Genomic DNA, 1045662 nt, shown 5'->3' with positions numbered 1-1045662 from the left:
TCATAACACTTTTTTTAATCCCACAAATTGGTCTAACCTAAAAAAAATTTGAAACTCCCAGGACAGCTGGCCTCCGTATAGCTCTGGAGAGTGGAGGCAGAGGTCCAGAGGCCACAGCACCCCCCTAGGCCTGGAGGCAGAGTCCTTGACAGCCTTGCAAATCCCCTGAAAACACTCTCCTTTCGAAGGTCATGTCTCCCAGTCTATGAAACCGTTTATATGTATTTAGAAGAATAAAGGCCATTTTTAGACAGTGGTGCCTATTCTTCAGGGTTCCAATTACGTAATTCTACAAGGATCCCCTTGAAAACCAGTGAAGGCTTTTCCTGAACCTTCTCTGAGACACACACTAATGAATGCAATACTTCATTGCTCCTGTAAGATTCACTGCAGGGCTACTGGCAAACAAACTTTTCTTCCATGAGCACAAATTCGTTTCCTGTATTAAAAATGAGAAAAATCATTCCATTGATACAAAGGCCAATTTGAGCAGGCTGCAAAATACAAAAGTGGAAATTCTCACTGCAACGTCTTTCTCATTGTACGGTATCCCAGTTGCAATGAACAGTGCCAGCTGGTTTTTTGCTTTTCTTTTTGTCCTTCTATAAAACTTTAGTCTATTGAGTCTTACTAAACAGAAATCAAACCTTCAAAAAAGGTAAAGGAAATACATATTAAGGCTGGCATAACAAGCATTTGTGCAAAGATCAGTTCTGGTCCCAAATGAAATTACGAGGTCATTAGATAAGCGTACTGTAATAAAACTAAGATAGGATTTGAAAGAGACCAAAAGAACCATTGTCTCCTGAAAAAAATGTAGAGAACATATCTGGTTAGGTTGAAAGAATAAATGCTGCATTTTGATATGAAAATTGCTTTCACATAAAGAGGGATATTTTTAAAGTACCCCCCAAAAATCATATTTTAAAAAACAAGTTCATAGTACTTTCACCATTTTACCAATTGGGATATGAACAGTATCAGACTCTGAATGAGATTTTAAAGAAGCAATAAGACAAACAACCAGTACAGGACTACAAATTTTCTCTATTCTATCCTTGTCCTTGTTTCTCTTTACCAATAGTTTTTAATCCCTAAAATAATCTAACTACAGGCCTGATGGAAGACTGCAGAGGACGTTTTTACTGAGTGTAGAGAAACCTTTAAGTCTGAGATTTAGAATGTACAGCAGAAGCAGCAGGAAGTGAAGAAGACCGGGGTGGGGGGGGGTGGGGGGGGTGGGGTGGGGGGGTGGGGAGAGGGGACGCATGGAGCGCAGCTACGGGCTGTGCAGGAAGGCAGACTGAATCCTGGGAAGTTCAGAGTCACGCAAACCACAACAATCCCAATTATGAGGCTGGAAAAAATTGCAAAACAAAACCAAACCACTTCCACCCCCCCCCCCCAGAAAAAAAACCCCACAAATAAACCAATTAATCATTAAATTTTATCTCTAAATAAGTTATAAAAAGTAGATATTATAGGGCAAACTTGAGTGTCCCAGGCTGCAGATGAACAAACTGGCTTTAGCTTGGAGGGATCATCTGCTCAGGACTGACCAGTCACGTTGCCTGGAGGCACCGGCCAACTCAGGACTCTGCTAGGACCTGCAGCGCACGCTCTCTGCTCAGAGGCACAGAGTCAGTGTCCCTTTGCTTCCTTACAGGTCAGTAATTCTGTTCTCATGGCGGCTCACAAGGAGGCATGGATGCCTCTAGGCTTTGCCTTGTGTCACATCTTTCTGCTTTTCCAAAGAGATGCCAGGCTTGGGCCATTTTGCGAAGTTTAGCCAGATTGGGTTTAATCTGTGGAAAGAAAGAGAATAACTCCCATATGCAGCATGAAAAGCCAAGAAGCATATAAAAATTTCCTAACTACGGCTATTCCAATAAGATTTCCTTAGGATAAGTGGGACTGTAAACTGTAGGTCTAGATTCTCATCCCTTCAGGATTGAGGACAAAACCTTTTTTCATTGTCATGTGAAACAGTAAGTTTTTAATGGAGTAAAGTCTACTGGATGCATCAGAAAACAAAATGCAAGGAAAGACTTTCTAGCCCTTACAAGGAGAGGCAAGCAGAAGAAAAGACTTTTGGAAAGCAGCAACATGGACATTCCTATTATGTTCTCATGTTCTGTTTCATTTAAGATTATAACAAGAACAGAAAACGTTCTTTAATTTAAACCACTCTGGGCCTTTATTGTATTATCCACATCATTGTTTCTGGGCTGCTGAGTAATCAAGGCCAAACCATAATGTGAAAATCTCCTAAGCTCAGTTTCCTGCCTGATGATCCCCAAATCATAACTCTAGAGATCCTTAGAGACAGCTACCATTTCCAGGAGGTACCATCAAGCAAATGGCTGTTTAGACTGTATTTGCTAGCAGTGGACTTGCTGTGTTTCTACCCACTTTGTGGAGCCCCACAGAGAACTTCTACTCTTACCAGACCGCGAGCCAGGAGGCAACAGATGTTCAGGATACGTCAGTCTGTACATGCGTTAAGCTTATAAAATACAAAGGCATCATGTGTGTGCTCTGACAGTGCAGCCTAAGCTCCGTGTTGAATTTGAGATAGAAGATGAAATGGTGAGATTTTATATAAATAAACTTTCAACGCATACTTTGTAAAACTCTCGTATTCTGGAAAGGATTAAAGTGGATTACATTTGGCTACTAGGAGCTGGACAAGAGAAGATAAACTTTGCTCTGTCCTCTCCTGTCGGTCATTGCTGTACCTGTTTTTCCTGTTCCAAGTGGTCTATGTCAGCCAACGGCAGCATAGAAGGTCTCCCATGAGCACACTGGAACGGCAGCTGGCACCACGACAAGGCCTCAATAAGGCGACAGCTCTCCTCTGGGCTCAGCCCATCATTAAACTTAATGGCCCCTGAACGAAAGACAGAAACAAGAAGGTTATGGTGTGTATAGTGGGAAACCAATCCTGACCCTGGGCCAGAGCCAAATATCTGGCAAAAGTAAAAGGTTTCTTAGACTTCTTCATGTGACTTTAACGCTGCTTGAAATTGGCACTTACCGACCATGGATGAAACTAAGGCTTCAGGACCAACCTGTCTCTCAGCTTTTCCTTATGGAATCATTGTCTTTCTAATCCCTATAGGAGGCATTCCTTAACTTATTAGGATTTTGCCTTCAGAGTTTTTCTCAAGAGGCAAGGGCAATATTTTCCTACTTCTTACAGGTTGTGAAATTGAGGTCGTCTTTTAGCCAATCCATCACCAAGATCTCTGATTGTCCCCTACAATGTCCATTTTATTTGCCTTTTTCTATTTCCAGAATAATCTTCCTGATCTAAATTTTCATGTGGTCAGAACCTGCCTTTATGCATATATTAATTCTCTCGGTCAACAAATATTTGTAAGTATATACTTTGTAGCAGGTGCTATGCCAGGCAGTGAATAAGACAGATGGTCTCTGCACTTACGGGCTTATGATCTAATGGGTCTAATAGGTGAGAGACTAACATTAAACAAATAATTATACAATAATTATAAATTTTTGTTGTAGGCTTCTGATCTTTCATACCAGCCTAATTTCTTGGTATCCTTGGTACCCTTTGCTGCTCCTCATATAACTAATTTGTTTCTGCCTTAGAGTCTGTGCACAGGTTATTTCTACCTCGTGTGGTAAACTTTCCCTTCTATCCTATGAATCCATGTCCCTCAGCTCATTCAAAGCTTGACTCAAAATGCATCTCCTCCATGAGTTACTCCTCCACTCATATATGTCGGTCAGAATTATGGTCAAACGGGGGCGCCTGGGTGGCACAGCGGTTAAGCGTCTGCCTTCGGCTCAGGGCGTGATCCCGGCGTTATGGGATCGAGCCCCACATCAGGCTCCTCCGCTGTGAGCCTGCTTCTACCTCTCCCACTCCCCCTGCTTGTGTTCCTTTTCTCGCTGGCTGTCTCTATCTCTGCCAAATAAATAAATAAAATCTTTAAAAAAAAAAAAAAGAATTATGGTCAAACGTATGTGTTGGTATTTTTCTTTGTAAAAGCAATTTTTTAGTGTTCACTTTTAGTGTATTCAGTTTCTTGATCCAAATTATACCCTCCAAGAAGTGGAGAAGTGTGCATTCTACGTCTTTCATAACTTTTATACCCCTGCCAGTGCTTAGCATACAGAAGCACTCGATAGCTGGTGTGTTGAGTCTTACCGTGGCAGGCCTGGGATGCCAATACCTTCTGGACAGTCAGTGGCAAAGTCCCTTGGATGGCTCCTGTGGTCTGGAGTAGCTAATGCATAAACACATTCTTCATTAATGGGAAAAGGAAATGGGACAACAGAGCCTTTTGTGTGTGGTGCCTCTGTAAAATCAGAGACAGGCTTACCTCCACTTGTTCTCGAATAAATTCCTACAAAGCAGAAAGGAAAACAGACATTACTCTACTGTTATAATTGTCCTTTTATATCCTTTTATAGTTTAAAAATACACCTCCTACAGAAGAGAGTTCCAGTGATATAGCATTTAGGGGCAAATAATTTATTTGTTGTGAGGCACTGTGAGTATGAAAATACCAAGACAATTTAACAGAACTCCTACTGAACAGCGAATATATTTAGCTACTGAAACCTCCTCCAGAGATAGCTCATAACTCATGAGGTTATGTAACTGCTGAGAGCAGCCTTGATGATTCAACTGAGTCTAAATATCAGGGAGGCTTCTCACTGAGAGGCTGTTTGTATTTATGATCTTGGCCAGAACAAGTGCAATATTACACACAAACGGAATAAATACATAACGATTATCAACACAACCGGGCACCGAGTCTGACACTCGCTTAGACAGATCAGAGACACAAGCAGTCACTTCAGTTCCCACAGGCCTTTTGGGGGAGGGGGGCAATTCCCTTCAGGTCAAAACACTTATTTTCTGAGGCATTTTTTCAGAAGTTTCTCCCCACTAGCCTATCTCTGTCCCCTCGGGTAACCTTTTCCATAGTTATCCCTGCAGATGTTAATATTTACAAAAGGACTTCAAAGAAATTTAAAGCAGACGCTATTTTTCATGCTACCAATCTGTTTAACCTCTGGAGATAAAAAACTGTTTTGAGATAAGGCACATTTAATAACTTCTTCATAAGAAAACACAAGATTTTTTTACTCCTAGAACTGGTAATGTATAAATCACCTTCCTAAGAGTACAACATGGTAGATCTTTTTTTTAAACAGACTCAGAAAATTCTCCCCCTTTCCTCATACACACTCTAGTCCACCATGCTCATCAATGAGCACAGTTACCAAGAGCTAGGGGGTAGATACCATGTATTTTTCAAAAGCCATGTACTTTTCCAAACAAACGTACACAGAAAGATGTCTCATAATACCTGACCCACTAACAGAGCTCCATGTGGACAGCGATCAAACCTAACCTCTTTGCCATTCTCTTTTGTGCTTATTCATATGGGACTTGTGAAATACCGTTTTTTAAGCCCAGTGAAGGGGGAGATAGATCGTATTCTCTGTTCATTTCACATTTCAAGGGTTCAATTAACGCTAGATAATTTAAATAACATTAAAAAGGCTCGTTCATCAGGCTAGAGGACAGAACTTTATAGAAAATATTCATGAGCTTTCAACTGTGAATCCAAGTAGCTACCTCCTTTTTAAGACACCAAAACTGGGGCACCTGGGTGGCACAGCAGTTAAGCGTCTGCCTTCGGCTCAGGGCGTGATCCCAGCGTTATGGGATCGAGCCCCACATCAGGCTCTTCAGCTATGAGCCTGCTTCTACCTCTCCCACTCCCCCTGCTTGTGTTCCCTCTCTCGCTGGCTGTCTCTATCTGTCGAATAAATACATAAAATCTTAAAAAAAAAAAAAAAAAAAGACACCAAAACTGGTCTAGCTTCTTCCAGAATCAACAAAATCTTTCCTGATCAGTGTGACTTAACATAGACAAGATTTTCTGAAGCCATAAGTTTTATTTCAATTTGAAGTAAACTCCTTACCAGTAGTCTTTGAAGTCACTTTGGGAAAAGTTTTTATTATAATTTTCTGGTTAAATACTTAGGGATTGAATTACAATAAAAGATTCTAACAGATCCTATCTTTTGGATTCAAGACAGTTTGGAGGAGGAGCCTTGGAGTACAAGGCTGTGTTGGGAAAAAGAGCCCTGCTGAAAGCAAAGCAAAGGTTGTCTGATCAAAGGGCAATTTTGGAAGGGCTAAACTCATGGTAATCCAAAAGCTGGCACTATTACCTGCCTCTTCCTCTCGAACGTCTCCTCACCCTTAGCCTACAGACATGCTTAAGTCTCTCCCATCTGAAAACAATCAAAAATCTTTCTTCAACCCTGTGTCCTGCCCCACACTTCAGACCACCCCTAACCCTCTAGCTCTCACCCTCTCTCTCTTCTTCTGAATGCAGCCAAAGATCTTGAAAGAGCAGTCTACATAGCTCCACCTCCTCTCCCTCCACTCCCTCCTGGACCCACTGCAATCTGTCTTCTGCACTTCCGCTACCAGGAACAGATCCCGCCATGGCACCACTAGTCTCGTGATTGCCAAATCCAACTTTTCAAGCTTTATGGCTATTGTTGACCATTTCCTTCTTGCTTAAAACTTCCACTGGCTTTAGCGATATTACTTTTCCTGATTTTCTTCCTCTCTCTCTGACCAAACATTTTCAATCATCCTTTCCAGTTTCTTCTTTTCAGCAGTAGCTTTCCAGACCTTGCCAAAACATATGCACAATGCTGGTGCATCCATCAACTCCACTCTTTGCTCTCCTCTCTTTTTATTCTTCATATTCTCCCTAGACACTCTCACTTCCTCTAGGCCCTTCTCCAGCTTCTGATATTATCAAAATATATACACTGTTAACTCCCAGATAGGTACATAGAGTTCAGGCTTCTTTCCCAAGCACTAGATCTGTAAGTCTGCCTATCCACTAGACATCCCCACTTGAAGGCACATTCAATGCGTCTAAACCAGGCTCATAATCTAACTCCCCAGGCAGGTGTACCCCTTCTCCTCTACTTCCTTCTGGCAATGGCAGAACCATCCTTCCAGTCATCCAAGCTAGAACCTTCAGAATCCTATCTTACCTTTTCTCCTTTATCCCTTTTATACTTTCTATTGCTCAGGGCCTCTGGATTCTACCTCCCAACTTATGTTTCAAATATATCCCTCCTCTCCATTCCCAATGCTGTTGACTTAGGCCCTCATCCTCTCCTGTTTGAACCAGTGCAAAAGCCTCTCAACTGCTGTCCCTGGCGCAAACCTTTCCTGTATCAATCTATCACACAGTTTATCTACCAAATCGATCTTCTAATTTTTTTATTTTTGGATAGGACTAAAGTAATTCAGATTTATGGAAAAACAGTAGAATGAGTTCATGTGGATTTGCCTGTGCTCCAAACAGAAAGAGAGAAGCCACAATGAATTAAACAGGACACTATGAAAAAAGAACAGAGAGATTTCAGAAAGAATCTAATCATAATTCTGGAAGCAAAAAAACACAGTCACTGAAATAAAAAACTCAGTGGATAAGATAAATATCTGATTAAACAGTAGGTGAAAAGATAATTTAGTTCACTAGAAGATAAATGAGGGAATTTCCCGGAATGTATCACAAAGAGGTAAGACAATGGGAAATAGGACAGAGAAGTTAAAAGGTAAGGTCCAGTAGACATCTGACAGGATTTCTAGGAAATGAGAGAATGGTGGAAGAAGCAGTGCTTGAAGTGATAATAACTGTACATTTTCCAAATGGAAGAAGCATGATGAATCTCCAGAAGGAAATGGAAACAAGATATATCATAGGGAAATTGCATAACACCAAAGGCAAAGAGAAAATCTTAAAAGCCACCAGAGAGAAAATGAGATTACCTACAAAGTAATGATAATTGTGTTGACAATGGACTCCAATGGCATATAGAATGTCAAAGTAATGGAATGTTCTCAAACGCTGAGGGATGACTGACAATGTGGAATTCTGTTTTTAGCTAGACAATCATGCAAGTATGAAGGCAAAATACAGACATTTTCAAAGACAGTTTATCATTTATGGACACTTAGTAAAAGAACTTTTAAAAGATTTTGTTTATCTAAATAAACAATGGCTAGCCACACACAGAAGAATGAAACAGGACCATTTTCTTACACCATACACAAAAATAGACTCAAAATGGATGAAAGACCTAAATGTGAGACAAGAATCCAACAAAATCCTAGAGAACACAGGCAGCAACCTCTCTGACCTCAGTCACAGCAACTTCTTGCTAGACACGTCTCCAAAGACAAGGGAAACAAAGGCAAAAATGAACTACTGGGACTTCATCAAGATAAAAAGCTTTTGCACAGCAAAGGACAGACGACAAAACCAAAAGACAACCGACAGGATAGGAGAAGATCTTTGCAAATGTCTTATCAGATAAAGGGCTAGTATACAAAATCTATAAGGAACTTATCAAACTCAACACCCAGAGAACAAATAACCAATCAGGAAATGGGCAGAAGACATGAACAGACATTTCTCCAAACAAGACACACAAGTGGCCGAAAGACACTTGGAAAAAATGCTCAAAATCCTTCAGCATCAGGGAAATACAAATCAAAACCACAATAAGATACCACCTCACACCAGTCAGAATGGCTAGAATGAACAACTCAGGAAACAAGAGAGGTTGGCGAGGATGCAGAGAAAGGGGAGCCCTCTTACACTGCTGGTGCGAATGCCAACTTCCCAAGCTGGAGCAGCCACTCTGGAAAACAGTATGGAGGTTCCTCAAAAAGCTAAAAATAGAGCTACCCTGAGACCCAACCATTGAACTACTAGATATTTACCCCAAAGATATAAATGTAGTGATCTGAAGAGGCACCTGCACCCCAACGTTTATAGCAGCAAAGTCCACAATAGCCAAACTATGGAAAGAGCCCAGATGTCCATCAACAGATGAATGGATAAAGAAGATGTGGTTCATATATACAATGGAACATACTCAGCCATCAAAAAAAGAAATCTTGCCCTTGGCAACGATGCAGATGGAATTAAAGGATAGTATTATGCTAAGCAAAATAAGTCAATCAGAGAAAAACAATTATTATATGATTTCACTCATATGTGGAACTTAAGAAACAAAACAGAGGGGCATAGGGGAAGGGAGGGAAAAATAAAACAAGATGAAATCAGAGAGAGAGACAAATCATAAGAGACTCTTAATCACAGGAAACAAACTGAGGGTTGCTGGAGGGGAGGGGGGTCAGGGGATAGAGTAACTGGGTGATGGCCATTAAGGAGGCACGTGATGTAATGAGCACTGGGTATTATATAAGACTGACGAATCACTGAACTCTGCCTCTGAAACTAATAAAACACGATATGTTAATTAATTGATTTTAAATTAAAAAAAATAAACATTGACTATAAACTTAATGACTGCTAAAGAGATTAAAAACCAGGTGGAGTTAAAATACTGAGCAACAGCATGGAAGATGGGAGGGGAGTGATGGAAGATAAAGGGTTGTAAGGTTTTTATACAGTTTAGAGAGAACAGAGAAAACAAATTACTTGGAAGTTTAAGACTGAAATTCAAGGCTAATCTAAAGGAATACAATGGAATATGTAACTTCTAAACTAGCAGAGGAAAAAAAGGAGAAATAAAGAAAACTCTAATAGAAAACCAGAAAGGAGGAAAGAAAAGGCAACAAAGACAAAATAAATGGTCTGTTGTTAAAAATAAAGTGTGGGGCACCTGGGTGGCTCAGTCGGTTAAGCATCTGACTCTTGATCTCAGCTCTCATCTTGAATCTCAGGGTTGTGAGTTCAAGCCCCACAGTGGGCTCCACACTGGGCGTGGAGCGCATATATATATATAAAGTGAAACACACAAGTAAAGTAAGAAGTAACGGTTCTCTTCAACACCTCCAATGCCACATCCCAGCAGCAGCTTTCCAGACCTTTACCAAAACATATATGTGGAGGATGAACTGCAAACTACTTAGCAGAGTATGCTAGATCCCTTTATGGCTTGGCCTTGATGACCTATCTGGCCTCATCTAGTCCACCACTACATACGTATCTTCATTCAAGTCATACATACTGGTAGTTCTCTAAACACAGGATCCGCTCCACGTTTCTGATATTGGTTGTTCTGTCTAGAATGCCCTTCTCCTCTCTTCTGTGCTTGGCAGGCTCCTACTGTTCTACAAGATTTTTTCTAAGGAAAAACAATAGCTTTTCTGTGATAGTTTCCTTGACCTCCATTCCCCTGGGCATGGTAATCATTCTGCATTTCCATAGCACTTTTGAACATACCTCTACTGGCCAAATTTCATTGTATTTATAATTAATTACTTAAATGTCCTTCTTCTTCACCTTGAGCTGATTCATTTCTGAATCTCTAGCACCTGGCACATAACACAGCAGGTATCTCATAGGTGCTTGTTGGATAAAAGATGAATATAGAGAATTTCTAAAGAAAATAGGTTACCTTCACTCAGCAATTTCCTCAACATCTGAAGCTCTGTCTTACCTCCACGATACTCTTGGTCACAGGAGATCTTCCTCTTCGAAGCTCATTGGCTTCTCTTTCTACAAAACAGAGTGGTACTTTTCCTACAAGGACCAGAGAATCACTAGTGTCTGGAAATATAATTTCAAGGCCCAGGTCTTCCAGATTTTTGTGGTAACACCTAAAGAGATAACCTCAATTACAAAAGTCTTACTTCTTTTGCATTTCAGTACCAGTTCCAAACACCGGATAGTTTCTCAAAAGCAGCCACAAGTTTTAAAAGTTGTACTGTTTTTCTCATACTTATGGTCATTTGTTTAGGATTTTATTATCAAATTTCCTTTTTGAGTTATAGCAACTTTCTTTTTTTTTTTTCTCTTTTCCATTGAGAGAATCAATTTGTTTCTAAGTCTTGTTCTAAGTTTTTATTCTTCACTGAGGAATTCCTAACTTCTCCTCATTGCTGGCACTTCAAGGAGTTTGGCACAAATAAAAGGGCTGAGAATGTTTTGAATCAGCATTAAAGCAGGGAGGTAATTAACAGCCCTAGGAACTGAGAAGTCCTGATTAACGGGACGTAAATAAATGGATCTGCCTCTATTATAAATTATGCCCCAGGGAAGAAGATTTATTGGCAGTAGCATATTCCCAAACCTGACATAAATTCAGAGACAATTCTTTTTTATTTCCAATAAGTTGTGCTGCTCAAAAGTGGGAAAACATCCTATCTTGTGACTCACCATATGATTTACCCCTTCCTTGCGGCCCAGTGTTTTACTTTCTTCCCAGTATGATTATGGTAATGAAAACTAAGAATCTAGAATGCACCAAGGCAAAGCAGAATGGAAGCAATTACTGCAGTAACTTTGCTTTCAGAAACAGCACAGCATAAACACGGACTTTTCCAAGAAATGGTAAGAGTATTCTAAGCCAACTGCTGGAAAAAATTATCAAGGAAACTCTATCCTATACTCAACAGCTGTGATATAGTGGAAAGAAGAGCATTTGGAGTCAGAAGACCTGCATCTGAAAGCCTGCTCCACCACTCAAGAGTTGTTACAACCTTGAACAAGTCATGTAACCTCCCTTTGGTCTCAGGTGCCTCATTTGAAAAAAGGAACAATTGTTACACCACACAGAATTACTGTGAGAGCTTATACTATAAGTATCACATCCTCATGGTGGTACTAACCGTAAGAGTCTCCTTTGTTCCTCTGTCACTCTTATCTCTAGTGGAGGACTTACGATGGAAGACAGTAATTTCTTCCGACCAGAGCCCTGTGGCTGTTGCTTCTCATAGGAATCTATTGGAAAAAAGATGACTGGGTTAAGAGTAGGAACTGAAGTCTTCTAGAATCAGATAAAAATAAGGCATGGTAAGGTACAGCCATGTTAATTATTATCACGCTTAGCGATGTTCAATGTTCAGTTTTAGGCTCTGTATTTCCATTATTAAAGTGAAACTAGTAAATATTCCGTCCATTTATTCATTTCACCAGTATTTTCCAAAATAAGAAATGTAAGACCTAAGTCTTACATTGAAATGAACAATGCGGTGTTCCCGCAGATAATCAATAAATGTGGTTTTAATAACAGGGGGTGGGGGAAATAATGTTGATTACTGAGGAAATAACATTGGTTTACTATAAAATCCTATGGCTCAAGAAGATTTCCCCACTCGTTCAGAAGGGTTTCCCAGTCTCTGAAGACAATTGGTCAGTACTGTTCTCAAATGGTCCCGAGCCTACAGCAAGTTTTCCTAACCCTAATTTTACCGTATCTTTCCCAACAATTAGGTCTTCATCTCATAAGGAAAAGTAAACATGGAAGTAATACCATTGCCATTCTAGTCCATGAACTATCTCCCTAGGTCCTCCCCTAACTCTTCGACACCGGTTTTCCGTTACTTGACCACAGGAGTAAAGATTTTCCTGGGATTTTACTATTTGGAGAACATACTACCTCACGATGAGAAAAGAGGGTAGCAAGGATTAAGAAGCACGTATTGACTCTGGAGAAACATATAACAAGTTAGTGATACTGGTTGTCTCTGGGGAGGGAAACTAGGTGGGATGAGGAACAAGGGTAAAAAGGAGACTTTATTATATCACCTTTCATACTTTTCAGACTTGAACTTATTTGATTATACCACCTATTTAAAACAAATTTTTTAATAAAAACAATATATTGGGTCTTCTGAGCTCGTGGTAGTCTCTGCCTCATGAACTGTGAAGAAGATACATATACCAAGATCATATGGGCATACAGAGGAGCATATCTTTATGCTGGATGTCACGATAAAGTAGCCTAATTCTTAGGTACCCAACCCTTAAGGTCAGTGATAAAATGTCTGGCAAATATATCTTTGACCACGTAAGACCACCAAGTTTGAATCAGTAAAGTCAATCACCATGTTCTTTCAGTTATAAAAGAAGCCAAACCAGAAGACTTCAGCTTAATTTTTTAAACATACAATTCATCTTTGCTCACAACAGTCACAGTTAGAAAGACTCCTTCAGTATATAAGTTCAAGTTCTGCAGGGGAGTCTCAATTTTTTCTAGATCCTTACCAGTAATCAGCTGCTCTAAACGGACACGCTCATGGGCAGCGTGCTGATCCACCAAGACCAGCAGGTTCCCACCTAGAAGATTAGCAAAAGGATTACTGGGGTTTCAAATTCTCGGATCCAGATTAAAATAATCATGTTGTGTGGAGGGGGAAAAAAAAGGTTAATTCAAACCATTTAACAGCATAAGCATAAGGGAGACATACACACTTAGTAGTAACAACTGTATCTTTCATTTCTTAAAAATTTGAAATTATGGGGAAAAGGACAACAAATTTATCCCTGATGAAAAACTCTTTCGTTCATGGTATTTCATTTATAAAACAAGGTTAAAGCCCTATATTCCTAACGTTCAAATACTGGTCTTGCTTTATTAATTCAAATTGATACAACGAAGGACCTTAAACACATTATCATAATCAGCAAGCTACTCTGGACCCCACAAAAAAAGTAATTCTGGTACACATTTTTTCCCCAGAGAGTACACTTTTAATAAATGACAGATGTAATTTGCTTTAAGAAACATTATAACCAAACATATAAATTCAATTTGTTGATTTACGTTATATAATAATTATGCATTTTAAATTTAAGTGTAATTAGCATTTTTTTAAAAAACAGGCTTCTTCTGCCCAATTTAAACTTCTCTCACAAACCATTTACATATTAAAAAGGTGGCCACCAGACCTAGTACACTTTAGATCAGAGGTCAGCAAATTTTTTCTGTGAAGGGCCAGGTAGTAAATATTTTTGGTTTTTTATGACATATGGTTTCTGTCACAACTACTCAACTATTCCTTTTAAACTGAAGCAGCCATAGACAGTATGTTAACACTGTAGCTGTGTTCCACTAAGACTTTATTTATGGATACTGAAATATTAATTTCATATCATTTTAATGTGTCAAGAAATATTATTCTTTTGCTTTTTTCAACCACTTAAAAATGTAAAAACCATTTTATCTCCTTGGGTGCACAAAAGCAGGTGATGGTTGGATTTGGCCCTCAGCCATAGTTTGCCCTGCTGTAGACTCAGGCTTCTTAAACTGTGATGGGCGTACAAATGACCTGCGGATCTTATTAAAATGCAGATTCTGATTCAGTAGATTAGAGATGAGACACAAGATTCTATAAGTTTTTTTAAAGATTTTATTTATTTATTTGACAGAGAAAGAAAGATCCTGAGCTGGGGGGAGAGGGAGAAGCAGACTCCCCCCTGAGGAGGGAGCCCAGGAGCATGGGATCATGACCTGAGCCAAAGGCAGACGCTTAACCACTTAACTGACTGAGCCACCCAGACGCTCTGAGATTCTACAATTCTAACAGACTCCCAAGTGATGCTATTTACAGACCATGCTTTTGAGTAGCAAGGCTTGTGACTCTCAAGTGCAAGAGAGAAGGCAGAATGTCCTGACCCAAAAAGCCAAACCTACAGGGAAATCCCCTTCTCACTGACAGGAGGGCTGACTCTCAATTACATTAATACAGCTTTTTATCTTGTAATGTTATTACTTTGGGCCAAAGGGTTGAGGTTTATTGCTATTGGTTATACTGAAATAAAAGTTCTCTTGAATTTAATCAAAATAGGTAATTCCTGTTTTCCCCATTTCTACTTAAGAATTAATGTTTCTATGACACCATCAAATTCATGGCATGAGAGCTTAAGACTTAAGGGAAAAAAGGAAATATTTTTTCTGACAGCATGTTCAACCACCGGAATAGGCCCCAAACTGTTGAATTTTAAATTCCTTTGAGGATAGGAGGAGTTGCAGCTGGTTGTGATGAATAGGGAACATCTTGTATCGGGCAAAACAATGGAATAAATAAAAATAGTGAGGGAGTAACCTCAAACTTAAAACTGGAGTTGGTGTAAATTACCAAGAGTCAGGGACCCTAGGAACTTAATTCTGTACCTGATGGTGGCAGAATGATTTATAGTCTACATAGGGTTCACAACATTTTCTATTCCTTGAATGAAGCAGAATAGATGAAGGTAATTTAATCATGTCAGAAGCTATATTTTTGATATCCTAATACAACAGAAGGCAGTTTCATAAGGGCAAGGAATTTTATCTGTTATAGTCCCAGGATATATAACAGTACCAGGCACATAACAGACACTCAACTAATATTTACAGAGTAAATGAATGAATACTTACTCTTTGGGGTATCATAACTGAACAACTATATTTTATCATAGGTGGAAATATGCAATACAAAATGCCAATTTATGAGTATACGGCATTAATTTCACTATAATTTAAAACAATGTATTTGTCGATTACAAAAATAGATGCAAATATTAAAATAAGTCAATTACAGGAATAAGTTGCTTTTAGTATTCATGAGTGACAGTAAAAACAGGTACATTTTGATTTTTAAAAAAGTATTTATCTAAGAGTACTCTTTGGTGGTATCTAACTAAAGTTGACCATTGAACAACATGGGTTTGAACTGCACGGGTCTACATATGCAGATTTTTTTCGATAAATACAGTACTGTAAATGTATTTTCTCTTCTTTACAATTTTGTTAGTAACAATTTCTATAGCTTACTTTATTGTAAGACTACAGCATATAACATATATAACATACAAAATAGGTGTTTATGTCATTGGTAAGGCTTTGGTCAACAGTAGGCTATTACTAGTTAAGTTTGGGGGGAATCAGAAGTTATACATGGATTTTGGTTGTGTGGGGGTTTGGGGCAACTCTGTGTTGTTCAAGGGTCAACTATAATCCAATGATAATACAGAAACTCAAGAGAAATTTAAATAGGCCCCTTTTGCTTCTCTGAACATCTCAGATTTTGTGGCTACACATCTCAGGTGCCATGGTATTAAACAACAAAGAGGGGCGTCTGGGTGGCTCAGTTGGTTAAGCATCCAACTCACGATTTTAGCTCAAGTCATGAGCTCAGAGTTATGGGATGGAGCCCTGCCACGGCTCCGTGCTCAGTGCGTATGGAGTCTGCCTGCGATTGGGCTTGGGATTCCCTCTGCCCCTCCCCCAGCTTGTGCCCGCTTGCTCGCTCTCTCTCTCATAAATAAATAAATATCTTTAAACAACAAAGAATTCCAGGTAATCAAAACCTTAGAAAAAATCTATTCATTTTCCCCCAAACAGTAAAACTACTAGAATTTGACTTTCACTCATATTTATGACAATTCTAACAGAACTCTTAGTTTGCCTTTGACCTATTATGACATTTACTAAATAAATCTACAATGTAAGCAAGGTAAAAGGGAGTACTTTGAAATACAAAGAGATGAACTGTTTTCGAACTTCCAAAGCACTCCGCTGCAGGTCTACCTGTCTGGACCCAAGCCCTCCACTGCTGCTCAGGGCTCTCAGCCACCTACACTATCAAGCATTCCTCATAAATGCTCTAGAGTCTTCCAGTTTAAAAAGAAAAAAACAAAACCAAGCCTTCTTTCACCCCCACCCTCCTTCAGTCCCTCTCTTCCATGTCACAGATTTCTGAGTCTCTCCTTGGGATCTCTTGGTCCTGCAACGTCATCCATGCAGTTGTGGAGGTTTGACTTCCCTCTCACACCCAATGCGTCACCGAACCTTGCTGACTTTATCTCCTATGTATCTTTCGAACGCACTCACTTCTCTCTAGTCTCCCCTGGTCTTTGCCAACTATCATTTTTAGGTATTGCAATATCCTCCTACAGTCTCTCTGCAGTTACTGGGACTCCACCCCACCCCCAACCCATTCTCCATACTGCAAAAGCTTTCCAATAGGTGTTGAGACAAATACAAAGCTTGTAACCCGCACTTAAGATTTGGCTGCGACCACCTTCTCTGGCCGCATCTCCACGCTCTCACTCCAGCTGCCCTTGTCCTGCTTCCTCTCACTAGAGGAGAGGAAGTTACATATATGTCATTTGTCATTCCTCAGCCTAGAATACCCTTCCCTCCCTTCTTTACCTAGTTAGCTCACACTCATACTTCAGACCTCACTTTACCAAGACAACCTTCCCAGGCTTCCCTGACTGAATCAAATCTCTCAGTACGGTTTCTTACAGCATCTTGTTTCTTGGGGCGCCTGGGTGGCTCAGTCGGTTGGGTGTCTGCCTTCGGCTCAGGTCATGATCCCAGGGTCCTGAGATCGAGTCCCGCATTGGGAATCCCTGCTCAGCGGGGAGTCTGCTTCTCCCTCTGACCCTCCACCCCTCGTGCTTTCTCTCTCTTGCTCTCTTGCAAATAAATAAATAAAATATTTTTTAAAAAAACACAGTGTCTTGTTTCTCTCTTCCATACCTTAGCTAGAATTAAAATTTTAATATTTATGTACTTATCTGTTTCTCTTACATGTGTATTTTTCCCCACCATTGTAGCTCTAGGACCTAGTACAGTCCCTTTCATGCAATAGGCACTCAATCAATATTTGTTGAATGAGTTAATGTTATTGTTTACAAACTATTGTTTTATTACAGTAGGTCACCAAGATATTGTATGTAACTCTTGATAAACCTCGCATAATTCACTAAACTTTCTATGATTATAAAAGAAATACATGAAAACTTTATTAAAAAGTCGAATATTATAAAATATTTGAGAGAGTAACGTCCTAATCTGTTTCCATACTGAAATAAGGAGATGAAGACAGCCTGAAGGGTGCAGGGAGAGGGCAAACTAGCAAAGCAGATGAGACAAGGGGTCCCTTTGCCCCCTCTCATTGTCACTCCCAAGGTAACTACTATTAATAGCTTAAAATGTATCTTATATATGTATGTCTCGGTATACGTATATAAAACTAATGTACTTTAAAACTGTTCGTTCATAATATTAATTTAGATTGGTTTTTCCAATTGGTTTTAATCTGTCTAAATCATTGCAACTGTATTGTATATAAAAAATACCTTAAAAGGAGGCTATCAGAAGACCAGCTACTCATTATCAGAGCTAAACTCCAAACTTTATTATTTTTTTAAGATTTTATTTATTTGAGAGAGAGAGAGTACAGGAGCAGGGGCAGAGGGAGATAGAGAAGCAGACGCCCCTGCTGAGCAGAGAGCCCGATGCAGGGCTTGACCCCAGGACCCCAGGATCACGACCCAAGCAAAAGGCAGCTGCTCAACTGACTGAGCCACCCAGGCACCCCCTAAACTCCAATCTTACCTGCCTCACCATTCTCTTCAGTCTTGGTGCTCATTAAACAGGCAATAAACTTGTTATCCACTTGCTGGAGAACCTGCCATACATTAAAATAAGTGGTACAACACTAAATAAAAATGAACAAAGTCTTAACTGCATATAAAGAGATAAAAGTATACTTAATTAAGAGTCATTTGCATTACAACATTCATATCTAAGACTATGATAAGGTGCTGATGAACCTGAGGGAATCATTAGGAAGGATTAAAAAATGGGCAAGTAGAATGATCAGAACACATAAAGGAAGGAGACTACAGGCTAAGGATTCTAAAAGGGACATGCTAACAAAACTTTAGAGTAGACCTGAAATGTTCCCAATAGAATGACTCTTATTAATAGGTAATATGACCAGAGAATTATTAACAGGACCAGAGATTGCTAACAAATGGGGCTGAAATAAATTTTTGAAAATTTATGCAAAAGCAAGGAAAATCATTTCGGAGGAGCTAGTCCCTTAAAGCAGTAAGTTAAAAGCCACCAAGGGCTTTACCCCCTTGGAGGCTCCTTTCTGTCCAGGTACAGATAAGGTTCTCCCCGTACTTCCCTGCCCCACTCCTAATTCTGGATCAAGAGCTTGCTTTGCTCTGGGGCACCAGGTCAATGCCAGGTTAGAAGTTTACCTATATCTGTCTAATGTCCTAATCTGTTTCCATACTGAAATAAGGAGATGAAGACAGCCTGAAGGGTGCAGGGAGAGGGCAAACTAGCAAAGCAGATGAGACAAGGGGTCCCTTCTGCTAACAGCTCCTCAATCTGGAGTCTCCTAAGCCATGTCATTTGTAGCCTCACACAATAGAAGGTCATTTACAAAGGGGCACTGTTGTACGTTTAAGGACAATGTCCCTACAGTATTTACTTGATTTGTTAATTATTGTCAAAATATAAAGTCAATATATAATCCTTGAAACTGTGAGCCTCAATCTGTAATTCATCCCTCCAAACCTGCTCGCACTACTAAAGACATTTCTTTTTTGTAATTAAAAGTAGTCCTTTGCTTTTTCTTCTGATAATAAAAGTTCCAGTAAGATTTTAAAAAACACATGTGCCTTGACCAGGGTGGTCTAGATCATCAAATAAATCCAATTTCACAAGAGTTAGTCCAGCTTAGGCCTCATATATATTTTTATGAGATTTCAAAGTCAATTGTTTACCTGCATCGAATGAATCATTTCTTTGGTGAAACGATAAGGATACAAGACATTGTGAATTTTAACCACCAGGCTTTTGGCCTGGCCACTGCTTACATCAACAGCAACCTAGAAAGACCCAGCATAAACATCATTTAAATTTTAATTCTTTATATCTGCAGAACTGTTTTACCAAAGGTCTCAAAATGCTTTAAAACATTCATTTTCATAGAACCTATTAGAGGTGGGCTGAATTCAGGGAACTTACAAAAATTCAAAAGGCTCTGTGAATTATTAGTCTTCAATAATAATTTTAGGTTATAAACAAAGTTACTAACAAAAACCAATACTGATTCAGAATAACAATTTGTTTATGCACCACAATCAAGTCCTTAAACACATCTTAACTGAAAAATCAGTAATCAAACGTTTATTTATTCTATACCTTCTCTACAACACACGGAGTACATCCTGTGATAACCCGCTGAGGAGAGAACATAAACTCCCATCCCATGATGAACTGTTCTGCCAGGAGAAGACTCACTACTTTATATGACTTCTCAAGTTTTGTGTTTTTTTAATTATCACTCCCCTAAATACTCTGCCAAAGCCGCAAGTCAGGTTTTCTAAGAGCAGCAAACATACCCACTATTCACACAGATTACACATTACACATGTCTACTCCGAAATGTGTGGGCTCCCAAAATGCTAGGAATTCTGATTCCTCCTCTCTACATTAAATAGTATTTCCAAGTAAATTATTTGGAAACATGCCCACTATCCATTTGTAATTAAAAATTGGTAGAGTCATTCATGCCCATTTCCAACTTAAATGAAATTCAATTTTTAAAATAACAAGCAAAGAAAAATTGTTGTAGACCCACCTCCGGATAACGGGCAAATACTGGATTTTCCCATTCTGAGAACAAAGACTGAAGTGACTCTCTACCAGCAGTATCATCCATAGTATCTAAGGCAAAAGGAGACAGGTACAGTTGGCATCAAGAGCCTCGGGCAGAAAAAGTGAATGCATCTCGTATTTGGTGTGGTACGGCCTCAAGACCAAAGATCAGACATATTGTTCCAATATTCTACAAATGTTCAGTGTCTGCTGGATCTCTAAATTGTTTTGATCTGTTGCTTTTTAAACTAGAGTTGATGACTGTATCTTCTGGCATTATAGCTTTTTCTCCAAACTATTTTCAAGAGATATTTCAGAACACAACTGGAGAAGAAACCAGTTTAAGTTAGTAGCCTCACTTCCTTTAGATAAGAAATATACCTTACCTATTTGTAGAAACAAACATAATGTCTGTAGCTTTTTTGAAAATAAGAATTTTGCTTACATAAAACTACTATAACATGGAGTGCAACTCCAATCTTTAAAAATAAGAGGTATTGTCTCAATCACAAGACACCACAGACTGTGCATAATTACCCAGTATTGACTTCAAGTCTGGAAAAGTAATTTCTGATCTAAATACATGCACTGAGTGACTTCGTTCTGCTGTTAAACAGGACCATGGGGAATTCCTGGTTCCAGCAAGGCACAGCTGGCACTGATCAAGCTTAATAATACAACCCTGCTTTTAAAAAAAAATTTTGAGTTAGGTGGTACAGTACGTCTAGCCGTCCGAGCAATCTCTGTTTTTGCCCCTACCTCTGTTCTTCTGTCTCATCATAGTCCTTTCTTCCCGGGGTCTTGGAAGGAAAGGAAGAATGAGGTCGCTTCTAAAAGGATGACACCTGTACTGAGATCCTAAATGTAAAAAAGAAAACCTACACATTAGAACTCAAAATATAAATTATTAAAAAATCAGGTTACATAAGAAAATCTTTCTCCACAAACCAATCAAGAAATAAAGCAGACTACTAAACACAAGATTGAGAGTCGCAGCTCTTTAATGAAGTTATGCTGCTAACTTAGAAACCTACACTAATAGTTAGTCCATTATCCATCTATACCAGACAGAATGAGCCCCGAAAATACATCACTCAATGGGCACAATTTTGTATGTGGGGCATTTGGCAACATTTGGTCACCACACTTGGGTGAGGGGTGCTACCGGCATCTAGCAGATAGAGGCTAATATCCTACAATGTATGGGACAAACCTACAATAGAGAATTATCTAGTCCAAAATGTCCACAGTGTCATGGTTGAGATAGCCAGTATTAGATATACAGTGGTACATTATTGTTATCCTTCACTACTTGGTGCAAACTTCATAAGTCCCCAATTTATATGTCTCTTTTACCCAAAATAGGTTTCCATTATAACACTTATCTCACCACATTATGTTTAGGTAGCTGTCTTCCCTAATAGACTGTGAACTCCTGAAAGCCACGTCAGTGAATCCGCAACCTAGCACAGTACGAACAGTCAATAAACGAATGAATACATGAATACATAAAAGAATTAAAAGTTCTCAATATAAACTCCAAAGTCCAATAAGATCCGGCCCAAATTCTACCCTCCTCTCTGAAGGATGATTTTGAGTTTTAGAAGTAATGCCTGAATTTGACAGTTTTTGAATAGGGGCAAAACATGAAGAAACTATTATTTCAAAAAGATAAATCTGTTGGGCAAGAACTGGAAAGATTCGTTCACAATGATAAAATTAAAGGGTACGGTGAAATAAGGTTGTGTCACCATTGCAGAAAGGACAGAGTTAAAGGCATTTTAGGGGCGCCTGGGTGGCACAGCAGTTAAGCGTCTGCCTTCGGCTCAGGGTGTGATCCCGGCGTTATGGGATCGAGCCCCACATCAGGCTCCTCCGCTGGGAGCCTGCTTCTTCCTCTCCCACATTCCCTGCTCGTGTTCCCTCTCTCGCTGGCTGTCTCTCTCTCTGTCAAATAAATAAATAAAATCTTTAAAAAAAAATTTAAAAATTTAAAAATTTTAAAAAAAGTAACGGCATTTTAGAGAAAGAAACCGCCACGGCTTGGAGACTTGACACAACTCCTTAAAATTACCTTTATAGATCATCTCTTCAGTACAACGTAATTTACCTCTTGACACTTCATCTTAGGTAACGTTTTCCTGTACGGCTCAGCAGTGTTCCAATGCCCTTTCCAGACAGGTGACATTCTATGTGCCATCTGTCCACGGAACTTGTTTCTATACCCCACATACTTTATTCTTCCTTATGAAACTGAGTTCACGTGACCCTTCAAAGTTCACGACAAGACTTGCTAATCCAGAAGGAGAAGGAGGTTGAAGTGTTTTAAACATCTAGGTTGATTTAACAGGAGCAGATGTTTATGTTGCATATGGAGGCTGAGATTCCCCCTTTGTTTTAGCAACAACCACCTCAGTTTAATGTAATCAAGTTCTTTTTTGTCACCGTTTTAGAAGCAGTTGCATTTCAGGAAGATGAGGTGCCAGTGCATTAGGCTTCCCTCTGATAAGCATTCAGTATAAATCAGACATTAAGTGACATAGACTGAAAAACACGTCCGTCTTCAGGAGCAACCTGAGAGTCGCAGGAGCAGTACTGAAAGACAAGGGTTTTCTCCTTCCTAATACTTTGTAAGTTACTACAGTAATTAGTTTTTCACAAGGAAAAAACTGGAAACCATTGAAAAATAAAGGTCTTATTTAACCTCGCATAAATCAGAGCCTCCTGCTAGAGATATTCATCCTAGGGAGAATTACAAGTTAATTTGCAATTACATTCATACAATTTACATTCTTTTGCAACATTCAAGACTTTTAATATGGATGCACATTTAATGTTTATCCTCCTGATGCAAAACCAAGATTATAGCCAGATGGAAATCAGCTTTACCCTCTCCCAACATCTGGCTCTCAACACACTGCCAAAACCATGTCACTTTTAATGTTGACTGGGACCTGAGAACTCAAGAGCCCCAACGTACGCTCTGATGAAGCCTTGTGGTACGATTTAAAAGCTACGTTGTCTTCCTGAATAACAGCTACTTATAGCATAAACAGATCGAATGGGCTAGCACTGTATATTATAATAAGCTATATTTGAAATGTATAGTTAGGAAGGTACATACTTTACCTATATCCCCAAAAAATTATGGTCAAGTCCTCTTTTCTAAAAACACAAAAAAGTTCATAAACATAAAGTACTGTACTGAGCCATAGATTATCTGGGAAACCTAGGATGATTACAGGATCATTCTGGCCCTTTACCTGGGAGTTGCAGAGAACACCTTCCAGAAAAATACCACACTGGCATCGCAGGTATCTTTGCAGACAAATTTCTAGGAGTTGTATGTTTGGGAGAGAGAAGAAAGTGGGGTGGGGAAGCACTGTGGATCTTCTCAACTATTAATAGTATCATTTTCATTAAAACCGGTCTCATCCTCCTATACGTCCACACAGCCATAGACACACACATATACACGTCCATTCTATTATGTCTTTCATTGTATTTCTAGATATAAATAGTATTGGACCTAGGGAACCTTCATATACCATAAAACACATTTTATAATTAAACTTCAAAATGTTCCATCAGCTGAGATAATCTCTTTGGGCAATGATTATCTCGTGCCTTGGCCATGATTTCTACCTTCAAAAGCATTTCATGCCTGTGAGTACTACACGCTTACCATTCTCATGCATGACATCCACAGCTATCGTCGTCAGGTCTTTAGTACAAGCAGCCTGAACGTCCTCAGTAGGAGCAGTGAAGGTGCTGAGTCCAGTGATTTTGTTGATGTAAACCATTCTTCCCAGGGCCACATCAAAATGCTGCTGCCAATCCGAAGGACATGTGCTTGACGCTTCATCTACAGAGCAAGTTCTTGCTGTAGATTCTTCACTCTGAAAACATGTTCCGTTTTGGTCGGAGGTGGAATCTTCTACATGACTCACTGACATTCTACTGGGAGAGTCAGGACTTCCTATCTGTGGTTCCGAAGCTACAAGAACATCTGAATCTTTACTGACGACTTTAGAATGATTACAGGGTGACACCAAAGGAGTTTCTGGTATCACAGAGTTCCCTGTTGTATTGTTGTTAGAGTACGTTTCACTATCTTTATTGAAGGAATTATCCTGGGTGACAGAGTCCAACACTGGAATGATGCCACTCTCTGTTATTTCATACTCATTTTGAAATAACTTACAAGAATCCAGGGTTAACCCACTGCACAAGTCACGGTCTTTCCTCTTGGAATCTGATAGTGGAAGTTCATCAGAATGACTCATCATTTCCATTGCCTGAGTCTCTCTTTCCGAACCTTTCATTCTGGATAATTTAGAGGCTAAAGATTTAGGAGACTGCTTGACACCCAAAGGTTTTATGTTAAAATGAGATAACTCCTTTAGAGTTACAGGACTTTCTCTTAAGCAAGGCATCTGTTGTTCCAAACAATCTTCTTCACTGGCGAACGGAAACGTCTTTGAGTAAAGGATATGACTTACTGGTTGACAACTATTATTTGAGTCATCATGTTTCATAGTAGTGACTTTACAAATGTCTGAGTTGTCTAAGTGATTCTGGTCTGTCCACGGAATGTCAGGTTCAACTTGAGGACTGAGACCGGTAGAGATTTCAAAATTATTATTTTCTTCCACTTCTATGTTCAGAGGATTTTTAACCTTCCCATATTGCCTCTTAAACTTCTCTAAAGATCCTAGTTGTGAACTTAAGCATAGCTTCTTATGGGTTATGGGTTTGGAGGAACCAATCAATTCATCTATTTTCTTACTACCATTTGAAACATGTGTACACCAAGGGGAAGAAGAGGATGTGTCAGGTAATAAGCAACCTATGCGTGATTTTTTACTACTTTCCTGAGAAATAGAAACATTTTTATAAGTTGCTTCAGGTTTGTTCTCTAGTCCAAAATGTATATTTGTTCCACACAATGTTTTGTTAGACAGTTGAGCAAATTCTTTACTTAAAGTGCTGGTTCTAACTTTGATGTTTGGAGTCTCAGCTGAATGGCGTGCTCTATTTATAAATGTTTCTTTGGCACTTGAGGGACCAGGTTGAATACAGTTTTCAAGTAAATGTTCTCTTTCAGTTGATTTAGTTTGCTCATTTTGTACCACATGAGTTATAAAGCCGGTGGAACATAATTTAACTTGTCCATAACTAAAAATGTTTATTCTTCCACAATTACTAGGTTGTTTTTTTCTTTTCTCTTCCTCTCTCTGAGCACCATGTACTCTCAATAATGTTGTCCCAAGAGGCAGAGGTTGGCATCCCATTTCGGTAGCATCTTTAAATCTCTCTAGTTGATTCTGAGTTCCGTTATTTTTCAGGATACTGGCAGCCATCCCATTAACAACAGTACTTGCATCCTGTGTTTCTAGATCATCTCCACTCTTCTCAAAGTGGTATGATGTCTGAAAAGGGCTTGCCAACATTTCTGAACTTGTTCCACAGGGGTTTTCTAAACAGTTAAGTTCTAAGCAAAGTTTTTTGTGTTTTTCGTTTTCTCCTGATTCTGATACTTCAGCTGTCTGTTGTTCTAAGATCCTTGATTCTGAGCAAGAGCTAGCTTTGACTTGTAAAGATGACTCCGTCACTGTACTATGGCCTGGGCCATCTGATTCACAAGCATACAAAAATGAATCATTTTTTTTTCTGATACCTTCTGAATCTCTAGAATTCCGTGTGTTTCCTCTGTTTTCTATAGTAGCTTTTCTTTTCACAGCTTTTGACTGAAAATTAAACATTTCATAGGAATCCAAAATACTATTACATGCTTTTTGGAAACTGACCTGGTCACCCTTCTCATCAGAGGACACATGCTTCTGAAGAGTAGCACTAAATAAACTAAAATCATTATCTTCACTAAATTCTTTAATGTCCTCACCTGATAATTCCACAAATAATTTTTCTTTCTTTAAAAACATTTTCACTCCTTCCTGAACGCAAACCAGAACAGTATCCCAGTTCTGAAATTCAATCAGCGTCTTTGCTGGCTCCATGCACACATCGTATTCACAGAACCGGCACTGCATATTGACTACATATATCCCGTGGAGTTCTGGGTTAGACCGATGTCGAGGACTTGAATTCATCTGTCTAGCGGCAGAGCCATTCTTTGGTTTGCATATAATACTTTCTTTCCTCAGTAAAAAGTCAATGAATTTATGCAGCTTTGTCCTTAAAATTAGTCTTTTGTTCACAAACAAAAATTGCATATTCTTATTATAATGTGCTTCAGAGCTGATATAGCCACTAAGCTCAAACTCCTTATATTTAAATTTTATGTCTCTTAATTTTTGGGACTTAGCCAGTCCATAAATTTGACAAAACCGGGAACATACATCTTTGGTTTTGGGGAGCTGAAGAACCATGGAACCAGAAACATCATTTCTCAAGGAGAAAGAAATGGAAGGGTGCATGAGTGAGAGAGCTTCTATTCTCTGCCTAACCTTCTCAAACTCCAGTCTAGGATCCATGCATTTCCTTCTTACAGGTAACTGATAAAATAGGTTATACACTGTTACTGTTGTCCCAGCACTTGGTCTAGTCAAGTCAGCTTCACAAGCTTTCAGGGCTTTTCCATTCTGAAACAGTTTCACAAAAGTTTTCCCTGTCCTGTTTTTCTTGGATGAAATTTCCACAGCACTGGCCATGTCAGCTATACTTGCCAAGGCCTCCCCTCGGAAACCATAAAACCTGGGATTCTCCAAGTCCTGTACAGAGTTGCATTTACTAGTGAAATAACGATATCCCACCTTGTCTATATCATCACTCCCCATCCCGAGTCCATTGTCTATCACTTGAACTTGGAAGGTTTCCATATTCACCCTGACAGCCACACATTTTGCTTCAGCATCAAGACTGTTGAGGGCAAGCTCCTCAACACATTGGCCTAAGGAGCATATAGCCAAACCAGAACGCAATCTGGCTTGTACTTCAACTGACAAGCACTTGATCATGGCAGGTAGAAAGCTGGTAAGAACGCCAGGCACTGGTTTCCTTCTCTCACCGGAAATAACTGCCTATGGGAGGAAAAAAACACACACACACACTATCAAAGGCTCAGAATTACATAGCATTATCCATTTCTCTCAAGCATTACAGAGAAATACCATTTGAGGTAAGTTAAATCTATTAAACCACACTGCAAAAAAACAAAACAAAACAAATTACAGCTTTGATCTCTAGGCAGATCACACAGCTCATGTTTGGTGCAATGGATTTAATATTCAAAGCGGCATTCACAATTTCATAATTTTCACTGCTCCTTTCTAAATCCCAGCCCTAAAGTGAAATCATAATCACAATTGAAGTTGACCCGTAAGACAGTGTTCAAAATTCTAATCACTTCACCAAAAACAGATGTCTGAATTAAATTCAGCTAGAAATTCATGAAAAAAATGTCCAAGCTAGTTTCATAATATTTATACATTACACAATAACCATGACTTTTAGTAAAAACTCATCATGAAGTGTTAAGACACAGGAAATTTAAAAAACCAAACTGTGTATCAAGAAGAAATGGGCATTAAGAGATTATTATTCATTATTATTGTTGGTTAAATGTTGCCTCAGAGGAAAGAGACTGGGAATGGAAAAGGGTAAGGCAGGAATTTCCTTTTCATTATCAACTTTTCTGTATCATTTGATTTTTAAATCTTGTTCACACATTAATAAAAAGTTTTCAGAAGGTCCCTGTATTAACAATCTCTTGGTATTTACAGATGGCTGCACCCTACCTTCACAACAATAGTGATGGTCTGGGGCTGTCTGAACTTGACTTTACGTTTTCCTGTCAGGTATAAAACATTAAGATTACGGTGCCACTAAAGCTCTCCTCCCTTCTTCATAGGTGAGAGAGCAGCAGGAGCTGGACCTCTCGCAGGTGGTAGGGCTAGTTTTTCCAACCCGGGAACACCAGAGCTATAATCGCAGATCTGATGTGTTTTAAGGTAACGAAATTTGCAGCCGGCAGCAAATGAGAGGAACATTTAATTGGTATTCTGACTGTTACCCAACTTAACGATTTCTTGATGACACCCCAGCCTTTTCCGGGCCACAGTCAAAGGGGGAGATTCGGTCCGGGTCCCCACCTGCGAAAGCTCCGGCGGCGTGGGGGCGGGGGGAGGGCAGGACCGCCGGCGCAGGTCCCCCGCGCTCTGGCTCCACCCCGTCCCCTCCCCCAACTCGCAGGCCCAGCCCCGCCGCCCTGACGCACGAGGCCTCCTGCAGCCCCGGCGCAGCTGGCTCCCAAACACGCCCGCGGCGGTCGTCAGGGCCTTTCCGCCGTTAGAAGGGCTCCCGGAACCATCCTTTGACGCGTGCTTTCCCCCAAGTCACCTCGAACAGCGCTTCAGCAACTCCCGGTTACCAACCGCCTCGGACGCGGGGCGCGAGCACGTTGGCCCGTGAGGCTCATGCACGCGCCACGAGCATGCGCTTCCGAGGTGACTCGCAGGGAACGCGCTTTCGTCGGTGACGCCCAACTGCGCACGCGCACCAGCTGTTCTCTGATTGGGAAACTACGGGGGGGGGGTCTCTTCTTTTTGGTACCCCGAATTCTCAATCCTTATCCCCCTCTAGCGTGGTGTGAAAAGCTGTTGCTAGCAATTTTCACTTTTTTCTCGTTTTCCTTTCCCCCAACCTCCTTCGCGCGTCCTAGCAACCATTTAATTCAATGTATCTTATTTGTGTTTTGTTAGATCTTTTCTCACTAGAATGTAAACTATTTGAAGGTAGGGAGTTTATCTATTTTGTTTACTTTTCAGTGCCTGTCCTGTTAGGCACTCGATGGATGAATAAATCCACAGCCCTCCATCTTACAGTTATAGCATTTCATAGGTGGAAAAAGACTGAGAAACTAGTCCGACCCTCTTAATTTACAGGTAAGGACACCAAGACTCCTTTCATTTACTTTTTTGATGTGTTCCTAATGCCACCACAGCTCCTTTTCTAACTGAATGAGAACTGTGAGAATACTGTGAGAATAGGTGTTTGGGAAGTTATTAACCAATCCTCAGTTTTTGCTGTCTCATTTTCATTGAAACCTATTTTCAAAAATTGTAATTTACGACGAACTTGCTAAATTCGGCAAGCATTTGTTATATACCTGTTTAATGGCTGCCCAAGCCAAATTGGGAAACGTGAAGGGCTGATGAAGCAAAATCCTGATTATTGCTTGTAGGGCTGCCGTAACAAAATACCAGGCTGAGTGGCTTAAACAGTAGAAATTTATTTTGTCCCAGTTCTGGAGGGTAGAAGTCTGAGGTCAAGATGTTGACAAGTTTTTTCTGAGACCTCTCTTCGTGGCTTGTAGATGGCTGTCTTCTCCCTCTGCCTTTACCTGTTCTTTCCTCTGTGCACATACATGTCTGTGTCCAATTTCTTCTTTTTTTAAGGACACTGGGGCATATTGGATTGGGACCCACTCTAAAGACCTCATTTAACCTTAATTACCTCTTTAAAGGCTGTATCTCCAGACAGTCACATTCTGAGGTACTAAGTGTTAAGACTTCAACATGTGAATTGGGGGTGGGCTGGGGTGTGTGATGTAATTTAGCCCATAACATAGCTTTATATGAAATCCTTGCCCAGAGGAAAGGAATGACAGCAGGAACTCCAGGAGAGTAAAAGTAATTAGTCCAAAATGTCATTTGAACAGCTAACAAATCGAAATTGTGGTATTTGTTATTATTAGGTGTACAATTTCCTGAAGAAAACTTCATGGAAACCATTTTAAAAAGTGATTTGGGGAGGGGCGCCTGGGTGGCACAGCGGTTAATCGTCTGCCTTCAGCTCAGGGCGTGATCCTGGCGTTGTGGGATCGAGCCCCACATCAGGCTCTTCCGCTATGAGCCTGCTTCTTCCTCTCCCACTCCCCCTGCTTGTGTTCCCTCTCTCACTGGCTGTCTCTATCTCTGCTCGAATAAATAAATAAAATCTTAAAAAAAAAAAAAAAGTGATTCGGGGCACCTGGGTGGCTCAGTTGGTTCAGTGTCTGCCTTTGGCACAGGTCATGATCCCAGGGTCCTGGGATGGAGTCCCGCATCGGGCTCCTTGCTCAGCGGAGAGTCCTTCTCCCTTGCCCATTCCCCCTGCTTGTGTTCCCTCTCCCTCTGCCTGCCGCTCCCCCTCTTGTGTTCTCTCGCCCTGTCAAATAAATAAATAAAATCTTTTAAAAAAGTGATTCAAAGTAACTGCTTTTTCTTTCAGCTCTTTTTAAATTACGTCAAAATTCTCTTCCCACAGATGTTTACTGAATAAATACCTCTTATTTTGCCCCAAAGAAGTTCAGCAAAGATAAAGACAGTACCCTATACAGAAGGTTCTAATGTATTTTTATTTATTTAGAATTGTGTAGAGTTTGTCATCTTTCTATCATACATATAATATACAGTAATATTCAAATATCTGATACTAAGTTACTGACCAATTCTAATGCTGAACACAGAGTAGTTCTATATTAACAACAAAAACAAAACCGGTGAGTTTATCTTAGAAAATTTAAATTCAGGCCATTATTTCACAATCTGGAAATCTGAGTAATCCAACTTTACGATGACTTTCTCATTCCTGAAGTTTGCTCTGTCGATGTGTGATTTGGGACTTCCTTTTGTCTCAAGCCATTCCTGCATATGATGCACTTTGGAGATGGGACCTTGCAATTGTCCTTGCACTGTGCCCTGGTCAGTGTTCTGGACCCAGCCAACCAATCCCAGCTTTTTACCCTCAGCCTAAGGGAAAGAAAAATGTAAGAGAGAAAAATCCAGTGAGATTGAACAAAACACTGAGGCTACAATCTGTTGCCAGAATCTTGGCCTAGAATCAAGCCACTGAAACTAATTTGATGTTGTCCAGAACAGTCAAAACCGAACTACAGCAAGGAGACTCTCTCTGACCTTAACATGAAGTGTTGGCCATTTGACTCCATTTGCTTCTTCTACCCTATAAAACCTCGGCACTAGAAATTTTCATTACATAGTCCGTTTGCTTAAGTACTAAAGACTTAAGTACTAAAGCAAATCAGATGCTTTTAAAATGATTCCCGAAGGCTGATTGTTGTTAGGATACTGGGCTGTATCCTGCTCATTTTCCCTTCTCCTAATCAAGAATCTAGTAGGTATATTAAATAGAAAAAGCATGAAGTTATCTGATCCTTCTCTTTGTCTTCAGCCAGGACCACACCTAAACAAATCCAGATGAACGAGTGTCCATTGTATCTTTAAAGATCATTATTTCCTGGGCAACTCATTCCTTTGTTCTCACTTCAGAAAAATTGTCTAACCCAAGGTCTTTATGTGGCATCCAAAGCCCACTTTCTGTCCTCTTCCTAGAGAAGGAAAAAGCATGTAGTGGTCAGCCTCTGAACATCAAAGTTCCATGAGACCACATAACGATTAGGTTTTTACTTGACTTTATTCTCTTCTGTCTAAATAATCACACCTTTAAAGTTGAATAAGTTTATGAAGACCATCTAATCATTGCAGTTGCTTTTCCCTTCGCCTTTCCAATGTCCTTTAAGTCATGAAACTGTGGAATGACTGAAAAATTGGGAAAGATAGCAATGTTTAGAGGTAATTTTTTTTAATTGGCAAGCAGAAATATGAGAAAAGTTATCATTTAAGTAACCTACCTAAATGGAAGGAATTGGGTTACAAAAGAAAATGGGAGTTACCATGACTGCATGCCCAAATGCCAGAGGAGTGACCTAGTAAATATGGGAAATCGCTGCATTTGGCCAAAGAAAATGTTATGCACAGCAAAACCATGTTTGATGAGAAACTAAAGTATCTATCAAATCAGTTATGTTCAAAGCAAAGGCATGTTTGTATAATGAACAAAAGAGACTGCAGTCAAAAAACAATTCAAGGGGTACAAAGGAAATTAAGGAAGGAAGAAAAATAGAAGATACCTACGGTGCGCATTAAGTGCCAAAGATGGGGGCATAAAGAAAGGATGCGGAGAATGGATTTTAAGGAAGACTACATCCAATTCACTTTGTATAACAATTGCTCTCCTCTGCTTCAAATTAAGAGATTTGGCTACTCCCAGCTCTTCAAAGTTACCTTATTTGGTAACTAGCTATAATAATGATTGTATTGAGTTTTGAGCAGGAGTTCATAAAGTCAAATTTTTAAATTGCAATGTGATTTATCTGAACTTCTAAGAGTGAAAAAAGCACTCCCAAATTTGACTGGTGATGAGAATGGGAATTTCCTGTAGGTTTGTGCATTTGATTCTGTTCTTATTTTTAAATGATAGCATAACGTTGCTGACTCATGCTCCATTTTGAATATCTATCTAAATAAGCAAATAGTGTTTGTTCCTACAAAAATTCCAAAAAGCTAAGTCTTCCTCATAACCATATTCTGGAAAAATTATTTTAAGGAATATAATCACCAACACCAGTTTCAATCTAAAAAGAAAGTCCCTTCAGATGAATAACCTAGACTTCCAACTTAGGAAACTAGAAAAAGATCAAGCCAAACTCAAAACCAGCAGAAAGATAAAAATAATAAAGATTAGAGTAGGAGTTAATAAAATAAAGATGAGAAAAAAAAAGAGAGAAAAATCAATGAAACCAAAAGTTGGTTCTTTAAAAAGATCAACCAAATTGCCAAAACTTTAGCTAGACCGATAAAGAAAAAAGAGAGAAGCCTCAATTACTAAAATCAGTAATTAAAGAGGAGACAGTACCACCAACCTTACAAAATAAAAAGGATTATAGGGAAATGCCATAAACAATGGTAGAGAACTTAGAGAACAACAAATTAGAGAACTTAGATGAAAAGGGAAGATCCCTAAAAAAGACTCAAACTATTAAAACTGACTCAAGGACGCCTGGGTGGCTCAGCCGGTTAAGCGTCTGCCTTCAGCTCAGGTCATGATCCCAGAGTCCTGGGTTCAAGTTCCACATCGGGCTCCTTGCTCAGTGGGTAGCTTGCTTCTCCCTCTGCCTCCTGCTTCCTCTGCTTGTGCACTCTCTCTCTCTGACAAATAAATAAATAAAATCTTAAAAAAAAAAAAAATAAAACTGACTCAAGAAGAAATAGGCAATCTTAAAAGACCTATGACAAGTAAAGAGATTGAATTAGAAATTTAAAACTTCCCACAAAGAAAAGCCCAGGACTAGATGACTTCACAGGTGAATTATACCAAATGTTTAAAGAAGACTCTTACACCAATCCTTCATGAATGCTCCCAAAAAAACAGAAGAAAACTCTTCCCAAATCATTCTATTAAGCCAGTATTACCCTCATATCAAAGCCAGGCAAAGACATCACAAGAAAAGAAAACTATAAACTAGTATCACTTGTGAATATTGCTACAAAACTCAACAAAATATGAGAAAATCAAATCCAGCAACCTGTAAAAAGGATGGCATACCATGAAAAATTGGGATTTATCCTAGGAATGCAAGGTTGGTTCAACATAGAAAAGTCAAGACACCATAGTTTAAAAATCATATTAATCAAAACACAATATTAATAAACAAAACAATATAACAAACTGTATTAATAAGTACAACAGAAAACAGATGAAAATAGACGATCAACTCATAGATTGAACAACAAAAAAAAAACATTTGACAAACTCTAACACTCAAACTAGGAATGGAAGGGAACATACTCAACCTGATAAAAAAGGCACCTGTGAAAAACCCACAGCTAATATCATACCTAATGGTAAAATACTGAACACTTTCTCCCTATGATCAGGAACAAGACAAGTGGCTCTTGGCGCAACTGGGTGGCTCAGTTGATTGTCTACCTTTGGATCAGGTCATGGTCCCAGCATCGGGCTCTCTGCTCAGCAGGGAGCCTGTTTCTCCCTCTCCCTCTGCCTGCCACTCTGCCTATACTGTGCTCTCTCTCTCTCTCTCTCTGTCAAATAAATAAATAAAATCGTCAAAAAATTAAAAAAGACAAGTGGCTTTTGCCACATCTGGAGGTTCTAGCCAGGGCAGGGAAAAAGAAATAAAAGGCATTCAAAGTAGAAAGGAAGAAGTAAAACTACCTTTACTCACAGATGACATATCTCATTTACAGAAAAATCTTAAGGGATAAACACAAACACACGCCCAAATTAGGACTAATAAACGAGTTCACAAGATTGCAGGATACAAAATAAATATGCAAAAATCAATTGTATTTCTATAAACTGGCAATGAACAATCAACAATTTCATTTATAAATAATATTGAACATAATAAATTTCTTAGGACTAAATTTAACAAAAGAAGTATGAGACATTTGGACAACTGTAAAATATTGTTGAAAGAAATTAAAGAAGATGTGAATAAATGGGAAGGCATTGTATGTTCATGAAATGGAAGACAATATTGTTAAGATAATAATACTTCCTAAATTGATCTACAGATTTTAAGCAATCTCTATCAAAGCTGCCTTCTTTGCAGAAACTGACAAACTGATGGTAAAATTCTCATGGAAACATAAGGGACCCAGAATAGTTAAAAATAATCTTGAAAAGGAAGAACAAAGTTGAAGGACTCACACAACCCAATCTCAAAATTTACTTCAAAGCTATGATAATTAACACAGCATGGTATTGGCATAGGTCAATGGGGGCGCCTGGGTGGCTCAGTAGGTTAAGGGACTGCCTTCGGCTCAGGTCATGATCCTGGAGTTCCCAGATCAAGTCCCACATCGGGCTCCCTGCTCAGTGGTGAGTCTGCTTCTCCCTCTGACCCTATCCCCTCTCGTGCTCTCACTCTCTCTCTCAAATAAATAAATAAAATATTTAAAAAAAAAAAAAAAAGGATAGATCAATGGACTAGAACTGGAATCCAGAAATAAACCTTACATTTACAGCCAATTGATTTTTGACAAGGGTGCATGACAATTCAATGGGGAAAGTAATAGTCTTTTTAACAAATGAGCCTGGGACAGCTGGATCTCCACACACAATAAAATCTACCCACCTCACACAACATAAAAAATTAACTCTAACTGGATAAAACATCTAAAGCTAAGAGCTTAAGTGATAAAACCCTTAGAAGAAACTATAGGCATAAACCTTCATGACCTTGGATTGGGCAAAGGTTCCTTAGATACAACACTAAAGCACAAGCAACAAAAGAAAAAATAAATTAGACTTCATCAGTATTAAAAACGTTTGTGCTTCGAAGTTTTCATCAAGAAAGTAAAAACAAGGGGCGCCTGGGTGGCTCAGTTCAGCTCAGGTCATGAGCTTCTTCTTCTTCTCCCTCTCCCTCTGCTTGCTGCTCCCTCTGCTTGTGCTCTCTTTCAAATAAATAAATAAAATCTGTAAAAAAAAAAAAGTAAAAAGAAAACCCGCAGAATAGGAGAAATATATGCAAATCATTTAAGTAATAAGGGACTAGTATCCTGGATATATAAAAATCCTTACACTTCAACAATAAGAAGACATAACTCATAGCAAAGGATTAAATAGACATTTCTCCAAAAAAGATACACTATATTTTCTTTCATGTGCCAATAAGTGCATGAAAAGATTATCCAACATCATTAACTATTAGGAGAAGGCAAACAAAATCACATACATACACCAAGTATATTACATACACTGGAATATTATTCAGCCTTGAAAAGGAAGGAAAATCAGACACATGCTAGTGAAATAAACCAGTCACAAAAGGACAAATACTGTATGATTTCACTTATATGAGGTACCTAGAGTAGTCAAACTCATAGAAACAGAAAGTAGAATTGTGATTACCAGGAGCTAGGTAGGGAATGAGGGAATTAGGAGTTATTGTTTAATGGATACAGAGTTTCATTTTGCAAGATGATAGGGTTCTAGGGATGGTAGTGATGGTTCTTAGAGTCACTGAATTGTACACTTAAAAATGATTAAATGATAAATTTTTCCTTATGTATATTTTACCACAATTTTTTAAGAAAGTATTTTACACAGTTTCCAGATATTTGAGATTTTCTAGTTGTCTTTCTGTTATTGATTTGTAACTTAGTTCCATTGTGGTGAGAGAACACGCTTTGTATGACTTCAATCTTAAAATTCATTAATACCTTAAAATGAAATAAAACAGCAAAAAACCACAATGACATACCACTTCATACTCACTAGAATGGCTCTAATAAAAAAGATAGACAATAACAATTTTGACAAGGAGCTGGAGAAATTGAAATTCTCATACATTATTAGTGGGGATATAAACGGTACAGCTGCTTTGGAAATAGTTTGGTAGTTCCTCAAAAAGTTATACACAGACTTACCAGGCGACCCAGAAATCTACTCTTAGGTATATACACCCAACGGAATTGAAAACAATGTTTACATAAAAACAAATACATAAATGTTCACAGCATCATTATTCATAATGGCCTGAAAGTGGAAACAACCTAGATGTCCACTGATTGATGAATGGGTATATAAACTGTGGTATACCCATGTAGTGAAATATTATTCAGCCATAAAAAGGAATAAAGTACAGTAGCCCCTCTTCATCTGGGGTTTAACTTTCCATGGTTTCAGTTACCTTCAGTCAACTTCAGTTCAGAAGATGATCATCCTTCTGAAGAGTCATTAGAAGGTCAATAGTAGCCCGATGCTGTGTCACAATGCCCTCATCATTCACCTCAGTTCATCTCAACACATAGGCATTTTATCATCTCACATCATCACAAGAAGGGTGAGTATTAGTACAATATTTTAGAGAAAGAAGGATCACATTTATATAACTTTTATTACAAAATACTATAATATTTCTAGTTTATTATTAGGTATTGTTGTTAATCTCTTACTGTACCTAATTTATAACTTAAAGTTTATCATTGGTAGGTCTGTATAGGAAAAAAGTTTCATAAATATCTTGAGTTCATCTAAATGACATCTGATCGGGACACCTGGGTGGCTCAGTTGGTTAAGCGTCTGCCCTCGGCTCAGGTCATGGTCCCAGGGTCCTGGGATCCTGGTCGGGCTCTCTGCTCAGCAGGGAGTCTGCTTCTCCCTCTCCTTCTGGACCTCTCCCTCCCACACGTGCTCTCTCTCAAGTAAATAAATAAAATCTTTAAAAGCTGTCTGATCAACATTAGCTTTCCTACAAGAATTGTGATCTGGCTGATGAGGCCACAACAGGGAGAACTGGGGAAGTCCTCAATTCCCCTTTGGAAGAGAGAAGCTCATTAATATGCGTCTAGATACCACTGTCAGAAAAGAATGATAATAACAGTACATGATTCTGCCATTTACATTGTCTTTCATCCACTGCAAAGCATTTTCATTTCCATTGCGCTACAAACCACCACGCAGCTACCAAAAAGCCGGCTTCTCCCAATGCACATTTATTCGTCAGGTACACTGTCTCTTGTTCCCCTACCCGTAACCTACGCATGTCCCCAAAGCCTGTAGGCCACATACCTGAGTGTACTTGCGGAAAAACACCCCTTGGACCTTCCCAAAAATTTCATAATCCACTGATATCAGGGTGTCCCCTTCTGCCATGTTCATGCCCACACCTGTCAGAGACCAGAAAAGCAGAAAAGTAAAGGCTCGTTATCCTATTCCAGGACGCCAAATCCCGAGGAAAAAAGGGCCAGACCCGCACTTCTCCATCTGTAACTACTGCGACCTCTCCCTGACATTACCGTCCTCCAACGCCAGAGCAAGCAAGCGGATATGTGCAAGCGGGTGTGCGAAGTAACAGGAACACACCTGAGCCAAGGAGCTTCGGGTCGCAAGTACCCACAGAGGCCCCGTTTGGGGCAATTACCTGCTTAAACCAATTGCCTCCCTACTCATCCCATGTCGGGCTTCCTCTCCATCCCTTCCTCTTCCCAGGGACCCAGCTTCTACTGGCCACCAGAATCCCCTTCTACTAACATTTTAGGGGTATCAAACTATGGACAAGCTACGGGGCCCTATCCGAGGCTCACCCTCCTCGTCCTTCTGTCGGGCTCCTGGGACTACACCGGCGACCAGCACGCCAACGGTTCCCACAGCCCGGTAACCTCGGCGCCCGGAAGCCCAGAGAACGGCTCCTCCTTCGCTGTCTCTCATGCCCATCACTTCCGCCGACCAATCAGAAATGGTGCGCTCGGCCCAGAGCCCGCCCAGAGGGTGGGATTTTCAAGGCGGTTGTCTGAGAGAAGTACCAAGTCCCGGGTTGGGGATCTGTCCAGAGTGTCAGCTCTGATTCTACAGACCCGGGCCTCACCCCATCTCTGTTACTAAGCACATTTTTTCTCATTTTTGTTTTCGTGGGGAGAAAGGCGTAGATGAAGAAGGACTTGAAATAAATTCAATCACTCAATAAATATTTACTTAAAGCCTTCTGTATGCCAGGCACAGTTCTAGGTGGTTGACCTACATTACTGGACAAAAAGGATCACTGGCCTGGAGGAACTTAAATTCTGGAGATGGGAGATAGACCATAAACATTAAATACATAAACAAATAAGTTGAATAGGACCCATACAGGCATATCTTGTCTTACTGCAGTTTACTGCACTTCACAGATACTACATGTTTTTACAAACTGAAGGTTTGTAAACCTGCATTGATTAAGTCTAACCACCATTTTTTACAATAGCATTTGCTCATTTTGAGTCTCTGAGTTGCACTTTGGTAATTCTCACAGTATTTCCAACTTTTTCATCATTATTATATTTGTTATGGTGAAAATGGTCAGATTGCAACTCACTGAATGCTCAGATGATAGGTTAGCCTTTTTTAACAAAGTATTTTTTAAATTAAGGTATGCACATTTATAGATATATAAAAGGTATGTACCTTTTAAAGACATAACACAAAGGCATACTTAACAGATTACAATATAGTGCATGCGGAAACCAGTGCGTATAAAAGTTATATTTCTATTTGACTCACTTTATTGCAATATTCACTTTATTGCAGGAATTGGAACAGAGCCCACCATGTGTCTGAGGTAGGCCTGTACCTTTCTGCCCTGACTTTTTCTTTCAGTTCTCAAATTTGGGGCCATGCCCCAGTCTAGAATTGGTAGCAAGGGAGAAAAGTGAATAGGAGGTCCCAGAGAAGTTATTCCTTCTTCTATGTTTCTGGAAGCTGCCCTACCTTACTAAGAAAACTCTAAATAATGCTTATCTAAATCAATCGATCACAAGCACATGCAAAATAACCCATGGCTCCAGAGTCACAATTGAATCAATCAATCGAAGCCAAATGACCAAAATGCATGAATTTCTTTTGAGAAAACGGAATTGTCAAAGGAGTTGTGGCTGATGATCGTTCAAAGTACAGTCACTCCGCAGGCATTTGAATCCAGCCACTCTTGTGACTAAGAACGTATGAAGGAAAACTGTAGTATTTAGTGTTCTTCTCCGAACTGCTTGTATGCACCCACCCCTCATAACATAAGACTTCATATGTGAATATTCCAGGGGGCAGACTTCGTGAGGTGAGATGGATTTGCAATGGAAGCCATAGAGATTAATCATTTCCCTTGTTCCCCCACTGAAAAGTGAGGATCCAGGTCCTGAAGAATCAGCGCTGGAGTGGGGGCGGAGGGGGTGGGAAGTTGGACTGAATGTTATGCTTGGCCATATTTGAAAAGCATGGCTAAACAGAGTGCCTGGCTGATGTTATTTCTTTCTCCAAAATTCATTTCTTTTAAAGATTTTTTTATTTGAGAGAGAAAGTGTGTGTGTGTGAGAGAGAGAGAGAGCATGAGCAGGGGGAGGGGTAAAGGGAGAGGGGGAAGCAGACTCCCCACTGAGCAGGGAGCCTGATGCAGGACTCAAAGCCAGGACCCTGAGATCATGACCTGAGCCAAAGGCAGATGCTTAACTGACTGAGCCACCCAGGAGCCCTCTCTAAAATTCATTTTATTTATTTATTTTTAAATTTTTTTAAGAGAGGGAGGTGAGCAGAGGGAGAGAGCAAATCTTAAGCAGGCTCCACGCCCTGCACAGAGCCTGAAAAGGCGCCGATCTCACAACCCCGAGATCCTGACCTGAACTGAAATCAAGAGTCCCTTATCTCTATTTTAAAGATTTATTTCAGAGAGAGAGCACTAGCAGGAGGGGCGAAGGGAGAGGGAGAGAGAATCTGAAGCAGGCTCCATCTCATGACCCTGAAATCACGACCTGAGCTGAAACCAAGAGTCAGACACCCATCTGACTGTGCCACCCAGGTGCCCCTAAGATTCATTTTGAAAAAACGAGTTTCTCGATAGAATTAAAAAAAACTATTGTCTACTACATTTGGGACACTGTAGGCTATACAAAGATGAATGATATAATCTTTGTCCTCAAAGAGTTTTTTATTTAGTATAAGGGACAAATATGCATGCACATAATGATAATAAAATGCACAACATGTTAGTCAATCCCATGAACATCCATTAAGAGCTCACCATGACTCAGCCCTGTCCGACAACAAGAACACAAAATACTTGAGAGCACAAAGGAGCAAAAAGATTCATTCTGACTGAGAAGATTGGGAAAGTGTTCTTGGAGGAAGCAGCACATGATCCAGGTTACACAACCACAACCAGTAAGTGATGGAGCTGGGATTTATTTCCAAGCAGTCTGCGTACAGAACCCACTCCCATAAATGTTATGCTCCACCACCTCCCAGTGCATGGAGCTTGGGGCAAGGTAATACACTGAGATAAGAAAGTGAAAGAAAAAAAAGAGAAAGAAAAGAAAAGAAAAGAAAAAAGAAAAAAGGTTGGGGCACCTGGGTGGCTCAGTCGTTAAGCATCTGCCTTCGGCCCAGGGCGAGATCCCAGGGTCCTGGGATCGAGCCCCGCGTCGGGTTCCCTGCTCCACTGGGAGCCTGCTTCTTCCTCTCCTGCTCCCCCTGCTTGTGTTCCCTCTCTCACTGGCTGTCTCTCTCTCTCTGTCAAATAAATTAATTAATTTAAAAAAAAAGAAAGGAGGAAGGAAGGAAGGAGGGAGGGAGGGAGGGAGAGAGGAAGGAAGGAGGGAGGGAGGGAGGGAAGGAAGGAAGGAAGGAAGGAAGGAAGGAAGGAAGGAAGGAAGGAAGGAAGGAAGGAAGAGAGAAGAAGTGCAAGTAGTCAGGTGTGGCTAGACCAGGGTTTCTCAAACCTGGCTGCACATTAGGACACTGGGGGAAGCTTTTAAAAATACCAATACCCAGGTCTCACCCCCAGAAATTGCTTTCCAGGGAGTCCCAAAGCTCAGCTAGGGTTGATATCCACTGGGCTAGACTCTGCGGAGGCAGGGCTGGAAAGGTAGGCTGGACCTAACCTGGCAGATTGAAATACCATGGTAAATTATGTTTCAACTTGAAAGGTAAAAGTAAAGAAGGAATAGGTAAAGAAGAAGCCACTGCGTAGGAGAAGGATGGGGTCAGAGGTATTTAAGATAATTACTCTGGCAGCAGCTTAAAAAATGAGCTTGGGGAGCAGATGTTGAAGGCAAGAATAGCAGTTAGGAGAGTGATGCTGTCCGAAAAGAAAAGTGAAGACGAACTCACCAAGGGCAGTAGAAATGCAAAGGAACAGTCATATATGAGACATTGCAAAGTACATTAAACAGAGCCTGCTGACTAATGAGACAGAAGGGGTGACAGAGGGAGGACTGCAAAATGACTGATGCTTTCAGCACGAAAGAGAACACTGGACAAGGGGCACCTGGGTGGCTCAGTTGGTTGGGCAGGGGGAGTCTGTTTCTCTCTCTGCCTCTGCCCCTCTGCCCACTTGTGCTCTCTCTCTCTCTCAAATAAATAAATAAATAAATAAATAAATAAATACCTTTAAAAAAAAGAGAGAGAGAGAGAACACTGGACATGTAGATGGGGAAATGGGGAGATGATCGTGAGTTTGTTTTCTGTCATATTGAGTTTGAGGTTCCTGAGGAACGTTCACGTGGGGGTGCTAAATGGGCAGCGAGAAATCTGAGTCTGTAACTAAGGAGAGAGCCCTAAGCTGAGTATCATTTAAACATGGGAGAGACCTGAAACTTCAGCATTTGGTTGAAATCATTAAGGAAGAGAATGTCTGGGACTGTGTGTATATGAGAAGTAAGAGGGCTTTGAAGAACATCTAAATTTGGTGGGCAGGTGAGGAAAAGACATAATGCCTGAGACCTGGAAGAAGATGGAAGAAGATGGAGCAAAAACGTGAAAGAAGAAACCAAGAAGGCACAGGAGCAAGTGAGAAGAGAGTTCCAAGGGAGTGAACAATCAATGATGGCAAATGAGTAGGCTAAAGAAATAGCAGCTCTTGTCTTTGGCCACTGGGGAGTCACCAACAGCCGTGCAGTTAAATAAAATGGAAAAGGTGGAAGCCAGACCACAGTGACTGGACACTGAGGAACAGATGAGAGAATGGGGACCGCAAATGTGCAGCTGTCTATTAAGAAGGCTTGTGGAGAAGAGGAGAAATAAATGGGACCCTAAGATGAGAGGCAGCAGGTCATGGGAACTAAGTTTGTTTTGCAGGGGAAAGTTAAACATATTTTAAAACCAAAGAGAAGGCGTGTGTGGATAGATACAACTTGACGTGAACAAGATGGAGGAATAAAGAGATGGAGTCAATTCCTGGAGGGTATGGAAAGGGACTAATTCAACAAAACTCACGGAAAGAGAAAGATTCTTTTTCCCCAGACACAAGAGGGAAGGAATTCAAGGTGGAGGGAGGCATTCTGGGAAATTCAGCCAGATTGGAGGGGAGCTGCAGGAGTTGGTGACAGGCAGGCCAGATGCTGAGATAATTAGGACCTTGCGAGTAGCGGGAAATGTCTGAAACTGCATATACAGAGAAGGCGGTAGGAAAGAAAACAAGGAATCAAAGGGCTGCCCTGGAGGGCCCACCAAGGAATTTCTCGGTAACATGTAAAACTGTAATAATGACATGTTGAAGCATTAACACTGACTACTGCTGTCCACTTATTTTTCCCATGTGCATGAATCTTCTGAGTAGTTACAGAAAAAAAGTAAACTGCCTGTTCCAAACAGCTTACACAAATGAACTAAAGATGAAGACAAATAAACTCTCTTCTAATGTTAACAAGTTATAGAATATTACTTAGTGTTGAAAACCAGGTTATACGGATTATTTTCAATCTGGTAGTTAACTTTATTATCATTACACTTGGCTGAGTCACTCTTGGGCCCCACGAAGAGACGGCCAGAGTTATCACGTGAGAGTAAAACATTATATCAAAATAATTAGATTGGCTACAGAAACTACCTCTGAAAGATACTGAGTAGCGAAACCTAGCCAAGTTGCTCACATTTGCCCGCAAGCTCCAGACCACTGGCTAGGGAAAGCACGGAGGGACAGCCATACCTGGGGCCCGTACAAAGCAGCCGAGCGTGCTAAGAAAGGCTATCAGCAGGCCCACTCCCGCCAAGTGGGCGGACACCGGAATCCTGCGGCAGGACGACTCCAAGGCACTTCTAGGGGCTCCGTCTTTTGCCAGAGAAGGGCACACCCCAGTGTCTGGAAGCATCGTTGTCAGAAAAATACAAGTTCTTTGATGGAGCCCCAGAAAGCCTCTCCCGCCCCCTCTCCCGTTCCCCAAGGGCAGGGCGGGACCGAGCTGCAGAGTTGGCGGGACACGGGGTCAAGTGACACTCAAACCGACCACACCCCCCTCGCGGGCGTCTCCGGACCGCGTGCGCGCTGCGCCTGCGCGCGCTTCCCGGGCGGTGTTCGCTGCTCGAGAAGGGGCTGGGCGCGCACGCGCTCCGTCTCCAAGCAACGAGAAAAACAGAGGCCCGCAGAGAGCGTCTGCGCGGCGATCTGTTGAGGTAGGGGTCTGGTCTGGAAAACTAAGTCCTGGGGTTTGCCCTGAGCAGGAACGGTCCACCAGAGCCTCAGGTACGCGGAAGTGGGGGACAGACATGGGGTCAGCACCTCGACCTCCCAAGGGCCTCATGGACACAAGAGAGAGGGCTTGTTCCCAACGCAGAGTCTCCAGTGGGGGCGCCCCGGGTGACCCTTTAGGACAGTGCGTGACTTTAGCGTTCCGGATCTAAAAGCTGCGGGGGGCCAGGTCAGGTGGCCTCCACCTCTCAGGTTACAGACCTTTCGCTGTGCGCGCCGGGGGGACTTCTTGGGTGAGGGTTTGACAGCCAGGCACCTGCTGCAGGCCCTGAGCGGCCTCTGTGTTCTTTGGAGTCAAGTACGGTTCCAGCAGGAGGGAAGCTGGAGAGCTCTTTGTGCCAGCCGCTTACCTCTGGGCCGCAGTTTGCTCCCCTGTGAAACGATAGGGCTGGACTCAGAGTCCTAAGGTCCCTAAATGCCAGTCATGTAACTCTGAGCGCAACTTCAGTTTACGGGTGAAGAAACGAGCAAGCGAGGCAAAGTTGCTTGTCCTGTGTCATAGGCCTAAAACCTGACTTTCGATCCAGTAGCTCTTTCCGGTAAATCTTTCCCCCAGGTAGGGAGTCTACTGCGTGTGGCGGGAGCATCGCTGTGTATGGCAGAGGCTGGTACTGGAATAAAGCTAGGTGGCAGGAACACCCGTGTCACATTCGTTTTTCTATCCTCAGGACCTAATAAGCACCCACAGGAAATAATGAGCATTCACCAAATGCTTATTGAAGGAAAGCTCTGGCCGACCCAGCACCACTGTCCCTAAAAAGTTCAAGAGAATGCGTAGGTAGGACAAATGTAGAAACAGTTTTACTTTAGCAGCCAGGGGGTGGGGGAACCTCAGACAAACTCCTCACATGTATCTGGTTTAAATCTCCCCTAGGCTTCAGTCCAGTCCCTGAATGGCTGGCCTCCAGTTGGCACCACCTCTGCCTGTGGGCGTTATGCTTCCATATAATAAAACAGAAGCTCCAGGGCTCCTCTCAGCTAAGCAAGAGCCCTGTGAAAAAGGTGACTCTTCTCAGCGGCCCTCCATGGGGCACCTGAGGAACAATTTCCAGCAGAAGCTTTTGAGCAACAAAGAGCTGACATTGGATAATCTCTACACTCACTCCAAATGGAACACCTGCACAAAAGCCCGGAGCTACTCCTATCCCCGCTGTGTTGGCAGCCAGCAAGATTCAAGAAGCAATCCCCAGGGCCAAGTGAAAGGTTTGTTTTACTCATCAAGTCCTCAGTCCCAGTATCCCAAAGCAAACAATCAGGAATTCATCCCCTTCACAAAGAAGCGAGTTGGGGTAGACCGGGCATACCCACTGAAACCCGTGTTCCATAGGAAGTCTCATGGTACAAGTGAGGCTGGCATTGATGGGGACCAGAATGTCTCTCTAAGGCCCCCTGAACCAGGAGAGGTTCCATACAGCAGCTTTGGTTCCAGGAACTGGGCGAATTCATCTGTGGTTCATGCCGTTGCTGCCACACAGGAGGAGAGGGCCACAGCACACCCCAACAGGACTGAATGGGTGCAGATCCAAAGACTAGAAGCTGCAGGGGAGAGCTTACAGGAGGAAATCCGAAGAAAAGAGACCCTCCTAAGGGAAAAGCTGAAGAAGACAGAGGAGGAACTCAGAAGGATCCAGAAAGAAAAGGTACAGGCTAAGGAAAATGAAAAAAGAGAGCTACAGAGAATGACACTCCCCAGGAGGAGAGTTAAAGGTAATAGCAACACCACATACAAACCTACCTTCTCCCCAGAATTCGGGTCCGAGAAGGTCTTCAGTAGAGACAGGGGAGAGGAGGAAACTTGGGGACGGTCTCAAGAAAATTCTAGTCCATTCCAGCTCTCTGATTATGGAATACAGAAGCTCAAAAGGGAAAGACTGGTGGCAAGCAATAACAAAATCCGAGACCTAGCCTCAGAGCCATCAAAGGAGCGTTCTCAGTCTTCAGAAGGGCCTGGCAGTGCTTTGCAGGGATCCACCAGCAATTCTAGCTTGTCTAGGGCACCAGACTCCTCGGTTTCCAGCTGTTCCGCTGAAGGGCCCGAACTTGGCGAATGTAGCCACTGTGGACGCAAGTTTCTGTTGCTCAGGCTGGAGAGACACTCCAACGTCTGCATCAGGATGCAGGGTTCCAAGAGGAAAGTGTTCGACTCCTCCAGAGCCCGGGCCAAGGGCACAGAACTAGAGCAGTACTTGAACTGGAAGGGACCAGCCTCAGTCAAGGTAACAGAGCAGGGCCCTTACGGATTTGACTTTGAGTGGGGATCACTGTAAAGGGATGTTATATCAGTTTTCTTTAGAAAAAATTCATGTGTCGTATAGGGAGAAAGTGCGACTTAACATCTGTTGATTACTACTGTGTGCCAGTTCCTGTGACGGGAGCTTTTCATAAGCTCCTCACCACAACCCTGCGAGGGCTTTGTTGTCTCTTATTTTATCAATTCACAAATCAAGTCTCAGAGAGTTTCTCTTGCTTGAGATCACAAACAGTTTTAAATGGCAGAGTCAGCACCTATGGGGCGCCTGGGTGGCTCAGTCGGTTAAGTGTCGGTTAAGCATCCGACTCTTGATTTTGGCTCAGGTCATGATCTTAGGGTCCTGGGATCAAGCCCCACGAGCCCCACTTTGGGCTCCCGCATCGGGTCCCAGCCCTACATCAGGCTGTGTGCTCAGTGGGGAATTTGTTTGAGGATTCTCTCTCCCTCTGCCCCTCACTCTGCTTGTGCACACACACTCCCTCTAAAATAAGTAAATAAATCTTAAAAAAAGAAATTAAAAAAACAATAAATGGCAGAGTTAGCATATAAATCTGGGTCAGAATGAATACAAAATCTAGACTTAAAAATATATGTCCTATTGATTATAAAAGTAATAAATGTTTACTGTAGAAAATTAAAAAGATTTGAAAAATATAAAGAAAACAATGAGGCAGCCCTTCACGCCCAGGAGAGAGTTCCTTGCTCTTTGCAGTACACTCGGCCGCCTCCCAAGATTAGGATTTGTTGCAACGCCTATAACCCTGTCTACTCTTTCAAGATTAACTCAATTCTGATATACCTTCTTAGTAAATACATGAAACACAATGAAGTTTGTAATCTGTTTTCTCCCCATTTAGAGCGTAAACACCTTAAGTAAAGGACTTTCTTTTTGGTTAACATTCCAGCTGCAGAAAAACTAGGTTGTAAAAAGTCTGTGCTACACTTGCCTGGTAAGTTTAGGGGCACTTCACAGGCATATTTGGACAGTCAGCTCTGGAGATTGTCTCACGAATAGGTCTGCCACCCTGTCAATGTTATGCCCCTTGGCTTGTAAATGAGTGTTTCTCAAAGGGCGGCATGCTGGCAATCATTTTTTATTTTAGTAGTTTTATTGTGTATTAGAAAAATATAACAACATATGAAGCCCGTGGTTTCTAGGAATCATGAACTTAAAGAAAAATATTAAGTAAGTTATAGTAAAGGGGACACAGTGAAAGTGGTGTGCCAATGACCCCAAAGTTTGGGAAAGCCTAGACCATGTGATCTCAAAGCCCCATCCAACTCTAATTTTCTTTCTTTTTTTTTTTCTTTTTTTTTTTTTAAATATTTTATTTATTTATTTGACAGAGACAGCCAGCAAGAGAGGGAACACAAGCAGGGGGAGTGGGAGAGTAAGAAGTAGGCTCCTAGCAGAAGAACCTGATGTGGGGCTCGATCCCAGAACGCTGGGATCATGCCCTGAGCCGAAGGCAGATGCTTAATGACTGCGCCACCCAGGCGCCCCCCAACTCTAATTTTCTAACAAAATATGAGAGCATGTTCTGTTTTCATTTCTTTCCCACCCTCCCTATGCTGTGGTAGCACCTCTTGTCCGCTAAGCACTTTACAGTTTACGGGCATACTTGCTGGGGCCTTTGAAAACTCAAATTTATGCGGTGGCTGTTAGGAGGAGTCGATGGCAGTTATTTCTTTCAGTAGAGTTTGGAAGATGACCACAAAAAAGTCCCTTCTGTGTTCAGAGATAATCTGCCCGAAGGCCAGTTTCCAACAAGAATTCAACATTTTGCTCTTGCAGATAATGATATGATCACCAGCTCCTGTTCTTTCCTGTTTTCTTTCTGGTCAACCCAATAATCCACTGGGGTCTTCTCTATCCCACTATAGTGGTTGTTTCTGGCAGGCACCTGAAAGAATCTTGTGTTTCTTAAATTCCTAAATACAGTAGCAGTGAAGCAAAAGAATTGGATTTCTGAGATTAGACACCCTAGCTTTGTGGAAACTAGTTTTGGGGGGGTGGGGTATGATGCATTGAGGACACTGAAGCAGAAAGGATCTGGATTGAGATGCACTCCCCCCCCTTGGAATGTTCTAAGTCTTATTCCAAAGCTTTGGGCCTTGGAAACTGAGAGGTTGTGTCTCCCTGTTATTCCTCTAGTGTACTCACAAGAACAGGTGACTTTCTTTGTATCATTTAGTTTTCACATAACTTCCAGCAGACTCGTAGCTCTGGTCTCTCCACTGGACCGTAAGTATTTGAGCACAGGGACCACATCTTTGTACTTTGTTATTAACAAGTGTTAATTGAATAAAATTTCAATATGATGCATTAATAGTTCATTCAATATGATGAACTATCATATACTTGAGGAACTTTCCCCTCATTCTTTTAGAAATTCCTAGATACCATCTCTAACACAGATTATCTTGTTTTCTTGTCTGTTTCAGTAGGACTCTCTCCTGAAGGATCCTTCTCCTTTGGTAATATCTCTTCCTGTCATTCATCATTAATGATATCAGATCACCAAACAGCTACTTGCCTTCTTTTTTCTTTTTAAAATTAATTTTATATTAATTTGAATAATATTTGAATACATTTTAAAAATCATGTACTACGTGACGTATAAGGCAATAAGCAGGATCCTGCCTTACCCTTTTCCATCCTAGTCTGGCCCCCAGTGGCAGCCTTCAGATGACTCTTCTGGTATGCGTTTCTGTATTTCTCAATAATATGCTTACTTTCTTGAATCATCAGTTTTGCACATTATCTGTTGACTTCCTTCTATGAATGCTGCGGGTTAAACTCTCTTTCACATCTCTTCTCCTTTCACTTTTCTCCTTCCCTTCTCCTTCCATCGTAGTGGAAGCACAATTTTGGGTTAAACCATTATAATAACCATGTAAATTTTGTTCGATGATGAGTGAACAAATTCTGCCTCTGCCCACGTGTACCTGGAATTAATAGCTGACTCATGTTTTCATTTGCTTGGTTTCCTACGCACCTGTCTCTAATCTTTTTTTCCTAACCGATCCATCTGATGATGTCAGACACCTTTTAGTGTTTTTGTAAATTCTCAAACACCTAATCCATCAGTTTGATTTTTTTTTGTCTCTCATTCTGGAACTACCCTCCCACCACTCTTCTTCTTCTGTACCAGTCTGGATGGTTATTCTCCAGGCCTGGTGCGGACCTGCTGTTTTAGGACTTCTTTTTGCTTCTCTTCTGTGTTGGGTCCTGCTTCTAGCTTCTTATGTCTTTCTTTCTCTTGCTTTATTCCTTGCTTTGCTGAAGCTTTCAAGAAATGTGTATGGGAGGCATACTTTTTTTTTGGTCTCAGGATGTATGAAAGTATCTATACGATAATCTTATAGCCTTATATTTGATGGATGGATTTGACCAGGTATAGAATTCTAAGTAGATTTTCTGTTAGAACTTTTTTTTAAAATTTTGAGTAAATTTTTTTTTTTTAAGATTTTATTTATTTGACAGAGGTAGAGAGAGGGAAAGAGAGCACAAGCAGGGGGAGGGGCAGAGGGAGAGAGAGAAGCAGGCTCCCCATGGAGCAGGGAGGTGGGGGGGGGGGGCTCCATCCCAGGACCCTGGGCATTTTCCCACTAGCTTTTAGCATCCAGTGTTACTGTTGAGAAGTCTGATGACATATTGCTTCCTGTTCTGCTATATGAAACCTCTTTTGGTGTTTCTCTTCTTCTGAAAGCCTACACTATTCTCTCTCTAGTCTGAAACTCTGCAGTTTCACACTGATTGTGTTGGATACTTGTAGACTATTTCAATTGCAAGAGCAGTGACCTTAATTCTAGGAATGTTTGTTATATTATTTAATAATTTCTTCTGTGTGCTTTTTCTATTCTTTTTGGAACTCCTTTTGGTCAGGTGTTGGACTTCCTGGATTGGCTTCCTAATTTCCTAATCTCTTCTACTTTCCATCTTGATCTTTTTTCCCATTCTGAGTAAATTTTTTTTTTAAAGATTTTTTTATTTATTTACTTGACACAGAGAGAGAGAGACAGCCAGCGAGAGAGGGAACACAAGCAGGGGGAGTGGGAGAGGAAGAAGCAGGCTCCCAGTAGGGAGCCTGATGCGGGGCTCGATCCCAGGACTCCAGGATCACGCCCTGAGCGGAAGGCAGACGCTTAACGACTGAGCCACCCAGGTGCCCCGTCTGAGTAATTTTCTTGACATTTTACATTTCTATTTTTATTTTTAGCTATCACAGTTTTTTTCTTTCTGAAATGGTCTTTTTAAAATAAAGATTTGTATTTATTTATTAGAGAGAAAGAGTGAGAGCAAGAGATCAGGGGGAGGGGCAGAGCTGAGCACAGAGCCGACATGGGGCTCAATCCCATGACCGGAGATCACAACCTGAGCTGAAATCAGCAGTCGGACGCTCAACCGACTGAGCCACCCAGGTGCCCCTTAGCTATCACAGTTTTAATTTGTAATAGTTCTTTCTGGTTCTCTGGTTTTAAGTTTTCTTTTACTTGCCTTATTCCTGTTTCCTGAGAGAGAGAGAGAGAGAGAGAGAGAGAAATTCATGTACCTGTTTTGGTGTCTCTCTTCTTAGAGCTTTACTCAAATGTCTGGTGATCCCAGGCTGTCCATTCATATTTAAGTGTAAGTGGGGCTTGTTGACCAAAGGCCTTCCTATTAGGTTCTCAAATAGTGAGTCTTTTCATTGGAGTCACTCAAGGTCAGCATCTAATGGCTTTTCTCTCAACTGCTTGGTGCATCCAGAGAACTCCTGTCTCCTGTGAGGGTACCAGTGTGTTTGATATCCTGGGAGCTGAGCGGGGGAAGGAGGCCAACAGTTCCCTAATTCATCATGTATACTTGCACTTAGTTCCAATTTTCAGCCTCAATATTACCCTGTTCTCCACTATGCCTGGACTTCCCTGAGTCTGAAACCTGTCTGGTTCAGTTTCTCCAGAGAATAAATCCCCGTTCTCCTGTGACAGTGCTGAAGTGACAGGCACTTAGATGTGCAAGATGGGACAGGGGCCCCAGGAATCCAATTTATTCTCAGCCCTGCACCTCTCCCCTCTCCACTGCCTGTACTTGTAAGCACCGAGCCTCTCAGTACTGTCCCCCTTGGCAGGCCCTTAGCTTAAGTGCCTCCACTCTGGCAAGTCAGCTGTGTTGCTCCTTTCCTGGTCCGCCCTTATGGATGGACACCCTTTACATTGCCTTACTGTCATTCTGATGAAGGCTCAGAAGGAGATGTGGTAAACGCCAAGTTGAATATCAGTTTTCCTCCTTCTTACAGGCTGAACCTCCCCAGAAGAGCAACTGGAGACAGAAGCACGAGTCTTTCATCCGTACCCTCCGTCAGGCTCGAGAGGTCCAGCAGGTAATTGCCAAAGGTGGAAACCCCTCAGACTTGCCTCCCATCCTGCCTGCAGAAAACCCGGATTATATTCAGTGTCCTCACTGTAGCCGCCACTTTGCTCCCAAGGTGGCCGAGCGGCACATTCCCAAGTGTAAGACCATTAAGAACCGGCCTCCACCTCCGAGGAAGCATTGCAGTTGAGCAGACAACAGTGGAAGCCTCGGAAGGCCCTGCTTCTCTGCAGCAGTGAATGGGAATAGCATAATTTGATGCCAAACAGAACAAAAACTTTTACATCTCCCACGTCTGCCTGCAGAGCTTAGTCAGTGAGGAGAGACCCATTGCTAAGCAGCAGGAGGCAAAAGGAAGCCTCAGCTTCCCACGAAATTACCACCTCAGGCTGGCGTGCCTTGTTATTGCCCTCGGAACTGAGGGCAAGAGTAGCGAGCGGGCTACATTAAAGCCGTCTTCTCGCGTGCCTGACTGGCGGTTTGTGCTCGCATAGTGCCTGCTGTGCCCTCCCCGCTGCCTCTGCATGTATGCCTGTGGCTCCTGTTAACTCTTCTTGCTCTTGCAAGAAGTTGGTTCATGAGACTGAGTTGGTGTCAGAGGGTCATGATCACCCAGGTGGTATCTTTTATAAAAGATCATATGATTTTGCTTTTTAAGGCAAATGGAAATGTATCCTTGACCTCCGTGATGCATGGTCCTAGCCAAAAGCCAATACCAGTATGTAAAGTTAGGGTGCCAGTATATCCTAAGCCCTCCTTGTGGTGTACTGTGCCATAAAGGAAACCTCATCTTTATGTGCTTTACATGATAGGGATGGGAGAGAGCACCCTGTATGCCTCAGTAGTTGCTCTTGCTAATGGATTTCGTATGTCAAAAAAAAAAAAAAAAAAAAAAGGAAAGAAGGAAGAAAGTTTCATAGTTTCAGCTATGGCTGGCATTCTGCTTTGAAATCAGGTTGGGTGTATGGCTTTTTAAATGCAGCAGCAAAATCTACCATCAAAGCAAGCTGGGACATTGCCATGTCACATGTCCCTGCCCATTATACCACAATGAACTTCTCTTTTAGAGAGTAAACTTTGATGGAGAAGGATACTGATCTTTTAAATTTTTCTGTGCAGAGCTGTGCATACTGCAAGTACTCTTCACAATTAGACCTTCAATCAATGGGTTTGGGGGATTTAAAATTAAATAATAAAATGAGTAAGTCCTAGACTGGTCAGATGGGAGAAGTGATAAGGTAACGTCTGTCGGGGGTAGTGTCAGTTCAGCTAGGATGAAGACAGAACAACAGATCTGAAATAACAGTAGGATTATTGTCCTGAGAGCATCACTGGAGAACAAATGCCCAACCTGACCTGGGCCAAGGTGACTAGGCAGACAACAGAACCGTATTCTTCTAACAACAAATGGCCACTCACTCTTGTTCCATCTCCTCTGCTGCTTCTGCTGAGTGGCTGGGCTCACAGATCAGACCGATCTGAAATGTGAATTTAAGGCCTTACTGTGAAGCTGCAGGGCCCTAGGCTGAAAAGAATGTACATACTTAAAAAACAGTACATATTGAGTTGCTTTATGCTCTTAATTGTTGCAAAGAGAAAAAGGGATCACATCGTGGGGCCTTAGGCTGGCCACCTGAAGAAACCTCACACACACACTGGATATTTAACCCAATATATCCACTTCCCAGGCGAGTCGAGTGAAGTACAGACTGTACGTTTCACACTTGATGGTAAAAGCAATAAATGGCAAGAATGAGCTGTGGCCAAGGCCGCAAAGTGGTAGCCTATGGACTGCTTTGTCCTACAGATTTGACATAAATCTGACATTTAAAAATTGGGATATGGAGAATCTCTTGAAAAGCCGGCAGTTCTGGAAATACGAGGCCAGCAACCCTGCATAGCCCCAACCGTGTGCTCTGACCGCGCAGATCACCACAGCCCCACCTGGCCCACTACACTTACTCACCTTTCCTGCCTGGCCCCACGGGCACTTGGGTTTGGGATCCCTGGATGATGTGATGAAGATCACAGATCAGGGCCCTCTGGCGAGAACAAATGCATGTGTGGGCAGTGCCCTCTGTAGACACAGGAAGCAGTCACTCATTCTTACATTGCTGGAGAAACAACGCAATAGTCAGTGCCTCAGTGTGCCTTCCAATCTCAACATGCAGAGGCCTTGATTAGATTAGGACTATTAGTCTTTTAAATTTAGCTTGATCTGCTCTTTGGGAAGAGGTCAGGACCCTTTTTCTTTCTTTCTTTCTTTCTTTCTTTCTTTCTTTCTTTCTTTTTTTTTAAAGATTTTATTTATTTATGTGACAGAGTGACAGCCAGTGAGAGAGGGAACACAGCAGGGGAGTGGGAGAGGAAGAAGCAGGCTCCCAGCAGAGGAGCCCGATGTGGGACTCAATCCCAGAACACCGGGATCACGCCCTGAGCCGAAGGCAGACGCTTAACGACTGTGCTACCCAGGAGCCCCAGAACCCTTTTTCTATCTAAATCTCTTCCTGGATAGCAGAGGATGACAGTGGATAATGCTGCTTGGTATTGTCCATGTGTTATACTGCTTTATCCAAGAACCTTCAGTACAAGCAAATGCTATACATTTTAAAGTTCAAAAGGTTAAGCGATGGGAAAAAAATCTCACGGTGAAACTCACTTCATATAAAAGTACATGCAGACGTGCTGAACTCGTACTCCCTAGCAGCACTGTATTAAGGCAGCACGGTACCTTTCGGCCAACATTTGCTTTTGGTCATTAATTTATCATTCTTCATGACAACAAACGAGGTAGCAGAGATGTGATCTAGTGTTTTCCTCTCTAATGTTCCTGATTCTGTGAGGTTTAGTGACCAGCATGTTTATTTCCATAGTTAATCATTGAAGTAATAAATGATTTTTGGCTTTGTGGCAGGAAGGAACATGTTTTGTAGTCCTGACTACAGCCCAGTCTGCAGGACACTAATGAATAATACTTCTTTGGAGGCCCAGGGATACTCATTTGAAAGAATTTATTTATAATACATCCTTGCTCCTGAGCTGTTCTATTATGAATGTTTCCAAATATATGGCAAATCAAATGAAATGTGAGTTTAAGGCTGCTTTTACTTTAAACTTTAGTGAAATGCTCAGCCAAGAGAAGTGATAACTTGGCTGTGCTAAGCCAGGGAGACCAAATACGGTTCACCCTCTTTGAGGGAAAACAGTTTTGTAAACATAGACGCACATTAGCACTTGAAAAAGCCCACTGTGATGGAGGAGGTAAATAAAAGAAATGATCCTTCCTCTTTCAGTGGCGCATTTTAAGCACTATATTTGAAAAGTTTGGGGGGAAGAAAGTTGTAGCAGCAGAAATGATTCTGTTAGCAAGAAAAAGAAACTGGAAAAAAAGCAAAGATTATTTGTGCAAATGTCCCTTGTGTTGTTTCTGTTACAAGGTCTTTTATTTATTTAGATAAAGACTTATTGAATCAAAGATTCACGAAGGCCTAGAATCTGGGTGTTTCATCCCCAGTGACTAAGGTCCATGCGCAGGCATAGCACTGATTGAGAGTTTAAATGTTTATTTAAAACAGAAATGCCAAACCACTCCACCCTCAACCTTTCAAACATCTGGCTAACAACGAGCTAGTTCTTCAGCGACAATGTCAGAGCAGAGGAGTAACTCAGGTTATACTATAACTCAAAGCGCTACTACTGGGAAACTGAAATCTCCTAGCGCTGCAGGAAGAAGAAAATCAGGACAAACTTCAAGAGAATTAGCTACAGAAAACCATTCAAAGGCATTCCTGCTGCCTAACCTTTCAGTTTTTATCTAATGCATGGCTGCCACCTTTGAACTGGTTTCTGTTTGCATAGCTATTTGGTGGGAAAAATCATATGGCTGTCCCAGGCACAATTTGGGAAAGTGCAAATTGTCTCTAAGGCACAGAACTCAGATTCTCAGCCAGATTAACAGCAAGCTAGACTTCCCAAGGGAACATGCTAGAGAAAATGAGCAATGTTCCCCTGCTAGAGAATGGCTCCCCTCCGGAACAAGAGCAGGGCTCTCCCACCCCCCCTTCGATGCTCACTTCCATCCCCGTGTCAGCAACGCGCCCTGTTCCTCAGTCCCACACAGAAGCAATACTCAGGATTAACACCCAAACTGAGCCTGCCTCTCAGGCCTGCTGAGATGGTGAGTATGAGGGATACAGGAACATGAAAAGCCAGTCAGTCCTTAAAAAAACAAAGGTGCATTTACATGATAGACCAAAACCCACTGTTGGGGTTTACAGCAAACCCCCAAGTCCCCAGAACTTGTAACTTTAATCCGGGGTTGGCCCCTTCCCTTATTTTAAGAAAAGGCTTTAGTGATTACGTTAGTACCATTGTACTAGGCTTCCCAGAATTGAGAAAACAATGGGAACATCAAACCAAAGAAGATCCCATTGAACAGAGTTGCCCATCCCCAGCCACGGGGTTTTCCCCAAGCATCAGCCTTTATCCCACCAGTTGTAGGGAAATGGCAAAATTTCCATTGCACAGGTCCTTCCAAAATATTAAAGAGATATCAAACATTCATTTTTTGGTTTGAGGAAAATGAAACAAAAATTAAGTTAGCATTTTCTAAGGAGGGAGGATGTGAGATTCATCAAAGCACTCCTACGACCCAAAATACTAAAGGAACATTTCGTAAGGCTAGGTGAAAACACAAAGCTCACATCCTTAAGTAAAAACCATCAAGAGCTTTGAGGACATGCTCTCTTTGGGAAAGCTAGCTTGCTCCTTGTCTGTAAGGACACAATGACTATGGGACTAGAACGGAGCTCTCAGCCAAATTCCTTTCACTTGGCACCTTCTACCTGTTCTGTCAGGCTTCAGGGACTACCAGGTTTGGTGCTGGCTTTGGGCCACTCAAGTAGGAAAGATGATACAGATTCACTGATATGGCTTCATAAAACACCAAAAGGGGACAAATACTGACTAGACATACAGAAAGGGAGTGGTTGGGGCTGCTGAAGTCAAGGTTAGAACCCTAAGAGCCACAAAGGAAGAGGCACTCTAGACCTTCCTAAAGACACCAAGTGGAGGCAGCTGAAGGAGGCCCTCTCGCCCTCATGGTTTTCTCTTAAGGCCATGCCTATTGCCCCACTGACTCGATTTTCTATAAGACACCTCACCTTTTAGAGGTATCTTCCCAAGTTAGGAAATCCTACCTGCATCGGCCATAGATGGCAACCCCACTGTGTGATGAGGAGGGACCCTAGCCGCCCTTCTCTCCTCCTCACTGAAGACATTTTAATCGACCCTCAGAGGAAAAGCCATCCAAGCCCACTTTTCCTCCTAAAGCATTTAGCTGCGGAAAGTAACTCAACTTTCTGAAAACAAGCCCCAGATTGACTCCACCAGACATATTTTCCCAGACTCAGGGCTCCGGAGAGGGCTGTACCGCTTCACCTCCCTCCAGATGAGCCTGCAAGGGCCCCACCTGGTTCCAGCCCACTCGAGCTTTACACTTTTCCCTCCTCCACCCAGAGGTGCAATGCCTGGTGCTGAATTCCCAAGGCAGCTTCCAAGTAATGGTGAAATGATAAATGGGACATAAGCTGCTACCAGCAAAATTAAGTGAGCATTGTGTCTCCTCTTCAAAGGTGGGATCACCAGATGAGGTACAGAGCTGCTGCTGCTATGGCAGTCACTGAGGACAAAGCCAGGGCCATGGGGCCCTTCCATTCTCCAAAACAAAACCACTCCTAGATCCTATCTAATAGGCAATGCCACTCTCCAAGTGTACACGGAAAGTGCTTCAGAGCCTCCGCCTTGCACTCCTTGTCTGCAAGTGAACAAAGCCAGGAAAGCGCTCTCTGCATTCGGTAAGTGTGCTGTGAAGTTCTTGGGTCCCAGTTTCCTGGAGGCCACACAGGCTCAGGAGACTAGAGGCTGGGTCGACAGGAGTCTGTTCCCAGGAGGCACCAGGAATCTGAATCTAAGTCAGGCTTTGGATCCATTTCCATCTCTTCCTTTGCTGTCTGAGTTCCTTTGGAATGCATCCCCACCTGTCCGAACAAAACACAGTTCCACATTAACAATACTGCCACCAGTCACAGCGGTTCAGGGCTAGGCTTCCAACGCTGACCTCTAAGGGTCTGTAGCTACAGCTGTGTGACAAGCTCCTAGTACTACCTTAGATAATACTTTAATATTACTACTTTAAATTAAGTCCACACCTTTACACTTGCTGCGGGTAGGATGACCAACTGTTTGCCCAGGACTGTAGCATTTTCTGGAATGTAGAACTCGCAATTTTATTAATTTTTTTAATAGAGAGATCACGAGCAGGGAGGAAGGGTAGAGGGAGAAGCAGACTCCCCACTGAGCAGGGAACCCGATGCGGGACTCCTGACCTGAGTCGAAGGCATGACAGTTAACCGACTGAGGCACACAGGCGCCCTAGAACTCTCAATTTTAAAACTGAGACAGCCCTAAGCCAAACAATCCTCCTGTGTGCTACGGCTGCCAATCACCCCATGCTTACATCAAGTGAGTACATTACTTTCCAAAGTACTTTCAGAGACATGATTTCATTTAATCCTCAGAACAACCGTACAAGGTAGATGGTTTATTTTCCCCTTTTAGGTGAGAAACCAGGACTCACAGAAACCAAGTAGTTTGTCCAGACACATAAAACTAGGAAATGGCAAAGCCAAGGGGTGAACCTTATTTCCCTTTCCTGGTTCACTCTAAATTGAGCAATATCACGGCTTTCTAAAAACAATGCAAATGGAGCGTCTGGGTGGCTCAGTTGGTTAAGTGCCTGACTCTTGATTTTGGCTCAGGTCATGATCTCGGGGTTGTGGGACTGAGCCACACGTCAGGATCTGCACTCAGCAGGGAGTCTGCTTGAGATTCTCTCTCCCTCTGCCTCTCTCCCCCTCTCCCCTCTGCTTGTGCTCTCTCTCTCTAAAACAACAATGCAAACAGCAACACCTGTGAAATGTTTTTACAAAAAATGTTTAATTTAAATCTAATCAAGCCTTAAGTCTAACATCCAGTTTATAGAAATGACAGGGTGACAAAAGAACAAGTTAGGTAATGTCCCAAGAAAACAGAGAACAAATCCAGAACATGACTCATTTTGTTAAACAACTGACCCTGCTTCTTCAACTGGTCAGTGCCATGAAAATTAAAAAAAAAAAAAAGTATTCTAGATAAAAAGAAACAAGACACATAACAATGTAATGTAGGGACCTTGACTGGATTCTGGTCTGATAAAAACAGTTATAAAGGACATTTTTGTGGGAAAACTGGGAAAATTCTGCTATCAACTGGAAATTGAGGTAATATTAGTGTAAACTGTATTATGTGTGATAATAATATGGTGGTTATCCAGGAGAATGAAGGTCTTTATTTTTGCGGGTGCGTCAGAAAGTATTTAGGGGGCCTATGTCATGATTTTTATAATTTATTTGAAAATGGTTTAGCAAAATAATAATACACACACCCACATATATTTTAAATATAGATATATACCCCCACGTATTTTAACACACATACACACACATTTAAAACAAACAACATGTTAACAACTGATGAAACTAGACGGTGGATATGAGTGTTCACTTAACTGTAATGCTAGTTTTTCATAATACAAAGTAAAAGAAAAAATAGAGTAACAGAAGACAATGGAAGTCAGGTGATGAAAATGATTGAACCCAGGCACCTGAATAGGGCCCAGGGCTGCTGGGGTTAATTATAAAAGTTACATCATCAAAAGATAAGTACTTGCAAAGGAATAAGTCTATTTTAGTGTCTACTTGTGTTTTGTTTCTGTGATACTTCAAAACAGAATTAGAAATCGAATTATTCTTTTAATGCTCTCACCTGCTGCCCTCCTTCTAATTTCTTGTTCAGCTTCTGTAGTTGGGTAAAAATCTGCAGGTTTTCTTGCTGTAGCTTCTGTTGTTCAGCCAGACACTTTAATACGAGCCCCTGCAATCTCTCAACCTCCCCCTGCAGAGTGCTGCACGCACAGGCAGGAGTTAATGGCACCGCCTTCCCAGCACACGTCTCTGCAGGATTCAGCCGAGGTGGCTGAGGAGAGGAGAAAGAGGTCACAGGTGTTTCTGCCTGGATGCCACAGCTCCCCAACCCAGCCTTCCTCTAAATGCTATCAGATTTTACTTTTAAAGTAACAAGATAAACCATACAGACGCACAAAGTACATGCAACAGAAGCAGAAAACGCTGGGATTACAACAGCACCTGGCTCTCACGTAACAGGGCAAGAGAACTCTCAGTACCTCAGGCTCTGTTATGCTAAGGTAAAAGAACAATCGCCTGCTTTGGAGAACTTCGCAAACAAATTTAAAGTGCATTGATGTTACCCCACTGAAAATGCTGAAGTCGGGGAGGGCATGATTTGGTTTGGAAAGAGTCTTTCTGATCACAGTGAGAACACTGTGATCGGAAGGGTCAATATCCATAAAAGGTAGAGGGTCACACTTCAGACGACGTTTGAGAGGTGTTCCGTAAACAGGACTGCCAAATAATTCAAGAAAGCTAACTGACAGAGGAATTAAAACATTCACCTTGAAGTTTCAAAGGTTTTGTTACATCTTTCTAGTCTGGATTTCTCTTCCTTCTACTGTATTTTGTTTATAGGAAGGGTCAGCAAATGATAGTCCATGGGCCAAATCCGGCCTCCTGCCTTTTTTTGTAAATGAAGTTTTATTGGAACACAACCATGCCCATTCATTATGTATTATCTACGGCTGCTTTTGTGCTACAATGTCAGAGTTGAATAGTTGCAGAAGAGACTGTACGGTCCATAAAGCCTAAAATAATTACTATGTGGCTCTTTGTAGAAAAAGCTGATGACCCCTGCGGTTTGCATTTGATTGAGACATTTACCACAATTTGATTTCTACCAAGGTTACGCACACATGTGTGGCTCCCTCACTAGACTATAAGCATTATTTCTTACTCATATTCAGAGCCTCCAACCCACACTAGCAGTGTCAAAAAAAGTGGATTTGAATTTTGGAACTTTAATTTTGGTATTTCTGAGGCAGAGAGAAAAGAAAGACAGTCCTCTGGTATAGAAAGCTATTAGCCCCTCAGGAATGTGAAAGGGTCAATAACCTTTTTCTAAGGCAAACTCAGTTAAGCCTAGGCCTTGAAGCACTACCGCACAGACAGTATAATGAGTTGATACAGGGTAGTGGGAGACTGAGGAAGCTAGAGAAGATGGTGAAGCCAGGAGAAGTGGGGAGAGCTGTCTACTTAGTTGTGACTCGAAGGCAAAAAGTTCAGTTACCCAGGCTCCCACTGGGGGCTTGTGTTCCGAAGGAGCTTCAGAGGCCACTTTGAGTCCTTGTAGCTCTTCGTAGGGCAGGGTATCTTTCTCAGATTCTGAAAAAGCTGCACTTAGGGGAGACGGGCTGTCAGGCATGGGGATGAATTCTGCATTTTCCAGCTCCTACGTGTAAGAGAAAGAATCTCATCAGTTCTGTTTGGGCCGTTTATTTTCTTTCTCCCCAGTTCCCATCTTGCTACAGCTTTCCCTCTGTTGTGACATCAGCACCCTCTAGCGGGGCATGACAGTCGTGGGTTCCACACAGCTCTCTGTACCTGTCAAAAGCAGGCTATCCCTTCCTCAGACGAGTAACAGTGATTCGAATTCAAACTCAAACTCAAGAACACAGTTTGGAGAGTGTGGCATATCTCCCCAACACACTTATTCTACATGACCTACTCAGTGAGCTGGGGAGCTCGAAGGTGAGGCCGGTGAGGCCAGTGGCTGCTCAAGGCTGAGACTGAAACCTTAGACCAGTGTGCTGCTTCCCCCATTCCTACTCCTAAATGGCTACTGAGTTTAGCTGTCTTATAAAGGCAACTTTAAATCTCTAGATTCTTTTTCTTTCTTTTTTTTGGTAAAAATTTAAAATTTCACAAACTATAAATGCTCACTGTAGAAAATGAGAAAATACAGATGAGCAAAAGGACCAGCGATTCCATCACTCATAGATAAACACTATTAAAATGAGCAATACTGTTTTCAGTATTCATAGCAAACATTCTTCTATGCGTTACATTTTTCTAAGAGAATGGGGTCCCACTGCAAAGGTACTCCATCTTTTTTCTGCCCAGTCGAATCTTGTAACCAACTTTCCATCCAAATAAATATACTCCAACATTTTTACTGTCTGCACTTCAACTCTCATAACCCGTCTCTCTACTGTAAAACATTCCGACTGCCCCAATATTCCACTTCTAAAAACCACAGTACAAAATCTCTAAGCTTAATCTTTGCACACATGCATTACAAACACTGCCTTCAAGGAAGGTTTTCTTAATTTACTTACATTCATGTAAGTAATACAGGTTTGAGAACATTTTGTGTATCTCCTTGTCAGGAAGAAAAAAAAGGATTAGAGAGTTGGTAATTTTGTTCCTGGTGGAAATCAGAAGACTTGATGCCTGCTGTAGAACTTGAATAGGGCACGGGACACAGAGAGGTGCTGACAGCTCCATTCTAGTTGCTGCAAAGGGCCTGATGTTTTATTGAAGATACCTTTGCCAAAGGAATTACCTTTCGAAGCCAGCCAGGGCAGGAGCTGCTGGCCCCACTACTGATCCCCATGGCCTCCGTGGGACTGACTAAACCTTCCATTCCTCGGTCTGCTTCCATTGTTCCTCGGAAGCCTCCGCTTGGATCAGGAGTTTCAGATTCCTGCTGACTGTCCTCCTCTTCTCCCCCACCGCCGCCGCCTCCTGGGCTAGAGCTCTGAACCACTGACAGATACACAGCACAGAAAGAGAGAGCCTTGCTATGCAGCAAGAAAGATTTACGATCTTACAGCCCTGCAGACCCCTGGAGAGCTTCCTAGAGTCACATGAAGTAATAGCAACAGTGTAAGTCAGATATTTGGGACTAAATTTTTAGCTTTTACACAATGTATTGAATATCAGTATCTTCATAATGATAATTCATTTCTACATCCCAAACTTACTTATCTCTATGTTCACAGCAGATTATCAATGTTCTAAAGCGTTACTGAATAGCTGCCCCAACCATAGCTCACTGAGTCTACCACCCATGCTTTAACAGACACATCCAGACTCCAGCATTCTACACCAAGGCTGATCAAGGTTTCATATAAATATAAAGCTCTTTCACATTTGAGCCAAACACCTCTTAAAGCTGCCAGATAAACTCACCACTACCTTCCTTTCTGCAGAAGTCTCCAACCATTAAAATCATTAAGTTCTTTGATAACTATTTGTAAGCATTTTTAAAATATGGTTGGTTCTTTCATATCACGCTGCATGTTCTAAGTTACCGTCACAAAATGAAGGCTAGCTGATGTGTAGTCAGAAAATGAAACTGAATTCTAAAATGGGCCCAAAAATATATATTTAAGAAAGTAAATTTGCCAAAGCTAAAAAAATAATTGCACGGTATATTCTAAAGTTAAGCATAAAGGACTGCTCATGACCACCAGCTACAGCGGCTCGCAGACTGACTGCCGCACTGTGAGCCTACAGCAGCAGAACCCCGGAGGCCAGCAAAAGCTCGGAAGCTTGTTTTGTTTTAAATGGCTTTTAAAAATTAGGTTACATTTGAAATAGAAGACTACTTTTAACATATGTGTAAGTTTTGCTACCTAACAAAATAAACAAAAACCTAAATCTGCCACTAGAAGAACTAGAATTGTACTTTACAATATGGTAGTCACTAGCCATATGTGGCAATTTAAATTTAAATAAAATAAAAAGTCCAGTTCCTTCAAGTAGCTACTTTTCAGGTGTTGGACAGCACAGACATAGAACATTTCCACTGTTGCAGAAAGATTTATGGGACAGTGCTGAACTAAAACATTACCTGTATCACATCTGCCTTGTGAACGCCTTCCTTCTCTGGCCTCCTACCTAGACATAACTATTGATTTAATTCTGTTTTTATCATTTCTTCCTTCAAAAAAAAGTGATCACATATTTATGTATCCTTAAGCAATATATTAATTTGGCTTGTTTTTGAACTTTATATAGTAAGGCACATAGTCTGCTGCAACTTGCTTTCTACATTTCACATTAGGGAACTATTTGTAGATGTTCATTTCTACTCTTGTATAATTTTCCATTGGATGATTAGAACACACTCAACTAACAAATATTTAATAAATAGTCACCGTTCGCTGGGCACTCTTCTAGGTAATGTGGATAAAACTAATGAATAAAAAAAGACAAAAATCCCTGCCCTTATGGAGTTTACATTTTCCAGCCAATGGATATGTGCTTTTAATCTTATTTTTTCCATTAAATATTGTTCCACCAAAACAAAGCTGTAAGAGAACAGCTGTGCTTAGCAAAAAGACATATCATTTGTGACAGATATTAACATGCATAGATAAATGTTGAACAGGAGATTACTAAAGGAAACTAATAAAAGGTAGGATGTATGTGTGTGTAACTAGAGTGCAAGTCCATACCAGACATTCAACTTTCTTTCTCGAGGAGTAATCAGCTTTCATTCTGGGTCTTTATCTGCTTTGATTCTACAAACTATCAGAATCCAGGTTCTGAGATACCAAAGAGTAAAGGTACTTTGGAGCAAACGGAAAACCAAAAAGGAACATAGATTTAGTTTCCTGTCATAGTCCCAAATAACAGAGAACCATGCGGAAAGCAGCCAAAGGAAACTATCAGAGAGCTTTGGGCTGATTTTCCTAACCACACCGAAAGTTTAGCCAACTTTTAATTCTGAGGGCCTGTTTTGAAGGACTATTTCTATAGACTGGAATAACCCCGTGAACATGGTAGAAGTAAAGAGCAGACAGAACCCATAGCCCCTAGCATGGTAAGGAAAGGAACAATACATAAGCCACATTACAATATTGGGCAAGCCACCTAATTACTTCCATATGCTTGGTTGGCAAAGATGTACTCTCCCTCTGACCACAATGTAATAAAAGTCATGACTTATTGTGAAATCCACCAAAACATGATCCTATCTTGATACCGTATTCCTCATTTCCCAAAGATATTTCCTATTACCCTTTTTTGGAGACTACATGGAATCCAACCCAAAGACCCACAGTGCAGAAAAACCACTGGTACCCGAGACATTGCTACTTACCAGTTCTGATGGATAAGCCGCTGCTGTTGGAACGGATGGTCTTAGAATTCAGTACTTTCTCTGAGGAAAAATATTCAGTAGGTAAGCACTGTAGACAGCTATAGGCAGGAAAAGTGAGAAGACTAGAACAGGGAGTTAATCTACGAGATAAGAGCTATCCCTCACTCCAGGTAACTTTATAATTACTTATTATTCTAGATACTGAAGACCACTAGCTACTCTAATTGCATCCACTATGTAGAGTAGCAATTCTCCCCTCTCTTTGGAGTTCCCTGAGAAGCTTTAAATAGTAACAACACCTAGGTCCCACCTCAGAGATTCTGATTTAATTGGTCAGGACAGTGTATTTCTGGGGGCACCTGGGTGGCTCCGTTGTTAAGCGTCTGTCTTCGGCTCAGGGCGTGATCCTGGAGTCCTGGGATCAAGCCCCGCATCGGGCTCCCTGCTCTTCTGGGAGCCTGCCTCTTCCTCTCCCACTCCCCCTGCTTGTGTTCCCTCTCTCACTGGCTGTCTCTCTCTCTGTCCAATAAATAAGTAAAAAATCTTAAAAAAAAAAAAAAAAGGACAGTGGATATCTAAAAGCTCCTTGGGTGATCTGATGTGCAGCAAGGTTGTGAACCACTGATCTAAAAGAACGGGCTTGGAAACCCTCACACAGGCTTTCATAATTTAGTTCATAAGAGAGTGATCTTTATGCAGAAAACAGTTATGACTTAGTTTCTTTTAAAAGGTATCCTGAATGTTTCTCACAAAAGTATGAACACAGACAACCAATTAATTAGTGGACCACTAGAGATAACAATTCTAAGCAAAGGAGGCAGCAAAGTTATCATGTTAAAAAATGATCAGAAGGTGGCAAACAACAAAGCTCAGGAAATGACAGTGTTCTGTCCCACCACTAGGTATGGTGTCACTGTTATGAGACTTAGAGGAACAGCCCCTTTTCTTCAGGACACTTCTGTTTCTAAGATTGACCGTCAGAATCTTAGGTGTGAGTCTACTCTCTGTCAAATCCACCCCAACCCCTTATGTATGAAATCCTTACCGACAATGAGAATGGTGTGCCAGCCACGGCAAGACAGGTCCGGGACGTGATGCAGAGATCCAAAAATAGGCCGAGGCCATGAGGTGCAGATATCAGAGCCATGTGGTCTCTCTGTGGGGGTCATTGCCAGGCGACCATTACCACCATTGCCCCAGGCAAAAATGTGATTATCTGGCAAAAAAATCAAACAGCAGATAGTTTAATAGAAAACTAATTTCCCTACTCTTTGGATTCCCCATCTTTATGTCCTAGGGTTAGAAAGATTTTCCAGGTAGCACAGCGGTTAAGCGTCTGCCTTCGGCTCAGGGCGTGATCCCGGCGTTGTGGGATCGAGCCCCACATCAGGCTCCTCTGCTATGGGCCTGCTTCTTCCTCTCCCACTCCCCCTGCTTGTGTTCCCTCTCTCGCTGGCTGCCTCTATCTCTGTCAAATAAATAAATAAAATCTTTAAAAAAAAAAAAAAAGATTTTCCATTATGTACAAAACAAGAGAAAGCTGTTTATCTCCTTAAATAAAACCTAAGCAATCCTGATGCCAACCTGGTAAAAATGACCACTACTCCTATGTACTGCCATCCATCCATCCATCCATCCATCCATCCACTCATTCAACAACTCTTTTTGGTCATTCACTCAGATGTTATTAAGTATCTGGGCATCTACTTCATGACAGGCACTGGTGGAAGTGTAGGAATAGAGCAGTGAACAAAACAGTCACTGCCCTTGTGGAACTGACATTCTAGCTGGAGGAGACCGATCAATCAATTATCTAATACTTCTTGTAGTCATAAATGTTACGAAGAAAAAATAAATGGTAAAGAAAAGTGGAAATAAAGAACAATAGTGGGGTATCACGATTTTAGATAGGGTAGTCAGAGAAGTACTTGTCGACACTTGAGCAGAGACCGACTGAAGTGAGAGAGAAAGAGAGATGTGGATATCTAGGGGAGGAGTTTTCCAGGCAGAACAGCGAGTGCAAAGGTCCTACGCTGGTAACATGAGTATCATGAACAAGGATATGAAGGCCCCTGCAGCTGGAGCACAATAAGGGAGGAGACAGTGGTCAGAGAAGAGGTCAGGAGGTCGATGGGGTCCTGGTCATGCAGGGCCATGCAGGCAGGCCACTGTAATGACTGGTTTTTACTAACTGAGAAAGGAGTCCATTAGAAGTTCTGAGGAGTAGGGGCGTCTGGGTGGCTCAGTTGGTTAAGTATCCAACTCTTGGTTTTGGCTCAGGTCATAAGATCAAGCCCCATGTCGGGCCGTGCACTCAGCATGGAATCTGCTTGAGATTCAGTACCTCTCCCTCTGCCCCACCCCCACTCACGAGCACACTCTCGAATGCATACGTGCATTCTCTGTCTCTCAAATAAATAAATAAAATCTTAAAAAAAAAATTCTGAGGAGTGGTAGTAGGTATTTAAAAGGATCCATCAGGCTACCATGAGGAGAATCCACTGCAGGGGACCAAGAGTGGTAGCAGGGAGACGAGTTGTAGTAGTGAAGATGGTGGAAAGCAGGTCAGATATATTATGCAGATAATCAACAGGATGCTGACGGATGGCATGTGAGGTATAGAATGCAGCTGCCATTTAGTGAGATAGGAAAGCTGTAGGAGGAACAGATTTGGGCAGAAAAACAAAAGTCTGATTTTGACTATAGTAAGTTTGTTTGAGGGACCTATAAATTCTTATCCGAATCAGAGCTTTTGTTAATGAAAAGGGTACTATTAATGATTAAGTCTGGACAACAGGCATCAATGAGGGCTGACGTGGGAAAACCAAGCTCTAAAGCCACCCTACCTTTAGACATCTAAGTCTAGGGGCTGATGAATAACTTGAACCTGGAGTTCAGGGGTGGTGATATAAAGCTGTTAGTGAATAGGGGGAACTTAAGGTAATACTCACTTATGGGAGACAGTGGAGAGACAGAAGGATTGAGTCCTGGGCATTCCAGGGTTTAGAGGGGTCACATACTGCTGTCAGTGGCACCTGATCTATCTGCCTACACTAGTCTGTTTATATGAATATCTCCCCTACCCTACTGTGATCTCCTTAAGGATGGGGGCTTTCTGAGACTCCCTTTTATAATCCCAGAGCCTAAAAGAGGACCTGGAGCACAGGAGACACTCAGTTTATGTTGGCTGTGTGAATAAGATGATAGAGTACAGTTCAGAGAAGTAGAAAAGCATTTATTAGGATGTAATATGCCCAACCAACTACAGAATCCAATTCTACATTCCTCATTCTGAAGCTGACCTTGTGAAGGACACAGATGACTGAAGAAACATCACCTCCTGTCAGCAACTGCTACTGTATTTCAGCACTTACTTAATCCTCAGTGACATCCTCACTCTGTCTTTCTAGGTAACATTTCCACTTATCTCCATGAAATTTATTTCCATTTTAGTCTGATCTTAACAGTTTGCTCCCTAAAGTCCCTCATTTTGGGACAAGCGGAGAAGGTCAACATGCCACCCCAAAAGCTGATTCACTTAAATATGGTAACAGATCACTTATCTGACACTGTCCCTGGATCCCTCATGTGTATACAACAGGCACAGACCAAAAGGACACACAGGCACCTTAGATCATGAGCAACGAAAACGCTGAAAGGAGTCCAAAGACAAGAAGATGAAATGTGATTTTTTTGTTCACCAGCCACAAGAAAGAAGTGGCTACAACAATCAAGAAAGTTCAGAAGGGGGGTGCCCAGGTGGCTCAGTCGGTTAAGCATCTGCCTTTGGCTCAGGTCATGATCCCAGGGTCCTGGGATCGAACCCCACGTCAGGCTCCTTGCTCAGCATGCTTCTCCCTCTCCCTCTGCCACTCCCCCTGCTTGTGCTCTCTCACTCTCTGTCAAATAAATAAATAAAATCTTAAAAAAAAAAAAGTTCAGAAGGTGATACAGGAAAAAGAGAAAAGAAAAAAAGAAAGCAGAAGAGAGAGGGAAGGGAATCAAGACTAGCTCAAGTGGTAGTAAAGAAGAAGAGCGGTAAAAAGAGCAAGAAGATGCTGCGGAGAAGAAAGAGCAATGAGAGGAAAGAGAAGAGAATTCAGTTATGCCAATTCCAACTCTGGAAGCCAAGAGACACACAGTATTCCGCCCTTCAAGCCTTCGCAGTCCCTGAGGACATCACTGCAGTGTGGCTGACCCAGGCCAAGGAGCAAGGTTAGATTATGTCGTTTTCTCCAGTCACCCAGCCAACGTTTACCGAAACCAACAGGTGAGGGGTCAGGTATATATTGAAATATTTAATAATTCTCAAAACATTTAGCCAAAAAAGTTAAAAAAACAGTAGGGACTCAGAATATTAGGTTTGCCATTACCTAGAAATTTTTTTTTTTTTTTTTGGTAAAAACAATCACTATGTTCAACACATGAAAAGTTAATGAAGTTCCATATGCATAACAACTGGACACCAACTTAACGTAAATAAAAAGTAAATGTATGACCAGGCTATATAAATAACCAGTCCACCTCTTTCCCAGTCAAACATTAAAATATAGCTATCATCCAGAAAGCTTGAAATGGTGTGTACAGACTCACCGTCAGTGGCCGCAATGGTAAACTCATCACCACAGGAGACCCTGATCACTTGCTTCCCACCTAGGGGTCCTCCCAACAGGTTGATTCCTAGACGCTTCTTATAATTTCCAACGCCCAACTGTCCACACTTGTTGCAGCCAAAGGTCAGCAGCCGGCCTCGCTCTAAGAGAGAATAAAAACAAATAACCAGGCACAAATGGGGCACGGAACAGAGGGAAAATGCAGCCAATGTAGAGTTCCATGGACTAGCTTCTGGTTGTTTAAGAGTATACAAACAGAAAGCTAGCCACAAAATCTTGCACCTAGGGCAGCTAGGGTATCTAAATCTATGACCGATTTGACCCAGGAAATGATTCAATATCGTATTTTCTCTCTAATGTTGTATTTTATTTTATTTTTATTTTATTTATTTATTTATTTTAAAGATTTTATTTATTTGTCACAGAGAACAAACAGGGGGAGCAGCAGGCAGAGGGAGAAGGGGCTTCCCACCGAGCAAGGAGCCTGATGTGGGACTTGATCCCAGGACCCTGGGATCATGACCTGAGCCGAAGGCAGATGCTTAACCGACTGAGCCATCCAGGCGTCCCTCTAATACTGTATTTTAAATGTGGAAAATGGGTACTACCTAACTTAGTAAACTCATAAGTGGCACTAATTAAAGGCATGGCATTCTCATTAAGGGATGGAGTGACTGTGCATTTTTATTTGAATGCCTAATTTGTTGATGAGATAATACTGATGTCAGGGGGAAAACCGGAGAATGTATATATTGTTAAGAAGAGCTAATACTTGGGGCACCTGGCTAGTTCAGTCAGTGGAGCGTTCAACTCTTGATTTCAGGGTTGTGGGCTCGAGCCCCACATTGGGTGTGGAGATTACTTAAAAATAATACCTAAAAAAAAAAAAAAAGAAGAGCTGACACTTAAGAGAATAAAAAGTATGATATACTGAGGCCTGTGTATAAAGTCGTAAATCAACTCACCATCAATAGCAGCTGTATGGGTCTTGCCTGGGGCAATTGTACGGATCTTATAAAAGGACAGCTGTTTGGCCAAGGTAAAGGAGGTTGTGTAGGGAACTTCATGGTATGCCTGAAACAAGGTAAAACACAAAGCAAAGACTCATGAGGTAAAAATGAAGGGGTAGTGGGCTGAGAATGTTGTCATGGTGACCAAAAGGGCTTTTAAGCAAATTTGTTATGAAGAAGAAGGTGCCAGGTAGCTTTACATCCAGTAGAATACCAGAGGAAATAAGCTCAGTATGTAATCAGAGAATTTAATTAGTGTATGAGGCAGGACTTTCTGACAACAGAAGTTGGAGCTCCTAATCTAAGAGTATACAAAACATGAACTCTATATCGCAGAAATATCTACATGAGGCCGAGCCATTGACATTTGTCTTGGTTATAGATACCGCATACCTAACAAAGGCAGGGCAAAGAATTAAAATCTTGAGGACTTTCTCCAGCCCATAACGCAACCAGTTTACTGTGATCTAATTTCATTGACAAGGCAATGTTCTCAACATGTTAAAGCCCACGTTCCCTCTAGATTAGCATTAAAAAATTCCACTCATGTAGGTTGAAAATTTCACAACAAACCCAATGTTATAATAAAAACCCAAATCAAGTAATGGTAATTCTAAATATGCCTTTTCAAACTATGAAGACACCCTACCCAGACTTGCCCCAAATTTGTACTCTCCCAGTTGAGAATCATAACTTCAGAGATTGCTTAAAAATTCTTTTTTTAAAACATTTTATTTATTTATGAGAGAGAGGGAGAGACAGACAGGAGACAGACAGACAGACAGAGTGGGAGGAGGAGCAGAGGAAGAGGGATAAGCAGACTCCATGAAGAGCATGGAGCCCGACTTGGCACTCAATCTCAGGACCCTGAGATCATGACCTAAGCCGAAACCAAAAGTCAGACGCTTAACAACTGAGCCACCCAGGCGCCCTGTTTGAAAATTCTTATTCACTGCATCAGGAAACTTCTGTCTTTCCCTCTTTTTTTATGTTAAGTAGGCAAAATGCCCAATGTGGAGCCTGAACTCATGACCCTGAGATGAAGAGTCGCATGCTCTACTAACTGAGCCAGCCAGGCGCCCTTGGAAACTTTTATCTCTTCATTTGATTCTTTAGGACATGACAAAAACTCATCATATTAACACAAAGAGGAAACGAAGACTTTACATTGGCAGTGAATTTCATGACATCCTTGAAGGAAGTGAATGGTAATTATATTCACTAAGCCTGTACAGGATCAGTGATTTGGGAGAAAAAATCTAAAAAAACTCTCCAGGGAGGTGATGCATGAAAATGTTTCTTTTCATGTTAATTTTCTTATACCTATTTTAGTGATAGGGTAGAATCTGAATTCCATCACTTGATTCTTTGTAATCATTTATTGAGGCAGAATACACTATAAATACTGTACAGCTTTAAAAAATTTTCTGTATGCATATAAATGTAAACCCACCACCCAGATCAAAATAGAGACCATTTCCATGACCCTAAGATCCCTTCTGTTAATAACCATACCCATTTTCCCAGAAGTAACCACTACTTTGACTTCTGCCATCATAAACTCCATATAACTGGAATCGCATAGTGTGTACTCTTGTGTGGCTGGCTTCTTTTGCTGAACATAATAATGTCTGTGAAATCTTTATTCTTAGGTGAAATTCCATGGTCACTAACCAATAGCATTTCCAAAGAAATTCCCACCTAAGAGAAGTTTTGACAGTGTGGTTAGGGCACCAAAGGGTACTCACTTCATGGTTGATGATTCCAGACATGCACTGATTCAGACCCAGCTTGTTGAACTCATTGAGTCCACAGGCCAGCACTTTGCCTGACTGGGTCAGCAGAAATGTCCCATCACAGCCACACTGAACTGCAACAATAATCAAGGCCTTGGGAACATCCACCTGCATGAAAAAAAAATCAGAAAAAAAAAAAAAAACCCAAACGTAACTTGCATTAGGAAAAAACCCTTAAATTCTTTCAAAAGTGATGTCCTGCATTTAGCAGAACTGCCCACAGTAAAGACTGCTCTATCCTCTTCAGATTTTCCCAGCAGCTTGAAGACTACAGTTTTCAACAAGGAGCTCAGGTTTGATAATTAAATGAAAGAAGGCAATTCCAGCTCGGCTAAACAGACAGCCCTGTCAAAGGCTGTTTTGTTTTAGTAGTAGGTCCTAGACTTCTCAGAAAGCACTGGGAAAGAAGCTTCAACCCATTGCTGATTTTGTCCTCTGAGATGGTAGGCCCCACGACAGCTATAGAAGAAACTCAGTAGCCCTAAACGGTCTTAGTCTGGTCACATTATAAGTGAGGTGACAGAATACTGGGACAGCAGCCAGGACTTCCAACTGCTCACATCCCTCTAAGCTAACTCAACAGGGCTGGGGAATGGTAAAGGGACAGGATGGATGTCTGTGAAACCTGAGAACTCAAACCTCAGTGTTTCCACTATAGCCTTTTCAGAAGAGAAACTGCCATGGTCCCACAAATAATGTAAGTTAATTGTTTAAATGTAAATACACATAGTTAACAGTGAATGGTATAGTCGATTTCTGTCAACCTTCCAGTGGGCAAGCGAGCCAGAGGACCACACTCCTCCTGCAGCTGCTTTTAGCTGCTGTGCCAGCTCCTGCACAGCTCACTCCTGCAGGGCTGAGACTAAGTAGATACTATGTTTCATAAAACATGACCCTAAATACAAACACATTTGGTGTTCAACTGTGGAAATCGGAGGGGAAAACGGATGCATTTGGTAAGAGTTAATATACTGCTTTCCAATATCTTCCCAAGGAATTTTCTGGGGTGTATTTAGCTCAATGTGACTTTTTCATGATACATGCTGATTTCAGCTCTTATTCCTGAGTAAAATGTGACTCCAGAGTGTCCACAATGGCCGTGTCCTCTTTCTCAACTGTTTATAATTTAGTCAGATGACAAGGCCACATAGTGCTACATCAGGAATCCTGGATTGTCAGTCTCCCAGATAGAAAATATTTCAGAAATAAACACCTTGACATGAGGAGCCAGGGAAAGAGGAATCTGTGTTATTACTGAAGTCTGTGTGACCTAGATAAGCTTTAGGAAGAAGCTGCTTCTGAGTTTACCTTTTGTGGTGTGTAATAATCCTCTTCTGAATCCAAACCCAGTCGTCCTGAGACACACATAAGAGAGAAAACCATTAAAATGAGGTCCTTCTTCCCAATGAAAATGTTCTGTAACATTCTCTTTTACTGAATCAACACTTCTCAAGTACAGGCTACATGATGTGTTCCGATACATACAAGCTTGAAGTCAAGCTGGCTCCTGGGAATAAGTGGACAGAGACAAGGATACACCTACCATATTCACCACAGCCCCAAGAATAGACTTCTTTGTTTCGTGTCAAAACCACCACATGATTATCTCCACAGGAGACCTGCTCCACTGGATTGCTCAGGAAGAAGTTCAGCTGCATGGGTTCTAGTACTTCGGGCCCAGCAACCTTGTCTACCCCCATGCAGCCATAATAATCAGATCCAAAGGCATAGAGCTGACCCTCATCTGCAAAAGGAAGGAAGGCATAACCCATCAAAAGAATGCCTTTGTCCAATCAGAAAGGTGGGCAGGGCTAGAATGAGACTATTCCAGCCAGGGATCTCATACAAAATGATTACGTCAGAGAAATCCGAAGGACAGACTGTAAATTCAGAGCTGTTTTTATTTAGGGGGTCAAGGGTACTATTATAGTAATTTTTAAAAAGTGGTAGAACCATGCTGAAATTTTATTGCTGCCATCTCTATTTTCTAGAGAAAAGGAAAAGTCAGTAGTGGCAAGATGAAAACTAAACTTTAGCATGGGGTATTGTATGGAAGTGATGACTCATTGAATTCTACTCCTGAAACCAACACTGCACCGTATAGTAACTAACTAGAATTCAAATAAAAATTTGAGGAAAAAAAATGTAAATGGCTTTAAAAAAAAAAAACAACTAAACTAAACTTTAGCTCTTGATTCCTGATTTGGTGTTATCCCTACCTGACTAGGTGGTAACATTAGTTTCCCCCTCAACTGGAACATACAACATATTTCTCCTGATAACACCTCTTCTCTGTTACCCATGTGCCTTTCCTTGCTTCTCAACCACCCTAATACTACAGCAAATTGGGGATGTTGTTATTAATGTGTATATCTGCTCACTGTCTTTGGCTCTTTGAATACTGTTTTTTGCTATAAAATCCCAACTAAAACTGTACAGCATTAAATACAATACCCCACGTTAATGCACTGGGATGCTTTTCTGTTGATGGCTTACCTGTCACACAGACAGTGAAATCATCACCACATGACACCTGACGGATAGCTTTGCCTTGCAACTTTTCCACATGTTTTGGCTGTCGGTAGGAGGCTTTGTCTCCGTGGCCCAGCTGACCATGGAGTTTAGTACCCCCTTGCATGTTCTGTGAAATAAAGAGGTCTTGTGAAGTTTTAACTTTTCATGTCAAAAGCTAATCTTCAATATAACTTCCTATCAAAAAAACCATAGGAAAATATCAGCTGGAAATTTAGAAATGAAAAAAAAATCTGTAAGGCAATTCAACCATTTAATGATAGGTAGTACAAAACCCCTGGAAACAGGTAAAACTTAAAAAGTATCTAGACTGATATTCATCAAGATTAAAAGAACACATTCCCAATTCTTTCTCCTTCAAGTCCAAGGTGAGCTTTCATATTTAATTATGGGTGTTGGTGAAAAAAAATTCTTTATATAGTCTAATTTGATTGTTTTCTACAGGAGTATAGCCTCTTGGAAATCCTTATTAGAAGCTTCACAAATTTTGGTCACAGTTTCCCTGAAATATGGAACAATTATAAAGAATCTGGCTGCGTCAAAGAGGCTGCTAAATAGCACTGAGAATAGTTCTAAATGACGTTTCAACAGGTTTATAGAGAAAAGTAATTCTTTTCATTTAAGAACTCAACTGTAAGTCCTTGTATAAATATTTTTTTAAGGGACGATAATTTCGCTCCATTTGTGGCAGCCCCCCAGGGGCTAGTTCTTTAAGGGACAGGGTTTTAAGGAAGTAACAGTTAACATTCTATAACAGAGGTCAAATCATTCCTTCATTCTTTCCATCTATCAATAATTGAGCATTTACTCTGTCACACACTGGGGACAAAGCCTGTCCTTGTGGAGAAGTTATCTGAGACTACTGGAAAAAATGAGTTCTCTCAGGAAGAAGAGGAAGAGTGAGAAGAACTGAGGGCCTAAGACAAGGTTGGGTAAAGGAAAAGCACCCTGAAACAAGTGAGAGGGCACAAAGAGACAGGAGAAAAGCCAAGAGAAGATGCTCTCATAGAAGCCCAGGGAAGACAAAGGTTCAAGGAGGGAGAGATCAACTACTTCAAATGCTGCCAGGAGGTCAAGAAAGTAAGGACAACAAAGTATCTGTTTGTGGGTTTTTTTTTTTTTTTTTAAGATTTTATTTATTATTTATTCGACAGAGATAGAAACAGCCAGCGAGAGAGGGAACACAAGCAGGGGGAGTGGGAGAGGAAGAAGCAGGCTCATAGCGGAAGAGCCTGATGTCGGGCTCGATCCCATAACGCCGGGATCACGCCCTGAGCCGAAGGCAGATGCCTAACCGCTGTGCCACCCAGGCGCCCCTGTTTGTGGTTTTTTAAAAAGATTTTATTTATTTGAGAGAGAGAGAGAGAGAGCACAAGCCAGGGGAGGGGGGGCAGAGGGAGAAGGAGAAGCAGATTCTCCACAGGGAGCCCGAAATGGGGCTTGATCCCAGGATCCTGTGATCATGATCCGAGCTGAAGGCAGACACTTAGCTGACTGAGCCACCCAGGTGCCCCCAAAGTATCTGTTTTATGTTCACAATTTATAGGTCATTTTATTAAAAGTAGTTTCAATCAAGTGGCAGAGATGGAAGCTGCATTGTAGATGAATGAGGAGTAAGTGGGAGATAAGAGAACAGATAGCAAATACAGGCAATTTGTTCCAGAAGGTGAGAGATAGGGTGAAATCTAGAGGGGAACAAAGGAAAATTCTATTGAAGATATACCTAGCTATCTTCAATCACTGATACAGGTCTTAGAATTTTCCTGATGTGGTACACTGCTTCATTTAATTTATAAAACTATTTCACAGATACTAGTTGCTCTGAAACTCATGGTAATAGAACAGAGTAATTAAGTGACTTTCTGAAATAACCCAGCTGAAAATGAGAGTCTAGTCTCCCGAGTCCAAGCCTAGGGCTCTTTTCATTCTTTCTTTCTTTCCTTCTTTCTCTCTTTCTTTCATTCATTCATTCATTCAAAAAACATTTACAAGTGACAGGCACTGGGGAAAGATACCTCAGTGAACTAAACAGACAAAATCCCTGCTCTCGTAAGAGCTTACATTCCATCACCCCATGCTGCCATTCCCACAGCACACGTTCAACTAACAAAATACTTAGCCTCATCGCACTAAACAATTAGGCTTACATCACTGTTCTAAAGTACTTAGCTTTCACTTACCACCCAGGTGTATAGTTCCTTCTCCACTGTGACCACAGCAAAGTGGGTATTCCCTGCACACACCTGCCGGGCACTACAGCCACTCTTGATGACATCCAGTTTCTGGGGAGTGGATTTTCCACCACCCCAAACATAGACTTCACTGGTTCGTGATGTTACCACAGCAATGGGTGCTTCAGTCACAGTGCTTGACCTGTCAACAACCCCCAGAACAAAGGCACATTTAACATAAAAAAACTATATCAAAGAAAAATGCTTCCAGTCTGTTCCCAGAGAAGAACCGCCAATTATGGTATGAGAAAGTATGTTCTTTCTCGACAACTTATTTCAACCCTCTATCATAGCAGGCCTTGCAATTCCTGCCTCAGGGCTTCATCACAGCTCAGCCAGATCAGATTCCAGTCTGGTCCATAACACCTACACTTTTCAACTTTTCAACATTCATCATGGTAATGATGTCCACTTCAGCAAGAGGATGAAATTATAGCCTTCTGTTTTCTCAGAAATGACTATCTGACATTTATGCGGATGTTGGCTTCTCAAGGATGCCAAAGGCTGCTTACTGGGATCAAACAATGCATGGACCAAAGAAAGAAAGACCCCCTGATGGTAATTTAAGAGGTATCACTTTTTACGAGTCTCCTGGCATTACCTTGGTCTTTTTGTAGGTGCGTTAAGCAGTGTGACTTTTTCCTCCATCTCTCTACCAAAAGAAAAGCAAAGATACATGAGTGCAAGAATAGGTTCCTACATTGTACCAGTGTCTCTTTAATACATTTCACAGATTTAATCCTCTATAAACCATGTGCCTCCACAACGTGACAATACTTTTGGAAAAGTACCTCGATATGATTCAAACAGTTATACGGGCCTGGCTTTGGACATATCATTAGATAAGACGGGGCGAGCCGTTTGGGGCCATTTGTTTCCTCTCTCCAAGAAACATTCCCACCTGGAACAGAGAACCTAGAGAACCTGTGTTGCACATTTTAGATACCTGCTGACCTCTCTATCCAGGCTGCCCACTGACTTCCCAAACTCACCATCTCTAAACCTCAGCTCATTCTCTTTCTCCCACACAGCTTTTCTTTCTGACTCTCCTATTTCTGTAACTGGCACATCCCATTCTCCCAGTGACTAAGCTTAAAACCTCGGTCACCTTTGACTCAGCTGTCTCCCTTTCTTTAATATTTGAGTCCTACAGATTCTACCTATCTAACGCCCTTTATATTCACCTCTCCTCTCCAGGCTTGCCACGTTAGCTCTGGGCAGCTTTGCTTCCCACTTAGACTGCTGCAGCACCTCCTAACAGGTTTGACTTACCACACTGCCAAACCACTTTATCAGTCCTATACAAATTTAACACTGAGATTAGTTTGCTAAATGAGTATTCCTTAGGCATGCCCCTTATCACACGAAACATCCACTACTGTACTATAACTTGAATTAAGCACAGATCTCTTTGTCTACTAGCATTCAACAGTCTTTACCTACCTTTCCAGCCTTCTTTCCTTCTACTTACACCCCGTATTCTAGCCCAGGGCTCTCGTTCTGTCTAAAACACCTATAGCTGAATTCCTGGGGTGGTACTTAGCCATCAGTAGTTTTTGAAAGTTCTTGAGAGCCCCAGGTCTAGAACCACTACTCTAGTCAAATAGGACTTAGTGTTTCCTCAATAGTTTCCACATTTTCCTATGTCTGTGCTTTATCTGGAAAGCTCTTTGTCTTATGTTTTTCCATCAAAGTACAAAGTTCTAATGAAGTACTGTGTATAAATGTATAATTATTGCAATAAAAACTGCAGTTAAAAATTATCAATGGAAATATTTGAAAAGAAATTAAAATAGTGATTATCTGGCTGGGAAATAAGCCAGATAAAAAATTTAAATATGCTTAACCAGCACCAAAGGGCGATACTGCTGGAATATGCGTCAAACATAAGTGGAAGGTCATAGTGCTGTTTCTGGAGTATTACTTGTAATTCGAGGCACTAAAACACTGGCTAGACCTTAACTGGACAAGAACCAGAGAAGGTTAATTAAATGACACAACAAAATAAAGGTACTGACCAAATGACAAAGATTATGGAATTAAGTATATACTTAATGTATCTAAGGGCAAGACTTAAAAAAAGAGCAGAGCAAAGGTTTGAATATTGGGAAAATATAGAAACAAAGAACTGGTAGGGGAGGAAGAAGGACAGTAAGAAAAATAGTACAACAGGATGAGAATAATAAAGAGGTGCCTGGCTGGCTCAGTCAGAGGAAAATGGGACTCTTGATCTCAGGGTCATGAGTTCGAGCCCGATAACAGGTGCAGAGATTACTTAAAAAAAAAAAAAAAAAAAAGAATAACAACGAACACATCTTCCTTTAAGTTTGGGTTTGAATCCTCCTATAGGACATGAGGGATAAAGGACCTTCAACACAGAAAAAATCTCAGGAAGTAACACGGCAACAATCATGCAAGCTTGATTTCTGAAGAAGACTCCTCCAACTGCAACATACCATCTAAACGATGCACTGAAAAACAAAGGCCCACTTTAAATTCATACTACTATCTGACGATCGCTGAGCATCTTGTGAAAAGCCCTGGGCTGAGCACTTTATATGCATTCCCTCCTTTAATCCTTACCCTACCTGACTTGATAGAAAACTAAAGAACAGAGATGTTAAATAACTTGACAAAGAAAATAACAGAACTCAGATGCAAACCTAAGGATGTCTGAGTCCAGAGCCCTCCTCTCTTAATTACTACACTCTAATGCCCTAACCCTAGATTAAAACTCACAGATGAGGGGAGTGCAGGGCTCTAGGGTCTCATCAGTACAAATTCGGAATAAAATAGCACAGGCTAAGGAGGTGAAAGTCAGGAGCTCCTCTCAAGCAGCAAAAGCAGAGATGTTGGTAGCAAATGGCACCAGAGCGGCCAAGTCAGGAAACGCTGCCCTCTCTTGTGGTCCTCTGATCAGCCCTTTAACAGTCAATCATCCATAGAAAGACAACAGAGTGGACTTCTCTTTACTTTACCTCCTGCGTTTCCTGAGAAGGGGGCGATCCAGAAGTTCATCTGCTGTGGGTCTCTGCTCAGGATCCTAAAAAGTACAAACTGAGTTAGTTTTAATTTAAAGGAAAAGGGCAAAATGGGGTCTGAAGAGGCATTTTACTTCCTCTTAGAAGGCTGTATGCTAATTACTCAAAGATAACTGTGTATTATCCTTTTGTTCCAAAAAACAATTTCTTATGTCACATTCCATGTTTTATGCGTTATTATCTCATTATCATCAACATTTGTACACGAATGAGAGTGCACCTTCCTTACTTGGCCAGTTATGGCACCGCCTCTCAAACTGCCATACATATAGCACGTAAGAATCTCCCAGAGTGTTTGTTATAAAGATTTCTGGGCTTTACCTACAGAGATTCTGATCTAGTTGGTCTGGGGTGGGACTCAGGAATCTTCATTTTGTATTTGTAAAACTCCTCCATTCCCTAGCAATTCTAACACCTATGGTTCATGAACCATATTTTGAATAATACCAACCTAGAGCTACACTACTACATATACAGTACTATATATATTCTGCACACTAGGAACTCTAAATTACCTCTAACTATAATTTTGTAAAGTCAATCTATGAAAATTAATCTTGATCATGAAAAATGGAGCACAATTTAGATGGTAAAATCATTTCATAAATCAATAAAGTAAAAATAAAGCAGAATAAAGCCAAAGGATTTGTTGCCTGAAAGAAAGAATTGCCATTGACTATTCTTCTGGGTATAGCCACAAATATATCCCACCTTGGGGAAGCGAATGTGGCTTTGTGCATGTTCATCTATGCATATCATACTCCAAACACTAAACTGAAATCAACATGTAAGTCACACTTACCTGGTCAAGGCATGCGTGGACCATTTGAATCAGTTCCAAAGAGTACTGACTAGAATCAACTTCCATGGCCCGGATTCCTTGTACAATCTTCACACACAAGTTGAGTGGATTCTATGACAAAATGATTATTCTCAGTTATATAAAGATTATAATCTACTAGTAGGGGCTCTGAAATGTCTGTGACTGTTTTTTGTTGTTGTTTTTTTAATGGTAATAATTCTGCATTAGGTCTGATTTCTTTTGTAACTATTAGTATGCATCAGCAAGAAATGGCTAGGGATACACTGTTGCTATCAGAAGGAATGAAGCCGAATGGCCAACATGGAGATATGACTATGTGGCCAACAGTATAATACTCAGAGCATGTTATAATCTGACCCTTCAACTGAATCCTAAGAAAAAGGAAAGCAAGATTAGCCATGCTTCCTGGCTTTAAGTACCTCCTTTGCCAAGTAATCTGCCTCCTAATTTATGTATCCTAATAATGGTTATGCAGGGGATACTCTGCTGCAACAGATAAGGCAGTAAATAATAAGATGACAATGATAATAATATTATTATAATAATACCATTAACACCTTTATTGAGAGACCACAGTGTGCTAGGTAGGCACCCTTGCAAACCCCCTGTAAGGAGGTTATTATGATTACCATTTCAGAGATGTAAAGTAACTTGCCCGAGACTACACAGAGAGTAAATAATGGAATCATAACTCCAACCAAGTCTGTTTTGACTCTAAAACTCATTTTCCTTCTACTATATTATTTAGAAGAATTAGATGATATACCAGAATAAACTTTAGGATTTAGAAAAATAAATAGGTCTCGTGAAAGGTCAATGAATTTGCATTATCTTACATTTGGATTTTTCATATACATTATCACAGCATCTCTATGAGAAAGATATATTTTTTTCCCTTGTTATAGATAATGAAACAGAGGATCAAAGAAATTCTGAAACGATTGCTTAAGTTCTCACACAGGGTTTGCAGAGGACATTGGATGTGAATCCACTTTTGCTACTCAGATTGGTCCATGGACTAGCAGCATCAGCATCATGTGGGAGCTTGTTAGAAATGCAGAATGCTGGGACCCACTCCAGACCTACTAAAAAAAAGTCTGCATTTTAACAAGGTGCCCAGGTGACTTCCGATATGTGTGAAAGTTGAAGAAGCACTGCTTTACACTGGCCTTTACTTAGGAAGAAAAGCAAAAAGACTAAAAGGGATTTGTAGGTCATAACAACCTCTAATATAAGAGTCAGTGTGCAAAAGATCAAAACACTTCAATGAGTATTACATAATTTGCCTTAACTTTAAAAAAAAATGATGTAGCTGAAGCATATGAAATGAAATGGCTTATCCAAACTGCAGCACCACGTAGTGGATTCTAGAGCCAATTTCAAAATTATAGTCAACAAATTCAAGTATAATGCTCAAAGCACTTGAGTAAGATTATTTCAGCTGGGAACTGAAGTTAAAGATAAATCTGGTATATAGAGTTTTAATAATACACTACATCAAGCCACTGCCTGAATACATTGTTTGTTTGCCTACAGCTGATTTCTAAGGAAGAAATCAAACTCAGGGATAAAGGAATTTGATTTTCTCAACCAAGTTATACCATTTGCAAGGACAAGGTGGGGATAATACAACTTACTGTGGCATCGAATGTTCTCTTTAATGTGAGCAGTTCAAAAATGACACAGCCTACTGCCCAGATATCAGACTTGAAATTGTATTTTACTCCTTGGCAGAGCTCTGGAGACATGTAATATGGAGTTCCCACAAGCTGAACGACAAAGAAACAATCAAAGAATAACTTCATTTCTGAGGTTACTCTATTAAGATTTCAACAACTAAAATAAATTTCCTACAAAATAGTGACAGCGACTATAAAGTAGTCATCAGCCTATCCCAAAAGTTTTTTATGAGATGATGCCACTATGGGGAGAAATCTTTTTTTCGTATCAAATTTCTTGGACCAATTATAAAGGGTAAAGGCACCGTGGTAATTTGGGAGGCACAACAGTGATTCCTAGATCACAGAGGCTTTAGGCCTACTGAAGACTTCACACAGATAAAGACATACTTAGTAAAAGTTCACCAATGGAAAAAAACAAAAAAACTGGCAGTGGGGAGATGATGATAAAGTGGTCAAAAGTTCTAACCTAAGTGCATGGTACTGAAACTTAGTAAATGGCTCAATTTGACCTCTGTAATAGTAACACAGCTAGGGAAATTAGTTTCAAATTTGAAAAAAAGATCTCCTGCCTTGAAGGATGGGTTTGGAAAAAAAAAAATGTTCTGAATAGAGGTTGTGCCTCTCCCCAGATGAGACAATGAGGACCCCAGAAATTCTAATAAAACTGATAGCCATCTTTAACCAGAAAAGCAAAGCAATTTTTAGATGGCTTATATGGCATTTATAAATCTTCATATCATTCCTTCTTTACATTTAACTGGCTAAAAAAAAAAATCAAGTCTTGGTTTTACCAGATTATTCTTGATGAGAAAAATCCATATAAGGACATGATTGCTTCCTCAGAAGCTCAATATGGCAACATCGTACCAGCAGACTGAGTTCCTGAAGCAGACTCCCAACCCTGGCTATTAGCATCCTTGGATGTCTCTAAATTGCTTACAGGCATATCTTGACATTATCAAAAAACACAACAGGACAAAATTAATTTTATTAACTTACATTTTCAAGTTCTTTCAAGGACAGAGCACTGTGAAACTAGAAGAGTAATAACTGGGTTTCATAATTCCTAAAAGGATGAAATCACTGTCCTTAAAGATCAATTTATATCTACTCTTTACCAATGGTCTTTCTTAGGATCAGGTGAGAAGGGAGCCCTGCAGTTGAGATGGCGTATGATATTAACACCAGACTGTTCTCTGCACATCAGCCTTTATTTGTAATATAGGGCTTCTGAACCAGAAAAATTCAGAGGAAACACAAAAAGAGATGTCTAACATCCTAAGCTCAAATACTGTTTAAATAAGAGAGAAACTGAAATCTATAAAGAAAAAGTGGTAGAGCATTTTACGTTTTTATTTTTTTTATTTTTATGATTAATTTTTTAATTAAAGATTTTTATTTATTTATTTGAAACAAACAGTGAGAGAGAGAAAGAGCAGGAAGGAGGGGCAGAGAGAGAGGAAGAAGCAGACTCCCTACCGAGCAGGGAGCTCAACGTGGGACATGATCCTGGACCAGGACCCGATCCGAAGGCAGATACCCAACTGACTGAGCCTCCCAGGCACCCCATTTTCCTGTTTTTAGAAAGTGTTGGAAAGGGCTATGAGTTCAGAGCTGTGATGTGGACAACGACTCTTGAAAGAACACCTAAGCATGTAACTGACTGTTAGTAAGCACAGGAAAAAGACTCCTGAAGACTTGCTTTATAAATATGGAGAACTTGCAAGAATACTGAGGAAAGTGTGAGATTTGGAGTGGTGTAGTTATATCTCATAGTACTGGAAAGGAAAAGAAAAAAAAAATTAAGACAAGGGCAACACATACTTACCGTCTCAGCCATGGAATACTCAGAATTAAGTTTCTTGGCTAGGCCATAATCTCCAAGTTTTATTAGGTTTGCCTTGGTCAGAAAAATATTTAATGTCTTTATGTCTCTGGAAAAAAAGATACTGTATATTAAACTCCTACAGACAATTGTTTTGTTTTATCCCCGACTCCACCCAAAATTAGTACAGAATAAAATGAGTGGTTATCACTGCTCACACTGTTATGGGATCCCAAACAGTGGTCACCACTTCCCATGTACTTTAACATTGAAAAGGGGATTTGGGGGAGTGGAGGCAGAGAATTAACTTCCTTCTCCAGAGCTTCATAGTACAAGCATGTCTCCCATATCACTGAGGATGTTAGGAAAAATTGAGAGGGCCAGATGGAAAACACAGTGCCCCAGGTAATCCTATAATTCCTATAAGGTGCACTGCCTCTTCAATTTGTGCCTTGAATTGGTTGGTGTTCAAGTTTCAAATCTGTTAAGGCAAGGGAAGAGGCTGCACATCCCAGCAGCAACAGGATTAGGCTGTGCAGCTCACCTAAATAAAACCACTGGATATTTTTCTAAAGATGAGTTGGTCATATGTAACACAAATAAACTGTGCCTGGTGCACACTCTGCTTCCTTAAGATGTGAAAAAAACAGAGTACTCTTTGTAACTTTTGAAAAGAAAATAATATGCAACTGTAGTAGCCATTCAATAGCTGTTGAGAAGCACATGTTAACTGAATGAACAAACCAACAAAAAAAGAAATACTGGTGAATCAACATTAATCTCTAGCAATGATCAGTGACTCACTTAAGAAGGGTATAATGTGAAAAAGTTCTAATAGTTCTTTCCTATAGCTAGAAATGAATAGAAAGCTGTTTTTCCCCAAAGATCTGGTAAAATTGTAAAATTACCTGTACAAAGTAGCTTTTTATCTAAATTAAGACTCAATTATAAAATTAAAAATAGATGCCAGTTATTATTGCTCATAGAAAATATTTACCGTGAATTCCAACTAATCTATTACCACTTCTCTTAGTGGTTTCTAGACTTTACTGATGAATTAATGAATTGAACTCTAAAATATGTCTTAAAAAAAATGACTGAGCAGTACTTAGCTACTGAGACTCTTCCTAGATCACAAACATAACTTCAGGAAGTGAAGGTAACACCCCTCATTACTCACTCTTTCCTTCCTAAATTATATTAACGGAAAAGCCTTCACTGCTTAACCAAAAAAATAATAGTGCTGATGGGAGGCACCCAAAGTGGGGGTTAGACTGGTGGGGAGGAATCCATCCTTTTTTTTAAGTAGGCCCCCCACACCCCCAAGGTGGAGATCAACACAGGGTTTGAACTCATGACCCTGAGATCAAGACCTGAGCTGAGGGGCGCCTGGGTGGCACAGCGGTTGAGCATCTGCCTTCGGCTCAGGGCGTGATCCCGGCGTTGTGGGATCGAGCCCCACATCAGGCTCCTCCGCTGTGAGCCTGCTTCTTCCTCTCCCACTCCCCCTGCTTGTGTTCCCTCTCTCACTGGCTGTCTCTATCTCTGTCAAATAAATAAATAAAATCTTAAAACAAAACAAAACAAAACAAAAGACCTGAGCTGAAATCAAGAGTTGGACACTTAACCAACTGAGTCACCCAGGTGCCCCTCCATACCATATGCTTTCATTCATTACCTATGAAGGATTCCAGCTTTATGGATACAGCTCACTGCTGAAACAATCTGAAATAAGTACCACACCACCATCTACAGAAAAAAAAAATTATATTTGGATTGGAAACAAAACATTCCACTTAAATAAAGACACACGCTAAAACAAACAAAACAAAGGAAGCTGCAACCAGAGGTTATGATTCAACATGACCTGACATCTCTTGCTTGGAGGTTGAGTAGGCAAAGAAAAGTGGTAGGGGTAAAAATAAAAAGCAGGTCATCATAAAACAGTTCTAATGCCATTATAAAATATAGTATGGTGAAGCAGAGTTGTGGAAAGAAATCCAAGAAGAATGCAAAGGTATAGAAAACTGGGCATACCAGTCTGCAGTAATAGAACCGGGAAAGAAAGCCCATAGAGAATCATGATGTGGAGGTAAAGCGTTTAGGAAGCAGCTATAGACAGCTTCCTTGTTAGAGGTTTCCTTTCTCATGAATAGCAACCAGAGCCTGGAAGGAGTCTGAACAAAAGGAAAAAAACACTCTTCATTGTTGGAAGAGTAAATATAGGCCTAGAATGCAAGAATCACAATACAATTCTAGCTTCCTTCCACAGAAGCATGAATTACCTCTTCCTCAAACAACTTGTCCTTCTGACGAAGGATTTTGTCATACAGGTTCCCTCCTGCAATTAAATAAGAGACAGGTGTGAACTGCTTCATAAAGACCAAAGCTTGGCTCCTGTACTCCTGTAGCTACTAGGGTTTTAACGGGTGACACAGGAAATGAAGGACTCTGCTTCCTCCCCAAAAGAAACCCCTTCTTCTCTCTTGGCTCTTTATAAAACTCTCCCCATCCCTCGCGGACTGTATCCAAAGTCTTCTTCAAAGATTCCCCTCCCTAACAAATGAGGCTCAATACAAAAATGGGAAGTATGACATTTTTAGAAAAAAGATGAATAAAGGCCATTCCTATATTATCCCAATTAGCAAAATACCTTGAATGTCTTCAAAATCAGATGTTCTTTTCTAGAACTCCTTTTAAAGGAATCTGCAATATTGTTATAACAACTTTCTGGTGTGATTACTAAAACATTTGGGTTATACCTGTGATGTGGTTTTGTACATACAGGGGTATCTCATCGACAACTTCCTTTTTTTACTACTTCACACTGAAAAGGTTTCCCACAATTTAGGGGACACGCTAGACCGTTTCCACTCATTACTCCCTTTACTAACTCCTTTCTGCAGAGTAAGTCTGAATTTGCTTCTCCCTTTCCCTTATCAAGTAACAGACTGCAAATGATCGCCATTCATGTTACTTCCTACCTAAAACTGTAACTCACACGCTAGTCCTGGCTCAGTTTCACAGCTTCTTTTCCCCTGCAATTTAGTAACTCCGTGTTTCAACAAATCTACCATTTGTTCTAGTCCCTCCTAACCACAAAGGAAGTTAACTGCTTGAGGCTTCTGCTACTTCAGAAATCTCTAATATAATCTTGTACACTTAGGTTTGATCAGAACCAGCAACAATCGTGGTACACAAGAGACAAGGCAAAAAGTTTGAAGTCTAAGAGCTTTCCCTTAGAGATTTAAGTGAAGGATATGTTGGGACTTCTTTAGCAGGTAGCTTAAGAAAGGGCTTTGAGGGTTCTCCTATGTAATAAGGATAATAGCTAGTACAGTATGTATTAAAGATTTGCTACACACCAAGTACTATGCTAGGGGCTTTACATAGTCATTTAATACAACAACCCTAGGAGATAGGTACTGTTATTAATAAACTCATACTAAGATGAGGAAGCTGAGGCACAAAGAAGTTTCTTGTGCAAAGTTACGGAGTTAAGAAGTAGTAGAGCTTGGGATATGGGTTTAGAATCTATATGGTTAGCAACTGAGCTAATACTGCTATCCTACAAGCAAAATGGTCTAAAGAAATCAGAGACCAGATAAATTAAGGCCATGTTTTACTATGTGTCATTTTCGCTCAGCTATGAGCTTTGAACCACTTTTCAATTGGATAGCTTTGGCTGAATCAATATAAATATCACTTGTAAGATTTTGTTAAATATTACATCAAGCAGTGCCAAGCCACACTATGTTTCTAGTGCCTAATTAGATGCCTAACATTATTGCCTAACTAAAGTCAATTCATGTGAAAAAACCTTGAAAAGTGAATGTAAAATTCAACTGAATAAATAATTTGAAGATGGAAGCATAAGAGACAATTTGAGTATGCAAGGGGAAATCCCTCCCCTTATTTTGTAAATCACTCAAAAATTCTCCAAGAACTATTCTCTTAAACTATTTGAACTATTTCTCTTAAACTCTAGAAATCCATTTAAAGTTTTTAATCAATGTATATGCCTCTTATTTTCTTCTTCCCTTCAAGGTAAGTATAAGCACAACAATGTCTTGCCAGAGGAGGTCTCCCTGAATTCTACCTTACCATTACAATATTCCAGCTCAATCAGCAGAGTGGTATTGTCCATGAAGTGATTGTAGTAGGCAATAATATTGTCATGCTGCAGCAGTGCCAGGATAACAATCTCATTCAAGGCATCACGACGTTCCTTCTCCGACAGTCGGGTCAAATCAACTTCCTTCCACACAACCAATGAGTCATCCTACAACACAGTAATAGAGGTATCGTGCTTTCCTCTAGCCTGGCAGAGAATGAATCCACACCTTGATCTGTAAGCCTAGAAAGAAAACTTCCTAGACGGGCAGAGACTGACTCCTTTTATTTTTTCCTTTAAAGAAAAAGGGAACAGAATTTAAAGATTCTTCATACAATTGAGCATTATAATTTACTACAGGACTGAGGAAAGTAAAGCACTAAGATGCTGTTACATTGCCGCTATACTTAATTTGCATGATGTCAATTCCAGGTAAAAATATGAGACAGAGGTAGATCTCAAAGATTCTACTGACAGACATTATGACAAACTGCTAATCATGATAAACATTGTAGTAGGGCTAGAATATTGGAGAAATGAACTGGAGACAGTAGTTATCTAGAGCTGACCATAGTCTCTTGTAAAATGGAAATATTAAACTTACCTCTAATTTTATAAATTCAGATTTCTCTAGTGATTTGTTTGTGCTTTCTAGATAGGAATAAATCATGCCTAAGGGCTTAGAGTTCACTTCCCTAACCTGCCCTATTTTGCAACTCTGTATCTCCTATAACTTTAACATGTCATGCGTTTTCCTCTATCCATGACAATTTTTCTGCAGCTCCCAATATTCACTCCCTTTTACAATACCCAAATTCTTTACTGATACTGCTCTCCAGCCCAGGAGCATCCCCATCTAGATCACTCTCCCTGTCCTTTAGAATGATTCTGCCAGGCCTTTTAAACTTTTGGGGGGATATCCTGATAAACCTTCTGTGCACTTATTCAGTGCAACCATTCATTCCTTCATTTTCGGAACTCAAACACTGATATGATATTTGTGCATCCTTTCTCATTTATATACACATACAACTTAAATGCTATTTGTTTTACTAACAGGGCTAACTTGTCTTCCCACTGAAATATAACCTTCTGGAGGCAAAGGGCTGCTTCTAATCAAACCTTTGTAAATTCACAAACCTAATCAACATCTGGTGATATGGATAATGCTATGCCAATTTTGGGAAGTGTAATCAAATTTAACATAAGCCAACCTCAATAATCAAGTTCAACATGATGGAAAAGCATGGGCGAGGAAATGTGAAACTCTGTTCTAGTCCAAGATTTACTTCTAATTTAAGTGTCAAGTGATTTAAATATACAGTCTTAGTTTCTTTAATTATAAAACAGAAATAGCAATGATCATCTCCTCTTTTTCATATTATGAGTACAAATAAAAAGATACTAACAGTAACCCTAAAATCATACATTAATCTTGCATTAAGATAAAAAAAAAAACACTCGAAGATTTTCTCTTGCAACCACCCCTCCTCCATCTTTCAGCCTTAAAAGTATGCTGGCTTGGAACACACCCCAGAACTGCAGATGGATCACTTATGGATGAATCATCATCATCCAAAGTCCTCAAGTTTAAGACTTCGGGGATCAAATCCAATTGGTGGTTAGTGTTTGGAAGTAGAGTCACCACTATGGGGTTTCAGATCAGTGTATTTCTGAACTTGGGGGTCAGTGATCCACGAATCTCTCCAAAGGATCTGTATATATGCAATAGGGGATAGGGGGAGGGAGGGATTTATGTTTACATCAGGTTTTCAAAGGAGTCCTTGCCTCCCCCCAACCCAAGTTAAGAAATAGTGGCTCAGAATATATCAAAAAGGTATTTCCCATGCATAAACACTGCCGGATGAAACACTGATGAAGAAAGCAACGACGAACCCAATGATCTTCTAGAAAAATCTCCAATTAAGTGTTCATACCTGAATTTAAAGATAACGGCAAAGACAGCGGAGTTGCCACTAACGTGGGAATTTTGAAGCTATGCCCCTCCTCTCCACCCCGACCTTAGAGAGCTATACACATGAGAGGAAGGAAGTTTCGACAACACTTCACATTCGTATGCCACTTTAATTTACAGTTTGCAAAGTACCTTCGTTCGATTCTCAAAATTAAACTTAAAAAATAAAGATTATTTTTAGGGTAGTTATCATTAACCCCAATTTACAGATGGGGAACTAAAGCTCAGAGAAGGTTCAATGCCTTGGTCAGCTCCCCGGGTTCGACAGAAACGACCAGTCAGTAAAACCAGTGATCTAACAATTCCCAGTGCAGGTGAGCTGGAAGAATGAAGACCCTGAGACATAGACCGGGCGGCCACGCAAACCTCGGTGAGGACGAGGCGCAAGCCGCAGGCAAAGCCGGGACCCGGTCGGGGCTGGGAAGCGGGGCGGCGAAGGAGGGGCTGGGGCGGCCGGAGCCAGGGGCCGCTACCTCGGTGCGGCGGTACAGCGTGGCCTCCCCGAAGGCGCCGCGGCCCAGGATGCGGATGGGGATGTAGTGCAGCTCCTCCTGCTCCGCCGCGCCGCCGCCGGTTCGCGGCCCCGGGCTGGCGCTGGGCCCCGGGCCCGAGTCCCCGCCACCCCCGGACTCGCTCCCAAAGTCCGAGTTGATGGAATCGCAGTGTCGCTCGTACTCGCCCAGCACCGACATGGTGGCGGCTGCAGGACCGGCCTGCGTGTCCCCAGCGGTGCTGAAGGCACTACACCTCTCTCACTTCAGACGCCTGGCCGCGACTCCGTCAGCCTCGCAACCCCGCGAGGCTCCATGGTGGCTCCTTCCCCCTGACCCGGAAACAGTCCCGGGTGCTTCCGGCCCGGCGGGCTTTCCTCCGCCCTCGCTGGCTCACTCGCTTAGTCTCGCGGCCCCGGCTTCCCTCCCTCCGGGCTGGCGGCGCTTGACGGCCGCTGGTGTGCGCCGCGTGGAACCGAAGGCCTCCGGCCGCGGCAGGGCAGTCGCCGACGGGTCTGTAGATCCCGCCCCTGATCCCTGGCCAGGTTCCCAACAGCTTCGCGGTCCGGAGGTCGCCCAGTCCCATCTTGGCACCAGGCCTATCTCAAGGGCAGTGATTCCACGTTGGAAAGTGCTCTTTGTTTAGTGAGATAGTGAAGATACTGTAGTAAGCGGAAATATTTGCCTCCTGTCATCTCATTGGGCCCAGTTATTGCTCCCAGAATCACCCTAGGTCCTTCTTCTTTACAACTGCAAAAATATTCGAAGTCAACTCTCCTGACACTCTCCAGATTTAATGTTCTCCTTCCATGTGTCTTTCCAAATCGTTGACCATCTGATCTCATGCGACATTCTTTGAGCACTAGGCACCGGTGTATTTGAGGGTGGGAAAGCTACAATAAGATGCTCCTTACCTAACCCTAACCGCAAGTCACTAAGAATTGTAATACAGTGAAAAAACATGTTCCATCAGGTACCGACCTTGGGCAACTTTACATCTCCAAGCTTTTTTTTAAATTTTAACTTTTATTAAGTGTTATGTTCCTGACACTATGCTAAAAGTTTTCTTTCCTTGAGTCATCCCACTTAATCCTCGTATTATTCACATTCTGCAGAAGGAACTGAGATAACCCAGGTTAAGTAACCTGCTCAATGTTACACAGCTAGTAAGGGGAGCTGGGAGTCAAACTCAGTAATCCGTATCCACATCATTCAGAGACCGTGATGTTTTGGGACTAAGAGAAAGTCATGTGGCTGGAGGCCAGGGTGTATGTGGGGTACAAGCAAGAGAAGACGGGGCCTCAGATGTTGAGTTTGCCTTTCCTGTGGGCAATAAAAAATTATTCAAGATTTTTAAGCAGGGGAGTATGTGACTAGTGAGTATATGCCCTAATTTGCTGAGGAAGTCCCAGTTCACGCCTTTCCCCCCAGGCATAACAGAGCTTTATTTTGCTCAAGTGCCCAGCTCAGACAATAAACAATACAGTCACTTTACATGAGACCAAAGTTATATTTTGCAAAGAACTCTGATAACAATGTGGAGGACAAAAACTAGAGGCAGGGAGACCAGTTAAGAGGCAATTTCAATTCTAAGAAAAGAAGAGGCACTAAAATATTTATCAGTGAGAGTAGAAAGGAAGTCCAGATTTGAGAAATCCACCTGAAGAACACTTTTCTATAAAACTTTAAAAAAAGATTTTATTTATTTACCTGAGAGAGATAGGGAGAGAAAGCATGAGTCGGGGAGAGGGGAGAGGGAGAAGCAGGCTCCCTGCCGAGCAAGGAGCCTGATGCAGGGCTTGATTCCAGGACCCCAGGATCATGACCTGAGCCCAAGGCAGATGCTTAATGGACTGAGCCACCCAGGCACCCCCCATCTGAGGAACATTTAGAACTTTGTGATCAGTTGGGATATGGTTGATGAGGTAAATGTGAGTCCAGGAGATTCACTTCATGATTTTTAGTGAGGTGGATAGTGATAGTAAGGAGAGGAGGAAGACACCTGGTAGAATGGGATAGGGGAGTTGTGAAGGATGAGTTCACACTCCTATGACCTCTCTACAGCTCATCAATGACCCTTGTAAAGTATGATATCCTACACTCTGCATAACATTCCACATTGGCTTTGAATAGTAGAGCACAAGAGGACTTCTGTCTCCCTTGATCTGGATCTAATACTTCTATTAGTATACTAACCTTTATAATGATGGTCTCCTTATACCATAGGTGCACTTTACGAAGCCTCTTTTCCACATCCAAAGCAATCCAAAGTAACAAAGTTCTCCCACTAGATCACATCACTTCTTTGCAATGCTTATCTGTAAAATACTGATGTCTTGTTATGTTCTTTATTGACTATCTCTGACATTAGAATGTAAATTTCACAAGAGCCTGGATTTTATACTCATTTACAAATATATATTAGTGCCTAGAAAAGTGCTCAATATTATAGGCTATGTATAGAACATTTTTTAAACCTAAATGCCAGCCTGATAACTCCTGTCATATTTTGTTGGTTTCATTCCAGTATGCCAGATTATACAGATAATTTTAAATTGTTCAATTAATTCATTCAACAAACACTGAGTACCAACTTGTGCCAGGTGATGAGTTACGACAGAAAACAAAATAATGTGGTTCCTACTCTCATGGAGCTTATGGTCCATATAACAAATAACTAGGCAATTAAACAACTGTTTCAGTGCTAGGAGGGGCATCTTTCCAAGCCAAACTTGCTGGGCTGGTGAAGGCTTCCTGGAGAAATATGCAAAATGTTAAGTCAGTGATGGCTAAACAACGTAGAGAGATCATTCTGGATAGAGGCCATTTCATCTACCTTCTTCTATTCATTACAAGGCAACGTGAGGATAGGTATTGCTTCTTATTTATCTGAGTCCTCTCCAGAGTTTAGCTCAGCATATTAAGCAGAATATATGTTCAAAAAATGTGGGGAGGGGAGTTTCCGTTAAAAGAATGGAAAAAATAGTTACTTAAAATCAAAAGTAAATAGGTTTCAGCCACAGCTTATTCATTTTTTTCTGGCATCTTTGCCATGAGGCATGATAGTTTTCAGTAGCTTGGTTAGCCTGATATTATAAATTGTTTTAGTTATAATGCACAGATACAAGCTTAACAGAAAAATGTCCTGTTCTTTTAGAGAATACAGAACAGAAACACTCATGCTCAGTTCTTCGTTATACTAGATATAAATGAAACTAAACATCTGGCCTTTGAATATGCATAAGTCCAGAAATACTGAACATTCTAAAGGTATAACTGATTTCAAATTGCCTCTGGTCAAAAATGGGTATTTCCATGTTATATCTTAACAAGTAAATATTTAAGATGATATATAGCAGAAGTTCCCAGTTGTGAATGGCGGATCCCTGGGGCCACAGAATCACCGTAAAGACTAAAAAATCTACCAAAGTACCAAGCAAAGTCTGTACCTTCATTTTCCAATATGGTAGCTTCTAGCTACACGCAGCTATTAAACATTTGAATTGTGGCTAGTCTGAATGGAGATGGGTTGTCGTTGTAAAATGCACACTGGACTTCAAAGGCTTTATATGGTGGTAAAAAAGGAAAATATTCATGAGGTGCCTGGGTGGCTCAGTCGGTTGGGTGTCTGACTTCAGCTCAGGTCATGATCCCAGGGTCCTGAGATCCAGCCCCATGTTGGGCTCTCTGCTCAGCAGGGAGCCTGCTTCTCCCTCTCCCTTTGCCGCTCCCCCGCTTGTGCTCTCTCACTCTCTAATATTTTTTAAAAAGTAAAATATTAATTAATCATTTTTATATTGACTACATGTTGAAATGCTATTTTGGATGTGTTAGACTATATTATTAAAACTACTTTCGCCTGTTTCTTTTTACTTTATTGTGGTACTAGAAAATTTAAAACTACACTTGGGGTTTATATTATGTGGGTTACCACTACAGCAGACTGAATAATAATATGCAGAACACATACTACCATTTAGTGTTAAAGTATGATACTGCTGAGACTATGAAGTTCATTTAAAAGTTTTGCTGAACTCGTTCATTGTTTATGTTCTCTGAAAGTAAATAATCAGTGAGAAATAAGACATTTTTGTTATTAAAATAGTTATACTCAAATTTGGGAATCCCTACTTTATGGACTATAGATTCACTGACAAATTATCTGTTTTGGGGGGGGAATGGAGGTTGAGGGTAAATAAGATACCAGCCTGTGAATGTGCAAAGCATTCAGGTGGATTCTTGGAAAGGAGCTTTATGAAAAATGTCCAATTGTAAGTAAAAGGAAGGAGAAAATGGCCTTAACCTGCTGGGCTCGGTTTTATATAGATGTGATGGGCAAAAAAGCAATTCCTGAGAGGTTCTAAATTGAGAGGGGTATTTTAAGAATTGAGGGTAAGGGAGAGAACACTCTAGGAATAATGCCAAAAGCAGTTTCCAAAAGAGAGAAGCTACAGAAAATGCTTGGCTTACAGAACCCTATTTTGCCTTTTTAAAAATGTTAATTATTATGATTATGTTTTTATACACATTACATATAGCTTACATATTTATATATAAAATTGTATTAGCTCAAATAAACTTTATCCATCTGCAGTAAATTACATACAACCTTTTCTCTAATTTATCACAGATAATTTGCCATACTTTAAAACTGAAGAATATGGAATAATTTTTACCAATTCAGACAAAGAGATACTCAAGAGTAACAGAAAAATACACCTAAAATGGTTTCTGCTAGCATTTATTTGAGAAAATTTACACAAAAATCCCCAATCCAACATTTACAAGTGAATCTATAGAAACCCCACATGCCTCTTTCCATTAAACAAACAGAAAAATGGCTTACGATAGGAGTTTATGACAATGGTACAACAGTGCTTAAACTGTATCATTCCTATCTATGTTATATAGACTGTGTTGAAAAGGCTCAAAACGGAGGAAAGCAGATAAAATCCCCATTTTTAAAGCTGATTTACTCTTTGCACTAGCCTTCTAACAAAGGCAAATAATTTTTACTTTTTCGATAAAATCAAGGTGTAATTATCAATGAACTTTAAACCAAAAGCACAAATGTCTGAGTTGGTATTTTTGGCATGAGAGTAAAAGGGAACGACATGGAAAAAATCCCAGCTGTTTCACAAAGTCACATTCGGGAACAAAAACATCAGTCAAAGAAAATATTCTCCTATCTTCTTCTTTGCCATTTTGTCAAAACAGAAGAATATAACCGAGTGAAGAACTTTCATTGCTTCTGAAAAAGGGGAAAGGCACCAGTCAGAAGTGTGAGTTTCTTATTCAGCTAATGGTACAGAACAAAATTTGACCTTTAGACCTCTAAGAATGGATCTGACCCACAAATTCGGTTATTCTCTTCCCTACTTGGATGTATCCTCTGTCATGTAGTATACGTAATACCACAGGTGGACTTTCTCAACATCCACTGTCCTTATGGTGAGGATTTGGCCTCCAGGTTCTCAGAAGCCGTACCTATCAATTCCTACCAGCAGATGGCAATGTTGCACAAATTAATGGAAGAACCACTCTGCCACACCAGAAAAATTCACAAAAGAAGAGGGGGAAAAAGGGCTTCTGGGTTCACAGCAGCTGGAACATTCACAGAACAGCCTGAGATTTTTAACAACATAACTCAATAACTCACTCCCTCTTCTACTTTTGTATTTTACCCTGGTCATCACAGCAGTGTTCTCTGTTAATTCTAATGCACTGCTTCTTAACTGCAAGCTATATACCCTAAGTCCTGTAATTCTTGCCACTATGAGACAAAGCCCGGTAACAGTCAGCAGGGGTTAAAAGAGATTACAGAAAGGACAGACTCCTATCCACTTATCTGGGCGAAATGGAGAAAATTTCAAGTGACAGTTTTCGTAACTGTTCACAAACATGGTCACTTGTATCCATACCTTCTCTTACTTAATGGCCTTTAGGCACCTTATATTCCCACAGCAATTCTTGGCTTTGCTTTCGCAAAATGCATTTTCAAGTATTTACTCTATTCATAATCCTCCCAGATGTGTTTTTTTTTATGCCCCATATGTCTTAATTTGCTAGACGGAACACAAGGGCAGGAATTAAGTCAGCAACTGGCCACATAAGAAGAGTTGGTAAATTTTACTTATATTTTTCTTACTAGAAGTTATGTTAAAAATTCAAGCAACCACATATCTGACAAAGGATTTATATCTAGGATATATAGGGAACTCTCAAAACTTAGTAGAAAAAACAAGCTAATTAGAAAGTGGGCAAAAAGGATAGGAAAAGATATTTCACTAACAGGGATATATAAATGATAACTAAGCACGTGAAAAGATGTTCAACATCATTTGCCATTAGGAAAATGCAAATTAAAACCATAAGGAGGCATTACTAGACACACCTATAAGAATGACAAAAATAAAAAATAATAACAATAGCAAATACTGGTGAGGATTCGGAAAAATTGGATTGGTCACAAGTTGCTGGTGGGAAGGTAAAATGGCAGTTACTCCGGAAAAAGAGTAGGATGGTTTCTTAGAAAAATAAACACGTGCTTACAGTACAACCCAGCAATTGCCCTCTTGGGCATTTATCCCAGAGAAATGAGAATTTATGTTCACATGAAAACCTGTACATGAATGTTCACAGCAGCTTTAGCAGAAATGGCCAAAAACTGACAATGACCCCAATGTCCTTCGATGGGGGAATGGGTAAACAAACTGTGGTACATCCATACCATGAAATACTACTGAGGATTGCAAAGGAGCAAGCTATTGGTAAGATGCAACAACGTGGGTGGATTTCAAGGGAATTATGCTGAGTTTTAAAAGCCAATCTCAAAAGGTTACTATATGATTCCATTTATAAAACATTCTTGAAATGACAAAATTAGAAATGGAGAACAGATCAGTGGTTGCCAGAGTTGGGGTTTTGGGAAAAAGAAGGGAGGTGGCTGTGGTTCTAAAAAGGTAGTAGTACAGGGATACGAGAGTTGGACTGTTCTGCATCTTGTGGTGGTGATCACACAAATCTACACCTGCTAAAATTGCACAGAACTAAACACACATAAATACACAAAAGAGGTTCAGGCAGTTGAGCACAAATATTTTAATTCTCTAAAATGAAGTCCTCTTTAAGAGTTATGTACAGTTCAAAGCTCATTTCTATGACGTGTCCCATCTATCACCCTTTTAAGAGACATAAATTTATGAAAGGGTATCACCAGAAGCTACCTAAAATTTTCAGCTAAGGGTCAAGAGAAAGTGAAGTGTGTTTTCACACAGAAATCCAAAGAGGACAATCAGAATGAAACAAGCTCAACATGGTCATACAAACCTTGGGAAAGGAACTAAAGTGGTGAAGCCCAAGCTGGTGAGAGAGTAGGAAAAGGAAAGAAAACATGGTTCAAACAGATCACAGGAGGAAACCCAGTACCAATGCTGGCTTTGGCATTATATCTAGGTAACCCCTATTTTTTGTCATAGGTAACTCCAATAATAGTCCTATTGTTGCAAAACCAGTCCAAATGCTACCAAGTTAAAAAGAAGTCCCTCATTGACTTGTTGGGTGTAGGTGGTAACCCCTGTCCTCCCACACCAAAAGAGATCAGTTCTGGCAAGAAAGCTCCAATGTGCCTTGATGGTGCTGTTAGTAGGATGCCTTAGGTCAGACACGTCCGAGTGATGTTCAGCTGGCTGAGATAAAGGTGGGAGGAAACTGGGCCTTATTACTCAATCAACTTCTTGGCCTTGAAGAAGCGACGCAGGTAGAAGACCTGCCAGGTGGCTAGTCCAATGAGGCAGAACATTGAAAAGATGCTGAAGTACAGGACCCGAGTGTTTGTTGACTCTAAAAAAACAAAAGTGTTATAAGGCAATGAAGTGAGGCTCAGCAGGCTACACAGTGGCCGGGGGGGGGGGGGGAGGCAATTAATTAACTTCCCTCAGTCCCTACGCCTGACAGTAGGATTTTGGATTGTTTTTTCTTAAAATTTCACTCTTCTATATATAAATGTTAAAAATTACAAAGATTAGTACTATCAGTTTGATACACAATAAGCTGAGAATATGGTCAACTGCCTATCACAGAAATTTCTATTCTCTTGAAAATCTAACAAAGCTAATTTACCTGGAGAAGCAACAACACTGAAGTAAATGATCATCCCATCATCCCATTCCCCCATCCCCATTTGGCAAAACTGAAAAAAGAGCTCTGTCTCCTTTATGAAGAAACAAGAGCTGCCTTCCCCTCACCATTGGTATCTCGCATCTCTTCCTCTCGTTTCTTCATGTAGGCAAAATCATTAACGATGGACTCTGAAAGGTCTTCTAAGCGTCGGAGCTCCACCTCTAAAGGTTTGAGCTTCTCGACCTTGGCAATCTGGAAAAGAAAGGAATTATGAACCCACTCCTTGAAAAAATTGCTCTGGTCTAGAACATAAGGCAACAGACGAGTCTTTCACCAAGCCCGGGGCACTTGGCTGGCTCAGTTGGTAGAGTATGTGACTCTTTATCTCAGGGTTGCGGGTTTCGGCCCCACGTTGGGGTGTACAGAGATTACTTAAAAGTAAGATAAAATTTAAAAGTTTCACCAAACTTAAAATGTCTTCTGCTATCATTCTAACATATTTTAAAATTTGGGCTTCTGCCCTTCCCCACAAACTGTTCATGTGTTTCCATCTCAGACTTTGATACTTTAATTTTGATTAAAACCTCCTTGGAAGTACTGTAATATGGTAGGCTATAAAGTAAAATATGTTATTTTCCTAAGATTTCTGATTTTAATAAAGCACTTTACTTTGCCCTTCCACTCATGTCCAAGAAAGAAACAATATTATCAGCATAAGTGTGAGAGTCATATTAGACATAATTTTAAAAGAAAACCCTCCAAATTCCCAATAGACAAATGCACAGGAATGAGAGAGTATATGTAACTACAGCATTAAGATAATAACTGAAACTATAAAATGAGAGAATTCTGATTTGCTCCTTTAAATCCCACAACAGCTTTAGGGTTTATATCAGAGCTCCAGAGCCCAGATGAATCCTAGCTTTGCCAAGAACAAAAAACAACAACAACAAAAAACCCACTGCATTTTTTGTTTTTAGAATTACATAGCCAGTTATCGAAAGAAATCTCCAAGGACTTCCTTGTATGCTAAGGAATGAAGGATGTGAGAAAGAAATGAACTGTTTTCCTTTCTCAACCTAGACCACTGTGAAACCTCCAAGAGTATCTAGTAACTAAAGGCAGATATGACAAAAGCAAGGATTTCATTATTCTATTTTTGTTTTTTCCTATCAATCTTAGATTATGATTGGCTTTTAAAATGAGGATATACCACCAGAGTTTTCTAGATCTTAAAACTCATATACCAGTTGCTCTTAAATCTTTCCCACATAGAGAATTTATCAAAAATTCTTTTTCTAGAGGCTCCTGGTGGCTCAGTCGGTTAAGCGGCTGCCTTTGGCTCAGGTCATGAACCTGGGGTCCTGGGATCGAGCCCCACGTCAGGCTCCCTGCTCAGTAAGGATCCTTTTTCTGCCTTTCCCTCTGCCCCCCTGCTTGTTCTCTCTCTCACTCTCTATCTCAAATAAATAAAATCTTAAAAAAATTATTTTTCTATATCTGCTTTAACTCACTATTTATTGTATGTTCTCTATAGAACTCCCTACTTTTTCTTCTCTTTTGTCCAATTCACCTTCTTTGTTCTTTTTCAGTTAATGTTAACAGCAGTTAATGTGGAATGAACAGGGAGAGTTTAAGGGTGTTCTTATGTTCTCTTTGCTCATTTATATTCCTCACTGAACATGTGAAGTTATTTAAAATAGAAGTTATGTGGGGCACCTGGGTAGCTCAGATGATTAGGCATCTGCCTTAGGCTCAGGTCGTGATCTCCAGGTCCTGGGACTGAGCCCCATGTTGGGATCCCAGCTCAGCGAGGAGTTTGCTTCTCCCTCTCCATCTGTCTCTCCCCCTGCCTGTGCTCTCTCTGCCTCTTTCTCTCTCAAATGAATAAATAAAATCTTTAAAAAAAAATAGGGGCGCCTGGGTGGCGCAGTCCTTTAAGCGTCTGCCTTCGGCTCAGGGCGTGATCCCAGCGTTCTGGGTTCGAGCCCTACATCAGGCTCCTCCACTAGGAGCCTGCTTCCTCTTCTCCCACTTCCCCTGCTTGTGTTCCCTCTTTCGCTGGCTGTCTCTCTCTGTCAAATAAATAAATAAAAATATTGAAAAAAAATCTTTAAAAAATAAAAATAAAAGTTATTTAAAATAAAACTAGAAATTGCTGTTAGGATGGAGATATAAAAATTAAATTTATATTTAAAGAAGGTACATAAAATGTGATGAATTTGCAATGATCCACCTAAGTTTTCTTTCACCGGATGTACATTTTCTTACATTTGTAAAATGTTGGCTAGAGTTAATGGCATGACTGACAGCTACAAACAGAATGAAGCTAACTGACTACAACATTTAACTAACGGTTAATGTATTTAGATAACTCCCCAGCTTAATGCCCAAATGCCAAATTTTGTTACTAATCTAGAATACATATCTGTTGATCTCATATAGAGCCACAGAGCAAAGAAATTCCCCAGGGAAAAGATATCACTACAAGACATATATAATAAACTCAACTCTAGTCTATCTAACATTTTCCCTCCTGGTTTATACTTTCATCTCCAAAGCTTCCTGAATGAGATAGTATAAAAGCAAATGGCATACAATTTCTTTAGCGATAAATGATTTAAGGCTCTCTAAATAGAAACTTGCAAAAAGAACTGGAAGTGAAACCATGGCCATGCCTCTGCCAGTTGAAAATATATTTTTAAAAATATTTAATGTATTTATTTGACAGAGAGCACAAGCGAGCACACAAGCACAAGCAGGCGGAGCTGCAGGCAGAGGGAGAGGGAGAAGCAGACTCCCCACTGAGCAGGGAGCCCAGCGCCAGGCTCCATCCCAGGACTCTGGGATCATGACCTGAGCCAAAGGCAGAAGCTTAACGACTGAGCCACCCAGGCGCCCCTGAAAATATTCTTTTAAAAAATTACTTTGAAGACTACTTTCTAACCCTCCCCACCCTTTTTGTTAAATGACAATAGGCCAAATGCCCGAAAAATCAAATAAATTTGGTATTGATGATGGCCTTTGTAGATTATAGACCAAAAATCCTGCTCCCAATCCTTTTCTTTTCTGATGTTTCATTTATTTTTTAGTTGTACAAGCAACACATAAACATGTTCTCTCGCTAAAAATTTAAACTATTCAGAAGCAAAGGGAACAAAAACAAAAAGCCCACCTTCACATAGTGCCTCAATTTCTACATCCACACATTCCTTTTCAGAGGTAACCATGGTTATGAATTTGCTGTATATCTTTCTAGACCTCGCTAGAAGATACACACTATTTATGCTTTTGCGTGCATATAAATATACACAGAAACGTACAATTAAAAATATATTTATAAATTGGGGTCCTTCTGTACACATTGTTCTATGGCTTGCTTTTTCTCATTTAATAAGATCTTTCCAAAAATTTCAGTGCTTATAGATTCACCTCATTCTTCTTAACTGCTGCCCAGGATTCCATACTGCATATAGGCCACTGTTTACTTAATCATTCAATTCCCCAACTCCTTTTCCAGTATAGGTCCTACTCCGAACTCTTTAAGCTCTATTCATAACCAAACAGCCCAATTTCCATTCTCCAAGTTGATGTTATTTCCTCAATGAAATTCCTTACTCAACCCTGTCCTTAATTTGCTAAATTATTTTTAGCCTTCAATGAGTGGGATGAAGATCTCTTTCCCTAAAACACATCTCTGCCTAACAAATACCTTTATTAACTTGATATTAATTTTAAATCTAGGAAACTTAAAGAATTGCCAAGAGACTAAAACAATGTTGAAAACCAACTTTCTATTCCAACCATCTAACACATCCTGGATACTCAATGGAAAATAATAATAATAATGGATATATATTTAATCTAAACCTAGAGATTAAAAAAATGTACAAAGCGGTCTTAAAAAAAAAAAAAGAAAGAAACATTTGAAGACTCTAACAATGCTTTCTTGAGTAGTTACTGTGTAAGGTATGAAGATAAATGATGATCTCTGCTCCTAAGAAGCTCACAGTCTGGTGGGGAGGCTCATATAAAAAGCTATAACCATAGCATAAGACATTATGTATTAACTTCTACAACAAAGATACATATTAAAAGTGAAAAGGAAAAAAAGTAGCACAAGATTAATCATAGTTGCAAGGATAAAGGAAAGCTTAACAGGAAGTGGGTGAGGTCTCAAATTATGCAGGATTTTGAAAGAGATGAGGGAGAAAGGCATTCAAAGCTGAGAACTTGCAAACCAAAACATGGAGGGAGGAAACTGTAGGCCGTGTTTAGACGGTACATAGTCTGATGTGCATATGTATGTGGGGGGGGGCACTTGTGTCAACACACATACATGCTTGGGGGAGGGTGGTCGATAATAACATATAAGGCTCAAAAGTTAGGGTGGAGCTCAACAGAGGAAGAGGATAAGAAGGTAGTATAATGAATTAGACCTATCAGTATATATCCATAATGTGTATGTATTTTATACCTTGTAATCTGGCTTAACTTTCATAACCCTATATAAGGTGATTATTATCCCTAAATTTTTCAGATCAGGAAATTAAAATTCAAAGTGTTAAATAACTTGCCCAGGTTCTCAGAGCTTGGTGGAGCTGAGACAGGAATCCCAGTCTAAGTTTACATTTTATTCTGAAGGTACTAAAAATTTGATGAAGGAAACTAGCAGACTACACTAAGTTTTTTTCTGGATCAAAGGTGAAGTGATCAAGCTATATTAGGCCACAAAGATCTGGGTAAGTTGTCCAGTTTATTAGTCAAACTTTCCTGGTTTCATACTGCTATTATTCTAATTTTTAGAGACTAACAGAGTAAAAATTTTAAGCAAATTATCATCACTATGCTCAGGAAGACCCTCTTTGCTTGCCCAGGACTCAGTATTGAATGAATATCATCAAGACTTTTATCACTGTCAGCACAAAAAGATAACTAGAACACCTGTATCAAAATCCCCACCGACTGTTGTTCTGCTCTTCTGAATGTCTGATTTAATGTTCAAAGTGTAAGAATGTGAAATTATACATGTTTCATGACGGCAGGCCATTATTCCAGTCTACTTCTCTCTTCTTAGGCTGGAATACATACATATGTATGTATTTTGCCAACAGCTTGATCAAAGCAAAGCCTACTTGACAATGTCATGTACCACAGGTTCTCCACTAGAGGGTAGCATTCCCCTTGTAAGCTGCATTTTAGCCATTCAATAAAGACTTTTAGATCTACATGGGACCTCATTTTACAAACGAAACCGAAGATTCCATAGTTATCAAGTACTCTGGGTGAAAGAACAGGACTGGCAGAACCACAGTCTCTTGAATCCCTACCCAAGGTCACCAAAGCATTTATTCAGCATCAAAACTCCAAAGCTCTGCTGCTCTAAGATGCAAGCAAAACCGTACAACTTCCAGAAGCATATCCACTCAGTGTACCCAAACCCTAGCTCTCTTTCAAGCCTTAACCGTGACGCGTTCTTTAACCACTTCTGTCCACACGGACTCCCTCTTTCCTAAAGTCCTACAGCACTTAGACTGTGCCACAAAATTAACAATCATACATTGTCATATTCACATTGTTTTGATTTTTATCCTTTTCCCCCCACACTAGTTTGGCCCTTGAACTCAAGGAAATTAATACAACGTATACTTCGTATAGCATTCCCACTCAATGCCTTGTTCAAAGGAGCCAACTTTGGGCCTCTGTTGGTCCCCCGAAGAAAGGCTTCCTCAGAGCACACTCTGTGCCTACTTTCACCCACTGCCCAGGAGAAAGCCCTCCCTACCACACTATCACTCTCATCTGCAGTGGTGGGGACTGCTTGGAAAAGCTACAAGTCAGCAAGCCTTTTCCTGCGTATGTACGACACCTCCAAAAAACTACGAAATTACCCTTTTTAAGCCATATCCAAATCTTCCACTCCCCTAGTGGTGATTTGAACCTAGAATTCAGAGTCATGTGTAACTGCACCAAGGAAAGGTTTTAACTCTGAAAAACTGCTTCTTAAAACACACATGTGAAACCGATGTCTAGAGAATCGCTAGATTGTTTTCCTTGGTGGAGCACTGAGACTCAAGAGAAGCTTCTTATGGTAAGCCAAATTCAGTCAAATTGCTGTTACCTCCACACTCCCCACCACAGCCCCCAAAATTTTAGAAGCACAGCAGTAAGAGTGAAGATCATCTACTCTACGCAATCAAGAAAAAGAAGGCCAACCTATAGCCAAGGACAAGTCTACTTGTGTGGGGAGGTATGTGAATCACAGACCTCTTCACAGAAGCTCAAAAGGTCAAGAATGTGTCAAAATAAGGCCAGATAAATCTGCCAATTTTAGGGCTATCTGAAATTGAACATGATCCTATTTACTCTGTCATAGTTTACAGAAAGGGTAGGAGAAGGGAGCCAAAATCTACTGAACTAACCAAACTATGTTCAGGTGCCTTGCCCATTATGTTATTTCATTTAACTCATGTTGAGAAAAGGACTTTGGATCTAGTATGCAGAACCAGAGCGCCTCCTTCCCGAGGGCAATCCAAAAAGTAGAACTTTTGAATAGTCTTCAGCTGTTGCTCCAACAAGGGCGACTATGTTTTTGGTAGACATGTTGATAGCAAATGACATACTAATAGAACCCACAGGCACAACAAAATTTTAGTTGTACTGAAAATGCTGACATCGCCATCAAGAAGGGACATATACAGCCCCAGAGTGGGAGTATGTGTCAGATAGCTCCTTTTTTGTGGGATAGTTGTTGCCTTCATTTCCACAACTGCAGGATTAGACAATTAGTCCTCACAAGCAGCTGCTCTAGTTCACAGACCACAAACTCAAAAAAAAAAAAAAAAAAAAAAAAGGCTCAATTCACGTACTGATTCTATAAAGATGCCTCTCCCCCAATGGGCAAAAGACAGTGGTGAAAGGTCCTTAAAATTCAACAGAGGGAATCACAAGTGCTTTATTTCTGAGGACGTAAGCATTCCGAACTCTAACGAATTCAAACTGCAAGACTCTATGCTTCTTTACAATAGGACAACCATGCTAGCTTCTAAATATCATCTTACATTTGTATTGTTTACATAGCAATTCCACATGAACTGATTAAGTAAATCCTCTATAACAATTTAGTAGGTATTGTAGTACTCTGTCCAGCTACTGAAACACGGACTACTATTCAATTTTACAAAACCACAAGGGATTTCAGAATCATGAAGCCCAGAACTGTGAGGGAGATACTTTGGATGTGAAAAAACTTAAGAGAAATGTGCCACCTTCCCAAAGCCAAATGCTTATGCCAACAGGCCTAAATCCTCTGGAGATAAAAGCTCTCTATTACCTCAAGGGCCTGAAATTAAATGCCTCAAAACCTCTACATACGCTCAGTGCTCTCTGGTAATTAACCAGAGAACAAGTACTTCTATTATTCATGTTCTTGTCACAGGCATTTGCTGAGAGACAAGTAACAGCTATTTCTAAGCAAGATTTAAGCCACTGACTTAGGAAAGGGCTGCCTTTGGCCTGTGTCGAAACCACTTCTCCTCTGTCTCAGTTTGCTCTGCCTTTTTGGGGGGTGGAGGGGTTGGTGGTAAGATCGCCAAAGAGTAGTAGCAGGAGTTACTTGGTTAAGAAACAGGGTTTAGAGCTGTGTTGTAACCATGTGCGTAACGACACGCTTAGGACGTGCCAGACTTCCAAAGCAGGAAGCAGGCGAAGGAAGTGCTGTGGTTTCCTTTCTGCTAGGGATTCCCCTCTTGGGTTAAGCAAAAGGTCAGGAAAGATAAAGGCCCTTCCCTGATGTCAACAAAGTCCAAGGATGGTAGAAATTCCAGGAGGAATAGGAGTTCTAACATGCTCTGTGACAGAGATGTCCCCATCATTTTCTATGTAAACTCACAATAACGCCCTCTGTTTTAGAGGGAAAAATGATGTTTAATGTCTAATCAAATGCCCTATTATTTAATATAATGGCACTCATCATATTAGGAGGCAAAAGTTACAACAGGTAAAATTTCTGTTGTTCACAATGCATGCCGGCTTAGACAGTGGTCTCAAGTTGAGGATATACAGCAGTCCTCGAAAACTGAAAATCATCCTACCTATTCTACCTCAGAAGAACCGCAACAACATTTTTTCTCTTTTATACCTTACAATAGCATTTTAACATACATTACTTTATTTAAATATAATTAAGATTCTTCTCAACCATCAAAGTTTAAAAGGATTATTTCAATTTACTCTTCAGGTCATCAAATAAGGAGGCTCTCTTGCCTTTTGTGTTTTAATTTAACTACACCAGCTTAGACACAGAAACAAGCAATTCAGAGTCTCTACCAGGAACTGTCTTCCATTCACTACCTCTACCGCCTCCCTCGCTATTGTTGCTCACCTACACATAACTCAGCCTGGGCTGTTCTATTGGCAATCTGAACTAAGAAAAAGAGGAAAGACTTAGAGAGCTGCAATTGTACTACTACTTCCTGTTGCAGAATTAGCCGCTCACTTCCAATCTTCTTCCATTTTAGGACATTTCCTTCCCAGGTCCTGACCAAAGATGGAGCAACTTTCTGTGGGTTCATCAGTCCTAGAAAATTTTCTTAAATCACTTAAATCAACTTAAATCATGACCTGAGTCGAAGGCAGACGCTTAACCAACTGAGCCACCCAGGCACCCCTACACACCAACATGTCTATGGGATAGCTGGTTCAGTCATTTGACCAAAGGCAGAGCCAGAATTACTGTTCAAGGCTGTTAACACAACTTTTTGTATCAGTAAGATTGTAGCTGGCTGTCACATGACTGCTGAGAAAACAAAAGCCTTCTGGGCAAAGCACAGCCAGTTTGGCCTGACTACGTCACAGAAACCTCCTAGCATGGCACGCTACTGGCTGTTAGCAGGACATACCTCTTCGTAATTTTTCGCCTCCACTCCGTGCTTCATGTCTAGAATCACGAGTTGATCAGGTATCCGCCCTGTTCCTGAGAAAGAAATCAAAAGATTCATTGTGTAGAATATTTAAAATTCCGGGAAATCACCCACCCACCCTCCCTCTCTCTAACCCCTACCCTCTCAATAGAGGGAAACAGCCACAACTCCTCCCCCTACTCAGCTGCAGAAAATTCCTGGCTCTGGCTAAAATCACAAGCATTCCAGACAAAGCTTCTATCTGTGTGGGGTGCCGGAAAGCAACGAGAACATGCTGCTGGCAAACATCTCTGAGCAGGCAGGACACAAGACGCTGTCGCTGGTACTACAGAGAGACAGAATAGCAGAAGAGACAACGTACAGGCTTACTGGATTAGGAAATAAAATTCAAGTCAAAACAGTACAAAACTGAGTGGCATACAGACAATAGGTAGTGGGCACCAACTAAGATTGAAAAGGTACATTTCCACATCTGAAAAGGGTGCCCTGTCAAATTTTGAAGAAAAAAAAAAGGATTACTGGGTATTTGCTAAGCTTGGATTTACTTAATATAAACGTGAGTACTGAAAACAACACAGGATTTAGCTAATATTCCACTTTAATTCAAACATTTTGGTCAATGTAAGGTCATTTCAGTAGGTTAATAAAGTGTTATAGGACCCCCAAAACACTTAAAAGAGAACAGCCCAAGAAAAACACTTGTAAAGAAGAGTACAATTTTCAGGGATGCTACTTAGAAAGAGAAATGTCTATTTGGGATAGTGGGGCCAACAGAGGCAGGCTCATATTAGAAAAGGTAAACTGATTCAGATTGATCAAAAAAGAATTTAATCTTAAATCATCAAGCAGGAGAGAAAGAAAGACTCAAGAGTCCCAGAAAATTGCTCAGCCCCAATCTCCTGGAATTCACCTAATTATTTATGAAATAAAAAACTGCCTGCATGGGGGACGCCTGGGTGGCTCAGTCGGTTAAGTGTCTGTCTTCGGCTCAGGTCATGATCCCAGGGTCCTGGGATTGAGTTCCACATTGGGCTCCCTGCCCGCAGGGAGCCTGCTTCTCCCTCTGCCTGCCACTCCCCCTGCTTGTGCGCTCTCTCTCTCTCTGTCAGATAAATAAATAAATACATAAATACAGTCTTTAAAAAAAACCAAAAAACTGCCTGCACAGAATTAGGAGTTTAGGAATTAAGTGCCACTTAAGCATAGGAGTTCTTCAAAGTACAAGCCAGAGAAAATGGTACTACACTCTCTGCTGCCTGAACACTGGAGTTTCTGAAATGGACTGAGGTCAATTCAATAACGACTCAGTGAGAACTCACTGAATTATGATCTCTGCCTTCGAATATTTGATGGGGATCTAAGACAAACATGCATAACAGCTACAATGAAGATGCAAAGGAGTAAAAACTTTAAGAGAAAAAACTGGTTCAGATAATCCCAGCTATGGAGTAACTGTTAGAGAAGGGAAGGGATTAGTTGTGGACAGACTTCACTAAAGAGAAGGCACCTAAAGGCAAGGACAAAGTACTCTAGGCAAAGGGCAAAGCACAGTCAAAGGCTCAAATATTGAAATGAGTACAGCATGTTTAAAAGACAGTAAAGAAGTTCTTTCGGATAGATTAGAAAGATCGACTTGAAAGCAACAGAGGGGCGCCTGACTGGCTCAGTTGGTGGAACACGTTGCTCTTGGTCTTGGGGTTGTGAGTTCAAGCCCCATGCTGAGTGTAAGAGATTATTTAAAAATAAAAAAAAAATCTTTAAAAAAATGCACATCAGGGGCGCCTGGGTGGCTCAGTCGGTTAAGCGTCTGCCTTCGGCTCAGGTCATGATCCCAGGGTCCTGGGATCCAGTCTGGCATCGGGTTCCCTAGGAGCCTGCTTCTCCATCTGTCTGCCACTCCCCCTGCTTGTGCTCCCTCCCTCTCTGGCAAATAAGTAAAAATCTTGGGGCGCCTGGGTGGCTCAGTCGTTAGGTGTCTGCCTTTGGCTCAGGTCATGATCCTGGGGTCTTGGGATCAAGCCCCGCATTGGGTTCCCTGCTCAGTGGCGAGTCTGCTTCTCCCTTTTCCACTCCCCCTGCTTGTGTTCCCTCTCTCGCTGTCTCTTTCTCTGTCAAAAAAAATAAATAAAATCTTTTTAAAATAATAAATAAATATCTTTTTAAAAATGTAAATTTAGGGGCTCCTGGGTGGCGCAGCCATTAAGCATCTGCCTTTGGCCCAGGGCGTTATCATAGCGTTCTGGGATCGAGCCCCACATCAGGCTCCTCTGCTAGGAGCCTGCTTCTTTCTCTCCCACTCCCCCTGCTTGTGTTCCCTCTCTCGCTGGCTGTCTCTGTCAAATAAATACATAAAATCTTTAAAAAAAAAAACCAAAAAAACAAAAACAAAAAAACGTAAATTTTAAAAAAAGTGAGAGAAAGCAACAGAAATGACTACTTAGGTAGGACTAAGAAACTAAGTCACAGATGCCTTCTGAGCAATAATCCAGTAAGTCTCCAAAACAAAACACAAAAAGTGGCACCAAGAGAGGGAGATCTCTTTTCCCAAATCCAATGTGTAATCCTGATCACAGCATTGGCTCATAAGAGATGCAGTGCAGATTTTTGCTTCTCCTTCCTCATTTAAAAAACTATGAAACTGAATCAGCTCACAACCCCACCTGGCCCAAATGATTAAGATATTCTCTTCTTAACAGACTCTTCCCACCATCTCTCTGTTACCGTAGCACAGCATTAGTACTATTCAAACACAAGTGAAACCACAAAACCACAGGCCTCTGGCTATTCTCAGGCTAGACCATACCATCTCTTGCACAGACCAGCTAGCCTATCCCTTTAGCTGACATCATGGCCCTAAAGGGTCCCTTTTGTGAAAAACAAACCAAAACACAAAAAACACCAAACTTCTCTGCATTTCTCTGTCAAATGGACAATTTTTTAAAAGGTGCTCCAAAGACTAGTACCTTCCAAAGAAAGGTATCACATTTCCATATCAAAATAAATGAAACTAGAAACTGAGTGCTGACTATACTATGTGTGTATATATATACATACACATAGATGTTTTTAGAGGAAGGACGGGGCAAAGGGAGAGGGAGAGAGAGAATCTTAAACAGGCTCCACATCCAGCATGGAGCCCAACGCAGGGCTCGATCCCAGGACCCTGATATCATGACCTGAGCCAAAATCAAGAGTCAGCCACTTAACCAACAGAGCCACCCAGGCACCCCAACATAATCCATGATTTAAAAGACTAGAGTTCAGATTTGTGTGGTGACAGATACAGAAGATACTTTGAAAGAAGTATCAGTATAACCCGATGATAGGCTGAAAAAGGCAAAAATAATATCAAAGCGTGAGCCCAAGTAACTGGAAAGATAGTGATAACACTGATAAGAGATAAGAGAGGGGATAAGAGAGGGGAATGATAAGAGAGGGGAGTTTGAAAGGGAGGCTTGTGAACACAGTCTTAGACATCTTGGTTTTGAGGTAAGAGTGGCACAACCATGTGGAAATGTCTAGAATATAGTTGAGACATCCTGGAACTGGCACCAGTGGGAGCAGAGAGAAGGATATCAGTCATGAAATCACCATTAAAATCCTTTAATTTTTTATTTTTAATTTATTAGTCCATTTACTTCTGGCAAACTCCCTTAGCTTTTAGGCTACATTGACCAACTTTAGATCAAGGGAGTCGATTCTTGATTAACTGTCAAAAGCAGCTGGTTCGTCTGCCATTCTTGGGAATCTACTGGCACTGTTGGCAAAGGTGCTTGCTCTTCTTCTAGGATCCTATGTTCTGAACATTCTACAAATGTAAAACTGCCATGAGTCCTTTTGCTACTACACGGAGGAAGCCTGAAGACTAAAATTAAATGGAGGCAAGGAAAGGAAACACTAAGAGAGAGGTAGAGTTCCAATGATACCGTTAAAACCCCAGGATGCAGCTGTGCCTGAGGTCAGCACCACGTTGCAAACTTCCCAGTTCAGAGAGTCAAATGATCTATCCCTTTCTTTTTCTTTAAGGCAGTTTGAGTTTTTCTGTCCTGCAGCCCAAAAGGGTCCCAACTAATGTAACAAGTATAAATGCATTAAGCTTTTAGAATCTAGTGTCCTTTAAGCTAATGAATAGGGAGTAAAAAGGAATCCACCTTTTCACCCATTACTGAGCAGAGAAGCCATCAAGTAACAGACTAAAAGGTACTATGGGGTCTTGGCCTTGAGATGCACAGAAGAGTCCACAGCACGACAGAACTAAGGAAGTGCTCTGCAGACCAAAATTATTTCTAACTTTGCCATATATTGTTTGTCAGACAGACCCTATTTCTAATCCCTGAGAAAACATGTCACTAGCATATATACATAAATGCACTATTTTCCAGCATCTACACAAAATTCAACTCTATCCGTCAAGCCAAATATGTCACGGCATTCAAGAAATGCCTACTCCTGTACATGAACTCAGCTGACTGGCCAACTTTCACTTATATGTGTGAAAGACATATAAACAAATGAGGTTTCCATTTCCTCTTTGTAATAGCCCAAGAGAGAAAGTTCATGCTCTAACTTGAGAGGAGACACTTAATTCAGGGAAAACACTCTTCTGATTACTTACCCTTGCTCTCAAAACACACTTCAAACATGTCATAATCTTCAGTGGTGAAGGCAAATTTCCCCTTGGTTGCATCTTCCTTGGAGTACAGAATATGACCAGCAGAGTCTGTGATCTAAAAGAAAAAGTAAGTAAGATCAGGAAGCAAATAACACGGGGGAAGAGAACTTACAGAAACTGGAGAATGGAAAGAAACACTGTCTACAGAAGACAGTTGATATTTCTCATTACGATGACTATGTTCAGTTCATTCTTAAAGACAAGAATTGGATTAGAAGATGAAACCCAAAGACAGCAAATTTCATTTATTCAAACAGTATCCACACCGAAGGCTAAAATACGTCACTGCTATGGAATGTCTTTCCATACCAAAAAGGCGATACAGCTGATATAAACTGGCCTTATTAGCAAGTTTGCTATATAAAATGTATACCAGTATCATTACCTAGAAAGGGGCAGGTCACAAAAATGAAGTGGACAATTACTAGAAGAATGTACTACAAAAAGGAGAAAAAGAACCCACCTCTTCTGTAAATCAAATCTTGATGGGGTGGAGGTAGGGGCAGAGAATGGAAATGGGACACCTCATGCAAAAAGAGAAGAGAAGGCACATGTAGAGAAGAAAACAGGATCTGGAAGATCTATTCCTGCAAATTTCACATCAATTATGTCAATGGTCAAATGGGGTGGCAGAGAAGCATGGGGGGATAAACAAGAAATCTGTCCTAAAAAAGACATCCTTGGCTTCCACCAATGATAATTTCTTTCTTCTAAGTTGTTAGCTTTAGTTCTCCAAACTGAGAGAATGGCCTGTAAGCACAGATGAAGTAGCATACATGGGTAAATGAATGGACATATATAAAACACAGTAATATGGAATGACACAGTAGTACGACACACTGGATTGCAACTTCTTTTCTGGGGCCCATGGCTGCCCTAGCAGAAGGCACGTTTCAGTATTTAAGACAGGAAGCTACTTGCAATAGGGAACACAAAAGTAGTAGCTTCCTTATATTAAACTAGATGTGCTAATGCTGTCTGTAAAACAAGATTCATTTATAGGTGAGATTTTAAATAAAACTGAGTAGCACACAAAAGCTTATGCATTTAAAGCACTTTAATAACGCTAGTTTTTTTTTTTTTTCTGAGTAGTAAGACTTCTTTATACTTGTATTTTTCTTTCGATTTTCTACAAAGGCATGTATCACTTACGGTCAGAAATAAAGGTATTTCATTTTGGGGAAAAATATAATAACTAAAGAATAGTTTTCACTGCTAGACTAATTTGAAACGAGAGGTTAATTAAAAAAGGTTTTATGGCACATCTTCTAAATTCCCTAATATTTAGGAATATTAATCAAGTATCTTCGGCCATGAATGATGTTGATCGTTCATTAATTTGTCAATGCTTAGATCTGTGCTGGTCACTGGGGATACAGGGATACGTAAGATTGCTCCTGTCTTCGAAGAGCTTATAAGTCTAAATGAGACGAATAAGAAACAAGACTTCACTGTAACGTGAAAAGTGCACTACTAGAGGTAAGCACAGGTGCCACGGGATACAGAGGTTCGGGGAGTGTACTGTGGAGGTGACACATGGGCGAAGTCCTGAAGAATGAGCCGCAATTAAGGGAAAAATGGGGATGTAAAAACATTCAGAAGGAAAGAAAAGGCAAATATGAAGACCTGCGGTCCAGAAAAAAACAAAACAAAAATACAGCAGTATCATAATACTAATAACTAATATATATTGAGCACTAACTAAAGGTTGAGTACTATGCCAAGTGCTTTATATGCGTTTTAAATTTAATTTTTACTATAATGCTATAGGTAAGAACTACTCCTTCTCTTACGTTCCATAGCAGGAAATTGAAACACAGAGAGGTTAAGTGGCTAGAGACCTACCAGCCAGATCATGTAGAAATGCAACACCATGCTAGGGAGTTTCAACTTCACTTGGTACAAAGTGGAGAGGCAATGAAGAATTTGAAACAAGAGCGTGATGTGATTCAGTTTGCAATTCAAAAAGATGAATCTGATAATACTGCGAAGACAAGTCCCTTGAGCAGGACAACACTAGCGATAAAAAGATGGATTAGGACACTATTCCAGTACTCTAGGTTAGAAATGATGAAGGCTTTGGGTATGAGGAGAACGGGAAAATTTTGAGGGATTTTAAGGAAGGACAGCCCATAGGACAAAACCAAAAGGTCAGTGCCCACAAGGACCAAGTGAGCAATGTAACTGAATCTAATGGGCCAGTGTAAGTCCACAAGGTCGTGGACGATTTGGCAAAGTGAGAAGATGTGCTTGTCTCAAGAGAGAAACCAATGACTGCCATGTCACGCTGTGTTTTCAGAGCATTCACTTTTTCAAAAGAAGCTAGAAGTTTTAACTTTTATTTGAAATGTCCTAAGTTTTAAATCATCAAAGCTAATCCCAACATATGAAAAACTATCTCAAGGCCAAACAGAAGAGGTCTATAGAACCAAGTTCTTCTGGGCCACCAACTTCTGACCTCTGCATAAGACTAGAAGAAAGTTGACTAAAATTACATAAAAGGGGGCACCTGGGTGGCTCAGTCAGTTACAGACCTGCCTTCTGCTCAGGTCATGATACCAGGGTCCTGGGATCAAGCCCCAAGTCAGGCTCCCTCTCCCTCTACTCCTCCCTGCTCTGCTTGTACTCTCTTTCAAATAAATAAATAAAATCTTTTTTAAAAAATCACATAAAAGTATTTGCTGGGCAGCACTGAGGCTCAGCTGAGGTTGTGGACCATAGATTTCCAGTGGCAACACTCAGCAGCCAGGACGCAGGAACAAAGAAAAAAGTATTAAGTGATTTAGGCATGAGATTCTGCAACTGAGTGGTTTGGAACTGGATAAGGGGATTAAGGAATTATGTGATTAACTTTATACATAATATTTATTTAATCTTCACAACAATCCCAGAGAGGCCTTATTATCCCATTTTATTGATGAGAAAACTTAGTAACTTGCCCATCACAGGGTTAATAAATTGTCTATGCCAATTTGTAGTCTAAAATCCATGTTCTTCCTACATTCCATGTTGCCTCCCCACAAAAGGAATGTCTGAAAGGATGGATTGCACAGAACCCAAGAAAGACTAACAGAATGCGATGGATTCTTTGGGATGGTGCAAATAAGAGCGCCTGAAGAGTCCTCTCAAGTGGGACACTGCACTGCTCGGTCTGCCATTCTCCACCGTGGAGGGGTTAGCAGGCACTCAAAAGGGAGAGGCCCTGAAGTCAGCAATAACTAAATAATCTGCAAGGGGGAGGGAATGTTTAGCCCTGAAGATTCCTAAAGGCCTCTTGTTCATGTGATACTTTTCCTGAATCAATCAAAAGGCTTAAGAACAGACTTCTTTAGAACCTTGAACACACACATATTATAGGGCAAAAGGTCTGGGAACTAACCAAATTTCAAAGTAATATGTAGTTACCAGTGTGGTGTCACTCTTCCTCCTTTCTTCAGAATCTGTTTACCCATCAGATACTCACACATCCCCACTCCCTAGCTCCCAAAAGCACAACAATTCTTAAGAGCAAGGAGGAAGTTCAAAAAGACAGACTGCAGGAATAACAGATTTTCACATTCCAAGCTGATCTAAAAACTCTTAGTTTTAGCTCCTATGAGTAAAGTTGCAGAAAATGTAGAACTTCTCCAAGGCATATTTGGATAAAAATAAGCTTCCAAATTTGTTCACCACACTAGTTTAATTCTAAAAAAAAAAAGAAAGAAAGAAAAAAGATTTTAATTTTAATTTTTCCCCTGCCCCTATAAAGATTTTATTTTTAAGTAATCTCTATACCCAACGTAGAGTCACATATGCTCTATCGTCTGAGCCAGCCAGGTGCCCCTAATTTAATCCACAAGGCAGAAGGAAAGGATTACAGGTTATTAGAAATGTTTAACGTAAATGAAACCAGTAGAGAACAGCAGGGAATGGCATCAAGAATACAGCACTGAAAAGTCATCAAAAATGTCATCATCTCCACAGTCAGGCAAGGGCCTGGCCTAGGAAAAACCGGCCACGGCGCCAAGGTGGCTCATCAGTTGAGCATATGACTCTTGGTTTCAGCTCAGGCCCTGGTCTCAGGGCCGTGGGATCAAGCCCTGCAATGGACTCCACACTCAACGGGGAGTCTACTTGGGATTCTCTCCCTCTCCCCCTTCTCCCTCTGCCCCTTCCCATGCTCCTGCATGTGCCCGCACTCTCTTAAATAGATTAAAAATTTTTTTTTAATTACTAATTTAAGGACAGGAGCCTCTCTAGATGACAAAAAGCCTAGATTTAAGTCAGAAAAGCCTTATTAAGGGGCACGTGGCTAACTCAGTCAGTGTAGCATGCAGCTCTTGATCTCAGGGTTGTGGGTTTGAGCCCCACACTGGGTGTAGAGAGCACTTAAAAAAAAATCTTTAAAAATAGAAAACTCTTATTAAGGCATCAGCAAAATCATCCACTGAGCACTCTGCAAAATGAATTAAGAAGTCTGCCATGTTTTTCTGAAAGACTCTGGTACTCAGAAGGGGTAAAAATTGCTTAAACTGTCCCTTGCTACATTGTACTGAGTAACTATAATTATAGTAGAATCACTTGTTTTGGTGATGTGACACCTAAAAGAGGACATTCTTCCATGACATCTGAAAGAAAATGTATTAAGGATTCATCCTAGGGCAAAGACTCAAATGCTTTACAAGAAGCTGAAGGCAAAGGACCCATCACTGCCTACACTTTTATTAGCATGAAATTTACTCCCCGATGGTATGTGGTAATGATCACATATCCCTAAGGGCCTTCACATTTCTATATTCCCCATGACCTTCAGTTGACACAACTATATGAAGGTTGCTTATCCAGATATCTGGAAATCCAGACAGGCAACATGACAACTTAACTTCCATTTTAGGCTCTTAAGAACTACCAGGCATTCTGAGATCCTAGAATTTTTCTAAGAATCAGTAGGTTTCTCATGTAGTTCATAACTTTGCAGCTATTTAGCAGGCAAGTTATTGATCTTTATGTGTGTGTGTGACCCAAGCCATTGATCTAAAAAAAAAAAAAAAAAAAGTCATATGCACTAACCCCAACATAATTACATAAATCAGCAGGTAGCTAAAATTAAGAAATAGAAAACTGAGCCAAGCTCATGACTAGCCAGAGCTGGCAAAGTCTAAAAGGTTGAAATGATGGTTTAAAATTTCCTCTAATTAAAATGTTCTAATTACAGATCACCTTAAAAGATCATCTGGTTTCTCAAGAATTGAGAGCTTTCTATTTTTTCTTCTTAAATTCTACTAAAGTACTTTGGTATTATGATAAATAGCTGCCACTTTTACCTCCTGTAACAGCAAGTCCTTAAAAGAGTACTTACTTCCCTCTAAACAAAAAACACTTACAATATTTATTATAAAGTTCTTAATTGAACAAAGGTAATATGAAACCATTAAAATTTGCTCATATGACATCAAGGAATGGGAAGTAATACAGATTTGTTCTAGATAACACCTTCTGAAAAGCAAACCAAAGTTCACAACTTAGTAAGTAGGGAAAAAGTGTTAATTGTATAAGCAGAGTAGCTGATGTCAAGAATATGTGAATACTCACACTGAAACTGTCAAACAAGTGAAAATACAGGTCACTGGGAAAATAAGCTCATTTAGAATTGGATTCTCTTGGACCATTTTAGGCAGCAGCCTGAAAACAGGTTCTTGAGCAGGTCCTGCTCCTGAAGCCTGCTCCCATTTCTTCTATGAAACAGTCAAGATAATACCCTGTCTACTTGAAAAGGATCTTTAAGAAGCTTAGGCCAGGGACTCCTGGGTGGCTCAGTCGGTTAAGCATCTGCTTTCTGCTCAGGTCATGATCCCCGAGTCCTGGGACTGAGTCCTACGTCAGGCTCCCTGCTTACTGGAGAGTCTGCCATCTCTCTCTCCCCCTCTCCCCTGCTCATGCTCTCTCTCTCAAATAAATAAATAAAATCTTGAAAGAAAGAAAGAAAGAAAGAAAGAAAGAAAGAAAGAAAGAAAGCAAGCTTAGGCCTAAATATTAGGTAAATAAAGCAATTAGGATTAAAAGAATATAGAGTTCGCCTGGGGGAAGAAACAAATAGGTACTTTCAAGAACCTGAATTGAGCAAATGATATGCACACAATATATTTGGCTCTAAGTTTTCTGGAAGCCAACATTAAAAGACTACAAAGAGAACCAAGCTGGTTACACATCATTTGTTTTCTGATGAAAGCTCACAAATTTATCTTCAGAGATAATTTTCCTGGAACTAGACACGAAGAACAATATATCCGGAAGGTCCTTGTAAAAGGACTGTGACCAATATTAGACTCTCCAAATTCAACCATGGCCTAGCTAAAAGATACAAAGACAGTTTGAATGAGTGTTTTTGGTGCTCCTCTATAATGGTGTGCCTGACCTAATGCAGAGGTGAGACGTGAAGGATCTAGACAAAGGCTCTGGTGCCCTGGTTCTCTGTCCTTCAGCATTACCATCTCTCTCCCCATCCCACCTCCCTTCTTAACTGCTCACAGAATTCTCACACTTACTCAAGTTCCAAGAAGGCTGGGACTACTTTTGGCCACTTGTTGAAACCACAAGTGTATGTGTGGGAGGGGGGGAGCCAGTAAGACAGGTCTTAAAAATAATACTATCTATCCAGATCTCGGTTTCTAATACCATTCTCCAATAAAAGAAACCAGGAATTCTTGGAGAAATGGTCCTAGGACTGGGGCAGAAAGTTATACAAGATGAGCCTGCAACATTTTTAAGTGCCAATAATTAAGGATGTGTTCAAAAACAAAACAAAAAACAAGAATGAGGGTATGTCAAAGGGACACAGAAGCCAAACGAAGGAGCTCCCAATAGCCAAAGCTGAAACAATTTGAGCAACAAAATAAAGTAGTATTTGACTGTAATCCAAAGCATAAGTATAAAATAAATATCCACAAATCCATACTGATATAAAGGATTAAAAAAGGGAGAAGAAACAAATCTCCCACGCAGAAAACTCAATTTATGTAGAAAACAGCACCCTCAAGAAGACCAGGATTGAGCAAACCTCCTCACTCCTCAACGGTGGGCGGCACATAGTGATTTCCTTCCAAAGAGTACAGCATGGGAAGGGGGACAAAAGTAACTTTACAGGGGAAAAACCTAACCAACACTACCTCAGCCAGATGACCAAGGTCAATAGCAACAATGATAAATCACGTTGATAGCATGCTCCCTTAACATGATGTAATGAAAACTGCACTTGACCTCTGTGGGCTTCCTCCCCAAAAGCCACAATCCCAATTTTATCATGAAGAAAACATCAGACAAATCCCAATAGAGAGGCATCCTACAAAATACTTGACCAATATTCCTCTAAACTCACAAGGCTGTCAAAAACAAGAAAATCTGAGGGGCGCCTGGGTGGCACAGCGGTTAAGCGTCTGCCTTCGGCTCAGGCCGTGATCCCGGCGTTGTGGGATCGAGCCCCACATCAGGCTCCTCCGCTATGAGCCTGCTTCTTCCTCTCCCACTCCCCCTGCTTGTGTTCCCTCTCTCGTTGGCTGTCTCTATCTCTGTCAAATAAATAAAGAAAATCTTAAAAACAAAACAAAACAAGAAAATCTGAGAAACTGTCATAATCTAGAGGAGTCCAAAGAGACATGACTAAATGTAATATATCCTGGATGGGATCTTGGAACAGAAGAGAGGACATTATGTGAAAACTAAGGAAATCTGAAGAAATATGGACTTTCGTTAATAATAAAGTACCAATATTGGCTCATTCACTGTGACCAATATATACTAATGTAAAATGTTAAGAGTAGGGGAAATTGGCTGTGGGGAATATGGGAGCTGTACTATCTTCATTGTTTTTCTGCAAATCTAAAACTGTTCTGAAATTTTAAAAATACTATTCAGAAAGATGAAATCAAATGCATATATACACACATCTCTCCAGATTCTCAGCAAAATTTATGGTCTACTCAGAGCCAAGCAGGAATCAAACACCTTTTTTTTTAAATTATAGTGGGCTTTTTTTAATTTTTAAAGATTCTTATTTATTTATTTATTGAGAGCACATGCAAGCAGGGGGAGGGGGAAAGGGGGTGGGAGAGAGAAAATCTCAAGCAGACTCCAGGATGAGCAGAGCTCAGTGTGGGGATTGTGTGGGGCTCAATCCCACGACACTGAGATCATGACCTGAGCAAAAATCAAGAGCTGAACGCGTAACAGACTGAACCACCCAGGCGCCCTGCATCAAGCATTTTCACGAACTTTTCTGAGGTATATATAAATAGTTACTTTGGACAGAGTCTATACTTATGCCTGTAAAATAACACATGATACATGGGGAAGGTGGCAAGTCTGTCTTTGTATTGGCACAGGTCACACACTGCTTTCACTTGCTCAATCAGCTCCATACCCCATGAGTCCAAGAAAATGTTAAAAAACAACAAACAAAAACACTTCTCTTCCAGGACAGCTACCACAGCAGCAGAGGTAAATTAGCTTGCAGCTTTGGTGTAGCTGGTGAAAATCTGAAGATGTAATTCCTTCAAAGAGGATCCTCCTTGCACTCTGTCTCCCTCAGGTTTACAATCAGTCTGTGGTATAACATTTGAGTGTACAATGTGTACATCCTATTTTAAGGATAACTATCAACCTTTGTAGCTCCTGAATGACTCAGGAATTTAGAAACATCAGGTCCCTTGGAGAAGCTCTGTACACTGAAAAAAAGGAACTGAAACAGAAACACCTATCCTCTTCTCCCTTTGAGAGACAGCACAGCATAAGAGACTGAATGTTCTAGAGTCAGACCTCAGGTCTGTGTTCGAATCACAACTGTGTCACTTACTACCTGTAAACTTTTGGGTATATTCCTAAACCTCTCTGTTCCTCATATGTAAAATAAGGACAACAGCACACACTTTATGAGGTTATTGTGAGGATTATATTCAATACAGGTAAAGCACCTGGAACAGTGTCTGGCATATGGCAAGCACTCATTAAGTGTTACTATTACCATCACTGTTGTTAGCATTATTAAGATAACTACTTGTTAGTAACAACTCAGAACTCCATAAACATTTAGGTCACTAACCATACTTCTAACCTGACAGTGCTAATGGATGGCAAACTACATAAAATACACTACAATGACTAAACCCAGGGATAATTACAGCCAAATGGTTACTGCATAGAAACAGAAAAAGTCAAAAAGCTAACCTCTCAAGGAAGAAGCAGAAGGATTTAGAAACTGAAGGGATGCAAAATGTCTAAACAAGCAGGTGTTCAATGATACCTTTTAGCTGCTAATAAGGGATAGTAAGAAAAACAAGAGGACCCCAGCCTTTCCTGCATATGTGGTGTTTTTTTTTTTTTTAAGATTTTATTTATTTATTTGACACAGAGAGAGAAAGAAAGAATGAGTGAGAGAGAGATCATGAGCACTGGGAGTGGCAGGCAGACAGAGGGAGAGGAAGGAGGCTCCCCACTGAGCAAGAAGCCAGACTTGGGGCTCGATCCCAGGACCCTGGGATCATGACCTGAGCCGAAGGTAGCTGCCCAACTGACTGAGCCACCCAGGCACCCCTCCTGCATGTACTTTTTTTTTTTTTTTAAAGATTTTATTTATTTATTTAACAGAGATAGAGACAGCCAGCGAGAGAGGGAACACAAGCAGGGGGAGTGGGAGAGGAAGAAGCAGGCTCATAGCAGAGGAGCCTGATGTGGGGCTCGAACCCAGAACGCCAGGATCACGCCCTGAGCCAAAGGCAGATGCTTAACCGCTGTGCTACCCAGGCGCCCCCCTGCATGTACTTTTTAACCTGATAAGTAATAAACTACATGCAGGACCCAACACTGGCGGGGAGGGGAGAAGGCAGTATTGCATGTGTGTGATTAGGGGTTGTAGGCCTATACCCTTCTTTTGGTAAAAGTTCATGAGTGAATCTTGAGCCATGGGGTCTATTACCCTAAGACATAAAAAATGAGAACACCAAATCACTGAGGATGCTGTAGTTTTAGACTAGAAATATAGTACAGTAGTCTGCCCATGTCCTTGGTTTCACTCTCTGTGGTTCCAGTTACGTGTAGTCCTCTGCGGTACGGAAGCGGATGGTCCTTCGGATGTATGTTCAGAAGATCAATAGCAGCCTAACGCTACTTCACCATGTCGAAGTCACTCACCTCACTTCATCTCATCACGTGGACATTTCATCACCTCACATCATCACAAGAAGAAAGGTACGCTACCACAAGTCACCACTGTTTTCAAACTTGAAGACCACGGGTAACTGATGGCCTAGAAGCTATATATGATGGGCATAAAAGTAATTTACCCCGATCTTTAAATAAGAGCAAGTACCAACCAAGTCTACCAACTGCATCCCTGAAATGAAAGGATCACATCTAGATTATACCCAGAACAAAGTCAAACTTAGAAAGGCTACAAGCAGCATTTAGCAACACTAAATTCTTCCAAATTTCCAATACAATTCAACAATGACATAGCACAGCACAGAAGTACTGCTTGAGGAGGCTTGTCGAAGTGTTGAAACTTGGGGCACCCAGGTGGCTCAGCAGGTTAAGCATCTGACTCTTGGTTTCAGCTCAGGTCATGATCTCAGGGTCCTGAGATTGAGCTATTATCAGGCCCCGCACTCAGTGGGAAGTCTGCTTGAGATTCTCTCCCTCTCCCTCTGCCCCCCCTAAAATAAATGAATAAATAAAATCTCTCTCTTTTAAGATTTTTAAATTTATTTATTTGTCAGAGAGAGAGCACACGGATATAAGAGTACAAGCAAGGGGAGCAGCAGGCAGAGGGAGAAGCAGGCTCCTGGGTGAGCAAGGAGCTCAATGCAGGACTCGATCCCAGCACCCTGGGATCATGACCCGAGCCTAAGGCAGACACTTAACCAACTGAGCCTCCCAGGTGCCCCAAATAAAATCTTAAAAAAAGAAAAAAAAGTAGTAGTGTTGAAAACTAGAAATGGAAAATTTCCAGGCACTGGGTATGGCAATGGATAGATGCTCTCCTCCTGCTTCTATCAACATTTGCTACATTAACTCAACACAGGCAAAACGTCATGCTTGACTGGGTGGGGGGAGGCGGAGGAGTTGGGAGGAAGAAAGGAAGAAAGAGAGGGAGGAAGGGAAGGGAATGAGAACGAAAGACCAGTTGCTGCCCTAACAATACTACTGCGGGGGTGAAGCCAGATCAAATGTTTTTTTTCATACTGTTCCAAAGTTATTTACGGTAAAAACCTCCAGTGTGACCCTTTTAGGCACAAACAAAGCCTTGTTCTTTCTTAACAACTAGTCCCTTGATTTCCCACACGTTACGTTGAACAATGAGGTTGGGGGCACAGGATAAAGCAGATGACATCAACCTCCCTCAAGTTGGAGGCTTGTTTGGGAGCCCAAATTCTGGCCTGTGGCCAGCTAGCTGATTTCACAGAGGGCTCTACTGTCCAGACTGCCAGGCTGAGTATGCGTATGGGGGCAAGGGCTCAGATCAACCACCAGTCAGCAGTTCACACAAGAAACAGCAGAGAAGTCACTGTGTTCTGCTAGATTACCTTCACAAATCTGTTCCACTTTCCTAGAAACTAGGCTCAGTCTTCAGAAGTCATCATAAAGACATGGCATAGCAATTTCCATTTCTAAGCAGCCCTCTTTAAGTCAGTTCAAAAGAGCAGGCTGCAGACAACTGTTCATCCAATAAGAGATTTAAATGAAGTAACAGACTGTTTAACTTCTTCAGAGAAGGAAACACAAGGTCAGAAATCTTGTATACGATACAGAAAGAAACTAACTTTTAATGCTATTAAATGTTAAGGTATCAATTAGCCTTCTGTACTAAACCACCTACTTATTGAACTGTTTCTAACCCATTGGACAATAGTCACATCAAATGTCAATTTCAAAGAGACAGATTTTTCCCAAAAGAGAAAGATCAGCCCTCACTACAGATGCCAGTAATAAACTGAACTGTTCTAAATGAAAGAATCTCAAAACTATAGCATATATATATATGTGTGTGTGTGCATGTGTGCACACACACACACACACAATCCTTCCACAGCTTTCAGTGGGCAAAAAAAAGTTAAAACCAATGGTTTCCCAGCTGCCAAGATGCTCCTTAATTTTTAGGCTTAAACTGTGATAGGCCTATGACTCAAGGCTGAACTCTTCAAATGATCTGTTTGGCTTTCTATAAGCTAGTTGGGAGAGAGTGGCACCACATTATGATATAATATATAGAGATCCAATATAATATCCAATGAAAAATAATTGCATTTAGCAAAATGAATTGTTAAAATGACAATGAAATACAAGTTAGACTGATCAGATTATTTGGAAGAGGCTGAAGCATAAATCATTTCAGTTATTACCATTAAGCTTTTCTTTTGGGTGATGATGATTAGGACAACTGCTCACAACTAATTTTCTCTCTCTGCAATCTATTTCTAAAGTATAAATTGCCCTTAGGCAACAACTCATCTCATCCCCTAAAACTAATTCATCCTCCAATTTCCACTATTAACAAGCATTCTAAATAATAAATGGTACTGGAGCTTATAAAACTATTACGGTATCATCTAGTCTTAATGAAAATGTGGTTTTCAACTCAAAAATCAACAGAGTTGAGATTTTTAGTCCCTACAACAGGCTTTTTATGGACCTGAAGCAATGAAGAAAATTTATACATTCACAATAATGATGAGTCAATACTTCGTGCTTCAATTTTGTGTAGCGAAGTCTTTAAATCTGAAACTACCTACCCTGAGTTAGCCTCACTTTGTGAAAAGAACTGGGAAGGGTGATATGGGATAAATTCACTGGAAATCTCAACACAAAACACATAATATAGGCCTGAAGCAGAAATCTTAGCAGTAGAGTCCCACCCATCATTTCAATCTATTTGTCTGTTCAAAAAGGCCTTCTCAGACCACTCAAATACTCTTTACCCTTCAGTCACTCCCTACCCAATACTGTTTGATTTTTCTTTATAGTATTTATCACTACCTGCAATTGTGTGTATTTTTTGAACTTGTTGTCTTTGTTCCCCGTTAGAGCTCAAGGACCTTGTCTGCTGTACATCCCCATTTCCCCAGCTAGGTCTGGCATACACTAAATATTAAAATATTTATTGCATGAATAGGAGAATCACAAACAAAATCCTCAGAATTCTCCTCATTATAATATACTTTATCAGGTCACTACAATGACATAAAACAGGGGAGTCAGATTAGCAATTAAATTTTCATTCAGTAGAGAGGAAACAGAAGAGTACTAATATATATGACCCAACCCCAAATAATAAAGAACCACCTCAATGAGTCCTTCCAACAATTCTATGAGATCTGTCATCCACATCGTACAGATCAGAGACCTAAGGAGAAGAGTTAAGTAATTCCCTTAAGACCATACACCCTTTAAGTGGTGAAGCTGCTGAGATTTGAACTCAAATCCGTCTGTCTCTAGATCCAGGTTCTTTCCACTATACTTCTATTTAATAAGGATTTCTATTTAAAACGACTAAATATATTTAAGTCCGTTGTACAACAGTGAGTACACAGTACATTAAACTTAAGACACAAAGATGAATGAGACATTAAAGACTTCACAAAGTAAGCACCATACTACATCCAAAATGCCATGTCAAACAGGTTATAATGGAAACACACTGGAGGGGTGTACGGGCAAACACCAGTCCTGATTAAGAGACCACTGTACTCAAGGAACTGCACGGGGTTCAGTATGGTGAGAGTCAGGAGTGGAAGAAAAGAAGTGAAGAGGAAGAAAGAGGAGAAAAAAATTAGAGATAAGGTTAGGACACTGCCAATTCATTTGTTCATTAACTCTTTATGTTGAAGTCCTACATGTACTACGTGCCAGGCACTATATTAGACAGGCATTTCAATGATGAGACATAGTCTCTGCTCAACTACATTCACAAAAATCCTTATGAGAGACTGCCTCATGCAGAGCAACAACAGAACATCAAGTCCAGTTGGCTAGGTTTTGCACTTCAAAAAGCCTCCAGTTCCCCTCTCGGGGCGCCTGGGTGGCTTGGTCGTTCGTTAAACGTCTGCCTTCGGCTCAGGGCGTGATTCCAGAGTCCTGGGATCGAGCCCCACATTGGGCTCCTCTGCTGGGAGCTTGCTTCTTCCTCTCCCACTCCCCCTGCTTGTGTTCCCTCTCTCGCTGGCTGTCTCTCTGTCAAATAAATAAGTAAAATCTTAAAAAAAAAAAAAAAAGCAAGCAAGCAAGCCAGCCTCCGGCCCCCCTCTTAACCTCAACCTAAATGCTGCTTGAACCAAGGGTGGACAAATGGCCAAAGAGAAGACATCAACAGGCCGTAAGAAACCTAGAATGTGGCCTGGCATATAAAAAGAGTTAAACCAATCAGATCATCTCACTCAAGAGGTGTTCTTCAGAAGCAGAAATGATGCACAAAGGAATCCTTGAGCAGAGTTTGGGACATGAGTGGTCAAAAGTTAAGAGAATGTGAAGAGATGCTCTGAAAAAGGTTGCACACTATGATAAGGGACTGGATCAAGCCCACAAAAGTGTTCTGTGGCCTGTACAGAATATTAAAAATTTTTAAAATGACACCCAGCTTGTGGTCTCTAAAATACTATTCCCCACAAAATGGACCAGAACTCCTTGAAGGAATAACTGCTTCCAGGTCAGGAGTTGGACAAACAAAAGATGAGCCTACGATACCCTGGCTGTCTCTCTCTCCATCAAACAAATAAATAAAATATTTTAAAAAAACAAAAACAAAAAAAACCAATGACTCTAAAAATGGAAACGATAACAAAAAATAATTTCAGTGTAATACTTAAAATAAAACAAATAAAATAAAAACCTGGGGCACCTGGGTGGCTCAGTCAGTTAAGTGTCCGACTCTTGATTTCAGCTCAGGTCGTGATCTCAGGATCTTGAGATCAAGCCATGTGTTCGGCTCTGTGCTCAGTGGGGAGTCTGCTTCTCTCCCTCTCCTCTGCCTCTCTGCCCCTGCTTGCTCTCTAACATAAATAAATAAATCTTAAAAAACAAAAAAGAAACAACACCTTCTTTGGACTACATTGGAAATGACAAGGGCATTTGATGACAATCTCTTACTCTGAAAATTGTCAATAAGAAGGAATTAATTCTGTGTTTATCCTATAAATTTTAGGGTAACCAAATGGTCCTAAAATTTGATGAATTTTTGGGGCGCCTGGGTAGCTCAGCAGGTTGAGCATCTGACTCTTGATTTTGGCTCAGGTCATGATCTCAGGTTCTGGGATCAAGACCTGTGTCGGGCTCCATGCTCAGTGGGGAGTCTGCTTGGGATTCTCTCTCCCTCTCCCTGCTTGTCATGCATGTGCGCTTGCTCTCATTCTAAAAATAAATAAAAAAATCTTTTAAAAAAATTGATCAATTTTTTAAGAATAATTCCAGCTAACAGGCACCTGGGTGACTCAGTTGGTTAAGTATTTGCCTTTGGCTCAGGTCATGATCTCCGGGTCCTGGGACGGAGCCCCAAGTCAGGCTCCCTGCTCAGCGGGGAGTCTGCTTCTCCCTCTCTCCACTGCTCATGTGTACTCTCTCTCTCTCTCTCAAATAAAGAAATAAAATCTTTAAAAAGAAAAAAAAAAGAATTCCAGCTAATAAATATGGAAGGAATAACAAAATTAGAAAATCATCATTATACAACCTTAATGAAACAATAAATTCACACAGCAGTTATCAAGGGACTGATAGATAAAAGACTGATGAGAAGTTTTACAATGGAGGCTTTAGGCTGTTACCACCTTGGTAGGTAGAATAATGCCCACCTCCCCAAAGATATTCACATCCTAATCCCTAGAACCTGTGAATGTTTTATTACATGGCAAAAGGGGTTGTGCAAGTGTGATAAGAGTCTGAGATAAGGAGATTATCACAAGGGTCCTTACAAGGGAAAGAGAGAAGCAGAGGAGAGAGGGAGGGGTGGGAAAGAGGGAGAGAAAGAAAGATTTAGAGATACTAATTACAGGATTGGAGGATGGAGGAAGGGGTCACCAACTAAAGAATGCAGGTGTCCTCTAGACGCTGGAAAAGGCAAGGAAACAGATTCTCCCCTAGAGTCTTCAGAAACAACACCGCCTTGTTGACACTTTGATTTTAGGACTTCTGACCTCCAGAACTGTAATATAAATGCGTCTTGTTTTAAGTTACTTAGTTTGTCATAATTTGTTACAGCAGCAGGACACTAATATACATGTGAACCCACCAATCAATCTTAGCACTAACAGGCACGAAAAGTACTGTGTGCTCTGCCATGATGCCACATGAAGTACTCTCACCCAAAAGATAAACCTGGATCTAATTACATCTTTACAGCTGATTCCTTTTAGAAGAAATATGGGGGAACTGTTTAAATGATACCTCAAGGAAGTAAACAGACAAATCCAAAATGTGGGACATTCTTTACGGACAACTGACTCTAACAATACAACTGCAAGCACAAAAAAGAAAAAAAGGAAGGAGGTTGAGTGAATTGCTCTAAATTAAAGAGACTTGAAAGATACAACAAATTATATTAAAAACATATTTCTGGGACAAGTGGAGAAATCTGAATATGAATTGAGTATACTATTAGCATTGTTTGTTTTGCAAGCTGTGATTATAGCCACATAACATTGTGATTATGTTCATATTTTTAAAGAGATTCATGCTGAAGTATGCAAGATTGAAATACCATCATATCTGGGATTTACTTTAAAACAATTCAGCATAAAATGTGAAGGGGGAGGCAGTTTCAATCAAAAAAGTGTGCCAACATCCTGATAATTACTGAATCTGGGTACTGCATTTGCAGTAGTGGACTGACCGTACTCTTCTCTAGAAAACTGCAAACCAGGGGCGCCTGGCTGGCTCAGTCAGTAGAGCATGCAACTCTTGATCCCAGGGTTGTGAGTTCAAGCCCCACGTTGGCAATGGACCTTACTTAAAAAAAGAAAAGGAAAAAAACCCCACCTGCGAACACATCAGTGCCAATTTCAATTAGTGATATTTAAAACTCAGGAGCTTTCACATCAAAATCTGGATTTCTGACTTCATATGAAAAATTAAATATGGCAACAAGGCCTACATCAAGAGATTAGTACTGGCTATTCCAAATTAACATTTTCTACTACTCCCGGTTATCCCCCATTTCTCGTCACTGCTGCTATTTTTAAACATATGTGGCCCAATTCATTCATAGAGATTGCCTACTGGGCATCTGGGTTTAGACCCCCAGGAGTAGTTCAATTAAGCTGGCTAGAAGCAAGAGAACAGAGGAGACATGGGGAGGGCAACTGAGTGATAACAAAATGCTAGCGTGTAGATGTGGAGACTCCTGCTATTGAGGTCTCTCCAGCAACCTTGGAGACAGATGTAATTCCCATGAGGCCATAAAGCTACATTATGGTTCCTGTGTAAGTGCTCACTAGAAGCAAGGCCATATGCCTGATATTCTGGAAAATATGAGCATGAAAATAATTCCTGCCCTCAGGATACTAACAGTCTAATAAGATATAAAGAAAAATAGCTACAATGTAAGATGAAAATAAATGAATTTCGGGTATTGTTCAGGGTGGCTCATATAAAATGCAAAGTGGAGAGTATATAAAGCTTCAGAAACAGATCATAAGGAGTAATACAGAGCACATTCGGAAATTTAAACTTTATCAGATGAGCAATAGCGAGCCACCGAAGGGTTCCAAATTAGAAGTACAAATCAGAGGGGCAACACTGGAGATAAGAGTAAAGTCTCCCTCATTGCTCAAATTCTCTTATTCTACGCACTATATCCTTTGAGGAGCCAGCAGCATGACCCCCTAAAATGTTTGTATCTAAGCCCCTAAAATTACACAATCACAGCTTTCTTGGTCAGACAGAAGTTTGGTACCTGAAGAGAATAATAAAGAGAGGGTCACCGAACAATACTTCTAAAAATAGTTTATATCACCCAAATAAAGTATAAATAAATTGCATTTTGGGGCGCCTGGGTGGCACAGTTGCTAAGTGTCTGCCTTCAGCTCAGGGCGTGATCCCAGCGTTATGGGATCGAGCCCCACATCAGGCTCCTCCCCCGGGAGCCTGCTTCTTCCTCTCCCACTCCCCCCGCTTGTGTTCCCTCTTTCACTGGCTGCCTCTATCACTGTCAAATAAATAAATAATCTTTAAAAAAAATTGCATTTAATACCACTACTGGGTTCCAATACCTTAAACATAAATTATAGTCTTATTACACCTGAAGCTCTATTTTTCTTTTTAAAGACTTTATTTATTTATTTGACAGAGAGAGAAACAGCCAGCGAGACAGGGAACACAGTCACGGGGAGTGGGAGAGGAAGAAGCAGGCTACCAGCGGAGGAGCCTGATGTGGGGCTTGATCCCAGAACGCCGGGATCACGCCCTGAGCTGAAGGCAGACGCTTAACCGCTGAGCCACCCAGGCGCCCCTACACCCAAGGCCCTATTAAAAAGTAAAATGTTTCTTCCTATTTAGTCTAAGACCCATTTTGTTTCAAAAAAAAAAAAAAGCAAATGCTTATTGTGAATAAATAAAGCACAATCAAATCTTGACTAAGATCATGTTACGTTAACGTTTCAAAGATTGGGCTGGTCATCCTAATAGCAAAATAAAACCAATCTGGGGGCGCCTGGGTGGCTCAGTCATTAAGCGTCTGCCTTCGGCTCAGGGCGTGATCCCAGAGTCCTGGGATTGAGCCCCACACCAGGCTCCTCCGCTGGGAGCCTGCTTCTTCCTCTCCCGCTCCCCCTGCTTGTGTTCCCTCGCTTGCTGGCTCTCTCTCTCTGTCAAATAAATAAATAAAATCTTTAAAAAAAAATAAGACTAATCTGGCATTATAATATTAGCTGTCACCATCCATCCAAAAGTATCTCTGAAATTTACATAAAAATTTAATTTAAAAAATTGACAAAAAAGAATTACATAAAAATTGGCCAAATCCAGACTCTGGGGTACCACATTACAGACTTAGATTTTTAATGAATCACAGGAATTACAAATAAAAAGCAAGGAGAGGATAAGATTGCAGCACTTTTCTTTCACCTCACTTAACTCCCAGACTAAGAATTCCAGCTCACATTAACTTATTCTACACCTCTCTGAGCCTCAGTTTACTCACGTGTAATAGGAAGTCAAGAGTACCTACTTCATAGGGCAGAGCATGAACTAAATAGTATCGCATATAAAGTGGCACAGGCCCTGATACACAGCTAATGCTCAATCAAAACAGGTTTTATTATTCACAGTAAGCGTCAGTGCCTCCATGATTTTCCTGCAGGTATCACTCTGTCTTAAGATACCCACAAATACTCAACATCCAGAGACTTCTTTGGAGAAACAAGTCACAGTTTAAGATCCCTAAGACCGAAACTGGTACAGGACCCCGACCACGACCCAAAGTCGAGGCCGCCCCAGCTCAGCTGTCACCACATCCGCCAAGGCCTCGCGGTTCTTCTGAGGGTTCCCTGGCATTGGCGCCCGGCCCCGCCCCGCGAACGCCAACGAGCGGGGTGAGGGGGCGGTCTCCACAGCGCACCCTTAGTGCTTCGGGGAAGCCAGGCCGCCCTCAAGGCCTCCGCCCGCCGGCTCCCCTCCCCATCCTCGGCCTCCCTTCGTCGACGCGTACGGTCTTCCCTCCCCACGCAGCCCACTGCAGCACCTTGAGGTGGGTACGCAGGCCTCCAGCGCCCCCAGACTGGTCGGTGATCTCGTACGCGCCCGTCACCAGCAGGTCCTTGTGGATCTCCTCGCGCAGGCACTTGCGGGAATTAACAGGCAGATGGAAGGAGATGGCGAGCACCGAGCTGGGGCCGAGAAGAAGTAAAAGCAGCACTGCTGACGGGCAAGGGCCACGCTGAGCTGGTGGGCCAGAGAAACCAGACATGGTGCCGGAGACTGTTCACCCCCTCGGGCCTCTACCGCGCCGGAACCGGGAGGGCCCACGTGATTCACCTCTGACCTAATACCGTGGGCGCCATTTTGGAGACTGGCAGATAGACGAGGACTGTATGATAAGTCTTTTGAAAGGGAAGAAAGGATACGACACCACCTAGTATTCACAAGTTAAAGTGGTTAAATAAGATTTTCTAGAAATTAACCGCAAAAGTTTTATTTTTGTTGATCTTAGTGACTGCTCAGTCAGCCGTAACAACTATGGGCAGCCCTGGAAGTAATTCTCCTTTAACTTCCGGAAGTAGTACCCGCGAGTTTTTTTAAGGTCGGTGATACCACAGCAACCAAGCTCCAATAGGAAACAGCCACAAGGCCCTTCGTAGGGCCCACCCACCAGCCGCCAAGGCGCTCCGGGCGGAGGCAGCTGTGCAGTCGCAGTACCTTGCAGTCTCGGTGACAAGTGGGACCTTGAGCACTTAAGAAGAAAACTTTGAGAGGCTGAGCGCAAGGACTCCAGTTTGGCTAATAGGCGAGCGGGGCCAGTATCTCAGATTAGGTGTGCGGGTCACCTGGTGAATGTGAGCTGGGCGGCGTCCGATTCATGCACTTGAGCACAGTATTTGGGCTGGAGTGACGGCTTTCTGAGTGTGTATCTTATTTGGTAAACCTTAGGTGCCTAGTATGTTAGGTAACATTCAAACTAGATTTGGGTTTTTTGGCTTTTTTTTTTTTTTTTTTTTTTTTTTAAGATTTTACTTTTAAATAATCTGTTTGTCCAAGGTGGGGCTCGAACCCACAATGCTGAGATCAAGGGTTGCATGCTCCACCCACTGTGCCAGCCAGGCGCCTTTGTATTTTGTATTTAAATTGAATAAAACAGTGTTTTAGTTCAGTCTGAGAGATGGAGCTGATGCGGTTTACCAGATAAGCGCTGTTAAGTATTTGTGTGTTTTAAATGCATAAACACCTTAGGGATCAAACAGGCTCGTCTGTAGTAAGTAAATTTACGCGATAATCACTCATGTGCTTCTTTAACAAATATTTCTTGAGTACTTACTATGTGGCAGACACTATACAATGCATAAATACTAACATGTATTGATTTAACGAATCACTATTGCCATCACATATTCAGGGCTGAAGAAAATGTGAAGATGAAAAAGGAATACACAACAGCCTATGTTTAGAATCATCTACTTCGATTAGTGTTCATTGAGCATCTACAGAAATACCGAAAAGATGGACTATCTGCTTTTAGTGATTTAAATGATTGTTCAGTGTTTAATAACTCCTTTCAGTCCATCTATTTCTTTCACTGGAACTGAAGTCCCACAAGCAAAATAAGAACAAACATAAAGGAGCTGTAAAACATTTTAAAATTTGACAAATGTCATACAATAATTATTTTATGAGGTGTCCATTTAGGAACATTTAGTTTGATTATGATATCCCTGATCTAAGATAAGATTGCTAGGGGCGCCTGGATAGCGCAGTCGTTAAGCGTCTGCCTTAGGCTCAGGGCACGATCCCGCGTTATCGAGCCATCGAGCCCCACATCAGGCTCCTCCGCTATGAGCCTGCTTCTTCCTCTCCCACTCCCCCTGCTTGTGTTCCCTCTCTCGCTGGCTGTCTCTGTCAAATAAAGAAATAAAATCTTTAAAAAAAAAATTGCTAGTCTACTCAGTACATGCTGATAATTTGCATTGGCCTTTTCCCTGCCAGTGCAGGGGATCAGTACCAAGGAGTTATCTACTTCATTGTTTACTCTGCTGACCATCAGCCAAAGATTTGCAACCCATAAAATACTGGGTGTGTGTGTGTGTGTGTTAATTTCTAGCTTACATTTATATAATAGCTTATATGTTTTAAAATATCTTCACATAATTATCTCACTTGACATTTTCAATCACCATAGGCTAGGCAAGTCTGTTCATTCTACAGATGAGGAAAACTGAGGTCCTCAGAGGCCAAAGAGCTTTCAGACCCCAAATCCCATTGTTTAAAAGTGACAAAGTCAGGGGCGCCTGGGTGGCACAGCGGTTAAGCGTCTGCCTTCGGCTCAGGGCGTGATCCCGGCGTTATGGGATCGAGCCCCACATCAGGCTCCTCTGTTATGAGCCTGCTTCTTCCTCTCCCACTCCCCCTGCTTGTGTTCTCTCTCGCTGGCTGTCTCTATCTCTGTTGAATAAATAAATAAAATCTTTTTTAAAAAAAGTGACAAAGTCAGTCTGAGGGTCCTAGCCTTCTTCAGGAAGGCGCTATTATTTATTATTTTACAGATGAAGAAACTGAGACTTGGAGAAGTTGATTTACTTTCCTAAGTGGCAGCCCACATGTACTTTCTTGTCCTATATTCTCACTTATCCTGCATCCACCTATTTCCTTTTTCCCTTCCCTCCTTCATATTTTTCTCCATAGCACTCACCACTATTTCATACGGCATACATTTTACTTATTTATCGTGTTTATTAATCTGTGTCCCTAGCTGGGGTATTTGTTTTGTGAGAGGCAGAGCTTTTTCTCTATTTTGTTCACTGCTTTATCTTCTGAATCTAAAATGGGGCCTGGTCTACAATAAATACTGGCTCAGTAAATGCAAGATTGATTCCTTAGCTCCTAGCAAAAGGCCTAACAGCAATTTCCCTCCATTATTCCTTAGCTGTTTTCACACAAATTTATTGAATCCATAGCGTATCTAAAGTGTAGGTACAATTTCAGTTTTACAAACTGAACAAAATGGGTACCTTTTTTTTAAATTGAAAAATGTGTTATTGTTTTCATATAAGGACACAGAAAAAAAAAACCCAAAACCATTCTCCCTCTATACTGTGCACCTAGACGGCTAAGTAGATACTCCTGGGGAAACTGGGGAGCCCAAACTTTAAACTCTGTATCTGCATTAAAGAAGTTGCTATTTTACATCTGTTGTGGGGAAAAGAGAGCAAATGGAAAGTGGCCCACAACCAGAAAAAATGTTTCTTCTTAGCCTCACTGTCTCTGCCATCCCATCAACCTGAAACTTCCCCAGCCAGACCCAGGTTCCCAAGATTCCCAAGATCCTGGAGGTGAACAGATGTCAACAGGACACACTCTTTACCAGACTCTCCCTTTGCCACAGCTTTCTCAACATTTTGTTGATATGAGAGGGAGCATGTTTAAAACACACCCCCCCCCACCTCTGGACCGTGAATCAGAAGCTCTTATTAAGAATCTGCATTTGTAGTACTTGCTGGGCCATTCTGTGGTCAGAAGTCCTTGGAAACGCTTTTGCCTTTTCGATGCCTCCTTTAACTGGCCTCATCCTCCAGTGCGGCTTGAGGCTCCCCCCTCCAACGCAGAAGCAGTGAAGAATTCCTAACTCTGTGTCCCTGCCCATTCGTGTGTACAGTCCCACTCACAGTGCGTATTTAAACAGCTAACACAAGATGGGTTCTGTGAAGATACAAAAGACCCTTTTGGAGAGCAATTTGGCAATATTTGTCATGTGTCATACTCTTTGACCCAGAGAGTGATTTCAAGGACTACTATGGGTCCTCTAATTTCTACAGTCCCCCTGGACCTGTTCCTGGAACCTTTGTGCTGCATTTGGAGGTGATCTCATCCAGTCCCATGACTTTAAATGCATCCATAGGCCGATAACTCCCAAATGTGGATGTCCAGCCCTGACCTCTCCTCTAAACTCCAGAGTCTATATCAAGCTCCCTACTTGACATCTCCAAATTGGATGACTAATAGGCAACTCATACTTAACTCTTAATTTCCCCTCTCCCCCCACTCCCAAATCTGCTTCTTCCCCATCTCAGTAAAAGGCACCACCTTCTACTTCTTCACTGAGGCCATCCTTGTTTCCTCTTTCTCTTACCCCCTCCCCACACAGTGCCAGTTCATCAGCATATCCTACCCGTTCTGTGTCCTAAATATATGGCAATTAGTTTCTACTTCTCTCTAAGCCAAGATTTGGCAAACTACTGCCCAGCTAGACAGGTCAAATCCACCATGCAAACTCCTGTTCTTGTATTACCTAAGAGATTTTGTGGCTTACAAAACCTAAAAGGTTTACTATGTGATTCTTTACAGAAAAGAGTTCCTTCTCTCATCTAGGCAAGAAAACAGCCTCCCTACTGTTGTCTCTGCTTCCATTCTTGCCTCCACTATGCACTCTAATACACCTTTAATGATTTTTCAAAAACAATGTAAATCAGATCAATCAGAATATAATACATATACCTTATCACAGCCCCAAAGCCCCTGTGGTCTGGCTCCTGCTTACCTTTCTAATCTCATTTTACCCAGTGATCATTCCCTCCCACCACCCAACCATTTACTCTCCTATCTATAGTCACATGGCCTCAGGGCCTTTGCACTTACTGTCTACCTGGAGTGTCAGATATTGTCCCATGAACTCTGGACTTGGCAGGCTGCTCTTCATCATTCAGTTCCCAACTCCAAAGTCTCCTGCTAGAGAGCCCACCCTGCATAAATAACACTGTCTCTCCAGGTTATTTTCTGTCCCACAATCTAGTTTTATTATCTATATAGCACACATTGTGTTTAAGAGTATCTCGATATTTCTTTTCTTATTTATTACCACCCAGCCCTACTAGCATTTTAGCTCTAAGAAAGCAAGGTCTTTGTTTTGTGCCTAATATATCCCTAGGCCAGGTACACTACCCTGTAAATACTGGGTGCTCAACAAATATTTGGTGAATGAATGAAAGAATACAACATAAAATAAAGCATTTAGCACATCAACATAGAGCAGTTGCTCAATAAATGCTAGTTCCTCTATCTAGTATTTTAATTGCCATTTTTCATACGGAGAAGCCGAGGTCCAAAACTGTTAAGTGACTTGCCTCAAGCCATATGGTGAATCAGTGTTAGGGTTGAGAATAGAAAGGAGAGCTCCTAACTACACACCAATTTTCAGACATAGTTGTCACTACATTTGATAAAACATAGCACTTTTTATTTAGTTCCCACACTACTGAGAAGTTTTAGATTCCTTTTTTCTATCCTCACTTGTATTCATAATTCAACTTTTGTGCTTAAGTGAATTTAAGTCTTCCAGAATATCCGTGAAGTTGTCAATAGTTGGTGGGAAACTGGTAGCTGGTAGCATCTATTAGCATCTCCCCTCAATTCACTTACTTGGGAAAAAAAAAAAAAAAGATTTATCTTCCTCTCCAGATTCCCATGGTGCTAAATTTTTATCTTCCTAGGTGGGAGACAAGAACCCCTCACCAACTCTCCATGAAAATTAACATCTTTCATCAATGTTGTCCATAGAACATGTCAAGATAAACTATCAGGACCCTGACTTATATGTTACAGCCTATAAATCCTGACTACCAGGATCAATGTTCTAGTAATATGTGTAAGCTGAGAGCACTCAGAAGTCTGATTTAACAAAAAAAATTATTAGGAATAATTTTAGAGATGATGCACGTAAAGGATATAAAATGTATCCCAAAAGAACAAGTTTCAGAAAGCTTAAAAGCCATCACATGAACCATCACCACTACTCACTGCCTTGAGAGCAAACCAACATTGAAAATACCAACTTTGGGAGTTGAAGATGGGAGGCATCTCTTCTGCCCCAGAAGCACTGTTTGTTCATGGAGAACACCAGCCACCAACCCTAGAGCCCAGCGCAGAGAGGTGACGTCCCAGAGCCTGGGAAGGCAAAATCTCAAGGCAGGTATGAGATGAAAAGAAATCCACTGGACCAGTTGGAGTGGAAGAACCAAGCGACAGAAAAGAACAGCTGTGAATGTGGGACTCTAGGAGAGAAGAAGTAGGGTCAGGGAGGTAAGATGGGAACTGCAGGGGCCCCTTGTTTACCTTATGTCTATGGCCACATATGCTACAAAGAAGAAAAAAAGTATTGAGAAAGAAAGAAGAAATGGGAAAATTACTCAGTGGTTTGTCAAGTAGTCGCAGAGTTGAGACCCTCGAAAGGAGGATTAACAGAGAGCCAACTGCATCTACCTCCAAACATCAGCTACACTCTGTGTCTGGACACAACCGTGCCTGAAGCTTGTCCATATGCAGATCCTGAGAGGGCTTGGGATTACTTCGAAAGTGCTCTAAGACCTTAAAGCTGGGTGACCTGGAGCATAGGACTACACTGTTTTCGGCCTTCTCTCTTGATTCTGACAACGTTTTGGGTTTTCTCTCCAGTGTATTTTCTTTGATACGCTACTAAGCGGTCAACATCTGGTGTCCACCATCACCAGTTGTCTCTGAAATCCACCAATACTCATTCTCCTTCAACCAAAGCCCCATCTTGTGAGAGACATGGACCGTACGGATGGGACAAGAGCACCGGCTGCAGAAACCTTGATGATAATGCCTGTATGACTTCCCCGTTATTACTTAACTTGAATCGCCTTTGCACACTGGAATCACTTGAGCAGCTTTTTAAAAACTGCCAATGCCTAGGACCCACCAGGAACCCACTCCACACCACTGAAAACAGAATATCTGGGTATAATTTCTAGGAATAGCATATTTCAGTGATTCCCTGACTTTGCTGCCCACTGGAATCATCTGGGGATATTTTAAAAATGCTGATGCCAGACTCTCACTCTCAGACATTCTGATATAAATGGTATGGGGTGTAGCCTGGGCATTGGGATTTTTAAAAATTTCCGGGGGACCCAACATGCATCCAGGGTTGAAGACTAATGCTCCTCCCTAACCCTTTCTAACCTCATTCCTATTTTCAACACCTATCCTTTCAATACCTTTTAAGTAGTGTGCTCTCAAGAAATATTTCTTGGTTTGAGTTCTCCTGCTGAAGCCCTGCTGCCCTTTCTCCTAGAACACAACACAAAATAGTCCTCTGGTAAGCAGAGTACCCGGAACACCAGCCTGGGGACAAGGTTCATTCCTTGGCTGGCCTCTTTCTACAGCCCAAGTGTTATAGAGAGGGAGGAATGAGAAGCAAGGGCTTCAGATGAGGAGGAAGCTCTCTGCAGGCACATGAGGGAGTCTTTCTCTTCTCCCTGCAGAAAATCATTGTGGCACGTGGACAAGAAAGTATTAATAACCTTTCTAAAGAGGTACTTCTCCAAGATTTGGTGTTTCACAGACCACAACCAGTGCTCTCAGTTCTACAGATGGCCAACTTCTGCATTTCAGATGGCAGCTTCCAAAGATAGTTCAACTTGCATCCCTAAAGCAGAAGACCCAGCTATGGGGAAGGAAACCATCCGAATCTCTAAGTCAGAGGTCAAATGCCACCACTCACATGTCAGTCAGGGGCAAGAAGACCGACCACCAAGCAAAATAGTTGCAGATAATTGAGTCTTTTGGAGTGAAATTAAAGTAACAACATTACAGCATTACAGCAATAACCAGGGCTTCATGGCAAGCCCACATGGAGAGCCATGGACTGAACATCCCATAGGAGATGTATGTTCTAGATAGGGGTCCTGGCTCTGCCCTGCCACCACTTACTGGGTGACCTTGGGCTGGAAATTATGCTTTCTAGGTGTGACTTCTTCCTTTGTAAAATATGAAGCCAGAAGACTGAGCCTTTCTTTGACTTCTCACGAGCCTTCATCCAAGGAGAAATGGAGAAGTCGCAAGCGTGCAAAGGGGACGCCACCAAGTCACTAACAGGTGTGCTCCACCACCCTCCTTTAGGGCCTGGTGTCCTGGGTGGGGATCCGCAAGCACAGCTGCGTTGTCCGCAGGCTGTGACCTCCGCAGCTCAGTGTCTAATCACAAAGACCGCCCCAGGGTGAATGGTGTGAGTAGGACGAAAGCGTGTGTTAGTTTCCGAGAGCTGCCGTTACAAATGACCACAGCCTGGATGGCTAAAACAACGGGAATGTACTGTGTCACAGTCTGGAAGCCAGAAGTCTGAAATCCAGGTGTCAGCAGGTAGGTACTCTGTCTGCAGACTCTAGAGAGACTCCTTCGCCTCTTCTGGCTTCTGGTGGCTCCATGCATTCCCTTGCCTGTGGCTGCATAACTCCCATTCTCTGCCTCTGGGTTCACATAGGCTTCTCTCTGTGTCTCTCTTCTGTCTGTCTCTTATAAGGACACTTGTCTTTGGATTTAGGATCCACCTGGATAATCCAGGATGGTCTCCTGTCAAGATCCCTAACTTCAGTACATCTGCAAAGACCCTTTTTCCAAATAAGGTCACTTTCACAGGTTCCCGGGGTTAGGACTTCATCATATCTTTTGGGGGACATAATTTAACCCAATACAGCCTCCAAATGGAGAAGGGTAGAGGAGTCTACAAAATCCTACCCATCCTTAAAGCCCAGGTCATCATTTTGCAATGTATACAAATATTGAATCATTATGTTGTGCATCTGAAATTAATATAATATTGTATGTCAATTACAACTCAATTAAAAAAAAAAAAGCCTAGGTCAAATGCCACCTTATCCGGGAGACCTTGTCACTTCATGCCCCTCCGATCTTATCCCCACCGGACCATCTAGTTATTCCTGCATTGTTCATGTGTTCTCTTCCCACCTCCAGGCCACCTGCATCAAAGTCACCTACCGGGCTGGTTAAAAAATACACATTTGTGACCTTCCTGCTCCAGCCCCTATTACCGTCCCTGCAGCCCGAGGCAGGCTTTCTGGGCAGGGGGTCCTGGAATGTGCATTTTAGATCATCTCCTGGGACAGTATGACGTCCCGGAGGTTCGAGAAGCCCCAGGCTACGCTGTGAACTCTGTGACCCACTCTCGGCTGTATCTCTGATGTCTTACATTTATTTAAGCTGATGAGAAGCAGGCTGTACGTGTGTGGGCCTGGTGTCCAAATGCCTGAGTTCTGCTGCCCCCACCTGTGTGACTTCAGGCTGCTTACCCAAACCCTCTGTGCCTCTGCTTCCTTGTGTCAATGAGGTTAAGTATAGTGCCTACTCACCAGGTTGTGGGGAGGATTAAGTGAAATAAAACATCAGCAACATGGAATGGTGTCAGGCACATACAGGGCACTCGGTGAACCTAAGCTGTTGAGGAACAGAACAGGCTGCCAGTGGCTTCTTTTTTTCACTATATTCCTAGATCCCTCCTTGCCGGAAGCAAACCCTGATCGTCCCGCCATCATCCATTACTGCTAATATTTACCGAGCCTTTCTATTTTCCAGGCATCGCGCTGAGCTCAGTACGTGCTTTATCTCATTTCACGGGCACAACGATGGCAAACGCGGCAGCTGGTATTACTATGACCTCTCATTTTACGGCTAAGGAAACTGGGGGTCAGACAGGTTAAGAAATTTCCCTTAAGTCCCACAGTCAGGGAATGGTGAGGCGCGGACGTGAAGTATCAGCTTGGGTCCCCTCTCCCACTGCTTCCCTGCCCTCCTATCCCACCCCGCCCTCAGTGAGGGATTCCCTGTACCCTCACCAGGCCAGCTCCCTAAACCTCCCCCACAGTTTCCCCACACCAAATCCCATCTTTTCTGATCCCTCCGAGCCATGCTTCCGTGCTTTGCCTTCTTGGTATGGGGTCCTTCAAGAAAATGTCCTCTTCTCAGAGGTATTGAATTAAGTCATTATTTCTCCTCCATCTTCCTGGAAGTGCCTTCAAATCCCCCATCCGCCCTCAGGGTCTCCCAAAGCCAAATGCCAACCCTGCCTCTCACATAGCCACTCTGACTGGTTTCTCCCACAGCCTCCAGGTGGCCCTTGAATCCACTGAGAGCCTGTCTCCCTCTTCCTTGCTTCTTTGGCTCCTTCAAGTGGGGGAATCCTGTAGGCCTGGATGTCAGGGAAGCCAACAACCAGTCAACCCTCAAAATGTCCCTCCCATCCTTCCCTAAATTCCAGGTCTCTTGGCCACCCCTAATTGTTCCATCAGCCCCTGTCAGAGAGGGGCCTTTTACCCTGTCCCACTCTGCTGCCCACCCTCCCACTTCTTGTCCCTGGCCCAGGGCATGGGGCCACTATCAGGCACACAGGCCTTATCACTACACAAACACTTCCTCTTTCCCCAATACTGGTTCTCACACAATAGGTAATCAGGGTAAACTTCCTCTGACAATTTACTGAGCAAACACTCACTATGCCTCTGCCCTACGCTAAGCCCTGTGGGCAATCCAAACCGGTCTCCACCTTGAGGAGCCTTGAATCTGGCCGAGCTGAAGCACAGAAATGAGGATCAGATGCTCTGGCGCTTAGTGGCCCAGCACACCTGGGTTCCAATCCCATTTCTACTCTCTATTAGCTGTCTATACCTTGGAACAAGTTACTTACCCTTTCCATCTTGAGTGCCCTTAGCTCTGAAATGGGAATAACGCCGCCTAGGTGTGCTGTGAGAATGAGCTAAGATAAGATCCATAAAGGACCTGGCAGAGCGCCTGAGATAAAGACATTATTAGCTCCAGAGTTCCTGGGGGACTTGGAGGGGGAAGGGTCGGCCAGGAGCCCCAGGCTTCCTTCAGGTGGGAGAGGAATGTGGTTATAGGCATGGCTTCCTCCAGGGACTAAATTCTGCTTTGAAAGCCAACACCATGAAGAACCGCTTCTGCCTCTAGCCCCTGCTCTAGTGAGGCCTAGTAGATGTGGGTGCCCCCTTTCAGGTGGCAATTGAGTGGTCCCTGCATATGGCAGGATTGGCCAATCACTGAGTCAACAAGAGCCATTAGCAGCTCAGGGTTGAGGAACACAAATGCTGTATAACCCCTTGAGGGGTGCTTGGGTGGCTCAGTCTGTTAGATTAAGCATCTGCCTTGGGCTCAGGTCATGATCTCAGGGTCCTGGGATGGAGGCCCGAGTTGGGCTCCCTGCTCAGCAGGGAGTCTGCTTCTCCCTCTGCCTCTCCCCTCCACACTCCGCTCATGCTCACACGAGCGCTCTCCCTCTCTCTCAAATAAATAAATAAAATCTTAAAAAAAAAACAAAAACAAAAACCCAAAACTAACCTCTTGGTTTAACAAGGGCTGTAGGGGGGTGGGCGGGGGTAGTTATAACACGTCCCTATGCAACAAGAGAAACTTACAGGGTACATTGATTTCCTAGGTAAGTGCTAACTCTGGGGGCACAGCCTAAAATAAGAGGTCACTGTAGGCCTTGAGTAGTTGGGAAATTTCTCACTGTCGAATATGCATGCAAAGTCACAGCAAGCCAGGCAAAGCAACCAGTGACATATCAAGACACGAGCAAAAACAGTTCCCTCTTCCTGCTCCCCTGTCAAAACATGTCAGCAAAATGGACCACCTTTTAACCTCCATACTTTGTTCTTTCTTAATACTGTAGGGTTGTTTTGTGCTCTGGTCCGGGTTTGTAGGAAACATGGTGGGGGGGAGAGGAAGAGGACAGGGGGGACAGTGGGGGGCGGGTACTGGTAAGGGGCACACAGTGCCAGGAGAGGACTGGCAGCAGTTGGAAAGATGGCTCCTAACATCAAATGGGGTGACATGGGGAAAGGGGTGATGCTGATTAGCCTTCCACTGAAGGAAGATTCTAGAGGGAGCACAGTGCAGTGGTGGGCAGAGCCTCAGCAGTGGTGCAAGGCCGACTCAGTTTTCCTCAGGCCCTCAGCACTGAAGAGCTGTGTGACCTTGGCCAGGTTACTTTACCTCTTTGAATCTCAGCTACCTGATCTCTACAAGAGTAACAGCATCTGTTTCACGGAGCTTTTGTGAGGACCGCAAATTATAGAGCACAGAGCCTGCCAGAACGCAGGTGAGCAAGTTCCCTCCCCCTCTCAAGCTTCTAAGAATGCTCCAGAAATACAAGACTGACCATATTTAGTGTCTGGCCCCCTCCCCCACCCCCTACCAATCTGTGGTTAAGTTAGAATTTAACTACTTATGTGAAAGCCCCTTCCAATGCTCAAATTCTCTGGTAATACAGTCGGACTGTATTACAGAATACTCACAGGTTCACCTTCCTTCTGGAGGCCCTGGGCAGAGACTGGGCTCTGAGAAGCACACAGTGACCCTGGGTGGAAGGATCTGTTAGAATGGAAACCTACAGGGCGTTGGAGGGCATACCCAGAAGTCTGACAACCTCTTTCCTTTTCTTTTTTAAAACTAATTAATTTATTTGAGAGAGAGCACAGGGGGAGGGGCAGAGGGAGAGAGAATCTTAAGCAGACTCCCCACTGAGCACAGAGCCCCACACACCGGCTTGGTCTCAGGACCTGAGCCAATATCAAGAGTTGGATGCTTAACCGACTGAACCACCCAGGAGCCCCCGATCACCCCTTTCCTATCCAGGGTTCCTGCATTGGCATCCGGGTTCCTTCCCTCCCTTTGCAGAGATCTGCCTTGGGTGCAGGGAAGCCCCACTGAACAAGAACATTGTAGCAATGGGATGTCTGACACCGGAATGCTAGCTCCCGCCCTGGACAGTTAGCCCAGACACAGTGAGTCTCAACTCTGGATGCATATAAAATATCCATATCCCGGGGAGTTTCGTAAAGAAGATCCCGTAAGCCTGGCCCCATCTATGAGATTTAGATTCTCTTGGCCCATGGCAGTGGCTATAGACCCCTTGGAATTTTACCTGTGCCTCCAGGTGATTGCAGTGTGCAGGTGGGGGTGAGGACCAGTGTTCCCCAGGCTGGTGACCACCCCCCCCCCCCCAGGAATTCCCACACCGCTGGGCCAGAGCTGCTCTGTACTCCTTTCTAACTCTGGGAGTCCACATGCCTGGTATCATGCGTACGTAGTCATGTGGACTGGCTTCCGCCCTGGCCCTTTGCAATCCGCTCTGGGACACAGTAGCCAGAGTGGTGCTTTTTAAACCTAATCGGATCCCATTCCTTCCCTGCTTCAGCATCTCCAGTGTGTCCCATTTCAATCCCAGCACCATGACCAACAGGGCCTGCGTTCCCCCTCTTACTCTCATCCCTCCTGGCACTGGGCATTTTCTGTTTCTCAAAAGCACCAAGCTGCCTCCCCCTCCTCCTCCCCAGGGTTTTCCTTCTGCCTGGGGGTTGGTTTGTGGCTGGCTCCGCCCATCCTCTGGGCCTCGAAGCCCTCCTTTCTAGAGAAGCCTTCCTGCTTGGTCCATGTGGCCCTCCGTCCCCACAGCTGCGGCTCCTCAGCACAGGGAATACTCCCTACTAGAGAATACGATCTATGAGAACAGGGAACTTGTCCAACTGGTTTATCACAGCGCCCAGCACAAATGGATTCCCAATAAAACTAGTGAACATGTACATAGAATATGTTTACACGTTAAAAATCATGTGTTTTTATGTACACATTTCCTGTATATAATGTGATCAGAGGTCTGGAATGGAAACAAATGGAAGGTATTAGGGAAGAGAGCGTCGAAGGAGAAGGGAAAGGAACATTTATTGAGCCCTGACTTAGTGCCAGGCACTGTTCTGGGGCTTTTCATACATCTGATCCTCATAACAACCCACTGTTAACAAAATTCCAAGGATCGACAGCCGCCAACAGAATCAGAATCTTGGAGATGGGGGCCAGTGTTATTGTCCCCCTTGTACAGATAAATAAACTGAGACCTAGAGAAGGAAAATTACTTACTCCAAGTTAAACTACTAACAGGTGCCAGAGTAGGTTATAAGCCCAAGTTTATTGGACTCCAAGGCTGTCTCATTCATTGCATCATTCTGGAAAGAGAAATTACCTTGATTGTTTTCTTTTTCTACTCTGAGGGAATAAAAAACCTCTGGAGACTGTGGACCCAGATAGCAATGGCTAATTGGTGACTGGAGCTAATTTAGCAGAGGGAGCAGCACAGATAAGGAAGGAGACTTTATTAACAGTTTTGCCACTAGATCAGTTTAAAGTCAACTTAAAATCGTGTTTCTTAATTTTATTGGTGATCAGCTAAGAATTTGCACTCCTTTTCTTTCGTTAAAAAAATTATAGTTTGTTTAAGTTCTTAAAACTTACTACTTATGAGTAAGATTTCCTGGGTCATCAGAATGTTCTGAGGGTACAAATAACCTTTCTGATCATCAAAAGGCATAACCTGGGGGTTATATTATGTAAACCCAAAGGCGTTTGGCCTCACTGACCATCAGTGGGCTAGTTCGTTTGGGTCCTCTATCTTAAACTTCCAACTCTAATTTCTAGCCATAGGACTAGAATACACCTTTAGAATACACTTTAAAAATATTCCCAAAGGGGCACCTGGGTGGCTCAGTAGGTTGGGCTTTCTGACTCTTGATTTCTTTTGGTGCAGGTTGTGGTCTCAAGGTCCTGGGATCAGCCCTGCATTAAGCTCCCTGCTCAGCAGGGAGTCTGCCTCTCCTTCCCCCTGTGCCCCTCCCCATGCTCCTGTGCATGCACTCTCTCTCTCTCAAATAAATAAACAAAACCTTAAAAAAAAATCCCCAGAATTTGGTTTATATCCAAATTCTTTATAATCTTAGTCTCTGGCAACCATTTCTGCTCTGAGCCATAGAATGCGTTTTGTTATTTTTAAATGTCAGAGCTGGTTCTCAATTAAATCTGATCAAAATACATCAAGCCATCTAGAATGGGACAGAGATGAGTTAGACACCCTCCTTGCCTATAAAATGCAAGTAGCGTAATAGCTAGCCTGTAGGGATTGTTATACAGAGGCTTAAGCTTAGTTAGGGAAGAACCATTAAGTGAGATAGAAACACAATGTGGAGAATCTGTAACATAGGATGTGAAGTTTGCATGCTTCATTCTGTAGACGATGAGCTGTATTAATCAGTGCTCTTCAGTTTCAGAAGGCAGGAACCAATTCTGGGTTAACTGAAAAAAAAATGGGCAATTTGTTGGAAGGACATTGGGGAGTTTACAGAATTGAAGGAAGAACTGACCAGGCGAGAGGGGATCTCCAGAGGATGAACTCATGACTCAACTGCAAACCTCCCATCCCTGAATCCCGACTCAAAATTCCAATTTCCAGAAGAGACTGATTGGCTTACCTTGGGTCATGTGTCCACCTCAGACGATCTGGGATGGATTGCCCTCCAGAATTTTGCAGAACAGGGTAAGGAAGAGAGTTCCTGAAGGAAGAGCAACTAGCCAGACAACCACTGGATGGTCTAGTAGCCACTGGATGCTTCTAAGCATAGAAATGATGTGATTAACATAGATCACATGTCACTAGGTGCTTGAATCAATAGGTTTGTTTTTGTTTTTAAGTTTTATTTATTTATTTGACACAGAGACAGTGAGAGAGGGAACATAAGTGGGGGTCGGGGGAGTGGGAGAGGGAGAAGCAGGCTCCCTGCTGAGCAGGCAGCCCAGATGCACGGCTGGATCCCAGGACCCTGGGATCATGACCTGGGCCGAAGGCAGACGCTTCATGACTGAGCCACCCAGGCGCCCTCAATAGGTTTGTTTGATTCTTACAACAACCCAGTAATGCGGGCACATTTATTAACCCCTATCTTTAAAATGAGGAAAATTGCAGATTTGAGAGGTTACATGACTTTTCCCAAGAGGTAAAGCTCTTTTTGAACACTAAATCCTGTTTCTCTTTCCTGTGATTTTCCTATTCTTTACAGTCATTGGTTCGGCTCTCAAGAGTTTAAAGAAAGAGAGAGGTAGGAGATGGGTTAGTAAGCTGTTGGAGTCACCCAACATGGAAGGAGTGAGCCAGGCTGGGCCAGCAGGAAGAGGAAGGAAGCAGCTAGACGTGAGGCACAAAGGCTCAAAAAGTCATTTGCAAACTAGACCGAGCAGTAGAACCATCAGGCACCTTGTTAAAAACACATTCCAAGAGTCCATTTCTGACCTGAACCAGAACATGCCCTGGGTGGCAACGGGAGTAAAACACGCCCATCCTACAGCGGCAATCATTTAGCAATATGTAAGTATATCGAATCAACACGCTGTACGCCTTAAACTTACACAATGTTATGTGTCAGTTATATCTCATAAAGCTGGAAAAAATTTTAAAAAACACATGCCCATCCCCGATCTAGGTGATTATTCTGTAGCCAGCTGGACACTGGTCTGTAGACAGGCATTTGGAAATCACTGCCCTATTAGACCCTGTTTTCTAAATGTCCTCTAGTCCACTTTCTTGTCTTATCTCCCTGCTGTTGCAGGTAAGCATTATCAAGGTATAGCTTTGGAGTAGTTGCAATTCGTACTCATTACATTTAGAGTCATATATCTGCAGTATCTCTACTGAGCTCTGAGGGATGAAAATAAGGACAAAGAGGTAGGGTGGCTCCTAGCTGTCCCCTTATTTTGTCAGGGTGTCTGGGGCTTGTGGCTTTTGATGGGGACCCTTAGGGAGATGACTTTGCCGGCTTTCCGTTTGGAGAGAGTAATCCTGGGTTCTCACCCTCCCGTTCACTGTAGTAAGTCTCCGTAACAAACACACCCAAGTCTGGTATTTCTGAACTTATGGCTGTGTGCTGAATACACGCTGTTCCTGGAGTCAGGCTTATTTTGCAGTTTCTCCTCCCCACCCCACCCTTTGGTGCCACTGATGGGCTGATCCAACCTTGACGTGTGATAACCTACTTGCAGGCTCTGGGTGTTCTCTCTATGACACTGCAGAGCAGTTTAGACTTCCAGTAATATCTGGAGTTAAAAGGAATGGTGGTCTTTGGGAGTGGGGTCTGGTACAGAGGGAGAACAGGATTTTTAAAAAAAAAATGTTATGTATTTAAGAGAGAGTGAGAGAGAGAGAGCATGAGAGGGGTGAGGGGCAGAGGGAGAAGCAGACACCCCACTGAGCAGAGAGCCTGATGCAGGGCTGATCCCGGGAGTCTGAGATCATGACCTGAGCAGAAGATAGACGCTTAATCCACTGAGTCACCCAGGTGCCCTGAGAGCAGGATTTTTTATCTCAAGTTGCTCCCTTCCCCTCTTTTTACAGTGAGGGAACTCACAAGAAAGAACGAGTCATTGGGAAAGAGTTTCCCAAACCTCAGTCATTTGAACACCATCCTCACGGTTTTTGCCAAAGCTGTGTGCCATCTGTTATTTACTAAGTATTTTTCATAAAATCAATTAATACGTTCTGCTGGAGTACTCGCTATCCACTGTAAGTATCCACGTGCCATAAACAGCAATGTTTGTGAATAATTGTTTATGAACAATTAATGTTATGTAATTCATCAAGTCACTGATTCGCAAAATCAGGTCTGATATGATCCCTGTAAATTTTCTTCTAGTACGCATTAAAATGGATACACGTCTACTAAAATTCTGTAAATGTTCACCTGTGTACTAGCCAAAATCCTCCCATAGAGGGAGGTATATGTATCATTAGGGATATATGTATCACACTTTGGGAACATTACCCTCCAAAAGCCCATGTGCTAAGAGGCACGTGGCTCCAGACCCCTCAATTCATCGTACTTCGGATGTGAACCATGAGAATATTTTTTGAGAGTCTATTTAGTGAAAAACTATGGTTTTATATCCTCTTGCTGCAGAAGTTAAAGCCTGTGTTGGGCTCCAGGCTCAGTGTGGAGTCTGCTTAAGGTTCTCTCCCTCTCCCTCTGCACCCCCCCAATAAATAAATAAAATCTTTAAAAAAATGAAAGAAAGAAAGAAAGAAAAAAAGAAAGAGAAGAAGGAGCACAGAATTGAAACTTGAAAGAAGATAAAGAGTCAAGTAAGTGGAGAAGAAGAGGAAACAGCTTTCCAGGTGGGATCCTGTTGACAGAACAGCAGAGAAGAGGACTGCCTCTTGTTCCTATCGAGACCTCTCTGACCTGCTTGGGAGGTGCTCCAACCCTGTGCCCTTGTTACACTCGGCACTTCCATCCACAGCATGTGAAACTAGAAGAAGGGAGCCACCTTCACTCGCTCCCATGGGAAGACAAAGGCTTGGGAGGAGGGTGGTCTTGACTTGAGGACTGAATCTGGTAGATCCTTCCACAAAGTGACACTGAAGCTTTAGCCAAACTGTCAGCTGTGTGCAGAAGGTCTGCAGCTGGGGGAAATGGAACTGCTGTGCACATGATAAGGGAGAGACGGGTTGGCTCCTGAGAGCAAGGAAGAAGTCAAGCAGTTCGAGAAGGGAAGCTGGAGAGGAGAGGGGGAAAGAGCCAAACATCACGAAGGACCTCAAAGGAGAGAGATGTTTAAGTGCTATCAGGGGGACTACCAGGTGTATATCTCAAACCTCATGAAGGTCTGCTGTTCCCACCATGGCAAAGTGAGTGGCTTTTTGTGCCAAGGCCAGAGTGGGACTGAGCTCCAGGTCGGGACTGTTGTGAGACCCTTTATTAGGATGGTGGGAAGACTTAGAGACTGATCTAATTCAGGAGAAAGAAGAGGTTGGCCCCAGAGGTAGCCATGATCACCAGAATCCCGCAGATCAGCTAAAACACGGGTGGGTACGAGACCTTCTCTGACTGTGTGTATCACAGAGGTGCACAGGCATGCGTCCCAGGGGCTCAGCAGAAGGCAGACTCCATTTCTGCCCTTGCCACACGTCTCTTTTGAAACTTCGGCTGTTGACCAAGGCCTGCCTGTTAGGATTCCAGCTCCTCCATTTACATTCCCAGCTCCTGTAGCAGACGGAATTTCTGAAATGGCCCCCCACCCTACCCGCCCAGGTGTCCTAATCCCCGAACCCCTGAATAGGAGGAGAGATCACCTGTGGTTGTGGTATATTCTATGGCACAGTTGACCTGAAGACAGGGAGGTGATCCGAGTGGGCCTGATCTAATCTCATGGCCCCTTGGGAGAGGAGAGCTCTCTGTGGCTGGCAGCAGGAGAGGAGGCTGGAGACTCAGAGCACAGGGGAGATGTGATGCGCTGTTGCTGGCTTTGAAGATGTAAGGGGCCGCTTGAGAAAGAATGTGGGCACTGTCTAGGAGCAGAGGGCGGACCCTGGCCGGCAGCCAGCGAGGAAACAGGGACCTCACTTCTAGTGTTTTGCCAACACCTGGAGGAGTTTAGAAGTGGGTTCTTCCCTGGGGCCTCCCAATAAAAGCTCAGCTGGTTGATACCTTGACTTGTGGGAACCTAAGCAGAGAGCCCAACTGCGCCTGCTCAGAACTGCCAGCTAATACGTGGGAGTCATTTTAAGCCACTAAGTTTGTGGTGATTTGTTACGCAGCAATAGAAAACTCCCATCTCCCAGCTGGTGTTGACCTTGGCATCATCTCCTGGCTCTGTGGGACTCACATACCTTGTTGTTGTTGTTGTTTAAAGATTTTATTTATTTATTTGAGAGAGAGAGAGCACACAGAGGAAGAGGGAGAGGGAGAAGCAGACTCCCCACTGAGCAGGGAGCCCGATGTGGGGACTCAATCCCAGGACCCTGGGGTCATGATCTGAGCCGAAGGCAGATGCTTAACCGACTGAGCCACCAGGCGTCCTCACATACCCTTTTATTATAGGGTGCTTTAGCTGGGACCTCTTCCCCTTAACCCCTCAATATTTGTTATACTCTACTGACTCTATTTGAACACAGGCCTGGCCTCCCTTGGACTGTTCCATCTGGAGGGATTCTTGAGTGGTGGCTACGAGGCCTCGGATGTATGGTGCACCTCTTTTCTCCATTTGTTTGGGTAATTACAATTGCTAACTGACTTGCACTGGAGTCCTGTATCTAAAGGGATTGTGACATTTATTACCCATATCCTCAACACCTAGTATGGTGCCTAGCATATAGTTTGTGCTCAACGGTATGTGTTGATGATGGTGTTGAACACAGAGAGAAGGAAATCTCTGGGTCATCCTCATCAAACATTCCCAGTCTTGGCATTGGATGCTGTAGCCATGTTACATTACGTGTAATTCTCAGGAGACACCATGGTCTCCTTGGCCTCGGAGTCCTCTGCTCCAACCTGCTTTTCCTCCACCCTCACCCCCTGTACTTCCTCCCTCTTTCTTCTATTCTTCAGGTCTCAGCTCAAGTATGATATTCTCTGAAAATCCTCTGGTCCCCCAGTTCAAGATTAGGCCCTCTCTTGTTCTCCAGCAGTACGCTATCATCGCAGATGCCTTTGTTTTGTGTGTGTGTATTTTCTTTTGTTTTTTAAGTAGGCTCCACACCCAGCATGGAGCACACCCAGCATGGAGCACAAGGAGCGAGGAGTACAATGCGGGGCTCAAACTCCTGACCCTGAAATCAAGCCCTGCGCTGAGATCAAGAGTCCAACGTCCAACGGACTGAGCCATCCAGGCACCCTGCAAATGCCTTTGTGATTGTAATTACCATTTTGCTTGTATGGAATCCCTACTAGGCTGTATGTTCTGTGATAGTGAGATGTGATTCCTTTTTCTCTTCTGAGACTCAAGCACCTTATACAGGGTAGGTTCTCAATCAACATTTGTTGAATGGCCATGCTTCTTCATCCCCTGGGGATCCTGTTAAAATGCAAATTTTGATTCTTAGACCCAAGTGGTGCCTGAGAATCTGCATTTCTAACAAGCTTCAGGTGATGCTTCTGCTGCTGGTCCGTGAACCACACTTTAAGTAGCAAGGTCATAGTATAGGCACACCCATCATTACCCCATTTTGGCAAAAAGTTTGCATTTAAGAGAAGCTGGACAGGGTTAAGGGAGTGAATAATGGCCACAGGTCAAAATTTCCCCTGTCATTGCAAAGCCAGCTGACTCATTTACAGAGATGAAGCCAATAACCTTGGCCTTATTAGCAACTGAGCTAATGGCCACCAACCAATAAATAACAACATTTGGCTAATTTGCATTTCAAAATTGTTTCCTTCCCCTGCTCACACTCTAGAGCAGGTGCTAATGAACCATGAAATGTCTAAAGCATTGGCAGCAAGCAGGAAAAGAGGCAGCCTTGACCTATGCCTGAAGAATAGTAGTCCTTAAAAATCAAGAGCTACAAGACACATTTACACTGGTGTGATGGCACCCTCCCATTCCCCTTCTTCCTTCCTGAGCATCATACCTTGCAGAAGGTCCTTAGGGGGAGGAGGAAGAGAAGAAGGAAGAAGGAAAGTAAGAATCCAAGTAGCCTCGGGCTGAGTGATCGTGCTGTTCCCTCCTGAATCTGGTTGATACCCAGGTGTTCAGAAACTATGAGTAAATCATGTGCTCACTTGGGCGAGTAGTTCATCAGCTTCCATCATCATGAAACTCACCTGTAGCACAGTGAAGGTGTGTTTGGAACATTCATTAAATGATTATAAACAAAAAAAAAAAAAAAGAAAGAAAGAGAGCGAGCTACAAAATGCAATGTGGTATGCTGGGCTGGATCCTGGACCAGAAAAAGGGTATTAGTAGACAAACTGGCAAAATCACGATAAAGCAGGGAGTTTAGTTAGTAGTATACCAATGTTGGTTTCTTAGTTTTGACAAATATGCTATTAGGAGAAACTGGGTGAAGGGTATATGGGAACTCTCTGTTATCTTTGCAACTTTTCTGTAAATCTAAAATAATCCCAAAACAAAAAGTTTATTAAAAGAATCAAGAGCTAGACTGTATAGGTTTTCTTTACTTTGCGTGATAATAGTATCATGTTTCTGAAAATTTAACAATTTAACAATAAAAAATTGGAAATGTGTGTTCTTGGGAAAAAAATCTCCAACCCAAACAAAATAGCACTCAGGGAAGGAGGACAAGCCAAAGAGCAAACCTGGCCAGGTAGCATACCAGCGATACTTACATTCCAGAAGTGCTTTGCCGTCCACCATGAATTCACGATATTCTGATTGCTATTTCCTCCTGCTTCCTACCTTCCTTCCTTTAGCATCTCAGGAATTTCTTCCATTCTTGAGAAGCTCTTTATTCCATACTCAGGACTCAGGGTGTCTTTTTTTTACTTGTTTGCTTGTGTAACAATGTTATCTTGCAGACTTTGTCATGGTATCACATTTTGCTTCAACTGTGTTTCCTTATGTACTAGATAGAGACTCTTACGCCTGCTGAGGCCGTGGAACTTGAACTTAGCCATCATTGCAGGAGCAGCACCTGATTCCAAGCTGGGCACATTGCACTTGCTTAGTCATTATTTGTTGGACGGATGAATAAAGGAGGTCCTTCAGCATTTAAAGTTAATTTCTGCCTGAAAAACATAAAACATGCATTTGCCAATGATACTTCATTTAGTGTGTGTGTATGTGTATATATAAATATATATAAATATATATTATATATAAATATAATATATAAATATATTATAATATAATATAATATATAATAATAATATAATATATAATATATAATAAATATATATTATATATTAATATATATATATCTCCAAAGGGATATATATATCCCTTTGGAGGAACTTGATGGAACTTACTAGGTCTTCAGGTCTTTAAAAAAAAAAAACTCATTAACAGGCCTATTCCAAGTCCCATGGTGAATTCATGGGAAGTCATGAAGATTCTATAACATCTTACAGAAACCATGGCTTTGATTCAAATAGTGCATAGTGAGTGCTGTGGTCTCAGGAGGCTGCTTCCCGGGACCTACACTGAGGCCCGGACTCCGGGCTGACCACAGAGGTATAATCAGAGGCTGTGCACTCAAAGGGTTGTGTATTTACTGCTGTCTCTGTTCTGTAGTACCTGCTTCCCTAAGGAAGCTGCTTTTCTTTCACTCCAACGTGGTGGGAAAGGAGCTCATCGTTCATCACCTCCCTGGTAATCCTGTGACCCCTGCCAGGCCAGTCAGCCTTCTCTGTGGTTTTTAAAGCTTGGAGCTGGAGCTGCTGGAAGAGGTTTGCCTTTGAGAACATGGAACCAGGAGGACCTGATACAAGGGTAGCTGTCAGCCCCCGTCTCTGCCATGTGGAAAAAATCTGCAGGAGAAGGGGCCTCAGTCAGGATATGGAAATGGAGAAAGAGGGACCAAACATCCATATTTGTGTCTGGATCCAATTGTCCTTTAGGTCACTTCAACCCCTGAACTTCCCAGTTACAAGAGCCCAAAATGCTTTTTTTTTCTTAGCTGATTTCGGTTGCTGTCAGTTGCTGTAGGGAGTTCCATAATCCTGGAGAGAAGTGTGCACCTCCCTTCCCACACCTAATGGGACCAGTACCAGCTCAGCCAGGGAAACCCCTGCCTGGGTCCCTGCTTGGATTGTGTGCTGGGCCGAGATCGCCTGCTGCCCTCCCACAGCTCGGACTCTCCCTTCCATAGCGTGACCCTGTCCCTGGCGGGTGGCACCTCACTCACAGACTACATATCCTATTCTTTCTTCACATTTAGCTGGTAACACGTGATGAGCTCTCCGCAATGGAATGTGAGTGGAAGTGGCATGTGTTGCTTCCAGGAGGGAAGGCAGTTAAGAAGCATTGGTTCCTCTTCACTCTCTTCTTTGCTACCCACTGGCTGGATAAGGAGGATTGTGAGGGCCTCAAAGATGGCCAAGCCACAGTTGGAAGGAGCCTGGTTCCTGCCTTTGGGCTAGAAAAACTTCCATTTGATTGTTATAGGACTGAGAAATAAACTTTTATTATGTTTCTCCACTAAAATGTTGGGATTTGTTTGTTACAACAGCTAGCATTACGCTGACTACCACACTTTCAAGAGCTGAAGCCAGATTGAGTCGAAGATTCTGTGAGTAGGAAGAGTCAGGAGCAATGCCTAAGAGAGGGGGGCCAAGAGAGAAGACCAGAAGAGCTGGACTCTGTAGTTAAGCCCAAGGGATGATTTCAAGGACGGAAACAGGAGACAAAGTTGAAGCAAACAGGGAGGACTTGAGAGAGGTCGTAAGTGAGGAATGAGAGCAGAGACAGCTCCAGGTGAGGGCAAACCAAGTGCGGGGCGCCGGTGGCTTGGTTGTATGGCTGCCAACAGCATGGCACATGGGTGGGTCTTCCCGGTTGAGAGGGGCAGGGGCAGGGTGGGCAGGAAGCACAGGTAACATGGGGGAATGATGCCCGGTATTGGGCCGGGGCGGGGGGGGATGAGTCAAATCCACAAACAGGAAATCAGTCGATGGCAGTAGAACATCCAAGGCTTAGGAATATGTTGGGATGTAGAACAGGAAACAGGGCAAGGCAAGTGGTTTAGAACTAATGACCGAGGTATTCTGGAAGCCTCATTCTCTGTGAAGTCTTGGGATGAGGCTGGTAGGTAAAGTAAAGGAAGGTAGCAGGCCGGGTGGGGGTGGCGCCAAGGCAAGGGCTCATGCCCCGCCCCAGGGGCCCCCGGCCCGCTCAGCTCCTGCGGACGACTGCCACGTGCACACGCAGCCCCAATGTCTTCAGGTCTTCTAATTTTTTCAAGAAAAGCAGGAAATCCTGATTTTTTTTTTTTTTTTGGTGAAATCTCTTGATTTTTTTTTTAAATGCTGGCAACTAATCGAAAATTTAAAAAAACACCCTGCGGGCCAAACAAAACATATTCACAGGCTGAATTGGCCCACAGGCTGCCAGCTTTTGGCCTCTGGCTTAAAGGAAATGGGCAGAACCAGAAGCAAGTTGAAAAACAAAAACAAAAAACATGAACACATTCAGAGTTTCCCCGGATTTCCAAGCACCACAGGAAACTAATAGAAGAGCTTTGAGACAATCGCCCACAAAACACAGCACATCTGGTCTTCAGAAAAGCAAGAGCTTCTGGAAGTTGCCAGAGATGTACCTTGTAGTTCCCCAAATCTGTTGCAGTTTCCTCTAAATTGAATCCACAGCTCTGATGGAGTGAGCTCATTTTCTTTAATCTCTCTCTCGGGTACGTGTGTTTTTAGGGTAACTTTCTTTTCTGAAAGGCCATCGACTTTATTTTGACAGCTGAGTTTCCAGTAAAAGCAATCACTTGAGTGAAGGCAATTTAGAGAAAGAGAACTGGAGCCAAGTAAGAGTTTGGCTAACTAAATTTTATGATAGGAAATGCTTCCAGGACAAAAAACCTCAGAAAGTGTTCAAAGGTTTTCAAAGACTGGATCCAACTAGTTCAGTGTATTAACCTTGGCCTGTGTCCGAGCCAGGGTCATGCTCAGAGGATGGGGCAAGTGCAGAACCTGATTATTTTTTGAATGTGGTCTCTTAGAGCGTATGTATTAACATGACTGGCGGCTGAACTTTTCATTGGTGCCCCGACTTAGACTCTAACTCAGGGCTTTGCACACCCCAACTGTCCGATTTGGCCAGGACTGACATGTTTCCTGAGATGTGGGACTTTTCAGGACTAAAACTGGGACAATCTTGGGCAAACCGGAATACCCTCCATCCATAGGATCCTTTCCTTTCCTCGGGGTTCTGCTATAAAGCTTTGACAGTTTCTCACACCTGAAACTAATATAATATTGTATGTCAATTATGCTTCGATTGGGAAAAAAAAAATTCTGGACACTTTTTGGTTGTCCCTTAAAAAACCAAAACCAAAACCAAAAACCTGTCTCTGCTCGACTGCAATAGTGCTGTGCTCTCCTGGTTCTCTTCCTATTTCTCTAATTGTTCTTACTCATCTCCTTTGGCTGCATTCTCTTCCTCCTCCTACCTCTCAACTATGAATTGCGCCTCAAGGTCCAGCCCTTGGGCTTCTGTTCTATTTTCTGCCATCTCAGTGGACTCATCTTAACGTGCAAGATTTCCACATTTAGATCTTGAGCTCATATTCTCACCTGAGATCCAACCCTCCAGCTCCAACAACTGCACCCACATTTTCCACGGGGATATCCTTGATCATCTCATGCCCTGAGTCATTCTCTTCCAGCCGGATCCAGCTCCCACTCACTCACCAAGTATCTTCTTCCATTAGAGGCAACACCATCTTTCCAAGCCTTCAGTCTCAAAATCCTGGAGATGTTAGTCCCAAATTAGCACCCAGGTCCTACGTTATGTGTCCACAGCAGTTACCAAACTGCTGGGCACTTTGGAAGGGCTCAGGAAATGCCTGGTGAATCAAATCAATCTTGGGGAAGGAGTCCAAGAAGGAGGACATGTAATAGCATCCTATCAGGGGCTCATGATACCCAAGGAAGTACCCAGAGTTTGTAGGGAGAAGCAAAGGGAAGGTCTGGTAGACCTTCTGCAGATATGGGTAATTTATTATCTTCATTGGCACAACCTCAACCATAGTGTCATGAGCACGCCATGAAGGCGTACACATGAGTTGTGTCTTTTCACAATGTCGGCTTTATTCAGTCATAAGGCAAGGTCAACATCGTTATGAAGCAGGTTTGGGATTCCAAACTCAGTGACATTTTGCCACGTGATTAACTTGACTTCTCACAGGGTGCGCAAAGCAGGACACAAGACAAGTTACACAACAAACAGGATAGAACAGGGGGTAGGAAGTTAACAAACCAAAGGTGAAGTCAATCTGTGGCACACAGTTGAGATGAGGCCTCAGTCCCATCCAGGTCACTTCTCACCACTTACAGCTTATTATGTTCAAGCAATGAAGGATCTCAGGTCTGTTTGGAGATCAGTTGGGCAGAGCCTTCAGTGGCAACTGCCTTTTCAAAGTGGTCAGACATAGAGGGGTCAATGTCTGAAGAGTCTGACAGTTGACTACAAAAATCCTCCCTTTGTAAAGGGGTTTAATCAGTCTTGCACCCCTGCAGTCCTCCTCTGCTTCTCCTGGTTATCAGAGCTGAGCCTGTTGTCAGCTGACGTTGGTCTTGGCGATAGGCTGGTAGCTATAGTCCCGTTCGCTGCTTGTGTCATTGCTTGACACGGGCCCTGCTTGACATGAGTGACTCCATCTTGCTCTCTACACATAGACATTTGACCACCCATTAGTTAAATTAACTCAAGTGGTATTTAATTTCTAGTTCACTTTGTATCGTGTTGATATATTTTCAGGCATAGTCAAAGATATTTCCAAGGTTCCAGACAATTATAACGGTTAACATAACAAATATGGATTTTATTCTTTTGCTTTATTTGCTAAGTTCCTGACAAAAGAGTCTGTCTGTAATTACCAAATGCTCAGAATCAGAGCAAAGCTAGAGACCAGAATCCAGATCTTTTTCCTTCTCTTCTCTACCCTTTCCTACATTCTTAGAAGACAATCACTTTTAAAATACTTTTGATGAACATAGGGGAAGGGAAGGAAAAATAAAATAAAATGAAAACTGAGAGGGTTATAAGAGACCCTGAACTCTAGGAAACAAACTGAGGGTTGCTGGAGAGGAGGTGGGTAGAGCGATGGGGTAACTGGGTGACGGGCATTAAGTAGGGCGTGTGAAGTAATGAGAACTGGGTGCTGTGTGCAGTTGATGAATCACTGAATTCTACCTCTGAAACTAATAATACAGTATATGTTAATTAAATTGAATTTAAATAAAAAAATTTTAAATAAAAAATACCTTTGAAATAGAGCTGTAGCATGTTTTGATGGGGGCCAGCAGCTTGGAAACATTGCTGCTTAGGGAAACCTTCCCCCCGTAAGTCTTCCTTTTCAGATATCCCCAAGTCCGGGGATTCCCCAGAACCCCTTTTCTTTGCATTTATAAAGCACAAAACATACCTTAGATCTGAGTTTCTCAACTTCAGGCACTATTGACATTTGGGGCTGGATGATGTTTTGAGGGGGTGCTGTCCTGTGCATTCTGGGGTGTGTACCAGCATCCCAGGCTTCTACCCACCGATGCCAGCAGCACACATCACATACACACCCTCCACTTGTAACAACCCAAAATGTCAGATGTTGCCCAATGTCTCCTGGGGGACAAATTGCCCATGGTTAATTCTTTTACTCAGAAACAATAATGGAACCTGTTTACCTGTTCTCCTGAAATGTCTCTTTGTTACTCCAATCTCTCTGGCCAAGCCCCAGACAGTTGCATTCCCAGGGTTGAGAGGAGAGAATTATCTCCAGGCAAGGACCCAAGGCTGGACCTGACAGGCCCATCAGTCAAGGAGGCTCTAATTGGACCCATTACCTTATCTGAGAGCAAATTCTCCTTTGAAAGATCACCCTGCACCACAGAGCCTCTGGGATGATTTGCCTTTCCTTAGGGGATGGGATGGAGCGGGGTGCTGGAGAAGGAAGGTCAGCTGGAATCTAAGGCGCCGGCTGAATGGGTGGCCTGAGTCAGCGGAGCTGCTCTGGGCCTCGGGGATTTCCAGGGGGAACTGGGTGGACAGAATTCCCCTGGGATGATGGTCTAGACAGGGCTCACCCTTCCCTCTGCTCATCAGGGGCTTCTGCTTCCCCTTTAGGAAGAGGAAACACCCTGCCTGTTTATTTTTGGGGCTGAGGATCTGTTGTGAATAAGCCCCAGGATGGGCAGCAGGACAAGCCTCCTGCACGTGGGGCATTTCAGGAAACAGGCCACAGCCCTTGCCAGAGGGTTCCATGGGGGCCGCTCGATGAAGCAGGGACATGAAAGACAGTGCCAGGGATCAAATCCAGTAAATAAGAAAATGCAATTTAAAAGCAGCTTAGAGGGGTACCTGGGTGGCTTAGTCGTTGAGCGTCTGCCTTCGGCTCAGGTCATGATCCCAGGGACCTGTGATCCAGCCCAGCATTGGGCTCCCTGCTCAGCGGGGAGCCTGCTTTTCCCTCTCCCACTGCCCCTCCCTGCCCCCCCAGCTTGTGCTCTCTCTCTCTCACTCCTTCTCTCTCAAATAAATAAATAATTAAAAATAAATAAATAAATAAAAGCAGTTTAAAGTCCTTGCTAACTTTCCCAATCTCAAAAAAAATTTACTTGTTAAAAAAATAGAATCCCACAGCCATTGATAGCTATTTATTGAAATACCTTCTGTGTGCAAAGAGCTGGGCTCATATACATACTATTACATAATTTTTTTCCATTTAAAAATGTCTTCCAAGAGTTGTTTCATGTTAACAACGATATATGCCCTAACACCTTTCTTTAAGCAATCTCTGTGCCCAACGGTGGGCTTGAACTCACAACCCTGAGATCAAGAGTCGCATGCTCTATCAGCTGTATGCTCTATCACTTTGAAGGGCTAAAAAGTTTTTCTACGGTACAAATATGCCATAATCATTTTCACTAAAATCTTTACCCAGACATTTTAGCTGTTCACATTTTTGCCATTATAAAGGGTGCCTACACAAACATACTTGCACAGAAATTCTTGTGCTTTTTCCCAACTGTGTTCTCTAAAACTTTTCATTCATTGCCTTTCTTCTATTTTTCCACCTTCCTTCTCTCTTTCCTGCACCCTCCTCCACCCAAACAAATGCTGACAGCTGGTATATATTCTCGTACCCCTTTCTCCAGGCCCAAGCAACGGTGCAGAGCCTAGGGACACACAGGGGCCTGATTTGTTGGGTCACTTGTTTATGGGTAATGGAATGCTGTTCCGTATTCTTAGTGATTTGGTTTTCCCTCTTGGTGGGAAATCCTCTATGTCTAGCAGGTTTTTTTCTTTCCTAGATGTGAGCACCCATGGGGTCAGAAAATCTCAGAACTTTTTGTTTCAGGATCTTCCACTGCCACTTGGAGGCCTTGGAGAGAAGCCAGCGTGCCCTCCGACTCAGTTTCCCCACCTATGAAAGGAGGGCATGCTACTGTTTGACAGGATTATTCTGAGCAAAACTCTCAAGAGCATATATATATATATATATAGTATAATTATATATAATATACATGTTATATGTACTATATACATATTATATATATAATATACATACTAAATAAATCTGTACTTGTTCTGTGGTAGTCAAGAAACATAGGGTCCTTTATTTGCTATTTTCTAAACACCCCTAATACTTTTCTGCCTCTGTGCCTTTGCTTATGCCATTCACCTTGCCTGGAATACCCTTCCACCTACTCCACTTATCCAAGCTCTACCTACACCTTAAGACCCAGTTCCAATCCCGTTTCTTGTCTGTGACTGCCTCTGGAAGTCATCTCGTCCTCCTCAGGACCCTTAATTTTCTGCATTACTCATTCATTTCCTTGCAGTATTCAAGCTTTAAGTTCTTAAAATCTGAATTCAAAAAGGTCCTGAGGAGAGGACCCGTACCTTCTATGTCTTGTGTTACCGTAGGGCTCAGCAATATTACCCATAATGCACTCAAATAGCCGTCGAACCCGAGAATGAATGAAATGAATGAGTGAGTGAATGAACGCATCCTACTCTCACTCTCACACCAACATTGCCCATGGAGACCCTTTCGGGAACAGATTAGAATCCGGGAAGATTCTGAGCACTTGGAAAGAAAGGTATTTTAGAGGTTCTTTAACTACGATATTTTGCCGTCATTGGAAAGCGCTGCACTGTGGAAAATACAAAAAAGCACAAAGATAAAGATGAAGATCACTCACGGGTTAGCCGCGCAGAGAAAATTCACCGTTCGCATTTTAGTGCGTATCTTTTTAGCCTTTCTATGCATATATGAACTTATAAAATATGACATACACATGTATGTACACCACACACCCACACAACTTCAAAAATTGGGGCAGGGGGAGGATGGGAGGAGCAACTCTAGAATGCTCTGGTCCCAGGTCCTGGGTTCTTGCCTAAGGGCACGTGGAGGCAAGTTCCTGGGGCTCTTTGTGCCCAGGGAGTCATTGAGGCAGGGGAGGAACCCTGTGGCTGAGACCGGCAGGCCCCTGGGGGTCCTGCATCCCTGAGTCGCACATGGGACAGAGAAGCAGGGTCTCCTCTTACCACTTCCTCTCATTCTGACCCCTCTCTGGGGAAGTTCAGTTAGGCCTGGGAGTTCTGGGTCTCACTCATCCTAGAAAACCTTAGCCCTGGGGCTACAATTTCCCTGTTGTCCCAGTCACCTCCTATTGGACACACCGAAAGTACAAGAATTACCCAACAAGCGAGTGGGTGAATGGGTCCTCCCTGGGAATTTCGACACTCCCAGAGGAGGGAGGGAAGTACACCCACTCCCCAGGATGGCTCCTCAGACAGACTGTGGCTAACTGGCTGAAGGGTGTTTTTGGGGTGGGGCGGCGGATAAGAACTCTCATTGTGCGTTGACGCTGTGCCAACTGCTGGCCCTTTACACACCTTCTCATTTAACTTTCAAAAGAAACCATCAAGATGGTATCACCATGCCCATTTGACGGAAGAGGAAACTGAGGTGGGTGCAGAAGCCACTAAAATGAGCACAGCAGACCCCGCCTGTATGGCCACGCTACTGTTCACACGCTGGCACTTCCTCATCACCTCCCCCCACCCCCGGCCACTGAGCCCCCCCTCATTCTGTAAGAGTGACCTTTCTCCTCCCAGGAATTGTCCTTGACTCTTTTTGCCTCACCCCCACATTTGGTCCCTCAGCAAGGCAGATGCATTGACTCTCCCGAATCTTCCACGCCTCTCTGTCCCCACTGCTCCCACTCTGGTCTCAAGCCCTACCCTTCCCTCCTAAACTATTGCCATTGCCCTGCTGACCTTATCATTTATTTTCCACTCCATAACCAAAAGGATTTTAAATCACAGCATTTCCCTGCTTGAAAGCTTCTAATGGATTCCCAAAAAACCTTCAACAAAACCCAAACTTGTTGCCTTGGCTTATGAAGCCCTACAGGATGTGGGTGGCTTGCTCCTCAGACCTCAGTTCCAGTCACTTCCCCCGGCCTCCTCATTCCGCCACACTTCCCTCTGTTCCCCCAACAGTCGAGCCAGCCCCACCTCAGGGACCCTGAGTTGCTGTTCTCTACTTCTGGTGTGCTTTCTCCCCTCACTCCCCACGGTTGTTCCTTCCTGCCATTCAGGACTCCGTGAAAGGACACCTCCCTGTTCTAAGTAGCCACTCGGATCGCTTGCTACTGCGTTGTCCTGTCTTAATGATCCGCATAGCCCTTAGCACTCCGACGTGCTTTTAAAATGTCATTGTTCATTCATTCATTCATCCTGTGTCTTCCCACTAGAATCTGTCCCCGATGCCAATAGTGGCTGGCATATAGCGGCTGCCCAAGAAGACTTTGTTGAATAAATTTGCAAAATGAGTGAATGAATGACATTTCTTGGGAATTAATTAATTCACTGTGGATTTATCATCTGTTAGGGGCCAGATGCTGAGCTGAGGGCTATGTGAAAAGCAAAGAGGAACAAGACACATCAACCCTCAAGAAGTGTTTGACTTACGATGTCTGAGACATGCTTTAAAATAATCTAGAGAAAACAGAAGGGAGAATATCTCAATAAGGATGAGCGAATGTTGAGGACTGTTAAGGCAGGACGATGGAAAAAGGGGGGTCATTCTATTATTCTCTTGACTTCTGTGTATCTTTGTAAATGTCCAAAACAAAAAGTTTCTTTTCTAAAAAATAAAAAACCCGGGCCTTTTGGGTGGCTCAGTTGGTTTAGCATCTGCCTTCGGCTCAGTTCATGATCCCGGGGCTCCGGAATTGAGCCCGTCATTGGGCTCCCTGCTCAACGGAGAGTCTGCTTCTCCCTCTCCCTCTGCCCCTCACCCCGCTCGTACTCTCTCACTTGCACGTGCTCTCTCTCTCAAATTAATTAATTAATTACACTAAAAATCTCATGCCCAGGATGGGGAGAGGTATACACAAATGACTGGTTCGCTGCAGGCTGCTGAGAGCGCCCTAAGTGAGGGGTTGCTAATGCGCCGGCATTTATAACACTGACGGGGCTTCTCGTGCCCTCCAGACACTGAGCTGAGTGCTGGGGGATAGTGATAACCGGGACACACACAGCCCCTACTTTCATGCAGCATGCCATCTAGCCTATAGATATAGGGACAGTGGCTGAAGAAAAGGACAAACCCAGGGTGCTGGAGAGTGTGTTACTGAGAGCACTCCCTTGGTCTGGGGTTCAGGAAAGAGAAGGAGGTGAAGGGCAGACAGGGATGGCCGCCCAGGCAAAGGGAACAGCTTGCACGATGGCTCCGTGGTGCGAAAGAGCTTGGCACATCCCAGGAAGCAGAGAAGACTAGCATTGTAGGGCAGACAGAGCGAGGAGGAGAGTGGAAAGAGGTACAGTGGGACCAGGGAGCAGGGGCAGACCCCACAAGGACATGAAGGTCCTGCTAAACAGTGGACGGTTTATCCCCCACCACTGAAGGAGGACGGAGGAAGGCTTCTTGACGTGGAAGCCCAATGAACTAGGCTTTGAAGTCGGGGAGCATTGCAACAGGATGGCAAAGGTAGCCCCCAATGACGTTCCTGGTGAAGGCAACAGAGCGAACTCTGATCCGGAGGGAAAGAGTTCAAGGTACGGAGGAAATAGTGGGTGGCCTGGCATGGGAGGGGCACATGCTATGTGCAGAGGTGTAGTGGGCAATAAGCCTAGATAGGAAGATCAGAGACAAGCTCCAGACAGTATGCTAAGGAGTTTGGACTTTATTCCTCAGACAATGGGGAGCCACTGAAGACTTTGTGATCATTGGACAGATGTGATCGGAACTGCCCTTAGCAAGAACAGATTCAACGGGGAAAGCAGGCAGGAGGTTATTATCTATAGGAGAGGCAAGGTGAGTCTGGTTTTAACACTCAGCCAGGTCCTGAGCACATTCTATGTGCCAGGCATGGTATTGAAAGCAGAGAATGCAAAGACAAAGGGACTGCCTCTGTCCTGCTTATGAGCCCTACAGCGCTCACAGATGGCTCAAATGACAATGAGAATCCAGTGTGATGTGACAGTGACATGACTAGGACGTTATGGAAACCCTTAAGAAAGGGGGCCGCTGGACCTGCCCAAAGCGGGGGCAGGGGTCAGGAAAGGCGCTCAAAGTGTTACGAAACCTCCTTGAGCCTTTCTTGAGGGATGACTTACCAGAAAAGAGTAGAGAGCAGCATCTCATTTCAGGTGGTGCCGACACAGGTAGAAATGCTTGGAAGTTTGAGAGCAGAAGGCCCGCAGGCTTGGTCTGAGGGTGGGGAAGGCAGTGCTCTGTCCAGAGGGAACACCAGGGAGATAAGTGGGAGCCAGAAGGAGGGTTTTGCGGATCAAACTAGTTTGTTTCTCATCATTAAGGTAATGGAATAAATTATCCCAACCTCCTCCCTTTGTTTTCTCAGCCCTCGGGGTGGGCAGTGGTCCCTATTGACAGGAGGTGGTACTTTAGCTCTTCGTGTCTTTTCGGTGTCCTAGCTGATAACTTGAGACTTCTTGAATCCATCTGAAAAACTACTCTGAAATCTTAACGGAGCTCTGTTAAAATTGCTGGTGTGATTTCAATTCCCTGGCTGGAACCCTGACTGACCTAGAGGGCTTGAGGGATTCTAAGAGGAGAACTGCATATTACATCGATTCCTAGGAATAATTATATTTGTATTTTTATTTTTTTAAGTCATCTCTACCCCCAACATGAGGCTCGAACGCACGACCCCATGATTGAGAGTCACACACTCTGCTGACTGAGCCAGCCCAGTACAGGCTGGAACAAAAGAGAATGAAGCTGGGAGGCAAAGAGCCCGTTCAGGCAGTGGTTGTAGTATGGAGTGGGGGGGGGGGGGAGGTAGGGTCGGGGGCCCAAGGACAACAGCCTGGGTAGAGGTTGCAGAATGGAGATAGAAAGGAGAGGACCCACTCAAGAGAGACTAGGGCAATAGAACTGACAGAAGCTGGGGACCATAATTGGAGGTTTGCTTAGGCTTCTGGGTTTGCATGGAGTGCCATTTACTGGGGCACAAAATATGGAAGAATTAGGTGGGTATTGAGGGGATTGAGCCTGAGGGGCTGTGGAACCACAGGTGGAAATGTTCCAAGGGCTGCTGTAGACACAGATCTATGGTCAGAAAGGGAGTGTGAATGGGACAGACGGATTAGGAAATCAAGCGGGAACTGTGGTGATGGCTCTGGGTGAGATCACCCAGGGAGCATGTGGAGGAGGATGAGAAGAGGGCTGAGGGTGGAACCCCTGGAATTGCAACACTTCGCTGTGCCAAGGAAGAGGAACCGCAGAGAATCCTGAAGGGAAGCCTGGGAACCGCAGGAATGGTGGAGGGAGGACCAGGCAGGGCTTTCATAAAGAGGAGGGAGCTTGGGCACCTTGGACTTGCCGAGGGGCTGCACATTACAGGCACGTATGAACAAATGCATTTTTCAAGTATCTCCTTCCTGCGGCGCCTGGGTTACGCGCCTGCCTTCAGCTCAGGTCATGATCTCAGGGTCCTGGGCTCGAGCCCCCATTGGGCTCCCTGCTCGGCGGGAAGTCTGCTTGGCTCTCCCCTTCTTCTCCTCCCCCCAGCTTGTTCTCTTTCTCTCTCTCAAATAAATAAATAAAAATCTTCAAAGTAATGCCTTCCCATAAGTTTGGACTATTAAGCAGAAACCTTTTCACATCAATCTTGGTGCCACCCTGCGACCCAGCCCAACCCTTCATCATTGTCCAAGTGCATCAGGACAAGCCACCTGGCAGGAAGGAGCCAGGTGGAGCACAGAGCAGCCGGGTACTGCAGTCAATAACCGGTGATAAGGCCAGATGTGTAGCAATATCAAATAACCCAGAACCGGCGTCAGCCCGGGTAGCAGGTAGTGGTCAGCTGTCTTCAGCCAGGAGACAAGGAAGGGGTGGAGGGGTGTCCCAGACACCTGGGAGGGGAAGTGGGAGGGAGCACACGTTTATGGAGTGGGCCAGGCCCTGTGCTAGGCTCTTTGCATGTTATCTCAAAGAACCTTCCCAAGGCCCTGCCCCTTTCAAAGATAAGGAAGCTGAGGCTCAGAGAGATTGAATAATGGGCCCAAGGTCAAATAATAATGGGGTGACCCAAGATTTGAACCCAGAAGGCCAAAGCCTGTGCTGTCTCAAATGAGCCCTTGGTCTCCAACTAAATCTATTTCCCTGGTGACCTAAGGGCCCATTCTTTAACTTTTGGGCACTGATACAAACCTTCCCCTTGAAGCTGCAGCCGAGTGATGGCTACGCGTCCCATCAGCCGCCTGAGTTAGGTATTCTCCGTGACTGGTTTTCTGCTGGTACTTGCTTCCAAACCAGACTTCCTGTTTCATCATTCACACCTATTGTCTCACTCCTGGGGTTCTTGCCCAATGCCTTCCTTGCCACTCCCAGTGTGGGGGTGAGGTGACTAGGGAACAGGCTGTAATGAGGTGTCTGTCAGACCTGCTCACCTTCCAGAGACCCTAAGACCCAATGTGCAACCGACAACTCTGGGGGCAGAGCAATTACCACCCAATGTTTGAGACCCTAGAAGACCCCCCTTGAGCCTGATGACCGGCCAAATGATGGTACCAGCCAAAGGGCATGGGGTGGCTTTCCGTATGCCAGGCTTTAGGCTGTGTACCTTACACGCACTGTTTCATGTCGCACTTCAAACAATCCCGTGAGGTGCTTATTATGCCCGTTTTGCATGCAAGGGAACCACTCAGAGAAAGGTGTCTACACCCAGTAAGCATCAGGAATGTCTAGAACAAAGGAACAGAGTTTGCCCGCCATGCCACATTCATTTCCCCCTCTGTCCCTGCCCCCAGGGTCCTTGGTTTGGATTCCCTGATCCATGAGTAATCCCTCCTTCTTCTTCCTGAGGCCAAACGAAATTTGGGCCAGGGTTGCAAAATGGTGGCAACAGAGATGTGTGCCTTGGGTGTACCCAGAGTTCCAGTCAGGAGCTTTTTACTCCATAAATCTTTTTACACAGAGCGAACTATAAAGCTCTGCCCCCTGTTACAGATATTTTATATTATCAGTGGAGACGATCAAGAGGGGGCAGATGTGATGCACATCTGTGTCTGTCTGTGTTTACGTGTGTACATGAGGTGGGCCAGGAATTAGGCAAACCAACCTCATAGACCTGTCCCTGTTTCCATGGTCATATGTGGCTTCAGCGACTGTATTTTCCAAACCAAAGTCAGGACCCATGGACTGGCCAGTGTCAGTGTCTTTGCAACAATGAAATCCATACCGTCCACATGAGATACAGAGGCTGTTGGCTAACGGTTCCGCAGAAATGCCTTGGAGTGCTTCGGGGGATGTCCTAGAGGCCCCGGGAGAGACGAGATTTGGCGAAGAGTTAAGACCTGAGTATTTAAGTATAATCTTGCCAGCTGCTCACAGCCCACGAAGGAGTAGCATCATCATATGCAATGTTACAGATGCTGTTCTGAAGGATCTGATATTCCCAGCACATCCAGGGGAAACATGATAGCCTGAAGCTAGAGGGGAGCTCTGAGACAATAGATTGTTCAGGGGCTATTATGAGATGCATTACATTAATAATTGAATCTTTAGATACTTACAAAATGTCATGGAGAATTGAGCCAGGCCTGCTCACACATGAGGTCAAAAAGATTGCCTCTGCTTAAAATACCCAGCGAGTGGAGATAAAACTGATTGGTTTTGCAGGACGGGAATTCAACAAACGTGGATTGCTTCCTACCGCTACTACCTGCTAGCTTCCAGATCCTGGGTGGGTGCCAGGTCCAAGGAGGACTGAGACTAGGCTTGCAGTGATAATGGGGATGACAGAAATGCAGGGAAGATCATCCTAGAGCGTGGGGGGGGGGAGGTTTTAAAGATTTTATTTATTTACTTGATAGGAAGAGCGAGAGAGCACAAGCAGGGGGAGCAGCAGAGGGAGAGGGAGAAGCAGGCTCTCCACTGAGCAGGGAGCCCTATGTGGGGCTCGATCCCAGGATCGATCATGACCTGAGCTGAAGGCAGACGCTTAACCAACGGAGCCACCCAGGCGCCCCCAGAGTGGGGTTGTAATAGTGGTGAGAGTGGAGTCCAGAGGATGAGTCATTTATTCTCGGGAGGGGGCTGGTACTCATTTTCTCCTAATTTGTCGCCTAGCAAATTACCACCAATTTAGCGGCTTAAACAAATATTTATTACCTCACAGTTTCTGTGTGTCAGGAGTCCAGGCACTGCTTAGCTAGGTCCTCTGCTCGGGGCTCATCGGGCTGTGATCAAGGTGTCTTTTGGGCCGCATGCTTTTCTGGAGTTTGGGTCCTCTTCCAAGCTCATATGGTTGTTGGCAGAATTTAGCTCCTTGTGCCCGTAGGAGAAAAGTCCCTCTTTTCCTCCTAGCCATCAGTGGGGATCATCCTCAGCAACCAGAGGCTGCCCTCAAGTCCTTGTCACACGGCCCCTTCCATAGGCCCTCTCACAACATGGCAGCTTACCTCTTCAAAGCCAGTTGGAGAATCTCTCTGATTTCAGGGAGGGTCCCAACCCCTCTTTTGAAGGGCTCGCCTGATTTGGCCAGACCCACCCAGGATAATCTCTCTTTGATTAACTCACCAACAGCTTATTAGGGACCTTCATTACATTGGCAAGCTCCCTTTTGCCCAAATCAAGGGGGTGACATCACATCGTAACCACAGACCCTACCCACCCCACACTCAAGGGTATACGAGGCATACATGCCAGAGGGCAGCAATCTTGGGGGCTAGCTTCGAATTCTGCCTACCAAGAGTGGGGGAGGGAGAAGGAAGAGGAAAGTGCCAGGGTGGGCAACCTTTACGCTGAGTACCGAAGAATGGCTTTAAGGGCTACAGGCTCTAGCACTTCAGTGCTCCAAGGTATGGAGGCTGTTGGGGAGGGAAGAGAGGAGGGTGGAAAGAACATTAGGGAGACAGAAGACTATAAATAAAGGTACAAGGGTATGAAGAAATCTGTTCAGTGGCAGAGGAATTGTCTAGCGGGGCATAGATGGTGGGGTGGGGTGGGTGTGGAGAAAAAGTAGATAGAATATTAAGTCATGAACACCATGTTCTTTCAACGAGTTCTTGGCTTCAATCCCTGAAGCCAGACAAGGTAGGCTAGAGACAAAAAGTCAAAAAACAAGTCCTCTCCCTGAAGGTCTCTCCCCAGAGATCCCTGACCTCACCCATCCGTGCCTCATAGTCATGTTGGTCTAACAGGATGAATATCCACGCTGAACCCTTATGCCCAGGCTTCTAAAGGGGACCAGATTCTTGCTTGTTGAGTCAGCTTCTGGATGTTCGTTTGTGTGTGTGTATGCAGAGAAGCCAAACAGCGGACATAGTGGAGAGGACTAGAGGAAGCCCCAGACGCTAGGCAACCTACACAAAAATGAAGACCCAGGTGAGAAGTTGGGAGAGGGAGAGAAATATCCGTGAGGGCTGGGTGTCTGGAAATTTTTTAAAAGGATTTATTTATTTTTTTGAGAGAGAGCATGAGTACTGGAGGGAGAGGCAGAGGGAGGGAGAGAGAGAGAATCTTAAGCAGACCCCATGCTGAGCATGGAGCCCGACATGGGGCTCGATCCCATGGCCCTGAGATCATGACCTGAGCTGAAACCAAGAGTCAGATGCTCAACCGATGGCGCCGCCCGGCATCCCAGGTGTCTGGAAGTTTTAGGGGGTTCAGAGCAGCTATAAGGTTTAGAGAGGAGAAGAAAGGGGAGGTTCAGAAGTATGGCTGTGTTTACCGAAAAGATCCCTTTTCTCTCTTCTGGAAATTTAAATAAAAATGGGAATGAATTTTTAAACTCGTTTTTAATTAGTTTAGATTATTTCTCCTGTGTGTGTGTGGTTTTGTTTTGGGAGATGATACTTTGCAGATCCTGGGCCACATGGGAGCTCCAGGATATATTCAGTTAACTCAAGAGGAAATCACCGATACCTCAGTGTGAAATAGTTGAACATGTTACCTCTCTCTGAAGTATTTACTTAAAAGAGAGCTCAAAGGTCAGAAACACCCTCACCCCCAGAAGTGAACGTGGACTAGCAGAGTTTCAGAGGTACCAGTACACGATGGTGACTTCCTTCAAAAAATCACAACCCAGTTTCTTTCTGTCTTATTCTTCTGTACTATTCACGTCATTTCTCTGGTCTCTGGTTCCTGGGGTCAGCTGCATTTTCTCCCTTGGAATTTATATATGGTCCTCAGGGATCAAGATAACAAACCTGTAAATGTGCATATATATATATATATATATATTTTTTTTTTTTTTTTTTTTTTTTGCGGGGGTGGGAGGGCGGTAATCATCTGCCCTGCCTTCCCTCAAGCAGAAAAAGAAAACAAATCACCCAGCTTCCTCTGCTGGACTGCAGTTCTGCCCATCACACCTGTGAGCCGTGATCTCGGCTTCCACATAAGGTCAAGGCCCCCACGAGGCAGCCTACAGAACAGTCAGCCAAATTCACCCAGCCTTGTCCCCTTTCTTGACTTCTTGGCATCGCCTTTTTACCTCCAGAATGTGTGTGTTTGGTGGGACTTAAATAAACACGTTAGGATTTTGGTTTTGTTGTTTGTTTTGCAGAGTGGGGTTCAAAGCGGGGGGGGGGGGTTATCCTTGACCTCAGCCGACCTTGACCCCATATGGGCCAGACAGCGGTGGTGTGGAAGGAAGTGAAGAGGAACCGTGAAGTAAAAGGGTGTGGACACTGACCTCTTTGCAAAAGGCCTGGAACATCCTTCTCAAAGCCCCATAGAGCCAAGCGCCTTGCACCAGCTCCTTGCCGTTCCTTTGAAACGCTCTCAGAGTAGGGCCCCACATGGTGCGCACGTCCAACCCGTGTACACACACACACACACACACACACACACACACACACACCTCTGGCTGGTGACAGATGGGGTCTGAAGGATCTGGCAGGCTGCGTGGCCGATGGCAGAGAGTCGAGCCTGTTCTCACTGTCTCCCTGGAGTCCCAGTGCAGACGCAGGTGCGCGTCAGTGCCTGCTCTAATTTTATCCCCGGTTGATGGAGGAGACTAACCGAGCAGCAGGGAGGCTGCTATTTCGGGTCTCTCCATGGTTCTGGGTTATATAAAGCCTATTGCTGTGACCTGCATTGCTTTGTGGCTCTGCCTCACTCTTGCTCCTTCTGTCACAATATGTCATCAGCTCAGACATTCACACACACACCCCCGGGGCTCTTGGGGAGTGAGGAGGGAGGTGTGTGCTGGCAGAGTGTGTGTGTGTGTGTGTGTGTGTGTGTGTGTGTGTGTGTATATGTGCGCGCACGCGCGCGCGGGCTCCTGCCAACTCACTGGGGGAGGAGGCCTGCATATACTACTGGGAGGGGGGATTGTGCGTGGAGATGGTTTGTTTTGGAAGGAAACGGAAAGATCTTTCTGATAGAGGAACAGGAGCGTGTGTGCTTTGGGCTTTAGGACAGAGCGCGTTTGTGAGACGATGTTATGGGTCTGCTGTTGGCACAGTGATAAGAATAACTTCTATTTCAGTAACTCTTTTCATTTTGAAGGAACCCAGGAGTTTCATAAATTATACACAAACAGCTCTGCCTCTGAATGGCAGGGATTTTGTGTCTGGAATTAGGAACAGCAGCTAGATACACAAATGTGAAAGCATGCATTTAGGGATGGGTGGACGGCAGAAGATGGTTATTTCCCACATCGCTGGGGACAAATGTTACCTGGAAAACAATTTCCTTAGAGATCCCAAAACCCTTCTGGTGCTGGTATTGTGGCCCCTGTATAAAGACAGGTGCTTGCAAAAGTTAGGCATGTAGGATATCTAATTTATCTTCGTATCTCCCGGTATTGAACTTTAATAAATATTTTTAGATATGTCCATTTTGAATAAGGAACATACGACAAAATCCTAATATAACATAGCTCATGAGTCTATGAATTTGAAGGAGCCAGGTTTCCCAAAATATAAATTATTCACACAGAACAAGCCTAACAGAGCTCGATGACCTTATCACACAGGTGTTTGTCCCATCCCCCAACACAAGCCAGGGAAAGGAGATGTTCTGTACTTGGGGAGCGACGTGTTTCCCATGTATAATCTGCAGGGTGTATTCTGGCTGACATGATGGCTCTCATCAGGCATTACCCGGGGGAGTGAAGATTTGGCATGTATGCAGCTTGGCTCTGGGAGCCTGACAAAATCTGCGACCTCTGGCTGGTGCTGGTGTTTCTCATTAGAGTTTTCCCGTCACCGGCATCTACCACAGCAGGTGGGGCTCCCGTTACTAGTAACTTGACCGTGCGCTGTTTCTCAGCCTCTCTCTGAAAGGTGTTGAAAACCCTTCTCTTCCACTGGTCAAAGCACCTCTAAGGGACTTCAGAGAGAAACCGCTCAGGAGCTTTCCCTGCAGAAAACCAGAAGGATCTGGCAGCCTGCTGTACGCATGGGACCCGCACCTTCGAGCTTTCCAGTGAAGGGAGTGGCTAAGGAAGCAGGAAAGGGAACTGGACCAGAATCAGAGACGGGGCTGGTAGGGGCCTGATGGGGAAATGAAGCCAGGAATGGGGAAGGTGTAAATGAATCACTGGGTGTCTTGTTTGTTAATGATTGACTTAAGCAGAATCTCACCACTCATGCCCGCCCCCCCACCCCCCCGCTGGAGGCAGGAGCTCACTATGCCAGCTCCTTGGTGGTCTCCTCAAGGCTCCCCAACCTGTCTTACCTGCCGCCCCACCCCCACTGTCAAAGTGACCTTTCTAAAACCCGTATCTGGTCACCCCTCTGCACAAACCTCTTCGAAGCCTCTTCATTTCTTTCCCCAGAGAAAACACATATGCTTTCACAGGCAGACAAGGCTCTCTGTGATCTGGGGCCTCCTTATCTCTCTGGCTTAGGTCACATAGCAACCCTCTCAACTCTCCGGGAAGTGGGCCTCCTCTCACCTCCTTCATTCCACCCCTTGACAGCTTAAACCTTATTGAACCGCTTGCAATCCCCTAAATGTGAGAAACTCTCTTGTCTTCAATGTGTTAGCGTGGACTGTTCCATCTACTTGGAATGCTCTTCCAGTCATTTTTTTCTCCCTGAGCTTCCTTCAGGCCTCAACTCAAGCATCCCCTTCCCCTGGAAGTTGTGTTAACCCCTCCACGCCTGGACTGGTCACCAGGCGCTCCTCTGCAGTGGTGTTTAAATGCTCTGCGGTCGGTTCTGCCCAGACCATGGGCTTCTAGAAGACCAGGACTGTAGAGCTCCTGATCTGGCCTACTGCTCAAACGTCTATTGAAGGAATGACTGCATTTGAGCAGAAGCTGCATTTCAGAGCTACAAGCTCCTCAAATGTCATGAGGTGGAGGGATAGAGAGAGGGTTGGTAGGAAATGTCAATGAAGTTGAGGAGGAAAGGGCGGGTCCTGGGAAATCTGACCATGAACATCACCATTGGGCCTGCAGTCGTCTGTCTCCAAGGCTGAAGACAGAGGGCGGATCCTGCCTCAGTGCCATGTCACACGTGGGTAGGGCTGCGGCTCAGGGTACAGCGATTAGGGTGGCGCCTGTCTGTCAGTGCTCAGCACCCTTCCCGCCGTCTGTCTGCACACGCTGCCTTTTCCGCACCTACTCCGCCAGGTGTCTGTGGTGGGCGAGGGGGAGGACTTGCCTTGGGACCTCAGCGCCTCTCAGGGAGGGCCCCAGGGCTCTACCGCTGCCCTCCACGGTCACACCAAGAACCACCGAGCTAGCTGCGATTCTAGCACGGCCCTCAGGATCTCACGGCTCCAGCCCACCGGCTGCTCCTCTGGGAGACCACCCTCTGGAGAGGCCAGCCTCCGGCACAGGAGACAAGGCAGCTCACGAGCGCCCCCCACCCGGCGGAATAAGGTTAAGCCAGCTTCGGTCAGGGACTTGAGCTCGGCAGTTCTGGTGATAGCTGGTCCCTGGTATTTTTGAAGAAACAGAGACAGCAGTAGAGGAAGCCCCGTACTATATCAATCAGACTTCAAATGCTCTTTCATGAAATCCCTGAAAGAGATTTCACGTAGGAAATACTGTTTTAAGAGATGGTTAATGACCATTTAATTCATCTGTTTTAATACTCAGATTTTCATTTATTGGGCTTTCTTAAAGTAGAGTCTAGCTTTTCTATAGTCTCAAGGTATCACTGCCCCAAATATTTTCATGTAATTCTGTGCTGGAAGCTGCCTACCGATCTTCCGAAGACGTATGTGTGTGTGTGTGTGTGTACACTGGTTGTCCTAAGTCCTTTGTCCCTGTTCTCAAAGCTGTCCAGTGATAGACTAATAATGCTATTAACCCAGGGATAAACTGGCTGTGGGGAGCCATAACTGGCATTTTGGGGGAAACTTTCAGAATTTCAAACAGGGCCTTTTTTAGGCTGCTGAATCCTGACACTCCCCCTGTAGTGACAGAGTGGGGCGGCAGAGAGCCTGTGCGGATGGGAGCTGGGGGAGCAGAGAGGAAAGGCTGGTTGTTGGCATGCTCACAATGTTAGAACAGCTGCAGAGGTTAGAGGAGCTCCCTCTGAACGAGATGACGCTTGGCCACTGAGGAGAAAGGGGGAGCAGATTCCTCAGCTGATGACAAGGAGGAGAGGGGACTCAGTTTACACAGTGGGTGGGTAGTAAAGAGATTATCTGTATTAGGCACTGTTACCATCGCCCAGAAAGGCATGTGCTTTCACTGCCAAGAAACGGATAATGAATTGGAACACCTTCCAGGGGGCAGAACAAGTTAAAACAATATATTCCGTGCTCAGTATATGAGATATTTCAAAATCAGTAGCGTGTTCAGGTTTATGGGGCATGATGAGGGAGAAATTGTGGAGGATCTCGTATTTGTCATTTATTTTGGTTTCTTTTTTAAAAGTTACATGACAGAGGGGTGCCCGGCCGGATTAGTCAGTAGAGCATGCAATTCTTGACCTCAGGGTTATAAGTTTGAGCCCCATGTTGCCTGTAGAGATTACTTAAAAATAAAATTTTTAAACAAATTTTATTTGTTTATTTGAGAAAGAGAGAGAGAGAGGGAGAGCACAAAGGCAGAGGGAGAGGGAGAAGCCGACTTCCTGCTGAGCAGAGAGCCCAACGAGGGGCTCGATCCCAGGACCCAGAGATCATGACCTAAGCTGAAGGCAGATGCTTAACCGACTGAGCCACCCAGGTGCTCCAAAAATAAAATCTTTGAGAAAAACAAAAGTCACATGATAGGGCTCCAGAGTGAGGATGCTAGCTAAGTTTACTGAGTGCCGACCGCACGCTTGTTGCTCTCCTAAATGTTCTATATCCTTACGATGTCATGATGGGTATTCTTTTTTTTTTTAAGATTTATTTATGTATTTATTTATTTGAGAGAGAGAGAGAAGAGAGAGAAAGAGAGAAGCAGATTTCACCGAGCCTGGAGCCTGGCACAGGCTTGATCCCACGACCCCGAGACCACACCCTGAACCCACATCAAGAGTCCGACACCCAGAGTCTGACACCCAACTGAGCCACCCAGATGCTCCTATGATGGGTATTCTTAATATCCCCATTTTACAGATGGGGAAATGAAGCCACAGAGAGATTATGTAATGGGCCCAAGACCACACTGTTAGTAAATGGAAGAGTGGAGATTGATTGATTGATTGGTTGATATTTACATCATCTCTACACCCAACATGGGGCTCGAACTCACGACCCCGAGACCAAGAGTCGCATGCTCCCCTGACTGAGCCAGCCAGGCACCCCTGGAAGAGCTAAGATTTAGACCCAAGCAGTCTGGCTCCAGCTCCCAGATTGGTAACCACTATTCTATACCACCGTGTGCCCTCTTCAAACTGTCTGTTGATGGCATGCAAGGTGTGGGTTTTACCTCCGTGCATAAGAATGAGAGAAACTATGTGGAAATCCTATATGAACGTCAGCATGACATCATTACGAACAAAGCTTATGGATTCGGGTCAGTCGCATTACTCAGGGCTTAGCAGGAACGCCACAGAGGACTCAGAGTGAGTCTTATTTCTAGATGCCCTGACCCGAAGTATGCAACAAGTCTTCTCGTTATTTACTCAATATAGGATTATTGAGCACATATTCTGTGCCAGGCATGCCAGGCAGACTGACGAGGCCCTGGAAATAAACCGGGACTAAGGCTTAGTCCTTGCCCTCAAGGAGCATGTCGTGCATGGACACCTCTCAAGGTTAAAAGTACAACAGTATCCTAAAAGCTAATGATCACCTGTTGTTTACTTGCTACCTGCCTCAGAGGTGCAGCTAATTCCTGTTTGCAGGAGACCTTGGGGTCAACTCAACATCGCCTCATGGGCTGCCATACCTGAAAGTCACCTGTGTCCAGAAGTATTTGCCCAGCTGTTCTGAGAGCTTGAAGTTCTTATCAGCAAGTGACATGGAGTGATGGCAAAGAAGGTAGTTAAGACAGACAATTGTGGAAAGAATCTGGAGCATGAACCCAGGGTGGTTTCATCCAGGAGCTCTAGGACCCAGCTATGGAAGGAGAGGTAGAGTCACCTCCACGGAGGGCTCAGGGATTGAAAGTGGGGAAGGGGACTCCTTGGGGGGGAAACGAGAGTTGGGTTGCCAGGAGAAGCAAGAACAAGTGTTGGGTGGCCAGTCAAGAAGTCCACCCCATCGATTGAGGAAAATGTGCCTTTCGGAGGACGATCTGATGGGGCCATATCTCCTCAACTGATTTGTTCCTCCAGAATTTCCTTGTAGGTATCCCTCCCATCCAGACTTACCCTGGAGTAGAGTGAAGAAATGACAAACTTCCCTTATGCTCAGCCTAGGGCAGATTATGAACAAGCGTCTATATTGGGAGTAGCCAGGACTAGTGACCTGGAAACAGGAGACTTGTGCAGGGAGGAGTAAGGTGAGAATGAAGGCTTGCATACACTTGAGAGGTTGGGGTGTTAGAAACCTACACCTGCCTCTTTGGGAGTGGCAGCTTGGTGACTGCCTCTTACGCAGGACAGGAGCCTGGCATTTCACGTGCCCCCGGGGCAGGCAGGGCAGGTCAGGCACATGAGTGCAGTGACCTGCTACAGCGAACCAGAAACAAGTGCCCACCTAAAGGGGGCAGCTCTCCCCCATTATCACCCTATTTCCCCCCAAGGGAGGCCGTAAATCCAGATTGGAGGTGCATGCAATGAAACATCTTCATGTTTCAACATTGCCAATGGAGCACATTTTAAAATACACTACGTGGGCTGGAACTGAAAACCATGTCCAGGGGTCAGAATCTAGTCTGCGGACCCCTCAGGTTGTGACGTCTGATAGGAGCCACATTGTCACAGAGCCAGTGAAAGTCCCGTCTCCATTTGTGCAATTTCAAATCTGTGTGCTGATCTGTGATCTGTGCCCAAATCAACAAATACCCAGTGACAGCCCACTGCCCCCAAGTTCAGCCCTTTGATCTACACTATCTAACTAAAATCTGAAACACACCGTGGGGGCCAAGAAGGGAGAGGGAACATCACTGTGAGAACTGTACTTTCATTTCCTGGCGGGGGTGTGGTTAAATTCACAACTTCGGTGTGACACTAACTGTGGAGGGTTTTACATTCGATTTCCTGTTTCCTTTTCTTAATAAAGAAAGGAAAAGCAGGCCCCCCCACAGCCACTGTTCGCTGTGTTCCATACGAAGACACCATGGGGGTTCCGACTTGGCCACAAGCAAAAACAAAACGTAACCCCGGAACCTGGTAAATAACAATATGCCGGAGACTGTAGGTCTTAGGGTTGCTCAGGACTGTTTTGATCATCTCCTGCGGCAATTTTCCACGGCTTACCCAGGAGACTAGTGACCAAAGTCCTTTATTTTTGAGTTGCTGGAACCATTTCCTGTGGAAGGTTTAGAAAATTATAATGGTGGTGATGACTGTCACTGGAGCTAAGGACTGGGAGGGGATATGCCTCACATGTCTCCGATCGCATGTAAATGCTCCAAGAATTAGCCCCATTTTACAGATAAAGGAAACTGAGACTTGGAGAAGTTGAGATAATACGCCCAAGTCACTCCATGGGTTTTTGTTTTATTCCCAAATATTTATTGGTCACCTATTTATTGGGCTGGCGCTACAAAAAGATTGATAGATGAAAGGAGCTGAGCTCAAAATGACACTCACTTGCTGAAAATGATCTCTGGGTAGAGGCTCCATTTGGAATATTTACCTTGAGTTTTCTTTCATTTGTTCAGACACTTAGCATCTACTGCGTCCACAGGTCTTAGGCTGAGTGCTGGGGGGAACGATGAGATCCTGACTTTTGGAGGCTTGTAATTTAGTTGGGGAGACGGAGCCTACGTAATGTAACACTTGAATAATAATGCAAGATAATGCATGTTTCAGGGTCAAAGTAGATGGTCCAGATAAAAAGTTCAGAGGGCGCAGAGACTGCTTTGGGCTGGAACGGGTGGGATGGCAGAACAGAGGAGGAGGTCTTTGAGGGATGAAAAATTGCTGAGTAGCTGTGCAGGAGAAAAGGCCAAAGCACAGCATAAGCACAGAGGTAGATGGGGGAAAGACTATGGAGCTGCTGCATAATTCGTTTGGGCAGTCACGTGATACGGTCTCCAGTGTGAATCCAGGCTCCACCCCTTACTACTTGTATGACGCTGGATCGATTATTTCACTTGTAGTAAGCCTCAGTTTCCTAACCTGTGAGGGGGGCAACGTGAATGAAATGAGGTAGGTAAAGCAGTGTCTGGGGAGCCCCGATCTCTTTGGTCTCTTACGGTCTCTTTGTGGGGGTACCTTGCTGCTGTTCCGTCCCAGTAGTGGAGAGAGACGTGTGGCCAACCTGAAACCATAACGTAAGAGCCCCGAGGACAACTGGAAACTCGACAGCCACGAACTGAAAGCAGCAGGTATCAGCCCCAAAATCGGGTAACACAACCAAACCACAAATGTGCTGCTCAGGTCTTTCAAGTTCTACGCCAGGGCAAGACCCGCTGTAACTTTGTGTGCTGGAGTCAAACCGCACTTTTTTTTTTTTTTTTTTTTTTTTTGTATTTTCTCATCAGACTTCACAGGAAATATACTCCTTTGTTCAGATTTGAGATAAGGTACCCCTTCACCTTGACTCTGCTTTGTGGCTCTAACTGACCCACTGGGTCACTCACTTTCTATCCTCGGCCTGTATCATCATCAGCTTATATTTAGTAGGGCACGTGGGTTTGTATTTGCCCTTATGTTAGAAGTCAAAGAGAAGTTAAATCTATTAAGACGTGGTTTATGGTCAGACTGAGATGATAATCTAAGAAAAGGAGGTGAGAGTCTCCAGGGGGACACAGCTGGGTGTGTGTGTGTGTGTGTGTGTGTGTGTGTGTGTGTGTTTTAAAGGGTTATTTATTTTGCCATTAGTAATCCCCTACATTGCTGTTGCTCATTAATTATTTTAGGTTTCATGACTTTCGACCTAACCTCTGTGCCCAACAGAGAGGATCTATACCGAGGTGTTGACAGTGATTTCTCAGCGGCTGTTACAAATTAATAGCTTTGGCTGCCTTCCCAAGTTGACCCATTAAAATTCTCAAGAAAATTGGCTTTAAGGAATTTCCCAAAGATCCCTGACCTAATCTAATGGGATTTCTTCCCCATTGTAAGAGCACCCATTCCTGGATCTCTTCAGAGAGGACTCCATAAGGATTGACAGCAGGAGGATATGGGAGGAGGAATATAAATAGTAACCCAGTAACTCAGAGCCAATTTTCAACAAATTTATGTCGTATCCAGAGAAAAAAGGGTGCAAAGAAGTAAGAAACTCCCGCAACAATAACAACGCCTACCGCGCAGAGCATTTGCCGCACACATACAGTACCTCATTGGCCTCTTAACAACATTGTAAGGAAGGTACTCTTGTCATCGCCATTTTACAGGTAAGGAAACTGAGGCACAGGAAGCTTAAATAATTAGAAAGATAAATACTTTGCAAATAAGTGGCAGAGTTAGGATTAGAACCCAGGGAGTCTGACTCCAGGGCTGGTGTTACTAAATAATACAAATATCGTGTGTGTGTGTGTGTGTGTGTGTGTGTGTGTGTTATTGGGAGGAGGTGGAGGGAAAGGAGGTGCTGTAAAAGGGCCAGGAATAGAAAGGTGCCTTGAGGGTTTTGGCTTTGGCGTTGAATGTTGCCATCCTAGTCACAGAGTAGAACCCAAGCCCAGGGGGACCAGTCTTGCTCCCAGTCATAGCACAGAACCCAGCCCTGTCTGCACAGATACCCAGAAGTATGACAGTCATAGTTTTGCACTTAGTCTCTGCCTCCATCCTGTTCTGTTCTTGTAGGGTCGGTAAGGTTCCAGCCCCGTTTTAGACTTGTATATGGGATCTAGTTAGCCTAAGGGAATTACTAGAGTCGTCTCTGGCCCATGTTTCTAGAGTGGCCAGTGAGAACCTGGAGGCCCAAATCAGATGAACTTCTGGAGGCATGGACCCAAGGATCCCCAGGAAACTGGACTTTGGGGCCTTGAACCCTCCAGTCCGATATGCGACTGTCTCAAGACTTCTCCCTGTTCCCATGTCTCCACTGATTCAGAGGAAGGGCGTCCACTTTGCTTTAGATAGTTAAGAGTCCAGGCTTGGAAGTCAGCCAGTCCTGGGTTTGAAAGTCACTTGTTGCCTGGGCAGACTCGGGGAAGCCAGCTTCTCCGTGCCTCCATTTTTCATCTGACAGATGGAGATAATAGAACATACTTCATAGGGTTGTTTTAAGGATTGAATAAATGAATCCATATCAGCCACATAAAGCACGTTAAGTGCTCACTAAATGTGGGCAGTGGTAATTATCTACACCTTGATCCATTTAAGAAACAATTGGAAGTGTCTCAAGTCCACAGTGTACATTATCACATCCGGTAGGGAGTGGCCTTGGTGAACAAAGCCTGTGGCCTTGCCAGGCCCTGAAGCCATGTGCTCGGGCCTCCCCGGTAGAGGAAATGGTTTCATCACATGGCTGTCTAGGTCAGGGCCACTTTCTTCAGGGAAGGGCTCCGTGGCCTTGCCTCCTGGACATGTTTGGTTACGCCTGGCACCCTTACCTGGCTCTGCCCCCACCACCACCCCCCACAGTGTGCGAAGGAGCACGGAGAGACACACGCCTGCTTGCCTAGCAGAATGCTCTTGCCTGACTGGCCTGAGTGTGGTTATGCAAGGCTTCCTCCTTGCTCCTGGGGCGGGTGAGGATTCCATAGAAACTAGAACACTTCTGAAGGCCCTTTTGGTGAGTTAGCTGGATGACCGTGATTTCCACCTACACCTCAGAAATGCCTGTCTTCCCTTGAGTGCAGAGTCCAGAGCAAGGGTAGTTTCTAGGCTTGGTAGAAAGGCCCTTTCCGAGTCGACATGGGAGCCAGAGCCAGACTACCTGCTGTGGAATCATGGCACTGTTGCTTATGAGCTGGGTGACCTTTGGCAATTTCCTTAACCTCTCTGTGCCTCTGTTTCTCATCTGTAAAAGCAGGTGATAATAATAGTACTCACCTCGTGAGGTTGTTTTGAGGCTTTAATGAGTTTTCATAAAAATGCTTAAAATGGTGCCTGGCATGTGGTAGCAGAAGTGTTAGCTGTTATTTCCCACTTTCTAAAGATGTTAGTTCTAGATAAAGGCTCAGGTAATGGGGGCAAATCCAGAGTTGTAGACTAAGTCTATTTGACCTTGAAGCCTGTTCTCTTTGAACCGTATCATCTTGTATGAGAAGAACCCCTACTTTGGATGCTTTAGGAAAGTCCAGATTTCCACTTTGGGAACATGAGTTCCCCAAAGTAAGAACCCAGTTGTCAGGCTTTGGATTTTTGTTAGAGATCCAGGAGTTACGGTGCCCAAGGGTGGTAGGTACTCAGGGTAATCCAGTCCAAATGGACATGATCAACCATCCCCTGGTCCTGGATCCCGGGCTGATGGGAGTCTGGTAACCCTGCCCTTTGACCTGAATCTGAATGACGTTAGTAATATAGGGCAGATGAGATGCCAGCCACACCTGGCTGGTCCATAAAAAGGAAATGCTTCCCACACGTTGCTTTTGCACACTGAGGGCCCCCAGGTAAAGGCATCCCCAGTGCGAGCCGCTGGCTTTAATGCCTGGGTGTGTCTGTAGGAACCACCCGGTTCCAACCGGAGTGAACCTGTTACCCTTTCCCTTCCATGCTGCCAAGTCAAACAGAACACAGGGAACACAAATAGAATCATCACAATAAACCGGTTGTTGGAGTCAGACACAGGAGAACCCACTCCCTGGCACTGCCACCCCCTTCACGGGTCCAGACAGGATGAGTTGCTAGGAGGGCCGAAGAAGGTGTGGCCTGTGGGCATTCCTGCCCAGCAAGAAACCCTCCGGCTCCTCTGGACTCACTGCCACCCACATGGATCTCTGCAGGAGCGGCTTGCCAACGTCAGGCGGGAGGAGGGTCTCCCCTTCCTTCGAGCCCTGGATCGCCGGGAAATGCCCTTCCCACCCACTCAACTTGACTGATGCCGCTTGTCGAGGAGGGAACTCTTTAGACATATTAAAATCCTAAAGGCATCTGAGGGTTGGAGGAATTCGTGCCGGACGTGCTCCCCCGCAGGGTCAGGCGTGGGGGAGGAGAGAGGGGAAGGAGGAGGGGCCGGGCGCAAGTGACAGCTTCAGAGGAATCTGGCAGAATTCTCCGGGTGGTGCCCTCCCTAGCCTGGGGCAGGTCAGAGTCTCCCAGCACTCGCCCAAACTCTTCTGCTGCCTGTGCTCTGGGGCCTGTCTCTCTTTGTCTCTTGGATCCCGGGCCGATGAGGAAATATAGGTTAATCCCAGGAGGCGGGAATGGGTCCATGTTCTTACTTTGTGGTGTCAGCACCTTCTCATGAAGCTCTAGCAGATCTCACAAAAAGCTCTTCAGTCTCCTCTCCGCCTTTTCTTTTTCATAAATTTGGAAAAAAGGGCTAGAGTGTCCCTGTGGAAAAGTAAACTTGCGAAGTGATCCAAGTAGAGGTTTTCCGTGTCTCCCACTTCATCCTGGGGGTGCAGGAAGGGCAAAGCCCTGGACATTGACATCCTTGGGCAAGTTACTTAACTGCTTCAGCCTCGGTTTCTTCAGATGTCAAAGATGGGTACGAGAAGATCTGGTTTACAGGGATGCAGGGAGGGTAAAATGAGATAACATAGGCGAGGACGCTCTATACAGTCCTGGTACACAGAAGGACCAGATAAATCTCGCCTCCAGTTTTTCCCTTCCCCCACACTCTCTGTCAGTGGCTTGCTGGGACCTTGATTGGCCAGATGGTTTGGAAGAGAGACCTAGGGAGAGAATCTCACAGTAAACCAAACTGTCTTATCCTAACTTAACTCTTGAGTTTGAAGTGGGGAAGATAACCAGGACTGCTCTTCCACTCGTCTTCTAGATGGTAAGATAGGGTATTTATATGCCTGGGGGTAAATCATATCCATGCTTTCCTTTCCCATCTAAAACAAAAACAAGCCACTTCATTCCCGTGCCCAAACTGATTCCGTCTAATCTACCCTCAAGTCAGGCCTTCCCATTTCTTTGAACTTGAGGTTTTTCTCTCTCCCATCTGCCTTATGCTCTAGGTGGAGTATTGGGGGGGTGGGGAGAGGGCAACTGACACTCCCAAAGGGGTTTAGCTTGATCATCAGTTGTCAGAAAAAAGTAGAAATTATCATACTTCCCTGAAATGTCAATTAGTAGGTTGCCGCCTTGCCCATAGTCCTGTAATAAGCAAAATCTGCATAATGCTTGGATATGTGGCAAGACTCTCAACTACTCTCTGGGGATTTTTTTTCTTTCTTTCTTTTTTTTTTTTAAGTTTTTTTTTTTTTTTTAAGATTTTATTTATTTATTTGACAGAGAGAGAGACAGCCAGCGAGAGAGGGAACACAAGCAGGGGGAGTGGGAGAGGAAGAAGCAGGCTCCCAGTGGAGGAGCCTGATGTGGGGTTCAATCCCATAAAGCCAGGATCACGCCCTGAGCCGAAAGGCAGACGCTTAAGGACTGAGCCACCCAGGCGCCCCTATTTTCTTTTTTTAAGTGCAGATGATGCCTTTGTTCAGCTCACTGTGCCCTTCTTCCTGTGTTTGGCCTCCATTTACAAAAGGCTGCCGTCCTCTGCTTAGTAAGGACTAGACAGGAAAACATTATGGTGGAGATGGGTGGATGGGGCAAAGGTTTGGGGGGTGCTGATCAACTGTAGAAACCTGGGGAGTGGCAAGAGAGTGGGAAGGGAATTAAGGGAGAACTGTTTAGAGAAGGGTGTCAGGGAAGTGAGTAATAGGTAGGTCAGAGGATGGAGCAAAGGAATATTGAAAGGGAACGGATATGCTCTGTGGGCAGGTGGTAAAATATCTGAATGGGAGCCTAGGGAGGGCTAGCAAGGAGTAATAGGGAGGGAACCCTTAGCTGCTGATTTGTCAGAGATGGAAAATGGGATTGGGGAGGAACTGGTGAAGGAATAGAAGGATCCCAGATCAACCCCAGATGTCATTCATTTTAATGAAATCCTTCTTTATTTTTTTAGTAATCTCTACACTTAGTGTGGGGCTCAAACTCATGACCCGGAGATCAAGAGTGGCGTGCTTTTCTGACTGAGCCAGCCAGCCACCCCTCCGATGGCTTATTCTTAATTCAAGCAAATAATAGTTCTGCTTTCCCTCAAAAATAAGACACGGTGTTAAGTTCAGCTAGGCTGGAATCTTGTGATATCTGGAGAAAATTCAAAGTCTTAGACCCTTCAGCTGTGCCTTAGCATGTAAATGTTACATTCTGTTCAGGGCAGTTGTCTTCACAGTCATCTCAACCCCTCACTCCTTACTGGATCTGGTTTTTGCAATTTGTTGCTGCAACCTTCTTATAACTGTTTCCAGAATTGCGCGAGGAAAAAGGAGGCTGGCACCCTGAGATTTCTCACACTCGGCTAGCCTGTATACTCAAGACACAACTAAGGGATACAGAAATCAAAGCTTCACTTCCTATTGACCTGGGTTCTTCAGATCTTTCCACTTTTCAGTATCCAGTACTCAGGGATTTCTAAGTTTTCTCTCCCTTTGAGAGGACCGCTCTTGAATGGGATTATTAGCACCCCTCCCTCAAGTCTCCCAACAAAGCTCCAAAGGCATCAATGCCTAACATGCTGTTTTTAAAGTATAAAAGACATCCAAACTTAGGATTCCCCTTGATCCTGGAGTTTACTCCAAGAGTGGGAACGTTTTCTACGCTGGGTTTTGGTCCTGTGTCATGGGCCAGGCAGTCTGGTCAGTGCTTGTTCTGTGGGCTGCTGTCTGGAGGACACGGCGGTCTGGGAGGTCGCCCTGACAATTACCAACAACTACGCATAGAAGGAGTGGTCTAGGTTTGGCCCTCCGTCTGGAGTCACAAGCAGCAGACAGATCTTGGCTCAGGACCTGGGGCTGAGGCGCGCTGGGACAGCCTAGGGGGTGTCCTGGCTTTCCAGGGGCTGGGGAACCCTCTCTGGCCCGGGGGCGGGAGACGCTGTTCCAGAATCGGTTCTGGCTCCACCGCAGTCTCAGCACTTTCTAATTCCAGCTCCAAACAACAACAGCCGCCGCAGCTGCAGCCATAGCAACAGGCCCCGCCCACCTGGCCTCGCTCTGGGCCTGCGGCACGTGACGGCGGCGTCTGCGTCTCTCCCTCCGCCCCTGGCGCGGCGGGAGGGCGGGGAAGTGGGGGGATGACGTTTACTCAGTCGTCTCCATGGATATAATGCATAGACGTCAACGTCGCCCAGTGTTTAGTGTGTAACGTTCCTCCGTCTCCATGGGAACGTCAGGCGGCCAAACACCAGGCCCCAGCAACAGGCTTCTGATTGGCCCGAGGCTTCCGAAGGCGGAGCTTCGTCGCCTGCGCCAGCTGTACTGTGTTGCTGTTTTGGTTGTTTGTCTCCTATTTGTTTATTTCTCAAACAGATCCTGGAGGTTGAGGTCTGGATCCGTCGCCAAGGATGGGATCTAGGAGAAAACGTGCTCAACGTGCAGCTTGCATCTACCGAGTATACAGCCTCAAGATGACATAGGTCCTTTGTGACCCATCACGGCCCTCAGGCCTGGCGGCAGTCGCAGCCCACTATTTGGTGATACACCCCCAACCTTACCCCGCTGCACATCTCAAAAATGCTCTTACCCTCTCAGCCTCATCCCAGAGACTGTGTTGCCTTCTCAGTTAACACTCGTTTACCCTCTCCAGAGCAGTCGGGGCCTTTCCTACCTAATGCCAGGATTCAGTGCTACCCCCTGCAGGATTTGGCTACATTTTTCCGTCTGGTCCTAATTTTGTTGAATGACATCATTTATCCGTATTCCTACCCAGAGATGCCCAGATTGCTGGTACCTTGAGCAAACACCAAAGAATCTCAAAGGACAAGGGTTGGTACTTGTATTCATGGACTCATTGAATCTTATGCTTTTCTCTTTGCCTATTTTAATTCAAAAGGAGGGGGGCCACGACGTCTCCAAAAATATATATAAATGAATTGAGGACAGAGGTGGATGGGTTGGGGGAGAATTCCGATTTGGGAATCCCAGATTTCTTGATATGTAATAGTAATATACTGATGGAGTTAAACATTTTGAGGCACAAATAATGTCTCCAGAAACAGCTTTAACTTTACCCTGGGCTCCCACCAGTGAAACCAAGTTAACATCTGGCAAGAGATAGGGATCTAGCCTCAGGGGTTTCAGTCGAGTTGTGCTTAAAAGAATGCCTTAAAATCTTTAGTTACGGTGTCAAATATAATGAATCTTCACCAGCTCATGCACATACAAGTCTGAAATGTTTCATAAAAGGTTTAGATGACCCGATAATGTGTTTTCAAAACCCAGAGAGAGAGAGAGACTGATGCAAACCTCAAGTTAAAAACAAGAAAGCAAAATTACTCTCATAGATTGGAATTGATAAGAAGGGTATCTGTTCTCTCTTCTTTAATCTTAGCCCACTACCTCCTTTCCCCTTTATCTGCTCGGGTGAATATCCTTGCTAACTGTCCTCCCTGACGCTCCTTGGCCAGCTTATAGCCCACAATTTCCTTCGGAGATGTGAATGAAATTGGGAGCCTGCTTAATGCAAATAGGACCAAAGGGCACAGCTCTTTATCGTAATGAACTTCATTCTGATTAAGTCACAGAGACTGCAAGTGCTTACTATTTACCCAGTAAATACATTACATTGCCAGGCAAGTCTCCCTCCTGTCCGGACACTGCCAGGGGATATTTGAAAGTCTGATAGACCATCAAACATCCCTTTCGAATTCTATCATCTCTCTTTATGTTTCCAGGAATACAGAATGTCTTGGTCTCCGAGAGCCAATCTATCTGGGTTGCACAGAGAGAGTAATAATGAGGCAATATTTACACTGTACGTCGAAGATGACCTGAAAAGCTAGGAGAGGTGACTGAGGGCATTTCACAGCGTGGGTGAGGAAGAGGGGAGTACGATGGAAGATGATAGTCTCTAAGTGCCTAGATTTGATGCTAGCATATGAATTGGATTTTATGATTCTGTCCAAGGGCATCAGTTGTAACCTTCTCCATCCCCCAGACTTCGTTCTTTCTTTTCGTTTTTTTGACCATGACCCAAACATGGTTGTGGGCCAGGCTGTGTGACCTAGGGAGTTTTTAATCCAGGAAATACCAAATGGATTATAGTTTGGGTGGTACTGAAAACAGCAGTTTGTCTCCTATGTGCTCACCTACACACACACAAATGCACAGAGCCTTCCTGCACTGGGGTTTGTCTGAGCCGCTCTGTTTCGCAGACCAAATTCAACCTAAGGACCGTGCTGTCCTGCTCTGCTGCTGATTTCCTCAAACCGCAAGATGATTAATCTTCCCAGCTTATTTCCTTGTCTGTAAGATGGGATCTGCAGAACTCACTGACCCTACATGTTTGCTTAGACCTAAGAGGACTATAATGATATAGTGATCATTAGTTGGTACTGTGGAAATACCGAGTGGCGTATAAATGCTTGATTATTATTAATGGGCACCATTTCCCCCAACACCTCCCCATCTTTGCCCTGAGTGGAGCCTCCGTCCACCAGGTTTCCATTGCAGAAAGGCCTTGTCTCAGGCCAGGAGGAGCAGCAAGCGACCTACCTGGCCTTCCCAGGCCAAAGTGCACATTGTGCCTCTTGCCCATCCCAGCCATGACCGAACGCAGCCCTTCAACTCCCACTCCTCAAGTCTGGCTTTCCTCGGTTGTGAAAAGAAAGATACTGCTACCTGCCCTGCTTACGTCTCAGCTAGGAGGGTCACATTAGGGAATGCTCATGAAAGGGCTTTGAAAACCACAAAGCAGAAGGCATTCAAGTTTTAAAATGTTTTACTAGACGAGGTGGCCTATAAATGGAGCAGTGTCAAGGTGAACTTGGGTGTGAGTCATAGGCAGGCTGGATGAATGCCCACCTGTGTGATCTGATATGTCCCATGTCAAGGCATGCTCCCTCACCGTCCCTAAGATTTCATTATCAGTGGAATATGCCTTTGGAGCAAGCATTTACCACTCTCTTCAGGTCTTAGCTTTAAACTACAAGTTTTCTGATGAGTAGTAAAGTAATGTTGAACATAAATTAGGTAATCAGACAAGTTCCTCCCTGACAGGTGAGACAGCACCACAGAAGGACACTGGGCTCTTAGGTGGGTCTGAAAAACAGGAGCCTGGGAGTCTAGAGAACATTAGTCATTTCTACTCAAAGTCTGCCCTCACAGTTGTGCTAGTTGGTGACCGGGATAGTCAGAGCCCACCCAGCAGACCTGGAGCTCTACTCATGCACGAAGCGGGGAGACTCTTCTCCCCATCCTCTCCCCAAGCCTCTGAGGGCACTATGGTACAGTAATCCAGAGCTTCCCACACTGCTGGATCTGGCAAAGTGTTTAAGAAGTTGGTACGCTGACACAGGTTGCCAGCTATTAATTTTACCAATGACCATTTATTGACACCATCATTTTATAAAGAAGAGGACATTTTAACACTAAAACAGTCAAAAGGACATAATCTAAGACTAAAGGACAGCCCTTTTAAATGGAATATATATAGCTCTATGAAAACTCCCTGCTTCGTGTTTTCTTTTCCTGACCGTTCTTTTCCCTCCTCGGTCCCCATGGGGTGGTGTTGACGGTGGTGAAAAGCAGACAGAGGAGTCAAGAAGTAAAAAATCTAATTCAAGTGTTGTCTAATTTTCCAAATCAAACTGACCTCTTCTTGCACCTTTGGATCACCAGTTTCCTTGGCAAAGGAGAGGAACATAATCTCACCAGGATGGGTAAGATTATAATACAATGGTGGGAATATAATACTTCGAGTACTTCCCTTGGAATTACCTCCACTCTGGGGCGGGTCAGTTTGTTTCTGGTTGCTTGGATCCTTGCTTGGACCGAGCCCCACTCACCCAAACCCTTCCAGGATTACCTGGGGAGGTGGGATTTTGACTGCCCCATGCCTGGTTCGGCCAGATCAGATGGGGCTGAATGGTGGAGATTGGCATGGTTCCCAGAGGAGGGAACAAGCCTGCCTTCCAACTGGTGTCCCGGGCAGGTGCAGGAGACACTGGCAGAGCCAGTTCAACCAGCATCTTGGGCAAGGTTTGGCCCATACTGTTTTCCTGTTTGCAGTTTCCTCTGGCAGAAGTGGAAACACTCTGCTTGGCAGGTTAGCTCAGTTGGTTAGACCTGGAAACACTCTACACTCTACATGTTTTGTGGTTGTATATAAACCCAAAGCAACCAGCATTATATTATTATATATCTAGTATTATGTATTATATATATATTTCTCCCCAAAACCCAAAGTAAACAGAAGTGGAGGCTATAATTTAATTCTAAGCAACTTAAGAATAATTAAAACCCATGAGACTGAGTTTCTCTCTCATCAGTCACTCCCTGCTAGATACCTAGGAAAATAAATTCACTTATTCAGGTCACCAGGGCACTACCTGCCTACTATACTGGGGAGGAAACAGCCCAATTATCCATTGTGGATTAGTGAATTATAAGATCATTATTTTTAAGAATGTATTGAAACTACTCAGCCAAAATGGCTTAATAATATACCCATATGGTTGAATTTGGGTGAATATTAAATAGCATAACAATGTCTGTAAAACACTCAGCAAAATCCCTGAGCAAGCACTCAATAAATATTAGCTATTGTTATTTCCATTCATTCAAGAAGAATTTGTTGAGCAGCTAGTACATGGCCTGATACTATACTAGGGGCTAGTGAGTCCATCATGAGTGAAATAGGCAAGCTTTCGCCCTTGTGGGATTGGAGAGACAGACACCAAACAAACTCAATCAAGGGCGCCTGGGTAGCGCAGTCGTTAAAGCGTCTGCCTTCGGCTCAGGGCGTGATCCTGGCGATCTGGGATCGAGTCCCACATCAGGCTCTTCCGCTATGAGCCTGCTTCTTCCTCTCCCACTCCCCCTGCTGTGTTCCCTCTCTCGCTGGCTGTCTCTCTGTCACATAAATAAATAAAATCTTAAAAAAAAAAAAAAAAAAAAAAAAACAAACAAACTCAATCAACAGTTAATAGCTACTTATATTAGGCCTACTGTAGGTGTTTGGGGGTTTCATCTGTGAACAAAACAAAGATCCCAACCCTTGTGGAACTTATCTTTTAGATATTAGCCTAACTGCTTTCTGAATTCACATTTATTATTAGAAACGGTGTTAAGTGCTATAAATGCAAAGCCTGGGAGTGCAGGGAAGTCTTGCGCGAGGACCTGACAATTTCAAGTTTGAAATCTGGAGAGTAGGTTTAATTGAGGAGGAGAGTGTGGGAGATGGGGGCAGAGAACATATGTTTAACGCTAGTCACTCACATTTAATTCGAGCTTTCCAGGTTACAATGCCTTTTCACAAACGCGCTAGAGGCCAGGACTGCCAAAGATGAGAGCTGGCCCCTGCCTCGGAGGTTTGCCCCCCCACTGAATTCCGTCTCAGCTCCAGAACGCATAGCAGCAGCTCCCTAATTGGCTCCTTCCCAGGAAATCACTGACAGTCGCTGCCTTCGTTTCCCTAGCTCTCCATTGCCTGGAACAATTAGTACCAACTACAACAAGAATGACCTCTGAGAGCTGAACTCAGCTTCTTTTACTTGTTACAATGAAAGTCACCCTCGTGCCCCCAGGAATGTGTCAGCATACTTTGCTGCTGGGTTTAAATAATTAACCCCGGGCTGAATAATCACTCCCTGAGGGTTGAGCTATCTTCTTTCCCCAAAACATACATAATCCTGGAGTCCACTTTTCCCTTTGCTACTGAATTTTCTCTCCTACGGGTTTTAATGCTCCTCTTATTCCATTTCCATTAGCAAGTCTCACAGCCTGGTTCATATTCCAGCGACGAAATAGTTCACATAGTTCTGGGTAGACATAATATTTACGGGAACTGAAGATGGGTGGATTCTGATAATGGCTTGTGGGATAGTCTTCAGCGCAGTCAAAATAACAAAGAACTCAAGGAACTAGCGCTTTGAGACTTTAGTCCCCCATAAACTTCCCAAATGTTCTTGCTTAAACCCTGTGTGAATATCAGCAGGATCCAGCGGAGCGTTGCCCTGGGTGAGAAAGTGGGGCTGGTTCAGTGTTCTGCTGTTTCACAGCACACATTCTAAGCCGAATTCTGTTTATTGTCAATAGCTCTCTCACAGAGCGCAAAATGGAATGTGCCTGTTTTCAAATTCCTCTGAAAAAGGGTCCTGGAAGACCTCAGAGCCTGGTTTTGGGCTATTTACGTCACTGTGTTCCAGGGCTTTCAGTGAAGACTCGAAGCAGTTGAGAAAGATCTTACCAACCACCAGTGTTAGTGTGGAGCCATTTATAAGCATGATCCCGATGGGTCATTATTGCAGACAAGTGAAAGAACTGTCCATACCCAGTCTGAAGTATAGTGAAAGCCGGGGAGGAAAGTAAACCAGGAAGAGCTGGGACATTTCCAAATTTGGTAGCACTGATCCAAAATTTGGTGCCTATTGTCTGGGGGAGGGAGAGATGATGGGGTGGCCACTCAAGACACTGGAGCATGAAGAGCACATTGCAAGGACAGAGGGTTGCTGGATTCCGAGATACGGGAAAATCAACAATTAATGTTTCCCAGTACTTAACTTTACATTGGGAAGCATTTCCTCTGCCCGGAATGCTCTGCTCCTTGTCCTGCCATGCCCGGTTCCTTCTTGACATGTATTTCTCATGACAAAAGTCACCTCCTTCCACCTAATCCCAACGCTCACAACATAGCCCTCCATCCTAATGACCTGCCCTGTGCTCTATTTATCTGATATTTTTGTTTTCTTGTTTATTGCATTACTAGACTGTGGGCTTCACTCTAATAGGAAGCTTGTCCACGTACCACGGATTCCAGGGACTGGCACAGAGTAGATGTTCAGGAAAGGTACTGAATGATGAATGAAGTGTAGGATAATCGTCCCTGTAGAATCTGATTATGAAAAAAGGAACTTTGTAGAGGTCTTACCTAGTACCTGCAGATAGTTGTTTTTTCCAGCTCTCAAGCAAGATAATAATAATTTGAAGCATGTGAAACCCCTTTCTTCCCTGGAGGGGATTCTGAAACCAATGAAAAAATAGAAAGCAGGATAGAGCTATCTGATAAGACTGCAACTAAATTAATCTCAAACCCGATGTGTGATAGAAACACCACAGGGCTTCTCTTATCTAAACATACAATCTAAAATCACTTCATTTGAAACTCTTTGGTGTTCTCCATTACTATTATTATTTTTTTCTATGTACTTCTCTGGTCATTTTACCACACGGGCCAGAAATGGGTAAGGAGTGTCGAAATATTCACTGCGGCTTGGAGCTGCTGTTTGGGGAGCCTGCAGATCTGACGGGCAGGCCAATGAGTGGAGTGCTATTTGAAGAACACCAGGTTTTCTCCATCTCCCCCGCCTATTTCACAACCCCTTGCTTCACTCTTTTCCAAGTTCCAAGCTCAGACAGACACCAGCTGGATGAAGCCCTGGTTCAAAAAATTTGACTTGGATGGCAAACTAATAGTATTACAAAGGCATCCCCAAAGCCCCACCTACTGTGAAGGTCCCATTCACAGGGAAAACGAAGATTCTTCACCCACACCCTCTGATCAGCTTACCCACAGTTTATTCTGAACCACCTGATTAATCTGGAGGAAGGAATAGAACGATTCTGCCGATCACGCAAATGAAGAATCCTGTGGGTTCTGATCCCATCCACTGAGCTAAGCAATCTGAACCCGGCAAGAGCACATGGCACTCTGATGAAACCTTGAAGATCAGCTCCAGCCCAGATAGGGCTGATGTAGGCCCCACATCCAGGCCTCAGGTGATCCGGTGGTATGTGATACTCCAGGCCCGGCCAGTGTAAGTCTAATACTCAGCGAATACTGACCTGGCCCTAGCTACATGCCCAATCATGGCTGGATTGCCCAAGAAGCCAAGTAAGCACATGCTGGGGCCAGGACTGGGGCAGGGATGGGGCTAAGGGGCATTAAAGAAAAAACTGGGAAAACTGTGGCCATCGTTCTATTTATCGAGGGCTTGTTCTTGTGCAAGGCACGGTTCCTGGGAGAACCAGCAATTGTTCCCTCCCTCAGGAACTCACATACAGGCCTTATTTCAGCATACTGGTAAGTTTTATTTTTTAAATAAAATTTAATCTTGCAATTTAATAGTGTTTTTATTTTGAACAGCTTAGGAGGGTACATAAAAATTTTAGTATTAGGGCCATAAAAATTTTATTATGGCCCGATTCCCAGTGCTTTTAAACAAGTTAGGTTTTTAACCTTTATGCCCAAATATTTCTTTTCTTTTTTTTAATGCCCAAATATTTTCTAAAAAATTGCTTGTAGTATTAACTTGAGTTTGTGAAAAAGAAGGGATTTGGGGGATAACCTGTCCTGGACAGAATTTCTCGTTCGGCTGATCACTGTTTCTGGATGGGGCAATTGTGGATTTAAAACTGTAGCACCCGGGGCGCCTGGGTGGCACAGCGGTTGGGCGTCTGCCTTCAGCTCAGGGCGTGATCCCGGCGTTGTGGGATCGAGCCCCACGTCAGGCTCCTCCACTGTGAGCCTGCTTCTTCCTCTCCCACTCCCCCTGCTTGTGTTCCCTCTCTCGCAGGCTCTCTATCTCTAATAAATAAATAAATAAATAAATAAAATCTTAAAAAAAAAAAAAACAAAACTGTAGCACCCGTACCCTCTTGTAGGACAGGTAGGAGAAGCATTTAGACAGCAAATGTGAAGGGTCTGTACAGTTCCCAGAATGGGGGTGCCCACGGGTTTTATAAGCATCTAAATGATTATGCCTGATAAAGAAGGTTTGTTGTTTTGTTTTGTTTTTTAAGATTTCATTTATTTATTTGACAGGGAGAGACGCAATGAGAGAGAGAACACCAGCAGGGGAAGTGGGATAGGGAGAAGCAAGCTTCCTGCTGAGCACAGAAGCTGATGCGGAGCTCGATTCCAGGACCCTGGGATCATGACCTGAGCCGAAGGCAGACACTTAACGACTGAGCCACCCAGGTGCCCTGATAAAGAAGGCGTTGATCAGGATTTTGGTTCCATTCACTTGTGGTGGGTACAGGTAAGAAGTCACCCATCAAGCCCCTTCATCCAAAAAGAGAATCCATACTGTCTTTTCAGCCACATGGACAATAGAGGATGAGCTTTCTGTTTAATGTCCGTTCTTTCCACAAACATCTATTGAGTGCCTTCTAGTGTCAAGAAGCTAGACATTGAGGATAGTCTCCTACTGAAAAAGACAAATAAGGTTCCTGCTTTTGTGGAGATTATGGCCTAGTAGAGGAAGGCAATGAAAAAGTATATAAATGAACAAATAGGGTAACATGGTGATGAGTCCCAGATAGAAAATAAAACCAGGTAATATGACAGAAAGTGACTGAGGGATGCCACAATGGACGGGGGACAGGACGGGCTTCCTGGAGAATTGATATTTGAGCAGACATTAAGGAAGAGTCACCATGTCAAGATCCGAGGCGGGGAGAAGAAGCAGCAACGGGCAGAAAGTCCCAGCTACAGACCCAGCTTGGCATATTTGAGGAACAGAAAGAAGGCCAGTGTGGCTGGAGTGGAGGTAATGAGGGAAAGTGGTTGGAGATGAGGTTGGAGGGCTAGGCAGGGGCTGGGTCATATACTTGGTAGACCTCAGTAAAGAGTATAGATTTTTTTCTAAGTGTAATTCTTTACCTTGGCCACTAAACAGGTTTGGAGGGATTTATGATTTAGTGTTTAGTGTGACAATTTAATTCAGAGCCCCCCAAGTGGGAGAGTAGACTGTCCCCACTAAGCAGGAGAGCAGATCTGTCCCTGTCTTCGTTGATTACCTCTCAGTCTTGGGTGGGCCAGAGTCTGTGGCTGGAGTTCTTCTGTAGAGTCATTTTTGGAATTTTACCAGTGATTTTACGCCCCAGGTAAAATATCAGTGGGGAAAATCAGACCTCAGCTGGGAGTTGCAACTGGAAGTTTTCTTGTAGAACACAATCAAATACTAACCTAAGACAAAGAGTGTTCATATCTGAGAACGAGACTCTCATCTGTAGATCAGAAGGCGACGTAACTCTGAATTCTTACATTCTAGTCAGGATCTTCCTGGTGTAGATTGGGGATTTTTTTTTTTAGCATCATAATTATTACTGTCTCTTTTAAAGATCTTTCTTGTTGAGCAAGGTGGTGGATGAAGTGGCGTAAGCTATGCTCGAGATGTCTTCACACCTTGGAGCACGTCATGCGCCAGCCCATGCTGGCTGCCCCTGGCCCCACCCATGCTGACTCGGAGATTTTTCTCATTGGAGGAGAGTCCTGCGGTTGCAGTCTTTCTTCAGGGTGCGTTGTTGTCCTATAGGTTTAGTGACATAGTTGGGGTTCTTTTGGAATTCCAGCACCTGAATCCCACCAGGGCTGCAGAAGGTCAGCTCGGGACATCCAAGGAGCTGAGAGCCTGGAGAGGGCTTTGCTTGTCTGCCCACACAGGAAGTTTCGGCCTGACTGACAATGAGGGTCCGAGGATGCTGGGTGTGGTGAAAACTGCTGCCAGCTTGGGCTGAAAAAGGTGTCCTTTTTCGGCACCGTAACTATTCCCCAGTTTCCTCAGCTCCAGATGGAGTGTATCCCAGGGGCCACACAGAGCTTTGCGTAAATGCTCACATTAGCAGAAGGACGGGGATCCCATTGAATCATCATCTCTTGTCAAAGAGCCAAGAGTTGTTCCGAAGGAAAAGTTTTTCCCAAAGAGGCTAAATCCCTATACTAATTAGTGGTGGTGGTGGCAGAGGCAGCCGTGGCGGTAGTGGTGTGTGTGTGTGTGTGTGTGTGTGTGTGTGTGTGTGTGTGATGGTGGTGGTAATCCTGAGCCTCCACTGTTTTAAAATAGGAGCAGTGTTTTTGCTCACTGTCTGAGCCATAGGGTGAGTAACCTTGACCCCTAAAGCCCTTCTTTGGGTGTCATGTGTGTGTGAGTCCTGCAGGAATTGTGGAATGCTTCTCCTCCTTGGGTCCAGACATTTAGAAGGAATAAATTAGAGGGTGGTGGTAACATGGTCATTGTCATTGCAGACAATGTGGCATTTATGTATGGGCACTGGCTGCCTTAATCATGGGGCTCGATAACAAGGGCAAGTTTGAGCTTTCATCGCGAACCGCTGGGGTGTTCTTTAGACACAGAGCCTGCACCAGCTGAAAATAGCCCTAACATCTTGTTATTTTCTCTTTCCCAATTTTTGCCTATTCATACCCAAGAAGAAAAGACTCAGCCTGTTCGGCTTTTCCAAAGATTTAAAGAACCTCATTCATTGGTTTCTAAGGACCCATAAAGGACAATATTTGCCTTGCTTGGATGAGGGTATTCATTCATTCATTCATTCATTCATTCATCCATCCATTCGAGAGATCTTCACTGAACACCTACTATGGGCCAGGCACTGTGCTAGGTGCTAAGTGAATACCAGTACATGAGAGAAGAGAAAGGCCAAAAGTGTGTAGATGTTAAACAAGTCTAAGAAGCGACTTCCCCAAGTCCCTGAAGGAGTTGATTCTGCTATACACATCTTCCTGACTTCTGGTCCTGTGCTCTGACCACAACCCTTCACCACTAGACCACACTTCCCCAAATAAATAACTACTTCTGCATGCTGGGGATGGGTTGTGTGCGGCAGCATTTACGTAGGCGGCGCAGACGGCAGCCTTTCACTCAGTGTTGCAATAACACCAGGCTAAACAATGTGCACTGACTTCCAGAGTTCCTGAACAAATGCTTGATGTGGGTCAGGTCTCTTAATCCAAATGCCAGAAAAGTGCAAAATAGGAAAAGTCTCCATCTGATAAGGAACAACTGTTGAGGAGCGATAGATTTGTTTTCAATTTGGGTTAAAATCAGATACGGGATTCTCCCCTCCTTTGCACTTTTGGATCCCCAAATAGGAGGAACTCAGCACACAGATAATCACAAAGTGCGTAAGTTTTGGTTTTATATGCTCAGACTTGCCCAGAACACAGAATCCCTGCTGTGCTGGAAGAGCACGGAGCTCACAGAGGCACACACACATCTGTCTCAAAGTCACCCTGACCTTGGCAAATGGCAAAGATAATTTCACTTGTTGGTTCTGATTTCTCTCTATTTTAAGGCTACACCATGTGAGCTCCATACTAAAAATGTAATTTTGCAATCCTGAAATGGATTGAGATGCGAGAGGACATTAGAATGATCGCAGATTCGGATGCTCCGGCATTTCAATCTTTATCATGTCATTTCCCAGAGGACAGTGGTTCCAGGTTCCATCTTTGTATTGTAGTCGCTTCCTCTGATACTGCTCTCCCAGACCGCCCCTGTGTTCCATCGCACCCTGTTCTTACCTCTGTCCAAGCACTTGCTGCTGCTCTGCAAGTGTCTACTTATTTGTCAGTCTTCTCCCCAAGACTGGACTCTCTCTGAGGGTCGGGATGGGGCCACTCTGTTCACTACAGTAAGGGCCAGCCCCCAGCACTCATCGGGGTGCATGGCCTTAGGAGGCTCTCAATAGTTCTTTGGCAAAGAAAAGAATTATGAATTCATGATTCTGTCCTTTTCAGAGGATGGATTATTAAGTCTCCCACTCTCTGGTCATAATGGTGCCAGGAAGGAAAGAGTTAAGCTATCTGAGAGGAGACAGGTTCATCCAAAGACCCTTTTCCTTTTATTGGCAAAGACAGAATGAAATGATATATGGGCTAAATCCTGGATATAAAATCTTGACACACCCTTTAGGTGTCGGGCTGAGCGGATTCAAACTCTGAAAGGGAAGTCAATGAAATCATTCTAGGTTTTCTCTTAAGTGGCCTGGGATATAGTTATGAATGGAAGGCAAGGCCAGACCCAGGAATTCAAAGCTTGACCTACTTTGAGCTAATAAGAACAGAGATGGATTTGCCCTCAGCGCTCATAACTTTTTAATTAATTAATTTATTTAAATAATCAAGGACAGTGAAGCAGCCTGACAGATGAGAGAATTAGGAGAACTGAAGGCCGAAGAATTGCTTTAGGATTCAGGGCATCTCCGAGAAGTCTGTGTTTATGTATTATGTGTTTTTCCTTCTCTCTCTCCTTTTTTAAGTGAGGGGGGGGAAAGCGCCTGAATTCCCACCAACATAAACCGGTGACATACAATGATGAAATTCTGTTTTCACCTCTGCCTGTGACAGGGAATGCAAAAATAGCAAGTGGCCCAGTTCCACGAATCCCCGCCTCCCTGCCCTCCCAGCTCCCGCCCGGTTCTCATCTCTAAGAATGGAGGTTAGCGCACGGCCGCGCGCGAGCCGCACACAGCCCCCGGACCCGGAGGATGATGTCAGGCGGCGGGAGTGGCCGCAGCCGGGCCGGGGAGGCCGAGGCCCCGGGGGAGCGAGGAGGGAGGGCGGCCTGGCCAGGCCGACGGCGCGCCCGGCCGCGCGGCGTCGCCTGGAGACAGCCCTGGCGGCGCAGTGTTGCTGTAAACAGCCGCTTCCCTGTTACTATCTATAGCAGGATCGCCTGGCTCCGGGGTGCGGCGGCGGGAGGCAGGTCGGCGGTCCGGCTCCCCGCGCGCCCGGAGGGATCCGCCCGCTGCCCTAATCCCGCCTCGCCCCTTTCTAGGGGCCCACCGTGAGCGCCTGGCCCGAAAGAGTGGGGGAAGGGACACAGCAGCTCTGCCGGGATCTGCGACTTCGCGTCCCCGAGGAGGCTGGCGCGCGGGGATCCAGGCAGGGACAATGTGACCCCAGGTGTCCTTCGCAACGGAGGAGGAGGCTGGGGGCGTCTGGGGGCGCAACGCACTCCCGAGCACCTAGCCGTCCCAGCCCCGTTTTCCAGGCCACAGAGCCGCGCCTGAGGTCCCCGCGGCGGAGGTCTCCCGCCTGGGAGCTGCTGGCCAGGATTCTTCCAGCGTCCCCGGTCCTCCCCCCTCCAAGTACGCGCTGGAAAATCACCCGCTGTGGGCTGCCAGTAAGCCCAGCTTCCTGGGGAACCGAACCTCATCTAACTCCCCAGCTCGAACTTGCGCTCCCCCAAAGGCTCTCTCCACCCGGTACCCCCAACTGACCACCTTGTCTACATAGCCCCCCCCCACCACATCCCACTCCCCAGGCCCCAGCTCAGAACTAGGCAAACGAACCCAGCAGACATTCTTGCATGGAGGTTCTGCACAATGTTTACTGGCTAGTGTCTCCGAGATTTGACAGTAACACTAATATCCCTAAGTACGGCCGAGGGGGGAAAATGCGCTTTTTTTCCCTTAAAAACGAAACAAAACAAAACAAAACAATTAAAATTAAAATACCCAACATCGTAGATAAAGTAGGTTATCGTATTCTCTTGTTTTGGATCTCCCGACTTTTTGCTTCCAAAGGCAGTAACAGTCCTAGTATTGCTCCAGACTGGGGGCTTGAGGGTCTGTTTTCACAGTTCGCACTGAATTAGGGCTAGAAATGGGAAAGGCGGGGGGTGGGGGGAGGCGCATTCCTTCTGGGGCCGAGGCTTAACCCTCGGGCTGTGTACCTGTTTCTCCCATACCTGAGCCCCAGCACGTTTCCGGGGTTCCGTATACCGGTAAAAGGCGCTCCCAACCCATCCCCCACCCCGCCCCGGGAACAAGGGTCCGCATTGAACCAGGTGCGAATGTTCGCTCGCGTTCTTCGCCTTTCCCGCCTCCCCTCCCCCGGCCGCGGCCCCCGCCTCCCCCCGCGCTGCACCCTCGGTGTTGGCTGCAGCCGGCGAGCAGTTCCCGTCAATCCGTCCCCCCTTACACAGGATGTCCATATTAGGACATCTGCGTCAGCAGGTTTCCACGGCCGTTCCCTGCGGTCGTGGGGGGAGCCATCCCTGGAGTCCCTCATCTTAGGAGGTCCCCGAGACCCCTAAGACCCAGATTGTTAATCACTCAGAAGGTAATGAAACACGCCAAGACGGGAGGCGGGAAGCTGCGAGGGCGGCGGAGGCGGCAAGGAGGCCGCAGAGGTGTCCCGGTCCGCTCGCCACCCCCCTCGCGCCGCGATGGTAGCGCCCATGACGTGTGTGGGGGCTCATTCATAGAATGCTGTTATAAAAGCAGTGGCTGCGGCGCCTCGTACTCCAACCGCATCTGCAGCGAGCAGCCGAGAAGCCGAGACAGAGCCGGCGGCGGCGGCGCAGCGAACGAGCAGTGACCGCGCTCCTACCCAGCTCTGCCCCGCAGCTCCTACCTATCTCTGCCCCTCAGCCCCTCGCCCCGGCCCAGACTCACCGCGACCATGATGTTCTCTGGCTTCAACGCCGACTACGAGGCGTCCTCCTCCCGCTGCAGCAGCGCCTCCCCGGCCGGGGACAATCTCTCCTACTACCACTCACCGGCCGACTCCTTCTCCAGCATGGGCTCTCCCGTCAATGCGCAGGTGAGGCTGGCTTCGCGCCGCCGCGGGGCCCGGGGTCACCGGGGAGGAGACACCGGGGCGGGACGCCCGGGAAGATGAGTCGCGGACCCCTTTGACAGGGGTGGGAGGCTGCCTCGGCCGGAGCAGCCCTATCTCCGGAGCCCCGGACTTGTTGGGAGCGCATGCACGCTTGTCATAGTAGGAATTGGTTCTCCTCTGCCGCGGCAAGCTCATCCCGAGCTGCCCTCGGACCGGGCTCTCTGCCTGGTCTCTGACATTCGCTGGCCCAAAACATGTCCCAAGCAAAGACTCGCGAACTAGAGCCTGGCTCCTCCGGGAGGCAACAGAAAGCGGCAATCTCCCCTCCCATAGCAGCCTGGAGCAGGGAGGAGGGGCGGGGGAGGAGGGTGAAGCCGGCGGGTGTGTAAGGCAGTTTCATTGATAAAAAGCGAGTTCATTCAGGAGACTCCGGAGCGGCGCCTGCGTCAGCGCAGACGTCAGGGATATTTATAACAAACCCCCTTTCAAGCGAGTGATGCCGGAGGGATAACGGGGACGCAGCAGCAGGGTGGAGGAGAAAGGCACCGCGTTGCGGATTTCTTGAGAGGGAACGGGGAGACCTTCCATCCAGGATGAGGGCCATAAAGAAAGACCCGAGTAGTCCCGGGCATGCTTCTCCTCCCTCTCTCTCCCTGCTGCATGCGGCACTGGAAACTCGACTCTCCCCACCTGTGTCCGGAACCCGCTCACTCACGTCAGCTTTCCTCTTCTGTTTCGTTCTAGGACTTCTGCACGGATCTGGCCGTCTCCAGTGCCAACTTTATCCCGACGGTGACTGCCATCTCCACCAGCCCGGACCTGCAGTGGTTGGTGCAGCCCACCCTGGTCTCCTCCGTGGCCCCATCCCAGACCAGAGCCCCCCACCCCTATGGAGTCCCTACCCCCTCCGCTGGGGCTTACTCCAGGGCTGGAGTCGTGAAGACCATGACGGGAGGCAGAGCTCAGAGCATTGGCAGGAGGGGCAAGGTGGAACAGGTGAGGAGTGCTTCAGCACCTTCTCTGGGGGGCAGGGGTTGGCATTGGTGGAGATGGGGAGCACAGTAGACAGGGTGAAGCCACTACACAGAATTCACTACATATCCTCAAACGGGAACCCTGGCTCAAAGCCGTTTCCATCCCAGGCCAGACTGTGATTGTCCTACCCCAAGAAATACTCTAACAGTTTCTTGCCTAAGAGGTTCCTGTCTCAGGCTTTTAGCCTGGGCTCTTCTTTGTTCTCTTGCTGAGGATCTTATTTTAAATGCAAGTCACACCCAGCCCGCAACTGCAGGTTAGAAACGGCTTCCTAGCCAAGGTGCCGGGAAGCTGGGAAGCAGCAGGGGCCAGTTTCACTGGGGTGGATGAACCCAGCTGATGGCGGACGTGTAACTGACTGTTGGTCTTTTTGAAAATTATTTTTCTAGTTGTCCCCAGAAGAAGAAGAGAAAAGGAGAATCCGAAGGGAAAGGAATAAGATGGCCGCAGCCAAGTGCCGGAACCGGAGGAGGGAGCTGACTGACACTCTCCAAGCGGTAGGTAGATTCTGTGGGTCACTCCTTTTTCAAACTTAGGGGAAAGTTGGAGCCTGGGTATAGGGGAGCAGGGTCCTTGAATAAGCCCGTGTCTTATGCTTTGCTCTATCCCTCTGTATACAGGAGACAGACCAACTAGAAGATGAGAAGTCTGCTTTGCAGACCGAGATTGCCAACTTGCTGAAGGAGAAGGAAAAACTAGAGTTCATCCTGGCGGCTCACCGACCTGCCTGCAAGATCCCCGACGACCTGGGCTTCCCCGAAGAGATGTCTGTGGCTTCCCTAGATCTGAGCGGGGGCCTGCCCGAAGCCGCCACCCCCGAGTCCGAGGAGGCTTTCACCCTGCCCCTCCTCAGTGATCCTGAGCCCAAGCCCTCCGTGGAGCCCGTCAAGAGCATCAGCAGCATGGAGCTGAAGGCCGAGCCCTTCGATGACTTCCTGTTCCCAGCGTCGTCCAGGCCCAGCGGCTCCGAGACCGCCCGCTCCGTGCCAGACATGGACCTGTCTGGTTCCTTCTATGCAGCGGACTGGGAGCCCCTGCATGGTGGCTCCCTGGGGATGGGGCCCATGGCCACAGAGCTGGAGCCTCTGTGCACCCCCGTGGTCACCTGTACTCCCAGCTGCACTACCTACACGTCTTCCTTCGTCTTCACCTACCCCGAGGCTGACTCCTTCCCCAGCTGTGCGGCTGCTCACCGCAAGGGCAGCAGCAGCAACGAACCGTCCTCTGACTCGCTCAGCTCACCCACGCTGCTGGCCCTGTGAGCAGGCAGGGAGGGGAGGCCGCAGGCACCCACCAGTGCCGCTGCCCGAGTTGGTGCATTACAGAGAGGAGAAACACGTCTTCCCTCGAGGGTTCCCGTAGACCTAGGGAGGACCTTATCTGTGCGTGAAACACACCAGGCTGTGGGCCTCAAGGACTTGAAAGCATCCACGTGTGGACTCAAGTCCTTACCTCTTCCGGAGATGTAGCAAAACGCATGGAGTGTGTATTGTTCCCAGTGACACATCTGAGAGCTGGTAGTTAGTAGCATGTTGAGCCAGGCCTGGGTCTGTGTCTCTTATCTCTTTCTCTTTAGTCTTCTCATAGCATTAACTAATCTATTGGGTTCATTATTGGAATTAACCTGGTGCTGGATATTTTCGAATTGTATCTAGTGCAGCTGATTTTAACAATAACTACTGTGTTCCCGGCAATAGTGTGTTCTGATTAGCAATGACCAATATTAAACTAAGAAAAGATATGACTTTATTTTCTAGTAGATAGAAATAAATAGCTATATCCATGTACTGTAGTTTTTCTTCAACATCAATGTTCATCGTAACGTTACTGATCATGCATTGTTGAGGTGGTCTGAATGTTCTGACATTAACAGTTTTCCATGAAAACGTTTTATTGTGTTTTTAATTTATTTATTAAGATGGATTCTCAGATATTTATATTTTTATTTTATTTTTTTCTACCTTGAGGTCTTTTGACATGTGGAAAGTGAATTTGAATGAAAAATTTAAGCATTGTTTGCTTATTGTTCAAAGACATTGTCAATAAAAGCATTTAAGTTGAATGCGACCAACCTTGTGCTCTTCATTCTGGAAGTTTTGTAAGATTCTGAAAGGTATTGGAGACCAGTTTGTCCAGAAGGGTGGCTCCTGGAGGGGGACACGCCCCTTTGTTTGATCTCTTATCAAAAAGGAGAAGGAAACTCTAGAGCTGATGTTGGAATATCTTACAAATACATGTGTTCACATGGCGGTGCTAAGATTCTCTAGAAGATTCTGGGGTGGCAATCGGCTGTGCAGTAACTTTTGTGGGAACGTGGCTGCCTGCTCCTCTGTTTTGAAAGTCAAAGGGGGAAATATTTAACTTTAGTTGTGCTTATATTAAGTTGAAATGTCTTGATCTTAACGGGATCCCGTTAGCAAACAGAAGCTTTGTGCAAACCACTTTAACTTCTTATTCCCACAAAATTATGTGAGGGGTTACTCCCACCTTAAAGGTGAGCAAATTGAAGAAGAGCTAGAATGAATGACTTTCTCAGTCTGCCACTAGTGAGATTCCAGTCTTAACTTCCTCGTTCCTTACCCTATCCCTAAAGCTGAGCTGTCTCTTAGCACTTGGTTAAGAAAGAAAAGAAAAAACTTCTGAGGACTTAATTCCTACATACATTTAGTGGGACTATTTTTATTCTCATAAGGACAGGAGCGCTATTGCCCTATCCCTTAGTAATAAATGCCTTGTAATTTCTGACATTTCTTGAACATCATATGCCTGCCATTTAGCTTACGCTGGGGGGAAGAGAAAACTGGCTCTGAGAATTTGAAAGAGATCTCGAACAGTACAAATAATGGTTGATCATTCGGTAAATAAAAAGTTACGTAATAGCTCATTACGGAGGAGTCAACACGGTTCTGAATAAGCTGTAACTTAGAAGCTTTATCATCTTAAAGAAGAGCATGACCTTTGTCTGGGGCACCTCGAATAATGGGGCCCTTACACACACATGCACATACCACAGAGAGAGGAGCCCTTCTCCCCGCTGCTCTCAGGTACCATGCCGGCCACATGCTTGGAAGACAGAGACCATGTTTCCACACCTGCCTGGTGGAAGAGGGCTTCAGTGCTGGCCTCCCGATGCTTTGGTGATAATGAAAAACACTGGGTGGTTATGGGGTGTCACACTCAGTCAAGTTGAAAGTTTTAATTGAAAATGACAGTTCCATTGAGGTTGATGTTCTCACCTCTGATCTCCCTGTGCCTCACGTAATAATCGACATTTGAAACCAACTTACTTTAGGCTCTTATGGAAGTGGCTTTAGACTCCCTGTTTGCTGTTGAGAGGGTAAATTTTCTGTAGCCTTTATTTTATTATTATTATAATTTTTTTAGAGAGGGGGGAGGGGCAGAGGGAGAGAGAGAATCATAAGCAGGCTCCATGAGCCTGAGATCATGACCTGAACCAAATCAAGTCAGATGCTTAACCAACTGAGCCACCCAGGTGCCCCTCTGTAGCCTTTAAATATGGCCTAGACTAATTACAAAATTACTGTCACTAACACCCCGATCTGAAGGAACAAGGTGAGATGCCATGCAAGGAAGCCAGCCGGCTCCCCTTACATGTACAGAAAGAACAACCCACAGAAGGACGTTTCCCAGGTGAAGTGTGGCTGGACCTCAGCCCTGGACACTGAACTGCTCCCAGGACCTGACTAATGGCCCCTGTCAATCCCATGCTGATTAGAGAAAGCACATTGCTTTCCCTTTGACAGCCTTAGCCTATGCCCAGACCCTTCCTCTAGTTCATCATAACCTGGTGGAGACCAGGCTGCTCCATCAACAAGACAACATTGCAATTTCAGGGAGAGGGACTTGCATACGGGGAATCCCATTAACAGGCTTCTCAGAGTCCAGAGTGTGCTTCGTAGGGCTGACATCCCACCAAGCTCCCTGTGGACTATTATCATGGGATCAAGAGAAGAAAGGAATTCCCTCTCTTTCAGCCAAAGGGCTCTTTCCAAATACTCTTTTCCTGAGTCAGGATTCAACAACTCCCATGGATGGTGGGTTCTAGGAATGTTGACTTCCTCTCGGGGAAAGACTGATCTCTACCCACAAGATATGACCTCATGCTGGTCTTAACAAAACAACTATCCCAAAAGATACAAAAGATAACACATATAATAGAAAGGGTTGGGAATAAGGCTGGGAGGGGTCATTTCCTTATGGGGAACATGTCTACTTTAGTCATCAGTGGATCCCCAGACCTGTCTCAGTGTCTGGTTCATAGTACAGGGTTAATAAATATTTGCCCAGTGGATGAAAGAATACATTCGGCACTATTTCCATGAGCAGAAATAAATTCCACACATATTCTCTAAATTCTATTCCAAGGGCACCTGGCCAGCTCCGTTGGTAGAGCATGCGACACTTGATGTCAGGGTCGTGAGTCTGAGTCCCACACTGGGTGTGGAGCCTACTTAATTAAAAAAAAAAATTCTTCTATATCCAGACCCTTTCATGATATTAAGCAATGGGGATTTCACATCTTTTATGTCTGGCTTCAAACACATGCCCCACTCTGTCCTCGGCTCCTGGAATTTATCTACTGTCTCCTCTGGATTCCCTCTGCCTATTCAGTTTCAAAGAGACTACCCTGCCATTGTATTTCCAGCTCTAAATTAATCTGAGATAGAAAAAGGGAAGAAGAAAAAAATATTTATCTCTATATAATGGTGGATTATAGATTCTGTATTGTCTTTGCACATCCCTGTATCATGTGTAATTATTAAAATTAAAGGGTAGCATTTAGCAATTTGTTCTAATAACAGTAACTTTGTATCAACAACAACTTTCCATGCGTGAATGAAAGTAAGTCAACTGCAATCTTTAATTAAAGGACAAAGGCGAGACTGAGGCAAAGTAAAAGTTCTCAGGTGATTACTCTAAGGAGAGCATCTGAAGTTTCAATGTTTCTCCAAACAAACAAACAAAAAATCTAAAACAAACAAACAAAAATCAATCTTTAAACTGCGTATGAGACTTCATCTAAGCACAGAATAATCCAATAATTGGAAAATAAATGAGATGTGAGCATCATGTGAATGCTGAACATCAGATCGCTTTCAGGGGTACTGTTTTGTATTAACATTGGAGAGCTGACTTCTAACTCCTCCCCATCACCTTCTCCTCCTTTTCCCCTACAGGCACTCTGCTCACCAGCCTTCCTTCCATTCTTGACACAAAGCAAGCTCGTTCCTGCTGCAGGGCCTTTGCACTTGCTGTCCCTCTGCCTGAGCCTCTTTTCCAAGACAGGCTCCTTCCTGTCATTAAGGACTCAGCTCAAAGGACATCCCCTCCAGGAGGCCTCTCCATATCATTCTATCTGAAGTAATTGCTGTGCACATTTCCTCCCCATGACTCTGTGTCTCACTATCTTGCTTTGTTTCCCCATAGCACATGTCACTGTCTGCAGCATCTAATTTATGTGGGTCTTTTTTTTTTTCCTTTTTAACAAATTTCTGCCCTTCACCACTGCATTGTAAGTTCCATGGGAGAGGGGCCCTTTTCTGTCTCGATCACTTCTGTAACCCCAATATCTATTAGACACTCAGATGCTTGTTAAACGGATGAAGATGGGTAAATAAATGAAGGCAGTTGAAAATTACAAAAATACAGAAAGGGAGAGAAGTAGAGTTTAAAAGTAAAGATAAGCTGTGTACTTCACAGACTTCTTCCTGGGTAGAAGAGCATGTCCTTTGTTTAAAAAAAAATTCCCGTCAAGGGTTCTACAATATTAAGGTGAGGAAGTACCTAGCGTGGGAAGAAATTTTAAGAGGCACCCAAAATACAAGCATACTGCAGGTCAGTGACACTTCCAGACTAATTACAAATTGAGAAATTTGTTTCAACATCAGATGAAGAATGGATGTATAGGTGAAGATAGGTATAATCATCTTCAAAGAAACAAACAAACCTATGTTTTTCCCTCTTGTTCGTATGAAATTTTAGACCATCACACAAATCCACTTTGAATTCATTGGTGCCTAGCAATTGGTAAGCTAAAGCATAAAGCCTACAATTTAGGCTGCATTACAATAGAAGAAGGGTTAGCTGTTATTACTGTCATTGTTGATATCAATGTCATTATCATAATCATCGTTTACCTAGCATGTGCCCAGACCTGAGGGAAGGCAGTTGGGAATAAAGCGTATTGAATTCTGACGAATGAGTTCAAAGTCCCTGGAGGGAGCTGGCTGGATAGATTTCCACTTTCTTTGCACACGGGAGAAAGCAACCGAAGCATAACTCATTTAGTTCAAAGTAATTCCTTGCACTGGCTTCACACACTCACTCAAGGACTCAACTGAGTTGCTTTTCCTTTGCCCAAGGGCAGAAAGCGCTCTTGGCCATTGTCCCAGGGAGGCTGGCTGGCCTGATGGCCATCAGCTCTTCCTAATTAACGAGCCCTTTTTACTTTCAGCTCACGTTGAGGAGGTGCTTAGTTTGGTTCAATCAGTTGATTAGGCTAAGAACCCAGAGGGGTTTGACGGATAGTTACACTAAGAGCAGGCCCCCAGGAAGGAGGACTTGTTCAAGGGTGAGGCAGCACCTTCATTATAAGGGTGGATGGCACGGGCCCCAGTTGCCGCCATGTTTACTTTGGGGAACAATTTGTGGTCGCATCTATAGAAACAGTGATTGGTTTTCAGGCTTTTTGATCAATGATGAGACTCTTATCGCAACTACAATGATCAAAACTACAATAAATTGATCTAGGTTTGAGAAATTGGACCCAATAAAGCAGAGTAGTTCAGAGCATAGACCCAGCTTTGAATCCTGGCTCCCTGACCTCGGACAAGTTACTTCAACTCTCTGCACCTTAGTTTTCCCATCAGTAAAAGGGGGATAATTGTACCTACCTCTTGGGGTTGCTGCAAGCATTAAAAAGTTATGTATTGGGTGCTTGTTAGAGTGTAGATATGTTAGCTATTATTTATTATCTCTATAATTAAGGAAGATGGGGGTCAGGGGAGAAAATATTTACCCTCTAGAGCAAGCATGGGCTTCATTTAATTCAATAAAAAGTTTCTGGGTGTCTGTTATTTATCAGCTGCTGGTTTCAGATGGGAGCAAGACACAGTCCTGTACTCAGAGTTCATGGTTTAGGAATGGAGAAAGACATGTAAATACATACATCATAATACACTGTAACAGTGAAAACAGCAGGTGCAATGGTTGCACAGAAGAGGGAGTGATAAACTCTATCGGGGGGAATCTCTGAGCAGGTGACCTCTGAGCTGGGCTTTGAAGATGGATGGAGTTTGCTAGAGTGGCAGGTGGAGGGATTCCAGGAGGCAGAGGGATAGCACTGTAAAGGCACAGACTCATAAAACAATACACTTGCATTTGCTGGACTATAAAATGTGGGTGGAGGGGGGAGGTGCAGAGGAAGGGGGATGTAAATTATAGAGCATCATATAAGTACATTTGATTTCATTTACATTAATATTGCAGCATCAAAGTGGAAGGGGCTGGAGATAGGTCAAGAAGAGGGAACTGTGGCCAGATCATGGAGAGGCTGGTATTTACTTGCTTCAGTTGTGTGTAGGCTGAACCGAGGCAGTGGTGGTGGGAATGGAGAGGGAACAAGAGGTAATTAAGGGGTAGGACTGTTGGGGCTTGGTGATTGAGTGGATGTGGGAGGTGAGGGAGGGAGAAGAATCCAAGTCACTCTCAGGTTCACTGGGCTTGACACACAAGGAGGCTGTAGGACTGTGAAGACAGGAAGGAGAGCTGGTTTGGGGGAATAAGAAGGTAAGGTCTACGTTGGACATGGGGAGTTTGCCGTGTCTGTAAACATCCGGGGGTGGGTGTGGGCAGTTGCAATTACACACTAGAGGTTCTATATGTGAGTTTGTAGAGTTTGTCCGGAGGCATGTGGTTGGGATAGAACCTGGAGCCCTAGGGTATGATACTGATAATGGCTAACATTTCACGCATCCTTGCTGTGTGCCAGGCTGTGCCATGCGTTTTCCAGGCAATACTAAATCAGGGACCATACTTGCTGTGCTCATCATTTTACCTCCGGTACCTGGCACATTTCGACACACAGTAAAGATCTGGTTGCAGGGAGGCTCCCACTGAGTCCTCACAACAACCCTATGGGGCAGAGAGTATCAGGACCCTTGTTTTACAGATGAGGAAAAGGATCTGGGAGAGATCACATTGACCAAGGTCGCACACTCGTAAATAGCAGGTCTGGGATTTGAAATCCGCTCTTTGTGACCCTAAAGTCCGAAGTGCTTCACTGTTTTGTTAGAATGTTAAAATCTGCTCCTAGAAATGTACTTAAGTGACCCAAGGTGAGACTGGAACGCCTCTGAGACTACCGCAACAGGAGTGGGTTTCAAAAATCTTAGTGCTCCCCTTCCAGCTTCAAAACTCGGATGCCAGAGGACCCTGTGGAGCTGCACCACAGGGGCGCGCCCCATCATTTGGAGGGGGGGAAGGCCTGAGAAGCAGAGGTAGGGCTGCACGGCCACCCGGGAGCGGCCAGTGGGAGCCGGTGGTCCCAGGGGCAGGCGAAGCAGGTGAATTAGGGTTCTACTCCCGTACAGCAAATCATCACCAGCTTGGTAGCTTGAAACAACACATGTCTTCTCTCCGCTTCTGTGGACTCAGTGGTTCAGCTCTGTCCTCTGTTCAAGGTCTTGCAAAGCTGCAATCAAGGTGTCAGCGGAACGGAGTTTTCAGCCGGATGCTTGAATGGGGAAGAGTCTGCATCTGAGCTAGTTCTGGTTGTCACAGACTTTATTTCTTCACAACTGTATACCTAAGGCCGGACTTTCTGCTGGCTGTTGGCCAGAGGCCACCATCCGGTCGAGGTGGCGGCTTCCTCAATGTGGCTGCTCACTCCGTCAAGCCTGTAAGAGAACCTACTAGTGTGTGCTGGTAAGATGGAGATATCGATATCTCCCATATATAGATATAGAAATATTGCATATTATATATCCTGGGAATAACATCCCATCACCTTTGCCATATTCTATTGCTTGGTTCCACCTGCACTCAAGGGGAGGGATTTACACAAAGGCGTGGACACCAGGAGGTAGGAATTATTGGGGGTCCCCCAAGGGTCTGTCATCCACAAAGGGTCACATTACCTGCTGAGAATTTAAAAGTAATCATAAATCCAACTAAAGTTGGTCTGCTTTTCTATTAATGCCACGAACTGTCAATTTTAGATGTGACAAACTACTTCCTGAAAAAGTCTTTTGTTTTAAGGTCTAAACAGTTGCTGGGATTGCTGTTGAGTTTTCATAATGCATAGGTCAGCTTCATTTTTAAAATTACTTATCTTTTAATGCATTGTATTCTACATGGAAGTAAGCTCCAAGTTACACGAATAGTTGGTCCCCAACACACGGACTTAGCTCTATGCCTTCGTCTTAAGAGTAAGTCTGTAATGGTTTAGAGTCATTTGAGATTGTTTTGGGTGCAGTGCACGGCTCCAGCCCTCTTGTAGTACATAGTACTGTGTGTAAATAGATTTGAAATACAGTCACAACAGTGACTGTAAAGACCGAGAAACTGAACTGAGTTGCTTCAGTTCTGTTATTATATAGGACCATGTGGAGTTTTTGTATTTAAAATTTAATACTGTGAAGGAAGCGATGCAAACTGAGACGTGCGATGTTTTTATTTGGTAAATACACATCTCGGCTAACATAGGAAATACTTTACCAAATTTTAATATTAACTTTAAAGTGGAAAATTCCCTTACAATTATTTATTGTAAAACTGCAAAACGAATCAAGAAAACAAAACATTGCAACACTGGGATTTAGTAGTTGCCTAATACTTGGTGAGTTACTGTTTTGCTGCTTAGGAATAAAAATAGCTAGCCCTAATTTGGCTCACCATGTGCTAGACTCTTCCAAACGCACACTCAACACACACTCACTCGTATCTGTATCAACTCGTTAAAACAACCCTAACAGGTAAGTCCTGCTATTAATCTTACAGATAAAATAATCTGGGGCACAGAAAGATTGTGATCTGCTCAAGATCATCCAACTAGAGTGAATGAGAACTGGAATTTGAACCGGGTAATGTGGCTCCAATCGCTGAATTCTTAGCCGCTAGTGAGAAAAGACAAAGCGAAACCAATATCCCCAACAACCCTGCAGGCCGATGAAAGCCCTTCAAAAAGGACAGGAGGGCTTCCTTCTATTCCAGACCGGCCCCTGCTGGATCCTGGGCGGAGGGAGAGCTGGCTTCCTGAGAGGGTGCTCTCTTGGCGTGCCCTCCTCTGCCCTCTTCTGCCAGGCCCAGGTTTCTCCTGGCCCTTCCCAGTTTCCGGCCCTTTGCTCCAGGCCAGGTCTCAGGGTCAGAAGCTCGCGAGTCCTCTATTTACTGTTTGGTTTCCACGGTGACACGTAGGCGCCGTCAGCGCCTACCGTCACAGGCCCCGCAGCGCGGCCCCCACCCGGCGCCGTGACGTCTGCCCGCCGCTTCCGCTCTGCCCATATTTGGCGTAGCCCGCGAGCCGCGGGTGGGGAGGAGGCGGCGAACCGGACTCCCGCCTCGCCCCGCCCCCTGTTCCCGGCCACGCCCCCGCGGGGTGCTGGCTGAGGCTGTGTGTCACGCGCCCCCCGCCCCCGCCTCTTCCCGCAGATCTGAGGTGCGGAGAGGGACGAGGGCGTTAGGGACCCCTAGAGAGGGCGTGGGTGATCGGATGAGCTCTGAGGTCTCTAAACATTCCTTGACTCTTTGAGGCTGCAGACAAGATTTCGGGCTGTCTCGTCCGTCCCGGGTGGGTGAGCTCGGATCACGATTTTCTCACTCGGTGCCGGAAATCATGGAAACTGCCATCCCTAGCCTAACTCTATTTTATATTTTATAGGCTCGAACTTAAAATTCTCGCCCATGGCGCAGTGGAAGGTTTGAAGCCGGAGGCTGTGGGACCAGTGTTGCCCCTTGGGGGATAAGTGACCTTGGGAAGGTCACTTCCCTTTACCCGGCCTGGTATAATGCACTGTGGGGGTGGCTGGAGTGATCGTGCTGTTAGTAGCAGTCTCAGTCAGGTTCGTGAGGAGGGGGGATCGTCCGTCACCTTCGAACTATCCCCTATCCCCATGGCATAATTGGAATGTCAGTGAAGCTCGCTGAGGACCCCTGATCCTAAGAGTAACCGGATTTGTGTGGCTCTTTGAGCCTTGCTCTTATGAGGCGCTTAATTAACTCAGTTAACTGATTATTGAATGAATCCTAAGCAAATTACCTTCGGATTTCACCTTCATAAATCCGGGTCCCCGCAATTCCTCTTACAGGCGGAAGGAAGAATATTGCGATGATTAATAATCGCGCAGCAGGGTTGCTGATGTAAAGCGATTTGCAGATGTAAAGGGCAATAAGCATTCCTGGGAAGAATCCAACGAGATTCCAGAAGTCTCCGAGGGAGCCGTGGGTGTATGCCGCCGGGCCCTGAAGGCGGGGGTGAGGCGGGCAGTGCCGCAGAGGCCACTGCTGGGGACGCGACTGCCGGCATGGGGCTAACTCTTCAAGCCGCTCAGTCGCGCGCCCTTCCTCCCCCCAGTTCCCCAGTTTCTCTGGCCAGAGGACTGTGTGTTTTCCAGAATATCAGAGCTGGAACACACATCAGACATTTCCCCCTAATCCAGTCTTTCTGTTTCACAAATGGGGAAACTAAGGCTCAGAGAAGTTGCTTCATCCATCCAAACTTGCACAGCTAGTTAGAGACGGATAAAGACGAGGCTTTCTGGCTTCAAACTAGAGTCCTTTCCACCTCACCTCTAACCCCCTGTGCTCTTGTGGCTTGGGGACTCTGCTGCCTGGCGCAGATGGTAGGGTGTGCAGTAAAGTTAAATACTGACTTCAGGCCTCTTAAGGATGCCAGTGGGACACCTGCTGCTGTACACAGCCCGCAGCCTGACACCAGGGCCTGCAGTGATGGCCAGGAGGTGTGTACTTCCAAAGCCACAAGCATTCCTCCTTTCAGTGGCTGGAATGGCTTCTCTTGTCCAGAGAACCAGAGTGGCTGTCCTGAAACCAGTCTTAGACTAGCAGTTGGTCATTTCTCATAGTTACCCAAGCCCTGCATTAAGCTTTTCTCAGCCGAGACAACAGCAGAAGGCATAAAGCCTGAACCCGTGGGAACCCCATTTTGCTCATTGGAAGGTCTTTTCATGGTACATAGAGGTTAGATTCTATAGGGGAATGTGTCTCTTCCCTTTCCGTCTCAACCAGCTTCCTCTTACATTACACATTCTATTTCTTCCCTAACTTCTAGACTGAGTATGAAGGCAGCTCAGGCTGAGAAGATTGGTGCCCACCGCCGGCCTCAGTCATCCCCCACCGGCTGATTTGGAGTCTGGGATCCTTCACCTCTGGTTGTACTCGGAGTTACAGCGGTAGAAGCAGCAGCTCTGCCCCCTGGTGGACATATGAGGCACAGCGCCCTTTTCCAATTCCAGAAGAGCACCGTGGTGGTGCCAGAGAGGAAGGAAGCGCTCTTTGTTCATTCTGATACAAATAGCAAAATTTGACAGAAGAAAAATAATCCCAGCCCTTTCTCTTTCTAGTTTATTTCTGAGGGTCTGGTCAATTTGGATGCAGAAAAGACTTCTGTTGTTTCTCTTGCCTGGACTGTATTTTTCCCTCCTACTGTCCAAACCCTGCCCCCTTTTAAAGCCCTGTTTCAAGTTCCACCTCCTTCATAACAACTTTTCTGACTCTCCTCTCCTATATGTCTTCTAAATACAGCCGTACACAGACCCAGCACTCAGAGTGCACACTTGCATGTCATTAGTGTTGTTTCCTTGAGGGTGGGAGCCATGTTTTGTGTGTCTTTGTGTTCGTAGATTCCATATTGCCCAGCACAGGGCTCAGGACAGAAACTGCTCTCAGTAAGCTCTTGCTGATTAATTGATTAATCCCTGCAAAAGCAAACTCTAAGGCTTCGCTTCGACAAACCTTCCAGAAATGTCAGTTCTTTGGGGGACTCTAGATAGTGACCTAACCAGATATAGCCTTGCACAAGAAGTAGTCCACAAAGCAATTTCACAAGAGAACACCACCACTACCCAGAGAGGGATGAGGAAGTTCGAAGAGGACTCTCAGAGAGATGCAGAGGAGGGTGGCCACGTGGAAAGGTCAAAGGACGAAGAATTAGGAGGGAGAGGCCTCTGCTCCTGAGCTCAGAGAGGCAGCACAGGCTCGATCGCCCGGGTAGATCCCACTGCACCATGTGCTGTGTGGCCTTAGGCAAGTTGACTCCCCTCTCTGGGTGTCAGTTTCTCCTCTGTAAAAGTAAGTACCCATCTCCTAGCAATCGGATGAGGATACTTTGAGTTGCTATTTGCAAAGTGCCTGGCACGGAAGTGCCATATAACAGTTCGTAAATGAATTTTCCAGCTCAGGTGTCTTGTGAATGGATGGGGATTATTATACGATCTCTCGGTTCCCTTTCGCACCGGCCTTCCAGAACAGCGTGTGATCTTTGGGGTCGGACAGGCCTGAGTTGACTCTTGTCTCTGTCAGCAGTTGTGTGACTTTGGGCCAGTCGCTCTACTTCTTGGAGCCTCGGTGTCCTCGTCTGTGATATGAGGATAACTGTGTCTACCTCAAGACTGGTGTGTGCATTGCACGCTGGTGACGTGCCTGGCATAGAAGGAGCTTAATAAACAGAAGCGATGGTTATTACTGACGAGAGGAGCCATATATAAAGGAGAAGAGGGTCTCCAAAATCTCTGACGTTTCAAGGAAGAGCGAGCATACTGAAAAGCAACGACGCCGGCTCAGCCAGGGAGCTTGGGGTGTAGGGGGGAGGCCCTGGGTCTGGGCCGTGACTGGATATCACAGGCGCTGAAGAAACCAAGAATGGTTTGACTTGCACATCAGCTCTAGGAACATTTTCTGCCCGAGGGCTGCGCTGAGGGTGTGGACCCAGTGGGGCTAGGTGCCAGCTGGAGGCCCTTCTGCGCTCCTTCCCAGGAGAGCGGACTTTAGTAAGACAGGGTGTGGGCAGGGTGGGCCTCGGAAACCTGTCGTTGCGGAGCGTGCATGTGTGGGAATGGCCCAGAGACATCGTGCGCCACGACCCGCACTTCGAGGAGCGGTGTGGCCTCCCTCACGGCAGGACGTGTCTGCACAGCTCCTCAGCGCTGCCATTCCCGAACCCGTCCAAGGACACCGGGACTGGCTGCGGGCACTTCTCCAAGGGCTGGGGGGAAGGAGGCTGATGATAGTCTTAAAGCCAAATTAGCCTTACTTCCCTTGAGCGGCAGGTGTGGAAAAGTACTAAATGGGATATGCAAACGCCGTTTGTATGCCTTTGAGTTCTTTTCAAAGTTGGGGTGGGGGGAGGAGGGTTGCAATCCCAGTGATAGGGTGTTGCAATCCCAAACATGCTGGGAATCACTCCCACGGTCCTCTCCTCACACTTGACGGTTCTTGTCCCCTTGTGACCCACGAGGAGTTGTGTTCTCCCCGATGGCAGGGTCTATACGAGGGGGGGTCACTATTCTGGGATCCCAGACACAGTCTGAGACCTGGAGAAATCCACCTCAGCGGCTGTTTGGGGATCACAGAGGAATCTGTAAGCCCCAGTCCAAACCCCTATTTCTTGTGACGGCAACTGCGTGGGCCCCCGTGACTAGCAATAGACCAGAACTCACAGGAAGAAACGATCTGTAAAAAAATAGGACCTACGAAGAGTCACGAAGGTGCCAGGATTCGTTGTCTGTGGGGGAAGAGGGAATGTGTTTTTCTTCGTTTTGCTTGTTTGTTCTTTCTGATTTTTTGTTTTTGGCAAGCACCTATTGCTTTTGCAACAAGAAAAGATGTTTTTTAAATGTTCCCAGCAGAGCGGTTTGTTTTTTTTTAATAGATAATAAATGGGAAGGTTCAAACACTCTCTGATTTTTCTTTTTGTTGTTGTTGTTGCTTTTCCTCTCTTTCCAAAAGAAATAAATGCTCCTGGTGAAACCTTTGACAATTCAGACAATCAAAATAAAGAAAATTAAAAAAAATCACCTGTAGTGTCATCACAGAGGTAATGACTGTCATTACTTCTGATTCTACCCTTCCTGTACGCTTTAGTTTTATAGTCTTTCGTTTTTATGAAAACAGGACGATGCTGTCATAACGTTTTGTAATCTGCTTTTTCTACACCATAGATCATGAACATATTTTTCTACGTGATCAGATTTAATCTCTAGTTACATAGGATTCTGGTTATAAACATCTAACAATTTAACCCACTCTGCATTGTTGAAATATAACCTTTGGGTGGTTTCTAATTTTTTTGCTCTTATAGACAAGGCTGCAGATACCTTCCCAGCGAATTTTTTTGTGCACATCCAAGATTGTTTCTTCTGGGGGTGGGCCGAGGGTGTGCTCCTTCTTCAGGCTTCTGAAAGGCAGCTGCACCGTCAGTAAAGATTGTCACACGGTAGCGTGCTCAGGCCCTGTCACAAAGGGGAAGGCATATCGGCTCACCCCGTTTCTAGCTGTGTAATTGTAAAAATTATTTACCTTTTCGACACTTCAATTTCCTCAACTATAAAACTGGAACAAGAGTAGCTATGTAGTTCAGACGGTCGTCAGGACTGGCTGAAAAACGTGTAAAGTGGTGGCTGGCCCAGCACGTCATGAGCCCCTCTGTAAGCGGAGCCCTCCGTAAGCTTGTGGTTCTTGGCGTCTGGATTGTCTTTCCTTCAGGGGAAGAAGCTGTCCTGAGATTGATGTCTGGTTGCCTGGGACAGTGCGGGGAGAACTCAGGCAGGTTTCAATGGCAAATGGCGAAGATGCTGGAGAGGGGAAGGTAGAGGTGAACAGGTAGCAGAGAAGTGGCTGGTGGGGAGGAGGGTGAGGAAGGGTTAGAAGAGGAGAGAGTGGGCTGTCGGGCAGAATGGGACTCAGTGGGCAGGAGCGAGATGTTGGCAGGGACGTTGGCAAGCAGGGGTGAGTGCCAGTCACTTTGCGCAGCTTGGGGGTGGATCTTCTGTCCTCCACTCTGGGCAACCCCCCCCCCCCGACTACTTTCCGCCTCTCTCTGAGCCCCATGTTGCTTCACTCACTACCAGTCTTCTTTCAGTTCCTTGAGTGCAACGTTCCTCTCTGTTGTGTGACCTTTGTGCATTCTCTCCCCCTGCCAGGGGCTCCTACTCTTTGCCTGGTTAACGTTTTTTTTTTTTTTTTTTTTTTTTTTTTTTTTTAGATTTTACTCATTTATTTGTCAGACAGAGAGAGCGAGCACAAGTAGGGGGAGTGGCAGGCAGAGGGAGAAGCAGGCTCTCTATCCAGCAGGGAGCCCAATGCAGGACTCAATCCCAGGACTCTGGAATCATGACCCGAGCCGAAGGTAGATGCTTAACTGACTGAACCACCCAGGTGCCCCTCATGGCTAATTTTCAGGCAGCATCAGATTGCAAGCTTAAAACTCACTTCCTCAGAGGGGCCTTCCCTGACCATTTGGTATAAACCAGGTCCCCTTCCTCCCGTGACTGTCTCATGGCCCTCTGTACCCACATGGCAACATCAAGGTCAGTAGTTACGTGTGTGATGGTTCTTCCTTGGTGAAAGCTCCACGAGGGTAGGAAGAGGGTCTGTTTTTTGCTCACAACTGTATCCCTGATGTCCAGGACATAGTAGTCACTCAATAAGTATTTATTGAAATGGAAGAAGAAACCAGTTCCTTTGTGACCTGTAAAATGCTTTTACATCCCTCCCGTGGCTTCAGTCCCATCTTGATTGATGCTGGCTGACTGGCTGAAGGAAGAGGAGATTCGGGGGCTGGGAGGGATGTCTTAGCCAGTTCCTCTCCCCTCCTCCTTTCCCTTGAGCAAGTGGGCTTCCCTTTCTCAGACAAGAAACTTGAAATCAGTGCTTCTTAAACTTTATGTTGTATATCAATTACCTGGGGATCTTCTTATCATATGAATTGTGATCACGGGGGTCTAGGATCCTCCCTGGGGTTGGGTCCCAAGATGCTGCATCTCTAAGGACCTCCCAGGTCAGGCCCCTGTGGTTGAACAGAGAAGCTTTCTATTCCGGGCGCCACTGCGATGTTCCTAAGGTTGAGTCGCTTCGCCCTCTGTCGGCCACTGGCGGGCATGGCAATCCTTGACCAAGTAGATAAAGAGCGCCTACGGGGATTTTGCAAGTCATACAGAATTCTTGGGGGACAAGATCTTCTGCTAAAAGCAGATGGTACACAGATTCTGAAAGCACTGGGAAATGTACTCTTAAGAAAGTACTCTGGGGGGCGCCTGGGGGTCTCAGTCGTTGAGCATCTGCCTTCGGCTCAGGGCGTGATCCCGGCGTTCTGGGATTGAGCCCCACATCGGGCTCCTCTGCTGGGAGCCGGCTTCTTCCTCTCCCACTCCCCCTGCTTGTGTTCCCTCTCTTGCTGGCTGTCTCTCTCTCTCTCATAAATAAATAAAATCTTAAAAAAAAAAAAAAAGAATGTACTCTGGGGACGCCTGGGTGGTGTGACCGACTCTTGGTTTTGGCTCAGGTCCTGATCTCAGGGTTGGGGGATCAAGCCCCAGGTGGGGTTCTGAGCTCAGACCGAAGTCGGCTGGAGAGTCTTTCTCCCTCTCCCTCTGCCCCTCCCACTCGTGCTCTCTCTCTCTCAAGTAAATAAATAAATCTTAAAAAAAGAAAAAAAAAGAAAGCACTCTGTAAAGGATCCTGCCAAGCTGAAGGAAAAGGACTTCACTGAACTGAAAGGTGTTAGGGCTGGGAGGGACCCTGACACTCAGCTAGTGAGCGAATTCCTTCTTTCAACACTGTTTGCTTCGTCCCCCCCCCCCTTTTAACAGCAGAAATCTTTCTTCATCAGGGCTGCATAATGACTTTCACAGGCTCTAGGCACTTTGGCCTCTGTGGGTTCCTTCTATAAAAATTAATAGAAAATTATATTTTATGGACTGTATTGTATAAAGATAAATATGTTAACATAAATAATATATTGTAATTTGTAATTTTTCGATGTAAAAGTTAATTTTTTTCTTCTGATTTTCAAAAGAAATTTAACTATTTCCATGGATATGAGAAAATATCGTGGGCCTTAGGCACCAGGCTGTTTGTATCAGCCCTGTTCTCTGCGGGGTGCTGGGTTCTATCTCTCTACCCGCATGCTCAAGGCTGTAGGAGATGCCTCGAGGGCCAGATTGCTTTTAAAGCAGGTGCCTAGATTGGACATGTTAAAGGACTAATACAAAATACTGAGTGTTTACTCTGTGCCAAGTGCTTGAAACATACTGTTTACGTTTCAGAACAGCCTTGTTAGGTAGGAGTTACTGCCCATGTTGTGCCCCCAAGAAAATCAGAGTTGAGAAGGCGATGTCACTTTCTTCACATCACAGCCTAGTAAATGGCAGATCTGGGATTTGAACTCCATGTCGGTCTGATCCCTCTAAAGACCGTGCCCTTGATGTGATGGGATGTACATCGAAGTACCTGCCTGGATATCCGTTCCCAAATGTATGTTACAGTAGCAGGGATACTATGGAATAAGATGTTTAGGGAAGGCTGGAGAGTCTTTGGGAAGAGGGAGAATCTAGGCTGGCTTTGGAGAAATCACTGCAGAGATGAAGTGGCAGGAAGAGGCACTTGAGGCCACAGAGGTGGAGAGGTGGGGGCCCTTGGTTCAGGGGACCACGAGGAGATTTCCCAAGCAGGAGGGAACTCAAGGTTAAGAAGTAGAGAGTGATGAGGCAGGGTGTGGCTATGGAGAGTGAGGAATTTGGGACCAATCTCACGCTTGGGGGGAGTTTTTTGTTTCCTTGCACCCTAAAATCTAGTCCCAAATTATCAATAATGTAGCAAAGTTTTATCTGCCGCCCCTCAGTTAAGATCTTATCCATCAAGTAGGAGTTCTGAAGTTCGCTCTACATTCTCAGAGATGTCAGGAAGTTCAAATGACTGTCAGCTCCATAAGGGTGGGGAGCCTGTGTCTGTTTCAGGCCCTATGCTCAAGGGCCTGGGCACTCAGCCCACGTTTGATGAAGGAGGGACATCCCGGTCTACAAACCCCTTTAAAGCAGCAAGAAGCAAAGAGCTGCCTGGAGAAAGAGCCCCTAGCCAGAAGAGGGCGCTGTTGAGCGAAACAAGGTTTGGTATAAGGAGCCGCTGGGATTTTTCTGCAGGATTGTGGATTGAGAATTTGCATCTCTGGAAACTCTGGGCTTTAGGTGATCAAATCATTCTAAATTCTTACGTTAACTCTTGTATTCTAACTAGGAAAGCGGATAAGTTGTAATTTAGTTCCTCTGTTTCATGTTCTCTTAATGCTTTAGGCACTTAATACAGATGTAATTATTTTGGGGGAGAGCAGTGCTTAAAACAGCGACCAGCTTATTATATCTCATGATTTTGTGAGTTAGGAATTAAGACAGGCATTGGCCAGGAAGTTCTTCTGCTCAATATGAAAGACTGGTGTCCTCTGTGTTATTCAGCCGGGAGATAGGTTGGTCTGGCTTTACTCAGAGGACACAGATGCAACTTTACATTTTGTGTGGTTCTTTTCGTGGCTGTCGCCCTCACTAGTCCAGAAGCTACCAAGGGGCTGGAACTGTGTCTGTTTCTATCACTTTATCACTAGTGGCCAGCACAGTGCCTGGCCAATTGAGGCTTAGTAAATATTTGTTAAATAAATATTTGTTGAATCAATGATGTAATTCTTATGAAGAGTGTCAGGATCCCCAGAAAACAGGCATCGGTAGGAGTCGGTGATGACAGTAGCTCGGTAAGTGCCGAGACTAAGCTATGCTCTACAACCGGGCCGGTTGGCATAATTTACCCCCATTTTCTAGACGAGGCGCTGAGGGACAAGAAGCCCATTGTATATCCCAAACCAGAGGACCTGGGGTAAACTCAGGAGCCCTGGAGGCCAAGCAAATTACTAAAATGAGTTATTTGGGAGAGAAAAACCTGATGAAATGACAAAAGGCAAGACAGTGTGTTTTCAAATCGATCACAAACGATGTTCCAGATTCCTGCTTCTACAGTTATCCAAATAATAGAAGCAAAACCAGCCCAAATGTTGGGGTGAGAATTCACTCGGATGTCTGTTGCTACATTCGCTTTAACTGTTCCTCAAAAATCCGCATGTTTCTTCTTCTTTCTGGTTTTTTAAATTAATTAATTTTTAAATTATTTGTAAAGATTTTATTTAATTATTTGAGAGCGAGCGAGGAAGAGAGACAGCAAGCAGGAGGGGAGGAGCAGAGGGAGAGGGAGAAGCGGACTGCCTTGCTGCGGGGGGAGCCCGTGTGTCTGGATCCCAGAACCCTGGGATCATGACCCAAGCCAAAGGCAGAGGCTTAATGGACTGAGCCACCCAGGCGCCTCTGGTTTTATTTATTTTTGATGTTAATGCACAGCTGGACTGTTCCGTCAACATGCTGTATTGCTTCTTTAGTTTTATCAAACAAGAAGCTGGCCGTTAGTCATGAGTGCGGCATCACAGAGCCAAGGCGGGTTAGTAAGAGTTTCGTTGCTTGAAGTCGTCAGAGGGATCAGAGCGCGAATGGATTATCTGATGCCTTGGCTTCCTATGGGCTCTGCCTTGCCTGAAAGGCTCTTCTCGCTCTCCTTACTGCGATGGGGAAATACCCCAGGGCGCCAGGAAATTCCTGCCCGGGCAGGGAGCTGACTTCCCGGTTGGTATCCCAGGGAGTCTAAGCCCAGCCCCCCGCAGCCAATCAGCAGCGGAGCTGCCTCCAACTGACAAGCAAAACGAAGCCCGACAAAAGCAGCTGGAACTTGAACAAACAGATTTGGGTGAGGCTGGGAGGGGAGTCAGGCCTGGCGTCATCCAGGCTCTGGGCCAGGCCGTTGTCATGGTGACGGCCAGCCGGTTTACCAGCGGGCAGCAGAGCCAGTTTTCTGAGGGGGAAGCCTAAGGAGGGGGGCTGGGGTGCCCAAGGGGGCCTGCGCTTCTCAAAGTAATAGAAACCCACAGAGAAGGCAGGGCCACTTCCAGAGAGGAGTGCCTTCTCGCAGGAGCTGGGTGGGCGGCAGGGCGGGGGAGTGATGGCGGGGTGTGGGTTGGCGGCAGTGGGCTGGGAGAGCTTGGCCAGCCTGGGAGGGAGGGAAGTGGCCACTGAACGAGCAGAGAGGCCTCTGGAAAGGCTGGAAGGCATTCCGGGCAGAAAGGATTTGCAGCTGTGTTAGCTTTCTTGGCAAAACATGAATTGAAGTAGATCACAGAGTTCTTTAAACCAAAAACAAAACAACACAACACTACACAGGCCAGTGGATGAGAGGGGTCTTTGGGACTGTCCAGGTGGAACATGAAAATGCCTTACATCCCTCTCCAGGAGCCCCTTTCCCTTCCCTTCCCTTCCCTTCCCTTCCCTTCCCTTCCCTTCCCTTCCCTTCCCTTCCCTTCCCCTTCCCTTCCCCTTCCTCTTTTCTTTTCTCCCCTCCCCTCTCCTCTCCACTCTTCTCCCCTCTCTTTTCTTTTTTGCTGATGTCCACATGTCAAGTAATTACTTGGAGGGCAAGAGGAACAAATAGCCTTCAGCGTAAAGCAAAACGTTAGAAAACCTCTGCTTTGCAGGGCGGGGCTGGCGAGGTGCTGGTGTCCGTGAGGGCAGGTTACTTTAGGGTAAAGAATGGAGGCCTTCCTGCCCTCAGGGGCATTGCAGATGTGGCCTCTGTGTCACACTTGTGTCATTGGGTGGCAGAAAGAGAGGCTTGTCTATGCTCAGTGTTCTGGCCTGTGAACATCTGGATTAATTAAGAGTCTGACACTTGACCAAAAAAAAAAAAAAAAGACATTCTTTCTGGCTAATGTGCAGTATTAGCAAAACAAATGCAGTGGAGGAAAGAATCGTGGTACGTCCTCCAGAAATCTCGCTGCCAAAGCGTCTGCTACGCCAAAGGACAAACACGGAGTGAATCCTCCTATGTGAGGTCCCCAGAGCAGTCATATTTGCAGAGACAGAAAGTGGAAAGGTGGTTCCCAAGGGCTGGGGAAGGGAAGGAGGGAGCTAGTGCTTAATGGGTCCAGCACTTCAGTTTGGGAAGATGAAAAGCCTTCTGGAAATGGACGGTGGTGAGGGCTGCCCAACGATGTGCATGTGCTTCACGCCACTGAACTGTATACTTGACAGTGATTAAAATGGTAAATTCTGTGTTACGTAGATTCTACCACGGTTTATTATTATTATTATTATTTTTAAGATTTTTATTTATTTACTTGACAGAGAGCGAGTGGGAGTGAGCACAAGCAGGGGGAGCAGCAGAGAGAGAGGGAGAAGCAGACTCGCCGCTGAGGTGGGAGCCCGATGCGGGGCTCGATCCCAGGACTCTGGGATCAATGGGATCAACTCTGTCTCAGGGAAAGGCTGGCTTCTTGTTGTACCCGGAGGCAGTGGCATTTGTTTGATGGCCGATCCCCCAAGGCTGTACTTGAATTCAAGTACAGAGTATGAAAATGCTTGGCTGTGTTATGTATGTATGTGTGTGTTGTGTGTTTTATATTTTTATTCTCTCTGTGTTGTATGTTGTATGTGTTGTGGGTGTGTTACGTGTGTTATGGGTGTATTATGTGTGATGAGTGGGTTGTGTAAGGGTTCACCTCTGCGAGCCTTGGCTGTGCCATCAGAGGGAGGACTGACGTCTTCCTTCAGCCAGCAGTGAGGAATGGATGTGCAAGCACCAGGTGAACGGAAAGGCACCACAGGAACGTGAAACATGGTTAAGATATTATTTCAAAACTCCTTGTGGGGCGCCTGGGTGGCGCAGCTGTTAAGCATCTGCCTTCGGCTCAGGGCGTGATCCCGGCGTTCTGGGATCGAGCCCCATATCAGGCTCCTCTGCTGGGAGCCTGCTTCTTCCTCTCCCACTCCCCCTGCTTGTGTTCCCTCTCTCGCTGGCTGTCTCTCTCTCTCTATCAAATAAATAAAATAAAATCTTTAAAAAACAAACAAAAAAACCCCTCCTTGTTAAGGCACCCAAATGCTGGGGGCAAGCGGAAGGGGAGGGGAACGAAGGAAAGGATGATATTTGGGAATCTCAGGAACTGGAAAAAGCCCAAATATCGTAGGAGAGGAGAAGAGAACTTGGGGCTCCTTCTCAGGCACCAGAAGGTAGCACCGACTGGGGCTATCACAGCGATTTAAAATACTTCTCCCTTTTGCTTCGCCTACATTGAGAAACAAGCCCACCCTTCAGGAGGAAATGAAACGAAATGAAACAATGTCAAAACATCACCTCTCAAATTTCACGAAGGGAAATGGTACAGTTACAACACGATGCTGGGTCAAAGTTTATGGGCTCTGGAACGCAAATGTGCCGGTGGAACTCAAGTCACCATCAGTTTCATTAACGGTTAACAATTTAGTCAAAGCGACTTCTTTTTCCCCCCGCTTGAAGAAATACTCAAAGAAATTCATCACCACCACCACCACTTACCCAACATGTTATGTTAGCATATGTTAGCCTGTGCCAAGCACTCATCTAAATGTGGTATATACCCTATCTTTTCATTTCTTACGACGACCATGCAAGGTAGATCTTTGTGGGTAACCACAGGAGGGTCACGTTTAGCAGTTTGTTCTTTCTGGTTCTGTGTTTCCTCATCCATAAAATGTGAACGATGCTACAGCCAGAGCCAGTTTAGCAGCTCGCCCCTAGTCACACAGTTGGTAAGTAGTAATGGCAGGATTCGAACTCATGTCTGACTCTAGAGCTCTGCGCCGGAATACCACACTACACTGGAGAAGACACTATTGCTGAGAAGTTCCTGAAACACAGCTGGTAATGAATATTTTGCTCTGGGAACAATTTGAATGAGCAATTGGTAAATTGCTTTATCAGGACATTGCATGATGTCCCATTGACATACAGCGGGGAAGAGCGATGAGTACGGTGAGTGTGTCTTAGCAGGGATCTGGCTCTAAAGTTGGATGAATTCATCAAGTACAGAGTATGAAAATGCTTGGCTGTGTTATGTATGTATATGTGTGTGTGTGTGTTGTGTGTTTTATATTTTTATTCTCTCTGTGTTGTATGTTGTATGTGTTGTGGGTGTGTTACATGTGTTATGGGTGTATTATGTGTGATGAGTGGGTTGTGTAAGTGAAGGAGACTTGCCTGATGACAGATTTCTTCAACACTGAAGACCAGACATTCCAACAGCCAGTGCTTACTTGGTGCTCGCTCCGAGCCACGCGCTCCTCTCAGTGCTTCCCGTGTAATAAGTCATTCATCTCTGCAGCAGTCCTATGCAGTGGCTGCTAGCAGTATCGTCGGTTTATGGAGAAGGCCGTGGAGGCCCAGAAGGATCAATCAACGTACTCTAGAGCACCCAACAGTAAAAGGTAGAGCTGGGATTGGAACCCGGGGAGACTGGCTTCAAATTCTGGGGTCCTTTTTCTTTTCTTTTTTTAAAAAAGATTTTAATTAATTAATTAATTAATTAAAGAGAGAGAGAGACAAAGATAACGAGAGCCAGCAGGAGTGGGGAGGAGAGGGAGAAGCAGGCTCCCTGCTCAGCCTCCCAGGACCTTGGGATCATGACCTGAGCCGAAGGCAGACACGTAACCGACTGAGCCACCCCTAACTGGTGCTCCCAGATCCCATGTGGAAGATGATAGAATTATCCTCCTCATTCTGTGGTGACGAGCCTGTGGACCATGTGAACACGTGTTGGCTGAGACAGTCAGCACCTCCAATTAAACATTAGCTGAGGGGAGCCAGCCATTGCTGGCCTTGTAGTGTATGTGTGATTTCTTTTAGTTTAAAGATTATTAAGAATTGAAAAGCATTGTTGTTAAAATCTTATATTTCACGCTTGAGAAATCTGTACAGACAAAATGGTTTCGTTCATTTGTTTCCTCTAAAACCGTGGACTACCTAGAGATGACCAATATCTATGGATCAGATGTTGTCTGGCATATGAGGACAGACTGTGATTTATTTGAGGAAGGATGGCATTTTGTCTCTCGTCTTTCTTTCGTTGCCTTCCTGGAGCCTGTCACTTTGAGGTTGAGAATAACGGCAAAAGGTCTTTGGTAATGCCACTCAAGGTGGAGGAGGAGACTGAGTCCGTTACTATAGCAACGCAAAGGCAGTGCTCGTCCGTCTGTCCATCCATCCATCCATCCATCCATCCATCCATCCATCCATCCATCCAACAAAGGTCTACTGAGCACCTGTTTGGTGCCAGGCACTGTTTTAGGTGACAAACATTCCGAGATGAATGAAATAAAGCAGTTATTTTTGTGTAGTATCTATTCCAGTGGAGAAAAAAAGACCTCAAACCACTGAATAAATATAAACACAACAGAAGTCTAGGCAGAGATAAGGGCGATGAAGAAAAGCAGGCAGGAAAAGCAGAGAGAGATTGGCGTATTTTACACAGTGGGGCCACAGGGGCTTATCTCAGGCTCTGCACAGTGGTTAATCTAATTGTGTAAAGAATTATCTTAAACATCCCGGGGCGCCTGGGTGGCACAGCGGCTGGGTGTCTGCCTTTGGCTCAGGGCGTGATCCCGGCGTTAAGAGATCAAGCCCCACATCAGGCTCTTCCGCTATGAGCCTGCTACTTCCTCTCCCACTCCCCCTGCTTGTGTTCCCTCTCTCGCTGGCTGTCTCTATCTCTGTCAAATAAATAAATAAAATCTTTAAAAAAAAAAAAAAAGAATTATCTTAAACATCCCAAGCCTAGACCCCACTCTCAGTGGACTGCTTTCTTCTTGTTCCCCGTCTTCCACAGGATCTGAGGGTAGCCCATGTCCCCAAACCCTCAGCTGCAGAATAGAGGTGGATGAGGGACATGTGGGCAGGAGATGAGGAGAAAGTGCAGCTAGACCCTGGGGAGGGGAACAAAGTGTTCCGAGGGCTTGGGGCCCATGGGATGAAGGATCAGTGGTTGTTCATTATTACCTACTCAATATCCATTCGTCTTCTCCCCACTTCCTACCAGCACTCATATTTGCCTTCTGGATTTGGATGGGATGTCAAGGGGGTTCCTGGCTGTCCTAACAATCAGCATCATCTCAATCCTTTTGCCTCTGTGATCAGTTCAGATTGTGGAGTGCAAAGTGTGACACTAGAGTCTTCTGATGGACATTGAAGTAAAGTTCTCTTCCCTCCCGGTGTAGACACAGGTAGCCCTGGGTCCATCTTGTGACCTTCATGGAAGCCATCCTGGGGATGAAGCCAGCACATGGAAGAGGGCAGAGGGCAGAGAAGTGGAGCCAGACTCCCAGTTGTGCTTGAAACACATAGTGTTGGATTTTTCCCTTTGTGAACCAATTCATTCATTCATTCAAAATATTTTGAGTGCTTATTATGTGGTAGACATTGTTCTACATGTTCGGGAAAAAAATCCCTGTCCAGTTTTTGTTGGCTTTTCTTTTACTAGCATGGGAGGAGTTGTGGGCAGACGAGCACCAGAGGCAGTCTGCCTGGGTTTAAATCCTGGCTCCACCACTCTGTGGCTGTGTGATATCAGGCAAGTTATTAAACCTCTCTGTGCATCGGTTTTCCACCCACAAAAAGGAGATAGTTCTAGTGCCTACCTCATAGGATTGTTGTGAGGATTAAATGAGAGAACATGAAGGGTGTAGGACAAGACTGGGCATGAGATATGTGCTTGTTGGGGGGGGGGCTCTGATGTCCACCCAGCCCACACTTTGGGAATGCCTTATTTCTCCCAGTCATGGGCAGTCCTTTACAAGCTTTGCCCCAGGGGAAGATGACCATGTTGCCCCAAGGCCAGGACCTCTTTCTGGGGACAGGCTACATCCCACAACTGACCTATGAGGAACTATAAGGGCTGGACCCCTTGATTCAACTCAGGACAACTCTGAAAAGTCACACTGGTTCTGGAACTCTCCCTGGGGCTGATGGAGGTCTTTGTTGGGCTTCCATCTCATCTCAATTTCTCCTTCTGCCCAATTCTGCTTCTTTCTCCTCCCTTTCTGTGGACGTTGATCCAAACAACACATCGTGCATGCTGGTCTTTGAGTTTCTTGTCAGGAACCCAACCTATGACTCAATAAATGTTAGCTGTTATCCTCACCCCTCATCTTCATCCAAAAACATCCTAAGTGGTAGAGAAAAGAAGAGAAAGAGTGTAAAGGGGAGAGGTTTTCCTACTAACTGGGGAAGTGGGACTGTACAGGGCAGCACAGAATGGCCAGAATGAAGACCTCACACCTTTTGTGAAGCTGAAGGGTTGTTCGGTGGAGTAGGGGAATCCTTCTCAAGTCCTTGTCTCCAGTTCTGGATTGGAACTGGTGACTTGAACCTCAAGTAGAGCTCTGTGTCTGAGCTTGACTGGCCAACAGTAAGATTCTTATTTCTTAATGGACTGTCCCACCCTCTCCCCTCCAATGTTAAGGGTGCAGTACAGGGTTACACTTTTACCTTGTTATTCAATTTCCTGCCACTGCTATTCTGGGAATCTGGCAAGTACTTTTCACATATAAAAGCTCAGCTTTTAGTGCTGCAATGGGTGGACCAGTTGGAAAGGGATGGAGGCTCCCGGTTTTATAGTCGCATGGGGGCAGGAGTTTGCTTTCTTGAATCTGGAGAGCCATCAGGGCACTGGTATTCACAGGCTGAATCTGGCAAATGAAAACCAGGATTTAGCACATGCCCTGCTCATGGCTTTGCTGGAGGGGGAAGTTCGTTTCTGTCCTCTGGCTTTTTAAGCCAAGTGATGGTGACGCAGGAAAGCAAACTGGCTGTGCTCTCTTTAAAATGCTAATGGATTCAACTGAACCCCAGAGCATCATTCAAGGGCCCACCATGGGCAAGCACTGTGTGTGTGTGAGAGAGAGAGAGAGAGAGAGAGAGAGAGTGAGAGGGAGAACAGGGCCCTACCATGTGCAGGGGAGATAAGCCATGTTGCCAAACAGCACACTACCGAGCACAATGGATTTAGAACCAGACAGACCAGTGCTCAAAACCTGAGTCGAGTTCTAGTCCTGTTACTGAAGGATGTGGTTTTATATTCAGGGTGACACAAAGCTCTGCAGACCAGTGGGCAGGAGATGGTAACTCAGGAAAAGGGAACTGTCTTGTTTGGCGTGTTATTTATGAATATTCAATTTTGCTCTAGAAAAGGAGAGAAATTAAGTATAGAAGCAAGTAGCTTATGAGATTTTTTTAGACACAGATAGAATAAATAGAATATCTACGGGTTGAATATAGATCAAATGAGAACGTTACTTACAGACAAGGAGTGAGACCAAGTGAACCTTAAATATCTATAAGGCGTGGATCATGTCTTCTCTAAACTGAAGCAACGTCATTCCCACGTTGGCCACTCGGTGGTGATGCCCTGAGAAACACAGATAACACCCACAGCTGCTCAGCATAGTCACTGGGGTGCTGCCGTGTGAACAGGTGTATTTGGCCCTGAGTCTTCCCAATAGAGGCAGTTTGTGTGTTAACTTGAGGCGCCGCCTCCAGGTGGCCCCCCTGGCTTCCCCTCCGCGCTGACCCCTGTAGCCACAGCAGCAGGAGAGAGCGCGGCTGGGGCGGCAAGAGAACAAGATGTAGAGTGTGGTGTGAGCCAGGGTTCCGGTCGGGTGATCTTCCATCTGCTGGCACTTACCCTCCATGTGTTCACCCGTCCTGTCTCTTTGCCTTGCTTCTTTCCAGTGTGGGTTCTAGGCTGACTAAATAAATGCCACGATTCAAGCATCTTCACTTGGCCCGTGAGCCTTTCTGTTCTGTGGCCTCTGGTAGAGGCCGCCTGGAAGTATAGTCAGAGGCTAGCCTTGCCTCCAGGTAACTTCCCGAATGACATGGGAGTCGTAGCTCAGGCTTCCTGGAAGCAAAGCCCAACACATAAATTCTTGTGCAAGTGATTCGTGAGGGGGTTCTGTCTGGAGCCAGAGTCTGGGGAAGTGAGAAAAACAGGCTGGGAGAAGGGAAGAGGTCACACAGAGATGAGGTTCCACTGAAGTATAACCTCCGCCTGGTCCCGTGGAGAGCTCTGGAGCACGGACGGTACGCAGGTCTGACCTTCCTCGAGGCAAGAGTCCAGCCTTCTTCTTTTTCTTCTTTTTTTTTTTTTTTTTAAGATTTTATTTATTTATTTGACAGAGAGAGGCAGCCAGCGAGAGAGGGAACACAAGCAGGGGGAGTGGGAGAGGAAGAAGCAGGCTCATAGCGGAGGAGCCTGATGTGGGGCTCGATCCCAGAGCACCGGGATCACGCCCTGAGCCGAAGGCAGACGCTTAAGGACTGTGCCACCCAGGCGCCCCAAGAGTCCAGGCTTCTGTACCTGGCATCAGGGAATGGATGCGCCACCCTAGGACAGGGTGCTGCTACTGGTGGTCGGTCTGAGCTCCCTTCCCAGGTGGGTGACAGTGGCAAGGGAGGGGAGAGAGAACTTAGTAGGTTGGGAAAGTAGTGGGAGAAAGGACTGGAAAGGCACGGTGCCGTGTGACTTGGGAGGGTCTGAAGCCAGAGCAAGAAGTTAACACCTGATTCCACGGGCAGGAAGCCATAGGGAGCCACGGCGTGTTCTTGAGCATAGGTGTGATTTTGGAGCAATGGTTAGGAAGAGAGCCATATGACAGTGGTACGTGGTGGGAGGAAGCTGCTGGCAGGGAGGGCGGCTGGATCTGGTCTGGGCACTCGTACAGGCGGGCAGCTCTGTCACTCCAGAGGCCACTTTACCAGGGTCTAGTTTTGCAGCCTTCTTCCTGGTCTCAATCTCATCTGATTCTCTTAAGAATCAGCCTGGTCCCGCAGGCAAAGGGACTGGTACCACATCCCCCGGAGGTCAGCCTCCCTAGGCCAGGCTGGGGTGGGCAGGGGTAGGGAAGAGGTGCATTGCTGAAGGTTCTCCCTCGGAGAAGAACACCTCGTAAAAAGCTCAGCGCAGATCGAGGCCGGCTGCGGAGGGCTGATTAATGCTGGAGTTGTACAGACTGAGCTGGCTCCAAGTAAGTTTACCTGATCTCTAAGTAATACGGAGCTTTTAAGCCTCTGGCTTTTGTCCGGGGCTCTGTAGCCACCTGATGGGCAGCAGGCCGAAGATTCTTGGCTTCAGACCAAGCCAGCCTCCAAGAGATGATCCCTCCTGAGGACAGAGGTTTTGACTATCAAAACTTTAAGGGCAGTGGTTCCTGAACTCTAACCTGCAAAAACACCGCGTGGAGGGCTTGCTGAAAGCCCAGGTTTCCGGGCCTCACCTGCAGGGATTCAGACGCAGCAGGTGGGGGCGAGGAGTTTGCATTTTAAATAAGTACCCTTGTGACCGGCACCAGGCTGTGAAAGGGTCACAAGTGGGGAGCGGGACGATCCAGCACTGATTGACTCAGGAAACACAGCAGCCCTGTGGAAGAGGTAATATTATTTCTATTATTCTCAATTTATAGATGGATAAACTTAGGCTCAAAGGATTTAACTACACTTCCCAAACTCTCAGAACTAGTAAATGACAAAGCTAGGATTCAAATCCACTCACGTACAGCCTGTGCTGCTGTCTGAGATCTGGAGGAAGAAGAATAGGGGATCGGGCTGGCTGCACGCATATGCGGGGTCGTGTCCTGACACCCCCCAGTATGAGCCCTCTGGAGCCAGGCCAATGGTACCAGTGAGGAACAGGCTAGGTTGTGCTGCAGTAACAAATGAGCCCTTGGGTTCATCTCTTGCTCATGGTACACGGCCATTCAGACCAGCAGGGGGCTCTATTCATTGCAGTCACTTAGGGATCCAGGCTGGGAGAAGCTCTATGTTGACAGGCGTTTCCACGATTGCAGGGGTAGAGAAAGAGGACACTGGCTCTCGAACCATGCATTTCTGTCTGGAAATGAATGGGTGTCACTTCTGCTCAAATTTCAGTGGCCAAGGAAGTCCCATCGCCCTGCCTGAGTTCATCAGGGTGTGGAAATGTAAACAAGAATAGAGCCCGCCACACCAACATCCACTCATAGGAGCCTGAATGCACCTTCTTTGCTCATGTCTTTGCACATGCTGTTCCATCTGTCCTGTCCCTGCTTCTCCTCAACTCAGTGTCTAATTCTAGACTCCCCTGCCACCAGCTCTGGGCAGCCCTTCCTCATCTGTCCCAATCTCCAGCCACCCCTCTCTCTGCCAGGGCCCCGGGCTGATCTCTGTTAGGACGCATGCCATGTTGCATTGCAACCGTCAGTTTGTCTGTCCTCCACCCACTGGACCGTGGGCTCCCGGGAGACGGGAACATGTAATGGCGACAGGCCTGGGAGGCAGCAGGCGGGCAGGCACTCAGGGCGGCAGAGCGGGGTGATAAAGAGCTGGATTCTGGAGTTTGCAGGAGCTGCCCCTCTCCTTTTCCCACAGGAACAGGCTCTGTGTGGGCTTCAGAAAATGGGGAAGAGGAAGGTAAGGGTTCTGTGACTTCAGGATGAGCCAACTGCACACAGGAGAAGGAAAACCCCTGCAGCAGGGGGCTTTTTCCGAAGCTTCATTGCCCCATCATGGAAAGACTCACCTCAAACCCGGGTTAGTCACCACCCGGAGCTGGCTGTGTCACCACAGGGTGAATTTCAAGACCCAGAAAAGGACATTCTACAGCTGGGGGAAAATCCTTGCTGTCCCCGCTCTGGGGCCCCTGGGGCCCATTAGAGGTCATCGTTAGCCAAGGGACAGGTGTTGCGGTCTCCTCAGAGAAGCTTTGCCTGAGTCCTGTCACGCCACGGCCTCTGGGGTCTGGGGCAGGCTCTTTGGGTTCAAGGCCTGCTCAGCAAGGTCATTAGCCTGACTCTGATGTGGGGCTCTGCCAGGTCTGGGTCACTTGCTGGGTGCCGCCCACCGGGAGTGACCGCAGAAGCGAGGCAAAGAGGCCCAGAACTGCGGGTAGGAATAAAGGTCCTGCAGTCTTGGGCGGCACACGGCAGGGTCTGTCTCTGTCACCCCGACTTCCATGGGCTCAAGCTTTCTCGCCCTTCCCACCTCCCACCTCTGGGGGAGGAACCATTTTCAGTGCTTGGGATCCCCCGTGCTCCCTCACTTCGGAGCCCAACACAAATCACGGCCTTCTCACTGCATTTTTCACGAGAAATTAAATTCTTCCAGTGTCTTGCCTCTTTGTAGTGTGGCTTTTCCTGAAGTCTGTGGGAGGCGACTGTGTAGGGGAGGTCCCCTTGTGCTGTGACCACACTCAACTCAGCTCCCCCTTCCTTGCCGGGGAGGGGGGGCAACCTTCCTCTCCACCTGGATGCCCCAGAGCCTCAGCTCCTCCCTCCGTCATGCACCCTTTTCCCCCTTCCTTTAAAGCCTCAGGGCCCCACACCCTGGACTTAGAGGTGCAGTTTTTGCCCCGATCCAATACCTTTTCTTGAAAAAGGAATTACTCTTTCCGAATAATATTCTCCCTGCTCAGCTGCTGAGCTAATATATTCCCCACCTCCTTGTACGGATTTCCTTTGCTTGGACGCGGGGTCCCACTTGGCCTCGCTAGGCCATACCCCGTTGATCTCAACAGGCCTGACTCCCTACGGTTTAGGCTAGCGCTTCACCAGGGGGCTTCGCAAGAACGGATTGTTCAATTTTCAGGAGTTTTGCAGGCTGATTGTTAAACTCGGCCATTATTAAAAATTCAGGTATGGTAACAAATACTAGAAAGTCATCATTTCCTAAGTACTTTAGTACATATTCCCTGTGCTCTTGAAGTTAGATCTCTTGGACCCCTATGGTGAAAACACTCTATATTTTATAGGCTACTGTGTACCGCCAAATCTTCCTTCCGTGGGTTACACTGTGTCTTCGTCTTAGGGCTATTATAACAAAACACCACAGACTGGGTAGTTGATAAACAACAGAAACGTATTTCTCACAGTTCTGAAGACGGCAAGTCCAAGATCAAGGCACCAACCTGCTTGTCTTTTGGTGAGGGCCCTCTTCCTGGGTTACAGCCAGTGCCTTCTTTCTTCCATGTCCTCACGTGGTAGAGGGGGCAGGGATCCCTCTGGAGCCTCTTTTGTGAGGACACTAATCCCATTCTTGAAGGATCCACCGTCATGGCCTAACCACCTCCCAAAGGCCCCATGTCCTAATACCATTGCTTTGGATTTCGACATATGATTTTTTTTGGTGGGGGGGGGACACAAATATTCAGACCATAGCACGCGGAGAGCTTGAAATCAGCTTTTGTTCGTATGTTTACACCCTGAAAATCAGCAAATACTATAAGTCGGGGATTAATTTACTGTTGTGTCGATTGTCTAAATTTAAGGAAGTGATGGAGAAAACGCAGATTAAACTTAAAAGTGTGAAACTTGTAGCCACTGCATTGTGAATAGCACAAAAAATCAAGGAAATATTCATTTGGTATTTACAAACTACTATCCAGTTCTGCAAAGAAGGTGTTCACGTCACTGACAAATAAGTGAAGTTGCAACATACATTTTTATCTCACTTTTGTCTTTTTTATGAACGTAAACAAGAATATCAGCAAATATCCTGTTGGGACCACACTTGCTCATCAAGTCCAATGCTAGACTGGCTCTAGGTCCAAATATTAGCAAAACCAACAGAAGTATTCTGTGAAAATCAATAGGTTGCATGGAATTTATAATGAAGATCACTGTATATGTTATGATTTGTGAATTACATGCTATCTATCCTTTACAGCGGTAACATTCATAAACACGCACAAAGTTTTCTGGAGAGTCCGTTGTTAAACATTCGCCAGCACACCACTGCCCAGAGTCTGCTGTTCTGCCCCCATCCTAGAACTTACCTGCTGTGCTTGAGGGGCGTGCTGGCTCGTCTGTATCCCCTCGGCCTGTGGGCTCTGTGGTGAGGAGGGCCATCTTGTTCACGTGCGGGTACTCAAGTACTAATCAGGACTCAGTGCTCAGGAGTCACTCAATCCATACCCGTTGCATGAACATGCTAATGCAAAAATACTTCTGGGTCCTAATGGTGAGGCAATGATTCTCGTCCTCTGTGTCAGCCTGTGAAGTGGAGGTGGGTATTTAACCCACACATAGCTGGCAGCCAGCACAGCTTTCCCTTCTTTCTGCTTCTCTGTCCAGATCCAGAGATGGGCCCAGTGCTGGGTGGGCTCCCTGCAGTGTCCCATCTGCAGCCAGATGGCTCTGAGACCTAAGGGGGCGTGAGGAGAATTCAGGACGACAAGTACATACAAGCGGATGGGAGTGGGATACAGTGGTCCTGGGGTCAAGCTGTAAGCCCCTTGAGGGCTGAAGGCAGATTTCATTATTGTCTCATCCCTAGAACCTGTCCTGACAATGGCCAACATGGTCCTACATAGCGGACCCCACTCCTCTCTCCTCCCTGCTCACCTCGGCTTACCTCTTCTGACCCTCTCTGCCCCTACGCTCCTTTCCGCTCCAGGCACACCGACTCCTGGCTCCTCCTGCACCATGTGCCCTCTTGCCTCAAGGCCTTTGCACCGACTCTTCCTGACCTGCTCTTCCCCAGAAATCCACATGGCTTGTCCGTCAAGTTAGGTCTCTGTCCAAATCTCACCCGGTCAGAGAGGCCTTCGTGACTGGTGTGGCCTTCGGTCCCTGTGCCTGGCCTCCTTACCTGCTTAGCTTTTCTTCCTGGGCCTTTCTGCCCCGAGTGAGTATGCACTTGGTGATTTTCTGCCATCTCTCTCCCTGGTAAACTCTTGGAGCAGGATCTTTTCTTTCCTGTTCCTGACTTTATCCCCAGGGTCTAGCTCGGTGTAAGTGGAGGTACAGTCCTCCCTGAAGCAGTGTCTGCTGACGGACTCAGCCTACCAGAATGAAGGGTCTGCAGTCAGACAGAATGGGATACTGATCCAGCTCTCGGCTCTCCTGTCTAATTTGGACCTAGGCCATGTTCTTCTTGGACCTGTCATCTGAAAACCTGTGTATCTTTTCTTCTTTCTCTGGGGTTACCTCCCCAGCTCAATGGGAGGTGTCAGCTCTTCTCCAGAGGAGCCTGAAATCCATGCCACTTCCGGGCAGCATGCATCAGAGGCACCGCTGGACGGGCTGGGCAGCCCGACTCTGACCCAGGCCACCCCTGAGGCCCAGGGCTCAGGTTGGTGGGTCACACTCAGCCTGGGGGTAGGGGGTAGGTCTGGCTGACCCGTAGATGCCTTCGTCTGGTTTTACATTGAAGATGAATCCAACATTCAGGAGTGGAGACATTTCACAAGACAGTCAGAAGACCCGGCCACCGTGGGCCTGCATTCAGGCACGGCACAGCCCCAGGAGCTGAAAAGCTGGCCCTGTTTTAGCTCAGCTCTCCGATTTGCCACGGTCCTCACCCCTCCTGCAACATTTGCTTTGGGGCCGTCTGAAATAAAGCACACAGATGCACACAGGGTAGCTTCTCTCCTCACACTAGCCGTGGGACTGGAGCAAGGCTCTTAACTTCCCGAGACCCCTTCCTCTGCAAGACGGACTTCCCAGCGACCCCCTGAGTCCATGGAGGACTGGATGGGAAATTCCTTGGGAAGCAGCAGCACTCTGCCCTTCCCCCAAGCGCTGCTCTGCCACTTCCTCTTCTCTTCGTTCTCCTCCCCAGATGCCACCCCTTCTGTCCATGGACACTGCTGTCTACCCGGCCCAGGTGGGTCCTTGCTTCGCAGCTGGATCTGCCTTCCCAGGTGGGGAGACCTGGGGGCAGCCCCTTACCGCTGCACCTGCATCAGTGTGGGGTCTCTGCTCGGGAAGGATGCCTATGTCACGGTGAAGGCGTAAGGAAATGCAGGAGGGCTCTGAGTCCTAGTGGGGCTTGGCCTCCGAACAACGACAAACGAGATCTGAGCCGCCAGATGAGAGGTTGCTGCGGACAAGTCTTCCCTTTCCAGTCCCGAGGTCCTTGTTCTAGAACCAGGTGTCACAGCAAACGCCTGTGAAGTCAGCTGGGTTTGCTCAGCTTTGCTAGGAAAAGCTCCTTCTTCCCTCCTGGGGCTATTAAGCTAGTGCACCTTTTAAAAGGTTTTAAACTTTTATTGCTTCTTTGAAATAAAACATTCCTCTCATTCCAAAATGAAATGCATTTCAAATGGATTTCCCAAGATTTTCTTTATTTTGATGACAAAAGTAATCTGTCCATGGTTTTTATAGAAAAATTGGGGAAATTAAATATAAAGATGCAGAAGGAAATGAAAGCCTCCTATAATCATTGTTAATACTTTTGGTTTATATCACTCCAGACGGTTTTCAGTATACTCCAATCGTTCATATATAAAGGCATATATATGTATATGTATTATATTTATACAGGCATTTTTCACATAGGATGCAGATTATTATATATGCCATTTTATAATACCCAGCATAAGGCTTGGAAAACAGTAGACAAGAAATAAATATTGCCACTGCTAATAAATATCATTTATCGAATGCTGACCACATGCCAATATGTTAGGTGTTTTATATACACTGTCTCACTTAGTCCTCAGAACGGTCCTATGATACAGAAGCTGCCTTCCTCATGTTCTAGAGCTGAGAAGCTTGGGGCCAGACAGATTATGTTACTTGTCGAAAGTTGCAAAAGTCACCAATGAGATGGACAAATACATGTTTCTGTATTTTTGTGTGAACAAAGTGCCCATTTACAGGTTTAAAAGTTTTTCAAAAATGGATTTAAGAAGCAACTTATTGCCTACTCAGGTGAGAGTTTTCACTGAGAATGATGGAAAAACAGGCTCCAGTCTTGCAGGCAGGAAATCTAGGTCTGCAACTGATAGCGCTATGATCTGGAGCAAGTAACAGCCTCCCTGACCCTCGGTTTCTCCTCCACAAATTGGGATTCATGTGGAAGGCAAGGTCAGCACTGTGCCTGGGATATAGGGGCGTTTGAAATGATTAACAAAGGTTGATGGCAATTGGAAAATGTGAAGAAACTGCAAAAGCACAGAACACAAAGCTTGCTTTTAAAAAGTTCACCCATGATGCTTCAAGGCGATATTAGCCAATGTGGAGCTGGTGGGGATACGACCTTGGTCAGTAGTGAGTCCCCACGAGGCTGTGCTTACTTCCTAGGGAAATGCTGAGCTGTAAAAAGACTGCTTATCAATTTGTCTTTGAAAAACAGGTGATCTACAGTGTCTCAATGTGTCCAACTCCTAAAATAGCACATCTGTGTCTCTAAAATCTTTGTGGCCCAAATAAAAATCAGTGGCAGGGGAAAATGAAAATGCACAAGTTATCTGAATTAGCTTGAATGCTACTGCAATTAGGGGGTCTCCTAGTTCTCCCCCTTCCCCCTGGCACATTAACTTTTCTGAGCCTCAGCTTTGCCCAGTGTCAGCTGGGAGCGGTAATACTCCCTCCCCGGGGTAGTGTGACGATGAAAAACAGTGTGTGTGAAGGTGTGAGCTCAAGGTCTCAGTCATAATAAACAACACCCTTTATGAGGCCATATAGATGAGGGGGTCTGGACGGGCTCTGAGGTGAGCCACGAGCTAGAACCCTGCTTCTGCCATTCGCCAGTTTTGTCACCTTGGACAAGCTATCGAGCCTCTCTGAGCCAATCTCACGAGGTCTGTAAAGACTAAATGCTAATATATGTGTTGTTTGGTGCAGAGCAAGCATCCGACGTCAACTATTACAGTGAGGACCTCCTTGCTTTCTCCTGGTCGCAATGTTCTTTGCATTTTTGATCCTCGTAAAGCCCGAACCGCATACTAGAGCCCTTGATTATACACCGCCTTGTACTGTCCTCTTGGCTTTCTTTTTTTTTTTTTCTCTCTTCTCACATGCTTCCCTCTGTTTTTTTTTCACGGGGCCCAGACCCTTGAGGGCACCATCTGGGACATAGACTTCTTCAGTATTCCTTCCAGGGACTCATGTATGTGCACGCCCAATAAATCTTTGCTGCCTTGAATTGCATCTGATTGATGGCTCTTTCCCTGCTGATTTCTCAAGGTTTCACCCAGATTGAGCCGAAACCCTCGGGAAAAATTGCAGCAGCCTGTCCAGGTCCCCAGAGACAGGAGCTCTTGGCTCTGCTGAGAATGACAAATGGAGGAGCTGAAGGGCCCGAGCGCCACTGCAGGCATCTGACAGCTAAGGAGAGGGGCCCCTCAGCCCCCCTTCTTGGCCCTCCCAGCCACCTGACAGCAGTGCCTGTGGCTTTGCGGGACAGCTGTGGCCTTAAATGGCACAGGAGCTTAAGATGCTTCCCTTGTTTACATAGCTTCTGTGTTAAAGCTGGGAGCAAGTGCTTCTGCCATCCCTGTCCCTGTCCCGTCCCCGTCCCTGTAGGTAACTGGAGGAAAAGTTAAACAAGAAGGAAGTGAGGGAGGGGCTGAGGAAGGACCTGGCTGTAGACCACATTTGTGCTTAGTTTCCCCAGCTGAGTATAAGTCACCGAAAAGGGGAACTTTCCACCCTCCCAGTGCCTCTGTCATTTCCAACAGTTTACTACTAGGAGAGGGACTAAAGGCTCATGAAAATAAGGTAGTTGACCTTTGGTGTAGGGCAGCCCTGAGGAGGGGCTGTGCTAATTTGTCTATGGTTTTCTGCGAGGACAGTTGCATAGTTCGTGGCTGTTCATGAGTACTGGGCTGCTTTGTAGAACTTTTTTTTTTTTGCTTGTTTGATTTTAGGAGTTGCAAAGTCACTCATTCATTCATTAACAAATATTTATTGAACTATGGACTAGGTCCCATGAATACCAAGTTTACTACTGGGTGAATATCGGCTCGATATCCTACACGCAGGCCCTGCGGCAGGTGCTGGGGAGAGAGCTGTGGCTGAGACAGGCGTGGGCCCAGTTTCGCTGACCTGCGGGGAGCAAGACGCAAATAAAGGGCTAGTTATAACATCTACGGTGCAAAGTGCCATTTCATAGGGTGGGAAGCAAGTTCTTAGTAAGAGTCCTATACCGAGACTTGGAAGTCCAGGAGGAAGGGACAATTAAGCTAAGCCTGATAGAAAAATAGAAGTTGGCCAGGTGTGGAGGGGAGTGGTAGAGAGCCAGTACGGAAAATCCTTGCGGGCAGAGGGGAGAGCATGTGGAAAGAACTGGAGGGGGTACCGTAGATGATACTGCAGGACGAGAAAACCTCACAAACTCCAAGTCACTTAACGCAAGGAAAGCTTCTCACTCAAGCAAAATTGGATTGGAGTTCAGAGCAACTGGTCTCCATGGGGGAGGGGAATCTCAGTGATCCAGGATACCTCCATCTCAAGACTCCATCATGTCAACATAGGGCCAGGAAGACAAGGAGAGAGAGCAGGGAGGTGCACTGGAGGTGAGTTACTTTAGCCCAGGAGTGAGCGCCTCACTTCTGCTCCCAACCCACTGGCCAGAACTAGTCACATGGCTGCATGGACTTGCTGCAGGGCTAGAAGAGTAGGGGAGCAAGGGTAGTATTTGCTGAAGGAGGCTGCCTGGGCCACACAGAGAGAGGATAACCCCTTGGGAAACTGCCCATTGTTCTGAGGGGCAGGGCCTATTGTGTGTGTGTGTATGGGGATCTGGTGGGCAGGGGTGGGGAGGGAAATTGCAGGGGGATAAGCTGAGACCAGCCCTTAAGGGCCTTGCAAGTCATGTTACATGATGAGGAATTTGGACTTTAAGGAGGCAGAGAAGAATTTTACTAGGGCATAATAGAATTATATTGGCATTTTGGAAAGATTATCTTAGGAAGATCGGGCTTTCTGTGGAGACTGGATGGAGGCGGCATGAGTAGAGGACAGTTAGGAAGCTGTTGCATTGACCAGGTGAGAGATGATGCCCCAAGTAAGGAAGAGTCTGTGAGGGTGGCGGAGGTGGGCACATGCAACAATTATGTAGGATGTGGAATCCACAGTGGGGGCGAGGACAGGCAAGGTGCAGGGTGAAGCTCAGGTGTGTGGGTTTAGCCACTGGCTGGAGAGTGGATCTGTTCACCTGCTAAAAATAACAGGAGGAATAAGTTTAGGGGAAAGACATGTTCCGTTTGGGATTCATGGAATTTTAGGGGTCTAGAACATCTAAGGGGAGGAGTTCAGGGGGCATTGGGATCTGCATCTATGGCTCTGATGCTTAGGAGAGTCTGGCTCGTGATATCAACTTGGGAGTCTTGAATACATAGATGGTATTTGAAGTCATGACGATGGAATGTTGAGTAGCTCTTGAGTAGCTAAGAATCTAGTGTAAGCTGGGGGCCAGGCATACAAACAAATATTGGAATTCAAGGTGAATGGTATGACACAGAGGCAAGTACAAGGTTCAGTGGGGGCACAAAGCCGAGAAAGTCTGATGGAAGAGGGACCAGGGCTGCGTGGATCATGGAAGGGCAGTTTACATGGAGGGAACAGCATGTGCAAAGGCACAGAGATATAAAAGCAGCACTGTCCAGCCAAGAAAGTCCTTGGAGCATTTTCTAGAGCATTTCAGTGTGCTTGTCTGAGAGAGAAGAGAGTAGTAGCACTTGGAGCCTTTGACAAAACACCTGTCACCAACATGCAGGCAGTGCATGCTACGTGCAGGAGATTTGCACAGTTGAAGAGTCCATGATAAGATGACATCTTTTTTTTTTTTTTTTTTTTTTTAAGGATTTTATTTATTTGACAGAGAGAGGAAGAGCACAAGCAGGTGGAGCCACAGGCAGAGGGAGACGAAGAAACAGGCTTCCCACTGAGCAGGGAGCCCAAGGCAGGACTCAATCCCGGGATCAGGACCTGAGCCGAAGGCAGATGCTTAACCGACTGAGCCACCCAGGTGCCCCTAAGGTGACATCTTTTAAATTTTTTATCTTTTTTTTTTTTTTTATCATAGGAGCTTTTAAGTATATTTAAAAAACAGAGAAAATAATACAAAGAACCCACGTGTATTCATCACCTAGCTTCAATAATTATTAACGTTCTGACAATCTTTGTTTATTTACTCATTTCTCTCTCTTTTTGATTGCCAGAGCACTATTTTTAACTTTCTACTATGGAGAAAGTAGACAGTGGGGTATAATAAACCCTCAGGCGCCCATCAGTGACTCCCAGGAAACTTCAGCGGGAGGTCATTCCCTCCTGGCCACGCCCCCGCCAGCCCACTCCTCTCCCCTGGCAGCATTTCGTCTGCCAATACTTCAAATAATATATCTCTAATAGATAAAGACTTAAAAATACAACTGCCTTCTCATTATCACACCCAACAAAATGAACATGAATTCATAAGGGGGCATTTTGAAGACTTCGGGGCCGTGTCTGCCAGAAAACGCTATGACCGTGAGAAGTGCATTTCAGGTAGCAATTCCTTAACAAGACCACACCGGGCAAGCCAGGTGGAGAAGAAACTAGGGGGAATTTAGCCAGGAGAAGCTGTGGCGGGGGAGGGAGGACAAGAGGCCACTCAGCCCTCCTGGGTGTCCCTGGCAGGCATGAGGCCACCACCCAAAAGAGAGAAAGTGGCAGAAGAAGGGATGGAGAAAGGACCAGAGAGAGAAGGAGGTGGGTGGAAAGAGGCTGATATTGAGAAGGAAAAAGAAGAGTAAAAATAATCGCGAATACCCGCAGCGCGCCAGGTGTCAGTCAGGGGCACTGCCTCTGCCCCTCGCGGTTTCCAGGAGCGGGGCTCCCCCAAACCTGCCTGGCCTCTTGCTCAGCCCTTCAGTGAGTCACTCGGTGGAGCGAGGGCAGGGGCAGGTATGCAGGTTTGCGTGGATTGATAAGGAAGGAGCGTTTTGCCAAGGCCTGAGGGGCAGGGCTCAGCAGCGAGGGCGGGGCAGTCTCCAGCAGGGCGGTGGCAGGGCCGAGCAGGTGCCGGGCGGTGGCGTCTGCGGGGTGGCATCCGCCAAGGCAAGGAAGAAAGCAGGCCGCAGGAACGAAGGGGTTGGTCCTCGCGTGGGAGGGGTACTGCGGGGCACCGGTCTCCCCAGTCTTGGGTCTGCGCAGGGCTCCCCCGCCTGTGCCGAGGGTCTGGTAGAAACCGCGCCCCAGCGCCCTGCGGCCTCCCTGGCTGTGGCCGCCCGCGACCCTGCTGGGGGGCGGGAGCAGCACGGGGATGACCTGCGGAAGTAGCGGGTCCTGGGGTTTCGGGAAATCGGTGAATCGCGGGGAGACTGTGGAGCCCCCGGGGCGGGGGCGGGGACGGGGGCAGGGGCCGGCCTGGGGCGCAGGGCGCGGCTGCTGCGGGTGCGGTCCTGCCTGACTTCCTCCCAGCTGGAAACGCTGCGGGTGATATCAGCGGTGGAAAGGCGGTCATCGAGGCCCCAGAGTGCCTTCCTCGAGGGCTCTGGAGGAACTGGCGATGGGAGCTGACAAGACAGTACCCCGACTGAAGACTGCTCTGAGCGGCTCCAAGCCCCCACCCCCAGCGCCCCCAGATCCTGATGAAGTTCTGGGCCCTGCTCCCGCTCTCGCGGGCGGTGGTGGGGGGTGCTTCTTAGTTCCCTCTCAGCCAAACGCTTATCCTCCAATCTGGGGTGGAAGCGCACCAAGGAGACCAGGGACTCTGTTCCCCTCCCAGACGCCCCGGTAACTTAATGGCCAGTCTGCCTGTTGCCGCTGCCCTGAGCACTCATTGGCAGGGTGCTTCCTTCTGGGACGTCGTGGGATGGGGTGCAAGAGGCCTGCGGTCCACTGAGGACCCTGACATCTCTTTCTGCCCTTTCTTACTAGACAAGGCTTGGGCTGGAGGTGAGCCGCATCGATTGGAATCGGCACAAGGCTGGTGGCCACGTGAAGCCAGGGGACCGTCTCAGGGGCGTGGCTTCCCATCAGCTCTCGGAGGTTGGTGAGCACACCGCAAAGGGACAGAGACCAGAGACGGGATAAACCAGATCTGAGGACTTGTCTTCAGAGGGGAATAGAAATAACGAACACCTAGAACTCTCCTTATGGGCTGGGTGGGCACAGTTCCTACCACTGTCCCAATGCATCTCATGCATGTTCTAAACATGCACAATCTGATTCCACGACATTATTCCTGATTTTATAGATGGAGAATCTGAGCCACTAAGACATGACATCGCTTGGCCAAGATCACGCAGCTTCTGGGGCCAATGTTCTATTTTGCCTTTGTGAAGAAGAGGGAATATGGCACTGAGCTGTTCTGCAGCAAAAACAAGCTGATGTCAGGGATTCTTCCAGAAAAGCACATTTCAGGGCCATTGCTGAGATCACCACCCATTCAGCAAATGTCCCAAACACTGAATGCACTTCTGTGTCTCAGCCCGTGGCATAACTGATGTTCCTCATAATGACCTTCAACTACCCAGGAATGGTTAATTTATATTTTGCAAGCTCTGTTTAATCAGGCAGGGGGAGTGAGTGACAAGCTTTAACAAGATCTCTATCAAAACCAAATTACCAAAGTTAGACACTTAAATGAATTAACCCCTCTCTCTGAAAAGCTGGGCTGCTCTGGTAACCCCTTGTAGAGGAGCCTTCGCTTTAAACATTGCCCCTTCTAGAGGGGCTCTGCTCTTATGCTGCTGGTGTCCCCACTGCATCTAAGCATCAGGAATGAGCTGGGTCTCACCATTATGTCCCTGACAAGGACTCCCAGAAGATGGCGGGGATCACGTGGGGAAGTTCTCTTTCTTCCCCTGGCCCCAGTCTGAAATTCCCCAAACGCTTGGGGCCCTGCAATGCTGGGCAGCAGGCAGTGTCCCCAGCAGTGGTCCTGGCATCCTGCCCCCTTTACACAAAGCGATCACTGTTGCAGAAAATGAGGGTCCTGTGACCATTTGGCACCATCCCCTGCCTGGCATTTGCGTGGGAGAAGGAACTTTCTCTCTCCCTGACAATAGACTCTGATCACAAACCAGGCCCCTTTCAGAGAAACAGCTTTGCAGAGAATGACTTTGCCTAGAGGTAAGAACTGAGTGAGTGAACAGAAGTGGTTTCTCGCAGGAAGCCTGTTAATATCACTGAGAAATCAGCCGGCCCATGGAGGCCTCAGACAGCTTTCCGCGCGCCATCCTCATTGCCGCGCCGGCTCTCAGCCAGGCCTCTCTCCCTTTACCCTGATCGGCTCCTTGAATTCGTTTCCCACGGTGACATATCTGGTTCCCGGCCACTGTGACACCTGTGTCACCCTGTTGTTAGTGTTCTAGAATTCCAGCCTTACCTCTAAATGCAGGTGTAACAATCCTACCTTACAGAGAGCATCTCCCTGGGTGACTTTACTGAGAACTTAACATTGGTGTAAAACCATTAACCAAACTACAGGTTTTATTCGGATTCCCCCAGTTTTCCCACTCGTGTCCTTTCTCTGTTTCAGGATAGTGTATCACACCATGCCTCCTGCGATCTGTGAAGGTTTGTTTCTCTGTTGTTCCTTATTTTTTCACGACCTTGACATTTTCAGGTATTTTATTGAGTGTCCCTCGATTTAGGCTTGCCTGAAGTTTTCTCATGGTTAGACCAGAGCTATGGATTTTCTGAAAGAATACCGCAGGGGTGAAGTGCCCTTGCTTTTCACGCTGTATCAGGAAGTACACGATATCAACATGACTAATTAGTGGTGAGGTTAACCTTGATCACATGGGTAAGGTGGCTTTGCCAGTTTTCGCCACTGTAAAATGACCATTTTCCCCTTTCTAGACTCTACGGATTGGAAGTGAATCACTAAGTCCAGCTCCTACTGCAAGGGAGGGAAATGAAACTCCACTCCCTGGAGGGGGGAGAATCTACAGGTATAATCTGAAATTCTTCTTCTTTTTTTTTTTTTTTAAAGATTTTATTTATTTATTTAACAGAGATAGAGACAGCCAGCAAGAGAGGGAACACAAGCAGGGGGAGTGGGAGAGGAAGAAGCAGGCTCATAGCAGAGGAGCCTGATGTGGGGCTCGAACCCAGAACGCTGGGATCACGCCCTGAGCCAAAGGCAGATGCTTAACCGCTGTGCCACCCAGGCGCCCCTGAAATTCTTCTATACAGAAGACTTGTCTCATCTCCATGATTTCTTTATTTATTCACTTCTTTATTTATATCAGTATGGACTCAGAGATATTTATTTTATTATCTGAGTTATAATGCAATACTTTTTTAAATCGTTGCTCAAATTGTTCCAGCTTGGGTCATTGGGATCTCTCTCAGGTGCACTCCTGTGTCTTTTTCATGGGCTCCCATTTGTTTTTTCCATTATCTTACTTTCCGGCACTCTATGGTGCTGCACGCTCACCTGTCTTTTCCTTGCCTTTCTTTCTCCAGGGAGCCCTGGTTCCATTATTGGAAGATGGTCTTTGGAAACCAAGTTCTGAGTGCTGGGTGTGCTCTTTGCTACTGGGTCATTGCTCTCTGCCCTCTCAGTGCACACAGCTAGGAAGTGTCTGGATGTAGAGTGGCCAACATATGTGCACATATCTGTATTTTGACACCTGTCTCTAGATATCCTTAAATAAAAATGAGTTCACACCAGTACTTCCAACTCGAATTCGGCACCACTGGGCTTGTCCTGGCCTTCCGCCTTTCCTCATTGCCCTTCCTTTCGCGGACAGTGCCAAACCCGGCTCCTGCTGTCTACAATTTATACACTTACTTGTTCAACCTTACTTTGCATGTAGTTTCAGAATTGCTAATCCATATCCCTATGAAAGAAATTTTTCATGAGAATACAGCGTTTTTGTATAGTTCCTTCTGTTTTTAGCTTTACGGATTCCTGTCGAAACACTGTTTCCGAAAATTGCTTGGGTCAGCTCATCCCCCCCTTCTTGATGGGTGCAGCTTCGTATTTTCAAAGGATTTTCACGTGAGGCTTCACCTTTGATCAGTTCATTATTTTGCGCGAAGGAGGAAGAAACCGTGACATGTGGAGGAAGACTTGGTTGCCTCGCGATCATTTGGACTCATGAGTATACCTGGGAACTTTGGGCTTCGCTGGACCACGCCACCTTCCCTGGACCTGCTGTTCGCTGGGTGGGTCTGGGCTGCAGAGACGGCTGTGACATACAATGTCTAGTCAAAGGAGGAGGTGAAGTACAGCTGAGTATCTCTTCCTTGGGCAGGCAGGATTGTCAAATGTCAGGGAGAAGGAGACTTGGAGATCTCGTAGCTCAATTTCCCTTATAGATGGGGAAACTGAGGCTTAGAGAGGAGATGTGACTTGTTCAAGATGAACTAGCTGGTTCGAGCCATAAAGGGTGGGGGGGGGATAGGATTCAGGACTCTGCATTCCCATGTCTGTGCTCTTCTCACCACCCTGTGTGGGTTACAGGGCCAGAGGTCACAGGTCTGCAGAAAAAAAGCCCCTTTGAAATGGTTTAAACAGGTGGAAAAATTCACCCTCCTTTCCTGAATAGAGAGGTAGATCCAGGAACATTTCTTCATACCCTGTGCCATCTGAAATGGGGGGTGAGTGGATTAAGAAATGATTGATGCAAAGTTGGTCCCTGCATGTCACACAGTAGTGACCTCATTCAAAAGTGGCAACTTGAGGGATCTTGTGAATTCCAGAACTACCGTTTTTTTTTTTTTTAATCAGTGTCATGTTCTCTCTTAACCGTCATCCCCCTTAGTACCTAAAAAATTGAGATTAGTGTCTGTCTTGCCCAGGTCAGGGGGCTATTTTAAGACTCCTTACCTAATTGGAATGAAGAAATCAAACTTTTTTTTTTCTTTATTAACTGCTGATTTCCGAATCTCCAGCATCATACATAGCACACCATAGGAATTCAATAAATATGGGATGAATGAATTAAGGATCACGTGAGACGTTTCACGTAAAAGGACTGTTTTATCTCTGACGCCTTATACAAATGTAAGGCATTGTTAATGGCGTTAGCTAATGCTCTGACCTTGGGCAAGTTGCCTAACCTCTCTGGACTTCAGCGTCCCAATCTGCATTATAAGATGCTCCAGGCTCATCTTGTATCCGTAATTAAACTAGATGATCTCTACGGTCCCTTTCAGATCTGTAATTCTGTAATTTCAGTGTTCACTGTTATTATAAAGAGTATTCTGAGAATTTCCAGATAGATTTAGGATATAAAAGTATCACAAACCATCATGTGATAAAAGTATCACAAAGCAAGGGTGACAAGTCGATTTCTTTTCCTGTGTGAATTCTAGTTGATTGGTAGTGGCTGCCTGGAAGGACTCTAGGTATAGGGTTATAGTGATTGATTAGTGATGTCTGTCATGGGTACAGAATACAAAGCAGTAGCAAGCATGCCAAATATCTACCATCTCCAACCTAGATGCTTAAAATAGCAGCTGCCCTAGAATTTCTGAGAGCAATGTTATTTTTCTTTGATTTTGCATGATAATGTAGACACCCCTTGGGTGAGGCCAGGGCTTCCTGGAGGTAAACCCAGAGCTCTACAGACTTGTAGTAAATCACCCTTCTCCCTTTCATTGTGTCTCTTTTTTATTTATCAGGCAAATAAGGACAATTAACATGATAGATTAATGATGGTTGAGAAGTGAAATCTAGACTCAGAATCGTTCTACCACCCTGAGACTCAAACAGATTTATAGCCTCTGTTCTTGAGGAAATTGAGAATGTGGAATAATGTAAAAATTCTACATATAAACATGAACCCATTCATCCAGTAAATATAGGTTGAACACCTACAGTGTTCAGTCAAATGCATGCCACTGAAAACATAGATAATCTTTCCAGAAATAAAGCTTTTCCCTCTTCTCGTTTCTACTGACCGGTCATTATATGTGGGTCCGTGAGCTTTCTTTTTTCTTTCTTTTTTTTTTTTTTAAAGATTTTATTTATTTATTTGACAGAGATAGAGACAGTCAGTGAGAGAGGGAACACAAGCAGGGGGAGTGGGAGAGGAAGAAGCAGGCTCATAGCGGAGGAGCCTGATGTGGGGCTCGATCCTAGAACGCCGGGATCACGCCCTGAGCCGAAGGCAGACGCTTAACCACTGTGCCACCCAGGCGCCCCTGTGAGCTTTCTGAATGTAACCCGTGTTTCCCTCTTTCTACCCTCGTGGTGAGGAAATGATAAATTTTGGGTCTAACTCCCAGGATTCCTGAAGGAAATATACCAGTGAGGTGTCTTAAATCTCTCATTACAGATGGGGGATGCTACCCGGGCCAGGAGAGAACGTCCCAGCCCTCAGGTACCATCCTGTTGCTCAGCGTGCTTTTGAAGCCCAAGGATACTGTGACCATGAGGATGCTCCCATTCTTTCCTGTGCCTAGAAGTGTGGAGAGGCCCCTGCATGTCGGTTTGGGGGTCATGTATATTGCTTCCCACCTGTCATCACTTCATAGCTGTCCAGAAATGTGTCTCAGTGGAGGAGGGATGTAGGCAACCCCAGCCCCTCTTCTCCCTTCCGGGTGGTCTGCCTTTGCCATATAACATTGGCTTCTGGTTACCCTCCCTCAGGACGGGTCTTTCTCCACTGTCCAGGCAGTTCCTGAAAAGGCTGCGCTAACTGACTGAGTGATTACTTCAGGACTTGAAATAGCTTTTTTCCTGTCCCAGATATGACACAGTCACTTCCCCAATAGAGCCATCACTCCAAGAGGAACAGCACGTCCTTGTAATGAAGCCAAGAGGGTCACATGATCAGACAGCGGGGGGCAGGGAGGGGCCTCCTGAGACCTTGTTTCCCCTTAAGCTGTTGGCCCAGAGTTGTCTACAGAAGCCTATCTGTGACAGACCCTGGCAAGCCATCCCCAGCCTGCCCTCTTCTAGGGTTTCAGTCCAGAACAGTTTCTCCAAGGAATACGTGTTAGCGAATGAACAAACGTCCAGCGCGGCGATGGTGAGAACTTCTGTGGAGCATCTTCGGCGGCCCCATGCATGCATGTGGTTCTGCACTAGAAGAATCGAGGAATCCCCACGGCTTGTTACCCTCACCCCAGCAGCACCCCTCCAAGAAGATTGGACAGGCAGCCCATCTTGCTGATTGGGGAACTCTTGGCCTAGCTGGAGTAGAGAGTGTGAAGCAGGGGAAGGAAAGGTTTTCCTCAGGAGTCCGGGTCAGAAGGGAGAGAAAAGGTATCTATGAAGGATGAAGACCAGCCCAACCCCAGTCCCAGACCCCCGGACCTCGCAGACATGGTTGAGTTTTATTGCGAAGTTACCAGGCACTCCAGGGGGAAAATATGATTTAGGCAGCCATGCAGGAGCAAGGGTGAGAGAGCTGAGAAAGGTCTTCAAGAGGCCCAAAGCAGGGGAAAATTCGCTGAGTCAGAAGCCAACAAGAGGAACCCGAACCAGAGGAACTCAGTCAGTAGAGTCAGAGACAGCCTCACACTGGGAGAGAGAGGTGGGGTTTTTTTTTCCCTTTTTTTTGTTTTTTTCAACTCTTGCATTTCCGGGGTCATACAAATCTGTAGGAGACATAAAGTGATCTTACATTTATTTAGCTAAGCCTTCTAGTCAACTAAAAGCCACCTTTTGGGTGAACGGGAGAATCCCCAATCAGACTAGGAAAAACCTCCGGAATGCCAGGAACCTGGGCAGATTTTCCAGGGCCATCTGGTTTTGCTGCTCAACCCCTTCCCTTCTTTCCAAGAGTGAAATAGCAGATAAATCCAAAAGCTCCAGGGATGTTGACCTCTGGAAGAACTGAAGCTGGCTGCCGGCCAGAGGAGGCCACATAACTTCGATTCATACACGGGCTGTGCGGAAAGCCAGTCGGGGCGGCATCGGTTAGAGTGCACGGTTGCGGACCACAGAGTTCACGGTAGCTACTCTCAAGCGGGAAGGGATCTAGCTGAGGACGCTGGGAAGCTCGCAGAATTCTAACCAAAGCCAGAGGGGCAGGCTGCAGGCCGCAACGTCTACACACACCTCCCAGAGCCACGCCGTAGGATTGGGTGGGCGGGGAGTCACGGCTCCCGCCACCTCTAACCTGGCAAACCTGAGGTTCCGGCCACCTGTTGGACCCACCAGATGTGTGCCTGTCCTCCTGGTCCAAATCATGGTCTCAAGGGCGTGCATCTAAGTGGCAAAATCTAAGCCACATGTCTGTGCCCAGCAGCAAGGGAAGCTGGGAAATATCTACACACAGGCACACACATAGACACATGCACACACACAATGAATGAATGAATGAAGTGAATATCCTTAAAACATGAAGAAATTATGCAAAGCCTTTCAAGAAGTAAGGAATGATGGAGATTGGCTGCAAGGGCTCTGGGAGCTGTGGCCTGGGCTACTCAGGAAAAAGCAGTGTGAAAAAAGTGCCCCACAGTGTGGGTGAAGTGATGGATTCCCTGGCGGGCCTCCCTCAGTAGAATTATGCTCAGTTGGTCTTAGGCAAAATGGAGAAGTAAGAAATGCTCGTGTTCTAGATTCTTCACACAGCAGTCACCACCATTCATTTATTTTTAAGATCCTTCCAAAAAGAGATTTGAGTCACCAGGGTATTGTTTTGCATACTACAATACTAGTCCATTACGGGCCTTCTGAAAGACACTAAAAGTTCAACCCAAGGCTGCTGGTCTTCATGGGGAGCCAGCAAACATACATACTCACATTGACCTTATAGAAATCGCCGTGTTATGAAAAGCACCAAATGACTGGGGTGGACAATGGTAGTCAAGTTGCTCAGAGGAGAGCTGTGGTTTGGGTGGTCAGGACGGCTTTTTGTAGATGGCAGGACAGGAACTGGGCCTTGAATAATGGGTAGGATTTAGACAGAGTGCTGGAGTGTGGGCGTGAGGTGAGCGTTGCTCGGAGTAGGTGGGGCGTGTGTATGTCAACACAATCCATCGGAGGAGTGGTCGGTTATGAGCCTAGAAGCAGTGCAGGGATGAGTTGAAGAATTGTGGGAGATCACAGGAGAAACTTGAACTGGGACCATGTTTTGGAGAATCTTGATTGCCCCACGTATTAATCAGGACTACTTTTGTTTCCAGTGATAGAAATCCACTTCAAATTAACTTAAGAGAAAGGGAATTTATTGTTTCATCTCATTAAAAAGCCCAAGGCATGAGTTTGAGATACGGCTAGATCCGGGTGCTCAGCTGTTGTCAGGACTCAGCTCTGGGTTCATGTGTGTTGGTTTCACTTTCCAGCAGGCCTTCTCCATGTGGCGGTTCCTGGCAACTCCAGGCTTACATCATCCTGGTTCAGCAATCTCTTGCTCAATGTTTCTAGCAGGATTCTCAGAATTCTCAGGGCTGAGTCTTGTTGATTGGCTCTCCTGGGTCATGAGCAACCACTCCCTACCCCCATCAGAACTAGAACTCTGACCAGGGAAATATGGGGTCTCTCACTGACCAGTGACATGGCCCAAGAGGGCCCATGACCATGGGGAAGGATGGTGGCTATAGCAGATACTATTGGTGTCTCATCCTTATTCCCTCGGCCCTTCCCATTTTGGTGGATGTTGGCTCAATTTCCAGCTAACACCTGCTTCTCTTTGCCTAAGGGCTTTCCGTGACCACCAGAGCCCCACCTCCACACATTCAAGACCGGCCAGAAGTGCCAGGGAATGAACACTTCCTAAGAGCAGTCCTCTACCAATGACTAATGGAGTTGGTGCATACACACTCCAGCCCTCTTGTCTCTTGGGTGGAAAACTCTGAGGTTCTTGTTCCATAATGTTTCTCAGAGTTCCCCAGTGGGATTACATTTCAGTTGCCCAAGCAGTCACTTGAATGCTAGCGCGCTCTTTATTGAGTTCTTTCCCTTTCCCGCCTCACCTGCCTACTTCCCTGGGGTGTTTCCTGAGATCACCTCTGAAGGAAACCGCTCACCCTGGAATCTGCTCGCCCAGAGTCTGCTCTTGCAGGAACCCACACTAAGAGGTTCCCCAATGGAAAAGCAGAGTGCTGTTGCCAGAGTAAAGGGAAGTGGATTACCGGGTAGGTGGAAACAATAGATGTCAACCTCCCTTGGTCAAAAGATGGGGCCTCTTTCGTTTCCTTGCCTCTAATTTGTCTACTTCCTCTTAGGGACGGGAAGCCAGGTCCTTGAGGGAAAGGATCCAGCTTGCTCACTGTGGTGGTCCCAGAATCTGGTGCACAGCAGATGCTAAGACAATGTTTATTGTACTGAATTGAATTTTATAGGCAATGAACAGTGATAAAAGATTTTCCTGAATCCATGACTGGCAGAACGTGTTTTGTTTTTCCATTAGAATTAAATAAAGTCGAGACGGTGTGCAGTGTACGTTGGAGGGAGGGAATCCAAGGAGATGCATTTGGCAGCGGTCATGGTAGTTTGGGCTTGAGGTGGTGAGGGTCTCTGGCATAGAGCACCATGACTAGCACACGCTAGGTGCTCAATAAACGTTTGTTGAATGAATGAAGGCTAGCAGTTGTGTAGGGGTCCATGTCATTAAGCTGATACTCAGGAGTAAGTTGAACAGCTGAGGTTGGGCTGTGTGGTTGGACAGAAGGCTGAAATTCTTCAGGGTGTGGGACCCTGTGGGGAGTTAGGCTGTAGACTGAGCACTGCAGGCTGAGAGCCCTTAGTTTCAGGTTATTGCTGGGTATTCCCCAGCCCCGCTTTCTTTCCTCCTGGGCACATAGCTAGACTACATTCCCAGGCTCTCTTGCAATTGCGTGGGGCCACGGGTGAGTTCTGACCAATGGAATGTGGGTGAGAGTGCCGTATACCACCTCGAGGCTCGGCCCCTGAAGCGTTTCCTATGAGCAATCACACTCCCTCTTGCCTTTCATTTGCTGGCTGGATGCTGAGGATGCAGCGGGGGATCCCAAGGCCATAGGAGGTGACAGAGCCACTAGGGTGAGGGGCCCTGGGGCCCCGGATTGCTGTGTGGAGCAGAGTTCATCACCCATAGTCTCTCACTGGTCCGGAACAAGAGTGAGAAACACAGATACTGTGTGAAGCCGCTGAGATTTTGGATTGCTACAGAGTGCTCATTTGCTACCCTGTTACAAAATAACTCATTTGGAGAAAAAAAAAGATACAAACCAAAAACTCATTTGAAACTGGGGAGGGAGAGAGTGGAGGCCAGCATCACCAGTTAAGGCAGAGTCCTGGCTGTGATTTTCCTCGCACAAACTGAAAGCAGACAGACACGTCCACAGACGCAGGGGGTTGGGAGAGAGAGCTAATCATCAGGGAGGTTTTGGGCCCCTTCTAAGCCTGAAGGCTTTGGGGCAACAGGGGTATATATCCAAGTGGAAGTTCAATGGGACGTTGAAAAGAGGCCTGAGATTTGGCTAGAACCTATCCTGGCAGGAGCGCTCACTGAATCAGGAGAGGAGTGATTCCCCTGAGGAAGAGCTTGTGAAGGGAGAACGGCGTGGGGTCCCGGATGGAATCATGGCCACTTGCCAGAGGCAGCAGGTGGCAGGAGGAGCTGGTAGGGGTGTGGTCAGAAGGGCAGGAGATGCCTGTGGAGACGCACAAGCCAAGGATGGAGGAAGATGATAAAGAGATTATACCTCATATACCGAAGAGAGCCGGGAAGGGCCTTCCTTCTCCATGGACTGAGACGAACTGGGAGGAAGCTCGTGGTGTGGGAGCGGAAGCAGGAAGGTGCTAAGAAGAGAAGCCAACCATCTCGGAAACCCGGTAAGCTGCCTACACCAGGGTCAGCCGGCGAGTGTGCGGTGGGAGCGGAGTGACCCTGCTTGGCCCTGGCAGCTGAGCGGGTTGGGTGGAGACTCCCCAGGCATCCCTGGGAGTGGTTTGCCCCAGGAGACAGGGAGCCGGGAGTTGCTTTTTTATACAGGTGTCTGAGGTCGGGGCAGGAGAAGGACAAAGGACGGGTAGCGTTAGGTTCCTGTGAGCAGAAAGGGGCCAGGACTCAGCGAACTTGGGGTACAAGTGCTCACGTGACCTCCTCTGGTACACAGACTCTGGTCAGGTCCTGGAGGCCACGAGTTAGACATTAGTTACATGAGGCCATGTACGTAACACTGTGCACTAGCCGTATGGGTTCGGGCATGTATGATCTTACTAAGCCTCAGTTTCTTCATCCATAAAATGGGGCTTAAATAATTCCAGGTTCTCCGGGGGAAATCAGGGAACTCTTCTTGAAAATAGCGTGAATAGAATCTAGGGGCAAAACCAGCTGATGTTCTTAAGGGTTAGTGCCTTTCCAGAAGGGTAAGGGTCTCTGGTTCTCTGGTATGTTTTCCTGTTCCTCTAGGACAGGGATGTATTAGTGCTCTTCGGATCTCAGCTTCTTGGGTAGGAGCTGGAAAACCTCCCACCTCACAGCTGCGGCCACCTTGGCACCAGAGAGGTTAAAAGGTCAAGGGTCATGTCCACAGTGAGAGGCACGGCGGGGCCTGGAGTCTGCAGCAAACATTTTGAGGCCACACCGCAGACGAGAACATGGGCTCACAGAGCTGAAGAAACTTTCCCAGTCAAGGGCACAGTCAATACGCGCCAGATCAAGAACTTGATCCAGACGGTTTGGTTTTGAGACTTCTAAAGACTGACCATCCTGGGGAAACAGAGGCAGCACCTGGGCGACACTGGCTCTTGGGGGAGGAGCCTCCCCCCCCCCCCCAAAAAAAAACGCATAGGGGATTGCTATGTTGGTTTGAGGCATCTGGAAACAATCTTCAAGGGGCAGCCCTTTAGGACAGTCAATGACTCCTTTGCAGCTGGTGAGGCAGGAAGGGGCTTCTGGGAAGTTCATTCAAACTATACCAAACCCTCTTTCCCGTGAGGGACGGGTCATGATAACCCCCCTTCTCCTCCCCTTCCCCTCTCCTCCCACTCTGTGTTAAGGCTCAGCTACTAGTTGTAGAGAGGGTCCCACTCTAGACTCAGCCCGCTTACCTTTGGATATGCTGCTGGTTATTGTTCTGTGGCCTCAGGGAGGCCTTACCTGATAACCCAGCCTAGAGGGAAGCCTCTCATTCCCTCACCCTGCTTTATTCTTCCCATGGTACACGACGTGTATTGTTTTCTGTATTATCTGCCTCCCTGAATGGGATGGAGGTTCCGGAGGAGCAGGGTTTTATCTTGATCAGTCGTATCCCTAGTGCCTAGAACAGTACTGGGCACACCGCAACTGCTAATAGATATTTGTGGAATGCATGCCTGTGTCCCAAGCGCTGAGCTAAGTTCTGCCCATGCATTAGCTCATTGAATCCTCAGAGGCCTAGGGTTTGCCCACACTGAGCCCTGGAACCAATTTCAGGAGCTAGCCAAGTAGATATGTCCCCTTACACCCCTCCTGGCACCCTCCTAGCAGGACCTAGGTGTCAGGAGCCCTGAGGCTGGACCAAGCCGACTTCCCAGGCTGTGAAATTCACAAGGCCAGGAGTTCAGTGGGATTCTACCCTGGCTGTGTTAATGGTACCATCTGATCCCAGCACCTCTCTTGGTGTGAAAGTCTTTAAGGGTACAGGACAATCACAGCTCCCAGAACCTTCTTTCCAGAAATTAGCAACAGACCAAAGAGGAGAGAACCATCCATGGGTGAGTTGGGGGGAACTTTTGCCCCTGCTCCCTGTTGACCGCAGGGAGGGTGATCTCAGGACATTGGGTGGGGGGAGAGCTTGGAGTGGATAAAGGGAAGTTTTTTGGCCACCTCCTCTTCTCCTCGACTCTTGCTGCTGCCCTCCACTGCCTTGGGCGCAGGGGGAATGAGAGCTTTGGCCTGGCCAGAAGTTGCCCCAAGAAGAACTGGAGTGAACTGGCCAGCCCTTAGCTAGCGAGGGGCTCCTTTCTTAGGCTGGGCCTTTTCAGAAAATGGGAAATTCCACTATGTCACACCCTGAGAGCTGATGGTTTAGTCCTACCCCCCCTACTGTATGATGTATTTAGAGAGCTTTGGAGGCAAACAGCCTTGGGTGGCTCACAAGATTTCTGGGATGAATGTTTACAGTTCTGGGAAGAAAAGGCTGACCTGCCATGCAAAGTCGTCCTCTTTCCACTTCCTTCTCAGTTTTGACTGTAGTGGTCTCCTTTTGTCTGGCTGGATCCTCCCCATTCAGTATTTAAAATAAACTCCCTCTCACTCAAAGGCTACTTGCTCTTTGATTAATTAACAAACATACAACAAGTATTTATTGAAGACTTCTTGGATGTGAAGCTATGCCCACAACAGTGGATAAGACAGATAAAACTCTGGCCTTCGTGGGGTTTCTAATCCAGGACAGAGGCATTTTTCAGCCCCTGATGGAGGCCTAGTTCTGTATTCGTAGCATATCCTGGTATGGCCTGGTGTGCGGCAGAAACACATCCTTAACTTATTAGAATTGTAAAAACGTAACCCAGTCATGCAGAGCACCCCCACCCCGACCCCACACACCATCCATACCACCTCACAGCTCTCCTCTCTTCCTATTTAATCCCGGAGGCTGCCTTTAGCTTCCACGAACACCAGGACTCAGGAGGGGCTTTTTCTGACTGTGCGGCCAACACCACAGCAGGCAAACATTCTTAGGGGCTGCCCAGGGCCAGCTGCTCCAAGAGGGTGGAAGCTGGAGGAAAGATCTGTCCTCACCCTTCTCTGGGCTTGCTGTCTGGGCCTCAGGAGTACAGAGCGGGCAGGTGAGAAAAGGGAGAATCATCAGGCTCAGCGAACACTTTGAGCCCCTCCTGCAGTGGGGTGAACATCACGCCGCGAATTTGCTGTGTGGTTTGGACAAGCTTCCCGAGTTTTCTGCCTTTTGTTATGATACCATCAGCTGTTCCCTCATAGTTTCAGGGTAAGAACAACCCTCTGTTTATCCTCGGCAGCACGAAACTCTGTGGTTTTGTGTACACAGGAGGCCACCAAATGTCTGGAGAAGGAGGAGTGAGGTGAGAGAGTGCAGAGACCTTTGCCTGAGTGGCAAGGATTCCCTTCTTGCCTGAGAAACTGGTCAGAGGTTCCGAGCCTCGGGTCTGTGCTCCGGGGCCTGCATGGACACGATGACAGCCTAAAGTGACCCTGGGGCTGGTTCAGAGGCAAACTCCTGGGCGTTCAGCATGGAGAACTCTTTGACATGGGCCTCCCCCCAACCCCCCACCGCCCCCCCACCGCCCTTTCCCAGAGCAGCAGACTGAGTTTCAGAGAGGGTGAGTGTGACCAACTTAGCCTTGGTCACACAGTCAGTGGAAGAGCTGGTCTGGAATTGGGGATGCCGGTCCCTTCATTCGCAGCTCTTCCACCCCCATTTTATATGTAACCCATCAATAGTAATTTAACATCATACAGAGAAATGCCTGCATTTTCATGATCAAAAGTACGAGCAGTATTTTTTTGGTAAGAGGTTTAAATATTCCCAGGAGCCCAAAAAGAAAAGAATACAACTTTCCCCACTGCCTGTATCACTTCCCTGGAGAGACATTACGACCCCATAGAAATGTCACTATAACAGAACTTGAACCTGTTGTACCGAACAGCGTTTTAACACCTGTTCCAACCCCCACATCTTGGAACTCTTGGGGAGGTGCATGTGGTCATCCGTGTGGATATGCATGTGCCCACATGTATGCAGGATAAAGGGATTTTTGTCGTAATATTTTTTGTTGCATCGGTATCTCCAGGGAATTTCTGGAAGAACTCGTTTCTTCTAGAAGTGCCCATTTTTGGAAGAATCTGTCCTTCTTTAGGTGCTCAGGCCTTATTCATTGCCAGTGGTGGTCAGTATTCCCAAGCTTTGCTTTTTGCATGTGTAGGCGACACTGGGTAGAAAGTGCCCAACTTTCTATACCAGAAGTTCAATTATAAAGTGGTTATGGGAACTGGGAATACATTTTCTCATTAAAACCAACATTATATATGGCTATGTGGTTTAGTTAATCCTTGAAAGTTGTTTAACTTCATATATAGTTGAAATGCTGCCCATTTGGAATTAGTGTAAGTATGAAACACTGCCTTTTCACCATCAGGGCTTAAATAGAAAAACTATAAAACCAAATAAGAATTCCTTTTTAATTATCATGAATGTTGGTGGTAGGGGTGAGCAGTTTTCTTAGGTGTGGAGGCAGATGAAGACTTTGAGAATTCGGGATGGGACTTTTAGATATTCTGAGGATTTGAGAGTGATGGTCCTGGTTTTTTAATATGGTTAATTTGACTCTTAGACTATGGCTTTCTCTTCCTTCTCTAAGGCATTGTTAGACCCACTGTTTCAGTTAATCAGACGTGATTAGGGCTTTGCTGACAAATGGAATAAAGTGAAGGAGAGAAAGAGAGAAACATTTTCCCTCTTGAGATCACTAGGTAGGAGTTGGAAGAAAGTGGGTAAATGAACTTCCTGTGTATGTGAGCAGGGACACCCTACGGTGTGTGGATCCCCTGGCACTGATTTTTTTGGGGGAAGGGGAGCAGGAGAGAGCTAATACACAGCCCACTCACATGGCTCAAGCTCAAGGGTCAGTGGTAGCCCAGAGCCGTGAACTCTCCCAGTGTCTGATGTGAGTCACTCCAAATCAGCATGTCAGCACCATTCTGGCAGCCCCATCCCATGCGGTTCCATGAAGGAAATATCCTGCTAGACAGCAGGAGTGATCCACTTTCCCTGATGCCATCCCGAAATGTGAACCCAGCCAGAACCCCAGAACAACTCTATAGACATGAAGGCTGGAGCCCTTTGGGACATCTGGTCACCATGATACATTCAGGGAGTGGGGAGAAGACAGGGGAGGGGGTGGATAGAGGGATTAGAGAGCATCCCAGAGGGAAGATACAAGATCTGGGGCAACAGAGGGGGACTTAGAAAATTTCGAGTGGGGCATAGCTGCACTTGTCTAAAGGCAGTACTGCTTGAGAAGCTATCCTGAGATGGGCCCAAATAGACTTTGAATGGCAAAGAAAGAAAAGGGGAGAAATTGACATTTCAAGTCTTCCAAGTAAGAGAAGAAAGGGGACGGTGGGATGAGGTGTGGTCAGTCCCATGCACTGTCTGCCAGCAACATTGACCCTACCCCTGGCTTGGCTCAAGTTAAAGCAAATAGAATGATGTTTAACTGACATCACGAGTGCTCGTCAGGGAGAAAGCAACCACAAACGCACTGTGCTTGTAAATGCTTGGGTTGGAGAAATAAGGTTTGATCAGGATGGCCCGAAGGTCATAAAGTCTATAGATTGTTTTTGTTCTTAAAATCTATCCACAAGTCACACCAGCTGTGGATCTGAACCACACGATTTTGGTCGACAGTGGAAATGCTTTTAACAAATTCAGGTTTCTTAAGAAGCCATCGGCCTACACTGAGGGGTGTTTTAAGAGACAAAATTGTGGAACTCCTGGCCACCTTTATGGTAAGAATGTTGTATTCTTTATAACGATCAATGGAAGAAATTTCTCTTAGGTCTTGTTCTAGGCATAGTTATTTTTCTCCTAAATACCTGGATTTTATTTTATGGATACTCGGAATCATGTAACTGTCATGTCTCCTTGCTTATTGCTTATGTTAAAATTTGAAGCGATGGTGAGCAAGTGTACAGACCCTTATAACCCGCAGAACTAAAATCTCACTGTTTGCATCTTCGTCTTCTTTTTCTTGTTTCCTTTTTTCTTTAATTTCCTTGTGTATCTATTGTTCTGCCTTCATCATCATGCATGTATTTTTAAAAGCTCATCTCAGATTATTTTGGGAACAAGGTGTTTAAGGAGATACAAAGGTGGCGAAGGGCACCAGCTCACCGGGTCCATTTGCTGACTGTGGTTGGGTGGCCTGGACAACGGGCTATTCATAAGTACAGGAAACTTGCAAGACTGATGTGAGAAACTCTGGAAGTACCTGCACTATTTATAGTTGCATTTTTAAACAAATTCTTGAATCTGAGCAGTGACTATGTGCCATTCTAACTGGAAAGGTAATTATCAAATTCCTTAGTAGTCACTGGGCCATAGAGCAGAAGTACCTCCACTCAGGGGAGCGAGAGACTGGCGAGTTCTTTCATCCAAGCAGCGCTGTTTTCTTTTTAAGGTTAATTCCATTCAAAGATCAAAGTCCAAATACTTAATCAAACCCACTGATTTTGCAAATCCTCGGCCTATCTTGGGCTAGATTGGCAATCACCGAGTAGTGAGGAAAGCAATGTGAAATGGGACCAGGCCCTTAAAAAACATGTTGGGTGTTGAACTGTTTTTCTTTCTTTCCTAGTTAGCACTCAACACTGAACCCTGTTGCTCTTCAAGTTATCTTTCTTCTCGACCGGGAAAAGAAACAAGCTGAAGCTAGAAATGATTTGAATGGGTCAAAGAAGGGTGTTTATTTTCTAAATACAGCTGACCCTTGAACAGCATAGGTTTGAACTGTACAGGTCCACCTATATGTGTGGTTTTTTTTTTCAGATACAGTACACGACTATAAATGTATTTTCTCTTCCTTATGATTTTCTTAATAACATTTTCTTTTCTCCAGCTTACTTTATTGTAAGGACACAGTATATAATACATATAACATACTAAATATGGGCCAATGAACTGTTCATGTTATTAATAGGGTGTCCAGTCAACAGTAGGCTATCAGTAATTAAGTTTTGGGGGAGTCCAAAGTTATACACTGATTTAAAAAAAATATATATATATATATATACACTGATTTTTGACTGTGTGGGGAGTGGTCACCCTAACACCCATGTTGTCCAAGGGTCAACTGTACTTTCTCAGTTGAAGTATTGCTTCCATTTCTCTCGGTCTCTTCTGGTCACAGGAGGGAATGGTAAGGAGCCTACCTGTTCACAGATGGCACAAGTGCTGGGTACAGCTCAGCGTCCTGGGGGTGGGCAGAACACAGGTGTCATTTGGGGAAGAGATTCAGTCTTCTAGGGCTTGCTTCTCTACAGGACAACCAGAGGCCAAATTGGGGAAAAGGAAAAAGATTGGTCCTCATTCCTTTGGCCCCTTTTCCCTTGGGAGTGATTTTTGACTCTCACCTGCTTTGAATCGAGGGTGTCAAGGAGATTTTCTGGTACAAGTATTAACGGTGCAGAAAATTGGCTTACAGTATGGTGGGGAATTGGAAAAGGAAAGAAGTCTGCTGTGAAAAGAAAAGACTGAGGGGCACCTGGCTGGCTTAGGTGTCTGCCTTCAGCTTGGGTCATGATCCAGGGTCCTGGGATCGAGCCCTGAGTTGGGCTCCCTGCTTGGTGGGGAATCTGCTTCTCCCTCTTTCCCTGCAGTCTCTCCCTCAAATGAATAAAATCTTAAAAGAAAAGAGAAGACTTGGGAAAAATTTGCAACTTGTAAATTTCAAAAGACCATCTTCTTTCCAGTGTTTTCTTTATGAGATACAGATATAATAAATACTCATTTGTACACATTTGCCCTAAGAAAAGATCTCTGAGGGGCTCCTGGGTGGCTCAGTTGGTTGAGTGACACTTGATTGCAGCTCAGGTCATGATCTCAAGGGTTGTGAGATGGAGCCCCACACTGGGCTCCCCATTCAGCGGGGCGTCTGCTTGAAGATTCTCTCCCTTTGCCCGTTTCCTCATTAATGTGCACGGGCATGCTCTCTTTTTCTAAAATAAATAAATCTTAAAAAAAAAAAAAGAAAAGGCCCTCCAAAATGCGTAGTGGTGGGACTCCAGGAGATTGTTTTTCTCTTGTTTGGATCTAAGGTCCGATCTCCCCACAATAGGTGTGCGTGACCATATGGTTGGATGCTAAGTGGGGGCAGGTTCTCGAGTCAGTGTGTAAAGAGGAAAGTCATGTCCAGGAAAATCACCCCAGAAGATAACTCCCCACTGAAATAGGATGGACACGGCCTGGAGCATCCCACGCTACCTGCCTTGCATTGAGGGGGCCAAGATGCGCGAAAAGATGCACTGTTTATACACCAGAACCCAGGTAAGGTGCCAAGCGGTGCTCCGCTTTGTGAGAGCTGAAGCCGGTCACGGAGGAAATCTCTGCCATCCTGCTCCTCAGCCTGTGGAACCCATCCCCACCGAGTGGAACGGGGCCTCCGGAAGCGTCTTATTCTTCAAATTGCTCTCTCTCTCTCTCTCTCTCTTCCCGGGACGCGGTGTGAGGGCTCATCTTGAAGCTGGTTTGCAAGACAAACCGTTATAATCGCTTAGATTGCATCTTGTAGAGCAACAAAACCAGCGTTTTATTTTAAGGTGGACTTATTTAATTAATTAAATGTAATGTATCACAGTCTAATGCGAATTTATTCCCACGTCACCTAAGATTGGTAGGAATGGAGGAGGTCCAGTTATAAAAGCAGGACTTTTTAGGAGGGCGATGAGGGTGCCTGCCCACATTTGCTCCGAAGCCCAGCCTGGAAGTTCTGGGTGCTTGCGGCAAAAGTCTTCTGTGAGGCTGGCTCTTAGCCACGGGTCACTTTCCTAATTGGGGTCCTGCTCTGGTTAGGTTGGGGTGAAGGACGGGAAGAGAGAGAGGTTGGAGGCATGGAACGGAATCCTTTCTCTGTTCCCCTGCCCTTCACTCCCTCATCCCCAAATAGAAACAGGGGTCGCCAAGACTGGTCTGCCACTGAGAGGTGTCTGGGGGCCCAGCAGAGGGAACATTCACCCCAAACCCCACACACACTTATTGAGCATCTGTGAGATGTGGGGCGTCTGGGACAAGCATCGAGTCTTCTTGGGGGCAGCCTATATAGCTTCCTTCTCCCCACAAAGGCAGAAACAAGGTGAGAGAGACGACACACGGTGGCTGCTCGGGCCCTTTCATTCAGTGACTTGTCCAGCCTTGCTGAGCAGGTGGAACAGGTCAGCGGGGTTAAGACGTGGGTTTTGGAGCCAGACAGACCCGGGTTGAGATCCCACTTCTGGTACTTGTGAGCTGCATGATGTTGGACAAGTTATTCGGCCTTTCTGAGTTTCAGGCAAGTTATGGAAACAGTCTGTTAATGGGAATGATACTTAAAGAAGCACCTGCTGTGGGTAAGGTACCAATGTTCTCTGCCCAAGAAACTTACGGGCTATGGGAAAGACTGGTATTTGTATTTGGAAGGACAAACCACGGTGAGTGCTCCAAAGGGAACGAGAAGAATCCTACAAGACTGTGCAGCCTTTGCCCTAGTTTGGGTCTTTATGGGGAGAGGGTTTGAAGGGAGGGCTCTCTTAAGAACTGCCATTGAAGTTGAGAACTGTGAGATGAGAAGGTTGCTAGTCAGAAAAGTGAGGGAGAGAACGTTCCATCAGGGTATAAAGCATCTGTCTAAATAAAATCTTTAAAAAAAAAAAAGGGGGGGGCGCCTGGGTGGCACAGCGGTTAAGCGTCTGCCTTCGGCTCAGGGCGTGATCCCGGCGTTATGGGATCAAGCCCCACATCAGGCTATTCCGCTATGAGCCTGCTTCTTCCTCTCCCACTCCCCCTGCTTGTGTTCCCTTTCTCGCTAGCTGTCTCTATCTCTGTCGAATAAATAAATAAAATCTTTTTTAAAAAAAAAAAGCTTCTGTCCCACCTCCAGCTGATGGCACCCCCCTGCCACTCCCCCTGGAGCAGAAGATGCCCTTCTTAGTGAAAAAGAAATTTGCCGAGCCTCTGAGGAAAATCCTGTCACTGCCCAGAGCCTCCCAGAGAGACAATTCTGTGGCTCGAACCCTCTGTGTCCCACCTCACAGGATGTGTAGGGCTGGTGGTCCTCAAATGGCAGCCCCACACCTTCCCAGCTATTTTCACCTCCCTGAGAGCATGTCTCCAGTGAAGCTGGGCTCCCAAGCTGGGCGCCCGCCAGTCAGTCTGGCCAGGGAAGGAACTATTTTGGGAATTTTTATGATGGAACAATATTTTTTTGGTAAACAAATGGAAAGCTGTTAAACAGGGAGGCTCACCCCCAGCTCCTGGTTCACCTTTCTCCATGCGGGGGTGCCACAGAGGCAGCACTGTCCAGTGGGGACAGGGTCCCCAGGGCTGCCCACCTTCCATGCACACCCCATCAATTCTCTCAGGACACACATCTGCAGAAACTGGGAGGCTGCCCCCTCCCCACGCCCTGCTTGGGTACCTTGCGGGGGGGGGGGGGAAGCCTTTAGTGCAGTTGGGGGTTGTAGGGGCCAGGTCTGATTAACCCCTTAGGGCTTGAGGGTGGTCTGGACTCAGAATGTGAGCTCTCACAGGCATCTGAGGGAACATCTGCCACTCCTTCCCATCCCCCTCTACAGGGAGGGCACCAAGGCTCAGAGAGGGAAGGCCCCTTTCCCAAGGTCACAGAGCTCTTCTACAGCAAATAAGGTTGGAATCCAGGTACCAGACTCCTCCTCCTCCTCTCTTTCTTCAGGAACAGTAAGCCTGGCCGGGGGTCAAGAAGAGGCAAGAGTGGGCTGTGAGCTTGGTATTTTGCAGGGAGCCTACAAACTACCCTCTCAAGGTCAATCCTGAATACCAAGTTCCCCAACACCGACCCCACCTTCAATCTCAGCTGGCAGAGAACTCTCTTTACTTCTGAGGACCTGTCCTTGCTCCTGGCCCTGCCCTGCCCTGGCTGGGCTTCTCCAGGGGCACTGGCCTCTAATTGGCTGCTGCAGTGGCTGGGAGTTTGTGACCCAGGACCCCTCTCATTGGTGCTGGGACCACCCCTGCCTAATAAGCGTTATTCCTCCAGCAATTATATCACCTCTTGTTCTCTCTACAGCTGCCTGGGCCGTGTTTTCGCAGACTGGGCTACTGTCATTTTTTAATGTTTGAGTCGAGAAAAGTTAATTGGGGTCCCCACTGAAAATAGAACGAATGCATTACCTTCTCCTTACTCACAGAGCTAAGAGGCCACTATATTATTATAGGAATGGTGGTTTCCCTCATAGACATGTTTTCACTCAGCAGCCATGCATGGTAGGGATTATTTGTCCCACTTTACAGATGAAGATACTGAGGGCCAGAGAAGCCCGAGATCATATGACCAATGAGTAAGTAACGGAGCCGGACTCATTCAGCTCTGCCTGGCTCTAATCCCACAGCTCTCCCCACCAGACTGCCCCCAGGTATGAGACAAAGGGAATCTGGCCACAACAGTGTCAGAAGCATGTTGTGGAAGGGACTTTGTGTGCAAGCTCCTGTGGATTAAGGGTTGGGGCTTAAAGGACAAATAGAACATACCACCTAAGTTTTGAGTCTTGTACTGGTCAGGAGTCTTCCATTTTTGAGCAATAGAAACCCAACTCAATGTAGCTTAAAAGAGGGCTTATCTTTATTTGGGTGCCTGGGAAGTCCAGGGAGATCTGGCTTTAGGAACAGCTTGATCCAGGATAGTATTTCTTTTCCTCCTCCTCTTGATACCACATGATGGCATCCGTGGTTGCCGGAGCCCCAGAATCATACTCTGTCAGCAGAAAGGGATAATTTTCTTTCATAGCTTTAGTGAGAAAATTCCAGAAGGCCTCCAATGAGCTGGCTTAGGTCATGAGCCCAGCTCTGAGGTCTGAGCCAATCACTGTAGATAGAGGGAGGGAGGTTTCTGCGCCCAAAAATGTGTGCCGCCCAGAGTGCACTGCCAACAGGGAAAAGGAGCTTGGGTGGCTGGTGAAGGGGAGAAAAAGTAGAGCAAGACAGAAACAGCAGCCCTCTTTAGGCTTGGGGGCCGGGAGGATGGCAGCGGCACTGATGGTCAGAGGGAAAATCAGCAGGAAGGGTTCTGCAGTGATAGTTGTAGTAACTGTAACAGTACTAAGCAAGATTTATTACTTTACAGCATCCGCGGCCCTCACTGGATGAGGTTAGCCCTCATCTACCCTGAAAGGCAGGCGGAACAGGTGTTGTTACCAACCTCATTTTATAGATGAGGGACAAGTCTAAGAGAATGAATGATATGCCCATGGCTGGCAGGGGGCAGGTCTGGGACTCAGATGGCGGACTCACACCCACTTTCTCTGAATCCCAATTCAGGAGAGAAGATATGCTGAGTGTGGAGTGCCTGGTGTCCTGAAGGAAGATGCTACTCTCAAGGCGAGAGGAACACCTGAGCAGGTCACTTTGAGGTCATGCAGCTTCGTGCGGTCCATGTGGGTGGGGACCTTACCTGCCTGGTTCACTGCTCTACCTTAGTGACGAGCATAGGCTTAGCAAGCGAGAGGCACTGAGTACAAAGCGATCTAATAGCGCCCTGCTGAGCGGCTGAATCTCTGCTGCGGGGTGGAGGGTGGAGACCAGAGTCACAGGCCGACGACCGAGCCCTGGGACCATGTATGGGGAGAGAAAAGGAGCGGTTGGTCCTCGCTCCAGACAACCTTTGTCAAATGCACTGCAAGCCTCGCATCTTGCTGGGCAGACCAGGCTGGCCATATGGGATCTACAGACTCTGAAAATCCCATTGGTGTGGTTTACCTGCGTGGCTCAGTCAGTTAAGCCTCTGCCTTTGGCTCAGGTCATGACCCCAGGGTCCTGGGATCGAGCCCCACTCTGGGGTCCCTGCTCAGTGAGGAACCTGCTTCTCCTCTTCCTCTGCTGCTCACCCACCCTGCTTGTGCTCTCTCTCACTCTTGCTCTCTCTCAAATAAATAAATACAATCTTAAAAAAAATCCTGTTGGTGTAACAGGACTGGGTTTGCACCAGGTGAATTGTGCCTTTGGGGCCTGTCTTTGCTGCACCTGCTTGAACTTCTCTTTAGTTAAGTTCAGGTTAAGTCAATCAAGCTACATTTATCGAACACCAACTATATGCCAGGCATGTGCATGTATTGTGCACCAGGTGTCTGGTGATAAGTAAGATACAATCCTGCTTTTTTAAGTCATTCATTCATTTAACCCTCATTATTTCCCAGGTACTGTGTGAAGCACTGGGTGTGCAAGATTTGGTGAAATTCTTACTCTGGGTAGGTTGACACATTTATGCCCAACCGATCATAATACACACACTGTGTAAGAGATGGGACCTGCGTCTACAAAGGTGCTTTGGGATTATAGAGATAGAAGTGACTAATTGTGGTTCCGGAGACTCAGGGAACTCTTGATAAGATCTCTGAGCTAGACTAGCAGAACAAAGGAATAAGGTAAGTCTGTGTGCCTGGCAGGCTCTGAGGCGAGCTGTTTGGGTGGGGAGAGTCGGTGCACAGGGGCAGATGGTGGGAAATGGAGGGTGGGCAGGAGGCCACGCTTGAAGATGAGTCCAGTCCAGTCCAATCCAGTCCAGGGGTTTCCACTTGATCCTTAGATGCCCTCCCCTGGAAGGGAAACCCTTTCCTGGGATATGTGTCCGTGCTTTGCCATTCACTCGCCTGCTGGTTTAATTCTTTGTTCTCTGGTCAGCAGCATGTCCCTTTGTGTCCAGCTTTGTTGCTTCTTAAACTGTAAGCTTCCTGTGGGTGAGATTTTTCCCAGTTTCCGTGCATTTTTCCTTTGGTCCGAGCCCAGGTACGGCGTGGATCATAACCAGGTCCCCTGGTGCTGCTGGGGGCCAGGGGTCTCGCAGGGAGAGGCTGGCCACAAGCTCTGCTCAGGGACTGGGGAGCAAATCCAGGACACCCAGAGCTGCTGAAAATGAGCTCTCGCTGGGCTTCCCTTTCCTACCACCCGTGGGGTCACCCATGGTGTGTATGCTGGAGTGTGCTGCCTGTCTACTGATATCTGTCCCCCCTCATTTGGTGATAGAACTCCTGAGTTTGAGCTGCTCACCCCCCAGCCAGCCTCCCGTGCTGCTCGGTATGTTCACACAACCACAGCCAACCGCTGGGATATGAGTAGATGCGACCCACGTTTGAGTTGGCCCTAACAGGAAGGCATGACCCCTCCCCTGCCCTTTTCCTCTTCCTACGGCAGGGGTGAGGGCCACAGGGGAAGCATCTCCGACGCGGCAGCTGTGTGTTGAGGATGGCAAGGTCACCTAATGGCCTGGACCACCTCTCTGCACTGGGGTGCTGTGAAGCCTCTTTATCACAATGGCTTAGTCTGTGCCTAAATCTGCTTAGTAGAAGGAACCTTGGAGAGCTAGCTCATTGCCCTGTGGTCTTGGACAAGTCACCTTATCTTTCTAGACCTCTGTTGCCACACCTGTCAGAGAGGAATACGAATAACTCTTTCCTTGCTCCACGAGAAGCATCGAAGGGCTGCAGAGGTGGCTCTGATTGGAAAAGCGAAGGCACAGGGCAAAAGTGTGTGGGAGCATTTTCAGGGTGAATGATGATGCTCTCTGGTCATTGTTTATCCCTTAGCCCTTTCCTCTGTAGGGGATTTTGAGTGGCTCAATTAAATTGCTGGCCCAGCTAATCAGAGCCGGTGGGAGCGGGGGGGAAGCGGGGGGCTCTGTGTTCACCATCTGCCCAGAATAATTCCCTCCAACCTTTAAAGTGCTCAGAAAACACAAAGTTTGTCTTGGCTGTAACGGGCCAGACCTAAGGAAGTGATCTGGGTCAAAAAGCTTTTAGACAATTGTAAGTAATGGAACGTACTGAACCCAGTTGAACTCATTAAAATGCCGTGGCGGGCTGAGTGTTTATGTTTCATGCCCATGATGTTTGAATGTTTAAATTCACATGAAAAACATAAGCACCAAGATGAAATAGCTGGCAGGGTCTGGGCCACTATTTCAAGACGAAGCGTACGGGATGGTGACAGCAGTGCTGACGGAGCACAGGGACTCTGAAATACGTGGAGGCCCAGCTCACACGGGCCCCACGCTTCCCACTCTGCAACCCACCCGTCAGCACGATTTGCCTTTTCTCATGGGACCAGGGGCTTGCTCAACCTGCAGCTGGTAGATTTATCATACATGAAGGACAGAGGCCATGTGATTTGGGAAAGGCAGGCAAAGAGCAAAATTTAGGGGTTCGTTGGGGACAGTGAATGGAAAAGGGGAAAAAAGGAAGATGTCCAGGGAAGAAATATGACAATGTGTCTGAAAAATTGGAAACAGATTCCTTAAATACCTCACAGTAGGAGAAGAGTGAAACAAATTAAGGCCCAGTTACTCATTCCATTCATGGAACAATACATGTGTTCATTGTCTACTGTGCACCGGGGTCCTGTGTTGGTAGGTTCCGGGTCAAAATCCCCGACCTCAGATGATGCAGCTATTTAAAATGATAGTTATGGAGCCTAGGTAACAGCATGGAAAATGCTTATGATATAAATTTAGCAGAAGAGGGAAGGGTCGAAATTTATGTACAATGTGATGACAACTAGCTTTAAAAAACCCAGATGCGGAGGGGGAGGAAATGAGAGGAAACACGGGGAACAGGCAATGATTGTTAGGGCGGTGGGGTGTAGTTGTATTCCATTCATAAATATAATTTTTTTTTTTTTTAAACAAGAAGGACCATCACCTGACAAACTGACCCTCCCACATTAACCGCCGGTCCCGCTAGTCTTCGAGGAGTACTTCACGGCCGACAAGGCCATCTTCCTGTGCCAGCCTGGCTGCTGGCGTTCTCCAGGTGTGGGCCCTGCTGCTTGGAGTCTGAATCGGAGATGTGAAAGCTTGGGAGGGGCCCGGATATGCCAAAGGGCACCCCTGTTCTCGGAGATCGCAAATCCAGCAGCTTGCCCGTGGAAATGGGGAGGCCCCCGAACCAGCACAATGCAGGGGCTGGTATTTCCCCTGACTCTCGGCGCTGGGCACCTGTCCATTTGGGGCACAAGATGAAGGAGTTGGCCAGCTTCCTGCCTTGGGAAAGGATGGGCCAGCCATCGCATGCCAAGCCCAGGCCAGGCCCTCACAGCTGCGCCTGCCTCCCCAGGAGAAGGGGAAGGTTCCGTCTGCCCCCTCCCAATAGACCTGCTTGGGGCCCAACTCTGGGATGTGGCTTTGGAATCAGATAGACCCGAATTTTTAAAAACTTTACAAATATTTAATTGAAGAACTATATGCACATGGTTAGAAAAATAAAATGGTACAGAAGGGCTTATAGTTAAAAACAGATTTCCATTCCATTCCTTGGATTCAGTCTTGCCTCTCAGAGGCTACAGCTTTTAACTGCTTCGGTTTTGGGTTCTGCCAGTTTACCTTCCTGTCTCTGAGTCATACGCCAATACTGCTGTGTTCTGGTGGTTCCTCTGGGGACATTATCTGTTGTCTCCCTGCTCTGATCAAGCAGGATTTAGCTCACGCGAACAGTTGGGGAGACATGGAAAAGCACCGTCTAGGCCTTCCAAAACAGCTGTGGGGAGCATGGGCAGCAGATGGCCACCAGCTGCCAGCTCCCGTGTGGTCAGCCTCAGACGCACTGAGAGCCACCTGGCCCCAGGTCCCACCCTTGGTGGGGCAGCCTGCCATCCGGCGACCAAGCACAGCGAAGGAATAAGGCCATTTCCGCCCAACGTGGGCCTCTGATGGGGAATGCTCACTCCAGCTCTGGGCCGGCTCGGTAGGGCTGCATCACCGTTGACTTCTCTCTCTGGCCAATTTTTTTTCCCCCTTCTTTTCACAGGTGTCCCTCCTAATACACACCGTGCACCCCAAGCCCTGTCTTAGCGTCTGCTTGCAGGGAGCCCACCCCACCACCAGCACCCTTGCCCCTCTTGCGGTGTTTCGGTGTCTATCAACTTGTGCTGTGTCAACTTGATCGAGTAAGAGCCACATTCCCCCCCATTCCCTCCCCGCGGTGGTTCCAAGTCAGGGTCAGCCACGAGGGACGATTGTGCAAGAGTCAGAAGGCAGATATGAAGCACTAGTCATTTTTGCTCGCTGAAGGTTGGCGGGGGGCCAGGCTCTGCTGCGGTTCCGGTGACCACCGCCGGGCAGTTCACCTTGTTGGTGGGCTGCCCGGGGCTCCTCCAGCTCCTTCTCATTCTCCTCCTTCAGCTCCTGCGTGTCCTGGGCCAGATGCACGTGCGGCTGCAGGAGGGGGGCACCTGCTTCCCCAGGAGCTCAGCCACGTCACAGAGACCGGAGGCACAGAGACAGATGCGGGTTTCCGGTTGTCCTTGTGGGTTCCAGGTGGTTCTTCCTTTTCCTCACTTCCACCTTTTCTTCCCAGCTGCTGGTGCTTCTGACCTCAGGCCCAACCCCAAACCCAGAGGCAGGGAGCTTACATATACCGTTTAAGCAGCTCCTGGAGCTGCGTGAGGTCTAGTCGCCCTGACAGCCCCGTTTTTCTTGAATTCTAACTCATGCAGTCACTATTCCTAGTTCCTCTCTTTATGACTCTTATTTCATCGGCTGTCAATCGTACCTGACTCCTTACCCCATAAAGGAGGACACTAGCATCATCGTCCTGTCTTCCTCTCCTCCCACCTCTTCTCTCAGCTGATTTTTTTTTATTGAATCACAATTGACATACACTATTATATTGGTTTCAGGAACACAAGCCGTCTGGTTACCATCTGTCGTACAGAGTCGCTGCGATGTTATGGACTATATTCCCTGTGTTGTACTTTTCCTTCCGGTGATTTCTTTGTTTTATAACTAGAAGTTCACGCTTCTTAACTCTCTTCACCCATTTCACCCCTCGCCCCTTGCCTCCCCTCCCCTCCCCTCCCCTCCCCTCCCCTCTGGCAACCCCCAGTCTGTTTTCTGTGTGTATGAGTCTGCTTTTGTTTTGTTTTGTTTGTTTTGTTTGCCTTTTAGATTTCCCATAAAGTGAACGCATATGGTATTTGTCTTTCTCCGTCTGCCTAATTCACTTGGTGTCATAGCCTCTAGGTCCATCCGTGTTGTCACAAATGGCGAGATTTCATTCCTTTTTGTGGCGAATAGTCCTTGTGTATCTGTACCACAGAGACTCTATCCATTCATCTATTGATGGACACTTAGGTTGCTAAGTGTTTCTCTCAGCTATTTTGTAATTTCTACATTGTCAAGTGTGGTCACATTATATCCTGCCCTAAAATCATAGTGAACTTTCCTTTCTTTGTTCACAGGCCATTTTAAAAGTTGAAGACCAATGAATAGCAACCGGAGTAGTACCATTTTGTGTGGGTAAATATCACAGGGCCCGGTGATGGCCTATGATCGTATTTCTTTCCCCGAATGTCCAAGGGAAGACACCTGTGTCACTCAAAGGACAATGTTCTTGGCCCCAAGATCAAGTAGACGTTTTCCGTGCCACCATTTTCTCCAGTTCATCTTACCTCTTCTGTCGTTTCAGTTTTGGACCATGACTTTCTTGATTAGTGGTTTGCTCTTCCCAGAATTTTTGATTACTTTCTTGTTTCTGTTTAGGCAAAGAAACTAAGTCTTTGCCCTACTGTCTCAAATATTATCTAGCTTTTTACTCATTCTATGTGTTTCTGGGAATCTATTATATTCTTCCAAAAGGCTTTCTCCTTGGGACCCATTGACATTTTATTGGACACCAATTTCTTTTGAGACAGCTGTCATTCTGGGATTTTTTTTTTTCCATTGGACTCTGGGTTAATTGCACCATTTCTTGTATTTTCACCTTATCCATTTGTTCCGTTGATGTTCACTCTGGTTTTATTGGAGTACATTCTCATTTCACGCATCCATGTAGCATGCACAAGCAGGAAATTTCAAGTACTTGCATGAGGATTTCGCTGTGTGACTTGGGCATGTCCCTAACCAATTCATGCTGTAATCTCCTCAACTACAACTTGGGGATTATGTCACCCACGTCATGGAATCGCTGGGAGGACTACATGTGATAACACTGGGCGAGTGCCTGATCTTTGGTGCTGAGCAAATCTTGGTCTATTTCCCAAATTAAGTTCCTTTTTTTGCTAAGAGATCTTACAATGCTCCCCTTGCCTATGGAAGAAAGTTCAAACTCTTTAGCATAGCCCAAGACCCTCCATAATTGAATCCCAACTGACCCTTTGAAATTTATGTCCTATTACTCCCTTCACACACCTTGTGCCCTGCCAAACTCTTCCCCTGCACTCCTGTGTCTTCCAGCCCTCAGGCTTTGACTCTGCTCGCTCTGCCTGGAAAGTGGTTCCAAACCTAGAGTCTATGTGTGCAAACCCATTTCCCTTCTCCAGTGCTCCCTCTGCCATCATCACCCTTCCCTGATCTCCAGCTACACGCAGTCCCACTCTCGCCTCTGGCTTTTACCCCTTCCCCCTGGCTATGAGAGTCCTTACGGCCACACACTTGGCTGGCTGCCTGTGGATGGACCAAACTCTTTCAATTTTTCTCTGCAGCTGGGGCAGCCGCAGTCTTGAATGATCCTCTTTTTGCAGGCTGGGCAGACTCCAGGATGCCTCTAGGCAACGTTTTCAGAGAGCCAAAAACTACTGCTTCCTTCCTCTCTGCTGCCAGGGTAGCTTCCCTCCCCCGCAAACAGCCCCTCCCCCCCCCCCACCGAAGGGCAAACCTTTCTTTTAGGGCAGCCCCCTCTTTGGTGAGGTCTGATGGCCGTGGGCAAGTGCTCTGCCATCAAATATCTCTTCCACTAGGATTTAGTTAAGGGAACAAAATGCACGTACTTCTGGGAGGGGCATCACATTAAGTATAATTTAGAGCATCAGCATTCACTCCTCACTCCAGTGTATTAGGTGACGCTGGTGTGCCAGGCACTGTGGAGGGCTTGGGGACACAGAGAGAAAGGCATAATCCCAGCCCATGGGGAAATCGCAATGAGCTTAGTTTAAATCACTTTCCAACCATGAGGTCTAGCTGATAGCGGGACATTGGAGCATCTGAGGGCGAGCAGAGGGCTGGGTATGTGGGCTGGGATGGTGCAAGAGGAGAGTGTGAAGGCCCCGGGGGCCTGGAAGGAAGAGAAGCCACAGAATAGCGGGGAGCCTGAGACGCATTTTTCTCTATGTCACAGTTTAGGCCTCGGGTATGATGGGGGCTGATTGGTCACCGAGTGAGGCAGGGGGTTGGGGAGAGGGTGGAAGGGAAGGTGATGCAGCCTCTGAGTATAGGGTTCTACTGTCCCATTCACACTCCATACTCTCTCTTGACCCAAGTGAGACCCCCCGGGCAGCCCTTGTCACAGTATCTGTGAGGGAGCCACAGAGAAAGAGAAGTCCCTGAGCTCACCTGGCTGTGCTCCCAGCCATTTCTGTTCATTTTCGGGAGCAGCATGGGAGGCATGGGACAAGAAGCATGGTGCAAGCTGGTGGTGTCCCTGTGCCAGACCCCGTCATTCTGACCCGCACCGATGCACAGGGCAGCCAGCCCTGGCGGTGCAGAAGCTCGGGGCGGTGTGTTTCTGAGTAGACATTGCAGCCTATTAAAGGTTGAATTCCGTCTGGTGGTCACATCCTGCACTGGCTGCCCCACGGCGCACAAAGCTCCTTTTGTAGCCAGTGGGACCAAGGGAAGGGGGAAGCTGAGTTCTTAATGTGACCAACCAACTTCCAGCTTACATCAATAAATTTCTCCCTGAACCTTTCCAAAACAAAGCTTCCCTAATGCGGAGTTCGGGGGCTGTGGGAGCTGGCCAAGCTCTGGCAGAAGCAGCAGGCCCAGGTTCTCCTTGCCCTTGGCCAGAGTCAGCTCTGGCGAAAACAAGGAGGGCTCAGGCTATGGGGAAACTGGTGTGCAAGTTGGTTAAGTAACTGCCCACAGCTCATAGGTCCCGTAAATCTCCGGCAGAGCTGATTTGAATGCAAACCATGAAAAGTCTTCTAACTGGGCTTTGGTGTTATCTGTCCTACCCTGGAGGGAGGCTGTCCAGGCAGCCCACCTGTAATCAAAGACTGCAGGTTCTTGCGGCCGGAAGGGTCCTCACAGATAGCCAGTCCAACCCTTTTGTTTCACGGGGGATGAGGGATTTCGGAACTCTGTTACCTACAGAGAAAGTGACTGGGGTGGGGCTCAATTCCCAGTCTTTCTACTCTATATCGAAAGACCTTTCTGCTGACACTGCACATGACTTTTCTTTGGGGAACGTCTACGCTTCAAGAAGACAAAAGGCACTTAAACTCTAAAGAACCAGCAGATGATGGTGACAGCCGAAACAAAGTGCCCTACAGGCCGGGGGTATCCTGGTTCTCCCCCATATCATTCTCTAGCCCATAGTCTGGAGACCCAGGGAAGTGGTGGTGTAGTTCTGGTTGGAGCCCAAAAGTCCTGAGAACCAGGGGAGCCAAGGTGGGAAGGTGCAGTCCAAGGGCAGGAGAATACCAGTGTCCCAGCTCAAACAGACAGGGACAAAAGGGGGCAAATTCCTCTTTTCTCCACTTTTTGTTCTATTCAGGCCCTCAGTGGATTGGGTGATGCCCACCTACACTGGCGAGAGCAATCTATTTTACTGATTTCACCAATTTCCATGCTAATCTCATGCAGAAACGCTCTCATGGGTACATCCAGAAACCATGTTTCACTGGCCATCCGGGCACCCCCCCGGCCCAGTGTGCTGACACATGCAATGACCCATCACAATGTCCTTGCTTTGTACCAGGGTCGTAAGTCTGTTTTTTTTTTTTGTTTTTTACCCTGGATGGCAAATTTGAAAAGGAATCAACTGCAGCTGCTCATCCCCACAATACCTTCCTCACAGTCCGAGGGCTTCCCTGTGCTGCAAGGGCTGCCTGGTGGGAAGCAAAACGAGGAGCTCACTTACGGCACAAGTGTAGCTGCAAATAGCCATCGGGAAGTCAAACCAAGCCGGTGGTTCTGTGGCTATGACAGCAAAGAACAGCTCTGGGGCACTGAACTGATAACTCATGTCAAGGTCTTCATGCACATTGGATGAGGCAACGTAGCTGAATAGTTTAGAAGATGGTCAATGGAGCCAGAAAAAGACCTGGGTTCAAATCTCGGCTCCGCCATGGTTTACGGGCCCTGTGACCTGTGGACAGTTACTTAACCAACTTGTCTACCTGTTTCCCCATCTGTAAAATGGGGATAGTATGAGGGTTGGTTGGGAGGGTTGAATGAATTCATCCTTGCCAAGTACCTAGAACACTGTTTGGCACATAGTAAATGCTCTCTATGTGGTAGCCATTATTGTTGTTCTTATTGGAGGAATAAGTCAACACAATAAGCATCGGTTGAGTGTTTGAGTGAGGTCTGTGGATGCCAGGGGCTTTGGAAGACACAAGAGTTAACAAGAAGAATGAGACACGGGCCCTGCTCTCCATGTGCTTTTGGGCTACAAGAAGAGAGGATACTGCCGTGAAAAGGGAGGCATGGCACGCAAGTGAGAGCAAGAAAGAAACCTGCGTTTTGAGAGAGGGAATTGGATCCCAGAAGGGGAGGCGCAGAATCAGGCCAGAACCTGAACGCTCTGAGCTCTCGGAGATGGGAAATCACCTTGAGTAATTTGGGGCAGTTGGAAAGGAAAGTTTTTTCAGGTTAGAGGCCTGATGTGTGTGGGTGTGCGTGCGTGCGTGTGTGTGTGTGTGTGTGTGTACCCACTCACAAAAAGAAAAGCCAATTTTTTTTTTTTAAGAGAAGAGAGAAAGGAACTTTCCCTCCACCTCCCTGTAACCTCATTCCACGAGGCGGCTTCGTGAATTCATTAGCACATCAGCTATGGCAACTCTGGGTTAGCGCTCCCAGCTCCCAGGGTACGTGGGGGAATTCTGAGAGGCCAGCTTTGCCTGTCAGAGAGACAAGGAGCTGAGCAGAGATTTCCAGGTCAGAGTAGAGCTGGGTGCCTAGCCCTCCAGCAGCTGATGGGGGCCCAGCCTGTTGGCACCAGGAAGAGTAGGGCCCAGGGGTCAATCACAGAGAACATGACTTATGCATAAATTTCTAAATTAAGGTTTCTTAGACAACAACTAAGAAAAAGAAAGGAAGACTTCAACCTGATTTAGAATCTCTTCACTCAGTTATTTTGAGCCTGTGTAACAAGACCTCAATTATTTGGAACCCCAGAGGGATAAGTTGTTCTGAAGGGTTAAAACTTGGGTGCCCTTGGGGCGCCTGGGTGGCACAGCGGTTAAGCGTCTGCCTTCGGCTCAGGGCGTGATCCCGGCGTTATGGGATCGAGCCCCACATCAGGCTCCTCTGCTGTGAGCCTGCTTCTTCCTCTCCCACTCCCCCTGCTTGTGTTCCCTCTCTCGCTGGCTGTCTCTATCTCTGTCGAATAAATAAATAAAATCTGTCGAATAAATAAATAAAATCTTTAAAAAAAAAAAAAAAACTTGGGTGCCCAAACTCAAATTTAAATCATTTTGACGGGTTTAAAGAAATGTATGCATGCTACTTTGCTTTGTTGAATAGACTATTTGGAACATGACCTGGGTGCCTACTGTAGGACTCTGTTGCTCTTGTGATCTTGCATACGGGATGGCTCGAGGCCATACTGTAGGCCCAGACTATTGTGTACTTTGGATTTTATTGGAAAAAAAAAAAGACCAAAACACCATACAGTGGAATTCTAGATTCAGCTTCGGCATATAAAAAGCTTAGATGCTGTTATTTCTGTCCTTATAACATGAAAAAGCTGGACAAACTGAAAATCAATGACTTCTTTTGAACTCGTCAGAGAACGGGGGTTGCAGAGCAAGTCAGCAGCCTGAAATCTGGAGAGATGGGTGAAGACAGGAGCGCAGGGCCTGTTTACCTGAAGCAGATGCTGCTAGACGCATAAACTGGTGGGTACCTCAGCCTGGACCCCAGAGTCATACCTTTTAAACTTTCCGATCACCTCCTGTTTTCTCTTCTCATTCTTTCCAGGCTTAGCTATGCTCTGTGCCAAGCTTTATATCTATTCTTACTCCGGGTAAGGTAGTTTAGCAAATGGGGTGATGGGTGGCAGGGAGCAGCAGACAGACAGACAGGCAGACGGACAAAGCCAGAGACAGAGCTCGAGTCTGGGCCTTGGCAAGGAAATAGGGGCCCAGTTTCTGATCACCTCTCGACTTTCGATGGTCCAATAGCTTGATATCATCAGTTCAGACAAAGGTGACCCAACACCAGGGCAGCACCGTCCCATAGAAATATGGCTGGGGGCGCCTGGGTGGCACAACAGTTAAGCGTCTGCCTTCGGCTCAGGGCGTGGTCCCGGCGTTATGGGATCGAGCCCCACATCAGGCTCCTCTGCTATGAGCCTGCTTCTTCCTCTCCCACTCCCCCTGCTTGTGTTCCCTCTCTCGCTGGCTGTCTCTATCTCTGTCGAATAAATAAATAAAATCTTAAAAAAAAAAAAAGAAATATGGCTGAGCCATTCATGTAATTTGAAATTTTCTAGAGGGAATATTTTAAAAAGTAAAAAGAATAGATTAACCCAATATATTTACGACGTTATCATTTATATAAAAATTTTATATAAAAATTATTAATGAGATACCTTGCATTCCTTTTTCAGTATGAAGTCAAAATGCAGTGTGGACTTCTCAGTATGCATTGGCCACATTTCAAGTGCTCACTAGCCACATGCATGGGCCAGCACAGCTCCTGGGGACTAGATGAGGTTGCAGTTAGGTTTGGCTGCTAACGGCAAAGGTGACTTAAACTAACACAGAAGTACAGTTCTCTTATATAAATGTTCAGGTAGGTGTGCAGGGCTATGTGATAAGGCTCCTTTCTTGTTGCTTCTATCTTATATCTTGCTGTCTCTCCGTGCATGGCTTCATTTCCAAATTCCTCAACAGTCCAAGATGACTGCTTCAGCTCCAGCCAGCACATCCACATTCCAGCCAGCAGGAAGGGAAAAAGGAAGGAGAAACCCTCTGTTAATGGTACTCTAAGCAGTTCCACATGTCTTACTTTTACTTCCACGCCTTTGGCCAGAATTTCGTCAGATGACCCTACCTAGCTGCAAGGGAGTCTGAGAAATGTAGTCTAGTTTTTAAGTAACCATGTGACCAGCTAAAATTTGAGGGTTCTGTGACTAAGAAAGAAAAAGAGAGCATATATTGAGAATCAACTTGTATTGTTGGTCTCAGACCCATTCACACGGAAGAAATGCAGATTAGAATGGTAAACCAGAATGCCAATTTATTAAGCGTTAATGGGACTGTAATTGCCAGCCAGATGGGAGCGCCTGGGTTTGCTGACTGTTGTAAACTCTTCCCAGTAGGATAATCTAAATGGTTGGAAGGTTAATGGATCAGGCTATCACGGCCTGATGGACCCCTTTCCATTTAAGGACATACCGCCCTGCCAAGAGACCCGAAACAATCCTCCAGCCACGTGGGAGCCCTCTCTCTGGGATGGCACTGGAGATCCTTGGACAATCTCCTGCCTTCAACGGTCCTTTATCTGAGCTTCTGGGGGGCTCCATCCTTTCCTCATCCTAGTTTTACACAATATAATTCTACCTACACCTGTTACATATTAGACTTGAGAGGGTAAGGTTTTGAAGACACACCAGCCCTTTGTTGTAGACTTTGGAAATACTCCTGTCTTATCAGCGACACTCATTCACTCGAATTTATTGAGCGCATATTGTGTGCCAGGTATTATATTATGCTGAGAGTGAGTAAGAACCTGGCTTCTGTCCTTAAGGTGATCATAATATCTGAAGAATAGGGAAGGGGTTGATGGGCAGGGTTAAAAGATGAGTAGGTGTTCACTGAGCAAGAGGAATGAAAAAACATCCCGGGTAGAAGGGACAGCATGTGCAAAGGTTAGAGACATTAAAGAACATTTCGTATTTGGCCACATGACATATCTGGCAGTAGGACATAGCGGGGTGGGATTTGAGGGGAGGGGGTGCCAGAAGGGTGCTGCAGGGGGCCACTGTGGTGGTCTCCGCAACATCCATTCCCTCTTGGTAACTACCCCATGTTCCTTTGGGTTTGCACCCTCCCTACACTTCTCACACACTTCTGAGGAAGTTGACTCCACCCTAGCCCTAAGGGTGAGGTGAGTTGTCTCAGTATAGACTCATCAGCAAAATCCCTTCTTGCCCAAGGATGAGCAAGTGACCCAATTCTAACTCAAGGTACTGGAGGAGCCTTTGCCGGCAGCTTCAAGGACAGCAGCTCTCTCTCTCTTTCTCCCTCTGCATGGCCTGGAGTGTGGGTACGAGGCCAGGAATTGTTGCAGCCATTTTGTCGCCATGAGAGAAGCCTGCCAAAGGATGAAGACAATCCCATGGAGGGCAGAGGGAACATCCTGAGAAGCAGGGGCTTTGATGACATTGTTGAGCCATCGAGTCAAACTTACCTGAAGCCCATCCTACCCCAGGGCTTTAGCAGGTTTAGACCACAGTGTGAGAGACCTTGGGGCTTAACCTTTATGCTGGGGGCCAGAGGAAACCATAGAAGATTTTCTTTTTTCTTTTTCTTTTCTTTTTTCTTTTCTTTTCTTTTCTTTTCTTTTCTTTTCTCTTCTCTTCTCTTCTCTTCTCTTCTTTCCTTTCCTTTCCTTTCCTTTACTTCTCCCTTTCTCCCTTCCTTCCTCCTTCCTTCCTTCCTTCCTTCCTTCCTTCCTTCCATCTCTTTCTTTCTTTCTTTCTTTCTTTCTTTCTTTCTTTCTTTCTTTCTTTCTTTCCTCGTTGTGTGCTTATTAAAGACTTACATGGGAAGCTATTACCCGAAAGAAAATTCTATTAGTGAGGAATTCTTAAATGGTCCCTGGAAACTTTATTCCATATAATTATTTATAAGGGGAAAGAAGATAGGGTTTTCGGTACCTCGTTTTGCTTCTTTTACACCCCCATTCGGTCATTCCTTTCAGGTGCTAATCTTCTGCTTTGGAGTCTCTGCTTTCCTTTCTTCCACCTGCCAACCATAGAGGCCTGCGCGTCCCAATGACCATAAACGCACTTCAGTTTCTCGTCTTCCTGCGGCCTCGTTGGCTGCCTCTCCTCCCATGGAAGGCTTTCAAGCAGGGCGTGAACTGACTGACCCACGTGGTAGGACGTTGTCTTGGGGTGCCGAGCGCAGAGCCTGGACCAAGGCCAGAAATGAGGACCTGAGCTGAGACCACCGAAGAGGGGCGAGTTTGAGGGCCACTCAGGTGCCAGAAACCAGGCTGACTGGATCAGAGGCCATGAGGCCCAGGGTGTGCTTCAGGAAGACTCGAACTCATCACCTGACTACAGGAAGGGAGACACTTTCCTTCCTCCTTCTGCCTCCATCCACGTACCCTGGTGAAATCACTTCCACGGCCAGACTCTTTATTCTCCTCTCTTGTACGGTTCATGCCTCTGATTACAGTTCCTTATGGGCACACCTGTCCTCTTCCCATCATGCCTCGGCATCCTCCCGTCTCCAAGATGTGGCACGTGGTTGGCACTGGTTAGTGCTGAATTGGATTGAGCCGATAGCACACCGGTTCTTGCTGAGTTGGTGTTAGCTGCACCCTCCTCCTGCCCCCAGGGCTGAGTCATCTCTTTCATAAGTAGCCTCCAAAAGCTGCAGCCACGATACCCCGCTTCCTTGTTGTTGGCAGGTATTGGCAGCCCGAGTGCCAGAACGCCAGGGAGGCAGCCACTAGGAACACGTTGGGCTGCAGACAGTGAGCCAAGTCATCAGGCCTCATATACATTTACAAGAGGAGTGTGTGTGCTCCCCGGGAGATCTGTAACAACACCCCCTTTCCAGGAAGCAGAAGCCAGGCCTCCTTCCTTTCTCTTTTCTCACCTGTACTGTCTTGTGGCCAGAAGCACATTCATTGGATTTCCATGGTTCTAAAATAAATCAGTTTCATGACCGTACTCTCCCAAGCTATCCATTTTGCTGCTCCCTGGGAGTGTTAACCCCTTACCATCCCACCGGGCCTCCAAGGCTGGGGTTCCACTTCACAAAACATTAACACTTTAGCTCCTTTCTGAAGAGGGATCTCCGGTTTCCTGAGAACTGTATGCCCCCCACCATTCCTCACTCTGCCAATAATTCATCCCATAGAATGTTGACTTTCTTTGGGGATGGTCATGGGCTGTATAGACTTTGAGGGAACAATATTAACCTTTCTCAACTTTGTGGGACACCCCTCCTTATCCCTTTTATATTGACCTCCGCTGGGGTCTTGAGATGTGCCTTGTTCCTCCAAACCCCAAGTTTTCCTCATCGCCTCTCCAAGATTCCAGCTCTTCCCCCGGTCTGCATGATTATGGAAATTCCTGGTCCTGCTAGCCCGCACTTCTTGCACTTCTTCGCAGGGCTCTGAGATTCAGCTCTCATCTGCCCCACTGTTATGTTGTTTTCCTTGTCGCTATGGCAGGGATTAAGACTCCAGCCAGGGAAGGAGGGTGGAGGGAAGAAAGTGAGCAGGGAAAAGCGGGAGGCTGATGGGAGAGAGCCTGATTGGAGCGTGTCAGAGCAGGAGGAAGCAGAGAGAAATAGGCTGAGCGTGTCAAGGGCGGAAGAGGGATTCCTGTTTTGTTCTATTTTGGTTTTGGTGTTTTAGTTTGGGTTTGTTTCCGGAGATGAGGAGATATACATTTAGTGCTGAATCCTGTCCCTGATGCAGAGTCAGAGCTAAAGAAATCCTCTCCCATAGTCCATAATCCAGAGGTAATCTCCAGTCCCCACATCAAACAGGAAAAACTCTCAAAATAACTTTGAGTTATTTTTAATTCACTTTATGGACAGGCCTGCTGGGGCAGTGTGACGATGTGACTCAGTACAACCCCAAGACCCAGGCGTTGACCTTCGGAGATCCCTGCCCTGACTCCTGTGCATCCCTGGAGGGAGACATCCTCAGGACCAAGGGAGATGCCCAGCCAGAGCCAAGGCCCAGGCCCACACCCACCCTGGTCTAGACCTCGCTCCTGGTACTCAGGACCCTAGAATCTCTGCCCATAAGGCCCAAACCTGCTTCCAGGGCCCACGTGGGCCTGTTACCAAGGTCCTCCCTCTCGAGGGTGGATTGTGCAGCCAAGAGCCCAGAGGAGGCTGCTTGGGGCACTTGGACAGAATGTGGAGGTGCAGGCTGGTGTTAGGAACATGCCTGTGGGCCAGTCCCTCGCTGAGGGTAGGAAAAAAGGGAAACTAGCCCTGATCTGGGATGGCCTGTCCCTGTGCTCCCACATTCTGGTGCGAGGAGCCTGAGAATTCTAAATTTGCTCTTGGCCTTCCAGAAGTTGAGAAAGGTATGTTTGTGTGGGTAGAAGGCTAAGACATATTTTATTTTATTTTTATTTTATTTTTATTATTATTTTTAGAGAGACAGTGTGCTGCATGCACAAGCTAGGAGGGGGTGTAGGACAGAGGAAAAGGGAGAGAGAATCCCAAGCAGATGCCGCGTTGAGTGTGGAGCCCGACACAAGGCTCGATCTCACAACCCTGAGATCATGACCTGAGCTAAAATCAAGAGTTGGATGCTTAACAGACTGAGGCACCCCAGTGCCCCAAGACATACTTAAACAATTTGTTAGCTTGACTAATAGCATTTAAATATTTAGATATATGGTATGTGGGTCTTTATTTGAATTCTTGCCCTGGTCCCACAAGCCTATGGGAAAATGAAGGATTTGACCAGCATGGGTACCTCTAGCTCCAGCTGTGCCTCCAAAAGTCTTGTTCTCCCTGTCCCAGTCTTCCTCTGGCACATGACTGTGTTCAAAGGCTCCAAGTCTATGTGACTCAGTTACTCAGCTTCCCACAGTTACAGTAAGGGTAGCTGTAACGGAGAAGTACCATTTTGTGTTCTCTGTTCATTCTTTCTGGTTGTCTAGCTTCTGAACCCCTTTTCTGTGTTTGGGAAACACAGTTGAAACTCTATCCTGTGCCCATGTGTGCATACATGTACACACACACACACACACACACACACACACACTTTAACGAGCCTTGGTAGGAAACAGCTCACATCCCAGTACAGAAGACAAAAATGCTAGGAACTTGCTATGGCAGATGCCACCAGTCATCTCCTGTGATATCTACCCTCTTCTTTAGTAGGAGAACCCCCAATTTTTAGCTGGAGACATGGCTATCTGGATCAAAGCCCACATTCTGCTAGATGCGGCCAAAGGATCAAGTTTCAACCATTGAAATGTAAGCAATGTGTGTGATTTCCAGGAAGTGGTTGTAAAGAAAGGGGGTCATTCTTTCTCTTTCCTGATAGCTGAAATGTGGACTTGATGCCAGGCGCTCAAGCAGCCACATTGGTCCATAAAGAAGCATGCAAAGGCAGTCGAAGGAGCTTCAACAGCAATCTTGCCCTCTTTACCTTCGAATTTTTACACAGAGTGAAAGAAATTTCAATTTTGCTTAAACCACAGCTATTTTGAGTTTTCCATTATGTGGCATGGAAACCAAGTGTGAATAATTTATTTGTCTTCCCAGCCTCACTTGCAGCTAGGGCACAGCCTGTGGCCAGGCTCTACCTAAGAAAGGCTCTCTGGTCAAGGCAGCCTCAGCAGGGAGCTTGCATTCCTAGAGTAGGGATTGCATCCAGTGTCCAGTGGTAGTGGTGTGGGCGAGGCAAGATGAAGGGCCCAGTGCTTGTTGATGGGAGCGCATCCTTACTAGGCAGAACTGGCCTATTCTTGGCTGCATGGTTTCAAGCTGGGTCTTCCAGCAAATTATCCAATCTCCTGTTAATAAATTCCCTTTCTGTTCACATCTGTCAGAGTTGGTCAGTAACCCACAGTCTTAGCCCCTTTCAAAATACTTTTTAGCAGTAAGATTTCACCAAGAATGTCGGTTTTTGCCATCAAATGAGTTCACTGATGAGTCTGTAATCTGTTAACTCAGACTCAACATGAGGCATGAATTTCATTTGAAAGTCAGAATTTTCCAACACACTTGTTTCTAAAATGCTCCTGATGGGGGCAGAATTAAGTTCTTTTGAATATTTGGTGTCTCTTGTCACAAGGATATGTGCCATCTGCTAGTTGAAGCCATGGTATTTTGGGAGGATACCAGCAACCAAAATTAAATATGAATTTAATTAAATTTAATACAAAATTAAATTAGAAGCATATTCCAAGGGCAGTAGGACTTCACTATCCAGAGGTGACTTACACAGCAACCTCAATTCTTTGGAACAGGAAGCAGAAAACGAGCAAAAATCAACAAAAACCAAAAACTGAGGAGGAAACAAACAACCACCTTCAAAACAAAAGAAAAGAGAGCTCGCAGCCAAAATAAATGTCCCCGAACTCGTCCCTCACAGTTTATGCATTTACCCAGAGGCGAGCCATTTAGATCCTCCTTTAGTTTTACTCTTTGTGTAGACACAGTTCCAGAGAAAATTTGGGTGAAGAACTTCCCATTCCAGAACAGATTTGAAAAAGCACCTTGGCGGGGGGGGGGGGGGGGCGGGGAGTGGGAGGCTGCCGGAGGCTGACATTCTGGTAGGAGTGAGATGTTTGTTAGTTTGTGTTAAAGGCAGAAACGCAGGCGGGAGAACACAGCACAGCCTCTGAGCCCATTCAGTCTGACAGGGATCACCCTGTGTTACAGTCCATCCAAGAGCGGGGCAGTGTGTGCTGTGGTCTGAATGTTTGTGTCCCCCCAAATTCATATGCTCTTAACGCCCTCGGTGATGGTGTTAGCAGGTGGGGTCTTTGGGAGGTGATTGGGTCATGAGGGAGGAGCCCTCAAAAATGAGATGAACACCCTTGCAAAGGAGGCCCCAGAGAGATCCCCTAGTCCTGCCACCACGCGAGGATATAATGAGTCTGCAACCTGGACGAGGACACTCTCCCAGCCGTGCCGGCACCCTGACCTTGAACTTCCAGGCTCCGGAGTGGTGAAAAGTAAGTTTCTGTTTTTATACACCACCCAGGCTGTCGTATTTTGTTAAGGCAGCCCAAACAGCCCCCAGAGAGTGCTATTCATGAAAACCCTGAGCACCACGGAAAGTTAGGAAAAATTCAAAAGGGGGCTGGTATCCGGCATCAGTGAATATGAGGAGCAATGTGAGTGGATTCCCCCACTGCTGGCGGAAGAATAACCACTTAGGAAACTGGTTTGGCAGCACGTTGTAAAGCCTAGCCCATGCCAAATCCTTGACCCAGCAGTTCCTCTCCTACTACATACAGATGGTCCCGACTTACAAGAGTTCGACTTACGATAGTTCGACTTACGGTGGTTCGAAGGCCATATGCATTCAGTAGCAGTTGTACTTCGAATTTTGAACTGTGATCAAATTTTCCTGGGCTAGCATATGGGGCACGACACTCTTTCCTGATGCTGGCCAGCGGCAGCAAGCAGCTGCTCTCAGGAAGCCCCACAGTCGCAAGGATAAAAGACCGATACACTTACAACTCTTCAATTTTTTCACTTTTGTCACGGATTCAATAAATCTTGGACCAGGCTAAGCTATGATGTTGGGTAGGTTAGGTGTATTAAATGCATTTTCAATGTATGATAGTTTCAACTTACGATGGGGTTTCTCAGCTCATAACCCCATTGTAAGTTGAGGAAGATCTGTGTAGAAAGAACCCTTGCCCACGGTCATGGAAGACATGAGCCAGAAAGTTCATGGCAGGGGTGTTCGAGATTGTATTCAAAATCCCTCAGACACCCACCCGACAGTAGAATGAACAAATGCACTGTGGTGTGGTCTGCAATGGAATATTATTCAGCAAAGAAAATCAACAAATTATAGTCACACACAGTGGCACGCACAAAACTAAAAAACACAACATTCAACAAAAGGAGCCACTCGCAACAACATACACAAGGAAGATTGAAGTTATGTGAAGTTCAAGAACAGGCAAAACGAATTCTGCTGTTTGGGGCTACATTCACATGTGGTAAAAAAGCAAGGACAGGATTAATACATAAATTGGTGGCCTGGTTACCTCTGCCATGGAAAGGGGACTCCTCAGTTACGATAGTGATATTCTTTTCCTTGCCCGCGAGGTGGTCAGTTGGTATCTACTTGATTTATATTCTTTAAGCTGTATACGCATGTTTTACTCATATGTATGATATATCCCACCAACGATTTTTTTTAAAAGAAGGAAGAAAAAAAGCAAGAGTCAAGTTTTGTCCAATTTACTCCATGGAAGACAGCAAGATAGCATTTAATAACATTAGAAACCTTTCCGCCAATAACACTTAAAAGGAAAAGAGTTTGGGCACCTGGAGGGCTAAGTTTCAGTGATCTGGAAAGTTCATTTACACAAGACACTTGCTCAGCTTCTTCTCTCCATACAAGGGAGATTATAGGTAGTGACCTGGAGTCCCTGCAGTGAATTTCTGAACTTTGCGTTGGCTAAAATAGAAAAGAGAGGGGAGGGGCGCCTGGGTGGCACAGCGGTTAAGCGTCTGCCTTCGGCTCAGGGCGTGATCCTGGCATTATGGGATCGAGCCCCACATCAGGCTCCTCCGCTAGGAGCCTGCTTCTTCCTCTGCCACTCCCCCTGCTTGTGTTCCCTCTCTCGCTGGCTGTCTCTATCTCTGTCTAATACATAAATAAAATCTTAAAAAAAAAAAAAAAAGAAAAGAGAGGGGAGCCTGAGTTGGGGCTCCCTGGGGATGGCACAGAGGACTTTCACCAATCAGCTCCAGGTCTGCATGTTGGCCTCCTTCCTTCCCTCTGGCCTCCCCACGGGCATCACCAGAAGCCGGTTATAAATGCAGATTCTCGGGCCCCACCCTAAAGCTACTGGATCAGAGTCTACTTCGAATGCACACTGAAGTGTGAAAAGCACCGCTCAAGCCTAGACCATGACCAGGGCCCGGATTGATACCCAGCTCTTTATACTTCCAGGAAAACTCACCCTTTCAATAGGCCCAAGGTAGACTCTTAGTACTGAACCCCACGCTGCAGTAAATAGTGCACAGAAAACTTTGAACCCATGCGTTCATTCACTTAATATTAGGATGAAATTGCCATTCTCTATAGGTCAAAAATTGTTGAATGTTGTCAGTTTGCTATGGTCTAGCTCTGAATATTCGTTGAGCTCCTAATACGGGCCAGTCACCAAGGGAGTGTTAGGGATACAGCAGGGGGCCAAGCCAGTCTTGGTGGCTGCCTTCATAGACCTCACGGTCTACCAGGAGAGACAGCCATTAATTTTTTTAAAAATCCATACAAATCATGTAAAATCACAGCTGTGTGCTTAATTGCTACAAGGTGGAGGTCCCTGGTGCATGGATGGCTCATGAGTTGACATGTTTCAGAGCAGGGGGCCGGTGGCCAGAATGAAAATCTCATGGGTGAGGACGGCATGGGAGTGAGGGGTTCCAGGCAGAGGGCACAGCAGGTGCGAAGGCCTCCTGACATTGATTCTAGGGAAGGCAGAGACCCTGCCCTGAGTGCAGGACCCAGCTGGCCTGGTCTGGATCTCTCTCCTCCCAAAGGACTACCAGAGAGGTAGCAGAGTTTGTCCTCCGAAGCTCCCCACACTTTCTGCTTTTCCTGCAGCCTCTGTTTAAAGAAGCTCCCAGGGCTTTCTCTCCCCCATGGGAGGGAACTGGCAGACCATGGGTTAATGGTCCCGTAGTTAGGCTTAGTCAATTCACATCTGTGGGATCTGCTTTTGGTCTTCTTGTTTGAGTAAACTTTGGTGGCCCTGGGAAGCTTCTTTCATTCGTTCCCTGAATGCCCGTGATAATATCTCTTGCTGCGAGGACTTTGCATGTGCTGGTCCCTCTGCCTGGAACGCCGTATGGACAGCCTGCTCACCTCTCTCCACCCCAAATGCCTGGCTCACTCCTAGGCATTGGCAGCACCTGTGCAGGACGTCGTCTTTATCCCCTCCTCCGGATCTTGTGCTCCCACAACTCCCTTCACGTAGTCAGGCCAAACACGCATCACCCCTTAGCACCAACTCTGATTTTACTCCTCGATCCTCCCAGAACCCAGCTCAGGGTGCGATAGATATTTAGTACTCACTTGTTGAATATGTACACGAAACATTGTATTTAACCAGATGCACAGGGGATGTTTTGTTTTGTTGTTTTGCGCTGTGATGCCTGGAGCTGCAGTAGCCATGTTTTAACCACGAGAGAAAGACCAACAGAATCAAAGAGACAACAGTACAGATGCTGCCGAACCGCAGAACCAGAACCAGTGGCTACTTTATCTCTGGACTTCTCCTCATTTAAGGAAAGCGAATGCCTATTTAGTCCACTGTTAGATTTTTCTGTTATTTTCCGCTGGTTGCATGCGTGATAAGCTAGGTCTCAGTGGCTGCCAGCAAGGGTGCAGGGAGAAGGAGAAAATAGTCTACTACTTCTTGGCTTGTCAAAGAAGGAAATTAACATTTCTTGAGCATGTTTACGTCCTAGGTCATTACACTAGTTGCTTCATATATATGACATTTAACCTCACAATCCATCCAAGTAGAATTATTCTGTCACTACACAGATGAGGCAACAAAGGCTCAGGATCTGCGTGACTGCAGCTGGTATGGCAGAGCTGGTATGGTGGGCACGGCTCTCTCCCTCCGTCCCACTGCTGCCCCAAGACAAGGGTGGTGGGCTCTTAGTAGAGTCAGCCAGGTGTTACTGTGGTGGGGGCACTGGGGGTTTGTCTTTAATCTAGATCTCTCCCCAATTGACTAGGATCCTTCTAGCTCAGCATCCTTTGTGACTGGCAGCCACACTAGCTTCATAAAAGTCACCCTGTTGTCGTTAGAGCAGCAGTCGATAGCTTTGTGGGATAGATGGTCATGCATCACTAACATTAACGCCGGCCATTGTCACTGCCAGAAACATCCTGCAGAAAACAAGTCCTCTCCCCACAGCTCAAGCATTTTGCTCAGCAGTGCTTGCATCTTGGGGGTCCCTAAGCAGTGACAGGGCAGGTGGTCCTCACAGCTTCCCTTTCTCTGGCCCCTTTGGCACGTTCTCTCTCTCTTTCCTGCTCTAAGTGCCTAGTGCTGGCAGGTGTTCTCAGTTGCCCCTCCTAAGAGGAAAAACCAAATTTATAAACACAAAGCCATCAGAATATTGGTGATTTAATGGGTTCCCTCTCTTGGGTCCCTCTCCCACGGTGTTCCATCCCTGGGAGCTGAACGTGGTGCTATGGTAAGCACCCAGCCCAAACCCAGACTGTCAGAAGCAGTCCTTGTCCTTGGCTGGGGGCGGACAACAGTCTTCTTGGCTGCTCCCGCTTTGAGGCCTCAAGACATTGTGCAGGCTCTGTGCTAACAGCCACATGACTTAGGTATTATGAGCCCGTTTTACAGGAATGAGAACTGAGGCTCCTATCAAAGGTCCATGCAGGGAGAACTTACAGCCAAACTTGTGGGACTTCAAACCCGAACTGTATAGCCTTTTTGGTCAGGGTGTTTTTCCCCTGGTACTGCCATCATCTCCCCCATTTACTTCCTGCTCCCCACCCCCCAATCCCAGGGAGCCCAAAGATTCCCCATTACAAGACTTATTCCTGAGGCTGAGAGCATTTTGATTTTCAAGAGTCTTTGTTAAAATGCAAAAGCCCCAGGGAAGTATCATCCCCTAAGCCTTTATAATACCAGAGTAGGGAGGTTGAATGGACCAGCTGCGGGGGAGGGGTCACAAGTAAGACCTGGGGGCAGGGAGGAGAGGGGCAGAATAAAAGTGCTAATTGGCCCAGGCCCCCTATCCCCTCCTGCCTTGATGAGCCCAAGGTTAGCTCTCTACCTGATTCCCAGGTGCCTTAAGGCTGGTCATTTTCAGCGAGCCACTCGGCATTGGCAATGATTCCGAGAGCACCTTCGTCCTGGTCAAGTACCGTGTAATAAGGCTTCGGGAAGGGAGCCTGGAGTGCTCGTGGATGGGGGCAGCTGGGCCACTTGCTTTCTCCTGACTTTGGGACCCAACTGCTGCAGCTCAGAAGGCCAGGTCCTTCGGAGGTGGGTCTGAACATGTGGCGTGTGCACTTGTGTGTTGGGGGGAGGGGAGGGGCTCAACCCTACCAGCTGACCTAGCCCTCTGGGTTGTTATGGCAACCTCTCCTTGAGCCAATCTCGGATGGTGTGGATGTTTCTGAAGGCAAGCTGATAACTTCCTGGCTGACAATGTTGATTTAGGCTGGACGGAGAGACCCTCTAGATAAAGGGATTATCACATTTCTGGCTTTGACACCTTGGGCTTCCAGAACTCAACCTTAAGAATCAATATTTGTATTTTTGGCTTGGCACGGAAGTCCCTTTGCTGACCGGCAGGAATACAACTGCCCCCCTGCCACCGCATTCTGAGTCAGAGACTGAAGGCAGGTGACAAACAACCCTGATTGGAGGAGGAATGTTCCTGGGACTCCCCTTCGCTGGCTCGGTCCTCCTTGCCTGGCTACCGCATCCTCATTGACTGCTCTCTTTCCCTGCACATTTTCCAGGAAATAGGATGCCGGTTATCCTCATAAGGACTAAGGAATATTGATCCATATGCCAGGCATTGTGAGAAGCACTTTACATGCCTCATTTACCCTCACAACAGCCACACAGCGTACAGAGGGGAACTCAGGATGCAGGGGAGGGCACCGATGTTCCATGTTAAGGGACGCTGTGTGGCTTGCCTGGGGTCACGGAGCTAGGCGGCCAGAGGGACCTGGAATTGAGCCCAGGTTGTCTGACTGCGGACCCCGTGCTGGAACCACTAGCACGCTGCCTCTCAGTCTGAATCCTATGAGCAGACCCGCGGGGGAGCAAACGTGTATACGTAGGGAGATGGATAAATGGAACCAGAGGCAATACAAAGGCAGCCCAGGTTAGAGGTGGCTTCCCTTTCGCTGCCATTCTGCATTGCATGCCCTGTGGGAAGAATGTGTAAGAGGCACCCCTCCCAGGATTTAATTATGTGGAATAAATATCAACTTGCCTCCTCAGAAGTTCAAATTTGGTTTAAAATAGCAACGCAGTGATTTCCAGTCTTTTCAGATTTGTAATGCTCTGTTGCTTTTGCTTGTTTCTTCCTTTGTTCCTTTTTCTTTCTTTCTTCTTTCTCCTTTCTTTCTTTCTTTCTTTCTTTTTTTCTTTCTTTCTTTCTTTCTTTCTTTCTTTCTTTCTTTCTTTCTTTCTTTCTTTTGATTTTGTAAGTATCCCTTTTGTAAAAGGACATTTATCTGTGATATGAAATTCAATAAAAAAATGTTTGCTTTGGGGTGCCTGGGTGGCCCAGCTGGTTAAGCATCCGATTCTTGATTTTGGCTCAGGTCATGATCTCAGGGTCGTGAGATGGAGCTTGGCACTCAGCGCGGAGTCTGCTTGAGATTCTCTCTCCCTCTTCCTCTGCCCCTCCCCCTGCTCATGCATGCATTCTCTCTCTAAAATAAATAAATAAATCTTAAAAAAAGAAGTTTGCTTTGAAATCTTCAATGAAACCCCTTAAGGTAATGGAGATGCCTAAAGCTGTTATTAGCTAAACTAAGTGGAACAGATTATTAGACGTGAACACTTATCAAGTTGCACACTTAGGATCTGTGAACTTCTATATTTGTATGTTACACTTCAATTAAAAAAAATGCACTTAAAGTACAGAAAAATGAATGCGTGAGGGCCCTCTCTGAAGAGTGTGCAAATTAGAATGAGGGTATGGGCATCTACAATCTCAGTTTTTTGGTGGAGCTGATGCTGGACTTCTGGGTCTCACGTGCAGCTCTCAGGGCCCCCTAAGGCTTGCCTTATAGACACACCCTTGTGAAGACGTTTCTCATGGCAGCCTGCTGGGGCCCCGTGTCCCTGCCTTGTAGCTTTCAGGGGCTCCAAACATAGAGTTTGCACAGGGTTGACTGTAAAGACATCAGTGCACGTGTGCACGTGCGCATGCGTGTGCAAGACAGAGGCAGGCCAGCAATTCTGAAAGCAGTTAGATTGTTTTTATTTGCAGGGCAGCTCCGGCTCACACTAGCTGTGTGACCCTCAGTGAGTTCCTTCACCTTTCTGAAATATAGTTTCCTTACTTGCAGAGTGAATATGGTAATAGGGCCCACATCAGAGAATTGCAGAAAGGATTCAGCAGGATAATTCACATAAAGGGCTTAGCCCAGGATCTGGTACACAGTCAACACTAACCAAGAATAATGTATGCAATCAGCATCCCTGGAATGGGGCTCAGGCATCAAGTTCTTAACAAGCTCTGTAGGTGAGGCTGACACACAGCCAAGGTTGGATTACACTTGGACCTGGCCTCTGACCCCACCACGGCCCGTGGAAGATCTAGAATGTTAATTCTCTTTTCTCCCTCTGTCACGGATTAGAGCAGAGTTCAGAGGGGCCTTCCCTTTGGAAAGAGTGCATGGATGCCAAAGGAATGTCATTCTTTCTTTCCTCCCACAAATATTCACTGAATGTGTGCCAAGCACCGTGTCGGGGAAGGACGGACAGATGGTCAGGTGTGACTCCTGTCCTCGAGGGGCTAAATGCTCACAAAAGAAACTGCCTGACGGCAGGCACTGAGGTGAAGAACACTGAGTCCCTGGGCTCTGCTTCCATTTTGCTCCATTTGAGCTTCTCGGGGCTGTCATTTTTACATCTGAAAAATGAAGAGGATGGACTCGATGATTTTTGAGGTCTTTCTATCCCTGAAATTCTATGAATCCGTAAGTGCATCCTTAAAAACGCTATATTGTGAAACTGAACACAAAGAAAATATCAACTCAATTAAAAATGGGCAAAAGACGGAATAGGCACTTCACTGAGGAAGATACACAGATGGCAAATAAGCATTTGAAAAGATGCTCACATCACAGATGATTCCAGATTGCAGGTTAAAACAACAATAAGATACCACTACACACCATTAGATTGTCCAAAATCCAAAACACCGATGACACCAATGCAGGTGTCATGCAGGACGTGGAGCAAAAGGAGCTCTCACTCAAAGCTAATAGGAATGCAAAAATGGTACTGCCGTCTTGGAAGACAGCTCGGCTGTTTCTTACAAAGGCAAACATAGTCTTACCATACAACCCAGCAACTGCAGTTCTTGGCATTTGCCCAAATGAGTTGGAAAATAATGTCCACACAAAAGCCTGCATGAGAAATGTTTATAGCAGTTTTGTTCCAAAACTTGGAAGCAACCAAGATGTCCTTCCGTAGGTGAATGGATAAATGATGGTATATCCAGACAATGGAAAATTATTCAGTATTAAAAAGAAATGAGCTAACAAACCATGACATTGGAGGAAATTTAAGTGAATATTGCTAAGTGAAAGAAACCAATCTGAGAAGGCTATATACTATATGATTCCAACTATATGATATTCTGGAAAAGGCAAAATTATGAAGGCAGTAAAAGGACCCACGGTTGCCAAAAGTTAGCAGGGAAGAACGATGTATAAGAAGAATACTGGGATTTTTAGGGCAGTGAAACTACTCCCGATGATACTATTGGTGGATATATGTCATACATTTGTCCAAATTCATAGAATATACAACGTCAAGGGTAAACCTTAATGTAAACTATGGACTTTGGGTGATAATGATGTGTCACTGTAGGTTCATCAAGGTAACACGTGCTCCTCTCTTGTAGGGGTGTTGGAACAACACAGGTTGAAACTACATGGATCCATTTATATGTGGATTTTTTTCAATAAATACAGTATTGTAAATATATTTTCTCTTCCTTATGATTTTCTTAACAACTTTTTCTTTTCTCTAGCTTACTTTATTATAAGAATACTTTATATAGGGGTGCCTGGGTGGCACAGTGGTTAAGCGTCTGCCTTTGGCTCAGGGCGTGATCCTGGCATTGTGGGATCGAGCCCCACATCAGGCTCCTCCGCTATGAGCCTGCTTCTTCCTCTCCCACTCCCCCTGCTTGTGTTCCCTCTCTCGCTGGCTGTCTCTATCTCTGTCGAATAAATGAATAAAATCTTTAAAAAAAAAAAAAGAATACTTTATATAGTACATATAACATATAAAATAGGTGTTAATGGACTATTTATATTATCAGTAAGGCTTCTGGTCAACAGCAGGCTATTGGTAAAGTTTTTGGAGAGTCCAAAGCGATACACGGATTTTCAGCTGCACGGGGGTCCCGAATTGTTCAAGGGTCAACTGTAAGTGGGAAATCTTTGTACCCTCTGCTCGATTTTGCTGTGAACCTAAAACTGTTCTAAAAAATAAAGTCTATAAAAAATCAAAACCAAAAACAAATAAAATGCCAAATAATGTATGGTTAAGAGCACAGGCTTTGCAGTTCAACTGTTTGAGTTTGAGGCCCGGCTCTGCCTAACTAGCCGTGACCAACAGCAGACGAGCTCAACATGCCGTGCCTTGGTTTCCTCTTCTGTAAGATGGGGATAATAACAGTGCCTGCTTCCTGGGGTTTTGCTTGGAATAAATGAATTAATAAATCTAAAGCATTTAGCCCAGTGCTTGGCATTTGGCAAGTGCTCAGTCAATATTAACTACTATTAGAAAAGCGAACCTTCGAAAGAGCTGATTCCAATCAATTCGTTGCCACTACCTTTTGTCCACAGCAATCCCCTGCACTTAGAATAAATAATCAGTTGCCTGACAGGATGACTTCTCTCTGCCGTATGTTGGGGTAGAAGATCTTTTTCAGAGCCAGAGCTTCCAAGCCCACACGTGTTCTGAGGCCCAGAGAAAATGCCTCCTGATGGGACTACACCAATGAATCAGGAAGAAAAAGCAGTGAGGTATCTATGTCTCATTTGCCTGAGTGACCTGGCAGGTCCCCCAGTCCCCATTCTTTTCTTCACCAACCAAGCATTGTTGTGCTTCTGATGTCACTCTGGGGAAGAAAGCTCTGTGCTCTATTAAACTCAGGTTGGTGTTAAAGCTTAAGGTGATCTTACTATCTTTTGACCATAGCAACCGGCCTTGAGTGCCATGAGCTGTGAGAGATGAGTTCATCAACCACTGATAAACTTGGACATTGTGCCGCATACTTAAAATGCATTTAATATTTATTGGACATTCTCTCAAATAGTTCTAATGGCATTATTGTGTTTGGAATTTATGCACATACACATCAATACAAGTAGTTTGCATTTCGAGTTGGGATTTTTATTTTATTTTATTTTATTTATTTATTTAATTTTTTTGGTGGGCAGCAAAGCCGATTTATTGAGTGATAGTACAAAGTTCCCAAACAGGGAGGGGTCCCGAGAGGGTTGCCCTAGGATTTTTTTTTAAAGGACATATTGTTTTTAGGCCCTAAGAATCTTAAATGATATGTATTGCTTACAGATAAAGAGTGAGCCAGGTATCAATGTAATTAAGTACTGTAGGCACTGTAGTTGGCCCTGGCCAAGAAAGGGTCACTTGGTCACAGCCTGTAAAGACCAAGGATTGAGTGCCCCCAATGGGCAAGTACACTTTCCCCTCCCTAGAAGATTTATTCATATCACCCCACTTTCACTGATAATGAGCGCCGTGATAGAGGACATCCTACAGTGCTGGACGTGAAAGTCTATCAAGGGCCCACGTGAACATTAACCACCTCATTTGAACTTCACAGCAGCCTTGGTAGATGAATCTGAGGCTCTCAGAGGCTGAGTCCCACTCAAGGTTTTTCAGTTGGTAAGCACTTAATTTGGACCCAGCTCTTTGGCTTCAAAGCCGCATTCGATCCTTTAAGTTGTTGTTTTGTTGTTGTTGTTGTTTTTAGAGTTTATTTATTTATTTGACAGAGAGAGACCGACAGAGCATAAGCAGGGGAGCGGCAGAAGGAGAGAGGGAAGCAGGCTCCTCGCTCAGCAGGGCTGGATCCCAGGACTCCGGTATCAGGACCTGAGCCCAAGGTAGACTCTTAACCGACCGAGCCGCCCAGGCGCCCCTTGAAGTTGTAACACTTTCTCCCTTTGCTCCATGTGAACTGGTGGCTGGAGTGGGTATCACTGGTTGCACTTCTGAGAGCCCACTTCCGCCTTCCCTGGCAGGGGCAGATTCGCAATTTATTTTGCTCAGGTACTTATGCCTCCTCCAAATGACTAAGCCAATCATCATGGTTCCAGTACCTTGGCCAGAGACTGGTCCAGAGGGGGGCATGTGACTCAGTTTGGCCAATGTGTTGTGAGGGGAGGTCTAAGAAAGAGGTTTCAGTCACCTTACACCTGGAGTAGGGAAAAGAAGCATCTTCTTTCTCTGATGGGCAGAACTCTCTATTTCCACTGGACTTGCTTTATTTTGATTCCTACTTTATGTGGTCCTCTTTTGAAGAGCACCTGGGTAACTTCCTTTGAGTCTGGGCCCGTGGGCCTTGGCTCATCTCTGGGTGGCACTGAGGCTGGGTCTATTGAGTGATGGCCCTTGGCGGCAGTTACACGCGGGCCAGAGGCAGGGAGCCTCGCCTCCCCGGGAGAGGGGGCAGCTGCCCAGGCTGGATGTGCCTGAGCGGCTGGCCCAAGGGGAGCATCGTTGACTCAGGACCCCTGGTGGCTCTCAGAGGAGGCTGACAGCCAAGCACCCGACCCAGCAGGCACTTTACTCTGATGCTTCGGTAACACTGAGAGGAGGGGAGACAGGCAACGATACCCTCTTTAAGTGAGCTTTCTCGGTGAGACCATGATTACTAAGCACTGTGGCTTGGAAAAACCCTTTCTTCTTTGAGAGGCCCTGTCCCAAATAAGAAACCTCCAATAATCAGAAACTAAGTTTTTACACATGGACATCAATCCCTTTGTTCCTAGTACCCTGGCCAGCTTCCCAAATGGATTTAGTAATCTTAATTGGAGGGTAATGTTAACAGTGCAGAATGACTACATGGAATTTCTATTTCCAGAGTGAGTCTTTTATTGATTCACTTTATTTTTTTGTCAACCCAATAAAGAAGGTAAGGAAGGAATTACCAACAAGTCATGCGACGCTGGGAAATGCCCTTATGAGTACATGGCCAACCATCCGCAGACTGTGGGTCAGGCACAGCGTCTGTGGCCTCGTTAGTCCTCGTGGTGACACTACTTAGTAGGAATTCCTACCTTCACTGTACCTAAGAGTATATTGAACCTCAGAGAAGAGACTAAGTCTTGGGGCTGGGATTCGAATCTAGCCTATGCTGCCCATGTCCCATGACATTTCTGGGTCTCAATTTCCTTAGATGGAAAATAAGGGGTTTATAATACGGACTCTCTAAGGTCAACTGTACTTCAAACTCCAAGATTCTCTGGATAGTGTCCTCTGCCATAAAAAATGGAATGGAAGTAGAGAACTCATCTTTGCCTAGGGCCACGTAAGAAGCTAGAGGGGTAAGTGAGCCCTCTTCAAAACCAGATCTGTGGGCTCCCGTCTCCTTGCTTGAGCAATGAACAGTTGGAGTGGCTCCTGGCATTAGGGAATTGAGATCAACGTGTGGCACATTCCGTTGGCTTCAGTGTCCTTGTCTATTTAGCTTCTGGGCAGTCTTCATTGCTGCCAGTGCCTTGTCTCTTTGAAAAAGCTCCAGCCTCTCCTCCTAGGAAACAGCATCCTGAGACTCTGACCCAGGCTGGGTTCCAGGAGCCAAGACTGGCCACCTTGTCAGGGGAGATCCAAACTCTAGCATTCAAGAGCTCCCTTCCTGGGGCGCCTCAGTTGGTGAAGCATGAGACTCTTGATCTCGGGGCCGTGAGTTTGAGCCCCACGTTGGGTGGGGAGACTACTTAAAACAAAATAAGATATATTAAAAAAAAAAAAGAGCTCCTTTCCTGAGCCCTTACATGTTTGAAGCACTGTTCCAAGAGCATTCCAGGCAGTAACTCTTTGTATATTTGCATATTTAAATCTTTATAATACCTCTCTGAATTGGATATTATCACACTCACCCCATTTTAGTAATGATGACATTGAGCACAGGAGGTTAAGTAATTTGCGCAAGGCCACAGAGCCAGTGTGCATTGAAGACGGGATCCAAACGGGGACAGTCTGGTTCTGGAATTCACACTCTTTACCACTAGGCTTTATTGCCTCGCATGATGCATTAGCCTTGAAAGACCAGGAAACTAGCTGAAAACCACACCTATGGCCATGGGTGACAACCTGAGACACCAAGATAGTGAACAAGTCTGAGAGAGTTAGGGCTGGGCAGTGGAGTCCGAGGAGATCCCCCGGAGCACTGACTCTTTGACCTATGGGAAGAAGGAACGAGTCTCCAAAAAGGCTTTTTAAAAAAAATGTTTTAAGTAGGCTCCACATCCAATGCGGAGCCCAATGCAGGGCTTGAACTCACGACCCTGAGATCAGGACCTGAGCTGAAATCAAGAGTTGGACGCTTAAGCGACTGAGACATCCAGGCGCCCCTCCAGAAATGCTTTTTAAAGGACACTTGCCCCTGTGCCAGTGAGCGGGATAGACGTTGGGCACCGAGCTGATTTGGATAAGAGTTTCTGACAAGTTGAAGAAGGTTGATTCTGATGGTTTCTTTGTCTCATAACAGCCCTTAATTCTCCTTTGCACACTTCCAATCATTTAGCTAATTAGCTAATTATTCATTCCCCAAAGAACTGGGCCAATCTTGTTCATAACTGTATTGCTACAGCCCTGCACAAATAGATAATGCAGTATCTGTTGAATGAATGAATGAATGAGTGAATGAATGAAGGAGTGAATGAATGAATGAATGAATGAGTGAGTGAAAGTCCAGCCCTGTGGTCTAAGGTGTGCTTTCAGCCAGAGCTCTCGGGGAAGGCTCTTGGAGGGGAGGGTGCAAAAACAACAAGCAGGCATTTGAGGAAGTATTTGAAAGGAAAGGCAGGCTTTAAAAAAGAGGAAGGAGAGGATTAAGGAGGTGTATTTAAGAGATAGAGAAACACTGGTGGAGGCGAGGGTAGGGAAACGCGGGCATAAAACCTGAAAGGAAGCCTGTGAGCCTGGCCAAGGCTACCAAGGAAGCCCTTGTCCAGAGGCCTCCCTCTGCAGGACGCGAGGCCTGCCCAGAGATTTCTCCTGGTACAGAAGGGAGTTCTGATTTTAACTGTCTTATCCTCAATTGCCCAAGGACAGCAGATTCCCCCTCAGTTCCTGGTATGGGAAACTTTTTTTGGCCCCTAGGTGAGTTTCCGTGAGTTTGCCCCGGGGACTCCCCCAGCCCAGGTACAGAGCTGGAAAGCACTTTTGGGCCAACTTAGCCCCCCCACCCTTAGAAAAGCAGGCGTCAAAACCTGGCTTGGAGTACCTGGAGCTGGAAGAGCTTTCCTAGAAGTGAAAATCCCATCCCTGCCCCACCCCCACCCCCACCCCCGCCCACACAACAGCCCAGTCATTGGGCCCCCTTGGCTCCTTCCCACACCTCTCTCTACCACACCACCAAATTGTTGAGTGTAAGAGGAAACGCCACCTCCCACAGAAAACCTAGGGGACTTTTTTTTTTCCTTGAATAAACATTTGCTGAAATAACTTTTTATTGGTGGTTGTTTTAAAACACACAGCATAAAAAGCATCCTGAGAATTATTCCCACCATAACTTTTGTTCGGCTTGATCTGTGCCATCAATGTGGGCCTCAATTTCCTCATCTATAAAACACGGTCCCTCTCTCACTTACTATCCTACCAGCGTGCCCTGCACCAGGAGTGACTGGTCATCATATTCTGCCCAGCACCTGCTCGGTGAATTTTGAAGCGCCAAGAGCCCAGACTGAATTTTCAAGCGCCAAGAGCCCAGACTGCTTTCGGCATTTTTGGAGATACAAAAGAAGTTATTTGTTATTTCCTAGTCCCCGCCCCTCATTCATCACAGTGCCAAGGGTAGGTCCTACCGATGTTTTAAAAATGTAAGGTGTTGTCGCTACCTGTAAGGAAACTTCAAGCCCACTGGAATGATGACACATGTATGAAACAGGACAATTTAAAAGAGCATATGATTTTTTATTTTTTTTAAGGAGATAGAAGTTTATTGAATACACTGCAGGGAGTGGCAGGCAGGACAGCAAAGGAGAAGCTGTCTGCTAAAATAGCATATGGTTAATGATAGATGGGCAGGGAAGTGCTACTGAAGTTTAGAAGAGGGAGAGAGCACTGTGGGTTTGACAGATCTAAGAAGACTCCGTAGAAGTAGGGCTTGGGTTGGCTGAACTGTGGTGTTGATGGTGACGATGATGATAACGGTGATGATGAATACAGCCACACTTATTGAACTCTCAGCATGTGGCAGGTGTTGATACGGTGCTTTATAAGTGTCACGTTTAATCCTCACACCAACCCTCTAATGTAGGCGCCGTTATTAACCCCACTTAACAGATGACGGAACTGAGGTCCAAATATCGTATCGCGGAATCTGACCAATCCATAGGAACACCCTCTGGGAGCAAAGCAGGCACGATTGGGAAGGAAGGAAAGAATGAAGAAGGGTCTTCAGTTGCTCTAGAAGCAGTATTAATGCGGGTTTTAGGTGGAAACATCTTTGTAGCATAATGTCTACATGTTCAGACTAAACTCCCTCTTTTAAAAATGGCTCGAGGCTTCTTGAATCTACATCCCTAAGGTTATAATGTACCTTTCAGATCTGGACAAATGCAACCGATTCACCTCGAATCGGATTTCTCTGTTGTATTTGACCATACTGACAACCCATTTCAGCTTCCTTGGCAGTGGGAAGCCCACTCCTGTCGTTGAGGGAGAGAGAGGATTTGAGGAACCTGGAGGTTTTGTGATCCCGGGTCTGTGCCTTCCTTTCTTCTCTCTTCTGCAGCGCCCTTTGTCTGCTAACTTCTTTGCTTCCTCTTATTTCTCCAGTTTGTACAGTATTAACATCTGCTAAGACTGAGTCATAGACCAGCTTCTGCTTATTCATTAACTCAAACTTTGTTAATCACCTATTATTTGAAATTTAATATTTCTAAAACTCATCTTTGATTGGAAGGAGTTTGGTGATTCTACCTAACAATCCTGGTGTTGATTTCAGGAGCACCTCTGTACGAAGGGCTTCCACAATGCCACCCCCAACATGCATCTTTCATCTTCTCCCCGCCTGTTTTCAGGACAATTTCGAAACACAATATTCTGGGTGCAGAATGTATCACATTCCTCTAGACCGCTAAGGTCCTCATTTCCCCCATTTTTATGAACATCATTCATCTTCCTGGGCCTCTAGTCTGTCATCCTTTCTAGGCGGGGACGATACCTTCTTTTTTGCTTTGCATCCTCAAACAGAATGGCAAATGGTGCGTGGCTCATGGCAAACATTCAAACAAGGTTGTCTGACTAAATTATTCAAATGACTAACTGAACCCTGAGCTGTAAGAAGGCAGCTCGTTGCAGTTCTGTATTTAGTCTCAGATGGTTGAGTGGCATTTGATGGATGAGGCAGGAATAGTAAGCAGATAAAGTTCCCCAGTGTCAGGTCAGCTGTCCTTTATACGCTTGACTTTGGGCCATTTTATTCATGTATTCTTCAGCTTTTTTTTGGTGGCAAGTGTCAGAAAATCCAACTTAAACTATCTTAGCAAGCAAGAGAAAGGGGATGTGTTGACGCCATCACCGTGAAGCCCAAAGACTAATTCAGCATATGTTCTCGTGGCATGTTAGGTTCAGGGACTCAAATGATGACCTCACAGCTGTTCCTCTCTTTGTATATGTCGGCTCTCTTTTCTTCTGTGCGTTGATTCTATTCTCAGTCAGGTTCTTGTCATATGACAGGAACAATGGCCACCGACAGCCACAAACTACATTCTCACACTGGTGTTTTACAGGAAGGGAGTGCCCCTCTTCCTTAACACTCACATATCAAATCTCAGGGAAAACTCTGATTGGCCCTGTTTGGATCATGTGCCCACCCCCTAAACCAATCACCACAGCTTTGAAAATAGACTACTCTCATTGGCCAACTCCATTCACATACCCACATTTGGTGGGGGGAGGAGACGGCACCAGGACTGAGACTCCTCCAGGGCCACAGAGAGAGGGAGAGTAGTGGTTCTCCAAAAAAAGGAATGCTGAAGAGAACAACATACACCCACTACACTCCTCTGCCTAATTCCACCTGGCCCAGAATTTTAACCAGAGAATTTACTGTCTCTTCACCCTCCAAAGACTTATTCTGTTAGATTAAAGAGAAACTGTTGGGCTTTCCCCAGAAATGGCTGCATTTCTGTGGGTGCCAATTTATTATTAAACCTTTAGATAGGGGTGCCTGTGTGGCTCAGTCGATAAGTGTCTGACTTCTGCTCAGGTCATGATCTTGGGGTCTTCGGATTGAGCCCTGTGTCGGGAGTCTGCTTGTCCCTCTGCCCCTTCCCCTGCTCATGCTTCCACACTCTCTCAAATAAAATCTTAAAAAAAAAAAAACCTTTAGACATACCTGTTGTTTTATAAAATTTTCTTCGGTGGTTATTGGAAGAAAAGCCTTCTCATTCTCAACTCACAAATTTTTTTCTCAAATACTTCAGCCTTGAAAAAAAAATCATGTATTTTAATACATATATTATCACATATGATAATATGTATTTTAATAATATATAATATACAAATATATTTTTATTATATTTTATCATATAGCATATATTTTTAAATATATCAGATATATATGTATCTTTTAAAACTTTAAGGCAAATCACTCCCCAGAATCACTACCATGTAATTTCTTCTCCCACCCAAAGAAAGAAAGTAGGAAGTTCATTTTTCCTGGTTTCTTCTGGTAGGTGTTTGCTTGAGCAAGGGAAGAGAGGAGGAAGAAACCATCATGAATAGGTCTCTGTAATTTGCAGAATATATAACAGCTAGTTTCGACTTCTTGTTTGATTTCATGATACCATCCTGCCCTTCACCAAAGAATTCTTTATGGCATTTTCTTTAAAAGTAGCAAATCTAAAAAAATACCTGTTTTTGAAAAATCTGTGATAATTCCGTGAATTACCAGGGACACAGGAAAATTAATATTGAAATTGGCTTTGTCTGTACCAGGAACTGCAAAGTCAAATGCCCCTGGGGGCCCAGCAGGTCTTGTAAATGACCGGGCAGGCTGGGTGGAGACTGTGTCAAACTGGGGTAAGTCCCATCTCAAGGGGGCAGCTTCTAGTGGGCTGGAACCCACTACTGCCATTCAGGAGTACATGCTATGGCAGATATTCATTAGTCACTGACACATGGTTCCCTTCTCCTCCATGGTACCTGGGATGACTGAGCTTCCTTATCTCTTTGAGATTTAAAGTGGTCATGTGACTTGCTTTGGCTAATGGGAGCTAGAGTGATATATTTCACTCCAGGAGGAAACCTTTAACTGCTGGTACCTGGCCCTCTCCAACCTCTCTCTCTCTCTTTCCCTGCCACTGTGGCCATGGAGATACTCGTTGACATGGTAGTGCAATACTGAGCCATCACCTGTGGGAGTTCTGCCCCGGACAATCACCTGGACGACAGTTGTCTCCAGGGGGTAAAAAAATAAGCCTTTCTTGCGTCGAGCTGCTGAGTTTTAGAGGGTGTTTGGTACTTTTGGCATAACCTATTTCATCCTGACTAGTAATAGTTGCCTGACTCATCTTTTTCAAGAGAAGTTAAAAATCTAGATTTTCGTGTGGCATCTTTGATATGTTAAAAAAAAAAAAAAGTAAGGTTGAGTCAGCAAAACCAAATTCAACCTGCCAGTTTGCAATTTTTGGCCTTCATGGTTTGAATGGAACAACTGATGAATGCCTTTTCTATGGTGCAGCAATCCCCTCGGAACTCCTACAGCACTTACCGTCTGTGTCACACACCGGCTCTCCGTTACCCCCGGTCTTGCGGTTCGTGAGTGTTTAAGACCTTGTTCCAAACTAGATAGGAGCTGGGGACAAATGAGGAATCATGTCTTAAACTTGTGTACCTCGCAGGCACACGATATAGGACCAACATATGCTAGTACAAAGACGAGCGGGTTGATGGATTACCCAGGACTATTACTTTCGCACTGGAAAAAAAGGTCTGGGGAATTACTTATTTCACCTCGCCATTTCACTTTTTTCTTGTCTGCAAAGAGCTTGGGAGTCGTGGATGTCCATTAAGCTTTCAAATGCAATCGTCTAAATAAGTCAGGGATGTAAAACTACGGTTAATCAGGACTTTTCTAGTTGCACTACAGATTTCCTTGGCTTTCAGTGGGGTTACATCCCAGTAAACCCATCATAAGCTGGCAATATCAGAAGCTGACAACGCATGTACTACAGCTAACCTACTGCACAGCCTGGCTTAGCCCCGCTTACCTTAAACGTGCTCAGACACGTACATTAGCCTACTGTTGGGTCAAGTTATCCAACACACAGCCCATTTCATACTAAAGTATTGGATAGCTCAGGTAGTTTGTTGAGCACTGCACTGAGAGTGAAAAACAGAATGGTTGTATGGGTACAAATGGTTGTTTACCGTCGTGATCGCATGGGTGACCAGGAGCTGCTACTGGCTGTCACCACCCAGGATCGGGAGAGAGTATTGTGCGCATATCACCAGCCCTGGAAAAGATCAAAATTCAAACTATGGTTTCTAATGAATGCATATGGATTTTGCACCATGGTAACACTGAAAAATCGTTAAGTTGAACCAGCGTTAAGGACCGTCGTAATAGGAAATCTAAATTCAAACTGCCTTAGGTAGGATATAATTTACTAATTCCTACAGCTAAAAACTCCAGAGGGAGGGATGAGAGCAGGCATGGCTGGCTATGCCATCTGAGCTGGGTCTGCCTCTCCCTCCCTTGCTGGGCTATACTCTACTCTTCTTTGCATCAGCTTCACTCTCAGTAGTCTCCCTCTGGCAGTTTCAGGTCAAGCTCTGGCAGCTTCTCTTCCTTCTCTTCTCTTCTTCAAGACTCCTAGCCTCATCCGACCCACTTAAGATATGTGACAATCTCTGGTCAGGCCACTGGCCAGGGCTGGGTGTATTAATCAGGGCTTTTTTAGTTGCAAGTGATAAGAAAGCTAAATTCAAACTGCCTTAGGCTGGGTCTCTTGTCTTCTTAGGCTGGGTCTCTTGTCCGTGCCTAAGAGCCAGGGGTGGGTCAGCTTCATCCAGCAGGGTAGGAAGAAGCAGACCAACATCTCCATAAATGAGCCAGCGTGTGGCCTCTCCCTCCAGCTTCTTCCAGAGGCAATGATTCTGTAGAGCTCTGGGAGGGGGCAGTGTGGCTGGAAGGGAGGGCTTGAAGCTGTGTTCACACAGCATTCCATATACAGCTGAAAAACATCCGTATCAAATAACGGAGAAGACCTAATGGATATTATAGGGAGGCAGAGGGGGCTAAAGACCCCCAAGTTACCCCTCGGTGCCACCCCTGTAGCATATTTAATTTGTGGGGGAAGCAAAGGTCCAGTAGGACTGCCAGTGGCCCAGCCGCGTCCAAAGCACGCCCGGGAGAGGACTCGCTCTAACCACACACACAAATTATTAGTCCCCACACATAGATCAGTGTAGTTTTCTCAAAGTCCCAGACGAAGACGCATAAAGTAACATTGCCCCTGTTCACTGTTTTCTTCCATATAAACGTCCAGAGCTCAGTCTCATGGGGGAAACATCATAAGGCAGTTTCATAGTACCCAGCTTTGATCTTTATGCTGTAGTAAAGGTGTAGTTGGCCTTTCTAGGGCTCCGAGTCATGCTCTTCCACAGGACTATCAGGTTACTACTCAGTTTCCATTGTATATTCTTTGAGGACCTTACTTTGTTTTTACTTGCTCACTTCAATGTTTTGAGGGAGAGAGCTGATGGTGAAGGTGAACCCGGTCAGTCAATGTCATGGCCGCTTGATGTGTGGTTCCCTGGTAAGACCAGGCCCCTCATCCAGAAAGACTCAACCGCACTGGGAAGTAAGGAGAATGAAACCCGACTGTCCTCAAACTGAAGAGACAGGCTCATTCGGTTTTGCTCATCTGCTCCCATCTGTCTCAAGTCTTGTTGTTTCTTTCACTCTGAGCATCTGCGCTCCAAGAAGGCATGAACTTTTTCTTTCACTTCCTTTCTTCTCTGGGTGATGACCTGACATCACTCTGGGAAGGAGGCTGAAGGTTACCGAATATCAACACTGTCACTCCTATCTGGCTTAGGCCGAAAGGTAGGCTGGGCACCCAGGGGGGTCTGGAGGTAGGAGATGCCAACCAGGGTGCCAAGGCCTGAGGAGCCACATGTGTGCAGGTGGGCTCTGGGTCTCTGTGCCTTTACATGCTGGAGGGCGCATTTCCTCTGGAGTCGCCATTAACCATCTACCACTCGAGGAGGATAAGTTGTCAGTGGAAGCCATTTGGGGTCGGCTCAGGGCTGGGTCTGCTCACGGGAGTGTCCCCGAGCCGCAAGAAGCCTGCTGGAGTGGCACAGAAAGCCCGGGGGTCAGCCTGGGGAGCCCCAGAGAAAGCAGTGGGCTCTGGCCGCAGCCCCAGAAGAGGGCAGCCCCCTGCAGCGAGCCACCCCGGGCTGGAGGGAGCCTGCGGGGGGCCAGGTGGGCTGGGGGGGGGGGTTAATCCTCCGCCCATCCTTCTCCACGGAAAAAATAAAAGCGGGTCTCGAGATCCTTCCCTCACTGCCTCAGGCATGCAGTGTCCAAGGATGAAAATGTGCCGAAATGCCCTCTCGGTCTGGGGAGAAGCGCTCAGGACTCAGGAGGATGGTTCAACGCAGGCTGCGGGTGCCTCCGGGAGCTCTGGGGCTTGTCCCGCCGCGCCTTCTCCCTTCCCTCTCCCGAGCGGCGGCTCGGGTCTCGGGGTGGAAGCGGCTGTGCAGCGGAGATGCTCTTACATAACCGCCCGCCGAGTCCTGCTTCCCCGCGGGGTGGGCGCCGGGGGACGCGCGGGAGCCGGGGCTGCCGCGGCCCCCGCGGGGAGAGGAGCGCGACGAGCGGCGGGAGGAGGGCGCCCGGGGCGGCGGGGGAGGTGAAGGTCAGTGGGTGTGAGGCGCCGGATCCACACCCCCTCCTCCCTGTCCCCTCCTTCCCTTCCTCTCCGTCCCCCTCTGACGTCTGGAGCTGGCAGCTCGGCGGGTTCCGCATTCCCGACCCCTCCCCGCCGCCCAGGGGCCGCTATATAGCCGGGGCTGATGCAACCCGTCCCGCCGCCCGCCACAGCCTGCGGGAGGGACGCTCGGCGGCCGCGACGGGGGGCGCTGGCGGCGGCGGACGCTGCAGCGGCGGCGGGGCTGGCGCCGCGGCGGCTCCCGGGCCGGGACGGGCCTGGGCACCGGGCGGAGCTCGGCGGCCGGGCGGCAGCGGCGCTGCGTGGGCACGGCGCCTGCAGCCGGGCCCCGGCCCCGGGGGCGCCGCCTCCGCCCGCGGCTTGTGCACGGTGGGTGCGAGGGCGCGCGCCGGGGGCGCCGGGCCGGGCGGGGCGGGAGGGGCGCGCCGGCTGCGGGCACCTGGGACGGCCGCCCCCGCGCGGGCCGAGGCGGGGAGGCTCCCACAGCCCCGGGGCCCGCGAGCCTGTCCGGGCGGGGGGCGCTACAGCCCGGGGCCCCTCCGGTCCGGCGCCGGGGAGCCGGAGGCTGCCCTTTGGTCCCCGCCCTGGGACGGTAGGCTCTGTCCGCCTCCGGGGCAGCCAGGGCGCTGCTCCCTCCGCCTCCCTCCCACGGTCTCCTCCCCCGTCCCTTTGCAGGGAGGTGCTCCCCTCGGGCGGCGGGGAAAGCGGGTGAGTGGGGAGAAAACTGCCCGGGGAGGGGGCGGGGGAGATGGGCGGTTGAGGTGGAGATGGAGGCCGAAAGGCCAGGGAAGTGCAGGGTGCTGGTGGTGGAGGGATGACAGGGACCTGCTGGCAAGTCGTGCCGGCCCCCACCCCCCTCGCTGGGAGGAAGCGCGGCTCTCAGAGGACCTGGAGAAGCGCTGGGGCTCTCGATCCAATGAAGAGGGCTTCTCTCAGGGCCATTGCTCCGAGGTTCTGGGCTGGGAACGGGCCGGGGGGCGGCCCGGACCCCCAGTGGGCTCCCCCTGGCTCCCAAACCAGGTTACATAAGGAGGCAAGCCTGCTCCTCTAGGTAACCTGCCCTTCCTCTCCTGCCCAGCCCAGTTTAGGAGACTCTCTTCTGCCCCGCCCCTCAAAGGAGGTTGAGGGATTGGGCCATAGGGCCTGGATCACCGGACCCTGGGGTGGCAGACCCAGGCTTTGCCTGGGTCAGTGGGAGGAGCTGGGAAGACGGGAGGCCTTGGCTCTTCTGCAGGGATGGATGGGCCATCCTTGCGGCCGGAGAGGCTGGAGAGGCTGGTGGAAGAGGAACTCAACTGACCCCTTGGGTCAGCTCCAGTTGCAACGTTGCCTGACCCTTGCTCAGTGTAAGGCTCTCCCTACAGTGTAAGTCCAGGTCATCCGGCTATGACCTGACCACATGTGCTCAGGGCAGATGTGCTCAGGTCTGCCTCTCAAGAAAGGGCTTGCGGACTGTGTGGGTGTGTGTATCCAGGTCTAAATCTTGGTGGACTTTCCTCAAAGTATGAGGAGCATCTGATCTGAAGCTTTGAACCACGATGGGGTGCCCGCTTGTCCTTTCAGCCCTTGCTAGAAACTGTGTTCCCAGATTATCTCCCTTCCCCTTCACCTCCCTCCCCTGAGGGTTTTTAAAAACACCTCCCATTGCTTTCATCTTTCCAGCGAATCTGGCTGCAGCTTGGATGGACGCCTTATCTTCCTTTGCAGGTTTCTAGGGGAGAGTTTAACCAGGTATCAGGTGTGAGCATGGCTCTGGTTTGATATAAACCTGAGGACTGGGGAAGAGAAGCAAGATCTATTCTCGTGCCTCTGGCTGGTGAAGGTTTTGCCTTGTTTAAAACAGGGAGGACAGATTTCTCAAAGACTCTTCTGTTCCTCTTCTTCTTTGGCTTCGGTTCAGAGCTGCCAGCAGCTCCAGAATCTTCCTGAAGAGCTGGGTGCTGTGAGATTTGAAGGGCTGTTGGAAGGCATGGGCGTTGAGGCCTCTGACTTTCCTCGTAGGCTGGTTGCAGCCACCTCCAAGGAGATGTGTTGGTAAGTGCTCAGTGTCCCCTAAGGAAGGATTTGGATGGGGATCTCTCTACTCAGTGCCTAGCTTTTGCGGCCGCCAGGGTCTGCTGTCTCCCCCACCTGTTTGCAGGACCTGTGGGCATCTTCTCCAACCTGCAGAATCCTTGGCAGGGGGGGAAGGGCTTGGCTCTCCGGGCGCTATTTGTCATGGGGCTGCTGGTGTTGAAGCGGGCCGCCTCTCACGCCGGTGTCTCGGTTTCCAGCCCGGCTCTGGAAGAGAGGGCCCGTCCGATTCCAGGTTGGCCTGCTCCGCATTCATTCTGCCCCAGCTCAACGTCAGCAACCAGAGCCAGGGCTGAGGGCAAGCTACATTCTTTTCTGCTTTTCTGCTGCAGGATGCAGTTTGCTTTTTTTCCATGTGAATGAATTATGTTTGAAAACGAAATGGGAGGAAGAGAAAAATAGAGTGAGTGTGTATGGGTATGTGTGTGTGCATACCTATATAGGTGGGGGGGGGGTAGCAGACACATTATTTTTCCATTTTCCTTTAATTAAGGCTCTGTGGAGGTGTGTTTGAAAACAGAGGGTCTCCTATGCCTTTGAGGAGGGTGAGAACACTGTTTTGGCTGCGTCCCGGGCCATATGCAGCGTATGGTGGCCAATGAAACTGGGCCTGGCTCGTTCTGTTGCTTGTCTTGGCAGTCGGTTCCGTGGCTTGTGTTACCAGCTCTGGAACTTACGGGCTGCCAAGCTCTGTGTGCCTGTGTGTGTGTGTGTGTGTGCGCGCGCGCGTGCACTCTTGTGCGTGTGTGTGGTTTGGCCTCTCGACGCTCAGCAGAGACAAATGCCTTAGCGACCCAAGGTTGGAATTTTCAGTCTGTGTTTCTTTACACTCATTGCTGGCTGTGGGAGGCCCGGCCAGAGCCCACCATTCTGGCTTTTTTTTTGTATTATTATTATTTTTTAGTCTGTTTTCTTGCTGCAACCCATGGGATTCCATTTGTGGAGCTCAATTTCCAAAGCTTGAGCTGGCCAAGGGCATTTTTTTAAAAAGGGCCAAGAATTTGTCACACGGTATGTGTATGTCTGTGTTATGTACCATACTGTGAACTACCGACACCAATGAGGAGAGACGGGGGAGGCGGGAAGAGCAGAGGGAAGGTTCGTCCAATGGTAGTACCTTCCCAGCTCTTCGCCGTTCGGGATAAGGGTCTTGGCAGAAATGCCTTAGTATTTATTGAGCACCTACGTTAGGCAGGGGAGAAAGCTGCGTTTATAGGTAGGGCCTTATCAAAAGCATTTCTCTGGTCTCCAGGGAAGAATCTTTCCTCCGGGGAGAGGTTCCAGTTTCTTCTATGCTGGGATGGCTCTGCAAGGATCATGCATGTCAGAGTGTCACGCGGGTGGCTTCTCCTGATCCTGCCACCCCTCATTCTCTTCTTGTGAGGATGTAAGGACTGACCCCCTCTAAGCAGTGCAGGGACACCGAAGGTGCTGGCCCGCTGCCTCTGGAGGCCAGGGTGGAAGACCCTGGTGGTGTCTTGTTGCCAGTGATCTCTGCAGTTGTGTTCTGGCAGCTGGAGGAAACCTTGGGAGAAACCAAGGCAAAGGACAGGTGCTGGGCCTCGTTTCTGCACCTTTGTACCCATCGCTGATCTGGTGTCCTTTGTTTCTCCTCTGCAGTAACAGCTCGGATGGAGGATGGGCTTGCCCCCGTGGGGTTTACAGCTGGAAAGTGGGACAGCAGAGAATCCTCTGGGGAAGAATCCTCTTCACAGTCATAGGAAAGGGAGATCAGTGCTAGGTGGGAACCATGCGGAAGGGATGTCGTGGGGTCATCCAGCACTAGTGTCCCTCCAGGAAGGAAGGCCTTCATGGCAACACTGACTTCACACTCACTAGGTGCAGGCGCTGTTCCAGGTACTTTCCAAGTATTCACTAATTTAATCCTCTTCTCAGCCGTACAGGGCACATAACATTATTTATTATTCCCACTTTACAGCTGAGGAAAGTGAGATGGGAGAGCTTAGGGAACTCACCCAGTGTCCCACAGCTAGTAAGGGGCAGAGGTTGGATTCACCTTCAGATGACGGGGCTCCAAGTTCCTACTCTTTTTTTTGTTTTCCCTCCAAGATTTTATTTATTTGACAGAGAGAGACAGAGCGAGAGAGGGAACACCAGCAGGGGGAGTGGGAGAGGGAGAAGCAGGCTTCCCACTGAGCAGGGAGCCCGATGCGGGGCTCAATCCCAGGACCCTAGGATCATGACCTGAGCCGAAGGCAGATGCTTAACGACTGAGCCACCCAGGCGCCCCAAAGTTCCTACTCTTTACCTGCCTCCGTCTGCTGCCTGCGGAGCTGAGACCACCATCGGAGACACTGGTGCCGCACCCCTGTTCTCAGTCTTAGAGGTTTCTCCGTTCTTTTTTGCTCCTCGCCTTCTGGATCGTCTTATTTTTTTAGAAGCTGATTTACCCACCTCATTTCAGATTCCAGAAGAGAGATCATTCCAGATGATTCTTTAGCTCCAAGAACAGGTTTGGTACTTAACTGTCTGAGATTCACGATAGTTAATACTATGTTTTGTGAGTGCTGGCCTGGCACCTTTCTGTCTGCCACCCCTCACCCCTTCCTGCCCATGGACTTCTGTCCCCCCGTCCCCCTCCCATTTCCCCCCTGGGAGTCTTCCCAGGCTCTGGCTCCCAAGACCTCCCCCCCCCCCCGTGTTGATTCTCAGTTGATGGCTACCTGCTCTTGACTTCTAACCCCGCTAGTGTTCCTGGGGCCTGACCTGTGAGCAGCCTTGCTCCTTGACCTGCCCCCACTCGCCTCCGCTTTCTCTTAATGCTGAGCCTTGCGGCCTAAGGCCTTTTGCACTCTACACACCCATTCCTGGCTCCCGATGCCAGCCCAGGCCAGCTGTTTGCCTGGCGGGGGGCTGGCCTTCTCAAAGAGGCCCAGCGCCTTTGGAGCCTCCCTTAAACTTTTATTTTTATGGACAGAGAGTTCATAATGTGGATCCTCACTTTCTCTTAACCTACCCCCCCTTTAATCTGTCTTTGCCATTCTAGATGAAGATGACAACTATTAGACACTAACAAGAAGAGCCCTATACATGCTTGACCGACCACAGCAAGACTGTTACTTATTTAAGATATTTCCATTCAAAAATTATATCTTACAGAATTACATACAGCAAACAAGAGAAGAAAATAAGAGGGGAAAACTACCTTTCCTTCTTTTGTCTGAAATGATTCTTCATCTTAGTATCTTCCAAGGGGACCCAGTATCTGGCTTTTCTTCTGCTTGTACAAGGCAGCGCCCCAAACTGTGTGCCTACGAGCCCCCGAGGAAGTCAGAACAGGGAGATACAGCTGACGGATCTTTGTTTTAGGTTCTTGCCTCTTGGACCCATCTGGTCCTTATCTTTTCCAAGCCCGCTTTTAGGGAGCTGCCTCAAACCTCCCAAAATCTTAGGCTCCGGAGCAGCTTAGGGTCCGCTATGACCTCCCAAATGCTTTCTGTCTTATTTGTGCCTTACTCGTCAGTCTCATCTCAGATCTGAGCATTACCCGGTTTTTCTTCATTGGCTAGTTTCCAAGTTGTTCCTGGTCAATATCCCAAATTGCCCACATCTTCTTGGATTCTGGGCCTGTCTCTGAGGTCAAGCCCCATTTGCCAGTTTTGGTCTTCTGCCAGCATATAGAGCTTGCTCTTTATTTATGCACCCCAGTTACTAATGGAGACATGGAGGGTGTTTATCTTCCTTTCTGACCTCCTGGGCCCTGAAGGGAAAAATCTCCGGGTTCTTCCCCTAAAGGTTTTAGCGTGTAGCTCTCCTTTTCCTCCCAAATTGTTTCCGGATGGAACAAGCAGTTGGGAGATGATTTCACCTCTTGTCATCTTTCCTATGTCTTCCTTGAAGTGGGTAAATTCCTCCTGGCTGTTATGGGTTCCCTGCCACTGTCCCCCTCCCCCATTTTTATAGATCCCTAAATCACATCAAATTGTTTTATTTTTCAAATCACCAAAGTTGCCTTTCAACCTTGGATCGTCAGCTGGCTCTTTCCAGTTAATGAGGACCTGGTTATGAAAGGCAGCCGCTCCAGCTCCTCCAGCTCCTGACCCCGCAACTTCCCCCAACTCCCGCCCCCCCAGCCCAGAGCCGTTTAGGATGACTTCGCACTGGTGAATGTCAGCTGTTGGGATTGTCCCCTAGGAATGGCATGTGTTAAGGACTTCGTGGTTTGTATCTGAGCAGTTAGGGGCGCCCTTGCTGGGCAGTGGGGGGGGGGGGAGAGTTTTTGCTTCTATAGAGGAAAGCCTGGTGTCCGATCCTCTGAGTGAGGCCTGCCATTGGGATGGGTTCGCAGGGGAGTAGGAATGGCAAGAATTTATGGGGCTGCTGCTCCCAGGGGGTGGTTACCCCTCTCAGGGGTTCCACAGTAGCAAAGAATCCATTATATTTTGGGATCATTTGTTAGTGTCTCATTTATACCATCTGTATGAAAATAAACAGAAGCTGCAAGCAGAGCCTATCATTCCCGGAATAGAGCGGGGTCTGGCTTCCATCTTTCTGAGATGGTTTAGGCAGAGAAACATACAGAAGCCTCTGGAGTATTTTTCTTGGGGTCTACTGTGGGAACAAATAATCTGGAGGTGGATAACGAGCATCTAAACTCCCAGAGACAGACCCTTACCCCACTCACTGAATTTTGCTCTGCCATGAATTTTTTTTATCATTTGTTCATTCATTCATTTTTATCTATTTATTAATTCAACAAGTATTTGTTGATTACCCTTTCTGTGCCAGAAATGATGCTAGGCACTGGGGTTCCATGGGGCAGCAACCAGCCATGACTACTGCTTCCCCCTTGAAATCACCCCTACTCTTGCTGAGTGGCCACACGGCACCTTTTGCCCCATAGGAATTGGGCCTTACAGTGCAGGAAGGTTCTGGGGCTTCTGGCCGAGGAGGAGGTTTTGCTCTGTGTTTTTGCTTGGCTGCAGAGTGGAGGTGTGGTGCCCCCGGGAGGGGTTTGTGCCCAGCTGGAGCACCAAGCACAGAGCATTTCCCCCGCCTCCCATTGCCCATCCAGTTTGACTAGCTCAAGCATCCTTTTGTGGCCGGGCGGGGGCGGGGGGGGGGGGGATATGTCACTGACTCCTTGTGGCAGGAGTTCAGGGCTGGCAGAGGGGATTTTGTAAGGTTTTCTCCTCTCCTGGCAAGGAGATGGGAATTTCCTTTGTCAGTTTGGCTCAGGTAGCCTGAAATCACTCCCCTCTGCCCGCCACGGGTCCACATGGCCCCTTTCTCATTCTCCCTGGAGGAGGCCCTGGGAAACATGCAGCTCATCCACTTGGTCCCAGAGCCACCTTCTGGTGTGGAAACCTGCAGCCGTGTCTGCATTGCAGGCCTGGCTCTGGAGGGTGGCGGGGTGCCTTCAGTGCCGTTCAGGTTTAGGGAGGGTCACCTTGACCCACCACATATGAGATGTGTCAGAGGCCACGTCCATGTCTACACTCCCACCCAGGCTACCATGGGGCTGTTCAGGGAACTTCCTAAACCTGGATGTGTGGAAGGCAGAGTGGAGGGTCCTCGGTGCAAGACCGTGACCCTCCGCCAGGGGCTAGTGTCTCAAAGTCCACCATGAAAACACCATTAATATCTGCATATGTATCTCTTGAACCCCAGGAGGGGAAACAGGGCAGGGTGAGAAAGCTTTGGTTCTAAAAACCAGGGACCGGGAGTCCATCCCTGGCTTCTCCTCTGTGTGACCTTGGGCAAGTCATTTCACCCCTCTGAGCTTTAATTTCCTCATGTGCAAAATGAGGATGTGGTTTAGATAAGCACAGGGCCTCCTCCAGCTCTAAGACTATGACTTGATGTGAATGAGTCTCAGATCCCTTTCTGAGATGGCTCGGGGGACACTAGGTGCTAAGGAGGGGCGAGGGGCCGGGTGTGGGAGGCCGAGCAGGTGGGGCACAGACATAGGGCCTGGGCTACCAAATGTGAACTTGGGTGCACAGCAGGGAGCTCTGTGCAAATGGCTTCATAGGCAGGTGCTGAGGGCGAAATGGCAGGTCCGCTGTCTACTCACATGCACTTTTCTTTAAGGAAAGTGATGTCCAGCGGTAGTCTTTGTGGTTCAAGGGTGCAAACCCCTCACATGGTTTTCCCCTCGGAGTGCCGAACCTATTGAGAAAGGGACACAGGGTTGGATGGGGAAGCAAATTTCATCTTTAAAAGAGAACAGAGATGGGGAACATGGTGCGTGCTTGTGGCGGGCCCCTCTCCTGCAGTCTAGACCTGGCAGCCTGGATGGGGACAGAGAGCTGTGGGTTACCGCTCAGAGCCATGCTGACGAGACCCTGAGGCAGTGAGCCCAAGACAGCATGGCCATATGAGAACATGAATTCTGCCCAGCAGGGAAGTGGGGTCCAATGGATGTCGCATCTCCCCTGTCTCACCAAATACAACCCTCTCCATGGGAAGAGACTGATGGCGATGGAAGGGTAGGACAGAGCTGCCCTAGAATTTCCCTAAATTCCCCTAGAATTCCCCTAAAACCTAGATAAAGGTTTTAATTTTATGGCCCTATGCAGAGAGGTGGGAAGGGAGAGAGACTGGATTCTAGGAGCAGCTTTGTACTAAAATGTGACTTTGCAAGGCTGTACACATCTGATCTCCGCACTCTCAGTGACTCCTGGCTCATAGGTGGTCAACAACTGGGTGGGTGGGTGGATGGATGGATTAGGATAGACACGAGCCCTCTAAGGTACCAGCTGAGTCTGGCTTTCTTGGCAGACATGGTTTCTTCACTGCCATCTGTGTCTTGAAATAACCATTTCTTATCCACAAGCTTCTTCCAGTAGAGAGAAGAAATAAGAATTCTCTGGTGTTGACCTAACTTCTGTCTTCTTTTATGCCTGAATCTGTCTTCCTTTGCACACCTTCTGGGTCTGGCAGAGCCAGAATATGTGTTTGCTTTGAGAATGAAGAGACCGGGAGGACTTTTCTGGTCCCCAGGCTCCGCTGGGAAAGCACATGCTAATGCATTTCATCTTTGCCTCCGCATCTTCCCCGTAGACGCCAGATGCGCGCGCGCGCGCGCGCGCACACACACACACACACACACACACACACACACACTTACCTTGAACTTCGATTTACTTCATTTCGTATTCAGGGTGTCTTAACAACTATGCAGAACGGGATGTGTGATTTAAGGGGAGGCACCGCACCAGAGCAAAACCAGCTCCCTCTCAAACAGGTGCGAAGTTGCCTGAGATCCCACCGTTGTAACCTGTTTTCTTCGGAGGCAGCGGGTTGCAGTTTAAATCCTGGCTACTCCGGTTTTCACGGTGTACAATCTTGAGCAAGTTCTCTTTCTAAGCCTTGGCTTTTTCCTCTGTGTAATGGGTCTGACTCCGTCTTGTGGGGCTACTGGAAGGATTACTGCAGTGCCAAGCACATAGCAAATACCGAATGAGTGTGGCCTATGCTTGGGTTAAGCATTGCCTACAGGGCCAAGAATAACTTTGCTGGGAATTAATTGATCAGAGTTCTCCCCTATAACAGAATGGATGTAAGGGCAGGAAGAACAACTGGGCGGGGAAGGGGTTCAGGGGAACGTTAGTGAAAGAAAGGAAGAGCCCCTGGCAAGGCATGGAACCCCTTACGTGGCTGACGGCACGTGTCCTGATCTTCTCCCACCCACTCCAGGCTGGGCTGCCGCTACTCCTGCTATGATGCCTGGGCAGATTCCAGACCCTTCCGTGACTGCGGGCTCTCTGCCAGGGCTTGGCCCCCTGACCGGACTCCCCAGCTCGGCTCTGACTGCAGAGGAGCTGAAATACGCCGACATCCGCAACATTGGGGCCATGATCGCCCCCTTGCACTTCCTGGAGGTGAAACTGGGCAAGAGGCCCCAACCCGTGAAAAGTGAGGTGAGCAAGCCTTGTTCCTCTAGGTGGACTCCTAGGGTAGGACGCCTGCATTACAGCCCCAGCTCTAGCCCCACATTCGCCGAGTGACCTAAGTGTTGCTGTTCTATGTGGGGTCTGAGGACCAGCAGAATCTATGTCCCCTTGCAGCATCTTGGGCCCCGCTCCAGAAACTTCTGCATCAGAATCTGCATTTTAACAGTCTCTCCCATTAAAGTTTGAGAAGCTCTGGGCTAGGGCAGGATGCTGAACCTGTGGTTCTTCCAGGGGCAGAGGAAGAGTGATTAATAATAACAGTAATGAATAATAAAATATTGGCAGTCTCTGGGCTGTTGGGAGGCTCAGGGGAGACCGTGGACACATGCACATGCTTTGGAAATTATACAAGAGAGCGCCAATCATGGATTATCTTTAAAACTTACTATTGTGAGGCACATCGTTGCCTCTACCCCTCTTGGCCCCAGGCCAGAGCTGAAGGTAGGCACTGGGAGAAGGGTGGTGTGGCATCCCTTCCCCAGCAGCTGCCAGAGATGGGCAGGGCGGCGGTCACTCGCACCGTTTGCTTCAGGTGATGTTTGTAGAGGACCCGCAGGTGAAGCACTCCCTCCTCGGGGCCCTTGAGGCTGCAGCTCCCATGAGCCTTCCTTGCAGAGAGCAGCGTTTCCCTGGGGACTGGTGAGAAGCAGAAGTCCTCAGCGTGGGTGAGCCTCAGTGCTGTGCACACCCCCAGCCACTTCCCCAGGGGGGGCCGTTTGTCCAAAGACCTGCCCCGGTGAGGTCCCCAACAGGGCCATTTCTTCAGAGGCCTGACAGGAGAGCTGCCGACCTGGAAGGGAGAAGGAGCCAGTGGTGGGAGGTGGAGAGGGGTGGGCGGGGAGGACGTGGGAAGCCGGTAAACATAGGTGCTTATTCGTAGGAAGAGGTGCCCCCCTCCCCCCCGATGTGGGTCCATCCTGCAGCGGGGAGCTCAGAGGGCTAGACATTCAGGAGAGAGGGACTCTTGAGTGGGGAAAGGTGTCTGGGTACTGCATTGGGTTATTACACAGCTACTGCTCTGCTCCCCCCACCCTCCGCCGCCCCAGTCCCCAGGAGTACCATCAAAATTGCAAAGAGGGGCTGCTGGGGGCTTGGTCAGGGGTGGCAAACTGGCCATTTGTGGGCTGGATCTGGCTCTCAGATGTGTTTTGTTTGGCCCGCACAGTGTTTTAAAAGAAACCTGAACCAACATGTCACCTGAAAATTTCAATCTTTGATTAAAAACTCAGGAGATCTGGTCACACTGTGCCCCGTTGTGGCCTGGCAACAGATATGTGGAATGGAGAGCTCCCACCTCACCTCTTCTCTCCCTCCAGTTTGCCACAGGCCCCCACACCTCCCTATTATCCTTGGTTTTGTTTACACTGTTGGTTTTGCTTTTGTTGCCATGAGCTGCCTTCATTGACCTTACCGGCTTGGCTCCCGCCGTAGACGTTTGCTCTGGAGACTCCTGGATGGGGAGCCTTGTAGGTGCCTATTAAAGACTGTTAAGTGTGAGATGAAAGTTGGCGGTAATTATATTCTTCTGAGTTGATTTGGTAAATCAGCTGTGCTGTTAATAGCACTTCCTGGCTTTTTTAGTGCTCTGTTTTCTTTATGGAGGGCCCTTGTCTTTGGTCTTTTGCTGTTCCCTTTCCCAGGCTTGTAACTTGAAAGCCTCCATTTCTGGGTCGTTCCACAGTATAATTGCCATTTAAAACCAGCCGCTGAGCAGTTTCACTGGGGCGCTGAGGCTGTGGGACCAACGAAGAGTCAGGTGCCTTGGTCAGGGGCTGGCCCAGTGGGGATTTGCCCCGGGGCTGAGTTACCACCTCTTCCCTTTCTGCAAAGGGCACAGGAGGAGCTTGCTTTTTCTTTGGAAAAGGGCTTTATTTGGGTTGGGTATTTTTACATTTCACAGCCTCCCCCAGATGGGTGGCATATGCCCTGTACCTGACAGTGACGTGCTGTCTTCACAGGCACCCACAAACGCGCACCATCCAGGCCGCGAAAATAACAAGCCTTTTTTAGGGTGTATTTGCATGTCCCCTCCCTCGCTGTCAGACTGCAGCGTCGTGGGGGCGAAGAGGCAGATGGAGCAGGGCAAACTGTGCTGGCGTGGAGTGAGGTCAGCCCTACCCTGGGAACTGACCTCCAAATGCTTCCTAGGTCAGAGCTAAGATTGGAGGAGGGTCATTCTTAGAGCAACTGAAAACTAGAGGAGGTGGGGAGAGAAACTTGCAGCTGGAGAACCTTCTGTCCCGAAGATTTCTTTGCAGATGGCGAACTGCCTTTCCTGCCTTTGGAGGATTTCCACACTGGCATTTTAGGCTAAAGTTTCTTGAAGAAGAATAAGGTACTAGCTCACGACTATTAAGTAGTTAAGATGCATCGGACCCTCTGCTAAGTGCCGAACGTATGATCTTGCCGAGTCCTCATTACCCGATCCTGGTGATTGGGTTCTCCCCATTTTAAAGAAGAGGAATTTGAGGTCCAGGGAGGAAGAGATCGAGTCACTGAGGATCACACCGCTGGAGAGTGGCCAGGCTGGGGCTGTCTGGGGGCGCTGTGGCTGCTGCTGGGGTGGCGCCGTCTTGGTGGCACGGATACACGCAGCGGGCACAGGGCTCGGCACTCTTCGTGAAGTGTCTCATTGAACCCTTTGAAGTGATTGTTACCTTGGTGGGTTATGCCCACATGACGGGTGAACAAGACTTAGAGAGGTCCAGCCCAGCAGTCTGACTTCATAGAGCCAGAGCGTTAACCTTAGGCTGCGCTGCCCGCGCCCCCTGCCCACGGCTCTCTGCATCCTTACACACTTCTCATCAGCCCGCTGTCGGGCTGGGGAGGCCGGAGGAACCTGGTCCCAGAACACTCGATCATTTTGATGGCACGGCCCGGTTCGTGCTGAGCCCTGCACTTCTGCAGCCTCGCCGTCTCCCAGGCCCTGGAGAGAGAGAGCTGGCTGAGCTGCCCTATAGGCAGCTCTATCCAAGCGGGTGGCAGGCGGTCCACCTTGCAGAGGCCAGCGGTCTCTTGGGCCGTGGCCAAACACACGAAGCAGTTTGGTAAAGGAAAGCTGGAGGAATTAAGTTCAACGACAGGTTTGAAAATGATAAAGTGCTTTGTGCTGCTGTTGTTATTATTATGTGGTTGACACTTCAACTGTTTTGGTGCCAAGAGCCTGGCTGCGGTCCATTGGTCCAGCAGATATTGCTAAGCAACTACTGTGTGCTCAGCCCTGTGCCAGGCACTGGGAACTGAACCATAAAGTAGACGAAGCCCCCTTCACTTGGAGCTGTGTGTCAGAGTTGGGGGCATCCAGAGATACAAATACGCAACGTGATATATGATGTAAAAGGTCAGGTAGTGGTCAGTATTGTGAAGACAAATTCAGCCGAGCAAGCAGATGGAGAGTGGCCAGAGGGCTCATCTGGATGGTTGGCTGGGGAATCTGGGGATGTCATATTTCTGGGGGATGGGATTTCTAGAGCCGATGCTTCCTCCTAGCCTCTTTGTTCTTCTTGCCTTTCCAATAGTCCTTTTCACGACAGTTGTGCTCTCTAGCTTTCTCCAGAGTTTTCCTTCCTTCACTTTTGTTTCTGTAGCCCCTTCCAGCCGGACTCTTCAACCAACCAGCCCCTATTGGCCTGAAGATCTTGGCCCTCCCCAGGGCATCTCCGAGTGGGCTGCTGTGGCCACACCCTGCCTCTGCTCCTGGAATGCATTTCCAGGACCGACAGCAGGGAGGCCAGAAGCCCCACCCTTGCACGCGTAGGGCACACACAGACAGACACAGACATACACCCTAGGCACTCACTTAACCTGCTAGATGGGACCCCTCACCCTCTGTGCCACTCTGCAGGGCTCTAGAGGACATTCAAGTTCAAGGGAGTTTGGACTGGGTGACCTTTTAGGAAAGAGACTGCAAACTGTCATTCCATGGGCAGGAGTCAGCCTACGGATGAATCTCATTTGGCCCGGACAGTGTGGTTTTCTTTCTTGCTTTCTTGCCTTTTTTTTTTTTTTTAATTGAATGAGTTGTTATATTTAAAAGCTAGGAAATGTGGATTTTCTGGCTCCTTAAAAAAAAAAAAAAAAAGAAACCCAGAATATCTGGCTAGTCTAGACCAACACCCTTATGAGCACGAAGAAGCTGGAGCTGAGTAGCAAATCTTCACTCTATTAGCATGCACCCTTTAGTTTGCCACAGTCCCCACTACTCCCTGTTGCCTTCCACACAGCCTGCTTTTGCGTGTGCGTCCTGTGTGTAGGCCCCAAAGACAGGGATGACATCTTACATTTCCTTTTATTTCCACCAGATTGTGTGCAGTACCTTGCATAGTTTGTATGTTTGATACGTGCTTATTGGTTTAAACGTTAATTAGCTATGTCATCTTAGCAAGTCACTTAAACTTTCTGTCCCTTGATTTCCATGTCTCTCAGTTCTTATCTCCAAGCATTGTCCATTTGTTTTTCTATTCCTGGATTTAAGTGACTTTAGGCAGGGGAAAAAAAAAAAAAAAAAAAGAACACCATGAACATCAAACCAACTCTTTCTAAAACTTAGTTAATCATCAAAACCGCTTGGAAAACTTTATAAATACAGATTTCCAGACCTGACCCTAGGTCCACAGACTCGGAAACTGAGAGAGCAGAGTCCAGGGAATCTGTGTATTCAGGAGGCTCAGAGGTTCCTCAGCTACCTTTGGGAAACTGACTTTCACTGGGCTCTTCTGATCCTTGTCAGGGAGCATTCCGAGGGCTTCACCTTGAGGAACCAGTGTGCGCATTCCATCATGGACTGCCTTTCCAGCACACATTCCACACGCTGACGGAGTCCGTGTGCTTGTCATCTTCAGCACCGAGAGACTTCGCCGTTTGTGGATTTCACACTGGTCAGTTCCCCACTTCTGCTGGGGCCCCAAAGAACAGTTAGGGGGTTTCACCTTTGATGAAGTGGGAATTTGAGTCCGGGGACCGTAGGGTGGTCTTGGAAGGTGTGCTCGTCCTTAGCCACAGGTGGTCGTCCCAGAGTTTGTTCACCAGAATGTTCGCCCATGTTTAGCCTGAGCATACAGAGTTGCCCCAAATCATCTGATGCGCTGGGTAAATGTTGGCGTAAGCACGCTTGTGTTTTTAGTGATTTAAAACATAAAGGCAGCCCACTGACATTTTTTAGCAAGCTTTGCATAATTGGTTTTTAATTTGTGGCTCTTTGAAATAGCATTGGCCTTCTTCCCCCTGACTCAGACACTTTTTCTGTCTCATACTTGTTTGGCAGAGAGATCCAATCTGTCCCTTCTTGGAACAGGAATCTCCCAGCTCATCTTTGAAATCCTGACTTTCCACTTTAGTTCCATCACTTTGTTAGCACATTGTCAAAAGCCGTTAGCTTTTTTTATTATCCTTTAATAGTTTTCATTTGAGGGAGAACGAGTGATGGCTAAAGGCCGCTCTGGATGTATTTAATGTTGGCCCCTGTGTTACTGAGTCCTGTGTGATGCAGGACCCTGAGCCTTCACAAGTGTTCTGACACTCTTGGTTCGCCACATAGGTTGGTTCCACCCACTGTCGCTCGAGGTCGGGGTCCCTTGGAGAGTTCGTGGTAGGGACATGGCCGGATCTGTGTGTCCTTAGAAATCAGACACCTCTGCAAAGTTCAGGGAGTCCTGTGCTGCCTTCTTCGATTCTGTCTCTTAAGGTGGGGATAGTATTAGTACCCACCCCTTAGTGCTGCTCTGATGAGCAAATGCCGAATGCAAGTCAAAGGGCTCACGTAATGCCTGGCACTCAGTAAGATACACAACTAATCTGAGATAGGAATGTGCTTCACTTTTCCAATGTGTTAATTATGCCAGTTAGTTTTTACTATTGATTCAAACACTGTTCCTTGGGCTTTCATTTCCTTGAGGGTATTTTGCCCTTGGGCGTGGTGAGTGGCCTGAATGTGTGGAGGTCCCAGGTGTCATGGGAGCAGGGCACCATCCCGGCTTCCTAACCAGAGGGGCTGCTTTCGGGGCCTGGGAAGAGCTCCGGACTCCGGCTCAAGCTTCTGGGTTCAGAGGCTGGCTCCTTCACTCACTCCCTGTACGACCTTGGACAGGTCAGCTGTCTTGCTGACCACCCGTTTCTTCATCTATAAAACGAGGAAACTCACACTCACCGAGTTGCATCATGAAGATTAATTGAGGCACTGGGTAAGGAGATGACCTTGACTCCAGCACACTATGATTGTAAATTGCCTCTTCTAGGGGCTGCGGCCCATGTGCAGTGAATCACACCACACGTTCTGACAGCACTGGCCTTTCCAGTGTGTTGCATCTTTGACCTGGATTTCAGGGAAGCGAGCAGATCTTCCTGTTGCTGGTCGTTCGTGCAGGTTCAATGCAGCCAATTTTAGTTACCATCGCAAACTGTAAATGAGAAGGCCCTTCGACCCTCCGTTTTCCCCTCAGCTGCTTCGTGTGACCCCTTATCTTGTTTCCTGTGGTGTTAAGGTCATTGCTGGATTCCCGTGAACACCCATTAGTTTTTTAGCAGCCGTACAAAGTGGCCTCTTCTGTCAATGCTGGCCGTCTTTCTTTGGTGTCCCCAGGTCCACTAGCAGCATGGACTCAGAGTTGGGAAACCGGGCCATCTCACTGGTGAGCTCTTCTGGCTGAACGAGTCTGGAGCCAGCCAAGCCGCTCTCCCTTCTACCGTGCCCCAAGGCACAAGACCACTGGGCCTGAGGTTGGCGCTCCGAGACCTGGGACTTACAGGCAGATTTGGGCAGGCTGCGGAGGTGCTGGGAGTCCCGTCACGGGCTTCCTCTGGGTTTAGCGTCCCCTTGAGGCTGTGCACTTCCTGCCCTATGCTGGGGCTCACTGTGCTCTGCTCTGTGGCTGGGGCTGCAGGCTTCCCCTTTACTAAGCACAGTGCCAGCTGAGTGTTCTGGATGGCAAACTCCCACACAGTTTGCTTCCATAGCCCTTCTTCCTGTCCCTCCCTCCAGCCACCGCTAATAAAAAAAAAAACTTGGCTCTTTGGAAGCATTGTAGCAAAGCAGGACTGTTGCATTGGAGCAGTTTGGCTCTGGAGAGGTTACTAGGCATTTGAGCTTCAGTTTCTGCCTTGTAAAAATGGGGGAGACAGACCCTTATCTCACACCATATACAAAAATTAACTCAAAATGGATCCAAGACTTAATATGAGCTAAAACTATAAAACTCTTAGAAGGAAACAGCCATTAATCTTTGTGAGCTTGGCTTAGGAAATGATTTCTTAGATAGGACACCAAACCACAAGCAACAAAATAAAAAATAGATACATTTGACATCATCAAAATTAAAAACTTCTGTGCTTCAAGGGACACAGAGTAAAAAGCCCACAGAATGAGAGCAAATTGTTGCACATTATATGTCTGATAAGGGGCTTGTATATAGAATATGTAAAGAGCTATTACAATTCAATAATAAAAATGGGGACTGCACATTTCTCCAGAGAAGATTTATGAATGGCTAATAAGCACATGGAAAGATGCTCGACACCATTAGCCATCAAAGAAATACAAATCAAAACCACTGAGATACCACTTCACATCCACTAGGATGACTGTAATAAAAAAGAAGAATTGTAACAAATGTTAGTGACGATGTGGAGAAGTCGTAATCCTCACACACTGCTGGTGGGAATGTGAAACGGTGCAACCACTTCAGAAAACAGTCTTCAAAAGACTAATTCCTCTCCTAGATCTATACCCAATAGAAGGAAGCAGATGTCCACACAAAAGCTTGTACATGAATGTTCATAGCAGAATTATTCATAATATCTCAAAAGTGGAAACAACTCAAATGTCCATAAATTGATGAATGGATACATAAAATATGATATAGCCATACCTTGGACTATTACTTGTTCATAAAAAGGAATAAAATACTGATACTTGCTACAACATGGATGAACCTTGAAAACAATTGTGTTTAGTGAAAGAAGCCAGTCACAAAGAACCACATGCTGCAGGATTTCAGTGACAGGAAATGTCCAGAATAGGCAAATCCATAGAGACAGGAAGGAGAACCATCCCTCGTGCCTGGGGCTGGGGGAGATGGGAGAGGTGGGGGGGGGCGCAGTAAGGGGCGTGGGGTTTCTTTTGGAGTTAATGAAAATGCTCTAAGATTTATTGTGGTGATAGTCTCGCAACTTCGTGAATAGACCAAAAGCCACTGAATTGTGTACTTTAAGAGGCAAATTGGTGAATTTTATCTCAATAAAGCTGTTTTTAAAATGAGGGAGAATAATATCTAGGTAACATAGGGTGTAGGGAGGATTCAAAGGCATAATCGTGTAAATCACCTGGCATGTATCAGTGCTGCAGAATTAGTAGCTGTAGTGATAAAACCCCTTCTTACGCTAACAACAGCAGTGAAAAAGCCAGGATCTGGTTAGGGGCATTTTCTTCTCTTTCCTATTTATTGCTAGAGGCCATCCAGAAGCAATGAGAGCAATCTGGCAGGATTTTGTATGGAACTTGGGAGGAAATATGGAGTAATCCTGGCTACTCATTAGAGTCCCCTGGAGAGTGTTTAAAAAAATATTGACGTGGAGCCCAGAGATTCTGATTCAATTGGTCTGGGTGGGGCCGGCAGGTGGTTCTAGCCTGTGGCCGTTGGATGAAACCTCTGGTACAATATAAACCGGCCCAGGTCTTTGAAGGAGTGAGGACATCTGGGTTCAGGATAGAAAGCTCATGTGAGCAATGCACTTTATAGTTTGCAAACTGCTTTTGTAGACATTATCTCTTTTGATCTGTTTAACAGCCGTACAGCAGGTAGGTGTTACTAGAGCCATTCGTTGTGAGAGAACTGAGATTTTGAGAGGTTAAGTCATTTTTAAAGCATAATTTTATTCTGTGTGGTTTTTTAAATTTATTATTTATTTATTTATTCATTTATCTATTTATTTTAAAGATTTTATTTATTTATTTGACAGAGACAGCCAGCGAGAGAGGGAACACAAGCAGGGGGAGTGGGAGAGGAAGAAGCAGGCTCCTAGTGGAGAAGCCTGATGTGGGGCTCCATCCTAGAACGCTGGGATCACGCCCTGAGCCAAAGGCAGACGCTTAACGACTGCGCCACCCAGGCGCCCCTGTGTAGTTTTTTTTAAAGCAAGATCCCCACTCATGCTCATACCTATTAGTTATCAAGCCTACCACGCTGGGGAGCACTGCCAGGGCGCTGCCTGGTGCCAGGTTAATCTATTTTGTGTAGACTTCAGAACAGCTTTTTCTGCTACTCCTTAACTAATGAGAGTGCAGGGCGAGCTGGTAAAATGTTATTTACCTATGTCCATATTCACACACATGCCACTTGTAGTTACTGATCTGTGTGTGCAAGGGAACATGAGATGGGAATAATTTGAATCCCGAGGCTGTCAGAAACCCGCAGCTGTTCCCCATAACCTCTGAGCAAAAGGCTTTACATCAGTCACAACACACCTTATTGTTCTCGTTGAATGACTGTAATAAGTGTATGATACAATGTAAGCCCCTTAATAAAATACCGCCTATATCTGTTTAGTATAGTGTGGTATCATTTGAGCAAGAGACTTCTGCTCCCGAAACCAATCTGAAATCCACTGGCTTACATTGGCGCTACTGAAAGTGAGGTGTGCCGTGACACCAGCATCTGGGAGCTCCTGTTCAAAGTTCTTGGGAATCTCACCCCGAGCTAGAGGGTGGAGTCCCGAAATCCGGGATGAAACAAGCCCTCCAGCGCATTCTGATGCTCTCTGCTGGTTTAGATGACCCTAATGTCCCTTCCAGCTCTGACTGGCAATGATTCTCTCTGAGAATGCCTACGAGGGTCTAAGACCATGTTTTTCTCCAAAGCAGTCTCAAACTTCCTGGAGGGACCTGCACACCATCAGCTGTCCGTTAATGTGTGTAAGGCAAGGTTGCCATCTGAGCCAGCAAACATTTCCAAACCAGTTATTTCCAGGTATTGAGAACCTCCCTACTGCCAGCATCCACACCCTAAGGGACTTCCCAATTAATGAAGCAGCTGAGCTTGTCAATAGGTCGGCTCCTTTATAGTTTTAAAAGGGAGGATCAGATAAGCTGTTGATCAGCTGTAGCTGGCTGGAGTTCTCAGCTGCTCTGGTCTGAGAACTTGGAGCTGGGCGGGGGGGGCTCTCCACCTCCACCCCCACCTCCCCTCCACCTGCCTGGGTACTGTGAAGCCCTTCTTCCTTCCCCATCTCTCAACTTCTATTGCATTCATTTCATTACATATATCAGTCATGATGAAACCCTTCCATCCTCCAGGCCAGGTACCCCTGCTTGTGAATTTATCTGGCCGCGTCACCTGGGTGGGATTTTATTAGCCAGAGTTCAGTACCCACAAAATAGAGGTCGCCTGTTCTGCTCAGTGATTTGTCTGTTATCTGTGCCTTATGCCTGAAAGAAATTGGCTGAAATCCGTGTTTTAGCTGCACACCCTGCATACAGATGAAACCGAACTGCATTGGTGGAGAATAATTAAGCCAAGGACCTTGTTTTTCACCTTCATGATGAAAGACAAATGACTTCCAAGGCTTTAATAGGATGATGGCACTTGAAATGTTCTTCTACTTTGGCCAACTCGGGACTTTCAGAACAGCCCTGTTCATGAATATTCTTTGCAACAACTGCATTTTCATTTAATTGTAGGTAGTCATTTCGCAGGAGCTCTTGTCTGTGTTTTTTTGGTTGTCTTTTTTTTTTTCTTTTTTTGCCCCAGTATAATCAAGGCATATTACACTGCTGTTGTTAAAGAATCGGTTTCAACTGTATTATTAACTCTTTTTGAGAAAATTGATTTTCCCTGCCAGATATATTCTGCTTCTTACCAGTCTTTTGGGGGTGGGGAGAGTCTTGCGGGGGCCACTATTTCTCTCCCTTTCTCGTCTTTTGAATCGAATGTCAATTGGGCAAGAAACTTGATTGCCTAGTGGGAAACCAAACCTCACCAAACCATAAATATGAAACAGGCCCGAAATAGACAGACATATTTCAACAAAAGCCATCATTCTTCAAATAGCTCTTCTCCAGCAAAAGGATTTATCGGCAATCATCAGCTCCTTTCTCTTCAATGCTAGGCTTTCTGTCCCGGCCAAGGTGATTTTTCCTGTGTCTCCTGGCCTCTAGCTCCCTTTTGCTGGAACAGCGTTTGCTCTTTCCTCCCCAGGACCATCCACAAATGGGTGTCACCCTGCCCAGCTGGCTTTTTCAGGCTTTGTTCCAAACACAATGCTGTCTTTTCTTAGCAGTGGAAACGGGCTGTTCTCCACCGTTTTCTGAGAGAATGGCCCTTCCCTATTCTGCTCATATAAACCAGCCCTCGGCAGCCTATTGTTTTATGGGTTCTCTTAACCCAGAAGAAGGTTCTTACTGAGGACAGGGGGCTGGGAGGGCCAAGGTCAGGGGGATGCTTTGTCTTGCTGAGATGGGAGGAGACAGAGAAGTCGTTCAGTTCGGGGAGATTCCCTGCTGTGGGCTCTGATGCCCAACAGTGGCAGCAGCGTCAGGCTTTCAGTACAGAAAGAAAGTGTTCCCTGTCTCTAGAAGGTGTTCCAGGAAGCGGTGCTGTTCGGGTTCTGTCACTGTCCGACAGGGGACAGAGGCAGACTTCCTCTCCTCCTTTGAACTTGAGCTTGCTGGCCTGTGGATGCCGCAGGGTGCTGGGATCTCTAGGTCTTCTCAGTTCTGGAACCTTAGGATGGGACTTAGTTTATAGCCCCAGCACTCCCCGCCATTTCCCACAGATGCCAAGTGCACTGGGCAATTGCCTTCCCACCTGCGAACCCAGCCAGCAGAGCGGAGTGAATCATCACGGCAGGTGGAGCCATTGCCTCGGGCAGCTCTTGCTCAGAGCCTTCGCCTGGTGGCTGGCTGGGCTGGTCTGATGCTTTGAGTGAGCGCAGCATCCACCGTGTGGGTTTGTCATAGGGGAATGTGTTTGATTAGAGCCTGGCCTTGGGGGCATCCTCGGTGAAGTGGAAAGGGCACAGACTGGGAGTCAGGAGTCTCGCCCAGGCCACCAGCTCTGTGGATCAGGCCTCCTTCAGCAAACATTTATTGAGCACTCCAGGTGGCCACAAACCCAGCAAGGTGCAGAGCACACAGAACATCAATAAGACAGGTTCTGCTCTCACAGAACTCCCAGTTTCGTGGAGGGAGCAGAAACTAAGGTCAGAATACAGCATGGCGGGGGCCAGGATAAGCTCAGAGTTCTATGGGGACCCAGAGCAAAGGGAAACCTCCCCAGCCTGGAAGTGATGAGAACCAAGGAGGGCTTCCTGTAGGTGGTGGTGCTTGAGCTGAATGTACAGGGTGAGAGGAAGCCAAGGAGACAGCAGGGGCAAAGACATGTGGCCAGGAGATTATGGGGTATAGAGAGGCTCAGGGTTGTAGCAACATGGTGGGGGGGGGGGGGGAGATGGGAGCTGAGACCAGAGCTCGTGAGGCCAAGTCACAGGCACCCTTACTTGACACATTAAGGAGCTTGAGCTCTATCCTGAGGGTAATGAGGACCAAAGACCAGTAACTGGATCAGATTTGCATTTTAGAAAGATCCCCTCTAGTGTCTGGGATGAAGACTGGTTGTGCAGAATCAGGAGACCTCCTGGGAGGTGGTCCAGGAGAGAGAAAGAGAAGGAAGGCCTGGAAAGTGGCAATGGGGAAGAGGAGGATTCAGGATGTAGAATGGGATGGCATAGGTGGCCAAAACTGAACACAAAGAGAAGGACAGGTGAGCAAGCAGGGAGGGCTGAATGTCTAAGTCCAGTGAGCACATCGGCAGGGGTGCCAGCCTGGGGTAGAGAGTAGACAGGAAGTAGCCAATCGAGGATAAAGACTTTGAGGAGCTGAGGGACATCCAGATTGAACGACTAGATTGGCAGTTGGATGTTTTGGCCTGAGCATAAAGATCTGGTTGGCATTCATATAGCGATGGTGGTTGAAAGCAGACAAGGAGATGAAAGCGATGGTACTGGTAGTGCACGTGGAGTGAGAAAAGCCACAGGCCAAGGATAGGACCCTGGGAGACATCAGCCTGAAAGGGATGGGAAGAGGGTCCTGAGCAAGGGACAGAAAAAGGAGAGGCCAGAGAAGTAGGAGGGGGACAGACGAGGTCAGTGTCGTGCATCCAGAGCATAGAGAATTCTAGAAAGAGGGAGTCAGGTGGAGCCGGAAGACCCCGGGGGACTGACCAAGCAGCATCCTTTGGACTTGTCCATGAGGACCCAGGCCGTACCCTCAAGTGTGAGCCTTGGAGCACTCCACTTCCATTCCTGGGACTCAGTTTCCTCATCTATAAAATCCAGGGGTTGGCCTAGGGGCTTCCTCTTTCTGGCTCTGAGAGTCTGTGAAGTGGCTATATCTGAAACTTCTTAAGAGGTAAAAGGTGTCCTTCCCACATCCCCTTCCCTCTCCCCTCAGTCAGGCCAACACTGCCCTTGAAGGTTGGGTGAGTAAAAACCCAGGGACGTCAGAGTTAGCCAGGACTTGGGGGAGCTTTTAGTCCAGCCCACTGTTGGAAGGTGGCATGGTGTAATGGAGTCAAACCTCTGTCTGCTCCCAGCATGGCAACATTGAGCAGACACTTCACCTTGTTTCCTCACCTGTGAGACGAGGCCCCTAAAACCCACCTTGCAAAGAAAGGTGTTTGGAAGTTAGCGAGAAGTAGGAGCTATTGTGTTTATTAAAGACGAGCCACAGGACGGGAGAGATGAATTGATTGGCCCACGGTCACGGAGTAGGACTTCTCAGTGACTAGAACCAGATGTCTTATGGCCAACCCCGCTGGGGTCTGTCACCTGTTGGGGGTCCTAAATCAGCGGCCCATAGATGTTCATCCCACAAAGCGTTCTTTTCAAGATGGAATTTGTTGCCAACATTGGAAAGTGGAAGATTTTACTTAAAAACTCGTATTTTCAGCAAGTCTTGAAAACTTGGAAGATCTGTCAATGCCGAGCCCATGCCCCCTCAGTGGGGCCAGTTGGGGTGTCCTGTCTGCAGACCACAGCCCCATCCAGCCCTCCTCCCTCACTAATGGTTACTTGCTTGGCCCCTGGAGGTGGCTTGAGTTTGCAGCCCGAGCCTTAGACTGACCATTTGGGTTGAATTTTCTCTTACAGCCCTGCCCACTGTTTGCTGAAAGTGCCCGGTATTTCACAGCTGACGTCCAGACCGTGGCTGTTGAGAGAGGGGGAGGCTTGCTGGAGAAGACAGGAGAGGAGGGCAGAAGGTTTCCAGCGGCTCGGCCCCCAGGGAGATGCTGACGGGGAGGGCCTGGCCCCTGCGGTGTCTGGGGTGGGGGTGGGTCACAGCCAGGGTGTTGGACGGAGGCCTCCCGGGCTTTCCTCATTCCTCCCCGTGGGGGGTTGTGGGCCTAGCCCTGCCGGCTTGCAGAGGTCTTGCCCCTGAACTGCCGTACTTTCTGTGTGGATGCGTGGCTGGACAGGGGAGTGGCGAGGAACCGCAGCCCCTGGCTCAGGGCAGCCGTGTTTATGTGGGGGAATGTCTGGTATCTTTGGTATTTGGGTGTTTACTTCCCAGGGTGCTCATGGGTCCCTGGTGTTGAAATGTGGCTCCTCCATGCCGTGTGGCTCCTGGGGGGGACCCCAGTGGGCCCAGCCAGGGCTAGATGTAGAGGCTGCAGGGCTGTTACTCCGGGGCTGCTTGTGGACAGCTTGTGTGCCTTGAAGCACAGCCCCCACCCTGCCCCCACAGACTCCTGTGCGTGGGAGGTTGGGTGTGGCCCAGGCTGTACTAGCCGGGCCTTCCTACCTCACCTGGGGAGGCAGGCCCCACGCCTGGCACTTAGTGAACGCTTCCTGCGTCCCAGGCCCTGGATTGGAACTCAGGCCTTATTACAAGCTCGTGCAGCAGTGCTCAGTGCTTTCCTTGTACTGGTGAGATACAGAGGCTCAGAGAGGCCAAGTGACTTGCCCAGGAGCACACAGGCCTCGTAGACCCTAAAGCCCAGCTGACAGCCCTGATGCCATCTGCGTCCGCTAAGCTTGGTTCTCTCCACCACGCTCCAGTTCTTAGCGCACGATAAGGCCTTTCAGACCTTTGCCACTCTGGTCAGTGCTGGGGGCTTGTTCTGGGTGTTTCCCCGCTCTGTTCCTGCTGGTTGCCGGCTTGGCTGCTCTTGCCTTTGTTGCTTTGTCCGTGTGAGAGCGGCCACGTGTTCAGGGCCTCGGGTTACAAAGCGTCATCGCTCTTTCTCATCCTGTCTCTTTGTGGGCCCTGCCAGATATATTTTTGGAAATGCTTATGAAATATCAGAATTCAAAATCCAGTCTGGGCGAAGGTTGCCACCACGTGAAAGCCACATGGCCTGCAAGAGAGGAGTGGAGGGGGCCCCTCCTGAAAACCAGTCAGCTTGAACGTGACACATCCAGTGTCCCTTGTGCAATAAATTGTTTTTACTTTAAAAGACCCAAATAGGAGAAAGAACAACAGAGTCACTGCCCTTGGAGTCAGAAGCTTCTGCGGCTGCTTTGCCATCCCAGCAGGACGGAGCCGAAAGGACGGGGCCATGACATAGACCGCCAGCCCTTCAAGGAGCTGGAGGTGCTTGGGCCCTGGGGCCAAAAGGCCTGGATTTGAAGCTGTCCCTGAACCTCCAGGCAGCCTTGATAGCATTCGTTTTCTGATCTGTAAAAGAGGCGAGGGTAATAGGTCTGTCCTAGATGGTTTACTGAGACGATTTAGCCTGCTGGGACTTCTAGACCCCAGGTTTTGATGCCTCCTGAAGTGACCCACCTCTGTTTACTCAAACCCTTCTGCATCCAGGCTCTGCCATTTTCCCAGCTGTCCTAGAAGCATGGCTCCTGGGTAGCAGTGATTCTCTGCTCCCCCCCACCCCAAATCCCTGGGGACCACCTTCTACTCCTCCATTATCCCCTGGCATCATCTGACTTCACAAGGATGGGACCCTGGTATCCCAGAGGCAGAAACCTTCTCAAACTCCCTTGAGGCCAAAGGAGGACTTTTTCAGGATAGTTTCAGGTGGACCCAAGGGGCAGGAAACACAGGCCCCTTCAGGGGTGGAATCTGGAGGATTCTCCATGCGTGCTTTCTGTCTGTCCTCTTGACCTGTATGAGCCACTGACCTCTGTTCATTCCTCTGTGTTTCTCCTTCTAATGGCTCTGCCTCTCTGTCTCTCTGTGTCTCTCTTTCCTCTCCACCTCTGTCTTCACCTTCTCTGGAGCTCCAGAGTGAGGCAAACAGGATGCTCTGCCCTTGCATGAGCTCGAGACCGGGTGCCTCCTTCACCGTGGGGCCTGGGCACCTCGCTGGCCGCACCCTGGCGCAGGCCCTGCTTTCCTCTCTGTTACCCGCTCCCTCTTGTCTCTCCGATGCCGCTCTATGGTGGAGTGTTTGTTTCTCTCCCGACACATGGTGTTTGGTTTCTGCTTCTCTGGGCACAGGGCTGAAGCTGGCTGCCCCTTGGTCCAGCAGTCGGATTTCAGATTTCCGGGAGGTGAATACAGCCCAGCTTGGTCAGCCGTTCCCACCTCGTCCAGTCAGCTGTGATCAGGGGCTCAGGTCCCCCAGCCCACCAGCAGCCCAGCAGAGCCCTGAGAACAGGCTGTCCGAGGAGGGACTGCTCAACGTGAGGACCCACCCGAGCCGTGGGTCCCCTAGCCTGTCCCTCCAACACGAAGTGTGGCGCAGGGGTACCCCTTGCTTCTCACCCCAGAACACAGACAACTTTGCCCCGGGGCTTCCTGGGAATTTGGGAAAAACAGAGCCAGAGGTCAGTTTGAGAACAGGCCTCCATCTCGTGGGTCTTTAAATGTATTGAGTGTCAAACTGCCTCCCTCTTAAATATTCTCGTCCTTCCATCTGTAGCTGCAGAAAAAAATGGTCATGCCCCATTTTGGGGTTCCAGTTTTGGATGGCTGAACTGTGTGTGGCAAAAATGCTCTCTGCTGTCTCACCCCCTCTGGGGAACCCCAGGGAGCAGGGGCAGCAGCCTGGATGCGTGGTGAGGGAAGGCCGGGAGGGGGGCAGCGGTGATGGTGCGGGGCGGAGGTCTCCAGTCTGGCCCAGGCAGGGGACAGAGTGCCCATGGGGCCCATGAGCCACAGTCAGCCCGGGGGGATGAGAAGGCTGAGGGCACCGCCCAGCTCCCCTCTTATTTCTGGCAGGACTTCAGCTGCTGTTTTCCAAATTTCCTCAGTGGCTCTTACAGCAGCAGGAGGATTTGGGGAAGATGCGGCGTAGTGTCGATGGGGAAGGTGTGGTAATGGGGCTTTGGGGCCATTTCTTGCCTTATTGGGAGGTGTCAGCCGAGGTGCAGCATGGGTGCAGGAGAGGCCGGGGGGTGGGCGTGGAGGCTACCGGGGGGCCGTGGGACTTTAGCAGGGGTTAGGCTTCAGTGCCCAGCCCAGATTGTGTCCGGGCCTACTCAGGATTTGTGCAGACCTGCCGTAGCCGTCAGGCCCCCCCCCCCCCCGGATCAAGGCTCCGTCTTTGCTCAGTGTGCTTCTGGGGAAGACAGGACCGAACCCCCAGGCTTTGCTGGCCTCCTGCGGACAGACAGAAGAGGCCAACCATGGTGGAAATGGCTCCTTACTAGTGCCGGGGAAAAGCTTATGCAGAGGCAAACATAGGCAATAAATTGCTTTTATAATTATAGAATCCAAGCCTGTGCCATCTTTCGCTGGAATCTTTTCATTCATTCGACTAACATTTGCTGAGTCCGTATGAAGTGCCATGTTCTAGCCAGGCGGTGGGGATGGTCAGGTCCCCCATCCTTCAGCCTAGCAGGGAAGACAGATACCTACATAAACAGAGAACTGTGGTAGGATGTGAGAGAGACTCTTACAGTGGGGTACTCGGTGCTGTGGCAGCAAAAGCAGTTAATTCTATCTGGGGAGTTAAAAGAGCCTTCCTGGAAGAGGTGGCATTTGCTCTTGAAGGTTGAGTAAGAGTTTACCAAGGGGGAAAGGAAGGTCTTCTCAGGAGGGCCCCCCTGGCTTGGAGAAGGGGAAGACATTTAGAGAGAGGGTGGTGGCTTGAGGGGGTGGGTGAGGCTGGACAGGGCGGCTGGAGCAGCCCCCGATGTGGGCATCAGCCTGGCCCAGGTGAGCCCTTAAACGCCCAGCACTGAGCCTCTTCGAATCTGTGGCTGGAGCAGCTTCCGTTTGCCCCTGGCTTTGTGCAGGGCTGGGGTGGGGAGCGGGGTCTTGGAGGACAGAGGTTGTGTCCCCCAGGAAGCAGCTGCTGTGCCAGAAGCCGGGCTCGCTCCGTCCCCGTGAGCCCCGCACTGCCCGGGTTGCACACATCACCTCGGCAGTTTGTGGGCAAACCCTCTTGGCCGAGGGGAGATTGCACTGCCAGCCACTTCCTCCAGTTCCTTCCCTCTGCCTGTCGTCACGGTTACCTCGTCGTGTTGGGGGTGAGGTTGAGGTTGGGTGGCATCAGTTTTGTCCAGGTTTCTATTTTCCCAGATGCAGGTCAGCCAGAGGAGCTGCCACTTCTGGTTCTGTTTCAAGGGAGGCCAAGGGGCTGGGAGGTGCTTGGGTGTGGCGGTGTTGACAAGGTGCCTCTCCAGCCAGCCTCCCAGGAGGGGTGGGAGTGGGTCAGGGAGAAGCTCAGAGGTGGCGGAGGAGGAGAAAGGGCTGCCTCACCAGGGCCTGTGCCGATGGCCGTGGGTGCTGGTCTCCGGCCAGGCTCTCGGTCCTAAGCTCCTAGAGCATGCCGGGAGTGCACGGAGAGAGGCTGTTTATTTTCCCGGCCTGGAGCCCTTTCGGCTGAAACCTTGTTCCAGGCCTCAGGCTGCCAGATTCACCCCCACTGGCTCAAGAAGTGAGAGAGTTGGCAAGCCCAGAGCAATCCAACGACTTCTCTAGTGGCCTCTGACTCAAGGCTGTCCCCAGCGCAGCTGGTCCTGCGTGTCTTCCAGATCCTTCTGGTGGCTAACAGACAGCGAGAGGCCCCGCATCAATGTGATCCTGATGGGTCGGGGCTGTGTGGGCCCGTGGTCAGTCAAGAGCAGGAAGGTTGAAGTCAGAGAAATTCGAGTTGGAATCCTTACTTCGCCATTTCTTGGCCAGATGACCTTGGGCAAATGGAACCCTGTAGCTTCAGTCCCACCAACTGTAAAATGGGACAGTAACAGGGCCTTCCTCAATGATTATGGGATAACATGACCTGTGCGGAGAGCATTTAGCAAATAGGCATCGAAGAGCAGCTCTTGTTGTTATTAAGGAAACAATAGAACCTGGAGCCTTCCCTGAAAATCAGGGCTGGTGGGCAGTTTCTTCCTTCTCATTAATGGGCCCTGTCTTATGCATGGTGAATTTTCTAATGTGTCCTGGGAGAGAAGCAAGCGAAGCTGGAGACTCAGGAAGCCCCTCTGCTTGTGTCCCGGGCAGGCACTCTGGGGAGCCCTGGGATCCTGGGATACAGGTGGGTGTCCTGGGGGAAGAGCGTGCAGAAGCAGGAAAAAGGATCAGAGCCGGATAAGGAGACTGGGAAGACTGTCCAGGAGCACCAGGAGGTGGATCGGAGCCTCTGGAAGGACCAAGAGGGAGGGTACCCCGGGGAGGTGGAAGTGCGTGGGGGCAGAATGTGACATCTGTGTTCATGCCCAAGGCATTTTTAAAGGAAGTGCCTGGGAACCACTGGCCTGGAAAATAGTGCCCAGAAGGCTTGGGCTGGGCAAGAGAACAGACCGTCACCGCCCGCTGGGTGTCACCTCTGTGTGAGTAGACTCGCCAGGCTCGGAGCCTGCTGAACTCTGGCCGAACCCAGGCAGCCCTGCCCTCCCGGGCCACTGGCTCCTCCCAGGTTTGCCCACCTGCTCCAGGAGGATCCGTGGGCCTGCTTGGAGACGTTTCCATCCCACCAGCCGGGAAGCCCGTGGGCTGGCAGGCAGGGCCGGCTCGCTCACTGCCGAGATGTGGGTTAGGAGGGGGATTGTCCATCTGTCTGTCTGTGTCAGGAGGGAAGCTGTCCTCCAGGCGGCCCCCATGTCTGATCGGCAGCTCTGTGCCCTCACAGCTAGATGAAGAAGAGGAGCGAAGGAAAAGGCGCCGGGAGAAGAACAAAGTCGCAGCGGCCCGTTGCCGGAACAAGAAGAAGGAACGGACGGAGTTTCTGCAGCGGGTGAGCAGGGCAGGGGCCGGGGCGGGGCGCCCGGTTCGCTCTTCAGAGCGGGCTCATGCACTTGTGGGCCAGGAGACGTCACCAAAGCCTGCGGAATCGATGTGGACCTGCTGGCGTCTGTCCACGTGGCCGCCACCCCTCTCTTCTTCCCTGCCTCCCATCCAGTGCCCTTTCCCTGACCCGAGACAACCCAGGGCAGCTGGCCTCAGGTCCCGCCCACCCAGATCCCCAGAAAGCCAGAGAAGGTGGGAGCAGCCAAGTCCCCTCTACGAGGTCAGACCCTGGTGCTGATTGATCCACATGGCCTGGGACTGCTACTACTCATTTTGAAGCCCTGGCAGCTGCCGAAGTTGTGTAGGGTGGATGCTAATGGCGTAGGTGGTAACCGCTAAGCTTGTGAGCGGAGGACGCAGCCCCTGGAGAGACAGCATCTCCTCCCTTAGCCTCAAGGGGCTCTTCCAGGCCTGCATCCCATCTGGTTGGCCTCAGCCCCCCTGACGGTGACCCCCAAGCCCCTGCCCCCAGGGACCAGAGGTCAGCTCTGCACGCAAAGGCCAGCGGGGGGTGGGGGGGGTCACCTTCCAGTCCCCCCGCCTCCGCCCCGGAGTCCCATTTCTTAGGCTTTCACTGCGTCTCAGAAGTGATAGATGGCAGTGAAAGCACATGACCAGGAAAGCAAATCAGTCCGGGCTGGTGGTCTCCAGGGTCTCCACTCTGGGTCACTCGTTCATTACGAAGTCATGATAGTAACAGTAATAATCCATGGGTCCGGCTGTGTTCCATAGCGTGCAACAAGTAACAGGGGTTGCTAACGTTGGTACAGTTGGGCAGTGTGCCAAGTACTGTACGTATATTATCTCTCTGTTGGCATAATAACTCCACGGGGTCGGCGCCTTCATTACGGTCTTTCTGCAGACGGGGCAACAGAGGCACGGCAAGGTGAAGTACTGCCCAGGTCCCTCAGCGGCTGGGTGGTAGGACCGAGATTCAGGCCTGAGGCTACTTCAAGGCGTCTGTTCTCGACACTCTGCTATGCTCGCTCTAAGTCATTCGTTCCTTCGTCCAGGTGTTTGTTCATTCTTTCACTCAGTCGTTGATTCGTTGGCGAGTGTTTTTATACACGTGGAAGTGTGGCAGGTGCGCTGGGGGACACACAGGAGGAAGCAGACGTAGTCTCTCCCGTGGGAGCTGGAGACACAAGGCTCGGTTTGATTCTGGGGAATATATGGGTCTCTTCTCATGCTCACAACAAGCAGAGAGAAAATCTGAGATCCCAGGTGTAGACAGCACGGGGCCATGTGAACACCAGTAGGCTCTGAGTACCCGGGGTAGGTGAATGGCCATTACAGGTGGGAGTTAGACTCTGAGAACTGGGAGCCTCTTGAGAAGAGAGGGGGACCAACTCTGGGCTGGAAGTTTTCAAGAAGTTCTTAAGACACAGGTGGCACACGGGCCTTGATGGATGGATGGAGGGTCCCACACCTCGCTTCCAGCACTGAGCGCCTGCACAGCTGGTGGCACGGCGGGGAGCAGAGAAGTCTCACACCAGATCCCTGCCTTCCAGGGCTCGTCAGCCAGTTAGCGGGCGACATAGGCCAAGCGAGCACACACAGGAGCAGTGAGTGGTGCCACACGAATGGTGCTAGCTGCTCTTCACACTCCAGGAACGCTCGCTGAGCACCTACTCTATGCATACATTTCACGTGCTCATTTAATCTTATAATATGCCAATGAGATAAACATTGCTTATCCCCATTGTAGAGATTGACCTGTAGCTCAGTAGAGGTCAGATCATTTGCTGAAAGTCACACTGCTAGCAAGTGTTAGAGCTGGGGTTCATTTACCGCTTGCTTAACCATCCATCCATCCATCAGTCCGTGTGCAGTGAGTACCGCTACAGCGCAGACAGCACCTCGGACGGCAGGTGGAAGTGGGGAATGGTACTGTGTGCTGTGCCTTGTGTTGGGCAAGCCCGCGGGCTGTGAGAACACACCGTGAGGCCCCCTCCTAGCCTAGGCTGGGGAAAGACTGCTTATTGAGACATAGAAGAGGCGTGGGAGCTAACAAGAGCTAGCGAGGTGAAGGACAGGGAGGGAGGGGCTTAGCAGGGACAGTGCAAGCAAAGGCCAGAGGCAAGAGGTGTTTAAAGATGTGATTAAGGAATTGAAAAGAATGTCAGTGTGGTTGGAATTTAGACTACAAGGGGGAGAATGGAGGGGCAGGCAGCCCCCTGTCCTTGCTATATAGGGCGATCCTCTGTGCTGCGCTGTCTGGGGCAATCCCCCTTTATGCCTCTGGTCCTAGCCTATTTATTAATAGCACCTGCTTTTACTCTCCCAAGTGTCCCCATTATGATGATGGATTATGCAGTCATGGAGAGCGATGGAAGGTTTCAGTTGGGAGAGACACACCTTGGAAAGATCCCTCTGGCTGCAGTGTGGGGCAAGAATTAGGGCAGTGGGAAGACCAGTTATGTAGCTGTTGTGGTGACCCTGGTGGCCTCGGGGTCTAGGAGGGAGGTTTGGGCAGGCCTGTCTGGGCCCATCCCGGTCCCCCTCTCCTCCCATGCTCCTCTCTTCCCCTCTGGCCTTAGAAACAGAGTTGGGTGTGAGGTTTAGGACATGGATGCAGATGGCTGTGCTGATAGCCTGAGGAATTCTCTTGTAATTTATTTATTTATTTTTTAAAGATTTATTTGTTATTGGAGTGCCTGGGTGGCTCAGTCGGTTAAGCGTTTGCCTTTGGCTCAGGTCATGATCTCAGGGTCCTAGGATCAAGCCCCACATCGGGTTCCCTGTTCCATGGGGAGTCTGCTTCTCCCTTTCCCTCTGCCTGCCGCTCCCCTTGCTCGTGCGTCCTCTCTCTCTGTCAAATAAATAAATCTTTAAAAATCTTTAAAAAAAGATTTATTTATTATTTGAGAGAGAGAGAGGGAGCAAAGGGAGAGAATCCCGGGCAGACTCCCCACTGAGTGCGGAGCCCGATGTGGGGCTCGATCTCACAACCCTGAGATGATAACCTGCACCAAAATCAAGAGTCGGATGCTTAACTGACTGAGCCACCCAGGTACCCCTTGTAATCTATTTTTTAACAGGTAAAATATTTATAAGGCTCAGAGGTACAAATGGAGATGTGTGTGTGTGTAACATACACACACATACACACACACATGTATGTATAATGTAAAAAGCCGCCCTCCCATCCTTGACCCCTAGACACCTAGATCTACCCTGGGAGATTCTTAGAGCCTCTCAGAGTTCATCTGCCTGGAGCAGCCGAGTTCCTGAGGCAGCCAGGGGACCGAGTTCCTCCTCCGTCTGCAGTCACGAGCAGCAGCCTGCGTAACGCTGGCCTGATGCAGGTCCCTTCCCTGGGCTCTGGTAACAGTAACCCCCTCACGCTCCCGTGGCGCTCTGCGCCCTTCATGGCCATTCTCTCCTTGATGGTCACAAGAAGACAGTGAGTCTGGGAGGAGGCAAGGCAGCCCCCACTGCCCTGATGAGGTTTCTGAGACTCAGAGGGATGGAAGTTTGCTCAAGGCCCCATAGCACCGGAGGCGGGACTAGAACCCAGGGCTTCCTCTACTGCCCGGCAGGCTGTTCGGGTTGCCCGGGCTCAGGGAAATTGCGATCTGGTTCACAGTGACATAGCTGAAGTGACAGAGTCGGGATTTGAATTCGGACAGGCCTTTGGTCTCAGAAGGGGCCACACCAGCCTTTTTCCCAATACTTACCGAAAAAAGCTGGGAAGTAGAACTCTATTTTAAGTGCATTAGAGTAACTTTTTTTTAAAAAGATATAATCAGAGAATCTTAATGCTTAAAGTCTCCTTGGCCAATCATTATATTTTCTGGGAGGAGATGGATGCCGCAAGAAGAACTTGACTTGGCCAAGTTCCCACAGCCAGGATGAAAAGCCAGAACACCCAGCCCCTTACCTGTATTTTTTCTCCTATCTTTGCTGAGCACAGTGAAAGAGACGGAGTGTTCATTCACTTGCGCTAATCCTATTCTAAACAAATGGTTTCATTTTCTCGAGGGCAATAAATATCTACCAGAAGGCAAAACGATAAACAAAAATGCAAGCAGAGTTATTGGCTTTGTAATTCACATGTGAAGATCCTAGCCCATATTTCTTAGGGAAACAGATCAAGTAATTGCTGTTATAAAACCACAGACAACTTCTACAATCATGGTTAAAAAAAAGATTCTTCTGACCTCAACTTCTACTTGTACAAAAAGAAAGATGGAGCACCACCCAATAAAACAGAAGGCAATAATGCTACAAAGCAGTTGCATTCTGACAGCCGGCCGGCCAGGGTTTAGGATGTGCCCCGATATACGCTAACATTTTAAAACCAACAGAACGTGGGGCCGTTCCAATGATGAATGTATGTGTGAAGGCACATGCCTGCTTGGGTTTTTGTGTGACACAGATGTTCGCCCGTGAAGTGGGTTCGACATGCAGTCATTTCAGGGAGGCAGGTCGGCGTGGTACTGAATGCCACCTGTCTGACGCTGGCCCTGGCACGTCCGCTTTCAACGTCCACTCGCGTGCAACCCAGCTGCTTCCTGGCCACCCCCAAACAGCAGCCCCCTCCCCCACCGCAGTCCTTGGACCCCTCCCCCAGGCCCACAGGCGGCCTCTGTCATTCTCCAGATCCAGCCAGTCACCAGCACCTGCCGGGCTTCTTTGAACACTCCTCGTCTGCTTCTTCTCTTTCTCTTTCTTCATAGGCCCTTGCTCAATGCTCAAAGTAAAAATTCCTTAAGCCTCCCTAACCTTTCAGTTGACAAGATGCTTTTCCTGTGTGGGTTCATTTAATCCCCACGAGCACCATCTTTTTATATTTAAGATAAATGAGATTCAGGGTAGTTAGGAAACTTGCTCTAGACTCTGATTCCAAACCCTTAAGCTTTGCCTGATGTGGCTCTAGATCCACCTTCTAGAAGGTTCTCTACCCTTCTGTCCTAAAGTGACCTATGGTCACAATGGAGGATTTTGTCTCCCAAACACATCTTAAGCTTATTTCCCGTGTCTCTGTCCGTGTTCGCTCAGGGCCCCCTGATGTCCCACCTCCTCCACCACCAATGGACCTTCTAAGCCCAGCCATTTTTGAAACCCGAGTCCAGACCGAGCCATTTAGCACTGTTAGAAGGTCTTCTAACCCCTGCACTGCTGATGGGCACATAGTAAGCTCTTCCCCGCTGTATGGATCCTGGTTCCCCCAGACATTCATTGTACCTGCAAGTCCTCAGACAATGTGGGTGGGTGGATTGAACAGAGGCTCCTAGAGACAGAGGCTCAGAGGATTCGAACTTGGAGCTAAAACCTTGCCTCAGGGGAACCAGATGGTCAGAGGGTTTGTAAGAAGTCCCAAGGTCACGAGCTCATCAGACCCAGGGAGCAGGCAGCTAAGATTAGCACCTAACTGCCCCCAGCTAATGGGTCATGGACTCATGGTTTCACGTGGGGTCTCTCTCCTGGCTCCCGGAGATGACTTCTCTTGGAATTCTGAGAACAGGGGACAGGGCCAGCCTCCCCATCGTGCTTGATGCTGTTGAACCAAAAACCGCCATAGCTGGTTTTTAATATTTTCCCCCTGAGCCTTTCTTTCCTTTTTTGAGGATGTTCTCCCTCAGTGTCTGGTCACGAGGCCCACACGTCTCAGCAGTCTGAGCTGCCCGGGCTCTCATGCTGTGACCTCAGAGACCAGCACAAGGACAGTTCAGGCAGGCCAGTGGGTGGGAGACGGACAGCAGCCCTGGGATGTGGGTGGGGCCCACCGAGGGCCCTGAAGACCGCCGAAGGGGGCTGCTCAGCCTGACCGCGCCGGGTGGAGGGACCGGCCCCTAGACCTCAGCTGGCGTCACCCAGCTCTGTTGTCGCACGCGCGATCGCAACCACATCTTGTTCTTTGCCTGATACGGTTGCTCAACCTTAGCTGTTGACATTTTGTCTAGATAGTTCTTACGGGGCCTTCCTGTGTAGGATGGTTTAGGGGCATCCCCAGCCTCTACCCACTCAACGCCAGCAGCAGCCCCCTCCCAAGCTGTGACAACCCAGAACGTCTCCGGGCATCGTCAGATGTCTCCTGCTAGGCAGAACCCCTCCTAGTTGAGAACCACTGGGCTGAAACTTTGCTGGCCCTTGAGTAAATTCCAGTGGTCAAACTGGTTGCCCGTTTTCAGACACAGTCCAGTACACATCATTCAGGAGTTTTGCTGTCTTAACTGTTTTGACGCCCAAGCCTTGAACTGGTATGCTTATCACCTATCCACACTCTGAACATGTGAAGTCTCCCCAAAATCCAATGGCCAGCGTTGCTTCTTTTCCTTGGAGTCTCTCCAGCTGAGCTGGAGGTTCACTGGGAATCTCACTGGAGATGGGAAACTTTATTTTAGATCCAGAAGGATGACAGTTGATTGCCTCCTAATGGGCAAAGTTTCTAGAGAACAGGGAATAAAGAAGAGGCTGTTTAAATAATTTGGGGCTAATAACCAGGAAGCGCATGTTTTAGGAAGAATGACATGACCACACTGGGCGCGGGGATCCCACAGGCCAAAATATCCCCAACGTGCATTTACACATCACACATCTGGCCCCCTCTGGACCCTTCATGCACCTGCTTTAGTGCCCCCAGGCGGCTCTTCCTCTCCCACCCTTTGTTTCTGGGGCAAGGGCCAGGAGGCAGGAGAGTGTTGGCATATTTGAGCGATTACAAGTAAGTCACTGTGGCTGGAGTGGATTCAGTGAGGGGAGGGAGGGGGGACCTCAGAATACAGCCTGGGCTCATCCCACTTTGACACCGGCCAGTGTCCCTGGTGTGACAGGCACTGCTGCAGGAAGTCACTTACCCCAGGAGCTTAATAGCAGGTGCTTCCTCCAGTGGGAACCTGGCAGGCAGAGAACAGGCAAAGGCCACCTGGGGATGCCTTGTGCCTCCCCAGAGGCAGAGCTGGTCCCCAGCGAAAGCTTACAGCCCCGTCTCTGTTTCTGTGCTCCAGGAATCTGAGCGGCTAGAACTCATGAACGCGGAGCTGAAAACCCAGATCGAGGAGCTGAAGCAGGAGCGCCAGCAGCTCATTCTGATGCTGAACCGGCATCGCCCCACGTGCATTGTCCGGACAGACAGTGTCAAGACCCCCGAGTCAGAAGGCAACCCGCTGTTGGAGCAGCTAGAGAAGAAGTGACCATGGGCTGGGAGAAGGAGGAGGAGGAAGAGGAGGACGAGGAGGAGGATTTGGGAAGAGGGGAGAGAACGAGGGCTCCCAGAGGGCCCTTCCTTGCTGCATGACAAACTTTCCAACGAGGCTCAGCCCAGCCAGCGCTGGCCGGGCTGTTCTGTGAAACTCCGATCAGCCACACAAAGGGAAGAACAGGCTGACGAAACCACAAGGACCAAGCGCTGAGACCAAAGTAGACCCTCGGGTGGGGCTGCCCTGCCTGGGGCCAAGCTGGAAGGAGGCAGGACAGAGACCCCTGGCCAGAGAGACACCCCACTGAACGGCCTCGGGCACCGCTCCGGCCTCTCCACCAGGGCACCCGCGGAGGGACCTCAGAGCAGCCGGGAAAAGCCATGAGTTGCAAACGAAATGCGCTGGGGATGGAACTCAGAGTCAAACTGCAACCTGCCGGCCCCCAGCCCTGCCTCCTGACCCCAATGCCAGGCTGGAGGGGGCGCCATGCGGGGCCCTGCCGTCCCCGCCCCACCTGGGTCCAGCGCGGGCCCTGCCGGGAGCGGCCGCCGGGGTGCACCCTCGCCGGCCCTGCTGGAGTTTGCTGCGGGCACGAGGCGCGGGCGCCCTTCCAAAGCACATACTCACCGAATGTTTACAGACTGGCTGTCCTGGCAGGGCTTTCAACTGCACATGTTTTTTATACTTTCTTTTTTTTTTTTTAATATTTTTTACAAAAAAAACAAAAAGATTTTATACAAGCAATATATATATGGATTTCTATAATCACTCGATGTGATATAGTATAAATATGCTATAGTTTGTTTGTTACGAACAGCTATCCAGCAGTTATGGCCATTGTGTGTAACTCCTAAGTACTGTAGTAGTCTCTGGGTGTTGGGGGTGGCCGGGGCGGGCATGGGGTGCATTTCCATCCTGGTAAACCCTTCATAGTATTCAGTCCTGTATCGCTCAGTAAACGTTACTCTTACTTACTCGGCTGCCTCTTGTGGTGTCTGCCTAGGGAATGGGGTGCAAGGCACGCGCGGGGGGCCTCCCGGTGTGCGGTGTCAAAGGATGTTTGGAGTGTCTGCTGTAGGCCCTTGGTTTTCAGAACAGCCCTCCCAGGTAAGTGTTTATGTGCCCGTTTTACAGATGAGGAAGTCAAGGCTCGGAGAAGTTCAAGAAATCTGCAGTACTTCTTTTGTCTCTTCCCCCCACGCGTGTACCGAGTGCCCGCCCTGTGTGTGCCAGGCAATCTACAAGGGGCCGAGTAGTCACCATAAAATGATAATTATCTTGTTCTCTGACAGTGTGGATAGTTGTTGCTATTTACCACATAGCGCGAACGATTTAATATCTTCTATTCTCTAAAGGTGGCTGCAGAGTTTGTGTTCTGGCCATGTCTCCAGTTCCTCTAATGACAAGTGCTGGGCTCCAAGATTCCTAGGTTCATGTGCTCCTGCAGGGCCATAGTCATCTGCATGGGGCTCATCATCCCCTCCCTGGGCGTCCCTATGCCTTCCTGCCAGGTGGTCATAAATAAGGCCTGTGCCTAGAGTTGCGATGAGAACCGTGCCACCTATAAGAAGAACAAGACCCATGAGCGATCAGATGGGCAGAAACCAGTATGTGTTGGTCAGGATATGCATGAAAGGGAACTTACATAGGCCACTAGTGGGAAATCGGTGTGACTCCTGTGTAAAGCAGTTTGGCAATAACCAGTGATGCTAAAGCTAAACGCGTCCTCTGACCCAGCAGTTGCCCTCCTAAGTATATACCCTGGAGGGACTCTAGCACAGGGGCCAAGGAAATGGACAAGAATTCCACCGAAGTGCTGTGCGCAATAAGGAGAAACTGGAAACAACCTAAATACCTATGAACGAAAGAACAGATAAACACATTGTATTTTTATAAAATCAAGTATTATTCAGCAGTTAAAAAGACTGCAGCAGAGCTACAGATGCTGGTGTGGTGAACTCTCAGGAGCACAGATGGAGCTGGAGGAGAGGACGGCAAGTCGCAGGATATATGCAGTGTCCCATGTCTGTAGTCTTTCTGAACATATAAACGGATGCTTTACTGTTCACGGGTACACGCTGGACTGGGTGGTAGAGGTGTAAAAGCATGCACAGGACTGCGATCAAAATCAAATATCAGGGCCGCCTGGCTGGCTCAGTCGTTAAGCGTCTGCCTTCGGCTCAGGTCATGATCCCAGGGTCCTGGGATCAAGCCCCGCATCGGGCTCCCTGCTCTGCGGGAAGCCTGCTTCTCCCTCTCCCACTCCCCCTGCTTGTGTTCCCTCTCTCACCGGCTGTCTCTCTCTCCATCAAATAAATAAATAATCTTTTAAAAAAATCAAATATCAAAATCAGTAATGGGGACTGCTCCTGAGAGAGGGGAGAGATGGGGTCAAGGGCAGCATCTGCAAGGCTAAGAAGGACTCTGGGTTTCAACTGTACATGTGATATTTCATTTATTTTAAAAAAATCTGAATCAAATGTAGAATAATGTTAGAATTTGTCAGAGGTGAGTGATACTCTTACAGTCTTCTGTATGCTTGGTGTATTTCCCAATAAAAGAGAACAAGCCACAGCACCAATAGGTTTTGTGTTTCCATTCTTTCCTTAGCAATCTTAGGAAATAAAAACAAAATCTGAAATTACAATGGAGTTCCAGCAGATTCTCTTCGAATTGATGCAAATTTAATTAAATGCCTAGAGGGAGAGAGAGACCATTCAAAGTGTGTGATTTGTTTAGCTGGTGCTTGTAGTCAGTAAGCCCAAGCCCAGGGGTGAGGGTGCCCAGGGGTGAGGCCACCTTGGGGAGTGATGACCTGCTGCTTTCAGTGGGTCCTGGTCCCTGCTCTCCGCAAAATGAGCAATGAAAGGCATACATTTTTCTCCTTAAATGCTGACTTTTCATCCCAACCCCTATGTAAAAGGCAGTCCACTGCACCTTTAAGTTAAGGCTCAAAGCAAAGCAAAGGGGAGGCATTTTAAAGATGTGAATGCAGTTTTCACAGGCATATTCATTTCTTGTTGTTGCCCTAATGAATTACCACAGATTTAATGGCTTAAAGGAACACAGATTTTAATATCTTAACGTTCTGGAGATCAGAAGTCCAAAATGGGTCTCACTGGGTTAAAATCGAGGTGTCAGCTGGCCTGCGTTCCATTTGCAGGCTCTGGTGGGGGAAAATCTGTTTTCTTGCCCTTTCCAGTTTATGGAGGCTGCCCACATTCCTTGGCCCGTGGCCCCTTCCATCTTTAAAGCCAGCAACAGCCTGTTGAGTCTTTCTCGCACCACATCACTCTGAAGCTGACTCTTCTGCCTGCCCTCTTCCGTCTTTTAAGGACCCTTGTGGTTATATTGGGCCCACCTGGATAATAAGGATAATCTTATTTTAAGGTCAACTGATTAGCAACTTTAGTTCTATATGCAACCTTCACCGCCCCCCTTGCCACGTAACGTAACATATTCACAGGTTCCATCCTTGGGGGGCCATTACTTTGCCTCCTGCCATAAGCATTGAAGAGTTCTCTGCACTCCGCACTCCCTGGCAGGTTAGGCTGTTTTCCATGTAAGCGCTGTGAGAATAGAGTCTCTACATGGGGTGTCCCTAGTGCCTGGCACTGTGCTTGGCACAGAGCTGATGGTCAACACACAGAGTCACAGATATACTCACAGATGTGTGTGTGATACAGTATAGACAGACAAATACAGCTATATGCGACACACAGACACACACACTTATTCACATCAGGTGTGACTGAGCATAAAGTAAGGAGATTGATGCCAGTCTCACTCCTTTATATTACATTTCTGTAATTTTGGAATGAACTTCTTCTCCATAATGGCAAATCATCTTTCTTTAGGAAGAGCTAAATTATGGTTAATGGCAACGTTAATTAAGCTGGGCATACTGTTTTGGCTTAAAAACGTAAATATATCAGAAAGCTCTGACTCCGTTGTTTCTGGTTTGGTTTCTATGCTGCTCTGTGGCAATTCCTGAAGAAACAAGTCGAGTCCTAATGCTTCGGACCACCTGCAGTGAAATTAACATTGAAGCACCAGCCTCCACTGCTCTGCGGGACAGTCCTCACCCGGGTGGGTGGTACTGGGCACCTGTTGTGCCCCATTTAAAACCCTCAAACTCCAGTTCTAGCGCATGACCAGGTCTGAGCAAGTGTGGACCTCACACGGGTGCAAGCTGATGGTGCCCTGCCACGCCCCCCCCCAAGCATGCCCTGTACCTCCCACTTCCTGTCCTGAGAGACATCCATGGAGATCCCCTTAGCATTTACACACATGCAACTTGGAAATTTGGGGAAGTTGATGCCTGTAGGGTCTCCATTGGCTAGCTATCCACTGGGAGAGGGAACAATGGATAAATGCTTTTCCCTTTCATCCTCCAGGTGGAGAGTGTCCAGGTGGAGAGTTCTGGGATGTGTTTCCTAAGCTTCCTCAAAAGGTCTTGCAGGATTAAGCAAGACCCGTAGAAGTGACCTGCAGAGTTGGCCCAACTCAATCGTGTGTCTGCTATTGCTTTTCTCTCCTGTCCTGTTTCACTCCTCTGCTCCCTGGGATCACTTCCCAAATAAAGCACCTGAGCACAAGCATGGGTCTCAGGCTCTGCTTTTGGGGGAAGCCAAGTGAAAAGAGTTGGTGTCAGAAGTAGCCCTAGAAATCAGACCCTCAGGATGGGATATGTGGAGGGATTGTCTTGCCAACCAGATGTCAGCAATAGTAAGTGGGATGGAGAGAGTCCCTGACCTACCGAAGTATCCCAGGCACTCGTTTGTGTCCCGTGTGGATTGCGATGTGACACAGGTGGGAAGGAAGTGGTTATCTGTCGCGCCTGTATAGTATGAGGCTAAGGGATAAAGTTGGAGTGGGTTGCCTTTTGTTAATTGTGTTGGAAGTCTTAGGGGAAAAAAATGCAAAACTTAGTTTGGCCAACCATAAACTCAAGACATGCACAAAACCAGAAGACATCTCCGGCAGTACTTAAGGAGATGCTTGGTTCTTCCAGTCCCAGAACACTGTGCTGAGAATCAGGCCCCGAATCTAATTGCAAAGGTGGCAGACTCATTAAAGAGAATGAATGTCTACCCTTAAACATATTTCCATATCGAAAGTCAGTGTGCTAAAGGGAAAAAGGTAGGAACTTGAGACCTGAAATGGGGCCATTTGGGTAAACATGACTCTTGAAACCCTAGAATCCCTTGAACCTTCTGGACTGGCAGAAGCAGCCTCCTGGCCCCTACTAGAGGGAAGCAGCTTCCCTGTGGTCGGAGACCCTACAAAGGTTGTACTCGAAGCAGGTGCCCTGCAGCACGATGTTCATCCTCAAGCTTCACCTCTGCCCCATTCAGGAACTCCAGGCGGACGGACAGGATCACGTGTCAGGACAGTCTGAGCAGGAGAAATACCGTCGCTGCTCCATAAGGAAATCACTAATTTGTCGAAGGATCTGCAGGCCTGGCTGATACGGATTCACAGGCACCAGGGGAGGCATATGGCAATGATTGTGCCTCGAGGGTGTTGGACCAACAGGGTCTGGATATCCGTCTGGGAAGGGGAGCGCTGTGCATGGGAGCACTCAGCTGTGACTCCGGGCTCAAAGCCATGGCGGTGACACCGGGCACGCACCTTACTACATTGCCAGTACTGCTCCTCGAAGCTTACTCATGGCCTGAACCCACAGTATGTGAAGTGGACATACTGAAATGGCCTTGGCAGAGAGTCAAGGGAGGGGTCGGAAGGTCCAAGGAGGAGCCATGTTCACATGGGTTTGTTCTGTGAGACTGGAGGCCCCACCACCTGACTGTGCTCTTCAGGAGGGCCAGGGGAGTGTTCACCAGGGCGGTGATGAGCTACAGGAGAGGGACCGCTAGCACCCTAGAGAAGCTCTGAAAGGGTCGGGGTGGACGGGAGGAGATGGGGCTGGTATCAGTGGGGACTACGGAATTCCAGAATGGTAGAAGCCAGGAGAAGGCAATTTACGACCACTGTGGACAGCAAGGCCCTCATCCACTTTCTAAATCGAAGAGCCAGAACCCACTGACTGCATGGTAGGCTGGGTGCCCTTGAGGAAGACCCTGCATGACCATGACACATACTCAATAGAACATTCAGGAAGCTTCCTAAAGGGTAACCAGACAGTGAGGAAAGTGGAATTCTCACATCTTCTGAGCACCATTGCATCCAACATCCCCATGAAAACTCCGGGTACGAGATGACAGTGATGGCAGCGTATCAAATACAAGATGCTCCTCTGGCTACGGATGGGTTCGGTCAAGCCAGGAGGTCGAGGGTGTTCCGGCCAGTCTGCCTGCCAGTAGGTTCAGGGGGCCCACAGACCCTCCCTGTAGCTCTTTACCCAGAGCCTGACCAAGAAGAGGCTTTTGACAGGAGAACCTGAGCCAAAGTGCTTGAAACTGCCCCCCCCAACCACGTGCGTGAATCCAAAGTGGTGGTTCGTGCTAAAAGCAGCTGCAGAGAACAGTGCCACCATCGAACACCCCGGGATGAAAGGAGATGGGGGCGGGCCCTATCCTACCTGCGGGACTCTCTCATTGGGGGGGTCCCTGTGAAGTCCCGGGGGACTGTGTCAGGCAGTGGCGGGCCACGGCTGCTCCGTGTCACTGCGGCCGTGTGTGATGCTGTGATGCGTTAGCATTGTTACAGCAGGTGGTCCCGCCCCTGGCGTTTGGTAAGCAGCTGGTAATTGGTAGATGCCTTCTTCTTAATTGCCATCACTAAGGAGAATCAAAAACAGCTCACTTTTGCTACAAGGAAGGCAGAAATAGCATTCACTGCCTGGCCGGGGGTCACTATTAACTCTCCAGCGCCCCATCAGAACATGATCTTCCAGAGTTTTGATCTTTCTGGCACTCCGCAGAATCCAGCTGTACGCATTGTACTGCTGGCGTGAGGCTAATAGGACCTGCAGAGCAGGAAGTGGCCGGCGCTCTGAACGCCCTGGTGGGGCGCGTGAGCACCAGTGCGTGGGAAAGGAACCCCACGAGGATTCAGGCACCTGCCACGTGGGTGGAGTTTTTAGTGGTCCTGTGCTCTGGCATTTCAAAGCATCCCCTTCAAGATAAAGGACAGGTAATCGCACCTTGCACTCCACCACTGAGAAAGAGGCTCAGGGCCTAGGGAACCTCTTTGGATTTTGGAGGCAATATATATAGATATACCTCTCTTAGGAATACTGCTCCTGGGACGCCTGGGTGACTCAGTCGGTTAAGCATCTGCCTTTGGCTCAGGTCATGATCCCAGGGTCCTGGCTCTCTGCTCAGTGGGGAGCCTGCCTTTCCCTCTGCCTGCTGCTCGCCCTGCTTGTGCTCTCTCTCTGACATATAAATAAATAAAATCTTAAAAAAAAACACACACAAAAAGGAATACTGCTCCAACCCCTTTCGCAGTGACTTGGAAAGCTGCCAGATTTGAGTGGGGCTCTGTAGCAGCTCCAGGCTGCCGTGCAAAGGCCCCTGCCACCACGGGACATGTTCCCACAGGCTCTGCCACTATCACCAGGCACACCCAGGAGGGCTGGAGGTTTCCATGGTGCATAAGATGCTGGCTGTTTTGAATGCACAACCCATGATAAATTAAACTATGACTTCATGTGTTATCCGCCACGGTCCCTGTGAAACGTATCCAGTGAGGACCACCTTTCCTTGTCTTTCTGAAGGCCTGGAACTTTCGTGCTCCCTGTCGGGTAAGAAATGGCCCGGTGTCCTTCTAAGTCTCCATCTGTTTATCAGAAGGTCCAGTCTAAGAGAAAGCTAAATCCTCAAAGTTTTTCTGTTCAAATCTTCTCCCCTTGCCAGTGCAGGCCGGCTTCAGTCTAGGGAGAACTGGGTGTGTCTTCTCCCTTCCTCCATCCTGAGCTGATGGCCCCCCTTTGGCCCCTCCTAAGGATGGAGCAGGAGGTGGGAGCAGCAGTGAAGGGGTAGGAACAGCCTAAGGACCTTGAACTGTTAGAGCTCTAAGCTGGCTTTGGGCGTGCTAGTCTCAGCAAATGTTTAAAGCTGATTCTTTCCTGAGGTCTTTTCTGGGTCCTTCTGAGGTTACCTCTCCACCTGGGCAGATGTATCTGTAGGAAGTGCTCTCCTCAGGCCCAGGAGACTGTCTCACCTCCAGCTTCTTTCTGGTACATCCCAGCATGTTCTCGATGGCCTTATTGGACAGACCCAGGCCAGCTACACCAGCCCACACTGGCCTCAGGAAGCTCTAGGTCATGCCCTGCCCAGAGACACTCAGGGCATATAGACCTGGCCCAGCACAACTGCTTCTTTAAGGGGTCCCAGGGCAGCTCCCCCTCACTTGGCTCTAGGGAAAGTGGGCACCAGCCCCTTCCTGCCGCCTGGCAGGGAGCAAGGACTCCGCACCACCACACTTCTCTCCAAAGGAATGGTTCTACAAATGTTTCTCATCTCTCTACATCTGGAGCCCCCTTTTTCTTTTTTTAAACATCTTTATTTACTTATTTGAGAGAGAGAGAGCACAAGTGGGGGCGGGGGGGGCAGAGAGAGAGAGAGAGAGAGAGGAGAAGCAGACTCCCTGCTGAGCCAGACCTGCGGCTCCATCCCTGACTGGTGATGAGGAAGCAGGAGGCAAGCTGAGGACAGAGCACAAGCTGACACCCTGCAAACTTCCCCGCCATCCTCCCACCCCCCCACCCCACCCACCTCAGCCCCTGGGGATACGTGTGACATTCCTCCTGGAAGCTGCCAACTATCTTCATGTTAATGCCTTGCTAGGGGGAAAAACAACATTAACTTGACAATGGCAAGACCTACAGTATCCTGTGAGTCCTCTTTAACATACGAAAATCCTTTGAAACCTCCCTTTTCCTTACCTCCCCCAACTCCCAAGTATATAGTCTGTCACCCCTCACAACCCATGGCAGCAGCTCTTTCTGCCCATGGGTCCTCTCCCTGTGCTCTAATAAAACCACCTTTGTGCACCAAAGACGTCTCAAGAATTCTTTCTTGGCGTCCGCTCTGGACCCCACCCCACCCCACCGAACCTCACCTTTATTCCAAAACCACATCACTGGGATCCTGACTGGAGCCGAAGACAGACACTTAACTGACTGAGCCCCCAGGCACCCCTGGAGCCCCTTCCATGCTCTCAAACTGGAGAAGGGTCCAATCATCCTGGAACCCGTGCCTTAACATTTACAAAGCCTGCCATTGCTAATGGGGTTTCACATCTACTGCGCTTTGGTGTGTCAGTCAAAACTTTAATTTTAATATCCTGGGCACATTGTTTCCTGAGTTAAAGGGCAGGTAAGGATTATAAAGTTTCACAGACTCGCGTCAGCTGTAAGAAAGATGGGCCCCCTTGCAGCAGACGCTATGTTTCACCAACGAACTAGAGGACAGATCCGAATTTGTATTGAGTATCTGTCCTGCGCTCTTGTGAGGTGGGTGTTACAGCTTTAAGTCCCATGTTATTGATGAGGAAACTGAGGCAGCACCCCTGGATTCGATCCTGGGTCAGGCTGGAAGACAAATACGGACCTGATACAGAATCCCTGCCTTGAGGAGAGCAGTCCCTTGGGGAGACAGAGCAGCAGGGAGGGAGAATCTACCTCAGGTCAGGCGGCCCTCGAGCTGTGCCCCTTCCTCCTGAGGGGAAAAGAAAACCCCGTTTTGGCTGGGCATACACCACGGTTTGGTGACCATCCTATCATTTTACTCCCCTAGAGTAGCTGTCCTGTCAGTGTTTTCATCTTTGACAGCGGCGGGCCCCTCTTCGGTGGCAAGGGGCTGCCCTGCGGTGGTGGCCTCAGAGAGGCTTCTCTAATTGGTGCCGGTTAGTCACACATCAGCTTCTACTGTCCTCCTGTGAGAAGAAACCGTGACAAACCAGCAGGCCTCACAGCCCATTCGAGCTCCCGGAAGGCCCCAAATCCTTCCCTCCCAGCCCTGTTACTGTGGTATTTATAGCCCAAATGTGAAGGGTATTATTATTCTCCTTCGTCTGCCTTTCTTTGCTTGAAATAAAGACTCGGTCCACTCTTCTATTAAGCCAGATTTGCATAACACCGCCTGGGAAGAAATCTCCTCGGGGCCCAGGGACCAGAGCCTCTGAACTCTGTCTTTATATACAGGGTTTCTGGAAAAGCTCTGTTCCTCTTTGAAGGTACTGGGGAAACCAGGAGAGACTTCCCTCAAATGCATTCCCTTCAAGTAGCTGAACCTTTGCATTTCTAAAGCAGCTTGCAGCCCAGGCTCTAGAGACTTCCCTTCCCTCATTAGGAAAGGGAGGGGGCGTGAGTCCAAGGTCACCTCTTGTGGGTCTCCTGAAATAAGCTCCAGGAAAATGTTCACTTTCTCGGGCACAGAAACGCGGGGCCCCACTCTGCATCAGGAAGGTGGAGGCACAGGGAGCCTCCTGCGGTGGGCCTCCGCCCTGACTAGGCTCCCCACCGAGGAGAGATGACCCACATGGGTTCCCTGGAGTCCACAATTTCTACGCATCCCACATACTGGACTGCTGTTCTTTCATTAGGCCTTGACAAAAAAAGGGGGGGGGTTTCTTTCATCATAAACTATAGATAAACAATTAATGGGATTTACTAAATTCATTACATAAATATAAAAACTGTTTACAAGCATGACACACAGGTGTGGATTTCATTTTGCTGCTAATTCCTCCTCACTAGGAATTAGTACTAGTGGTCCAGCCAGGCAAGGGGGCTAAAGTAAGTCATTTCTTTCTTTCTTTTCTTTTCTTCTTTTTTTTTTAAAGATTTTATTTATTTATTTGACAGAGAGAGAGATAGCCAGCGAGAGAGGGAACACAAGCAGGGGGAGTGGGAGAGGAAGAAGCAGGCTCCCAGCAGAGCAGGGAGCCCGATGCGGGGCTCGATCCCAGGACCCTGAGCTGAAGGCAGATGCTTAACGACTGAGCCACCCAGGCGCCCCTAAAGTAAGTCACTTCTGGTCACCTTCATCTTCTTTACTTGAACACTAACTTGAAAAACACACAAAAAGTGTTTAAATGACCTATAATTAAGAGAATGAAAAGAGAAGCCACAGACTGGGAGAAAATATTTGCAAAACACATGTCTGAAAAAGGACTCACGTCCAAAATATACAAAGAGCTCTCAAAACTCACCCATAAGAAAAAAAAACCTATTAAAAAATGGGCAAAAGATATGAACTGACACCTCATCAAAGAAGATATACAGAGAGCCAACAAACATAGGAAAAGAGGCCAGCGTCATATGTCACTAGGAAATCACAAATTAAAACAGCAAGGAGAAACCGCTACACATCTATTAGAATGGCCGAGATCCAAAACACTGGTCACACCAAATCCTGATGGGGATACAGAGCAACAAGAACTGTTGGTGGCATTCATTGCCGGTGACAAAGTGAACTGGTGAGTCTTTCTGGAAGATAGTTTGGCGGTTTCTTACAAAGCTAGACGTATTATACAACCCAGCAATTGTGCTCCCTAATATTTACCCAAACAAGCTGAAAACTTAGATCCCCCCAAAAGTTTAGAGCAGCTTTATCCACAATTGCCAGAAATTGAAAGCAACCAAGATGTCCTTTAGTGGGTGAATGGGTAAACAAACGGCGGTCCATCCAGAGGATAAGGTATTGTTTCTCAACAAAAAGAGACAAGCTGTCCCTCCATGAAAAGACACGGAGGAAATTTAAATGCATGTTACTAAGTGAAAGAAGCCAGCGGGAAAGGGCTATGTTGTACATTGTTTCAGTTATACGTTGTCTTGGAAAAGGTAAAAGTATAGGAAGAGTAAAAGGTTAGTGGTGGCCAGGGGCTCAGGGGGAAAGGAGAGACAAACAGGTGGCGCACGGGGGATTATTAGGGTGGGGAACTATTCGGCATGACACTGGGATGCGGGACAATGGTGCGTCTATGACATCATACCTTTGTCAAAACCCGTAGTTCTGTACAATACAGAGTGAACTCTCATGGAAACTGGAGACTTTAATTAATAACAACGTATTAATATTGGTTTATCAATTATGATAAATGTACCAAACTAATACAAGATATTAATAATGTAGAAATTGTCGGGGAGGGGTGTGGTGTGGAGGGAAGGGGGAGTCTATGGGAACTGTCTGTACTTTTTGCTCAACTTTTCTGTTAACTTGAAAGTGCTTTTAAAAAAATGTATTCATTTTTTAAAAATCTAGAATTCTGCCTTATAAGAAAAGAATCACATAAAGTAAGAAGCAGCCATTCCAGCCCATTTCATTCTCCCACTCTACACATCCCCAATAAGGTAACCATTGTTTATAATTTGGTGTTCATGCTTCCTGATTTTTCCCCTAAGTTTCCACAAATATATCTATATATCTATATTTGTATCGAGCTAGCTATAGTATGACAAATTAAAAAAATTAAAATGAGGGGCGCCTGGGTGGCACAGCGGTTAAGCGTCTGCCTTCGGCTCAGGGCGTGATCCCAGTGTTATGGGATCAAGCCCCACATCAGGCTCCTCCGCTGGGAGCCTGCTTCTTCCTCTCCCACTCCCCCTGCTTGTGTTCCCTCTCTCGCTGGCTGTCACTATCTCTGTCAAATAAATAAATAAAATCTTTAAAAAAAAATTAAAATGAATTTATTCCACACTGTATTAGTCTGCAATGTGCTGATTTCACTTATATTATGGATCTCTTTCCAGGCTGTACTTGTAGATCTAACTTTTTTGAGAGCTGTCCCGTCCAATGGGGACTAACGGTTTGATTGCTAAAGAAGATTCATAAGAACCAAACTGACAATGCTTGCAAATCTACAGTTGATTGCAGGTAAAGCATTACAGGCACGGAAGCAAGACGGCGAGGGGTCCAGAGAGGCCAGATGCAAGCTTCAATCGTCCTTGCCTGTGAGAGCCACAAAGACGCACTTTCTCTCTTGGGTCACAGATGTGTCCTCACACCTCAGAACTAGAAAGTCCCAAATGGAGTTTCCACGTGGGCTGCTTCTTCCCCGCTAGCCATACAGACATATTTCTTTCTGTGTCACCCGCCCCAGCAGCAGAGACCTCCAGAGGTCTCACTCAAACCAGGTACAAATCATTACTTTCACTGTTATCAAGAAATAATGCCCCCAAAAGCAAAAATAAAAGCCAACACTGCTGACAAGCTGGTAAAAGCCACCTTGAAACTCCTCGGACCCATGGTTACAAAACGACACTCTTAATCAGTACCGTTCACGCCTGGACCAGCAGTCTGCACTATTATGAATGCCTTTTAATTCAGTAAATCAGCTCATGCCAATACCAGGTCTGCTAGAATGAACCCGCACGGCACACCATGGTATGTACGAAACATACTCTGTTCAACTGTTCCCATACAGGTGGGTATTTGAGTTCTCTCCCCGCCATGCCTCACTGCCCCAGGTGTAAACCTGGCCCCAGTGAACATCTTCATACACACCTGCTTTTACGTATCCGTATGTTGATTTCTGTAGCATCCATCCCTCAAGTGATGTGGACAAATCACTTTCCTTTGCTTTTCTTGATCTGTCTTTCGTGTCTTCTTTTCTCTGTATTTCAGGAGGATAGGGACTCACTGCGTGGGGTTGCTGTGCTCAGATGCTCATGTTCCTGTTAGGGTTTTGCAGAAGCGTCTTTCTCTTCTTTCTGCACCTGCTCCGGTACCCCACTGTCCTCCTGCTTTCTGCGTCTTGATTCTCTTACCCTCTCCCTCCAAGCCACAAGGAATGGGATTACTTCTCTCTGGGATGGGAGCTGTCTGCACAGTGAAAGGGATCATCTCTCTAGGGGGATTCTATTTTTTTTAAAGAAAAGGTTACCCAATAGAATGTACACTCACAGGCAAAGCCTAAGGAAACAAAAGAAATCTCCCACGTTAGGTGCTAATGAGGTGCTGAAACAGATGGTCTCGTACCTCAATGGCTTAATTTAAGAAAAGGTCAAGTCTCCTCTTCTAAAGCCCCAGTGTTCACAGAGTCAGGAGCTCTGCTCCGTGTCCTCACTCAGGCATCCGGGTCCCTTCCATCTTCTAGGACTTTAGAGTCCTTCCCATTCTGCCAGCACATGGGGAAAGAGAAAGAGAGGGGAGGACCGCATGGGGGATCTCATGGCCACAGCCAAAAGTGTAGCAGGTTGTGGTGGTTTTAAGATATCTCCACAGATTTCTTGATATTCTTTCCTTCAAGAGTTAGAGCTGAATTCTCTCCGCTTTGAGTGTGCGCTGAACTGAGTGACTCACTTCTAACAAATACAAGTCAGGAGTGATGGGCCAATTCAAGATTCGGTTGTGAAAAGACAGCAGCTTCTGTCTTAAGTGCCGTCTCTGTCTCTGTCTCTGTCTGTCTGTCTCTCTCTCATCCCTCACTCTGAGGGAGGCCGTGTGTTACACAGTCCAGTGCATGGCGAGGAGCCAAGCCCCCTGCCAGCAGTCACGTGAGTCATCCTGAGGGCGGAACCTCCAGGTCGGTCAGCTCTTGGAGACTGCAGCCCCGGCCGATACACTGACTGCCACCTTGTGAGGAAGCCGGAGCCAGAAGGAGCCAGAGAAGCCACGCCGGGGTCCCTGACTCTCAGAAACCGTGTGAGATGATAATTATTTGTGGTTTGAAACTGTTAACTTTGGGGATAATTTGTTGCACAGCGATGGATAACTAATACACCTTTCCACCTGCACTTCATCGGCCAGAATTCAGTCCCATGGTCACACCTCACTGTGGAGAGGCTGGGAAATAGTCTGGTTGTGTCCCCGGAAGGAAAGGGAAAGGGGTTTCCTGAGCAGCTAACTTGTGTCTGCTACGCCAGGGAACTTCTAGGAGTCTTCTCCCACTTGGCAGAAACAAAGGTCAATTCCATCAATTCCTGAGACATGATAAGAGCGAAAGGTCTCACTTTTGACTACTGCAACAGCCTCGGATATCTGGAAGGAAGTAAGGAATGCTAACCCCATATCTGCATTTTATTTCATATATTTTAACTATAGCAACAGTACTTCTAATTATTTTATGAATTATTTTCTTAAAGCTTCTATCACATTGTTTACAAAATATGCATGACATATGAGATCAACATTGCAGGGGGAAATACACATGCATATGCAATGAAAAAAGACTGGGAAGAAATATACCGAAATGTTAAACAGGACTATTCCTGCATGGTGAGGTGATCAGCGACGTTCACTTAGTCTGCGTGCACATGGACTAGTACTTTCCCAATTTTTCCTAAGATGAAGATATGTTTGTTATTTTGTAATCAGAGAAGATAATTATTATAAAAATAAAAATAATCATTATGAAAATAATATAAATGTTATTATAAAAAACAATTCCTCTGGATGCATGAGAGCTGCGAGAAGCAAGCAGGGAGGTGGGGCCAACTGAGAAGCATCCAATTCATTCAGCTTGAGGCTGGACAACTGGACGACCTTGAGCTCTGGGGAGCCCCCTCTGGGCTTGTCAGTTCTCCCACCTCAGAAAGAACAGAGCTGACCTACTTCCCAGGATGACTGAGTTTTTGATGCATCGCGAGGAGGATCACTGTTGTGTTTGGCTGCGGTCAGATCATTCTCTCCACCCGAACTCTTCTCCCTTCGGGAATGAAAAACCCTTGTCTGGTAGGAAGACTTCTCCCTAATGACCTCCGCCTCCCCGATTTCACAGCCATCTCCTCAGAAATAAATCTTCATTTCAGTTTATCAGAATCACGTCGAGGGGTGGCTTCCCCTGGGCCTGGGGTTCAAACCCTAACACCCACCCACTCACACACACCCACCTACTCACCCGCACACACAGACACACTTCCTACTGTGTGATTTGGGGCAAGTCAGTTAACCGCTAGCCTTAGTTTCTTCCTCTGTGAAATGGGGCTAAAGCCCTTCATAAGTGACGTTACACAATGAAAGCACTTAGGACAATGCAGGGCACATAGCAAGAGTGTCTTAAAGGTTACACGTGGCAACGGTGAAGTCAGACACAATCCCTGCCCTTGTGTACTTATAGCTTAGGGGGAAAACACAGACACTGAATACATAATTAGAGATGTAGTGAGTAATACAAAAAGGAGGGGTGGAATTCAATGACATAGGAGGTAGGATTTATCAGATGGCCCTTTTACAGATGGAGAAACTCCGGCTCCGGGAAATTCAGGATGTTTCTTTAGTTCACACTCTTAGCCAAGTGATGTAGCTGGGACTCAGACCTGATCTGCCTTATCTCTCTCTCTCTTTTTTTTTAAGATTTTATTTATTTATTTGACAGAGATAGAGACAGCCAGTGAGAGAGGGAACACAAGCAGGGGGAGTGGGAGAGGAAGAAGCAGGCTGCCAACAGAGCAGGGAGCCCGATGCGGGGCTCGATCCCAGAACACCGGGATCACGCCCTGAGCCAAAGGCAGATGCTTAACGACTGAGCCACCCAGGTGCCCCTGATCTGCCTTATCTCTAGCCCCTGTGCTCAGGGCTGCATGGTGACTGTCCAGGGCCCTACGCACTCTGCCTTTGTGGGTCCCTTCTTCCATTAAAAAATATATTTAAAATTATATTTTTACAAGTGTATTGATATAAAGACAGCCATAACCCGGGCTGGGTTATGTTCACCTTCTGATCTTAAAAGAAATGACAACATTTTCATGGCCTCCTAAAAGTACCAGGGTCCCCAGGCACGGTCCGTGTGCTTATCATAGGAAGTTGAATAGGATATAATCTGGTCCCCTAAGGAGTCCAGTGGAAGAAAGATAAAAGGGAAACAATTAATATTCATAACAGTGATTCTAGTTTAGATGTATTAAGTGCTTGTTCATCTCATTTAAGTCTCTTAATAAACTAAGAATTCATAAATAATAGTAATTTCACTTGGCAGGCAAGGACACTGAGACCCAGAATGCTGCCATTGCTTGCCCACAGTGATGCACTTGTCGGGGACAGGGGTAGGATTCAGTGTGCAACCCACACGTCTGGATTCTTCCCTGTTGTGCTGCCTCCCAACCGTAGCACGGAAGACAGATGATGGAGTACCCGCCAGAGGCGTGAGCGAGGCGCTCTCACTCAGTGGTCAATGCTGACAGAGCAGGGTGAGTGTCTGGGTGCGCTGAGGTCAGGGGAGATTGGCCTCTGACCATCGTCTCTCTACTCAATGCCCAGACGTCCCCAACCGCCAAGATGGAGGCCTCTTTCCTTTCCTCCCATGGGCTTACCCTCTGCACCTCACCCCAACGGGGCTAGTCCGAAGTATGCCAGCAAGAGGTTAAGAAGCACCCTCTGAGCTGTGAGTGTGAGCGTAGTGGATCTGAGGAGGGGGGAACCACACACACTGGGAGTGCTTCACAGGCACAGCCGGGAAGAAGAATCACGTGGGAAACCCTCCCGCCTCCCGTTCATCGACACCCAAATACAAGAGGATGATGCCAGTGACGGATGTTTCTAATTTACGAAGACTTTCCTCAAACACATTTTGTTGCTTTTAACCATAACCCTTGTGAGGTTGGTAAAAACAGATCATATTGCCTATTATTGTGTGATTTAACCCTTCCTTAAAATCCTACCATTGCTCCTGCTGGCTTTCCCTGGTGTGGCATTCGAGGCCATCCTCCTGGCTCCGTCCTGCTCTGGCTCCCTACCTACGCCCCAGCCGGGCTGAACAACGGATGCTTCCTCCAAAACTGTCCCAACCTTGTCACCTTGACCCTACCCTAGAATAACCCGGGTTATGTGACTTGCCCAAGGACACACAATTAGGAAGTGATGAAGCTGATTGAAAACTAGATTTGTCTCACTCCAAAGCACATGCCAAAGAGAATTCCCTTAGGGGATCAGCGGTGTCCCATCTAGTCATGTGAATTCGGCAAGTGTGGCTTATAAATCCAGCTGGTGTAGTGTCCCCCTCCTCATCCCTTCACCTGGGGAACACCTGTGTCTGATTTAAGATTCGGTTCAAGCACCACTACACTTTCGGTGGGTTTTTCAGGTTTGAAGCCCATTCAACAATGATTTGAGGGGGTTGCAGAGTAAGGATGTGATGATTTTCTTTGGGGAAGGATGTCACACCCGAAGACGAAGAAATGGCCTGGAAGCTTTGCATCTGCAGAGAACAGGCATGCCCACGGCCGCTGCCTGGACCCCCAGCACTACGGCGCTTCTGTCTGGGGTAAAGGACAAAGGGCTGGTGTGGAAGCAGGAAGTGGTAACTCCTTAAAACTTCTCAGTCCTTTACACCTTCAGTGTGACTCATTTCGATGAAATTCAACGAACTCTGAGCACCTGCTCACTAAGTGGAGTCTTTTTTAGCTAGAAAACGCCACAACTCCCCTCCCCCCAAGATTGCAGGAGCTTAGACCCAGCAGAGTGGCCAGTGGACCTTAGAGGACACTGTGCCTGCCCAGCCAGCCAGCCCTCACCTTACCTGTGCCCCGACCCCTGTCTGGATACAGGGGGACTGGCTTTTCAGGGGCTCACAGGTGAGCAAGTGAGAGACACTTGGGCAAGAGAATGCCATATATATATATAGCTATGCACATTTTTGTTACTGCTGTTGAATTTTTTAAAAAGGGCAACCAATGTGTATATACTGACTGATACGAATTTCATGAAGCCAAAAAAATATGTAAATCTCTATGTGTTTCTGCATCTAAATCTACACCGTTTTCTACATCTATCCAGAAGGATATTCATTAAAACAACAACATGGATGGAACTAGAGCGTATTATGCTAAGCAAAATAAGTCAATCAGAGAAAGACAATTACCATCTGATCTAAGGCATATGTGGAATTTAAGAAACAAAACAGAGGAGCATAGGGGAAGGGAGGGAAAAATAAAACAAGGCTAAATCAGAGAGGGAGACAAACCAAAAGAGACTCTTCATCTCAGGAAACAAACTGAGGGTTGCTGAAGGGGAGGGGGGTGGGGGGACAGGGTACCTGGGTATTGGACACTGGGGAGGGTATGTGTTGTAATGAGCACTGGGTATTATATAAGACTGATGAATCACAGACCTGTACCTCTGAAACCAATAATACATTATATGTTAATTAATTGAATTTAAATTTTAAAAAAGATTTAAAAAAACGTTAGCTAACAGCAGTTTTCTCTGGGTGGTGGCATTACAGTGGTTTGCTTGACGTGTTTCTGTATTTTCCAATTTTTCTACAATTACCATGCGTCAGTTAGATGATCTGAACAGCAAGTTCAAGGCAAATTCTCTTTTAAATGGCTAGCATCCCAAGCCTAGGAAATACTCCTTGAGTGATGGAGAAGGCCCTTTCTCCTTTTTCCTGTTCACCTTCCATCCTTCCACGGTTGGAAGAACCTCAAGCAAGCCTGTGTCCTCTCTGACCAATGCCTTTGCTGCCCTCTGGTGGTCATTTGGGACCTCAGCAAGTCCACAACCCCCACCCCCACCCTTGGTGGGCAGTTACTTCTACTTCAGATTTGCCCTGTGAAGTTCCATTTCTTAGAACTGTTTTTTCCCCCCTAAGGTTGAGCATCCTTTTAAAGTCAGCGAGGTTTGCTCCAGCGTAAGCTTTAAAGCCCGGGTAGAAATGTCATTTTTGTAAAAAGCAAGGCCCCGGGGCCTTTATTTCCAGGCCGGAGGGCTTGAGTTCCGTCGTGGGAGGGACCCCGGAGCGCGCTCACCTGCTGCCTTCCTGCAGTTGACGAAAGCAGCCTTTAGTTTTGGTCCGCATCATTACTACCAAAGCCGCCCGCATGCCTGCAAAAGCCTGGTGCTTCTCACGGTCCGAGAATGCTGCTCTGGTCTCCGACAGAAGCAAAAGTCGTTAAGGCCCCCAACCTGGGACGCTTTGAGATTGTGTGGCTTTAAGCAAATTGTGTTACCGCGCTGTTTGTTCAGCTGTAATACGGGAATGGTAGCCACGCCTGCCTGGATTCACCAGGCTCTACCGCGGACCAGCTGTTAACCTTGAACACGTTACTTAACATCTCTGTGCGGCAGTTTCCTCATTTGTAAAATTGGGGGAAAGTAGTGCCTAATGCTGTGAGGGCAGAATGAATTAATGTGTGTGAGTGATTAGATCAGTTCCTGGAAAGTAATTAGTTCTCAATAAATGTTGTATTATTATTGTTCCCATTTCCAGTTACCAAAGCATATTATTAGTTCAATGTCGATCTAAGAATGCATATAGTTAGGAGGAAGGGTTTATTATTTGGGAAGCCTTTCATGTATCAGGAACCATTCTAGGTGCTATGTAATATTCACTGCAATCCTTCAAGGAAGGTGTTATCTTCATTTTACAATCGAGGTAGTTGATATTCAGAGAGGTTAAGTAACTCACCCAAGATCACACAGCTGGGAAATATGGAACGTGAGTTCGATCCCATTGGTTTGGCTCTGGAGCCTCTGTTCTTTCCTGTCTGGTCCTAAGAGTAAGTTATTTTTATTAATATTTTTTTCTAGAACCCTTTATCCCCCACTCCTACTTGATTATAAGTTAGGGTGATACCAGTTGCTGTAACACGAACCGCAAAGCCCTTGGCTTTCCTCAAGAGATCTTTATTACTCACGTGTGCAAGAACTCCTGAGAATATTCCCATTTGGTGGGAAGGCCTTCCTCATGGTGATTCAGAGACCCAGGCTTCTCCGGTCTAGTGGTCCTGTTCTTCCCCGGGGGGCTTTGGAGTCCTCTGCACTCAGCTGGTGAGTGAGCAAAGAACATGGAACCCGCCTGAAAAGGGTGTTTATTGACCCCCATCTGTAGCCCGTTCACATAAAGCTCAGTCACAGGGGAGGCTGGGAAACGTAGCCTGACTCCGCTTTCGAAGACAGTGGAACTCGGACCTGCCAGGCAGTCTCTGCCACACCTGACGTATGTCAAACAGCCTTGAGACCTGGGTTTAAATTTTAATTCCCCTTGTGAGAAATCTTGACCCCTCAGGTCTGGATGGGTGCCCCTCCCCTGGACTTCCTTTCTTGTGGCCTTCATGGCACGGAATTAGTAAGTATTTACTTGTCTATCCTTCCGTTCTTCTGGGGGCTGCCTTAGAGCTGGGCTGAGGGCCAGTCTCCATCACAGCTGAATTCCCAACACTGACACGGAGCCTCGCACACAGCCGGCACTCAAGAGTTGTTGAATGGAAGACTCTGGGGCAAGTGGTTGAGGAGGCAGAGGATGTGGGTGGGAGTGATCACCAGTCAGTTTCAGAACCATGGATGGGAACGGGGCTGGAAAGCCCTCTGAGGCTGAGGTTGGGGCGTCTGTTCTTTAAGAGTGGAACCGAGACACCGAGTGTGGTCACAGGTCGTCTGTGTCTCTGCTGCACCTGCCCCCGAGAAGCCCACACAGACGTCTCTTCCTTCAGTCGGTTCCAGTACACGTACCCTGCGGGGCCTGAACTTAGGAAACAAACCACCGCCATCACAATGAAATGATGCATCACATTTATTTGTTGATAATTTATATCCTATCCGCTCCCCAGAAGCTTCGCGGTAGCTTACATAAGGAATACAATAAGAGAAAGAAACTTGAATCATACAGAAAAACCAGTCCAGGTGATATTAGGTCACTGAAAATCAGGTGACTCTGGAAATAACAAGATAAGGGTTTTTTGCTTATAAGCTGAATCTTTATTTTGGGACAGTATTTACTATTTTTTACATGGGTCTTTTTCTGTCTTCCCCGCCTCACTGTCCCTGGGCATCTGGCCTGTAGCTGCGGTTGGGATAGAGGAGGGACTGTGATTAACTCATGGCCCTTCTTCTTGGGGTTCCAAGACCCTTTTCAGCTCCAACCGCTCCGGCTCATCCCCGCTGCTCTTCCTGTGCTGTAAGTCCCCCCTTCCACAGCCTGATGTTAAGAAGAAGCTAGTTTTAGGGTACCCGCTCAGTGGGTTAAGTGTAAGGGTCCTGGGATGAAGCACCCATCAGGCTCCCTGCTCAGTGGGGAGCCTGCTTCTCCCTCTCCCTCTGGCCTTCCCCCACCAACCCATGCTCGTGCTCACTCTCTCTCTCAAATAGATAAATAAAATCTTTAAAAACAAAGAAAAAGAAGGTAATATCCATGAACAAAAACCACAGCCCTGGTAGAACTGCCCTTACATGAAAAACCCAAGTTAACAAGACAGAGGGGTTGGTCCAGCATGGTGATGGGGCAAGAATCCTGGCCTGGCGCCTCTGGCTGCTGGCCTTGACAAGTCACTTTATGGTTCCCAGCCTCCTTCAGCTTATCTATGAAATGGGATCATTGAAAGCAGATACCCTGGGTGGGTATGAGAGTTCGATGACACAAAATGTCCTCAGAGGGACAATGTGTTACATCAGACACCTGAACAAGGGCAAGTGTATCAGGCTACTGCTCGCAGTACCAACTGGGACTGGGGGACCCGGATCCCGGGGGAGGGTGGGGGAGGGGTATGGACTTTGGGGTCACATGGCTCAGGGCTCTTCTTGGAGGGAAGGTCAGGGTATGTCTCATGATACCACAGGGAAAGCTGAGTTTTTGGGAGAGGGGGACCACAGTTTCCCCACTGCCTTCTCCCTTCAGAAGGCATATGGATTACAGGGACCTTGCAGGTAGCTTCTGGGATGGGGGCGGGGGGAGCTGGGAGCTTATCTGTGGGCCCAGGATTCTGGGCACAGGAGGCAGCCGCGAGGAATCCAAGGCAGGAGGGAGAGTCTGTAGGCCTGTAGGCCAAGGAGCACTAGGACCTCAGCAAGATTTGTATTCCAGAATCTTCTCTGGCCCACATAGGCCAATTCTGTGCTGATTCATAAAAGGGAAGGGAAACCCACCCCCTAGGTTCCAGGTTCCAAGGGAACAAATTTGCAGTAAGTTTAAAAAAAGAACAAAAGCCAAGCTGAGCTGGAGAAGGGGTTTCCCCTAAACTGTCCCTCCACACAGCAATCAACAAAGATGCTGAGAAAGTGCGGGAAGGTGGCCTGGGGGGAACGGGCAGCTGGGGCCTACATGGCCAGGCTGACAGTCCACGGCCCCTTCCTGCAGGGACCCAGGCTTCCCTACCGTCACCCCTGAGACGGCTGACATTGACTTCTCTGTCCCCAGTATGGCGCGCCCCTGCACGAAAACAACAGAGATGTTGGCCAAGGAGAAAAAAGTCCCCGTGACCTTATCATCCCATCAAATCAACGGTTTTCATTTTTCTGGGCTTCCTCCATCCCAGGCTTTGTGTTTGATCACGGCTCTACTGCACTTACGATCTTAACTTTCTTTTTCTTCCTTCAACATTGTGTGATGTTGGGCAAGGTCCAGTTTTCCTCGTCTGTGCCACAGGGTTCTCAGAGTCCCCACAACACAGACGGGTGTGAGCCTGGAATGAGATCCCGGCTGCAAAGTGCACGGCACATCGTAGGTGCTCAGCAAACGGTAGCTGCAATTATTATTTCTGGAAGCATCTCTTTTGTTTTCATTGTACGAATACTAATACAAGTACTTCTGCACTATTAGAATTTTTCAACTTTTTATGTGTATCGATGTGATAAAGAAAATTGGAACTACTTATTTTAAAAGAAGTCTGGTCACTGTGAAATATCTTTCATGATTAGCCTTTAAAGATTGACACGTACCCACTCTTCTGCACCTGGGGACCCAGTGCGCACTCATGCTCATTCGGACCTGGGAAGATTTTCCTGGGGGTGGTGAGGGGAGCCTCACTACAGGTGAGGCCTTTTTAGCCCGAGTGGACGAGTGGACGGTAGCAGGGCATGCTGACGTTGCCTTTCCTCGAATGGAGACTCTACCACCCCCTCTCCCTGTTCCTGTGATAATCTGGGAATGACGCTTAAAGGCTCCTGGGAGTCTCTGCGCAGCTGCCCACTCACAATGCGCTCTTGGAGAAGTGATCTTTGGTCGTTGGTGCAGGGAAGTCCAAGTGCTGGCCCTCTCGATCACTCTGCGGAGAAGGGACAGTGTTGGGAAAGTGCTACTGGGTGCATCTCAGCGTAGGTGAGAGGCCGAGTTGGAACATGGGCTGCTGGAGGCTCTTTCTGGTTTCAAGTGGGGCTTTGGTGAGCCAGAGTCTCACCAGGAGTTCGCGTTGTATTTCCCGGCTATCTAGGCGACTGCATATCCAGGAGGCTGATGAGAAAAAGGAAACCACATGTAGATACAGAATTCAAGGCTCAAGATGGTCAACCCAGACAAAGCCCGTCTCCTCTCTCGGACTCGGTTTTCTCATCCGTGCCACGGAGCCTGCAAAACTGACCAGTCGTGGAGTTAAATCAGTCTTGGCTCTGGGAAGAGAACTGGGAGGTCACCGGACATGTGCTCTCGGGACTGGTCCCACGTCGTAACAGCTCTTCACCCCCCCCCCCCGACTCTACATCGGAGGCCCTCTGAGGGGCGGGCAGTTTGGTCCAGGGCTTCATCAGTTCAGCTCACCGGACGGACGTTCTGGGCCTGGCCGCGCTGGGCAGCATCGTGAGCGCTGCAATGACCTTGACGGGGCCCCGCCCTTGGGGCCACACAGTCAACTCCAGAGGAGAGACAGGATGCTGCCTGTGGTCATATTTGTGATGGCAGTGGCTGCCGTCCCCCGAGTGCACCAAATGCAAAAATCTCACAGAACCCTCCAAACGGCTGCATGATGCCTACACTGGAAATATCCTTGTTTCAGGTGAGGAAGACGAAGGTGCTGAAGCGTGAACTCATTTGCCCCATGTCACCGAGCTGGCAGGTGGCACAGCTATGATTCCACTCAGTCGTCTGACTCTAGATCCTACCCCGCAACCCCTCCCCCCTTTTTTTGGAAGGTGGGGTTATAATAAAACTTTCTTGATTTCATTTAACACAATTTCAAGCTAAGTCTGTGCAGCGATGGACATAAGAGATAGCTCAAATCTCAGGGTAGCAGGGTTTCCTCTCATGCTACCCCTCTGAGTAGACTTTCAAGGCTCCTACGGTCTGCTGACATGTGACATTTGACACCTTGAGATTTTATCTAGGGGCACAGAAAGCAGAGGCATCATCAGTATTCACCGACCCAGGTGCTGAGGCTGTCTTGCTGCTGTATTAGAGTCATTGCCCTGGCCCAGGGCCTTAGTGATCGCTTTCTTTCTTTGTCTCTAATTTCAGCACCATTTTCTTCTTTGTTACCTGCCCCCATTTCCCTGTTCGCCCATTTCTTCTCCTCCTTTTCCTCCCACCCCTTCCCCTTCTCCTTCACTTACCTCTTCCCCTCCTCCTCCTCTTTCTCTTCTTGTATGAAGTATCAAGACATTGGAAAATAGTTAGGGCCTCTGTTCTCATCTTTCTTCATACATTAAAGTAATGGAAGTTGGCGGATTTCCAGTCCCACAACAGTCCAAACAGACGTGTGATATCATTGATGGGATTTATTTAACATTATAATTCCCAGTTTGGCAACCGTCCTGGTACCAGCAACAGAGGCTGAGGGCTTACATTTTCCAGAGCTGTAGGGCCTTGCGTCATAATGGCAGTTGAGGTCCAGGCGTAGCTACGACAACACTGATGTCACTTGCGTCATCCAGAGCTGATACGCTCCCGGGGGTGGGAAAGCCCTGGAGGTGGGAGGCCTTCTCCTTTTGCAAAGCCGGTGATGCCACAGGAAACAGCCAGTCAGTCCATTCTAGATCATTCTGCAATAAGAAGAGACCTCAGAGCATGAACAAGTTGCAGCCTCAGAGCCCATGCTCTTAACCAAAGTACATATTACATTTTTCAGCTTGAAACAATTCACAATGAGACAATGGGAAAAACAACTGTGTCGCACAGACTTCTTATTTCACTCAAGCTTCCTCAGCGCATAGAGGACGGAACTGAGGTGGGACGAATGGCACCCTCAAGGTCACACAGCTAGTTGGTGGCAGGCAGAGGCAGAACCAGGTCCCTGGTGACTGATTCTAAGCTCTTGGCTCTCTTTGCCACACCACATAACCCAAGCAGGTGTGGTGAAGGAAGGCCTCCCCGAGGAGGAGGAATGTGACTGGGGCCTGAAGGGACGGAAGTGTTGTGGGTGGCCTTGGAAGGGGGGCCAGGCTTCCTGATGCCCGTTTAGGCTCCTTTGTGATTTTCCTAACTGAACCGTTAACTCCTCAATGGTAGACATTTGTCTTCTCCACTTTCTGCCTCATTTCAGAGTTCCTGGTATGGGGCTTGCACAAAGGGACAGTTGGAGAACTGGGATTCCTAGTTGGGGATCCTCTCAGATCTGACTCCTTGTTTTACGATATTTGCTGATGCACTCGGCACTGAACAGAACTCGGCCTATTTCCTTTCTGCTTCCTTCTTTACTTCCCATGGTTGATACTTTTGAGAGCACATGCCTAGCCACAATCTCTGAGAACGATCTAGCTGCCGGCAGCCATGTTGGTAAGACCAATCCCAGACCCGCCATGAGTGGCTGAGTGGCCCAGGACTGGGCTCCTGACTCAGACTGGACCCATGAGAACCTCTGTCTCAATTTGGAACTGTGACTTGAGGGGCTCCTCAGCCTTCTCTGACGACCTGAACTGAGGTGGGGTTCATTCAGGTACAGGGAACCATCCATCTTCAGGCATATGGAGGAGGCCAGGGCAGAAAAGGTGGGAGGCGGAGCAGATGCGGAGGGGGCAGTAGCAAGACCCCACATAGAAACCCTGAGAAGTCAACTGTCCTGTGCCTGGGGAGGCCCCTGCCCAGAGGAGGCCTTCACCCCTTTTGGAGCCACCTCCTCCAGTCACACGAGGACAGTCTGTTGCCTGGAACCCTTACCATAGTCTGATGTTATCGAGTTTCTGCAGAAGGAGCTCACTCAGCCAGGTCTCTGACAGAGCCACTAGGGGAAGTCCTTGGTTATGCTTTGTGCTGGAGGAACCACAGTCCGGAAACAGGGCATGTTGTTGAAGGGGAACTTTCTGCTCTTTCTTAAAGGGAGACCCTAGGCCTGGTCATGGCAATTAGACCCAGACTCCAGAAGGAATGGGACTTCAGAGAAGATGTTTATCCATTTTTTATTTTTTATTTGTTTGCAAAGATTTTTAGTCAGTGGTCTTCACGGCGGCATGGATGGGAGAGCAGAGACCCCAGTGGTCACTTCAGCCATTGTGCTAGGTACTGGAGAACAGAGATGAAGTAAGACCTTCCTGCCTCCCAATTAGTGAGCGAGACGAACATGGGGATACAGTGTCACAGCCATGAGATGGAAAGTCCACGATAGAGCAATGCCCAAGCAAGGGTGGTCCCTGAAGAACATCCAGCCTGGTGGGTCAGAGCGGGGATGATTTCTGTTTCTTAGCGGGGATGACAACTGAGTGGAAGCCGAAGGAGTAGACAGGCCTTGGCCAGGCCAGAAGGGCTGTATGGAGAAACCCAATGGTGGCTTCTGAGAAGGACGAGTGGCCAAAGCTGTTGGAGCTGTCTTCCAGACAGAAGAGTGACCTGCAGAGCTGAGTCTCCAAACCACTTTGTCGCTCCTTCTGTTCAATTTTTCTGAGCGTGCAAAAAATGTCTATGTATATTTATAACGTAGATATATAACACGTGTGTACGAAGCAGTGTGTGTATATTTATAGAATAGATATTGGTTCTTATACTAATGTGTTAAATATGATCATAGCTTCTTCATTTCCTTCTTACTTTTTTTTTTTTAAATAAAAACGCACACAGAAATTCTCAAATATTCTCCCCACCCCCCAGTGCCTGCGGAGAACTGTTCTGCAGATGTGATCGGGAGACTTGCCGAGTCTGGGCCACCATCTCGTCCTCAGAGTCAGCCAGATGTGCTACCATGGCCTGAGTCACAGCCGCAGCTGATAGTCCCTGTGCTGGGTGATTCAGATCAAGAGACCTCAGGAGCAACAGCCTAGACTTCTAGAAACCCCTGTGCCTGGTGATTCCCAGTCTGAATTCCTGGATGTGCATACCCCGTGACAGGGCTTTTTTTCTTTTTCTGAGAAGGTAACTGAAATTTGGACCTTACGGCTCGAGGGCGGTCAACAGAAAAGTGTCGAATTCACCAAGGCTGATGTCTTCTTGTGACCTTCCCTTTTCTTTGCCTCTGGCCCGAAGAGTTAGGACTTTTCTGAGGCACTGGAGCCTCCTCTTGTCCTTGGGGCTGAGCTCCTCCCAGATGAAATGCCTAACGAGGGCTTGAGGGCTCGAAGAGGACAATCCCCAAGCTTTAAACAACCGCACAATGACACCAGCACAACCAACGTGGGTGGAATGGCGCACTGTGCTAAATTCTTTATAGCCCTTTTCTCCTCTAACTCCCGCAGCAACCGCATGGCGGTGGGGGGTGCTGCTACCAGGATCCCCACTCCCCAGACAGGAAATGAGCCTGGGAGAGCCTTACTCACTTAGTAGTCAGGTGAGTGCAGACCCCCGGATAGTCAGGATTCCCAACCCCAGGCCCCTACGGCTCTCCCCACATTGGGAAGCTCCAAGGACCGGACTTTGATCCCCAACTTCCGTCATGATGCCTTCGCAAGCTGCTCTCCCCTTAGGTTCTGCTCACCAAGCCAGGACTAAAACAAGTCTGGTGAAAAGAGAGTGGTCTGATGGCATTTACTCAGAACTGTAGGGCATAAAATGGGTACCTAAGTAAATATTTCAAATGGTAAAAAATTGTAAAAATTATTGCTTTGTGGAGGTATAATTGATATACAAAAATGTATGTAACGAATGTACACATTTGGATGAGTTTGCCCATATGCATATACCTGTGATATTAGCACTACCGTCAAGGTAATAAACACATCCGGCACCTCCAAAGGACTCCTTGTGTCCTTTTGCTGTGTGTGTGTGTGTGTGTGTGTGTGTGTGCGCGCGCGCGCTAAGAACAGTTAACGGGAGCTATAGCCTCTCAACAAGTTTTCTTTTTTTAAGATTTTATTTTTAAATAATCTCTACACCCAGTGGGGGGCTCGAACCCACAACCCCTGAGATCAAGAGTCGCACGCTCCACTGACTGAGCCAGCCGGGCACCGCTCAACAGGTTTTTAAGTGCACAACACCGTATCGTTAAGTACAGGCACTGCGTGGTACAGCATAGCTCTAGAATTTATTCATCTTGTACGACCGTTAACTTTATACCCACTGAACGACCAGCTCCTCTTTCCCCTCCTCCCACTCCCTGCCAACCACCATTCTCTTCTCTGCTTAAATAAATAAAATGTTCAACCTAAGATCCGTAACCAATGACCCTGGAGGGCGCCGTGTCAGCCTGGTCACCATCTGCTTCCCTGGCAGCGCCTTCCAACCAGGGAGGAGGTGGGAGAAGCCATAGGATGGGTTCGTCCGTTGGACGGAGGTAAGAGGAGAAACTTTGTCCACAAGATAACTAGAGTGGAGTTTTGTTGCTGTTGCTCTTGGTTTTAACTACTATAAAAATGACTCATGGACATGGTAATAACATTTCAAACAATTATAAAAAAGATAAAGAAAATGGGAAAGCCTTCCCATCTCCACACCTTTACTCCTAGACCTACTCTCTAAAGTCAGTGTTTACAGTCATATTTGGATTTTTGTGCCTCTGGTGGTTATATCCAGAATTCTGAAATATGTTTGTACTTCTCTTTCCAGCTTATCCCCTTTAGATATTATTTAAAGATTCCACCCCCCCACTCTGAATATTGAGCAATTTAATTTGGTTATATTTCACCTTATTTTCCCCACCTCCCAATTTTTTAAAAACGATTTTATCCATTCATTTGACAGAAAGAGAGAGAGAACAAACAACAGGAGAGGCAGGCAGAGGGAGAGGGAGAAGCAGGCTGTCCTCTGAGCAGGGAGCCCGACGAAGGACCCAGGGTCTTGGGATCATGACCTGATCATGACCTGAGCCAAAGGCAGACGCCCAACCCACTGAGCCACAAAGGCACCCCCCCACCCCCCCACCCCCCCCGCCTCCCGGTTTTTACTTGTATTTTAATTTTTGGTCTCTTAGTAGTCTTTATCACTTTAGACATTTTACTTAAACCTGTATTTCTTGGTCTGTCACCTTCTAGAGTCCTTTTCATAGTATCTCTTGCTCACACTATGTAAGTCATTTGCAAGTCATTTCAGTGGGATTTTCCTGTCAGGCACATGGGCTCAGTCCATCCTAAACCAGAGGTCTGATGTAGTTTTAAAAGTAATCTTCCTTCCCTGTGTGGCATTTAGTAAGAAGTTACATGGGCCTGGCCATTGGTCTTGTCACCTAGGTTTCTGAGGATGATTATTTTCCCCTGTGGGAGAGACTAGATTAAAGGAAAGTTGCAAGATCCCAGGGAACATGGGCAATATGGGAACGTGTTTATCAAAACATGGAGATTCTGTAAGTTAAGACAAGTCACACTCTGTTTGCTGAGGAACCAGAATGATGACAGAGTTTCGTGTGACATGAATTGGGAAACTTGACACATACATACCTGAGGCTTACAAAGAGGAGGTTGGCTGATCTTGTGAGTTCATCTACGTTATTGAGCTATACAAACCACCCACCCATCTATGTATTACCTTTGCTCCCACAATAGCCACCGTCTTAGAAATGAATGGAGATGTTCTAAAATTTCAGTCTCTTGTAGGTATGTACTAGTTGAAAGTCACTTTTATTATCACCACGGGATACGTGTTTAGTAGAGAAAATAGTGAGATAATCTTTGTTAACATTGTTAACAGATCGTGTACAGTCTCCTGATTAAATACATAACGTATGTTCTTAAGAAAAATAGGAACATGCCAAAGGTAATGTTTTGTTTTTTTTTTTTAAGATTTTATTTATTTGACAGAGATAGAGACAGCCAGCGAGAGAGGGAACACAAGCAGGGGGAGTGGGAGAGGAAGAAGCAGGCTCATAGCGGAGGAGCCTGATGTGGGGCTCGATCCCAGAACGCTGGGACCATGCCCTGAGCCAAAGGCAGACGCTTAACCGATGTGCCACCCAGGCGCCCCCAAAGGTAATGTTTTTTAACCCACTTTTTATTTTAATATGTTGAACATCTTTGTATGTCATTAATTTTTTTATTAAATATTCTTTTGTAACATTATTTGTCATGGGACACAGCTTTCTATCGTTCTATCGGATCTTTTTCTCTCTCCGTCAGTTTCCTTTTATGTGTTAAACTGGATTTTTGCCTATCAGCTAAAGAATGCACATTTCCAACATTTTTTTTTTTCAGTCGTCTAGAAATACATCAGAGCCTCTGGTCTCCAATGTCCTCTCCTTCCATGATCAGTTTTGCTCTAGTCAGCTCCTTACTGTACTTCTTTGCTGTCATTTCAATAGGGATTGGGGAAGAGGGGGATATTAGGTGGTTCTCCCAGCCAGCCAGCAGTTCAATCTCAGCAGCCTTGCCTCTTTGTAAGTCTTTTTGTTCAGTTATTCACTATTCTATTGCATGTTGCTATGATGGTTAATTTTATGTATCAACTTGATTAGGCCATAGATATATCAACTTGGGGCCCAGATATTTGGTCAAACGTTTTTCTCAGTGTTTTTATAAGGGTGTTTCTGGATGAGTTTAACATTTAAATTGATAGACTTAATAAAGCATATTGCCCTCCTGTCGAGAGTTTAGTTAAATTATTTCATGGTATTGGTGCCTTGGCATCCATTTTGTTTGGCCAAGTGGCCTGTAGGGATTTAAAGCCAACACTAGCCCCTCATGCAAGCACATGCCCTAGATGACAGCCCATAGAGTCACAAGTAAATGTAAGATCCTGATGTGACTCCCCCAACAGTGCTGTGATCAACAGTCCCCCTTACCTCCCAGGGTCTTTCCCATGTGCACCACTTAGATAAGACCCCCATGGGTCTTACCAAAACCCTGCCCTTCTTGGTTTTATTGACCAAGCTGCCTTCTTCCTGGGAACTCCAAAGCACTTTACCCATAGACTCTAATAAAGGTCTATGCCACAGGCCCTATCACTCTCTCTGCTTATACCCTTGACCTCCCAATGTGACTCCTCGAGGTGTATTATGTATTTCCTCCAAGACTTGTGAATAATAAATGTTTCCATCTCAATTTCTCTTGTGGCCTTTTGTTGAACCAGGACTCCCCATTCCATACCCTGAGCTTCAGTTAACGAAAGTTAGTTTTACAAAGTCCTAACACTTCCTTAATGTGGTGGGCTTCATCTAATCAGCTGGAGGCCTGAATAAAACAAAAAGGCCAACAGTCTCCCAATTAGGAGGGAATTCCTCCTACCCACAAGCTAGCACATTGTTTTTTACTGCCTTCAGACTCAAATTGAAATATCGATTCTTCCTGGGTCTCAAGCCGACTGGTCTTTGGACTAGAATGACACCATTGGCTCTCCTGTTTCTCAGGCCTTCCAACTGGGATTGGATCTACACATCAGCTCTCCTGGGTCTCCAGCTTGCTGACTGCAGATCTTGGAAATTGTTGAGCCAATTCCTTATAATAAATTTCCTTCTTTTTCTCCCTCTCTCACTACACACACATTCTCCCTCCACACACACCTGTTGGTTCTGTTTCTCTGGAGACTCCCAACTACCACATACTACAAACCTACAAGAGACATTGCCTTTTTCCTTAAAAAGCTGTTAAAAAATAAAGGGGAATTTAATACATTTCCAGATGAACAAAAACAGAAAATTTATTACTAGCAGAACTACCCCACAAGAAATAATAAAGCGAGTTCTTCAGGTTGAAATGAAAGAATGCTAGACAGCAACTTGAATCCGTATGAAGAAATAAAGAGCACTGGCAATGATAACTATAGTGAATAAAACACAATATAAATGTGTAGCTTGTTTATAACACTTTGGTCTCCAATCTTATTTAAAGGATAACTGCATGAAGCAATAATTATAAATCTGTGTTGACAGGCATAGAATGTATAAAGTAGTAATTTGTATAACAATGTTAGCATAAAGTGGGGAGGAATGGAGTTTATAGGAGAATTTTTATTTATATATTATTACAGTTAGGCTTGTATTAACCCAAACTAGATTGCTATAAGATGTTAATTGTAATCTCCAAGGAAGCCACTAAGAAAACAACTCAAAAGGTATTGTAAAAAGAAAATAAGGAAATTAAAATTTCACACTAGAAAATATCTACTTAACACAAAAGCAGAAAGCGATGAAGGAGAGGCACAAAAAAAGACATAAGGCACATAGAAAACAAGTAGCAAAATGGCAGACATAAATCCTACCTTAACGGCAATTACATTAAATTTGAATGCATTAAACACTCCAATCAAAAGGCGGCAACTGGCAAAATGGATTTCAAACATACAGAATCAACCACATGTTATCTGTAAGAAACACACTAGATTCAGAGACAAAAATAGGGTGAACATAATAGAATCAGAAAACATACATTATACAAACAGTAGCCGAAAGAAAGATGGATAGCTACACTAATATCAGACAAAATAGACTTTTAGATAACTATCACTACTGTGGCAAAGGACATTTTATGATAATAAAAGAGTCAATCCATCAAGAAGACATAATTACAAACATATACGCATCTAACAACAAAGTCCTTAAAATACAGAAAGCAGGGGTGCCTGGGTGGCTCAGTCAGTGGGTTGAGCATCTGACTCTTGATCTTGTTGTTTTGCTTCCTTTTTTTAAAAAAAATATTTATTTATTTGAGAGAGAGAAAGAAAGAGAATGGAGGGTGCAGAGGGAGAGGGAGAGAGAGAATCTGAAGCAGACTCCCTGCTGAACAGGGCTTGATCTCATGACTCTGAGATCATGACCTGAGCTGAAATCAATAGTTGGATGCTCAACCAACCGAGTCACCCAGGAAGCCCCCAAATAGACCATTGGTTGAGCTATAAAACAAGTCTCAGTAGAGTTATAAAGATAGAAATCCTACAGTGTGTTCTCCAACCACAATGGAATGAAATTAGAAATCAGTAACAGAAAAAAATTGGGAAATTCACAAATATGTAGATACTAAATAATAGACTCCTGAATTACCAATGTATCAAAGAAGAAGTCAGAAGGGAAATTAGAAAATACTTCCAGATGAATGAAAACAAAAACATAACAACCCAAAACTTATAAGAGGCAGCTAAAGCCATAGTTAGAGGGAAATTTATAGCTGTACATACCTATATTAGAAAAGAAGAAAGATCTCGAATCAGTAACCTAAACCTCCACCTTAAGAAACTAGAAAAAGAAGGGGAAACTAACCTGAAGGAAGCAGAATGAAGGGAATAAAAGTAATTAAAGCAGATGTAAATGAAATAGAGAATAGAAAAAAATAGAAAAACTCAATGAAACCGAAACTTGTCCTTTGAAAAGATCAACATAGTTGAAAAACCTTTAGCTTAACTGAGAAAAAAAAATTACTCAAATTACTAAAATCAAGAATGAGAAAGGGATATACTTTTGCTCTTACAGAAATAAAAAGGATTAGGATTATAAGAGAACACCATGAACAATTGTATGCAAACACATTGGATAACTTAGATAAAATGGGAAAATTCCTAGAAAGATACAAACTACTGAAACTGAGTCAAGCAGAAATAGAAAATCTAAATAGACTGCAAACAAATAAAGGAACTGAATTAGTGGTCAAACACTTGCCACAAAGAAAAGCCTAGGGCCAAATGGCTTCACTGGAGAATTCTACCAAATGTTGAAAGAATAATTAACAAAAATTAGAAAAAGGAGAAAATTAGAAGAGGAGAGAATACTTCTCAACTCATTCTAGGAAGCTAGTAATACCCTGATATCTAAGCTAGAGAAATAAATCCTAAGAAAAGAATACCACAGACCACTATTTCATAGGAATCCAGATGCAAAAATCCTCAACAAAATACTAGCAAATTGAATCTGACAACATATAAAAAGGATTGTATACCATAACCAGGTGGAATTTATCTCAGAAATGGAAAATTGTTTCAACATATAAAAAGTAATCAGTGTAATATACCGTATTAATAGAATAAAGAACAAACACCACATAACCGTTCCAATAGATAGAGAAAAAATCTGACAAATCCAACAGCTTTTTATGACAACTTCAACAAACCTGAAGTAGAAGAGAACTTCCCCAACATAATAAAAAACGTCCGTGAAAAATCCATAGCTAACATCATGCTTCATAGTGAAAATCCGACTGAAAGTTTTCCCACGAAGATCAGAAACAAAAAAAGGATATCCACTCTCTCTCAGCACTTGTAGTCAACATTGTACGGGCATTTTTATCCGGGGAAATTAGGCAAGGAAAAGAAATAAAAAAACATCCAGATTGGAAAGAAAAAAGTAGAAGCATCTCTATCTACAGGTGACATGACTTTTTATAAAGGAATCCTAAGGAATAAGGAATACGTACATGCGCACAGTTGTTAAGGCTGATGAAGAAGCTCAACAAGGCTGCAGAATACGAGATCGATATAAACAAATCAATTACATCGCTATAGACTAAACAAATCAATTACATCGCTATAGACTAGCGATGAACGGTCCAAAACGAAACGGAGAAAACAATTCTATTTGTAGCAGCATCGAAAAGAACAAAATACTTAGAACTAAAGTCAACCAAAAAAGTGTAAACCTTATACACTAAAAACTATAACACATCACTGAAAGAAATGAAAGAAGACCCAGGCAAGTGGAAAGACATGCCATGTGGACGGACTGCAGGACTTAATGTTGTTAAGAGGGCAATACTTTCCAAACTGATCTCCAGACCAGATGCAATCCATATCACTTTTCAGCTTCACTTTTTGCAGATATTGACAAGCTGGTCCTAAAATTTATATGGTATTACAAGAGTTCCAGAATGGCCTAAAAAATCTTAAACAAAAGAATAAAGTTGGAGACTCACATTTCTCAATTTCAAAACGTAATACAAGCCAGGGTGGTAGTGGCATAAAGATAGACATATAAATCAATAGAAAATATTTTAGAGTCCAGAAACAAACCCTTATGTTTACGGTTAATTGATTTTTGACAAAGGTGCCAAAACCATTCAATGAAGAAAGAACAGTCTTCAAAAAATGGTGCTAGAATAATTGGGTATTCACATGCAAAAGAATGTTTGGATCCCTATCATATGCCATACCAAAATTAACTCAAAATGGATCAAACACCTAAATGTAAGATTTAGGGGCGCCTGGGTGGCACAGCGGTTAAGCGTCTGCCTTCGGCTCAGGGCGTGATCCCGGCGTTACGGGATCAAGCCCCACATCAGGCTCTTCCGCTATGAGCCTGCTTCTTTCTCTCCCACTCCCCCTGCTTCTGTTCCCTCTCTCGCTGGCTGTCTCTGTCTCTGTCGAATAAATAAATAAAATCTTAAAAAAAAAATAAAAAAATAAATGTAAGATTTAAGACTATAGAACTCTGAGAAGAAAATGTAGATGTACATCTTTGTGACTTTGGGTTTAGCAATAGTTTCTTAGATATGACACCAAAAGCACAAGCAACCAAAGGAAAAAATATATGTGTAACATGGACTTCATTATAACTAAAAATGTTTGTGTTTGAAAGAATACTATCAAGAAAGTGAAAGACATTATTTCAACAAGAAAAGTAAGTCATCAAGCTCAGGTTTGACTAATTTCAGCAAGAGCATAACAGTAGTTATAATTCAACTTGGAAGAAGAGTTCACTTCATCTCCCTACAGATTTGTGATTAAAATCACTCATTCCAAATTATTCCAAACTCTTGTCCCAACTATCATAGAATGATTACATTGTGTTCAACAATCCCCAGAACCTCACTAAAAAGCCAGTGTAGAATATAGTATATCAGTTAGGTAAACTCCTCTATACCCAAAATTTGTAACACAATATAGCATAATTGTTTTAAAAAAAAAGGAAAGTAGGTCCGGGCACCTGGGTGGCTCAGTTGGTTAAGCTGTCTGCCTGAGGCTCAGGTCTTGATCCTGGGGTCCTGGGATCAAGCCCCGTGTGGGGCTCCCTGTTCAGTGGGGAGCCTGCTTCTCCTCTCTCCCCCCTCCTTGCTCGTGCTTTCTCACACACTCTCTCTCTCAAATAAATAAATAAAATCTTAAAAAAAATAAAGTAGTGGTGCCTGGGTGGTTCAGTCGGTTGAGTGTCAGCTTGATTTCAGCTCAGGTCATGATCTTGGGGTCGTGAGATGGAGCCCCACATCAGTGGGGAGTCTGCTTGAGATTCTCTCTTTCCCTCTTCCTCTGTCCCTCCCACCGCTCATGCTTTCTCTCACTCTCTCTCAAATAAATCAATAAATCTTAAAAAAATAAAAAACGAAGGTAAAAGGCAACCCACAGAAAATATTTGTAAATAGTATATCTAACAAAGATCTCGTATCCAGAATATACAAAGAACTCTCACAACACAACAATTAAAAAGGTTATTTTTTACATAGGCAAAGGATTAGAATCGACATTTCTCCAAAGAAGATAAATAAATGGCCAATAAGCATATGAAAAGTCTTCAACGTTATTAGTCAGAGGCAAATGCAAGTCAAAACCACTCCACACCCAGTAGGATAACTGTAATCAAAAAGATGGGTAACAACTGTTGATGAAGACGGGGAGAACTAGAAATCTTCATAGACGGGTGGGGAATGTAAAACGGGGCAACTGCTGTGGAAACCCATCTAGTAGTTTCTCAAAAGCTAAACACAGAGGGACATATGACCCAAAAATGACATTCCTACCTGTATGTCCAAGAGAATTGAAAATATAGGTCCGTGCAAAAACGTGTACACGGATGTTTGTAGAAGCATGATTCATAATAGCCAAAATGTAGACACAACCCGTATGTACATCAATTGGTAAATGGACAAACAAAATATAGCATGTCTACACAATTGAATATTGTTGGGCCATTGAAAGGAATGAAGTTCTGACACATGCTACTACATACAAAACGTTGTGTCAAGTGTAAGAAGCCAGTCACGAAAGGCCACTTATTGTATAATTCCATGTATATGAAATGTTCGGGGGCTGGAGGGAGAAGGGAATAGAGAGTAACTGGTAGGAGGTACAGAGTTTCTTTTGGGGACGATTAAAACGTTCTGAAATTAGATTGTGATGGTAGTTGCACAGCTCTGTGAATAAACTAAAAACCACCAGATTGTGCATTTTCAAAGGGTAAATTTCATGGTAGGTGAATTATATCTCAATTAAAAAGTATGCTAAGGAATATGAGCAAGTAGAGTGTATCCTAGGAATGCAAGGTTCATTCAAGAAGCAGGGGCGCCTGGGTGGCTCAGTCGTTAAGCGTCTGCCTTCGGCTCAGGGCGTGATCCCGGCGTTCCGGGATCGAGCCCCACATCGGGCTCCTCCGCTGGGAGCCTGCTTCTTCCTCTCCTACTCCCCCTGCCTGTGTTCCCTCTTTCGCTGTCTCTCTCTCTCTGTCAAATAAATAAATAAAATCTTAAAAAAAAAAAAAAAAACCAAAACATTCAAGAAGCAATCAATGTGGGGCACCTGGGTGGCTCAGTCAGTTAAGCATCCAGCTCTTGATTTCGGCTCAGGTCATGATCTCGGGGTCATGACGTGGAGCCCTACGTGGGGCTCAGAGCTCAGTGGGAAGTCCGCTTGAAGATTTCTCTCCCTCTCCCTCTGCCGCTCCCTTGCTCACGCGTGCGCGTTCTCTCTCTCTCTCAAATAAATAAATAAATGTAAAATAAGAGAGAGAGAGGCTCAATCAACGTAATTCATCCCAATAATGGAATAAAGCAGGGAAACCATGAAACTGTATCAATAGATTCAGAAAAGGCATTTGACAAAATGCAACACATGTTCAAGATGAAGGCTATCAGCAATCTCGAAATAGAAGGGAATTTCCTCAAACTGATAAAACAGAACCTATAAAAATAAACCTATAACTCACATTAGATTTAATGATAGAAGACTGAGTGCTTATCTCTTCAGATTGGAAGGCGAGGATGTTTACTCTCAACCCGTTTACTCCACAGTGCACGGTACAAAAGAGAAATGAAATACAGCAAGGAGAAAAGTCAGGGGTGTTGGAAGGGAAAGAGTAACACCGTCTTCACTCTCAGACAATGGAAGCATCTGAGAAAATCCTGAGGAATCCACATAAAAGCTACTCGAGCTCATAAATGACCATAGCAATGTTGCAGGTATTTTCTTCTAGGTGTTCACCCAAGAGAAATGAAAGCGTATGTCCCCAAAAGACTCACACATGAAGATGCAGAGCCACTTTATTTATAATCGTCAAAACCTGAAGACGGTGCAAATGTCTGCTGATAGGTGAATAGCTAACAAGTTGCCCTTTGAGGAGGCCTCTTAGTTCCGGCCCTGCAGCTGCTGAACCTTTGCTGGAGAGGGTAGAGAGGCAGCAAATGGAAACAAAGGGTAAGCAATTCTCCCCTGGCCTGGAGATGTCCAGCTGAGGAGGAGAGAACGCCTGCTTGGGAGGTAGAGACGGGGGTTGTCCAGCAGGAGAGGAGTGAAGGTCACAGACAGGGCTGGGATGCCCGGGAAGCAGGAACAGAGAAAGGCTAGACTGGCACAGTAACCACGAGGAGGGTGACTTTGGGAAAAAATGTGTAAAGAGGATTTTCAGAACATTGGTACGTGATGTCACTCCCTCTTCTCAGTGTTTCTCTTAGATGAGACATGGGACCGGGACCGGCCCTGAAATACATAGGACCGCAGCAATGGCTATGAGCCCTGAATGCTTACGAGGCACAAGTACTGAACACTTTAAATAGGTCCCATGCTGTGAGGTGGGCACTGTCATCCCCGTTACATAAACTGACACACAGAGTTTTAAGTGCTCTGCCCAAGATCACGTTACTAAGAGGCAGAGCGAGAACATTCGATTTCATATTCAAACCTAAAGCTGATAAGTCATTTCCCTTTTTCTGTCCTTCTGCCCCGGCCACAGCTCCCTCCACACCCTCTCAGGGTTGGGTGGGTGAGGGGTTGAGGGAGAGGTGCCCCAAAGTGATTTGGTTCGGACCTCACATTCCCAGTGCACCTTATCTCCAAATGAGGTCAAATATCCTGTCAGAGACTCTCAGCCAGGCCTGAGAGAAGGGGGGATTCCTTCTCCCTGCCTGACAGTACCACCTCCAATGAGCCAGGAATTAATAATTGTATAAATCTCATAATTATCTCATTTCAGTGCAAGTACATTGCTTTTAAAATATACCACAATTTTTGTTGCCTCATTTTGATAAACCTTCATTTTTAATCCGGTGGAAAACTAAAAAATGGAGTGGCCTTTCTCCACCTCTGAGAGGCCTTGCTCCTCCCATCTGAAGGAAGCAAGGAAGAGGGGAATGTGCCAGAAGCAGCCATACTGATGCCCACTCTGGGAACTGTCAGCATGGCCACACACAGAGGCTTTGAGGGGATTTGTGAGGAACCTGCCAGGTCCAGATGGACCAGGAAAACGTTGCTGGGTGGTACTTGTTCTTTAACTCAGTGGTTCTCACCTGGGGCCATGTTGGCTCCCTCCCTAGACGGCATCCGGCTAGGTCTGGAAACATTTTTGAGTTTCACAAGTGTGGGGAGGGGGTGACTGGCATCTAGCGGGTAGAGACCGGAGAAGTTCCTAAACATCCTACAATATATAGAACAGTCCCCACAAGGAGTCATGTGCCCAAAATGTCAAAGCCCCACAGTTGAGAAACCCTGCTTTAACCCTTGGGGGCCTGCTGGGAGCAGGGCTGCCACGCCCTTCTAAGAAGCTTCTACAAGGTCTCATCTGGGCTTGAAGCCAGAGGGTTTTGGACTACAGGCCATGCCCTCGGGGAATTTCCCTTCCTTCACCTGGCCACCCCCTCTGGGCCCTTTGCTGGAGAGCTCTGCCCTCAGGTAAATGTTTTCCCTACATGTTTGGGAAACTTCAAGAAAAATCCCCTTTAGCCCTCTTGTAAGCAGTGAAGAGGTACTGTATAGTGCAAAAAAAAAAAAAAAAAAAATTAAGACAGCCAGGGGATTTTTATTATTTAAGTTAAAAAAAATAAAAGCGGCAGTTGACCCTTCAGATTTCAAAGGTGGCACATCCTCCCGTTGGCCCTCAAAATGGCACTCAGATGGAACTGTGGGTGGGGAAGAGGGGGTTTAAGATTCATGAATTCATGTTCTAGACTGGGAGCTGGGAATTGTGACCTCAGGGGGGCAGCCTGCGGGGTGTGGGCAGCAGCTGACGGGAAAGGCCGCCCACTCCTCCCCCAGCCGCCAACCACCTCAGTGTGGGAACCTCGGGGAAAGTCTAGTCTTCACCAACTAGAGAGCGGGCTCCTAGGGAATGAATGCATCGGACAGCAGTTGAGTTCGCAAGTGAACTGCCTCTCAGTGGGAAAGGCATAGGGACTACAGTGCGGCTGGTGACCCCGTGGCTGACAACACCAAGCACCTGCCCGGACAGGGGAGGGCTGCCAACACTTCCTGACCCTCAGTACCCCGCAGGGCCCCAGTCTGATGCAGCATGCTTTGGTGGACTAGACTCCAGGGTGAACTTACGTGGGTCAAGTACCAGCTCAAAGCAGGGGATGTGAAGACATTTGGAGCCAGTTAACTTCAGGGCGCCAGAATCTGGTTGGTGTCCGTGTACCCCAGGCAGCCGAGAGAGTGAACAGAGAGACGAGAGAGCCGTGTCGGTGGCGTCTCTTCCTCCTCGGCCAGGAAGCCTACCTGGACTGAGAGGCCACAAACTGCCCCCTCCTGGAGAAATGTGCTTCAAGATCTCCCCTGCTCGAAAGGCTGCCTGTTAGAACCACCTCGGGGAGCTTTTTAAAAATACCCTTGCTCAGACCGCTTAGATCAGATTAGCTGAGGGTAGGTCCCAAGCGAGTATTTCCTTCCTTCTTTTTGGCCTTGGGAGATTTTGCACCTCCTTTTAGGGAGGGAAGCCTGACTTCTGAAATGACTCTCCTGAAGGAAAAGCACCCAGCTCTATAGGGAGCCCCCCACCCCCCATAGGGGACGCACACCATGGACACTCAGGAGGTTTCTGCCTGCTTGGTTCTCCTGTTGGTTTAGCCCATTTTCTTCATGACTTGGTCACGGCATCCTTGCTCTTGTAAGACACAAGTCAATTAGATCCCAACGTCTTGGGAATGAACTGAGCAGGCATTGGACTGAAGCTGAATTGAGCTGACCCTTGATTAACTTTGGGGTTAGGGGTCCTGACCCTCTACCCAGTTGCAAATCCACGTTTAACTTCTGACTTCCCCAAAACTTAACTACTAATAGCCTGCGGTTGACCAGCAGCCTTACCGATAAACAATCTCTTAACACCCATTTTGTATGTGACATATATTATACACTGTATTCTTACGAAAAAGTAAGCTAGAGAAAAGAAAATGTTGTTTAAAAGATCATAAGGAAGAGAAAATACATTTGCATATAAGGGGACCCATGCTGTTCAAACCATGTTGTTCAAGGGTTAACCGTATACATCTGTCCCGGCCCTGGGCGCAGCTAAGGAATAGGAGGAGGAAACTGGTGGCAAGAGAGCAAGTTTGTGGCACTCAACACCGTCCATTTTCAACTACCGTCAGAAGCCTGTTTACCTATGACACATCCTGTTCATCTGAAAAAAGGCTGATCCAATAGGTACCAGTATTATGACGCCAGTTATTAAAACACTAAAATACAGATTGGCAAACAGAGATTGCCCTGAACTCTTAGAGTTCCCCCTCCCCCTCTTCTCCTTGCCCCTTCTTCAGGACCACCCCCTCTCCCACCTCCCATGATCCAGCACCTCAAAGGTTATTTGCTCAATATAGCAGTGGCCTAGATCTCTTCGGACTGGTGGGTGCACCTGCCGTACCGGTGGTCACCTGTGTGTCATCCTTGATTATAAATCATTTCAATCTACTCACGAAAGCAGCTTGCTCCAAGGCTCTCTGCTTGCCGTGTTTCCTTAGAGCAATACAAGTCTGTTTGTTTAATTTAACAGACTCTTATTGTGCCCTGTCCTAAGAACTTTATAAATGTGGGGGCGCCTGGGTGGCTCAGTCGGTTGAGCGGCTACCTTCAGCTCAGGTCATGATCCTGGAGTCCCAGGTTTGGGATCAAGCCCCAAGTCAGGCTCTCTGCTCAGCAGGGAGCCTGCTTCTCCCTCTCCCTCTGCTGCTCCCCCTGCTTGTTCTCTCTCTCTCTCTCTCTCGCAAATAAGTGAATAAAATCTTAAAAAAAAAAAAAAAGAATTTATTTCATCCTTGTAACAACCCTATGAGATTGGTAATGTTATATTCTCCCATTTTATAGATGTGGAAATCGAGGCACAGACAGGTTATGTAACTTAGCCTCAAGGTCACCAGCTAATGAATGGAGAGCTGGGCTTGTAGGGCACTCTGGCCAGAGTCTGCTGCTCTCAAACCGGGAAAAGACAGTCATGAGCTAATGCGATGGGGCTTTTTCCCTTTGCCAAACTTAGATTCACAAAGTGGACTCCAGTATTTCTTCCTCTCTTACATTCCCTTCCACCAAGTTTACACCTGGGGAGAGGGAAAGGGATCTTCCTCAGGTCACAAAGTAATTGGCTGCGGAGCTGGGAGCAAAATGTTGCCCCTTGACTCCCTCCTGATCTCACAGCAGATTGCTCGAGTCCAGCTGAACGTCCCCTCAGAAATCCGTTTGGAAAGTGTGGTGGTTTTAAGAAATGTCCACAAGTTCTTGGATATTCCTCCCTTCAAGAGTTGGGGTGTCCTTTGCCTTCCCTCACGTGTGGGCTGGACTTAGAGTCTTGCTTCTACCGAATTTAATAAAGCAGAAGCGTTGGGAGATTTGGTCATAAAAGGCCCTGCCACATCCTCCTCTCTTTCTCTCTCTCTCCCTCTCTCTCTCTCTCTCTCTCTCTCTCCCCCCCGAGTTGATTGTTCTGGGGAAGTCAGCTGCCACGTGTGACCTTGAAAAAGTTACTTAACTTCTCTGTGCCTCAGGATTTCATATCCACGAAAGGGGGAAATACTACCTCCTAGGACTGTTGTGAGAATTGAATGAACCAATTTATGGATCTGGCACATAGTAAGGAATTTATAGCAAGGATGCTGGGCACAGTTGTACGATCCGTTCACTGTTAAAGAGCTCCAACCTTAGAAGTCCCATCGGGGTTCGCCAGTCCATGTCCTTTGGCTCGAGCTTGTCTACCAAGAGGTGGCACTGTTTTCTACATTGTACCAGGGCCAAGCAGGAGCCCACAACAGTCCTGACAGGCGTTCCTTGCCAGCATGCGGGATTTAAGTGTCTGGTAAATATCTTAGCATTATCCTGAGGCTTGGAGCTCATGTCTACTGAGTTGATGCTGCCTACAGTACCATTGTTATTTGGTGCCTTTGTGGAGTTCTCCAGAATAATCTCAGAAGGATGCCAGTATCCCAAGCCTTGCTACGACCTCTCAGATACAGATAAAACATAAAAACTAAATGTAAAAATATTGACAATGTAAAAAGCTTAAAATCATGCATGGCTTGATTTTACAAAACCCCACGTATTGTTTCAGGTACATGTTTAGACATGGCTCGAGCATAGAGAAACGCGTGGGGATATTCAGGCCATATTCTGGAAAATGGTTACCCTTGGGTGGGGAGGGAATGAGGTTAGGAAGGGATGCACAGTACAGGGGTCTTCGGCTCTATTCATTATTTATTTCTTAAGCTTAATGGTGGCTACACAAGTGTCTAGTCTTTATCTTAAATATGTAAAAATAATTCATAATCAGTATTATTGAAAAAGACCATCTTTCCATGTAAGAGATAGCTTTTCATTTTTCTCTTCTTTAGTCTCTGTTAAATATTAAATCCAAATATTGATTTGGAACCACAGAAACAAGCAATCATTCATTCAACAAGTATTTACTACTGAAAGATAGCAGGCTCAAAGAGCAAAGAACTTCATCTGAATGTTGTAACATTGTAAATAACCTTGGTTTTTTGACTACTTCCCCTTCTTTCTATAAGGGCAGGGGCTCTGTCTTATTCCTATGTATGATTTCTGCTACATAATAGGTATTAATAAATGTTAAAGTAAATGGAATAAAGCACAAATATGACAGGTTTTATCCTTACAGAGTTTTCCATGCACTAAGGGTGGAGAAAAGATCTAGGATAAGTCAGGTCATGAGAAGTGGCCTAAGTCCGAGCAAAGTTCTACGGGAATTCATTCATACACTTACTCACAACTATTTATCAGGCGCCTACTAGGCCCTGGGCGTGCGATCGTCAACAAGACAGACACAGTCATCGGTTTTTACATCGCTCACTTCTTACCAACTTCGTCACTACTCCGCTGGTCTATGCCGCCATCTTTATGATCATAACCACCCAATGCTGTAATCCTGACTAGTCTCCCTACCTCCACTGCGTTCCTCTACAGTAAAATCTCAACTGCATCCAGAAAGATCTCATTAAAACCCAAGTTAGAGCTCGTCACTCCTCTGCTCTAACAACTTCAGTGGCTCCTCACCTGTGGGGGATTTGGCCACGAGTCCTTAAATCTCTTTTCAAGAGGTGAAGTCCATTTCTCAAACCCCTGAGTCTGGGCCGGCTTTGGGATTTTCTTTGTCCGGTAGAATGTGCCAATTCTGAGCCCAGGCCTCAGGAGGTTTTGAACACCTCTGTGCTTACTCTTGGAATCCTGCAACTGCTAGATAAACAAGCCTGTTGGGGGGGATGAGAGGCCACGTGGAGCAGAGCTGACCCAGGCAAGGCCGCCAAATTATTAGCCAACCTATTGGCTGTCTGAGGACACAGAGCCCAGCCTCGCCCAGCCTTTCCCAGAAGAACCTTCCAGATGACCCACAGACTCACAAGCTAAATAAATGGCCGTTGGAAGCCATTGAACTTTTTTGTGGTTTGTTGGGCAGCAAACGCAAACTGATTCACCATCTCGTTCAGGGAAAAAGTCAAAGCACTAACTGTATCTCCTGTATGCAGAACACTGCCTGGTGCGTGGTAGGGGCTCAGCAAACATTTGTCGAATTAAACTCATAAATGGAGCTAACAGTCTAATGAGGGAAACAGGGAAAACAAACTAAGTAAATAAACTAGTAAAATAATGACAAAATTTGAGAAGTGCTATGAAGGACACAGGCAGTGGCTGGGGTAGAGACCCATGGAGCGGAGGCGGGAAGGTTGTGTTCCTGAGGCTCCCTATCTCTTTCAGGATAAAAGCCAAAATCTTGATCATGGCCTCTGAGACCCTACACCACCTGGTCCTGATACCCGCCACCTTCATCTTCTGCTATTCCTCTAACACACCAAACACTTATGCCTCAGGTCCTTGCCAGAATGTTCCCTCCCTTCCTTCAAGTCACTGCTCAGATGCCCCCCTTTCAGGAAGGTCTTCCTGACCACCCTGTAGACATAACAACTCACTGACCCCCAGAATTTTCTAACCTCCCCTCCCTTTCTTCTTCTCCACAGCACTTGTCACCAGCTGGTGTATCATATGTTAACTTTTGTTTGCTGTCTGCCTCCTCCCCTCGACTATAACTTCCAGGAGGGAAGGGATTTTGTTTTGCTCAATATACCCTCAGGACAATATTGCCTTAGGGCAGAAATCCAGCCAGTGGATACAAAATCCTTTAGGCGCCAGGCTTCCTATCAATCCTAAGACCAACAAGGCAAGCATTGGGCTTTGAGCCATACTGGGAATCAAGCAAGGGCTTTTTAAAAAGCCAAAATACCCAGGTGAGTGTGGCATTGCTTACTGAGAACTCTACAAATGTGCTCACACAAGACTAAACACTACAAGTAACACCTGTCTTTAGAGCCCTATTTTACTGTCTGCTAGGGGCACTCTAATCCATGCTACTATTTGCTTCTGGAAACAGCCCTGAGAGGCAGGCAGGGCAGATTTTATCACTCTGCACTTACAGATGGAGGCCGAGGGGCACTGAGCTCTGGTGAGCTACCCCAGGCCACAGGCATTCTGGTAAAGTCAGAATGCAAATCCCAGTTGGTGTGACTCCAAGTACAGTGCTCATTTCACTGTTTCTTACTGTTCTTCCATTCTGGCTTTGACCCGGTGACCTTCTGGAATCATTAAGATTCAAAGCCAGTCTTGAGCTCCTAGAAGACCCTCAACATGACAGGCTTCCCTTCCCTAAAGACAGCATGCCGCGGAGAGGCGTAGGCGATGAACAGACGGTTGGGACATCTACTCCAGAGCCTGCCGGTGGCTTTCAGATCTCCCCGGGGCCTCTTCTGTGCGGTAGTCAGGCGAGGACCAGGCTGCCTGGGGGGGCGAGGAAGGCCTACCACGGGGCAGGATGGGCGGCTGCTTTCGGGTAAAAACCAGAAAGAAATCCCAGTCTGCTTTATTTTGGTTTAAAAATCAAGTCGGCTGACAATGGAAACTCTTTCCCTGCTGCCCTCTCCTTTCTGCCCATGTTGACAGGAGACGGACTTGCTAATTCGGGCTGGGGTTTTTCCCTGCCCGGGCTGTTTTTCTCTTTTATCTTCATCAATTGAAGAGAGCTGTTCTGCCTTTCAAACAGTCGGAAGGTATCTGGGGTTTTGTGTATTTTTTTTCTTCCTTTCATATAATTCTGTGGGTCTTTTCCCAGATATGTATTTTTTTCTCAAATTAACTTCTAACTTGTTTAAGTTTCCGCCCATGTGACTTCCAGTGTGAGTTACCAGAAACCACAAGAGAGAGAGAGCGCGCACGAGCCCCAAAGCGAGCGACATGTCCCAGTGGGGAGCAGTGCCTCTGCACCCCAGAGTGAGGAGGACGCAGGGGTCAGAGGTGGCTGCAGGGCGGGGAGAGGAGGGAGCTGTGCAGGGGGCTGAGCTGGTGACCCGGGAGCCGTCAGGAAGGGAGGCCGGCTGGTGACCAGAGAGCCCAGAGGCGCCTGGGGCTGTGTGGAGAGCCCGGAAGATTGCAGCCATGCCTCACAGCTCCGACAGCAGCGACTCCAGCTTCAGCCGCTCTCCTCCCCCCGGCAAACAGGTAGACTCCCCCTTCCCCCCTGCAACCCACCTGCTCATTCTCCGGGGAGGGAGGGCCGGGGACGCTGGCCTGTGCAGGGAGCCGAGGAGCGAGGGAGTGGCTGGTGGCAGGAGCCCCCTGTCACACTTACGACGTGGTCTTTGCGACTAAGCTGCACCTGTTGGCGGGGACCCTGCTCCTGCACCCATTCCCCCAAAGCCCCTTTCCCTCTCTGCTCCCAACGGGGCCCCTGCCGCCGCCTCCCCTGGGTCCCCACCCCACGAAGCTTTCTAGGAAGCCAGGAGGAGAACGGGCGACAAAGAACCCTGGTCTCCCAAAGGAAAGGGTGGACCTTTGTCCATGGCAGGAGGAAGGTGGGGGGCACGGCTTTCAGAGGCTGCTGGGAGGCAGCCATCAGGGCAAGAGAGGGAAGTGGCAGGGAAAAGCAAAGAAGAAAAAACAGCAAGCGAGAGGAGGAAGCCCGGCCAGCCCAGAAGACTCTACCTCATCGACTGGGGCACTGCCCCGGCTGCTAGCACGGCCAGCAGAGAGGGAGGCAGGAGCTGCCACCAAAGCCTCTTTTCCCTGTGGCTTCTGGACAGGAGGAAGGAATCAGGAGGCCGCACTGGAACTTGCTGGAGACACTTGCCAGTAGCTCAGCTCAGCTCTGGGGAAAACAGAGCGATTGAGGTAGAAAGTCTGGGAGTGTTTGGAATCTAGACTGTGGCATCCAAGTCAAAAGTGTTCAGCTTGGGGCTTTTGCCAAAAAAACCCAAAAAACAAGAAACGGGGCACCCTGCCTGCCCCCAAGGTTCTGGAGCTTTCTCTTCAGCCCATTCTTTGACATCCCTCTCCAGAGAAAGACTTCTTCATTCTCACCCAATACAGCAAGGGATTAACATTTCTTCTCCAACTCCAACATTCTTTCCTTAGCACAGATATCCAAGAGGAATTTCAAGATGCTGCAGCCGAAATAAAAGTATATAAACAGATAATACAGCATCTGTCATACTGCACAGAAGAGCAGCAGGTTGGGAGAAATCCTAGGGGAGACCTCTAGAGGGCAAACAGTCCAGTCGTCCGTTCCAGATGCTATCACGGTGGCTCAGGCTGCCTGGAAGTTCTGTACTCTTCTTAGGAAGGAAATTACTCATGGCTTCCATGGTAACCTGGTTCCCCATGCCCCTTGGAGAAGAGCACTTCCTTCCCATCTAACGCGATGCCCTCCTACTGCAATGGCCTGGAAGTGTTGGGCACACTGGTGAGACCTATGCTTGCTGAGCATGGAGTCTTGCCCCAGGAACAGTGCCCCTGGATCCCGTGTGGGTGTGAGAGGGAACAGGGCAGGGGTTGTGGAAGGGTTTTACTTAGACTCCTATACTCATTCTGCAGTATCTGGGGGAAGAGCTGGAGCTAACCTCTCTGCCCAAGTAGGGGACGTGTCCATCTCTACATAGAGGACATATACTTAGAGGACACCCAGAGGTCTTCTTGTCCTAAGCACCCATCACTACCTGCCACAGCCAGGGAATTGCCACCATTAAACTCCAGTTTGTATTAGGCATTGTGCTCAGGGCCACGGGGAATGTCAAGGTCACTGAACATAATGAAGGCAATGCAGGAGAAAAAGAGGTAGATGTGGGATGGGGACCTCAGCCCAGAGATGTGGCAGAAGACACATGGGTACAAATCAGTGAGGGGCGGGAAGTGGCTTGGAAAGGCATCAGAAGATGGAAGGCCCTGGAATACTGTAGGCTCCTGGGCCAGCGCTTTGAGCCTCAGTTTCCTCACATACAGAACAGAAACAATAATACCGACTTCACAGAACTGAGGAATGAAACAAGAGCACCTCTAAAAAAGCACTTGCACAGAAGTTGGCACATAGTAGGTGCTCAGCAAAGTTTTGAAAAAAAAAATCGCAAGAAAATTCTAGGCCAAAAAGTGAGAAAGTGAGGGTGGAGCAGCCCTGAAGAGAGGGGAGGTGATAAAACACACTTCATCGCCTTAACCATTTTTTTCCAAATACAGCCCTATCGAGGCCCCAGGGTCTTTTTCCTCTTCCTGTAGCTTTTGGCCAGAATAGCTATAGGGACTTAAGGGAGCGTGACAGTGTGGGGAAGAGTTCTCTTTGGGGCTAAGCCTTTTGGTAAGCAGGGGGTGAAGGGGCAAATGAAAAGATGAAGAAATGGAAGAATGGACGGACGGATACCAAACCACACGAGAACGTGCTTTAACTCAGAAGAGAGGAGCACACTCACCTAATTCCCATCATCTCTGCTTCCCAGGACTCATCCGATGATGTGAGAAAAGTTCAGAGAAGGGAGAAAAATCGCATTGCTGCCCAGAAGAGCCGACAAAGGCAGACACAGAAAGCTGACACGCTGCACTTGGTGAGTGTTCAGACCTTTCTTCATCCTTTTGAGTCTTAGGCTTTGCTCCCCACCACCCATGGATGCTTGGACCACAGCTTTGAGTCTGCCTGCATGGGGATGTTTGTGGGGGGGTGGGGGTAAGCGGAAGGGTAGGGCTGTGGGGTGCGGTGCAGAGGAGAGGTTCTCCTCTGGGTGTATTGAGAAGATTTAGTAGCAAAGAATGAGCCAGGGAGCTGAAAAAGAAATGCACCCTCTTCCTGACCTTCTGAGGGCATGAGATGTAAACGAGTTGAGCTTGTGAAGGAGGGAGGCTGGGTGGAAGCAGTACTGTCTGCTCAGAGATGGGGGAGCCAGAGAGAGCTCTAGCCCTCTGGAGCCTAGAGAGCAGAAGGCAGGACTGTCTTTGGGAAGAATTTAGAAGGCGTTAAGCACTTTGGGGGAGACCATGATCCCAGTGTTAGGATAGCCTGTGGTCCCAGCCCCTAGGAGGCCAGTTGGCAGCCGCCCCGGGCCCTGCATTTGGAACAAGGAGGTCCATAGGGTGCTGCAACTTACTCCTCTTTCCAGAACATCTTTAAGATTTTATTTTGAAATATCTCTCATGATATCCCAAGGGGTCTGTGAAAGATGCGGTTTCAAGTGGACCTATCTGGGATGGTCCCTATTCTGGTTGAGTTGCTTCCAGTCTCAAACTTTCTAGAGAAGGCCTTGACCCCTGGCTTGAGCAGGAGCCTTGGGTAATGCTGAACCGCTCGTCCACTGGGGGACCAAGGCCCTGGGCAACGTTCCTGACTTCTGGCTGCATGCTTCCCAGAGCAGTGCTTCCTCCTTGTCTCCCATATCTTACCGCTTAGCCCTCCTCATCCCGTCCCTTCATTTGGTCCTTGGTCAACCAACTCTTACTTCACTGGCTCCTTCCTTTTCCATCCCCTCGCCCTTTCCTCTAGCAACCCCGCCTTCCTGTCCTTCCTCCTGAACTATTCCCGAACCTCTCACATTTTAGTCATTCATTTCAATGGTAAAGGGCAATTGGTACCCAAAATAAGTATGCTTGTGTTTATTGGAAAGATTACCATGGCAATCAGCAAGTTAGAATAGTTGTTTTAATTTTATCAAGAAAGAGTAAGATGTTTTAGCGGGAGAAAGAGATGCTCCTTTTAGCTTTGTAATGAAGCAGGGAACGGTCTGCACCAACATCTCTAACTGGATGCTGTGTTTTATTAGAAATGTATTCAGCATATTTTCCATTGCGTTCCGACATAGTTTTAAGTTCATAAATATTTGTTGAATTGAAGAAAAGGAATGAATGGACACCAAATTCTCTCTTCTTTTTGAAAATTATGATCAGCTGCCTAAATGTTAAGCTGTCGGTGACCCTGCTACTTAGATGTTCTCCGTGATTTCATTATGGTTTAGGGTGTTAACACACTCCAGTTTACAATTGGAAGCTTGAAAATCTATGATTACTCACTTGTTTCTATCAGAGTCTGATTCTAATTCAATATTCTTTAGAGCAAGCAAATAAATAAAAATTGGAAAGGATAAAACCTTCCTTTTTGTTTAAGTGGACAACGTCTTGAGACTGTAAAACTGCTATGAGCTTTATAAGTTTGTAGTATTTTTTTTAAAAAAAGGAGTTAGAAATTAAGGGTAGTTCAGTGGCTTTGCAGTCAGAAGTACAGGGTTCGAATCCTAGTCCTGCAACTTGCTATCTGTGTGACAGATCTTAGAGACGTTCGACCTCCCTCAGACCCAGTTTCCCTTTCTATGAAATGGGAAATGACAGTAACTACGTTATAGAGATAGTCCATGTAAAAAGCTTGACGCAGAGCCTGCCATATAATACTAGAAAAATGTAAGTATAATAAGAGTAATTTTAATCATAGTTATTATAGAAGCAAGATAAATAATCACAACTGGGGCACCTGGGTGGCTCGGTCTTCTAAGCATCAGACTCTTGATTTCAGCTCAAGTCATGATCTCAAGGTCATGAGATCGAGCCCATCAATGGGCTCTGTGCTCAGTGGTGAATCTGCTTCTCTTCTTCTCCCTCTCCCTCTGCCCCTCCCTCTGCTTGTGTGTGTGCTCTCTCTCAAAATGAATAAATTAACATATCTTTTAAAAAGATCACAACTAAAATTTTATATATATATAAAATTCTCTCTCTCTCTCTCTATATATCTCTCAAAATCTCAGGGCTGAGAGATTTCTTAAAGGCTGGAAAGTTCAGACACACTTCTGATGCTTCAGATTCCTTTGCACATTCTCCCCCCCACCCCGAAATGGTCCCCAGTGTATGCCTGCTCACTTCCAATGACAGAGAGCTCCTTTCCTCCTGATATAAGCAGAGGAGTCATCCCTATCTTGAGCTGCCCTATTCTTTGCCTGTAAATTCAACCCACTAGTCTTTGTTCAAGCCCAGGGAGACATATCAATGAGGGTACATGTATGTTTCTTTGCTGTGGCAAGGTTTTCAGTGGATTCAGCTGTCTCTTTCTCTCTCTGTAAGACAAGAGTTAGAACCAGAAGATTTGGCCCATCTTGGTTATACTAGCCATAACTAGATGGAGATGATCTCTGGGGCTTGGAATGCATGGAAACCCGATCATGCAGTCACCACGTCCACCACCACACCTCCAGCCTCAGTCTCTAGAACGTTCCCATCTTCCGCACTCCTTTCTTTTGAGCACCACGGCATTCATCTTCACTTTTTGTCCTGCGATTAGGTCACATTGGTTTACACAGCTAGCCTGGGGGTTGCAGCCAATGCAGCTTGTTTCTTGACTTCGGGTAAAAGCTTTTGGCAGCAACATACAAATCTGCCACCATCAAACAGAGGGTTTGGCTGTGGTCTGAAATGTTCATTTCCTTTCAGACGTAACCACCTATCTTCTCCATCCATTATCCTCTTAATTATGTTTGTGATTCAGGTAGAAAATCTTCTGGTTTACCACTAGCATTCTGAGGGTTGAGTGCTTGGTTTACCCTTGACTCCACGCTTGGCTCCGCATGTCGAGGTTCTGGAACCATTCTCTGGCCCTTGGACATAGCCGTAGGACCCATCTACCAATATTTTAAAGACCAACTACTGAGAGTACTGTATCAAAGAAGGGCCATGTTTGTACTACTGTGCTAGCTTCATACGCTGGGGTAATGTTGTTTTCTCGGTTTCAGCTTTGTCACTATTGTTGCTCTTAAAATACCAAAAGCATTACTTCATTTCTCCAGTGAGAGTGTGGGGTACTTACTGTTTAACATTTTCAGTATCTAGCCTATAAATGGTTTACACAAAACACTGTACACTGATTGCTTTTAAAAAGCAGAGTAGGAAAGGAGCCTCTTTCCACAATTGTTTAATCTTATGCCAACTTTATAACATCCTTGGCATTGACTACCCCTCACATAAACTGAATCAGGTGCTTCTTTTCATAATCATGATATCAACAGAGTCCATATTCTGTTTTAATTCTCTTTTGTTGGGTGTTTCACACAAGCCCCTACTACACTTATTTCCTTCCCTCCCACACATGACTATAAAATCTGTTAGGCACAGTAAATGCATTGATTAAGAAGGAGAAAGGCATATTATTTTTTATGAAAATTTTATTTTTTAAAGTTTTTATTTAAGTTCCAGTTTGTGAACATACTGGACCAGTTCATGTCCAAAAGACATCAATAGCTAATAAGGGGATCCAAGATAATCAGCTGAAAAATTATTTTTTTTAAAGATTTTTAAAATTTATTTATTTATTTATTTATTTATTTATTTATGTGACAAAGAGACAGCCAACGAGAGAGGGAACACAGCAGGGGAGTGGGAGAGGAAGAAGAAGGCTCCCATCGGAGGAGCCTGATGTGGGACTCGATCCCGGAACGCCGGGATCACGCCCTGAGCTGAAGGCAGACGCTTAACGACTGCGCCACCCAGGCACCCCTCAGCTGAAAAACTGTTAAAAATAATAAGGGAATCCTGTCAGCTTTCAAAGTTAACACAAAACATAATAACTTTCCTATATGTAAACCATAACCAATTAGAAAATTTAATGGGAGGAAAGATTCCATTTATAATACCAACACTGGCGAATGGAAGGAAGGAATACATTTAACAAAAAATATGCAGGCCTTAATTTTTAAAAACTTTAAAATTATTCTAAGTGATTTCAAAAACACTCAAATAAGTGGACAGATACACCTTATGTAAAAATAGCAATTTTCCATAATCCATAAATTTAACTTAATGTAATCCCAATAAAAACCCAAGACAACTTTCTGGAAGCTAGAGGAGACTTAGATTAGTTATTCTAAGTTCTTAGTGAAGAACAACTGCCTGACAATTTCCAGGAAAATTAGAGGAGGGTAATTAAAGAAGATTAGCTGAACAAGATGTTAAAGTGAATTATAAGTATAGAAATCAAAACAATGTGGAAAAGACAGAGCATTTGGGCAGAACAGAATACAGAAAAAGACCCCAAAGCAAACTGAAATTTAGGATCCAAATGCATATGTCAAGTCCTAAAAATAAGACACAAACACAAGAACAAATGCAAAGTGATGATGGTGGCATTTCAAACCAGTGAAGGAAAGCTGAAGTATTCAACAAATAGAGTTGGGACAACTGGCTAGCCGTTTTGGGAGGAAGAAACTAGAGTCTTCATTTCTCATACAACATGCACACAGATTAAATGCAAAAAAAGAATACTAAAGAAATTTGGGGGAAAAAAGAGCACTGAAAAATTATTTTGGAATGAAGACTTTCGCAGATAAAGTACAAAACCCTGAAACCATAAAGGAAAAAAAAACCTGATATATATTACCTTTATACATAAAAAGTGAAAATTTCTATATAGCTCAAAATACTATATTCAAAGTCAAAGGCAAATGACAGGTTGGGGAAATATCTGCAAGTCATATGACCAAAAAAGGGCATATTTACTTTATATGTGAAAGCTCTTATGAATAAGAAAATGGTTAACAACCCAAAAGAAAAATGAGCAATGATTACGAATGGGCAATTTACAGAAAGAGAGAAATAAATATTAAATAAATATGGAAAAGATTCTAGGCCTCACTTAGGGAAATGACAATTAAAGCAACAGTGAGATTCCCTGCCAGACAAGCAAAGACAAAAAATGTTGCTAATATGGGATGTCGCCAAGACAATGGAGAACCAGGCACCCCCACACACTATTAGCAGGAGTATGTGGGTTCAACTCCATTAGAAGGCAATTTAACCATGGCCATCAAAATTATAAGTGCACCCTGTAACTTGGCAATTTTACATCTAGAAGTCTATTTACAAATGTACATACAGATTACACAATTATGTACATGTGAAGATAATCATTGCTGCATTATTTGTTATGGTAAAGACTGGAAACAAGCTAAATATCCATGGATAAGGAACTAATTACATAAACTATAGTAGTCCATCCAGGGGAATACAATGGAGTTGTTAAAATAAGTTACATCTGAATGTATTCATCTGAAAAGATTATCAAGCTTCTATACTCAAGTGAAAAAGGTGTGAACATGGTACATAGTTTGCTCCCATGTATGTTTTTAATTTTAAAAAAAGTATCTGTGCATATGTGTATGAACTTAAAATTTTTCAAGTAGGTTAATATTTCAAAAGATTAATATTTATATCTGAAAAGTAGGACGAAAGATCTAAAGCAGAAGAGGGATACTTTGCAGTTTCTTCCTTTTTTATATAGTTTGGATGTTTTCATCATGTGCTTTTGTTTTTATAACGTAGATACTTACCTTCTCAACATCAATCATTACTACATATGCATTAGGATGATTTCTAATTTTGATTTTAAACATTGAATAGTCTTCCTCTATGACATTTTATCTCTTGCACATTCTACCTAAATATCTCAGTCCTTTGGGAGAACCAACTGTCAGTTGAGGTTTGTAATGAGTGACCCTAAAGTCTACAGTACTAGATAAGCCACTACAAGGAATGGCAAATCAATGTCACTTCTGTGGCCAGCCTGGTTGATTACAGTGGCTCGAAGGATTTTGAGTCAGTGTCCTAGGTCAGTGGGAAAGAGAGTTGAGATCAGCTGAGAAGCTTGGTTCATGAAAAGGCTAAAAGTAGAAGAGATGGTGGGCAGACAGTGATATTAGCCCAGAGCTATGCCTTTGACAAGTCAGATCTGGCCTCAAGAATGGAACTGGCAGCGAGGTGGAGTAACAGGGCTAAATCTGAAAGCTGGAACTTGGGTACTGCCTTAGCTGGGGGAGGGAAAGGTGCTTTCCTGGGGCTGGCTCCTGAAGGAGTCTCATACTAGTCTAAAAAAATAAAAAACATTTACAGGTTCCAGGATGTATTTTAATGCCATATATAACAAATGTCAGGAGTATAAATTATGCATGAAGTGAAGCTTAAAGCTGTAAATAAGTTATTTACAATCAGAGGAAAATTGAGTAATGGAGGAAACTCAGCTCAGCAAAGATGTCAACCCCCTGGGCCTCCTTAGAATGACACTATTGTTCTTGGTCTTCTGGGGAAGCCTGGAAGAGAAAGCTGTTTGTGGTCCTTTTTCACTCCTGCAGTTCTTCTTTTTCTCCCTGGGAGACCATGCCATGAGATTTATTGGCATAGAAAAGGCATAGGTCAAAAACAAAAAACACAGAAGGAATGTTCTGGCTAGTTCCACCCTTAAGCAATTCAGTGAAAATCAGTGAACCATCTATGTAGAAGAGGCATTTGTCTTGGGCCTCTGTTGCTATACATTTCTTTTTAATTAAAAACATATTAATTAAATACATGACTATGTACCGGGCCCTGTGCGTTAAGTGCTCGACCTATAGTTATCTCATTTAATCTGCACAAAAGCCTTGTTTTATAATTTTTGTATTAGGTTAAGAAACTTGCCCAAGGTCACACAGCTTGTACGTAGGTCTGACCGACTTTAGAGCCCATCTCCCTAACCACCACGCATACTGCCTCTTCCTTCTGACTCTCATGAAAATATATTCATCTTCCCTGATAATCCTCCTTGAGTCTCTGCCTGACTTTACTTTTTGTTCTTTAAGCAACATCCTCCAAAATTCATACTTGTTCCTTCTCCATCATTAGGCCTCGTCAAGAAATTAAAGTCTCTATGCGGTGGATCAATATATCCATTGAAGCCCTTTTTAAAGAAAGCTGTGCGGCAGTAAATATTAACATCTCATATGAGACCATTCTTTGGCACGGCAATTCCACTTATAAGAGTTTGAAGGAAAAAGTGATGCACAAAGAGGTTCAGTTCATCAGGAGCTGTAAGCACTTTGTCGATACTATAAAATTGAACAGATGCCCAATAATCAGTGACTAAGCATATTATGACACATTCAGACACTAGAATTTTATGCTGCCACTAAAAATGACCATGCAGATCTGTATCACTGAAAAACGTCAATGACATAGCACTGAAAACACGCAGAGTATAATCCCGTTAATGTACAATTTGTGGGTTTGGGCATGTTTGCATGCATAAAGAAATATCTGGAAAGATATTCTCCAAAATGCCATAGTGGTTCTTTCTGAGTGGTTGAGTTTTGAGTAGCGTCCCTTACCCTAGTATTTTTCTATATATTTTTTTATTGTGATGAATGTGTACTGTTTTAAAAATCAGAACAACAAAATAGTAGATTATTTTCATCTGGGAAAGAAAAACTGGTCAAGGCAATGCACCACCCCTAAATGCTTGTACCCCTGAGGATGAGTCAGTGTGGTTAAGTTTGGGAGGCATATTTGAAAGGAGGCCAGGTCCACACCAGTCCTGACATTTATAAAGAATTTCTGTTCAAATGAGATTACAGGTCCCGGGTCACAAACTGACGGTGCCCCTTCAAGCAGGAGTCTTCACAAAGCTGCCATCAGCAGCACCCGAAAGTCCTTCTCCTGAAAAGAATGGGAGTCTCACCAGAAAGTCCTGTTCCAAGCTGCTGGGGGATTTTCTTAGTTTCCTCTGTAGGACTCAGTCTGGCACCTTGTTTCCTGGGGGCATAGATTGTTTCCAGAGGACAGAGTCCCCTTCAGATTGTGGGGTATCTATAGAGAGTCTCATTATGAGTCCACACGGTAGCTTGGAAGGGGGGGTAACAATAATTACGGTCATATTCCCTTGTTTATAAGATCACAGAATTAAAAGAAAACTCAGACGTACTGTAGACTAACCTGCCAGGTAACCAGTGGGGACACCAAGGTCTTTCTCAGGTTGCCGAAAAACCCAAACCTCTTGCCTGCCCACAATTTGCTTTTGTTTTGTACCACTTTGTTGAACAGGGCTTTGCTTTGCAGATGGTGTTTCTTTTACATGTCCCTTTGCAAAAAGTAAGCCAAGAAGCAAGCCATTAACCAGAAGGTCTGAATGACCTAGACAATCTTTAGTAATACAACCCCAGCATATACAGCAAAAGAAAGAGAGTCCAAGATTAAGAGGGGCTGAAGTTTAAATGTCCCTTTATTTTAAAAAGGTCTTAAAGTTGTAATCCAAAATTAAAAAGATAATAATACATCGGGGAACATATTTTCATCAAATTAAATAAATGCAGATTTCATATTTATACCGTAGAAAGAACATCCTTTTTAAGAAAAAACATCAAGACTCCAATAGGTAAGTGGGCAGAAGCTATGAACAGAAAGCTTATGTAACGTTTTTCCTACCAAAATGAAAATAACCCAATTTTCTATTCTGATTGTGAAAATGATACACACTAAGAGTTGCTCAACCTTGGCACTATTGACATTTTGAGTTGCACCATTCTTTGTTGGGGGAGGGGGGTGTCCTGTGCACTGTAAAATATAAAATCTACACTCTAAATGCCAGGAGCAGCGGCTCACCCCACAGTTGTGATGGTGAAAAATATTTCCAGACCTTGTCAAATGTCCCCTGGGGGGGCAAAATGGTCCCTAGTTGAGGATGTTGTACTAGGGAACAGACACATAGAGAATTCTTCCTCCTTGGTAATCAATAAGTTGTAACATTACAATGAAATTAAGAAGCCTGGGGTGCCTGGGTGGCTCAGTCAGTTAAGTGTCTGCTTTCAGCTCAGGTCATGATCACGGGGGTCCTGGGATCAAGCCCCACATCAGGCTCCCTGCTCAGCAGGGAGTCTTCCTCTCCGTCTCCCTCTACCCCTCCCCCGTTTGTGCGTGCTCTTTCTCCCTCTCAAATAAATATATAAAATCTTAAAAAAAAAAGAAAATAAGAACTTTTCAAAAGTCTAATTGGCAAAATAAATTATTAAAAATTATAGTGCCTAAATGTCAATATAACGTAATGTAAAGTGTAGTAAAATTGACATATGTGTTCACTGCTGGTGACACTGTATATCTTAGGTGACTCTTTTACAGCAATACAACCATGAATTGGAAGACTGGTCGTGCCCTTTGCCCCACTAATCTCACTTCTACAGATTTATCCTAGAAAATAATTGAATAAAACCCAGTACGGATCAAGATGTTCATTGCAGCATTGCTGATAACGACCAAAATTTCCAACATCAAAAAACCATTTTGGGTAAATTGTGGATCTTCCATTTGATGACATAGCCATTAAAACTGATAATTATGGTGATGATGTAGATGTGACAAAGTTATGACAAAGCAAAACTCATATTGTATTTACAATGATTGAAATTTTATAAAAATAAGTATGTGTTTCTTAAAAAGGACAAGACGGCAACACGTGCAAATGAAAACGGTTGTGTTAAAAGTACTAGGATCATGGGTGGGTATGATCTCTTTTTTAAATATCTTAAATGTAGCTATACTGTATATATATATTTTTTAAAGATTTTATTTATTTATTTGACAGAGATAGAGACAGCCAGCGAGAGAGGGAACACAAACAGGGGGAGTGGGAGAGGAAGAAGCAGGCTCATAGCGGAGGAGCCTGATGCGGGGCTCGATCCCAGAACGCCGGGATCACGCCCTGAGCCGAAGGCAGACGCTTAACCGCTGTGCCACCCAGGCGCCCCTATACTGTATATTTTTTATTTAAAAACGAGAAAATGGTCAGATAGAGATCTGAGTGAACTCAGGAGGACATGAGGACAAGGGCAGAGATGATACCATTGAGTTAGAATTTGGGGGTCGGGTTTTAGTAAATCTTACCATTTATCCAAACGGGAACATTTCTGGAAGTGAAAAGAGCGCTAGTAAGAATGACACCAGGACAATAGGTATGGACTGGGACTGTCCCAGTCCATATCTCATCACCCTTGGTTTAGGGAAACCAAGGCGGGTGATCTGAAGCTCCTCTAAAGTAGGATATTTATTCAAAAGTAGGATAAAGTTCAGAGCCAAGCAGAGTGGACAGGATTCCTAGGGCCAAAATGCAGTTTCCTACCACTGAGGATCCTCTAACCAAAATGTTTTCTGGGTACTCAGCTGGTACCAGTACCCAGAAAACATTTTGGTTAGAGGTGGGGCAGTCCAGAAAATTCTAAAAACAAAGGCCATTTTCCCAGTACTAGATCCAATGTTAGCAGGGATGATTCATCCACTTAACAAATATATATTAGCCTCCTATGTGCCAGGTATGGTTTATTCCAGGCACTGAGAATACAGCAAGGACAAGACCGAGTCCCTGAATTCATGGACCTGACGTTCAGCTGGAAGTCACACTGGAAAATAGGGAAATAATTGAACAGACTAATCACACCAAGTGAAGAGTACTTCAAATAAAGTCAGAGTGCAATGTGGAATGTGGCTAAGGGACTGGGTGGGGACGGTGATCAAGGAAGATCTGTTTCAGACACTGACATTGAGATCAAATGCTGAGAGAAGGAGACTGGGAAGATCTGGGGAAAGGGTGTGCTCAGCAGAGCCTTGAGGCCAAACTACGTGTGGCCAGTCAAGGGTCGAAAGATCCTTGTGGAACGGGGCCTCTGAGAGCATGAGGAGGAGCTCAGGAACAGGGGTGACGGAGCTGCAGGGAGCAGGAACCAGGTGGGAGTGGGACAGTGGGGGTGGGTCAACAAAACTAATTCAGATCTGCCTGGTGACTATATCTGAACCTAAACTCTGATCTACAAAGTGGGAAGCAGTAGCACCTCACTGGGCTGTTCGAGTTAAATGACAGAGCAAATATAAAAACAGCAATATTGCACTTGTTATGTTTTGTTTTGTTTTGCATTGAGGAGGGGGTTATATTTATTCATTCATTTGAATGCGAAGTGCTTGGCATTTTCCTATAAATCAATCAGATGAAGATATCAGATGTATTATTATATACGAAAACATACGCCCTTTTTTCCAGTTGTTTATAAAAACTTTAAGAGCGCTAACCGTTTCACTGGACTGGCTTTTCACCACCACTGGTCAAGTCTCGTTCATTTGATATGGATGGGAAAGTCAAGTTTCAGCTCAGGAAACCATATGCAGGGTTCTTAAAATGCTGTTAATTCTGCTACTCCCACCCATAGCTTCAGTTTGGGGAACAAAGTGGGATTCATTCATTCATTCATTCATTCATTCATTCAACAGAGAGAGAGAGAGATAGCAAAAGAGAGAACACAAACAGGGGGAGTGGGAGAGGAAGAAGCAGGCTTCCCACTGAGCAGGGAGCCTGATGCGGGGCTTGATCCCAGGACCCTGGGATCATGACCTGAGCCGAAGGCAGACGCTTAATGATTGAACCACGCAGGTGCCCCAAGAGTGGGCCTTTTTCAAACAATGAATCTCTTATACTCATTTGTAACTATATAAAGTAGAAGCTATAAAAGCTATTAAAGGCTTGGTTAAACACTCCATTGGAAGTTTCATGGACATCACAAATTTACCTAGATGACTCTTCATATGCAGGGTTTGGTAAATTATTAGAGTCCAAGTTGGCAGTCAAGCAACATGATTTTATTGAATGCTTACTATGTGCCAGGCACTGTCCTAGTCAATAATGACAAAACAGTGAAGACAGTGATAGACCCTCACAGAGCTCAACAATCTGAAGGGTAACTAGTTTGATAAAGTTATCATTCATGAGATCCTAATAGATACCCTACCTCCTGCTTTTCCATCATAAAAATGAACTGTTCTGGGCTACTTCAAATTGTTTTCACCAAATATAACAGCAGTGTGATAATGGGGCACTTTCCCTTCAACAAGGCAGTTACTTTCAGAAGATTTTTTTGACTTAGAAACATTCTCCCACTTCTCTGAAGTTATTTGTATTATATTTATGTTATTTATCCTATATATTATAAAATAAAAAATATTTAATAAAACAAATATAAATATATAAATTTAATAAAATTAAACATTGCCTATATTTATATCCTTATATATGTATTAATTTTTTATTTAAAGTCAACTTAGGTAACATATACTGTATTATTAGTTTTGGGGTAGAATTTAGTGGTTCATCAGTTGCATACAACACCCAGTGCTCATTATGTCAAATGCCCTCCATAATGCCCATCACCCAATTACCCCATCCCCCCACCCACCTTCCCTCCAGCAACCCTGTTTGTTTCCTAGAGTTAAGAGTCTCTTATGGTTTGTCTCCTTCTCTGTTTTCATCTTATTTAATTTTTCCATCCCTTCCCCTATGATCCTCTGTTTTGTTTCCTAAATTCCGCATATGAGTGAAATCATATGGCACTTGTCTTTCTCTGACTGACTTATTTCACTTAGCATAATACTCTCTAGTTTCATCCACGTCATTGCAAGTAACAAACTTTCATTCTTTTTGATGGCTCAGTAATTGTCCATTGTGTATATATATATATATATATATATATATATATACACACACCACATCTTCTTTATCCATTCTTCTGTCAATGGACATACATATTTTTCAGAGGAATCAGCTATGAACATGATTCATTAAGCTCACCTGCAAAGTATTTTAAAGTCTTAATGCCTGAGACCCACTCCAGGACAATCAAAGTGGAACCTCTCACAGGGGTGAATTCAGGAATTAAGATTTTTTGAAGCACTTCAGGTGACTTCAGTGTGCGGCCAGGTGCATGTGGTAAAATGTGTGGAGTGAGTTTGGGACAATTATGGGGGTATATATACCTAGACACCGTCTCCAGAGGCCTGGCAGGCTTAACAAACAAACAAACAAACAAACTTAATTCAAACTTTTGTGTTCGTGGCAATTACTAGTTGTTTGTTTTTTGAAATTGGGCTTGCTAGTGATAGATAACCTTTCTAACTTGAGATGTCAGTCAGGATTGCATGCAGCTACACGTAATAGAAGGACTATCAAACAGGCATCACAAAGTCACAGTTTATCTTTCTCATATCACAGGGAATTCAGAAGTGGACAGACCAGGGCTAGTGCAAGAATGTCATCAAAGAACCAGGCTAGTTCTCTCTGTGCGCAGGTATCCTTGGTATGTGGCTTTCATCCTTGAGCCTGCAAGTTAGCTGCTGGACCTCCAGGCATCAGTCTGTGTTGAGGGAGAGTGGCTTTTGTCCTGGAAAGGCTTTGTCTTTTTAATTGGAAAGGGAAGCTCCACCCCCAGGTACTTCAACTTACATCTTATTGGTCAGAATCTATCACATGGGCTTGCCTAGCTGCAAGAGAAGCTGAGCATTTGATAAATTCTTTCTCTAGCTCTCTAGAGGAAAGCAAGGAGAAGGAGTTTAGGATGGCAAGAAAGTAAAGATTTCTCCAGAATCAGACTTGTTCATTTTTTTTTAAAAGATTTTATTTATTTATTTGTCAGAAAGAGAGAGAGCGAGTGAGAGAGCACACACAAACAGGGGGAGCAGCAGGCAGAGGGAGAAGCAGACTCCCTGCTCAGCAGGGACTGGATGAGGGACTGGATCCCAGGACCCTAGGATTATGACCTGAGCTGAAAGTAGATGCTTAACTGACTGAGCCACCCAGGCGTCCCAGACTTGTTCATTATTCAGTGCAAAGACCTGTCGCTTAATGATTCCTCTTCTCTCCTCATTGGGTGGGGAACAGGAGTTGGGGCTAATTTCCCCAGGACTGGTGAAAGGGGTAGGCATAGATCCTACCAGGGCTTGGGAAATGTCCAACTTCTCCAGCAATGGTGGGCTCCACCCTTTATCTGCGTTTGATGGATTGGTAACTGCTGGAGATTGAACGTAGCTAGGTGTGAGAGATAAGCTTCACTCACTACTCTCGTGTTTAAGTGTAGGTGAGAGCTAAAAGGTCACCCAATCAATAAATGGCTTCATGTTCTGTTGAGGAGGAACACACAGGGACTATTTTCACTCTTCTGGAAATCATGATTAGAATATTCAAGGAGAAGGTCAAAGCACTAAACCAGAGCTGGCAGGAAGGAGGACCAAAGCCCTGCTCAGAATGCCCGGAGAGCCCCTGCCAGAGCCTTGGGCCAGAGCCTGTCCTTGGCCTTGGTCCTAACTGGCTTCCCTGTGGGTAAAGGAACTGTCTGGGGATTCCCCATCATTCAAGAGCTCTTCGAGTGACCCCCTTTCAGCCCCTCCAGTAGGGAATTTCCCAGAATGTTCCCACACCCCCATGAAGCCTCTTCCTTAACCACCCCCAAACTGCTTATAATTCATGATAGGGTTGGCATTAAGTAACTTCAGAGGTGAGGGTGAACTGTGAACATTATCGTCTGGATCTGCAAGAGCTGGGAAAAGAGGGAAGATGAAATTGGAAAGCCAACAGGGCTGAGGCCTCACAGGAGATAATTACCAAACAGCATAAGATTTAAGCAAATGTCAAAGACAAGAAAATGCGGTGGGCACAGACTCTGAAGCCGGACTGAATCATTCAAGTCATGGTGCTGCCACTTACATGGGTGACCTTGAACAGGTTACTTAACTTCCCTGTACTTTCAGGTTGTCCTATTCTGTAAGATGTGGATAATCATATTATCTACCACATAGGGTTGTTGCAAAGATTAAATATAATGATAACTGTAAAATACTTAAAAGAGTGATTGACACATGGCAGCATTCAATAGATGTTAAGTCAAGCTAGACTATTCTTTTAAACATTTGGTTTCCACTAAGTTTTCTTAACATAAATTGAGTCTATAACCCTCTGCCCCCAACAACCTTCTCCCTGACACGCACACGCCTTCCTAACAAGTAGGGGTTAAAGGCTAATACGCTCAGGTGTTTAGTTTGGAATCTGAAATATTTGAGAGTTGAGGAGGGCTTGGAGATTTTCTAAGCTAATGGTTCCTTCTAATGTTTTTCAATGTTCACTGCGCATTAGAATCCCCTGGGAGCCCCCAATGCCAGGCCGCACCCCAGACTGCTTAAATCAGAGTCAGGCACCAGTTTTGGTAAAGCTCCCCCCACCCCCAGCGGATCCCACTGATCCCAATGTGCGGCCAAGGTTGAGAATCATTGTTGTGGTCCACTGTTCCTATTCTAACAGGAACTGGGGCTCAGAGAGGGGAAAGCAAGTCACAGAGGCTCACCTAGCCAGGACCCCGGTCCCCAGTTACTGCTGATGGAGCCCACCGTTGTTGTGTGACCTAGACCTCACTCTGCATGTGGAGGAAGGCCTGGCCTTGGTGAGCCCTCTAAAAGAGTAGCTGGACAGAAGATTCCCTCCCAGCTCTGGGCAGGAAGCAGATGATCAGCTCTGTGATTGGAAGAGTGTGACCAACTCAGGGTTCCAGTGTGGTGTTTAAAGATCACCAAAATCGAGACCCAGTGTTCTCTTGGGAAACCATAGGGCAGCCAAGGACTTCTTAGTGATCTCTGAAGACCTTTGGTCACTTAAGTTACCAGTCTCTCAGGGGAAGCACTGGGTATGCCAGAAGGACAATGGGGCTGAAGATGGGGAGCCTCGAGCCAAACTCTGCTCTGCCCCTATGTGGTTATGGGGCTTTGGGTCAATCGCTAAAGTGTCTGGATGTCTGAGAAAATCAATGTCTTGAGGCGAATTCCGAAGCCCTCTCTCCCAGCAGCTGTTGCCTACCAGCCTGTGATCGTTTGGAGGGGTATTTGGGGTAGGTTTGTCCCAGGGTCTCAGTTGGCCTCATTTGGAAAGTGGGGATAATGGTAAGGGCTGGCCTCCCATGTCCATCTCAGGGGGTTACCGTGAGGAGCCTGAAGGATCGAAAGGAATTCTGAAAAGTGGAAAGCAGGTCACACGGAAGCCCGAATCCTGGCTCACCACTCCCCTACTGCAGCAGAGGACTCTGAGTGTGAGAGGCCCTTATTTCCTTCCCAAACATTCCTCTCCCCTCCCCCGCTCGCTGAGCCCTAGATTTCCAGCCGCCACTGGGAAGTGAAGAGAAGTCAGGGGATGTGGTCATTGTACCTGTGAGTAATTTTAGCTGCTCCCATGGCCGCCTCGGCCAATTGTCCCCGTGTGAGTCCCTTCCAGGGCATGACTGCCCCCGGGAGGGTCAGAGTGGACTGAGCAGTGGTGGGGGGGGGGGCATGTTGGGAGGAGGCCCCAGATGAGCCACTTCCTCCTGCAAGGGAAGTCAAACTCTTCCTCTTGCCAGTGTCTGGCTGGCCGCATGTCCCCTGGGCTGCCAGGGCTCGTTTCTCTGGGGCCCTAGCAGGAAGCCATCTTGCTTCCCAAGGTAAAGACTTGTTTCTTGTCACAGGTGGTTGTTTTCTGGTTAGCGGCAGCCATGGTTGTGAAGCCCCTCCTGGAGCTCTGGGATCTGCAAGCCAGGGGGGTGGGGAGAGAGAGCTTCAGAGAGAGCTCAGCAGAGCTTGCCTGGGGAGGAAGAACCTGCTGTCACTTCCCGAAAGCTGGGCCTGCCTCTAGGCGGGGAGAAGGTCAGAGCGGTTGGTCCCTGTGGCCCGCCCACCCCACCCCTCCCTTCTGCCTCGGGGTTTGCCCAGGCGCTTCAGAGACAGAATTTACAGTAAACGTTGTCACCAGTGGAAACTCTCAGAGGGGGCGAGGAAAAGGGCTAGAAGAAGGGGCCAGGACTCCCGGCCCCCAGTTCCCGTCTTAAAACCACCCCCCCACCCAGTCTCATGGGTTGCTTTATCTTACCTTTCGGTAAAGAGGGGATGCCCTGCCGCTGGGATGTGCCTGGAAACAACCAAATGGTAAGCTAAGGGAGCCAGCCACACCTTGCAGAAGAAGAAGCCAGTGCCTCTGACTCCACCGTCGTGGGTCTGAGTGTCCCACCCACCCCCGCCCCGTTTTAGAGATGGGGGTTTCCTTTGTACTGACCTAGGCACATTTTCTAGCTTAAAGCCACACACAGGAAATGCCAGGCTGGGGCTGAGCGTGCTCGCATCAGTCCTTCAGGCCAGGATGGAAGCTGGCCTGATGGGTAAGGCCACAGTCATACGCTCCTCTACCACTTAAAAAAGAACGCTGGGGTTCACTGATGAGGGCAGTTGGCACGTTCCTAGCTCTCTCATTGGACCACAGCTCATGCTCCTGATGGGGTTATGTAAGACACCTCTTAAATGACAAGTTATTTTACGTCTGCTCACTGCCCGCCATGGTTTTGAGTCAACTGCTAATCCAGCATTCCATGTCGTCAGCCAGTCAATCAACAGACATTTGAGTTCATACTATGTGCCAGGCACTTAACAGGCACTTCGTACGTGCTTGATGAATTAAAAACCAATGTAATATTGTGTTTAACTTGTGTTCTCAAACTTGCCTGCTCATTAAAAGGACCTGGGGCACTTGCTAAAAATTCAGTGAATTCCCAGATTTCACCCGAAATCCCAAACCCACCGAGTTCAGATCTCTAGATTTCAAGAACAGCCTGAAACTCTAATAAGCCCTCCAACTAATTCTAATGCTGTGGCAAGTTCGGGAAATGCTGACCTACGTCAAACAAAACTAGAGAAATTAAGGCCTGGAAGCCACCTCAGGTTGCTTTTGGAACTGAAGTGTGATTTTTTTGCCTCTCCAATGCCATTTTCCCTTCCTCTGCGGCACCAGTGATTAGATTAGACAATCTATTTGATTGACTCAAAGAATGTGAACCTTCAAATCACATTGGAAATGCAAGTCCCCTAGAGAGCATTGTTTTCCACTAAACGCTAATTACCAGAGTGGAATTGTTGATTAATTAATGATGTGATCAGTAATCAGCACACTTTGACCCATAGTTTGCCTGGTTCGCGTGTATCTGATGGTGCTTCTAAGCAACAGGGGAAAGGTGTTTCTGGAAAAAAAGCACATACACATGAGTGGAACACACCCAGAGTGCTGTAAACCAGGCTCTCAAGTGAGCAGAATGGAGTGGAATCGAATTTTGTGGTGGATTTTGACCATTTGGTTTTATAGAGACCCTAGAGTTCTAGAATCTGGTTAAGCAGACAGTTAACCATGGACTCCGTAGGACTAAAAGCAGACACTGGGAACATTTGGAGAACTCATGGTATAACATCAAGTGGAAAAGCATGAAATTAGTATAAGCTGTTCTCTCAAACTCTTTTCCATTTTTTCAGGCTCTCACCTGCCAGCCAGTCTCCCTTAACATTCACGTGCCACCCTCAACCCACATACACACTCGCAGAGACTCACGTTCACACGCGCACAAAGGAGCGCACTCCCACGCATTCCCGCGTGCGCCTCTATTAGGTGGGATCAGACGAAACTGCCATCCTTAGAGGTCAGACACCCGCAATTTTATGGGTTCAACCTTGTATCTATGCACACACACTCACCTATGACACACACAGAACCATGCACACAGGTGCAGAAAAGTGCGCCGGTGCCCTTCTCCGTGCCTGTGCAGGTGAGAACCAAATCTGAACTCCTCCTGCCCCCCCCTTGACACTCATCTCCGATGCCGACCTTTCTCCTCACAGGAGAGTGAAGATCTCGAGAAGCAGAACGCGGCTCTGCGCAAGGAGATCAAGCAGCTCACAGAAGAGATGAAGTATTTCACGTCGGTGCTGAGCAGCCACGAGCCCCTGTGCTCGGTGCTGGCCGCCAGCACGCCCTCGCCCCCCGACGTGGTATACAGCGCGCACGCCTTCCACCAGCCTCACGTCAGCTCGCCTCGCTTCCAGCCCTGACTTTCCAGGGGTGGGGGGGGACGGGACGGAGCCCCCCGCCCCCAGCTGCCCTGGCAGGCCTCGGGAGGGGCACACAGACTGTGGCCAGGCTGCCCTCGCCCCTCAGGGCCCTCCCTCCATCCGGACACCCGGAGGCAGAGGCCTGGACAAGGATTGAGCACAAGACTGGAGCAGCCGGGGGCGTGTGAGGCCACCCAGCAGCGTGGCCGCCGGTCAGCGTGCGCTGAGCCCCCATGCGGATGGGAGGCCCGATCCAGAGTTCAATCAAACGCGATGCCCAAGTCCCATGGCAGAGAGGGAGGAGGGCAGGGTGGGGTTATTTTTCTAAATAAATTTCTTAAAAGAAACCAGTGTGGCAAACAGTTTTCCTCTTTTACACAGTTCCTTGAACCCCTGAGTTCTGGGGGGTTGGCGCCTTCTTTTGTCCTTGGTCTCAAGAGCCCTTCAGGCTCTGGAGATTGCTAATACCTCTTCTTGTCCATGGTTTGTTCATCTATTTGGGAAGCTGGGTCTTTTCAACACATCTTCAATCCTCCCTATAGGCATCTTCTGGGTTTCCTCCCCCAGTCACCTCACGATGACCTCCCACTTTCCATTCCTCGCCACCTCATACTTCCTGGATTGTCAGCAGGCCATGCTCCAGACAGGGAGAAGGACCAGTGCCAGATGCCATTCAGAGGAAGGGGCATTAGGGATGATACTACCACCTATACGATGACACTCACTCAGCTCCGCCCAGCCAGCCCGCCCTGGACACTGTGTCCCAGGCCCCGAGCAAGGCGTTTCAGTAACACAGCGGCCACACGAAGAAGGCGCTGCCTCCTGCTCTCACAAGGCAGCATGTGGCTTGTGTCCATGGGGACTTTCCTGCCAACGGGCCTGCACGTCCTGTTAAAGACCCTACCTCCCTTGGGAAGCTGTGACAAGGCACACACGACTTGGCCTGTCTCCAGTGGGCTCCACAGGCTGCCATTTGGAGCCCAGTTTGAGGGCAGCAGGGCCTCGTCAACACAGGCTTGTCTTCCAGCCTTCAGATTCACTAGTTGGGGCAGAGCCTGAACCCAGTACGTTCTGGTTCCCCTGCCCCAATGTCCACCTGCTCCTCACAGGTCCCTAGACCGCGTGCCCACTGGCCTGCACAGCACACACAGCCTCACCCAATGGCGGGGGCGCCCACACCCACAGCCTCCACTGGGTCATCCGGGGACAAAAGTGACAGGGGGGTGTCTGGTTCAGCCCCTTCAGCAGCTGCCTCAAATTCATCCCTTGGTCCTTCAGAGGGACTGCCCCTGTCCGTCTTGGGATGTGGTGACTCCAGGGAAAGAGAGGGCTGGCTCTGGGCCGGCTCCTCCCCAAGCTGGCGGGCTGACAGCTGTGGCTGGTTTGGTGCAAGGTCTCAACTCCGGGCCCCCGTGCCCCAGTCTCTCCCACCCCGCGGCGATGGTGCTGGTGTTAGGCTAAGTGTGAATACGGAACTCTGCAGACGTCTGCCACAGCCGTGGCCCAGCATGTGGTCACCTGACCTCCTTGTAGTCCGTCTACGAGAGGAGTCCAAGCCAAGGGCTTCTGAAGGCGCGTTGCCACCGGTGGGCCCCTCAACCCTGAAGCTGATGCCCATGGTTGCCCAGAGTGCAGGCACTGCACTCAGAGCCCGCAGGAGACGGCTCGGAAGACCTTCCCCAAATACCAGCATCGCTTCTGATGCAGAATCTGACGTTGTAAACTTGAGTCTCCTAACCTACTGGTCAATGGGCTTCCTCTTCCTGCCTGGACTCAGTGTGGACTGGGGTAGGTGATGAGGGGCTGCAGTGAGGAGCACCCCTCCCCCCAGTTTCCTCGGGGCCCGGACAGAGCAAAGAAGCCAGGCGTAACTCCAGATGTTACAGGCATTGAATAGAACTCATTCGTCTTTCACATTCTTAGGAAGCAGAACTTAAGGGCCTGCTTTCTTTACAGCCAGCTCTCACAAGAGATTGGAAGAAATCTCCTTCCAATCAGAGATTTTCCTCCCCACCCCTCTCCAACACTGTGATTTTCCCCCAGAAACCCCCGCAGAAGGCACATGACCTGTGCTGGGCATCCACTGAATGACACCCGGGCCGAACTAGAAAGGCAGTGCTCACGTGCGCGGTTCCCATCTCTCGACAAGGACCGCTCTTCCTCTTTCATTCTCTACTTTCTAATGACCCTGGGCAGTTCCACTTCTCCTTTCTGGTCAGTCTGGTAGAGAAAGCATCAGGCTGAGCCCAGGGGGAGTGTTAGTGCTGACTTCATCTCCACACAGGAACACTGGAGGGGAGCTCTGAATACATATGAACTTCCAGAGCTCTGACCATGGATGTCCCAGCCACCTGCTCTGTCCCAGCCTCCTACCCCTGACAGGGATCGCCCCCTCAGGCTGGTGGGCCACAGAGCCACACTCAAAGGCCTCCATGGCTCAGGTAGCCACTGTTAATACATGACACTCATCAGACATAGGACAGTTGGGAGTGCTGGGGAGTGTGGCAAACTGAGGAGTGAGTGCTTGTTGGCCTAAATCACGCAGCTGCCCCTCCGTTCTATCCCATGCTGCCATGTGGGAATGCGGGCCCAGTGTCGCCGTATCTTCCAATGTGTCAAGAAAAGCCCGAATCAGAATTTATACATGAAATCGCCCAATTTTCAAAACACTCTGCACACTAAACAAAATATGTCTGTGGAGCAGCTTGGCCCCTAGCATTTGCAGGGCCTGGGGCAAGAGTACAAACAGGCCACGTACCATGTGTCTAAATATTTACACATGATAAATCGAGCTTACACAATATATTAAATATGTTGAGCAAAGTATGCTCTTTTCTCCTACAAATATATCTGCCTAACAACCCGGAAGGTGGGGTTTGAATTTATTTATTTTTTGAGATTTTATTTATTTATTTATTTGACAGAGAGAGCGCACGCACAAGCAGGGAGAGCAGCAGAGGGAGAGGAGAAGCAAGCTCTCCACTGAGCAGGGAGCCTGAGGTGGGGCTCAAACCCAGGACTGTGGGATCACGACTTGAGCCAAAGGCAGAGGCTTCACTGACTGAGCCACCCAGATGCCCCTGAACTTAGACTTCTTAGATGCTTCAGAATTTTGTGTTAGCACAAGGAAGCACAGGGGCAAACAGCTCCAAGACTGCAGCCTGTCTTCTCCTTGTCCCTCCCCTGGCTCCTGCTCAGCGGCCTCATGCTCCTGCTGGTGCGTGTTCCAGCCTGCAAGACTCGGTTCCTTCTACACCCTTCCCCCATGAACAGCAGACCAGCGGTCTGGTCTACCCTGAGGAAGTATCTGGGGAAGAGGGCTACAGCTCCTGGAAGCCAGCTTAGGTTCACCCAGGTGGGCGACCCTGGGATTTCCTGGGTATATGGAGCATGCTTTAAAAGGGGAGCGGGGGGCACCTGGGCAGCTCAGTCAGTTGAGTGTCTGACTCTTGATTTTGGCTCAGGTCGTGAGATCGAGCCCCATGTCGGGCTCCATGCTCAGTGCAGAGACTACCTGAGATTCTGTTTTTCTCCCCCTGCCCCTCCTCCCTCTCTCTCTCTCTCTTTCTCTCTCTCTATAAAATAAATAAACAAAATCTTCAAAAAATAAAAGGGGACAGAGGGCCCTGGGTAGGCATGACCCCTTGGGTCTAAGGACTCCTTGCCCCGTGGGAGAGGGTCTAGCGGGAGGGCCAGTGCCAGTTCCTGTAATGTGGGGAGAAGAGAAGAAGACCTCTTCCGCCCGGGGCTGAGGTGGCACTGCAGGGGTCTGCCAGTTGTGCCTCTGATCTTGGTCAGCGATGTCTCCCCAGAAAGCCCAGGCTCAGGGAAAGCTGCATGCAGCAAGAAACAGGCACATGACGGCGTCGTCATTAGCTGTGACTTTGATGCGAGGGTTCCCGGGGAATGTTGATTTCCCCACCTGCCACCCTCTGTGTCTGTCTCTTACTAGCAGTGTTATTCCCTGAGTGAGTGTCAAAGCAAATTACAGGAAAGCCAGATTTTTAGCCTTCAGGTTGAGAAGTGTGGGTGGGGAGAGAAAGGGAGGCAAAGTCAACTGAAAGTTCATGGGGTTGCCATCTGCTGGACCCAGACTTACCAGCAGTGTTTATTAATACCTCCAACCCAAGTCCCAATGTGGCTGCAGCTTTACAGTAAAGGAGGTGAGCCGGCCGGGCGCCCCACTTCTTTTCAGGACAGATGTGCTGTCTCTCTCTGCTCTGCTAACCTCCTTCCTCTCACGGGTCTCACTGTCCCAAATCCCTGCTGCTCAGGAATTCCAAGGGAGGGAAGCCCTCTGGAGCTAAGACCCACACTAAGGTGGTGGATTCAGTCATCTTTTATCTCTGCCAGAGAGGACTGGCATTTTTAAGAGACACCCAGAAAGACTGATGCCTGACACAAGAGAGCGAGTGCCTAATGGTGGCATTTGGAGCAAGTGTGCAGAGCGGATAGTGAATGGAATTGTTGCCGCGTGGATGACCAGGTACTGCAATGGCCTTGTGTGGGTCTCGGGGAAACAGGAAATGAGGATAAGAAGGGAACAGAGACATCCCTCCTAAAAATCTTGTTTTTTAACTGCTCGGTACATCACTGAGTTCATCTACTTCCAGGAAAATAGAATAAAAACTCGATCTTGGTTTAAAAACTCTACCAGCAGGCAGAGATAAGAAGTTCCCTCTTAGAGGAATTTATTAGAGGCATTTTCACAGACAAATTCCATTGCTGCCTGGGAGTCTGTCTGGCTCCTTCTGGAAGAGTACTGGTGAGAGACTGCTGAGCTTGTCACTATACCTAGAAACAAAGGTTAGGAGCAGTGGCAAGAACTGAAAATTGATCTCTCAAAGCCATTCTCCCCTTTTTCCTTACTACAGAATGCTCATTTTGTCTAGGATGACAACGCACCCAGCTAAAAAGATTATATTTCCCAGACTCCCTTGCAGCTAGGGTTGGCCATGTGACACAGACCAATGACATATAAGCAGAAATTGCTGTTTGGGCTTATGGGAAAGCTCTTTAAAACGTGGAGCCATCTCAAGGGGCCCCTGGGGGGCTCAGTCGGTTAAGCATCCGACTCTTGATTTCGGCTCAGGTCATGATCTCAGGGTTGTGAGATCGAGTCCCTCGTCGGGCTCCTCCCTCGCAGGGAGTCTGCTTGAGGATTCTCTGTCTCCCTCTCTCTCTCTGCCTCTCTCCCTACTCTCTCATTTGCTCTAGCTCTCTCTCTCAAATGAAAATAAATATATCTTAAAAAAAAGAAGGTGAGTCCATCTCAGTTGGCACAAGCCTCTCTCCATTCTGTCTGGAAGGCTGATGCAATGTACAAAGTAAGGCAACCGTTTCAAGACTATGAGACAATTGTGTAAAAGGAAGAAGAGAGTTGGGGGGGTCCCTGGTAATACTACAGAAATGTGATGATACAAGCTCTAGAAGGCCTGCTTCTGGGTTTTTTGTGTTTTTTTAAGTGAAAGCAGAAAAGAACTTATACGGTTAAGGCACCCTAAGCAGCACGATTAAGTGTCCCTTACCTAATTCTGTCTGATATAGGAGCCAAGAGAACAAACAAGCAAACAAGGAATTTAAACCATTCCAACTCAGTGGTTCTCAAAGTGCAGGTGATTTTGTCCCTCAGGGAACATTTGGCAACGTCTGGAGACGTGTTTGATTGTTATGATTTGGGACACAGGTGATGACCAGAGGCCAGAATGCTGCTAACCATGCGACCCTGCACAGGCCCGACTCCACAGCTGAGAATTCCCCAGCCACACGTGTTAGCAGTGCTGAGGCCGAGGAACCCAGCAGCTAGCCCTCGTTGCTTCCAAACCACTAGACCTCAGCCTACTAACCTGTTCCGGCACCCATCCCTCCCCTCTTGGAAACAAATCCTGTGAACGGGCCACGCCGAAAAGCTCATGTTTGGGGCCATATTTTGCACTTGAGCTAAGCCTTTGCTCTTCTTCTGTGCCGTTTCCACTGCCTAGAATCGCTCTGTCATCTTTTCAGTGGTTCTCTAGGTGGGGCCCAGGAATTTTCATTTTTAATAAGATTCCCTGGTGGTGCTCATTGAAGCGGCATGAGATGGATGACTTTACTAAGCCACGTTTGTTTTTTAAAATTCTGCCCCCTTTTTAAGACCCACCTCCATGGCCACAGTGCTTTCTTGGTGATGTTAGGTGACACTTTGTTAAAACACATTTTTTAATCAATACATATTTATCCTAATAAATTTAGTGGTTTTCCATTTATTATGATAGATATGTTCCTTTACAGATAAATTTACTGCCATGAAAAAGCAAATTGATTTAAAGAAAAACATGCTCCGGGCGCCTGGGTGGCTCCGTCAGTTGAGCCTCCGACTCTTGATTTCGGCTCTGGTGTTGATCTCAGGGTCACGAGATCAAGGGCTGCTTCAGGGTCTGCGCTGGGCGTGGAGCCTGCTTATGATTCTCTCGCTCCCTCTCCCTCCTCCCCCTCCTCCCGACTCACACACAAGCTCTCTCTCTCTCTCAAAAATAAATTAAAAAAAAAAAGAAACATGCTAAAAACTGCTTCATGTAGGAAACATCACTTTTGTAATGACACAGTGTGCAAATATGTGCTTTGGTTTCTCTCTTGTTGCTAGTGCGTAGAAGACAAGGAAGACGGGGTTTACCCCTTTTAAGAGATATGAATAAAACCTCTGTGTTGTCCAAAACGAAGATCCGTTACAGTCTTCTTTTTTAAAAAAATACATATATTTGAGATTTTTAAAGCCTAGCAAACATAGAGTATAAATATGGCAGTTTGGAAGCCCAGGAGCATCCCTGAAATTTCCCCCTTTTGTTTTTTTCTAGAGAACATCCCGCTCTGAAAAGTGAAAAGCATCATATCTCATTTCCCTATCTTGTGGCATTTTAAGAAACTGACACTAAACTTTCCAAACCATCTCGCAGCATGCAGAGACAAAGGTCCCCATTCCTGGAGATGGGTTCTTCTTAGCCGTGCCCCTGGAGCAGTGAGGTCAGGTTAAAAGTCACATCAGTACCAGGCTCCACACCCTCCCCCTTAACACATCTTCCGTAAGTGAAGACAGCATTATTCACTCAAATGCTTGGTCGATGGCCTGCTGGCACATGGCACGATGGGTGTCTGAGAGTTACTTAAGGGGACTACTAAGGGGAAGATGTAAATCCTGGTGGGGACCCCGGAGACCTTGCACCCTCTGCCCCTCAGCCCACTTCACGCCTCTCTCATTTCCTCTGTGCTGGCCTCTGGCCCTTCCCTCTGGTTCTCTGTGCACCCTTGGACTACAGAATCCTGCTCATGCCATTCAGTCTCAGCTGACCTGCTCTTTATCCTGTATTCCCCCCCACCCCCATCTAGGGAACTCCTACCTCTTCTTCAAATATCAGTGTAGGGAAGTTTTACCTGATTCCCAGACTAGATCAGATCCCCATTATCACATGGTTTCAGAGCTCTATGTACCCTTCTTTCATAGACATTAACAGACTGAGATTCCAGATTTATTTGGTTAATGGAATAAACATGGGACACTAACCTCCGAGGGAGCCATACTTCAACCTGAAGCAGACAAGCCTTGAGAATAAGAGATATTTCATCCATGCCTTCTTTCCTTCCTTTATCAAACCAAGAAATATTAAGAGTCTGCTGTGCTGGGCACTAGGGGTATAATGAAGACAGAGACAATTTCTACCTCTGCTCATGGGTTAGTGAATGACCTATTCGGACAGCCATTTGACTGTGGCTACCCGTAGTCACCACTGGTGGCTTTGTCCACCATATCTGGTCTTTATCACTGCCTCTCAATGGTCTCAGGAGAAACCAACATGGGTGTCATATTTGAGGCTCCAGTTGAAGAGGAAGGTGTCCTTTTCCTCTCTGGGTCAGAGGATTGGTTCATGGAGCGTGTGTGTGTGTGTGTGTGTGTGTGTGTGTGTGTGTAGGTGGGGAGGGAATAGAGAGCCAGCTGGCAGGCCAACTTTTACTGTACATTATCAAGGTAGCAGGACTTGGAGAATAGGACAGAGGCTGAGAGGGTAGACAGAGGCAAATCTCCTTTGCTCAGGACTCCATCTTGCTTTTACTTGGATTCTGACTCCTTGCCGCTGTCTGACGCGTGACATCTTGACACAAGACCAAAAGCTAGATGACAGTGTGACTCAAGAAAGACAGCTCACTACCCTAGCCTCACCTGGTCCCACCTGGGCTCCTGCCCTGAGCTCTACCGTCTCCATGGGAATGAGTTCCTTCCCTTGATTCCTGCTGTTAAAAGATCTGATCGATGCTTACTATCTGTATGTGGAGCAAATGTTTATTTTGTTACTAATATTCCATTGTCAGAATAAGAGTTGTCTTGGACTGTACATTCCTAGAAGGTAGGCTTTGTCCTTCGTTCATTCCTTCACCCATTCATCAGTTCTCTCTTTCATTCAGGTAACAAATATTTGCCGAGTTCCCACCGTGTGGCGGTTCTATGCGACAGTGCATGGGGCTGAGAATTCAAATGAGCAAAACATCTGCAGTCCCGCCCTTATAGAACCTGGTGGCCTCCAGGAAGGTGACAGTACTAGGATGAGGACCTAGTTCTGTCTGGGTCTGACCTGTGGAGGCCGAAGACAGGGTGCTACTGAACTGTGACCTGAAACTAGGGTGCAGGTGATTAGAGGGGCCATTTCTCCTTCTCCTTTGGTAAAGTACCCGAATTTCTGTTTCAGTATGTAGAGCTATCAATCAGGTGCCTTGCTTTATCTGACCAAGGCGGAATCATCTGACTCAAGCTGGGCCAAACAGCCTCTTTCCTGGGAAATATGAGTCTTGAACAGAGCAAAGGAAAGACCCTAAAGATGCGGGGAGCTCTCCACTCCAACTGGGAAGCTCTGGCCAGCGAATTCCTGTGCTGGTAAATCTCCTAGTTCCTGCCTTATTCTGAGCCTTGTTCTCCAGCCTTTCTTTGGATTCTGTGAGCCACACAATATCCTTCCAGCAAATTCACTTCCTGCTTCAGCCAGCCCAGACAGAGTAAGCTTATGTTATGTCCCACAACACAGGAATACTGAATCTTCCCAAGGTTTCCCAGGAAGCAGGGGGCACTGGATCCTAATGTCAGGGGCCAGCAGGAGTACATTGCTTTCCAAGAGGGTTCTGGGATGCCCTGGGCTCTGTCAGATGCTGGGCATTCAGCCAGAACTGCACCAGCCTCTGGCAAGCCTGACCTGGATATGACCCATTCCTGCTTCTGGCAAGCACCCCAGGCTGTAATTTGAAAACCATCACGGGGAGTTTTAACTTCGCCTCCAGACTACACTCGCCATCCCCATTGGTCCCTGGTGTATGGAGCCCAGCCAACCTGCTCGGAGGCGGTATTCGGAAGTCAGGCCAGGCACCAGCCCATCAGAACGGACACTGGAGCTGGAGCTGGAGCTGGAGCTGGACCTGGAACAGGGTCAAGTCTGATCCTGCCCCGCGGTGCGGAGGGGCACTAGGGCAGGGGCTGCTGACCAGCCCGAACGTAAATATTTTAATATTTTAACAATCATTTTAGTTGCATCTGGGTGTGTGCCACCTGGGTATCAGCTCGGCCCTTCCAGGACTGTGAGCACCTCTGAGGGCGGACCTCTCCTGTGTGTCTAATTCTGCTCTCCTCAACTTTGCCCCCTGTCCCTGCCTCGCCCAGGCTTCACACAGAGCAGCTGGTTACTTTTTACTTTAAAAAGTAAAAATCCCAAGGTAGAAGAAAGAAAATGAAGAGGAAGAGAGGAGGTAGAGGAGGGAAGGAAGGGGAAAAGTCAGGTCTGTTCTAGAAAAATCACACTGTGGACCTTCCTCCTGCCTCCCCACTCCCCCGCCCCAAAATGTTCATCTGCATGACTATTTTAAATAAGCATCAGGGGCACTCTTGAAAGAGGAAAAAAAGGTGCAAAAGAAGGGTGATGCATGCAAGAGTAAGAGTCTGCTTTTCGGGGCAAGGGTGATATCAGCTGCCATTTATCAAACATTTACCTCATTTTCTGTTCACTATCGTGTCAGGAACTATTACTATCTCCACTTAACAGATAAAGAAACAGACTCAAAAGAGGTTAAATGGGGGGGGGTGCCGCTGGCTCAGCGGTGCTGCCTGTGATACTTGGTCTTGGGGGCGCGAGTTTGAGCCCCATGCTGGGTGTAGAGATTACTTAAAAATAAAATCTTAAAAAAAAGAAAGAAGCTAAACGGTTTGCCCAAGGTCGCGCAGCCAAGTGCGGAGATGGGACTCAGACTCGCCCTTGATGTCTCCAAAATGGAGCTGGAAACCAAGCTTGAGTGCACTTAGGGGAATTTCTGAAGTCCCAGGTTACCTCCGGCAAGGTGGGGACAGCAGGCCTGAGTTAGTGCTGCCACCTAGTGACAAGGCCGTGGAGACAAACCCCCTCTTTCCTTCCCCAGGCCTGGCTCTGTCCCAAATTCCCAGTTAAGAGAGACCCCAGAGGTTTGAGTTCTACCTCGGCCAACCATCACGTGTTAGGGCAGCATCCCAGAGCAAGGCTCTGAAGAAGCATTTGTTGGAATACATGAATGAGCAGGGGCGCAGATCTCTACAGATCTGGCTGGCGGTCAACCTGGTCTCCATACAGAGCCTGTGAAGACACTACTGAGCAGATCACTGTTGACCACATCCTGGGGTAGGGCCAGGTCTTCTGTCGCAGCGTGGGTCCTGCCCCATGCCTTTCACGGAGCACCGACTAGGTCCCTTGTACCATGTGAAGCAGTTTGACTTGCATTATCTAATTTTATCCGAGACCCAAAGGGAGGAAAGCAGCATAGTCCCGAGTTCACAGGACTCGAACCCAGATCCTTAGACTCCAAAGGCGGGGTTCTTCCTGCTCCACCACACCCCCTTGCCACCCCATTCGACTCACCCCAAGAAAACTTGTTTTTGTCAGCCTAGTCATCCAGATGTGATGACTCAAGAGTCGATGTGGGGCAGACTGTCAGGGGGAGAAGGACCTGTGTCAGCACAGCGGCTTTCCTGACCTTTAAGGCAGCGAGGACTTACCTCAATCTGAAACGTGTGGCTGGGGAGTGATTCTAGTCTCAGCCATATGCAGGGGCCCAGGGCAGGCCGCCCCGACGAGCACAATGGCACAGTGATGACTTTGAATCAAAGCTACCTGGGAAACAGCCGGGTGCAAGGACACTCAGATCTTCCTCTCTCACCCTGAAAGCTGGAAATAAATCTCCCATATGAAAACTATCCTCCATGTACTAAGAAGTACAAAGACATCCTTATCACCCGAGATAGGGACATTCAAGTCCAGAAAGCCGCAAAAATAAACCTTGTTACTTTTTTACTAATCTACTCCCTCAGCCCAAATTCCATTTAGAATTCCTTACTAACCAAAGTTTCCAAACACCTGTTTTCCTTATTCTGTAAACTCTTCACAAATGTATCATTTCTTTGTCTAAAATATATAAAGACCGTCTGCCTCGGTCATTTCTTTGGGTCTCAATTTCATTGTTAGGTCTCTGGGTGCGCATAATAAAGCTTTGTTTTCTCTTCCTGTTAATCTGTCTTGTGGCAATTGAATTCTTAGTCCAGCTGGAAGACCTTGAAGGGTAGAGGAAGAATTCTCCCTCCCCTGCACATAATAGGACACACTAGCAGGGGAGGGCAGCAGAAACAATTCCCGCTCCCCGCACTCTGCAGCTCCTGCTGGGTCTCATTCCCAATCTAAGGTCACCTGCAACACAGAAACCAGAAGAGATATTTTCCTTTTAGATCCAGTTCTTGGAATCTTGTTGCAAATGGAGAGAGAATAAAAAGTCACGTTCTGGAAGGCAGGATGGTCTCACCAAACACATGTTTCACTCTGCCCAGAGTTAATTCAGAAACTTCTCTGTTTAAGTCCTCAAAGGTTGTCTCCAAGGTGCACCATTTATGTCAGGAAATCTACTTGAGATTACATGCTACATAAACCTGTTGCCCAGTGACGAAATAAACATAACAGAACAGTCAGCTCTGCCTCTAACACCATGCATCGAGTAAGGGCAGATACTAACTACGTGACAGGCACCAAAGTAGATGTTTTTATCTGAAATATCTAGATTACCCATCTAAGCCTGTGATTTCTTACATTTGGTCGTCATTGGACCACTTTGAAGATCTGATGAAAACCATGGACCCACCTTTCCTTTATGAAAGATATATATATTCATCAAATTCGGATGACATGATTTCAGAGATTCATAGACTCCTGAAATCCATTCATAGACCCCAAGGTAAGAACCTTTCATCAGTCAACACACCATGCATTCAAAACTCAAGAAACAGCCGCCCGGAGAGAGTGTGGTCCGTGGCACGCAGCATTGAATTGGAAGTCAGAAGTTCTCATCAGTTGTCACAATTTAGGGAGCCGGGAGGTTTTCATATTTGCAAGAAGTAAACCTACTTGATATGAAGCAGAATGTCTGACCCAAAGGCCATTCTGACCAGGCAACGCTGACGCAGCGTGTCATCAGTGGGAAGAAGAAGGATGGGGATGAAGATGGGATGAGGATGTATGTTAGGTACATTACTTGGTGAATTTCAATGGTTGGAATCTTCATGGGTTTTGAAAATGATATATAAAAATGTCCCTTTGACAAAATGCTCTTGTGCTAAAACAACCATGCAATGTCTTCCAAGACAGTGAATGAAAGATTAGAACAACACGTGTGAGACAGCTGGCTGTCCGTGGTACAAAATCACGAGGGCATAAGAACCCCAAACTTTGTTTCTGTGGCTTAAGGTATTTCTTACAACTGAAGTGAAATGCTCTTGGTAAGAGGAATACTTTGTCAAATCAGCCATTTACCAGTAGACAGAATTTTTGCCCACTCTTTCTCTGAAGGTCTTCTTTGGTTCATAGAAGCGTAGAGGGGGCATAAGAATGCTAGAGATGGGGAAAAGGGGTGTGGAAGAGGACTTGGAGGCTCAGAGCTAGAAACATTGAAACCAAATTGATCATGTCATGATTTCTATCAGTATTGACCAGGTTTCAACTGAGACTCAATCAATTGAGTTGATTGCATCATTTGCCTCCAAAACAAATCTGGCCCTCAAAATATTAGTCCTGGTTTCTGCTCCAACTTCAGTAAGTGTCCTGAGTAGAGATTGTATGTCATCAACCTATCTTTATTCTTCATAGTAGGAGCTACTGCTGTTACTGCTGGTGTGTGTGTGTGTGTGTGTGTGTGTGTGTGTGTATCCACACACGTGGGCATGTCTACAACACTGGGTCCGTCTGCAAATCCAAGACAGAGTCCTAAAGCTTTCCACACTAAGTGCTTGTGAGTCCTTTGATTTCTACGTTGACACAAGCCCTGTTCCTATTTGTGTCTCTCCTTTGAGAACCAGCTCTCCTCCTTGCTGCATCTCTAGTTCTTGCTCTACTCTCCCTTCACTTATCGATCCATTCATTCAACGAAAATATATTGAGCACCCATGTCAGGCAGACAGCTAGGGACTAAGGATGGAGAGGTGAATAGAGCAGACCCGTCCCTGCCGACGCAGAGTCTACAGTCTGGTAGAAACCAAAGAACTAATTATACTAATTCATGAATGACAGTGGTGATAAGTACCATGGAAGAGAAGCACAGAGAACTGGGAAAGCATACACCAAGGACCTGACCTATTCCTTGGAGGAGAGGAGGTCTGGGAAGTCTGCCTAAGGAAGTGAGATTTCAGCTGAATGCTGAGCAGTGGATAATGTCAAGTTGATGCAGAGGGTGAAGAAGGGTGTTCTAGGTAGGGGACACAGCACATGCGCAGTGTGATCCCGAGATGCCGTCTCTTGGCTTGAGGTGTCCAAATACTGGAGAGATGACTCAACCTCTTCCTAACTTCACTGCCTCCAGAAGTACTGGTGCTGGGTTGCATTTCCACAGAGGGATCCCCCATTTTTCACAGTTGGGAACATGGCCTGCCCAGCCCACCTGTCAGGACATCCATGCTTCTCACCCTGGCCCAGCATTTCTGTTCCTCTCCTTCACCTCCCCTGAAGTCTCCTAACTGTTCTCCCAATTCTAGCCTCACTCCCCTGTCCGCTCCCCACACGACAGTCAGGGTGATCCCTTTACACGCAGGTCAACCACATCACTCCTCTGCTTAAAACCTTGGAGCGTCTTACCTCAATCAAAGCTCAAGCCCTCACCAGAGCCCACCAGACCCCCTGGATCTGACCCCATCTACCCATCTGACCTCCTCTCCCCACACTCTCCCTACTGCAGCTGCTGTGCCTTGAGCATAGCAAGTATGTTCCTTGCTAGTTCTGTGTCCAGGACACCCCTGGGTCTAGATATCCACGTGGCTTGTTTCCTCACTTATGCTCAAATGTCACCTTAGAGAGGCCTCCCCTAACCACCGCCTCACTCTCTATTTTGCTGTCTTTCATGATATTGTTAGCTGCTTATCCGTTGCTATCTTCTCCTTGGGATTATAAACTTTCAAAGGTTCAGGAACTTGTAACGTGTTCACCATTGTATCTCTTGTGCTTACAGCAGCGCCGGACCTGTAATCAGGGCTCAACCATGTTTGTTGAATGAGTAAATGAGCGAATGGATATCCCCACCCCCAAGCCACCTTTCATCCCTGCTTCCTCCCAACCTCTCACTAACTTTAGCAAAGAGAAAAAAGGGAAGGCTCGATGTTAAGACCGCACCGATTCCTTCTGATGTCCCAAACTCTCAACACGCTGGCCAGAAACAGTCTTTTGATAGCCATGGACATGGGAGGGATATGTCAGCTTCCAAAATGAGTGTCCGGGATACAGAGGGTAAGAAGCTCCTTGAAGGTACTTGGGTCCAGGCACAGAGGGGAGACTGAGTCCTGGCCCGTGTGCCACAGAAGTCATGGGGGATAGAAACAGGTTGTGTTAGTAATTGTGGTTGCCTGATTTGCAGACAGAGTGAGGCCAGGCCAACAGATAAAATTAGGTGACACACGGCCGTTGTCATTGCGTGAGTCTGGTAGCTGTTTTCCATCTGAGTTTATACCCGCTCCTCTAACTCAGTATTTCTCAAACTTGAGTTACTCACATACCACCACCATTTCTGCTGCCTCCATGAACCACCTGCCCTGTTAGTGACCTTATTTTCTAAATCAACTCACTCTTATTGCTTGAATACACATATTTTAAAAGGAAACTAGCAGATCAGGGAGACCAAAAGGAAAGGGGTGAGGAGCCAGCCCAGGGAAGATCCAGCCCCAGAGGGAGAGCTGCTCCCAGAGGGTGAGGGCAGAAGCAACGGCCCCAGCAGCAAAGGTGGGAGGGGGCTTGATATGGGAGTCAGGTCCCAAGGGGTGAGCACAGGGGAGGAGAAAGGAGGAAGAGGAGAGGTTGCCAGCCCCTGGGAGTCTCATGGGCAAGAGGGAAAAAGGAGGCAGCGGTTTGGGACTGAGGGCCTGGGGTGGCTGTGAGCAGGGAGCGATCTGAGGTGCTGTGGGTGGGGGTTTGGTGAGGGGGATGGGGCGGAGCAGAGCACTGAGGCTAAGGGCAGAACGAGGATGGCAGGGCATGTGGGAAGGGGGACTGCGGGAGCATAGGTTGAGACAAAAGCACGGTGTGGTTTAGAGAAGGGGTTGCTGAGGCGTGGGGCACACTGAGAGTAGACCTGAAAGAATGAAGGGGAGGAGGGCTGGGGGTGCGGAGGAGAAAGCTGAGACGGAGGGGGTGTGAGGAGGGATCACAGGTACCTGAGTGAAACGGGCTGGAAGGGAAGGGCAGAGCTGGTTGTGTGTCCCTGCCCTTCCCAGTAGGTGGGGCTGTCCTCCTAGGACCACTCAGTGAGCGTGTTGTCTCCGCTGGGCAGCGGCCCTCATATTGCTCACCTGCCATCTGGAATCCTCTCACATATACGGGAACACGAAGTCTAAAGGACTGGTACCCAGGACGCTGTGGGCCAGAAAGCTGGAAATGTGCTCCCCTGCTGGACACAAAAAAGAGTTCTTGAGGGCACAGGGGACTAAGCAGAATGTGGAAGAAGGAGAAATAAGGTGGAGAAGACCAGAAAGGTAAATTGGCACACAGAGATCTGTAACAGCAAGAAATGCCAACTGCTATGTGCAAGGTTGCATTTGGGTTCTAGGGTCCCCTGCAGAATCAAACAGACTATCGTGCATGAGAAACTCAACGGGCACAGCCAGTCCGTGAAGATGATTGTGCTCCTGAGCCACTGCTCTGGCAAACATGACAGGGTCCTTATTAAGAAAATGGGGATCCTTCTAAGCACCAAGGGTGCAGGGAACACTTCTAAAGGTATGTGATTCTCAGTACATTTGAGTTAATGGTCATGGAAGGCACTGACTTTGTTTTTTGAATTCCAGTACAGTTACCATACAGTGTTATATTAGTTTCAGGTGTACGATATAGTGGTTAGTGATTCAACAATTCAGCATTACTCAGTACTCATCACGGTAAGTGCGCTCTTAATCCCCTTTACCTATTTCACCCATCCTCCCACTCACCTCCCCTCTGGTAACCATCAGTTTGTTCTCTACAGCTAAGAGTCTCGTTTTCTGGTACTTTTTTCTTTTGTTCATTTGTTTTGTTTCTTAAATTCCGCAGATGAGTGAAATCAAATGGTATTTGTCTTTCTTTGACTGACTTATTTCACTTAGCATTATACCCTCTGGATCCATCCATGTTGTTGCAAATGGCAAGACTTCATTTTTTATGGCTGAGTAATATTCCATGTGGAATATTACTGGTGGTTATATATATATATGTATATATATATATGATGGAATATTACTGGTGGTTATATATATATATGTATATATATATGATGGAATATTACCGATGGTTTTATATATATATATATATATATATCCTCTTCTTTATCTATTCATCTACCGATGGACACTTGGGCTGCTTCCATAATTTGGCTATTGTAAATAATGCAGCAGTAAACGCAGGGGTGCATGTATCTTTTCCAATCAGTGTTTTCATATTCTTTGGGTAAATATGCAATAGTGGAATTAGTGGATCATATGATAATTTTATTTTTAATTTTTTGAGGACGCTCCATACTATTTTCCAGAGTGGCTCCACCAGCTGGCATTCCCACCAACAGTGCATGAGGGTTCCCTTATCTCCACATCCTTGCCGACACCGGTTGTTTCTTGTGTTTTTGACGTTAGCCATTCTGACAGGGGGCGGTGATAGCTCACTGTGGTTTTGATTGGCATTTTCCTGATGATGAGTGATGTTGGGCATCTTTTCATGTGTCTGTTGGCCATCTGGATGTCTTCTTTGGAGAAATGTCGGTTCTTGTCTACTGCCCATTTTTAAATTGGATTATTTGTGGTTTTGGTGTTGAGTTGCATAACTTCTTTGTCTATTTTGGACACTAATCTTTTATCGGATATGTCTTTTGTGGATATCTTCTCCTGTTCAGTAGTCTGTCCGGGACTGATCATTTTATCTGTTTGGTTAATTGCTGCTCTCTTTCTGGAAACTGTCCCTCCTCCATTCCAATACAGCCCCCTTGGGAGCTGCCCCTGAGGTCATGGTTGGTGGGTCTAGGAATGGGCATCTGGGGCTTTGCCTTTAGGACAAAAAATCAGGGCAGCCTGTCTCAGGCAGCTGACACTGTTTAGAGGTGAATCTCCAGGGTGGAGAAAACTAGTCTTTAGGAAGACGGGAAAAGCAAGCTGATGTTTAGGATGCTACAGACTGTTTGTGTCCCCCCAGTTTCATATTTGAAACATAACCCCCAGTGTGAGGGTATTAGGAGGTGGAGACTTTAAGAGGTGGTTAGGTCAGGGGGGTGGAGCCCTCATGAATGGGCTCAGTGCTCTTTCAAAAGAGACCCCAGAGAGCTCCTCACCCCTTCCGTCACATGAGGTCAGCAAGAAGATGCCGTCTGTGAACCAAGGAGGGGGGCCCACCAGACACCACATCTGCCGGCACCCGGACTCTGGGATCTGTCAGCCTCTAGAACTGTGAGAAATAAATTTCTGTCATTTGCAAGGTATTTTTGTTACAGCTGCCTAAACGCACTGAGACACGGGCTGAAATCGGGAAGGAAGGAGCCCTGAGCACATGGGTTCTGGCAGCTCCCCAGGCTTCAGCCACACTCTGCCCTTCCTGCCACTGGAGTGGTCAACTCCTCCACAGGTAAAGTCTGTGAGCACCCCCAGTGTTCTCGAAACACATGCTTTTTGAGCATAAGCTGATTCAAATTGGGCACTGACGTAGCAATCAATGCAACAATAAAAAGAGAAGGTTATTGAACAAAATGGGGGTACAGTCAGCACTCTTGGTTGCCCCGTTTGAGACACAAGGAAGCACTTTAAAGACTCCTTAGAGCTCAGGGCAGCTGAGGGCACCACCAGCAGGGGCTTCCCACAACCATTACTTTGGAAAACTTAAAGGGAATCCATAAACACTTGAGTTTCATTTTGGACTTGTTTCTTTCTAATTTTTCTACTTATTCATAGAATTAAGGTGAATCTGAGCCAAGTGTCCTGCCTTACTGTCCGGAGGGGGCATCATGCCAAAGAGTGAAAGATGAGAGGATGGATTCGGGACTCCTTACTTTACATACAATTTGATTGTTGGATTTTCGTGGGAATTTATACTCAGAATTTAAAGCAGCTTCTCCAGCCCTTTGATCTTGCAGGGGCTGAGTAGCTGTAGGAAGGGGTGGGGGTCCAACGAAGGAAGAAGGACAGAGGAACCAGATGCAGGGGTGATGATACAATTTCGCTTCTCTCTCTGCAAGATTTACCGGGAAGTTGTTACCTTCCCCCCAGAGGGCATTGTCCAGATTCCTCCCTCTGCCCTCCACTCCCCCATCCTATCCTGCAACCTCTCCCCTGTGCCAGCGGTTCCTCCCCAACCTCACACTGCTGCCACTCTCGGTTTCCAAACTCCCTTCTCACTTGGGTCAGCACAACACCTCCTGAGAGGTCCCTCTGTCCCCACGCTCACCCTCCGCCCCAACTGGGTTCTCCTCAAAGCAGCCAGAGCAGCCAGCACTCTCCAAGTGACAAATCTGATAATGTCCCTTCATCTGCTTAAAACCTCTCAATGGCTCCCCTTTGCTCTTAGGACAAAGTAAAAGTCCCTAATGATGTCTGCACCATCTAGCTGCTGCCTCTCTCCTCTCCTCGGGTGCCCTCACCCTCACTCTGCCCTAGTCACACTGATGTTCAACTCCTTCCTACCTCAGGGCCTTTGCACGTACTGTTTGCTTGCCTAGAATGCCTTTCCCCCCTCTCTTTCACTTAGTTTTCACTCTTTCTTAAGAGCTGGCTGAAGATCTAGGCTGTCTGTCCTTCTTTATAAATTCTTACAAATAACCCTCAGAGCACTTTTTTACTTATGTGTGTGAGTTTGATTGGTGGTTGTCCTCCCAACTAAACCATTAGCTCCATGGAGGCAGGAAAGGACCATGTCTGTTTTACTCACCAGAGGACCCCCCCCCCCCCCCCCACTGGCCACAGGTCCTGACTTAGTCTTACTTGTCCCTCAAGGTCCTGGTCAAATATCTCTCTGAGAAGCCTTCTCTAGCTTCCTGCTTTGTCAATCCGTGAGCCAGCACTGACCTTCACCGTGCATTTACGGGGCCACCCTGCAATGATTTGCTCACTAAACTGTCTCACCATTAGTTGGCGGACTCCGGAGGGCAAGACCGCTATCTTTGTTGTGTTTTGTTTCCCTGACACCCAGCACAGTGCTTGGCCTGCCAGAGACAAATGTGTGAACGAACGAATGACTGTGTTAAAAGAGCTCCCTGGGCCTGGGTATTGTCCGCATACACTGAGGGGCTTCACCAGATGAGTCTGTCTATCCCTTCTCTAGCACTATGGTTTCAGCATCACCTAACCCTGCCTGGTCAGCACCTCTCTGCTTTGTTACCCATGTACCTTTAACTGTTGCCCTGGTAATCAACAAATCTCACTACTGCCACACTTCCTCTGTTTCATTATGCAAAGAAAGCCTCACACCTCTGGGCTTTCTATAGATTATGCAAAAAAAACAACAACACATTTTAATAACTCCTTCCTCTTTGACTCATGTTTAGTGAGGGCTTTCTCGTGTCTATGGTGGAACTTTGTTTTCTAATTATTAAAAATATTTGAAATCTATAAAAAGGTACAAAGAACAACAGTGATCACCATGAATACATCAAAACACGGACAGCTGAAGAAGTACAATGCGACCCATGTCCACAGGCCTTTTCTTTAAGACAATGACTAATACCGCTGGAGGCCTCTTGAGATACAGTCTTTTATACCCAAGGAACTGAAACATTCATTTCAAACCGTGTGTCCAGGACAGAACCTGGCCCCTAGGTGTCCAGGCAGGAGGCTTTCATTCTGTATGGGTCTCCTCCGACTGTTTTAGGCTTCAGCAGGCCCTGACCCCATTCCCTTCAAGGACAGACTCGGAGTCTGGACTGAGAGGACCCTAGAGGGGAAGGAATCCGGAATGCCACACCACAGGACTGCCCTCCCAGCTGTCCCACACTATCCGCTCTGTAGAAGCCCTCAGGAAAAAAAAAAAAAAAGACAAGACAAAATAAACAAAGGAGGCATGAGCATTCAGGACAAGCTGGAAATGTTTTCATTCCTTTTGAGGCCATCTGGAGGCGGAACTCGTCTAGGAGCTACATCTCAGAAGGCAGTTCAATCATGCCTTCGTTTCCCTTCTCTGGGCCAGACATCAAGCTAGAGGTCGGTGTTGAATATGAAAAGGGCATGATAACTTGAGAAACTCAAGGCAAGTGAATGACATAAAGAACTAAATAAGCATGTATGACAGAGGTGACAGGTGTACGTGCAGGGTGTGAAAGGAGCCTCTGAATCATCCTTAGGGCCCTGGGAAAGACTTCCTGGAGGCGGTGGCCCTTGCCTGGCATCGTGGAGGCTGGTGTGTGCAAGGCATGACATGTGCCTGATGCTTGCGGGGAGCTGCGGGCGCTTCCACCTGCCCGGAGTGCAAAGTGGAGTGGGTGGTGGTGGGAGATGTGGCCTTGGCAGCATCACAAAGGCTTGGTGTGCTAAGCTGAGGACCAGGAACCTTCTGCAATCTTGGGGTGGCCGCTGGAGGAGTCCGCAGGGGAGAGGCCCAAAGAGAACTAGAAGAGGGGCGCAGTGGTAAACTGGAAGGGTCAGACCACCAAGGAGGGGGTCATAGGATCAAGGTGAGGAGGCACGAGAAGCTGAACTAAGGTGGGGTCAAAGGGAAAGGAGGAAGGGGAAGATGGTAAGGAGACGAGCAGCCCACGGACACTGAGAGTAAGGGAAGAGAGGGCCCTGGGTAGTTCTCCGGGTACATCGCTGGCTGACTGGGTGCTGGTGGAGCTATTCATTGACAGACAGAATTCCAGAGGAGAAGTGGACCTTGGCATGATCTTTGGATGATGGGATGGAAGTTTCGTCATAAGTGGGAGTCATACGTGGATGAGATCTCCACAGAATCTACAAGTGTAGAAGTCACTAGAAGCAGAAAGAAGGTCAGGGAAGGGTCAAGCAAGACTACAGTGTGGGTAATGGGGCCTCTGACCACACACACGGTTTTCTGAGGTGACACGTGGCACAACTTTGGAAGACACAGCTCCGCCGAAGACGCATCCCTGAGGTTCCAGGGTTGAGTCCTACGTGTCCATTTTAGCACTAACATTATAAAATCCATGATGGAACTGACCACACCCTTAGACATCACTGTGGGCCTCAGTGAAGAAATTCAATCTCCACTCAGTTTGATTCCATTTTTAGAGTTTTTTTTTAAAGCCAAATTTACACAAAGTTTAATAAATCAAATAACCGTGTATCAAAAATATCGTTGCTTGGGGCGCCTGGGTGGCACAGCGGTTAAGCGTCTGCCTTCAGCTCAGGGCGTGATCCCGGCGATCTGGGTTCGAGCCCCACATCAGGCTCTTCCGCTATGAGCCTGCCTCTCCCACTCCCCCTGCTTGTGTTCCCTCTCTCGCTGGCTGTCTCTATCTCTGTCAAATAAATAAAATCTTAAAAAAAAAAAAAAAAAAAAAAAAATATCGTTGCTTAAGCTCATTGCCTACTCCCCTGAGCCAACAACTTCCAACTTTTATTAGATGAGTCTTTTGGTATTTACCTCCATTGCTCTAAATGAGAGGCTATATTGATATTTTCTGCCGATATGTTCAGCACTATGTATTGACTTTCCAACAAGGCAGTCAAAGATTTAGCTCTGTTTACCCCACCCTCCTGTCTACCACTCACACGTGCTCACGTCCCATCCCCCCCCCCCCCGGGTCTCCCAATATAGTTATGTCATACTTGGTTGTATCAATGTCCAGTCTTCACATTGCGATGGCTGTGTGATTCACCCCTGAGTCACTTGAGATAACCATGATTTCCCCTCCTTCCCTCCATAGCTTTTTATATTCCCCTGGAATTAATAATTGCTCCTTCCCATTGATTAGTTACATTTGTGATACTTTATCACGAGTCCAAAGTCTAATTCACCCACAATTGTGTAAGCCCCCTCTCAAGGGTTTCACATACAATCCCATCAGTGTCATCTTCTCGAATAAATTCTTCCTGGAGTTTTCTGACTAGTTTCCATCTGAACAAGGTGCTTTCTGTGCCTGGCATGTGACGGTCTGCCTGGGGTTTTCTTTTACCGTGATCTTGGTGATTCCGTTTGCCCGCCTCTTGTGTTGGAGTCCCTGTGGCTTGGCTCTCACATCTTCCTCTCTAGGCTTCCTCCCTTATTTTGGTGGAATGCACCCTTTAGCAGCATCCTGAGGGAGAGGATGGAGCACTACCTTTTTTGGGAAACTCTGCATTTCTGAAAATGTTTGATTCTCTTGTCATACTTGTCTTCTTTTGGTCATTGGGGTACAGAATTCAAGGCAGGAAACGATTTTCCTTCCGAAGGCATTATTCCCCTGACTTCCGGTTCCAGGGCTGGACGATAACTTTGATGACATTCTGCGCCTGCTTTTTTGGAAAGCATTTTATGAAACCTGTTTTTTAATCTCCGAAAACCACTTGGAGCTCCTTTTTGTCCCAGTTTTCTGAAATTTCATGGTAAAGTGTAATTCAACTCTATTCTGCCAACAAGTACTGAGAGCATGTGCTTTATGGCTTATCCCCCCAAATGCTCCAGGGTACACAAAGATATACACAAGTCCTTAAGGACCTGGAAATGTATGGGAGTGTGGGAGATAAGGGGAAATGGGATACGGGTGAGGACATAGTATTAACACGTATAAGATTTGTAAGAGCCCCATTTCCACAAATTCCAAGTGTCGATATTTTTTAAGAGGGACTGATCCAGAATCTTGACCTGACTCATTCATTAGCGATGTAGCCTTCCTACACACTCAACAAATTCCATGCCTCACCCGTCTACTTAATCTGCTTAATCTGGTGGCACATTGTGACTTCAAGTCCTGCTTTTATTGCCAGGAGTAGTTGTTAGCCTCTAGAGGGCAGACTTTGCCACTATTCTGCTGAAGGCCAGGAAAGCTCCAGCTCCATGCCAGAGGGTCCCTCAAGCTCCCTGGGGAATCATTAGGGCTAGAACAAGGAACCAGGGCCCCCTTTCAGGAAACTATCTCTAAAATGTATTTCTCCTTCCGCTTCAAGGTGTACCTGAAGGGAGGACATATCTATCTATCCATAGACAGGCGTAAAGCATAGTAAGCTGCCCAGTAAATGTTTTCTCAATGGATGAGCACGGAATATTTCTATGTAATATCTACCCCCCATTTATACAGCCGTCCATCCCTGGTGGGAATCAGCCAGCACTACCGCGGTGGCTGCCAGATTATTATTACTGAAAACAACTTTGCAGATATTTTAAATCCTCATTTTATAGACCAGAAACTGAAGGATAGAGAGGTTAGTAAACTGAATCCAGACCTCACGTTAGATCCGACTCACTCTACCACAGAAGGCAACCCCAAATATCACTGGAATGGCAGGTTAGACGACTTGGGATTTGTCACCAAACTGAAGCATTTGTTACCCCAGAGGAGCACACAGTGGAGAAGAGGTGGGACTCACAGAACCATATTGTTCCTTGTTCTGATGCTAAGTAGCTGTGGGGCTCTGAGTGACAGGCTCCAACTCTCCGGGCCTCAGTTTCCATATCTGTAAGATGAAGTTAAGAATACATTGAAAGGGGCACCTGGCTGGCTCAGTCAGTAGAGCATCTGATCTTGATCTTGAGTTCAAGCCCCACACTGGGTGTAGAGATTACTTGAAAAAATTAATAAATTTCTTTTCTTTCTTCCTTCCTTCCTTCTCCCTTTTCTCCCTCCCTCCCTCCCTCCCTCCCTCCCTCCCTCCCTCCCTCCCCCTCTCTCTCTTTCTCTTTCTTTCTTTCTTTCTTTCTTTCTTTCTTTCTTTCTTTTTCTTTCTTTCTTTCTTTCTTCGTTGTGAAGAGTTGGAGTGAGGTCCATGATAATCTAGGGATAAGAAGCCGTGAAAGGTCCTGGAAGGCCTTCCAAGAGAATGGAGGTTCTGTGCTCCTGGGAGAATGATGGGAGACACTGCTGGGATTTTGAAGATGGGGACTGTTAAATTAGTGTAGAGGTTCTTCGTGGGTATGAGTTTTCTCTCCAAACATTCCACTATAATCCAAGACCGCATAATTTCTGCCAAAAAGTGGGTGCCTCCAGTGTTCCCCCTCCTGGGAACCAGTGGCTCTGGCCCCACCACGGGTGCTCAAACTTGGCTACCTGCTGAGATCACCTGGGGAGCTTTCAATGTGTAGATGGCAGGGGTTCACTCCTAATGAACCTGATGTGAAGTTTGGCCAAGGCACTGGGAATGTTGAGTTCCCCGTGTGATTCTAATGTTCAACCCACGTTGAGAACCACTCCCCAGGGCTTTAAATTCATTTTTTTTTTTTGCCTGAAAATTTAAAAAGAAAACAAAAGGAGAGCAGTAGCACCTGATGAGGGAACAGAAGGCAAGCTGAGGACAAAGCAGAAGCTGACACCCTGCAAACCCCCCCTCCCCCCATGGAATGTCTGTGACATTCCTCAGGCACTCCAGGCTGCCCTAAAGGACAAAGAAACAGTTAACCTATAGATACCGTGATCTTGAGTCTCCCTCAGTTTACAAATGCCTTAGCAGTTTACAAGAACAAAGCTATCAGAAACCTAGCTTCCAGAAGAAAAACTATGAAATTTTCTTACCACCTATGGCCCATTGACAAGTCCTTGAAACAGGCAGAGTAAAATTCCTCTCCGGACTCAACTGCCTCGATATTAATACTTTGCTAAGAGCAAAAGGCAATCCTAGCCTGAGCACCCCTTCCCCCAGGATCCTGTAAGTCTACTTTAACATATAAAAATTCCTTTGGAAACTTCATCTCTAACTACCCCCCCCCCCCCCCCCCCCCGGCTCCAGCCGTCAAGATACATGTTGGCAATCATCCCCCAAGCATATGTCCCACCGATATACATCTGAAGGGCCTCATGACTAAGGTTTTATTAGACGGTAATAAATGACCTTTTCCCAACAGTGGCTAGCCCCCTCGAGGTCCTGGAAACCTTGTTTCCAAAATTCCTTAGAGACTTACGTTATGCCTAACCCTCTCTCAACTTGAGGGTATATGACGGGCCACTCCTCATGACCCCAGAGCAGCTCTTTCTGCCCACGGGTCCTGTCCCCGTGCTTTCATAAACCACCATTTTGCACCAAAGATGCCTCAAGAGTTCTTTCTTGGTCGTCGGCTCTGGACTCCACCCCACTGAACCTCACCTGTATCCCACAACCACATCAGCACCCAGTGGCTCTCAAACTTTAATGTGCAAACAAGCAGATCACCTGGAGATGTTCTAAAACTAGCCTCTAATTCAGGAATTCCGGGGTGGACTGGGCTTCTGCCCTTGTAACAAGCTCCCAGAGTCATGCCCACTCTGCTGTCCCCAGACTGCATTTGAGCAGTTAGGCTGTAGCTTGAATGAATGCAGACTTGCCTGAAAACTATGGCTCTTCAAGCCAGCTGGGATCTTGAGTAAGACGTCACTTCACTTTTTGAGCCTTAGTCTTCTGATCTTCAGTGCAGGCAAGCAATAGTAACTACATCACGGAGTTCTTGTGATGCTTCAATGACATAATATAGTAAACACGTTTGGCACGATACAACAAATGTTAGCCTTTGAATTATTAGGATAGGACTCATGGAACGCTTACGATCTGCCAGGAATTTTCAAAGCACTTTCATGGCTTACATCCTTCAAGCCTCAAAATAACACTATGAGGTGGGTACTTATGATTCCATCATCCCTATTTTATGGATGAAGAAACTGCGGCAGAGACGGGGAGTATCTTAATTTATATCACACACCTGCGAGTAGCGAGGCTGGTGTTTGAACCCAGGGAGAATCTGGCCTCTTATCCCTCCAGGGGCTGAAATGGACACTGAACAGGTATTTCTGCCCTGCAGGTCTAACACTCTGGAGGCGATGAGTTGAGGGGTTACCCTCTGTAATGGGCTGGGACCAACGGGTGGCAGCCCAGGGCTACTTAAAGACCACACCGAGCTGGCTATTTCATCCCACAACGCCGCCGCCGGCTCTAAAGACTCCAAACTCCCAGCTACCCTCCACCCACAGGTGCTGGCCTAGGAGGCCGCCGAGGGACCGACAGGAAAGAAGGGGCCTACCTCACAGGTACAAATCTGAGTTCCCCAGGAAAAGACCACGTCCGCATGATGTGGTTTTGGAATATAGGTGAGGTTCAGTGGAGCGGAGTCCGGAGCCGACGACCAAGAAAGAATTCTTGAGACGTCTTTGGTGCAAAATGGTGGTGGTTTATGAAAGCACGGGGACAGGATCCGTGGGCAGAAAGAGGTGCGGCCCCGGGGTCCTGAGGGGTGGCTGATTATATACTATGGGGTTGGGGGAGGTAAGGCAAAGGGAGGTCGGGAAGGTACTTTCATATGTTAAAGAAGACTCACAGGACACCAGAGGTCTTGCCATTGTCAAGTTAAGGCTGTTTACCCTTCTAGTAAGACATTAACGTGAAGATAGTTGGGAACTTCCTGGCTTCCTGGAAGTATTGTCTATGGCCTGCAGGTTATCAAGACATTTAATTCTATTTACACTCCCTTCTGGAAGCTGGGTTACTGATAGCTTTGTTCTTGTAGACTGCTAAGACATTTGTAAACTGAGGGAGACTCAAGTCTTGCAGGATTGTGGTCTCTATAGGTTAACTATTTCTTTTTCCTTTAGGGCAGCCAGGAGTGCCTGAGAAATGTCACATACATTCCTTGGCGGGGTGGGTAGGAGTTGCAGGGTGTAAGTTTCTGCTTTGTCCTCAGCTTGCCTTCTGTTCCCTCATCACGCAGGCAAAGCAACCAGCAAAGGAGTTTCCTGCAATTCCCGGTACTGGCAGAACGCAACCAGACTGAGAAATCTACAAATCTCATTATGCGGAAAGTTCGGCAAGGATCTGGGAGCTCAGCCAATTGGTAAAAAGTCGGGAAGCCCTTTTGGATTCCCCAGAGCACTCTGGAGGCGACCGGCATTGGTGCCCACGCTCAGGGGATGGGGACCCGGGCGAGGAGACTCTTATCTGTGGGATTACCTCGGCAGAGCTCCGGGATTTTTTCCGGCGGGGTCCCCTGGGAGAGGCAAATGAACCTGAGGGGCAGTGCAGGGGGTGGGGGTTAACCCGGCGGTTTCCATGGCACCCAGGGCGTGGGGGAGGAATGCACCCAGCAAGCTGTGGCGAAACAACTGCGCAGCGGGACCAGCCGGGCTGGAGAAGGCGCGAGGGAAAGGGGGGGCAGGAGGGTGGGGGAAGCCGGGCTGGACGGGGGTGGGGCGGTCACGTGCGCCCGAGGGGGCGGGGCCCCAAAGCCACCCCGGAGCGGAACCGATTCCCACCTAGAGGCTCCGTGCCAGGCGCGAACTTTTCTCCAGGACTGAGAGACTGAACTTGACTTGAACCCCTGGTGAGGACTCAAGGCACCCGCAGCCAGGACCGGGCTGAGGTGTCTGCGGCCGGCCTAGGGGACAGCGGTCGGTGGCAAAAGACACCAAGGAAAAGTGGGAACAGAAGCTTGGGGGTGAGTGAAAGGAGCTCGGCTCGCAGTTTTTTAACGCAGGCTCGGTTCTCCGTTTATTCTGGGGTGGGCCGGGGCAAGTGCCCTGTCAGCTCTAAGGGAGCAGCCGAGGCCACTGTCCCTTAAGACTGCCGGGGTCCTCAGCACCTGTGTTGGGCTTCAGGAGAGGCTGTGGTCATGGTGAATGAAGATCCCAGCCAACAGGAGCACGATGGCACCCCCGCGCAGGAGCCTGCTCTCCGGGCGGACCCCAGCGCCTCCATCCACCCGAGCGTGTCGGTGCACCCGAGCGTGTCTGCCCACCCCAGCGTCTCCATCCACCCCAGCGTGTCGGCGTACCCAAGCAGTTCGGCCCACCCCAGTACCTTGGCCCAACCCGGTGGCTTGGCCAACCCCAGTAGCTCGTGCCCCGAGGACCTCAGCGTGATCAAGGTGAGCAGGCGCCGCTGGGTGGTGGTCCTGCTGTTTAGCTTCTACTCCATGTGCAATGCTTTCCAGTGGATACAGTACGGCTCCATCAATAACATCTTCATGAAGTTCTACGGGGTCAGTGCCTTTGCCATCGACTGGCTGTCCATGTGTTACATGCTGACCTACATCCCTCTGCTCCTGCCGGTCGCCTGGCTGCTGGAGAAATTCGGCCTGCGCACCATCGCCCTCACCGGCTCTGCTCTCAACTGCCTGGGGGCCTGGGTGAAGTTGGGGAGCGTGAAGCCACATCTCTTCCCAGTCACGGTCCTAGGCCAGGTCATCTGCTCTGTGGCCCAGGTCTTCATCCTGGGCATGCCGTCCCGCATCGCTTCAGTCTGGTTCGGGGCCGATGAGGTGTCAACAGCCTGCTCCATAGCTGTCTTTGGCAACCAGGTGGGTCGAGGAGTGGGCGGGTGTCCAGGGGAATGGGCGTCAGCTCATTGTGAGGCTCACTGTGTTAGGTTGTACCTGAGGGCACCTGTGTGGGAGCCTGCAGTCTTGTGACTTCAGCAGCGTTTGTGACTCTGGGGGACTTCGTGGCTGGGTGGGAGTGAGGGATTGTGACTGGATGGCTGGCTAAGTGAAGGGCCGGGGAACCGAAGGAGGAGACCTTTTCCTTTACCGACAGTTTCTCCTCCCCCAGCAGAAAGCATGCTTCTGGAACGTCCGTGGGTTTATGGTCTCCTTCCTGACCCTGTCAGTCCACCGGCCTAGACCTGGGATTTCAGGAAAGCTGTTCTTTCTCAGGGAGCAGCCCACGGGCATCAGATTCTTCTAGGATCGTCAGAATTGGGTGGATATTTTTAGCCTGACCCACCGGCTTTCCTAGAGTGCAGTATCTCCCGTACTAATGGAGAATCACAGAGCTCTGGCCTGGTGGTGTTTGGCCCCGTGTTTACCGTTTTTTATACACAGCTGAAGCCAGGACAGTGGAAACAGTGCTCTGGGCCAAACGGCTTCCCTGGGGGTTAGAGCCAAGCCTAGCAGGATGGAGTAGAAATCTCGCTCTGAACTTCCAAGGCCTAGAAACCTTTTTGGGAAGGCGTGGAAAGCTCCTATCCCTATCCCTTTTCTTTCCTTCTTTTCGAAAGGCGAATCGCAAATTCTATGCATCTCGGTGAGGTTACGACTCAAAACCTTGGGCATGTTATTGACTGCCTTCTCCAAATATTTGAGGCAAGTATTTATGGAGTCCTTTTCTATCTAGACCACTGCCTCCAGGTCCCACTTCTTCCCAAGCACCTGCAGTTGTTTTCATTTTATTTTATTTAACAAATGACCAGTAACCTGTAGTTCTTATAGGATTTTTCCCTTATAGGAGGATAAAGCTGGCAGGTGAAGGGCAGGACCTTTCCAATTTCCCAAGGGTTCAATCTCCCTATGAGCAGCAGAACAGGCTTCAGAGGAAGTCACTGCAATCTCAGACCCGTTGTTTTGGGGAGAGCAGGGTTGCTAAGTGGGAGAAGCCCCTCCGGTGGCCTGGCGAGATCAGAGAATCCAAAATTCTTTTGTAAACCATAAAGCATAAACGAATAGGTTTTCAGACCCCTCCTCACACACCTGTGAGGGAATTTGACACCAGATACATCTTTAAAGTGTAATAAGATTAGTTTCTCATTCCCCGTGCCCACTCCCCACCAAGGTCAGGAAATGCTGAGAATTTTACATTTAAAAACACCCTCACAGCATATATTTGTATCATGGAGCCATCTATTCAATCTGATCTTTTTGGCTTAACCTTTTAAAAATGTATGAAAAACTGAATTGTTTATGCTTCCTCATGTCGGGATGAATATCTATGTTTGGTTCTTGGCATGTGTTTTATTTAACCTTTCTTTCTGAGTAAGGCACGGCTGAATGGAGGAGAGATAGTATTAGAGTACCCTGAGTTTTGCCGCTTAGAAAACAAGGCTCCGCGGAGTAAACAGACTTCAGATGCTATTCCACAGAGTAATTCTTCTTGGCCTGCAAACCTCACATTGGTCAGCTAAACTCTGTACCCTGGTCATTCTGACTTCCCTCTTCTAGTGCCTCTTAGGTACTCCACACATGCGCCAGCAAATTTGCTTGCATCAAATTCACCATTCATTCATTCATTCATTCATTCAACAAGCATTCACCTAGTGCCTCCCATTTGCCAGGTACTGGGCTAGGGCTTCGAAGATAGTCCCTGCCTTTGCAGAGTTCCCATACCAGATTTTAAAATTGTACTAGGCAATAGGATTCTGATAAACAACCAAACAAATAAAAGCCTGGATCAGCGTATAAAGGGTTTATTTTCAGTTCTCCATGAGATTTAATATCTTCTTTGCCTAATTGCTTAGAGGACATTGAAGCAGAAGGAAGCTAATATCTATCAAACACCTATTATGTGCAAGCATTTTCTCACCTATTATTTAATTTTTCAACTCTGTGAGGTAGGTGGAATTTGTCCCTGTTGTTACACGGGTGAGGAAATTGAGACCAGATAAATGGAGGAAATTTATCCAGGGTCCTACAGCTACTAAGTGGTAGAAGGGAGATTTGAACGCAATTCCATCTGCAAAAGCCTATGTCAATAGGCCAATATTGAGTTGTCATGTGGATAAAGCATATATTTTTTATTTTTTAAATTAAAATTTTAAATTAATTTTTAATTTTTCATTAATTAATTGTTTTTTTAAAGTAGGCTCCACGCCCAACGTGGAGCCCAAGACAGTTTGAACTCCTGACCCTGAGATCAAGGCCTAAGCTGAAATCAAGAGTCAGACACTAAACTGACTGAGCCACCCAGGTGCCCCTAAACCATATATTTTTAAAAAGGGGGGAGGGCAGGATTGTGAGGTTGGAAGTTTGCCCCTTGTGTCTGGTTGTTGGTGGTGATAAAGTATCCAGCAGTTTTCTCCAGAATCTGAGAACCTCTGTACCTGTCTTCTGTTTTGAAGTCCCTGGCACTAGTATTGCCTCCCCACCCACTGTGTTGTAAACTGCTGAAGGGCAGATCGATTCTGCTTCTTGGAGCCTAGCAAGAGTCACAAGAAGGTGGGGCTCCAGTCTTTGGGAAGAAGAAACCAGTGAGTCCTCAGCTGGGGTGAGAGAGGGAAGGAGTCTTAGCATTGCAACAGAGCCTCTTCCCTTTGGCTCTGGCCAGTTGCATAGGTGGTGACAGCCTGGCATTGGGCAACGCTTGTTCCATTGCTTCCAGGGAAATGACCCATATGGGGTTTTGAGTGATGCGGACGATGTGATAGCAGAAGGATTGGAAGAAAGCCCCGTCCTAGAGTCTGGTGATAGCTTGATAGCACTGGACAGGAGAGATGTGGGAGGGAGCTCGAAGGGACCAAGTCAGTTCCAGTATAACACCGAGATGGGGAGGGACTTCCTCAAGGTCCTTGGGCAGTGAGAGCGCAGTGCCAACCAGAAAAAGAGTAGGAGAGAATGTTTGCTTTTTGAGTTATGAAAATACAGGAGTCTCCCCTTATCCCGGTTTCACTTTCCATGGTTTTAGTGCCCCGTAGTCAACCTGGAAACAGATGGTCCTCCTTCTGACCTATAGGAGGGGTCATCCATAGCCTAACACGATTTCACAATGCCACGTGCTTCCCCTCGCTTCATCTCATCACACAGGCATGTTATCGTCCCACATCATGGTAAGAAAGGTGAGCACAGTACAATAAGATAGTTTGAGAGAGAGAGAGAGGCGACATTTGCTTAACTTTTATTACAGTATACTGTTACAATGGTTCTATTTTATTACTAGTTATTGCTAATCTCTTACTGTGCCTAATTTACAAATTGAACTTTATCATAGGTAGGTATAGAGAAACACGTAGTCTAGACAGGTTCAGGCATCCAGTGGGGGTCTTGGAATATATCCCCCGTGGATAAGGATGGATTGATCAGTCCAGTGCAGTCACCTTACCATAGAAACATAGCACCGTCCAATAGAAACATAAGGCAAGCCACGTGTACAACTTAATTTCCTACTCGCTACATTAAAAATGGGTGAAATGTAAATTTTTTAAAAAGTAGAAAGAGCAGGTGAAACTATGTTTAGTAGTATGTTTTATTTAACCCGATATATCCAGAATAGTCTTTTAACATGTGATCTATATAATAAAATCACCAAGGAGCTATTTTCCATTCTTTCTTCCTACTGAGTCTTTGAAAATGGGCACGTATTGGGCACTTAGAGCCTCGCCACATTTCCCAGGACTGGTGAGATGTGTTCAATAGCCAGGTTGGACAGCACAGATCTAGAACAATGATGCTCTTTAGGGGGTGGGGGTGGGGGTGTTTTCCTTGACCCTCTTAGGGGCCCTGGTTGGGTCTAAAAATTACACTGATGAAGACAGGTTATCAGGAGAAAATTATCCAAATTTATTTAATATAAGTATTACATGATATGGGAGGCTTTCTAAGGAAATGAGGAAGCACTTAGACCTGTGTACTTTTAGGCTAGGTTTGATGAAAAGTGCCCCATTATGGAGGAATAGGACAGGTTAGGAGTATGAAGTTCGTGTAGTGAACTGGAGGAAGCTGAGCAAGGCCTGTTTGTTATGATTCTCCTTGGTATCCTTTTGTCTCCAGAGGTAAGCGTGCTCTTTTGCTCCAGGTGTTGGGGGGGAACCTCTTACAGGAGGGTTAAGGCCTGTTTCAGGGAAGAAGGGTGAGGAGGAGGAGGAAGTCAGAGTGACTTTCCTACTCTGCTGTTTTCTGAAACTCCCTCAGCTTAAAATATTCCGGGTGCCATAATTTGGAGGAGCATGTCCTGCACCGCGTCATATTTAAGCATTTGGAAATAGATTCTAGCAGATAAAGATGGGCGCTAGGAAACCGAGGCCAGCCTTGAGGTGTTCACTGGACCGGCTGACCATGTGGTAATACCAGAGAGGCTGGGTGTCTGAGATTGACTCAGAGGTCAGGGTCAGGAGGTGGGTGGTCAGCCTACTCTTGTTCCCAAATCATGGTCATTTGCCATGGTCATATGTTAAAGTCTAAGCATATCGTTCTGGATTTTCTAATGTCAGAAGACTTTCAAGGTCTGATTGAAGTTGGCGGGAGGTGAAGGCAAACTCTTGTTCTCTTCTAGTGATTGTTCTTGTTACTTAAAGCACACAGAGTGCCTGCCCACGTGGCTGACCACTTTCTGGCCTCCCCTTATGCACTGGAGGACAGGAATAGGCCAGGTCTGGGAGGGCAGAAGGAGGCTAGTGGTGACTGACATGCAGTGGGGTGGGGCTGGGACCACACCTTCAAATGCTCCTGGGGGCCGGCCAGGTGTTATAAATGTGACAGTCAAAATGACTTTGGGGTGTGGTGGGGTCACAGCAAATGTGAGAGTCCATTTCCCATCTAAAGACAGCAGCTGCATCGGCTCCCACCAGCTGTTGGTATACGAAGCATGACCCAGTGTTGCCAGATCTCATTTTTTTTCTTTAAGGAGAAACCAGAGATCCAGATTTTTAGGTGAAGTCTGTATTTATTATTATTATTATTATTATCATCACCATCGTTGTTGTTATATTATTGTAAAAGAGACGTAATATTTATCATTTTAACCATTTGTGAGTGTACAATTCAATGGCATTAAAACCTCCTACAGTGTTCTATAAGCATTACCACTATCTATACCCAAAACTTTTTCATATACCCTCAACAATTGTGTACCCATCTAATAATAAGTCCTCCTATCCCCCTCTCTCCAGCCCCTAGTTATCTCTGTTCTGCTCTCTGTTTCTATGAATTTGCCTCTCCTAGGTACCTCATATAAGTGAAATCATACAATATTTGTCTTTCTGTGTCTGGCTTATGAAACCCGTGTAAGTGCTGATAACTAATTCATAAGAGTGTGTGTGTGTGTTTAATTATATTCCATCTTTCGAAACTGTGGATCAGATAAAACTTCAGTTTGAGACTTCTGGGGAAGGTAAAGTGGAAGTGAATTCCAGCTTTCCTTTGTCAGTCGGAAAGCCCTCACCAAGGAGGCAGGCCAGCAGAAATGAGCTCGGAGGCTAGCAGCTCTGGGGAGGGAACCAGACCAACGCTCCAAGGCAAAAATGGTGATCATTTGCCTCAACCTAGGGGCTGGGTAAAAATACAGATGTCTGGGCCCCCAGGTGGACCTCCTTAAACTGGACTCTCTAGGGATGGGACCGGGGCTCCTATCTGTTCACCTGGCTTCCCAGGTGAGACCAGTGATCAGTTTTCGACTGGGAGAGAGGAACAGCAGGCCTAGGGAAGGCAGCCTCTTGCTTAGAGCCACGTTCTTGTCAGAGAGATTTATTATGTTTGCTGGTCCAGTGTGCCGGTGGAATAATTGGGAGCTCAGCTACTCACACTTCAGATTGAGGGAAGAGGCTGGGCTGGGGGTGGGGCTCATAATTTGGATTCATTTAAGGTTTTTTTTTTTTTTTTAAAGATTTTATTTATTTATTCGACAGAGATAGAGACAGCCAGCGAGAGAGGGAACACAAGCAGGGGGAGTGGGAGAGGAAGAAGCAGGCTCATAGCGGAAGAGCCCGATGTGGGGCTCGATCCCAGAACGCCGGGATCATGCCCTGAGCCGAAGGCAGATGCTTAACCACTGTGCCACCCAGGCGCCCCTCATTTAAGGTTTTTAAAATATACTCCCACCCTGGGGGTGGCGGGCAGGCCCTGGTGGAATGTGAGGTGGAACTATGCTGATGCTCCTTCCTACTCCTTCTGTTTCTTTAACCTGCAGCTCAGGGCACTGGAGGAGGCCCAGGTTGGCCTGGCCTGACTTCTATCTTGTCTTTGTTCCTTTGGTGGCATTGTTTCAGGTGCCTGGCAATTCTAGGGAATCGAGTCTAAGTCTTCAGCTTAGCATGCTAAGACCCCTACTCTTCACCATTTCTTTCTATCCAGTGTGTCTCTTATTCCCTCCCAGCCTTGTGTCTCTGCTCTGATCAGTCTGGTTCTCTCCTTGAAGATACACTCACTGCTTGGGGAATAAGCCTTAGACCTTGAAGAGTGACATCAGCAAGATGGTGGCTCAGGAAGCGTCAGACCTTCGCCCCCCTCCCCGGAAATGTTAAATAAACTAAAAACCAGCTAAAATCACTTCTAGTCAAAGATAGACAGCAACCAGGCAAACACCCGACCAAGAAAAAGCCCCATTCAAAATGGTAGGAGATTTCATGGCATATTTACTTATCTTTTCCTTCTGCCTCCCTCCTCTCCCATGCTGTACTCCCAATAACCAGTTCCTGTCTGTAAACTGAATTTGCAACACTTTAACCTAATTGTATTTTTGTACACTAACAATGAACAATCCAAAAAGGAAATTAAGAAAACAATTTCAGTTACAGCAGCATCAAAAAAAAAAAAAAAAAATCCACGAATAAATTTAACCAAAAAGGTAAAAGACTTATAAACATGGAAAACTATAAAACATTGCTGAAAGAAATTAAAGAAGTCATAAATACATGAAAAAAGACATCCTGTATTTGTGGATTGGAAGACTTAATATTGTTAAAATGAAAATACTACCAAAAACAATCTACAGATTCAATGCCATCCCCATGAAAATCCCAGTGATATTATTTGCAGAAATAGAAAAATGAAAAATAGAAAAATTAATGTGGAAGTTAAGGGACACTGAATAGCCAAAACAATTTTGGAAGAGAACAAGAAAGTTGGAGGTCTCACACTTCTTGATTTTAAAACTAATAACAAAGCTGTCGTAATCATGACAGTATGGTAATGGCATAAAGACAAACATAGACTGATGGAACAGAGAGCCCAGAAGTAAACCCTCGCATATGTGGTCAAATGATTTCAAGCAGGGAGCCAAGGCCAATGGAAACCTTTTCCTTAAAAAAAAAAAAAGAAAAAAGAAAAAGAAAAGTGTTTTTTTAGAGCAGTTTTAGGTTTGCAGCAAAAGTAAGTTGAAGGTACAGAGATTTCTCCCTACCGTTCTTACCCCCACTCCTGAGCACACAGCCTCCCCTATTGTCAGCATCCCCCACCCTAGCGGTGGGCTTGTTACAGTTGTTGAATCCATACTGACACATCACGATAACCAGTCTTTTCAACAAAGGGTGTTGAGAACTCTATGAGGCACAGGCGTACATTTGTTACAACTGATGAATCTACATTGACACGTGATTATCACTAACCTTTTCAACACATGGTGTTAGTAAAACTGTAAGACTATAGGAAGAAAACAGGGAAAATGCTTAGCGATGTTGGATTTGGTAATGATGGCAATGATTTCTTGGTTGTGGTACTAAAAGCATGGGCAACAAAAGAAAAAAAGATTCATCGGACTACATCAAAATAAAATACTTCTGTGTATCAGAGAACACTATCAATAAAGTAAGAAGGCAACTCGTGGGATGGGAGAAAATATTTTCAAGTGATATATCTGATAAGGGTTGATGTCCAGAATATATAAAGAATCCCTATAGCTGAACAAAAACAACAACAACAAACTGATGTAAAAATGAGCAAAGGACTTGAACAGGTATTTCTCCAAAAAAGATATAAAAATGGTCAATAAGCCCATGAAAAGATGCTCCTTATCAGGGACATGCAAATCAAAAACACAATGAGATACCACCTCACACTCATTAGAATGGCTATGAAAGAAGAAAAAAGAAACAAGTGTAGGCAAGAATGTGGAGAAACTGGAACCCTTGTATGTTGCTGATGGGAATGTAAAATGGTGCAGTCTTATGGAAGACAGTATGGCAGTTCCTCAGAAAATTAAAAATAGAATTACCATATGATCCACCAGTTGTGCTTCTGGCTATTTACCCAAAAGAATTGAAAGCAGGAAGTTAAACCAGGTATTTGTATGCCCATGTTTATAACAACATTATTCACAGTAGCCATAGAGGAGAAAGCAACCCAAGTGTCCATCTACAGATGAATGGATAAATAAGATGTGATATACACATGAAATGAAATAGTATTCAGCCTTAAAAGAAAAGGAAATTCTGACCCATGCTACCCAAGGATCAACCTCGAGGACATTATGCTAAGGGAAATAAGGTAGTCCACAAAAGGAGAGATACTCTATGAGTCCACTTATATGAGGGAGTGATGTGTATTTTTTTCTGACACCAGCCAATTCTCCAATTCTCTAACACCAACTGAGGGCCCTACAATTTAACTTAATTCTAACACTGACTACTTGGAGCTAATGCAGACTAACCCCACAAGGTAAGGGTTCAGTTCCACAAGACTGCCCCCACTTAAGATGCCATTTGCAAATCTTGGGGGCCAGCCAAACTTTTCACTGACTGGTTATAAATTGTGGGTTCCCACGACCCCTACTCAGGTTCCATAATTTGCTAGAATGGCTCACAGAGCTCAGGTAAACATTTTATTTACTGGTAAGGTAACTTACTTTGCTCGTTATTATAAAGGATACAACTCAGGAACCGCCAAATGGAAGAGATGTGGGGAACTTTTTGGGCATGCCACCCTCCTGGCACTGATGTGATGTGTTCACTCATCAGAAAGCTCACCGAATTTCCTTGCTCATGTGTTTTTATAAAGCTCAGTTTCTAGCTCCCTTTCCCTCTTCAGAGGTCGGGGGAGGATCAGACTGAAAGTTTCCAAACTCCAATTGTGTAATTTCTGGAGATTAGCCCATCTGAAGGCCATCTACAGGCCTTGCTCTGAGTCACTTCAGTAGCATAAATTCAAGTGTGACAGAAAGGGGTTCTTTCTGAGTAACAGAAGACACTCCTATCACTCACGGGATTCCAAGGGCTTTTAGGGCTTTGTGCCGGGAACCAGGGAAAAGGAGCAGATACATTTTGATTATACCACAGGTACAAAAGAGTACTCAAATTCATAGAGGCAGAAAGTAGGATGGTGGTTGCCAGGGACTAGGGGAGGAAAGAATGGGGAGTTACTGTTTGATGGGTGTGGAGCTTCAGTTTGGGAAGATGAAAAATGTTTTGGAGATGGGTGGAGGTGATGAATTACTTAAGTACGTATGAATGTACTTAATTCCACTGAACCATACAGTTAAAAATGGTGGAAATGGTAAGTTTTATGCTATGTGTATTTTACCACACACACACAAAAGATCCATTGCTTGTGAGGTGTTCCCTTCTGGCTAGGTGTCTGCTCACCTCCTGTCATCAACTCATCAGTCTCTGTGCTCGGAGGAGTGCATTGAGCCTTCTCTGCGTGTGGTGAGTTCACTGGGATACTGGCCTTTGTTTTCTGGAGATTTGTTTCCCCCTCTTCCTTATCTTTTCTCCTGTCCTTTCCCCCCCTTTCTCCTCCTTTTCTTTCAGCTAAATGGGAAACTTGTCAGAGGACTGGAAATTTGACTAGTACACCTCTCCTATATCTCTGGGCATAACAGGTGCTTACAAATGGATGGACAAGTTAATACACAGGAATTAAAGTGACGACTTAGTTGAGAGTTCAGGTCGTTGGAGGAAGGAACTGTCATACCTGGATTTGTCTTTCTGATGTGATTCAATCCTACTCCTTCAATGGGAAGAGCTGATGAGGTCCTTACTGTGTGCCTTGAACCCTGCCAGACCCAGAGTGGTTGAGAACACCATCTTTAGCTCTGCTATGTTCCTTCAGACAAGTTCATTAGGTCTTCTACGTTTTGATTTCTTCTTTTGTAAGCGGGAGATAATATTGGCTATTGCAGAAGGTAAAGAAGAGGATTAAGTGAGACAAATGGAGGGCTCTTAGCTCACAGAGTTTATCAGATAAAAAAGTGCTAAATGAAGAACGGATGCTATCCGTTCTACCATCAATAAACGTAATTGCTCCTAATCTAGAAGGAGAGGCCAGTACTTAAAGGCTCATAATACCACCATGTATCAGGCTCAGGGATATAAGTGCAAGGGGCATCAACAGGTCACAGCATGTGGGAGGACATTACCCCAGGGTCAGCGCAATGGGGGGCAAGCAGGACAGCTTCCCCAAGGAGGTGATTTTTATGAGCTGATTCTTCATGAGTGGAGTGACCAGGAGTTGGGTGACTAGGGAGGGCGGTCCATTCTGGGAAGTTTCCAGGCGGTATTGTCATAGGCACTTGTCCTGCTTGAGAGCTGCTCCAACTAAAAGCTGTACGTAGGTGCTGGGAGGTGGCGTTACTTTCCCAGATTGTGGTGATGACACCTGTTGTCTGTGATGAAGACTTTGGAGTCTCTGGGGTAACACAGATCCTGGTCCAACCCCTACCCCCACACATCAGTCCTTAGTCTCACAAACTGAAGGTTCTGCTGAAGGAGGTGGGCTGTCCGGGCCTCTTAGGTGGACACAGCTGCTTTCTCCTGTCTGATTCTTGATCTTTTTCCGGCAATGCTGTTAACAGGATGTCCTTTCCTTGACTTCAACTCTCCCTAATCCCTAACATCAAACAGCCCCATGTGGATTGCAAGATAAGGGTCGGAACCCTGTCAAGGATTAGATAAAGAATCGTATGGTTAATGTGACAGCTGGGGTTTCCTCTTCTTTCTTTGTTCTCTGTCTCCTGACTTCTGTCCAGCACCATTCCTGAACTTAACCCAATGCAGCATCTTTCTTCTCTTGGTTCTGAAGGACTAAGGGCCCTTTTCTTTACTGAGTCATTCTGAGGTGGGAGGCCTTCCTGCAGGCTCTGACTGTTCACCTCAATTCTTCTGCTTTCTGACCTCTTTCCAGGCATCTTTCCTTTTCTATGCTGTGCAGACACTTTAGCTCGGCTTCTCAGCCCCACACGGTTCAAGCTGAGGCCTTGCTCGGGCTTGAGGGCAGGAAATAGCAGTGCCGTCGGTGTGCTGTAGGGGAGATGGGAGGCAGGGCTGGGCTTTACTTGCTTACCATCTTCTTGGAATCAGTGTGTCTCAGAACCTCATAATGGAGCAGTGTTTGCTCTGGATCCTGTCTGATTCCTTCTCTTGAGAGGAGTTGAACACAAGTCCCTTTCGTTTCCAGGAGGCCACTTTTGATAGGACAGCTCTGCTGGCTCCGGGGGGTGGGGGGGGGGGCATGAACGTGGAGCAAAGTTAGGAGTTTTTGTCTTTCCTCCTTTTTCCCCTTCTCCTCTCCCCTGGAAATTCCTGCTTTCTGCCCCAAATTACTGTGTTGGCAGGGCTGGGTCTCATCTGATGGCTGTGGATGCAGCTCTCTGGACACGAGGCTATTTGTGGTGTCCGTCTATTCCGAGAAGTGGGCAGGGCCCATTCCAATGGGCTGTTTGTCTGGGGTGGTGGCTGGCCCTGAAGCAATCTCTGTCGGCTCGGACCTTTGCCCTGGGCTTCCAGTTCAGCGCTGGACACGTTTGTGGAACCACTCAGTGAGCTCCCTCGGAGGACCATTTCTTCTCTCCTGAGGAGCTCGGCAGGAATACAGATCCCTCTCTCCCCCGCCAACCCTGCCTCGGACGCGTAGGGAAGACAGCAGCAGAGAATTGTCTGTTGACTTCTTTCGTTGAGGGCAGCGGAGAGCCACTGTGAAGGGTGGGCCATACATCTCCAGCACCAGAACCACAGGGCGGGCGTGGGAGATGTGGTTGTTAAAAATGCTGATTCCTGGGCCCCAGGGCCAACCCAAGGAATTAGCGTCTCTGGGTAGGGCTCAGGATTCTGTGTTTTTGATTCTCTGTCGGATTCTGACGCCCACTGAAGTTTGAGAATTCCTGGGGTGAAAGCCGTGGAGCCTGGACCCTGCGCTGCTGGCCATGGTGTTTGGGGCGTCCGGCTGGACACCTGCCCTCTTCGGGCATCAGCTCTGTGATCTGTAGCAGGAAAGTCGGCCTCCCCGGGTTGCTTCCCGAGTTAAGTGAGGGAGAGCGTGAAAGCTCTCGGAATCAAATAAGCCCTCCGTAAATGGTTACTGAGCCCACACCTACCGTCGCCCTCCTTACCACACTCTTGGCGGCCTCTTTGGATTTCAGTTACTTTCCTTCATCTCTGCTGCTGTCCCTGAAGTTTATCCTGGCAGATCCCCACCCGCCGACCCCCAGTGCCGTACGGGGGGAACTGAAGCAGCCCCACCTGCGTCCACTCTCTCAGCTGGTGAGCTGGTTGGGGCCAGCGTCATCACCCTCCTGCAGAGAGGTCGGCCCCCGCAAGACCTTGCTCGCAATATGTGGGCCAGAAGAGGCCATGCCTGGCACACGGCAGTGACTGAGGGTATTTGGATGGGAAGATGGATGTCTGGTGCTCTGGCTTTTACACTTTAGCCATGGGGCGTTATCTTCTCATTGCCGAGGGAAGATTCCAGAGCATTTTCTGTGATTATCATCTAATAACATGTCAGCGGTGGTCTCAGGAGGAGGAGAGTGGGGGTGAGGGAAGAATGCAGCTTGACTCAACTCTCTAATCTTTCCCACCTTTTCTGTGTAACTAGGCCCCCCTCCACCTACATCCTCAGTTCCTGAAGCCTTTGAAGCCCTCGGTCAGGAAGAGCAGCAGGTGGTTACAAAGCCTCTCTCTTCCGGGCTGCCTGAGGGGGCGGGGCCGGTAAAGATCAGGGCTCTGGGTTTCTGCAGCGACTTCCTCTAAGCCCTCACCACCCCTGTGTCCTGAGTGTCACTGGAGTGTCACCGTCCCTGTCCCCAGAGACAGTCTCAGGCCCTGGCCTGCTGTGTGGCCTTGAGGCAACAGGCGTCTCAACAACCCTCACTGTTTGTGGAGCGAGACCGTCCTCCTTGCTAGTGTTTGCTTCTCAGGCTGTCGTGGCGGGAGATGAAGTGGTGTTCCCACAGCCCAGATCATCGGCTGGAGGTTTGTTTAGAGGGACTGAAGGAGATGTTGACGTTCTCTCCTCCCATTGGACTGCCTTCTGATTCACTGTCCAGAAAGAACTTTGGTAAGAGGTACCGGGTAAATACGTTAGCCATTTTATGATGACCCAAACACGTTCCTCAGTTATCTAACAAACGCGTTGCAGAGGATTCCATCAGGCCCTGGGTCATCTGGAGTCTCGGACCATGTCTTCCTGGGACATGGAGCTGCTTGGTGCCTTGTCGCGGCTCAGCGAGGTTCCGTGGGAAGAGAGCAGGGCCGGGAATGGGAGCATCAGAAGTCCCGATATCTACTTCACTGCTCTGAATTCAGCAAGTTGCTTAAACTCAGGGGGTGGGGAACACAGCTTGCCCCTCATAGGGCAGTGTCCTTTCGCCTGGACTTTGGGCATGCTGCTATTGACCTCACCGGGCTGTCTTGCTGCTCAGATTGTATGCTGTGCAAACGTTGGCTCTTAAGTGCCTTTAAGAAAAACCGACTCTGGACTTGCTCAATGACACTCAAGGAATAAAACGGCTTTCCTGTGCGCCTCTCGTGCCCTCTCTCCTTCATGAAGTGCAAGGGTGGAAGGCACTTGGCTTGAGGACCACAGCCTCCACTTGTAAAGCTTGGCATTCTTGCCTTTAGAGCCAGCTCTTCGTTTCCGACTGAGCTCTGGTCATTCTGGCTGTAGGAGCCTGTCCCAGAGCTTCTGGGTTCTGGAGAGCCCCTTGAGCTGATGCATTCTGTAGCTCCAGGAATCCTGCAGAACATTCCGATTCCTTTTGATTCCCAGAAGGGGCTTTTGCCAAGGGTTGGCACAAAGCTGCTTTTCCGTCTGTGTGTTCCTGGTTCGGCTCCTTTCTTCAGTGTAGGTGAATATCAGTGGTGGCACAGCACAGAGCTGATTTGGTCCTCACACCGTCAGGAGACAGGGCCCAGAGTGAGAAGCTTTCTTCTGAGGTTCTGGTGGTCTTTATCTCATCACATTTTCCCCCAGGCCCCTTACAGTTAGTTAGTGGCAGTGCTCAGTGGTAACAAATGGGGACTGGTGGGGCTTGGGCTGTCCTTGTGAAGACATTGCCTTCTCTCTCTCCTGAGTTCCTCCTTCTCAGGGAAAAGGGTACCCCATTATCTGCCCCAGGAATGGCTAGTCCTGTATTCTCATGCTGCTCCCCAAAAACCCATGGCCTTTCCTAGGGTGCCCCCACCCTGGGCCAGATCTCTGTCCCTTGCAAATAACCCACACAGGCCCCTGGCCATCCTCTCTGTCTTCTTGAATCCTGCTCGTTCTGGATTGCATTTCCTCCAGCCAGCCTCCCCACGTCTCCCCAGGTGATAGCAGGTCATGGGACAAATGGGAGCCAGTGAATGCAGCTCTCATCCTCTTGGCCTGTCTCAGGAAGTACAGCCTTGAGTTAGTGGCCCCACGCTCCGCTTCTAGAACTCAGTGCTCTTACCCATACCGTCAGCTCTCGGGAGCCATGAGTTTTTTGAGATAGTGCAGCGCAACCTTTGTGTTTTTATTGCACAGATGTTTAGTGAGCATCTGCTTTGTTCTAAGCAGCATTCTGAGTGCTAGGGATGAAGCCGTGGATGGGAAAGAAAAGGTCCCTGAGTTCACATTTAAGGGAGGAGAGATGAAACTGTAAGGCAGCAGCTAATGGAGTGACTAATGGTGGAAATTCCAGGCCAAGTAGGAGGGAAGGCATCTTCATGCCGGATATTGGGAGATGTTTTTGTGTAAGTAGGTCCCTGAGTGACTCCCTAAGTCACAGGGGCAGATCTGATGATGCTGCTTCCTTGGGGTGGTATCAGATATGGGTGGCTCTTTGTTTTCCTCGTGCAAGGCTTAGATTTCTTTCTCTTTCTAGATTTCTCCTCGGGATCATGAGGTAGGGTTAGTTAACTGGTGAAGTTGACTTCCTAGGAAAAAGCTGCTTTGGACCCACCCTGTCTGTTTCTGGAGGCACACCCTGCGGGAAGAGGAACTGGCAACCCACAAAACGTAACTCTTCCAGGGCCTGCCCTGTGAGTAATCACCTGGGTCTGAACTTCACCCCTGAAAATCGGAAGGGGAGGGCTGTCACTCAGAAAGTCCAACCAGACTTAGAAGAAAATTTGGGAGCGGTAGAAGCATTTGTTGTCAATGAGCTCCTTTTAGGGATGTGACATCATGGGTGTTCTGGGCTGTTTACCACTGTCTGTACCCAGGACAGTGGGTCGCATCCGTCGGCTGCTGTGTGCGGGCGTCTGGGGCTGAGTTGGTGCGAAGCGCCAAAGCGCTTGAATGGAGCGTGCACGTTGCCTACTTCCAGTGCGGAAAACCGGGAGAAAGTGAGGTCTGTGCTCCGCCGCTCTGGCTGGCCTGGTGGTTCGAAAGATGCCGCCTCGCTTTTCCTCTTACGCAACTGAGTCACGGGGAAGTTCTGTGAGCCTGTGGTCATTGGCCATCAGCAGTGTCAGCATAGGGACCTTTGAGTGGTGAAGTCATCAGTGACATGGGCTCTTAGTGAAAAGGGAGGCAGAGGAGCCTTCACGTCTGCTCTCTTATCGACCTAGACTGACACTTTGCAGATGTCACCAGGAGGACAACTTCAGGGAGAACCCCAACCCTGAAAAGGAGGAGTGTGTGTACCAAGAGCCTCCTGAGTTGACGACTGAAAGCAGGCATAGATATGAGGCTCAACTAAAAAAATAAATAAAGCCCTTTGTCAAAAAAAAAAAAAAAAATTCCCGTAGAACTCAGACCCCGCCCCTAAACTTAGCATCTTCTCTGTTTACAGCTTAGGGTACCTCTGCTCGTCACCTTGCACCCCTCCAAGGATGAGGAGGAAACCCAGCACCAAGGCCGTAGGTCAAGATCAAAGTATATTAGATAGCTTATAAGCTTGGTGAGGAGAGCTCTTCATCTCCTCCCTTTCTTTTTAGTGCTCAATCAATATTGAGTGTAGGTTTGAGGGTGGGAAGTCCCATATTCCAGTGGCCTCCATGTCTGATCTTCAGAGCCCTAAATTTGAGGTCTTCTCTGTGTCATTCCACCTCACTTCTGCTTTCTTGTGGTGGTAAGCTCTCAGAATATAGCTCATTGCTATAGCGCCCAACCCGTCAGCTGCAGACACTTGAGTTAGGTCGGAGCTGCGCAGTTCTGAGCTCTCTCTTTCTTTAGAAGATATTTCCCAAGCACCATCCCTGCCCTTGGCATTGTGCTGGGCGCCAAGTGGGGAAGAGTCGCACAAGGCCATGTTAATCAACGACCCTGTCCTCAAGGTGCTAACAGTCTATCTGGGGAGACACCACCACCCTATGTGGAAAAAAATCCAAAACTAAACATCACATAAGAATAAGAGATCGCGTAGGGTCTAACTAAGTAAATAAAATAGATGATGGCCGAAGTACCTCTCATCTCCAACGGCTGGACCTAGAGGGACGTGTTTGAATTACAGAGGGAGCATATAAAACTGGAGGAATTGTCAGGTGTCCGAAGGCACTCACTTTTGTGACATTCACCCTGCTTATTGGATTTGGAGTCAGCTAGCCATGGGTTTGAATCTCAGCCTTGCTGTTAGAAGCTGAGTGACCTTGGGCAAATTAGAGATGTTTTCTCATCTACAAAAACCAAGTTAGACACGATGATGCCAATTTTAGGGGGTTGTCGTGGGGATTAAATGAAATAACATGTGAAAAAATCATTTAGCGCACTGCCTAGCACATAGTAGGAGCTCTTTATACTCAGTGCTCTTCCTTTTAGTTTAGCTAATAGCCAAGACCTGATCATTAACCTAAGGGTTAGGGTACAGACTCAAGTACGGATGGCCTGAGCTTGAAGTCCAGCCTTATCACTTATTGTTACATGACCTCGGGTAAACTACTCAAACGTCATTTCCTCAAATATTGTCCCCCACTGAATGTTCAATTTTTAAAATTATTTTTTAAGATTTTATTTATTTATTTGATGGAGTGAGAGAGCATAAGTAGGCAGAGCAGCAGGCAGAGGCAGAGGGAGAGGGAGAAGCAGGCTCTCCGCTGAGCAGAGAGCCTGATGCGGGGCTCCATCCCAGGACCCTGGGATCATGACCTGAGCCAAACGCAGGTGCTTAAGTGACTGAGCCACCCAGGCGCCCCTGAATGCTCAATTTTAAAATAGGGATTAAACGATAGTGCTTGTATGTGTGTATATGGCTTAGTAGTGCCATGGTGACCGGGGCATGGTGAGCTCCATGAATCAGCTGCTATTACTGTTTCTTCCCCAAGAAGCAGGCTATCCTAATGTCTGTAGCTGCTGCTTCCTGCATTTTCCTAGCCTCTTTTCCCCCAAAGGACTGAAGAAGCCCAAGAGGTCCAGGTAGTAGAAGCCCCCAGCATAGTCATAGATTTGAGGACAGACCCTGTGAATGGGGCAGGAGCCCTAAGGAAGTCTTGAGTTGACTAGCTGTGACCGCTATGACCTTGCTAAGTTCTTAGAGACCTCAGCTTAGCCTTTTAAATCCTTAAACCCCTTGGTGAGTGATTTCCTCCTAAATCAATGGGATTGTTTTTGTTCCCCGAAGGTCTGCAACCTCCTTAATCCTGAGTTGGCCTTTTCAAAAGAAGCCAAAGGCTTGGATTTGGGGATTTCAAAAATACAGTCATATGAGTGGGCTTTGCATGCATTATTGCTTACCATGGCATTTCCGAGGAGCTGCCTGGTGTTCCAGGGGGCTGGGCGCTCACTTTCATAATTTGACTGGTATTCAGCTTCAGTGTTTCAGTGTCCCGGCATCCACCCCGGCACCCATCACTTCTCCTTGCTTCTTTCTGGGGCATCCGCAGACTCAATGCCAGGTTGCCCCTCTCTGCCTCCCCTACAGGTCCAAAGGTGGCTTTCCTGCATTCTGGCCTAGTCTCTTACATTTGGGACCCTGGAGCCCCCGTTTGCATCATTTTACCCAGATGTAGGTGTAAACAGATGTCTGAGTGACATATTGGAATGTGCAAACGTGTGCTTCCATAGAACCATTTTTGCGGTGTTTAAATGCCCACATCGGTACGCACTGGGGATGGGCAATGAGTGTTGAAGTCACTCCCGAGTTGTACATAATTCCCCGCGTGCACGTGGTCCTGGAGACAAAGCTTGCGTGATGGCCTCCCTGATGGTGGCCACACTGTTCGTGCCTAAGACACCCGTGTCGAGCCACGCAGTCCCAGAAGTGTGTGGGCATATTTAGGTGTGGGATGGAAATTAGGCATACTGCATTTTTAGCACATTTTAGTGCCCATAAATTCTGCATGTACTTAAATGACCCTTTGTGTAGTAACATTTTCTGACATTTGTCTGTGTAGTTTAACTTTTTCTTTTCTTTTTTTAAAAGATTTTATTTATTTATTTGACAGAGAGAGAGACAGAGACAGAGAACAAGCAGGGGGAGCAGCAGAGGGAGAGGGAGAAGCAGGCGCTCTGCTGAGCAGGGAGCCCGACACGGGGCTGGAGGACCCGGGGATCATGCCCTGAGCTGAAGGCATTTGCTTCACTGACTGAGCCAGCCAGGCGCCCCTGTGCAGTTTAACGTTTCTTCAACTGTGGTTCTCCGTGAACCTGAGCTTCAGATTAATTTTCAGATTGTGAGACCATTGCTAGTGTACATGGAGACGTGTAGGTTCACACGTGTATCTCGTCACTCACGATATAAAAATACCCTTGTGGGGGTGGCATCGTGCTGTGTGCTTTCAGACTGCTCACGTGGGTTGATGGGCTTTAAGTGTGTGAAAATCTAGATTGAACCCCAATGTATCTTTCATATGGCTATGATTTTAAAAGGGCCTTCAATCATGTTTTTGTTTTGTTTGGCTTGGTTTGGTTTGGTTTGATTTTAAATAGCAAACTTTCTCTGAGAACTTTGTCTGCATTTAAATTTCCAGCCATGTCTTCCCCCAGGTCTAGGCTCAGGGCTAACCTGGAAGGGGAGTGATGTGTTCCTGACATGCCAGTTAGCTGAAGCCTGTTCATTTAACACCCATTTACTGAGTGAGCCCCTGCTCTGTTTACCAGGCACCAGACGAGTGTCAGAAAAATGGCAGAACCCCAAAGGATTAGAGGAGTTTAGGGCAAGGAGAGCTCTCCTCACTAGGGATTATCAAAGAAAACCCAGTAAGGGAGCTGATGTTGAGATGGGCTCTGAAAGATTAAAAGAGGGAGCCCTTTCCAAGCAAGGAAGCTGCTTGCATAAAGGTAGAAACTAGACCATGAAGAGACTGGAATCGTGACTCGTCCAAGTCCAATCTGGCTGGAGTACCAGGGACACAGCAGGAAGTGGGCGGAGATGGGCCTGGAAAGGTAGTTGAAAGTAGGTGAAGAAAGCCAAGAACAGCATTCTGAGGGGTTTGGACTTCCTTCCTCCCTCTGAGAGGGCTGACTCCTTGGAGGTCCCCATGCAGGGGCTTTGTGGCCAGCACAGCGCTGAGAAATGTGTACCCGAGTGCGAGGCGCAGGGCAGTGGAGGAGAGCTCACAGTCGCCCACTCAAAGTAGGCTCCAAGGAGGGCTTGGGGGAGTCGGGGACAGAGTGTGTGTGAGAGGGCAGGATCAGGGGTGACTGAGAGAACTGAGAAAGAGCCGCAAGAAGGAAGGAGCTGGAGAGGGAAGACGAGAAGAACAGGGGAGGTTGGTTTGTCCCACTGCCTTAAACAGACCATGCCTCCAAGGCCTGGTAGCCTCCTACGTCTGCCATTACTGTGAGAGGGTACGGGGGAGAGGCGCGCCTGCAGCTCCCCCGAGGTGTGAAGCTGTCTGCTGCACAGTCCATTCAAAGGAGATCATTTAGACCCCAGAACAACCCAGAGAGCTAGATAGTATAGCTAGATAATGGTATCTTCCTTTTGTGGATTAGGAAACAGGCACAAGGAGATAAAGCCACTTCCCACGGTCAGACATGTAATAACAGGTAGAGCTGGGATTTGAACTCAGATCTCTCTGACCCCAGAGCCTCAGCCCCTAACCACTGTATTAAAGTGATGATGTCTTCCAGGACTGTTGAGGTGGAAAGGAGGAAAGGTGACGGGTTTGTTTTTAAATGTGTGCAACATAGGTGTGAATTCCTGGAGGAGCAAGGATGAGCCCATTAGGTCATAAGGAGACCATGTGTGAAGTAAGACTTCAAGCCCAGGGGCTCTGTGGCAGGGAAGCCTGCCCACCGAATTAGGGGACATTTTTTACCCTCGGTGCCAGGGAGCCAGCTCCTGGGAGCCTTGAAGTCCCAGAGACATGCCCGGCCCTGATCTGGTGACTGTGCCCAGAGGAAAAGAATGAGGCAATGGCCCAGGAATGGCCCAACCCTGGCGCGGAGTGGGCTCTCCTTTGTCTGAATGGCAGGTGTGCCCCAGGGGAAGAGTGGGCAGAGGAGGGGGTTGGGTGAGTGAGAACCTGTTTGCTGTCCACCTTACCAATGGCCAGGGACAGGAAGATGTGGTGCCTGGGACCCTAGCGAAGGATTCAGCTGGGGACCAGTGGTCTGTCCCTGTTCCATTAGGACCGAAGACCTTACGGTGTTGTTGACGCAGAGCTCCCTGCCTTTCGTGGAAGCCCCAAAGTCCTCGTTTGATGGTCTGGGCATCTTCATGGCCACACAACATTTGGGAGGGCAGCTTGTGTGCCGTGGTTCTGACTCAGTGGTGACTCGGGGCCTTATTGAATGCCCCATTGTGGTTGGTGATGGGGATAGTGGTTCTGTGGCACTTATAGCCAACATAACACGCGTTGTGCTGTGCAAGGGATTAAGTGTGGAAATCTTACTCTCTTAGATGCAGTCCGGTGGTTTTCTGGGTTTCTTTTTGCTCTACCAAATGCGTAGAAAGCAAGAATGACAAGGAATGCATTACACACAGTATGGCCTTTTCCTGTTCCTCAAGCCCCTCAGGCTGCACGGATGTGTTTTTGACTGTGACATTTGCTCTGGAAGTACTCATGACCGTTGATGCTGCAACAGCGTTCAGATGTCACCCTTGGGTTTGCAGAAAGAGCGAAAAGAAAATAGGATATGAGCGCTGAGCATCCCAGCCTGCCTTTCCATCGTTGTATTCATCACGTCTATGTTAAACGCCTTCTTTGGGGTGAAGTGAACCATAGTGATGAGACTGGCAGGCTCTGGGTTCAGAACTACTGTGTGTTTAAACTCCAGCTCTGCTGCTTATCGCTGTGTGACCTGGGGCAAGTCACTTAACTTTTCTGCACCTTGGTTTCCTCGTCTGCAAAACTGGGACAATGTTATACCCACACCTCTCTTTCCGGGGTTGTTTTGAGGACTGAGATACTCTGTGAAAAGCTCCATACCTTGTACTGATTAGTATTGCATGCTAGGCTCTAGAGAGAAATGTGAGCCCTGCCCTCCTGGAGCTTATAGTCTGGTTGGGGAGACAGATGTTAATTGAATAATCATGCAAGTATAAAACTACCTACCTGTATGGGGCCTGACCTCGAATGAGACACCAGAGAAAGCTTCCCTGACCAAGTGTGGATTGAGTTCAGGCCTGAAGGATGTCTGCACTTACTTGGTGAAATGGAGTAGGGAGGGCCTTCTAGTCTGGTCAGAGGAAGCTGGTGCAAAATCCCTGTGGTCCTTGGGCATGAAGGTGCTTTAGACATTTTTTAAAAATATATTTTATTTATTTGAGAGAGAGAGAGCACACACATGAGCAGACTCCCTACGGAGCAGGAAGCCTGAGGTGGGGGTCCATCCCACGACCCTGGGATCATGACCTGAGCTGAGCTGAAGGCAGACACTTAACCGACTGAGCCACCTAGGCGCCCCACTTTGGATATTTGAAAGAGAAAGGAGGCCAGTGTGGCAGGGTCTCAGGGAGCAAATAGTTGACCGGGGCAGATGACCTCCTATGCAAAACTTTGTGGGTGTGTTTAGGTTTTTACCTAATTTAAAAGCAAGGGGAAATCACTGCAGGGCTTTAGGGAGAGGAAGGACATAATCCAGTCACATTTTGCAAATATCACTGGCTGCAGAGTGGAGAATGTCTGGGAGCAGAGCCACATGGAAACCGTCAGGACACCCATGCCCAAACTGTTACCCAAGCTCCCTTGATGGGTGATAAGGATTGCGTACCTATAAAAATACAAGTACTCAAGCCAAATCCCAGACCTGAAGGATCACAATGGGGTCAGGGCTTGTGACCTTTTCAGGCAACAGTGGGAAATCCTGCTATGGGTTCTGTAGGAATGACTAGAACCTAATTCTACTTTAAAAGCAATTTTTGAAGAGTAAGTTCCTGAAGAGTGAAGACTGGACTGGTTTGACTGTGTATTGTGTATTTTGCCCATGACTAATGTTTTGCTGAGGGTGATAAAACTAGGACAGATGCTAGGACATCAACCAAGTCAAACCAGTTAGCGAGGATTTTTAATCATTTCATTCATGGCCTGCGTCCTGTCTTTGTGAGCACAGGAGAGGTGCCGGCCCCACCCTTCTGGGCCAGCATCCTCCCATCTCTTTGAGTTAATCTTGGACTGACTTGGGCTGCAGGTCTCTGAGTTTTACCCTTGAGGTGTCGTAGAGAATTCATGACAGACCTTGAATGGGTGAGAATATAGCCTTCCGTGCTGGCTAGTGTCATACCTCACATACCACAGGTTCTGGAGTCAGAACTGGCTTAGGAGGGCCAGCTCTCCTGCTAGCTGCGTGTGTGACCTTAGGCAGGGTGTGGACCATCAGGGTTCCTCGTTTTTGTCTTTGTTGTGAAATTTCTTGGATTAAGTGAAAAAGATAAATGCTATTAGATACCCAGTGCGTAGTCGATGCTCAAGAAATAGCCAGCCATCCCACCTTCTCCCCACCTTCTCCCCACCTTCTCCCTACCTTCTCCCCTGTAAACATTTTTTCCCCTTACCCCTCTGAATCCAATGTGGTTTGTAGAAAGAACACGCACCCCTCATGGGCAGACCTGCGTGATATTGCCGGCTTCGTGTAGATAAGGCTTTTCCACCAGTGTTCATCCATTCATCTGTCCAACTAGCCAACATGGCTGAGCTCCTGCGGGGGACAGACTTAAGAACTAGGAGCTGAGTAGAGCTGTAAGCTCTCACTGAACACAGCTCTCAAGAAGCAGGAACAGGGGCGCCTGGGTGGCACAGCGGTTGAGCGTCTGCCTTCAGCTCAGAGCGTGGTCCCGGCGTTATGGGATCGAGCCCCACATCAGGCTCTTCTGCTATGAGCCTGCTTCTTCCTCTCCCACTTCCCCTGCTTGTGTTCCCTCTCTAGCTGGCTGTCTCTCTCTCTCTGTCGAATAAATAAATAAAATCTTAAAAAAAAAAAAAAAGAGGCAGGAACAAATATGTCTTGAAAAAACAAAAGAGGCCGCAGTTGACAGTCCAATCCCTGTGTTTTTGTTTTCCACACTGACCACAAAAGTACCTCCGAAATCAGTTTCCTCCTGAAGAAAGGGTGTGGTGAGGCGGTGTTGCTATCTGACTGGGTCACCACAGGCCCCTACAGCTGACTGCTGCAGCCTCCTGGCTGGAGAAGTCTTCGGTGCTGGAGCGGGGGTGGAATAGCACTGACGCAGGCGTAGCGTGTGGACAGAGAAGGGAGCACCATGTCTGAGGGATCAGGCGTCTAGTGTAGAACCAGCTGGGAGGTCTCACTTCTCAAGGCAGAAGATTCCTGGGGATTAGGTTATCCTGTATCAAGGTCCTTTGGGGGAATTAAAGAATCACAGAGCCTTGGATGATATCCCATATCTTCCCTCATTCTTGCAAAAGGGACCTTTCAGGGTTCTGTTTAATGCCTAGATCTCCAACACTTAAAGTAGGAGGCCAGATAGGACCTGTAGGGTGCCCTGTTTTCCAGCTCTGTCCGTTGTATTTGTCCCTTTGCCTATGGCTAATTTTAACCCTTTAAAGTCTTGGAGATAGCACTTAAGAAGCGAGACTCAGCTCTGGCAAATCATTGTGACCGAGGATCAGATAAGGCTCCAAGGTCATGAAATATCCTCTCTTCTGGAGAAGCCTGCTCACTTGGCCTTTTCTCAGGGCTCTTAGCCCTGGAGAGCAGTCAGGCACAGTGGAGGAGGCCCTGGCCTGAGAAGCTAGGAGATCTGTTTTCTCATCTTAGCTCTGCTGAACTCCTCTGACCCTGAGCGACTCACTTACCTTCTCGAGCTTAACTTCACTTAGCCTCCACTTGACCCTCTAATAATCAGGTTGTACTAGGCGATGACGAAGGAACTTTCAAAACGAGAACATTCTATAATTTCAACCCACAAATATCCCTGTTTGTGTTATCTTTTGTATCTTTCTTTCTTTTTTTTTTTTTTTAAGATTTTATTTATTTATTTGACAGAGAGAGGGAACACAAGCAGGGGGAGTGGGAGAGGAAGAAGCAGGCTCCCAGCAGAGGAGCCTGATGTGGGGCTCGATCCCAGAACGCCGGGATCACGTCCTGAGCCGAAGGCAGATGCTTAACGATTGAGCCACCCAGGCGCCCTTGTATCTTTGTTTTTAAGTCCCTGCCCCCACTAGATTATAAAGTTCCTTGAAAGCGGGAATCGTGCCATGTCCATCTTGGTACCTTGGTAAGATATCTAGCAGAGTACTTTTCACATAGTAGATGCTTTAAAGATCTGTTTGAGTTATTGATCATATATTGGCATATCTGGAAGAACCCTACACTGAGGCTATCTATCGATGATGACTTCTGTGTCTGTTCCAGAGCTGAGAACCCCCATCCCGAGTGGTTGTAATTGACAGGCTGGAAAAGCAATCAAGGTGGTCAGCAGGTAGATAGCCGGAGAATGACACTGTTATAATGTGGCATGAAAGCAGCTTGCCCTCTATCTGCAGTTCCTTTCTTTCTTTCTTTTTTTTTTTTTTAAAGATTTTATTTATTTTTTCGACAGAGATAGAGACAGCCAGCGAGAGAGGGAACACAAGCAGGGGGAGTGGGAGAGGAAGAAGCAGGCTCCCAGCGGAGGAGCCTGACGTGGGGCTCGATCCCAGAACGCTGGGATCACGCTCTGAGCCGGAGGCAGACGCTTAACCGCTGTGCCACCCAGGTGACCCGGCAGTTCCTTTCAAGTACAATAAAGGAAAAGTGGGACCTTTAAGACAAAAGGTTTACTCATCTTCCTTCACTTTGGGAATTTGAGGCTTGCCTGAGTTCGCAGGCTGTTTTCCCATTTCTGCCTTGGTGTGTATGTGTGGCAGAAGGGCTTTGGGGAGTTATGTCACAGTAAGCCATTACTGAATCGAGGCATTTCTGACCTTGGAAACCCCCAGGTCATGGTATCTGTCAGATCACTGAAGTTTGAACTCTGAGGCAGGCGTGAGCTGTTTTAATTCGTCGGTGTGTGCGTGTGCATGTTGTTAGCCAGTTTTCACGTCCCCTCGTCCTGTGTGCGTACATTTATGTGGTGGCCTGTGACTTCACACTATAGATGTTTTGTAAATTATAAGTTATTTACACAACGAGCTTACGTTTTCATATTTGTGAACGGGGCAACAACTTTAGGCTTTCATCTCCTACTGAACGCAAGTTCTTGGGATTGTAGGCTGTAGAATGTTTCCCTCAGCCGGTCTCTCAGCTCCAGGTTAACAGATTCAGTGAGATGAAAAATTCAGTGGGGAAAAAAAAAATCAACGTTGTTTTACTCCACTGTAGAGATATGGAAGTACGGGAACCATTGTTCATTAGTCTGCGGCTAGAGAGGAGCCAGCCTGCATTGAGAACCCCAACTATGATGTTTCTCAGTAGGTATTGATAGTTGGGGCGGTCAGGGTGTGTCATCAATCAATAAAAAGAGTTGAGTTGTCAGTGAAAAGAACGATCTCTCTGGCACTTTGAGAGAGGGAAACAATCCCTGTTTGGGTTTTAAGAAGGCCTGGAAGTTAGGGTTTATGTTTCTTATCAGGAGTCTCTTTAAATTTATGCTGTCATCTCTTGGCCGTTGGAAACTGTGATTGATTGTCTCTGTCTTCTATAGCTTGGAATTGCAGTTGGGTTCTTGGTCCCTCCTGTTTTGGTACCCAACATCGAAGACCGGGACAAGCTTGCCCACCACATCGGCATCATGTTTTACATAGTAGCAGGCGTGGCCGCTCTGCTTTTCATCCTTGTCATCATCGGTAAGGTCATTAGGAGACTGATGGGGGGCCAGGAGGCAGGGAGGCTCTGCCGACTTGGGTGGGGACCTTGTGAACATGGCCTTAGAATACCAAGGACATTTATAGAAACTGGAGGCCAGGCTTCCAGTGGTATTCAAATGTCTTAGCCAATACTGTGCTAGCTGGTCTTGTGTACCTTGTTAGCTGCTCAGTAAAAATTTAATTGTAGTTAACCAGTTCCACCAAAAAACCTCACCAGAATTAATGGGCAGGCTGTTGATCCCCATGATGAAACCCCACTGAGTGCTTATGGTCTATGTCACAGGCACTGTGCTAGGCATGCCTGATCTCCTTGAATCTTGAGTGAAGACACCATCATCAATCCCATTTAACAAAGAGGAAAACAAGACTTAAGGGGAGTTAAGTAAATTATTTGAGATTAGATAGCTAGTAAGTGACAGAGATTGCCGAACCCTGTCTAACTCGATACTCTAAATTTCTGGAACAAAACAAAATAAAACAGAATTGACCCACAAACACTGATACTCTTACAGATTCATCTGAGAATACCTGGGGACCACATTTTTTGAGGCTTTTAAAAAAAAATTATGCTCATCATGGAAAAATCTGGAAAATATGAAAAAGCATAAAGAAAAGAATAACCAGGGTGCCTGGCTGGCTCAATTGGTAGAGCATGTGACTCTTGATCTCAGGGTCATGAGTTCGAGCCCCATGTTGGGAATAGAGGTTACTTAAATAAATAAATAATTAATTAAAATAAAAAGAAATAACCATTAATTTAGACTGTACCAGTTAATCCCAACCACCAACCTCAGATAACTAGTATTAATTTTACGTGCATATACGTTTGATCATGGAGATATTGGTTATTGTATTTTTATATCCTCTTTTATCATCTGAGCGATAGTACATGTGCTATGATGAATTCAGAAACAGCATAGTAGAAGCTTTTTCATTTTCAGTTAGTCATTCTTCTTTAAAGTTTAACCAGCTTTATTCCTAACATTCCACCTCACGTGGTAAAGGTCTCATTCTTCCCTGCCATCCTCACCTCCAGAGTCAGAACAGTTTTATTTATGATCGTGCACCTCATTCCGCTGTTCTCACTGAGGCATTCTTTCCCCCGGGGTCCAAGATGAGAAAAGTCTGATGGCTTTTCGAAGCTGGCAGGATATGTGGGGCAGAGGACTTGCTGTTTCTGGGAAGGGGAGAAGCTGTGGGGCTATGGATGGCCGCAGGAAAGAACGGTCTGCCCAGGGACCCTCTTACTCAACCAGGCCTTAAGTTTCAACTTGTCATGTGCCCGGTTTCAAATGTTTGTGTTTGTAGCAGATGAGGGCGTGGTTCTTTGCATTTGAAATCCCAAAGGTAAGACATTTCTACATTTTGACATTTTATTATCAAGCCAGAGAGTGGCTAATTGAGTAAACAACTGAAAAAACTGATCTGAATTCTGGTTTGTGGTGGCCAGGCCCTTGAACAAACCAGAGAGAAGTAACCTCTAGCCTTGCTTTCTTTCCCCTGTTGCAAGGGGAGGTGAAAGGGCAAGACGATGGATGAATGGTTTCCAACGGCAGGAAGTAATCCGGAACTATTTCTGGAGAAGGAAGAAGCAGGGCTCTGAAGTTAGGGCTGGAAGGATTTCTGGGTGGGGGGCCCCTTTGATCTTCAAGAGAGTAAACCTCATTTCCAGAACTTCCTCTAACTGGAGACAGTCTACCGACCTTTCAAGGGCGTTCTCATGGCGTGTGGAGAAGGCTACATGGAGCTTGCCTGGACCCAGCGGGGGGCCAATTTAGCTAACCAACTGGTTACACTTATCTGCCCCCAGAAACTGAGCAGCGATCAATGCTGTCAACTTGATTGTACCAGCTATGCTGAAAATCGAATATAAAATGCATGGTGTTCCCACTGTCCCTCCCCAGTCCTTCATAACACAGTGACCACTCCTTCAGGGGTATGTGTTAATTCTCTTGTCTCTTCATGAGGCAGACATTAGACTCAGACTTTGACAAACTAGGAATGGACTTGAGGTTTTTTCAGTAGAAGATCTTTTCACTTATTCAGGAACTATTCCCTGGCTGCCATGTGCCAGGCTCTCTGCTAAGCATGGACAACACAGTCCCTTCCCCCTCGGGAGGAGCTCTGGTGTTAAGACATTCACTGGGCTCCCTAATCCCAAAGCCTCAGTGCTCATTTCCTTTCGATCCATGTATTACTATTATATTATTTTCAGTGCTCTGCGGTGTGTTATATGCTGAATTATTATGAAACTCCTTGATCCTTGGCTGCTGTCTGGGAGGCCCAGGGAGTGCAGCCATCCAGAGGCCATGAAGAAAAAGTAATTAAAGGACCGCTCACTCAGCGACAGGTGGTGAGAAACAGCTTCAAGAAAGGAGGGGTTGAAGGATTTGATTGAAGAATTAATATTTCCTTTTTGAGTCTTAACTTTTTCTCAGCTGAGGGAGCCAGCTCTTGTCTCTGTGTCAGCTCTGCAGGGGTGATCTCTCTGTTTCTTTCCTTTCAGTATTCAGGGAGAAGCCTAAACATCCCCCCAGCAGGGCCCAATCCCTGAGCTATGCCTTGGCGTCCCCTGATGCTTCGTACTTAAGTTCCATTGTCCGGCTCTTCAAAAACCTCAACTTTGTGCTGCTTGTCATCACCTATGGTAAGGTGCACGTGTGTCTGGGAGTGTGTGTAAATTGGGAATGTGAGACAAGAGGCCTGATGTGTCTGTGTGTCTTACTCTTTCCAAATCCCAAATGTGTATATAAAGCCGTAGCTCAGGGTCAACCAGAAGAGTCAGCTGTGCCTCAGGGCCTTTGCATGTTCTGTAAAGTTCACCTAGAAAACCATTCCTTCCCACGTCAAGTTGTCTGACAAATGCTGGCTGAGCCTCCAAGTCTCATCTAAGTATCACTGCTATAAAGGTGACCTTTACCTCTTTTATTATGCTGTTCCTGGTACATCTTTTTTTTTTTTTTTTTAAAGATTTTATTTATTTATTTGACAGAGATAGAGACAGCCAGCGAGAGAGGAAACACAAGCAGGGGGAGTGGGAGAGGAAGAAGCAGGCTCCTAGTGGAAGAGCCTGATATGGGGCTCGATCCCAGAACGCCGGGATCACGCCCTGAGCCGAAGGCAGACACTTAACCGCTGTGCCACCCAGGCGCCCTGTTCCTGGTACATCTTAACACTTACCATTTAAAAAAAAATTTCCAGGTCTGTCTTCCCCCCTAGACTGTGAACGTCCTAAGAGCAGGAATTTATGGCTTTTCATCTTTATAGTTCCTCAGCAGTGGCCAACCTGGAGTGGACACTCTAACAGTTATTTAGTGAATGGATGAATGAATGAATGAATGAATGAGTGCATAAACCACAATCAGCCAATCAGCCAGTCATTTTGTAACATTGACTCCTTTTTTACGTGAATGTAAGACAATATCCCTCTTTCATTTCACTTTTTTGGCTTTTGGTAAGATGCATTTGAATATGCATTAAAAATTTTTTTTAAAGATTTTATTTTATTTATTTTAGAGAGGGAGAGAGAGAGAGAGAGAGAGAGAGAGAGAAGGTACACGAATAGGGGGAAGAGCAGAGGGAGAGGGAGAGGGGAAGCAGACTCCCTGCTGAGCATGGAGCCTGACATGGGACTCGATTCCATGACCCCCACATAACAACCCAAGCTGAAACCGAGTCAGACGCTCAACCAGCTGAGCCACCCAGGTGCCCCTACTAGTTAGTTTGTTTAAAATCAAGAGTCGATAGTTGTGTAACATGCTTAGTAACCATAAGAAAAAAAGAGACGATGTTGGTTTGACATAATTTATGCTGAGTGAAACCCCAGTTGGCTATAACCTTGTTTTCTGTAGGCTCACAAACCTTGTACTTTATAACAGCATTTACTATGTGCCAAGGCTTTTCATGTATGATTTTATTGATTTAACTCTCATCACACCCATGTGAGGTAGGTACCATAGTTATCCCTGTTTAACAGATGAGAAAACTGAAACTCAAGACGGGCCAAGTAACTAGCTCAGGAAGACACAGCTTTGAATTGGCAGAGCCAGGATTCAAATACAGGTTTATCTAACTCCAAAGCCTGCACGATTAATGCCTATACCCCTTTCTAGAATTGTGTCAGAGTTTCATGTTAGGCTTATCATGCTCTTTATCTAAATTAGAGTGTTTATCTGCTCAGGCACTAGGTAGTATCTTCCACAGGAGAGGGGCACGCCTATTTTTCAGGCATTCACAAAAATAAGTGATCTCTCACCTGGCAAAGTGCTGGATGAGCAGATTAGTCTTCAAGGTCTCAGGTCTCCATTTCTCATCCTCTTCAGCTTTTCAGTTCTGAGCATGTCTCCGCCTTCACCCACAATATAAAGACAGACTTTCCAATACTTAAGAAGTACAAGTAAAAAAGTTATGTGAGTTGCACATCAGTGGGAGGCAGTCAAGTGTAGGTGGGACCAACCCCTTGGTGGGGATACGGTGGAGAATATCAGGTTATATAGATGGGTAGTAAAGCCACATGACCTTTGGGATCGCTTTCAGACCCAGGAGTCTGACTCAAGGCTCCAAGAACTTTCACTTTCCGTGGAGTTAAACATCTCAAGTACATTGACCTTTGAACACCATAAATCTTATTGCATCTGTCATCAGGGTATTTGAGACCCTACTTTGGTATTCTAGGGCAGATGAGTGCTTAATAAATATTTTCTATGGATGAGAATGATGATAGTGGTGATAACTGGGCGATGATCCCAGTTTAGAGGTGGGGGAGCAAAGCAACTCTTCCTCTTCCCCTCTTGCATGTCTGGTTGCTTATATGGTCTTTAATTTGGCAGAGTGTTTTTAATATTGTACTTCTGGACATTCATCTATTTGGTTAAATGATAACACAGGAAGTAAATAGGGAAGCACTTCTGGAATGGTGGAGTGAGGACCTTGGATAATTTGTTCTTCCATAAAGCAACAAGTACACTGGCAAACATTGTCAAAATCAAATTTTCAGAACTCTTAAACAAAGATTTACAACAATCCAAGGGACATTAATTCAAGAAAAAAAATGGCTGAATAATGGCAAGAACAGTGAGCTTTGTGTTTTAACTTGCCCTAGTCCTATCCGCCTCTTCCAGCCTTGGTGGTAGCCTTGACAACCAGCAGCCTAGCAGCCATGGTAGTTGTGAGAATCAGCAGCCTCACAGCCACTTGATGGGGCAAAAACAATTTTGGAGCTCCCCCAAAAACCCCATTCCTAGGTCATTATTTGATATCTGACAGTTCCCTAGAAGAGCCCCATTCAGAGGACTTGCTTTTATTTAACCTGACTCAGAGCTTGCTCTGTGGGAAAAGCACTATTTCCAGGGCATTTGTTGAAAACAATCACAGTTAGCATTGTAGCTGCATAAGGTAGTAATAACAGTTGGGGTAAATAGGAAGATAGCCAAAAATCTTGAAACAAAAATCTAGAGGCTGAGGTGGTCGTAGGGGCTTTGGAAAGTTCTGACATAGTCTTAGGAATCTGGAAGTCCACATGTACATGACCAGGAAAGACCTGAGAAAGCCCTAAACTCTCACCTCTGGCTGACCTTGAGGCTCTACGTGAGGAGGAAGTGAAGGCTAAGGCAGAGTTGACACCTGCCTGCTGGAGCATGAAGGAGAGCACCAAACCCCACGCAGAGGGGATGCTTGGCAAAGGTGGAGACTTACTGATTTAAGGTATTTAAGGAAATCTCTGTGTAATCATTACCTCACCACTAAACTGTTGGAGCACGTACTTCGGTCTCTGCACATGACAAAGAATACAAACTTTACAAAATTATTCCAGGAAAGTCCCTAACTAAACAGCAGCAACAGCCACAAATCCTGGGGAGGGGGGAGAATCTCATTTCCAGAGTTGACATGGTATTTAGAATGTCCAGCTTTACCAAAAGATTATGAGACATGCAAAGAAATTGGAAAGTATGACTCATATGCAAAGAAAAAATGCACTTAATAGAAATCATTCCTGGGGAAGCCCAGATGTTGGACATAATAAAGATTGTAAATCAATAATATAAATATGTTCAAAGAATTAAAGAAACCATGCCTAAAGAATGAAAAAAAAAAAAGATGGAGAATAATGTCTTACCAAATAGAGAATATTGATAAAGACAGGAATAAAAAAGAACCAAATCAAAATTCTGAAACTGAAAATACACTAACTGAAATGAAAAACTCACCGGAGGGCTCAAAATCAGATTTGAGCTGGCAGCAGAAAGAATCAGTGAACTTGAAGATAGATCAAATGAAATTATCCTGTCTGAGAAACAGAAAGAATAAAGAATGAAGAAAAATGAGCAGAGCCCCTGAGACCTGTGGGAAACCATCAAGGAAACCAACATATGCATAATGGGAGTCCCAGAAGGTGAGGAAAGAAAGGGTGGAAGTCAACTGTCATTTAAATTGGGATAGAGCTAGCCAGAAAAACAATTCACTTCTGAGGCTCTAGGAGCATTTGACTCCATTGTACAGATAGAATTTATTAATTTTTTTCCCTCAAAGACCTGGGATTATTCCAGTGAGAGAGAGTTACACTAATCTGGATGTTTGCATATATTTTATTATAGTCAGAAAACTGCAAGCCTTTTTCCATGATAGATATTTGGACTTGGTGACAAAGCTCTTGATCAACAAGGAAATGATTTTTAGGTTTAATCATAGATTTGGAAAGAATTTTATTGAGCCATTACTGTGTGTCAGGCATTATGTTAAGTGCTTTACATGGATTATCACATTTAATCTTCAAAACAAACCCATGACATAGGTTCTTAACTCCATTCCATTTTGTATGAGGAAGCTGAGGCTCTATTTAGTTCCTTGCCCACAACTAGACAGCTAGCAAGCAACAGAGCTTGGATTTAAACTTCTGTCTGTCTGATGCCAAAGCCCATCTTCCTAATCACCATGCCATTTTTGCCTCCCTATGGAGAAAGGAACATCTTAGAGACAGAGACAGAGCTCTTTTAGCCCCACTTGTCTGAGTCGTCTTTGGGTCTACCTAGGGGAGAATGTCCTTCTTCAGATTCAATCCTCCAGACCTGGGGGATGCCTTCTCCTAAAGTCCAGATATAGAGTTCCGGGGTTTTTGAAGTGGGATCAACTTATAATAACCAGCCATCTTTGGGATTTGGAAACAATGGGGTCTTGACTTTAGTGTCTCTCTAAGGCTTAGAGGTCATGTAAAGTCAGTGTTTGGGACTCAGTCCACCTAAGAATCACTTCTCTCTTCCAAATTAAATCTTTGCTCCAAATTACAAACAAAACAAAACCCTCTATAAATTCAGCTACATGCTTTGAAGCTCTCCAGAATGTCCCTCACCCTTCCTGTAGTTTCAGGTTGGACTTTGAAGAAGGAAATGGTTCATACTTTTTATATTGTACGTATGATGTTCATATTTTCCTCTGAATTATATACACTTAAGAGCATGAGGCTTGAATCGAGCATTTCACGGGCACATTTGCTGGACATGGGTGAACATGTCTTGGAGTAAGAGCCTTGAATGCTGGAGTGGTGGATTCAGAGTTGGCACATACGGAATAAGAAGTCTGAGTTTTGAAGTCAGCTCTGCCAATTACTGAGTGTACCTCCTTCACCCATCCTGTGCCCATGAACTAAGGAATCTCAGAAAATAAGAATCAAATTTGCTTCCCGTTGGAGTGCTCTGAGTGGAAATGGAAGCTTTTAAAGCAATTGCAATTAGATGCTGCATGAATCCACATCACTGTTGCGTCGGTAAACTTGATTTCCTACTATTCTTTTGTTGGTTTGAGCTGGATTTCACCAAGTAGGGAGTAGCTCCCATGTAGCTGGCGGGATGGCCAGTACTGTCTTTGTAGTGGTTTTCTAAGTGCTTCTCGAAGCTGCTGAGTCAGCTGCCCAGAGCAGAGCCTGGTGAGGGCTTTGGAGGAATTCCAGGGGCTTTTTCTTGTAGGCTTCTAGTCATACCCTTAGAGGTAGGTTTGAGAGATAAAATAAGGGCTATCCAGCTGAAATTTGCATTTCAGGTAAACAGTACATTCTTTTCAGCATAAACATGTCCCATGGAGTATTTGGGGCATATTTATGCTGAAAAATGATTCCCTGAAATTCAAATGTAACTGAATGTGTTATTGTTGTTTTTTCTCCTAAGTCTGGCAACCCAACTTAGAGGGGAGGGGGCAGAGATGGGGTTTGTGTTTGATGTTGCTGAAATATCGCAAGAATAAAAAACCACCTCTTCCTCTAGTAAAATACCCCCCCGCCTCCCTTCTCCAGGTTTGGCAACGCAGGAAGACCCAGGGCTGGAACCAGATTCTCCGCAGGTCTGCCAGAGTCTGGGGGGCAGGGCGGGTCTTAGGATGTGTATCAGCAGAGGGGGGGGGGCGGTAAGAGAATAACCTGTCTTTGGCTACCTTCTCCTTGAGTCCCTAGGCCTGGCTTTCACATGGCCTCCTCTACTGCCTTATCATCAATGGCGCAACAATTACCATGTTGAAAAAAGTTGTTGAAAAGCTCCTCTTCTAAAGAATGTCCTCAAAGGGAATACTTTTCCATGTTACCCCCCAGCCTTGCCTTCAGCTATGCTTCTGAATAATCTTCCCGTGTTGGGCATCCAAACTCAGAGCCCAACACTGGAAGATTATCACCTTCCCTTGGGGCTCTCAAGGGCTTTACTACTGCCCACCCCCCATAGGTTTAGGGAGGGTGATTGTGCCCCCTTTCAGATCCTGCTTGAGAGTAGGCGTAATATCCTTGTGATTCCCTGGAGCTTTGCTGAGGTGAGGCTGGCCCTTTAAAATGAGGGTTTACTACAAGTTCAGGAAGGACACAAGGGGAATGAACACAGAGTATCCAGAACCCAGAGATAGGATCTGGGGTAACACTGGGGTCAGTGTTTCCCAAGCTTGCCTGATGAGAGAATCCCCTGGGGTGCTTGGTTGAGTGTGTGCCTGGATTTCCCTGCCTTTCTTCTAGAAATTCAGTTTCAGAAGGTCTGGGTGAGGGCCTGGGAATCTGCTCGTAAAAGGCATTCCAGGTGATTCTGGTTTGCGGCAGGTTGAGCATCTCTACAGTAGGTGTGTTACGGGTCATTCTCATGGTCTTGAAGCCCCTTCCCGTTCCAGTTGCCACCATGTTAACCCCAGCACCTGGGAGCCTGGGCCGCGTCTTGGATCTTCTGGATTCCTAAGGTCATTTATTTCTGACTCTACTGAGTCTAAGAAATTACCAGGGTTGTTTTTGTTGTTGTTGTTGTTGTTGTCGTTGTTGTTTAAGTGGGCTCTCTCTACACCCAGCATGGAGCCCGGTGCATGGCTTGAACTCAAGACTCTCAGATCAAGACCTGAGCTGAAATCAAGAGTCGGACTCTTAACCGACTAAGCCACCCAGGCACCCCTGCTAGTTTTGTTTTCTTTTTTTAAGATTCTATTTATTTATTTGAGATAGAGAAAGAGTATGTGAGCGAGCGGTGGGGGAGAGGGGCAGAGAGGGAGGGACAAGGGCAAGCAGACTCCCCGCTGGGTGCAGAGCCAACACAAGGCTGGATCTCCTGACTCGGAGATCATGACCTGAGCCAAAATCAAGAGTCTGATGCTCAGCTGACTGAACCACCAGGCACCTGCTGTTATTTTTAAATTGCAGACCCCTAGCTCCATTCCAGAAGAATCCGATTCAGTAGATCCAGGGTGGAGCCCAGGAATCTGCATTTTTAAACCCTTCTTCACTGAACTTTGTGTTTCATTCCTCTGGGAACCTGATAAAGGGAGTAAGGGAACTGCATTTAGGCAACATCGCATATGAGAAAAACGACTGTCTGGACTGGGGGACCTTTCATGTCTGGTAGGAGGCCGTTCTTTGTGCTTCTCTGAGTCTGGTGACTCTCTTCACTGGCCTGTCCTCTGTGGGGCCCCTGAAGCTATGCCTGTGGAGACACTACAAGCAATAGTGACTCCTGTGAGGTGTTAAACCAGGGTGGTAGCCGTCCCCACATTTCTCTGCACCTGTGCCATCACCGTGGGGCCAAAGAGGATAGCTCTGGGGTTCGTGGAAGAGGAACCCCTGAGGCTGCCCGGCTCGTGAGCTGTGTCCTGTTACTTAGTCTTCTAAGTGTATCTAATATCAAGGGTGCCAGGATATTCTTGTGAGCCTCAAAATTAGTTAAAATTAAAAAGACCCCTGGTGAGCATTATACAGTGACTTTCTGTATTTGTTTTTAAACTCTGTGCATTTTTTTTGTCATTTATAAAATAGGGATGATAATGTTACCTACGTTGCTATGAGGATTGTGAGGTACTTACAACAGTGTCTAGTACATAAGCATGTGCCACTGCCACCCCCTCCTCACCGTCCTCCTCACCGTCCTCCTCACCATCATCATCATGGCCGTTGGGTCCGTTCCAGTCTTCATCTTAGCTATTAGCTGACTGTACAGCTTTGGACAAATGGCCTCATGGATTCTTACAGTATATTCTAGGTGCTCCGTTTATTCGTTGGATGAATTGATGAGTTAGGAAAGTCAGGTCAATGCTCTTTAGGGTTCTGGTTTCAGATATAAGATTTTGTGTGACATTGGACCGAGAAGAAAGCTGAAGGAGGCATGGGGACAGAAAGGAAAAACCACCTACAGAAGGAGTGATGTTGGGGGTCAGAGGCCTGGAGCAGTCTGGAGAGGGAACAGGTCATCAGGAGGAGATGGAAGTGTCCAGTAGGTCTACTGACCCTGTAGGTCAATAGGTCAATGCTTGAGAGGAATGTAGGACGTTTTGACCTGGGAGTAATGCTTTCTAGAGCCTGTGTTTCCAGGGCAGGGTTAAAGGGACCAGAGGGCAGTGGTGTGGGCTAAGAAATCGTTAAAATGGTTACTTTGGGTTGTTTTGGAGTCTTTCTTTGACAGAAACTGCAGACTAGCCTTTCTGGCTACTTTCTGAGGACAACGCTCATAATGGCAATGAGGAGGAGGATTTCTGACCTCCCCACCTGCCAGGGGGAGAAGTTAGCAATGGCCCCAGCAGACGGCTGCTCCTAATGCTGTGTGTCTCCCTCCCTCTTTCAGGTCTGAATGCTGGTGCTTTTTATGCCTTGTCCACTCTGCTGAATCGCATGGTGATCTTGCATTACCCGGTAAGGTAGTCCCCTGAGCATGCTGGACCTGAAGGGAGTGAGATTTCTGTCCATCTCAGCAGGAGCTGGGGCAGCGGTTAACTCTAGTCCCTTCCCACCCTTGCCTCCGCCCCATTCTAAGCAGTGTGGTATGCTTGTGGGATTTGGAGGGAGACAGGCCTGGATCTCAACCCTGGCTCTGGTGGCTCTAAATTGTATGACAAGCTCATTAGCCTTTCTGAACTCTCATTCTCCTTTCTGCAAAAGAAACATAATTACTTTTTTTTTTTTTTAAAGATTTTATTTATTTATGTGACAGAGAGACAGCCAGCGAGAGAGGGAACACAGCAGGGGAGTGGGAGAGGAAGAAGCAGGCTCCCAGCGGAGGAGCCCGATGTGGGACTCGATCCCGGAAAGCCGGGATCACGCCCTGAGCCGAAGGCAGATGCCCAATGACTGCGCTACCCAGGCGCCCCAGAAACATAATTACTTATTAAAAGATTATTTTTTTAGGATTAGAATGTAAATAATACTATGTGTGTTTATATATATATATATTCATATGTTCTATGTATGTAAAGCACATGGCATAGTGCCTAGCAATACCGTAGGTAAACATATAGACATAGAGATCACATATGAAAGATTTAATTTGTAAAGTAGGGGCAGAGTTTAATTTTGAACTCTTAGTTCCTCGACTGAAAGCATTTCTTTCTTTTTTTTTTTTTTTTTAAGATTTTATTTACTTGTCAAAAAGAGAGAAGAGAGAGAGCACATGAGCAGGGGGAGGGGCAGGGGCAGAAGGAGAAGCAGGCTCCCTGCTGAGCAAGGAGCCCTATACGGGACTTGCTCTCAGCACCCTGGGATCATGCCCTGAGCTGAAGGCAGACACTTAACTGACTGAGCCACCCAGACATCCCGGAAAGCATTTCTTTAATGTTTCCAGAAGCAGCAAGGGCTGGATCCTGGGAGTGGGATGCTGTGTGTCCTGGAGTTGGGAATTGCAGGCCCAGCCCCCTTTTGGAAGGACAGGGGTCTCACACTTGCAGAGGAGATAGGCCACTGTGGCTAGCGCGTTCCAGTCTTGGAGTTTGACAGGTCTCAGTTCAGATCGTAGCTCTGTGCTTAATAAACGCCTCACGACCTCTGGCTAGCAGGCTCATCTCACTGTGCCTCGTTTTTTTTCATCTGTAAAGTGCAGAATATTGATTCCTAACCTTATGATGGGGAATTTTGAGAAGTAAATGAGATTATATAACTGTGATCTTCCCATTCCTTTTGGCACTAATAGCTCAAAAAAAAAAAAAAAAACACCTAAGTACAGAATATTTGGATATATATATTTTGGGCTCCCCATTTGTGAATGGGGATAATGATAAATAAGATAAAAGGGTTGGCGTAAGGATTAAATTTTAAAAGATCTACTTCAGAGTGGGTCTAGGACAGTCTGGTTGACCTCAGCATCCAGGATCATGAGCACACGTCCGGGTTATATTAGACTGGGAGGAGCAACTATTCTAGTAGTCTTGCCCCACTGGCAGCTTCTTAAAGGCCATCTTGCCCTGGTACGTTCAGAGAATTGGCTCGAATGGAGCCCGAGTTACTTGCCTCTCCCCCTTCACCTCCTGGTGACTGTGCTCTGTCTGGTGTCTTGTCCCATTGCTGGGTGATCACTGGGGCTGTGGTTTTCCCAGGGGGAAGAAGTGAATGCTGGAAGAATCGGCCTGACCATCGTCATTGCAGGAATGCTTGGGGCTGTGATCTCAGGCATCTGGCTGGATAGGTCCAAAACCTACAAGTAAGTGACCTCCTCTTGGACTGAGAGTTGGGGACCCATGTTTTGAAATGACATATTCCTCAGCAATATGGCTCCAAAAGTTTGGGTGTGGCACCTGGGGGGTCTCAGTGGTTAAGCGGTTCACTTTTATCTTCTCTAAGCCTCAATTTCTCCATTTATACAATGAGGGAAATAGTACCCATTCTGTGGGGGATCTTGATGAGCTTAGAGACGGAGGACATGAGGCCTAGCACAGTACTCGTCCCCATCCCCCCATGTAGCTTGCGAAAGGGGCAGATGAGGGAGAATGAAAATAAATGTAGAAAAATGCCAGCAGTTGGAAAGTTTATGGAAACCCCGCAGAGTGGTGATGAGGAAGTGATCCTGCCCCATTCCCCTGGCTCCCTGTTGGACCCCAGGGGTTAACCAAGGTGTCTGCTTCCTCTGCCTTACACTATATTGTCTTGCAACTGCTTATACCTCCTTTGTAAATACTGTGATGTGCTTTGGGCCTGAATGCCCAGTGTTTCCAGGAGCCCTGAGCAGTCTTTCTAAGATTTTAGTGTATGCCAACCTAACCCAGCACGCTTATTAAAAATAGATTCCTGGGCCCCATCCTCAGGGATGCCAATTCAGTAGGGGAAATGGCATTTGTAAAAAGCAGCCCACCCAGGTGCCTCAAGTCAATAGCCAGGCTCGGAGAAAAGGCTCTGGAGAATGGACACGCAACATCCTTCCTTTCTTGTTGCTCCTTTCCAGTGCTGTGCATGCACTGGGTGCTCAATTAATGCTGATAGGCTGGGTAGCTGCCAGGGTTGTCCTACACGGGGGCAGGGCAGCTGCTTTGTTGAGGCCTCTAAAGTTCCCCGTGTCTGGAGGCGACGGACAGAGGGAGACCTGTTCTCTGCCACACAAACCCGCTTCTGTGAGGCTCTGGTCAGGCCAGGTCTCACTCTGGCTGCCCTAGACAAAGGCCAATTGAGGTCATCCCTGGGGATGTGGCCGCCCGGCTGAACAGACGTGGAGCCTGGCTTGGCTTCATGACTGCTGGTGGAGCTTGGCTGCCATCTCGCCTCTGCCATCTGTCAATTGCTTGCTTCCTGAGAGCCGTGAGGACTGGCCACCCCCAAACCAGTGAACAGCAGTGTCCCTTTCCCCAGGGCTTGCTCTGTGGCAGGAGAAGAGAAGGATTGGTACGGTGGTGGGGCTGGGATGTGGGCAGCCAGATGACTGAGAACTAGAAAATACAGTGAAAGGGCTGAGGGCACTCTTGAGAATGTGGACGCCACCGTTTGCTAGCGTCACTGATGTCTAACTCCTGCCTTCAGCAGGAGATGCTCTTCTCCCGGCGCTATGGCCCAGGCAGAGAAAGGATGGGGCAGTTTGGTGCCCATTCTCTTCTCCCTGAGGCTCCCAGATCTGTCCCGTTTGGTTTGGAGGCTGGACATTGGGTGGGTCGTGTCCCGTTATTTGAGGCTGGGACTACTTATAGTTTTTTCTAAATGGGTCAGTGGTTTAAAATGAAGCTATGGTTAAGCAAATATGGCAAAAGACGACTTTGTGTGGCTGGTGAAAGAAACTGGTATCCATGAAGTTGTCTTCTGTGGGGTGGGTGGGACCAGATGAGGGTGCAGGGTGGAGGACAAGGAAGCCCCTCTGCCCTCAAAAGCTGCTTTGAAGCCCCAAGTGGGAGGGGCGTCCTTTCCAGAGCCTGGCCTTGAGCTTTTCCGAAGATGCCGCCCTGCTGTGTGTCGGTGTGTGTTCATGTATTGGGTCCTGTGTGCAGCAGTAGAAAGAGCAGCACGGGTGTCAGGTCCCAGCGCTGGGTCCAAATCCCAGCTCTGCCTTTACCTGATGGGTGATTCTGAATAAGTAACTTAACTGGTCTGAGCCTCAGTTTCCTCATTTGCAAAATTATGGATAGTCCTCTGTTTCTTGGAGGGCTTTTGTCAGGCTTGAGTGAAATAATAAGCGCTTAACAGAATTCCTGGCATGCAATAAATGCAGGATTAGTTTGATATAACCATAGCATACGTTTGCCGGCCCCCCCACTGTGTTTCTGGCTTCAGGGGAGATGAGCGAAGGCTTTCAGCTTTCAGGGTCTGAGTCCTCATTTCGGGCAGGTGGGCAGAGGGCTGTGCGGAGCCCGACGCCGGCCAGAAGCAGGACAGGGAGAGGAGCACAGGTCCGGGTGCAGGGGTGGGGCTGCAGCCGAGTCATGAGTGGGCAATGGGAGGGGCGCAAGCAGGGCGAACCCCAAACGGAAGGCGTCAGGTTGCTGATGGTCCCTCTGAGGGGACGGCAAAGGGGAACAAAACAGGGAGTGGGCAGAGCTTTCTCACTTTGGCTTGGGAGTCAAGCACTTAGTTCAGGGCTGGAGAATGTTCTCACTTAACTTGCTGTCCGGAGCAGAGTAGCGTAGGTTTGGCGAAAAATCTGTGCTGCACCCGCGCCAGTGGCAACAGGAAGAACTTCGAGATGGCAGAGAATCTTAAAGCCAGCCCAGCATGGCCATGGGCTCTGGGGGCAAAGCAGAGCAGCAGGAGGTGGCGTCCGGGGTAGTCCCGGGCGTCCCTGCTGCCTGACCGTAGCTGAGGTTGCTCCGTGTTTTTTGAGGGGAGGACAAGGAAAGGAGAGGCTTGTGCCCTTCTTGCTTGGGATGCAGCTTGATATTGCCGAGAGGGTTCTGCAGGAGTCAGACACACACATGTAGCAAGAGGGCTTCATCCTGTCCTGGTCTTTCCTGTCGTAGCAACGGCCACAGCATAAGTAAGTAACTGTTTGTGTGATCCTTGGTTCAGTATCCATCAACCCTGTGGACAGAAAGTTCTGTGAGAGCAGATGTCCCAGCATACAGTGGAGGGCTTGACACACAGCAGGTGCCCGATTGATACTTGTATAATTAATGAATGGATGGATGGATGGATGGATGAATGGTCCTGTTATAGTCGGAAGTGTATGACTCAGCTTCTTTGCCTCTGCTTGTAGGGAGACAACCCTGGTGGTCTACATCATGACGGTAGTGGGCATGGTGGTGTACACATTGACCTTGAACCTGGGATACCTGTGGGTAGTGTTCATCACCGCGGGCACAATGGGGTAAGTTTCACCTCTGACCTGTCTGACTGGAAAGCAGCATCCCATGGCTCCTAGAGCTGCTGACATCCTTGGAAGCAACCCTGATCCCTTTGCTGTCTTCTGATTGACCGCTGGAGATGTGGAAATCGGGGCCAGAGGGCTTGTTTACTTGCAGCACTTTAAAAGGCTTCCCAGGGCTTCCATGCTGTTGGGATGGAGTCTGTCCTTCACAGACCTCAGGGAGGCCAGGAAATGTTCAGAGCCTTTTGTAGCTTTGCCTGGGACAGTGGGGGGTCAGAGAAAGTGCACAGGGCTGGGAATCAGGAAGTCTGGGTCCTGGCCTCCGTTCCGCTGCTGACCTTTAGATGACAGGTGCATCGCCTAACTGCTCTGAGCCTCAGGTACCTCATGTGTAAGTGAAGATGAGAGTGGCCTGTCTTGTAGAGTTGTTGCAAGGAGTGAGAGAGAAATAAGTGTGAAAGTAGCACGAAGTTTGGTATAGATGTAAGAAATTAGAACTGGAATTTTCTGGACCCATGCCACAGAATTGCTCAGTTGAGGGCTGAACACTGCAGGCATCCCCATCCCTTCTGCAAATGTTGACCCTATCTGTAATTGATGGCTGGACATACAAGAAGCAGGGGAGCTCCAGGGGGTTCCTGACCTGCAGGGGTATCTCTTTCCTTGGTATGGCCTCCTGGGGGATGGCCTGATTATTCAAAGGTCTAGAATGCCTTGATGACCAGAAACAAAACAGGAAAAGGAGCTCTAAGGGAGGAGGTGGGCTCCTTGTCCTTCTTGTTCTTGCAGTTCTCCATCACCTTGTTTCTGTGATCTGGCCTTCCAGCTTCTTCATGACTGGCTACCTCCCGCTGGGATTTGAGTTTGCGGTGGAGCTGACATACCCAGAATCAGAAGGCATATCGTCTGGCCTCCTGAATGTGTCTGCCCAGGTAGGTGGTGGTGGCCCCAAAGCAGTGGCTCTTTGTTTCTTGTTTGACTTGGCTGCCGCAGGCATTGTATCATGGCAGTTCAGTGCTCCCATGGGCCAGTTGGCTGGGCCCTTGTTTCCAGTCTTCTTTGTGCCTTTCCAGGTATTCGGGATCATCTTCACCATCTCCCAGGGCCAGATTATTGACAACTACGGAACCATGCCTGGGAACATCTTTCTCTGTGTGTTCCTCACCCTTGGAGCAGCCCTCACTGGTGAGTTGGGGCCTCAAGACGAGATGGTGCTCAGGCTGCTCACGGGCTTAGGCGTTGGCAGTTTGAGACCTCAGTGCTCTGGTTGATCGTACAGATCAGGGGCACACGTGTGGAGGCGCGGAGGGGAAGGCTTATTAGGAAACGTGTTTGAGAGGCAGTAGCATGTTTTGGTGGAACGAGCCTGGGATTTGGCACCCAAAGACCCTTGTTTGCATTCCAGACTGTGACACTGACCTCCATAGCTATTTGACCTTGGGCAAGTGCACCAGCTTCTGGAAGGCTCACTTTCTTAATCTATAAAATGGGAGTTGTTGTTAGGATTAGAGCAACATGTGCAAGCTCCCTGGTCAGTATAACTGATCTATAAATGAAGGCCCATGTCCTCATTGGCTTTTGCCTGTCAGGGACATCAGTGACCCCCAGGCTTTGTCAAGTTGGAGGATGGAACCTCCATCTCCCCGGAATATCGGTAGTAGGTCTGATATACCTGTGACCCTTACGAAAATGAGGGCTCCCTCTCTTGGGTGAACTTCATGGTCTCTGGTTAATTCTGTGTCTATTGTTCTTTCTCAATCACTTAACCTCAGCGTTCATTAGGGCAGATCTACGGAGGCAGAAAGCAAACAAAGAAGCTCCTGAGAATGTGAGTATGTGGAAGCTTACTGGGCTGAGAGCTGGGTCCTGGGCTTTGTTTGAGGATGTGGCGGCATGGGTGGGCCTGGGGGGCTTCCGGACTGGACTGGTTTGCTGGAGGCCGTGAGCCCAGCTCTGCTCGCATAAACATGGCGCCCAAGACTTTCCCGGGTGGGTGTTCAGCATGGCTTTTGTGCTGCTCTTTCTTGGACTCTTCTGCTTCCTTCCCTTCTCCTGGCCTCCCTGCTGTGGTCCCCAGAGCACGTCACTGTTGTCACAGTCTGCTGAGCAGCGCCCACTCCTTGGATCCTGAGACAAGTCCTGAGACCCTGGCTCCACTGTTTTCAGCCTGGGGTCAGTGGCTGGAGACGAAAGGTGGGAGCCTACCTCGACCATCATGGTGGTGGCCCCGAGGCAGTGGCTCTCCTGGCATGTTACAGCCCCTTAGGCAGTGCCATGGGGATGGAAGGGCTAGAGCCAGTGCATTTCCAGAAAGGCTTTAACAGGGCAAGTCAGGAAGGAGGAGCTGATGGTGGTAGAAGGGGGAGGATTAGGAATATGATTTAGAACAGAAGAGAGTTTCCCATCTGCTTTCATCAGCTAGGGACTATTTTAACCAAAATGTTAGGTATCAAATCTGAGCCAGGATGAAAGCAATTTCAAATCTGAGGAGGAAAAGTGGGATATTATTTAAAAAACAAATAAACCACCTAAAACCCATTACAGGGGTAATAGGTGTTCTTTGTAGAAAAACTAAAAAATTACAGGAAAGTATACAAAATTTAAAAATCATCCTGTAATATCATCACCTAGAGATGAAATGCTGTTTTTTTGCAATTACTTATATGTCTGTATCTACATATAATATGTATGTGTATATATCTGTATATATTTATATACGGATGTGTAAATATTTTTTAAACAAAAATGGAATCTTCTGTCTGCTTTTTTACTTGTTGTGAACACCTTGTCAGGTCATTATTATTTTATAACATACTCCTAATTACTACACAGCGTTTTAATGCATGCACGTGGATAAATGACAATTTAACAGTCTTGCTGTCTGTGGACATTAAGATTGTTTGCAATCATTGTTATAAACAATATTGTGATTAATACCTTGGAAGCTGAATCTTTGTGTATGTTCTCAAGCACAGTATTTCCTTGAGAAATGGATCAGTGGTCATGCACATTTTTAAGATCTTGATACGTATTGCTGAACTGTTGTTGAGAAAGGTGCTACAATACTATCAATTTATATTGCTATAGAAGTGCAGGAGTGCCGACGCTGAGGCTTTATCATTTCGAAAAACTTTGCCAATTTTCTGAGGCACAAATGGTATCTGAAAGAGTATATTTAGGATTGAAAGGACATAGGTTGGCAGATGGATGATAAGCTTTCGTTATTTGTCTTCTGATCTCACACTCTAGAGTTGGCAGGTGGCAGCAGGTAGAATGTGCAGGGCGGAGCCTCGCACAGGAAACGCAGGGGGGAGACAGGGAAGGCCTTGGAGCAGACATGCTGTTCTCTAGACTGGTGTGAGGACCCTGACATTACCGCCATGGAAAATGGGCTTTCCCCTGGGCCAGGTACAAGGAGACAGAAGGGTTTGGAATATATAGTGAGCCTGGGGGGAAGCTGCCTGTAATACAACAGGAGACATTTCTTATGAGAAGGTTTCCATTTGGAATGTGACATATTGTGTCAAGTGATAGGAGATTTTGCTGTTTATTTTGTAATCTGTGTTTATGTTGGCCGAGACAGGCAAACAGGAAGAAAGAAAAGGTCACCTATAATCCTAGCACCTGGAGATAACCTAGTAACATTGTAGTCCATTGTTTAGGGTTGTTTTCTGTGGGTCTCCTGGTGCAGGTGGGGTTCCTAGCCTGCTTGTTTACTCGACAGTAGTTTGACAGCCTTTCCACAGTTACATTCTACCACCTCATATCTACATGTATGTATTTCCACTTCCTCTTGTGTAATATTTAGGTTGTTCCGATGGTTCACTATCCTTGTGGCCGCATCTTGGTGCACAGGGACCCGGTTTGTTAATCAAGGTTGGGGTTGTTGGCTCAGTCATCTGTGTGGAGTATGGGAAATAGCACTGAGTAGGAGTAGGAGACAAATCTGGGGATGGCACTCCATAGTCTCCATGTCCTGGATAAGCCACCAGGCGTCCTTGAACCTCACTTGCACCTGAGGAAGCTTAGTGTTATGGGAGGCTCAGAATCATGGTGGGCTGACACCCAGGGAAGCCAGGGCTGTCTCAGAGCGTCCCTCCCCTGGAGCCCGCCATTACACACCCCATGGCAGTCAGCGTCAGTGAGCCCTGGCCACTGGCACACACATTCGGTATTAGAGCCAGCTGAAGACAGGGTGCCCAACAGATGTGGCCAGAGCTGCTCTCTCTAATCAGTGAGATACACAGTTGTGGTAAAAAGAGACGGAACGTCTAGCTTGGGGCTAGTGACTAATCTAGATCATGAAAATTTTGGTTTGGGTTTCCGTTTTTCTTCCAGTTGGTAGTTCTCAGCCAGAGATAGTGGATGTACTTCTGCCCCCACTAATCTCTGTTTCTGGTTGTGATTTCAAAGTGCTGGCTGTGGAGGGGGCAGGTGTGTGTGGGCGTGCACGTGCGTGTGAGCAAGAGGAGAGAGGCTGCTTGATTGACTTAAGCAGGCTGCTGGTGGCCTCAATGAAAGCTCCTCATGGCTGAGGCTGAGCTGGTGGCCACAGACTGGCAAGAGAATGGGCAGGTTGGGTTTCTGCAGCTGTCGCCACTGCTGCGGACTGGCCCCAAGATATTCCCTGGGGGAGAAGCACCATTTGTCCAGTTGGCACAGGGCCCGGGGACGTTCCTCTAGCTCTCCAGTGGTGATGGCGCAGTGCTGCGCCCATGACAAGGCCTTCCCACCGATAGATGAGTGCTTGAGGGAAGACGCAAGGCACAGCATACACCGAGGGGCCCCACAGGATTATTTCCAGGCCATACTTAATTCCAGACCCCACCTAAACAAGTGTGAGCCAGAGGACTTTTACACATCCTGGGCCGTCTTTCCCCAACCACGTCGAAGCCAGACTGACCCAAAGTTGTCTTCTTCTCTAGGCATAAAGTATATATACATATTTTTAGCCGTTGAGTTTTTGTCCTGCCTTCATAAAAATTCTCTTTGTTGCCTCCATTCCCCGCACATTATAATAATATTCCTCATCCCGGGGGCTGCCTGCAAAGGAAGGTAGTCAGAATTTCTGTGGTAGTTGCAGAGCTGGCACTTTGGGTAACTACTTGATGGTCAGTCCACGTGAGTTTTAGGCTGTCAGAACGGGGAGGGAGAGTGGCCTCTGCTTCTCTTTCGGTCCCGAGAGGGAGCCTGGACAGGGGCACTCGGAGCGGGATGGTTTGTGGTGGCTGTGGCATCACAGAGAGCTGGACTTTCTGGCTTTGCTTTGATGACACTGTGAGGGGTGTGTGGTGTGTGTTTGAAGAGCACACCGGCAGAGGCTGGGTGCTGCTTTTCTACTTCCCTTGTGTGCTCCTGGGGCTGCTGCGGGGCGCCTGGCTCTTGGTTTGCCCACCGATGACAGTCACTGACAGGCAGCTGTTCAGCCGAGGGGGGGGTCCTGCGCCTCCTCACCCAGAGGGCTGCCTGCTTGTTGTGCCTTGCAGAAACTCCAGGAGGAAGAGGAGGAGGAGGAGAGCAATGCCAGCAAAGCCCCCACCACTGTGTCTGAGGAGCATCTCTGAGAGAAAAAGGTGGTGGCGACTCAGGGAACGCGGACAGCACTCCCCACCTCTTCCGTCAGCGCTGGAGCAGCTTTTGGAGGGAACAGGCTGGGATATTTGTGGCTTGGACGGCAGTGCCTCTCCTCCTGGAACCCACTCAAGAGCTTGCATGGGCTAGTTGGGGAAGATGGCACCTTCCACCACAGGCACACTTGATACCCGCCCCTCCCCCTTGTAGGCTGTGGGAGCTGGTGTTGGGAGAAGCTGGTGGAGAATGGTGGTACCTCGTCTTCCCCCTTCACCTCCATCCCGCAAGGAAAGAGCCTGCAAAATTATCACGGAAAGAAAGCTTATTCAGGATATTAACTTTTTCTAGTATCGTAAGACCCTTAGAAGCCCAGTTCTAAGGAGAGGCAGCTGCTCTGGATGAGGGTAATTTTGGGGTCATCACACTGGCTGCTAATGTTCTGTGGGAGAGAAAGCGCCATCAGAAAACTTCAGCACAAACCCATCAGGACTCGGCCTCGCTTCTCCTGCGCTCAGGCTGGGGTCTGTTTCCAGACCCTTTCCTAAGAGCTGATCAAACCAAACATCAATAAACTTGGCAGAAACTTTGCTGTGGCCGCGAAGGAGAAACGCGTGAGGGAGGGCGACCTGCCTAGGGGTGAGGGCACTTGTGAAGGCCTGAATTTGGGCACTGTGGTAGCTTGACTTGGGGACAGAAAGGTTCTTTTCTATAAAATCTCTGCCCAGGGACTTCTGTGTGTGTGTGTCATAGTGAACTCTGATGTCTTCATGTGGACACTGCCTTGAGAAATTCTGCCACCGGCCTCAGCACTTCCTTTCTCTGAGGGGAGGGAAATCCCGGCCAACTTCCTGTAACCTTTACTGAAAACTAACTTTGTTTCATTCCACCCTGAGAAATCCACAGCGGCTTCTGAGAGAGGAGAGGAAAGGGCCAGAGGGAAAGGTGGCCCTTGAAATGGGAATCGAGTCAGCTTGCATTAAGTATCTCCTGCCTCTGGAGGGGATTGTATTCGCACACCCACCTCAACTCCCCATCCCCTTCCAGCAATCATCTTTTAACAGATATGGTGAATTTAAAGGGATTCCCTTTAAACCAATCCAGGGTGACCTCCTTTCCTGCCCAGCCTGCTGTCTGGCTCTACTCACGGGCTGAGGTAGCGTCCCCTGAAAAATAAGACATTTTAGTCATTTCTCCTGCATCGAGTAGCTGTGATCATGACCATGGTGCTGTTTGGCTGTGGCCACTGCCTGCTCTCGGCATCTAGGGGCAGCCTGGGTTGGCAGGAGGGCCAGGGTGCTTGGGCCACTGCTGGAGGGGAGCCAGGTGTGCATGTGTGTGTGCGTGCGTGCGTGTGTGTGTAGACATTCCGGATGTTCTGTATGTAATAGAAGTTCACACTTCTGGTGGGAGGAGTGATGGGAGGTGGAAGACAGGTGGAGAGGAAGCATGTCTTGCTTTTTGATACGGAGAAAGGTGTTTACTGTTCAGCTCCTTAAAACTTTTTAACAGAATGTTTACCAGATTATTCATTCCTTTATTTTAAAAACATAATTTGTATTTTCTATTTGTAAAACCAGATATTTTAAGACAATAAAAGATTCTTCAAGTGGTCTGCCGTGTCATTAGGTGGGGCCTGAGATTCTTGTTCATTTCTGAGGCCTGGGCAGACGGTTTGGGAGGTGCCTGGGGCTAGAGGTGGGTCCTGTTGACAGATGTGACCCTCCCAGTGGGCTACTTTTCAAAGCCAAGGCTGTAAAAGCGAACGTCAGCCTCTGTGGTGCCTTGCACGCCACCACCCCCACGTGAGCCTGCCTGCCTCTGGGGCTGCGTACACACTGTTGTCTCTGGCTCTGCCTCCAGTGTGGCTGAGGTGTTTGTCCTACAACCACACCATCCTGCCCTGGCCAGAGTCCCTGCTTTTCGCCTCTGCCCTTCTGCGTTACCATTTTTCTTCTGAACTGTCCGACCTACTGCCGCTTCTCCCTTCCCAGGCGTGTTCGCCTTACGCTGTGGCTTGGACATGCTGCTGCTATCCGTTTTCTGTATGTTTCTTTCTTAGTAAATGCACGGTGCCTGTGGCTTTGGCACCACTGTCTGTTAGCAGTTCTTGGCTGGAGGGACGAATTCTGCTTTAAATCAAGGGAGCCAATGATAATATTCAAGATGTGTTCTATTCTAAATCATCTCTTGAGATCCTTTGTGTCTTGTCTTTGCTTATCTGGAATTACATTTCTATGGTGCATGCTTAGAGGGTCCAAGTCCAAACCACGCATGCTTTCATTCACTTGCTTAGGGGGCTCCATGTGGGTCTGCACTCACATGCTAACTCTGTAAGATCACTGCTTTTCTTACTACCTCTTGACCATAGTTGGTGAGTGAGGGGTAGTCCATGCCACTGAGCTCTTTTTCTAGATGTAGTGTGGGGATGAGGCACGGTATCACTGCAACCACTTTCGGCGCCATGGAGGAATCCAGCCTGAGGATGAAGCCAACACAGGAGGGCAGGGCTGAGTCCTGATCCAATCATTCCTGAAGCCTATAATCTTAATGTTTCAGTTTTGTGAGCCAACATTATCTTTATTGTTTAAGCTAGTTTATGAGTTTGTTCCTTTCACCTAAAGAGCCTTAACTGATAGAGAATTCCCGATGTGTTTAAGTATCCTCAACTTCAAGCTTCCTGACATGCCCTTGCAAGTCCCCTGCCCCCCTTCCTGACCTAGCCTCTTACCTTCTGCTTCCTAACTTCACTACAAGGATCTTAACTCCTTGAACAAATGGTTCCTACCTTCTGCCCTAAACGCCTGCCTCATATATGAGGACATGGGATACCTGGGCATTCAAGGCTCAGTTCGGATCCCATCTCCCCAGGGAGGCCTTTCCTGACAATGTAAATCATCCACCCCCTACCCTCCTGATCACAGTACCGTGTTTTCTAGAGTTCTTACTGTCTGAAGTTGTTCTTTCATGTGTTGCTTTGTTGTCTGTTTCCTTGACTACAGTGTATGGGCCACAGGAACAGAGACATTGCCTGGGTCATTATTTCGCTTGGGTCCTCATTTTGCCTGGGTCATCGTTTCCTTTCCCAAGTGTCTGGCATGGACTTAAGTGTTCAATAAGTACTTTGTTGAAATAATGAATGGGTTCTTGAGTCTACACGCAGTGTGTGGGCCCAGCCAGTGACGAGCCCCTCAGGATTGTGTCTGGAGGGCAACTATCTGCTCCAGTCCATTATCTTGGGGTTTCATGTTCTCCTTTCTGTGGTCAGGCAGCTGTTTCTTCTGTGCTGTTTTCTGTCTCTGCTTTCTCAAGAATCTTTCTTTCTTAGGAAGAAAACAAGAAAGGGTCCTGACTGTTTAGTTGTGAACTCAGAATTTTGAAGGTGGGGAAGGAGAGACAGATTGGACTTCAGGAGAAATGAACAAGTGACAAGAGGGGCCAGAGGCAGCCAACTGTGCCTGGGTCCTTGAGCTGTCCTACTCATTACGGTGTATTTGATCAGCAAAAAGCTGCGATCCTATGCTACGGCTGGCTCGGAGAGGGCAGGAGTGCTCTTGGCTTAGGGGAGGTCAAAGTACAAGGACTGATCCAAGCGGAGGGTTTTTCTATTTATTACAAAATTTGTTACACAAATACAGCTGACCGGAAGGTCTAAAAACAGCCCAGACTCTTCCAACCCTGATCCACTTGTAGACACAAGTATATGAGCCATGCTTACAGGGGAGCCCTTCTTAGAAGAACTGCCTATTCCTCGGATGGTTCAGAGTCTTGGGTCCAGCAGCAGAGAGGAGCCCAAGCTGGGAGGGCGACCTCCTGAAGCAGCCCTTGGTGGCAGCTGCTCTGGATGACGCAGCAGCTGTAAGTTTCATAGTTCAGTGTTCCCACCACACAGGTCAGAGGAAGGGATGAAAATAAATGGGAAAAAAGCTGAAGGTTGGCAAAAGGATCCTGGAAGAGTCTGTAGGTAGGGGAAGGGCACACGGGGGGGTTCTGAGGTGCTGGAAATTTCTTGATCTGGGTGACGGTACAGAGTATTCAATTATTTAAAATGATTCTTTCCATTGTACGTACACATTATATACTTTTCTGTATGAAGGTTGTATCTTCAAAATTTTTAAGTGTAAGAAAAACCTCAAACCTAAAAGGGTAGCAGTGGTAAGGGCGCTCAGGATGATACAGAAAAGAAATGAAAGAGGAGGGAGGATGAAGGAAGGGGACAGCAAAGGTGGAAGACGAAGTCTCGGAGGTGGTAATGCCGGCCTTAGTTTCTCTTCTTCTGTCTGGATACTGGTTCTACTTCTAGGTACCGGAGCCCAACCAGCATACCCAGGATTGAGAAGCCTTAAATAAGAGAAAAGATGGGTGGCTGACATTGGCACAGCACTTTCTTACACTCCCATATGTCTGCTCTCCTGCCCCCGGCCCTAGGGTGCAGTTCCCGTGGGAGGCCCGGGGGTCAATGCTTACTTGCCACCATCAGGGGTGCCAGGACGCCAATCGTGGGAGCTGCAGTCCCAAAGACAAACAACTCGGAGAGGAAGTGCCCCAGGGCGAGGAGGAAGGTCCAGAGTGTGATGTGGTACAGCCTACAAGGGAGCAGACAGACATGGGAACTGGAGGCCTGTTCGTTCAGTGCAGGGGACAAACAGTGGTGAGATTGCACGCGCGCGCACACACACGAATCCAAACCCCGCAACTGACTATGGCTAAAGGAAAAGGAGACTTGGGCCCGAGAAAGACTTGTCTGCTCGATCACACCAATTTACCCTCTACTAGGGCAAAACTGAAGGTTTCAACGGCTAGACTGAGAGGAGAACGGTCCCAACATCCACGGTGGGTCTCCAAGTTGTAGCAAGGTGGTGAAGCCAGCCACAGCAAAGCAGAGTCTGGGTTGTGGCACTCCTAGCAGTAAAGATAGTTGGGGGTCAATCACGCTTACATATTCTACTTATTCAAATTGGCTTGGCTCTGTCGTCCAAGCCCACCTGGCAGGTGTGGGGCCATGGGCTGGTCAATGCCCATAGGATGGATGCCACAGAATGAAGGGCCTGAATGAGGCATTAGCAGCAAGGACCTCTATGGGGCTTTTAGATGCTCTTGCCACCTGGGCTGTTGTGATTTTGTGTCTTAGCCCAGGAACACCATCAGGTGGAGGACACAGTGATAACCTCACGGGAAGAGAACATGTTCCTCAGTTTTGATGAAGAGGTGGAGAGGAGACAGGTTATAGGATGACTGACCACTTGGATTGGAGATATCTTTTTTTTAACTATGACATTTAAAAAATTATGAAATATTTCAAATGTACAAAAAATTGTTGATGATAGAATACTATAATTAACCTGTAGGTAACCAATACCCTGCTCCTTCCAATTTGGATGTTTGGACATTTTTGCTTCAGATACTTGTTTCTAAGAAATAAAATATATTACAGATATCAGTTAAAGCATTCTATGTATCCTTATCCCACCCGGATCCCATTCCCCTCCCTCCCTGCTCCCTAGAAGGAACCCCTATGTTAAATTTGATTTTTATCATTCCTGTGCATGTTTTATACATTTAGTAAATATGTATGTATGGGTGTTGATTTTGAATTTCTGGTTAGGGAGGAAATAGAATCAGAGTGTATATCAGAAGAACATGGACCAAAGTCCCAGGTTAAAAAAGGCTAGAAACAGAAGTCCGCATTTGTGGCTATTCTGTGTTGGAAGAAGGGGAAATGACTGGGTGATAATGACATAAGTCTCATTCCAAAAGCACAGCAAATGAAAAATACACCTCTTATACCCATCAGCAGTTTGTCATGATAAAGGTCTTTAAAAGGATTATTTAATTCTTACCTCCTCTCAGAGACCAAGATGCAGAGAAGGTGAACAGCTGATCCCTGAACAACATGGGTTTAAACAGCATGGGTCCGCTTATGTGTGGATTTTTAAAGATAAATTGTAGTACACTACTGTAAATGCATTTTCTCTTCCTTAATGGTTTTAATAACATTTTCTTTTCTCTAGCTTACTTTATTGTAAGAATACAGTGCCTAACACATATAACATACAAAATATGTCTTAATCGACTTTATCAGTAAGGGCTTCTGGTCAGTAGTAGGCCATTAGTAGCTAAGTTTTGGGGGAGTCAAAAGCTATACGCGGATTTTCAACTGTGGGGAGCTGGCGCCCCTAATGCCCATGTTATGTTGTTCAAGGGTCAACCATATAATGAACTTGCAGCTACAAAAATAGTTAGTAACAGAACTGAGACAAGAGCCCATTTTCTTGTTTTCATTCTTGGGCCTCAGGCTGTTTCCACTAAACCATACTGCTTCCCAAAATACGTGTCAATGTAGAACGAGTCAAGCCATAGTTTCAAGTTCAAAAAAAAACAAAACAAAACAAAAAATTGGAGATCACAGGGTTAATAGCCCTGTTTCAAATCCCACTTGAATCTGTCTACCTTAGTTCAAATTAATTGGGTCTCTAACATGGAGATCTGCAAACTCAGGAATGAAAATCATTACCTCCCAGGGCTGCTAGGAGACTTAATCAAGGTCACGTAGATGAAAGCTCCCGGCATAATCAGAGGTGCTCAGTAAATGTCATTACCTCCTCTTTTCCCAAATGCTGAGAGCTTAGATACGACAGAAAAATATTTTAGTGTGAAGGTGACATTTTGGTGGCCTTGGCCAGTGACCTGAGCAAACTTTCCCCTTTTGATGGTGGTGAGGATGGTTGGAAAGAAAGTTCGAGCCCCCTCCAGTGGTCAGCACAGGTTACAGCATGATCTAGACAAGAAGCTATGGTTGTCTGCAAAGTTTCCACCCTAGTCCGAGTTCCCCAGAGAGGCTGGTCTCTTTGGATCCTGGGTTCTCTTTCACCCTCACCTACTGAGCCTGCATAAGCATGCAGCAGTTGACTTGTGGGTTCCTTTTTTCATGGATTGTGATTTCTGTTCATTCCTACTTCCTAAGGAGGAATGTGAGGATAAGGTATATGTGGGTGGCTGCTCTAAAAAGAGCACACTACTCTACTTCTTTAGTAGAAGAAGGGCTGATTCTTTAGTAGAGAAGTAGAGGGGTATGATGCAGGCCACTGGATCATGACACTGCCAGCTGCTATTCACTTGCAAAGAATTTTCAAACTGTAAAGACCTCTGATGCCTATTATGTTTTTTTTTTTTAGGCCTGGAAAGAATAGGACCATTTATTATCCACCTTCTAGGCTAATGTATGAAAATTAACAGGTCTCCAAGGGGAGGACCACACTGGGTATGCCTAGCACCTGATTTCCTACGAAAGGATGCTATGCTCTTCCTTCCCTTACATACGTCTTGTTGTGGATGTCGATGGCACAGAGGCAGCGAATCACTGATGACAGCAGCGTCCAGATCCCAAAAGTCCGAGCTTGGAGGCCATTCACTGTAGAGCAGAAAAAAGCAAGAGTGTCGAGAGGGGAGAGTTAGGGTTCCCTCCAAACTCTTCTTACTTCACTGGTGGTTCACGGGAGGCAGGCTGCAGAGCCTGAACTCCCTTTGGCTGGACAGAGGGGAGGCTCTGGTGCTGCACATGGCAACCAGTAGGAATGGAAGGAATCCCAGCCTGAGAACCGCCCAGCTCCTCTTCAAATGTCTACAGTTGGGCAGGGGCGTTTTAAGAGTAGAAACCCAACAAAGAGCCCACTTAGACAATAACTCCTGACTGTAGCAGTTTCTACCTCTGTCCTGGAAGCCACGCTGGTGCTGGTGATGTCCAGCATGTCTAGATGAGGACACGTCTGGGGGAATGTTGCAGACAGTCGGGCGTCAATACGAGATGCCTGCGAGGTCAGTAAACTTTCGAGGCGGATGCAGGAGAGAACTCAGAAATCCTGGGACAGAGCCAGATGCTCAGTCTGGTCTTGAAGAGACTTAAGTCTTCTCCTGAATCCAGATCTATATTATGTAAACAAAGGCCACACCGGGCTGGTTTCCTGTGTACTTGGTACTGGAACAAAGCACTGCTTCTTTGGTGTTTGCTGAGGCCACGTCACTCTTGGTGAGCTTTGTTCTGCTGTATTAAATATCTTGTCCTGAAAGTATTGATCACAGTCTACCACAGCAGCGGTTCTTGACCCTGAGTGTTTGTTATAGTCAACTAAAGAAGTTTTATGAAATTACCAAGTCCTGGATACCAGATCAATTAAATCATACTCTTTGGAGGTAGGCCCTGGGAGTAAGTATTTTCTAAAAATACTTTCTCCCTGGGTAATTGTAATGTACAGCCATTTATCTAATGCATCCTGGGACGAGGAATGCCAAAACAGTGAAAGCAAAGATACTTCCTTTGCTGGTCTACTGAGCAAGAGAAATTTCAAGGGACAAGACTGATAACTGAAAGGTCTATTTTTTTTTTTTTTAAGATTTTATTTATTTATTTTTGAGAGAGAGAGAGCACACACGCACAAGTGGGGGGAGGGGCAGAGGGAGAAGAAGGCTCTGAGCCTGATGTGGGACTTGATCTCAGGACCCCAGAATCATGACCTGAGCTGAAGGCAGATGCTTACCCAACTGAGCCACTCAGGTGCCCTGAAAGGTCTATTAATGTCTACTTGGGCTTAAAGGATTTCCCATCCTTTGGAAAACCATACAGTGATACCAATTCCACAACGTCGAAGACCTTTAGATGATAGTAAGGTGAGAAACAATTCCACATGTCAACCAAATATCTAGTGGTTGGCCCCGGGAGGCTACATTCTATAAACCAATTTGATAGCTCTTCTGATGAAAAGGCTGAGGAAATAGCTCTAGTTAGAGAGACACAAAAGTGGAATATTTCACCAACCCCAGGCAGGTTAGGTATCAGGTGAAATTCTATGGAATGCTCCAGAACACTGCTAACATCGGCATCTCAGTACCATGAGAGCCTCCAGATCATGAGGGCGGAGGCAGTCTCTACTTCCAGGCTGGAGACGACAACCCCGTCCCCCTGCCAGTTCTTCGGCTCAGCTATGTGTCCTTGAGTAAACTGCATAACCCCTGGGCTTTTCTGTCAACTTTAAAGGACTAGACCAGGTAATCTCTACAATCCTGTGAATCTGCACAGGGTTCCTGGACATCAGAGGGCAGCATTTGAGGGGGAAACGGTGGAACCGTCCTACCCACTTTTCCAGGTACTTTACTCCTTTTGAGCTTTGTTCAAAGTGAGCCCCAGCCTACTTAGATTCATTTTGCACGGAGATGTTGCAGAAAAACGAGCTAGGTCAGAGCCTGAATCTGGGTTAGCTATAAATGCGACACAGAACTGTCAGCTGCGTGAAATGGTGCTGCGGCTCAAACACTATTATCCCACACATCGGTGCAAGGAAGCACAAGCTGAAATGTGAAAATACTCTCGGCAGGGAGGCTCAAGAAACTGGGAAAGACCACCAGAGGCCTTCTACGTTTCATTCTGGGACACCAGCTCAGAGGAACTTTGGATATCTTCTCAGGGACTCTTCACGGTTTGGGAAGACCTTGGGTTAGTAACTCCCCACCTGCAACACGGCATAAACTGTATGTGGTACAACCTAGCTTCTGAAGAGGACTGAAATAATATGAAAAGCTTTTTTTACAGCTTTCTAGTGGGGCACCCCAGAGTCGCCAAATAAGTCTCTTTTCTCACCTGCCCTTGTAATACTTTTTGTATTGCCTGTAATACGCAAATGACAGCATAAAATGGGTGAAAAGGTATTCAGACAAGCTTGGGAGGAAAAAGGGCCAAGTGCTATCCGCAAAGTCTATTATTCCAATGGCCAATAAAGGTTAGATTAGCCCACCTCAGAATTACCTGGGAAGTTATAGAAAAATAGACTTGGGCCCCACTCAGCGGATGGAAGTTTCAAGAAGTAAGTTTGGAGAAGAAAACGGGCACCTGTGCTGTGTGTTTGTTTTTAAACTTCCTAGCTTGTTTTTAGGGACAGCCTGGTCTGGCATCCACCATTTGGGGCCACTCCCATGAAGGATACAGTTCTCTGATTTCTTACCGAGATCCGGCTTGCCTGTGTAGAGCTTTTCATAGAGAAAGGTGTGGTCTCGGAAGCTCTGCAGCGTGTTCCCCATGGCTATGATGGACACCATAACCAGCCAGCTTCGTAACACGTTCAAGAAACGGCTCATGACTTCCCTCCAACCCGAGAGGGCTTTTTGCCTTGGGAACAAAACAGCAGTTAGCTTACTTCAACCATAAGCTCTCTGACTTGGGTAGTTAACTTGTATCCCACTCCCGAGGGCTATACTAAGCTTATCTGGGCAATCTCTTTGTGAATTCCTTTCCAAGATCCTGAAGTTCGCCCACTCTCAGTTATCTAAACAGACTATTCTTACTTCACCGGGTTAGCACACTGCCTGGATATTTACCCTAAGCCAAAGGGTGCTTAACGTTTACCTAGAGTGGAAAGGGCTAAATAACGCAGTGCCTGGAAATGGTAAAGCCAGCCAAAAATAATGGAGAAAAAAGGGAACAAAGAAGAGGTGTACAAATATTACTATCAGGTAATAAAATGGACTCTGTGTAAGACTTAGAGAAATTGGTCTTGATATTTAGTCACACTAGTAGTGGTGAATCAATAGTATACTTTGCAGTAAGTGGCGTAGTACTTATTGTCTAAGCAGCTTCTCCACGATGTTAGGCTAAATCAGAACGCTTCTCTCTTGGCTGGAATCAGTTCTTTAATATCTTTATTCTAGCCTAGTTTTTTATGTCATTCCCTTGTCATGCAAGTGGCTCAAGGTGACTATAAATCTATTAACAGATATCTGTCTGGCTATTGATGACAGAGCCTTCCAAGCACATAAAAGCTTATACATTTGAGCGGAATCTATGGAGCAAGGGCAATTTACACTCTCAGGTGTTCTCTACTCTGGTTCTCAGGTAATCCATGCTCCACAAGCTAGAACAATATACAGGTTAAAAGTAAATAAACTTCTGTGACTTGAGAACTAGCATGACAATTATGTAGAGAAGGAACGAACAATGTTGGCGTTGGGTTGCAAGAGAAATTATGATAGCTAACAGGTATCAGGCATTTGTCTATGTCATGCACTGTGCCAAGCACCTAACATAAATGATCTCATTTAAGCCTTAAACAAGGTGGGCAGGCACTATTACTCTTTCCATTTGACAGATAAGGGTTGGCACAGAAATGTTAAGTGATGTGCTTGAGGTTACGCAGCTAACTCATGGCAGAGCTGAGATACAAACCGTGCTCTGCGATAGTGCCTCACTGTCTGAGAATATTTTGATGAAGTTTCTATTTTGAAGGAAGACAAGCACACTATATCCACTTCTGTCTTGAAGTTGTATACAAAATACAACAACATTATGTACTTTTTGTTTTTCAAAAAGCTTAGATGAACTCTTGAAGAGCAATGTTTTCAATAAACTTGATTTATTTATTTATTTTTTAAAAGATTTTACTTATTTGAGAGAGAGGGAGAGGGAGAAATGGACTCCCCCCTGAGCAGAGAGCCCGATGCGGGGCTCGATCCCAGGACCCTGAGATCACGACCTGAGCTGAAGGCAGACACTTAACCGAATGAGCCACCCAGGTGCCCCTCAATCAACTTGATTTAAATAAAAGTCATGTAGATAAAGAATTGAATAATAGAATTACTTCTCATCTTCATTGTAGTGTTGGTAGTTTTTTGGTTTTTTTTGGTTGTCTTTTGCTTTCCCCACAGTTTATCTGTTGTCAGGTTAACTTCTTGGGCCTGAAGTGGTGATAAACCATCAGGCTTCCTTTGTCACTCTGGTGGAAGTTGCAGTGCAGTCTTATGCTACCCAGCTGAAATAAATATTAAAGTCAGCCATGGCCTCAGGCAGTGTGAAGCACTAAAAAGAAAAGAAAAGAAAAAAACAACCAAAAAAAGAGCTCTAGAGGAGGAAGAGGAATCCCTCAGGGAATGGTAGATCACAACAATGGACCGACCTCACTGAAGTCCAGAGAGAGGAGAGCTTTACTAGAAAATCAGAAGCGATCAGGGCATGGGCCAAGATCCCCTCATCCTCATTTTTCCCCATTTCTCAACAGGTGACTCAGGCCTTCTCCTCCCAGGGTCAGAAAAGCCATATGGACGGCTCCCCTCTTTGAGAGAACTTATGCCCATTTCATGGTAGCTCTTAGAAATCCCAACAGATAGCTGATAAGGGCAGAGCCTGAGCACTCTTCCGAACTGCTCTACCAAATCCCTCAACTCCATTTCCCTAAAGCTTTAGGGCCTCCTAAAGTATCTAACATCTATTCTCAAATTTTGGCCTGGCCTGGCCCAGCAAAGGTGTGGTGTTTAAACTAGTCAGGAGGGAGGTCCTATCCTTCCACATTTTGTAGCTGTGCAATCCTGGGTGAGAAAACTGCAAAATGGAGCTTTCAAAATACCTATCTCAAGGGTTACTGTGAGAATTACATGAGAAAATGAAAAGGTTCCTTGCCCTGTGCTGGGCTCCTAGTGGCTGGTCATTCGTTCATTCATTCATTGGTTCCCCGAACCTACCAAGCCTTCTTCATCTTCATAGTCCCAGCTCCCCCTTCCCAAGGGTTCTCGAACCCCTTGCTCCTCCAAAAGGTTGCTTCCAGGGATCTTCCTTCCATCTCACCTCCATTTTTCCAGACTCTCCCTATCCTCTCAATCAGATGCCACAAAAACGCCTCCCTCCCTTTTCTCCCCCACACTCTCTGTACCTGGTGACCGGACCCCCACCACAGCAGCGGCAGCACCAGCTGGAGAAGCGGTAGCGGCGACGGCGGCGGCAGCAGCAGCAGCAGCAGCAGCAAAGCCCCAAAGCAGATCCAGCGAGTAGTCCACCTGAGCCATTTGTCCTCGCCCCCGCCCACAGCCGGCTCCAGGATTGGGTCGTTTCCGTCAGTCCTCGCTCTGATTGGCTGCTCCGCTTTTGCTCGAGCAGGAGATGGGGCGTGAACCCCTTTACTGCCAATCAGTGGTTGCCGCTGTCCAAGCTTCATACCGGGTACCGCCGCTCACGCAGTAAACCCTCTTGTTGAGCGTGGCGGAAGAATTCCAGGGCTGGAGTCAACCCTTTACGAGTGGAGGGAAAAAGAGCGGAAAAAGAAGTCTAGACTTCTGCTGAGAGCAAAGCTCTGCGCCCGCGTTGCGCGGCGGTGACGACATTCCTTCGCGCCCGCAGCCGAGCGTTGTCAGCGCGGGGTGGCGGGCGCCTGCGCAGTGGCTCCGAGCGGGCGGTTGCTTGTTGGTTGTTGTAGTAACGGGGGAAGCAGCCGTCGGCGGCGGCCGTGAGCCCTGCTGGGGAAGGAGGAGGGAGGTAGGCGCAGAGCGCGGTCCCCGCTGGCCCGCCCGGAGTCATGGGAAGATGAGACAGGTAAACGCCTGCGCCGGCGCGCTCCCCTACGCGAGGGAGGTGAGCTCCCGAGTCTGGGCGGGCGCCGGCCGCTACACTTCCCTCTCGGAGTCCGGGAGTAGCTGTTGGCTTCCGGGCGCGCTGGGCTGAATCGCTGCGGCGGAGTCATCCCTGTCCTTCGCTTGGGGAGCATTTGAGGACCTACCTGGGATTGGGGTGAACCGGGGGTGGGGCCGAGGGGCTGATCCCTTTAGGGCGAGGACGCTTCTTGGGCGAGTGTCCTTAATCTTCTTCCGATCTCCGTGTCTCTCTCCAGACTCTGCGGGCAGTCTGGGACAGGTTTGGCATCTCTTCCTTGCTTGGAGGTTTTGCTTGTTTTAATTTAAAGGACTTCCCAACATTTGGGAAAGATCGAGAAATCCTGTTGGGAATCCTCGGAAGAACTCCTTTGAAGTTCTTAGATATTACCCGTTCCGCTGAGGATCTGTAGGGATCATTATCGGGATCGGCGGGTTTTTGTCCCGTTTACGATCTTACCATATTTTGAATGCATAACAAAACAAGATTTGCAAAGATAGACATCAGAGGGTTATCTCTGAGTAATAGGGTTATGGTAAATAGCTAATTTTAATGTCTATGAGATTCAAGTCATAGTTTGTGATTTTTAGTAAGGGAGAATAATTTTTGAGAGTGGAAAGACAGTGTTTTTGTTTGTTTTTTGTTCTTTTTCAGCTATTTATCACCTTGATTCAGGAGAATATATTTTTTAGTTTAGTGGTTGAATTTGTTTTAGAGAAATATGAAGGCATTTCAGCTGTGTGCTTATCCTAGTGTCTAAAGAAATATTTTCAAGGGTCCTAAATCTTGAGTTTTTGTTTTTAACCCAGGTTAAGCTTTTCTAGCAAGGAGTCTATGTTTTAGTCATCAGCCACTTACGTCGGACTTTCCTAGAAGCTAATCCTTGTTAGGTTTAGCATATAAAAGAAAAACGAGAAGCTCAAATTTAGTAACAACTCTTTAAATACATGGAGGACAGACAGTATGTTTTTGAAAAAAAAAAAAAAACCTTGATTTTTGTGGCGTAAGTGATAGAAGCACTGTGATAGAAGGTAAGTTTCTAGACATTGGACACCGTTTAAGTAAACATTCATATTTGTTACTTGGAAGATCAATAGCAATAATCAACAAATAGAAAATGCCATTGTGTTTCAAATCATTTGGCTTTCTTGCAGGAAACAGTGCCACCTAAATTGTTTGATCCGGTGAATCTGCAAGGAAAGGTCTCCGAGGCCCCCATCTGCTGACTGCATGACAAACCCTAAAGGAAATGCCAGTCGTGATGGCCCGGGACCTGGAGGAAACAGCATCGTCCTCAGAGGATGAGGAGGTGGTAAGCCAAGAGTAAGTAAGAGCGAGGCTGGTTTTGACCCTTTGCCTTTAGGGTTTATGCAGTCCTTCCTTTGGTATAGTTTGACTCTGGCTTTAGTATTTATCCACAATCTAATCCAAGATTTTATGAATTGGTCACCATTGGCTATCTGAAATGAGAGGAGGCTCTAGATATTGCTTTTTGTGAACTCTTGTTTGGAGCTCCTAACATAGGAGACTTTTAAATTTGTAGATATTCAAGCAAAGGAGGTCTCCAAACTCTGTGAGATAGGTTATGTTATATTCTCAAAAGCCTTTACAATGATAGAATGATCGTATATAGAGAGGTCAAGTAATGTACCAGAGTAACTGTGGGACAGTACATTAGAATTCTGTAACCTGTGCTGTGCCATTGAACCACATTGCTTTCCTGAGTTGTTCTAGGTAAGAGTCTAGCTTCTTGATAGCTGGATTCTCATAACAATAAAAATGAATGATGATAAGTGCAGCTTATCATTTAGCATAGACGATTGTAAGGGCCTTAACTGATGTGTCTCATTTAATCTGAAGATGTTATTATTCCCACTTTAGTAAGCTTAGCCTCACAAAGATCAAAGAACTTTTTCAGGGACTCAGAGAGAGTAAGGGATGGTTTGAGATTCAGACCGAGTTTTTGTGGATTTTGAGGCACTTTGCTATTTTGCCTCCGTTAGCATTATTACTTGACACAGAGAACAAAGAGAGAGTCTGACTTAGAGTTAAGATTAGTTTCTAAGATTCTCTGTGAGTCCTTTTGGATATGTGTGTGCTATGTAACCTGAAAAGTTGGGATAATACCTCCAAGGCTGTTTTGTAGGGGAATGGTAGGGGCCAAATAGAATGATATGTATGAAATTACTTTTTAAATGATGAAGTGCTATATAAATGTTAAGGCATTATTCTTACTGGCTTTAATTTTGAATTTAAAGTGCATTTCTTATTATAAAGTAGAAGATAACATTATTTGATGTAACTAGAAAAAATTATTGAATCATTCATAAAGCTTTGGGAAGGGTTTCTCATCACTGTTAGGTCATGGAAAAGAAAAGAGATTTGACATTATATTTGGGTCAGTCTTATTTGGGATAATTAAATGGATAATTCCCTCTGGTCACTTTATGTTCTTGTGACTTTTTGCTTTCTGTGTGCTGCCTCTTACCTAGTTTATAAAATTTTTAACTTCTGCAAGCTTCAGTCTAATTTCAAGATCATTCTTTTACTTCATGACTGTTTCTTTTATTAGTGGGCTTATGAGTTGGGTCTGATGAGTATTAGGGTGAACTCTATGAAATTGCTGTTTTGGTAAATTAAAACTAGTCAAATACTGACAATTTCAGATTTTCAACCTAATATTGTAGTGGGTACTTGGTAAATACTTTCCACCTGAGTGACCAACAGAACAAATAAATAAATGGAAGTTTTATGCTGTAGATCATCTTAGAGCAGGGGTTCTTAACTTTTTTTATGCCATGTATTCCTTATCAGAATAATATTTTTAGGTGCTTAAAATATATATCATTGCAGATAATACCAATTACATTGAAATACAGTTATTAAAATTAAAAAAACCCCAACTTGTGATATAGTAATATGTGCTTTTTAATTAATGCATTAAACAACAAGATTAATCATTTAAAACATGGGAAAGTTAAATTTTACTTTCTAAAGACAGCAGCATGAAGATTGTTTTTGCTCGTTTGCATAAGCTCATCACCCTGTGGGGTAATTTTTTTTTTTTTAAGATTTATATATCCATTTTAGAGAAGGGGGGGTGGAGGGAGAGGGAGAGTGAGTCTCCAGCAGATTCTGTGCTGAGTGGGGAGCCTGACTCGGGGCTCGATCTCCATCCCGAGACCACAACTTGAGCTGGAACCAAGAGTCGAACACTCTGTGCCACCCAGGCGCCCCAACCCTGTGGGTGTAGTCTTTGATTAGCACTTATAAGGGGGGAATATTGGGAAGCATCGTCGGTGTCTGGACCACCGCTGTGACGTGTCACCATTTGGCATCTGAATGATTGGGAGGACAGCTGCCAAGTCGTTGTGCAGCCTCATCATGCCAGATGAGGAAGGCACAGGTGATTGTGTGGCAAGTTTAACAAGTACCATAACTTAGAAGTCGTGGTAAATGTAAATGATATTTTGAGATATCTGCAACAACCGTAATATGGTATTAAAAATATAATTTCAGGGGTGCCTGGGTGGCGCAGTTGTTAAGCGTCTGCCTTCGGCTCAGGGCGTGATCCCAGCGTTCTGGGATCGAGCCCCACATCAGGCTCTTCCACTAGGAGCCTTCTTCTTCCTCTCCCACTCCCCCTGCTTGTGTTCCCTCTCTAGCTGCTGTCTCTGTCAAATAAATAAATAAATAAAAATCTTTAAAAAAAAAATAATTTCAGACAATCTCAAAGGCACGGATAATGCTTTGTTGCCTATATTCATAATTGAGAAATGGCTAAATTTCTAGTAGAAGTTAGTGAGCATACAGGTGTAATTCCCTACCCCAATCCAGACTCATGGATTTTTTGCTCTTCCTCCTTTCAGATTCCTGTTGACTTTTGACTGTTAACGTTCCATCGGTTCGTGTCTTGTCTATCAGACACTTATTATATACATTAGGAATCTTATGTCAATCTTATTTATGCTTGGAGTAATATGCTTACATTTTTAAGGTTCTGGAAGTTGTAAGTCCTTAAATTATCTAAGGATGTTGATGTGATCCAAAGATGTATATCCATGGACATCTGCTAGATCTGCTGAGATCCCAACGCTGTATTAAAGTGTTAACACCTGGCAATCCTGGACTTTAGGGCTAGAAACTGTCCAGGAAATCCTTGTTTTGCATGGCATTATTTCAGATACTAAACTTAAAGGGGATTTTTTTCTATATTTTGCGAGCGGATCCCAAATAAAAATTTATATGTAGATTGTGGAAGGATTTGATATAAGGTTTCTTCAGGCACTAAAAAGATAATTTCAGTTACTATCATAAAAGCCAGCTTTTTAGCAGTTCATAAACATATACATGGGGGTTAAAAATGTCTTCAACAAATGATTATACAGTGAGCACTACAGGAGTTCAGAGACAGAAGGCATCACTGTGGGCTGGAGGAGCTGGGCGAAGGCTCCATGGGGGTGGTGAGATGTCCTGGGCCTAAGTGTGGGATCAGATGGATGGAAGTGGGGAAGTCCTTTCCAGCAGGGGCATTGGTATGAATTAGGCCTCAAAGCTTTGAGTTATGTAGGCTAGGTCCCAGGAGTGAATAATACATATGCCTCATGTAATTGCTTCTTAAGAATCAAAATATTGTTAGGCTTTCAATAAAGTAAACCTTGAAACTGTTCTTCTTCGGTAGTTAAGCATCCAAGCCTTATGTTCGTTCATGCCCATAAGAGCATATTTTCTTAATATATGCCAGTTTCCGGTGTGAATGAAAATTTTAAGTCCCAATTTTCAGGGGTGCCTGGGTGGCTCAGTTGTTAAGCGTCTGCCTCCGGTTCTGGTCATGATCCCCGAGTCCAGGGATCGAGCCCCGCATCGGGATCCCTGCTCCACGGGGAGCCTGCTTCTCCCTCTCCTACTCCCCCTGCTTGTGTTCCCTCTCTCTCGCTGCCTCTCTGTCTGTCAAATAAATAAATAAAATCTTTAAACAATAAAGTCCCAATTTTCAGTTTTCTCACCATTTGAATCTTTTGCCTTTAGCACCACCTGGTGGGAGCATGCTTTTATTGACAACGTAGCATCTTGCCATAAGTGTGTTTTAGTTGACCATACTGAATTCATAATGTTTCTACCACCTCTTTTATCTTTTTATAGGTTGTAAGTGGAAGGATTTCTCTTGACAAGGATTTGGCTTCCCACAAATAGCATAGCTAGGGCCTTGGCTCTTTTCAGCCGTATAGCTATTTATTGTGTTCCTGACCCTTGTCAGGCGTTTTAACTTATAGCAGTAATCCATTGTTCGTAAGTGGGAAGGCACAGTGGTGCCAGTTTGTAGCTAGTGCTAGATTGACAAGGAGCTTGGGATAATTTCCAGAGTTTCTGTCCAAGACTGCAGTTCAGGCTGCCTATTTTTTCTCTATCCTGTGACTTAGAAATATAGTGGAAAAATTATAGTTGGAAGAGATCCTAGAAATCATCTGGCCCCCTGCCCACATTTTACAGGTGTATAAGATTAAAAAGCAAGCAAACCACACACAAAAAAAAAATCCTTCTTGCTAAAAAGTGCCCCTGATAAATACCTTTTCTCACAAATGGGCACTATTACCCAAGTCAAAAAGCAGGAACAGTAGTAAGCATCCACATTCCAGTTCTAGAAAACAGGAAATGAACTAGGTATGGTGTTCTTTGCTTTTCCTTACTAAAACACTTTGGCAGTTCATACCAAGTCTCAAGGCTGCCTCACTTCTCAGATTGGTAGCCTGGCAGCCTGTGCATTCAAAACAGGGATCTTTTTAAACTTGGGTTGGGAGGGTCTGACTTGGCCTTGAGATTTGTAGTATGACTTTTTTTTAAAGTATAATTCTTTTTTTTCCTTTTTAAAGATACTATTTATTTACCAGAGAGAGAGAGAGAGAGAGTAAGCATGCCCAAGCAGGGGGAGCAGCAGGCAGAGGGAGAAACAGGCTTCCTGCTGAGCAAGGCGCCGGATGTGACAGTCAGTCCCAGGACTCTGGGATCATGACCTGAGCCTAAGGCAGATGCTTAATCATCAGAGCCACCCAGTTGTCCCTAGTATGACCTTTTTTAAGGGATGTGGTCATGTGAGTTTTTGAGAGCAGCCCAAATTTTGGCTGAATGGATCTTATTCTGTTTAAGGAATTGATTAGTGCAGGTTCCCAAAGGGTTGAATTTAAGGTGTTCTGCATACAAAACATCACTGAAGTGTGATCAGGGAGAAGGAAGGGCGGAAAGAGTGAAGGCAGGCGTTTGGGTTCAGGTACCTGTTCCCTCACTTAACCAGCTACATGACCTTGAACAAATCACGTATCCTCTCTGAGACACCTTTTTTTCAGTTCATGGTGTGCGGCCAAGAGGACTAAGTGAGATAACATGCGAAAGCTTTTACTTTAATTCCTGGCACATAGTAGGGACTCAGGTCATTTCTTTACCTTCTAACTCCCTGGCAGTAAGGAGGTTGAAGATTTTCCTTATCTGTCAGTAAATACACATCTGTCTAAGATTGATTAAACAGAGATTTCCTGAGGATAGGGTAAGAGAGTAAAAGTCAGAGATCCTTTTCTGGAGAAAAATATTGTTCCATTTAGTATAGGCTTGCTTTACAATATGTGGTTTTAACTGGAGCGCTTGTATTAATTTTGGGTTCCTAGCTCCGAATCTTAGGATGGGTTATCAAATTGGCTTAAAAAGGGACTATAGGGTGTAAAAGGGCAAGTGATTGTGAATGCTGTATATTAGTTAGGACTCTTTATGTATGCTAGGGATTAAAACATAATTTGTCCTAAATAATAAAAGGAATTTTTAAATTTTATCTTAAAGATTTTTTCCCCACGGTCCCCCATAAAGGGACTTTATGAACTCATATTTAGCAACGACTGGATTCTGCAACTCCACATTTGCCTCTCAGGATCTCATTTTTCTCATTCTTCCGGTGGGGTTCCCACTGAGTTCCTCGTTCACCTGCAGCTCCAGGCTTTCCTTTCAAGGTCACAAAATGACAGTTGTATTTACGTACCTCATTCTCTTACACCACCCAGGAGAAGAGACCTTCTCTCCCGTCGCTGCCATAGGAGAGAAAGAAAGCTCCTCTTTTTCAGAGGGTCTCACAACATATCTTCTGACACTCACTGGCTACAGTTGGTTTGTGTGCTCATTCCTGATCCACTAACGAGAGCTGAGGGGTGGAAGGCCCCGACTGGCTGTGGCCAATCAAAGCCTGTCCCTGGAGCAGGGACGCAGTTCATCTTAACTAGACCCCATGGCTAAGAATGGGAGCTGAATGGTTTCCCATAGGACATTTGGGATTCTTGTTCCAGGAGGAGGGAAAATTGCCAAGCAGCAAACCACAGTGATCTGCTTCAGTCATTAATTCAGATTTTGAGCTGTCAATTAATAAAAGCCTTCTGTTACGGCTGTAGGGATCATCCGTGTATCATGTGGACTGGAGGCTGCAGGAGAATTCCAGTTTTGGTGTTCCATGCTGAGGCTATTCTGACAAAGGACAACAATATTCGAGTAATTGGAGGTAGGTATGGCTTCCCCCACGGCGGGCAGGGTGGGCATGGCCCCGGGAACCTCGTCTTACAGAAGTTGATATCACATGTGAATAGGAAAAGGGCCTTGGCCATGAGAAAAAAAAATCTCATGATTTTTTTTTTTTTATACTTCAGGATTATTTGGAATTTCTTAAGTTTTCTGCATCTTAAATTGCCTTCCTTCTGTGAGTTTTTTCCCTCAGAATTATGTGTATATGTGTTACTGTTATTTTTTGTGGTAAAAGACACAAAACAAAATGTACCCTTTTAAACATTTTAGAGCGTACACTTCAGTGGCATTTAGTGCAGTCGCAGTGTTGTACGACCCACACCATGTCTAGTTGCAGAACATTTTCATCATCCTCAAGTGTACCCCATTTCCATTAAGCGGTCACTCCCTGTGACCCCTTACCCCAGTTCGTAGTAACTGCTCATCTACTTTCTCTCTTCTGATTTGCCTATTCTGGGTACTTCATACAAATGTACTCGTATAATGTGTAGTCTTTTGTGTCTGGCTTTTTCCACTTAGCATAATGTTTTCAGGGTTCATCCATGTTGTAGCATGCGTCAGTACTTTGTTCCTTTTCACGGAGGGCTGTATTTTGCTTATCCATTCATTTGTTGATGGATTAGTTGGTGGTTGTTTCCACCTTTTGGCTCTTGTGAATAGTGCTGCTCTGAAGATTCACGTACAGGTTTTTGTTTGAACACCTGTGTTTAATTCTTTTGGGTCTATACCTAGGAATGGGATTGCTGGGTCTTAGGGTAATTCTGTGTTTAACTTGTTAGAGAGCTGCCAAAGGATATTCCATAGTGACTGCCCAATTCTACATTCCCACGAACAATGTAGGAGAGTTCCATTTTCTGCACATCCTCCCTGACATTTGTTATTTTCTGTTCTTTAGATTATAGCTCTCCTGGGTATGTGAACTGGTAGCTTATTGTGGTTTTGATGTTCGTTTCCCTGATGACTAATGACCTTGAGCATCTTTTCATTTGCTTCTTGGTCATTTGTATATCTTCTTTAGAGAAATGTCTATTCAGAGCCTTTGCCTGGTTTTTTGTGTGTTTGTTTTTTGTTTTTTTTTAAATAAGCTCCACACCCAGTGTGGAGCCCAGTGAGGGTTTGAACTCATGATCCTGAGATCAAGACCTGAGTGAGCTGAGATCAAGAGTCAGACGCTTAACCAGCTGAGCCACCAGGCACCCTGCTTTGCCTTTTGAATTGGGTTGCTTGACTTTTTGTTCTTGAGTTAGAAGAGTTCTTTATACATTCTAGATACTAAACCCTCATCAGATATATGATTTCCAAATTCTTTTTCCTATTTTCTGGTTTGTCTTTTTATTCTCCTGATAGTGTTCTCTCCTGAGCAAAAGTTTTTCATTTCGATGACATGCAGTTTATTTCTTTCATTGCTTATGCTTTTGGTGTCATATCTAAGGAACCATTGCCTAATCCAAGGTCATAATCCCTATGCTTTCTGCTAAGAGTTTTATAGGTTAAGTGCTTACATTTAGAGCTAAATGGTCTTTGATCCATTTTGAGTTAACTTTTTAATATAATGTGAGATATGGGTCCACCTTCATTCTTTTGCATGTGAATATCCAGCTGTCCCAGTGTGATTAGTTGAAGAGAATATTCTTTCCCTACTGAATGGTCTTGGCACTGTCACTGTAAATCAGTTGACTTGGATGTATGGGTTTATTTCTAGACTCTTAATATTCCATTTACCTTTATACCAGTGCCACATTGTTTATGATTACTCTGCCTTTGTACTAAGTGTTAAAATTGGGTTGGGTTGTTGAGTCCTTTAACTTTACTCTCCTTTTTCAAGATTTTTTGGCTATTCAGGATCCCTTGCAATTCCGTATGAATTTTAGGATCAGCTTTTCCTTTTGTGCAAAAAGGGTGTTGGGCTTGTGATGGGAGCATATTACCGTCTTAGTATTGAGTCTTCCAGTCTGTAAACATGGGATGTCTTGTCATTTATTTGGGTCATCTTTGATTTCTTTAGCAATGTTTTGTAGTTTTCAGTGTATAAGTTTTAGAGTTCCTTGGTTAACTCTATTCCTAATTATTTTATTCTCTTTAATGCTATCATAAATGGAATTGTTTTTTCAACTTCATTTTTGGGTTGTTCATTGTCAGTGTGCAGAAATACAACTGATTTTTGTATGTTGATCTTGGATCCTGAAACCTTGCTGAACTCATTTATTAGCTCTGATAGTTTGTGTGTGTGTGTGTGTGTGTGTTCTTTAGCACTGTCTGTGTCTAAGATCATGTCATCTGCACGTAGAGATTTTACTGCTTCCTTTCCAACCTGGATGCCTTTTATTTTTTTTCTTACCTAATTGCTCTGGCTAGAACTTCCAGTAAAATATCAAATAGAAGTGGTAAAAATGGGCAACTTTTTCTTTCCTGTTTCTGATCTTAGGGGAAAAGCTTTCAGTCTTTTACTGTTCAGTATGATGTGAACTGTGGGTTTTTCATGAATGCCCTTTATCATGTTTAGGAAGTTTCTATTCCTTTGTTTTTTTTGTTTTTGTTTTTGTTTTTTAAAGATTTTATTTATTTATTCGACAGAGATGGAGACAGCCAGCGAGAGAGGGAACACAAGCAGGGGGAGTGGGAGAGGAAGAAGCAGGCTCATAGCGGAAGAACCTGATGTGGGGCTCGATCCCATAACGCCGGGATCACGCCCTGAGCCGAAGGCAGATGCTTAACCGCTGTGCCACCCAGGCGCCCCTTTTTTGTTTCTTTTTTTTTATCATGCAAGGGTGTTGGATTTTGTTAAATGCTTTGTCTGCATTAGTTGAGAGTTTTTTTTCCTTCATCCTATTAATGTGGTGTATTACATTGATTGACTTGTATGTTGAATCATACTTGCATTCCTGAGATAAAGCCCACTTGGTCATGGTATAATCCTTTTAATATGCTGCTTGATTTGGTTTGCTGTTATTTTGTTGAGGGTATTTGCATCTGTACTCATAAGGGATTTTGATCTGTAGTTTTCTTGTGATATCTTTATCTGGATTTGGTATCAGAGTAATGCTGGCCTCGTATAATGTATTCCCTCCTCTTCTTTGGAAGACTTTGAGAAGGATTGCTGTTAATTCTTTAACTGTTTGATAGAATTCACCAGTGAATCTATGTAGTCTGGGCTGTTCTTTATTGGGAGGTTTTTGATTACTGATTCAACCTCTACTTGTTATAGGTCTATTCATGTTTTGTATTGATGCAGTTTTGGTAGTTTGTGTGTTTTTAGTTTTTGGCCATTTAGTTTATCTAATTTGTTGGCATATAATTATTCTTAGTATTCTTTTATTTATTTGTTTTTCATAGTTTTCTTATGTAATCCTTTTTATTTCTGTAAGGTCAGTAGTAATGTCCTCATTTCATTTCTGATTTTAGTAATTTGAATCTTTTCTCTTTTGTTCTTAGTCAGTCGAACTAAAAGTTTGTCAATTTTGATCATTTTAAAGAGCCAACTTTTAATTTTGCTTATGTTCTCTATTTTTGTATTTTCAATTTCATTTATTTCTACTCTTCTTTGATATTAAGCAGTGCTCTGAATTCTGGGGTTAGCCTGTAGCTATCTTTAGAGGTTACAGTACCGTGGATCTGAACTGATGTGTGATAGAGTGGAAAGAGTCTATACATGGGTTCTCAGTCATTGGTTCAAATCCCAGCTTTGGCATTTACTAGCTGTGAGTATGGGGCAAATCACTTAAACTCTCTCAACCTGTCTCAGTCTTTGGTGGAGATAATAGCTACCTTGCAGGCATTGTAAGAATTAATGAGATCGTTTAATATTTGGCACATTAGTAGGCACTCAAAATTTGTGCTGTTTACTCTACTGGTTGAATAGGATCTGTTCTACTTTGAAATGACTTTAAGGTCTGTTCTTACCCCATAATAAGCCAGGAGTTCAGAGGACAGCGAACACCTGCTTCTGGGATTTGCATCCTCCCTCCCCAAGGGTCCTGTTCTAATCCCTTCAGCAAGTTGCTAGGTTACCACTTAAAGGGATATGGTTCATTTGTGTTCTCTGAATTTGGAGGAACTGGAGATTTGCTAACATTTGCAAAGAAACTCCCTCTCAGCATGATTGGAGTCAAAACATCAAAGGTGGGTAAAAACAACAGAAGTAAATAATCTCCCCCAAACATACTTCTTTTGGTCTCCTTGTCACGTAAATGAATCTCTGTATTCTATGGCAATAAGCAGACTTTTCTTTTTTAGAGTACCTAACATTTAACATTTACTGGAAATTAGTATCCATCAGTGTTGTCATCCTGTTGTTTAAGTGGTCCCTGTGTTTTTAGAACTTAAATGTCTTTTCCACCCCGTACACATTCTCGTGATTAAAGAAAAAGCCACTGAACTTTTTTCTCAAACTTTGTTTTTGAATTTTCTGTGCCTTTCCGATTCTTTAAGGTTTCACAATTTTCTAAACCCTCCTTTATGAAAAGAACAATTTTTAAAAAAGATTTACTTATTTATTTTAGAGAGAGAGAGTGCAAACAGGGGGAGGGGCAGAGGGAGAGAGAGAATCTCCAGCAGACTCCCACTGAGCACAGAGCCTGACATGGGGCTCAATCCCAGGACCCTGAGATCATGACCTGAGCCGGAGTCAGATGCTTAACCAACTGAACCATCCAGGTGCCCCTGAAAAGAACAATTAGAATGAGTGTTTCTAGTTGCTGCCTCAGAGTTCTGAATTGTTAAATACTCTGGGTCTTTATTTTTTCCTCCTCTCTTAAATAGCTGACATAGATCTGCTCAGATCATAATCCTGTGTTTAAATCCCCTTGAGAAGTGTTTCTGGGGCATTAGTTATCTTCCGCAGATCTTAGAGTGTTAGATGCCGGCCTTGTTTTTTCTGTTATCTGTTAAATGTTTCATTGAATTTACTATTAATATTTTTGGTACAGTATGATTTCATATGCTTTATTTGTGAAATATTCCAGAAAATTTTTTCCCTTACTATCTCCGTGTTTTTTTCAAAATTGCATATACTTTGAACATGTAAATGGGATTGCATTTTATTTTATTTTATTTTATTTTTTTTAAAGATTTTATTTATTTATTTGACAGAGACAGAGACAGCCAGCTAGAGAGGGAACACAAGCAGGGGGAGTGGGAGAGGAAAAAGCAGGTTCATAGCGGAGGCGCCTGATGTGGGGCTCGATCCCACAACGCCGGGATCACGCCCTGAGCTGAAGGCAGACACTTAACCACTGTGCCACCCAGGTGCCCCTGGGATTGCATTTTAGAGACAAGAGAGATTTTCAGTTTAAGGTAATCTGTTCCTAGAAAGAAACATCATTTTATAATTTGCCCTAAATGTGTCAGCTTCATAAATTTGCATTTGTGTAGGCTAGTACTGTCCAACAGAAATATGATACAACCCAGATATGTAAGTTTTCCAGTGGCCTTACTAAAAAAAAAGTAAATAGAAATAGGGAGCGCCTGGTGGCTCAGTCAGTTAAGCGTCTGCCTTCGGCTCAGGTCATGATCCCAGGGTCCTGGGATTGAGTCCTGCATCCGGCTCCTTGCTCAGCAGGGAGCCTCCTTCTCCCTCTTTCTGCCTCTCCCCCTGCTTGTACTCTCTCTCTGACCAATAAATAAAATCTTAAAAAAAAAGGAAATAGGTGAAATTCGTTTTAATAATATACTTTGTTTAATCCAAAATATCACTTCCACATTTACCCAATATAGAAAAAGTTCATCAAGATATTTGACATCTAGGCACGCCTGGGTGGCTCAGTTAAGCGTCTGCCTTTGGCTCAGGTCATGATCCCAGAGTCCTGGGATTGAGCCCCACATAGGGCTCCCTGCTCAGTGGGGAGTCTGCTTCTCCTCTCCCTCTGCCCTTCTCCCCCACCGCGCTCTTGCTCTTGCTCTGTCTCTCTCTCAAATAAATAAATAAAATCTTAAAAGAAAAGATATTTGACATCTAGTATATATTTTACACTGTAAGTGTAAAATCTCAGTGTGGCACAAAATTTTCATCAGAAGTTTTTAATCTGTATTTAGATTTTACAGGCATTATCATTGAAAAAGTAAATTCATATGTTCAGGTTGTTCCAAGCAAGTTTTCCAATAACTGAATCAAGTGTCAGTTTTCAAATTTAAATTTAAATTAATAAAGTTAAAATAAAATTAAAAATTCATTTCCTTGGTCATACTGGTTACCTTTCTTTCTTTTTTCCTTTCCTTTCCTTTCCTTTCCTTTCCTTTCCTTTCCTTTCCTTTCCTTTCCTTTCCTTCTTTCTCAGAGTAGGAGAGAGAGAGAGGAAGGCAGGGAGGGAAGGACAGAGGGAAAATCTCAGGTAGCCTCCATGCCCAGCACTGAGCCCCATGCAGGGCTGATCTGACGACCCTGAGATCATGATACGAGCCAGAATCAAGAGTCACACGCTTAACCGACTGAGCCACCCAGGCACCCCACACTAGTTACTTTTCAGGTGCTGGGTCGTTATACGTGGCTAACGACTACCATATTCAACAGTACAGGTATACACCTCATTTTCTGACAGGAAGGCCAAGCTACACTGTGTTGCCATTGAAAGGGTTATTCTTATATTCTAAAAGTAAAAAAAAAATGACCGTTTTATCTTCATTCTAGTTTCTCAGGTTATTTTTGTCCAAACCTCTTAGGGCATGTCATCACTCCCTAGGTGCTTCTATGCTGACAGGTTATTGGTTCCTTGTTTTAATTTGCTCTGCTGCTGCCAGTCCTGGAATTTACCAGGAGTCCTAGCACTTTAGGTTGCCTTCTGACGAACATGTGGGTGGTTGGAGAAGAGGAAATTCTGTAGTGTCATGGTGGAGTCGAGGCAGTGCATGTTCAGAAGCTCACATAGCAGATGTCTGGCACTTTGCTAGTAGGACCAATACCATGCCCTGCTTCTTGTTTTTATATGGAAGGAAATATGGATAAGGTGGTTATTTCTTGGACAGTGGGATTGGTTCAGTTTATAGTTGCAAGCTTCCATTTGACTCTTGCCATGGGAGCAGAGCCCAGGGCTGCCAGGTCTTTCAAGTGAAGCCCAGAAATGGAGATTTTTATATGAATTCTTGCAATTTTAAAAGATTAGCGACTAATTCAGTTTTATGCTTAAAACACCACAAAGAATGAACAAACCATGTCTGCAGGCTGGATTTGGCCCTTGGGTCACCAGTTTATAACTGGTAATCAGCATTATTGGATGCAGGGCTGTTGGATGCAGAACATGAATGTGAGTTAAAATCCCCAGCAATCACACTTGCTTTATGTCAGTCCACCCTGCCTTTCTTGAACTCCCCTTTTGGAACATGTGCAATGGATCAGAGTTGGGTTGTAGTTAGTTGGTGCGGATTAGAAGTAGTTGGTCACCACTTACTACTTACACACTGTGAGAATTGGGTCACTGAGTGCGGTGATAATCGCATTTTTCTTCTATGTTAGGCAAAGTAGGAGAAAGTATTAATAGCATTTGTACTTTTAAATTTGCTATATAATGCATAATTTACATATGATGCTATGTATTAATAGCTATTTTACCATATATTTACCTTTTTTTTTTTTTTTTACCATTTTTGCTATTTAAAAAATTTTTTTACTATGAGCACTGGGTGTTATATGCAACTGATGAATCATTGAACACTATATCTGAAACTAATGATGTACTATATGTTGACTAATTGAATTTAAATAAAAAAAAAGAAAAAAACGTTTACTATGTAGCAGCAAGTGTTCTAAAAGTTTTACAGGTATTAACTGATGTAGTGCTTACAACTATCCCATGAGGTAAGTACCTTTATTATCAACCCCATTTAACAAGTGGGGAAATTGACCATAGAGAAATAATTTATTCACAATTACAGGCGGGAAGTGGTAGAACCAGAATTTGAGCCCTTGGCAGTTCCACTCCAAAGGCATCCTCTTTCTCTTATCATTTCCCCTTCCTCCCTAGTCCCCAGCTAATCATTCTCTGTTTTTCTGCATGCCTTAGTGACTCCCTTCCCCATGGCCTGGCACTGTGAGGTGAGCCTTGCAGAACAGGTGTGGAATCAGGCACACTTCTTGTCTCCAGCATGGATGATGTTTTGGCTTTTGCATGTGCGGAAATGGAGATGTCGGTGATCACAGTTATCATAATGAAGACACCTGATTTTCTTTCACTTTTTTTTTTTTTAAAGATTTTATTTCTTTGATGGAGAGAGACACAGCGAGAGAGGAAACACAAGCAGGGGGAGTGGGAGAGGGAGAAGTAGGCTTCCCGCTGAGCAGGGAGCCCGATGCGGGGCTCGATCTCAGGACCCTGGGATCATGACCTGAGCCGAAGGCAGACGCTTAACGACTGAGCCACCTGGGCGCCCCTTCTTTCACTTTCTAAACATTTAATCTAAAAAAATTAAAAACCTTTTGACAAACTATACGAATAGTACATTCGTTTGAATGGATGTATACTCTTTCCCTGAGTTCACCAACTGTTAATGTTTTGTCATATTGTCTCTCTCTGAACCATTTGAGAATTAGTTCAAATACTTTATACCTTAATGCTTTATTCAGCAATGTGTCACCTAAGCACAAGGGCATCCTCTGTGTAACCACAGTACTGAAATGACACTCAGGAAATCTGCCATTGGTAAAATAGTATACAGTGCTTATGCACATTTCCCCAGTTGTTCCAGTTTTGACCTTTATAGCTGTTACTATTTTTCTAAAATCTAGGACTAAATAAAAGATTGTATTTAGTTTTTTTGTTTTTTTTTTTTAAGATTTATTTATTTATTCGACAGAGATAGAGACAGCCAGTGAGAGAGGGAACACAAGCAGGGGGAGTGGGAGAGGAAGAAGCAGGCTCACAGCAGAGGAGCCCGATGTGGGACTCGATCCCGGTACGCCGGGATCACACCCTGAGCCGAAGGCAGACGCTTTAACGACTGCGCTACCCAGGCGCCCTGTATTTAGTTTTTGTATTTCTCATCTAATCTCCCAGACTTCGTGTGTGTGTGAGGGTGTCTTTCATGGCATTGACATTTTTAGAGATTTCCAGACTAGTTCCTTGGCAGATGTCCTTAAGTTTGGGCTTTTCTGATTATTTCTGTGTGTTTAGATTCAAGTTTAAAAATTTTGTAGGACTATGACTTAGTGCAGTTGTGTCCTCCTCGGTGTATCACATTAGGAAGGATGTGATGTCATTGTATTACATTATTGGTGATGGCAAATTTCATCATTTGGTTGAGATAGTATTCACCAGATTGCTTCATTGGAGGGGTGCCTTTCTCCTTTGTTACAAGCATTCTCTGGAGTGATGTTTTGAGATGCATGAATATCCTCTTTCCCAATAGTCTCACCCATTGATATCCATTGATTTTAGTCTAAACTACTTCCTCTTACGATTTTTATAAAATGCTGATTTTCTCTTTCTCTCTTTTCTTTTCTTTCTTTTCTTTTCTTTCTACATTTATTAGCTGGATTTTCTGTAGAGAAGAGCTTTCCCTTCTATGGGAGGCTGAATAATGGTCCTCCCAAAGATGTCGACCTCCTAATCCCCAGAACCTGTGAAAATGTTATCTGACATGGCAATGGAAAATTAAGGTTGTAGGTAGGATTAAGGTTGCTGACCAGCTGACCTTAATTACAAGGGTCCTTTAATGCAGTAGGAGGCAGGGTGCCTGGGTGGCTCAGTTGGTTAAGTGTCTGCCTTCGGCTCAGGTCATGATCCCAGGCTCCTGGGATTGGGTCCTGTGTTGGGCTCCCTGCTCAGCAAAGAGCCTGCTCCTCCCTCTGCCTGCTGCTTCCCCTGCTTGTGCGCTCTCTCTCTGTCAGATAAATAGATAAAATCTTAAAAAAAAAAAAAAAAAAGTAGGAGGAGGCGGAAGAGGAGTCAGATGGATGCTATGTGAGAAGGATTAGACCTGCCACTGCTGGCTTTGAAGATTAAGGAAGGAGACTGTAAGCCATGGAATGGCGGCAGCCTCTAGAAGCTGAAAAAGGAAAACAAATAGACCCTATCTAGAGCCTATAGAAAAGAATGCAGCCTTGCTCTTGCCTTGATGACACCTGTGTCAGACTCCTGACCTACAGAAGTATCAGACGATGAATCTGTGTTGGTTAAGCTGCTAAGTGTATGGTAGTTTATTTTAGCAGCGGTAGAAAACCAGTATACCTTCTTACCTACTTATCAGTATGGACTCATTAGTAAGGGATTATAGCCTATCTCTGTCATATTCATGTTTATGTTGAAATTGTCTTGAATTTGGCCACTGAGATCTTTGTGACATGTTCCCCATCTGTTTTTGAGTGCTTTCCTCTTTTTTGGCAGAACAAGATATTCCAGGCCTATCTTGTGCTTTCCCTCCCCACCTTGGAGTCAGAAGACAAACTCTTAAGCAGTGCACTGTTTCTTACATTCTCCTCTGTGCCGCCCGAAGCAAACACCTAGGACTCCGAACTGTTTTTCTTACAACAGTATGACAAAGGCAACATAATAGTGATTGATCATTGGGGGAGACCCTGTGACTGGGCTTGAGAAGTGTGTCACAAGAATGAGAAGTATGGAGTATCTGGCTTTTTCATTCCAGTCTTCCTGTGTCTGCTTTGCATGGTGTTCCTGCCAGGGCTGGGCAAATAGCAGCAGGAATTTATAGATATTTTCACATAAATTCATAAAAAGGTGTGCTTACCTTTGCAGAGGCTGAATTTTATTCTAAGGCCTGTTCATAAGTTTCTGTATTACTCTTATTCAGAAAGTGTTCAGCATGCAGTCCTTTAAAAAAATTGTTCTGCAGATGGGGCGCCTGGCTGGGTCAGTGGGTGGAGCCAGTGACTCTTGATCTCAGGGTTATGAGTTCGAGCCCCACACTGGGCATAGAGATTACTTAATTAAAAAAAAATTTAGGGGTGCCTGGGTGGCTCAGTCAATTGGGCATCTGCCTTTGGCTTAGTTCATGGTATCGGAGCCCTGGGATTGAGCCCCATGTTGAGTTCCCCGCTCAGTGGGGAGTCTGCCTCTCCCTCTCCCTCTGCCCCTCCCCTGCCCCCTTCTCGTGCTATTGCATACGTGTGTGTGCTCTTTCTCAAATAAATCAATAAATAAAATCTTTTTTAAAAATTTAAAAATAATTGTTCTGTAGAATTCTTAGGTAATTTTCTCGAACAGTTTGTAGGGATGCATAGAAAGAGATTGCCTTTAATGGGCCAAAGTAAATGTTAGTCTTTGGGGATATATAGAAATCTCTCATGATTACACACTTGTCTTAGGCAGGGGTGGCTGTGCTTACAGGGCCTGGCAGGAAACGGGAGTGAGTGAAGGCGCTGCGGGCACAGTGCTGAGCTAGAGCACGGGAGCCTGTCCTGAACGGAGCGCTAGTGCTTCCCCGTGGACTCTTGTCCTGGCAGAGAGAGCAAGCCCAGGGCTGCCAGGGTTTTCAAGAGGGGCCCAGAAATCTAGATTTTTATACGAATTCCTCTAATTTCCAAAGGTTGGTAATTCGATTTTATTTTTAAAGCACAACGAGAAATTAACAAACTATCTTTGCAGATTGAATCACCAGTTTATAACATACTCTGACCTAAGCAACACTAGTCACCAGCATCACTGCACACAGAGGGCTATCTAGAGCAGGGGTTCTTAGCCTTTTTCTGCAGTGGACCAAGTGTGCAGTGGTGGTGTGGGGAAGCCTGTGGGTCTGTTCTCAGAATAATGTGTTTTAAGTGTATAAAGAGAGATATAGGATTATAAACAAAATGAATTATATAGAAAGAGAATTACCAAAATATTTCTTAAAAACTAAATTTGTGACATATATGCATTTTTATTTGTGCATTAAATAACATCTAGTGGAAGGTCTGTTCACTAACCATAACTCTTAAATACTGTGAGAAGTGATATTTTGAGATAACCGTGACAACTATAAAATAGTATTAAAATACCTGGTATGTGTAGGTGGCAGGGTCACAGGAATTGCTAGCACTGCTCTGCTTTGTGCCTACATTCGTAATTGAAGATAATGTTAAATTTCAACTAGTAGTGAAAACAAAGATGTCATTTTGTCCCCCATCCAGATGTCATAACCCCCAGTGAATCTCAGGTTAGGAACCCTTGGCTCAAAATAATCTGCAGCCTGCTTATAGTAGCATAAAGGGAGCAGTGTATGTTCTTGAGTATAAGGAAGCAAGCCGTCATCGTACACTTTAGTTTTGTCTTTATAGTTAACTTTCTGGTTACTGAATTTGATTCTGTGTTTTTCTTCAGAACGTTATCATTTGTCTTACAAAATTGTGCGAACAGATAGTCGCCTGGTACGCAGCATTCTGACAGCCCATGGATTTCATGAAGTAAGCTCATTTTTACTGTCTCACCTGATCTGCTCTAAAGCTGAAAATCCTAGCCACCTGACTACCAGTTAACAGGGCGGCTCTAGAAGGTACATGGGACCTATGCTTAGTGATAATGCAGAGCTTGCATTGAATTTCTATGTGGCTCCTTGAAATACATAGAAAACATTTTCACAAGATTTCTCTCTCTCTCTCTCTCTCTCCTCTTTCTCTCTTTTAAACAAACAAACAAAAAAAAACCCAAATATTTTTCTTGCTATGATTTTAGGGTTGGGGTAGAAACAGAGTTGCCCGTAAGGAATTGTCTGATATCTAATTAAGACTCTTTGATTGCAAGCAACGGAAACAGATTCTAACTTAAACCAAAAAGGATTTGTGGGTAAGTTATATATAGCGTAGGTAGCAGAATCAGAGGAAGGGTTGAAAAGGCAGGCCTTTGGAAGGAGAGAGCCTAGGACAGTCCTGGGGATCTGGAAACAGGAATCAGGACTGTCTCCTCAAGGTACTGCTATAGAAGTGACTCAACTCCTTTCACTGTCCTTGTGCCTTTCTTCACTGAAGAATCACATTCTGGAGATAGTATGACCGGTCCAGCTTGGGTCATGGATCTACTCCTTCCGGGGGAGGGTGTGGATAGTGTGACTGGCAGTCTTTTAAAACCAAGTAGTATGTTATTCCCAAAGAAAATTGGGGAAATTGGGATATTGATAGTAAAAGGACAGGCAAAAATGCTGGACAGACTCACCCTGTAGATATTTTGAAATAATTGATAAAAGTCTGGTGGCTAGCCCCTTATTTTAGGTTGAGGTTTGAAATAGACATTTTGAGGAAGTTCTGATACTAGTTTCTATCCTATCTTGCTGTTTTATCTCCAGGGCCTACATGGTACCTATCCCATCATAGGCATCGAGTACGTAATTATTGAAGGAATAGACAAATGAATTCTTATGAATGAATGAATGGATGGGTGATATTCTAAGTTGGTTTGCTACCACAGGGTTTTAGTTCTGACCAGTACTTCATACCCATCATCTGCAGGGGCATAAGGACACTCTGAGAAGGGAGTTGTGGAGTTGAGCCCTCTTCTTATACTTTGATATGCAAGAATGTTAAGAGACATCACAGACTTCTATAGAAGGATTAATTTTTTCTACTTTTTGCATCTGGGATTTGCCCAACTATCCTGTTCTTTAACCTTGATCATCCCCGTGTTCTTTATATTCAGCTTTTATTCTTTTAGGCTTACACACTAACTGGGCACTTACTGTGCTCTGTAGGTGAAAAATCTCTATGGCCTTTCTTGCCGTCTCTCTTTCTGAGAGAGGCTATCTCTGATGTTTTTTAAATCTTTTTATCTGCCCTCAGGTTCACCCAAGCAGCACTGACTATAACCTAATGTGGACAGGATCCCACCTGAAGCCCTTCTTACTTCGCACCCTCTCCGAAGCACAAAAGGTTAATCACTTTCCCAGGTAATGCTCTTGTAGCTATTTTGCTCCATTTAAAGGTGCCTGACATTGGGCATGTAGCCAGCAGAGATAATTAATGTCCTTAAAAAAAGGAAGTCTGTGATATAGGGCAGCAGATCAAACTGAAGTGCTCATATCCATAAGCTTATATTATATGAAGCGTCTCCAAGGACTGTGTAGACATGGATGGTTCTAAAGGAGACTGTTTCTGGATTGCAAATCCCATAGGTTCTCTTTCCTAGAATTGAGCACCTTGAGAGCTCTTCATATGGATGGGTTCTCCCTTCTCACCTCCTCTTTCCATAGTTACTGTTTTCCCCTTTATAAAACAGTGGCCCACTTAGAATCTTAATATGGTGCATTGTCCTTGGGTGCAAACATTTCCAGGGTTCTAAACAAAAATACAAAAAAAATATTGAATTGAATTCTGGTAATGACAAATTATCAGACATGACAATCACGATGGTGATTTCCATTTCTTTACTTTTAATGAAACTAAAGGAGGACATCAGGTTTTCAGCTGATAGACCATTAATTTTAATTTTTAATGATAGATCATCTTGTGACTTTCTGATACAGAACTAGGAAGGAGTTGAAAGAATTGAGTGTCATTGCTATAGAAAACTCCTTCCAGTCACATTGTTAATGGCAGCCTAGAAAGGTAATGCTGCCTAGTGGCCAGAAGCATAGGCTCTGTAATCAATTACCTGGGCCCAGATCCCAGGTCTGCTGAGTGACCACCAAACATGAGCATCAGTCTCCTCATTGGTAAAAGATGTTGCTAATGACACAGACTTCGTAGGACTGTTGTGAGGATTTAATCTATCAGGATCTAAGATATTTAGAGTGTTCAGACAGTGCAAGGCTGTCACATAGTAAACACCGTAGAAGTTGTAGCTATTGTTTCTATGACCAGAGTTTCTTAGTGTTTTCATCCATGAAAAAGAAAATGGGAATAAAATTGATGCTGAAACCCTACCTGATTCAGGCGGTCATACTCAACCATGGAGACATAGATGATGACCTTATAGAGAAGAGAGAAACATCTCATCTAGTGAAGAGAAGGAAATCCAATACAAATTTTTTTATTTGGTCAGTGGTTATGTTTTATTTTATTTCCAGGACTTATGTCCTACATAATGTTCTTATGTACTTATGCTAGCAGGTGTTATTTTCAGTTACCTTATATGCTTTTTTCATTTTCATCTAATGAAGTTTCTTTCTTGATTTTTCAATTCTTTAGTCTTGTATCTCGTCCCCGTGTGTAAGTACATGGATTGTGTCAAATAGTTTCTTCATAATCTGGGATAAATGTGTGTTTTGAGTCTTCATAACAATTTGCAGTTTTATTTGATGTCTCAGCTTCATTTGTAAAGAGTAATTTAAACCTTATTTTCTTCCTCATTGTCTGGAAGATGTGGATTTGGCATTCTAGATGTGTGACTGGATGATTGAAGTGAATCAGATGCATCTATTTTAAATAGGCATTTAAAGACTCCTTGAAATAGCACACACTAGGGTCTGCATTCCAAATTCGTGTGAGGAGTACATTATTTATTTTAGTAGTTTCCGAAATACTCCCTTAGGTATGTAGGAATTCTGTCTCAGTTGAGATTCAGTCAGTATTAATAAATTTGATCCTGTCTTTTCTTGAGTACTTCTTACATGTATTATTCTTGCATGTTCGAGCACACAAATAATCCATTATCTAAATGCACTGTGCTTTATGGCTTCTGCTGCTCTGTTTCTTATGTTTTCAATCCAGAGACTTGAATTCACATGCAAGAGGAATTCAGGCACTTAAAATGTTTCCAATATTATTGTCAACTCTTTCTTAATACAATTTTTTAGCCTTTTGCTTTAAGTAATTTTAGACTTCTAGAAAAGTTGCAAAAATATTATGGTTACTCTGTATCCTTTACCCTGTTCTAACATTAACATCAGTTATAACTGTGGTATAATTATCAAAATGGAGACTTAAACATTGACATAATACACATTTTTATCAAAATTTAGAATATTTGTGGTGTTTTGATGAATTGTGAACTACAGTAGTTGCAATGATAGTCAGCCAGTGTAAGTAGTTCATAGCCAGATGATCACAGGAAATTTGAAAATAATCGTACTATTTCACATGCATGTTTTATTGTAGAGAAGGTATGCTATGCTATAAAAGACAATGTAAGCATTAAATAAACATATTTTGTGAGGCTAAGCCGCTCTTTGGGGGAAATGGCATGGAAGAAGTAAAAGCAAGGGTGTTTGGGAGATAATTCCCGGTGGGAGTACGCAGGAGGCTTCTGGGGTGTTGGGAATGTTCTGTACTCAGTCTGAGTGGTGCTCACACACGTGACCAAAATTCCTCCTGCTTTGCATTTTGTGATTTGTATACTTTTCTGCATATATATTACCTTCAGTACAAAGTGTATTTTATTTTTATTTTTTTATTTTTATTTTTTTTAAAGATTTTATTTATTTATTTGACAGAGATAGAGACAGCCAGCGAGAGAGGGAACACAAGCAGGGGGAGTGGGAGAGGAAGAAGCAGGCTCATAGCGGAGGAGCCTGACGTGGGGCTCGATCCCAGAACGCCGGGATCACGCCCTGAGCCGAAGGCAGATGCTTAACCGCTATGCCACCCAGGCGCCCCCCACAAAGTGTATTTTAAAAAGTGAAAAATGTACTGACAGAAAAGAGCTTTCTCTTTGATAATATTTTTTTAATAATTTATTATATTATGTTAGTCACCATACGGTACATCCCTAGTTTTTGAAGTAAAGTTCCATGATTCATTACTTGCCCTCTTTGATAATATTTTAATACAAGAGGGCAATACGTGCCCTCTTTGATAATATTTTTAAAATGTATGGTGGCTGTTGAATCCTGAAGCTATTTAGGTTCCCTTGAATGTACTTAAAAGGGAGGTGTTAGGGGTTTTTTGTTTTTTTTTTAAAGATTTTTTATTTATTTATTTGACAGAGAGATAGACAGCCAGCGAGAGAGAGGACACAGGCAGGGGGAGTGGGAGAGGAAGAACCAGGCTCCCAGCAGAGGAGTCCAATGTGGGACTCGATCCCGGAACGCCGGGATCACGCCCTGAGCCAGAGACAGACACTTAACGACTGCGTCACCCAGGCATCCCTAGGGTTTTATTTTAAAATAATATTTATCATTCATTTGGGACAATTTAAGTTTTGTTTTGTTTTTTTAAAGATTTTCTTTATTTTAGAAAGTGAGCAAGAGAGAGCACAAGCTGGGGAAGGGGCAGAGGGAGAGGTAGGAGCAGACTCCCCGCTGAGCAGGGAGCCCTATGTGGGACTAGATCTCAGGAACCTGGGATCATGACCTGAGCTGAAGGTAGACGCTTAACCGATTGAGCCACCCAGACACCCCAATTTAAGTTTTTGATGAAAAATGTTTGATGTCCACTAAAGAATACATAGTTTCCCAAAATTTGTGTAGGGGCATCAAGCAAAAAAGATTTGGAGACCACTAGGATTGGGCATCTATAGGAGAATGCATTCTTTTTCTTGTCCTCTCGTCATTATTTCTAACTGATGATAAACATCACTGGGGATCCTTTTTAAAAATACACATTCACATCATTAGTTTTTGATGTGGTGTTCAATGATTCATTAGTTGCATATAACATGCAGTGCTCATCACAGCATGTGCCCTCCGTAATACCCACCACCCCCCTCCCTTCTGTAACCCTCAGTTTGTTTCCCAGAGTCCAGAGTCTCTCATGGTTTGTAACCCTCTCTGATTTCTTCCCATTCAGTTTTCCCTCCCTTCCCCTATGGTCCTCTGTGCTATTCCTTATGTTCCACATAAAAACTAATGGTGGCTAATTGAACATAATTTAAAAAAAAGCATACATTCACAGATCCCATTGCAGATTCAGGGAATCACCATATCCAGGGAAGGTGTATGTTTAGAAAGTACCTTCTAGGTGCTTAATCTTCTTAAGTAGGTATTTACCTAGAAAGCTATGTATTTAAAAAGCACTAGACTGGTGATGGGTAGTAAGGAGGGCATGTATTGCATGGTGCACTGGGTGTTATAATGCAACTGATGAATCATCGAACTTTACATCAGAAACCAGGGATGTACTGTATGGTGACTAACATAATATAATAAAAAAACATTAAAAAAATAAATAAATAAAAGAAGAAAAAAACAAAAAAAAACCCAAAACAAACAAACAAAAAAATAAAAAGCACTAAGGTGATTTATATCTGGGAAGTTTGGAAATTACTCTTCTAGGCTAAATCAGCATTATAGTGTGGACCATCTGTACCCAGATCACCTAGGACACTTGTATAAAATACAGAATCCTAGACTTTATTCCAGAATTTTGAGAGATGGGGCCCAGGAACAATAACTTTAAAGCAACTTTCTAGATGATTCTTACCTAAAATTTAAGGACCTCTGCTCTACGTTTATGAAGAGGCCAGTGGGTAAGAAGGAAGTGTTTGTGACACCAGGACTTGTCAAAGCCACCTTTGATTTTAAGAAATCAGAGTGAAAAATTAGAACTGAGGAACAGACACAGTAAGTTTTTAGTGGTTACAGCAAAGATTCTTAGATGGTTTTTAAATAGTGGAACAAACCATGACTGGAAACCGGTAGTGGAACTCATGAGTCCAGTTGAGGGTAACTGAAGTGCCTGTTTGTAGTACTCCAGAACATACTTCCTAATAGGTGGCAATTACTGCCCAAAGTTTATGGTGATTGTTTCCTTGCTTTTCTTTAAAATTTTATCTTTTATAGATCCATCTTTTAATGATGTAAATTTAGTTGTCAGTGGGATTCTTAACCTAGTGATCTGGGACTTTACTACGGTAGGCCCATTGTAGTCTAAAATTAAGGTCTATCTTGAACGCTGTGTAGGAGAAACATATCAGACCTTTGGTATTTGTTATACTAATGATGATGCAAGTTCTGCATAGTTACATGAGAGGTTGGACAGTTATTGCTGTTAAATATGGGTAAGGTGGCCACATCTTTTATTTTCCTGAATGGTCCTATTTTCAAGTATGCTAACCTTTTGTTCAGGCCATGTTTCTCAGAAGGTCACATACGCTAGATATCTTTGTGTAAAAATTCCCAGAAAGCTTTGGGTTTGGAACTTGTTAGTGGGGTACTAATGTTTTTTCATTATTTGGGTAATTTACATTTTTTTTGTACTATTAAAGAATTGTGATTCAATTAGCATACAGCATGTAGTGTTCCTAAAATGTTTCGTAATGATTTTTAGTAGTGAATAGTCATGGGCTGCTGCTGAAGCTAGAATTTATTTGATGCATTTGGTTTCTGGGCCTTGAAAATTTGAATACATTTATCAAAATTCAGACTTAGAACACGGTGTTTTTTGCTTGTTTATATTTGAAGTCTGTTTTAGAACAGATTTTATACTCCTAAATCCCATAAAAACCCATTTGGCAAAAAGAATCAGATTTATGTAAGACCTAAAACTGTAAAAGTTCTGTAAGAAAATAGAGGAGAAAATCTTTATGTGCTCGGATTGGATAAAGATTTCTTAGACATAACAGTAAATGCACCATCCATAGGATAAAAATGTTGATAAATTGGATTTCCTCAAGATTTAAAATGTCTGCTCTTTGAAAGACACTGTTAAGAAAATGAAAAGATAAGCCACAGAGTGGGAGAAGTAATTTGCAAAACACATATCTGATAAGGAATTTGTTTCCAGAACGTATAGTGAACTCTCAGAACTCAATAATAAACAAGTAGCCCTTTTTTTGCAAAATGGGCTAAAAATATTTGCACGATACTTCACCGAAGAAGATAGACGTGAAAAGATGTTCTACGTCAGTAGCACTAGTGGAATGCGAATTAAAACTACATGAGGCACTACTACTACCTGTTGGAGTGGCTAAAAACAAAGCAGAAAACCAGACAACACCAAGTGCTGGTCAGAATGCATGCAATGGAACACTGAAACTTTGCCAGCAAAACGACACAGCCACTTTGGGTCATAGTCTGGCAGTTGCTTATCAGGTTAAATGTATACTTACACACGTGTTGGTTTTAAAATGTGTCCACAAATTCCTTGACATTGCCTTCAAGAAGTTGAGCTTACTTTCTCTTTTCTTGGGTGTGAGCTGGCCTTTGTGACTTCTAATGAATAGAATATGGCAGAAGTGACAGTGTTACTTCTGAGACTACTTCTGAGCTTCTTCCTTATTCCCTTTCCCTCTTGAATCACCTGATCTCGGAGAAACCAGCTGTCGCGTCGCGAAGACACTCAGTCAGGCTTAGAGAAGAATTCACATGGGAAGGAACTGAGGCTTCCTGCCAACAACCAGCCCCACGCGAGAGAGCTGTTTGTTAAGTGGGTCCTTCAGCCCCAGTCGAGCCTGATGACCACAGCTCTGGTCAGCGTTTACACTGTAGCCTCACGAGAGACCCTAGGATAGACTACCCAGCCCTGCTACCCCCCTATTCCTGACCCACAGAAACGATTAGAAAATGTTTATCATTGTTTTGAGCTATAATGCTTTGGCGGTAATTTACAGTGCAGCGGTTGGTAACTAATAGAACTTACTAAACAATCTTACTGAACTTGGCAGTCTCATTCCTAGAGAGATGCAAACTTAGGTCCACACAAAAGCTTAACATTCTTACAAAAGTCTGTATGTACATGCTTTTAGTGATTTCATAATCTTCAAAACCTGGAAAGAGCTTAGATGTCCATCAACTGGTAAATGGATAAAGAAACTGCGGTCCATCTGAGCAATGGATTCCTATTGAGCCATAAAAAAGAGTGAAATCCTGATGCAGGCAACAACAGGGTTGAAGCTCAGTTGTTGCCAGTCTCGGGGAAAGGAGCCAGTCTCAAAAGGACATATATGTGCGATTCCATGAACTTGACTTTCTAGAAAAGGCAAAATCAGAGGGACAGGAAACAGATGGAGGTGATTGGGAGGGTTGACTCCAAAGGGACTGGACATAAGTTTTTGGGATGCTCAAACTGTTCGTGGTAGTGATTATATAATTGAGTATGTTTGTTTGAACTCATAGAATTATACAGTAAAAAGGGCAGATCTTACTCTATGTCAGTTATACCTCAGTGAATAAATCTGACCAAAGAAATCCATTTTATGAAAATGATGACTGAACTTTGGGGTTGACAGAGTGGTCGATCTGATGTAATACTGTCCTCAGAACATGTTCCAGCTCTGAACCACAAGCTCTGTAAGTACGTGATGACGTAGGAAAACCTCGGAGTCAGACTTTACTGAAATGGAAAACTTTTATGATTTTTAGGTCCTATGAACTAACCCGGAAAGACCGACTATACAAAAACATCATTCGAATGCAGCATACGCACGGATTCAAGGCTTTTCACATCCTCCCTCAGACCTTCCTTCTGCCAGCCGAGTATGCGGAATTCTGTAGTAAGTGCTTGGCTGCCAACGCCCTGATTCTCCGCAGCTGAGCTTGGGGCAGACTTACCCCAGGGGCTACCTCAAGCCAGTCACTGATTTAGGGCTTTTCGAATCCTTAAAACAGTGTGTTTCTTCAGTAAAACAGCTGGAGGGATAACTTTAAAACTGTTTTTATTCTGACCGTGTCCCTGTATGTTTATTTTTAGTAAGCTTGTCGCTGTCATTTCTAGAAGGATACGTTGGTGTCATACACCCGTGCCCCTGTGTGGTACAGAAAGTTTCTTCACCGGCAAGAGTTAGTGCCTATGTAAGGAGGTATATATACTCTGCATTTGAACTATATTTGCTTCCTTTTTGGCATCTGTTTTTTTTTCTTACCATTTAAGGAATATCCCTGTCACCTTGATTTCTTGACTTGTGTGACTTACGAGGTACAAGTATCATGCGTTTTTTAGTGTGAGGGTTTTAGAGGTACGGGTTAGTCACACTCTCATTGGAGTTCACTAACAGGTGTTAACCAAAGAGGGATCTAAATGTCAGCTTTCTTGCTGGTAAAGCTAGATAGGAACATGCGGCTTGCTTCCCAGTCTCAATGGAAGCTTCTTATTTCTTTTGCCTAGAAGTAAACTACTTCCCCAGGTCCAAGTAGACGAAATGGGCTATTTCAGACTTTCCTCCCTGGGGGCAGAGCCTGAGTCAGTAAGCGTGGTGCACAGGAGAGGTGTGAGTACAGAGAAGGTGGGAGGCAGGTCTTTTGTGAGAGTCTGAAAAGTAATGATAATAAAAGCTAACATGGAATGAACATTTCCTTTCTATGAGGCCCTCTTCTAAGTGGCATTTCTACTCTGAGGTAGGTACCATTGTTATTCCCAGTTTTACAGATGAAGAGACGATGGTACTGAGAGGTCAGGAGCTTTCTGTAAGTTACGTAGCCTGTAAATGGTGGTTTAGACTCTGCGGTTTGGCTTCAGAGGCCTTCTTGCTTTAAGACCCAGGACCGTGTGTGCATAGCGTCCATTTCCCAGTATCACCAGTGAGAGAGGCCTCCTCTGTGAGGAGGGTCTGGGAGGACAGATACACAGATACCTTTCTTCTCATAAGTCCAAGACAGACTTATTCTTGTCTTAGGAAGCATGGAGAGAGGAAGAGAAAGTTCTTTCTAGACTTCCCGACTTGTGATTTTCTTTTTTTCTTTTTTTTTAATTTTTAAAGATTTTATTTATTTTTTGGACAGAGAGAGACACAGTGAGAGAGGGAACACCAGCAGAGGGAGTGGGAGAGGGAGAAGCAGGCTTCCCCCTGAGCAGGGAACCTGATGTGGGGCTCGATCCCAGGACCCTGGGATCATGACCCGGGCCAAAGGCAGGTGCTTAACGACTAAGCCACCCAGGCGCCCCCCGACTTGTGATTTTCTTAGCCTGTTAGACTTAACAGTCTGGTCTGGTTGCCCAGTGGGGTGTTCATCCTCTGGGACTTTCCTCATCAGGATCTGCTGCTTCACCTTGGTGAGGCCATTTCTCTGATAGCACTCATTGTCCCAGCTGGGACCATTGGCAGTTCTGTGTTTGCTCACAGAAGGCTCTGCAATGGGTCAGAAGAGACTATTAATTAAATGAATTAAGTTCAAAGCTACAGTGCACTCAAAGCTGAAAGCTTACAGTTAAGAATTTTTGTTATATGGCTTTAGCCAAGTTACTTAAACTACTCTGTGCCTTGGCTTCCTCCTCTGTAAAATGAGATTATTACTAGTACTGACCTTATAGTGTTATTGGGATGTTTAAATAGGTTAATACATGGAAAGCACTTGGAATGGTACCTGATAGGTGTTTAATAAATGTTCAGTATTACTCCCTATTTTGAGTTATGTTGAGATGTATTGTTATGTAATAAAAGTAAAAAATTATGCAATAAGCCAACATGATAGCATAAAAATACTTCAACTAATGTGTTAGCAGCATATCCCAGATATGAACTCCTCCTGTTAAACTCTACAATAATTCCCTGTTGAAGTCCACAGGAATCTGAGAGGAAAATTCCCTTTGTCCTCTCTCTGCTATTTCTTATTCTTGTGTTCTCCCTTTGGAGGCCGGCTGGGGGTGGGGATGCTTGTTCAGATGATTCCTCCATCAGTTCGAACATGGTCTGTCTTTCAGTAGGATTGCTTCTTTAGTGTATTATTCAAACTTTGTATGTGTTCTACATTTTAACAAAAATGAATTCAAAGGTCAGCAGAACACACGGAATTAATATTAACAGCAGAACTCAAAGCCACCACGTTTAGCCCCAGGGCAGTTACTACAGGCAGATAGTGTTCCTCAGTCCCCCAAACAAATCACCCACTGATGTCATAACCAAAGACCACAGCAGGGGCTCACCGTGTTTGTGGAAAAGGGGCGATAGGGAAGACGTGATAGTAAAAAGGAGTCTTCTTGGTTTCAGTCTTGCCGGGATGCCAGTCATTCTTTGCCAGTTGTCTGGAGTCCATGACCTCTAAGCTAAAATTCATTTGGGGGAGATCCAACATTGTTAGGTTAGTCGTGTTGCTAAGGTTACATATTAGGGGAGAAACCCACCTATTTGTACCACTTCCTCTTTCAAAGAGATGTTCCTCTTCTTCATAAAGTCTGTTTTAAGTTCTTCTCTTCCTTTGGTGTCCACCTAGCATATTCTAACGCAGAAATTCCATTTTACCCATGACTCTTGCGTTTCTGTTCCTCCATTGCTCACTTGAGTGTGGGCAATAGGAGATTTTTGAGAAGGGAAGGGACACAAACAGGTTAGCCTTTAGAAAAATAACTGTGTGAAATGAATTGGAGGGAGCAAGGGGAAGAACACAGTGATCACTTGGAAGGTTATTATGGTAATCTAGATAAGAAGAAGTGTAGTTGGACTGAACTAGGTAGCTGGAATAGAAAAGAGGGAGTGCAAAGAGTGGTAGAAAAACAAAGTGTACCAACTGGCTGTGAGTAGTGAGGCAAGGGTCAAAGATGGCTCCAGAGGCGTGAATCTGAGAAGCTAGGAGTATGAGCACATCTTTAACCAGGGAGTGTAACTAGGACCGTAAAGGAAGAGCTGTTAAAAGGGATGAGGAGTGTGAAATTTGGGACTGGGTATGGATCTGGGAGGCCTACAGGCTTCCATGTGGTGATTTGCAGGCAGTCGTAAAGGCAGAGTTGAGTTCTGGCCAAAGGTAGTAGATTCTGGAAGTTGTAGGGATGGAGGTAGATGTGCTTATAAGGAGAGAAAAAGAGAAGCAGCACCGCAGAGAGGAGAGTGAGTTTGAAGATATGAGCAGGGGAATGGGGTCCCAGAGGAGAGAGGAGAGGGTTAAATCAAGAACAGACACGTGGAAAGATGCTCAGCATCACTCATCATCAGGGAAATGCAGATCAAAACCGCGATGAGATGTCACCTCACACCTGGCAGAATGTCTAGTATCAAAAAGACAGGAAATGACAAGTATTGGCGAGGCTGTGGAGAAAAGGGAGCCCTTGTGTACTGTTGGGGGGAAAGTAAATTGGTGCAGCCACTATGGAAAACAGTGTGGAGGTTCCTGAAAAAATTAAAATAGAAATATTGTATGACCCAGCCGTTCCACTTCTCGGTATTTACCAGAAGAAAATGAAAACACTAATTTGAAAAGATATTTGCAGTCCTGTGCTTATTGCTGCATTATTTACAATAGGCAAATTCTGGAAGCAACCTACGTGTCCATGGATAGACGATGGATAAGATGTGGTATATATACAAAATGGAATATGACTCAGGCATAAAAAGAATGAAATCTTGCCATTCATGACAACGTGGATGGGCCTAGAGGGTACTGTACTAAGTGAAATAAGTCAGACAAAGACAAATACCATAGGATTTCACTTATACGTGGAATCTTAAAAAATAAGACAAATAGATAAACAAAAATGACAAGATCCTCAATACAGAGAACACGCTGGTGGTTGTCAGAGGGGAGGCCGTGGTGGGGGAGGATGATATAGGTGAAGGGGATTAAGAGGTACGAGCTTCCGGTTATAAAATAAATGAGTCACGGAGATGAAAAGTACAGCGTAGGGAATACAGTCAATATTGTAATAACTCCTTGTGGAGGCGGATGAGAACTACGCTCATTGTGCTCTTTCATAACGTACGTAAATGTTGGATCACTATATTGTACAACAAAAAGTAAAGGGCACCTTTTAATCCCTTGTCAATTATTGCCCTCCTGCACCGCTTGCACATAGTTTGACTGAAGGCGGTTTTTCCTTACAAGCTAAGAGAAACCACTTAAGGAATGGTATCATTGCAGGCAAGCTAGTGTTCGAGCCCTGTTGGCACTGTCTGCATTGTGAGCCTCTGGAGGTCCTTTGGTCGACGGAGGCGAGAATCTCAAAGATCCCTGAAGGCTGCGATAGTCATAGACTGACGGCAGAGAGTTGCCTTATTTTGTTTTCATCCTGTCATTCAAGAAAGGGGGAAATGGTAGAAGAAATGTGTAACTGCTGCCTCCTCCTTCTTCCTTTCCTCGCCCCTCTCTGTTTCTGTGTTCATTTTTAAAGCCAGTTCAGAAATATAGGTGTTTTAGCTGTGCTGCCCTCCACTTAGAAATGTGGAAAAATCTTTGGGTGTCTGAGTGGATAACCATTGTTGAAATTTAAGATAATAAACTCTTGTCCTTTCTTTCTCTTTGTTTCTCTCTGTCCCTCTCTTAATCTCCCAATATTTTGAGCAGATTCATATTCAAAGGACCGGGGACCTTGGATAGTAAAGCCAGTGGCCTCTTCTAGGGGGCGGGGCGTCTACCTGATCAACAATGTAAGTATGCAGCAGGTGGCACCCTCTCTCCTTCCTCCTCCTCCTCTTCTTTCTTTTTTTTTTTTAAAGTAAGCTTTACGCCCAACGTGGGGCTTGAACTTGCAATCTCAAGATCAGGAGTCACGTGCTGCACTGACTGACCCAGCCAGGCGCCCCCTCACCCTGTCTTCTTATTGGTTCTTCCTTCACCCTTTATCCTATCTACAAATATGATTTTTTTTTTTCCATTAAGAGTAGGTGTTCCCTTCTGAAATCTGCATTCAGACATGTGAGTTGAACGTGCCTACTTGTCCCCTTACTGGCAGTAACCTCTTCTATGCCAGCAGTTACTCTGTGGCTAAAAAGTCACTTGATCAAATGTTAGGGAAGAGCAGCCTTTGGTGTCAGCAGAAAAGAGGTTCCTTTTTCACTTGTAGCATATTGTCATGTTAATTCCTCACTACTAGGCATTAATTGGTGGCATATACATTTAGTTTCTGTTGTGAGCAGAATTATGGTTTCCTGCCCTCAAGATCATCGAGGAAATTAACCTCGGTTTGGTGTGGCATCCTCGATGCTGTTTCTGCATCTCCCTCCCTCCTCCTCCTTCCTCTTCCTCATCCCTCCTTTTTTTCCAGAAGTTATCAGTGTCTTGATTCTTTGCAAAATCCTCATTTAAAGTCGTTTGTAAGTTGAACACATCTACAGAATAAATAAAATAAAATCTCAACCCCTGTCTTACTTCCTACACTTTTAACAGTAGTTTGTAACCTAATATAGTTGATTTATGTTTCTTTTCTTGACTTTATGTTGTGTTTATTAAGCCCCAGGTTGATGTGTATTGTATTCTCCTTCCACATTCCAGGTCTAAGTTAGATTACTTTTTATTATTTTTATATTTTAAAAGTTTATACAATTATACTATCTTCAATAACTGTGATTCCATTTCTCTGCTTTATACGTTGAGTAAGAAATTTAAACTCAATAGTAACCTCACAGCATTGGAATTCTGAGAAAGTTTTTTTAAGCTTTTTTAAATTTAGGTTATCTTTGTACCCAGCGTGGGGCTCGAACTCATGATCCCGAGACCAAGAGTCACACGCTTCTCTGACTGAACCAGCCAGGCGCCTCGGGAAATCTGAAATTGAACCAGTATTTCACTCTGGGTCTTTTCTCATTCTTACTCCTGGACATTTGGTCAGCCCTTTCAGTCTGGAAACTAGTGTTTTTCTTTGGTTCAGGGAAAATTATCATCCATTTTTTGCCGTTGTTTCTGCTTCTAGACCTCTCTTTTGAGGCATTCTGGGTCTTTCTGTCAACTTTTCTCTGATATTAAATTCTCTGTTTTTCCCCATCTTGATCTTTCTGGATCACCAGTTTGAGCTTTATTCATTTTAATATTCATTTTATCTACTGTATTTCTCTGTTGGCTATCATAGTTTGTAGAAACCCTTATTTTCTGTTTGCCCTTTTTTATTTTAATTGTTGAAAAAAAGCCTGTTGTTGCTTGATGGATTAATGGATGCAGTTTGCCCATTGGCCTTAGTGAGGATATCAGTTGGAAGTTTTTTAAAAGTTCTCTTTTGTTTTGTGAATTTTCTTGGGATTGTCTTTTTCTTCCCCCTGGTGTTGGGTTTTCTCAGTTTCAGTGACCTTGGGTATATTTGTGAACTAAAGACTAGACTGATTGACATTGACAGCTGGCCTGGGTTTTGGGTACTGTTGTATGGGACTGATTCCCTAGTAGTTTCTCCCTGGACAGAAGGCTAGCTCAGTTTTGTGCAAGGGCAAATGGTGTTGACGGACAGGCTGCGCCTCAGGTGAAAGTGATGAGGAGCATGCTTCTTCCTGCCACCCCCTGCCAAATAGAGCAGGCCATATTGTGAATACAGAGGAAGATTTCGGTGATTTCCCTTCCGGGCAGCACTGCCTTTCCTGTCTTTTCCTCTCTGTGTCTGTTGGAGGAATAGAGCGGCCTCAAATTCCACTCTTCTGTCAGATCTCTGTGCCCACACAAGATATCCTCCTCGGAGTATTGTTGTTAGGTTTTATCCTGAGGGCAAAGCTCTGGGTGTTGGAGAAGGCTCACTGAATTAATTAAGAACCAGTTATCTGATTCTTGTTCCTCGGCCCACTCCTGCTCCTCATGTTTGTTTCCTGCCAGCTTGGAACTTCTCAGAGGCTCCTTGAGAAGATCTTTCTCACCTCTGATATTTTGCTTCCTCTGCTCTATTTTCTCAACCTGATCCCATCTGCTTTCTTTCAGGATTTCCTTCAACTTTTGGTCTCTTATTGGCCCCCTTTAAATGTTTTCTAACTATGTTATCATTTCATTCTTTTAAAAATATCTTCTCTGTCCTTCCAGTGGGACTCTGGAAGGGAAGAAGGGGAGGTAGATGTGTGTGTGTGTGTGTGTGTGTGTGTGTGTGTGTGTGGTCAAGTACTCTATTTTAAAATTCCCCAATTCTCTTTTTACGTGGTCTGAGCTATTTCCTACACGTGCAGAAACTGACTTTCTGAGAGGTCTTTCACACTGAAAAATCCTTAAATTCAGTCTGGACTGAAAACTCTTTGGTAACCACTGATGGCCAGACCTTTGCAGGATCTCGTTCTGATACAGGAGCTACTCCGGCCTGAGGGCCCGGCTACGAGTCCTGTTACCTGGCCTTGGGTCACTCTGGAGGGCTTTTGCCCCTGAGTCTTTTGTGACAGAAGGCGCTGGCCATATGCCTTGGATCTCTTGTTTCTGTTCTGACCTTGGCGTGAAGGCTCCCGTCTGACAGCTTTTCCTTCAGCTCCATGCCAGGAGCTCCAGTGTTGTTTGAATCTCATAGACGGCACTAGTTTGGGTTGGGGTTTTAGCTGCCAAATGGAATTGCTATTGAAAGTCAACTGTGGTACAAGTTTGCTTTTTATTTTCTGAGACATGAGTCAAAAAGAATAGGATCTATTTCCAGCTCATCTGGGACGTTTTTCTTTTGGAATGCACTTTTGCTCTAGTGATTTGTTATTTTGAAACCGACATCATAAAGAATAGAAAAGTTAAACTTTCCTTGGTGGGGCTGAGAACCCGGTGCCCTAACTCTTCCTTGGATGGAGTCTCATGAAGAGGGTGACAAGTCTTTAGAGAATGCGTTTGGCAGGCTTTCCTTCTCCCTCCCACCTCTCCCTGGGCTGAATCCCTAGAGACCCCCTGCGTGGATCAAAGTACTTGGCAGGACCCTTTGCCTCCCTCCTCCCCCTCAGTGAAGCTTTGGAATGAGTCTGATTCTTTGAGGTATTTGGTGGAGGTGCCAGACAGAAGCCTGGGAAGATGCCAGCAGGCACCAGGGGAGCTGGCAACATGCGGACATAATGGGAAAATATTCCCATTTCACTCCAAAAACTGGGATTTTATCACCTTTTACTCAGACCTACAAACCATGTAGTTAATACTCTTCTCTCTCTCCTTACACACAAGGCCTCACCATCCTGTCTTTTCCATACCTGGATCCTTTCCCATGGAATATGTGACCCATTAGCCAACTGGATGAAGTAACTCTTTCCAAGGCTGCTGCCTGCTTTCCTTTTAGATTTGTGTGTGTGGGGGGGGGAGGGAGTGCTCAGGCGGAGGGTCTGTGAGCAGAACTAATGGGAGTGGGTGAGGGACTTGGGGGGTGGGTGGAGTTAGGTATGAGGGCCAAATGAAAACATCTTTCCCTGTCTTCCCCACTGGAGAGGGCCTCTTATTAAAAATTCCCAATAATAGTCATAACCTTTTGGAAAATGTCTGCAAATAGCAACTTTTACCATTACAAGAACAGGATAAAGGATCGAAAAAGCATTACTTTTATGGAACACCGAAGAGAGAAGTGTGAGCTCTTACAGACGAAAGTATCTTGGCCTATCAGCTAACATGGTTTCTTAAGATGTGCTCTTTACCTCTAGAAATACAGCATAGAGGAGCAGAGTTGTGTTTGCCCCAGCTCCCTCAGTAACCATGACTACGTGCCGTATTTTCCCAATTTAGTATATTCAAGTTGGGGAGGGAAGGATCTGGTGTTTTCTGATTAGGGTACGAATTTGATTATGGAGGTCAAATTTCATCATCCCTATCTCCCACATTATCCATGGTAAATACAATGTTAATATTTTCTTTGAGATTTTGAAGTAGCAAGAGAATATTTAGGTCACTCTATTTACTCCATGTATTTGTGAATATAATTCTTTATAGTGCCCTTGTTTCTATTTGTTTATATGTTGATCTTAAGTGCTATTTTTTCTCATCGTTCAAGAAATATTTATGAGTCCTTGCTGTGTGCCAGGGGCTGCCACTCCTTAAAACCTTTTGAGGAACAGGGATTCTCTCTTAATACTAACACTGATACTAAGCTAATGTATCTTCATTATAAGTTAGTGTGCAGCTCTGAGTGGAATGGCACGTGGTGTGCCGTGATGAAGGCTGTTGAGTTATGGAACTTAGTAGAACCATAGAGGTACTATTGAGTTTGCACTAAGAGTAGTAACTGCTATATCTTGAGCATTTAAAGTGTGCCTGTCATGGTACCTTCCAAATACAAACTCAGTTAGTCTTTAGAAGAACCCTCGGTAGTTCCTGTTATTTCCTTAGTAAGTGGTAGAGTCAAGATTATAATTCAGGTCTAGCTGATTCCAGAGCATAACACTCTTAACCACTGTACCATTCTGCCTTACAATAACTTAACAGATACCATGAGCTTCAATCTTAAAGTCCAGTTGGAAAAATGGTTGTGTTTCTGGCTTTCCCAACAATTTAGATCTTGCTTTAGCATACTTTGGAGGAAAGTTTGAGCTTGGAATTGAAATAATCTGAAATGAGTTAGTTGGGGAATGATGAAAAGTAAACAGGCTTGAAAATATCAAAAAGCTTTCATTAGTTGCTTTTTAGTATGTAACACTATACAAAGAAACTATACCCAAACCATTCTTTTCTTTGATGAGCTTACAATTTAATTCCTGGTGTGGGTAGAAATGAGAGGTTCAGACCACTGAACAAATACTGAAGTTAAATATTGTGCGAGATCATGCATAACTCAGGTAACAAATGTGTATGATGAGGGAGAGGAGAGAGGAAGGGGCAGGGATATTAGATATGTCATGGAGGATGGCGGTCACCAGTGTAGTCTCTGGTTCGGAGGGAAGTTGGATAGTCACGTATCTTGCAGCCTGTAGGTGTTACTCCGTGGGAAGAGGTCTGCATTTGTTTAATTTTAGGTTTGGAACACAGCCTGAGACTTGCTCCTTTGTACTATGATTCATCAATTCTTACATACTAAGCTGACTCAAAATGGAGATAGTACTTGTGAGAAAGTGATCAAGAAATGTAAGGGAGTCCGGAAATGGTGTGGGCGATCCGGTCCATGAGTCTGAATCAACACTGACCGTTGCTGGGTCCCTGTGATGCAACAGTGGGAGATGAGCGGGGAATCTCTATCTTGACTCTGGAGTTGCTCATCGTGGTTGTGTATGATGTTACAGGCCACAAAATTATCCTTATTTTATGGTAACTGTAGTATTTGGGGTAGCAAATGCATTATTATAAAGACAGTCTTTTGAATTCGGGGGATAGCATTTTAGGTCAGAACTTTGGGGAAAGATGTGAACAGTACTGCCTCTGAGACAGACTGGCTGGATTCCAATGTTCCTCTGTCACTGTGTGACTTTGTCCCCCTCTCTCTTTCCTCATCTCTAATATTTGAATGTGATATACTTACCTCATAGGGTTGGGTGAGGACTAAAGGAAGTAATACTTGTGAAGAATTAAAACAGCACTGGACATGTAGCAAATGTTCAGTATATTTATTACACTTCTTTTCCTGCAAATGTTAATAGTTATTTTTGTTGCTACTACTGTAGCCATTATCATTACAACTATTATTACAGCCACTTCCCTTTTGGAGTCCTTTTGTCCTGTGTAGATTGTGGTAAGTTCCAGATGATTTTTGTCTTAATCCAGTCTCACTTAGAGTGGTACTATTCCATATATTTTAATCTTACTATTACGAATCCACAGTCATTCCCTCCTTCCCACCATGTTCAAGCTAAACTCCCCTTTTTGCCAAAGGGGTTCAGATCCCTTTGCCAGTGGGATCCCCTCCCTCCTCATATTCTAGCCAGACGTTTCATTATTCCTCAGGTTAGTCTTTTAGCCCCAGATCAGTGATCTGCCTCCTATCCTTTCTGCTGAACTCTGTGCCTGCCACCTTTCCACGGCAGCTTCCTTTCCTTTCCACCATGTGCTCCGTAGCTTTCAGCACTCACTTCTGCACCTACTCTTCCAGAATAGGCCTTCCCCCACTGATCCGCCTACCTGGTCTGCACTTGTACTGTGCAGTCTCACGTCTTGCACTTGCAGATATGCTGCTTTGTGTTCTTTTAACTTTTACATTTTGCTGTGCCTTTACCTAAATATTAAACTCTTCGGAAGTAGGGATTAGGCTCTGTGAGGGCAGGGATTGTATCTGTCTTCACTGGGTCCTCAGTACCTTATACAGTATCAAACAGTACTCATGATTATTTATTGTATAAACAACTCATTTTTCACTGAAAACTCCTTAAAAGATATAGTTCAGTCTTTATATATAGTAGCATAGGAAGTACATCCGAATGAATCAATGAAATATCTGTCCCATTTCTCAGAGAAAATGGCAGGATCCATTGGGGAAAGGTCTGTAAGTTCTCTAAGCAACTTGATGAAAGCCTTTACTTAAGTATAATGGTAGTATTTTAAAATTTCCATCATGCTTTACGTTAGGGAGAAAGCACGTTTTTATTTATTTTTTAAGTAGCTTTTATTTTCTTGGCATGTAACTATTTAATATCATGGATGTAAATCTTTAAAGCTGTTATTGCTCTCTTTATTATGTGAGAAGTGATATGTAAATTTATTTTTCCCCCATTGTAATTGGATACCAGTAGTGCTTGTAAGTGGTGTGTTACCTGACCAGTTGAATGTAGGGAGGAAAACTTTTATTAAGAGTTGTAGTTTTCTGCTTTATTGTTTCTGAAAGGTCAAGAACTCTGCTCCCTTATTGTGAGTTAGGATTTCTGTCCTTTTATTCTTTCTCTTTACCCAATAGCCGAACCAGATTTCCCTGGAGGAGAACATCCTGGTCTCCCGTTACATTAACAACCCCCTGCTCATAGACGGTGAGTTGAGATTGGGCCCTTGACGGGCTCGATCTTGCTAATTTTAAAGAATATTTTCACAGCCTTCTCTAGTCAGTCTTTATGAAGCTAGTGTGAAATTCTTGGGAGCTGTGGCTCTAGAGATGAGGCTGGTGCTTTACCTACCTCATGGGATTATTTTGAAGATGAAATGAGAGAATAGAAAAGAAAGTGCTTTATAGTACATCTGTGTGAGAGCTGCGCAGTCTGTATGTGTAAGCTCTCTTTCTCAATGTATGTGTATGGTATATATATATATATGTAGGAAATGGGTAATTATTATTTATCCTTAAAGGGTAAGGTCTGCAGGCAGTATGTGTTTTGTGGCGAGAGGAAGACTGTTCTTTCTTTCGTATTTCTTTGTTACATTGTCTTGTTCATTCTGTAACAGAAAACAAATGAACCCCAATTTTTTTTCCAGATTTCAAGTTTGATGTGCGCCTCTATGTTCTTGTGACTTCCTATGATCCTCTTGTCATCTATCTCTATGAAGAAGGATTGGCTAGGTAAGAGACTTTTGGGGGGAAGGGGTGTTTATTAGACTGGATCCATTAATGAGTGTGTTAAGATCAGACTGTTTCTTTCTGTTATGTTCAACTCAGAAAATTAGATTACAGAACATCAGTCATGTTACTTTACAGTCTCACTTGCATCTCTGTACATAGGAACATGTATCTATGTGTAAACACACACCCTTCCCAGCAGGGATCAGGATCACATTGTATTTTCATGCGGTGGTGATTGTTATGGTGACCCTAGGGTATTAAGATAATTTGTCATTGTTCTTCACAACCGATCTGGGAAAAAAGAATCCCGTATTGATTTACCTGTTATATACCAGACATTTATTTCAGTGCTCACAACAACCTATAGTTGATGCAGTTTTGTAGATGAGGAAACAGGCTTCAAGGGCGAGGGAACTCGGTCATTTTCAGAGCTCTCCCAGCTGGATGGTAGTGGAGTGGGAATTTGAACTCATGGACCTCACTCCAGAGCTTATAGCCTGAGCTGTTTCATGCCCTCTCATATTTTGGGGACATTAGCTGCTTTTTTTTTTCCCCCCACCTGCAAGTCATATACTTTACAGTGGTTGTATATATATTATTCTGTTTCTCTTGAGGTACTTTTTAGGTTTTAAGGTAACGTGACTTACAAAATTAAGCTCAAGTTATAATAGTTTGGAATTTTTCCCCCACATCCACAGAATTTTACAGGTGACATTGTTTTCATAGGCCCTTTAAATTATTTAAACTAAATATGTAACTTTGCTGTGCTTGTGTTCTTTTCCCGCACAAAACTAATATATATATATATATACATATATATACATATATATATACGCATATATATATACTAAATATATATGTACTAAATATATACATATACATACATATATATATATATATATATATATATATATATATATATACTAACTACCTTGCCCTGAAGTTCCTTTTCTGCATAGCAGAAAGGACGCAGCAGCTTAGGAAGTACTTGGCACCTGCAGTCAGCCATGACAAGCTAAAACTCATGGTCTGGGTTTGTGTATTTTAGAAAATGCACTTGGAAGATAGGAAATATGTCAAAAGAAGGCTACCTGTTTAAGTTTAGGTGCTTTGACATGAATTATTGTACTCTGCAAGCTAGTATTTCAGCCTGTTATTTTAATTCTGTCCTAGACTCACATTTTTTGGTGCATCCTGTACCTAGAATCAGGGTGGAGCACCTTTAACCAGCACGTAGCTGGTTGAGGTGAGTCTCCCCTTCACCTCTAGGTGGCAGCGACAGCATTCAGAAACGTGGTCATAAAAGATTTCTGAGCTTGAGCGTGAGTCACACCGGAGGCTACTAAAGCGCCATGGTTCTGGACGCTTCTTCCTTGGAAAGGAGGGGGAGACTAAAATCTTCCTCAGTTTTTAGATGAAGGGCTGAACCAGGCATCTGAGCACACCCTGCCTTCTAGCCCTAATCAGCTTTTCATAGGCGGGCAGTTTGTAGACACATGTGCTCTCAGACTTTGAATTATAGGTTTAAAAGCTGAGTCCCCATACTATGTAGACCAAAAAGAAGGTAAAAGATACCCTTTCCTTCTGCTCAGGTGTATAAGGTGCTGAGGGTCTTCCATTTGGTAAGCTGAGATACCTGAGCTTACCCTCTTGTCTAGCATGAGATTCTCCACCCTCTTCCCTCCCTCCATCCTCACCCCATCTTGCCTCCTGTGCTCTTCTCAGGACCTGATTCTGTCCCACCACAAATTGAACTTCTTAAATAGGGAAAAGACCTCAAGGTTACACCCACTGTGTCTCAAGGATATCATACCAGCATGTTCTGCGTATTACTCCAAAGACATTGCACTCACGGTATCAGCAGCCCTCTCTATTGGTAAAATTTAGCGTAGCTTTAAGGCCGCAGTGGTTCAGATAGGAGATGAGAGCACTAACAACATTCATCATAGAATTTGCTGTAGATAACGTGAGTGCTTTGGCTACCAGGTGTGTGTTGGAAGTCAGAATCCACTGAATTGAGTAACTGTCTTCTCTTGCCTCCAGCAGGAACTGTGTGTGTGTATGTGTGGGTGTGTGTGTACTTTTTTTTAATGGATGCTTTTTTTCCCCCCAGAATAATTTGGAAGACAGTTTTTAAAAAAACTCAGACCAAATGGAACCAAATAATAGGACTGACTGTTCAGGGCTTTGGCTCAGTTAATCTAAAAGTATAGGTGAATATCAAAGCTTTCCACAAGGACGGTGCAGTATGACAGGCTGTTCGCGAGGCCCGCGAGGCTCCGCGTCTGTATACAGCAACTTCCATGTGCCCAGGTTCCCGTGTCTTAATTCACTGTGTATCTTGGCATTCATCTGCTTCTTTTTAATCCTCAGACTCTGCTCAACGGTGTCATTACATTCAACAATAGTCTATAGCGTCTTCAGATCTGCAGCCTCTGGTAATTTGGGGTCACGTGTGTTTTCTGTAGACCTCACTGAAGATAATCAGTTTGGGATGAGATCACTAGGCCATTTTACTTTGAGGCTCGACAAGGAAAACCATAATTTTTCCTAAAGAGAAAGCACTGGCAGCATATATAATTGGCTTCCTCTTTAGAAAAGAAGGGCCTTCTCCTGTGTCACTTCTGTTTTGGGCCTCAAATTAATGCTTAGGAGACAAAGATGAAGTTCATTTCACAAGACTGCTTTGTGAACTAAATATTTTGTGTCAATTCTTGACCTTTTTAAACTTATTAAGAAAAAGACCAGAAATAATTTCTTTTTAGATTAATAATTTCCAGTTGTCCTTGTTGTCTTATTAACAAAGGAAAACTGTCGTTCTTTTCTTATACATGGGCAAAATATGGAGATGTCTTCTAAAAAATTGTGTTCCTCGTATTTGGGCCCAGTATTTTTGCCCCAAAGGCCCACCCTACTTTTGAGTTTGACAAGTGTGTTCCTGCTTTGTACCAGCAGGGGACGCTCAGTTTCTAGAGAGGGGTACCATTCTCTACCAAAATGGTGTAGCTGCTTTTTCTTGTCAGAGGTGGGATCCAAAAAGACTTTGTCCTGGATTTTACAGTTTTAGGTGGATCCAGTACGTGGTCTAAATGATTTGACGAGGCCTTTTTTGAGACAGAGGTAATTGCCAAATTTTTCACTGCAACAGGAAAAATAAAAAGTTAAAAGAAATTAAAACAAAATTGACTTGAAAACCAAATGTGTTGTCAGTCACCCAAAGATAGGTAGCACTGGCAACGGTGGGGGGGGCAGTGAAGGTGCCCGTCCACAGCACTGGAGACTCCCATCCACACTGGGAGGTGGGAGGCGGGGACAGTGAGAAGGTCCCACTCTGGATCTGCCTTTCTTCGGCCTTAGCCGTATTATTCAGTGGAAATTCAGAAAAGACCCCAAAGCATTTGTAATGCCTTTCCCTTCTTCCCCACCCCCAGTTCCTCCTTCAGTAGCCTTCCTTGCTAATTAACACTGGCTCCGCAGGGATATTTACCTTTTCTCTGCTGGATTCCTGTGGTTTTGAAAGAATTCAGGTACTTGTTGGTTGCCAAGGAATTCAGATTACCTCACAGGCTGCGCACTGTCCAGAATCTCTGCCACAGCGGCGAGGGGGGCGGGGGGCTGTAGAGACAGCAACGAGGGGAAGAAAACCCTCTCCAGTGCTCATTGTCACCCTCCCTGGCAGGCCTTTGCTGTTTGTGAAGTTTGAGTCATTTCTGGCTCGGAACACGGGGGATCAGGCTGGTAATCCCCTCCCAGACGGCTCTGTGGGGCGCTGCCGCGTCACTGCAGTGCTCTGGCAGTCTCCGGCCTGCAGCTGCTTGACAGCAGATCAGAGAGCTCTTGGGCCTCTTGTTCTCTTCCATCAGATTTTTCTGGGTCAGGCCAGGATGAAACCCAGTGGCTCCTGGCAAGGCCGCCTTGAGGTGCCGTCTCTTCATCCTCCGAACCTTTCTGGCTTGGAATGGCTACACCTGCTGAAAGAGAACTCAGGTGCCACAGCCAGGGTCTCCTCGGGGCCGGCCTCCTCTCTCCTTTGTACGTTTGAACTGAAGATTTGTTAGATGATGCGACTGTCAAAGGGGAGGGGCTGACTGCGCTGCCCTTCCTCCAGATTATCTATGACTCTGGCTGTGGTGCCGTCTCTATGAAGAACAACATGGGTTTTGAATGGAGGAAGAGAGTTTAAAGGATTCCACGAAGTCTGTGCTTTCCTCCCTCTGTTGGTTCCACACTGGTGACGTTGCCAGGACAAGCAACTCAGGTGCAGTTTCAGTTCATGCTTATCCGGTACCTTCTATGTGCCTAACACGGGACCCGTTGCCACAGACACTCAAGAGTTTTAGACAGATTGTTACCGTTGTCTCCGTTCTCATTGAGGAACTTTAGAAAGCAAAAAGGAAATGTAGCTTTTGACTTAAGAATTCATTGTCAGAATAAAGATTATATGTTTCAGTGTGGTTTAAAAAAAGGCATGTACTTGTCCATTCATCGGTGGGCTGAGAAATAGTACAGAGTTTCAGATTTGGCAAAGAAGTAGAGGCTACCCCCCCCCTTTTTTTTTGGTTTAAAGGTCAAGGCTATGAAATTCTGTCATTAGAGCTTTTTCTAAATCTTGATTTCATTAGGAGGGAGATTCAAGACTCAATTCATCACTTCGATTTCAGTATGTGCTAGGATCAGTATTTGCAAACGTGGTCCTGGGGTGACTGGTAGAGAATTACCTCTTTTAGGTTGTGGCTAATAAAGAGCTTGCGTTGAAGCTTTCAGACCTGAACGGGTTGAAATCTGATATGCGAAGGTCTAAATTAGGGCTCACAAACCTAAAGACTCACAAGGACATTCACTGAGAGCGAGTGTGAGTAGGGGGAGGGGCAGAGGGAGAGAGAATCTCAAGCTGACTCGGGGCTCCATCTCACGACCCTGAGATCATGACCTGAGCCCAAATCAAGAGTTGGATGCTTAACCTACTGAGCCACCCAGGTGCCCCCAAAATCTAGATTTTTATTGAGACACTCACTTCTGTTTTTAGACTTTGAATTTTGAAACCATTTCAGACTTCTAGAAAAGCTGTAAAAATAGAGTTACCTTTTACCTTGCATGTAGAGATCTCATTCAGATTTTGCCATTTGCCCTAATAATGTTCTCTGTAACAGATGGATCTGATCCAGGATCATATATGGTCTATTTAGTTGTCATGTGTCTTTAGTCCCCTTTGGTCTGGAACAGTTCCCTCAGTCTTCCCATGACTTTTATGACCTCAGCATTTGTGAGGATTACAGGCCATTTTTTAGAATGTTCCTCAGTTGGAGTTATCTGATATTTTTTCATGAGTAGACCCAGGTGATGTATTTTTGGCCAGAATACCACAGAAGCGATGCTGTTGTGGTTGCATTCTGTCTGATGGCACACAATAACCGTTCATTGGTGTTTGACCGCTTGATTAAGGTGACATCGGCCAGATTTGTCTGCTGTAAAATTACTTTGTTTTCCCCTCTGTCATTAGTAAGTATCTTCAGAGGAGATTTTGAGACCATGTAAAATCTCATTCCTCATCAAGTTTTTCAGTGATTTAACTCTCCATTGATGTTTCTTGCCTGAATTATTACTATGACAGTTGCCAAAGGACGATTTTCTAATTCCATTATTCCTTTTCCTTTTATTATTTGGCATTTCACTCCAAGGAAGAGCTGTCTCTTCTCTCTATTTATTCATTTATTTATTTATACCAGTGGGGACTCAAGGATTCCTATTTTATTTAATGGGTTATAATCCTTTATTATCAGGATTTATTTTGACATGATACTGTCTCAGATTTGGCCGATGGGAACCCCTGTAAGCTGGCTTTTGTGTCCTCTCATTTCTTTGAGCACAAGATGTTTCAGGCTCCGCTTGTTCTTTCTCTGCCCCAGCTCTGGAATCAACCATTTTCTCCAAAGGGAATTGATTGCTTTTAATGGAGAATAGCATTTAGAAGTCAAGATGCAAGAGCCAGATAAGCTCATTGCTCTGGGATATCTCTGCTTTCAGGTCCTTGAAATGGGCAGACCTAGGAAATCTATACTTGTATATATGTACATATACACATACACACATCGACATCTATATTTATTTTTATATTTTCCCCCATATATTGAAAAGCAGGAATTTATTCTAATATCTCCAATTCTCCTTCAAAACCACAGGGTTCGTTCTAGATTTTCCCGTTCCTTGTTTTTTATCTCTCTTCTCCAACAGTGAGAAATCTGACTCCCATTATTTTCAGCATATTAATTTACTCAATTCCCTTGTGTGTAGCCAATCTCTGGACCTCCTTGGCCACTGCCCCACTCAGATACCCTCCTTGTGTGGACTCTGACCCCTGTGGGCCCGCCACCCTGCACCGATAACCTCTGTGGGCTGCCTTCCTATCCTGTCCACCATCTTACTCCATTAAGTCCTGGCTGCAGGAAGGAAGGTCTAATTTTTAAATGCTGGCCAAGTCATTCAAGTTTTGTTGTGTGTTTTTTTTTTTTTTAAACAGTTTGTGGGTTAATCAGAACTTGATTAGTAGGTTGGTAGGACCTCTGGTCTAGATGATATGAAGGAAATGTTGGGAACTGTTGACCAGAGATGAACGTGGTCTGTTTAATAGGGGCTTCAGTGAGAACCCTAATATCTTTCTGACTTAGGAGGGAAGATGAGCATGCATACCTTCGTGGCCTTCTACATTCCCCGTGGGGCTACGCGAAATAAAGAGTGTAGCTTTGGGCTCTTTTATAACTTTCCGTTGAGCCTAACTTTTTTGTTTTTGTTTTCTCTGTTTCTTACTTCTTTCTGCTTTTTACTCTCTTTAGAAGCCCACTCTGTGACACTAATAATCTTGTCCTTGCTGGAGTTCAGAATATAAATTCCGCAGTGAAAAGGAAGATTAGGACGAAGAAACCTTACTTGTTAGAGATGCAGCCCTATTGAAAAAAAGGGTGTAGAAATGACAGATGTGTGAAGTACCAGGTTACCCAACCGCCAGGCTCTTGCCAGTCTTTTGTTGTTGTCAACCAAGTGAGATCAGGTCCTCATATCAAGGAGAGATGAAAACCCTCTTTCTCTGAAGCAGAACCTTTTCCCTCCCTCTAGATCATTATTCTTTTGGCGGAGAGGATGGCAGGAGGTATGTCACTGTGAGGTAATGTCTGGGTGAGGCAGGCAGCCCCCGTGGGTCCTCTTTGCATTTCATAAGAATTCAGAGAATGGCAGTCTCCCACTTGATTGGAGAATGTCTATAGAAGGAAGATCGGGGTGCTTAGGTAAGGTTTACTTACCGTAGAGTGACATGGTTGGAAGTTAGGTGATAACTACTGGAAGTTTCTGAAAAATCAGAGGTCCTTCTCACGCACAGACATAATGGTCATCAAACCCTTGTGCCTTAGCCATACATGCCTGGTCAGCATTTTCTCTTTGTCCACATCCTTCTTCCTGTCCTCATGTTTGTTTATTTTAATTTTGGGGCTTTTGGGGGTTGTTTTTTACTTCTCTTTCTCTGGCTTTCATATATTTCTAGTACAGGGAATTAGGAAGCGGATAGTGGGTGGGTGAGAAGAAATAGAGAAGAGGAACATTTTTAAACGCTGCCCTTTAATGTGGTAGAAATTCATGTTGACTTCATAGTCTGAGTAAGCATATGTAAATAATTTGTAAATCATATGAAAATAAACTTGTGGCCTTCCAGGATTTTTTTTCACACACTCGGATGTGCCTCTTGGGAAAACCACTTTAGCGAAGGGTGATACGGTTATAGTGGTATGTAAACAGGGGCTGATATTTACCATAACCATTCGACTCAAGTGTCCTTTTGTTGATGTTGAGCATCACTGGAAAGTCTTCTCTCTCCCTGCTTACTTCCTTCAGAGGCACGTATGTTTTATACTTTGGTCTTCCTTTGACAATAGTCCAGGGTATCGGATTGCGGCTCTGTTTTCAGTAGGCTCCGTGTTTAATCCCTCTGTCTTTTGCCTTCATTCCAAATTCAGGAGTTAGTCTCTTACACTGTGCTCATATTTCTGCTGTTCTTGCAGACCTCGGCTTTGTGTGCTAGTAACGCTGCCGTTATTACTTCTTAAAATGAACTGTATAGATTGGTTCCGGTATTTCGACAGATGAGTTTTAAATCTATACAATGTTATGCTGACAGTTTTTTCTTTTTGCTTGATGCTCTTCATAGAATGCCATGGTGCCAGGCACTGTGTAGGTACCCACTAGATGTTTCTTGACTGGCTAACGCCCCGTCATCCACAGCACCCCACACGCAACTTCCCAGGCATGGGTAACTCTGTTTTCATTTTCCCCCCTTCCTATTGGTCTAAGGTTCTATAAGAGAAGCAGCATCTTGTGTTTAAGAACAGGTGTTGTGGAGTCAGTGTGTGAGGGGGGTATTTATGAATTTATTAAAGTTACGTTCTTTGAACTTAATGGTACTTATGGAAATGCAGTGCAGTGTTAGAACAGCCACTTCTGCAGACGGCAATATTGAGAGTGGGAAAATAATTCAACATAGGGAGAAATGATTGTTTCAACGTTTAACCAGATGTATATGGAACAACAGCATTGTGACGAAGAGCATGGGCTTTAGTCGGACAGCCTTGGTTTTGATTCTGGCTGTGCTACTTTTTTTTTTCTTTTTTTTTAAAGTTTTTATTTAAATTCCAGCTAGTTAACATACAGTGTAATATTAGTTTCAGGTGTACAATATAGTGATTTAACACTTCCATAAAATACTTGGTGCTCATCACAAGTGCACTCCTTAATCTCTCTCTTCCCCCCTCACTTCACTGTGTAGAAGTTTTTTATCTTGATGTAGTCCCAGTAGTTTATTTTTGCTTTTGTTTCCCTTGCCTCAGAAGACATACCTAGAAGAAGTTGCTACGGCCCATGTCAAAGAAGTTACTGCCTGTGTTTTCTTCTAGGATGATTTTTATGGTTTCAGGTCTCACATTTAGGTCTTTAATCCATTTTGAATTTATTATTGTGTAGAATGGAGGAAAGTGGTCCAATTTCATTCTTTCGCATGTGGCTATCCAGTTTTCCCAATACCATTCGTTGAAGAGACTGTCTTTTTCCCATTGGATATTCTTTCCTGCTTTGTCAAAGATTAGATGACCATATAGTTGTGAGTTCATTTCTGGGTTTTCTATTCTGTTCTACTCATCTATCTATGTATGTATTTTTTGTGCCAGTACCATACTGTTTTGATTACTACAGTTTGTAATATAACTTGAAGTCTGGACTTTACATCAAAAACTTGGGATGTACTGTATGGTGACTAACATAACATAATAAAAAAATTTTATTAAAAAATATATATATAACTTGAGGTCTGGAATTGTAATGCCTCCAGCTTTGCTTTGCTTTTTCAAGATTGCTTTGGTTATTTCGGGTCTTTTGTGGTTCCGTACAAATTTTAGAATTATTTGTTCTAGCTCTGCAAAAATGCTGTTGGTATTTTGATAGGGATTGTATTAAATGTGTAGATGGCTTTGGGTAGTATAGACATTTTAACAATATTTTGTCCTTCCAGTCCATGAGCATGGAATGTCTTTCCATTTCTTTGTGTCCTCTTCAATTTCTTTCCTAATTGGTCTATAGTTTTCAGAGTACAGATCTTTCAGCTCTTTGATTAGGCTTATTCCTAAGCATTTTATTGGTTTTGGTGTAATTGTAAACGGGATTGATTCCTTAGTTTCTCTTTCTGCTGCTGCTTTGTTGGTATTCTGTATGTTGATTTTGTATCCCGCGACTTTACGGAATTTATCAGTTGTAGGAATTTTTTTGGTGGAGTCTCTTGGGTTTTCTAGATATAGTATCATGTCATGTGCAAATAGTGAAAGTTTTACCTCTTCCTTGCCAATCTGGATGCCTTTTATTTCTTTTTTTTGTGTGATTGCTGTGGCTGGGACTTCCAGTACTGTGTTGAATAAAAGTGGTGACAGTGGACACCCTTGTCTTTTTCCTGATCTTAGCGGAAAAGCTCTCAGTTTTTCCCCATTGAAGATGATGTTAACTGTGGGTTTTTTCATATATGGCCTTTATTATGTTGAGATATATTTCCCCCTAAGCCTGCTTTGTGGAGAGTTTTTATCAAGAATGGATATTGTACTTTGTTAGTGTAATTTTGGGCAAATTACTTAATCTTTCTAGGTTACATTTTAGTTTTTATATCTACTTTAAAAATGAGATACAATATTATCTACTTCAGAGACTTGCTTTAAGCAATGAATTAAATATTATATACGAAGCACCATAGGAATAAGCACTTATCAGGCACTCATTATTTATTAATGATGTCACCCTCCTTTTATTAATATCACATTGATCCTGAGTTCTAGCCTGCATTTCCTTGAAACCCTGCTCCTGACTTTTAACTTATGTCCTTTCTATCAGGTTTGCAACTGTGCGATATGATCAAGGAGCCAAGAACATTCGGAACCAGTTCATGCATCTGACAAACTACAGTGTGAATAAGAAGAGTGGAGACTATGTCAGGTACTGGCTACATCTGAGCCAGGAGCCAGAGAAGTCCGTTGCACTTGCGGGTGTTGTGGGTGTGGGAAGTCAGCTCGTTGTCCTACATTTATCTCCACGTAATCTATGGGAAGCCGTCTGTCATTTAGCACATTTAGCTGCTGCTTCTCCATTGCTTGCCCTCCCTGTTACAGTGTCACCTTTCTCTACCAAAATATGCCTTCCCAAATTTCGTCTTCACTGTCTTTCCTCACTTGACCTACAGGTGGGAATTTAATAGGCATATGGAACTTTTTAGAAGTCAAGAAATGAGGCTATTTCAGCACTTGGCAAAATGTATCAAAAGCTTTAAAAATATTGGTACCCTTTGACCCAGCATTTCCATTTCTAGGAACTTAACCTTAAGAAATAACAAGAGATGTGTGCACAAGATCAGAGAGAAGAATGTTCATGACTGTACATTGTCAGGTGGAAAAAACAGGTTGCTAGACACTGCTTGCAGTCTAATTTCTGTTTTGAATATATAAGATAACTAAAGCTGTTTATGTTTGCCGAGGGGGAGGAAATGGAAACTAGAGGGATATATACTAAAATGTTAGCAGTGCTTAACTTTGGTGGACAGGATTATGGGCGGGTGACTTCTGTTTTCTTCTCCGTGCTTTTATGTATTTCCTAAATTTTTCTGAAGTAAATACTTGTATGATTGGGGGGAAAAAGTTAGGAATAAATTAAATGAAGAAAGAAATGAGGCCATCTCAGAAAAGGATTCAGTGGAAGGGAGTACCAGCCCAGCTGTGTGGAAATATTCCTTCTGCTCTGTTTTCTTTCATCCTGATAATTTTGCCAGAAAGTGGAAAAATAAAAAAGAAACCCAAACAGTTACTTTCTACTCAGACTAAAAATAGGTGTCTAGAAGGTCCAAGGAAAGAAAGAAAAGAATCTGGAAGTGATGGCATAGTTGCCAAAGCTCTATAGATTTCACAGAGTGTCCTGTGACCAGTGTTTGGAATGGTTGAAGATATCATATCCTTCACTCTGGAAGATGAGCAGACATGCAGCTGGTGGGTGCTGGGCTGGTGGTAGGGAATGAGGGCGCAGCTTTGAAACACGGATTCCCGATAGCTGGCCCTTCCAGTGGTCATGGCAGTGTGCCCCCTCTGCCGGTCTGCTGTGCCAGCTGTGGGGTACTTCGTCGCTTTTATTGTTGCTCCCGTGCGTTCTCCCTTCAGCGACAGCTCAGAAAGTATCAAAAAAAGCTGTGTCTACCACTAAAGAGGAGGGAGCTTGCTTCAGATGCTACCACCGTCTCGTGCTGGTTAGCTCATTAAGATGCTACACCACATAAGCTCGCTAGCCCGCCCAGACTCAGTTCTGATCCCAAAATGGCATTACAAGTTCTTCTGTGGGCTCATGTGACGTTTACCACAAAGGCTAGGTTAGTATCTCTGCACATTTCCCTCTATTAATGTATTGTAACCACTCTTAAGTTGTTCACATTCTTTCACACATTTCTTCCACCCTTTCATGATACTTAATTGTTTGCTTGAGGAAGAATTTGCTGCCTTCTCCCCTCCCCGCCTCAATAAAGGAAGCCATATACATTTTCATTTCAATGATAGATAGGGATACATGACAAAAAGGACCAAGAAAAGTTGCTGAGTGGAGGTCAGCAAAGGGAATGTTTTCCTAAAGATTAAAAGGACAAGTATTTGTAAAAAATCTGATTTCCACAGCCAGCCCTATTTGCATGTGTGACCTTGATCCATTCCTCTGTTTTAGCTGTGATGATCCCGAGGTGGAGGATTATGGGAACAAATGGAGCATGAGTGCCATGCTTAGGTATCTGAAACAGGAAGGCAGAGATACAACTGGTGAGTACCAGACCTTTCTCCTTGTTGACCTCTCTTCTCTGTGTAACCTGCCCTGGCCTCTCAGCATGAGTCACCCTCTTTAGTTCTGACAGTGTCGCTGAGACATCTGATGGGGTCATTGGTGGTGGTGTCAAGTTTTCCTGCCCTGTCCAAGATGGAGAACAGGCCTTCCATGAGCCCGGAAATCCCTTTTCTTGTTTCTAGTTTGGAAGGCACAACTTTTTCCTTTAGCCTTTAGTAAATTAATCCTTCTTGAGCGTTGAACTGCAAACTGAAATACTTTCTCCATATTGGCCCTGAGTGCAAATTTGTCCAAGTTAATCTCTCTCATTCATGTTGCTGAATTGGAGAATGAGCAGTGTTGAATATGAGTACAGGGCTTGGCATCAAAATGGACACAATTGCTGAGCCTTGAGCGGAGTGGGAAGCGCGCAGAAGGCTAAGGGAAGGGTGAGAGGAGAAGGGTGAGAGGAGAAGGCTGAGAAGGGAGGAGCAAGGCTTCTTTTCCATTCCATGTTTATCTTTTGACATAGCAGGCCACTTGAGTACAGTCCCCAGCACCTACGTTCTGGACTGTGTCCGCTTATTCACAGATACGCCTTCTCCTGGAGTACCTATTTGTATGACTGCCACCTAGAGACTTTTTGGAATGAGCACACGTGCTTTTATAATCACACTGTGTTCTGGAATCCGGTCTTTATATTCCATGCATTATAGTGTTTCTTCCTTCTTCTTCTTCTTCTTCTTCTTCTTCTGCTGCTGCTGCTGCTGCTTTTTCTTCTTCTTCTTTTTTTTTTTTTATAGCGTTGATGGCCCATGTGGAAGACCTGATTATTAAGACTATAATCTCTGCTGAACTAGCTATTGCTACAGCCTGTAAAACCTTTGTTCCTCACCGCAGCAGTTGTTTTGGTAAGGAGACTCAAGAAGCTTACTATGTTGTATGCAAAGGGACTGGGGAAGCTGGGATGGGATCCCGGGGGTAGAGAGGCTTAGTGATTCTACAGGAGTAAGAGGTGTGTGGCAGACTTTTCTTTCTAGGCTCACATAGCACATGAGGGTCCCACTAAGAGGTCAGTGGTGAGTTTACTTGGAGGTCCCCTGAGGACTCACTAGCTTTCTGTGTGGGAAGCAGGGATTGGAACTAAAGTATGGGTCTCTTTGTCAGAGTGCAATCAGAAAAAGCCTGCAATGGACTGTAGAGGAATCCAGCTCTAACAAATATATTCCAGAGCTCCTTGGCAGCCAGACTGGGAACCGTTCCAAGAAGCTCTGGCTGGTACCAGTATGTGCTTTCTCCCAGTTTCCAATGACTCCTCCTTTTTGTTTTAGTATTCTTTCTAGTGGGTTTCTCCCCGCACTTCTCTTTCTTCTCCTCCTCTTCCTCCTTCCCCCCTCCCCTTTTCTCCCACCCATAACTCCCCGATTGCACACAGAAAGAATAAGAAACAGTTCACAACTCCTGGATCAGGAAGCCTGTTGCCTACTGACCCACTGGCTGTGACTGGCACTAAGGGCGCCTGCGCACGTTTGCTTTCTGTGTGGATGTGAGCTTTTCAGTGATTGCCAGCGTCAGTGTCTGTAAAGTCCACTAAGCTTTCAGCAGATGGTAGGCTTTGTTAGTAGAACACACACACATAGGGTCATTGCTGGGGGGATATTTAAAGTAATACAGTAGTGAGGACATAAGGCGTGGCTTGCTCGGGAAGCAGGGTAACAGGAAAGTAAAGAACATGGGTGTTAGAGCCTGATGGAGTTAGTTTAAAAGCCATTCACACCCCTTACTAGTTCTCTTATTTTCAGCAAGTTACTCCAGTCCTGTTTCCTCAACTTTAAAATGGTAGTAATGATGGTACCTACCTCCCAAGGGTACCTTGAAGATCAGATGAGATGATGTGTGCAAAGCAGTTGGCCCAGTGTCTGCTCCTCAATTTATACCCAATAGAAATTATTTCTTTGTAATTTTTATAATTTTCTTGACCTCTTTCATGGATTATCGTAATAGTCAGTACTTGAGGGGCACTAAACAAAGGGAGGTGTTGAGACTCCGAATAGAAGGGTGTAAATAAACCAGGACCTAAAATTATATAGGAAAAGAAGAGGTTGTGACATCTTTTCTAAATGGAGATATGTTTGTGTTTTGTAAAACCCTCACATGGCTCCTTAGGCTTAACTAGTAAATAGAAACTTGATATGACTTCAAGACTTCTAAGGACCTGACCTCAGCAGAGTTTTCTAGAAATTCTAGAATTTTCTAGAATCTCCTCTTACACCTTATAATCCAACTACACCACTGAGCACTCCATGCCTCTGTGCCTCAGTATAAATTCTGCTGTCCTGTGTTCCTGGCACACTCGGGTTCATATTCTAAAACTCAGCTTGACCACTGCCTTTTCTAGGAACGCTTGCTTGACAAAGTTCCCTGTTGTGTCCCCTTTCTCATGCTGTTCGATACTTTGTTCTATTATGTTCTTTTCCTATCATCTTGTGATGTTTTGTTTACACATGCACTTCCCCGGTAGTCTCTAAGCTTATCTTCTCAATTCTCAGTAGCCACTGTATCTCCCCTTCCCCTCTCACCCTCTTTTTGCCAAACCAAACCTTTCGCCGTCTCCCTGCACCTGCCAGGTCTTTCCCTCCCCCTCTGCCTTTGCACCTGCTTTATCCTGTGTCCGACAAATTTTTCTCATGTTACTTTACTTAATAGATTACGGACCTCTTTTCAAGATGAAGACAAGTATCAATTCTTTGAATTTTTTCCTAAGTATTCCGTTTATAGTTAGCCCTCCCAGCCCCCAGCTTTCCATTCATAATCTGCAGTGGTACCTGATTGTCATCTGGGGCCTGTTTATGTGTCTGACTCCCCTCCTGGACTAGAAGCTCCTTGCAGACAGCAGCGGTGTCTCCCTAGTTTCTGTTCCTATTGTGCACAATAGCATTGTTTTTGCTCTTAGAGGATGTTAAAGAAATGTTTGTTGAATGAATCATTGGTACTTGCTTTAATTGCCTTTTGGTGGCCTGATAGTAGGCTTCTCAGTAGATCTGGTTTGGTAAGGGTCTAGAGCTCTTAGTGTTATTTAAACTGTTTGAGGGGGGTGGTGCATAGAACATATCTTCTTTTCCACGTCTACTTGGCTCTTATATGAGGGTTTCTTGGCATAAAAATCTTTGTTGTAGAAATGATCATAAGCTCTTCTGAAGGTTTCCTTTTCTATTTGTTTTATTACCTGATTGCCTTTTGGAAGCTTGAGAGTTTCTGGAACTTAATGGCAGTAGAGATTCCGACATGAAATAAGCAGTGACTTTCTCTGACTCAGTGAAATGCCCCTAAGTCCATTTCATCATCCACGGGTCCCCTTCCCCCCTCCCTGCTTTTCTTCAGTTTTAATAAAGTGAGTGCATCTGGAGTTTTTTAAGTTGTTGACTGTCTTCTTGGCTTTTGTGGTTCTAATTCCACTTCCTGTCAGCCCTGGGATTTTGTGTGCTTCGTTAACCTCCTCCCATCAGATACGATTTTGTATACGTGTGTATATTTGTGAGTCTCTCTGGCTCCCGCTGACTCCTGCTAACTTCCCCTGGGGTTTAGGTTACAAGGAGTAAACTGGGTTTGTTTTTTTTTCTTTCTTTCTTTCTTATTTGTTTTAGAGTAAACAGGAATTGAGAGCTTCCCAGAATAATTTGGCTTGCACAGAGCATTGGTGTTTTTAGTGGAAGCCAGTAGTCCAGTGATGGGGTTCCCTATATTCTTTTGGTTGTGGTCTCACCCGTACACATTATGGGTCTTGGCCAGGAGCGTTCTATCACTATCTCAGTGTTTCTGTCCTTATGATTTCTTTCCCACTCTACCATCTGTAATGTCCGACTATGCTTTTCAGTACTTCCAGTATTCTGTTCATTTGTTTATCTATGCATTTAGCTTATTTTCAGTCCCTGTATAGATTATAAGTGTTGTTCCTCTCAAGCTGGATTTTACATGGGATGATATATACATACACCTGCATTGTATTATTGGCATTTAAATGTAGACTTAGGAACCTTCACGGATTACCTGAAACTTAGCCATGTAATGCCTTCTCATAGATTTGTACATCTGGAAAGGACCCCAGAGAATAATTAGTCCATCGAGGACTGAGAAACGAAGACCGTTTCTGAGGTTCCAGAGCTCGTGCGTGGTAGGGCCCACATGAAGGAGATCCGGCCTGGAGGGCAGGGGCCCACAAGATGGTTGGCTGTCAGGTCATCTTGATCATTGCACTCTTGATTTATAGAGTTTTTGATGCCTCTCCCAAGAAAATAGATTTCTGGCACTCTAATTTTTACTGCCTTCAAGATTATAAAAATACGGTACCATGTGAAATATATGTGTAAACAGCAACCCTTCGAATATGCTTAGGAAATTGGCATGGTGACATAACTGGCAATGAGAACAGCTTTTTTGACCAGTTGGAGAAAAACAGCCAAGAGCAACAGGATGTTAGCTGTCCTTTACAGATGCTGCTGCTGACAGCAGTTTTATCTGTGTGTGTGAGGATGGCTGAAGTAACAGGCTATGATCCTGGTCCTCTCTGGCTTGGGATCCTCTGAGCCAGCTGTCCTGCCACTTGTAGAGGTGATGAGGCTGACCTTCTTTAGGTCAGAGGCCAGTGACGTCTTTGCTCGGGACAATCCGTGCTCAGTACACCTCTCTCTCTTGAATGAATGCCAGTTTTGCCTTCCATTGCTCTTGTTCTAGACCATTTCATAAGGTAAGCTGACATTCTCAAAGGGTGGGTGTCCATAAATATTCGCTGAAGCAACGAAAGTGGGCAGCATACATTCCCCAATTATGTAAACTACTTGACCATCACCAACAAAAGTCAGCAAATATTTCACTTTTCTTTCTTTCTTCTTTTTTAAACAGTTCACTTTTCGAGAGAGTCTCCTTTCTGCTTTATCCCATGCTCCTATTTAGGTGGGAAGGGAAGTTTACTGTAGAAGGGGCTTGGGAGGAAGTACCTACTGTTTGTCAAGCACTTTTCATTGGTTATTCCCTTTAGCCCTCTTAAGAGTTTTGTTGGTATTTATTACCCATGTTTTATAGCAAGGAGAAAGGATTCAGAAAGGTTAAATAGTCTGTCCTAGGTCATGCAGTTAACAAATGGCAAAGCCAAGTTGGGGAGCCAGGTCTCTCTGGCTCTTTCTCCACTCACATAAAGACGAGTTCTGAAGAGTCCGACCACTTTTGGCATGCCCCATCTCCTGGATTCTCCTCCTGCTCTCCTGTAACTAGATCTCAGGAAAAACGATATCATTCTGTCTAGCAGATCAGGCCTGAAAAAAGGCACTCTGTTCGGCTGTAATCAACAGTACCGAGTCCTAGATACTCCTTTCCAATCTACCTTTACATATGGTAGCCAGACACCATATTGATGTATTGGACTAGTTAACAAATTGGCTCTGGGCTTTTTCTTTTATTTAGCTCATTTTCCTGTGGGATCTTGATCTGCTTTTTTCCAACTTCTCCTTCTGGACCCCAGATAAAGATTTCCTCCTTAGGTTTTCAACTCAAATGCAAAGCCAAGGTAAAAAGAATTTCCTTTATACAACAGCATTTGACTGACAGTGCGCACTGGCTAATGTCAGCACTTTCCACTGCCTCAGGATTACAGCTGCAGCTGGGGCTTTGTTTCTGGGGAGGGCTAGTGGATTGATTCCACAATTAGTGCTGTGACATGTTTAGTAACCTGTTAGGCATTGGACACGTTATTATTTTCCCTCGCAAATTTTTTTTCCCTCGCGTCCTAGGCCACCCTTTATCAAGTTTTTTTTTTTTTTAAATAGGTCTTATACGTAAAAATCTTAATGAGACTGTCTCTTATTGTCTTTATGGTTACTAGCTTTATTATAAATATTTCAAGTCTTGTCCCAGGGTTATTTTGGGGGAGTAGCTACATATTACTTTGTGTCTTTTGAAAATTGTATTTTTCACTTAATTTGTTTTCTCTTTTCCTTCTCTTTTCTTTTCCTTCCTTTTAGTGTTTCTTGATTGCTTCCTATGTGCTTTTTATGATGCAGGCGGCCTGCAGTATAACGATGTATGAGACATGGCCCTACCCTCCAGTGGTGGGGAGGAGCAGACATGAAATGATAAATGACAGTACAGGTAGTAGAGTGACTCGGGTACTCTTGGAATACACGAGACCTACCAGCGATGCCTAGGGGAAGCCAGGGAAAGCTATTTCTAACAGAGGGACTATGACGTGCCCAGTGCAGTGTGCAGACACAATGTGAGATTTTTCTGAAGTAGGAAGCTCATTGTGACTAGATAGAGCTTGCATGGGAGGGGGTGGCAGGAGATGACGTTATGGAAGTAGATCGGGGCCTGATTATAGAGGACTGACACGTTTAAATTCATCCTGTAGACAACAGACAGCCACTGGAGTTTTTTGAGCAGGAGAGCAATAAGATTATTATTATTTTCTTCCATTTTTATCAGGATTTGACCCAGAGCTTGGTAGGACAGAATTACAACAAAGAGAATACTGTACAACATGACTAATTTAAAATCCTGCAGGAGCCAACCTGACATCAAGTGTCTGTTGTTGGGCCAGTTCACAGCCAGTCTCTATCTGACTATTAGATTTATGTCTTAGAAATTCTGGTGGCCGTGTGGAGAATGGACTGCAGTGGGGAGAGACTAGTCCTAGGGAAACGAATGGGGAGGTAAGAAGTATGCAGCAATAATATAGACTTAGCACGTGATCCAGCAATCCCACTTGTAGCTGTTTACCCAAGAAAAGTAATATATGTTCACACAAATACCTGTACATGAAGGTTTATAGCAGCTTTATTCGTAATCGTCAAAAATTGGAAGCAACCCAATGTCCATGACCTGTTGAATGGATGAACAAGTTGTCTTATATCCATAACATGGAATAAAAGGAATGAACTACACTACTGAAAAACAGTTACATAGATAAATCTCAAAAGCACAATGCTAAGTGAAAGAAGCTACTCTCAGAGGCTAATACTGTATGATTTCATTTATTTGACTTTCTGGAAAAGGTAGAGATTAGATCAATGATTGCTGGTGGGATGGGGCGTGAGAATTGACTCTAAGGGGCATGGGGAGTGTCTGTGATAGAATTGTTCTATATCTTAATTGTGGTGGTGATTAAACAACTATGTACGTTTGTCTAAACTCATCAAACTACAATTTAAAAGGGTGAATTTTGTTGTATGTAAATTATACAGTAATTTTATTCTCTCAATAAACTTGTTTTAAAACAAGAAACAATGATAGGTGGATGAATCTCAGAAATGCTAAATGAGAGAACCAGACTCAAGAGAGTGTATACTGGAAGCTCCCATTTATATAACATTCTAGAATGGACAAAATGAATCTATGGTGAAAGAAATAAGAATAGTGATTATCTGGGGGTGTGATGAGGGGAAGCAGGCTATTTACCAGGAAGGGGCATGAGGGATCTTTCTGGGATGATGGAAATGTGCTCCTGGGTTGATATGAATGTGGATTACATGGATGCCTCCAGTTATCTTGCCTGATCAAATTGTGCACTTAAGATCTGTCCCTTTCATTATATATGAATTATAGCTCAAAAGGGAATATAGAAGACTGGATTAAAGAGAATTATAGAAGAGATCTGGTAATGTGTAGGATTTGGGAGGTGATGAAGAGAGTGCTTCTAGCTTTGGAGACTGGTGGATGGGATTACCGTTTTCCAAGGTGAAGAATAATGGGAAGCCAAACAGGTTTGGGGGAAAGATAACAAGTTATGTTCTGTTGAGGTTGAGTACTCATGGGATATCCTAGTGAAGTTGTCTAGAAGGCAATTGGAGTTATGGATTTGGTGTCCAGAAGACACTTGACTAAAGATAGAGATTTGAATGTCATCATCATAATATTAATTGCAGCCATGAGAATACATGAGATCACCCAAGAAGAGAAGTAGAATTGAGAAGGAAAGAGCCCTGAGGATGCCACCCTGAGCAAACCTACCAGTGACTAGCTTGGCAGAAGAGAAGGAGTGAAAGGAGGAGGAGAATCAGAAGAGAGCAGTGTCCTGGAACCAAGGGAGAAGAAAGTTCCAATAAGTAAGGGGTGGTCAACAGTTTCAGATGCTTGGTCGTCTTCAGTGATCACAGCGAGAATAGTCACTGACTTAGAGAATGGGCGCAGAAGCAAATTCTTACGGGTTGGGGAATGAGTAGGCATTAAGAAGGTTAAGGCAGCTAAGTGTAGATTGCTTTTTCAGGAAGCTGCTTTCAAGAAATAGGGAGATAAGGGTACCAATGTAAGGTAGAGGTGGAGCCAGGCTTCTTCTCACTTAGTCACTAGAATATTTTCAAGTTTGTTTTGATTTGGCTGGGGGCTGAAGGAAATACATCCCATGAAAGAAAATTTTCCTAAGGAAACATTGTTGAACAAGGTGGTAGCAACAGCCCTTTGAAAATACTTGCTCTTCTGTCATGATGAGGGCAACACGGAGGAACAAAGAAAGTAGCTCTCAGAACGGGAGAAACCTCCCTTGCCTGCACCCTTTAATGACAGGAACACTGGTAGATCTCATCCTGGATACCGAGTTTTTGAAATTCTAGACACTGCTGCCAAAGCACACAGTATTAAAGGTGAAGTTTAATATTCTCAGTACAACCTACTTTTTACCTTTTAACATCTTGAATGTCCATGGAAAAGACCAGTCGTAAGTTAAAAGGGTCATTACAAGGATTTTTGTAGCCTGTCAAGGGCCCAAATTATTTTTCTTAAGCTGAATTGATTATTTTAAAGAGATAAACCTGATACAAATGCTATTTTTTCATACCACTTACCATTGCCCCCCACCCCCACCCCGTCCAGTTCCAGCCTCCGAGAGGAGCTGGGCTTTGCACTGGGTTGTAACGCTATCCCGAACTCAGCCCACTTTAGATGGTCATAGATCCAAGCCTTGTGCACGTACAGGTACAGTCAGAGCCCAAACTGATTTTGAGATTCTTAGCATTGACGGGTTTCATGCACCTGAGTAAAAATTTTGTTGGCACTGTAAAGGGTGTTTTCTCTCTTTGGGTTATTTTTTATTTTTCTTCCCAGAATGTTAGTTCTTAGCCTTTCGGCTGAGATTCTTGGAATTTGCCTCTTAATTTGGGAAATAGTCAAATAACTATGTTGGCTGTTGAACGCAAGGTGTTTAAATAATGGGGCTCATTGGTTGTCATTCTGTTTTCAGTTTGTCTTGATTTGTGGTTGATTCTGCAAATCTGGTCACTGTGTGCATCAAGCATTATTCTTGCCCTGTTCCTTGTACTATTATTATTAATAATATTACCATTTTGTGAAACAGTTCAGTCCTGTGCTCTTGCTTGTGTAATGTTGACATGGACTTGCAGATTTTGAAAGTAAGTTTTCCTTTTTAAATGCCTTATTTAGTGCTATATCACAAAAGATTTTTTTTTTCAGATTAAGAGGGGAATATTCTGTGGGATGATTGAAGATTAGGTAAAATATTCAGAAGAATGTACTGGCCATAAAAGTTGTGAATTTGTTACCTAAAAGAGATAGGTGAAGGAGCTTTCTTTTCTTTACATTTTAAAGTACAGATAATTGGTTTTTGTGTAGTTACATGAAGGTAAATCCCATCTCAGACTCTCTTTTAGTTTGTGATTATATTTGCTAATTAAATTGAATCCTAAATAAGTACCATGGAAGCAAGTTGATTCATGACAACTTTTCCTGAGAGAAGAACTTGAATATGATTGTCTACTCAGTGTTGCACAAATAGGAATTTTGGATATAACATTGAGCATACAAGTGGTTGACAGATGGTGATTAATAGAGAAGATAAAGGAAATGACAGGATGCTAAAGAAATACCAGAGACAGAAATGAATTTCCCCCAGTTACACAGTGAATAAATGATAGAGTCATGAGAAGGATCCAAGTCTCTAGATTCCCCTTCTAGGATTCTTGGTCGCATATCAGACCTCCTCTTCAGAAGACAGTCTTTGGCACCACCCTTCTAGAAACTTACATTTACTTTTCTGTGTTTTTGAGAGGATTGAAAAATGGGAGAATCCTCCTTGAAGTAAAGACCATTTACTTACTGTTTCAAAATGAGTTTCTGGAAGATACCTGGTTGTGTTCTGTAGGTATGAGCTGTGGCCTGTGACCTCTGGTTGAACTGTAAGGAAGCTCGTCTTTTCTCTTGGAAAGAGGATGTAGATAGTTTATTTGAGGGACACGGAGTGGGAAGTTTGAGAATGAGGGAGGCTTCTGAAAGTCAGATATATTTGATCTATGTATACCAAAGATGACTGTGGGAGAGGGTCTCATTAATGATAAGAGTCAAGGTTACCAGCTGAGGTTCCAAAGTTAGTGTCATATTACCCCTGCATCCTGGGAAAAAGCCTGCTTATGGTCTTGGATTGCTCTTTGCAACAGTTGAGGAGCTAAGGAAGAATCAGTAAAGAATCCAGAAACCATGGAGATTTTGGTCTCTTGCTCCTTCCCTTTTTCAGTGATACTAGTGGTACAGGATGGCTTGTCACAGTTCTGCTCTGTCTGCCACGGGCTCCCTCCTTTCTCCTCTGTCTTTCTATGTTGGGCCATTCTACTTTATTTTCTGTCTTCAAAGGGAAATTGAAACCATAGGAGGGGGGAGGGAGAATAAATATATTTTACACTTAGATATCTTCTTGACCCAGACTGCAAAGGCAAGATCTTGGTTTAGGAAAATGCAATGGAAGGGCCCCAGGGAGATTCCTCCAGTAGATTTTTCTGTTTTCAGAAGATGGTGGGATAATCCAGAACAAACCCAAGCAGCTTTGTTGTTGGATGCACTTGTTGCATTCCCGTTACCAACATTTTTTTTTTTAACCATATGCACAGCAGAATCATGCTAACTTTTAGAGGTCAGGTCACTTTCTGTGTAGAACTCAGGAATGTCAATAGAGTGGATGATAAAAACAGTGGACTTGTATAACAGTGTTATCTCATTATCTCTAGAGTTTGATTAATTTCTCTTGAACTTGAAAGATTCTCTGCTTCTACTTCCACTCATTACTTATACTCACCAAATTTCTAGGCCCCTTGTGGAAGTTGATTGGATACAGTCTTCCAGATTTTTGTTCAGCTGTAACACAGAAAGTGATCTTGTGTATTGTGTTATGTTGTATTTCTAGAACTCTATGGCTTTGATGTGCTCATAGATTCTACTCTGAAGCCATGGTTGTTGGAAGTAAATCTCTCCCCTTCTTTGGCCTGGTAAGTAGTCTGTTCCATCAACTAGAAAAGGACAAGCCTTCAATGAGTAGCACTAAAACACTTTTTTTTTTAAGTCATTTCTCTTGGCACTAGATTTTTAACCCTAGTTATTAGATAGAAATGACTAGAATTTCTAAATTTGAGGGATTTGTGACATGTGGTTAACTTCCAGATGGTAACCATGAATCCCTATCTTACTAGTCAATTTGTGATCTATGATAACTGTCTTCTTGAGTTCCTACAGGATGCTTCTTGTGTTCATTTTTATTTCCAGTTCTCTCTCTCTTTCTCTCTTTTTAACTTTGTAGGTGTTCTGCTAAGGCTAAAGAAATACATGAGGTATCATATTTCCTTTATTACTAAAGGTTTATACAGGCTCAAATCCACATATACTGTAAAGGTATAGAGCTGGGCCTAGGGTAGTATATATAATATTTGGTCCTTTTACCCTTTCCATATTCTGGCATGCATCTAAGATTAGAGTCTAAAAACTTCAGACAATCTTTAAAAAAATTTTTTTTAACCTATCTCTTGTTTAGAAGAAGTAAAGAAACATATTTTTCAATACCAGAAGGGATTGTGCTTATATCTGCAGCTGTAGCCAGAGTTCCTATTAGCCATATACTTCTCTAAACAGCTAGAGAACCCTAGAGATTTATGCTAGAGACCACCCAGTGGCTGCATTTTTAAGGATGAAAAATGTTGGCAAAATGCCAAGTAATCAAATAAAGACAGATTGACTGCTTCATGGGGTGGGAGTTCAGCTTAACCCCAATAGTAAGGTATAGAGCTAGATATCACAGAGATGCTTCAGATGTTGGACTACTCTTTTGTTAAGTCAGCTCTTTGGAGTTTGCCCAGCCAGGTGCATCATACGATGTTAGAGATCCCCAGAATGATGCAGTGGTCCAGCAGCCAAAGTAATCTGGTTCATGGAGGAACACCTCAACACCAAAGCCAATACGACAGTCACTGCCACAGGGAGGCTTCCAGCTTTCAGTTCATGTTTCTGTTTCCATGTGGGTTCCTGCTGCATCATCTGGTGATATTTTGGTATAACCTGTATTTTTTTTGCCCTCATTCACAAACCTAAAAGCTTAAGAAGATTGATTTAGAACAGAAAATGAGGCCTTAAAGAAAGTGCAAAGAAGACCAGAGTTTCTTCTCTTGTGTGTGAATGTGATTTGACTATTGTAGCAGTAAAAAATAATTTGAATGGTGGACACACTCATAAAAGAGCATATTATAAGTCTAAGCCTCTAAAATCCACAGTGATAATGAAGCAATATTCTTGACTTGTACACAGTTTGAATTGCACAAGACCTTCTGGAATAAAAAGATTGCATGTCAGGGAATCAGCTTTGGTGCTCGACCTGCCCCACAGAGGATGAGTTTAACAGTGGGCTTTTATTTCTAGTATTTTTGCCCAGATTTCTTTTTCCTTTTCCATGGATTCGATGTGCTTTATGTGTTGCTTCTCATCGACATTTGGAAGCCCTGCTGTATTGAGGCCCATTAGGGGTAGTTATTCTGTTAATCTATAACTATCGATTGTCCTTGCTTTCTCTCTTCTACTAGTGATGCACCCCTGGACCTAAAGATTAAAGCCAGTATGATTTCAGACATGTTCACTGTTGTAGGTGAGTAGTAGTGTTTGCTGAAGACTCACATAAAAGTTAACCAGAGCATCCATTTTGTCAGGCTGGTCTCGAGGTGTTGCCAACTGGCAGTTCCTAAGCCATGCTGAATGTTTTGTACTGAAAAATTATATTTTCAGGCAAGTGTTTATATGTTTCTACTCCCCCTGGCTCCATCCTGTCCTGAGGCTGAACCACAACTAGGGCTGAGACCTAATTCCTGGGGCACTGGCTGTAGAAGCTTTGTTACAGAGGAGACCGGCTGTATTTCCACTAGGCCGTCTCTGCTGGTGTCAACATGGCCCTGCCTGTAATAGTTAGAACTGAAGGCAGCTCAACGACGAAATCCCTTTTTGAGTAGATAAGCCAAAACTCTGAAGTGGAGATGGGCAGTCGGGTGGGTATATTGTGGGTTTGTTGTTGTTTCCTAAGTTCTCTAAAAAGGCATGACAGAATATGTTTGAAATGAGCTAGTACTTGGTGTACCAGCAAATGCTGTAAAACTTAGCCACTCTAGTCTCCCTGGATGGGAATTTGCTTCTTTTCAGGAAGTCAGTGAACTGAGGGCACACCTAATTTCTTAAGCCATAGATAACCCGAGAAGCCCACTTTGAAAGGTGCCAGGAGACCGCCTTCAGCTGTTCCAGAAGTAGATCTTGTATGACAGGACAGGACCCCTCACCTGCTTTTGGGTTCACCCAGTAAAAACAACATTACCAGTCACCCTCTAGGAGGCCACTTTAAAATAACTTGTTTTTATAAAGAACTGTGTATTTTTAAATGGTGGTTTGTATTTTTACTCTGACGTTCATCAAAAATCCACATCTCTTTTTCAATCAGAATCAGCTCCCCAACAAGAAAGGTTGATTTATCTGCATATTTTCCATTCTTGTGCTGTCCAGTTTTGGTGGTTTGAAGTTCGAGTGGAGTTGTGTGTCTGAGAGAGCCATGCCTAATCCTCCTGAGGATGGATTTCTGTAATATTTATGACCGTGAAACTGAGTTTGTATATCTAAAAGAAAAGGTACAGCTAAACCTGCTAATTTCTTAGAAAATGGCGGGTTTTAATGTTTGCCATTCCCCATTCAGGATTTGTGTGCCAGGACCCTGCCCAGAGGGCATCAACCCGGCCAATTTATCCCACCTTTGAGTCTTCCAGGAGAAACCCTTTCCAAAAACCTCAGGTAAGCAAATTCAGCAGCAGGGACCCCAACGAGGCTTAGTGGCAAGGTAGCTGATGTAAATAAGTGAGCTGAAGCACTATGCATATGACGCCACTTAGAGCAGGAGAATTTGGGGATCATTCCAGACGGGAGGCCGTTATATTCAGCTGTGGCTGTTAGCATATGCTTTCAATGCTTTCAAACCAACTTATTCTCTGCTTTATGTTTTCCTTTTCTTTTGCCTTCTTTTTTCATTATCTGTCCTTTTTTCTTTTTAAAATCACCTGTTTTTTCCCTCAAATTGATATGCTCATAAACAAGGCACAGAGAGGGAGCCTACAAATGCCTAGTCATTACTCTGCTACATTCTTTTTGATCTTCAGGCTAGCTTTGTAAAGAAGATGCTTGATTGAAATAATATCATCTCTATAAGCGCTCAGTGATCGTGAGGTGTTAATTGAGGTTAAATGAGATAAATGCCTATAGACTCCTGTGCGTGTCTGAAACGTCACTTATCAAGCGTTGCTCCGGTCTTTGTGTCCCCTGCATTTGTGTTCCAGTTAAACCAATCAGCTCACCGTTCTGCCTGCTCATTCCATCATCTAATCCATCCCTGCCTGTCTAGACCTGGCTAGTTTCCACTTGTGTTTTTTCCCTTAATATTTCTTCTTATCTAAAAGGTCTCTTTTCCTGCTCTCTTCCCATCTAGATTGATGACCTTGCCTGCTCAGAAGTTTGGAGATCGTTTCCTATTAAATCCATCCCATTCTGTCATGACCTTTATTTTTTATTTCAATATGATGTACTTGTTCTCTAACGCATGGTTTTGGCATTCATCGATTTGTTGCTTTGAAATTGTCCAGTGTTCCCCCGCTAGACTGTAAGCTCTTTGAAGGCCGAAATAGCTGCTGTTTCCCCCTCCCTCCCCTTTCTGTTTCTTCTCCCCTCCATTGATTCCTCCTCCACTTCCCCTTCTCCTGCCACCGCTCATTCTCCTTTTTTCCTTTAGCTTGCTGGTCTCATTTCGAGTAGTGCTGTATCTGTCTGCCAAGCTCCTCACTCTCACTTACACAGTTATACTTCTAGCTTTTCATTAGAACAGGGTCTGCAAACTCAAATGCCTAGAGGGGCTGCAGGCAGACAATGGGAATGAGTAAGAGGGCCAGCCAGGTACAATACAGCTGAGAGGGACACGGCTGTGCCAGACCGGAGCCTGTGCCGCATATTGAAAAGGGGCAGCTGTTTGCTGCCGCTCAAGCTGATCATTGCCATACGTGTTGTCAGACCTTCCCACTGTCAAGAGAAATCAGAAGTCTTATTTTAAATATTGCCAACTGGTCCAGTTAAAGAAAAAATACTTTGCAGACCAAGCATAACATGTCTTTGAGCTAGATGCAGTCTGTGACCACCTGCTCTAGGACTGTCCCCTGTTAGTATTCGAGTTGCAATGTGGGACAGGGTGTCCTGGATTTTAAGGGGTACTGTTATCTTGGATTCGAAGGAAAGCCAGGCAGCAAGGTGGTTCTTGATCAGTACATCATCACAGATCAAAGGGTTTTCTTTAATTTTTAATAAGAAAAAGTAGGGGATTATTCTCGGTGTACTAGCAAAGCTGAATTTAGGCCATTACATTCCTTTGCAGACGGTTTCCTGCAGTATCTGTGGCAGGAGCCACAGGATCGTGTGTAAAAGATTGTGAATGTTGCTGTGCAGCTTTCACAGAGTTTCGGCCACGTTTACTCTGGGGTAGCTGTGTGTCAATCTTGGTTGAATTGACCCCTTCTCTTAGCCTGCCTCTCAGCCTTTATTGGCCACTCTTTGCAAATTGTAGAGAATCTGTCTGCCATTTGTTTTGCTAACTGGTAGGTCGTGGCATGACTTCATCCATAAGCTGCCTATAGGACACTTTTATTTAAAGGCTGAAGAAATTGTAGATTAACTCTGTGTATTCTGGAACAAATTTATCAGGTGGAGTAGTTGACTTCTGGATATGACAGTAGGATTGTGTGCTCCTGCTGAGAAGATGAAACTGGGGCAGATACACCGTAGAAGAAAGCGGTGTGAAGCGTAATAAATGCTCTGGTCTTACAAGCACAAAGTGTGGGGCTCTTGCTTTTGTTTTCTGCTAGGAGATCATCTCCTTTGTGAGATCATAGACGTAGGAGTTGGAAAACCTCGGTATGGTAGGAGAAGATAAGGCTTTATTCCATTTTTCTGTCTTTTGTAGCGTCCAGTGTCTGCACAGTTTCAGTCCTCAGATGCCAAACTGGTAAGTTCTGGATCATTTGGAGACTTTATTCAGATTCTTATTTCCAGCCCCCAAATGGAAAGCCTTTTAGCTTTGCTCTTTCACCGTCTGTGTTTGACGCACCTGCTTTTTGAACTTCAATAGCATATAGAGTAAGTGAAAATGGATGCACAGAGGTCTTTCCAGGTATAGAATACAAGAGTAGAGGCCGCAGGAATTTGTGAATCCTCTTTTTTCCTGGTAGTGATCACGTTGTGAAGGAGGCAGTTGGATTTAGCGGCGTATCTGTCGCTTTGACCAGAATATTCCAGGAAGGAAATATAGTTCACAGACACCCTTTCTTTCCTTCAGATGTCTTATGAAAGGTACTATTGTCAGTAGCTTCATATTGGAAACATTTTCGCACGGGGTATTGGGCTGCATTTGATTGTACATATTTCTCATACGTAGTGATTTGCAGTTTTATGCATCTTAGAACCTCGGCCATAATAAGTGTCTGAGATGCTACCTTTAAAAAAAAACTCAGAATATTTTATCTCCAGCTCCCAATGAACAGTATTTGTCCTCCTACTGTCCTTGTTAGGTGTATTTGAGATTAACTGTCATTTTCTTCTATGAAGATCTTTGTTTTCTTTTAAACATCTTGTTGAAGTGATTGGGTAGCAGTGAGGGTGCTGGTCCTGCTAGTTGATGCTTTGAAATGAGGGCTCTAGATGTTTCAGACGTACGTGTGCCCCTGCAACTAGTAGTTCTTCAGCAGGAAGCTCCAGGATATTTATTTTGGCCTTTGTACTCTCTCCTACAGTTGGCGGACAGCTTGGGAGCTTGAATTGTAACCCTCGTAGCTACTGTTTTTGACAAAGTGCTTTACATGGTTTATATGAGCCCAAGAAATGAAAAAAAGGTTTGCTGGTTGTCTTGTCTAGTGTTTGGTAAATGGTTAATGTGGTTCCATAATACAGGTTTTCGTGTTTAGTTGGTAGAATTAGAAACTGTAACGTTTAGTGTTTTATGTTTAGCAGGTACCTAGGTGTGCTAGCTGTTCTCCGTGGCAAAGAAACAGAAAACAAACAACAAAGCCCCAAAGCTGTTGGCTTCAAAGAGCTTACATTCTGAATACCTTTTAGGGATATCTACTCTTACTTCAGGAGAACGTTAAAAATGCTTAATTCATAATCTTCTGAATTTAATTCCAAAGTAGTGTCTTTGATATGTAATTCTAATCTTAACTTCCCTTCACCCGTTTTAATCGCTTCATCTGTCTAGCTCCAGTGGCTCGAATGGCCGTAGACTGCAATTCGTCTGTGGCCGAGCAAGGCCTCTCCCTCACGGTTGTGTAGTTGCACACTGCTCAGGTGACACAAAGTCTTTCTAGCTTTATTTGCCAACTTTATACACGTGGAATTCTTTAACTCTTCTTGTTCTTTACAGTGTTCTACTTGGCCGCCGTCTTTCTGTTAATGAAACGTTCTCAACTCCGTGGTAGTTTTGTCAGAGCTAAGTTAAAAATGAAAACAAGTTCTCTGCTCTGTCCCTGGACACTTCGTCAAGTTTTCTTTTTCTGTTGCTGTCAGATGGTGCAGTCACAGTTCTTTGCCTGTTGTCTGACTCTTCCTTTTTAATCCATTATTTCTATCTACATTTCTTGCTTCCCTTGAATGCCTGCTGTTCAAATTTCCCACTCATTAGAAATCACTTCTCAGGGTCCCAAGGCAGATGGCATGGTTTTGTGGAAAGCACACAGACTTTAGAGTCAGATAACCCCGGGTTCAAAGTTGCTCTGCCAGTAACTAACTAGCTGCTAGACTTTGGGCGAGTTCCCTTGCGTCTCTGAGGCTCACTACCCACATCTGTGAAATGAAGATAATACATATGTGGAGGTATGGTGCGAAAGAAACGATAAGGCATAGGTAAATATTTGGGATAGTTCTGGACACATAGTTTACCTTGGACACATAGGTCCCCTTCACACTTTTGGGTCCTGTTGATTTTCCTTTTACGCATTTGATGGCAGGTATTGGGAGTTGTTTCGATATCTGTGGCCATTCTTTTCACATTTGCTGTCATCTACAAATGCAAATTAGTTACTTAGTATTATCTTTTTATTTATCCATCCTCCTAGACATCAGTGAAGATTCTAAGTAATGCTCAATCAATACCCATTCTGAAAATCACTTCCTAACTTGATTCACTGCTATTTATCCTACATTACATCTTTTAACTCTTTTCAGTTTTTGTTGGTGTGTTTTCTTCATTATATTATGACCCTAAGCCCCAATTAGAGATATAATTAGAATAAAAATTTTATGAAATTTGTATAAATGCTTTTGTAAAACCCAAAGACATTAAATGTATTTGCTCTATTCCACCTTTTTTTGTAATTTTGTCCTAAAAATAAACATTTTAAAGCATGTTTTAAAATAAAGCAGTCTCCGTACTTACTCTTCATGAGCTCAGTAAACTCTAAATGTTTACGGATTTTTTTTTCTTTTAATATTTGTTCCATTATTTTGCTAGGGATTCAAGTTAGACATACCAGGAGGTAATCACCAGAAGCACACTTCTTACATTTTTGAAGATTGGTACCTCAGTTGTTTTTTTCTAATCCTCTGGTACCGCCTCAGTTCTTCATGGTTTTTCAAACATAATTGTAAGTGGTTTTGGTAAGTTTTTGTTTTGTTTTGTTTTTTTTAAAACCAATTTCCTTAATAACAAGATGCATGTCTCTCAGACCTGCTGACTTATATTTATTCCAAATCTCCAGATGTCGCATATCTCTTTTTGACTGTAACACAAGTCTACTTACTACTTTTTTATTTCCCTCCCCTGATTTCAAAGTATACTTCTGGTTATCAATTATATTTAGACCTTCTCCATTAGCCATTTTTTGTTTATTTCCCACCTAGATTTATTCATTTGTGGTCCGTTTTGTTCCTTTGATTTCATTTGATGGCATTAATTCATTTTGCTTTTTAAACTGGATTCTACCTTTTATTTTCTAGGTAACAAGATGCGTCACATACAAATCAAGCTGTTTCTAGTTCATTTGTTTCTAACACAGAATTCCAAACTTTGCAAAACCACATTAGGGCATTTTTGTTCTTCAGATGTGTTCTCTGTCAAACAGGTTTTATTCTTGCCCCTCAGTGATAGTATATTTGATGATACCTCACCTTTTTCATAGTCTGTGTTTTGTTCAGTTCTCATTGCTGGTACCTGCCAGTTTTCTTTAAGCTGAGAATCATTTTTCTGATTCAACATCTGTTTTTTACTACTTTTAGTGGAGACAGGTGTTTCCTCATCTCAGTGATTCTCAGTCAGTTCTTCCCTAGTAGTAAAGGTTCGATGTGTAAAGGTTTCTTCTCTGCAGATATTTCTAAATCATAAGTTGAACTAATGATAATTTTACATCTCTGATGCATGTTGCATGGCAGAATTCTGACCTAGGCAGTAGTTTGGCAGTTTAAAATCTATCTGAGCACTCAGTAGTTAAAATCCTGTGTCATCTAGACAGAGGCAGTGGTTCTCTCTAAATTCAGAAGAACTTTATTTCCTTAGTGCAGTCAGTCAGTCCCCTGCACTGATATGCATGAGATCAAAACCACAGAATGGCTTGCACTTGGAGTGTTTTGCTCTTGTTTTTGGCAGTCCTGATGGTCTTCCAAATCAGTCTCAACCCCCCCCCCCCCATTTTTTTTTTTTTTTTTGCTTTGCTTTTAATCTCCAGGTATGTCTTCTTGGCGCTCATAAGCATTTCTATCTCCTTTCTTTCTTTTTTCTTTGCTATCCTTTTCCTCTGCCTTTTCTCTCACCTGTGTCTATAATTCAGGCCACATTTCTTAATAGTTTATTTCATTAACAGATGTTGGTAGGATTCAACCAATGGTCTATGACAGTAATGCTCTGTTGTACCTATGTAGACACATGTCTGTGTAGTCCAGCACAACAGATATTATGCTGATAAAGACAATTCTCTCTGATCTCAAATTTATTGAAAAGCTGAGATTGGCGAAATACTTCTGACTTTCCAGTCTGTTATTTTTCAGCAGCTTCCCTGAAGACACAGAAGACCTGGGTGGATTTTGGAGAGGCATTTGAGATACATAGATGTCCGTAGCTACAACTTTTCATATCTCTCTCCCTCTTAGCCTTTTTAATAGTTTAGTTTGAGGTAAATAGGTGAAGAGATAAAAGGAGTTTCTAGCCATCTTTTTTTCCTCTGGGAGTAGCATTGACCTTTTTCTTCGCAGCCTGGTGATATTTGTGGCAATAAAAGAGTAAAGCCGTCAGCTTATGGAAGTTCACAGCTGGAGCGCTCACCTAACAAACACCATTACTCCTCAGCCCCTTCCATTTTCAAACCTCCTGAAGACCCCAGCCAGGAGCACCTCCTGAATTCCTCCATGCCTCACCCAGACAGCCCAGATAGCGCACAAGTAGCTAGAGTTAGAACTGTGGGCTGTACATAACAAAGGAGCGTTTGTGAACCTGTATGGGAGACAACTTTTTGAAAGTGACTTGGGAGAGAAGACAGAATATTGGGGATGTCAGTTCAGTGTTTCCAGGAGCAGGTTTAGATTAGTAGAGGAAGGTTGCAACATCACTGTAATCTCAGTCTCTGAAAGCCGGGAATATTGTTCCATCTCAGAGCAATTCCACAAGATGAAAATTAGGTCCTAAAAAAACAAAACAAAACAAAAAGAAAAAAAAAGAAAAAGAAAATTACAAAACCAATAATAAAAAAACAGACAAGAAAATGAACAACAAAAACAAAAGAAAGACAAAAAGCAAAAAAAAAATTTTTTTAAACAAAAATTGGGGGTGCCAATTAGATGTTATTCAATAGTGATTTGATCCATGTTCTTATAAATATGACCATGCATTTCTTTCTTTTTTTATTTTTTAGAGATTTATTTTATTTTAATGAAAGAGCATGAGCACAAGCGGGAGGGGGAGAGGGAGAATCTCAGTGAGACTCTGCATTGAGTGTGGAGCCTGATAGGAGGCTTGATCTCATGACCCTGAGATTGCAACCTGAGCCAAAACCAAGAGTCAGATGCTTAATTGACTGTGCCACCCAGGCGCCCCAATCATGCATTTCTTAAAACTATTCTAATAACTAATAACTATTTCCTAAAATATTTTTATTACTGACCTTTAATACAGATTTTACCTTATCAACATTTTTAAGTAAGTTTTTCTATTCTAAAATGCTTAATCTTTATTGTATCATTTAAATGAGTGCTTACTTCATATTCTCTCTTACATAATTTCAGAGGACGTTAAGGTACTCGTAAATAGTGTGAGTGATAAGGCAACTTGACCTTGGATAAGGCACTTGACTGCCAGTAGCTTTCTGATCAGAGCCGTGTCATCACATGTGAAATAAAGTATTTTTAGCCAATGATAAGTAGTGTATGAAATGAGAAAAGTCCTTAAAGCATCCAGTTAATATTTTGGCTTTTTAGTACTAAATTATCACTAAGTAAGCATTCACACTTTAAAAATTGTTTGAAAAGATCATATTACTTACATGATTCCCTTCCTAAATCTTTAAACTTTCCTCTTGCTTCTCCTTTCATCCCAACATGTACTGCTTAATGCATTCCCAGAGATTGGAAAGGAATTAAATTTTCCCCCCAAATCCTCTGCAAAGTTTAGTTCTACTAACCATGATTAATCTGCGTGTCAGCACATTCATTCATTTATTTCTTCATCAAGTATTTATCGATCTCTTACTCCAAGTACTGTTCTGGGTGCTGAAGATACCACCGGCAAAGCTAAACAAGTAAAAGTCGCTGCCTTATGTATACATGTCGTCCTTGATCGGGTTTCTTGAAGTCCAGCGCCTACAGTGTTTCCTTTGGTCACAGCTCTTTTCTGTGTCACTGATGACTCTTACCTCAATTTCCACCCTCCCCACACCCGAGTTCTAAAACATCTCCTGGCCCAATTTTCACCTGTGACATAGTAGATTGTTCCTTGGTTTTCTGTTTTATGTCTCATTTCTCCTAAGTCTCCTTCCCCACTGCTAAAAAAGAATATTGTTATTTACTGAAATAAATACACATTTAATCTTATATGGCATTTATTTTCAGACTTCTTCCATGTCTTTGAAAATGTCAAATGTATTCTAAAACCAGGATTAGGAATACGTACTGGATTAGAAAGTCATGTAGACATCCTTCTTGTTTTTCTGCTTGTTTCCCTCTCAACCCCATCGTGTTTTCCTTCTATTCTGTTTTCTCTTCTTGCCTTTGAGTCTACTAGCTTTCATTTATTTCCCAGGGTTTCAGGCTAAGAGAGTAATTACAGAAAATGGGCTTTGGATTTGAGCTTATCCATATTAGGGAAGATTATGATGTTGAGGGACTGAATAGAGAGAAATGAAAAAGATGATGAAAACATTTTGTTTGTTTCTGTTTTTCCTTCTCCTTAGCGTTCCCGTCCACTGTCTGCCAGTGATGCGGAAATGAAAAACCTTGTGGGCTCAGCCCGAGAGAAGGTGCCGGGGAAGTTAGGTGGTTCTGTGCTTGGTCTGTCAATGGAGGAGGTAAAGATAACTCCATTTCAGGCCTTTGTGGGCTAATAACACATGGTTCAGTGAAAATTAGTGAGTGATTTATAACGTTCATGACCAACTCATATCTTACATTGAAAAGAGAAAGATTCAAGATGGGAGAAACTTGTTCTCAGAAAACAACATTTAAGTGGAATTAATTTCTCCCTTCATGCTTCTTTCATGTTCATGGGTTGTAACTCTCTTCCTCTGCCCTATAAACACATGGATTGCAGTTTTCAAAATGGGTACTTACTTGATTTTCTCTTTCTCTATATAGATCAAAGTTTTACGGAGAGTGAAGGAAGAAAATGATCGGAGAGGTGGATTTATTCGCATATTCCCTACATCAGAAACATGGGAAATATATGGGTGAGGTGACTACCTTTTTTTTTTAAAATCTGTGCCTTAGGTCCACAGAATTGGGTTAATTGTGACACAGTGTTGTCATTGCTTCCCATGTGTGGTGTGAATATTACCAAACCCAATAACTAGAGCATTAACAGTAATTTAATCTACCTGTACATTAATCTTTTTAAAAAATCCCCCATCTCCTTTGTAATAGCCCCTTAACCCAGGGTTAGACACTTTTAAAAATTTTATGGTCGTCGTTACCTTGATTTGAAAATAAAGTAAGTTATAATAAGTTATGGTACCATTTTACATTTTACCAAAAGTGTATGAGAGTTCTGGTTGCTCCTCATCTTTATCAATACTTTGTATTGTCAGGCTTTTTAATATTAGGCATTCTAGTGGGCATGTAGTGTATCTCTCTGGTTTTAATTATTCGCTGATGAATAATGATATTGAGCCTTCATGTGCTATTGGCCATTTATGTTCTTTTTTTCCATTTTAAATTTATGATTTTTATTTTTTTGTTACGGTGTTATATATAAAGGACTCTTGATACAAGTCCTTTCTCAGATATTTATATTAAGAATATTAATATTTTCTCCAGGCCTGTGGGTAGCTTTTTCATCTTTTTTTTTTTTTAAGATTTTATTTATTTATTTGAAAGAGAGAGTGTGCATGAGTGGGGGGAGGGGCAGAGGAAAAGGGAGAGGGAGAGGCAGACTCCCCACTGAGTGCAGAGCCCTATGCAGGACAGGGCTCAATCCTAGGACCCCGAGATCATGACCTGAGCTGAAGTCAGGTGCTTAACCAACTGAGTCACCCAGGTGCCCCAAGCTTTTTCATTACTATAACGGTGACTTTTAAAGACCAGAAGTTTTAAATTTCAGTGAAGTCCAGTTGACCAGATTTTTAAAAGATGTATGCATTTTGTGTTTCCTGTCTAGGAAATTTTTGCCATCCCCAACAGCATAAAGCTTTTTCTCTTATGTTTTCTTCTGGAAGTTTTACAACTTTGGCTTTTATATTTAGGTCTGGGATAGTATTGATTTAATTTGTGTATATGGTGTGAGGTAAGGGTTGAGGTTCATTTCTTTTCATATGACGTAGGTTTATTTCAGCACCATTTGTTGAAATTACCCTATTGAATTACCTTGGCATCTTTGTTGAAAATTAGTTCAGATATATGTGTGGGTCTGTTTCTGGACTTTATTCAATTTCACTAATCTGTTTCGATTACTGTAGCTTTATAGTAAGGGTTGAAATTAGATCGTGTAAATCTTCCAACTTTTTAAAAGTTATTTCGACTAAAAATAAATAAATAAAGTATTTTGACTATTTTGTGTCCTTTGTATTTCCCAAGACATTTTAGAATTTCCTCATCAGTTTCTACACAAAAGCCTCCTGGCTCTTGATAGAGATTGCATTGAGTTTATAGATTAATTTTGGGGCAGTGGACATTTTAACAATATTGAATTTTCCAATCCATGAACATGATATAGGTCTCCATTTATTTAGCCTATCTTTTTTTGCTGTTTTTTGACTTTTTAAGTTTTTATTTTAATTCCAGTTAACATACAGTGTCGGGGCGCCTGGGTGGCTCAGTCGTTAAGCGTCTGCCTTCGGCTCAGGTCATGATCCCAGGCTCCTGGGATCGAGGCCTATATGAGGCTCCCTGCTCAGCGGGAAGCCTGCTTCTCCCTCTCCCTCTGCCCTGCTTGTGTTCCCTCTCTCGCTGTCTCTCTGTCAAATAAATAAATAAATAAAATCTTTAAAAACAAACAAACCAAACAAAAAACATACAGTGTCAGACTGGTTTCAGGTGTACAATGTAGTGATTCAACAGTTCCATACACCATCCGGTGTTCATCACGACAAATGCACTTATTTACGTCTTCCTTTATTTTTCTTAGCAGTGTTTTATAGTTTTCAGTGTAAAGTCTTAAATATGTTTTTTTTTAACCCGTCACTTAGTATTTTGTGCTTTTGAATGGTATTATAAATGTTATTTTTTAAACAGTTTTACTGAGTTATAAACTGTATATATTTTAAGTGTATAATATGGTAAGTTTTAACACAGGTATATATCTGTGAAACTATCACGAAATCAACATAATGAACATATCCATAACCTCTCAAAGTCTTCTTGTACCCCTTTGTAATTCCTCTCACATGCCCCCCCCCCCCAGCCCTTCCTTGCCTATCCCTGTCCCCAGGCATGATCTGCTTTCTGTTACAAAGGTGAATCTGCATTTCCTAGCATTTAATACAATAGAATTCTACAGGTTGTTCTCTTATTTGTTGGGTCTTTTTTTTTTACTTTATTATTATAAAATTATTTTTAGATTCATACATGTTGTATCTTATATCAGTGGTTTAATTCCTTTTTATTGTTGAGTAGCATTCTGTTATAGGCATATGCCAGAATTTGCTTATCATTCATCTGTTGATGGACATTTTGGTTGTTTCCAGTTTTTGATTATTACAAATAAAGCTTCTTTGAAAGTTTATATACAAATTTTTATATGGACATGTGCTTTCACTTCTCTTGGGTAAATACCTACTTGTGGAATGAATGGATCATACTGTTGTATGTTTAACTTTTTAAGAAACTGCCACACAGTAGGGCATCTGGGTGGCTCAATCGGTTAAGCATCTGCCTTCGGCTTAGGTCATGATCTCAGGGTCCTGGGATCAAGCTCCGCATCGGGCTCTCTGCACGGTGGAGAGTCTGCTTCTCCCTCTCCCGCTCCTCCTTGCTTGTGTTCCCTCTCTCCCTGTCTCCCTCTGTCAAATAAATAAAATCTTTACTAAAAAAAAAAAGAAATTGCCACACTGTTTTCTAGAGTGGTTGTACATTTTACATTCCCATAATAAGTGTACGAGACTTCCAGTTCCTCCACATTCTCACCAACAGTCGGTATGGTCAGTTTAATTTTAGCTCCTTAGGAGGTGTGTAGTGATAGCACATGTGATTTCATTTGCATTTCCCTAATGACTAATGTTGAGCATCTTTTCATGTGCTTATTTGCTGTTTGTATGTCTTTGATGATCAAATATTTTGCCCATTTTTAAATGAGGTTATTTGTCTTCTTAAAATTAAGTTGTGAGAGTTCTTTGTATATTCTGGATATTCCTTTTTTCTTAGCACTTGCAAAATGTTGTTCCATTATCTTTTGGCTTGCATTTTTGTGACAAGAAGCATGCGGTAATTCTTATTTTTGTTTTTTTGTGCATGATGTCTTTTTTTCCCTCAGCCTGCTCTTAAGATTATTTCTTTATGACTCATTTTCAACAGTTTGTTTATTGTATATATGCCTTGGTGTCATTTTTTTCATGTTTCTTCTTCTTCTGGGATTTGTTGAGCTTCTTGGTCTGTGGGCTTATAGTTTTCATCAAATTTGGAAAACTTTTGGCCATTATTTCTTCACATATTTTTTTTCTATTTCCTTCCTCTCCTTTCTCCTTTCGGGACTCTGGTTACATGTTAATTGGTTGATACTATACTATAAGTCTGGCTCTGCCAGTTTTTTTTAGACTCTTTTTCTTTCTTTATTTTGGATGGTTTCCTGTTTCTCTGTTTCTAAATTCATTCATCTTTTTGTCTGCAGTGTCAAATCTTTTATTAATTCCATCCAGTGAAATGTTCATTTCAGTTACTTTATTTTTCAGCTTTAGAATTCCACTGTTTCTCTTTGTATCTTCTTTTTGGTTTTTTTTTCCCCATTATTTTCATGAGTTTTTAGATTCTTGTGCATATATTATAATATTTATAGTAGCTGTTTTAAAATCTTTGTTATTCTGTTATCTGTCATTTCTGAGTCTGTTTCTATGAACTGATTTTCCTCTTGTTTCCATTTTATTTCTCCACATGTACAGTGATTTTTTAAAATTGGATGCTGGACATATAAATGTATTGTTAAGTGGGTTTTATTGCCTTTAAATGCTTTTAAAGGTTTTTTTGGTCTGATAGTTAAGTTACTTGTAGATCAGTTTAATCTTTTTCAGGCTTATTTAAAAACATTTTAAAAAATTTTGGTTTAATTAACATACAGTGTTATATAGTTTCAGGTGTATAATGTAGTGATTCATCAGTTCTACACATTACTCAGTTCATTTAAAAACATTTTTCTGATTTGTCGAGGATAGCTTTTTGTTTAGATCTAGGAAAGTTTTACTATTAAAGACTCTTTGGAGATGTCTGTTAAATGAGCCCCATATTCAAGGAGATTTCTCCATTCTGGCTGGTGGGAACCAATCAATTTGTAGCTCTGGATGAATTCTGGAAAGTACTCAGCTTATACTTTCTCCTTAATGTTCTTTACCTTGTCACTTGCTCTTTGCCCAGCCTTGTGGACTTTTACCCCTGTGCCCAAGGAGATTTGTGTTCACCCAAAGACTCAGAGTCTCTTGTGATGCTTTTTCTTTTATTACAATAAGGTTGAGAGTCTCTGTACTTATTTATAGTTAACACATTTCTCTTCCGCTGGTGATTGGCTTTTGATGTAATTGGGATATTAGCGATTCTAAGGATAGAGCTAGAACTTAGAAGAATAAAAGAAAGTACCCATTTTGTGTTTGTTTTGTTTTGAAAATCCAGCTGTTCATAGAGAAATCTTCCTTTCATCTTGCAAAATATTCTGTCAGTGTAATTATAACTTACAAAGACCTAAGGAACAACAGAAAGATATTGCTTGGGTTTTCTTTTGATATGTTTTTGAAGAATTTAAATATTTGCAGTTCCTAGAAACGTATCTTCTAATTAATGAAAGTAGAAACCTCTACTCTTGAGTATTTCAAGAGATAGGACCTTAATTTAAGTGCCTTTTCTAAGGAACCAATTACAGGTAATGTTGGGGTCTCTTACAGAGTCCAATAATGATTGGTTTGGTTTTACTGGTTTGGTTCTGAACCAATGTAAATAAGACAAAGACTAAGAGAGATGGAGGCCAAAATAACTCCTTTACTGATAAAGTTTAGGTTGGGAGACTAGATTATATCTGTCTACAAGCAAACACACTTTTTGTTGAACTTCTGATATGGACAGATTTACATGCCCATTTGTAGGCAAGGTTAGACTGGGCTGTGTGGGAGGAGCACCTGACCCTATGGGACCAGCAGAGGATATGTACCTCCTAAGGGGAGATTGTCTCCCAACAGAAAAATGGGAGCTACTCATTGACACATTTCTATTTATTCTTCCTAAATTACCAATCTGGTAAGTCATTCTACCTCTCCTGGGTCTCTGAGAAAAGAGGCAGAGTAAGGCCAAGAATATTAAACGAATTGAGCTGTCTTCATGTAGAGTGGGGAAGATGTATTTATCTATGGATGAATATGCCTTTTTACTAATATATATTTATTGAGTATCAGCCAGGTGTCTAGCACTATGCTTGGTGCTTTGGAGTATAAAACCAATATTAGATGGGATCCCTGGCATTGGAGAGGTAACAGTGGGATTATGGAGAAATTATTTATACCTATAATAAAAATAGCTCATTTGTATGTCCCTTTGTCATTATAACGTACTTCATGCACATCATTGTTATTCCCATTTGAATGATACAGAAAGTAAGGCTCAGTAAGGTAATGTGACTTGTCCATGATCACACAGGGGGATTTGATTCAGGTTTTCTGATTCTAGATCTGACTTTTTTCTTGCTGTATCATGCTGCTTTCTAAGAAGAAAAATTTTCCTCTGTGAGACAGCGTATGACAGGTCCCTCCTCGGGCATACAGTGAAGGCCAAGATAGTTCAGACAAAGGCGCTTCTATAGTCCAGCCCCAGTCCTTCAGGGGAGGCTGTGTGCAACAGACCGGACTTGAACTGCTTCTGGAAAGGTGGATCGTGGATAAGTGGAGAGGGTGTGAGGAGGTGTCCAGACCATGGCAAAGGGCATTGGGAAGTGTGGTGTGAGAGGATATTAAGGGAGCTTGTTTGGCTGTACGGCAGGATCAGTGTTGAGGAACCGTCTGGAGAAAGTGTGAAGGAATTGGTTGTGTAGTTTATCCAACTTTTGAAAGCTTGGAAAGAAAGAGTATGCCTCCTGCAGTAAGCGTCAAGGAGCCACTGAAAGCTCTTGAGAAATAACATGATTGAATCCATCTTCTGTCTACATTTTCACACCCTTTATGCATCTCTCCATTCCCAGCTTCATTTGATCTCTCTCTTAGTTATATATGATTTTTGGTGGTGGCTTTCTTTTGACCGTATTTTCTGAATTTAGTGTGTCACTCTTTACTAATCCAAGAACTCCTGTCATTTCTTTCTTTTTACTTTCTCAATTAACTCCTCCATTTATCCTTTTCATTTTATTGTATCTGCTGCTGCTGTGGTATTTTATAATTTTAATTTAAGCAACTTTCTCTTCCTTTGCCGCTTTAGAGAACCATACATTTCTTTAGAAACTGTATATAAGTAACCTATCCCTTCTGTGCTTGATTCATGGCTTTATTTCCATATTTTTTCCCTTCAACCGAACTTAAGAAATAGCCAGTTTCGTTCTTTGTCTTTCAGGTCCTACCTTGAACACAAGACCTCCATGAACTATATGCTGGCAACACGTCTCTTCCAGGACAGGTGGGGATTTGCTGATCTTGTAAATTTGCTAATCTTATAAGATCACTAAATCATGTGATAAGGAGAAAGTACATACAAAAGAAGGAAAGAAGCTATATATATATAAAAAAAAAGTCTTTTGTAAAATCTCTGCTAAAAAGGGCCTTGCAGAAAGCACAATATCATACCTCATTGTTCCAGAATTCATTAACTCGTAGCACTTTGTACTGTTTCTAGAGGCCATAAATTAAACCATTACAGTCTTTAAACAATCTTAACAAATGCTCTGAACTTTATTCTACTTAAAGGAAGACCCGTACTCTGTGCCTTTTTACGTTAGACAGAATTTTAACAGACATGATCATCTGTTTTTCTAGACTAGAAGAGATGAGAAGGATCAGATTAGGAAAGGTAGAGCAGGGCGGTGATTCACAAAATAAATATACCAGGAGTTGTAAAAAAATGACAACTGTGATAACCTCAGTACAAGGGAAGATAGGATAGAATGATGGAAAATGGACATTGAAATTCAAATTCAAATAGCACAGCAATCAGGCACTACTTAGTGCCACATACTTTTGTTGCCCCTAAGACATGATTGTCTTGCAGTACAGCTTAGTAATTGACTATCAAAATAAGGAACCTTAGTTATTTAGAGCAATTTATGTTATTTTCAGGGTACATGTGCTTATTCACAGGATGCTTAAAACAGATACCCAGATTTTAGCCATTTCTTAAAATTTCATGATCTATTATCAGGAAATATATGGGATTTGCCGTTTCTTCCTTAAATTTGTGGTTATTACCATTGATGGAGTAATTACACTGCTTAGCTTCTAATGAAAGAGACCTTCAGATTCACTTAGAAGACATAGAAGCTCAGTTCTCTCTGTATAACCTGTTTTTTTTTCTCCTCCGCCACCATCCTAGAACCTTTTACAAGGCTCCTTTATCTTTAGAGTTCAGGTATTTTACCAAGATGTGTTCTAGTGTGGTACTTTCATTATTTTGATTTTTCTGTGAGTGAGTCATTTCACTCTGAAGATTTAAGTCTTCCGTCTGTGGAAAATATTCCCCTCATCCTCTGCTTCCTCTCCTTGTGGAACTTCTGTTAGATGAATTTTGGATCTTTTGCTATATACTCCATGGCTTTTTGGGTTTTGTTTTTGTTTTTGTTTTTGTTTTGGGTGTTTGGGGGGGTTTTTTGCTTTTTTTTGCCTTTTTTCTCATTCTTTTGATCATATGGTTTCTTAGCTTTAAATTCTGGGAGGTTTCTTGAACTTTTTCTTCTAAAATTTTAAGTTGATCTGCAGCTCTATCTATTTTGTTATTCAGTACCAGACAGGAGAGGGTTGTTCAATTTACCTTTTAAACTTTGGCAAGTATGATTTTTGAATCATATTTTTGATTTCTGATTAGTTTTTAGAGTACATGGCTATAATATTAAAATGGTTCTGGTACCATTTCCAGTGTGGTAGGCGGGTTCCCCCACAGCACCAAGCAATTGCCCCTGTTCACATCTGAGAATTCAACTCAGTTCTGGCACTGTCTGCCCAGAGATTAACATCAGATTGTGCAGTTTAAGGGTTCAGCCCTACAAGACTGTGTCATCCCCCATTTCCTCCGCCTTTGCCTGACTTTGAACACCAATCGCAAGGCCAGGTTGTCACCGGTGCTGCTGACTGACTGGCCACAGATTGGGGTTTCAAACAACCTGCTCCTTGGCCTTTAATTCAGACCCAGTTGCAAGCCCAGGTTGTTACCTGTACTTCTGACCCACCAGCCAAAAATCAGAGATTCCTACAACTCTCTCCTTTCTTCCATTTGATTAATTTGCTAGAGTGGCTCACAGAACTCCAAGAAGTGTTTCGCTTATTAGATCACTGGTTTATTATAAAAGGATATAATTCAGGAATGGCCAGATGGAAGAGACGCATAGCGCAAGGTATAGGGAAAGGGTGCAGAGCCTCCATTCCCTCTCCAGGTGTGCCCGCTCCTCCAGATCTCCACGTGTGCACCAGCCTGGATGTCCTCCTTTTGCATTTTTATGAAAGCATCATTACATAGGCACGATTGATTAAATCATTGACCATTGGTGATTGAACTCCTGTCTCCAGGCCCTCTCCCCTTCCTAGAGGTCAGCAAGATGGGACTGGAAGTTCTAACCCTTTGATCACATGGTTGGTTCTTCTGGTGACCAGCCGTCATCCTGACGTTGATCCAGGGCATTCCCAAAGTCATCACACTGGCATAACCAAAGGCACCTTTACCATGCTCATCATTTCAGAAGTTCCAGAGGTTTTAGGTACTCTATGCCAGAGATGGGGATGAAGACCAAATACATATTTCTTTAAATTCTTTTTTTTTTAAAGACGTATTTAATTAGAGAGTGTGCATGGAAGGGAGGGGCAGGGAAGGGAGAGAGAGAATCTCAAGCAGACTCCCTGATGAGCATGAGCCCAACTCAGGACTCAGTGTCACAACCCTGAGATCATGACCTGAGCCGAAATCAAGAGTCAGATGTTCAACCGACTGAGCCACCCAGGGCGCTCCCAAATATATATTTCTTGATATAAATCACAATATCATAAATATTTTTTCACATCTCTTTGACTATTTTAGTTTGTTGAAAGTTCCTTTGTGTTTTTTGCTTTATATTTAATTCTTCTATATTAGTTCTGTTCATTCATCTCATTCTTTCTGGTTTATACTAGTATATTTCCTCATATATTTGGTGATCTTTGATTGTCCAGTTGTTTTTATAAATAATGGACCATTGGCTGAGGATAGGTTGCATGATTTTCCTCACAGGTGGTATCAGTCTGGACTGACATGGAGTCTATGTTTGAGGCTCAGTCTTTCCATCCTTGGGCTTCTCATGAGGGAGAAGGAAGTGGAGCAGGCAGTTGGGAAACCATCACCAAAATGAGAAAGCATTCTTCTAGGGGAAGCATAACAGTAACAAGATTTGAGACGTAGTAATATATGTGTTTCTTTATCAACGATTCAATAAACAAGACCACCAGTGGGTCTAATAATCACCATAATTTCAAAAGTATGATACATGTTGCAATATTTTGAGATACCTGCAACATCTCTAAAGTAATATGAAAAAAGATGTATTGGTTTTTTTATTTTGGGGGGAGGTTTTGGTGATAAGATCATATGAACACTGCTGCGGATGGTTTCTGACATGTATATGAAGGAAATGCTAAATTTCAGTCGGAGGATTAATTAGGCTAATCTCTACTTTTTCACATCTACCCATGGCCAATCTCGCCATGTCAACTGGCTCTTCCATGCTTCCTTCTTCCATACTTGCCGTCCCGTGGAATGGCCTTCACTCCATCCCTAAATTCTGCTAGTTGTGTCCTCATCCTCTTACCCAGACTAGGAGGAGGTTCTGCCGGTCCTTTCAGTCCCTCAGTCTGATTCACATTCCCACGTTGTGTTATAATTGCTTGGTTACTTACCAGCCTGTCTACTTTATAAGTCGGCTTTTGAGAGTAGTGCTTTGTTATGTTCGTCTTTGTCTTTGTCAGTATCTAGAGTGCACCACATGGTAGGCACAAGCACGCAAACTTGCACTGAAAAAATGAAATTGAATTTGTTGCAAGCCCGAACATCTTCCGGTTTGTTCCCTTCAAACTGAGCTGATATTTTTCCTCTTGAAAATCCTGCTGTATTATTGTCAGAGTTACTTTCAAACTCATTTCCTAATTATTTCTTTTTGGTTAATTTTGTCTCCCTTTCTTGCCCTTCCCCCCTCATCCCCCACCGGCCACCCTGTCTGGCAAACAGTATCTAACCTGCTGTTTTATAGTACGATGGTAGTTTTAACCCTGGCTGCAGATTAGTAACACCTGCGGGTTTTATAAACCCTGCTGACGCTCTGGCCCCATCCCTTCCTAAAAGCTACCTAGGTGATTGTAATATGAAACCACGATTGCATGTTACTGGAATAAACCGTTTTCTGATGAAAAAGTTAAAATCATCTTGAGGTTTTCTGATGATAAGGAGACAATATCAGGACATTGGCATGAAAAGAAGACACGGGAAGGGAAAGACCAAACATTTTGGTGAAGACCTACTTTTCACTTGATTTTCTGTAAATAGAAAATCTTGACATTGATTGCATCTGTCTCCTTTTATAACATTTTTGGAATTTTTAAATAGTAAATTTTAAATGATAAAGTTTTAAGATGAAGAACGGACTAAAGTGATCCAGGGGTTAGGTAAGAGGGGGTCCCGTGGTCACGGGATTGCTCAGTATCTTTTCTTTGGTGATGTATACATGAGTCTACACAGTGATAAAATTGTACTGAGTCAAATATACACATTCACATCTGAATACAAGTAAAACTGAGGAACCTAAAAAGAGAGAGTGTATATGTTACATGAAAGCAAATCGAATGAGGAGAGAATGTTTTAAAAGAAAACCAAAAGTTAATTGAAAAATAAATGGCTTTCACATGCTGTGGAGAGAGCCCAGCTCTAGTTCAGACACTATGGAGAGCATCTTTTTTTCTTAATTGTGAAAAATTGATTTCTCCTGAGCATCCTTTTTTTTTTTAAAGATTTTATTTATTTATTTGACAGAGATAGAGACAGCCAGTGAGAGAGGGAACACAAGCAGGGGGAGTGGGAGAGGAAGAAGCAGGCTCATAGCAGAGGAGCCTGATGCGGGGCTCGATCCCACAACACCGGGATCACGCCCTGAGCCGAAGGCAGACGCTTAATTGCTGTACCACCCAGGCGCCCCACTCCTGAGCATCCTTTTTGAACCACATGAGAATTGAGATTGGTTTCCTTTACTAATACATAATACAGTTCAGTGAAAGTATAAAGAAGAGCACTGGAGTCTGAGACCTAACCTCAGGGTTCACATTTGAACCCACTAATCTCCAGCTTTGGACATGTCACAAAATGATCTTATCCTACCCTCACCCCCCCTTTTTTTTAATAAACGGGACTAATAGTAACCTTCTTCACATGGTGATTGTGAAGAATAAGTGTGATTTGATATGTGACTAAATATACAAATGCAAGTAACTGGTACGTTTCTTTTCTAGAATTCATTTTCCCTTTTGTTTTTTTGTTGCTCTTCCCCCATGCTTATGGGACTCTGTTCCTTTCTCGGTACATCTCTCTGCTTCTCCCCAAAGATGCCTTCCCTGGCATAATTCCATGTTACCTCAGGAGTGTGTGTGTGCACGTGTGAAGTCAGGGAGAGAATATCTAAACAGTCCTCTAACCCAGTTGTCCTTTCTACTTCTGTAGGGGAAACCCAAGAAGAAGCTTATTGACAGGAAGAACACGGTAACTGATTTTTAAAAGTTGACAAATTCTTCCCATGCGCACAATGTGTGACCAAAGTAGGGGCTAAGCATGATATTATATGTAACCATTTTTGGTTTGGCTGAGCTTGAATAGTAACATAAAAAATGTTTCTATTCAAACGCTATTCTGAGGTAACTGTTTACAAACTAAGTTTGGGATTTACTTTTATAACTCCAGGTATAGCATTTGAAATAATAACAATAGTGTTCTTGTTTGGCTATGTGAGAGACACCAAAGTATAAATGAGATTTCAAAACTGTGTTAGAGCCATATTAGAGTCAAATAAGTGGTTATGGTTGGCCTTGATATACTCAGGGCGTGTAACTCTGTGCCTTATGGGACTGAGCAGAACTGCTTCCAGTCTGCCACAGAACTGAAAGTATGCAGAGCACCTGTGGCTCTTCATTCTGGTGGAGGAGAGAAAGGTCTTAGAGGAAGGTCTGGGGTGGCCTTGCCCAACCAAAGACGACAACCCTAACAAAAACTCTTAAATCTAAGCATACACCCGCCTGGTTTGAGACCTTACATACATCCCCTTTGTGCTGTGCTGCTTTAGAAATCAAAATGGCAACAAGAAGAAAGAGACATCCTATATCTAGCTTTCAGTTTTACATTTAAGGATTGATGAGGATAAACCTGGTTTCTCATCAAACCCCCTTGAAGCATAAATCTAATTTTGTTTAAAGAAGGAGAACGTGTGATTGCCATTTAATTAAGGGAAAACTGGGAGAAGTCAAGTTTGTAACTTGCTTCCAAATGAAAGCCACAGTTAATTTATAAGTTTCCTCCAGTTTTTAGTCAAAGAATATGCTTCCTAGAGTCTATTGCTATCAATTTGGCAATTAGAAAAAAATGAAACAAAAGAAAAAAATCTTAATAAGACTATTTAAAAGTCAGTGGGTTCTGGCCTTTCTTCGTTTTTGGCATTCATTTTATATTACCATCAGGAGTTTTCTGGTGGCATAGAGGTATAAGCAAATGAAAGCTGGCATATGGCAGACATATGTCAGACCATGTGCTGTTGCATGAAATACATCTTAATACATTTAAAAAGATTAAAATCATAAACAGCATGGTCTTTGACCACAGTGGAATTAGAAAGTGGTAACAATAGAAAAATCTCCAAATATTTGGAAATTCACACATTACAAAATAATCCATGGATCAAGGAAGAAATCATGAGGAAAATTGGAAAGTATTTTAAATTGAATAATAATAAAAATGTAACATTAAAATGTGTGGGATGCAGCTAAAGGAGTGTTTTGGGAGAAATTTATAGCTTTTTAAGTGCTTATATCAGAAAACAGAGGATTAAATAACTGATCTAATGTTTCATTTTATGAAACTAGATAAAGAAGAGTAACCCAATGTAAGTAGAAGAATGGAAATAATAAAGGGTGGGAATCAAATAAAAGACAAACAATAAAGAAAACCAGTAAAGTCTAAAATTGTTCACTGATAAGGTAGCAGAATTGATAAACTCTTAAATCAGCTGATCTAGTGAAAAAAAAGAACACTGATTACCAGTATCAGATAGGAAAGAGGGAAATAATTTACAGACCCTACAGACATAAAAAGGACGTTAAGGGAATATTATTAACAACCTTATTCCACTAATTTGACAACCCAGATGAAATGTCTGAATTCCTTGGGAGGGAACACTTAGCAAAACTGACACAAGCTGAAATAGAAATTTTGAATAGCGCTATATCAATTCAGAATATTGAATTTGTGATCAAATACCTTTGACAAAGAAAATTCCAGGCCCAATAGTTTCAGTGATAATTTCTTTCAAGCATTTGAGGAAGAACAGCGCCAATCTTACATGAACTCTTTAAAAAATATAGGAAAGGACACTTCCCAATTCATTTTATGATGTTAGCAATAACTATAACATCAAAACCTGACAAAGACATTTTTAAAAAGAAGAAAATTACAGGCTAATATCTTCATGGACACAGACACAAAATTTCCTCAAAGAATATTAGCAAACTGAATCCAAGTATAAAGAAAAAGGGCAATACATATGACTAAGTGAGACTTTTCCTAGTAGTACAAAGTTGATTTAACATTTGCAAATTAGTCCATATAATTTACCATATATAAAGGAGAAAAACTAGGTGATCATTTTATTAGATGCAAAAAGCATCTGATATAATTCACGTTTATGAGAAAAACTCTTAGCAAATCAGAAATGGAAGGGAATTTCTTCATCTGGTAAAGGCCTTCTATGAAAATCTATTGCTAATATCATACTTAGTGGCAAAATATTGAAGGTGTTCCTCTGTATTAGTAATATGGCAAGATGTCCACTTTTGCCTTTTGTATTCACTTTATACTAGAGGTCATCCCAAGCTGTACAATAAACGAAGGGGTGGGGAGTCAGGGAGAAAAGGCATACAGATTGGCAAGGAAGAAACCAGATGTCTTTAGTCTTAGATGACATGATCTGGTTAATGGGAAATCCTAAAGCCTCTCCAGAATAACTACAAGAACATATAGTGCACTTAGCAAGGATATATGGTCAGTATACTAACACCTATGGCATTTTAATATGCTAGCAGTAAATAATTTAAAAATGAAATTTAAAATTTTGTTTATGGTAGCATTTGAAAATATGAAATTCTCAGGGATAGATTTTACAAACTATGTTCAATACCTGTACAGTAAAAGCTTACTAAATATTACTGAAAGAAAGGAAAGCAGCCCTAAATAAGTGGGGAGATAAGTGATGTGCATGGATTAGAAGACTTAATATTGCAAAAAAAGTTCATTCTCTCCAAATTAATCTGAAGATCTGATGCAATCCCAATCATTATTCCAGTAGATTTTTTTTTTGTAGAAATTGACTATATTTTTTTCATCACCAGCAGAAATTGACTTAAAAATTTTTTTTTTTAATGTGGAAATACAAAGGACTTAGAATATCCAAAGTAATCTTGAAAAAGACTTAGGGTACCCGACTTAAATACTATCATGCTATAGTAAGCAAAACTGTGGCAAGTTGATCAGTGGAACAAAATAAAGAGTCCAGAATAGGCCTATATTTATATGGTGTTTTGACTTTAATCAAAGGGCCCAAAGTCCGATGGGGAAAGGAAACTTTTTCTTTTTAAAGAGATGATTTTATTCAGGCTATCGCAATAGCAGAAATGTTCATTGTTTTTTTGTTTTGTTTTGCTTTCTGGGTCTTTGTTTTTTTAGAGAGAGAAAGTGGGGGCAGGGGAGGGGCAGAGGGAGAGAGAATCTTAAGCAGGCTCCACACCCAGCATGGAGCCCAACACAGGGCTCAATCTCATGACCCTGAGATCAGGACCTGAGCCAAAATCAAGAGTCAGAGGCTCAACTGACTGAGCCACCCAGGCGCCCTGAAAGGAAATTCTTTTTAACAAATAGGGCTGGAACTGGATATTGTGCTTTTAAAAATGAGCCTCAGCCCCTATCTCCCAGAAAAATTAGAGATGATTCATAGTCATAAACATAAAAGCTATTACTATAAAACTTCTTGAGGAAAATCTAGGAAAATATCTTTGTGATTTTGGGCTTGGCAAAAGTTTTTAGACATGACACAGAAAGCAATACCCAAAAAGGAAAAAATGATAAGCTAGATTTCCTCAAAATTAAAAACTTTTGCTTATCATTGCATACTGTTAGAAAAGCGACTAGGCAAGCCATAGACTGAGTGAAGATACTCATCAGACAAAGGCCGGTATCTAGGAAATATAATGAGCTCCTCATCTGAAGAATTAGAAGACAATCGATCAACCCTTTCACAAACGGGTGAAATATTGGAACAGACACCACCAAAAGAAGGTGTGGGAGTAGCCGAAACGCTCTTGAACATGTGCTTAACAACATTAGTTATCAGAGAATTGCAAATTAAAATCATGAAATGCCACTAAACATCCAGCAGAATGGCTAAAATTATATCACCGTGTTGTCCACTTTAAATGCCATATGATTTTGTCAGTTATAGCTCAGTAAAGCTGGGGAAAAGCCGAAGTGAGCAACAGCATCAAATGGTGAGGTTGTGGAGCTCATGGAGCTCTGATAAGTTGTCATTGGCAGCATAACCTTGTACAAGCACTTGAGAAGGAGTCTGCCAGTTTGTTAGCCTAGAAAGCCCCATGCTGAGATCTTTACCCAGAAGGAATGAAAAACATAACCACAAAACGATTTGTACAAAACTGTTCATAGCAGCTTTATTCATAATCCCAAACTGGAAACAACGTAGGGGGTCCAATACCCGGAAAGTAGGTAAACTGTGGATTATTCATGGAGTGGACTAATCCTCAGCAATAAAAAGGCATAAATAGGGATACACACAACATGAATGAATCTCAAAAACATGCAGAATGAAAGGAGACTTACACAGAAGAGTTCATACTGTGTAATTCCATTTTTATGAAGTTCTAGAACAGGCAAACTTAAGTGATGAAGAAATTTAAGACCGTGGTCTATTTAGGAGTGTGAGGGAGGGATTGACTGGGAAGGGACATGAGAACTTTCTGAGGGGTAGTAACATTAGAGTTCATGTTATATATAGTTCTAGGCATTTGTCAAAACTCATCAGTGGGCATTTAATATTTGGATATTTCACTGTATATAGTGGTTAGCTCACCAAAAAACAAACAAAACAAAAACAAGACACCAAAAGCCCTGTAAAACAAATACTGAACTCTAGTGACTTAACGATATGCATGTTGAAGCATTTAGAAGTAAAGTGCACTGACCTCTATGTGTAACTTTGAAATGCTTTAAAAATTAGATGGATCAATGGATGAATAGAAGAAGGGATGGTTGGATATATGTGCTGAAACAAATATAGCAATATATTCATTGCAGGAACTAGGGTGTGGGTACTCCAAGAATTGCTGTACAATTCTTAAAACTTTTCTGTTTGTGTAAATACTTTCATAATAAAATGTTGGAAAAATAAAATGAGGTAGATGTAGCTAAAAGGTGTTGCATCTTATTTATAGGGAATTCAGTTGTTTATCCAAAAATATTCATGATATGTCAGCTGTGTGCTGGGCAGTCTCATGGGCATCTCTGATCCAGTGGTCAACAAGACAAGTATAGTCCTTACCCTCATAGAACCATAATTCTGTTTATCAGAAGAGTTTATCACGCTTTCTCCATCATTCCCTACCTCCATCCCTTGTACTACTTAGAATTCATTGCTCTATTCATGGTTTCTTAGTTCACAATTGTTATTTTAAAGTGTTGGATTTGCGTCATTTTCTTTATTATTTAATTGGCTAGAAATCTTTTCACAACTGTGTGTGTTGGGGGTGGTGGTGCAGTGTTTAGTTGTTGGGACGATGGTAAGCTGGATTTGAACTATTTTTAAAGTTTATTAATTTGCTTCTGGTTTCTGCCCCCATGTGTCAGGACCATCCCTATTCTTGGCCGAGTTTCCTGCTCTAGAGAGAAAGTTTCTAGATTTACTGTCCAGTTTATCCACTCAGAGATCCCTAAAACTCCTACAGAGACCAAAAGACACAGCCTTTCCATTATTGTCAAAGACTGAAAACTCCCAGAGAAATGAGGATGATTCCTTGACCTCAAAGGGAATACACTTTGAGTTCTAGGGAGTTCAATTCTCTGAGAGAATTCAGAGCCAACCAGTTAGATCTTAAGTTCTGAGTATACAGAGTCAGCTGCCTGCTTTCAGACACTGACATGGATACTTCTTTTCTGATCCAATGACCAAGATCCTGCTCTCTCTTTGCTGACCTAGTTACCTCTGCCTGTGCAGTACTTTGCCTGGTCCTTGTTTGGATTGGGCCTGATACCAATCACTTCCCTAACTTATGATTTATCTTACTTTAATGCCTAATGTAGCTGCTGCCATCACCTTCCCATCCCATTTCCCATTCATGACCTGATTGAACTTGGCTTTGTCCAGCATCTGATGCCTTCCCTTGTCTGTGCCTCTGACTCTAACTCTTGACCTGTACTTAACATCTGGAGAGGTCCTACCACCTCTGCCCACCTCCCCATGTAACTAAGTAGACTCTAAGAGAGGAGTTCCTCTTGTTGGAATGCTTGAGGCTCAAGGCCTTGGTAACTTTCCTAAGACACTTCCTGCACAAGTCTAGCTCTGTGCTACCACATTCACAGGTATCAGCCATTCCTCCCCTTGTCTGAACCTCTTTATTTATTAAATATTTATACATTAGATATTGCATTTATTGAACATTGTATACATTAGAAGAATATTTGTGTAAGTCTGAGTAAATTATAATGAGTAACAATAAAACAAACACCTCTAGCCACCACCCAGCTTAAGAATTAAAGTGATACCAGTGTCTCCCAGTCCTTCTAGGTATAAGGGATTAGATAGCACTTTATGGGCTCTGCAGTAAATAGTCAGCCAGTATGACTGGATACTTAAAAACACTTAAACACTGTCTTCAGATATATTTTTGTTCAGAACATTTAACAAATTCAGACAGGCCATTAGTGAAGTTTTAATGTAGATTCCAGTATTCCCATTTATCTGTCAAACCTTTTAGAATTCACTAGAGGTACCATATCTAGCCTGTTGTTGGTTACAGAATTCTGTCAAGCTTAGCCTTGGAATAAAGGAGAGAACTTTCGGAAGGCTGGAGCTACCATATTGTTTTTTTCCATAGACTAGCTGCTGACGGAGCACCAGAATTAAAGGTAGAGAGTATGAATTCAAAGGCCAAACTGCACGCTGCTCTCTATGAGAGGAAGCTCCTGTCTTTGGAGGTGCGAAAACGTCGACGACGGAGTGGCAGATTGAGGGCAATGAGGCCAAAATACCCAGGTACCTGCTGGTGAGCTTACGCCAAACTCCATTGTCCGTGTCTTGCCAGTCTGAGTTAATCAGCTTCTTAATGAATCAGAACCTTCCCAATCACATACACTTAATATTTTTGTACAGTCTTTTTCTCTGAAACTTAATTTCAAAAGGATTATAAGTTTTTAAACCTTCCATTCTGTAATATTTGTCCTGGAGAATAAGTGAAGCATACACGGTTTTGGCTTTTGCTCTTACTTCAGCATCATATAACTAGCTGATACTCTAGAAATACTTGACGTATAAAAATATAACAATATAAAGAAATACTTTAGCTCAAGTTTAATGGAATCCTGAGCGTTATTGTTCAGCTTTTTCATGATTAGGTATTAAATCTAGTTCATCCTTTGACATTGCTGAATGGTATAAATATTTTAACCATGAACAGGCAAGGAGGAAATTCTTTATCTCCCAGATTCTCCCAATTTTAGGTCTATTTGTCACTGGCTGACTGCCCCCCCCCCCATTGTTGAGCACCTGTATCAGGCAGGTTAGTCACTAGGGTTTCATTGGTGAATAAAAAAGATATGGTCCTTGTCCTCACAGACCTTCCAAGCTGGTGAAAGAGAAAGATAATGAATAAATGTAGGATAGAAAGCTAGTCCCCTGTTCTTTGTACCTCCATAAAATGTACCCTTCTAAAAACCTCTAACACACTGTAGAGATTACCCAGATGTTTGCCCGAAGTTGTGAGAGAGCTATCGGTGTTATGCTGAGAAACTTGAAGGTGGGTTTTTAGAATGCTTTAGACTGGAGAGTGACGTGTATGCTGTTTGTTTTGTGCCTTTTTCGTGGTCTGACTTAGAGATGGGTTTTTACTAAAAAAGATGAAAGGAAGGTATTGGGAGAGAGGAAAATTTAATCCTTTTTTCAGCAACATTAGTGATTCTTCGCATTTAGTGATCACTCAGCCAGCTGAAATGAATGTTAAAACTGAGACAGAGAGTGAAGAGGAGGAAGAGGTCGCGTTAGACAATGAAGATGAAGAGCAGGAGGCTTCCCAGGAGGAATCCGCAGGGCCCCTTGGAGAAGATCAAGCCAAATACACCCCCTCATTGACTGTTATGGTAGAAAATTCACCCAAAGAAAATGCCATGAAAGTTTCTGAATGGAATAATACAGGTGAACAGTGCTGCAAAATTGAGACTCAGGAGCCAGAGCCTAAATTTAACCTGATGCAGATTCTGCAAGATAACGGCAATCTCAGGTATGTACCTTTGGTAATTATGATAGTAAAACCTGTTAACTTGTGTACCAGGTACTGTGCTGGTGGCTTGGCAGCCATTTTCCTTTTCTTACAGCAGTCCTGGGAGGTAATGACTGTGATTTTATTATTATTGTTACTATTAAGGAAACTGAGCCTTAGAGACGTTGTTTGTCCAAGTATAGAGCTGTGATCCAAACCCACGCCTCACTGGCCCAACAAGTACTTGTTGGGTTTGAGTGTCAGTCACTAAAAGCGCAGAGTTCAAGTGGCTCACAGTTTGGTGTAGGGATACTTACTGAGTGGGGGCCCCAATACAGACGAAGTGCTCTTAGGACACAGAGAAAGGACTGGTCTTGCCTGGGAAGGCTCGAGGGACATGAGGAAGGTGACAGTATTTGAACCAGGCTTGAGCTCATGAGCAGGATGTCAGGAGGGCTGAGAGGTGACAGGTGTGTGCAGGAGTACCAGTAGAGGGAATAAAGGCAGGGAGATGTGATGGTTCAGTCAGTCATTTAGCCCCTCAGCAGAGGGTTATTGAGCACATGCTCTGTGCAGGAATTGTGCTAGGCTATGTAGTTACATGGAGAGAAGGTGCAGTAAGAGATAAGACAAAAAAAAAAATGGATGTCATTTGATCATAAAGCGCTCTAAGAGGAGCTGGGACTGTATTTTCTAGATGAATAATTTTTAAGCAGATGAATGATATGGTCAGATCTTGATTTAGAAGGTAAATTCTGGGGGCATTGTGGGTCAGTGATTGATAAGAGGAGAATGAAAAGCAGAAAGGTGAGTTAGGGGCTGTCACAATAGTCCAGAGCCAGGAAGATGAAGGCCTTGACCAGAGCCATGGTTACCAGAATGGAGAGGATGGGATGGACTGAATGAAATTTGCAAGTTCAAATTGGCAGGCCTTGGTCTCTGTAGATTTAAGAACTCCAGAGAGGCTGGATTTCCCAAACTTAGCAACTTGGCGATGCCGTCAATCAATATAAGGAGCATAGTAGTTGGTTTCAAGATACAAATATGTTTCATTTGGGACACAGTGAGGTTGAAGGGCTTTGGGATGAAGTTGTTCAGTGAATAGGTGATCTTAGCTTTGAAGGTCAGAGTTGAACAGAATTGGGCAGTTGATAATTGGGAACTTCAGAGTGGATGAGCTTGTCCAATTCACTTTAGTCCAGCAAGCACAAACAGGAGAAAAGGAGGAGAATTAAGCGCTGGGGAAAACCAGTGTTTAATAGTAAAGACACAGAAACTAGCAGTTAGAGAGGTAAGCATCAGCCCAGAAGTGTGGTAGAAGTTCCAGAATGAGAGTTCCAAGCTGTCGTCTGCCTCAGACAGCCCGAGAGAGCATGAAGAGTGAAAAGAGACTCCTGCATTTCTAACCTAGGGCCAGTTTGTGAGTTGTGAGAAATCGTGAGTTGTGGAAATAAGAAAGCAAGTGCACACCAACTTTTTCAGACGGTTTGGCAGTGAAAGGGAGGTGAGAACGCATCAGTGAGAGCAAGCTAAGAGAAAAGGATTTTTTTTTTTTTTTTAAAGATGGGGATTCTGGAACTTATTTATAGACTAGGGGAAGGGTTTGATGGAAAGAGGATTAGGGGCACCTGGGTGGCTCAGTCGGTTAAGCGTCTGACTCTTGGTTTTGGCTCAGGTCATGATCTCAGGGTCATGAGATTGAGCCCTGCATCGGGCTCCCCACTTAGAGCACAGTCTGCTTGAGATTCTCTCTCTCTCTCCACCCTCCCCCTGCTCATGCTGTCTAAATAAATAAATAGAATCATAAAAAAAAAAAGGAAAGAGGATTAGAGATGCAGAAATGGATATATTGATAGGAAGGGCCCTAAAGGAAGGTGGAAAGAGACCACTGGAGGGGTATCTCTTCCTGTAAGTCAGAAAGAAAGCACTATGGGGATGAATGCAGTAGTTAGAAGTGGAAGGGGAGGAAGGTTAGGTATTTGTGTATTTTGGCCTTTATTTTCTGTTAGAGGTCAGTTCTTATATTGCAAGGGTGGTGGGTAATATTGGGGGCTTAGGGGAGTGGGGAGATCGAGTTAAGGTCTGGAAGTGTCATGGAGAATGGCAGTAGTTCTGTTGAGCGGGGAGCACACCAAAGTGCTCACCAACGGACTGTGTGATCATGAGCTGCTCAGAGAGCTTCTCCACGCCTCAGTTTCCTTTTCCTTTAGGCCAAGGTATGGGGTTAGACAAATGTTTTTCAAACTGTGCTTTCTGGAGGGGAAAAAAGATTCCACTGAATTGAAATAGAACATTTGAAAACCACTGGACTATATTCTAAGGCCCTTTCCAGCAATAACATTCTACTTAGCTGTTGTAGAAATAAATTATTTCTTCATAAATCTCATGGATCTGACTTTCAATGAGTAAACTGTTGTAGTTGCCTGGTGTGTTAATGCAAATTAGTGGTTTTCAGACTCTGTTCCCTGGAGCTACCCATCATTCTGTGGGGCATCTCCGTGGCTACTGAGGGGTCTCAGGGAGGTCATGGCAAGGATTCGAGACTCTCGGCTCTAGCCTTTAGTTGTGTAATTTTTATACTGAGGATCCATATAAGCTTAATTTTTTAAAAATAGGGGATTTGGAGGTATAAATCATTCTGGTTTTCATTCTTTCATCTTTTTGGGTTTGTTTTAAATGACTAGCTGAGCAATGTGTACAGTATTTTAGGGCCAGTCTCAGAATGAACAACCCTGGGTCCTTTCGATAAGGTTTATAGAAATGGAAAACTCAGTACTTGTTCATTTGATTTGTGGCAATGATTTGCAACAAAATAATGATTGAAATCTCAACTCCAAAGTAATAATTCCCTTATCCAAAAGACCTTCATGTTTTAGCATTACGGGAATAATTAATAAAATCAGGTATTCTACTTTGGAGATGTATTTCTGCCTCATTCGATAGCAGGTGAATTTGTGGACCAAAATTAAGAATCTTTTTTGCTTATTTTGTCTTGAAAATAATCTATTGTGGAGGTAAGGCTTATGGGAGTGGTTGAGGGGAAAGTGACATGTGGTCTCCAGGTGAATAAGAATCTAAGTGTTGTCCTCGTTGAGAAACATTTGAAGATATAAATTTGTTTTTTCAAAATCATACTGTACTCCCATAAACTGTCCCCATTAGTAAAAAAGATACAGCCTGACTTACATTTTACGCTCTGAAGGTCTTCTGTATTAAACCTTCAAGAGCAAATCTACTTCTCAACCTAACTCCCCTCCCCTTCAGTCCCTCCACCACATATGTAGAAGTTAGACCTAGACCTAGATGTCCACTTGACTCTGGACAAGTCCTTCATCCTAACTTTGGAGGAACAGTGAGTAGAAAGCATTCAGTGATTGCATGTGTGAGGATTGTAAACAAAGTTTGTGTTGGGCCCTAATCTTCGCTGATGTAATTTTGGCTGGAGTGTCAGAAGGCCGATCAGCTGAAGTAACCAAAATCTCTCCTGAAGGAAAACAGATCTGCTACAATTAGCAGCTGAAGTGAAAATCATCAATGTGTCTCTGGTATTTCTGTCTTCTAAACCATAGCTTGAACAGATTTCCTTATTTCCAACCTAGACCACCAAGCAGAAACCCGCTGGGGTTTTCAGTGATGTCGCTGAGGTGCTTTTTATTATATGTAAAGATTTCTTTTTCCCACTGAACATCTGGGCTCGTCCCAGCCTGTCAGTTCATCTATGCCAAACTCTGTTGGACCTCACTCATTTGTTCTGGGCTCCAGCCATTCCTGTCTTGTAGTTGAGAAAAGCATGACCTTAAAATTTGGTCTCAAAAGTTCCTTTGTAGGATTTATCTCTTTCCTGCTTCGGAGGCCTTTGCACACCAGAAATATTAGTTGCCATAGCAAAAGCATACTTTTGCACCAACTGATAAGTACATAAGGGCCTCCAACGCAGAAAAACCTTTCTACGTTAATGTAAACGTTCTTGTGAAGATTCAGTACTTTTCCTGGCCGTTTCCCACAAGAAAGTTGCTAGAAAGTTCAGAGATAAGGTATAAGAGTAGGAAACCTGATTTCCTATTCTTGTTTGATTTTTTTCTCCCATGTTAATAATGAGAAAATAAATAGGATTCTTTAATAGAAAAAAAATTTCAGGTACTCCGTGGAAGGGATCTTTAGTCAGTGACTGATGATGGGCTTCGTTTTTCTTAGCCATCCTAGTAGGAGGATCCTCACAGTGCACTTTGACTGAGGCAAGTACACATCTGGTAGGCTTACCATTCTGTCTCGTAACGGTATGTTGTTTTGGATTTCTATAGCAAAGTGCAGGCCCGAATAGCATTCTCTGCCTATCTCCAGCATGTTCAAATTCGCCTGATGAAAGACAGTGGAGGTCAAACGTTCAATGCCAGTTGGGCTGCCAAAGAGGATGAACAGATGGTGAGGCTCTTCTTGTTGGAACCTTTTTACTTTCCCTGTTTCTTTTCTTCTTTGTCGTTGTCGTCGTCTCCTCCTCCTCCTCCTCCTCCTCCTCCTCCTCCTCCTCTTCTTCCTCTTCTTTTTTTCCCAAATAGGGTAAAGAGCAATATAGTCTTCTGGTGAAAGAGTTGGTCCACACGATAGTTTATAGATTTCTCTTACTTTAATGTGAAGTAAATCTTTGATCTGGGGCCATGTTCATCACACTGTGTTGAGGGCATCAGTTTATTTCATCCTAAAAATGGAAATTGATTGCTCATTAGATGTCAGGCCCCGTGCAAAGCCCTCAAAAAGAAGAACAATTTAGAGCTCTCTAACTCTTCAGTTTTCCCATTGTGTTAATTCTGACGTGGACGCTGTCATCCCCATTAACGTTGCATTAACTCTGACCTAGACGCTGTCATCCCCATTTTGTAGCTGAGGCAACAAAGACCTAGAACAGGGATGTAATTTGCCTCTTGTCCCACAGGCTGTGTGTGGTGATACTGGAACTGGAACGCACAGGTTACAATTATACATTATTTGCTCTTTCGTTGTTTCCGTGCATCACAAGGCATTTGTTTTCTGTCCGGAGGGTGTCACATTAACCCTGTGAAAGTCAACACTTTATCATAGCCTCTCTGAGATTGTACCATCCTCCATTTTAACATTATTTCTCCACTAGTTGAAATTTTATGAAGTTCTTATTAGACGACTCTAAACAAACTGTATAATAATTTGCTGTGTATCAGTCATTTGAACATGTCTAGGATTTAGTATTCTAGCAAGGTTTTTCTTTTTGAATTGGAATGACAGGGAACTTCATGCTCCTTGGTAAGGTCAACGCTTATGGAGGAAGCCACAGCCCTTCTATAGCCTTTTGACCACCAGGTTCTGTCACCCCCAAGAGAGGAACCTTTAAGTCTGAGAAAGCTGCATCCTTTGTCCAACTCAGTGGTGACCCTACGATAATTTTCAGTTCTCCACATACAAGAGGCATACGATATGCCAGGCTTATTATAAAAACATGATGGAAATCCCAGAAAACAACTTGTGAATTTAAAGTAGCCAATACAACCCAGAGATAAAACCTTGTGTGTTGTGAATAATCCTTCAACCATCAGTGGAAAATGTTAGCTCTGCTCTTTCCAAGTGGAAAATTGAAACTGCCTTTTGAGAGTCAGTTTGTCTGCTCCACTGTGAAAAAATAATGTTTTAATGTAACAGTTTAAACCACCCTATAGTAAAGACAGCAGAGTAGAACCGTGAAATCCAGCCTCTGGTTATGACGCTATTTCTTCATGCTGGAGTAAATTGGCAACAAAAGACAATGAACCAAAATCAAATTCAAGGAATGAAAAAAGAGCTCTGAATAGAACAAACCCTGCAGGCGCTGGCTTGGAACTCACACAGCTTTTCGAGGGGGGTTTTACGAGACTACTTGGGATCATCACTACAACACTTAATACCAGTTCTGTGCGTTCCTGTTTGAAAATCTAGCTAGAGAGCAAACCCTAACCCGTTTCCTGATGATTGTGGTGGTCTTGTTGACGAGGAAGGTAGGGGTCGAATTGTCTTCTCTGCCTCAGGTTAGGGTTAGAGATTTCTTTATCACATAACTCACGGGAGGCGCATCAATAGAAGGTCCTCAAATCTATCAGTTTTATCACGTTGTGGGGGAGTGGGGAGGGAAGAAACAATTCTCTTTAAGGCCCTTGGTCTCACAAAATCTCTCTTGGAAGCATTTGTCATACTGTGAATGATCTGATTGGTGTCTACTCAGATTTCCAAATCCTTTGCCCCATGCCAAGTGAGATGTACTCTTTGTACCCTTTAATGACTTTCCTCTCAGCTCCCCCCCCACGAACCCCCTTCCCCATGGGGAAGGAAAAAAGAAGCCACCACCCCTCACACATAGAGTATTGGTTCTTTCTTTTTCTTTATCACTAAACTTTTTTAAATGAGTGGCTTCTATTCTTTATTACCCGTGCTCTTCTTAGCCTCTTCCTTCTATTCCCTTTCCTGTGCTGAAAGTGTTCTCTTGAAGTTATCTCACAATGGAAATAATGGCCTTGTCTTGGTCCTGGTCCTTTTCAGCTCTGGTCTCTTGGAAGCTTTTGCCACAGAGCTTTTAACTCCCTTGGCTTCCATTGCCACTCTTTTCTCCTTGGGTTTTTTGGGTAAATTTCTGGTGTTTCTACCATGGGTTTTTTGTTTTTGTTTTTCTGATTCTTCCTCCTTTTTCCTGTCTCTAAGTATGAATATTTCTGTGTTCTTTCTCTTCCTTCTCACCTTTGATGATTTCATCCATGGTTTTAATTTCCACTGTCTGTCCTTGAAAACTACTTTCCCTAAGTAGCTTTCTCTGATCACCCTATCAGAAGTGATATCTACACTTTGAATTATTATAGTACTATTTGCATGTGAGTTGTGGCACTTTTACAGTTACTTCTTTAATATATATTTATTTGCATATGTATTTATTTTGATTTTCTGATTGCCAGCTTATTGAGGAAAGAGTAAGTTTCTTTTGTTTTGTCTTTCTGTATCCTCCTTATACCTCATGTTTTTGCTCTGGGTCTTACTTGTTGAAATGTATCATGTACCTGTTCTTATATCTCTGTTGGTTAAACCCTTCGTAGCCTGTCTTCTGTTGCTTAGTACAATCCCTGCTTTTTTTTCCCTGATGACTCTTAATAGGAGTTAGTGGTTCGCTTCCTTAAACGAGCGTCCAGTAACCTCCAGCACTCACTGAGGATGGTATTACCCAGTCGACGCTTGGCACTTCTGGAACGCAGAAGAATCTTGGCCCACCAACTGGGTGATTTTATTATTGTGTATAACAAGGTAGGTGGTTTATTTCTTACTCTTGTGTTTTAGATTGCCATACACTACGAGCAGCAGGCTAGAGGCCTGGGTCCAGCTGGGCGGAGAGGTCCTTCTCTTTTCTAGTGTTGTCAGCCCTTGTGTGTAACTGTTACAGGGAGCTGGACCTCGCTCCTTAACCTAGCTGGCCTGAAAAGCTACTTATTACTTCTGAAAGCCCAGTGGCCATAGTTAATGCTTATCAAAAAGCATATTCCCTTTGCGTGCTATTGTATCTCAGATGAATCCTGGACTATGTGAGTTTGCATTGTCATTATTATGCCTGTAGACAGTGGTGAATTGACTATTTGAGAGCAAATTAACTTGTGGATTTAATAGAATGATGTAATCTTCTTTCCTGAGAGAGTTATACTTTGTATTTGAAACCATCTTAAACAGTGACATCATGTTATACCCACACCAGGAAATACACTACTTAGAATATTTTACAAAGCACCTGATATCCAAAGGGTCTTAGAATGCTTTGGAAATACCAGTATTTGGGAGAAAAAAGTATGGTCATTTTGCGAAGGGAAAACTGAGACATGGAAATTTAAATGGCATTTGTAAAGATGTGTGGAATGATTAGCAGAATATCGATATACCGAATCGATAGCTGCAATTTAGTCTAGACCTGTTGAGAATTTGGTATGTCTTATATAAGTGAAGAATTTACTCAGTTTGGTTGCTGGTATAGGAGTACCTTCCAAGACCTATCTTTTCTCTCCCTAATTCTAACAAAATACAGTATCTCTGTTGTCATACTGTTAAAGCTGCAAGTGTGAGCACAGATGTTATTAAGCTACTATAATGTTCTTTTTGAATGGGTTATGTGGGCAGAAAGCATGATAAAAATTTACATTTATTCTGTAACTTTTATTTGGAAATTCCAAAATGTTTTATGAAATAATGACAGAGAATAATGTATCAAATTTATAGGTGGCAAAAGTACATGGAGGAAGTAAGTATCTTTACTATAAAGACAAATTAGCCCAATGGTAATGAAACCAGATGATGAAGTGTGCATTTATCAGGAGTCCGTTTTATCTTATTGTTTTCCTGTGTGGGTTGGGAACTGGGTAGGAAACAGAACAGATGGCTGAAAAGAAATCAAAGAAGAAACTTGAAGAAGAAGAGGAAGATGGGGTGAATACAGAAAGCTTTCAGGAGTTCATCAGGGAAGCAAGGTAGAAGATACTCTTGATTAATAAAAACTCTCTTATTCTATCTGCCATACTGTCCCATTCAGTTCTCAATATTTCCTTGTTTCTAACATATAGATGTGAGTAAAATCACTCTCAGAATGAGAAAAAGAGTTTCATAGACCTGGCCTCTCCATATCTCAGCCAATTATGTTGTTGTTGTCATGGTTTCAGTTATCAAAACACTGCTGCTGGGTATCTGGGCTGTATTTCTAGACAGCCTTCAAAGTACACCCCACTTGAAATGCTGAGAGAGCCCTTTGGAAAGTTGAAGTTAGAGGCTTCCAGTGTTTACTGGATCTGAATTTATCCCTGACCTACTGATGCAGTAGTGATGACCAAATTTTGCCTACATTGAGTGGGTTGAGGAATTGGCACTTTCTCAGCACTGTGAGGGTTACGCCTAATTTATATAAAATAGAACAAGTCCTTCATGTGTAGAATTAGCCTTTAAGGATTGAAAATCTCAGCATTCAGCTCTATCTTGATATAAATCAGTCAGACCATTTTGTCCATTTACAGTATATTTCCAAAGGAAAGAGTAACAAAGGCATTTCATTTAAAATTTTGTAAGACTCATACTGGAGGGCCTTTTTCTAAAACAGAGAGTCATACAGAAGTACTCAGTAAAGGATAAAACATCTGTATAATCCCGTTAATTAGTCTTCAACCATCAAAGTCACTGTGGGGAGAAAAGCAGGAGAATATCGATTATCTGCTGGTTTATGAAGTTAAATCAGGTGGTGGGTTATCAGTCGCCAAGATAATATGATCTGTGTTTAAGACTTTGTACAGACCTGAGTATAGCCTCACTATCATGTGCTTAAAAACACACAAGAAACAAACACATCATTTTGTTGGAGTTTATAGTAGTGTAATGTTATTTTGTTGACATTCTTGGGTCTTGAGTTATATGATTGATAATCAAGTATAGAAACAAAGCAAGAAATGATTTCTCATATCAACATTATAAAAATAGGAAAGAAAAACTAGAGTATGTTCAGAAAATGACTCTACTTTAAAAGTTAAAGGATTAATATTCAGTTCCTCCTAGGGATCTTCAAGATCCTTACAATATAAAAAAAAGAAAAGAAAAGCCACTTTTTTTGAAAAGTGATGTGTATTCCCTTACCAGGCCTAAGATGCTAAAAATGAATTACTGGTACTAAAACAAATTATATCGAGTTAGAAATAAAATATGCTGGAACGTATTTATTACCGTGTACATTAAGTGATGATTGTTGGAAATTTCTTCTAGCATCGGCTTGTTTATTACGTTGGGGGTACATGGATACTTCCATGGAAGTTGGTAAATCCAGATCCCTGCAGGAGGCAGGCAAGGAAACACAGATTATGAAGTGGGCAAAGGTTAAGAGAGGAGGCATCAAGCAGTTTGTATTGTGACTAGCCTTTCCCTTGCCCTTTCTGTGAAGGACCAGATAAAACCCACAGACAGGCAGAGGCAATCACCCATTTGTAACCTCAACTGCATGTGGATCTTTAATAGGTACTTCAGGTGCTTACTCTGTGGCACTTCACTACTCTGGAGACCGTGGGGTTTGCTCTGAGATTCATAGAAGCGGTTTCCTAGGTTGTCATTACAGCGTGTTCTGAAGATGGGATCTAGGTTCTTTGTGATAATGCAGGAATATTTTGCCTTTTTAAAGGCTGCTCATCTGGAATACAGCCCGGCTCCAGGAAAAAAATGCGGAAGGCCGTTGAGAACCTCCCACAGGTGTTAAAAAATCCATGCATAATATGTTTACTGGAAGAATCCTGTGGGCCTTCATCACATTCCTTATACTTTCCATTTTGTGGATGTTCATAAAGGGCATGTAATTTCAATATCTGAAATGTCCTAGAACCATCTAGTTCAGTCTCCTTCATCGTATAGATGGTTAGGCAACTCTTCCATCGTCACCCTGGTAGGTCTCCTTATTTCTGACATAGGTAAGTAAAATGACAAGTGGCTCCTTTAAGGAATACACTTTAGTTATCTGGAAGTGGGCTGGGCAAACTGCGAAGGGCCCAGTAATAAGTATTTCAGACTTTGTAGGATACCTGTGGTCTTCATAGCATATTCTTCTCTAAAAAGATAAAAACCAGTTTTTTAGCAGGGAGCTGTACAAGAACACGTTGCTCGTCAGCTCGTCAGGTTTGACCCCCTAAAGTCTGTAGTTTGTTGACCTCTGATGTAGAACATGGCTGTCCAATAGAACTTTGTGTTGTAGCTACTGAGCATGTGAAATGTGGCTAGTCTAACTGAGGAGAATCTTTAAATGTACTTAATTGTAATCCATTTAAATTTAAATCAGCATATATGCCTCCTGCTTACCGTATTGGACAGTGCATCTCGAAAATTCACTTTGGGATGAAGAAAGCCTCATCGTGCTTTAATTTTTTTAGACTGCTTTGTTTGTATTCCTATTTAACCATCTATTAATAGGGAGTTTTCGGCTTGTACTTTTCATTTTCCCCTTCTCCAGCTGACTCCATTTCCAGACTAAAATCTGGTGGAAAGATTTTCCAGAACAGCTTCCTGTTCTGACCATACTCTCTCTCCTCGTTTCAGTGAGGCTGAGCTGGAGGAGGTGTTGACTTTTTATACCCAAAAAAACAAGTCTGCAAGTGTCTTCCTGGGGACTCACTCAAAAAGTTCTAAAAACAGCAACAGTTATTCTGATAGCGGGGCAAAGGGTGGTAAGTATGATGGTTTATTAATCAAAAATAAGAAGAACAAGTGAAAAAATGAGACATGCCAAAGAGAGTCAAGAATCATGTGCTGTGTGGGGCGCCTGGGTGTCACAGTGGTTAAGCGTCTGCCTTCGGCTCAGGGCGTGATCCCGGCGTTATGGGATCGAGCCCCACATCAGGCTCCTCTGCTGTGAGCCTGCTTCTTCCTCTCCCACTCCCCCTACTTGTGTTCCCTCTCTCGCTGGCTGTCTCTATCTCTGTCGAATAAATAAATAAAATCTTAAAAAAAAAAAAAAAGAATCATGTGCTGTGTAAGCACTAACGGACACCAAGATGGTGAAATTTTGCAGTGTGGGGGTCGGGGCTGAGGCGGCATTCCATTTTTGTCCTCAAAACAAGAGGGACGTAGTCTGATTTTTTTTTTTTTCGCGAAAATTAACAGCAGAGAGCTTTTCAAGACAAGCTAATAATAGCTAACGTTTAAGGGAGTGCTCATATTACTGTAATCTGCTGGACGTGATCTAATTTTTTTTACTTTTAAAAACCATATGGAGTGGGTGCTATTATTCAGCTTCTTTACAGATGAGAAAACAGAAGCTGAAAGAGACCAAGTAACTTGCTCAAGGGTCCCCTTCACGGTACAGTGTGACAGGAATTTGAACCTTCGTCTGCCCCACTCAAAACTTGTGCTCTTAATCTATGCTCTTCTGCCTTTCCTAATGGTTATTTCCCATTCTTTTTAAGTTTTTTGCTTCCTCTGGCTTGGCAGCATTGGCATTTGGGGTAGAAGAATTATTTGCTGGGTGGGATTATTCCATACCTGGTGGGATGTCTAATATCCTTAGTCCCACATCCTTAATGCCTTTAGCTTTCTGCAGTCACCCTGATAGCCCAGAATGTTCCCCTGCATTTCTAAAAGAGCTCACTGCGGGGGATCTCCGTGTTTGGGGATTTTGGAATTAATGTGGACTGAACTCTCTAACTCATGTCCTGTGATCAAAAAATAGCAGTGATGTTCTGTTATACACAAAGCTCTGTGCCTTAGAGTAAGATTCATTTGAAATATAAATGGGAAGTGTAAAGTGTAGGAAATCTACACCAATTCCGTCGGTATGCTAAGCACTAAATTCAAAGACCGAGACTCGTTCCCTGCTGTTAAGACTACCACAGTGAGGGTAATTGGTCATTTAAAATGTGGAGTGAGTTTTCCCAACGAAACAGTGTTAATGTTTTAAAAACTGTTTCGGTTCAGAGGCTAGTCTACAAAAGCCTATTTATATTGAGCTCACTGTATAAGTGAATGATATTTCTAGAAGTTCCCTGCCCAGCCCTCTTCTTTGAGTAGTCTTAGCTTATCTAAGCTCTGAAGCTAGTTGATTCATCTGTTTATTCATTCCTTTTACACATTTTTCCTGAGCACCTGTTGTGTGTCCGACATTGTGGTAGTTGCTAGGTATACAGTGACCAGGGCTGTCATAAGGTTTATTGTCTAGTAGAGTTGGGTGAGCAAATGTAGGAAGAAGGTTGGTGGAAGCTCTGAAAACCTCCTGTAACAGTGTTGAGGAAGAGAGCCTGAAGAGGCTGAGGAGTTCTTATAATGAGGTTGGGGTAGAGAAAAGCGCGCTAACCTAGGGAGGTGCGGGCCTACATTGGCGTTCACATGGTAACTTTGCCCCTCACAGCAGTGGGGAAGCCCTGACAGTGTGTCTTGTCAGCATCTGTTTGTACAAATGGGTCCCTGGAAATTCTGGGGTTCACGTGTTAAGGACAACCTCTACATAAGAAGATCTATACCTATCTATATCTATCAAGAATAACTAGAGAGGCAGTAGGAAGGCCCCAATCAAAGAAATAGCGTTATGACATCTGATAGTATCTGGACTGATTTCAAACATGAGCAAACACATGTCTGACAGTATCACCACTGCTGGTGGTGACAGAAAATAATTGATATGTCCTTGTTCTTTCATTCTGAAGGATGATGTGTAAAATGGCCTTTCTTAAGTTTTTATATGAACTAGTCCTGAAAAAGATTTTGGAGTATTTCTGCAAGTCCATGATTAGTCCTGGCTGTCCTCTTTCAAAATTCTGTGGTAGAAAAAAACTAGTTTATTAGAGTGGAATTTATTTTATTAGAGTGATTTTGTCATGAATGTACTGATCACCCTATCTCAAGTAAACTCACTCAGCTTGCTGAAGTAAAACTAAGAAGTTTACTTAAAGATACATAGCTATTGTGGGCGCCTGGGTGGCTCAGTTGGTTAAGTGTCTGACCCTTGATTTCGGCTCAGGTCATGATCCCAGGGTCGTGAGATGGAGCCCCATGTTGGGCTCCACACTGGGTGTGCAGCCTGCTTAAGACTCTCCCTTTCCCTCTCCCTCTGCCCCTTCCCCCTACCACTCTCTCTCTCAAATTAATTAATTAATTAATTAATTAATTAATTAATACAGAATTATTGTAGTATCCAGGTTATCATGCCAACAAATATTGGGGCTCTTCTTTCTATCTCTTGGTCGTTGCAGTGCTCCATATGTATTATGATTTCTTTGCTCTAATGGGTACCACCAACAAGCTTGGTTTCTTAGTTTCCTTAGTTTGAATTCTTGGTAGAGACATCTGACTGCCCTTACTTACTATTATTATTATTTTTTCTTTTCCAGGCATGTCCTAGCTTATTTCCATCCATGGATGGCTGCCCTGGGTTTAAGTATTTTTCCCTGGTTCAGTTAGCTGGGGTTGGGGATAGTTGGGAATCTTTTGGTTGGTTGCCCACTCAACAGGGCTGTGGATGTGGCCAGCCTTGGGAAAGTGTGGTGGGGTATATAATGTTCCTGGATTAATTATGAGTTGTGTTATATTTTGGAAACAAGATTATATGTAGAGCATTTGATTAGTAAGAGAGCCTAAGCTCAGTATTTATTTTCTGTTTCAGATCACCCTGAGACAATGGAGGAAGTGAAAATAAAGCAGCCAAAACAGCAGCAGGCAACAGAAATTCACTCTGATAAATTATCTCGTGAGTGACTTCAAACCTACATAGATTTGCTGCTCTCTGATAAATCCCTAAAAGGGGAGGAAAAAAGTCAGCAGATAGTAAATGATTCTGAAGCGTAAGGCATTACCCGAAAGAAGTTCCTTTTCTTCGTTCTTTCTCTTCCCTTAGAATTCCCCTTTTATTTACTGGTAACCTATTTTCCTTCTGAGGAATTTTTCATTTCTTAATATTTAGAAATTTTCCTAGAAGGGTGAAAAGCAGAGGGAGAGGAGTTAGCCGTCACTACCAGAAACTTTTGTCCTAATGCCCCCACATTTGTAAAATGCCTGCTCTGGTTGATGGAGGCAGTCTCAACTCCAGCTTTTAGAAATTCTAGGACAAAAACTAAACTGTTTCTGTTGCCAGGTTGTCTTGGTAGGCATAATTCGTTAAGTTCATGATGAACACTCATTAAAGTCTCTTATCTTTCATGATTTCTGTTTCATGCTAAGATTATTTTGATGTTTAAAAATGTTTACTTCATGTTTTATAGAGATTATATGTCAGTTTTTCCTAAAATGATCTGTTTTGTTTTGTTTTATTTTGTTTGTTTTTGTTTTAATAGGATTTACCACTTCAGCAGAAAAAGAGGCTAAATTAGTCTATACAAATTCTTCCTCTGCTTCTTTCTCTGGTCCTGCTGCTACTCTTCTGCAGAAAATTCCCAATACCCACTTGTCATCTATTATTACAACCTCTGACTTCTCACCAGGGCCTGGCCACCATTCTTCTTTATCTCAGATTCCTCCAGCTATCCCCAGCATGTCTCACCAGCCAACAATTTTACTGAGCACAGTCCCTGACAGTGCCTCTCCCTCCATACATCCTGGGACACAGATCGCGCCAAGCCCCGCTGGCCTGCCACGCTGTCGATCAGGCAGTTACACCATTGGCCCCTTTTCCTCTTTCCAAAGTGCTGCACACATCTATAGCCAGAAACTGTCTCGTCCCTCTTCAGCAAAGGCAGGTGAGTGTGAGAAAATGAAAGGCAGCCTTCAATGTCAGCTCCTCCCCAGCCCCAATAAAAAAAAACAAAACAAAGAATGCCATCTCTTCCTTTGCTTTTCTTTTGAAAGGTAAAGGGACACATGCATTGTTCTGATGAGACTGCATTTGGTCCAGTAGCATTCATTCATTAATACAAAATGAATCAGGACTTCTTTGAGATGCTGGATAAAGAGATGAATGAGACCATTCTATTTAGTAGGAGCTTACAGTCCAGTCAGGAGATTTTCCATCACAGATCATCATAGACCTACGAGTGTGCTGTATATATTCTTTCTGATTCAAATAGTTATTTTTCAGTGCATTTACAGTCAAATATGACCTGAATAAATAACCAAAGAATTCTTAAAATAAGGTATCTAACTTCAAATGAAGTAGGTAGACCCGTATTATCAGTGAAGTTTCCCCCCATTTTTAATAACAGTTTTATTGAGATACAATTCATATACTGTAAAATCCATCACTTTGAGGTGTGCAGTTCAGTGATTTTTAGTATATTCACATAGCTGTGCAGCCAACACCACTATCTCTTATTTTGGAACATTTTCTTTATCCCTGAAGAAACCTCATACCTATTTGTAGCCACTATCTGTTTCCTCCTTCCCCCAGCCCTAGCAACCACTAAACTACTTTCTGTCTCTATAGATTTGCCTGTTCTGGACATTTTATGTAAGTGGAATCGTACGATTAGTCGTGTTTTGTGAATGACTTATTTCACTTAGCACAGTTTCTCCAAGGTTCACTCATGTCGTAGCATATATCAGTACTTCATTCCTTTGTATGGCTGAATAGTATTCCATTGGATGGATATACCATGCTTTGTTTATCCATTTATCAGTTGATGGACATCTGGGTTGTTTTCACTTTGGAGCTGTTAAGAATACTGCTGCTATAAATGTTTGTGTACAAGTTTTTGTGTGGACCTATGTTCTCGTTTCTCTTGGATGTATACATAGGAGTGGAATCGTTGGGTCATACGGTAACTTCATGGTTTGTTTGGTGTTTTTTTTTTTAGTGACTTCTAAACTGTTTTCAAAGGGACTGCATCATTTTGCTTCCAGCAATGCATGAAGGTCCCAATTTCTGCACATCCTTGCTCACACTTACTATTGTCTGTCTTTCTGATTTTACCTATTCTAGTGGGCTGGAAGTAGTCTCATTTTTGTGGTTATTATTTGCATTTCCCTAATGACTAATGATGTTGAACATCTTTTCATGTGCTTTTTGACCATCAGTATACTTTCTTTGGATAAATATTTATTCAAATCCTTTGCCTATTTTTAAATTGGGATATTTGTTTTTTATTGTTGAGTTACAGTCTTTATGTAGTCTGGATACAAGTCCCTTGTCAGATGCGTAATTTTGAAATATTTTCTTCCCTTCTGTTGGTCATCATTTCGTGTTTTTGAAGCACAAAAGCTTTTTATTTTGATGACATCTAATTTATCTGTTTTTCTTTTGCACTTACGTTTTTGGTATCATATCTGAAAAATTATTGCCTAACCCAAGGTAACAGATTTATATGCATGTTTTTTCTAAGGAGTTTATAGTTTAGCCTCTTTCATTTAGGTCTTTTATCCATTTTGAATTTAACTTTTGTGTAGGGTGTGGTGTAAGGGTCTAACTTCATTCTTTTGCATGCATATTCAGTTGTCCCAGCACCATTTGTTAGTATTATTTCCCTGTTGAATTATCTTGGCATTTTTGTCAAAAATCATTTAATCATAAATGTAAGGGTGTATTATGGAGTCTCAGTTCTGTTCCACTGATCGATATGTCTAGCCATATACCAGTACCATGTTGTCTTGACTGTAGAATTGTAGTAAGTTTTGAAATCACCACAAGTGATTTTTTTCAATTTTGTTCCTTTTTTCCATATTGTTTAGACTACTCTGGATCCCTTGCGTTTTCACATGGACTTTAGGATCAGCTTGTCAATTTCTGCAGAAATAGGCAGATGGGATTTGGATAGGATTGTGTTGAATCTGTAGATTAGTTTGGTAAATACCTTACCGTTTGTCAGGTTTTTAAACAGTTTAATAATATCCATGTTAAGATGAGTTACAGCTAAGCTATGTTTTGTAAATAGTCAACTTATATTTCTTAATTAGTATCTGATTTCAAATGAAATGAATATTATAATACGCAGCTTGAATCAGAGATAATAAATGTCTATTTTAATAAGTCATAATTATAAATATGGGCATGTATGTGTGTGCTATTTCTGAGTGCTTATTCTTGTGATTTAATCTTCTAAGATCAATAGTAATAATAATAATGTTCTGGTTTGAACTGTTTTCTCCCATTTGAGAGAAATTTGGTAAGATCAGTGTCTCCAATAACCTGTGTTAATCAAATCTTTCTTTAAAAAACCTTCCTTTTTCACACTTCCCAGAGAGGGATAGGGAACAGAAGGAGCTAGTCAGTTCAAAAATATTTTTAAATTTCAATTGTGATTTATCCTTTGACCCATGGATTGTTTATAAGCATATTGTTTATTTATTTTTTTATAATAATATTTTTTATTATATTATGTTATTCACCATACAGTACATCCCTGGTTTTTGATGTAAAGTTTGATGATTCATTAGTTGCATATAACACCAAGTATATTGTTTAATGTTCAGATAGTTGGCATTCTCTCCTTCTTTTAATTGTCTGTTTCTCTTATTTCCACAGTGGTCAGAGAACACATTCTGAATGGCTTACACAGTAATAGACAACAATATAGTAAATGACAATAATAGCCTGCAAGTGATTTGAGTTAAAATTTTCTGTGGTTATTGAATAGTTTGAGAGTGAGAGTAGGATATGATTTAACTTCGACTTTTTAAAGATAAATTACAGTATGAAATTTCAAAGGTCACCACCAAAAGAGTAAAAATATGGAAATTCTAAACCTTTGGGAAGAAGAAAAATGGATTGAGCAGAAAGCTTAGAAAAAGCAAGAGAAGCGAAACTTAGAACATAGCAAACCAAGTCCCAGTGTCAAGAATCAAATAAATATAAATGGGTTGAACTTGTTAGAAGAGTGTCAAGTTGATGTTTTTAAAAATCCAACTGTGTGCTGCTTACCAGAGAGAGATACACCTAAGGAGAAGAACAAGGAGTGGTTGAAAGTAAAAGGATAAAGAAAGAAATGCCATGTAAATACCAACCAGAAGAAACATGGTATAGCTATATTAACATATGCTAAAATAGACTTTAAGATGTAAAATTTCCTTACAGAGAGTAATTATATAAGACAAAAGGTAAAGGTTTAGTTCAGCAGAAAGATAAAACAGTTCTAAGTGCACCCAATATATATATATATATATATATATATATATATTATATATATATATATATATATATATATATATATATATATAACCTCCAAATATATAAAACAAAGATTGATACAAGTACATGAGGGTCTATAAATCCACTGTCTTAGTGGGAGATTTCTACATACTTCTAATAAACTAAACAGATTGTTTTAAGTCAGCAAAGATAAAGAGGATTTGAACAAGTTGATAAGGTTTATCAATTGATCATACATAGAAGTGTGTACCTAATAATTAGAGAAAACACCTTCTCAAGGACTCATAATATATTCATAAAACCAGTCATCCCCTACATCATAAAATAAGACAAATTTCACAGAATTGGTATCATACAGGGACAGTCTCTGTCTACACTGTAATTAAATTGAATGGCAATAACAAAAAGTACAGTATATAACAAATCCTCATGAATTTCAGGGATTAAAAAGAGTCAAACACCGGGTGTTGTATGGAAGCATTGAATCACTATATTGTATACCTGAAACTAATATTACAGTGTATGTTAATTAATTGGAATTTAAATTAAAACCTAAAAAAAAATAGTCAAAGAAGAAATCATAATGGAAATAAATGTAAAAGTATTAGAACTGAATGATAATGAGAAAACCGCATGTCCAGGTGTATGGAGAACAATGAAGGGCAGTGTGTGGAGGGAAATTTATTGCCTTAAAAATTTTCATTTGAAAGGAAGAAAGGCTGAATATTAATTTCTAAGTATTTAATTTCAGACATTATAAAAACAAAACATCATAAATCAAAATAAAAAGAAATAATAAAGATAAGGGCAAAAAAATCAGAGAATTCAGAAATAAAGCACACTAGAGAATATCAAAGCCAAAAGTTCTTTGAAAACCCTAATAAGATGGACAGTTCTCTGCTGAGACTGATCAAGAAAAGAGAGAAGACATGGATAAATAATAAAATGGATGGAAAAGCTATAGAACAAACAAATATTGCATAGGTGACAAAAAGAATACTGTTTCTTTTAATAATAATTTTTTATTATGTTATGTTAGTCACCATATAATACATCCTTAGTTTTTGATGTAGTGTTCCATGATTCATTATTTGCATATAACACCCAGTGCTCCATGCAATATGTGCCCTCCTTAATACCCATCACCAGCCTATCCCAATCCCTACCCCCCCACCCCTGAAGCCCTCAGTTTGTCTCCCAGAGTCCATATTCTCTCATGGTTCATTCCCCCTTCTGTTACCCCCCTTCATTCTTCCCTTCCTTCTCCCACCAATCTCCCTGCTGTTTCTTATGTTCCATAAATGAGTGAAACCATATGATAATTGTCTTTCTCTGCTTGACTTATTTCACTTAGCATAATCTCCTCCATTCTTCTTTCTGATGGCTGAGTAATATTCCATTGTATATATGGACCACATCTTCTTAATCCAGTCATCTGTTGAAGGGCATCTCAGCTCCTTCCACAATGTATCTATTGTGGACAATGCTGCTATGAACATTGGGATGCATATGGCCCTTCTTTTCACTACATCTGTATCTTTGGGGTAAATACCCAGTATGCAATTGCTGGATCATAGGGTAGCTCAGTTTTTAACTTTTTAAGCGACCTCCACACTGTTTTCCAAAGTGGCTGTACCAACTTGCATTCCCACCAACAGTGTAAGAGGGATCCCCTTTCTCCACATCCTCTCCAACAATTGTCTCTTGCCTTGTCTATTTTTCCCATTCTAACTGGCATAAGGTGGTATCTCAAGGTGGTTTTGATTTGAATTTCCCTGATGGCTAAGGATTTTGAACATTTTTTCATATGTCTGTTAGCCATATGTATGTCTTCATTGGAAAAGTGTTCATATCTTCTGCCCATTTTTTTATTTGATTATTTGTTTCTTGCATATTGAGTTTGAGAAGTTCTTGTAGATCTTGGATACCAATCTTTTATCTGTAGCGTCATTTGCAAGTATATTCTCCCATTCCGTGGGCTGCCTCTTAGTTTTTTTGACTGTTTCCTTGGCTGTGCAGAAGATTTTTATCTTGATGAAGTCCCACAAGTTCATTTATCTTTTGTTTCTCTTGCCTTTGGAGATGTGTCATGAAAAAGGTTGCTTTGGCCGATGTCGTAGAGGTTGCAGCCTATGTTCTCCTCTAGGATTTTGATGGATTCCTGTCTCACATCGAGGTCTTTCATCCATTTGGAGTTTATTTTTGTGTATGGTGTGAGAGAGTGGTCAAGTTTCATTCTTTTGCATGTAGCTGTCCAATTTTCCCAGCACCATTTATTGAAGAGACTGTCTTTTTTTCACTGGATGTTTTTTCCTGCTTTGTCAACGATTAGTTGCCCATAGAGCCGAGGGTCCATTTCTGGGTTCTCTATTCTGTTCCGTTGGTCTATGTGTCTGTTTTTGTGCCAGTACCATGCTGTCTTTGTGATCACAGTTTAATACTGTTAACCATTTATTCCAATAAAATTGAAAACCTACAAAATGGACAAATACGAAAGTATAACTTACCTGAGATTGACTCAAGAAGATAAAGAAAGCCTCAACAGTCCTGTAAGTATTAAGATGATTGAAACAAAAGTTAAAAATCTCACAAAGAAAATTTGAGGCCCAGATAATTTTGTAAGTTCTAACAATCTTTCAAGGGGCAGATAATTCCAATCTTAAACTCTTCTCAAGAATGGGAGAAGAAAATACTCAACTCATTTTGGACACCTAGTTTAATCTTAGTAACAAAACCAGTTGAGGACAGTACTAGGGAAATTATAGACCAGCTTCATTTATGAACATAAATGCAAAAATTATAATCAAAATATAAGCCAGCCAAATCTAGCAACATAGGAATGAGATAGGACACCATGAACAAGCAAGGTACACAGAAGGGGCTTAACATTAGAAAATGTTAAAACGACATTTGACACATCAACAAATTACAGGAGAAGAACGATATTCATCTTAGTAGATGCAGAGAATTTGATAAAATTCCACACTCATTCATGATAAAGCTCTCAGCCTACTAGGAAGAGAAGGAAACTCTCTTGAGCTGAAAAAGGCTATCTGCCAAAATCCTACAAGAGGTATCAGTGTAAATGGGGAAATGTCGAAAGAATTCTTTTTAACATTAAGAGCCATGAAAGGATGCCCACTAATATTGCTTCTATTTAATGTTTTACCAGAACCAGCATAGTAAGACAAAAGAAATTAAAAGCATAAGGATCAAAAAGGAGGAAATAAAATTTATTTGCAGATAATATATTGTCTGCAGAGACAACTGAAAGTAATCTACAGATACATTTTAGAAATAATTATTTTAGCAGTGTGATGGCTGTAAGATCAATATTAAAAATCAGTAGCTTTTTCTGTATATTAGCAACCAAGTTAGAAAGCAATTTTTTTTTGTAATGTGGTTAAATATATAAAGATTTACCATTTTAACTATTTTTAAGTTTTTAAGTTTGTAGTTGAGTGGCATTAAGTACATTCACATTGTTGTGTAACAGTTACCACCAAGAAAACAATGAACTTAGGAATAAAATTTAGAGATAAATTTAGGAAAGAAAGGAAATTTTATAAGGCTTTTTGAGGGACATTAGAGAAAACCTAAATAAAATAGATTAAATAGCCTATGTGCATGGATTGAAAGAATCATTGTCCTAAATGTTTCAGTTCTCATCAGATTGATCCCTGGATTCAATACGGTTCCAGCCGGAACCTCAACAGGTCTGTTGTTACACTTGACAAGCCCGTTCGACATGGCCAAGAATAGTGAGAACCTATGAAAGAGCAAAAATAAAGTGGAGGAGCACCTCATTATACTTATATAAAAATATGATAACTGAGACAGTTTAGTATTGGCAAATGGACAATGGAAAAGAATAGGAATTACAACACAGATAGATGGAACTTTGATACCTATCCAAGATGGCATTGTGCATAGTGGAAGAAGAAGGGTTTCTCAATACATGGTACTGGGATGATTAGTTAATAATACAGAGAAAAAAATGAGAGTAGGTCAGTGACTTACACTATGTATAAGATTAATTTCAGATGCAAAACTTAAAACTTTTAGGATAAAATAGGGGCACCTGGTTGGCTCAGTCGGTTAAGTAACCTGACTCTTGATTTAGGTTCAGGTCAAGATCTCAGGGTTGTGAGATTGAGCTCCGCATCGGGCTCCGCAGTCAGCAGGGAGTCTGTGTGAGATTCTCTCCCCCCTCCTCCCTCCCACACTTGGGCGCATGCATGCACGCATGCCCTCTCTCTCTTTCTCTCTAAAATAAATAAATCTTCAATAAAAACTAATAGGATAAAATAAACAAGACTATCTTTAAGATTGTATGGTATGCAGCAAGTGAAAACATAAGCAAAACTCCCATAAATCAATAAGAAAAGACAACCCAATAGAAAAATGGTCAGTGGTATGAGAAAAAATGTAACACGTGCTCAGCGTCATTATTAATCAGTGAATGTAAATGGAGACTACAATGAGATTTTTATCCCCTTAGAAGTGGGAAGAATTAAGATACTTGACAATACTAAGTGTCAGAGGGGATGTGGATCAGCAGGAACTCTCCTATTTTGTTTGTGGGGATGTAAAAAAATGCCACTTTGGTGTTATCACATAAATTTGAGATTTACATACTCTGTGATTCAACAATCCCATTCTTAGGTATATACTCAAGGGAGGTTCTTTCACACGTGGCCCAGGAGATGTATTCAAGAGTGTTCATGGCTGTACTGTTTATAATAGCAATAAGCTTGAAATAACAAAAATATCCATGGATGGGGGAAGAGAAAATTGAGTTGTAGTGCATTTGCAAAATGGAATACCAAGCAGCCGATAAATTAATGCATTTTAAGCTACACTTAGCAAGGATGAATCTTGAAAGTGTGGTATTGAATGACAAGAGCCAATCTCAGGAAACTACTGCAGTAAGAGCACTTTTGTAGAGCTCAAAACCAAGCAAAGTGATCTAGTATTTTGTTTATGCATACAGACACAAACCACACAGACACATTATTGAAGATACTTTTTGAAAGGAAGGGAATGATGATAAGGGGAGATAAGTGATGTCTCAAGAGGAGCACATAATTGATGCACATTAATTGGTAATAACGGTTTTGGGGTTGGGAGTACGTTCACAGTTGATCATAGTATTCTTTATAACTTACACATCTGCTGTACAATTTTCTATGTATCTCACAATAAAGCAAACATGAAAGAGTTATAGATTTTTTAAAACAGTGTCACCAGATTGTCTATACCAAATGATCACAGTTATATAAACATTAATAAGACAGAAAGGAAACATAGTGTTTTCTGGGTTTTAAATTTTTTGTTTTTCAGTGAGATGTGTGACTTCCATCATAGAAAAAATACGAACCTCGATTTTGTATTAAATAATTTCTTTTTGCCAGAATTTCAGTGCTCAAGAATAATAGAACTCTCTTGATATCACAGTTGGAAGAAAAGCGTTTAAATCTGAAAGGAAAATGAATCATTTCGTCAATATAAGATTATTGGTGTTTTTCTAATTATACTGTTTTGCTTTTATCTGTTTTCCCTTTTGAGCTTGGTAAGGAGGATTGTGGCTTATTTGACAGTTGGTGCCATAGACTACTGACAAGTAAAGTCCCATTACAAGAAAAATAAGAATTACAATGAGTTTTAAAACTACACTTTTTTTATTCATTAAGATTAGTAAATTCTAGGAGTGGTTGTTCCCCACTGCATATGATGAAATTTTGTGTGTGTGAAGCTTCGGTTGTAAACAAAAGCATGTTCATAAATGCTTGTAACAAGTTGTCAAAGATCCCTGGGATTCAGTAAAGTATCTGTTGGCTGAGAGTTCTCTGTCATCGCGCTAAGGGCTTTTTTCCTAAGTGGGTAAAAACTTTTCCCTTTTTTTAGCAGGTTCATGCCATCCAAACAGGCTTCACTCGGGAATGGCTAAAACTCAAAGAGAGGGAGAAGATGGCTCTCCGTACAGCAGACGGTATAACCCGAGTATGGTTACGGCCGAGCTTCAGCGGCTGGCTGAGAAGCAGGCAGCCAGGCAGTATTCCCCATCCACCCACATCAGTCTCCTCACCCAGCAGGTACGGACAGTTGGGGGACCAAAGAGCTCTTTGGTCCTGAGGATCATAAGGGCAGGCCTGGTTCTCTGTCCTTCCCTGCCTCTGCTCATTTCCTGTATGCTGATGCTTGTTGAGGGAGTATTAGTTGGTGTGAGCTAAAGAATGAGAGTGTTCCTCTTCATCTTTAAAGAAAATGAGCTTCTGTTGCAGGTATTCCAAAGTTAAGTCTGCTACTAACTCTGATTTACTTATTTCATGGATAAACAGACTTGAATGTTCAGCTGTCAAATAGACTTTTAAAGGATCTTTAAAAATAACTTCTTTTTTTGGTTAAATTTTCCAGTGAGTTCTGGTCTTAGAAATCTTTTTACCAGAATGCCATAACATTACCTTTTACTTTTTTTTTTTTTAAACTGTACCACCTTTCATCTCTTGCTCTCAGGACGTTTTATGGCTACCGACTAGTGAAGTATTTCAGTACACCTTTAGTCAACACGTGTCATTCTCCCCATTTTACAGATGGGGAAGCTGAGGCTGAAAGAAGTGTTATAATCAAGGTCATTTGGGAAGCTGGATAGATAGAAATAGATACCACAATTTTGACCTTAAGTTATAATAACAAGCTTACAGCACAATGAAGTTATATGAGACTTTCACAAGAACTTTGGGATTGTTTTTGCCCTCCTTGCTGATCATCCCCATGGTATTTCACTAGAAGTAGAAGCCATATCTTCTCCCTTTCCTTTATGCAAAATGGCGTCGACGTCCTCCAAAGAAATTATTATAGTCGAACTCCACAGTTACGTTCTGCTATATCTCTGGTACATCAGAGTCTTAATTAGCGGCAACGCTGTAATGATCATCAAGTCTAGAAAAAAGTGAAGCTGACTATTCGAGCACATGTTAAAAGTAGGCAACACACTGCTCCCTGGTGGTGCCCTGCTTCTCTGTATAAAATTTAGAACCAAAATTAAAGGTAAGCTTTAACTGTGCTTCAGCCTCATCCCAGTGTGTGAGGCTGTAATGAATTTTCTTTTTCAAATCCCTAACCATTTAAAGAGAGTAGATGAGGAGGTCTGATTTGAAATAGAAAGCAAAGAATCTTCCAAGGGCAGTTTTGAGACTTGAGGGGGGTGGGCGAGTTAGATTTTACAGATGGAGTGATAGGAAGAAGGTACTAGAATGTCATGACCATGGTAGAATGGGAAGGAATTTGGAAATGTGAAGGGGCTTTGAGGAAGGGAGAGGGCCAGTGATCCGCTACCCGTTTTTCACTGGGTCACTGACAAGAGTGTATGTTTCCAGTTTATAAATGAGCAGCTAGAACCACCAAGACATTAGGAAATTTTCTTTGCAGTCATAGTAAAAAACATAGCCAATATCAGTGTTTACATATTTTCAGCTTCTGTCATTTGGTAAGCTGCAAAGCTTGCAAAATGACAAGATTCTGATCCTGTGGGACTCCAGGGTGATTGTATCCTAATGGGAAAGTCACTTCCTTCAGTCCATCTTTCTCATCGAAGGAGAACTTCAGTGCCAGAGAATTAACAGTCTATCAGACTCTTGTACGTAGGGATCTGAACTTACCATTAGATGTCAGTCTTAACTTTTAGAGTCTGGTAAGAGGGTGGTTGGTGCTCGGTACAGTACTGAGGGAGGGGCTGTAGTATGTAAGAAGCAGGGTGGGGTGGTGGAAAGCGAGCTGGACTAGCCATCTGTCTTCCGCCACCACGAACCAGCTGTGTGATCTCGGACAGCTCACTCAGCTTTCAACCTCAGGGTCTTTGTTGATGGGGTAAATGCAGTAGGCTCCTGAAGATAGTGTGCAAAAACTACTTTGTAAAGTCTAAATGCCATATATTTGGAAAACATTGATATTTCAGCCACAAAAGGCTTTTAGTAACAAATTATTTCTAATTTGATTTGAAAAAGTAGTTTTTAGATAAAATATAGTGTTACCAAAGTGAACTTGGTTATTGAAAAACTCAATTATATGTTATCTGGCTCCTTCCCCTTGGAGCAAGTAATTCCTTAATTTGGAATTTGGAAAATTCTTTTATTCTTCTTTGTAAATAATAACCCGTTACAATGGCTTCATATGGGCTCTGGCCCATGTGTTTACTAGTGGGGGTGCAGACCTAATTTGGGGGCAGCCCTGCCCTTCTCTCTCAACTTGGGCCATGAAACCTTCAAGGTAGCTTCATCAGAAGCAGCTTTGTGTTCAGTAATTCAAATGCTTTTTTCTTCCCCATATCTGTGATTATTTCCTTACTTCCAATTCCTCTTTTGTTTTTTTTTTCCTTCCCTCCCCTCCCCATTCCTCCCTCCCTCTTTTTCTTTCTTCCTTTCCTTTCCTTTCCTTTCCTTTCCTTTCCTTTCCTTTCCTTTCCTCTTTTCTTCTTTCTTTCTTCTTTCTTTCTTTCTTTCTTTCTTTCTTTCTTTCTTTCTTTCTTTCTTTCTTTCTTTCTAAATCCAGTAGGATTAATGTTTTCTTCCCCTGCTTCCCTTTTTTTGATAAGATAATTCTGGATAAATTTATTCATTCTGTTGTTTTAATACTTTCTAATTGGTTGTTTTGTTTTATCTTTACTAATTCCCTTCGTTCTGCTTTTGCTAGCTTTATTTTGTTTCCTCCCGGTCTCTTAAGTGGGAAACTTACTTTCATTCACTCTTGTTTGTTACTGTATTTCAAGCTATGAATTTTCCTCCGAGTATTGCTTTCATCATATCCCACAAATTCTGATGTATCTTTACATTGTTTTTTCCGGGTAAGGCGTTGAGACCTACCACTGCATAAGGAACACAGATTTTTTAATTATTTGTGTTTTGGAAGATGAGTATAAAAAATTGAAGTCCTTGGGTCTGTTTTTGAAAAATCATTTTATTTTGTCTGTAATTTCAACTGCTTACCCCATTAAAGCTTTTAGTGGCAGTTTTCATAAAACTTTTAATTCAAATGTGGTTTTTTAATTTATTCATTCAAAAACATTTTATTAAGCTCTTAGGAATGTTCCAGGCTTTGGTACTAAGCCATGGGGATGATATAAGACATAGTCCTTGGCATGAAATAACTCACAATCTGGTAAGTGTGACAGCCACATAAACACATGATAGTACTAGCATGGAATATGCACAAAAGAGATATTTCTAGGGAATAACAGAAGTGTCAGAAGGGGTAATACCTAACCCAGCCTGTGTATGGGAGTGAGGAGGCCAAAGCAGCCTTCTTGGAAGAGATTGTATTGAAACTGAATCTTAAAGGTAGGCAAGTGGGTGGCAGAAGAAGGGTGAGGGCAGGTCCCAGAATTAAAGCTAGCCTGTACGTGTGTAGGGAAACAGTAGGCTGGTTAGCGGTATTGGAGGGTAGGGAATCAGCAGAGAACAGCTAGGATGGAAACTGAAAGAGAAGGCAAAGGCTGATTTAGGGAGAGCTTTCTCTGTGAAGGTACTCCTCTTCATATCCTCGATGATGGGGGTGGGCACAGAGACACTGTTGGCTTTGCCTTTTGGCTTGATCACTCGGGTACCTGGAGGAGGGTGGGTTGGAGGGTGAGGCAGTGTGTCACCCCATTTCCTTCCCACTCACTGGTGAAGATGCCGAGGAACAGTAAGCTAGCCAGAAGTAAAGAAGCAAAGTACTCTTGACAACCCCCAAATTTTATAATAAAACTTGGAGGTACCCAGAATTTACATTAGAGGCTAAATTGTTATGGATTTGCATGGCTAAGAACAGACCCTTATTTAGCTTGTGATTACTTTCACTACTTCTTTAATGATGTAACTTCCTTTATAGCCTACAACACGTGAGAACTTCAAACTCTCCTTGCCACACGAAGTGGCCACAGTGGCCGCTTCAGAAGTGTTTGTGCCAGCATGCGCACGCTTGAAATAATAATGCTTGAAAGAGATACATGTTCTTCGTGGAGGTTATTCAACAAGTACCCTACAAATCTGAGCAGAGAGCAGGTCAAATTTAGTTCTTCCCCGTGGCACCTGAGAGGCTGGCTGTCCTTTGGGGACGGGGTTCTTTGGAAGTCAATGTGTACACCCCTGAAAGCAGGGTTTTCTGGGAGCATCTTTCGCCTGTGATAGGCAGCGCTGTGGTAGCTGACAGGGCGCTGGAGGAGCGCTTCCGTCTCACTGTCTCTGCCTCACTCAGTGCTGGGAGAGGTGTGCGTGACCACTGCAGCCCTCTGCACGGACGTCGCCCTTTGTGGTTAACTGCTGGTAGTGAGCAGAAGAATGCGGCGAAGGAGCCCGGCTCTGTGGTGAGGAGTGGGAGGCAGCGGCTCAGAGGGAGCACCGGCCCTCTCTGTGCGGGCGAGCGTGAGATTTCAGGACCCAGCTATCATTAGGAGCAGCTCCAGCTCTTCCAGCCTGGGAGTTTAATCAAAGGAATAACAGCAGACCACCCAGGCGAGGGCTCCAAGGCGAGCGAATGTGCTGTGTCAGTCTCTGTTCCCCAGCCAGCCAGTGCCCGGGATGTGGCCAGGCCTCCTGGAAATGTGCTGACAGATACATAGGAGGGAGGAGACACTTTCTGCTTCTCACATTTTTCATGTAGATGGAGAGTGGAAAAGAAAACCATTCCATTTCTTTCATTTTTTGCTCCTTGCCTTGGTACTTTTCTAGAGCGGTTCTAGAGAAGGGCATACACTGAGGCGTAGAATGTTTCGTTTCCACCAGCTCCTCATTTCCTCTCACTCATTCAGATGTGAAGGAATTCTCTATCATTTTTTCTGCCTCAAAAGCTGCCAAGGTGGACCTTGAGTGAATCTTACTTTCAGAATTTCCAGTTTGAAGGTGAAATTGGCAGAGAGGGAGCTGAATTTCTGAAATGACGATGGGTGTTCTCCAGAACTGAGGCGGATGGCACCCAGTTTATCACAAGCTTGGGTGTTTGGGAACTCCCCTCCTTCCTCCTTAGCATGCCCAGACACATTTACATTTATGTTCTGGTTTGGTGGTGGTTTTCCAAGTCTAGCTCCTTTGATTCTATATTCTTTCTGGGTAGAAAAAGTTACACTTTTTTGTATGCTATATATTACTCTTTCCCATTTCTAGAAACAGAAAAGGATAAATGGAAAAAACAGGAGCTCTTGAGTCAGTGAGACCTTGGAGAAGTTACTTAACTTCCCTGTGCCTTAATTTCCTTCTCTGTAAAACGGGGTAATTTTAGTATCGAGACTAATTCTCCTCCTGGATCCCTGTGCCTCCCAGCTCCAGGGCCTCGCTCCAGCTGATCCTGTCTCGTTCCCTAGCTCTTCTGTGTCTCTCAAGGCTTTCAGCCCCCAGTGTTCCTTAGTTCCTTAGCCTACTGTATGGTCTCTTGTTCTGAAATAACCTTTCTTTCACCCTGCCACTCCCTCAAGTTCTTGTCTTTCCTGCACTGCCAAACTTTAAAGTAACATGCCCTTGCTGCCCCAGTGCCCCTGACCCCGTCCCCTTCACAGTGACTCTTGCAGCCTGACCTTGTCTTTTACCACTTTGTCCAGCTCTCTCAGAGTTTGCCAATGACCTTGGAATTGCCAACTTCGGTCACCTATTTTTAATACTCATTCTCCCTCAGCATGTGGCACTATTATTGACCACCTCCTACCTGAAAACTTTTCTTAGCTTCTCCAACCCTTTAGTGATTCCCCTGGGAGCTCATCCTCCTCTTTCCCCTGAAGACTAGGTTCCATTTGCAACATTTTTTAAAAGCCACTGGCATGTAGACCTCAAATATATAAAACTGGCAACAGTAGGCTCTCCCCGATTAAAGACAGTGGGATGATGCCTGGGTATCCTTTTCTTCCCATTCTTCGTACCTCTCCAGCATAGCTCTGGAGTCAGGGTGCAACACAACTGTTTTTTCCACGTACAGTTTCCCCCTGGGTAAATGTTCTCTTCCCATAGCTCCATCTGGTACTGTTCTGTGGATTTCCTCCACATACGCATCTTTAGTGTGAACCTCTTTGCTGAGTGCCAAGTCCAGACTTCCAGCTGTCAGACATTTCCACCTAACTGTATCACCAGCATCCAAGATACGCAGCGTATTTTAAACATATTTTGAAAATGTTCAAAAAAATATTCAAGACCTCTAAAACCTATTTGTTCGTCTCCGTTTTCTCTGTTGGTATTGGTGACACTGCAGTTGTCCTTGGGATTTAGGTATGGGATTTAGGTAAGATTGACTTATCATTGTCTCTCTTTGCTTCTTCATTCTCTCTACATCCAGGCAGTTGCCAAGTCTGGTTGATTCTGACTCCATAATGTCTCAGATATATCTTCCCTGTTTCACTTTCATGTCAGCTGTCCTGCTTAAGGCCTTAATTGTCTCAACTGGACCTCCGAAACAGTCGTTCTGGCTGGTCTCCTGTTCACCTTAGTGTTTGCTGTAAAGGAATCTTTTTGAATCACAGGTCTGGTGATAAGACTCCTTTGCTCAAGAATCTCGAGGGGGCTTTCTGTTTACCTACAATGTGAAGCCCAAGCTATTAAATGTTATTCAAATCCTTAATTTAGAATCTGGCTCCAGGCTACTTCTCCAGTCTCTCCTCTCCATCATGCGTGTTTTTGTGCAACTCACCCAGGATTTGTTCATCCCCATGCCTTACTGTTTGCTATCTTCTTGTGGGAAATGTTTCCCCTGTCACCATGCCTAACTTCATCCGTCCAGGCTCAACATAGATGCTGTTTGGTTTGCAACCCTCTCGGGAGCTTTCCTGGTGTAACCTGAAACTGGCCCCTGTACTCAGGGCAGGCAGAGACCAAAGAAAGAGGCAGGCCACTCCAGGTTGGTAGGTGGCAGTTTTAATACTAGCAAAGGGAGCTTAAATACGAGGCTTGTCTTGGGCGGCAGCAAGATGAATGGATCCCCACACCTGCCACCAAGTCTTAAAAGTTTATAAAGAGGACCTAACTGGGCTCAGTCATGTATACTGTGCGAGTGTTTTCAGTACATCATCATCTCAAGGCCATGTCCTTAGAGCAGCCTCTGGGAGCGGGAAAGGCAAGTGGAACCCACATTCCAAGGATGGGAGGAGGGGCTGAGGCGCCTCTGAGTGCCCTGGTCCAGCTCATGGGTCAGTCGGCAGCCATGTCTTTCTCCTGGCGTTCCCCAGCAGGTGCCCCTTCACTCGGATGAGTGTCATTTCACGCACCACACTCTCTGTGTCCAGATAGCTGTCTCCTGCCATGGTGAGCTCTTTGGGGCCAGTGTCCTATGCTGCCCCAGAACCTGACTCCTGGGTAATGGTAAATGTGCTTATTCTACTGAACTGTGAGTTACTTAGTTGAGGACGGGGACCCATTTTTCATCGTTTTCCAGCTTTGGTATATGGTAAGCACCCAGTACATTTTTGAATAAAGAAATGAATGAAGAACCCACTACTTTCCGTGCTCCTTTAGCCCCTTATTAGTTTCTCTGCATAGTAAGCCTATGATAGTGATTTTGCATCTCTTCTTTCCTGTTGAGTTAGAATCTGCAATGACACTTCTTTCTGATCCATCACCTAGCACAGCACCCTTGTACTAGGTAGGCACTTATCACATCCTTGCTAAGTTGAAAAGAATTGCTCTTCTGCGTTTTGCTGGGTTTTATATTCTTTTTTAAAACTCTTGCTCTTTCATGTTTTTCATTGACAGTACCACAGCTGCCCTTTGTCATAAAGCAGCCAACATCAACTGAATGTCTGTTCTGCACCAGGCACTGCACTAAGCACTTTATAGGCATTACCTCTTTAACCCTAGGATGTAGATCATTACTTTTTACTGATGAAGAAAACAGAAGCTGGAAGGATAAGTGAGTGTACTAAGGTCACACAAATGGCAAGTGGCTGAACCAGGACTCAAACCCAAGTGCGTCTGGTGCCATGCTCTTCCCCTCTGTGTTTTCCTGCGTCCTCCTGTGGGAATCAGGACTCTAACCTCTCATCGGCTGCACTTGGCTTCAGAGTGCTAGCCACGGCGGTGCTTGAGCCTGCAAGAGGGAAACGGGGAACTGAACTTGCTGTTTTTGTGATGAGAAAAGCTTCTCTACTCTCCAAAGCAGTTTGAGAGATGTTTGGCTTTGTCTAGATTATCTGTAATTTGCTGAGTAAATGAGTATTTGTTGAGTGAACTCTTCATCAGATTATTTTTTTTTAAAGATTTTATTTATTTGACAGAGACACAGCCAGCAAGAGAGGGAACATAAGCAGGGGGAGTGGGAGAGGAAGAAGCAGGCTCTCCGCTGAGCAGGGAGCCTGATGCAGGGTTCGATCCCAGGACCCTGGGATCACGCCCTGAGCTGAAGGCAGACACTTAACGACTGAGCCACCCAGACGCCCCTTCATCAGATTATTTTATGGTGAAATTAATTGATCCTTTGAGCAGGCAAAACTTAGCCTTCTTAATCTGCAGAGATGCAGAAAGAGTAGATTGATTTATTGTGGTGGTGGCAGCCCCCATTGACTCATGAAAACCAAATGTATAAATTGGAAACTCTATCAAGCAATTTGGGTGTTTTGTAAGGTTTCCCGGGAATGTCTCAAATCTTAATCTGGAACTCTTTCTGGATTTTGGAGCACTGAATGTTGATATGCATATGTGTGTTATGTAAATGACAATGTTCAGCAGGGAGGGGATATATGACAAGTGAACTTAGTGCTAATGACTTAGAACTACAGAGATTCCCAGCCTTTCCCAACCCCTTTTAAAATTTAATTAACATTATAACTCATATCTCTTGGTGATCAGAGTGTAAATTTCTGGAGGTTCATTTTTTTGGCATCCAGGAACTGATACAGTAGTTGAGGCTGTGTAAAACATGTTGGTTGGTGTGGCTGAGGATTTAATACATTCTCAGGAAGTGCCCTTGAAAGAATGGTTAAAAAGGTAGCTGCTTAAGGATGATTTTTTTTTAATCTTCTTGATTGAATATATTCTCTAACATTCTCTAGCGATGAAATGATGTAGTAAGTACAGGTCTGACACTTTTGGTTTTCCTTTTCTTTTATCTTGAGTGAAGTGAATGCTGGTCCACTGGTGTTTCCTGTTCAAGGACTGCCTTTAGTTCTACTACATACACTAAAACAAGTCAGGAACGACTTGCCACTGCATTTCCCTATTCCAGATCACTCAGAGCCCCATGGTCAGGGGAATGAAAGTTTCCGGGGCAGGCTCAATTGATCTGGTCATATTCTGATGAGCCTTTGCATATGAATGACACAGAGACCATTGTTCTCAAGATGATATTGGTGTAGTTCTGAGGACATTATGAATGCAGATTTAGACAAATCTTCATATCGTCCTGAGTGATTCTTAACCTTTTCAGAGTCAGAGATCACTTTGAGAGTTGCATGAAGGCTATCTTCTTCTGAAAAAAAAAAAAAAGTGTGCTCAGACTTAGAAATTTGCATTAATTTCCAAGGGTTCATAGACACCCCCCAACTAGGCTCCCTCTTGATGCCCTTTGGACCCATGATCTCCAAGTTAAGAGCCTCTGAAGACTCTAAGGTAGCATATGGCCAGTAATATTGATAATTTGGCCAAAAATGATCGCTCCAAATCTGTGATCACGTTGCTTCACACATTCTGTATATATTTCAGTGATATCCCCCAACTAGGGTGTAACCTCAATGAAAGCAAGGGTTTTTGTTTTGTGGGTTTTTTTCATGGTTCTGTGCTCAATCCTGAAAAGAATGCCACAGAGTCGCTGATAAATATTTGTTGGATTATGAAATAATCTTCTGAAGCTCCATCTCTAGACCGCACTTGAACTGTGCCGAGACTGTAAGCCGCATTGGGAGCACTGTGCCACCACTTGGCTCACGTGTTAAGCTACCATTTGGTCTTTCATGTTGAATTCCCAATCTCCATTTTGATAGGTAAGATACATGACATTTGCAAACAGCCTAGTGAACCCGAGGTTCAAGATCTGTTTCACTCAAGATAAAAGGAAAGGAAAACCAAAAGTGCCAGATCCATACTTACTAGACGATTTTCATCACTGGGGAAATACTAGAGAACGTATGCAACCCAATTTCAAATGGAGTGTCAGCCTTTTGCAGTTTCAGTGCCAAGAAGAAAACATACAGTTTAGACATTGTGCAGACAAGGAGCGAAATCTGTATGCAAAGCTCTTATTTCCCATGTTTGAGAACCTTGCCCAAGGCTTCAAGACCAGGCAAAACTCATCTCTAAAATTATGCAGGGCACTACAAGAGCAACACTTACCTCTCTCTAATCACTGATTATTTTATTTCCCATTATTCCAAAGCAGTCCCTCCCTTGTGGTATTTGTAAAAAGAGGTAATTTGGAACCTTTAATTTCCTTTCTGGCCTTCCAGTGACATTAATCACTTTTCCACTCACTGGTGAAACTAACTGCTAGCTAGAGGCTGTGTGTGTGTGTGTTTGGGACTAGATGAGACCCACTTCATTTAGTATATAAATGCTTTTGTGCCTGCTGGGCTAAACTCTGAAGATACAACAATGAATGAGATATGGTAATTTGTGGGTCAAGGTAGGCAAATAAACCTGCAATTATAATACAGTACAAATCATGGCATGAAGCTCTTTCAGCCCTACCACTATGCTTTTTTTTTTTTTTAAAGATTATATTTATTTAGAGAGGAAGAGAGGGAGGGAGAAAGCAGGGGTGGCGGGGAGGGGCAGAGAGAGAGGGAGAAGCAGACTCGTCGCTGAGCAGGGAGCTCAATTCCAGGACCCTGGGGTCACGACCTGAGCTGAAGGCAGACTCTTAACCCACCGAGCCACCCAGGCGCCCCACTACCACTACACTCTTGAAGCAGTTTAATGACAAGGCTTCTTTACAGTTAAGGGAGATTATTTTTAAAAAAATAAATTTGACATTGGCAAGTAAAGTGCAAGGTGGTAGCAACAGGATTTCAGGATCCTGCTGTGCTGAAGTGGTTTGAAGGACCTTCTTAGAGCCAATGATAAAACACCAAATTAAGCTTCTGATCTTTTCGTTTCCATGTTGGGGATAATCCCTGCCTCCTGGCATAGTTATTTGCCAGTTGTATTTTCCCAAGAAGCAATGATAAACTTCAGTACTATGTTAAGAAAGGTAAAAGTCATATGAAAACCCATCAGCCCCAGTCAGCGGAGGGCTACATTGGTAGAAATGGAGAATTCGTGGTCTGCTGTGCGTGGAGAGTGTCTTGTCCTTAACGGACTGATAGCACATGTGTACACAGAGAGAGGCAGGTGGTTTATGATTGATCTGGTGGAAGACTTGAGGGCCTCACATTGGATGCTGGCATCTTATTTTTTTCATTAACCTGTGTCGTCTTTCCAATATCTACTAAAACTACACCATCCTTAAATACCAGTTTGTTTGATTTTGTGGTTCCATGATGGACCTGGAAATTACTGCACACATGGTCATTAAACACTGATTTAGGGAGAACGGTGCCTGGAATCCAGGATTCCATAGTCACTACCTTGAGGTTCAGGAGAAGATGCCCAGAGAGGATCCTGCAGGCTGAAGCCTGCATTACCGTTTTTGGTTCCAAACTCCTGAGTGGAATTCCTAGTTGGTGACTTGGGCTAGAGAGTGTATGATCCAATGTCTTTTTTTGCCCACCAGGCCTCTGGCCTCAGGCCTAGACAAAAGCCATCTAGTCAGACCTTACCCCCCAGGCACACTCCCTAATCCTGATCCTCAGACCATTCTGTTGAAGAGAGGCATGGAAAGATAAATCTAAGAAAAGGTGTATTTGCGATAAGGCCCACTCTCTGACCTTCCCTTCTTAAAATGCCAGGCAGCGCCATCTTGCCTTACCAGCTGCATGGGAAGATACATCCAAAAGAGGGCTGATCCAAGAAGAGACCATGAACAATGAACACATGAACTCAAGAGCTTTTATCGTCAGATTACGAAGCAGGTCTCCAGCTCCAAGGCCCAGCTCTCTTCCTGAGCCTAGGAGGGAAGTGAGAGGAGCCCAGCAATGGTGTATCCTGCATCCCACACTTGGTACTTCTCACCTGACTGCCGTGGCTCTCCACGTCTTAATTTTCCTTAATAGCCCCTTTCACCCCACCCCACAGAAACAGCACTAGATTTCTCTACCTACACCACAATTCTGACATAGCACTACTCTATCAGAACCCTTGCGCAAGCTTACTGTTATATCTTAGGTCAAGAGCAGAATCTTTAGTGTGGCATTCAAGGATCTCCCTGAGCCATTTTTCTTTCTTTTCCTATCTTTTATTGTTCTGAGCTTTAGCCAAATTAGACTGCTTCCTGTTTTTCAGTTATTCTTCCTGCTTATCTGTCTCTGCATTTTTACTTATAATTTTTTGCTCTAGGAACCACCACCACCCTGCCCCCGTCAGAAATCCTCCTCCTATCCTTTTAGGCCCGGCTCAGAGGTCTTCTTGGAATTTCCTTCGCTTTTTCATTAGGGCAGTTATCTCTCTCTAGAGGCCTTAACTATTGCTATCTGTCTAGGTGTCTTGTCTCACTTACTACGTTACCACTTCCCTCATGGCTTGAGGGCAGGGGCCACATTTTAATCTGTGTATCCCTTTAGGATTTTTAAAATTTATTTTAATTCAGTTAATTGATATATAGTATATTATTAGTTTCAGAGGTAGAGTTCGGTGATTCGTCAGTCTTATCTAACACCCAGTGCTCATTACATCCCGTGCCCTCCTTAATGCCCATCACTCAGTTACCCCATCCCCCCACTCCCCTCCCTATACCCTTGGGCTCTTACCTGAGGCCTTGTTTATGGTAGGCAATGCAGTGGAGGTTTATTGGATTATCTCTGAGGTTTGGACTTCTTTTGAGCATTGAGGTGTGCAGCTTTTCTAGAGCGTGCCAACTACAGCTACAGTGATCTAGTTAGGCCTGGCCCTGGATCCTCTTTGGATACCAAAAGGTTATGTATCTGGGTGGGTGGTGGGTATGTTCCGGGAAGCCATCAGGGCAATGCCATCATATTTTAATTATAGCACTGGCAGCAGCACTCCTTTTAGCAAACAGCAGTAACAAGCAGTAATACTTGGGCGGGCCAGCCGCCGGAAATTGGCCTCCCTCTCTGTGTTTCTCCTACCCCCTTTTCAATCCATCACCTGTATTTATTCCCGCAGTAATTTAAACACCTGTCTAGATGGAATGCGTGCAATGTGTCCTTACCCCACACATTCAGATATTTGCTCACCTGCCTTATTCGGAAGGCTGGCTCTAAAATAAACAACGTTTTGGTATTAAAAGAAAAAAATGCACCGAGGTCACTGTGGCAATGGACACGAAGAAGGGAACGGGAGTGGAACCTCTGGGTAAGCTGCTCCAGGAGAGTGGGAGCAGAGGAGGAGGAGGACAGCTAGGGGTGAAGCATCTGCCTAAGGCTTATTAGGCAGCGGTGGGATCCTGTGACTAGATTTTCCCACAGGCAGTCATTCACTTAGCTGACCAGCTCGACAAAGGCAGGGGTGGAAGAATATTCAACAAGCTCATTGTTTTTAGGCTTAAATATCTTGGTTATTTTTTAACGACCACTGTTTCTCAAGGCAGCATTAGAAGTAGACTCAGAATTTTCTGAACCTTGTTCTAAACCTTTTTTTTTTTTTTTTTTTTTTTAAAGATTTTATTTTATTTGACAGAGACAGCCAGCGAGAGAGGGAACACAAGCAGGGGGAGTGGGAGAGGAAGAAGCAGGCTCCTAGCAGAGGAGCCTGATGTGGGGCTTGATCCCATAACGGCGGGATCACGCCCTGAGCCGAAGGCAGACGCCCAACCGCTGTGCCACCCAGGCGCCCCTGTTCTAAACCTTTTTATCCACCTTTGTATCCTTGGCAAATTGAATGATTATTCATGTCAACATTTGAGCATCCGGACAACATTGAGAAATAGTAAAATCTTAAATTTCCTGATGGAATTATCTTCTCTACTCCTTCCCCTTGGGTGTTTTATATGTTACTCTTCACAAGATCCCCTGAGCTTTGTGCAGGAGAACCCTTGAATCCCCTTTCCTTTTCCACCGTCTCCTGTAATAAGTCCTTCCTTGACATTAACTTGCACGTGGATTACCTGTGGATCTTGTCAAATGCAGATTTCCTTCCCTGGGGCTGAGACTGGATGGAATTGTTAAATTCAAGGCTCAGTGGGGCAAGGCAGTGGGAGTAACACAGTGCTTAGAAACTACAAGGTTGGGAGATTTTGTATCAGGGTGACGCAGAATTGAAACTAGGGGGTGACATGTGACAATAATTTGTTCTTTTTTTTTTTTTTTTTTTTAAAGATTTTATTTATTTATTTGACAGAGATAGAGACAGCCAGCGAGAGAGGGAACACAAGCAGGGGGAGTGGGAGAGGAAGAAGCAGACTCATAGCAGAGGAGGAGCCTGATGTGGGGCTCGATCCCAGAACGCTGGCATCACGCCCTGAGCCGAAGGCAGATGCTTAACCGCTGCGCCACCCAGGCGCCCCCAATTATTTGTTCTTGGGCAAGTTATTTTGCCTCTCAACCCCAATTTCCCCATCTATAAATGAGGGCAATAGTTCTACCTAACAGAGTTATCTTGAAGATTAAATGAGTTTATATATAAACACACACACACACACACACAGAACAATGCCTGGCAAAAATTAAGTGCTCCTTAAATTGAGCTATCATTAGTGCTAATAATATGACTTTGTTGTTACTGTTAGTTACTGTAGTGAACCTGAAAGGTTTTGTATTTTTATAAAAATTAAATAAGATAGAATGTTTTAGAGGTCCAAACACAGCCTTACACAGTTCTTATAGATGTGTACTATTTCTCACACATAAAGATGTTAATATCCATTATCAGCAAGGTATGTTTTTTGTGTCACAGTTTCAGAAATTTAAATGGGTTTTAAACTATCCCACCTGTCTCCCAGACTGTTGTGACCAATGGCATGAATTCATGAATTGGCCAGCCTAGATTTAGTAGCAGAGACTCTGGTTATTGACCCGGAGAAGCCACCTGGCCCAGTGGCTACAATCTCCACTTCATAGCCTAATATTCCTAACAAAAAATGATGAGCTATCTCTTTTGTTACTGGTGCTGTGTCTTTATGTGCTGTAATTCTGTCCTTTAAAATTCTTTACCGTGAAATGTTCATCATTATTGAAAATCAGATATATGTATGCCATTTTCCACTTTCTCTTCATCTAATGAAACTTGGTTTACCTGGAGAAATATAGATGGCCAGAGAAGCAGATGCAGCCTGGTGACAGCCATATTCATCATCCTTCTGTCCTGTTAGGGAGGACCCTCCAGCTGTGAAGCCTAACTGGCTTATAGAGTTTAAGGCCTGGCCCAATGCTGGGAGATTTACCCTGCCCTTAGATCTTCCCTAGTCAAGGCAAGGTGCTTCTAGGGCCACAGTTGATGCTTGGGTTCATTTTAGTTCAGTGGCTCCTTCTGCCATCCTGGAAAAAAACTGGGAAACTGAAAGGAAGAACCAGAGGCTTTCTTAAGTCATTTAATCTAGAAATGATTTGCTTGGGCCAAACTCTAGCAAGGCATAAGTCTGTACACATAAGATTCAGCCAGATCTGGTTGAGGCTTCAGAGCCTTCAGAGCTGTGTGGCTATCACGACTGTATTAGGTGATCCAGATTATAGAACATTTTCATCATCACAATACATTCTGTCGGACTGTACTGTTCTAGAACAGGGGTTGAAAATAGTTTCATCTCCTCTGTCACTTCTGATTGATTGGCAGTGGCTGTCTGGAGGACTGTGTAAAGAAGATTCTGAGGCCACATCTAAGTGAGTCCTAAATTGTTTGAGAATTTACTAGCAACGTACGTCCTAGGAAGACTGAGCTGGGTGGGTGGGGGTAGTTGTGGCATAGGTCCTGGGTGTCTTCTAGACAAAGCCACAAAATAAGAATAGAATATTTAAAATAGAGGGTCAGTTGTTATTATTTAAGGAGACAGGTTATATTTTTAGCAGGAATCCTTTGGAAAGAAAGATGAGAAGCTTTAAGAGTTTTGTTATTCTTTATATAAATCTCTCATTTAAGTAGTGGTCCCTTTTGCTGTTTTCAAAATAAATTAACAATGATGCTTTGCTTTTGTGTAAAAAGAAATCACGATAGCTACCATTTTTTGGTTTATCCATGAAATAAGGAATTGATATTACATGTAAAAACAAAACCCACCAGGAATCTAAAATTAGTTTCATGTTCCTGCCACCTTTTACTGTACCTGCTAAGAAACAGAACTGATTGAGGATGGCTTTTCCCCCCACTTCCTTAATATGCTCTGGTGAAGGATATTAACATGCATGTTGTTAACAAATGGGGAATAAAATTTAAGGCAAAGAAGGAAAAGCTGGTATAGTTTGGTATAATCAATTCCTGGGTAGTCACTGTTGTCAGAATTTGAGGTATCTAATTATATTTTCAAAAACCACTAATAATTAAGGATAATTGAGGATAACTGGGACTGTTTCCTACTAGTTTTAAAACTAGAAAATGGATTTTATTTTTTTTTTAAGATTTTTTTTATTTGTCAGAGAAAGAGAGAGAGAGAGAGAAAGCACAAGCAGAGGGAGAAGCAGGCTCCCTGGTAAGCAAGGAGCCCGATGTGGGACTTGATCCCAGGACTCTGGGATCATGACCTGAGTCAAAGGCAGATGCTTAGCCAACTGAGCCACCCAGGCGTCCCTAGAAAATGGATTTTAAAACAAGAGTACCAGTTCTGCAACTGTTATGTAACCTTGAGCAAATCAATTACTATAAACCCTCTGAGCCTTGGTTTCTCCATTTCTAAAAGCGAGTATAACAGTATCTGCTTCCATGAGTAATGGGTAAGGAGTGAGATATAAAACCTCACTTATGGGGCGCCTGGGTGGCTCAGTTGTTAAGCGTCTGCCTTCGGCTCAGGGCGTGATCCCGGTGTTCTGGGATCGAGCCCCACGTCGGGCTCTTCCGCTGGGAGCCTGCTTCTTCCTCTCCCACTCCCCCTGCTTGTGTTCCCTCTCTCTCTGGCTGTCTCTCTCTCTGTCAAATGAATAAATAAAATCTTATAAAAAAAAAAAAAACCTCCCTTATAAGTGCTTGACATTACTACTGCAAGGGCTCAAATGTTAAACCATGTTATTTGGGAAAAGTATACCACATGCACTTGGAGGAGAACATTCCCTGTTCTCATCTTGGCCCTGCACTTGGTAGGTATTTTTAGTGCAATTGTGAGTTTTGTGCAATTGCTTACCCTTTGAGTTATCTAGTTTTAGTTTCCTCTTTTGTAAAATGGAGGTAACAGCAGAGCCTGCTTCAGAGGGCTTGCTCAAGATTACACGAGATAAGTGTACATCAAGACCAAGGACATCTGATACGTGGCACGTGGTGAACATTCAGTAACTTAGCTCTTATGATGAAAATGCTGATGTTTAAAATAGGGGTGGCCTTGCCAAAAGAGAGGAGATTCAACAAATCTGATATTTCTTTTCCTTCCCATTCACTAATCTCTAAGCTATACAGTTTATACTAAACATGGTAAAGTGTGTACATTTTATTTATTTTATTGCTGTTCCACTATAAATTATTAATAAGCCTCTTTTATTAGGGTTTTGGCACATTGACGGAGGCGGTAATTGGAGAAGCTGTTAGTTATCATGAAGACCTTTCTCACTCTGTAGTGTTTTTATAAGCTGCAAGCTCATGTCTAATTTGAAAGGCCTGATGTTCAAGGCCAGGGAGCAGGGCAGGAAGGAAGAAGGCTCGGTGTGGGGCAGGAGTGAATTCAGTCCTACGGGGAGCGGTTTGCCTGTCTGACCTCTGTTGTCCCTGCAGGAGGAAGGCAAGGCTCTTCAAAGACTCCAGGGACCAGAGAATGCTACCATGACCTGCCCCGGTATCTTCCCTCCCCACCCTTTCTTTAGTCCCTGTGCGTCTTCTACCCCTGATAGCAGCAGAAGGGAGTCAGAAATGATAAGCCAAGGTTGGCTTCTGTGGCTTCTTCTACAGACGGGCCTGCACTGGAGGGCGCAGCCCCAGTATCCTATAGCCCAGCCTCCACAAGCTCCAGGAACTATGGAAAATGCTTTCTTCCCCAGAAGAATATTTGAGTCTTTTGGCGTGAAGACCTAGTCCTGGGCTGTTTTCACGTACTGAGTCTTCTACTTACGGATTGCCAAAAATGGTTTATGTTTCTTTCAGAATTTTTAGGTGAGGGGCGCCTGGGTGGCTCAGTCGGTTAAGCATCTGGCTTTTGCTCAGGTCATGATCTCAGGGTCCTGGGATCAAGCCCTGAGTCAGGCTCCCTGCTCAGTGGGGGGTCTGCTTCTCCCTCTCCCTCTGCCCCTCCCCCTGCTCTGCTCATGCTTGCTCTCTCACTCTCTCACAAATAAATAAATAAACTAAAAAAAAAAAAAAAGAATTTTCAGATGAAAAAAACATAACAACACTCCAGAATTCTATTTGGAAATGTCAAAAGTACTAGGTTCTTAGGACATTTTTCTAGGAGAACACTTTTCCTGGAATGTCCATCTCCCTGTGCCACTTGTCTCTGGCATCTCACACCCAGCACCCTGCATTCGGCTCTGTGCCCTCCCTCTCTTCAGCATCCTCTCCGTGTGCAAGTGATTTTGAAATGTTCTTCCAACCATCCTTTCTTTTCTGACTTCATTCTCATTGCACAGGTTTTAAGCTCACCTAGCATCTGTAGTTCTCGTAATAACTTACATTTTCTTTTTTGGATGGTGAAAGTGATCCAAGCCCTTCACGAGTATGTGTGTGTGTGTGTGTGCGTGTGTTGAAGGAGATTTGGATCTGCTTTCTGTTGTTTCATAGGGTGATTTTTTTTTTTTTTTTTGCTTTAACTTGAGGTATCAGCATGGTCTATATCGTTAAGAATTCTACGAAAAATTGTGACGGATACATAATATTCCCTCATATGGACAGAGCAGAATTTACTTAGCACCACTAGCCATTTTGATCTTCCCATTTTCCAATATTAAAATCAATGCATGTTTTCAAAATCTGTTCACAGTATAGTGTCATGAGTAAGAAGATGAGCTTTGGAGTTCCAAAGACCGTGGTCCAGATTCTAGTTCGGCCATTTGTTTCTAGGCCTCAGTTTCCTTCTTTGTAAATGGGGATTATAATGGTACTTACCAACAGAATTATGACTGTTTAAAATAGGATGTATATAATGTACTCATTTACATAGAGCTTCACACATTGTAAGTTCTGCTAAATAGTAACTGCAATTATAATAGTCACCATCATTAATCATGGGCAATTCGTTTTAGTGCAGTTGCTAGAATTTAAATGGTAGTACAAATACTTTGATACCTTTAATAATATATTGCTGAATTCTGGAAAGATCCTACCAATTTATAGTCACATAAATAGTATAAGTATGCATCTAATATCACCCCTTGTCATTATTAGGTAGTATATTTTTTATTATTGTATATCCATGTGTACACAAAAATGTTATCTTATAATTTACATTTCTTTGATTGCCAGTGGAAATGACTGGTTTTAAATGTTTAGTTGGCTAATTATATTCCTTTTTTGTAAATCGTGTATTGGGGTACATGTCCATTTTTCTTTTGCCTGTGCATCTTTTTTCTAAATCAGTGAGTTATTTGTATGTCATAAGAATTATTATGATTATTTTTATGCATAACTAAAATTTATTGCGCATTTGGAACTTGCAGATGAGGAAACAAGGGCCAGAGAGGCTAAGTAGTTTGCCCAGTGTTTCAGACCCTTGCCTGGCACAGAGTAAATGTGCATTGAACTGTTGCTGTCTTTGTTACTAATTGTTGTATTTCACAGCACCTGACGCAGTCCAGCACTTTGCACATAGTAGGGGCAGAATGCATACGTGGTAACTTACGTTGACACCAGCCACCCTCCCTTCTCCTCTTTGGTCTGCACAGAAGCCAGCCTTTAATGGGTGTCATGGTCACAGCCCCTGTTTTAGCTCAGATGAATCAGCATCTCCTGAACTTGACTTGATTTTCTCCATCTGTTTTTAATGATACTTTTCTAAATCGCTGTAAAATCAGGTTATTTCCCCTCACTTCATTTCTAGGTAACAAACCTGAATTTGGCAAGTGGCGTCATAAACAGAAGCAGTGCTTCAACCCCCCCTACCCTTCGGCCTGTGATCAGTCCTAGTGGCCCGACATGGTCAATACAGTCAGACCCCCAAGCTCCCGAGAGCCGCTCCACCCCTCCTGGAAGCAGGTACGTGAAGGGTCGTGGAGCCAGCATTTGGGTCACAGAGACAGCCTGGGTCCGAAGAGAGCCATTCCCACCTTGCACTCCCTGCACTGACGCCCGGGAGACAGGTGCCTTTCCACCTGTCCCAGTACTCTGGCATTTGAGTAGAGGGCCTCATTTTACTTGTAAGACAATTTGCAGGCAAATCAAAGGCGAAAGAAATTTCTGATACAATTCAGTAAGCGAAAGGTGAAAGAGGAAGCATTCATACTGTGTTCAATCCTTGTCTGTAGTCCACATTTTCATGTTTTGACTTTTGACATTTTCTCCTTGTCTCCTCATTCTTGTTTATACCTTGTACTACATTGCATTTCAGTAACTTTGGACTCTTCTTTTGGAAGGGCATATTTGTTTTTTATGTTTTCATCTAGGCTGTATAATTAAACAGCCTCCCTGGACAGTGCTCATTTGGGAAGTGGGAGGGAAATTTCCTTTATGTAGTTGAGTCAAGTGGCAGAGGATAAAATCCAAATAGATTCTGGCCATAAAGTAAGCAACTTCTGAATTAAAAAAAGAAGCCACTGTGGTGAATTCTAGTCTCGATCCATATTTTAAGTCCCCTATCAAAAAAAAAAATCTAAGAAATGGATTCCCAGTACATCTTGCATTAGTGGCTGTTAAAAATGGGTTTAATTGCATCTGTCCCTGAGTGAAGTGAGCTAGAGAGGAATGTGACTGTTACGATGAAGTATTCTGTTCACTCCAAATAAAGATAATTGTTCCCTCCAAATAAAGAAGCTCTGCCACAGATGTCCCACCGAGTCCCGTCCCCCCCACCCCACCCGGTGTCAGCACTTCCAGCCTCTGCCAGCCGGCCAGCTCTTAGCATGCTGCCTTGCCTCCTGGTTGCGAAGGGTGACCAAAGACTTGGGCATGAAGGAAATACCTATTTGCTGTTGAAGTATCTGTTGGTGTGAGAATTATTACTGAAGGAACTAATTTGGGAAGCAGAGACTCTGCCCAGGAAGCAACATAAACATAAGCACATTACATCATGCCTGAGTACAGTGTCTTTCATACCAGTAATCGTTGTGGTCAAGGGTGAAAAGAATCATCTTAACTGAGCGTTACAAAGAGTTGAAGACTGAGAGGCAGGACTGTTTCAGACAGGACATCCTCCCACGAAGTTCTCTTCGCAGAAGTCTGTCATTTGGTGATTTACAGTCTACAGAATAACCACATTCCTAAAACATAAGTCGTAAAAAAGAATTCTGTTTATACCATAGAGCCTTATTTTCCATATAAAATATTTCCAAATACTCCGTTTTCATTTTACAATCAGAGCCTTGTTTCTATGGAAAACATGTTCCCTGCAGTCTTGGGTATGTCATCTGCCTGTATGACAAGGCTGTAACCATTTTCCATACTATAAACAAAATGTCAAAACTCCACACTATGGCTGGGTTTTAGAGCCTTCTTTTGGTAGCACCTGTTTGGCAGTACTGAGACCCAGAAAGATGTGGGGGTCCGTCCAGGTCAGAGCCTAGACCTACAGTCCAGCACCGTGAATGGTCTTCTCCTGGCCAGACTGTGCTTCTGAGCGGCAAGGAAATAGCATGTTATACTACCGACTTCAGAGCTCCTGTCACCAGAAAGTGGCCCCCTCAGAGTCCCCAGGCCTTTCCTCGTTTGGGTTAGTTGTACCCCAGGCAGCCCTCTCGTCCCCTGCTCTTCAAGCTGAAGGGCCATTGTCAAGTCCCGTTGCAGTACCTAGGGTGGCCCAGAAAACCTTCCTCTGAGCCCAGGTGACCTCTGCTTGCCAGAACAGCCTGGAGGCTCAGGTTGTGGCATTCCCAGAGGTGTCCACCCTAAAGCAGTGCTAAGGGAATTCTCCAGGGTCCTTCCAGAGCTGGCTGTGACGTGGGCCGCAGCCAGACCTCCAGCAGGCATTCTACACAGTTACCATACCCCAATGGCTGTTTTTTCCTGGGAAGTCACTGTTTTGTGGATAGTCTCTTGTTGTCCCTCTCTTAGTAGTGAGGGTGATTAAGTTCAGTGAGTATGGGATTAATAGCTTAGAGGTCTGAGTTTTATTACTGGTTTTGACACTAAGTGACCCTAAACTATTCATTTAATCTTTTTATTGGGTAAGCATACTTACGTATAAACCGGCCTGTTTTGAGAGCTTTTAGATTGCCCTTAAGTCACTTTGATCTCCCTGGAAGTGGGTGCTAAGTAAAGAAGAGGTACTCTTACTAGTTCATCTGCGATAGCAACAGTGGATTCCAGTGCCGATAAGCTCTGATAACTCACTAAACCAGGGGCTGACCTGTAAACAGTAACAAGACGTAAAGACTCCTTCGCTGGCTGTGCTTTTCCCTGCATATTGGAGGATTCAGTGACTTGGTAGCCACAGGAATGAAAACTGGTGACTCACGAGAACTCTGCAAATAGTGTTATTTTTCATTTCCCTGTGGTGTTGCTATTGTTCTCAATTTTATGGATCACACAAGTTTTCACCAGACAACCTTGTTCTTCCCCCGCTGTTTTGAAACCACCCCAAATGCAGCCTCAGGGCTGTCGTCTCCCATTGGGTCAGTGTGAGCTCAGCCCAGCTCCTCAAATCCCTTGGTTCCTCTGGTCTGTCTGGAGTCCCTGTTCAGGCTTTGTTGTGGGAGAGGAAGGCAAAGAGCCCACGACTTGCCCAGACAGTCTGAGGCCTGGCCGTGTAGCTTGCAGTTCCCTAGACGCTCTAGAGCTGGACTTGGCCAGCCATTCCTCTGTTGTTACTTTTCAGAGGTAATAAGTGAGATTAATTGCAGGCCATTCTCCAGAAGAGAAAGTAGTCAGGGCCAAAATCAGTCACATGTCGAGAAGCCTGAGGTGTACCTCTAAGCAAGGTCAATTTAGAATTCTACAATAGGGCCTCCAGGATGCACGTACCAAGTGTTCATGACCTCTTTTTTCTTAAAGGGATCAGTTTCGCTTTTTAGATGTGGATACCTGGGTATCTAAGCTTTTCTTCAGCCAATGAGGTGGATAGGATTTTTCAGGCTGCTTTTAACCATACATTTTCTGGGCCCATGGGGCGTTGTTAGGGGCTGGAAGCCATAAGCAGAGGATGGCCTCAGTACTGCCAGCCTGGCCTGGAGTTGGACCGTGTCAGGGAGGGGCATTTTCTAGGTGCGGAGCGCTCAGCGGGCTCACAGTGCATCTTTCTTTGTGAGACCTGGAAGGGTTACTGTAAAGTCTTGGCTGCTGCTTGGAATGATTTGGGAAGGACAGGGCCTCAGACGGCTTGGCAGGAACCTGAGGCCCTGTTTTTTTCCAGTCCAACCCTTCCTTGTGGATCGAGCTGTCAGGGAATCCCACGAATGTCTGGCTTCTGCCCCTGTGTATGTTTTTCCAGCATTTGTCATTGAATTATTTTTATCCATCTCTGGCTTTTTCACACATGCAACCTGGGGATTTGTCTGTTCCTCGATATTAAAGGTGGGGGAGGTTGAAAGCAAAGCCATGAGTTTGTTCCTCCTTTTTGTGACAGGGCAAGATATCATGGGCTTGGGGTGCTTGGTCTGGCTGGTCCCCTCTCCAGAGAATAGCACAGGGGAACGGGGTACAATGAAGCGCCAAATCTTAGAAACTGGGGTGTATTTCACGTCACTCTGTCCCTCTGCCCTCTCACTCTCTGGAACTAAATTATAAAGTGTCTGATACCCTACTTTACATAATTTTTAGGAACAAGTTTTTCAGAGATTTTGATTCTAGTTTAGCTAATACTTTTCTCCCTTCCTTCAGATTATTTCTTACAAATGTTGCTGGAGAGTCAGGTCTCTTTCCCACCTTTTCATTCTTAATCCTCAGAAATACTGAGTTTGTTGTTGTTGTTGTTGTTTTAAATAAGTCATATTCATTTTCCATGTGTGGGGCACTAGGTTAGGTGCTGGGGAGTCATGATAAATAAAACAGGGTAGTGCCTGATCTCACAGAGCTTATGGTCGGTGATACAGCTTTCATGTTCCCAGCATAGTCCTGAGTGCTGGGTATGTCTAAAAGATTCGGAAGACATGGTTTTTGATCACTAAGAGGTTACTATCTAGCAGAGAAAAGGAGCTGTATACACATGAAACAATTACAGAGTAGTGTCCAGTGGGACAAAGATTTAAATTTTATGGCACAGGCAATTAGAAGAAAAGATAAAAGAGGAGTGTGTAAGGATTTAAAACTGTCACCTGCCACAACATAGGTGAACCTTGAGGACATTATGTTAAGTGAAATAAGCATATCACAAAAGGACAAATACTGTATCGTTCCATTCATATGAAATGTCTAACATCGTCCAAATGGTAGAAACAGAAAGTAGAAAGCTGGTTGCCAGGGGCTGCAGGGAGAGGGGAGAGGGAATTAGTATTTAATAGCTACAGAGTTTCAGTTTCGCAAGATGAAAAAGTTCTAGAGATCTGTTGTACAAGGGTGTGAATATACTTAACAGTAGTGAGCTGTACACACAGAAATGGTTAGATGGTACATTTAAACTTAGGTGTTTTTTACTACAATAAAAAAGAGTGTTGTAAGGGCTTAAAGAGAGCCCCATAGTTCCACAAAAATTGTATTTAGTGACTAAAATGACAAAGTTTTGCTCCTATCCTCTGCCTCTGTAGGGCAATTATCCTGAGCCTCGTCCTTGAAACCCTTCTGTTTCTTTAAGAGTGTGTTAACTTTGTAGGAAAGGGGGCCGTTGACCCCCATGAAGATAGCATGATGTAATAGAAAGAGAAGAAACTGTTGAGTGGACAGACCTAGATGTCCCTTAGTAAGTATGTGACCTCGGGCAAGTTACGTTGCTTCTCTGGGCCACAGTTTTCCCATCTGCTTAGAAATGCAAATAATACCTCCCTCATGAAGGTGTTACGAGATTTAATTGAGTAGTGTATATGAAATGAAAGGAGCCAGCTTAGTACCTGGTTTTGGTGTAGGTTGTCGATAACATTTCGTTTTCTTCCGCAAAAGAAAAAAAAGTTAAAATTGGACTTGCTTGGGGGCACCTGGGTGGCTCAGTCATTAAGCATCTGCCTTCGGCTCAGGGTGTGATCCCGGAGTCCTGGGATCGAGCCCCACATCAGGCTCCTCCGCTGGGAGCCTGCTTCTTCCTCTCCCACTCCCCCTGCCTGTGTTCCGTCTCTCGCTGGCTGTGTCTCTCTCTGTCAAATAAATAAATAAAATCTTTAAAAAAAAAAAAATTGGACTTGCTTGGGATAGGGTATTGCTACCCCCTTGGGTTAGTATCTAGTACAGAGGGAACTGGCCATCACCTGCAGATAGCGTGCTCCTCGGGCTGGATCACAGAACTGTGGCCTTTCCAGCTGAGGAAGGGAAAGCATCAGAGTGGGGCCAACAGGAGACTCTTCCTTTTTCTCTGACCCCTTTGTTGAAGGGTGACTTCTTTCTACTCACCAGGCCCTTCCTTTCTGCTATCTTCTTTTGAATGTTGAAATTTCCACTGCAGCTCGATGTTCCAGCCAGTAAACACTCATATTTTCCATCTATCCTGGGGGTCGAGCTTTGGGAGAGCTTTTCTCTGGAGGAGTTTGGAGCTTATAATTTTGTACTTTATACTGTTATATAAACAACACTCTCTAGCCAAAGAGCACAATCACAAAAAGAAACCACTTTTGGGGGGCCTAAAAAAAAAAAAAGAAAGCTCTTTCATGTTCAGAGTTCTGTAGAAGTGATATTTCACTTCTTATTCTCCTTCCTTCTTTCCCATAAAATAAAGTTAACCTGACTTTCCTCCTCCTGAGTCTTAGCGCTCACCATTCCTTCCCCTTGAGTAAAATGTTTCTTCAGCACACGAGTGATAAAGGCCCGTGCTTCTATCTAGAATTCCTCTGCTTCTTTTCTCACTCCACCAGACACATAACCTCTCAAGGGTTATGCTCTGTGTCAGTTCAAGCTCTGTGACAGATTCCACAGCTCCTCCTTCACCGAGAGAGCGGAGTGCCATAGGTGTTTGTGCCAAGGCCAGAATGATTGGGCTTCTGCCTATTGAAGGAATGTGGGTGAACCTAGGAAATGTGTCAGAGATCGCTGGCTGGACATCATAGCAGAGCCGGGGCAAAGTATGTGTGGGAATGTTTGGGCCTAGTATCAGGAGTGAAAGAAGTAGATCTTTCCTTATCTGCAAGCCAAAACGCAGCTTGCTTTGTGGTGTGCCAGTGTAGTGTTTTTTCAGTTTGGTGTGCTTCCTCCCTCACCCGCCAAATACCAAAGAGAAACCAGCTTACATTTCCTTAGGATTAACACATAGGCACACACATACACTTGCACACACCTGTATGCACACACACAGTCATTGTCGGAGGCAAGACCCTGTCTTACTTGACTGTTCACTTTCAAATTTTATATCTATCCACAGTTGGTGATTATTTTGGCTTTAAGAGGCCTGAATGACAAAAGTCTATATATTAAATGAGACTCCTTTTCTAGAATTAAGAAATTATATCAAACTGAGGGCTACAGAGGGGAGGGGGTGGGGGAATGGGATAGACCGGTGATGGGTAGAAGGAGGGCACGTATTGCATGGTGCACTGGGTGTTATACACAACTAATGAATCATTGAGCCTTACATCGAAAACCGGGGATGTACTGTATGGTGACTAACATAATATAATAAAAAATCATTATTAAAAAAAAAAAAAAAGGAAATTATATCAGAGTTACTTAATTCATAACTCAGTTTAATTCTCACATGGTTTTTCTCTCATCTTTCATCTTTCTAAGTTAACTCTGTTGACCAGTTTTGGAAGAGCTTGGAAAGAATCAGAGTAGTGAAGAAACACTCTATCTTTCTGACTCTTTTAGAGAGATGTTGATGATCCAGTTTTATTTTTTATTTTTTAAAGATTTTATTTATTTATTTGACAGAGACACAGCCAGCGAGAGAGGGAACACAGCAGGGGGAGTGGGAGAGGAAGAATCACACTCCCAGCAGAGCAAGGAGCCCGATGCGGGGCTTGATCCCAGGACCCTGGGTTCACGCCCTGGGCCGAAGGCAGACGCTTAACGACTCAGCCACCCAGGCGCCCCAGTGATCCAGTTTTAAAGCTTACTGTTGACTCCATGAATTTTTATAAGGAAGACCAGGCAGCTTTCTGGAACCTGTAGCTGAAGATGCCGTCCTCTCTCCCACTCCTCTTTCTTTTTATTTTATTTTATTTGGAGGAAGGAGGGGCAGAGGGAGAGGGAGAGAGAGAGTCCCAAGCAGGCCCCACGCCCAATGTGGGGCTCGATCTCACAACCCTGAGAACATGACCTGAGCCGAAATCATGAGTCAGATGCTTAACTGACTAAGCCACCCAAGTGCCCCTCCCACTCTTCTTTTTGTTAAGACTTTCAGCATGTTACCAATTAAGTACAACTAAGAAATCTTTTCTTTTTTTCTTTTTTTAAAGATTTTATTTGAGAGAGAGCAAGCGAGCACAGGGGGGGAGCCCAACACGGGGCTCAATCCCAGGACCCCGGGATCATGACCTGAGCTGAAGGCAGATGCTTACCTGACTGAGCTACCCAGGCCCCCCTGCTTTTTGTTTTGTTTTGTTTTTTAAGTCCTAGGATTTAAGAGGCTAAAAGGAAAAAATTCCCTGTATCCGTGTTTTAATAAAAGATAACAATAGATTGATAGTATCTAAAAAGGAGTTAAGATCCTCTCTTCCTTTGCAGCCACTTGGAGAAGCAGTTTTGGCAGAGGTTCTGGTTTGAATATAGGTTCTTGATAATTCTTAGTTCCCTTTCCAGAAAAGAAAGAAACGTAAAGTTAGACTTGCTGAGGACATGATATTCCTATGTCCATACACAGTAGGGAAAACAGGTATACCTAATCTTAACACTGAGATTTACCGATTTATTTTTATTGTGAAGTCAGTATCCATAAATTAAAATTTTGATTGCAAACCATGAAAATGCTCCTAAAGAGAGATACCTAAGAGAAGCTAAGCTTAAAAGGGCATTCAAATATGGAGCCAAATATTTTTTGGGAGACGCAAGGAGAGCTGGAGGTGGGAGAGAGGCAGTGTATGAGAGCCTAGGAATTCAAAATGTCACATCATATGGCAGGCCCCCGGGGTTCGTAATAAGTAACAGTAGAACTCTTGTCTTAATTGGACCATTCTTCTGCTTCAGACGCAGTAAAGGGATGTTTTTGGCTTTCATGAATTATCAGGCTAAGACTTGTATTAATTTGGCTTCAAAGCCAATAATCAATACCATGTTTGGCCTGGTTCTTAAAAATAAGTTTTACTATCTTTCCGTGATGAAAATGAAATATGGGTGCATCTCAGTAATGTGACTATAATCTAGAAGGATTTAGATGAGAAAAACAGGCTTTCTGGCATAGGAGGTAAGGAAACCATAAAGGGGGTTAATAAATGGGATGTCCTTAAAGGCTGGAGGAAATCAAATTATGTTCTTCTGAAACTTTGCACCAAGGAAAATTGAGTAGATGAAAGAATCTGTCTATATTATTAGTATTCTCAAATACCTCGCTTAGCTACATGAACCCAATGCATTTGGAATACCAGCCCCCAAAAGAAGAGTTTTGTTACCTTCTTCACCAAATCATCAATATATTGAAATATTTGAAAAAAGAAGAAAGGAGAAATTGGTATTAAATAGCATCCCAGATGAGAAATGGTATCATCTCGTAGTTGTTAAAAGTGTTACCCCCAAAAAGTTAAAGCGCATTTACCGAGTATCTCCTAAAGACAAGACACTGGGCTGAGCTCTGAAGGAGGTATTAGACAGGGTCTCTGTTCTCAAGGAGGAAAATTAATAGTCCTATCAATGCAAGTACTGACACAATATGTGCTTAGTTGTCCAAGAAGAGGATTGTCCTGTAGATACGAGTTCAGAGGAGAAATTGATCACCAGGTGGAGAAGCTGGCACAAGGTCCGTGGAAAGGAGAGGGGCATCAGCTGAATCTGGAAGGGCAGATGGAGCACGGAAGGGCAAAGAGGCTAATTGTAATAAATTAAGAGATAATTGCACATTTACTTTGTGCTCAACACTATTCGAGGATCAAAGTACTGTGATCCACACTCCTGCTGAGTTAGAGGTGACAGTTCAGCAGGGCGGTGTAAAGATTCCTGCGCTAAATGTGTATTTACTTTTTGCACGTAAAATGCAAAGTGAGTGATTGGAGGAGGGCACATGGGTTCAGGTGAGTCACAGTTCAGGAAGGGTACTGAAGACAGGTGGAAAGAGGGTACCCTGCAGAGGAAGGGTTTAAGGTAGAGTGTAAATTCAGTCCTAGACTGTATGTAGGCTACAGCAGGTGAAGGACAGGAGGCGGGGGAAGACCTGTAATGGGCAAGGTGGTTGTAAGCATTTTCAAGGGACAGGGAATGGGAACCAGTCTGCCTGAAGCAGAGTGTTTCTGTTTGAAACACCATGCATTGGTCAGAGCACTTAGTGAGTTTTGAGTGATGAAAACTGAAATCAAGCCGGCTCTACTGTACAGAAGATTTTTCAGTTTGTATGACTAGAAAGTCTTGAAGTCAATGTTGGGAGCTTGGGAAGCATCATGAATCATAGTTCCCACTGTCTTCCAGTTCACAGCTAAAGGTGAAATAGAGGGAAAAAATCAGAGAGCAAAATACTGGCTTTATTATTGAGAAGGATAAATCGGAGGAGATAACCTATGAATATGGCACAGTTGGGCTTCGACTTCTCAAGTCTACGTCTTTCTAACTTGTTTGATTTAATCTAAAGATTTTCTTTGTTGGCAATTTCTCTGATAATTAAAAATTTTAAGGAAGAAATAAAAAGACCTAATGCGCCATAGTCTTAAAAATGAAAAGAAAAACAAAACTTGGCCTGATTTCCAAAACGCACACCTGCATATGGTGCCAACTTTCCGGTATTATTCCAGTATTATTTCTCTTTACACGTTCAGTTCCAGCCAGTGATCAGAAATAAGCCTCGTGTATTTGTCCTCAGTGCTTCTGTGCGTATGCCCCTCCATTAGTTTACTCTTTTCTTACTGTCAGTCCTTCAACAGAAGCGTAAGTTGTCTTATTACTATCAGATCCCAGCGCCTTGGTGAGCAGTAGGCCCTTAAAAATAAGAACATATATGAAATGAATGTTTAAGGCGTTAGGCGTAAAGGAACGAGTGGATGGACACCCTGCCCCTCACCTGCATCTGCACGTGTCCATACCCTGTTCTACAGCATAGCATTTCCGCAGTCTTCCTTGTTCCTCTAGCAATGCCGTTAAGATTTCTCTTCCTTCTCTTCCCTCCTCACCCACTGGGCTCCTGTTCCGAAAAGCTATAATTCAGAGGAAGCTCAGGCTAAGTGCTCAATTTTAATTCCTAGAGAATGGAGATGTGGGGCCCTTCTCATCCTAGTGCACTGAACAGTAGGGAAAAAAAGCCCTGCCTAGTTCCTCCATTGAACTTAAAGCTCACAACACCCACTCCTGCCCTGCCATTCCCTTGTCATCAGGTCTTTATTGCTTCTTCTTTGGACCCTATTCAGTTCTTTCATGTTATCCAAAAATTAAAAGTGCCCTACAAGCAAGAGGTCCTCTTTCATCTGGGGGGTAGAGGCAGATATGGAGGGGAAAAGGCAGAGAACTTTCCCCCCCATCCTTCTCCCCACCCCACCTAACCCACAGGAGTCTTACGAGCCACTCCTAGAAGATCGTGCAAGTGGAAGGGTATCCACTATCTTGGACAGCCCAGGATGGGATAGTTATCTCTTTCCTCCAGCCTTTTCACATTGGTTGCCTAATAAGTTATTCTGTGTACTGAATGTATGTTTTGTGATGTTCAGCTTTTGGTGTTCTTTACAGTGGTTCCTCTCTTCTCACTGTCCTTCATTTGATAGGCTTACTGGCACTCCCTACCTGAGCGGTTCGTATGGCCGAGGCATAATGTGGGGCCACCATCTCCCTACTCCACGTTCAAGTATCATTTCTTTATCTCTGCTATGACACTTGCCACTCCTCCTTATATTCTGGTTCTTTGTATATTTGTCTTACCTGTCATATTAGATTGTAAGCTTTCTGAGGGCAGACATCAAGTCTTAGACAATTTTGTATCCTTACGGTGACCTACACAAAGTCCACAGTAAACTTTTGGTGAATAAGCAGCTACATCAGTGCTGTCCAGCGTGGTAGCTGCAAGCCAGGTGTGCATCTTTAAATTTAAATTAATGATAAGTAAATAACATGAAAAAATCAGGTGCTCAGTCATATTAGCCCCATTTTCACAGGCTCATGGCTTCTTTATTAGGTAGCCCAGGACTAGACGGCGGATGGCTGACGCAGAAGATGTGATGAAGACCCAAGCTTGGTCAGTGGATTAAAAAAATAAAAAGGAATGAGTTTCCAAGAAAGGCATAGTCTTGATTTTCCTCTTAGGCCCTTCTGTAGATGTCAAGCCTCTTTTGTTTAGATCTAGAGATTTACCACAGATGCTGTTCTTGAACTAATTTGTGGTGCCGGGAGGGGCATATCCTGATGCCTTGGGAGCCTCGAAAGCCCAGAGCTTCTGTATTACTAGTGTCTAACCAATCAGAGCTGCACTGACTGAGTGGAAGGGGATATTTTAAGCAGATCCCGGCATTATCGTTTTATTTTCTGAGATGTGCCCATGGCTGAATACTGGGGAGAGGTCTTGTTTCCCTGTGCTCACCCCGCCCCCCACCTGCTTGGCCGGCAGTTCTGACTTGGCTTATAGAGAGAGCTGCTATAGCCCTGGGGAACAGAGCCAAACATGCGGAAGCGGTTACGTGTACCAGCTCCCAGGGAAGCTGTGGCGAGCAGGGGGAGTGGGTGGGGTCCTGCCCGATGGCTTTTCAGAGAAGCCAGATCTTTGAAGTTTTGTTTTAGCAGCTGCCAGGTGTGCTGCTTCAGCACTTCGCAGGCCCACTCACTCTGTCCCCGTATCACATTTTCTCTTGACCGTGTGTGTGTCGCATACACAGCGGAGCTGGAGCGTTGGGAGGGCAAATACCAAACTGCAGAGCAAGTTGCTAAACACAACCCTCTTGCTTTTTCTTTTTACATGACTCTGCTGTGAAATAGCTACTTGAATGCTCCCTTTTCCCTTTTCAGTGCTGACCCTTTCTGACCACCTGCCAAAGGAGAGGCAAACAGAATCCTCTTCTATTTTGGGAAAGTAGTAAGTTTTGAAAAACTAGAGGTCCTACATTCCTCTGATGGATTGGGTTATCACTCTGAGAATAGAACATCTCCTTTTTCCAAAAGCACAGATGACAGACCACCCCCCACCCCCCCAGCAAGCAACCCTGACACTTTTGGTCTTGGAGTAAATTTCTTGAACCTACCTTTTGTACATCTTTGGATCTTCGGTGTTTAGCACAATGTCAACAGTACGTATTTATTAAATGATGGCCCTGGCAACTGCTATGCTGTGGGGAGGGACTAGGTAGGCAGAGAACCCCTCTGGTACCTACACTCAGAGCTTTCCCTGCTTCCTTGCTTTCTTGCTTAGTGAGTATCTCCTCCCGGCCAGTCTGCAGTCACCTCGAGCCGCTTCCAGCTGCCCCTAACCTTGCCCCTTCCTCTGGACTTTACTCTTCGGGAGTATAGTATCTGCTCCTTTGTGTAATTATCATATATATATATGATAATTGATATATGATAGATAGATAGATAGATATCAATCTATCTTTATTTTTCTCTCCTGAGATGTAAGTCTTTAAAAGGCAAAGGCTAGATTTTATTCCTATCCCAAGAACCCTGGACCAGGAGCGGGAAGACCTAAGTGCCAGTCCCAGGTTGACCTGGAACTTCCCGACTTGGGCTAAATCATTTGACAAACCTTACCCTCTCTTTTTGCCATGTGGGAAGTGGCGATGTCTGGGTCGGCGTGGGGGTTCGATGCCACCCTATACGTGAACGTGCTCTGTGAGCCATAACGTACGGCACACGATTCGGTGTCTCGGTATTAATAGCACTTACCACTGTAGAACAGTGATGTTTGCTTATGCTGCTGATGATACACAGACTAATCTCCCCCAGAGCTGAGGTAAATCACCAGCTCAGTCCCGCATTACTCAGCTTGGCACAGGTTTAAAGCATGAAATGGGCCTTTCCAGGCCCTCTCTGTCATCACCTCCCTCTCAGTCTGCAGGTTCTTCCTTTCAGACCTGCGGGGTCATTGTTTTTCTTGCTGGTCTCCCCCTTCTTCTCCCCTCAGCCCCCGGGCTGAGTTTTCTCTTTAACCCCCTCTGTTCTTAGCTCTTAGCGAAGCAAGGTTGACCCTTCCCATTTCCTGCTTTGGGTTGGATTTCACACACACCCCCCAACGGACCCTTCTGTCCTTGAGTGGCCACCCGCCTCCCGTCAGCAGCACTGGCCCTTCGTCATTCTCCCTCCGCCCAGCCCCACGCCCTCAGCAGCAGCCCACTTGGGACGCTTCCAGTTTGCCTCTGCCTGCCCTTGCTTTTCTGCCAGGCTGTCCCTCCTGCCCCCCCTCTTCCCTGGCATCTCTTCCTGCATGTTCTGTCTTTTCCTGGGCTCATCCAGAAAGGCTCCTCCCCCTTTCAAGACCCTGGGGTTTGATGCATCGCCACGAGCCTGTCACCCAGTCCCCGTCACCTTTAGTAGATAAACAAGCATTGCCGTTTTTTTAGGGCTGTCCTATGGCTTGAGAAGGTCCAAATGCCTTTACTTAAATTATTGAAGATCTCACATTTAAATGTGATGACCTGGTATTTGAGAGAATGTATTTTAGAGACAGACCAATTTGGATCCCTCCTTTTTTAGCCACTTAGTAGCTATGTCCTGAGGGCAAGCTCTTCGAATCTACTATTATTACACCTAAATGAAGACAGAATGCCTGCTTCCTAAGGATATTCTGAGGAGCAAATGAAAATGAAGTGACATAAGAAAAGCACTTTTAGAAAGTGCCTGCCATAGAGTAAGTGCTTAGTAAATGGGAATTACTGGAAACATTTCCATGTCATCTGTCCAAACCCTATTTTGCAGGTATTAAAAATTGAAGTTAAGTGGTTTATGTAAATTCTCACCCCTACCTGGTAATAAAGTAAGGACTAGAACCCAGGGCTTCAAATTTTCTGCCTGATGAATTTTCCATGTGATCCCTCTAACTCCTCCAAAGGCTTATTCTCGTTTCCTTTCTTTGGGTGGAATGTTCATTTACTCATGCATTTGTTCATTCAGCAAACATTGCAGGACTGTGATGTTGTCAGGCTCTGGGCGGAGGGAGACCAAAATGATGAACTCTGTTGGTTGAAAGGTTGGTCCAGTGGGTAGGAAATAGTCACTGTGAAGAACAGTCAGTCCAAAAAACCATACCAATAAAGGGCATCTTGAGGCCTTGGGGCATAAGATCTATCAGAAGAAAACCAGAGTAGGCTTTGCAGAGGATAGATGGTTGTGTTCTCCTAGGTGAGAATGGCAGAGAAGCGTGGAGGAGCACTCCTGAAGTGCAGTGTCGCGGGAGCTTGGCGAGCAAGTAGGGGATGGTTGAGGATGAGGAGGGAAAGTTCAAGTGCTCCGTGTGCCATTCTAAGGGGATTTTATCCCAGTATCTGCCCTGTTAATTAATGTCAACCGAAGAAGTCAGGGGAGGGTGTATGTGGATGTGTGTTTTAACATTGCTGCGTCTTCGTACCTAATGTTTCCACTCCCTTTCTCTTCCCCATTCATTCATATCTGGAAAATTCTTCATCATTCTGGATCCAGCCCAATGCTAACCCTTCCTCTGCACTTTCTACGGTCATCTCACACAGAGGCGGCCCGCTTGCCTGTGGCAGTCACACTGTGTCATAATTCATTTTCATGTCTTTCCTCTACCGCCTCTTTTGAAGGGAAGACTTGAACATCTTAATACTCCTGTCCCTTACTGTAGCGTCCGACACACAGTAGCCACCGACGTAAGGTACGCTGAAAGAAGGTCAGTGCCTCTAGGGTCAGAGTCACAGCCCGGACTTCCACCCGGGTGGCTCCTTAGCCAATGCCTGTCTTCAGCGGCACAAAAATGTAGATGGATCAGGTCCAGACTTTTCTCCTTTAACCAGAACCATAACTCAACATGCTTGTCATCGTTAGGATCTGCGCTTCCGCTTCCTCCAGTAAAGGAACGCTAATACTAAGTTGGTCAAAAACCTGCTGTGGCACAAAACCCGTTTTGTGTGGGTAGCACACTTCCATATACTAGAACTGTGCTCAACACACCTGAGGGGACTGAGAGACTGAAGACAGTCTTCAGCCCAGTGAATTCTACCCAGTGGAATCAATATTAAAGTAAAGCAGTGTCTCACAGCGTCCACTAAACTGTCTACAGTTAGACTCCTCACTTGGCCATTTTTCAGGACCGTGTGGCTGTGGGAGTAGTACTATTTATTTACAGCCCTGACTGGACTACTACACTCACAAGGCAAAGCTTCTTCATATTCTAATAAACACACAATCTGTGTTTGGTACCAGCTCGATGTGCTATTTTCTCTCTCACATATTGCAAATATACCCTGCTCTGCATCGTGCCGCAAGATCGGAACAGCTGGGCGCTCTTCTGACACACATAGCTGTAACACCGTATTAAAATGTGTAGTCAGGGGGTGCCTGGGTGGCTCAGTTGGCTGAGATCATGATCTCAGGGTTGTGAGATTGAGCCCAGCATTGGGCTCTGCGCTGCGCGTGGAGCCTTCTTAAGATTCTTTCCCTCTGCCCCTACCCCCACCACAACAAAAATAAGTAAAATAAAATGGATAGTTGAATATCTTTTACATACTGATCAAACTTCCACACATACGAAGTTTTCTCAGTACAGAAGGGTTGAAAATCTCTCTGTTAAGGCTTTAGTGAAGAAGGTGCATTGTAATTCAGTAGCAGGCCATCATGGTAATGTACCTTGACATGTGCCATGTTAGGAAAGCAGACCACTCTGATAGGATAGTGCTTTAAAGCTAAGTTTTCTTTTCCTTTTAAAATGTGTTATCTAAGTAACTGCATAACAAATTATCTCCAAGTTTAGCAGTAAAAAATTATTATTTCAGTTTCTGTGGGTCAGGAGTTAAAAAGCAGCTTAACTGGGTGGTTCTGGCTCTGGCCCTTTGATGACATGGCAGTTAAGATGGTGGCGAAGAGGGCTGCAGTCATCTGAAGGCTTGCCTGGGGCTGGAGGATCTACTTCCATGATGGCTCACTCTCACATGGATGATGAGATCATGCTGGCTGTTGGCAGGAGGCCTTTGTTTCTCCTCACCACATGGACTTCTCCACAGGGCTGCCTGCATGTCCTCATGACATGGCAGCTGGCTTCCCTCAGAATGAATGACTCAAGAGAAAGACAGAAGCCACAATGTCTTTTATGACCCGGCCTCAGAAGTCATATACCGTCATTTAAAAAAATTTTTTTTAATTGTGGTAGAATACACATAACATAAAATTTACCATATTAACCCTTTTTAAGTGTACAGCTCAGTAGCATTAAGTACATGACATTGTTGTGCAACCATCACCACCATCCACTTCCAGAACTCTTTCATCTTGCAAAACTGGAACTCCATAGTCATTAAACAGTACCTTCCCATTCTCTCTCCCTTAGCTCCTGGCACTCACCATTCCACTTTCTGTCTCTATGAATCAGACTATTCTAGCTACCTCATATTAGTGGAGTCACACAGTATTTCTCCTTTTGTGACTGGCTTATTTCTTGTAGAAGAACATCCTGTAGGTTTGTCCATATTGTAACATCTGTCTGAATTTCCTTCTTCTTTAAGGCTGAATCCTATTCAGTTGTATGTATATACCACATTTTGTTTACCCATTTATCTGTTGATGGGCATGTGGAGCGCTTCCACCTTTTGGCAGCTGTGAATAATACTGCTGTTAACGTGAGCGTGCAAATACTTATTCGTGTCCCTGCTTTCAGTTCTTTTGAGTATATATCCAGTGTGGAATTGCTGGATCATATGATAATTCTATTTTTTCTAAGCTGAATTAATTCACTTGGTTTTTCTTATATGAATATCCAACGTGGTGTCCACAGACGGAGTCTGACTCCTTTACACAGAGACTGGTGTAGCTCTTTACTAGATGATCGATGGGGAGTTCCTTAGAGGGTTACCCGATTAACACAGCCTCTTCCCAGAGCTTGGGCGACATTGCTATAGGTCTTGGAGATAGCATCCAAGGTGGCCTTGGCAAAGTTGCCCAGAGTGACAGTGCATCCCCTGGACAAGGTGTAGCGGTCATTGATACCAGCCATCAGCAGCAGCTTTTAGGGCAGAGTAGCTGAGACATGCATGATCCCAGGGCCCTGGGATCCAGCCCCATGTTGGGCTCCCTGCTCAGCGGGAAGCCTGCTTCTCCCTCTCCCACTCCCTCTGCTTGTGTTCCCTCTCTCTCTCTCTCTCTCTCTCTCTCTCTTTCTCTGTCAAATAAATAAATAAAATCTTTAAAAAAATGAAATACAAAAAATTTAATTTTGATGAAGTACAATATTTCAATGTTTTTTTCATTGCCTATGCCTTTGGTGTCATATCCAAGAAATCGTTGCCAAATCCAATGTCATGAAGTTTGTGCCCTTTGTTTTCTTCTAAGAGTCTTATTGTTTTAGCTCTTAATGTTTAGGTCTTTCAAATACACTGTCGTTTTTGCAGCATCTTATTGTTGACACAGGCCAGCTCTATTCAGTTTGGGAGGCGACGACTCAAGGGTAGGGGAATAGCAGGAGGTGGGGACCGTTGGGGGCCATCTTGAAGGCTGATTCCCACAATAATTCAGGTACATAGTTTTTAAAGTTAAGTAATTCTGTAAGATTTATAGTGAAAATGGAAATCCTTTGCTCTTTCTTTCCCCACTGCTGTAATGTTAATTTCCACACCTCAGCAGTAACTGCTTTCTATTTACCTTCTTATTTCTAAACCATGTGTTTATTCTGCCATTTTGGACTTTGCATTTTATGTATTATTTATTAACTTCCTATCAAGAGATGGAAGTTTAGCATTCCTATGCTACCTCCTCCCAGCATAACCCCTACCACACACACACACACACACACACACACACACACACACACTTCCCCTCCTCCCATCCTTGCACTACACATATAGTATGATTTTTTTGTTCAATCGTGTTCACTGTTTTCATTTTCATGACTATACCCTTAGAAACTTTTGGGCCTCTTAGAGTTATCATTTCTTCTCTCCTGTTTATCCACTTCTGTCTTGTCTTATCTGAATTTCTGGGGGACTCTCTTAATAATTTCTTACACTACTGTTTACCTAATTCCAACTTGATACATGTTGTGAAAGGAGGAAATGTTCTGAGTTTCAGATTTCTTCCAGTTCAAGACAATTTACACATTGCTGCAAAGCCATGGTGGGGAGTGGGGGGAATTCATGTGTGTGCGCACTCACACGCATACACGTTGTAATTAATGTGATAAAATATGGGATATACATAATTACATATTTTCCAGTTTTCTATAAACTGAAGTATTTCCATATTTTAAAAAATTAGTTGTACAAATAATACACACTTGTAGACACATCATAAAATAATCTAACAAATATGTACAGATTGTGAGGAGGTAAAGCCCTCTCCTCAGAGGCAGCCATTGTTAGAAGATTGATTTGTTATGAAACATGAGAGACTATGGACTATGAGAAACAAACTGAGGACTTCAGAGGGGAGGGGGTTGGGGGAATGGGATAGACCGGTGATGGGTAGTAAGGAGGGCACGTATTGCATGGCGCACTGGGTGTTATACACAACTAATGAATCATCGAGCCTTACATCGGAAACCGGGGATGTACTGTATGGTGACTAACATAATATAATAAAAAATCATTTAAAAAATAAATAAATAAATAAATAAATAAAATGCCAAAAAAAAAAAAGAAGATTGATTTGTTTATTTATTTATTTATTTTTAAAGATTTTATTTATTCGACAGAGATAGAGACAGCCAGCGAGAGAGGGAACACAAGCAGGGGGAGTGGGAGAGGAAGAAGCAGACTCATAGCGGAGGAGCCTGATGTGGGGCATGATCCCATAACGCCGGGATCACGCCCTGAGCCGAAGGCAGACGCTTAACCTCTGTGCCACCCAGGCGCCCCTGATTTGTTTATTTTTGCATATATTTTTCTGTGCCTTTTTTTTCTTCCTAATGTCTCCATGTTTTTTTGGTCTGTTTATATAAATTTACTTAAATATTTTTAGGTACTCTGTAGTTTCCCAAAGTATGAATGCACCATAATTTAGTATACCATTCTCCTGTTAAAGAGCAGTACGTTGTATCCGGTTCAGGCACCTGCAGTGAGCACCTTGTACGTCTATCTATGTGTGCTTGTGCAAGTATTTCTATAGGTTATGTTCCGAGAAGTGGAATTTGTTGCATCAAATGCTGTGTATGCTTTGATTTTTTTATAGTTACTGTCAAATTGGCCTCTACAAAGGCTATACCGATTTCCCCTCCGATCGGAAGTATAGAAGCATGCCCTTTCCCCACACCCTTGCCAACATCACACCATTGGTCTACCTGTCTCTTCGGCTGGACTGTCACAGCTCTGTCATAAACGCCCTCCCATTTTTACTGATGATAAAATTAGAATAGAATTTATCTTCAGATGTATCAGGAATGCTTTGTTTTAGGGGAGGAGTACAACTGAGATTGGGCCCAGCAGTGGGAAGATAATGGGTTCTCCGTGGTCTCTTTCTTTTCTTAATGTCAGCTAAGACTAGAAAGACTCTCTGCGAGTCAGCTTCTTTCCCCCACACTGCTTAGGTGCTTTTCTCTCCTGGTTTTGTTTTTGACTGATTTCATCCATGGAGCCTGACCCTTCCCCCTCCTTAAGTAATGAATAACCAGAAAAGTCACAGAGCCCAGCAAACTGAGTGAAGGAAGCTTAAGGAAAATATTAAAAAGGAAGAAAAGTGTTTGATGTACTTTTAATATAAAATGTGGAAAAAGTAGGGGAAGGGTGGGGGTTGGGGAAGGGAGGGGAGAGAGAGATTATTCACGGTAATGGGAACCAAATGTTGGCTGGGAAAGCTGCAGCTCTCACACTCTTCCTGTAAACCCAGCGGCTTTTCAAAGTGATAGTAATGAAGAGCCAACAGCACAGGACACGCCTTAACCCTTCCGTACCTGGACAGCTTCTTCCAGTCAGCTTTTCAGAGGCCGGTCCACTTTGAAGAAGTCCTGGGTGGTACGTGGAGAATTTCTGTTCCCCTCTTGACACCATGACAGAAGGAAGGAAGGTGGAGGCAAGTAGCAGAAGAGGGAGTGAACACCTGCCTGCTAACCCCCTCACACTGTGCCTAAGTTTCTCTCTCCATGTTGGGCTTTATTATCAGACGGCGAAGCAGCCTGCTTGACCAATAGTTTACCAGTTTTGAAGTGATATCTTTTCCCTCTGCTGCCCAGAAGGGGACCTAGAAGGAGATGAGGACTGCCATGAAGCAGGCAGGCGCTCTCTCTCCATCAGCGATAATCCCACTGTCTGAAGGCCCTCCGTGGAGTCCGAAGTCCTCTCGGGTGCCAAGCATGTACACTCATCGGAAGGCCTGGGCCTCCATTTCTCTTGGAAGTCCTCTCATGCCTCCCTGGAACGGAGATGTAGAGACTACATGGAGCTGAAGGGCACTCCATGACCTGACTTCCAGGTGGTCAAGGACAGGCCTTTTAGCCCCGCCCTTTATCCCTGGAGGGAGAATAAAAAGAGGGAAAGGGACAAAGATCCTGGCTCTTCATTTCCATCTGGATTGAAACTTTGTTCAGGCACTTGTAGAAGTCCGTTTTGGGTAAGAAAGAAGTCTTCTTTTTTGATGTCAAATATTTACCATTTTTGAGAGGCAGCCCCCACAGGGAGGGCAGGCGGCCCTGCAGAGCGGACGGGCTAGCTGAGCAGGCTGCTGGGCCCTCTGCAGGCCTCAGTTGCCTGATCTGTAATGCGAGGCGTTTTATATTTTCCAGTTTTCTATAGACTGCCCACTCGGAACGTGAAGGGTTTCCGTGGAAACCAGCGAGGGCACTGCTGGGTGGCTACCTTGCTCTGTCTTCATCCTTACCTTCATGCTGCCGACAGCTAAAATGGAAATATCTCTTTGGTTTCAAATGGCTTTAAAAGACATCTTTGGGACCATTTTATCTTTTCACATTTTACATTTAAGTCTGTGATCTATTTTGAATCAATTTTTGTATGAAGTATGAGGTTTATGTTGCAGTTCATTTTTTTGCCTCTCGACATGCCTTTGCCCCAGCACTATCTGTTAGCAAACCAAAGGCTAATTTACAAAGGTTACCCTTCCTCCATTGCGTTGGTTTTTCTAGCTTTGTCAAAAATCAGTCGAGCATATTTGTGTGGGTCTTGGATGATATTCATTTATTTTAAATATTTTTTAAAAAGATTTTATTTATTTATTCGACAGAGATAGAGACAGCCAGCGAGAGAGGGAACACAAGCAGGGGCAGTGGGAGAGGAAGAAGCAGGCTCATAGCGGAGGAGACTGTTGTGGGGCTCGATCCCGTAACGCCAGGATCACGCCCTGAGCCAAAGGCAGATGCTTAACCGCTGTGCCACCCAGGCGCCCCTTAAATATTTTATTTTTGGTACTGAGTCTTTAACTTTTTTTTTATTTTTATTTTTTCTAAGTAGGCTCTACGCCCACTTTGGGGCTTGACCCCGAGATCAAGAGTCCCATGCTGTATCGACTGAGCCGGCCAGGTGCCCCGGGTCTTTGATGATTTTAATATTCCTGAAACAAAGGCCTATAGCAATAATTGTGAATTAGAAAATCCTTAGCAAAGACTCTTTCAAGGTTCTCATTTCTGTTCTTCCACGTAACTGTGGAATCATACAGATTTAGGTTCAAAAGCGGTGCTTTCACCTACTCTGTGTGAAGGTAAACCTGTTACTCAGCCTTGGTGTCCGCATCTCTAATCCAGAATAGTAACACCGTCTCCGTGGCTCGCTGGGAAGGCTAAGCGTGGTAAGGCATGTAAGGGCTTCGCTTGAAGTCGGGCACTTAGAGAGTCCTCACGCTAGTAGTGGCGGTGAGAACTGTGTGTCTCCCTGCTTGGCCATCCTAGGCCACACTTACCCATGCCCTTTGCCTTCCCCCAAAGCTTAGCTTTTTTTAGCCTTTCTGTCGTAGCTTCATCCTGAGTGCATGAGTGATTCCAATTAAAGCTACTGTGCTGTGCTTTACTTAGATGACACTTTTGACCAGTAACATTTCTATTTCAGAATACAGCAGATGAGAGATCGCTGTCTTACCAGCTGTAATTACAGCATTTCTCTACCCTCCCCCACCCTCACCATTGAGCCACATTGGCTTTCCTACTCTTCCCTGCTCTTTTACATGCTGTTGCTTCTACCTGGATGTCCTTTCCAGTTGTCAAATTGCTGGTCATCTTTTGAGATCATTTCTACTTTGAAGCCTTTCTTGATTCCCTCCATAGAAAGTTGCTCCCTTCCTCTTGTTTTCTAAAGCCATTGTCCTCTTTCCAGCACAGTAGCAGGGTTTTTTTTTTTTTCTCTGTTTGGAAAAATATACACATATCTTTTACGATGCATAAATAAATAAAATATATTCATATGTGTTCACATTTTATTAAATGATAAAAGCAGGATAATGTAGTCACAGTATACTGGAATAAGATGAATGACACATGCCAGGGTACCATGATTGCAGAATAGGATTAGGGTGACATTTTTTCTCCTTCTTTACACTTTTCAGTGGTTGGACATTTTCATAGTCAGCATGTATTAACTTTTTTTTTTTTAAGATTTTATTTATTTACTTGACAGAGATAGAGACAGCCAGTGAGAGAGGGAACACAAGCAGGGGGAGTGGGAGAGGAAGAAGCAGGCTCCCAGCGGAGGAGCCTGATGTGGGGCTCGATCCCATAAGGCTGGGATCACGCCCTGAGCTGAAGGCAGACGCTTAACGACTGAGCCACCCAGGCGCCCCATCATGTATTAACTTTTAAATTGATTTTTATGTTGTTTAGTGTCCCTTACAATATGCTATTAATTCAGAAATATGCCTCCCTTACTCGAAAGAATAAGATTCCGTTCTGCCATTGGTTAAAGAAGGCAACAAAAGAAAGGGAAGAAAAAAAGAGCTAACATTTATTGAGTGCCCAGTTCATGCGAGATCCTGTGCTTTTATGATTTATCCTAATTTATTCATGAAAACACCCTGTAATATGAGTATTGTTATCCTCAAGTGTAGATGGTGAAATAGCCTTTGAAATATTGCTGTTTGAGTCTAGCTCTTTTGTCTTTTTCTCTTTTTATTATTAAAATATAGTACCTCTTAAAAAAATGCAATACCTCTTAAGCCCCCCCCCCCTATTTTGCCCATCCTTGCACCCCCTCTCCTCTGGCAACCACCAGTTTGTTCTGTGTATTTATGAATCTACTTCTGGGTTTTGTTTGTTTTGTTTTTAGATTCTACTTATGAGTGAAATCATACAATATCTAGCTTTCCGTGACTTTACCTCACTTAGTGTAATACCGTCTAGATGGATCTGTGTTGTCGCAGATGGCAAGATCTCATTCTTATTTATGGCTGAGTAATATTCCTGTGGGGAGTGTGTGTGTGTGTGTGTGTGTGTGTGTGTGTGTGTGTGTGTGTTTATGTGTATGTACACTCCATCTTCTTCATCCATTCATCTGTTGATGGACACTTGGGCTGCCTCCATATCTTGGCTATTGTAAATGAGGCTGCAGTAAACATAGGGGTGCATATATCTTTTCAAATGGGTGTTTTTGTTTTCTCTGGGTAAATACCCAGTAATGGAATGACTGGATCTTATAGTAGTTCTATTTTTAACTTTTTGAGGAACCTCCATACTGTTTTCCACAGTGGCTGCTCCAATTTCCATTCCCACCAGTCTGCACAGGGGGTTTTCCTCCACATGTTCACCAACACTTGTTGTTTCTCGTCTTTTTGATACTAGCCATTCTGACTGGTGTGAGGTGGTATCTCATTGCGGTTTTGGTTTACATCTCCCTGATGATAGTGATGGATATCTTTTTATACATGGTCTTTGGGAAAATGTCTATTTAGGTCCTCCGCCCATTTTTAAATCAGATTATTGGTGGGGTTTTTGGCGTCAAGTTGTATAAATTCTTTATGTATTTGGATATTAACCTCTTACTGGGCATATCTGCAGATACCTTCTTCCATTTAGTAGGTTACCTTATCATTTTGTTGATAGTTTCCTTTGCCACGCAGAAGCTTTTCAGTTTGGTGTAGTCTCAATACTTTATTTTTTCTTTTGTTTCCCTTGCCTGGGAGGCATATCTAGAAAAATGTTGCCAAGGCCAGTGTCCAAGAGATTACTGCCTATGTTTTCTTTTAGGAGTTTTATGGTTTCAGGTTTCACATGTAGGTCTTTAATCCATTTTGAGTTTATTTTTGTGTATGGTGTGAGAAAACAGTTTCATTCGTTTGCATGTGGCTGTCATCCAGTTTTTCCAGCACCATTTATTGAAGAGACTATCTTTTCCCCGGTGCACATTCTTGCCTCCTTTTTTACGAAGATTAATTGACCATATAAGTGTGAGTTTGTTTATTTCTGGGCTCCATATCCTGTTTCATTGATCGATGTGTCTGTTTTTGTGCCAGTACCGTATTTTTCTATTACTATAGCTTTGTAGTATATTTTGAAATCTGGGATTGTGACACCTGCAGCTTTGTTCTAGCTCAGTTGCTTTAGTTATTTGGGATCTTGTGTGGTTCCATTCGAATTTTAGGACTGTTTGCTATTTGTTCTAGTTCTGTGACAAATGCTGTATTTGGTAGGGATTGTATTGAACCTGTAGATTGCTTCGAGTAGGATGGACATGTCAACAGAATTAGTGCCCAGCTCTTTCTGACATGAGAGCTCATGCTCTTTTTACTAGTTTAACTTTCCCTCTCTTTGGAAGAGGAAAATCAGTACTAGGCTTTTCACAATGGCATCCCAGACTAGTCTAAGATCTATTTATTAATGATGATGATGTGCAAAAGAGAGGTGGAAAGATTTCTGAAAATAAACTATCAGTTGTGGAATATGAGAAACAACCTGTGAACGAAAGTGGGGAAAAATTTAGTTAGAAGCTGAAGAAAATAGTTTGGCGATATAGATATCTTTACCATGGTCTATGAATCGGGACAGTGTTCCACGTTCACCACACTCAGGCTCTGTGTGTGGGCAGAGAATATCACTATCGTGAAGAGCTACCTATAAGTATATGGCCTGTATTTAGAATTTGGATTAAGTTTCTATTTGCTTTGTGTGCTGACTTTTCTGACCATAACTTTTTTTTAATTTCTTTCTCAGATTTGACCCAGCAGTTGAGGCAGGTTAGGATGACTACTTTAGTGTTCTTGATTTCTTACAGTGGCCTGATCATACAGGTGCTGGTCCAAATCGTATCCAAAATGATACGATTTATCATTTTAGCTATGGTTTAACAAACGCATCATTCTAGAGCTGTGGTATGTTAGGAGAGAACCATTGCTTCTCAGCCTTTTGGCTAAGATCGAGTTGTTGAACAGAACCATATTATCATGCCAAGGATATAAAGAAAAAGAAATAATGAAAGATGTCCCTCTTAGCCTCCAGGCCATTTATGGACTTAGTGTGTGGAGAACCAGGCCATAAACAAACATGGAGAGAAATCATGCGTTTCTTCACCAGCAAGTATAATGTCTGAATTTAGAGCTCTGAAAGTAAAGAATTATTGTTTGATTCAATCACTAAAATACAATTTTATATTCCTGTTTTTATAATATTCATAGCAAAGCTGAATGCTTCTCTGTATGAAGAGGACCCATTTTACTATATATAAGAATATGGGTTGCCTGTTGATCTCTGAGAAATCAGGTTCTGTCCCATTGAACCTCAAAAATAAAATCATATATAAGACTAATAGTAGCTAATAGTAACATGTAGTGTTTATGGTATGCCGTGCACTAAATGCCTTATGTATACCTTAACTCATTTAAAAGCTCTTACTGTGTGCTAGCAACTGTTCTCGAAACTCTGCATATATTAACTGATTAGTGCTCATAGCTACTTTGTAAGAAATCACTGTTATCATTCCCATTTTACAGATGAAGAGACTAATTACAGAGAAATGAAGCTATTTGTCCGAGATACACATTGGTGAATGGCAGTCAGGATTCAAACCCAAGCAAGTAGTCAAAGCATCCATGCTCTTAACCACTCTCCTAGTGATTTCAGTGGTGTGTGTCCAAATCACCTGAAGGCCTTGTGAAAACAGAGATTGCTAAACCCAGATCCAGAGTTTCTGGTTCCAATAGGTCTGGGGTAAGGCTAGATTATTTTCATTTTTAACAAGTTTCCAGGTGTTGTTATGCTCTTGGTTCAGGGGACCACACTTTGAGAATCACTGTCCTGGGGCTGGTAATGAATTAGTATTCGGTGCAAGCAGCTGAGGACCAGAATCATGAGTTTCAGTGGTATCCCATCAGAGGCAGGTGCCGGCATTTTGCACTAGCTGTGACGTTGGACTAAACTCCTCTAGTAAATCTTGGGCACAACACATTCCTTTTTGTTGTTGTTGTTATTTAAAGTAGGCTGTATGCCCAGTGTGAGGCCCAGCATGGGGCTTGAACTCACAACCCTGAGATCAAGACCTGGGCTGAGATCAAGAGTCCCAGCAGTTAACCAACAGAGCCAACCTGGGCACCCCAGGGGACAGCACATTTCAGTAGATTTGTCTTGACATAACAGAAGCATGTGCCATGGTTGCCATGCCATGGACTTATGAATAAGAGGCCACTTCCTAGTATGATAAAGTATTATTTCGATAGATTGTACACTGAAGGTAGCTTGGTAATGGGCTCCAAAAAGCAATACACACACACACACACACACACACACACCTGCAGTAAGAAAAAAAGACTTGACGATTAGTACACATTTTATTTCCTTCCTTTTGGTCCTATAACTTTGAAGGGAAAAAAACCTCCTTTCTTGTGATTTCCCCAGTATTTTCCCTATTTTATAAAAACAACTTTATTAATAATGAAAAGAGAAAAGGACTGGTGGTGAAGGTAAAAAGTTTAAAAAAAGAAAGAAAAGAAAGGTGGAGTTTTTCAGTTGTCCCCCAATTCCCTTGGCCAATGAAGAAAGGGGGCAGAGACAGGTGACTGAAGCCAAAGCTGGAGGCTTGTCTCTTCCAAGTTGTCTGCTGTTTTGCTTCCTGGGGAAAAGAGGAGAAACGAAAGGAGCCTAACTGATGTGATGGGGCAGGAATTCTAAATTTGTGACACTTTGCAAGCTGTTTGTGTGCACTAGGTTTGAACCCAGCTACAAATCAGTGTAAAGTTCTTGGAAACTGGCATGTCAGCTGCCCTAGACAATCTGCACATTAACTTTCACTTTGAAAACTTTTCCTGGCTTGTCTTTGCGGGGTGTGAAAGCTGGCCGATGGTGGGCCAGTTTACGAGGGCCAGCTGTGCTCGTGTGTACCTGCCTTGTCACAAAGGCATCGGACTTTTCCCTTCATTTGATGACAACCCTGCTGAGCTGGACTCAGTCTTCATTGTTGAATGAACTGGTGTCAGGGAGTTCTCTTTTGGCTTTCTTAAAGGTCACTCTTTGCTCACTTCTTTTTTAGTTCACAGCTACATTTTTCAGGCTTCATGTGGTGTGCTGGTTATGCCAAAGTAAAGAGCTGGATCAAAGACATTTCTTGTTAATAAGGCTAAGGATCAATCTGTCTTTTTAGATCCAGACTGCTAATAGATAAAGGAGGAGAGAGTCTCCGTCTATATAACTTGCTGACTGCCAGAATCCTAAGCTGCCTTCCAGAACAGTGCTATGAACTTCACCTTTGAATGGTTAGGTTTTCTATCCAGCTTTGTGTTCCATAAAGCTTGCCCCCAGATTCTCTGCCAGATGTACTGAGAAATCCCAACTTTGTCCTTATTTCCTCCTCCTGGGGATCATTCCATCAATCACGGAGTGGTACAAGTGTGGAGACGGCAAAAGTCTGGTTCACATTCGGTATCCATTGTCAAGTCCAGCTGGCTGGGATCTCACTGTATTTTTAAAGGACAGGCGTATCAACGCTTAGCTTTTTGACATGATACCTCCATGTGTTCTTCCCAAATTTATATCATTGTCACACGGTATTTAATGAACTCAAAGTGAAAGTAGCCAAAATATCCCCTCCTGGACATCTTCCAGCTATCACTACTGCTTCCTTTTCCATTTTTAGATCTCCGCTTATTGAATGAATAAATCAGAAACTTCCCCTTTCAATTGTTTGCAATTCTGTATTTTAAGTTCTATATCTTATTTGGACCCTGCTCACATTTTAATCTCTCTTGATTTGTGCCTTTTTTTTTTTTTTTTTTTTTTGGTCCTCTATTGATTTTGAGCCACTTTATTTTAGCATGTTGTCCTACTTCTACTTTTGGCTTTTCTATTAAAAGAAGGGTAGTAAACAATAGGTGATAGATTTATTTTTGGGAATGCCAATTGATACACAGTCTCTTCCTTATTTAGGTTCTTAATTTTCAGGGCACATCTTTGCCCCATCCAAATGCTGTTCTCCTCAAGGAAAATGAAACTCACAAGATTCATGGTATTGAATCAATCTTATTTTTCTCTACTTAATAATTGAATTACTATCTCCAAAGAGGAGCATTTCTTACGATTACTAATTGATGATTTATTGTTTTAGTCCTTGTGATTCAGTGCATGATTTAATGTGCAAAGAAGCTCATACACTGGGAAAGGAAGGGGAGAGACAGAAATAAATTATATGTAAACTAGTAACTGAGATGTCAGTTTCAGGCCCAAATTGAACAGGTTAGCAAACCAGTGATTTGGCAGCCCTCGGAGAAGGAAAAGGGAATTACTTAAGCTTAGCATTGATTCATGAAAAAAAGAAAAAAAGCCATGCTAGACTAACCTCATTTCGCTTCATGGTAGAATTACTTTAGTAAGAGAAGATCAGGGGACTAATCATAACTGGGTTTCAGCACGGCCAAATGAAATCTTGTGAGCACAGAAGAGAAATATGAACAAGATAATACTGTCATTAGGACTATCTGGTGACTAAATAGGCAACTTTTTTTTTTTTTAATTCAAGACCAATTAATTAACATATAGTGTATTATTAGTGTCAGAGGTCGAGTTTAGTGATTCATTAGTTGCATGCAACACCTAGTGCTCATTGCATCAAGTGCCCTCCTTAATGCCCATCACCCAGTTACCCCACCCCCCTACCTACCTAACTCTACCCAAACAATGCCATCAGTGTAAGCTTGAGAATTAGGTCTCTGGGGCTTTTTCATTGGCCCCTTAGTCCACCATTTTTATCAGTGAATTCATTCATTCATTCTTATTTATTTAGGCCCCTATTGTATGCTCACACTTACACAGCTAGAAGACATACTGATCCCATTTTCAGACAACATGAACATGGGATACTGAAAGCCTTGAATGACAATCAGTATTACTGCTGATTTGATCAGGCCAGAATAATGAGTCTGGTTCGTGGGATTTAGTAAGAAAAAAACATAAAGCTCTTCACAAGGTTTCAGAACTTCAGGTGTGAAGAAGGCTTTAGGGTTCAGGTTGACTTTAAGTCTAAGAGACAGTAGAATAAGAACTGCCAAAATCCAATAGTATCATGTGGGGAAATTTTCACAACAAATTGCCAGGTGAAAAAAGCAGACTACAAAGCAGATAGTGCAGAATCAGTCTGTGTGAGGGAAAGACACACAAAGGAAGAATATACATCAAAATGTTTACAGTAGCCATCTTTGTTGGTGGATCACAGATAGAGGACTTGTTTTTTGCCTGTCTTTTTGTATTTGTTAGGTTTATGGCATTGAGAATCTATTTTTTTTTTGCTCCTTAAAAACAATTACTTTTGTTTCATTTTGCAAAGATGTAAGGGGATGTAGGCACTGCTGATAGCTTAGGCTTCTACTAACAGGATTGGGAGTGGGAGGAGGACTGTGATTCTCTCCCTCATTCATGCTTACATCCACTGCCTGAACAGCTGCCCCTCCCTGGTAATCAGCATTGTTAGTAAACCCCCATTTCCACACAGGGGTCAGCGTCCTGCCCAAGGTTCAAGCATCACCCATCTGGGTTGGCTTGGAGCAGCAGGCCTCTATCATGAGCATGTTGTCACGCAGCAGCCATCTCTGGTGGGGAAGACTGGCCAGTGGACTGGGCTCCCCTGCTCACACACGCTGAGTGACTCTCAAGTCCTTTTTCAGATCCGCTAGGTTGGCGCCCCCGTTATCACCCAGTTAACCCACATGGGCACAACACTTGGAAGGAGATTATAAGTACTTTTTTGCTTCTGTTCTTTCTGACTTGCTCACACCTATTCCTTATTGTTCGTTTTCCCAGAGGTTTGGATTCACTTCCCATTGGAAGAATGGTATTAATAGCTCCCGTGTATTATGTGTGCCAAACATTGTGCTAAATGCCTTACGTGGATTATCCCATTTAATTCTTGGACCAACCCGTGAGAGATGGGATTGGTTTTTATTCCCGTTTCGCAACTGAGGAAACCAAGGTACGAAGAGGCTAAGCACGTGGTAGAGCCAGGATTTGAACCCAGCTGTCTTGCTGTGGAACACAGCTCCTGGCCACTGAGCTGTGCTGCCTCCTGTTCTTGGGGTCATCCAGTTCAGAACCTGGGGTGTGGATCCAGGGGCATGGGCCTCTGCTCTTCCTCCAGAATTCTCTCACTAACCCAGCTCTTGGATTGGTTTGATTCCTTTCCAGCATCTAAAACCTTTCATTTCTTTTTGCCTCTTTCTTGGATTATTTCTTTAATCCTTTCCCAAGAGCCTTTCATCCTCTCAAATAAACAAAATGTTTAAAGGTTTTAAAGCGCTTTCACCCTGTTCTCAAGCAGGAAGATCAGCTTGCATTTATAATTTTATATAGTTCTGTGCTTTTGACCTAGTGTATAGGTCATCAAACGTTTACTAGTTTTCCAGTTAATTTCTGAGCTTTTCTGTCTCTCTAATACTGCTCCATTGTACTTAAGCTTTTCCTGCAAAAGTACCATGTCAGTATAACTCCACAGATTCAAAATGGAAAAGGTCAAAGTGTTCTATATAGTGTTAGGTCAACGAGCAAGCTCAAAAAGAAAAAATAAATTTTAGTCTTTAGCACCTGCATTTTCAGAGAGCATTTAAAAATAATATTCCAGCACAAAAACTCTAGAATCGAGGCACCTGTCACTGTGAGCGCAAAATCTCTTGGCAGGTCTAACTCATTCCACTTAAATAATTTTAGGCACAAATCTCATTTGGCTAGTTATCACTGTTCCCAGTCAGCGGTTACCAGCAGCAAGCCTGAAGACTTGTTAGTAGACAGCTCCAGTGTTATTTATTAAATTTGTGTCTAAATGCAATTCGACTTTTATTCTTTCACTAATGAAAGAAGTTCTCAGTCGTTCACTGGATACCTTTAGTAACCAGACTTTTTTCTTGCAGCCAACACCATGCAATTTTAATGCTAAACTTAACTGTCACTGACCCCTTGACTCCCTTCAAAGTACATATTACTTCTAATCTCATAATATATCTTCAGGCTTAGTTTTTCTGAGCCAGCATTTCTTTCTGCCTTTTGTCCAGACTGCTCATTTACCATCATTATTGCCACTCTGCTTACATTCCCCTCACTTCCCCAGATCTTCCGCCAGCTTATTGGATCCTGCAGGGGCTGCTGTGATTTTCCTCCCTCACATTACCACGTAGGCTGGCTCCCCTTGACTCTGCCCTGCAGTGTGCCTCCTCGGCTTTGAATGCGTCTGGAAATGCCACCTATTCCAGAGTCCTGCCGTTCCTGACTTTCTCCCACCTCCTCCTCTTCCTTGTGGGCTCACCTTCACAAGCACATTTCTTCCTCCAGATCTGGAGCTCTTTGGGAGCAGGTCTTTTTCTTCTTGCTAGTCCCTAGGAACAGGGTCCCTTAGATGGGTTGGATTTATTTTGTGGATTATTTACTCATGGGAGTTGAATGCCACTGAAATGAGAGAACTATTTAGGCATGTACCTTTGCATGGGATCCCAGTATTGCAACGTGCATGAAGAGGAAAAGTAATTTTACCACAAAAATCAGGGAAGTCAAGAATCGAGATGTAACACTTACACAGAATGGGAAATGCTAATAATTAGATTTTTCATGAAAGATAAAAGAAATGTCTTTTTTCAGCTGAGGTAAAATTTACATAAAGCACATGGATCTTAAGTATTCGATTTAGTGAGTTTTGACAACTTTATATAGCCACGTAACCCCCACTCAACACAAGATGTGGAGCGTCTCCATCACACTTGAAATTCCCTTTGTCTCTTCCCAGTCAGTAGTCCTCCTCCCTCAGTACTCGCTCTTTTGACTTCTCTTATGATAGATTAGTTTTGCCTAATCTTTTTTTTAACTTTTTCTTATCATGGTAAAATGCACATGACATAGACTTTACAAACCATTTTTACGTGTACAGTAGAGTGATATTAAATCCATTCACGTTCTTGTACGACCATCACTACCATCCATTGCCATGACTCTGTTCATCTCATAGAACTGAAAATTGTACCCATTAACCAGGACCTCCCCTTCTTACCCCACCCCAGTCCCTGCAACCACTATTACACTTTCTGTCTCTATGATTTTGACTCCTCTAAGTACCTCACATAAGTGGAATCCTGCAGAATTTGCCTTTTTGTGACTGTTCTCTTTTACTTAGCATAATGCTCTTACGGTCCATCCATGTTGTAGCATGTGGCAGAGTTTCCTTCCTTTAAGGCTGAATGATATTTCATTCAGTTATGTACCACATTTTGTTTATCCATTCATCCTTAGTGGACACTTGGGTTGCTCTCACATTTTAGCTGTTATGTTATGAACATGGGTGTGTAAATATAGTTTTGCCTATTCCTGGATCTCATATAGGTGGAATCATACAAGATTCTTTTGTATCTGGCTTCTTTCCTTCAACAAAGTGTTTCAGAGATTCATCTATATTGTTGCTTATATCCGTGGTTCCTTCTTTTGTACTGTTGAGTAGTATTCTATGTGAATATTCCCACATTTATTTATCCATTTTTTTGCTAATGGACATTCGGATTGGTCTCAGTATTTTAATTGGTCTCAGTGAATACAAACTCAATGAGAATTCTTATACAACTTATTTTTCATAACTGTATGTTTTTACTTCTTTTGGGTGTATACTTAGGAAAATTGTTAAGTCATATAAATACATTCTAATATATAAGAAACTGACAAGATAGTTTTCTAAAACGATTGTACCAGTTTACACTCCCATCAGCAATGTGTGAGAATTCTAGTCACTCACATGTTTACCAACACTTGGTATTGTTATCTGTTTGATCTTAGCCATTTTAATAGATGTAAAATGCTATTTTCATTTTCCTGACGACTACTGATACTGAGAACTTTTTACGTGCTTTTTCTTGTTTTATTGTCCATTCGTATGTGTATTTTTATGAAGTATTCAAATATTTTATATATTTTTAAACTAGGTTGTCATTTTATTGTTGAAGTCAGTAGCTAATGATGGAACTTCATTACATATTATCAGTTAGGAATCCTTTCTCACATATATGTATTGTAAATATTTTTCTTCAGAGCATGGCTTGCCTGTTCATTTTCTTAGTGAAATCTTTTGATGAGCAGAAATGTTTAATTTTAATAAAGTTTATCAATTCTTTTCATTTACGATTAGAGCTCTTTGTGTCCTTCCCTATGACAGGCTTACAAAGACATTCTCATATTTTCTTTTAGAGGCTTTTAGGTTTAGGGGTCTGTGATCCAACTCAGATTTATTTTTGTGTATGGAACAAAGTAGAGGTTGAGGTTCATTTTTTTTTTCATATGGATATCCAGTTGTTTTAGCACCATTTGTTAAAAAAAGTTCTTTTCCCCATTGAATTTGCTTAGCACCTTGGTAAAAAATCAGCTGTAAATGTATGGGTCTATTTCTGAGCTCTTTATTCTGTGTCATTGATCTGTTTGTTTACTTTTATGCCTATGCTATACTATCTAGATTGTGGTAGTTCTATAGTGGCCTGGAAATCAGGTAATATAAGTCTCCCCTTTCAAAATTGTTTTGACTATTTTAGATTTTTTGACTTTTCCATATAAATTTTAAAATCAACTGGTCAGTTTCTTCAGTAACGGCAAAGCCTACTGGGATTTTTATTGTGACTGTACTGATGTGGGTCAGTTGGGGGTGGTTTCCGGTTCTGGTAGTGGCTGATTAAGTTTTTATCCAATCAGCCCAGTGGATAAAATACACAATACAACTACCTGAAGGCAGTGAAAGGTAAACAAAAGCCGGTACACTCTAGAGAAGCCAGTATTTGGAAGAAGAAAATGAACATTTGGAGGAAGGGAACTGCGAGACATGAGCTTTGTCCTTGTCTCTTATTTATTGCCTTTGAACCTGAGGGCGGGTCACAGTTTGTTATTAGAACTTATGTAGAAATCCAGAGTCACTGGGTTGACAAACCAGAGGATGGAGTTCAGGACAAGCACGCCTGTTGGCGAATAAGAGGAGAACCCTGGCAATAAGGCAACCAGAAAGAGGGAGGTATACTCCAAACTACACAGTTAAAGCTTAAAGAACAGAACATAGATCTGAGCCACAGCCCAGTGAAGGAAAGAAAGAATTGCAGTAGGAGTTCAGCTAAGTTAATTGCCTGCTTAAAACACACACATGGTCTTTGGAGCAATATAATACAATCCAGTGGCTATAACATTTCACATGTCCAGCATACAATATGAAATTATTTGACATATGAAAAAACAAGAAAATATGACCCTTTCTTAGAATAAAAGGTGGGGCCAGTCAGGCTTAAGGCTCAGATGTTGGAATTAATAGAAAGTATTTTAAAGTGGCTATTATAACTATGAACAACGATGTAAAGGAAAATATGCTTCAGTGACTCAAAGAGAAAATCTTAAGACAGATTCCAAATGGAAATAGCAGAACTAAGAAAAACAGTATCTGAAATATAGAATAAATCTTTTTTTAATGTTTTTTTATTATATTATGTTAGTCACCGTACAGTACATCCCTGGTTTCTGATGTAAAGTTCGATGGTTCATTAGTTGCGTATAACACCCAGTGCACCATGCAATACGTGCCCTCCTTACTACCCATCACCAGTCAATCCCATTCCCCCACCCCTCTCCCCTCTGAAGCCCTCAGTTTATTTCTCAGAGTCCATAGTCTCTCATGCTTCATTCCCCCTTCTGATTACCCCCCCTTCTTTATCCCTTTCTTCCCCTACCGATCTTCCTAGTTCATATGTTCCATAGATGAGAGAAATCATATGATAATTGTCTTTCTCTGCTTGACTTATTTCACTTAGCATTATCTCCTCCAGTGCCGTCCATGTTGCAGCAAATGTTGAGAACTCGTTCTTTCTGATACCTGAGTAATATTCCATTGTATATATGGACCACAACTTCTTAATCCAGCCATCTGTTGAAGGGCATCTCAGCTCCTTCCACGATTTAGCTATTGTGGACAATGCTGCTATGAACATTGGGGTGCATATGGCCCTTCTCTTCACTACGTCTGTATCTTTGGGGTAAATACCCAGTAGTGCAATGGCTGGGTCATAGGGTAGCTCAATTTTTAACTTTTTAAGCGACCTCCACGCTGTTTTCCAGAGTGGCTGTACCAACTTGCATTCCCACCAACAATGTAGGAGGGATCCCCTTTCTCCACATCCTCTCCAGCAATTGTTGTTTCTTGCCTTGTCAATTTTTGCCATTCTAACTGGCTTAAGGCAGTATCTTAGTGTGGTTTTGATTTGAATTTCCCTGATGGCTAATGATTTTGAACATTTTTTCATGTGTCTGTTAGCCATTTGTATGTCATCATTGGAAAAGTGTCTGTTCATATCTTCTGCCCATTTTATGATTTATTTGTTTTTTGCGTATTGAGTTTGAGAAGTTCTTTGTAGATCTTGGATACCAGTCTTTTATCTGTAGCATCATTTGCAAGTATATTCTCCCATTCCGTGGGCTGTCTCTTAGTTTTTTTGACTGTTTCCTTGGCTGTGCAGAAGATTTTTATCTTGATGAAGTCCCACAAGTTCATTTTATCTTTTGTTTCTCTTGCCTTTGGAGATGTGTCATGAAAAAGGTTGCTTTGGCCGATGTCGTAGAGGTTGCTGCCTATGTTCTCCTCCAGGATTTTGATAGATTCCTGTCTCACATCAAGGTCTTTCGTCCATTTGGAGTTTATCTTTGTGTATGGTGTGAGAGAGTGGTCAAGTTTCATTCTTTTTCATGTAGCTGTCCAGTTTTCCCAGTACCATTTATTGAAGAGACTGTCTTTTTTCCACCGGCTGTTTTTTTCCTGCTTTATCAAAGTTTAGTTGCCCAAAGAGCCGAGGGTCCATTTCCGGGTTCTCTATTCTGATCCATTGGTCTATGTGTCTGTTTTTGTGCCAGTACCATGCTGTCTTTGTGATCACAGCTTTGTGGTACAGCTCGAAATCTGGCATTGTAATGCCCCCAGCTTTGTTTTTCCTTTTCAACAGTTCCTTGGCGATTCGGGGCCTTTTCTGGTTGCATACAAATTTAAGGACTATTTGTTCCAGTTCTTTGAAAAATGTCATCGGTATTTTGATCGGGATAGCATTGAAAGTGTAGATTGCTCTGGGTAGCATGGACATTTTAACTATGTTAATTCTTCCGATCCATGAGCATGGAATATTTTTCTTTTTGTGTCTTCCTCAATGTCTTTCAAGAGTGATTTATAGATTCTAGAATATGGATCCTTTACATCTCTGGTTAAGTTAATTCCAAGGTAACGTATGGTTTTTGATGCTATTGTAAATGGGATGGATTCCCTAATTTCTCTTTCTTCAGTCTCGTTATTCGTGTATAGAAATGCAACTGATTTCTGAGCATTGATTTTGTATCCCGCCACATTACTGAATTGCTCTATAACTTCTAATAGTTTGGGCGTGGATTCTTTTGGGTTTTCCATATAGAGTATCATGTCATCTGCGAAGAGAGACATTTTGACTTCTTCTTTGCCGATTTGGATATCTTTTATCCCTTTTTGTTGTCTGATTGCTGTTGCAAGGACTTCTAGTACTATGTTGAATAATAGTGGCGAGAGTGGGCATCCTTGTTGTGTTCCTGATCTTAAGGGAAAGGCTTCCAGCTTTTCCCCATTGAGAATGATATTTGCTGTAGGCTTTTCATAGATGGTTTTTATGAGATTGAGGAATGTACCCTCTATCCCTACACTCTGAAGAGTTTTAATCAGGAAAGGATGCTGTATTTTGTCAAATGCTTTTTCTGCATCTATTGAGAGAATCATATGATTTCTGAATTTTTCTTTCTAGATAAAATCTAAGACACAGATCAATTTGTGAAGTTGAACCACGCTTGCATCCCAGGGATGAATCCCACTTGGTCATGATGGATAATCCTTTTAATGTACGGTTGGATTCTATTAACCAGGATCTTGTTGAGGATTTTGGCATCCATATTCATTAGGGAAAATGGTCTGTAATTCTCCTTTTTGATGGGGTCTTTCCCTGGTTTGGGGATCAAGGTAATATTGGCTTTATAGAATGAGTTTGGTAGCTTTCCTTCTGTTCCTATTTTTTGAAATAGCTTTAGGAGAATAGGTATTATTTCTCCTTTGAATGTTTGGTAGAATTCCCCAGGAAAACCGTCTGGGCCTGGAGTTTTGTTTTTTGGAAGGTTGTTTATCACTGACTCAATCTCTTCATAATTAATTGGCCTGTTTAAAAAATCAATTTCTTCCTGTTTCAGTCTTGGTAGTTTATAGGTTTCCAGGAAGACCTCCATCTCTTCCAGATTGCTTAATTTATTGGCATAAAGCTGTTAATAAAAGCTTCTAATAATCCTTCCAATTTCATTGGTGTTGGTTGTGACCTCTCCTTTTTCATTCATAATTTTATTAATTTGGGTCCTTTCTCTATTCTTTTGGATAAGTCTTGCCAGTTGTCTGTCAATTTTATTGATTCTCTCAAAGAACCAGCTTCTAGTTCTGTTGATTTGCTCTACTGTACTCCTGGTTTCTAATTCATTGATTTCTGCTCTAATCTTGGTCAACTGCTTCCTCGTGCATGAATTAGGTCTGTCCCTCTGTTGCTGTTCCAGCTTCTTGAGGTGAGAATATAAAAACTGCATTTTAGATTTTTCTATTCTTTTGAGTGAGGCTTGGATGGCTATGTATTTCCCCCTTAGGAATGCAAGATGCAAGATGTTGCAGTATCCCATAGGTTTTGGACCGTTGTGTTTTCATTCTCCTTGGTCTCCATAAATTGTTTAATTTGATTTTTGATTTCCTGGTTTATCGAGTCATTCCTGAGCAGGCTGGTTCTTAGTCTCCAAGTGTTTGAGTTTCTTCCAAATTTTTCCTTGTGGTTGAGTTCCAATTTCAAAGCATTGTGGTCTGAGAATATGCAGGGAATAATTTCAGTCTTTTGGTATCGGTTGAGACCTGTTTTGTGTCCCAGAACATGGTCTATTCTTGAGAATGTTCCATGGGCATTAGAATAGAATGAGTATTCTTTGGTTCTGGGGTGTAGTGTTCTATATATATCTATGAGGTCCAACTCATCGAGTATGGCATTCAAAGCCCTTGTTTCTTTGTCGATTTTTTGCATGGGTGTTCTGTCTATTTCTGATAGTGGAGTGTTGAGGTCCCCTACTATTAACGTATTTTTGTCTATATGTCTCTTTATTCTGGTTAAGAGTTGGCTTGTGTATCTTGCTGCTCCCCTGTTGGGGGCATATATATTTATAATTGTCATATCCACTTGTTGGATACATCCTTTAAGAATAATATAGTGCCCTTCTGTGTCTCTAACTATAGTCTTTAGTTTAAAATCCAATCTGTCTGATATGAGAATTGCTACCCCAGCTTTCTTTTGAGGTCCACTGGCGTGAAAGATGGTATTCCATCCCTTTACTTTCAGTCTGAATGTATCTAGGTTCAAAATGAGTCTCTCGTAGACAGCAAATGGATAGGTCATGTCTTTTTATCCAATCTGCAACGCTGTGGCATTATGGGAGCATTTAGGCCATTTACATTGAGACTGATTTTTGAGAGATATGATTTTAATGATGCCATGTTGCCAGTAAAGTCTTTGTTTCTATAGATTGTGACTTTCTGTTCTGTATCACTCTTGGGGCCTTTTTACTTTTATAGAACCCCCCTTAATATGTCCTGTAGGGCTGGTTTCGTGGTTACGAAATTGGTCAATGACTGGCAATTGTGGAAGGTCTTTATTTCTCCATCAATTCTGAATGACAGCCTTGCTGGATAAAGGATCCTTGGCTGCATGTTTTTCTCTGAGAGAGTTTTAAAAATGCCCCCCCCCCAACCCTTTCTCTCATTCCAGGTCTGTGTAGACAGGTCTGACGTAATTCTGATATCTTTGCCTTGGTACGTGAGAAATTTCTTTGCCCTGGCCGCTTTCAATACTGTATCCTTGGATCTAATATTTGCGAATTGCACTATGACATGACGTGGTGTAGGTCCTCTCTGCCTCTTGGACATGGATGTTTGTTTCCCTTGCTAGATTAGGGAAGTTTTCAGCTACAATTTGTTCAAATATCTCTTCTAGACCTCTGTTTTTCTCCACCTCCTCGGGGATGCCGATGATTCTGACATTGGAACGTTTCATTGAGTCAGTAATCTCCTGTAACCTACATTCCTGAGCGTGGATTTTTTTGAGTCCAGATTCTATTTTAGCTTTTTCTTCTACTAACCCATCCTCCAGTTCACTGATACGTTCTTCTGCCTCATTCACCCTGGCCATCAGAGCCTCTAGTTTTGACTGCATTTGGCTCGTAGAATTTTTAATTTCTGCCAGGTTCGCTCTCATTTCCACCCTTAGAGATTCCATATTCTCATTAACATTTTCGTTAATACTTTTTTCAAGTCTACACATCGTCTTGACCATTGTTACTCTGAATTCCATTTCTGATAATTTGGTTATATCCATATCCATTAGTTCTGTGGCAGAGGCCACAGACTCATTGTCTTTTCTTTGCTGAGGAGGATTTCTCCTTCTCGTCATTCTGATGACGAGTGGTGCGGGGTTGTCCAGAGCCAAAATTATTGAACGGGACCCAGGCCGTGCGCCCTTGCTTTATAGGGATCTTAGGGATGTGGGCTTCTTGATTTTTCAGCCTGCCTTCTGGGGGAGGGGCTTGCCGCGCCGATACTCAGGCAACCGTGTTTGGGTAGAGTCTCTGTGTCCCCTGTGAGGGCGGATGGGGATGGGCACACTGTGAGTCAGTATTTCCAAGCTTTTGTTCTCTGGCGGCTTTCCCTGGTGGTTTCTGTGCCTCTTCTGAGAGTCAGAGCAGCAGCAGCCGAATCTCAGCCTCTGTCTCAGAACAGAGGGATCGCGGACTGTTCTCCACTGATGTTCTGGCCACTTCAACTCTGCTTCTGTTGGTGCTGCTCAACCCTGCAGCGTCCCGGGATGTGCGCCCCACACCCGGCGTCCCAGCCCTCACTTCCAGGGCCAGCGCGTCTCTGTCCTTTGTGTTTCTAACACCGCCAGCCGCCTCGTGCGCTCCGGAGCTCCCGGTCTCAGTCTGGTTCCAGTGAGCACACCGGAGCTGCTCCAGAGCTCTGGAGCTCCGATTCAGTCTGGTGTCACGCGTTCCCCGCTCACGGTCCCAGTCTGCTCTCTCAGGGGTGCCGGTCCGCGAGTCCGCCCGCTCCCCTGTGCAGGTGGCTACCGCTTCCCGCTGCCCGAACACAGCAGCTCCCTCCCCCTTCCGTTTATCTTCCGATATCTGTGGCGGTTTCACGGCTCCCCGCTTCGTACCTCAATACTCAGCGCTGGAGATGTTCATTTGTAGAGATCCAGATGTACCTTCCTGCGTCTCAGGCTGATTCCGTGGATGTTCAGGCTGGTCTGGTACCTATCCAGCTCGACTCAGGGGACCAGCTGAAAAAGGGGTTCCCTACTCCTCCACCATCTTAACTCCCTCTCCTAGAATAAATAGCTTAACAATATTGAGTCTTCCAGTGGATCAACATGGTATATCTATATATTTATTTAGATTTTGTTTAATATTTCTCATTAATGTTCATAAATACAGTGTAGATATCTTACACATTTTCTAGTATATTTATTTCTAGATATTTGGTGTGTTTTTATGAGCTTATAAATTGCATTCTAAAATTTCATTTTACTATGTGTATTATTGGCATGTAAAAATATAATTGCATTTTGTTTATGGACCTTGATTTCTGCAACCTTACTACCAGTGTTTTTATAAAATTCATAGGGTTTTCTATGTAAACAATCATGTCTATGAATAATGGCAGTTTTTTTTTCTTGTCTTATGACACTGGCTGTGTATTCCATTACTCATTTTGAATAGAAGTGATGAGAGAAAACATCCTTCCTTTATTCCTGCTCTTAGAGGAAAAGAGTTCAGTGTTTCACCAATAGGTATGATTGTTAACCATAGACTTTTTATAGATGTACTTTATTATATATTATTAGATATACTTTATTAGATTATTATACTTTCTCTTCCTAGTTTACTAAGAGTTTCTGTCATGAATGGGTGTTGCATTTTGTCCAATGCATTATACCATCTAATAATGTTCTATTATGATTTTCTTCTTTATTCTTTTAAACTGGTGAATTACATGATTGATTTTTGAATCTTAAATTATTCCTGTGGTATATATCACTTGGCAATGACATATGATCTTATTTTTTATAGGAGGTATTTTTTTTATATAGAAGATAGATATAGATTGATTGGTTTTATTTGCTAATATTTTGTTAAAGCCTTTTGTGTATATGTTCATTGGGCATATTGATCTGTAATTTTCTTAGAATGTCTTTGTCATGTTTTCTGTTAACATAAAATGAGCTGTGAAATTTTCCCTTCTCTTCTTTATTTCTGAAAGATTTTGTGAAAGAGTAGAATTATTTCTTCTTTAAAAGCTTGATAGAATTCATTGAAACCATCTGGGCTTAAACTTTTCTTGGTAATAAGGTTTCTGATTACAAGTTTAATTTCTTTATATGCATATTTATATCGAGAGAGCTATTTAGACTTTCTCTCATTGTGTCACTTTTAATAAGTTGTACTTCCAAGGATTTCTTCATTTTATCTAAGTTGTTGACGTTTGGCATAGAGTTATTCATACTATTATATTGTACTTTTGATATCTATGGACTCTATGATGTTCTTCTTCATTCCTGATATTAATAATTTATATACTTTTTTTCTTTGTGATCAGCTTGCTTGGAACTTATGAACTTTTAAAATCTTTTCAAATAGCCACCTTTGATTTTGTTGATATTCTCTGTTTGCCTATTTTCTATTCCATTGCTTTAAAAAATAAACTGAAGTACATTAAGATTTGGAAGAGTTCACTGGAGCAAACATTGATTTTAATTGGGCCGTGACAAACTGAAAATGGCTAGGAACAATCTACCAGCAGGAACTATGGGCAAGGCTTTTTTTTTTTTTTTTTTTTTTTAATGCAGGAAATATCTTGATTGACTACAGCTTAAGTAGTTGCCTTATTTGGGAAAGCCTCGTGAGCTGTTTGTGATTGATTGTTCTTAAATATCATTTTCTCAGATTTGAGTGCCTTGACGCTGGCTTAGGTTTTGGTTTGTTTGCATAGGCTGCCAAGGCTTAGAGCCACCTCAGTCTGATGGCATCCTTGTTTCATTACTGTATTGATTTCTGCTTTTATTATTATTCTGTTTTTTATTCTACTTACTGTTTAACGTGCTTTTTTCTAGCTTCTTAAGATAGAAGCTTGATTGTTAATTTTATACATTTCTAATAGACATTTAAGACTATAAATTTCTGTTTAAGTACTCTCTTTGATTTTGTTTGATTGTGTTTTCATTACTGTTCAGTTGGATACACTTTTAACTTTGCCTTGTGATTTCTTCCTTGAGTCATAGATTATTTAGAAGTGTGTTGTTTGATTTCCAGATATTTTGGAATTTTCTGGATATATTATTACTGATTTTTAATTTAATAACATTCTAGTCAGATTATACCCTGGATTTTGATCCTTTGATTTTTATTGGGATTTATTATGGCCCAGCATTTGGACTATCTTGGTGAATGCTCCAGGTGCACTTGAAAAGAATGAGTATTCTAAAGTTACTGGGTATAGTTTTACATAATTGTCAAATAGACTGAGCGGGTAGAGAGTGTTGTTTAAATGTTTAAGTCTGTATTGGCTGTTTTTTTGTTGGTTTTTGCTCCCCCCTCCCAGCACGTTAAAATATCTATCCATTGTTTTCTGATGATAAGTCAACAATGCAACCATTTGCATTGTTGTTCCCTTGTGGGTAATGTTTCTACAACTGGAACCAGCACCCCATCACCCTGGCTACTTTTAAGATTTTTTTTCTTTATTTTTAGTTGTCAGCAATTTGACTTGATGTGCCTGGGTGTAGATTTCTTTGTACTGACCCTGCTTGGGATTGTTGAGCTACCTAGGTTTGTAAATTAATGTCTTCTAGCAGCTTTGGAAATTCTCAGCCTCTATCTCTTTAAAGATTTCTTCTGCCCTGTTCTCTCACTTTCTGGGATTCCAATTTTATATGTTACATACTGTCCTCTATTGTGTTCAGTCTGCTATTAAGCATTTTGAAAAAATTCCTCATTTCTGATTTTATATTTTTTCATTTTTAGAATGCTTGTTTGGTTCTTTTTTTTAAATAAATTTCATCTCTATTAAAATTCCCCATCCGTTTATACATGTTTCCCACCTTTTACACTAGACCGTTTTACGTATTTATCATGGCTATTTTGAAGTCCATGTTTGGTAAGTCCAACATTTGTGCCATCTCTCAGTGCCCTTCTATTGACTGTTTTCTCTCATGGGTCACATTTTCTTGCTTCCGCATGACTTTTATAATTATTAATTGTATGCTAGACATTTTATATAAAATCAAAGTCTTAAGTAAGTCAAAGTATTATTTGCCCTTCCACCCCCCCAGAAAAAACATGCTTATCCTTTTCTCAGGCTGCTAATGTGTGGAGGGGGGGGCAGGAGGAGAAGAGGTTGATCTGGTCTAATTGATAATTAAGCTGGGTCTGGACTTTGTTGCAACTGTAGCGAGATTCCAGTTCACCTCTGGCTTCAGATGTTTTGAGAGCAGAATGGGAGCACCAGTAAGATTCTAAAGACCCTTTTATGCTTTACAGTCATGTGGTCAGTTTTCTGAATCATGTGAGGTGTCTGCTTTTCATCCTGCATGTCAGCTTTTTGGGTAGCCAAGGAGTCCTTTTCCAATCCTGCTCTCTTCTCCCCTGTCCCCAGGCTCTATTGCGACAGGTTTGTGGTTCACAAAGTCTATTCTGGGGGCTGGAGGGGTGGGATCACCCTCAAGACCCTTTGAGGAAGCCAGTAGGGTCAAAATGTTTTTCATAGTCGCGCTAAGACATGTTTTGCCTTTTTCACTATGGTGACGTTTGCACATGGTGCAAAAACAATGGTGTTTTTGTAAAATTCCTCGTGCCTTAGTAAAAATCAAGGCTGTGGCACCAAACTGTAGTAGTAATCATTGTCATCTTTACCACCAGAGCATTTGTAGTTACAAGAGAAATGCCAGTGCTACCGAAGAAAATCCTTGTGATGCAATAATAATGATGAAATCTCAACTCTGGATCACATATCTTTTTAATGTTTGGTCTGACAAAATAGGATGTACATAGAGAGCACTTCTGTGTACTATGTGATTGTCATCTAAGGGAAAGCACTTGTGTGACTGAGTTACAGTCCAAACTAGCCGCTTTTTTCATTAAACAACTGATAGATGAACTCTGGTTATTCAGATATAGGTGTTTGGCAGATATTTTCTCAAAAATAAACAGTAAGCCTGGCACTTTAAGGAAAACAACTGACGATATCTGTTGTCTACGATAAAATTCTAGCTTTCACATAAAAATTAGAATTATGGAAAACTTGTATCCACCATTATGGAATTGATAGCTTCCTAATACTTGAAGACTTTTCTGATGTGATTGAGTAATATTAACACATTTGGTTTTTTCATATTGTATAATGAAATGTGTCAACTTTTGGAAGGCCTACATTTACTCAGTGAAAGCAGTATTCCTAAAGGCTAATGCATGATATTACAAAATCTTGTATAAGTAAAAAGTTCCATTCAAAGTGCAAGATAAACCAAAAGAGTATGAAAAGTTCATTGGTTTGATTCTGTGTTACAACTAACTTTTAGACTACTGCTTGTTGAGTTTTGGTGAAGGTCAAAGAATAATGTACACAGTTTCTCCAAAAGGGACTTGGGTCGGTCTCCTGCCCTGGCCCCAGCCTCCAGTCTCTCCATGCACTTAGTGAAAGAATTGATGGGTGGCCACAGACTCACTCTGTGGCTGGGCTTCAAGGAGTCTAATATATGCTACCATCCCCCCCGTGCAGGTGTTGAATTTGTCAAAAATTAGGTGGTTGTGCTTTAACCCTTATCTGTGGCAGATACCTCCTCCTCCCAGGGGTCCATCCTGGCTGAAAGCTGGAATTTTATTCTTTAAGGTTTCTGCATGTCCTCAGCATGTTGTTGGGTTTGAAGTAAGTATGATTTAGCAGCTATTCAGCTTGTTCTTTGTGTTAAGGTAGGAATGACTGTCTCTTAAAACTTTCTACGGCTTGCTCAGAAGCAGCAGTCCAACAGATGCTTTTAAAATATTTTTTGGGCTTTGCCTCTGATATAACTACAGGAGAGGTAACATCCAGGATGGAGAATGAGGGAGCAACATGAAAACCAAGAGAGTTCTAGTTCATTATTTCTGAGAGTGGAGAAGAGGACTCCCCTTTGGGCTCAGGAGTTTTGAAGGAGAGTCCCAGAGGTCTGTGCAGCTCACTCTGACTTTCCATGGAGCCCCCTCCAGAACAGAAAAAGGAAGCCACCGCATTTATATGGAAGGAGGCCAGGCTGAAGGACCTTGGGGAGGATGTTAGGACAGGAAGGAGTATAAACAGTCCTTTCTCTGAGATCGCCAGTAAGGACTAGAAGGCAGGAACCATCAGCTCTGATGGAGGAGCAGAAAGTAGATTTGAGCAGAAAACTGAATGCGTAAAAAGATGGAAGGATGTGCCTCTGCTCCCTCCACTCTTCAGTGGATTGAAGAGGAGGCAGATTCGTCCCTTTCCAGATAACCTGTCCTAGCAGTTGTAACACAATTATAGCAACCCTTTAGAGGATACTGTTCAGGCAGAGCTTTTCTTTTTAGTGAACTGGAGCCCTTCTTGACTTCACAACTAATACTGTGCTGATGGCTGGATTGTGCTAACTTGGCAACACAGAATCCTCTGATGGTGAATGACTGAGTTTATGTTTTCTGTATACCACCTCAAAGGCCTGTAGGGCAGCAGTGAAATGCAATTGTTTGGTCTGGGGAAGAATAGTAATAGTAGTAGTATTCGTGGTGGTGATAGATTGTTGGAGCCTTTCCTGCGTGCCAGTACTTTCACTTCTGTTAGCTCTTGAACCCCCGCAGCTCTTGAAATAGATACTTATTAACGAATCCCCATTTCACAGATGAGAACAGTTGAAGCCCAGAGAAGTTAGTGCAATGAAGGCCCCAGTGGAGAGGACCCTTCCTTGCTTTCTTCTCTTCTTCCCTGTGTGGTCTTTGTGAATATGGCCCAATCCCAGCTGCCCTGGGAGGCACTGGGAATGGGACACACAACATTCCATGAGGAATCACTCTAATTTTGTCGTTGGAAACATCCCCTAAAGCCAAGAGAAGTCCCGTCCCCCCCCCCCCCCCGCCTGATGCCTGCCTGATCTCAGAGCTTCCTACCTCCGGCCCACACTGCTTTGTTCTGCTCGCCGGAGCCCTTCTCTCACCTGTGGGACGTGCAGCATCTGCAGCTCCTTTGCAACGCTTCCTGGGTGCTATGACTACTTTCGGATGAGAATTTATAGACAAAGAAAATGCAACCTCTGGTGACCTTAGTATCTACACCCACACACTTCCCAACCCTCCCTACACGTGGTAGCTCAAGTCTTGCTGGGATTGGGTGGAGGAGGCTGGGGACATGGACTGTGGGATCACACTCTGTACGACTGCCACATCCCTGTGCCTCATTCTTACCCTGCACTCTTGTGACATCACAACAGTCTCAGAAAATCTGAAGGCCTATCTTCATGGAGAGTGCAATTGCCTGGTAAGATTTGCTTTGCTAAAAACCAGTGCATCATACAAAAACCAGTGCCTCCAAGTTCCTTACAACCAACATCCATTTGATGGAACAGATATTAAAGCAAAGGAGAAAGGATGTATTGGCTGGAGTTTGGGGGCTGTGCCATATAGGAAGGGCAGTTGTGGAGAAACGTTTAGCCCTGCCATGCCACAGTGTAATGTAGAAAGTGAGATGAAGTTCTAAATGAACAGCTAATAAGAGAAGGTGATGTTCAGAAAAACTTGCCATATTGTTGCCTATTGGCTACATCCGTAGTAAAGGCAAAATACAGCATAGTTCACTTTGAATCTTGGAATTTGAGTCAACTATTAGACATTCTGAGCATTTCCGCAGCTCTCTACTTTTTTTTTTCTTTCTTGGCTCTCTCTACTCTGTTCTAGAAATAATATAAAACTCTTAGAAGTTATTTGCAGAGAATATGGACAATATTATATTTTAATATTGAGGAAAGAATAACATAAAAACTAGAGAGAATAATTAAAGCTCAAAATTTTGATGGGAGTAGAAAATGTATTACTAGGAGACTACAATGAATCGAGGTTCAGGATGGATTTTGGCTGGAAATGGAAACTGTTAGATGCCAGAGAAGGGAATATGGAGATATGTAATCTCAGGTAAGGCCCAAATGAGAGTGCACCTGACTTTCTCTAAGTCAGTCATCGTAGAACTTGCATATGACAAACCCCAGAGGTTTGTGCTTTAGTTGTGAGATACCACGGCCTGAGTACCACCACTGTCACTCAGAGCAAGCAAGTTTCTCACGGCACTCACCACGTTGCCTTACACAGCTGAGCACTCCTGTCCCCACCCAAGAGTGCACTGTAAAAATTCCTGCCTCTGGGGAAGGTTTCTACTGTCTTGAGAAACTTTCTTCCATGATTTGGAGACTGGGCTTAGGTTACTGATGAGATTAAAAACAGCTTTTTTTTTTTTTTTTAAAGATTTTATTTATTTAACAGAGAGAGACAGCCAGCCAGAGAGGGAACACAAGCAGGGGGAGTGGGAGAGGAAGAAGCAGGCTCCCAGTGGAAGAGCCTGACGTGGGACTCGATCCCAGAACGCTGGGATCACGCCCTGAGCCGAAGGCAGACTCTTAACGACTGCGCCACCCAGGCGCCCCTAAAAACAGCTTTTACTATAAAAGTTTGTGATATTCCGGTCTGTTCACTATGTGTGCAGCTGGATGAACAGACCTCTTATCCGTAGTCTTTTATATGACCTTCTCTTACCCACCGTCCTACCCCTTACACTCACAGACCCCTGCTTTGTGCACACACACCTGAGAATCTGTCCCTGGTCGTCTCCGTATTAAGAGGGCCTCGTTAATCTGATGTACAAGAAGGCATTAAAGTAAATATCTCCGGGGAATATCTGTTAATAAGCCGCTTTTTAGAAAATAAAACCAATCTAGCCTGCCAGTGAGATGAATTCTGACACCATAGTTATAACGTAGTTACAGAAACCCTCTAATATCTAATTCCTGAGTCTAGATTGCTACTTGTGGCTAGAAACTTCTACAGCAAGCAAGCCAGAAATGGAAGTAGAATCACAATTGATGGATTTTCTGACTTTCGGTACAGTTATCATAAATAAGAGTTTCATTCTAAATTCGAATGTCTGCCCTAATTGATACAGAAATCTCAAGGTTATTCAGCCAGGCTGTTCCTGCTGTTCCATCTGTCTCTGCTCTTGTGTTCGTTTGTTCATTGGATCCGCCCACTCTTGCCTCCACCCTTCTCTTCATTTATACCTGGATGCCTCTCTCCACCACCACTCCCTCCCACTCAGAGCCGTGCAGTTCTGCGAGCTGCGTGGTTGTTTCCTGCACGTTCTCTTCATGAAATTTTTCTCTTCCCTCACTAATGAGAAAAGAGATAACAGCTTCCTCTGGCCCCTCCTTTCCTCACCCTATAACTCCTCTTTGACTCCCACTCAACACTTCACTTTGTGGAATAATGGGAACATTTTATTTGCGTATTAGATACTTCTAAATACTTTAGATACTTCTTTCTACTCGGTCATTTCTCTCTATCTCTGTAAGTCCCTTGGGAAAGAGCCTGTCTTTTTTTTTTTAATATTTTTTATTATATTATGTTAGTCACCATACAGTACATCCCTAGTTTTTGATGTGAAGTTCCACGATTCATTACTTGCGTATAACACCCAGTGCACCATGCAATACGTGCCCTCTTTTTTACTCTGTAACCACATGCACATTGAGGGATCCCTGAGATCAGATGTCATACTCAGAAAAATCCATAAGTAAGCTTTGAGCTTTTTGGTACTGTTCTCCGAGAAGATTAGCCAAAAGTGTGTAATTGTGCAACTGAACTGTGGGGGCCAAACTGTGGGAGGCGATGAGCAAGAATGGGACCTGTCAGAGGTGAGATTATGTGAGTAGAAAACCTTTCATCCTTGGACTTCAGAATACATTACACAGACTTTCCCTTAACTAGGTATTTGGAAATCTCTCTGAAAGGGGCAGAGAAACCAAAGCAGACCCCTGGAATGACGAAGCTCTATGGGAGAACCCAGACGAGAGAGGAGTCTGGGCTCTGTCGGGATCATTAGGAATCAGGCTATAAATAACAGTGGCCTGTAGGTCAGGCCTCAGGAAGGTCTGTATAACCTTACTCCAGTGTTGCTGCATCCCTGCCACTTAAGTGATCCTTAACGTCCAAGGAAATTTGTAGAGGAAATAACAGCAGGATGATTTAAATCACTATGAATATTTCTCTTCAGTTAGGCACTGTTCCCTTTCTTTCAGCCCCAATAACCAGGTTGGGTGTAAGATTGTTCACTAGGAGAGTCTTCTTGTTCCTTATACAAGGTCACTGTCCTTCAAAAAGGAAACAAAACAAAACACCACAGGGTAATTGAAGACGGTCCAGAGGAGAACCAAAAATAAGAGAAAAGGGCTGCCAGATAAGACTCTTCTAAAAATTAATGGGGACCTTTTTTAAAAACAGTGGGGAAATATATACAACCTAAAATTTACCATTTCTAAGTATATAATTCAGTGGCAAATAGTACATTCACAGTTTGTGTAGCCATCACCACCATCCATTCCAGAACGTTCTTGTCATCCCAAACTAAAAATTCAGTACCCATTAAACAGTAACTCCCAATTCTCCTGTCTCCCCAGCCCCAGCAACCACCATTCTACTTTTCTGTCTCTAAGAACTAACTCTTCTAGGGACCTCATAGAAGTGAAATCATGCAATATTGGTCCTTTTGTGATAGACTTATTTCACTTAGTATGATGTCCCCAGGGTTCATCTATGTTGTAACATGTCAGAATTTCTTTCCTGTTTAAGGCTAATGTTTCATTATATGTATGGACCGCAGTTTATCCATTCACCTGTTGATGTTTTCACCTTTTGGCTATTGGGAATAGGGCTGCTCTGAACATTGGTGTACAAGTATCCGGGGCCCCTCTTTGGGGTATGTACCTGGAGGGGGTGGGAATTGCTGGATAACATGGTATTTCTCTGTTTAGCTTTTTGAGGAACTGCCAGAATGTTTTCCACAGGAGCTACACCATTTCACATTCCCACCAGCAATGCCTGAGAGTTCCAGCGTTTCCTCATGCTGGCCAGCATTTGTTTTTTTTCCATTTATTTTGTTTTGTTTTTAATAGTCACCATCCTAATGGGTAGGAAGTGGTATAAACAGCGACTTTTCTACTTGGAAGAAACGGACTGAGAGGGCAAGTGTAGGCCCGTAGTTACGAAGACTTCAGCTGGGATATGCACAGACGTGGTCACCAGAATCTAAAATTTTGGAATCTGGGCAAGGAAGAAGGTCAGAGTATTTAACAAACAGCCTAGCATGGGTACTGAACAGTCCCAAAGGCCACCAGCCCTTCACCTTCCTCATATGTGCAGGCTAAACAGCAGCTCGTCTGGGGACTCTATTGAGGTTAAATTTAGAATAATGAAAAAAGTATCTTCTCAGACCAGTTGTTTTATTCCCATGAGGGACACATGAGCTCACTAATGGGTGGTTAAGAAAAACCACGAATTCTGTATAATTCACCCCTATACTTTTGAAGTTGATGTTAGAGAAGATGATTGTGGCTCTGTTCCTACCTTAAATTTGACTTACCGTCCTGCATCTGAAGCTCCCTGGCTCCTCTCAGAGCCCTCGTGGCCATCCCAGGGGACCGAATTGACTGTTCTAATCGTTTAACCTTCAACAGATACTTACTGTACAGTGACCATGTGCCAGGCCTCAGGACAAGTGCTACGAAGAGAATGGAGAGCAGGGCTGACCCTGACTTTGTCTTCGCAGAGCCACAGTTCAGTGGGCGAATCAGATCCTTTATCACACAGATAGATTTGTAATTCCGTGTTTAGCTATAAAGGAAAACATCTGTGATATTTCTCTCTCTTCCTTTAGGTTGTTCATACAACCTCTCTAAGAAATCTGCTTTCTTTTCTCTTCAGGAGCCTTCAAACAGGTGGCTTTGCCTGGGAGGGAGAGGTAGAGAACAACGCGTATAGCAAGGCTACAGGGGTGGTCCCTCAGCACAAGTATCACCCCACAGCGGGCAGTTACCAACTCCATTTTGCCCTGCAGCAACTTGAGCAACAAAAACTTCAGTCCCGGCAGCTTCTGGACCAGAGTCGAGCCCGGCACCAGGTAATTCAGAGAAGGCTTTTCCATATGCTAGTATCTTCCTTCTATGGGGAGGGGGGGTGAGGGGTGGGGAATAAAGTCAATGGGAGAGGTAGGAGTAGTTTCCCAAGTGTTTACCAGCACCACCATGGCTTGGATGATTCATGGAGAATCGAAGTCTAAGGCAAGAAATGTTCTGAAGCCACGATGTTGGCTTTGCTGGGAGGGAACACTGATCCAGTTTTGACATTTTCTTTCATTTGAATATTTCTCTATGGAAATCTCCTGTAACATTTCCCCTTTCTGTTGCATGGTGGTAGTTCAGTAAGCTCCCAGAGGGTCTACTTTCCATCTACCTAAAAGCTAACATTCGAAGCAACTTTTTTTTCTAAATGTACTACTACCTTATCTTTACACACTTGGTGTAGGTAAGCACACATTAATCCTTCGTGACCTACCAAGGTTTTCAAGATATAAATAATGTTTCAAGTTCTTGTCACAGGAAATGGCCATAAGTTTGGTTTTTGGTCTCCTGGCTCGCAGTACACAAAACAATGTACACAAAAATATAATAGTATACACGAAAATCCTTGCGGTCATGGCATTTACGCTCTAGTGAAACACTGGTTGCCCGTTCACCGTCTCTACGATGAAAGAAACTCCTGAGAATATGTGTGAGGGCGCTGTGTAAGTGAATTGTCCTCGTGTGTCAGTGTGGCCCAAATTACAGAGAAAGGATGACTTCACAAAAACATCAGGCCTTTTTAGAGTTAACTTTTTCTTCATGATTTCAGTGTTATCATTAGAATCCATTACTATGTTCTCCATGTTCTTTTGAGCTAAATCGGTACTGATTCTATGAGCTGCTCTTTTGTTTGGTTACGTGAAGAAATATCAGTTTGATCTCCTGTTATTTGCTCATACAAATGTAGTACACAGTGTGCATTAGTTTGTGCAAAATTAATATTCACTCAAAGACTAAGGCAATGTTTCCCAAACATTTTTTTCCCCCTCCCTCTAAATAAAGCAATTCTCGTTATGCTCTCTAGCCCTACTTAATCTTTTTAACTATTGTCCAGGTCCAGACATTTTATTTTTTTGATTTCATTCAATACATGCTCATCTTTTTCTATGGTGGTGTACTCTCTGTATTAACTCAGTGTAATTTACGGGAAATTGTAAGTATAGGTAGTTGTGAAGTGGTTCGGTAGGTCATTTTTACTGGAGGAGAATCCAGACTTCTTGCGTAGAAACCATGGAATGTAGCATCTCATTCTGATCACCACGCTGCCCTCCATCACATAGAATTTCTTCATTTCGATAGTCTTTGGGATAGGCAGTTTGCATTTTCACAATTGTAAATATAAACGTGTATCTTAGATTTCTTTTTTTGTTGTTCTGTGTGAATTTCTTACAACTAGTGAACTTCTGAACTCCCCATGCAGAGTACTTGAGGATGCCAGCTTAGTCAGATCCTGGACAGGAGAGGTCTCAAAAATAGCCTTCTTTCCCTTCTGTGAGCATAATCAATGATCTAATGAATCTAGACAATTGGGCCCTTTTAATGCTTCCATACCTTGAAATGGTGATGATTTTTAAAGTGATTATAGGGCACTGAGGTTTGGGGGAGAGAGAGACCATTTTACTGATTTTCACTCTTTCCTCATTCTTTTGATTAGCTTCCAGCGACTCACATTCCTTTGAAAATTCAGAGTGCTGCTATTCTTGTGTGGATTTTTTTTTTTTTTTCCAGGGAGGATTACACTGGTTTAGTTTCACTGAACTATGAAGTATATGGAAAACCTGTTTTTTAGAATCTGTCAGAATATCTGTCTTAGGGAGGAGTTAGATCTCCAAGAAGGGAGTTATCTCGTGTCTCCTGGAGAGGGAACAGAAAATCATTCATCATAATTTTATATATGTTTATAACATCATTTGTTTCTTCTCCATGTTCTTCTAATCCATAGTTGATTTAGGTAAAAATGAGTCAGGGTGAAGTTCTGGGACTGTGGAGAGAGCTAAAGAAACTAAATTCATAGCTTGAAAAGGTTATAACTAAGAAAATAGCAAATAAGGTCTTAAATGTCCCCTAGATTTGAAGCCTCTTTTCTAGCCTACCTTATGGCTGTGCTAAACTTGACCATTACAATTATCACCACGTTGTTGATGGAAGCCTGCTTTGCATACTCTGTGTTTCTGCCCTTGGGTTAATAGATAGAGGTAGGTTTCTTTGATGAACTCCTTATGTTTTGGATTCATTTTTCTTTTTTTTTTTCTTTTTAAAGATTTTATTTATTCATTTGACAGAGAGAGAAAAACAGCCAGCGAGAGAGGAAACACAAGCAGGGGGAGTGGGAGAGAAAGAAGCAGGCTCATAGCCGAGGAGCCTGATGCGGGGCCCGATCCCAGAACGCCGGGATCATGCCCTGAGCCGAAGGCAGACGCTTAACGACTGAGCCACCCAGGCGCCCCTGGATTCATTTTTCTAAAGTATACATAGCCATTGATAATAACTAACAATTTGGTTAATTGCCTGTTTGAGGGTGGAATTGAAATCTAATTTACTTAGCATTCATCCGTAAGAGATACCTGTGGGTCACCGGCCATTAAAGGGGGCTTTATATTGTATTGCACTGTAGTGTATCAAATTATATTGATGATGTGCATGGACTGTGCCTTTCGTAGTGATTCCCTAAAAATGTTTTTGGGAAAGATCATGCAGCCTTTCTTGCATTACACACAGAGGAAGTCCTCCATCCTTTTCTGCACTTAGGTAGCCAGCTTATTGAAGGTATTAATTTCAAGAAGGCAAACTCTGATTCAGGATATGTTTGGAAATGGACATCTCTAACCATTCATCTGGAGGAGGCTTTGATCTTCATCTCTGTCTAGCGTTGAACTCATAAATTGAGAAAGTGTCATGTACTGAACCCACCTCAACAAGAGACTGGCACTGTAACATGGGCATCAGAGAGGAAGTCACCCAGAGCCATTGGCAGGATTTCCAGGGACTGAGGTACAAGGAAATAGGTGTGATCCAGTCCATTTGATAGCGGAAATGCACTTTTACACACCGATGAGTAAAACCAGCAGTTTTAGAGAAGAAATCATTCTAAGTCAGAGCAGGGGTCAGTAAACTTTTTTTGTAAATGGCCAGATAGTAAATACTTAAGGCTTCTTAGGCCATAGAGTCTCTGTGGCCGCTACTCAACTTTGCCACGGTAGAATGGAAACGGCCATAGACAATATGTAAATGAATGAGTGTGGCTGTTCCCAGTGAAACTTTATTTATTAGAAACGGTGGCAGACTGCATTTGTCTTACAAGCCCTGGTTTGCAGACCCCTGATTCTGAGCAACAGAACCACTTGGGGGCCTGTTAGAACACCAATCGCTAAGCCCACCCCATTTCTGATTTAGTCAGTTTGGGAATGGGGCTCGATTATTTCCATTTCTAACAACTTCCCCGGGTGATGCCCGTGCTGCTCTTTGGGGGACCACACTTTTTGAGAGCCATTGAGCTAGAGGGAAAGAGGTTAGAAACGTCTCCTCTTTGGTTATTTGTTTTCTGTCCTTTGGCAGGGAGACCGAATATGTTAAAACTTAGTGTTGCCCTCATAAAATTTCAGGCAATCATTGTTTTATAGGAACTTTGTTTCCATCTTGTTCGCTCCATCTACCACAGTCTCCTTATAAATAAGTTTTCCAAACTTGAAAACCTTCGTGCGCATTTTTCTTATCAGGGTACATTCTGCTCAGCAATCACTGCTCCCAGGATTCAAGTTTTATGGTGGACAGGAGATAAGGAATGGGACGGATTCCTCCCTCTCTGCTTTTAATAGTAATAGCCAACTCTCAGGAAGCACTGTGGCCCAAGCACTGTTCCAGGTGCTTTACGTATATTCATTTATTTAGCCTGAGTTTCAGGGTGGGTGGAGACATGGCAGAATCCTGGTCAGCTCCGGGTGGTGAAATGAATCTGTTACGTGTTGATCTATGCCAATGTGTGTCTTCTCTCTAGTTTACACTCATTGCTTCCCGCTTCCTTCTCATTCTGGCGTCCTGCCCCCGAAGGAGAAGGATAAAAAAACTTTTCTTCCAGCTGAGTCGGGGGACTTTGTTGGGCAGCAGCGACTGCTGGTGACATCAGCATGAGTAGCCCTCCGTGCTGGGGGGCTGTGAGGAGGGCCGCACCGGCTGTGAGGCCCAACTGACCTGATTCTAATTGCCGACATTGAGCTGATGTTATTCTTGGCCCAGGACAGAGCGATTACTCAGTAGTTTCTGTTAAAGTGATCCTTTGTTAAACCTCTGCTCCCAGCCCCCCTCTCCTTCCCTCCCACTCTCTTCTCTGCCTCATCCAGACTGAAAAAAGCCCAAAAAGCAGAAAAATTAAGGACATTTTGGTGGCTAAGGCAGAATTGCTGAAGTTTCTTTTAACAACAGAGGGGAAACGGGGGGGATTTTAAATACATTTAATTTTTCACTGGTTCTGTTCTCTATCCAGAGCCCTTCAATTTTTAGTAGACTTAATTTTGAACAGAGTGCGGTAACTCAAGGTAGGAGAAAACTGTGTGTCCTGAACTCCTTTCATCCCCTCCACTCCCTCTGTCCTTTACTTCCCCCTTCCCACCGTGCTCTCTCTTGCCGGACTGACCTAGATCAGTAAGAGCCAACAGAAGCTAATGTTCCTGTAACAAGTGTGGGGGGTGGGCAGCTCTGGGTTCACACCGAAGGGGCTTTCAGTATGCTGCGACATGTTGAGTGCCATATGTAATGAGCTTTTTGCTCATGGTATGTGTGTCCGTGCACAACCTCGCAGGTGTGGAAAGGATTCCCATATAAGCCCAGCCAAGGCTTGTTACACTGCTCCTAAAAGTCCATTGCATGTGTCTAGAAAAATTCTGCCCCCCTACAGGAATGAATACTGTTTCTCCAAGCCTTCAGCTGCTCTGTGTTTGTTTTGTGGGGGAGGGGAAAGAAAGAGAAATTCAGCAGGAACCTGGGCTTTTCCAGGCAGCCAGCAATAACAGGCTAGCTCCTCAGCGTGGCACAAAGAGAGCAAGCGAACAGGCCGACTGTGCGGGAGGAGTCTTTCATATCCTCTGACAGAGAGTCCGGGAGGAAGATTGGACGGGGGGTGTTCAGGAAGAAGAACTCGTGTGTGAGTGCTTAAGTTCCTGGAGCAGGTTGGCCTGTTGTAACCGACTGCCCATTTGTTTTGTTTTGTTGGGTTTTTTGTTCCATTTTGGTTTTCCTTCTGACTTTTATCAGGAACTCATACAACACTTTGCTTCTAGATGATGATGATGATGGATTTTCCTAGAACCATTTGATTTAGTAGATTTTGCCAAGCCAAACTCTCTTCTTCCTACCTAATAAAAATACGTTGAAAACACGTGAAATGATACATGTAAAACTGCATTTAGCTGTTTGGGAAATAGGCCCTTCGGACAGGCTTTAGCGTCAGCTAATCTTCAGTTTAAATCTTGCTTCTGTCCAGCCCGTGCCTGGGACAGGCTATTCAAACTTCTCTGGACCTCAGTTTGCTTATGTGTGCTAAGGAGGTGATAATAGATATCTGTGCATATCATGAGGATTGCATTTCTCAGGATGTTACCACGTGTCAGGCACTGAACAGGACTTTTATTTTTATTATCGCATTGAATCTTCCCAGTTGTCCTCTTATTAGCCCCATTTTACAGACAAAAAACCAGATAATCACTTAATGTGATTACTGAGGGCCACGTAAGTAATAAATGGAAGAGCTGGGTTTTTAACCCAGGTATGGCTGCAGGCGTAGCATCCAGCCTCCAGACTGTCATACTATGAGCTGCCACCCTGACGATGTATTAAGGCATCCATGTATGTTGTATACATACATATGTATGTATTAATCTGTGTGTATTATTACATAAACTTTAAGCTGCAGTTCATGCATCCACACGTGTACTTACTGACACCTATAAAACTGTATTTGAAGAGTCCTCTTCAGGTATCATAACTAGTCTGCTACCATTCATCATATACACTGTCCTAAGAGAGACGGTCTACTGAACATACGTAAACTCAGGTCTAGACATTCTCCCAGGTATCTCGGATTCTTAAAGAAATGTCTTAAGAAAGGGTTCCTGGGCTTAGAACTCTTGGAAACACCCATAGTTTACCCTCCTTTGTGTTTTTATTATTTAGTAATAGGGTTAGGGACTACTGAGTCGAGCAGTATCCTGAGCTATGTTCTAGAAGTTTGAAGATTCGGAACACTTGTGTGGGTTGTTACTAATAACATAGGAATTATCTCTTCAATGGTCACATTGTCCTTTCAACCCTTGTATTGTTGCTGGTCATAGTATTTTAACTTTATTTCTATGATGGTGTTTTTGAGAAGACTACTGGGAAACATGACCGGTGTCTACAAGCGTGACTACCATAGGTGATAATTTTGCATGATTACTATTATGCCTGCTTTTTCAATTCCATATAAATCTGATTCTTAATGCATTGTAATAATAGAGATATCAGTGCGTTATGCTGATTCATCACTACCAGTAATAGAAGGCTCCTGATTACCACTGGGTTGCTTTCTAAGCTGCTGCTGGAAAGTGCCCCTCTGGAAACTTGGAGGGAGGAAGGTGAGGGGCAGGGAAATAGACACAGAGTGAGTGCCTCCTCCTGTGTGCTGGATTTAACATTACCTCCCTCCCACTGATGAGGGAACTCAAAGAGTTTAACTTACAGAAGGTCGCACAGCTAGCTAATTACAGAGATAATATTCAGACCTGGCCAGAGAGCTCCCAAAGCCCCTTTCTACTCTACCGCCCTCCCTCTTGAGAGAAGTGACTCTTCATTTGCTTCTTCTTTCTACACATTTATCATCCGTCAGATAAGACCTTCCAAATTTACTGATGCTGCTGCTACTATGGACCCATGGACACAAATACAGAAGAAAGGGTCAACATAATGAATCAAAGTATAAAACTCTGCTGGGTTATGGGTATGTTAAAAGGCACCTGTTCACCTACCAGCTGCTTGGCATCAACCTTGTTTGTTGTGTAGCCTTAAAATGTGGTTTTGCTACTGCTGCCTGGCGACCAGTTTCGTTCCCTGCCCTCACTCTGTAACCTGCGGTTTGTTTCTCTTTGTGGGCCTATGAGGGGCTCACAGCCGTAACTGTGTGAGGAAATGAAAGACCTCATCCTGAAATATAAAGAACCGCGTCCAACTGAAGTGGACGCAGCCCCAGGAAGAAACATAACAAATGGATGACAGCAAGTTCTATGCAAGATGTACGGGAGGTCAACCATGTGAGATTCTGAGCCACAGAAGACACAGCATACATTTGATGGTGCTGGGAAAATTGGACAGCTACATGCAAAAGAATGAAACTTGACCACTCTCTCACACCATACACAAAAATAAACTCCAAATGGATGAAAGACCTCGATGTGAGACAGGAATCCATCAAAATTCTAGAGGAGAACATAGGCAGCAACCTCTACGACATCGGCCAAAGCAACCTTTTTCATGACACATCCCCAAAGGCAAGAGAAACAAAAGATAAAATGAATTTATGGGACTTCATCAAGATTAAAAGTTTCTGCACAGCCAAGGAAACAGTCAGAAAAACTAAGAGGCAGCCCATGGAATGGGAGAATATATTTGCAAATGACACTACAGATAAAGGACTAGTATCCAAGATCTACAAAGAACTTCTCAAACTCAATACACGAGAAACAAATAAACAAATCAAAAAATGGGCAGAAGATATGAACAGACACTTTTCCAATGAAGACATACAAATGGCTAACAGACACATGAAAAAATGTTCAAAATCATTAGCCATCAAGGAAATTCAAATCAAAACCACACTGAGATACCACCTTACGCCAGTTAGAATGGCAAAAATAGACAAGGCAAGAAACAACAATTGTTGGAGAGGATGTGGAGAAAGGGGATCCCTCCTACATTGTTGGTGGGAATGCAAGTTGGTACAGCCACTCTGGAAAACCGTGTGGAGGTCCCTTAAAAAGTTAAAAATTGAGCTACCCTATGATCCAGCCATTGCACTACTGGGTATTTACCCCAAAGATACAGACGTAGTGAAGAGAAGGGCCATATGCACCCCAATGTTCATAGCAGCAATGTCCACAATAGCTAAATCGTGGAAGGAGCCGAGATGCCCTGCAACAGATGACTGGATTAAGAAGTTGTGGTCCATATATACAATGGAATATTACTCAGCAATCAGAAAGAATGAGTTCTCAACATTTGCTACAACATGGACGGCACTGGAGGAGATAATGCTTAGTGAAATAAGTCAAGCAGAGAAAGACAACTATCATATGATTTCTCTCATCTATGGAACATAAGAACTAGAATGATCAGTAGGGGAAGAAAGGGATAAAGAAAGGGGGGGTAATCAGAAGGGGGAATGAAACATGAGAGACTATGGACTATGAGAAACAAACTGAGGGCTACAGAGGGGCGGGGGGTGGGGGAATGGGATAGACCGGTGATGGGTAGTAAGGAGGGCACATATTGCATGGTGCACTGGGTGTTATACACAACTAATGAATCATCGAGCCTTACATCGAAAACCGGGGATGTACTGTATGGTGACTAACATAATATAATAAAAAATCATTATTAATTAAAAAAAAAAAAAAAGAAAGTCTAACTCAGGTGGAAGAGTTCTGATTCTTCTTATGGTGACTACCATGATTTTCTTAAATAAATAGCAAATGCTTTAAAATCTAAAAAAAAAAAAAAAAAGAAGTTGTGGTCCATATATACAATTGAATATTACTCAGCTATCAGAAAGAACAAGTTCTCAACATTTGCTACAACATGGACGGCACTGGAGGAGATAATGCTGAGTGAAATAAGTCAAGCAGAGAAAGACAACTATCATATGATTTCTCTCATCTATGGAACATAAGAACTAGGATGATCGGTAGGGGAAGAAAGGGATAAAGAAAGGGGGGGTAATCAGAAGGGGGAATGAACCATGAGAGACTATGGACTATGAGAAACAAACTGAGGACCTCAGAGGGGAGGGGGGTGGGGGAATGGGATAGACCGGTGATGGGTAGTAAGGAGGGCACATATTGCATGGTGCACTGGGTGTTATACACAACTAATGAGTCATCGAGCCTTACATCGGAAACCGGGGATGTACTGTATGGTGACTAACATAATATAATAAAAAATCATTAAAAAAAAAAAAAAAAGAAGATACAGCATACATTTGAAAGCAGAGACAAAGTAGAGATTTATAAATTCTGAATTTAAAGTTGTGAGGGAACTTAGAGGCTGCCTTGTCTGATTATTTCATTTTACTCATTAGGAGATGTAAGGCACAGACACGTTATCAGGAAAATAAGGACCCTGATAGAGAAATAATTCCCTAAAACTACTAGCTAATAAAAGATAAGAGACAATTGAAAACGATGCAATGAATTATCTTTTTTTAACCAATTGAACTCTCAATCTGGGGTCACTGCTGATCTTTTGAGGTTATCTTTATTTACATACATTCATACACATATTTAACTTTTCAAAGAAGTAACAAAAATTTGCTTATAGACAAATTTTTTTCAAGCTTTCCTTCTTGGAGTAAAGCTAGCGAGATCTGGGTCTTTTAAATGCATCTGATGAAAATTGGACATATTGCTAGGTTTGCTTTAGATTTGCTTTGGAAGGGAGATATGATTTCAGTGGATTTGCATTTAAAGGGAGTCAGCATAGCATAAGGAAGGCTGCGTTGTGTAATGTTGCTCTGAAATCAGACTCTTCGTGGGCATGGGTCCTAGCTTACTATTTAGTAGCTGTGCCATCATGGACAAATTATGGAGCCTTTTTGTGCCGTGGTTGCATCCTCTGTGTATAGAGATGATTATGGGACCCACCTCAGTGGTCGGAATGATTAAATAAGATAATAGCACATAAAGTGTTCAGGGCAACGTTGAAAGCTCAATGAAAATTCATAGCTCTTGGGGCACCTGGGTGGTTAGGTCGGTTAAGCGTCTGCCTTCGGCTCAGGTCATGATCCCAGAGTCCTGGATCAAGCCCCGCATCGAGCCCTGCATCGGGCTCCCTGCTCAACCAGGGAGTCTGCCTCTCCCTCTCCCTCTGCCCCTCCCCTGCTCATGCTCTCTCTCTCTCTGTCCAATAAATAAATAAAATCTTTTTTAAAAAATTCATAGCTCTTATTATTATGTATTACTTTTTTTCATCATGGTAAAACACATAGCACAAATTTATCTTCTTAATAAAGGATATGGTATAGTATTGTTGACTGTGAACATTGTTGTGTAACAGATCAATAGAATGTTTTCATCTTGCATCTGAAGCTCTGTATGCATCGAACAACTCCCTGTTTTCCCCTCACCCTGGCCCCTGGCAACGACCGTTCTAGTTTGTGTTTCTATGAGCTTGTGATTACTTTAGATACCTCATATAAGTGGAATCATACAGTGTTTGTCTTTTTCATGACTGGCTTATTTCACTTAGCATGTGAAGGTTCATCTATGTTGTAGCATAGGATTTCTTTCCTTTTTTAAGACTGAATGATATTCTATCATATGTATATACATTTTCTTTATCCTTTCATCTGTTGATGGGCATTTAGATTGCTTCCACATCTTAGCTGTTGTGAATAATGCTTCAGTGAATATGGTTGTGCAGATATCCCTTCTATTATGTATTACTTTTTTTTTTTTGAGACTGCACTAGCAGGGTGCAGAGGGGCAGAGGGAAAGGAGAGAGAGAATCTTAAGTAGACTCCACACTTAGTGCAGAGCCCAACTCGGAGCTTGATCTCACAACCCTGAGATCATGACCTGAGCTGAAACCGAGAGTCAGCTGCTTAACTGACTGAGCCACCCAGGCACCTCTATTATGTATTACTTTTAACCCTAAATATACGTAGCGTTATAATTTCAACTTGGGGGTTTTAGTTACCCGCCCTCCCTGCGCCAGAAGCAGAAGTTGGTTAAAATGATATTAAAGTGTTTTAGGAGAAGTTCAAGGCTCATAAAGTATTAATTAGCTATTTTTTTAACTTATATTTACATGTTTGAACAATTGAAAATAAATGCAAATTAATTTGTTCACAATTGCTAGAGAGATATGAGGGGAAAAAAAAGTAGAAAGGATGATTAATACCATGATGGGCTGCTAGTGAGGATAGGTCATCTACATGACATCGTAGGGCTACTTTATTTCACCGGGTTTTCTGGTCATGGACTGCAACCCTGACCTTAGCCAGCTGCCTCATGGTCGGACTTCTTCGGTCATAACACATACCGGGCCCAAAATCAGTCCAGTTGTCCTGATGCTGTTGAAAAACCAACTCAGAGACTACTGCTGGGATCTTCGGTTTTATCGGATGACAGAGTCCAAGGCTCAGGAGCGTATCTAGGTATCTGTTAATGACCGGCATTGATTCTCAAATGTGTAAGTAGAGTTGACTTAGGAACTGCCTGAAACATAATGGTTTTTGTTGGTGAACACATTTTTGATTATAGGTAAGCGGCTGTATTCACATCCTGGAGGGTAGATCACTTGAATTAATAAAAGCCTTCAGTCTTAGTTGCTAAAGGAGGCAAAGCCTCTTAATCGATTTTAGAAATAAAAGGATATGCCAGAGAACTTCTGATATCTATGACCATTCCAAGCCCCATCTCAGGTATTTGTGTCATCAGTCTCTCTCTGTATGAACAGTAGCATCTTCTGGGTTTCTGCCCCATCCCTATCAGGGTTAGAGCACTGCTCCCCGCCTTGTCTGCTGTACCAGAAGTTGTACTCTGTTTCTTTTGCTTAGCCTCCAGTCTTGTCCCAGCTGACAAACATTGTGAATGGAAGACAGCCAAGAACTCCATACAATGTGAGACAAAGGCCTTTTGGAAGCTTGCTTTTGCTAAAATAGAAACAGCTACCCTCACCCTCACCTTGGCCCCAAGCTTTTTACAGCATAGTATGATTGCACAAAAGACACAATTGTGTTCTTTGCATTGAACAGCTCTTGGCTGGTTGTAGTAAGGTGAGTGATTAGCATCTTACATGCTCAGGAAGATATACCATCCCAGTACTTGAGCTGCCAGAGAGCAACATTCTAGAAGCAGTTTTGTGTACTATGTAATAGGAACTTTATCCAAGTTAGGATAAAATCTCAGTGGGGAGAATAATGCATAAAAATGTTTTCTTTTCTGGAACCAAAGTAAAAGGGGTTCAAAAAGACCTTAACCCATTGAAGTAGAGGTTAACATTTCCTTACTTTATCTCCATTAATTAATTAATTTATTTTATTTTATTTTTTTTATGTAAAGTTCTATGATTCATTAGTTGCGTATAACACCCAGTGCACCATGCAATACGTGCCCTCCTTACTACCCATCACCAGTCAATCCCATTCCCCCACCCCTCTCCCCTCTGAAGCCCTCAGTTTGTTTCTCAGAGTCCATAGTCTCTCATGCTTCATTCCCCCTTCTGATTACCCCCCTTTCTTTATCCCTTTCTTCCCCTACCGATCTTCCTACTTCTTATGTTCTGTAGATGAGAGAGACCATATGATAATTGTCTTTCTCTGCTTGACTTATCTCCCTTAATTTAAAAAAAAAAAGGATTTAGAGTTATTTCTCTACAAAGAGTTATCCAGCTCTGCTCCATCACCAAGAAGCCCAACTAAAGACGAAAAAAAGTGTTTTTCTGGAAGGAATTAAAAAAAAAAGAAAGAAAGAAAGAAAGAAAAAACCTCCCAGAATTTAATCTCTGAACAGTATTATCTTTCTAGTAAGAGAGCCCAGATCTTGCTTCCCCATAACCTTCCAAGTTGCAGTCTGTGTTCTGTCTATCAGAAATTCCTCCTTCCCACCCACGAATACCCTTCTGTTGTGGGAGAAGGAGGGCCTTTCCAGTCTTTGGCCTGGGGCCAAGCCAACCCTCAAACTGTGGTTTTCTCTGAGTCTCCATACTGAAGCATGGCTGTTTCCCACACCCAATAAAGAAGCAAAAGCCTTGTATATGTTGACCAGGTCTTGAGTGGAGGCCAGTGCTTACACAGCTCTCACGTTCCAAGGACATTGACTGATGACGGTGTAGCCCCCTTCCCGGTTGTTAACCCACAAGTGCAGCGCACTAGCAGTGTGTATCCAAACCGCACCTTTCTTAGGATTTATTGAGAGAGAACTTTATCTAATTATTGTGTCAATTTATTGAATGATATCAGCACAAACAGTTTGCATAATCTATTGTTGATGGAATTGTAGGGTTGGGGCCAATACATGCTATGAGAGGCCTGGGGAGGCTGATTTCTGCCAGCAGTTGAAATCAATTCATTTATAAATCTGCTTTTTAACATTGCCTAAGTACTTTCCTAGGTTTCTTTTTATCAAATTTGATTAATTTCATTACACTTAGCCTTGGTTTTGGTGAAATACCTGGGAACTTGTCTACATTACTGACTCTTCGGAATTTTGGATGGTACAGAATTGTGATCATTTCATTATCCATTCAGTGTATTAGAGTATGGTTACTGAACAACAACGGAGAACCTGGAAGCTTTTTTGCTGTATTTGGAAAGAGTATCTGCTTTTTTGAGATGCAGTACTTTTATGTTGTATGAAGGCTTAAACAAGCATGACTCTTTGGTAGATTGAGGATTATAGCTCAGCTCAGTTAGGATTGCATTTCACTGCATCCAGCAGACCCCTCGCCCCGCCATGGCTTACCAAGTTAGGGATTTTTTTTCTCTTATATAATCAGAAATCTAGAGTTAGGCTCTCCTAAACACTATGGTCCTGTCAGGAGCCCATGCTTTTCCTGTCTGTATGCTCTGCGATCCTGAAGAAGTAACTTTCATCCGATGCTAGCTAGGTATCCATATTCTGGGTGGCGGGAAGAACAGTAAGCGGCAAACGTTGTATATTAACCCCATTTGCCCCCTTTAAAGAGCTTTCCCAGAAACTGCACCTGGAAATTTCTGTTTATATCTCAGAACTATGTCACATGGTTATTTCTAAGTACAGGAGAGATTAGGAAATATGATTTTTTAGCTGGGTACACATCATTACCCAAACAAAATAAGGGCAGTATTATTAGGAAAAAGGAAAGAAGTGTTTCCAGGCAAGTGACAGTCTCCTAAGCGATAAATTCTCCTAATTGCTTTTATTTTGTTATTTGAGGTAAAGACTAATCTTATCACCACAGAACATCAATGTCTAAGGGCCTGCCACAAAATTTGCATCCAGGAAGAGGAATTTATTTTTGTTTGGAAAATACAGAAGGGCTTACTTATATTTTGTGGCTGAGTATAAGTTGAATACGTATAATACACTAGGCCCTATTCAAAGTCCAGAGAATAGTCCTAGTACAAGATTACACCTCTAGGTAAGGACAAACTTGCCAGTTTTCATGTTTATAGGATTCGATTGTTGCAAAAAAAAAAAAAAAATGATGAATAGGGGTTATAATACTAGTTTTGTTATTTGCATCCATGGAGTAAATGTTTATTAAGCACCTTTTACGTACCAGGCCTTCTACTAGGCACTGTGAATGAAACAGAAATTAATCAGATGTCAGCCTAGCCATCTCCCATGTGCGTTGTCCAGAAGGAGAGAAGAATACAGACATAAGTGGCCATAACACAAGGTTGAATGTGCTAAATGTGATAAGACACATACAAATAAATTGTTACAAGCATTCAGAAGAGGAAAAGGTTATTCCCGCCAAAGAGAAGTGAATAATATGATCCGGGGCATCTAAACACATGTTCTCATTTTAAGAGTTTGCTTTCACAGCTAGTGAGCATCATCATAAGACTAGAGAAATATGTTGATAAATGCATAACCAGCTGCCATTCGCAGATCATTACAGATAGGCAGACTAGAATGTCATCCCATCCTTTGGTTCCTGAGTAAACTTGAGCTGGAGGTTTGGGGAGGAGTGGAGCATTTGTTGAGTGTCTACTATGAGCCTGGTAGTTGGTCTGTTCCAAGAATCCTCTACTGAATGCCTGGGCTAGATTTACATACGTGATCTTCATTTAATCCCGTGATCCAGCAAATGGCCTACGAGGAAGCTAAAGGTCAGAGAAGTTCAGTAACTTGAAAAGGTCACCCCGTTGATAAGTGACAGAGCCTACATTTGAGCCCAGGCACATTTGACTGCAAAGCCATGCCTTTCACTGATGACCAAATCTGGATTTGTAGGCATAATAAGTGTTGAACAGTGGACTCCTTCTTCGGCCCCCCCTAATAGTGAGTCCTGTACCCACCTGGTTGAAACCTGGGTGCCATTTGGATACTTTGACTTGTATTCAGAGTTAATTTCGTTACCTGCTTAAATCTTATGAGAATTGGATTTTCTTTTGACCTTTGAATAATTTATTTTTGTACTAACTACATATAGATGGTACAAAATTCAAAAGGCTATAAAGGAGATACCGCAAACAGTTAGTTTCCCTCTCTCCTGGACCCCCAGCTAACCAGCTCTTTTCCATGGAGGTTACTGGTTTTTACTGTATTTCCTTTCAGAATTGTTCTGTGCAGGTACCAACCTTATGTGTGTATGTTTCTGTGTGTTTGTGTATCTGTGTGTGTTGGTGTATATATATGTGTCTTTGTGGTTATGCATGTTCTTTTTTCTTTTTACAAAAATAGGAGATGACTATATTCACACTGTTCCGATCTTGCTGTTTTTCTTAAATTTTTTATTTGTATTTAGATGTCCCAGCAAGATTTTTTAGCAAAAGAAAAACTCAGTGATCTTGAAAATATTGTCAAGTTGTCACCTCGGCAACATGTATTGAATAGATGTTCTTTACTGATGGCAGTTCCTTTACAGCATGAAAAATGGCACTCAATAAAGAATATTTTCATTTCCAAGAGCCCTTTGCTAACAATGGCTTTTCTTCCTTTGCTGCTCATCCAGTGACTTTGTCAGTGGACGGCTGCTGTAGAGCTCTTCAGCCCTCATTCTGATGTCTAGTCTTCCCTAGCCTGAAGGAGGCACCTTCTTTCCCCTCTCTTCCTTTCTTTATTACGAACAAAAATATTGATAGAGGCCTGAACGAGGCATCTTCCAAGCACACTTCAGTCAAAGCTCACGTATTGGGATGTGGTGGTGAAAACAGAAATCTGCGGCAGCCCTTTCCTGCCTCCCTCCCTTCCAGTTGAATGTCTCCCACACATGTGGAGACCCTTGGATATAGAAATGGTGCTTGAAAGGAAAGGATTTGTTTTTGAGGCTGCCTTGCTGCACTCGTTGGTTACTTGTCCTCAGAAGGCTTGCCAGAGCAGAATCAGGGCTCCTGGGCCCTCTCAGACCAGCTAGGACCTTCCCACATAACCCCACCCCCACCCCCCAGTGCCAACCTCCTGGCTTTGCCCATGGGCTCGGGTCTTCCTTTGTTCCCCTTTGGGTCAGAGATGGAGGTGAGTGAAGAGCTCTTCAATTTCTCCTTTGGGTGGGTTGCAGAGATGAAGAGCATCTCAGCCTGGTCCATTTGAAAATGCGCTGGCCCTCTTCCGCTGAAATTGCTTTGCTCTTTGTCAGGCCTGTGCATCAAACGTATTTACTCCACACAAGACCCTTTGATCCCCCCCCAGACCTGCCTAGCCCAGGACCTTTGGGCACATTTCCCTGAAATGGCACATTCTGAGGCATGAGCGTGGAAGGATTGGTTAACATTTTACTAAAGCTACCCAATTTATCTTTTATGTCTTAAAAAATAAAAGTCATAAAAGACAATACTAATACAGTCTGTTTAGAAGGTGAATGTTTCCTAAGAGCATCTGATCTTATTCCTTTAGGCCTTGCCATAGGAAATGGCATTTCTCCCATGTCTCTTTAAATGTAGTGTCTACAGATGGAAATCAGTTGCCAGCAATCGTTTTAATAAAAAAAGACCTATGTGTTTTGTCAATTTTATTCTTTTTCTCTTAGTATTAGTTCACATTTAAAGCTTTTATAATGCATGCATATTGAAAGCAGTGTTAATAGTATTGAATGATCAGTAACAAAATTTGTGACCTCAAAAACCCCAATTTCTAATGAGGTAAATAAGTTGTAAGAATTTTTTAAGCATATACTCGAGAAAGTATACAGTTACATCCTAACCACAAACATACGTTGGTGTTTGTGACATTTAGATGGTGATTTTTAAGTCTTCATTGATTTGTAGGCTTACCCTCTGAGCAAATATACCTTTGTGTTGATTTTATATTCATTTAGTAAATAGTAGTCAGATAGTCATTTTACTTTTAAAGTGTTTTATTTTTTTAAAGGTTTTATTTTTAAGTAACCTCTGCACCCAACATGGGACTCGAGACTACAGCCTTGAGATCAAGGGTCGCATGCTCTACCGACTGAGCCAGCGGGGGGCCCGTGAAGGTGTTTTAAAATGTAAAGTCTTATGTCTGTCTTTAGGTCAACAAGGTGTTACTATGTCAGAAAAGTTACTAACAGAACTCTTCTGTTCCAGCCTCCTCTTTCCACCCACTGTGCTCACCTGTGCCCTTGCTACACGGACTTCTTCCCACTCCTCAAATGTGCGACCTTCTAGAGGAGTTCAGAGTTCTCCGAGTGGGCTGGAGTTGAGTCAGGCTTCAGGCCACTTTTGTTTTGTGTGTTATTTCTAGTGCTTGACACCCAGCAGGAGACATTCATTAAGTATTTGTTGAATTTAACAATGAAGGAAACTAAGGCTGAGAGAGACCAGATGCTTTTCTGATTTCCGCAGGTGGAGAATACATAGTCCCCAGATACCCTGATTCCTAGCCCAGTGTACTTTCAACAAGACCATCTCAACTCTGTGCTTCCAGAGATTTCCCTCTCTGAATGTGGCCCTGCACGGGCATTATTAGAGAAGTTTTTCCTAAAAAATTACCCGAACAGTTTCCCTCTTCCTTCTGTCCCACTTGAGGGTTACAAGCCTGCTATTCATTTATAGCAAATGGGTTATGAAGGGCGTCTCCACTGACGCATCTTTTTTCTTTTTTCTTGTAGGCCATCTTTGGCAGCCAGACACTATCAAACTCCAATTTATGGACAATAAATAATGGTGCAGCTTGCAGAATTTCAAGTGCCACAGCTAGTGGCCAGAAGCCAACCACTCTGCCACAAAAAGTGGTGCCACCTCCAAGTTCTTCCTCCTCGCTGTTCCCCAAGCCCCCAGCCAGTCACAAACAAGTCCTCAGAAAGACAACATCCCAGAGGGCCTCCAAGTAAGTTTCCTCAGTCTTCTGTTCAGTTTCTTCTGAGTTGTATCGGAAGAGTACAAAGAGTACTCTTTATTTACAAGGCCTTCAAAACCGTTTGTACTGAAATGTGGAACACAAGAACCCCTGATGGGGACTAAAAGTTAACTCTGGTTCGCAGCCTGGCCTGCAAGTCTGAATCACCTGGGGAGCCAGTGAACCCTGCTGAGGTCGCAGCTGTGTCCCCTGTGGGAGGGGCAGGTGCTGCTCTGAGGTGCCGTGGGGATTGTGAGGAGAGCTGATGCAGGGTTTGAGATCTTTGCTCTCTAACTCTTCCAGCCTCTGGCAGGACCTACGATCGGACAGTGAACCAGGTAACAGTGCTGAATTGTGGGCTCGGAGAAAGGAAATGAACATTTCTTCCTGATGTATTCTTTTCTTGGTCTTTCTACAGAGTCAGATCTTTTCAATTTCATATAAAGTTCAGTACTACCCCCCCATTGTTTGTTGTTTACTCCTAGGCATTTGAATGGGAAGACTTTGGAATGGGATTTCAAGTGGGGGGGGGGGAGGTAGTTAACTTCATTGACATTAGTCAGCAGGCTCTGCAGAGCAACTTGTTTCTAGTACCTTTTGTAGTCTGCCCATTTTACCTCAAAAAGACCGTTGCATGCCCAAATCAAATTTTTTCACATTACATCCTTCACTCTATTTCCAGCCATATTTTTGCTAACGAACCAGTAATAGACTAATGAAGAGTATTAGTTTTAACAGCCCTTCTCCATTTAAAATTGGGGAACTTTCAAAGATGCCTGTACGAAGCAGGCATTCCCTGATGGATAAACACCTAGAGGGGGTTTGTGTATTTCTCTTGCTCTCATTAAGGCTCCTCCTTCATTTGTCCTTTGCAAAATCAATTTTAGTTGTAAGAATGAATCCTAGGACGTAGAAGAAGCAGTTCCTCTTTTTTCCTCCTTGGACAGTGAATCAAATTCTGGATTTGGATGGAAACCAATCCCTTGTGGCTGTTTTAATTATACCGCTGCCATTATTCATTTATCCAACAAATATTTACTCGGTGCCTACTAAGTGCCAAGCGCCGTTGTAGGAATAATTGGCATCGCAATGACTTTACAGAACTCTCTGGAGAAGTAGGGAAGGGGAGTCGGAAGGGGGCAGTTCGTGGTCGAAGGCCAAGAGCACAATAAGAAGGAAGCTGGGGCTGCTCACCCTGACGAGAGTAGAGGCGAGTCCTTGAGGGTGCAGGCTCTGGAGCCGGACCGCCTGTATTCACGCCCTCACTCCCCGCAGACCTTTGGCAAGTTGCAAGATCCTTAATCTGGTAGCCTCACTTTCCACAGTTCGGAAGTGGCGGTAATAAAGAGTATCTGCTTCATAGGACATTGCTAACTATTAGCAGAGTTAATACACGTAAAGTATAGAACGAGACCTAGCACACAGAAGAACCGAGTGAGTCTTAGTTGCCATCATAAACATTCCAAAACCATGCTCCCTTTCACAGGTTCGAGAAGCCCGCAGTTAGGTAGGAAAATCCATGAGTCAGATATGAATGTTGAATTTGCCAGTGAGCTCCCTGTTTGTGGATCCTTTGAGTATTGCCAGTACCCTGAGATGGCCCGTGGTGGCCTGTGTGGCTGGCTGGTCTGCCGGAGGGGGGGAGATGGGCTCTGCCAGCAGGCAGCAGTGCCGGACATTTGAAGATGCCGTCCACTCATGCCCTGAACTCATTGCTGGCAAGAGAACTCTTCAGCCTTTAGAGATGGAATTGCAGCTCTATGGACAAACTTTGCTGCATTTTTGTGGTTTCTTCTCTCTGACAGGCAGGAGTGTGGGAAAACCGGAAACAGCTCAGCACCAAAAATGCACAGAAGGGGGGAAAAAAGCAAGATTTCTTCAGAATTTAGGAAATATAATCCAAGTATCAAAAGGCATGCTGTAAGGCGTTGTTCCAGGAAATAGTTTCCAATTTGCCTTTAAAATTCTAGCACTAGTCACTGAAGCTAAATAAGTTAGTACTAATGGAGACCTTAACATTTCTCTCACTTACGTGTAAAATGTACAGTGTTGTGAGGGCCCCGCTGCTTTTAATATTCTCCTGACTTTTAAGAAAAGGAATAACATTGTTCTTATCTGACCCAACTCACTGAAAAGTTCCCTCTAAAAACTATTCAGATAAAGGTTGTTTAAAAATAACTTTTTATTTTATAGTAATTTCAGATTTACAGAAAAGTTGTGAAGACAGTACACAGAAAGATCAGAACACGCAGTTCTCCCCATTGTTACCATCCTGTGTCACCATGGTACATTTGAAGACGGTGCCATACTGAGAAACTGTCATTGGCACGTTTTTATGAACTATGAACTCTGTACTTTATTTGGATTGATGAAATTATTTTTAATCTAGGGAAAACTTTCTTGGCCCCTGAAATTAGGATCCTTGAGTATCAGTCGATATATTCTTATTGTTCTAAAGTAATTCATGTTCCTAGCTAGCCTGGCAAGTTACTTAACATTTATGGGACTTCTTTCCTATTTAAAGTAGGGAGAATAATAGTACCTGCCTCATGGGGTTATTAAGAGAAATAAATGAGTTAACGTCAAGCACAAATACGCTGCCTGGTACGTAATATGCTGAATAAGTGTTAGGCATTATTGCTCTATCAGACTTAGGTTAACACTAGGATGGCATTTCAAGAAATTCCCATGTAACTTTTTACTTTCTTCCTGCAAGATATGTTGCTTCGTTTGCTAGGAGCTCATTTCGGCCTTTATTCTGGCTCAGTTCAGATTAATCAGGAACCCTCGGTTATGAGTGGTGATACTGAGTCACACTCAGGAATGCCATAGTTGCCCCAAGAGACACAACTAATGAGAAGTTGTAATGAGCTATCGACCGTGCCAAGCCCTGTGTTTTTGGGTTGAACTTCAAACTTCTCCTAGCACAGAAGTTGGCATTGGACAAATATAGAAGCAATTTCCAAGAGCATCAAAGTTTCCACATACTAGAGGGTTGAGTTTAGAGAACAATAGAACATAAAAGATGGAATGTCGTTTGGAAGTTGGTGCAAAGGGAGTTGAGAATCAGAACAGTGGGGTCCTATTTCTTTATGATAATATTCAAGTGACTTTCCCTCTAAAGGTTTCAGTTTCCCATCTGTAAAACAAAACCACTGTCCCCACTGAATAATTAACCAAAATAACTTGTTTTCTGTCTATTCCGTTGAAAGCTTTTTATGAGCACATTCGTTTTTTAATCCTGTTGCTTTACAGCCATTTCCTCATCACCGCTTGGCCCAGAAGTTCTGTGTTGTAGTTCTCAGATTCAGATACTTCTATTTCCTTTAGCTAAATCTCCTTGGTCAGTTCTGTGAAGAGAATGATTAAGACTTTTTTTCCCCCTTTCCATGGTGCCAAGAGCCTTTCTTGATTTTCCTCTCTAATGCTTGCAGCACGTCATAATTTAGTACCCACTTCAGATCCTCCTTTTACAACTATTTGTGGTATTTCTTCCAAACAGTCAGCTGAACTAAGTGGGATGACAGGCTAGGAGCAACTACCCGCATATGAACTGTGTCTTTCTTGTAAATGACCTTTCTCTCAGAGCCAGAATTGTACTCTCCAGGAAATATAGAGAAAGAAACCTGAGGAGATTAAAGTTTGCCAGGGACATGGGCAAAACTCACAGACTAGCCATGACGGGGAAGGGCAGCGTCAAAGCTGTGGTACCTGGGGCATCTCTGAAGAAAGAAAACTGCAAAAGAGACACCAGACTTAACTAAAGTGCTTTTCTTTAAATAGCTGGGATTACCTTTCCTTGCCCACGTTTTAGGATATTCTGCATCAGGGTGACCTCAGTGGAAATTGAAGGTAACTGCTTGTTCTGTGTCAGCACCCAGGACAGTGGTGTTTGTTAATGGCTGCTGGGCACTAGGAAGGGAGGAGGGCAGCCAGGGGCCCAATAGCGTGGGGAGACCAGTACCAGTTGATGGGACCTGGGCATGTGCTGATGTGAGCAATACGATGAAAGATGCAAAGATGCTCAGAGATTAAGGTCAGACAAATATAAAAATGAGGATCAGCTTTGAAAAAATATGCTCTATCTTTTTAACATATGAGTCATTAACGTGAGGCAGAGCGATCAGGAGTTCTAATGTACCAAAAGTAGGTCTTGATGTGAGGGTACAAGGTGTGATATTGTAGCCAACCATCTTCTGTCAGCCTTTCAGCCGTTTTTTATTATGTGTAATTTCAAGAATATGATAGAATCTGTGGCATATCTATCCTTCAATCAGGATTCTCTAAATTATGCATTTCCAAAATATATAGTTATAGACTTTTAGTTCTGAAAGATAAAAGACTGCAGGCATAGTGAAGGGCTGTGAGTGCAGCAAGGTACACAGGTGGTCAGTAGCAGAGCCAAAGCCGAATCTGTGTCACCTACTGTGCTAACCCCAGACTCTTCCCAAGAGACCACTGATTTCCAAGGCCCCCCACCACCCCATTCAGATCCATTCTGTACAGCAAATGATAGGGTAATCGTCCTAAATACTGCCTCAGGGAAAATGCAATTTAAGCACTTAAGAGCATGCTCCCCTCCCTTTCCACACCAGTTTTACTACTTAAGTGGCCACTGAAATACTCAAAAGGAAGAAGAATTATTGTCACTCTCCTACGGAAGTGTTGGGAGAATTTCCGTTAGATGAAGCACAAGAAGGATTGACTTGAAGAACAATACTGAAGGCTTTTATATACTGCCTTCCTGTGAGAGTGAAATCTAGGAAATGAGTGGGAGACCTGGAATATACCAGGCAACACCCTCTCACTCTAAGGGGAAGGGCCTGGAAGTACGAAGAGGGTGGGGGGCTAGTCAAAGGGTCTGCCACGTAGACTCTTTCCTCTATCAGCCCTTAGCATTTCGACCTCAGTTGTGGCTTTAGGAGATCTTAGGGTTTTGCTTTTGGCATAGATGATGACATCGGTCAGAGAACTGGGTGCTGGTAACCATACCTAACCAGAAGTTTCTGCTGGCATGTGTATGGTCCAGTAAGGAGGAGAAGTACATGAGAGTCATGGAATGATGGGTCTTCTTTTGGTGATTCATAGTTGGGTCATTTAAATTAAAATCTTACTTCTCATCCCTGCCACTGGGATGTTAAAATGGTTGTTAAAATGGTAATAAAACTGGGACTCCTGGGTGGCTCAGTCAGTTAGGCGTCTGCCTTCAGCTCAGGTCCTGATCCAGGGTCCTGGAATCGAGCCCCGTGTTGGGTTCCCTGCTCAGTGGGGAGCCTGCTTCTCCCTCTCCTCTCTGCTCGCAGTCTCTGTCACTATCTCTGTCTCTCTCTCTCTCTCTCAAATAAATAAATGAAATCTTTAAAAAAAACGGTGATATAACTGTTGAATATTTCCCATCTCTCATTTTTATCTGAGTAGTAAAATCCCTTTTTAAAAGATTTAGGCAGGATCTTATGATTTTATAGAATCCATATCAGTTGCTCCATGATCATGAGTCTTTAATAGCAAACTTAGACTTTCCTCTCTGAGGATGAGCAAATACTTAAAAATCTTGGGGCCTAAGAATCGATGGTATAGCTTAAAAGAAAGCTCAATGAAGAAGACTCGGTGGAGCTGCCCACCTCTGAAATCAGTTGAAGCAAGCAGGAAAACATGTTAGAAAACCCCTAATGTGTATTCTTGACAAAATTAAAGCATCAAGCACATTGATGTGCAGAGCTTAAAAAAGCTATCTCATGTAGAGAGTAAGTAGTCTGTGGTCAGGGAGAAAATAAGAAATACCTAAGTGAAAAATTGGGTTAAACACGGTGAATTGGGCACTGCAGAAAATTCAGTTAGTGAAATAGAGGACAGATTGCAAAAATTCTTTCAAAATTCTGAGGATAAAGTATACAAAGATTAAAATGTTGATTAAAGGTGGATTTACCCTTAGATAACACATTCCAGAATAGAAGTAATAGTCATTATTACAGGCAAAATAGACCTAACATAGGACATGAAGGGTTTTAAACAGTATAATTAATGAGATTAAATTAATAGATACACAGTTCTGTGCTCTGCAGAGTTCCCATGAAATATTTTTCAAAACTAGAACATTTCAATTTAAAGCCTCAAAAAATAGCAATTATGTAGGATGATGATACAGAATTATATCATTCTCTGACCACTTTACAATAAAATTAGATACTAAAAGTCTGGACAGAATGTCCAAATAATTTTGGAATTTTTTAAAAGATTTTATTTATTTCTTTGACAGAGAGAGCACAAGTAGGCAGAGCAGCAGGCAGAGGGAGAGGGAGAAGCAGGCTCTCTGCTGATCAGGGAGCCCAACGCGGGGTTCAATCCCAGGACCCTGAGATCATGACCTGAGCTGAAGGCAGACGCCTAACCAACTGAGCCACCCAGGCGCCCCGATAATTTTGGAATTTTTAAACATTCTTTTTAAGTAACTTAGATCAGAATGATATTGCAAACTATACTGAAAGTAAGAATTACATGCATCAGGGGCGCCTGGGTGGCACAGCGGTTAAGCGTCTGCCTTCGGCTCAGGGCGTGATCCCGGCGTTATGGGATCGAGCCCCACATCAGGCTCCTCCGCTACGAGCCTGCTTCTTCCTCTCCCACTCCCCCTGCTTGTGTTTCCTCTCTCGCTGGCTGTCTCTATCTGTGTTAAATAAATAAATAAATAAATCTTTAAAAAAAAAAAAAAGAATTACATGCATCAGAACAAGACAGGGATGCCTACTTTCAGCACTTTAATTCAGCATAGTATTGGAAATCCCAAACAGAGCAGTTAGGCAAGAAAATGAAATAAAAAGCATACAAATTGGAAAGGAAAAAGTAAATCTATCACAGTGTGCAGAAATTTGATATTATATATAGAAAATACGTAATGTTTTCTAAAGAGTCCACCAAAAAACTGTTAGAACTAATTAATGAATTCAGTAAAGTTTCAAGATACAAAATCAATATACAAAATCAGTTGCATTTCCATACATTAACAACAGACCATCAGAAAGAGAAATTAAGAAGACAATACCATTTATAAGTGCATCAAAAAGAATAAAATACCTAGAAATAAATTTAAGCAAGGGGGTGAAAGATCTATACACAAGACATTCATGAAAGAAATTGAAGAAGACACAAAAATAAATAGATATTCTATGTTCATGGATTGGAAGAATTAATATTGTTAAGATGTCAGTACTATACAAGGCAATCTACAGATTCAGTGTAATCTGTATCAAAATGAAAAGGTAAGCTGTCAAATGGGAAAAAATATTTGCAAATCATTTATCTGATAAGGGGTTAATATCCAAAATATATGCAGAACTCATACAATCCATTAAAAATGGCAGAAGAATCGAATAGACATTTTTTCAAAGAAGGCATACACATAGCCAACAGGTACATGGAAAGATGCTCAACATTACTAATCATCAGGGAAAGGCGGATCAAAACCGCAAGAAGGTATCACCTCACACCTGTCATCAGAAAGACAAGAGATAAGTGTTGGCAAGGATATGTGCTGTTGGTAGGAATGTAAATTAGTGCAGCCACTATAAAAAACAGTATGGAGATTCCTCAAAAAAATAAAAAATAGAGCTGTCATATTATTCAGAATCCCAGTTCAGGATATACATCCAAAGGAAATGAAAACAGGATATTGAAGAGCTATCTGCACTTCCATGTTCATTGCAGCATTGTTCACAGTATCCAAGATAGGGAAACAACCTATGTGTCCATCAGTGGATGAATGGATAAAGAAGATGTTACACACATGCTCACGCACGCCAGAATATTACTGAAGCCATGAGAAAGAAGGAAATCCTGCCATTGTGACAACATGAATGGACTTTGAGGGGCATTAAGCTAAGTGAAGTAAGCAAGGCGGGGAAAGACAAATACTGCATGGTATCACTTCAATGTGCAGTTGAAAAAAAAAAAGTCAAACTCATAGAAACTGAGTAGGAAAGTGGTTGCCAGGAGCTGAGGAACAGGAGCTGGAGAAAACAGGGAGAGGTTGATAAAGGGTACAAACTCTCAGCTACAGATGATCTGATGATCTAATGTAAAATGTGGTGAGTATGGTTTATGTCACTGTATCGTATGATTAAAATTTGCTAAGAGAGTAGAACTTAAATCTTCTCACCAAATAAGTAAAGTAAGTAAGTAAGTGATGGATGTGTTACTAACTAGAAGGGGAGATCCTTTCACAGTGTGTATACGTGTCAAATCACTACAATATATACTTTAAATATCTTACAATTTTATGTGAATTATACCTCAATAAAGTTTAAATATTTTTTAAAAATAATAAAAAGAACTGTTTTTTTCACAACTTATATTTGAAATGTAGTCAAAGACATACTCCAAGATAAGTTCATAATCTTAGTTATTTTCATTGTTACAGTGTAGGAAGACTGAAAAGAAATTAACCAAGATACAAATGGCAGATTGGCTTCAACTGATGTACTGGCTTCAGCTGATTATCTAGAATGTCTTGTTGACATGAATTATGAGCACTTCTCTGAGCCCAGCAAGGAAGAGTGCTTTGATAGATTAGTGATGTCTGCTGCAGACAGGGAATATGAGTAGTGAATATGCACGCCACATGTTTGTCATACCTGAACTAAGGTTTCCTTTCTTGAAATTAGAAAAGGGTCAAATAAACAAAACTAAGAAAAACAGGTCAAAGGATATAAAGAAGAAAAGCAACGTAAAGTGAAAAGCAATAAAAAGTTTAATTCAAAACCTTTATTTAGTTTGGGGGAGGGGGACAGGGAAGGAGAAAATAAACATAGCTCTGCCAGAAAAAGAAGAGAATTAAAAATAAGAAAAAGATTTTAAAAGTAGATACAGCACTGGAGTGCTTGGGTGGTGCCGTCAATTGAGTGTCTGACTCTTGGGTTGGGCTCAGGTCATGATCTCAGGGTTGTAAGATCAAGCCCCGTGTTGGGCTTTGCACTCAGCACAACGTCTGCTGGGGATTCTCTCTCCCTCTCTCTCTGCCCTTCCCTTTAGTGCTCTCTCTCTCTCTCTCTCAAATAAATAAATCTTTAAAAAAAATAAAAGTAGCTATAGGGGGACTAAAAAATTATGAGAACACTGCATAATTGGATGCTACTAAATTTTAAAAACTGGATGGAAGTTTTTTCTAATATTTTCAAAAATATTAACTGTCAAGATTGGTTCTTGAATAAAGAGAACACCCAAGTAGAACAAGGTAGAAATTTTTAAACTATCCAAATTGGTTCTTAAAGAAATAGGGTACATGAGTAGGCCTAGAAAGCAATTTAAAATATCGTTTCTAAAATAGTTCTTTGAACCTTTTTTCCAAAATCTTTGGAGGCTTCCCAGTGCGTAAGATAAGGTTGAGATTCCTTTCTCTGACATTAAAGCCTTCTGCAGTATGTCCTCTATGCTGTGTGTAGCCTTCCCTATACTGTCTTACAGTCTGCTTTGTTCCTACGTGCTCATGTTATCCCCTCTTCCTTGTGCCCTTTGCCCTCTTGAATCTTAAGCCCTGTGTTTTATTCAAGATCGGGTTTTAATTTATCACGTTGATGCAGCTTCGCCAAGTGCCTCAGCTAACTCTACCATCTTCCTCCTTGTCTGATTTTTCTTTTTTATATGTGTTCTTCCCATCAGCCTCTAGGGACAGATACCTTGTCTTTACCCTTTTATCACGCGTATATTGAATGTCCGTTGTGCTGCGCATTGCTCTAAATATTGGTGATAAGACCAGTGGACAGGATAGATACAAGCCCAGTTTCCATGAAGTTTATTTTTAAGAGAGCAGAGATAAATCTATGCCTCAGCCCCTGAGCTAGCTTCTATTCATGACAAGTTCTCAGGCAGTGGTGAAGATGGAGACGTGCTAGAGGTGGTGGTTGGGGTGGTGGTGGTGACATAGTATCGTGTATTGGGGTGTATGTGTCAGGGATCACCAAATAGCAATGATCTCATCAGTAATTATTTATACCATGTAGAGTAGTAGTATATGGGAGGCAGGAGAGCACAATTGCTAACAGCCCAAGATTTCTAATTAAATTTGAATCCTGGCTCCTTCATTCGATTGACTGTTATTTGGGCCTACCTCTAAGCCTCTGTTTCATTAACTGTAAAATATTACCTACATCATGGAGTGGTTCTTAGGATTAAATGAGATCATGTATTTCCCTGACATATATTAAGCGTCTAATGCATGCGTGTTGGTATAATTATAATTTCTGCTGCTGTTGTTCCCTATTATAAGAGGTGGCATTTTTGTTGTTATTAAGCTGATATTTCTAAGTGTGATTTGGCTCGAGCTGGCAAGGCTGTGGAAATTCAAACACATTCTGAGATCCTGCACACTAATAACACTAATGATTATTGAAGGCAAGGGCTTAGCTTCAAATAAAACAAAAGATTAAATTTGGACATACTGACTTCCAGTCAAGTTGTCTCCATAAGTTTACACTTAATACTCTCCCTCTGCTTCAAATACATAGCAGTGATAAAAAAAAACAAAAGGACCTAGCTGACCTTCAAAACGAGGGAAACGTCTCCTTGGCCCCAAAATTTCCAGAAGTAACTGAGAGTCAGTGAATGAGGCTGAAACAACAAAGCTTTCTGAACTCTGCTTTGGAAGTGGGTAGTGACAGCCCAGAGTTCAGCTCCTGTGGCATGTTGGGGCCTGAAAGTGCCCTACCCAAGAGGAAAGACTGAGAAACCAGGCTCATTAATTGAAAATAAAACAGTAATTTTTCAACTGGGGAAGATGTTGCCCTCAGAGGATGTCTGGCAATGTCTTGAGTAATTTTTTGTTATCATAGCTGGGTGGGGGTGGGGAGTTCCTATTGGCATCTCATGAGGAGAGTCTAGGGAGGCCGGTAAACAGCCTGCAAAGCACAGGATAGTTCCCCACAACAAAGAATTATCCATTCCAAAATATCAGTAGTACGAAGGTTGAAAAATCACGAGCTAAGGAATACAGTGGGCTCTCCTCATGGGAGACTGATAAAACTGATGCTGCCTGAGGGTCCAACTGATCGTGTCTCAGAACTCACCTGGATTTCTAAATATGACGGAGGCAAGGGCACTGAAATACCAGTATAATGTCTGGTTCTGGACTGGGTGGAAGCTGCTCTAAAACCTTCAGACAAGAAGGGGTGAGCAAGTACAGAGACAAGGGGGAAAGTGATTATTATTCAAAATGAGCCTGCAAACCAAAATTGCAAAACACGTGAATAAATCTGAATCTAAGAAAGATTGCCAGACAAAGTCAACAACTGGAACGTGAATTCCTTACAAATGAAATTAATATTTTTGAACAGCCAGACATATTAGATCTGATATCTGGTAGGATTATCTTGTGGAATGTGACATGTGACTCTGATCACAGTGTCAGAAGGGAGACCTGAGGGACAGGTAGACAAGTTACACTTTAAGAAATAATAACTGAGACTTCTCTGCAATTGAAGAAATAAATGTTCTCAGCTAAAAAATTCATCCCATGTACCAAAATGAATGCACATCTAGACACAGCAGAGTGAAACTGCAGAACACTGAGCGTACAGGGGAGACTTACATACTACTTGAAAGAAAATTCAGAAAGGAACTTAGAATACTGGCATTCTCTTCTTCAGCAATAACAGGTGGCAGAAGACAAGAGCTAATACCTTCAGAGTGTTGGGGTAAAATAATTTTCAGTCTAGAATTTTTATACCTAGCTAAACTCCATTCAAGAGAAAAGCCAAAAATACAAATAATTTGAGATATACAAAGTCTAAGACTATGCCACCCGTGACCTTCACTGAAAGAATGAGTGAACACAGATGTGCTGGATAACACGAAGGCAGGGACGTGCAAAACTTTATTAAACGATAATACATGTTAATGACCATAAACATTATTGTTGGTCTTTCAAAAAGCTAAAACATGTTTAAGACAACAAAGATAAGATTGAGGGACAAGGGGATTCAGTGGATAGTGAAAACATAACAGTTCTAAGGGTAAGACAGAAATATTGAAGGAAAAAAGTAGCTAAATTTTACACTTAGGAAAAAGCAGCTAAGTAATTGACATACAGTCTGTAGCTTTTAAACTAACAGAGGGGGAGAGAAGAGAATGTAGAAACTTTGAATCCAGTGGAAGGCAGGAAAAGAAAACAAGCAAAGAAAAAGGATGGGGAGTAGAAAATAAAAACTAAGATGGTAGAAATAAATCTAATTATATGAGTAATCACAGTAAGTATTAACAGGATTATACTCTTTTATTGAAAGGTAGATCATGAAATTGCATTTTTAAACATGTTCAATTATAGCCTGCTTAAAAGAGAGATACCTAAAGTAAAATCTCACAGTGCAAAAGATGAGAAGAAGGTAAACCATACAATACTGATTAGAAGGAACATGAGTATAGCAATAGATGAAATATAATTAAGCAAAAAGCATTAATAGGAATTAAGAAAAGCTCTGGTATGCAGTTAACATCATAAATTTAAAAATATATAAATCAAATGACAATAGTGTAAGGAAAAATTGAGAAATTATCAATTGTAGTGGTCGATGTATTTAAATCTACTTCTATCAGTAACTGATAGATAACTTAAATTTCTGAGGACTTGGAATATTTGAAATGCAGAGTAACAGTTTGCTTTGATAAGTGGCTTTTCATCTTTTTCTGACCACCACTTATAATAAAAAATAAATTTCATATGCAACCTAGTAAAAAAATAGCTATATTATGTGTATGAAATGAAAGTTTCACAAAATACTATTTCCTATTCTTTTAAAAATGCTGATGGGGTCACCTAAATTGATTTTACAACCACCTTGATGAGTCACAATTCATAATCTGAAAAACATTAATAACTATGCATAGACTCCTGCATCCAAAAGGGAGACTATATCTTCTCTTCAGGTATGTGTTTACAAAAATTCAACACACACTATCACAAATGAAAGCTCCACACATTTCAAAAAAACGCATATCAAACTGTTTACACTTTTTAACAATAAATACACTTTATTTAGGGAAAATCAAAAGTTAATTTTTTAAAAACACTCATATGTTTGAAAATTTCTAAAAATACAGTACGTAATACCCATGTGTTAGAGAGGTAATCATAATAAAAATCAGAAAATACTTAGAACTGGATGGCTATGGAAAATGCTGTAACTTTAAATTTATTAAAAAGACAAGAAGGACAGGGCACCTGGGTGGCTCAGTCAGTTAAGCCTCTGCCTTCAGATCAGGTCATGATCCCAGGGTTCTGGGATCGAGCCCTATATTGGGTTCCCTGCTCAGTGGGTAGTCTGCTTCTCCCTTTTGCCTTCCCCCCCAGTTGTGCCCTTTCCCTCTCTCTGTATCTCTCTCAAATGAATAAAATCTTTAAAAAAAAAAAAAGACAAGAAGGATTGAAAGTAAGTGAGATAATCATTTAACTTGAAAAACTATAAAAGGAACAACAGAGTAAATTAATCAAAACCAAAATAAAGTAATAGAAATACAGAAATCACCTAGAACAGCTTGGCACGTGGGAGGACAGGCGAGAACAGTCCCTCAAGCAGTGTCCGGCACATGGCAGGTGCTCATTCAGTACTTGGTGAAGGAAGGAATGAAACGGACAACAGGCCAGAGAGGGGATCACCTCTGGAGAGACTGATACAGTACATTAAAAAAAGAAAAGACCCGCAGAGATAATATTAGGCGTAAAAAGGAATATAGCAGCAAATATAATGGATTATGGCTTAGATAACGTGTAGCATATTTATAAAATGGAGTCTTGCGCGCTACTACGGCACAGACGTTGACTTCACGAAATGTTTCTTGGATTGGTTTTGGAACCAGGCGCAAATTAGTAATGTTCTAATTGTTACTTGCTAAGGATTAGCGTATTAGCTTCTGTTTGTGCAACGCATATATAATCCCTGGCCTGATGGATAAAAGGAAGAAGCACACATACACCCGTGCACGTGTAGGTTGTGAGAAACGTTGTAAGATGATTCATCTGTGAGTAAATGTCTACTAAGAAAAGTCAGACTACATGTTCCCTTTGGAATTCAGTTCTTTAACCTAACTTGCGCCTTGAGATTTCTTCTCTCCTTTGGGAATTGAAAGAGGTTGGTTGTCACCAGTATTTTACAAAAATGATCAAGTTTGGGGTTTCTTTTCAGGATCTTCACAGATGCCACCACACCTGTCTGCCACAGCCCCGGCAAGGTCGGCATTTCTAACTCTCCTCTTCTTGTGAAATCTTGAGCATTTTTCTTTTGCGGGTCCTTCCTTCTACAGAAAGGTCATCCCTGATGTGGCATGGATCCAAGATAAACTTAAGACACCACCGGAACAGGAAACTAGTACCTCTGTGTTAGAGATGTGGAAAGAACTCGAAGAGAAGCAGTATAGCACGAAACCACAGTCAGTCTTGTAAAGTAATGAACAAAACAGATCTTAAAGAAAGGATATCACTTTCAGAAAAGTTTCCACTGATCAAAATAATGGCCAAAAAAATAAAAAAATAAAAAATAAAAAGAACAGAGGAAACCACAAATAAAGGAAATAAAGATCCGTGAAAAAGCATGTCAGAAGCACTACTTACCAGCAAAATGAATAGCAGGGATTTTGCTTATTGGAACCCTCCCTGACTGGTGATGGTACGTCATATAGGCCGGCTGGATGGCGGGCTTGTGATGCCAGTGGAATTCCTAGCCAGCTGTTTGATTAGCATATGTTCCCTAGAGATGAGTGCTAAAAGAAATCTTTCAATAATAAACGTAGGCAATATTTCTGCTGATAGAGATATTATTTATTTGTATGCATTACTGAACAATTTCTTTGAAAGGCCCAGAGAGGCTGTTCTCCCTTACTCAAAGTCAGGCCTTTTCCTGGACGTCAGGAAAATGCAAGAGATCGAAGGAGTAGGCAGAGTGAAGCAAGGAAACTGAATTCTGGGTGAGAAAGTGCACACTTAGTACTTAAACTCTTCAGGTACTAGTCATGAATCCGCCCAAAGGAAAGATCCTACCTTATTTGGAAAGAGCATGTCATTATTCATGGAATTATTCTGATTAGAATTCTTCGTTGCTACTATACATGCTTCTGTGGATATGTGGCCATGGGTCTTATGTCAGCGTTGAAGTGGCTCAGTTCACCGTGAAGCCCGCCCTTCAGCAGCTTTTGGTAATTACACAGTTCTTTCTGTGGAGACAGGTCTGAACTAAGCCCAGCACACAGCTGAGACTGTAGGAATCCTCCAACTCTCGATGTTGGGCCATATCTCCGGCTCCATCTCCGGGAACCTGCATCACTTCCAAGAAGAGCAATTAAGAAACACTACAGGACTATGTCGTCACATCTAGCACTCTTCTTGGTTTAAACTCTAACTTTTATATAGTATAAAATTAATGGCACTTCTCTTGTCCCATCTTTTCAGCATTTCTCTGCAGAACTCTTGATATTTTCAGAAGTCACTTTTCTGAGTTCATCTTTTTGCCACCTCTTCGTGTTCCTTACGTACTGTGGTCAGCAAGCAACAGGTAACGGAATGCAGCTCTCACACATTCAGCTCTCCAGAGAGAAAGGGAAGGTACAATTTCAGTCGCAGCTGACTCCATTGGACTTTCCTCTTGGCATAATGGGAGATGTGTCGTTCCTCCCGTCCGTCTCATTTCCCATGAGCCTCCTGGGTAGGACAAGCCTCCCCCCTGTGCTGAAAGCTGTGTTAGACGACAGTCCAGCCACCTCATTTGGTGCATAGTAGAAGAAACAGTGTGTTCATTCTGATGCTGAAAAAATGTGCATATTGGATTTATTGAGAGGTAGTTTGTCAATCTTAAATGAGACGGCTCTGCTTCAGGGAGTTGAGTAATTTTGACCATGAGTTTTCTGCCTGGTAGATTGCCACTTAACCACCTTTAGACTTTAATAGCAAAATGCTGTTACCTCCCACGTTCAGAATATGTCGTGGTCCTTCTTCTATAGTTTAGCGCTCATATTTCATATTGAATCAGAGTCACCGAGTCACCCGACTTAATATTTCAGTATGTAGATAGGCTTATAGTGAATGCAAAGATGGTTAGTATTTCTAAGTAAAAATACCAATACTAATAAAAGTTAATGTTTATTTAGCCATTTATATAATCCCAGACGCTGTGCTAAGATTCACCATCTTACTTAATCCTCAACAACCCTATGAGGTGTCTTGACGTTAAAGCACATGACTGACTTAGACAAGCAAGGGAACACATACACACCTTCCTGTGTCACTATTTCCTAAAACACAGGTGCTCCCAGGAAAGCAGCAAAGAATTCTTGCAGAAGCAGACCAGCAAGTGCAAATTAACATAAAGGCCCGAAACAAGCTGTGGTTCAAAAGTTCTCATTTAGGAGTGGGTTGTCCAGAAGTTGGAATGTTTTTTCCCAGGGAAATGATGTTATCACAACAAAACCATATTTACCCCTGGTGTGCCCAAAGAGGTAAAAACACAGACCCAAGCCATTTTGTGTACCAGTGTTTTCGTGGAAAAATTCACTCTGAATTTCCTCTTGAACGGCTGTTGGACACATTTCTCCACCCCCGGGGAAATGAGGAGCCTATGCTAGAAACAGCAGAATCATTAGAAATGTTCGAAGTTGGAATCAGAGTTGGCTCCCAAGGCCTGTGATGGGAATGGATGGAGAGAGGAGGATGCAAGAGTGACTGGACCTGGGGACAAAGGGGACAGACATAGGGACAGGAGATGCTGGGAGAGGAGCAGGAGGAAGCCCTCGAAGGTGAAGGGTGGGATAAGAATTCCAGAGAGGAGAAGAGGGGAAAGTTTGAGGACCCTGAACTCACTAGTCGTAAACGCCTTGGGACTCTGCTCATCCCCTCAGGTAGCTCCCTATTCACTGCTTCTGTTTCTTCTGTTGACTCCAGTGTTTTGCTTGCCTGGTTCCCTTTTACTGTTTAACACTCAGGGTTTCCTCTGTGATCCTGATACCAGCCCCGTGACTTTTCTAGACTCAGCTGCCCCCAACGCAAGCAAGTGCCCTAAGGTTTTTGGTTTTTTGTGTGGTTTTTAACTTCTGTAGAGGAAAGAGCCCATCCCAGGCTCCAGAACTTTGCCTTTTTCACTGGACCCGCAAGAGCCAATATTAGCTACAGATGCTTTGCGCAGTTCTTTGGGTCTGTAAAGGGCTGCGATAAAATGCATAAGCATTTCAGAGGAAGCTGTCCGAGGCTGAGGCTTATGGGAAAAGAGAGAAGCCCTCTGTTCCCTTTCTCTCCTTTTTGTCTCTCTGGTTCCCTTGTCCTCCAAATGAGAGTGGAAAGGAGTGAGTAGGGCCCAGCCCACAGCTTGCTGGAGGGGAAGGGTACAAGACAGTGTGATCCTCACATCACTGCTGGGGTGTGTTCTCAAGGGGCACGTCTCTGTTGGGGGTGTGAGGACCACCGGGGCACCTAAGCGTCTGGCAGGGACTCTAAGTGCTCTTCATACCACCGTCCCTGTCCCCAGGAGTCAATGTTTTCCTCACTTCTCTGGTGATAGAAATCACTTAGACACCCGGGGGGCTATGAAAAGCCTCAGTTCTCAAGCTTTATCCCAGACCCACTGAGTCAGAATCTCCAAGGGAAGGGCCTGGAAAGCTGTATGATTAGTAAGTGATCCCAGGTGGTTCCTGTCAAACACGTTTGGCAGACACTGCTTGCCTACCCCTTTGCCTTGCTGGTCTTTGAAAACTCCTAGGACATTCTAAATCCCTTTCTGTCTCAGATTCATTATATGTATATGCTATTTCTTCTCCATGGAAAGCTCTTACCTGTTCCCTACTCTGGGCCAATCCCTGCTTGTCATAACTTCATGACTCGGCTGAAATATGATTTTTTCAGAAAGACCATCCTTGACCTCTCTCATCACCATCTCAATCAGGTGCCCTGTTTCATTCTCTTAAAGCACCTTGTGCTTTTTCTCCTGAGCATTTATCACATCGATTTTTCCTCATGTATTTGCCTAATGTCTGCCTCCTCACTAGTACCAAGCACAGGTAGCACTTAAGTATTTTTCGTGTGGATGAATAAATAGAAAAATAGTGCTAGGAGAAGGGTTCCACAGGTTGGATTGGGTGCTACTCAACAGATAAAGAATTGAGCATATAAAATTTTAACCTTCCAAGGTAAAGTTTTCACACATCAACTAAAGTCACAGTAGTTGGGTCCAACAAGTAATTTGTATTTACAAGACAATGGATCAGATTATTCTTAAAATACTTAATAAATACCTAATGTGTGCAAAATGCAGTGTTAGGAGCTATGGGTACAACAGTGAATAGGCTGATACAATCTGTCTTTGTGGAGCTTTCTAGCAAGGATGACAGCTATTAAGCAGCCAGTTGCACAGTCTCATAATTATAATTTTGATAATGGCAATGAAAGAATTACAGATCTGTAAGAGCCTGTCACAGGGAGACCTGGCATGGTCTGTAAGCTAATCATAGAATTTCTAAGACATGTGGCTGGGAAATCCGGGCCCAAAGCATCCAGTATGCTCTGTCCTGTCTCCTATCAGAGTTGGCATGAGGGGAGCTGCCTCTATATAATGGTTTCTCAACTTCAGCACTGTTGACATCTTGGGCTAGAAAATTCTTTGGGGGCACCTTCCAGTGCACCATAGGAAATATTTAGCACCATTCCTGGCTCAGCCCACCAGATGCCAGTAGACCCCACAGTTGTGACAACCACAAATGTGTCAGCGTTGCCAAATGTCCCTTGTGGAAGCGTGGGGGTGGGGGCAAAACCTGTCCCTCCTTTGTACCTCAGTTGAGAACCACTGGTCTACATGAAACTTGGTTTTTTAAAAATGCCTTTACTCGTGATTTACCCAGTTCACTACTGGGAACGTCGTTTATCCATTTGGTAAACAGATGTTTGTTGAGCGCCTGTAAGGTGCCAGGCATTGTTCTAGGCACTGGAGACACAGCTGTGGCCACAGAGTGTGCTTTCTTGAAACTACAGTCCAGTGGAGAGAGAGAGGCAGTAAATTTTCGTATTTCGGAAGAAGGGATAGGTTGGTCATGGAAGTCCTTTCTGCTAAGACGGCATTTGCACAAAGCCTTGAAAGAAGCAAGGGAATGAGCCACGTGAGAGAGAGCACCAAGAGCAAGAGGAGGGCCTGCGTGTGATCTCACCCTTCCGTCCGCTGATCTAACCAAGCTGCTTGTGTTTCAGAGGCTCAACCACAGAAGGGCAGCTGAACGGACTCCAGAGCGGCCTTAACGCTGCGGCCTTTGCGCCCATCACCAGCTCCACAGGTTAGTGGGCGCACCAGCGCTCTCCGCGGCCGGGATGACAGGGCGGGGGGCTGCACTGGGTGTACTCTCACTTCTGCCTCTGAAGAAACGTGCGGTTCAAAGGATGAAGAAGCATCCAGGCTTTTGAAGCATTGGCAAACGGGCACCTGAGGATGGAAGAGTTTTCCAGAGCTAGTTCAGGGTAGATGACATTTCTGGGTCTGGGAGAGTGTAAACAGATTTGCAGCATTTAGTAAAAGGGCCTGTGTCTGACGAGTGTTCTGCCGTTCATATAGGATGCCCCATGTAGTCTCTCCCACTAGCTCCTCAGCACGGTGGAGCTCTGCTCTTCGATGGGAGTCCTGCCACGCTAATGTAATGGCCTCCTGGTCCATTGCCAGGTGCTGACTGAGGTCTTAAAGCCCCTCGGTGTAGGTCCCCACATATAGTCAGGCAGCATTGGTCCAGGGAGAGTTTTCTTTGAGCACTAATTCATAAAAAACATACTAATGAGTAATCAGAAAATTAAAAGAAAATCACGTGGATTCAGTTCAACAAATACTTGTTATTGAGCACCTCCCGTGGAGAAAGTAAGATGCTGGGCACCGAGGGGCGTAGAGGGTACACTGGGCAGTCCCTGTGGTCAGGGAAATTACAGACTCAGGGAGAGAGAAGAGTCAGCAAGGAGTGGGTACAGGCTTCATAAATGTCAGGTACTGGGGACGCATAGAATAACCGTAGACAGCGCTGGTGGAGCATCTGGTGTGTCCGGCCCAGTTCTGAATGCTTTACGTGGGATAACTCATTTGTTCACAAAACAGGCATTTAACAGAAACTGTGTTCCCCATTTCACAGCTGAAGACAGAAAGGCACAGATTATGAAACAAACCCCAAATCTCATAGCTAGTAAATGGCGGGGCTGTATTGGAACCCTGGCAACTTGGCCTGGTCTCTTTAGGAATTAGAGAGGGCTTTCTAGAGGAAGAAACATCTAAGTGGAGGGTTGCGTGTTGACAGGTCCCCCAGGAGAGGCGAGGCATGGGTCCGAAGTAGTTCTAGGAAGAGGGAACAAGACCTGCGCACGGGGGTGGGGGGGCAGGGTGCAAATACACTGTGCGCTGGGAGCCCTCCTGTGTCACTGCGCCTGGGGACTAGAGCGTGAGCAGGGAGCAGCAGGAGAACAGGTCATAGAGGTAGCAGGGCCGGTTCATGAGCCGTGTAGGGAACTTGGTCCCAAGTGTAAGAAGGAACCATCAAGGAGTCTAGGGCCAGGGTGTGGAGGGGGTGTGTGTGTGACATAGTAGACCTTCAAATGATTAAAAGGCCACCGAGAAGCCTGGTTAGACTGTACCATGGGGATAGTTACATATATCTCATAGGCTTACTGTGGAATTAAAGGACACAATATATAGAGAAAGGCTTTATAACAACACCAAGGTCAGGTAATAATGTAAGAGTATAAAGATTTTGTTCTCCGCTCAAGATCTTAGGACCTGAATTCAAGAAATATTTGATGGGTATCTATTTGGTCCCCCCCCCCCAAAAAAAAAGAATTACTAGAATATGGTAGTTATTTTTAAGGAAGTAGAATTTCCACCTGGAACTGTTCGGCCTGGGAAATGGGTGGCTGGGAGAATTTTGCGCTATAGACAGCTGACTATCTCTAGCCAGCAAATCGCTGTAGCCAGACAGGGTCGCAGAGCGTGGGAGATGCCGGAAACCTGCCTCCTGCGTTTGCGTGTCTAACTGTTGCGTTACGTACAGGGTTGAACTCTCTGCGTGCGCTCTGGCTGGGGAAGTTGGAAATTTGAGGGGCCGGGTGGCTCTTACTCTCAGCATCTTGATCATGAATTAATATTTATTGACTAAAGTTATCTGTTAAGAGATTTTGTAACAGTTGTAATGAATTCAGTAGCAGCGTAAAACCACAGAGCACAGAGAAGTTGTATGTCTCCCTGGATTCTAATACCTGCCTTTTTCCCGCTTCTGCCTTAAGACAAGTGCATTATTCTTTTCACCTTGTTTAGGCCGCCTGCTGTTTACTGCTTTTGTCTCCAATGACTCTGGACCTCTAAAGTGCCTTGAATTTGTTTCTGTTCTGTGCCTTTCGGGGTGTTCCTGGTCCTCAGTGAAAGAAACACTGATGAACATGGTATTTTCCATACTTCCCAACAAACATTCTGCCTTAGCAGCACAATGATAACTAACCCCATTAGAGTTATTTCCACAGCTAGTAAGTAACTACCTGGCACTTCAGTGTTCCAATTATAAAGCATGTGCTTTTCTGTATGACACATAGACTGAAAGGTGTTATTCTAGGGGTTCAGAAGGGTGTCCTACAAAAAGGAGGGTAGGTTGCTATTAGAAACATTTTTCTTTAAACCCACAAGAAGGGAGAACAACCCCCATAATAAGTCAAGCTTTACACGTCTCTCAGAGATGGGACATTTGTGCCTTTGTGCCCGCTTGCTACGCTGACTTTGAAAGGTATTTAGCCCCTGTCTGGTCCAGTTAACTCAGTTGGTTAAACATGGTATTATTGAGTGCACGAATATAGCAAAAGTCTGTTTCCTGGCCCCTTGACCCTCTACAAGTCTAGCCAACCAGGCCTTAAAGCTGTGTCACTTTGTTCATCGGGCGCCTAAACGTGATACTCGCTCATCCCAGCACACTGTTGAAAAACAGCGCAGAATCCTTTCCCACTGAAGGTGACCTAGCGACATTGTTCTTCTAATTATGAACGTTAGATGGGGTAGTGAATGTGAAAGCTGCTAGCAGAAGGCCTGGAATGCTCCACGAATGTTACTTTTTCCTTGACTTCCCTACTTCAAGCTAAACATTCGGAGTTTGCTGTGGAAGGGAAGGTGTAGAGTCAGCAAATTGGGAAACTTGAGAAGGAAGCTAGAGTGAGGGCCTTTGGCTCAAAGCCAGAGCCATTGGCCTTCGTTCTTTATAACCATGGCGTTCTTGAGTTCTGAAGTGGAGATGGTGAACTAAAACTAAAATAGCAGAGAGCCACAGATTAGATAACTGGCATTTCTCTCGTGCTGACTTGATAGTGTAAACCACCATTCTTGTAGGGTCTGAGGCCATACCAGCTGCCCTCATCCCTGGCCTTAGCTTCTGCCTACGCCTTTTCTGTCCTGGAGCCCAGCCTCTGCCTGCCCCACACCCCAATTTGTTGTGGTGGTGGTGGCAGTGTTTTAAAGCTCTTACGGGTCTGTAGTTGGTGGAAGGATTCTTACTGCCTTTTGAACACCAATGCTGGATTTCATTTACAAGAAGTGAGAAGCAATGTCCTTGTTAAGTATTGGTTATTTTGGGCCTCGGTAAAACGCACTTCAGTGTTATCCTCTTTCTTTGCGTGGGGATGGGTAACTCTGGCTGCGCACTTCACTGTCTGCCCGTGAGACGAGAGAAAGGAACTTGCTTTAATACAGAGTCAACCCAGTGGAGCGTAAACTCTAAGGATCTAGAAGTCACTTTAACTTTGAAGCGAAATTATTTGCCTGGCAGTTCTCAGCGGAGTGACCTATTTTTATTATTAGATTCTTATTCCTTTCACCAAGCATTATATAGTTGTCGTGGATCCTGGTTGGATCTGGAGTATCGTAGATTAATAATGCGAAGAAATGAAGCTCTTGAGATGCTTGCCCTGGTGGCTTATATCCTTTTTTTGCTCCCAAAATGTTCTTCTCCCCCCAGAGCCAGAGGGGTAAGAATTTGGGTTGATTACCCACTCTTACAGTGTTAGAAAGCAAAAGGCACAGATTTGGTGTTTGGCAGGAAGTTCGGTGTCAGCATCTGGGCAAACGATGATCCCCTAAAACCTAGGTTTGGTTTTGGTTTTGTTTTTTTATTTTCTTGAAATACAGATAGCTGTTTATTTTCTCCTTTCTTTATGTTCGATGTATTTCTCAACCTTCTCTTTCCTCCTTTGGTCCTTGTGTCGCCCACCACCTAATGCTATATTCTGGGCAGTTTTCCACGCCTGGTGTCCCTTGCTATTCTTCTCTCTGGTGGTTGTCCTACCCTAAAACCTAGTTTTAGATTTGACCTCTTGTCCTTTCACCAAGATCAAATAAAGTGTTAAGTAGGGATTTTTTTTACATTTTTCAGGATCTTTGGAAGCTCCCCAAGTTATTTTCGCCAGATCCAAACCCTTGCCCACACAATCTGGAGCCCTTGCTACAGTTATAGGACAGAGAAAATCAAAGTCGGTGAAGTCAGGGCCAATTTAAGGTAACAGTAAGAATAAGAGCATATTTTTTTATGATAACTTGCTGATTTTATATCACAGCAAGAAGCTTAATAGCTATCAAGAGAAGTGATAGTTTCTCAGAATGACAAAGAAACTGGCATTTTATAAAACCAGAGCTCAAAAGGACTCCAAACTGTGGGTCAAAGTTAAGCTCCCGCTAGCTTGCCTCTGTACGGGCCGACCAGCAGGTGGCGCTGTGGCAGTAAGAAATTTTCTTACTATTATGGAGGCTTTTGTTTAAAAATATGGGGACATTGAAGCCAATCAAAGAAAGAAACTAAAACCATAATTGTGCTATCACAAGTAGAGAGTAACAGAATATATCGGAGAACATGATACTTGAAGGTCAAATCGCAAGAGCCTCAAAAGAGAATGAATATTGTTAAAGATATTTATTATTAAAGAAGGCTTTTAGATTAGAGTTGTGTAGTTTGTGAACTGGAGGCAGGAAGGAACAGAATTTTTAAAAAGGTTTTTTTTGGTGAGGTCGATTAATTGAGTATGCTTTTTTCTGAGTTAAGATAAGCATATGCTGTAATTGGCAGCAAAACAAACTGTAGACCCCAGTCTACCACCCGTCCATAAAAATCTCCAACGTTGAAGGGATGGCCTGACATGATCTAGTGAGGCTGTACCCACACCACCAGCGCTGCCCCACAGTGTTTTGTTCCCAGCTGTGGCCTTCAAAACTTTCCAGAAAATTCTATGAAACCACAAGGTTTTGATGATTCCTTTCCTCTTTGCTCTACCGTACATACTAAAGCATTAAAGGCACACCTGCTATGAGCTTAATACCCGTCTTAGCTCTAGGGGAATACTTATAAACTTATTTGAGAAGCATTATTCATCAAAATACCCCAGGAGAGCAAAGGAGGGAGGAAAATTATTTACCCACCACAGGATTCATTTACATTGGATCAGAAAGCTTCAAATATCTTTCCCCAGCCCATCTAAACGCTTTCCAAAAAGGAATGAGAAGAGAGAAAGGAACACCAAATCCATGGCTTGGTCATCTACCAAAATGTAGCAGAGAAACCGAAAACAACCAGAGTTCTATTGGTAATACTTCACCAATGGTCCTTTAATTCTGATACGAGCAGCCTATCCAGTGATGAACAACTAATAAAATATAGAAAACTAAAGCGAGAAGGTCCATATTTCCTTGAGGAGACTGGCAGCCAGAAGTATGAATATGACACCAAGCTCCAAACTAAACCAGTGGCTTGCCAAGAAGTACTAATGTCCATCGGTTTCCAAGGCTGTGAGACTTGGACCTGCCACAGTTATAATACCACTTTCCTTGAACCTATTTCATTAGTATCCCTTACAATCCACCCAGAACATTACATGGCAAAATAGGATCATCAGCAAAGAAGCCTTGGGAAAGAGCCCATCTCTCAACACTTAAATCTGTTGCAGACACAGCCCTGCTGAGCCTGAGGTGCGCATAAGCTCGGGACGGGTGATGCTGTACTTTGTCATTAGCTGAGGTGGTGAGACCTCATGCCTAGTGTGTATGGACTCAGAATACAGAGTGGGTCGGGGGGCCTCTGGAGGACCAGCTTCCGTGGTGCAGCGTAACTGCTGGGAGCTCCAGAGGCAGGCCCACCAGCCTGGCAGGTGGCAGGTGGCAGGTGGCGATGGGCTGCCTCCCCCTGAACAGGAGAAAGAGGTAGTTTACAAAGTGAAGAGGGAGAACCCTAGAGTCCATAGCCCATCACCTGGATGCTTGCTTTCTCCTTGTTGTGAATGGGGTGTAGACAGAATCACTGCTCGGGCAGAGGTCCCTTCAACCGCAGTCACAAATGAATGTTATCACCGGCTATAACAGTCCTAGAACCCCTTCATCTATGGGTTTAGGGAGGCAGACAGGAGATGAGAGATTGAAGTGTGTTTGCATGGCATGTTATCTAAGACTGAGAAAACATCCGTTGTCCTTATCAAAGAACGAGGGAGCCACACCGAAGCATGCTGGGGACTAAGACTCTCTAAGACCCCTATTCTCCTGCCCCAGGCAAGGGTCGTATTTAAATATATGCACGATTTTGTGTCTTCTTAGATCCTGTATTGTCTGTTTGACATCTCTTCATCACAGAGCCAGTTAACTATGTTTTCTGTATTCTTGATGCTTTCGCATTTGGGACCTTACAGGGCCAGGGAGAGACCGCCCATCCCAAGGCTAGCTAATTCCTAAAGATCATATCAGCTTGCCCACGAGTATGCCTTTCAAACAGAAACCAACTAATCCCAAGTTTATATCCTCAGCCACCTCCTTATCTAACTCTCACACGGAAAACCCACATTTCCCTTGCCCCAAATCACTCCAGGGCCAGGTATCAGGCAGCTGGAACCCACCGTTGTAGCCCAGAGCCCACGGTAGTTATTAAAACTAGCCAGTCTTAAGCTGTTTACCCTGCCCTGCCTTGCCTTTTCCAGGGAAATCCCAAATAAGGCTCTTGCCTAGACTTTCTCCTCGCTCCTATCTTCCATCTCTTGACCACACTGGTGTTTTCTCCTGTGAGGCACGTAGTGACCCTCTCTCTGGGACCCTGAGTATAATCAGCTTCTTCCTGCCAAGCCTTATTCTCCTCTCCTGCATAGTCACACTGACTTGACCATACCATACCCAACTCGTACATTCTTAGAATATACGGCAACAGAGAGAATATCTTTAATGTGCTTCACAAGGAACCAGGAAAAAATCTGAATCAATTAGGTTGATATCACCAAATTCTAAGCAACTGGTCACGGCACTCCCTTCATTATAGGCTGTATTCTACAAGTGATGTTTTAACAGTATGTGTGGTGCTAGCCTCGCTCTGGCTGCAGCCACACAAGAAGGATGTGGATCCCTCTACGTGGCCAAATCGCCTGGCTGTCAGCCATTGAAATTTCATGCTTTCCTGTCCTGAGGCCTCTTTCTTTTCGTTTGGTAACTGTTCCTACATTCAGAAACAAAACTCAAGCATAGCAGAACAACCTGGTTGGAAGTGGGGGAGGAACAACCTGGCTTTCAGTTTGGAGGAAGTAGAGGGATACTTCTAAGATCCCACCCAAAGGGGGTTCATTTGCCTTAAAGAAAACCGGGGAACTCCATTTCTCAAGTGGATTAAGAAGTGGACCACTGAGAGAGATAACATCAGAAAATTGGTATTGTCTCTTGCTGAGCTGGCAAACTCCCAAGAGAGGAGTGATGATTCTTCAATTGTTAACAATTACCACTTTGTTATAAAGAGACAGGGAAAGTGCAGTGGCCCCTTTCTCAAATTACGTTTATGTTACAGAAGCACACACACACCCACTGGAAAAAATGCTCGGCACCCTGGGTGGTTAGACTTGTGCCTACCACCCCAGCTTGTAGCAGATTCGTATTGTCCTGTGTAACAACCCTTCACTTTGGGGGGGAAAGGATCCTGTTTATTCTTGTATTCCTGAACTGGGCAGGTAACCAACATAACATTGCCTTACTCTGTGAGTTTTTATACTTATCACTACAAGCTATCAGTCTATACTCTGTGGATGTGTGGAACCCACGCATCTTGCTGCTGGTTTCAAAGAAATGCTTGTTATAGGTACACACCTTTGCTTTACCGTCCTTATATCCTCAGGTCGTAATTGCTCCTAAATGTTCTAAAGAAAGAAAATGGCATGCTATGCCATGCCTGTCTTTGGAAAAAGCAAGCTTTGTACATGGAAATATTTACAACTCTGCTTGCCTGATCTGTAGAATTTACTGGGCCCCAAAGTGTGTGGGTGGGTAACTGTAGGGCGTGGAAAATGGTGGCTTGAAGTCTATTGCTCCGTTGGCATGATCGGCATTGACATTTATTCTTTCAAATTATAAAGGAAAAGACTCGGCTTTTCTTGTCCTCAGAATGAAGAGCATCACTAGTAAACACAGAACAATAGTCTCTTACGCTTCTTTGTCTACTCCTCTTTTGAACATGCCAGCGTTTCCATTCAGGACTCCTGTAGGTACCAGGGCTCCTTAACCCAAAGCCAGGTTAAGTAGTTATCTGCTACCAGAGAGGAACAGCTTGAATGGGCAGCATGTCCCCTTAGCTCTGTGGGTAAAACGTAGCATGTATCCCCAGTGCAAGAGGATGTCACTTGGAAAACCAACCCGGTTGTAAGATGATGAGGTGAATTGAAAGTCAGCTGGTTAGAAGTTGCTGTTTTAGTGTTATTTATTTGTTTATGGTTATCAGGTTAAAAAATCACTCCTTTTTACATTCAGTTGGACTGAAAAATGGCTTTGAGGTGTTTTTCCCCCTTCCATTCACTTCTCATTTGCTTCCCAGAGAAATTAAGACATGTTTGTTCATGGGACGAACCCAAATGAAGATATTTTAGAATTCGACCAGCGTTTTGTTTTTTTGGTGGTGGTTGTTGTTGTTTTAATTTCTTATGGCTAAGCTGCAAAATGTATTAGGTAATGAATTGTTTGTAGTTAATCGGGTATTGGAACCTGGCATCTTGAAAACCACAGCTCTTTTTTAGAAAGACGACTCCTTGCAGGCCTTCTTCTGTGTTTGGCCATCCTTGCTGCCGTTCTCCGAGATAAATTGCCGTTGTGTGTACGTACATATTCTTACCCTCCTCTTTTATGCAGAGAAGTCGAGTTGTCTCAATAGCCTTTTGATTAATAAAAGAGAGACAGCCTCAGTTTACCTCTGTTAAGGAAAGTTAGTGTACATAAGCGTAGGGAACAGTCTATGGGGCCAGACCTCATAAAAACCTACAACCGTATTCGGGACCATTAGCGGTGGCTAATCAGTGGCTCACCAACACGCCTGCCAGTCTGTCCCTGTGCCGAGGTCAGCGGCTGACCTCCACCATTCTCCCCGGTAGCGACTCCGCCACCCTCCGGACCCCGCCTCTCTCAGTGTCATGGTTTCTCTCTCCATTTGCAGCTTTCCAAGGGCAGAATTCGAATACTTGGCACTCATTCATCCCACAAAGTGCCACATAACTAAGGGTGGCCGCTGTGAGCTGCAGCCAAATGCCAGCCTGCTGCCATGCGAGCATGATGACGTGACGCAGAGCCGCCGACACAGGTGCTTTCGGAAGTTTCCTTGAGGTGGCAGGTACAGCATACTCTGCGTCACTAGCATAGAGTCTTAAAACATAAAACCGCATGCAGGGAAATAATAAAGTATAAGGGGAAAATCAAGGCCGGAAGTCAAGATATTTCACATTTTTCAAATGTAAGACCAAATAAAATTACGATAATCAAGGTTAAATGTGGTTCTGAGTCTTCTCTAGCAGTCAGGACAAAAAGGAAACATGATGCATCAGGGTACATAGTTCTCATTTTCAAAAAGGAAGAAAATTAAGCTTTTTCCTAGCTCTTTTTTTTTCTTTTAAGATTTTATGTATTTATTTGAGAGAGAGAATGAGTGGAGGGTGGAGGGGCGAGGGGGAGAGAGAGAGAGAGAGAGAGAGAGAGAGGGAAGCAGACTCCCCACTGAGCAGGAAGCCCATTGTGGGGCTCCATCCCAGGACCCTGAGATCGTGACTGACAAGAAGGCAGACGCTTAACTGACTGAGCCACCCAGGGGCCCCTTCCTAGCTCTTGTTCTAAAATAACTATTTCACATGCTTTAGAGAGAGGACATTGAACGAAGTAACGGTGCCCTCACAACACAGTGGCGTGTTTCACGGGGCTACTTCTCAGTGTGAGGTACGTGAAGGCAAAACACGTCAGTTCAAGTCAGTGAAGACAGGTCCGTGAGGGACAAAACTATTACAGCCCGAGTCCCTTTGTGGTCCAGAATAATCCAAGAGTAAGATAATGATTATGTAGAAGGTCGGATGGACTGCATGTGTCTTAGACATATAACTTCTCTCGGGTGATTGCTCGGTAGGAGCTAGTTGTGCTCTTAGGCAAGGATGCAGATGCCTGGTCTTCTGCATGGTCAGTTGAAGATGCACGGATGTGCTCTGGAAAGCAGGTGGCAGAGGAAACGTCTCGTGAAAACTGCGGAGCTAAGCACTGTCGTCACCCGTCATATGGCATGTTTATTCTCTGTCCCTCTACTCATATTTACATCCCTCTGCCTAGACACCTCATGCCTGCTTCCCCCTAATAGGGCTAATTCCTATTTGTCCTTCCTCCTTTCTAACCCTAGCCCACTCCCACCCCCAGGATGATGTAGATGCTTTTTGACTGTGCTTACTGCTATCTGCTCTGGCATTTACAGCACTCTAGTGTCTTTCTGGATTACTTGACCGGTCCCCCACCAGGGCTGTAATTCCCTGGAGGCAAGGAGGAGATCTCACTTGATTCTGAAACCCTGGGGCCTGGCACAGTGCCCAGGCCATAGTAGGGACTTAAAAAACTGATTGAATGGATGAGTGAGTGAATTTTCATATTTCTGCCAACACCTGGAATCCCTGTCCACATACACAAATCCTTCTTATCCTCTAAAGGTCCAGTTAGGTTTTGTCTTGTCTGATAATGTGTATTCATATAATTAGATTTATCTTGCCTGTTCTCCTGGCTTCAAGTAAAATGCTTAATCTTGAGTTAAAATGCTTTAACCTTAAAGATTTCATAAATAATGCATTTTATTATTAAACAGTCTTAAAAATCAGAATAACATTCCTTATAAATTACCTCGTACAGTATTTCTAGCCTTCTTCTTGAAATATTATAAAACTACTTCCTGGAAAACAGAGAATGACTGGTCACTATCCTTCAGATGACAACTTCTTACACACATTGGGAGCCTACTCTAAACTCATTTGTTACAAAGCAGAATCCACTATAAAGACCTTCTACTTTAGACCACATCCAAGGATCTCACTTTAAGGGAACAAAGTCGAAATGAGGTTTAGTTTTTTTGAGAAACACCCTCCTTCAGCTTTTGTCCCTCTATGCCAACTGATGGGAGCTCTTTGACCTTATAACACAGATCAGGTTTTGTTTTTGGACACTAAACTGTCTTTTTTATTCTTTTTTGATTTCTTCGTGAATTTTTTAGGCTTCTCCTAAATTGTCTACTACCTGAAACTGAACACCATACTCTAGTCGTAGAGATCCACCTAGTATTATGTGTAGGGTAAGTAATATATGACTTCTGGAGGCATATATTATATTTTATTTATAGTGCACAGTGCTCTCAAAAACAAAACAAGTTCTCTCAACCTTTACCTCCTACCTTCCCTACTTACTCTTGCTTCAACTTCAGTGCCATAGTCTGGTGTTTCTGAAAAACTTTAAAAATAGAATTACCGTATGATTCAGAAATTCCACTTCTGGATATATAAACAAAAGGAACTGAAAGGAGGGTCTTTTTGTTTGTTTGTTTGTTTGTTTTAAAGATTTTATTTATTTATTTGACAGAGATAGAGAGCCAGCAGAGAGGGAACACAAGCAGGGGGAGTGGGAGAGGAAGAAGCAGGCTCATAGCGGAGGAGCCTGACGTGGGGCTCGATCTCATAACGCTGGGATCACGCCCTGAGCCGAAGGCAGACGCTTAACCGCTGTGCCACCCAGGTGCCCCTGAAAGGAGGGTCTTGAACAAATGTTTGTACACTCATGTACATAGCAGCTTTATTCACAATAGCCTAAATGTGGAAGCAGCCCACGTGTCCATCCACAGACGAATGGATCAACGAGACATGGTGTGTACATACAATGGAATAGTAGTCAGCCTTTCAAGAGGAAGGAAATTCTGACACACATTACATCATGGACAAACCTAGAGGATTTATGCTAACTGAAATGAGCCAATCACAGGAAGACAAATAGTGTATAATTCTACTTATTTGAGGTAGCTAGAGCAGTCAAATTCAGAGACAGAAAGCAGAATGGTTGTTACCAGGGCTGGCCAGATGGGAGAATGGGTGGTTATTTTTCACTGGGTACAGAGTTTCGGTTTTGTTTTTTTGTTTTTAAATAGGCTCCATGTGGGGCTTGAAGTCACGACCCTGAGATCAAGACCTGAGCTTACCCAGCTGAGCCACCCAGGTGCCCCCCGAGTTGCAGTTTTTTAAGATGAAAAAAGTTCCGCAGATAGATGGTAATGATGATTGCCCAATGTGAATGTTCCTAATGCCCTGAACTGTTCCCTTCAAAGTGGTTAAGTGATCATTTTTCCCCTGTCCCCCACCTCCGGCAGCTGCGAACCTGTTCTCTGCGTCTGTGAGCTTGGTTTGGGTTGGTTTGTTTTTTTTAGATGTCAAATGTAAGTGAGATCACATGGTGTATGCCTTTTTCTGTCTGACTTATTTTACTTCAGTATAATGTCCTCAGGGTCCATCCATGTTGACACAAATGACAAGACTTCATTCTTTTTTATGGCTGAATAATACTCTATTGTGTATATGTCCCTCATTTTTGTTATTTGTTCATCCATTAACGGACACTTAGATTGTTTCTACATTTTGGTTATAAATAATGCAATGAACAGAGGGTGAACATGCAGTGAATTAGTGGTTTTGTTTTCTTTGGGTAAATACCCAGAAGTGGAATTGCTGGATCATATGGAAGTATAGTTTTAATATTTTGAGGAACCTCCACAGTGTTTTACATAGTGGCCATACCAGTTTACATCTCCGCCAACAGTGCAACGCTTATTATTTCTTTTCTTTTTGATACTAGCCATTCTAACAGGTGTGAGGTGCTATCTCCATGTGGTTTTGGTTTGCATTTCCCTGGTGATTAGGAATGTTGAGCACCTTCACCTGTACTTGTCGGCCATTTGTATGTCTTCTTCAGAAATATGTCTATTGGGTTCCTCTGCCATGTTTATTTTAAGTAGGCTCCATGTCCAGCATGGAGCCCAGTGTGGGGCTTGAACTCATGACCCTGAGATCAAGACCTGAGGTGAGATCAAGAGTCAGATGCTTGACTGAGCCACCCAGATGCCCCTCTTCTGCCATTTTTAATTGGATTGTTTGTTTTTACTACAGAGTTTTATGAGTTCTTTATATATTTTGGATATTAACCCTATATCAGATACATGATTCGCAAATATTTTCTTCCATTTGGCAGGTCGCCTTTTCATTTTGTTGTTTCCTTTACTGTAGAGAGGCTTTTTGGTTTGATGTAGTCCCACTTGTTTATTTTTGCTGTTGTTGCCTTTCCTTTGATGTCAAAACCAAAAAATCATCACCAAGACCCATGTTAAGGAGCTTACCGCTTATGTTTTCTTCTGGGAGTTTTATGGTTTTAGGTCTTACTTTCAAGTCTTTAGTCCATTTTTTAGTTAATTTTTGTGTGTGGTTGAGATAGGGGTCCAATTTCATTCTTTTATACGTGGCTGTCTAGTTTTTCCAACACCATTTGTTGGATACTGTCCTTTTCCCATTGTATGTTTTTGGCTCCTTTGTCCTAAATTACGTGACCATATATGCATGGCTTTATTTCTGGGTTCTCTCTTCTTTTCTGTTGGTCAGTGTGTCTGCTTTTATGCCAGTGCCATATGTCGTACTGTTTTGATTTCTAGAGCTTTGTAATATAGTTGGAAATCAGGAAGCATAATGCCTCCAGCTTTGTTCTTCTTTGTCAAGATAGCTTTGGCTCTTTGGGGTCTTTTGTGGTTCCATAGAAATTTTAGGATTGTTTGTTTTATTTCTGTGAAAAATGCCATTGGAATTTTGATATGGATTACACTGAATCTGTAGATTGCCTTGTGTAGTATTGACATTTTAACAATATTAATTCTTCCAGTCCATGAGCATGGAATATTTTCCATTTATTTGTTGTCTTCTTCAATTTCTTTCATCAATGTCTTATAGTGTTCGGTATATAACTCTTTCACATCCTTGGTTAAATTTATTCCTAAATATTTTTTTTCTCTTTGATATAATTGTCAATGCAGTTATTTTCTTAAGTACTCCCATAGTTTGTTGTTACTGTATAGAAATGTAACAGATTTTTGTATATTGATTTTGTATCCTGAAACTTTACTGAATTCGTTTATTAGTTTTAAGAGTTTTCTGGGGGGGGGGTCTTGGGGTTCTGTCTTTATAATATCATGTCATCTACTAATAGAGACAGTTTTACTTATTTTCTGATTTGGATGCCTTTTATTTCTTGTGTATGCATCTTGCTAGGACTTCTAATACCATGTTGAATAAAAGTGGGGAGGGCGGGCATCCTTGTCTTGTTCTTGATCTTAGAGGACAAGCTGTCAGCTCTTTGCTATTGAGTATGATGTCAGCTACGGGCCTGTCATATTTGGCCTTTATTGTGTTGAGGAATGTTCCCTCTATACCCAGTTTGTTGAGAGTTTTTATCATAAATGTATGGTGAATTTTGTCACATGCTTTTTATGCATCATTGAGATGATCCTATAATTTAATTTTTATCCTTCATTTTGTTAATGTGGTGTGTCACGTTGATTTGCAGACGTGGCACCGTTGTTGCATGCGTGGAATAAACCCCACTTGATCATGGTGTACGACCCTTTTACTGCATTGCTGAATTCAGTTTGACTGGTTTGTTGAGGATTTTTGCATCTACGTTCAGCAAAGATATTGGCCTGAAATTTTCTTCTGGTAGCCTTGTCGGGTTTTAGTACCAGGGTAATGTTGGACTCGTAAAATGACTTTGAAAGTGTGTAGAAGAGGAGGGAACCCTTCTACATTTTAGAAGAGTTTGGGAAAGATTGACATTAATTCTGTAAATGTTTGGTGGAATTCACCAATGAAGCTGCCTGGTCCTGGACTTCTGTATGTTGGAAGGTTTTTGATTACTGACTCGATCTCATTTATGTTATGTGTATTTTACCACAATTTAAAAAAGACGATAGATTATGTGTGTAATGCACCTTATACAGTGTTTGGCACATGATAGGTACTCAGTAAATGGTGGTTCTTACTATTTGTCGCGTTCAAAGCACATGGTATCACAAAGTTCCCCTGATGATCTTTGAGGTCATGTTGTTAAACGTCGAAAGTTAGATCCCCTAGAAAGTAAACTCTAGGATGGAGATTGGTGTGCAGGAGGTTTATTGAGGGGTGCTCCTGGGATCGATTCCTATAGAGGGGAAGGGAATGGAAGGAAATGGGATTGGACTACGGGAGACATTGGGCTGTGGCACAGCGACAAGGACGGGCTCGGTTGGTGCCACAGGGAATACAAAGCCGGCCTGTCAGAGCTGTGAGTTGTAGTGAGGGAGCTGGGATACTGCTTTTGTACGTACTTTAAGCCGATCCGTCATTAGATATGGGCTGCCTGGGAAGAGGACATGCCTTTGACAACTGAAACTCCTTATTTCCGTGGCTCCTAGTTCGTTCAGGCTTATCTCCTGTCCTCTGTATTAATGAGTAAAATTTCCATGCTGTCAGTCCTATCGGTGAGGAAGGAATCAGGGAATTTTCAGCTGGCTGCAGTAGTGCTTTCCAGACTGTCCCTATTGGAGCACTAGTTATTACCTTTCCAGGCCTGTGTGGACTGGTACTTTTGTAAAATACACTAAAAATAAATTACTAGAGAAACTAAATAAGAAAAGAAGACATCTAACCCACCAGCTCAAATTCATTATTATTAGATTCACCAGGCATAAAATTGCTGGCCATATTCAATAATAGATTTTAACTGCCTACTTTCGAATTCAAATTTGTCTCATTGTAGACTAATAACAAAGAGTTCTCAGGCTGGTACCAATCCGGGACTCCACTCTAAATAGTCCTGGGTTATAGGACTCTTGCAAAACATTGTTGGTGTCCTTCCTAGCCAACACTGGCCGTATATACATTGAGTTATGTGAATGTGGTGTTTCAACCTCGAGACCCGATCTTTGCTCTTGCGGGGGAATCCATAGTTCTCTTCAAGTCTGGCCTGAACCCTGGAATACCATGAACACCATAGGTTCCAGATATATATAGTCCTGAGGCCATTCCTTACTCATGTTTTCATCTGCTTCCTCCTAGAATCAATTACGTAAATGAGAAAAGAGATGGAGTTTATAAGGATCTAATGGACGAAAGGGACAGAGACTGTTTTCTTGTTTTGTTAGTCATCAGGCCGCTCCTGTTCCTGACTCATCTCTCAGCATCACCCTCTCAGGACATTTGGTGTCGGGATAGGGAGATAAGAGGACAGGGAAAGGAGGTCTGCCAAGTAGAGTATAACCTTCAGGAAAGAGGTGCTAGTAAAAACAAAGGAGTCTTGATCTAGTCAAAGAGTTTATCAAGCTTTATCATTTAGTTCAGGGAGTTCGACCTAACCCACGGTTGTAGCTTTGGTTGATCTATGAGTCCCCTGCATTTGTGCCTTTATTCAAGAGGATGCTCAGAGTGACCCGAAAACTAATAGTAACTTAATTCTCTAGTTTGAAATATGGATTCGGTTTCCCTACTTGCAAGGAGTCAAGCTCGAGTCACCAAACATTCTCATTTGGACCTATGTTACTAGCTTCTCCCAGCATCAACCCTTGCCGTCCCTGCTCTTTCTTTCCATTCTCCACATCACTGTGCACTAAGCTTTTCAAAATGCAAGCTGTTTCTGACACACACGCCACTTAAAGCCCTTCAGAAAAGCTGACCATTACTCTTAAGATAAGGGTAAAACTAGATAAGAGGTCTCACATGGCCTGCCTACCTTTCATCCTGATGTCACACCGTCTGCCCTCCGTGCTTCCTCCACACTAGCCATCCTGGCCGTCTCTGAGCTCCCCCCACCGTCCCTGGGTCCACAGAGCTTCCTCTCATGCTCTCCTCCCACCCTCGGGTGTGTTTGCTTTTTCTGGCCTCTCTGACAGGGCATGTCCCCATTACAGAGACCCGTGCAGCGCTCCTTTGTGGCATTTGTTACAGTTCCTTGCGATTTTCCATTGGTGTCTGTCTTCCTCACTAGACTGCGGCAGTGTCACTCACCTTCGTACGCCCCGGGTGGAGCATAAAACCTGGTATAGAGCAGGCCTGCCGCAGGTATTTGTAGTTGGGTGAGTTAGCATTCTCTTCCTCACTTAGAGGAAACCAAGGTGCAGAGACTAGGAAACAGCTTCAGTCCACGTAACTGGTGGATGGAGAAGTGGGTTTGAACCTAAATGTGACTTCAGAGCCCTTGCTCTTCACCAGTATAATAACAGCGACAATGGGCCTCTTTTTATCCAGCACGTGTTATATGCCAGCATTGTGGCTCGGTCACATTTCATCGTTTCAACCAGACAAAAGAAGGTGGCTTTGTTATCTAGTTTGCGTATGAGCAGACTAAGGCTGAGAGAAGTGAAGTACCTTGTCCAAGTCCCACAATCAATGGTGGAGCTGAAATCCAAAGCCAGACAGCTTTATTTCCAGAACTTGCTGAGCTGCCTCGTCATATCAAAATGCTAGGCCCCGCAAGATGATTTCATGTTCCCAGCTTCATTTTCCTCATGGAGCTAGGTGGCTGGTAGCCCGACCCTCCAGCCCGAATCTCTCCGAAGTGTCTGGTGGTTATCTCCAATCACTCAGTTAGGGGGGATTCCTGGTAGTGTGGAGGCATTTATGAGCGAGGTGGGCTTGCCTTTCCTCCAAGTACTTCACATTCCCTATTTGGATGGAACCAGACCGGGAAGGGGGAGGATAAGGATCAAGGTGGGCCTGTGCCTCCACTCCCACTGACCATTGGGAGGGTTGGGGAAGGTGATAGGCTTTCCCGCGCCTCCTGCAACACCTCTGAAGGGGCTGCAGTTCTGACTGGCAGAGGGAACTTAGATGGGAATGGAGCAAGGAACCTGGGCAGCAGGAGGGGAGTAAAGGTGGGAGGTGGGAAGGTTGGGGGAAAAGGGAGAGGACAGAAGAGCTTTCCCTTCAGGTAACAGAAACTCAAAACACCAGTGGCTTATATAAGTGAAGGATTTATTTTTCTTACATGTCAAGAAATTCGGAGACAGCTAGCACAGCTCTTCAGCGATGTAATGGAGGAGCCAAGCTCCTCTCTTCTGCTCGACCAACCCTAAAGCGTTGGCATTCATTTTTGGGTGGGGGGGGGTGGTCACAGGGTGGTTCCTGTTCCTACTGGCATTGTGTCCATGTTCCAGACAAGAAAGGGGTTTGGGAGGAAAGGCAAAAGACAGATGCCAGCTAAATCTCCCCACTTTAAAAAAAACTTCCTTGGAAGCCCAGCAGTTCCAACTAATACATCATTGGCCCGCCCTGGACCCCAGGCCCGCTTCTCCTAGCAACAAACGAGTCTGGAGAGGCAGTCTTTTGGCTGGGCACACTGCCTCCCCAAGCAAACTGAACTTCTCTTATTGTGGGATAAGGGGAGAATGGGTGTTGAGAAACATCCATCAGTTTCTGTCACAACACGTTTTTTTCCATAGACTCCTCCCCTGCTGGATGGACTCCATCACCTTTCTGCAGCCCTTCTCCACCAGCTTCTTGACTCTGCAAAGAGGAACACCATTCCTTAACCCTAGTTTGCCCTAGAGCTTGCTCTTAGTATGTGGGGGCTGGGAGGGGGGTGTACCTGATAACCTGAAGGTTTCAGGAACACAAGAGAGTCCTCATCTTCCTGGAGGAAAGGTCATTACAAGAGAGGAGGATGGGGGAAAAAATGAGCCATAGAGAAAAAAAAAGAACCCTGTAAATGCGTTTCTTAATTAAAATGATAAATCTGCTCTAAGCATAGTATAAATTTACAGTATAGCACATTCATTTGCGTGAACTATTCACTATCTGCTCTTGATTGTTCTGTAGCAGAATGATTACGTACACTCAAATTATGCAGGTTAACCTGGTTGTTAAGTTTAACTTTATTACAATACTAAATTCTTTTCATGTGTGTTGTCTTCCTGAGGTTTTGCTCACAGTACAGCTGCTTCAGAAACTGAGAGAGGTTATTAATGACCCCTGTTTCATTTAAAGAAAAGCTTCCTTGTGCTTCAGGTCTTTGCTGAGATTCTCCAAAAAGAATACAGCTGGAGCCTGGTAGTAATGAGTCAGAGAATTTTAAACAGGATGTAAAACTAACAATAAATACAAAGCTATAAATACAAATAAAGTAATCAAGACAGTGTGGCATAGGACAGATCAGTGGACTGGAACTGAGAGTCCAGAAATAAATGCACACGTGTATGGCCAGTTGCTTTTCCACAAAGGCGCCAAGAAGAGAGAATAGTCTTTTCAACTTACGGTTGAAGAGACTGGTGGTACTGGAACAATTGGTTATCCACATGCAGAAGAATGAAGTGGGGTTCATTCCTCATACCATACACAGCAATTAACTCAAAATTGATAAAAGATCTCAATGTAAGGGCTGAAACTATAAAATTCCTAGAAGAAGCAAAGGAGTAAAACTTTATGTCCTTAGCCAACAATTTCTTAGATACAACATCAAAAAGCACAAGCAACAAAAATTAAATGGATGTTTGATTTCATCAAAATTCAAAAATCATGTGCTTCAAAAGGTGCCACCAAGGCATCACAATTCCGGACTTCAAGCTCTATTACAAAGCTGTCATCACCAAGACAGTAGGGCACTGGCACAAAAACAGACACATAGATCACTGGAACAGAAGAGAGAGCCCAGAAATGGACCCTCAACTCTATGGTCAACTAATCCTCGACAAGGCAGGGAAGAATATCCAATGGGAAAAAGACAGTCTTTTCAACAAATGGTGTTGAATGGACAGAAGAATGTGCAGAAGAATGAAACTGGACCATTGCCTTACACCATACACAAAAGTAGACTCAAAATGAATGAAAGACCTAAAGACCTAGGAATCCATCAGAATCCTAGAGAACACAGGCAGCAACCTCTTTGACCTCGGCCACTGCAACTTCTTGCTAGACACGTCTCCAAAAACAAGGCAAATAAAGGCAAAAATGAGCTATTGGGACTTCATCAAGATAAAAAGCTTTTGCACAGCAAGGGAAACAGTCGACAAAACCAAAAGACAACCGACACAATGGGAGAAGATATTAGAAAATGCCTTATCAGATAAAGGGCTAATATCCAGAATTTATAAAGAACTTACAAAACTCAACACCCAAAGAACAAATAATCCAATCAGAAATGGGCAGAAGACACGAACAGACATTTCTCCAAAGAAGATATACAAATGGCGAACAGACACATGAAAAAATGCTCCACATCACTCGGCATCAGAGAAATACAATCAAAACCACAATGAGATACCACCTCACACCAGTCAGAATGGCTAAAGTTAACAAGTCAGGAAATGACAGATGTTGGCGAGGATGTGGAGAAAGGGAACCCTCTTACACTGTTGCTGGGAATGCAAGCTGGTACTGCCACTCTGGAAAACAGTATAGAGGTTCTTCAAAAAGTTAAAAATAGAGCTACCCTATGACCCAGCAATTGCACTACTAGGGATTTACTCCAAAGATACAAGTGTAATAATCTGAAGGGGCACCTGCATCCCAATGTTTATAGCAGCAATGTCCACAATAGCCAAACTATGGAAAGAGCCCAGATGTCCATTGATGGATGAATGGATAAAGAAGATGTGGTATAGATACACACACACACACACACACACACACACACACACACAATGGAATGAATACTACTCAGCCATCAGGGAAAAAAAAAGAAATCTTGCCATTTGCAACGACGTGGATGGAGGGTGTTGCGCTAAGTCGGAGAAAGACAGTTATCATGTGATTTCACTCATATGTGGAATTTAAGAAACAAAACAGAGGAGCATAGGAGAAGGGAGGGAAAAATAAAACAAGACGAAATCAGAGAGGGAAACAAACCATAAGAGACTCTTAATCACAGGAAACAAACTGAGGGTTACTGGAGAGGAGGGGGTATGGGGTAATGGGTTATGGGCATTAATGAGGGCACTTGATGTGATGAGTGTTCTATGGGTGTTCTATGAGACTGATGAATCACTGACCTCTACCTCTGAAACGAATAATACACTATATGTTAATTAATTGAATTTAAATAAAATAAAATTTTAAAAAAATAAATTTAAAAAAAGGTGCCATCAAGAAAGTGAAAAGACAGCTTATAGAATAAAAGAAGATATTTGCAAATTATATATCTGGCAAGAGACTTAACTCCAGAATATGTACAGATCTCGTACAGCTCAACGTAAAAAGACAGATGACCCTATTTTTAAAATGAGCAAAGCATGTGGACATTCCTCCAAAGAAGATATACAAATGGACAATAAGCACCTGAAAAGCTGGATCATTAGGCATTAGGGAAACTCAAATAAGAATCCCAGTGAAATGCCACTTCACACCCACTAGATGGCTGTAATCAAGACAGATAACCAGTAAGTGTTGATACAGAGACGAACTCTCGTGCTTTGCTGGTGGGAATGGTGCAACAGCTTTGGAAAAAGATCCTGGCAGTGTCTCCAAGAGTTAAACATAGCATTACCATAAGGCCCGGCAATTTGATTCCTAAATGCATATATAAGAGAAATGAAAACACTGTCTACGTGAAAATTCATGTAGATTGTGTGACTCAACCAGTAGATTGTGTGACTCGATCTCTGGGTTGTGAGTTCAAGCCCCACACTGGGTGTGGAGCCTACTTTTAAGTAAAAAAACAAACTTCTCCCTCTCCTCGCCCGCCGCCCCCCACCCCGCTCATGCCCCCTGCTTGTGCTCTCTCTTTCTCAAATACATAAAGTCTTAAAAAAAACAATTGTACGTGAATATTCATAGCAGCATTCCTCAATAGCCAAAATGTGGAAACAACCTGAACATCTGTCAGATAATGAATGGATAGACTGTGGCATATCCGTACAACAAATACTGTTCAGCCATGAAAAAGAATGAAGTAGATGCAGGCTACGACACGGATGGACCTTGGAGACATAAAGCCACCACATATTGAATGATTCTATTTATGTGACATGTCCAGACTAGGCAAATGCATAGAGACAGAAAGTAGATCAGTGGTTGCCTAGGGCTAGGTGGGGAGAAGGGGGTCTGGGGAGTGGCTGCCAGTAGGCATAGGGGTTTCTTTTCGGGGTAATGACAATGTTCTATAATTAGATTGTGGTGATGGTTACACTAAAGACCGCTGACCTATCCACTTGAAATGGGTGAATTGTATTAGTATGTGAAATAGATCTCAAATCTTTAAAAAGTTAATAGTTGATATCTAAATAGTAAAAAGACAAAAAGCCCTCCGTGTAAGCAGTCACATTGTACTCACTTGTTAGCCAGATTTTTAGTAAATACTTATTAAGTGCCTCCAGTTCATTACATCGGCAGATAGTTGACTGTGCCCTTTGTACGGGTCTGCTGCAAGGTCGTGGGCAGAGAGGTCCTGCGCCCAGCTTTGCCCCCAGTCTTTGACGTTCCCAAGGAAGGTGGTGTGCCTGGGGGACAGCAGCTGTCCCTGGGCCTGGCCTCTCTTGCTTTTTTCCCCGTTTGGAAAGGTGTCAGGCTCCAGAGCATGTCTGTGGCTTTAGTCAGCACAGAGCAAGGAGGACCTTAACTACAGTTTCAGAGCCTTAAGCTTCACCTCGTGCTCCAGATCCAAAACAGAGCAGCTGAGAATGGGGTTAGCCGTGCCACCAATTGCTTCTCCCCCATTGTTAATCCCCCTAATTCTGCCATCCACAGGCACCCCTCCCTGCACACTGTCATGTTGCCCGCTTGTGATAGGAGTGAACAAGTGGTTTGGCTTTGAAAGGTGATTCTTAGAGACACCTCAAGTGACCCAGCCCCTGGCCTGCCAGGATGCTCTTGACGTTCGTCGCCATGGGGCACCGGGGCTCTCTGACTAAAGCACGTTTGCCAGTCAGGCCGGTCCTGAAGGGAGAGTAACCTCTACGGACTCCCCTGAGATCCTGGCCTTGCTGGCAGGCTCTTCAGGGAGAGCATCTCCCTGCTAGGTGTGGACTCACCGGTGAGAAACTTCTGGGGCTTTTTGGCTCTTCGAGCAGCATTCATGCTCTGGCCTTTGGATTATGAAATCACCGGAAATCGTGGCGCAGTGAGCTTTGTGATAATTATATATCTTATACACTGTATTTTTGCTTTGCTCTGTCATTACCTGGTCAGGATGTTACAGCTTATTTAAAATTTCATCCATCTTGGGGCGCCTGGCTGGCTTGGTCGGTAGAGCATGCAACTCTTGATCTTGGGGTTGTGAGTTTGAGCCCCACGCTGGGTGTAGACTTCACTTTAAAAAAAAAAAATTAAAAATCTTAAAAAAATAATAAGATTTCATCTATTTATTTCACAAATCGTGGATTTTATGCCCCCTCCCCCGAAACGAGTCACTTTTCAGTCTACATGTACTTTTTTCACAGAGCCTCAGAATGGAACGCATTCTCTCTGTTCCCAAATTGATGAATTTATCAGTGTACTAAGGGGTTCGTTATATTTAGGAAAGAATACCTCCTCGGAGCGTGTGGACCAAGGAATGCAGCTGGAAAGTGGGGGTTAACAGCGCGTGGTCGCGTGTGAGTTACTGTCACGTGTGTCTCTCTCATCCCCGCTGCCCGTGCTCCTGGAGCTTGTGGAGCGTAGGGAAAGCCTCTTCTCCCTCCTGGGCTCTCCCCTCTTGCTGTCGGCAGGGGAGTAGCAGGAAATGGAATCTGCCCCGGTCATGGGATTTTTGAAAGAAACAAAGCATGATCTGATGAGGTGCAGGTTAATCCTGCGATTTCATTTCCCTTTCAGAGAGGGCGGGGGCCGGATTGTGATATGAAGTATTCGGTTTCACATCTGTTCCAGGAATTATCCTCGGCATAAATCCATTTTTCTTTTAAGCATCCTAAAGCATCCCAGGGAGCTCCTCCTCCCGTGCACCCTTCCCACCCCCACAGTCAATTTCATGGCCACAGAGCAGCTGACAGACTCCCGGAGAGATCATCTTGTCATTGTTACAGGAGGAATCTCTCAGTCCCGGAGGTCCAAGTTTCTGCGGGTTGGTGCGATCAGTTTTGTGTCTGCTGTCCACAAGCAGCTTGGACTAAAAACGAAGTAGCGTACCAGCAGTTTAAAAATTAGAGGAGCTGGCCCTCATCTCAGCTTCGCTAAGAACTCTTTGTATGATCTCGGGCAAGTCGCGAAACCTAATATTGAGGTCAGGACCCTCATCCGCAAAATTACAGCAGTGTTCTGCAAAATGCAAGTCTTCGAAGTCAGATAAATTTGAGAAATTCCACTTATGCTGTGCCATTTCTCGATGAGTCACAGTATATCTTTGTACATCCGAGGAGTCTTTCAATAAAGAAACTTGTTTTTCACCCAGCAATTCTCAAATTTATCTAACACTAGAACTCTTTTTCCTATAATGCTGATTCACATCTTGACACTGAGAAATGAAGCAGAAATCTGTAATCTGTCACATGCCATGTTTGCCAACCTCGGCTGAAACTAACTTTTCAACTTCCAAGTCTCATTCATGGGAAGAAGAAACAATTTCCTATGTGGCAAGGTGACTTCTAATTTTAAAAACTGAACGGAAGAGCTAAGGCAAGTATTCAGACCAACACAGGCTTGTGACTAGAGTTTTGAAACAGTTTGGTGAAACTTGTTTTCAACTTCCATCTTTCAGATGGTTAGCGTGTTCTTATGGCCTTTGAGGATGTGGTAGGAATTTCCTACAAATAATTGATTATGCTCAGGGGCGCCTGGGTGTCTCAGTCGTTAAGCGTCTGCCTTCGGCTCAGGGTGTGATCCTGGGGTCCTGGGATCGAGCCCCACATCAGGCTCCTACGCTGGAAGCCTGCTTCCTGTCCCACTCCCCCTGCTTGTGTTCCCTCTCTGGCTGGCTGTCTCTCTCTCTGTCAAATAAATAAATAAAATCTTTAAAAAAAAAATTGATTATGCTCAGCACACTCTCAGGTTCTCGTAAGGAGTAACTAAATAAGTCACAAGATCCCTACTCTGAATTCAGAGACTAAAGCATATATACAAGGAAAAATAGAACTCCAGATTTTAGAGTGAGGCAAAGAATGATTACATATTTATATTTTGAGAAGTGTTAGTATGTATTATTAATTCAATATCTACTGAGAAGATGCAGAGAGAACAGGGGACTCAGGCGGTAATGTAAGTAAAACATGAAAGAAAATTCAACAAACAACTGGATCAAGGGTCAAATGGGAGATGTATGAGGGCGGGAAATGTATAAATAGGATCGGGCAAAAAAGTACTTTTAGTACCTTGAGAAAGTAGCAGTTGCTGATAGAAATATTGAGACTAAAGTTAAGTTCTGGCTAAGGTCAGTTTTAGCCAGACAATCCCAGCATTAGTAAAAAAAAAAAAAAAAAGTATGGCTAATAATATATCTTATAAGGAATAATAAGGATGGTTTACTTAATCACTCAGTACAGGGAAATATCACCCACATATTTAGAGTGTCAGTCTTTAATGATATTGAGTTTTTGGTAATGTTGGCTTTTTCCTTTCTCACCTCTCTGGCAACTCCTTAAGTCTCTTTTATAAAGCTCTTCATCCTTTGCTTACTTGTGAATTTTCATTCTCTGGAATCCTGTCTTTGCTACTGTCCTGTCGTTCCAGCTGACCTCTGTGTTAGACCGGTACTAATTCCAGACCTGTACCTTCAGCCGGGGCTGTCACCTATGGCTTCCCAGATTGGTTGTGCACTGCACAATTCTGGGGGTCCTGTACTGTAGACACAGAACGTGTATGCAGCAGCCCTGTCCCAGCCCAGACTTCTCTCTGGATCTGTATGTCTCGGCCGCCTATGGACCTCTCTCCTGAATATCTCACAGTCCTCTCAAACCAACCCAAACTCGACTCATCACTCTCTCAGACACACCCCTCCTGCGGTCCCTCCCTATTCACCTTCATCAGAGGGGAAGCCAGACACCTAAGAATCTTTCTAGCTTGTCTCCTCACCCCATATGCCCTGCTGGTTATCAGTTATTATACTTCTCCCCTGAAACCTCTCAGATCTTATGTCCAGTCTCCCTCGTTGCCGCTGCCTCGATATGTATCACTTTTGTTTGAATTACTACTGTGTTTTCCACATGGAGGTCTTCACCCTCAGTCTCATCCAAGTGATCTCTTAACAATGGTTATAATTATGACGCTTCCCCAGTAAAAAGTCTTCAGAAGCTCCCCTCAAAGTGCAGTGAGTAACCCAAGCCCTTCATGGTCTTCTCTCTTCTCTACGTGTATTTTCCATCGCTCCCCCAACAGGAACCTTGAAATCCCTGTCTTTCTAAGCCGCTTGCCACATTGTCTCAAACTCCCGTACCGTTGTAGGCACTGTTTCTTCATTCCGGGTAATCCGGTCTCTTTTTGGCTAACTCTGGCCCATGCTTCCACCTCCAGATCTTGTCATCATTTCCAAAATTTTTCACTGACCACAGTGCCCACTTTCATCTCTTACCATTAACTCCTAGCATCCATTGCCTTCCTCTGCCATAGAATTTGCAAAACTATTTTATTTTGCTTGTTGTCCTCTACCACTAGATTATAAACTCCCAGGGGATCAGGAATTAATGTCATTCACCTCTCTATCACCAGTGTTTTTCACAGTGCTGGGCACGAGGTAGGTATTCAATAAGTGAATGTGGGACAGAAGAGCAATTTCTGTTGCTTTTATAAGATTAACATTCACCATGTCAGTCTCTGGACAGTGTTCACGTCAACTATACAGTGTTTATATCCTGTAAATTACGGGTTTTTTAGTAACTATATCTGTACTTTCTGTCCGTTGGGCTTCTCAGAGGAAACAGTAACTCCAAGCCATTTTCGCTGTGAACTTTTCCCGGGTGTTCAGGGGCTGTATTCCTTCACCCAGAAACTTATGTGGGGGGAAAACAAGCATATAATCGAGTACCTATCTTTAATAAGCTAAAGACGTTAAATCCACTACTTACTGACTGTTAAAAAGATAAGGAAATTGAAAGAGACACCTTCTAGAATTGACACAGTAGCAAACTGGGGTGTATGTGCCCATACTTTATGAATTGACCATTTTCGGAATATAGTTGTTTGCTTACACCTGCTTTCCATTCATCCCAGCACAGCCCCCAACAAAAACAAAAATGTAAACTCAGGCATCTTGTAACTGAAACGTTATTTATTTGTTTCGAATAGCATCTTGAATCCCGGGAGAAAAGGGTAATAGACGGGTACTCAGTAGGTTTCTATTCATTGGTGAACTCATGCTATCATTATTGCTTCTAGAATTCCCTAGTAGTGTTAGATTTTTCCTCAGTGACCCATCATCATCTTTTACCAAAAACACACAATTCAAAACCCCTTGCGAGGCCTACCAAATCCCATTTACTAGTGGTAGAAAGTAGAAGTATGTATTTTTAAACAGTGATTTTTGGAACCCTCACCACCCCTGATACCACTTCCAATTAAAATCCAATGTTCTCCTTGGGCAGTAAGGCCTAGCAGTCCAGGCAAAGAAGTTAAGTCCTGACTGACTGGACAGAACAGTGGGGTGTGATGAGAAAATGAGAATAGCTGTTGCTTTTTATACCCATCGTAACTCATAGCTATTTTCATAACGTTGATGGAAAGTGATAACTGATCGCCTCGTCACCATGAGTAAACGTTGTGTGACCCACTGTTTGAGAAGAGAGCTCTGGTGACTAATTAAAGTATCGTGCGTTCTGAAATGTGTTAGGATGGCTTTTTTTAAGAGTCATTTATTTTAGAGAGAGAGTACATGCAGTGAGGAGGGAAAGGGAGTGAGAACCTTAACTAGACTGTACACTGGGCACCGAGTCTGACGCAGGGGTGGACCCCACGACTCGGAGATCACAACCCGAGCCGAAACTGACCGTGCTGCCCAGGTGCCCCAAGTTGTTTATTTTTTAAATAGATAACTTTTCTTAGCTGAGTCAGACACTCATAATAGGTATGTTTAATATTAAAATTAGTTTTGAGTCCTCCTGCCTCCGGCATCTACCATCTGGAAACAAAAGACGCAATTTTGGAGATGATCCAATACAACATTTTTTTAAATACTATAAACCTATTAACAAATTGTAGAAGAAGAAAATTTTACCTTTTAAAACAATCTATGCTATAATCATGTTTTTATTTGTACAGTCCACAAAAAGGAAAGTTCAGACTTATAGTCTATTTTCCTTTCAATTGAATGCACAAATAAAATAAAAAGATATTTGTACAGATTAACTGATGAAGACTTAATATGAAATCTGCTGTGTACTTTACAACCTGGATAATTCTGAGTTGATATAATCTTTACAAGTCCCAGTGTTGTTGAGACACTAAAATGCAGGGTTTTATGTATTTTCCCAAGTGTGGGCACACCAGCTCTTTGTGTATTAGCTCCCTCCTAAAAATGAGGGAATTGGACAAGATGCTATCAAACACTCTTTTGGTTTGAGAAAAAGAAAAAACAAAACACCTCAATAGCTATACTATAGGGGTAGACGAATGATAGAGGGGTGGGGTCTCCAATCAGGTGGCTGGTTGTAGCCGAGGTAGCTTGGCCTAGCACCATCAGATAAAGCTGTTGAACAAAGGAAATATACTTTCCACATCTCCTTCCATGGCAGTCAGTTGGCGGGTTTTGATCATTCGTGAATTTTCAGGGTTCTTCTAAAACCTCTAGTAGGATGTGAGGACTTAATCCCACCTCCTGATCTCACAGCACTGTGGACCAGACCCTTCGAATTCTAAAAGGCAGTAAGATCTCCTTCCTTCTGATTTGCTTTCACAGGCTCCTGGGACATCAGTTTTTAAAGGCCTAGTCACAGATGAGAGAAATCATTCGTGTTAAATTTTTATTAGAAAAAAAATACTTCACAAATATCCTTTCCTATAAAAATGTAGTCGTGAACAATCTTGGCTGGGGAGGAATAGCAGAGGGGGTGGGGCAGAGAACTTCAAAGATTCGTGTGAGTGGATATGCAACCCTGTGATTAAGTTGATTTTCCATAGTTCTGATACTAGTAGTTCTAGTACTAATTGATACAATTAGTATCAATACTATTTCCAAAGGCATCAGAACTCATTAGAGATAATTGGCCAGGACTCTTATAGAACCGTTGGGAGAACAGACTCTGTTGACAATAGATTGATTGTTTGTTCGTTTGTTGTAATATTTTTTACCTATCATTTGAAGGAAGAAAGATGCAAACAGCAAATATATAAGGTGACACAATAGAGTAGGAAAAATCCTGGACTCAGGTTCTGTTACCATACCTGCTGCTTAGTAACTGTGATCTGAAACAATTAGTTAACTTCTCTAGGCTTAGTTTTGCCATCCGTAAAATGGAAATAACATTCATTTAGAAATATGTGTTGAATGCCTAAATTTTGCCCGGCACCTGACTTCGTCTAGCTTCCATGTCTTCCTCATGGGGTTGCTACGAAAACTAGATGGCATATTGCACGTGCAAATGTTGTTGGTGTTTTTCACTATCAGGTGACACCTAGAGCAGTCTTGACCTCCAATCGTCAAAGACTTATTTTTGGCCAAAAAAAAAAAAAACCCCAACAAACAAAAAACCTGATTCATTTGCACCAAGGTTTGAAGCAAAGAAAAATTTGGCCTCAACCCCAATTAACTGAAAGTTCAAGTAGCTACAATATTCTTTGCCCAAGTATTCCCGTTACTACAGGTTTTTCTTTGTTGGTATGTGAGGTCATTGGTGGTTAGTAGTCATCTATTGCCCTGTAGAATGCATAACACATTTTACCCCCAAACTTATGGCTTTAAACAAAAAACATTTGTTATATCACACTTTCTGTGACTCAGGCATCCTAGCTTAGCTGCATACCTGTGGCTCAAGGTCTCGTGATGAGGCTGTAGGCAAGCTGTTGGCTGGGAGCTGGGAGCTCATCCAAAGGTTCATCTGGAAAATCTACTTCCAGTTCACTCACGTGGCTGTTGGCAGGCCTCTTTCCACTTGGACCTCTTCAGAGGCCTGCTTTTATGGACTGAAATGTGACCCCCAAATTCATTTGTTGAAGTCTTAACCCCCATTACCTCAGATTGTGACTGTATTTGGACATAGGGCCTTGAAAGTGATGACTAAGTTAAAAGAAGCCTCTTAGCATGGGCCCTAATCCAACCTGACTGATGTCCTTATAGGAAGAGGAACATAAGGCACACCAGGGATGTGCCTACACAGAGAAAGACTCTGTGAGGACACAGGGAAAAGATGGCCATCTGTAAACCAAGGAGAAAGGCCTCAGAAAGAACCAAACCTGCTGACAACTTGATCTTAGGCATCTAGCCTCCTGAACTATGAGAAAGTAAATTTCTGTTGTTTAAGCCACCCAGTCTGTGGTATTTGGTTGCGGCAGCCCTACCACACTAATATAGCTGCCTTACAACATGGCAGCTGCCTCCCCTGGGCAAACAATACATGAGAAAGTGAGAAAGCACCCACACAGAAGCCACAGTCTTTTTATAACTTAATCTTGGAAGTGATACCCCATAACTTTAGCTATATTCTCTTTGTTAGAAGTGAGTCTGTAAGTCCAGTCAGTCCATACTCAAGAGGAGATTTCAGGAAGTGAATGGATAGCAGGAAGTGGAAGTCACAGGAGGCCATCTTAAAGGCTGCCTACCGCACTAGTTTAGATTTGTTTTTAACAAAGTAAAAATTAAAAGTTAACAGATGGACCAACTGGCGTATTTTACATGTGTAGATTCGACGTCATCAAATCATGGGCACCCTGGCTAATATAATCTATAGGCCATACTACCATTCTGTGAAGCAAAGATTGTTCTGATCTGGAAAATATAAAATTTTGACATTTAGGACAAGGTTTTCTAGGGGTGGAAAAAAGATCACTTTATGGACAAGAATGAAGAGAAATGGCCCAGTGAATCCTCTGTCTGTGCCTAATACAGTGATGTTTACCCAGGGATGCATACCAAGGGGTCTGCAGGGGGATGAGAGGGAAAGAGGAGGGAAGATAATCATGAGTTTTAAAAAAGCTTGGTCAAGCCGTAATATAATCTTCATAGGGGAAGTGAGAAGAAACAGGTTTTATGAAACAGTACAGAAAGCAAAACTGAACAAAATCTTGGCTGATAGAAAATAGGTCACAGAGAGTTGAGAAACTGCTCTAATCTTTCTTTTATTGTTAATAGACAAAAAGAGGGATAAGGGATAGCAGGTTAGAGGTGGGCCGTAATACCCGGAGAGGTGGTACATTTTAGAAAATCCAGGGAGGAGTGAAAAATGATTAGTGGGCTCTATGGAAGGTAAATACAAACTAACAGACATATTCAGGAGCCTTTCAAGAGCTAATAGGAAGAACTTTACAAGGGGAGGATGGGTGATAGTTGAACCCAAGCTTTAGTTCAAAGGATCCAAAGGACATCTGCTCTGTGGTGATTGCAAGCTGTCATCTGATTCCTCGGTAAGTATGCTGGGATTCCAATAGCTTTAGCCTCTAAAATTAGTAGCATTGTCAGCTTGATTGTCTCGTGTTTTTCTAACCATCAGAGTCTATGTGGCAAAGCTGTCATTATTCCCAAGCACAGTCAGATTTCTTTTCACCAACAGCCTTCCTTTTGGCCTCTTGAATGATGCTAACATGAGGTTAAATTCTCCCTTTACCTTCCAGAACATTCTAAGAGCTATCACTTATAATAACACCTCCAAATACTAAGCTTCAATAATTTGGCTCCTGCTTCATCGGAACTCCCCCTCGGGTGGCCCTTTGTTTTTAGAGAGGAAGAAGCTGTTTCCTGTTATCTCCTGGTTGCACGATAACAAGATGACAGACCGATTCTAGGTCTCTTTCAGTTTTCCTTACACAAAGCTATGGAACTAGAGTGGGACAGTACGGGGATCTCACAAGGTGACCCTCCCTAAAAAGGTGCCTTCGGATTTGAATAATAATTCTATGGATTATCTAAAGAGTTCCCCTGAGTAGATGTTTGTGTTGGTATGGAACAATTTCTGAGATATATTGTTTAATGAAAGATAACCAAAAAACCCACTGAAGAATATGTTCCCATTTGTATAAAAAGGGGAGCAGGAATATACATTTGTATGTGCATAGGCTGCTCTGAAAGGACACACACGCCCCCACACACACCAGGAATGAGTCTGGGGTAGAAGACACTTTTAACCCTATACCTCTTGTATCATTTGATTTTTTTTTTTAATTTGTGCATGGATTACTTTTTTTTTTTTTTGTAGTTAGGGAGCTATTAAAAAATGCCCTTATTTTTCAGTTATTCATAGAATTTTTTTTAAATTCCAGTAGAGTTAACATACAGTGTTATATTAGTTTCGGGAGTATAATATGATGGTTCAACAATTCTATACATTACTCTGCTCATCACGATAAGTGTGCTCTTAATCCCCTTCCCCTGCTTCAGCCATCCCCACACCTACCTCCCCTCTGGTAACCTCCCTAGTTTGTTCTCTCTATTTAAGAGTCTGGGCTTTTTGTTTGTCTCTTTTTTTCTTTATTCATTTGTTTTGTTTCTTAAATCCACATATGAGTGAAATCGTATAGTATTGTATCTCTGACTTATTTTACTTAGCATTATGCCCTCTAGATCCATCCACGTTGTTGCAAATGGCAAGATTTCATTCTTCTTTATGGCCTAGTAATATTCCTCTGTGTGCGTGCGTGTGTGTCTGTGTGTCTGTGTGTGTGTGGGTGGGTGTGCGCGTGTGCAGGCTGCATCTTTATCGATTCATCTGTCAGTGGACACTTGGGTCGCTACCATATTTGGGCTTTTGTAAATACTGCAATAAACACAAGGTGCATATGTCATTTCAAATTAGTGTTTTTGTTTTCTTTGGGTAAATACCCAGTAGTGGAATTACTGGATCATATGGTAGTTCTATTTTTAATTTTTGAGGAACCTCCATCCTGTTTTCCACGGTGGCTGCACCAGTTTGCGTTCCCACCAACAGTGCAGGAGGGCTCCCCTTTCTCCACGTCCTTGTCAGCACTTGTTTTGTCTTGTGTTGTTGATTTTAGCCGTTCTACCAGGTGTGAGGTGATAGTTCACTGTAGGTCTGATTTGCATCTCCCTGATGGTGAGTGAGGTCCAGCATCTTTTCATGTGTCTGTTGGCCGTCTGGGTGTCTTCTTCAGAGAAATGTCTGCTCATGTCTTCTGCCCATTTTTAATTGGATTATTTAGGTTTTTTTCATGTTGCATTGTATAAATTCTTTATATGTTTTGGATATTAACCCCTTTCCGTGTATATCATTTGCAAATATCTTCTCCCACTCAGTAGGTTGTTGTTTTGTTTTGATTGTTTCTTTTGCTGTGCAGAAGCTTTTTATTTCAACTATAGTCCCAATGGTTTATTTTTGCTTTTGTTTCTCTTGCCATCGAGAAGAATGGTGCTACAGCCGATGTCAGAGAAATTACTGCCTGTGCTGTCTTCTAGCATTTTTATGGTTTCAGGTCTCATATTTAAGTCTTTAATCCATTTTGAGTTTTTTTGTGTGTATAGTATGAGAAAGTGGTCCAGTTTCATTCTTTTGCATGTAGCTGTCCAGTTTCTCTAATACCATTTGTTGAAGAGATTGGCTTTTTTTCCCATGGTATATTCTTGCCTCCATTGTCATAGATTAACTAACCACATAATTGTGGGTTTATTTCTGGGTTTTTTATTCTGTTCTGTTGCTCTATGTGGCTGTGTGCCAGTGCCATACCATTTTGATTACTGCAGCTTTGTAGTATATCTTGAAATCTAGAATTGTGATACTTCCAGTTTTGTTTTTCTTTTTCAAGATTACTTTGGCCATTCGGGGTGTTTTGTGGTTCCGTACAATTTTACGATTATTTGTTCTAGTTCTGTAAAAAATGCTGTTGGTATTTTGGTAGGGATTACATTAAGTGTGCAGATTGCTTTGGGTAGTATGGACATTTTAACAATATTGGCTCTTCCAGTCCATGAGTGTGGAATGTCTTTCCATTTCTTTGTGTCGTCTTCAATTTGTTTCATTAATGTTTTAAAGTTTTCAGATTACAGATCTTTTGCCACCTTGGTTAATTTTATTTCTAGGTATCTTATTATTTTTGGTGCAAGTGTAAATGGGATTGTTTTCTTAATTTCTTTTTCTCCTGCTTCAGTATTAGTATATAGAAGATGCATGGATTACTTTTAATATAACACAAATAGAAACAGTTTTTAAAGAGAAAGGCGTTGAAGAAGGGAAATTTTAGTTCCCACATGAAACCTTTGAACTCATGCTGTGTTCTCTCACATGGTCGCCTGATTTTCCAGTTCTCTCTTCTTGTCTTTGCACTTTGAAAACTCGTGACAGCAGGAGCCGCTCGCCATTGAGCACCTGCTCTACCCCGAATGCTGGGGGTTTTACGTGGAGTTTCTTCACTTGATCGTCACAGTGATCACATGGGGATGTTTCTTCCTGCCTCATTTTTTTAGCTGAGAATTGTATATTCCTTCCTCTGGTACTTTTTAGAAGATGGAGAGGACACAGTTCCAAGAGAGATTTTCTGCCAAATGCCTGGCCAGCACTTTGCTTCAGCAAAGACTGGAGTGACCCTCCTTCTGAGTTTTTCTCTTCTGTTTGTGTGATCCTTTCTCTGGGCTTATTATTTCATTCAGTTCAGAACTTCAGCTTCACTCTAACAATTCTGACATGGGAGTCTCCATCGCCGGTGCTTAGAATCCATTACAGTAACAGATCCCATCTCAGACACCTAAGAAAAAGGGTGCATCTGTGGCCTCGCATGATTAGAGAGAATTAGGGTGGCTCCAGCTACGTGTCGTGAGATCTTTTTCTCCATCTCTCTCTGCCTCATGTTCCTTCTCTCCATCTTTCTCCATCTCTTTTCATTTCTTTTCATAACTCCGTAAACCTCCCTCTTTCCTTCTTTATATGGTTTCTGCCATGTAGCACATCAGTGGAGGGGTATAGGTTGAGCAGCTCTAGCCTTATTCTTTCCAGTTTAATGACCACAGAGTAAAAACAGTATTTCTCTTTCTGTGTTAGTATATAGAAATCCCAAGGAAAGGCTGTGATTGACTTGGCTTGGATGACATGACCAACTCTTATGGTAGTGGGTGGGGACTTTGGCCAGGTCTGGATCACCTGCCAGCTTTTGTGATCAAGAGGGTATGAGACTCTCTTAACTATAGAGAACAAACTGAAGGTCACCAGAAGGGAGGTGAGTGGGGGGATGGGTGAAGTAGGTGAAGGGGATTAAGGAGTGTACTTGTCCCGATGAGCACTGGATAATGTATGAAGTCATTGAATTGCTCTATTGTACACCTGAAACGAACATAACACTGTATGCTAATTATACTGGAATTAAAAAAAAAAAAAGAAAAAAAAGAGGTTATGGTACTGACATTCGTAGTCTGGCCATAATCATCAGATTGGAAAAGAGCAAGTGGGGAGCAGTTTTCCAAAGGAAGTGAAAGGAGCTGAGACCACAAGCAGATGGGAAGGGATGTTAGGAGACAAAAACAGTAGATTTCCCGTACTTTCAACCCAGAGTTGCTTTGCAACTTTCAAAAATGGGATTAAAGAAGACATTGTGTGCGGTAAGTACTTCATATGGTGCCGACAGCAGAATAAATGATAGAGCAGTCTCTACTGTTATTGACTATCTTTTTTAATTGCGGCAAAATACACTCAACACAGAATTTACCACTTCAACCATTTTTAAACGTACAGTTCAGTGGATTACGTACATTCATATATTTGTGCAACCATCACCACCATCCATCTCTAGAAACTTTTTTTTCTTTTTTACAAAACTAAAACTCTACCCGTTAAACAATAACTCCCCATTCTCCTCTCCCCCAGCTCCTGGCAACCACCTTTCTCTTTTCTGTTTGTATGAATTTGACTGTTCTAGATATCATATATAAGTGGAATCATGCAGTATTTGTCTTTTCGTGACTGGCTTATCTCACTTAGCATAATGTCTTCAAGGTTCAGCCGTGTTGCGGCATGTGTCAGAATTGCCTTCCTGTAAGGCTGAACAGTACCCTGTTGTATGTGTATACCACATTTTATTTATTAATTCATCTGTCAGTGGATACTTGATTTGCTTCCACCTTTTGACTATTGTGAGTAATGCTGTGAACATGGGTGTACAAATATTTGGTCAAGTCTGCTTTCAGTTCTTCCAGATGTATATCCAGAAGTAGAGTTGCTGAATCGTACAGTAATTCTATTTTTAATTTTGTGGAGAACCGCCATATTGTTTTCCATAGCAGGTACACCATTTTACATTCCTACCAACAGTGCCCAAGGGTTCCCTTTCTCCACATCCTCTCCAACACTTTTTTTTTTTTATAGTAACCATGCTAATGGTTGAAATGTAGCCATGCTAATGGGTGAAGTGGTTGTAAGTTCTTTAAATAAAACCTTGGTGACTGGGCCAATACAGATGCCTTTGACAGAAGTAGAGCACCCGGTGTTGTGGATGAGTGGGACAGATAACACGGAGTATTTTAAGAGTCAGATTTGACATGATGGCTGAACATTAAACTCAGAAAAGTCTTCGCAGAGCCAGGGAGGAGTTCAAACCAGATGTGGAGTTTAGCAGTCATCTATATAGAGTTACCTGTTAAAGCTGTAAGTGGATACATTCTCTGAGGGAAAGAATGTAAAAAAAAGAGCAGCAAAGTGCAAAGAAGAAAGAGGATACAGTGGAACCACCCAAGGAGGCAGCCTTGAGACGCACTGGATATTTCAGAATCTCAGAGACACAGAGAGGGGACGAAGAGTCGAGAGGGTGGGAATGACTGATGAGCTCAGATGATATTTTTTAATGGCCTGTAATTAAGATTTTATTAAATTGAATCATTTTCATGTGAATACTACCCTGTAGAGTCCCTTGTAATTTTCAGAATGCTTGCATACGGATTATCTTGTTTAGCCCTTAATCCAGTGAAGCACACAAGTTATGATTCCCACATTACAAGAAAGAAACTGAATCTCGAGGAGATTGGGGTTTTCCTCAAGTTATTGCTTGGTACCTCTAATTTTCCCAAGGTGATCAGTTTTGGGGAAGCTGAAGGTGGATGATGCCAAGTCAAAGTGGGCATCAGAGGAGGTTGCCCTCAGACAAGCGCCCCGGCTGCTCGCCATCCCTCACATGGGCACTTTCCCTCAGTACCTCCTGGAAACAAGATCTACTGACCCCTCTCAGGTTCCTGTAAGGTACTAAGGAGTTTGATTCTCTAGACTCTAGAACAGTAGTTTGTGAACGATGGGGTCATGACCAGACAGTGGGTCATCAAGTCAATTAGTGGGTCATGACCAGGCTCACGAGAGCCAATGGTGCATGTGTCTTCCCAACGCTGTGAACTCTCAGTAAGTTCATCATGTTGGTTACCTGACTTTGGCTGTGGTGGAAATCAGCCAACACCACAAAGCTGGGGCCTTTGTTTGTTTTACCACAGAGAACCAGTTGTTAAACATTCACTAGCATCCCACTGATCAGAACCATCACTTCTGCCTCTTCCCTCCCACCCCTCCTATAATGGAACAGAGTAGAACAGAAAGAAAAAATAGTGCGGGTCCATCTGTAATAAAAGTGAGAATTGTTTTGTGAGACTTCTGTTTAAGTCAAAAAGATATTAATGTATGTATTCATAGAAGATGTATTTGTACTAAGTAAGTTTGAAAGTCAGTTGTCTAGGTAGGGTCCCTTCATTTACCTTCCTCAAGTACTTGAAAGCCTGCTGTTCTGCTGATCTTTAGGCAAAGAACTACTAGAATCCAGCATCTTTTTTGAATGAATCCTGTACCTACGGTGGGAGGAATGAGACTGGATTTGTATCAGGCTGGAAATTATTGTTCTAGAATAGACAAAATCCCTCTGTATATCAGTTCTTTTGAACTCAAAGCTATATAAAAGATCTCCTTTTAGACCCCACCAAATTTTTTCTACAGTGAACATGTATTTGTCTGATGCTCAGAAAACAATAATCATTATTATTAAGTCCCAAAGATTAGAAGCCCAATAAATAGCAGAAATCAGATTTAATTAAGTACATAGCCTTGTGTTACTCTACCATTCTTCAGTGTGAGAACTTTCTATAAAGAAATTAAATCTTTCTAAGAAAGTAAATATGCTTTTTGTAAATCATTTTCCTTTTAATGATTTAGTGATTTGTTTTATAAAGCCAGATTTTATGTATATTTTTATATATACATGCATTTACATTATATTGAAACATTTTATATATAAACATATATATATTAATATCCCAGATGTGCTTAAGTGAATTATGCTTCGAAACTAGACGGATAGATACAGCTAGGTCATGGAATTAGATGCCAAGAACTTTGATTTAGATCAGCGTGCAATTTTTAAATTTTCATAAAAGGGAAGTTATTAAATATTCTTATGCAAAAAAAAACTACAACTCTGCAAACGTGTTAAATGGTCTGCCCTTAACTATCAAAATGGAGTTACAAAAAGAAACATTTTTCACTGAGTGACGTTTGAAAGTCCCCCAGACGGGTTTCTCTCTGTTCCGTGAGGTCATTCTGTCACGCCTATTTTACTGCTCCGTTGTAGTAAGAAAATGAACCAGAATAAAGGGACCATGGTTTTACAGGTTTATAGGAGTTAAATATACTTTCAGAAATGAGTTATGGAACATTTTTCTTAGAAGAATTTGGCTTATTGGATATATGACTTCGGTTCTTTACAGTAGAATTCCTTAAAATAGCATTTTATCAAAACTCTCCTACACTTACTTGCAAGCAGAAAGAAATTCTCCCCCATAGCTGGACACTTGACCCGGGTTGCATTTAGCATCTAAGAGGTCACCCACATGCCTGCATCGTTCACTAGATGTGGAGAAGGGTTTCTGGGAGGCCTGAGCACTCGGGGTGCTGCTGTGGTCAGCCAGCTCGCTCCCTTCTCCCCTAGGGCTGCCTCCGCTCCGCACAGACCCCTTGCAGCTGCGCCCGGCGCCTCCGTGTCACCAGGCCGGGTTTCAGGAGATGGATCTCCTGCTCTTGCGCCTGTGTTGTTCATTCCTACATACTGGACCTATGCCCGGGAAGGTGAGGGGCCAGCAGGTTGGCCCTCACTCCCCAGCTGTCCCTTTCTCCTAATGTCACTCAGGATATAAATAAAGTGATTCATTCACTCTCTTATCAAAGCAGAACGTTGCCAGAAGGTACTATCAGGGCCAGTCTGATCCTAGGGGGCACATCTAAGAGGCACAATGGACAAAGCCTTTGCATTTAGGTAGTTTTAAAAATTACGTTTTTAATTTTATTTCTCCTGTTCACTTCAGACCTGGGAGGGAGAAAAATAGCTCCAGTTACACGTTCATGTTGTTTGAGGTGTGGGCCGCCTTCAGTGGCGTGGAAGTCGTGGTGCATCCTCTGTTTTTTCTGAGCTGGAAAAGCCGTGAGTCAGATGATCTCATTGAAAATGTGCTTCCCTTTCCTCCACACAGCTGATGGGGGGTAGGAGCGCTGCCCTGGAGTGCGGATTGCTGCTTATCCCCCGAGGCTGTGGTGTTTGCAGAAGCCAAGTTTGTATTGTTAGTTGGAAATCTTTTTCTACCCATAGGGAGCACTGCTGTCGATCGTTTCCCACATCAGTCAGTCCAGTATTTACCAAGCACCCCCATGTAAACACGTACATGGCAAAATGCTAGGAGCTCAGGTCCTGTGAAGATTTGTAAGATGCGGTCTCTGCACTTAAAAGAGTGTATCCGTGGGACATGAGCAACACATGCAAGACAAAGCCCCCCACCCCCACCCCCGTCCTCTTTAAAATATTTTTATTTGCTATGTTGCAGTAACACAAGCCAGTTACGTAATATGATGCTGACAGAAGAATAGTAGGCTGGAGGACAGATTGGGTTTGTTGCCAGTCCAGTACAATGTCTTTTACAGGTGCTTCAAGATTTTTAAGGGTAATTCGGATAATATTTTATGTTTATGTTGCTTGTTGACTTTAAAACTAGCCTAAGAAGATGTAACTTCATTTATTTGATAACTACCAAGTGAGTGTATAAATAGTACGAGCCGTAGGCATTACAAAAAAAAGAGAGAGAGAGAGAAAGAATTTCCAGGTCAGGACATCAAAGGAAAAAAGAAGATGGACAACTTCAATGACAGGTTTTTCAAAATCCTACCAAAACAGAGCCAGGCTGTGATCGTGGCCACAGAGACAGTGAGGGGGCAGACACAATAACATTGTTGTCCTGTGTATTGTGCCTGCCCTGATAACCCCAGAACTGAGTCAGCAGGCAGGAGCGGAGATCCAAGCAACTCTGGACCAGAGACCCTTCACATGAAGATAGGACCCCAGAGGGCTGTATTCTCCATGTAGAGGTCAGCCGGAAATAAACCTCCCTTCCCACTTTACCTTTACCCCCTCAGGCCCTGAAAGAAAATTGCCTGTCTTGAGCCTTGGTGCTGAATGAGGTGGAGTAGGGGACTCTCCCCTGACGTTCTGTAACCACACACTCGCCCTTGTGTAAGTGTGGGCATGAATTCATATTCCCTAGGCACCCTGAAGAACTTCAAACTGAGAATTTAATCGAAGGTGATCCTAAGCTAATAGTGGCCCCAGGCATCTAGTAGAATCAAATGCGTATTTTTTCTGGAAGGATCTTCCTTCAACTCAAATCTCAAATAATTCTTATAGGTAAAGGTCTAAGAACTGCGAGATCACAGTTTACAATCACAAAACAAATAAGGAAACGTGGCACCATAGTGAAAGTCAGCAAAATAGCATATAACAATCTTAGACCCACAAAGACTAAGATACTGAAATTACCAGACATACAATACAAAGTAAATTTTCTCATGTGTTTAGAGAAATTAAAAGAGGGAGTAAAAGTAGGAGTAAAATCAAAAGATTAAAATTATGACGAAGCAGATTTGAAAAAGAACTATGTCGTACTTTAGAATTGCAGAGACACAGTTAATTATGGTTTTCAAATCAATGAGTGGGCTTAACTGCAGGTTAGACCTAGCTGAAAAGATATTTAATGAACTCAAAGATATATTTAAAGAAATTACGTGAACTGCAGGACAGAAAGAAAAAGGGAGGAAAAACCGAGTGAGAAGGCCTGATAGATATTTAAATAGAAGGAGTTCTGGAAAGAAAAAAAAAAGTGAGACAGGACAATATTTGAAGGGACAATGGCTAAAAATATTCCATAACTACTGGAAGATACGACTGGCTATAGTGAATCACAAGAAATCCACTACTGAAACTTTGGAATACTAAAGACAAAAGATGTTAAATTTAAGCACCTTGAGGCAAAGGTGGCTTTCCAAAGGAATGCCGGTTTGATCAACAACGCAGTCCTCCGCGGCAGCAGCGGAAGCCGAACTACAGTGCGATGTGGCCATTGATGAGAAAAAATAAGTACCCCGCCAGAAATGTATTTTAAGCAAAAGTATCTTTCAAGGATGAGGATGAAATAGACATTTTCCAACATGTAAAACCCAGACAACTTTGGCATCAGTAAACCTTCACAAAAGGAAAGATTCTAAAGAATATATTTCAACAGAGGAAGGTGATACCAGAAAAAGGTCTGAGATGCCAAAACTGACTTAAGAGCAAAGAATGTATAAAGACACTCGGGCAAATAAAAGCATAATAATAAACTATAATGACCTTGTGAGGTTAAAAAGGAGGGGGATGAAGGGGCGCCTGGGTGGCACAGCGGTTAAGCATCTGCCTTCGGCTCAGGGCGTGATCCTGGCGTTATGGGATCGAGCCCCACATCAGGCTCCTCCGTTATGAGCCTGCTTCTTCTCTCCCACTCCCCCAGCTTGTGTTCCCTCTCGCTGGCTGTCTCTATCTCTGTCGAATAAATAAATAAAACCTTTATAAAAAAAAAAAAAGGAGGGGGATGAAAGTACCCAACACCAGTATCAGGGTAATCAAGACAGAGGCTAAGATCAGAGTTAAGTAGTCTAACTTGATCTTATAGAGTGAAAAGGTAAAGATAGTGATTAATTTTAGCTTCACATAGTATATACACAAATGCAAAAATCAGTAGAGTAACTACTAAAAGAATAGAAATTATAAAACTTTAAGGAGAAAAAGAAAACACAGACAGCACAGCTTAAGGGGCACCTGGATGGCTCAGTCGTTGAAGCACCCGACTTTTGGTTTCAGCTCAGGTTGTGATCTCATGAGCCCTGAGATTGAGCCCCACGTAAGGCTCCACGCTCAGTGGGGAGTTACTTAAAGATTCTCTCCCTCTGCTGCTCTAGTATAAATAAATCTTTAAAGGAAAACACAACTTAAACAGTAGAAATAAATAAAAACATTTGTAATCACAAAAATGTGAGTGGACTAATGTTCCAGTTAAAGTGAAAGACTGATTCAGTCAACAGATATTTAGTGAGTATCTACACCAGGCACATAGCACAGAGCGTGAATAGAACAGCCCCAAATCCTTAACTGGAGATACGGACAACAAACCGCGTTAGTAACAGAGATAGTACGTTAGATAATAGTGGGTGTTCTAGAGAGAAAATAAAACCGTAAAAGATAGAGAATGGGGAGAGTGACTTAAGAAAATAATAAAATAGTTTGCAGGTTGTGTGTTTTTAAAATGGTGCAACTGCTTTGGAAACGGCAGTTTCTCAAACCTTTAAACAGAGGGTTACCGTATGACCCAGCAGTATACACCCAACAGAAATGATAACATATGTCCAGACAAAACCTTGTACGTGAATGTTTATAGCAGCATGATTACTAATATCCAGGAGGCGGAAACAACCCCAATAGCCATCAACTGGTGAGTGAATAAATAAAACATACACACAATGGAGTATTATTGAGCCATAAAAAGGCAGAGAGTACTGTTCCATGCTACAGCATGGAAGACCCTTGAAAACATTGCACCAAGGGAAAGAAGCCAGACACAAAAGCCCACATACTGCATGAGTCCACTCCTACGAAATGTCTAGGATAGGCGAATCTATAGAGACAGAAACTAGATCAGTGGTTGCCTAAGGCCAGAAGACACGATGAGCGAGAGTGATGGTGTAAGAGGTGTAGGGTTTCATCTTCTTTCAGTGAAAATGTTCTAGAATTGATCGTGGTGATGGATGCACAACTCTGAATATACTACAAGCCACTGGATTATACACATTAAATGGGTGAATTGTATGGTATGTGGCTTATATCTCAATAAAGCTGTTTTATTTTTTTTAAAATCAATAAACAGTAAACTCAATAAGAAAATAAGCAAAAGCCACGTCCAGGCGTTTCACAGAAGAAAAAACATATATGCACAATAGATACTTGAAAAGAGTCTCAGCCTCATTCCTAATTGGGAAAATGCTCATTAAAACCACAGTAGGACACCATGTATACCCACTGGACTAGCAAGTATTTTAAACTCAGACAACCCCCCTTCTCCACAGGTAGGGGAGGTAGAGAAGCTGCCCTGGGGGTGGGGGGGTGAGAATTGGCACAACCGCTTAGGAATGTAATTTGGCATTATTTTTAGAGAGTGGAAGATGCAAGTGTCCGTGACCCAGCAGTTCCACTCCTAAGTATATAACTGAAGAAGTTCTCCCAGTTGTGTGCTGAGATCACATATGATAATAGTTAAGCAGCACTGTCAAATTGAAAACCACAAAATTGTGAAAACGAAACAACATAATATTTAGGGTTAGGAGTGTATGTAATAAACCTGTTTTAAAAAAGCAAAACAAGGGAAGGATAAACACATAATTCAGGATAGTGGAAATGGGAAGGCAGTGGGAGGGCCTCACAGGGGGTGGAGGGTAATAGTAACGTCCTTGTCTTAAACCGGCTGGTGGGATGTAGGTGCGCACTGTGGGGATGGGGACAGCGGGGTGTATTGTGACAACCCAACATTCAACAAAGATTTAGACTAACTCAGAAGTGCACATGGAGCAGTCTTCCCGTGCAGTTCAGTACTGAATGCTAACAACGCTGGCCTTACATTTCTAGAAAAGGTTAACATCTTCAGCGCTTTATATTAAGAAGTGAAAGAGTTAAAATGTTCTTATCCAGGAGAAAAAGAAAAGAAAAGAAACTAAGAAGTAGACAGAAAAGCAGCAGAACCGGAGTGTGTTAGAAAGGTGTCCAACAAATTGGTTAAAATGAAAAGTCTTCAGGTTCAAGGTGAGCATTTATGTGGCCACAACTTCTTCGGTCTTCAGTGGTGTGAACTGTACCAGACGTTGCTGTAAATAAAAGCCCACACTCTCATGTAGGTCACTTAGCGGCTGGTTCTGTCTTTTTCAGATCCTGCTCACACTAAAAGATGAACCGTCACCGCACACAGGTACAAGCTCTTTGCTAACCCGGCTCCTGCGGGGGGGTGACCGAGGCCGAAGCATCCACCAGCGCTGCGAGGGGTCCATGGTACTTTTTTTTTTTTTCTTTCTTTCTTTTTTTTTTTTTTTTGCTGCCTCAGTCCCCAGAGCCTTCAAGCAACAGTGGCAGTAGATTGTTGCCAACCAGCCAATCCAGACTTTCACTGAGACGACGGGAAAACACGTCAGCTGGGTTTTGACTGAACTTGGCAGTGGGGACATTCGACTGATACGTTATATACCCCATCAGAGCACACATGTATCTTTTATCCCTTTTACCCCCCATGCCCCCGACCTGCTTAGGCCTTCTCTGTCCCTCTCCTGCTACCGCACAGAGATGATATAAAACAGGCTCTTTGGCTATTTGCATTTTGCTTCCTCTTCTTCTCCAGACTGCAGTATTAAGCTTTACTTCCTACAAGCCTAAAATCCCAACAACATTATCTACCAAAGTTGTTCTTTCCTTTTCTAAGGGTTCGGGTGGGGGGGCATACATCTCAAGATTCTCAGAGAGTGAAGAAAAGTCGGTGTGCTGCTGACCACAGGAGCCATGGTAAAGGCACCCTTTGGAATTACTGATTTCTAAAATTAATAAAGTAATTCTATTTTTATTTTCTTTTTTTCCATTTACTAATTTCCCAACAATCAGTATTCACAAACAAGCCTGAAATGGGACCAACTTCTCGTTTTCTTTCATTGCTGGGCAATTTTTTAAACTTTGTCTTAGGAATGTGAACTAAAGAGATGTCTTATCCTTCCATTTGGTTTCGGCAGCTGGTGGGTCCAGGCTGTTCCCCACAGGCAGCTCCTGTACCTGGGAAGTGCGTGTGTGCACACGTCTCCATTATCAGCCCGCGGCAGACAGGTCCTCCAGGGATCCTCAGCAGAATGAGGTGGCACAGCCCCCGACAGCATGCCTTTCCACTTGACCTCTGCTCCCTCTCCTCACCTTTCCCTGGTCCCCTCTCTGGCTTCTCCTGAAGAAAATGGTTGAAAGGTGGGGCTGCAGGGCCCACCGAAGGACTGATAGCTACCCTGGGGAGTTCCTGGGGGAGGATCCAGAGTCTGGGTTTTTCTACAACCAGGTACTCTAGACTCAGCATTCAAACCCCAAAGGAATAATGACACCCAACAAGGCAGAGAGAAAAGGGACTTTATTGACTTCTTAGTGAATGCAAACAGGTTTGAGCACATGGAAGCATTTTGTTTGCTTGTGAGGGATGAAGACTGTCGCTTGAGGGAGGGGAGAAAATGTATTCGTGATGTTCCTGGGACTTCTGGTTAGTAGTCTGAGGACCATCCTAACTGTTGGCTAACCTGGTTGTGAATTGGTTAGGAGACAAATCAGGATTCCTTCATGATTCCCTGGTGATGTGTAGAACCGGGAAAAAAGGCATGTGGATCATATGAGAAAGGATAAGAGGGCATGAGCCCAGGAAAAGAACTTTGAGACCAACTGACTGCTTGGAATTGCCCTAGGTAACATTAGAACTGGATCCTGAGGCTAATTCCCTCTTGCACTCCCCGTGTGCTTATCAGCTGTTAAGACCAGACTGCAGATCTCTCCCTCATTTAACCGAATACTTCCGTGTCATTTTTACTGGTACTGAACTTCTCTTGGTAATAAACGAGACTGATCATATGATTTCCCCCTCCAACAATGGTGTCATTTCCAGTGTCCCTCCCTCCCCTCCCCCAAAACAAGTGTGTATCTTTTCAGACAGACGGACAGTGGCTCAAGTTTCTATAGGGCCTCTAAGTGACATGTGGAATGGAGAGGCTGGACTTGAGACGCCCGCCCATATTTGTATCTGCTGATAAAGATAAGAATAGAGCTCTCATATAAAAAGAACATTTGGAATCACAATGTGTTCTGTGTTCTTTGGGATACTTCAGGAAACATAACTCATTGCCTTGGTTCATTAGGATGAGCCACAGGCCAACATTTTAGTGATGTCCTATGAGGTTGGATAAGAAGGAAGGTTTATTCTGGGGTCAAAAAGATTGGTCCCTTCGTCCTTATTTAAGCCTCAAGGAAGGACCAGTGATGTCAGATATAAGACACTGCTGCTCAAAATGTGGTTTTTAGGCAGCCTAGACCTTCCCCCAGGACTGAAGATATCTCTAGAGCTGTAGCCTGAAATCGTACATTTTTAATAAACACTTTGGGTGTTTCTCGTGCCCACTGAAACTCGAGAATAGCGATCACAATGAAGACACTCTGCAGCCGAAGGGCTGGGCATGCTTCATCCCCTCTCCAGGCCCGCTAGCTCCCTTGGGTAAGATGGACACAGTCCCGGCAACCATGATTTTAGGGCAGGGACACAGCCCCCCAAGTACAGTGGAAGTAAACGGATGCCACAGGCAATGAAGCCTGAGAGAGAAGCTCTTAGAATTGGCTGGGCATGGACCAAGCAGGAAAGAAAGTCTTGGTGACCAAACTCTGGAGTTCAATTCAGGAGAATTCCAGAAGGAGCAAGGTACACACATCTACACACACACACAGAGGCAAGAACATACCACACAGACCCTTCACCCTGCAGATTTTAGCTCCAGATAGACTTTTTCACCAACGGTAAGGTGATTTCAATAGAGGAACAGTTGTTTTGGGAGCTGCTAGACGGTTCCTCACGCATTGCAGATGGTTGCTTCAGGTGGACATTAGTACCACAGTGGAATTATGCATTGCTCTGGGGTCTATGACCGCAAAAGAGAACTATGGGATTGTACTTCCTCGCCCTCTCCCGTCCCCAAATCACTGACAAAGGGGTTCCTGGCAAGCTTACCCCGATAACAGAATAACCCTCATCTTCTTCGGCCATTTGCCACAGACCGTTTCTCTAATTCTCAACTGATCTGGAGCGTGAGATTAGATCTAAAAAATGGCGGTGTTCGTCATTTATAGTGCATTTTTGCCCACAGTTAAATGTAGGCCAAATTCGTACAACTTTCTGCAACTCTGAGCCACTGCCTCTGTGTGTCTGAGAACAAAATACTCCACGAGAAGGAAGGGAACACAAACAGTTCAGTCTTCTCAGACGGCAGAAGGCAGCACAGTGTCCCACCGTCCAGGGTACTCGCACTAAGCAAGGCATTCGATGTTCGAGATTGTCGGCGCCAGGTGCCCGTTAGTAGACATGATTGTGGGATTAAGAAAAGAGTAATCAAGGATATTTATCCGGTCAGACTTACACCTTAGAATAGGCTTTTACTGTTCTAGAGACAATCTTCCAGAAGATGAAATGATCCAAGATTCCCCAAAAATATTTATTTATACAAAGATTTTGAGAGTAATATTTGTATTTGTCTTTATATCTCAGTCTACGTGTCTGGGGCCAAGTCATTGCGTGGCGCATGCGCAACCTCCCCGCACGCCTCATCCGTTCTAGCACCTGCTTCCAGGAACACCAGATGAACACAGGGTCTGGGGGGAGGGGGAGGGGAACCCATAATGCCCCAAGACTGCACAGACCCCAAATCCAAATATGTGCGCCCTGACCTGGAAGGTGTCTAGCCATACGTCCGAGGGGAAACACGATCGAGGAAGAAGGCGAGAGGAGGGGCCCAGAGGGCAGACAGGAGGCGTTCGTTCCCACTCTCTGCTTCTGAGGTCAGCATATCCAGATGGCCCCACAGAGTTGACGGCCCGGGAACTACATTCCCCGGGTTTTTCTCCCTTTATGACCCTTGGTGCTGCTGACTGATGTTGAGAGGACAATTTGCAAAATTACAGATTCATCCTTAATCCCAGGTAGTAGGAGATACAGTTCTGGGACTTTGTCTAGGTGACCTCTCTGAAGGAAAATGCTTGCCTTGTATAATGTCATCCCGATTCCCTAGAGCAGATGTGGGGCAGCGATGAGCACATCTGACCTCAGAAGTGTCTTCCGGCCTGGCCCTGTCCCGGCCGTTCTCTGCCCTTCCTCCTCCCTAGGGTATCCCAGGTCCATTGCCGCGTGATGCGTCCCATGTCGACTTGCCATCCCTCTTCCTCTGTCCCCACCACCTCCGTCTACGTCACAGAAAATCTGTGTATTCTGAAGAGTTGGGCCTTCCCCTAACCAAACCCACACTTTCTTTACCACAGTGATTCTCAGAGCCAGCAAGAAGGAGAAATGTCCCAAAAGGGAACTTCCGTCTCAGCCGTCTGCCTGGAGCCGAAGGTGGCGGGCTCCAGGCCTCTAGGTGAGGTCTGTTGCTTTTGTGTTTCCCGAGGAGCAGGCGGTCGGGCGGTGGCAGTCCTCTGTCCTCTCTCTCCGTCGCAGGCAGGGTCTCAGCTACACTTACAGGACTTGACCACCATGTTAGACAGCTGTTCCACCTTGGGGGTCCTCCCGACGTAGTACAGGATGGTCAGGGGCTCCAAGTCCTGGGGCACACAGCAAGGTGAGGCGGATGCTTCAGGATTCAGAGTGTTGTACAGTCCCAGCACCTGGGGAGGATACGTCATTTAGAGGGTGGCAGGCCAAGCCTCAGGCCCAGAACCCTCTACCAAGTTCTGGGGGCTGCTCCAGAGACAGCAGGTCTGGAGACTGGCCATGGATGCTATTTCGGTTTGGGTGAACATCTGTACTTGTGTGAGCGTGATCAGCTTAATAAGCTGATAACAACTAGTGGGCGACTTTAAATGGATAATGAAATTTTCTTTGCTGTTAAGAAACATTCCTCTACTGGTTTTGCTAGCTGTAAGTGGTCACTTCGGGGAGACGTGATCTCACTAAATGCTGCTTTGGGCCATTGAGTAAGCGCCAGAGTGTGCAGCCCCAGACGGGCAGAAATCGTGAGCTATCAGGAAATACGTTTCACAAATGACTGCCCTATTTCTGATTCCCCTTGAGGGAAAGAAAGGCAAGCTAGTTTCAGAGTCCTGACTTCCCCCTCTCTCCCTTTCTCTTCCCATTGTTTCTTATTAGCTGCTTCTCTGTGTTTTGCATTGTCTTTCAAAATGTCTCTTCTACATCCAAGAGGCTGGAATTCCCTGAGTCCTTTCGCTGAGGGTAGAAGCCTTTCTGCCCCAGCATCCCTTGCTGGCCATGTGCAGTACAGGGTGTGCTGGGGCCGTGAATTAATTTCCAGGATGGTACAAAAGCTTTAGACAGAATAAAAAGTCTGGTTGAAACCATGGAGGAAATTTTAAAGGGCAGAATGTGGCGAGGCAGAGTCGGGCCAGGGTGCCAAGATCAGAACCTTCAGCAAAGGGATTTTACTCGCCCTGGATCACCATTCGCTCATTCAACATTCAGTCCTCAAGCATTCGTGTGAACGAGTGGCCCGGCGGGCGCGGCCCCAGTGCCCCACATGGCATCGCCCCGCTCCATACCGTGCTGTGGGTTGTGTCCGCGCTGCGGAGGTAGGGGCAAGGGCCTGAGCAGAAGTTGGCGTAGTAGCCCTTAGGTTCATGGACCCATTTCCAGCCCAGATCTTGTCGGAAGTCAATGTAGAGAGGGCGCACACAGCAGTTCTCCTCCAAATTGCTACAACAAAAAAACATTTATAGACCATCAACCTGCAGGAAACCACCAATATAAACAACCTCACCAACGGCCCTCATATTTGTACCTGGAGTCCTTCCTGGTCACCCTAAGAGGTGGCCCTAATCAATGGAATCCCAGGTTCAAGGGCGTTGAGCTTATATACCATAAAAGCATTTTCTTGTGTTGAAGACCGTGATCCCAAGGACGTAATAGGCAGATACGGATGATGCGTGAGGAAGAGAAAAGGCAAAGGTGGTCCTGCCTGCTTTTATATCCTAGGTCAACGCAGAGACATAAATTGCTTCACATAAAACCAAGCACCGAATGCGTGTTCGTAGCCAGCTCAGTGTCATTGAGGTTGGTTTTCTTGTGACCTTCCCAGTGAGCGCCCAACGAGACATGAACTCGAAGCTCACACAGCTTGCTTACTACGTGAGACTGCTGAGACCGAATCTAGAGGTCATTGAATCAAAGTGTATCCTTCTGTTAGACTCGTGACTCACCCCAAGTGTAACTATCAGGCCATTTCAATTCTGTTCCCTGCAGAAATCCATTTGGCAATAACCCTTGCCAAGTGGGCATCTAGCCTGTATGTCAAAGTCTACTGCGACCTAGAACTTACTCCTTCCAAAATCTGGCTTCCTGTGGGTTCCAAGGGTGAACCATGGCAAACACTCTTATTTATCTATTCAAAAGCCATTCCTACCCCCCTTCTCCCTTGCCACCTCCCATTAGAAAGTCTGGAGCACCAGATACTCATTTTCCTGGCCTCCCTTGCAGGTAGGGGTGGTCATGTAACCCAGCGATGACCAATCAGACATAAGAAGTATGCAGAAGGTAAGGGCAAATTCTGGCAAAAATGGTTGATTCTTTATAAAAGTCACAGATGGAAGAGGAAAGCTGCCATCTCTGCCTCTTCTCCCTTCTTCTTGTCTCGAACACAGACAAGATACCTGGAGCTTTAGCAGTCACTGTGACCATAAGCAAGAAGATGAAAAGCAAGCCAACATCCTAAGCATGGCAGACTGCAGAGAGCGAGCCTGTATTCCCAATGGCATAATTAGGCAGCCAGACCAACCCTGAGCCTGCTGCTACAGGCTTCCTGTGAATAAGAAATCCTTTGTGGTTTAGGCCACTGTTCCTTGCAGCCAAGAGCATCCATTCCTAACTGATTATGAGCCACACAGAACAAACGGACATGGCAGCCTGCAGACAGCTGGCGGCCAGCTACGTTGGCTCTACTACACCTTCAGGCTCCACATCGCTAGTTCACTCAGTTGCTCCTTATAAGGCATAGTGTTAGATCTAAAGATTTCCTAATTCAGTCTCGCCAGCTCCAGGCATTCTCCTCTCCAGCCAAACTGACCCGTTCGTGTTCCTTCCTTCCTCCTCCCATCTCCCTCCATGCCCAAACCTCACTCGTCCGCGGAGGTTCAAGTTCTGCGCCCTTCTGAACCCTTTCCTGCACCCACAGATCAGCTGCTTGCTCCAGATCCTTAAAGCACTCAGAACTTCAGACCTTCTCGTGGGTGTGCTCATTTTCTACCTTGTAGTAATTGCTGTGTGCCTTATCCCCTCCCTTGTAAATGAGGAACTGAACTATAGAAGAGAAGAGGCTCTTTCTTTCTCTCTCTTCATGGTGGCTACCTCCTACTCCTGAATTAGTTCATTAATTTCACTAGCTCAAATCCCCCTGGTACATGGAGACTGCCCTATCTCCCCTCACCCGGGGCACCACTGGACAGCTCACAGGGAACTGAGCACTGCTTTCAGAGAAAGCCCTGCATTCAACTGTCGCAGCCACTCTGGAAAACAGTATGGAGGTTCCTCAGAAAGTTAAAAATAGAGCTACTCTACAATCCAGCAATTGCACTACTAGGTATTTATCCAAAGGATACAAGAATACAGAATCGAAGGGGTACAGGCACCCTGATGTTTATAGCAGCATTTTTATCAACAATAGCCAAACTATGGAGAGAGCCCAAGTGCCCATCGACGGATGAATGGATAAAGAAGAGGTGGTGTATATATATACAATGCAATATTACTCAGCCACCAAGAAGAATAAAATCTTGCCGGTTACAACGATATGGATGGAACTAGAGAGTATTAGGCTAGGTGGAATAGTCAGTTAGAGAAAGGCACCATATGATGTCACTCATATGTGGAATTTAGGAAACAAAACAGATGAACATACAGGAAGCGCGGGAAAGAGAGAGAGGGAAGCAAACCATAAGAGACTCTTCATGATAGAGAACAAACTGAGGGTTGATGGAGGGAAGTGGGTGGGAGGATGGGCTAGATAGATGATGGGTAACAAGGAGGGCACTTGTTATGATGAGCACTGGTGTTGTATGTAACTGATGAATCACTAAATTCTACTCCTGAAACCAATATTACACTATATGTTAACGAGCTAGAATTTAAATAGAAAAAAAAAAAGGAAGTCCTGCATCATCTCCCTCATGCAAAAACACACGAAGAAGTACTTTACAACACAGGAACTACAGAGAGGCTTCGGCCAAGTCTCTGATCCAAACTGTCTTAGCAACACTCTCCTACTCATTTGCTTCAGACAGAGCCTCACAGAGCTGGGCTGTGGAAAAACAGTGGGGCTCCGGAAAAACAGGAAGATGTTGGTAAGAAGTGTTAGATCTTCTTTCCTGGAGTTGTTTGTGACTAGCATCCAGGACCCCCGTTTAGCACAGCTTAGGCCCAGGGACTGAGCCACAGCAGGCACACAGTAAGTGTTGGCTCAGGAGTTCCTGGTTGTGAGTGGGCCCAAGCTCACCGGAAGCAGTAATTGGTGTCCAGGGCCCGCTTCTTCCTCTGCCCGCCCTGGCCCGGGTTGTCCAGCCGGTGCGGGGGAATCATCATCAGGATGAGGTGAGGGTTGTGGTGGTCCTTCTGCTTCTTGAGGCGCCCTAGGTCCCCACGGCCATGATCATCCTCGCTGTCCACACCTGCAGAAGGGAAAGAGGAGGACAATCTCCTGTCTAAGGAAGGCAGAGTGGAGGCTGGGTTCCTGTTCTATCCCGTCACTGCCCAGGTGCCATGCTCGTGTCGGGCTGAGAAGGGGAAGAAGACCAGGTGGAGGAACCAGTGTCACAGGAACTCATGAGGCACCCATGGTTGGATCCCCTCACGACTCCCACGTGTAAATTGTCCAGAGAGCAGAGAGCCCTTCCAAGATGCTTCCCGGGATCTTGGGCCCAAGAAGCTTCCATGAAGCACCCTGGGCCCCTAGCTAACACATTGCTCTGGGCTATCAGTTTAGATTCTGAGACGTAGAATCTCGGGGTGTGAGTTTCCTCATATACTCCGCATTGGTCAAGACAGCACCTAAGTCCTCCCTGTAAAGTAAGGTGTCTCAGTTTAAGATGCCTTTAATGGGAGCCGGAGGAGCTAGACCGCATAATCGTTAACGGGCACACGCACCAGTGGTTTCAGAGTGTTTCCACTGTAACACTCAGAGGAGATAACGAGTGATGTGATACACAGATTAGCAAACAAACTCTGCCGGCGGGGCAAAGCCCTGCTATTTCATCTGGAAAGGAAAAGACTGAGGACTGAATTAGACCGAGCCTCAACTAAAAGGAGATCGATTTTGTGACAGGCAGCTGCCAGCTGTTGTCCATCTCCACCAAGGACAGGAACACGAGGAGCTTAATTTACACAGTGACGGAAGCGACTTGGACCCCACGAAGGGGCACTAGGACCGTAAAACAAATGGGAGGCTTGAATCCAAAATTCCCTTTGCTGAGAATCTTTATGAATAAGGTAACTATTTACAGAGTGGGGGGATCTCATCCTGACCTGGCCTATAGTCAAGGACTGCAAAGGGCTTCCGAGCTCTGACGTTCTGTGATTAGGATGTCAAATGCTTGGCTTTGAAAAGGGGGGGGAGGCAGAAATCAAGCCCACAAGGGGTAAGAGGACTGCCCGGGGCCGGCAGCCAAGAGAGGATGCACCTCTTCCCAGACGAGCCTCTGACCTCAGGCTCTGGCGGGGTTGGTTTGATCTTGAGGAACCACCTGGCTTTGGGTGTGCCTCAGTTAGCAAAATGGGACTATTCAAGAAAAGAGAACATCCCTAAAATCCAGAGACTGTCCAGAGATTGAGCGCCTCAGAAACAGACTGGAAAACCAGAAAAGACTCTCAACTACTTCTCCCCTGAGCCTCAAAGCAGTTATTCAAAGCCCAATGACTCCTGGGTGGGGATCAGGTAGCCTCTGTGACATCTGGAAAGTTCAGTAGTCGGGACACCTGTATTCCTGGTCACCGCAGTTCATTTTTTTTAGGGAAGGGGAAGACAACTACTATTTGCTGAGTGTTTGCGGCACTGTGTTTTACATTTGTTATCTCATTTAATTTGCATGATGACCCTACGAAAGAGGTATTCTCATCCCCGTTTTACTGACTGAGCTTAGAGAGGCGGGCCCATTGTTGGCCCCCATGGCTGCACCACTCGTGCCAACATGACACTGTCTTCTAGACGCTAACATATTCTATCTATAAACTGAAAGTCACACACCTTGCCTTTGAAGCAATGCAGAATTACTCGAGTATAAAATAGTTGGCCATCTCTGTGAGGGAGTTTGGTTGCTTTTCTTGGGGCCTGGTTGGGGTCTCCTGTTCTGTCCTGCCTCATCAACCCCACCCCCCACCTACTATACACATCCATTTTGTTACCTTTGAATTTGATTTCCATCACCTCATGAATGTTTTCCAGGATGTCACCATTGGGCTGAAAGGTGTGACATGGACAGTGAATGCTGATTTCCAGACCTAAGTTGGACTCTGCAAAATAAGACAAGGAAGCAGTGAGAACATTCTTTATGTGATGGGGAAGTGTGCCCATCACCGTGCACGGCTGACAAGGCCTCTGCTCCCATAGGCAGGCACAGGAGCTGAGTAATAGCGAGGGTCATAGGAGACAGAAGGTGCCACCAAAACTAGAGTGGACCTCCACACGTGTTACCACACTGCAGGTGTTTCTGTTACGTCATGAACAACCAAATAAAGGCATTAATTAAGGGGCATTATAGAGGAGAACTTTCCTTTTTTTTAGAAGATTTGTTTATTTATTTGAGAGAGAGCAAGTGTGGGCATGTGTATGCGCACGGGGTGGGGGCAGAAGAAGAGGGAGAGAGAGAATCTCAGGCAGACTCTGTGCTGAGCGTGGAGCCCAACAAGGGGCTCGATCTCAGGACCCTGAAATCGCGACCTGAGCCAAAACCAAGAGCCGGACACCTAATGGAGTGCACCACCCAGGCATCCTGAAGGAGAATATTCATAGTCATCTATTTTCAAAGGATGGTATTAGGAAAAAATTGTCACCTGCCTACTTGGGGGCAAAAGAATGAGGATACAAGAAGGAAGAAAACCATCATCCTACCGAGGTGCTTGTTGGGAGAGGAGATACTCGAGCCAACCTGCTAAGGCAGGATGAAGTGGGAGGCAGGGGGATCAGGAGAGCCCAGGGGAAGGGGCTCACTGAAGAACTTCGGGGCAGAGAGGCAGTGATTCAAAAAGCCACAAATTCTGCCAGATGGGGGAAGACGGCAGAGTCTGAGCCATAGGATTAGAAGTCAGGAAGCAAAGCTAGAGGCAAGGTCACCTGCAGACAAACAGCCGAGTCCATCTACAGGGAAGATGCCAGGCTTTCTGCCAGGGCCCTGATTGTGGGTGTAAATGGAGTGGTAGTTTCACGAGGAGAGAAGATGAAAATCACTGTTACCTTTGGCCATATTTTCCTTAAGGGATCAGGACAGAATGAGGTCAGAGTTACTTGGAAGTTTCTTCTCTGGGAATCCCTGTTCAGTTAATGGGGAAGCTGGAGATGTGGATGGCTCACTGGGGGAAATGAGCCGCTTAGGAGGACCGTTGTGAAATCAGAGCGCAGGCCGGAGGAGATGGCCAGGGGCCAAGGGCCCGGATGACACGAGCTTGGAGAGCACCAGCAGGAGGAAATGTGGAGATGCCAGGGTTTGCTGACAGATTCTCTGGTGCAAGAAGGCCAGCTGTGGCCCTTTCTCCTTTTCATGATGTTTACATTTTACTAAAATTGGGGAAGCAAGGAAATTAGTGAAATGGGTTGAGTAAAGTGGAGGGAAAAAAGGAAGAACAAGAAAAATATTTGAACTGAATCCAGAAGTTTTGTGCAGGGAAACCAGGAAGGGTCTGGTATCATCGACTCTGGCGGGTCAGACTCAGCTAGGGAAGCTCTGTTGACCCAGAGGCAGCAGCAAGCTGTGGTGTAGGAAAGGTCCTGGGGAAAGGACCCCTTGGGTTCAGGACCAGCATCTCAGCCAGCTGGTGGATTTGCTGTGCCCCGGGCTGCCCTCGTTCTGTGTGAGCATCCAGCCTGGGGACCAACATGAGGTCTTCTTGAAATCTGGTATCATCAGGGAAAACCCCAGAGACCCAAGCCCGCTCAGCACCCTTGGCAAGCACAGAATGCCTCAAGCCCAGGGGTTCTGGTCACCGTTAGTCAGGCCTGGATCCCTTCTTCCATAAACCGCAGAACCCAGGCTCATCTGTCCTCCTCCAAGCCAGGGCAGCCTCTAGGACACACTGACACTTGCCAAGCGTGAAGACTTCGGTTCCAGAAGGTTAGCTCTGGTGGGCAGGGATGGGGCTACGATAACAAGGAAGCTGACGCCCAGCCAGAGAACAAGACGTGAATAGAGATGGAGCCATAGGAGTGTCTTCTTCCTGGTTAAAGGCTGTTGAAGGAAGGAGCTGGGGTGGCTGAAATGGGCGACAGAGTATACTTCCTATTACCCAGAAGGGCTCAAGGTAGGCCAAGAGAGACCTGGCATGGGCAAGCTCTGTGATTCTGTGAGTTAGAAAGTCAAGGCTCAGGGCACCTGGGTGGCTCAGTCGGTCTAGCATCTGACTCTTGGTTTTAGTTCAGGTCCTGATCTCATGGGTCGTGAGATCGAGCCCCGCACAGGCTCCATACTCGGCAGGAGTCTGCTTGGATATTCTCTCCCTCTGCCCCTTTCCCTGTGCATGCTCGTATGGTATGTGCTTCCTCTCTCTCTCTCTCTCTCTCCCCCCCTTTCCCTCTCTCTAAAATAAATAAATCGAAAGAAAGAAAGAAAGAAAGAAAGAAAGAAAGAAAGAAAGAAAGAAAGAAAGAGAAAGAAAGAAAGAAAAGAAAAGAAAAAAGAGAAGAAAGAAAGAAAGAAAGAAAGAAAGTCAAGGTGCAGACAGATGTGTTGGGAGTAGTTAGGGTTAGGGGACAGGTGGTAGTGTGAGATGGCGGCCTGGCTTGGCGCACAGGCTCTGTCTAGGTAGAAGACTCTGAGCGATGGCAATAATCACCAACATTTGTTGAGCATGACATGCCAAGCACCGTTCTGAGACTTTACGTGCAGTAACTCATTCAATCTTTGTAATAATCCTACAAAACAGGAGCAATTATTACCCACTCCCGTTACACAGATAAGGACCCTGAGGCTTAGAGAAATTAAATGGCTTGCCCGAGGTACCCAGCCAGTAAGTGGGGAGAGCCAAGATTCAAACACCTGATGCCCGAACCACACTCCTAATTGTTAGAGACAAAGAGGGACAAAGAGGGGGCAACAGAGGTCACCAGGGAAGACGCCTGTGTTTTCCCAGTGTCCCCCCTCTCCTGAGCTATGATGCTGGCTGTGCTCCTTGCCCAGGCCGTTAGGGGATGTCTTGGTCTGCACGGGGAGATAGTGCAGACCATGAGGAGAAATAGTGCAAGGGTATGAGGACCCGGGCCCCTAACTCTGGGTAGGGCTCCAGCCAGCTCTGGGACCCAGAAGGCAGGCTGGCAAGCTGGTGCACAGTAGGCTCTCAGATGTTTGCTGAATGAATACAAGACCAGATATGTGACTCGGTTTCCCCATCAATCCACACCACCAACTACTCCATTTGGAGTCCATCTGCTGCCTTGTTCGGGGCCACGAACTCTGAGGAGACTCACGAGCTCTGCCTAAGTCAAGGTCTGTGTGTGATTCCCCTGTGCGAGGGGCAGGAAGCATCTGCCTAAGTGGGAACTGAAGGTTCCAATGAAGAACTAACCTCAGAATTGGCAGCAGTGGGGATGGTGGGTGGGGGACCCACAGGTTTTATTACGAAATTATCTTTTTGATGTCTCAAGGAAGATGGAAATCACTCTCAGCGCAAACTTCTCATTGACCTCTGCAGCTGGGAAAATAAGAACTCCTTCAAGTGCCCAGGGCTTCAAAGAAATGCAGGTGGAGCTGATCAAAATCAGACAGGGAAGCTAAGAGATTAATTTCCCCAGCCTCTCCTTTCTGCAGCCACGTCAGGCTCTAGGTGGAGTGCCGTCTGAGTCAGAATTCCCAAGTGTGCTGCCGACGGCAGATCCCCGTCCTGTGGGTGCTCCCAGGCTTTTGCCTTTATGCTCAGTAGGGGAGATAGGATGGGATTCCTGGGTATCCCTGGAACTGCGGCAGGACCTCCAGCCCCTGACCAGCTGGCTCAGCCACCAGGTAAAGCCCCTCCAAGAAGGACTTGCAGACTCGGATGTCTGTGGAACCCCGGGCAGGTTACGTAAGTGAGCAAAGCGAGCCAGCAGATCGTGCTAAATGGGGACTGCCAGCCTCACTGTTGGGGAACAGCAGGGGCTGGAGGGCCTATGGGGACGTGAAGAATACGTGCCCCACCTCAAGGGGTGGCCACTACTCATCTCACGTGGATCGTCACCAGGAAATCTTCCAATTTTTCTAGAGAATCCAGAAGTCCAGGTTTTATGTGAAATTTCCTGACTTGAAAAATGGAAACTGTTGACCATTAGTTAAATTTAAAACATTATGTGGGCCAAGCCTTAGTGCCTTAACCCCAAAACATCAGGACAAGTTTCCCAAAACATCAAGGACAAGAAAGGACCCACCTGCTCCAGGGACTCTGGACCTCAGCATGTGGAGGGACTGGGCCCCTACGGCAGCTGATGACAGAATAAAACTCTGGGCAAGACGGGGAGAAGGAACAGATGGGCCTGCCACAGGCACCCGCTTTCCACTGAACATTGGTCCAGGCAGTACCCCCAAGTAAGGAAGAGGAGAAACAGCAGAGCGCGATATTATGAGACACCATGCCTGCCAGTCAGGAGACTCCAGTTCCGATCTAGGCTGGATGACCCTGGTCAAGTCACTTAACCTCTCTGGGCCTCAGTTTCTTTATCTGACCTAATAAAAGCTTACTCTTGTGTGACAGGATAAAAGCCATGGGCTTCTCTCAAGTACATCTGATCCTTAAAACAGCTCTGTGGGGCATGCAGGGAAGGAACCATGACTTGATTTTCCAGGTGAGGAAACACAGCAACTGGGTGAGATATTTGGGACATGTGACATTTGATATGCATATTGGACAGCTCTCCTTGGATAACCACCAAGCTTTTCAAACTTAGTTGGCCCCAACAGAACCGGCCCCCAAACCTGCTCTTCTCCCCAGTCTTCCCCATGTCAGTGTTATCCTCTGGGTGTTCTGTCCACAACCTCAGAAGCCATCCTACACTGCCCTGTCCTCACACCCCCTACCTAACCAGCCCGTCCTACGGGCCGGACCTCCAAAATAGACAACAAACTCCGATCATCTCCAGGCCCACGGCTCCCGCCCTAGCCGAAGCCTCTGCTGCTCTCATCCGGGCTACTGCAATGGGCCCTGGCTGGTTGTCCTGCTCCTTCCTTTGACTTCATGGCAACCAGAGGGATCTTTTTTTTTTTAAGATTTTATTTATTTGAGCAAGAGAGCACACAAGAGAGTATGAGTGGGGGCAGAAGGGAGGAGCAGACGGAGAGGGAGAAGCACACTCTCCGCTGAGGAGGGAACCCAACATGGGGCTCGATCCCAGGACCCTGGGATCACGACCTGAGCTGAAGGCAGACCCTTAACCCACTGAGCCACCCAGGCACCCCCCAGAGGGGTCTTTTAGAGATATAAACCAAATCACCTCACTCCACGTCCCAGGGCTTCTCAACACACATGGAATAAGTCCTCAAACCTGACCATGGCCTTAACGTCCTAAATCATACGGCCCCAGCTACGTCTGGCCCCCCAGCTCACTCCATTCCAGCCACGTCGGCCTTCATGCCGCTGCCCGATGAGATCACGCCTGTTGTCTCGTGGGGCCCGCGCCTCCCCACCTCCTCTGCCAGCACGTCCTTATTCTCACCTTCCCTCACTGGCCCTTCTCATCACTCGGACCTTGGTGCACATGTTCCCGCGCACCGCGTGTCGGACCCCACCCGTCACTGCCACCGTGTCCTCTTTCTGTCTCTCGTGGTACTCATCACTGACGTTCCTACTTGGTTATTATGTGTCTCTCCCGTCGGAACGACAGCCCCAAGGGAAACGGACCTCCGTGGTCCGGGTCATTGCTGCCTCCCCCAGCCTGGCTGAGGGGGCATGTTCATAAATACTGGCTGAGTGAATGAATGAAGGACACAGTGAGCCGGTGGCAAAGCTAGGGCTTGAACCCAGATCTGTGACTCCTCTAGTTTTGTCCTGTGCCTTCTATTTTGTAAATGACCTAGGGACCTGAGGTTCCTTCCAAAATGCACAGACTAAGAGTCAACCTACCTCTTCGCAAGAGCCACTCACGCACAGTGTCAGTGACGTCAAAGGACAGCCACTCGGCGGTGCCCCGTGTGGGCAGATTCTTGCCGCCGATATAGCGCTGTTTGGCAATGTGCTCATCGGGCCGGAGTATCTGGAAGGCAGAGAAAGGAGTAAGTGCCCCAGGCCAGGACAAGCACCACAGCCTATGCGACAGTGCAGGAGGCCAGGTGAGGGGAGCAACGGGAAACAAAATTCCCAAAGGCTCCTGCAAGCCCCTTAGCTAACGCTTCATCCTCTCCAGGACAGACAGAGATGCAGAGTCCGAGAAGGCGGGACTCACAGCCAGGTCTGCTGACCTCTGCGCAGAGGACAGGCCCAGAAGGGTAGAGGAGCTGGCCCTCCCGTTTGTGTGGCTTCTGTTCCAGGAGGGGCTCACCTGGAAGAGCTCGATCCTTTGTTCGCTGCGCTTGGAGCTGGGGTTGGGCACCCGCAAGACCCGGAATTCTGCTCGGAACAGGTTGGTTCCATTTTTCTCCACTGAGGACACGTTGAAGCGGAAAACCTTGGAGGTGATCCCTTTGGGGCAGACGGCCAGCTCATCTAGGAGATCAAGCAAGCGGAGAGAGGGACAGCGTGAGTGGGACCCATAGGAGCCAGAGTGCTGCCCACGGACACTCGCCAGGTGGCCAAGGTCCCACCCATGACCTCCCGAGAGGCTTGAGGCCTCAGGCCTAAAGGTGGGAGCGGGAGGAAGATCTTGGTGATCCTGGAATCACACACAGGCCTGAGCCAGGAGCACCGAGACCAGGGAGCCCCAGGACATGGCGCCAATGACTGGCCAGTCAAGGCAATCACCCCTCCTCCCATGGCCTCGACATCCCAGCTCTGGCAGGCTCTCCAGCCTGCTTTTACTCTTTAAGAAAACACAGATTCTCAAAAGATCGTAGCAAATCCCCCTAGTAGTTTAGTCATCTCACAGCTGGTTGACCCATTCGTGTGTTCGTTCCTTCAGGCAGTCATACATTGATTACGTGTGTATTGAGCACACAGTGGGCGCCAAGCAGAGTGCTGACACTGGGAAGCAGAAATGAAGAGTCGTGCCCCTGCCTTCAAGGAGATTCAGATCGGGGGAGGACATTAATACAAAGACCCACATAATGGGACCAGCAGGAAAGTGTCGAGGGCCTTTGGAGAAGCCCAGGAGTTGCCGCAAAGAGATCAGGGTAGGGAGACAGCAGGGAGCACTTGCTGCGAAGAGGTACCATTTGATGTGGGCCCTGTGGGAGGAAAGGGTTTGAGGACGGAGAGGAAGGTATTTTCCATGGAAATAAAGCGGGGAGGGGAGAAGATGCATGTGTGTAAGACGACCAGAAGCAGCCAGGTGAGGGGCCCGCAAGACAAGGTCAGGGCAGCCGACTGGGGTCTGCCCACGGGGAGGCTGAAATGTCAGACCGAGAGGCTGGATTTTATTCCATTCGCAGTGGGGAGTCATGGAAAGTGTTAGAGCAGGGCAGTGACCTCATTAACACTGTGTTTTAGACCCACTGAGGCAGCATCGGTATGGCAAAAACCCACATCTCAAGCCTGGCAGACGTTTCTTCAGACACAGCTGGGCCATCCCCATTGGCTCCTTTCTAAGAGTTTCTGTCCTTGACAGCACATGCTATTCCAGCCTCTGTCACCCTGCTGGCCTCTTCGTCCCTGTCCGCAAGACACAAGGCCGCAGATGCTCTTTCCCATACCTCAGAGCCAGATGAAGAGAAAAGAAAGCTCCTGTCTTTTTCTCCTGTACACTTTACAACCTCAAGGTCTGAGCAGCTTAACACCCAGAGAAAAACTTTCTACACAAATGGAAACAATAGCCAGAACTTGAAATTCAAGCTCGGAGACCCAGATTCCACACATAATGGACATGGCTGGAATGAGCTCATAACCACCCCGAGGGGTGGTGTAGGAAGTCAAGGACAAGGCGGGAAGGATCAGAGGCCTGGAAACAAGCAAATGTGCTACTGATCTTTAGGAAAGGATGAGTGAGTGTTTCTGGAAATTGCCATCTGGTGGGCCTGACACTGGTTCTTAGAAAATTAATGGAACAGATGTTAGGAAAACAAATGTGTGAATGCCGGCTAACGAAGCCCTGATGAATAAGTAGCTTTGGAAGAACAAATACTGCCAACTACTCCCTAAACCGTGTCAGACAGAACCAGGAAGAGGCATCAGTGATAGCAATGCACTTGTCCAGCTTGCCAGTTTGGAAGCCTCTGGACACGGAGAAGCTCGCAGACTGGCAACCCTCTCGAGCACTGACACACTTGGTTCTCGAAGGAGCTGTCATCAGTGCGGCTTCAGTTCGAACAGTCCCTCCAGTAACTGCTGAAAGAGGGAGTGGAGTGTGTCTGTGTGGCTGTGGAAAAGAAAACGGAACAGAAAATGGCACGTGCCCGCAAGCAGAGTCAGACAGGGGTCAGGACCGCAGGAGGCCAGGACATGGGGACAGTGAGGAGCTAAGATCATCTTCAGAACATCCTTGTAACCATCCCTTCTTTGTTGCTCCCAGCCCATCAATCAGATATCCGTTCCCTCAGACAGACTCCTCTTGGTGAGAACTTCAAGGAGATTTCAAGAAGGAGGTGGGAAGGACCTTTTTTTTTTTTTAAGATTTTATTTATTTATTTATTTATTTATTTGTTTGTTTATTTATTTATTTATTTGAGAGAGTGAGTGCATGAGTGGGGGCGGGAGGCAGACAGATGGGAAGAGAGAGAGAGAGAATCCCAAGCAGACTCTGTGCTGAGCGCGGAGCCCCATGCAGGGCTCGATCTCATGACCCTGAGATCATGACCTGAGCCAAAACCAAGAGTCGGATGCTCAACCGACTGAGCCACCCAGGCGCCCTAGGAAGTGTTCTTTCTCTCTTTCTTTCTTTCCTTCTTTCTTTCTTTCTCCCTTTCTTTCTTTCTTTCCTTCTTTCTTTCTTTCTTTCTTCTTTCATCCTGGGACCTACAGTTTTCTAGCAGAGTTAGAAGGGACATTAGGGTTCATCTAATGCAACCCTCTTCAGATGAAGAAACCGATGTCCAGAGGGGTCTTGGCCAGGCCCGCACATAAATTAGTTGATGCAAGCAAACTGACACCAGCAAGTAAAGCTCAGACATGCTCATGACTGATTATAAGAGAACTGCCTAGAAGAGAAAAGAAAATGTAAATATAATCTTCTTGGCAATTAAATCCATAGAATAATGATGATGTTTTAAATAATTTGTGGACTGAAAGTATAAAAAAACTGTAATAACACCACTTACATTTCACAGAGCTCTTCCCAACCCGTCTGACCCTCTAACCATCCTTGAGGAGAATAAGTCAAACCGACCATTTGACAAAGGAGAGAAGTGAGTGACTTCCCCAAGGTCACACGGCGAGTGAGTGGCAGAGGTGGTATTTGAACCTAGGTGTTCTGACCACCCCTCTCTTCTTAAAGTGGGGCCTCTGGAAGTTGGGGGGCCCTAAGAGATCATCTAGTAGAGTCAGAGTTTCACCAACAAAATGAGAGCTTCTATGAAGTGGGCCTCGAGTACCAACTTAGGCCCAAGCAACAGCCCATTCCCACTCAGTTCTGTGGGTAGTCCATGCTCCTGCAGGACGCTAGTGTTATTGAGAGCTGGACTAGAGGTTCCATCTTGAAAATTACATTATGACCAACTTTTTCCACCATGCAAAAAAAATATATATATATATACATATATATATACATAAATATAAATATATATATACATAAAATATATATATATATCAGTGGAGGCCATTTTCTCTTTTTTGCTCTAGGGAGAGAAAAATAAGCAAAGAATAATCATGTAGAGTCTTCATGAAAAAATGTGGAAACAGCTGACTATGTTTCTACCATGCCTTTAAAATGTTTTCAGACACCAGGGCTTCTAGATGTGCCTTTGCTTATATCCATCCTTTCTGCCTGTAAAATCCTGCTGCTCCCAATGACGGCAGACGCAGCCCAGCGAGGCGCTGCTCTTTCATCCTAGCTGCACGTCAGAATCACCTGGAGAGCCCTAAAGACAGATGACCACCTTGGAGTGGGTGGGTCCAGAGATTTCTTCCTTCCTTCCTTCCTTCCTTCCTTCCTTCCTTCCTTCCTTCCTTCCTTCCTTCCTTCCTCCTTTCTTTCTTCCTTTCTTCCTTTCTTCCTTTCTTTCAGATCTCCAGATGATTCTAACGTGCAGCCAGGGTTGAGAACCACAGTTTACAGTGCTCTGCAAAGGGTACCATGGCTTCCAGATGTTCTGGAAGTTTGAGAAACCACGCTTCAGTGACTTAACCTTTAAATAGGTTGACCTTTAAAATGTATCAAGCATGCAGTTTGGCCAATGCATCATTTAAAAAATTTTTGAAGTAGAAGCCCATCGATATTTTAAGCCCAGGTTAAAAGCTGGGAAAATTCAGACAAGGAGCCAGGTTTTCTGTACTTCTGGGAACCGGCAAGGTCTACTGAAGCTGGACCCACATTCCTAAATGCAGAAATCAGCAGGAACTGAGCAGTGGGTGCCCTCTTTGACCAGGGTGTGGCGCTTCTGGCTCCCCCCACCCCCCATCAGCCTCCCACACACCCTATTCTCTCCTCGACCCCAAGGCCAAGTGCCCCGTGCACTTTGTCAGGGGGCTGGTCTGAGGCTTTTCTTCCAGATCCTTTGCATTAGCTGCCTGGCCTCTGTGGGCACTCGTGTTTGCAGCCCCTTAAAGATGTTACTCCTAGTACACTGAGTCGTAAGCTTCGGTGGGCTTAAGAAGCAATGGGGTGCTTTTTGGAAATACAGATTCCCCAGGACCCCGCCCGCAGATTCTGATTCTGTAAGGGTGAGATTGGGCCTGGGGATCCACACGTTTCCCACCCACATCGCCCCTGGACTGTTCTTGGAGAAACACTGACCTAGTGTGCAGAGGGCACTGGCACTGAGAACCAGTGGGTTCTTGGGATACGAAAGGTCTTTTAATTTTCAGAATGAACACAGTCTAAATGTAGCATCCAGGAAAGAAAGGCCAACGTATCAAGTTTTCTCTTTGCTCAGAATCTCTGGGTTTGCTGGCTGTCTTTGCGCCACCCCCGGATGAAAACAAGAGTCTCCCGCCCGCCACGGATAATTACAGGCCAGAAGTTAAAATGACACCCACACTGGTGATACCTCGATAACAAGGACGACAAAGGAATGGAGGCGGCTGCACCTTTCCCCGCCGCGGGTGCCTCTACATAGCCAACTCCCGGCGAGTGAGAAAAGGGTTTACAGAGGCTTGCCCTTCCGTGCGGACACTGTGGAATCATCCCAGATGTACACGCAAAATTGTTGCAGCTGCAAGAGCGTTTGGAGATTATCTCCGACTTCACAGATGAGAAAACTGGGCTCAGAGACGTGACCTGTCCAATGCCACCTGGCATGGCTGGTTAACCGGTCTGAGGCTCTTCGTTAGATAAAGAAAACCCTTTCGTTGAATTTGGGAGAACACGTGTGGTGGTGTGAATCTCCTGGCAGTAACAACAGGCAGAGCTAAGAAAGAACACACCTGTTGGCCCCATGCGATCTGCCCCCAGGGTTACTAATAGCTCCTACCCCCCATCCCCTTGGTCCCGTATGTGATTTATTCATCCTTAAGTCAAAGTCCTATTGAAGCCTTAAGGTTAAAGGTGGGACTTAAAATGTTGCTTTTACGTACTGGCATTAGCGCCTAACCACATGCATTCTGCAGGCAGAATGTCTCGGTTAGAGGCCCTGCTCTTTGAGGCAGATTACTTAACCGATGCATGTTTCTGGTTCCTCATCTGTAAGGTAAGATCAGGGTTTCTATCTGACAGGGCGAAGCCAGAGGACAGGCCTTCCCCTCTTTGCTCACCTTGGTGCCCATTCTCCTGTCCCCTCAGAAATTACTCCCTGCCAGCCTTCACTCTCCAGGCTGCACTATCTCCCTGCACCACCTCCTACTGTCACTTCCCTCTGAGTGCCTATCCACTGGGTCCAGGAGCACGCTGGCAACGATGAAATGTGGAAGGGAACACAATCTCATCCCTTCCGCAGAAGCCCTGGCACCCAGACCCTGCCAGTGTCCCGCTGCAGAGCCAGTGCCACTCCTGGCCAGTCCTCACGAGCTCAGGACAGGCGTCCCTGACGCTAAGCCTCCTAGCACGGCTTTCTGCTCCTGCTCGGCATCTGCCCACTGCCTCCTTTTAATTAGCGTGTCCTCTGCATCTGCCTCTCCGGGGCTGGCTCGGCACCTGACCAGCTGCAGGGCGGGCCCGGCCATGTCTGCTCAGCCTCGGTGTCACCTCCAACAGCTGCACAGAGTCTGGGCCTGCTTCCTGTTTGCACCTGCAAGCCTCCGTGGCCTCACGCGTATCCCGCAGGGCCCCGGCTCCTCCGCAGGATCCCACCTAGCATCTGGCTCCCTGTGCTGGATCTGCTCCCAGCCTGACCTGGCTCTGTGGCCCCAGGGCCGCCCCCACCTGCCCCCGTTGCAAGGTCCTGGTGCTGCCGGCTGAGCTGCCCAGCATCTGTGTGCCCTTGCCCCTGACCTTCCCCAGGACTGCCCGCTATACGTGCCCTGACTCTCTGTCCACAATCGATGTCCACTGGCACCTGTATGCCCTTGCCTGCATCTGGCCCATTCATTCTCGGCTCGGGATTCCAGGCTGGACGGGGCCCTTGTGACTCAGAACCCCTCCTCCCTGGGACTCCACCTCCTGACCCAGATCATTGAGGTCGGAGCCCTTCTCCCTCACCCTAGGCTCTCTTCAGACCTCTCCTGCAGGCCTCAGCTGTCCATATTCGTGGCCACTGCGTCCTGACTTGGCGGTTGCCCAGGGGTTGAGGGGTTTCAGCCATCCTGGTGCTGGTGCCTCTGGGAGCTGCAGGCCCCTGGCAGACCCTGAGGCAGCCCCACTTGGAGGACTCCAGGGAGGGTGCCTCGGATTCGCTCTGCCCCCTACTCGGGCTTCCGCCCCACACGGTAGCCACATCCTAAGGCAAGGCACTCCAGGCAGCCACAGGAAACGGGAGTGGGAAGCCCTCGCCAGGAACCACAGGCTCCTGGATCTGGCCTGGGCCGCTCCCAGCAGGGCCTTCTGCACCTTCGGCTAGAGCAGACCCCCACACGCCCCTACCCCTCTTCCTTCCCCTCAGCCAGGTTCCTTTCAACCCCTGCCATTCCTGCTGACCCCCTCACCCTGCCGGCTCCCTCCCACCTTCCCACCCCTACTCCCCACTGCCAGGTGAGCCAGGGAAGAAGAGGGAGTCGGGGTGGCGAGGACACCTGCTGGTAGGAAAAGCAAACAGAGTTGCTCCCAGAGTCCCTGGCCCGGAGTGGCTCACATTCCTCCTTCTCGGGCTGTCAGTTTCTCAACATCTGCCAAATCTCTCTCTCTCTCTCTCTCTGTCTCTCTCTCGTATTGAGGTTTTTTAAATGTCCGTTCAGTAAACACACATGACTTCCACACGTGTACAAACACACACACACACACAGACGTCTCACCCAGAAGCCTCCCAGCTTCTCGGCACAGACGGGAGCCTCCTGGGAGGACACACTCCCAGACACATGTCCTCTCTGCACCCACAGCCACACCTCCCACCCACTCTTCCCGTGACACGCAGACACAGAAGGGAGGCCAGCAATCATCGACACGTCCAGAGCCACAACCCTGCTTTCCCCGCGTCCACAGGCCTGGAAGCCGCCCATTTTGAGCCCATGAATCTGTCTACTGTACAAAGCCCAAAAGCACATGTACGTGTGAACAGCAGTGCAACCATGCTCACGGCTCACGTGGGTCACGTGTGTGGCACAGACTGAAGGGCCTGGACAGCAAGAGGCTGCCCCTTGCCTGGGCTTCGAAAAGCTTGACAGACATTAATCTGGGGCAGGTATCCTCTTCTTCCCCAAAACTGGAAAAACTAAACCACAGATGTGTCACGGTGAGTTGTGAAAACAGGGGAGAAGACCCAGTTCTCCAGAGTCATGGAGCCGTAAGGGCTTTCAAGAGAGCTGGCCCTGCCCCTCTGTGGCACCCGTCCACTCACAGTTACCTATCCCATCACGCGTGCCAGAGCACAGAGGTTAACAGGACAGCACAACATAATTCCAAAGTAAGAGCAGTCCAGGATGTGATGGGAGTTCAGCAAGCCACTCAACCCCAGGGCTCCCGACCTTCCAGAAGCCCCCCAGCTCTTACCAGAATGGCTCTGTCTCCCTCCCCACCCACCTACCCGGCCCCAACTGTGCATCACCTCTCCTCAGCCTTGGTGTGGGTGAACCCGGGGCACCCCGCTTTGAGGCCACCGCTAGGGCCCCCTCTGTGGAGCTCCCTACTCCAGTTCAGACCCTCCAGAGCAGACACCCCAGCGAGAATTTGGACTTACTGTGCTCCGCCAGCCCCTGGATCATGTCGAATTTATGGATTTCTTTGGCATAGTACTCCGACTCGGTGTTTTCCTGAGTGCAGCTGTCCTCCCTCTCCCCCTGCATCTCCTCCAGCAGCTCCCGGGTGCTGTTGTAAAGGGCCAGGACCTGGTAGGGGACGTGGGTCATCACCGATGGCTCGGGGGGACTGGTGAGCCTGAGTTTGCTCAAGATCTGTCCCCTAATGGCTTCCACCCTCTTCTTCTTGATGTGGCCAAAGTCCAAGGTGGTGCAAGTGGACAGAGAGAGGCTGACCGTGGCAAAGTTCAGCAGGGCCAGGACCACCAGAGCCCTTTGCAAGTGCATCTTCATGCGCAAGCTGGGGAGAGCGGCCGGGGGGGCTGCAAGGCCCGGCGAGGAGGAGACCCCAGCAGTCGTGCAGAAGGAGGGAGGAAAACCAGGCGGCCTCCCTAGATCCCGAAGACTGAGGCTTGGCAAGAAGGTGCATGAACTCACTGCACTGCGAGAGCTTCAGGACTTCCAGGAAGCGCTGGCAACCCTGAGCGCGAAGAAGCCGACTGTGTGCCTTGGAGCTCTGGGTTTCTTCTCCATGTGTCTAAACAGGTTCTGCGGGGCTCTGACTCCCAGCAGGCCAGGTGGAGGGCAAGCAGAGGGCTGGGAGGGGTGGCAAGGCAGCTGGGAGTGGGAAGGGAGCTGGAGTTTTTCCTTAGGTAAAAATAAATAGAGCGGATATCTGATATTGCCAAATGCCGCTTGGCGATGGGGAGAAAGTGGGTATTTTAAAGAAGGAGCAGGAGGACCATGGCTGGGTCCCAAAATCAAAATCCTCGCCTTGCCCTGAAGGAGGATAAGAAAAGAGAATGGAAAAGAAAAGAAAAAAAATGTTTAAAAAAAAGTCAGATCACCAGTGAGTAGGTGGGGAGAGGCAGGGCTGGGCTGGGCTGGCCCCGCTAAAGGTGGGGGCAGCGTAGGACACACTTGTCTCTCGGGCACACCATTCATGCTTTCTCTTTTGTTTACACTTCCTCAGGGGCTTTCTAAATGACTTTGTTCACGCTGCCTCTCGTCTTCATTGGCTGGGAAGTGGGGGTACGTGCAATTGCAAGGCAGGGAGGACAGGCCCCTGGAGAGCAGCCCCAATAATCCACTTGGACGCCCAAGGTCACCAGCACCTCGGCTTGTCTTCTCCCTCGGCCATTGCTTCTGTTCCCTGCTTCTCTTTAAAAAAATAAAAAGGAAAAGAAAAAGAAAATAGCAGCCAGTTCCCTGCACGCCTGCTCCGGAAAGCTGTTATTCCTTCTTTCTCAGGCTTCTTCGCCTATCTGTCCCCTCTCTTGCTCATTCCCTTGGCCTTGGCTTTCTGCTTCCCTCCCTTCCTCTCCCTGCTGCTTCTCCCTCTCCTTCTCCCTCTCTCTCTCCCTCTCCCTCGCTCCCTCTCGCTCCTCTCCCTCTCTCACACACACATGCACACACACTGCTTTCTCTATTTCTCTCTGCTGAAATTTTATACCTCCCTCCCATGACGTCTCTGGCCCGGGTGGGGGAGGGAGGGACCAGCGCACGCAGCCTCTTTTGCTGCACGATTTTAATGTTTTAAACAGGCACAGGAAAAGCCGAGCCCATTTGAAAAATACTTTGCGAGTCCTCTCGTTCGACGTGGTAACTGAACTTTTTTTCCCCTCTTGGAGTCACTCCTGCTACACGTTGACTGTTTTTCTGGAAAGTTACTCCGACGAATCCCTTCCCTCCTTCTCCCCCAGCTCCTTCGCCCTCTCGCCAGCTGTCAGTCCGTCCTCTCTCCTCGGCCGGTCTCTCGTTCCTGCCTCGTCCCCCTCATCCTCCCCCCCAACCCCCGGCCCGGGCCGCCCTCCAGCCCGGCGGCACACCGGGCAGGGGCGCGGGGCAGGGGGCAGGGGCGCGCGCTGGGCCGGCGCCGGGGCGGCCGTGCCCACCCTCGGGGTGCGGGGGCGACGCCCGGCCGGGGAGCGGGGTCGGAGGTGGGCACCGCTCCGCGGCAATCCTGGCCCCGATTCTTCACTGACAAGCCTGGAGCCGGGCGGCGGGCTGAAACTTGGAGATGCTCCAGGGCCATTGAAAATGGTGGCGTTTTCCGGCAGATCGAGGGTGCCCTCTGGCGAGGCGAGGGCGCCAGTGATGGAGCGCGGCGGGCCGGGGCCGGGACGCCGGGGAGGGCTGGGGGTGGGGCTGGGGGCCGGAGCAGAGGGGCCGCGGGAGAGGGCGAGCGAAGCGACTCCGGAGCCCGGGGGCACGGCCTCCCTCTCGGCCCGACGTGCGCACAAGTGCACCTCTCTCTTCCCGGGGCCCCGCTCGGCAGCCGCTCTCGCAGAAATGTCCTCCAGATGTTCGCAGCCTCCCTCCCCGCCGAGGGTTCCGCAGGGAGCTGCGCCAGCGAGCGCAAAGTCAGCAGTTGGCCCCAGCCCATTTCCCAGATGGGTGAGGGGAAGTTTTCTCTCCGCTCTTTCTCGTTACTCTACTCCGCCTAAGCTTCTAGGTCTTTTCCCACGAGAAGCTCAGAGAGGGCAAGGCACGTTGCTTCCCGGCAACACAGGACTTGCCTCTGAATTCATCACTTCCCTGGGAATCCGTGCTGCTCCCCGCCACCCCACCCCACCTCACCCGGTCTTCCTGGACCCTTCCTGTGAGGTCGGCTTCCTGCTCCTGGCTCCTAGGCCGCTGGGATGTTCACTGAATCCCCAGAACAGTGGTTGATCAGTTTCCAGTTGAAGAAACTGAGGCACAGCGCGATTTTATTTTATTTTATTTTATTTTATTTTTTTAAGGCCATCCTGCTTATGGGTGGTGAAGGCGATATTTAACGCAGGCTCTCTAGTTTGGGTAGGCAGTGCTGTCATTTGAATAACATGAGGAAATCTAGGTGTAGAAAGCTTAAAAGTAACTTACCTAGATTATATAGCCAGTAGGTCTCAACACAGATTTGGACTGGCTCATAGAATCCAGGAACTCTCTGCCAGAGTCTACACATTTTCCTATGCAATACTGCCTCTGAAATTCAGCCATCATTTGAGAAATAGTTTGACGTTCACTGTATGCCAGGCACTGTTCTGGGCTCTGTGGATGCAACCCTGAGCAGAACAAACTAATAAACAAAACCCTTGCCCTTAAGGGAGCTTACATTGGGGGTGAGGTTTGGGGAGGGGCATGGAAACAGCAATTAACCAAATAATTAGGGATTATGATAAAAGATAAGCACCATGGTGGAAAATAAAGCAGGGAAGTAGATTAGGGAGTGCCTAGGTTGGGACTGTTGGAACTTAAAATAGGGTGACAGAGAAGATCTTACTGAGGCCTTTAAGTAAACTCTTGCGAGATGGGAGGAAAATTACTCAAGTTATATCCTTCTGGACTCCACCTCTGCCAAATCAGTCCAGGGATGCGGCCCTGGCACATGTATTTTTAACAAACCCCACGGGTGAGTCAGGTGCTCAGCAAGGTCTGGAAGCCACTGCTCTAGGGCTTCTTTCTGCTCAGACTGAGCACTGTGCACCTTTTGCTTTCAGGAAATCAGGGGAGAAGTGCGAATTAAGGTTTGAAACCTGGCAGTAAGGTGGTGGTGGTGTAGCTATGAGCTCACACAAAATGGAAAAATCCAAAGATGAATTTCTTCTTCCTCATTTGGTGCCAAGGAAGAAGAAAACAAAGGATTCATGGGAGGCTATATTTCATCTGTCTTGGATTTTAGCAACGAATGCTTCTTCAGATTAAAATCTAACCAGGTATTCTCAGTGAGAATCAGATCTTAGGGGTAATCTCTAAGAGCAAATACATGGGAGGAGACTGAGGTCCAGAGAGGGCTCTGCCTGGTCACACAGGTAGTTGTCAGCAGAGCTAGGATGAGACCTCAACTCTTCTGATATCCAAGCAGTGCTGTTGCTGTCACAGACATGCTAACCCATGGCCCCACCCAGTAAACTTGTGGATGACCGGTTGAACTGAGTAATTTATTGGGTATTTAAGAAATGCTTGCAATCCAGTTTTAGGGGGGTGCTACTCCCACTTTCAAGTCCTTGCTTTTTAGCAGTGGTCATCTAGGCCTTACCCCCAGGATGATATTGGGGATATTGCTTATTTTTCAGGACCACGAGGCCATCTTCAGGGGGCCCTAGCTGACCAGTACCAGGGACCTGGCCAGTGGTGTTGACTTGGGGATCTTACATGGAGAGTCAGTGAAGACTCAACTCGCTTGCCCCAATTGGCTGGGAATTTGAGGGACATCTTCCTCTGCTGGCCTAGGAGTATGGCTGGCACCCAGTAATATGTGCAGGAGAAAAATACTCTTATAAGATCTAGTATCAAAAAGGCTTCAGACCCGGCTGCTCGGCACTCAGATGATTTCCCTCAAGCCACCTCTTTGCACCTTAGGGTCCTCAATTTTTGGATAGAGATATCACTGATGCTCACTTTGTGGGGGTTGTTGGAGGGATTACTTGACTTTTGAATGTTGTCACTACTTAGGTATTTAACGTCTTAGTTCAGCTTCTCTGTAAACTTCTTGAAGACAGAGATTATGTATATTGCATGTTCCATTAGAAACTATTTATTTGCACCTGACGGCACTCTCCCCTCCCAGGAGCCTGTTTTCTTATCTGTCCGATGGAGATAATAGACTTACCTTGTTTTTCACTTAAGGTTATTATACCCTTCCCATGAGCTGGTAACTGAAAGTCCTTTGTTCATTTTAAAGCGCATAGGAGGGATCAATTTAATCACTACCATTAGTAGTAGTGCTTTGTACTTAATAACATCTATTTAAACAGAGCTACACACGTAGACAGTTCTTAAAGACTAATATTTTTTTTTCACTGTCCCATAGGAGCGGCCTTAGAGGGATTCAATAGCTGGGGGTTTCTTCCAGAAGTCGGGCAAGGCAGTTTAGGAAAGTTTTGGTTTAAATTCAAAGGTGGCTCATAGAATCCAGGAATAATACCGCGGATCCTTTAAATATTGAGATGAAAGGGCGGAGCCGTCGTCAGGGACGCGACTGGGCCGCTTGGTTTCCAGGAAATGACATCAGAGGGCTGCGGAGATGGAGGACGTGCTGGATTTAGGCGAGGATCGGCGCCGCGGCTCGGCCACCTCCGTGAGGACCGACCTGGGGGCTTGGGGTTAGGATTTGGCGGGTGGAGAGGAGAGACCTAGCCGGCCCGGCTTCCCGGAGGCGCCTCGGCCTGGTCTGTCCCAAGTGGCCCGAGCGGGCGGGCGCGGAGCCGCGCGGGGGTGAGGCCGGGGAAGAGGCGGCCTCCGCCGCCCCGCCCCGCCCCGCCCCCGGGGCCGCGGTGGGCTCCGCCGCCACCCGCCTGAGGTTTGCTTTCTTTAAAATTCTTTGAAAGCAGAAAAAACCGATCCTGCCCCTGCCAGCCTCTGGGACCGGTGGGAAATTTCCCAGCCAGGCTCCGCTTTCTGGAGCTCCGAGTGCTAACTCCCCTAGAGCGGGCATATCTGAGAGTGACTGGAGAAGCCCTGGGCTGGGGTCGCACTTGCACCCATCTCAGGGCTTTCTCCTTGAGACTTCTCATGCCAGAAGTTCATGTAAAAACGTCAGTGTTTTATGCATGGAAGGCAGCCTGGCAGGCCTTCTTTTGCCCGGAGTTCCCACGGGGAGGTGGGCGTTACCTCAGTTTTATGATTTAGGGTTTATAATGTGGAGGAGTGGCTAGGTGCTGGGGGCCCGGAGGTCGAATGGAGTATGAAGGTGCTCACTGGGTTAAAAAAAAAGAAAAGAAAAGAAAAGTTAGCATTGTGTGTCAGCTATAGTCAAATCTAAAAAATGAAAATCCCTCCCCAACCTCGGTTTCCTTATCTCTAGAATGGAGATGTTGGTATCTACTTCAGAGGCTACAGTGAAGATGAAATGGAGTAATGTCTGGGAAGCACTGAACACAGTGCCTGTCATATGCTAAGTTACTAGAAGAAGTTAGCTGCTGTGGCTTCTGAGGCTGTGATTTACCCAGTTATGTCTATAGTCAGAACATCACCGATCTAGATTCAAGACCCAAGGTCAGTGTTGTTTTTTAACTCCATCACAGTCCCATCAAGCCTTTTTACCTTTAAAATTAGTCAAGATCACAGTTACTAGACGATTGGGGCACACAGCAGGTCTTTAGTTTCTGCTATGGAATCTCTAAGTGTTTTTGAAAGGCCCTGATAGCATTAGATGTCCTCCAAGGTAGCAGAGGGGAGCACCTCTCAGGGGACAAGAACAATTGTTCTACCCTGAAGCAGGTTCCTTGACTTACCAAAGAGAATATTAGGTCACTGGGTCTTTCTGATATGTGAACTTGTTTAGTCCCTGGGAATGTAAATGTAGTTATGCATTCATTCTTTCAACAAATATTTATTGAGCCCCCACTGTGTATCAGGCAGTGTTAGGTGCTGGAGATACAGCAGTGAAAAACAACAGCAACACCAGCAACACAGGGGCGCCTGGCTGGCTCAGTTGGTGAAGCATGGAACTCTTGATCTCAGGCCCCATGTTGGGTGTAGAGATTACTTTAAAAAATAAAATCTTAAAAAACAACAGCCACAGCAAGCAAAGTCCTTGTCCTCATTGGGCTTACAGTCCAGCGGGGGAAGATGGACAATAAACAGGCTGTATGTTGAAAAATATGTACATTTAAATATAGTAATTTTTCTACCAGTCATTCCTGTGGATTTATACAGAGTCTTCAAAAAGCTTAAAACCTTAAAATACTTAACAGTTATTAGAGAAACCACCCGGAAACCACATTTAGAGGCAAGATAATTGAATTTTTGTTTTAGCACGACCACTGCACATAGTACGCCATGTTCAGATACCAAATGGGAAAGGGCAGTGATAGGCAGAGGGGCGGAATTATCTGCCTTGGGAAGAAAATGAGCAGCTGATCAGAAATATTGTTTCCATCATCCCTGAAACCTATATTATTGATTAGAATTTGAAATATAAACAGCTCATAGAGGTTTTTATGCAACTCCCATGTAACCCCTCTCAATTTATTGGTGCAGGCAGTTGTTAGAACATCTGAAAACTGAAACTCCAGCATGGGATAGTGGAAAGAGCTGAGGATCTGTAGACAGAAGCTTTTGGTCTTTGATTTACGTCTGCCACTTACTGGCCTTCCTGGGCCTCACTTTCCACACTTGTGAAATGACATCAGTCCTAGTCCCTGTAACTGTGAGAATTCGGTGAAGCCACATCAAATGAGATCTGAAAGTGCTTATATTAATGCTGGTTTTAGAAAAGCCAACAAATGAAAATATAAATATTTCAACATCCGCTAGTCTGCCTGAATAAAGTTTTGTTTCTGTGCTGGGAAGCATTTAAGACACAGAGCCTCCACCCCAGGAAGGCTTTGGGAAACTCCTGCAGATGCTTTATTGGATGACTCAGAATTTAAAGTGTTCTGATTTCCGAAGCTGATGCCTCAAAATTCTTGTAAGAGATTTCCTTCGCTATCTGGAAGCACAAATCCAATTAGTATATATGTCAAAGCAAATGCTGTCTGTGTTTCTCTGGTGCTAGTTGCCATGGAATTTAGGAATTCTTTCCCCAAAAAGCCTTTTTGATAACAATTTCATGCCAAGCTGCAGCTCTGAAATGAGGTCTTTCTAGAATCCTGCATAGGAACATGAGAGCCTTTACCACCTTCTTCCCTGAACTTCGGCGTGAGGTCTCTGTTCATTCTAGAGGAGTCTCTGCGTGCATTTCTTCGGGTAGGAAAGATCTATGGCAGTTAAAGGAAAAACCTGTAGAGATGATTTTTCAGGAGTTTGTTATTTTCCCATCAAATAGAAATGGTGTCAGGTGCTTTGTTTTAAGGGGGGGGTGGAGCGTTTTTGAAAAATATATTCAAGTTACTCAAATCCCATCCTCCACAATGTCATCACAAATCCCGTCCTTGCTTACCTTCCCAGAATTCTCGTCCTCACAGTGGCTCAAAGATGTTTGGGTCAGCAGCGCTCCTCGTCTCTCCTTACAGGGGCCCAAGATGGGTCGCCGAGCTCAACAGGAGTCAGCTCAAGTCGAGAATCCTCTCAGTAGCAAGAACTCCTCTTCAATTCTGACTGGAGAGGTGGGTGTTAAAAAAAAAAATGCTTTCTAAGAGTTGTAATTACTTAATGAGCAAGGATTTGGTATTTCGTATTTTTTCTCTATAATTCCAGCCCTTCCTCCTATCTTGATTTGGGAATTCCCTTCTTGGCATTTGTCCTCTTAGCAAGAAATGAAAGAGGAACATTTTTTTCTTTGATGCCAGAGTAGTTTCTGTGCATTGCTTTATATTCTCAGTGAAGAACATTCTCGAGTTCGCTGAAGCAGGGGACCAGGAAGTTTCAAAATCCAGTGGAAATCCAGGTTTTTATTTCTGCCGAATCAGTGCCAGTGAGGCATGCTGGTGACGTAAGGTTGGATTACACAACTGGACGGCGTTTGCTCCCAATGGTGACCTGCGCTTGCTACAGTTTTCAGGCAGGAAGGGGATTAGTGCTCGCCTTACTTTCCTGGAAACTTTTCTGAGTGGCCTGGAATTGTGGGACTCGATCCAGCTGCTCCATGGAGGGTGGGTAATCCTGATGAACAACACTTTTAATGCCAGGGCTCTATTTTTGGCAGTTTACTCAGAGCCCCTTTGCATCTTCCTCTGTGCATTTGAATAAACTTTGCTCTTTTCAAGAATCAGTTGCAGGATAATCGCTCTGTCAGCTCTTCCTAACTTTCCCAGGCCAGCTTAGGGCTCCTTCTTCTCCGTGCCCGTAGTACCCATTATAGGACAGCTGTATGTTCTTGCATTGTATGCTAATTTTTTTTTAATGTATCTGTCTGCCCCACTAGACAGTGAGTTCGCACACAGCAGGAAAGCTGGCTTCTCAGTTATCTAGTTCATTGGCCATAGCAGGTTTAAAATCGATGAGGGGATCTACACTGAGAAGCCCGATGAGCTAGGCAGGTGCATGAGCAAAGCATGCTGGGAAAAGACCCAGGTACACTTACTTACATCATCACGTATGTAGGAGTAGTCTTCACTTTCATAGGAAGGAAGTTCTCCGGCATTTCTGTAAGCAGTCCACATGGCCCTTTCTATGTATCTTTTACTTTCGTACTTATTCTAGAAATGTGGGTACAGAGCATCATTACTCTGAGGTAACAGTCATGCCAGTACAGAGGAGCTGGTGGCTGGCCCTTGGCCTCATTGCCTGGAGACAGTAGGGACAGGGTGGGAGACGGGTTGTGGGAAGCAGAGGCCACATGCCCCCTGTAAAGAGGTAACCACTGCCTAGCTAAAGCTGACTGACTCTGTGGGGAATACGGGCCCAGTATTGCCAGATCCTCTGATTCTCTGAGAGATGCTGGCAGTCTAAAATTTTGTGAGAAAGCAACACATTTTTGTAGGTTAGCAACGAATTATTATAATAATTAAATCATGATATGGGCTGGATGAGGCCTGAGGGTGGTCAGTTTGTGACTTCGGCCACAGCACCTACATTATAGTGCTTATTGCACTGGATTCTAATTGTTTCCATGACTGGCCCCCTCATAAGATGTGAGCTTCTGGAAGGCCGTCTGTCACTCACAGTGCCCAGCACAGGCATGAGGTTGACAGTGCAGGGTCGGGGCGTGAGGTACACCATGGGCGATGAGGGCCGTCACAGGCTGAGGAAGAGTGTTGTCGGGTGGGGGATGGGTACATAGTGGTGCACTGGAGGCCCGGGTAAGGGGGATGGTGGTATAACGTAGGAAGATGGTGAAAGAACACGCATCGTAGCCAACCCTGGGTCTGAGGGAGCTTGAACTGCGGCAGTGTTTGTCAGCCAAGAGAAAACAGGCAAGCTGGGCTAATGGAGTCTCTTCTTGACCTCTGGCCACTTTAGACTGTGGGTCTAAGAAGATCTATCCCAATAGCAAATCATTTATTCATTTCTTCAGCAAATAGTTACTGAAGTTTGCCATGTGCTGGGTACCGTTGCAGAGGGTTGGCATATTTTGGTGAACAAAAGAGACAAACTCTCCTGCCACCATGGAACTTACACTCCTTATACTCCTGGAACTAAACTCCAGGAACTTATACTCCTGTGATCGCTGGCAGCCAGAAAGACTAATCACACGTCTACTTAATTGTGAAGGAGGTTCTAGCCACCTGTAGTGGTTAGGTGATGGGCCTGTGGTGGGCCAGGATATCCTGGAATGACCTGACGGCCTTGAGGCTCCATGTAACCCCCAGACCAAATCAGCTTCTAGGCTGGGGTCAGTAGGCATCATTCACCTACCCATCGCCTTCCCCTTGGCTCCCAGCTGAGAGTCAGGACTGTGAGCGGCTAACTTCAAAGGCACAGACTGTGATGAACTTTTCAGGGTTTCGGCCTTTCTGGAAGACTTACTTATTTCCCCAGGGACATTTACCTCTGGGCCTTAGCATTTTTCTGGGAGAACATGATGAAAAGTCATTCTGTTCTTCGCCCACCTGGTGCTCCTGACAGTGACATGCCGGTCAGAATTCCAGGATTCTTTTTCTCTCTGGGTTAACTGAGGTTTAAAGCAGTGTGGGCAGCCTCCCCCGGGGCCAGATGCTCCCTATGTTGTGTGGGATTTTTTGGCTGTTTCTTTCTAAAATTAGATCCCAAGACTTTTGTGTGTGCCCATTTACGTTCCAGTTCTGAGTGTATGACCTGATGTATTTATTTTTGTCCCTTCGCTGACTAGATTCTAGGATGAAGCTATCCCTGAAAACGTAAACATGGCACCTGGGGGCTGTCAGACATCCTGGAGCGACTGTAGAGTAGGAATGTTTGTTCTGAGGCGAGGTGGCGGAGTTGGGCGCTCCGGTGGAGGAAGCAGGGAGGCAGTCTGCTCGAGTAGAGAGAACACGGGACCTGGCAGCACAAAACCAGGGCTGGAGACCCGGCTCTGCTAATTGCTCGGATCTTGAACAAGTCCGCTAATCTCTCTAATCCTCCATTTCACTGTCTGTCAAGTAGTGGTAACAACGCCACCAGGTTGCTGTGGGGATTAAGAGAGAGGTGCATTTGACAGCACCACATACACGTGCGTTCCTTCAGTAAACTCGCGAGTAGGTGAGGATTGGACAGTGCTGTGCTGTTCTTATTAAAGGGCAGCCACGTAGGAGGACGTGAGAGCCTGGGTCTCCTGTCAAACAGACTTGGCAGTCTCTTCGAGAGCTCTGACTCATTTATCCGCAGGTAGACTAGTAGTGATTCAAAACAGTGTTTGGGCTTCCGGGGTGCAGGGGACATTCTTTGGAAGAGTGGATAAGAGCACAAGCCTTGGATCCTACAGGCCTGGGTTGAAAGCCTGGCTCTGCCACACATGAACCCTAGGACTCCGCAAGTTATTTAACCTCTTTCATCCCCCGTCTTATTATTATTTTTTTAAAAGATTTTATTTATTTGAGAGACAGAGCTTATGTGAGTGAGCGGGAGCAGGGCGGGGGCAGAGGGAGAGAGAGACTGTCAAGCAGACTCCCTGCTGAGCGTGGAGCCCAATTTGGTTGATCTTATGACCCTGAGATCACGACCTGAGCCCAAACCAAGAGTTCTGGTCAGCTGAACTGACTATGCCACCAGGTGCCCCAGGAGCAGTGCAGCCTCACTCACTCAGCCTCAGTTTCCTCATGGGGAAGGCAGGGATAATAATATCGCATACTCCATAGAGTGGCTAAAGAGAAAAAGTGAGATGATCGCTGTAAAGCCCTGCACGCAGCCTAGCGCACAGCGCCCGATATGTTGCCGATGGTTATTATTTCGGTAGAACTCGGATGTTCTTTTTGTTTTGCCTTAACGCTCTCTACTGACGTTGCGAACCAGAGGCCTTCAGCTTGAGTGTTGCCTATAGTGATGTCTTGTTTGATCTGTACAATTAAAACTTTGTCAGTTCGGTCGTTATTTATAAATTAGGAAACTTGACGTGACAATCCCAATTCTGGGCTTCTCTTTATTTTTATTTTATTTTTTTAAAGATTTTTTTTTTTAAATTTTATTTATTTGGCAGCTAGCCAGTGAGAGAGGGAACACAAGCAGGGGGAGTGGGAGAGGAAGAAGCAGGCTCCCAGTGGAGCAGGGAGCCCGATGTGGGGCTCGATCCCAGGACTCCGGGATCATGCCCTGAGCCAAAGGCAGACACTTAACGACTAAGCCACCCAGGCGCCCCATGGGCTTCTCTTTAAAATCAGAAGTTCTGGCACAGTGGGAATGCTGGGCTGGCACCCCCCTCCCCGGGTGGCAGTGGGCCGAGCTGGCTGGAGCTGATAATGGTGCTTGTCGACATGTGGCCTGCCTCGTGCAGTTTGCCACTCCTTCCTTTCATACCCCTGTCAGATTTACTCACATTTGATCTGCCTTCTCCTAAGTTTAGAACTCCTGGTCTTTGAGGATGGATTGATTTTTTTAGGTATCCTCGTGTATCTATTAGTATCGAATTTGGCCACGTGCATCAGAAACTTGATCCCAGGTTGTGAATCAAGCAGACATGATTTTTTAAAAAAGATTTATTTATTTATTTTGAAGAGAGTGAGCGAGCGAGCAGGGGGGAGGGACAGAGAAGGGAGAGAGGGGAGAGAGAGAATCCCAAGCAGACCGTGCTGAGTGTGGAGCCCGATGCCAGGCTTGATCCCAGGACTCTGAGATCATGACCTGAGCCGAAGGCAGATGCTTAACCGACTGAGCCCCCCAGGCCCCCCAGGCATGATTTTCCTGACAGCAAGAAGTCCAGGGGAGGGCAGAGCGGGCAGGGCACGTGCAGTCACGGGGCAATACTGTGCATTCCCCTGGCCCCTTCTAGCTTCCTCCTGTGCCATCTGGAGCTTGTGACTTGCTCCCATAGTTGGAAGATGGCTGGTTTCCCCCCAGGGATCAGGTCTGCATGCTAGGAAGGGAGAGGGGCAATAGTTGAAGAGTTCAAGGTTTGTTTTTTATGAGGAAAACAGTAGCCAGAGACCTCACCAAGGAGACTTCTAGTTCTATTGCATTGATCAGAACTGGCTCTTAAAACAGCCTTAAGTTTCGAGGGACTTCTCAGTGAGGCGTGTTGCCGCAGCCGTAACACTGGGGTTTTGGGCGATGGAGACGGCCGTTGAGCAGGCTGTTTGCAACCGACGCGTCATCATTTTTTTTAAGAAATAGAATTCATCAGAGGTTTTTTTTTTTTTCATAGATTTGTATATGACAGGAAAGAATTATTTTTAGTCATAACAACAACAGCACCAATCCACATTCCTCTCCACAGTTCTAATTTAAAGTTGTGTAGATATCAGTGAAAAATTATATGCCCTGAAATTCCAGGCTACCTGATTGAGTTGCCTTTGTCAACTCTTCTGAATCTTTTCCTTCTGCCCATTTTCTCTGTAGCCTCTTGGGGCTTTTCTGCCTCTACCTGTGGCTCAGTCCAGGTGGTTAAACGCTTCCTCCCTCTCTGAGAGGCGAGGGAATGTCTCTTTTATTTGCCTGGTCATTCTGTAAATCTCAAATAATTTGGAAGCACTCCAGCTGTCTGATTGTACTGAGTAACCTGAAAGACGAGCTCTTCATATAGTTTCACTTGCTCGGAGTTGATTTGCTTGTACGTGTTTCTTTACGGCTGTCGTAAAGAAATGAGGTCATACAGATGAAGTGCTTAGCACAGTCTGCCGCTCACAGGAATCTCTCAAATAATGGCAAGCATCAAGAAAGTTTATGGCTGCACTCTTGTGTTTTGGGGCTTGGGGGCCACCTGTCGCCAATCAGGCTTGGATTACGAGATGCTAGTTCGGCTGCCAGTTTAGGTTGGTATTGTGGTTCCTGAGATGGTTCCGTGACATGTGTCTGCATGTCTGCAGTATGTAACTTTCTCTGGTCGGGGCAGCTCTGAGAATTAAACTGGATTTCTCTGCTTGAGCGTTCACCTTCTGATGATTCAAATGATCCTGCTCTCACGCAGCTCCCCCAAGACCAGGACACTTTGTACCATAAAGTTATACTGCCATATAACGTCTAGGTCTGGCCTAGCTTTTGAATGAACACTTCTCACTTGGGTCTAGACAGGCTCGTTGGGGCTTAACTTTTAGTTTGTAGATTGGCCTTTTAATAATAATTTTGGCTTACATTGGAACGATTGCTCTGTCTCTGTTAACTGCACGTGGGGTCCCAGTTAAGCCTCATGGTGGCTCTTGAAGCGGGCGCTCCTCTTATCTCATGTTAGCTGTGAAGGCACTGAGACTTTGAGAGGTCGGATGACTGGTCCAGAGTCACTCGGCCCATCTCTGCCTCTAGTCTCTGTGATTCCTGCTGATAGGTAGATGTGCAGACCTCCCAGCAGAGAAGCTTTTGGGTTGCTCCCTTGCAATCCTTCTGGAGCAGGAGTAAGTTCTCACTTGATGACCCTTATCTGTCCACTTGTCTGGAGAAATGTTTGAGTCACAGCTGTTCCCTTTCTCTCCACCCCCCATCCCTTCCGTGTTCCTCCTAGGACGCAGAACTGAAAGTTAGCCAGATTCTCTCGCAGGAATCTGAGCAATGCTGTTGGGCTCATGTTCCCAAATTAGGCCAATTTCCTCATCCCTCAGCAGCTTCACTCAGCTGGAGCTCCCTCGGCGCTTTGCATGACGTCTCTCGCCCTCTGCCTGTTCCCTGACTGCTCTGCCAACCAGGCAGCTATTTTCAGCCCTATAGGGTTATCTGCTGACCCTTTTTGGTGACATTTTTCTTCTTTCTCACAAAAATAACTTTCCTGATTGGTCACATTTTTCAGCCTTTTTCGTAGGCGCTCTCCGATGGGCCGGGTTGAGTGATGCTCCTGATAACGTCGTCGAGGAGGGATGCGGGGAATTTGATGTAGGACTGTTCGTGAGGAATGCGTTTTCCACACTTCATATTTATGTCATGCTTCGCATGCTTCAGTTTTGAACTCTCTCTCTCAGGGTGGGCGATGCACATCGCTCGCCATCCCTGGGGCCGCCGCTGTGTGGGAGGGAATGTCTACTGAGGGTAGAGCTTTGCCCTTAGAAATAGCCTCTTTAGGTTCTCTCCCAGCCCCGGCTGGAGCTCTCTCCTCGTCCCAGCACGGCGCCCGCACGGGAACAACTTGTGACTCATTTCGCTCTCTGCAAGGGCTGGGAGAGTCCCTCTTGCTGCCTTCCTGCGGGTCCCAGGTTGAAAGGTGGTGCTTGAACAGCCCTTGAAGGTTCTCTTTGGCCCCCGTGGGAGGGCTGAGTGAGAAATCTGTGTGAAGAGTTTAGGCCAGGGCCCCACACTAGCTACACAACCTGAGGAGTAGACAGCGTTATTATTTTGTCTTGAATTCCCGCTCTGCCAGTTACTAGGTGTATATCCTGGGCGAGTTCTTTACCCGCCCAAAGCCCAGTTCCTCATCGCCACAGATCATGTGGAGATAACAGGAGTAGCTATCTATGAGCGTTGTTGGAAGATTAAATAAGAGAATGCAGAACGCTCTTCCGATAGTGCCTGGTATGTGCTAACTATTGCTGTCGTCTGGGTCACATGAGAATTAGAAAGTATTATCCAGTTAGCTATGATTGCTGTTCTGTTCAAGATATGGAGATATTCATATTTCTTCGAACTAACTGGCCCTTAGGACCAGAAACACTTGGATGAGGAGCCCTTTTGGGGAGAATTCTTGGTGCCACTTGAGAGCTATTTTGTTTCTCTCCTCTAGGCCTTTCTGCCTATGCAACAGACCAGTTATCTGCTAGTCTCTACCTATCTTCTTTTCAAAACCCAACCCTCTGTCGAGTGGTTGGCAGTCTTTCCAAAGAATAATCTGTAATTCCTGGCTTATATCATTCTGTCATTCTGGGGAAATATGGGTAGAAAATGAGGAGGGCAAGAGTGACCTTGGTGACTTCAGTGACCTTGGGGTAGAAGGTAATATCTATTCATTTATTCATTCATTCTCTTGTGAAACTGGGTTGAGAATTTTCTATGTGCCAGGCATCGTGCTTGGAGCTGGCAATGTAGTGATAAACCAGACCTACTCCCTGTCCTCTCAGAACTTTGATCTGGGGGCTGCGGAGAAGTAAGTGCGGGTAGGGGTGAACACAGAAAAATATGGGGAAACCTGCATTGAGCCCCTTTTCTCCTGGGGGGCATCCAAAGAAGTTGTCTAGGAAAAAATCATGCTTGAGCTGAGACTTTAAGGATGAGTAGATGTGAGCGCAGGGAAGGGGCAGAGGAGAATATTCTCCACGTGGACAGATGAGCGTGTGCCAAGTCATGGAGGTAAGGGAGAGAGCATGGCATGCTGGGTTTGTCAGTGGAGCAATTGACCCTACCAGCGATGGAGTGGTGGTTGGAAGTTACTTTTGCAAGCAATGAGATCGTTTACGAATATTCCAGAACCAGCCACCTTGTCTTTTTTGACAAATGAACCATATGAGGCCAGTGTTTCTTATATGATGCTGAAATAATTGGTGATATTATCATAATTAATGTATATATATAGACCTTTCTCTGTTTCTTTAGCCTTTCATTGATGACTCTTTCGTGCAGCCATTACACTCCACCATATGCGTTTGTGTTTGCTGGTCAAGAAAATCCTAAGGTGTGCTCAACTACAGTATCGCTGACTTGTGACTTTCCTGGCTTATCCTTTATAAGGAGGTACTTAGTAGACCAGTCGTTTACAGTGTTCACACTTCATGTATGTCCTGAAAATTCTTAGCTTCCTCTGAGTATTCCTCTGAGCATAGATGGTTCTCGTATAAATGATAGATTCTAGTAACCCTGGAGAGAAATCTGCCCATTATGGAAGGAACGTTGAATTAGTCATGATCTGACAGGATTTAAAAATGTCCTCTAATTTCACAAAATAAGAGACTAAGTATTCCAAATCCTACTATTACCAGTATATGCTAGATGCTTAATAAAAGTATGTGTCCGTGAATCACTGATACGAGCCAAGTTGGTGCCTGTGACAGATTACTATTGCATTGCCTCAAGGAGAGTGAGAACCCTCAGCTCAGCATTCCTAATTGGTATTAAAAGAACGTACATATGATTTAACAACACAGGTCATACCCACTTATCACGACCCAGCTCAAAAGACTTCAGATTCTGTGGTAACATTAGAATTTGACGTGACTTCTGTTCGGAATAAGTAGAGTACTGGCCTGTGTTCAGAGATCTTTTTTTTTTTTTCTGGTATGTGAAGATTTTCATGATAATGATACTTTTGTTGTAATGAAAATTGACTTATATTCAGGCAAGGTTCCCAGAGCAAAGGTTTCTCGAAATCTATGGGTATAAATACCATCCTGTTAGGAAAAAAATTATCAAGAATGAGTGAAATGGTTTAAGCCCTCTTAACTTACCTGAACTGTGGCAGTTGCTTCTAACTGGACTCTTCTTTTGTGCTTCTGCCCTCCTGCCGCTCAGGAGGTCCGATAAAAATGTGTGTCATTCATTTCATACTCAAAACCCTTTAGTAGATACCCACTGCACTAGGATTAAAAAAAAAAAAAAAATCCTAGGGGCGCCTGACTGGCTCAGTCAGTAAAGCATGCGACTCTCAATCTTGGGGATCATGAGTTCGAGCCCCACATTGGGTGGAGGAGATCACTCACCGAAAAAAAAAAATCCTAAATCTTTACCTCGGAGCTATGTGATTTGGTGCTTGCCTGCATCTCCAGCCTCATTTCACACCTGCCACCCTGCTGTAGTCACGTGGAGTCTTTACTTTGCTTATGTGGCTCCCCATTCATTCTGGTTCCCTAGAATACTTGAATTCAATGGAATGCACTGGACTGGAGTGGATCCCTAGAATACTCATCCCTAGTCTTCACTGGGCTGACTCCTACTTCTCTTCTCCTCTGGGTTCAGCACGAATAGCACTCCTTTTTAAATAAGAATATTACCCTTTTCATTACCTCTCCGTATTATATTCTTTAGCTTTTTTTTTTTTTTTTTACTTTTTCTATCATTTCATCTGCAGTTGGTAATTATGTTGGTGTAATTAGTGAGGTCCTTGTCCCTCACTAATTACAAGCTCCAGAAGTGTCTGTTCTGCTCTGCCTGAGCGTGTCACTTTGTAGATCCTCAGTAAGGTACTTGTCCAATGAATGAGGAACAGGTTGCGGGGGGGATGATGTGTTCAATTTAGGGACAGGGTAGCTTGAGATGCCTATGAGACCCCTACCTGGAGACGTCCGGGAAGCTGGAGCTAGAGATTTGGCAGTCATTAGTATTCAGGTGGTAAATGGAAGCCCAGCTGTGTAAGGGAGAGTTGGTAGTGAGGAACATCCATGTTTAAGGAACACACAGCCAAAGGATGTCTCACCAAAAGAGGTTGAGGAGGACTGGCCAGAATGGGGAAGGGAAATGCAGGCACCTATGGCATCCAGAAGCGAAGCCAAGAGTGTCAGGAAGGAGGGAGGGGTCAAGAGTGTTCGATGTCACTAAGAGGGCCCGAGCAGGGTCTGTTGGATTTAGCAATAGGGTGGTCTCTGAGGTTTCACATTAAAATGCATGGCTGAACTGGAGGGTATTATGCTGAGCAAAATAAGTCAATCAGAGAAAAACAATTATCATGTAGTTTCACTCACATGTGGGATTTAAGAAACAAAACAGGATCATAGGGGAAGGGAGGGAAAAATAAAGTCAGAGAGGGAGGCAAACCATAAGAGACTCTTAACTCTAGGAAACAAACTGAGGGTTGCTGGAGGGGAGGGGGGGATGGGGTAACTGGGTGATGGGCCTTAAGGAGGGCATGTGATGTCATGAGCACTGAGTGTTATATAAGACTGATGAATCACTAAACTCTACAGCTGAAACTAATAATAACTATGTGTTAATTGAATTTAAATAAAATAAAAAATTAAATGCATGGCTGTTTTTAAAAGGCATGTCCACGTACCACCTGTGGTTGTCTTGCTTACAGAGGCGTATGTATGTTACTTCGGGAAACAATGAACTCAAACCTGGCAAAGGGTGTGAAGAGAAGAGGTCAGTGCCCAGAGACGTTTTTAAAAGAAGATAGATAGGATGTGGTAGCAGGTTGGCTGTTGGAGGTAGGAGGAAGGACAGTCTGGAATTCACCCCACACGTAGCTAACATGACTGAATAGATACTGATATTTTTGAGACTGAGGATTTAAGAGTCTCAGCAGTGGGGGAGCAAGAAGGGATCATTATTTCAGTTCAGGGCATTTTGAATTTGAGTTGCCTTCAGGATTTTCAAAGAGGTCTGTTAAGTAAACAGTTGAAAATGTGGTCTGGAGCTTAAGAGAGAAAGTTGAAAACTAATGATAACAGATGTGGGAGTCATCAGGACTAGGGGATTTAAGAAGAAATAGGAAAAACTTCTCATGCCTTTGGGTAGCTCACAGACCTTTCATGATCTCCGGGTGCAAATGTGTGAGTTTTAAACAGAGAAGAGCTACGACCAAATTTGCTTTTTATTGTCGTTGTTATTATTAGAGAGAGAGAGCACTCACGCACACATGTGAGCAGGGGATGAGGGAGCAGAGGCAGAGGGAGAGACAGAAGCCCAAGCAGGCTCCGTGCCTAGTGTGGACAATGGGGCTCAGTGTCACAACCCTGAGATCAGAACCTGAGCCGAAATCAAGAGTTGGGACGCTTAGTCGACTGAGCTATCCGGGTGCCCATATTATTATTTTTTTAAATTTACATTTTAGAAGGAGCACTTTGGCAAGCATTGGTCATGGACAGATCCAGGTTTTGTGAGCCCTGAGACTTACATAGTTTGGAGGCCACCTTCAAGAAAAATAATTCAAAATTATGAGTTCAAAATGAACTATGAGGGGCGCCTGGGTGGCTCAGTCGTTAAGCGCCTGCCTTCGGCTCAGGTCATGATCCCAGGGTCCTGGGATCGAGCCCCACATCGGGCTCCCTGCTCAGCGGGAAGCCTACTTCTCCCTCTCCCACTCCCCCTGCTTGTGTTCCTCTCTCACTGTGTCTCTCTCTGTCAAATAAATAAAATCTTAAAAAAAAAAAAACTATGAAAGTAAATACTTATTTATAATGAGAAAAGAAATCATAACTAAGTTATGAGAGCCCTGGATATTCAGATGCCTTTCCTTGGAGAACTTCTTAGGCAGTGTACCAGAAATGGTTACGTAGAAAATGCTTCCTGATTGAGACCTAGCATCCCTTCCCTATCTAGAACTCTCTGTAACTCCCAGGGGCCCATGCAGGTATGGAGTATAGATTTGGGGAAAGTGAGGCCGAAGCTGGGAGACCAGTAGGATCCAGCTGAAAGAAGGCCTTAATTTGCGTGGTTGCGCAGGTTCCCAACCCCGCTCAGCAGGTGGGTCTTGACAGAGTGGAGGCATATGGGTGACTTGATCCCGATTTGGGTAGTTCTAGGGGAAATGTGGTAAAAAGGCAAAGGAGTGAAGCATAGTGCGATGGATCTTGGGAGTGAGCTGGGTTCATGGAGAAGGAAGGGAACCAAGAAAGAAGTTCTTGGATGAGGAGAGAAGGAGGGGACTAGATACTTCAGGGATTGAGCAGTTCCGGGTTGTGACACGTAGGAAAAAGTAGCAAGGTCATTGGTGTTTGAAGAGTCAGGGAACTCTTGGGCTGAGCCCTGGATGGACTGTTGATGTGTGCATCGACTTTGCTTAGAGTGCTGGGGCGGGTTGTGGAGCAGTAGTACCCGAATTTTGGATCAGTCTGTGCTCCCTGCGGTTGTTGTGATGGACGTGAAGAAGGAAGGAGAGGCAAGGTAGCTGGACAAGATGAGTTTCAAGAGAAGTGTTCCAGAATAATTTGGAAGAATAATGGTCTCAAGAAACTATGGGGAGTGCGCCTCAGGTGGGGCCCGGGTTTGTGGGGTTTTTAAAAAATGAACAGGCTCTACTTGAAAGAACTGCCAGAGAAGAGACATCCAGGGGGGAATGCCAGGATTTAGGAGCAGTGGGGAGATGGAAGGGGTGTGCTGTGAATAGAGAGTATCCAGTCAGTCAGGAACCAGAAGATGGTGATCAGAAAGCCTCATTGAAATCATTAGCCAGGCTAGATTTCTTCTCATTATGTAGCGTGTCAATAATTACTGAGAAGGAGCAGAATGATAGTAAAATATCCTTTTGATAATGATATTTTACAGGAAAAGGGTACTGACTGATGTTGAATGTCACTGGTGATAGACCGAAACATTTCTGGTCACATGCCTTTACCCAGTGTAATAGAGAATTATGTCAGCCTGTTTAGCCAATTGCTTTATATTCCATTTTCATCTGTCCATTGGCTTTTTAGGTATAGTTTTTTATCCTTTATTTTAGCGGTTGCTCCAGGGATTGGAATATACATCTTTAACTCATCCCTGGCTACGTGAAGTTCCTGTCATACCCCTTCAGGTAAAATGTGAGAGCCTTGCAGCCGTAGAAGTCCATTTGACCCGCCTTACCCTTTGTGCTGGTAATGTCACATATTTTAAACCTACATACTTCAGAAACTCCACACTGCCATTTGTCGCTTCACTTTAATTTAGAGACATTAAGAGAAACAAATAGTTTTTTTTATATCCATCCACATGTTTACCATTTCTCTTGTTCTTCATTTCTTCCTGGTAGATCTAGGTTTCCACCTGGCAGCATTTTTCTTTAGCTTGAAGACTTCCCTTAGCATTTCTCGCAGGATGGATTTGCTAAGAAGCGCTTCCTATGTGCTTGCTCGGAAAATCTTTTTATTTCACTCATTTCTGAAGGATATTTTCTGTCCATATAGAGTTCTGAATTGAGAATTTTTTTTTTTTCCTTTCAGTGCTTCAAAGATCCTCATTCCTTTGTCCTCTGGTCTTCATTGTTTCTGAGGATTATTCTCCTTTATGTAAATCTTTTCTCTCTCTTGCTGTTTTAGAGATTTCCTTTTTGTCTTCTTTGGTTTTCAGCAGTGTGACTGTGATGTAGATTTCCTTGGGATTTGCTGAGGTTCTTAGATCAGTAAGTCAGTGTTTTTCACCAAATTTGGGAAATTTTAGGCCATTATTTCTTCAAATATATCTTTGCCCCATTTTCTCTCTCCTTGTTCCTGGGACTCCAACTGCATATGTGTTAAACTGCTTGGTATTGTCACTTTGGTTTGTCCTGTGTTTTTTTCTCCCTAAAGCATTGTTAATTTTTTCCCCACCTTTTATCTTTTTTTTCCCCTTCAAACTGGATATTTTCTGTTTTGTGTCTTCAGGTTCAGGAATTATTTCTTCTGCTGTCGTGAAACTAAAACTTCTTAATGCAGATACTGAACTTTTAAGTTCTAACTTTCCCTTTGTTTTTCTTTCTTTTTTTTTTTTTTACTTAGCTTCTAGTAGGTTCCCCATTTGTGCATTCATTATGATCATCTTTTCTTTAAAGTCCTTGAACGTATTTATATAACAGCTGCTTTAATACCCTTATCTGTGGGCGCCTGGATGGCTCAGTCGTTAAGCGTCTGCCTTTGGCTCAGGGCGTGATCCTGGGGTCCTGGGATCGAGCCCCACATCAGGCTCCTCCACTGGGAGCCTGCTTCTTCCTCTCCCACTCCCCCTGCTTGTGTTCCCTCTCTCGCTGGCTGTCTCTCTCTCTGTCAAATAAATAAATAAAATCTTCAAAAAAAAAAAAAAACCCTTATCTGTTAATTCCGATATCTGGGTCATCTTGGGATCAGTTTTTGGTGGTTTTTCTTTTGATCATAGGTCACATGTTCATGTTTCTTCACATGTCCATTCATTTTTGTTTGTACACAGGACGTTGTGGATAATACATTGTGGAAACTAGATTATGTTATCGTCCTCTGAGAAGTGTTGATTTTTGGTTTAGTAGGCAGTTTAATTATTTGCAGAGCACCTTGAACTTATGAAGACTTGGTTTTAGGCTTTGTTAGGTCAGGTCTATTTTGGTTTTGCCTTTACTCCCAGAATAAATCCCGTAGTCCTGGGACATGGTCTTTACCTAAGGCGTGATTCACTCGAGATTTTGGTGGAAAACCTGAGGTATGTACCAAGTACCTTGAACTTGGTGGAACTCAAACCCGTTTCTCTCCCCTGCAGGGAGCAGCAGCTGAGGTCTCATCTCCACTCAGCATCTTTGTGTGTGTGTGTGTGTGTGTGTGTGTGTGTGTGTGCTTTTTGTTTTTCTTTTTATCTCTTCAGCAGTTGCTTTTCATTGGGTTCCTTGGTGTAGTACAGGCATGGCCTAAAGGATTTTAGGGGAGTAAAAATGCAGATCTGGGGCTCCTTTCTTCCCAGGATTTCTCCCTTTCTATTTTTACTGACCCTGGCCGCCCCCAAATTTGCCCTCAAGCCAATAAAACTGCAGCTTTCTGCCTGAGTTCTAGCTGCTCGGTTGCTGTGCAGACTGGAGAGTGCATTCAAGGGGAAAATCCACTTAAACATGGATTTTTACCCAGTACAGTTTTTTCTTTCAAGGGTCAAGTCCCCTCCAGTTTCTGCCTGCTTTTGTTTGCCCTCCAGTGCCTTCGAATAGTTGTTTTATATATTTCGTCCAGAGTTTATAGTTGTTATCTGCGTGAACATTAGTCGAATACAAACTACTCTCCCATTACTGAGTCCAGAACCTGCCAATTGCTTTTGGTTTGTTTCAGCATCTACGGTGGTTTTTTCAAGTGGTACTGTTGGCAAGAAAAGAATGAGAGTGGTTGTTGCAGAAACAGATTGTGTCGGTTTCCTCTTAGGATAACTAACGGGAGCATTCAGTACGTTAGCTATTGAGACAGAAAGTGTTCTGACGTCAGTGGTGCACTTGGAAGTAATGGTCAAAAACATGGGTGTGAAAGAGGCCCAGAGACCTGTGATACAGTCACCAGGCTGGCAGTGCCCATTCGTGCACATGCTGTGCTGAGCGCTCTGAAAAGTTAATCTAGAAAGGCCTCTGGAGTTGGAGAGGTTGGCCGTGGACTATCTGAAGGATAGGAGGTCTTCCTTCACAACTTCAAACTGAGTAGCAAACTGTATAGATTAAGTGACTACCTAGGTCATGCCTGTTGTATTAGGACATCGTCACCTACGAGGAGTAGAGTGGCTGGCCTTCAGCCTTTCTTGTTCCCGAAAGGGTGGGATGAGAGCCTGAGAAATCCCCGTTGGGCTTGGACTGATGAGCTGAAAAAGGGATAGAAGCATGTTTTAACCCTGGCCTCCGAGGAAGTTTTTACCAACATGAGAAAACCAAGAACAATGTAGTAAGTTTTTCATACACTAAATTTGATGAAAGGAACATTCTTTATCCTGGTTTGTGTCCTTCCTATTGGGGAGATTGAAAAGGTCCCTTCTTTAGTAAAATGATCATGAGAGGAAATGGTGGTTTTTTAAAAAAGATTCTTAACAAAACTAAAAACTGTTAACTCTGTACTTGCCAACCACCTCCTACTCCCCACAAACTTTGTTTCTTGAAATATCAACAGTCCATGAAATTAAGAAGTTTGGGAAACACAGTCCTAGAATTTTTTTTTTAATTTTGTGATTCCTGAATTACTTGAAGTGAGGGGTAGAATAAAGTGGGCGCTAACTTGCCAGCCATAACCTTGCTGTATGCTAGCACCTTCTCGTCTTGCTTCCACAAGCGAGGCAGGATGAAGAAGAGCGGCAGCATGAGGCTGTGGTGTCCGGTGTCTCACCATGGGGACGGGCGGGGAGTGGAGATGGGCATTGCTCTTTCTAGGTGTTAAGTGATGGGGGCTGCCAGCCCGTGGTTTAAGACTTCTTTCAAGCTCCCTCTGTTTCTTTTCCATCATCGTCCTTGAGGAGTCTTGTGAGAGATCAGGTTTCTTGAAACGTCAAGGTTACTGCGTGCTCTTCCGCTCTCAGCTTCCTCCGAGTTCTTCCATGCTGGATCTGGTTGAGGTAGCAAGTCTAGACTGTGCTTATACAAAGTCACAGGTGCCAGGAGGGGTGGCCTCTTGGAGTTCCGGGAATTTCCGCCCTCGACATGGTGCACATTTCTGGCTCCACACATGCCGGATGGATTTTAGCAAACTGAAAGGAGTTAAGAGAATGACAGAAACGTATTGGTTTTGATTTATGATGGAAGTTGAAAGGAATGTTTATTTTGGCTGAACTGCCAAAAGTATGGGGGAACCAGGGCATTGCTTTATAAGTGTCTGGAAGGTATAGGCCCAAGAAGGGAGAGCTGCTTTGGGATGACCCAGGGGGGTAGAATTGAGATGAAGAGGATGCCGTCCAAGGTAGAAAAGTCTAGGGTGAATTTTTAGAATGATTTGGGGGGCTGAAGTCTGTTCTCTTTGGATCAGCCGCTTTGGCAAACTGCTGGCAGCCCCATCCCATGAGTCATTTGAAGTGGGCAGTTTGGTGACTGCGGACTGAGATATGGGATACAGATCTTTTATTATAGGGTACGTGGGAATATTTGGTGACGTGTGATACCAGCAGAGTAATTGCCAGACCTGGTGGTTGTCCTGAGCATTGCATTTATTTCTCAGTGAGCAGGAGAACTCTGGCTTCCTCTTCTTGGTTGAGGCAACTTTAAAGGATTTCTCTGTCTTAAGGGAAGCTGGAATAGATAAGAGTTGGATCCCCGGAATGAAATTTATGCAAGGCAGCCCCAGATGGAGGTCCCTGCCGTGTTTGCCTGTCAGAAACTTCCTCTTGTCTCAACTGCAGGCATTCGAGATTCTTGGCTCCCAAGTGTGCATTTTATTACTATTATGAATTCTGATAAACAGTATAGCAGCCACTATGACCACCATGTACTGTGTGCTCTGTGCCAGAGATGGTCTCCAGTGTTAACAATGGATCTGTAAGGGACTCAGGACCATTGCTGTGTTTCACACGAGGAAAAGGAGGCTTAGTGAAGCCATGACTAGCCCAAGGCTACCCAGCTAGAAAATGACGACTCTGGAATTTGAACCCAGGATTCTCCCTCCTTTCCCCTCAACCTGTCCCTCCACGCCTCTTTTAAAACTATGGCTTTTCTCCTTTCCTTCTTTTTGGCAAACTCCCTTCTCCCTGCAATTAGTCCCTCATTCTTCCAACTACTGCTCTGTTGGTATGCGAAGCCTATCCTGTGACAGGCAGTAAAGACGGCCACTTTCCAAGTACAAAGATTTATACTGAATTCATCTTAATACAGGTTGGCACAGTGCTCAGTGACAGCAGAGTTTATTTTCGGCATCACTGTTTAATCCTGACTTTACCCTTAACCCAGCTGCAGTGACCGCACCAAAGAGGTAAGGGTTGGGCCAGGCTGCTTTCTGGTCCTCCCATCCCGTTGCACACCCTTCTATCATGAGCAGCTACCACTTACTGTCTCCCCCAGAAAGTAAAGGAAGGAGATGGTCCTTTTGGGTTTGTCTTCCCAAGCTTTACCCTTGTCATTTTCGTCTCTTTTGTTATTGGCCACTTTGTTTCAACCCAGACAGAGTCTTTTCTGTAGTTCCTCTTGTCTTTTCAAGGCTGTTCTAGCTGGCTCGCATCTAATGTCTAGGAATTCACGTAGCACCTGGTTCCGTGCAGAGCTTTGGTGTCAGGGTCTTAGACTCGAGTCCTCGCTCTGTGACTAACCAACAGGATGATTTTAGGTGAGTTAACCTCTAAGTGTCAGTTTCTTCATGGGTAAACTTGGCATGTGGTCATCCACTGGGGCATGAGGATTCTGCAGAGCGATCCTGCTAACGCTTTGGCATCTTGCAAACCCTTAAGGGATATTGACTAATATTATCATGGATTAGTGAGTATAATCTTTGTCGTTACCTAGATTGGTTATTCACCATTGATCACATCCTTTTGCTTATTCTCATTTTTTCCCTGGGCCTTGTCTTCTCTTTCTCTCTTTGTCTCCATCTCCTTCCTTTCAGCTCAAACCGATGATAAATGTTCTGTCATCGTTTACATCTTTTAGCCTATATGCTCCCTCCCTGCATTGAAAATACTGTAATTCATGGACTCCTAGAATCACCAAAATTGTAGCACTTAGAGGAATCCCTTCTAGCTTGAGTGAAAATCAAGAGTCATAGAAGTAGTTAGTGGTAGAATCAGGACACCTGCATGACTTGCTGTCCAGTCTCATGTTCTTTCCACCACATTTTTTTTCTTACCCAAATTTCATATTTCCATATATACCCACAGCTAGACTATAATCTACGGTAAACTGAAGCAGGGGAGGGTGTACGGAGGCACTTCGTATAAAAAGCTCACTCTCCTGTCACTTGTAGTTCTGGCGGGAATCTCAAGACCAGAGATTTTGGGTGTAGAGTTGTTTTCTGGTCCTCAGGGTGTTGGTGTTAAGAATTGGCAGCCATGAAGGGAAGAATGTCTGTCCCTATTCAGCCTGGTTCTTCCCTGAGCAGACAGATTCATGAACAACTCTCATATCGGTGCCCCTCTTCCTCATCAGCCCTGCCTTTTGTCTCCTTTGTTAACCTAAACTTTATGTATCTGGTTTCTTTCTTTTTTTGACTTTCCATTGAAATCAGAAACATCCAGAAAAGTAGACACAATAAACACAATAGTACAATGAACAACATAGACCCACCGCATGGCTTCAGCTGTTACTAACAATAACTATATTTGCTTGAATGGTAATCTGTAAACCATTTTAAGATATGTGTGTGTTTTATATATATATTTTTTGCTGGATTATTTCAGGGAAAACATCACAACATGTCACTTTAATGCTTCAGCATGCATCTCTAAAAAAAAATGGGGGTGTTTTCCTAGAAATCCACAATTCCACACCTCACAGTGTTCACAGTTCCCTAACATCATCTATTACCCGGCCCATATTCATTTTCCCCAGTTGTCATCAAATGTCTTTTATAGCTGTTTTTTAAATCAGGATCCAATCAAGAACCACTCCATTCCATGTCTCTTGAGTCTCTCTTAATTGAGAATAGTCTGGGATTGACTTTTGGACCAGTTGTCCTATAGAGATTCCCCCCATGCTGGATTTGTCTGATTCTTCCTGTTCTCGTTCTTCCTCTGGCAATAAGCCGGAAGTCACATTGGAGGGCTTGATGACCATTAGCAGCAGGAATTTTTCCCGGGTGGGGCTGTGAGCCTCTCGGGACAGCACCTCGTCTCCCCCTGGTAACGCTGTGAAGTTTGATCAGTGAGTGAGGGTCATGATAGGTATCTCTGTTGTGAAGGAACATTTTCTCCCTTGTGACTGCATGTGATGTATGGGGTGATTCTTTGGCACCTCGAGAATGTCTGGTTCCCCATCAATCAATCTTTCACCTAATGGCTTTAACATGTACTGACACTCAAGTTTCTTTCTTATACTTAAAACAGATTTTGCGTTTTGTTATGTCCATTTCATCTTGAAAGAGCGATGCTTCTTCACAGGGGTTCAGTTTTAAGCTTGGATGGTCCATTACCTTCCATGACCTTAAATCCGTGAGGGAGAAACTGAGGCCTGTGATAAATTAGTTGTCACAGCCAGAGGCTGGAGGAAGACGTTGGCAGAGATGGAAATGGGCACGGAGGACAGATCTGAGGAATGAGCACCAGCCCCTGCGTGGTACTCGTGTCTTAATCGGTGTTAGGCTTGTCCCTCATCCAGCATAGAAGAACACCTTTCTTGGATCCGCGGTCGGATTGCTAGAGGAAGGAAGGGAAGTTTGCCGTTAGCCCACAGGTAAGGGTTGAACATGGGAGCTGTGTTGCCCATAGCAGCTGGGAGATAGATGGCTGGGTGTGAAGTTTGCAACGGATCTTTGCCTAACTGAATGTCTCTGCTGTTGGGAATTCATGTGTGTGTTTGCACTGCATTTTTGAAGCAGGTTGCCGTTTGGATTTGGGACTGATTCATATCGTGGGGTTTCTCCAGGACTTTCGAGAGTGTGTGAGAAGTTTCTGAACCCAAAAGGCTCCTTTTTTGGCACTGCAGCATCTTTTCTATTTCGGCATCTTAAGAATCTGGGGGAACCATATAAAGATCAGAAGCAAGTCTGGCCCTCAAGGCTCCCTGTGACAGAGTAATTCCAGTTCGTTGAATCCTGGCCCATTCGGATGAGACCATATAAAGAGGCCGTTTCCTGAATCGCGCGCTCCCTGCCTCTCACAGGCTCCTTTTTGTAGAATGCTGGTATTTCAGGACCGCAGCCGCCAGTCACGTGCTTCCAACTCTTTACTCTCAGTCTCTCCTGCCCCCTGTTTATTTTTGGAGAGAGCACATTTTTGCTTCCCTTCAGGAGCTATGCGGGGTCCTGCCCCCTCCGACCGTCAGGCGGCAGCCCCAGCAGGCGGTGCTTATTTCCCACACTCGGAGACGTGACTCCAGCTTTCAAGAGAGAACACGTGGGGTGCACTGCCTGTGGGCTTCCGTCCCCCATTCCTGTTTCTGGCCCTCGTGGTGTTGCACGTTTTAAGGCCCCGTTCTTCTTAAAGCAAGTTTGGATACTGTTACCTGGCAGTAAACCTGCCCAAACTGGAAATGGTTTTCCCAGCAGATGTCTTGGGGCTATGCCGCTGAATTTCAGGAGAGCAACGTAAAGGAGAAAGCAGGACTTTTGAGTTCTAGAAACAGGTCTTCTTTCAGGCTTTTCAGATCGCTTGAGCTGTCCCTTCCTCACCCATGCAGGGTGGGGGGGGGGTTGTTTGTTTTGTTTTATTTGTTTTTCCCTCCTCCTAACACAAGGATTAACAAACAGACTTCTTCCGAAGTCATGACTCAAACGGATTGGTAATGTCTCCCCACATGCTTGGGTAAGGGGGCATTCCGGAGTCTTTGTGCTCCATGAAGGAGAAAAATGCCATGACTGACTGTCTTAGGCTGCCAAAAGAGTAAGTTTCTAGTTTAGAGGATGGAGCAAGAGTAAATTCCTTTTCCTTTAAATGTCCGGGTCATTACACAGAGAGCTCAGACACAAAATATATGAGAGCACATCAGTCATATGTTCATGTCCTCTTGTCCTGCCCAGACCTGATGGGCAGGAGAGGGAAGGACCCCTGACCCCAAACGAAGGGCCCGTAACTAAAGGGTTACAACCTTTCACCACCCCAGGCAGGGACCGGAGCTCTGACAGTGCAGTTGGGGGGCACATGCAGGCCCCTGCAGTCCCCCCACATCCCATCTGTCGCCTTGGGAAAGGGGCAGCAGAGTTCTGGCAGCTGGTCCTAAAAGGGGCAACGGGAGTGGCGTGGCCTCTGAGTATGTCCTGTGTTTCAGATCACCTGGGAGAAAGCTGTGGCCCTCTTTTTGAAACAGGGCTTACTGGGTATTTAGATGTCATCATAGCTCTTCGGAAGGGCAGCCAGGCACTCACGGGCTGGACTGTCCCTGCAAAGGACCTGTCAGACCTTTTACATTCTATTGCTAAAAGCCAGTCATCTCCTTACCTTTCTGACAGATCATTTGTCATAATGTATAATGTATGATGTCATAATGACATCATAATGTCGAACCGCTGCATTGTGCTCAAGCTGCATCAGCTTCTACTTGCGGCCTGAGTTGAAAGGAATAGGTGCCAAGCTGCTCAGACCACCCCCCACCCCGAGAGTTTTCCCAGGGACTCCTACCAACATGAGGATCAATTAATAGCATTTGCGGCTGCCTGCGTGTTCCTTCAGAAATCTGTTTCTATTTCATATCCATAAAGCTTCCTCGCCCTCACCTTGTCCTCGGCACTTCCGGGCCTGGCACAGTTCTGACTCATCTTCGGTGTGTCCTGAGTTCTGTCTTCATGAGGCAGGAGGAAGTGTTCCAGTAAAACCACCAGAGGTGGCAAGAAAACTGCAGAATTTCAGTGGAACTATCCCATGGTGGAGGGATTCCTCCTCAGCTTCACCTTCGTCCCTGGAGTGACCCCCACCTCCATCCCTGACCCTTGCTTCCCACCTCCCCTGCGGCCTCTTAAATTTCCCACTGAGCCTGACGTGCCGTCACATAGAGTTCGTCCTCACCCGATGTACACCGAATTTGGCCTCTTCTGTGCCTCACTGAACAGGGGTAACATTTGAGGACAGAAGTGACATCTGCTTGTCCTCTCTCACCCGGTGCACATAGGACAGTGCCAGCTCCCCACATGGGGAGCGAGGTTGCGTTCTGGGGAAGAGCCGTGGTAACTTCATAGTGCTTAGTTAAGTCTGTTTCTTCTAGATAGCGTATCCGTGTGTAGCCGTAACAAGACTCGTAGTAGGGAGTATTAAAAAAAACCTATTTTGCCCTAGGACCCAGAGTACTAGACTGAGCATTCCCCATGAGGAAGGAGACAGCTCCGGCTTCATGCCCAAGCCCTAGCTCGCAGAGAGAATGTTCTGCCTGCCCCTCTGGTCTGCCATCTGCTGCTGTGCTCTCTCCTGAGGTTGGCCGAGACCCCCCAGTGGGGAGCGGAGAGAACAGTCGTAGCCTCGGCCCCACTTTGCACAGAGAATTTCTTGGCATCTCAGGGAAGAGTAGCTTACGTAGTTTTTACAGCATCATGTCAACTCTTGAAGTCTTTGGTCACTCGTGAAAAAACCCTGTGATTTTGGAACCAGTTTTTCAGTCCCATCGGATGTGAAGCTGGGGCTCTTATGTGGTGATCTTTTTGCTTTGAAGCTGCCGTCCTCGTGAAGCAGCTGGTACCATTTTGTAACGGGAGGAGCATGAGAGAAAGTGTGTCTTTGTGCTTCCTCTGGCCCGAAGGGATTTGTACTCATCCCCGCAATAGCCATGGCTTCCTGGGATTTGTGGTTAAAGGAGATCAAGCTGGTCATTTTGGGTTTTCGAGTCTTAGGGAGCTTTATTAACCACACAATGTCCCTTAGTAGTCAGAGTGACAGCTCCGGCCGGGCTCAAAGGAGTCTTTTTTTTTTTTCTTTTTCTTTTTTCCAAATGGTAGTATATTTTATGACCCACAGTCTAACCTTTCCTATATGGACATTAGTAATAATGATGACGATGGCGATGGTAACAGGGATGATGGAGTACTGACGTGCCCGGCACTGCTCTGAGCACTTACCGTGAAGCCACTGATTTAGTCCCCCAGTGTAGCGGGTACTCAAAGGCGTGCCTTTTGACAGAAGTGTCTATTGCTTGTGCCCCTTCTCCATGCTGTGTCATCTCTCACAGCCCCTTCCCAGTTCAGTCTCTGCGCCTCCCGTCACCGTGGGCACCCACACCCCACAGTAGAAAACTGCCGGGATCAGGAGACAAGTAGCGGAGCCCCGCCAGTGCCACACAGGTCCCCGGCCTTCTTGCGGACTCTCAGCATCTCACAGCACTGGGAAGGCGCCAGGCCGACTCGGATACCCCGACCTTGTGGCACCTTGGGTTTGACTTGGTTCCTTCTGTGCTTCCCAACATCCAGAGCCAAGAGAAGAAAGCCCAACTCTGAGAGGGTAGCTCAGGGATCACATGCCCAGGTGCCTGCGGGGTGGGCAGGGGCTGGGCAGGTAGCCCCAGGGAGTGATGTGGGGCCAGGGGTAAGACACAGATACTCCCTCAGTGTGTGCACTGAAGTCGTAAGGTAAGCTCACGCTTCCAACCAAGAAATATGCTCTTGCCCATTTTTCTCAACGCCTGACCTAGGTTCCTGAATCCCACTTCCGCTAGGCACAGGAACCCAGGATTCTGCCCTGGAAGAGAAACAGCAGCACAAGAGCAATAGTAATCGGTGGCAACTGGCATTGACTTAGCAGGAAGGAGGCAGAGAGGGAGAGTGGGGACCGGGGCCACCTGGAGTGCACAGGTCCTGTCTACAGGGGCAGCTGCGACTCAGCCCCAATGTTATTGGCTCTTAGAGTTTTTCAAGAGAAGCCGGAGAATGACATTTTATGTGGGAATATTCCAATTTTTACGAGGGTAGCTTAAATTTAACAATAAAAACAGAGAAACTACTGTCTGGGCAGACACAATGTGTGGCAACAGGTCTGCAGCCTCCAAATTCAGGAGTATTCATTATCACAAGATGGTCCTGTCCTTGGGTAAAGAAATATGGGATGTTACCTGTAGAAGCACAGGGAGGATAGCCTGTAGTCCAGATTGCTTGAAAACATCCTCAAGGGGGCCCCATGTGGTTCCGTTCAGTTCTCGTTAACCTTCAAGTCTCCCCAGCACAGGGCCTTACACACGGTAGGAGCTCAACAAGACAGGGTGGTCGGTTTCTGCTTCTATATAGCTTGGGTTTGTGGTACTTTGGGTTTATTCTGATTCCTGCTGGCCCTTAGAGTTCCAGTGCTCATGCTGTCCAAACAGCTTAATCTCTGAGCTTCAATTCTGGATTCCTGGGACAGAGATGACCAGTTGGTTCCAGCTGAGTCAGACTGGTGCACCCTGGTGCAGTCAAGGTCTAAGGGCAGTGGGGGTCTTGGACTAGAAGGCTTCCCCTTGTGGCCTGAGGATGGGTGAGTGTGGGTGGCACGTACACCAGATAAGGATGTGTGGACTGGGCAGCAGTGGTGAGCATCTCGTGGTCTGTCTTCTTTGGCTATCCCTCTGGTAGAGACAAACAATTTCTTGTTTTCCACTTCTGCATTTTTGTCATTTCTAACAGAGTCCCCCAGATAGCTCCATTACCTGCCTATAGCATAGAAAACTCTACGGTGCTACTCAGCATTTCCTGGGGGCTGAGTTGGATACAGGCATTCTGGGGCTTGGTTTCTTCTCAGTTGGCCATCTCCAGCAGGTTCTGGCTCACCCTGAGGAAAGGCCCGTTATCTAGATAGAACAGGCTGGGGTGCTACTAGAGAAGCCAGCAAGGAAATGCATCTTGGTGCAAAATAAAATATCGAAAGTATAAAGGTATTCTGGCATGTTGGGAGGATGTTTTCTTAAAAAGTTACAAACTAGGCTTTAAGTAATGAATTTAAAGGATGTTGCAATGACACATTTTAGTCCAAGGTTCTGCAAACCACATCCTTCCTGCTAAATTGGCCCCCTGCTTGTTTTTATAAAGTTTTATTGGAACACAGAGACACCTGTTTGTTTACTTATGGTCCGTAGCTGTTTATTGCATTACAGTAACAGAATTGATTGGGAACAGAGACTGTGTGGCCGCCAGATTGAAAAATACTGGCTGCCTAGCCCTTCATAGAAAAAGTTGGCCAACCCATGTTTTAGTCCATCAAAGTATCTCCTTAGACTGAGAATGACAGTAATAATTATATGCCATTGTTAGAAAAAGAAAGTTGATATTTCAAAAAACAGTCTTAGGGGAATGCTGGGGAGTGGAAAATAGGAAGTGTTCTTTGCTCTTTTATCCAACTTGACTGACTCGGTGGATTGCTTGACATTCCCTTGGTATTTCCAGTTGAGATATGCTGGACCAGAATGCCAGCACTTGGGCTCCTGAAGGCGTCTTTGGCAGGTGAATCCTTCTTCCCCAAATAATCTGAGTAGATTTTTAACCCACCCATTTAGTTTATGTGTTAAGCAAACCTTTCTCTTACATCTTTTATTTTTATTACCTTTCAGTTTATAAAAGTAATATAATGTGATTGTAAAAAAAAATTAGACCATGCACAACAACACAAAGAAGGGAATTAAAAATTGACCACAGTTCTGTCATTGGAGTCCCCTCTCATTCATGTAATTAACACTAGATATTACGTATTAAAAATCTTTTTACCAAATTGGAGGCATATACCTACTGTTTTACAACATGTTTTTTTAAAAGTTACTATATACCGAACATGCTCATTTCATTAAGTGTTCTTTTTTACCATTGTCCTTTGTTATTACCTACTATTTTCACGTATGTATTCCATGAATTTACTTAATTCCTTATTGCTGTCTATTGTGGTTTTGAATTTTTTACCATTCAAAAATGGCCCTTATGTTTCTCTCTGATTCTTTTTAGGGATAAATCCTTGGGTTAGAATTGCTGACTTAAAAAGTCAGAAGCGTTTCTGAGGCTTTCAGCAGACTTTGCCCTACAGATCTCGCTTTTATACACCCACCAGAAGGGCTCGAAAGCACCCAGATTTTGAAAGTAAATTAGAAAGGCTCCTGTATTTTTACTGGAAAGATTTTGGTAGAATCTTGGTTGGGGTGGCCTCAGCCTCATCCCCTGCATGCATGAATGCCAATGGTGAGTGACTGTGATTTTGGCTTCTCGTCCCCTTTTAGGCTCCCCCTCCCAAACCGCCCCGCAGACAAGGAGGCTGGGCAGATGAGTCCATGAAGGCTTCAAAGTAAGTGCCTAGCAGCTCGAGAGGGTGGAGGGGGGCACTTGGCTCTTGGGTTGTTTTTCCTTAATTTTTTTGGAACAACTTTCTTGAGGTAGAATTCTTATTCCTTGAAATTCACCCATTTGAAATGTACAGTTTGGTCGTTCTTGGTGCCTTAACAGAGTTGTGCTACCAACACGACAGTCGGTTTTAGAACATTTTTATCACCCTCCCCTCAAAGAAACCCGATACCCGTTCACAGTTATTGCCCACGTCCCACGGTCTCCCCAACCCTAGGCAGCCACCGTTCTGCTTTCTGTCTCTATGGCTGGGCTGTTCGGGACTTTTCACACACATGGAATCCTACTTTATGTGGTCCTCTGTGACTGACTGACTGCTTTCACTTGGCCTGATGTTTTCAAAGTTCATCCATATTGTAGCATTCTGTGTTCTTTTTTAAAAAATTGAGGCACAATTGACATATGACATTACATTGGTTTCAGGTATACAACATAATGATTCCGTGTCTGTATATTTTGCCAGTGACCACCGCAATGTGCAGTTAACATTTGTCACCATACATAGTTCTAAAAACATTTTTCCTTGTGCTGAGAACCTTTAAGATCTACCCTCTTAGCAACTTTCAAATACGCAACAGTATTATTAACTGTAGTCACCATGCTGGACATGACATCGCCATGACTGACTTACTGGATAACTGGAAGTTTGCACCTTTTGACCGTCATTCTGTGTTCTTAAACTAACTTTCTAAACAGAGTGGAATTGCCTGTTAGTCATTGTAGGATTACAAACCACTTGGGTCTTTAATCCCTCACACGAAGTCTTAGATGAAAAGTAAACCAGAAAAAAATATTTACTACACCAGCAGAGGATGGCCAACTACCAAGCTGAACTATTTAAGGGAGACTTGGGAAGGGAATTTCTTTTTCTTGAAACATAGACATTACTCTTGTCTGGAATTTCCTTCAGCACTTGTTGCCCTCAAAATACATATATTTTTTCTAATTCTTTCCTCCCTTCCTTTCCGCCTCTGTCTCACACACACATATTTTTCCCCCGACTTGAATCATTTGAAAACAAGTTGCAAAAGTCATGATATTTCACCTCTAAATACTTCAGCATGCATCTCTCAAGATTAAGGGCATTCTCCAGATGATCACAGTATGATTATCACATCCAAGTAATTTCATAATGATGTAATATTTAATAGTAGTTTATATTTAAATTTACCCAGTTGTCCCAAAGTGTGTTTTATAGCCCCAGGATCCAGTCAGAGTTCACACATTGTGTTGTGTAGTTCTGCCTCTTTAACTAAAATCATTTTTATTTAAACTTATCTAGATAAATTTATTGAGATAAAGGTAAATTTATCTTATCTAAAATATCTCTCTTGATCTAAAATAATTCCAGTTCTTCCCCTGCTCTTCCACACATTGACTTTTTTGAGGAGTCCAGACCAGTTGTCTTACAGAATGCCGTAAATTCTGGTTTTCTCTGACTGATTCCTCATGATCAGGTTCAAGTTGTGGGTTTGGGGCAAGAACAGGTGATTTTGTGTACTTCTTATCATATCAAAATAGTATAGAAACACACACTCAGAGATGTCTCGCTCCCATCCTTATTCCCTCTACCTCATTCCCATCCATCCCCTATGGGTAACCTCTCTGTTAGTTTCTGGTCTACCCTACCTACACTTTTTTTTTTTTTTTTTTTGCAGAATTAAACATGAACATATACAATTTTAATTTACTCCTTTGTTTCTGTATATCAGGATTCAGCAAACTTTGACCCACAAGCTAGCTGTCAGGGTTTATGATCATGTTTTATTGTAACACGATCATACTCTTTCATTTTAAAAATTTAGATCTCTGATCCATTCGGAATTAATTCTATTGTATGATATAAGGTATGGATCAATTTTATCTGTTTCCGAACGGCTGTGGTCCCACCACCATCTATTTAAAAATCCAACTTTCTCTGCTACATTTTCCTGTATCATAATTCTACATCTTCGTATGCACCTGAGTCTACTTTTAGATCTGTTATTCTGTTCCAGCGGTCTTTCCATCTGTTCATAGGCCAGCAAATACACACTCTTTCCCTTATAGAACGTAACACTACTTTTTAGTGCTAACAAAGAGCAAGAAGGTAACTTTGAAAGGTAGGTCTCGTATACCAGAGAGAGTCTTCCAGAGTGGCCCCATTTTCCTAAGGTATTAGGGGATTTTAGTGCTTATCATATCTGTAATTTACTTTGAAATATAGATGAGACAAACCCTGTATCTGCTGCTTAGAGAACAAAAGGAAATCTCAAAAATGAATATATTAAATGAATATATCAATGAATATATTAAAGATTTTCCCAGATCAAATCAGTTTGCTCTTAGAAAAAGGTGCTTTTCCACTTCGTATGTTACTTTTCAAGGTATTGTCTTCTGTGGCTCCTCAGTCTGTGGCCTAGTCTCGACCTCTCTCCAAGTTGGGGGACCCAGGGCCCATCCTCGAACCTCCTCTCTCCATCGTCAACACACACGCTTGCACAGTCTCAACCCAGTCTTGGGAGTTTGACTATCCCCTTCACAGCGACGACTCCAAAATATATATCCCTCCAGTCCCTTCCCCGAACATCCTGTTGTCCACATGATGTTTCCACTTGGATACACAACTCAGTCATAGCATATCTGAATCAGTCCTCTTCCTTGTCACCCCTCCTGTCCCGTCCCCTAACCCGCACCTCCCAAAGTCTCCCTCAGGTCTCCGTAAATGGTGACTCTGTCTTCCCCGTTACTTCAGACCGTAAGCTTTGAAATCCTCCTGGATCCCTCTCTCTATCTCAGCCCATGTTCAGTCTGTCAGCAGAGCAGGTGAAGTCCACGGATGAAATACGTCTGTGGTCTGCACTGCCGATGCTCGGCTGCAGCCGCTGTCATTTCTGGTATTGACTCGACTGAGAACGTCCTGACTCGTCTCCCCCTGCATCCTTTCTGCCTCCGTCTTATCTCCACAGAGCCAGAGTGACCTTTTTAAAACATAAGTGAGATCATTTCCCTTGTCTCCTCAGAGCCCTCCCGTGGCATTCCCCATAGTCCAGGTAAATCCCAGAGTTCTTACCATGGCTTACAAGGCTTTGCCCGATGACCTCACTTTATAAGTAGCACCCCTCGTCACTCTGTGTTTCCAGCTCTTACTCTATGTATCAGCACATGACATATATGTATACATACATACGTGTGTTTGTGGGTGGGCACGTACATATAGTCTTTTTCTCTCTCCTATAACGTAAGCTCCTTGAGAGGAGACACACTCTTATTTACATATGCCCAGTACCTCGAATAGTGCCAGTCCGTAACAAGTGCTCAGTGACTGTTGATTGAACAAATGAAGGATCTCATCGGTGTTTTTGTTATCAGATCAGGTTACTTTACTATCAGTGTAGGAAGTGGGGATCTGGAAGGTTGGAAGCACTGTTGGGAAGGTAATACTCTGTTTGAAGGATGATAAGAGTTCGACGAGGGTAGTGGTGTGAGCGTGGACAGGAGAGGAGCTTTGGGGACATTTTGGAGCTGGAGTTCACAGAAGTGCTATTGGTTGGACACAGGGCAAAGGAGGAGGGAGTGGAAGGTCCTGCAAGGTGCCTCGCTTTGATGACTGGTTGGGGGGCGGTGCCATTGGGTAGGGAACGTAGAAAGAGAGACCTAATTTGTAGGCTGGTGGTGGTCCACGGAAGTAATTTTCCTCCGTTTGGGAGTCTGGAAGAGAGGCCAAAAGAGAGGTACAACTTGGGTCATCTACACAAATAGAAGTCAAGGACGGAGCCTTGGATTTGGCTGTTTGGAGATTACTAGGGGCCGTTGATCAAGTGGTTACGGTGAATTGCACGGGGGCAGAAGCCAGATTAGGGGCTGAAAAGGAACTGAGGTGAGGAAATGGTGATCTAGGCCCCTTCCCTGAGAAAGAAAGGAAAGAATGGGACAGTATTTGGAAGGAGAGGTTTGTGTGGAGAACCACGTGTGTCATACGTGGGGACAGTGATTGCAGGTGAAAAAGGAGGGATGGGAGGAGCACTATCCTTGGAAGGATAAAACTGTCCAAAAGAGATGAATTAACCTTGGACGGAAGGAGGCAGGGACATATTTCCTCCAAGATAGGAGGGAGCTTGGAAAGGCTGGGTAAGCTACCAAGAAAAATTGAGGGAATAGGGAATTGGGGGAATTTCGTTTTGGATTGGCCCCTTGGTTTTCTTCTTTTTTCAAAGTAGAAAGGCAAACTGTTGAGCTTGTTGGAGCCAAGGAGAGCTGGCCTCTGAAGGCAAAGTAGAACAGATGTGAGACAGAAAGAGGAGGGGGCAGCTGGCTAGGGGTAGGAGAGGCCATGGTTGGGCCACATTAAGGACCCACCCATTCGGGCTGGAAAGCATGAGGTCCCGCTCCTCGCAGGGCACCCCAGAGGGTACAGTGTCGATGTGCCTCCTGGCCTGCAAAAGCTTGGATTTGAATTGGGAAGATCAGGCATTTTTGTTCACAAAAATCAGGAACAGTGGAAGGAGCACATTGCAAGTGAGAACCAAATGGACTGGCTCACGCTGGTGAGGGGACATCAGAAGAGTGAGGGATCACAGTGACCAGGGGTCCCTTGCAGAGGACATGGGGGTCAGGCTGGGTGGACTGTCATGTACAGAGGATCGTGAGAAGAGCATTGGTGTACATGGAAGTGTAGGGGGATAGTAACCTTATTGTCACTCTGCTTAGAGCAGAGAATTCACGCTGGAAAATCATGCGCTCGACTTGAATTCTTTTGAAGTGATAATAATGGCACTGGCTTAGTTCAGGCCGCTAGAACAGAATGCCATCGACTGGGTGGCTGAGACAACAAACATTTATTTGTCACGTTGATTGCTAGTTCTGGAAGCCAGAAGTCCAAGATCACGGTGCCAGCATGGTCTGATTCTTGTTGAGGGCCCTCTTCCTGGTTATGCCCTCACATGGCCTTCCTCGGTGTGTGCCTGCAGAGAGAGGGAGATCTTGTATCTCTTCCTCATTTTATAAGGGCACCAATCCCATCGTGGGGGCTTTACCCTCAGGACCTCCTCTAACTCTGATTAGCTCCCAAAGGCCCCACCTCCGAGTGCTATCACGTTAGGGATTAGGGTTTCAGCTTATGAATTTGGGGGGGGGCACATAAACATTCAGTCCACAGCTACACCTTAGAGGTGCATTATACCAACTCTGTTGGGTAGGTTCCGTTCTCTAAAGTAGGTTCCCCTCTACGGGGAGGTAGGAGGAAAGGGAGGCTTACAGAGGTCTACAGCTATGTTGTTGCCAGTGGGAGGTAGAAGGGATAATTCCAGATATGAACCAGGAGCTCATAGCCAAGGGATATAATTTCTGGGATTTATTTTATTTGCACGACACTGCCCAAGATGGAGAGCAGAGCGTGTATCAACCACCACACTAGCTAGAGACTCTGGGTGCCAGGATTCACGTACTCACCCCTGAGCCACAGGAAAGGGCTGTATTCAGGAATATCCTGGGGCCTGGGATCACTACCTTTCCCTTCTCCGGGCACCAAAGTCATAGCTCTGCCGAAGATTCCATCTGGGGCCCTCATAGCCTGTGGGTCGCTGACTTGGCCATGGAGAACAGAGCTGAACAAGAGGCAAGCAGACCCGGTAAAGAGAGGGAGGAAAGGTAGTCTGATTAAGTTTTGTCTCAAAGTGTCTGTTTTTGGGTTTGTCCCTGCATTGATCTGCAAGGGAATGAGGCAAGTAATGGTCCCTCAGGGACTTTCAGGACTTTGCTCTCAATGTCAGCCGTCATTTTCAATCACCCTCTCCCTCCCAGCCATTAATTTTGGCCCAGGATCATGGGGACTTGTCCATCTATCACTCCTAATTGACACTAAATGATCTGTCAGTTTATTGATGAACGGCAGGAGTGGAATTGTCACAATATATTTTACTTTCTAACAACTCCTCCTGACAATTTTACCTTGTCCATCTCACTCTCCTCACATAAATCTCCATTGGCCGCTCATTCCTTCTCCTGGGTTGTTCCGGCGCCAGCCCTTCCACACCATCTGCACGCGTCAAGGACATCAAGATGGCGGGAGAGCAGCCGAGTGCCAGGCCCGAGGTTGCCCCCTTCCCTCCTCCTTCTCTCTCTCTCTCTCTTTTTAATGGCATAGATGTTCCAAGAATACTAAAGGGCTTCTGTCCTCTCTCTCTCTGTGTCATTGCCATACCAGAGTCTCTTTACCTTCTTGTTAGCCGTGAGTAGTTCATTCTTAGTAGGCTACAAAAGTGTGAAAGGCAAAAACAGAGCCGCCGGGCTCCTCAATCTATAAGCACTGTTGCGAACACGTGTTGTCCTCTTGCACCAGCATTGTGACAGGCTTTCCCTCCCCACAGAAGTTAGTTTCTTAGCACGGAGGGGAGCTTAGCTGGGATTTCACCACTCATGTGTCCTGTGCTGCACCGTGGGGACAGGTGTGCTGAGATGTGTGTGCTCGGCCGCTGGGCCAGGCCCAGAGTTACCAAGGCCCCTAGGCTGTAACCAGAGGCAGTCTTGTCTGTCACCCTAGTTTTCCATTAAAATGATAGTTTTAGGGGCGCCTGGGTGGCCCAGCGGTTGAGTGTCTGCCTTCATCTCAGGGCATGATCCCCGCGTTCTGGGATCGAGCCCCACATCAGGCTCTTCCGCTATGAGCCTGCTTCTTCCTCTCCCACTCCCCCTGCTTGTGTTCCCTCTCTCGCTGGCTGTCTCTATCTCTGTCGAATAAATAAATAAAATCTTTAAAAAAAAATGATAGTTTTAAGTGTTTTGTGTTTTGAAAAAGATGAAGGAAGGACTGGATATATCTATAGAGATCTATCTATCTATCTATCTATCTATCTGTATGAAAGCTAAGTTAAGAAAGTATAATATAGCTGTGAGAAATCCTTTATCCTTTATGAATCCAAGGATAAATGGAGAAGTTTGACAGTATAGAAAGAATGTCAGTCATGGTTCCCCTCCCTCCTTCCTCTCCTGCTGAAGATAATTTTTATTAACTGATAAGGACTGTTTTGTTTATTTTTTTTTTTAAAGATTTTATTTATTTATTTGACAGAGATAGAGACAGCCAGAGAGAGAGGGAACACAAGCAGGGGGAGTGGGAGAGGAAGAAGCAGGCTCATAGTGGAGGAGCCTGATGTGGGGCTCGATCCCACAACGCGGGGATCACGCCCTGAGCCAAAGGCAGACGCTTAACCGCTGTGCCACCCAGGCGCCCCAGGACTGTTTTGTTTATTAACCATCATTCCATTATCCTATCAAAATTAAAAATGATTCCTTAATGTCATCTGATATCTAGCCATATTCACCGTTGTCTCAAAGATGTCTTTACAGTTGGATTGTAAAAAGGGCAAATCAAGGTCTACACCTTATATTTAGTTGTTAGATGTCTTTAGTCTCCCTTTTGTTTGCAACCCCCCTGCTTCCCTTTTTCTCCATGCCGTTGATTTTTTTTTCTTTTCATTCTCTCTCTCTGTCTCTCTCTCTTTTTTTTTTTTATGAGAAACTAGTCTTACAGAGTGTCCCATATTCTGGATTTGGCTCGTCCTTCCTGATCGTGGTGTTTACCTTGTTCCTCTGTCCTTCGTGCTCCTTGTGAAGCTGGTAGTTAGATCTAGATTAATCTAGCAAGTTAGATTCCGGCTCACTGTTTCGGCAGGACTACTTTTTTTTTTTTTTAAAGATTTTGTTTATTTATTCGACAGAGATAGAGACAGCCAGCGAGAGAGGGAACACAAGCAGGGGGAGTGGGAGAGGAAGAAGCAGGCTCATAGTGCAGGAGCCTGATGTGGGGCTCGATCCCATAACGCAGGGATCACGCCCTGAGCCGAAGGCAGACGCTTAACCGCTGTGCCACCCAGGCGCCCCTCGGCAGGACTACTTTGAGGGTGGTGCTGTGCCCATCCTGCTGCGTCACATCCGAAGGCACAGGCGGGTGTGAGGGGCACAGGTGTGCGGGGGATCCACGTGACGCGAGGCGGTAATCGATGAGTGGGGCCAGGAATGTGCCGTCCATTCTGTTCTCCACCAGGCTCCCACCTAGAGGTCATAGTGTCCATGGAGAATTGTTGCCTAGAGCGTGATTTCAACTGAAGGGTGTCAGATAGTGATTTTCCAATTTTCCCTTAACAAAAATTCTTTTGTCAACTATTTGGTTGCCTGAAATACAGTTCATATCTATAATCCTGCCTTTGGCTCCCCCCTCCAGTTTTCATTTCAAAAAGTTTCAAACCTGTAGGAGGGTGGAAAGGCTGGTACAACAAACACCCTTCCAGGTAATGTTTTACCACCTGTGGCTCTTTCTTGTTCTCTATTTGTTTTTATTTTTTCTTTCCTACTGAACTGAGAGCTGCGGCTCCCTCTGTATTGGCATGACTCGTAACTAGTCAGCAGTGACTTTACAAGAGATCTTGGTCTATATTTTTTGCTTCTGAGTCTGCAGTGCCTGGCACATTGAGGGGCTCAGTTTATACTTGATCTGGGCGTGAGTTTGGTCATTTCTTACAGAGCTCCAGTAATTAAAAAGGGACCAAGTATCCCCGGGTCCGTACTTCAAAGCATAAAATCTTAATCCTTGACTTTCAGATTTTCATCAATAAACATAATTTTGTTTATTTAGTTTTCAAAAAAAACCAAAACAAATTAGAAATATTGAGAATTTATTTTCCACATGCCGCCCACCATCACAAGGAACCCAGGATCGGCATGGTGGGACGGGGGGGTCCTGGGCACCGTGAGTGAACAGTTACTTGGTTCTCAGTGAGGTTGGCCATGAGAGATGAGTGTCCACGATCAGGGGAAATCAGGGAAGCGGTTGCATATGAGGAGGTGAGAGGGGAAAGTCCTTGGTAGCTAGTTTTGCCCCCATTTCCAGTCGCTGTGCTCAGAGCTTGGGTGCCGTGTCCCTGTTTCTGTGGCTTTTGGAGATGCCCACAAGAGCCCCCTGCGTAGACCTCTGTCTCAACTTTCTATCATGTGCTTTCTTATGCATCTATGCATTTCCTCCATGTGGCCTCCAAGACACGGCAGATTCAGAAAAGGTAACCTCGGGGCTCAGCAACAACAGATCTCTTAAATGTACACCTTACATTTGTTCTGCGTGGGCTCCCCAAGGAGTGACTTCTGGTTTTGCTTTCCACTTATGTTCAGAGCCTGGACAGAAAGTTGGTAAAGGAAGGTCTAGATCACTTTCTATTTAATTGAACTTGGAGAATACACAGTTTGTTTTTTTAAATTAGAATGTATGTATGTATTTATTTACTTATTAAAGATTTTATTTATTTGACAGAGAGAGACACAGCGAGAGAGGGAACACAAGCAGGGGAAGTGGGAGAGGGAGAAGCAGGCTTCCCGCTGAGCAGGGAGCCTGACGCGGGGCTCGATCCTAGGACCCTGGGATCATGACCTGAGCCGAAGGCAGACGCTTAACAACTGAGCCACCCAGGCGCCCCTTAAATTAGAATTTAATTGCATTGTTTATTGCTGGAAATTATATGTGTTCAGTAGGATCTGAAGATGAAATAAATAATGCCTAGACTATATACACTGAAATAACTCATGAAAAAAGAAGTCTTCTTACTGAAGTAGTGGGAGGTGTGAAGTGTGCCCAGCTCCTTCTATCCTTAGGCCTTTCCTGTCTCAACACACTTGTACCATTTTGGTAGATTTCATCGGCTTTGGTAGCTGGTTTGTGGGAAGGAGTGAGAATAATGGACAGATAACGACAGGACTTAGCAGGGCTTTCCTTTCCCACTCGGCCCCACAGTGCACAGCAATGAGGCCTTTAGTCAAAGTCACACTTCAAACAAACTCCTGCGTCTGAGTCACTGTATAACTTCATGTCATCTTTTGAGACATTAGAACTCTTAGTGAATCTGAATTTTATTTATTTATTTTTATATACATTAGGAATATACATAGCAGAAAATTCAAAGGGTAAGGAAGGATGATATAAAGCTAAAGCCCTCCTTCCCTGCTCCCCAAGGCACTCAGTTTTCCTTCCCAGAGGCAACCACTGTTCACCAATATCCTTCCAAAGAGACTCCATGCATTTACAAAAAATACAGGTTAATATATTCTTTTATCCCCTCACATAAATGGTAACATACCTATTCTCTATTTTTCTTTTATCTTTTAGCAGTATTTCTTTTTTTTTCTTTTTTAAAAAGATTTTATTTATTTATTTATTTGAGAGAGAGAGAGCACAAGCAGGGGGAGCAGCAGAGGGAGAGGGAGAAGCAGACTCGCTGCCGAGCAGGGAGCCTGATGTGGGGCTCAGTCCCACGACCCTGAGATCATGACCTGAGCTGAAGGCAGATGCTTAACTGACTGAGCCACCCAGGCGCCCCCATAGAACAGTATTTCTTGGTGGTCTTTCTGAATCACAGAGTAGAACTGTCTCATTTTTAAGGGCTACATTGTACTCCAAAATTTCCTATCTCAGTAAAAGTAATCATAAGCCCATAATAGAGATGGTATTTTCCCAGATTGAGAAAGCAGACTTCCCGTGTTTATTCACATACTAACCATAACATGACCCTTTGGAAAGTATCATAAAGTTTTCAGATAAGGTACATATAGACCCCTTAGGCTAAGGAAAAGATATGAAGCATGCATCAGCCTTTTTTCTCTTTGAGGCTCCGGTGAAGGGCATTTTCACACACTTCCACGTACATTGATACAGTGATGTTCAGAGCAAGCAGAGATGGTCTATGTTATAGACATTGCAGGTTAGAGCCCTGGATGGCTTGTCTAGTGTCACAAAACCAATTTACTTATGCAAATGACTAAATATGAAATAATTGGAATCTTGCAGTTCTGTCAAGTGCCTCCCGATTGAAGGTGATAGCAGTCTGTTCCCGGAAGCCCCATGTGGAGTAGCATTTGGATACTTCACTTCCCACTCTGAAGAGTGGAGCAGTCTCCCTGACAAGTGGCCCTAGTTAGTCCCCTCCCTGGAGCAGAGGGGAGTACCTGATGCCCAAGGAGGAGGGGAGGAGCTCGTGTGGTGTTGAGGTGAACTTGTTGTCTACGCCTGTGTACCAGGGAAGGGACAGCTGAGGCCCCGAGGCCACATGGCATCCAATGGCTGTGTTTCTAAGGGCCTGCTTCCCAGTTGCCCGTGGGGAGGCCTGTGTGGTGGCCTGTGGGGAGGCCTGTGTGGTGGCCTGTGGGGAGGCCTGCTGAAAGACTAAGAGGTCCAGGCCCTGACGCCCACCTCCCCCTGAGCCTGCTCTCAACTTCCTTTCAGGCCTTCAGCTTTTCTTCACAAGGTAAGCTACTCTTGCATTTCATTTTTTTTTTTAGGCTGATTAATTTATTGGGGGGGGGGAGGAGAGAGGGGGAGGGAGGGAAAGAATCTCAAGCAGACTCCCCACTGCGCGTAGAGCTCAATCCCATGACCCTGAGATTGTGACCTGAGCCAAAACCAAGAGTCAGGTGCTTAACCGACTGAGGCGCCCCTTGAATTTCATGTTTGTAGTTGAAAGCCAGGGGTGGTTCTAGAGTGAGTGCTCAGTGTGTCCTTTGAAGACTTTGACTTGTGGCCCTTTGCAGTTTCTCATTTTGCAGAAGTGCACATTCTCCTGCGACTAGAGCTGCTCGTTTCGTGGAGCCAGGGGTAGGACTGTAAAGTAAGAGGGTCTCTGAGGGTCAGGAAAGAAAGGATAGGTCCGCGGAAGTAGCCCTTACATAACAGCCGCAAAGCCCAGTGTCCTGTGGAGTATTCCTTTCTCTCTCTGCATTATCACACAGTGCGGAGGTTTTGAAACCAGAAGGTTAGAGCCAGTTTCTTCCAATCTCCTGTCAAATTCTAGTGTCTCTAGCAGTGCTGATCTCAGGTCTGCTCGAATCCCTCCATTGCTGGGGAACTCGGTGGGAGTATACTTTTTTATGAAGACTTTTTTAGTTGTGCAAGGAAGCCAAGAGCACTTTAATGATGGAAAAACTCGAACAAGACAGATAAAGCTGAATTTGCTGAAACTACCCTCTGGTCCAAGCCTAGCCATCTCTAGAAGTAACTACTGGTAACAGTTCTTTGGTTATCTTTTATCGACCATAGATATTCAATATGTGATTTTACACAATAGGTATACTTACTGAAATCTATATTTTTTTACATGAATAGGATCATATTAAGGGTGTTCTCCTTAATTTTTTTCATTTTTCTTTTAGCGGCACATCTGGAGATCTTTTAGTGCAGAAAGATTTACTTCATGTTTCTGACCGCTGCATCCTGTTGCCGTGGTATAGATGCGCCGTTCACTCTCTTCGTGGGCACTGAGGTTGTTTCTAATTTTTTAAAAGATTTTATTTATTAGAGAGAGAGAGCATGAGCAGGGCGGGAGAGGGAGAAGCAGGCTCCTTGCTGAGCAGGGAGCCTGATGGGCTCCATCCCAGGACCCCGAGATCATGACCTGAGCTGAAGGCAGACACTTATCCGACTGAGCCACCCGGGCACCCCAGTTATTTCTAATTTTTATGCCATTATCAACCCCCTGATTTCTTGTAAGCGTGTCTTTAGGAACTTGCAGCTTCACCCTCTGATGAAGAGTCTTTCTTCTGGGCTCCACTGCAGAACCCGAGTGTGGACAGCCCACATGTCTTGCCCGCCCCCTTGGTGCATGGGTGAGAACACACACACACACACACACACACACACACACGTACGTCACTTATTGTGGCTTTCGTGCTGGGCACAGCTAAGCACAGTTGTCTCACTTTATCCTTAAAACAACACCGAGAGATAGGTACTGTTAGTGTCCTAGCTTACAGATGAGGAAGTAGAAGTTCCGGAAGGTTAAGTAACTTGCTCAAAGTCCCACAGCCAGTCAGGATTTGAACCTGGGTGCGTCGGGCCGCAGGGTCATGCTCTTGTTCTCCATGTCTGGCTCCCTTCCGTTTTTGTGCCCTTGGCTCCTGATGGAGTACCTTTGTCCTGGGTAGGCCCTCGGCAGATGTTCCCCAAGGGCTGCTTGGACGTGGCTGCAGCACGTTCAGCCTGTGGGCAGAATAACAGGGAGTGAGCGCTTGACCTTCACCTCCTCTGGGCCACCTGTCTGCAGAGCTGTGCGTCAGCCAGCCGCCGGGCCCCGGGAAGGTGAGTGCAGAGGATACAGCCTGCACTTAGGGGCCCGAGCCAAGGCCATGCCAGTGCTGCCATTAAAAGGCCTAATTAGGCTAGTCATTAAGTTCAATTAGGCATTGGAAATGATCGTTCCTTCTAACCCTGCGGTGCCCTCCAAGAACTGGATCCATTCCCGGGCAGCCAGCTCGAGAGCCGGGTCTAGTTACTGGTGTCTCCGCAGCCCCACTTCCGGTTTCGGGTCTCTGACTCCTTTTCAAGGCTGAGGGCAGAGTAATCCAGGATCAGCCGAGAGCGGGCTGCTCCGAGTACAGGTGCAATACAGGCAGGTGTATTCCATTTCCTGAGCTCGTTTCTGGCCACCCTCCTTTCTTAGGGCCACTCACCCTTTCCCCAGGCACCTGTTAGGAGTTGGACTTCTGCCTGTGTTCTAGTCCCCTTCGGCCACTCACACACCGTGTCACTTCAGGGCAAGTCGTGTGGACTCGTGGGGTGGAGGCTCCCTCAGGGGTCCAGACTAGATGATCTCAGAGTTCCCTTTGCAGCACTAAATTTGATCCTGGGAAATCCCAAATACATAAGCTTTGGACTATATGGGATTTCTTCTCAGTGGGTACTGAGTAGGGGGAGAGAGGAGGAGAGGTCCAGTGTCAGCCATGCTGCCAGCTCAGCACCCTCGCGCTCTGTCTCTTCAGCGTGAAAACAAAGTGGTCTCACAGGTCCTCCAGAACTCAGAAGGGACGTTTGAACTTCTGAAATATGCTTTCTAGATGGTTACTTGAAACATTTCAGTTTAGGAATCATTTCCTTGAAATGAAACAGCTGACAGACACTGAGGCCGGGCAGGCCTTCCAGGCACAGAGGCTGGTGTATGCGGCCTGAATGTGCCACAGGGAGTTTGGAATGAACAGAGCTGGGTGACTAAAGGCCAGGGTTTGCCTAGACAAGGGGATGGAAATAGGTAAGGTAGAAATGGGCTTGAGTGTAGGACCTTGAACTGCAGACACATGGTTTATTATTTAGAGAACGGGGAGCCACTGAAGTGTGGACAGGTTTGTGACCAGTGGTGTGAGGGACACATTATCACACCTCTTCTGAATGCCTTTTTTTTTTTTTTAAGATTTTATTTATTTATTTATTTGTTTATTTGAGAGAGAGGGAGAGGGGGAGAGCACAAAGGGAGAGTGAGAGGGAGACCAGACTCCCCGCCAAGCAGAGAGCCCGATGTGGGACTCGATCCCAGGAGCCTGAGATCATGACCTGAGCCAAAAGCAGACCCTTAACTGGCTGAGGCGCCTCTGAAAGCCTTTTAGATGTGGCATGGTTGGGGTATTTGCAGGAGTAAAAAGACCCATTTCTCCTCATGTGGGATCATCTTAAAGGTGGTCTCATCTCCATTCTTGATAGCAGAGCATTCTCTTTTTAGACCAGACAAAGCTGCGGAGAGAGTCTGCTCACCTTTTCTCCCTAAGTTGGATACCGTTTTTTTCCCAGCAGATGTCAGTGGTGTTGCTCATTCCCATCCTGAGACTGCGCTGTTCCCGTATCTGATTCAAATGCTTGCTTTCTCTTAAGAGACCATGTGCTTAACTAGATATGACCGTGTGAAGTTCATTTTTCCGTGGGATCCGTGTTCCTTCTCAATTAGGATGACCTCTCACTTGCCACTGGATGTGCTGTATTAGTTGAGGTTGCATTTATATCTGCAAGCAACAGGGAACCCCACTAGCAGAGGCATAAACAGAAAGAGATTTGTCTCAGAAAACAAGAGGTCCAGGCTCCACAGTCTAAGGCAGCTTCGTGGTGATGACAGGGATGGAACTCTTTCCATCCTTCTTCAAACCATCCTTCACATGTGGACCTTCGTCATCATGTTCATGCCTCATGGTTATGATGGCTGCTGTACCTCCAGGCCTCACCTCTGTTTTCCAGCTTCAAAGAAGGGAGAATGACATGGAGGTTAAGGCGTAGGTCTGTTTCTTAGCAGGAATTTGTCTTTTGGAGGAGACAGAATGGGGGGCTATAATTTCCAAGGACTGCCACATCTTCCTCATTGGTCAGAAATGTGGTATATGCCCACCCCTCAATGTGAAAAAGATGGGGAATTGATTATTTTCAGTTGGGCTTGTTGCCACCCCAAACAAAATTAGGGTTTGAATCCAGAGGAAGGGGAAAGGGCTTTGGGGTAGGCACCAAGTTATTTTCTGTGGTCAACCCCATCAGGCAGATCTGTAGAAGTCACTGCGTGAGACTGTCCTATCATAAAGACTGTGTTGTGTGATACAGAGGGTCAGGTGTGCTGAGGAGCATAGAAACAATTTCACCAAATTCTAGAAGCTTCTCAGCAGTAGGGATCCTTTCAAAAGGATTTGAAAGTCAGAACAAGTTGCCTTCTAGACAGGGATAAACAGAAATGAAGGAAGGGAGCCAAGAGGCAGAGAAAGTAAAGCAGGAGATGGGAAACAGGAGCAGGGTGCCTGCTGAGAAACCTGGAGGTTAACGCTGGAGGTGAAGTTAATGCTGTTGTCGGAAGCAGGCTCCAGCTGGTGGAGAGGCCCTGGGACCCAGGCAAAGTGTTTCTTGTGTGAGGATGGGAGGCACCAGGCCAGGCGGTGAGCGTGGGCTGCTGGGCATGTCTACTGAGGGCTCCAGGCAAGTTCAGCAAGGGGCAACAGGAATGTGGGAAGCAGGGAAGAGGGGCACGAAGGGTCTAGAAGCAAAAAGTATGAAGCAACTCAGCTGGGCAGACCTAGCCAGCACCCACCTCGGGGCTGGGGTTCAGTTGCAGGACTGAGGAGGAGAAAGCATGTCTAGCCTGGGCAATGATTAGCAGCATAGGAAAGTAGAGACTGGGGTGAGAATAATAATATAGTAATAATAAGACTGTCGGCAGCAGCCAGTGTTCACTGAGCACTTCCTGTGTGCCATGTGCTACGCTAAATGCTTTGCATGAATTCACTCATTTGACCCTGGGAAGCAGAATGTGGTGGCAACGCCGATTTTGCAGTGTTTAGTGGCTTCCCTGAGAGCACACAGCTAGTGAATGGTGAAACTCCACTTTGAACCCTCTGACTCCAGAACCCCACTCGGGCACTGGTTTTACGCCAGTTGTTCAAATTAGGGCCCAAGATCAGAGCTCAGCACCCACACATAGGCTGGCCGGATCCCAAGTAGTTGAGCCCAGGGCTCTGAGTCCTCTGGGACCCAGAGAACAAAGGGTTGCTTTCTGGGGACCCCGATTTGGAGGTTTGGAGGGTTCTGCATGACCAGGCAGACACCCTCTTTCCAGCTACTCAGAGGGAAAGGAAGTAGAGAGGAGTCCTATAAGCAGGAAGGAAACACCAGGAATGTTAAGATTGGGTTAACTGTTCAGGAGAGGAGGGTAAAGGAAAAATAAATTTACCTGTGCAGTTGGGAAAGTAGTGGCTGGTTTTGACAACCTCTAAGGAAAGTGGCTGGTTTTGACAACCGAGATGGAAAATGTGCTAAATTTCTGATGTAGGAAGGGAGATTGTGTTTATTGTCTCTAAAAATGATTGAACAGGGGTGCCTGGGTGGCTTAATCCATTAAGCGGCCAATTCTTGGTTTCGGCCCAGGTCATGATCTCAGGGTGTGAGATTGAGCCCCACGACAGGCCCCACGCTCAGTGCTGAGTCTGCTTGAGATTCTCTCTCTCTCCTTCTGCCCTCCCCCTACTCATTCTCTCTCTCTCTCTCTCTCAAATAAATATTTTTTTAAAAGACTGAATAAAGGAAAGAGGGATTCCTTCCTCCCTTTCTCCCTTCTACCCTTCCTTTTTTGTTTATTTTTTGTTGCCTTGTTGACTTTGGGCTCTCCAGCACATCCCAGTAATTGAAATTTTGGGGCCGGATAAGCCAGTTCCAAGGAAGGGGCTGCTGGGGGGAAGGTGGTCAGACTAGGGAATAGTGTAAATGGGGAACAGCTGGGGCAGGGGCAGTGTCATTCGCAGAGCTGGGGAGAGACTTGGGAGTCAGGGAGTGCGGGGCCCCTTCAGTTTAGAGAGGGAGAAAGTGAGGCGTTGGGCGCTTAAGGGACTCAGGTATAAAATCTTAGAGTTAGAAAAGCCCTTGAATGTCACCTTGGCCTGCTGTCCAAGGTCACACAGCTAATTAGTATAATAGAAAATGCCTCTCATTCTACAGCCATGCCCATCTGCAAACCTCACATGCACGCATTTATCAAGTTCACGGAAAGGCCATGCACTATGCTGTTTGTGCAATAGCGAGTCTGTTAGCATGAAATTGTCTTTACTGCAGTCCTCCGAGACCCTTCCAGAAATGCAGTGTTGATCATATGAAACAATCTTATTGAACAGAAAAACTTTGAGAGGAAGAAGTGATGTGTCCTGAGCCCGCCGGCCTGCTGAAGGGACACGCTCTGTGGCCTGAGCAGCTCCATGCCAAGAGGGGGTGACTAGGGATTCCCCTGACAGAAATGATGTCCTCGTCCTCCCTTTGATGGACTCAGCCTCTCAAAAATCAAGTGCATGTGCAAGAGTAGTTTAATGCAGAAGCAGCCGCCCGGGCATCTGTCGGCACGCTGTACACATGGAGTACAGCCCCTCGCGTAATCTGGGTTTTCTCTGATCTGTGGCTCTGCCAGGGGTTTTACTTTTTGACCCGTGCTTCTCTCACCACAGCTGGTCACGGGTGGCTAGACGGGGCCCTCCTGGTTTCACAGTGGTCATCGTATGAGAAGCCAGGTTTAGAAGTGCCAGCGTGTCCTTGGCCTTGGTCAGACTCATCTATAGGAGGGAGTCACCAGGGTGGGTCCTGAGCCCTCGAGGAGGCTGCCCCGCACTGGGGCCTTCTGCCCACCGACAGCTAGCGGGCAGAGGGTCCCCTGTAATGGCGTGTGTCACCTTCTCTTTGAGTACCTCATCACTTGGCTGGGTCTGAATGTGTTCATGGGCCTTTGGGGGACCACAGGATGTAGAAGAGGGGTAGAGAAAACTGAGTAAGGGATTGGAAGGAAATCTTTACAGGTCTCTCCATTACACAGCAGAAACTTCTCTCTAGGAGAAGCAAACGACCCAACCCATTCAGTGATTAAAACTGGACTGAAATTCAGGTTTCCAGAAACAGTAATAAATGTTTGCCTCTGACTTGCAGACCCATGATTTCCTCGTTTCACACTCTGTCCTCATGGCCACACTTCCCAGAGACAGGCGCTGAGCCTCACAGTTCCTGTCTTTTCCACTGGCCTTCCATCCCTCAGCTCACGTCAGCGGGAACGTCTCTGTTGGCACACTTCTAAACGTGCTCTTAACAAGGAAGGAGCTGTAGGTCAGACTTCGGGCAAACAGCAATACCTAGCTATGATAAAGTAAGTTCTGTGATTTTTAAAAATGATCGTTTTTCACAGTTAACCTTCTATATGACTGGTAATGCTAGCTTTCCATTGAGGAGCTGAAGTTTTCCTTTAAATAAATCTATTGAAGTGAAAGTAAAACATGAAGGAGGTGTGGAAAGTGCACAGCCGTAGCAAAATTCTTGAGGGTGGCATTTGAAAATGACAGCCAGTTGGGAAAGAGTGCCCTGGAGCGCTGCTTCCCGCCTGCTTTTCCTCCCCAGCCTCTCCCCCAGCGGGAGGGCTGACAGAACCTCTGCCACTCAGCCCCTTCCTGCTGCTTTGATACCCAGCGAGGGGCACAGTGTTCACTGCCACCTCTGTTACACTTGTGGACTTAAGTCACTTGAAGGGCAAAAAGGGAACCCAGGGAAAATTCATTTTGAGTCGCATGGTTCCTTCCGTCCTGATCCCTGACTATTGTCAGTGTATGTATTTATAGCGTTTTGATACCAACGTGTGACAAGCACCTCTTCTGCATTTCAGCCACACTGGGTCCCCCGCTGGCTTCTGAACACCCCTGGCCCTTTCTGCCTCCTACCTCTACTCAGGTTGTTTCCTCCAGCAGGAAGAGCCTTTCTGGAGCTTTTCTGCCTCTCCAAGCCTGCTCGTCTTTCAGTCTTCTAGAAAGTCCCCTCCGACGGTGGGAACGGGCATGGCTTGTCCCCTCTTTTGCACTACCATGCCATTTTGCTTCCATCTCCCTCACTTGTCCTGGGAAGTTGGGACCAGCAGTCGATGAGGAGCGGGAACCTTGGTTTCTAGCTCCAGCTCTGTGTCCATCTAGCCTCGGGGCTGTAATTAAGTCGCTTTCTGGTCTCTGTTTCTCAGGTAGAAGATGCACAGGGAGGGCGGCAGTAGTATTCTTTCAGGCACTGCCGTATGTGTCTTCTGGAGGAATTACTGGTATTTCTAGAATGTTCTCTTCTCCAGCCAGACTGTAAAATCCTGGGCAAAAGATCCTTAAATCTCAACACCTAGTCGTGCCAAATAGATAATTAGTTACCCAGTAAAGTGTCTGAATAAAATTATGTTCATTTGAGACACCAAAGATCTAGAGTTCTCAACTCTTCCACTTTTTTACTTATTGATAGCAGGCATATACATACATTTTTGTGTGTGCCCATAATTGTTTTTAGGTATTAAAACTTTCAACCTTTTTTCCCCTCCTGGTAGATAACTTTATGCTCCTTTAGAATTTGAATCAGAACAGAGATGTTATTTTGAATCTGACCAGCAGGGGGCTACCTTCACCCAGGAATTTTCTTATAATTCACTATACCTTCAACTTGATAGGGCTTGGTAGTCTTCGTGGCCATCGGTTTTCATCTTTCTACTGGGCACCTTGTTGATGATACCGGCAGAAACTAAATATGATCTAAAATGACCTAAAACCCCAAAATGCCAACGTTTGAGTGCTTTGGAGTTCTTGCTTTTCTTTAAAAGAAGGGAGAAATACACATACCTACAAATACATGCTGGACTTCGAACCCATGAGTGGCAAGAGCTAAGAGCCAAGGGGAGAACAGTGGGAGCTGCAACTTGCAGGAGAGATTTCAGTGAAGGAAAATCTCTTGGCCAAATGAAACTTCATGACAAATATCTGACTTTTAATCGGTATTATAGGTGTGAGGACGTCTTAGAGCAGATTACTCAGTCTGTGGCCTGCTACTGAATAGACATGGTAGCCAAGATTACAGTAGCAACGTCTCCTTTGCTCAGATTCAGATTTTCACTGTGAAGGCTCTTTTCGTGGGGCGCGCAATTTATAAAATAGAGCCTTGGTTTTTGATGTGCTAGTGAGGCGTTACATGATCTGGGACACATTACCTGCTTTCTCTCGTGCCACGGTAACATTTTCCTCACTGAGGTTTGGAGACACCTGTGAGATTTTTGTTGGGCATTTAAAAATTATGAGGGCAGAAAACCTCATAAGAAAATGGTATTTTGACTTCTTTTCCTCCAGAGGAGTGATATACTTTGAAAATGTAAGGTAGCTTTGGCTCCTTTCAGCTGGTGCCTCATTCTTGCTCTTCCGCTTGCCAAGTGCTTCTGACTGTGGCCCCCTGGCTGCGGTTTCCTCTTTTTGTCACAGGAGCCCTGGGAGCTACACACTGTGGCTCTAGCTTTTTTCTCCCAGGCAACAAGTTGCACTAGTAACCCTTCATCCAGGGCCTTCACATCTGGACCAGAGGCCGTGGCCCATGGGGGCTGGGCGAGCAGAGGGCCTTCTCCTGGGGCAGTCGGGCCTCTAGAAGCCTGGCACTTCGGTCTATTTTAAGCCTGTTCTGTCTTGCAGCAAGAAGGTGAGTCTAGGGTCCAATATGTGCTGTGGATATTAAGAGACTTCAAGGACACTTCTCCCCATTTATCCCAGTTATGTCCCCTGCTAAAATAGGTTAACGGTGTCTAATTAACCACTGAACATTGTCATGCTGCATAAAGATAGCATCCGGGCTGTTCTCTGAGCCGTGGTACTTTATCTCCATTTAGATCTCTGCAGTATTCCATTAAACTCGAGAGAAACATTTTAACTGAGATGATGTCTACATTAGAGCTGCCTTTCACCCTTCAGCACGTAACCCGTGTAAGCAGCAGCTGAGGCCTTGTATCTGATACAGCCGGGAGGACAGAGGAGACAGACTCCTCGGGTGGGAGGGTCTGTACATCACAGCCTTTCTTCCCCCACCGAGCGCCAGAACGACCCCGAGGATCCGGGATTCGGTAGTGGTCCCGTGTGGCTGCGATCACAGGGCATACCAGTGCCACCACGCTGGTCCTCAGCTGACCAAGTCATGCCCATCGAATGGCAGGGTGGCCTCTGAATGCCAAGAGAAAGGAATTGTATTTGAACAAAAGAACTTAGAAAAGGAGAGTGTGTGGAGGGAAAGGTGACTTCACTACATGGGATCTCCTTTGTTGCCACATGCGAGCTGTCATGTTGTAAATAAAACATATGTAATAAATCCCACAGAACAATTAAACCACCATTAACTGACGAATTTTCAGGCCTGACAAAGTACCGTACTATTGTGGTGGAAAGTGCATCCCCGTCACGGAAAATATTAACTGGATCTGAAGCAGTCTATGGAATGAGCATCTCCCATCGTAAACTACCTACGTGCTTCTGTGGTCTGGGGATTCAGAGCTGGGCTTTGGTGTCAGGCAGCCCAGAGCTTGTATTCGGGCCCTACGGCTTCCTAGCTGGGTGACCTTAGGCAACCTACCCTACTTCTCTGAGCCTGTCTCCTTGTTTGCAAAATGGACCAAATCAAGAAAGATAACGTGATAATGAAGTAAAATAAAGTACAACGCTATATATCAATAAAATATATATAGTATTATATAACAGTAACCTACGTAAAGAAGATAATATAGTAACAGTGCTAGCCACCCAACAAGCTCCGTAAATGTTCACTGCTGATGCCATCAGTCATCAGCCTTCCTGTGACAGGCTTGTGGGGCGGGGCCCGGGAATGGGCCTCCCTCTGAGGAGCGAAGGGGGCTGTGGGAAGCCAAGCGGAAGAAACCCAGCATGGGTCAGAGAGAAGCGGGGGTGAAAACCGGGAGGGACTGGTTGAGGGTTGGGCTGAATGAGGCTTTCCATGGAGGTAGGGATAGTGAGACAACGCCCGTGCCAAGTCACCGACGTGGTCTGTGTGTCACTCGCTAGAAAGCAGGAAGCCCATGTGTCCTTACTCCTGTTAGCCCCCCAAGGTGGGAGGTGAAGGAGAACATTCCTGTCACTGTCCAGAGCTAAAGCTTCATTCTGCAAAATGGCCAAAGCAGTCAGCAAGTGATGGAGTAGCTCTTAAAAAGAAACCTGGCATTTAATTAACTTTTCCAAGTGCTGGTTCAGCAACCTCTATGTTTTACATTTTGAATATTGGACAAGCATGTCTAATCCGATCGGAACCGCTTCTGGGCCTGCCAGCCGGAAGAGCACCTGCTGCGGTTACGAACACCATGGAGTCTTGTCTGAATTTCGGGGAAGCCAACTCCGAATTACTCAGGAATGGAAGCTACAGTCTGTGAAGCCTTTTCTTCCCTCCCCTCAAGTCAGAGTTCATTAACGCTTTGGTTAGAAGAAAGTGGGCAACTCGGCAGGATGGGGCGGCAAGGTTTCCGTTTTGCCGCCTGGTACCCGTGGCTCAGCTTACTCTCTGCAGTGGGGTGGAGGGCATTGATTCTCACGTGTGACTGGGTCCCATTTCTAGAGATTACTACCTCGGAGGGCCTGGGGTGAGGCTCAGCACATAGACACTGAAAAAAACAAAACACCTCAGTGACGCTGTTGTGCACCACTGGTTAAGAACTTGTGGTTTAAAGGATTCTCTCCAGCTTTCAGTTCGCTGTACGTTCTATTGCCTTCCGTAAGTGTGGGGAGTCAGGAATGGGCTGTCTGCGCGGTAAATCCAAACAGCTGTCTGGGTGCCCTGGGGACGTCTGAAAATCAGCGGGTAGCTGCTTTTGAAAAGGCTTGGGGCCATGTGTTTGGAATCCGGAGTGGAAGTCGGGAGATGGGGCTTGCTGCAGCCTCGTTACTCACTAGCTCCGTGATTCGGATGGAGCACACCTCGCAGTGCCCCATGTCCCTGTCAGTCACATAGTGTCTCTGAAACCTGTTTTGCTTCTTTTGCAAAGCTGCACTGAGCTCGTGGCAGTGTTGGCAGACAGGAAGGGGAAGAAACAGGAAGTGTGCTCCACCTGCATAAGGAGGTGTCCCCCATGTTGTTGGGATTGTCAGGTTCGCAGCCCCCCCCCCCCAACCCCCGTAGCCACTTCCAAGGAAGAAGGCACGTGGGCGGGGGGTGTAGTAAGAGACCAGAAGCCCGGGGCCCAGCTGACTGCAGCCATGTGGACAGCCTGCCCTGGGCCTGGACCAGGTCACACCGTGTCCTCAGAAGTATGTCTGTACGGAGGCGATGAGCCAGAACCCACAATCCTCTACCTCACAGTCTGTGGGAGGCAGGACCTCAGCCCAAACCCTTCTTCAGTTACCCACCCTGTTGAGCTATCATAGACCACTGTATTTTGTTTTTGTTTTGTTTTTAACCTGTCACCAACAATTTAAAAATATACTTTATGTCGTGACTGTATATAAAATGGGGGGAAAGTTTATGTGATATGTATCCTTACTATTTGCAGGACACTCTCTTTTCTATTCTATTCTATGCTACTAAAAAAGAAAAATTGAGGGGCCCCTGGCTGGCTCAGTCAGTTAAGCATCTGACTCTTGATTTCGGCTCTGGTCATTATCTCAGGGTTGTGAGATTGGGCCCCGCGTTGGGCTCCACGCTCGGCGGGGTATCTGCTTGAGATTCTCTCTCTTTCTCTCTCCCCCCACTCTGCTCTCTCACTCTCTCTCTTTGAAGATAAATAAAGAGAAAGGAAAAGACTAGAAAGGCTGGTGGTGATCCACTAAATTGATTCCATGACTCACCGTGGGTCATGACCTATAGTTTGAAAATCATTGTGCCGGGTTCTGTGTCCTTGTGCTGGGCTCTGGCATTGTGTGACTTGAGGTACCTTTGGGGACCAGGCAGGTACAGTACCTCTGTGAAGTGGGGCTTTATTTCAGAATAACACCTTCAGTTATGCTACAGAGATGCACATACAGATGAGATAGTTGCGTTTTCACATTTCTCTAAAGACACGTACTCTGCCAATTCTCCTCAGACATGCTTCCCACTTAGCCTTCCTTTTGCTTCTCTTGCTTTTGGTAGCTACAAAGCTACGGGAAATCTGCACTCGCCTCTTAATTTCCACTGTAAGAGAGCCAGCAGTGCAGAGTGAAGGATGAAGGGCTTCTGCAGGCCCCCCAGTGTCGGGGAGGGCTGGGAGCCCAGGCTCATCACAGCCATACTCCACTTCTCCAGGCTTTTCTGTGTGGGAATGCAGGTCCAGTTTACAGGCTTTATGTTTGAAGAATCCAAAAGTCTGGATTTTTGTATAGAATCTCCCAGGTGTGGTAACAAATTCATATTAAAACCAAAACATAAATAAACAGCAGTGTGGTCCCGACAAACGGACATGCTCGCTAGATAAGACTGGAAAACAATCAGCTTCACCCAAGGCAGGGCGTTCCATGGCCAGTTCTCTGGGGCCTTGCCCAAGTTCTCACTGAACTTTCCATCTCCTGAGCAGAAGGCTTGCCCGGAATCTGCTATTTCTGGCAGAGAGAGTGAGAAAAAGGGAGAGAATTAGAGAGCATGCCAACTGACGGCATCCCCACCCTCTGACCTTGAGGGCTCCATTTTGATCTTGCTTCTTCTCATGGGGTGAAATGAAATTTGGGAGGGTCCTTGGGCTCCCCCTGGAGCAAGAGAGAGTAGAATGTGAGCTCAGCAGCAATTATGTTGAATGTGAAACTCATCCCCGTTTTGGATGTCGAGTGGATAAACGGCAGTTAATCAGCCTTCCCCGAAAGATTAGCGTTACCATTGTTTCCTTCAGACAAAAGCACCGCTACTTTGGCCATGGCCCATTGCTTAGGAAGGAGCGATGCAGTCACAACTCCTAAGGGCGATCAGAGATGCTATGTCTCTTATGTACCAAATGCAGGTACCTTAATCACCTTGTTCTTCTCAGACCCTGTATTCATCCGAGACCTCCTGCCATTGGTGACATATTACCGAGGCATTTGGGTGGTGGGTTTGTAGAGTTCAACTTCGCTGGGACAGTTAGAGGCAATGGTCCTGGGGGACAGACGTGAGCTGGGAGCAGAGTCTTCTGTCCTACCACACAGACAGAGGTGGCTTTGGTGGCTGTTAGGATTTTCTTGACTTAGAACAGTATTGGAAACCAGTATCATCCCGCAACACCCCAGTGGTGATGCCTCAGGCCCCCATTGAAGGTTACCTGTGGTGCCTCCTCCTGCCCTCTCTGTCCCACTCGCCCTCCCCTCCCCCCCCGACTTGCTTCATCTCTTTACGGTCCTATGAAGAGTCAAAACTGCAGCCTGGGAGATCCCCCTTAGAGTTTTTCCATCCTGTTCTTCCAGCTTTAGCTACCCATTCTCCCTCCCAATGGAAGCCAAAATTCTTCCCCCCCCCCCCACCCTTCCTTAACAGTGCAGGTGGTGTGGTCTGAATTTAAGTCTATTTAAACTTGGGCTTAATTTCAAATTATACTCAGAGAGGGGGAGGGGTTTGCATTTTGCAGGAATTGTTGGTTGGTTCTGATGTCACTCTGCTGGCGAGGCTAGCGGGCCCTGCACTGTCAAAGGCCTTCTCACGCATCCTGACTCCTGGCCGTTATGACACTGCCACCACCCTTGGCCCATGCTCGTCGTGGTGATTAACTTCTGACTTGAAACAATTCATCACAAAACCAACCAACAAACAAAACCTATTATTGTGGAATTTTCAGACGTACAGAAAAGTAATCAACACGTACCCAAAACCCAACTTTAATAATTGTCAACGGTCAGTCTCATTTAGAAGACTTTAGATCTGTGTTTCTCAGAAAGTCAGTAGTGACCACGTTACGTTAGGATTACCTAGGGATTTGTTTAAAATGCCTATTCCCGGACTCCCTTTCCCCCAGACCAGCTGATCCAGAAAGCTCTCTCTCAGGTCCAGCGATCTGCATGTCTGCCAAGCTTCCCATATGGTTCTTACGCACATTGAAGATTGAGAACCATGGCCTTAGATAAGTGTCTGTATATAATTAGGCTTCCCATTCTCATGGAACGCCTGAAGGGTACTCCCTGCCCAACATCGCTCGTGGGGTCTTCTGGTCCTTCCAGGGGAGGCTGCAGGAAGGCTCAGCTCATCTCTTTTTACTACTGGGAAGCCGCACATGCTAACAACAAAAGCTCCAAGAAAGACCCAAGGCCTCAATCCTGAGAAAGTGCTCTATGAATTGGTCCGTTAATTGTTGAAAGGAGGGCACTGTATCATCTATATCCATTTGAGTTCTGAACTTCCCAATCTGTGCTCAAACTCAACGATTTAAGTTGGAGTTATAGTGAAATAAGGCTATAAGAAGGCTTATGATATCTGTAATTCTCTCATGCTGGCATTACGGGGCCTTGGTCTAGAAAGAGAATTCCAGATCAGTAAAGCACTTGGAATATGCTAATTTGCCCTCACTTTTGAAACCCCCTCTCCAACGTACCCCGCCAAAGCACGAGACTAGTAGGTTCTCATGAGCCTTGTTTTTCTTTTTTTTTCAGGTCAGGAAGGAGGGCTTCTGAAGAAGTAGAAGAGTATGTTTCCGGCATTCTTATGGCATCCTTTGGTGACCTTTGCTAGCAGTGCAGTCTTGGTGGTCGTTTTCTGTTCAGCCTTTGTTGGACTCAGCATTAGAAAATAGAATGAATCTGGCTCTCATCTGGGCCTGGATGCACACTGAATCCAGGGTTCAGTTAATGCTGTTTCCTTAGCCGACGGTCTGGCCCCTGGTGTTAATGTCCACGTCCTTCTCCCACCCTGTGGTTTTTAGAACTGTATGTCCAGGTATCAGAGTGCTGACCCATGGGTTCTTTATTGATTCAGTTGGGCAGAAACAACACCAGCTTCTAAACCTAGCCTTCTTCTAAGACTTAGAAAGGAAAAAAGTTTCTAGGTAAAGGTAGAATGTAAAGGCAGGGCCACTGAATTTCACCCCTCCAGGGGTGAGAGGAGCATCCGTATCATAATCTGTGGAATGGTGCACCGCACGGATTGTGCAACCGTATGTGGCAGACCCAGGTGCCTAATTAGGTTTGACCAAGTTGATGGAGGAAAGTGGGTCCAGAGACCTCATCTGGGAGAAGGAAAGATAGAAGAATAATCTGGATGGTTTCTTTCTTCGTGTGAGATTTATTTCCTTTCCTTTCCTTCTTTTTGGGGGCAGTCACCGCCTCAGACAGCAGAGCTTGGATGGATCGGATGACGGAGGAGGTAAGATGTGTTTGGAGGAAATCAAAAAGCCTTCCGGAGAGGCTCCCTGGCCCCCAGAGCCTTTCCTGGGCCGCAGCTAAGGCACTGTTTGGGGCAGCCTTCCTGGGAGGCAGTGGCCCCATCCCATCTCATCTCCGTGCCTTGCTGAGGGCTGCCTCTGCCTGGAGGACCTCACCCCCGTGGCTGTCCCCCAGCCCTGCTTGTCCTTCACGACTCTGCTGAAGCACGTCCTCCTCTGAAATGTCTTCCCTTCCCACCCCACTCCCTCTCCGACTCAGATGTTTCTTCCCTGTGCTCCCAAGGCTTCCTGGGCAAAACTCCCTATAACAACAGCAGCACTAGCTAATATCTATTAGGTGTTTATTATATACCAGACACTTTATGTACTGTCCTACCAGTTTGTATGTATTAAAGCATTTAATCACCACAACAACCCCATGAGATGGTACTGTGGTCCCCCTTCTACAGTTGAGGAAACTAAAGCACAGAGAGGTTAAGTGAGGGTTTTCCAGTTCACTGTAAACTCTGCTCCAGTGTGGATAGTTTCTGCCGTATAAATGCTCTTTTCTTCTACAAAGTCTCATCTGCCACTAAGACCGCTCAGTGAATTTGTTCTTTCAGAGACTGGATTTTTCCACTCTAGAAGCTCCATTCAGTTCTGCGTCTTCCATTCGTCTCCTTATTTCGATCATGTTTTGCTTCATTCGTGATGGTGTAACCTTTATAGTTGCTGCTATAAAGGCCTTTTCTGCTAATTCTGTCATCTCTCCATTTCCTGTGTCTCTACCGACTGGTTTTTCTTCTGGTTACAAGTTCTGTTTTTTCTGCTTCTTCACAGGATTAGTAGGTTTTGATTGGATGCTGGTCATTGTGAACGTTCCTATGCCGAGTGTCTGGATCTTGTTGTCTTTCTTTAAAGACCGGTGCATCTGCTGTAGTCGGCAGTTACTGTATTTGTTGGTCAACCTGCTCATTTTGAGAATTGTTTTTAAGCCTTATTAGGGCAAATCCAGAGTTAACCGTACACATTAAGATACTCAGGTGTCCCTGCCTGGTGGTTCAACAAGGCCTCTCCGCTCTGCCCGAGGGGAGCTGAGCCTCTTCCAGTTTATAAACTGTGGGGTTGGTTCACCTCACGCCTTCTTGGTAGTAATTCTTTGCCCAGCCATGTGGACTTTGGCCCTATATACACACAGCTTAGAATGCAGTCAATCTAGGGGTGCCTGGGTCACTCAGCTGGTTAAGCGCCCAACTCGTGATTTCAGCTCAGGTCATGATCTCAGAATCGTGAGATCGAGCCCTGCATTGGGCTCTGCACTGGGCATGGAGCCTGCTTGAAATTCTCTCTGTCCCTCTGCACGTGCTTTAAAAAAAAAATGCAGTTTATGTCAGTTTCTGCACCCTTCTGCCACCTAGTGCCTCTCTCATCCTCTGCTTCTCAAATTCCAGCCACCTTAGCCCACCTACACCTTGACCTCTGCCTCTTCAACCCAGTGCGATCTCCGTGCTCCACTAGGGGTTCCCCCTCCTTGGCCAGAGTCCAGGAAGTATACATCTAAGCAGAAAGCCAGGGCAGACGGTAAGGCTCACTTCATTTCCCTTCTCTCAGGGATCCCCGTCCTGCGCTGCCTATTGTCCACTGTCTGCACATAGCTGTTTCTTCTGTTATTTCCAGTACCCTAATTGTGCCCAGCAGGTGTCCAGTGCCAGTTGTTGCGTCATGACTGGAGTTGGCACCCCAAAGCTTTCAGTAGCTAACGTTTGCATGTGACCACAAAGCAAAGGGGAACGTTAAATCTGGAAAGCTTAGCTCACGACCTGTACGTTAGCTGCCCCACAGGACTGGGGGCGTGCGCAACATGCGAGATGTGCTGGGATGGTGGTGGAAACATAGACCCCCAGCCACCCGCAATCCGAAGCTGGAGTTGGGGCCCAGAGATCTGTATTAATTTACTTACACTCCCTGGATGAATATTCCGCACAGCAGAGCTTGTCAAGCCTGCTGTCGTGCCTCCAAAGTCAGGATTGAGCACAGGAGAGGACAGGAATGGTGAAAAGCTACTTCTGCCTCATCTCATTCCAGCGGGGTTTTCAGGTAGAAAGATAGGCACGGGAGGTCAGGAGCTGGGCCTCCACTCTGAGATTTAGTAAGAGCTCGTGAGCACAGCTTCATCATTTTCCAGCACTCGTCTTTGCTTCTCTGTTCCCTCTTATTGACAAGCTCATTCCTCTTTACCAGATCTTCCTCCTTAGCTCTACTCACTAAACTCCTTGTAGCCGCCGAACCCGTCGACCCACTAATAATTCCCAGTGACCCTGTGAAATAAGGTCTCCTGCGCTCCTGTTCCCCAAGTCTCTTTCCCCGCACACGTCCCTGGGATGCTGGTGCCAGGGCTGAACTGTGGTGGCTCAGTGATTGCTGGCTGCTGGCTACACTTTTGATCGGCCCGTCCTCCCAGACTGTTGCTCCAGCCATGGGTTGCCTGGGACGGCAGGGTGACCATTCAGGAGGATGTGGCAAAGGACTCAAGGAGGCAGGGGCCCCGCTGGACATCGACAAAGCTGTTAGGTGCAGGGAAATGGTGATGCTGCCCGCTCTGAGTGCTCATTAAATTGGTTTGCTCAGCTGGTATCTTCTCCAGGCCTCCCCACCTTACCTTGAACCCCTTTCTAACTCCCTTCAACAGACTTCTGAAATCCTTTTTCCATTTTTTTTTCAATGTGTGAAAATGCTACGTTTCAAGGAGTAACTGTTAAATGTTCCAGCAAAGTCTAAATGCGTGTTAGCAGAAGGTTCTGCTGGCTGTTCTGGTGGCGACTCTGCCGGCCATCTTATGCAAGCCCATCATTGGCCATGTTACAAGCATCGAAGCTTCGAGATCATTATACAAAATAGCAGGACTCAGGAACTCTGATCTTCTGACTCGTAAGAGACCACTCTGCCTCATCCTACACACCCACCAACATCACTGCCATCACCACTCATCACCAAACTCGCTTAGTTCTCAAAACAAACCTATGGAAAAGTTTTTAAAAATCAACTTTATTGAGTCTAATTTATATATGATAAACTGAATCCATTTAAAGTACAGCATTTGAGTTTTGACAGATGTATATGCCCGGTGAAACCACCGTCACAGTCAATATACAGAACATTTCCATCACCCCCTCCAAAATTTCTCCTGCCCCTTTCCAGTCCGTCCTTCCCTGCCCCTGTCTCCAGGCAACTACGGATTCGTTTTATAGTCTCTGTGTGGTGCTTTGCATTTTCTGGAGCTTTATGTAAGTTGAATTGTATGTGCATATGCTTTTGTGTCTGGCTTTTTTCCCTCGTTGTAATGATTTTGAGTTTATCCAGGTTGTTGTATATGTCGTTGGCCTGTTCCGTTTATTGATGAGTAACAGTCCGGTGTATGGACATACCACATTTTGGTTATGTATTCACCTGGTATTGGACATTTGGGTTATTCCTTATCCCCATTTGAAAGATGAGCAGACAAAGGCAAAGAAAAATAACCTTGCCGAAGGTCACACGATAGGTGACGACACTTGGAAGGCACCTCTGCTCACCACCGATGCCACAGCCCAGCACCAGGATTTGAATACAGATCTTGCCCCCGGAGTCCCTGCGCTTGGCCCCTGGGCTGTAACAGATGGTATGGCCCTCAGCTATGTTGGCATCCCCTTCCACAGGTGGGTTGTGTTAATGTCAGCTCTCACGTTTATAATATAGAGTGCCTAGCATGATTGATAGGATGCTTAATACAATTCCATTAAGGAAGGAGAGAAGAAAGATATCTATTTTCAGAGAATACCTCTAGTATTTTTTTCCCCTTCATAAACTTGAAGTGTGAAATTAGTGATTTGGCCTTTATTTTGGCTCTGGAGGTTTGATGCGTAAAACCCTTTCTTGTCAGAGTGCACTTGATTTTACCTTCTAGGAGGGATGCCTCTTCCCCGGCATAAATCTGTTTTCCATGCAGTTATGCCTGAGTCCTTTAATGGAAAATCAGTTCATATGTTACACTTCACGCTCGACTTCGTCCATTTCACTATACATGAATGTTTAGAATCCATTATGTGGTAGGAATCATATGTTACATATAACTAGTTTCTAGAACTATCTTTGCTCAGAGAATTACTTGGTTGGCTAGTGAAGGCTGCTCCTTTGAACTTAGAATAACCAGTGGGTGGGGACGCTTTGTGAATGATTGCCTTGAATCATCCACGGAGGCTCATTCAGCGATGACATTAAGCAGATCTTTGGGGGCCTGTGAGGGAACCTACTGGTGCCCTTAATAAAATCACACCCAGGTTCTTCGAGGTTGTCAATGCGAGGAGCACTGTCCCCTGGGAAGGGGCCATTAGTTTCCCTATACTTGGTAGGGGTGGTGATCAGCAAGCAATCCTATAGGAGAATGTATCTTGGGGAATAGAAATGAGAATCCAAGGACTAGGGCCCCCTCCAGGCAGGTGGTCTCTTTCTAGTCTTAGAGGTTAGATTTTATTGAAGAAAGCCAGCAGGTGTTCTGACAGTGCCCACTGTGGCCACGACTGCTCCAGATGCTGGAGATAGTGGCAAGTAAGACAGCCCTGGTCCTCCGAGAGATGCTGATGTCGTGAGAAATGCCCCTCCTTTCCCTCCCTATCTTGTATAGGAAATTTCAGGAGCCATGTCTCTCAGATCTGTTTCTCAGCATTCAGCCTCCCAAGCTTCACTCTTGGCATTTATTCTCCTTCTTCCCTGGGGAAGATGCCCAGAGAGAGAAAAGAAGCACTTCCTCCCCTCCATCGATGTCTCAGGCTTCCAAGGGAAGAGAACAGAAAAACAGAAGAAGGAAAATGCTTTTAGAATAAGGGGTGTTTTTAGAAGGAGACATGGGAGTGACTGACGTTTGGAGGTGGTTTTGGAGTCTGTTGGTTAACTAGAGTGTACTCCGTGGGACTGTTTGCAAGGCCATGGCAGGCCACAAGCTCACACAACTTGAGGGGCTGGGTAAATACCACATGCACTTGAAACCACAGAAGCGTGAGACAGTAAAGAACGGTGGGGCCTGCGGTAAACCTAGAGAGGAGATGGTGCCGCCTAAAAGTTTTCACAGTCATATTTCAAAAAATGAATTTGTAAAATCCGTTCATAAGCAGTACAAAATAGCTACAAGTTGGATGAGGCCTTTGGGAAGCGATCTGCGAATGCTCCATAAGGCTTTATAGGGCTGTGCTCTGAAGGAACACGACGTTGCTGGGGAGACAGAGCATAGAGATGAGAAGCATTAAGGAGTCAAGGAGCTAAGACAGCAGTATAACGGATGACAAAGGCAACCAGTGGCGGTTGCTGTGTTCGTGATTTACATTAGTAAGGGCCACAGTTCAGGCGTCAAAGAGATCCCTGTGGGCTGAGGGCACTTCAGGAGGAAAGAAGAATGAGCGGTGGGTCCTGACGGTCAGGCAGCATTTTGTCAGGTGAAGAAGAATGTGAACGGCCTTCCAGGTGAAGCCTGGCAGGAGGAGAGACTCCACGTGGAGAATGAACAGGGAATTTATGGTAACTGTAGGAGAAGCTGGTTCCACGGAGTGAAGCCTTGGTTCTGGTCCATTCTCAGCTACAGATAGTAAGCGTCCCACATAAACTGCCTTTCATGGAGTTTAGAGATCACCAGTCATCTGATTTGCTAATTCTAGGTGGAATCGCTGACGGCCTGAGTTGACACGATGCTTCGGGGACGTTGGGAGTCATGATTAGAATAGCCGAGAATGATGGACAGCCAGAGCCCCCAAATGTACTGCAGGGTTCCAAAATTGTTGGATGGCCACACTCATCTTTCCTCCTTAGACGACCATCCTTTATTGGCACAATTACCCATCCCTGTTCTTGAAATCAAGTTTCTGGTTGACACTAAGGCCTTCAGACTTCTTCTGTCATGGAAGGTTGTATAGTGTTAGAAGAGAGAGCATCAGATCTGGAATAGGATTGAACGCAGCCTCTACGAGTGACTTTGGGCAAACCAATGAATGGATGCATCCATTCATTCATTCATTTCACCACCATTTGTTAAATACCTACTATGTGATGCTTAGGGCTGGGTGCTGAGGATATGATGTTGAAGAAAATGTTCGTAGTCTTTGCCCTCATACTGCTTACAGCCTGGTGGGGGACATGGGGACTAAACAAATGGTCACGCCACTAAAGAAGGAAGGACAAGGAGTGATTGAGCCCACTGGAGGCAGGGCGCAGGCGCTCTGAGAGAGAATAGTGTGGAGACCGGACTTGGATCGGGTGATGAGGGAAGGCCACTCTAGCGGTGGTTTTTACACCTCAACCTGAGGGGGAGTGAAGTTGCCAGGAGAGGGGGAGGTGACCCTGGTAGAGGAGACAGCAGGTGCAAGCAGGTGCAAAGTCTTGTCACCTCTCCAACTCCAGGAGTGTTTCCAGTCCTGTGTGGTCTCTTCCAGCTCTAAAATCCAGCTCTCAGAAAGTGAACCCTGGATAGAATGCGAAGCTTCGAGACGAGCTTTGAGAAGCACACAAATGGGAGACGAGCGCTTCCTTGTCTTTAAAAAAGGTGAATAATATTCAGGTTGAGAAGCTTCTAAAAATATAGTGAGATACGGACTCACCCATCAAATAGTTTGTCTCAGAGTGAAGCTCAAGTTAGGAAAGAACCTGTGAGCCCCAAAGATGTCTTTCAAAAGTGGAAAGTTTCTGAAAACAGGAGAAAAAAAAAGGGAAAAAAGTCATTAGATCTTTCTTGCATTTAACCGTTGGCATTTAACTGTTGTGTTTTGGCGTGCCGCAGAACCGTCGGTGCAATGCTCGCTGTCTCTTCCTGGCACCTCCTGGGCATCTCCTGGGCATCTCTTCCCCCCTGGAGAGGACTGTATACTTTGCAGCTCAGGCCCAGTTTTGACAGAATCGAATACCTCAAAACCTTAGGAATAATAAATCCTTATGGCCAGCCAAAAAGTGTTTAATTCCTAAAGGACTGGCTGAGTTGAGCCACTTCTAGCCAGGGGCAGTTGGGGACTTAATTCTGTAAGTGTAGCAATCTGGATGATCTGAGAGCTCTGAGTTTAAGGGTAATTGCTCAATTTTCTCTCCATGTCAACAGGGAAAATAGGTAAAAGTGGCTGAACACAGCCAAGCAATGAGGCTGGATGAGATGCGAGATGCCGGACTGTCAGTGGAATTAGAGAAATGCCATCAGTAGAGGGCTGTCGCTCCCCCACCCCTGTCTTCCCCTCTCCCTGGTCATCACTGGCTCTGCGCTTTGTAACTCTCTTTAGGGCTCTTTTTCACTCTGTGCTTAATCTTGCCACTATGCCCTCCCTCCCCTTTCCTGCAAACAGCAGACTCGCTCTGAGCCTAAACAGCTTTAACAGGGAGAAAGAGAAAGTGGAAAGAATTCTTTAAGTACAGATAAATTGGAACCCTGACATCTCAGTTCCTTTCTCTTGCTTCGTAAGAACGTTCCATTATGTCGGCATTCAGCATACGGGACTTCTTAGATAATCCCCAAACCTAGTTCCTTTGCCTCCCTAATCTTTTTAAACTATTCTAACCAGCACTGATTTTTTTGATTAAATAATGTTCCTTAAAGTCAATTTGTTTTGGGGTATCTGGGTGGCTCAATTGGTTCAGCGTCTGACTTGACCTCTGTTCAGGTCTTGATCTCAGGGTCGTGAGCTCAAGCCCCGTGTCGGGCTCTACACTGCGGATGGAGCCTACTTTAAAAAAAGAAAGAAAGAAAGAAAGAGAGAGAGAGAGAGAGAGAGGGAGGGAGGGAGGGAGGGAGGAAGAAAGAAAGAAAGAAAGAAAGAAAGAAAGAAAGAAAGAAAGAAAGAAAGAAAGAAAAATTTGTTTTTTTCTAAGTTCAGAGTCACTAGGAGTGGATGCTGAGGTCTTTCTAAACCCATGCCTCCCCACCCTTCCCCGACAGATAAACGAGCAGGAGCTCCTTTAGCTGTCCATATCCAGCACAGGAGTGGGGTGGGGTGGGGTGAGACTCACTGGTACAGGGGTTAACTGTCCTGTCTCTTGTGTCTGTGCTTTGTTCTGCTTACAAGATACTGGGTAACAAACTTGAGAAAGAAGTCATTCTTGTAGGAAACGGTATTGACAATGAATGATCGTGTTCATTGTGAGCCAGGCCCCTGCGCTGCTTTACCTGCAGTAACCCTCCCAGCAGTTCCCGGAGGAGACCCTGTGATTATCACCCCTGTACAAAGGAGGAAATTGAAGCCTTGTGAAGTGAAGTCACTCACAGAAGTCACATGGCTAAGAAGCGTGATATGCTGGTGAATCTTTAACAACCGGCTCTCCAGGGGAAACGAGTCCTCGTTGGTCGTGTTTGCCAATGTCTGTGGTGTAAATAACCTCACCAGCAGCTGATTTGGGGCTCCCAACCAGGACATCACTGACCACAGCGCCAGGAAGAGCTGGCCGGAGCACACACCAGTATATCAGATTTCTGCCTTACAGGCACATGCGAGGTAAAGAGTTGCAAGAGCATGGATCAAGTGAAATGTAAAAATTAGCAAGTGCTGAGTTTCAACTATTTAATGCCTTTATTTTTAATAGAATTTATCTAGCTATAAGGTATTTAACTTAGCCATTAATGATGCTTATGTTTAACAGCCTGCATGCAATGTTCCTAAAAATTGAGCTGTTGGTTCTTACAAGGCAGCGCAGGCTGCCCTAGCACATGACCGCTAGTTGGTGGTGCAGCTGGTGGACGTCCTTGTGACTCCCCAGCACTCTGCTGTCACGGCCCTCCTCGTTGTCGTTAAAGCATCGGGGGGGGGGGGGGGGGCTTCAACCCCGCTGATGGAGGAAGCTAGTCTCCCCTCATTTCTCTAGCCCCACCCTGTGGCAGATCCTCTCCCACCCCCGTTCTCAAGCCGGCCTGCCGGCCCCTGTACTCGGCTCTGCCAGTGCTCTCACTGTCAGGTCTCACCTGCAGGCGTCCCCCGGCTGCCAGGCAGAAGCCAAAGAGACCAGGCCCGGAAAGCTCTGTGACATGAGTCCGAATCTTCAGGTTTGACCATTCCTCTGTTTCTTGTTCTGCTTCGCCTTCTAGCAAATCCATCAAGATGGCTGCTAGAATGATTTCTGGGGCCTCTGCTGAGTCTTCCAGAGAGGAGGGCCTAGTTTAGGGCTCGAGGAAGGAGTTCCACTGAGCTGGTGTGGGGAGCTGCGTGAGGACCGGCAGTTTGGGAAGTTTGTGGGAACCAAGGCCCCACAGGCATTCCCCTGGGCCTGAAGGGCTATGCTTCAGCTCTCCCATCAGCCTGCCCCTTCGAGGCATAGCAGAGGAGACGGACGGACACCTAGAGATGTGCACACGAGAGCCCCAGCCGGAGCCACAGGTGGGATCCGTGCAGGTTAATGCCACTGTAGGAAATGAATTCTTATTACAATCATTCTAAACTAAAGATCTGGTGTGGCCTTTCTGTAGGCCGTAACTGGCTGGAATATCTGGGAAGACACTGCTGTGAGCAAATGTGACAGAAAGGGTGGTTTTTAAATGTTTTTTTAATACATTATGAGATACATTCTAATGGACACCCCAGAATAAGATTGTCACAGAGATAGAATAGACCTTATTTGATGATAAGGAGGCTTGGGATCAGGGTTGACAAGTAATTGCCGAAGTTCTCTTGAGGCGGCCCGGCTGACTTTTCTATTCTCTAATATGGGTGTGGCCAGTGCTGGTCCCCAGAGTTAGGGAGACACCAGGGAGGTGACCTACTTGCCAGAAATTTCTCCAATGCAGCCAGAGCAGTTGTTTTTACTTATTTTCTTTTTGTAGGAGGTGATTCAAAGTCCCGTGACCCTACCCTAAGCAAAATACACACCATGAGAGTAGGTGTCTAGGAGTTGATGGGAAGGAGAGATGTTTAGAATTACTTGACTCAGCAAATGTGGGAGAGACCGGCTTGGCTGCATTCTTCTGGCCTCCCCAAAAGGCCGAACGAACGCCAGGAGGGGGGTTGAGAACTGAGTTGAGCTTTGAGCAGATTTTACTTTTGCTTTGTCAACTCAGTCATGTTCTACCTTAGCCACCGTCCAGCTGCAAGGCATAGCCCAGCGTCTTGACCAGACATCTTGCTCTGTTGGCGGAGCCGGGACCCAGTGTTTTATGCCCCTAGCGGTGCCTTGAAATCTCTAGTCATGCCAGGCATTCCAAATGTATCATCACGAATGTCTTTCCCTGAAACATGGTTGACAATGACCTTTCTGGGTTCCATTTCCTTTGTTCACGTGTGCAGCTTACTTGCCCATCCCCATCTGAAGAGACAGAAAGGGGAATGCAAAGGAAAGCCTGGTGCCGTGTGTGCACATGTGTTTAAATGAGGCAGGTTGTAGTCACCTTCCTCCAGGAACACACACACACACACACACACAGCTCCGTCAGCATTCTGTCATGCTATCATCAGTTTGGAGGAATGTGGTTAATAATAAATCATTCAACATTAAGCACTGGCAAAGTAAAAGCTAAATCTCCTGAAATCATTATAGAGATCAGGGTATTTATTCTGTAACTCCCTGGGTTCCATCCGGTTGAATACAGAAGACAGGCTCAGGATAGGGCAGAACTAATCCCATTTAGTTTCGTGAGACCATCTGAGGAGCATTCCAGCATTCGGGGAGAGGCGCGGGTACTTCCCCCAGTTGTGAAGGGAGTGGATGAATTAAGGAATCGGGCCCTGCACACAGCAGACAGGCCCGGCTTGGTGAGAACCACTCCCTGGGGGAGCTGGTAGATGACTTAGAGTTTTATTGGACTAGAAAGAAATAGAAGCTCAGTTTTCTAGGATGCCTGTTTCAAAAGAGGGGACTGTATACACAGGCACCATGTTCTCTGTGTGTAAGAAGACAGTCGTGGAGTTGTTCCAAATAGTCTTTGGAACCAAAAACACAGCAAGTTGTGCTCTGGGATAGTGGGAGACTGTTCTCCCAGACGGATGGCCAGGGTGCATTACTAAGCTTGAGTCTGATAGCCAGGTTCGCTTAGGTGAGATGGGAAGGGTCAGTCTATGCTCAGAGGTTGCACTCAGCACACCTCTTAGCCGTCAGTTGGAGAAGTCTTTTCCTTCTGAGACATATCACACATGGAAATTCATTTCTAAAGAAGGATTAGGTAAAGTGAAAATCAAGGGGCAAGGTAACAGGGGACTCTCTTACCTAGCAAAAGAACTTGATGTGGCCACGCGGTAGATCTTCCTCTCTAGCTTTAGGTTCTACCAGCTTTCTAAAAGTTCACAGATGTTGAGTGTGTGTGTGTGTGTGTGCGCGCGCGCGCATCCGCACGCGCGAGTTCGTCTATATATACACACACAGGAGGACACATACTGGGAATGTGATTCCTGAGTCCATAAGTGTGGTTGACGGACTAGGTTTACCTAAAAGACCCTTTAAGAGAAAGCTCTTGAAAGATGATTACAGAATTGAGACACCATCATTTAAAAGTGCCCGAGGCAAACGCCTTTGAAAATTGCAGCAGCGGAGGGACAGAGAAAGAACCACGCAGCCCTTGATTGTTGCGCTGTTCCCTCAGGACCCGTTCTCCCCCTCCCCCTCTGTTTCTCATCTGATAAGAGAGAGAGCAGCACTAAGACTCCTCATCTATCTTATGAAAATCCGATTCGGAATGGCTGTGATCAAAACCAGCTGGCTGTCACCAGCAGTGGCCTCGCGCGGAGGGAACCGCTCAGAAGCATTCCGTATGTGGGAGTGTCACGGGTGGCACCGATCAAAGTAGCATTTTTTTAATAAATATATATAAGGAAAAATACAAAACCTAAGGATTTAGAATAAAAGCAGTGTAGTTTGTCTTGTTTTTTTCAGTGTAACACGAAGAGGATGAAATAGAATCAGATATGCCTGGTTTCTAACATCTGTGCTTCCACGGGTGGCTCGGAGAAGGCGCTCCGTGTCACGTTAATGCTGTCTTGCTCATCTTGGGCCTTATTGAAGAAAGTGGAAAGTTCCTCAGTCTCCATTCCTCCCGGCCACTTTTTCCTCGTCACTTTTAAAGTCCTTTCCCCCTCCTTGTCCTTAACACATCTGTGTAGATCAAAGCTGGAACCACCAGCAAGCTCCCAGAGCTATTAGAGTGGGAGAGAGCATTCCTATTCATTGTTCTTCGTTTCCTTCAACTGCCAGTGACTGGTGGGGTGATGTTCCCTAGAGGTCACCTCGGCAGGTGGCATTGGGGTCCTCCCAGTGTCGGGTTCCTGGGCTGAATGGGATCTTTCTCTATGGAGAACCCTTGTTGGGCCATGTTGGTCTCTCGCGAGCGCTAGCTTTGAATTGCTCCAAAGGCTTGATCCTGGTTGAGGACCGTTTGCATGGCTGGTAATGATTCTTGTAAGCACTCGGTGCACTTGGGTGGGGAGATGCGGAAAATCTCATTCCAGGGTGTTGCGTTCATGGCTTCTTTGGAGATTTGCTGACATCCCTCTCGGGGTCATATGAGGAGGTCAGGCTGTCTGTCACACACCATAACATACCACGAGCTGGATTGCCACTCTGAGCAAAGCCCCTTCTCTGCCCGTGGTCCAGCCAGAACCACAGCATGCGGAGGCCTGGCTGAGCCCAGAAACTAACGTCAGTCCCAACCTTCGTCGTCAAACCATCGTCAGCCAGGAAAGTCACCACGGCTTGGGGGGCCGTGAGCAACAGTCAGCTGTTTTGATCTTCTTCGGGTCTGTGATCTCCTTCCCCAGCAACATTAAGAGAGATGCAGTTTGGCAGGAGCATGGAGGCATTTCAACCTGCAGGACACAGATAACACCCGCCCGCCCGTCACCACCACCAAGCCGCACCTCAGGACAGGGCATCTTTTCTTTCGGCTCTGCCACACGCTTCCTCGGGGACTGCTCCTGCACAGCCCCAGAGTAGACAGACAGTGGCTCTGCCGTGTCTGTCTCTCAGCATTTGTTGTGTGGGTCTAGTAGCCAGCATCTGGTTTCCAGACTCCTGTCCCCTGTGTCCGCTGCCTCTCTCCTCCCCTGCCAGTAGCAAGTCCGGGCAGGACCCGGCTTCGATCAGGTGAAGTCACAAGGGAAAAGTCTTCACAGAGCAGACCTGCCAGGGACCTGCAGACGTGTTTTTGCCCCTCGAACCCTGACTTGGGGAGTGCATGGGACCGACAGTTGCAGGGCCCAGGCGCACTCAGGAGCTCCTCTGAGACTGTCTCTTTCTCTTGTTCCTTCGGGTGTTTGAAGCCTGTTGCCTACTGCTTTCCCCTTTTCTTCTCCCTTTTCAAAAATTCTCCATTTTTTCACTTAGAAAAAAATTATTTATACGATTGAGATCCACTAATTAAAGCCATTTTCTGGTATTTGGTTACTGGACCGTTTGATGTCTCTCTGACAAGACCATGAAATGCACGGAGTGTCCACAGGGACAGAATTTGCTGAACACGGCTCTTTGTAAATGAGGGGACACAGTGTCGCAGCAGCTCATGAATATGGAACGCCCATGATGCCACCTCAGTGGACTTGGGAACACAGATGAATCCTGTCATGTGCTAAATGAGACCAATTTCTTTCACTTAACTTCATCTTCAATCAGACCTTCTTCCATTTGCCTGTTTAAAATTCCCCATACGTGATGCAGAAGGTAACAGCATTCAGTAAAACAAAGTTTTGCAGCTGCAGAGAAAAATTATAATGATCTCTGGTTTAAAGTTGCCATCTCCCCAAAACGTGGACATTGTTTCGCTTTCAAGCTCTGCTGAGGTCTTTTGACTTGGGCACAGAATTAGGGGTTGTGTGGACCACTTTTATTGGGGTGTCCTTAAGCAGTGTGTCCAGATTCCTTTCATGTGGATTGGTTATTGAACTTGGCCACGGATGGTGGATGCGAGCCGTTAAGAGCCCGTGGGTGCTCTGCAGTGGGAAAGGGCACTGCGTGGGAAAGCAGCTCTGGGAAGAGAGTGCATGTAACCGTGCAGGGCCTTTGCCATGGGGAGCTCAGTTAACAGAGGAAGTGAGAGGGACAGATGTCATCAGAAGGCACCCGCAGGAACCTGGCAAGTAGGCCAACTGCATGTATCATTTACTAGGGTGTCAAGGTGAGAAAGTGCTAGAGTATAGAAGAGACTTTCTGTAGCTCTCAGGAAACCCCTGTGGATACAACCAGGAAATCCCATTCAGAAATCCCCAACCAAGAAATCAGCAAAGAGTGTCCCTCAAGGGACACAGAGAGGCAGGGCTCCCTGTGGGACCCAGGGTCCAGATTAGGGGGCCTCCTTTGTTTTCTCCTTCCTGCAGAACTTAGATACATGCTCCAGGTAAAGAGCCGAAGTCCTGCTCAGGGTACACTCTGCATGCTAAGTCCGGTCTCAAAAAACCACTTTCTCTTCCAGTCGTACCAAAACAGGCCAGCAACACCTGGGTTTGAATGCAGGCTATCTCACAATGCATCGCAGGGATCTGGAGCCTGCCTTATTGGAAGAGGCAGGCTGGCTTCTTATTGTCAGGACACGGGCCGAAATGGAGCCCTCGGGACTTTCCTGGGTAGTTAGCTTTTTAGTGTGCGTGTATGATGATATTATCCATAACAAATGTATTTCAGGGCACATGGCAGCTTCTCACATCTTTGAAACCAGTTGTAATCAGTCCTACTGGTGTTCTCACATGTTTCTATTGTTTATATGAGCACCCTTCATTCTGTGGTTTCATCTGGTAGTCGGTTTGTGGGGCAGATCTGTTGGCAGACTAGCGTTCTGGTATCATAGTGAGTTTCCCATTTGGCAGTCTGTCTTTGAAGTAAGTTCCTCCTGTTGTTGTGTATTAAGAAAACTTTACTGGGGCCTTTCAGAAAGTGGAGTGATATGGTGGGAGGGGGGGACACTCCCAAAATCCCAAGAAGAAAGAAACACGGGGAGGTTGGTGAAGAGCAGTGTGACCCAGCCTCAGGATGGAAGCCCAGTGGTCCATACAAACCAAATTTGAATGACTCCTCCCTCGCAACTTTGTGCCTACTCCTCCATTGTTTCTTGTATATGCCCAGGCCCTTCCCAGCTAGGCCTTGCAGCTGTCAAGTGAGGCAAAACCTTTGCTATGATATCAAATTCAGGAAGTTTCCAAGGATTGTGTTTAGTTGTTTATAAAATGAATCCTACTCAGGCAACTTCAGGGCTCAGTAGCACTTAGACCATAACTGGAACGATACAGAGAAGACGGATGTGGCTCTTCGCCACGTGGGACTTTCAGATTTGAGGGGAATCTGTTGGTTCAGTTCTGTTCAGCTGTCCTTTGGTTTGCTGGTCCTTGGGAATACAGTGACTAGGATGTGCTCTCTGCCTTCAGTTAGTTTATCGTCTAAGGGGCAGACATAGGGCAGATTTCACCTCCTCTACCCCCCACATGGAGGTGAGGTCGACCCTGTGGCCCTAACTAAAGTATAATGGAAAGCCAAAGTAGAAAGCTCTGAATTCTACCTGTTGGACTCACATTTTCCTGATTCTGCTTTTATTATTACTATTTCTTTATGTATAGTCCCTCCCTTTGCAGTGTTGCCATGTTTCATCAAAATTGGTTTTCCCCTGATGTGCCCCGGAAGGGGTCTTGTATAGTTTACTGGCTGGTTGATGCTGGGCCTTCCTCACCTGCCACCAGGCGCCCTCTCTCCTGCGTCACCCCATGCCACTCTCCCTTGGGCCCGTGTGCCCACCCCACTGGCCTTCCTCCAGTTTCTTCAGTGTTGCGAGTTCCTTCTCACCTCATAGCGCCTTTGCAAAGGCCATCCCTGCCTGGTTTAATCCTGTCCTTCGGCTTTGAGCTGCATCGTCCCTAATTCAGAGACCTTTCCCAACTCCCCACCCCACCTTCCAAAGTTCTAAACGAGGTCTTCTGTGAACCAGATTAAGTACATTATGGGGCACCCATTCAGTAGAATACTGGATGGTCATTTAAAAGAATAAGATCTATCAGTATATTGATAAGGAAAGAGAAAGCAAGTCGCAGAAGAGTACATGTGTAACGTGATCCCATTTGCAGACATCCTTTAAAGGACATATGTGTGCGGTATGCGTGCATTCTTTTCAGTAAATATATACGAGAAACTGTTAATAGCACCTCTAGGGAGACAGACGGGGCTCATAGAAGAAGAGGAGATTTTTCACTTTAAACTTTTCTGTTGCATTTGGATTATTACCATCTATGATTTTTTACCTTAAAAAAAATAAGACGAACTGTTTCGGCCCTCTTATTTTCCACTGCTCCGTGAAGACGAGGACTGTATCTTATTTGCCGTTGTTACTGGCGCCGCGGGCATTGCACCTGCAGGTAGCAGATGCCCCATCAGCGCTCCTGACTGGATGGATGGGTGAATGAACGAACAAGCAGACAAATGCAGTTCCCCCCCGTGTGGCTCACCGGCTGACACACAGGCAGGCAAGCAGCTTGAGCAAGCAGGAGGGACGGCTAGCAGAAGAGGCAGGGAGCAAGTGCAAAGAGCAAAGAACGTGTTTAGTTGAAGGGGTCGGAGCTGGGAAGGAGAGACGCACATGATGGAGAGCTGTGGGGGGGGGGCGGTCTGGTTGAGGAGGCGCTGCGTGCCTGCGGAGCCGAGATGGAGGAGGGGGGCACCCACTCCCATGGCTCTGGAGGCATTATAGCCCTCCTGCCTTGCTCCCCTTTCCTGAGACTGTTCGGGGTGCTCAGTCACCTCCAGGGGCCCAGTTTAGTAAGACAAGGGCGGTGGGGATGAGGCCCCAGGGCTGTGGCATTGGTACACTCTTTCCCTTCTGTTCTGTGTGGCCTTGTTGTAGGGAAGTAGTGAGGGGGGGCATAGGGTGAGGGAGAGACTTAGCTTCTTTGTGGTGACTGGAATCAAGAGAAGTACCCAGGGGCGCCTGGGTGGCTCAGTCGTTAAGCCTCTGCCTTCTGCTCAGGGCATGATCCCGGCGTTATGGGATCGATCCCCACATCGGGCTCCTCCGCTGGGAGCCTGCTTCTTCCTCTCCTACTCCCCCTGCTTGTGTTCCCTCTCTCTCTGGCTGTCTCTCTCTGTCAAATAAATAAATAAAATCTTTTTAAAAAAAGAGAGAAGTACCCAGAACTGAGGACGACGAGTCTCAGGCGGAGTAACAGCTGTCCAGGCTCACTGCCCCCCCCCCCAAGAAAGCCCAAGTGGGTGCGGATGAGCTCACGGCTTACGGTCGGACGGAGCTGGAAGCTTTCACTGTCCGTTGTGGATGATCTCAGCTCAGGAAGCTGCTTCATCTAGCTGAGCCTTGCTGTTCTCGCCCGCAGCATGGGCGAGCTAAATGAGAAAATGAAGGTGGGGCCGTGAGCTTCTCTCCAAGCTCAACACTTCATCTGTTAATTATGTTCTGAGCACAGTGATGAGTGTTTTATAAAGATGGTTGCATTTAATACTTCTAATGACCGTATGAGGTGGGTGTAATTATGATCCCCGTTGTACAGATGAAGCAGCTGAGGCACAGAGAGGATGAAGTCACAGAGCTGGTACATGGGGAAGCCAGGATCAAAAGCCAGCCCCCCGCCTCCCGGGCCTGTGCCCTTAACCGTGGCATGGGCATCCTACCCGTATAATTAACCCACGTACGGTTTCTGTTCCTGTTCTTCTTCCTTTTAGCAGCACGGAACAAAATTAGAATAAGGTTCATGGAACTATTAAATTTTTTTAAACAGTGGTGGCTTTTCAGCAGCGCTAGAGCAGACCCTGTCTGTTAAAATCACGTGCTTTCTATTTTATTTTATTTAAGTTGTTTTTAATGTAAGCATAGATGACAAGCACTGTTGCATTAGTGACATTCTGAGAGTTCAGTTTGACATTCTGAATCAGACTGGGTCCCCGCTCCAGACTTGCAGGCCAAGCAGCTGTAACTGAGAAATCCGTGTAGGTAGTCTTGGGAAGAAGCAGATTTCTCAAGTCCATTTTCTTTTTCTAGGTTTGTTTATGGTGGGGTGTGTGTGTGTGTGTGTGTGTGTGTGTGTGAGATGGGGGGAGGGTGGGAAGGAGAGACAAATATTTCCAAGAACAAATTACGTATACGTAAGCCCTTGTCTCGGGTAGGAAATCAGGAACTGTAAAATTGTGAAGTTCTTTGAAGTTTGCCCAAAACCTGCTCCATAGCCACCTGTTCCACGGGGGCCGGGAGTTGGACAGCCCCACTCCGTTGCGATGGCTCAAGCTGTCACTGCACCGGAATGTTCCAGCTCGCCTTGGCCTGGCTGTCATCGCTGGCTCTGTCCCACTCAGGCGGTTCACCGGGTTCTGTTGGGCACCAGGCTTCCAATTAGAGAGAAATCCCACTGTGTGGCCAGCCTCACCAGTGCCAGTCTGAGAGGCCCCTTTGCCAAGGCCCGGGCTGACCTCTGATCTGTCACAGATGGGCCAGCCCCACACTCCTTTGTGCGCATTTGGGGGGGGGGGGCTGGCATTTGGAGGGGGGGGGTGGGGCTGAAGAGGGAAGCCCGCGGGGAGTCCAAGTGGACATTGGGCAGAAGTGCAGTTCCTCCGAGCTGGGAGAAGCTGGGCAGAGTTGACAGGACCCAAATGCTAGTGCTGTGGAGGAAAGGGGGACTTTGGGAAGACCCCCGTCCTGAGCCCTAAACCCAGCATGGGGCCTCCTCTTACCACCTTCTGAATATTCATCTCAGGCTGGACTCCACACCCGAGGAGAGCCAGGAGCCGCTGACTGGCTCCCTCCAAAACTGTCACAGTGCTGATGGCGCATGGCACAGCCAGCTTCCTCCCTGTCCGGCCCCAAGATCTGCGCCGTCTCTGCAGCCTGGGAGCCCCGCTCGGCCCGGGCTCAGGCACGGTGGTGTCGGCAGCTCTCATCGCCATGGACAGTATTAATCACACAGAGCCAGAGTGGACAAGAAAGCTAAATTCCTATTAGCATAAGAGATAGAATCTTAGAGAACTCCCTCTCTAATTCTCCAGCAGGAGAGAGAGAGAGCCTCTGAGCTCTGCACAGCTGCTTTCTGGACAGAGGACTGACTGAATGGGGTTCATTATTTTGGGGGTGGCATGCAAGTGTGCTGTATTTCCCCTATCAGCCATTTCTTTTCTAAACCCCTTTTTATTCTTTTAATCACCCTCTTTCTCTCTCCGTCTTGTTTTCTGTGTCTCTGTCTCTCCCTCGCACACTTCCTCTCTTTCCAGGTTCGGCATCTGTAACCCTGTAGTCAGAAGCAGTGATAAAGGCACCAGGCTCGGTGTTGACATTGCTATGCTCGGGCTTAGGTGAACTAGAGCCATGGCAAAGCCTAGAGAATGAATAGCCTGGAAACGGCAAGGGTCTTCCCAGTTGGTCTTGGAACAATGCTGCGTCTCTTTAAAAAAAAAAAAAAAAAAAAAGTGAATTCAATCCATGGAAGCAAAAATGAAGGGTTTCTTCACTATTCTGTCCTCTCTGGGATGTTTTCCCCCTTTATTGTTTGCAGCTAGGTTGGGAATTCTAGGATTGTATCTCTCCACTTGGCCTTTTTTTCCGGCCCCATCTCTTTTTTTACTCGGACCGGTTAAGACAAACAAAACCCCTCCTCTAGTCAGTGATGCTCGTTTGGAAAAGGAAATGCTTTAGGGTGTTAGGTTGTCCCCATGACAAGATGGGCTGTTTCCAGCAAGTCACCACCATTACATTGCTATCTCTCGGCTTCTCCGTTTGCATGATTGTGTTCGACTGATGAGAGAAGGGGCCTCCTGTGTCCTCCTGTGTCTGGATGTCTGTCTCATATGGAGGGTTTGGAGAAGGGACATCTCTGTGACACCACAAGAGAAGTGTCATCTCTAGAATCGGCATTGTTTATTCTATCAGACTTGGCAAGTAGAGACAGCCCGGGGACACCCCTGGAAAGCCGGGTCACATCCTTAGGTGTAAAGTGTCCTTCAGAGTCAGGCTCAGGGCCATGACGGCTGTGACGATTGCAGGGATTCCGATGAGCTAATGCACGTGTGGGCCTTGGTCAGGGGACACTGCGTTCATAGTGACACCCACCTCAGGGCGCTACGCTTTCTCAGTTCCTCTGTCTCTGGCCGGGCCAGGCTCATTCGCCGGCTCCTCCAACAGACTTCCCAAGCCCGGTCTGGGACTCTCTTCTCATTTCTTTACCTCTCTCCTTGGGAGATCCACTCCAAGGGCTCCTGACCTGGAGCATACATCAGGATCACCAAAGAAATCTTGGGAAGAAATACAGAATCCTGAGCCCCACCCAGGAGGTTCTCATCCAGCAGGTGCTGGGGTAGGGCCTGGGATTCAGAGATTGTGAAGTCTGCCTTTGAATTCATGCTTCAGGACCACACAGCCCAAGACTGGGAACCCCTAGAGGCTGAAGATCATGTCCAAGTGCCCACTCTGCCCCCGGCCCGCAGCCCCACAGCCGGCATATTGAAGGCATAAGGAATGCACGCAGAAGTGGGCAAGACCCCTCCCTGTGTGTGCCGCTGACAGTTTGGTCTCCTTCTCTCCTTGCAGACATTCCTGTTATTCCGGATCTGGAAGAAGTACAGGAAGAAGACTTTGCTTTGCAGGTGGCCGCCCCTCCCAGGTACCTTAAGTAGGAAGTTAGCGGGAGGCAGAGAACATGTGAATTAATACATTCCAAATCCCATGTACAAGGGTGCTGCCCCCCAAGTGGAGATCGGGTATTTCTGGTGATGGGTTCCGTGCCATTTTCCTAGGCATATTCTTCCCATTTTGGTCCTTCCCAGCTGCCTAGAAGACTCCGGGGACGGTGGCCCCATAGTTCTCCTGGAACTGGTCCTGCCTAGGGTCCCCCTCACCTTCTCTCTTTGCTACAGCATCCAGGTAAACCGGGTGATGACCTACCGTGACCTGGACAACGACCTCATGAAGTATGCAGCCTTCCAGACCTTGGTGAGTGGAACAGCTTCTGCCCAGAGGGGCCAGCTCCAGGCAGCATCTCCTCCCCGGGGCTCTGAGGCTGCAGAGCCATCATCCCCGGGTACTGCAGCATCCCTAGACCCAGCCTAACCCAGTGTCTCCCGGGGCCAGGCTCTCACCGCCTCCATGGCTGCCCACTGGCATCGGTAGACACTGTGGCCCTGTAGACCTGTCACTGTCACGCCCTGCCCTCTCGGTGTCGACCTTCCTGCAAAGAATGTCCAACCTGTAGGATGTGCCTGTGGTCCCTCCTCCCTCAGTGGCTGTGCGGTCCACTCACATTTTTAGCAGGTCTGGGTTGGGAAGTCCTACCACACTCATGCTGACCCACTTTGCAAAGAGATAGTTGTCCGGAGGTCCCCCGGGGTGCATAAGCTGGTTTGTGCGCTTGTTTGCATTCACAGGATGGAGAGATTGACCTGAAGCTCCTCACCAAAGTCCTTGCACCAGAGCATGAAGTCCGAGAGGTGAGTAGCCACAGGAGCGCCTTCTCTGGGCTGCGTCATTCCTGTGGCCGCCGGCTCCCCAGCGTGAGCTCGGCCTTCCTGGGGCCCATGTGGCGGGGGGGAGGTTGGCTATGACAATGTGGGGGGGAGGGGGCAGGGGAGGTTGGCTGTGACGGAGGGGAAAGGCCTTCCTTCCTCTGACCCAGTGATACCTCTCCTGGCAGGATGACGTCAGCTGGGACTGGGACCATCTGTACACTGAGGTGTCCTCCGAACTCCTCACCGAGTGGGACCTGCAGCAGGCAGAGAAGGAGGAGCCCCTGGGACAGCCCGCACATCCCTGAGCCCTGCGGGGTCAACAGACAGCTCTCCCCGCACAGAGTAATTTCTGCTTTGGACTTGAAAAAAATGCCATAAGCCTAAACCTGAAGCTTGCGAGCAGCTTAGAATTTTTATATGGAATATTTTGTCATAAAAATACTTATTTTCAGTAGACCACATTGGATCATTCCGTTGTAATAAATTACTTTATTCTGTGGCCATCTCTTCCATTTCTTTCCAGCAGCCTCTTGAAAAGCTTCGTCAAGAGTGAAGGAGGGCAGCTTTTAAGCAGTCTGACAGGGATGCCCCCCGCTGTTGAAGAGCGTGAGGGAAAGCTAGACTCGGGGGGAGAGGAACGGCGCTCCTCCCGGACGTTGTTCGGCTCACGGAGGCCACAGCATTTCCCCGGAGCATCCATCTACTTGTAAGCACCTGGAGGCAGGGGTACGGGAGGCTGCGAGCTGCTAGCTGCCGGGGTCCGGGGAGGGCCGGGCGGGGTGCCTCTCTCACTGCGCACGTTCAGTTCAGTTACGTCAGTGGCGTAGCACTGTCTCTTTCATGCTGGCAGACGGCTTAGCTGAGGAGACAGCAAGAAGTGGGTGTGCTAAGGGGACCGGTTCCTCACGGCGGGGTTTGGGGGCCCCCTTTCTCCTTTCTTCTCGAAGCCCATGCCTGGGGCTCCCAAGGCGTGCCCTTCCCTTCCCTTCCGCCCCAGCTTCCCAGAGCCTGGCTGCTGGTTCTCATTAGCAGGGGCCAGCTTGGCAGCCCGGAGCATTCCACAGAAGCACTCTCTCAGAGAGCCTGGGACTCCCTCTGACCTTTCAGAGACATAGCTGCTTGTCTCCGTTGCTCCCCCAAGCATCATCGCTGCCTGTTTCCACACTGTGCCAGTATCTGGAGCAGAGCCCAACCTTCTTTCTAAACAGAGACATCTTTTGTTTTTGTTTTTCTCACTCTCTCCCCCAAGACCTCTCATCTGAGGACAGGGACATCTCCCTGCCTGCCTCTCCTAGGTGCCACTTTGGATCCGGCCCATGCAGGCTGGCAGCGCTGACTAAGCCCCACTCTGAGGCCATGGGGAGTGCTGAGTGCTGCTCTTATCCTGCCTGGAAAGCCCTTCATTAAAATTCAGTAAAACAAAGAGGCTCAACACTTCAAAAACCCGCTGGGGGGTTATTTTTGTATGACTACTAGTGCCCTTCCCCAGTGAGCCAGGAGGGCTCCAGAGCCAGCAAAGAGACTGCTCAGCTGTTAATTAGAAACTCAGGGATTTAGTGGCTCTGGGGCCCCTTTTCCTTCTTTTCCAGAGTCACGCTCTTAGCCCCCCTTTGGAATAATTCCCATGGTCACTGAGAAGTTTCCGCCCACTCTGGTTTTTCTTGAGCACCATTCTGAAACCCAAAGGGGAAAAGTATTTTAGTACCTTAACTACCAGCCAATTCCGCTGCCTCAGGTCTCTGATACACTTGGGCGGTCTGCGGCCAGCCCGAGCAGGTGGCTAGGGGTTGACCTCCTCCCTTTATTTTATGATAGCCACAGCAGCAAGGTCTCCCATGTACTGAGCCTTCACCACAAGCCAGGCACTGGGCTCAGCACGTACGCGTGATCCTGTTTAATCCTCACAACTGCCCAGCGAAACACAGGTGTTGTTGTCCCATTTTACAGATAAGGAAACTGAGGCTCAGAGAAGGAAAGAGATTGTCCAAGATTATCCAGCTACTTAGTGGCGGAGCTGGAACTCAAAACGGAGATATCTGACACCACTATACTTCTCACGTTTGTGTTAAAAGGAATCTGCTGCTGCCTTCAGCTGGGGAAGGTCATCTAGTGTATAGCAGGCAGAATTAGCAGTGTACTGGGAGAAGCTACCTGCCACCACCCTCCACCCCCCGGCCCAGGCATCCCTTTTTGCATGGAGTGACCACAGAGCAGAAGGCTTCTGTCAGGCCTAGGTGTGAAGCCTCTCAACATGGCTGAGCTCCCGAGTCCGGGCCCCAGGGGGGGAAGGATGAAGCCTGCAGACCTGGGTGAGGAGCAGCTCGAAGTCATAGCTAAGCGTGGCCAAGAGTCAGATTCAGGCCGTGGATGGCCAAGTCTCCCCTCACCTGTCTGGGCTTCGTCCTTTCCACAGCCTTCAAGTGCCACATCTCAAGAGCTCCTGGGCATTGACAGGGTGTCCCAGAACCTCTGTCCACCTAGTTCTTACCCGATCCCTGAGCTGCCTTCCTTATGTTCCGTCCAGCGGTGTTGCCCAGCCCAGACTTCAGAGGGCACCCAGAAGAGAGCTCAGGAGGTAGGACAGAACGGACAAGCAGCTACAGGTACCCACACTGTGGTTTTCTATAGGCGTGTTGGGGAGGCACGGGATGGGTGTCAGGGCTGCTGCCTCCTTCATGTGGCACGTTGACCGGCCTCTCACCTGTTTCTCTTAGGCTGGCTCATGTCACTTCTGAGCGGGCTTGAGATGCGCCAGCTGGTCTCTGACAAAATCTCCCGTGGTGTCTTTGGCATTGGGGGTAGCTGCAGAGATGCCGTTCATAGGCTGGGCCATGGTCGGGGAGTTTGTTCCTTCGTGAGATACGGATTGCTGCTCAGGACGAGCCGGGCTCTGTTCTAGGCACTGCAGAGAGAGCACTAGAAAGCCGAACTCCCTTCCCACATAGCACTTACATGGCAGGTGGGGGGAGGGGGGAGGCGGCCGCATAAGTCAAACACACAGCATGCTGGGTGGTAACGGGTGCCCTGGGGAAAAACAGCTGGAGCAGGGAAGGGTGTGCTGGGATCTGGGGTTGCAATTTTTAAATGGCATGGTAAGTGGAGGCCTCACTGAGAAGATGACATTTGAGCACAGATCTGGAGAAGGTGGAGAAGTGGGGGGCAAGACTGGTAACTAGGGAATAGTGTTCCAGGGAGAGAGGACAGTACTTGCAAAGCCAGCAGGAGGACAGGCACCTGGCTTGTCTGAGTAGCAGAGGAGGTCAGCGTGCCTGGGGTGGAAGGGGCATGGGGAGAGGAGGTCCTCTGTCTTGCTGTGCCCGTGGCCTCAGATGTGTGGGGCCCACGCTCTCCAGTGACACGAGCACTCCCAGGCTGCCTCAGCCTTGCCAGACAGCCTTTGGAACACTCAGACTGCTGCCCGGCCTCTTCCGGCCTCAGCCTAGAAGCAGCAGAACAGCTGATGCTACGCGGAGGGAGAGGAGAACGATGAGCTCTGTCTGCCACAGACCAGAGGTCAAGAGGCTGCTGCCAGGTCCCCGCCAAGCCGGGTGTGCCAGTGTGCGGGGCAGACGCGGCGGTGTTTTCGGGCCGCTGTGTGGAATCCTCTCTGGAAACTCACAGCTCTGATGAAAAGCTCAAGCAAGAAATTCATCTGGGCAGGCCTTGTAGCTGAACCTGAGGTCATCTCCGTCCCTGGTTGTTGGCTCGTCTTTGCCGAACCCCAGGACACCCCAGACAGGCTTTAGGAACTATGTGCTTCAGACAGAAACCGATGCTAGCACCTGCTCGGTGTTGCTTGGCCAAAATGTGCGGCTTACGTAATTCAGGGCTTCTCTTACTTCGTGTCAGGGTGGCTCCTGGGAGCCCTGGTGCTGGAGATGTGAATGAAAGGTAGTGTTTGCTGCAGTGAGATAAGGAAGCTTAGCATCCTTGCTCAGCTTTGCCCAAGCAGTGCTACGCTTTTCTCCCAGGGGCCAAAGAGTCATTGGGGAATGGATAGCTGGGAGGGGGGAGGGGGTTTCAGGGAGGATGGGGATAGGGCACAGGGGAAAGAACACAGATTCCAGAATCAGGCAGGCCTGTGTTCCAGTCCCAGCTCTCCCACTCGGTAGCTGTGGGTCTTTGAGTGAGCTGCTTTCCCTTTCTGATCCTGTTTTCTCATCTGTAAACTGGGGATGATATTAGTACTGTCCTCTTAAGATAGTGACGCCCAATAAAAGCTGACTACTGCTAAATTTTAGAACTGAATGGGCTCCAAAAGGGAACATAGGGAAAATCCCCCTGGATATGTTACTGCACCGACACCTGCGCTCTGCTAGGGGTTATCGCCCTCCTTTCCTCTCATGAATTCTTAGCCACGGATGGAATGGTTTGGCACCAGGGTTTTTTGTTTTTATAGCAACTTTATTAAGGTACACTATGCGTGCCTTTGAAGTCACCACCGAAAATACACAACTCGGTGATTTTGGTAAATTCACCAACTTGTGCAACCATCCCCATAATCCTGTTTCAGAACATTGTCACCACCCTCCAACGTTCCCTTGTGTCTGTTTCCAGTTAATCCCTGCTCCCACTCCTAGCCCCAGGCAACCCCTGATCTACTTCCTGACCCTACCAATGTGTTGTTTCTGGAAACTGCATAGACAGGGACTCACATAGTATGTGGTCTTTCGAGGGTGGCTGCTTTCAGGTCCCATGTTTTCATGGTCCATCCATGCCGTAGCATGTGTCAGTAGTCTGGTCTTTTGATTGTTGGACGGTATCCCGCTGGATGGACCCGCACCTCGCTGTTTCACCGTGCAGCCGTTGACGGACACTGGAGTTGTTTCCAGTTTGGGGCTCTTATGAATAACACCCCTGTGGACGTTCCTGTACATGTCTTTGTGTGGACATACGTTTTCATTTCTCTTGGGTAGATTCCTAGGAGTGAAATCACTGGGTCATTTTTTATATTTTTGTTTATGTTTATATTTAACTTTTTTAAAAATTTATTTAAAGAAAAACACGATATAAAACTTCAAAAAAGGTTAAAGAGCAGGCAGAAGAGTTGGAGAATTATTTGTGTTTAACTTTTAAGAAACTGCCCAACTGTTTTCAGGGTATCAGTTTTGTTTGTCAGGACTTTAGGGTATCCGGATTAATTAAGTAGTTGATTTTTTGTTCATTCATTTGTTTCCTTTCCTTAAGTTTTTCAAAGGTGGCAGTGAAGTTTACAGTTGGCCCAATCTCCTGATTCCTCCCTCCCTCCCTCCTTCCTGTCACTGAACTTACCTCTGTTTTGAGAATGCAGAGCTTTTCTGTCTGTCCCCTCCTCCCCCACCCCAGCCTGGAAGCTTCTTCAGGGTAAGAAGGGGGTTTGTTAGAGTTTCTGTAAAGCCCCTTGCGCCTGCTAGGAGTTCACCGTCAAACAAGACATGGTCCTGACCCCAAGGGGCTCACAAATGAGTGGAGAAGTAGACAGGTCTCATCTATGTTTTCAAAGCACTGGTTTTGAAAACGACAGAGGCTTTCCAGATGGGTGGAAGAACCCCAAACCATCCATTGCAAAGTGGAGGTGAAAGTGGGGAGAGAGGGAACTTGGAATGTCCACCAGGAAGTACACAGGTGGGGTCTGCAAACTGCAGCCCACGGGCCAAATCCAGCCTGCCACCCATTCTTATAAAAGTTTAACTGGAACAGAGCTGTGCTCTTTTGTTTACGTACCGTCTGTGGCCGCCTTTGTGCTGTGATGGCAGAACTTAGTTGTGACAGAGACCATGTGGCCTGCAAAGCCTAAAATATTTACGATCAGGCTGTTCACATGATTTTGCCAACCTCTCCTTAGAGGAAAGAATAAAGATGACAAAGAACAACACCCATGTGTCCCCACAGTTCATCCGCGTGGTGCTATCCTGAAAATCAGCTGCAGTAACAGTGATTTGAGTTAGGTGTAAGGAAAGACTGGACGGGTGCCTCAAAGAAAGAGACGAACTTCCCTTCAGAAAAGGAAAAACAAAACCAAAACAAAACACCAGCACTTCTCAGTTCCAGCACGGTTGGGACATAAGCTGTCTGGAGACACAAAGCTGGGAGGAGTGACTCTGGGCTTCTTCCAGACCCTTTGATCCTCTCCAAGATGTGGGGAAGGAGGGGGTTCTTTGGGAGTCAGATACCTTTGGCAGTGGGCTCCGGATCATGAAGAGAAAGCCTGGTGGAGGGGGGCTGGGAGCAAGGGAGGAAGGAAAAGGCCAATTTTTCTGTTGGCGAGGTAGAACTCAGAAAGCGAGGGTGGCAGAAGCCGACGGAGGAAGCAGCGGGCCCTCTTGTGGCTGTGACGGAGCGCATTAATTCCCGGCATATGTTCCCAGCATCTGTCGTGGTGGCCTGGACCGGAGGGGTCAGCAAGAGAGGGGACCATGCCAGGGCTGAGCATTAGCCCAGAATTCCCGGGCTGCTGGGGCTCTTGGCTCCCGCGGAACGACGGCTGGCCAGCGCGCCCAGGAACATCTGCGGCAGCTGCGGCAGGCAGCGCGGCCTTGGGGAGGAGGGGGGTCCCCTCCGCATGCTCGCTGCAAGAAAACACCTGCCTCTGAAGGGGCTGAGAGAAGACCCGTGAGAGTCCTGCAGAACGGTCTCTTTCCCGTCTCTGCTGCAGTAGATCCGACCCACCAGCAGCCCAGAGTTGTGACGTAAGCGACTGCACTGGGAGGGGCAAGGGTCAGGGAGCCGCAGCCCTGGGTGGCAAGAATGCAGAGATCTTGGGGTGCCCTCCCAAGTACCAGTCCCAGAATCCCCCTGGGTGCCGTTTGGGCTGCTTATGGCAAAGCGTCCCTCGGGAGTCCGTGATCTACGGAGAGGCAGCAAGGCAGGAGGGCGCCGTGGCTAGGAATACAGACGACGCGGGTTTGCACTTCTGCTCCTCCACGCTGTACCTGCACAACTTTGCACAGGTGTCTGTGCGGTGGTTTCCGCGTCTATAGAGTGAGGTAGAAAATCATTACTGCCTCCCAGGCTCTGGGGTGATCAAATGCCTGCTTCACATCAGGTGTCTGGCACCCAGCGAGGGGTAGTTCTGATCACACCAGGACCGTCAGTGATCGCTGGTTATTCCCTGCAGGAAGTCATGGGTGTTAGGCCTGGAGAGGACCTCTGTGGGCGTCCACCCCAAGGTCATGAACTGGGGGCCTACAGGCTGACTTTGACCCATAGGACATGTTTGATTGGCCTACACACTTTTTAAAATCATTTAGTTAATTATCAGCATTAAAAATGGAAAGGTTTCACATTAAACCCAGATTTCTGGCTTCTCTGAGGAAATTGGGGGATTCGTCCACTCTGGGGCCATGGCTCCTATGGTGGTGATTGGCTTGAGCAAAGAAGTGACGGCTCCTTTAAGTAGGGGTGGTTCAGCATGCCCCCTGCTCCTGCCCCACTTATGTGTTAGCTGGGCCACTCCAGGCCTTGACTGTGAGACCCCTGCCCAGCCTCCTCCTTGCCGATGAGGATTCTGCCCCCCAAGAGCCTTTACACAAGGTCATGTTCGAGACTGGAACTTGGCGTGTCCTTTGTCAGTAACCAGGACCCTCCGGCCAATGTGCAACCTAAAATCACGCAAGTTCTGGAGAGGATCCAGTTTGCCTGCCATGAGCTTCTCCTCCTCTGATCGGGAAGCCTGACACTGTGTCCAGCATGGATCTGACAAGACTTTGAGCGGAGTCCTGGGATAAGTCCTGGGCCAGTGACTGGTTAGCCATTTGCGGTCTACTGAACTGGTCAAACTCTGCCCTGGAGCTAATGGTGTCTGCTCAGGAATACCGTCCAACTCAGCAGTCAAGAAAGGTAGAAGGTTTGCTGCCTTCTTTCTACAGCAGCCACCGGCGCCTCGAGCACACCACTGGGGCGTTAGGAAGTTGGGGGGAGCCAAGCCTGCAGAGAGCGTGTCTGGCTTGCGGGCTTCAGGGGCAGAAGAGCACCTGTATCCATCAGGCAGGAGGGGCTCCATGCTGTGCTCAGGAGGAGGGACAGCCCCGAGGGTGCACCCCTCAGCTCACCCTTCCAGAGAGAGGACATAGTTAACAGACAGCCTCCAGCGATGGAGCCTTCGGGGTCTGCCCCAGAGTGCAGGCAGCACCCAGCCGGTTACTAAACCTAGTGGTGGCAAAGGCTCGCCATTCCTGGTCGGCACAACTCCTCCATGGCAGTCTTTCCTCCAGAGGTCTCTCTGGGGCCGGCTAGGACTTTCTCAAGAGCGGCCCCGTGGTCTGAGACTCTCACCGCTGGGTCTTCCCGCCTTCCCCCTCTCTCTTCACTGGTGACAGACCTTCATCACCACCTGAAGGCTTTCCCTGCCACTCCTGCTTCCTCCCCTCTCCATCTTTCACAGGCCTTCATGACTTGGTGTCTGCTTCCTCAGGGATCCAAACAGTGGGCCTGGGGTGGTCCAAGGAGATGGGGCGGGCCCATCCCTGGGCAGGGCCAAGGAGCGGTATGGCCTCTTCTCCAAAGCCACATGCCTCATGAGCCCCAGTGGCAGCTGGGGTGTGGGATTCCTGGAGAGGGATAGAAGGAGTTTGGCTAGAGGTGGATTCCTCTGTCACTCATGCCAACTTGGAAACGAATCCAACTGAGTAGGCCTGGCAGGCATTTGGCAAAAAGGAATTCGGTTTCCTTGCAGCAGGGAGAGGAAACAGCTCCCCCCCACACACACACCCCTTTTTGTTTTGCTGAGATTGGGCGTGAAGAACCTCTTTGTGTGGCTTGACGGGCAGAGAACAGGGCTGTCCTGGCACAGCAGGCTGCTTGGAGACAAGGATGTGCCCTCCAGAGAACTACCTGTTGCCCATCAGGATCGGGGGGCATCGCCACAGAGGGTGGGAGTTCGGGCAGCTGTACCCCAGACTTCGGCGGGGCGGGGCCAGGCACCGCACAACGGTACAGATGGCGTGCTGTCTGTGGGCAGAGGGGAGTCTGCGGGGGGCTTGTGAAGGGCCAGGTGCTCTTATGCAAGCCCAGTGGACAGTGCTACATTTCCCCCAAGGCACGGTGACAACCGCGGTGTTCTTACAGTTTTAAGGACAAAGATAATGAAGCAGCAAAGACCAAATAAGAAAGATGCCTCACAAGGCATAGGAGGACAGAGATGGTACTTAGTAGGGGAAGCTAAGCAAAGAGAAAAAAAAAATAGTTGAGCTCTTTGAATAGAGAACAGAATAAAACAAAATCAAAACCAAAACCTGGGTGGGGCAGGCAGGGCAGGTGGGGATTGGTTGCAAAGGGCAGGAGGGAACTTTTTGGGGTGATGGATATGTTCCATAGCTTGACTGTGGTGGTGGTGGTGGTTACATGTGTGTTTATATTTGTAAAACTCATCAACTATCCACTTTAGGGTGATTTTTATTATGGATAAGTTCTACCTCAGTAAACATGACTTTTACAAAGATTCTCCCCGTCACCGCTCACCATCTGATCACAAGGTGGGGGCGTTTGTGTTTGTCCCACAGTGTCCCCCAGGCCACGGCGCCGGGCAGCCTGGCTGTCCCTGAGAAGCAGGCCGGGAAGCAGAGAGGCGCTGCCAGGCCACCTCGGCCCCAGAGCCCCCGCCCAGGGGGCTGCTCAGACTCCAGGGCGAGCTTTTACCTCTTATCTGCTGTTTAATTTTCCGTGATTGTCCATGAAAGGGAAATCCAGTAAATTTGACGATTGGGGACAGCAGATGGTCCAATTTGAAGTAAAACATGGGCATCTGGAAATCATTTTTGACATTCTAATGGAAGCATGGGTCTGCAGAGCCCAGAGTAAGGAAGGACACAGAGAACCTTGAAGACCCAAGACTGTTTAAAGAAGATGTGACCCCAGAGAGAGCAGGCTGGGCCAGTGTGTGCGTTGCAGTCGTTCTTCTGAGCTAGGGCATGAGCAGGGTTATAAAAACTTTCAATGCCAGCCCTTTTTAAAAAAAAAGGTATTTTTTTCTTTAAAAGCCTACAAATGCTTATTATCTTTACTTATATAATGAATATACATTCACTAAGTTAAAAATTATGTTTCTAAATGTAATGAATATTCCTTTTCACTCTGCCCTGCCCCATCCATCCTGGAGGCCCCCCCAGAAGTGACCGTGGTGTTTTTCCAGATATTTCAGTGTGTTTACCTAGACATGGACATACAGATAGAGATCTAGAATTTGGCTTTATTTATGTTACTGGGATCATTCTGCAAGTATGGCCCATGTTTGACTTTGTCCACTTAGGGACACATCTTGAACTTCCCTCTCTCTTCCTCATTCTTTTTAACGATGGACACAAGTCCATGGATTTGCCGCCCCACCATTCCATCCCCTCACTAGCCGTTCCCCACGGGTGGTCACTCAGACTGAGCCCAGTCCCTCCCAACTGGGGGCTCTCTGAGGGACCCTGTTCCACCCTGGCGCTGCCTCACCTCCGAATTCCTTCTGCTGGACCGTCATCAAGCCCCAGATAAGACAGGCGGCTCTCCTGCCCATCCCAGTGCACCCACTGGGTAAGGAATGGCAGAGAGAACGCTCGTCCCCTGGGACAGCTGCTCCAGGGCAGTGGGACGCTGAGGGGAGCGAGATGGTGAGGTCACAGGGAGAACACTTGGGTGGCGCATGGTGGGGCAGAGGAGGCCTGGCTTGAAGAGGCCAGTCTGTGTGTGGGAGGCTGGGGGCGGGGTGTCATATTTAGTTTTAGAGGGGAAATCAGAGTTGGAATCCCCTGCGTGCCTTTCGTTCCTCTGTTTTTAATACACTGGTGAGTGCTCTGTGCCAGGCATGGTGTCCGGTGCTTGTCACCGAGACAGCTTTGTACCTGGTTACAACCAAGAGCTAAGTCTCTGCATTGTCCTTGTTAGCTTTGTGTCCTTGTTCCTGTCGTTCTGCCTCTAGTAATAGTCATAGCTACTGTTTGTGAAGCCCTTACCAGATATCAGACAATGGACAAAACGCTTGCTTGCTTGCTTTTTTTTTTTTTAAAGATTTTATTTATTTATTTTAGAGAAAGCATGAGAGAGCGGGGAGGAGGGGCAGAGGCAGAGAATCTCGTGCAGACTCTCCACCGAGCAGGGGCTCCCACATGGGGCTCGATCTCAAGACCCTGAGATCATGACCTGAGCCGAAAGCAAGGGTCAGTTGCTTAACCGACTGAGCCACCCCAGCACCCCAACAAAATGCTTTCTGTGCCTCACCTCCCTCTAAATTCTCAACTCCCAGGACGTGGGAACTGAGTCATACCTACTTTAGAGGCAAGGACAAATGAGGCTTAAACCCAGGCCTTTCTTGTTTCGTGCTCATGAAGCACCCGGCGAGGTGAGTAGTGTCCCTTCCTGTTTTGTGTATCATCAGCGTCCTGTCGCTTCCTTCTGCTGACAGTTCCCCCAGTCAGGGTCTCCCTCAGTAAGCCCTGATAGAGGGCTCTGCCCCTTGAAGCTCTGCCCATTGATTCCGCACAATGGGAGAACTGGGTATAGGGTGTTCTGCCTCGGAGACAAGGACATCGGGTCTTCTTCCCAGCCTCCTTTAAGAAGTCTGTTCAAAGTGTTTTCCTGGAGTCTGGAAGCAAAAGGAGAGCATCTGCAAGGCGGGGTTTCTCAGAGGTGGTCACGTGGCATGGACGACCTGCGTCAGAAGCATCCCCAGAGCTTATCAAATATACAGGCTCCTGTCCCCAAGCCACCGGATTAGTCTGAGCAGAGAACACCTGAGAGTGTGCATTTTAAACAAGCACCTTCCCAAACCCCAGCCCTCTTCAAGAACCTGGCAAGCTCTGGCGCACAGGCTGTACTCTGCCCTCACAGTACCGGCTAAAACACTGCCCCTGCCCTTTCTGGATGAGTGGTCAATCTTGAAAGATCCAGAGTGTCCTAGGAAAACCAAACAGACCTCTGCTTTTTTGGAAAGATCCAGCAGTGCTGAGAGCACTGTCCCTCAAAGCACTGACTGGAGGAGTGGGGCAGGGCTTGGGCCACGCCGTCCGCCCTGGTCCCTGCCTCCTCCTTCTGGCTACCGTGGACATTTTGTTTGCGAGCACCGGTCAAAGGAGACGGCAATGTTTGTGTCTGTCGGCGCCAGTGCCGTTCGGCCAGGGCCCAACAAGTGCGGCCGATTCCGGTGTGCACCCCACCCTGCACGCAGGCCCACGGCTTTGTGGCGCTTGTGCAAAAGGCCTCCGTTCACCTCCCTTCCCCCTCCACTCTCCGTCCTTTGGCAGCTGCTGTCAGATGTGTTTTTGGAATGATCCAAAAGTGAAACGTGCCCCCTCCTCCAGGTTGGCATAAGATTGGTGTCTCTCAAAGCACAGTGCACAGACCACCCGCACCGGACCCTCCTAGGGAGGCTTACAAAACACAGATGCCTGCCTGCCAGCTGGACCTGGGCAATCCAAACCCCCAGACATGGGGAATCAGAATTGCGGCGGTTGGGCCTGGGAATCTGCATTTTAAGCACAGGGGGCTTTTGATGCACGTTAGGACATTAAGGCCTATACTCACCTGGAGGAAAGAGGGTGAATGTAAGTTTAATTGGGCCTCGGGTCAGATCAGCCTCCTGGGTCTTTGGCCTCCCTGAAAGAAGCGAAGCCTTCCCCCCACTCCCACCCCGGCCCTGAGCCCCCATGGCAAACTCGGCTCCTGTGGCCTCACCCCACTGCTAGGGCAGCAGGCACCCAGGGCTCAGCCTTCTATCAGATTCAATCTCCTGTCACTTTCAGGACCAGTTCATTATTCCTTTATTATTTCCATTCTCCTGCTTATCGTTATTAATAATCACTCTAGACTGGCCAGGGTGATGACAGCTCCCCCTTGTCCATTCTTTCTGTCTGTTTTAATCCTGCCTGCTTATCTGGCATTAACCTGATCTTTTCCCCCATTTAATTAAGCAGTGCTGGTCAGCCCACTTGTGCCCACATGGAGATGGGAATGATCGGGTCTCCTGATAGGCAGAGGAGTGATAGGCTCTGTGGCCAGAACATTCTACTTCCCAGAGGGGCCCGAGGGCAGGGGCATGAGTCCCAGGAAGGGCCACATTGGGTCTGAGGGCTGGGGAGGCAGGGAGGGTTGATGACCAGGACCCACTGAGAAACAATGCTTCTCAAACCGTAGAGAGTCTCAGCATCCCCAGGTCTGTTAAAATAGAGATTACTGGGCCCCACCCCAGGGAGTCTGATTGAGTAGGTGGCCATGAATCTGAATTCCTAATAAGCTCCAGGCGGTGCTGATGCTGGTGGGGTCACTCACACTTGAGGAGCCCTGCATTAGCGGGCCAGCCTCAGCTTTAGTGCTGGATGCTGGCCAGGCCCAAGCATGCCTTCCTGGGAATGGACTGAAGAGGATGAGATTCAGGCAGGGAGGAAATTATTACAGATGTGAGGTGGTGAGGGACTGAGCCAAGGGGTACTTGGACTGTAAGGGGAGGGATGGATCTGGATTCAGCATCTGATCTGGAGAGGCAAGGGGTCTGCATGCTGGGGGAGGCAGTGAAAGAGAAAAAAAGCAAAGACACCTGGTTTTGAGCAACTGGCGGTGTGCTTGACAGGAATAAGTACAGAGGGAACACATAGGGGTAGGGCCGGGATGTGCTGAGGTCAAGACAAGCTACTTAACTTTCAGGGGTTAGAGAAAAAAATGAAAATTCTGGGCCCTTCCTCAAAAATTATTAAGAATTTCAATTCTTGGGGCGCCTGGGTGGCACAGCGGTTAAGCGTCTGCCTTCGGCTCAGAGCGTGATCCCGGCGTTGTGGGATCGAGCCCCACATCAGGCTCCTCAGCTATGAGCCTGCTTCTTCCTCTCCCACTCCTCCTGCTTGTGTTCCCTCTCTCGCTGGCTGTCTCTATCTCTGTCGAATAAATAAATAAATAATCTTTAAAAAAAAAAAAAAGAATTTCAATTCTTGCAGGAGAAGAGAGCGTTAGAGCAAGCATGGGGTCTTTCTAAAATGCAGGGCTCTGTCCTACACATGACACAGGCCACCTGCCATGAAGGCAGCCCTGGCTGAGATTCCGCTTGATTCTTCTGCCCCTGATAGCCAGACAGAACAGGCCATCACCTTGGCGGCCCGTCAGTTGCTCTGCAGGCCCTTGTGTGATTGGCATGTCCGCTTCTAGATGCCACGAGAGACAAAATGGGAAGTCACAGGGCCCAAGATTCACAATTCAGAGTCCTAGGAGGGAAGAGCCCCAAGTAAGAAAACATGATGGCTTAAATCCTAAAAGAAGTTGCTCATCAGACAACTCGTAAGTGAAGGGTACCGTGGCCAGGAGAACCTGACATTGTCTGTGGATGGACCTTTAGCGTTGTAAGCTACCATTTATTGTGTGTGTGCTCAGTTCCCCACAACACGCTTTAATATCTTACTTGGCTTCGTCCTGGCAACAACCATGTGAAGTGTGTGTTATTGTCCCCCTTTTACAGATGAGGAAGCTGAGGTGGGGCGAGGCACAGGAAGCTGCCTAGTGAGGGAGCCAGCTCATTAGGCCTGCACACGCGTCTGGGGTGGGAGACGCTCTGCGCAAATGACTGGGGAGTCGGGGGGCTGATGTGGACGGGGGCACTGGGGGTGTTGCAGGGAAATGCACAGATACCCAAGTGCCAGCCGAAGATGGAAGGATTTAGAGCAATTAAAATGTTTTGCCTGGGAGCTGTTTGGAGCCTTTTTTTTTTTTTTTTTTTTGAAGCGAGTTTCCTGACTTCAAGGTGTTAACCGGCTCTCTAAATGGTTTTGTTTTTTAATTGCAGCAAATGACTGTGGAGCCATTAGATTTTGCCTCTGTGGTTGTTTCTGAGCCCTTCCAGGCCTCCTCCTTCTATTTATTCTGTTTAATTCAGTCAGGTAGCTCCGGGGCAATGGAGATCAATACTTCTCTTTGATAGAAAAGAGTCAGGTTTGAAACCCAGAGATAAAACTGACACATTTTGTATAAATTTAATTAAAAATGCACCTTTAGTGGCTTGTTGCAGGCACAAAGCTGAATGTCTATCTCTCTATCTCCCTGTCTCTCCCCCTCTCCTCCTCTCTCTCCCTCTGCCTCTCTCTCTCTCTCCTTTCTTGTTCGTAACCGGGAGATCTCTACATCTGCCTCGCCTTAGTCTTGGTTCATGATTTTGGACTTGAAACTTCCATGCTGAGGGACGCCGAGAGAAGGGTCTGAAATTCTAAGCAGATGAGCCTGGCCTCCTTTTGTCCAGAGCAGGCTGGGGAGAGGGCTTCTCAGGGGAGAGGACTAGGAAGCAGAAGCCCCAGGATGGGTTTGCTTTTGCTTTTTCAAACCCTCCTCTTTGGGCCCCGCGGCCTGCACGCTCAGTGGCTGCCCTGGTCGGCCATTTTTGACCTGCCTGCCTGTGGACCTCTCGCACTTCCTGGGGCCCTTGTGGGGTCCCCGACAGAGGTGGGAGTGGGGGCACGGGGCCTGGAGCCCCTCTCTGGTGACCCCAGGGCTGCTGCACACATCTGTCTTGTGTTTTACAGTCCCCCCTTCACCTCCTTCCCCACCTGCTCTCCCCCTTTCACGAGCCTCAATCCCATTTGGCTTTCCTCATTTTTCACTTGAGTGGGTTTCCTATCCCCAACTCTGCTCTGGCCTCACTCTGCTCAACACCAATAAAACACACTCAACACAGGTAGAACAAGGTGCCCGGGCCCGGTGTGACAAATGACTCACCAGCCCTCGCAAAGCGCGGCTGTAAATCGCCCCTCCCGTTGCGAGCCTGGGCCTGTTCGGCAGGCGGCCCCTCAGTGGGGACGACGAGGTGGCAGCGGCGGGCCTCAGACCCAGAGTTCGGTCAGCCCCCAAGGCCCTTCCCGGGATCCTGGGCAGCCGGGAGACGGCAGGGCGGCAGAGGAGGGCCTACTGAAATGTTTACACCTGCAGCTTCGGCTGGGACAGCTCAGACTTGTGAATTTATTGGCCATTAACTCCAGCAGCTGGCAGTTACTACACACTTGCCGCGTGCCAAGCACCATCGCTCGGGCTTGCGTTACATTTTCTTTGACCCTCACAACGATGCGGTGTGTCGTAGTTACCGTGGCTGTCCCTGTTTCACAGATAAGACCCTGACGGAGGCCTAGCAAGGTCACGGAACTCGTCCGAGGTCATCTGGCTAGTAAGCACCAAGGCGGCATTAGGGCAGACCTCCAGACGCTGAAATCTGGGCTTTTCACTGCCATGCCCTGTGTGTGGCAGCAGGCTGGGCACGCCAGGAAGCACGGTGCCGTCTCCATTCTCCAGTGTGTATGATTTCATGCTGCGGGGGCCAGGGCTTACTGGAGAAAGGTCGCAGCCCAGTTTACAACTGATTTCCTTCTCTACTTCATGAGGCTCCTCTCTCTGGGGGCCCCTGCAACCTGTGTACATGGGGGGGGTGCTCCTTCTCCCCAGGAAGAGTGATCGGAAGCCCAGAAGCCCGTGCTCCTGCTCTTGCCCAACCTAGAACAGCAGGGGGAAGCAGGGGGGCGAGCGGTAGCACTGGGGGAGGGCGAGGAGGGCTTCTCCAGCACATTCTGTTGTCTGGGAGCATTCGGAGCTTGGATGTCAGGCGTGTAGGACGCAGGGCTTGTGAATCTGTGCTGCGGTCCCGTAGGTGGGCACCGGGTAACGTGGTGGGCCAGCATGTTCGAGCCCGTCTCCTCTTTCACGTGGAGTACCTTTAATCGCTGCACATCAGCGTTCAGACTGGAGAGGCACAAGTCCTGGGTTTGAGCCACTGGACCTTCCTGTCTGCCTCCCTCCTCTCTGGCAATTACAAACACCAGCCGCTTTGTGTCTAAAATGGCTGAGATAATTGAAACGGAATTTGGAATCAGGGCCCTGCAGGCAGCACTTGTTGAAAGAAGAAATAAAGATCGTTTGGGTCACGTCTTTTGTAATTTGCGTTTAATAATCGTACCAGGAGGTGCGGACAAAGGGAGAGGCGGCATGTGAGCCAGCTCCCAGCCTGCCAGCCACCCTCGCTGGGTCTGCTGGGGGGCGGCCAGGCAGCGGAAGGAAGGTGCTGGCAGGAGGCTCCCGAGTTGGAAAAAGTTCTCTCCATGGGGCAGTGGCAGGAGATGGAGCACAGCTTGGGCCTGAGTAGCTGAGAGGGCATGCTGGGGGCCCTCACCTCTGTCCTCGGCACAGCTTCCAGGCACCCCGTGCCATTCCCCCACGTGAGGGGAGGGTGACAGAGTGGGGTGAGATAGCAGGAGCCCCCAAGACCCATGCAGTGATTTCAAACAGGCTGTAGTGGGACTCTCGTTGGATCAAACACTCAGTACCCTGCCCCTGCTCAGTCTTGCCAGCCACACGTGGACTTGGGGCGGATACAAGATCCAGGCTATGAGTCTGTGGATTTTCAAAGGTGTCCTCCAGGAGCCCTGCAACCTGCTATTCCCTAGAATCACAGCTCCTCGCGTTTGGGTCCTCAGGGAGTATGCGAGGGCTACGCTGATACAACGCCCTCTCCCACCAATGCCATGCGCGACTCGTACATAGAGGTACCCACTCCCCACAACTTCCAAAAACATTTCCCCCTTCCCCTGTGATGCTGCCCTTTCCTGTCTGCAAGAACCTGTGGACTCAGGATCCCAAGGGCTCCCCCTGCCCCCACCCTCTATCTACCATCTTGGTGGGATGGGGGAGGCTATGAGGAGCTTAGGCTTCAGATGGAGAGATAGCGCTATGAGCTGAACTGTGTCCCCCCAAAATTCATACATTGGAGTCTTAACCCCCAGTATCTCAGAATGAGACTGTATTTGGAGACAGGGTCTTTGAAGAGGTGATTAAGGTAAAATGAGGTGGAATGTGTGGACCCTAATCCAATAGGACTGGGGTCCTTAGAAGAAGAAGAAGGGACACCAGGGATGCTCATCACAGAGGAGAGACCACGTGAGGACACACTAAGCAGGCGGCCATCTACAAGCCAAGGGGAGAAGAAACCAACCCTGCCGACGCCTTGATCTTGGACTTCCAGCCTCTAGAACTGTGTGTCAGAAAGTACATTTCTGCTGTTTAGGCCACCCCGTCTGTGGTACTTTGGGATGGCAGCCCTGGTCAGCTACCACAGATAGTGAGTTGTGGGGGGACACTTGCTGGCGATGCTCCTTGCCCTGCGTCCTCTCCTTCTCTTGGCCGGACATGCATAATGTATGTTCGGAAGTACCCAAGAGAGGAGCTCCACCTGTTCCCCTCTCCCAGCGGGGCCAGAGTCCAGATGACACGTGGCTCAAGGAAGGGAATTTGCATGCCGGTCTTTGCCCTTCGTTCTTTCTTGGAGGCTCTGTGCTGCCCACCACCAGGCCCTGGGGTTGGGATGCTCACAGCTCTGTGATGCCCAACTCCAGTGTCTTCCTTCCATTCTTAAAACCCTTACCCTTTTGCCGTTGGTCATGTTGGTGACACAAGGGGACTCTCAATCCTTGCAGAAGCCAGACTCCTGGTATATCCTAGAGATCTGTCATCTGGAACCACCCAGGCAATAACAGCCCTGAACAGATTGCTGTATAAAAGGAGGGATGAACAGAGAGCTTTTCAGCTTCTGGATGTCTGGTGTGAGCACTGTGAATTCCTTCCCTGCCCAAGAGTTCTGGCACCTCTCTCAGGGCAAAGCCATAGGGTCCTAGGACGGCTGGTGTCACACACACTGATCCTGGGCCCTTTGTGGTGCGTGTCTTGGGCCATCAGAGGAGCAGGCTCTGGGTAACAGAGTTAACCCAGGGCTGGAGGCAGACGAAGGAGGCAGGGACAAAGAATGGAAAGGGCCAACAGTGACCTGGACTTTTTAGCTTGGGAGGGCCTTGTGGGATAGAATCCCAGATCTGCTATCATTCCTAAGGACCACTTCTGCTTCCAAGAGCTGGTTATATGCTCTTGACTGTCTCCCTGCATACTGGCAATAGATGGGGGTATCTCCATTGTACCAAAGAGGAAATGGGGTTCAGAGAGGTTATGTACTTGTTCATGATCGCACAACTCAAAAAGGGAAGAGCTATAATTCTGTAATTCAAACCCAGGACTTTTGGCCTCTCAATCCAGCCCTTTCCTTCCAGAGCAGGGATTGGCAAACTACAGCCCACAGGCCAAGTCCAGCCCACCACCCATGTTCATTAAGCTGAGAGCTAAGAAAGGGTTTTTTTTTTAATTTTTAAATGGTTGGAAAATCTGAAGAAAAATAGTATTTCGTGACAAGTGAAAATGATATGAAATTCAAATTTCAGCGTCTACAAATACAGTTTTATTGGCACACAGCCACACCCATCTGTTTATGTGTTGTCCGTGGCTGCACGCTACACAGGCAGAGCTGACGAGTCATGACAGAGACGGTATGGTCCCCCGAGCCTCAAATATTTACTTTCTAGGCCTTTACAGAAAACGTTTGCCAACTTCTGCTTTAGAGCCACACAAACTTGGGAGACGGAAGAGATCTTAGAAACCATCTAGTTCGGAAACCTTGATGTCCGCTTACTCTATCCATCCGTTTTCCAAATTACCAGAACAAGGCCCAGGCGCGTGAAGAGCCACAGTCCGGAGCCGCCCCTGGATCCCGGTGCCCCTGCTCTCAGGAGGCTGGGCTCACGGCCGCCTACACCGGGCTTGAAAGCAGGACCGTCGGCCCCACGTCGTCTGCTCCTTTGTCTGCGCCAGAGGTTTTTACGGGGCTCCTTTACACCAAGTCAGCAGTGTTCTCAGGCTTAGGAAGCTCCGAACCCTGGGGCCCAGACGTGACCATCACCTGACCAGCAGGGTGGGGCACACATGGTGAGACTTGGGGTGCACAGGGGGCCCAGTTGCGGTTTGAGCAGGTTCCAGGGCTGGCTCTGTAACTGGTGACCTTGGGCGAGTTTCCTTCAACCTTCTGTGCCTTAAATTCCTCCCTTGGGAAGTGGCGGAAGTAATAGCGTTTACCCCACGGATTGTGTGAGGATTAAATGCGTAGGAAGGGCTTGGAATGGCACCTCAGCAGTGTGTCCTGTGTGAGTGATGGCGATGATGAGCCCTGGTCTAGCCTGCTCCTTGTCCTGGCCGACTAGGCAGAAGCAGAGATTTCTACTGCCCCCCTGCCCCAGGGACTTCCTGCCCCGGGGCCTTCACCAACGTCTACTGCAAAGAGACACAGACCTGGGGGCGTAGCTTGAGATTTTCTGCCAGTTTCCCTTGGTGTCTGTGACTGAGTGTGCTGTCAGGGGACCAGGGTGCTATTGAAAAATATGGGCGAGAGCGCAGTGAAGGTGAGTGAATTGACAACGTGCTTGAATCCCATAAATAGAACCTGGCGCCAAAAGAGCAGTTTGTGAAAGAAGATGAACCGTGTGCCGGCCGTTTATATAGAAATGTAAAACGTACCGAACAGCGGTACCTTTGGTTTAGGGATGCGTTCACACCCAGTCAACGTCTAAAGGAATTTGCAGGGATGACAAGCCCTGAATTCAGGGTAGCAGTTCCCTGGAGCAGAGAGTAGCGCCCATGGAGAGGGGTGCCCAAGGGCCTTCACTTGAATTTGGAAAAAAATGTGTGATTTCTTAAGCCAAAAGGGTATCCTTGATAACTTTTTGAAGGCCTTAAGTATTTTATGGTAGATATTTTTTAATTTAGGCAGGGCTAGTTTTGCAAAACCCAATAGACTTGTGAGGCCTCAAATTGTTGCCAAGAAGCCCCATAGATGGGTTGGTAGGGATGAACGCGTCCCGGTGGGCTGTGCGCTCTTGTGGTATGCAGCCACACACGGACACTCTGCTCCCTTCATCCCAGCTCACGGGTCCCCTCGCCCACACACGTCCCCGGCCCCTCTCCTGCCCTCTTTGTCCACGCCCAGCAGCCCTTCCCCATCTGCTGGCTGTGTCGTTCCTCGCCCAGCCATGTGTCCTCTCTAGGCTGTGGAGCGGCAGAGGCTCTGGCCCCCACTCCCCGGTGAGGCGGAGGGGCTTTGGAACATGTGTTTCTGGGAGGCAGACACCAGCTGGTTGGGGAGACATTTGCATATTCAACTGAGCCCCCCAGAGCCAAGCCATGACTGTGAGGAGGAGGCTGTGGCAGGACAGAGGGAGAGGGAAGGCTCTGGTCAGCTAGGGGTCAGGTGGAACAGATTTCAGACTGCAGAGACAGATGGTTAAAGGAGAGAAAGAGGGAGGGGAGCAAATCCCCACTCCGGCATGAGGGAAGCCATTCGAGAGCCCGAAATAGCTTCTCTCTTAACAGGGCTGTGTGGTTTTCGAAACTATTTTTGTATCTTTTATTGGATACCTCATTGTAGTCCTGCAAAGTAGGTATTAACATCAGCCCCATTTTACAGATGAGGAAACTGAGGCTCAGAAAAGTTAGACCCCTTGTCCACAATCACAGGGCTAGTTGCAGGGAGTGGAGGGGCTTTGGACTCCTAGTCTCCTCAGAGCCGACCAGATTCGCTGCCTCCGCTTGCCCATCTAACCTCTTCCTCCCATCCCACTCCAGTGGGGTTTCCGAGCCCTCCATTCCATGGAGACTGCTCCTCTCCAGGCCACTAGTAAGCCCCACCCCACCCCGATACCAAGCCGTGGTCGCTTCTCTGTGTTCACGGTACTTGGCCTCTCTGCAGCGTTCGACACCGGTGACCACTGCCCTCTTCCTTCTTCCTCAGACGCCTCCTCCCGGTTGCCACGACAGTGTAAGCTCCGGCTTCCCTCCACCCCCTTGGCTGTGCCTTTTCTTTTGCAGGCTGTGCTCCACCCCTGAATGTGGGCCTGCTTGGGGCTCCGCGCCCAGCCCTCTTCTCTCTTCTCTCTCCAGTCCGGGCACTTCCAATATCATCTGTGCTCGACACCCCCAAGTCTGTTTCCACAGCATCGCCCTTTGCACAGCACACACTCTGGAGTCAATTGGGCCAGATCTGGATCTCAACTTTGCTGTTTATTAGTTAGATGATCTTGGGCAAGCTTTCTATGTCTCCTTGCCATCTGTGAAATGGGGATGATGATGCCCTTACTCCAGAAGGTGGCTGTGAGAGATAAATGAAATATAAAGGGCTTAGAACATTGCCTGGCACGTGAGCACTGAATAAACTCAAGATACTGTTACTTGGTAATCGTTCCTTCAATATGTCAAGCATCTTTTCACCCCAGGGCCTTTGCACTAACCCATCCCTCTATCCAGAATGTTCATCCCTTGATCTTCCTAAGGCTGACTTTTATTTTTTTTTAAGTAGGCTCCATGCCCAGCATGGGGCTTGAACTCACCACCCTGAGATCAAGAGTCAGATACTTAACTGACTGAGCCACCTAGGCATCCCCTAAGGCTGACTTTTAAAAATCCAGATTTCCTGGTGCACCCAGAAGGCTCGGTCGGTTAAGCACATCACGATCTTGGGTTGTGAGATGGAGCCCATGTCAGGCTCTGCCCTGAGCTGAGTGTGGAGTCTGCTTAACATTCTCTCCTCTCCCTCTGCCCCTTCCCCTGTTCACACTCTCTCTCTTAAAAAAAAAAAAAAGAAAGAAAGAAATCAGATTCCCTGACTAGCCAGCCGAGTCCCCTAGTGAGTCACTGCCACTTCAGCCCATTTAAATTTCCTGCATAACACCTATTATTAGATATTTTCTTGTTGATTTTTTATTTATTGTTTGACTCCCTCCGTAGAGCACAGTTGTCCTAAGAACAGGGATTTTGTCTGTTTTGTTCACTGTATCTCCCCGGCTCCTAGGAAGGGCGCATCATAGGTGCTAGCTACAAGTTTATTGCATGAATGAAGTGAGTGGGGACTTCAGCTTCAGCTTGGGAACGGCCAGACCTGTGCCTCATGCACAGACATGCTTGTGATTGGCAGCTGGGGACGAAGGTGCCTCCAACTGAGAAATTGCAAGAAGGCATTATCGTGTGTCCAAGCCCCAGAAATGGTGGGAGGGCTCATAAGTTGTCTCCCATCTGTTCCCAAAACATGATTCCAGCAAGCACACTCTCCCGGTCTTGACCCAGCCTGAGCAAATCCCCTCTGTCGCTCCGCTGGGGTGGGACAGCTGATTCTAGCCTGTGGAAGTCAGGCAGGAGTATGGAGGGCAGTGCCTGGGTCACTTCCAGAGTCAGAATGCCCCCCTCAGGCTACCACACCCCAGGAACGGGGATGGAGGGATCACCCATGAGGTCCTTCCTCCAGGTCCCACTGCACTTCGCCCCAGATTTTAGCCCTATCTTTGCTCTCACCTTCCTTTCTTGCCTCCAGGACTAAGAACTATAAAATGACACTAGGAGGCCTGCATTTGGGCCGGTGCAGCTGGCCCTTTAAGATGCAGGGGGAGTCTCTTCACCCAGGACCCACTACCAAGCTCAGGCTTTTTGTGTTCAATCAGGACCCAGCTCCCGTTGTTAAAAAAAAAAAAAAAAAAGGGCATTTCAGACCTTTGCAGAAAGCGTGCGTTGCAAATCCCCGATCGCAGTGCCTGAGCCATTGGAGCACACAGGCTGGGGAGATGTGGGTACAGCTTTTGATCTGGAGGCTGTGGTCATGGGCCATAAAGGGGTCTGGTCTTCCGGCCCACCGTGGGAGGGGAATGGCTTCAGGCAACTGTCAGCACAGGCGGCAAGTATACCAGGACTAGGAGCCCAGAGATCCAGGTGGGCGGCAGTGAGGGAAGGCAGGCTGGGTCAGGGAACAGAGACCAGTCCCTAGAACCACCTACGCTAGAACACAGGAGCCATCCCGCGGATGGCTGCGAATGGGCTACAGCCCCCTTCGCTCCAGCGGCGCCAGGTGGCTCCAGTGGCTCCCGCCCTGGGTCCTCAAATCCACCAGGAAGAGCTTCTTTTCAGATTCCCAAAAATAGACTCATTGCGCACCTCTGCCTCTCACTCAAGACCTGATCGCTGGGTCCAGGATGGGAAACGGGGACTGCCTGGGAACTAGGTTACCTGCGCTCAGCGGGTGTTGGGGCCCTCCGAGCACAGGGCCTCAGAGTAAGGGAGGGTGGTTCCCCAGAAGGGAATTGGGGTGCAGATACCAAAATAGGAAGGAATTAAAATTCCCTTAAAAAAAAATTGTCCGCTAAATGATTGGGCTTCTTTTCCACTCTGAAAATCTGGTCACCTCACATCAGGGCAGTTCAAGAATTTATTCCCCAAAGGGAGGTGAGCCGAGGCTCCGAGGCCCCCAAATTCTCCATAAATATATACCGAATTGAACGTATGCTTTAGTGACCAGTTGGTCGATGGCTGGGGGATGGGGTGGGGAACGCAAGGCCACAGGGTTCTCTGTCTCTCCTTCTCTTTTTACGAAGCAACCATATGTTAACTAGATAAAATAGTAGACCGTTCTGTTGTTGAAAGCTTGGGAGGGCTGAATCAACAGAAAGAAGAAACCATACTATTTCAGCTCTTTCTAAAGTGCTTGATTCCAGTGTTTTCCCCTATCTTGTAGGAGCATGTAGCACACGTGGGACAACTGTCTTATGTTCACGGGCTTTCTTCCCCCAAGTTTGTTCATTGTAACGAGTCCACTTCGCGTAGAGTTTTCCAAAGTGTTCGGCAAGCAAGCTGGATCAGAGAGACAAGTTGGCTGGAGGGGGTCAGGACGAGGGAGTATGCGGACAAGGTGCTGCATGAGGGGGTGTTCAAAGGAACTGGGGCTCTTTGTCCCGCAGAAGAGTCTTCCATAGATGTTTTCAAAGGTCTGATAAGAAAGGCTCCATGGATTCATCATGTGTGACTTCCAGAAGGAAGTTAGAATCGATGGTTCAACGTTTGGTGGACGCAGATGGGCTTAGTATAAAGGGGAATTTTGCGGGAAGACAGATGCCCCTGATTGGAATGGAATGTGGTGAGGGTGGCCGTGAGTCTCCACCACTGGAGGCCTCCCACCTGAAGCTGGATGTTGTAGAGAAGATTCCAGCATCAGGGATTGGTGCGCAGGACCTTAGAGGGGTTTTTAAAGGTCAAGTTCTTCAGCTCTGCAGACAGAAATGCAAATGAACGTGAGGCCCAAATCTAGAGGAGCAGAGAAGTCCTTCTACCCCTTCCCTCCCATCCTAAGGGGTGCGTGCAAGCTCCCGTGCAGAACAAAAGGAAGAGGCCTGGCGGGGCTGGGAGCGCCCTTGTGTGGGGCCAAGCCAACTCCTGCACACGCACAGATCTGGCTCACGCATGGACCCTGCACGCACATGGACTCAGCACACACACACACACCTTGCTCACACATAGATCCTGCACATGTATGTGGACCCTGCACATGTACAGTCCCTGCTCACACACATATCCTGCACGTGTGTGGACCCTGCACACACGGGCCTCCTGCTCACTCGTGCTGAGCTCGCCCTGCCTCCTGGAGCATGCAGCCACCAGCAGGGCCCCTGAACCTCCGGCCATGCCCTGGGAGCTCCCCGGTTTGCTGAGAGGTGCTGGTCCCCTGGTGAGGTGCAGGCAGAGGAAGCGTGAGGCACAGTGGAAAGGGGTGGACTTTGGATCTGGCCCATCTTAACTTGAATCTCAGCTCCGACCCTGTATAGCCCTGTCAGGTGAAATGTGTTTATTTCTAAAATGGAGAGACCAAGACCTACTGTGAGCCTTGATGGAAGACACCAGGAGATGTTGGAAAGCCTAGAAGGGGAAGCTGAGCCTGGGGAAGTTTCAGCCACCCGGGCTACCCAGCGAACCAGAGGCAGAGCCTGGATTCCCATCAGTGCTCCCGAAGCCGGCCGAGTGCCCTTGCCAGGGCTCCAGGCTGTTTCCCACACTGTGGAGAACAGCTTGGGCTCCGGGTCCACAGGTCGCTTGTGGCTCCTCAGGTCCAATGCAGCCTTGCCCCACCTTGCCTCCGCAGTCCCCACTCTGGGTTCCTGAAGCAGGGGCCCAGGGGCAGCCAGCTGGGTGCCGAGCTCTCTGCAGGGCATCCAGGCTCTCTGCAGGGCAGCCATCACTAGAGGTCACTCTTCCTCTGCGTGTGTAGTCTGGAGGGCAGAAGTGAGGCTGCTGAGTGCGTAGGGGTCTCCAGGTGTCTCCTCCCATGAGGGTGCATTCAGGCCTACTTTGCCAGAAGTGAGAGCACCAGCCCTTCCCAACGTCTCTGGGTCGGAGGGGGGCATCAGCTCTTACCCCCAATAAGCCAGATCAACCAAGTGCCTGAGATTGTCTGGATGCCAGTGGGAGGGCTCATGTGGTCCCAGAGCGGCCTGGCCAGCCCAGGCTTCTGTTTAATACTTTCTGGTTCCCCCTGAGCCAGTTGCAGTGGGGAGCAAGTCTGAGGGGATGAATTGCAAGGCAAGAGGCCTGGATTTCACCTACTAGTTTCTAAGCTTATTCACAGTGTTGGAGCTCACTTTTCTCCCAGGGGTGGCCTCAGTCAGCACTGTCTCTTCTGCAGTCACACTGGCCACCCCCTGTGCCTGCCAAGCCCTTTCCTGCCACGGGACCTTTGCACTTTCCTCAGCCTGAATGTACTGCCCCAGATCTTCACCTGCACTTTAGTCTGAGCTCAAGTGTCACCTCCTCAGAGAGGTGTTCTCTGACTTCCTAGTCTAAATTAGCCGCCTCTTAGTTTTAACTGGTACCCTTTATCTTATCATCCTGATTATCTCCTTCATGGCACTTACCAGAACTGTAATCCTTGCCTATTGCCTACTCCCCGTGTCCCCCCATTGACTAAAGCCCTGTGAGCACAGGGACTCCATTTTGTTCTATCCTGTGCCACCAGCTCCTAGGACAGTGCCTGGCACACAGTAGGTGCTCAATAAATATTTGTCAGATGAATGAACTAAAAAGTGTTAGAGAGTAGACTGTTATTATTGTCTTATTTTGTAGATAAGGAAGTTAGTGAGAATAAGAGATTTTCCAAGCTCACATAGGTAGGAAATCACTGAGTGAAGGACTCCATCCTAGGTCTTTGGACTTCAAATCTGTCTCCCGGTCACCTCCTGACCCCCATCAGTCTCTGTGCAGTTTCACAACCTGAGGCCAGACACAATGGGAGTTCCCTGGGGGAAGGTCAGCAGGCTCAACCTCACCCCTCTCCACCCCAATCTTTACTATCTGGGGTAGGAGTGGGCTGCACAGTAAAGACAGAAAAGGGAAAATGAGGCCTTGGGGTGAAGAGTATGGAGTGCCTGGGTAGATCTGGGGACCCTGAGTCCCAATGTTGCATTTTTTTTCCCCCAGGGGAAAATTAAAAGCATATGTGAAGGGTGCAAACTTCTTTTAAGGTGAAAAATAATACAAGTGACCCCATTTCAATGTTCGTGTTTAGAATAGTTGCTTTTCCTGCACTGGCTGAGTGGTGAGTGCCCCAGTGCATGCCTAAGGCAGCCCCCCTCCCCCAACCCAGAGCATGAGGCTGGGCGTTGGGTCCTCTCTGTCCTCTGTGGATGTGCACAATTTCTTGGGGACTCTGAGAACACTCGAGGCTTTACACTATGTGGATTGTGTCACCAGGTTGTCCTGTTTTCACTTGCCCCCTCTAGCCTGGGTTATAGTGAAGCAGTAAAAATTAGAGTCAAACCTCGGCCATTTTTTACCCCCTTAGTTTTTCAAAGGTTGGACAAGTCTCCCCACCCCCAGCCCCAGCTTCCACCCAACGCACCTGTCCTAACATCCCACAGCAACCCTACTTAGTTTCCCAGACACACCACCCATTGCATCACCTGTGTTCCCCACTGCCCTTGACATTGAATACTGGTGTGTGTTTTGTCTGCCAGGCTTATGGGGGTGGGCTGAAGTGCAGATGGAGAGGTGGCTGGTAGTTTGGGGCTGATGGAGTCTCTCTTCTCCCGGTAGATGGAAGAGAAAGAAAGGCAGTTATCTCTGGGGCTGCCGGTAGCATAGAGGTTGGACCTATGCAGACCAAACGTAAGACTTCCACAGAACACAGGGATCCAGCTCCCTGGGGGAGGCCAAACCCAAACCAAGAAGCTCAAAGTTCATGGAACCAACCTGTCCCAGCCCTGACTCGGCCTCAGCCTGATGGAAGGTCCCTGGACTAGCAGCCAGAACACCTGGGCGCTGAACTCAGTCCTTCCCTATAACTAACTGTGAGGCTTTGGGCTACTCACTCGGCTGCTCTGACAGCTAAGTGAATATAGTAATGATATGATATGAGTAAAAGGTGGTTATAATATAAATAATTTACATGGGTAAATAATTCTGCTGCAGCAAGCCTCAATAGTGTGGTACTGCTTGGAAATAAACTTAGAAGCTTATAAGGTGCTGTGCAAGGACAGGGTGGGCCCAGGCCTTTGCCTGTGTTTGCCATCTTCTCCTGCCATGCCTGTAGCAGCAGTGGGTCAAGGGTTCACCAGGCAAGGAGTGGGCTTTGGGCCTCAGGGCTTGTGGCAGGCATTCCAGCTGTTCGCCCATGTCCTGTGCCCCTCTCTTTCCTCGCATGTGGGAGGCTTCTCTCTCTCCACCCCCCTTGAAGTTCAGCAGCCCTCTGGTTAGTTCTGGCCAATGGGTTGTGGGCAGACGTGCTGTGTGTTGTTTTGAGGCGGGAGCATTTCCTTGCTGATGGGAGACCCTCCAGCTCTGCTCCTCACTGGCGTCGTGATCACAGGACTGGTAGAGATGGGATTCTGTCAGCCCGGGTGTCTGAGTAACGTCTGCGAACACGGCCTCCCTGCCAAGTTGCAGTGGGCGTGCAGCTCGAGCCAGAAATGAATCGATTTTGTTTTAAGCCACTGAGGTTTGGGAGCTCTTTGTTACGACAGTGCGACCTAGCCTAACCTAACTGATACATCAGTGCTCCGTCAGGGAAGTGTCAAAATGTGGGGGTTCGGGGACCAACTGCCTCTGAATCACATGGAACAGCCCTGTTAAAATGCAGATTCTCAGGCCCCGCCCCAGATGCCCTGAGTCAGAATGCCCAGGGGCGGGGCCCCAGGATCTGCAGTTCTAGCCACAGTGAGTGCATCTTCAGCAAACACAGGCCTGGGGAGTGGTAGAGGAGACCTCTGCCCCTTCTGCCCCTTCTGCCCCCGCTGCCCCCGCTGCCCCCACTGCCCCCTCATCCACTTCCTGTGCGTCCAAGGCATGTCGGCTCATGGTATAGGCCGGGCTCTCCAGGTGTTGCTGGGCTCTGGGCCCGAGAGGTCGCTGCCCTCTGCTTACGGTCACGGTGCTCCATCCTGCTCTCCTCCTCTTCTGCCTCCTGGCAGCTCAGCAAATCCCCTGGGCCGGGCCCAGGGAAGGGCGCGGAGAGTAGTCTGGGAACAAGAGCTAGAAACCCTGCGTGATGGATTGAAGGAGACGAGACCATTCCTGGCTGCTGGCTGATGTGCAGCGCCGGTGACAGGCGGCGATGTTTGTGCTCTGAACCCGCAATCTCAGCTAATGGGAAAGATTGAGGGATTCGGAATGAGATGCGTCATGGGCTGCAGCCACCCCCCACCCCGGGCTGAGATGCTGCTGGCGGAGAGTAGCATAGCTCCGTGGCTTCCTAAGGCGGGGACTAGGAGACAGGGTCTGGGAGACGCAGTTCTGCCCTGGCCCCCGGGGGGCAGGTGGGAGAATGTCTCTGACTCACTGGGAGCTGGGCTGCCCCTCTGGCTGCCTGTGATGTCAGGAGGGACAAGGGGAGCCGCTGTGGGAGCGGGCAGGCGGGAGGGCCTTCCTGTTGCCCCATGAGCCTGACCGGTGCCCTCCCAGCGCCTGCCACAGTGGGGGCTGCCCAGCACAGCCACACACTGCCACAGTGGCCGAGGATGGTGATGCCCCAGCTCCAGCTGGGGTGAGGGAGGGCGAGGCTGATGACCCAGGCAGCCCTGGAATAACTTCCTCCCTGCCTCCACCAGCGCAGTCTGGGGAAAAATTTAGAATCAAAAGCTCCGAATTTGGAGACTTAGCTCAGAAACCTCCCATCACTTCTTTCTTGGTTTTGAAGCCATCCTGCCCTGGGCCTACCTCTGATCTTGGACAACGAACTCCAACTCTCTGGGCCTCAGTTTCCTCAGCTGTAAAATCCCAAAGGAGAAAAATCCCACTTCCTGGGGATGTGGTGCTAAGGACTGTAAAGCAGGGCCGAATCCCCAGGGGATCTTGTTAAAATGCAGACTCCCGCTCCGCAGATCTGGGTGGTCCCGAGAGCCCTCATTTCTAATAAGCTCCCAGGTGATGCCAAGGGATCCCAATGTTAGTAACAAGGTATAGAAAGAAGCCCAGAGCAGATGCCTGGCTCAAACAATGGCAACTTTGGTTGTTATCACTGTCAATGCAAAATAGGTGAGACTGTCCTTTTCCCCATGTCAGCCCACATCTTCCTTCTCAACTTCCTGTTCCATCCAAGGTGTCCGCTGAAGACACCTGGATACGATATTGGAGAGCTCAAAGTGGGGTTCACTGCAAGCCTCACCTCTAGAACTTTCCCTGGGCCTTGGGCCCATCATGGCTAGCCCACTGGCCAACTGTTCATTAGGCATATTTAGAGGCACTGTAGTCTCCCTGACCCAGAGTTGAGGGGCCCAGTCATGGGGGCCCTCAGGTGGGCAACCTGGGACGGCAGGGCGGGTTGCTCAGCCAGTTCTCCACATCAGCCACCACAGTTGCCCTAGGGAATGACAGAGGTCATTACCTATATCCTAAAAGAAGACACTTACTCTCCTCTTTCCTCATGGGAGGAAAACCGAGGGGGTCGGAGGCCAGCTCCTCCAGCAGCAGTGGAAGCCACATGGCTCAGTGGTTGACAGCTTGGGACAGTGGGCATCTCATGTAATCACCCAGAGCTTTGATTTGCTCACCTGTAAAATGGGGCTAATGCTTCCACCATAACTTTGTTGTGAGTGTGAAATGAAATAATGGATGTAAAACCCTTTCACATGGTGTGCACCAAATGCTTGTCATTTTGTAATCATTACTGTCCCCATAATTCTGGGCCCTGCCTCCTCATGACTGATCCCCCAAAACTAGCCTGGAACCACCTGAGCTGGGATGGGAACTGTGATTTTGAACTGGCCCTGCTTTAGCTTGGAGGGGAAGTGTTTCCAATGGTTTGGAGCCAAGTTAAATGTAGTTAGAAACACGGAGCCAGGGATGCCTAGGTGACTCAGTCGGTTAAGCATCTGTCTTTGGCTCAGGTCATGATCTCAGGGTCCTGGGATCAAATCCCATATGGAGCTCCTTGCTCAGCAGGGAGCCTGCTTCTGCCTGCCATTCCCCCTGCTTGTGTGCTCTCTCTCTCTCTGACAAGTAAATAAATAAAACCTAAAACAAAACAAAACAAAACAAAAAAACCCCACAGAGCTAGAGGAACCAGAGGAGGACACCAGCTGTTTACAACTGTGGCTTGGGTGAAGCGGACAAGCCACGACTGAGAAACTGTGGGGACAGGAGAAAGAGGTGGGGGAAGAGGAAGTGTAGAAGGGGGAGTGGGTAATTTGGGAAATGCAAATGCAATGCCACCCTCAACTGATAGCTGGCCTGTCCACTGCCTGGGGAGGGGGAGTCTGGGAAGGTTGGGGTGAGGCTGTAGGGTGTGTGGTGGCTGCAAGAGGGCTGAGGTCTCCACACCTACAACCATCTCTGGGGACACTTCCTGCAGGCCTAACTGTTCCAGACCCTTTGTTCCATTTGCACTTATGCTAAAATACACATCTTGAACATTTTAATCCTTTTTTCTTTCTTTTTTTTATTGAGGTATAATTGACTTACAACATTATAAGTGTACAACATAAGGATTCAATACTTGTTAACTTAACAAAGCCCGGGGCGCCTGGGTGGCACAGCGGTTAAGCGTCTGCCTTTGGCTCAGGGCATGATCCCCGCGTTATGGGATCGAGCCCCACATCAGGCTCCTCCCTGGGAGCCTGCTTCTTCCTCTCCCACTCCCCCTGCTTGTGTTCCCTCTCTCACTGGCTGTCTCTATCTCTGTCGAATAAATAAATAAAATCTTAAAAAAAAAAAAAAACTTAACAAAGCCCAGTTAACATCCATCATCATACATAGTTAAAGAATTTTTTTGTGATAAGAACTTCCAAGATTTATTCTCTTAGCAACTTTCATATACGCAGTACAGTATTATTAACCATAGTCACCATGCTGGATATTACATCCCCATGACTTATTTATTTTATAACTGGAAGTTGATCCTTTTGACTCCCTTCACCCATTTTGCCTACCTCCTCCTCTGGCCCCTTGCCTCTGGCAACCACCGGTCTGTTCTCTGTGTCTATGAGCTTCTTTTTTATTGTTAGAGATTTCACATATAAGTGAGATCTGTGCTATTTGTCTTTCTCTGTCTAACTTATTTGACTCAGCATAATGTCCTTGAAGTCCATTCATGTTGTCACAAATGACAAGATTTTATTCTTTTTTATGGCAATGTAATATTTTATGTATCTATATCTATCACATTTCCTCTATCCATTCATCCATTGATGGACACTTGGGTTATTTCTAGGTATTTTATTCTTTTTGATGCAGATGTAAATGGGATTCTCTTAATTTCTTTCTGATAGTTCATTATTAGTGTATAGAAACACACAGATTTTGATATATTGATTTTATATCCTGCAACTTCAGTGAATTTTACTGTATTCATTCTAACAATTTTTTTTGGTGGAGTCTTTAATGTTTTCCATATATAATATCATGTCATCTGCAGACAGTGACAGTTTTACTTTACAATTTGGATGCCTTTTATTTCTTTTTCTTACCTAATTGCTCTGGCTAGGACTTCTAGTACTGTGTTGAATAAAACTGGTGAAAGTGGGCATCCTTGTCTTGTTCTTGATCTTAGAGGACAAGCTGTCAGCTTTTCCCCATCGAGTATGATTTTAGCTGTGGGCTTGTCATGTATGGCCTTTATTATGTTCAGGTACATTTCCTCTATACCCACTTAGTTGAGAGTGTTTATCCTAAATAGATGTTGAATTTTGTCAAATGCTTTTTCTGCATCTACTGGGATGATCATATGATTTTTATTCTTCATGTTGTTAATGTGGTTATCACATCGACTGGTTTGAGGAGTTTGAACCATCCTTGCAACCCTGGGATAAATCCCACTTGACCATAGTGTATAAGTCTTTTAATGTATTGTTGAATTTGATTTGCTAATATTTTGTTGACAATTTTTATATTTATGTTCACTGAGGATTTGGGTCTGTATTTTCTTTTCTTTTCAGGGTAATCTGCCCTCATAATATGTGTTTGAAAGTGTTCTCTCTTCTTCTGAGTTTTGGAAGAATTTGAGAAGGATTGGTATTAATTCTTCTTTAAATGTTTGGTAGAGTTTGCCAGTGAAGCCGTCTGGTCCTGGACTTTTGTTTGTTGGGAGGTTTTTGATTACTGAGTCAGTCTCCTTATTATTAATCAGTCTGTTCACATTTTCTATTTGTTTGTGATTCATTCATGAACAATGATAGGTTATGTGTTTCTAAGAATTTATCCATTTCTTCTAGGTTGTCCCAAATGTTGGCATATGATTGTTCATAGTAGTCTCTTCTAATCCTTTGTGTTTCTGTGGCTTCAGTTGTAGTGTCTCCTCTTTCATTTCTGATTTTATTCATTTGACTTTTCTCTGTTTTTCTTGGTGAATCTAGCTGAACTTTTGTCGGTTTTGTTTATCTTTCAAAGAACCAGCTCTTGGTTTTATTGATCTTTTCTATTATCTTTTTAGTCTCTATTTTATTTATTTCTGCTCTCATCTTTGTTATTTTCTTCCTTCTACTAACTTTGGACTTTGTTCCTCTTTTTCTAGTTCAATGAAGTGTAAAGTTAGGTTGTTTATTTGAAATTTTTTGTGTTTCTTGATGTCAGCATTTACTGCTGTGCACTTCCCTCTTAGAACTATTTTGCTGCATCTCATAAGTTTTTATATGTTGTGTTTACATTTTTATTTTGTCTGAAGGTATTTTTTATTTCTCTTTCATTGACCCATTGGTGGTTCAGTAGCATGTTGCTTAATCTCCACATATTTGTGAATTTTCCAATTTTCTTCTCGTAATTGATTTCTAGTTTTATGCCATTGTGGTTGGAAAGGATGCCTGATATGATGTCAATCTTCTTAAATTTGTTAAGACTTGTTTTGTAGCCTAACATAGCATCTCTCCTGGAGAATGTTCCATGTGCATTTAAGAAGACTGTATATTCTGTTGCTTTTGTATGGAATGTTCTGTATATACCTGTCAAGTCCATCTGGTCTAATGTGTCATTTAAGGCTGATGTTTTCTAATTGATTTTTTGTCTGGATGATCTATCCATTGATGTAAGTGGGGTTAATAAAGTCCCCCACTATTATTGTATTGCTGTTTATTTCTCCCTTTAGATTTGTTGATATTTGCTTTATATATTTAGGTGCTCCTAATTATTATTATCGTTTCACTGATATTATGTTATAAATATTATATTAGGTGCTCCTAATATATAAATATGGAACCAATTTAACCATTTTTGAGTGTACAATTTAGTAGTGTTGAGTACATTTGCACTGTTGTACAACCAGGCTCCAGGACTCCTTATCTCCCCAAACTGAAGCTCTGTAAATCTGACTACTATTGGTACATCATATGAGTAGAATCATGCAGTATCTGTGACTGGCTTATTTCACCTAGCATAATGTTCTCAAGATTCATCCACGTTGTGTATTTTCTGTTTTTAAATCCAGCTTTACTAGTTGTTCTTGGAGGCCTGGTTGGCCAAGTAGAAGCTAGTCATCCAAAGTTAGAAGCAGAAGTGCAGCCCAATGGCGGTGTGAGGCATGGGGCCAGTGCCCCCACTGCAGCCATCCGTCACTTCTAGGAGGCTAGGGTGAAAACAGCCTCCCCACTCAGCACCTCATTTGTAAGAAACAGCTTCCAAGAACAGGCTGGTGAACTCGGCTGGTTGCAGTGTGGGCTCATGAAGTCGAGTTCATGCATTTGCTTCCTCTGAGGGCAGTGTTGTGCACTGATAGGGAACTTGGGCTCTGGGGTCAGGTGACCTGTCTGTGAATCCTTGTACTGTTACTTACTCTCTATGTGTTCCATTAGAAATTGGAGAAGATGACACGGTCAATGTGGAGACTTGATGCAATGGCCTCTCTGAAGTGCCTCACCTCTCCCGGCACAGAGGAGGTGCTCGGCAAAGCCTTGACGTGACTGGTTCTGTTAGCATTTCATTTGTTGAAACCTCATCCATATGACTTCTGATGCTGCCCGGCTTGCACTGAGATGAGCAGGACGTGGTTGTTCTTAGGCTAGTCCATTGGCTTTTAATTTTTGTGTCTTTGTAAACTGTACAACCCTTGGGGGCAAGTTCTTTTATGTAACCTCAGTACTGGGACAGAAAAGGAGAGTTGCTCCAGCTGGGAGAGTAGGAAGTCCAGCCCTCTCTGCACCAAAGGCACATGCATACCCACCTACACACGTGTGTACACACACACATACACACACACACACACACACACACTTTCTCAGCCTCCCCACATCTCTCAAATGGAACTTCTATAAAGCCCTGGGCACAATGGAGTTGAAAACCGTTGCTTTGCAGGAGGATCCCTAGGACCAGTCTCGGGGTCCCTGTGAGCAAGGAAATACTGGGCTCTGGGGAGGCGGGGAAGGGCCTCTGCCTGGTGGGGCCTCAACATAGTCATAAGCAGGCTGGGCTGCCAGGGGCCTGAATCAGGGCCGCAAGGAAGGAATGCTATGGGCCCCGGGTCCTTTTGTCTCACCTCTCTCGTGTCTTCACAACACACTTTTCCTTCCCTTCTCAAGAGAAAAGATAACTTAAAAAGCAAAGTCTGGGGGTGGATCTCAGGGTACCACCATGAGCTCACAGTGTGTTTATTTCTTTTTCTTTTCTTTCTTTTTTTTTTTTTTTACGATTTTATTTATTTCTGAGAGAGAGAGAGAGAGAACATGAGCAGGGGGCAGGGGTAGAGGGAGAGGGAGAAGCAGACTCCCCACGGAGCAGGGAGCCCTGTGCAGGACTCCATCCCATCATGACCTGAGCTGAAGGCAGACACTTAACCCACTGAGCCACCTAGGCACCCCCGGTGTGTTTATTTCTAACACTGCGACTGAGCCAGCCAGAGAAAGGGGTGTGTCAGATGTGAGTGTGTGCGTGTGTGCATGTGTGAACATTTGTGTGTGTCCCTCTACATGCATACGTGTTTGTGTATGTGCATATATCTGTGCCCGAGTATCTGTGTCCATGTGTGTGTTTCTGCTTGTGGGCATGAATTCTCAGAAAGGCCTTCATACTTCATCATGTTCCCCTGCAAAACTTCTGGTTAAGTCACTCATTCACTCATTCCTGGGGCGCCTGGGTGGCTCAATCAGGTAAGCACCTGCTTTGGCTCAGGTCATGATCCTGAGGTCCTGGGATTGAGCCCTGAGTTGGGCTTTCTGCCCAATGGGGAGTCTGCCTTTCCCTCTGCCACTCCCCCTGCTTGTGGTCTCATTCTCTCTGTCAAATAAATAAATCCTAATTCACTCATTCCTTTGATAAACTAAATAACAAATCTTTAAAAGGATGAATTATGATTTTGCTAAATGCCACGATGCCACAAGAGCCTTTGCCTATGATTCTACGATCTCATAAGGTCTTTATAGGGACCTGTGTCTCCCTGATCTTAAATACTGCCAGGAAGGTAGGCCCCCAGTTCCTGGTACCCCTTGCAGCTGTGTGTGCTCTCTGAGCCTTATTTATGCGTATAACCCCATTTCTCCCCCAGAGCTGTGGCACTGGGCCATCAGCGAGAACAGTTCCTCGTGCTGCTTTTTGCCACATCAGGCAGACATGGGTCCCATCGGAGGGCTCCCATGTGAGGTCCAGAGGTGCATGTGTGTGTGCACCCTGGAGAGGGGTGCATATCCTCCCTTGAATGTGGGAAGGTATATTTTGGGGATGAGTTCTGGGGGGATATTGAGATCCTTCTACACGGACATGTCCAAGTGTGTGAATGGATCTCTGAGCTTGGTCCAGGCCTGGACCCATTCCAGCCTGCCCCCAGAAGCCCCCACCGCGTTGTCCTGCCAGTAATTACAGCAGATAAACTGCTCCAGTTGAGGGCCGCTGTCCCCGGCTGGCTGCCAGCCGTGCGGCCCCAGGCTGCGCCACGGGAGTCCATTCATTTTAATAAGAGGTACACCCTGTGTTATTAAGAAGAGTGTTTATTACTGTCGCTGCGCACTGACAGCAGCTTCCATCATGGTTAAACGGCAGATGGGGGGAGGGGCAGGGGGCCGTGCACTGCAGCTCTTCAGAGGCCCTGGCCCAGCTGGTGAGGCTAGAGGGGGAGGGTCTCCCTCTCTCTCTCTCTCACCCTAGAACTGTGTGGCAACCCCTTTCCAAGCAAGAATGGAGCCATTCAGCGGAGCCTGACTGTGCTCGAGGTGGGGGTCGGAGCTGGTGACGGGATAATGGAGGGAACTCTGCTCAGCATCCAGGTGCTGCCCCAGAGAGAGAAGGGGACCCCAGTTTTGGGCTTGTCCTTAGGGCTAGGCAGGGTGACCCGCTGGTCCCACGGGCCGGACTCCTGATTTCACCTGGAATGTTCTATCCAGGGTGTTTCTTGACTACCCCTTGGATTCCTACAGTTTCAGCTTAGCCTACAGCACCGGTCCCCACCCTCCTTGCCACTGGTCAGTCTCATCCCACCGCCCTCTAAGGTCCTCTTCTGTCTCCATCCCACTGAAGAAAGCTCCATGGAAAAGGGCCTCTTCAGTCTGTTCACAGCTCTGTCCCAGCACAGAGAACAGGGCCTTGCATTGAACAGAGATGTATTCAGTCATTGAATCGACGAAGACTCACCCAGCCCCTTACCCTTCCTGTTGTCTTTCAGGAAGCTCGGGTATGGACAAGCATCGGGTGCAACAGTGAGAAGGGTAGCGGGGTAGAAGAAAGAACAGAAGTGCCCAGACTTTTTCCATTCCTGGTACTCTTAGCATCTCCGTCATTTTTTTCACAAAAGAAACACCTAAAATTTCTCTTTATTAAGTGGGTAGATCTAACAACTTAAGCAGTCGTGTCTTCACAGCTAATTAGCCGTTTGAAAACTCAATACGTGTAAGTTGAAATGAAAAAGACTTTATTTTGTTGTCACAGACCAGTTACATGCCAATGGGACGTGTGTGCCTGTTGGGCACTGCACATCTTCTCAGACTCTGCTGTCCTATTGGACACCGCCATCATGTTCTGGTTCCATGTTGACTTCTTTTTTTTTTTTTTTTTTGAAGATTTCACTTATTTATTTGACAGAGATAGAGACAGCCAGCGAGAGAGGGAACACAAGCATGGGGAGCGGGAGAGGAAGAAGCAGGCTCATAGTGGAGGAGCCTGATGTGGGACTCCATCCCACAACGCCGGGATCACGCCCCGAGCCGAAGGCAGACGCCCAACCACTGTGCCACCCAGGCACCCCTCCCTGTTGACTTCTATCACAACTGCGGAAAAACCAGCTTCTCGAAGATAGGATACCATTGCCTTTGCAATGTAGTGTGATGTAATGTGCAAGCTGTGAACTACCTCAAGCTAGTGTCTGTCTGACCGTGATTGCCTGGAGAGTTTCATGTGTGCTATGGGGCCCCTATGCACGTGCTTCAGTGCTCAGGAGTGTCCTGACTCACAGTTTGGAAACTGTGATGGGAGAGGACCTGGTTCAAGTCCCAATTTGCTTGTCTGCTTATTTCCATATTTACCGATAACAAACACTCTCCAGTAATACTGATTGTGCCAGCCCCTGCTCCAAAGACTTACAAGTATTAACCCATTTCATCATCCTAACAACCTTATCAGATAGGTGCTGTTGTGTGATGGTTCACTTTGTGTGTCAGCTCGGTGAGCTGTGCTGCCCAGTGGTCAAGCACCAGCCTAGATGTTGTTGCGAAGGTGGTTTTTAGATGTGATGAACATTTAAATCAGTAGACTTCGGGTAAAGCAGCTCACGCTCGCTAACATGGGCCCTCATCCAATGCAATGAAGGCCTTAAGACTGACATTTGCCAAAGAAGAAATTCTCAAAACCGCAACATAAAAATCCTGCCTGAGGGGCGCCTGGGTGGTGCAGTTGGTTAAGCGTCTGACTCTTGGTTTGGCTCAGGTTCTGGTCTCAGGGTCATGAGATCAAGCCCTGCGTCAGGCTCCACACTCAGTGTGGCGTCTGCTTGAGATTCGCTCTCCCTTTCCCTCTGCCCTCCCACTCGTGCTCATGTATGCACTCTCTCTCTCTCAAGTAAATAAATAAATCTGGAAAGGAAAGGGAAGGAAAGGGAAGGGAAGGGAAGGGAAGGGAAGGGAAGGGAAGGGAAGGGAAGGAAAGGAAAGAAGGAAGGAAGAAATCCTGCCTGAGTTTCTAGCCTACTACCCTGAAGAACTGGGACTCAAGTCTGCAACATCCACTCTTATCTGAATTTCCAGGCGGCTGGCCTGCTCTATAGATTTTGGACTTGCCAGACCCCATGACTGCATAAGCCAATTCCTTAAAATCAGGTTTTTTTAATGTTTTTTGTTATTATATTATGTTAGTCACCATACATTTAAAATCAGTTTCTTAATCTCTCAATAGATAGATAGATGATAGATAGATAGATAGATAGATAGATAGATAGATAGATAGATAGAGGTATCTATACCTATATCAATATCTGTCTCCACACCTATCTATATATCGGTATCACTTCTTTGGAGAACACTAGTGTTGACTAATATGTATGTTATCCTCATTTATGGATGAAGACAGTGTTCAGCTACTAACTAGCTATGTGGCCTTGGGCAAGTCTTCTTCTCTTCGGGCATCTGTTTTATCATAACCAAATGGGGGAGCTGGACAAGGTGAATTCAAGGTTACTACTGTAAGTGCTAGCATCTGGGCTGTGAGATAGGACTACAGTCTTGCCACAGATTTGTTTGTTGGCCACCTAGCAACCATTCCTAACACACTTACCCCTTGCTACCACTCACTATACAGGATAGATAATCTTGTTCCTAGCCTTGTTTGTAGCTAGGGGTAGGCATGTGACCTTTCTCTAGCTAAGGATGTACAAAGAGGAAGTGCACTAGGGACTTCTAGAAAATCTATTTTGCTTCCCCATAGGAAAAAGTTAGAGGAAATAATTCATTGGTGCTGATCTTTCCCCTTTCTTTGTGCCTCGAAGAAGGGCATGTCTGGAACTGTAGTAGCAATCTTGTGACCACGAGGCCTAGTCTTGTGACCAATAGCCAAAGACAGCAGAACAGAAACAGAAAGAAAAAGAGTCTGGGTCCTTGATACATGATTAAACTGTTAAACTAGCCCTCACCGTGCTTCTTGACATGCGGGCTATACACATCCTTACAACCAGGCACAGTGGCTGAGTGTTCTGTGACTCGTACATCACAGCACTTTTCACTGATTCTGAAGTTTTCCTTTATTGCTAGAGGCCATGGCTTAGCTTGGTAAGTGATCAAGAGAAGGGTTCTGACTTTGGTTGGGATTGTTGTTTTGGGCCTCAAAAAAACTGATTTTACTCTTTTTTTTTTTTTTGAGATCTTATTCATTTATTTTAGAGAGAGAGCATGAGTGGGGGAAAGGGCGGAGAGAGGGGGAGAGAGAATTCCAAGCAGATTCCTCACTGAGCGTGGAGCCGGAGGCGGGGCTTGATCCCACAGCCCTGAGATCACAACCTGAGCCAAAATCAGGAGTCAGACACTCAACTGACTGAATTTACTCTTCTTGATTGAGTATAACTTTGACGCTAAGGAGAGAGACACTAATAACATGTTGTTTCAAATTTCCAATCGGTGGTGCCACACATTCTTTCTTAGTAAGATTGATACTCCCCAGACAGTTTTAGAACAGTGTGCTTATCAAATAGATAGATTTGGAGCTCCTAGAAAGGTGTGTGGGTCACAAGGGGCCAGTGTTGCTCATACCAGACAAACCTCACTTTCCCTGTTTTATAAGATTGATGAGACAAAAACCAGAGATATTACATTTGAAAAAAACTATCACAAGAGACTTGGGGCCTTGATACAGAAATGTGGGTTGAAGAATAGCGCAGCTTTCGTCCACATTTTTGATCGATCAAGTCCCAGCTGTTTGTTTGTTTAGCAAACACTTTCCTATCTATTATTTACCATGTGCCAGGCCCCGTTCTAAGAGCCTTACAAATATCAACTCATTTAATCATCACGACAATCTTAAGAGATCGGGGCTGTTGCTGTTCTGTCATTGGATTGATGTCAGCCTAGATGGAGTGTCTGGTGGCAGGCCACAGTGCTCGGCTCTTAATCCTGTCTTATTAAATTTTTTAAAATCAAAGACTTGAATAGGAAACACACAGCCCTACACATGGTTTAGGACGCCGAAGCGATCCCATGTTAGGTGATTCCAACAGGCTGCGATCATGGGGCTGAAACTATCAAGCTAAGATTGAATAGGATGACATATGAAACCATGCACCTTTGTTTTAAAAACCTCTGTGGTATAACGCACAGGGGGAGATTGGAAGCTAAATGGCAGTACCTGTGACAGGTGGTCTGCAGGGCCGGGGAGCCAGACCTGCAGGTGGTCACATAATAGCAAATGGGACCCTTCGAGTGTGAAGAAAGGAGGGTGTGTCCAGGGGTGGGGCATACCTGTGACCCACTTTTCACAGTTGATACCACATGTGGGAGATTGGTTCTCCTCTCTGAACTGCACTCCACAGAAAGATAACAACACAGTAGGAAGCACACAGAGAGGGTGATTGGGAGGGGATGGGCCTTCAAACCATGACGACTATGGCGGGCAGTGGTTGTTTTGACCCAACCTCCATTCTCCTTTGTTCTAGAAAGGGCTCATGATTTCCCTTGGGGTAACCACCCCACCTCACTGTGCATGTCAGGTAGGTGGAACCAATGGCCATTGGTGGGTGTGTGACTCAGGCCTGACCATTCCAAGATTTGCATCTTTTTGGACACAGGGACTCGGTCAGGGGTGGACATGTGATCCAAGTCCAGTCAAAGAGAGCCTATTCTGTGGCCTTTTCTGGAACTGTGGGGAAAGAAGAGCTGTTTTTCTGCCACATTTGCTGAGCTGGTGGGACTTCGGCTGAGTCTGCCAAGGCCTGCCACGTGCGGAGTGCCTGCCTAAGAACAGTGTCAATAAGGAGGAAGGCAGAGGCAAGACAGGCGGATAGGTGCCTGAAAATGGTGTTTGAACCGTTGGGATCCATACTGCCTAACACTGGATTTTGCCGGTTTCATGAACCAATAAATTCCCTTTGGGGTTAGGATTCTGTCCCCTGTGATTCTGACTGACATAGCAACTGAGTCTGTTTGGCCTGACAGAGGGTTTTCAAATTCTTAAAGTCAATGAGACTTTTCCATGTGGATCCTGAGAGGAGCAGAAGAGCCAATGGCCGTAGTAAGAGGACCACATGGATTTGGGTTCCAAGAAGATAAGGATTGTCTAAGGACAGGTGCTGCCCAAGGATGGAACAAGCCATGCCTCTGAGGTAGTGAGCTCTTTGGCCCCAGAAGGTGCCAGCAGGGGCTGTAGGAGGGGGTTATCATGAAGGCTTTTTGTTCATAGGGTAGAGAATTAGACCAAATAGCCCTTGAACTCTGAAATATGATGATTTAACTATATATGTAGAGTTGAGTGTGTTGGAGGCAACAGTTCAGTAGAATTATGGTCTGGTGGAAAGAGACATCTGGCATCAGAATCTTTGCGTCCTCATCTCTTTTTCACTGGCCAGCCGTATGGCCCAAAGCAAGCCAGTTAGCCCCTCTGATTCATGTTCTCCATCTGCCCACGTGGGGATGACACTCTCTGCTCTCTCAGGGAGGTATTGGGAGGCTCAGGTACAGTAAAAGCTACAAAGGGTTTGAGGAAAGAAATGCAACACCCAGATAGATGTAAGAGGTTGGCAGTGGGTGGGAAAGTGGGGAAGGGCTGCAAGCAGGATGGAGGGTCTGAGCAGGACCACCCAGGAGCCGTGCCTGGGCAGCAGGGGCATCCTCAGGGGTCAGGCTCCCTATGGGGAAGAGGCAGGTGATGTAAATGATGGAACTGGGACAGAGTGAGACGGCAGGTGTCTGTGAGTGTGTCCTGGAGGGAACCTGCCCTGTCTGAAGACATGCAAGTTCTAACTTGACAAAAACAACTGGAGAACACATAAAAGACATCTGTGGGGCTATATCTGGCTTATGGGGCCAGTTTGCAGCCCCACGGCTAAATGAATAGGTAAAGAAGGACTTGGAAGCTGGCTGGTGTCTTATGAACGAGTGTGTTGTGGAAGTATCAACTCATACCAACTCGAGGATCCATCTATGGAAGGGGGACATGCCTGCCCAGCTCAGGGTTTTAGGCTGTCAGATTACCGTTCATTCTCAGATGCCTTAGTGGGGACAGGTCCCCTCATGCTAATCAATGAAGCTCAGAAAGGTCCTGATAAGTCCTGCACACAACTCATGAAGTCTTCCCCTCAATGCCTATTGTCCAGGTGACTGGAGGCACCACTCCAGGCTCTCTCTAGAAATTGGGGAGATCTGCAGGCTGGGTGATGCTGCTGCCCTGTCTACTGCCTGGAATGAAGCTCCTGATGGAGCTGCTCAGGGAACCCCATCCAGGAGGGGCCAGGCCAGGGGTTGCTTGGTTTGAGCCAGGTTCTTCCCCCTTCCTCCCCCCACTCCCTTGTGATGCAATAAGTCAGCCTAGGAGCCAACATCCGTAGTCCTGCTGCCCTCGCCCGTCCCGTTCTCCCCAGGGACACCAGGGTGGATGTGACATTGGGACTTGTGTAGAGACTGCTGGCTTTGGCAAGGTTGATTGGTACCCACTCGTCCGCCTGGGCTACTTCCTCATCACGGTAACTCTGCGCCAAATAACAAGACCACGGGAATCTGCTAGCACAGCCCTGGGGAGCGCACTCCATTACTCTCTTTTATTCACTAGGGAGATTTATGTGGCCTATCTCCCTTCCCTTTGTCCACCTGCGAGGCCCTATAAGTCATGTCCCCAGGCTGACAGGTCACAGGGCCTATGCTGCTGCTCTGTCAGAGTGAGTGATGCCGGGGGGTGATTGAAGGAAAGAAAGGGTGAGAGGTCAGCAGCAGACGGCATGATGGGAGTTGGGGATGTAATTATCACTCCCATGACATACTGCTGGCTGGCTCTCCCCCTTCTTATAATAGATATACACACTTGGGTGCAGCTCAGAGCGGGGGAGGGTGGCAGTGCTAAGAGGGGCTGGAGGGACCTGCCGGAACCAGCTGTGTGCCGTGGCCTCACCGGTGAGCTTCCCACATAAGGGCAGGAGTACATCTGAGGGCCCCCTGGATGGCAGCCCCTCTCTGCAGTGAGACAGTTCCCCAAGCTGCGGGCACCACGCCTTGGACAGAGGAAGACCTACTTGCCTGCGTAATTGGTACTCACTCTGCCAGAAAGTACGAAGGAAAGCTACAGGCAGAGCCCGCTGAGGAGGTAACTGAAAAGAAAACTCCCCAAAATGTCTGGGGCTGAGCGTTCACTAATTTCCTGGACAGCTGGCATATTGTCAGTCGGGGGCACCAAGCCACGTGGGTGACTCAGGAGATGTCAAGTCCCCACCTGCTCCAAAGCCTCTCCCTCCCCCACTTGCTGTAATGCCTGGAAGTTTCACTAAGAGAGCCATCCCGGAAGACCCCTCTGGCTGTCTGTGAGGTGGGAGGGCCAGGCCCTGGACTGGCTGGGACTCAGCACGCTGAATGACAGCGAGCGCAGCTCAGTATGGTCGGTCAGTCCTGACGGTGAGTTCTAATGCGAGTTAGAAAAGGTCAGAAAAGGTTATTCTGGAAGGTGGGCTCCAAAGGGCCCTGGGGAGGCCAGGCCTTGCCCAAAGTCTATGTGCTGGGGTGAAGCTGTGGAAGGCTTCAGAGAGAATCCTCAGCTGCACAGCCGGGTCACCTAGGGTCAGTGACTCCCTAAATGCAGGAGAGTCCCAGCTGCAAGATGGCGCCTGGCTGAGTCATCAGGCATCAGGTCCCTCTGAATTCACACACTCATGGGTTCCCTCCCATATTGAATCTGGACTGGCCTGTGACTTGTAGCAAAAGTGAGGCTGTGCAAGTTCTAGGCCTGGGGCTGAAGATGCCTTCTGACTTCCACTTTTGCTCTCTTGGGGCTTCTGAGCCACCTTGTAAAGAAGTCCGGGTCATCCTCTTAGAAAAGTAATGTGCAGAAAAAGAGAAGGAAAGGAAGGGAAAGGAAGGGAAGGGAAGGGAAGGGAAGGGAAGGGAAGGGAAGGAAAAGCTACATGCAGAGAAAGGCCTAGAGGATGAAAGACCAGGAGAGAGAAGTCCAGGCATCCCAGCTGAGGGGCTGGGCATGAGAGGGAGGTCCCTTTGGATCCTCTAGCCCAAATTGCAACCATAGGCCAAGTCCAGCCAAACCACATAGAGCAGAGCTGTGCTCTCCTGGCTGAGTGCTGCCCAGCCAAGCCCCAACATCATAAGCCATGAAGTGTTTTAAGCCATGTTACTCTGAGGATGGTTTGTTATGCAGCAATAGATGACTCTCTTCTGTGGTCCCTAGAACCACCCTCCCTCTGCTCCCTGCTTCCTGCTAGCCCCCCTCCCCAAAGCCCAAAGAAAGACTCCTTAGTGGAGCAGTTACACTTATACCAACTAGAATTCCTCCCCAGATGTGTACCAAGGGTAGGGTGGGGAAATGGCCCATCCTGAATGCAGTCATTTAGAACTTAGACCCATAGAAGTTTTTCAGGGAAGAGTGTTTAATCGCTGGCGTGGTTTAGAATTGCTAGGGCATGTTAGTGTTAAAAAGGAGACTGACTTTCAATTGTTCTCATGATTGTTCTTAAATTCAAGACAATGCGCCCCTTATTGCTTGTGCCTAGAGCAGACTATGCTTAATTCCCCACCTTGGAATGCTGCTGGTCTTAGGTCCTCCTGGTGACCATGAAAGCTTCAAGAAGGGGGAATTGGGAGGAGGTTGAATTTGGGCCTCAAAGGCCCAAAGAAGGAAGCACAGTAAGGTTTTCTTGGGCCTCCTTTATATGTAGGGCTTTTGCTGGTGTTATTGCTTTAATCCTCGGGGGGCGGGGGGGGACCCTGCCTGCATTTTGACAGAGGAGACAGGAGGCTCTCCAGGATGGGAGATTTGCCTGAGTTCACAGAGCAAGGATGTGGTGGGACTGCATGTGTACCCAAGTCTTTTTGACTTTGGACTCCAGAAGTAATGAGGGTAGAAGGAAAAGTAAGCCCCGCCCTGAAGACTGGGACACCCTGGACAAGGCCAGGGTGCTCTCTGACAGAGACTATGGCAGCCTTCTCCTAAATACCTTTCCGAGAGTTGTATCCCCCTTTTCACAGCCACCCCAAGGAGTGAAATCCCACTCCTCCCTCTCCCTTTTACAACACTGACCTATGGTGCAGTGGAACCCGGGTTCCAATCCTAGTTCTGCCCTTAACAGCAGAGCTATTTGACCTTGGACAATTTCTCAACCTCTCTTTGCCCTCCCCCCCCTTTTTTTTTTTTCCCTAAAATGGGATTAACAAGAGGGTTTATTTCATTAAAACTGATGTGAGACTTAAATGAGTTGATATATATAAAAACTGTGGACTCTGGCATATAATATTTTTAATTAAGAATCACTAATAAAACATGACAGGCAGGTACTTTAAGAACAAATACTAACTCATTCAATTCTTCCAACAACCCTATACGATAGGTACTGTTATTATCCCCATTTAATAGGTGGGAGACTCAGGGCTCAGAAGGGCTAAGTGACTCACCGGGGGATCACCCAGCTAGTGAGTGGCAGGGCCAGGATTCAAACCCAGATCCGTCTGCCTCCAGACATGGACTTCACATCAACACAGGGCTGTGCTCAGTAAATGTTACCTAGGTCATTTTACCCAGTTGCCCCTGAATAAACTCTAGCGTCTCCTCTACCTCTCTCTCCACTTCTCTTCCATAGACGTTATACCAGGCTCCCTTTTCATCACATGGAAACAAAAAGCAGAACAGCTAAAGCCAGTACCATTTCCACCCATCAAGTAGGTAGACATTACAAAGTGATGATCAAGAGTGGGAGGAAGTGGGTAGTTTCTCACACTGCTGCTGGAAGTGTTTGCGGTAAATCTTTGAAAGAATTGTTCAGAAGAGATCATTAAAATAAAACCATGCATTCCTTATGACCCAACAATGCCACTTCTTGGTGTCTACTCTAGAGAGACACGTGCACATATGCACAAGGTGACATGGGCACAGGGTCCACTTCTCCATTGTTGACAGGGACAAACCAGGGACAAACCAAGTGTCCATCCACAGGGGATGGCTACACAAAGTAGAGTAGCTGTGGTGAAAACAATGTGGTAGATCTGCGGGCCCTCACTTGAAAGGCTCACCAAGCTAGTGTCTGTTCATTCATTCATCCAGCTAACAAACATTTCCTGAGCACTTGCCGTGTGCCGGGTGCTCCTCTAGGTCCTGGGGACACAGCTGTGAACAGGACAGAAGTCCCTGACTTTGTGGAGCTGAGTGGAAGAAGCTAAGCTGCAGAGCAACACACGGAAAGCCATTTATGTAAAAATAAACCCACACCGCGGACCATGATGACGCGTTTTCTAAGGGTGTTCACATATGTGTCTAAGTACATAGAAGAACTGAAAGGTACACACCAAATTACTAACAGTGATCATCTCTGAGAGATCAAGAGGAGAGACCAAGACTGAAGGTTGGTTAAACATTAGCATTTTGTATGATAAGAATTTGTTTTTGTAATACTTTTATGATGAAATTTTAATATTAAAATGGGAAAAATTGATCAAGGAGTGGGCTTTCTATGGCATAGCCCTTGAAATTAGACAAACCCGATGCCTTAATCTTCTCAGGCTAGCATAACACAATATCAGAGACTAGGTGGTTTAAACAGCACACCTTAATTTCTCATAGTTTTAGAGACTGGGAAGTCCAAAATCAAGGTGCTAGCCAGTTGGATTCCTGGTGAAAGCCCTTTTCCTGGCTTGTAGAGAGTCACCTTCTCACTGTGTCCTCACAGAGAAAGGGAAAGAGAGCTCTGGTTTCTCTTTATCTTCTTGTCAGAACACTGATCCTATCATAGGGAACCACCCTCATGACCTCATCGAAACCCAATCTCCACCCAAAGGCCCCATTTCCAAATACCATCACATTGAGGGTTAGGACTTCAACATATGAATCTGGGGGGAGGGGACACACACATTCAGCCCCTAACACCTGAGTTCAGATCCCAGCCATTTACCTTGTGGCTTTGGCAAATTATTATTCTCTCTCAAACTCTGTTTACTCAGCTGTGAAAATGGGACATACACCCCTCACTTCCCCCAGATTGTGATGAGTTTCGAAAGACCCATATAAGAAATGCCTGACCTATAAATGTGAGTTCCATTTTCCTGAATCCTGCCTCCCTACTGGACCTGCACCATACCTCCTCGTCTCCCTGCCAACATCTCTCACCTCATGCACATGACTTCCTGTCCTTGAGCCTCTGCGTTACGGTTTGTGAATGGGGGAAACACAACGTGTGTGCCGATGTCCTCCAGTCAAAGTGATCAGGAATGTGCTTGTGGTTGCACAAATTTGGGCTTATTGATTTGTTGCGAAGAGGCAGATACAAGTCATGGGGAACTGTGGGTTGTCAGAGAGCGTTAGAAATGAATTATTATAGGATTTGGACTCATGGTAGGTGATTTGGGGGAAGGTTCAAGGAAGTGGGGCTTTGCTCTGGGCAGGATGCTGTCAGAAAGTGGGAGCAATTCTACGGTTGGGTATCTTAATGATGCTTATCTAGAAGAAAACAGGAATAGCTCTAGGTTAAAGCTATAATTGGTAAAGAAGCAGCCATCATCCAGTTAGCCCGGATAGGGGAGTAGTTGGTCATTTTATGCTTTGGATAATGTTCTTGTTTTTGTCTATGTTCAGACATGATCTTGAGGCAGTCTTGTTTTCACCTTGATTCATCACGGTCACAGAGTGGCTTTGTCTGATGTTGGTGTTCTGTGAAATTTACAGTCATCAGGAAAGCACCACAGTCTACCTGTGAGTGCCAGGCCAGGTCTCTGATAGCAGAGCAGCTCTTCTCATTCTCATGTGTGAACAACTTTGAGGTCAATCAAAGTATTTTTAGGGTCCTTGGCTTGGGTTGGAGGAAGAAGATGACATTAGTCCTGTTCTTCCACCTTTGCCCTGGAGAACTCCAAAGGCTTCCCTGCCCCCAAGCAGTACCCAAGGCAATAGTGGACCCAAAGGTCAGGAATCTGCATTCTCAACAGCTGCAAAGGCAGATAGGCATGAAGTCAGAATAGGTGGGGGGGGAGGGGGAAATGGGGATGTTTCCCATTGAGAAGGTAGGAACAGTGTTCCCAGCCCAGTGCAGAGCTCAGGCAAGGTGGAGGAAGTGAAGAAGGTCCTGTGGTCAGAGAATCAGGGCATGTTAGTGCTATAGAGAACACTTAGAGCATCAAGGGGAGCACAGACTATACTTGCAGAACTTTTTCCTCAAATGAAACCCTGTACAGAAATCCAGTACATGACACAGACATCAGCAGAACCACTGAAGCTAATCAGAGGAGGGGGGTGTCCAGAGGCCTGGCCATACCCCCTCCTAGAGCCCCCTTATCAGTAGTCCCTGAATCATCACTGGGGATCCCTTAGAACTCTGAGGGTTGCAGGGTTAAAATCCCTCATCTCGCTCCACATTGCACTTTCTGGAAGCCTAGAAAGGAGTGGTTACTTATCCAAGGAACTACCCCCTTACTGACCTTCTAGGTTCTTCTGGGTCCTCCATGGCCTGAGGGACTTTTTTCAAATCTCATCCAGGTCTTCTTCCAACAAGATTTTTACTCTCAAGAACTTCTCTTTGGGAGATGTTGGTCAAAAGCGTACAAAGTTGCAGTTACGTGGGATGAGTAAGTCTAGCGATCTAATGTACAGGTGTGATAACTGTACCTAATAATACAGTGTTGAGGGGCGCCTGGGTGGCACAGCGGTTAAGTGTCTCCCTTCAGCTCAGGGCGTGATCCCAGCGTTATGGGATCGAGCCCCTCATCAGGCTCCTCTGCTATGAGCCTGCTTATTCCTCTCCCACTCCCCCTGCTTGTGTTCCCTCTCTCGCTGGCTGTCTCTATCTCTGTCAAATAAATAAATAAAATCTTAAAAAAAAAATACAGTGTTGAACACTGGAAATTTGCTAAGAGAGGAGATATCAGGTATACTCATCACACACAAAATGGTAACTGTGTGAGGAGGTGATGTGTTAATTAGCTTGATTGCAGTAATCACTTCACTGTGTATGTGAATACCGGATCATGTCAAACACCATAAATAGATACACTTTTTACTTAAAACATTTTTTAAAAATCTCCCCTTGATGGTGAGGGGGCATGATAGATTCTTCTAGAGTACTAGAACTCTTCCATGTCTTGATTTGAACACATGAGTGAATATACAGTATACAGAGGGGCTCTGGAGCCAACTCCAAAGTGGCTCCCACCTGCTCGTAAGAGCCAATTGTGTGAATCTCTTCCCAGCTCTGCGTTCGGTGATACCACATTAGTGACTTGAAATTGGCCATGATGGGATTTACACCATGGTAATGGGCAAAGTTACAATCAGGGCTTTGTGTCTCCTGAAGAGCCGGGTAAACATTTACCAGCATACTGCTGGATGTGCACATATATAGACATTCATTGAGCTGTACGCCAAAATCTGTGCATTGTGCTGCATGTGCATTATACCTCAGTAAAAAGCTCTGAGTCTCCAGTCCCCTGGTTCCATGACTGCAACTTAAAATTATCATCCTGATTACCTGTCTTCTTCCTGTAAGTTCTGTGAGGGCAAGGACCTCATCTGCTTTGTTCATCATCTAGTAATTAGTGGTTGCATGAAAAAAAGAATATCCGTGATGCCAGTGCAGGTTGGGCCAGCCCAAGGGTGTGCCTCTGTGAGACCTGCCTAGGTTTATGCCAAGTAGCCTTTGAGAGCTCCACTTATGCTCCGCAGCGTAAACCTGGGCAGGTCGCAGAGAGGCACACCCTTGGGATGGGTGCCCAGGCAATTAAGAACTGCAAGATTGGCATGGTTTCTTGCCCCCAGTACTCTGCCACATTTGAAATATTTGCCATATTTGCCTTTTCCAGTACTCTTCCTTCCTCTATAGATAGAATTAACTACTACTTCCTCTTGGGTTCTTCGCCGGTCTCCAAACAGAGCACTTACTTTGTTTGCTCTGTTGACTTGGGGGTCATGTCCATTCCTCCTGCAAGGCTAGAGGTTGTTTAAGAAGGACCTCATCTTCCTGGTCTCTGCATGGATAAGCCTGTGGGGCTTACATGCACCAGACCCTTACTAGAGGCCTGTTGAATGAATGAAATGGGCTTCAGGAGAAGAAAGAGAGATTAGGTCTGGAGGAAGAAGAAACGACCCCACTGACAAGGTCACAAAATTGCCAAAACAGGGGTGACTCTTTGGAAACTGGAAAGGCCAGCGTGGTTTGGGATGTAGTCCTGCTTGGTGGTGGGGTCTGACCAAGTAGCCTTTGAGACCCCCACTTCTGCAGCCTCACTATTCAAAGCACAGGATATGGCTGTGACTATGAGCACCAAGTCAGAGGTCACTCTGCCATGCTGGCTGCCCCAGGCTGTGTGCTTCCTGGATCTGGCACAGAGACACTCCCTCTGCACACATAACCTTCTAGACTCTTCTGGATCCTCCAGGCCCAGGGGATTTTGCTCACATCTAATCCAGGCCTCCTTTTAACAAGGTTTTTTTATTCTTAAATGTCTCCCTGCCCAGAGGATGGACACATGATGGAGGTAGTTGGCATGCTAGAAATGCTCTACAGATTGAGCTGGGTGACAACCACAGGAGTGCTTATGTCTGTAAAAGGTAACTGCACCCTACACCTAATTGTGCATTTTGTGTGAGTTATACCTCAATAAAAAAGTAAAAGAAAGAAAACTAAAATCATTCTCCTGTTGAGGATGGGGCTAGCCCAATGAGCATACCTCCATCACCTGCAGGGGATCCTGAGCCAAAGGCCAGCAGGGACCAAGGGCCCCCAGAGGCTGAGCTCACCAGGAGAGAGAGAAAGAAGATGGAGAGGCAGTGAAAATGAAACCTCTCAGTCTTCCCTGGAAAGACAAAGGCGCTAGGGCCATTTGAGGTCAGGCCAGAGGAAACCCTTGGAATGCGGAGGGCAGAAAGGAGCCAGGAAGGAAAGCCCTGGGCTGTGCTTGCTGGGCGGTGGCCGGAGCCAGTGTGCTGACCGCGGTGTCTGTCTGGAGGAGGGCCGAGGCGAGCTGAGGATGAGGGGAGGCGGAAGACAGCGTGACTGTGTCTGATCTACAGTGACGAGTACCAATGTTAACTGTCACCTCTCATCTTCAAACTAAATCACACCTGGAATTGGAGGCGCCGAGGAGCTGATAGAGTCAGCCTCGCAGAGGCTACAAGTCAATCAGTGCGGAGATGCGCACGGAGACACCGGCTCCATGAGGCCGGGCGCCTTCATTCATTCTGGGATTTACACTTGTCAGGCTGCCGCCTGGGGGTGGACAGGAGGAGGGGTGGGCAGGCTGGTTTCACTCCAGCTCCACTTAAAACTGGATGACTGGCGGCTTCTCTCCAGGGGTGCTGCAGGCTAGATCCGCTTGCTTTTGCTGTCCCTCCACTCCTTTATCCTGTGGGTCATTCCCCAGGGTCAGGGGACGTTCAGGTCAGTGGGCTTCAGGTTCAAGTAGTGGGAAGAAGCCCAGCAGTAGGCAGATTGGGAAGGATGGGTTGTGTCAGGGCCGGGGGTACTGGCTGCCCAGGCAACCCTTGCCACACTGGGAGCATATGAAGGGAAAAGGGATCCTGTCCTGGGCACCAGCTGGGGCGTGTGCTTGGAAGGGAGCAGTGGGGCCCTGTGGGGAAGAGGGATAGATTTAAATCGACTACTTTGGAGTGATTCTATCTGTGGTGAAATGAAATGTGGTCAAATGAATTTGTTTTGCTTTTTATTCATTCCTTCACTCATTCGGTCAGTGGTATTTAGCAAGGTTCTATGCGAAGGGCTGAGTCCAACAGTACTGAGCCCCCATGTCTTGCGAGAAAGGAGGACTTAAAGTGTTATGAAATTCTCAGGCTGACGTTTCTGTCATAGAATTAGTGTATGAATCTATAGCCCCCATCCCTCCATAATCCTCAGCACGTTTATAGAGTGCTTTTTCACGTATAAACCTAACTGTGCTAAGTGCTGTGCCAAGGAAAATGCCTGGAGATATAAATTCCAGATGGAGAGAAAAATATTGAGTTTCCATTGCTGTTTAAACATCTATTTTATTTGTGTTACTATGAAATAATATAACTTTATTACAGAAAATTTGGAGCTATAATAGGGAGGGGAAAAATCACCTGAAGACAAAGCTAGCATTTTGATATGCTTCCTTCTTGTCTTTTTTCTTATAGCTGTTTAACTTTTTCCTTTCTTTCTCAAAAGCCCATAGCCCAGGGCATGTCCTATGTCACTGAATATGGAGTTAGGGTGGAAGCTTCATGTTCTCTTCCAACCACCAATCAGAGTTGGCCCCTGAGGACAAGGCTTCATTCTGCCTGGTGCCCGGGCACAGAAATGGTGATACAGGCATTCGGCAGGCTGATCTCTTAATCCAGATTGGTGTAGTCATTTGAAACTGAAAGCAGCTCCTTTTTATGTCGCCTGCTTCTCAGCATTAACTTCTCTTTGATGTAATTTTTGCTTCCGATGCTCTCTCCCTTCATGGGTTAGATTAGTGTGAAATTGGCCTGGCTCCCCCAGAGACTGCAGTGTTAAGCTTCAAATACTTGGTCCTTATTGGAAATCCTTAACCCACATCAGGGGAGAAAAGTGGCAGCATTACTTGGGAGTGGGGGGGGGAGGGGGATGAGGAGGAGGGCTGGGTGTAGGGCAACAGGGAGAGAAGTGCTTATTGGCAAGAGGAGGATGGGGAAGTTGAGATTCCTCTGCACTTATTGACTGCTGAAGATCTCCTCACCTTGATGTTGGGGGGAGGGGGTAAGAATGGATCTCAGGGAACTTGAAAACGTTAATAATAGGGGAAGAAATCTTATTTAGTTGGCTGGAGCTCTGGCTGGAGCTGTCCAAGGTCTTGGTTCTGAAAGGAAGGTGACAGTGTTTGGGAAAGTAACGGAGCGATGTTACTTTTCCTAACCCTGTCTAGATCCCTGGGGTGATACCTGCTCCTAAGAGTGTTCTGTCTGGTTCAGGTGTGACCTTGAAATACACACAAGACATAGTTACCAACATTCGTGAAAACTGGCAGAAGTAGGTCCTTTCACCTGTTCTGTCCTGCTCCCTTACCTACTCCCATCTGGAAGAGAAGAATGACAATTTGTAATTGAGCCAGATTCCTGGAGGCAGTACTCAACTGCAAGGGAGACTCAACTGAGCATCTGACCTAGGAGAGGCTTTCCCCCTAGTTTTAAGGTGGCTGGATGTGGGGTTGTGCTCTTGCAGTGATTTGGAGAGAAAAGATGCTCCAGGCTTGGGATAGCGCCTCCACTTACTCCCCAGTGACAACCTGAGACCTTCTGCCCTTAAACTCAGATTGCTGCCTGAGGATATCACTGGAGGACAGAAGCTGCCAGAGGTGATTCTGATGGCCAAACTGGCCCATGCTGTCCATAGAGGAAGTAATCACCAAACTGTCTGACCGTCAGAGCATCCTGGGGGGAACTTCAAACTCTCCATTCCAAGACAGTTTAGTTCCAGATATTTTGAGTTGGTTACCAGCCAACATATACATTCCCCCTGTAATTCCCATCCACCATTCTCTGCCAGACAAGACTTGACCTTTAACTGTACCCCGCTTCTGTCTCACTTTCTTTTCTTCCCTGCAATGCTTCATTCCCCAGCCTTGGCCCAATACCTCTGTGACCTTTCTTTCCTTGGCCCATTCTCTGTTCCTTCCCCTCACTCCTAGTGAGTCCTTCCACCCACCTTCCCACTCACCTGGGTCCTCAGTTTTGCGCCATTCTCCCCCTAGCTTGGCCCGCCTGTCCCCACTCGGTGCCCCAGCCCCTGCCAGGTCTCTGCAAAGTGGAAGGGCCCAGGCCCACTCTGGTTTATTTAGCCTTGTGCCTCCTTGTGCATGGGCCCTCCTCTCCCCTTCTCGAGTCCGCAAATCACTCCTTCCAGTGTCAGCCGGCAAATTGGTTTATCCTCCCCCCAACCCGGCTTTCATTACCTTGCCGAAATGAAGCGATATCTCCTCGGTGGAGGCTTCCCGTCCGTGCCGCCGCTGGCATAATAAATGAAGACAAAGTGCCGGCGGCATAGACCATCTCTCCCACCGCACCACCAGCCGCTGCCAGCTTCATTATTCGCTTAAGTTGCCGGAGAGAATTACTTAACCCTGACCCGTGTATTAGGGGCCTGTATTAATGCCGCGACAGGCGCCTCTTACGGCAGAGAACAATTTATTAGTGCCGAAACAGGCTGCTTTTCTCTGTCATTTTTCCAATCTGAGCTTTGAACACACATCATTAAACTTGTCTGACTCTCTCCCCTTCTCCATCATTCCTTTTTCATTTTTTTTAAACAGAAAGCACCGTACAGAATGGAGATTGTTCTGAAAATCTCCAAGTGCCTCTCTCTCTATTTTCTCTCTTTTCTCCTTTTTCTTTTCTTTTTTTCATCTTTCCAGTTCTTTCCTTGGCCTCTGTTTGGTTTTGGTCTCTTTGCTGGTGGCTCTTCCACTTTTAGGGGCAGAATAAAGATGGGAGGGAACATTTGGCTCCTGGAGGAGAATCCCTTTGGGTGTGGGGGTTGGGGAATAGAGAAAGCAGAGCTCCCTGGGAGTCCCCGGGGCCCTGAGTCAGTTGTCCCTCCCCCAGATTCCTTTTCCAGAGGCCGCCTGGCCCCTCTTTGTGCCTCCAGCTGGGAGCATCTAATGTGAAACCAGGCACTGGGATCAATTCTGGGAGCTAAAGGACCTGGGTGTAAGGAGGGACTGGGCAGGGTTCCTGTTTGTCATGGGGACTTTATCATGTTCACATTTGGGAAAGAAAGTTGGGAGGCGTTTGGAAGCACCCTGAAATGGCTACGCAGTGTCTGAAACACCCCGAGCCCTGGTGTGGTGGCTGGCCACAGCCTGGGAAGTGAGCCATTGCGCTGTGTGCTGCCATAGGGCGACGCACCTGGCCGTCCCTGACCAAGGCACACAGTGTCAGTTTCAGGTGTTGTCATCTCCGGCTCCCCCTGTGGCTTTGTCCCAGCACCTGAGCTCCACCTATAGCTTGCTTGTCCTCCCTGGCTCCTGGTCCTAGCTCTTCTGGCTCTGCACACACCCTCGTCTCTAACAGCACTGCTGCTCAGAGCCACAGGGAGCCATTCCCTCTGATGTGGCACTTGCTACTTCTCCTGAGTGACTATCTCCTGCCCTCTGTATTGGGGACGCATGTGACTGTCTTAGTTCGTGTTCCCCGGAAAGAAGAGCTTGAGCAGATTTGAGCACAGATAGTGTGAGAGCTGACCCCAGGAAACAGGGGTGAGGGGTGGAGAAAGTGGGGCTGATAAGAAGGGAAAACCAATTAAAGAGTGTGTTATCCGGAAGGCTGTTATAGGATTGGGGCTTGACTCCCCCAGGCCTTCTGAGCTGGGTACAGAACACTTCCAGAATCACCCTTCAGGAAAGCCTGGGGCGTCTGTCCAGAGGCTCTTGCCCCCCATTGACTACGGGTTCCCGCCGGGGGTAGAAACTCTCCCACGCGTCTCCACTGCACTTGCGCATCGAGGGAGGGGCACCGCTGAGTACCTTCTTCTTGGGGAAGTCTCTGGAGCAGGAAACTGGAGAGAAACATAGTGCTTCTCGAGGCAGGTTTGCTCGGGATGGGTTCACATGGACCTGACTGGCACACTACAGCTGAAACCAGAGGTGGGCCAAAAAGATGTGAGCTGGCATCAATGGCAGCTACTCCTGCCACCACTCCACACGCCTGCCTCCTTGCCCCATCCCTCCCTCTCAATCCCGGACCCCCCAGGGCCACCAGCAGCTCTCAGCTCTGTCCAGGGGCTGCCGGGCACAAACGGCAGCACAGACCAGGCGGGGACATAAACAAGTGAGGCAGGATGGGGCCAATAAATAGAAACTGCGGGGACTGGCAAATCAGAGAGTAGAGACGATCTTGTAAAGATAATGACATAATTTCAAAAACATGTGCTGCTAGACCTGTTTGGGGGCTAGGAAATTTGACTGCAGGCTACTGGTTTAGCATCAGGGCGATGGAGTCTTTAGAGAAGATGGGACTTTTGTGAAGTTTTTACGCACTTTTTTTGCGTTCTTGGCAACTGGAGCAGATGGGTTGGGGACTCCTTTGGAAATGAGTACTGGGGAAAGGGGCTGAGGGGGACCAAAGAGGAGGAAAGCCCATCAAATTGAAAAGGCCAGTGGCTTTCCCCCAGCCCAGTCCTCCCCAAATTCCCCTGGCCTCCAGATCCCCACAACCCTCCCTCCCTCTTTAGCTCAATAGCTCTTGAAAGTTCTCTAATCACCTCTCTGCTTCCTGCATTAATGAGCCTCTCATCTCACTGATGGCAATCAGAATATTTGCTTATGAAAGGGACACGGTTAATAACACGATTGCTCCCCTCCGACTTCTTCCTTCCTCTCCTCCCCCCTCCCCTTCCCTCGCCCTCCACACAATTCTCTCAATTAACGATAGGCAGAAATTAATTTTTCCCTTCGATCGAAACAATTGCAGGGAAGCGGATTGCCAGCGTCGCTCCAGATAGGGACTGCTCCCAGCAGAGTGGAGAGAAAGGAGGGGAGATGGAGGAGATACGCACGGCCCTATCTGCAGGCACAGGACAGAGTAATACAAATGTTATCCTTAGAAATGTACTTAAAGAGGATATGTTTATAATTCGGAGGGGATTTTCGGGGGCTCTCCTGCCCTCCCTCCCTCTCCAGGGCACTCCACTCTACTTACTTCTGTACAGCAGAACCCAGAGTTTGTTGGGAATTTTGCTCTTGCTGCCTCAATGAGTGGAGTGGGCCTGGGGTGAGAAGGGAGAACAGGTTGGGGGGGGGGGGGTTCATGGCCACTGTCTTGAGGCCACTACTGATAGTGCTTGCTTTGTGGCCAAAAGCCAAACATTAGGTGTCAGATCTGGCTGTTGTGTGGGCCTGGCTTATTTACTTTCACCCTACCTTCTGTGCCTGCCTAGACTTTTGTGTTGGGCCTCCTTCCCAGCCCATTCCTCCATCCAGGTAGGGAGGCAGGGGCCTTTGTGGAAGTCAAGATCATATCCTAGCAAAGTGGGTATGAGAACACAGACTCTGGAGCCAGACAGCCTGGGCTCAAATGCAGCTCTGCTGCTTATCAGCTCTGTGACCACAGCCAAGTGACCTCACTTCTCTGTGCCTTGGTTTCCTCATCTGTAAAATGGTGATCACACCTACCTCAAAGAGTTGTTAGAAGAATGAGATGAATGAATATTAGTAAGTACTTAGACTAGTACTTGGTAGGTAGCAAGTGTTATTCATATGTTCCCTAAAAAAGTAAATGAAAAAAAAAGAAGAAAAAAAAAGGTTATAGGCCCCTGTGGCAGTCAAAAATGTGTTGATCCATTCATTCCACAACAGTTGCTGTCCTATGGAGGACATACACATTTTAAAGATTTGGTGGTCTCTACACTCCAGTTGTAATATGGGTAACGGTAATATGGGCGGAATTCACCAGAAGAGTGGTGTGTGAGGTGCTATGGGATTTCAGAAGGAGTTAGGAGGGAAATTCAAGCAGGACAGGACCATTGGCTTTACAGAAGGGGTGGCCTCTGAGCTGAACTTTGAAGAATAAGTTGAATTCTTTCTGTAGGTTGGGAAACATCTGGGCAGAAGGGGCGGGAAAATGAGAGCCTCTATCTGTACCACCAACAGGTCAGGCGGGCAAGTTGGGGAACTGGGGAAGGGGAGGAGGAGGGGGGATTGAGTCGCCCCCTTGCCCCCAGTCATGACCGTATCCCTCCGAGTTCCCCCAACCCCCACTCGGTCCCAACTCTCCCCTTTCTCTCAACATCCAAGAAAGATTAACTTCTCTCGCTGCAAGAGAGAAAGTTATCATTAGCAGAGAATTAAAAGAGTGATTAATGGTGCCCCCCTTCCGCAGCCCCCCCCCCATAGGCCTTATCTAGTGGCGGTGAGCTGGACAATGAGGCGGGCGGGGAGAAGGAGAGACGGAGAGGGAGAAATGGAAAACAATAAATATTAAGTGCAAGAAAAAAAGGAGCGCCAGCGCCGTTCCCACTTGTTAGATTGAAGGCGCCTCTCCAGAGGGGGGAAGGCTCCAAATTGCTAATTAGCGCCTCTGAAAAGGCTTGGCTCTGATATGCGCGCCGCTGAAAGGCCGCCGTTAATGAAGCCGCGGCGAGCCCGCTTCCCTTTGACTGGCCTTCATCCCTCCTGCGAGCCCCGGGCCGCCCGAACAATGCGGCGGGGAGCGCCGGCTCCCCCAGGCCTCGGCGGGACGGCCCGGGCAGCGTGCGCGGGGAGCGGCGCCGCGCCGGCGAAATGTGGAGGGGGAGATAAGGCCGAGCGCAGGGAAGAGGCTCACTCCCAGGGGCCCAGGGAAAATTTGCAGTTATTATGAAGGAGATGAGACAGATTAAAAGCCCTTGTGTTCGCCGCTTTGCCCCTTTATTTAGTGGCTTCATCTAGGAGATGAAAGAAGTTGGAAATGACTTTCTCTGCTCTGCGCTGCGAGAAGCTTCATGGCACACTTCTTGACTTTATTACTTCTTTTGTTTCTCCCTTCCTTGCCTTTAACCCCTGACAGACTTCACTGTGGCCACAGCGATGGAGGCCAGGAAGTGGGGACTGGCAGGGTCCTCCCCCATTGAGCCCTGGCAGCCAGACCTTGGAGGTCTGGGGCTTTTGGCTGATGATCGCTGGGGGTAATGGCTGAGCTAGGGAGGAATGAGCTTGCCGTCCCTGGAAGACCCCAGGAGGAGGTTGGATGACCCGTTATCCAGATGGGTTAGAGGTTCCGCTGATGCCCTGACCTGTTCCCAGAGGGCAGCACAGCACTGTGCATAGGGGCTCCACAGCCAGATCACCTGTGTTCAAACCCAGAGTCCATCACACGTTAGCTGAGACCTTGGGCAAATTACTTAACTTCTCTATGTCTTAGTTTCCTATCTGTAAAATGGGGACAATGACCATATGCTAACACCTCCTTCGTAGGGTAGGATAGCCTGCATAACTTTCCCTGGTTTTTCATGCCTCCCTGTTCTACACCCACTGTTAGTACCTTTCCACACTGACTCCAGGCCCAGCCACATCACTAGCTTTGGCCAGCTTTGTTTAAGCAAGGGCATGAAAAAGCACTGTGCGTTTCTATCTCAGAATGTGTACCTCTGTGTGTACCTTTCTTGGGACATTACCACAGTCATATGAACACACCATGACTTGCCCCTGGTCATGCAAGCATGACTGTGACAGCCTGCTGGAGGCATGTGGGAGACACGATGAGGAGTGCCGAGTTGTCCCAGACAAGGATATACTAAAACAGTCAGCCCCCAGTTGACTGAAAATACATGAGCAAACCTAGCCAATCTGCCAATCCTAGCCCAGATGGGCAAGGCTTTCTAGAAAGCTTATGGACATGTGAGAAATAATAAGTAGGTGTTGTTTTAAGCAACTAACCAAAGTGGATAACCAATACACAAATTTGTGCATAGAGGTTTGATGCTGCAAACCCCAAATCAAAACAAACCCTAACCCTAAGATACATAGCAATGGCTTTGGCATTGGAAAGCAAATGGAGTCCAGAAAAGATGATAAAGAAACTACTAGAGCAGGTTTGACAAAAGGTGACCTGTATTATGTATGGTGAGTCAATCAATGAAACTGTTGTCTGAGGTCATTTGGAAGATAGAAAAAGTACTTAATGAACCTATGGATTAAAGTCATGAGATTTCTAGATGGAATGTTGAAAGGATCAGCTGGCTCTTACTAAGTGAATATGGTAAGGGACTATGAGAAAGAGATGGACTAAAAAAAGGAAACAACTGTTTGTCCACAGAATGTATAGGGAATATAAAGAAAGGTTCCAGAACTTGCTGAATTGAAAGATAAAAGTGTTTCTCATCTCCGGTCTCAAGATTCTCAATGTATCATATGGAACCACAAAAGACCATGAATATTCAAAGTACTCTTGAGCAAAAAGAACAAAGTTTGAGGCATCACACTATCTGTTTTCAAAATATACTACAAGGCTATCGTAATCAAACAGCATGATACTAGCATAAAAAGAGACACATAGATCAAAGGAAGAGAATAGAGTGCTCAGAAATAAATCCACACACTCATGGTCAACTGATCTTCAACAAGGGTGCCAAGAATACACAATGGCAAAAGGAGAGTCTTCAACAAATGGTGCTGGGGAAACTGGTTTTTCACATGCAGAAGGATGAAACTCAACCATTATCTCATTCCACCTACAAAATTAAACTCAGGGCGCCTGGCTGGCCCATTTGGTAGAGCATGGGACTCTTGATCTTGAACCCCATGTTGGGTGTGGAGGTTACTTAAAAATAAAATCTTAAAAAAAAAAAACACAAGATTATACTCAAAATGGGTTAAAGACTTAAATGTAAGACCTGAAACCATAAAACTATTAGGAAAAAAACAAAACAAAACAGAACAGGGACAGAGCTTCTTGACATTAGTCTGGGCAATAATATTTTGGATATCACCCCAAACACCACAGTCAACAAGAGCAAAAATAGACCAATGGGTTTGCATCAAACCAAAAAGCTTCTGCAAAATAAGGACACAATCAACATAGTAAGGAGACAATCTATAAAATGGGAGGAAATATTTGCAAACCATACATTTGGTAAGTTAATATAGAAAATATGTAAGGAACTCAACTCGTTAGCAAAAAAAACCCAAACAACCTGATTAAAAAATGAGCAAAGAACCTGCATAGACAGTTCTCAAAAGAAAACATACAAAGGTCAAACAGATATGTTTTGTGTTCACACCACAAATCATCAAGGAAATGCAAATCAAAAGCACAATGAGATATCATTCACATCTGTTAGAATGTCTGCTATCAAAAAGACAAGTGATAACACATGGCAGTGAGGATGTGGTGAAAAGAGAACGCTTGTACACTATTGGTGAGAATGTAAATCGGCACAGCCATTGAAGGAAACAGTAGGGAGTTTCCTGAAAGAGTGAAAATAGAATTTCCCTATGATCCTGCAATCCCACTTTTGGGTAAATGTCCAAAAGAAATGAAATCAGGATCTTATATCTTATTTGCATATCCATGTTCATTCTAGTATTATTCACGGTAGCCAAGACAGGAAACAACCCAAGTGCCTGTTGACAGATGAAATGAGTAAGAAGATCTCATATATACATAAAAATGGAATATTTTTAGCTGTTAGAAAGAAGGAAATCCTGCCACTTGTGGCAATATGGATGAACATGGAGGCCATTATGCTAAGTGAAATAAGCCAGATAGAGAAAGACAAATAATGTATGATCTCACTTATAAGTGGAATAAAAAAAAATTTTGACCTCATAGAATCAGAGACTAAAATGGTGGTTACTAGGGACTTTTGTGAGGTGGCAAGGACTGGGGAAATGCTGGTGGTCAAAGGGTACAAAGTTGTAATTATATAGGATGAATAAATCTACAGATCTAATATAGAAGCACGATGACTATACTTAATAATACTGTATTGAACACTGGAAATGTGCCAGAGAGATTTTAGGTGTACTTATGCAAAAAATTGGTAACTATGAGAGGAGATGATATGTTAATTAGCTTGACTGTAGTAATCATTTCACTATGAATATGTACATCAAATCACATTGTACATCTTGAATATATACAATTTTAATTTAAAAACAGGTAAATAAAAAACATTCTGGTGCAAAAGAAAAAAAAAGAAGATTCTCAATGTAATACAAGGCCTAGGACTTCTGCTTCTTGCATTAATGGAATAGTAGGGACTGTATTTACTCTCCCATCCTAAATAAATTTTAGGAATACAAAAATTTCTAGTATCCAACAAGGTAAAATTGGTCATGTCTGGAAAACAATAAAAAATTACCAGGCACAAAGAAGCAGGAAAACATAACCATGAGGTAAAGAAAAGCAATCAATAAAAATAAACCCAGAATTACTACATACTATATTTCTTGTGTTTAACAAAGTAGAGAGAAACATGAACATATTAAAGAGAGACATGGAAGTTTTTTTTTTAAAGCCTAATTTCTATAAAAAATACAGCATCTGAGATTTAAACAATATATTGGGTATAATTAATAGCATGTTAGATACTGCAGAAGGAAACATTATGACTTTGAAGACATAGGAATATAAACCATTCAAAATAAAACAGGAAAAAAAAAACAGAAGAAGGAAACAAAGAAAAAAAAAAGAAGGAGAGAACAAAAGAACAACTTAAAGCAACCTCAAATACATGTAATTGGAGTCCCAGAAGTAGAAAGGAAGTAAGAGGAGAAAAATATTTGAAGACATAATGGCCCCAAAGTTTCTAAATTCAATGAAAATTATAAACCCATAGATCCAAGAAGATCCATGAATCCCAGGGACAACAAACATGATGACACTAAGACCCATAGTAATCAAATCACTTAACGCTAGTGATAGAAAATCTCAACAGCAGCAACAGAATAAAGACATAGCATACATAGAGGTGAAAATGATAAGAACGACAATAGACTTTATCTCAGAAATAATGTGAGCCAGAAGACAATGGAGCAACAGCATTAAGGTAATGAAAGAAAAATGCCATTAAGCTAGTATTCTATACTCAGCAAACATGTTCCCCCAAAATGAAGACAATATAAAGACTTTCTCATGCAAACCTGAAGAATCACCACTAACATACCAGAGCTACAAGAAATGTTAACGAAATACTTCAGGCAGGAGGAAAATGATACCACACAGAAATCTGGATCTCTGCAGAGGAATGGCATTTGGCACCAAAAATGGTATTTGTAAAATTATCACGTTTCTTATTTTAAAAATCTCTTTAAATGATAACTGACTGTTTAAGGCAAACAAATTACAACGTATTGTGGGATTTCTGCCATATGTAGCAGTAAAATATATGATAATAGCGCAAAGGCTGGGAGAGAGGAAATGGAAGGATACTGTTGTAAGCTTTTTGTACTGGGCATAAAGTATTACGTATTACTTGAAGACATACCTAGATGAGTTAAAGACATATTAGAAACCCTAAAGCAACCACTAAAAATATAAAACAGAAGTATAACTAATAAGCTAACAATGGTGATAAATTGAAATAATAAAATACACTCAATCCAAAAGAAGGAAGAAAAGGAAGGAAAAAGGAACAAAAGAACAGATGCAACAAATAGAAAATAAAAAGCAAGGTGGTAGGTTTAAACCTAACTCTTACTGGCTGAGTTGTATCCCCTGCAAATTCATGTATGGATATACTTCAGAATGTGACTATATTTGGTGAAAAGGTCTTTAAGAGGTAATTAAGTTAAAATTAGGTTGTTAGTATGGGCCCCTATCCACTTTGGTGTCCTTATGAAAAGAATTTGGAATTTGATACATAAATAGAGAAGGAAGACAATGTGAAGGTACAGGTTGAAGACAGCCATCTACAAACCAAGGATAGAGGGTTCAGAAGAAACCAAACCCACCAATATCTTGATCTTAGATTTCAAGTCTCTGGAACTGGGAGAAAATAACTTTCTGTTGTTTAAGCCACTTTGTTATGATAGCCCTAGCAAACTAATATATTAACCATACAAATAATCATATTAAATGTAAATATTCTAAACCTTGGTTCCCACCACATGAACCCAGCTAGACCAGAACCAACTTCAACTGCCTTGGCCCTGTCCTCTGAGCACCACAGCTTCTTGCTTTTCTTTCCTTCCAATGCCTTCCATGTAGGAACAAGCTCCGCCATGCATAGGGGGTGAGTAATCTGTGTTTGGTTGCTTCAGTCCCTTGTTACCTGCACAGATGGGTCTTGGCTCTATCATTTTCTAGCTGTGTGGGCTTAGGTAAACTCATTAACCTCGAAACACTTCAGTTTCCTCATCTCGAAAATGGGGATAATATACTGGATAAATATGTGAACTGTGCAGTTATGATTAAAGTTAAAGACCTTGATATGGGATGACTGTCCTGGATTATCCATGTGGGTGCATTATTTTAAGCTTGTGGCAATTCGTTATAGCAGCAATAGGAAACTAATGCAAACATGTATAGTAAGCTTTCAGTAAATGTTACCCCAATAGAATCTCAAAATTCTGTAGTTGAGAAGGGTATGTGAGAGTATGAAAGGCATGGCATAGGAGGAATTTGGCAAACCTCTGCCGGCTGCCACCTAATGCCCCATGGCTCCCAGCTCTGGATACAGAACAGTCTCTCCCACTGTCCCCTCACCTGATAAGCTCTATAGGAGTTCTGTTTCTGTTGCCACTGCTGCCATGGAGTGGTGGACACCTGCCTCCACACTCCCATCCCAGCATCCAAGGAGGTTTCTTGTAATGCAAAGCAGAAAGAGTACTGGGGCCAGAGAGGGAAGGCCAGTTGCTGGGAGTCATTCATTTTTCAAGTAAATGCTGATACTTCCTGCTATCCTTGGTGGACACTGCTTGTATTGGTAACATCTCTGCAGTGGCTATTGGAAAACAATTCTGGAAAGATTCTGGAATGTCTTGGGGACGATTAGAGCAAGGAAAGGGGGACATGAAAAAACACTGTGGAGATGAGAGGCTGAGGGATTCCTGCCTTCATCAAACTGTGCCCAGGGAATAGAAAGGCAAAAAGAAAGACAATGTCCCCTTTCTTATGATATTTATATTCTAGTGGGAAGTGACACAATATAAGCAAGTACACAACAAATAAACAAGGTAATGTTGGATTATGATACAGGCCACAAGGGAATAACGAGGATGATGAGATAGAAAATGGCTAGGGGAAGAAAGGGATAAAGAAAGGGGGGTAATCAGAAGGGGGAATGAAGCATGAGAGACTATGGACTCTGAGAAACAAACTGAAAGCTTCAGAGGGGAGGGGGTGGGGGAATGGGATAGGCCGGTGATGGGTAGTAAGGAGGGCACGTATTGCATGGTGCACTGGGTGTTATATGCAACTAATGAATCATGGAACTTTACATCAAAACCAGGGATGTACTGTATGGTGACTAACATAATATAATAAAAAATACTATTAAAAAAAAGAAAAAAGAAAATGGCTAGGGGAGTAGAATTCCTTCGGATGTTGTTAGGAAAGCTCTCTATGAGAAGGTGACATTTTAGCTAAGTCTTCAAAAATGAGGGGATCCCCGGACCCATGCCTGCAAAGCCCCATAGACAGGTATTCTTGGTTGCAGGACAGCATTTGCCAAGGCCCTGGGGGTGCAGGGAGAGAGTGCTTGGTGGGCTGGTACGGTGAGCATGGGGCAGGGGTCAAGATGAAGCTGAGACATAGGCAGGGGCCAGATCATAGGCTGTTGAGGCCATGGTGAGGACTCCTTTTATTATAATTGCACTGACACTAAATCAACCAGCAGCAGAGGTGCTTTTTCCATGGTGTGTGTGTGTGTGTGTGTGTGTGTGTGTGTGTGTGTGTGTGTGTCTTATGGGAAGGACGGATACAGGGACACAGGAGAGAGAAACCTATTATTTTTCCTACATGTAGATCCTTTTCAGCTGGTGTTTTTTCTCATTCAACAAACAATTTTGCTTTAATGGTCAATTGAGGGAAACTTGTTGACTAGACTCTCTTCCTCTTCTCAGTAATTACTAATTTTTTTGGAGCACTTAATTTGTGTTGGGTTCTGTGCTAAATGGTTTGTGTTCATTATGTCATTTAATCTCCACTGGAGAGATGTGTACATTCTATTATTGTCTCCATTTCACAGATGGGGAAGCAGACGCTCACGGAAGTTAAGCAGTTAGCTCTGGACACAGCTAGTTACTTCTGGAGCTTGACCCTTGGCTTCCTTCCTGCCTCTACTGTCATCTGCTTGCAGTCGGCCCCAAACTCCATGTCATCAGTGACTTTAGTCACCAAGTGTGATGGCCTTTCCTTAGAACTATTCCTCACCAATTTTCGTTTTGGTTCTTTTTTTCTTAAATTTCTCCCTTTTCTGGCTTATATACACTGGTTCTCTTCAGATGGTCTCTGTTCTTTTTGAGCTGTCTCCTTCAACCCCACAGGCTTCTCTTGCCATACTCTCTGAGTGGTCCTGCCTCTGACTACCATCATCACTTGAAGGTGGGAGCTTTTATTTAAATTTTCTCTCGAGATGGAGACAATCGCTTCTAATTTCGTGTTCCAGCATTTAGTAAGCAAATACCTGTGTGTGTGTGTGTGTGTGTTTTAATAGACAGTAGTTACTGGGCACCTACCACGTGCAAAGTGTTGTTCTAGGCATTAATGAGAATACAATGGCTAGGACAGGATCTCTGGGGCAATGGGATTGGCTTCATTTTTGTTCACACAGCTCTATTGCCAGAGCTTGTCATAGGTGCTCAGCATGTATTTGTTGAATGAGTAGTTTAGTTGGGGAGGCAAAGTTGCACATAATTGGCTCTGATTCAAGGTTGAATGGAGAAAATGCTCTAGTAAATATGCCAGGAGGTGCTGAGAGAGTCCAGCAGAGTAGGCAAGCAAGGGGAAGGCTTCATGGAGGTGACATAGGCATTCAGCTTTTAAATCACCCTAAATCTTAGTGGTGTTCAAGAAATAGCAAGTGAGGGGCACCTGGTTGGCTCAGTTGGTTAAGCATCTGACTCTTGATTTCAGCTCAGGTCATGATCTCAGGGTTGTGAGATTGAGTCCCACATGAGGCTCTGTGCTCAGCATGGGGTCTTCTTGGGACTGTCTCCCTGTCTCTCTGCCCCTGCCCCACTCGTGCTCTCTCTCTCTCTCAAATAAAACAATAAATAAAACCTTAAAAGTAAAAAAGAAATCGCAAGTGATCTGGTGTGCTGAATTATGATGCAAGAGGAAGTGAAAGATGGATGAGGTGAAATTGTGTTTTGGAAATCTCACTCTATTGCCAGTGTAGAGAATGACTTGCTTGGGGACAGACCAACCAGAAGAGTGGTTGCCTACCCAGGCCAATGTCACGGAGAAAGCAAAACAGGGAGAGTGGATGCAAGGGTAGTATAAAAGTAAAATCTATGAGACTTGGCATTTAAGTAGATAAAGGGGTATTAAGAAAGAAGCAAGAACTAAAAATGACTTTGAGCTGTCTCACCTGGGTGACTGCATGATGGTGGCAACATTTCCCAAACAGGGAACAGTGGAAAAGGGGGAGATTTGATAGGGACTATGGAAGAAACTAAGCTTTGTTTCGAGGTCTTAAATTGGAGATGCTGGTGGAGCAAACCAGGCGAAATAGCTAGCAGAAAGCTGAAAATAAAAGCTGGATTTCAAGAAATACAGAAGCTTTCAGAGCTGATTGGGGCAACTGACATCATGGGAGATGCTATGACTTGTGGGAGAGAATTTTTTTTCAGAGTTTTATTAAAATTTTTTTATATGAATATAATCGACACACAATCTTTTATTAGTTTCAGGTGCACGACATAGTGATTCAACTTCTCTATATGTTATGTTATGCTCACCCCACTGCAGCTACCATCTGTCACCATACAATGCTATTACAATATTATTGACTATATTCCCTTCGCTGTGCCTTTTATTCCCATGACTCATTCATTCCATAACTGGAGATCCACTCCCCTTAACCCATTTTCCCCTCCCCCTAGGCAACCATCAGTTTGTTCTCTGTATTTATAGGTCTGATTCTGCTTTTTGTTTGTTTATTCATTTTTGTTTTTTAAATTCCACATATGAGTGAAATTATACAGTATTTATTTTTCTCAGGTTGACTTACTTCACTTAGCCTAATATCCTCTAGGTTCATCCATGTTGTTGCAAATGGCACCATCTCATTCTTTTTAAAGGCAGCCTGATATTCCAGTGTGTGTGTGTGTGTGTGTGTGTGTGTGTGTGTGTGTGTACACACATCTTTTTTTAAAAATCTGTTTATCAGTGTACACTTAGGTCACTTGTGGGAGAGAACTTCACTTAGGCAGAAAAGAGGAATGATGGCTGTGGACAACTTTTGAACATTTCTTTCTCTCCTGTGAGAGTTACAAATTCAGTGTGTCCAAAATGGAATTAATTTCTCACCAAATCTGTTTCTCTTCTTGACTTCTCTAGCTGTGCAAATGGTACTGACCACTCTCTTAGTCATGCTGGCTCCAAACCTCAGTCCTCCTTGTCTCTTTCCTTAATTCTTTACATAGTAAGTTTCATCTATAGAAAATTCTGAAAATCCATAAAAATAACAGTTAGAAGATATAGTCATTTATAATGGAACTACTTTGAATGATGGGTAGTGTATCATTCTAGTTATATTCTTAGGCAAGTACAGATTTAATTTCCTATATACATGAATACAGCCATACTCTACATTTTTAGAATAACCTTTTTATTGGAGTAAAACAGTCATGCAGAAATGTACACAATCAGAAACTGATGACTTTTCTTTCATTAAATATTCTTCCACATCAATTTTAAAAGGCTTCAGAGGTATTCCATCCTATAGATGTACCATAATTTACATAACTAATCCCTGTTGTAGGATATTTTTTTCTTGTCTTCTCATCCCTCTCTCCCCAATTTAAAAATTTTGTACCTATTTCCAATTTTTCTTCAGAATAAAATTCCTCAGAGGCAGAATTTCTGGGTCAAAAGGCATATGCATTTTAAAAAATAACCTTTTTCTTTTAGACTAGTGTTAGGTATGCAGAAAAATTACAAAGGTACTACAGATAGTTCCTGTATACCCCATACTCAGTTTCCCCTATTATTAACTTCTTACTGTAATATAGAACATTTGTCACAATTAATGAACCAACATTGAGACATTATTATTCACTAAAGTCCATAGTTTATCCAGGTTTCTTTAGTTTTTACCTCATGTCCTTTTTCTGTTCCAGTCTCCCATCTAGGATACCACACCACATTTAGTTGTCACATTTCTTTAGGCTCCTCTTGGCTGTGACAATTTCTCAGACTTTCTTTGACTTTGTTTACCCTTAACAATTTTGAGGAATACTGGTCAAGCATTCTGTAGAATGTCCCTCAATTGGGGTTTGTCTGATTTTTTTCTCTTGATTAGACTGGGTTTATGGGGTTTGGAAGGAAAGTATCATAGAGATAAAATGCCACTTTCATCGTATCATACCTAGCCTACATATGATCAACATGATTTAACATTGTTCATGTTAACCTTGACTAGCATCTCCACTATACTCATTTTCCCTCTTTCCATACTGTACTCTTTAGAAGGGAGTCACTACACACAGCCCACATTCAACGAGTTGGGAGTTATACTTCAGGATGAATTTTATCTACATAAATTCATCGGAATTTTTCTGCACCAGAGATTTAGCTCTTCTTCCCTGTTTATTACTTTATTCATGTCAGTATTCATATCATTAGTTTACTTATGTCAGTATAGACTCATGGGTATCAATTTTATACTTAAGAGTTATAATCCAATAGTACTTTACTTGTTTTGTTGCTCAAGGCGTTTGTATTTGTAAGACTCTGAGTAATTCACTACAAAGGTACCCGGCTAATAGTTGTGCCAACTCTCACAGTCAAGAACGAGGACACATTTCCCCTCAATTTTACACACCCTTTATAAAAGTAGGTCAGCAAACAAGGGCGAGGCCGAAATCTCTTCCTAGTGCCCAATTTCTTGACGTCCCCAAGGCAGATGAGGCCAGCCTGGGGAGGGGGTGTCCTTTCCCAGATGTGGACCTCATCCCTTACCCCGCCCGCCCTTAACCACCGCCTCTTGGGGTCCGCAGCCCCTGCTCCCGTCTTCTCCAAGGCCGCGCCCTCCGTATGACGGAAGTGGGCGCGGCCACGGACCGGAAGCGCTGGGCAGGGGCGGGCCTTCTCAAGCAGCGAGCCCCTCCCACTCCATCAGTGCCCCACCCCTCCGGCCCAGACCGGAAATGAGGTCAGAAAGGGAAACCCTGGCGGGGAGACTCGGCCCCAAAAGCGGCGGCCATTGGAGGTGGCTGCGGCAGCTGGTGAGGGGGAGGAGTGGGTTGAGAGGGTTGGGGTCCAGGGGGACGGCGCCAGTGGGGATCGGGGCTCCGGCCCGAGGCCGAGGGGCCATGGCCGCCACAGAGCTGCGGAGGTTGGCGGGAGGGGCGAGGGTGGCTGGGCCTTGTTTTTCAGGGCCCATCGCCCCCATCCCGGGAAACGGGATTCGGGCATCTCCGGGGCGACAGTCACCTCTTCTCCTTTATTCTTTCTGGCTTTTTTGGGGAGGCGACAGCGTGAGGGCTCGGTGTCTCGAACCGTGTTAGCCCTAGTCTTCGGGGGCGGGCCGGGGCGTGGGGGAGAGCCCTTCCAAACAAGCTCTTTCTCACATTTGTGGCCATGTTGCGACCCCTGATCACGGAGGGAGCTTAGTCACCAGGACTTGGTTTTTGGCAGTTTCTGCCCCCTGCCCCGGTGAGGCCATGTGAGAAGTTGCTTCTTGCCGCCTGCCTCCTCCCCAGCTCCTCGCAACCCGGTCTTTCTCTCCGACCGTGTGCCTGCCTTTTTTTTACTTCTATCGGTTTCCCGTTCTTTTCTCTGCGTGACTTACCTTTTCCTCTCCTCGAGTGCTTGCTGGACAGGGGGCTTCTCTCGGTGTGTGCACCCGAGACTGAAGGTGTGGGAAGGTCGGGGTTCTGTCACCAGCTGTTCAATTGCAGTCCTTTAGATAGGAGAGGATTCTGCACAAACAGCTGCAAGTTTTTCTGTAACTTTGTTCCACGTTAAAGTGTACAGTTCTGCCTGAGTTTTTAAAGCAGTGGTTCTTTATTAAGAAAGTAGGTTTAGACCTGCTGTCCCTACATCGTTTTGGTCTTGGGGCAGTTGTCTCCCACACCCCAGTCAGGGCGTTTTAAACTACTTCGTATTGCTTAAACGTGGTCATTTTATGTTGTGTGGCTTTTGACACTGAGACGTTTTGTTTGGGTGGTAGTTTTGGAACTAGGTGTCCCCATTGCTTCCACCCATGTGGCAGATAAGCCAGCCTACTGTTTCTTGCCTTTGAATTCGTTGGCATAGGGACAGCATGAAAATAGGTTTTAAAAAGTCCTTTGCAGAATGTAAACTGCATGAATGGAAATACGGTCTGAGAGTGGCACCACACTGTTTTAAATTCTAATTATGGACTTGAAATACTTTGGGCTTAACAAGGGCTAGGGGAAAGATGCTAAATTAATATGTATTTAATATGGTGTTGTACAAATTACATTAGACATTTCCCTTTTAAAGGGTGTTTTGAAGATTGCTCCTACTGCTCTTATCCCTTGGAAGGTTTGCCTCTGAAGGGACCCTTGGAGTATGAGGGTTTGACAAGAATGAGTAGAAAAATAGAAAAATTTAGAAAGCGGTTAGCTAGAAATCTTAAGAGACTCCATCAGTCTCTGTCATTTCAGCCTCAGTTATATCCTGCTTTTTGTGATTGGTACTAAAGCACATAATTATGATCGCTTAATTTTCTGAAGGATGGGAGAAGAGCTTAGAAGTTGCTAATTGTTAAAAAATATATGACATACCCGATAAATTTCCTTTCCTGCTAGCTTCCAGGTGGTAGTTGGGACCAGAATGGGTGCAGACCTAGTCTCTTTTTTCCATTTGGGGTATACATCTGGGTCACCACAATTTCTTGGATCACTGAAACTGCAAGCAGTGGTCCTTAAAGTGTGTCACTAAGTTGCTTTCTCCCCCCTTCCACAAGCATTCTTATCAGTGATCCCAGACCATGGAACAGTTCTTTATCCATGGTTTTCAAGTTGTGTGTTTTTCTGCTCCTGTCTAATGAGATTTCTCTAATCTTTTTGGATTTTATCATCAGATAATTTAGTGACAAGTTTAATTGGGGAAAAGAGGGGGGGATTTATTTCCCTGGGTTTGCTAAGTTTTGCTCATATTCTGGTTGTGATCTGGTGAGTGATTTTTTTGTGCTTTAAGGACATGTTGACTTGAGGTACCTAACAAGGACCAAACACCTATTTTTAGTGGCTTAAGCGTGCATGGATGGTAGAAACAGAGCCCTAAGTGTAAGGATGAGAGGTGATTTTATTTTCTGTAGATAGGGTGGATTCTGCTGTGCCATGATCTATTTTGTAAAATTATGCTAAACAACAGAATCCTATTCAGGCTTTCTTTTTCTTTTCTCTTTTTCTGAACTTTTCTTTTGGCAGATGTGGCCTCATGGATGAGCTGGTACATGACTTAGCCTCAGCCTTGGAGCAGACATCTGAGCAGAATAAGCTTGGTGAGCTGTGGGAGGAGATGGCCCTGAGCCCTCGGCATCAGAGGCGGCAGCTTCGCAAAAGGAGAGGCCGGAAGCGCCGTTCAGACTTCACTCACCTGGCAGAGCATACCTGCTGCTACAGTGAGGCCTCTGAGTCAAGTCTCGATGAGGCCGTTAAGGACTGTCGAGAAATGGCTCCTGTTGCCAATTTTAGTGACTCTGATGACACAATGGTAGCCAAACGGCACCCAGCTCTCAATGCCATTGTTAAGAGTAAGCAGCACTCTTGGCATGAATCTGACTCCTTTACCGAAAATGCACCATGTCGACCCCTCCGGCGCCGGCGGAAGGTGAAGCGAGTGACATCAGAGGTGGCTGCCAGCCTTCAGCAGAAGCTCAAGGTGTCAGATTGGAGCTATGAGAGAGGCTGCAGGTTCAAGTCTGCTAAGAAGCAGCGTCTGTCCCGTTGGAAGGAGAATACTCCCTGGACCTCCTCAGGTCATGGGTTGTGTGAATCAGCGGAAAATAGGACTTTCCTAAGCAAAACAGGAAGGAAAGAAAGGATGGAGTGTGAAGCAGATGAACAAAAACAGGGCTCTGATGAGAACATGTCAGAATGGTGAGATCTCCCTTACTCAGATTTTCCTGGTTATTTTTACCCCAAGTACAATTCCACATTCTTGATGAGTTCACCTGTCTTTCCAGACCAGCCACTGTAACATTGAGTTTGTAGCCCTCCTTTAAGCCATCAGCTAGGGTATATCTCTAGCTTTTTACGGTACATTCATGACTCAATTTCCCTATTTCAAGAAGGCTATATATAATGAAACACATTTGTTTCTAAAAATGGTTTAAAATGTGTACTTCACATGCATAACCATGAATTTTATTTTAAAAACAATTTACTGCTGTTTATGCCACGTAGATCAAAATGTAGATGTTAGAACGAGGGTCTCAGCAGAGGCTGGGGTGTGTGTTTGTGTACGTGAGAAAATGCTGCTGCCAGGCACATGGAGTTTGAGTATGTTCCTGGTAAGCTGCCTTTCCCCATCAGGAGTCCAGGCTTTAGATACTGGGCTATCATTCTGTTGTCTGCTACTTCCAGTTTGACTGTATGGGGTTTATTTTTTATGGCTGACATTCAGGTTGTCTGAACACATGGTGGACTTTGAAAATAACAGTACTGAATCCCATTAGTCTTACACCAAATGTCATCGAACCAGAAACATTTGGGTCTATTGGGTGCATGTTTAAAATGGCAGTGTAGTTTTTGGTGACTTTGTTTTTTACATCTCAGATAGTCCTAGGAACATGGATAATCCCCACCTTGATACTTTAATATTACTCTTAATCTCAGTGTGTGACAGCTGTTTCTCAAGGAAGATGCTCTTGGTGTTTTGGTTGGGGCGATTCTTTGTGCTGAGGGACTGTCCCATGCTTTACAGGAGATTTGGCATCCCTACATTGTTCCCATCCCCTTCGTAGTATCAAACCACATGCCTTTATGGATGCTGCCTGGTGGGTTGGTAGTCCCAGTTGAAGGGTTCAGAACTCCACTGTATGGTAGGCACCGCTAATCGTGTTTTATAGGAGAGGAGATGGAGGTTAATAGCGTTTAGATAATTTGCCCAAGGTCACCCAGTGGCAACACTGGGAATTAAACCTGATTCCAAAGTTCATACTTAACCACCATGTTTTGCTGCCCTTTAAGTTTGCCTTTTTCGTGGCTCTTTTTCCATCTCATCTTAGCTTTTACAACTGAAGAATGTGTGGCCTTTCTCAGGACTTTCCTTTTGAAGTTTGTCTGAAAAACAAAGACATAAATCTTAGAAACTATGAGGTGAAGCTATGTCAGTAATAGGAAAAGGTGCTTAGGTCTTTATCCCTGTACCTTTCATGGGTGATTTTTAATCCAGCTTTAACAGTTTTTCTGACTAACTTTATATTTGCCAGTCTCCACAACCAAGTAGGCTTATAATTTGGCTTCCCTGATTCTCCTCTAATATACATCCTAAGACCTATTTACCCAATTTATATGTATGATTTTGGGTTATAAAGGGTTTTTTTTTATCATGTTATTTTTAATCAAATAAATGTTTAGCTGGCGTATAGCCTTTCACAATATCATAATCCTCAATTGAGGCATTTAAGTTTGTTTCGATATCAAACCTATATACCACATAATTTACTGTTGAGAATAGTGATTTTTAAAAATTGTTTTTTGCGATGATACCTTGTGTTTATTTTTCCCCAGAATTTTTCTTTCTTTTTTTTTTTAAGATTTATTTTTTATTTATTTGACAGAGAGAGAGAGAGCACAAGCAGGTGGAGTGGGAGAGGGAGAATCAGACTCCCCAGTGAGCAGGGAGCCTGATGGCGGGGCTCGATCCCAGGACCCTGGGATCATGACCTGAGCCAAAGGCAGACGCTTAACCAACTGAGCTGCCCAGGCGCCCCTCCCCAGAATTTCTTGTTAAATTATGACATAATTGTAGGTGAAAGACTGTTAACTCTGTCTACTCTTTAAGATAACAGTCCAGGAATGGTTCCAGATACAGAGTCTGTAATCTAGCAGTGAGACACTCAGTCTTTCCAGTTCCTTCTTACCCCAGACACATCTATTGCACGTTATAGTCAGGTTGTAATAGTGAACATTCTAGTTATATGAAAGCCTAGATACGTTGAAGTAGGCAGCATTTCTTATGAAATTCTTACTCTTTTCAAATTGAGAAAACCTTATTCCCCCACCCCCCTTTGTGCTATTTGCCTGGTCCATGACTTCAGAGTTCTTTTAATAACATGGATGCCCAAGTCCTTGTAGCTATGAGGGAATAATAGCTTGAGTAGTAGCAGATCTAAAATGAGTATAATTCTTCTTTAGAATCTATTTAGGAGTCTTAAATATGCCTTGACTTATGTTGATTCATCTGTAGTTATGAGCAGAAGTGCTTTGTGTTTTTTCCCCCTAAATCTGCTCTGTGGAGAAAGAGAGGTGACTGTAAATTATATTCAGTCTCTCAAATAAGATGGAAGTAAAATCTTCTTCCCTCAATTATTATTTAAAGATTTTATTTATTTATTTGAGAGAGAGAGAACATGAGATGGGTGAGGGACAGAGGGAGAAGCAGACTCTCCACTGAGCAGGGAGCCCAATGCGGGGCTCGATCCCAGGACCCCGGGATCATGACCTGAGCCGGAGGCAGATGCTCAACTGACTGAGCCACCCAGGCGCCCCTAGAACTTTACTTTTTATCAATGGTGTTGAAGATTGTCAGCCTGTATGGTTCAGCTTGTAAAATTATTAGGGTGAAGGTGATCAATAAGCTTAACTTAGCCTTGTCAGTGGATAGAGTTCTTTTAAAAAAATGTGTGAGGTGTTTTAGGTTTGAAAATGTATGTCTCAACCAGAGAGCTTTATTTCTAGTTTACTTAAACTCATTTTACTAATAACCATGGAATAGTTTAAGCTTGACCAATAGTTCTTTTTTTTTTTTTTTTAAGATTTTATTTATTTGATAGAGACACAGCGAGAGAGGGAACACAAGCAGGGGGAGTGGGAGAGGGAGAAGCAGGCTTCCTGCTGAGCAGGGAGCCCGATGTGGGGCTCGATCCAGGACCCTGGGATCATGACCTGAGCCGAAGGCAGACGCTTAATGACTGAGCCACCCAGGCGCCCCTAAGCTTGACCAATAATTCTTTCTGCTTCTCTTTTTCTGTTCTTCCTTCAATTCTGCACCAACCAATCCCTCAAGAGTTCTGAGGAACTGAGAGTGGTTATGATGTAATAGTATTTTATGCCTACAAAAAGATCAGTTGTTATTTTAATGTTTTCCTCTGTATGTGTGTTCTATTCTAAAATGGAGCAGTTTTTTGTAAAATTACTTTCTACTGTCCTTATTCATATTGTCTATATAGCAGCTGTTAAGTGATTCATAGCCTAATTTTGCTCTATTCTTCACTAACACATTTGTTTGTTCCCTTGAATATAGTTTAGCTTCTGTTCTTTTATAAGTGAATTGGTTTGGTGTTGGCCTGAAGTCTCAGTCAGGAGCCTTCCTAAGGTGATGTATTAGAGGCCGATCTCACAGGAAAGAAAATATTCCCTTCTCTTGGAAGGCAGGTGACAGAGATAGAGTGCTAAACCTCCCCCCTCCTTCTCCAGCCCAGGCTAACCTTCTGCGGCCCCTTGGTGCCTCTTGTTTTCTTATTTTTATAGAAAATCAATATCCCTTCTGACACAAACAATAGCTCAGAAGCAAGAATAAATGGGAGAAAGCTGAGATCTCTGTCCATCACCTTTCACTTTAACTCCCCCAAACTCTTTAATTATGAGCATGCTTTGCTCCAGGTGTTTGTGGCAGTGAAATTGCTAAATGAGGACCATTTTAACCAAAGATTGGGTGATCAGTAACACTCTATAGCAGTAGTTTGTTGGATCAATAGCATTCATTATTTCATGGTTAAGGTAAGTAGCCTCCTTTGCAAGTGGAGGTCATTAGTCAGGGGCTACTGGAACTGTGGGAAAGAATATATGTGGTAGATTGAGGTGGTTCTGTTTTCTATTCCAAAACTGGGAATGCTGACCAAGAGTGCATTACCGTCGTTGCCATGGTGCTGTTGCATTTGAGAGTATCGGATAGCCAGCATGGCGTGCCTCCGTAGATCTACCCAAAGTTCTGCTCGTGTATCCTTAGGAGCAGCTACGAAAGCTTGGGAGGTGGATTTGATACTACTGTATTTGAAGGTCTGTCTCTTGAAAGAAATGTGTTCGGATTATTTTGCACGACTCTGGAGGACGGTGGTAGGACTCCTAGAAGTACAGAGAGTTAAATGTTGCCTCATAACATTCCAAAAATTTGAACTCCAAAAATGAAATGAATTGTTTCATGAGGTAGTGAGTTCTAGGTCCCCGAAGGGGTTCAAGGCTGTGCCGTGGTGACCGTGTACTGAGTTTGTGTAGAGTTGGAGAGGTCGCACTGCATGATTTTTCAGGTCCCTGCGACACTGAGATTCTCTCATTCTGAAAAGTCACAGCCCCATTCCAGTGCATTATTGCAACTTCATATTGTAAAAAGCATCTGATAACCAGCATCAGCTGCCCACTGAAATACTTACAGAGACATAAAACACTGTAAACTCACATCACCAGAACCTAGGACCTAGAGGTGGCCTCTTGCCAAGATCTCCTCAAACCACAAGGCTGACAGATGTGCGGTTGAAAGCCCACATCAGCGCTGCCGAGCCAACGCTGAATGTAGATAGCAAGAGCCTTCCTCCTTTCTCTATAGTCAGGCCTTTGTTCAGAAACGCAGGGTCCATTTCAGTCAGGAAATCAGGCAGCTGCAGTTTGAGCTAGTCCCCTCTTAGCCACAGTTTTTTTCTGTGGTTTTAGTTACTCGCAGTCAGGTGCGGTCTGGAAGCGTATGATCCTTCTCCTGCCATATCATCAGAAGTAGTCGCAGTAGCCTGACACCGCCTCACAGTGCCTGCGTCATTCACCGCACTTCATCTCATTATGTAGGCATTTTATCCTCTCACATGATCCTAAGAAGAAGGGTGAGAATAATAAGATATTTTGAAAGAAAGAGACCGCATTCATACAACTTTTGTTATACTATATTTATATTGTGCTATTTTATTATTAGTTATTGCTTATCTTTTACTGTGCTTAATTTATAAATAAAACTTAATCAAATCACAGATATACATGTATAGGAAAAAACATGGTATATATAGGGTTAAATACTATACAGGTTCAGGCGTCCCCTGGGAGTCTTAGAAAGTATCTGCCGTGGATAAGGGGGGAACTACTGTACTTCCCAGTTGGCATCTTTCAGTCTTTATTTGGAGGCTCTACCTCCCAGAATACACTTGGATAGGGAATTAGTGTTTTCTCTGTGTGTATTTGTGTTTGGGGTAGGAGGCAGTCATGGCAAATTGAATCCTGGGAAATGTATTCTCCAAGAATAAAGTTTCCTGTTGGCATGGGCAGAGAAGAACAAATCACTCTTAGTGGTGCATTCTAGAAATTGTAATGTTTTATATAGCTTTATATATTTCAGACTCTTGGAATGGGGTCAGAATAAAGCAGTGAGAGTTAGAAGAAGATCCTATCTTAGTCCAACATAGTTATCTGAGAGAGGGGCGCCTGGGTGCCTCAGTCGTTAAGCGTCTCGGCTCAGGGCATGATCCTGGAGTTCTAGGATCGAGCCCCACGTCAGGCTTTTCCCCTGGGAGCCTGCTTCTTTCTCTCCCACTCCTCCTGCTTGTGTTCCCTCTCTCACTGGCTGTCTCTCTCTCTGTCAAATGAATAAATAAAATCTTTAAAAAACACAAAAAACAAAAAAACAGCTATCTGAGAGAAAAGCCTACCAGTGACACTGGACATTAGGCCAGCGGCTCTGCACATCGTCTTGGCCAGTTGTAGATGTGAGAAGAGCATGTTTCCCATGTCCAAGGGAATAGAGAATGGGACCAGGGGTAATTTACACACCCTTTCTATTGACAAATAACTGATTCTAGGTAGACCAGTTCTCAACAAGAGGCCTTTGAGCAAGTTCTGCAGAAGAAGGGAAAAGGAACATCATCTTGAAAGTTCAGAGGAAAAGCACATCTTCAAAAATAATTTGCCAGTGGAAACCAGAAGAACATTTTAGAAAATCTTCTTTAAGATGCAAGAAGACATAGCCACTTTGTTTTTATTGGGTTGGTTTTTGTCGGTTTGTTTGTTTTAAAGTTTTTATTTAAATTCTAGTTAGTTAACATAAAGCATAATATTGGTTTCAGGAAGTGACTCATCACTTACATATTAACACCTAGTGTTCATCACAAGTGTCCTCCTTAATACCAGCACCATTTAGCCCACTTCCTACACACGTCTTCAGCAACCCTCAGTGTGTTCTTTATAGTTAAGAGTCTCGTATGGTTTGCCTCCCTCTCTTTTTTTCTCCCTTCCCCTGTGTTTATCTGTTTGGTTTCTTGAATTCCATGTATGAGTGAAATCATATGATATTTATCTTTCTCTGACTTATTTCATTTTGAAACAGGAGCAGTAAGTCATAAGCGTAAGGTGGCTATTTGAAAACCCCATAGTATGGGAGGAGAATTGTTGGGAAATTTGAAATGTAATTGCAGTGTTAAAACAGGACAATTCGTTTTGCTGAAAATTGAGTTCATGTGGGAAACTTTGGAAGCCCTCCCAAAATGCAGAGAGAGGAGGTAAAAATGAGAGACAGAGGATAGAAGCCCAGTCTATGAGTAAATATTCCAAAGGAAGAAACAAGCGTTGGAATAGAATAATGATCTTTAAAAATACAGCTAAAGAGGGCGCCTGGGTGGCTCAGTTGGGTGAGCATCTGCCTTCGGCTCAGGTCATGATCCTGGGGTCCTGGGATCAAGTCCCACATTGGACTCCTGGCTCAGTGGGGAGCCTGCTTCTCCCTCTACTCTTCCCCCCTGCTTGTGATCTCTCTCACTCTCTCACTCAAATAAATGGGTAAAATCTTAAAAAAAATATATATACAACTAAAGAGAAAAAGTGTTCCTGGGTTGAAAAAATTAAGCAAAAAGATTAAAAGGGAAAAACAAATGAAAAGACATATCTACCTAGACATATCCTGGCAAAATTTTGCATTCTGAGTTGGTGGTGGGGGCAGAACAGGTATAAAGAACAATCTTTCCTTGCTCCGTGGGGAGCCTGCTTCTCCCTCTGCCTGCCGCTCCCCCTTCTTGTGTTCTCCCCCTCTCTGACAAATAAGTAAAATCTTAAAAAAAAAAGATCTTAAAAGGGATGAAGACAAGGCCAGCATTTATCCCTACAGTACTAAATGTGAGGGGCTACAGTTGCCTTTAGAATTTTGAGTGGGGGAAAGGCTCTCCCATTCCTCCCTGAATTTTATGTATAGCTTAGATTTCATGTGAAAGGCAGCAGAAAGACATTCTCAGACATTCAGATCTCAGAATATATGCTTTTTAAAAATTTACACTGAAAAGACATTTCTTCTAACTGAACGTAAATCTCTCTTAGCTCTAAGAAAAGGTAAGTCTTAAGAGGATGGGTGGGTTTCTCTAAGGCACAGCCCCCCAGCGCAGTGGCAGAGTCCTGAGGAAAATCATTTCCTTTACAAAGTAGATCTGATTGCAGGGGCCACATTAATGAGCCTGTGAAACCAGTGAGGTGGCTTTCTTTCATGGTATCTCCTAATTGAAACCAAAAAATAAACTCCTTCATTATACATTCTTATAACTTACTGTGAGAATAATTTTGCAGTTGATGAGAGATATTTCTCTGAAAAACCTCTCCCTCAGTCGTATTCACTTTTGGACTCTGAAGTCTGATTATATATGGTTGTAAATGTACCACCTTGACCCAGGAAAAAAATTGAGCAAAGATGATTTTGGGCTACTTAAAAAAAAAAAAAAAAAAAAATCAATGGGTGAGGAACTCAGGGTTAACTTACTGATACCAACTTTTTGATGATAGGTGATAAACTAATTCTGTACCTCTTTATTTTAATTGAGACAGGTATAAACTACTCTCATTCAGTTCTAAATTTACAGTTCTCTGTGATTAGGAATATGAAAGAAGCAGCAAGCTGTCAGGTCAGAGGACAAACTGTGTTTTTTCCTCCCAATTACGAGAGTCAGAGAAATTTGTCTTACTGAAACTAGGAGCTTCTTGTTAGGGCTAGAAAGTAGGGAATTATTTTCAAAAAAGAATTCATAAAAATGCTGTATCATTTATTGCTGCAGAAAAAACTACTCTAAAATTTAGTAGCTTTAAGCAACAAACATTTCCAGTTCCTGAAGTCAGAACCTGCGAGCAGCATAGCTGGGTGGTTCAGACTCTTTCATATTGTTGCAAGTTGTTGGCCCTGGCTACAGTTGTTTCAGGGCACACCGGGCTGAAGGACCCACTTCAAAGCTCACAGGGCTGTTGGCAGATTTCAATTCCTTATAAGCTGTTGGACTGAGAGTCTCAGTTCCTTTCCATGTGGGCCCTTCCACAGAGCTGTTAGTGTCCTCAAAACATGGTAGTTGGCTTTTCCCTAGAGGGTATGATTTGAGAGAGCAGAAGTGAGAGTGAGGAGAGCATGCCAGCCCTCACTGAGTGCCCAACATGGAAGCCACAGTCTTTCATAACCTAATCTCAGAAGTGACCTACCATTACTTCTGCCTATGCCGTTGGTTGTACAGGCCAACCAGGGTATTTCCTGGGATCATTGGGAGTCATTTGACAGTCTTGTTACCACAGATGTCTCCCCATCTTCTGAAAATTTTTCCTGACTTAGTATCAAGCTAGTTTAAGGAATGGTATTCTCAGAGTAATATTTCTCCAGAATTTGGGAGAATGTTTTTACTTTGATTTCAAAGGAAGAGCATTCAGGAACTCAAAGGGCAAGCAAGGGTATAGATCACTGAGTATATTTTGTTGTATTTTAAGTATGCATACTGAAGATGAATGTTTATTTTTAAAATTCAAGGTATGGCATTAAGAAGGAGAGCTTTTTCTTTCTTTTTTTTAAAGATTATTTTAGAGAGGGGGAGAGAGTGCAGGGGGGAGGGGCAGAAGGAGAGGGAGAGAGAAACCCAAGCATATGCCATGCTGAGCACGGAGCCTGGAGCCCCACGTGGGGCTTAGTCTCAGGATCCGGAGATCATAACTGAAGTTGAAACCAAGAGTGGGATGCTTAACCGATTGTGCCACCCAGGCGCCTCAAGAGGGAGAGCTTTTTCAAAGTGAGTTCCTAATTAGTTTTCTTGGTGTTCGGCATGTTTGATGCATTTTTAGCTGATACACAGTATAGTCAAAGCACAGCTAGAGCTTCGGCTGTGTCTGAATGTTTTAAGTAGCAAAAAGCAAAGAAACACTCTTTCCCAAGTTCAGTTAATCTGTTAGCATTTTCAGGAGAATGAAAATGAGAAATGCTAAATGGAAAAGTATCTCATGAAGAGGGAAATGTGGAGTTACTTGGTAAATGAATCTCTCTACACTATCCGTATTTTGATGGCCATTCAGTGAGCACGTGGGCTTTGGAGATACACCACACTGGCTCTGATGCTTATTTGCTGTGCAGTGTTGGGCAACTTGCTTGACCTCTCTAAGCCTTACTCCTTCATTTGTAATATGAGGTCGACATAGTTACCTCGTAGAGTTTTGGGGTAGAAGAAATGTAATAATGAAATAAAGCACTTAGTACTTTGCTGGGCCTGTAGTAGAACTCAATAAATGGTATTATTGGTATCAGTAATTAACAGTAACCTTCTATATTAATAATTTTCTTAAACTCAATTCAAGTACCAATCCCCTTCTTGAGACACTTGTGGTTTGGGTAACTGCTCAGAGCTGTGTTTGCCTCACCTGGATGAAACCCACGGAAAATACTGGATTTCATAGGCCACATTTATTTTTCCATTCAAAATGAAAATAGATTCGAGTCCCATAGAATTTGTTTTTCTTTACGGAAGTATAATTGAGAGCCCTGTAGAATTGAGATGACTATTTTAATAAAAAGACTGTCAGGAAGTTACTACTATTAACCTCTAAAATACTAATATGGGGCACGTACAAGAATTAGCACCCTAAGTGTAGCTTTTGAATCTTGCGTCCTTTGCCTCTGTATAATGCTCTAGATTTCACAAAGTGGGTTCACATGCCTCATGTCATCACATCCACAAAACAGCCCGTCCATGTTTTACATGAAGGAAATAGGATTAGAGATTGAAGTAACATGCCACGAAAGCCGTAGAAGGGGAAGCAACAGAGTTGATCTGAAGGAGTTCATTCCATTTATGTAACATTTGCCGAATGCCTGTTTTATGCCAGGTGCTCTGCTAGGTATTGGGGACGTTGAAATGAGCAAGATCTTTCCCTCTTACCCAGCCTGGATCTCTCTCTCTCCTCTCTATAGGCTTTTCTTTCTGCCTGGGCTAGTCAGGGAGGGGTGATCTGTACTACTTGAATAGTTTCAGTTTACCAGTTGGCCTGAAGGTCCAGCTTCCTTCTCGTGATTCCTGGGATTCAGAGAACTCAGACTCTTTGAGGCCCTGGGAAGAGAATGACATTGTTGCTACTCTGGGATGTTGACCTCTGTCCCCGAAGGCTGGTTTTATCCAGCGGAAGTGTACAGCCTCCTGTCCTCCTCTGAAGTGGTGTTTCCTTTGACATGATGCCCCGCCCACTCCATCCTGTAGTTTGTTCATCACTATACATGAGGGTTGTCAACTTTGACACTACTGACATTTTGAGCCAGGTAGTTCTCTGTCGTGAGGGCTGGCCTGTGCTTCGTAGGGTGTTTAGCAGCACCGCTGGCCTTTACCCGACAGATGCCAGTAGAATACCAACTCCCCCTCTCCACTCCCAAGTCCTGACAAGATGTTTCTCCAGACACTACCAGATGACCCTGTGGGTGCAGGTTGGGGTGAGGGTGGGTCGGGGGGAAGATGGGGGTAAAATTGCTTTGAGTTGAGAGCTACTGCTGATATTTCTAAGTGCTGAGATGGGGTTTTCACTTCATTGACTTTGCTTTTACCAACAAGCGTGAGTTTCAGATTTAGAGAACTTAGTAAGACCAAAACATTGATCCCTTCTGTAGAATAAAAATACTGTAGTTTTTAAAAGTTCTTAACGGAGAGTTTTTGCTAACTTGAAAAAATACCCTTTAATTGCTCCTCAAAAGGGCAAACAGTTCATTTTCAGAACTTGGAAAGAAGAGCAGTTCAGATGATAGCATTCTAAAGTTCATACCAAGGTATACAATGTTTAGCTAAGAGTGTTTGCCCTGGAATTAATTATTCAAGTTGATGAGGGGTATCAGTAGTGTTTTATTAAGCTTGATTCCTGTGATAATCTACTTCTCTGAGAGTGGATGCCATGCCCAGTCATCTGGTCTACCAAGAGTGCCTTGAATTACAAAGATGGCCAGGTGGGAAGGTTAGATGTATAGATGTGTGATAAAACAGAAAAAGCAAGATGTTAACTGCAGTGTGTGATGTGCAGTAGATGTGATGGAGTGTGAGTGGTAACTGGAACTTCGTTCAACTTTTTCATATGTTCAGAATTTTTCATTATAAAATGTTGGCAGAGGAAAGCCTCTGGAGCTGCAGGTTAGGGTAACTCTCCTTACACGTCTGTTATTTCAGTTGGATGTGGTTCAGTTGCTTTTCTGACAATATTATAATAATTAGGTAACACAAGCGGTGGTCTTAAACCCAGGCTTTAATTTCGTGTCTTATTTAAAATGGTGGCTATGCTGCTGAATTAAGTGTGGGAACATGTTTTAGTGAAAACTATTATAGAGAATTGTGATATATTATTACTATTTTTTCTCACAAAGGAGTGCTTTTAAGGTGTTTTCTGGCTTCTGAAAGTGGGGTGGTTTCTTCAGTGTTGTAAGGTTAAATTGTGGGCTTGCCCACCCCCTTATTTGCAGAGTATTAGTCATTGGAAAACATTCTTCTTTCTCTGTTTTCACAGCCTTCTCCCGTAGTCTGGACTAGGTTTTTAATAAAATGTACACCTTGATGTTGTTATTGACATGTTTCTCTGTTAGTTTGAGTACTGGGTAGAGTGGTTTCTGGTGGTATGGTAAATAATAAATGCTTATAAGTGAATGAGTGAAAGCTTAGGAGAAATGGGGGTGGGGATTATTCCTCCTTTTTCTCTGAGAAACTTCTTATTGCCCCAATTTGGGATTGAATTTTTTAAATGATGTATAAATTATTTGTAGGGTTAATACATTTTTAGAAATTTTAGAGATATTCTAGGAAGATTTTTTTGTATGCAAGCTATTTATAGTTAGAATCCTGTGAGAACAGGGAGTACAGAACAGCTCCCAAGGCAAAGACAGGAGGCATTGATGCCTCTATGAGTTGCTGCCATTTTAGGAAAAGACAAGATCTCACACCTGCTGTCTTTGTGGGTTTTGTCTAGTTACTTTTTCTGAAGATTAATAAAGGCTGAGTTTCTGTCTTCCTGACTAAGCTTCAGAGCACCACAAGTAGAGTGGACATCAAAGGTAGGATCATACTTTTTTCTTATAAAAATGAGGAGCAGAGCTTTTTCTCTTTGCCTAGTAAAAATGCTCATGGCAAAAAAGTTACAAACAAATTTGAAGGTTTTGGAATAGGAAAAACACGAAGGATCCTGACATCTTTTAACTTTTTGACCTTGTGAACTACAAAGGTGCTAAAAGAAACTTGTGTTCATTGAAAGATAGGAGCTTGATTTTAATAAAATATTAAACATTCTGTTTAATTGGCTAACTTAACATTTTACAGTTGACAAATCATTGTTAAAGTCCCACCAATATGATTTTTTTCAAAGAAGCATGCTGTCTGAGCCAGAAGTGAATGAAGTCTGTGGGACTGGACAGCTTTGGCCTGTAACTTGGGAGGGGAAATGTTTGCTTCTACTCTCTAGCTAGCACTGCATTTTTGCTGCTGTATGGTAGTGTTCATGTGCAGACATGCCACGAAGTTCCCACTTTTGTTTTCATTAAATTATGCTAATAATTTCTTACATATGATTAGATTTCCACAATGCAAGTCCTTCTGAGAGAATAAATAGAATTAGCAGATGCTATCTAATGAAATAGTCATCTCCAGATACTAGTAGACAGGTGATACTTTTGTGTAATAAGCATTCTGTAAGACAAATTATTTTCTTTATGAAGAAAATACCTGTCTCCCTTGATTGTAGTCTTAAAATCCTGGTGATATTTTTGTGACATCATTGCCATTCCTCGAATTAACTATACATGGAAAGCTTAGACAAGTTTAATCCAAGCTTTTTCAAAAACAGTAAGTCTTCTTAAATACTGTTGACAAAAATAGGAAATGTGCAGTTGACAGGAAGGCTTTAGGTTACCAACAGCTTTCTTGATCCAGCAGATTTCTTTGAGCTTGCCCCCTTAGTTTAGAATATGAGGAGAGAATGGAATCCATGCAAAAAAGGATCAAGGAAGCACTGTATCTTGTAGTATTTATAGGTGGCTGGAAATGAATGGGGAAAAGAATTGACAGATTTTGTAATAAACCAAACAGTTTTAATTTTTTAATTCTAAATACTCAAGAGTAGAACTTGTAATACATGTAGAGCAGGGATCAGCAAATTTACTCTGTAAAGAGCCAGATAGTAAATATTTTAGGGATTTGTGTGTGATATGTTCTGTGTTGGAGCTACTCAACTTTGCAGTTGTAGTGTGAAAACAGCCGTCGATGATATGTAAATGAATAACTGGCTGTGTTCCAATAAAACTTTATTTATGGACACTGCCATTTGGATTTCCTATCATTCCGACATGTCACAAAATCATTTTTTGATTTTGTTTTTACCCCCAATCATTTAAACTGTAAAAAATCATTCTTAGCTCACAGGTCATGCAGAAATAGGTGGCAGGCTGTTGTTTGCTGATCCCTAAATCTCAGTTCGGGATACTGCTAACTAATAAATATATGACATGATGGTGGGCTAGAGTGTCTGTTCCATGGCCTAGTGTGCTTTTTAAGCCCTCCTTACTATCAAGTGGAGTTAAAAAATGTCAAATTTGCTTCATCTCTGAGGGCAGATGAGGATAATAAAGTAGTAATATGAGAAAATGTGTAGTAAGACTCAAGGGAGTTAGACGATATTCTTAGGAATTTGCTAAAAGTGCAGAAATAACAGTTACGTTCAGCAGGCACAATTCCTTGAACTCAGAAGTAGGAAGAGTGCAGAACTCAGTGAGGATATCTTCTGGATTGAACTACAGAGCTCTCTGAAGATTCTAAATCCATCAGAATCCAGTCGGATAGTTTTGTGAGACATTTCTTGGAATGACACCTGAGAAAGTTCCCACTTACAAAGACAGAAGAAAATAAAATGAAAGAACCTTTAAAGAAATCGAGTATGTTTTATTGGCTCTTGCTACAGCAAATTTCTTGGATCTATTCAGAGATAAAACTTAAGTGAGGAAAGGATTGCTACTTAATTTAATCAGCATTTTAAGGATTTGGTGTTGGCAAGATATTTGGAAGTGTTGCAAAATACAAAATATTTTCATATTTTTGATCCAGAAATGTAGACTGGGATTTTGCCAAGCCTATTCCTTATGCAGTATGATGAGAATGTTTCTTCTTTGCTTTGGTTTCTTCCATCTTGTAGAGTAGGTGAATAAAATTGGCTAGCTTGGAAGGAAACACTCCCACTCAAGAAAATAGTTCACATTGTAAAGAATAGAGAAAATTTCCTTGAACCAGATCAATTGAATTTAATGAAGATTAGGCAAAAGAAATGCAGCATCAGAAGAATCACAATCAGTTGTTAGTGATAGCTCGGGAAATTAAGCCAATTGAACAGAATTCAATAGGGTAAAAGTTTTCAGTGGATTCAAATGGAGTTTGTTTTTATGTTTTTATTTTTAACCTTCTGTTTTGAAAATTAGTTTTGTTGTACCCACTTCATATCAGGAAGACATTAAATTTAGAAAACATAACTTTGGTCATACTGACTTTTTTCCTGTTGATGGATTTTTGTTAGCTGCTGTGTAAATGGGGAGAAAACTTGATAGGTGTTAGATCTCTTAAAGTTGGATAGCTTCATTTGAAACTGATAGTTGACAGTATTAAAAATAAAATGGGTTGATAAATTTGTAAATTTGTGTTGTTTTATATATCCAGCCGGGTTGAGATTACTTCTGTGAGGCTTAATGAGTAACTTCCTAATGCTAACCTAACAAAGTGACTTCAGATGTTTATAAAGTACTTTGAAATATAAGCAAAAGTTTTAGAGTTTTCCTTTTATTTGTTCTACAGGAAAATAAGCTCTCCTCTGTGGCTTAATTATGAAATTTACATTTGTGATTGGCTAATGAGCTGGAGTGAAATCAGGGAAACTTGGGATGTTAGATTTGAAAACCAGAATGGGCACTGCTTTGTTTTTCACAGGAGCTGATGTGTTCTCTTATGTTTGACTCTTTTTTCCAGTGAAACCAGCAGTGTGTGTAGCAGCAGTGACACAGGGCTCTTTACCAACGATGAAGGACGGCAAGGTAATCTTGATCCCAGCTTTGGGATGTTGGTTCAGTATTTCTGGGGAGATTCTAATGATTAGAGGAGTGACTCAACTGAGAATATGGTGGTTGTCTATGGCAGTGGTTCTCAAACTTCAGAGCATTTAAAGGCCACCTGTTAAAACTCCTGAGCTCCTAGAAATCAAATAGGTCTAGAGTTGTCCCCTGGAATCTGAATTTTTCGTAAGTACCTGCAGTGATTTTTATGCAGGTAGTTAGTTCAGACTTTGAGAATCAGTGATTAGGGGAATATAGTGTTAAGGATGGGACTTTGGGAAGTTGCTAATTTTACTAGAACCAAAAAATATCCTTATTATACTCTTTTTATTGGATATTAAGACATTCTTATTTTTACATAAGAATTTATTTTTATAACCTCATTTATAAATGAGCATAGTGTTCCAGATGAATATATCCCAGAAAACATCTTTCAATATTAAAACTCCTGAAGTTTAGCTTAGACCATTGTGAATGAGGCTGGTATATGTCAATTACCAGTTCTTTATCTTTACAGCCTAAACAGTAATTTGAAACTTTGTTTTACCCTTGCTTAGGACCACACTAATTGTGTACCAGTAATAATTTCATATAGCTTCTTTGGACTGTAGTTCTGTTAATCTAAATAAGGGATTTGTAGATGTCTGAAGTCCCTTTTAGCTCTGAGATCCAATGAATTTTTCTTTAAGGGTTAAGTGATTGAAGGACAGAAGCTCAATGGCTACGTGTCTAAGTTGATCCAGATAGGCTCCCTAGTAACTGAAGGAATCCTGGGACTGTGACACTCAGGATCCAAGTTCTGAGTTTGGAGAGAGATCTTGGGGGATTGTATCTCACCCATGCCTCAGAGTCGTGGGCGTGAATGGAGTTGCAGAGCTTCCTACTATAATGGAGGTTGTTGTGTGTACATTTCTATCCCTTTCTGATTCCGAGGGAGCCACGTGTCATTAGAGGCTGTGTGTGTATACTCCCAGGTAGGGTGCAGCTAAGATCTTGATTCTTTTGTCTCATACCAGGGAAGTCTGGTGGTCTTTCCATGAATGAACTAGTGTGTACCATTTAAAATTACAAATTTTCTTTGCTTTTATAGTGTTCTATGAAGTATCATAATGTGTCTCTCTTTTTTAAGATTTTATTTATTTGAGAGAGAGACAGAGATAGCAACGGAGATAGTGAGAGAGAGCAGGGGAGGAGAGGGAGAAGCAGGCTCCCTGCTGAGCAGGGAGCCTGATGCAGGGCTTCATCCCAGGACCCAGGGATCATAACCTGAGGCAAAGGTAGATGCTTAACCGACTGAGACACCCAGGCGCTCTTCACAATGTGTCTCTTAAAACTTGTGATGTATGATTATCCAGAGGTTTAAGAGAGTGTGGACCTATTATGACAGGTTAAGTGTGGGCCTTTGAAAAACCTTTCTACTGGTAAGGAATCCTTGGTTTATGATGGAAGATTTTAGAATATGCTATTGCCCCAGCTTTCCTCTCTGTCTCAACTTCATGCATTCTGATGATATTTAGATGCTTGGAGTTCTCAGCACAAAGCTATGTTATTTCCTGCTTCCATATCTTTGTTTATGCTGGTGTCTTTGCCAGAAGTCTCATCCTTACCTTTTCTGGAGTGGTTGGTCGTCCACCAAGACACAGTTTTCCTTTTGTCCCTCCAGGGCATATTTATGGACTGCATCAGTGGGGTTTTTTGCTCTCAATTTCTTATTGGGTTTGGCCAATAGGAAGCATTAGCAGAGGAATGGAGGGAGGGAGGTGAATGATACTGAGTGTTATTAGGCAAGTTTTTATCATGATAACACCGTTTAACAGCCCCAGAATTTCAGTGGTTTACCACATTCATTTCTTGCTGTGGTCCTGGGGGTTGGCTGTGGTTCAGCTGGTCTCCAGGCTTTAGATTAGGTTTGTATCTACTCAGCGAATCTTATCCTGGGACCTCTGCTAGAGGAGCGTGTGGAGCACGTGGCGCATGCGGCCTGGCTTCTCGTGCTGCAAAACGTGAATGCTAAGTGACCAAACCAGAGCATAACTACATATTTAAAGCTTGTGCTTGAATCACATCTGCTAATGTTCTACTACCTAAAGCAAGTTATATGACAAGTCAGTTATCAGTGGGATGAGGAAGTATGCTCAGCCTCAAGGGGAAGGCTCTGGAATTCCATGATAAAAGGCAAAAGGCATGGATGTATTATCATAGGGAGGTAGTGAAGAGTTGGAAGCAATAATGCAGTCTACCACATTGGATTGTAGCTTTCCCTGGCTCCCTTTCTGGTTGGCAGCCTTCTATAACCTCAGTTTTCTCTCTGGTCTCTGATAACCATTCTTTCTCCTTGCTGCTTCAGGTTTAGGAAGGGTAAAGATTCCCCACTGTGCTGGCTCCAGGTGCTTCACCAGCCCTTATTGCTTCCTCTTAGTACTGTCTACACTTTTGTAAATAGTCACTTCATTAAAGTCTCAATTATCCCATTTAAATGTATGTGCATTTCATGAGGATTCCGACTGATACACACTCAGTGCAGGCCTCATCTCCTAGAATCCTTACTCTTTCCCTGTACTTACTGCTTTCTTATCACTTACCATATGATGTTATTGTTTATAGATGTGTGCCTTTTCCATTGAAGCCTTCCAAGGCAGGAATTTTTTTTATTATTTGTAACTACAGTGGGTAACACATTGCCTGGTGTATAGTAAGCTCTAAATAATTAGTTACCGGAAAAGCCAGATAAGGGGAAAACTCTCCTTTTTTTCCCTCAAACAGAATTAGACATAGAACCACAGATTATAAAACAGCTAAACCTATTTTGGTTAAAGTGGGAGGAGCAGGAAAGTCTGGAGCCTGATCCATCAGCCTCTTCCTTATTCTCTGGCAGTAGTCTTTTTTGGGGGGGAGCATCATGCATCCTAGTGAACCCAGAGCTGGGGACTACTGGTCTAGATGACTTCACAAGGTTTCCTTCAGTTCAGTGAGTCCCTTTTTATATCTCAAAAATCTTGAGTGAATGCTTAAGAACAACAACAACAACAAAAATGCCTTAATGGGATGCCATTTGTCTTCAGGAAATATGATCTAGCTAACTATACTGTTTTAATAAATGGCCTAAGGAATGCTTATGAATAAGAAAGGAATTAATATATTGACATGCAGAGAAACTAATCACTGTTAATTCTAAAGCCTGTCTTTAGTTCATCTTGTGTACCTGGTTTGGTGGGATGCTTTCAGGGTAATGATTCTCAAGATGTGGTCGTGAAGTCAGCTTAGCATCCCTAGGGAACTTGCTAGAAATGCAAATTTTTGATCTTTCTGCACCAGAATCAGAAACTTTGGGGGTAGGGCACAGCAGTCTGTGTTCTGATAACCCTTTCTCCTCCTTTTGATGCCTATTGAAGTTTGAGAACCACTGGTCTAGAGAAACAGCTGTTGGTGGTGTGTTTTTATAAGGGAACACTTTGAGTAACTTTTTTATGGGCATTTTCATTTACCTTTTAGAGATCTCCAGGGTGGGTTAAGAGTTACCATTATCCTGGCTTATGTTAGTGGGTCATGAATCTGATACTTCATGTACTTAACCATGGCCTGAGCAGTTTTCCCTGGGATCCGGCATACATTAGGGAATGAATGCACCGTGAACTCTTCAGATGTTCTTGTAGTAATTCCCTTCATCCTTGCTATTTTGAAAGGAGTACAGAATGGTAGACCTAAAGTTATCTGTTTTACTACTTTTTGCCGGCGGGAACAAGTTCTGTTGCAAACTGAGATGCTATCATCCTAGCCAGTAGAAAGAGGTTTGAACCAAGAGTCTGGCTCTGTGGGTCTAGTCTTGACTTTGTCATTGATGAGGAGTCTGGCCTTGGGTCAATGGTATGACTTCATAACAAATCTTGGGGATTATATTGCTTGTCCCTGTGGTTATTTTTTTCCTGGTTGCTTGGATTGCTAGTGTCAAGATGATTTTTTCCCATTAATGGGGTACTAAGGGGTACTAAGGAAGAATTGAGGTATGGGTAACATTTTTTATTCACCTATTATGAGAAATGCAAATATAACATCCCTCAGGAATAGGTAGGTTTGAATGGAGAAACATTTGGGCTTTGAACCCTCAAGTCCGTTTATACCACAGAATGGTACATAAGAGGCTACTTAACTTTTGTGTTAAAGGCTTTGGACTTAGTCAGGCTTTGGGTTCAGATCTTGGCTTCATCATTTATTAACTTTATCTTGCCTTCTCTGGGCTTTAGTTGCCTCATTTATAAGTTGTAATTAGTGTAGGGTTTAGAAGAGATAACATACTTACAGATTTTTAGCATGGACTCTTACAGGTGGTAAGGGTTTAGTAAGTGGTAGCTTTATTATTTTTTACTCATAAAAGTCCAGTGTAACACAGTATGACATTATGTGAAACTGGTTTATACTATAATTTTCATCATAATATATAACATATAATAGAAGGAGGATCAAAACAAATTTTTTGTACTTTGACTTTATTTAAAAAGTATAATCAAATCTGTAGGTCTGAGAAATCATCCTCCCATTTGGTTTTCATGCAGCATGTTAAAATTCCAACTTAGGATATGATCTTTTTACTTTAGGGGATGATGAGCAGAGCGATTGGTTCTATGAGGGAGAATGTGTCCCAGGATTCACTGTCCCTAATCTTCTGCCAAAGTGGGCTTCTGATCATTGCCCTGAAGTAGAAAGAATGGATTCTGGACTGGATAAACTTTCCGATTCCACATTCCTTTTACCTTCTCGACCAGCTCAAAGAGGTAAGTTTTGAGGAGACCAAAATAAACTTCACACTTCCATGGTTCTCTTTGGGGAGAATCATCCCATGGCAAGCATACTCATTCCTCTAAGAATGCATTAACTATCTGAATTTTGGAGCTAGTCCAGGGATTTTTCTAGAAGATTCAAGGGTGAGTCTCAAAGCTTGAGGTTCTCCATTCGTACTAAATCAACCCATGGAGACTCTTGGGATATCTATTAGCAGGGCATTCCTTCAGCTTGCTATTGCCATTTGTGCCAGATTTAGGAAGCCTAGCAGCGTGTCACTGCTGCTTACCTGCTGTGAAACCGATGGGCTATGGAGTCCTCAGTGGGAGCCTGAAGTATTGGATCTTGGAAGAGAACAGATTTCAGTAAGAACATTCACATACAAGGTATAATGACATTTTTTAAATTGGATGATTTTAAAATATTTCCTTTAAATAATTTTATTTTATTCTATTACCTTGGACTTAAACACAAGTACATCCTTTCCTTTTGCTTTTCCTTTACTTACGATGTAGCAAGGTAGAGTGGAAGAGCCTAGGACAGGGGGAAGGAACTGGGGTGATAAAACTCTCAGGTGCTGTCTTCTAGCCCCGTGACTGTGACAGAGTCACTTCATTTCCTTGGGACATGGGGGTCATCACTTAAAATAATTGCGGCTTTGAGCACACTGTTTCAAAGGTGTCTTTTTGTTCTATAAAGTGATGATTCTGGGGTGCCCAGTAATCAGTCAGTTATTAAGTATTTGTTGGGCATCTGTTGGTGATCAGAAATACGCCCAGAGCTGTAAACTCCTATAGCATTTTGTTATGATGAATTTAGATGATTGAAAGTCCTTCTCAAAACAGGTAGCTCTTGGTAAAGGTTATTGCCTGGCTGACGCACATGTTTGCTACCTTAATAACTTGGATCTAACATTTCAGTGACCATTTCTGAAAATTCTTTATGGACCACTTAAAATGCACACAAGTAAGAACAGGAAGAACAACTTAAAATGACCTATAATTCCATACCCAGAGACAGTGTCATTAACAACGCTTGGGTATGGATTCTTCCAGTTGTGTTTTTTATGTGTAGAACACATATATTAGAAAAATGGGATTATACTATACAAGCTATTTTTTTAAATGTTTTTTTATTATATTATGTTAGTCACCATACAGTACACCTCTGGTTTTTGATGTAAAGTTCGATGATTCATTAGTTGCGTATAACACCCAGTGCACCATGCAATACGTGCCCTCCTTACTACCCATCACCAGTCTGTCCCATTCCCCCACTTCCCTCCCCTCTGAAGCCCTCAGTTTGTTTCTCAGAGTCCATAGTCTCTCATGCTTCATTCCCCCTTCTGATTACCCGCCCTTTCTTTATCCCTTTCTTCCCCTACCGATCTTCCTAGTTCTTATGTTCCATAGATGAGAGAAACCATATGATAATTGTCTTTCTCTGCTTGACTTATTTCACTTAGCATTATCTCCTCCAGTGCCGTCCATGTTGCAGCAAATGTTGAGAACTCATTCTTTCTGATAGCTGAGTAATGTTCCACTGTATATATGGACCACAACTTCTTAATCCAGTCATCTGTTGAAGGGCATCTTGGTCTATTTTAACTATTATTTTATGACTGAAATGTTTTTGAGATAATAACTAGCATTTAACTTATAATTAGAAATTATTGATACTACTCTTTATTTGTATAGTGTTTTCAATTTATAAAGTACCTTCCCTTTGCTATTTCATTGAGTCTTCACATCAGCCCTGTATGATAGGACTGTGCGAGTGATTATCCCTCCTTTATACGTGAGGATGCCTAGGTCAGAGGTAAAGACACACTTGAGATCATATTGCAAAGGCATGAGAATGATAAATCCTTGGCAAATAGACTAGTGATACTAGTTTAAGGCTCAGGCTCGTAAGATCCTGGGGAGGAAGGCCTTTGGTGTACTAGAAGCATATCATTGCTAATGAATCTTCTGCATTCCTTTCTGAGGGCTTTCTTTCTTTTTTTTTTTTTTAGGGTACCATGCCCGCTTGAATCGTCTGCCTGGAGCGGCAGCTCGATGCCTCAGAAAGGGCCGAAGAAGGCTTGTTGGGAAGGTGACCGCCTTCACTGTCTACTGGGCTTACTGGGAGACTGGGAGGACAGTATTCCCTGTGGGGTTTGTGTACCCTCTTGATAATCAAAGGTGCTGCAGAACTCCATGGAGTAAATCAAGCCAACTGAAATATTTTGCAAGTTCACAAGAGTGAACCTTAATGTAGGATATAAATGGATACACACCTAAAAGATGAAGCTTAACTCGTACAGAAGTTTTGACAAAGCAAATACTGTTATGACAGTTTGTCTGTCAATCTACAGGCCTGCTCTTGTCTCTTCTATTCTTTCGATTAATCTTACATTATTATTGTAGAAGCTGAAATACTCTTGGCTTCTTTATAACTCCTCCTGAATTCATGAATGCTTCTTCTGTCCTAACTTTGGTCTTTTATTCTAGAATTCATTAAAAAAAAAAAAAAAAAAAACTGGAAAGAAAACCAGTTATCAGATTTCAGAAGCTTTTCTTTGGTCACGTGGGAGGACTGTCTACCACTTACTCAGTTCTGCCTTTGCCAGGGACCGTACTTGGCACTCAGTTCATTTAATCCTCCCAACAACCTTACAGAACAGGTGATGTTCCCACTTAGCAGATGAGGAAAACTTGGGTTCAAAGAAGCTAGGTAATGTCTGATATTACCCAGATAGAAGTGGCAGAAGAGAGAATTGAATCCAGCTATACTTCTCTTTTATCTTTTCTAATTTAAAATTTAAAAATTATCATTATTTTTAAAGATTACTATTTATTAATTTGAGAGAGAGAGAGAAAGAGCACAAGTGGGGGGGAGGGGTAAAGGAAAAGGGATAAGCAGACTCCCACAGAGCAGGGAACCACTGCATCCCAGGACTCTGGGATCATGACCTGAGCCAAAGGCAGACACTTAACTGACCCATCTAGGTGCCCCTAAAAATTACTTTAATTTTTTACTCTAGCTTTGAGATTGAAGGTAGGTTAAGACTGGGGTTCATACCTAGTTAGGATGGTGGTGGGCAAAGGGCAAGAGAGTGAGAGGCATTTCAGAGCATTAATGTGTTCACTGCAGAAACATTTAGAATGCCTACTATGTGTCAGGCTCTGTGCCTGGCCAGGTACATAGTGATCACAGCCACAGCCTGGCTACCCTCAGGGGGCTACTGTTTTGTAGTTGAAATAGGGAACTGTTTTCTGGAATTTTAGCTGTGTAAAAGAAATGAAGCTATTCATTTCCAGGTGAACTCAGATATTTTTAATCTTTTTCAATTTCAAATCTCTTAATTAGAAAGACATTTGATTATGGAAGAATGATACCTTCTTCTTTTGGCTCATTGATTTCAGAGACATTAAAATGCTGCTTTCGCTGTTCTGGGAGCTTATTCTTAGTTAACAGGATAGCTAATAGGGTAGGAGTATGTGAGGTGGAGGGAGGCAGGAGGTTGGGAGTAGGGAACAGAGAGGTGGTTTTACTTTTTATCAGTTGGGCATGAAAGATAATGTTCTACCTTACTTAGTTTCAGCTCCTATAAAATAAGAGCCTTCCACTTCCATTGAAGTAGATCAGTTCATCTCGAAGGCTCCCTTTAGCTTGCCTGGAAGGAAACTAGGGCCTGTTGGATGTGCCTCTAAGAATTTCAAATGAATAGGATAATATTTACTTGTTTAATTCATCTTCATCACCTTAAAGGGATATTTGTCATTTCTAGCAGAGGTCAGTGTTCTGCCCCCCTTCTTCCCCCTCCCCCACCTCTCTTCTCTTTTTCTAAATTGTAATCATAAATAATGAGTTTCATTCACAGCTCCCTGCCAGCGAGCTGCTAATTACGCAAAGTACTGCTTGTAATTTACACAGTAATAAACTGTAAATTTAAACATTACGGCACTTTAAGTTAATAATTTTTCTGCAGTAACAAATAGCTCATTTTTCACCCATCCTTTCCCTTGGCCCCTCTACTATGGCTGTGTCTGTGACCGGGAGGCATGTGCGTAAGGGATGAAGAATGTGAAGAATACAGTATGTGAAACCTTTTCATTTAGCTCCACTCCCGCCCAGAATCTGACCTCAAATTAATTTTTCTATAGTCATTTCTGCTAAATGTGTACCCTAATATTTTAGGCTAATCCACACACATGAATAAATACAGATCATAATATTTGCCTAGTAACAAATGTGTTTGAGTAACAGACTTCACGTTCTGGACATTCATGCCCATGACTTATGTGCTCTCATCTTAACACTCGTATGTGCGTAACTCTTACTCATGTAGCGTTGGTGCGCTTCCCCAGGTACTGTGATAGACCTTCATTGTAAATGTACTCAAGTTAAATGAAGGGTGAGTGCCTTGTGCCATTTTTCAGTTTTTTGGAGATGAGTAGTTAGTTTCTGAATTGCTTGTGGTGTTATGAGTAAGATTTCATATTACAGTCTTAGAACCCTAAATTTAAGAACTAATTTGTACAAACTTCTGTTTTACTTTAAAAAATGATGCTTAACAGACAAGAGAGGGTAACAATTTTTGTAGGTTACAAAATTCCTTTAATAGGTGTACATTTAGTCAGCAGATTTTAGGTGTTACCAGTGAGGACTGGCTAAATTTCCCATTATGAAAATCCTATAATCTGGGGAGCTTGGTATGTAGCTTGTTAAAAATCGGCTGCTGTTGGATTTTCAAAAAATTTTTTCTATTTCTATATACTTTAATAACTCACTATTAAAATGCTATCTATAGTAAACAAGGTTTATAATGACTTTTTTGGAACACTAGAGAAAAATAAGTCTAGAATAACGTAAAACTTTAAGATAGATTCCCATAAAAAGAAATAAATTTGCTGTTGAATTTTAAGATTGACATTTCACATGTGCCTTTGAGGTTGCTGGCGTAGTTATGGGAAAGTGTGAACTTGATGACAGATCATACTTTGTTTCTGTGGTTAGTTGACACTGTTGTCTTCCTTGCCTTTGCAGGAGACCAGCATAAGTACTGAGAGAATAGGCCACATCATTAGTGACCCTCGGCAGAAGGAGTAAGTGCTTATATATTTACTCATTATCCTAGCCCATTCTTGGAGTAGGACGCAGAGGGAAGTTTTACAAAGGAACCTAGAAATCTGACTCTAGAGCTGGATGAGAAGATCTTAAAGATTTGTACTTTACAGCAGTTAATGTGGCTAAGGCCCTAAACTCATGAGAGTGATTTTTTTTCCTTTCTAGACTAGTTTTTATTTCTTTGCTGTTTATATGTATAGATGCTGCCTTATAAAAGTAGCCTCCAGTTAAGATGTTACTATTTATTTATTTATATTGATTGATTGATGTATAACATTACGTGAGTTTCAGGTGTACAACATTGTAATTCAGTATTTATATCCACTACAAAGTGATCATCACCATACATCAGCATGAAATGGAGCCCTTTCACCCACCTCTCAACCCTCTTCTCCTCCGGGAACCACCAATCCATTCCCTGTATCTAAGAGTTTGTTTTGTTTTATTCTTTCATTTGTTTTGTTTTTAGATTCCATGTATAAATGATGTCATACAGTATTTGTCTTCTCTCTCTGACTTAATCATCTAACCTAATAATCCCTCAGGGTTCATCCATGTTATCACAAATGGCAAGATTTCCTTCTCTTTTATGACTGAGTGGTATTCCATTGTGTGTATGTGTATTTATGTATACACCACATGTTCTTTATCCGTTGATGGACGCTTAGGTTGTTTCCATATCTTGGCCATTGTAAATAATGCTTCGGAGAACATAGAGGTGTTTATATCTTTTTAGGTTGGTGTTTTCATATTCCTTGGATAAATATGCAGAAGTAGAATAGCTGGATCATATGATAGATCTGTTTTTAATTTTTTGAGGAATCTCCATACTGTTTTCCAGAGTGGCTGCACCAGTTTACATTCCCACCAACAGTGTGCTGAGATTCTCTTTTCTTCACATCCTCACCAACACTTGTTATTTCTTATTTTGTTGATAATAGCCGTTCTAACAGGTCTGAGGTAATATCTCATTGTGGTTTTGATTTTCATTTCTCTGATAATTAGTGATATTGAGCATCTTTTCATGTGCCTGTGGGCCTGTATGTCTTTGGGGAAATGTCCTTCATGCCCTCTGCCCATTTTTTGATTGGATTGTTTGGGTTTTTTTGTTGTTGAGTTGTATGAGTTCTTTATATATTTTGGATATTATTCCTTTATCTGATAAATGTTTTGCAATATCTTCTCCAATTCAGTAGGTTGACTTTTTGTTTTATCAATAATTTCCTTTGCTACACAGCTTTTTAGGCTGATGTCCCATTTATTTTTGTTTTTGTTTCCCTTGCCTTTGGAGTCAGATCCCCATCCCCACCCCCCACCAAAAAAAAAAAAAAAAAGAGAGAGAGACCCATGGCAAGGAGCTTATCACCTATATGTTCTTCTAGGAATTTTATGCTTTCAAGTTCTACATTCAAGTCCTTAATCCATTTATTTTGAATTAATTTTTGTGTATGGTATAAGATAGTGATCTAGTTTTCTTCTTTTGTGTGTGACTGTGCAGTTTTCCCAACGTCACTTCTTGAAGAGACTGTCTTTTCGCCATTGTATATTCTTGCCTCCTTTGTTATAAATTAATTGACCGTTATATGCATGGGTTTATTTCTAGGCTCTCTATTCTGTTCCATTAATCTATGTGTCTGTTTTTATGCCCATACCATAGTATTTTGGTTACTATAGCTTTGTAGTTTAATTGGAAGCCAGGGAGCATGATACCTCCAGCTTTGTTCTTTCTTAAGATTGCTGTGGGTATTTGGGGTCTTTTGTGGTTCCATACAAATTTTTAGAATTATTTGTTCTAGTTCTGTGAAGTATGCCATTGGGATTTGCATCTGTAGGTTGCTTTGGGTAGTAGGGACAGTTTAGCAATGTTAATTCTTCCAGTCCATGAGCATGGAATATCTTTCCGTTTATTTGTGTCTTCAGTTTCTTTCATCAATGTCTTATAGTTTTCAGTGTCCAGGTCTTTCACCTCCTCGGTTAAATTTATTCCTGGGTATCTTCTTCTTTTTAATGTAATTGTAAATGGGGCTGTTTTCTCATTTCTCTTTCTGATAGTTCATTATTACTGTAGAGAAACAACAGATTTCTGTACGTTGATTTTGTATCCTGCAGCTTTACTGAATTCATTTATCAGTTCTAAGTTTTTTAATGGAGTCCTTAGGGTTTTCTGTGTAGGGTATCATGTCATCTGCAGACTGATAGTTTTACTTCTTCCTTTATAGAATATATTTTAAGCCCATTTTTCTGCCTCAAAATTTTTTTGTTCAGAATCCCTCTATGTTTTCCTATAGGCTTCTCCCATTTTTACTCCTCTATCTAGAGAAATATCTTTTTGTCTTCACTACTATGCAACTGGAAAGCCTATGTACAGATATAAGAAAATTATTCCCCCCCTTTCTTGTGACAGCCTTGTCCCCTAACACGATTGGCTGTTTGATGTCTCCCGTACACTTCATGGTTAGTATCTGGTCGTGGTCCTATACTCATCAGCCTGGTCAGATTTGTCATTTACAAAATAGGCAAGATGTGAGTATGTTTTGTGTTCTTTTTGAATTTGGGGATCCTGTTGTCATCACACGGCTGAGAGTATGTTGGTGTCACACTGTAGTCTTGGGTTTGTTTGTAGAGAGTCTAGTGTTTTACAATTCCTTACAAGGCTTTTTCCTTTGAAGAGTTATTTTTCACAAAAAAAGTTTCTATGCATTTACCATCCCCCCTTTTCCCCTCCAGTTCCTTCTTTTCCCTAGTTCTTTCTTTGTCTTCACTTGGTTATCCCAGCATCTTTTTTTCTGCTCCTCCTCTATAATTTCCAACTGCTGCTTTTATTGTTTTCTTTCCTGTTGTTTTCTCCCTCTCTTTAGTTTCTGGTTACCGTCAGCTGGGAAAAGAGAACGAAATCAGGTAAGATCCCTTTTCTTCGTCATCTTTATTTTATCATTTGATTTCCTTTTCTTTAGAAAGAATAAAGCATTGGCTTCTGATTTTCCTCACATTTCTGCTTGTGCACATGAGGTAAGGTCCCTGTTCCCTGTGTTATTCTGATTTTTTTTTTAGAGGACTGTTGTCTCAGATTATCTGATATTCACTGAGAAGAACTGTAGCTAATTCCCTTTTTTAGGTTCAGCTGTGTTTTTCTGTTTATTACTTGTAATGCGTATTTCATAGGGATCCCATTTTTAATTTAGTTTTGAACTTTGCAGTAAGAAATCATAAGGAAGCTTGTTTGTTTGTGGTTTAGTTCAGCACCGGCATCCTATGCTGAGAAGTACAGTGGTGAGACCTGAACATAAGAAACCAAAGGAGGGAGGGCTGCTGGGAGTGAAGGGGGGTCAAGGCCTTAGAGCCTTACCCTCTTAGTCTCTTAGTCTCCTTCCTGGCTACCCCGAGGGAGGGCCCTTGGCAAAGCTAGGCCTGTGTAGGGGTCATAATTTAAAGATTACTGACGGTGGCTATCAACATGTTCTTTTAACGTTTGAAGCTTTTGATTTTTGTGGGGATAGAAGTTGCTTTATTTCGATTAGTTATAAAATAGGTGAAGACTGATAGATAGAAATCTCAGGCCTCCTGTTGCTCAGCAGTTTTTGTTTTGTGTTTTGACTCCTTAGGACTTATTAAATTGATGTACAGTTTAGACTTGGAACCTTCCTCTTGAAGTTACTATTTCAGAATGAACTAGAGTAGTGGTATACCTAACTGGTGTGTACTTACGAGATGATTTTAGATGGTATGTGGACACACGATTATTACTTTAAGTTATAATTTGTATTAGAAAAAAATATAATCATTCTATCAATCTTATTGTTCCATAGAAGTAGTAAGGACAAGGCTGAGTAAAAATAATTGGTATGAAGAAAAATACTGAGTAAATATAATCCAGGTGGTGGGCAGATACAAAGTCATTAAGGTGGTATGTGAGAGACAGGAAGCCAGGGTACTGATCGTGTTTGCCTCAGAGGATCAAAAGGCAGAAGAGCGCCTGTGGTGATCACCTAGTCCAGATCTGTTACTTACAAATAAGAGTTAAACGATTTGCTGAAAGTCAGACTTCTTTGTAAGTTCTTTTGAGATTACCATTCAGAGTTCTGGGCTTAAGATATATTTAGTTCTGAAATTTGGGGGGAGGATTATTTATTCTGGGAGAAGTCCAAAGAAAGCTAGAAAACACAAAGTAAGATATTTTTCTGTGTTGTGTCCAAGTTTGATCCTCACAACCACCTTCTGAGATACATTGAAGTTTTACAGAAGAGAAATTGGTATTTAACTTAGCCCCCACGGCAATCCTGTAAAATAGGTAAGATAAGCAGTGCATCCATTGTACAGATGAGGCTAGTAAAGCTCAAAGAGAGTACGTAGTTTTTAATAATGGCAATTCAGGGATAGACTGGAATTAAGTGTTAGGTATTCTTAGTCTAGTTCTGTTTCCACTAACGACGGCTGCTGGTACGTGTTAACCAGTTATGTACTGGAAACATTGACCAGGATAAGGAAGTAAAAAGGTAACTCCATGCTAGTTTTCTTAGGAACAAGGGCTAATAATCAATAGCATGAGTTCCTATTGTGTCAAATAGAAAGTACTATCTTCTGCCATTAAAGTAATTGTCATGTATTAGAAGTTTTTGAAAAATTGTTACTTACCAAGGAATAGCCTTTTTTGGAGGTGCGTGGGATCAGTATGCTGTATTCATGGTTGCAACTTCACTGAATGGTGTCTGCAGTATGGGAAAAGAGTCAGACGGTCAAAGGGGCAAAGTAATCAAACAGCAGGCCACCCTTAGGGATCAGGTCTTTATCATATAAGCTTTTCTAAAATAATCTCATTTATTCCTGCAGTTCAATCCCCTGTCTCCCCTTTACTCCTTGGATGTTCTCACTGATGCTTCTCACCGAAGATGTTCACCAGCGCACTGCTCTGCCAGGTAATTGTCTTCTGGTGAAGGTTTTCTTCCAGACAATACTATTTCCTTTTTTATAACGCTCTTCAGATTATTAAGTATATTTGTGTATAATATCCAGTTTGATCTTTACTACAACGTTTAGAGGCCAATAGATGTTTTACAGATACAGAAACTGAGGCAGAGTGTTGAAGTATCTTTCCTATGATCATAAGGCTAATATGTGATTTAAGTCTCAGCTGTGATCTAAGTCTTCTGACTTATATTAGACCACGGATTCTTGTTTTGTTTTGTTTTTTAACAACGCAGGGCTTGAACTCACAGCTCTGAGATCAAGACCTGAGCTGAAATCAAGAGTCAGACGCTTCACCAGCTGAGCCACCCAATTGCCCCTAAGTCTTCTGACTTGTATTTCTTATTTCTTCAGCTAAAAGCCCCATCTTCAGAGAACATTATTCATGGTCCTTGCCTTGACCTGCACAACTCTGTGTAATTTGCCTTCTGTCTGCATGTCCAGCTCCTTTCATGTACTTCTTTCTCCTTGCTAGGGGAAAGGTCTGGCTGTGCCAGGGAGCTCAGCTCCATTTTGTTGATCAAAAATAGCAACCCTTTTCTGCCTCTGAACCTTCACACTTGTTGCCTTTGTCTGGAGTCCTGTGTTAAGCCTTTCCTCACGGTTGGCTACTTCTCATCTCAACTCAGGGAGGACCTCTCAGACCATCCTATCTAAAGGGACCACCTCCACCTCTCTCTGCTCAACGATTTCTTTCCGCTAAAGATTTATCACAGTCTGTAATGAGTTTGCTTGTTGGGTTCCCCCCTCACAACTTTCTTCTCCTGTCTCTCTCACTAGGATATAAGCTTCATAGTGTAGGGACTTTGTTTTGTCTTGTTCCCTGATAATATCCCCAGCACCTAACATAGTGTCTGACACTTACTAGACATTCGGTATATATTTGTCAGAATGAATCCTTTGCCAGTGTGGCAGAATGAATCCTACGTTTTTCCATAGAAAGTCTCTGGAGGTAGAGGACATGGGAAGTAAACATGGTGTTAATGGTAGCATCCCCTAGCAGGGTTATTGTGCACAAAAGAGGAGCTAATAGGCTGAACCATAGAACTTTTCTTATTTCTAGTGGCACAAAGGATTTTTTTCCAAGATTCTGATGTGGTGGTTTTGTTTTTTTCTTCCTTTTCTTAATTCATTCTTTTTTTTTTTTTTTTAAAGATTTTATTTATTTCTTTATTCGACAGAGATAGAGACAGTCAGCGAGAGAGGGAACCCAAGCAGGGGGAGTGGGAGAGGAAGAAGCAGGCTTCCAGCGGAGGAGCCTGATGTGGGGCTCAATCCCAGAATGCTGGGATCACGCCCTGAGCCGAAGGCAGACGCCTAACAACTGAGCCACCCAGGCGCCCCTCTTAATTCATTCTTAAATGAATATGTTCACAGATTGGTGTGCAGGCACAAGAAATTATCCTTTCACAGATCCAGTGAGAACTTCCACTCTGGGCTGTAATAATAAATTCTGCCCCATAACCTACTGCCAACTGCCAAACCTTCTAAAGAGAGACTCTCACAAATGGTGTTACTGAGAACATGGAAAACTGTGGGATGATAATAAATTACTGCGCTAAGCCCTTCTCTTCAGTAGCGCGCTGTTGGTTATCTTTCACTCCCTCAGCACTCACTGACTCTGCGCTGTGCTGCAGGCTCTTGCTCAGCGCCTACCCTCAGGAGCTTCCGTTTCTCTTGAGAAAGCCAGGCGTGAAAATCAGCAGTTACAGGGTGGAGTGACAAGTGTGTCAAAATGTGCACGCAAATGATACAAAGACCAGAAGAGAGGCTTCTAAGTCAGAGGCTCAGAGAGGTTTTCCCAGAGGTGGTGATCTTCAAGCTGTCTTGAAAGACCCAAGATTTCAGTGCGTAGGAAAGCAGTCCTCCAGCTTTTTGTCTTAATCCCACATGAAATAATAGCTGTGTACTCTTTGGGAGGGTTATATGAATAGCACCATAGCCTGTCAGATGCAGAAAGTGGATTTTTTGCCCTTCTCCCTCTACCTCTGTTACCTAGAGCTGTGCCGTGCTGTGCTGAGATCAGTATCTGTGCTTTTATCAGGTTTCCTGGTGCTTCTAAAGCCTCATCCTGGCTGGAGTGGGTGTCAGCTTTTTTTTCTTTAGGTACCTTATTATCCATATCATTGTCTTCATTCTCCTGCTGGCCGTGCTTGTGACCAGCCTTGGAAATGTAAGGAAGTCTAGGCTGTGCTTCCGGTGCAGTCAGCTCTAGGGAAATATTGCTTATTCCTTTAGACCATTGCTACAAACAAGGTGAGAGAGTGTGGATAATTCTAGTTCATCTTTGTCCTTATAGATGTTATTACCAGGGCAGTGGTTACAAAGTGGGTTGTATTCTTTGGGGGTGGGGGAAGACATTTTTTAAATATAAATTTATTATCTGATCTTTAAAAAAATGTTTTTTCGTTTTAAATTATACATAGAGACATCTAGTAGCACTTATTTTTGTTTTATGTGTATGTATTACATACATAAAGGGTGCTTGTGCAAATGTTTTACTCATGAGGAAGCACAGTCAATAAAGTTTGGTAACCATGGCTCTGTGGGAAATGGTCAGCACAAGTGACCTCTAAGCAATTTTTAGAAAATATGGGTGATGAAACCCTGAGCCCTCAGGGCATCCTCTCCCTCCTTTGAAGTTGGGGGGGGGGGTTGGTCCCTGCCCAGCAAGTGGTCAGTTGAGAAGGAGCCATCTAGTTCCAGTGTGGCTGAAGGATAAGATGGACTTCAGAGCTGGATGGTTGGCTTTGCACAGAGTGGACATCATTTAACAAAGCCTGGTGTCTAGCAAGGAATGTTAAAGAGCCATGGTGGCAGGGAAGAGGCAGGTGAATGACTGTATTAAAAACAGTTTCGAATGGAAATTTTATCTTTTTCTTGTTCCATTTTATTTGTAGTAGGAAAAGATTTCTTTCAAAGCGTCTGGGCAGCCTTGGGAATTTCACACCTATCATTAGAACGATGCGTGTGTGTGTGTGTGTGTGTGTGTGTGTGTGTGTGTGTGTGGTGACTATGTTATCATTAGTGGTATAATTTTATTTTGCGAAGAGAGAAGTGTTTCCTGTTTTATCACAGCTTTCCCCGAGGAGGGCTGGTGTATTAATTTGCTGTATTGCCTCCTGGCTGTTCCCAGGCTGTTTTTCCTCTTCATCATGGAATTTTTAATGGCCCTGGTGCCTCTTGGGAAGCATGTGAGGAAGAGTTCCTCAGGGAGTGCTTCCCTTTTTTCACATGCCTATAATTACTCTCCTTTAAGAGCACAAAGAGTTTGATAATCATTCCTGAACTGTGAAGGTTTCCTCTTGTCGGGTTACTGAGCTGAGGCTGCTTCCTGCCTGGACATTGCCTGTTCCGCTCACCCAAACACTCAACTGCAGGAGACTGAGTGAGGACCCCTCAACCACCCTCTCACTGCTGGAGCCATTCAGCTCTGGTTCTCAGAGTGAGGCCTGGGGGTCACTGGGGGTGCATGAGTGACCCCTGGTACTCTCTTGTTGAGTATTTCATTGCAATAAACAAGGAAATGATGGGACCGTGATTTTAAGAGATCACTATATTGATGTATCATTTTAATACAGCCCAGATGGCAGGTGCAATGGGTGGGCGAGGGAGTCTTTGTGGTCTTTGTACCTCCTAATAGATTTGTGGGTTATGAGGTTTTCAGAACTACCACTCTAGAAATACTTAAATTTGGTGTTTTTCAACTCTGACTGCACTTTTGAATCACCTGAGAAGCTTTAAAAAATATAGCCATGCTGAGCCCCACTCCAAAGATTCTGATTTAACTGATCTGGGATGAGGCCCAGGCACTGGCATTATTTTTAAGTTCCCAGGTGACTCTTAATTACCCAGCCAGGGTTACGAACTGTTGCCCTAAATGCATATGATTTTATGACTGGTGCTTTGTAATTTTCTTAATAGGAAATCCCATTTCATGATCAGCATGAGCTCTGTGGTTTGGTACAGTGTGTGTGATTCCTTATGGGAGGTGGAATGCTGGACTTCACTTTGGAGGACTTCTGAAGTGAAGAAGAGAACGTCAGGGTCTAGCATGGTGCCCAGCACATAGTGATTCACTGATGGGACGACTTGCTGGGTAGGTGTTTGGATAGTTGGCAGGGTGCATGGATGAACTTCATAAACCAGCTGTTTTGGTTTGGTTGTTTTGGTTGCTAGTATTGGGATGTTATATTAAAGTAGTGATACTTGTTATCGGTGTTAGGAATTGCTGCTGCTCAAACAGCAGATGGTGTGATTGGTGTTCGGGTAGAGGCAGTGGTATTGCTGTCAAGGACACAGTTCTAGAATGGTAATAAGGAGCTAGTGCTGGAGGCAGCTTTTCCCAAAATGAGAGATTTATTGATTGTGAAGGATAGCTTTTCTTACCATGATTGCTGTAGAAAACCGTAACTAGAACTTATCAAATGTTACATCTCTCTGTATGATGCACAAGTCACCAGTTGGTGGTTTTTGAGTGTCTCGTGGCAGTTTTGTGTTTTCTCCAACTTTCCTGACCTTTCCTCTCTATCGTGGGTGGTGATTTGGTAATGTATCACCACTTCCATTTATTCCTTCTTTAAATTTTTAATCTCATGCTCGTGGGTATTAGTGTGAGGCAGTCCCGAGTAAGAATCTTGGCTTTATCTGGACAAATGACTTAACCTCCGTATACCTCAATTTTCTTATCTTTACAATGGAAATATTCATTTTTATTGTGCTAGTAGGGATCAAAATGAAATCATGTATTTGACTATTTAGCATACTGGTAGCTGATATGATTATTTTTGTTAAATTGCCACTACCCTACCCTGTCCTTAGGATAATTGCAGTTTTATAAACTTCAAGTTGGCTTCCAGAGTCATTTGCTAATGAGATGTCGTACAGATTCTTGAGGTGCTTAAATCGCCTCAAATGGACTGTAAGAGGAGGCATTTGGACAGTGTTTGGTAAAAAAGAGAGACCTTCCTGCCCATCAGAGAGTTGAAATAGGCTAGGCTGTGCTCATTGTAATTCATTTTATCTGTTCACAAGCGTTACGATCTGCATATCAGAGTTGTGTGCCCAGCTGGCTGTGCCACTTGACAAGGAGTTTCAAAGAGCGAGAAGAAGACTCAATTCACGCTATTAATTTTGACCTTTGGAGCCATAGTAAACAGCCTCGGGTTTTACCTCCGGGCTTAGGGAAAAGAACCTTTTATTAGTCCCGTATGTGCTGGGGCTGCTGTGATGCGAAGCCGCCCTGCCCACCTCTGTAGCGCCTCCGTTTTGGCCACGTGTGAGGAAGTGTTTCTGCTGGGACATTGTCCAGAAAGCTGCCCGGTGCTACTGGAACTTCCCGTCACAGAGTGCGCAGCTCTCGAATCTTTTGTCCTTCACTGGATGGTCTTGTTGACAGCAGCTCTCAGCTGGCTGGCATCTTACTGCCTAAGCGGAGTGAGGAAAGCATGTTCCCTCTCCGGCCACTGTAACAGACCCGGCTTTCCAATCGATGGGCGCTCTCCTGCTCCTGCGGGTGGCACGAGGCCACTCCCCGATCTGCCAGCCGCCGCCCGGCCAAGGGAAGGAGAGTGCAGAGAATTGTCAGGTGCTGGCGAGCTGTTTGTCACCGACTGCTGAGGGTTAGGTTTGAGTGAAAACACTGTTGGAATTGCTGGGACCTCTTCCTGTTAGATAAGCCTCCTTGTGTCCTCTCATCGTGAAGTGGTTTTCTGTCACCAGCTGCTGCTAGTGGACCCTTTCCTCTGTGCCAGTCTGAGAAAATAGTTCCCCTACTGGGTGTTTCATAAATGTCCGTTAACCCCAAAGATGAAATCACGTGTGAGGAAGGGCCCTCTCTACTTCTCTAGATTTGATCCTCTTTGCCTTCATTTTACCCTGGCACTTTGTTCTTGATTGCCACTCAGTGTCTTGTATCTGTTCGTTCTTTCCACATCGGCCCTCCTCACCATGTTGTGGACGGGCCCTCAGCGCGGCCATCTTGTGTGCACCCTCTCCACACGCAGCAGCGAGCTTTACAGAGGGCAGGCCTCCATAAATTTGTGTTAACAATAATCGAGGGGAATAGATTAGTAATTAAGGAGAATAATTGGAATATATGATATATGTGACCTTTGGTCCTTTGAAATATCAGTAGTTTTTTTCCTGATATTACTTGTTTGTATGTGCTTAAGAAAAAAATACAACAAATAAGGACCGTTTCACAATAAATTTTATTTTTATTTCCCATATTAAAAAAGTTGAACTTTTCAGTGGGTTTTTAAAATGAGTGAATTTTTGAAGGTGAACTGCGCCTTAAATTGGCTTGCCTTTGGCAGGTAAAGACTGTTTTCACTCCTTAGGAGCGACTCTAAACATCTTTGTTCTAAATCTAAAGCAGCCACTTCAGTTATTTTTTTTTGCCAACATTGGTTCTATTAAACATGCATGTATTTCTCAAAGTAATTTTTTTTCCCCCTAAAAGTACATTCCTGCCCCAGGGACATAGTGATCTGCCCAGTTTCCTAAGTAACACTGCAGTTTTAACAACTCACCTGATCTTTCAGTTACCTGCACTAAAAAGTGGAATAGGAATGTTGTGTTTATGTGTGTACATACAGAATACTCTTTCAATTAATGGCTAATCTTCAGCATTCACCTTCACATTTATGAAATGAATTTAGTTACTTTTCCTGAAGTAAGAATTTTTAAAGAGTGGTTTTTTTTTGCTTTTAATGCTCATTCCCCACCCCCCACCCCTACCCCTCATCAGTTCCTTTCGGCCAATGCTGCTGAATGTCGTGTTTAGGGGAAGTACTAATGCTGTGAAAGGAGGAGTGCTTCAAGAACTCCGAGGCCCAGATCAGATGAAACAGAACCAGGGTAGCCTCTCTTTTCTCTAGGGTAATTGCCTGTATACTAGGGAACAGCATTTTTATTTAAATTAATTTTCATTTAATCATTCTGTTATTCTTTAGGTTAAATTTTTAGATCTTTTTTATTAACTAGGTTGGCTTTGGGAATTTGGCATATATAATATATATTTAACTCAGTAATTTTTACAGCAGGTAGAAGCTTACCAGAATTACCTGAGGAGAAATTTCAGAGTAGGCATATTGTTGGTTCTTCTCTCACGTCAGCATGGTGGGGCATGCATATTTCGTAAAAATCTCCTTACATGATTCTGATAACCATTGCCACTCTAATTGAGAAGGAAGTTTTAACTTGGTAGAAATTTCAGCTTAACTGATACTTGGCCTTTTTGCCCCCCCTGCGTAATTGAAAGATCCCCTCCCTCCACACACAGTACAGGATTTGGAGTGGAAGAACAACTATATACTGCTCTTGACAGAGAATTTTTAAAAATCTAGTTAAATCTTCTACCCTTTCTACCTACTGTGTGTTGGTGAGAAGGGGAAGCTCTGGCTTTCCCCGCCCTTTGTGAGAGCTGCTTGTGTTGACCCTTTTCAGTTTCTATCTTGTGAGAGTAGACAGAGATACCGTCTGAGTAAAATAACACAAATTAAGGAAACAACACATTGGGAAGAAAGGGAGCCAAATACTCCTAAGTGAAAATGAGGGTGGGGGGGGTCAATTTTTATTTTTTTCCTCTTTCTTTCATTCTTTGTGTCTGTAGTTATTGATACAGAATTATTTGGGGACACGCACAGATTGGAACTGCCTCTTGAGTAGGAAGCTGTGGCTGCAGCAGGTGTGTACTCCTTGCTCAGGTTCCCAAAAATAACACAAGGGGCCCTTCCAGCGCCACACGGATTATTCTCCACTCCCGAACAGGGTGTCCTCATGTTCGGAATGTGCTGTAGAGCGTGGCAGGTTCCATTTCCTGTCTTTTTAAAATCCTCTTGCTCTGAGCACTTAGCTTCCTTTGTGCTTTCCCCAGGCTCCGGGTCTCTAGGCTTCTGGGTGTTTTTCCCTCTCTGTCCTCCAAGGTTCTTCCCAGGCAGACAGAGCCCCCAAAGGGAAAAATCGATTTTCCCAAGCTGTGAACTCTACCATTACTAGTGTCCACTTAAAACCAAAAAGAAGGAAAATGCCTTACTGTCCTTTATAATATTTTGATTGTTTCTCTTCTTCTTTACTCATATCTTTGCTAGGAAGGGATGTAGGGAGAGACAGATATTCTTTCTGTACTCAGACCTAAGGTGTGATGTTATTTAACTTCTTATGAAATAGCTCTCCAACCTGGAAAAGGTCCTAAAAGAAATGTGTTAAGAGGGAAGGAGCATTAAACTGAGTTTTAGGACTGAACGTGGCTTCTCTTTATCCCTACCTCAGTTTCTCTGTTATCCAAAGTCTATAACCAGAAAAACTGTGTGGCTGGAAATAGGACTAGGCTACAAGGTCCTTTGGGGAAGAGACCGTCTGTTTTGTTCAACACTTCAGTAAAAGCAGTGAACAATGAAAGAAGCAAAAAAACTCCTGAGTAGAAAGGAAATAGTCCACATAAAAATACGTACTTTGACGATAAAATAACGTGGTTGACTTTCATAAGCTTTATTACCTGGGTTCCTTGGAAAGCCTTCAGTTCTTTCCTAAATTATCACCAGAGGAATTTACAAAATTCGAAGGATTTAGAATGTTCAGGCTAACAATTGAGAGTGGGAATGGGGTGGTGGAAGTCGATCATTTACTGCAGAAACAAGTAACAGGCTGGAGGCTTAGCAGTCAGGGGTCATTTAATGTAGGGACAATTAACCCTGAAGCCTTTACCATCACTGAGCAGGGCAGAGTGGGGGCTGAGAACCTTGGCCCAGAGGGGCGGGGCATGGGAAGGACCACCTGAGCCTTGGCGTCCACAGTAGCCCCGTAAGGACGCTGCAGCATGTAGTAAGCGCAGTGTGATAATCTATATGCGTCATGGTAGATAAGTAATACTCACTTTCATTTTACTAAAATAAATAAGCATTTTAAAAAAGCACCATATTTCCATTTAAAATGATGAGAAATTTAAATATTTTCGTACATAAGTGATTTCATCATTTTATTCCCAAATGTGTCATTTCTTGAAAATGTGAGATTAATGTCACTGACTAGGTCAGTAAAGGAGGGATAATATGGGCCCTTAACCGTCTTACTGACATATATCAAACATGCAGAGCTGTGAAAATGATGGATGGTGTGTAAATAAAAGGCAGTATTTATTTTGTTCAGCCCAAGTGGATACTCCGAGAATTAATATCTTAAGTCTTCTGAGTACTTTTCTTATACTTTCCATTTTGCATCTGTCTCATAAAATTCAACATTTTGCATTTGATCTTGAAGAAGCAATATTTTTGTTTTGCATTTTTTTAAACTTTTTAAATTTTAATTTAATTTTTTATTTTTTTATATAATAATTTTTTATTAGATTACGTTAGTCACCATACAGTATATCCCTAGTTTTTGATGTAAAGTTCCATGATTCATTACTTGCATATAACACCCAGTGCACCATGCAATATGTGCCCTCCTTAATACCGATAGGCCGGTGATGGGTATTAGTTAAACTTTTTTTTAAAAAGATTTTATTTATTTATTTGAGAGAGAGCATGAGCAGGGGGAGGGGCAGAGGGAGAGGGAGAATCAGACTCCCCAGTGAGCAGGGAGTCTGATGCGGGGCTCCATCCCAGGACCCCAGGATCATGACCTGAGCCAAAGGTAGACGCTTAACCAACTGAGCCACCCAGGCACCCGTTAATTAAACTTTTTAATGAAGGATAATGAAGTCACATTCAAGTAACCCACATCCAGATCCAGAAACAGAACATTATCAGAAAGAACCCCAGAAGCTCCTGGTGCTTTGTTTAGTCACTATCCTTCCTCCCCTCTACCCCACAGCTCAAGGGTAACCACTATGCTGACATCTAATAACATAGTTTAGTTCGAAGAAAGGGTGTTACCATTTAATCTAAAAAGTTTTGGAGAGTCATTTATAAGCTTAAGGTAAAGAAGAAAGAAGCATGAATATATGCTGTTACCCTTTATTTGACTTGTTTCTCTTTCTGAAGTACTTCAGGAGAAGCATGGTTGGATTAGAGCAAAGTGGACAGTTTTTGAGTTTGGATCTGTGTGTACTCAAGTACCTTGTTTGTGGAAAAGATGGAAGCCCTATTCTGTACATTACTTTGTTTTGATAGAAACCAAAGTTTTGTAGGGTCACTCCCTTTTCTGTATGTCTTTGGCTTCAAAGGGAATTATGTTTTCTCCATTTAGACCGAAGGCCTGTCTCCCTTTGATATTCTGTCATCTGTGTTTCTTATTATTAAGTCAACATGCTGATTTATTGCCAGGACTTTGGTAAGATATGAAAAATGAATTGTTTTCCCCTATTTTACACATTATACTATACACATTTGGGCGTTCAGAATTAACTATTCATGGAATACTCAAAAGTTTAACTCTTTTTCCATATAGAAGAGAGGGATAGCAATACAAGGTGACTTGGATGGAATTTTCCAAAACACAGGCTTTTCTCATTTATAAAGTAAATTGATTCTTAAGCTTTTGCTTGTAGAGAAAAGAATATATATACATGTATGCTTTTAAACTGTGGAAGTTGCCAGATTGGGGACCCTCTGAATAGGAAAATTTGTCCATTTAACAGTTGTCTTGGGGGGCGCCTGGGTGGCTCAGTCGCTAAGCGTCTGCCTTCGGCTCAGGGCGTGATCCCAGTGTTCTGGGATCGAGCCCCGCATCGGGCTCCTCCCCTGGGAGCCTGCTTCTTTCTCTCCCAGTCCCCCTGCTGGTGTTATCTCTCTCGCTGGCTGTCTCTCTGTCAAATGAATAAATAAAATCTTAAAAAAAAAAAAAAAATAGAATCCCCCAACACTTTTAAAAGAAAAAGAAAAAAAAAAACAGTTGTCTTGGTGCTTTGTTAACTAGGTGCTCTTAGTTTTTTGTTCTTCGTTTTTTTTATTTTTTATTTTTTAGATTTTATTTATTTATTTGACAGAGAGAGAGAGAGGGAACACAAGCAGGAGAAGTGGCAGAGGGAGAAGCAGGCTTCCTGCTGAGCAGGGAGCCCGATGTGGGGCTCTATTCTAGGAACCTGGGATCATGACCTGAGCTGAAGGCAGATGCTTAACGACTGAGCCACCCAGGCACCCCAGGTGCTCTTAGATTTGACTGAGGTTCTAGTTTTAAGATCATTAAGCCATGAGACTTAATCCCCAGCTAGAACTACCAATTAAGAGTTCATCTGGTATAATTTTACTAGATTCCTTTTTGTATGTTATGTACTCTGGCTATTTTTAAAAAACTATAAAATATACATGACACAGAATTTGCCATTTTAACCACTTTTAAGTGTACAGTTGACTATTTGGTTTTTAGAACTTTCATTCATTCATATCAGTTCTTATCAACAGATATTTAATGGCTGTCAGCTAAGTGCCTTGTGCTGAGGTTGGTGGATCATTGGAAAGTTATGAAAGAAGTATAAACATGGTCCCTGTTCTCAAGGAGATTAAGCCTCATTAGAGAAACAAGATATATGTATACCAGTTAAGTAATGATTCATGGTCAGTAAGTCCTTGAATGTTGAAGGAATGCTTTGTGTAAAGGTGAGAACAAACTTGGTCCTTAATCAGGGTTAGGATCTGTCTGGTTTGAAGAAGGAGGAAATGGCAACTAAAATAACATACCAGCTATTTTCAGTGTGAAGTCCATTGTCTTTCAGAAAATCTTTTGCTTTTTTCCAGCTTTGGAACACCCACTGTTTTGTTTTTAAAATAAGTTGAATATTCAGATGAGGGAATATATTAATTAGCAAGTAGTTAATATTTTTAAAAATCACAGAAGTCAAACTTATTTAACTTGTGATACAGACACTATTAAAAACCCAGATTTATAGTGATAGAAGGGTTAAAATTCCTATTAAAATTCTATGCAAATATCTGTGTTCATGCAGCATTAAACTTTTCAATATATTACCACTTGGGAGTAGGTATTTCATTAGTGAGTTTAGAACAATTGCAGTTATAGTTTTTATGAAAAATAATTGTACAAAAATCAGCAGGTAATGAAACACATTTATTGAAATTAATCTTGAGTGTCTGCTATTCTGAAATTAGGTAAAAAGTTTAGAATGGGTATATATTGTGCATAAAGAATGAGTTATGATTAATCCTGAATAATCTTGTACTTGACACTTGATGACAAAGAACGGTGCCTGTCTTGTTAGTGTATGTTTGTAATGGGTCAAGGATTTTATCTGGGCCGAACATAATGTCTTACAATAAGAATTACAAAGTGAAAACAATGTTTTTTCTTTCTCATATCTGCAGACAGGCAAACATACACTTGGGACCCCCATGTTCACGTGACATCAAGAGGAAACGGAAACCTATAGCCACAGCATCTCTGTCCAGCCCAAATGCAGGTAACTGTATGTAGTTATCATTTGTTGAGCACCTGCTGCGTGTCAGGTACTAAACTATGTTTTATATACCTTTTCATCTAACCTTTATGATAAGATAGGTCATTTTATTCCCATTTTACTTGGGAAAATGATATTGTGAGAAGTAATTTGCCCAAGGTCACACACATTTTAAGAATCCAAACCTAGTTCTCTCTACCCCTGAAGTCTGTTTTTTCACTGTGTCATGTGGCTTTTTGGAGTTTGAATCCCGGTATTCTACAACCAGCAATCTTCAGTCATCTGTGCTTTTGTTCTAGCACAGATAGGAAATTAGGTCTTTGTTAATGAAAATCCAGTTAGGGTGGCGGTTTAGTCAGTAGCCAAATAGCCACATGGATTTATTTTCTTTTTACTTGATACACAGTACAATACATTCTCACTGCTTTTATGTGTAGTTGAGTGCTAATACTTTACTAATCATGAAATTTCTGATTAAAAACTGTTTTTCAAGTTAAAACCTTTTAGTTTTCTGGCCAAAACCAGTTGATTGGAAACTGAAGTAGTGGTTATCTTTGGTGAGGGGTAGTGACCAGGAGAGGACATAATCAGAAGTCTTCTGGGAAATGCTCTATGTCATCAAGTGGGCAGGAATTACATGGGTATATGCATATGTAAAAATTCTGTGTTATTTCAGTACAGTTAAGGGTGAGTTGCTCTGGATAAAAAGCTCATATATGTTTGTAGGACCTATCAGAAATACCTACAGTTATTTTCTTGATGATAGTGAATTCACTCTGAGGAAATTGAGTATATCATACATTATTTTATTCTCTTCAGAAAATACTATGTATTATATAGATCAAAGCAGTTGATTGAAGAGTGAAGAGTAGACCTCAGAGAGATAGGGAACTCTGTATCTCTCCCTTAACTTAGTAAGTTTCAGCATACATTAAAATTGACCTCTTTCAGCTTCTGTTTGGGGTGGCTGCTTGATAATGGTTCTTGCTGGACAATCTTAATCACAGGTGTGATAATTATAGTAAATTTTTTCCAGTGATTTCTACATGGCCATGGCCTGAGCTGATTACTTTGCATGCATTATTTCACTTAATCTTTGCAACAACTTAAAAGGTGGAAGCTGTTTTTATTCCCAGTTTACACATGAGAAAATTGAGGCTTACCGAGTTTAAATCACTTCTCCAAGGTCACATGGATGAAAAAATTCAGAGCCAAGTTCAAATTGGCTTCCCTATGACTTCAAGAGCTGCCCTCTTACACACTTCAGGTGTTCTGTGTTGCATAAAATAGCATTGGTTCCAAAGTGTGCCTGCATCAAAATCCAGTCTATGGTATTGGAAGCATTACAGCAGTCTCCCCTCTTGTATCTTTTGTTCTTTTCCCCCCCTCAATATCTAGCTTCTATTTTTAGCTGTTAATTGTTCATAGGACGAGAATGGTTGAGAAGAGTTTAAAAACCTTGTTCTTTACTCAAATCAGGAAATGTTACTGGGAGGGATTAAACAAGGTTTGGGCATTAAACATTGCTCCTCTGGAGCCCAACTCCTCCTCTCACTTGTTGACTAAGGTCTGCTTCACTGAACATTTTCTTTTTTTTCTATCCACAACCTGAGTGCCCCATGGAGGTGAAGGACATAGCCCGAGCCCGCGCCATCAGTCAGTAGAACAAATGGGCTTGCTCTGCCTAACATCGGGCCATCTCGGATTCCACCTCTTTTATAGAAATGAGTGATGAAGAGAGGTGCGTTCCGCTTTGCCGCTGTATTAATACACATCAGGGGCCAGCTCCTGGCACTAAATCACGCTACTGCATACATCTGTTATCGGACTCTTCACCAGTGTGATGAACAAGACTGCAGATAGAGGCTTCCTTGTGTCATTCTTTATAGGATTTTCCTAAAAGAATAAATAGCTCAGATCTCTGCCAACACTCTCCCCTGTCACTGTGATGAATTCAGCTTCTTTCTTAAACATGCAGCCACAAATCTTTTCCCTTTTCCCCTCCCCCACTGGTGGAAAGTTTTGAGTTGAGATTGACTGAATTTAAAGGTATTAATAAGGCTAGAGAGGTGAAGAGCAGAAAGGAGTAGCTTGTTTTCCTTGTCTTTTATATTAACACTCAGGAAAGGCCAGGGAAAAAGACCTTTTCATTAGGGTCGTTAAGGAGATCCTTCTTGAAAGTGTAGCACCTTTATTTTCTTCTTTTTATCTCCACTCCCCTTCCCTTTATGACTTTATAACCTACACAGTTGTCTGGTACACAGAGCCACCTTGGATTTTAGTGAGTAACTGTGTAAGCCTGCTTCTGTTTCGATAACAGCGATTGCCCAGAACAGGGAAAGTCTGTACCTCATGCTGAAGTGAATTGGCTCTATACGCTCTTCAAGAATATAGTTGGAGAAGAAAGAATGGGTTATTTTCTCTACAATTTGAGATTAAGTGGCTGTAAGAAGCATAAGGAACTCAGATGAAAACCAGATTTCATTTCCAGGAGATGATTTGTCTTCATCAGAATGACAAGAACGGAGCCTTTGGTGTACAAATCCCATTCCTTCAAAAATTAAACACTCCTTTAGGTAAAGGAGAATTGGGGGATGATAAGACATTGTATTCAGAGCCCTGACTATTTTGGCCATTCCCCAAGCCTATTCTGACCTTCCTGTCTCTGGGATAGGATATGTGTCCTTAGAGCATCTGTTGGAAGGGTACTCAGCAGTTAATCTGTTAACTAGTTACATCAGTTTCCAAATACCAGGCCGGTGGTGCTAGAGATGCATTTGCAAGAGTAGGAATTTTTATCTGTTTTGCTCATTTCTGTACCCGAAGCATCTAAAATAATAGTACAGAGAATGATCTCACTAGATATTTCTTGTATGAGTAAGTGAATAAGACTCTTAAAGTTGAAACGGTTAATTCTAAAAATTATTTCAACCCTGTGATTGAATTCAGTAGTTCATTGTAGGTTGGCCCTCGTCTCCGGTGTCATACGGCAGATTCTTATTGCCCCTTTACTGCCCCTTTTTAAAGTTCAAATGGTTCTTAAAGTTAAAAATCTTTTTTAGTAAATATTGAATGGCTATAAAAGAACATTTATAGAAGATATAAAAGGTGTCAAGAAAAACAGTATAGCAAATACCCATGTACCTACTTTAAGATCATGAACATCACCTTTAAAATTTTCTCACTGTCCTCATAGGAACCATTGTCCTCAGATGATTTTTTTGTTATGTGAATATGTTTTTTTGTTAATCATTTATCATTCTTTGGGGATTTTTCAGGTAGCTTTAATAGACATATAGCTCTCTAAGCAGTGCATTGTCTACTTAGCATTTTTTGGAGGCTTGTGTAAATGGAATGTCTTATTTTATAAGCTAAAGGTTTCACCCAGTTATGTTTTGAGGTTCATTCATGCTTTGTCCTGCCAAAATCCTTTTTTTTTTTTTTTTACTGCCATATACATACGGTATTCCATTGTATGACTGTACTGAGTATGCTATAATTAAACATTCCTGAGGGACGTTTGGATCGTATCCCATTTTATGCTACTGTGAAAAATACTGCATTGTTCTCTGGGAGAACATGTGCAAAAGTGTTCCTGGGCCACTTCATACTCCGTAGGATGGCTGTATCAACGACCAGAAAACAACACATGTTAGGAAAGATGGAGAGAAATCGGAACCTGTGGGCACTGCCGGTGGGAATGTGAAATAGTGCGGCTACTGTGGGACACAGGGCGGTGGCTCCTCACAGTGGTGGACATAGAACTACCGTAAGATCCAGCGATCCCGCTTCTGAGTATATACCCAAAAGAATTGAAAGCATGGATTCAAGCATATTTGTACAGCCATGTTCATAGCAGCATGATTCACAAGAGCTAAAAAAGTGGAAGCGACCCAAGTGTCCACTGCTGGATAAATCGATAAACAAAATGTGGTTTATACATACAGGGGAGTATTATTTGGCCTTGAAAAGGAAGGAAACTCTGACATGCTCCAGCATGGATGAAGACCTAATACTAAGTGAAATAAGTGACACAGAAGGATAAATTCTGTCTGATTCCAGTTATATGAGGTACCTCAAGTGGTCAAATATGTGGAGACAGAAAGTAGAATAATGGTTGCCAGGGACTGGGGAAGGAGGAGAGTAGCAGGTACTATTTAACAGGGACGATATTTCCATTTGGGACAGCGGAGAAGTTCTGGATGGTGGTGATGCTTGTACAGCACGTGAATGGACTTAATGCCACGGAACTGTACACATAAAAATTACTAAATTGGTAAATTTTGTGTTACGTGTATTTTACCATAGTAAAAAATATAGAGCAAAAAACTCAGTTTTCCTAGGATAAGGGGTTTTTCCCGCTGTGGTTGAATACCATGTAGTAATGGTAGATACAGTTTTGTGAAATCTATTTTCAGCTAAATATGAGTGAGTGAGTGCGTGTGCACATGTGCGCGTGCCTGTGTGTGTGTGTCTGTGAGAGAGAGAGAGAGAGGGAGAGACAGAGATTTGGGTTGTGGTGTCAAATGTATTTCTTGCTGCTGTGGTTGAGGTTCCAGAATGTTTGAAAACTGTTGCCCTCAAGCAGCTCTTGTATATGTGCCATAGAGTAATAGCCTGCAGATTTTGTGTTTTTTTTGCAGTAACTCAAAGTAAGAAATTCATGTTTGAATATGTGTGTGAGTGTACATGTAAATCTGAAATAAATTCTTGGGTTCACTCTGATATAGCCTGTTCCTTTCCATTAAGAAAAAAAGTACTGTCGTGGCCTACTAAATTGATTTTGTAACCCACAACTTGAAAATTACTATTCTAGGTACATGCCTAAGAGTGGAATTAATTGACAAGGTAAAAACAAAAATTTTCTAGATTTTGCTGTATTTTAGTGTATATTCATTCACTCTTAACAGAGTAGGCGTGATGGTGGTTTGTACCACTCTGCTCAGGGGGCATTTGGAAATGTAAGGACAGTGTTTGGTCATCACAATAACTGAGGGGTGCTTTTGGCATTCAATGGATGGGGTCCAGAATGGTAAGTGTCCTAAAATACACAGGACAGCCCTGCACAAGCAATGATTATCCTGTCCAGAATGTCTTCGGTGTCCTTGTTGAAAGACATTGGGCCTGATTGTGTGATTTTTCTTACGATATGCTATTTATTGGAAATACCGTGTTACTGGAGTCATGGGGTGTAACAGAAAGAGCCTAGGGCTTGAAGTCCAGTATCTGAGTTTAAATCTTGCTACTTAACCAGCTCTGTTGTGTCCCTGAACAATGTATCAGCTGTCTCTCTGCCTCAGTTTTTTGATCCAGAAAATGGAGATGACAGTTCCTACTTGCAGGGTTTGCATTTGGGAATCCGATTCCGGTTGTACAGTATTTACATAGCACGATGCCTCACTCATAAATGCTTATAAGTGATCATGACTACATTATGAATTTGTACAACTGAATTTATTCATTTGTTCAGTTAAACCCATTTTCTCAGGTAGAGAAATACTCTCACTGAAATCTTGCCTTTATTTCTTTTGGAAAGGAAAAAAAACCTTATGTGGCCACTTGGGTTAATAGGTTATAAAATAAAAGCATTCAGAGAATTGTGCATTGAAGTGTCTCTGATTCTAACTTGTCTCCCATTGATCTTTTCTTCCTTCCTTTTATTCTAACCACTTTACCAGTTCACGTGGATGTAGTGGAACCAACCACACCAGCATCGCAGGTCCAGAAATCTCCAAACCCTGAGTGGTTGGTCAGGACCTCTGCCGCAGAGAAAGCCACTGACTCAGCTGCAGCCATGTTTTTTAAAATGCCACCAGAAAAGAGCCCTGGATACAGCTAGAGAGCAGGATTCCACCCACCAGGAGCCACTGGGTGTTGTGAAACGCATCCTAGACTTTGGTATCGCAGAGTCTTGCATATCGTAATTGACATTCCCAGCCCTTTCACCACCAGGATGACCCTTCTTTCAAAAAAAGCAGTGGACTCTTTCTCTTAGAAAATCATGTTGTGGAAGTCTGTTTTTTTAAAAAAAGAAAAAGTAAAGTATTGCAGCAGCAATTTTTTTTTTTTTTAAAAAAAAGGTCATCCTATGCTATGTTTGTTACATTGCTGTCGCTGTCCCAGCAGCTACCTACAGCTCCGTTTACAGAGCTGTTGCTTTTTGCAGGTATGTCTCTTTTCTTGAAAAACTAGTAACTGCTTTTGCATACTTTTTGTGTAGAGCTTTTAATGTCATTTGAGGAAGTCCCAAATTTGTAGCCAGTTCTAGACAGATGTAAACACCGAGTTGAGACCTGTGTGTGGAATTGTGTTTACAGGAGATAGAGTTTTGCCTTTGAGCCTGGTCTTGATTCACTGAAGAGTGCCAATAAGTCAAATTCATCAGGCTCTCATTTGGGAGCCTCAGAGGAGACACCAGCAGCACAGACAGTGGGAACTTCTTCCATTTTTCTAGACGGCCTAATGGGATCTCCTGCAGCTGGACTGTACTTTGCCTTGTCTCCAGAGTTGGTGTTCTCCCGCAGGAGGATATGTACATTCATCATGTAATGAAGAAATGGCTTAGTTGTTCAGCAAACTTAAAATAGTCGACGGATTGTGTCTTAATACTTCATGTCACAGTGTAAGCTTTTATGTACGAAATGGGACTTTTATCGTTAGCTTATAGGTCAATAACCTGCAGCAGAAATTCACACTCTATTATAATAATGGCTTCTTGGGGCCATACTTTGGGGAGAAAAATGTCTTTTTGACACGGCTGTATACTTGGCGTGTTTATGACGGCTCAGCTGCGTGTGGAGTTATATATACAGCATGCCTGAAGTTGGATGCTACTTTGTCAAAATGAGGACTAAGTGACTGCCTGGAGCTGCTGGAGAAAAGCCACCGTTTCTAGAAAAGTATTATGAAGAGTGTCTGTCATTTGGGGGCCTGTTTGACAGAAGGGTTCTTTTTTGTACGAATTGAGTACATTTGCTCTGAAATACAGAGAAACTGTTCTCTAAGTGCCCACTTCTCTGGTAACATTCCAGAGGAACTCCCTGCCCTGCCCCTGGATATTTTCTGTGCTTGAATAGGTGCGGAGTGGGACAGAGCCTCCTTTCCCTGAAGCGCAGCTGTCCCTTTTCCTCACACAGAATATGAGTGTGGGCTGCTCTGTCCTGTTCCCTTTAAAAATGCTAGTCCTTATCAGTGCTAACTCCAGGATTTCCGTATGGATGGGTGGGTGTGAATCTAGTTGGAAGGGGGGACTTGAAGCTAATTTAAATGGCGCTTTCTGTAAGAGGGAGAATGTCAATTGTCCATAACAAGGAGTCTGGTGGAGGGAGGGACAGATGGAGATCATGAGGTGAGGAGTAGCATTAAAGCCAGCCTAGCTCCCCCCGGGAGCCACCCCTGGTTCTCCTGTCGTCCCTTGGGGCTGCATCCAGAGCAGTGTAGAAAATGAAGTGCCTGTTGAATATGAAAAGGCACTACCAAATTATTTTAATGATAAGGGGGGGTTACTGTCACATGTGCATTCTTACCTAGTTCCCATCGTGTCCTGAGACACATTTTTAATACAGTTTTTTGTATTTAAGGGAAAAACCCATGGACATAATTTTATTTTCTTTGTACTAAGCTCTGGCTCTTGCAGAGATGGGTCCTGTGATCATGGCCTATTCAGATCTGCACAGTTCAGATGGGATCTCTGAATCAGAGATTCAGTTCTGGCAGTTCTCCTTTCTACCTGTGATTACTAATAATTTATATATATGACTTTATTTACATTTTAAACATCTCTAGGATGTACTGCCATTTTACAGAGACAAGAATGGTCCCAGATCACATGATCAAGCCAAGACTAAAAATCCCAGACTTTCGGACTTCCTCTGACCTGGGTTATAACCTTGTTTTTCCTTGGTAGACCTGAGTCACTCTGAGACCCATAATTTTGAAACAGTGTGTCATGAATGTTTAGCATCTTTCTTGGGCATGCTCTTCTACATATTTTGAATACATTCAGTGGGGATTATCCAAAAATGCCATATCTGCCTGTAATAAGTGGGGAAGAAAATTAATTGCCTAAGAAATAGCTATTAATACTTTGCAACACAGGGTTGTAAATTGTGCTCCTCATTTTAAGCTGCTGCATGAGCATGCTGACAGAATTATTAACCAACTTTGCTTGTTTTCTATATGAGTCAATTCCAGAGGAATAACCTTGGAATTGAGTGTTTTTTGAATCGTAAATTTTAAATTTCTTTTTTTATATAGCAAAGTGTATGATGTCATACACTGAGTAAAGTCTGTTACCTTTCAACAAAAGATACAATTTCAAAGTCAGGTTTTGTAGTCTCTTGAAAAAACTGATCGCATGGCTTCCTTTGAGGATAATCATCGAGCTCACATGTATTTGAGCTGCCTAAAGTAGTAACTGAAGCTGCGTTCCACAGTTCTTACTTACCTTCCACCGGCTTCTGATTTACCCTGGCTGGCCACACAGTCTGCCTATCTGAGTCCTAATCTTCTGTGTTTTCCACAAGGAGCAAAAGTCAAGACATTATCCACTTGCATGAGCATCATTCACAGAAATTAGTTCTGCTTACGAGTTTAAGGGAATTTGAGATTATGTTTCAGATGCAGCATTTTAAAGGGAACAAGTTCATTTGCATCAAAACTCTTGTGTTGTTTTTTGGTAAGAACTGTGCAGAAGAGGGAATTAGCTGTTACGTGGTGCCAAATTTAGGAGAGGCGGAGTGTGATCTTTATTGAATGGTGTGTGCTTGATAAATAAGGCACATTTAACCTTGAATTCTTTTGAAATCAGATGCAATTGAAAATTTTGTTTTGCTGGGCTATGAAACAGGCTGCAAACAAGGCCGTTTTGACAGCAAAATGACCAAAAGCTGAAATAAAATTTCTTATTCCGTGATGCTTATGGCATCCTTTGCTAAGGAGTAAAGCTCCACCCTGACAATAGGTAATTAAACTACTTACGAATCTCACATAGAAGACTGTGATCTATCTTTTTTATTTTGGCATCAGAAACACAGTCTAGAGCACAGCCTTGGAAGTTCTGGAGCCGCAGAGGAGCAGAGCCATCACGGAGGTCGCTTGGAGTTGAACAAGTTAGAGTCGAGAGAAAGGAGCTAGGCCGGCAGTGTCATTGCTGCTGTGATGGCCCCTCCACTTTGGCTCCAGGTGAGGGCTCCTGGTGATATTGGATTCATTTTCAGGTCCTTTCTTTAGTTTGGCTTCATTACCGTGGTGTGGGCCGTACACTTTTTGTTTCCCCGGGGTGAAGGCTCTGTAGAAGTCTCAGCATTAGGAGCCGCAGTCAGTGTTCTTCTGTAAGTCCGGTGAACCTTCTGTGAGCTGGCGTGAGAACAGAGTGGCTTACCGTACTGGCTGTGGCTGAGGTCTGGTCGGGGGCACAGTTTACAGCATGCATCATGATTCACGGTGTGGGGGGAGGAATGGTAAAAGCAGTTTGCTCTTGGTGTCACCTGCTTCCTTTGTTAATGCTGGAGCTGTCTTACTTCTCAGTATTTCCTTATCTCCCACTCTGGTCATCCAGTTAGTGGAGTTCCTAATGGTGGCAGCAATCAGGGTGGGGTCCTACCCCATCAGAAAATGGCACAGAGGGAGAAGGTGAGGGAATCGGGGGGTTCTGTTATGGCACTAAGTGCAAGGTGGCCCAGAGATGCTTCCACCTACATTAAGATCCCCAAACAGATGAATGTCAAATGCCTGGAAACAGCAACATCGAAAAGCAAGGAAAATGAATGATCCTGCTGAAGAATGTGGATTGTAAGGTTCTTAACAAGCCCGGCAAAGCAAACTTACAGCCAAAAGGAGAAATTTTCCTGCCACTGCAAATAGACATGATAAGCACTTACTAAAAATTGCTGAGTTTTTGGAATAAAAACTTTTCAAGTACAGTATTGAAGAATGAGGCAGATTCCGAAGATGTTGACCAAGGAAAGCAATCTTGGCAAAGTCCAGAAGTGAGAAGGCATGAGGAAGAGAAGGGGAGATGCTTAGAGCAGGGGTGCTGGGGCCCCTCGACCACCAGCAGCAGCACATACTTGCCCCCACCAGACCCACTGAATCGGAAACTGAGGGTGGGCCCTGAAATCTCACAAGCCCCCCCCGGGGACTTGGTGCACACGGACATTTGAGAACCACAGGATTTGCTGTACCTAATGTTTTAATATATTGGCATCCCCCTAAGCCCTGAGGTGCACTTACGTTTCCCTCCATAAGTATAGACATGTTTTGTATACGATTCTTTGCAGAAACTGTTAATGTCTTTATTTCCCATACTTTGTCCCTACGGTCCCTAAAAGATCTCCTGGAAATATTGAGAAAGAATAATGTGGAGAAAATTGCCATCAAGGCCATATTTAGATGGATGGAAACAACCTTTAAAGTGGATTAAAATATAACAATGAATTTTTAGTCTGTGAGTGATAGTCATATTTCACAATAGACAGTAAAACGCTTGTATAAGATACTGCTATCCGTGATTTCGTGGTATTTGTTCATTACATCTTAGTTTCCTGGGAAAATGTGTATTTTCCAACATAACGATGAAGTCTTTAAGGTATGGCTCACAAAAATGAAAATAATTGGAAGAAAAAAACTACCCTGAGTACATAGTGTTGTATAATAAATACTTGTTGAGTTATTGGTGATCTTTTGCTAGGACTTAATCTCGGTACTTCAGAGCGTGTAAAAATCAATTATCAGTGATGCACTTAATCACACCCTATTGTCTTTGTTTTACATTTCAGTGATTCTGCAGGGCCTGGTGGCCAATAGCAACAGCATGTTCTGTTTTTTTGTCTGACTCATGGATTCAGCGTTTCAGGATATGGTACTCTATTCCTAAAGCTTTGAAATGAAATCACAGCCATTTTTTCTTTAGGTTTTATTTGTATGAATTGGGCTAGTCTCTAAATTTATGACTAAAGCCCACAAACCCAAGTTTTCTCTGGGAATTTGTGTGGCCAAAGAGTTCTCTGGTATCATTTCTCGGGTGTTCCTGTTGTTTTGTGCCCGGGGCTTGATTTATAAAGGTGATTAAGCAAGGGCACAGAGAGGTCTGTGCCACTGAAAGAAAAGTTTGAAGTTACAGTTCCCCTGGAAATGAGGCACAGCTTGCCACGCAGGACCACAGGACGAACACGAGGTTTGGGTCAGGAGGCAGAAGACCAGAGCAAGCAGTAGGTTTAGGCCAGAGCCTTTATTGGGGTTTCCTCTAAGAAGGCAAGGCAGGGCAGCGTGAACAGTCTAGAAATGGCTAGTTTGACTAATTCTGGGGCCTTTGGGCTGTAGTCTAGTCTGTGGTTGCCTGGTACTAGGCCCTGGGATGATTGCTTCTTGGAGTTTGCTAGGTCAGATGGAGGAGGTATGGCTCCATCGTACCTGGTTAGTTTGCACATCGAAAGCATGCTGCTAGCTGAGTCCTTTGCTGTCTTTCTAAGAATCAGCTAGCCCTGGGAGAGGTAGTTTTTCCCCAGCCAGAAAGGTTTTTTAATCTGTTAAAAATCGTAATTATTACAGAGAGCAAAAAATATGATTAACACACATTTGTAAGCTGTTGAACTCTCCTTTCGATTTTGCAGTCTTTTAAAACACCACGTAATTTTTCTTTTCCATCTTGAAAACCAGTTAAAAATACCTCTAGCCAAAAATGTTGTTACTAGATGCTTTCAAGGTAATATAAAAAGGTAATATAAAAAGATTTTTAAGATGTAAATTATGAAAATTAATGTTTTCTTTCTCTAGAAGTGAGTTCTGACCCTTGCAAATCCCTCATTCAAATGTTTTTCATTGAAAAAGACAAAAATATCAGAGAACTTACACATGGCCTTGGTGGCTTTGACTTAAATCAACCCATTTCACTATGTGTAGATTCTGCCTCTTGCTCCTCCCAGTGGGCCGTGTATTTCTTCATGAATAATTGTCATGATTATGCAAACTTCTGCCACCCCAAAATCATGGCAACACTTTATACTGCTCTCAGTATTTATCTCAGTCCTGTTGTCAGGAGCTATTGTAGACTGTGGCCGTTTCAAACTCTTTTTACCTTCCACCTTCTCTCCACCCCAGCAGCTAATCTCCCCCACCCCCTAACAGGTAATAAAGCATTAGACAGGAGTCCCCCATTGCATACCCTTACATACACCCTTCCTCACCTCTTACTTGTGTTTGTCCTGCCCAAGACAAATCCCGTCTATGCCCTCTGTCCCTCTCCTTTGATCAGATGCCTTGCTCAGCCTAGCTACAGCTTCTCCCTCCTGGCACGTACAGCTTTGCATTTGAACACGTTTAAAGATTCCCTCGTGAAACGAAAATACCCCTTGACTACCACTAAAATACTGCCCTCACTTACACTTCCTGTTCATTAATTCTCAGTCCACTAAAGCAGTGGTTTTTAACCCTGGCTGCACATTAGGACCACCTGGGGAGATTGTAAAAAATCCTAATTCCCCCAACTGAACTACAGACCAATTATATCAGAATGGAGAGGTGGGACAGGCTTCCTTCTTTTTAAAACAGTGGTTCAGCTGGGGCTGAGAACCACCATGCCAAAACCTGGTTGCTATACTCACCACCATTCAAGTTTTTTTTTCTGGTGGGTTCACCAGTGATTTCCAGTTGTCAAAATTCAGCCCTTTGGTTGATGCTTATGACTTCATACTATATAACCACATCCTTTTTGGAATTCTGCCTGTTCTGACCCTGCTGTCTCCTGATTTTTCCCTCTGCTTCTTAGCTTTTTCAGTCTCCACAGGTGGGCAGATTGGTTGGTAGGTCAGTCCAACACAGACAGAATGTCCCTGTCCTCACCTCCAGTACTGCACTTAATACCTATGTCCTGATGAGCGCCTTTGCCGTACCACCTAATGCGCTGACTTAAAGCGTGGACTCAGAGTGGGGCGTTTACATTCCTCACTCATTGTTGTAGACATATAGGAAGTCATGCTCAAGGTCTCTGCTGCTTCTTGTTTCTCTTTGTCCCTCCTCCAGGCCCACTGAGGTAGGAAGGTTACTAACCACATTAGTCAGATTCTAAGACGGATCACCCCTGTGTGCTCTTGGAGTTGCCATTCATAAAAAGTCAGGCTTGAACTGTGGTCCCTCTTCTGCTTTTTCCTATCCAGGATCTTGGACTGGTAAGGAGGCCTGGGCCCACTTCCACATACAAGGAGGCTACCCCCATCTAGTGCTCGCTTCAGTTTTTTACTTTCTGCTGCTGGTAAGAGTTTAGTTTGGGTTTAGGGGGTGAGACAGACTGATTTCCTCACCAGTTTTTCACCTTTGGTACCTTGTTGGATCTTAATTTATTAGAGAATATTTACTGGGGTTTCAGACCCTAGCTCTACTTATAATAAAGTGGAGCTTGATTTTCTACTTTATTGCCATCATTACATGCTGCCTCTGGAACTGTATGTAGGGGTTCCACCCTCACCAGAAGAGATCCTGTGTGTTCCTGGCTGCTTTGAATCACTAATTTCTGTTTCAAAATCTGGGATGAATGGATCTGATTAGTACTCATGTGCTTATGTCCTAGCTGCAGGACGTGAGAATGAGGTTATCTGGACTGTGTAGTTTCTGTTGGGGTTGGATGAATTCCTCTAACATAGAATAGTTCAGGTGCTGGACAGCTGATAAGAATAACAAGGGTCCATGAGGGCCATTGTCCTATTTACTGATTCAACAAACATGTATTGAGCACTCACTAAGCCAGTCTTGCTCAGGGACCTTTTGGGGAAGGTGGCTGCTGCCTAAGGTCCTTGATACACTCTGCATGAAACCAGTCTGACCGTTTTCAGAGTCTCTAATGACAATAATAATAATAATAATAATAATAATAATAATAATAATGACTATTTACCGAGTGATTATTATATGCCATTTGTCAACAGCATCTCAATCTTCAACAGCTCTAAGGTAGGTAAATTCACGTCTGTTTTAAAGCAATGAAATATGCTTATAGTTAGATATTAACTTGCTCAAAGTTACATAGCTAATCAGTGTAAGCCAGCATTCAAACTCCAAGTCTGTTTGGGGCTAGATTTTCTGTTCCCAGTAACACCCTGTGCTCCCCTTTTCACAATATAAATGAACTATTGGTGGCCATGTATATCTGAAATAAACTGTATGCCACTGGGCCTGGAACTGGGTGTTTTGTGACCCCTTTTACTCCATTTACCTGTTGCTCCTGGTGGGCTGTTTCTCTATCAAAGCAACTGTGAAGGGGCTCATCTCTTCTCTGTACCTACATCATTGAAAGAAGATAGGCAGTTTCTATGGCATCTTCTTACAATGACCTATTCTTGGTTTTGGAAGTGACCAGAGCAAAAGTCAATACAATCTTCCAAATCTATGGCAATAAACATGTCCTATGTAGGCCAAAACAGAACGGATCCCTATGCCAGGAAGACATGTACTTTGAATTGTTAATGTTAGTGATGAACTGTTCTGAACATCTTGCTAAACATCTCACAAAGCTGCTAGCAAGATAGCTGTCTTAATGGTTTTGGCCTTTATAAATGTCCCTTCACTCACTAGATGTGAATAGAACACATTTTATGTCAAGCACCCTGCTAGCTGCTGAATATACAAAGAGGAAGGGCATTCCTGTTGTCACGATATTCGTGGTCTTCTGAGGAGGAGACAAAGCAAATATTACAATGCAGGATGATAAATTCTGAGAAAGAGTACCAGGTGTCTTGGTAGCAAGGAGTAAGGCACTCCACCTCCAACTGGGTAGAGGGAGGATTTAAAAAATACTGGACCAAGTCCTGGAGGATGAACAGAAGTTAAGTGAAGAAGAGAGGATGAGGCCATCCAGCATAAAGAGCATGGCTTGTACAGGGCACTGCAAGTATTTTGGTATGGCTCACAGCATATAGAAGCAGGGAGAGGAAGACAGGAGACAAAGTGAAGGACCCTGTGGTAAACTGGCTTGTTGATTTGGAGAACTGTCACAGTATTCCTTTGCCATGTAGTCATGGAAAGCCTACTGCAGCTGGCCCGTTGTGCAGACAAAGCTGGAACTGAGATGTGAACAGGTTTCCAGCTCCTCGATCACCTCCCTGGGAAAACAATCAGATCCATCTATTTGTAGGAGCTACTGACATGCTTAGGAGTAGATTAAGCAGAATTGGAAATAATCCATTTGCACCATGGCTGACTGAATTCTTCATGTGTTCTATCATGATGCCAGTCTGAGGTTCCTCTTAAACCACCTGATCTTGGTAGAATTTAATGCACCGTGTGGTAGTCTTAATCATCTCTAGTACTGTTCTTCAGTAGCAGAGTTGCCACTCTAAAATACGTATTTGGGTGTTTTTTTTTTCCTCAGTGGTCACAGTAAATTCGTGTTGATCAATGTACACTCGTTAGATTGGGGAGCTTTGCAATGTTGGCAATCTCAGTGCTGCAGAAAGTGTCCATAGGATAAAACCAATGCAGCTGGCCCATCCTAAGCATTGATCCTATGATTTTGATTGCTTTAATACCATGCTATAAGTAAAGTTAGCCCAACTCTGTAAAGTGGAACCAATGTGGTGGTTTTGGCCAACAGTGGTAACAAATGGCTCTTTTTCTAGTGTGACTCAGAGCCTCTTCACCACATTCTTTGGAGCTCTTGATTTAAAATCTTTTTAAAAAAAATCTTTTAGTTTGCAACTAATGAATCATCGAACTTTACATCAAAAACCAGGGATGTACTGTATGGTGACTAACGTAATATAATAAAAAATAAAATAAAAATAAAAAAATAAAAGAAATAAAAAATCTTTTAGTTTGAAATAAGTTTAGACTTACAGGAAAGTTGCAAAAATAGTATAGAAAGTTGCCATATGTCCTCCTCCCAGCTTCTCATGTTAACAACTTCCATAACCGTTTTAAAATTATCAAAACCAGGTACAATGATCAAAACCAGGAAATTAACATCGACCCAATCCTATTAACTAAACTACCTACTTAGTTCAGTGTCACCAGTTTTCCCTGTAACGTCCTTTTTCTGGTTAAGTATTCAATCCAGGATCCATATGTACTTGGGTCTGTTTCTGAGCCTTCAATTCTATTCATTGGTCTATTTGCTTGTGCATAGTAGCACACTGTTTTCAATAACAGAAACTTTATAGTATGTTTTAATGTCTGATAGAGCTAGTCCTCTGTATAATTGTTCTTTTCCAGTGTTTTCCTTGCTATTCTTACATGTTTATTTTTCCATATAAACTTTAGTATCAGCATGTCTAACTGAGATTGCATTACATTTATTAGCTCACTGAGGGAGAACTGACATCTCTACAATGTTGAGTTATCCAAGAACAGGGGATATATTTCCATTTGTTCTATTTCCATTTGTCTATTTTTGTGCCTTTTCAGGACTGTTTAAAATTTTTCCTTGGATAGGTATTATGCATTTCTTGTTAAGTTTATTCCCTAGTATTCCATCTTCTTTGTTGCTATAAATGGGGTTTTCTCTGCCATTATGCCTTCTACTTGGTTATTGTTCTTATACAGGAAGGCTTTTGATTTTTTGTATATTAATTTTATATTCTGCTACCTTACTGAATGCTTTTACTTTTTGGGTGAGTTTTATCGCTGATCCTCAAGGGTCAAAAAAAAAAAAAATCATTCTAAATGCACTGAACAGTAACAAGGAATGAAAGAACCGATAGCAGTCAAAAGTGCTATGAAAGCTCAATTTTGGGTGACGAGTGAGATGAAAGCCATTATTCACTCTGAAAGTATCTGCAGAGACCTGGTCCCCTTGAGCCTCTGTCATGTGACTGTGATGGGTGTAGGAAGTAAAGCAGGGCCTGCTCAAAGCAGGGAGGTTAGCCTGAGATCTCCCACAAAGTGGGGACCCTCCAAGTGCTACACTCACAGTGTAAGCATCAATACTAAGTAAACCCACCATGCAGAAATAACAGCAAGGCCTTTCTTGACCTTGGCCGTGGGTGGAGGAAAAGTTTGTTTTAATCTAAAAGTGTTTAACAAGTTGTCCCTTATAGAGGTTTATGGCCTAAGTTTATTCTACTGGTGTGGTCCAAAATACTGCAAATGGGAATTTAATTTACAGTGGACCCAGGTCAGTAGTAACCTTCGATGACTAGCAGAAGCAAACACAGATTCTCTCAGGAGGAAAGAAACTTCAGTGCGGTGTGAAAGAACTACCACAGATACAAAGAATATGGGTAGCTCACAGGTAAAAACCACAAACCAAAGAAGGAGACAAGAAACTGTGAGTGAGAGTCATCAGAAACAACATGCAGGAGAATCAGACTCAAACACATTAGATATTGTATTTAGTGGCACACAGTATAAACTAAATGTTTTAAATATATTTCAAGAAAGAAAAAGGCTTCAAAACACCAGGCCACAAAAACACATAATTTTGAAAAGGGGTGATGAGAGTTAGTGTCCTATTGCCTTTCAGTTATTCAGGAGGAGTTAAAGAATCTTATTAATTTGGGGCCTTAGGTAAGTACACTTGTTAAAATATTTGGGGTAACCACTAAAAGAATAAATATAGAGAATACAGCATTTAAGCTAATATGGGGGGAAAGAAATGATAAAAAGACAATAAACTGGAAAGGTGAGAAAAAGCATAAAATAAGATGGTAAAAGAATTCAAATTTATCAGTTATAAGTGTTAATGAACTAGACTCTCCAGTTGAAAGATAAAGCCAAAATACTGGATTTTAAATATCCACTTATATGCTATTTATAAGAGATACATCCAAAACTTAGTCACAAGAAGATTGAAAGTAAAAGAATGGAAAAAATATGAGGAAGAAAATCAGAGAAAGTAAAGATAATCTCTACAAAATAACAAACGTTGGCTCCATCACTGATAAGTAGTTCAATTTGCCAGAAAGACATTCTAATTCTCAACTAAGCTTGATAATAGATCCTCAATACACATAAACAAAACTGGGCAAAACTAAGTTTAAAATATCTTCTTTTAGTGATTGATACAAGTAGACAGAAATTGTTATGAATACGGAATATTTAAATAGTCTAATACACTTATGGTCTAGTGGACATGAAAAGAATATCACACCCAATAGTTTGAAGAATTACACATTATTTTCAAGCACAGATTGAACATTACAAAAATTGACTCTAAAGCCATAAAGCAAACCTCAGTGAATTTCAAAGGGTAGAGTCGCATAGACCACACTCTGTAATCACAATGAAATGAAATTTCAAAGTCAGTAACAAAAAATGAATTTGCTAACACATTTGGAAATTTCATAGCATATCTAAACTAATGAACTAATGAAAAAGTCTTAACAGATATTGGAAAATACTTAGAACTGAATTATATGAAAATTCTATGCATTAATCCTCTTGAAATGCAGCTAAAGGGGTAGTTTGAGGAAAACATATGGTGTGAAATGTTTTAAGTCAGAGGAGAAGAAGGGACTGAAAATTGATGAACTAAGCATTCTACTTACTATTCTACTGCTGGTAAAAGAACAACAGAATAAACCCAGAGAAGGCAAAAGTAATAAAATAATAGTGATAAGCTCTAAATTTAATGAAATGAAATAAACATCTAATTGAAAAATCAACAAAAATTATGACAAAATAAGCAAATCTTTAACATCATTAAGAAAAGATAGGGCACTATCAATGTTAGGAAGGAAAGAGGACACATAATTATAGTACAGAAGAGATTTAGAAGATAGTAAAGTAATACCATGAAAAACTTTAGCCAGTAAATTTGAAAGCTTAAACAAAATGGACACATTTCCAGAAAGATAATTTGCCAAAACTCAATCAGAAGAAATGGAAATTTTGATTAGTCCGTAGTTTAAAATCTTAGATTCTTAGATTAAGTTAGATAGGTTAAAATCTATATTCTTCATAGAAAGATTCTGTGTGACCCACCAAAATGGTGGAAATGTCTCTGGTTTATAAAGTTTATTTGGAAGACCAAATGAGCAAGAGTAGCCTAAGAAAACTGTGAAAAAGAGTGCTTGGAAGGGAAAGGATATTAAAGCATATAGCTTCTAAGTGTGCTACAGGTGCATGAACAGACAAACTGACCAATGGAACACAATAGAAAACTCAGAAATAGACCCAACTGCATATAGAAGTTCAGGATACAATAAAGGTAGTGTCTGAAGGCAGTGGGGGAAAAGATGGCCTATAAAAATGAATCATGTTGCGGGGCACCTGGCTGGCTCAGTCAGTAGAGCATGCAACTCTTCATCACAGGGCTGGGAGTTTGAGCCCCATGGTGGACGTAGAGTTTACTTCAAAAAATTTTTTTAAAAATTTTGTAAATGAATGGTGTTGGGATAACTGGATAGCCACATGAAAAAGCAAATTGGATCTGTTCCTCACACTATATACCAGGGTAATTTTCAAATTGATTAGAGGTTTAATTGTATGATATTAAACCACACAATTACTAGAAAAAGCAAGATGAATTCCTCAGCAAACTGACCTGCATGCTAAATCTGGCCAACGGCCCATGTTGGGGCTGGTGGGAGCTAAATAGGAATTTTTTTTAACAAGAATTTTTTAAAAAAACTTTTAAGGGGTTCAATGAAAAAGGGGGAGGAGGGAAGGACATAAATTTATCTGGTTTCAAACCCTCAAGTGTTTACTGTCTGAACCTTTATGAAAAGAAGTTTGTCAACCCCTGCTCTATAACCTGGGAGTGAGGAAACTTCCCTAATGGTATTGGTTAGTCACTGCATAGTTCTTCACTTGAGCTCAGCTAGGGCAGCTCTGTTCCACATGTCTTTCATTCTCCTTGGACCAGGAAAATAATCTTCACGCATGTGGAAGAGATTGTAAATTCACATGACAAAGGGTGGGGATACTGAGAAGGGTGCAGAATTGTGGCCAATAATGTAATCTTCCAGATTACATGTGACTTAAAAATTCAGATACAGTAAGAGATGTATTTGACTATGCTAAAAAACAAAAACCTTTGCATGCAAAATGTACCAAAATAAAATACAAGTGATAGCTTGGATAACATGTTTGCAATTTATTTCACACTTTAAGGGCTAATAATCCTAATTTATGAAGACCTTTTAAAAATAGAGGAGGTCCTATAGAAAAATAAGGAAGAGATTTGAACAGTTTTCAGAAAAAAAATGCAAATACCCCTTAAGCGTGTGGAAATATGTTCAATTTTTCTTACTTGATTTTTACAACAACTTAATGCGACTTAATGCGATAGGTATTATCATCCCCATTTTTCAGAGAAGGAAACTGAGTCAAAAAGAGATAACTATTCTGCCTGATCTCAAATACTAATCAGTTATGGTTCTAGGATTTGAACCCAGTCAGGCTGGCTCCAGATAAGAGTAATTCACCATGACTAAGTGAGGCTTGTTTCAGGAACGCAAGGATCATTTATATTAAGACTAGCTGGGTGTTTCCTTAATATGATAAAATATATTTATCTCAATCCAAAGCCAGCACCATGCTTAATTGAGAATTAGAGAAACAATTTCATTAAAGTCAGAAACAAGGATGTCCACTAACCATCACCATTATTTAAAATTGTTCTTCAGGACATAGACAAAACAATTAGACGAAAGAAATTAAAGGTATAGAAATTGGGAAGAGAGGTTAAAATTATAATTTGCTCAGATGATTGGATTGTCAACCTAGGAACTAAAAAGGACTAACCTAAAACTTGGATACAAAACAAGAATTTAATAAATCAGATAGCTACAAAATTAATTTTCAGAATCAACAGCCTTTGTATACACAATGTCTGACTACAACTATAAGGAAAGAAAAGACCCACTCTAAAATAGCAGCAGAAAACATAAGATATAAAATACTTAGGAATAAACTGAAGAAATATTATTTGTAGGAAATTCTAAAATACTAATGAGGGACACAAAACAAGACCTGAACAATTGAAAAGACATACCATGTTCATACATAAGAACCATCAGCATCATAAAGATGTCGCCTCTCCCTAGTTGATCTATAAATTTAATGTGATACCCAATAAAAATGCTAATTTTTTAAAAAAGATTTATACAAACTGATTCTGAAGTTCATATGGAAAAACCAAGCAAGAATATATAAGAAAGAAAGGGATGGTGATAGAGGGAAATTACCTCTATAGATGTTTAAAATTTATAAATCTACAGCAATTAAAATGGTGGGGTAATAATTTGTGAATAGTTAGATCAGTATAACAGAACAGTTCAGAAACAGATCTAAATACATATAGGAATTGAGTGTATGATAAAGGTGGTTTTTCAGTCATTGGAAAAATTATTATTCAGAAAGTGGAGATCACTCGGTAGTGTTCTGGAAAAAAGTTGGATCCACACTTCAGTCCTTATATCAGGATCACTTGCAGACAGTTCTAAGACTTAAACATAAGAAAACTCTAACTGTACTAGGAAAAAAAAAAGGAAAATTTTCTTATGACTAAGAGTGGGGAAGGCCCTTCTGAGTCTTCCACAGAATCCAAAAGCCTTAAAAGAAATGATTGTTAGATGAGACATTGTAGAGGTAAAGAATTTCTTCATGACAATAGCACCATAAGCAAATGCAAATGAGAACCTGGGTGAGATATGTGTAACTCCATCAAGATAAGAGCTAATTTATCTTAAGTAAAAAGTGCCCTTCAAATCAAAAAGAAATAGATCAAAAATCAATATAAAAATGGGCAATAGAAATTAACAGACATTTCATAGAAGAGAAAATACAAATGACTCTTAAGCATGTGAAAATATGCTAAACCTCACTTGTAATAAGATAAATTTTTCACCTATCAAAAATAATAAAGCTTGAAAACACACTGTAATGGCGAGCATGTGGTTAAATAGGCACTTTCACACATTGCATAAATTAGTACAAGCTGTGGAGGCTGGCAATATCTATCAAAATTACAAAGGTATATTACATCTTTTAACTCAACAATCCCAGGAATTTTTCTACAGATGAACTTGTATTATGTGCAAAATGACTTATGAGCATGGCTGATGATTAGAATTCACTAGAGGTGAGTTAGTTTCAGTGCACGCTCGGGAAGAGATTATACAAGGGCTTGAATACGAAAGGTGGAGATCATTTGGGATCATCTTAAAGAGGCTACTTACACATGGAAAAATACTTTAAAAGACCTAAGTATATATTGTTTTCAGGAGGCACACTTTTTAAGTGTAAAGACAAAAATTGAAGTAAAAGAATGGAAAAATGTACACCCACCAAGGGCTAATCAAAAGGAGACTGATGTGGCTGTACAATATCAGTCAAAGTAAATGTAAGTCAAGAAGCATTACCAAAGATTCAGAAGGACAGTTCATAAAAATAAAAAATTAAATCTACCAGGAAAGTATAATAATTTTGTATTTTGAGGCACCTAACACTATAGTTTCAAAATATAGAAAGCAAAATTACAGAACTATAAGTAACTGATAATACAGTGAAAAAAATCATTAAGAATATGAAAGATTTCAACATAGGTAATACCTTTAACCTAACTGATGCACTTACTGTACTGCAACCAGCATAGTCAGGAAAGGTGTTCTTTCCAAGTACCTGTGGAACATTTACGAAAATTTGCCGTATGCTGGTCCTTAAAGCAAGTCTCAACAAATTCCAGAGTGAAATCATCCAAAATATGTTCTCTGACCAAAGTGGGATTAAGGTAGACATCAATAACAAAAAAATAGCCAGAAACTCCTCAAATATTTGGAAATTAAGCAATATACTTCTAAATAACCAGTAATTCAAAAGAAATTACAATGACACAATATTTTGAACTAAATTTTAATAAAAATAATGATATATCAAAACTTGAAGAACAAAGCTAAAGCTGTACTTAAGGGAAAATTTGTTTCTTTAAATCTGCATATAATGAAAGAAAAGAAAGGCTAAAAATCAATCTAAGTTTCCATCTCAAAAAGTAGAGAAAGAAGGATGCCTGGGTGGCTCAGTTGGTTAAGCAGCTTGCCTTCAGCTCAGGTCATGATCCCAGGGTGTTGGGATCAAGTTCTGTGTCAGGCTCTGTGCTCATCAGGGAGCCTGCTTCTCCTGCCTGCCACTCCTGCTTGTGCTCTCTCTGACAAATAAAATCTTTAAAAAAATATAAAAATAAAAGTGGAGAAAGAATAGGAAATTAAATCTGAAAACAGAAGAGTAAAGAAGATAATAAAGGCAAGGGCAGAAATTAATGAAACAAAAAAGTATATAAGAAAAAACAAATCTAGAGCTGTTTTTTAAAAAGACTAATAAAATTGACAAACTAGTAGGAAAAAAACTACAGATCAAGAAAATAAGAAAAAAAAGATACAAATTACCAATGTAATAAGTAGATATAAAGAACTTGACACCAATAAATCTGAAAATCTACATGAAATGGAATTGCTGTGAAAACACAATCATGGAATTCCAAAAATGGAATTGCTATGAATTGCAACTTCCAAAAATGGAATTGCTATGAAATCACAATATATGATTTACCAGCTGAAGAGGAAATTGAAAATCTGAATGTTTTATAGCTAAGAAATTGAATCTGTAACTAAAGCTTTCCCATAAAGAAATCTTCAGGTCTAGATTTCTTTAATAAGCAAGTTCTTCTAAGCATTTAATGGAATTAACCTAATCTTATCCAAACTCTTTCAAATCATAGAAAAAGAACAAACAATTCCCAACTTATTTTGAGGCCACTGTAATTTTAATGTGGAAGGGTGACCAGTACATTATAAGAAATGAAACTTATAGACCAATATCTCTCATGAACATACTTAACAAATACCCTAAACAGAGTATTAGTAAGTAGAGTCCAATGATGTAATTTATTTCAGGCATACAATGTTGGCTTAATATTACAAAATCAAGCAGTGTTTTCAACAGGTGGTTCTGAGACAACTGGATATCCACATGCAAGAAAATAAAGTTGGATCTCTTCATACTCCGTATGCAAAAATTAACTTAAAATGGATTTAAAAAAACCTAAATGTAAGAGCTAAAATATAAAACTGTTAGGAGAAAATACAAGTATAAATCTTCATAATCTTTCATTAGGGAATGATTTCTTACATATGACACCAAAAGCACAAGCAACCAAAATAAAAATAGGTAAACTGGATTTCATCAAATATTTAAACTTTTGTGCTTCAAAAGACACTAACAAGAAAAAGAAAAGACAGCCCATAGAGTAGGAGAAAATATTTGCATCTCATATACTTGATAAGAGTCTAGTATCCAGAATATATGAATAATTCTTACAACTAAACAACAAAAAGATAAACAACCCAACTAAAAAATAGGCAAAGTGGGGTGCCTGGGTGGCTCAGCCAGTTAAGTGTCCAACTTTTAATTTTGGCTCACGTCATGATCTTGGGATCCTGGGAGAGAGCCTGGCATCAGGCTCTGCCCTCAGTGGGGCATCTGCTTGAGGATTCTCTCTCCCCTTCTTTCTCTGCCCCTCCCCCTGATCACATGCACATTCTCTCTCTCTCTCTTTCAAATAAATAAATCTTTTTTAAAAGGTAGGCAAAGGATTTGAATAAACATTTCTACAAAGAAGATTACAAAATACAGATGGCCAATAAGCACATGAAAAGATATTCAACATCATTACTCATAAGGGAAATGCAAATCAAAATCACAGTGAAATAGTGCATTGCACCCACAAGGAAGACAACAATAGAACCATAAGAGACTCTTAACTTTAGGAAACAAACTGAGGGCTGCTGGAGGGGAGGTGGTTGTGGGGATGGGGTAACTGGGTGATGGGCATTAAGGAGGACACTTGATGTAATGAGCACTGGGTATTACATGCAACTGATGAATCACTAAATTCTACCCTTAAACTAATACTTAGGGTTGTAAGTTTGAGCCCACATTAGGTGTAAAGATTACTTTAAAAAAAAATCCTTAAGTAAATACAATAACAAGTGTTGACAAAGATGTGAAGAAATTGGAGCTTTCATAAGTTGCTGTTGGGAATGCAAAATGGTGTAGCCACTTTGGAAAGTTTGATAGTTCCTCAAAGTTAAATGCAGGTTACCATTTGGCCCAGAAATTTTATTCCTAGGTATGTACCCAAGAATTAAAAATCTATGTCCCTATGTTCATAGCAACATTATATTATAATAGCCAAAAAGTGAAAACAACTCAAATGTCCAACTAATGAATTGATAAACAAAATGAGGTATATCCATATGATGGACTATTATTCAGCCATGAAAAGAAATGAAGTGCTAATTCATGCTACGTGGATAAAGTGTAAGAACATTATGCTAAGTGAAGGAAGTCTGACACAAAAGCCGCATAATATTTGATTCCACTTATAAATGAAGTGTCCAGAATGGGCAAATCTATGTAGACAGAAAGTATTTAGTGGCTACCAGAGACTGGGGGAAGAGGGTAATGGGGAATGACTGCCATTGGGATTAGAGTGAGTTTCTGGGAATGATTAAAATGTTCTGGAATTAGATACTGGTGACAGTTACACAGTTTTATGAATATACTGAAAACCACTGAATTACTTCAAAAGGATAAACATTATGGTATATGAATTACATCTCAATTTAAAAGTTAGTGTAGGGGCGCCTGGGTGGCACAGCGGTTAAGCGTCTGCCTTTGGCTCAGGGTGTGATCCTGGCGTTCTGGGATCGAGCCCCACGTCAGGCTCTTCCACTGGGAGCCTGCTGCTTCCTCTCCCACTCCCCCTGCTTGTGTTCCCTCTCTCGCTGGCTGTCTCTGTCTCTGTCGAATAAATAAATAAAATCTTTAAAAAAAAAAAGTGTATTTAACCAAATTAGCATTATAAAGGAGAAAAATAATGGAATCATCTCAATAGAATGATGTAGAAAAAGCATTTCATAAAATTAGATACTTATTCATGATACTCAACACACTAGGAATGGAAGGAAATGCTCTTAAACTGATAAAGATCATCTATAAAAATCTTACAGAAAACATCATAGTTATAGCAAATATTGAAAGCTTTCTCCCTGAGATTGGGAATACCTCCTAATCATACTTACATTCAATATTGTTCTAGAGATTGTAACTTATAATAAGGCAAGAAAAAAGGTTATAAAGACTAAAAAGGAAGAGATAAACTGTCTTTATTTACAAATATGATTGTTTATGTAGAAAATCCTAAAGAATCTACGGTTTATTAGGATTATTAGAAATACATAAATATAGCAAAGTCCCCAGATTAAAGGTATGTATGTATGTGTGTGTGTGTATATGTATATACACACACACACATACATACATACACACTGCATATTACTATATTCTGTGAATACTATGGAATAAACAATAAACCGAAAACGAAATTTTAAAATACCATTTACAATAGCATTTAAGATATAAGATACGTAAGAATATATCTAATGAAAGATGTACAGGTCTTTACAGAGAAAACATTATTGAGAGAAGATTAAAAAGACCTAAATAAATGGAGAGATTTGCTGTGTTCATAAATTGAAAAGCTTTAATGTCAATTCTTTCCAAACTAGTCTATAGAAGGAATGAAATCCCAGTCAAAATCACAGCAGTTTGGGTTTCTTTTGTGGGGGGTGGAGGGTAGAATTAACAAGCTAGTTGTAACATTTATGTAAAAACGTTAAAGACCAGGGCACCTGGCTGGCTTAGTTAGTAGAGCATGGGACTCTTGATCTTGGGATGGTGAGTTCAAGTCCCACACTGGGCATAGAGATTATTAAAAAGAAGAGAAGAGAAGAGAGAAGAGGAAAGAACAGAAAAGAAAAAGGAAAAGAAAAAAGGAAAAGAGGGGCCCCTGGGTGGCTCAGTCGTTAAGCATCTGCCTTCAGCTCCGGGTGTGATCCTGGAGTTCTGGGATCGAGCCCCACGTCAGGCTCTTCCGCTGGGAGCCTGCTTCTTTCTCTCCCACTCCTCCTGCTTGTGTTCCCTCTCTCACTGGCTGTCTCTCTCTGTGTCAAATGAATAAATAAAATCTTAAAAAAAAAAAAAGGAAAAGAAAAAAGAAGGAAAATGTTAAAGACCAAGAATAGAGCAGATATTCTTGAAGGAACAAAGCTGGAAGACTTACACCACTAGGTATCAAGACTTCTTATAAAGCTATAGTACCGTGTCATATTATTGGTGCACACACAGGCAGATATACCAATGGCACAAAATGGAAAGATCAGAAGCAGATTCATACACATACACATACAGTCACTCGGCTAAGGACAAAGGTGACTCAATTGTGCAGTAAGGAGTAGATGACCTTTTCAGTAAACGGTGCTTACTTACTGGGATATTAATTTGCAATATAAATCTTAATCTCTATTTTCACTACTTAAAACCAATTCCATAAAGATTGCATCATAAAGGGGCAATCAGGGTTGTGCAGTCAGTTAAGCGACCAACTCTTGGTTTTGGCTCAGGTTGTGATCTCAGGGTTGTGGGATCGAGCCCTGCATCAGGCTCCATGCTCAGCACGGAGTCTGCTTAAGACTCTCTCTCCCTCTCCCTTTCCCTCTGCCCCTCCACCCCACTTTCTTTCTCTCTGTCTAATAAATAAATAAATCTTTAAAAAAAAATAAAGGTGAAAGGGTAAAACAATAAAGCTTCCAGAGAAAAAAGGAAAATATCTCCAATACCTTGACGTAGGGTAAGATTTCTTTAAATGTGAAAAGTATTACCCAGAAAGATAAAGATTGATGCATTGGATTACATTAAAGTCAAAAGATCCCTCTGGAATAAAAAAAGCCAGCCACAGGGTAGGTGATTATACCTGTAATGCGAAGATCTGACAAGGGACTTGCATCCAGAATCTGTTTTTAAAACTGCTACAAATCAACTAAAACAAACAGATAATCCAACAGAATAATGGGCAAATGACTTGGACAAAACATCACAGAAGAGGATCTCCAAATGGCCAATAAATGTATGACAAAGTGCAAAACGTCATTAGTCATTCATGAACGCGGATTGAAACCACCATGCCATACCATGACACACTCAACAGAATGGCTGAAATTAAAAAGACAACACCAAGTACTGGTAAGGAGGTGGAGAAACAGGCACTCCCCTAAACCTGGCAAGACGTACATTGGTACAGCCGCCTCGGAAAGTTATTTGGCAATACCCATTAAAGCTGAACAGGTGCAAACCCAACCACGTAGCAGTTTCACTCTTAGGTGAGTAGAAATGTAGACCTCTGTGCACCAAAATACGTGCACAGAGCAGCTCTAGACACAGCGGCCCAAACTGGAAATATACAAATGTCCGTCCACAGAATGAATTCACAAGTTGTGGCATATTCATACTATGGAATGCCATACAGAAAGGAGGGTTAGCAAACCACACGCAACAACATAGATGAATCCCAGAAACCTAAGGGTGAGCCAAGCAGCCGGATACATGAGAAAATATTGTGTGATTCCATTTATATGAGGTGAAGAACAAGCAAAATGAAATTTGCTGTTAGAAATAAGGAGCATGCTTGCCTGTGGGTGTGAGTGATTAACTGAGGGAGACAGAGGGCCTCTGGAAGTTTTGGTAATCATCTTGCCTTTGTTCAGTGGGTATGTTCTCTTTATGAAGATTCATTGAGCTGTACATTTATGACTGTGCATTTCTCTGGAAGTATGTTGTATTCAATAAAAACAACACAAAACAAGCCAACAAAAATGTATGTGAGCATAGGTGTTTTTTGACCATCTGAGGGGTATGTCTGAGACCCCAAAGTAGGGCATGTGTCTCCCCATCAAGCTCAGGACCTGGGCATGAAGTACTGGACAAGGCCCTGGCTCCTGGGCTGTCTGAAGCGTCTTCCCTCCCCGCAGTCTGGGGATCCCTGAGGGCTCCTGGCATTTCCTTTCAGAACAGGCCGTGGGGCCAATATGTAATCTGCCACATTGTTTGAAAAGGAACTTCCACAGCAAAGGCCGCGCTGGGATCCTGCCCCTGAGTCTTCTGGCCGGCATCTGTTCTGATTAGGATATGTCTCTCCCTGCAGGATATCCTTGGTGTGGGACTAATTGACTGCCCAGAGATGACTTCAGCACCCCTCCCTCCAAACTCAGAGGTCCTGGGCACTTGTCTGGTCAAGGTGGAGTAGAGGAAAGAGCCTTGGTGGCTGGGAAGTGAGGCTGATGGACTCCCAGAGGAGCTGGGGAGAAGGACTCAGGTGCAAATGACTGTGACCAGCGGAGGGGGGTAGAGCCCAAGGCATGAAGCAGATCCCCTGTGGGGAGAAGAATGGGTAGAGACACTGCCTCAGGGCTCTTCTAGGATGTTCATGTCCCACAGTGTCACTGGTAGCATTGTTTACAAGTCATTTGTGAAACGAGTAACAGAATTAATCCATTCCTGCTAGGACACAAGCATTTCCTCTAAGTTATGAAAAAGTAGCTCGTGTTTTTTGTTTTGTTTTGTTTTATGTATTTGTTTATTTTTCTTTTTTTAGCTCATGTTTTTAATGCATACAATCCTATGTGTGTGTGTGTGTGTGTGTGTGTGTATAACATGCTACTATAACTCTAGTGGAATTGGTTATCCACATCATGTAGGTAATGTGAAACACGAGCTGCTCCATTCTCCCTACGAGCAGAAAACAGACCCTCCGGCCCGCCACTCTGGTCTGCACTACAGGAACCCAACACGGAGTATGAGAGTTGGAAAGCCCACTGGAGGTCCCCTGGTCTAGCCTCTCCCTGGCGGAGGGCTCAGCCCATGATTCTCGGCCCCAGGGAGTAAGGTAAGTGGAGAAAAGTCGATTCACTTCTCCTGGGGTAGCTCCTATGTGAAGGGAAAAAAATAGCAAAAGATAACCCTAGAGCTTTCCAGAGGCAACACCACTTTATGGGTCTATGGGGCTGCAATACTGAGAAGTTAAATGCTAATAAAATGTTCTGTCTGGAACCAAAAGGGGAGTATAGCTCTAGGTATCAGGATATTACTGGTTTGCATCCCCACTTCTAAGACAATAAAGTAGTATTGCTTTAACTTCACCCTGAGACCCCAGAGGGAACAAAAATTCCCCTTTCTGTTAGATCCAAGATCCTCAAGCGTTTTGTTTCAAATGTTGGGTTCCTTTTGGAGAGGGAGGAACATAAACACTTTTGGTGTTTGATTTGTGTGTGTGTGTGTGTGTGTGTACACAAAGAAAGGTTGCTTCCTGCCTCTCACCTCCCTGCAATACAAGTCTTTGCCTCTTTCTCTGAACTTGTAACTTTCAGCATTGTGCCAGGGGGCATGCAGTTTCTAGGTTGTCGGTTTTCCAAGGTCATCCTTTGAGATGAGCTGTCTGCTGGGTGCATCTGTAATAAGTCAGACGAGGGTTTCTTCCGCTGACTTAGTAGGCTCTTCCCCTCTGATCTGAACCAGCTGAGGAAGTCTCTGTGCATCCTGTAGCCTGTTAGTGACTGTAAATTCCTGACAGAGCATGAAAGCAGGGTTTAATAATTCCAAGTGCCTGGCCCTCCTCTCCTCTCCTTGCCCTCCCCGTCCTTTGGTGAGTGTGAGAGGATGTGACAATGTCTGGAGGAGTTGGTGGGGAGAGAAACAGTGGCCTGTGGGTTGGCACTCAGAGAAAGAGGTTATCCTAGGATGAAATACAAACCATATCACATTGATTTTCCCTTTGGGGGGCCCGGATATCACATCCTTCCATTTCCCTCTAGTCCCTGCCCGCCATCGACAGGAAAGCATTAACAGGGAATAATCAATGGTGTTCTGTCCTGAAAATAAAAGGCTTGTCATGTCTCTCCATTTGGTGGAATGGATGTGGGACCAGGGGTCATGTGGCCAGCTTCCATCTGTCTCCTGACATAGGCACTGACTCAGACATGCTTTCCAGCCAGAGGGCTGCAGCCCACAGCCAGGTGATTGCAAACTCTCCGTGGGCACCAAGAAAAACAAGACTTCGGTGTCTTTGAACTCTTGTGTGAGGAGCTTGGCTAACTATCAACATGGCAGCTTAGGAGCAGTTTTACTGAACTTGAATTTCTGGGTTACATAATGGATTGATGTTCCCTAATGCGATGGATGCTGTGCTTGTAGTCAAAAGAAGGCTGTGTATTTACTGTTTCGCAATAGAGTCGCGGAAATTCAGAATTAACAGGGACTTAAATCTGTGGTCCAGTCTTATTCCCCATCTGATGTGTGAATTGGTTAATTTTCCCGGTAAACTCAATGGCTGTCTGACTGCTGCTGCCTCTCAATATTGTTCATCCATTTGTCAGAAAGCTCAACTCTTAGAAGGCATTTCCTTACATCGACCAAAATCCTTTATGGTGCTCATGGCCAGTATCCTAGCATCCTCTTCATATGCTCCCACTTCTTTCACTTAGACCCAGTTTCCAGTTGGTTCCCATCTCCTGATTCTTTGCCATTCACAATCCTGGTAAGTCCCTTGAGATTTAACCCTTATATTTGGTTATTCGTCAAAGGCTCTGGCTTAGAAGCATGCCAGTGGCCCTTCCCCTTTCAAACTCCTTGAGTAGCCTCCCTGTCCCTGCCTAATCCCCCACCCTTCACCTCAGAAGTAAGTGGGAAGCATCCACATCCATTTCTGTACTTGTGTCCACTTAGCCAAAGACTCACTTCCCTGGCTTTGGAAGACAACCCTTGGTTTTATTTGTTTTAAAATAACGCTAAGCAGCGGGATTCACTGTCCCAGACTTCCAATCTTGAATAGAGTAATGTTAGGACAGCCTCCAATAGCAAGAGACAACATGAAATGCACACTTCCCGGGTTAGTGCCCTGACAAGATGGTTCTTCTAGCCAGCTAAGTCCTGCCCACCCTTGCCCTGCCATTCCTCCTTCCTGTCAGTTCTGTGAGTTCACTGATAATTTCCCGGGAAAGTCCACTGTTTCCCATCAATGGATGAAGAGTCTATGGCTTATAGCAATATAACTGTAAGAAAAATAAGATACAAATTTTAAGAGTTACTAGGCTCTGACCCAGCCTACCCTGACTCAGCTTCTAGCCCCATTAACACAATTTTCCAGGTTTCCCGACTGGCACCCCTTCTGACATGCTTCTTCCGTCAGCCCAACATTGTGCCCGATAGAAGGGGATTTGGAAATCCTTTGTTGAATTACAGATATACCATATCCAAGAGTCTAATAATCGTGGCAAAGGTAAAAATGATGTCAATCTGATGTTATGTGTGTGTGTTTTGTAAATGAATCCATATGACATCCTCGCGTTTGCCATTTTGTTTTCTGAGTGCTTTTGGAGGTTATTTAGAATTTAAAATTCTTGCATGGGTGTCAGTAATAAGCCCCTGTATTTGCAAAATGAACCAGCAATGGGACCTTGGGCAAGCCTATTTGAATCTTAGCGTCTTCATGTGTAAGATGGATGGAATAATTGTATCTATCCTACTTAAAATTCCAAACCTCTGTTTGGGGCTTTACCATTTAGCATTTATTCTCTCGTTTGAGCCAACCATACTGTTTATTGCAAAGAACAAACAAGAATTTGTGTGAAAATGCTTAGTGAAATGTAATGCATTATATCTAAGCTGCAGTTTGTTATAAAAGCCCCAACTTCCATCTTCTAGAATCTTCTATTCTCCTAGTTGCCTCTAATATCCCTGACAATAATTTAGCAATCCCATTTGCAAGGGTTATCAGCATCCTGGAAAGTAATTCATCGAGGTAAGCGACTTTAATTCATTAGAGTAGCTAGGGAACAGGTGCACTTTTTATAATCTCTTCACTTGGGGCTTTAATTCTCTCTTATCAACATTTGTGTTACCCATTTCATGGTAGAAGATGTTATTTGACAGCAAAGATGGAAGCAAATTAGGGGTGTAGAAGTTCTGCCTTCTTTCTGATAAAAATCACCAGCATTCCTAAACATTGGCTCCTGTCATCTTTGTTTTCCAACTGGCCCTAAACTTAACTTTAAAAAGCAGAAGGCATTTTTGATGCTTTTGGCTCTTTTTTTTTTTTTTTCCAATTTCAACTCATTGCTGGCTTCAGCCTTTTGACACTCTTTAAACCAAAACCCATCTTGTTTATTAGTTTTTGTTCACATTCCACTCTGCCAAGATTTTGAAGAACAGAATCCCATGAGAATAGGTGCATTATTTGTGGAAGTGTTTTGAGAACTCTATCAGTTTAAGACCCCTTTGCCTCGCTCAAGGACTGAAGCCTTAGTTAGTTAGTACTAACCTGGAAGTGATCCCAAGGGTTTGCCAGGCCATATGAACTGTTAGAGACTCACATAAACTGCTTTCATGAACTTCTCTGCCCTAGCACCGCCTGTCACTGTTCTCCGTACTTCATGCTCCCTGCTCTGTAGGTCCTTGGTTCTGCATCTCTTCTTTCCACCCTCCATATTTGTGTTTGTCAGAACACCTGCAGCTGCTTAGATCCCCTTGCATTGCATCTCCCTTTCCTTTTGGTGACATCTTTAGTTACATAGGTTTGCACTTTTGAGAGTTGCCCAGTCACAAGCTACCTTTCTTATGCTATGGAACCATTGCTGATATGGCTAACATTTAGAAACTAAACACACACGCGCACACACACACACACGCACATTTCTGATTATCAAAGTAAGTTATATATATTGGCATACTATAGACCATTTGAAAAGTTTAGAGATGTAAAAATTTTTTTAATCTTAGCACCCCAAAACAGCTACTCATTGGCATTTTGGTATAATTCATCTACACATTGTTCTACATGTATTTCAATATTTACATGCATATAGTAGTAATACTATGCATCAAATATTTTGCATCGGACATGTTACATAGCCTCCCTCTATTAATATATAAATCCTTTATAAGTGCTGTAGTTAACACCTGCATAATATCACACATGTGAAACACATAGTGCTGCTATTATTGAACTGTTATTCCGTTGTTCACAGGGATTTTTTTATTTTGTAAATAACCTATCCAAACTTACAGGGGGCACAGTCCACAAGACTGCCCTCATTTCTTTTTAGGCTTTTTTTTTTTTTTTTTTTTTTTGAGAGAGAGAGAGAGAGAGAGAGAGTGGGGCAAGGGGGAGGGGCAGAGGGAGAGGGCCAAGGGAGATGGAGAGAGAGAATCTCAAACAGGCTCCACACCCAGTGCACAGCCCGATGTGGGGCTGGATTTCACAACCCTGAGATCATGACCTGAGCCAAAATCAAAAGTCAGACGCTTAACCGACTGAGCCACCCAGGTGCCCCCGCCCTCATTCCGGACAACAGCTGTAAAGTTAGGAACAGTTCACAAGACTACCTTCACTTGCAACACCACTTGTAAGTTTGGGAGTTACTGTCCTGAATTTTGATAATTCTCTAGAGGGACTCATAGAACTCACCGGTAGCTATCATATTCATGGGTATGGTTTATTACAGTTAAAAGATACAGATGAAAACAGCCATGAGAAGAGATTTCAGAAAAGTTCCAGACATGGAGTTGTTCTTTTCCTGTGGAGTCATAGACTTTTCCAGCAATAACATGTGATGACATGTGTGGAGTAAGTATGGCCAACCATGGAAGCTCACCTAAGACTTGACGTCCAAAGTTTTTATTGGCGCTCCATGGTTGACTGCCTGTGTGGCTGATCTTTAGCCTCCAGCCCCTCCAGATATAGATTGAGTCCCACATGGCCCAACACCCCCGTCATAAATCACAATGTTAGACTCCCTAGTAACCAAGGCCCCCAAGTAAACAAAGACGCTCTTATCAGGCAGGACATTCCAAGGACCTAGGGATCACCTCCCAAAGCTGAGGGCAAAGACCAGACTGTTCTTTGGGTAAGGTGAATTCTCTCTTATACATTCTGTAACAAATATCTTTGTGCATAAACTCTTCACTTCAAAAGATATTTCTTTAGAGTAAATTTCCAGAAATGGAATTATTGAATCAGAGGATGTGAACATTTTTAAGACCCTTGATACATATTATCAAAATGCTTTCTGAAGAGTATACCAATTTATATCCCACCCCTTTCCAACAGTGCATCAGAATATCTGTTGTATCACATTCTCAGTTGCAATGGGTATTGCCACTTAAAAAAAAATATTCTGGCATTTCGATAGACACAAAGTGGTGTCACATGGTTTTCATTTGCATTTCTATGATTACCATTAAGGGTATATACCAATACAGTTTTTCTAAGCTTTTGTTATGCAGGATTTTAAGCGCCCACAACAGTTGACAGAATAGCTTAATGAGCTCCCATATGCCCATCATCCCAGCCTCACCACATCCAACTCCTAGGAATTCTACTTCATTGATATCTCCACCTTCTCTCACTCCCATAGGTTTTGGTTTGCTTTGCTTTGGTTTGGGTTTTTTTGGTTTTTTTGGTTTTGGTTTTGGTTTGTTTGTTTGTTTAGAGAGAAAGAGAGAGCACAGTTTGAGGGGAGGTGGCAGGAAGGGGCAGAGACAGAAGGAGAGAGAGAACCTTAAGCAAGCTTCATGCCCAGTGCAGAGCCCAATGCAGGGCTCAGTCTCACAACCCTGAGATTAGGACCTAAGCCGAAATCAAAAGTCAGACACTTAACTGACTGAGCAACTCAAGTACCCCACATTTCCATAGTTTTTTAAAGAAAATCTCCTAAACATATCATTTTCTTTTTATTATTTCAGTAAGAAATTCTAAAAACTAAGGACTCCTTATTAAAAGACCACAAATGTAATTATCATACAGTTAAAATTAGTAATTTTTTAATGTCATCAAATATCCAGTTGATATTCAGTTCTTGATTCAGGTGATTTCCAATTGTTTCATAATTATCAGAGTTTTTTACATTTAAAAAATCAGAATCCAAATGAGGTCCAGTTATTGAGATTTGTAGATACATCTTTTAATCTAACATGTGGCCTTTAATTTACAGATAGATTCCCCCTCTCCTTCCCTCCCTTCCTTTTCTGCCCTTCACCACTTCCCCCTTAAGATATGGCTTATTGTTTACTGCTGTACCCCTGGTGTCTAAAACAGAGTCTGGCTCCTAGTAGATGTGGTAGACAGGCTCTGAGATGTTTCCAAGACCCCTGCCTCCTGGTGTCTTCATCTTTGCGTAATCCCCACCTCTTGACTGTGACTTCCTTCTAACCAATAGAATATGGCAAAGGCGATGAGATGTCACATCCGTGATTGTATTATATAAAACTCCAGCTTGCTAGCAGCCTCTATTTCTCTCCTCCTCTCCTTCTGCCTCTCCCTTTTGCTGACTTTGAAGAGCCAGGCTGCCATGAAGTAAATGAACCAGTTGGAGAAGCTCTTGTGGCAAGGAACTGTGAGCGAGCACTCTCTAGAAGCTGAGGGTAGATTCCAGCAAGAAACTGAAACACAGGGCACCTGGGTGGCTCAGTGGGTTAAGCGTCTGCCTTTGGCTCAGGTCATGATCCGGGGTCTTGGGATGGAGCCCCACATCGGGCTCCCTGCTCAGTGGGGAGTCTCCTTCTCCCTCTTTTTCTGCCTGCCACTCCCCCTTCTTGTGCTGTCTCTCTCTCTCTCTGTGTCAAATAAATAAAATCTTAGAAAATCTGTGGGAACTTGAAAGCAGATCTTTTCTCAGTGAAGCCTCTGATGAGACCGCAGCCCCAGCCAACACCTGGATTGTGAGACCCTTAAGCAAACAACTCAGCCAAACTGTGTGCAGCCTTCTAACCTATAGAAACTACAGATTATGAATGTGTGTTGTTTAGGGTTGCTGAGTTTGTGGTAATTAATTAAGTGGCATAGAGAGTGAATGCAGCAGCTGTGCACTAAACCAATATTGAATTTATTGAGTGAATACATAAGAAGGCTAGTTAAGCCCTGGTCAGATATTCTTTTAGCTGAGTAGGTTTTCCAGCCGTTGACCAAATGGCTAAACTCCACCACCACCCCACTGCCTCTTGAGATGGTTTGTGCCCACATCTGCATTGCATGTGTTGTCAGGCCCTCCGTCTAGCCAGCCCAACTGTGGTATACTCTAGCATGGCCTCAAGCCATTCCCGAACCTTCCCCCATCATCCCCTCTCAACCTGCTCACACTGACCTCGGGGTGAGTTTCTGGAGGGTAAGCCCCCCCCCCCCCCAAGAGCCCTCCTAAAGGCCTGAATCTTCTCAGTATACCTAGTAGTTCCTTCTGTAATGTGGACAACACTGAGCAGATGGCTTTTGGGTGTCTGTCTTCACTTTGTTTGCCCCATGACTGTTTCTGCGTTTGATAAAATTTACCTTCTCCTCTAGACACATCATCCCCAGTATGATACTGGATGGTTGTAAATTACTCCAAACAAAAAGCTTTTGAGTGGGACATAAGCATGAAGCCTTTTGCTGACCCTGTGTGGTCACCAGGCAGAGAGGCCACCCTGGGAAACTTCCTTGTCCTTCCACCTAGTAGGGGCCAGCCATTCTCCTCTGTCTCCACAGCCCAGGGCTCCACTAACCCTCTGTTCTCATGTTCTCTCTACCACCTCTTTTATTCCAGCCTCGGTGTTTAAAAGCAATCATTGTCAGAATATGCCATTTAATCTGTTTTCATTTTTTATTGTAAAAAGAGGAAGCAAGGGCTCGCGGTAAGATTGCAGATGAATAATGAAAGAATTCCTCACAGCTGTTCAGGGATATATATTTTTCCTGCAATGAAGCGAGACGGATTCCCATCGCAGCTCAGAGACTTGTTCCATGAAGCCCCTCATCTGTCATGTTCTGAGGGGAAGGGGAAGGTGGAGAAGTGTCATTATGGATGTAACTGGGCTCAGAAGTGACTGGTCAAGGTTGACACTGCAGTCCTGACGGAGCTGTTTATGGAAATTTTCCTGGGAGGCACTGTTGGCTGGTGGCATGGGCAGCTCCAAACAGCCCCTGCTCTGTGGCTGATTCCCAATTCCTTTCTAATCAGCCTGCCTTGAAGCTGAAAGAAGTCCCTCCAAGTTAGCTACCCAAGAAGAATACCCTTGATCTGTTCCAAACTAGATAGATAGGAAATCAAAACAGGCAGTATTCTCTGACTTTTGCCATGAGCCTTCACCACATGCCCCTAATTGTCTATATAATTTCCTGCCCCCACATTGCTGGCCCGTCTCCCTGGGAACTCTGAGCAGGGTGGAATCAGGGTGGTCTATATCTGCAGCTTGTGCATTATTACACTTAAAGGGAGAGATGCCTGGGATCTGGGTGGCCTGCCTCAGGTTTGCCAATCCTATGTGGATGCTGATTTCATCTTAAAATGAGAAGACTGGGGAGGAAAGAAGTAGGTCCATCTCATAAGACAGAGAAGCCAGACCTCGATGTCCTCTCCCCACCCCCTTTTCTAGGAAAACAACTTGTGCAAAGAACTTTCCTGCCACAAACAGCTGCCCTTCCCCTCTCCGCTCCTGCTTTTTCAGGAGCTGACCCTGACTGCAATGCCTGCCCCACCACAGCTGCGGTACAGCTTTTCAGTTTGCTAGAGGAAAGAAACTACATCCCGCCACACATACACT

General features: G+C 44.7%; 14 protein-coding genes, 5 long non-coding RNA genes and 1 other non-coding gene across 92 annotated transcripts; 11 read left to right on the top strand and 9 right to left on the bottom strand.

The window, feature by feature from the left end:
• Window positions 1–1427: 1427 nt before the first annotated feature.
• On the bottom strand, window positions 1428–28732 carry MLH3 (mutL homolog 3). Of its 5 annotated transcripts, none has more exons than XM_057318692.1 (13): window positions 27996–28732; window positions 23921–27278; window positions 20995–21093; window positions 20219–20304; window positions 19359–19463; window positions 18172–18244; window positions 13047–13118; window positions 11669–11780; window positions 10498–10657; window positions 4353–4376; window positions 4178–4256; window positions 2739–2890; window positions 1428–1805 (listed from the first exon to the last, which is right to left on the bottom strand). In XM_057318692.1, the coding sequence occupies exons 2-13, from the start codon at window positions 27213–27215 to the stop codon at window positions 1683–1685; spliced, it is 4380 nt and encodes a 1459-aa protein (XP_057174675.1). In that variant the 5' UTR covers window positions 27216–27278; window positions 27996–28732; the 3' UTR covers window positions 1428–1682. The 5 variants fall into 5 exon arrangements, with proteins under 5 accessions (XP_057174675.1, XP_026375272.1, XP_026375273.1 ...); XM_026519487.4 differs by having other exon boundaries at window positions 28350–28732; XM_026519488.4 differs by having other exon boundaries at window positions 28597–28732.
• A 1844-nt stretch (window positions 28733–30576) lies between these two features.
• On the bottom strand, window positions 30577–43801 carry ACYP1 (acylphosphatase 1). Of its 2 annotated transcripts, none has more exons than XM_026519484.4 (3): window positions 43517–43801; window positions 37639–37736; window positions 30577–30989 (listed from the first exon to the last, which is right to left on the bottom strand). In XM_026519484.4, exons 1-3 carry the CDS (start codon window positions 43677–43679, stop codon window positions 30774–30776), a joined length of 477 nt encoding a protein of 158 aa, XP_026375269.1. In that variant the 5' UTR covers window positions 43680–43801; the 3' UTR covers window positions 30577–30773. The 2 variants fall into 2 exon arrangements, with proteins under 2 accessions (XP_026375269.1, XP_026375270.2); XM_026519485.4 differs by lacking the exon at window positions 43517–43801 and adding an exon at window positions 38154–38354.
• Window positions 43802–43838: 37 nt separating this feature from the next.
• ZC2HC1C (zinc finger C2HC-type containing 1C) lies at window positions 43839–52127 on the top strand. Of its 4 annotated transcripts, none has more exons than XM_044391349.3 (4): window positions 43861–43980; window positions 44725–44834; window positions 44931–46272; window positions 51587–52127. In XM_044391349.3, the coding sequence occupies exons 3-4, from the start codon at window positions 44950–44952 to the stop codon at window positions 51848–51850; spliced, it is 1587 nt and encodes a 528-aa protein (XP_044247284.1). In that variant the 5' UTR covers window positions 43861–43980; window positions 44725–44834; window positions 44931–44949; the 3' UTR covers window positions 51851–52127. The 4 variants fall into 4 exon arrangements, with proteins under 4 accessions (XP_057174674.1, XP_044247284.1, XP_026375267.1 ...); XM_026519482.4 differs by having other exon boundaries at window positions 43863–44050; XM_057318691.1 differs by lacking the exon at window positions 44725–44834 and having other exon boundaries at window positions 43839–43980.
• A 2930-nt stretch (window positions 52128–55057) lies between these two features.
• On the bottom strand, window positions 55058–91265 carry NEK9 (NIMA related kinase 9). The gene is made up of 22 exons (XM_026519480.4): window positions 90895–91265; window positions 88437–88614; window positions 86618–86673; window positions 86011–86081; window positions 84336–84441; window positions 82463–82594; window positions 80805–80915; window positions 79940–80004; window positions 77563–77613; window positions 76911–77103; window positions 74695–74839; window positions 73742–73942; window positions 73507–73553; window positions 72151–72306; window positions 70358–70466; window positions 69373–69534; window positions 65825–65995; window positions 64780–64839; window positions 62233–62435; window positions 60958–61119; window positions 59524–59733; window positions 55058–57698 (listed from the first exon to the last, which is right to left on the bottom strand). Exons 1-22 carry the CDS (start codon window positions 91111–91113, stop codon window positions 57576–57578), a joined length of 2931 nt encoding a protein of 976 aa, XP_026375265.1. The 5' UTR covers window positions 91114–91265; the 3' UTR covers window positions 55058–57575.
• A 4372-nt stretch (window positions 91266–95637) lies between these two features.
• Window positions 95638–132831, bottom strand: TMED10 (transmembrane p24 trafficking protein 10). The gene is made up of 5 exons (XM_026519479.4): window positions 132317–132831; window positions 112570–112681; window positions 107934–108007; window positions 99159–99285; window positions 95638–98754 (listed from the first exon to the last, which is right to left on the bottom strand). The coding sequence occupies exons 1-5, from the start codon at window positions 132539–132541 to the stop codon at window positions 98633–98635; spliced, it is 660 nt and encodes a 219-aa protein (XP_026375264.1). The 5' UTR covers window positions 132542–132831; the 3' UTR covers window positions 95638–98632.
• A 69295-nt stretch (window positions 132832–202126) lies between these two features.
• On the top strand, window positions 202127–205845 carry FOS (Fos proto-oncogene, AP-1 transcription factor subunit). Its single transcript, XM_026519478.4, has 4 exons — window positions 202127–202725; window positions 203488–203739; window positions 204168–204275; window positions 204399–205845. Exons 1-4 carry the CDS (start codon window positions 202585–202587, stop codon window positions 205038–205040), a joined length of 1143 nt encoding a protein of 380 aa, XP_026375263.2. The 5' UTR covers window positions 202127–202584; the 3' UTR covers window positions 205041–205845.
• Window positions 205846–214407: 8562 nt separating this feature from the next.
• On the top strand, window positions 214408–218708 carry LOC130544801 (uncharacterized). The gene is made up of 2 exons (XR_008961398.1): window positions 214408–214588; window positions 216086–218708. It is a non-coding gene; the product is annotated as an uncharacterized LOC130544801 (long non-coding RNA).
• A 6725-nt stretch (window positions 218709–225433) lies between these two features.
• LOC113270429 (small nucleolar RNA SNORA17) lies at window positions 225434–225562 on the top strand. Its single transcript, XR_003321839.1, has one exon. It is a non-coding gene; the product is annotated as a small nucleolar RNA SNORA17 (small nucleolar RNA).
• Window positions 225563–244269: 18707 nt separating this feature from the next.
• On the top strand, window positions 244270–255972 carry LOC123002162 (uncharacterized). 4 transcript variants are annotated; one of them, XR_008961481.1, is made up of 7 exons: window positions 244270–244439; window positions 246321–246431; window positions 247927–247964; window positions 248250–248341; window positions 249438–249563; window positions 251681–255431; window positions 255522–255972. It is a non-coding gene; the product is annotated as an uncharacterized LOC123002162 (long non-coding RNA). The 4 variants fall into 4 exon arrangements; XR_008961480.1 differs by having other exon boundaries at window positions 246640–247964; XR_006411749.2 differs by lacking the exon at window positions 247927–247964.
• A 47824-nt stretch (window positions 255973–303796) lies between these two features.
• On the bottom strand, window positions 303797–308276 carry LOC123002153 (uncharacterized). The gene is made up of 3 exons (XR_006411732.2): window positions 308192–308276; window positions 307533–307616; window positions 303797–306244 (listed from the first exon to the last, which is right to left on the bottom strand). It is a non-coding gene; the product is annotated as an uncharacterized LOC123002153 (long non-coding RNA).
• A 2710-nt stretch (window positions 308277–310986) lies between these two features.
• On the top strand, window positions 310987–352392 carry JDP2 (Jun dimerization protein 2). 2 transcript variants are annotated; one of them, XM_026519476.4, is made up of 4 exons: window positions 310987–311091; window positions 320458–320681; window positions 340739–340843; window positions 347850–352392. In XM_026519476.4, exons 2-4 carry the CDS (start codon window positions 320481–320483, stop codon window positions 348033–348035), a joined length of 492 nt encoding a protein of 163 aa, XP_026375261.1. In that variant the 5' UTR covers window positions 310987–311091; window positions 320458–320480; the 3' UTR covers window positions 348036–352392. The 2 variants fall into 2 exon arrangements, with proteins under 2 accessions (XP_026375261.1, XP_026375262.1); XM_026519477.4 differs by lacking the exon at window positions 310987–311091 and adding an exon at window positions 312677–312756.
• A 10679-nt stretch (window positions 352393–363071) lies between these two features.
• LOC123002154 (uncharacterized) lies at window positions 363072–393454 on the bottom strand. Of its 5 annotated transcripts, XR_006411734.2 has the most exons (5): window positions 393273–393454; window positions 373148–373576; window positions 368530–368659; window positions 367642–368385; window positions 363072–363602 (listed from the first exon to the last, which is right to left on the bottom strand). It is a non-coding gene; the product is annotated as an uncharacterized LOC123002154 (long non-coding RNA). The 5 variants fall into 5 exon arrangements; XR_006411733.3 differs by lacking the exon at window positions 363072–363602 and having other exon boundaries at window positions 367148–368385; XR_008961470.1 differs by lacking the exon at window positions 363072–363602 and having other exon boundaries at window positions 367148–368659; window positions 393273–393438.
• A 2015-nt stretch (window positions 393455–395469) lies between these two features.
• BATF (basic leucine zipper ATF-like transcription factor) lies at window positions 395470–417348 on the top strand. Its single transcript, XM_026519475.3, has 3 exons — window positions 395470–395762; window positions 398027–398131; window positions 416829–417348. The coding sequence occupies exons 1-3, from the start codon at window positions 395700–395702 to the stop codon at window positions 417036–417038; spliced, it is 378 nt and encodes a 125-aa protein (XP_026375260.1). The 5' UTR covers window positions 395470–395699; the 3' UTR covers window positions 417039–417348.
• Window positions 417349–444826: 27478 nt separating this feature from the next.
• Window positions 444827–495526, top strand: FLVCR2 (FLVCR heme transporter 2). 3 transcript variants are annotated; one of them, XM_026519469.4, is made up of 10 exons: window positions 444827–445939; window positions 472203–472344; window positions 474872–475012; window positions 483423–483490; window positions 485164–485267; window positions 488235–488345; window positions 489172–489277; window positions 489419–489530; window positions 490118–490173; window positions 493832–495526. In XM_026519469.4, the coding sequence occupies exons 1-10, from the start codon at window positions 445253–445255 to the stop codon at window positions 493907–493909; spliced, it is 1605 nt and encodes a 534-aa protein (XP_026375254.1). In that variant the 5' UTR covers window positions 444827–445252; the 3' UTR covers window positions 493910–495526. The 3 variants fall into 3 exon arrangements, with proteins under 3 accessions (XP_026375254.1, XP_026375255.1, XP_057174550.1); XM_026519470.3 differs by lacking the exon at window positions 493832–495526 and adding an exon at window positions 490423–491091 and having other exon boundaries at window positions 444854–445939; XM_057318567.1 differs by having other exon boundaries at window positions 444854–445939; window positions 490118–495526.
• Window positions 495527–497508: 1982 nt separating this feature from the next.
• ERG28 (ergosterol biosynthesis 28 homolog) lies at window positions 497509–506908 on the bottom strand. Of its 3 annotated transcripts, XM_044391298.3 has the most exons (6): window positions 506600–506814; window positions 505535–505705; window positions 503906–504069; window positions 501234–501324; window positions 498381–498499; window positions 497509–498254 (listed from the first exon to the last, which is right to left on the bottom strand). In XM_044391298.3, the coding sequence occupies exons 3-6, from the start codon at window positions 504036–504038 to the stop codon at window positions 498175–498177; spliced, it is 423 nt and encodes a 140-aa protein (XP_044247233.1). In that variant the 5' UTR covers window positions 504039–504069; window positions 505535–505705; window positions 506600–506814; the 3' UTR covers window positions 497509–498174. The 3 variants fall into 3 exon arrangements, with proteins under 3 accessions (XP_044247233.1, XP_048075980.1, XP_026375259.1); XM_048220023.2 differs by lacking the exon at window positions 505535–505705 and having other exon boundaries at window positions 506724–506908; XM_026519474.4 differs by lacking the exon at window positions 505535–505705 and having other exon boundaries at window positions 506600–506809.
• Window positions 506909–507014: 106 nt separating this feature from the next.
• TTLL5 (tubulin tyrosine ligase like 5) lies at window positions 507015–784249 on the top strand. Of its 45 annotated transcripts, XR_008961400.1 has the most exons (36): window positions 507015–507255; window positions 508467–508635; window positions 514737–514843; window positions 527106–527188; window positions 528554–528660; window positions 535951–536081; window positions 540796–540878; window positions 547955–548024; window positions 548464–548548; window positions 558959–559060; window positions 560819–560910; window positions 561715–561822; window positions 572085–572166; window positions 573745–573806; window positions 574893–574987; window positions 577194–577235; window positions 583654–583767; window positions 584054–584145; window positions 590642–590704; window positions 595964–596002; window positions 602665–602822; window positions 603756–604062; window positions 608343–608463; window positions 611182–611328; window positions 612430–612533; window positions 615121–615248; window positions 618176–618259; window positions 618843–619244; window positions 628493–628680; window positions 648680–648834; window positions 700541–700736; window positions 718717–718934; window positions 738142–738224; window positions 747378–747551; window positions 782521–782560; window positions 782693–783202. XR_008961400.1 is itself a non-coding variant. In XM_057318560.1 (35 exons), exons 2-34 carry the CDS (start codon window positions 508562–508564, stop codon window positions 782541–782543), a joined length of 3942 nt encoding a protein of 1313 aa, XP_057174543.1. In that variant the 5' UTR covers window positions 507015–507255; window positions 508467–508561; the 3' UTR covers window positions 782544–782560; window positions 782693–784249. The 45 variants fall into 45 exon arrangements, 27 of the variants coding, with proteins under 27 accessions (XP_057174543.1, XP_026375239.1, XP_048075970.1 ...); XR_008961401.1 differs by lacking the exon at window positions 782693–783202 and having other exon boundaries at window positions 628496–628680; window positions 782521–782631; XM_057318560.1 differs by lacking the exon at window positions 747378–747551 and having other exon boundaries at window positions 628496–628680; window positions 782693–784249.
• Window positions 635108–641514, bottom strand: LOC123002144 (uncharacterized). Its single transcript, XR_006411718.3, has 4 exons — window positions 641370–641514; window positions 640433–640570; window positions 638617–638684; window positions 635108–637999 (listed from the first exon to the last, which is right to left on the bottom strand). It is a non-coding gene; the product is annotated as an uncharacterized LOC123002144 (long non-coding RNA).
• Window positions 783728–808511, bottom strand: TGFB3 (transforming growth factor beta 3). Its single transcript, XM_026519471.4, has 7 exons — window positions 807034–808511; window positions 799065–799228; window positions 798650–798779; window positions 792758–792865; window positions 790857–791028; window positions 787912–788065; window positions 783728–787023 (listed from the first exon to the last, which is right to left on the bottom strand). The coding sequence occupies exons 1-7, from the start codon at window positions 807383–807385 to the stop codon at window positions 786865–786867; spliced, it is 1239 nt and encodes a 412-aa protein (XP_026375256.1). The 5' UTR covers window positions 807386–808511; the 3' UTR covers window positions 783728–786864.
• Window positions 808512–812054: 3543 nt separating this feature from the next.
• On the top strand, window positions 812055–891458 carry IFT43 (intraflagellar transport 43). 5 transcript variants are annotated; one of them, XM_057318573.1, is made up of 10 exons: window positions 812055–812153; window positions 815032–815124; window positions 842010–842074; window positions 868756–868788; window positions 869418–869464; window positions 889930–890002; window positions 890256–890331; window positions 890763–890825; window positions 891029–891185; window positions 891370–891458. In XM_057318573.1, exons 1-9 carry the CDS (start codon window positions 812100–812102, stop codon window positions 891146–891148), a joined length of 624 nt encoding a protein of 207 aa, XP_057174556.1. In that variant the 5' UTR covers window positions 812055–812099; the 3' UTR covers window positions 891149–891185; window positions 891370–891458. The 5 variants fall into 5 exon arrangements, with proteins under 5 accessions (XP_057174556.1, XP_044247241.1, XP_026375236.1 ...); XM_044391306.3 differs by having other exon boundaries at window positions 891367–891450; XM_044391307.3 differs by lacking the exon at window positions 891370–891458 and adding an exon at window positions 812880–813070 and having other exon boundaries at window positions 812089–812153; window positions 891029–891343.
• Window positions 891459–893354: 1896 nt separating this feature from the next.
• On the top strand, window positions 893355–1017770 carry GPATCH2L (G-patch domain containing 2 like). Of its 5 annotated transcripts, none has more exons than XM_057318569.1 (10): window positions 893355–893446; window positions 963971–964642; window positions 979987–980051; window positions 984662–984838; window positions 986860–986939; window positions 989877–989935; window positions 992912–992966; window positions 994785–994870; window positions 1007183–1007277; window positions 1012953–1017770. In XM_057318569.1, the coding sequence occupies exons 1-10, from the start codon at window positions 893355–893357 to the stop codon at window positions 1013111–1013113; spliced, it is 1542 nt and encodes a 513-aa protein (XP_057174552.1). In that variant the 3' UTR covers window positions 1013114–1017770. The 5 variants fall into 5 exon arrangements, with proteins under 5 accessions (XP_057174552.1, XP_057174553.1, XP_057174551.1 ...); XM_057318570.1 differs by lacking the exon at window positions 992912–992966 and adding an exon at window positions 992816–992855; XM_057318568.1 differs by having other exon boundaries at window positions 992816–992966.
• Window positions 1017771–1045662: the final 27892 nt, after the last annotated feature.

This window comes from Ursus arctos, unplaced genomic scaffold (genome assembly GCF_023065955.2).
Source record: "Ursus arctos isolate Adak ecotype North America unplaced genomic scaffold, UrsArc2.0 scaffold_25, whole genome shotgun sequence".
NCBI lineage: Eukaryota > Metazoa > Chordata > Mammalia > Carnivora > Ursidae > Ursus > Ursus arctos.
The sequence above is the reverse complement of the archived record's forward strand: the minus strand, read 5'-3'. Positions and strand labels throughout refer to the sequence as shown.

Coding starts and splice junctions, on each gene's coding strand:
- FLVCR2 (XM_057318567.1), top strand. CDS start 445,253: ATGGTGAATGAAGATCCCAGCCAACAGGAGCACGATGGCACCCCCGCG. Junction 445,940..472,202: donor TAGCTGTCTTTGGCAACCAG/GTGGGTCGAGGA, acceptor TGTCTTCTATAG/CTTGGAATTGCAGTTGGGTT. Junction 472,345..474,871: donor TTTCATCCTTGTCATCATCG/GTAAGGTCATTA, acceptor CTTTCCTTTCAG/TATTCAGGGAGAAGCCTAAA.
- TTLL5 (XM_026519454.4), top strand. CDS start 508,562: ATGCCAGTCGTGATGGCCCGGGACCTGGAGGAAACAGCATCGTCCTCA. Junction 584,146..590,641: donor GAAACATGGGAAATATATGG/GTGAGGTGACTA, acceptor TTTGTCTTTCAG/GTCCTACCTTGAACACAAGA. Junction 628,681..648,679: donor TCAGTCTCCTCACCCAGCAG/GTACGGACAGTT, acceptor CTTCATTTCTAG/GTAACAAACCTGAATTTGGC.
- TGFB3 (XM_026519471.4), bottom strand. CDS start 807,385: ATGAAGATGCACTTGCAAAGGGCTCTGGTGGTCCTGGCCCTGCTGAAC. Junction 792,866..798,649: donor TGAGTGGCTCTTGCGAAGAG/GTAGGTTGACTC, acceptor CTTATTTTGCAG/AGTCCAACTTAGGTCTGGAA. Junction 787,024..787,911: donor CGGACACAACCCACAGCACG/GTATGGAGCGGG, acceptor TATCCTCCCCAG/GTGCTGGGACTGTACAACAC.
- BATF (XM_026519475.3), top strand. CDS start 395,700: ATGCCTCACAGCTCCGACAGCAGCGACTCCAGCTTCAGCCGCTCTCCT. Junction 395,763..398,026: donor CTCCTCCCCCCGGCAAACAG/GTAGACTCCCCC, acceptor TCTGCTTCCCAG/GACTCATCCGATGATGTGAG. Junction 398,132..416,828: donor AAGCTGACACGCTGCACTTG/GTGAGTGTTCAG, acceptor TTCTCCTCACAG/GAGAGTGAAGATCTCGAGAA.
- JDP2 (XM_026519476.4), top strand. CDS start 320,481: ATGATGCCTGGGCAGATTCCAGACCCTTCCGTGACTGCGGGCTCTCTG. Junction 320,682..340,738: donor CCCAACCCGTGAAAAGTGAG/GTGAGCAAGCCT, acceptor GTGCCCTCACAG/CTAGATGAAGAAGAGGAGCG. Junction 340,844..347,849: donor GGACGGAGTTTCTGCAGCGG/GTGAGCAGGGCA, acceptor TCTGTGCTCCAG/GAATCTGAGCGGCTAGAACT.
- NEK9 (XM_026519480.4), bottom strand. CDS start 91,113: ATGTCGGTGCTGGGCGAGTACGAGCGACACTGCGATTCCATCAACTCG. Junction 80,005..80,804: donor TCCACGCATGCCTTGACCAG/GTAAGTGTGACT, acceptor TGTACTTTTTAG/GATCCTGAGCAGAGACCCAC. Junction 64,840..65,824: donor GCACACCATTCTCATTGTCG/GTAAGGATTTCA, acceptor ATTTTTCCTCAG/AGAAAGTACTGAATTCTAAG.
- IFT43 (XM_057318572.1), top strand. CDS start 812,078: ATGACATCAGAGGGCTGCGGAGATGGAGGACGTGCTGGATTTAGGCGA. Junction 812,154..814,966: donor GCCGCGGCTCGGCCACCTCC/GTGAGGACCGAC, acceptor TTACCTTCCCAG/AATTCTCGTCCTCACAGTGG. Junction 868,789..869,417: donor GCTTCTGAAGAAGTAGAAGA/GTATGTTTCCGG, acceptor TTTTGGGGGCAG/TCACCGCCTCAGACAGCAGA.
- FOS (XM_026519478.4), top strand. CDS start 202,585: ATGATGTTCTCTGGCTTCAACGCCGACTACGAGGCGTCCTCCTCCCGC. Junction 203,740..204,167: donor GGAGGGGCAAGGTGGAACAG/GTGAGGAGTGCT, acceptor TTATTTTTCTAG/TTGTCCCCAGAAGAAGAAGA. Junction 204,276..204,398: donor TGACTGACACTCTCCAAGCG/GTAGGTAGATTC, acceptor CTCTGTATACAG/GAGACAGACCAACTAGAAGA.
- MLH3 (XM_057318692.1), bottom strand. CDS start 27,215: ATGATCAAGTGCTTGTCAGTTGAAGTACAAGCCAGATTGCGTTCTGGT. Junction 19,464..20,218: donor TATTTGCCCGTTATCCGGAG/GTGGGTCTACAA, acceptor GGGTCTTTCTAG/GTTGCTGTTGATGTAAGCAG. Junction 11,781..13,046: donor TTTAGAGCAGCTGATTACTG/GTAAGGATCTAG, acceptor TTTTTCCAATAG/ATTCCTATGAGAAGCAACAG.
- ZC2HC1C (XM_057318691.1), top strand. CDS start 44,950: ATGGCTGGCCTCCAGTTGGCACCACCTCTGCCTGTGGGCGTTATGCTT. Junction 46,273..51,586: donor AGGGACCAGCCTCAGTCAAG/GTAACAGAGCAG, acceptor TCCTTCTTACAG/GCTGAACCTCCCCAGAAGAG.
- ACYP1 (XM_026519484.4), bottom strand. CDS start 43,679: ATGCTTCCAGACACTGGGGTGTGCCCTTCTCTGGCAAAAGACGGAGCC. Junction 37,737..43,516: donor CTGCTTTGTACGGGCCCCAG/GTATGGCTGTCC, acceptor GGTCTCTGACAG/GTGTGGGCATGAACATGGCA. Junction 30,990..37,638: donor TTTTCCGCAAGTACACTCAG/GTATGTGGCCTA, acceptor TCTTTCCCTTAG/GCTGAGGGTAAAAAGCTGGG.
- TMED10 (XM_026519479.4), bottom strand. CDS start 132,541: ATGTCTGGTTTCTCTGGCCCACCAGCTCAGCGTGGCCCTTGCCCGTCA. Junction 112,682..132,316: donor GCCTGCGTACCCACCTCAAG/GTGCTGCAGTGG, acceptor TTTTTCTTTTAG/ATCACAGACTCTGCTGGTCA. Junction 108,008..112,569: donor AGTGTGTTTTGAGAGCAAGG/GTAAGTAATCAG, acceptor TTTCTTTCTCAG/GAACAGGGCGGATACCTGAT.
- GPATCH2L (XM_057318568.1), top strand. CDS start 893,355: ATGTTCCGTCCAGCGGTGTTGCCCAGCCCAGACTTCAGAGGGCACCCA. Junction 893,447..963,970: donor GAACGGACAAGCAGCTACAG/GTACCCACACTG, acceptor TTCTTTTGGCAG/ATGTGGCCTCATGGATGAGC. Junction 992,967..994,784: donor TTTCTGCTTGTGCACATGAG/GTAAGGTCCCTG, acceptor TTATTCCTGCAG/TTCAATCCCCTGTCTCCCCT.
- ERG28 (XM_048220023.2), bottom strand. CDS start 506,881: ATGAAGCTTGGACAGCGGCAACCACTGATTGGCAGTAAAGGGGTTCAC. Junction 501,325..503,905: donor CACAGGCAAGCCGGATCTCG/GTAAGAAATCAG, acceptor TCTGCTCTACAG/TGAATGGCCTCCAAGCTCGG. Junction 498,500..501,233: donor ATCGACATCCACAACAAGAC/GTATGTAAGGGA, acceptor GCTCCCTTGTAG/GCTGTACCACATCACACTCT.